The sequence below is a fragment of the Prionailurus viverrinus genome, chromosome F2 (genome assembly GCF_022837055.1).
Source record: "Prionailurus viverrinus isolate Anna chromosome F2, UM_Priviv_1.0, whole genome shotgun sequence".
In the NCBI taxonomy this organism is placed as follows: domain Eukaryota; kingdom Metazoa; phylum Chordata; class Mammalia; order Carnivora; family Felidae; genus Prionailurus; species Prionailurus viverrinus.
Window position 1 is genome coordinate 316,486 of NC_062578.1, and position 1,153,433 is coordinate 1,469,918.

Here is a 1,153,433-nt window from a genome sequence, read left to right on the forward strand (position 1 = left end):
AGAATATAAGTATGTATGATACTTTATTTTCTCCATTTCTCCTCCAGTGAAATCAGGGATATTTGAAGTGTTCATATATTCTAAGAATAATCTTGCTTAATAATGGCATATTAGGTGACACCTGTGTGGCTCAGCCCGTTGTGTATCTGACATTCGATTTTGGCTCAGGAAACGATCCCAGGGTCATAGGATAGAGCCCTGACTTGGACTCCCGCTGAGTCTGGAATATGCTTAAGATTTTCTCTCTCTCTCCCTACCCTTAACCCACTCATGTGTTCTCTCTCTCTGAAAGAAAAAGAAAGAGGAGAGAGAGAGACAGAGACAGAGAGAGGAGAGAAAGGAGAGAAAGAGATTAAGAAAAATAAAATGCCACTAAAACTTGCTTTCTTCAGGGACCACAGAAATGCCAAAATGTTATATGTGACCAAAGTGCCGGATCATGTGCCTTTCTGTTGACACAATGGGTAATTTGATTTTACTGGTTTTGGTAATAATCTTAAGAAATTGCTTTATTAATCTTTTTGGTTAATTTAGGTCAAATTTCTGAGAACATTAAGTACTACATGAAGGAAAATGCAAAACGTTCAGAAAAAAATATCCATTTGTGAACAGCACGTATAACCATCCCCCCCCCCCCCCGTTTTTTCATTTTCATGATTTCATCTTGAAGTGCGTTCACTTACGGTTCACTGATTTTGCCATCTCCTCTTTTATCCTGATGTCCGCTTTCAACCCATTCTCTACCAGGCTAAATTCAAAGCAATCATCACCTATGTAAAATACCACATCCTTTATTTCTGTAATGACTTACCCACAAGAGATAGGTTTTTATGTCAGCATAATTAATGTTTTTGAATTCTGAATCCTTTATTACATATTTGTGTAGATCAATGGAGCAAAGAAATGTGCTCAAGAAACCATATGGAAAAATAATCTTCCCTCTTATGAAGCACGTAGATATAAGATAAAAATCCCTTCTTTGTCCTGGGGTGCCTGGGTGGCTCAGTTGGTTAAACATCCAACTCTTGGTTTCAGCTCTGGTCATGATCTCATGGTTCATGAGTTTGAGCCCTGCATCAGGCTCCATGCTGATGGTGGGGATCCTTCTTGGGATTCTCTCCCTCTGTCTCTGTCTGCCCTTCCCCTGCTTGCTTGCTCTGTCTCTCTCCCAAAAAATAAATTTAAAAATGTATAAAAATCCCTTTTTTGTCCTTTATTTTTTTTTTAATTTTTTTTCAACGTTTATTTATTTTTGGGACAGAGAGAGACAGAGCATGAACGGGGGAGGGGCAGAGAGAGAGGGAGACACAGAATCGGAAACAGGCTCCAGGCTCTGAGCCATCAGCCCAGAGCCTGACGCGGGGCTCGAACTCACAGACCGCGAGATCATGACCTGGCTGAAGTCGGACGCTTAACCGACTGCGCCACCCAGGCGCCCCTTTTTTGTCCTTTAAAAATGGAAGTAAAAGTAATAAGTATTCCTGGTGACTATGTGTTTTGTTGAAGAATAACCGTGAGACACTTGAGCGCACTAATGAATTTTTTAGGACATCGTTCCAAGTGTGCACGCTTTGTTGCAGTCTGAAAGAAATCAGAATGTCAAGAATCAGGGCTTCCTGACCTACCATAATTTGATGTTTCAGCCCTTTTGGTCATTGGGTGAATTGAGCCCCTCAACCTTCCATGCTGTTCACTGCTGTTTCAAGCAGTAACACTACAGTACCTCTTTTAGGTAGGAGTGAGGCAGAATTTGTTTTCATAACCCTGGCTTAAGTTTTATATCATTCATTTCTTCCAGGAGAGAGCACTATAGGTTTCTCGCCATGTTGAACAGTTGTGTTCCTCTTAATTCCGAGAATTTTGAAAGTGAATCTGGTGACAAAATTTCTCTTCTGTAAAGAAAAGTCATTCATTGGAGTTGTTTGGCTTGAAAGATTTTACACTTTCTTTGCTTTTTCATTGCCATCCAGTCACAGTTCCATTGTCACAGTTCCACCATTCTCCTCATCCTTCATTTATTTATGTGTCTGGCTTTTCCCTTTGTCTCAGACTGGATCGACTGTTTTTAATGATACAGAGACTGACTGTGGGGCATGTTCTATTGACAATGCTTCCTCAGGACACATTGTCCAGTGTATGTTTGGAAAGCCTAGTACACGTTTTGTTTCTAACTTACTTGCAAATCAGGGAAAGGAAAAATCTACAAAGAACTTGAAAGGTGCTAATTTAGTAAATGCTTAAGAAGTAAATTCCCTCTATTTCCTGAAGAATTTCCATTGTACACTTTAGCTTTGAAGAAAAACAAATCTTCATGTCTTAGAATATTCGATTTATATGTGATCTACTGAGTGATCTTGGGAAGAATTCACTAGAGAGAATATTTTGTTCAGGTTCACCTCTCCCTTAATGAAGTTGATATCAGCGAAGTGAAATCGAAATCTGAAAACAGCCTCTGCAGAAAGAAAATGCTCAGCTTAAGATCCAAAGGAATCAGGTAACATAATTTACTATCAAATGTTATATAAATCAAAGAACTGAATATCATTACTTTCTTAACTTTCTCTTCTTTATGGTAAAATACATGCATTAGAAAGATTCCTATCATAAACACTTAAATGCACATTTTAGTATTGGTAAGTACATTCACTATACTGTATGTTCTTCTATAGTCATTCCACCTTTCTCAAATATGTCTTAAAGTCAGGAGATACTACTGCATGCATCTAGGATTTGATGCAGGGAGTCTTGGCATCTCATAATGTAACCTGAAATAGGTGTTGCTTTGGGGAGGAGAAAACCGCACTTGGTAGAATGAGTTTGCTCTGGGAAGGTAAAAAGTGGCTTCCTGTTTTGGGAATCTTGTCCTTTCTCCTCACCCCCTTCATGGCCACACTCGTGGAAACAGGTGTGCACACTCAAGTAAACTGTTTTGTGCTTGACAGTCAGCAAAAGGCAACTGGGGGACAACTGTGATGCACTTAGGTGTGTGAAAGGGGCAAAGGACATCAATTAGGACACGCTGAAGAGGAATATAGACGTTCGTGATGGAATGTGTGGACAAAGACAGAGGCTCTCAGAAGAGTAAGATTTTCAGGAGTTAATTGTTACAAACACTGTTGTAAGAACGAATGTGTCAGACAGTGGGGATAATTTTCTTTCGTTGAGCACATTTAACACCAACCATACTTCTACTGTAGTAATCAGTAAAGAATTATGTTTCTCCCTTCTGCCCTGATTTCTGTGATCTGCACCTTCCTTCACTTTGTGGAAACCTCAGGGTTCATTTTCATTGTCTCTTACATTTCAGCCCCATCGTAGCGACATGACTGCCATATGTATATATTTTTTTGTTTAAACTCTAGACATTAGGTAGGAAATACTGGGAGGAAAATTCAGGTGTACTGTGATGGTATCTTGCTGCAGATGATATTGGAGTTATGTCTGGTAGGAGATCAGGAGTGCCAGCATTACTGAAACCTGTGAACTCAGTTTTCCTTCCTTTCCCTCTTTCCCTTCCCTTCCCTTCCCCACATTCCTTTTCCAACAGACAATATTATGAAGGTGTGCAATTCACATCATTTTCTTTTCATCAGTGTATTTTACATTCTTCTCAACTGGTGTATTTGAGGCAGGAGGCAGGGGTTCCCTCGTGAACTGTAGAAATATCCAGGAGGTCATTGTACACTGTCAATGTCACCATGTCCTGGAAAGATGTCTCTATGGCAATGTCATGGCTCGAGCCTTGATTGAAAGTTCAAGGCTCTTTGGAGAAATCAGTCAAGTCAGAAACCCCTGCGTCATCCTTATGTGTTTAGTTGTGATGAGTTGGCCAGGCTCAGTTTTGTACATTGAACAGAAATACAATTTTGCCATCCCAATCACAAGAGCCTGAGACTGGAAGGGCTCTTAGTGCATCTCATGTGGGCTTTTTATATTTATGTGATGTATTGATGAGTATGAATAGAGAGCTGTGAAGAGAAGTTCAGAGATGCCAAAGTCTTGCCCCCATGCTGGAGTTGCGTTTGTTTAGATCCTTAATGGGGGGCGTCATTGCTTCCCCCTGGTTTGTGCATTTACAGGGAAGGAGAGAGGGGACATTTAAATCCTGCCTTTAGATTTCAGGGAGCGGGAATAAAGGCAGAATTTTACATGGGTTACCAGGTAATATATGTTTCTTTCCCCTCATAAGAAGCTGGGACTGAAAGATTGGGAGCAGTGGAAGGGGAGAAGCAGCTATCAGCTACAGAGGAGAAAGGGAAATTAGCTGCAGAAGAGCTTCGGAACTACAAGTGAGTTCAGCTCCTACCAGCAGCTCACACGACGGCCATTGTATTACATTGAATCTTTGTACAGTGTTTAGAGCCATGTAGCACGTAAATGTACACAAACATTCAGGAGACATTCATTTCTATAGAGACTTCAAGAGATATGTGACATTTTCCAGATGTTAAGTTAAAACTATTAATCTAAACAAGTTAAGTAACTAAAGATTTCCTGATCTTCCATCCTGGCCAGACTATGTGGAAATGGTTCCTGAACATGTTTCTGGAGGTGCTGGAAATGATTACAAACCTCAGGAAGCAGTTTGGTCGAGGACAAATCACAGTGACAAGTATGAAGATCCCATTTTAGAGACCCACTTGTAACCATAAGAAATATGATAAGGATACAAGGTAAAGAAGATTTGAACTTTACAACGAAAGATCCTCACTGCAGAATTAGCTGTTACCACAGTTGAGACCGTGTCAACATGGAGCCCCACAGGCATTAAATAATAAATCCAAGATGATGGAGCGATGGCTTTGAGCTTTCTGTACTCTCCTCCTCACGTGAAATGTATCTTCTATGATTGGGTCATGTGTATGAGAATTCAGTTCTTATAATGGGAACCTGGGCCAAACAACACCCTCAACATGGTGCTTCATCTGATGAAAGCCATTGCACGCCCAGGAGAAGAGTAGAAGAAACACAAGAACAGCTGCAGCAGTCAGAGCTCACCTTCGGATACCAGGTAGCCTGCACTCTGCCTAATAGTTCCTGAGTGCTTCAGCAGAAGATCTAACACAGATGATCATAACAGGACACTGAATCTCTCCACATGGGTTTTATTGATGTGGTGACGGTTTCACATTGCTCTTTGTGAGAAGGCATTTCAGGACAACAGGGTAAGAATATTTTCTCTCCTCCTCTTGTGCACACCCTGCCACAGCTAAATGTGGATGTTTCTCTCTCGAGCTCAGGGCTCATGATCTGGAGAGGGCAGTGGTGGAGCAGAGCAGGGAGGTCGCCTACTTGAAATGCAGGTACAGGATTTTGACATATTTCTTTTAAGGGCGCTGTGATGTTTTTATTTATTTATTTATTTATTTATTTATTTATTTATTTATTATTATTATTTTTTAATATATGAAATTTATTGTCAAATTGGTTTCCATACCACACCCAGTGCTCATCCCAAAAGGTGCCCTCCTCAATACCTATTACCCTCCCTCCCCTCCCTCCCACCCCCCATCAACCCTCAGTTTGTTCTCAGTTTTTAACAGTCTCTTATGCTTTGGCTCTCTCCCACTCTAACCTCTTTTTTTTTTTTTTCCTTCCCTTCCCCCATGGGTTTCTGTTAAGTTTCTCAGGATCCACATGAGAGTGAAACCATATGGTATCTGTCTTTCTCTGTATGGCTTATTTCACTTAGCATCACACTCTCCAGTTCCATCCACGTTGCTACAAAGGGCCATATTTCATTCTTTCTCATTGCCACATAGTATTCCATTGTGTATATAAACCACAATTTCTTTATCCATTCATCAGTTGATGGACATTTAGGCTCTTTCCATAATTTGGCTATTGTTGAGAGTGCTGCTATAAACATTGGGGTACAAGTGGCCCTATGCATCGGTACTCCTGTATCCCTTGGGTAAATTTCTAGCAGTGCTATTGCTGGGTCATAGGGTAGGTCTATTTTTAATTTTCTGAGGAACCTCCACACTGCTTTCCAGAGCGGCTGCACCAATTTGCATTCCCACCAACAGTGCAAGAGGGTTCCCGTTTCTCCACATCCTCTCCAGCATCTATAGTCTCCTGATTTGTTCATTTTGGCCACTCTGACTGGCGTGAGGTGATATCTGAGTGTAGTTTTGATTTGTATTTCCCTGATAAGGAGCGACGTTGAACATCTTTTCATGTGCCTGTTGGCCATTCGGATGTCTTCTTTAGAGAAGTGTCTATTCATGTTTTCTGCCCATTTCTTCACTGGGTTATTTGTTTTTCGGGTGTGGAGTTTGGTGAGCTCTTTATAGATTTTGGATACTAGCCCTTTGTCCGATATGTCATTTGCAAATATCTTTTCCCATTCCGTTGGTTGCCTTTTAGTTTTGTTGGTTGTTTCCTTTGCTGTGCAGAAGCTTTTGATCTTCCTAAGGTCCCAGTAATTCACTTTTGCTTTTAATTCCCTTGCCTTTGGGGATGTGTCGAGTAAGAGATTGCTACAGCTGAGGTCAGAGAGGTCTTTTCCTGCTTTCTCCTCTAAGGTTTTGATGCTTTCCTGTCTCACATTCAGGTCCTTTATCCATTTTGAGTTTATTTTTGTGAATGGTGTGAGAAAGTGGTCTAGTTTCAACCTTCTGCATGTTGCTGTCCAGTTCTCCCAGCACCATTTGTTAAAGAGACTGTCTTTTTTTCCATTGGATGTTCTTTCCTGCTTTGTCAAAGGTGAGTTGGCCATACGTTTGTGGGTCTAGTTCTGGGGTTTCTATTCTATTCCATTGGTCTCTGTGTCTGTTTTTGTGCCAATACCATGCTGTCTTGATGATGACAGCTTTGTAGTAGAGGTTAAAGTCTGGGATTGTGATGCCTCCTGCTTTGGTCTTCTTCTTCAAAATTCCTTTGGCTATTCGGGGCCTTTTGTGGTTCCATATGAATTTTAGGATTGCTTGTTCTAGTTTTGAGAAGAATGCTGTTGCAATTTTTATTGGGATTGCATTGAATGTGTAGATAGCTTTGGGTAGTATTGACATTTTGACAATATTTATTCTTCCAATCCATGAGCAGGGAATGTCTTTCCATTTCTTTAAATCTTCTTCAATTACCTTCATAAGCTTTCTATAGTTTTCAGCATACAGATCTTTGACATCTTTGGTTAGACTTATTCCTAGGTATTTTATGCTTCTTGGTGCAATTGTGAATGGGATCAGTTTCTTTATTTTTCTTTCTGTTGCTTCATTGTTAGTGTATAAGAATACAACTGATTTCTGTACATTGATTTTGTATCCTGCAACTTTGCTGAATTCATGTATCAGTTCTAGCAGACTTTTGGTGGAGTCTATCGGATTTTCCATGTATAATATCATGTCATCTGCAAAAAGCGAAAGCTTGACTTCATCTTTGCCAATTTTGATGCCTTTGATTTCCTTTTGTTGTCTGATTGCTGATGCTAGAACTTGCAGCTCTATGTTAAACAACAGGGGTGAGAGTGGGCATCCTTGTCGTGTTCCTGATCTCAGGGAAAAAGCTCTCAGTTTTTCCCCATTGAGGATGATGTTAGCTGTGGGCTTTTCATAAATGGCTTTTATGATCTTTAAGTATGTTCCTTCTATCCCGACTTTCTCAAGGGTTTTTATTAAGGGTTATTTATTAAGGGTTTTATTAAGGTGCTGGATTTTGTCAAAGGCCTTTTCTGCATCGATTGACAGGATCATATGGTTCTTCTCTTTTTTTTTTGTTAATGTGATGTATCACGTTGATTGATTTGCGAATGTTGAACCAGCCCTGCATCCCAGGAATGAATCCCACTTGGTCATGGTGAATAATTCTTTTTATATGCCGTTGAATTCGATTTGCTAGTATCTTATTGAGAATTTTTGCATCCATATTCGTCAGGGATATTGGCCTGTAGTTCTCTTTTTTCTACTGGGTCTCTGTCTGGTTTAGGAATCAAAGTAATACTGGCTTCATAGAATGAGTCTGGAAGTTTTCCTTCCCCTTCTATTTCTTGGAATAGCTTGAGAAGGATAGGTATTATCTCTGCTTTAAACGTCTGGTAGAACTCCCCTGGGAAGCCATCTGGTCTTGGACTCTTATTTGTTGGGAGATTTTTGATAACCGATTCAATTTCTTCACTGGTTATGGGTCTGTTCAAGCTTTCTATTTCCTCCTGATTGAGGTTTGGAAGAGTGTGGGTGTTTAGGAATTTGTCCATTTCTTCCAGGTTGTCCAATTTGTTGGCATATAATTTTTCATAGTATTCCCTGATAATTGTTTGTATCTCTGAGGGATTGGTTGTAATAATTCCATTTTCATTCATGATTTTATCTATTTGGGTCATCTCCCTTTTCTTTTTGAGAAGCCTGGCTAGAGGTTTGTCAATTTTGTTTATTTTTTCAAAAAACCAACTCTTGGTTTCATTGATCTGCTCTACCATTTTTTTAGATTCTATATTGTTTATTTATGCTCTGATCTTTATTATTTCTCTAGTTCCTTTAGGTGTGCTGTTAGATTTTGTATTTGGGATTTTTCTTGTTTCTTGAGATAGGCTTGGATTGCAATGTATTTTCCTCTCAGGACTGCCTTCGCTGCGTCCCAAAGCATTTGGATTGTTGTATTTTCATTTTCGTTTGTTTCCATATATTTTTTAATTTCTTCTCTAATTGCCTGGTTGACCCACTCATTCGTTAGTAGGGTGTTCTTTAACCTCCATGCTTTTGGAGGTTTTCCAGACTTTTTCCTGTGGTTGATTTCAAGCTTCATAACATTGTGGTCTGAAATTATGCATGGTATAATTTCAATTCTTGTAAACTTATGAAGGGCTGTTTTGTGACCCAGTATATGATCTATCTTGGAGAATGTTCCATGTGCACTCGAGAAGAAAGTATATTCTGTTGCTTTGGGATGCAGAGTTCTAAATATATCTGTCAAGTCCATCTGATCCAATGTATCATTCAGGGCCCTTGTTTCTTTATTGACCGTGTGTCTAGATGATCTATCCATTTCTGTAAGTGGGGTGTTAAAGTCCCCTGCAATTACCACATTCTTATCAATAAGGTTGCTTATGTTTATGAGTAATTGTTTTATATATTTGGGGGCTCCGGTATTCGGCGCATAGACATTTATAATTGTTAGCTCTTCCTGATGGATAGACCCTGTAATTATTATATAATGCTCTTCTTCATCTCTTGTTACAGCCTTTAATTTAAAGTCTAGTTTGCCTGATATAAGTATGGCTACTCCAGCTTTCTTTTGACATCCAGTAGCATGATAAATAGTTCTCCATCCCTTCACTCTCAATCTAAAGGTGTCCTCAGGTCTAAAATGAGTCTCTTGTAGACAGCAAATAGATGGGTCTTGTTTTTTTATCCATTCTGATACCCTATGTCTTTTGGTTGGCGCATTTAATCCATTTACATTCAGTGTTATTATAGAAAGATACGGGTTTAGAGTCATTGTGATGTCTGTATGTTTTATGCTTGTAGTGATGTCTCTGGTACTTTGTCTCACAGGGTCCCCCTTAGGATCTCTTGTAGGGCTGGTTTAGTGGTGACAAATTCCTTCAGTTTTTGTTTGTTTGGGAAGACCTTTATCTCTCATTCTATTCTAAATGACAGACTTGCTGGATAAAGGATTCTCAGCTGCATATTTTTTCTGTTTAGCACACTGAAGATCTCATGCCAATTCTTTCTGGCCTGCCAAGTTTCAAAAGAGAGATCAGTCACGAGTCTTATAGGTCTCCCTTTATATGTGAGGGCACGTTTATCCCTTGCTGCTTTCAGAATTTTCTCTTTATCCTTGTATTTTGCCAGTTTCACTATGATATGTCGTGCAGAAGATCGATTCAAGTTACGTCTGAAGGGAGTTCTCTGTGCCTCTTGGATTTCAACGCCTTTTTCCTTCCCCAGTTCAGGGAAGTTCTCAGCTATAATTTCTTCAAGTACCCCTTCAGCACCTTTCCCTCTCTCTTCCTCCTCTGGGATACCAATTATGCGTATATTATTTCTTTTTAGTGTATCACTTAGTTCTCTAATTTTCCCCTCATACTCCTGGATTTTTTAATCTCTCTTTTTCTCAGCTTCCTCTTTTTCCATAACTTCATCTTCTGGTTCACCTATTCCCTCTCTGCCTCTTCAATCCGAGATGTCGTTATTTCCATTTTGTTTTGCATTTCGTTTAAAGTGCTTTTCAGCTCCTCGTGACTGTTCCTTAGTCCCTTGATCTCTGTAGCAAGAGATTCTCTGCTGTCCTCTATACTGTTTTCAAGCCCAGCGATTAATTTTATGACTATTATTCTAAATTCACTTTCTGTTATATTATTTAAATCCTTTTTGATCAGTTCATTAACTGTTGTTATTTCCTGGAGATTCTTAGGGGAATTCTTCCTCTTGGTCATTTTGGATAGTCCCTGGAGTGGTGAGGACCTGCAGGGCACTTCCCCTGTGCTGTGGTGTATAACTGGAGTTGGTGGGCGGGGCCGCAGTCCCACCTGATGTCTGCCCCCAGCCCAGTGCTGGGGCCACAGTCAGACTGGTGTGTGCCTTCTCTTCCCCTCTCCTAGGGGCGGGATTCACTGTGGGGTGGCGTGGCCCATCTGGGCTACTTGCACCCTGCCAGGCTTGTGATGCTGGGGATCTGGCGTCTTAGCTGGGGTGGGTAGGCAAGGTGCACGGGGGCAGGAGGGGCAGGCTTAGATCGCTTCTCCTTAGGTGATCCACTTCAGGAGGGGCCCTGTGGCAGCGGGAGGGAGTCAGATCCGCTGCCGGAGGTTTGGCTCCGCAGAAGCGCAGAGTTGGGTGTTTGCGCGGAGCGAGCAAGTTCCCTGGCAGGAACTGGTTCCCTTTGGGATTTTGGCTGGGGGATGGGCGGGGGAGATGGCGCTGGCGAGCGCCTTTGTTCCCCACCAAACTGAGCTCTGTCATCTGGGGGCTCAGCAACTCTCCCTCCCTTTGTCCTCCAGCCTTCCCGCTTTCCGAGCAGAGCTGTTAACTTATGACCTCCCAGACGCTAAGTCGCGCTTGCTGTCGTAACACAGTCCCTCAGGCCCCTCCGCTTTTGCCAGCCAGACTCGGGGGCTCTGCGAGCCGCCCCTCCGCCCCGGCTCCCTCCGCCAGTCCGTGGAGCGCGCACCGCCTCGCCGTCCTTCCTACCCTCTTCCGTGGGCGTCTTGTCTGCGCTTGGCTCTGGCGACTCCATTCTGCTAATCCTCTCGCGGTTTTCTGGGTTATTTAGGCAGGTGTAGGTGGAATCTAAGTGATCAGCAGGACGCGCGGTGAGCCCAGCGTCCTCCTACGCCGCCATCTTCCCTGTCTCCTCGCCAAAATAATTTCTCCAGAGTAATTAACAGGCATTACCTACCCAAGGAATGGAACAAATAGGAAGTTCAGGTTCTAAGGAGCTGCCTTGTTTGTGCCAGTGGCCCCACGCTAGCTCTTTATTAATTGCACCACCTGGGATGCTGATAGCGAACTGAGCTTTGGAACATTTCAGGCCTGGCATGGAATGCAGTTTTTACACAAGCTGCACTGACGCAGCGGTGAGATACCGGGGAGAGAGCGTGATGTTTTTAAAAAAGGCTAAACCGTTTGGTGTCCAATAGAGGCCTGGTTGTGGTAACTCTTAGTGAAACTGATTCATCTTGATCTTCAAGACTGGAAGTCATCCAAAGACAGAGGTTTCCAGAGGAATTCGGGAGTCACAAACCAATGACATGAGGACCTGACAAGGAGATCCCTCCATGGAGAGGTACAGAGCACATTGTGAAATGCAGTAGCTTAACTTCCGCAGCAATACCCGCACATCGGCTTCTTTTTCGAGTGGGTGTCATTGGTCTCATGCAAAGAGTCCCAGGTGGTTATAGTGGGCACAGGTTATCTCACAGTGGTGACATGACACTAGTTCCCTCAGACGCACCAGCCAGCAGAGCTCTTTGGGTCTGTCTCTTGTGTGTGTTGAAGCTCACACCCCTCCACTGACTGTGGGTCCCCCTGCCACCTCCCAATTACACTTAACTGGAGTGAGGGTGCTAGAACGATTGTGGGTCAGCGCCCCTTCCACCTTGAGAAAATGTTGAAGGCTGTTTATTTTGTTTCTCATGAATAACGTGAACAACAGCATGAATTGGAAGCTGTATGTCCTGATGAGCTTTCTTGAATTGGCTTTTGGATAAATGTCCCATAGAAAATATGCTTTGTATAAAGAAAGCAGACATTTCTTTCTCTGTTTAGAGGTCCCTTTATTCTTTAATTATTTTTTGTATTGTGAACAATAGTACTCCATTAGTAAAGAAAAGTCTTGTGAAATTTCTCTCCTGTAATGTTATTAGTGTAACTCTGAAACTTTGCAGCTCATTCCACATAGCATTAATCTTTCCCTTCCTTATTACTACAGTATTAGTCTCTTCAAGGTCATTTCTTTTCATGAATACTTACATAATCCCTTGTCAGATACATAAGGCAGATGATATATACAGTACACCACTTGAAAAATCCCACCCATGCCTTGCAGAAAAGGGCAGTGTGCTGTTCATGGTGACATTTGCAGACATTATCCTAAGCCATTCATATTTTAATTTTTAATCTGACAAATTGACGTTTCCCATGATGTGTATTAGGAAACCCTTCTTTTGGGACACTTGGGTGGCTCAGTCAGCTGAGCGTCCGACTTCAGCTCAGGTCATGATCTCACAGTTTGTGAGTTCGAGCCCCGTGTCAGGCTCTGTGCTGACAGCTCAGAGCCTGGAGCCTGCTTTGGATTCTGTGTCTCTCTCTCTCTGGCCCTCCCCTGCTCATGCTCCGTGTCTCACTCTCTCAATAAATAAAAAGGAAACCCTTCTTTTAGTGTTGATTTCCAATGAATTGAGCCCTGACCTGTCCGCAGTAGGCTGATTAAAAAATATCCAAACAAAGCCTTCTGGTGCCTTCCTCAAGGCTCCCCTGAGTCCCAAGGAGACTCAGAAACCCTCTTAACAGAAACCCTCTGTTTCTGGTAAGGGACCTTATTGTAGGAAGCAGTGCAAGATGGTGGAGGAAGGCACAAAGGTTTCTTCTGTTTGTTTTTTCATGCAGTCTATGCAAACTGGAATAAACCTCCATCCCTTCTTTGGCCTCTGTCAAATGCAGAACCTGGTGCAGCTTCTGTGAGTAACAAGAATTCAGTCCCTATTATGGACACAGAGAAGATCAAGGGAAATGATGTGACAATTTTCAGTTGTAACTCTCTCTCTAGAATCTTTTGTCTCTTTATACAGCACTCTCTCCTGGTGTTGTCTCTAGGTTGTGTTATTTACTTTACCAAGTAAATAACTTGGTAAAGTACTTACTTGGTGTATTTACTCGATGGTGTTATTTACTTTACCAAGAATAAAACTCTTTCCCAAGAGCCTACAGACCTTTCTGTTTTTAGCTTGTCATCTTTGGTGGTGCCTCCAGAAGCCTTAAGTGTTTAGAGGCTGAGGACCACAGGGCAGTCACTGTGCGTTTGTAGAAATAACATGAGGAGGATGACATCTCACATGACACTTAGGTCTCCTGGCCTGCCTCACTTCTTCCAGACCTCCTTTCATGGGAATATTCCTGAAAACTGAAACAGTTTAATTGTTGTTATTTTACTCCTTTTCTGTACAGTTAGTCATTAACCTGGTTAGAACATTGGTTGTGATCCTCACTAACTGAAAAACATGAAAAGTCCTACTTTCTGAGATGTGCTTAGCAATTTTGAATGCTCTTAGTCAAAGGTTATTTTTTTCCCCAAATTTCATAATTCATCACTTTTCCCTTCTCTGGGAAATGTGCTTTTGCAGAGTCACTGCAGCTGTTCATGTAGTAAAAATATTATGAATTCTCAGGGAAGACATATTTGCAGAATACTGCAATGTTTGCAGTGAGGAAACCCTGCATTAATCCAGATGTTGTGGACTTTTCCCAACCACCAGCTACCTCGCAGTAGCACCAATCCAGGTGGGAGCTGAGGTAGACTTATGGTAGTAGTTTTTGGGGTAAGACTTATGGTGTCTCATATTCCTCCCAGTGTTTATTTTTTCTTTTATTTTCTTTGCAATGGTTGTTTATTTATTGAGCAGGAGAGAAAGAGAGACAGAACACAAGTGAGAGAGGGGCAGAGAGAGAGAGGGAGACACAGAATCCAAAGCAGTCTCCAGGCTCTGAGCTGTCAGCCCAGAACCTGATGAGAGGCTCAAACTTATAACCCATGAGATCACGACCTGAGCCGAAGTCAGACACTTACCCGACTGAGCTACCCAGGTACCCCCCCCCCCCCAACTGTTTTCTTAGTGACAGCTGGGCAGGGCAGAGGTCGAAGACATGATACCCTTTCTTCCCTCATCACCAAGGCAGGGTTTTTTGTAAGCATCAGGCTCTTTCCAGGTCTTCAAAGCCCATGCATTCTGCTTTTGAGCCCCTGATGCCTGCAGGGCCCTCCTTCCTCCCAGGTTGTGGAGGCAACCAGCCCTCCAGCAACTTTGGCATCATGGCTGGGCCACCAAGGGGTAAAGGTCTGGCTGTCCAGATGCTTCCCAGGAGTGGCTTGGAACAACACTGCTGCAGTACAGGTCAGCATGAGCAACTTCAGTAACAGGATTCGCATACACTGTGATGAGTGCCTGGGCTAAACATGACAGGAGAGAGGAGGACACAGGATATGTGGTGCCATGCTTCATGGACAAGGCTGCATAGAACAGAAGGATGAAGGTCTGGGGAGAAGCAGAGAAAGAGACAGGGAGAGAAACACTGAGTCAGTGATGGGGGAATTGGGCATGTCTGAAGGAGTGAGAGGAAGAAACAGAGGGAGACAGGAGTAGAGAGAAGCAGAGACAAAGAGGAGGCAAGGAGGAAAGGATGGAGCTGGTTACAGTGTGTGGAGGGGGAGATGGGCCATGCAGGAGGGGCTCTGTGACGATGCTCTTAGTGTTGGAGACAGAAAGTGTAGGAACCCTGGGTATGACAGTTCTTTGAGTGCAAGGCTCCAACCTCACTGGAGCAACCTCTGTACAGGCCATTGCCTTTGGGAAGATTCGTGCCCCGCATTTTGCCTGGCATGTTGGGGCCTGTTATGCCCAGAATTCGTGATCCCCAAAGACCACCAGGGAGCCGAGTCTGATGCAAAAGCAAAGAGCCTTTATTCGAGCTAGCTAGAGCTCAATCCCCTACCTGCACAGATGCAGCGGTGAGATACCGGGGAGAGAGAGCAGGTTTCAAGAGCACAAAGGTTTTATAGGGATCGTGGCCTTAGCCAATTGGCTGGAGAAGGTTCAGAGTGCCTTCATACAGGTTGCCAGGTGTGGTTTGATTGGGAAGTTTAAACAGGTGAGTGGGAAGTTACTCAAGGGGAGGAGGCATGGTCTGAGGTTTGAGCAGGAATTTCTTTACAGAACAAGATGGAGTCGGCCGGCCTAGGTCTGCTCTTTCATTCCCCCCTTGTCATGTAGCTTGCAGACCCAATCATGGGACTGGCTGCATTTATATTTTGTCCTCTCCTGTTATTAGGGGCTTGTACTGAGCACAGAGGACCAATAGTTGGACGGCCCTCACGCGGTCCCTGAGCTGGTGTCTATGATCTGCCAGGTAATGTTTTGGGGGGGGTGTGGGGACTCCCGGCAGCATGAACAATGACAAGCAGAGTTAACAGAGTTACCAATATCAGGTGGGTTGAATGTGCTGTAACTTGACCTTGAGCGGGTTGTGTTGGTCCCGATTGATGGCCCATTGTGTGATGAAGTCCTTCTGGATTGAGGAAGGGTCCACTGACTGAACGTGGGTGTGATGGACACAGGTCGTGATGCCGTCTACTTTGAGAGTGGTGGGGGTTGTCAGCACCATGAAATAGGGTCCCTTCCAGCGTGGCTCGAGGGTCTCTCGATGGTGCCTCTTTATGTAGACCCAGTCTCCCGGCCTGTACTGATGAGGTGTTGGAGTTGGGCCAGCCTTGTAGATGGCACGGAGGCGCGGCCAAATGTCCTCCTGTGCCCTCTGGAGCCCTCTCAATGAAAGAAAAAGTTCTTGATCTTTAAACTCAGCAAGAAGTTCAGCTCGAAGTTTGGGAATAATAGGGGGTGGCCTGCCAAACATGATCTCGTAGGGAGTAAAACCCAGAGTGTAAGGAGTGTTCTAACCTGGTAAAGGGTGTATGGTAGGAGAGTCACCCAGTCCCTGCCAGTTTCCACGGTTAATTTGGTAAGGGTCTCTTTTATGGTTCTATTCATTCTACCTGTCCTGAGCTCTGGGGCCTATAAGTACAATGTAATTTCTGGTTTGCCCCCATAGCCTTGGCTACTGCCTGCATTACCTGCGAGATAAAAGCTGGTCCATTGTCTGATCCTACCATGGCAGGAAAACCATACTTGGGTAAGATGTCTTCTAGTAGCTTCTTTGCCACCGTCTGAGCCATTTCATGCTTGGTTGGGTATGCCTCCACCCAGCCAGAGAAGGTGTCTGTAAATATTAAAAGATATTTATAACCATACTTTCCTGGTTTTCCAGTGAAGTCGACCTCCCATTGGGTTCCCAGTCTGGTGCCTCCGAGCCTGGTTCCTTTTTTATTTGATGTGGCTCTAACATTGGTGAGTTGGCGGGTCTCACAGGCAGATACAACTTGATCTATTTTGGTGTTCTGTTGGTGAACCTTGATTCCAGCATGTCGGATTAAGTCTTAATTTTTGTGCCCCCATGTGAGTAGACCGATGCATGTGCTCTAATACTGAGACTCCAAGCCGATCTGGCAGCACGAGCTCCTTGTTAGGTGTATACCACCATCCCTTTATCTCTTGGGCCATGGGGAGTTTCTTGATCCTCTGTAACTCCTCCTGGGAGTATTTGGGCTGGTCTGGTAAATCTGGGTCTCCTGGGTCTGGTAGTTGTATTGTCATGGTGGGGACTGAAATAAGGGCTACTGCCTTGGCTGTCTGCTCAGCCTTTCGATTGCCTCTAGCTACCGGGTTATCAGTTTTCTGGTGCCCTTGGCAGTGGATAATGGCCAGCTTGGCAGGAAGCCAAAAGCCATGTTTTATAGTCCATCCTTCCACCATCAGTAACCCCCTCTCCTGATAAATTGCCCCATGAATATGAGCTGTGGCAAACACATAACGGCTGTCTGTGTAGATGTTAAGCTGTTTTCCAGCTCCCAGCATTAGCGCCTTGGTAAGGGCGATGAGCTCTGCTCACTGGGCTGATGTTCTGGAGGGTAGTGCCTCCGCCCATACAGTGTCCGTTTCAGTGACCACCGCTGCATCCGCATACCTGTGTCTGTCCCGCACAAAGCTGCTGCCATCAGTGAACCAAGTAGCCTCGGCATCGGGGAGGGGCCGGTCGGTCAGATCCGTCTGGAATCCATGTACTTGCTCCAGGATCCCGGCACACAGTCATGTAGTGGAGCATCTAGTTCAGGGTCAGGCAGCAGGGTTGCAGGATTGAGGGCCGCACTGGGGTGGAACCGCACCTGTGGAGGGTTGAGTAGGAGGCTCTGGTAATGAGTCATATGTGTGTTGCTCATCCATCTGTCAGGAGGCTGTTTCAGGACCCCTTCAATGGCGTTTGGGGTCGTGATCCAGATCTGTCCTAGCGTCAGTTTGTCTGCGTCCTTGACTAGGAGTGTTGTTGCCGCAATAATTCTTAGGCATGGCGGCCAGCCGGCAGCTACTGGGTCTAGCTTCTTGGACAGGTAAGCCACCGGGCAGTTCCAGGAGCTTAAGGCTTGAGTTAGAATCCCTTTTTCTATTCCCTTGTGTTCGTCTACAAAGAGGTGGAAGGGCCTCGTAATGTCTGGTAGACCCAGGGCTGGGGCACTTAGGAGGGCCTTTTTTAACTGATTAAAGGCAGTTTCTTCTTTTTCAGTCCATTTATATGTTTCCCCCTCTTTGGTAGCTTCATATAGGGGCCTGGCGATCTCAGCAAAACCCGGAACCCAGAGGCGGCAGTAGCCAGCCGATCCTAGGAATTCCCTTACTTCCCTTCAGGTGGTGGGAGTAGGGATCTTTAGGACAGTTTCTTTTCTGGCATCTGATAACTGCCGCTGTCTGCCCTCCAGGATGTATCCCAGGTAACTTACCCTCTCCCTGCATATCTGAGCCTTCTTCACGGATGCCCGGTACCCCAAGGCCCCCAGGGTAGCCAGCAGGTCCTGGGTCCCTCGCTCGCAGTCCTTGGCCATGTCAGCAGCAACCAGGATGTCATGTACATACTGTAGAAGGGTGAGGCCAGGGTGCTCCTTTCTGTACTCACCCAGGTCCTCGTGTAGTGCCTTTTCGAAGATGGTGGGTGAATTTTTGAACCCCTGAGGCAGCCGTGTCCAGGTGAGTTGTCCGCTGTAGCCCTCCTCTGGATCATGCCACTCGAAGGCAAACAAGGGTTGGCTTTGGGGTGCCAGCAGCAGACTGAAGAAGGTGTCCTTTAAATTTAGTACAGTATACCAGACCCTGGAGGGTGCCAAGGAGCTCAAGAGAGTATATGGGTTGGGAACAGTTGGGTGTATGTCCGTAACCGTCTTATTTACTTCCAGGAGGTCTTGTACCAGTCGATAGTCATTTGTGTGAGGCTTTTTGACTGGCAGTAGGGGGGTGTTCCAGGAAGACTGTCAAGGAACTAGTACCCCTAGGCTTCGTAGTCTCCGGATGTGTGGCTGGATCCCCTTCCGGGCCTCCTGAGACATGGGGTATTGTTTGATCCTTACAGGACCGTCTCCTGGCTTGAGCTCTACCAGGACCGCGGTCCTATGAGTGGCTAGTCCTATTCCCCCCCACACCGTCTCTGCCCAAACCAAGGGGAATTCTTGTAGCCGTCTGTTTATATTATCCTCTCTCGGGAGCGCTTCCCGGTGGAGGCAGTATTCATCCTCTAGTTTCATGGTCAGGACCTGGATGGGATGGCCCTTGCCATCAGTGACCTGAGGCCCCCTTGTCTGAAAGTTATCTGAGCTCCAATCTTGGTCAGTAAGTCTCATCCTAACAGTTGGTAGGGGCATTCCGGTATTACCATAAAGGAGTGGGATACCGTCCCGTCCCCAAATCTACCGTTCTTTGGTAGTCCATGAACACTGGCTCATACCAGTTGCCCCTTGTACCCAGGACTTCTTGCTGGCTAGCTTTCCTTGTGGGGTGCAGAGGACCGAATGTTGCGCTCCAGTGTTGACAAGAAAGTCAACAGGCGTCCCCTCCACTTTAAGAGTTACCCTGGGCTCAGGGAGAGGGTCCAAACCCTGATTCCCCTAATTACTCAGCTCATCTAGCTCTAAGACTTTTACTCGATCAGTCTTGCTTCCCTTCCCGCCGGCGTTTTTTCAGACATTCTCGGGCCCAGTGCCCTATCTCCTTGCAGTATGCGCACTGATCTTTCTGCAGCCTCCGCTTCCCCCCCTCCCCCCCTTGGTGGTTCCTTTACCTCCTCTTGAGTCGCCCGCCAGCTGCCGGAGACGGCAGACTCATTCCTTGGGGGAGTCAGTGGTGGTAGCTAGTAGTATTCTGGCCAGGTCTCGAGTCTGCTTCCTGCTGGCAGCCGCCATGCCGCAAGCCTGCTTATCCTCAGGAGGCTCCTGGTTATATACCTTTTCGGCTACCACTAGTAAGTCCTGCAGACTTTTTTCTCCTAGCCTATCTATTTTCTGTAATTTTTTCCTAATGTTTATGGCCGATTGGTTTACAAAGGCCATGATAACAGCTGCTTTGCTTTCCAGAGCCTCTGGATCCATGGGGGGTATAGGTACAGAATGCCACCATGATCCGTCCTAAAAAGGCAGCCAGAGATTCATCTTTTCCCTGTTGTACATTTCCTACCTTGGCCAAATTTGTTGGATTTCTAGCAGCCTTTTGGAGACTCCCCATGAGAGTCTGGTGGTAGACCCAGAGCCTCTCCTTACCTTCTGCCGTGTCGAAATACCACTGGGGCCAAGTAAAGGGGAAGGAGGCATCTATTTGAGCCTGGTTGGTGGTGGGATTCCCGTCTGCACCTGGAACTAGTTTTCGGGCCTCATTGAGGATTCTTTCTCTTTGCTCAGTCGTGAACAGGACCTGCAAAAGCTGCTGGCAATCGTCCCACGTGCTGATGGGTGAAAGGAACAGAGTCTAATAAATCAATAAGCCCTGCCGGTTTCTCGGAAAACTTAGGATTCTGAGCTTTCCAATTGTAGAGGTCACTAGTGGCAAAAGGCCAACAGTGATGGGGCTGATTCCCCTCTGCATCTGGGGGTCCAGTGGCTCACAGGGGCAGAATAGTGGAGTCTGCGGCAGAGGCAGATTGCTCCCTCTGAGCCCTTTGTCTGGTAAAGGGCGGGCTTCCCACCGGAGTGTTACCGCCTCGCGCTCTTGGAACAGTGTCTGCCTCCCCCGGAGGGGGAGGATGGTGTTCTTCCGGCATCCTAGGGGGGTTATACAGGGGAGAAAAAATTAATTCTTCTTCAGTCCCCCCTTGTAGGACAGGGTAGAGGGATGCTGGAGGCTGGGTAAGACTTTTCTTGTTCTCCTTCTTCTCTGTCCCCTGCAAAGCAAGAATGGGTTTTGGCTCTGGAGGGCATGGGGCTAGAAAAGGCTTAAGCCAAGAGGGTGGGTCTTCTACAAGGTCCTGCCAAGTGATAATCTAAGGGAGCTGATCAGGATGGCCCGTCTTTGGCCGAGAGATGATACCCCTGCCTTGGTTGATGGTAGGGAGGTCGAAGTTTCCCTCTGGTGACCATCTGACATTGAAAGCTGGCCACTCGCTAAAACAAAAAACCTGTCACCTACCCTTTTGGACTTCCACACTGAGATTGTTAGCTCTTTAGCTGACATCCTTAAAGTGATCATTCATAATGGTTAGAGGAGTAGTCTGAGTCTGTCCCATAATGTCCGTCCAGTAAGTCCACAGAACAAAACAGAGAAACAGAGAAACAGACAAACAGAGGGCCCTTAGAAACAGTCTTCCAACTCCGTGGAAGCAAAACCAAAAGGTAGATGACGGCCTCACGCCGACCGGCGGGAGTGACCCACCTCATCTCAGACCTTTGAGGGGATTCCACGTCCCTCCAGAAGGGAGGATCGGAATGTCTTCCAAAACTCCCAGCCCGTGGTCCTCCAGTGCATCCACTTAGACCGCGCCAGGCACCACCAGAATTTCAGAAATGAGCTCACACAGAAGAGACAGGGAACAAACAGACACTAACCATGGCCAATCAGCCTCTCCGGGTCGGGGGTCCCTCAGGGGTCTTGGGGATCCCAGATGAGCCCCCAAATGCTATGCCCAGAATTCATGATCGCCAAAGACCACCAGGGAGCCAAGTCTGATGCAAAAGCAAAGAGCCTTTATTCGAGCTAGCTCGAGCTCAATCCCCTACCTGCGCTGATGCAGTGGTAAGATACTGGGGAGGGAGAGCGGGTTTCAAGAGCACAAAGGTTTTATAGGGATCATGGCCTAGCTGATTGGCTGGGGAAGAGTCGTGGCCTCAGCCGATTGGCTGGGGGAGAGTCGTGGCCTCAGCCGATTGGCTGGGGAAGGATCAGAGTCCCATCACACAGGTTGCCAGGCATGGTTTGATCGGGAAGTTTGAACAGGTGAGCAGGAAGTTACTCAAGGGCAGGAGGCATGGTCTGAGGCTTGAGCGGGAACTTCTTTACAGAACAAGATGGAGTCGGCTGCCCTAGGTCTGCTTTTTCAGGGCTCAGTTTCAGTGCGCAGCTCGTTAGCAGGTAACGTCCAGAGTATGCCCCATGGCACACTCCAATTGTAGCTGTTAACCTGGGAAATGAGGGAGAATCCCTCACATCTATTAAGCAGAGGAACAGGGAGAGAGAGGCAGTGTCCACTTTTAGTCAGCTTCTCTCTCGGCTAGACCAGTAAGGGCCTTTCTGGAGGTTCCTCCTGATATCTGCTGTGTTTTTGGGACTTTCCCTGGTTGGGACACTTATTCTAATGTCCTTCCCCCTGGCAGTAGGATCATTGACCCCTTGCTAAGGAGGTTCTCCGCCTTCCCCTTTGCTGCTGGGCATAATTATGGCCTTATAAGCCCCTTGTTGTGATCTCCCTGAGACCCTCTTGATATCAGCAGATGAGGACCTGCATCTGGAGAGCATCTGCGCCAGGCCGGGGCACAATCTGGCCACAGGGCATTGTGGGGGAGGGTTGTCTGGCATGGAAGCGGAAAAACTAGGCGGCTGCAGGGGCAGAACCCTGGCTGGGGAGGCTGCAGTAGTGGCAGCAGCCAGCCTGCTGGGGGAGGAGTTTCAAGCTCAGGGGAGGGGGAGAGCCTAAAGTGTCATGAAGAGGGGAACATTAGGGGAGCAGTCTGTCACTTCCTTGGCTCCCTGGGTGAGTCTCTGGATAAAGTGGCTAAAACCTTTGCCTGGTTCTCCTTGCTCCATCCCAACTCCACAATTCTCCTGTGAGGTGGAGTCACAAAGAGGGACAGGGGCACCCCCTCCAAGAGGAGACCAGCCAGATGCCTGCCTGGCCATGTCCTGAAGGAACCAAGGTGACACTCAGCCCCACAGGTCCCAGCCTTGTGACACACGATCAGAAACCATTCTGATACCACCACAGACCAAGCGCCATTCATTATGGAATCCCAGACAGGTCCACTCAGTCTCCATGGGCCCCTGGGGACCCCAAGGTACCTGTCTTTGGAGCCACAGAATCTTACTCAGCAGGCAAGCTAGACCAAATCACACATTCACATTCACATACATACCAGAGGTTATTATATTCCCTACCATAGAATCCCTACCTATGAGACTTCTGAAGTCTTGGGGAGTGATTAGGTCACCCTTCCACTCTTGTGAGTGGCCCTGACTAGATTGGGTCCCAGCCTTACCAGTTCCGACCTTTGGGTCCAGTACCTCATCTGCCAAGTGTCCTCGAGTCCAGTGGGAACAGCGGACAGGTGCTGGCCTGAAGGGGACAGAGAAGGAGACTGCTGACATTTAGGCAGGTTGCTCACTTTACCTTGTGATCCCTCATTCCGTCACCACCTCGCTGTTCTCCCAAACCCGTGGTAACAATGAGCCAGCGTGGTTGGGTTTCCTGAGCAGGTCCTTTGTTACGGGACCAGGCTGGAACGCTGGCGGTAAAACCAAGTGGCACTCAGAGACCTTGAGGTATTGGAGATTTATTTAACACCAGCAGGCTCAGAGGAGACCGTATGTCTCCAAAAATCTGAGCCCCGAATGCGAGCAGGAAGGGTAATTTATAGTTATCAGCCTCCATATTTGTGTGTGTGGAGGGGCGGTTTTCAAATGTGCAGAAAAGTAAGAAGAACCCAGAGGAGGGGGTCTCTAAGCTAGAGACTAGAGTTTGTTTTAGTCCAATCAGCCATCTTTAGTGTCCTTTCTCCACTTCTCCAACAGAACTAGTTATGTGCAACATGATAGTGTGTTGCTATTCTTACATGTACTGCTGATCTCTGGATTCTGGATTGTAAGTGAGCAGTTTAAAACACCACCGCCTTCTCTTACATGAAAAGAGAAACCTATGTCTTCACCCAGGCTTCCTCTGATTGTGAAGACATGGCAATTATTATCTGAAGGCACAATTATCTACCTATGAGTCTGATGGAAATTATTTCATCCATCTTCATCCCTAAAGCACTTTTCATAGAAAATATTACCTATATAGAGGCAGGAAATTCATAACAGATGTGTAGCTCCCTCTAGGTATGCATTCTGACCTTGTCACATTTGTGTCATCGAATACATTACTGACAACGTGAAAAATAAGCTCTCAACATCAAGATGGTAACATTAGAGAATATGGTGTGAAAGGAATTTCATGTGTTCTCAATTAGAAATAAATTTTAATGGTGGAGGAGGAAGTTAAAGTATTGTCAAATTTTATTGACATATAGTAGACACACCATATTGTATTAGTTTCAGGTGAATAACAGTGATTCCGTGTGTATACAATATGCTCTCTATATACCTAGACAAGCGTGGCTATCATGAGAAAGCATGCAACACTTTCTTACAGGATTGACTATATTCCATAATCTGTACATTGTATCCCAATGACATATTCATTCCATAGCTGGAAACCTGTATCTCTTTCTCAAGGGTGTCAATTTTTTATTCAACCCAAGTATTTTCATGGTAAACACCACTGCTTGTGGTTCATTCAGCATGTGTCAATTTGCAGTCTCTATTTCTGGGAATGCTGCTTAAAGCATTACAAATTACATCATTATATCAATAAATTCGGTTTCCTTCCTCATTCAGTACAAAGGAGAAGGAAAAGATTTCTTTGTGTCCCAGGCCCTGTCACTAAGACCCTTCCCAATCTGGAGGACAGGCTTACCTGGACCAGCTACACCCTCAGTACCTCCAGCTGAGCGGCCATGGCTTTGAACAATGCAGGAATTCCCAGGGCGGCCATCAGAGGGAGCGCACACAGCACGCCCATGGAGGGGCGGGTCCTCTGCAGGCTCAGCGATGGCCAGACAAAGCGTCCATTAGGCTTTTCTGATCCAGGGTGCCTCAGAGCTGGAAAGGCTTTCTTGATACTGAGGACCCAGTGCTTCTGAGTGTGGGCAAAGACCCAGAGCTGGGTTACCAGCAGGCTCCGCCCCTGGGCCTGGGGGGGAGACTCTGGAGGCTTCCCAGCCACTTGGTGTCTCCTCAGTGGTGGGGCTGAGTACCAGGGAGGGGAGCTGGGCAGCTTCCAGGAAGGGCTGGATGGTCAGTGAGCAGCACAGTCCCTTGCATTCTCAGGGCTGTTCCGTGGTTTTTTCCTCATTTCCCCTGCCAGTATGTGAACAAGATGTACTTCAGTCAAGGATCTGTGGATTCAGAGGGTCCCGCGATGCCACGTCACAGAGGCTGGGGTTTTTTTGTTCAGGATTCAGGTTTGTTTTGGGGGAGAAATCCTGTCACAAATTCAGAGGAACAGGAGTCGCATTCAGTTTGGAAGTAAAGACACCAAATGTTGACTCTTGGGACCTTCTAGAAGAATCAGCTGGGACCCACTCTCCGAGTCCTGCTGGAACCAGAGCCAGAGGTAAAAACACAAGGTGCCCTCCACATCATACATGCTTTTATTAATTTTCAGTGGGTATTTTCCCACCAACAATGTTGTAGTCGCTGAAAACAACTGAAAATCTGACAGGTACCTTGTGTCAGGTACCTCCCGTTATTTGTTCAATATTATTCCTGCGGCAGAATTTGTTACAGTTATCCTTTCTTGTCTTCGTTGGAAGGAATCTCATCAATAATATCTTAAGACAATACTAGTTACCTTATCTCTTTTTCAGTTGAGATTTGGCATGTTTTCTAATTTCTCATGAACTTGTGAAAAACTGAATACTTTTAAATTGCAGATTTTACTAAAAGCTGATTCACGGCATCCCTCTGAGACTGCTGCTGGTCCAAGAACTTACAAAGACCACTTCTCAGTGTGAGCAAGATTATACTAAGCAAGCATTGTGAATCAATTTTACAAGAAAAAGCCCAAAGATAGTTTGTCTTTATGAAAATGGATGCTTAGATCCCCTGTCTGATACATTTCCACTTTTTTTTTTTTTTATGTTTCTTTTTTTACCCATTTTCTCTTTCAGAGATTCGTAGACTTGCCTCAGTTTTACATTCACCACCCACTTTATGCTGGTGGACTATTTTTTGAATACGTTGTTAGACTCTGTTTGCCAAATCTTGGTTGAGGACATTTGCATCTGTATGATTGAACGATATGGACCCCTAGTTTTGTTTTTTCGTGGTGTCTTTATCTGATTTTGTTATCAGGGTATTGCTGAATTAATTTGGATATTTTCCTTCCTGTTCTATTTTCTGGAATAGTTTGACAAGTATAGGCATCAACTTTTCTTCAGATGTTTGATAGAATGTGCTTGTCAAGTTGTCCGGTCCTGGTCTGTTAGGTGATTTGTGATTGCTGAGTCTGTCTCCTTGCTAGTAAACCATCTGTTCAAATTTTTTATTTCATTCTGCTTCAGTTTTGGTAGGTTCCATGTTTCTAGGAATTGATCCATATAATCCAGTTTGTCCAGCTTGTTGGCATATAGTTTCTCATAATATTCTCTTACAATTGTTTGTATTTCTGTGGTGTTGGTTGTTCTTCTCTGTCATTGTTATTTATATGCATCATTTCTGTTTTCTGATTAGTCTGGCTAGGGCTTATCAATTTTATTGTTCTTTTCATGGAAGCAGCTCCTAATTTCATTTACCTTGTTTCACTGTAGTTTTAATTTCTATATCATTTATTTCTCTTCTGCTTTTAATTATTTTCTTCATTCTGTTGTTTGGGGGTTTTGTTGTCCTTTGTCTGGCTTTTACAGTTATAAGGTTATGGAGTTTACTTCAGTTTTTTTTTCTTTTTTTCCTGAGGCAGACCTGTATTGCTATAAACTTCCCTGTTAGAATCAGTTTTCTTGCTTTACAGAAGTTTGGATTGTTGTGTTTTCATTTTCATTTGTTTCCATGTCATTTTGGATTTTTTCTTTGATTTCTTGGTTGATCCATTAATTGTCTAGGAGCATGTTATTAAACTTCCATGTTTTTGTGCCTTTTCCAGATTTTTTTCTTGTTGTAGATTTCTACTTTGATAGCATTGTGGTCTGAAAAGACACATGGTATGATGTGATCGGTTTGATTTTGTTTTGACTTGTTTTATGACCTAATATTTTATCGAGAGTGGGGAATGTTCCATGTGCACGTGAAAAGAAGGTGTATTGTGCTGTTTTAGGATGGAATGTCCTAAATATATCTGTTAAGTCCATCTGGTATACTCTATCATTCAAAGTCACTACTTCCTTGTTGATTTTCTGATGGAATGATCTCTCCATTGATGTCATTGGGGTGTTAAAGTGCCCTACTATGATTGTATGACTATCAATTATTGACTTTAGGTTTTGACTGTTTTGTGTATTTGGATGCTCTCAGGTTGAGTGCATATATGTTTACAATTGTTCTATCTTTTTTTAGAGTGTACCTTTTATTATTATAGTGTCCTTCGTTGTCTCTTGTTACAGTTTTCTTTTTAAATCTATTTTTTCTGATATAGGTATGGCTACTGCAGTTTTCTTTTGATACTTTAGTTCTATAGTTAGTCCCTTGTAGGTAGAAGATGGATGGGTCCTATATTTTACTCATTCTATCACCCAGTGCCTTTTATTATGAAGAGAGAGAGTACAGGCATGGGATGGCGGGGTGGGGGAATGGGGGAAGATAGAAGGAGAGCGAGAGAGAATGAGAGTGAGAATGTATCTTAAGCAAATTCCAAGCTCAGTGCAGAGCCCAGTTGGGGCTCAATCCCAGGATCCTGGGATCATAGCCTGAGCCGAAATCAAGAGTTAAAATCTCAAGCAATTGAGCCATCCAGGTGCCCCTATCTGTCACCCAGTGCCTTTGATTTGAGCATTTATTCTGTTTCCATTCAAAGTAATTGATAGACATGTACTTGTCCTTTTATTACTTGATGTTGGTTGTTTCTGATCTTTCTGATCCTTTCTTCTCTTTCTCTTTTTTATGGTTTGCTGGGTTTCTTTAGTAGCACAGTTGAAATTGCTTGTCTTTATATTCTGCATATGTATTAGTGGTGTTTGATTTGTGGTTACTATTAGATTTGTAACTAACCACTTGTGCATACAGAAGTCTATATTAAGTTGATAGTTGTTTAAGTTTGAACCAGTTCTTTAATCCTCTCCTTCCCGTGTTGTAGCTATGTAGTGTTCCTATTTCAAAACCTTTCATATAGTGAATACCTTGGATGATGTTGTACACATATACTCATTTTTATTGCTTTTGGGTTTCACACTTTAATAATGTGACTTTAGGTGTTTCTTTTCCACTTAAAGAGTCCCCTTTAACATTTCTTGCAGGTGTGGTTTGTTGGTTGTGAACTTGCTTAGTATATATTTGGGAATCTCTTGATCTCTCCTTCCAATAATGTTGTGGATAGACTCTCTTAGGCTGCAGATGTTTTCCATTCAGCAACTTTACCATACCGTGCTGCTCACTTACGGTTTCAAAGTTTCTTCTGAAAAACATCCAGTGATAACCTTATGGGGTTTCTTTTGTAGGTAACTGTCATCTTTTGTTTTCTTGCTGTTAAAATTTTTCTTTATCACAACATTTTGCGTTTTAATTATTATACGACTTGTGGATCTGCTTCTGTTGAACATATTGGGGGTTCTTTGTTCCTCCTGCTTCTGGATCTGTTTCCTTCCCTGCATTAGGGAAGTTTTTATCTATTGTGTCTTCAAATAAATTTTTTGGTTCTATTTCTCAGAAATCTGAGAATGAGAAATAGGACAGGAAAGACCTATTGAAGGTTCTCTGATGAGTCACTGGATTTGCATGCATGGAGGATACATTTGGGACTCAAATGAACAACCTACCTTTAACTTTAAAGAACTAGAAAAAAGCAACAATCTGTGTCCAATGTTCTCAAGAGGGAGAAAGTAATACATATGAGAGTGGAAACCAATGAAACTGAGACCATGAAATCAATAGAAAATATGAAGAAGTCCTAAAGTGGGTTTTCTGAAGAGTGAAACAAACTTGTCAAGATTATACATAAACTATGCTAAGACAGAGAGAGGACCCAACTCAAAAGAACTATAAATAAAAGAGAAGACATTACACCTGATACTAAAGAAACATAAAGGAGACAAAGAGGAAACTATGGCCAAATTAGATGCCAGCAAACTACCTACCTAGAAGAAATGGATAGGTTCTTAGAAACACACAACCTACCACGACTCTATCAGGAAGAAAGAGAAGGTTTGCACAGACCCATTAAAGGAAGACTGTATGAAAACGAGAAGATAACCAATGCAAGTAAATTGAATCAGTAATCAAAATTCTCTCAGGGAAGAAATGCCCAGGACCAAGTGGATTCACTGGTGAATTTGAACAAACGTTGTAGAAGAAAATAACAGCAGTCCTCTCACTGATTAAAAAGGAATAAACACCTCCAAACTAATTTCATGAGACTAGAATTACCCTGGTAAGAAGCCAGAAAGGATACTACCTGAACAAAAAACTATAGGCCAGTATTCCTGTGATGAATATAGATGAATAGTTCCCAATAATATACAGGCAAACTAAATTCAGGATCATCTTACAAGGATCATTGACTGTAATGAAGTGTTTTTTCCCTGTGAAGGAAGGATGTTTCAGAAATGCAAATCAATAAATGTGACCCCTCACATAATTGAAGGAAAGAAAAAACAACCAGAAACCAGACTCTTAAGTATAAATAGCAAATGGAGGGTTACTAGAAGGGAGTTGGGCAGGGGGATGGGTTAAATTGGTGATGTGCTAAGGAGGGCTCTAGTAGTGAGGATCACTGGGTGTTGTATGTAAGTGATGGATGACTACATTCTATACCTGCAACTAATGTTACACTGCATGTTAACCAACTGGAATTTAGATAAAACCTTTAAAAAATAAATGCTAAAGAAATACATAAGTAAATTTAAGCTAAAAAAAATACATTTTAAAATTTAAAAAGAAAACTCATGTAACGATGTCAATAGACACAGAAAAAAAGTTCTGAGAAAATTTGGTATCCATTTGTGCTAAAAAAAAAAAAAAACAAAACTCTTTAAAATTCAGTGTAAAAGAACATAGCTCAACATAAGAAAGGCCATGTAGGTGAAGCCCACAGCTAATATCATACTCGATAGTGAAATTGTGAAAGAGTTCTCTCTAAGATCAGGCACAAGACAAGGATGCCCTAGATATTTGAAGGGGATTGGTTGATGCAGGCTTCTGGTTATGGAATGAATAAATCATATGTAAAAGATATAGCATAGGGAACATAGAGAATGGTACTGGCGTAGTGATGCATGGTGACAGATGATAGCTACACCGGTGTTAGTGTAGCAGAATGTATACAATTGTCCAAAAACTATGTTGTTCATCTGAAACTAATGTAAAATACTGTGTCAGCTATTCCAAATAACATGATTTTTTAAATAAGGTAAAGGAATGAAATAAAAAGTTTAATGTAAAAGAACCTGTTAAAATCTAATCAAGAAATGCAGTAAATTTCCAATATAAAGTCACCATATCAAATTCTGTAGCATTCCTATACACTAACCAAATTATCTAAGAAGAAAAAAAAAAACAATCCCAGTTCCAATAGTATCAAAAACAATAAACTTATAAGAATAAATTTAGCCAAGGAAGTAAAAGATCTCTCTACAGAAAACTATGAAACCTGCGTGCAGAAATGGAAGAAATTCAATGTGGGTGAAAGAAACAAGAGAACACACAAGTCACTGAAAAGCCATCCCATGTCCATCTTTCAGAGTAATTAATATAGATACAATGCCCATAGTACCCAAAGCCCTCTAGAGATTCAGTGCAATCTCTATCAAGACTCCAATGTAATTTTTAAGAAATTAGAAACACATATCCTAAAATGCATTTGGAAGCAAAAAATACCCCAAGTAGCCAAAGCAAGAAAGAACAAAACAGGAGGCATCACGCTTCTTGACTTCAAGCTGCATTCTAACACAAAGAAATCAGTTATGTCACTGGCATAAGCACAAACACAAGACAATGGAATGGAAATTGAGAGCCCAGACTAAACCCATGCATGCACAGTCAACTAGTATTTGACAAGGGAGTCAAGAATACACAGTGGAGAAGGGTAGTCTCTTGAATAACTGGTGCTGGGAAAAATGGATATTCACATGTATAAGATTAAAGCTTAGCACCTTATGTTACACCACTCCAAGAATTAACTTGAAATGGATTAAAGATGTAAATGAATGATACAAAAACAAAATTCTTCCTCATCATTTCAGCTCCTATTATGCCAAGATGAAGCTGTTGAGGTGGTGAAGGCCCAGATGGAGAGAAGACCCAGAAATAGAAGCTTGTGTGTGTGAAACAGACTTTCTTTAGTAGTCTGGAATTATCCCTCTGATCCTTTAAGACTAGCCATTTCCTTCCCTACATTTTCAGGCACAGCTAGTACCATGCTTGCTGCCAGAAATGAACTGCTTTGTCTCCTCCAACTCCTAGAAGCTCTAGGTGGGACCCAGTGGGAAGGGTGGAGTTTTGTGGCACTGATGCTGCCCTGTTGAAACCAGGTGGAGGGGAAGGAGACAGGTACCATTCTGGCTTCATTGGGGTTCAGGTATGTTAGTGTTGGTGTTGGATTTTTCACCTTTTACCCTAACACATCTCAAAAGTTTAATTTCTGTCCTGCAGGTCAATGTGGTTTCCAGGATATTTCCTCCTTTCCCAGAAGTGCCCTCCATGTCATAACCCATGGGCTGCCCTTTATCACTATCCGTGGGCTTAGGGCCACCTCCACCTTCTCCATTCTGGGGTCCTCTGGAACCTTACCTTCCTCCCCCACCATGTAGAAGATGATATAACCAGTATGAGTTGACTTTTAAAACACGTTTTGTCTTTTACTTGTTATGTGTTTGGAGAAGATGCAGTGATGGCACCACAGGGTTTCAGGTCAGCCTGAGTGAGGACGTTGTAATGTACTTCAAGTTTCTCAGGACATGCATGAAATGAGCAGTCATTTCCACATAGTGAGCTGGTCAACACGTGTGTCTGATAGAGAAGGAAAGAGGCCTTATACATGCTGACAGACATAGCACTCCCTAGGATGTAGCTTGTACAGAGACCATGTGCTGGGCTCTCTGAGGGATGAGACACACCCCTGACCTTATTTCTAGCAAGTTGAGATGTGAACTGCTCACAGCTGCTTGATTAGTTATAAAAACACCTGAACCAGAGCCATGTAGACATTCGTCAAAGGACAGGATCAGATCTCCCTCTTGTCCTCAAGGGTCGTCTGAGGCACCTGAAAAACCCTCTGCCTCTGGTACGGGATGTGAGAGTATGAAAGAGTTGAATATAATGAAACATGTTGTGGATGGTTTGTTTTTCTTCCACACAGTCTATGCAGTGATGCCTTATGGGAGTTTTACACCTGAAATTAAGAGATGTTTCTGTTCATTCTTTTGTGTAGAATTTCTATTTCCCTTTTACAATAGGACAAACTAGCTTTGCAACTCATATTGTATTTAAAAACTGCATTACCTGTGAATTAAGATAAACATACCTGAGACCAGTGAATGCGCACAGGTAATGTGTTTCTCTCAGAAAACACATTTCCAGTCCCCCTGCAGGACTTCAGGAGTCTCCATCTCCTCAGAGGTCTCTGTGGCCTTGTGCAGAAGATGTCTCTGTCAGGGAGGGAAGCAGAGTTAGGACAGGCATGGGATGGCAGGTTGAGCTATGGCACTGGGGTGGCCCTGAATCTCTATGTGGTGATTGGCTTTTCTTTCATTCCTTCATGTTCTGTCTTTTCTCAATGTGCAAATAAAAAGTCTGCAGATCTGGTGGAAGAGGACACCAGAGGGGTCATGGACACAGATGCCTGCCTCTCTGGAATACGCTCCTTATTAGACTGGCATTACTGGCATCAATCTTCTAGAATAGGATTCCTTGGCTTTCTGCATTTGTAAACATGGGCAGTGATGTGTGGAGACAGTAGTTTCTCCTTGTGATCTGGTACCTTCAGACTGTAGGTGGGACCTCTTATGAGGGTAGAGTTTTCTTGCACTGAGGCTGTGTTCTACTAGAACCCGTGAATGATTGAGGGGCCAGGTGCCAACACCATTGTGTTTCAGCTCTTGTGGGCGTTCTGCTTCTGTCTATCATACCAACATACCTGTCACCCCTGTTCTGTAGGTCCCTATGGATGCAAGAGGACTTCCTCTTTTACCAGGTCCACCCTGCAGGCCCTTCTAAAGAGATCCCCTTTATCACTGTCCATGGACTCTAGAAGCCACCACCAGCTCCTTGGTGTCCACAGTGACCTCCACCTCAACTATTTGTAAGATGATCTGAACAGTATGAGTTAACATGTTCAGCATGTTCATCTTCTGTCTTGTTGAGTCTTTGAGAAGATGTAGAGATGGCCTCACAGGCTTTACAATGCAAGGGTGCTGCTGGCTGAGGACACTGTTAAGATTCCTCAAGTTTCTGGGGCGCCTGGGTGGCTCAGTCGGTTAAGTGGCCGACTTCGGCTCTGGTCATGATCTTGTGGTTTGGATCGTGAGTTCAAGCACCGCATTGGGCTCTGTGCTGACAGCTCGGAGCCTGGAGCCTGTTTCAGATTCTGTGTCTCCCTCTCTCTGACCCTCCCCCATTCATGCTCTGTCTCTCTCTGTCTCAAAAATAAACATTAAAAAAAATTTAAAGATTCCTCAAGTTTCTCAGAACATACATAGGTTGGGCTGTGTCATTTTCCCTTACTGAGCTGGGCTGCAGGTGTCTCTTGTGGAGAAGGAAAGAGTCTTTTTATAGAAAAGCAGGTTCTGTGAGAGATGAGGCACACCCCCCTCAGGGGCTTCAATTGTCCTAACGCGGAGAGAGTTACATGCATTAAATGACATGGAGCTTCTGATCTACAATAGTGGAAGCTCCAGTAATGGGTCCTCAAGTACAAGAAACGGAGACAGGAATCTCATGGGAATGAATTGGAGGAAGAGCTGAGATGGTGCAGAGGGAAGTGTGTTGGACTCAGTGAGAGGGAGTTGGAGGCCATTCCTGGTAGGGCCCACAACCTAGGCAGGGAGAGTGAGTGCAACGTGAGGTCCACACAGAGCTGCTGTGTGGGTTCAAGGACAGTTCATACAGGTATCAACTCTGAAATGTCATTGTGGCCAAAGTGTACCTATTTCATTATCTAAATAAAGACTGTTGTTTCCCTTGGTTTTCTGAAGGTTTTGGATCTGTGTGAAAGAATGGCCTGGAGAATTGTAGTTTAACTTGGTTCTTATGGGAAGCTTGTCGGCCTAAGTTTGTGTATGTCTGTGAGACCAAATGTGATGAAAGGTGTAGATCAGCTGTGTGGCTTCCTTGGCCTTCAGCCTGAGTCAGACTCTTAGCAGGGAATTCAGGGTTGACCAGGAAACTCCCCTGCTGGACTCCTGTCACTGCAACCCTGAACCTGCTTTCACCACCCTCCCCGAAGGTTTGCATCTCTGAAACTTTCCTCACAATTTTCTGAGGCTATGTGTGTGTTCCTGTTGTCTCAGGCCTAATGCCAACTCTCAGTGGGGAGAGCCTCAACTCAGAGCATCAGCTTTGTGATCTGAGAAGCAGGGATAATGTTGACCTCTGAGGTCAGTGAGATGAAGAGGTGGTTAAGCACACAAGTAATTTGTAAAATATATGGGATGAGTGGGCACTCACCCTTCTCAGGGTGGAAATGAATGTATCCACACACAGATCATCAACACATGTTCATTCAATTTCATGAAACTAAGGGTATAATACCTGAGGCTGAGAGATTGGCAATTCCTGTTTCACAAGATACAACAAAGGCCCCTTTGTGTTTTCTATTAAAACTCAGGTCCTACTTTACAAAGAAGGAAAAGATAAGTATGAGAATAAGGACGTTTAGGGATCTGAAGATAATCCTCTTCCATTACAGTTAGACACACAAATGCAGCCACACAAATATGTGCTCATCCAAGGCCACAGATGTAGAGGAAAAACGCCTAGAGGTGAACAGAAGATCCCTTTGCAATAACTCCAAATCACGTTGACATAGAGGACAATCAGTTTGAAATTTGAAGAGGACACTGAACCATTACAAAGGAGTTGTGGTTGAGACAGATTTCAGAAGATTGTGGTGTAGGAGGATGCTGGGCTCACGGCATCCTGCTGACCACTTAGATCCCACCTACACCTGCCTAAATAGTGCAGAAAACCACCAGAAGACTAGCAGAATGGACTCCCCAGAGCCAAGTATAGATGAGAGGCCCATGGAAGAGGGTAGGAAGGGTGGAGAGGCGGTGCGCGCTACACGGACTGGCGGGAGTTGGCAGGGGTGGTAGAGAGGCAGCCCACCAGCAAGGCAGAGCCCCCAAGTCTGGCTAGCAAAAGTGGAGGGGCCAGAAGAAGCGTGTTCTGACAACCAGTGGGACTTAACATCTGGAATGTCACAAGTCAATGTCTCTGCTCCGAGAGTGGGAGGGCTAGAGGACAATAGGAGGGAGAGTTGTTGAGCCCCGGAGGACAGAGCTCAGCTTGGCAGGGAACAAAGGCACTCACCAGAGCCATCACCCTCACCCTTCCCCCAGCCAAAATCACAAAGGGAACTAGTCCTGGCATGGAACTTGCTTGCACCTTGCAAACACCCAACACTGTGCTTCTGTGGACCCATCCCTCCGATGGGTCTGCCTCCCTCCTGGTGCCTCAGGGCCCCTCCTGAGGCAGACCACTGAAGGCAAAGCTAGCTGTTCTGCTCCTTCCGCCCCTGTGCACCTTGCGGATCCACCCTGCCTAACAAGCCAGATCCCATCGAAGCAGCACCACAAGCCTGGCAGTGTGAAAGAAGCCCAGACAGGGGCCACACCACTCCACAGTGAGTCCTGCCCCTGGGAGAGGGGAAGATAAGGTACACACCAGTCTGAATGTGGCCCCAGCGGTGGGCTGGGGGTAGACATCAGGTCTGGCTGCAGCCCTGTCCACCAACGCAAGTTACTCCAGACAACACAGAGGAAGAGCCCTGCAGTTCTGTGCCACTCCAGGGACTATCCAAAATGATGAAACGGAAGAATTCTTCTCAAAAGAAACTCCAGGAAGTAGTAACAGCTAACAAACCTGTCAACAATGATTTAAGCAATGTAACAGAAATTGAATTTAAAATAATAGTCATAAAATCAATCGCTGGGCTTGACAAAAGTATAGAGGACAGCAGAGAATCTATTGTTACAGAGATCAAGGGACCAAGAAACAGTCAGGAAGAGCAAAAAAAGCTATAAATGAGCTGCAAAATAAAATAGAGGCAAGCACAGCTCGGATTGAAGAGGCACAGGAGAGAATAGGTGAATTAGAAGATAAAATTAGGGAAAAAGAGGAAGCTGAGAAAAAGAGAGATAAAAAATTCCAGGAGTATGAGGGCGAGAATTAGAGAACTAAGTGACACGATTAAAAGTAATAACACAGGCATAATTGGGATTCCAGAAGTGGAAGAGAGAGGGAAAGGTGCTGAAAGTGTACTTGAAGAAATCATAGCTGAGAACTTCCCTGATCCGGGGAAGGAAAAGGCATTGAAATCCAAGAGGCACAGATAACTCCTTTCAGACGTAACTTGAATAAATCTTCTGCACAACATATCATAGTGAAACTGGCAAAATACAAGGATAAAGAGAAAATTCTGAAAGCAGCTAGGGATAAACGTGCTCTAACATATAAAGGGAGACCGATAAGACTTATGACGGATCTCTCTACTGAAACTTGGAAGGCCAGAAAGGAATGGCAGGAAATCTTCAATGTGATGAACAGAAAAAATATGCAGCTGAGAATCCTTTACCCAGCAAGTCTGTCATTCAGAATAGGAGGAGAGATAAAGGTCTTCCCAAACAAACAAAAACTGAAGGGATTCGTCACCACTAAACCAGCCCTACAAGAGATTCTAAAGGGGGATCCTGTGAGCCAAGGTACCAGAGACATCACTACAAGCATGAAACCTACAGACATCACAATGACTCTAAACCCATATTTTTCTATAATAACACTGAATGTAAGTGGACTACATGCTCCAACCAAAAGACATAGGGTATCAGAATGTTTAAAAAACCAAGACCCATACATTTGCTGTCTACAAGAGACTCATTCTGGACCTGAGGACACCTTCCGATTGAAAGTGAGGGGATGGAGAACTATCTATTATGCTACTGGATGTCAAAAGAAAGCTGGAGGGGGCGCCTGGGTGGCGCAGTCGGTTAAGCGTCCGACTTCAGCCAGGTCACAATCTCGCGGTCCGTGAGTTCGAGCCCCGCGTCGGGCTCTGGGCTGATGGCTCAGAGCCTGGAGCCTGTTTCCGATTCTGTGTCTCCCTCTCTCTCTGCCCATCCCCCGTTCATGCTCTGTCTCTCTCTGTCCCAAAAATAAATAAACGTTGAAAAAAAAAATAAAATAAAATAAAAAAAAAAAAAAGAAAGCTGGAGTAGCCATACTTCTATCAGACAAACTAGACTTTAAATTAAAGGCTGTAACAAGAGATGAAGAAGGGCATTATATAATAATTACAGGGTCTATCCATTGGGAAGAGCTAACAATTATAAATGTCCATGCACCAAATATGGGAGCCCCCAAATAGATAAAACAATCAATCACAAACATAAGCAACTTTATTTATAAGAATGTGGTAATTGCAGGGGACTTTAATACCTCACAACAATGGATAGATCATCTAGACACAGGATCAATAAAGAAACAAGGGCCCTGAATGATACATCAGAACAGACGGACTTGACAGATATATTTAGAAATCTGCTTCCCAAACAAACAGAATATACTTTCTTCTCAAGTGCACATGGAACATTCTCCAAGATAGATCACATACTGGGTCACAAAATAGCCCTTCATAAGTATACAAGAATTGAGATCATGCCATGCATAATTTCAGACCACAATGTTATGAAGCTTGAAATCAACCACAGGAAAAAGTCTGGAAAACCTCCAAAAGCATGGAGGTTAAAGAACAGCCTACTAAAGAATGAGTGGGTCAAACAGGCAATCAGAGAAGAAATTAAGAAATATATGGGAACAAATGAACATGAAAATACAACAATCCAAACACTTTGGGATGCAGTGAAGGCAGTCCTGAGAGGAAAATACATTGCAATCCAGGCCTATCTCCAGAAACAATAAAAATCCCAAATACAAAATCTAACAGCACACCTAAAGGAACTAGAAGCAGAACAGCAAAGACACCCCAAACCCAGCAGAAGAAGAGAAATAATAAAGATCAGAGCAAAAATACACAATATAGAATCTAAAAAAAAAAAACCAAAAAACTGTAGAGCAGATCAATGAAACCAAGAGTTGGTTTTTTGAGAAAATAAACAGAATTGATAAACTTCTAGCCAAACTTCTCAAAAAGAAAAGGGAGATGACCCAAATAGATAAAATCATGAATGAAAATGGAATTATTACAACCAATCCCTCAGAAATACAAACAATTATCAGGAAATAGTATGAAAAATTATATGCCAATGAAGTGGACAACCTGGAAGAAATGGACAAATTCCTAAACACCCATACACTCCCAAAACTCAAACAGGAAGAAATAGAAAGCTTGAACAGACCCATAACCAGTGAAGGAATTGAATCAGCTATCAAAAGTCTCCTAACAAATAAGAGTCCAGGACCAGATGGCTTCCCAGCGGAATTCTACCAGACATTTAAAGCAGAAATAATACCTATCCTACTCAAGCTATTCCAAAAAATAGAAAGGGAAGGAAAACTTCCAGACTCATTCTATGAAGCCAGCATTACTTTGATTCCTAACCCAGACAGAGACCCAGTAAAAAAAAAGAGAACTATAGGCCAATATCCTGATGAATATGGATGCAAAAATTGTCAATAAGATACTACCAAATCGAATTCAACAGCATATAAAAAGAATTATTCACCATGATCAAGTGGGATTCATTCCTGGGCTTCAGGGCTGGTTCAATATTTGCAAATCAATCAATGTGATACATCACATTAATAAAAGAAAAGAACCCTATGATCCTGTCAATCGATGCAGAAAAAGCATTTGACAAAATTCAGCACCCTTTCTTAATAAAAACCCTCGAGAAAGTCTGAATAGAAGGAACATACTTAAACATCATAAAAGCCATTTATGAGAAGCCTACAGCTAATATCATCCTCAGTGGGGAAAAACTGAGAGCTTTCCCCCTGCATTCAGGAACACGACAGGGATGTCCACTTTCACCACTGTTGTTTAATACAGTGTTGGAAGTTCTAGCATCAGCAATCAGACAACAAAAGGAAATAAAATGCATCAAAATTAGCAATGATGAAGTCAAGCTTTCACTTTTCACAGAAGACAGGATACTCTACATGGAAAACCCAATAGACTCCACCAAAAGTCTGCTAGAACTGATACACGAATTCAGCAAAGTCGCAGGATACAAAATCAATGTACAGAAATCAGTTGCATTCTTATACACTAAGAATGAAGCAACAGAATGACAAATAAAGAAACTGATCCCATTCACAACTGCACCAAGAATCATAAAATACCTAGGAATAAGCCTAACCAAAGATGTAAAAGATCTGTATGCTGAAAACTATAGAAAGCTTATGAAGGAAATTGAGGAAGATACAACAAAATGGAAAAACATACCGTGCTCATGGATTGGAAGAATATAGTTAAAATGTCAATGCTATCCAAAGCAATCCCAATCAAAATTGCACCAGCATTCTTCTCAAAGCTAGAACAAGAAATCCTAAAATTTGTATGGAATCACAAAAGACCCTGAAGAGCCCAAGTAATATTGAAGAAGAAGACCAAAGCGGGAGGCATCACAATCCCAGAATTTATCCTCTACTACAAAGCTGTAATCATAAAGACAGCATGGTATTGGCACAAAAACAGACACATAGACCAATGGAATAGAATAGAAACCCCAGAATTGGACCCACAAACGTATGGCCAACTAATCTTTGACAAAGCAGGAAAGAATATCCAATGGAAAAAAACAGTCTCTTTAACAAATGGTGCTAGGAGAACTGGACAGCAACATGCAGAAGAATGAAACCAGACCACTTTCTTACATCATTCACAAAAATAAACTCAAAATGGATGAAGGACCTGAATGTGAGACAGGAAACCATCAAAACGCTAGAGGAGAAAGCCAGAAAAAAACCTCTTTGACCTCAGCTGCAGCAATTTATTATTTGACACATCTCCAAAGGCAAGGGAATTAAAAGCAAAAGTCAACCATTGGGACCTCATCAAGATAAAAAGCTTCTGCACTGCAAAGGAAACAATCAACAAAACTAAAAGGCAACCAATGGAATGGGAAAAGATATTAGCAAATGACATATCGGACAAAGGGCTAGTATCCAGAATCTGTAAAGAACTCACCAAACTCCATACCTGAAAAACAAGTAATCCAGTGAGGAAACAGGGAGAAGACATGACTAGACACTTCTCTAAAGAAGACATCCAAATGGCCAACAGGCACATGAAAAGATGCTCAATGTCACTCCTCATCAGGGAAATACAAATCAAAACTACACTGAGATATCACCTCACGCCAGTCAGAATGGCTAAAATGAACCAATCAGGAGACCATAGATGCTGGAGAGAATGTGGAGAAACGGGAACCCTCTTGCACTGTTGGTGGGAATGCAAATTGGTGCAGCCACTCTGGAAAACAATGTGGATGGTCCTCGAAAAATTAAAAATAGATTTACCCTATGACCCAGCAGTAGCACTGCTAGGAATTTACCCAAAGTATACAGGATAGCTGATGCATGGGGGCACTTGTACCCCAGTGTTTATAGCAGCACGTTCAACCATAGCCAAATTATGGAGAGAGCCTAAATGTCCATCAACTGATGAATGGATAAAGAAATTGTGGTTTACATACACAATGAAATGCTACTTGGCAATGAGAAAGAATGAAACATGGCCTTTTGTAGCATCATGGATGGAACTGGAGAGTGTTATGTTAAGTGAAATAAGTCAGGCAGAGAAAGACAGATACCATATGTTTTCACTCATATGTGGATCCTGAGAAACTTAACAGAAGACCATGGGGGAGGGGAAGGGAAAAAAAAAGTTAGAGAGGGAGGGAGGCAAACCATAAGAGACTCTTAAAAACTGAGAATAAACTGAGGGTTGATGGGGGGTGGGAGGGAGTGGAGGGTGGGTGATGGGTATTGAGGAGGGCACCTTTTGGGATGAGCACTGGGTGTTGTGTGGAAACCAATTTGACAATAAATTTCATATTAAAAAATAAATAAAATAAAGCTAAAGATTAGGATCAGGGTCAGTTTCAGGGTCAGAGTTCAGTAGATGAGTCAAGCTCAGGCATAAATCAGTGTCAGGATGAGGGTAAGTTTACTTGAGAGTTGAGTAATGATAAGGATTAGTGTTAAGAATAGCCAAATTATGGAAAGAGCCTAAATGTCCATCCACTGATGAATGGATAAAGAAGATGTGGTTTATAAATACAATGGAATACTACTTAGCAGTGAGAAAGAATTAAATCATGCCATTTGCAGCAATGTGGATGGAACTGAAAGGTATTATGCTAAGTGAAATAAGTCAGTCAAAGAAAGACAAATACCATATGATTTCACTCATATATAGAATTTAAGAAACAAAGCAGATGAACATATGGGAAGTAAAATTAGCAAAATTGCAGTATTAAGTCCTATTTATGAATAAGTATTTTAAAGATAAATGGATTAAATTCTCCAATCAAGACATACAGAACAACTGAGTTAAAAAAAAAAAAAAAGACCCAATGATACATTGCTTACTACTTTAGCCTTAAACAGTGATAGGGTGAGAATGAAACGATGGAAAAATATATTTCAGGCAAATGGCAGCAAAAAAAAAAAAAAAAAAAAAAAAAAGCAGAGGTTGCTACACTTATATCAGACAAAATAGATTTTAAACTGAAAATTATAAAAAGAGAAAAAGATCATTATATAATGAAAAAGAGGGTCAATCTATCAAGAAGATATAACAATTGTAAATATTTATGCACCCAATATTGAAGCACCCAAATATATAAAGGTAAAAACTAATAAAACAAAAAGGAGAAATAAATAGCAATACAATAAGAGTTGGCAACTTAATATCCCACTGTCAACAAGGGATAGAGCATCCAGACAGAGAATCAACAAAGGAACAGTTAATTTGAACAACATAGATCAATGGACCTAACAGACATATACAGATATTCTATAAAGTGCACATGGAGCATTTTCTAGGATAGATCACAGGTTATCCCACAAAAACATCCTAGCAAATTTAAGAATATTTTCCCTGGCCACAATGATATGAAGTAGAAATCATTAACAGGGGGAAAACTGGAATACTCACAAATACACTGATAAAAAACAACACTATTAAAACAAACAAACAAAAAAACACCCCCACCATTATGACAACCATTGAATCAACGAAAAAGAGGAGATTAAAAGTATCTTTACACAAATCAAAATGGAAATAGAACATTAAACTTTATAGCACAGCAAAAACAGTTCTAGGAGGCAATTTCACAACAATAAATGCCTACATTAAGAAATGAGAGAAATTGCCTACATTAAGAAATGCCTGGCTGGCTCAGTCAGAAAAGCATGTGACTCTTGATCTTGGGGTTGTGATTTCAAGCACCACATGGGGTGTAGAGATTACTTAAATAAAAAAAAACTTAAAAAAATAAAGCCTTTAAAAATGAGAAAATCTCAAATAAATAACCTAATTCTGTGACCCAAGGAAGTAGAAAAAGAAAAAACTGAGCACTAAGTTAGTAGAAAGAAATAATAAAGGCTAAAATGGAAATAAAGGAAATAAAGAACACATAGATATGTACAAACACACATATAAACAGAAAAGATAAACAAAACCAAGAGTTGATCCTTTGAAAAGATATATGGAATTCACAAAACTTTAGCTAAAATTGACAAAAGAGAGAGGAACCAAATCAACAAAATTATAATGAAAGAAGAGATATTACAACAGATCATACCAAAATGTAAGGATCATAAAATGCTACTCTGAACCATTATGTGCCAATGAACTGTACAGCCTAGAAGAAAGAGAAAAATTCTTAGAACATACAACCTGCAAGATTACCAACTTTGGTAAAACCTACCAAGAAATAGGAAATTGAAACAGACCAATTACTAGTAAGGAGATTGAATCAGCAATTAAAAATCTCTCAATGAAGAAAATCATGGCTTCCCTGGTGAATTTTACCAAACATTTAAAGAATTAGCAGCAATCATTCTCAAATTCTTCCAAAAACTAGAAGAGGAGGGAATGCTCCCAAACTCATTTAATGAGGTCAGCATTACCCTCATACCAAAGCCAGAAAAGAACACTCTAAGAAAACTATCAGAAAATATCTCTGATAAATATACATGCAAAATTTCTCAGTAAAATACTAGCAATCTGAATTCAGCAGCACATTAAATGGATTATTCACTTTCATCAAGTGGGATTTATCTCTGGGATGCAAGAATGACCCAACATATGCAAATTAATAAATATGATATATCACATTAATAGAATGAAAGAAAAAAATCATATAATCACTTTAATAGATGTAAGAAAAGTATTTGATAAAATTCAACATCTATTCATGATAAGGGCACCTGGATGACTTTGTTGGTTAAGCATCTAATTTTTTTTTAATGTATATTTATTTTTGAGAGAGAGAGACAGAGAGTGAGTTGGGGAGGAATAGAGAGAGAGGGAGACATGGAATCCAAAGCAGGCTCCAGGCTCCAAACTGTCAGCACAGAGCCTGACGCGGGACTCGAACTCACGAACCATGAGATCATGACCTGAGCTGAAGTTGGACACCCAACCAACTGAACCACCCAGGCACCCCAAGCATCCAATTCTTGATCTCAGCTCAGGTCTTGTACTCAGGCTCATGGGTTCAAGCCCTGTGCTGGGCGTTAACCCTACTGAAAAACAAAAAACACCCAACTCCTTTCATGATAAAAAAAACAAAAAACAAAAAACTTTTCACAAATTAGTTATAAAAGGAATGGACCTCAACATACCGAGGCTATAATATAACAAACCCACAGCTAACATCATACTCAATGGTGAAAGGCTAAAAGCTTTTCCTTATTCAACATACTACTGGATGTACTAGCCAGAGCAATCAGGCAAGAAAAATAAATAAAAGGCATCAAAATTGGAAAGGAAGAAATAAAATTGCCTCTATTTGCAGATGACATGATTTTATATGTAGAAAATCCTAAAGATGCTACCAAAAAACTGTCATATCTAATCAATATATTCAGTAAAGTCACAGGATACAAAATATAGCATACAAAAATCAGTAGCATTTCCATACACTAACAACAAATTATATGAAAAAGAAATAGATAAAAATTATCTCAATTATAATAGTAAGAACAATCCTATTTATAATACAGAAACAACAAAATACCTAGGAATGAATTTAATTAAGGATGTGAGAGAATACATGACACTAAGGAATACAAGATATCAATGAAAGACACTTTGAAGAAGACACAAATAAATGGAAAGGTATCCCCTGTTCATGGATTATAAGAATCCATGCACATAAAACAATGAACTAGATCCCTATTGTACAATACTTACAAAAATAACTCAGAATAAATGAACAATTTAGATGCAAGACTGTAAACCATTAAACTTCTAGAAGAATACTTAGAGAAAAAACTCTTTGACATGGGTCTTGACAGTGATTTTTTTTGTATCTGACATCTAAAGCACAAGCAACAAACTGAAAAGTAAACAAGTGGGACTACATCAAACTAAAAAGCTTCTGCAGAGCAAGAGAAAAAAGTCAACAAAATTAAAAGGCAACCTACAGAACAGGAGAAAATATATTCAGATCATATATCTGATAAGGGATATCCAATATCCAAAATATATGGAGAACTCATTCAATTCAACAGCAAAATAACACAAACAATCCAATTTAAAATAGGCAAAGGACACAAACAGACATTTTTCCAAAGAAAATATGTGAATGGCCAGCAAATACATGAAATGTTACTCAGCATCACTAATCACCAGGGAAGTGAAACTAAAACCACAATGAGATATTATCTCATGCCTGTTAGAATGACTATCACCAAAAAGTCAAGCGATAATAAGTGCTGGCAAGGATGTGAAGAAAAAAGAACCCTTGTGCACTATTGTGAGAGTGTAATTTGGTACAGCCACTGTGGAAAATAGTATGGAAGTGCCTCAAAAGATGGAAAATGGAAATACCACATGATCCAGCAATTTTACTACTGGGCATATAGAAAATGAAATCATTATGTCAAAGAGATATTTGCACTTCCATGTTCACTGCAGTGTTATTTACAAGAGCCAAAAGTGGAAGCAACCTCAGGGCAGTGTACAATGACAGGTGAATGGATAAAAAAGCTATGGTGGATATGGTATACACACACACACAGACACACATATTTGGTGTATATATAGACTATTGGAATATATATGGAATATATACTGTATATTACATGTGTGTGTATGTGTGTATATATGAAATAATGTTCAGTCACATAAAAGGAGAAAATCTTGCCATTTGCAACAACATGGATGGATCTTGAGGGAATTATGCTAAGTGGAATAAGTCAGAAGAGAACGACCATACTGTATGATCTCACTTTTATATGTAATCTTAAAAAAAGGAACCCCAAACTCATAGAAATATAGATCAGATTTGTGGTTACAGAGGTAGGGGGTGGGAAGAGAGAGAATTGGATGAAGGTGGTCAAAAGATACAAATTTTCAGTCATAAGACAAATAAATACTGGAGATGCATTCTGAAAGCTTTCAAGAATGTAGACCCTAAGAGTTCTCACCATAAAGAAAAAAACAATTTTTTCTCTTTCTTTTTTCTTTTATATCTATATGAGATGATTGATATTAACTAAATTTATTATGGTAACCATTTTAGAATATATGTAAGTCAAATTAGTATGATATACACCTTAAACTTATACAGTTCTACATGTCGATTATATCTTAATAAAACTGGAAAAAGAGATGTTAAAATAGATCTAAGGCGAATAATAAATTATAAAATAATAATAAATCTTAGGTAAACAAATAGCTAACAGCTTTTGAGCACTTATCTGGTGATGTCCTAATGTAGGAGGTTAGACACTTATTTTCATTTCGTGTAAAGAGATTAATAATACAGTGCCAGGGGCGCCTGGGTGGCGCAGTCGGTTGAGCGTCCGATTTCAGCCAGGTCACGATCTCGCGGTCCGTGAGTTCTAGCCCCGCGTCGGGCTCTGGGCTGATGGCTCAGAGCCTGGAGCCTGTTTCCGATTCTGTGTCTCCCTCTCTCTCTGCCCCTCCCCCGTTCATGCTCTGTCTCTCTCTGTCCCAAAAATAAATTAAAAACGTTGAAAAAAAATAATACAGTGCCTGCACAAATATGTTAGATATTATTATGATTATTGACATTATTGTTGTTCATGATTTTAAGAAGTTTGAGAAGGACTTCTCTTCCTATCCTGAGTGCATGGATGTAGTAGTAAGATGCTTTCAGATTACTATTGTGCAAGAACTTGTTACCTCTACCAACTGCCATCTAGTCAAGAGGTTTCAAAATTGAGCATGCTTCAGAATCACTTGGACGGCATGTCAGAATAGATTGCCAGGCTCCACCCATAAAATTTCTCATTTAGTCAGTCTAGGTCTAGGAGAGGGCCCCCAAATTTTCATTTCTAACAATTCCCCAGATGATGCTGATGCTGCCAGTCCCTGACCACATTTTAAAAAATAACTGTTTTATTGAGATATAAGACAAACAGCCTAAAATTCACCCTTTAAAGTGTACTATTCTGTGGTTTTCACTATATTTACAGTTGTGCAACCATCATCACTCCAGAACATAGTGCACATTTTTCTTAAATTTTCAATCTATATTTTTTGAATATGTGTTCAGCTCAAAAATCAAAATAATATAGGGGCACCTGGATGGCTCAGTCGGTTGAGCCTGCAACTTTCAGCTCAGGTCACGATCTCATGGTTCATGGGTTTGAGCTCTGCATCGGGCTCACTACTGTCAGTGCAGGGCCCCCTTCAGATCTTCTGGCGCCCCACCCCCCACCCCCCACCCCTTCTCTGCTTGTGCTCTCTCTCTCAAAAATAAATAAATCTAAAAAAATCAAAATGCATAAGTCTTATTCCTTTCATGCCAATTACCTGGTTCCTCTCCTCTCTACAGAATAAAACTCCGTATCAAGTTCATTTTTTTCTTCTATATTTCTAGTATTTCTTCATGCAGACACAAGCAACACAGATATATGTCTTTCTCTGCTTTCATACACTAAAAAGGCAACTCACTATGAACCCTAGTCTGTCCATTGCTTTTTTTCATTGAATATATCCTAGAGATCATTGTGAAGGTATACCATGGTTTATTTAACAGTCTACTTTATGTAAATGAGTATGTCAGTTATTTCTAGTCTTTTGCTATTGCAAATAATGCTGCAGTAGATATCCTTCTATACTTATCAGTTCATGTAGGTGCAGGTATATCTGTAGAAATAATTCCCAGCAGTGAGATTACTAGCTTAAAGGATAAATGCACTTGTAATTTTGAAAAAATATTACCAAATTCCCTTTGACAGGGATGCCATGATTTTGTACTTCCACTACCAATTTATGAGAATGCCTTTACCCTAATGTGTTTTGTCAAGTATTTAGATTTCAGCCAATATTTTAGGTGTGCAGTTTTAATTTGCATTTCTCACTACTGAGGTGCCACATTTTTCATAGGTACAAAGGCCATTTGTGTCCCTTTTTCAGTGAACACTTTAAGTCTTTTGCCCATGTTCTATTGGGTTGTTGGTAATTTTTTCCTGACTTCAAGGGCGATTTATACTTTAGGGGAGTAATCTTTTTATATGAGAGGAGTACCAAATAGTCTCCCTATTGTGTCATTTGTCTTTTACTAGCTTGTAGTTTTTGCCATGCATAAGTTAAGGCTTTTATGCAGTTGAATTTATCAATATTTTCTATTATGAGTAGTGAATTTTGAGTCATAGTTAGAATCCCCCCCCAAAAAATTATAAATGAATTTTGATCAGGTTTATTCTAATACATTTACAGTTTCATTTTTTCACATTCAAATCTTGTCTTCACTTGCAGCCCACTGCACTCTTAACTACTAGGCTAGAAAAAGATATAGACTAGACTAGTGGATTTCAAACATTCTTTCCCCAAATTTATTATTTTTTAAGTGAAATCTCACCCTATTTTTAAAACAGAGGAAAGAAGACCTCCCCTGGTGATATAGGAGAGATCCTGTTGTGACTCTTACCCTCAACAGACTCCATGTTCCTTTCATGGAATCCTTAGGATCCTTGTAAGCAGAGTGAAAACCACAGATATCTGCAAAACAAGAACTAGGGCAAAAATTTTGATGAGAAGAGTTAATAGAAAATTTTTCCCACTTGTTTTTATGTTTTGGCATTGAATATTTGTTGATAAGACAGGACTGGGTAGGAATCAAAAATCCATTCTAGCACAGGCTTATCTTTCTTATGGGTAATTCACTTTTGCTGAGTCTCTGTTCAACTGAAAATTCCTCATAATTATACTATGTTATGAATGATATAGTGGAGAAAACATGAACCTTGGTTTCACAACAGTTCTAATCCTAAACACTTTGTAGCTGTGAGACCTCAGACAAATTATTAGAAATAATTATTTCATAATTATTAGTTCATCACAGCAAATATTTATTTGAGTGCTTTGTACATGGAAGACATTGTGCTAAGTGCTGGGGATATGAATGTGAAGAAGAAAGAATGTTACTACTTTACGGTTCAGAGGTGGAGCCAGATGATAATTATAATAATTGTTTAAATTATGCTTATTAGAACATCTTCAAAGTATCATAGGATATGTAAAAATGAACAGGGGGTTTTAGACTTGGGAGTTCAAAGAAACTAAGATCAGATTCAGGGTTTTTTGTTTGTTTCTTTTTTTTGGTTTTTGGTTTTTGAAAATCTCAACTTAAAATTTTATTTTTAAACATATGAATAGTAAGGAATAATATTAGAAACCTCCTTGTATCCATCTGTCAGCATGAACAATTTTTAATAGCTGTGTATGAAGTGATGTGGCAGAAGGAGGCCAAAGCCTTTCAGGCAAGTGGAGTAGCAAATCCATATACCCTGAGGCCTCAGAGTACATTTGGCAACTGAAAGGAAGACTAATAGGGACAGCATAGACATCATTAGAATGTTTACATGGAGAATGGGTTCTATGTATGTGGTAGATGAGGGCAAGAGTAGATGAGGAAGTACTGATTAGAAGCTACTGGGTAGTTTGGGCAAAAGAAATTATGAACTGGAATATGGCAGTGGCAGCCGAGAATGAGTGGTTAGATGAGAAATTTACAAATGGAAAGTGGGACAGGCAGGACTGGGATAAGGGACACAAAAGTGTTCACGAAAATCCCAGGTTTCAGCATGAGCTATTGGGTGGATGTTAGTGCCACTACTGAGATGGAGAATTATCTTATTTGGGGAGGAGAAAAATTTAGGCTGAAGAGTTTCTCAGACATTCAAGTGGCGATTACAGACAGGTAGTATAATGAGGCTATAGCTGAGTGGCATAGAGAAGTCTGGTGGAGATATATAATAAAGATCCAAAGGATAGACACGATAAATGGTCAAACTGTGTCAGAAGGCCTAATTGAGGCAATAATGGCAAATGAATAGGGAAAATGGATAAATTGCAAAGCAATGTATTCTTACAAAGGCAAAAAAAAAAAAAAAAAAAAAAAAGTGCTTCTTTGAAGCAGAAGACCAAACTCCGCTTCCACTATACTTATGAGGGTACAATGAAGAATCCTTTTCTCTTTCCCTAGCTGATACTTTGTCAACTTACTGAAATCATTGTTTTAGTTTTTTCTACAACAGACGCTTTTATTTTGGAACATTCCTACCTGCTTAGACTTTGTGATCTAATTGGGTTTCTACTCAGTCCTGGCTCCCCTTCCCATTGTATTCCGTTTTAAATTTACTTCTCAAAGTGATGAGACACTTAAGTATACTCACTTGTGGGATCTAAGAAATGGCGGTTGCCTGTCGCTCTCAAGGTGAATTATAGGACCAACACCAACAATATTGATGTCTTCCATGCAAAAAGGTGGTTTTATTAAAGCACGGGGACAGAACCAGTGAGCAGAAAGAGCTGCACTGGGGTTGTGAGGAGGAGTGGCTGATTATATAATTTCAAGGTAGCAGGGGGCTAGGGATAGTTTAAGTCTCTAAGGAATTTGGAAACAAGGTTTCCAGGACCTTAAGGGGCTAGCTGTTGTTAGGAAAAGATCACTTACTAACTATCTAATAAAACCTTAGTCATGAGACCCTTCAGATACGCATCAGTGGGCCATATGCTTGGAGGATGATTGCTAGCATGTGTCTTGGGGAGATAGAAAAAAGGAAGTTTCCAAAGGGAGTTTCATATGTTAACCAAAACTTACAGGATCCTGGAGGTCTGGCTAATGACAAGCTAAGGTTGCCTTTTGCCTCTAACAAAGAATTGACATAGAGGCAGCCAAGCTCCTTGAGGAAGGTCACTCTGCTTGTCTCAAGTATTTGTCAATGGGCTGTAAATTTAAGGAATTTTTTTCCCCCTATATTTCTTTTACCTTCGTTCTCCACATCAAATATCATCTGAGAACTTGTCAGAAACACACGTTCTCTGGCACCACCCTAGACCTACAGAATCTGAAATCCAGTCATGCCTCGTTACAATAAATCTTGGCGACTTTAATGTCTCCTATATTTGAGAATTTCTGCTCAGCATACCTAACCTATCCCTGGCCCCGCCCCAATACATAGGGAAAGAACACTCTTTTCTTGGGAGTTAGGCAGCTAGAACCATTCCTTAAGTATTGATTATTGAATTTGTAGCGTACTGCGAGTTTTCATGTAAGGTCAGTTGTTGCTTGACAAAACAGACCACATATGAGCTTCTTTTGAAAAAACACTTGGCGGCTGACCCCGCGAGAGGCACCCGCGTAGCAGCTCCCAACCAGGAACTCAAGGACATCACTGTAGCCTGTCCAGAGTTCGCTCTGCACAACCTCTACCCCAACAAGGAAAGTGCGATAAACGGCGCTAACCCCTTCCCTTTCAGAGCTGGTGAGTAACCGACCACCCACGTTCACAGCCCAGTTTTATTAAACCCATTTGTGCCCTGAAAGCAAGGAGTGGCGGAGAAGCCCCGCCCCACCGCCGACAGCGCTCCAATCCCAACGCGCGCGTGGCGCGTAGCGCGCTGCGCGGGGAGGGCCTTGTGTCCGGAAAAGCCCCGCCCCTCGCCCGAGCACCCGCCAATTGTAGCGCACAGTGCGGCGCGCGGAGCGAGTTCGGTGGCGCGCTGCTTTCCGGCACCTCGAGGAGACAGCCAGCCTTTGCGAAGGCTCCGCGCGGGAGGTGGCTGAGCGTCTAGAGATGCCTGGCGGCGGTACCTCGTGTACCCGGAAGGTAAGTTGTAGACTGGGAACCAGTGCCACGCCAGGCCTGTTCTCTCTGCTTTGTCTTCAGCGGTCTCCCGGTAGCCCTCCAGCGCCAGTGTGTCCTACCCCCTCCAGTTCCCCATCGGCCAGGCCGGCGGGGCGCAGGGAGCGCTTGGGCTGGCGAGAGGCTATGAGGGGTGAGAGGCAGGCGCTGTGCTGGCTGGTGATCTCTGGCGAGGCTGCGGCTGGTTCTGTCGGTGAGCGTGGATGGAGCCTGCCTCGCAGTGTGCCTCTCCTGCGGTCGGTCTCGCCCAGGTGTGCGGAAGCAGCGCCCCGCCGGCCGTCTGGCGTCTCGCCTTCCCGGTGAGATGCGGAGGGCAGGGGGAACCGCTGGAGGTGCGGAGCGGAGAGGTCGCAGCTGGCGAGGTGACGGAAGTGAGCGACAGGAGTTGAATCTGGAACTAGCGTGTGAGCTGTGTTTACCCTCGCTAGCGTTTGGCATTGTTTGTCTCTTCTTGACTGTCGTAGAACACATGAAGACAGCGGTGGATGTTGGAATGGATGTGCCATCCGCCCCCCCCCCCCCCCCCCCCCCCGTTATCTGTGTTGCCACACTTTTCCTTTCTATCCCAAACTGTTTCTGAATCTTTCTGTTCCTGCCTCGGTGGGAGAGGAGTCCGAAGCCAACCGCTGCCAAACTGTGTATACCAAATTATACCACAGTGTCTGGGCACGGAGTGCGTGTGTAGGAATATTACATTAATGATATGTAAATGATTGTACTTGCATTTGTGAGTACATCTTTTCCTTCCGAAAATTGTGTTTGCCGTGGCCTTTTTAAAGCTGTTTCTGGGGCGCCTCGGGGACTCAGGCCGTTAATCATCCGACTTTGCCTCAGGTCATGATCTCACGGTTGGTGGGTTCGAGCCCCGCATCGGGCTCTGTGCCGACAGCTGGGAGCCTGGATCCTGCTTCACATTCTGCGTCTCCCTCTCTGCACCTCCCCCACTTGTGTTCTGTCTCTCTCTGTCTCAAAAATAAATTGAAATATTAAAAAAATTAAAAAAAAGCTGTTTCTAAGTTCCTTGCTTACAAACATGCTTGTCTCATCATGCTAAAATTTAAAAAAGCAAACACAGGGCCTCCTTTTTTGACTTTTTCCTTTTACCAAAAACTTCTTGGCAAAAAAGAGTCCACATATACTGGTTCAGCTTCCTTATCATTGTTATGTTTCTTTGCTTCTGGAAAGCAGAGAAAGATTGTCAGTCTCAATTTTGTAACTGTGTGGAGTAAAAGAAACCTATGTCAAACATACCTATTGATTATGAGACATCCTGATTCCAGATATAGTCAAATGTAAAAAAAAAAAAAATCAAGGAAATATATGAATTTGTTAAATCATGGTCACTCTAGCATTTGACACATTTATCACGTGCTTTTATTGATTTGGGGGGGGGGGGCGGGGGGAGGAGCATCCCTGTCTGTTGCTTATCCTGATTCCCTCCCTGTCTGGCATCTGCTCGTTTACTTCTCTTTACTCTGCTCCTGCCACGTTCTAACTTTTGATCTTGTGCTTTTTCTTACTTTACACATCGATTCTTGGCAACCTCATACTTTGACGTTAGCGGTCACAGCTATATAGCTGACTTTCAGATGTGTATTTGACCTTTTCCTTGAGCTCCGTTTAAACTCAGTGTATCATGAAATTATCAATTTCTTACCCGTAATCCACTAGGCCCTGACAGTTTCTCCTGCAAGTTGTTGGTCTCAGTCTGTTGACAGTGATGCTTGACTAGGAATGCCCGAGGCACTTGCCTGGGCCCCTGGGTTACTTGTACTGAGCTGTTTTCCCTGACCAGGGCCAATGTTGTGGCTGGACCAGACCTTGTGGTTATTGTTATGATTGCAGGATGCGCTTCAGCAGCAAACATCAGGGACGTTTGAGGAGCAAGATTTACAACTCCCAGGTCCTGGAGGGTACGTTGCACACCCACGTGCTACCCAGTGAGGTGGAGGGGGGCTGGGGGAAGAGGAGAGCAAGAAAACCTGAGGTCTGAGGGTGGGGTGTCTAGGGTTTTGGAGGTTCATTCTTTATTGGCTAATTTAAAGCCTAAGGGTGGGAATTAGAGCACCAGAAGGCAGAAGTGAAGTCACTCAGCTAGTCAGTTATGTAGGTTACCGAGGGTTTTCTGAAAGAGGGACCTTCATGGGTAGGGGCAGCTTAATTCCTGATCTTGTTGGTTTGTGTCATATAACTGGTGCTACGTTTGTTCAAGATGGATGTCTTCTGAAATGGATGCCTTGGCAACCAAAAATTAATGTCAGGCATTCACAGTACATCCTTAGAAATCCTAGTGTTTGACTTGAGACTCAGTTCTGCCCTCTGATTCTATTAGTTTTCAAGAACTTACCAGTTTTTCTTGTCAATAATTATATTAGTGATCTATTGCTGTTTAACAGATTGTCTCAAAACTGAAGCAGCTTAAAATAAGTGCTTGTTTTTTCATATAGTTTCTGAAGGTCAGAAATCTGGGAATGGCTCAACTGGCTGGGTCCAGCTTAGTGTCTTCTACAAGGTACAGTCAAATAAAGGGTCACAGAGCCTGGGGATCCACTTCCAGACTCACCCATGTGTTTGTTGGCGAGTGTCAGTTCCTTGCCACTTTCGTAGGGCAGTTCTCACAACATGGCAACTGGCTTTCCGAAGAGAAAGAGACAGGGAGGGGCTAAGCCCTGGTGTCTTTTATAACAGTCTCAAAAGTGACATCCCACCTCTTCTGTCCTATTCTTTTTGTCACATAGATCAACCATGTACAGTGTGAGAGGGGCTACAGAGGTTGTGAATGCCAAGAGGTAGGAATGATAGGAAGTGATCCTGGAGGCTAGCTCCCTCAATAGTTTTTTCCTTTTTCCTTTTCTTTTCTGTCACCCTAGGTCAGGCCCAAAGTACTTTGTGTTTGGAGTTTTTTTTTTGTGGTACCAGCCATGTGGCTTCTGTTCCATCTTCAGAGATGACTTTCCCTTAGACATCGCTTTATTTTTTTATTTTATTTTATTTTATTTAAAAAAAAATTTTTTTTTTCAACGTTTTATTTTATTTTTTGGGACAGAGAGAGACAGAGCATGAACGGGGGAGGGGCAGAGAGAGAGGGAGACACAGAATCGGAAACAAGCTCCAGGCTCCGAGCCATCAGCCCAGAGCCTGACGCGGGGCTCGAACTTACGGACCGTGAGATCGTGACCTGGCTGAAGTCGGGCGCTTAACCGACTGCGCCACCCAGGGGCCCCTTTTTTTTTTTTTTTTTTTTTGACACCACTTTAATTAATATTGTTGTTCCTCTGCTTAAGCATTTCACTTCTTATTGTCTACATAATCAATTATTTTGGACCTAACTTGTGCTAAAAGCCTTATAGATGTATTAATTCATTTATAGATGATTCTCTCTCTCTCTTTTTTTTAAGTAGGCTCCACACCCAGCACAGAGCTTGAACTCATGATTCTGAGATCAAGACCTGAACTGAGATCAAGAGTCAGACACTTAACCAACTAAGCCATCCAGGTGCCCCTACAGATGGCTCTTTTTTTTTTTTTTAACTCATTTAATTCAGCAATCCTATTAGGTACTATTATTAGTCTCATTTTATGGACAAGAAAATTGAGGCACAGTAGAGAGGTTAACTAATTTTTCCAAAGTCACACAGCAGTTAAGTGAAGAAACCAGGATTTGCACTCATGTAGTCACTTCCAGACCTTGCTTTTTTTGTTTAGGCTCTTACAGCCTTTTATTCACAGCTTCCATAATGTGGCCATACCTTATTCCTTAACTTTATAACTTCGTTCATTATTTATCCTTTAGGTAAGTAAATGGCTGTTTTCATTTGCCTCTTGGTATTTGCTCATGTTCTTAGTTTGGAGTAATGCCATTTCTTCCATTTTTGCTTACTGGAATCTTAATTATCTGTCAAGTACCACCTTAAATCATCTATCTATAATCATCTCTTATCTCTAATCATCCCAGTTGTAAATGAACTTTATTTTGTATTCCTGTGGAACTTTGTATTATTCTTAATAGCTTCATGTCTTATATTATTAGGTTTACTTGTACTTATCCTTATGATGTAGACATTTTAAGATTATGTTCACCCCATGTGCCCCAGAGCACCTGCCATAATACCTTGTACATATTAGGTACCTAATAAGTATCTGATGAAGGAATGAAAATGGTACTAGTTTAAAAGATTTGCAAGTATTCTAGATCTGAAGAAACATAAGGAAATACCTTATTCAGAAGACATGAGTACTAGCCTCAGCTCTGCAACTGAGTAATTTTGTAATTTTGGACAAGCCATATAGATCTTTCTGGACTCTTAAGATGAAAGCTGATATGGTCATGGACTAAAGTGGTAGAGTTGGGAATGGTATTAGGAGAGGACTGAGTTGGTTAATTATAAAAAGAAGATGAGATTTATGCACCTGACATTGAAGGATGAAAAGAGGAGAATCAGTGGTGACTCAGAAATTGAACTTCTGAAAAACGGAAAAGTTGAGGGGAATTAGTTGCTTCTTACCTGATGTTAGGATATACAGATAGGTGAAAATTCAGCCCAAGGGAGAGATTGGGCTGTTGGAGAGCAGGCAGTTGCTTCAAAGACTGGCACTATTTTAGTTCTTTTCTTCCTCTTGCCTTAGGCCCCTCACTTCAAGTTCTTTTTTCTTTTATCCTTTGTTTCCTTTCCTTGCTAAATAGCCACGAATGGCTGGCTAATACTCCCCTTTCCTAGTTGCTTACCTTTTGAGATTTCCCGATACACCCCCTCACTCCTTTTGCCTCCCCAGACTGAATTATAGCTCTCCTCCCTGAATCGTAGACCTCTTTTCCCACTGAAGGAAAAACCATGTCGGCAACATCCTAAAAAAGAGAAAAGGAAAATTACATCTTCCTGATGGCACCTTCCTTCCCTAATCCTTTGCGTTATCATCACAAAAACTTAATTTCTGGTGCTTCTTGCATAATGACGTGGGCATGATGATAGATATTAACTAAATATAATGTATATGTCAGTTTGAACTGAAGAGTACACAAGGCTCCATTTCAGGTGAAAGTGTTTCTCAAGAAAGGGAGACATTTGCTTCTTTGAAGCCAGAGGGATGGAGCCCGTGGAGAAAGTAAGGACCCTTTATGCAGAGATTGGATTCTGTTACAGAAGGTTAGTATGGAGAACAGGAACATGTTTCCTCTGAGACCATAGGGAAGGAGAGGTCAATAGATGGGAGGTTGGCTGATTTTTACAATGGCAGACTTTAATCTTGGGGAAGATATGATGGCTTGAGCTATGACAGTGACATGGAGAGGTAAAGGGAAGAGTGAGTATGGAATTCATGAATGTATGTGATTGTGTGTATGTGTGTACAGAAGAATGTGTGTAAGCAGAGGACTAGGGAATGATTAAGAGTATTTACCAGCAATGGCCAAGGACATGTAATAAGAAAATAGGAAGTTCTCATTTGTGGGTCTTTTTACGATAGCCCTGTGGATTGGTGATTGGTAAAGTGAGTTGGTGGAAGGAAAGGAATTTTAATGCTTGAAAGGCAACATTGGAGTCGTTGGGCATAGAGTGCAGACATTATGATAAAATGAATGGACTTGAGACTTAAAGTCTCCGTGAATTCCCAGATATTCAGAGTATTCCCAGATTCACAGATACTCAGTCAGAAACAAGGCCAGGGTACCTTCTTTGTGTGGAAGGTGCACATGATAGTTATTGTCAGGCACTTTTGTTAAAATAAGACCATGCATGGGGCGCCTGGGTGGCGCAGTCAGTTAAGCGTCCGACTTCAGCCAGGTCACGATCTCGCGGTCCGTGAGTTCGAGCCCCGCGTCGGGCTCTGGGCTGATGGCTCAGAGCCTGGAGCCTGTTTCCGATTCTGTGTCTCCCTCTCTCTCTGCCCCTCCCCCGTTCATGCTCTGTCTCTCTCTGTCCCAAAAATAAAATAAAAAACGTTGAAAAAAAAATTTTAAAATAAGACCATGCAGAGTTAGTGGCTAGAATATATTCCCTAGCATGAGGAAATACATGAGGAAAATCTTGACATGGTGCCCTTGACTATCTCTCTGACTAGGGCAATATACCTAACATTTCTAAGTTGTAGTTTGTCTATAAAATGGGGATAATACCTATATCTTCCAGCATTAGCATGGAAACTAAATGATGAGAATGCATGAAATGATGTACTGAACGTAAAAGCACTCAGTTAATGTTAGTGGTGATGAAAGCAGTTAATAATAAAACCATGATCATGAAAGGATTTTTATATGACGGCAAATCTATTGTATGTGCTCTACTACTTTGCCTCTAGATTTCCCTGGAATTACTCTTAGCTTGCTGAAGAAGGACTGGGAAGAGGGCTTTGTTTTAAAGTTGTTCAGTCATGGTGAGAGATTCTCTCATAGTTATCTTGGTAGGAATACCTTACGGTTCCAATTTTAGCCCTTGATAATCTCATCAGATGGCTTACTGGTGGCTCTACTCAGAATCAGGCTACTTAGTATTGACATCTTAGTCTGTCTACATTGTCTTGTTCTTCAAATGGAAGGGAAAGAGAGCTAACATTATCAAAGATGTTCTATATGTCAGGTACTTCACACATATACCTTATTTAAGGGAGAAGATATTCTTTCTTTTTAATCAATAATATATGCTTACAAATAAGATAAAATAGTACAAAATAGTTTCTCATGAAAACCAGCAATCACTGCCCTGTTCTTTCCTGTACTTAATTCTGTGCCTGAGAGGCATTTTTTTTTTTAAATTGAGATAACTGTAGATTTATATTAAGTTCTAAGGAATAATAGAGATATTATGTATCCTTTACGCAGTTTGCTCCAGTAGTAACATTTTGCAAAACTGTAGTACAATATCCCACCAATATTTTGACATTAATACAATCTAATTATCTTATTCAGATTTCCCTGGAGGTATGTGTATTTACGTTGGTACATTTTTACACATGTATAGATTTATGTGCCACCACCACTAGAGATACTGAACCTTCTGTTAGCTCAAGAATCCCTTTGATGATCCATCATACCTACTCGCTTCCCACTGCTAACCCCTGGCAGTTGCTAATCTGTTCACCATTTTAAACATTGCATCATTTCAAAAGTGTTACAGAGATGAAACCATGCAGTTTATAATATTTTGGGATCATTTTCTTTTTCTTTTTTTCTTTTTACTCAGCATAATACTCTGGAGATTAATACTAGTTGTTTTGTGTATTAGTAGTGTTCATTTTTATTGCTGAGTAGTATTCCATGGAATGCACGTACTACAGTTTGGCTCGACATTTTACTTGTTGAAGGACATCCGGGCTATTTCCAGTTTTGGTTATTATGAATAAAGCTGCTGTGCACACTTATGTGCAGATTTTTGTTTGAACATAGCTTTTCTTTTTCTAAGATAAATACCTAAGAATGTAACTGCTGGGTCATATGGTAATTGGATGTTTAGTTTTCTTTTTTTCTTTTTTTAAGATTTTATTCTTAAGTAATCTCCACACCCAACGTGGGGCCCAAACTTGCAACCCAGAGATCAAGAGTCACATGCCCTGTCAACTGAGCCAGCCAGGCTCCCCTGGATGTTTAGTTTTATAGTAAACTAACTGTTTCTCATAGTGACTGTACAGTATTACAGTCACACTGGCAATGTACGAATGATTCAGTTTCATAGATAATAAATTTATCCTTTTAAAGTATAAGGTTCACTGATTTTTAGTGTATTCACAGAGTTGGGCAAATATTTCTAACTATAGAACATTTTCATCACCCTGAAAAGAAACCCCATGACAACCAAAAGCTATTTTCTGTCTTCATGGATTTGCCTACTGTATATATTTCATATAAATGGAATAATATGTGGTCTTTATGACTGGCTTCTTTCACTTAGCGTAACGTTTTCAAGGTTCACCCATTGTTATTGCATGTATCAATACTTTATTTTTCTTTGAAGGTAAAATAATTTTCTAAAAATTTTTTTTTTTCAACGTTTATTTATTTTTGGGACAGAGAGAGACAGAGCATGAACGGGTGAGGGGCAGAGAGAGAGGGAGACACAGAATCGGAAACAGGCTCCAGGCTCTGAGCCATCAGCCCAGAGCCTGACGCGGGGCTGGAACTCCCGGACCGCGAGATCGTGACCTGGCTGAAGTCGGATGCTTAACCGACTGCGCCACCCAGGCACCCCATTTTTTTTTTTTTAATTTTCTATTGTATGGATATATCACCTTAAAAAAGTCCATTAGTAGATGGAAATTTGGGTTATTTCCACTGTTTGGCTATTAAGAATACTACTATGGTCCTTTGCGTACCAATTTTTGGATAGACATAAGTTTTCATTTCTCTTAGATATAAACCTACTATTATAATTGCTGGGTCATATGGTAATTCTATGATTAAATTTTAGGGAACTGCTAAGCTTTGTTGCAAAGAGGTTGCATCATTTTATAGTCTCACCAGCAAGGAATGAACATTCTAATTTCTCCATATCCTTGTTAACACTTGTCATTGCCTGTCTCTTGATTTTAGCCATCTTAATGGGTAAAATTGTTTTGGTTTTGGTTTACATTTCCATAATGACTAATGATTTTGAATGCCTTTTCAAGTGCTTCTTGGCCATTTTTATGTCTTCTTTGAAGAAATATCTATTCAAGCTATTTGCCCATGTTTTAGTTGGATTATTTATCTTTTTACTGTTGTTAGTGTTCTTTATAAGTTCTTATACCACTCCTATATGAGATATATGATTTGCAAATATTTTCTCCCATTCTGTGCACTTTCTGTTTTCTTGATGGTATCATTTGAAGCACAAGTGTTTAAAAATTTTGAAGTCCACAATCTATCTTTACTTTTGTTGCTTATGCTTTTGGTGTCATATCTAGGAAATCATTACCTAACCCAAGATCATGAAGATTTATTTCAGAGAGTTTTTTCCTAAGAGTTTTATTATTTAGCTTTTACATTTAAACCTGTGGTTCATTTTGAGTTAATTTTTGTGTGTGGTGTAAGGTGTCTAGCTTCATTCTTTTGCATGTGGATATCCAGTTGTCCCAGCACCATTTGTTGAAAAGATTATTCTTTCCCCACTAAATTGTATTGGTTTGTTTGTTTGTTTTTTTGAAATTCAATTGACCATAAATGTAAGAGTTTCTTTCTTTTAAAAAAAAAAATTTAACGTTTATTTATTTTTGAGAGAGAGACAGAGCGTGAGCAGAGGAGGGGCAGAGAGAGGGAGACACAATCTGAAGCAGGCTTCAGGCTTCGAGCTATAGCACAGAGCCCAATGCAGGGCTCAAACTCATGAACCATGAGATCATGACCTGAACTGAAGTCGGACACTTAACTGACTGAGCCACCCAGGCACCCCTAAGAGTTTATTTCTTAACTATAAATTCTCTTCCATTAATCTATGTGTTATCCTTTTGCCATTACCATAGTTTCCTAATTATGGTAGCTTGTGAAGTCTCTTTTTTTTTTTAATTTCAAGATTGTTTAAATTGTTCTGGGTTCCTTGAATTTCCATGTGAATAATAGCATCAGCTTGTCAGATTCTATAACCAGACACCTGGGATATTTATTGGATTAAGTCTGTAAATAAATTGTAGAGTATTGCCATCTTAATATTAAGTTTTCCAATTAATGAATGTGGGATGTCTTTCCATTTTATTTAGATCTTTAATTTCTTTCAATTGTATTTTATAGTTTTCACCGTGAAAATCTTGTACTTCTTTAGTTACATTTATTCCTTAAGTATTTTATTCTTTTTCATACTGTTAATGCAGTTTTTAAAAAAATTCATTTTTGTATTGTTCATTGTTAGTATATATAAGTACAATTTATTTTTTATATTGAGATTGCATTTTGCAGCTTTGCTAAACTCAATTATTTTATTTTATTTTTGAGATTTATACTTATTCATTAAGCTAATATTTAGTAAGCAAATTTATTTGTGTCAAACACAAACAAAAAAAACCCCATACAATAACATGAGACAGTTTTAATATACATGGGGAATATAGCATTTGAAATAAACTCTCCTTTTCAAAGATCAGTGCATCTAGATTGGTTAGCCTACAAAATTATAATCTTTGATTATCAAAACAAAACTAAACAAAAAATGACATTTTAAAAAGAAAGGAAAATAATAGTTTCAAAAGCATAGATTTTTTTTTCAAAAATGTCAAGTAGAAAAGTTAAATATTGCATACCCTAACTGAACAAACGTGAAGAAAATCTTTACCTATAGACCTAAAATGAATCCATGCAGATTTTAAAAACTTATTCTACCTTGTCTTTATTATTTTATATATTTCCTAATATATATTTAACAAAAATGATAATGCTTTCAAGATACAGAATATGTAAAACAAGATCATTTTTATCAGTAATTTAAAGGAGAAAAACCCCTAAAGTATAACTCTATAGAGACGCAAAGCAAGCTCTGAAGCAAAGGGTGACCATGATGGTCTCAAAGTAGAAATGTGTGACTTTTATTTAAACTTTAAAATGTCAGGCTGCTGGGCTGCCTGACCTGCTCAGTTGGAAGAGCATGTGACTCTGCATCTCAAGGTCATGAGTTCAAACCCCACATGGGGTGTAGAGATTACCAAAAAAAAAAAAAAAAAAAAAAAAAATTAAAACTTAAAAAAAAAAAATAGGCCACCTAATTAATCTAGACCCTAGGGAAAGCAGGATGGGACAGGAAGTAAGATCTGGGACAAAAGAGACTAAACTGCTAAGAAAATAATCTTTGTCTTTAGTATCTCTTTTGACTTCTCACTGAGTACAAAGATAAAGAAAAACTACTCATTCCTAGTACAGGGTCAATAAAAAGTAAAATGGAAAAACTTATCTTTTGCTATGTTCCACTAATGTTTTACCTATAAAAATGGGAAGCAATTTAAGGAAATCTATATTTTCACCTTAAGTGAATTAAAGACAATGAAATTTTAAGCCAATCCTTTAACTATAGCAGTAATATTCTATTCTAAAATAATTGTCTGAGAAGGGAGAAAGTAGGTAGCTATAGTAAGCTCCATGTGCATTGAATCTTTATACTCATTTGTCTTTTAAGGACAAAAACATTTTAAGTTATCATTTCCTCTTTAATCCTCTAAAATCCAATGCAAAAGAAGATGAATCTAGTCTCACCCATGCCACAGATGTAGAAACAAAAGCAGAAAAAGATTAAATGACTCATAAGCTAGGTTATGCCATTACAAAATGGGAACAAAGTCTGACCTGCTCCTTTACTTATTAATGTGTTATAGACACATTAGTAAATATCAATGAGGTGATTAAATACTAAACTGGTCTTATCTTCCATATAACTTAAGATGGAAGGGGAAGCACTTAATGAAAAATATTTAAAATAAAACTTTATAACTCTTTTGTAGGGATTCCTTAAATTCCACTTTTCAACTTTTAATAGGTGTGCTAATTTACACAGGACACATTACCATTTACTACGTAACATTAAAGTTCCCAGTGAAGAAACTGGTCACTAGTGCAATAAGAAGCACCAGGAAAAAACCAAATAAACAAATAAATAAAGGCCAGCCTGTTGAGAATAATGGAGGGGAGAGACAGGAGGAGACTGGGTCCTTTACGACAGACTTTAGCCTGTACTTACTTGGAACCATCTTCCTCCAGACTCTCTGTTGTGAAAGATAATTAAACGTCTTTATTTTTTTTAAGCAAAAAAGAAAAGAAACTGCTCGTAAACTCTTACGTAGAATTCATCAAAAAAATTTTCTTTTCTTGGAGCAAAAATGGTAGAAATCCTGGGTTTTCTAGAGACTTGAATGAATATGAAGCTATGAAGGATACACAAAGCTGAAGTACCTGGAGTCATTTGGTTGCCTGTAGTCTTCAGCAGGATCACAAAGTACTCAAAGATTCTTTGGCCTTTTCAACCATATTTGCCTTGAAAGTCTTCGTTAATATCCAGTGTTAAGATAGGGATTTCTTGTAGAAAATCAAAGTTGATTTTCAGTGTTCTATGCAGGACTCAGCTTTCATGCTTATAGTGAAGCTTCTGTATATATTCAAGAATGCCTTGGTCTTCATTTCTTTCCCATATTCTATTCAAGCATTTCTCTGCAGTGGCTCAAAGATAACTGATTCCATCCAGTTCAGAGCTTTGGCCAAACTTTAGATTCACCCAGTCATGCCAGTCTTGATAAATTGCCTACTCTGTTTCATTCATGTAGTCATACTGATACAAACTAGATGCAAAACTATGCCTATACCTATATAGAGGTTGTTCAAAAATTGATACAGGCTTTTTTGCATCTTTGAGCGTGCTATTGAGACAAGCAAGCTAGGCTCATATTCGACTGAGGCAGGCATATGATTGGAAGGTAAAAGACTGTCATTCAGGTTTCTCATATATCATCTGAAGAACATTTCCACCACTTTTTAAAAATGTTAGTTCCTCAAAGTCGTCTTGAGTACTTTGAGCATTGCACCATCTGGCAGCAGGTTCAGGACCCACTTCCCAATCTTTGCAGACCTGTTTAAGAATATTCACAAATGTCTTCCCTGAAGCAATGTTCCTTTCGATGACAGTTTTCTTGGTGCAGGTCCCCTCAGAGCTAGTCATGGGAGATGGGCGTCTCGTCTTGGATGGGGTGGCCATTCTGGTCTTGTGGTAGCCTGAGCACATTGGGCAGGGAGGGGTGGGAAGTGGCCATAGATGTATGTACTGGGGCTCATGCCACCAAAGAACATGATTTGACATGCAGGCTGAGCTCCCGCCTGCAGCAGCTGAACTCATTTATTTTAATAGTTGTGTGTGTGTATTCCTTAGAATTTTCTACATATAAGATCATGTCATCTCAGAATAGAGATAATTTTACATTTCCCTTTCCAATCTGCATGTCTTTTATTTTTTCTTGCCTAATTTCATTGGCTAGAACCTTTAGTACAATATTAAATATAAGTGGTAAGAGCTGACATACTTTTCTTGATCCTTAGGAAGAAAACTTTCAGTGTTTCACTATTATGTATGATGTTAGGTGAGTTTTTTGCAGATATTCTTTATCAGATTGAAGAAGTATTCTGTTGCTAGTATGTTGAGAATTATTATCATGGAAGGCTGTTGACTTTTGTTAGTTATTTTTTTTTACAATTTAATTAGATAATCCTATTTTCCCCTTAATATAGTTTATTACATTGACTTTTGGATGTTACATAAATCTTGCATTCCTAGGGGAAAAACCCTAATGATTATGGTGTATAACCCGTAGTTTATGTTGCTAGATTCATTTTGCTAGTATTTTGTTGAGGATTTTTTTTTAATCTATATTTGTAAGAGGTCTATAGTTTTCTTGTGATGTCTTTGATTTTGTTATGAGGGCATTTGATTTCATAGTATGAATTAGATATTCCCTCTTCTATTTTTTGGAAGGATTTGTGAAAGATTGGTATTAATGCTTTTTAAAATGTTTGGTATAAATAACCAGTGTAGCCTTGGATTTTCATTGTGGTAAATTTTTAAATTATGAATTCAAGCTATTATATTTATTCATACATGAGTATTTTTATTTCTACTTGAGTCTGTTTTGCTAGTTTGTGTCGTTCATTTTATTTCAGTTATCTAGTTTGTTGGCATGCAGTTGTTCTTATAGTGTCCCTTGTAATCCTTTCTGTAACTTTGATAGGACTCCTCTCTATTTTTCGTTCTTGATTTTTGCAATTTGAATTTTTTCTCTTTTTTTCTTGGTTAGTCTACCTAAAGATTTGTCAATGTTGTTGATCTTTTCAAGGAACGAACTCTGGATTTTGTTTATTTTGTTTTAATTCTGTTTTACCTATTTCTGCATAATTGTTCTCATTTCCTTCCTTCTGCTTGCTTTGGATTTAGCTTGCTCTTTTCAAATTTTCCAAGATGAAAGATTTATTAAATTGAGATCTTTCTTTTAAAAAAAATAGGCATTTACAACTATAGATTTCCCTGTATGTAACTACAGCTTTCTTTGCCATGAGTTTTTTTTGTTTTTTTTAATGTTTATTTTTGAGAGAGAGAGTGAGCGAGCAGGGGAGGGGCAGAGAGAAAGGGAGACAGGAGACAGAGAATCCCAAGCAGGCCCCACACTGTCAGCACAGAGCCTGATGCTGGCTCGAACTCACGAACCACTAGTTGATGACCTGAGCCAAAATCAAGAGTCAGTCATTTAACTGACTGAGCCACCCAGGTGCCCCTCCATGAGTTTTTTAAAGTAACTTGTTGAATTTACTTATGTGTTCTAAACATGTTCCCATTACATGTTGTGTATTTTAATACATTGCCTGTTAATAACTAGGTTCTGTAATTTGTGACTTGAAATTTACTTTTTTTTTTAAATTTTATTTTTAATTTTTAAAAATTTACATCCAAGTTGGTAAGCATATAGTGCAACAATGATTTCAGGAGTAGATTCCTTAATGCCTCTTACCCATTTAGCCCGTCCCCCCTCCCATAGCCCCTCCAGTAACCCTCAGTTTGTTCTCCATATTTATGAGTCTCTTCTGTTTTGTCCCCCTCCCTGTTTTTATAATATTTTTGTTTCCCTTCCCTTATGTTCATCTGTTTTGTCTCTTAAAGTCCTCCTATGAATGAAGTCATATGATTTTTGTCTTTCTCTGACTAATTTCACTTAGCATAATACCCTCCAGTTCCATCTGCGTAGTTGCAAATGGCAAGATTTCATTCTTTTTGATTGCCAAGTAATACTCCATTGTGTGTATGTGTGTGTGTATATATAAGTGGTAAGATATATATATATATATATATATATATATATATATATATATATCATCTTCTTTATCCATTCATCCATCAATGGACATTTGGGCTCTTTCCATACTTTGGCTATTGTTGATAGTGCTGCTCTAAACATGGGGTGCATGTGTTCCTTCGAAACAGCACACCTGTATCCCGTGGATAAATGCCTAGTAGTGCAATTACTGGGTCGTAGGGTAGTTCTGTTTTCAGTTTTTTGAGCAACCTCCATACTGTTTTCCAGAGTGGCTGCACCAGCTTGCATTCCCACCAGCAATGCAAAAGAGATCCTCTTTCTCCTCATCCTCACCAACATCTGTTGTTGCCTGAGTTGTTAGGTCATAAGAGGAAAGTGTATAGCAATCCAGACCTTTTTAAAGAAGGAAGAAAGATCTCAGATACACAACCTAACCTTACGCCTTAAGGAGCTGGAAAAAGAACAGCAAATAAAACCCAAAATCAGCAGAAGACAGGAAATAATAAAGATTAGAGCAGAAATTAATGCTATCGAAACCAAAAAAAAACCAGAACAGATCAATGAAACCAGAAGCTGGTTCTTGGAAAGAATTAACAAAATTGTTAAATCACTAGCCAGTTTGATTAAAAAGAAAAAAGAAAGGACCCAAATAAATAAAATCAAGAATGAAAGAGGAGAGGGGCGCCTGGGTGGCGCAGTCGGTTGAGCGTCCGACTTCAGCCAGGTCACGATCTCGTGGTCCGTGAGTTCGAGCCCCGCGTCGGGCTCTGGGCTGATGGCTCGGAGCCTGGAGCCTGTTTCCGATTCTGTGTCTCCCTCTCTCTCTGCCCCTCCCCCGTTCATGCTCTGTCTCTCTCTGTCCCAAAAAAAAATTTAAAAAAAAAATTAAAAAAAAAAAATAAAAGAATGAAAGAGGAGAGATCACAACCAACACAGCAGAAATAAAAACAATAATAAGAGAATATTATGAGCAATTGTATGCCAATAAAATGGGCAATCTGGAAGAAATGGACAAATTCCTAGAAACATATACACTACCAAAACTGAAACAGGAAAAAATAGAAAATTTGAACAGACCCATAACCAGTAAGGAAATGGAATTAGTAATCAAAAATCTGCCAAAAAGCAAGAGTCCAGGGCTAGATGGCTTTCCAGGGGAATTCTACCAAACATTTAAGGAAGAGTTAACACCTATTCTCTTGAAGCTGTTCCAAAAAATAGATATGGAAGGAAAACTTCCAAACTCTTTCTATGAAGCCAGCATTACCTTGATTCCAAAACCAGAGACCCCAGTAAAAAGGACTATAGACCAATTTCTCTGATTAACAAGGATGCAAAAATACTCAACAAGATATTAGCCAACCAGCTCCAACAATATATTAAAACAATTATTCACCACGACCAAGTGGGATTTATACCTGGGATGCAGGGCTGGTTCAATATTCACAAAACAACGTGATTCATCACATCAATAAAAGGAAGGATAAGAACCATATGATCCTCTCAATAGATGCAGCGAAAGAATTTACTTTTTTTTTTTTAAGACACATTTATTCAGCGTCATGATCAGACTATGATTAATATTTAACAATCAACAGCATGGGTGCAAAAAAAAAAAAAATCTACATTAAAACCCTTTGTTGGAATGCTTTAAACTTTCCAGAGAACAGAAACTAAAATAACCTGTTATACAATTAATCACAAATACAGTCCTCAGATTTTTTGTCAATGTACATTGTCTAAAACATGTCTTCTTTGTAGCAGCTAGACCCTGCCATCACTGTGCTTGGCTGAGTTCACAAATCTGTTGTAACCTGTAGCTTCCCTGTCACTTCTCTGCCTCTCCTCTCCTGCTAAGCCTTGTTTCCTGGCAGTAAACATAGTAAAACCTTCTGCCACTGCCATAGCTACTGCTGCTGCTGGAACCACCATGGTCACCTTGGTTTTGTGGTTTGGCAAAGTATTGGCCTCCACCACCACAGGGGCCAGAGCTTCTGTCTCCAAAATTTCCTCCTTTCATGGGTCCAAAATTTGAAGATTGATTGTTGTAATTTCCAAAATCATTATAGCTTCCACCATCTCCATAGTTGCTTCCATCATTACCAAATCCATTATAGCCATCCCCATATCCACCACCCTGTTGACCGCCACCAAAGCCACCTCACCCTCTGAAGTTTCCTCCACAACCAAAGTTGTCATTCCCACCAGAACCACCTCCATGACCACCACCAAAGTTTTCAGAACCACTTTGACCTCCTTGGTTGGATGAAGCACTAGCCATCTCTTGCTTAAATAGAGCTCTCCCTACTTCACAGTTGTGGCCATTCACAGTATGGTATTTCTGAATGACAGTCTTGTCTACAGAGTCATGATCATCAAATGTTACAAAAGCAAAAGGCTCTCTTTTTGTCACTGCCTTGATCAGTCATGATTTTAATCACTTCAGTTTTCCCATACTGTTCGAAATAATCTCTTAGATGATGTTTTTTAGTGTCTAATGCCCCTGACAAAAATCTTTTTCACCGTTAAGTGGGCACCAAGTCTTGAGAATCTTCTCTTGAGACAGCCCTCTTTGGTTCTATAACTCTTCCATCCATTTTGTGTGCCTTGCATTCATGGCTGCATCCACCTTTTCCACAGTGGCAAACGTGACAGACCCAAAGCCTCTGGAGCGGTTGGTATTTGTATCTATCATTACCACACAGTCCATAAGTGTTCCCCATTGCTCAAAATGGGGACTCTCATCGGACTCTCAGACCCTCATCGGTTGTTTGAAAGCTCAGACCTCCTATGAAAAGCTTCCGCAGCTGTTCAGGCTCTTTGGGAGATTCTGACTTAGATATGACAGCAGTGGGAGGGGAGACTTTAACGATGCTTACTTGGCATTGTCTACGGGCAGAAAAAGGTGAAATTTACTTCTTTATAGTTTACAGGAATTTTATTTTCTTGTGCCTATTTATTATTTTTTATTTCTTATTTTAGAGAGCGAGTGTATGCGAGCAGGGGAGAGGGGCAGCTCCTGACACGGGGCTGGATCCCATGACCCTGGGATCAAGACTTGAGCCGAAATCAAGGTCTGACACTCCACTGACAGAGCCACCCATGCGCCCTATGCCTATTTGTTATTACACCTATGTGAACCACTATGGAACAACTTAAATTTTGTGCCATAAAAATATTTTTGTGGTAAGGTACTATTTTTTTCGCACTAGGAATATATCAGCAAAAATCCGCCTTATTGAAAGACCTAATTTTATGTTGAATGAGCACAACTTATAAGCTGAAGCATTGCAAGGAGATAACCAGACAGCAGTTAGATGCTCTTGTCTTTTTCATTGTTAATTTATTGTCCTACATGGGTTTCAGATTTATAAAGGCATCACAGGCTCATTGCACTTAATACCTGCAGTGTTTGCTACCATACCACAACTCATTTTCAATACTTTATTACAGAGGATGAGAAATTGTAATGTTTTATTAACAATGCTTCTGGAAATGAATGCATTTTAAAGCAAATAAATCTTTTTGATAGACCTTTTTCAAAAAAAGTTTTGGTATATTTTTGTTCTTCCCAAAGCATCTTCTAATTTTTCTTGTGATTTTTTTTCTTTTATCTGTTATTATTTAGGAATGTGTTGTTTAATCTCTACATTGTGATTTTTCAGTTTTATTTCTTTTTAGTTTTTAATTTCATTGTGTTCTTGTTCAAGAATGTTATTAATCTCACTCTTTTTAAGTTTATTGAGGTTTGTTTTATGGCCTAAAATATGATCTGTCCAAAAGAATATTTCATGTTTATGTGGGAAGAATGTGTATTATGTTGTTTGAGGGCATCTTCATGATTTTTCATGGGAAGTCAGCTGTTAATTTTATTGAGGCTCGTTTTACATGATAATTCATTTATGTTTTTCTGCTTTTGTGATTTCTCTTTGTTTTTCACCAGTTGGCATGATGTGTCTGTGGTGAGTCTCTGAGTTTATCTTAGTTGAAGTTCTTTGAGCTTTTTGGACGTATGATATTTCATGAAATTTGAGGTTTTAGGGCTCTATTCAAGTAAAATTTCTGTTGCTTATTTCTCTCCTTTTCTTCTGAAATTCTTAATTTGCATATATTTGTATACCTGATAGTGTCCCACAGGTCTCAGAGGTTGTGTTCATTTGTCTTCAGCCTTTTTTCTTTCTGTTCTTCAGTTCAGATAATCTGTTTTGTCCTGTCTAAAGTTTGCTGATTTTTCTGCCAGTTCAAATCTGTTGAGCCTATCTAGTGACTTCATTTTAGTTTTTGTATTAGTCAACTCCTAAACTTCTATTTGATTGTAATATTTGTGGTGGTTTTTTTTTTTTTTTTTTTTGTTGTTGTTGTTAAATAATTGCTACGTATTTATATTTTCTATTTGGTGAGGCATTTTTATAATTAAAGTATTTTAGACATAACTTCCATATTTTTAATTTTGAGCTTATTTGTAATAGTTGACTTAAAGCTTTGTGTACTGATTCAAACTTCTGGGCTCCCTCAAGTACATTTTCTCTTGCTTGCTTTTTCCATGTCATACTTTTCCTATTTATTCATTTGTCTTTCAATTTTTTTGTTGAAAAGTAAAGATTGAAATAATATAATGTGGACATTAAGTTCCCCCACTTCCTCCTCAGAGTGGTGTTTTTGTTGTTGTTGCAATTTGTTTTGTTTGTTTAATGACCTTTCTAGGCTAATTTTGTAAAGTTCGTATATCCTGTTGTGTGTAGTTACTAAAGACACTACATGGTTAGTTTACTTGCCTGTGAATTATTGCACAGCGATTTCTTTAAGTACCTAGAGCCAATAAGTCTTTCATCCTTTACTAAGGGATTCTGTGTTTTTGAGGCATGCGTTCTATACTCTGGCAGTATATAATCAGCTATTACTTTCTCCTTGTGCAGGGAGGGCTTCATGGTTATCCAGAGTTGAGAGATTTAGGCTTTCTTAGTTTTTTTCCTCAGCATGGATACAGTTTTGTACATGCAAATAGCATTCTAGATCCCCAGGAATATGTCAGCTCTTTTCAAGCTGCCTATGGACAGCATTCTCCAGATCTTCCTTTTAGGTATATTTGGCCAGTCTTGGTTCCTTAAACCACTATTGCTGCTTCACACAGCTGCAATAATAATTTGTTTAGCAATAATTAATTAATAATTAATTGCTGCTGACTCTTTTAGAGACATGCCCTGGGGATAGGACTTTTCCCATTGAATGAGCTGCTGAATCAAATTATAAATTCTGTTTATAAGTTTTTTCCTAAAAGCTGCCAGGCAGGTCAGATTATGATAGTACTCTGGGGATAGGGCCTTTTGAGGAGCTCTAAATGCAATTTCCTCTCTCCTGTGACTGCTAGGCTGCTGGTTTACACAGCTACTCTGGTTATGAGGCTAGTGCTTTTCAAAGCTGCCATGAAACTAGAGAGGGGGGTATGAAACTAGGGCAAGTTAAAACACACGAAGTTTATTTTTTATGTTGAGATTCAGTTGTTTTCTTGGGTAAATTCTATTCAGATTGTTACAAGCCTATAGTTGTGAAAAATTAGATGGACTATTTTTGCTACTCTTCTTATTCCTTTTATGAAGGAGTGGGTTATTAGAGGTCCTTACCTCTAATAAGAGATTATTCTGCAAGTTTGACCATCACATTTTTTATTTTAGTCACTCTGATAGGTGTGTGTTATTAACTAATTATTATTTTAATTTATATTTCCATGATGGCTAAGGATATTGAATCTGTTTTATGTGTTTATTTGCCAAATCTATCCTTTTTGGTGAAATATCCATTCATGTCTTTTACTTATTTTTTTAAATTGATGTATAATTAACAATATATAGGTTTCAGGTATATAGCATAATGGCTTGATATTTGCATATACTGCAGAATGATCACTGCAATAAATCTAGTTACCATTCATCCCGATACAAAATTACAAAAACTTTTTTTCTTGTGATTAAGATTTATTCTCTTGGCAACTTTCCAATGTGTAGTACATTATTGACTATGGTCACCATGCTGTACATTACACTTCCATGACTTAGTTACTTTATAATTGGAAGTTTATAGCTTTTGACCCCCTTCACCAATTTTACCTACCCTCAACCCCTGTCCCCTCTGGTAACCACCGTTTTAGTCTCCATATGTACAAGTTTTGTTTTGTTAATTTTTTTGAAAGATTCTACATATAAGTGAAGTCATACAGTATTTGTTTTTGTCTTTGTCTGACTTATCTCATTTAGCATATTAGCATATTAGCATATTATATAATATTAGCATAAAGTCCATTCATGTTATCACAGATGGTGAGATTTTTATCTTTTTTATGGCAGACTAGTATTCCATGGTGTGTGTGTGTGTGAGATGTATATGGTGTATGTGATATTTATCCTTTCTCCATGTTTCTTCAAGTAGGGCATGTATCACTGTCAACTTTCCTTTTAGAGCTGCTTTTACTGCATCCTGTCTTTGGTATGTAGTATTTCCATTTTCATTTGTCTCAAGTTATTTCTGATTTCACATTTGATTTCTTCATTTACCCATCAATTGTTCAGTGGCATGTTTAAGCTCTACATATTTGTGAGTTTACCAGTTTTCTTCTTGTAATTGATACCTATTTTGTGTGAAAGAGCTCATACCATTTTGGTTGAAAAAGATGCTTGATGTGATTTTAATATTTCTAAATTTATTGAAACTTGTTTGCGTTCTGACATATGATTTACACTGGAGAGTGAGGTACACTGGAGAAGAATGTGTATTCTTTTGCTTTTGGCTGGAATGTTCTGTATTTATCCATTAGGTCTTTCTGGTCTAATGTCTTTTTTAGGGCTGATGTTTCCTATTGATTTTCTGTCTGGACGATCTATCCATTGATTTAAGAGGACTATGAAAGTTCCTTACTATTATTGTATTGCTGGCAATTTTTCTCTTTAGATTCATTTATGTTTAGGTGCTTCTTTGTTGGGTGCATAAGTATTTACAAATGTTATAGCCTCTTGTTGGATTAGACACTTTTATCATTATGTAATATCCTTTTTTTTTTTTTTTTTTTGTCTTTTGTTACACTCTTTTAGAGTCTATTTTGTTTGGTATAACTAGTCACCCCAGCTTTCTTTTGGTTTCCAATGCATGGAACATCTTTTTCTATCCATTCACTTTCAGTCTTTATGTCTCTTCACACTTAAGGTGAGTTTTTGTAGGTAGTACAGATTTTTTTTTTTTAAATCAATTCAGCCATTCTGTGTCTTATGATAGAATTTAGTCCACTTGCCTTTGAAATAATCATCGATAGTTATGTATTTACTGCTCTTTTGTTACTTGTTTTCTGTTTTGTAGTTCCTCTCTGTTCCCTTTTTCTTGTCTTGCTTTCTTCCCTATGGTTTGATGATTTTATTTACCATTATGTTAAGTTCCTTTCTCATTATCTTTTGTGTATATACTATAGGTTTTTGCTTTGTGGTTACATATATATATATATGCCTGTGCATATATATAATATATATATATGTGTGTGTGTGTGTCTATATATATATACATACATATATATATATTAGCCTGTGCATATAGCAGTCTATTTAAAGTTGATAGCAGCTTCAGTTTGAATGCATTTTAAAACTACATTTTTGGGTGCCTGCATGGCTCAGTTGGTTGAATGTCCAACTCTTGATCTTGGCTCAGGTCTTGATTTCATGGTTGTGAGTTCAGGCCCCGCATTGGGATCCCCGCTGGGTGTGAAGACTACTTAAAAAATAAACAAATAATCTACCACACACACTCCCCCACCCTGGGTTTTTTTTTTTTTTTTGATGTCATATTTTACATATTTTTGTGTTTGCCTTACCTGTTTTAGTGATCTTGTTACTACTTTTGTTTTTTAATGTTCACACTAGCTTTATAAGTGATCAATCCACTGTTGTTATTACATATATACCTTTCCTAGTAGGATTTTACTTTTATGTTTTCTTGTTACTAATTATGCCTTTTCTTTTCAGCTTGGAGAAGTCTCTTAATATTACTTCTATTACTGGTTGCATGGCGATGGACTCCTTTAATTTTTTTGTCTGGGAACTCCTCATCTCCCCTACAATCCTGAATGATAACCTTGCTGGCTAGAGTATTTTTGGTTGTAAGTGCTTCCCCCCCCCCCCGCCCAGTTCTTTTAACATATTGTCTCTTTTATCATTTATTATATATATTACAGTATAGTATAGTATCTTTTAATATATCATATCATTCCCTTTTCCTGGCTGAAAAATCTGCTGATTTCCCATGGGGGTTTCCTTGTACATAACAAGTTGTTTTTTACTTGCTGCTTTTGAGAGTCGTTGTCTTTAGCTTTTGACATTTTGTTTTTAATGTGTATTGGTGCAGCTCTTTTGGCTCATCTTTTTTTTTTTTTTTTTTTTTTAATTCTCTGGGTTTCCTGGATCTGGATGTCTTTCTTTACCCAAACTAGTGATATATTCAGCCATTATTTATTCAAACAGTTTTTTTTTTTTTTTTATCTCTTTCATTCTCTTCCCCTGAGACCCTTATGGTGCAAATGTTATACCACTTGATGTTGTCTTATAGGTAAGCTATCTTCATTTTTTCATTCATTTTTTTTTTTTTCCTGCTGTGATTAGGTGAGTTCATTTGCTCTGTTTTCCAATTCACTAATCTTTCTGCTTCATGTAGTCTGTCGAGCCCTTAGTGTATTTTTCAGTTCAGTTATTTCTTCAGCTCTGAGACTTCAATTTAGTACTTTTCTTACCCTTGTTTAAGCTCTTTTTTGAAGTTCTTACTCTGCTTAGTCCATTTTTCTTCCCAGATCAATGAGCTTCTTTATGACCATTACTTAGAATACTTTATCAGGTGAATTACTTTTTCCTGTTTCATTAAGTTTTTCCTAAAGTTTTATCTTCTTTCATTTGGTATATATTCCTCTGATTCCTCATTTTTCTTGACTCTGTTTTTGTGTTTATGTGATAGGCAAAAAGCTACTGCTACCATTATTGATAGAGTGTCCTGGTTTAGGAGATGAATCTTAGTACCATTCAAATTTGTTCCGTATTTTGAGTTAATTTTTGTATAAGACATTAGGTTGAAATCCTTCTCATTGTTGTTATTTTTTTGCTTATGGATATTCAGTTGTGTAGTACTGTATGTATACACACACACACACACACACACACACACACACATACACATAAAGTTTTGTTTTTTTGTCAAAAAACAATTGAATACTTCTGTCAGTGTCTGTTTCTGGTTTTTGAAGTGTTCCACTCATCTGTGTTTCAGTTTCTTTGTGAAAATCACTGTTTTGATTATTGTAGCCATAAGATAGTCCTTAACATTGGGTAGAGTAACACTTCTCACTTTATTTTTTATTAAGGTAGGTTGTTTTTTTTTTTTTAATTCCAACTACAGTTAACATACAGTGTGTGTTAGTTTCAGGTGTATAGTATTATGATTCAACAATTCTATATATTACTCATTGCTCATCATAGTAAATGTACTATTTAAGTTCTATCCACAATTTCCCCCATTCCCCAATTCACCTTCCCTCTGGTACCCATCAGTTTGTTCTCTTATAGTTAAGAGTCTGGTTCTTGTTTTGTCTCTCTTTTTTTCCCTTTGTTCATTAGTCTCTTTAATTCCACATGAGTGAAATTATATGGTATTTGTCTTTCTCTGACTTATTTCGCTTAGCATTATATCCTCTAGGTCCATCCATGTTGCTGCAAATGGCAAGATTTCATTCTTTTTGATGGGTAATAGTCCACATTACATATATGTGTACATATATATATGTACACACACCCCTCACATCTTTTTTTTTATATTTAAATACAAGTTAGTAAACATAGTGTCATCTTGGTTTCATAAGTAGAGCCCAGGGATTTATCTATTACATATAACACCCAGTGTTCATCCCAGTAAGTGCCCTCTTTAATGCCTATTACCCATTTAGTCCATCCCCCCACTGACCTCCACTCCAGCAACCCTCATTTTGTTCTCTATATTTAAGAGTCTCTTATGGTTTGCTTCCCTCTCTGTTTTCTTATTTTTCCTTCCCTTCCCCTATTTTCATCTGTTGTCTTTCTTAAATTTTACATATAAGTGAAATTATATTTGTCTTTCTCTGACATATTTTGCGTAGCATAATACACTCTAGTTTTATCCACGTTGTAGCACATGGCAAGATTTCATTCTTTTGGATCACTGAGTAGTGTTCCATTATATACATATATACGTATATGCATATGTATATACATGTGTGTATATGTATATATATGCATATGTGTATATGTATGTATATGTAGACACACACACACACACACACACACACACACACACACACACTACATCTTCTTTATCCATTTGTCGATAGATATTTGGGCTCTTTCCATACTTTGGCTGTTTTTGATAGAGCTGCTGTAAACATTGGGAGGGCATGTGCCCCTCCGAATCAGCATTTTTGTATCCTTTGGATAAATTCCTAGTAGTGCAATTGTTTGGTTATAAGGTAGTTCTACTTTTAATTTTTTGAGGGACCTCCACACTGTTTTCCAGAGTGGCTACACCAGTTTGCATTCCTGCCAACAGTGCAAAAGGTCACATCCTTGCGAACATCTGTTGTTTCCTGACTTGTTAATTTTAGCCATTCTGACAGGTGTGAGGTAGTATCTCATTGTGGTTTTGATTTGTATTTCCCTGATGATGAGTGATACTGAGCATCTTTTCATGTGTGTTAGACATCTGGATGTCTTCTCTGGAAAGGTGTCTATTGTCTTCTGCTGATTTCTTCACTGGATTATTTGTTTTTTGAGTGTTGAGTTTGATAAGTTCTTTATACATTTTAGATACTAATTCTTTATCCAATATGTCATTTGCACGTATTTTCTCCCGTTCCATCAGTTGTCTTTTAGTTTTGTTGATTGTTTCCTCACTATGCAGAATCTTTTTTTTTTTTTTTTTAATGTTTATTTTTATTTTTGCGAGAGAGAGGGAGACACAGAATCCGAAGCAGGCTTCAGGCTCTGAGCACAGAGCTGAACACAGGGCTTGAACCGGTGAACTGCGATATCATGACCTGAGCCGAAGTCGGATGCTTAACTGACTGAGCCACCCAGGGGTCCCTGCAGAAGCTTTTTATCTTAATGAGGTCCCAATCGTTAAGTTTTGCCTTTCTTTCCCTTGCCTCCAGAGACTTGTCAAATAAGAAGTTGCTACAGCCAAGGTAAAAAAAAAAAAAAAAAGGTTGCTGCTGGTTTTCTCCTGTAGGATTTTGATGGTTTCCTGTCTCACATTTAGGTGTTTCATCTGTTTTGAATTTATTTTTGTGTATGGTGTAAGGAAGGGGTCCAGGTTCATTCTTCTGCATGTCACTGGCCCGTTTTCCCAGCACCATTTGCTGAAGAGACTATTTTTTCCAATGGATAGTCTTTCCTGCTTAGTTGAAGATTAGTTGGCCATACATTTGTGGGTCCATTTCTGGGTTCTTTGTTCTGTTTCTATTCTGTTCCAATGATCTACGTGTCTGTTTTTGTGCTAGTGCCATACTGTCTTGATAATTACAGCTTTGTAAAACAGCTTGAAGTCTGGAATTGTGATGCATCCAGCTTTGATTTTCTTTTTCAATATTACTTTGACTATTCGGGGCCTTTTCGTGTTCCATACACATTTTAGGATTGTTTGTTCTAGCTTTGTGAAGAATTCTGGTTTTAGTTTGATAGGGATTGTGTTGAATGTGTAGATTGCTTTGAGTAGTATAGACATTTTTTTTTTTTTAACGTTTATTTATTTTGAGACAGAGAGAGACAGAGCATGAACGGGGGAGGGGCAGAGAGAGAGGGAGACACAGAATTGGAAACAGGCTCCAGGCTCCGAGCCATCAGCCCAGAGCCCGACGCGGGGCTCGAACTCACGGACTGCGAGATCGTGACCTGGCTGAAGTCGGACGCTCAACCGACTGCGCCACCCAGGCGCCCCAGTATAGACATTTTTTAAAAAATATATTTTATTGTCAAGTTAGCTAACATACAGTGTATACAGTGTGCTCTTGATTTTGGGAGTAGATTCCCATGATTCATCACTTACATACAACACCCAGTGTTCATCCCAACAAATGCCCTCCTCAATGCCCATCACCTCTTTTTCTTCTCTTCTGCTCCCACCCCCAACCCTTAGTTTGTTCTCTGTGGGTAATATAGACATTTTAACAATATTTGTTCTCCCAATCTGTGAGCTTGGAATCTTTTTCCATTTCTTTGTGTATTACTCAATTTCTTTGATAAGCTTTCTATAGTTTTCAGCATACAGATCTTTTACCTCTTTGGTTAAGTTTATTCCTAGCTATGTTCTGATTTTTGGTGTAATTATAAATGGGATTGATCCCTTGATTTCTCTTTCAGCTGCTTCATTATTGGTGTATAGAAATGCAACCAGTTTCTGTACTTTGATTTTGTATCCTGTGACTTTGCTGAATTCCTGTATCAGCTCTAGTAGTTTTTTGGTGGAATCTTTCAGGTTTTCCATGTAGAGTATCATGTCGTGTATAAAGAGTGAATGTTTGACTTCTTTGCCAATTTGTATGCCTCTTATTTCTTTTTGTTGTCTGATTGCTGAGGCTAGGACTTCCAATACTATGTTGAACAACAGTGGTGATAGTGGACATGCTTGTCGTGTTCCTGACCTTAGGGGGAAAGCTCTGTTTTTCCCCATTGATGATGATATTAGTTGTGGGCCTTTCATTTATGGCTTTTATGATGTTGAGGTATTTTTCTTCTATCCCTACTTTCTTGAGGGTTTTTATCAAGAAAGCATGCTGTGTTTTGTCAAATGTTGTATCTGAGAGGATCATATGGTTCTTATCCTTTCTTTGATTAATGTGGAGTATCACCTTGAGTGATTTGTGAATATTGAAGCAGCTCTGAAGCCCAGGAATAAATCCCACTTGATCATGGTGAATAATTCTTTTAATGTACTGTTGAATTCGATTTGCTAATATCTTGTTGAGGATTTCTGCATCCAGGTTCATGAGGGATATAGGCCTATAATTCTTCTTAGTGGGGTCTTTGTCTGGTTTTGGAATCAGGGTAATGCTGGCTTCATAGATGGAGTTTGGATGCTTTCCTCCCATTTCTATTTTTTGGAACAGTTTGAGAAAATAGGTATTAAGTCTTTAAAAAAAATTGTTCTATCCCATTATCTTGGTTTTCTTCTTCAAGGATTGTTCTTATCTGTATGTTGGATCCTAAGAGAGATTTAATCACTCTTTCTCTTGAATCCTTTTATTTTCTTCATCGGAGGTGGGTGAAATTTAAAATTTCTACCTTATTATTTTCTATATCTCTTAAGATATTATCTGTGATAGCTACTTGTTCTTGGATTCCTTCCAGTTTAGTCTTTTTTTTTCCTGAGCGGATTTTTTTTTCCATGTTAAGAGAATGTCACTTTATTTTTTGTTTTAAGCTTTTAGTTAATGTATAGTGTAATATTAATTTCAGGAGTAGAATTTAGTGAGTCATCACTTACATATAACACCCAGTGCTCATTACAAGTGCCCTCCTTAATCCCCATCATTTAACCCATCCCCCGCCCATCTCCTCCCTACCAACCCTCAACTTGTTCTCTATACTTAAGAGTCTGTTTGGTGTCCCTGGATGGCTCAGTCAGTTAAGTGTCTGACTTCAGCTCGGGTCATGATCTTGTAATTTGTGGTTTTGAGCCCTGCATTGGGCTCTGGAGCCTGCTTTGGATTCTATGTCTCCCTTTCTCTCTGCCCCTCCCCGACTCGCTCGTGTATGTGCTCTCTCTCTCAAAAATAAACATTAAAAAAAAAAAGTCTGCTTAATGGTTTGTGTTTCTCTCTCTCCCCTCTCTCTGCCATGTTCATCTGTTTTGTTTCTTAAATTCTACATATGAGTGAAATCATATGGTATTTGTCTTTCTCTGAGTGACTTATTTCACTTAGCATAATACACTGTAGTTCCATCCATGTTGTTGCAAATGGCAAGATTTCATTCTTTTTTTATGGCTGAATAATAGTCCATTGTGTGTATATACAACGTCTTCTTTATCCACTTATCAGTCAGTGGACATTTGGGCTCTTTCCCTGAGCTGATTTTTAAACTTTGTTCTACCTCTTAGGTTTTGTTACTTCATTTCTGAGTTTTTATAATCTGAATGTCTTATTTTCAAATAGTAGGTTACACTTTTTCTGTTTTATGAATATGTCTTTGTTGTGCTTTCTTTGTGTGTTGGGATGTTATTCTACTCCTTTCTGTTTTTTGTAATAATAATTTTGTATGGGATTTGAACTTGATCTCTTTCTATTGCTTATTTTTATGTTACAGTTTTTGTGAATTTTTAGAAGAAGGCAGGATTCAAAATAACTTTTCTAATTTCTGTTGTTTTCTTGTAGTTTGCAAGTTATGGCCACTTGTTAATTTGTTATTTAGATATTTCCTGGCTCATTTCTTTTCCTCAACTCCACTTGGAGCTTTTCTTTTTTGTCTGTACCATCCCTGTGCTGCTTAGCAGATTCCACTGCTAGCAGTTTCTCCACAGTATGGGGTCCTGTCCAAGAACGTAGTCCTGGCTCACAAGTACTGAGTATCCTAGACTGCCCCCACTCCTTTGGATCTTCTTGAGTGGAACTCTTGCCCTCACCCTGTTTTAGGTACCATTTCATTCTCAGATCGCCTGCCCCACTTCCTAGTGAACACCACACGTCTCTGTGCTCAAATTCTCCTTTGCTCCTTCACTTCTCACAGCTTTGCTCTCAGATAGGAGCATATGTAGGACTTTGCAGGGTTGAATGTTTGTCCTTACCCATTTGTATTTTGGAATTTATTCTCTAGTTGTACATGTTTCTGTGCTTTTTGTTTTGCTTTCTTGTTACTCTTTTTTACATGGGGATTCAGAGACATTTAAAAACTATGCCTTCACCATTGCCATTCCTATGTTTCCACATTGTTAATTGTCAAGTTAATATATATTTATGAAGGTGATTTCATTTTTGTTTTTTTTTGTTTTTTTTTTTTTGTTTTTCTTTAAAAACAATCTCCACAGAGAAAAAGAAATTGGGATATAGAATACCCATCCTTACCTGGAGGGAGTCCACTGAAGTTCAGAAGAGCAGGTCTCAGGACAGTGGGGGCAACTGCCTCTCTATCTGAAGCATGGCTCAGGTGTGGAGAAGGATTTCAGGACACTTCTGGGACCCTGGTAAAGTAGTTGTAAAATTGTTTCCTTGAGTGCCAAATTTGAGATAAGTCTTAGATTCCTGAGTGTTCAGGCCACTGTATTTATATTTCTTTGGAATTCCTTTCCTTATTTCAGGATACAGTAATTAGTACATTCTTCTTTGCTCAACCTTGAATTCATTTTTGCCACTTCTTTCTGCTAGGCACAACCTTTGTACTTTTTTGTAAATGAAGGTTACATACTGAGAAGTTTCTCAGAAGATAAAATCTTTGAGCATCCTGCTCTTCACAAGAAATATATTGATGAAATGCTTTTATATCCTTAGAATCTTTTAGCAACAAGATATTCTAGTTAATTTTTGTATATGTGCGGATTTTGAAATACTGATAATATAAATGTGTACAAAATGGAATACTATTATAAACTTTTAATGGTTCTCTGTTTAGATTCTGGAAAAATATAAAAATACATTTATATATATATATGAGGAGTATGTGCTTTGGGAATACTTACTGGTAAATATAAATAAAACAGGGATATTTTAAGGAGGGTATAGTTTAAAGTTTTGAGTATTACAAAATAGTTTTGGTTTTAGCCCTTGTTATAAATTATTTCTCCTTCTCCTTCTCCTCCTCCTCCTCCTCCTCCTCCTCCTCCTCCTCCTTCCTGCAGTTGTTAACGGCTGAAAAGAAGATTGTTACAGAGAAGCACCTTGAATTATCTCTGAGACCCAAGGAAGGTAATATTTTTGTTGATTTATTGACAGAAAAGGTATAAGACTAATATATCCTTCTTTGATTTATTTACTTTCTTTTAAAAAGTTATTTAACATAGTTTGGGTAGACTGTATATTTGTGTTTTCCAAAATGTAAAAAACATATTTTTGAGAAATCTCTCTCTAATCTTTGTCACCATCTATCACATTTTGTCTTTCTTCCTATAAGTAATTATTAAAATTTTTCATGTGTCCTTCCTGGATTTACTCTTTTTTTTTTTTTTTTTTAATTTTTTTTTTTTTCAACGTTTATTTATTTTTGGGACAGAGAGAGACAGAGCATGAACAGGGGAGGGGCAGAGAGAGAGGGAGACACAGAATCGGAAACAGGCTCCAGGCTCTGAGCCATCAGCCCAGAGCCCGACGCGGGGCTCGAACTCACGAACCGCAAGATCGTGACCTGGCTGAAGTCCGACGCTTAACCGACTGCGCCACCCAGGCGCCCCTGGATTTACTCTTAATGAGCAGAGCCCGGTAGGTTAGCTTAGGCTCACAGCCCCAGAATTTAAAGTTTCTGATTTGGGAAATAAAGTTATGACCTATTATACAAGGACTGTACTATTTCAGGCAGTGGAATTCTTAACTTGGTGAATTAGTTAGGGAAAGCTTTCAGTTGCAGATACATAGAAACTGTTAGAGTGTGTGAAGGAATGGAGTTGAATTTATCTCCTGCAACAAGAAGTTCAGGGAGTCAGACTTGTTCTGAGTCCGGCAGCCTTAGTGTGGAGTTTGTTCTTGCCGTCATGAGGTGGAAGCTGAATTCTCCGGGCCCAATTCTCAGGAGGAGTGTGGGCTTTGTGGATTCTCTCCAGGTATACTTTTCGTCTGGAAAGGAATTCCCCCCCCCCCCCCCCCCCCCCCCAGGACCTCAACCTTTGGCCAGAACTTGTTATATAGGGTCACTTCTACTAAAGGGACTTCAGTGAAATTAAAGATTTTTAAATATGTATGTTGCTTCTCAAATAAAATTGGGGTTTTGTTAGTAAGGAAAAAAAGGGGATGGATATCAGGGAGGCTGCTGACTGCTGCCGTACTCAGTTACCCTGTGGGTGGGCAGGGAGAGTCAGGGCTTGGGACCTCAGGGATCTCCTTTGGCCCCTTGGTGTCCTGACTGTATCCTGTGAGGGCACTTGTCATATTAGAATAATTTGACACCTCTGTAAAGACCCTGTCTTCAAATAATCACATTCTGGGATGCTGGGATGTTGGAACTTAAACATATGAATGACCTTTAGGGCAACACAATTCAGTCCATAACACCACGTGCTAGCACAATGCCTGCATGCAATGGTTACCCAAAATGCTTACCTGTTGTAACTATTCTCAGTCTAGCTAATGTTCTTCCTAGAAGTCATTTTATCTGTAGTGATTTTATCTATATAAATTATATAAAGTACCTATAATTCAGGGGTTTATGAATTCCATAAATTCATTATAGAATCTGAAAATAGCAGTAGCTTTACTTCCTGTCTCAGTCTGTTCAAGCTGCTATAACAATAATACTACAGACTAGGTGGCTTATAAACACCAGAAATTTATTTCACACAGTTCTGGAGGTTGGAGGTCCAGTATATTCAGTGTCTGGTGAAGACTCACTTCAGGTTCATGACAGTATCATCTTGCTGTGGACTCACATGGAAGAAGGGGTCAGCAATCTCTCTGGGGGCTTCTTTTGTAGTCTACTAATGCCATTCATGAGGGCTTCACCCTCATGACCTAATCACCCCCAAATCCCCACCTCTTAATCTCACACATTGGGGATGAAGTTTCAACAGGGTAAATTTTAAGAGATATAAGCATTCAGTCTATAGCATTCCACTCCTTCCTTTTCAGTTTACTCTTCCTGATGCATAATAATATAAGGGTTTGATAATGTCTTTTGCAATATAGACACAGTTTAGTTTTTATTAGCTATTTAAATCTATATGGATGAAGTTTAGTTTATTTTTAATTTTGTATTTTGAAGGTAGAAAACTTTAGTAATTCTGGGTGTTCATGGCACAAAGTAAGTGTCAATAAATGTATATAATTATTTTCTGGTTTTGTGCCTTTGTAAGTATTGTATTTTCAGACATCATCTTGTCAGCGAATCTCCTTTCCTGATCAACACAAAGTGGAGCAATTGCATTTTTTCATACCTTTCAGACCATGCATTACTTGAGGGAGGAGTTTTCTTATTTTTCTGTTTCCTCAAGGTTTACTATATCAGAGTTGTTATGTAAATATGTATTAAATGAAGCCATTTAACTTCTTTTTTTTAACGTTTATTTATTTTTGAGACAGAGAGAGACAGAGCATGAGCAGAGAAAGGATAGAGAGAGAGGGAGACACAGAATCCGAAGGAGGATCCAGGCTCTGAGCTGTCAGCCCAGAGCCCAACACGGGACTCGAACCCACAAGCTGTGAGATCATGACCTGAGCCGAAGTCGGAGGCTCAACTGACTGAGCCACCCAGGCGCCCGAAGCCATTTAATTTCTGAGCCTGTTTCCTCTTCTGTAAAACTTGAATTATAATATCTAATCTCTTAATCTCATTGTAATGTGTCTAAGGTACTTTTTTTAAGTTTAACATTATAACTCAATTAGATAAATATAAGTAGAAAAATTGATTTTTATGAAGTATATATTCCTTTTCTGATCACTATCAGAAAAATTTTCTGTGAACTTCCTATTACACCAAGATGGAGTAGCCCCATTCCTTCTAGGTTTTCCATCTATCAGAATGGCTAAAATAAAAAGTGGTGACAACATCAAATGTTGTAAGTGATATGGAGAAACTGATACATTGCTGATGGAACTGTAAAATGGTACAGCCACTCTGGAAAATAGTTTGGCAGTTTCTTAGAAGACTAAACATGCAATTACTGTACAATCCAGCAACTGCCTTTTGACATTTATCCTAGAGAGTGAAAATTGCATTCACATAAAACTCCATGTGCAATATTTATAGCAGCTTTATTCATAATAACCCCAAGTTAGAAACAACACAGATGCCCTTTAGTTATTGAATGGATAAACAAGCTCTGGTGCATCCAAATCATGGAATACTACTTAGTAATAGAAAGAAAGGGTTGCTACATAGAACAACAAATAGATGAATGTGCAGGGAATTATGCCACATAAAAGCCAATCCTGAAGGGTCACATAGTATGGTTCCATTTGTATATCATTCTTGAAATGACAAAATTACAAAAGTGTAAAAACTGATTCATTTGCAGAGGTTCAGAATTGGGGAAAGGAGGGTAGCTATGATGTGGCTTTAAAAAAGGTAATACAAGGGGCACCTGTGAAGCTCAGTTGCTTAAGTGTCTGACTCTTGATCTCAGCTCAGGTCTTGATCTCCGGGTCATGAGTTCAAACCCACATTGGGCTTTGCACTGGGCATGAAGCCTATTTGAAAAATAATAATAGATAAATAAAATGAAAAGGTAACACAAGATATCCTCATGGTGATGGGATTGTTCTATGTCTTGAGTGTATCAGAATTAACATTCTGGTTGTGATGTTACGTTTTGCAAAATGTTACCATTGGAGGAACTGGGTAAAGCATACAAGGGCTCTCTTTATTGCTTCTTATGCCTATAGGTGAATCTATTATTACCTCAAAATAACAAATTTAGTTAAATAAAAGTTTGCTGTTAAGTGTTTTTAAGCACAGTACTGCTACCAGGGCTCCCAGTATGGCAAAGGAGGCACATAGAAGCATTTCTGTTGTACAGAAGTATTGGATTTATGGTTTGTTTTGTGTTTTTCTTTTGGTTCATAAAATATTCTAGGAAGTTATACTTCTGTAATTATTTCGCGGTTAATTTTTTGAGTTTCTCTTTGTGCCCCAATTTCCTTGTCTTTTATAACTTATCTCAATTTGTTCTACTTCTTTTTCTTATAATTTGGTTTTAATTCAAAGAATCTTGTGCTGCACATAGAACTTCAGGCAGGAAGATTTGGCATAAGACATTGCTTTCATTATCATTAGAATTTTATTATTTGTGATTTCAGCAAAGTAATATGCATAAAATCTTATTCTGATAAAGAACTATCAGTTAATTGTGTTTATGTATTTTCTTTTTTCTTTAACAGAAACTGCTGCATCTAAGAGTACCAGTGGACTTACAGATATAACATGGAGTTCCAGTGGAAGTGATGTGTCAGATGAGGATAAAACACTTTTTAAATCACAAAGAGATAATGGACATAGTTCTAGGATAGACAGATTTTCTAATAGGAACAAGAATATTTTATGTACAGAAGATGGGGCCAGTGAAGGTAAAATGAAATTTGTTTCTTACCTCTTTCTGCTATATATTGGGTTCAGTATTGGAAAAAACATCAATCCTTTTATTAACATTTAGTATTAGTGATGACTATACTGAGTCTTGGCCTCTATGCTCAGCCCTTTAGAAACATTTTCTCATTTAATATTTCTCACAACAACTCTAAGAGATAAGTATTACAAGTATTATTTTTACAGCTAACAACTTAAGCTTGAACATGTAGAGTTGATTGGGATTCCACTTAGGGTCTCTGACAGCAAAGCCAGGTCTTTCAACTACTGCATAGTGCTGCACCTGTATTGCCTCCTTGCTGACCTGATTTGGGTAAATACTGTGATAGCCAATGTGTGGTAGAAGTGTAATACAAGTTTCTGTTCTGATGGCATTTTATATTGTGGGTTTAAAAAAATTTTTTTTATTTATTTGAGAGAGAGAGTGTGAATGGGGGAGAGAGGCAGAAGGAGGGAGAGAATCTTAAGCAGGCTCCATGCTGAGCATGGACACGGGCCCAATCCCACAACCCTGGGATCGTGACCTGATCCAAAATTAAGAGTCAGATGTTCAACCAACTGAGCCATTCAGGGTGCCCCATATTGTATTATTATGTTTTTGACAATTTGAAGGAGAGTTTCTCAACCTTGGCACTAATGCCATTTGGGGCCAAAAAATTCTTTGTTGGGGGGAGAGGGACTTTCCTGTGTAGTGTAGGGTGTTTAATAGCATCTCTAGCCTTTTTTTTGCTAGATGACAGTAGTTCCCCCAGTCCCATTTGTGACAGCTGTGAATGTCTCCAGATGTTGTAAGATATCCCCAGAAGGACATCCCCAGTTGAGAACCACAGACTTTTAGAATTAGGAAAATCAGTCGTTTTACAGTTTTTAAAATATAGCTTATTCAGAGTATTTAAAAGTCTTAATGCTTTCAAAATAAACTTTGACTTTTAACTCTTTGAAGTTCATATGAGTTAGGTACTTGGTCAAGGTTAAGTTTATGCAGACAAACTCTGTGGAAGGTCATTTTATTCCTTTGACCACTTTGTATGTCATCTTGGTAACTACCAATTGACATTCTGGTAATAAACAGGTGAAGTGGTATTTTAAGGTTATACATAAGCTGGCAGCTCTTATATTGTTAATTCAATCATATTAAATGATATTCATTGTTATGTAACTCTTGGTTTGTCTTTACACATCTCAGAACATAATTTCATTTATATTAAAAACTATGCTTTTTATGGGTGGATAGTATGGTATGTGAATTACATCTCATTAAAGCTGCTATTAAAAGAAATAAAAACTGTTTATGTCCTTTATTAAAAGAGATAGTAGTTTTCAAAACTATTTAAGACTAGAAAGGTATTTTGAGCTAATTATATTTGTCATTAGTTAATTTATATATTTGGGTGCTGTCCAGTTGGGGGCATAAATATTTACAATTGCTTGATCTTGGAGGATAGACCTCTTAATATGATATAGTGTCCATCTCTTGTTACAGTCTTTGTTTTAAAATGTAGTTTGTCTAGGGGCGCCTGGGTGGCGCAGTCGGTTAAGCGTCCGACTTCAGCCAGGTCACGATCTCGCGGTCCGGGAGTTCGAGCCCCGCGTCAGGCTCTGGGCTGATGGCTCAGAGCCTGGAGCCTGTTTCCGATTCTGTGTCTCCCTCTCTCTCTGCCCCTCCCCCGTTCATGCTCTGTCTCTCTCTGTCCCAAAAAATAAATAAATGTTGAAAAAAAAAATAAAAAAAAAATAAAAAAAAATGTAGTTTGTCTAATATAGGTATGGCTACTCCAGCTTTCTTTTGATGTCCATTAGCATAATAGATGCTTCTCGATCCCCTCACTTTCAATCTGCAGGTGTCTTTAGGTCTAAAATGAGTCTCTTGTAGGCAGCATATAGATGGGTCTTTTTTTAATTTTTTAATTTTTTTATCCATTCTGATACCTATGTCTTTTGATTGGAGCATTTAGTCCGTTTACATACAGAGTGATTATTGATATGAATTTAGTGCCATTGTGTTACCCATAAAATTGGTGTTTCTGGTGATATTCTCTGGTCCTTTCCAGTGTTTATTGGTTTTGGTCTGTCTTTCTTACTCATAAAGTCCCCCTTAAAATTTCTTGCAGGGCTGGTTTAGTGATCATGAACTCTTAGTTTTTGTTTGAGAAATTTTCTGTCTCTTCTCCTATTCTGAATGACAACCTTGCTGGATGAAGAATTCTTGGCTGTATATTTTTCCTATACATGATGTACTTTGATCTGCTGTGAACCTGATTTGTCTTCCCTTGTAGTTTAAGGAATTATTTTCCCTTGCTGCCTTCAGGATTCTTTCCTTGTCTATGTATTTTGTGAACTTGACTATGATATGTCTTGTTGTGGGCTGGCTTTTGTTGAATTTAGTGGGAATTCTCTGTGCCTCTTGGATTTGGATGTCTGTGTTCTTCCTCAGATTAAGGAACTTTTTAGCTGTAATTTGCTCAGATAAACCCTCTGCCTCTTTTTCTCTCTCTTCTTCTTCTGGAATTCCTATGATACAAATGTTATCACTCTTTATGGAGCCATTGATTTCCCTGAGTACATTCATGATCCAATACTTTCCCTCTTCTTTTCAGCTTTATTATTTTCCATGATTTTATCTTGTATATTACTGATTCATTTTTCTGCTTCGCCCATCCTCATTGTCATTGCATCCAGTCGGTTTTGTGTCTCAGTTCTAGCATTTTTTTCAATAAATTGTTTCTGAAGTTTATTTATTTATTTAGAGAGAGCGAGAAGAGGGGGGCAGAGAAAGAGGAAGAGAGAGAGAATCTCAAGCAGGCTTCACACTGTCAATGCAGAACCCAGCATGGGGCTTGAACCCACCAACCTTGAGATCATGACTCAATTGAGCTGAAGTCAAGAATCGGATGCTTAACCAAAGGAATCACATAGGTGCCCCTAGCCTTTTTTATTTCATCCTGACTAGTTTTTAGTTCTTTTATCTCTGTAGCAAGGGATTATCTAGTATCTTCTATGCTTTATTCAAGCCCAGCTAGTATCCTTATGATTGTTGTTTTAAATTCTAATTCAGGCATCTTACTTATGTGAATCTTGATTAAATTCCTTGCCAGTACTTCTTCCTGTTCTTTCCTTTGGGGTGAATTCCTCCATCTTGTCATTTTGTCTAGGTTAATTTTTTTTTTGTATGACTGTTAGGAAAGCCTTTTCTATTCCTGCTCCTGAGATTAATGGCTATGTTAAGAAGAGGTCCTGTATTATCTTGGGCCTGGTACTACAGGAAGTGTTTGCGTGTGCACTTTGCTGTTATATTTTGGCTGCACCTTCCCTGAGGTCAGTCTCCTGCATAGTTTCTCCTTGCCTGCAGTGTGGGGTTTTTGGACCTTGTCCACTGTATGGCATGTTTTAACTAGCTGTATTTTGGTCTGCTTGTTAAATGAAACTAGAGCCTATCTCCCTTAGAGCTGAAGCTTTGCAGCCTCTATGATCAGTAGACTAGGTGTGTACGAGGGGTTTGTGCTGGTCTTTGGAGGGGAGCATCCTGCTGGGCTGATTCTCAGGCAGATTTGCTTAGCGGAGATGCCCCTGCAGGGCACAGGGGCGGGGCTTGGTGTAAGTGGCTCTGGCCACCACTTAGTGGCACCGTTTTGCTCATTGAAGTTGGTCAGTGCTAATGGGCAGAGGAAATGATGTCACCCCACCTTCTTATCCCTAGAGCAGAGAGTTCGTGCATACTACTCTTCAGGAAGTTCTCACTTCTCTTATGTCCCTGGTGTCTGTCAGATCCCTGACCTCACCCTGTCTGTGTCCAAGTATCTGTCTGTGCCTGCCAGTACCTCCTGTGTTTTATCTCAGGCATGCAGCTGGCTTTTAAATCTCCAGATTTTACCGATCTACGTGGCATGGACCTGCACTGATCCTCTGGGGGAGGGTCTTAGCACGCTGTGGCTGGTGCAGGTTTGTCCCAGGAAAGCAGTCGCACAACCACACAGTGGTTTGGAGTTTATGGTAAAGCACAGCAAAGAAGCTGGCAACCAAGGTCTGCTGCCCTCAATAGATGTCTCTGTTCTATGCTAGTGTACAGGGCGGCATGTTGGCTCTTGTTAGCTCTCTTATCCCTTGAGAGGCTGTGCCACCTTTCCAACTGCACCCCAAGAAAGGGAACTGTTTCTCCCCTTGTGACCCAGGGAATCCTCAGACCACACTTCCTGCTCTCCAGCCTCTGCGTCCTTCCCCACAGGAGCACTGCTAGTCCTACCAGGCATGACCCCTGCAATGGTGGGGCTTCCTAAAACTTCTGCAGAATTCAGCCCCTCTCCTTTTCCCAGTTAGTGATTTTGGGGAAGAGTTTTTCTTGTGCAGTCCCCTGGGTGCTGCTTTCTCTCTCTTTCTTTTTTCTTTTGCTCCTTTCTCCATTATCATGGCTCCCTCCCTTTCATGGCATCTGCAGTTCTTTCCTCCTCCAAATCAACTCGCTGTAGCTCCTACCTTCCATGATGTGGCCATTTTTCCACCACTAGATGTATAGTTTGTTCTCTTAGTTCTCAGATCAATTTTTTGGGTGTTTGGAATGATTTGATATTTATCTCTATTCAAGGGAGGAGACAAGCATAGGGTCCCACTACTCCTCCACCATCTTAACTCTTCCTCCTTGAGTTAACTACTTTAAAATGAGTTCACATGGGGTGTCCGGGTGGCTCAGTCTGTTAAGCATCTGACTTTGGCTTAGGTCATAATCTCGCAGTGGGAGGGTTTGAGCCCCGAGTCTGGCTCTGTGCTGACAGATCAGAGCCTGAAGCCTGCTTCAGATTCTGTGTCTTCCTCTCTCTGTGCCCCTTCCCTGCTCATGCTCTGTCTCTTGCTCTTTCTCTCTCTTTCAAAAATAAATAAACATTAAAAAAAATTTTTTTTAAATAAGTTCACAAGTTGTTGACTTCTGTTAAGCAAGTTGACTGTTGGGTAAAAAATAAATGATCCCTTGGAGTGTATTTTATCATGTGTGTAAATGCTGGCTTATCTTTCTCTTCCTTTTCCTTCTCCTCCTCCCTCCCCCATTTTACCTTTAATTACCATTTATCAGTTTCTTATTTTACCCCAGACACTTGGGGCATATGTATATTATTTCCTTTTATATCAACTACATCCTGTAAGCGGAGTACGCTTATTTTATAGAAGGAAATTGGGACTCAGAGAAGTCAAATGGCTTGCCCAGAGTCACATATTTAACAAGTATGCCAATTGATATTATTGGTTGGGATGTGTAACTTCAATGCTGTATGCTTCAACACTGTTCTGGTGCTTACCAAACCTGGCTTCTTATCATAATTTCCAAGTAAACCTTTAAAACAGTATACCTAGGGCATCTGGGTGGCTCAGTTAAGTGTCAGCTCAGCGATCTCATGGTCGTGAGATTGAGCTATGCTGAGCGTGGATCCTGTCTGGGATTCTTTCTCTCCTTCTCCCTCTGCCTCTCTCTAAATAAATGAATGAATGAATGAATAAATAAATTAATTAATTAAAAACAATATATTCAGACCTCCTTCCAGCTGTATTGGATTAGACTGTCTGGGCCTTAAGGCCAGAATTGAGTTAAAATTGTCAAAATATTTTCGTCTTTAAAAAATCTTTCCCCCTCCATTTGTCTTTTATATAACTTGGAGAAAACTTCTTAACTTTTTGAAGACTCAATTTCTTCATCTATAAAATGCAAATTTGAGTCTAACATTAATTGTCTTGACTGCTTCATAAAAACATTGTGAACAATGAAGTCTTATTAGTTTTGGTTGTGGTCTGTCATTTTCAGGGTAGGAACAGTGTTCTGTATTATCTCCTATATTTGTTTGCTTGTTTTGGTATTGTGAGTGTCTAGAATGGTACAGTAGCCCGTCAGTAGGCACTGATTCTACTGAATAAATGAAGAATGATTGAACAAATGCTACAAAAGTACAGTAGCTTTGAGGGCACTTGTGTTCCTCCTCTGCCTTTCTGTGGCTTTCTGCTGTGATGCTTCAGCAACCTGGAGAATTTCTTATGCATTCCAGTGCCTGGCTTCCATAGTAAATGTGTTGTTACATGTGGGAAATAATTGCCATTATGCACCTGCTTCTCTTAGACTGGTCTGACCTCTAGTCTTTTATAATTACTCTAGTGCACTTCTATTTTCTGGAACAACAGTGTTAGATAAAAGAAGACTTCCATTTTTGTTTACTTTATTCCATACTTTTAACTTTGGCTGAAATTTTTCTTTGTTGTTCTTGTTGTTGTTTTTATTTTGAATTTTCTTCAATTATTAAAGCTAGTAAGTTATTTTATTTTAATATTACTTCTATGTGGAAATAAGATTGTTGCTGTCAAACCTCTGAAATAGGGCTGAGATATCTTACTCGTCCTCTGAGTTGCTGAAGTAGCCGTAAGGGGGAATACTTGCGTTTTGTACTGTAGGAAAGGTTTATGTTATATTCCTCAGAGATACCTCAGAGATTAATTTATCCTTAATAACTAATTTTATTTCTTTAAATACAGATTAAATTTGGTTATTTAATATATGAAAATAATTTAACTTCCAAATTAAATTTTGCAGAAGTACTACCTAGATAAAAATGCTTATAAAGTAAACCAAAAAGTAAATTTACTTGTTTCTTTATTGATGAGAAATATATAGAAAAAGTTTTAGGTGAAAATCCTTGAATAAGTCTATTAGTAGAAGACTGATTAAATAAACTGTAGGTTAACTGTGTAATGGAATACTATGTTATTAAAAAGAATGAAGATGTTGCCTGTTAATTGATGTGGGAAAACCTCTGTTAAGTAAAAAGAAATCAAAGTGTATCAGAAAAGAGGAAAAAATAATAATATATTTTATTTGCTTGGATATGCTAGAGAAACTCTAGAAAGATACAAAAACAACTAATGAAAGTAGTTACCTGAGAATTGGAGTAGGGGCAGTAGGAGAAACAGGATGGCTAGAGATAAGAGTAGGAATATAGTTTTCACAGTCTTTTAATATATTTTTAAAAAATGACTCAGCAATATGGATGTTTTTAACTACTGAGAATTAAAAAAATGGATTAATAAATATTAAGGATTTTAAATTGTTTAAAATTGTATTTTTTAGATGAACTACAGTTTATTGACTGGGAGATTGACAGTGACAGGGAAGATACTAGTGAGTATAATGAATTTGAAGACTGTGAGAGTGTTGTGGAAATATCAGACTGTGCTTCTTGTTCAAGCAATCATTCTTCGACTAGTGAAGAGGGGTTCTCTGAGCTCTTGAAGGTAAGAACCAGTTGTCTCAAAATTTTTCATTCTGTTTGTCACATTTGTCAATCATAGCCGTTTAGGGTTTGACTTTTAACTCTTTTTTCCAGGACACTTTTGATTCTTAGGGATTCTTTTATTCTTTACTTCCTTGTCTCTAAATAACATGCTTGTAATGTACTTATAAACACAGTAACTCTCCTCACCCACTCCTCCACCTGCACTTTTGCACTTTTCCCATTCCTCCATTCTCCCAGGACACATGTGTCATGGTTTGCTTAGGTTAGTATTCAGCATTACGTAATATTCATAGCCATGGCATATATTAATTATGATTATTTTTCCTTCAAAACTTTTCATTTTCCTTGGAGTTAATTATTTTGGGTTTTTGTTTGCCTAGCTTTATTTATTGATATTAAAACTCTAACTTTTTGTCCTCATTTGGCTCTCCTGTTAAGGTTTTCAGGCATAGCAGACATTCTGTCAGTTTTGTTTTCTTGGAGAACTCATTCTCACGGCCTCCTAGCTGCTCTAATTTGTTCCACTGCTTTGTGGATGTAGCCACCCTTTGGTCACTCCTCACCATTTTCCAGTAATTCCCTTTACTTCTCTTCTGTGCAGAGCAACTTTATCCTGGATTCCATGTCTTCCTCTTTCTTGGTTTTTATTCTCAGTTTGATTAAGCACATCTTCTAGGAAAGGATTTATGGAAGATAAATGGCATGCCAGAGATGTATTTATCATACTTTGATAAATGGCTAACCATTTATGTAGAATTGTAGTTTGGAAATCATTTTTCTTCAGTATTTTGAAGACATTGCTTCATTGTCTTCTAGTTCCAGATTTGCTGTCAAGAAGTGTGAAGCTATTCTCATTCTTGATTTTTAAGGATTTTCTCTTTGTCACTTCTTTTAGCAGCATGATTGTGATATGCCTATGTGTGGTTTTCTGCTTGGAGTTTATCAAGCTTTTTGGGTATGTGGGGAATCATAGGTCCCCAAGCCCACCCCTAGGTTTGGTAATTCACTAGGAGGACACTCAGAACTTAGTATATGGTCATACTCATGACTATGATGTATTACAGTGAAATGATACAAAGCAAAATCTGCAATTTTTCAAGAATCCTAGTCTAGTGGAGTCACATAGGATACGCTTAATTGCTTCAACAATGAGTTTTGACAACATCTGTAAAGCATTAACCGCCAGGGGAGCGAGCTCATTAGCAACTCAGTGCCCAGAGTTTTTATTGGGGGGCTGGTACCAAAATTTTAGTGCCAAAAGCATGTACCAAAATTTTAGATTTCAAGAAGGAAAACAGGTATTCAAACTAAGCCATATTGTTAGCACGGTTTAGGCAGAGGGAGACACTTTCACCATTTAGGGGAGGTTGGGAACTCTCTTGGTGTCTAAATAAGCAGAGGTAGACAAGGACCAACATTGCAAGCAGGCCTTTCTGAGTATACCCTCAGGTCAGCTATGTTAACTTTCTTCTTCGTATGGATTTAAAGTTTTCATCACATTTAGAAAGTTTTTTTGCCTTAATTTTTTTTCTGACTTCCCTTTTCCTTTCCTTTTGGACTACAATTATATGTATATTAATGAGGCTGCTCCATGTTATATCATGGGATCATTGATGCTATATTCATTTTCCCCCCTCTCTTTTTAATTTATGCTGGCTTTTATTGCTATATCTTCAAAGTTTAATATCTTTTTGCTCTCTGTGTCTAATTGTCTGTTAATACTATCCAGTGTATTTGTCATCTCTTAAAGTTTGATATGAATCTTTTTGTATTATCTTGTCTTAACCTCATCATATCTTTTCTATGTTTTGAAAATATAGAGTGTATTTATAATAGTTGTTTTAGTGACTTTTTCTCTAACTCTATCATTTGTGTTATTTTTGTGTCTATTTCTATTGATTAATATTTCTCTTTATTGTGGATTGTATTTTTCTCCTTCTTTGCATGCCTAGACATTTTTCAGTGGATACCAAATATTGTGAATTCTATGTTGTTCGTTGCTGGATTTTAAAAAATTTCTTTAAATATTTTGCAACTTTGTTCTCAGGTGCCGTTATTTGGAAACAGTTTCATCCTTTTGGGTGTTGCTTTATGATTTATTAGGTGGGTCTGGGGAGTGTTATGTCACTACCCTCCTGAGCATTCTATGTAATACTCCTAATTATGGGTTTTTCTGGTCTGGCTGGCAGGAGTAGCTGCCGTGGCCTGACACTGGTGTGGCATTGGGAACTGTTCTCTAGATGGTTCTTTCCCTGGTCTAGAGTAGTTTTATTTATATGCACATACTGATCAGTACTCAGCTGAACACCTGAGGTGGATTGCTGGAGTTTGTTGCGTAGCTCTGGTTTTTCTGTTACTCTGTCCTACGAACTCTAGCTACATTTGTCTGCCTGGACACTCAGCTCTGTCTCTTCAACTCAGGGAACCCACTGGACTCAACCTCAGTTCCTCTTTTCTGTTTGTGGTTTGGAAATTCTCTCAAGAAAGTAAGCTAGGGCAATTGTAGAGCTCAATTTTTTATTCCCTGACTTTCAGGCATTAGTGTTTTTGTCTGATGTTCAGTGCTTGAAAACCATTGTTTCATATATTTTGTCAGGATTATTTCCTTTCTTCCTACCTGCCTTCCTTTCCCTCCGTCTCTCTCTCTCTCTCTCTCTCTTGTTTTTTGCTTGTTTTTTTTTCATTTTGTTGTTACTGTTTTTGGTGTTTTAGGTGGGAGGATAAATCCATTTGCTATTATTCCATCTTGGCCACCTTTCTGATCTTTTATGCAGTCCAGTACATGATAAGATGCTCATCATCATTAGTCACTAAGGAGTTGCAAATCCAAACCATGATGAGATACCACTTTACACCTATTAGGATGGCTGTTATCCATAAATGGGAAAAAAACAACAACATTGAGATATTGGAACCCTTATACATTGCTGGTGGGAATGTAAAATGGTACAGCCACTGTGGAAGAGCTTGATGGTTTCTCAAAAAGTTAAACATGAAATTACCACCTAATCCAGCAATTCTGCTTCTGAATATATATACACAGAAGAACTGAAAGTGGGGACCCAAATATATTTGTACATCAATGTTCATAGTATCATTATTCACAATAGTTGGATGGTGGAAACAATCCAAATGTCCATCAACAAGAATGGATAAGCAAAATGTTGTATATATGTACAGTGGATTATTATTCAGCCTTAAAAAAGAATGAAATTCTGGGGTGCCTGGGTGGCTCAGTTGGTTAAGTGTCTGACTCTTTGATTTGAACTCATATCATGATCCTAGGGTTGTGGGATCAAGTCCCCTGTCAGGTTCCATGCTGAGTGTGGAGCCTGCTTAAGATTCTTTTCTCTCTCCCTCTGCCCCTCTCCCTTGCTTGTGCACTCTCTCTCTAAAATATAAAAGAGAATTTCATTCCTTTTTCTAAAATGTTAAATGTTTATTTATTTTGAGAGAGAGAGAGGCCATGAGAGCGGGGGAGGGGCAGAGAAAGAGGGAGAGAGAGAATCCTAAGCAGGCTTCCCATTGTCAGTGCAGAACCCAGCTTGGGGCTTGATCTCATGAACTGTGAGATAATGACCTGAGCCAAAATCAGGAGTCAGATGCTTAACCTACTGAGCCCACCCAGGCACCCTGGAATGAAATTCTGATACAAGTACAGTATGGATGAACTTTGAAAACATTATTGTAGATAAAATAAGCCAGACACAAAAGGACAAGTGCTGTGTAATTCAACATATAGGCAGTACCTTGAATAAGCAAATTCATAGAAACAGAAAGTAGAATAGAGGTTACCAGGGGCTGAGGAGTAAGGGGAGTTATTGTTTAAATGTGAATAGTTTCTGATTGGGATGATGATGAAAGGTTCTAGATGGTTAGTGGTGCATTTATAAACATCATGAATGCATTTAATGCCACCGAGGTGTACATCTAAAAATGGTTAATATGGTAAATTTTTTGCTGTGTACATTTCACCACAATAAAAAAATTAAATAAAAACTATAACATATCTTTACTTTAAAATATTTCTCTACTATTAAAATTTTTGTTTTTTAGAACTTTTTATTGTTGGTGTGGTAAAAATGTTTGTGGAGAAAATGCTAAATGATAAAGCAAAATACCAACCTGTATATACAGTAAAATCTTAACTAAGGGATCACAAAGGATCATTGAGAGTCCCGAGACTGCCACCAAACTCCCCTTGGGATAAATCATATCTAACCAGACCAGGAAGTGTTGTGCCATGACCTAAAATTTTTTGTTAACCTTTCAGTTTACAGACCGGACTAGTAACCCTTTACTTCTATTAACTTCTACAGTGTGAAAGAAGGCCTTCTGTGATAGCATGATCTTATGTCACATTATACTAAAAACATACTCCGTAAAGTTTTTTCCTAATATTTACTTATTGTGGTAGTGGTTTCAGTCACTGAAATATCTGTTACCTCATGTGTCTGGCTTTTTAAAGCACCTCATTTCTGTTCAGAAAGATGGGATTTTTGTTCATAGCTTCATATCATAGGCTACCTGTTTTTATAATTTTAGAGTTTTATCTGATATTTGATGAACAGGTTCTGTATTGATAGGATAATAAAGCATTTAATATGATGGATTCATAAATTTTATTATAGATTATTGCCATCACCAAAATAAAAATCTGGTATTTTACTCTTATCAGAAACTTGAATTTTTTTATTAGGAAATAACAGTTTATTAGTATTTTTAATTTTTTTGTTGGCTTTTTTTGGGAGAAATATTCTGTGAACTGAGGATATGTTTATCCTTTGAGAGCTGCTGTAAATAACCACGACTTTTAGAAAGACTACTGCCGCATTGATCGAGATGCTGGGTGATTGGTTGTGTTCACTACCTGAGAAACTCTTGCGCTCAGGTTTTGTGGTGCTTGCAGTTCATTTCATACCTTGTTAAAATTACAAATTACAGTATGACACAGGTTTTTCAGGGAAGCTCTTGAATAATAAAATATGTAGTTATAAGAAGTACATGTTAAGCATCCAATAGTTCTTCAAAAGGTAAACAGCATATCTCTGGGTAGTAGAATTATTGGAGAAATTTATTTTCTTCTTTATTGGATTTATTTATTTCAGAATTAAAATATAAAACAAGCAAAATGGCAGTCAGTAGTTTCTTCCTCAAAGACAGAACAGAGAGGACCAGATCACATATATTGAACATATACTGAACTTCATATTTTACTAGTTTCTTTATGTACATGTATCAGCCTGTTTGAGCTGCTGTAACAAAAATACCATAGGCTGGGTGGCTGAATCAACAGAAATTTATTTCTCCCAGTTTTGGAGGCTGGAAAGTTCCATGATTTAGGTGCTGGCAGATAGGATGTCTGTTGAGGGCCCACTTCCTAGTTTGTTGAAGGCTGACTTCTCACATGGTGAGAGAGAGAAAGACTCTCTGGGGCCTTTTTAAAGGCCCATTCATGAGGGCCGATCCAAAGGCACCAAATACCATTACATCAGGTATTAGGTTTCAATATATGATTAGGTTTCAATATTCAGTTTATAGCAGTACATTTTCTATTTGAGCCTTAAAACACTTGTGAAGTAGATGTGGCTATGCCCAATTTTCAGACAAGGAAATTGTTAGAAAAGGTAATGTAACTACGAACAAGTTACTCATGTAGTAAGGCAGCTGTGATTGAAAGCTTGCCATAGAAGTATTCAGGTGTTGGTTGAATGCCTCCAAATCTACATTGATTGCTTTCTTATATTGGAAGAAGCATGCAAATGGTCAGAACTTTGAAAGATATGGTCATAGAAAAGGGAAGACTTTGGCTTGCTTTGTATGTAAAAGATTCAAGACTTCTTCCATGTAAGTCATCATGAAGTATGCTGTTTTTCTTAATAAACTTGTACATTAAAGCATAACATACTGCATTGTGATTGGAAATGAATGAATTGAATCCATTGACTCAAAAATGGATTTCTCCAAGTAGATATTGAGAAGCATTCCTACAATATAACAAAAATCCTTCTGGATTTGTGGTCTAAATACAGTGGTATTCTCTATGACCTTAATTCCTGTTCCTTTTCTTATTTGTTTGTTTGTTTATTTATGTACTTATTTATGAGAGAGAGAAAGAGTAAACAAGTGGAGGAGAGGGGCAGAGGGAGAGAGAGAGAATCTTAAGCAGGCTCCACACAGCATGGAGCCCAACGTGGGGCTTGATCCCACACCCTGGGATCATGACCTGAGCCAAAATCAAGCTCCAGACGTTCAGCCAACTGAGCCACCCACATGCCCCCCTGTCTCCTTTTCTTCCATTCTTTTTCTCACATGGGATTCAATTTTATTTTCTTCTCAAGCATCATTCTCTTCCAAATGCTGATAACTGTTAAATCTTCCTATAAACTGGTTACTATCCTGAACTCCATGTGGATTTCCTGCTGCCTACTGACATCTTTGCATGAATGTCCTAAAGTTACTGTAAGTCAAAAGGATCCCAAACCATATCTTTCTTTTCTTTTTAACCTAAGCTCATCTTCTTTGTGTGTTTTGGTCGTAGTTAATAACTTTCCTTTTTCATTGCCTGAGTCTATGCCATTACCATGTCATGGAGATTTGGCCTCTAAACTATAACATCCCTACAATTTCTGCCCTAAGTTGGGCCCTTTCACTAATTCTCTGTATTGTTTCAGTTGCTTCATAATTGATTTCTTAGCGTATGTCTTTTTATTAGATATATCTTAATAAAAATTATGACCTTATCACTCACTTACTGAAACACTTTTGATGGTTCCTTATTGCTTGAAAATCAAGGTTCATATAACTTAACATTCAGAGTTTGGCCTCAGGTCCCTCAAATGAATGAGACTTAGAAGAATATATTAACATGAATATTCATTGGTAGCATTGTTTTTTTTTTTTTTTTTTTTTTTTTTTTGTGGTTGGAAGTGGTTTATTATAAGTAACAAAAGATATAACTGGGTTGACAAGAGTTACAGATTACAAGAGTTGTAGGAGCTCAGTCCCAGGAACCAGGAACAAAGATGAAATACATATTTATTATAATATTACAACTTCTTTTAAATTGGTTATACAGATTAATTGCCCCAAATATCTGTGGAATCCACCCCTCCATTTCTGTTCTTCCACCACCATGTTGTTTTGGGTTCTTACCTTTCTTTCTTTCTTTTTTTTTTTTTTTTTTTATGAAATTTATTGACAAATTGGTTTCCATACAACACCCAGTGCTCATCCCAAAAGGTGCCCTCCTCAATACCCATCACCCACCCTCTCCTCCCTCCCACCCCCCATCAACCCTCAGTTTGTTCTCAGTTTTTAACAGTCTCTTATGCTTTGGCTCTCTCCCATTCTAACCTCTTTTTTTTTTTTTTTCCTTCCCCTCCCCCATGGGTTCCTGTTAAGTTTCTCAGGATCCACATAAGAGTGAAACCATATGGTATCTGTCTTTCTCTGTATGGCTTATTTCACTTAGCATCACACTCTCCAGTTCCATCCACGTTGCTACAAAAGGCCATATTTCATTTTTTTCTCATTGCCATGTAATATTCCATTGTGTATATAAACCACAAATTCTTTTTTTTTTTTTTTTAATTTTTTTTTTCAACGTTTATTTATTTTGGGGACAGAGAGAGACAGAGCATGAACGGGGGAGGGGCAGAGAGAGAGGGAGACACAGAATCGGAAGCAGGCTCCAGGCTCCGAGCCATCAGCCCAGAGCCTGATGCGGGGCTCGAACTCACGGACCGCGAGATCGTGACCTGGCTGAAGTCAGACGCTTAACCGACTGCGCCACCCAGGCGCCCCTAAACCACAATTTCTTTATCCATTCATCAGTTGATGGACATTTAGGCTCTTTCCATAATTTGGCTATTGTTGAGAGTGCTGCTATGAACATTGGGGTACAAGTGGCCCTATGCATCAGTACTCCTGTGTCCCTTGGATAAATTCCTAGCAGTGCTATTGCTGGGTCATAGGGTAGGTCTATTTTTAATTTTCTGAGGAACCTCCACACTGCTTTCCAGAGCGGCTGCACCAATTTGCATTCCCACCAACAGTGCAAGAGGGTTCCCGTTTCTCCACATCCTCTCCAGCATCTATAGTCTCCTGATTTGTTCATTTTGGCCACTCTGACTGGCGTGAGGTGATACCTGAGTGTGGTTTTGATTTGTATTTCCCTGATAAGGAGCGACGCTGAACATCTGGTAGCATTGTTTATAAGAGAAAAGTCTTTGGGATGTAACCTAATTTTATATGAACATATGAAAATTGTTGTGTATATGATAATGAAGAAGTAAGCCAGTTTGCCAAAGGATATGTACAGTTTGGTACATTATAAGAAGTGTATAAACATGCAAAACCATAGTATGTATTGGTAACGAACAGTCTTGGAGGAGAGGAAGTTTTTCTCTAGACACATTTTTCAAGTTGCTGAGATAATGTCACTTTACATCATCATTCCCTGCAGTGCATCTGTGGAAATGTGCACTTATATCTTCAGTTGCAAGGAACACAGTTGATTGAAAGCCCCACCTACCATCCTTCAGGATCCATCATTTTTTTATATCGGGACCATACCACTAATGGGCTACTCTGTAGTCTGAAACTCTTCCTACCCTATCTTTCCTTCTTGTCCTCCTTTCATAGTTTTCAGACCTGCACTGCAAGCTCTCCTTGACCCCTTTATCCTTTGCAGGTGTTTCCTTCAGTAAGTCTCTTCTATAGCTGATGTTGTCTTGGCATCTGCCTCTTAGGAGACAAACTCATACTGTACACTCTGCCCAGCATCTTGCAGTCACACTAGCACTTCCTTCCTAATACTTAAACGAATACCTAAGCCTTTCTCTCCTGTTTATTCAACATTTCAGGTAGGTTGAAAAGAGTAAAATATGTGATGTGTGGTTTTTGTGGACTTGCCTCTCTCACAGTTTATTGTTTGTCTTTGAATTTGCCTAGAAGCATGTCCTCAGAACACCTGCTCACCTAGTGGTGAGCGAGTGAACCTGGGAAGGGATAGCAGCTGATTAAGGGATCATTCACTAGCAATTAACCATCATGGGCACCTGGAGTTTAGCACTACTGGAAAACACTGGGAGACTGTGAATTATCTCATCAGAGGGATGAGGAAGGGGCAAGGTAGCTGGGTTATTTATATGTAGATCCCTTCATTCGTTGGTTGTAGGCTGGTCCTTGGAGTTGGGGAATGGAGTATTTCCTAGTTCTTGCAGGCCACTGCACAAGTGGAAAAATGGCTTCCAGCACCAGAGAAATCCCTAAAGCAAAGAAATGGAAGTGCTGCAAATTGGAAATGGGGCCAGCAACACTGAAGATAGGGCAGAAGATATGAGTAGGGTGTCAGCAGCGTCTGCTATACTGTTAATTTTATTATTTTTTTAATTTTTTAAGTTTATTTTTTTAGCATATATTAACTTTTTATGTTTTTAAATTTTAGTTAACATATAGTGCAATATTGGTTTCTGGAGTAGAATTTGGTGATTCATCACTTACATATAACACTCACTGCTCATCACAAGTGCCCTCTTTTAATGCCCCTATCTAGCCTATCCCCCTCACCTCCCTCCACCAACCCTCAGTTTATTCTCTACTGTTGAGAGTCTCTTATGGCTTGTTTCCCACTGTTCTTATTTTCTTTGACCCCTACCCATATGTTCATATGTTCTGTTTTCTTTCTTAAATTCCACATGTGGTGAGATCATATGGTATTTGCCTTTCTCTGGCTGACTTATTTCACTTAGCATAATACACTCTAGTTCCATACACGTCTTGCACATGGCAATATTTCATTTTCTTTTTGATCGCTGAGTAATATACCATATATCTTTATCTAGTCACCAGTCGATGAACATTTGGGCTCTCTCAATAGTTTGGTTGTTGTTGATAATGTTGCTATAAACATCGTGGTGCATGTACCTTTTCACATCTGTATTTTTGTATCCTTTGGGTAAATACCTAATAGGGCAGTTGCTGAATAGAGGATAGTTCTATTTTTAACTCTTTGAGGAACCTCCATACTGTTCTCCAGAGTGACTGTATAGGTTTGCATTCCCACCCACAGTGCAAGAGCGTTCCCCTTTCTCCGCATCCTGGCCAACACCTGTTGTCTCTTGTGTTGTTAATCTTAGCCATTCTGAGATGTGTGAGGTATCTCATTGGGGTTTTGATTTGTATTTTCCTGATTATGAGTGATATCAAACATCTTTTCATGGGTCTGTTAGTCATCTCAATGTCTTCTTTCTTTTGCCCATTTTTTTCCTGGATTATTTGTATTTTGGGTGTTGAGTTTGATAAGTTCTTTACAGATTTTTGGATACTAACCCTTTGTCAGGTATGTCGTTTGCAAATATCTTCTCCCATTCCATAACTGCCTTTTTATTTTGTTGATTGTTTCCTTTGCCATGCAGAGAATTTTTATCTTAATGAGGTCCCAATAGTTCATGTTTGCTTGCCTTGCCTCCAGAGACACGTCTAAGAAGAATTTGCTCCGGGTGAGGTCAATGAGTTATTCTACCTGTGTTCTCCTCCAGGATTTTTTTCCAACGTGTTTTTTTTTTTTTTGTTTTTTGTTTTTTTTTTTATTCATTTTTGGGACAGAGAGAGACAGAGCATGAACGGGGGAGGGGCAGAGAGAGAGGGAGACACAGAATCGGAAACAGGCTCCAGGCTCTGAGCCATCAGCCCAGAGCCTGACACGGGGCTCGAACTCACGGACCGCGAGATCGTGACCTGGTTGAAGTCGGACGCCTAACCGACTGCGCCACCCAGGCGCCCCTCTCATCCAGGATTTTGATGGTTTCCTATCTCATATTTAGGTCTTTCATCCATTTTGAATTTATTTTTGTATATGGTATAAGAAAATGGTCCAGTTTCATTCTTCTGTTTGTGGCCGTCCAGTTTTCCCAACACCATTTGTTGAAGAGACTCTTTTTTCCCATTGGCTATTCTTTCCTGCTTTGTCAAAGATTCCTACTGTGTAGTGGTGGGTCCATTTCTCGGTTTTCTATTCCATTCCATTGATATGTGTGTCTGTTTTTGAGCCAATACCATACTGTCTTGATGACTACAGTTTTGTAGTTTAAATTGAAGTCTGGAATTGTGATGCCTCTAGTTTTGTTTTTCTTTTTCAGAATTGTTTTGGCTATTCAGGGTCCTATACAAATTTTAGGATTGTTTGTTCTAGCGTTGTGTAAAATGCTGGTGGTATTTTGATAGGGATTGTATTAGAAGTATAGATTGCTTTGGGTAATATAGGCATTTTAACAAAGTTTGTTCTTCCAATCCATGAGCATGGAATGCTTTTCCATTTCTTTTTTGTTTTAATTTTTTTTTTTAACATTTATTCATTTTTGAGAGACAGAGAGACAGAGCACAAGTAGGGGAGAGGCAGAGAGAGAGGGAGACACAGAATCCGTAGCAGGTTCTAGGCTCTGAGCTGTCAGCACAGAGCCTGATGCAGGGCTCAAACTCACGAACTGTGAGATCATGACATGAGCTGAAGTCGGACGCTCAGCCGACTGAACCACCCAGGCGCCCCTGCTTTTTCATTTCTTTGTGTCCTCTTCAATTTCTTTCACAAGTGTTCTGTAGTTTTTAGCATGCAGATCTTTTATCTCTTTAGTTAGGTTTATTCCTAGGTATCTTACTGTTTTTGGTGCAATTGCAAATGGGATCAATTTCTTGATTTTTCTGCAGCTTCATCATTGGTGTATAGAAATGTAACAGATTTCCCACACATTGATTTTATATCCTGCAACTTTGCTGAATTCATGTATTAATTTTAGCAGTTTTTTTGGTGGACTCTTTCGGATTTTCTACATAGAGTATTGTGTAATCTGCATATAATGAAAGTTTGACTTCTTCCTCAACCAAATTATATGCCTTTTTTTCTTTTTGTTGTCTGATTGCTGAGGCTAAGACTTCCGGTACTATGTTAAATAGTAATGGTGAGAGTCGACCTCCTTGTCTTGTTCCTGGCAGTAGGGGAAAGCTCTTAGGTTTTCCTCATTAAGGATGATATAACCTGTGGGTCTTTCATATATGGCCTTTATGATGTTGAGGTATGTTCCATCTATCCCTACTTTCTTGAAGGTTTGTATCAAGAATGGATGCTGTATTTTGTCCAGTGTTTTCTCTGCATCTATGGAGAGGATCATATGGTTCTTACCCTTTCTTTTATTAATGTGGTGTATCACATTGACCGATTTGAGAATATTGAACCAGCCCTGCAGCTCAGGAATAAATCCCATTTGATCATGTTAAATAATTCATTTAATGTAGCATTGAATTCAATTTGCTAGTATTTTACTGAGAATTTCTGCATCAGTGTTATTCGGGGATATTGGCCTGTAATTCTCCTTTTTTAGTGGGGTCTTTGTCTGGTTTTGGAATCAAGATAATGCTGTATCATAGAATGTGTTTGGAAGTTTTCCTTCCATTTCTCTCTTTTGGAACGTTTTGAGAAGAATAGATATTAACTCTTCTTTAAATGTCTGGCAAAATTCCCCCAGGAAGCCATCTGACCCAGGGCTTCTGTTTGTTAAAGAGACTTTACTGATTGAATTTCTTTGCTGGGTTATGGGTCTATTCAAATTTTCTATGTCTTCCTGTTTCTGTTTTGGTAGTTTGTAGGTTTCTAGGAATTTGTCCATTTCTTCTAGATTGCCCAATTTGTTGGCACATAATTTTTCATAATATTCTCTTACAATTGTTTGTATTTCTTCAGTGGTGGTTGTAATCTCTCCTTGTTCATTTGTGATTTTATCTATTTGGGTCCTTTCTCTTTTCTTTATGATTAATCTGGCTGTGGGTTTATTAATTTTGTTAATCCTTTCAAAGAACCAGCTCCTAGTTTCGTTGATCTGTTCAACTGTTTTTTTGATTTCTATATAATTTATGTTTGCTCTGATCATTATTATTTCCCTTCTTCTGCAGACTTTTGGCTTTTTTGCTGTTACTTTTCTAGCTCCTTCAGGTGTAAGGTTAGGTTGTGTATTTGAGACCTTAGGATAGGCCTGTATTGCAGTATACTTCCCTGTTAGTACTGCCTTTGATGCGTGACAAAGATTTTGGATAATCCTTTTTCCAGTTTCATTGGCTTCCATGTATTTTTTAATTTCTTTCATTTCTCGATTAGCCCATTAATTTCTTAGCAGGGTGTTCTTTAACCTCCATATATTTGAGGGCTTTCCAGATTTTTTCTTGTGGTTGACATCAAGTTTATTCATAGAGTTGTGGTCTGAAAATAGGCATGGTATGGTCTTGATCTTTTCGTACTGGTTGAGGCCTCATTTGTGACCCAATATGTGATCTATTCTGGAGAATGTTCCATGTGCACTTGAAAAGAATGTGTATTCTGCTGCTTTAGGATGAAATCTTCCGAATATATCTGTTAAGTCCATCTGTCCAGTGTGTCATTCAAAGCCATTGTTTCCTTGTTGATTTTCTGCTTAGATGATCTGTCCATATCTGTAAGTGGCGTATTAATGTCTCCTACCATTAAGATATTAACAATGAGAGTCTTTGTGTTTAGTATGTAATGATTTATATATTTGGGTGCTTTCAAGTTGAGGACATAAGTATTTATAATTGTTTGATCTTCTTGATGGATAGACCCTTAATTATGATATAATGCCCTTCTTCAGCTCTTGTTGCATTCTTTGTTTTAAAATCTAGTTTGTCTGATATAAGTAAAAAAAATTCTTGCAGGACTGGTTTAGTGGGTATGAACCTCTTTAGTTTATGTCTGTCTGGAAAACTCTTTATCTCTTTTCTGAATGACAGGTTAAGGAATTCTTCACTGGCTGTTTTTCCCATGCAGCATGCTGAATATTCCTGCCAGTCCTTTATGGCCTGCCAAGTTTCTGTGGACAGATCTGCTGCAAACCTGATTTGTCTTCCCTTGTAGATTAAGGACTTTTTTTTCCCTTGCTACTTTCAGGATTCTTTCCTCGTGTGTGTGTGTGTGTGTGTGTGTGTGTGTGTGTGTGTGAATTTGTGACATGCCTTTGCAGTGGTTGACTTTTGTTGAATTTAATGGGAGTTGTCGTGCTTTTTGGATTTTGATGTCTGTGCCATTCCCCTGATTAGGGAACTTTTCAACAATAATTTGTTTAAATAAACCTGCCTCTTTTTCTCTCTCTTCATCTTCTGGTACTTCTATGATACGAATGTTATTATGTTTCAGTGAGTCACTGCATTCCCTAAAATAAAGTGAAAATAATGGAATAGAAATATATAAAGTATATATATATATATATATATATATATATATATATATATATAAATATATATATAAATAATTACTACAAAATTAATAAAAATTTTAAAAAGGGAATTGAAAAAATAAATGAAAAAAATAATAAAGTAAAGAATAAAAGCAAAAAGGGAGCTAGTCCCTCTTTATTCAGAGCTGAAACTTTGCAGCACTCTGTGAGCAATAGACTTGGCCAGCAAGGTGTTTGTGCTGGTTCTCTGGGGGAGCTCCTGCTGGGCTGACTCCTTTCAGTGGAAATGCACCTCTAGGGCGTGGGTGTTGGGTCGGGAGAGCTTGATGTAATCAGCTCCAGCTTCCACTAGGTGGCGCTGTTTTGCTGCCTTCAGTGCTGACGGACGCCATGAATATGGCCTTGGACTCTCTCTAGGCGAGGTGAAAGTTTGCGCGTCTTCCTCTCTCCCCCCACTCTTCATTGAGCCCTCACAGAAGAATCATCCGTCTTCCTTTTTGTGTCCCTGGTTCCCATCTTAACGCTGTGTTCATCCTGCCCGTGTCTGAGGTTTTTTATCTCAGGTGTGCGACTGAGTTTCAAAACTCCAATTTTTAGAGACTCTCAGGAGTGGACCTGCATTGTTCCCCTGGGGGGGCGGGTTCCCCTGGGGGGCGCGAGGGGCAGAGTCCCCCTTTGCTGGCTGGTCGCAGGAGAACCGTTGCGCGAGTGCACAGCATTTCACAGTTTATGATAAAACAGAGCAGAAAGCCAGCACTGAGCTTCTCTCAGTCAGCTTCCCTGCACCTATGCTTGGTAACAGCGCAGCACGCTGGTGCCACCCATTTTTCTTGCCATCCAGGGGATCTTCAGACCATACTTTCACTCGTAGGGTTCCGCCCTGCTTCACCACCTGAGCACCTGTAAGCCAGGCATGCCCGCTAGGGTAGCAGACATAAAATTCAGATTTTGCACTCCACTGCTTATACTACTTTGTGGTATCCTCCGTAAGCATGCATCCTCCCACCGCGGTAGCCATAGCTTCATCTTACCCAAGGAAACTTTCTGCAGCTCGTACCTTCCCAAAGGTGGTCACTTTTCTACTGGAAGACTTGCAGTTTTTGTTCTCTCAGACCTCTGATTGATTTCTTGGGTGTTCAGAATGATTTGATAACTAGCTGTGTTCAAGGGAGGAGACAAGGGTAGCATCATCCTTCACCATCTTCTGCTATAATGTTTAAATGAGCCATGTACATTGAATAAAATGGAAGAGAGGAAGATTTATACTATAATTAGTAATTTTCTAACTATTACTTAGCTCTCCAGAAGCAAATTCTCCCTAATACTTTCACTATTGAGTAATTATTATTTTATGAATGAGAGGCCATTTGTCTCTCATTCACATTTGTAGAAATAGAAGATATATGGTGTGTGGATACTTACTCTGTGGGAATACCATACTTCTATTCAGTGGGAAGCATTGATTATAATTCAGGTCTTTCTTGAATCCCTTGCCCAGGATGGCATGAGGGATGCTGTTGATTTAGGAAATAGTCTTGCTTGTGAGCATAATTCTGCCAGTTCTCTAGAGCAGAGTTCTTCTAGTGCTTATGTAATGGCAACTGAACTCATCACGATAGTAGCAGCTAACATTATGAGTTCTTCCTTGTGGTGCATTCTTCTGAGTGCTGTGCTATGTACATTAGCTTACTTAAATCTCAAAATAATTTTGTGAGGTGGGAGTTCTGTATCCCTAATTTTCAGAGGATTTTGAGGCACAGAGAGATTAAGGAATTTTTATATGGTCAAAAAGTAGTATGTGACTCAGTTGGGGTTTTAACTCAGGCACTCTGGCTTCTGAGCTGTGGTTCTGGCCATTTTGTTACTATCAATACTAGTAATAGCAACAATAACATTAACGACAACATGATAACCCTGTGTTCTTACTGTATGTCAGGCTAAGTTTGCTAAGTGCTGATCATGTGAGGTAGATGTTATTTTTAACCCCATTTTACAGATGAGAGAATGGAAATATAGCTAATAAATGGTAGAATAAGATTTTATCTCATATAGTCTGATTCCAAATTATCTTAATTGCTTCTCTTGTATTCCTTGGAGTATGACACGACTACATGTTCAACCAATTGGAGGAAAAGCATGATGGAAATCAAAGACAATAAATAGCAATAACTTCTCTTTGTAATGTTGTCTTTTAGTATATTTAACAAATGTAGTTGATTATTGATGTGACTCTCCGTACTATTTAATATTGCTGTCTGGGTTTTCACAATTTATCAGTGTCTTCCAAGAACCCTTTATGTAGAGGGCAGCAGAGACACAGCAGTGATGTCTCCTCATAACCTACATTTTTCAGGAAGTATGAAGGCAGTTGGATTTAGATGACCTTTGTTAATTCTCGTGTATTTTCTGTAGTGACTCCTATGCAGATACAGGTTAACAGGCGTAGTAAATATCAGTTGACCTAATTAAGACTCAGGCTTTTGTTGAAGCTATGTAACAGAAGCTGGCTGGCACAAAAGAAAGATCTCAAAGTAGTTCATGAAGTTTTTAAAGAGAAAGCAAATGTGGTTTTCAAATTTGAAATGTGAAGTCATTGTTATGAAACATGTTTTCTTTGTATACTTAACAGTATTGGTAGAACAAATGATTCAATATCTCATAGAAGATGAAATGCGGAAAAATTTCAACAAAGTAAGGATAAACAAAATTTTGTATCCCTACATAGGGTGATCTGTCAAACTTTGAAAATGTTTCTAAATTTAATGATCATGTTTGTTTTGTTTCATTCACTTATATTTATATAGAAATTTGAAAATAATACATCTTATTTTACTTCAATCACTTTTAATGGTGAATTGGAATGAAATGTTATGACTAAATATGTCCTAATTGTTAATGTGTGAGAACTGTCCATTGCATACATTGCATATGGACTTGAAATAATTTATTATGATGATCAAAAACACACATTTTGGAAACCAGCTCTCAAATATAATAACGTATATATAAAAACTGACAAAATTTAATGTTTATAAAGGAAAGCCTGGAGTTTTTTGTTTTTTTTTTTTTTAATTTTTTTTTTCAGCGTTTATTTATTTTTGGGACAGAGAGAGACAGAGCATGAACGGGGGAGGGGCAGAGAGAGAGGGAGACACAGAATCGGAAACAGGCTCCAGGCTCTGAGCCATCAGCCCAGAGCCCAACGCGGGGCTCGAACTCCCGGACCGCGAGATCGTGACCTGAGCTAAGTCGGACGCTTAACCGACTGCGCCACCCAGGCGCCCCAAGCCTGGAGTTTTTTACTCATGCATTTTCTTTGATTATATTTTAAAGATTTCACTATAGAAACATTGCACTTCAGAAGAAGTCCATATTCTAGTGTGTTCTCAGTAAAAAAAGGGATGTTAGAGCTTGTATTGAAGAGTGTGGGGTTTTTTGTTTATTTTATATTATAATTTGTGTGTATACAAGACAAACCTTGGAGTTATTTCAGGTTCTATTATAGATCACCACAGTAAAGCATGTATTGTAAGAAAGTGAGTCAAGGGGCGCCTGGGTGGCGCAGTCGGTTAAGCGTCCGACTTCAGCCAGGTCACGATCTCGCGGTCCGTGAGTTCGAGCCCCGCGTCGGGCTCTGGGCTGATGGCTCACAGCCTGGAGCCTGTTTCTGATTCTGTGTCTCCCTCTCTCTGCCCCTCCCCCGTTCATGCTCTGCCTCTCTCTGTCCCAAAAATAAATAAACGTTGAAAAAAAATTAAAAAAAAGAAAAAAAAAAAAAAAGAAAGTGAGTCAAATGAATATTTTGGTTTCCCAAGCCATGTAGAAGTTGTATTTACACTATACTATAGTCTATTAGGTGTGCAATAGCATTATGTCTAACAAAACAATCTACTACCTGAGTTAAAAAATACTTTATTTCTGAAAAGTGCTAATCATCATCTGAGCTTTCACAACTTATAATTACTGATCACAGATCGCCATCACAAATACAATAATAATGAAAAAGTTTGAAATATTGTGAATTTTGAAAAATTACCAAAATGTGACCCAGAGACACAAAGTGAGCACATACTATTGGAAAAATGGTACTGATAGACTTGCTTGATGCAGGCTTGTCACAGACCTTCAGTTAGCAAAAAAAGCATAATATAGGTGAAGCTCAGTAAGGTGAACTGCAATAAATGAGGTAATGCCTGAATATATGATCTACATCTATCTCTATATCTATGATAGATATCTGGTGTCTATTCCTGATCTCATGACAAAGTATATTTTGGTGTTGTTTCTTTTTATGGAAGTATGTGCTAATATCATTTGTAGCATCTGTTTCAGAATTTCATCCTTGTTTTTCCAAAATCTCCCTTCTTGTCTAAACTTTACCTAATGAGATGCCAGGACAGTAACTATCAATTTCTCTTAGTATAAATGTTTTTCCTCTTTCACTGTCACCCTATTATCCCAATTCCTCTCCTCTTTCTTCTCCTTCCTTTTGTTTGTCAGTAACTTATGTTTTCTGATACAAGGAGTGGAATAGAAAAAGGAATCTCTAGGAAATATTATCACCACTATGTAATATTAAAAAGTAATGATATAGTGGTGGCTTAGGGCTCCGACTTTGGCTCAGGTCGTGATCTCAAGGTTTGTGAATTCAAGCCCCACTTTGGTATCTGCACTGACAGTGTAGAGCTTGCCTGAGATTCATTCTCTCTCCCTCTCTCTCTGCCCCGCCCCCATTCATGCTCATGTGTGCACTCTCTCTCAAAACAAATAAATAAACTTTAAAAAAGTAATGATATGTCATTACAAGCATGACTTTTAGAGTCCTCTAGTTTTCTAATATTAGAAACAATCTTTAGGAGTTCTGCTTTCATTAATCACAGAGTAGCGTGTGTCAGACTACGTTTCTCACAAATAACAATGACAAATTTGGGACACAATTAAAAAGTAAAAATGAGGGGCGCCTGGGTGGCTCAGTCGGTTGGGCATCCGACTTCAGCTCAGGTCACGATCTCGTGGTCCGTGAGTTTGAGCCCCGCGTCAGACTCTGAGCTGATGGCTCAGAGCCTGGAGCCTGCTTCCGATTCTGTGTCTCCCTCTCTCTCTGCCCCTCCCCGGTTCATGCTCTGTCTCTCTCTGTCTCAAAAATAAATAAATGTTAAAAAAAAAATTAAAAAAAAAAGTAAAAATGCAAATATAAAATATATAAATTATATTGTATAAGTATATACAGAAATATAGAAAGGATATAAAACTATTTGGAAAAAAAGGTTAGAGCGGGAGAGAGCCAAAGCATAAGAGACCCTTAAAAACTGAGAACAAACTGAGGGTTGATGGGGGGTGGGAGGGAGGGGAGGGTGGGTGATGGGTATTGAGGAGGGCACCTTTTGGGATGAGCACTGGGTGTTGCATGGAAACCAATTTGACAATAAATTTCATATATTAAAAAAAAAGAAAAGAAAAAAAAGAAAACTATTTGGAGGTGCAGTGAAAGGACATAGGCAGAAGCTGGAGGTTGTTGACATTTGGAACATTTCACAAGGTTGAGCTTTTCATTTTTCACAGCTTTTTGCCTGAGGGTAGGGCTCCATCAATGTTGTACAAGGTGACTAAAAGTTGTATAGAAATCAGCACAAAGTTTGGAGTGGCTTTAGGAGCTGGAAAGTTAATATAAAGTAGTACCAGAGGAACATGCCCCCAACTTCTGCATATAAATCATACAGGCTAAGAGAATTAAACAGGTTTCAGTTGCTATCTGCCACAGGGGAGAGTTTGGAGAGTGTAAATACTCTTCAGAAGAGCGTAATAGAATCCAGAGTCTAAAGATGTATCATTTGTAGGGTCCAGGATACAATCCACATTTATTAGACATACACACACACACACACATGCAGAGAAGTATGACTTAAATGAAAAAGCGATTAATTGAGATGGGCCCTGATATGACTCATATGTGCATTAGCATCTGTTGTAACTGTTTGGGGACATAAAGGAAAATGGGCATATAATGAATGAAAACACAACAACATTAACAGAAAAACAGAAACTACAAGAAAGGAGCCAAATGAAATTTTATATTTAAATGTACAATGCCTGAATTAAAAAAAATCATTATATAGGATCAAAGAAGATTGAGAAAGAAGTCAATGAACTTGATATATGAATAGAAATTATTTAATCCAAAAAGTGAAAAAGAAGATTTTAGAAAAAGAAATTAGTCTTAGTGACTGGTAGGATAGTATCAAAAGATCCAACAGCACATATTCAATGGGAGTCCTAGAAGTATAAGAAAGGAGAAATTGGAGGAAAAATTTTTGGAGAAATAATGGTCGAAAATTAACCCCAAACTGGTGAAAGGCATAAATTTACATGTTCAAGAAGCTCAGTGAACTCCAAACAAGCTAAGTTCAAGAAAATCACATACATCATAGTTAAGCAGTTGAAATGTCAGATGAAGAAAGAATCTTGAAAGTACCCTGAGAACTGATACAATAATAACAAATGATAGATGAATACTTAACAGAAACCGTGCTGGTCACCAGGCAAGGAACACCTTTATATTGCTGGAAAAACAAGTCAACCCAGAATTCTATTATCAGTGAAAATATCATTTAAAAATGAAGACAAAACAAAAACCTTTTCAGAGAAATAAAAATTAAAAGATTTCATTGCAGCAGGTATGCACTACAAGAATGATAAAGGAAGTTCTTCAGGCTGAAGGGAAGAAATACCAGATGAAAATTCAGATTTTCAGGATGCAGTAGAGGATACTGCAATTGATAAATATGTGGATAAATAAAAAGTCTCCTCCATACCAATTAAAAAAACCCTGTCAATTTAAAGCAAAATTTACTTTATGATATGGCATTTATGGCATACGTTGATGTAATATTACAACTGTAGAATAAGGGATTGAGCCCGGTAGGTGAAATTATGTGCCGTATTGGTTTCTTATTTTACGTGAAGTGGTAGAATAGTAGCTCTGAGTTCAGTGTGAAATGTTAAAGGTGCATGTTATGATTCCTACAGCTAACCCCCCCAAAAGAAAAGTGTATACAAAGAAATACAGCTTGAAAACAACAGAGTAATCAAAATAGAATTAAAAGTGTATCCAGAGAATATGAAAGGAGATGTAAAGGTAGTAACAGATTAATATAAACAGATGAGATGAAAAGAAAACAAATAGCAAAATTATAGACCTAGATTAACCCTCTCAAGAATTATATTAAATGAAAACAGATAAAGTATTTTATTGAAAAGTTGGAGATTGACACATTGGTAAAATGCAAGACCTTCACATATGCTGTCTACCAGAAATTCATTTTAAATGTAATGACATAGATAGATCAAAAGTAAATGCATGAGGAGGTGGAGTTAAAATGGCAGAGAAGTAGGGGGATCCTGGCTTTTCTCATTTCTCTAACATGGCTATAATGAAGTCCAGTCACTTGGGAGACCCAGGAAATTAATCTGCAGAGTGCCAGAAAGATTTCCACAGCTAGAGGGAGACAACTTGGCAGGTATGAGGTATGTGGAAGTGAAGTGGGAGAGAGAAAAACAGCAGTGCCCTGGAGAGGAGGGAACCCTTTCTGTGGAGAGACCAAGGGAGAGAAAGAGAGGGGTTGAAAAATGTGGCATTGAGTTCACACAAGAGGAAAACGTCTCTGGACCATGGACTGGGGAGCAAAAAGTACTGAGTGTCCCAGTTTTTTTGTTTGTTTTTTTTGTTTGTTTGTTTTGTTTGTTTGTTTGTTTGTTTTTGCAAATAGCATTTGGAGCTCCAACTCTGAGGTTTTGGAAGTATGTGACTTTCTCTGCAGTAGAGCCATGGTATGCACTCCTGGGGAGGAAGGAGCTGGCCCCAGAGTGCATAGGATGGTGTAGAGAGCTCCAGGGCACACTGGGAGAGAACATTCCCCTTCCTGGAGTACTTTTGAAGACGGTTTATTCCCTCCCCAAGGACAAAAAAAAGTCCTGCATGTGCTATGGATGGAGGGTGGAGAGGGTCTACTCCAGAGAAGGGGAGCAGATCCACGCCATGCCAGGGCCTTTAAGACTTTGCATTTTGAATCCCAGCCATGCACCAAAGAAAAAACACAAGACAGATTTGGTGCAAGACAGGCTGACTTCCCTTGCTATTCTGTGAGGGCTGCCTGAACACTGTAGGTGTGAGATCCCCTGTCTGGGGACAAGAGATTGGGGTGGCGCTATTTTCTCTCCAACACCAACATGATAGGACTTCATAGAGCAGCACAGCAGTTCCCAGTGGAGAACTTACACCAAGCTCTTAAACCAAGCTCTGCCCCCCGTGCCTGGCAACTGCTTATTTACTGAGGTGAGACTGAGTCTGAGCCAACACAGCAGGCCTCTCCTCCAGACCAGCATAGCCAGGACTTCCCTTGCACCAAGTGCACTGAAAATTGAGCGCCTCAAAACAACACCATCAGGTCTCTTTTCTTTTCTTTCTTTCTTCTTTTTTTCTTTTGGAATCAGGCTCACAGTGTCTGTTCTTTTGATTTCCTTTTCTCTTTTTTTGGATCAGGCTTTTTCATTCTTTTCTTCCTTTTGTTCTCCTCCCCCACTCCCTTTCTTTAGAATCAGCCCTAAATTCTGGTTTTTTTGTTGTTGTTGTTCCCTTTCCTTTTCTCTTTTTGGGGATCAGGCTTCCTCCCCTCCCCTGTATTCCAGGGTTACTTTGAGAAACAAATCAAAGCACACCTAGTTAACAGTCCAAACACTCTGCCACTGCAAGCAAGGATGAACACTGCAGAGGACTGACAAGTGGGAAAGAGTACCCAAAATATAACTGCACAGTACAGACAGCATATACCAGAAACACATCCTGAAGTGCCAGGCCCTGGACAGTGTATGACCCCTTTTTAATATAGCAGTACTCTCAGGTAAGGACACATATCAGGCTTTAAAAAAAAAAAAAAAAAAAAAAGGACAGAAACTTAACAAAAATGACAAGAAAGAGGAATTCTCCCCAAAAGAAAGGTCAAGAAGAAATCATAGCCAGGGACTTGCTCAAAACAGATCTAAACAATATATCTGAAGAAGAATTTATAGCAACAGTCATAAGACTACTAGCTGGGCTTTAAAAAAAGCATAGAAGACACCAGAGTAACCCTTGCTGCTGAGATCAAAGACCTAAGAACTAGTCAGGATAAAATAAAAAGTGCTATAACTGAGATGGAAAACAAACTGGATAGAGTGACAATGATGACTGAATAGGCAGAGGAGAGAATAGGTGAAATAGAAGATTAAATTATGGGAAATAATGGATATGAAAAAAGAAGAGGGAAAGGAAATTATTAGGTCACGAGGGGAGACTTAGCTTAAGTGATTCCGTGAAACAAAACGATATCCATATCATAGGAGTCCCAGAAGAAAGAGTGGGTAAAAGGGGCAGAGGGTTTGTTTGAACAAATTATACCTGAGAACTTACCTAATATGGGGAAAGAAACAAGCATTCAAGTCCTAGACACACAGATCTCCACTCAAAATCAACAAAAACAGGTCAGAATCATGACACATCATAGTGAAACCTGCAAATACAAAGATAAGGAGAGAATTCTGACAGCAGCTAGGGACAAAAGGTCCTTAATCTATAGGGGCAGACACATGAGGTTAGCAGCAGATTTGTCCACTGAAGCTTGGCAGGCTACAAGGGAGTGGCAGGATATATTCAGTGTGCTGAATGGGGAAAAGTATGCAGCCAAGATTCCTTTATCCAGCAAGCCTGGCATTCAGAATAGAAGGAGAGGTAAAAGAGTTTCCCAGACAGAAATTAAAGAGGTTCATGACCAACAAACAAGCCCTGCAAGAAATTTTAAAGGGGGATTTTTTAAGTAGAGATAAAAAGACCAAAGCAACAAAGACTACAAAGAACCACAGGACATCACGGAAATACCAACTCTGCAGGAAACACAATGGCATTAAATTTATATCTTTCAGTAATCACTCTGAATGTAAATGGGATAAATGCTCCAATCAAAAGACATGTGGTATCAGAATGGATAAAAAAAAAACAATATCCATCTATATGTTGTCTGTAAGAGACTGGTTTTAGATCTGAGGACACAGGCAGATTGAAAGTGAGGGGATGGAGAACCATCTATCATGCTAATAGAAGTCAAAAGAAAGCTAAATAGTCATGCTTATATCAGACAAACTAGATTTTAAAACAAAGACTGTAACAAGAGATTCAGAAGGACATTGTATCATAATTAAGGGGCCTACCCATCCAGGTGATAAAACAATTGTAAATATTTATGCCCCCAACTTGAAGCACCCATATGTAAACTAATTAATAAACATAAATTCATTGGTAAAATCATCTGAGCAGAAAAATCAAGGAAACAATGGCTTTGAATGACACACTGGACCAGATGGACTTAACAGATACATTCGGAACATTTCATCCTAAAGCAGCAGAAGACACATTCTCCTCAGGTGCACATGGAACATTATCCGGAATAGATCACATATTGGGTTACAAATCAGTCCTCAATAGGTACAAAAACTTTGAGATGATCCCATGCCTGTTTTCAGATCACAATGCTATGAAACTTGAGGTCAACCAGAAGGAAAAAATTGCAAAGCCCTCAAATACGCAGAGGTTAAAGAATATCCTACTGAAGAATGAATGGGTTAACCAAGAAATTAGGAAATTAAAAAAAAAAAAATACATGAAATCCAATGAAAATGAAAACACGACAGTCCAAAACCTTTGGGATGCAGCAAAGGCAGTCCTAAGAGGAAAGTACATTGTACTTCAGGCCTAACTCAAGAAGCAAGAACAGTCCCAAATACACAACCTAACCTTACTCCTATCAGACATAGAAAAGGAGCAGCATAAAAAGCCCAAAGATAGCTGAAGAAAGGAAAAAATAAAGGTTAGGGCAGAAATAAACTATACAGATACAAAAACAAAACAAAACAAAACAAAAAAACAACCCAAAAAACAATAGAACAGATCAATGAAACTAAGACTTGGTTCTTTGAAAGAATAATCAAAATCGATAAACCCCTAGGCAGACTTATCAAAAAGAAGAGAGGACCCAAATATATAAAAATCACAAATGAAAGAGGAGAGGTCACAACCAACACCACAGAAATACAAACAATTCTAAGAGAATACTATGAAAAATCATATGCCAAAAAACTGGGCAATTGGGAAGAAATGGACAAGTTCCTAGAAATTTGCATACTACCAAAACGGAAACAGGAAGAAATGGAAAATATGAACAGATGCATATCAGCAAAGACATAGACTCACTTATCAAAATTCTCACAAAAAACAAGAGTCCTGGGCTAGATGGCTTCCAGGGTGAATTCTGACATTTAAAGAAGAATTAATACGTATTCTTCTCAAGCTGTTCAAAAAATAGAACTGGAAGGAAAACTTCCAGACCCATTCTATGAAGCCAGCATTACCTTTATTCCAAACCCAACAAAGACCCCACTCAAAAGGAGAATTACAGGCAATATCCTTGATGGACCCAGGTGCAAAAATTCTCAACAAGATACTAGCAAATTGAATTCAACAGTACATTAAAAGAGTTATTCACCATGATCAAGTGGGATTTATTCCTGGGCTTCAGGGCTGGTTCAGTATTTGCAAGTCAATCAATATGATACATCACGTTAATATAGAAAGGATAAGAACCATATGATCCTTCCAATAATTGCAGACAAAGCATTTGACAAAATACAACATCCTTTCTTGATAACCCTCAAGAATGTAGGTATAGAAGGAACATACCTCAACATCATAAAGGCCATATGTAAAAGGCTCACAACTAATATCATCAAGGGGGAAAAACTGAGAACTTTCCCCTCAAGGTCAGGAATACGACAGGGATGCCCGCTCTCACCAGTGTTGTTCAACATAGTTTTGGAAGTCCTAGCTTCAGCATTCAGACAACAGAAAGAAAGAAAACTTTCACTCTTCGCAGATGACATGACACTCTACATGGAAATCCCAAAGATTCGGCCAAAAAACTTCTAGAACTGATATCTGAATTCAGCAAAGTTGCAGGATACAAAGTCAATGTATAGAAATCGGTTGAATTTTTATATACCAATAATGAAGCAGCAGAAAAAAAATCAAGGAATTGATCCCATTTACAATTACACCAAAAACCATAAGATATCTAATAATAAACCTAACCAAAGAGGTAAAATATCTGTATGCTGTAAAGTATAGAAAGCTTATGAACAAAATTGAAGACACAAAGAAGTGTAAAAATATTCCATGCTCATGGATTAGAAGAACAAATATTGTTAAAGTGTTGATACTACCCAAAGCAATCTACACATTCAGTGCATTCCCTATCAAAATAACATTAGCATTCTTCACAGAGCTAGAATAAACAATGCTAAAATTTGTATGGAACTAGCAATGGCCCCGAATAGCCAAGGTTATGTTGAAAAAGAAAAGCAAAGCTCAAGGCATCACAATTCCGGACTTCAGGCTGTATTACAAAGCTGTAATCATGAGGACAGTGTGATACTGGAACAAAAACAAGACACATAGATCATTGAAACAGAATAGAGAACCCAGAAATGGATCCACAAATGTATGGCCAACTAATCTTTGACAAAGCAGGAAAGAGTATCCATTGGAAAAAAGATAGTTTCTTTAGCAAATGGTGCTATGAAATCTGGATAGTGATATGCCAGAGAATGAAACTGGACCATTTTCTTATACAATACACAAAAATAAATTCAAAATGAATGAAAGACCTAAATGTGAGACAGGAAATCATCAGAATCCTAAAGGAGAAAACAGGCAGCAACCTCTTTTACCTCAGTTGCAGCAACTTCTTACTAGATCTGTCTCTGGAGGGAAGGGAAATAAAATCAAAGTTGAAATATTGGTGGGTGGGGGAATGGGCTAAGTGGGTGATGGGCATTAAGGGATGAGCACTTGGGATTAGCACTGGATGTTAAATGTAAATGATGAGTCACTGGGTTCTACTCCTGAACCAATATTACACTGTGTGTTAGCTAACTGGAATTGACAAAACACATTTCAAAAAAATAAAATAAATGTATGAAATAAGATGTAGCATGCAAATAGTAATTATGAGAATGCTAGAGTGGTTATGTTAATATTAGATGAAGTCGATTTCAACCAGTATTAATGGAGATAAAGAAGGGCATTTCATAATGATAACACTTACCAGGAAGACATCAGCTACAAATTTGTAAGTGCTTAAGATCTGTAATCATAGGCAGAAATTTTAACACCATGCTGCCTATAAATTACAGAAAACCTAGAAAAAAGCTATCACTTTGAACATAGAAGATCTAAAAAATAGTATCAACCACTTTGACCTAATACATTTTCAGAACATCACATGTAACTGGAATACAACAGATTGCACATTCCATTCAAGTGCACATGATATGCATACCAAGGTAAATCATATATTGATCTATAAATCTTTTCAATAAATTTCAAAAGATTGAAGTTCTAGAGAATGTAATTTCTAACCCTGATAGAATTTAAAGTAGAAATCATTAACAATATGATATGCATGGAAAATCCAAATATTTGGAATTAAAACGATATAATTTTCCCTAGTTAATCTACAGATTTAATGCAATCAAAATCATTTTTTTCCCTAGAGCATTTTTAAAAGTGTGTGTGACTCTCTTCATTATATTACTTTAAGGCACTCTAAGCTTACATTAATTGTAAAAGATCAGGTCCATGTTTGTAATAATGATTTTTCTCTTATTTCAAGTTCTAGGAACACCACTTGATATAGCTTTAAATTTTTATTTATTTTTTATCTTTTATAGCATAGTTTTATATGCTTATGTAACTTTTTAAAATATAATTTATTGTCAAATTGGTTTCCATACAACACCCAGTGCTCATCCCAACAGCTGCCCTGCTCAATGCCCACCATTCACTCTCCCCTCTCTTCCACCCCCATCAACCCTCAGTTTGTTCTCCATATTTAAGACTCTCTTACGGTTTGCCTCCTTCCCTCTCTGTAACTTTTTTTTTTTTTTATGAGTGAAAACATATGGTAGCTGTTTTTCTCTGCCTGACTTATTTCACTTAGCGTAACACTCTCCAGTTCCATCCACATTGCTACAAATGGCCAGATTTCATTCTTTCTCATTGCCAAGTAGCATTCCATTGTATATATAAGCCACATCTTCTTTATCCATTCGTCAGTTGATGGACATGTAGGCTCTTTCCATAATTTGACTATGGTTGAAAGTGCCGCTATAAACATTGGGATACAAGTGCCCCCATGCATCAGCACTCCTGTATTCCTTGGGTAAATTCCTAGCAGTGCTACTGCTGGGTCATAGGGTAGATCTATTTTTAATTTTTTGAGGACCCTCCACATTGTTTTCCAGAGTGGCTGCACCAGTTTGCATTCCCACCAACAGTGCAAGAGGGTTCCCGTTTCTCCACATCCTCGCCAGCATCTATAGTCTCCTGATTTGTTCATTTTAGCCATTCTCACTGGCGTGAGGTGATATCTCAGTGTGGTTTGATTTGTATTTCCCTGATGAGGAGTGACGTTGAGCAGAATGCTGGTGCAATTTTGATTGGGATTGCATTGAATGTGTAGATTGCTTTGGGTAGTATTGACATTTTTTTTTTTTAATTTTTTTTTCAACATTTATTTATTTTTGGGACAGAGAGAGACAGAGCATGAACGGGGGTGGGGCAGAGAGAGAGGGAGACACAGAATCGGAAACAGGCTCCAGGCTCTGAGCCACCAGCCCAGAGCCCGACGCAGGGCTCGAACTCACGGACCGCGAGATCGTGACCTGGCCGAAGTCGGACGCTCAACCGACTGCGCCACCCAGGCGCCCCAACATTTTAACTATATTTATTCTTCCAATCCATGAGCATGGTATGTTTTTCCATTTCGTTGTGTCTTCCTCAATTTCCTTCATAAGCTTTCTATAGTTTTCAGCATACAGATCTTTTACATCTTTGGTTAGGTTTATTCCTAGGTATTTTATGATTCTTGGTGCAGTTGTGAATGGGATCAATTTCTTAATTTGTCTTCTGTTGCTTCACTGTTAGTGTATAAGAATGCAACTGATTTCTGTACATTGATTTTGTATCCTGTGACTTTGCTGAATTCACGAATCAGTTCTAGCAGACTTTTGGTGGAGTCTGTCGGGTTTTCCGTGTGTAATATCATGTCATCTGCAAAAAGTGAAAGTTTGACTTCATCTTTGCCAATTTTGATGCCTTTGATTTCCTTTTGTTGTCTGATTGCTAATGCTAGAACTTTCCAACACTGTGTTAAACAACAGCGGTGAGAGTGGACATCCCTGTTGTGTTCCTGAATGCAGGGGGAAAGCTCTCAGTTTTTCCCCATTGAGGATGATATTAGCTGTAGGCTTTTCATAAATGGCTTTTATGATGTTTAAGTATGTTCCTTCTATCCAGACTTTCTCGAGAGTTTTTATTAAGAAAGGGTGCTGAATTTTGTCAAATGCTTTTTCTGCATTGATTGACAAGATCATAGGGTGCTTTTCTTTAATTAATGTGATGTATCACGTTGATTGATTTGCGAATGTTGAACCAGCCCTGCAGCCCAGGAATGAATCCCACTTGATCATGGTGAAGAATTCTTTTTATATGCTGTTGAATTCAATTTGCTAGTATCTTGTTGAGAATTTTTGCATCCATATTCATCAGGAATATTGGCCTGTAGTTCTCTTTTTTTGCTGGGTCTCTGTCTGGTTTGGGAATCAAAGTAATGCTGGCTTCATAGAATGAGTCTGGGAGTTTTCCTTCCCTTTCTATTTTTTGGAACAGCTTGAGAATGATAGGTATTATCTCTGCTTTAATGTCTGGTAGAATTCCCCAGGGAAGCTGTCTTGTCCTGGACTCTTATTTGTCGGGAGATTTTTGATGACTGATTCAATTTCTTCACTGGTTCTGGGTCTGTTCAAGTTTTCTGTTTCTTCCTGTTTGAGTTTTGGAAGTGTGTGGGTACTTAAGAATTTGTCCATTTCTTCCAGGTTGTCCAGTTTGTTGGCATATAATTTTTCATAGTATTCCCTGATAATTGTTTGTGTTTATGAGAGATTGGTTGTAATAATTCCATTTTCATTCATGATTTTATCTATTTGGGTCATCTCCCTTTTCTTTTTGAGAAGCCTGGCTAGAGGTTTGTCAATTTTGTTTATTTTTTCAAAAAAACAAGTCTTGGTTTCATTGATCTGCTCTACTGTTTTTTTAGATTCTACATTGTTTATTTTTCTCTGATCTTTGTTATTTCTCTTCTTCTGCTGGCTTTGGGGTGTCTTTGCTGTTCTGCTTGTAGTTCCTTTAGGTGTGCTGTTAGATTTTGTATTTGGGATTTTTCTTGTTTCTGGAGATAGGCCTGGATTGCAATGTATTTTCCTCTCAGGACTGCCTTCACTGCGTCCCAAAGCGTTTGGATTGTTGTATTTTCATTTTCATTTGTTTCCATATATTTTAAATTTCTTCTCTAATTGCCTGGTTGACCCATTCATTCTTTCATAGGGTGTTCTTTAACCTCCATGCTTTTGGAGGTTTTCCAGACTTCTTCCTGTGGTTGATTTCAAGCTTCATAGCATTGTGGTCTGAAATTATGCATGGTATGATTTCAATTCTTGTATACTTATGAAGGGCTGTTTTGTGACCCAGTATGTGATCTATCTTGGAGAATGTTCCATGTGCACTCGAGAAGAAAGTATATTCTGTTACTTTGGTTTGCAGAGTTTTAAATATATCTGTCAAGTTCATCTGATCCAATGTATCAATCAGGGCCCTTGTTTCTTTATTGATTCTGTGTCTAGATGATCTATCCATTGTTGTAAGTGGAGTATTAAAGTCCCCTGCAAGTAACACATTCTTATCAATAAGGTTGCTTGTTTGTGATCAATCGTTTTATGTATTTTGGGGCTGCCATATTCGGTGCATAGACATTTATAATTGTTAGCTCTTCCCGATGGATAGACCCTGTAATTATTATATAATGCCCTTCTTCATCTCTTGTTACAGCCTTTAATTTAAAGTCTAGTTTGTCTGATAGAAGTATGGCTACTCCAGCTTTCTTTTGACATCCAGTAGCATGATAGATAGTTCTCCATCCCCTCACTTTCATCGGAAGGTGTCCTCAGGTCTAAAATGAGTCTCTTGTAGACAGCAAATAGATGGGTCTTGTTTTTTTATCCATTCCGATACCCTATGTCTTTTGGTTGGAGCATTTAGTCCGTTTACATTCAGTGTTATTATTGAAAGATATGGATTGAGAGTCACTGTGATATCTATAGGTTGCATGCTTGTAGTGATGTCTCTGGTACTTTGTGGTCCTTGGTACATTTCACTCACAGAGTCCCCCTTAGGATCTCTTGCAGGGCTGGTTTCGTGGTAGTGAATTCCTTCAGTTTTTGTTTGTTTGGAAAAACCTTTATCTCTCCTTCTATTCTGAATGACAGACTTGATGGGTAAAGGATTCTTGACTGCATATTTTTTTCTGTTCATCACATTGAAAATTTCCTGCCATTCCTTTCTGGCCTGCCAAGTTTCAGTAGATAGGTCTGCTACTACCCTTATATGTCTACCTTTGTATGTTAGGGCCCATTTATGCCTAGCTGCTTTCAGAATTCTCTCTTTATCCTTGTATTTTGCCAGTTTCGCTATGATATGCCATGCAGAAGATTGATTCAAGTTATGTCTGAAGGGAGTTATCTGTGCCTCTTGGATTTCAATGCCTGTTTCCATCCCCAGATCAGGGAAGTTCTCAGCTATTATTTCTTCAAATACACCTTCAGCACCTTTCTCTTCTTCTGGAATTCCTATGATACGGATACTGTTCTGTTTGATTGCATCACTTAATTCTCTAGTTTTCTCCCCTCGTACTCCTGGATTTTTTTTTTATCTCTCTTTTTCTCAGCTTCCTCTTTTTCCATGATTTTATCTTCTAATTCACCTGTTCTCCCCTCTGCCTCTTCAATCTGTGCTGTAGCCACCTTTTGTTTTGCACCTCATTTTTAACATTTTTCAATTCATCATGACTATTTGTTAGTCCCTTGATCTCTGTAGCAGTAGATTCTGTGCTTTCCTCTATGCTTTTTTCAAGCCCAGCGATTAATTTTATGACTATTATTCTAAATTCTTGATTAGTTATATTTCTTGAATTGGTTTTGATCAATTCATTAGCTGTCACTACTTCCTGGAATTTCTTTTGAGAAGAATTCTTCCGTTTCGTCATTTTGGGTAGTTTTCTGTCCCTTATGTGTTTTAAAAGCTTGTTGTGTGCTCTGCACCTGTGAGCACTGCTATATTAAAGGAGGGTCATGCACTGTCCAGGGCCTGGCCCCTCAGGAGGTGTTTTTTCGGAGATTGTTACTTGCTCTCTGTTGTTGTCACTTTGGGTATTTTATTGCCCTACATGGTGATATTTTGGACCCTACACCAGGTGTGCTTTGATTTGTTCCTTGGAATAGTCCTGTAAAGGAAAACAGACAAACACGAGACCAAAACACACAAACACACAAACAAATAACACAAATAAACAAAAACAAAAAACTAAAGATTAAAAACAAAAACCCAAAACCACTGACTGCAAGTAAAGAAGAGGGTGGAGGCGGTGCTGATGGAAGAGCACATATAAAGAGAGAAACTACAGGAGCTGGGTGGGAGGATAAACATTGATTAGGCAGAGAGACTAAAATGCTTAATCCAGAGAGAGAGAAAGGAAAATAAGGAAGGAGGCGGGGAAAACAAAATGAAGAGAAAGCTACCCAGACAGAGAAACCATATGGCTTGATTATTCCAGAGAGAGAGAAAGGAGTGTAAAGAAGGAGGTGTAGAACATGTGCAAGACAGTGGATTAAATATGTCTGTTTAGACAGACAGTAACCAGAGTAACCAGCCTAGGGGAGGGAAGAGATAAGGAGGAGAATGGGGGGGTGGGGAGAATATATCTACATATCAAGAATTGATCTAGAGTCAATCCAGGCCATGCTGCAGAGTTTGTCGGGAGTAGCTGTCTGCAGGGTCTGTGCTGCTCAGGTGGATATGCAGTTACCCAGTGCAAAGGGGCGTGGTTTGGCGTAATCTGGACCCACCTCCACTATGGTCCCCGGGAGTGATCCCTGAGTCCCCTCCTTGGTGGTGGTGGTGGTGGTGGTGGTGGTGGTGGTGGTGGTGGGTTGGGGGGTGGAGAATGGTGATTCCCCAGTCTCTTCTCATTGGAGCCAGACCTGGTGAGTCCTCCTCACTGTGCCAGGGGTGCAGACAGGGTGGTCCTTCTCTCTCTGCCTACTCCCTGACCCCGTGCTTGGCTAGGATTCAAAGTCCCGCTCCGTGCGCTCAGACGCTGGGGAAGCACTTCTCAGTACTGCCATATGTGGTCCCCCCGGCTGGCTTTGTCTGTGCTGAGGCACTTCAGGGAGGACCGCCTTCTACTGCAGACTGGGAGCCACTGCCCTTGCCGCCGCAAGCCCCTGGAGTGGCGGAGGCAGGCAGGCTTTGTCTTTTCCCACAACACTTCAGGGAGACGGCAGCCTTTTCCTCTTGAAGACTGCACCCTTGGCCTAGCCACTGCACCCTGGGTGGCGGACGCAGGCGGGTTCTGTACTATTGTGCAGCCCTCCAGGGAGGGAACCACTTTTCCCAACTGCAGACTGAGCCCCTGACCTACCACCACACCCAGGCCCCTGGCTCCCCTCCTCCCCAGGTGCAGGAACAGGGAGCCGGCCCCAGTCCGAAGAAAGCCCCGCAGTTAGAGATCGGATCCCTCTCAGTCTCAGTCCCACTCTTTCTCCTGTCTAGATAAGGTCCTGCACTTCCCTAGCCGCTCTTTCTCTTCCCTTTGTCTCTCTGCAGAAGGGGGTCCCTCCCCTCCATGCCCATGCAGCCTTTTTTTTTATATCCCCCAGTTCGCAGTCACCCACCTATCTTTTGTTAGCTTTCCCGTTTTCTTCCTAGTAGATTCAGTCTCTTTTCCTCTTTTCCACCAGGCTCTGGTGTTCAAAGTCTTTGTTTGAGAGGTGTGGGAAGAATGGATCCCCCTACTTGTCTGCCATGTTGGCCCCTGCTTATGTCTAAATTTTTATTAAGTTATAATTGACATATTCCTTTATATAACTTTTAGGTGTGCAACATAATGATTCTAAATTTGTGTATATTGTGAAGTGATCACAACAATGTCTAGTTAACATCTGTCACCATGTATGTAGAAAAAAACCTTTTTTTCTTGTGATAAGGACTTTGAAGATTTACTTTTAGCAACTTTCAAATATACAGTACAACATTACTAACTGTAGTCAACACGTTATACATTACATCCCCATAATTCATTATTTTATACTTGAAAACTTAAACCTTTACTGCTTTTTCCCACCCAAAGTGCTGCCTGTGGCAACCACCAGCCTATTCTTTGTATCTGTGAGCTTGATGATGTTTTTTGTTTTTTAAAATTCCATATATAAGACTTAGTATTTGTCTTTCTCTCTTTGTTTCACTTAACATAATGGCCTCACAGTCCATCCATGTTGTCACAAATAACAGGATTTCCTTTTTTGGTGAACACTATTCCATTGTATATACATACCACATCTTTATCCATTCATCTGTTGATGGACAGATTGCATCCATATTTTGTCTACTGAAAATAACGATGCAGTGAAAGTTGGGGTGGCATATATTTTTTCCAATTAGTGGTTTTTGTTTTCTTCACATAAATACCTAAGAGTGGAATTTCTGGACCATACGGTGATCTGTTTTTAATTTTTTGAGAAAATTCCATACTGTTTTCCATAGTGCCTGTACCAGTTTGGATTCTCGCCAACAGTGCAAAGGGTTTCTTTCCTTTTTTTACACGTTCTTGACAATACTGGAAAACCTTGGGTTGCAAGTAACTTGTTCTGCGAGTGTTTTGCAAGATGATCAAACATTTCTAATAAATTTTAACTTGATAAACAAGCAAGTCTTGAAACATGAGTAGTAGATGACACCGAATTTTACATGATCACAACTGAGCCAGTGGTTCTTCTCTCTTTCTCACTGAGGGATTGTGGGTGATTGTCTCCCATGCTCAGATGCTCAGTCTCAGGCTGCAGTGTTTGGCAGAAATCAGTGGTTTTTCAGAACGTTGGAAGGTACCCACAACTGGTACTAGTGTGTTTTTTGTCACTTCAAAGCACTTATGGGTAGTCCCTTACTTTTGTGTACAAGAGTAAGCTCAGGAATGCTCTGCTTCATTCTAGGTCAGGCTGCCTGCAGATGTAGACCCTTTCCTCTGCTGCCTTATTGCCAGTTACATTAAGTACAGTATATGACAAGAGTTTATTAATACTGCACTGTAGTCAACATGCGTGTGAGCATATACAATGGCCCCCATGCAGAAAAAGGTTGAAAAGAAAGGCAGACGAAGGAGATGATTATGGTGGAAGTTAATAAGGAAATCATTGAGAAGTACAAATGATGTATGTGAGCAGCCAAAATTATAAGATTTTATAAGAAGTCTATGTCTGCATCTAGTCTACAGAAGAGGAAGAGAAGAAGGCAGACGAATCCCTCACTTCAAATGAGATTAGGGAGATGTATAAAATGTGGGAAACAGTGCATAATTCTGTAGAAAAGCACCACCCAAATAAGGCTGTAGAAGTGTGAATGATGAATCTGTTTAATGACAATGCTATGTTACATTTACACGAAATCTTCAAAAGGAGGCCAAAGGAAGTATCATTGAATAGGTTCCTTGTTAAAGTTACATGAAAAGAAAAAGGTTCCATCAAGCCAATAGATAGCAGTGATTCTGTTAGTGAAAGTTGTCCTACACAATAATTCACCTCTTTTGTCTCCCTCACACCACCCACGAAAGTTTTTAAAGGTAAGTGCAGGGTAATTTGTTTACTTTCCTTTATATTTTGTATTTTGTTTTTTATTTTGTATTACAGTATTGTAATCATTTTTATATGAATATTTTTGGGCTGTAGATTGAATCATCTGAGTTCTTATGGGGAAATTGCTTTGATATATAAGTGCTTTATTACAGGCATGTTTCTGGAACAAAGTATGCTTGCAAACCAAGATTTTACTGTACTTCTTATTGTTTGTATTGATTATAGACATTCTAACAGGTGTGAGGTGATACCTCATTGTGGTTTTGATGTGTATTTCCCTGATAATGAGTGATGATGAGCATCTTTTCATGTGTCTCTTGGCCATCAGTATGTTCTTTGGAAAAATGCTCAGTTTTTAGTCAGGTTGTTTTTCTACTATTGAGTTGTATGAATTCTTTATATGTTTGGATATTAACCTTTATGAAATACAGGATTTCCCACTTAGTGTATTGCCTTTTCATTTTATGGATGGTTTCCTTTGCTGTGCAGATGATTTTTAGCATGATACAGTTGTACCTGTTCATTTTTGCTTTTGTTGCCTTTACTCTTACAGTCAGATCCAAAAACTCAAAGGCCAAGACCAGTATTGAGTAGTGTACCATGTTTGTTTTCTTCTAGGAGTCTTACAGTTTCAGGTCTCACATTCAAGTTTTTAATCCATTTTGAGTTGATTTTTGTGTATGATGTAAGATTGTAGGTCTAATTTCATTCTTTTGCATGTGGTGGTCATTTCCCCACAATCATTTATTGAAGGGAATGTCTATCCTTTCCCTGTTCTATATTCTTGACATTTTTGTTGTAAGTTAATTGATTAGTTGACCACATATACCTGGGTCTAATTCTGGGCTCTCTCTGATGTGGTCTCTTCATCCATGTGTCTGTTTTAAAAAAATTTTTTTTTCTTTTTTCAACGTTTATTTATTTTTTTGGGACAGAGAGAGACAGAGCATGAACAGGGGAGGGGCAGAGAGAGAGGGAGACACAGAATCAGAAACAGGCTCCAGGCTCTGAGCCATCAGCCCAGAGCCTGACGCGGGGCTCGAACTCACGGACCGTGAGATCGTGACCTGGCTGAAGTCGGACGCAGCTTAACCGACTGCGCCACCCAGGCGCCCCATGTGTCTGTTTTTAAGTCAGCACTATACTGTTTTGATTATACCTTCAGCCCTGGTCTCTCTTCTTCTAGAATTCCTATGATACAGATATTGTTCTGTTTGATTGCATCACTTAGTTCTCTAATTCTCCCCTCATACTCCTGGATTTTTTTATCTCTCTTTTTCTCAGCTTCCTCTTTTTCCATGATTTTATCTTCTAATTCACCTATTCTCTCCTCTCCCTCTTCAATCCATGCTATGGCAGCCTCCATTTTATTTTGCATCTCATTTAGAGCATTTTTTAATTCTTCATCACTATTTTTTAGTCCCTTGATCTCTGTAGCAATAGATTCTCTGCTGTCTTCTATGCTTTTTTCAAGCCCAGCAATTAATTTTATGACTTTTAAAAAAAAAATTTTTTTTAATGTTTTATTTATTTTTGAGACAGGGAGAGACAGAGCATGAACAGGGGAGGGTCAGAGAGAGGGAGACACAGAGTCTGAAACAGGCTCCAGGCTCTGAGCTGTCAGCACAGAGCCCAACGCGGGGCTTGAACTCACGGACTGCGAGATCATGGCCTGAGCCGAAGTTGGCCACTTAACCAACTGAGCCACCCAGGCGCCCCTCAGCTTTTCACTATTGAGTATGATGTTAGTAGGGCTTGTCATACAGCCTTCATTATGTTCAGGTACATAACATATACCCACTTTATTATTTTTATCATAAATGGATGTTGAATTCTGTCATGTTATTTCTACATCCTTTGAGATGATCATAGGATTTTTGTTTTCTTTTGTTTATATGGTATATCACGTTGATTAATTAGTAAATGTTGAACCACCTTGCATCCCTGAAACAATACCCACTTGATTGTGGTGAATGAGAACTTTAATGTATTGTTGAATTTGGCTTGCTAATATTTTACTGAGAATTTTTGCATCTACATTCATTAGGGATGTTGTCCTATAACTGTCTTGTGGTATTCTTGTGTAGTGTTTGTATCAGGGTAATACTGACTGTGTAAAATGAGTTTGAAAGTGTACCTATCACTTCTATTTTTTTGAAAGAGTTTGAGAAATATTTGGTAGAATTTACCAGTGAAGGCATCTGGTCTTGGACTTTTGTTTGTTGGGAGATTTTTGATTACTGATTCAATCTCTTTACTAGTAATCAGTCTGTTAAAATTTTTTATTTCTTCATGATTCAGTCTTGGATGGTTGAATGTTTTTCTAGGAATTTATCCATTTCTTCTAGATTGTAAAATTTGTTGGCATATAATTGTTCCTTGTAGTAGTTTGTGCTTGTTTGTATTTAGTTGTAACTTCTGATTTTGAGTCCTCTTTTTTTTTGTTGTTGTTGTTGCTGAGTTTTGCTAAAGGTTTGCCAATTTTATTTATCTTTTCACAGAACCAGCTCTTAGTTTCATTGATCATATCTATTTAACTTCTACTCACTCTGTTGTTTCCTTTCTTCTACTAACTTTGTACCTAACTTGTTCTTATTTTTCTGGTTCCATAAAGTGTAATGTTAGGTTGTTTATTTTAGATTTTTCATCTTTCTTGAGATTAGTATTTATCTCTGTGAACTTTCTTTGAACTACTTTTGCTGTATCCCATAAGTTTTGGTACGTTGTATTTTCATTTTCAGTTGTCTCGAGGTATCTGATTATTTCTCCTTTAATTTCTTCATTGACCCATTGGTTGTTCAGTAGCATGTTGTAATATCCACATATTTGTCAATTTTCCAGTTTTCTTTTTGTAATTGATTTTTAGTTTCATACTATTGTGGTTGGAAAAAAATGATTGATATAATTTCAATCTTCTTAAATTTAGTAGAACTTGTTTTGTGGCCTAAAATATGATCTATTCTGGAGGTTGTTCCAAATGCACTTGAGAAGAATGTGTATTCTGCTGCCCTGGATAGAATATTCTGTATATATCTGTTCAATTGATCTGGTAAATGTGTTGTGTAAGTCCAGTGTTTCCTTATTGATCTGTCTGGATGATCTGTTATAAAAATCAGGTATGAAAGTTCCATACTATTAATGAATTGCTGTCTGTTTCTCCCTTTAGGTCTATTAATACTTGCTTTATATATTTAGATGCTTCTAGTTTGGGTGCACAAATATTTACAAATGTGACATCTTTTTTATGGATAGATCCCTCTCCCATTATCTAATGCCTTTTTGTTTATTTTTTTTATTATAATCTTTGCTTTAAAGTCTATTTTATCTAAGGATAGTTACTCCAGCTTTCATTTTGTTTCCATTTACATGGAATATCTTTTTAATCCCTTTACTTTCAGTCTGTGTATGTCCTTATCTGAAATGAGTCTCTTGTAGGCAGTATATAGAGGTGCCCCCCTCCCCACTTGTAACCCATTTAGCCACTCTGTGTCTTTTGATTGTAGAATTTAGCCCATTTGTATTTAAAGTAATTATGATGGGTATGTGCTTATTGCCATTTTGTTCATTGTTTTCTCGCTGTTTTGTAGTTTCTCTTTTTCTGTTCCTTTCTTCTCTTGGTTTTTTCCTTTGTGGTTTGTGATTTTGTTAGTGGTATGCTTAGATTCTTTTCTCACAATCTTTTTTTTTTTTTTTGTAAACAGCCTTTAATTCACTTTATTTTCTTGTATAAAACTGTTTGGTTGCCACAGCTGGAGCCTGGGTCCTCTGCATGGAGACTCTAGTATGGGTCTTTACAAGCTGGTCAGTGAATTCCTTATTGATAGGGAGACTTGGTGAACACAGCCTCTTTCCAGAGGTCAGGATTGAGCTAGCAGTAGGTCTTGGAAATGGCATCAAAAGTGCCCTTGGTGAAGTTGCCCAGAGTGGCAGTGTAGCCTCTGGCCAAGATGTAGCAGTTGTCAATACCAGCCATCATCAGTAGCTTCTTGGGCATGGGCTGAGACAATACCAGTGCCTCTGGGGTCAGGGCTGAAGCGCACCAGCACAAAGTCACAGCGGCCAGTCACCTTGCATGGGATAGTGTGGGATTGCGGGTCTTGTTTCCCCAGTAGCCTTGCTGCATGAGGATGTTGGATCACTTGACCGGGATGATGGCCCTACAGATGGCAGTAGCTACCTCCTTAGAGCACTTAACATCCAGCTCAATGTGTTCATTATAATCTCTGATGGCAGCAAATGCCTAGAACCTAGTCTGCTTACCGGCAGGGGTCTGCTTTTGCATGGGCAGAATCTTCAAAATTTCAACCTTAAGGGATGTCCCCAGGAAGATAATATTCTCAGATTCCTTGATGGGCAGGGAGAAGAGATAGATCTCCTCCAGGGACTCAGTCTTCATGTTTGTGACCAGGTGGCCCAGGTTGGTGATGAGCAACCACTCCTCATCCTCTGTGAATTCCATGGCCTCGTCCCTGGTCCAGTTGCTGCAGCTGAAACTTCCATAGAAGCCACTGCGACCTCCCATTCCAGGGCCCCTAGCCCCTTTTAGAGCACTGACATCATCTGCCATTTGTTTGCTTGGAGAAGAATCTCCTTTCTCACAGTTTTTTGGAAATCAACTATAGGTTTTTGTTTGGTGGTTCCCATGAGGCTTAGTATAGCAACCTCCATTTGTAACTGTATTTTAAGTTGATAACTTAAGTTTAAATGCATTCGAAAACTCCTCATTTTTACTTCCTCTACCCCATGTTTTATGGTTTTGATGTCACATTTTACATACTTTTATCTTGTGTATTCCTTAACTAATCATTATAGTTATACTTATTTTTAGTGCTTTTGTCTTTTAACCTTTATGTGAGCTTTATGAGTGATAAATCCACCATTTTTACCATATGTTTACCTTTACTAATGAGAGTTATACTTTCATATCTTTTCTTTCTTTCTTTTTTTTTAAATTTATCAAAATAGTTTTCTTTTAAAAAGCTCCCACTGCTGACAGCCCCACTGGCTGGCTCTCCATCATCTCCCTCCCCAGCCTGGACATAGCTGGAGGAGTCCTGAGCGGCCCAAGTGCCTTTGCATCTTTCCTACCCAGGACATCTTGGAGGGCAGGAAGGAGAGTGCCCTGAGGTCCATAGTGGATGGATGCTTGTCTTCATGACTATTCCATGCCCAGGATGTAGTTGATGGCTACGCCAGGCCAATGATGACAGGCTACCAGGTATTGAAGCCAATCCAGCAGTTGCCCATACATGATGTGAGGCCTCTCCCAGTGGGTGCTGAACATCCTTTTGAGGTTCACCTTCTCTTTGCAGTGGGACATGTCTGCTTATTTCCCATAATGCACCAGCCAAGGATGCAGAACTCCTGGAATACGTGATTGCAAGACAGCTTATATATGTTCTTGATGACACATTCTTCACTGACATCCACAAAGATCTGCTGCCCACACACGGCACATACACTGTCAGAGAGGTGTTTAATAGGCATGCCCAACTCACTGTAGAACCTTACGGTAGATGCCATGTGATCTGAACATGTTTCTGCAGAGTCTTCTTCAAGTACCCCATAGTAGTGGTCACTGAAGAGGAGAGAAATGCCAAAGTCCATGGCATCTTCTGTTTTGATTTTGAATAATAAGTTGAGATCAAAGAGGGTAAACCTGAAGCCACATAGCCAACAATGATGGCGGTATAGTTGCTTTTATAGATTAACAGGAACCACTTATAAACTAACCTTGGAGTTGTCTGTACTAGCAATGAAGATGGTGGCAGTGGTGGAGGTCGAGGTTGGAGGAGTGTTGCCAGGGAACGGGAGCTGGAAGAGGTTGATATGTCAGACCTCTCCCCAGAGGAGCATTGGAGGATTGAGCACACATGTGTGTATACCGAGTACTGTGGCCATGAAGCCATGCACACTGAAATGATCCTCATCCTCATGGCTACTTTGGTGGTGGCCCAGCTGCTCCTGGTGCAGTGGAAACAGAAACACTTTTGCTCCTACTAAATGGTGACCCTTTTTCAGATGTGGGTTGTTCCCCTTCTATTTCACAGTGAAACTGCATAGGTGGAGGTTCCTAATGATACGGATCTTGTTCTCTGTTGTCACAGCTTTTGTCACCTTCCAAGCCACCTGAGAACTGCTGGTACAGACAACCCCAAGGTTGATTTCATATATTTTCTTGTTTTGAATTTGCACTTTTTATTTTCAGCTTAAAGAAGTCCCGTTAACATTTATTGTAATGCTGGTTTAGATTAAGTCTTTTAGGTTTTCTTTGTCTGGGAAACTCTTTATCTCTCCTTCAATTCTGAATGATGATTTTGCTGGTAGAGTGTTTTGCTTGGAAGTTTATTTCCTTTCAGCACTTTGAATATATCTGCTTGAATAGTTTCTGCTGAAAAATCTGCTTATAGTCTGGGTTGTGTTTTGTTTTTGTTTTAGTTTTTTTGTACTTATAGTTTTCTCTTGCTGCTTTTAAGATTATCTCTCTCCCTGTCTTTAACTTTTGACATTTTAATTATAAAGTGTCTTGGTGTGGATGTCTTTGGGTTCATCTTATTTGGAACTTCCTGGGCTTTCTGGACCAAGATGTCTCTTTCCTTCTCTGGGCTAGGGAAATTTTCAGCCATTATTTCTTCAAATAAGTTTTCTACCCTTTTCTCTGTCATCTCCTTCTGCAACAGATATAATGTGAATGTTAGTCTGTTTTCCAATTACTTCCTGAGGCTGTCTTCACTTTTTTTCATTCTCTTTTTGCTGCTCTGATTGGGTGATCTCCAGTGCCCTGTCTTGAGTTCAATTGATTCCTCTGCTTTATTCATTCTGCTGCTGAACCCCTCTGGTGCATTTTTTTTGGTTCAGTTATTCCATTCTTCAGTTCTATGACTTTCGTTTGGTTCTTTCTTATATTTTCTAATGCTTTTTTTGACATTCTGACTTCAAAAAAGTGTTTATTCTTCTCCCAAGTTCAGTAAGTATCTTTATGATTATTACTTTGAATTCTTTATCGGGTACGTTACCTACCTCTGTTTCATAAGGATTCTTTTCTGAGGCTTTATCTTAATTTTTCACTTACAACACATTCCTGTTTCTTCATTTTGCTGTATATTAGCTGAAACAGTCACCTCTCCCAGTCTTGAAGGAATGGTCTCTTGTAGGAAATGAACTTTGACATTCAGCCTTATCCTAGTCCTTTGTTGTCTCTTGATTTTTTTTATGATTGTCCAAGCAGCCTAATTTATTTTATTTATTTTTTAATTTTTAATTTTATTTATTTATTTTGTAAGTACGCTTCATGCCCAGCACAGAATCCAACACTAGGCTTGAACTCATGACGCTGAAATCAAGACCAGAGCTGAGATGCTCAAGAGTCAGATGCTCAACTGCCTGAGCCAACCAGGTGCCCCCAGCCTAACTTATTTTTAATAAGTTACTCAGGATGTGCCAAGACTGGTCAGTTCCCATAGGGGAATATCTCAGCTAGCACGAAATCCAGGCTGATTGGAAGCCAGATCTTTAGGCAGGAGCTTTTCAAGTATGCAAATATAGACAGTTCTGAGGGACCACAAGTGTAAGCCTTCCTGGCCACCAGAGCAGGAGATCTATAGTAGTCCTCTAGATAGCAGTTGTAAAACTCAATACTCCAGGCTAGTGTATAAGCTTCCTTTGGGGAGATACTGGCAAGCTGTAGTGAGGGAGAGGGAGGGCCAAATGATGGTGTCCACCTACTTATGTTCTGTTTGAGTACCCGTATCCTCTAGATGTATGCCAAATTTGAATTTGTTCATCAGTCTAAAGCACCAGGACAAGCAAATAGGTCTCTTTTAACAGACTGGGGGTTTCATTCTGTTGTTTATACAGTGCCCTGTGGGTTCGCACCTTGCCAAGAACTGCCCCTCAAATTGTTAAAAGTCCCATGAGACTCAGGAATAAAGGCCCCCCTGGCCAGAGTCAGAGCCTGACCAGAGCCAAGCATTCAAGGGCCCTGCCCTGTGTGGCAGCCATAAACACCGGGACACCAGATATAAGAAGTGGGACACAAATATGTAAGAGCTCCCTTCTAAGAGACTGTTGCTCTGGATTGCAAACAGAAGGCGAGCATGAACATAGCACCTGCCTTCTGAGATATCTGGTAAGGTTTGCAGTCAGCCCTTAGATGTGTGTGTAATTAGCAGCCTGTCCCTCAGGCTGCAGCTATGATGATATGCTTATAGGCCTCTTTTATAGATGGACTTAGCTCCTGGGTCTGTTGCCTCTTGCTGTGCCCTGAGCTGTTTAAGAACTCTTTCACCATTGGTTATAGTCTTATGAAACCTGTGAACATAAGCCCCATTGGCCACTTGAAGCAGGTGATGTAGACATATTCCCAGGCAGCAGCTGTAAAGGTGCCAGACAAGAATATAAGCTTCTCTCTGAGAATTTAGTATCTGAGAGATACCAGTAAGCTAGAGCAAGGCAGAGGGAGAATACAAAGATTGTACCCAATGGCTTTTGTTTCCTGAAAGCATGTCTATAGGGACCTACATGTATATTAGACCAGAAACCTGTCCCTCAAGCCAAAGCTCCTGGACAAGCAAATAGACCACTTTCTCAGAAACACTAGTGTGTGTTTTACTCTGCTATGTGTGCAGAGCCCTCAGGGTAGTATTCTGCCAAGAACTGCCTCCAATTGTAGAGTGCCTTGGGATCTAGGAACACAAATCTCCTTGACCATAAGAGCCAGGCTATCAAGGAGCACCCCTGGGGTGCAACTACAAAAACTGAGGCACCAGATGTGTGTAAAAACTCCCCTTCAGGAGATAGTAGTGCTGCAGAGAGTGGAAGAGTGAGGGTGCTAAGATGGTACCCTCTAAGGAAAAAGAAAAATGGCTCCTAATGGCTTTAGCAAGGCAGAGGGAGAGCACACAGTTGGTACCTACTTGTTGGAGGTACCATGAACAAAAAAATTCTAGTGTTAAAAAAATAAGATAGGAACTTTGCTTTATAGCAAGGTTGAGGGAGTACTTAAAAATGGCACCCAGCAGCAGCACTTCCCTATTTTGAGAGTATCCCAGTAGGCCCCAGGCCCTCAGATGACACTCAAAGATTAGCAAATGTATTTCTTTGACATCGGGTCTGGGTGCTTTTCAAACAGCTGTGTCTGGGCTGGGTGGTGGGGTGAGTAAGTCCGAGCATGACCACTTTATAGGAGATGTTTCTCAGTTTGGTACAGCTCTGTCGGTCTTGTGGATCCAAGTCCAGTTGTTTGTCAAAGCCACGTTTTATCATCTCTCAGATGCAAGTCTGAAGAGTTGGGGTACCTGATGTGGGGTATGAACCACTGGCTCCTCAGGGAGAAGCTTTGGGTTTGTTAGTTCCCTCCCAATTATGGTTTGCTGCACTGGGGTCGGGTTTATGGCAAGACTGCATTACTGCCTCTCCCACCCACCTTGGTGTGGCTATGTCATTATTTCAGCAGGCCTTTTCTCTTCAGGGGGAAATTGACAAGTTGATTGTGAAACTTGTAGAGCAGTGTTGAAGAATTACAAAGTGGATGGCTTATACTACCTGAAGTAATCAAGATAGCGATAGTGTAAATGATATACAGATAGTGGATAAAGATATACAGATAGCTCAGTGGAACAGAATAGAGAGCTGAAAATTATTTTTGATGAAGAAAGCAATCCAATGGGGTAAAAAAAGGCTTTTAAATAAATAATGCCAGAGCAATTGAATATTCATATAAATAAAGTCACCTTGACCCCCTATCTCATATACATAAAAGTTAAGATGGATCATAGATCAAAATGTAAAAGTTCAGCCATTAAACTTCTAGGAGAAAAAGTAGAGAATAGCAAAGCTTTCTTTGGTAGGCTACAAAAAGCACAAGTATTTTTTTTTTTTTAAAAGCACTGTAAATTAAAATCCATCACAACAAAAAAAATTTTTAGCACCATTAACAGATAGAGAAAATAATAAACATTTATCTGTAAAGTACTTGTATCCAGACTGTACAGAGAACCCCTACAACAATAAAAGGACTACTTAATCCACTGGAGAAATATTACAACAGATGCTTCATAAATGATGCTATGTGCATAGTCAGTGAGTATAATGGACTTCAACATATGAATTTTGGGGGGGACACATTTCAGCCCATAGCAGTTTTATAAAGAGAAATAAAAAAATAATATTATTTTTTAAGTTTGTATTTAAATTCTAGTTGTTAATATACAGTGTAATATTAATATTAGTTTTAGGTGTCCAGTGTAGTGACTTACCGCATACAGTACCCGGTACTCATCACAAGTACACTCCTTAATACCCATCCCCCTGCCCACCTCCCCTCAGATAATCACCAGTTTGTTCTCTATAGTTAAGAGTCTGTTTCTTGGATTTTCTCTCTCTCTCTTTTTTTTTTTTCCTTTTGCTCATATTTTTTGTTTCTTAAATTCCACATTTGAGTGAAATCATATGGTATTTGTCTTTCTTTGACTGACTTATTTTGCTTAGCATAATACACTCTAGTTCCATCCATGTAGTTGCAAATGGCAAGATTTCATTTTTTTTAAGGTTGAATAATCCGTGTGTGTGTGTGTGTGTGTGTGTGTGTGTGTGTGTGTGTATGTATGCACGTACATACTGCATCTTCTTTACCCATTCACCAGTCGATGGACACTTGGGCTGTTTCTATGATTTGTCTAATATAGATAATGTTGCTGTAAACATTGGGGTGCATGTATCCCTTTGAATTAGTGTTTTTTCTATTCTTTGGGTAAATGCTAGCAGTGCAATTGCTGGATCATAGGGTAGTTCTATTTTTAACTTTTTGAGAAACCTCCATACTGTTTTCTAGAGTGGTGCACCAATTTGCATTCCCACCAACAGTGCAGGAATGTACTTCACATCCTCGCCAAAACCTGTTGTTCCTTGTGTTGTTGATTTTAGCCCTTCTGATAGGTGTGAGGTGATATCTCATTGTAGTTTTGATAAACAGAGAACTGGTTATTCTTAAGTATATGAGTTTTCAGTTAGAGTGTTGGGTTGGGAATGTGCAGTGGAAGGATGCCTGGGTGGCTCAGTCAGTTAGCATCCAACTCTTGATTTCGGCTCAGGTCATGATCTCACAGTTTGTGAGATAAAACCCCACTTCGGGCTCTGTGCTGACAGCCTGCTTTTGGGATTCTCTCTCTCTGCCCCTCCCCCACTCATACCCTGTTCTCGCTAAACATTAAAAAAAAAACACATTAAAAAATGTACAGTGGGTTGTTGATGTCGCTTGGAGTGTTTGGGAAAGAACACAGCATTGGATGCTGATTTGGAGAGCAGTTGCTTAGAGGTACTATATTAAAATGAAAAGAACATAACGGGGGACACCTGGGTGGCTCAGTCCATTAAGTGTGGGGCTCTTGACTTCGGCTGAGGTCATGATCTCATGGTTTGTGGGTTTGACACCCCCCCCCCCCCCCCCCCCCCCGTCGGGGTCCCTGCTGACAGCACAAAGCCTGCTTGGGATTCTCTTTCCCTCTCTCTCTGACCCTCCCCCACTAGTGTGCTCTGTCTCTCTCAAAATAAATAAACTTAAAGAATAAAGAACATAAGGAAATTTCTTTTTCTCTTCAGTCTGAATCTATATTTTTGGGAGCAAGAGGAAAAAATAGCATAAATAATGTAAAAATTCTTAGAATATATGAAGAATTGAGCCCACAAGAGAAATTAGAATAATAAGATTTGTTATTCATGGATTTATTTCAGTAGTTTTTTCACAGTTTATTTTTCCTTTTTCAAATGCCAGCAATTTTTAAAACATTAACTATAATGAAAATGTTTTTCAGATTATAAATGTTTTGGGAAGGATTTACCTACTTCTGATTAAACAAACTTTTTGAGTACCAGAGCCAAAAAGACATCTTCTGTGGTGCTCCAGAAAAATCCCACCCCTCCCTTTTTCCCTTGCTGCTCTAGTTACGACAGCTATGACTGAGGCATCTGGGATTTGTGCTCTTTCCGTAAGACTGGAAGACTCTGCCAGTCTTGGGTCCCCTGATGTGCTGATGTAGGAACACTGTCTTTTTCTGTTTTTCCTTAAACACCTCTGAGACCTCTAGGTTGTTGAACTTTCCATGGCTCTCAGCTCTATTTCAGAGGTTATCCAAGGAGAAGAAAGGCAGCTTCTTGTAGAACTAAAGTTGATAATAAGATGATGGTCAAATGACTTTACTATCTCTCTTCTTTTGACCATTTCTGTATCTTTGCACAAAAGAATTAAGCTACATCCACTCACTTTCTTTTATACAATAAAGTGCAAGTGTTTGCTTTCCATCGGAATGAACCCTTTTCCAGTAATACAGCATTTAAATATAAATTTAAGAACTGGTCCCAGGTTCACCAAATTAAAGACTAACTTAGCTGACTGTTTATCCTTAGAACAATCACACTATGGATTTTATTTTCCTAAACATTCCAGGTTTTTCAGGTATTGCCTTCTGATAGGGCTGGAAAGGGCTGCCTGTTATGGTTTAAAAGAGGAGATTCCAGGGCTCTGCTGCTATGACTACAATTTAAAACTAGCCCTTCAGCAGACAGCTGGAGAAACTAATCACTGAGCCGAGTAAGCTGGAGCTGACAATAAGTGTCAAAGAAGTCAGGGTAGAAAGAGTGGAGGCAAATACTAGTGATAGATGGGAGACTCATTAACACTAGTGCCACCTTCTGAATTTGAAATTATTATTCTACTTTTTGAAGTTCTTTTTATGAAATCCTATGTGTACCCCTCATTCAGAAAGTTCTCTGATGTCAGGTCATTTAGTCTGATACAAGGCAATCGGTTTATTTCTAAAGGTTTAGTACTTAATCTATATAAATGGTGAAAAACATTATTTTGTAATCATCAGTTTTAGTTGTTAGCACTCCAGTTGCTCCTGACTTTCTTTAAAAAATAAATAATATACTGGGGTCAATGAGATGATTATATTTTTTGTCTCAAGTAAAAGTATGTTAGTTGTTTAATATCAAAATGATAAATATATAACACATATTAAAATAGTACTTTATTAAAGTTGCTTATCTCACCAAGGACATGGTACAGGTCACTGGCCATAAGTAGCCTTTCAGTTAAGAACAATAGTGTAAGACTTTATCCATTTCTTTTTTCTTATTTTGTAATATCAACTGTAATGTCTCCTCTTTCATTTCTAATTTTATTTATTTGAGTCTAGTTAAAGGTTTGCCAGTTATTTATATTTTAAGCAAATCAGCTTTTAATTTTATTGATCCTTTCTGTTGTTTTTCTGGTCCCTGTCTTATTTATTTCTGCTCTGATTTTTTATGATTTCCTTCTCCCAACTTTGGGCTTAATTTGTTGCTCTTTATTTAATTCCCTAATGTTTAAAGTTAGATTGTTTATTTGAGATCTGATTTTTTAATGTATGAGTTTATTGCTATAAAATTTCCTCTCAGAACTGCTTTTGCTGATCCCACAAAATTTGATACATTGTATTTTAATTTTCATTTGTTTTGAGATAACTTTTTGTTTCCTTTTTGCTTTCTTCTTTGACTCATTGGTTGTTTAGAATTGTGCTGTTTAGTTTCCACATATTTGAAGATCTACTCACTTTCTTCTGGTTGATTTCTAATTTTATACCTTGTGGTCAGAGAAGACCACAACTATCTTCTCTGATAGTTGGTATGATTTCAGTGTTCTTAAATTTGCTAAGATTAGTTTTGTGGCTTATTATTTGATGTATCCTGGAGAATGTTCCATGTTCAGTTGAGAAGAATATGTATTCTGCTCTGTTGAGTGGAATGTTCTACATGAGTCTGTTAAGTCTATTTATTCTAAAATATGGTTCAATTCCAGTGTTTCCTTGATTTTCTTTCTGGATGATCTATCCATGGTCAATAGTGGGGTCTTGAAGTCCCCTACTATTATTGTATTGTCTATTTCTCTCTTAAGATCCTGTTAGTATTTGCTTAAGTATTTTTTGTGCTTACACATTGGGAACATATATATTAATGGTTGTTATATCTTCTTGATGTATTGATCCACTTATTATATACTGTCATTCTTTGTCTCTTGTTACCGTTTTGGCTTGAAGTCTATTTTATGTGATATAAATATGGTTACAAATATGGCTACACCCACTTTGTTTTGGTTATCATTTGCTTGGAGTACCATTTTTCAGCTCTTCACTTTGAGTGTTTGTCTTTTCAACTCAAATGAGTCTCCTGAAGGCATCATATATTTGGGCTGGTTTTTTTGTTTTTTGTTTTTTTCTTTTTTAAATCCATCCAACTATTCAGTGCCTTTTGATTGGTGACTTTAATCCATTTACACTTATGGTAATTATTGATGTATGAGAACTTACTGCTGTCATTTTATGTTTTGTGTTTGGTTGTTTCATATTCATTCTTTCTTTTTCTTTGTGTTTCTGTTTACTTTTAAGTTGGTGGTTTTCTAAGATGATTTCTCAGAGTTTCCCCTTTTTTTACATTTTGTGTCTTCGCTCTAGATATTTGTTTTGTGGTTACCATGAGGTTTGTATAAAATATCTCATAGGTAAAATAATCCTTTCTCTGATGATGACAATTTATCTTTCTTTTTATTTTTTTTTAATGTTTATTTTTGAGAGAGAGTAAGAGGGAGCAAGCCAGTGTGCATATGAGCAGGGAAGGGGCGGGGTGGCATGCGGTAGGAAGAGGAGAAAGAATCCTAAGCAGACTCTGTGCTATCAGTGCAGCGCCTGATGCAGGGTTTGATCCAGTGAACTGTGAGATCATGACCTAAGCGGAAATTAAGAGTCGGCTTCTTAACTGACTGAGCCACCCAGACACCCCTCTTCATTTTTCTATACAAATTACATCACTTTTCTTCTCCTCTTTTAATTTTGTTGCTACAAATTATCCCTTTTTGTGCTTTTGAATTTGTTACTAAATGTAGTAGCTATAATTATTGTTAATAATGTTTTCCCTTCAACATGTATGCTGTAATTGTTTAATGCCCTATTCTAAAACAGAGTTAAAATGTTCTGGTTCTGTCTGTTTATCACCTTTCTCAAATTTGGGGATCCTTTGTCTTTTATTTCAGGTGAAAAGCTCCTTTCAGCATTTCTTGTAAGGCAAATTTAATTGTGGTGAACTTCTGCAGTTTTTGTCTGGGAAGTCCTACATTTCTCCTTCGTATCTGAAGCATAACTTTGCTGGATAGAGTATTTTTGCCTGGCAGTTTTTATTTTTCAATACTTTGGAATATGTCACTCTACTTTCTCCTGGCCTCTAGGGTTTCTTTTTTTCTTTTTTCTTTTTTAATTTTTTTATTATTATTATTTAATATTTATTTTTGAGAGACAGAGTGTGAGCAGGGAGGGACAGAGAGAGAGGGAGACACAGAATCCGAAGCAGGCTTCAGGCTCTGAGCTGTCAGCACAGAGCCTGACATGGAGCTCGAACTCAAAAACCGTAAGATCATGACCTAAGCCGAAGTTGGACGCTCAACCAACGGAGCCACCCAGGCACCCCATGACCTGTAGAGTTTCTGATGAGAAATCTCATAATCTAGTGGGGGTTCGTTTGTAGGTTAATTTTTTTCCCCCTGGCTGCCTTTAAGATTCTTTGTTTATTATTGACTTTTTACAGTTTCATAATAATATGTCTTGGAGAAGGTCTCTTATATTGAGATAGTAAGCTGATCTTTTAGCTTTGTGGACTGTTTATTTCTACTTGTATTTTCTCAGGTTTAGTAAATTTTCAACTGTTTTAAAAATAACCTCTCTGGGGAGCCTGGGTATCTCAGTTGGTTAGGCGACCGACTTTAGCTCAGGTCATGATCTTGCAGTTCATGGGTTCAAACCCCGTGTCCGTCTCTGTGCTGACAGCTCAGAGCCTGGAGTCTGTCTCAAATTCTCTGTTTCTCTCTGTCTGTCTCTCCCCCACTAGTGCGCGCTCTCTCTCTCTCTCTCTCTCTCTCTCTCTCTATCTTGAAAATGAACACTGATTTTTTTTTTTTTAAATAGCCTCTCTTCCTCCTTCTAGTATACATTTTATTCTGTTTTTAATTTTAGAGAGAGAGAGCACAAACGGTGGAGAGGGCAAGAGGGAAAGAGAGATCTTAAGCAGGCTACGTGCTCAGCATAGAGCCTGACACAGGGATCAATGCCATGACTGTGGGATCATGACCTGAGCCAAAATCAAGAGTTGGATGCTCAACCAACTGAGCCACCTAGGCACCCCCATTTATTCTAATGTTAGCTCTCCTAATGGAGTCTGATAGTTCTTCTAGGATTTCCTCATTAAAAAAAAATTTTAGTTCTCTTTCTTCTACCTGAATCATTTCTAGATTCCTGTCTTCCAGAGAGCTTAGTCTCTCTTCCATCTCATCTGCTCTATTACCAATGCTTTCTAATGCATTCTTCTCATTGATTGAGTTCTTCATCTTAAGAATTTCTCTTGGTTCTTTTATAGGGTTTTAATCTCTTTGGTAAAGTACTTCTGTTTATTAATTTTATTGACATTTGAGTTCCGTTATTGCCTTTCTGACTTTTCTTGTAGTTTATTGATTTCTTCATTATAGCTATTCTGAAATTTCTATTAGATCCCATTCTTACATGACTTTGTGTTTGGTTGTTGTGGAATTGGTGTTTTATGTTTGTGATACCATATTGCTGTGATTTTTCATTATGTTTCATAAAATGTGCCTCTCCCAGTGCATTTGAAGTAGTGAACACCTTTTAAAAAAAATATTTATTTATTTTGAGAGGGAGAGAGCAAGTGAGCAGGGGAGATGCAGAGAGAGGGAGAGAGAATCCCAAGCAGGCTCCATGCTGTTCGTGCAGAGCCAGATGCAGGGCTTGAACCTCCAAACCCTGAGATCATGACCTGAGCTGAAATGAAACCAAGAGTTGGATGCTTAACCAACTGAGCCATCCAGGCACTCTAAAAGTAGTGAACACCTTTCTTATATAGGTAAAGTTTTGTTTTTGCTTTAATTTTTAACAATTTAACAGGTTGGCAGTCAGAAGCTTTTCTGCAGTCAGGTGGCACTATAGCACAAGTTTTTGTTTCTCTTACCTGGCGTGCCTTCTGGCTATATTTGGGAGCATGTTTTCCACCCCTATCCCCTCTGCCATAAGGTCACTAGCACCCTTCTCATTTCTTGTGCTGCTGGGGTCTCAAGGTTGCAGGCCCAGTCCCAATTCCAAGGTTGCTGGGGTCATGGGCATGGGGATAAGGGAGTCACTGGCCAGCTACCACTGCTAGGGATACCAGGGTCAAAGGCACTGCCATTCCTGGAATCACTGGGGTCACCAGGTGCTGCTTCTGCTCTTCTCCAAGTTCTGCTGCCTCCACAGGTCCAATCCACCCATATTCAGATGTACATGTGTATAGATCTCTCAATTCTGGCATGCTGTGCCAAGGATCCTTTGTTGGTCTATGGAGATACTACTAGTTGTATATTGAAGGAGGGAGACAAAGGGAAAGACTCATGGCACAATGATGCTGATGTTACTCAGAACCTTTTTATTTTCTTGATAACGTTCTTAGAAGCAAAAAAAAAAAAATATTTTAAGCCCAGTTTTTATCTATTTTTTCTCCTGTTGCTCACGCCTTTGGTGTCATATCTAAGAATTTGTTGCCAAATTCACAGTCTTGAAGATTTACAGCTGTGTTTTTTCCCTAAGAGTTTTATAGTTTTTTCTCATATAGTTAGGTAATTGGTCCATTTTGAGTTAATTTTTGTGTGTTGCGTGAGGCAGGGATCCACCTTCATTCTTCCCTGTGAAAATCCTACTGTCCAAGCACCATTTGTTGAAAAGACTATTCTTTTCATTGTTGAAAAGACTTTTCTTGCACTGAAAAGTCATGAACCCCTTGTTGATAAAATCATTTGGCATAGATGTGTTGGTTTGTTTTTGGACTCTCAGTTCTGTTTAATAAAACACTAAAACAGTCTATATATCCTTATGCCAGAACCAGAATGTTTTGATTACTTGTACCTGTATAGTAAGTTTTGAAATTGAGAAGTATGAGTCCTCTAAGTTTGTTCTTCTTTTCAATATTATTTTGGTTATTCAGGGCCTCTAGCAATTCCATATGAATTTGAGAACTTTCCCATTTAGGTGAAAAAGGCTATTGGAAGTTTTAGGGATTGCATTTAATCCCTATCATTTTGGGTATCAAATCATTTTGGATACCAAAATATCATTTTGGGTAATAGTGCCATTTTAACAGTATTAAATTATCCAATCCGTGAACATGGAGTGTCTTAACATTTATGTAGATCTCCTTGATTTTTTTCCAGCAATGTTTTTTTTTAATTTTTTTTAATGTTTATTTATTTTTGAGAGAGAGCGCGAGCGCCCATGCGCACAAGCTGGGGAGGGGCGGAGAGAGAGGGAGACACAGAATCCAATGCAGGCTGTAGACTCTGAGCTGTCAGCACACCAACTGTAAGATCATGACCTGAGCCAAAGTCGAATGCCTAACCAACTGAGTCACTCAGGCACCCCTCCAGCAATATTTTTTAATTTTCAAATGTATATATAGGCCTTTTACCTCGTTGTTTAAATTTATTTCTCATGTATTCTTTATGATGCCCTTTTTTATGGATTTTTAGGATTTTCTGTATACAAGATTATGCCACCAGCAAATAAGAGAGTTCTGTTCTGTTTGCCATTTATTTCTTTTTTCATGTTTGCTTTGGTTAGAATATCCAGTACAACATTGAGTAGAAGTAGCAAAGTGGTCATTTTTACCTCATTCCTCACCCAAGGGGAAAGCTTTCAGTTTTTCTCTATTGGATATGATATTGCTTTTGAGCTTTTTATAAATATTCTGTATCTGGACGAGGAAGTTTCTTTCTTTCTTTTTTTTTTTTTTAACATATATTCATTTTTTGAGAGATAGAGAGAGACAGAGTATGCCCAGGGGAGGGGCCAAGAGAGAGGGAGACACAGACCCAAAGCATGCTTCAGGCTCTGAGCTTTCAGCACAGAGCCCAACGTGGGGCTCAAACTCAAGAACCGTGACATCATGAGCTGAGCCGAAGTTGGATGCTCAACCAACTGAGCCACCCAGGTACCCTGAGGAAGTTCCTTTGTATTCCTAGATTCTTTTTAATCATGAAAGGGTGTTGGATTTTGTAAAGTGCTTTTTCTACATTAATTGAAATGATCATGTTACTTTACCCCCTTCATTCCATTGATGTAGTGTATTACATTAATTGTTTTTCATATATATACCACTGTTTGATTGCTGGGATGGATCTCACTTGATCATGGTGCATATTCTTTCAGTATGGTGCTGGATTTATTTTTAAGGGATATTAATCTCTAGGTTTCTTTTTCTGTGATAGGGTCTCTGTATGGCCTTTGTATCAGGGTAATTCTGGTCTTATAGAGTAAGTTAGGAAGTTTTCCTTCCTTTTCTGTTTTTTGAAGGGGTTTAGAAGGATTGGTGTTGTTAATTCTTCTTTAAGTGTTTGGTAGAAATAATAACCAATGAAGCCATCTAGGCCTTGCATTTCTTAACAGGAGCACTTTTTGATTATTGATTTAACTTCTACTTGTTATAATTCTGCTTAGGTTTTTCTGTTGAGTCAGTTTTCATTTGGCGGTGTGTATGTTTCTAGGAATTTGTCCATCTCTTATAGATTATCTAACTTGGTGTACAGCTTGTTCGTGGTATTCTTTTTTTTTTTTTTTTTTTTTTTTTTTGGAGAGACAGTGCAAGTAGGGGAGAAGGAAGGGCAGAGGGAGAGATAGAATCCCAAGCAGGTTTCATGCTCAGCACAGAGCCTGATGCAGGGCTCTATCCCATGGCCCTGGGATCATGACCTGAAGCGAAATCAAGAGTCAGATGCTCTACTGACTGAGCTAACCAGGTGTCCTGATTCATGGTATTCTCTTATAATTCATTTTATTTCTTTGAGATTGGTAGTACTTCTCCCATTTTCATTTCTGATTTATTTGCTTTTTTGTCTTTATTTGATTTATTTAGGGTGATCTAGCTAAATTTTGTCATTTTTAATGATCTTCTAAAGAATCAACTTTTGGTGTCATTAATTCTATTTTTTTTTCTATTTTAATTTCCTCTAATGTAATCTTTATTATTTTTCCTTCTGCTAACCTTGGGTTTCGTGTGCTCTTCTGTTTCTAGTTCCTTAAGATACAAAGTTAGATTATTTATTTCACATCTTTATTCTTCTTTTTCTTAAATGCAGACATTGCAGTGCTAAATCTCCCATGAAAACAGCTTTCACCGAATCTTACAAGTTTCAGTATGTTGTGTTATTATTTTCATTTGTCTTGATGTGTGTTCTAATTTTCTTGTGATTTCTTCTTTGACATGTAAGTTGGTTAAAAGTGTATAATTTCGGGGGTGGCTAGGTGGCTCAGTCGGTTGAGCGTCTGACTTCAGCTCAGGTCATGTTCTCATGGTTCGTGAGTTCGAGCCCTGCATTGGGCTTGCTGCTATCAGTGCAAAGCCTACTTTGGATCTTCTATCCCCGTCTCTCTCTCTGCCCCTGCCCCGCTTGTGCTCTCTCTCTCTCAAAAATAAATAAAACATTTTTAAAAAATGTAATTTCTACATATATGAATTTTCTATTTTTTCTTCTGTTACAGATTTCTAGTAATTGTGGTTTGAGAAAATGCTTGGTATAATTTCAGTCTTTTTTAAAAGTAAAGATTTGTTTTGTAATCCAAAATATGATATTAGTCCAAGATCAAGGTGTCAGCAGAGCCCTTTGAAGGTACTGTGGAAGATTTGTTTCCATCCTCTCTCCAAGCTTCTGGTAGTTCATTGGCTTGTGGCAGAAAATTCCAGTCTTCATATGACCTTCTCTCAGTGGGTGTATGTCCAAATTTCCTTGTTTTATAATGACATGAGTCATATTGGGTTATGAGCTTACCTTATTCCAGAATAACTTCATATTAACTTGATTAATTGCATCTGCAATGGCTCTGTTTCCAATTAAGGTCACATTTTGATGTACTGGGAGTTGGGATTTCAGTATATGTTTTTTTTTTTTTAATTTTTTTTTTCAACGTTTTTTATTTATTTTTTGGGACAGAGAGAGACAGAGCATGAACGGGGGAGGGGCAGAGAGAGAGGGAGACACAGAATCGGAAACAGGCTCCAGGCTCCGAGCCATCAGCCCAGAGCCTGACGCGGGGCTCGAACTCACGGACTGCGAGATCGTCACCTGGCTGAAGTCGGACGCTTAACCAACTGCGCCGCCCAGGCGCCCCTCAGTATATGTATTTTTGCAAGACAAAATCCAACCCACAACTGGAAGTGTTTCTCTTAAAATTTTGTAAGACTTTGTAACGAATTGGTATTTTCTGTAAATGGTAGTATTTACCCGGGAAGACAGGATATACTAGGGTTTTCTTTTTAGGAAGTTTTAAAATTATTTATTCAATCTATTTACTTCTTATAGTTCTATCCCAATTTTTTTTTATTTCCATTTGATTCAGTTTTGGTTGTTCATGTTTTCCTAGGAATTTGTCTTTTTCAAAGTTATCTAATTTGTTTGCATTCATGTCTTTATGCTATATCTTTTTAACTCTTTATTTCTGTAAGGTCAGCATTGATATCTGAGCTTTCATTCCTTATTTTTGCAATTTGACCTTTTTCTCTTTTTTTCTTCATCTGTCTAGCTAAAGGTTTGTCAATTGTATTCATCTTTCCCAAGAATCAACTTTTATCTTTGCTGACATGTAGTATCCTTGTCTTCACTATTTGATTAATTTTTGTATTAATCTTCTCTGTTTTTTTCTCTACTTAGTTTAGGTTTCATATGCTCTTAAAGTCAAAGGTTAGGTTATGGATTTGAGAACTTTCTTCTTTCTTCCTTCTTTCTTTCCTTCCTTCCTTCTAATTTTCTTCTTTTTCTTAATATATACATTTCTAGCTAGAAACTATAATTTCTGTTGGTTTATTGGGTTAGGTTAATTCTGATAAGGCTTGTTTTAGCTATATTCCTATAAGTTTTGGTATGTTGTGTCTTCATTTTGATTACTTTCTAATGATTTTCTACCTTCTCTTGTCATCTTTTCTTTGACCCATTTGTTATTTAGGACTGTGTTGTTTATTTTTTCTATACTGGCAATTTTTCCAGATTTCTAGTGGTTATTGTATTTTAACTTTATTCCATTCTTGTTTGAATAGCATACATAGATTTCAGTCCTTTTACCTTTATCAAGCCTTGTTTTGTGCTTAATATATAGTCTGTCCTAGAGAATGTTCTTCGTGCAAAAGAAAAGAATGTGTATACTGATGCTTTTGTCTAAAGAGTTGTATAGATGTATAGATATTATAATGCTGTTAAATTCTTCTGTTTTCTTGTTGATCTTGTGCCAAGTTTTCTAATCCATTACCCAAAGTAGAGTAGTTAAGTCTCCAACAATTATTGTACTATTTTCCCTTTTCAGTTGTCAGTTTTTGCTTCATATATTTTGATCCTTGTTGTTTGGTACAAAAATGTTTATAATTTTTATATCTTCTTGATGAACTACTTTGTATCATTATAAAATGTACCTCTGTTTCTAGTAATATTCATTTATTTTTTAATGTCTTATTTTTGAGAGAGAGACAGAGCATGAATGGGGAGGGGCACAAAGAGAGGGAGACACAGAATCTGAATGAAGCAGGCTTCAGGCTCCCAGCTGAACCTGATGCAAGATCATTACCTGAGCCAAAGTCAGATGCCTACCCCAACTGAGCGCCGAGGTGCCCCTCTAGTAATATTTTTTAAAAGTTATTCTTGTTTGATATTATTACAACCACTACAGCTTTCTTCTGGTTTATGTTTGCATGCTACACCCTCTCCTTATTACCTTATTAGTTTATTTCCATTTAGTTGGGTTTATTTCTATGTATATTACTGTTTTTGGTGCATTATAATTGGGATTGTTTTCTTAATTTCTCTTTGTGCTGCTTCCTTACTGGTGTGTACAATTGCTTCAGATTTTTGTACATTGATTTTGTATCCTACAACTTTACTAAATTCATTTATCAATGTAGCAGTTTTTTTGGTGGAGTTCTTCAAGTTTTCTAGGTCGAGCATCATGTCATCTGCAAATAGTGAAAGTTTTACTTCTTCCTACCAATTTGGATGCCTTTTGTTTCTTCTTGTCTGATTGCTGTGGCTAGGACTTCAGTAGTATGATAAAAATAACAGTGGTGAGAGGAGACATCCTTGCTTGTTCCTGATCTTAGGGGCAAAGCTCTTAGTTTTTCCCTGAGTATGATGTTTGCCGTGGGTTTTTTTTTTTTAATTTTTTTTTTTTCAACGTTTATTTTTTGGGACAGAGAGAGACAGAGCATGAACGGGGGAGAGGCAGAGAGAGAGGGAGACACAGAATCGGAAACAGGCTCCAGGCTCTGAGCCATCAGCCCAGAGCCTGACGCGGGGCTCGAACTCACGGACCACGAGATCATGACCTGGCTGAAGTCGGACGCCCAACCGACTGCGCCACCCAGGCGCCCCATGCTGTGGGTTTTTCATGTAAGGCCTTTATTATGTTGAGGTATGTTCCCTCTAACCCTACTTCTTTGAGGGTATTTGTCCTGAATGGATATTGTATTTTTTCAAATACTTTTTCTGCATCTCTTGGAATGATCATTTGGTTCTTACTCTTTCTCTTATTGATGTGATGTATCACAGTGATTTATTTGCAAGTATTGAATCACCTTTGTTTCCTGTAAATAAATCCCACTTGATTGTAGTGACTGATTTTTTGTAAAGTATTGTTGGATTTGGTTTGCTAATATTTTGTTGAGGATTTTTGCATCTATGTTCAACAAAGATAATGGCCTGTGGTGTCTTAACCTGGTTTTGATATCAGGGTAATGCAGCCACCTTATAATGCATTTGGAAGTTTTCCTCCCCCTTCTATATTTCGGAATAGCTTGAGAAGTATATATATAAAGTCTTCTTTAAATGTTTGGTAGAATTCACCTGTGAAACCATCTTTTCCTGGACTTTTGTTTGTTGGATGTTTTTGATTACTCTTCAGTTTTATTGCTGGTAATTGGTCTGTTCAAATTTCCTATTTCTTCCTGATTCAGTTTTGGGAGGTAATGTGTTTCTAGGAATTTTTCCATTTCATTCATATTGTACAATTTCTTGGTGCATACTTTGCATCATAGTGTCTTATATCCTTTGTATTGTGGTGCCAATTATTTCTCGGTTTCCTTTTGATTTTTATTTGAGTCCTCTATTTTTTCTTTCTTTCTTTCTTTCTTTCTTTCTTTCTTTCTTTTCTTTTCTTTTCTTTTCTTTTTTTTTTCTTTTTCTTTTCTTTTTTTTTTTTTTTTGAGTCTGGCAACAGTTTTATCAATTTTGTTGATTTTTCCAAAGAACCAGCTCCTGGTTTCATTGATTTGTTCTATTCTTTTTTTAGTTTTTATTTTGTTCATGTCAATTTTAATCTTTATTATTTCCTTCCTTTTATTGGTTTTCAGTTTTGTTTGTTCTCTGTGTAGCTCCTTTATGTGTAAGGTTAGTTTGTTTACTCAAGCTTTTTTTTTGCTTCTTGAGGTAGGCCTACATTGCTATAAACTTCCCTCTCAGAACAGCTTCTCTGCATCCCAAAGATTTTGGTCCATTGTGTTTTCATTTTGTCTCCATGTATTTTTTTATTTTCTCTTGATTTCTTGGTTCACCCATTCATTATTTTGTAGCATGTTATTTGACCTCCACGTATTTGTGGTCTTTCCAGATTTTTTTTCTTGTGATTGATTGATTGGTGTGCGGGACCTGTAGTCAGACCACTTGTATGCCTCCAGCCCACTGCTGGAGCCTTTTTCTGACTGGTGTGTGGTTATCTTTCCTTCTCTCCAGGGCAGGAGTCACTTTAGAGTTGTCTTGGCCACTGCAGGGGCTGTTTGCATACTGCCAGGCCTGTGGCACCACTCTACAGGCTCTCACCAAATGCATATTGGAGAGGGTTGATCCCAGGAAGCACAGACCTTGAGAGTGGGAGGGTGGGGGGTGAGGTGGAGGCAGTTGGCATTGGGTTGGCTGGCAGTGCTAGGAAACTTTGTATGTTGTTGTTCCTTTGCAAGAGGGGGCCTGCCATGCCCAGAATGAAGCTGTACAGAGGGGTAAATTGATGTAAGCACAGTAGGGGCTCTGGTAGGGGGGAAAAGGGGGAGTGGGGTGGTTGTGCTGACAAGTTATGTAGCAAGTCCCTTAGGTGACCATATGTTTAAGCCTACTGGAGGGTAGGGGAGGGAAGTGGCACCTACCTGTTCCTTTGTTCCTGGAGGAATTTCCCAGCAATTTTTGTCCCCTCCAGGTCAGGCTCTGAGATTAGTAAATAACTCTCACTTCCATTTGCCCCAGGCACATTTCCAACTGCTGCTTCTAGGCTACATCTCCAGGGGACTGTTTGTTATGCTAATTAAGGACAGGGACCCAGCTTCTTCTTGTCCTCCTAGTTCTCCCGGAGCCAAGCTGGCTGATTTTTAAAGACTAGGTTTTAAGTCCCGCTGGTTGTAAGAACTCATGAAATTCGATGTCTCTGGTCTTCAAATCCAAATGGTATGGGGTTTTGTCTTCCCCTGTGGGCACCCCAATATGAGAGTCTGTTTCTTTTCTTTTTCCATGCCCCAGGTGTTCCCCCAGCCCCAGTCCTGACTGCTCATTTAGCTTCCCACTTTGTCTCTGCCCTTCTTACCCTCTTTGATGTGGCCTCTTCTCTACATCTAGTTGTGGAGTTTATTCTGCCAGTCTTTGGGTTGTTTTCTGGGTTATGTACAGTGGTGTGAGTAGTCCCTAGTTGTATCTGTGGGCCAAGGTGAGCCTACTCCACCATCTTCCCTGGAAGCCCCTATACTCTTTTACTTTTTATTTTTTTTATGTTCTAGGGTTTTTTTTTTAATTCTTTCTCTGTTTTTTCTTGATTTCTTTTTTTGCATGAAAGTGATGTTTTCTATTGTAACATAATTCCTTTAATGATTTTTTTCTCTAAGTGTTCTTACATTCTCAGAGATTGCTCTAATGTTTACCATATATATATTAGTTTAGGTGAATGTCCTTCAGATATATAATAATTTTATTCCAGTGAGACAGAAATACATATAGCTCTATTTCCTGTCACCCTTTGTTGTGCTGTTATTGTTACATATATTTGTCTATGTTGCAAATCCATTAATACCTTTTTCCAATTATGAATTAATGTAGTTTTATGTATTTTATAGAAGTGGAGAGGAGAGCAAGAATATATTTATAGAGTGTAATATGATCTCTCTTATCATTTATTGTTCTCTTCATTTGTTTCCATGGAATCACCTTATCATGTGGTGAACATTTCCTTGGTTCAGTACAGCTTGTTTGTATCTACCATCTTCTTATTATTGAAACATCTGTTACATTTCTATATGTTACAGGTGCAGCAGTACAATTATATACAGACTATTTTATGCATTTGGTTTTCAAATCAGTGAAAAGAAAGAATAAACATTATATTTTTAAAAAATTACTTTCATTGACAATATTTTTTCATGTGGGTTTGTGTGTGTTCTGAGGTCGCTTGCTTTCAGCCTAAATATCTTCTATTAACATATCTTGTAATGTGAGTCTGCTACCATTGATCAGTTTATTTTTATCTGAGAATATTTTATTTTCCCTTTATTTGATAGCTACACTGTGTATGAAAATTTTGGCTGATAGTTTTTTTGTTTTTGTTTTTAATTTAGCACTTTTAGTGTGTCATCACTCTTCCTTCTGGTCTTCTTTGTTTCTGATGAAAAGTCAGCTATTAATCATATGAGGGTTCACTTGATATGATAGTGATTCTTTTATTGTTTTTAGGATTTTTTTCTTTCCCTTTCACCATTTTTAGTATGATGCATCTGGATGTGTATGTCTTTGTATTTATCCTGTTGGGATTTCTGGAGCTTCGTAGGTTTATATTTTGTATTAAATATTATTAAATATTTCCTATTCCTTCATTTCTTTTCTCTCTTTGTACTCCCATTACAGATATGCTGATGCATTTAAAAGAGTCCATAGTTTTCAGACTGTTTATTTTCATTTTTTAAATCTGTTCTTTATATTGCATAATCTATATTATTCAAGTTCATCAATTCTTTTTCCAGCGTATTTCTACTGTTAAGCCCTTCTGGTGAATTTTTCATTTTAGTTATTGTGTTTTTCAGCTATAGTATTTCTTTGAGCAGGGGAGGGGCAGAAAAAGAGAAAATCCAGAGTGGTTTCCACACTTGTGGGGCTCAATCTCACAACTGTGAGATCATGACCTGAGCCAAAATCAAGAGTCAGATGCTTAACCAACTGAGCCACCCAGGTGCCCTTCAGCTATAGGATTTCTATTTGGTTGTACTTTATAGTTTATCTTTAGTGATAGTTTTCATTTGATGAGACATTTTCATCATACCTACCTTTACATTTAAAATATTGAAATATAATTCCAACAACAAAAAAAAATTCCTTTTTAAAATGTACAATTCAGAAGTGTTTAGTTATATTTATCAGGTAAGGTTGTGGAACTATCACTACTTTCTAATTCTAGAACATTTTTGTCAGCTGAGAAATAAACCCTATACTCATTACTAGTCAATCCCCATTCTTCCCTTTCTTTATCTGCAGAACTCTAATCTACACTCAGTCTCCATGAATTTGTCTATTCTAAAATTTTCATGTAAATGGAATTATAAAGTATGTGGTCTTTCATTAGGCATACTTTCAAGGTTCATCTATGTTGTAGCAGGTATTAGTACTTCATTCTTTTTGTGGCTGAAGAATACTCCATTGTATAGATGTACCACTTTTTTTAAAAAAAAATTCTATTTTTCAGTTGATCTACATGTGGATTTTTTCTACTTTTTTGGTTGTTAGGAATACTGCTTCTCTGTAATTCAGGTACCAGTTTTTCTATGATCATCTGTTTTATGTTCTGTAGAAGTGGAATTGCTGATTCATGTGGTTACTCTATGTTTAACCTTTTTTAGAGCCATCAGATTGCTTTCTGGAGTGGCTGCACCATGTTGCCTTCTCAGTAGCAATTTATGAATGTTCTGGTTTCTCCACATCCTTGACAAAGCAGCTATTCCCCACTTTCCAAGTTGTTTGTTTGTTTGTTTTTGTAAACAGCCCTCCTGGTGGGTGTGAAGTGTTACCTCATTTTGGTTTTGATTTATGCTTCTCTAATGGCTAATGATGTTTAGCTTATTGTTTTACATATACTTTTTGACTACTTGTATGTCTGTTTTTGAGATATGTCTATTCACATCTTTCACTCACTTTTCACTTGGCTTATTTGTGGTTTTAGTGTTGAACTGTGTGAGTTCTGAATACATTGTGTATATAAATAAGCTTTACCAGATATGTGATTGGAAATATTTTCTCCCATATGCTAGAGTTGTCTTTTTACTTTTTGGTACTGTATTTTGTTGCACAGATGTTTTTATTTTAAACAGTTTATTTTATCTATTTTTCTTTGGTGGTTGTGTTTTTTGTGTTATATGTAAGAAACCGTTGTATAATATATGGTCATGAATATTTAATCTATATTTTCTTCTAAGGGTTTTGGAGTTTAGCTCTTTTTTTTTGAAGTTCACTTATTTGGGAGGGAAGGCAAAGAGAGGAGAGGGGGAGAATCCCAAGCAGACTCCATGCTCACTCAGCATTGTGGGTCTCGATCCAACAACCGTGAGATCACGACCTGAGCCGTTGCTCAACTGACTGAGCCACCCAGGTACCCCTGGGTTAGCTCTTAAATGTGTGGTCCATTTTGAGTTGATTTTTCAGGTGGTGTTAGGTAGGTCCAAATTTATTCTTTTGCATGTGGATATACAGTTGCCCCAGCATCGTGTGCTTAAAAGACTATTCTTTACCCATTTAAATATTATAGCACACTTGTTAGAAATCAGGTTACCATACATGTATAGCCTTATTTTGAGGTTTATTTCTAGGTTCTGTATTCCATTCTGTATGTGCATATGTATGTGCATCTTTATGCTCATTCCATAGTTTGTGGTAGGTTTTGAAATTGGGAAGTTAAGAGTTCTTCAGTTTGTGTTTTTGTTTGTTTGTTTGGTTGGTTTTTTTAAGATTGTTTTGGCTATCATAGGTTTCTTACATTTCTGTAAGTATTTTAGAATTAGCCTTTCAATTTCTGTCCTCTTGTCCCATACCCCTCCTGTGGGTGAGTAGACCCATGTCCTCCTCCTGGTGGTGATGTGTGAGAGGCAGACTTTCCACATTGAAAGAGGTCACATTCTAGTAATGGTGTCAAGAGTTTAAGAGTGGACATGGTTGGAAGATGTGTTCTACTTTTATGCTATGAAATCCTGTTTACTGTTAGTAAATTTAACATGACCAGAAAGCAAGTTCTCATTCATACATTCTTGTATATTTAGTTAAGACTTGAGATTTTCAAATAAACAAAAATCTCACAAACTTTGACAGAGACAATGGAAATTAGTGTTCATAGACATTATAGTGAAAGATAACAGTGTCCTTAGTAATGATGTAACCAACATTAAATAAATGGTATTAAGGAACTCAACAGATGTATGTTGTTTTAATGCTAACATGTCCTAAGAGTCATGGCATCCTGAGTAACAACAGTATTGTTACCTTTTTCTTGTGTGGGTGTTACAAAATTAATCAGGAATAGCATATAATAATGAAGGAACATGATAACGAAGAACACAGAGATGGTGTTTAGATGAATAAAGAATATTCATGGATATGATTAGACAATAAATAAGCAATAAGTATTTCCACCCAATATTTTAAAACTTCATTGATGAATCACTATAGCTCCCATGAGCCCATGGATTTTTAAAAATCAGATTATTTATTCAGACAGATAAAAATTATTTTCCCATGGCCTCCCCGTATCCTAAGGGTAACACTGCTTAAGGGTACATTTAATAGATATGATCCAAGTTGTTGGTGGGATATCAGCATTGGCATGCTTTTAACCTAAATTGTAGCCAACTGAGAATAGGGAATGTTTGTAAAGGGCAGAACTAATAAAATCAGTTGAGCTTGAATTGTTCTACTTTACATAAAAGTATTACTTACTTTGAATGAAGAGTGAACCTTCATGGGTGATTTGTTCACTGTGAGGAAGTAAAACTTTTCTTAAATATTTATTTATTTTTGAGAGAGAGACAGAGAGAGACAGAGCGTAAGAGGAGGAGGGGCAGAGAGAGAGGGAGACACAGAATCTGAAACAGGCTCCAGACTCCAGGCGCCGTACTGTCAGCACAGAGCCGGATGCGACACTCGAATCCTCAAGCCGTGAGATCATGACCTGAGCCAAAGTCAGACACTTAACCCACTGAGCCACCCAGGAGCCCCTCAGAAGTAAACATTTTCTTAACTAGATCTGTGAACATTATCTCAGTGTGAGTGCCTGTGGGGGGTCCTGGACTATGGAGAAAAGGAACTATTATAGGATATTAATAATTACAACCTTCAATAGACTTACAGATTTAACACAGATGCTAAAATAATTTCAAATGTAGTATTTTGCTTATTTCTATTTTAAACATTTTGTAGGAGATTTACCACTCATAATTAGTATTTGACATAATATCATGGGGTTATATTTTAGAACTTTAGAAATTTTGTTACTACTACCCCCCTTTAAAATTTTTTTTTTTTTATGTTTATTCATGTTTGAAAGACTGAGAGAGACAGAGCACAAGCAGGGGTGGGGCGGAGAGAGAGGGGGACACAGAATACGAAGCACGCTCCAGGCACTGAGCTGTCAGCACAGAGCCCCATGCGGGGCTCAAACTAAGGAACTGCAAGATAATGACCTGAGCCGAAGTCTAACGTTCAAATGACTGGCCACCCAGGCGCCCCATTACTACCCCCTTTAAAAAAAAATTTTTTTTAATGTTTATTTAGTTTTGAGAGAGAGCTAGAGAGAGACAGAGCGTGAGTGGGGGAGGGGCAGAGAGAGAGGGAGACAGAATCCAAATCAGACTCCAGACTCTGAGCTGTCAGCACAGAGGGGCTTGAACCCACGAACTATGAGGTCATGACCTGAGCTGAAGTCGGACGCTTAACCAGCAGAGCCACCCAGGTTCCCACCTCCCCTTTTTTTTTTAAATAAAAAAGAGGGGTGCCTGGGTGGCTCAGTCTGTTGAGCGTCCGACTTCAGCTCAGGTCATGATCTCGCACTCTGTGAGTTTGAGCCCCACGTCGGGCTCTGTGCTGACAGCTCAGAGCCTGGAGCCCGCTTCAGATTCTGTGTCTCCCCCTCTCTCTGCCCCTCCCCTGCTCATGCTCTGTTTCTCTCTGTCTCAAAAATAAATAAAAACATTAAAAAAATTTTTTTTTAATAAAATAAAAAAGAAACCAAAAATATTTCAGATTGTGCTTTGATAAGATTACTTCTTGTGTCTAATTTACCATATTCCTATCAAGAGCTTATTTACCATGATCCTATTTAGCATTAACTTATCTTTTTTTTTTTATCGAGAACTAACTGGTCATGGTCTTATTGGGAACTGATAAACCATGTCTGTTGATAATTAATTTACCCATGATGTTTCTATGATTTTAGCCAGAGAAAAACCAATATTTGAAGGTGACAATTATCCATAATACTTTTTATGAAGTTAGCTTTTATTTTTCTTAATGATTTCCACATTTTTCTCATTCATCTGAAGATCATTAGAGCTAATACTGAGGCCTATGAAAATGGATATTTATTTAAACAACCACAAAATAGGTATTCTTTACCATTTTTAGGATCTATTTAAAGGGGTGATACAAGCAACCCACTGGTTTTATTTAAAACAAAACAAAAAAAGTTTAATTTCAATACCTCTTGAGTGTAACCTAAGTATTCTTTACTCTTGTTTTAATTTTTATCCATGAATAAATGTAGTCTTTGCATAATTATAATCTAGTTGTGTTATAATTTTGTGGGTTTTTTTCCCATTTTCATGTGTGTCATTTTTAGTGATGGTTAAAATTTTGTTATGCCTTCATTCTTTACTTTCCAACTGGATGAACAGTTTGTATCACAAAAGGGGACATGGGGCTTGACTAGTGAATGCATATATTTGGGGCATTGTCTTACATGGCTGGAAGTTCTGGAGGGATGATATGACCAAGTGTCTCAAGTTCAGTTTTTGGCTTATTCTAAATACTTGTTGTACATTAATAAGCCATTTTTAACTTAAGCATTATTCTCTCACTATAATTAAGAAATTATTTGTATAATATATTTTTCCCCTAGAGTATCAATTTCATAAGAGTGGGGAATTTGTCCATTTTTATTCAGTACTTTATTCCCAGCCCCAAGGTACTTAATAAATAATTGTTAAATTAATATTTGTTGGACTGAATTTTCCATTTTTAACTGTTATTAAAGATGTCTGCATAGAGGTGTGTGTGTGTGTGTGTGTGTGTGTGTGTGTATGTGTATATATATGTGTGTGCTTATCTCTTTTCTTGTTAATTATTTCCTTAGAGTAGAACCAGTGAGAATAGAGACAGGACTGCGAATGAACTTATACCTTAGGGTATCAGACACATCATAAGTATTTTTCTGTAACCTCTCCTTGTTTGTGTATTTTTTTTTATCCTGTTATCCATCTATGTCTGTTACATATCTTATTTGGCATTTTTATTATACCAATAAGTATTATTTAGAAATGAATAATACACAGATGATTGTTAGGGGATTTATAGTCAAAGGAGAGATGTAGAAAAGTTGAGCAAAGAAAGCACTTCAATAGATTGAGAGTGACTAGAAAGGCATTCCAGAGAATGAGGCTTTGGATCCAAGTGAAAGGTAAATAGGTACTAACCGATTGAACATTTTGGGGAAAGAATGTTCTGTATGTTTGCCCAAAGGCAGTGGTCCTTTCATTTTGGGCTACTTTGATCAACTGGATATTAGAGAAGTCTATTATTCATACCAAAATTTTGCATGAGGAGGAGGATTTTATATAGTTAAGGAGTGATTTCTGTATACTTATTTTTATATAGAATATTATGATTTTTAAAATAGAGTAGATCCACTAATGTATGCAACTCCAAATTTCATTAAATCTTAACCCATTCAGTGCCCTCAACAAAGGAAATCCCTGAAAGTATGTGGGTAAGACCAGAAAGCACCATAGATCAGCCCTATTCTTCTAGGTTGGAAGTGGCAGTGAAAATAATTTTCTTTCTTTTTTTCATTTAACAGACATAGAATGTAGCAATAGTTGTTTTGATAAGTATTTTTAAAAGTTTAGTGAACTTGAAATTTTTGTTTGCTTTTTGATTTCTCATTATGTTTTATATACTCATTTGGAGATATATATGGAGAATTATGACACATTTAGATAAATACTTTAAAATATAAATATCTTATAAAAGTATGCACAGTGGCACAGTGGCACAAAAAGTTGTAATATTACTATGGAAGGTTCTTTCATAATTTTTTTCATAGTTAAGGTAATTGCTGAGATAAATATTCTATTTTGTTAATCTTTTTTGGAATACTTGGATTTGAAAACATTTAAAATTCTTTGATATACTTGGGTTCAGGTGCATGTGCCCCCTTGAGTCAGCATTTTTGTATCCTTTTATGTGCCTGTTGACCATCTGTATGTCTTCTTTGGAAATGTGTCTATTAAAGTCTTCTGACCATTTTTTTAAGTGGATTGTTTGTTTTATTTGGTATTGAGTTGTGTAAGTTCTTTATATATTTTGAATATTAACTCTTTAGTGAATATATCATTTGCACATATTTTCTCCCATTTCCTGGGGTGCCTTTTGGCTTTGTTGATGGTTGCCTTTACTGTGCAAAAGCTTTTTATTTTGGTGTAGTCTCAGTAGTTTATTTCTGCTTTTATTTCCTGGCCTCAAGAGACTTATCTAGAAAAATGTTGCTAAGGTCAATGTCAGAAAAACTACTGCCTACTTTTTCTTCTAGGATTTTTATGTTTTCATGTCTCACATTTAGGTCTTTAGTACATTTTGAGTTTCTTTTTTCTGTATGGTATAAGAAAGTGGTCCAGTTTAATTGATTTACCTGTAGCTGACCAGTTTTTCCAGCACCATTTGTTCAAGAGCTTGTCTTTTCCCCATTTTATATATTCTTGCCTCCTTTGTCATAGATTAATTGTACTTGTAGGTTTGGGTTTATCTCTGGGCTATCTATTCTGTTCCATTGACTTATATGTCTGTTTTTGTACTAGTCCCACACTGTTTGGATTACTGCATCTTTGTAGTGTATCTTGGAATCTAATACAAGCCTTCTTCTCCAGCCTTGTTTTTTTTTTTAAGATTGCTTTGGCTATTAGGGGTCTTTTGTGTTTCCATACAAATTTTAGGATTGTTTGTTGTAGTTTGTGAAAAAAAACTATTACTAATTTCATAGTGATTGCATTGAATCTGTTGTTGCTTTGCATAGTATGGACATTTTAACAATATTTCTTCCAGTCTTTGAATGTGGTACACCTTTCCATTTGTTTGTGTTGTCTTCAATTCCTGTCATCAGTGTCATATAGTTTTAAAAGGATAGGTCTTCCACCTCCTTGGTCAAATTTGTTCCTGTGCATTTTATTCTTTTGGTGCAATCGTAAATGGGATTGTTTTCTTAATGTCTCTTTTTGCTACTTTGTTACTAGCATATAGAAATACATCAGATTCATGTGTATTAATTTTGTATTCTACAACATTATTAAATTCACTTATCAGTTCTCACAGTTTTTTTGTACAGTCTAATGTTTTCTTGTATGTAGTATCATGTCTTTTGCAAATATTGGCAGTTTTACTTCTTTCTTATCAATTTGCATGCATTTTGGTTTTTTTTTTTTCTTCTGATTGTTGCAACTACTTATAGTACTATGTTGAATAAAAGTGATAAGAGTTAACATCCTTGTCTTGTTCCTGACTTAGGGGAAAAGCTTTAAATTTTTACCGTTGAGTATGATGTTAGCCATTATTGTATATGGCCTTTATTGTGTTGTGGTATGTTCCTTCTTTACCTACTTTTTTGAGAGTTCTTATCATGAATGGGCATTATATTTTGTCAAATGCTTTTTCTGCATCTATGTTGATGATCTTCTGTTTTTAATCCTTTCTCATTAATGTGACATTGATTGAATTGCAAATATTGACCCCCCCTTACATCCCTGGATAAATCTCATTTGATCATAGTGAATGATTTTTTTAATGTATTGTTGAATTTGGTTTGCTAATATATTGTTGAGGATTTTTGTATTTATGATTATCAGAGGTAACAACCTGTAGTTTTCTTGTTTCATAGTGTGTTTGTTTAATTTGGCATCAGGGTAATGCTGGCCTTTTAGAATGAATCTGAAAAGTTTTTTCTCCTCTTTTTGTTTGGTAGAATTCACCTGTGAAACCACCTGGTCCTGGACTTTGTTGACAATTTTTTTTTAATTATTACTAATTCAATTTTATTACTAATAATTAGTCTGTTTAAATTTTCTATTTCTTCCCAATTCAGTTTTTTTTTTTTTTAAGTTTATTTATTTGAGAGAAAGAGAGGGCACAAATAAGGGAGAAACAGAGACACACACACACACACACACACACACACACACACACACACGGAATTGAAAACAGGGTCCAGGCTATGAGCTGTCAGCACAAAGCCCAACATGGGGCTTGAACTTCAACCACGATCCATGAGATAAAACATGACCTGAGCTGAAGTTAGACATTTAACCAACTGAGCCACCCAGGTGCCCCTTCCTGATTCAGTTTTTGAGGATTGTTATGTTTTTATGAATTTATCCATTTTTTTCCAGTTTGTCCACTTTTTTGGTATATACATTTTCATAATATTCTTTTATAATCCTTTGTATCTCTGTGGTGTTGGTTGTTATTTCTCCTACTTGATTTCTGATTTTATTTATTTGAGTCTTGTCTCATTCTTTTCTTGATGAATCTGACTAAAGGTTTATTAATTTTGTTTATCTTTGCATAGAAGTAGCTCTTGATTTTATTGATATTTTCTATTATTGGGTTTTTTAGTGTTTATTTAATTTATTTCTGTTCTAATCTTAATTATTTCCTTCCTTCTACTAGCTTTGGGCCTTGTTTGTTCTTCTGGGTCCTTTAGGTGGAGGGCCAGTCTATTGTGATTTTTCTTTTTTCTTGAGGTAGGCCGCTATCACTATAAACTTCCCTCTTAGAACTGCTTTTGTGTTCCAAAGATTTGGTCCATTGCATTTTCATTTTCGTTTGTCACCATGTACTTTTTAAAAAATTTCTAATTATTTCTTGGCTGACCTGTTAGTTGTTAAGTTGCATGTTGTTTTGCCTCTCTATATTGTGTTGTTTCCAAGTTTTTCTTGGGATTTATTTCTAGTTTTATACCATTGTGGTCAGAAAAGATACTTGTTATAATTTCAGTCTTCTTGAATATTTTGACCTGTTTTGTGGAGTAATGTTATCTATTCTGGAGAATGAGTGTTCTTTGTACACTTGAAAACAACGTGTATTCTACTGTTTGGATGGAATGTTCTATATATATCTTTTAGGTTCATCTGGTCTAATGTGTTGTTCAAAGCCATTGTTTCCTTATTGATTTTCTGTCTGGATGATCTATTTATTGATGTAAGTAGCATGTTAAAATCCCCTACTATTATTGTATTACTGTAATTTTCTCCCTTTGTTAATATTTGCTTTACATATTTAGGTGTTTCTATGTTGGGTGCATAGATATTTATAATTGTTATATCCTCTTGTTGGATTGATCCCTATGTCATTATGTAGTGTCCTTATATGGCTCTTCCTATGAAGACTTTTTTTTTTTTTAATGTTTACTTAGTTTTGAGATAGTGAGTACGAACAGGGAGGGTCAGAGAGGAAGGGAGACAGAGAATCCAAAGCAGGCTCTGTGCTGACAGCAGAGAGCCTGATGCAGGGCTCATACTCACAAACCGTGAGATCATGACTTGAGCCAAAGTTGCTCACTTAACCAACTCAGCCACCCAGGCAGCCCTGGACTTTGTTTTCAAGTCTGTTTTGTCTGATACAAGTATTGCAACTCAGCTTTTTTTTTGTTTTTTTTTTTTCCTGTCTCCATTTGCCTGGTATGTTTTTCCATCCCTTCACTTTTAGTCGTATGTGTCTTTAGGTCTGAAGTGAGTCTCTTGTCGTCAGCATGTAGATGGATCTTGTTTTTTTATGTATTCAGTTGCCCTGTGTCTTTTGATTGGAGCATCTAGTTCATTTACATTCAGAGTAATTATTGATAGGTATGCACGTATGGCCATATTTTGTTAGCTGTTTTTGGGTTATTTTTGTATTTCTTTGTTCCTTCTTTTGCTTTCTTTTTTTGTGGTTTGATGGCTTCTTTTTTTAGTGTTATGCTTAGCTTCCTTTCTCTTTTGCTTATCTACTAAAGGTTTTTACTTGTTTTATTTTTTATTTATGGTCACCATTGTGTTCCTATACAATATGTATATAAGGTTAATGGTTGCTTAAGTTTGAACACATTCTAAAATCTGGGGAAATTTACTTTCCCCTTAATATTTTAAATCTTTTTGTGTATCTGATTTTTGTAGATATGATTGACTATTTTTCTGTTTTCTGCTGCATCCTGGCTTTATTTGTTTATTTTTAAAAAATTTTTTTTGATGTTTATTTCTGAGACAGAGACGGCATGAGTTGGGGAGGGGCAGAGAGAGAGGGAGACACAGAATCCGAAGCAGGTTTCAGGCTCTGTGCTATCAGCGGAGCTCGAACTCACAAACCCTGAAATCATGACCTGAGCTGAAGTCGGTCGCTCAACTGACTGAGCCACCCAGGCGCCCCTCCATCCTGGTTTTATAAGTGACTAATTTACTACCTTTACTATATGTTTGCTTTTACATGTGAAATTTCTGTCTTTTATAATTTTCTTATACTTAGGGCCTTTTATTTACACTCAGAATTTCCTTTAACACTTCTTTTTTTTTTTAAGTTTATTTATTTATTTTGAGAAAGAGACAGAGTGCATGAGCCAGGAGGGACTGAGAGGGAGGGAGGGAGGGAGGGAGAGAGAGAGAGAGAGAGGGAGGGAGGGAGGGGGAGAGAGAGAGAGAATCCCAAGCAGGCCCCACTGTCAGCATGGAGCCCCATGCAGGGCTTGAACCCATGAACTGTGAGAACATGACCTGAGCTGAAACCAAGAGTCGATGCTTAACTGACTGAGCCACCCAGGTGCCCTTCCTTTAACATTTCTTGTAAGGCTGGTTTAGTTGTGATGCACTTTTATAACCTGTGTTTGTTTAGGAGACTCTTTCTCTCCTATTCTAAATGATAAATTTGGTAGTAAGAGTATTCTTAGATGCTGCGTTTTTCTTTTCAGCCCTCTGAATATATCATGCCACTCCTTTCCAGCTTGTAAAGTTTCTGCTGAAAAATCAGTGTATAGCCTTATGTGGTTTCCCTCGTATGTAATTGTTTTCATTTTCTAGCTGCTTTTGAAATTCTCTTATTTATCATTATTTTTTGACATTTTAATTATTATGTGTCTTGGTGTAGACCTCCTTGGGTTAATCTTGTTAGTGGCTTTCTGTGCTTCCTGGCCCTGGATATCTGTCCCCTCCACCCCAACCCGCCCCGCCCCCCCCCCCCCCCCCCCACCAGATTAGGATAATTTTCAGCTATTATTTCTTCAAAGAAGTGTTCTGCCTCCTTTCGTCTCTTCTTCTTGGACGTCTATAGTGCAAATGTTGTTTGATGATGTCTCTGAGTTTCTTTAACCTTTTCTTGTTTCTGTTACTATTTTTTATCTTTTTCATTCTTAAGCTTGGTTGCTTTTCACTATCCTGTTTTCCAGATTGCTGTTTTGGACTCCTACCTCTTCTAATCTGCTACTGATTCCCTCTAGGGTACTTTTTCTTTTAGTTTTTAAATTCTTTATCTCTGACTGGTTCTTTTTTATATTTTTGAACTCTTTGTTGAAGTTCTCACTGAGTTCATCCACTCTTTTGTCAATTCCAGTGAGCATCTTTATGAACATTACGTTAAATTCTTTATCAGGCATGTTGTTTATTTCCATTTCATTTAGCTCTTTGTTGTGATTTTGTCTTATTCTTTCACTTGGGATATAGTCCTCTGTGTCCTCATTTTGTCTAACTCTCTGTCAGTTTCAATGTATTAGTGAGGTCAGCTACATATCCTGGTCTGGAAAGTAGTGCCTTTGTGTAAAATGAGTCTCATGTAGACAGCAAATAGATGGGTCTTGTTTTTTTATCCATTCTGATATCCTATGTCTTTTGGTTAGAAAATTTAGTCCATTTACATTCAGTGTTATTGTAGAAAGATATGGGTTTAGAGTCATTGTGATGTCTGTAGGTTTCATGTTTGTAGTGATGTAGTAGTGCCTTTGTGTAGAAGTCCAATTGTGCTCTGTAGTGCAATCCCCTCTGGTCACTAGAACCTGGTGGTTATGGGTGTTTCCTGTGTTGGCTGCTTGTGCCCTACTGTTGTGGCTAAGTTTCATTTGCCTTCAGCCCAGGCAGCTGCAGTGATCCACTCTGCCTGCTTTGGGTGTACTGGGTAGGGTTTGATCACTGTGCTGTTGGGAAGCCTGTCTAAAGCTACCACCGCCTTGATGTGTGGAGGGCCAGCAGTCAGATTAGGTGTCTGTATGCAGCCTCTCTGCCACAGTTTTGGGCTCACCAAATAGCAGGGCATAATCCCTGTGCACCCAGCTAAGAGGCTTGGCTGATGGAACCAGGTATGTTGGTATGTGGAATTATCTTCCCTTCTTCCCAGGGCAAGAGTCACTTTGGAGTTACACTGGTCTCTGCCATAGCTGCTTACAGGGTATGGTGGGTAGAAGCCACTTTGGAGGAAGCCTACAGAATTCATCATGTTGGATGCAGTGGATCTGCAAGGTAAATGGAGAGTGTTCACTTTGGCCCCTGCAAGTGTTTAGCTATATAGGCTGGGTGAGGGGAAGAGAAAGGGCACCTGCCAGCCCTTTTGTTCCTGGGGAGATCTGAAGATCCCTGCCTCTCCAGCTCATGTTCTGAGATTTCATAAACAGGTCTCCTTTGTATATACCCCAGGTCCTTTCCAAACTGTTGCTTCTGTGCTGTGTCTTGGGCCAAGTTATTTATTATGATAGCTGATTAAGATTGGGTACTCAGTTTCCTATCAACTTCTGGTTCTTCCATAGTTAAGCTCTATGATTTTAAAGTACTTGGAGTTAAGCCCTGCTGATTTTATAAGCTCCCAAAGTTAAGCCCCATTGTTTTTCAAAGCCAGATATTATGAGGACTTGTCTTTCCAGTGCCAGTCCCCAGTGCCTGGGGTCCCTGGTGTGGGGCCTAATCATTTTGATTCTCTGTGCTTGTTGTGGCTCTCTCACTTTTGGTTAGTCTCAGCAGAAGATTTGGTTCCCAACATTGTCTCTGCCCCTACTACCCTTTTCATTGTGGCCTCTTCTGTGTGATCAACTGTGGAAGGTCTGTTCTGCTAGTCTTTAGGTTGTTTTCAGAGTTTGTTGCATATATGTAGCTATTATCTTGTTTATTCTTGGGATGGGGTAAGCTCAGCCTCCTCATACTTTACCATCTTACCTGAACTTCTCTATATGCTTAGTTTCATTTAGAATCATCTGAATATTAGGAAAGTAAACTCTAAAAGACCCAGGAGTTATCTGGACAAAGAGGAAGTCCAGCATTAGAAGTGGATTGGCTACCTCATGGATTTTTCTTTGTCCTCACTGCTTTCCTTTCTAGAGTTTCTTCTATATGTTATCTAGTCATAATGCAAGCATAAATTAGAATTTCTTTCTCATGTTCCTAATTTATCCTCGATTCTCTTTGAAATAAGTCTTGATTTTATATTAAAAAAATTTTTTTTCAATGTTTATTTTTGAGAGAGAGAGAGAGAGAGAGAGAGAGAGAGAGAGAGAGAGAGCACACAAGCAGGGGAGGAGCAGAGAGAGGGGGAGACATGGAATCCAAAACAGGCTCCAGGCTTGAGCTGTCAGCACAGCAGGGCTTGAACTCATGAAGTGCAAGATCATGACCAGAGCTGAAGTTCAACACTTAACTGGCTGAGCCACCCAGGCGCCCCTTGATTTTGTATTTTTTAAAGATATTTTTGGGAATACATTGTAAATTCCCTTTCTTGTTATTGCCTTTTTAACGTTTATTTAATTATTTTGAGAGAGAGAGAGAAGAAGGGAGAGAGCACAAGTGGAGGAGGGGCAGAGAAGGAGAGCAAGAATCCCAAGCGAGAATCCCATACTGATAGCATGGAGCCTGATGTGGGGCTTGGTCTCATAAACCACGAGTTCATGACCTGAGCGGAAATCAAGAGTCGGATGCTTAACCGACTGAGCCTCCCAGGTGCCCCTGGGGCAATAACAGCCTTTCTTATGCCTCCTGGCTTCGCAATATTTACTTATCTTTAGTGCAGATGTCTCTCTTGCCTTCCTTTCCTTTCTACCATTAGGCAATAGTGTATTAACATAATATTGTGGGCCTAATCCTTTCATGTTCATATAACCAGACTGGTCATACTTATGAACAGACATTTCAGAATGTATAGGTAAGTTGTAAAGAATACATTTATTGGTTTCATCTAGGGTTCCATTGATTGGAAATTGTTAAGGCATATGCACTCCAGGATCATTATCTAGCTATCCTAACTTTGTTATGCTAGTAATTTGATATTATGTCTAATTACGTGGATGCTATGCTATCTATTGTTAATTCCTCAGTTAGGAAATTTTTTAAAGATTGTAGCCTTGATTTGTTTTTTGTTAGGTTAGATCTTTGTTTTCTTCACTTTTTAAAACTGCTTTATAGTATTTATGGATATAGTATCTTCACTGTACAGGTTTCCGTAAATAAATTATTTCCAATATAAAAATGTTATGATGGTATTAAAACTAAGAAATAAAGAGGAAAATAAAAGTGGTCTTATTATCTCCACTATTTTTGGCTTCCAGGTATTTGAGAGTTAGATTTTTTTGTATTCAGGAAGAGATTAAATCCCTTCATTAGTCTGACCCTTGTTTTATTTGTCATTCTTAATACCTAGCACAGAGATTGACATGTGGTAGACACTCAGCAAATGTTGACTGAATCAATGAATTGATGAAGTGGAGGGAAAATAAAATGCTTCTAGTACATTTATTACATATTTAATCTGTCTGTAGCAAACACTCTGCTAGGTCATTTCATGTATATTATTTGGTTTTTTTTAAAATAATAATCCAGGAACTTTGCTATTATTATCATCCCCATCTTAAAGAATGAAATTTGAATGAAGAGAGATTAAGTAAATTATAACAAAGAGAATTTACATATTCCCAAGAAGAAACTCTGAATGGAAATGGATTACTTGTGGAAATGTTTATAGTATAATGGCTAAGATTGGTGGTTCTAAACTACTTTTTAAATTTGATACATATGAAGGATAACACTTAATATAATTTATGTATCATACTTTCAAAGTTATGTGCATTCCTGGTACTAGCTAATAATTCATGCCTGACTTTGTTACTCAAGAAATCCTGTTGGAATGTAAGGGAGAATATGTGATGTGATTCTATTCTAATTTCTTAAATAAGGGGACAAATGTAAACCTTTGAACTATATTAATAATGGCTGTATCTTACATTACTTCACTGCTGTTGACCACATCCTACATCATATTATGGTTGAGGATTACTGGTTTAAGTGAAAGTTTAAATTTGAAAGCAATTGTATAACATTTGAGAAATAACTTTTTTAATAAATTGATTCTTATTAAGGTCCCAGCCATCAAAAGAAAGGTGCAGAAACTAGGTGAATTCAGAGAGGAAATAGAGTTAGATTTGAAGACTGAGCAAGATTTCATAAAGTAGGAAATATGGGATTCAGAGGCATACGAGTTAGGGATTGAGAAGTATATTTAAGTATCATTGCAAGCTAGAGTATAAGATTCTAGGATGGAGGTGTTACAAGATGAAATTATAAAAGTGGTTTGGGACAAGATTGTGAAGGGACCTGAGTATGTGGATTTAAGTTTTGGGGGTTTGGCTGGGTGTGGCACACTAGACTTCCACCAATACTTGTATGTGGGTCTCAAACTCAGGTGGCTATGCAGATCAGACAGATAACTTGAATATGTGAAGCAGACTGACATAGACAATTGGGAGTGGTAGGGTTGTGATATAATGGAAAGAATATGTTTATATAAAGGTAGCAGTAGTTCTAACTGGTTGTTGCCTTATAGGAATGCTGATACAGTGTTATCTGAACTTCTGATTCTCTAGGAGAAAATAAGATATAAGATTCATATATGTGATTTCGCATGTGTAAAATACACTTGCTACAACACATGTGTTAGAATGGCTGAAAAACCAATAAAAAACAGAAAAACTGGCAACACATAATGCTGATGAGACTGAGGAGTTACTGGAGTGCTCATACATTGCTTTTGGGAATACAAAGTCATACAGCTATATTGGAAAACACTATGGTAGTTTCTTACAAAGTTAAGGATATATTAATGAGTAATGTCAGCACCATGGGCATATGGGTCATTCTTCCTTACTTTTAACAAAATAATTTTAACAAATTATTTTAACAGGTAATTAGACATCCATTCACAAGCACAAGTGCCTCCAGCACCCATGCCCAGGGCCCTGGGAGATTTCTAGCCCACCTGTGCATCTGAAAATAAACAAGACCTCCATAAGGACTATGGATCTAAGATAGTGCATGTGCCCCATTCTGACTTGCTTGGCCAGGGAAAAAATCTGGAGACTGCTTACCTAGGCAGATACCCATGAGCAAAAAAAAATTTGTAGAAATTTTGTCTGCTTGAGAGGACATTCCAGCACAGTGTTAGAGCTGTATAGAGACAAGTTTGCATGCAAAGGACAGGTACTCTGCCAGAACATCCTCTCTCCTCAAGGTGACACTGGTAAGCTGTCTGGAAGTGGAGACTTATGTAGAGGTGGTGTGAAATGGTGAGTGAATACACAGCTATCCCAGTTGTGTGTGTTGCAGCCAATTAAACCCATTTCTCTATACAGGCACCCTTACTTTGAGGCAGGACCTCCATGGTGAGGGGGGAGGGAGGAGAAAGAGAAGGAAGCAGGTAAGAATATCACAGAGTATTCAATGAACGTAGTTCTTGTTATTTGCTTCAGTACTTCAGTGGGAATTCCCCACCAGCTTTTATGAAGTATTCCATTTGAGGGTCTCCCCACCAGGCACACAGTCACCCCCAGTGCCCTGAGTGCTAAACCCACACCTTCCCCAACTATGCAGCCAACTCTTTAGAATGTACTTGTAAGTGTGGCAATAACAGCAGGTATCAGGGGCGCCTGGGGGGTCAGTCGGTTGAGCGTCTGACTTCGGCTCAGGTCATGATCTCACGGTTCGTGGGTTCAAGCCCCACATTGGGCTCTGTGCTGACAGCTCAGAGCCTGGAGCCTGCTTCAGATTCTGTGTCTCCCTTTCTCTCTGCCTCTCCCCCACTCATGCTCTGTCTCTCTCTTTCTGTCTCAAAAATAAATAAACATTAAAAAAAAGAGAGCAGGTATCAGAAAAATCAACCAGGGTTAGTGGGCAGGGGGGGAAACTGCAAATTTGGGCTATAGCACTGCCTTCTGAAAAATAAAGAGGTTTCTTGCAGCCAGCCTGCTGAGTTATAAGAACTGGAGGAAACACAAAAGTTAGAAATTCTGCCACAAGAGGGAGCAAGAAGAGTGGAGTAGATCTATCCATGATAAATCCAGGAAACCCCAGTGAAGCAACACCAAGAAACAGAAACCTAATCTAAAGATAACCAACAAAGACACTTTATTTTATTTATTTATTGAAATTTTTTTTCAGATTTTATTTTTTAGTAGTCTCTACACCCAACATGAAGCTCAAACTATCATCCCCAAGGTCAAGACTGAGCCAGCCAGGTACCTCCCCCAATAAAGATACTTAGAGTGTGAAAACAGCAACACAAAAATATAAGGTACTGAAAAAAAAAGGGAGGGGGGATATATGTAATCACCAGATGTCATTAATTTTCTTTTTTCCAATGTATTTTATTTATTTATTTTTATATTTTTAAATTTTTAATTTTTAAAAATTTTATTTTTTTAATTTACATCCAAGTTAGTTAGCATATAGTGCCACAATGATTTCAGGGGTAGATTCCTTAATGCTCCTTACCCATTTAGCTCATCCCCCCTCCCACAACCTCTCCAGTAACCCTCTGTTTGTTCTCCATATTTAAGAGTCTCTTATGTTTTGTCCCCTCCCTGTTTTTATATTATTTTTGCTTCTGTTCCCTTGTGTTCATCTGTGTGTGTCTTAAAGTCCTCTTTGAGTGAAGTCATAAATTTGTCTTTCTCTGACTAATTTCACTCAGCATAATACCCTCTAGTTCTATCCACGTAGTTGCAAATGGCAAGATTTTATTCTTTTTGATTGCCAGATAATACTCTATTGTTTGTATGTGTGTGTGTGTGTGTGTGTGTGTGTGTGTATGTGTGTGTATATATATGTAAATATATATATGTGTATATATATATATATATATCATATTTTCTTTATCCATTCATCCATCGATAGACATTTGAGTTCTTTCCATATGTTGGCTATTGTTGTAGTGCTGTTATAAACATTGGGGTGCATGTGCCCCTTTGAAACAGCATACCTGTATCCCTTGGATAAATACCTGGTAGTGCAGTTGCTGTGTCGTAAGGTAGTTCTATTTTTAATTTTTTGAGGAACCTCCATACTGTTTTCCAGAGTGGCTGCACCAGTTTGCATTGCCACCAGCAGTGCAGAAGAGATCCTCTTTCTCCACATCCTCGCCAACATCTGTTGTTGCCTGAGTTGTTAATGTTAGTCATTCTGACAGGTGTGAGGTGGTATCTCATTGTGTTTTTGATTTGTTTTTCCCTGATAATGACTGAGGTTGAGCATTTTTTTTCTTTAGTGTGTCGGTTGGCCATCTGGATGTCTTCCTTGGAGAAGTGTCTATTCATGTCTTTTGTCCATTTCTTCACTGGATTATTTGGTTTTTGGGTGTTGAGTTTGATAAGTTCTTCATAGATTTTAGATAGTAACCCTTTATCTGATAGGTTGTTTGCAAATATCTTCTCTCATTCCATCAGTTGCCTTTTAGTTTTGCTGATTGTTTCCTTTGCTGTGCAGAAGCCTTTTATTTTGATGAGGTCCCAGTAGTTCATTTTTGCTTTTGTTTCCCTTACTTCTGGAGACGTGTTGAATAAGAAGTTGCTGTGGCCAAGATCAAAGAGGTTTTTGCCTGCTTTCTCCTCAAGGATTTTGATGGCTTTTGTCTTACATTGAGGTCTTTCATCCATTTTGAGTTTATTTTTGTGTATGGTGTAAGAAAATGGTCCAGGTTCATTTTTCTGCATGTTGCTGTCCAGTTTTCCCAGCACTACTTGCTGAAGAGACTGTCTTTATTCCATTGGATATTCTTTCCTGCTTTGTCAAAGATTAGTTGGCCATACGTTTGTGGGTCCATTTGTGGGTTCTGTATTCTGTTCCATTGATCTGAGTGTCTGTTTTTGTGCCAGATATCAATAATTTTCTAACTGAACCCAAACATTCAAAATACTATAACCTAGTTTATAAAGGATTAAAAATAATTGTATTGAAGAAATTCAGCAAGGTACAAGAAAACTCAGAAGGACTGTTCAATGGCATTAGGAAGAAGAAATGAACTCATTACAAAAGAGGTAGAAACCATAAAGAAGAACCAATAGCCAATTCTGGAGCTGAAGAACTCTGTGAATGAGGTGGACAATACAATAACAAATGTCTGTAATAAAGTAGAGCAAATGGAAAATTGAATAAAGGAATTATAGGATAGGAATTTGGTAAGAACTAGTTAGAAGAGAACAAAGAGAAAAGAATGAAAATGAATGAAGAAAGCCTGTGTGATTTTATGGGACTCAATCAAAAGGCAAACATCAAAATAATTAGGATTCCAGAAGGAGATGAGAAGAAGGGGGTAGACATTTAATTAAGGAAATAATAGCTGAGAACTTCGCAAGCTTGGGGGAAGACTTGAACATCTAAGTTCAAGAAGCTAATAGATTATTAATGCCAAAAGACCTTCTCCAAGACATATCGTAATGAAACTACTAAAAATCAAAGATAAAGCCTACTAAAGCCAGCTGGGGAGAAGTAGGGGGAAAGAGTATAATCTACAAAGGAATCCCTGTTAGGTTATCAGTAGATATGTCAGCAGAAACCATGAAGGCCAAGAGAGAGGACTGACATATTCAAAGTGATGAAAGACAAAAATTCACAGCCACCAGTACTCTATCTAGTAAAGTTATCCTTCAGATATGAAAGATAAAGACTTTCTCAGAGAAACAAAAGCTGAGGGAGTTCATCACCACTAGAACTGCCTTAAAATAAAAGCTGAAAGGAGCTCTTCCAATGGAATAAAAAAGATACTACTCAACAAGAAAATATATGAAAGTATACAACATACTAGTAAAGATGAAAATATAGTCAGATTAGAAAATTCCAATACTGTAATAGGTTAATGTATTAACAACTTAACTATAGTATAAGATTAAAGGCAAAGAGTCTTAAAAATAACTACAGTTAACTATAATTTGTTAACAAATGCACAGTATAAAAAGAGGTAAATTGTGACATCAAAAATATGAAAGGGGAGGAATAAAAGGGTGAAGATTTTATGAGCAAGTGAAGATATGTTGCTTTCAGCATAAACTGGACTGTTTTATTTTGAGAGGTTCTATGTAAACCTCATGGTAACCACAAAGCAACAATCTAAGGGTGGATTCACAAAACATAAACCAAAAAACAAACAAACAAAACCCACCAGAGGTGGGGGACAGAGCATGCCACCAATTTACAAAGTTACAGAGGGAGAAAGAACAAATGGAGCTATAAGGCAACCAGAAAGGAAACAATTAGATGGTAGTAGTAATTCTTGATGTATCAGTAATCATTCTACATATAAATGGATTGAATTCACCAATCAAATGGAACAGAGTGGCTGGAAGAGTAAAAAACAAAACAAAACAAAAAACAAGACCCAACCATTTGCTGCCTATAAGAGACTCTTTTCAGCTCTGAAGACACGCACAAGCTCAAAGTGAAGGAATGCAAGAAGATATTCCATGCAAGTGGAAATCAAAGAAAGTGGAGTAGCCAAACTTCTGTCAGACAAAATATATTTAAAGCCAAAAATGATAATGAGACAAAGAAGGACATTTTATCACAATAAAAGTTTCGTTATATAAGGTATAATTTTATATCCTCCCAGCATCAAAGCACCTAAATATATTAAGCAAATACTAACAGATTGGAAGGGAGAAATAAACAACAATACAATAATAGTCGGGGCTTCACTAACTTTTAACAATGAATACATCATCCAGACAGAAAATCAACAAGAAAACATTGGAATTGAAACATACTTTAGACCAAATGGACTTAACAGGCATGTGAAGAACATTTCATCCAACAGCAACAGAATGCACAGTCCCCACAAGTGCACATAACATTCTCTAAGATCATAATGACAGGACACAAAACAAGTCTTAGCAAATTTAAGAAGACCGAAATCATACAAATTCTTTTTTCAGACAACATTGGAAAGAAACTAGAAATTGACAAGAGAAAAGTTTGAAAGTCTATAAATATGTTGAAACTAAACACACTTTTGAACAACCAGTGAGTGAAAGAAGAAATCAAAAAAATTATCTCAAAATAAATGAAAATAGAAACACAACCACCAATACCTGTAGGATGCTACAAAAGCAGTTCTGAAATGAAAGTTTATGGCAACGTGCATATGTTAAACATTAGAAGGATCTCAAATAAACAACTTAATTTTGTACCTCAACTAGATAAAAACAAATTAAGCCAAAGTTAGCAGAAGGAAGGAAATAATAGATAGCATGGCAGAAATAAATGAAATAAAGGTCAGAAAAATAATTGAAAGGACCAGTGAAACTAAGGAGCTGGTTCTGTGAAAAGATAAAATTGACAAAACTTAAGCTAGAGTAAGAAAAGGAGAAGACTGAAATAAAGATATACCTCAGAGGTATTGCAACGTTGGTTCTAGACCACCGCAATAAAACCAATATTGCCATTAAGTGAGTCAAATGAGTTTTCTGATTTCTCAAGACATTTATATAAACGTTATGTTTGCAGTATACTGGCAGTCTAATGTGCAATAAATAGCATTATGTCTAAAATAACTGTACATACCTTAATTTAAAACTGCTTTATTGCTGAAAGTTGCTAATCATTATGTGAGCTTTCAGTGAGTCATAATCAGTATTATAGATCACTGTAAAAACTATAACTAATGAGAAAGGTTGAATTTGTGAGAATTACTAAAATGTGACACAAAGATATGAAGTGAGCAAATGCTTTTGGAAAAATGGTGCCAGTAGATGCTTGACAAAGGATTGCCACAGACCTTCAATCTTTAAAAAATGCAGTATCTGTGAAGTGCAATAAAATGCAGTGCAATATAATGAGGTATGCATGTAAATAAAATTAGAAGTGAAATTGGGAGCATTATATAACTGATACTACGGAAATACTAAGGTCCTGGGGCACCTGGGTGGCTCAGTCAGTTGAGCAGTTGACTTCAGCTCAGATCATGATCTCATGATTTGTGGGTTCAAGCCCCACGTCAGGCTCTGTGCTGATAGCTCAGAGACTGGAGCCTGCTTTAGATTCTGTATCTCCCTCTCTCTCTGCCCCTCCCCCACTTGTGCTCTGTCTCTCCCTCTCTCAAAAATAAACAAACAGTAAAAAAATGTTTTTAAATAAAAAAAGAAATAACTAAGGTCTTAAGAGACTACTATGAATGATTATATGACAGAAATCACATAACCTAGAAGAAACTGATATGTCTCAGCAAACCTACCAAGACTGAATCAGGAAGAAATGGAAAATCTGAACAGATCAATAACAAATAAAGAGATTACAGCCATAATCAAAAATTTCACAACACAGAAAACCTTAGGGCCAGATAGCTTCACTGGCAAATTCTACCAAACATTTAAAAGAATTAATGCCAAACCTACTAAAACTCTTCCAAAAAATTGAAGAGGAAAGGATGCTTCCAACGTTATTCTGTGAGGACAAGCATTACCCTGACACTAAGCCAGATATGGACAATATAAAAAAGTTATGAACCAATATCCCTGATAAATGTAGATGTAAAAATTCTCAACAAAATACAGCAAACTAAATTCAGAAACACATTAAAAAGATTGTACATCTTGACAAAGTGGGATTTATCCCTAGGATGGAAGGGTGGTTCAACATATGCAAATTAGTAAATCTATAACGAAATGAAAGACAAAAATCAGACAATCATCTCAGTACATGCAGAAAAAGCATTTCATAAAATACGACATCATTTATGATAAAAACTCCCAACAAAGTATGTATAAAGGGAACATACCTCAGTATAATAAAGGCCAGCAAGCCCACAACTAACATCATACTGAGTGGTGAAAAGCTCCAATGTTAGGATGAAGACAGCTCTTACCACTGTTATTCACTATAGTACTGGAAGCCCTAGCTAGAGCAGTTAGGCAACACAAAGAAATAAACAGTATCCAAATTGAAAAGGAAGAAGTAAATTTGTCATTATTTGCAGATGACATTATTTTTATGTGTAGAAAATCCCAAAGACACAACCAAAAAACTGTTGGAACAAAACAATGAATTTAGTAATCTTGCGGAATACAAAATCAACATACAGAAATCTGTTGCATTTCTATATACTAATAATGAAACATTTGCAAAAGAAATAAAACTATCCCATCACGATAGCACCAAAACACATAATATATCTATGAATAATTGCACCAAGGAAATGAAAGATGAGACAAGAAAGCTGTTTAAAGAAATCAAAAAAAAAAAAAAAAAAAGACAAAAACAGGTAGAAAGACATCTTGTGTTCCTAGATAGGAAGAATTAATATTGTGAAGATGTCCATACTCTCTAAGGTCATCTATAGATGCAACACAATTTCTATCAAAATTCAATGGAATTCTTAACAGAAAAATAATTTCCGAAAATTTGTATGGAGCAAGACCCTGAATAGTCAAAGCAATCCTGAGAAAGAAGAACAAAGCCAGAAGCATCACACTTCCTGATCTCAAACTATACTAGAAACATTTAGTAATTAAAACACTATGGTATTAGCATAAACATAGGCACATACCAATGGAACAGAATGGAGAGGCCATAATTAGATAAGTCAACTAATATTCCATAAGGGAGCCAAGAATACCTAATGGTGAAAGGATAGTTTCTTTTACAGACTTGGGAAAACTGGATAGCCACATGCTGAAAAATGAAATTGAATCCCTGTCTTCTCACAAAAATTAACTTGAAATAGATCAAAGACTTACATATAAGACCTGATACCAGGGGCACCTGGGTGGCTCAGTTGGTTGAGCGTTGGACTTTGGCTCAGGTCATGATCTCCGTGAGTTCAAGCCCCGCATCGGGCTCTGTGCTGACAGCTTGGAGCCTGGAGCCTGCTTATGATTCTGTGTCTCCCTCTCTCTGCCCCTCCCCCACTCAGTCTCTGTCTCTCAAAAATGAGTAAATATTAAAAAAAAAAAAAAAAAGACCTGATACCATAAAACTTTTTGAAGAAAATACAGGGAAGAAGCATTGGTTGGCGACAATTTTTTGGCTATATCACCAAAAGCTTAAATAACGAGGGCAAAAATCAATAATTGGAACTACTTCAAACTTAAAAGTTTTAGCACAGCAAAAGAAATACTAAACATAATGAAAAGCCTACTTACAGAATGGGAGAAAATATTTGCAAATCACATCAGATAAGGGCCAATATCCAAAATATAAAAATAACTCCTACAGCTCAAGAATAACAACAGAAACCAATTAGATTTAAAAGATGGGCAGAGGAACTAAAGAGACATTTTTCCAAGTAAAGAAGACATTCAAATGGCTAACAAGTAATGAAAAGATGCCCAAGAATACTAATCATCAGGAAAATGCAAATCAAATAGCGCAATGAGCTATTGCCTCACACCTGTTAGAATAGCTGTCATCAAAAAGATGAGAGATAACAAGTGTTGGTGAGGATGTGTAGAAAAGGGAGCCATTGTACACTGTTGATGGGAATGTAAATTATTTCATCCACTGTGGAAAGCAGTGTGGAGATTCCTCAAAGAGTTAAAATTAATCTATAAGCGCCAATAATTCTGCTTCTAGGTATACACCCAGAGGACATGAAAACAGAATATCAGAGAGATTTGCACTCCAGTGTTTACTTCAAGCATTCACAGTAGCCAAGGTGGAAAACAACTTAACCCATGAAACAGTTTAATGGATAAAGAGGATGTGGTATCATATATGCAATGGAATATTATTCAACCACAAGAAATAAGGACATGTTGCCATTTGTCAAAACATGGATTGATCTTGAGGACATTGTGCCTGTGAGATGAGTCAGATAGAAAAATACAAATACTGCGTGATAGTACCTATATGTGGAATCTAAAAAAACCTAAACTCATAAAAACAGAGTGAAATGGTAGTTACCAGGAGCTGGAGTATGGAGGAATAGGAGACATGTGTAAAGGTACAGACTTGTAACTAGATCAAAAATAAGGGCTGGAGATCTAATGCACAGTTTAGTGAATAGACAACCATATTGTATTATAATCATCAACTTACTAAGTGACTAAGATATTGATTATTCCTATGACAAAAAGAAGAAATTATAAGTGTGGGATTTAGTAGAGGTACTAACTATTGCTACAATGACAGTTACATTACAGTACATAAATGTATCAAATTAACATGTATATCTTAAATTTAATGATGTTATATGTCAAACATTTCAAATAAATAAACACATACACACATACATGTTAAGGACATACTCACCATATGACCCAGCAGTCTTTATTCTAACCATTTACCCAGATGAACTGAAAACTTAGGTTCTCACAAAATCTTGAACATGCAAGTTCAGAGCAATTTTGCTCATAGCCTCCCCAAACTGGAATTAGCCCAGAAGTCCTTCAGCCAATGAGATATTCTCAGTTAAAAGAAAACAAAACCAAAAAAAAAAACCACAAAAAACAAAAAAACCCAACAAAACCTATTGATCCATGCAACAATGTGGATGAATCTTAAATGTATTTTGCTAAGTGAAAGAAGTCAGAACCAAGTATATTATAATTTTGTCATGATAGAAAACAGATCAGTGGTTGACAAAGGTTGGACTAAGGGATTGATGGCAAAGGGGCAACATGAGCTTTTAGGGAACTGTCCTTTATGTGCTGTAGCAGTGGACACATACTTTTGTTAAAACCTACAGAACTATGCACCCCAAAGAGTGAATTTTACTCTATGCACATTTAAATAAATCAACGAAATAAGGGGTATGTCAGGGGGAACTCAAGACAGATATGGACTGTAGTAGATGATATAACTTCACTGAAGGGTTTGAGGAAAAGGAAGCTTACCTAAGTAACTTTGTAAAGCAGGCTTGGGTGAAATTCTGTAAGGCTAAAGACAAAAAACTATATACAAGCATGTTATTCTAGTTGGTAAATTTGTTTCTCATAGCTTCATGGCTTAGCAGTTTTGAAAGCACGTTGCATATGTACTGTTGTTTGAACAAATAAGTAAATATATATCACAATGTAGAAATTGAGAGCCAGGGAAGAATGAAGTTACAGATAAGCAATGGGAAATACTAAAATGAATTCTGTGGTGCTGTATTGGAGTTCAGTCTAACAGTGTGAACTTATGTGCTTTATATACACACACATATACATATATACGTACAGGTAGACATATTTAAGCAAGCAATGTACAAATAAATGTATGTTTACTTTCCTATGTCTGTCCACTGAGGGGGCATAGAAGCAGTGAGCAACAAGCACACTTAGTGCCTAGCTCTTGGTTTCCAAAAGCACACTCCAGTGAATCAAACGAGGGCTCCTTGGTAAAATGGAGCTGTGACCATGGCAGAGAAAATATAAAAAATGCCTGACACATCTTGTATTATCAGGAAATAAGGAAGTGTTCAGAAAAGGTTGGGAGGGGAAGATCCAAAGGACCCATTTAATCTGAAAGTGTTTTGTGGGGCCAAAGCTGGAATGATTGGAGCAATGAAATAAAGAATGATAATATTAGATTATAACCCACAAAATAAAATAAATATCCATGAATACATATTGATACAGATACATGATTGAATAAATTAACAGTAAAAAAACCCAGCTTTTCCTTAGAGAAGAATTCCAACAAATGTAGAAGGAATGAAGGAAATAGAAAATCATCCTTTAGTTTTAATGACAGTAATAATTGCTGAAGGCAAGATCCATCAGTGAGTTTTAAAATTAATGCGAAACAGGATATATTTGTATGACTTTGAAATACTTTCCCTCCAAATATGTGTTAATTACACAGGTCTGAGGCCTGTAGAAGTAGTAAAGAAGTAAGACTAAAAACTAAGTTGTTTAAGGGTGAAAAAAAACAAACGTTTGTCATTTTGTTAGTTACTTCGTGTAGACTGCTGACAGTTTTGTGGTTTCAGTCTTGTTCACTCTGAACACACTAGGACATGGGTAGCTTTCCCCCAAAGTATGAGGTGAGTGTGGACTGCTTTTAGCCAAGGGTGAGAGTCAACTATCCTAGTGGTATACTGGATGGCATTTTTGGAGAGCTGGATTTTGGAGCAGGAGAAACGGAGGATGGCAAAAATTAAAGAAAAAGACTAATTTTTTTTCACAGAGAAAGTGTATAGACTCCCTGCCAAATTGTGTTTTAGTTGCATCTTACCTTTGCAGATGATTTAACATAACCTGTTTGGGAATGATGTAACTTTACTACTCTTACCTGTTTTGACTACATCGCGTGAGAGGAAGAACTGTGGCCCACATCTTTCTTCAGGGCTTTTTGCGGAAGTGACTCAATACATTGTTTCTGGATTTACTTGCTGTCCCTCCCTAATATGCCAGCTCAGTGTGCTTTGGAATTTTCCAGGTACGTTATTAGAGGATGAAGTGCAGGAGGAAGGCCAGAGCATGGGTTCGTTGTGGTTGGGGGAGGGTTCCAGTGACTGTCCAGGGAAACACTGAAAGTGACCCAAATGGAGTAAGGATAAAACAGTTACCTGAAATAAATACGTACCAAACACTGAAAATTACTAATCATATTTAAGTATCTTTTAGGATTATATTTAAAAATTTATGAATTTAAAAATCATAATTTTATGATTATATTTAAAAATTAAATTATATTTAAAAAATTATATTTAAAATGTAAGCTGAGGTTCTTTTTAGCATGCATGGATCTCAGCACCTTTTTTTGTGTGTGTGCCTGTGTCAGGAACACAGTGTTCTGTTAAGTCACTCAGTGATGAAAATTGCTGTCTTGCTGCCAGCCAGGGCCAAGTTCATTCAGATAAGTTTCAATGTAGGTTCTGAACAGAGTGAGGAATGCTCCTCTTGTCTTTGCATGTTAGGTGAATCTGGAGAATTGTTTTATTTTTCAGGGATATGGTTTTTTTTGTTTTAAGACTTCATATTGCAAACAGTGCTTGATACTGATAGCACTGAAATACCACGACTCACCTAACCATGCCAGACTAGTATATACTACACACTATATGGACTCTGCTGTGGCATTTAAGGTATTCGGTTTTACCACCGAAGAAAACATATATTCAGAAAGTGCTTTTCTCAGTCACACATATGAATTAAAAATTAGGAAAGGTGGATTAAGAAGCAGGGAAAATGCAGTGCCTGATAACAGATATACATCTGTTTAATATATCTGTTAAGATATATATACATCTGTTTAATATATCTGTTAAGATATATTAAAATTATTTTATTCATTTCTTCATTTATTGGAAGGAATGGTTCTTTCTCATTATTTTTCTCATTTACTATCTTTGTTTTCCAATCACAGAAATGCATTCACTCTGTTGTCTTCAGTATGCAGTAAGTATATAGGAAGCTAAAGATTAGAACAGTTTTGCGTGAAAATTATACATATTTAATCTAATTTTTTCCCCAAATATTTAATTTGCATATGTGTAAATGAGTGAACAAACATATCTTGCCGTATAACTAGCTCATTAGATCATCAGAAGATAACTTTTTTCCTGTTCATTGCAACATGTAACCAAGGTGGTTAGTTTGTGTGGATACTGATGAAGGTTTTAAAGAAGGCCTTAGTGTCTGTTGGAATATGTGATTTCTTCGCTAATGTCTGATAATGTTTCTTTTTTTGTGATTAATCACTGTCTTTCTTATTCATTAATGCTTTTCTAAAATCTGGCAGGATGCCTGTCCTCAGCTGCTCACTGTGTACTCATCATAACCTGGCTAGTCAGTGGGTAATGGTCATAGGTCAGAGTTGTAATGATGGAACATTTAGGTCTGGGAACCTATTCTGTAGTATAAAAAATACATAAAGCAAATAAATCATAAACATATACTTTTACAGACACATATTAAGTATTTAAAACCAAACATGTTATCAAAAAGCTATAAAATGAATATTTCTTTGGGGCATTGTTTTGCAATGGGTTATGTTGGCTGGGCTTGCAGTGAAGCTTGAATAGAAGAAATTTTTTGGCCCGTTAAGTCTTCCTTTGGCAAAAATAATCATTTATTGTACTTTTAAGTACCTCCGAACAACATTAAATATTTTTTATGTAGATTATGTAGATTGAATATTCAATTGAGAAATTCTCAATCGATTCGATTGAGAAATTCTGAATTTCTCAGAAAATCTTAGAGTGGTAAATATTGGAAAGAGTATATTACTGCCTTCCCCTCCTTCCTGGTGAGACACATTGTAGTTGTTAGTTGAGAGTTAGGATTTGGGTATTTCATCACTGTAGTACTCTTCCTTCTTCCACAGTGCACTTTGTCATAGCTTCCAGTGATCATTGCTCTACCTGCCTTTCTTCCCAGCTAGGCTGCAGGTTTCTTATGGCCTAGCATCGTCATGGATAAGTGAATAAATAAGTGAAGTAGAGGCAAGGCTTGCAGATCGATAGTGGCAGTGATTTTTTAAGACTTATATACTCATGAGTTAAATACCTACATACACGGTGAAAGCATACATAACTAGATGTACCTAAATATTCAAGTCTTACGGAAATAGAATTGGTGATATTATATTTTTTATTCTATATTCCTTTAAATTTCTCTACTTTTATCATAATTTTATGCCTGTAATGAGGATGATCCCTTACTTTACAAAGTAAAGGGATTGGAGTTGCTATCATGGGCACATAATTTGTCATTCAGTGACAGCTTCTTCTGAGTGTCCATCAATACACAGTTGAGAATACTTAAAATATGCATCCTGATATAATAAGAATTTTCAGCCATGAGGAAAATTAACTGGAAAAAGATTCTGTACCCAATTAGGAAAAATAGTTAAAGAAATGAGTGTGTAATAAGCATGCATGATCACATGGCTCAGTGATTTGAAAACCTATTACAGGGTTTTATGTAATAATTAAATTTTAAGTAGACTGCTCATTAACAAAGCTAATGTATCCCATGGGTTGAATGTGTGATTATGATCTGTGTAACTTATATTTCCAGAAAAAAAATTTTTGATGAAAAACATTACTGAACAAACAACACATTTGTCGTGGGCAGCAGCATAAAGCCCTAGAAAATTTTGGATGCTAAACTTCAGTTTTAAAAACTTGTATTTTGTGTAAGGGTGCTGCAGAATCTATTTTACGTCTATTTTGTCATTCAGTTTTCACAGTGACCCTGTTGAGATGAGTATTACTGTCTTCATTTTGCCTCTTGGATAACATGGCTATATCCCAAGTTAAAGACTTGCCTGGCATATTACTCTGCTGGTAAGGGGCAGATGAGAACAACCCATGGAATCTTTGAATTAGATCATAAAAGAAGAAGCATCTCCTGTGTTCTACTAGTCAGTTTAAGTTGAGTGCTCATGTAAAAGGTTTTGAATTCTTAAATAAATAGGAAATTAAGGAATAGGGGGGAAAGTATGAATTTATCAACCAAGCTTCTAAGAGAACACATTAAATTTTCTATCTTCATCTTTTACTTAGACTCTTCCATCCAAATTTCTGGCCCTTGGCACATTTTACTATTTGGATCTAAGGGAGGGAAAATCATCCACCATGGTTCCATGTCCTAACACCCATTCCCTCGCTATGTGTCAAAACTGGCTGTGCTTATCTTGCCTGTGTGGGAGACAGTGCTGTGTTCTGCTCAGTGTATATCTGGTAGTTTTTCAAGACATCCCACTTGGTTCTAGGGTATCTACCTGAAAGAATGACCGAAGTTGAGGGGTTTAGGAAGGTCAAGAGAAGGAGGAAATTTGCTTAAGTCAAATTTGTTTTATTTTTTCTTCATCATTTCACAGTGGCTATGGATTACATTCTTTCTGTAGTATCAAGATAGCATTTTTTCTTACCATACAATTTCTGGTTCTTTTATTTTATTGAGCTGAGCGTCTAAGAAGGAATGCAAATTGAGCCTCAAACACATTTCCATACATATGTGCTTTTATTTTGTTTTTCATTTGTAAGAAGGAAATTTGCAGTCTGGAATTTGGAATTCTGAAAAAAATGGGGAAGGAAATGAGGAGGAAGTAAAGAGAAAGAAAAGAAAGATCTCTTATGTGTTGATACAGAGTTTTAAAGGTGCATGAAATGAGTAAATGACATTACAGAACATTCAATATAAATATGTTTATCTGTGGTTTAAGCAGATCTGTGTGTATTTAGTCACTAAAATACATGTGACTTACATGTGTTTTATTCTGATAATCTTTGTTCTCCAAAAGAAGTGACGAGTTGCCACCCTTATTTAACAAATCTGTTGACAAGTAAATTGGGCTTTTGCCAGACCTTTTTTATGTTTTTAATTTTAAAGACATAAATATTGAGAGATTATCTTACGTTTCCCCAAAATAATTGTATATCAAAAGTGATAGCTTTAAATTGAAAGCATTAAAATACAAAGTAGCTTTCCTGAAATGCTCCCCAGAAAAGTTGTAGCGGGTAGAAAGGTGGGTGAACTAGAGGTGAGGGAGTTGAATAAGCTGAAAATATGAAGTGGCAAAAATAGAAATAGAAGAGGCAGAGGTAAAAGACAGCTCCAGGCATGGGGGCTAAGGGATAGGGGATTCTTTTGAGGATCATATATTCACATCTTTGAATCTTTGCTTATGCTGAAATATCCATCCCAAACCCTCCAGTGTCATCTTTTTCTCACCCAAATTACTGTTCTCTCCCACTTGTTTCCACAGAATTGTTTTTATAGTTAATACATCTCTATAGTCCTTGATGGCGAAGTTGTGTGTTGTAAAGCTTTGTATTTTTGAGGACTTGGCAAGTTGCCTACAGTGAGTGCACAATAAATATTAAAAAACGAAACAAATAAAATGATAGCTTTACAATGTGCAATTACTCCTGAGTTTGGCCCATTTTCCTGTGGTGGCAGGAGACAGGACCTAACACAGATGTTCTTAATTTAATCAATCAACATTAAGATTTGAGGCTTAGAACTCCCTATACCCACCCCCAGCCCCAACAGTCTTATGAAATGAAAATGATTAAATAAAATAACTTTTTTTTTTTTTTCCTGTCTGTAGTTGTCTCTAAACATGGAGTGGCATTGGTTTAGACTGTCTGATAACAGTTTCTCAGGTCAAGAGCAGTCACATTTTGATCCTTATATTCAGTGGGAAAATTTTAAAGATTTTGTGTTCCTTTCTTTTTTGTGGGTTTTCGTCCTGCCCATAGATGTTTACATTTAGAAGTTATAATGTAGGATGCACACACCCATCTTATTGAATTTTTTCTGTATTGTTAATTCATAATCATAATAAGCTTTCTATAGTGTATAGCTGGAGATAATTAGCGGTAACATGTTTGTGTAATTTATTTTCATTTTAAGATACTAAGTCTAGTATGACTGGGATTTCGTAGATATCTGGTGATGAGAATTAGCCACAGAGGTTTCAGACCTTCTATAAATTTTAGTGTGGTTCTATTTTATATTATTAACCATAGCACTATCACTTCTGTCCCACTCTGTTGGGACATTCTATTAGTTCCAAACCTCAACAACTTCTCTTCTTTGAAAAGCACCACAGGTCAAGGCTGTTTAGGAGTCCCAAGTCCTAGTTTTGTGTACCAGAGTACTTTGTAAAGGAGCCTGAGAGAGCCTTTCTTTTTGGTTACACCTACAGGGGCAAAAATGAAAAGAGAGGTGATAAATACAGGATAGTGATTTTATGTCTTACATTTTCTGTGGTGATGAGGGTGGGGTGTGCATTTGTTTTAATTATTTTTCCTATTTTCCTAGACCGTAACCACTGTAGGTGAACTTGAGATTTTGATCACTTAACATTATGCCCTATAGAGTTTATAAATGTTCTGTAATTTAGGGTGGAGATCATCCCTTCTCTGAAGAAAATACAGTCATTGTGTTTTGCGTATATCTTTTGTGCCTCAAAAATATGTCATGAATGGTGGTTCTCATTTTGGAATATACCACTAGCCTTATCCTCCCAGGTACCCTTCCTGCTCCAAAAAAATGGATCCTCAGTAACAAGACATAACAGTGTGATCAGGATTGACTTTCATACCATATTGTATGTATATACGTATGCATATATGTAAAACTGTTTGAAAGAGGGTGGAGTGGTTCATCACTCTGTTTTACAGGAATGGAGAGACTGGCTCTCCCAGAAGACAGGCAGTAAGAATCAGGTGCTCCATTTCATTGCTATGTGGCTAGTTATTTCTCAGTAGTCCATAGGCAACCAAGCCAGATATCACCCTCAAACTGTAATTCTGTAAGCCTGGAGAAGTTTTTTCTGCTCACCTTGTTTGTTATTGATTCATTTTAACTATTTAAGAACAAGTTCCAGGGTAGGAAGCCTGTGAATGCCTGTGGACCCAGGTGGCTGGTACAAGCCAGGAGGGCCCAGAGGGCCTCCCTGGCTGAGCACAAGGACCATGAACAAGCTGCAGTCAGCTGTTGCTTTGTAAGAATGTGATTCCAGCTTTGCCACATCCTCTCAATTTCAAGAGAAGCCGTCAATCCAGATCTGTATGTGAAATCTCCCAATTTCTACATGTAACTAGTTCAAATGAAAAATAGAAACCACATGTGAAACACTCTTTAGGGAAAAAAACTAAAAACAAAGCCTTATCCACCGGTTGCTGGCTTGCATCTTGTGCTTTTTAAAAATTTATTTATTTTTTTATTTTTTGAGAGAGAGAGAGAGAGAGAGAGAGAGAGTACACAAACACAAATGGGGGAAGGACAGAGAGAGAGAGAGAGAGGGAGAGAGAGGATCCCAAGTAGCCTCTGTGCTCAGCGTGGTCTGACACACAGCTTGAACCCACCATTGTGAGATCATAACCTGAGCCGAAGTCAAGAGCCAGATGCCCAACTGACTGAGCCACCAAGGTGCCCTGTCTTGTGCTTTAAAATATCTTGTGGTGCCCATCAGCCTTGTTCTTGGTACTGTCAGATCATAAACATGGCTTTGGTGCTGTTTGCATTCATGGTAGGATAAGGCTGATTAGCCAGCATTTATTGTTTACGGTGAGGAGACATAAATTTTTTCACACCTTGCTTAAATGCCCTTGTGCTTTTTAATATTGAAAATAAGTGATGAATGGAGTGCCTGGGTGATTCAGTTGGTTAAGCTTCCAACTACAGCTCGCACGATCTCATGGTTTGTGAGTTCAAGCCTCACATTGGGCTCTCTGTTGTCAGCACAGAGCCTGCTTTGGATCCTCTGCCTCCCTCTATCTCTGCCCCTCCCCTGCTCTCTCTTTCTCTCTCAAAAAAATAAATAAAAACGTTTAAGAACAACAACAAAAAAGGTGATGAGTGATACTGATGACACTAAAAAAATACAACTGATAAATGAATGAAATGACCACAGTTACATAAAAGGAGGTATCTAAAGTACTAGTGCTGTGACCTTACACAGTTTCATAACCTCTCTGACTTCAGTTTTATCATCCCTAAAAGGGGCTAGTAATGTCTGCTATCAGAGCTCCTTGTCAGGTTCAGGTGGGGCAACATAAGGATGAAAGTGCTTGTAAATGATAAAGTATTACATGAGTTTGTCATAGCAGTAAGTCATTTTATTAATAATTCAGTTTTTGTGGTGTAGCCACTATAGAAAACAGTAATGGAGGCTCTGTAGCCTGTAGCCTGACAGATGTGGAAGTGGAGTGCTGGGGGTGCAGTGTGGAGTGTATGTGTGCATACATGCCTGGATGAGTGTGCATGTACGTGCACACTCCTCTGATGTTGGCATAGTAGAGGCCTGCCTTGCTGGCTCAGAAAACAGCTTGTGATGTTGTGCCTGAGAGGCTGTGAAGTGAGTTGGCCTCCCTCTTTTGCATGGTACTGACAGAACTGCTTGCAGCGTTTTTAAAGACCAGCAGTGATTGTAATGTGCAGCAGGATCCAAAGCTCCCATTTCAAATGCTATTACAGCGTTAGTGGGAGTCTGACCAGTAGGTCTTCCTCTGTGCTCTGTAGATACATGTTAGCCATATTAGATTCTTTTTTTAAGCTTTATTTTATTTATTTTGGGAAAGAGAGGGCAGGCATGCACACACAAGTTGGGGAGGAGGAGAGAGAGGGGGAGAGAATCCCAAGCAGTCTCCATGCTGTCAGTGTGGAGCCCGACTGGAGCTCAATTTCATGAACTGTTGGATCATGATCTGAGCTGAAATCGAGAGTTGGACACTTAACTGACTGAGCTACCAAGGTGCCCCCATGTCAGATTTATTCTATTTGTAGAATATACATTGGTTTTTCCTTTTTTTTTTTTTTTTTTTTAAGAAATGAAGTAGGTACACAAAAAATGTAAAAAGAAAAACACCCACAAATCTACTCAGCCTGAGCAATAAAACAATTGAGGGAAATTCAGGCTCTTTCCACCCATCTTTACCCATGTTCTTTTTTACTGGTGGGGATCGCCATTATAGACCAAATCCTGTCCCACCTTCAGGTGGTCGGCTCACATGTCTTCTTCTCTACCCAATGAGCTGACAAAGCAATGAGTTTATTGGGGGTCATGTCACAGTAAGCCCTAGGGGAATCCTATAGGCTAATTCATGTGGCAAAAAAGTAACTGTAAAGGAATTACAAGACATAGAAGCTTCAGGTAGGATTTTTTGTTTATTTAGGTAGAAAAATATTTCGGACTCTTCACTTCTTGATTTCTCTTTTTTCCTTGTCCCCTGCCCTAGCCTCTGGCAGTGTCTCAAGAAGAACACTTGTTGGATGGCTATGTTCCATGTGTATGTTTGGAAGCATAATAGTTATTCACGTTATCCTGTAATATTTAAAAAGACACTCACTTTCTGATTTTGTTATTCAGAAGAGCAGAAACATGCTCTGTGCAGCAATTCCATGTGGGGGTCACAGAGCTCACATTTAGTCATGAGAATGTGGTGACAAGCTACCAGAATCTGGGTGATTTACTGTACTGTCTCTCTCAGTCCTCCCCACCTCCCTTTCTCTCTCCCTCTCTCTCTCATTGGGTTAAAGGAAAATCACTCTTTTCCAGCAAAGTTCTGCAAGCTATTCAGGGAACATAAAGAAAGGTGGCTGATGTGTCTGTAGAGTCTATGACATTCATTCAAAGGTAGGAATTTGTGTTCCAGGTATACTTGGATTACTATTTCGTGGAGAAGGGGGAAATGGGGAATAAGCTCTCAGTGTCTGTTATTGCTCCTATAAAAGAATTGTTCTTCGGTTAATTATGAAATAAAACATTTGGTTTATGATAAGAGTATATTACATATTTTTCCTAGAACAGTAAGTGATCACCTTAACCCTTGTAAACTACAACTGACCCTAGCTCCTCCCAAACTATTGCATGGCTTCTGCTTTTTTGGCCATCAAACCAAGGGTCCTGTGAGCTGAGTGTTCTTGTAGGTGCCTCTTGCTTCCTTGATCCAGACTCAGGAGCTTGAGCCTCCTGGCGGCTCTCAGTTGAAATTCACTTGAAGAGCCATTGCCATCATTGGAATAATCTGGGCTGGAGGTTATCAGAACAACCCTAGCTGTTGTTCCAAGCAGTGTTCTGGTTTTACTCCTTGTTTTTCTTTTTTTTAATTGATGTATAATTGGCATATAATACTATATCACTTTCAGATACATAATGTAGTGATTTGATATTTGTATATATTACAAAATGATGACCACAATAAGTCCAGTTAATATCTATCTGTTTGATCTTACAGCTTCAAAGCAAGTTTTGTTTTTCTTACACTTAAGGTATAGAACCTACTCCTGGATGAGGGACTAATCCACTGGTTGGCTAGGTCCGCTCAGTTGTTTAATTACCAATTGGCAGGTGCCACTTTCTCTTCAGTTCACGAATAGAATTCTCATTTGAAAAATAGCCAGTCTTCCTTTGATTTCTTTCAGTTCTGACAAATCTTACACTCTATGATTTGAATTTCCAAAATTCTGTATGTTTTTCTGCAAGTCTTTTTAGTGGCATTTCCAGTAAAGCAAACCTTATTATCCAAGAATGTTTATTAAAGTGCATCTTCATCTTTAATAAGGAAGTGAGTTTATTTTATGGTCAGAGCTTGTCTTCGATCCGTAAATACTTCAGAGCCTCAAGTGAGTTTCCATGCTTTCCCTGCATGCACATAGGCAGGTAGCAAATGGATACTCTTATTAATTTGTTTTTAATTAAAAAAATATTTAGGGGCGCCTGGGTGGCGCAGTCGGTTAAGCGTCCGACTTCAGCCAGGTCACGATCTCGCGGCTGGTGAGTTCGAGCCCCGCGTCGGGCTCTGGGCTGATGGCTCAGAGCCTGGAGCATGTTTCCGATTCTGTGTCTCCCTCTCTCTCTGCCCCTCCCCCGTTCATGCTCTGTCTCTCTCTGTCCCAAAAATAAATAAATGTTGAAAAAAAATTAAAAAAAAATATTTAATGTTTATTTTTGAGAGAGAGAGTGTGTGAGCTGGGAAGGGGCAGAGAGAGAGGGAGACACAGAATCCAAAGCAGGCCCCAGACCCTGAGCTGTCAGCACAGAACTTGATGCGGGGCTCGAACCCACAAACTGTGAGATCATGCCCTGAGCTGAAGTCAGACACTTAACTGACTGAGCCACCCAGGTGCCCCTTGTTTTTAATTTTTTTAATTGAAATATATTCTGAGAGCTGTTGGAGGGGAGGTGGGTGGGAAGATGGGCTAAATGGGTGATGGGTATTGAGGGCACTTGTTGAGATGAGCATTGGGTGTTGTATGTAAGTGCTGAATCACTGGGTTCTACTCCTGAAACCAATACTATGTTGTATGTTAACTAATTTGAATCTAAATAAGTAAATTAAAAAAATAGAAGATAAAATGTCATATAAATGTGTACAGAAAGCAAAATTGAAAAAAATTTAAAATCAATTTCAACCAAAAAATTGAAATACATTCAACATACAGCAGTGTGTTAATTTAAGGTGTACATGGTACTTTGATACATTACATATGTAATATGATTGCCATTGTAGTGATAGTTAGCATCTCTATAACCTTATATAATTCTCATTTCTTCTTAGAGGTTAGGATAGCTTCTAGTTTTTTAACAAGTTTGGTGATTATAATACAATGTTGTTGTCTATTTTCACTCTACTGTACATTTCAGTCTCTAGGACTTATTTGCTACTTGTTGTAAGTTTGTACCCTTAGACAATATCTGCCTTGTCCCCCCTCATTCCCTGGGAACCCCCATTTAGTTCTCCATTTTTATGAGTTTACCATTTTTAGATTACACATATAAGTGACATAATTCAGTATTTGTTTTTCTCTGCCTGACTTATTTCATTTAGCGTAATGTGCTTTAGATCCGTCCATGTGGTTGCAAATGGCAGGATTGGACAGTCTTTACAGTGAGGTGGGTGCCCTTTGTGTGTGGGTGCCACCTAGGCAGAGCCCCCTGCAAGCTTCCCCCTCTGCCCTCATGCACCTGTGGCTTGTTCTCTCAGCTTGTGTCTGTGCTGTGTACATACAGCACAGCACTTGTAACTAAAGAAGGCGTCCACAAATGTTTGGGGCGTATTCTTTGTATAGCTTGCTTTCTTCTGCCAGAAGACCTATATCAGGAAAAGACATATATGCATATTTCTGGACGTATCAAGCTTCTTCTGGGCCATTGCTTTATGGACAAATTTGCCCCATTCCCACTTTGCAGAGGTAGGTTTGCCCCAGCCTCCTTAGGTATCAGGTTCATAAGGTCTGCATGCCATAGGGACAGATGGCACTGCTCACTCCTGCACCATTTACCCAGTTTCCTTCCCCCATAGGCAAACAGTATTATTAAATTCTTCCAGAAATTTAAGTAGATGCATGTGAAGATTTATTCTCCAGCCCTTTTAGACAAATGGCAGCATGTTTGTCACTTGAAGTACACGTGTAGTGTGCCCAAATCTTTTCATGGTGACACGGGAAGTCTCCCTTTTATCATCCTGGGACAGCATTCTAGCATGTGGTGATACCCTCATCTATTTAGCCATTCTTCTGTGGGTGGACTTTCAGATCATTTCCCATCTTTTCTTAACGAAGCTGAGTTATTTACTCTTATGCACATGCCATTCTGCATGTGAAGTGTTTTTCCAAGTACCATTCCTCTTCCTACTTGAAATTTCCTTTACCCTGTGCCCTTTATGTCTAGAAGAAGTGGTTTATTTTCCTAGTCTGTTTTCCATATACTCCCATTACCTCCATTTAAACATTAGATAAATTGACTTGTATGCAACTCTGGACTGTTATGTGTGACTCATTCCTGTAGAGACCAGAGTGGATGGCCTACTTTATTAATCTCTATTTTAAAGACTGCTCTTCTAGGCAAGGGGAGAGAGATTATAAAAAGAGATGCAATTAGGAATGGAGATACAGATTGGAATGTGGGAGAAAACCACTGTTTGCTTAACTTCTTATGTGTGCTGCATCAGAAACTGAGGGATATGAAAAAGAATATACAGTTATCCCTTGAAGAACACAGGGGTTAGGGGCACTGAGCACCCCCCCTCCTCCTGCTCAGCTGAAAATCTGAATATAACTTTTGACTTGCTAGAACTTAACTATTAATAACCTGCTGTTGACTAGAAACCCCACTCATAACATAAGCAGTCAGTTAATACATATTTTGCATGTTGTATCTATTATATTTTGTATCATTACAAATTAAGCTAGAGGAAAATATATTAAAATCATGGGAAAAAGAAAATATACTGTACTATATTAATAAAATACATGTGGACTCGCACAGTTCAGACATGAGTCGGCTATATATGTATGTGTACTTTACACACACACAGGTCTTGATAATAGCAGGGAAGGTAAATGGCCCTACTTAACAGTGGTAGGAGTGGAGTGAGACAAAGAGAACACCAGATGGCAACAGGTGTGGAGGGCTTAAGGCAGACTGTGGGTGAGAGTAAGAAAAGCCTTTGTGGAGCTAACCCCCCAAGGCTAAGATGTGTCTTGCTGCGAGAGCCCTGAGCAGAGGCCTGTGGCTGGGGTGAGAAAGGGAGGTGGCCAAGAGGTGGCTGTGTGCTGTGTAGTAGGATGATAGGGTTCCAAGGTGAGTATGGGGCCCAAGGAATGGCTGGGTGTTGGAATGAGGGGCCACTGTGGTTCTAGAGTGGATAACACTGAATGTAGGGTGGGGACTTTACTGGTAGGCCTGTTAAGATGGGGCGTGTGTGCACATGGACAAAAAGAATAGACAGTGTCAGGGAGGTCAGGTTAGGAGACCAGAGTTTTTAATGAACTTGTTCTAGACACTGTATACTTGAGAATGGAGGGAGGAGTGAATTGTTAAGTTTATTGATGAATTAGTTTCAGTTCAGTTTGATGTCAAAGAGATTATAGAGTAAAAGAATAATCACACTAAAGCTGAGATCCTGGAGCACTGGTTACTTGGTGGTAATGGAAATCTGAGAAAGGGGTAACTCTGAAGGGATTTATCAGTTCAGTTTTATCATATGACATTGACTGAGATACTCAAGCATAAATGTCTCTTTGGCATTTGCAAAGATGAGTGGATTAAGTGTAAAAGGGCTAGAGGCAGAAACTTTGAAAGTTGTCCTTAATTTTTGGATTTTGCACTATAAGGACTGAAAAATAAAATCCTTATATAAACAGAACTCACATACCCTATTTCCAATCAGTGCTATAAAATTCTTGCTTCATTCCAAGAGTACGAGTGGGAGAGAGGGGCAGAAGGGGGGGGGAGGGTTGGCAGAAAGAGAGAGAGACAGAGACAGAGAGACAGAGAGAGAGAGAGAGAGAGAATACCCCAAGCAGGCTCCATGCCCAGTATAGAGCCTGATGTAGGGTTCGATCCCACAATCCTGGAACCATGGCCTGAGCCCAAGTCAGGAGTCGGACACTCAACCGACTGAGCCACCCAGGGGCCCCTTGTGTTTTCTTTATAAACTGCAGTAGGTGGAATTCTAAAATGACTTCCAACATCCCCACTCCCTGTTGTGCCCTGCATAATCCCTGAGACTGTGTAGGATGGAGTTTACTCTCATGATTAGATTTTGTTGTGTGGCACAGTAGACATTAAGAAGAGAATCCTCAGTGGGTCTGACCTGATCCTATGAGCCATTTAAATCTGGGTCTAGAGGTCAGAGACAGAAAATCAGAGCAGGAGAGGGATTTATGTACTACTGTTGGTTTAAAGTTGGAAGGGGCCACAAGTCAAAGAATGTGGCGGCATCTGGGAGCTCAGTGTGTACCCTGGCTGACAGCCAGCACAGAAATAATCATAAAACCTCAAGGAGCTGAACTGTGCCAACAGAAGAGTGAGCTTGGGATTGGATTTTTCTCCAGAGCCTCCAAAGGAGACCTAATCCCACCCAACACCTTATTTTCAACTTGGTGATACCCTGAGCAGAGGATTCAGTTAGAATATGCAAGATTTCTGGCCTATAGAATGATGAGCTCATAAATGAGTGTGGCTATAAGCCACTGAGTTTGTGGTAACTTGTCTACACAGTAGTAGAAAACTAATACAGTGTTTGTGAACAGCAGTTGATGGAGACAACAGGTATACATCATTGTATAAACCCACATATTTAAGGGGCACCTGGGTGGCTCAGTCGGTTAAGCATCTGACTTCAGTTCAGGTCATGATTCACAGTTTGTGAATTTAAGCCTTGCATCGGGCTCTCTGCTCTGAGAGCAGAGCTCGCTTCAGATCCTCTGTCTCCTTCTCTCTCTGCCCCTCCCCTGCTCACATGTGTGCACGTGTGTGCACTCTCTGTCAAAAATAAACAAACATTTATTTAAAAACCTACCTATTTAAGATAGGGGGAGTATGTCAATAAAAGGAAGTTAAATAGCTGACAAAAAAATTCTACCACCCTGGTGTGTCCTAGCATATTCACAGGTTCATCTCTATCACCCAAACCTCTTATTTGACCCCCTGGCTGATAAGTGCTGATATAGCACTTATTTGAGCCCCCTGGATCTGGCTTTGTGCCCTATGGCACTTAGTGCTCCTTCCTTTAATAGCACTTAATATACTATGTTGTAACAGATTATTCCTTGTCCATAACCAGCATGAGTTTCACTCAGTATTGTAGTAGGATCATCTAGCAGAGTACTTGGTGTTCAGGAAGCATTTATTAAATGAATGACGGTAAGGAAGGAAATACTAGTTGGAGATAAAAGGGCAGCTGAAGAAAAATGGGAAGAAAGGAAGATAGAGATCATAAGAACACAGTGATCCAAAAGCCAAAGTAGAAACTGTAGGATGATGGACATCAGTGGTTATTACAGAGTCAGAAGGAATTGAGAAGTCAAAAAGATGATTTTGCTAGGGAGATTCCCAGTCCTGAATGCAGATTGTTCATAGTAGAATAGTGAATGCTAAAACGAGATTTGAGTGATAATTAACCACAGACCCTCAGTGCCTCACAGTGTCTTGCAGAGGTGATTGTGGTGTGGTCTTGATGTAAAGAGAGAAGGTGGCATGGTGGATACACTTCACACTCACTTCCCTTAACACAGGAAAGAAAGTCACATGGTCTTTTATGAAAAATTGTTAGCGGTTTCTTTCTTTTTAATATATGGAGGCTACTATTGACTAAAAGCAAACATGCCTGTAATACTGTTTCTGCTTAATGGTAGAAAAGATCTGCTCTATGCATAATTTACAAGCATCAGAAAAAGAATTCTGGGCATGATAAAAAAAAATTAAAAGAGAGATAAGCAGCCAGGATATGAAGTCCCTATTGAGTTCCTAATATGTACCGATTATAGGGATAGAAACAACTCTCACTAAAGTTTCCTTAAGCCTTATGTGAAAGTTGTATTACAGTAAAAACGATAGCTTGGGCTATTTCATATAACACCAAACAACTGACTGGTAACGTGTCCTCTGTGATAGGGTACATTTTATGGGCAAGTGGAAATAAACTTTAGGAGAAGTTAGCCATTTGGTATACAGAGACGAGAAGCTTATTATGAGATGGGCTTGTACATGAAGAGGACATTGCAGGACATCATAAAACAAAGAGAAATATGACTCAGATTCTTACAGTGTGTAGGAGCAGATGAATGCGTGTTCTTCCTCTGTTCCTTTCAGTCGGTATCATCATCAGACATCTTTCCAGAAGAACTTTCTGTAAGGAACAGAAGATACTGACAGATCCTAACAGAAAGACAGTTAATGTAGACATGATTTGGCTTTTGTGGGCGAACTTTGCCCCAGACTGCATTGGGAAAGCTTCATATTTACAATTAATGATAACTTGAATATACTTCTTAATGTTTTAGTATGTTTGAGATCATAAGTAGTTTTTTCAGATTTTCTCAAGTTCTTGAGACACTTAATTTTCCCTCTTGACTTCCTCTTCATCTTAGAAACTGCAATTTCCTTTGTAGGAACAGCTTCCTGCTGGGTGCTGTTCTCTTTGGCCACTTCTGTCTTGGATGCCCTGTGTTTTTACCTAAACCCATAAATGCATTGCAACACTATTCCATTTCATCATCCTATGAATTGAGAAAGTCTAGCAGGAAATCACAAGTTGACTGTCTCCAACAAAAGCCTCATGTTTCTTGGTTGCTGTGTCATGGTAGGCAGTTGGTATTCTGAATGGCAGTTATTAAGAGGACACTTTGTAGAAAAAAACTTATTTTCTAAGGATATATTTAAGAGGCTAATCATCTGGGAAACAGAGTACATGTGGAAAGAAAATATTTTCACCAGTGTCTAAAAAAGATCCTATTTCCAGTGCTGTTTTCCCTTATGGACATATTAAATTCCTTAATTTACAACAGTGACTTTTGATTTGTCTATTTGTTTTTATTTTTACAGATGGTTTGTGTGTTTCCTCACCCAATTTTGAGTCTTTTTCTTTAACAGAGTGGAAAGAGATCTCCATTAATTTTATATTTCATCCTCTCTTGTGTTCTGCACACTCTGTCGTATACTGTTAGTCTTTTCTGTGCAGGAGCTGATTTCATTATTATCTTTTGGAAAGGTAGTTTCCTAGATATAACAATGGGTCAGAACAGAAGTGGTCAACCTTTCAAATGAATAGTCTCTTAAAATTTTTGTTGTGGTCTCCTGGGGCCTCCTTTTGTGTGTATGACATCTAATGTAAAAAGAAATCTGTCTCCTCACCCTCCAAAGCAGAAGGAACCTCTTTAGTTTCCTTCTCTATCAACTGCAGAAGTGGTGTAAAGTTTATTTCCCCTTTGTTGATATTCAGATGGAACAGTTGTCCCTAGGGCTCCCAACACATTAGGGAAAGGTATTTGTGAAAAAAAAAACATATTTTTCTGCTGTTGTTATTCAGAGATCAGATAGAGAGAAGTTTTCAGTAAGTAATATGGCCAAAGTTAATTTATTTCACATTCTATCCTATAGTAAATTCCTCTAAGTTAATCTATATTCTTAGAGCCATGCAAACCAAGTTGGGGTTTCATGAAGCTAAAAGTCTCAAAGAAAGGACAGACATGTATACAGATACTTTTAGTACATAGGAAAGGGTGCAATGTATGGTGATTAAAAAAAAAAAAAAAGGCTCTCTGTGGGTTAGGAAAAAACTCCATGGTAGATACATGCTAAAAGAAGTATAGGAAAATATCAGTGGTAGAATCTAGATGATAGATAGGTGGGTGCTTGCTATAAAATTTACTCATAGAATGTTGGGGTTGGAGAGAAAGGCTTTGATGAAGGATACTTGAACAAAATCTTCAACATTGAGTAGAAGTTGCCAAGTAGGCAAGAAGGAGGAAGTACATTCCAGATAAAAGAAATAGCATGAAGAAAAGAGAAGGGAGAGGAAGGGAGCGGAGGGGAAAGGGAAAGAGAAGGGGAAGGAAAGGAAGAGCATTCTGGGGAAATTCAGTATTTTGGTGCAACTGAGTTAGGTTTTTTTATGGAAGAGCAGTACGAAATGAGATTAGAGAATTAATATCATGAAGGCCTTGAATGTCAAACTGTTTGCTTTTTATTTATGCCTGCGAAAGACAGAGTTCTTTCTCCATATTTAACAAAACAAAACTCACACCTTTCTTGACTGCTTTTCCTGCAGGTTCTGCTTCATTCCCCAGACCCTATGTAACATAAAATTTCTTGAGACATGTTTCTAAGTTTGCTGTCTCTAATGTCTCTCTAATGTCTCTCCTCCATCTCCTGTGTAGCTTTATTCCTTCCCCAATGGTGCTATTCCCCAAGGCCACCAAGGACCTACACAGGGTTCAATCCAAAGGCAAACTATCTATCATCATCCTACGTGGCTTATCAGCAGCATTGACACTACTGATCATTTGTTCTTCCTTAAAAAGTACAATTAGAGATTTTTTTTTTTTTAAGGGATGACAGTGAAAACCATGAAAGTATAATTGTTGCTTCATGAAACTGTTGTTTCAATTGTAGATGTATGTCTTGCCAGCTTAAATGTATACTGTGGTCAAAAGCAGTTTGAAAACATTAAAAAATATTTTTTTTTAGTGTTTATTTTTTAGAGAGAGAGAGACAGAGACAGAGCGTGAGCAGGGGAGGGGCAGAGAGAGAGGGAGACACAGAATCCGAAGCAGGCTCCAGGCTGAGCTGTCAGCAGGGCTCGAACCCGATGCAGGGCTCGAACCCACGAACTGTGAGATCGTGACCTGAGCTGAAGTCGGATGCTTAACTGACTGAGCCACCCAGGTGCCCTGAAGACATTTTAAAACTCTAACAGAACATAAGAGTTAAGAGCATGGATGACATGGTTTCACGTGAGCCAGGTTGGAGTCCCAGTTGTTGTTACTCTGTACCTGGAAGCAAATAACTTAACCTTTTTGGGCCTTCTCTGTAAAGTGTGTATAAAAAAAAAACACACACAAAAAAAACACCTATCTTATGGGACTATAGTATTGATCAAAAAAGATCATGAAAATTAAGCCTCTGGCATATAGTAGGTTGCTTCCAAAGGGAGGTGGGAGTAGGCATCACTCATAAATGGCTAAATTCTACCAGGTGGTTAGAAATCTCTGCCTGGAACTTTCTGGGTTATGGTAATCACCTTTTATCCTAATTCCATATATCATTTGCCCTCTGGCTCTGCCATACTGATTACATCACAGCTTCCCAAACCTGATAGCCTCCTTATTCCTCCATATTTCTGCTGTTGCTGTTGTCTTTGCTTAGAGTGCTCTCTTCCTGCCAACCTCTGCATCACCTGTGAAAGATGGACGCATTTTTAAGTCACTTCTTCTGGGAAGACTTTCCCATCAAACTTCCCTTGCCCATAAACTTGATCTCTTGCTCCCTGTGTATCCTCCCCTGCCCCATGTCTTCTGTAACACCTGTTACTCTTTATGCCACTGATATGTTTGCTTTTCCTTTCCTTCCTCAACATTGTAAGTTTCTTGAGGTCAAGCTTAACTGTCTCATTTATTTTTTGTCCCCAGCCTAGAACAATGCCTGGTATATAGTATACATGTAATTAAAGTTTGCTTGGCAGATAAGGATAGAAAGTCTTACAATTTGCATAACCAGTGCTCGGCATCAGGGATACTGTCCCTGTTCTTAAATACCTTACAGTGCTTTTGATGCTCTTTTAATCCTCATGATGACTTTGTGAAGTAGATATTATTGTTCTTCTTCTCTAATTTGAGACATTGAGGCTCAGAATGGTTAAAAATTTTGTCCAGGTTATACCACTAGTAGATACTGAAGCTAGAATTTACTACAAATTAAGTCAGAATTTACAGGTCTCTGACTCAAGTGGCAGTTCATTTTCCTCTGCATCAATATGAAGATGTCTTGTTCACTCGTATATTTCCCATATTGAATAGAGCATTTCTTTTTATGTACATGACAATGAATTAAAATTTCTTTTAAGTAAATCAGTGTCAAAAGTCGGTCATTTTCTGCCAGGAATAATACTTTTCCAAATGATATGTAATCTGAAAGAACTAACACAATGTCCAAAATTCTTAGCTGGAGTTAAGTACTGTGGTAGGTGTAAAGAAAATGAAGAGGAGGAGGTATTAGAATTAGAATAAGGTTCTTCAGGAATGCATTCACTAATTATCAAGCTAGTGATGTAATTGTGGGAAATGGGGGTAAACAGTAAAATATTCAGATCACTGCTTTGGAACATATTCCTGAAATGGAATTATAAAACTTGATTGAAAATCTGCAGTCATCGGAGAAGTAGTATTTCAAATAGTGCTGCTAGTTTTAATTAAAGATAAATCATGAAGATTACAACTTTCTCTTAATTGAAAGTCCTAATAAAAAAAAACCATGTTTTTAAAAAATTCCATGGGCTAATCCCCTAAATTAACAGTTTTTATTTCAAAAGTTATAGAGACTATCATGTGTAACACTTATTTAGAGCACTCCACCAAAAGTCTGCTAGAACTGATCGATGAATTCAGCAAAGTCACAGGATACAAAATCAATGTACAGAAATCAGTTGCATTCTTATACACTAATAATGAAGCAACAGAAAGACAAATAAAGAAACTGGTCTCATTTACAACTGCACCAAGGACCATAAAATACCTAGGAATAAACCTAACCAAAGATGTAAAAGTTCTGTATGCTGAAAACTATAGAAAGCTTATGAAGGAAATTGAAGAAGATACAAAGAAATGGAAAAACATTCCATGCTCATGGATTGGAAGAATAAATATTGTCAAAATGTCAATACTACCCAAAGCTATCTACACATTCAATGCAATTGCAATCAAAATTGCACCAGCATTCTTCTTGAAGCTAGAACAAGCAATCCTAAAATTTGTTTGGAACCACAGAGGACCCCAAATAGCCAAAGTAATATTGACAAAGAAAACCAAAGCAGGAGGCATCACAATCCCAGACTTTAGCCTCTACTACAAAGCTGTAATCATCAAGACAGCATGGTATTGGCACAAAAACAGACACATAGACCAATGGAATAGAATAGAAACCCCAGAATTAGACCCACAAAAGTATGGCCAACTCATCTTTGACAAAGCAGGAAAGACTATCCAATGGAAAAAAGACAGTCTCTTTAACAAATAGTGCTGGGAGAACTGGACAGCAACATGCAGAAGAATGAAACTAGACCACTTTCTTACACCATTCACAAAAATAAATTCAAAATGGATAAAGGACCTGAATGTGAGACAGGAAACCATCAAAACCCTAGAGGAGAAAGCAGGAAAAAAAACCTCTCTGGCTTCAGCCACAGCAATTTCTTACTTGACACATCTCCAAAGGCAAGGGAATTGAAAGCAAAAATGAACTATTGGGACCTCATCAAGCTAAAAAGCTTCTGCACTGCAAAGGAAACAATCAACAAAACTAGAAGGCAACCGATGGAATGGGAAAAGATATTTGCAAATGACATGTTGGATAAAGGGCTAGTATCCAAAATCTATAAAGAACTCACCAAACTCCACCCCCGGGAAAAAAAAAAATCCAGTGAAGAAATGGGCAGAAGACATGAATAGACACTTTTCTAAAGAAGACATCCAGATGGCCAATAGGCACATGAAAAGATGCTCAACGTCGCTCCTCATCAGGGAAATACAAATCAAAACCACACTTAGATACCACCTCACGCCAGTCAGAATGGCTAAAATGAACAAATCAGGAGACTATAGATGCTGGAGAGGATGTGGAGAAACGGGAACCCTCTTGCACTGTTGGGAATGCAAACTGGTGCAGCCGCTCTGGAAAACAGTGTGGAGGTTCCTCAAAAAATTAAAAATAGATCTACCCTATGACCCAGCAATAGCACTGCTGGGAATTTACCCAAGGGACACAGGAGTGCTGATGCATAGGGGCACTTGTACCCCAATGTTTATAGCGGCACTTTCAACCGTAGCCAAATTATGAAAAGAGCCTAAATGTCCATCAACTGACGAATGGATAAAGAAGATGTGGTTTATATATACAATGGAATGTTACTTGGCAATGAGAAAGAATGAAATCTGGCCATTTGTAGCAACGTGGATGGAACTGGAGAGTGTTGTGCTAAGTGAAATAAGTCAGGCAGAGAAAGACAGATACATATGTTTTCACTCATATGTGGATCATGAGAAACTTAACAGAAGACCAGGGAGGAGGGGAAGAGGGTAAAAAAAAACAAAGTTACAGAGAGGGAAGGACGCAAACCATAAGAGAGTTTTAAATACTGAGAACAAACTGAGGGTTGATGGGGGGTGGGGGAGAGGGGAAAGTGGGTGATGGGCATTGAGGAGGGCACCTGTTGGGATGAGCTCTGGGTGTTGTATGGAAACCAATTTGACAATAAATTATATATATATATATATATATATATATATATATATATATATATATATATATATAAAGTAAAAATGTAAAAAAAAGAATGAGAAGAAAGAAAAACATATCTAATCAAATATAAGTTTTACCCTATAGTGTGGAGAAAAGTGAATATATGAGTTGGTATACTTTAGTAATTAGCCTGATTTTGGTTGTTTGTAGGGGAAAAGCATTCAAAGCATTTGAGATTTCCAGGTTTAAAATTTGACCGTAGTCTAGTTGAAAGTAATTGTTTGTTTATTTTTAGAAAAAAGTCAATGCTTTTCATTATGTAGCCTTTCCAAGTATTCGCTCCAAACCAGATCAATTCAGTGATTTTCAATACATTCAAAATAAGTCAGTCATTTTATTGAATTTACAAATTAAGGAGGATTTTAATGGTAGGCCCAAGTTACCATTGTTTAAAATTTCTACTGAACTCATGTTAATATTTGATTGTGTTGAAACATTTTCTGGCATAAGTTCCGTTTCTTGAAATTCCAATTTAAGAGAAATTGTGAAAGATAATGACATTCTGATAACAATAGATGTTCAGGGGCATAGGCCTAGGAGAAATAAATTGTGGAAAGTGCTTACCCCTGAGGCTTACTTTTGAAGTGCTATTGTCAATCACGTTATTGTTTTTGATATTGTTTTTTTTTTCTTTAATAAAAGTTGACCTGTTCTTGTTGTCATGTGCTCTGGTAGGTTAATTTGTTTGACTCATTTTAGGTGTGTTGGTACCTTCAACTGAGCCATCTTTTTCTTTTTTTAAAAATAGTATTAAGGAGAGCCAAAGACGATTTCCGAAGAAGAAAATAAAATAGATAAATATTTCTCTAGAAGTTAAAAATGGCATAATAGAAACCACTTCTATTATAAACAGACACCTCATTTTTTGTGTGTGTGTATATCCTTTGTTGTCTATATAAACTTCTGAAGTAAACTATATTTACTCAAAAGCAATTAAACTTTATTACCTAGAAAACAATAAAAATATAAATTTCCCCATTTGGGTTATATTTCCAAATTGTTTGGGTTTAATTATTTTACAAGTCTTATTTATTTCAGTTTGAAGTCTAAATATCTATCTAGGTTGACTTTTGTTCTTTTTTTTTTTTTTTTTTTTTTTTATGTGTGTGTCTAGCAGAAAGAGAGTATCTTCCTATTTTTCTCTACCCTGGTCCTTGTTGTGACAGTTTAGTTTTAGATGCTTTCCTAAAGAGCTGAATTTTAATCTTCTGATTTGTTTTGGACAAGTATACTTTCAATTATACCTATTTTAATCAAGGAGGCAAAGCCATCCATTTCAAGAAAGCCATTTTAAAAACAGACAATGTTGGGGCACCTGGTTGGCTCAGTCAGTTGGGCATCTGACTTCGGCTCAGGTCACGATCTCACAGTTCATGGGGTTTGAGCCCCAAGTCAGGCTCTGTGCTAACTAACGCTCAGCCTGGAGCCTGCTTCGAATTCTGTGTCTCCCTCTCTCTCTGCTCCTCCCCCACTCACACTCTGTCTGTCTCTCTCTCAGAATAATAAATAAACAACAACAAAAAAAATAGACAATGTTTAATTTTTAATAGATGAGGCCAGGTGGATTTGTAGCCAAAACTGGTAGGCAGTTCTCTAGGCATGTGATTCTCTTTGTCTAATGTGGATGGTCTTATTCCTTTATTTATTAATAGCCATTAAGAAAACAAAAAAAGTTTTTTAAGCAGGGCCTCCAAGGAAATATCTCTAACAGTTTTACATTCTCAAGCTATTAAAAATTTCTTATTTTGTTCCATTTCTTTTATGACAGTTGTCATTAAATCAGTAAGATGTGGATGATGAAGGAAGGGATTGTATAAATTTTGGATTGTTACAAGTGTTATTAAGAGCCTACCATAATAAAAAGGCTTTTTCAGTTTGACTTTATTCAAAGTTACGTATTGTCTGCATGCTTAGATTCATATTAATGTTGGTCCAGTGTTCCAGAAAGTCTGTTTCAATCACAGGAAATCTATCATCTTAAATGTTCTTAAGATAGGATCCTTTTTAAGAAAAGCTCATTTCAAAAATCTCTCACTAATTTTTAGGGGCTTTAATTTTATTAGGCATACTTTGAGATATTCATTGAGTAATAATCCAGTTATTGGGCAGATTAAATGTTTTAAAGTTTGATTATAAGAACCAGTTATAGGAAGCTATATGAGGATTCCAGAGGAAAAAGATTATCTCTTGTGGAAAGTAATACGAGCTGAGAGCTGCCCCCCCGATGACTGCCATTAAGAAAGCAGGGACCTCAGTCTGACAACTACCAGGAATGCAAGGAACTGAGTCCTGCCTGCCACAACTACATGAGCTTGGAAGAGGATCCTGAGCTCCAGATGAGAAAGCAGCCAGCCAGCACCTTGTTTTTAGCCTTGGGAGACTGAGTAGAGAACTCACCATGCCATGCCTGAACTCCTGTTTGTCCAGATAAAGGTTGAATAATAGAACAAAGCTAATAAATGGGTGTTGTTTTAAGTGACTGAGTTCAGTGCTTTGGTAATTTGTTAATAAAATAATAGAAAACCAATATAGGAGAATGTCAATCAGTCTAGGGATATCCCAGTGCCAGTGGCCAGTCTTATATTTGGGTTTTCCCTTCATAACTTATGTTGTGCTGAGGCCATAGTGGGTACAAGTAAATACTAAGTTGAACTTTAAAATTTATTTAGACTTCTGGGGTACCTGGGTGGATCTGTCGGTTAAGCCTCTGACTTCAGCTCGGGTCGTGATCTTGCAGTTTGTGAGTTCGAGCCCAGTGCTGGGCTCTGTGCTGACAGCTTGGAGCCTGCTTCAGATTCTGTGTCTCCCTCTCTCTCCTGCTCCTCCTGTCACGCTCTGTCTCTCTCAAAAATAAATAAACATTAAAAAAATAATAATAAAATTTCTTTAGACTTCTAATTTAGGCAATTTAGTTTATTGCAGTATATTAAGGTGCACTGAATGATGAGAAAAGAAATCTTGGTATTTTCCTTAGTTTCATTTCTCTTGTTGCTGTTGTCGTCATTTTATTATTTAATCTGTGGTTTCCCTTACCTAGAATAGAAATTGAGAAAAGTCATTTTTCTTGAAACACAATCATTCTGCAATGGGGTTGGCAAACTATAGCTTGCACGCCAAATCAAACCCCTGCCTGTCTTTGCAAATTTTTATTGGAACTCAGCCACCCTCACTAGTGTAGGTGTTGTCTGTGGTTGCTCTCATGCTACAATGTCAGAGTTCAGTATTTATAAAAGACATTGTATGGCCCAAAAGTCTAAAACAGCCACTGTATGGTCCTTTACAGAAAATTTGTAGATGGTGATTTGCTTTAAAACCATATTCATTTAACCTGAAATGGCTTCCATGGATGGGGACTGATACCTTTCTAGGTCTTGAATATACTTTATTAAAAGAAATGTATCCAGCTATCCCTGATTACCTGGATTAGATTAGTTGGTACCCCTGACTCTACTCAAGTGATGGAAATGTGTTAAAATTAATAAAATCCTATAAACTATGTGTCTGGGATCCCTAAGACCATCCTCAGGCCTAGGGGTTTGCTGGAAGGAATCATAGGACTTGGAAGTCATTATTCTTAAGGCTGTGGTTTATTATAGCAAAGGACACAAAGAAGTTAGCAAAAGGATAAGGTACATCAGAAACAACACAAATGGAAAGCAGGCTCAAGTGTTCAAGAGTCCTCTCCTAGGGGAATTGCAGAGTACACACTTGACTCCTCTAGCAATGAATTTTGCAGCAACATGCGCAAAGTGTTGTCTACCAGGGAAGCTCACTTGGTTTCTGTTGGGGTTCCATCATGTAGGTAACTGCTTGTGTGACTGACTGCAATGACTGAAACTCCAGTCCCTCAGAAGGAAAGCAGATGTTCACCATAAATTACATTGTTTGCACAGACTGTCTAGACAAAATTGTACAATGTGGCCAAGGCACTGAGTGTGCAAAACATTTCTATCAGAATACTCCCAACAGATCAATTCACATGTGCCAGTCAAGGGTCAGGCAGGAAAATAGGCCCTTCTGAAAATGCACATGGTTGTACCAATTCAACCTACTGAGTTAACACTTCATGAACACCCCATAATAAGTGTTCAAAAACACAAAATTTGTGTTCAGAAGCAAACACAAAATGGTTGCTAGTTGTAAATGTTCTGCTAGTTATAATTTCAAATATATTCTTTTAGTGATTTGATTATTTTAGTCAGCATTATCTTTTATTTTCAAGTAAGAAATTACCTACATGACTTCATAAAAACCCCAGGATAACTTTATAACATCATGGGTCTTTAAAGTTTCACCAAAATAAACATTGTTTTGTATGAATTTACAGTTTAAACCAAATATGTTCTCAAGAGTGAGGTGTCCAGGACTACTTTTGCGCTTCCTCATTTTTACAGAGACTGAAACAATCTGGCACTCTTTTTCATAGTTCATGTTCTTGCATGAATGTCAAAGAGTAATCGTTTTCAGAGATGACTTATCTCCATAATATTGTTTTAGCTCATCGTGGCCAATAAAATTCCCAACACTATATTAAATATTATCTCTTAGTTTTTGAAATAATGATGAAATAAGCATTATGAAACATTATACCTTTTAAATTCCTTTATTAAAATCCTTGATGTATCACCTTGATGTATCACCTCATAGTTATGGGAAAGTACACAAGACAAATTTCTTCTTTAGAGATCATTAATTTTGCCTTTTTTGCTGAAGTTAAATGTATATACATGCATATGTATATATGAGTATGTGTGTGTGTGTGTATGAGTATAGCATTTTTCCCCTATTCTTTTGGCTGGCATTTTCTAGACAGAGCCTGGTATTATTTGTGTAGGATACTGTGTAGATAGTGGGGATTCCTGAGATTATTCCCTTAACTTGTGTAGCTCTGGGCATTAACAAATAAATCATTTAATCTTCCTCTGTTTCAGAGTGCCTATTTTGCCTTGCCTCACAAGAAGTCTTGTGAGGATTATTTGATCAGATTTGATTATTTTAAGGAAGCGTCTTCATGTAGGTATATGTTATGGTTAGAGTCATCTGACTGAAATCTGATTAGGGCCTTTTCATGTAACCTTGGACTAGAAGAAGGCCCTGGGCCTCTGAAATAACTGATAGTTGATTTGCTTTGCAGTTAGTATTTTGGGCTATTAGTGGCTCAACTCAGTTGTGAAAAAGTAGCCAGATATAAATCTCTAAATGGCAAAATCCGTATCTTATTAATTACAGTAGTCTTCTGATGTCCAACACTGAGCCTTGCTGTTTCCTGGTTTCTAAACCCCAGGCAGGCAAGAGTTCCATGAGTTTGATAGTCCATCAGAAAGGCTGCTAGGAGCAGACTTGGGCCAGGTAGGGTTGAGGCCAGCCAAAAGCCTGTAGACAGAGGGAAGGAAACCCATCTGGCATATGCAGAAGCACATTACTTCACAGTCTAAAATAATGGTTATCCACAAGAATAATTGTGAGTTGTCGAGAAAATATTAAACTGTATTGATAGAAGTAGAATAAGTTATGGAAAACTCATTTCTGAGGTATTTCCATTAAAATGATTAAAGTATAAAAAGTGTTTAAAATCTTCAGTTTCACAAAATGCTCGGTGAAAAACTGGGCAAACAGTAGTCAGATATGTTTAGGAAACACTGCATATTACAGCCCCCTCTTAGAGTTCACAATGCTTAAAAGCTCTTGAGAAATCTTACAGCAATTCAATTTTATCCAGCCTAGTTTATTCAAACTGATTTGATACCGATTAACATCTCATGGAACTTGTGTTTGGAGGTGCATATCCCGGTCCACTGTATAGGGCTGTGTCCTTGCAATTGTACTGTTTTTGCTTTTGTTTATGGCCTTTGTTCTCTCAGGACACTTACCTGGCTTGTTTCTGTTAAAGCTTTCTGCCTTCTCTAGGCCCCTCTGAATCTCTTCCCTTTTTTTCCCTCCCCAGTCCACCATTGTCTAAGATTTCAATTCTTTATCTTGAATAAAAACAGAGCCTCGCTTCTAACCAGAAACAACCCGTGTGTCCTGCCTCTGGTTCCATTCGCATAAATGAACAGATTACTTTTTAGAACGTGCTGTGATTTGGGCTTCTCTTAATTTTGAGCCCCCGGTTTTGAGGATCAGTTTTGAAGACCCTTCAGCCTCCAGCAGACCAGGAACAAGGTATGCTGCCACTGCCCGGGTGTGCTGGATGGCAGTGTTGCAGAAAGACTCACGCTGTGTCTGTCTCTGAACATATTTTAAAACAGAGAATGGCCGAATAGGTTGTGTCACAGACCATTTCCATTTTCCACAGTTATACGCTGTCTTCCTTGGAGAAGGAGGTGCTTCTCTTGTCCTCTGTAATCACAGTAGCCGGGTTACGGCGGCCTTGTTCTGAGCAGGTCTCCACTTGTCTGCGGATTTCTGCCCTTTGGCCTATGCTCAGAGCTGCTGCTTGGTGAACTGTGACTGACCCAGCAGGTTCCTTCTAGAGCATTGTAATTTCTCTCTGTCTCCCTTTCTCTTAAAGTGCACCTTTGCCCTGCTGTTTCTGTTTCTCTTTGGGTTCCTAAGAGCAGACTCTTTGGACCTTAAGATGAGCTGGAATGGTGCTTTTGTGAACCAAGGTGATAGGACTTGAGTTCTGTTGTTCTCATCGGGCTGGAATTTGAGGTTGGAAACATATTTGAGGAAGGCAAGCCAAGTGGTTTACAGAGGCGTGACCATGGGTGTAGCTTGTTAAACCTGTTTACCTCAGAAAGGATTTGTTTTTTTTCTTCAGTGTGTAAGAAAACCTATAGGTCTTGTTTTTCCTCACTAGCTGGCTCCAGTTTTCATGGATAAGGTTTCAATCACAAATATATCAAGCAAGTGGCGAAAGTATATCTCCTATCAGTAGTTTAAGACCTTCTTGTCTAGAATTGTGCTGTGTTCATTGATTTTTAATCCCAATAGAAAATAAAATTCTATTAGCTGGGAGTCTGATATATATATAATCAATCCATTTTTGGTGGTTTTGCTATCCTTTTCCACACAGCTGAGAAGTTCTTGATTAATAGCCAGAGAAGAGCCCAATTCAGGTGTGTGTGTGTGTGTGTGTGTGTGTGTGTGTGTGTGTGTGTGTGTGTGTGTGATTGCATTGAAATTTAAAGACCACTTGGATACAAATTTTGGTGTCCTCCCCCCCACCCATTATATCCATTGTACCCAGAATGATACACAGGAGGCACTCAATTAATTTGTTAAATGAATGAATCCCATTTTAGTCTTGGGAGGGGAAATGAAAGCATTTGCTAACTAATTTTGTTGGTTTATTAGCCACCAGTTGTCTTTCATTCCCTTTAATTTTTAAGAGCTGTCTTAGTTTTTGTGATTTTATTTGCCACAGCTGCCGTGGCTTATTTTCTGTGGCGTTTTTGCTGTTGCCCTCACTGTCCACCTTTCATAACAACGTTTAGTGGTTAGGGGCACCTAGGTGGCTCAGTGAGTTAAGTGTCCGACTCTTGATTTCACCTCAGATCATCATCCAGTTTGTGGGATTGAGCCCCGCATCTCGCTTTCTGCTGCAAGTGCAGATCCTGCTTGGGATTCTCTGTCTCCCTCTCTCTCTGCCCCTCCTCTGCTTGTGCTCTCCCTCTATCTATTTCTCAAAAATAAATAAATAAACATTTAAAAAAAACATTTCACGGTTATTATTAGATGTAAAAGCTTCTAGGCAGTCAGGGTCTTAGAATTCTTTTGTTCTTTCTTTAAAATGCCATTGACTGTTCTCATTTGTAGTGGGCTTTAAGAAAGGGAGTCTGAACCCAGGCTAAACATGGTGACTTTAGTATAGCCCGGCTCTTGGTGATCTCATGAGATCTTACAAGGGCAGGCCTGGACCTGGTCAGTAATTGAGTGAGAGTCCTCAGCAGAAACCATGACTACAGGATGTGGCATGGGGAACACGCCTGGCCCTGCGAGTCAGGGTGCAGCCAGCACCTGCCCCCTCACCTGCAGGTATACGAGGGGTCTTCCATGACCCCCACTCCCAGCCTGCCTCCCTTCCTCTCATGGACACCTTCTCACCTGGGCTGTGAAAACAAGGGCTTGGGACTTTTGTTTTGCATGAAATATGAGTCAGGTGAGCCGTTTAGACTTATAGTTGGTTATCTGAAAGAGTGATTTTAGTTCAGTTCCTATTGCCTTTTCTTTGTTTTACCAGCTGAGTGAGTAAGTAGCTATAAAGGTGTCATTTAAAAATAAAGAAGTAGTTATTTATTACCAGTGTTGTGCTGTTGCTTTTGGTGAGTTCAGAAGTAAAAGCTTTAATTTTTAAATTTTAGAGAGCAGTGTTTTTTTACCTGGCTGATTTGTTTCATTTGTCATTGTAAATTTACCACGGAGGCACTACTTAGTCTGCTTATCTTCTGCTTTTTGATTTTGTTAGTAGACACAATTTTTATCTAAGAGGACCCTACTCATGTAGACATGCATTTAGATTTAAATTTGATTTACATCAAATCAAGAAATTGGGACACTTCAGTTCAGGGGTAGTTCCTTAATTATTCAGGGATATCACTAACAAGAATCTTTCCTGAGCATTCCATGAAGAAATTTGTAGATAGGATTAAGTTGGCTTCAAGGTTATCAGATGAATTGCAGAGAGCATTGTTTTAAATTTAAAATTTATTATAGTTACTTAAAATTTATATTTTTAAAGGAAAAAGACAGTGATTGTGGAATATCCACCTATTTAGAAAATTGTAGGATTTTTTTATTACTATTCTTTAAATCAGTTTACCTAAGTATGTGTACATGCTTCTTCTTTTATCCCAACTCTTCCTGTTGCCCAAATGTTGCTTGCATAACCAAATAACTGGCAGATTTAAAAATTTTTTTTTCAACGTTTATTTTATTTATTTTTGGGACAGAGAGAGACAGAGCATGAACGGGGGAGGGGCAGAGAGAGAGGGAGACACAGAATCGGAAACACGCTCCAGGCTCTGAGCCATCAGCCCAGAGCCTGACACGGGGCTCGAACTCACGGACCTCGAGATCGCGAGATCGTGACCTGGCTGAAGTCAGACGCTTAACCGACTGCGCCACCCAGGCGCCCCAAACTGGCAGATTTTAAAGGAGAGAAACAATGGGGTCTTTTTTCTCTTCATTTGGCTGTACAGTATTAAAGAATATCAAAATAAAGAATCCCTGAAAGTAATGGAAGTCATGGAGTCATTGTGGTCCCTATCATGCAACCTGAGGGAGGTTGCCTCTATGATGAGGCTACAGTCACGTAAATATACCTTCATGTTCAAGGAGCTCAGGAGGATGAATGCTGTGGCTGGTTTGTTCTCACCCATGTCCACAACACAGGTATTTTAAAGATCAGAGTCTTGGATCATTGCTTCTCCAGTGACTTTTTTGCTAAGCAGCTGCATTTCAGCCTCCTGCCAGATGGCTCTCTCTGTGCTAGTTCTGTGATCATTTAAAACTCCCTGTCTTGGAAATAATATTTTCTTTTCCCTTTCTTTGTTCCTGAACGTGTTCTCTATTTCAGTTAGTAGCACCACTATCCTTACTGGCAAGAAATTTGGCCTCTTGGTTCACTTGTACCAACTGACTCTTCCTCTATTGTATTTAATTAGCACTGTTTGGTTACCAAACAATTTTAGAATAGTGATTATTAAAGTAGTAGGCCAAAAAAGAATTAACACTTAGTGTATTGAATTACTTTCAGTACATGAAGATGTTGTCAAAACTTAATTTGTTAGAGCATTTCATTAGTGGGGTTGGGAATAGAAACAAGTCTGAATGCATGGACTTTACCACTCAGATCAGTTACTGGTACCAAGAAGCCACATTCAAAGGATGTGAATGAATTTGCCCAAATTCATCATTATTCCAAGAAATAAATTTAGAGCGTGTTCCCATGGATGATGGATCTGTTGGTTTGTCTTTATGTAAGGGAACATGTGTGCTGTCTCTCTCTACACACACACACACACACACACACACACACACACACACATACACACACACACACACAGTCTGTAGGATTATATTGTTCTTATTATCTTTTGCTTCCCAGTGTGAACTGTAAACTTTCGTTTGTCTAGACTTGTTTTTATATATCTTGACTATCCATTGTAGTTTACTGCCTTATGTGCTTTCTTCTCTCTTCTCATCTTCGTCATTTAAGAATTTTCCAATGCTTTGAGACCTGGTGTAGGTTTTATCTCTTTCAGTATCTATGCTGGTTTCAGATCGGACAGAAATAGTTCTTCACCCATTTGGAACATTTAATGTGAGCCATGCTTATAATATCTCATTTATTTGATTTCAAGCTCTTTAAGAAACTGTGTTTCAAATTATATAGTTATGTATAGCAGCACTATCAACAATAGCCAAATTATGGAAAGAACCCAAATGTCCATCAACTGATGAATGGATAAAGAAGATGTGGTTTATATGTACAGTAGAATACTACTTGGCAATGAGAAAGAATGAAATCTTGGCATTTGCAACAACGTGGATGGAACTGGAGGGTATTATGCTAAGTGAAATAAGTCAGTCAGAGAAAGACAGACATCCTGTGTACATAAACTAAAGGAGTTCGTGACTACTAAACTAGTCCTGCAAAAATATTAATGGGGACTCTTTGAGTGGAAAGGAGAGATCAGAAGTGACAGTATGAAGGTAGGAAACACAAAAGCAGTAAAAATATGTCTTTAAAAAATAAGTTAAGGAGCTCACAAAATAAGAGGATCTAAAATGTGACAACATATACCAAAAACGTGGAGAGGAGAGACAGAAATAATTAGTTCAAAATTAAATGACCATCAACTTAATGCAGAGTGCTATATGCAGAAGAAGTTATATGCAAACCTAATCATAATCAAATACCAAAAACCACTAATAAATATCCAAAGAATAAGGGGAAAGGAATCCAAATATATCACTAAACAAAATCAGCAAACTATGAAAGACAAGAAAGGATCAGAGAAAATCTTCAGAAACAACCACAAAACAAAATCACAATGAATACATATTATCAATAATTACTTTGAATGTTGATGTACTAAACTCCCAATCAGAAGACTCATAGGGTGACAGAATAGATAAAAAAACCAAGACCCATCTGTATGCTGCCTACAGAAAACTCATTTTAGACCTAAAGACACCTGCAGATTGAAAGTGAGGGGACAAACATTTATCATGCAAATGGATGTCAAAAGAAAGCAGGAGTAGAAATACTTATATTGAACAAAATAGAATTTAAAACAAAGTCTATAACAAGAGACAAGGATTTTATATAGTAATAAAGGGAACAATCCGACAAGAATATCTAACAATTGTATATATGCACCCCAACATAGCACCCAAATACATGGAACAGTTAATAACAAAAGAATTAATTGAAAATAATAGAATAATAGAGGAGGCTTTAACAGCCCACTCACATCAACAGGCAGATCAGCTAAACAGGAAATCAACAAGAAAACAATGGCTTTAAATGACACACTGGGCCAGATGAATTAAACAGATATATTCAGAACATTCCATCCTAAAACAGCAGAATATACATCCTTTTCAAGTGCATATAGAACAGTCTCCAGAATAGGTAACATACTAGGCCACAAAACAAGCCTTAACAATGTCAAAAAGATCAAGGTCAACCATGCATCTTTTCTAAAAGACCACAATGCTATGAAACTGGAAATCAAACACAAGAGAAACTCCATAAAGACCATGAATGGGTCAACCGAGAAATCAAAGAAGTAAAAAAGTACATGGGAAACAAATGCAAATGAAAACACAACAGTCCAAAACCTTTGGGCTGCAGTAAAAATGGTACTCAGAGGCAAGTTTATAGCAACCCAGGCTTAATTCACGAAGCAAAACAGATCTCAAATAAACAACCTAACCTTACACCTAAAGGAGCTAGAAAAAGAACAACAAACAAAACTTGAAACCAGTGGAAAGAAGAAAATATTATTAAAGATTGGAGCAGATATAAATGATATAGAAAATTTAAAAAAAGATAGACCAATGAAACCAGGAACTTCTTCTTTGAAAAAAAAATCAGTAAATTTGATAAACCTCTAGCCAGACTTTTCAAAAAGAAAAGAGAAAGGAACCAAATAAATAAAATTACAAATGAGGAGAAATAACAACCAATGCCACAAAAATACAAATAATTTGAACATTATGAAAAATTATATGCCTATTAAACAAGCTTAAAGAAATGGATAAATTCCTAGAAACATGTAAATTCTGAAAACTTAATCAGGAAGAAATAGAAAACTTGAACAGACTGAGACCTAGCAAAGAAATGGAATCAGTAATTTAAAAAACTCTTTTTTTTTTTTAAATTTTTTTTTTTAACGTTTTTTATTTATTTTTGAGACAGAGAGAGAGAGACAGAGCATGAACGGGGGAGGGGCAGAGAGAGAGGGAGACACAGAACTGGAAGCAGGCTCCAGGCTCTGAGCCATCAGCCCAGAGCCCGACGCGGGGCTCGAACTCACGGACTGTGAGATCATGACCTGAGCTGAAGTCAGACGCTTAACTGACTGAGCCACCCAGGCGCCCCATAAAAAACTCTTAACATACAAAGGTACAGTTCCAGTAAGCTTCACAGGCACATTCTACCAAACATTTAAAGAAGTCTTCTTCTCAAACTATTCCAAAAAACAGAAATGGAAGGAAAATTTCCTACTTCATTCTGAGACCAGAGTTACCCTCATACCAAAACCAGATAGAGATACCATTAAAAAAGAGAACTATAAGCCAGTGTCTTTGATGAACACAGATGCAAAAATTCTCCACAAAATACAAGAAAACAGAATTCAACAATACATTAAAACAGTCATTCACCACTGTCATGTGCTATTTATTCAGTATTTGCAAATGAATCACTGTGATACATCACATCAATAATAGAAAGGATAGGAACCATATGATCATTTCAATAGCTGCAGAAAAAGCATTTGAAAAAGTATAACATCCATTCATGATAAAAACCCTCAAGAAGTAGGGTTAGAGGGAACATATTTCAACATAATGACTCTATATGAAAAACCCAGAGCTAACATCATTCTTAATGGGGAAAAACTGAGAGCTTTTTCCCTCAGGTCAGGAACAAGACAAAGATGTCCACTCTCTCCACCCTTACTCCACATAGTACTGGAAGTCCTAGCCACAGCAATCAGACAACAAAAAGAAATAAAGGGCATCCAAATTGGCAAGGAAGAAGTCTAACTTTCACCATTTGCAGATTATATGGTACTCTATGTAGAAAAGACTCCACCAAAAAACTGCTAGAACTGATAAATGAATTCAATAAAGTCACAGGATACAAAATCAGTGTACAGACACCTGTTGCATTTCTATACTTTCCAAAGAGAAAGAGAAATTAAGAAAACTTTCCCATTTACAATTGCACCCAAAATAATAAGATACCAAGAATAAACCTAACTAAAGAGATGAAAGACCTGTACTCTGAAAACTGTAAAACACTGATGAAAGAAATGGAAGATGACCCAAAGAAATGTGGACACGTTCCATGCTCATGGATTGGAAGATCAAATATTGTCAAAATGTCTATACTACCCAAAGCAATCTACACATGTAATGCAATCTCTATCAAAATGCCAACAGAATTTTTCATAGAACTACTACAAATAATTCTAAAAGTTTTATGGAAGCACAAAAGACCCCAAATAGCCAAAGAAATCTTGAAAAAGAAAAGCAAACTTGGAGCCATCACAATTTCGGACTTCCAGTTACATTACGAAAATAGCATGGTCCTGGCACAAAAATAGACACATAGATCAGTGTAACAGAATAAAGAACCCAGAAGTGAACCCTCAACTGTATGGTCAATTAATCAGTGGCCAATTGACAAAGCAGTATAGAATATCTAATGGGAAAAATTCTCTCAACAAATGGTGTTGGGAGCACTGGACAGCTACATGCAAAAGAATGAAACTAAACTGCTTCCTTAGTCTATACACAAAAATAAATTCACAATAGATTGGAGGCCTTAATATGAGACCTGAAACCATAAAAATCCTAGAAGAGAACACAGGCAGTAACCTCTTTGACATTGGCTGTAGCAACTTTTTCTAGCTATGTCTCCTGAGGCCAGGGAAGCAAAGGAAAAGTTATTGGGACTTTATCAAATTAAAAAACTTTTGCACAGCAAAGGAAGCCAATCACAAGACTAAAACACAGTCTACAGAACGGGAGAAGATATTTGCAAATGACATATCTGGTAAAGGGTTAGTACCCAAAATATATAAAGAACTCAACTCCCCAAAACAAATAGTTCACTTATAAAATAGGCAGAAGACATGAACAGACATTTCTCTAAAGCAGACATCAAGATGGCCAACAGATGCATGAAAAGATGCTCAGCATCACTTATCATCAGGGAAATACAAGCAAAACTACAATGAGATAACACTTCACACCTGTTAGAATGGCTGAAATCAACAACACAAGAAACAATGATTGTGAGGATGTGGAGCAAAAGGAATCGTCTTGCACTATTGGTGGGAGTGGAAACTGGTACAGCCACTGTAGAAAACAGTATGGACATTCCTCAAAAAGTTAAGAATAGCTCTACCCTATGATTCAACAATCTCACTACTGGATTTTTACACAAAGAATATAAAGGCACTAATTCAAAGGGATACATGCACCCCTGTGTTTATAGAAGCATTATCTACAATAGCCAAGACATGGAAACAGTGCAAGTGTCCACTGATTGATGAATGGATAAAAAAAGATGTGGTGTGTATATACAATGGAATGTTAATTCAGCTATAAAAAATAATGAAGTCTTGCCATTTGCAGTGCCATGAGTGGAGCTACATAGTGTAATGCTAAGTGAAAAAAGTCAGTGAGAGGAAGAGAAATACTATATGATGTCACTCATATATGGAATTCAAGAAACATAACAAAGGGAAAATAGGGAGAGAGAGAGAGAGAAAAAAAAAAAAAAGAAACCAAGAAGCAGACTCTTCATTAGAGGAGAAACTGGCAGTTAACAGAGGAAAGGGTGGTGGAGAGATGGGTTAAATAGGTGATGTGGATGGCAATTGTCGTGATAAGCACTAGGTAATATATGGAATTGTTGAATTACTATATTGTATACCTGAAAATAATATAGCACTGTTAACTATTTGGAATTAAAATAAAAACCTTAAAAAATGTGGAAGAAGATTGCCATGTCCTGAATTTTGTCCCCCTCCCCAAAATTCATATGTTGAAGCTCTCTCAGTGGGATAATATTTGGTGATGGGGTCCTTGTGAGACAGGAGGGAGATGCCTCTGTCTCTCTCTGCTCCTTGAGGACACCGCCAGAAAGTGGCCATCTGCAAGCTAGGAAGAGCTCCCTCATCAGCAACCAAATTGACTGTCACCTTGATCTAGACTCTCCAGCCTCACAGATATCAATGTTTTTTGTTTGTTTGTTTGTTTTTAAGCTACCTACTCTATGGTGTTGTGTATGGCAGCCTGAGCTAAGACAGAAATTGGTACCAAGAGGGGGGATTCTGCCATAACAAATAGCTTGGAATGTGTCAGTGGCTTTCAAACTGTGTAATGAATAGAGACTGGAAGAGTTTTGAGGTACAGTGAGTGAGCTTCTAAAAGTGATTCTGGTGAGAGCCCTGACAAGAAACAATAATCTTTTGATATATTTGGTTAAGTAAAAAGTATTATCACAATTAACTTCACCTGTTTCTTTGTATTTTCTTAATGTTGCTACTTCTAGTAACTTCTAATTAAAATTACTTATGCTTCTTTAATTGGGTAGCACTGAAATAGAACTACATGTGTAAACATGGATAAATATAAAAAAACAATATTGATTCAAAAAAATATAGGTTATTCAGAGCTGTGTTCAGAACACACCATTTTATATACAATTTAAAAACTTGAAAAAGAATACTAATCAGGGTGTGTGTGTGTGTGTGTGTGTGTGTGAGAGAGAGAGAGAGAGAGAGAGAGAGAGAGAGAAAGTAGAATGCTAATGAAATACCAAGTGCAGGAGAGAGATATCTATAGGAAGGAAGAAAAGAGGAGCAGAAAGAGATACATAAAATTTCAGTTGCATCATTTAAAAGAAACTGTGAAGGTAAATTTGTATCCTTTTAATATTGACATAGGGTGATAGGGTGATTAGTGTATGTATTTTTATATCTTTTTAATACTTTTGTACATTTAGAGATTTGCCAGTGTCTTTTTTTTTTTTTAAGTTTATTTATTTTTGACAGAGATAGAGTGTGACCGTGAGCTGGGGAGGGCCAGAGAGACAGGGAGACACAGAATGCAAGCAAGCTCCAGGCTGTGAGCTGTCAGCACAGAGCCTGATGTGGGGCTTGAACTCACGAACTGTGAGATCATGACCTGGGCCGAAGTCAGACACTCAACCTACTGAGCCACCCAGGTACCCCATCAATAGCCATTATCATTAATTCTTTTAATATTTCTAAAAGAATTTTTCATTTTTGGAAGCTTAAACTGAGAAATGGGAGAGTCTATGAAGATACTTATCCAAAGTCACAAAACAAATAGCTGAGGTGCAATTCATAATCATCTTTCTTGTTCTAAAACTCGTAGCTCTTCCTTCCCATTAATCCAATTCTGTAATATAAAGATGAAATATAAACAAGCTTATGAACTGCAGGCTCTTCCGACCTAACTTTGTCTTTTCCCCTTCTCCCAGTGCATGCACACATACACCTCTGCACACATGTGCATGCACACACCCACATGCACATGTGTGTACATGCACACACCATCCTTTCTGAAAGAATATGTGTTCCTTACTGATAGGCTTGGGCCAAAACAGGTGGTGTCTGGGGCGCTGTGTTTCCTCTCTGTGTCCTTGTGAAGAGACTTTGTACACATTCTTCAGGGATTATCAGCTCAAGAGAGCTCAAAATATGATATGCTAAAGTTATAGTTTCCATTTATCTTTTCCTAAAGGTGTTATTCCTTTTCTGTTTTCTCTCAGAAATGCCTACATGAAGAATATATGAATTGTTCTGCTGGTTAAGGCATTGCTTGTGTGTTTGATTGGCTGCTAAAGACATTTGTTGTGTTCCTCATTGTCCTTTATATACGGATCCTCTTACAAATCAAGGAAAAAAACTTTATGTGAAAATAAATGCAAGCTTAAAAACATAAAATTTAAAACAAATTCTTGAATTAATTACTGGAAAGGTTAAAAATAATAGCTAACATTAACTGAATGCTTAATGTGTTAGGCATTATTATATCTCCAGCTTATAGATTAAGTACCTTGCCTAGGGTAATCAGCTAGTGAGGGACAGGGCTGAGGCAGAGACAGTGTTGGGGTCAAATCCTGCTTTTATTGGTTAAAGATTTTCTAAGCTGTGCTACCCCAAGTGATCTTTCTTTTCCACTCATATATCTGCTATATGCCCAATGAGTCTGGAATTATCCAAATATTGCTTTATAATTTTTAGTTTGGCTTTTACTTATTTCTGTTTTGAAATTGATTTGCAAATATGCAAAAGCAAGGACAGACTTGAAAATTTGCTTGAATTAGCTTTAGCAGCTTAGGGAGCATGTGGGTAGTAGGCTTTCAATGTATTCTTACATATTCGCTAGTTCTCATTAAATTTGTGACTGCCTAAACCAAAACTACTTAAAATTGATTGCCATGGATTGATGCCAAGAAATTCTAAAGTACTACCTAAACTTCTACTAAATCTTACCAATCTTACTGCTATTAAATTCTTCCTTGAGGACATTCATTTAAATTTTGTGGCTGTGGTTGGAGGATAGACTAGAGTCTGGAGTACACTTTTATTTTAATTATTTAACTTCAATTTTGTCATACAAGTTGTGCATACTTGAGCAAATGTGTCTTTTTATGCTGTCCTTTCTATCTTTGAAAGCAATTAAAATATGCATTTCCAAGCCTCCTGGAAGAATTTTCAGGTCTCCTATTTTCACCTGACCTTCCATTTATTCCTTTTTTTTGTTGGTTTTTTGACTTACATTTTTAGAGCAGTTTTAGGTTTACATTAAAATTGAGAGGAAGGTTTAGAGATTTGCCATATACCTCTTGCCCTGACAGGTTTATAGCCTCCCCCATTATCAACATTGCTTACTGGAATGGTACATTTGTTACAATTGTTGAACCTGCATTGATGCATCATAATCACTTAAAGTCCATAGTTTACGTTAAAGTTTACTCTTGGTGTTGTCCATTCTGTGGGTTTGGACAAATGCATAATGACATATATCCATCATTATAATATCATACAGAGTATTTTCATTGTCTAAGATTACTCTTTGCTCTGCCTATTCATCTGCCCCTGGCTATAACCACTGGCAACCAATGATCTTTTTGTAGTCTCCATAGTTTTGTTTTTTCCAGAATGTAATATAGTTGGAATCATACACTATATAACATTTTTTGGTTGGCTTCTTTTACTTAGTCATATGCATTTAATGTTCTTCTGTGTTTTTTCATGGGTTGATAGCTTACTTACCTACAGTGCTGACTAATATTTCATTATGTGAATGTACCACAGTTTATTCATTCACTTACTGAAGTACATCTTAGTTGCTTCCATATTTTGGCAGTTATGAGTAATTGATTGCTCTAAATATCTGTGTGCAGGTGTTTACATGGACATAAGTTTACAGCTCCTGTGGATAAATACCAAGGAGTGTGATTGTGGGGTCGTATGGTAAGAATATATTTAGTAAGAAATCTCCAACGGTCTTCCAAAGTGACTGGACCATTTTTCCCCATTTATTCTTCAGAGCACACGATTTCCAAGGTCCCATAGGTTTCTTATATCTGTGCAGTCCCTTTTTTCTCAAATCCCAAACCCTTTTCTGTCTCTTATCGTCCGAATTCAGTTTAAATGTTGATGATATTCCCACAGTTCCAGCCTGGACCTTCTCGTCTCACTTTTACAGAACTTCCAGCGACAGTCTTTTCCAACTCACGTACTTTCATTCAGTTTCTATTTTGATGATTCTTGAATCCCACATGACTTTGTTAAAACTCCAGACCCGTAAAGACAACTGCCTATTGGTCAATTTTACCTCAGCTATTCCATAGACATCACAACCTGAACATATCAAAACCAAATTATATTAGCAGCTACCCCTCTCCAGATTATTTCCTCAAATCCCTTTCTGGGTGAGCACATTTTTTTTGTTGCCCAAACACATGCTTGGGGTCTCCTTTGAGTCTGCCTTCACTTTGATTTTTCACGTGTGAGAATCCTCGAGTATACTTACATCTCTGCCCTCATTTTCTTTCAAGTGCACCTCTCCTGTTCTTACTCCCACTCACATCCTCTGTTTTCTGCTTTGGTTATGAAGACCCTCTCGCTAGCTGCTTTCCCACTGGCAGGCTTTAGTACCTTCCCTCTCCCATATTAGCGTCCGTTATTCAGAATGTGGTTTGGATAATCATTCCATATTAACATCTGATTTTGTTAGTCCTTGCGGAAACTGCCAGTGGTTCCCTCACGACCTCAGATTAAAGCCAGATGCCCTGCTATGGTTTGCACGGTTCTCGTGCAACCTTTTCTCTTACTGCTGCTTGTAGGTTTTCCTGCATGTGCTGTGTTCTCTCTGGCCTCCTATTAGTGCTCCTCCTGTTCCTTTTCCCTGGAACATGCTTGCTCTTCTCTCTGCCTGATTAACTTACACTTAGCATTCAGCTTTAGGTGGTGGTTCTTCTTCCCTTCTCCCTGTGCCCTCCCTGGATTTTTTGTTACTCTTACATGTTCCCCATGGAGCCTGAGCAGTACTTTGGTTGCAATACTTCTAGCACGTTGTTTTATACCTATAGTAGTTCCTCTTGTCTGTGGTTTTATTTTCCGTGGTTGATTACCCATGGTCAACCACAGTCTGAAAGCAGATGATACTCTTTCTGCCTTATCATCAGAAGGTCATTAGTAGCCTAATGCTACATTCACAGGCCAACATCATTTACCTCACTTCACCTCGTTAAGTAGTCATTTTATCATCTCACATCATCATAAGAAGAAAGGTGAGTACAGTACAATAAGAGTTTGAGAGAAAGACCACATTCACATAAATCTTATTCTAATATATTATAATTGTATTTTATTACTGGTTACTGTTATTGATCTCTTACTGTGCCTAATTTATAAATTAAGCTTTATTACTGGTATGCGTGTATGTGAAAAAGTATAGTCTGGGTACAATTCGGTACTACCCATGGTTTCAGGCATCCACTGAGGGTCTTGGAATGTTTCCCCACAGAGAAGGGGGTACTATTTCATTTCATTTTGACCCTCCCTCCCCGTGAATCGCCGTGTTGCCTTCACTTCTGCATGTGAGTCTCCAGCACAGACCAAATGTGGTTGGTTATTTGCTGACATTTTTCTAGGATAGTGGTTCATAATTGGGGGTGATTTTGTCTCCCAGGGGACATTGGTGATGTCTCGAGACATTTTTGATAGTTATGACTGGTGGGACCGTGCTGCTCTCATCTAGTGGGTAGAGGCTAGGGATGCTGCTAACCAGCTCTACAGGGGACAAAAGAGCCCCCACACATTATCCAGCCCAAAATGGCAGTAGTGCTGAGATTGAGAAACCCTGCTCTAGGATGAAGTGTAAAACTTGAGAGTACTAAAAGACTTTTCATAGCAAAAAGATGAATTGAGTTTGGAGTTCTCAAGTAATGCATGCAAAGTTTTAGTGTAAAGTAACTTAATTTTCAGTCTAAACTGCTCTGGTTCTTTTTTGTAGCCTACTGTTAATATATATTCAGAATTTGTGTTGTTGGGAAAACATGTGACTAGTGCTTATTAATGGGTTATCAGCTACCGCAGTAATTTAAGCATGCAACTGAGATTGTGAAAAGGATAGTGGAACTAAGCTCTATGTTTGAGAAGTTTTTTTCATTTACTTCTCTTATTTTAAATGTATCTAGGAACAGGTGACTACCCAGGCAGGTTTTTGGAGGTGTATGGATGAACGATATCCTTTTTAAGCTGTTAAATAAAGATTTAGGTATAAAATCTTCATAAAAGGCCAAATGTAATAAACTTTTTGTTTTACATAGATTAGCAAATGATGAACATTCTAGTGCCACCCTGCACACTCACACATGCAGGCACTTGTAACCATCGATAGTAACCCTCATGTACTTGTATTCTCTTCACTCTCTTTAGCCAAGTGTCTCCTATAGTGCTAGGGACACAGTCCTTGTTGATCTGTCAAAATAGGGCTCCTCATGAGGGATCCTATGCCTACACTACAAACTGACCAGGTACAGAAGATCCATTTCAACTGAATGTACTGTTTACATTTAAGAAATTTAAAATTTTGTATGAGTATTCCATTAGAAAATGTTACTAATACACTGGAAAATTAGAATGTCAAAGGATAAGTTATTGCTATCATTAGAACAAAACAGGACTGACCTGTACAACCAAGTACTGGGAAAATAAAATACATACCACACTTAAATATTTTACTGTGTGTCTAGGCAAAGACAGAAGTCATCACAGAAAAAGTTTTGATTCTCTCCAGGATTGGCTATGTGATCCGATCTACTGTTTTTTTAATCCAGTTTTCCTTTCTTTTGCTGGGGGGTGGGGAGGGGTGGGGAGACACTGCAAAAGCATTTTAGTTTTTTTTATAATCCAGTTTTCAAAAAAAATTGTAATTAGAATTCTGAGTAGGAGAAAATAAAAAACATTTTAGGAAATGGTAGGAAAAAGTGGCAATAACTCATATTCTTAAAAAGTACAGTTGTTATTAGCCATTTCAAACTCGTCTCTTGAAAATATTATAATGGAATTGTGCTGGAAAAGTCAAGTTTCTGTCTTTATCTTTGGAGAATCCTTTGGTAAGCTTACACCTGAAGAGGCAATTTTCTTTGTATTTGGTTTGTTACAAATAGCATTATTTATCTCACATTAAATTTCAAAATCCAAAAAATACTTTATTCCAGTAGATGTTAGATTACAGTGACTATCATCAGCCATTTACTAGTTCAGTTTTTGAGACTCACTGTATATGGGGCACATTTCTTTTAGTTTACCAAAGGAAGATTGAAATACTTGCACTGAATTTGGTGGATTTTATGAGATAATATCTGGCTTACAACTGGCTTAACACTCTCTTGTCTTTGTGTATATGGCTTTTTTTACTTTGGAACTCATGTCAAAATAAAAGTTTAACCTACAAATAACTGTATTTACAAAGTTATATCAATGAATATAAACAGAAGAGAATGGAATAACAGGTGTATGTAAATATGGACTTGAATAAAGACTTCTCCAAATGTAATTGCATTTCTCTTAATTTTTTTTTCAGAGAAGTTCTACAGAAATTTTGGAATATTCATCAGATAGTGAAAAGGAAGATGACTCAGAGAATGCCTTGTTCATTGATTCAGAATCCTCTCCCAAAAACCACATGGATTTTGGAACTGATGTTAGAGAGGTGATGGAGAGACCAATAAGGCGGAAGGTGAAATCTGCAGAGACCATTTTGTACATGCCCCAGAAGCAGATGTTTCCCAGGACTCCAGGACCATCAGCAAAGATGAAGCTTCTAAGGTTAAATTACATCTCTTTAAATACTTGTTTATAAAGTTGTTATATTTCTTTAAAAATCTAATCCCTGGGGCACTTGGGTAGCTTGGTTGGTTAAGGTCCAGCTCTTGGTTTCAGCTGAGGTCTTGGTTCATGGGCTTGATCCCTGCATCGGGCTCCGTGCTGGTAGTGCAGAGCCTGCTTGGGATTCTCTCTCTCTTCCCTTCTCTCTCTGCCCCTCCCCTGCTCGCTCGCTCTCTCTCTCTCTCTCTCTCTCTCCCCCCCTCTCTTGCTCTCTCGCTGTCTCGCTCTTTCTCTCAAAATAAATAAATAAAATTTTAAAAAATCCAAATACCTAAAAGGTTAACTTAAAAATACTTAACTTGTTTACTTGGAGAGGAAAATTGGCAGAATAGAACTCTAAGTTCAATAAGCAATTATAGAAGTTCTAATTTCTGGAGATGAGTTAGGGAACTGTTTATCTAAGTCAAGCATTTACTGTTTCAGTCCTAACAGCTTACATGACTGCTTTCCTTAGTGGGAGGGTTGTTAGAGTTTATCAAATTTTATTGAGCATCAGTGTTCCAGATACTTAGACAATTAAGACAAGTAAATGACTATTTCTGTTTTTGAAAAAGTTATAAAGAGGAAAACAGAAATAAATATATTCAAATTACTTTTACAAGTACAGTTACAGAGATTATCCAAAGGAACACTTGCAAATGCAAAGATGTACAAGAGAGCAAAGATGCAGATAAGAAACCAGCTGGTATGTGTATGGAGAACCACAAAGGCCAGGCCATAGTGGGTGGAGCAGGGCATGGAAAGGGGCTCAGGATGTGCCTTATGAGAGCCGTGTACCAACCGTGTGTAATACATGGTCTCTTTGTGTTTTAAATTAGAACAAAACAATGAAAGTAACATTTCAGTGAAAGTGAGAACTTGTGGGAAGCAGTGCCACAAAAGTAAACTTAGTAGAGAGATTCAAGGAAAAGGGAGTTTCGGTAGAAAGAGTAAACGTGGCAATGAAAAGCACAGGTTTTGGATATGTTTAGGAAATGTTTAAATAATGAGGCAGAGGATGTGATGCATATTGAGAACCCAATGGCATAGGAGTGGGGACAGTGCTGTGACTTCTAGGATGGGGACTTGAGTTGAGAGGTCAAATGTGGAGATTAGCTGCTAGTGGCTTGAAAGGGATCTTGGGTCCAAAGAGACATCAGATGAAAGGTGAGGCCTATTTAGAAAATAATGGGGAGGACCCAGTAGAGACAGAGTGGTTGGAAATAATTGCTCTGTCAGTGTCTAGGAAAAGGAAGTAGGGGAGGGAAGGCTGGGGAGGAGAGTCCTGTCTTAAGCATAGGAGTAGAGGGAGGAGCATAAGGATGTGACAGAGTCTACTGGGGTGGATGTAACATGGTGAGTTTATTGATGCTTATTCACCATATATATTATGTTATGTTTATAACACAAAATAACTCAGAAGGTCTATGCCCAGAGTGGGTGTGTTAAAGCCTCAAAAGAAAATGGTGGTGGTTTAATAGTCTCTGGAAAGAACAGGAAAGGAAGACAGTTGGAGGGATTTGAATGTCCTTGTTTTTGAAGTTAATGCCATGTAATTACAGAAAGCCACGTCCCCAACCCTACTGAGGGCCTACTATGTGCTGAGCACTGTTGTGTGTCCTGTGTTAGGAGGATGTATGATGAGGGCCCAAGAAGTAAAGTGGAAGTAATGTCAAAAGGAGACAAATTGTATGTCAAAGAAAAGCAGAAAAGAAGGCAGAAAAGGATCAAGACTGGTCATGAGGTGTGGGGAAGGACATTTTGTGGAGCTGACATTGCCTGGGATGAGGCAAGAGGGTGATACAGGGGATCAGATGGTTTTGTTTTGTTTTGTTTTGTTTTGTTTTCTTGGTGAGAATATCCTGAGGCTCCCCCCCCCCCAATCCCTGTGGGAGGGAATTGTTAGCCTCTTACCTTCTCTGTTGTAAATTGACCATATACATTTTTTGTACAGTTGATATACTAGGGTCTGAGTTTTTATTATTGTTTTGCTTCTATACTTTCAAACAAAACTTGAAGTTGTTTTTTCCACTTTCTGTTTGGCATTGAATTCTTTTATATGTGTGTAGATGTATTTGGCAAGAATGCATGAAGGTGTCTGTTTTGTGTGGTTAGTTCTATCACTTGTTCATGTTGTGTCACCCATCCCCCATTACTTTTTTTTAAACAATTAAAAATTTTTTTTTTACGTTTTATTTATTTTTGATAGAGAGAGACAGGGCACAAGTGGGGGAGGGGCAGAGAGAGACAGAGACACAGAATCCGAAGCAGGCTCCGGGCTCCGAGCTGTCAGCACAGAGCCCGACGCAGGGCTTGTGCTCACAAACCACGAGATCATGACCTGAGCTGAAGTCGGACGCTTAACCGACTGAGCCACCCAGGCACCCCCCCCCCCCCCATTATTTTTTAAAAGTAGAATGTTGGTCTGCATTTTAGTAGTAATAATTTTTTTTTTACTTTTACATTTATTGTGTTTTTTTCTTTTAGTTTTATGAAAATATAAATGATATAAAGCACTGTTTAAGGTGTATAGCGTAATGTCTTAACTTACATATATTGTGAAATGACCATCATCACCTCATGCAGATACCAAGAAAAAAAGAAAAAAAAAAAGAGGTTTTTTTCCTTGTGATAAGATCTTTTAGGATCTACTCTCTTACCAGTTTTCAGATATACCATACAGCAGTGTTAATTAACCATCGTCCTCCTTATGTTGTACATTACATGTCCATTACTTACTTATCTTATAACTGCAATTTGTACTCTTTGACCACTTTCCTCCAGTTCCACCCCCCATTGCCACCTCTGGTTACCACAATTCTGATCTTTTTCTCTGTGAGCTTGTGTTGTTTTTGTTGTTGTTGTTGCTGTTTTTCAGAATTCCACATATAAGTGAGATCATACAGTGTCTTTCACTGTCTGACTTATTTAACTTAACATAATTCCCTCAAGGTCCACCTATGTTGTCACAAATGACAGGAGTCCCTTCTTTACAGTGGCTGAATAATATTCCTGTGTGTGTATGTGTGTATGTATACAACACCGACACATACACACATACACACACACCACATTTTCTTTACTCATCTGTCAGTGGACTCAGGTTGTTTTCATGTTTTGCCTATTGTAAATAATGATGCAATGAACATGGGGGTGCAGACCTCTTCAACATAGTGATTTCATTTCCTTCAGATATATATTCAGCAGTGGAATTGCTGGATCATACAGTAGTTCCATTTTTCATTTTTTGAGGAACCGCTGTACTGTTTTCTGTAGTGACTGAACCGACTCACATTCCCACCAGCAGTGCACAAGAGTTTCTTTTTCTCCATATCTTAACAAGAATTTGTTATCTCTTGGCTTTGTGATAATAGTCATTCTAACAAGTGTGAGGTGATACCTCATTGTGGTTTGATTTGCATTTTCATAAAGATTAGTGATGTTGAACACTTTTTCTTATACCTGTTGATCATTTAAATATCTTCCTTAAAAAAATGTCTATTCAGGTTCTTTGCCCATTTTAAAAATTGGATTATTTGTGCGTGTGTTTTGTTATTGAGTTGTACAAATTCCTTTGAATATTTTATATATTAACTGCTTATCAGGTATGTGATTTGCAAACATTTTATCTTATTCTGTAGGCTGCCTTTTTATTTTGATTATTTCTTTTGCTGTGCAGAAGCTTTTAGTTTTTTGTAGTCCCACTTGTTTTTTTATTCCTTGTGGGTTAAGTGTCATATCCAAAAAAAATTATTGCCAACACCCATGTCAAGCCACTTTTTTCCTCTGTTTTCTTCTTAAGTTTTGTGGTTTTATGGGTTAAGTTTTTAATCCACTTTGAGTTAATTTTTGTGAGTATTATAAGAATAGAGGTCTAGTTTCATTGTTTTACATGTAAATATCCAATTTTCCCAGCACCATTTATTGAAGATACTGTCTTTTCTTCTTTGGGTATCCTTGCTCCCTTATCAAATTTTAGTTGACTGTGTATACATGGGTTTATTTTTAGGCTTTGTATTCTGTTCCATTGGTCTATATGTTTGTTTTTACTTGACTGGTATGGCTTTATTGTATAGCTTGAAATCAGCATGTGTGATGTCTCCCACTTTGTTGTTCTTTCTCAGGATTGCTTTGGGTATTTGGGATTTTTGTGGTTCCATACAAATTATAGGATTGCTCTATTTCTGTGAAAATGCCATTGGAATCTTGATAGGGATTGCATTGAATCTATAGATGGCTTTAGGTAGTTGTGGACATTTAACAATATTAATTCTTCCAATCCATGAACATGGGATATCTTTTCATATATTTGTGTTGTCTGCAGCTTTTTTCATCATGATTCTATATATAGAAAACTCGAAAGACTCCCATCGAAAAACTCTTATATCTAATCAACGAATTTAGTAAATAGCAGGATATGAAATTAACATACAGAAATCAATAGCAGATCTGTATGTACAGTAGCAACTAATTAGCATAAAAATAAATTAAAAAGATGATCTCATTTACAATAGCATCAAAACAATTAGGGATGGGCTGTTCCTCTCCCTCTATGCATCACAGCTGTAGTAGAAGGGAAGGTGTAAAATTGGAAGCCTCTGTAAAGAGCAAGACCATCCCTTCCTGGGATGTCTGTTGTGTGGACATCCCAGGAGACACAGGAGGGCAGGATGCCCTCCATGTCTGTTGTGTGGAAAGGAGAGGAGAGATGGCAGTTGCATTCAAGATCACAGTCAGGGAGCCCTCAGGGGAAGAGTAAGAAGATGAAAGGAGCATTCGGAGAAGTTGAGGACACAGAGTTTTTGCTAATGACTGAAGCAACTCCACAAATATGCAGACGATTGTTTTCTTCTTGTGATTTCTAAGTGATAACTAAATAAGGGATATACAGGGGCACCTGAGTGGCTCAGTCAGTTAAGTGTCTGACTCTTGATTTCAGCTTAGGTCATGATCTCATGTTCGTGTGATTGAGCCCCACGTCAGGCTCCCAATATTCAGTGCAGAGCCTGCTCAAGATTCTCTCTCCCTCTCTCTCTGCCCCTCCCTGGCTCTGGGGGCATGTGCGCATGTTTTCTTTCTCTCAAGAATAAATAAATAAACATTAAGTGAGGGATGTCTGTTTTGTGGCCATTCCTTCCAAGTTGATAATGTGTTTAAATGTTAAAAATGATGGGGCGCCTGGGTGGCTCAGTCGGTTGAGCGTCCGACTTCAGCTCAGGTCACGATCTCGCGGTCCGCGAGTTCGAGCCCCGCGTCGGGCTCTGGGCTGATGGCTCAGAGCCTGGAGCCTGCTTCCGATTCTGTGTCTCCCTCTCTCTGCCCCTCCCCCGTTCATGCTGTGTCTCTCTCTGTCTCAAAAATAAATAAAAAAACGTTAAAAAAAATTTAAAAATGAGTTTGATGTGATTAGGGTTGTCAGTCTCAGGCATTCAAACTGGAAGACTGTTGACAATAGGAGCCAGCTTTCTAAACTGACTAGGATAGCTTATGATTGCCCATGATGACAGTTTGTTGACTTCCTTCTGAAGGAGGGGAAAAGGTAATATATTTTGATTCATATGCTGTTTTGTAATGAAAGCACTAGAGCATCATGCTTAGAAAAATCTCTTAGCTAGTTATCTAATAAGGATCAAAGAAACAGTTTTGCATTAAGAAATTCGGTTTGTTGAAGTGAACTCCTATGAAAATGCTGAAAATACTGATGTCCTGATAATCCTCACAAAGATCACCAAACAAAACAAAATGAAACAAAACAAAACCCAGTTACTGACTTTTGTCAGACAGAGTACAGAAAAATACAGGTCTGGGCATCTGGGTGACTCAGCTGGTTGAGCGTCCGACTTTGGCTCAGGTCATGAACTTATGGTTCTTCATGATCTTCAAGGCCTGTATCAGGCTGCTCACTGCTTTAAGTGCAGAGCCTGCTTCAGATGCTCTGTCCCCCTTGCTCTTTGCCCCTCCCCCACATGCACTGTCTCTCTCAAATATAAATAAACATAAAAAAAAAGAAAAATACAGGTGTAAATAATAGATTTTCCTTATCTAGAATGACCATAGCTGTGATTAAAAGAATTGTTGCTTTTTTGTTTGTTTTTAACCAGATTGTGGCTCATTAGCAAGGATCAAGTTAAGTAGTTGTTGGCATTTCAAGTTTGGAGAACATTGAACTTTTCCCTTGTGTTTGCCCCATAGAGAAATGTTACTCTTTGGGCTACCTGTTTTTTTGTTTTAAGTTTATGTATTTATTTTGAGAGAGAGAAAGAAAGAGTGTGCGTGCACATGCACACTTGTGAGCAGGGGAGGGTCAAAGAGAGAGAGAGAGGGAGAGAGAGAATCCCAAGCAAGCTCTGCACTGTCAGCACGGAGCCCAGCACGGGGCTCGATCCCACAAACCATGAGATCATGACCTGATCCAAAATCAAAGAGTCGGATGCTCAATGGAGTGAGCCACCAAGGCGCCCCTTCCCTTTTAAAAAAAATTTTATCTTTTTGGTTCATGACTTTATTCTGTTTAAGTCATAACTAATGCAAGTCAATGCAAAATTGTTTTTATATTTAAGTATGTTGTCAATAATAAAGCCATATCTCCCTATTCTTATGATAAAGTTATTTTTCACAATGCCTATTATATCTAACAGAAAACAAAACTTAAATACATTATACTACATTTAAATTATTTTTCCTCACTTTATATAGCTTATTAAAAATATTTCAATGAAGGGCACCTGGGTGGCTCAGTCAGTTAAGCATCCAACTCTTGGTTTCGGCTTGGGTCATGATCTCATGGTTTGTGAGTTCAATCCCCACATGAGGCTCCACGCTGACAGTGCAGAGCCTGCTTGACATTCTCTCTCTCCCTCTCTCCCAGCCCTTCCCCACTCACTCTCTCTGTTTCTCTCTCAAAAATAAATAAACTGGAAAAAATACTTTAATGAGCTTTTTGGGGAAATGTTGGAATATTTTTGAATTGTTATTCTTTTTCCCTTCATACGGTTTTTGTAGCAATGTTTAGCCCTGTTGAACTAATGCCAGGAATCTTTTCAGATAGGTTCCCCATCAATTTTTTTGTGTAAAAGATAATTAAAATATCTTAACTTTCTTAGTGAATTTTTTATTCTGCATTGGTGTTTTGGATTTTATCTGTGAATAACTTTGCTGACTATATTGACAAGAGTCATTTGGAGGCTCTCATCCAAGATGGCAATATGAGAACCTCTTAGACTCACTTTTCCCTTGGACATGCCAAATCTGTAGCTACACATGAAACAATTACCCATGAAAGAAATCCAGAAACAGTGACTCTTATGGATGAATTAGAAAATAGCCACAGTGAAACAGGTAGGAAAGGGTAAGACACAGTCTAGCCATAAATTTCACCCCAGGCATAGTGACATACAATAGGTAGGGATTCATAACTCCCAGGTTTTCCATAAGCAAAGAGTTTGAACCCAACATCTAACACCCCAGTTCTTAAGACTTTTACTCATCTTTAGATGAGCCTCCAAAAAACACCTAGCTCTGAAAGCTAACAGGGCTTGTGTCCATAAGACCCGCAAGACTATAGCAAACAAAGAAATAGTTGTCAACCTGGCTTGGACTTGCTGTAGTTTTCCCTTCAGGGTTCAGCACAGAGGGAGTAGACAACACTCATCTTCCAGTCTTTTCTTAAACGCTGCCTATTTGTGTACTTTAAAAGCTGCTGCTGCTGACTGAGGGTCAGGCTTCTAATTTAAAAGACATACCTAGGTGCTGACTGCCATCCTCCCCAGAGATCAGGGAGGTCAGCAGATGACATCTCCCTGTACACTCTAGATTTCCAGTGTCTCCCAGAGGGCACATCTCTTGATCTCCTGGCCCTGATGGCCAGGGGGACTTGTGATTTGTGGGTCCCACAGGATGGTGGCAAACAAGGAAGCAATTCTTACCTGATGGTCCCTTGAGGACTCAGAGCAGAGGGAGCAGAGAAAAATGCCCAGCTTCCAGTCTCTCCATGAAAGAGGCCTGTCTGCTTGGATACTTTAAAAGTTGCTGACTTTAAAAGCAGCTTTTAACCAGCCTATATCTAGGTGCTGACTGAGATCCTACTCTTTGGCACACTGACAGGTATTGGCACCCACAACTACTGGGAGCTACTAAGAACAAAGAATGCAGCTTTGCCTTCCACAAGGTTTGGGAGACAACTAAGAGCTCAGGGAAGTCTGAACAATAAGGTTCATCACCTACACAAGACCACTCTATAAAGACTCGGAGAGGTGGCTATTTTACCTAATGCACAGAAATCAACACAGAGACTCCAAGATAATGAAGAAACAGGAATATGTTCTCCAAAAAGAACAAGAAAAACTCCAGAAACAGACCTTAGTGGAATGGAGAGAAGTGATTTGTCTGACAAAGGGTTCAAAATAATAGTCATAAAGATGTTCACCAAGGTCAGGAGAATAATGCATTACCAAAGTGAGAATTTTAGGAGATAGAAAATATAAGCATGCACCAAACAGAAACAACAGACCTGAAAACAATATAGTGACTGTAGAAATTTCAAAAGCCTAGATCAGCGGGAAGAAAAGATCAGTGAATTCAGAAACAGGCAATGGAATTCATCTAAACATAGAAACAAAGAGAGAAAGGAATGAAAAAGCATGGAGATACTTTAAGGAACTTAAAGGATACCATGAAGTGGATGAATATTTGTGTTATAGTTGTCCCAGAAGGAGAAGAGAGAGAGAAAGGAACAGAAAGCTTGTTCAAAGAAATAATGGCTGGGGCGCCTGGGTGGATCAGTTGGTTAAGCATCCGACTTCGGCTCAGGTCATGATCTCGTGGTCCGTGAGTTCGAGCCCCGTGTCAGGCTCTGTGCTGACAGCTCAGAGCCTGGAGCCTGTTTCAGATTCTGTGTCTCCCTCTCTCTCTGACCCTCCCCCATTCATGCTGTCTCTCCCTGTCTCAAAAATAAAATAAACGTTAAAAACAACAACAACAACAACAACAAAGAAATAATGGCTGAAAACTTCCATAATCTGGGGAAAGAAACAGGCCTCTAGATCCAAGAAGTTTATAGAGTTCTAGATAAATGAATCCAAGAAACCCACATCAAGAAATGTAATTAAATTATCAAAAGCTAAAGAAGAGAATTTTAAAAGCAGCAAGAGAAAACCAACTTGATATGTGCAAGGTAACCTCCATGAGACTGGCAGTGGATTTTTAGCAGAAACTTGGCAGGCAAGAAGGAAGTGGCATGATATATCAGTGTTCTAAAAGTAAAAAATCTGCCAACCAAAAATATTCTACCCAGCAAGTTGTCTTTCTCAACTGAAAGAGAAATTAAGAGTTTTACATACTTGCAAAACCTAACGGAGTTCATCAACCTTAGCCTAGCCTTAGAAGAAATGTTAAAGGGGCTTGTTCATGCTGAAACAAAAGGACAAAAGTAACAGGAAAGCATGAAAGTATAAATCTCACTGGTAAATATAAACATGTAGTTAATTTCAGAATACTCTAATGATGTGTAATGGTGGTGGGTAAATCACTTATAGTATGAAGATTAAAAGACAAAAATATTAAAAAATCTGTAACTACAAAAATGTGTTAATGGCTAAACAAGGTGAAAAGTTGTAATTTGTGACATCAAAAACATAAAACATCATAACAAGAGGAAATAGATATATAGAGCTCTAGTATGCATTGGAACTTAAGTTGTTACAGCTTAAATATAAGATGTCTTATAAGCCTCATGGTAACCACAAAGTAAAAACCTGTAATAGATATAAAAAAGATAAAGGGAATCAATACAAACAACTGTAGCAAATCATCAAATTAAAATGGAAGAGACAAAGAGAAGAAGAAAGGAACAAATGTATTACAAAACGCCAGAAAACAATTAACAAAATGGCAACAGTAACTCCATACCTATCAATAATTACTTTTAAATGTAAATGGATTAAATTCTCCAATCAAAAGACGTAGAGTGGCTGAAGAGATAAAAGAACAAGACCCAATTATATACTGTCTGTAAGAAATTCACTCCTTACAGGATCATATAGACTGAAAGTAAAAAAATATAAAACCACATTCGATGAAAATGGAAATCCAAAGAAGGCAGGGCTTGCTATATTTATATCAGACAAAACAGACTTTGAGACACAAACTATAACGAAAACATGATCATTTTGTAGTCACAAAGGTATCAATTAATCAAGAAGATATAACAATTATAAATACGTACCCAACATAGGAGCACCTAGGTATATGAAGCAAATTTAACAGATATGAAAGAAGGCAGAAATACAATATTAGGAGACTACAGCACCGCACTTTCAACAATAGCTAGATCATCTAGACAAAATCATGAAGGATATATTGGACTTAGAGACATTATATCAGATGGACTTAACAGACATTTATAGGACATTACATCTAAAAACAGCAAAGTACACATTCTTCTCAAGAGCACATGGAATATTTTTCAGGATAGATCATATGTTAGGCCACAAAGCAAGTCTTAACTACTTATGAAGATTAAAATCATATGATTTGGGGAAAAGATTAAAAAAAGACAAAACCTTATCAAGACATACCAAGAAATGAAAAAAGATACAAATAAATAAAATTAGATATGCAAGAGGAATTCTATATGTGGTATAGAATTTCTATACCACAGAAATTCAAAGGGTCATGAGAGACTACTGTGAACAATTATACACTGACAAATTGGACAGCCTAAGAGAAATAGAGAAGTTCTAGAAATACACAATCTGTTAAGACTGAAGCAGGAAGAAAATGAAAATCTAAACAGATCAATTACTTGTAAGGAAATTGAATCAGTAATCAAAAACCTCTCAACACAGAAAAGTCTAGAAACAGGTACCTTCACTGGTGAATTCTACCTAACAACTAAAGAAGAACTAATACCAATCCTTCTCAAAATCTTTCAAAAAATAAAATAAGAAGGAACTTTTCCAAACTCATTTTACAAGGCCAGGATTACTCTGATACTAACATCAAAGACACCACAAGAAAATTACAGACTAATATCTCTGATCAACATAGACATAAACATCCCCAATAAAGTTTTAGCAAACCAAATTAAAAAAAGTTTCATACACCATGGTCAACTGGGGTTGATTCCAAGGATGTAAGAATGGTTCAACATACACAAATAAATCAACATGATATGCATACCACATTAACAAAATGAAGGAGAAAAATCATAGGGTATCTCAATCTATGCATAAAGTGCTTTTGACAAATATCAGTATCAATTCATGAGAAACAGTGCCAATAATTTGAGTACAGAGAGAATGTACCTCAACATAAAAAAGCCACATATAGTAAGCCTACAGCTGACATGATACTTCTAAAATAAGGAAAAAGACAAGGATGCCAACTTTTGTCACTTTTATTCAACAGATACCTAGAAGTCCTAGCCACAGCAATTTGGCAAGAAAAAGAAATAAAAGGCATTCAAATTGTAGAGGAAAAAGTAAAACAGTCTCTATTTACAGATGGCATGATATTATATGTAGAAACCCTAAAGACCACCAATAAACTGTTAGAATTAGTAAATGAATTGAGTGAAGTTGCATGATACAAAATCCATATACAAAAATCACGTGTATTTCTATATACTATCCAAAAGAGAAATGAAGAAAATAATCCCAATTACAGTTATATCAAAAGATTAAAATACCTAGGTAGAAACTGCACCAAGGAAATAAAAGTACTGTACACTGAAAAGAATAAGACACTGATGAAAGAAATAGAGGAAGACAAAAATAAATGTGTTCGTTGGTTGAAAGAATTAATATTATTCCAATGTTAATACTGCCCAAAGCAATCTACAGATTCAGCGCAACCCCTTTTGAAATTCCAATGGCTTTTTCCCCAGAAATAGAATAAACAATCCTAAAATTTTCATGAAACCACAAAAGGCTTGAAACAGCCAAAACAATCTGGAGAAAGAACAAAGCTGGAGGCATCACACTTCCTTATTTCAAACTATATTACAAGGGAGTAGCAATCAAAACAGCATGGTATTGGTATAAAAAATAGACACATATTTCAATGATCATAATAGTCCTTTTGTATATATGGTCAATTTTTTTTGTGACAAAGGAGCCAAGAACATACAATGGAGAAAGGACAATCTCTTCAATAAATGGTTTTGGGAAAACTGGGCAGCCACATACAAAAGAATGAAACTAGACTACAATCTTATGCCATACACAAAAACCAACTCAAAATGTGTTAAAGATTTGAATGTGAGACCAAAAACCATAAAGCCCTTAGATGAGGACATGGGGTAAGTTCCATGACATAGGTCTTGGCAATGATTTTTTTTTTTTATTTGATGCCAAAAGCAAAGGCAACCAAAGCAAAATTAAACAAGTGGAATGCACCAAATTGAAAAGCCTCAAAACCACAAAAGAAAACCATTAACACAATGATAAAGAGATTCTTACAGAATGTCTCCCTTACAAGGAGAAAATATTTGTAAGGCATGTATCTATTAAAAGATTGATATCCAAAATACACAATGAACACCTACAACTCAAAAACCAAACCAAAATCAATCCAACTAAAAATGAGCAGAGGAACTGAATGGATACTTATCCAAAGAAGACATACAAATGGCCAACAGGTACATGAAAAGGTGCTCAACATCACTGATCATCAGGGTAATGTAAGTCAAAACTCAGTGAGATATCACTCACACTTGTTAGAATGGTTATCCTCAAAAAAACCAGAGATACCAAGTGCTGGTGGGGATATGGAGAAAATAAAAACCATGTGCACTGTTAGTGGAAATGTAAATTGGCACAACCACTATGGAAAACAGTATGGAGGTCTCCAAAAAACAAAACAAAACAGAAAACAGAACTAACGTTGATCCACCAATTCTACTTTCAGTCATCCATAGGAAATGAAAACAGGATACCAAAGAGTTATTTGCACTCCTATGTTTATCATAGCATTAGTCAAAGTAGTTAATATGTGGAAACAACCTAAAGTCAGCCAGTGGATAAATTGATAAGAAGATGTGGTGCATGCACACACACACACACAATGGAGTATTACACAGCCATTAGAAAGCTGGAAGTCCTGCCATTTGTGACAACATAGATGAGCCTCGAAGGCATTATGCTAAGTTAAATAAGCCACACAGAGACAGACAAGTACGGCATGGTATCACTTATAAGTGGAATCTAAAAACAAAAAAAGAAGTCAAACTCATAGAAACAGAGGGTGATTAAAGTGGTTGCCAGTGCCAGTTGTGGAGAATTTGGTAAAATGGTACCAGGTATAAGATGAATAAGTTCTGAAGATTTAAAGTAAAATACAGTAATAGCTACTACCTTTGAACTTTGATAAGCTGTAGTAGTTTTCAGATTGTTTGAAGAACAATAAAAATCTGGTATTAGTGTAAAAAGAAAATAAAGGAAAACACAATGATGACTGTTGATAACATTGTATTTTGTAGTTGAAATTTGCTAAGAGGCTGGAGCTTCAATGTTCTCATACACACAAAAGTTAAATATATATGGCAATGGATTTGTCAATTAACCAGATGGGAGGAATCCTTTCACAATGTATACATATATCAAATCACCACAATGTACACTTTAAATATTTGTTTTATTTGTCAGTTAGACTTCAATGGAACTGTTAACAAAAAAAAAAAAAAAAGAAAAAAAGAAAAAGTAAACACAGAAAACAGAACATGTTTGTATACAAGCAGGGCCTTCTTGAACCTCCTGCATGACTTTTTTTTTTTTTTTTAAATAATGTGAGATAGGTTTTCACTGAATTATGATTGTTGGTCAGAGGTCATGGTGCTTCCATTTCTAGGCTTTGGTCCATCTGATGATAATTTCTTTAGGCAGATAGAGCAGAGATGCTCTGTGAAGCACTACTACATCTCCGAATGACTAAAAACAAGCTCAAATGCTGATTCTATCTTACGGCTCCAGATACTTCTACATGCAGAGAACTGTTCCACATTTATTTTTACTCTTCCTTTTCATCTTATAATTCCTACAGTTTACTTGGGAGATTATACAGTTTACTTGGGGATGTGGCCTTAACCGTATACTGCTTTCAGATTGCATTTTGTCTTTTTTTCTTTTTTTGATAGCCCTAGGATTGAAAACCAACACTTGACAAGTAACTGTCTAGATCATTGTACAAAGAATAGTGTCTTGCTTTTTTTCTTGTGTTTATTAGGAGTTTCTTTTTAAGAGGCAGTAAGTATATCATTGACGCTGAGTTTAGGAACTCTGGAGACAGACTGCTAAGGTATGCCTCCAGGGATGCCACTTATCACATGTGTCACCTTTCACAGGTGTTTGATTTCTCACTGCCTCCCTCACTTTATCATGTGTAAAGATGAGGATGACAATAGTACCTACTTTTATAGTGTTTAGAGGAGTATAATGAGCTACTTTCTGTGAAGAGAATGATATGAAGAAGAGCTTACACATATATTAAGCAGAGGTAGACATGTATGTAAAGTTGAGGTTCTTTGGCATATTTGTGATTATGAGAATTTTAAAAAATTGTTATATGTCCCACACATTCAGAAACAATAGTGCCTATAGGAAAACAAGTGTCTATACAAAAACAATGATAATATACATAATATGTATGAAAATGAGGTCTTTCAGTCATCTCAGTAGAAAGAGCTTGTAGGGCACAAGTAAAAATCATGACAAAATCATAATACCAATGACTCGTGTTTCTTGAAGGTTTAAATGCCAGGCACTATGCTAAGTCTTATCTGGTTTCAACAACTATATCCTCATCTGGCTAGTTACATAATATTGGAGAATTTCCTCTTTCTAAGCTCTGATTTTATCATCTGTGAGGTAGTTATTGATATCTGTTCTTAATAAAGGTATATTATTAGAATAAAATGAGATAATGTAATGAAATGATCAGTGAGCTGGTACGTAATTATATGAAATAATATATTGATAAATTATGTATAATATAATCATAATGGTGATTAACAGCTGATCCTGATTTTTCTTGACAGCACAGATGTTTTAGGAGCTGCTGACTTCTCTGACCCTAGGTAGTTTACTGAATCAAAAAAATATATATAATATATATGTTTATAATATACATACCAACGAATATACATATTATATATGATTTAATAATATATTAGCATAATATAAGCATTATATTATGTTAATATGCAACATACTTACATTATGTTTATTATATAAGGATATATAACAATGTAATTATATAATAATGTATAATTGCAACATGTATAATGTATATTATATATAATACATGAATATTAGTGTAATAATATAATTAATGTATTAGTGTAATAATATGTAATAATACTGTTGTATATATTATTCATTGATAGGTAAAGGTTTTTGTGAAGTATGTGCATTTTAATCATCTTCCTGCCATACATGGAAGGTTTTGGGTTTTTTAAAAATTTTTTTATAATGTTGGTACCCTTGTGGTGTGCTTGTGGTTAATAGTCATTTGTCTCTGTGGTCCCAATAATGATCCCATACCTAAATTCTCTTATTTGAGTATTCTGCCTATCAACAGTTTGCAGGTTTTATTCTTGACTACAATTCTGACCATGCTTTAATTTATATGTTTTGTCCCTGTCTGCTGAGTAGATTGCGAGGCTCCCCTGTGGCATGGTTCATTGCCTTCTTTTGATTCCTGGCATCTAGCACTTTGCTAGGTAGAACAGGAAACAAGTGATCAGTATATATTCATGGAATAAGTAAATTAGGAAAGAATAGGAAGAAAGTCAAATTGACATGAGAGTAACCTGTATTTCTAAGAATCAGGAAACTGAGCTTCAAGAAATCTTAAAGAATATTGATCTAGGAGGATTCGGCCTCTAGGAAGATAACATGATGCCAAATAAGTTAGAATTTGCATGTTCTATTTGTTTCTGGCTGGAGGGTATAAAATAGAGAGTTCCAACTATTCTGAAGCTTTTCTTTTAACTAACTTAATACATTGTAATTCATTAAACAGAGGCGGGCTAGCAGAAAGACTAAATGGACTGCAAAATCGAGAGAGATCTGCCATTTCTTTATGGAGACATCAATGTGTGTCTTACCAAAAGACACTTTCAGGTAAGGTCTGCACTGGCATCTGAGACTGTGGATAAAGAAGATGCTAGTCAAAATTATTTTTTGTTAAGATATATTAATTTAATCATTACTGTTTTCATGATGTTTTCTTTTTCTCCAGGTGTCCTATGGGTCTCAAAAATTGTTCTGAAAGATGAGTCCATTCTTATAAGGTCTACTTATCCCTCCCTATAGAGCTTCTCACAGTTCAATAGAAGACATACTCTTGATCTGATTTGGAGAGCTCTGTGTTAGGCTTTTCTTTTGCTCTTAGCTTTTTGCTCATAGCTTTCAGACTTCTGTGACTGTGATCCCTAGTAAAAAATTCACCTTATGTATTGAGGAGGGCACCTTTTGGGATGAGCACTGGGTGTTGTATGGAAACCAATTTGACAATAAACTTCATATATTGAAAAATAAAAAATAAAAAAAAAAAAGAAATACACCTTATATAATCTCCCAGTGCACATATGATTTACATGCATGCACATACCCCTGAAACGTTTTTTAAACAACACTAGCCTTAATATGTGTGATATACTCTGCATTGTCTTTTATTTTTCCCATAATCCTAATCTCACTAAATTGATATAGGTCCCTTCTAATAAATTACAGGATGTAGTTTGAAAGTTGCTACTACAAGCAAGTGACTGAAAACTTGTTTTTTAACAAATTGTTTGATGTTAAGAATATTTCATATACCTGGAAAAGCTCCCTCTTCTGTGAGACTGTGGTTTTTTTCCTGGTTTCTTCTTGAGTGGTCTTTCATTAGGAGTGGGGGAAGAAGTAGGTGGGAATGGTCATCTATTAGTTTTCTCTCCAGGGGGTTCCTTGGAATATGCATCTTAATAGGCTCACAGTTTATTTTGGCACATGTTAGCATGCAAAATAGAACAGCAGTGCTAGATAAAATACTCAACCAGTATGTTGTCAACTGTTGCACTTTTCTCTGGAAGACTTTTTAATTTTGATCTCATTCATTATCTTTAAAATCCTTCCCAGCTGGCACCTGGCTAGCTCAGTCAGTGGAGCATTTGACTCTTGATCTCGGAGACGTGAGTTCGAGCACTGTGTTGGGTATAGAGATTACTTAAAATTTAAAAATCTTAAAAAATAAAATGAAGTAAAATTCTTCCCAGCTATCTTCTAGCAACTGCCTTCTCTCACATTCTTGTATTAGAGAGTATTATAATATGACATATGTTATCAGGATGACCTGATACATATGACCCAAGAATACTTTTTTTTTATTACAGGATGCTATGAATCAGCCCATTGTTACATTTATTACTTTGTATCTTATCTTTTTTATATATAAAAGATCATATTAAGTAATCATCTTCACAACTCATTTGTTTAGTCAGAAAACCAGGTATACATAAAGATTGACAATGAGTTTTATTACTCAGGGAAGTCAGTAATAAATACTCTGGCATAAGCACAAAAAGAATTTAGTAGTACTTATACCTGAAAGCCACAGGGAGAAAATTTCACGTCAGGCATATTGGTTTGAAAAGATTGGTAGGTCTTTTCCACATGGTAATTCACAGCTTCACGTCTGATAAAAAGAATGCTTTCTTTTCTAATATTTTACCAATGATTTTCATTGATCTGCAGAGACATGTACCCCTCCTTGAACTAATCACTACTGAGGTGGAGTATAATAAATAGCCCTATAATTAACTTGTGATCTTTTTCAAGACTTATGTAATAAAAATAAGAACGCTTTGTGATTTTAGAATATATTTTTTCATTTTAACCTTTCAGTAATCTTTCATATTCTATTTATAAATATTTACCTGTACGTACGTAACCTCTCAAATGTGAATGTCCTTGATTTGGAGTGATCATTTTCTCCTATAATCTATCCACTTCCACCTCTAACTAGTTTCTGTTTAACTTTGTGTCACTCATCATTTTGAATTTAATTTGGGGTTTTATGCATTATAAATTTCTTTTGTTCTGCTTCAACCAGAAAAATATGGCCATGCCACCTAAATTCTCAAACTTACCCTTCTTTCCTATTCTGCTTTTGCCTCCATTCTTTTGAAGTAATTATATAAGAGAATTATATAAGAGAAATGGTAAGCTTGGATTTCTTTCTGACTTGATATAAATATTTGACTTGGTCGGGGCACCTGGGTGGCTCAGTCGGTTGAGCGTCCGACTTCGGCTCAGGCCATGATCTCACAGTTTGTGAGCTCGAGCCCCGTATCGGGCTCTGTGCTGACAGCTCAGAGCCTGGAGCCTGCTTCAGATTCTGTGTCTCTCTCTCTCTCTGCCCCTTCCCTGCTCATACTCTGTCTCTCTGTCTCTCAAAAATGAATAAACGTTAAAAAAAAATTTTTTTTTTAAATATTTGACTTGGTAAATTTCAATGAAGCAACTTTTATTTTAGTGATATAGGCCAACTTTGTATTGAGAGGTTGGGATGAGGTCATGAGCCACAGGATGGAAAAGACAGGACGGGAAGAATGGAGGATAGGAGGATAGCAAACAGAGTGACTGGAATACCTAGCTTTTCCTTGGAGTCTGGTCACTGCACACTTAAAAAGCCAGAACTTTGTGGGGCCCCTGGGTGGCTCAGTCGGTTGAGCGTCTGACTTCGGGCCAGGTCATGATCTCAGGCTTCGTGAGTTTGAGCCCCACTTCGGGCTCTGTGCTGACAGCTTGGAGCCTCGAGCCTGCTTCGGATTCTGTGTCTCTCTGCCTCTCTCCGCTCATACTTTCACTCTTTCGAGAATAAATAAACATTAAAAAAAAAAATCTTAAAAAAAAAAAAACATTGAAAGTACCACCTATATGCTACATTAGTGTTCATGCCACATCCTATTTTCTTTTCCCTCATGAAAAGGTAGAATGGTAATTCTTGAGGGTTCTTAGAGATCTTCCAGTCTCAGCTCCTCTTTGGGGGATGGAGACAGTATGTGGCCTAGAAGAGGGAAGTGACTTGCTCTGATTATTCAATTAAAGGAAGAAACAGGGCTAAAACCATAGCCACCTGACTGCCAGTGTCATGCTCTTTCCATGGTACCACATCCTGCCTCATGAAAATAATTTTTTTCACTTCTCTACCAATTTGCTCTCTTTTTTTAATGTTTATTTATTTTGAGAGAGAGATTGAGAGAGAGAGAGAGGGAAAGAGACTGAGTGCAAGCAGGGTAGGGGCAGAGAGAGAGGGAATCACAGAATCTGAAGCAGGCTCCAGGCTCTGAGCTGTCAGCACAGAGCCTGACGCAAGGCTTGAATTCAGCCTGAATGACCTGAGCTGAAGTCACATGCTTAACTGACTGATCCACCCAGGAGACCCTCTACCAATTTGCTCTTGATATTACAATTGAGGAATAAACAAACACCCCAGGTTGAACTTTATGTGTCAAATAAGGTATCTATTTTGAATTTTTGTTGACTTTATAGTCTTGAAATATTGTAAATATGCTCAAGGTGAGAGGAAGACTTGGACAAACTTTAATTTGAACCATAAATTCCTAAGAAATTATTGGGGGAAAATAGCTTCTGTCTGTCTTTTTTTCTCCTTTGACTTTGTCCTTATCACTGTTGTATCACATTTGGAGGTTTACTGTATGGCAGGTACAATGCTGAGGCTTACTACATATTAAACCATTTAGTATGCAAAATAATGCTCTAAGATTCAGTTTGCTTTTCTTATTTTCTAGATGAAAAATTTGTAGATTGAATATATGGTATAGATGCGTAAGCCCAGGTTTGATGTTATCCCTGTTGTCCATGTTCTTAATCACTAATCCATGTGGGCCTTCATTAGATTATCTGCTTGGGCTGGAGAAAGTTAGGATTAAGAAGGCAAGTGATTAAGGAACCAGCAAAATTAGAAATATTCATACAAATGTCATTTTTGTTTGGGAAAAGGTAGTCTTTCAACATGTAGTTAGTTCCGTGTTGCATTCTTTTTTTAAAAAAAATTTTTTTTTAACGTTTATTTATTTTTGAGACAGAGAGAGACACAGCATGAACGGGGGAGGGTCAGAGAGAGGGAGACACAGAATCTGAAACAGGCTCCAGGCTCTGAGGAGTCAGCACAGAGCCCGACGCGGGGCTCGAACTCACAGACCGCGAGATCATGACCTGGGCGGACGTCGGACGCTTAACCGACTGAGCCACCCAGGCGCCCCTCGTGTTGCATTCTTAAGACGACACTAAGCATAGGACGTAAGTTTGAAGGTTATCTAAATAATGAATCTTTGGTAGGATACCCTCAAATCTTATTATTTTGATAGGGAGATGGCAGATTGTCTTCTTAATTATTCATGTTAACATATAATAGAAATCACTCTACATTGTTGTCCTACCTTCTCATAGTGAATTGACCACAAATTGTTAAGCACAGAATAGAAAGTATCTTCTAGAGGTTGAAATAGAAAAATACCAGGTCAAATAAGTGTGACTGGGTGCCTGGAATGAAGAGAGGAAATATGACCTTTTATTTGGCTCATAAGCACCAAATACCTTATTTGGAATGTTCCTTATGATTTGCCTTCTTTTGTTTTTTTAATTTTTATTTTTTTTACTGTTTATTTTGAGAGAGAGGGAGTGGGGGAGGGGAAGAGAGAATCCAAAGCAGGCCCTGTGCTATCAGCACAGAGCCCGAAGCAGGTCTCTATCTCACAAACCATGAGATCATGACCTGAGCCGATATCAGGAGTCAGAGGTTTAACCGACTGAGCCACCCAGGTGCTCCATAATTTCCTTTTTGAATTTGGGGATAGAGGTTATATAAATTATACTACAAATAAAAGACAAAAGCAAAAGAAAACAAAAACAAAGAGCTAAAAACTAATCCATTAATTTCATATGTGAACGGCCCATCTCCAATAGATTTTTGTCTTAAAGTCTGAACATCTTTAGATTTGGATTTTATTTTTTGTTTCTTTCTCTTAGATGAATTTCTTACTTTTGAGATCTCTTAGATCCTCTGCTTGGTGTCTTGTAATACATTGTACCATTTTTTTCATTCTTTTTGATATAACTTCTATTGTATTAGGAAGAATATTTCACTGTTTACTTTGTGGCCTGGCAAAAGAAATTTTTTCTTTCAGTATACAAAATTATATTTTCTTATTTCTATATATTTATAGTAACTGGGTAAGTAAAAGAAAAACTTAAAAATATTAAATAGAAATAGCTCCCACTACCCCCAAATCCCAAGAAAAAAAAATTTAGTAAACAGCTGAGATTCAGTGATGGATTTATTAAAATATCTATATTATTAAACTCTCTGAGCCTTTTAATTTCCCGATCATAAGTGAATGTAATAGTACGTCACCTAATGAGCTTGTGCTGACAATAAATCTGATTCTGCGTGTAAGCACAAACAGCTGTGAGACAGAGTCAGCACTCAATAGGTGGTGAAAATAAACAGACACTGAATTATTCTGAGGTCATTTTCATGCCAGACTGGTAGTTCAGAAGCAACCAAAATCAGCTTCTCCTTCTCTTCCTTGGGATTTACATGTACCTTTGGGTTAACAAGGTACTGAAGTCACAGTTCCATTTTATTTCTTACACACAGAAGTGGCTTGTTCATCTTAGATTAATTTTGACTGAATACATTGGGCGTGGCTTTCCCTTCTTCTGATGGGTTTACTGAGAAACCTAGGAATTTTATGAATCAGGTCTTAATTTTTGGTTTAGAAATTAAATGTAGCATCTCTCTTAGTCTTTATTTCCTTCAGATATGAGAAATAATGGTTTATGAAATTAATATGTAGTTTGTAATTATTTAGCTTGTGGCCTTCTTACATTTGTTCCATTTGAGGAGTATCATCCAATTAATCCATAACAAGGAGGGGTGTGAACTTGCTTATTGATTTGAAATGTTTGAGTGAATGTCTCCAACATATCTGTCTGCCTTTAAAAAAAAAAAAACAAAACATTTTATTAGGAGATAGTTGTAGATTGACATGTAACTCATACATTTAAAAGAAATAATACAGAATGATTCTCTGTGTCCTTTGCCTGCTTTCCCCCAATGATGACATCTTTCCTAACTGTACTATGACAGCACAACCCAAATATTGTTCCAGGATACAATTCACTGACCTTATTCAAATTTTACCAGTTTTACGTGTACTTGTCAGTTTGTGTATATATTTTGTTTATGTAATTTTATCATGTATAGATTCACATGCCCACCACTGTAGTCAGTATCCAGAAGCATCCGTCACCACAAGAATCCCTTCATGCTACCCACAGCCATCTCCTTCCCACCCTTCTCTCTAATACCTTAAAGCCATGAATCTTACCATTTCCATAGTTTTGTCATTTCAAAACTGTTATATAAATGGAATAATATGGGGGGGGGGCGCCTGGGGGCCTCAGTTGGTTAAGCGTCTGACTTCAGGTCATGATCTCACAGTTTGTGGGTTCGAGCCCCATGTCGGGCTCTGTGCTGACAGCTCAGAGCCTGGAGCCTGCTTCAGATTCTGTGTCTCCCTCTCTCTCTGCCCCTCCCCTGATCATGCTCTGGTGTGTTCTCTCTCTCTCTCTCTCTCTCTCTCTCTCTCTCTCAAAAATAAACATTAAAAAAATTTTTTTAAATGGAATAATATGGTGTGTAACCTTTCAGGATTGGCTGTTTTCACTCAGCATAATTCCCTCAAGATTTGATTGTGTATATATCAATAGTTAACTTCCTTTTATTAGTGAGTAATTTTCCATGATGTGGATATACCAGTTGTTTAACTGTGCACCTACTGAGGGACATTTTGATCATTTCCAAATTTGGGCTATTAAAAATAAAGGTGCTATGAATGTCAGTGTACAAGTTTTTGAGTGAACATAGGCCTTTATTTTTCTGCTACAAATGATCAAGGGAGCAATTGCCAGGTGTTATAGTAAGGGCATATCTGGTTTTATAAGACAGTGCATATTTCAAATATTCCAGTGAATATTTCTAAAATAATAAAAAAAATTTTAACACCTTTGCTTTGTGGATTTTAATTTTTTCTTTTCTTCCCTCTTGTACAGCTTCCTTTTCTGGGCTATTTTATAACAACCACTTATACCATTTAATAATCAGTTTTGTTTTCCCTGTTTGTTCCTCCAAGTACATTTCAGTATAAAAGACATAGTTCAAGATTCTTCAAACTTGAATAAATTTTAAATGTGTGTCTATTTCCTTGGCTGTTTTTTTGTGATCACTAAGGCCAGATTGACCTAGCTGCTTAGAGAACAGAGAGAAACGTGTGCTGCACACAAAGGCTAGTGCAGATGGGCACGTAAGATGACAGGCAGAGAAGAGGGGGTGCAGGGGCCTGATCACTCAGCTCCTGGAGTCTGTGACTGGATTTTCTTAAAATTTATTGAAGTGCAATTAACATATGTTGTGTTAGTTTCAGGTGTACAACATACTGATTCAGCAATTCTGTACATTACTCAGTGCTCACCATAAGTGTAGTCACCATACAACGTTATTGCCTTATATTTATTGTTGACTGTACTATCTATATTCCCTATGCTGTACTTTTTATTTCCATGAATTATTTACATTATAACTGGAAGTTTGTACTCCTTAATCTCCTCTACTTTGCCCATCACCACCGCCCCCCATCTCGCCTTCCAGTGTGATGCCTTCGAAATATGTATTTTAAAAGGTGTCTGTGGAATAGGGAATGGAAGATCACAGAGTCAGAAGAAACATATTTCCTAGATTTCTTTTCAGGAACCATTCTATTTTTCTTCTTTTTGAAGGGAAACAGTTTTCCAACACTGCTTTGCCATGGCCAGTTTTTATTACGTGATATCCAAAGCATTTTGTGTGTTTATTGACCCATTAAATCCTCACAATAACCCTTCCAGTTGGATCTTCTATTTAGAGACAGGCGCAGCCCTGTGTGTTCGTGTCAGACTGCCTCAGTGTCCTGTGATAATGGCCCATCTTGTTCTAGGTAGTTTGTTGGGAGGCAGATCCAGGCAGGCACTGAGAGCGTATGCTCATGGCATGACTGAGTTCTGGAGACATGAGCGTAGCAAAGTCTGTTTCCCAGTTCTCCTGTTCATCCTCTGTTCAGTAAGGGCATGACAAGAAGTTTCTCAATGTGGTATCTAAGTTTTTAAACTAAAAATTGTTAAGGATATTCTTAGGTGGACAGAACCAGTGAGCTCCTTGTAATGTTTAAGAATACAGAGTAGGAGTACTGATGCGTACGAGCACTTGTACCCCAGTGTTTATAGCAGCACTCTCAACAACAGCCAAATTATGGAAAGAGCCTAAATGTCCATCAACTGATGAATGGATAAAGAAATTGTAGTTTATATACACAATGGAGTACTACGTGGCAGTGAGAAAGAATGAAATATGGCCCTTTGTAGCAACGTGGATGGAACTGGAGAGTGTGATGCTAAGTGAAATAAGCCATACAGAGAAAGACAGATACCATATGTGTTCACTCTTATGTGGATCCTGAGAAACTTAACAGGAACCCATGGGGGAGGGGAAGGAAAAAAAAAAAAAAAGAGGTTAGAGTGGGAGAGAGCCAAAGCATAAGAGACTCTTAAAAACTGAGAACAAACTGAGGGCTAATGGGTGGGGGGGGGTAGGAGGGAGGGGAGGGTGGGTGATGGGTATTGAGGAGGGCACCTGTTGGGATGAGCACTGGGTGTTGTATGGAAACCAATTTGACAATAAATTTCATATATTTAAAAAAATAAAATTAAAATAAAATTAAATAAAAAGAATACAGAGTAGGAGAAAAAAAAAGATAAGTGAAACCAAAAAAATCAAAAGATGGTCTTCAGATAAGTAATTTTTCACTGAGATTTTTGTTCTAAAAAATTCACTCTAAACTTGAGAAAGAAGAAGATGGGGGAGGGGCAGAGAAACAAGTAAAATTAATGAAGTACAGTAGCATTTACTGGCATCCAAAGCAGGATTCTCTCTCAATTTTCTTTTTCCTCAACTTGCTACTATATGTTGAGAGTTGTCACTAAGCACATGTGTGTGAGTTCTCATTTTAGAACACCCTTTGATATGCCTGTAAAGGTAAAAATGCTGTAAGTTTTCTGTGCACATGTATGTGTTTCAAAAGTAATAAATATGTTGTCTTGAACTTAGAATAGTATTATAAGAGCAAAGAGTGAACTTAGTTATTCATATTGGTATTAATATTTAATAGCTTTTGTACTAGAATTTTTTTATTTTTTTACTTTTTGCCAGTGGGTCATGAACAGCTGAAACTTTGTGACCTGTAAGCCACAAAAAACTATAACATCTGTCGATGCCTTTCTCCAACACTGCTTCGACAGCATCCTGATCTGCTGCCCGGGAAACCTTGTTTTCCACTTACACCACTAGCCAGCCTCTCCCCAACTAGTTGACAGAATGCCCAGGCTGGCTCACCTAGAAGGGGTACTGAGTCTCCTTAAAACAAACTCCCACAGTTACTCAACTGCCAGACTCTATTAGATAACCTCACCATGCACTGTTAGCGTACCTGCTTAGAGTAAATATGTTCAGATTTCAGGACTTCTCATTTTTTCTTCTTTCTGTCATATTATTTTAATTTCCTAATATCTTCGCATTGAGAATAATTATTTCTTCATTTTCCCACCATGATTTTTGCAAAATTACATTCACTGCCTTATTTTTCCAGTGCCACATTTTATTTTTATTAAAAATTTTTTTTTTTAATGTTTATTTATTTTTGAGAGAAGGAGACAGAGCATGAGGGGGAGAGGGACAGAGAGAAAGGGAGACACAGAATCCGAAGCAGGCTCCAGTCTCTGAGCTGTCAGCACAGAGCCCAACGCGGGGGCTTGAACTCATGAACTGTGAGATCATGACCTGAGCTGAAGTTGGACGCTCAAGCGACTGAGCCACCCAGGCGTCCCTCCAGTGCCACATTTTATGATACATGTCCCCATCAAAGGTTTTGTTGTTGTTGCTTTTAATGTTTATTTATTTTTGAGAGAGAGCACACAAGTGGGAGAGTGACAGAGAGAGGGGGGTACAGAGGATGTGAAGTGGGCTCTGAGCTGACAGAAGAGAGCCCAGCCTGATTCAGGGCTCGAACTCATGAACCGCAAGATCACAATCAGAGCCAAAGTCAGATGCTTAACAGACTGAGCCACCCAGGCGCACCCCAGTTCTGTTATTTTTTTACGGGTTTTTTCCTTTCTCCTCCAAAAAATAGTCTCTGTATTTAGGGGGGGAAATCTGCCATTTATTATTTCTTCTTGGATTTCTGAATGTTAGACTTGGAAATTTTTCAGAGATGATGCAAATAAGTAAGACAGTTCAGACTGATGCAGATAATACAGATGATGGCTCCCGCTGAATGCTCCTCCCTTCCAGACACTGAGTGAGGCAGTACACACACACTTCATTCCACCAGAGCCGCACTGTGCCTCCTAGACCACAAAAGGAACCAGAATGTTCTGCTGTTAGTCCATAGAATTAGAAATTGCTTGTTAAATGAAGAAGCTGATTTGGGGGTGGGAGACAGGGCTGCTACTCTTCTAAATTCTGTTTTTCACTGCCTATTGTTAAACAAAAGGCCTTCTTTTTTTTTTTTTTTTTTTTTAGATGTTTGAGGTCACTTCAGTTAGCTAATTAAAAAACATTGATTCTCCTTTAAGTTGTATTATAGAAAGTAAACAAGTAATATTTAGTGTCTTTTTCTTTTTAAAAAACATTTTTTAAATGTTTATTTATGTTTAAGAGAGAGAGAGACAGAGTGGGAGTGGGGAGGGGTAGAGAGGGAGAGGGAGACACAGAATCCAAAGCAGGCTCCAGGCTGTGAGCTGTCAGCCCAGAGCCTGATGTGGGGCTTGAACTCACAGATTGCAAGTTCATGACCTGAGCTGAAGTCAGACATTTAACCTACTGAAACCACCCAGGCACCCCCCTTTTTCTTTTATTTAAAATTTATTTATTTACTTTGAGAGACAGCAAGTGGAGGAGGGGCAGAGAGAGAGGAAGAGAGAGAATCCCAAGCAGTCTTGATGCTGGCAGCACAAGCCCGACTCGGGGCTTAATCCCACAAACCATGAGATCATGACCTGATGAGATCATGACCAGAGCTGAGATCAAGAGTCAGGTGCTGAACCGACTAAGCCACCCAGGTGTCCCTATTTAGTGTCTTCTTCTATAAAATTGTCATGTACATCGTTTATGCGGAGGAAAATTTTTTGTGTGTCTATATTTCTGTGTTGATTTTAGTTACATGAAATATATGTCCTTTTCCCAAACTGCTGCTTTACTGGTGTTTAGAATCTGGTGGTGGAAACAGGATGGTGGCAAGAGAGGTCACAGATGAGGAGCTACACACGTAACTGTTTACTAATTCAATACCTGCTTATTAAGGACCTGCTGTGCACCACACACTGTGCACCATGAATAAGCAAAATCTGGTCACTGCAATTATGGAACTTCTATTTTACTAACTAGATAGATGATATGCAAAGAAAGAATATAGGTGCAGGTTGGCATACTGAAGGACTTGTGGAGGATTTAGGGTGGGCACCACACTGGACAGGCCATGGAAGATAGCTTCAGATTTACAGGGGGTACCTATAGCCTCTGTCTAGGTTCTAGGACAGAATATCAAAGGAAGATAGCTAATAGTTATGAAACATTGGAGGTTTTGTTATTCATTAATGTTTTCCAGAAAACTTATATTTTATTTAACGGAGATTTTTTCTCCGCCCATTTTTTTTCCTGTTTCTATTTTTCCCCAGTTTTGAGAAAAGCACTGTATAAGGTATACTGCATAAATATTTGACATGCAAATATAAAGTGATTCCAAGATAAGTGTAGTTAACATCCATCATCTCATATAGATATAAAAAAAAAAGAAAAGAAAAAGAAAGACTATTTTCTTCTTGTGATGAGAACTCTTAGGACTCCAGCATTAGCTATAGTCACCATGTTGTAGCTTACATCCCTACTACTAATTTATCTTATAACTGAAAGTTTATGCCTTTTGATAATCTTCGTCCAATTCTCTCCCCTCATCCCCCCACACTTGCTTCCCTCCACCTCTGGGAATCACATCTGATCTCCTTTTCTATAAATTTTGCAGGGGTGGTTGTTTTGTTTTGTTTTTTAATTCTACGTGTTAATGAGATCATACAGTATTTTTTCTTTCTTTGACTTATTTCACTTAGCATAATACCCTCAAGGTCCATCCATGTTGTCACAAATGACAAGGTATTTCCTTATTATAACTGGATAGTATTCCATTGCATTTATATACATATATATGTATGTAATGCATAAATATACATATTAAATACTATATGTATACTATATATAAATATACATAAATGCATATATATGATATATATTAAATGCTATATATACCATATATAAAAAATATAGTTACTATAAATATATATTATATATAAATACATATAATTTATATAATATGATATGATATAATATAACATCAATAATATATATTTATATATGTATACCATATTTTCTTCATTCATCTGTTGATGGACCCTTTGGTAGTTTCCATATCTTGGCTATTGTAAACAATGCTGCTGTGAACATGGGGGTGCAGATACCTTTGAAATTAGTTTTTCACTTTCTTGAATAAACTCCCAGAAGTGGAATTGCTGGGTGGTATGGTAGTTCTGTTTTTAATTTTTTGAGGAACCTCCATACTGTTTTCCACAGTAGTTATACCAATTTGCATTCCCACCAACAGTACACAAAGTGTTCCTTTTCTCCACATCCTTGCCAGCGTTTGTTGGTTGTTATTCTTTTTGATGCTAGCCATTCAAAAAGGTGTAAAGTGATCTGTCACTGTGGTTTTGATTTTTATTTCCCGAGTGATTAGTGATGTTGTGCATGTTTTCATGTACCTGTTGGCCTGAATGGCCCGTATTTTAAGTGTTTTTCCTTTTGTGCAAAATCATTATAATTGAAAAAGTTTTTTAGATTATTACTGAAGTCCAATAAAAGGCAATTTATTTGCCATATATTATATTCAGGCAATGAAATATAAAAGTACAATTTAAACCTTTGTAAAATCCAGGATGCAACAGAATTTTTATTTAAATGCCTTTACTATGCGAATATTTGCTTTTCTGAAATTATATTTTGTGTTGAAATATAACACAAAGAAAAAAGAACAAAAAATGTAGATATGCAGCTTAACATGTACATATAAAGCAAGTACCACTGGGTTACTTAGGTGTCTCAGTCGGTTAAGCATCTGACATCAGCTCAGGTCATGATCTCACAGTTCATGGGTTTGAGCCCCTCACTGAGCTCTGTGATGACAGCTCAGAGCCTGAACCGTGCTTCCGATTCTGTGTCTCCTCTCTCTGCCCCTCTCCCACTCACACTCTGCATCTCTCTCAGACACAAATGAATAAACATTAAAAAAAATTTCTAAAAATGCAAGTACCACTATAACCACCATTACTCAGAGAATGGAAATTGATGGTTTTCTATTAATTCAAAAGTTTTTTTTTTTTACTCACTAGAGAAATACAGTATAAATTGGTGCCTTATATCTTTTCATTTTTTTATGGCAGGTAGTCATAATATTTGATGTTTTGTTTTACTTTGTCTCTTTTTTCTTTGATTCATTCAGACTTTTTAAGCAACAAATATGCTTCTGTCACTGACACAGCTATGTGACCCTGTCATAGCATTGTAATTAATTTTTTCTTGTTTCCTTACTTAACATAGTAAAGCTTTATTCTTTAGAAGGAAGAAAAACTAATTTTGCATTTGAAGATGTGTTAATAATGTCTGTAAAATTTTACTTACTGAAGTGCTTTTTGGAAAGTCAGACAAAAGAAACAAAACCAAAGGGAATAGTGTGTTACTCCTTAGGAATTGTAGTGGAGAATGATTACAATGAATTACTCCTTGAAGAATATTTATGTATACAATTTGAAGAGAAATTGAAAGAAACCATATATTATTCCTTATACTGATGATTAACTATAATAAAGTACTCCAGATAGTGCTCTGAGACAATTGTAACTAATGCTTTTAGGCTTTCTTCACATTGTATAACAGTTTGGAAGTATTAGTCAATATTATTAAATAAATTGTAGAAAACCATTAACAAAGGTTGACATTGGAAAATATATTGGGCAGGGTTTCTTTCTTTTGTTTTTCTTGAAAATTTTTATGTTTGTTTATTTATTTTGAGAGAGAGCAAGCATGAGTGGGGGAGGGAAAGAGAGAGAGTTAGAGAATCAGAAGCAGGCTCCGTGCACTGTCAGCAGGAAGTCCAACAGGGGGCTCCCTCTCATGAACCGTGAGATTATGACCTGAGCAGAAATCAAGAGTCTGCCACTTAACTGACTGAGCCACTCAGGCATCCCAGGACAAGGTTTCTTTTTAAATATTTCTTTTATAGAAGAAAAAAATTGTCAAAATCACATACATTGTTTTTATAATTAAAGAAGGGAGGGGACACCTGGGTGGCTCTGTCGAGGTGTCCGACTCCAGCTCAGGTCATGATCTTGCAGTTTGTGGGTTCAAGCCCCACACTGGGCTCTGTGCCGATGGCTCAGAGCCTGGAGCCTGTTTTGGGTTCTGTGTCCTTCTCTCTCTCTGCCCCTTCCCGGCTTGTGCGTGTGTGCATTCGCTCTCTCTCTCTCTCTCTCTCTCTCTCACTCTCTCTCAAAAATAAATAAACGATAAAAAAATTTTTTTTAAAGAAGAAGGGAGAAAAATGTGAAGTAGCAAATAGCACCTTAGATTTTACTTATGAACTCCTAAAATGTGTATCATTGTGTCAGGAGGTGAACAATTCAATAATTTATTGAGACTGGTTTTTCCAGTGAGACAGTTTTTCAAAATGCAGAGTACAAGCTGTTCTTTGTCCTTGAGCATGATCAGCAGTGAACATTCTTAAAGGTTTGGTTTTGTAATCTCTGATGCCACCACAAGTTCCCATTAGGCACTCCCCCTGGAGCTCTCCTTGTTACCTGCACAGACCTCACATAGGCATTTCTGTGCTCCTGATGCAAAGGATGGCTGAGACTGGGAGAACACTGACCCTGAGGCCACCCACTGCCCCCAGGGTCCCTATAGCCAATCCCAGGAGTGGTGGCTGCATGACTTGAGAAGTGGGGTCCCATCGGCCTTGTTGGGAACAGGCAGCCAGAAATCTGGCCCCTGCCTCTTTATCATTGCTTTCAAGGGACCCTTCTGAGGCTGGGGAATCCCTGAAAATGAGGCCATTTTTCAGACTCACCCTTGAGTGGTCAAGAGAGGAAGAAGGAATGTCAGGGCCAATATCTTGTATTTGGAAATAGTGGTGTGAGCAGGAAGAAGAGCCAAGGTTCCTTTGTTCATATGTGTGTCCAAAAGGCTTATCTAATTGCTTTGATACAATATTTTCTCACAATTAAAGAAACTTGGGGTAGAAAACATTAGGCTGATTATTTCTAGTATAGCAAATTGATTGGTAAACTAAGAGCCCTCTATTTAGATGAAAAATAATTGTTGGAAATACATGTGGTTTAATCTAAGTATCTTAGAGTTGTGTTTTTAAAGTTAGGAAAGAGAGCTATGGTGAGCTGTTACTTTAATTTGTCCGATTTGGAGCAGTATTTTATACCTTTTAAATGTTTTGTTTCTGTGGGGACATAAGAGATTTTTGGTATAATAGGACAGGTTTATAAAACACTGTATGTTTATTTAGATTTACAAGATGAAGGGTGCCTGGGTGGCTCAGTTGGTTGAGCATCCGACTTGCTGACAACTCAGAGCCTGGAGCCTGCTTGGGATTCTGTCTCCCTCTCTCTCTGCCCCTCCCCCACTCGAACTCTGTTTTTCTCTCTCTCTCAAAAGTAAACATTAAAAAAAATTTACAAGATGAGAACGACATGGATTGAAGAGTTGTTAGTTTTATAGTTCAGAGTCTTTAAAAAGTCCTTTGAGGTTTTTTTTTAAACTCCCGCTCTACCTTATTTACCACCCTAGTTCCAATTGAAGGAACACTACTATGACCTACTCAGTATGGGTCAAGTCCGTTTGGCTGGAGAGGGTTTGCTGCAGTTCCATTTCTTAACTTCCCCTTTCCTTTGGGGTCAAGGGAGCTGTCTCTGGATTATCTCCAGCTTCCCTCTAGCCAATAAAACCAGAAGGCCAATTACATGTTTAAGCTTTATTTGTTTCTTCTCTTTTCAATCCCTACCCACATTTTAGTGTAGTCGTGGTATTTAATATGGTTCTTTGCCATGATGTGCCAGAAGAATTCACAGGAATACTCTTTGCTGAGTTAGGTTAGGAAACAAACTATGATGTTAGTTTGTCCACTGTTAGAGCTGTGATTTCATGTCCTAAGTAACTATAATTTCCAATAATCATTTTAAGTGTAAGTTACCAGAGAAGTAAAGAGTTCGTATTTAACTTTCATGTTGTCAAGTTATTTCATAACTTTATTAAAAATAAATGATGGTATCTGAGAAATAGAGGAAGGAATGCTTAATACCAAATTCAGATTTCTGGCTAATGTATCTGTCACACCTTGGCTGCCTCTGCCACATCCATTTTTACCACATTTAATAGAAGTAAATAATTTTTTGTGACTTTTTATACATAAAAAATCTATAAAATGTGGTTTGGTGACACAGCAGAATTCAGTGATGCTTTTGGGTTCCCTGTAGATTTACTTAATCTCCACTTCTTTTTATATGAAAAGAAAAACAGTAGTTTACCGTTTTAAGATTGTTTACTCATTGGCCTGAGGTTTAAAAGAATCTTTATTTCTGTTTTCTGTTGTAAGTTATCCAAAAATAAGACTGCACAGTTAGGCCATTCTAAATGAATTACATAGTGTAAAACATGTTTCCTGTTGAATTCCATATGTGGTTCAATAAATAAAAATTAATTCATAGTGTTAAATTGGGACCTTGTCAATGAAGAACATTATGTACATCTTAAAAACCCTGATTTCAACCATTAGGAAAGTATTGTCATTGGCAAGGCAACATTTTCATTGGCTTGCTCGAACCAATTGTCATTTTTACCCTGTATCCTAGTTCAGTATCCCACTGGCATTTATCCATGCTGTGAAATCTTGTTTATGTCATCTTAACCTTTCTACCAATCTAGTTTTCCAAATTTCTTCAGCTCATTTTTATTTTCAAAGGGATTATAGGTTTTTCACTTAGGATCCTATTGCCTGGAGAAGCCTGTTTCAAAGTACAAGCCCAAACTTGACTTTTCCTCATCTTTCGGTAGAGACTGCCAAGGAGGAATAAGTTGGCAGGACAGGTGGCACTGCTCTTGGCAGCCCATGTGGTGTGAATCTTACTTAAAGAAGGTGCTCTAACAATGGGCTTATCACACAGTCCTATGTATCTTTCTGAACAGATGCAGTTGTAAATTTTTCTGTGACCAAATAAGAACCTTTTCAGCCTACAAACTGAATAAACAAGTTCTTGGATTAGTAAAATGCCTTGTAAAGTTGTAAAAATTGGAAGTTGTGCTTTTGTACTTTGATAGTGATTTAAAAGAGTAACCAGCAGGGGCACCTGGGTGGCTCAGTAGGTTAAGTGTCCGACTCTCAATTGTAGCTCATGATCTCACAGTTCCTGGGAATGGGCCCTGTGTCGGGCTGTGCTCAGCATGGAGCCTGCTTGGGATCCTCTCTCCCTCTCTCTGCCCCTCCCCTGCTTGTGCACGCGCACACACACACACACGCACACACACCCACATACTCTCTCTCTCTCAAAATAAATAAACATTAAAAGAAAAAAAAAGAGTAGTCAGGAGGCCTACTTTCACATCACTTTTCATCCCAGTGATGCTTCATTTCCATTAGTTGCTGTCTTCCTGCACTGCTCACACAGTTGGTCACCCTTCCCTTAAGAAGAACAGTGGTCCCTCATGGATTGCCCCTTCCCGTGTTCATGTGCCTTCTTGGTTCTTTGCTGAACTCTTTTTTTGTGTGCAACTTCAGCCTCCTTAGGCTTCTGTCCTGGCCCTCTTCCTGTCCTATGTGCCTTTTGTGGGCAATCAAAGTTCTTCATGCTGTCTCCCCCAGGACTGCCTGGAGGTTTGGTAACTCTGTGTCCTGTTGCCTTTCTTGGCCCAGCCCTGGCCCTATCGGCACCTAGGAATCCTGCAGGTCCCATAGACCCAGCATGCCCTAGCACTTGCATTCCTGGTCCATTAATTGAGCAGTCTTCACTTGGATTTTCTTATGCATGTTTTCAGTCCATCTCAACCCTAGATTCTGGTGATTCTGCCTCAGAACTATCTCTCAAGTCACATCTCTTCATTTATCCCATCTGCTACTATTCAGGCTCAAATTCCCTTGTGCCTGGATGATTTTGTCAGTCTCCTTCTGGTCTCCCTGCCACTGACCTTTCCTCATTTTCAGTCTATCAGGGTCATCATCCTAAAGAGGCAAATCTGATAATTTCACTCTTCTGCTTTAAAAGGTTTCTTTTGGAGGGCACCTTTTGGGATGAGCACTGGGTGTTGTATGGAAACCAATTTGACAATAAACTTCATATATTGAAAAAATAAATAAATAAATAAAAAATAAAAGGTTTCTTTTCACTGCCACTTGTCCTTGGAATAAATGTTCGCCACCTTTAAGCTGTCTTGTGTGGTATTCTTGGTCATGTGCCCAGCCTACCCAATGGTAGACTCATTTCCCACTGTCCTGTTTATGTGCTACCCCACGCATGTGCACAACACTGAGTCCCTCCTTCAAAGGTCAGTTATATCCTTCATGAAATGTTTGGTAACTGGGCCTAATATACTTTTCTGTCTTTGTGTGTAATTTTACCTCCAGTATCCTGTTATACTGTAATTATACAAAGTATAAGTAAGTAGTAGCTGAGCAAAGTGCTGCAAAGATGTACAGGCCTTACCTACCCTCTCTGAGGAGTGCCTGCTATCTCAGGAAGTGGTGTAGATGTCAGTGGTGAATTTAAACACATTACACGACATCTGAGTGCAAACATGGTCCTAGTCGGGAGATGTTGGTTTTGGTCCCAGCTCTGCCAGAGCCAAAAGCATACGTGAGTCATGTGATCTGTGCCTCACTTTCTTTACTGATAAGAGTGGACTTTGCTAGACCTTACGTTCTTTCTACTTTTAAAACTCTGTTCTGCTGTTTCACCTTGTCTTGTGTGGTGTTCCCATGCACAGACACTCCAGGCGTTTTTCGCTAAGTAGTCCCTTTAAGTGTTTTACTTCCCTCGCACTTTTTCTGTGATTAGAACTCCCTGGTCTCTTACTGCCTGCCTTTCAAGAGAGGCACTTTCCTGACATCATCTCATTTTATTCCTTAAGCTGATTTCCCTTCTTTCCTTCCCCCTTCCCTGTTAGTGTCTGTTACAATGTTGTTGAAAAGAGATAGCACACATGACTAAAATACCTACTTTTGTTTAGTAGTTGTGAATGTGCTGTACTCCTATTGGGACATGCACAGCTCTGGCTAATTATAGATTCTGCCCATTTTGCTGTAACTTAAAGTGACTTGACTAATGAATTAGAAGTTGTTCATTAGAATATCTTCTATGAAGAGTTGTAACAACAGAAGGGGCGAGGGTTGAAGGTTGATATTGGAATAAATATCAAAAATAACATGGCAGTAGAGGCACCCTTGATTGTATTTTCAGCTCTTTGTGCCACACAGATTTATAGTATTTCCACATGCAGAGGGTGTGCTGTTCTGTGCAGATGCATGTGCACTTCGGGCCTTCTTCAGGACTGTTTAGAGGCGGGTGGGTATGAATCCCTGAATCTCTGGAGCACTTTTCTAATCGTCCACAATTAGTAATTTACAATTGTATAATTTTTAAAATTTTTCTCAACACACTTATTTTTCAGTTGATGTTTCATTTATAAAAGAGATATTTAAATATTTCTGTACTTTCTCTTTAGCCTTATGATCTTTTAAATGTTGTTTTCAGTGTGATTTTTGGACACCAGTTTAAACCTATCTTCCAAGCTAAAAATACTACCTACAGTGCTACAAAATAAGGTGGTTTAAATGAGGAAGTTTTTTTTAATAAAGAAGACCTTGCTTTGTGAGTACTCAGAGTGGAAGGAAGCAGTTATGTACACTCAGTGGTCCTATACACTTCACACCTTGGAAAGGCTAACCTATAATAGCCCCTGTCTCAGTCATCTCAGGTTGCCATAACAAAGTGCCACAGACTGGGCGGCTTAAACGACAGACATTGACTTTTCACAGTTTTCGAGCTGGAATTCTGAGATTAGGTTGTCAACCAACATGATCCAGTTCCAGTGAGAGCTCTCTTCCTGGCTTGAAGGCAGCTGCATCTAGCTGTATGCTCACATGACTTCTTTGTGCACAAGAAGAAAGACAGATTGCTGGTGTCTCTTCTTATAAGGATACTAATCCTAATGAATCAGCCCCCCCTATCTTTATGACCCCAATTAACCTTAGTTCCTTCCTTAGAAGCACCATCTCTTTTTATAGATACACTGGAGATTAGGGTTAGGGCTTCACATATGAATTTGGGGGGACATTCAGTCCAAAGCATTCTGCCCCAAGCCTCCTAAAATTCATGCCCTTCTCACATGCAAATGAATTCATTTCATCCCAACAGCCCTGAAAGTCTTAACTCATTCCTGCATCAATTCTAAAGTCTAGTGTCCAAAATCTCATCTATATATCATCTAAATCAGAGGTGGGTGGGAGACTAGGTACCATTCGCCTTGTGGCATAATTCCTCAACAGCTATGAGCCTGTGAAACCAGACAAGTCAATGTGTTTCCAAATACAATGCTGGGACAGGTATAGGATAGACATTCCCATTCCAAAAGGAAGAAATAGGAAGGACGAAAGGGGTAATAAGTCTCAAATAAGTCCAAAAACAACCAAGGAAAATTCCATTAGATTATAAGGCTCAAGGAAAATTCCCTTTGGTTCAGTGATCTGTCTTCCAGGTCTGCTGAGATGTCAGTGTCACCCTCATGGCTCTGTGGGGCCTTTCACCCTTATGGCTTTCTGCAGAGACCTCCACCACTGAGGGAAGGAGGGGGCATTTTAGCCCACCTAAACCAAAAAGGTAGACCCATCCTTTGAAACCCAGGAGAAATAATCAACCCTGCCCCCCAGGGCCTGTGGTGAGTGGCAGCCCTGATGGTCCCCTAATCGCCTTTGGAGTCCTACCGTTTTTTTGATGGATGATGCACAGTCGCAAAAGAATACCTCTAGGGGCGCCTGTGTGCTTCAGTCCATTAAGCTTCCCACTTGGGGACTTGAGCTCCATTCATGGTCTAGCAGTTCGTGGGTCAGGGCCCTGCCTCAGGTTCCCTGCTGTCAGCACGGAGCCAGAGAGCCTGCTTCAGATCCTCTGTGCTCGCTCTCTCTCTCTCTCTCTCAAAAATAAATAAACACTAAAAGAAAAAGAATAGCTTTGTTGTCATGTCCTGCGGAATGAAAGAAGTCCAGCAGCCTTCCTTCATTCTCTCTGGTATCTTTCTCCTTTACTTCAAACTGGTATTGTGTTTGCTGGTCCATCCCACAATCTCTTTATCAAGTGGTAGTCTAGCCACACCGTTGGTGTTCTCTTAGAACATGCTTCCTCATATTTTGCAGTGTGGGCAAGCTGAGAATTTTCTAAGTATTGAAGTGCTGCTTCCTTTTTGCTTAACAATTCCTTCTTCAATTCATCTCTCTCCCATATTTTACTCTTAAGAAGTCCAGAGAACCCAGACTCTGCCTTTTACATTTTGGTTACAAATTTCTGCTGAATATCCATAATCTTGTTGCTCACAAGTTCCATCTTCTACAAAACACCTAGAACACAATTGAGCCAAGTTGTTTGCCACTTAATAACAAAAATTGCTGTCTTAGTCAGTTTGGATTATTATAACAAAATATACTGGGTGGCTTAAACAACAGGTATTTCAGTTTCATAGTTCTAGAGGCTGGGAAGTCCGAGTTCAAGGTGCCAGTTGATTTGGTTCCTGGTGAAAACCAACTTCTTGGTTTGTAGATGGCCACCTTCTTGATGTATCCTCACATGGTGAAGAGAGACAGAGATCATCTCTCTTGTGTCTCTCTTTGTAAGGGACTAATCCCATTCATAAAAACTCCATCCTCATGAGTTAATTATTTCCAAAAGCCCCACCTTCAAATGCCATCCCATTAGGGATTAGGACCTCAATATATGAATTTTGATGGGGTACAAACATTCAGTTCATAGCAATTACCTTTCCTCCAGTTTCCAGTCATCTCTTCATTTCTGTTTGACACCTCACTAGAATTACCCTTAACATCCATATTTCTAGCATGTACCTCAGAACTCCAACCTCTACCCATTACCCAGCTCTAAAGCTACTTCCACGTTTTTAGATATTTGTTGGAGCAGTACCCAGCTTGAACTATCATAACAAAATACCATAAACTGTCTGGTTTAAACAACAACAGAAGCTGGAAGTCCAAGATCAGGATACCGCCATAGTCCGTTTCTTGTGACAGCTCTGCTTTTCCTTGTTTGTAGGCAGCAGCTATCTGGCTGTGTGCTGTTGTGGCCTTTTCTCTCTGCTCCCAGTGAGGCGGGGATTTCTAGTGTCTCTTCTTACACGGACACTAATCCTATCAGATCTGAGCCCCACCCTGTGGACTCCTTCAACCTTAATTACTTTCTTGGAGGTCCTATCTCTAAATACTGCAAAACTGAGAGTTAGGACTTCAACATATGAATTTGTAGGGGACACACATTCAGTTCGGAGTACCCCCTCTTGTCCAGTTTTGTATAAACTTTGCTTAGGAATCTCTTGTCTTCCTGGAAACTTTGTATACTTTTTCTTACTTAGATTCTTTAAAAACTGGACCTTCTATTGGCTCTTCACCCTCTCCTAAACAGTGCAGACTACCTCTGCAGAATAAGTCACGGTGACATTCCTGGTGGTAGAACTGTGACGCTGTGATCCCAGGTGGCCGGTGTGCCCTGCTAAATTCTGATTGTTCTCATCTCTATAGACTGTGGTGAATATTCCAATGGCCTGGTCAGTATTGTCTAGTCTTTTTTTTGTATTTTTTTTTTTTTAGAGTTGGGTTTCAGATTTCTGTTTCATGCTTAGGATTATTGTGGTTTTTGGCAAAGAATATTTTCAACTGGGTGAAAAGGCAAAAAAAAACGTAGAATCAAGAAGTGAAAGCACAATTGTTTATGGTTCAGTAAGCACTTGTGGTTAAGAAATGTGTCTGTTCATCATTGCCAGATGACTTAAAATTTTATGGGAGAACATAAATTTTAAACAAAAAGTAATTGTACTGTTTACAGAATATAAAGATGTGAATTTCTTCAGAATTTAGTTTTTAGGTATTGTAACCTAGACTTCCTGCTTGGGGCTTTCTGAATTCTATTGTGAAATTATATATGAAATGAATCTGATGGCAGCTTATCAAAATATTTACTCAGAAACTAAAGTTTTGACTTAAACATTAATAATGATGCAATATTGCAATTAATAAGAGTCTCACTCATTGAATACTCACAGGAGCATAATATTGCTAGGTGTTTGGGAATCCTTGATAAAATTAGGCATAGTTATAATCTCTCAAAAGAAAAGATAGTATGATTATATACAAACAAATACAATTCATATTTCAGTGCATAAAAAAAGCATTTGTAAAATACAGTGAATAGATAAAGTAGATCATTTGGATTTGATTTTGGAATGTATTGTTTGTTTATTTTTCTTCTTAGAGCATTACTTGAATCACAGTTAATTTGCATTCTCTAGGTGCAGATCATATCCAGTTGAGGTAAGGTGGATTAGTTAAAATCATCTTGGTCAGCAGTGAAATTAAGGCTAGTGAAACAGTCCCCAGAGTTCTTGACATCAGTTTGAATTAGGGTTCACTTAGCTCATATATATCTATTGGTACTGATCCTGATACAGCACTGAGTTTATGGTTTAATGGACAAAAGTATCCATTTTATGTGTGAAAGTGTTGGTAAGAGGAGCAGAATGACATAAAGGAGAGTAATAAACTCAGCTGGATGGAAAAAGAAAACTGTTCAGAAAGTTCAACTCTTTCTTAAAAGTATGGTCTAGTTTTTACCTTATTATAGAAATAATTTAAAGATATTAGAGTAAAGCTGGAGAATTTGAGGCTAGAGCAGTAAAAAATAACAGGTAACAAAGGTGTTTCTATGTAATGGAAAGTAGTTTGGATTTTTTCTAGTGGATAGCCATTGAAAGCTTCAAGCATGGTGGCAATTGATAAATTTACACTTAAAAAGAGCACCCTAGTGGGCCTTATGTACAATAGTTAGAATGGCCAGGTACTGGACTGGAGAGGTCAGTTAAGGTCAGGCTATTGTATTAGCTAAGAGGCATCTCAGTCTTAATATATCCAAAACTGGTATCTTCATTACCAGTAGTATCCCCTGTTAAGGCCACCCCCCTACACACACACACACACACACACACACACACACACACACACACACACAAAGATACCTGGTCATCTAGAAACCTTGCCTGTCTCAGTAGACATTAACTGTGTACTTCCCCTTTCTTAAGCCAAAACAATGGAGTCCTTCTTGACTGCTTTCTCTCATTTCCCACTTGCAGTTCATCAATAAAATTTGGTGGCTCTACCTTCAAAATATGTCTAGTTTTCAACCATTTCTTATCACCTCTGTCCCCACTTCCCAGGTCCAAGCTACTATTATGTCTCCTGGATTGCCACAGTAGCCTTCTTTTTTTTAATTTTTTTTTGCTTTTTTTTTTTTTTCAACGTTTATTTATTTTGGGGACAGACAGAGACAGAGCATGAACGGGGGAGGGGCAGAGAGAGAGGGAGACACAGAATCGGAAACAGGCTCCAGGCTCTGAGCCATCAGCCCAGAGCCTGACGCGGGGCTCGAACTCACAGACCGCGAGATCGTGACCTGGCTGAAGTCGGACGCTTAACCGACTGCGCCACCCAGGCGCCCCTTTAATTTTTTTTTTACGTGTATTTATTTTTGAGAGACAGAGTGAGACAAAGTGAGAGTGGGGGAGGGGCAGAGAGAGAGGGAGACACAGAATCCAAAGCAGGCTCTAGGCTCTGAGCTGTCAGCACACAGCCTGACACGGGGTTCGAACTCACAAACTGTGAGATCATGACCTGAGCCAAAGTTGGACGCTTAACCAACTGAGCCACCCAGGCACGCCGCCACAGTAGCCTTCTAACTGGTTTCCCTACTTCTTCCCTTCTGCCCTCAGTCTGTTCTCAGCAAAGCAAATTATGTGCCTTCCTCATTGGCTTCTTCTGATCACACTCACCGGAAATACCCCAAGTTCACACAGTGGCCTTGACCTGTCTTCTTTCTGACCATTGTTCTTTAATCTCCTATCTGCTGCCATTCAGGGTCAAGCAGACTACTTTTAGTCCTAGCCAAAATAGGAGTGGACTCTTCTCTGAAATGGTGGAATGAACCTTTGGGGAAAGCTGAGACTTCTAATGGGGATATTAAAGCCACCAGAAAACCATCCTGTTTCTTTTGGCATTTGGAGGGCCTGAGCATAAGAAGTACTATAGCCGATCATTTGAACTTGAGGCTAGGGGTATTCTCATTCAAATGTATTCCTAGGACTCTAGCCCTTCATTTTATAAGGCTGGGATTTCCTGGATAAATATCAGAAGTTGATAGACTAGGACATAGAATTAGTTAAAGGTATTATTTAAAATTTCACAGGTAACTAACAGACGCACCCACATAAGACCATTTTGGTACTGGAGGTATGTATCATTTTGGGGGGGGGGGGGGCGGGAAGCTATAAAATACCTTTAATAAGAGTAAAATGTAAACTGATTATACCATGGTAATCCAGAGTGAGTAACAAGGAGAATTGTAATAATCATAGCCAGTGGTAACTGTATCAGAGTATCTGTTCAGGACAGAGGTCCTACCTGTATTGGAAGCAGGTGGACATTAAAATCTCCTGATGTCCATTCCTGAGCCTTGCTGTTCTATCCCCCCAACCTGTGTGTGTGTGTGTGTGTGTGTGTGTGTCTGTCTGTCTGTCTGTCTGTCTGCATGTGTCTGTGTGTGCATGTACATGATGGGTGAGGACAGGATGCTGTATAGATTGGGATATCTATGAAGATGAAGAGAGACACGGTAATAATATAGGGGGAAATTCCAGATTACTGTGTAGCCAATGTTTGGATAATTAAATGGAGTAACTTAAAGTTAGTGCAACATTATATTATGTAAAGTATTTCTCTTAGAAAAACTTACAGATGCTTCTGTCTTCTATAGGAGGATCATTTCAGTATCTCCCCACATACTAATTTGTTTCACCTGGTACTTACTTATATAGTGTTGATTAATTTCTTATATAGTACTTCTTGTATAAATGTTTGTGAAAGTTATCATAGTATTTATTAACTTATCAACATAACCTACTTAAGAGGATTTGAGTTGACTTGTATATAAATGGACCCTGGCAACCTGTACATTTCAAATAAGTCCAGTAGTCTCAGATACATTTTGTTCTTATATCATTTACTTGATTCTTTTGTGGCCTCTTGGTCATTTAAAACCAAATACTTTTAAGAGCAGTTAACTGATAAAATAACTCATTCTTTCACATATTCATTTGGCAAATGTTAGCCTTAAATATTTTCCATTTTTAACTAAGAACTGTTTTATCTGTTGTTCTTACACAGAACTTACAAGACCCTGTAGTATACCTTCCGTATGAACCTGCTATTCCTGTTTCCTAATCATTTAGTCTGCTGTTTTATGTTAATATTTGTGCTCTCCATTTGAGCTCTGTGGTACTCTTCAGTATTTAGAACTATGACAAGTTAGAGTGCAGCAATCAGTATTGACACTCTGACCATGTCCTGCCAAAGCGAGAGCAACCATTTCTCAGCTGGTTATGCTTTCTTTATATTTTAAATAAGTCTCATGTTTTAACATAATAAATTAGGAAAAAGTATCACTCACAATTTCCTATCTTTAACCAGTATTTACCTGAGAGAAATTTTGGTCCATGTCTTGCGATAACACTCGATTTCTAGGATTCGACCTACCAGTAATTCTCTCTGACCTTAAGAAAGTCATGTGAGCAAGTAACTTTTTCAGTTTTCTTATCTGCCAAAAATGGAGATTAATATCTTCCTTACCTATTTCATAGGGTTGTTGTAGGTCAAGTATGATAATAGATTTGAAAATGCCTTGGAAAAAGTTAGTAACAATGACAGTGACCATGGTGACAGTGGCTGCTCTTGTTTCATGTGTGATGGACTAGGCCCTGCACTGTGGTCTTTCTGTGTTCCCTCTCTCAATATTTGCAGTGTTCTTGAGGATGGATAATACTGTCTCTATTTAAAAATGAAGATAGTGTTGGGTGTCTGACTTCGGCTCAGGTTGTGATCTCTTGGTTCATGGGTTCAAGCCCTGCATCGGGCTCTGTGCTGGCAGCGCAGAGCCTGCTTAGGATTCTCTGCCTCCCTTTCTCTGCCCCTCCTCCACTTGTGTGCTCGCTCTCTCTCTCTCTCTCTCTCTCTCTCTCTCTCTTTCTCTTAAAAATAAATAAATAAACATGAAAAAAAATGAGGACACTGTTAAAAAGAAGGTAGGTATAAATAAGGTATTTGAGGATTTCGAAAGGGAAGAAGTAGTTGCTTCTGGCTGGGATTCAGTAAACCCTTCCTGGACAAGGTTATATTTTGGCTGAGACTCACAAATTTTTGGAAAATTTTGCTTTGCCAGCACAGAAATGCCTTTTATGTATCGTCCATTTAATTACAAAATAATCTTTGTTTGTAAAACCAGTATCTCTTATGCCCAGCTTTAAAGCTTGTTTCACATTCACCATTTGTCCTAGGTTGCTTTTTGCTTTTTTATCTCTCACACAAAGAGGAAATTACACTGCCTTATTTTCTTGAGGGAAGGTAGGCTGCTGGTGTGTCCCTAAAACTGTATTGGACAGTGTTCCGTATGAGAGACTTGAGAGTGCTTCTTGGAGAACATTGGAGCCCGTAGTACATCCAGGATGGCACTGATCACCATCTTCGCCAAGCCTGTATGTAAGTCACCAAGCCTGTTGGAGTGCACCAGGATTTGGGTGACAGTCAGTGCTGTTATGCTGCAGTGCACAAGAGTGATCGTCAATAGCATCTGGCATGTTTGTTCTACATTGCAGTGCACCAGGGTTCTGTTGGTGGTCCCATAAGGCATGTTTTTTCTATTTTGTCTATACTGCAGTGTACCGTGGCTGTGGTAATAGTGATACCGTGCAACACGTTTTTATTCCATCCACAGTACACCAGGGCTGTGGTGGTAGTACCATTGAGTGTGTTTACTCTTGGGGTGGCTCAGTTGGTTGAGCATCCTACTCTTGATTGTGGCTCAGGTCATGATACCAGGGTTGTAGGATTGAACCTTGCATCAAGCTGCACACTGAGCATGGAAGCTGCTGAAATCTCTCTCTCCCTCTGCCCCTCTCCTCCACTTATGCACTCTTTCTCTCTCTAAAATAAAAGTGTGTGTGTGTGTGTGTGTGTATATATATATATATATATATATATATATATATATATATATATGTTTATTCTGTGCTGCAGCGTACGGACTGTGGTAATAGCCAATACCATGAAACATGTTTATTTTACAAGTCATTTAGTGTTCCAAATCTTCAGCAGAAATCATAGTTTTAGGAATATTGGCAGGATTTATCATAAAAATCTTCAAAGAGAGTGTGGTTATTAGCAATATGATTCATCTCAGATATGTAAGTATCCCTGGGAGTAATAACTGTGTCTTTCTGTAATGTCTTGCCTTTATAAAATCTGTTGGAGGTTTATAGGGACTATAGAGTTTGGCAGACTACTGAAAACCTATCTCACTTTTAGAGCCACACAAGACAATAATTAGTGCCTGAGGAGAAAACTCAGGTTGCTCAGGCGAGCCACTGAGCGTGGCTGGACGGTGCCATGGCAGACACTCAGCCACACACAGCCAGGCCACCTGATCTCATGGGCCCTGGAGCTCCAAACAGCAACTGTTGTCAGTGGTTGATGGGGTAGGTGCCACACGTGCTGCACAGTTTTGGGGGATGAGCTCTGAGCACAGGTCCAAGTTTTAAAAATTCTTAAAATATGTCCACAAATGCTCCTGTGGTTAATGCAGCCCCTAAACTTAGGGCATTTCCCTTTGCTGCTGAAGACCCTAATTCTCCAACCACTGATCTGGCTGCCCTGCATGGGAAAGATGGTGTGTGCACCAGAGCGATGTCTTACGTTATCCTTAATTGTTTTCCTGCTCACCAACTGAGGATGAGCTACGTTTTACTAAAGAAACAACTATCACGGTAGAGGAGGCGCAATGCTTACTTCCTACTTAGTGCCTTTCTGTAATACTTGTTTTCATTACTCCACTTCCCTCCCCCATAGTGACTAGTACCAGCCTGACATTGTGCTTGTTCACATCCTTCCCCCATTCTGTTTCCTTCCTTACCTTAAGAAATAGTAGCAAGATAGGTACATACCTGAGGAAACAGTAGTTGAAGGCAGTGCTCTGGAGCAGTGATGTGGCCTTGCTTAATATGCAAACACATGTTACTGACACTTAGAGAAAGGAAGGAATGGAAAATTAGGGATGAGTGGAAAATGAAGAAAAATGAAGAGGAAAAAGAAATGGAAATGAAATTAAATTGTATAACTAAAACTTTGATGTTATTTAAATATTAATTTTCATTATTCACTGTTAACCAGTTGGCTAAAGTGGTAAAGAAATTAATATCAGTATCTATTATATAATTAGCAGGGTACTATGTTAGATACTTAGCTTTTGTTATTTCATTTAATTTTTTTTAATTAAAAAACAGAAAATAGAAAAACATAAGTGTACTCACCACCTAGAATTAATAACGTGTTTTAATCTTTGGTCTTTTTTTGATTCACGTTAAAAAAAATTTTATGTTTTTATTTCATTTTTGAGAGAGAGAGGCAAAGTGCAAGTGGGGCAGGGGCAGAGAGAGAGGGAGACACAGAATCCGAAGCCGGCTCCAGGCTCTGAGTTGTCAGCCCAGAGCCCGACACGGGGCTCGAACTCACGGACCGCGAGATCGTGACCTGAGCCGAAGTCGGACGCTTAACCAACTGAGCCACCCAGGCGCCCCCATATTTTTTAATAATAGAAACCATATGAAGTGTGAAATGCTCTTCTTTCTCCTTAGGTATGTGTTTCTATGTATCCTGCTGGCCATATTTATATACTCGTATTACATATATATCTACAACAATAATTTATTGTTTTCTAGGTTTCAAAAAATAATAACATTATGCGTATCATGCTCTGAATATCTTGTTTATCCCCTCTCGTTTATGAGATCTCTACATGCTGATAAATAGACATCTGGCCCACTAGTGTTAAGTTCTGTATGGTGTTCTGTTGTATGAACACAGCATGGTTTACCCTTCCTCCTGTTGATTTGTGTTCGGTACACTTTTCTGCTCTTATAAATAGTCCTGAGGTATGCATCCTTGTTTAGGTCTCCTGGTGCTTGTGGCAGTTTCTGGGACACATCTGGGTTTTAGGTTACATACACTGTCAACCTCAGTTCTCTCGCTGAATTCTTTTTTTTTTTATTTTATTTTTTTTTAACGTTTGTTTATTTTTGGGACAGAGAGAGACAGAGCATGAACGGGCGAGGGGCAGAGAGAGAGGGAGACACAGAATCGGAAACAGGCTCCAGGCCCTGAGCCGTCAGCCCAGAGCCCGACGCGGGGCTCGAACTCACGGACCGCGAGATCGTGACCTGGCTGAAGTCGGACACTTAACCGACTGCGCCACCCAGGTGCCCCCCCCCCTTTTTTTTTTTTTTTTTTTTCGCTGAATTCTTAAAAATGTTCTTTGAGGGGCGCCTGGGTGGCGCAGTCGGTTGAGCGTCCGACTTCAGCTCAGGTCACGATCTCGCGGTCCGTGAGTTCAAGCCCCGCGTCGGGCTCTGGGCTGATGGCTCGGAGCCTGGAGCCTGCTTCGGATTCTGTGTCTCCTTCTCTCTCTGCCCCTCCCCCATTCATGCTCTGTCTCTCTCTGTCTCAAAAATAAATAAACATTAAAAAAAAATTTTTTTTTAAATAAAAAAAATTTTTTTTAAATGTTCTTTGAGGTACACGTGGGAAAACAGAGGGGTTGAAATGTTATCTAACTTGGCCAACTTAATTAAAAAAAATTTTTTTTTAATGTTTTATTTATTTTTGAGACAGGGAGAGACAGAGCATGAACAGGGGAGGGTCAGAGAGAGGGAGACACAGAATCTGAAACAGGCTCCAGGCTCTGAGCTGTCAGCACAGAGCCCGACGTGGGGCTCGAACTCACAGACTGCGAGATCATGACCTGAGCTGAAGTTGGCTGCTTAACCGACTGAGCCACCCAGGCGCCCCTTGGCCACCTTAATTAATCAGTAGTTAAATTCAGATCAAATTCTACCCATTAAAATTTTTTTTAATGTTTATTTATTTTTGAGAGAGAGAAAGAGAGAGAGAGAGAGCATGAGTGGAGGAGGTATACCTAGAGAGGGAGACACAGAAGCCAAAGGAGGCTCCAGGCTCTGAGCTGTCAGCACAGAACCAGATGCGGGACACGAACCCACAAACCACGGATCATGACCTGAGCCAAAGTCAGACACTTAATGGACTGAGCCACCCAGGCGCCCCTCCACCCATTTAAATCTCAAGCCCTAGCGTTCAACATTCCTCAGAAATCCTCCCCTTTAGCCTTTATGATCATTAGAACAGTTGCAACCAGCCCGTCTCCTGCAGAGTCAAAGCAGGTAATGAGGTGGAGGGAGCATATAAGAAAGAAGAATCAGTAAGTGCCCATACTTCCCTTGTTGTGGTTATCAGAAGAGTTCAAGATTTGGCGTAAAATCATGCTGTGTGAAATGATGGCTCTAAGTTTTCTGTGTGTACAAAAATGTTTCTTTATGATGGAAGACTATCTTGTATGTTGCTTAAAATAAAATTTTAATTAAAAGATGTTACAGTGAGTATGTTACTATCTGTTGTCTACTTTGCATAGTATACAGACCATTTTCTATAGGTGGAGAAAGCTATCTTATTTTTTTTTTTAATTTTTTAAAGTTTATTTATTTTAGAGAGAGAGAGAGTGGGGGAAGGGCAGAGAGAGACAGAGACACAAAAATCTGAAACAGGCCTCGGGCTCCAACTTGTCAGCACAGAACCTGACAAACTCTGTCAGTACAGAACCCGACGCAGGGCTCAAACTCACAAACTGTGAGATCATGACCTGAGCCAAAGCCGAACGCTTCACTGACTGAGCCACCTGGGTGCCCCTAAAGCTATCTTAATGTGATTCTTTTTTTTCATGACATTTTATTCACAGTTGGACCTTATGTTTATTAGACTTCATTTTGCTTGTTTTTTTCTTCTTCACCTTCTAGGTAGAAAGTCTGGCATATTAGTTGTGAAAATTCTAGAGCTGCATGAGGAATGCACCATCCAAGTTGCTATGTGTGAGCAGTTAGCAGGGATGCAAGCCGACAGCTCTTCTCTAGGTCAGGCCCCCAGGACTGGACTGAAGGTGCTGTTCACCAAGGAGACTGCTTGCCATCTCAGGGGACATCCCCAAGACATCATCCATATTTACCCTCCCTGGTGAGTAGAAAGAACTGATTGTAGCAGTCACTAACTGAGTTTGTCTCAAAATGTATTTTTATCATGAACATTTTTGTCACCTTATTATGGAGAAATGCCAGGAGAAAGAAGCCAGGATTTGACATCGATTTTATGTAACAGAAGCACTGAACTGTCTTTGAATGCTTGTTTGTGCTTTTGGCAGGAAATTTTTTACAATTTAAGGGCAGAGAGGCAAGGGAGAAACAATCATATCAATATTCCTCTCTAAGTGGTATATTAAGAAATATGGCTTTTTTTTCTTAGAAATTCAATTTTAGTAAGAGGCATTAATGTGACCATATGATAATACACATTAATTTAATATTTCTTTGCTAATCACTTTGAAAGGGATAAAAAGCATAAATTAAGACATAATAGGGTTTGAATCTTTAGGAGCATAAATGGCCATTAATGGGTCAGAAATGTTTTTAAGGATACATGTTTGCTTTCTTTTCCATAGGGTGTTATTTTTTTACTACAAGAAGAAGAAAATCATATTATTTTTGAGAGAATGTTTGAGCAGCCTTGTTTTAAGAACTAACTATAAATTTTGTTGGCACATTTTTAAGAGTTTCATTCATCTGTCAGATTCTTAGCATTGAAGTTGACTTACAGGTCTTTAAAGTAAAACTTCCTTCCCAGAGGAGGGATCTATTTTCACTGTGTCCATAGTGAGTTCTCAGTGTTTACTTAAATCCTTCCACAGTCTGTGGATATCATAGGGTAACCTACATTTTATTTTATTTCATTTTGCTTTGTTGTGTTTTTTTTTAATGTATCTTTTATTGAACAGTATAAGACACCTACAGTGTCATATACAAATTATAAGTATACATTTCTTCAAATAATCACAAAGTGACGATGTAATTGCTGTCCAGTCCAAGAAATAGAATACAGTGCACACCTGGGACCACCCCAATCCCCTCTCATTTCCCCCCTTTTCCTCCCACACCAGTTGACCATCATCCTGATTTATGATGCAGTAGACTCCTTTGGATGTTTGAGAACTTCATATAAATAGAACCATACAGTAATCACAAAATATGCATTCTCTTTTGCCTGACTACTTTCACTTAATATTACGCTTGTGAGATTCATCAGTTTCCTTGGCATTTAACGGTTTGTCCATTTTTATTGCTAGACAGTATTCCATTGTATTAATTTATGCAATTATATCCATCTGTTCTTCTATTGACAGATAGTTAGGTGCCTTCAGTTTGAGGATATTGTGAATAACGTAATGGCCAACTGTCATTCTCTGCGGCTTACTCGAGAATATAATGCCCTTAATTCTCTTCTTTCTGAAATTTCTCATCATCCTAAAACCATGCCATTATTTTTCTACCATGTTAAAAAATTTTTTAATTAATCTTGACGGTACTTCCTCTTCCCACTGTGGCCAAATTGCCCCCCTTTCTCCACCCAGCACTCCCCACACCACACCTCCGGCATCTGCAGCCACCTCTGCGCTGCTCCTCTCGTGGTTACTTGTGTGGCCATCATGTCTCCCTGTAGTACAGTGCTCACTCTTGCTCCTCCTCGTGCATTCCTCTGGCTTCTCAATACTAAAGTGCTACCAGGCTCGTCCTGGACCTCTTCTCTACCCTGTCTACCTCACTCACCCCTTTGGTCCTTCCATTTCATCTTTTGCTGTAAATACTAGCCGATCACTGACGCCTCTTAAGACTGTCTGCAGCCCACTCTCCACCTCCTCATCACAGCAGCATCCCACAGCCCCCTTACTGCCACAGCCATGGCTCTACTTGAGTACTGATGGCGTGGCAGAATCAAGCTCCTAACCCTCCCTCTTCTTCGTCACCCTTCCCCATCTCAGGACATGGAAACCACCTTCTTGAGTACATGCACATGTCCTCAACTCTTCTTTTTCTCGTAACCTCCCTTCTGCAGCTCCACTTCCAAATGCACACGGGTCCAGGACTTCTTGCCACCTCTACTGTCAGGACGTTTCCAGGTACTCATTCTCCTCTGGGTTGTTGCAGTCTCTTAAGTCATCTCCCTGCTTCCTTCTTTGCCCTCCTCTGTCTCTTTCAAGATGATTGAAGGAGCAAAGCTATGAATATGCAAGTTGTCGTACCGCTTTTTGGCGCTCCATGCCCCAGTGTCTGCTCACCTCATGCACAAACCCATCCCGAGCTTTGAGGCCTCATCTCCCATCTCTGTCTCCTTCCGCAATTCCATCCTAGCCACAGTACACTCCACCCTGGTCCTCAGATACCATGCAGCTCTTCCCCTGGGGCCTGGATTCTTACCACTGCCTGTGCTGGGGTGCTCTGTCCCACCCCTCCCTGTGTCTGCATGGTCTGCAGTTTTCTTATCTTCTCTGGGCATGTACTCAGCTGTCACCTTCTCAAGAGTCTTCCCCTGGGTTCCATATCTGAAATTGGAAAGTATCCCCTTCCAGGCCCTTTATTGTCCTTTTCCTACTTTATTTGTCCTTTACTGTCCTAGACAGTGCTCCTCCTGTCTAGGGCCTTGTGCCTGTAATTTCTTGTGTTCTTTTGACTGTTTTATTGGAAGTTCTTTTTGGAAGCTTATAGTAAAACTTAGTGATATTGAGAGTATTTGATTTTTACGGTGAATTCTAGTTTTATCTTCTTTATCAATATACATCAGTTTTTGTTTTTATTTATTGTATTTCAACAAAAATATGTATATTGCAACTATGCTGAGTTTATTACAGTGAGACACAGAAGATTCCAACATAGTTATGTTTGGAACTAAATTTAGAAACATTAGTAGACTCTGGATCCTAGCTTTTGCCCTTATAGCTTTTCTTTATTTTATTTATATATCTATTATTATTTTTAAATTTAATTGTGTTTTTTTTTTTAATTCCAGTATAATTAACACACCATGTTATATTAGTTTCAGGTGTGCAATATTGTGAGTCAACAATTCTGTACATTACTCAGTGCTCATCACAATAAGAGTACTCTCAAACCTCTTCATCTATTTCACCCATCACCACACCATCCTCCCCTCAGGTAACCACCAGTTCTCTACATTTAAGCATCTGTTTTTGTTTGTCTTCTCTTTTTCTTTGTTCATTTGTTTCATTTCTTAAATTCGACATATGAGTGAAATGCTATGGTATTTATTTGTTTTTCTCCAACTGACTTATTTGGCTTAACATTATACCCTCTAGATCCATCCATGTTGTTGCACATGGCAAGATTTTATCGTTTGTATGGCTGAATGATACTCCATTATAGATATACACCACATCTTCTTTATCCATTCATCTATCAGTGGATACTCAGGCTGCTTCCATAATTTGGCTATTGTAAATACTGCTGCAGTAAACATGGGGGTGGCATGTATCTTTTTGAATTAGTGTTTTCATATTCTTTGGGTAAATGCCCAGTAGTGGAATTACCTGATCCCATGGTAATTCTGTTTTAATTTTTTGAGGAATCTCCATATTGTTTTCCACTGTGGCTGCACTAGTTTGCATTCCCACCATCAGTCAAAGAGGGGAACCCACATCTTTTCTCCACATCCTCACCGATATCTGTTTCTTGTGTTGTTGATGTTAGCCATTCTGACAGGTGAGACAGTTTGCATTTCTCTGATGGTTACATGAGCAATCTGTTCAAGTGTCTGTAAGCCATCTGTGTGTCTTCTTTGGAGAAATGTCTGTTCATGTCCTCTGCCTGGTTTTTAATTGGATTATTTGTTTTTATGGTGTTGAGTTGAATAAGCTCTTTATATATTTTGGATACTAACCCTTTATCCAATATGTCATTTGCAAATATCTTCTCCCATTCAGTAGATTGCCTTTTAGTTTTTTGACTGGTTACTTTGCTGTGCAGAGGATTTTTATTTTGATACACTCCTAATAGTTTTATTTTTGCTTTTGTTTCCCTTGCTTTGGGAGACATATCTTGAAAAATGTTGCTATAGCTGATGTCAAAGAAATTATTCCCTGTGCTCTTTTCTAGGGTTTTTGTGAGTTCTAGTCTCACATTTAGTTCATTAATCCATTTGGAGTTTATTTTTGTGTATGTTGTAAGAAAGTGGTCTAGTTTCATTCTTCTGCATGTTGCTGTCCAGTTTTCCCAACACCATATCAGGAAAAAACTCTCTTTTTCCCATCGCATATTCTTGCCTCCTTTTTTTTGTAGACTAATTGACCACATAATCGTGGGTTCATTTTGGGGCTCTCTATTCTGTTTTATTCATTGATGTGTCTGTGTTTGTGCCAGTACCATACTGTTTTGATTTACTATAGTTTTATAGTATATCTTGAAATCTGGGATAGTGATACCTCCAGGTTGTTTTTTGTTTTTTGGGTTTTTTTTTCAAGATTGCTTTGGTTATTAAAGGTCTTTTGTGGTTCCATATAAATTTTAGGATTATTTGTTCTAGTGCTGTGAAAAATGCTGTTGATATTTTGATAAGGATTGCCTTAAATCTGTAGATTGCTTTGGGTAGTATCGACAGTTTAACAATATTTGTTCTTCCAATCCATGAGCACAGAATATTTTCCACTTCTTTGTGTCATTTCAGTTTCTTTCATCAGTTTTCAGAGTATAGGTCATTCACCTCTTGGGTTAAAGTTTATTCCCAGGTATTTTATTCTTCTGGGTGCAATTGTAAATGGGATTGTTTTCTTAATTTCTCTTTCTGCTACTTTATTATTAATGCATAGAAATAAGATAGATTTCTGTATATTGCTTTTGTATCCTGCAAGCTTACTGAATTTACTTATCAATTCTGGTAGTTTTTTGATGGAGTCTTTAAGGTTTTCCAAACATAGAATCATGCCATCTGCAAATAATGAATGTTTTAGTTCTTCCTTACCGATTTGGATGACCTTTACTTCTTTTTATTGTCTGATTACTGTGGCTAGGACTTCCAATACTATGTTGAATAAAAGTGGTGTGAGGACATCTTTCTCTTGATCCTGATCTTAAGGGAAACCCTTTCAGTTTTTCACCATTGAGTAGGATGTTAGCTCTGTGTTTTCTGATGACCCTTATTATGTTGAAATATATTCCCTCTAACCCTACTTTGTTGAGGATTTTTATCATGAATGGATGTTGTACTTTTTCTTTTTTTTCCTTTTTAATTTAAAAAAATTTTTTTTTATTTTTGAGAGAGAGAGAGCAGAAGTGGGAGAGGGGAAGAGAGAGAGGGAGACAGAAAATCTGAAGCAGGCTCCAGGCTCTGAGCTGTCAGCACAGAACCTGATGGGGGGCTTGAACTCACGAACCATGAAATCATGACCTGAGTCAAAGTCGGACATTTAACTGAGTGAGCCACCCAGGAGCCCTGGATGTTGTACTTTTTCAAATGGTTTTTCTGCATGTATTGAAATGAACATATGGTTTTTATCCTTTCTCTTGCTGATGTGATACATCACGTTGATTTATCTTTTCCTTAAATAAGCAGATAAACTCTTAGAATCATTATGTAGGTCCATAAAGCATCATCGTGCCTCCAAATCTCTGTGTCTTTAGTATGGATTTTTCCCCTCTCATTTCATTTAAAAAGCATTTAATTGGTTTTTCTAGTAGGTATTTATACATATGATACAGATTTCAAAATGTATTGAAAGATAACGCAGTGAACAGTGAGTCCTTCCCATATTTGTTTCCCAGCCATTCAGTTCTCATCACCCAAAGGAACCACTGATACCAGTCCTTACACACCATCCAGAGATGGTGTTTGTGTATGTGTGTGCATATGCATATACAATATAAACTCATTTATGTATTTCCTGCCACTATTCTTTTTTTTTTTTTTTTCCAAAAATGGTATCCAACCGTAATACCCTTGTACCATGCTTTTCTATTTTTAAAATGCATGTTGGAGAGTATTCAGTAACAATATGCTAGTATAGAAATAATTGTTACATTCGTTTTGCATGGACTTCTGAATTAAAGATACCATTTTTATTCAATCAGCCCCTTTGGATGGACATATTTGTTGCTCCTCCTATTTGGTTATTGCAAACAGTACTGCATCATTACCAACATGTGTGAGGGAGAGCTATAAGATGAATTTCTGTAAGTATTATTGCTGGATCAGAGGTTATATACCTCTTTAACTTTAGGAAACATTGTCAGATGGTGCCATTTTACATTTCCACTAGCAGTGCATAAAGTGCCTATTTCCCTTTTATTAATCTACTGTATTGATCTTCGCCAATTTAAAAACTAGAAAATGGAATTTATCATTTTAATTTTTTTTACATTTCTTTTTTTCTTTTACTGTAATATAAGCTTGGGCTTCATTCCCTGTGCTTAAGAACCATTTATGTATTATTTTCTATGAAATGCTTGTTGATGACTTTAGACCTTTCTTCTCTTGGGTTGTTGGTCTTCATCTTATCGATTTGTATCAACTCTTCAGAAATGCTAAAAATAGCTCCTTGTCAATCGTATACATTACAATGAGTTTTCTCCCCATTTGTCATTAGTCTTTCAGCTTTTAGGCAGGAGGTGTCCCTTTTTGTTTGTTTTTGAAAAGCAGGGTAGTGTGCTTTTCCATGGCTGAATTTATCCATCTTTTGTAGTTTCTGCATTTTATATCGTAGATAGTAAAGAAGTCAAAACTTTCTTGCTGTGAGATTAAAATTTTTTCTGTGTTTATTCTAATACTTTATGGATTAATTGCTTTCAAATTTTTTATATTTAAATCTTTGACTCCTGGAATTTATATTTATGTAATAGGTTAAGTAGGAAATGAATTTTTTTCAAATGACCTCTCAGGAGTCCCATCAGCATTTATTGACATCATGTTAAATTTATGAATTTCTGGAATAGGACTTAAAAGCAGTCTCTGGGTAAGGCTCTGCTAGGATACTCCTCCCTTCCCCATGCTGATGCAATTAATGGCAGCATGTATCAGAGCACCAGGGTGCTAATTGGTTACCTTAAATCTGTCTTCCCTCAGAAATCTGTTCTCATTCAGCATCTTCTCCTTTCTCACTCTAGTTTTTGCTTCGTTGTATAATTTAGGTTTTGCTTTCAATAAAGTCTAAGTTCATCTCTGATGGGAAGGGCAAGTTGGTATTCTTTGTTTTTAATCTCCTCCCTCCTCAACTTCTAATATTTTTGTGCACCTCTATGTATCTCAAAACATACTTATTAAATGATACTTTTTTAATAAAAAAAATTAGTGTCTAAGTGTGAATGTTCTTTAGGAAAGATGTTTTAGAGGTATTGAAGTTGGGACACTTTCTTGGGCTCATGAGAAGTAAAATTAAATCAAGATTATCTGCAAAGATAATATATTTACAAAAAATTTTCAAATCCCACTGGCTCATTAGACCTCATAAGTGGATGAGTTATTATCATTTGACTTTGGGAGGTTTTTAGTTTTGGGTTGTATTGAGGAAGCTGCCTTGGTGGTTGCTTCTTTCATTCTTTCAGGGGAAATTTTCTGTGTGAAATTGTACGGAATTTCCTGTGTGGTACTATATGCAGAGATTATTAATTCTAACCTTGATTTGGATATTTTCTTTTTCTCTGTTATGTTTTTGGTTTTCATTCTTTGAGGAGTTTTGCTCTGTGAATGGAATGTAGATTATAGAATAAGAGTGAAATGAAATCCTGCATTTGCCCATTTTAATATATGAGACCTAACTGTTTTTATATGTTATACCATCCAATGGAAAATGAATTTTGATCTCTAGGAAGACAACTTAGAATGCTTGTGTTGTTATCCAAGCCAAATGGTACCAGATATTAATGCTATGTAAGAATTTTATTACCTCTATAAAAGTGAAAATATCTGAAATAGATATAATTTGATGTATTTCTCTGGGGTCATTGTGACCTTTCTCAAAATGACCATCTCAAAAGAAGGAGATATATATATACACACACACACATATATATATGTGTGTGTATATATATATATATGTATGTGTATATATATGTATGTATGTGTGTGTGTATATATATATACATATATATGTGTATATATATATGTGTGTGTATATATATATATATAAAGTAAGATACCTTGATGAAAATTATAAAACACTGATAATTCCCAAATGTTGGTGGGACTGTAATTTGGTACCTTCTTTGGCAATATGTCACAAACGTTAATGTGAATACACTTTGATACAGAACTTTTGCCACTGGCACTTTATCCTATAAAAATACTCAAATATGTACAGAAAATATAGTCATAAATGTTTTGCTTTAAACCTTAAAATCTAAATCCAGCCTAAATAGCTATTAGGCTGAGGTGGATTAAATAAGGTTCTGCACATCTCTGCTATGGATGGTAATTTAACATAGTGATAGAGATTTTTATTTCCTCTCATAGAAAAATATCTATATCACAGTGTTATTTTGCAGAGAGCAGGTCACAAGACAGCAATCAGGGTCACTGAGACAGGAGGAGCAGTCTGGGTCACTTGGGTAGGAGGACTATTACTACTTCTCCTTCCTTGGCCACCTCATTACCCAGCAGACAAACTGATACACTATTGTTATTAGCTTCTAGGGCTCTCCTAAAAGCAAATACCACAGATTGGGTGGCTTAAACAACAGAAGCTTATTTTCTCATGGTTTTGGAGTCTGGAAATTTGATATCAAGGTACCAATGGTTGGTTTCCACTGAGGCCTCTCTCGCTAGCTTGTAGATGGCTACACTCTTGCTCTGTCCTCAAGTGGTTTTTCCTTTGTGTGGGCACATGCCCCTGATGTTTCTTTGTGTACCCAAATCTCCTCTCATTATAAGGATATTAGTTAGCTTAGGGTCCTTCCTAATGGTCTCATTTTAACTTAATTACCTTTTTAAAGTCCCTATCTCCAAGTAGTCACATTCTAAACTACTAGAGGTTAGGACTTCAACATATGAATTTGGAAGGGACACAGTTCAGTCCACAACACTATCATAAATATTAACACTTTTCTGCTGGATATTTCAATTTTGTGAATTTGATCAACCGCCTGATTTCTCTGTTTCCATGTCTCCAAGAGGACTTGACAACCTTCCAAATAGCTTCCTGAATTGTATTATGTCTTGTTATATATAGATAGACATTTTTCTCAAAAAAAAAAAGATACTTTTTTAATTTAAAGAAAATGTAATAGTATTTTTTAGGTACTTTAGGAGGAGAGATGAATGGGAAGTGTTTTGAAAGATGAGTTTATTGATATGCATGTATAGGTGATTTAGGCCATCTATCTTAATAGTTTGGAAGTTTCTGCATTTTAATTAAGAATTTATTTCTTTTATCCAAATGTTAACTGAAGTTAGTCTAGATGTCACTTAAAAATAGCTCATAGTTAAAGAAAAAAAAAGCCAAAATAACAAAAATGACTAGTCTTTTTTTAATATAACTTTTTTAAGATAGAGAGCGAGAGAACGCATTAGTGGGAGAGGGGCAGAGAGCGTGAGGGACAGAGGACCTAAAGTGGGCTCTACGCTGACAGGCTGACAACAGCGAGCCCAGTGTGAAGCTTGAACTCACAAACCACGAGATAATGACCTGAGCTGAAGTCAAATGCTCAACTGACTAAGTCACTGACTAAGCCACTGCCCCTAGTCTTTTTCTTTTAGTGGAAACTTTCCATTATAAATATTTCGTCCTTGGGGGCGCCTGGGTGGCTCAGTCGGTTAAATGTCTGCCTTCGGCACAGGCCATGAACTCACAGTTTGTGATTTCGAGCCCCGCATCGGGCTCTTGCTGTTGGTTCAGAGCCTGGTGCCTGCTTCGGATTCTTTGTCTCCTTCTCTCTCCGCCCCTTCCCCACTCACACTCCATCTCTGTCTCAAAAAATGAATAAGCGTTAAAAATTTTTTTAATTAAAAATAAATAAATTAATTAATTAATTGGTTAATATTTTGTCCTTGTAGCCTGTTTGCTCTTTTTCCATTAAAAGTCTTTTGTGTTCATTCAAACTTGTTTTCAACATGGAAACAGTTTTTAAAAGAATCAGTAGAGGGGAGCCTGGGTGGCTCAGTTGGTTAAGTGTCTGACTCTTGATTTCAGCTCAGGTCATGATCTCATGGTTCATGGGCTTAAGCGTCACGTTGGACTCTGCTCTGACAGCGTGGGGCCTGCTTAGGATTCTCTCCCTCCCTCTCTCTTTCCCCCTCCCCTTGCTCGCAGGCATGCATGCTCATTCGCTCTCTATTTCAAAATAAATAAATAAACTTAAAAAGAAAAATAAAAGCATAGAGTTTTAAAAAAAGAATTTATAAAAAGCAGAATCAGTAGACTTCTGACACTTCCATTTGTCCTTTAGCAATAAATGGAGTTTAGTTGAATAATGGTTACTTATCCAAAGGAGTTTAGAGCCCTCTCTATGTATTGAATTCCCATAAGATGTAATTGTTATCTTACCTCAGCAAATCTGGGAATGAAGGTAGAACTAAAATGCCTTGCCTAGGATTAATTGTATTATGATACAGTGATAGAATTGTATTACCAGAAGCAACCTCTAAAAAAAAGGTCATGGGGGCGCCTGGGTGGTGCAGTCGGTTAAGCGCCCGACTTCAGCCAGGTCACGATCTCGCGGTCTGGGAATTCGAGCCCCACGTCAGGCTCTGGGCTGATGGCTCAGAGCCTGGAGCTTGCTTCCGATTCTGTGTCTCCCTCTCTCTCTGCCCCTCCCCCGTTCATGCTCTGTCTCTCTCTGTCCCAAAAATAAATAAATGTTGAAAAAAAAAATTAAAAAAAAAATAAAAAAAAGGTCATGAATGTATAAAATCTCAAACATATAAAAATATAGTAGTCTAATGAATCTCATGCCCCCACCACAGTTTTAAAGTTTATCAACTAATGAACAAACAGAATTTATTGCTAAAGGAAACTGAAAGGTTTCAATATGTTTCCAGAGAAACATTTTAGCAAATTGAACAGAATTTTTTTTTAATGTGAAGAAAGGAGTTTTCTGTGATACTAGTTATAGAAAGAGGGAGGTAGACCTCATCTGGCTGATAGAATATGACCTACTACCAAATCTAAAGCCAGGATGAGCACCAGAAAAAGTTGAATATGTGATAGTGTATCAAGGGACAACCAGGACACCTCATGGGACACCCACTCACTCACTCATTCAAAATATCTGTTAACGCACTGGTGGCAGACAATTTTGTCCTTCCTTACAATATGCATCATAATCTGGGGAAGGAGTGAAATCCTACTTTCTGCATTATAATGAATACCTCTCTGTATCAGTAAATTCACATCATTGTCTCTTTCTTTTTAATTTTTTAATGTTTTTTATTTATTTTGAGAGAGAGCGTGTGTGCATGCGAGTGGCGGAGAGACGGAGAGAGAGGGAGAGAGAGTCCCAAGCAGAGTCCATGCTGTCAGCGCTGAGCCTGATGCAGGGCTACATCTCATGAACTGTGAGATCATGACCTGAGCCAAAACCAAGAGTCAGAGGCTCAACCGACTGAGCCACCCAGGTGCCCCTCACATCATCATTTTTAATGACTACTTTGTACTTCGCTATATGTATATGTCATAATTTAAATAGTCTCTTCTATTGAGATTTTAAGGTTGCTTCCTATTTTGGGAAGTTGTTTCCCATCTTGAAACCGTACCTGAATGAAAGTGCTTATACTCCATTCTCATTATATTCTTAGAGTATTTCTAAAAGTGGAAATTCTTGTTTAGAGAATATGGGTGGGTTTTGAGCTCTTCAATATATTGTCACCATAGTAACCTATGAAGGTTATAAATGTTCCCAATGCTGTCGGTTTCTCAGCAGTCACGTCAATACACACTCAACATTTTTAATGACTACAGGTTATATAATTTCTTTATTCTTTTCCATATTCTCAACATATAGTGTATATTCACTTCTTTTCTAACACAAATTAATTTTTAATAGACATACACACACACACACATATATATATATAATTTAGTATATATTTTAGATTGCTTTTCAGAGTGGATTTTAGGAACTGTTTTAGTGGGTTAAAGGTATGCATTGTTGCTGTCACTGCTATAATGTCTTGATACAGTTACTTATAAACTTCATAGAGTATCTGCAGCTGGTCATTGAATACTTTTTCTTATATTTTCTTATATATAAGAAAATATAATCTTATATTTGCTTATATATATTATGACAGGTTATCTTTTGAGAGTTGGTTTTCTTAACTTTTACTCACATTTGTTGGGGTTCTGCAGACTTTCTTATCAATTTGATGCCTGTTTTGTATAATAAAATGTTTCTGTTTATAGTTATATCATTTATGATAATACTTTTGTTGTTTCCTTCCTAATAGTTATATCTCTTGTTTCTGTCTTATTACATTAGCTAAAACTTTTAAATCAGTCTTTTTTCCTACAGTATTTCCAATGACTAGAATAATGCTAGGCACATAGTTTTATGCTAGGTTTGTTATGCTAGCATAGTTTTATGCTAGAATGCTAGGACATTCAATATTTGATTAGTGTTGAGTATTAAATAATCATCAAGACATTGTCAGTTTTGTTATGCTCCCTATTTGTCTATTTTTTTTTTGAGAGAGAGGAAGAGCACAGGGGAGGAGCAGAGAGGGAGAGAGAGATTCCCAAGTAGGCTTCATGCTGTCAGTGCAGAGGCTGACACAGGGCTTGATCTCACAGACTGAGATCATGACCTGAGTTGAAATCAGGAGTCTGAGGCTTAACCGACTGAGCCACTTAGATGCCCCACTCCCTATTTGGATGACAGGATGTATCAGTATATTTTGCTGATTTGTACATTCATTAGGAAGCATTTATTGAATGTTTACATATGCTATAATAAGCCTTGTGCTGGATGACGGGGTTACAGTATTCAAAATGACAAATCATCTCTGCCCTTGAGGAACTCAGTGGTGGAAGAGAAAGGTAATATAAACAAGTTATAAAGGACTTTAGAAAGTATACCAATAGGTCTCTGTACAAGGGATAGGAGGACAGTGAGGAGGGCAATACAACTGATAGATCAGTAGAGGGGTGTGCGTGTGTGTATACCACGTGCTGGGGAGAATACAGATTGAGAGTGTCAAGGGTAGCTTCCTGGAGTTGGTGATCCCCTATCCAAGCTGTGGAGGCTAAGTTGGAAAGAATAAAGGAAAGGACTGTGAGGGCATTTGAAGTAGCAAATGACTGAGTGAGCAAAGTCCAAGAGGCCAGAATGGTATGGTGGTGTAGGGTGTGTGCGGGGATATATGCCTCAGGAAGTTCTCAGGCAGAGGTAGCAGCAGGTGAGGTTGGAGAACCTGGATACAGTGTTAAAGAGGTGATACTGAATCCTTCCTTCGTCCTGGAAAGGAGCAATGTGATCTGGTTCACACTTCGAAGTTGGTGGAGACTGACTGTAGAAGGCTGGAGTAAAGGCATCTTGGAGGCTTTGGAAGTAGCTAAAGTGTGAGAAAGACGATGACTTGGACTGGGATGGTAAACAGCAGATGTGGGATCTGTTTTGGAGTCAGAGGCAACAGGATTTCCGGATGGGTTTGATGTGCTATATGAAAGTCAAGAAAGAAGGGAGACTCCTAAGTTTTTGGTTTGAGGAGGAGGTGAGTTATGGCACCATGTAGTAAAATGGGGAGACAGGGTTGATTTGGGGGGCACAGTCCATAGTACCTTCTTGACACCAGCAATAGCTAGAGCCCTGAGAGATTATGATGCCAAAAGAGAAACTCTGTCAGCTGGTCTGGGTTTTCAGTGTAACCTATGTTTGGTAAGTGCCAGAGGGCCAAGGTAGAGCCCATAGGCTTGTTCACGGCTGCTTTTTTCCTCTTTTATATTTGCTACCTGGGATTCTTTGAAATGAAGACATGGCTGACTCTTATTGCTAGGAGTAAAGCAAGGCCAAAGATGAAAGGTTTGTTTACTGAGTGGTACTGTCTTTCAGTTGTGACAGCCAGAAAGCCAATTTTTTCCCAACACAATTACAGGATGTCCTGAAAACAAATAAATAGAAAACTAATGCAGTGATAAAAGGGAAAAAAATGAACACCATGATGGTAATCTAGAAAATCTAAAACAGGAGAAGGAAATCAATCATTTATGCTTATGTGAGGAAAGAAGTAAAGCAGATATCAGCAGTGCACCACAGAACACTTTTCCATGGGATTCCATTATATTCCATTATATTCCACTTCGTAGGAATATAACCAAAAGGTTTTCATTCGAATAACTTTGGGAGAGGCTACTTAAATGTGGACTGGTTACTATACTGTTGGGCTCCTCAGAGACTAATGTGCAATAAGCAAATGTGCATTATGTTCTGCAATAGAGGAAAACAAAACAGAGGGGATCATGTAAGCAACAAATGACCACATTCTTCCAAATCTAAGCAGGTGGGTCAAGAGAACAAGTAAGGGGAGTGATGTCTCAAAAAATGGTAGAGTAGGAAGCACACTTCTACCTAAACAACTAGTGTACTGGTAAGAACTGATTCTAGTTGAACGCTTGTAGCTCCAGGGAAGACTTTTATACAGAGTAAATTGGGGGGAATTTCAACCTTTCAAGTGGTAGCACTACCATTCCACATTCTCAGCTTCACAAGCCTGGTGCAGAATGCTGGAGCCAGGGTGGGCAATATATCAGGGCTGTGTATTGATTGCTGAGAACTGCTTTTGATTGCTGAGGAACTGGCAAAGAGGTTAGTAGATGTTTTTTTAACCTCCATAGGCTGACGTGGTTTCCAAGACACTTAAGGAGACAGTATTTGTCTACTTTCCCCCTTTTGGGAGCCAAACATTTAAGAAATCGTTATCAGTTCACTAGCTGACCACAGAGATAATGGAACAGAAATAACAGACACAACAAATGACAAGGAACACACATCTTGAAAAAATAATATTGAAAAGTCAAAACAGATTAATCCAGCCCTCGACAAATAAGGTTCAACAATCCCCGAAGAATAGGACAATTAAATTTCCACATTTACCACAAAATAATACTCACATGTCCACTTCTCAACAAAAATTACAAAACGCACAAAGAAACAGGAAACAATGGCCTGTTAATGAAAAAAAAACAATAATTTGGCAGAAACCATCAATGAGGAAACCCACTCATTGGAATTATTAGTCAAAGATGTGAAGTCAACTGTCTTAAATGTGTACAATGAATTAAAGGAAACCATTGATAGAAAACTAAAGGAAATAAGGAAAATATATGAACAAAATGAATATTTCAGTGAACATATAGAAAATTTTTTTTCAAAAAAATTCTGGAACCAAAAGTACAATAACTTAAGTTTTCAAACTCACTAGAGAACCTCCATAGCATATTTAAACAGGTGACTGACAGTTTAGATCAATGAACTTGCAGTTAAGACTGTTGAACTTATATAGTCCAAGGAACAGAAAGAAAAAAGAATGCAGAAAAATGAACAGAGCTTGAGGCACCTGAAGGACACCATCAAATGCAGAACATATGTATTATAAGAGTACCAGAAGGAAAACAGAAAGAGAAAACATGAAAAAAAAATACTATCTGAAGAAATGATGGCCAATAATGTTCCAAATATGAGGAAAAACATAAATATACATATCTAAGAAACTAAACAGTCTCCCAAGATAGATAAACTGAAAGAGATCCATATCAAACCATATTCTAGTAAAATTGTTAAAATCCAAAGACAAAGAGAAACAAGAGAGAAAATACTTGTCAGGTACCAGGGATCCTCAAAAATATTAGGAGATAATTTCTCATTAAAAAAAAAATTGGTATCAGAAAGGAGTTGGATGACATATTTAAAATCCTGAAAGGAAAAAAAACAAAACAAAACTGTCAACCAAAAATTATATGTCTTGCAAAAGTATCTTTCAAGAATGAAAGAGATATTAAGACATTTATAGATAAACAGAAGCCAAGGGTGTTGATTACCAATAGACCTGTCCTACAAGAAATAGTAAATGCAGTCCTCCATGTTGAAATGTTTAGCAACTTGAACCTAAGAAAAATGTGAACGCTGGTGATGGTAACTACAGAAGGAAATATAAAAGCGTACTTTTGGTATTGTTTGTAATGTTCTCTATGATTTAATAGGAAAATGCATGCACCAAGAATTTAAAATTTATGTTAATGGGAATACAGTGTATAAAAATGTAATCTGTGACAATACAATGTAAAGAGGGAGGGAAGGAGATGTACTACAGGTACAAAGTATTTGTATACTATTGAAACTTAATTGGTCTTTTCCAAAATAGGTTGTTATAAGTTTAAGATTTTAACTGTAATTTGCAAAGTAAACATTAAGAAAATAAAAAAATAGAGACAAAGGAAAAGAAGAAAGGAATTAAAATGTTACACTACAAAAAAACCAACTAAATATTATATACATATTATTGACATTAATATTTAATTATTAATATTCTGATACAAAAAATGTTGAAGGAACTGAAAAATAAAAAACAATAGGGTATACAAAAACAATCCATAGATGGCAAAAATAAATCCTTCTTTATCAATAATCACATTAAGTGTAAATGGATGGAAAAAACTATTAAAAAAACTTTTTTGGATTTCAAAAAAAAAATAACAGGATCCATCTATATGTTGTCTACAAGAGACTCAATTTAAATATAAGGTCACAAAGTGGTTGGAAGTAAAAGGATAAAAAGTATATAAAATTCCATACAGGTTGTAACTAAAGAGAACAAGAGTGGATATATTATTGTCAGACAAAATGGACTTTAAATTTTAAAAAGCTGAGACAAAGACAGATATTATATATTGATAAAAGGTTCAATACAATAAGATGTAACAATTCTAAACATATACATACCTAATAAAGTAGCCCCAAAAATATATGAAGCAAAATTGAAAAGTTTTGAAGGGAGAAAAAGGCCTAAAATACTTCAGTATCCCACTTCCAATAATGGACAGAACAGAAGATCAATAAGACACAAGAGGACTGGAACAACACAATAAACCAATTAGACCTAATATATAGAATACCACACCCAAACTGCAGAGTGCACACATTCTTCTTAAGTGCACATAGAACATTCTTCAACCTAGACAATATTGTTAGGCCACAAAGCAAGTTGTCATGGACTGAATTGTGTTCCTCCAAAATTCATAACCACTCCTGTGCAACTTAAAATTTGACAGTAGAGATAGGACCTTTAAGAGCTAATAATAAGGTTAAATTAAGTCATGTGGTGGACCCCAGATCAATGTGATAGGTATGGTGTATTAAGACAGCCAGGAGTGATGGACGTACACAGAGAGAAAGTGTTATGAAGATGCAGTGAAAAGGTGACCATCTGCAAACCCAAGGAGAGAGGCCTCCGGAGAAACCAGACTTACTGGTACTTTGATCTTGGACTTACAGCATCCAGAACTATGAGAAAATAAATTTCTATTTTTTAAGCCACCCAGTCTATGATATTTTGTTATGGTAGCCCTAGGAAACTAATACGCAAATCCAAATTTAAGGAGATTCAAGTTACAGAGTGTCTTTTATGTTCACAATGGAATAAAGCTAGGAATTACAAACGGAGAAATTAGAAGATACCTTGAGACAAATGAAAATAAAAACAAAACATGCCTAAACTTACAATGTGAAAACACTGCATTAGAAATTCATAAGTGTAAACATACACATTTAAAAAAGAAATTTAGGGGTGCCTGGGTGGCTCAGTCAGTTAAGCATCCAACTTCGGCTCAGGTCATGATCTCATGGTTCCTGAGTTGGAGCCCCACATCAGTCCACTTTGCTGAAAGAAATTAAGAAAGATGTAAATAAATGGAAAACATCTCATGTTCATGAGTTGGAAGCCTTAATATCGTTAAATTGACAATACTCCCCAAAGAAATCTACAGATTTAGTATAATTTCTATCAAAATTCCAAAAGCAGTTTTTTTCTGGGAGGAGAAAACCTATCCTAAAATTCATATGGAATATCAAGGAATCCAAAACAGCCAAAACAATCTTGAAAAAGGAAAACAAAATTGAAGAACTCCACTTCCTCATTTGAAAACAATACAAAGCTACGGTAACTAAAACTGTATGGTATTGCATTAAGACAGAGATATAGAACAGTGGAATAGAACACAGACACCCAAAATAAACCCGTATATATATGGTGAAATTATTTCTAACAAGGGCACTAAATCCTTTCAACAAATGGTGATGGGAAACTGGATAGCCATATGCAAAAGAAGGAAGTTGGGCTGTACACAAAAATTAACTAACAGTTAATCAAAGACCTAAACTTAAGAGCTAAAACTATACAGGGGAAAATCTTCATAACATTGGATTTGGCAGTGATTCCATAGATATGACATCAAAAGCACAGGAAATTTTTTAAAAAATACATCAATTGATGGGGCGCCTGGGTGGCACAGTCGGTTAAGCATCCGACTTCAGCCAGGTCACGATCTCGCGGTCCGTGAGTTCGAGCCCCGCGTCGGTCTCTGGGCTGATGGCTCAGAGCCTGGAGCCTGCTTCCGATTCTGTGTCTCCCTCTCTCTCTGCCCCTCCCCCGTTCATGCTCTGTCTCTCTCTGTCCCAAAAAAAAATAAACGTTGAAAAAAAAAAATTAAAAAAAAAATACATCAATTGAACTTCATCGAAAGCTAAAAACATTGTGCATCAAAGGACAGTATCAAGAAAGTGAAAAGACGACTGACAAAATGTGAGAAAAGATTTGCTAAGGGATTAGTATGTATAAGTAGAAAAGGGATTACCAAGAAGTAAGAGGAATGGAGAGTTACTGTTTAATAGGTACAGAGTTTATGTTTGGGATCTTGATAAAGTTCTTTTTTTTTTTTTTTAATTTTTTTTTTAACGTTTATTTATTTTTGAGACAGAGAGACAAAGCATGAACGGGGGAGGGGCAGAGAGAGAGGGAGACACAGAATCGGAAGCAGGCTCCAGGCTCCGAGCCATCAGCCCAGAGCCCGACACGGGGCTCGAACTCACGGACCGCGAGATCGCGACCTGAGCTGAAGTCGGACACTTAACCGACTGCGCCACCCAGGCGCCCCAGGATCTTGATAAAGTTCTTGAAGTAGATAGTTGTGATGGTATATATTATGCACATATTTAGTGCCACTGAATTGTCCACCTAAAAATGGTTAAAATGGTAACATTCATGCGTGTTGTACCACAATAAAAATGAACTTAAAAAGAACTGCTAAATGAGTTAACTTATTCTCTAGTGTTTGTTTTAGTTCATAAATTAATTATTTTACATGTGGATGTGGAGGCACATTGTATCTAAAAATACATAAATCCAGGCGTGTCGGCGGCTTGGTTAGGCATCTGATTTCGGCTCAGGTCATGATCTCGTGGTCTGTGAGTTTGCACCCCACATTTGGCTCTGTGCTGACAGCTCAGAGCCTGGAGCCTGCTTCAGATTCTGTATCTTCCTCTCTCTCTGCCCCTCCACCGCTCATACTCTATCTCTCTCTCTCTCAAAAACAAATAAACATTTACAAAATTTATATATATATATATATATATATATATATATATATATACACACACACACACACACACCCAACTTAAGTAGAATAGTTAGTAAAACTTAATTTGATGTTAATATTAAGAATGTGTACATTGAGTTAAGGTCAATTAATCCCTTCATTGTAAAGTCTAAATATATAAGTTCATAGGATTCCAAATTCCAGTGATGTCCCAACAAATTCATCATTAACTTATAAATAGTACAAACATGATCATTGCTAACACTTATGTAAGTGGTCATTATATACCAGGTACAGTACTCAGTTCCTGAATCTTATGTAATTTCACAGTAGCCCTTCAGGATTGTTGCTCTTTTTCTTCCCCCATTTTCTATCCCAAAAAACCTAAGCATAAAGACTCAATGAGAAAAGCCCATGGTAAGACCTTTTTCTGTCTCACAAAGCAGAACTCTGCAAAACTGCTTGTACAAGTACTGTTTTAGGTACAAGTATCGAACAGGGCTTACCCCTCCCACCCCACTATCCCTCTCTGAGGAGAGACTGGAATAATGGTTGTCACCCTGCAGAGTCCCATCGTGAGGCTCAAGAAGCTTTAATGAAGAGTTTGTAATTGATATGACCTGACAATAGACTGTGTTATTGATGAGGTGGCAGCAGAGAGAGGAGTGGTGACCAGGATCCAGGAGAATGTTGCTGAGTTGAGTGGCCTGTGGGAACAAAGAGATATGTCAGTTCCTTAGATTCAAGGAGTGCTGGTGGCAAGAGTACTGAGCTTGCACTTGCCAGAGTTTAAAGCCCAACACTACATTTCTGGTCATATCTTTGAGATGTCATCACGTTTGTTTGTAACATGAGACAGATGATATCATCTGTGCCTTTTCACAAGATGACGGAGGGTAAATGATAAATAGCCCATTATGAATCCCACTGTTTCCACTTAGGTTTCTTTGTGACACTACAGAAACCTTGAACAATGTTGACTCTTGAATTAGAGTTGGCCCTTGAACAATGAAGGGGTTAGGGGCGACTCCCCACACAGTCAAAAATTTGCATGCTTGACTCACTGAGAACTTGCGTAGTAATATCCTACTGTTAATCAAAAGCCTTACCAATAACTTAAACAACTAAACTGTTTTGTTTGTTGTATTATTTACTGTATATTTTTATAATAAAGTAAGCTAGAGAAAAGTAAGTATTATTTTTTATTTTCTTAATGTTTATTTTTGAGAGACAGAGACAGAGACAGAGCGTGAGAGGGGGAGGGGTAGAGAGAGAGGGAGACAGAGAATCTGAAGCAGGCTCCAGGCTCTGAACTGTCAGCACAGAGCCCGATGCAGGGCTTGAACCCACAGACCGCGAGATCATGAGCTAAGCCGAAGTTGGACACTTAACCGACTGAGCCACCCAGGCACCCCGAGAAAAGAATATATTATTAAAAAATGATAAAGAAGAAAAATACATTTATAGCATTGTACTTATCAATACCATAAATTTAAGTCATCTTTTTACAAATGGGTCATCTGTCAGAACCTACATCAATATTGTCTTATATGATATAAAACATTGTAGATGTTTTACATTTTACTAACACTAAACATCAAAAATGAAAAGACAATATGGAAAAAATTCACATTTATTATGGTTTTAACAATTCACATATTGATAACAAGCCACAATACAATTGCAGTTTGGTGACCTACTATAATGGATAGGATTGCTTCATGTAGGCTTAGCCTATATACACTAATGAGTGAATCCTTATAAAATCTTGATGGTGTACCATATTATAGTCATATTGTCATATAGTCATATAGTCTAATGCAGTATTAGAGACAGTGATCATTTATAAAAAAAAAACTCACCTCTGATGATAGGCTAAAATGCAATCTCCAATTATTAGAGAAAGAGGCATGCTGTACAGTAATAGAATTCTTTGAAAGAAAAGTTATAAAGCAGTATGAAAACTAGCACATTATTAATTTTATTTTAAATATCATTCACTTTATGCCTATGTAAGAATAGGCTTTCCTCTTCCATATGAGTCTTGCAGGTTGATGTTCTGCACAATGTGTATTTAGGCAGTAGTGATGATGATGACACAAAAATGTCTTGTATGCTTAATAGATTTTCATACAAAGATACACACATACACACCAGCTAAGGTTATTAACCATACAACATGATGAATATTTGTTATTCGGTAAGTGGAACTGGATCATCATAAAGTCTTCATTGTCATTCTCTTCACATTGAGTAGGCCAAGGAGGAAGAAGAGGGTTTGGTCTTACTGTCTCAGACGTTGCAGAGGCAAAGGAAGTGGAGGAGGTGGAAAGGAAAGAGGGAAGGGCAGGCATGCTTAGTGTAACTTTGTGGAAGTAAATATACTATCCGTGTGGCATTTTTGCCTTTTCCTTCTCTAAAAATGTTTTCTACGGTACCAGTCCTTCTTCCGCCATTTGCTTTAGTTTCAGTGGCTGTATCATAGAAGGGTCCATGTTGTAAAAGTAGTCTTGAGTAATCAGAATCCTCTGCCAGATTGCCTGATGTCAATTTGTTTTTAGGCACTGCTGCTTCTATGTCTTCTTCCTTATCATCTGATGCTGATTAGGAATCATTCATTTCCATCAGGTCTTCTGTTAACTCCTCTGGTGTCATGTCTGTTAGCTCTTTAATTTCTCCAAGATCCATAGTTTGAAACCCTTAACACTGCTCACCTTTTTTGCTATATTCACAATCTTTTTTTTATGATTTCCTTGATTGGCTCTGTCATAAATCCTGTAAAGTCATACACAACATCTGAGTGCAGTTTTCTCCAGCAAGAATTAATTGTTTCAGCTTGATGGCTTTCATAGCTTTTTCTCTAACATTGATGGCATCTTCAGTGGTGTCATCCTTCCAGGCTTTCGTGATGTTCTCTCTTTTGGGGTTCTCTTCCACTGTGTTGACGATCCTTTCCATAGAGTACCCTGTGTAATGAGACTTAATGGACATGAGGACTTCATGGTCTAGAGGCTGAATTAGAGATGTTATATGCGGACAAGTAGACTACTTCAGACCTTCATTGTTGAACTCATGAGGTTCTAGGTGGCCAGAGCCATTTTCCAATATGAAAAGAACTGTAAAAGGCAGTCCCTTATTGGCAAGGTACTTCCTGACATCAGCATCAATGGAACCAATCCAGGAAACGAGTTCATTGTCCAGGCCTTCTTGGACAACCAAAAGACTGGCAGCTGGTGTTTATCTTTTCCCTTCAAAGATCAGGGGTTAGTAGCTTTATACATAAGGGTAGTCCTGATTACAAACCTGACTGCATTTGCACAGAACAGTAGAATTAGCCTGCCCCTTCCTGTCTTAAATCCTGGTTTTCACTTCTCTTCCTTACTAATAAATGTCCTGGTGGCTCCCCCCCCCCCCCCCCCCCCAAGGATAGGGCACTTTTGTGTTAAAAACCTGTTCAGGCAGATATCCTTTCTCCTTGATAATTTTCTTAGTGGTATCTGAGAACTCATCTGCTGTCTTTTAGTCAGCAGAAGCTGCTTCTTTTGTGATCTTGACATTTTTTTAAGCCAAACCTCTTTCTAAAATTATCGAACCATTCTTTCCTGGCATTAAATTGTCCAGCTTTAGGTCATTCACCTTCCTTTTGCTTTCAGTTGTCATATAATGACTTTTTCTCAGGTCATATTAGAATTTATAGGCATGCCTGTCTTGAAGCAATCCTGCACCCACATAAAAACTGCATTTTCAATATAAGGTAGAAAGGTATCTTGCAAAAAGTACAAGATTTTCATGCCTACTAGCATGGCTGCAGTGACAGCTTCATGAATTTCTTTTTTTTTTTTTACGATAGTTCTTAAAATAGTGAGTAACCTCAGCTGTAGACCTCAGTCTGGGGTACATATCAAGCAATTCAGCTTCTTCTTATAATGTCATAACTTTTCTCTACTTTTTGGGAGCACTTCCAACATCACTAGTAGCACTTCCTATGGGTCTCCTAGTGTTATTTAAGGTTTACAATATTGCCCTAACCATGAAGAAAAATAAACGAGAACTGTGAGAGCTCACTTTTTACTGCCATCGGCAATTTACTGGAGATACCAGCTGCTCATGTGCAGGTAATTAGCATCACACAGCCTTTTAAGTGGACACTCTTGAGCTCACCACGATAGCAACAGGAGGTGGCTGGGAAATTATTACAGTAGAACAGCATGTATTAGTATTAACTTTACGCAGTTATGACTTAATACTACACCTTTATGTCTGTTTACATTTCTTTCAACTACGAATGGTACCATGTACAATCTGTAAAAGTGTGTGTGTTTTGATAAGTTTTAACTTTTTGTGATAGATTTGTGTATATTTTACAGTAGCAAATGATAAAATAGGCTAATATTTACATATATTTTATGCATTCATGACATACCTTTTTAAGTTTTTAGATATTTCCAGGCTAGATGGTTTGTCTGGAAGTTGTTTCAAATTGTCACAAATCTCCAAAAAAATTTCAACATATTTATTGAAAAGAGCCCATGGATAAGTGGACCATTGCAGTTCAAACCTGTGTTGTTCAGGGGTCAGCTGTTTAACTGTATGATTTGGAGGCTTCAACTTTCATGTGGTGATTGAATATGAAAATCATGTAAAACTCAGGTGAAAATTTCATAGAGAACTGTGAAATTATTTTGCAGAATATTATGTAAGCATCAAAGGATCAACTACGGCACTGCTACTGAGAATATACATGTGGGGCAAACTACATGAAGTCCTAGAGATGAGATATACTATTGACTTGTTTCTGAAAATGTGTGATGCATTAAAGTCAGAGGATTCTGTACTTTTTTTTCTATGTAGAGCAAGGTTTATTTACTTCAGAGAGGCTTGACATCACTGATCTTAACATAAGTAACTTTGATGCAACCTGAGTGGCTACTTGCCCGAGACACAAGCCAAATTTGATCTAGCTTTGAAGCCCTGTTAAAAACATTACAGTTAAAGCAATCAACTTGTGGTTAAATATTAAACATTATTGAATGAATGGAATGTTTCATATCTAATGCAGTCTCCCAATTGGCCCATGAGTACTTTTTATCGCAAAAGTAAAGACTGGAAGAGCAAACAAAAAGTTTCACTGTTTAAAAAATTTCTGCTCTCTGGCCATGGTCTTTCAAAGGTGGAGTGTTAGTGAGCATGGCCCCTGAGTTCCCTGCCACCAAGGTACACTCACCTGCGAGCTCCTGTGCAGAGAAGGGGTGATAGATGTCACTGCATTGCTCTCCTAGTGTGTGTCCCTCTTTAAGAACACTCCACTGAGCTCACTAATTCTTTCAGAATCACAAACACATTGGCAACCATCAGGTTAAATAATATATATGAACAAAAATGTATTTCACAGTTTACAGATTTCTTCTTGCTTAAAACATCTTGGATACACTCATGTTCTTCACCTTCTGGGTATTTACATTATAGAAGTATAACATGCTATACCCATACAGGCCTCAGCTAGAATAAAGAAGTTTTTCTTAATTTTTCTTTTTTATTATTTTCAACATAATAACCTAGAAGATAACACAAAGGTTAGAATAGAGGTGGCTTTTGGTCTTACTGTCTAAATGATAATGACTTATTGTGGTCACTCAGCATCTACACTGTTTCCTGCTCTTTGTGGGCACTGTCCTTTCTGCCTGGAGTGTTTTTTCACACTCCCCTGGTACACGACAAAACATACTTCTCCTGCTCTTTTTCTTTGCACCTTCCTTGCCATCTTTTTCCCAACTCAAGGCAAACTTGGTTGCTCTCTCTTGTGTGCCGTCATGGTTCCTTCCATATGCCTCCATTAAAGCACATTCAATAGAAAAACCACCTACAATGTACACCTGTCTTTCCTTCTTCACTGTGAGCGTCTTGAGTGCAAGGCTGGTGTTTATAGCCTAAGTGGAAATTGGCTTTACAAGACCTGTATGACCATACGTGATCCCCGTGAAATTGGAAAACCAACTCATTTTTTGAGGAAGCAGAAGTGGGGGTGGGGATATGTACACTAGTATTTGCAGCTATGAAAGCACATAGTGCTTTCATAGAAGATCTTCATCCTCAGCTAAGATAAAAATTCTCGGGAAGTTTTCATCCTCTGTCCACAGCCTTATAGGACGGAGGGATTACATAGTATACAGCAGTAGTATGTAGTATGGTGTATAGAATAGTGGCAGAGACAGGTAGTTGTCACTTAAAAATAGAGCTCTCCTGCTAAATTATTGCCAAACAGACAAGGAAAGTAAGTACAAGCAGGCATGATCACCGGGCTTCCAGTTGATTTTACAGGAGACATTCTCTTGCACGGCCTTAGATGGTGACACTGTGAAAAGTCCCTTCAGCATCAGCATTCCTTATTGAGTGAAGAAAATTGATTGGAAGACCCACAAGCTTGTGGACAGAATTAATGGAGATGACTTATGTGGAATTTATATGAGCTGGTGCCACAGGTGGCCCTTAGCACTCAGTAAAAGAGGTTTACCTTCCACTCACTTGTCCAAGAAACAATTGTGTGTTTAGCCTAATACAGGCTTCGTTACCTGAGCAGGTTCCCGGAGACCCCCACAAACTGGCCACTTGACCTTTTTTCATATGTGGCTACTGTAAAGTCTCTGCCGGTGCAGAGCAGTAGCTCTTATTTATTAAGCACCTGTGCAGACTAGGTTCTGTGCTGGTGCTTCAATCACACAAGTCCGTTTAGTGCCCACTAACCTTGTGTGAGGCAAGACGACCTTCCTCAGGGGAGGAAGCTGAGGCTGTGTCCTGCCTGTGGTCCCAGGTTGTGGTTCTGGGAGAAGAGCCAGGATTTGTGCCAGGTTGCACCCACTCCACCCTCCAGGTGCCTGTGACAAGGGCTGGAATCAGCAGCACAGGACCCTTCTCTTTAGTACAATGCTTGCAACTTGCAAAAGTGACTCATGCACATTTGCAAAGATGCCCACTCCTACAGAGCAGGGGAGAGGTCATTCCCCTCCTTTGAATTCACCTCTGGAGAGCAGCGTCCAGGCACAGAAGCTACCATCCTTAGGGATACAATCTTACAAGAATAATCCGAAGAGTGAAATAGTGGGAGCGTCAATGCCTAAAAGATTATGCCAACCCCAGTCACTTTATCACATTGCCAGTGCTGATTCTCAGCATTGAGCCTCTTTCCGATGGAACTGAAGGTCAGCTCTTTGCCTTTGGGAGATCTGTGAAATAGGTCAGGTTGCCATTTTGCATATTTTCTCTTTCAGACAAGTCAATAATTGTAAAAACAGAGTTCTAAATCTATATTCCCTTTGCAAAGTTTACCTTAGTCCCCTGGCAACAAAAAATATAAATGCCTATTTGATTTTGTTCTGGCATCTAGAATCCTAAGGATCTTAGAAATAATTGTTTTAATTTAAGAAATGAGAATTCGGTCCAACAGAGAATTAGTTTGTTACTAGCTCTCTTTTATGCGATGCGGGTAGAATTTTCACTTTCACTTTACAGATGAGAATGCAGAGTTTAAACAATTTAAGTATAGTTTGATGAAACCCACTGAGTCATCTGTGGCTGGCTTATAATTAAAATTCAAAATTCCTGGCTTTCAGATCTGCTTGAGTTGTATCTAGTATTGTTTTTACAGTAGTGACATGGACACTTTTTTTAAAAGTTTATTTATTTATTTTTAGAGAGACAGAGTGAGAACATGCGTGCAAATGGGAGAGGGGCAGAGAGAGAGAATCCCAAGCAGGCTTTGCACCGTCAGCACAGAGCCTGATATGGGCTCAAACCCATGAACCATGAGATCGTGACCTGAGCTGAGATTAAGAGTGGAAGCTTAACCAACTGAGCCACCCAGCTGCCCCTGTCACAGACACTTTTATAGAAAAGAAGTCTTTAATATTTGCTAAGTTACTTTAGATCTTTGAGGAAGCAACTTTATGTTCTGGAAGTGAAATCAAAACCACAGTGAGGTATCACCTCCCATCTATTAGAATGGTTATCATGAAAAAGACAAGAGATAACAAATTCTGGTGTGGATGTGAAGAAAGGGGACCCTTGAATAGTGATGCCCAGCACCTTTTTATACCTCTTGGCCATTTGGATGCCTTCACTGGAAAAATGTTTCTTTATTTCCTCTGCCCATTTTTTAATTGCTTTTTTGCTGTTGTTGTTGTTGTTATTGAGTTATAGGAGTTTGTGATATATTTTGCATATTAACACCTTATCAGATGTGGGATTTGCTAATATTTTCTTCCATTCTGTAGCCTCCCTTTTCATTTTGTTAATGGTTTCCATTGCTGTGCAGGAGCTTTTTGGTTTGGTGTGGTCCCACTTACTCATTTTTGTGGTAGTTTTACGGTATCAGATCTTATATTCAAATCTTATTCTTCTAAGGGTTTTATGGTATTAGATCTTACATTCAAATTTTAAGTCATTTTCAGTTGATTTTTGAACAGGGTGTAAGATAGGGGTCCAATTTTGGTTCATTTCTGGCCTTTCTATTCTGTTCCATTGATCTACTTGTCTGTTTTTATGCCAATACCATACTGTTTCCACTGTTGCTTTAATTTAGTTTGAAATCAGAGAGTGTGATGCCTCCAGCTTTGTTCTTTGTCCAGTTTTCTTTGGCTATTTGGAGTCTTTCATGGTTTCATACAAATTTTAGGATTTTTTTTTTCTATTTCTGTGAAAAATGTCATTGGAATTTTGACATGGATTGTATTGAATCTATAGACTGCTTTGGCTAATATGGACATTTTAAATATATTAATTATTCCAGTCCGTGAGCATGGAATATCTTTGTATTTATTTGTATATTCCTCAATTTCTTTTAATGTCTCACAGTTTTCAGTTTAGAGAGTTTTCACCTCTTTCATTAAATTTCTTCCCAGGTATTTTATTCTTTTTGATACAATTATAAATGGGATTGTTTTCTTAATTTCTCTTTTGGAATGACTGTTGTTAATGTAAAACATTTAACTGATTTTTGTATAATGGTTTGCATACTGCCACTTTACTGCATTTGTTTGTTAGTTCTAACAGTCTTTTTGGTGGAATCCTTTCTGTTTTCTATATATGAAACATGTCATCTGCAGATAGAGACAGTTTTACTTTTTCCTTTCTGATTTGGATATCTTTTATTTCTTTTTCTTCCCTAATTGCTCTGATTAGGAATTCTAGTACATGTTGAATAAAATTAGTGAGAGTAGTTTCTGATCTTAGGGGGAAAGTTTGTAGCTTTTCTCTGTTAAGTATGATGTTAGCTATGGGCTTATTTATTATATATGGCCTTTATTTTGTTGAGGTACATTCCCTCTATATCCAGTCTGTTGAGAGTTTTTGTCATGAATAGATTAGGAATTTTGTCAAATTCATTTTCTGCATCTACTAAGATGATCGTAAGAGTTTTTCACCTTCCTTTGTAAATGTGGTGCATCGTGTTGATTGATTTGTGGGTGTTCAGCCATCCTTGCGTTCCTGAAATCAGTCCCACTTGATCATGACATATGATCCTTTTAATGAATTATTGAACTGGGTTTGCCAATATTTATTGAGGATTTTGGCATCTATGATCATCAGTAATATTAGCCTATGATTCTCTTTTCTTGTAGTGTCCTTGTCTCATTTTGGTATCAGGATAATGCTGGCTACATATACTGAATTTGGAGGTGTTCCCTCCACTTATATATTTTGGAAGAGTTTGAAAAGGATTAGTAGTGATTCTTTAAATATTTGGTAGCATTCACCCATGAAGCCATCTGGTCTTGGACTTTTGTTTTAGATGTTTTTAATTACTGATTCAATCTCCTTACTAGTAATTGGCCTATTCAGATTTTGTTTCTTTATGATTCAGTCTTGATAGGTTGCACATTTCTAAAGTGTATCCATTTCTTTTATGTTGTTCTATTCATTGACATAAAATTGTTCACAGTAGTCTCTTACGATTCTTTGTGTTTGCATGGTATCAGTTGTATAACATCTCTGACTTTATTATTTTGATTTTATTTAATTCCTTTCTCTTTGTTTCTTTTGATAAATCTAGGTAAATCTTTTCAACAAAACAGCTCTTAGTTTCATTGATTTTTTTCCATTGTCTTTTCAGTCTCTATTTCATTTATTTTTGCTGTAATCTCTGTTGTTTCCTTCCTCCTACTAATTTTGGGCTTAATTTGTTCTTTTCCTAATTCCTTGAGTTATAAAGTTAGGTTGTTTATTTGATTTTTTTTTTTTCTCATGTAGGCATTTACACTCTGAACTTCCCTCTTAGCAGTGCTTTTTTGCTGCATTCTTAAGTTCTGGTGTTTTGTATTTTCATTTGTATCAAGATATTTTTCAAATTTCTCTTTTGATATCTTTTTTGACCCATTGGTTATTCAGTAGCATGTTGTCCATAATTTCCACTTTTGTGAATTTTTCCCGCTTTCTTCCTCTAATTGATTTCTAGGATCATAAGATGCTATATATCATTTCATACTTAGTGGCCGAACATATGATCTGTCCTGGTGAATGTTTCACATGTACCTGAGAAGAATATGTGTTCTGCTGCTGTTGGACGGAATATCCTATATATACTGAGGTCCATCTAGTCTAACACGTCATTTAAGTGCAAAGTTTCCTTACTGATTTTCTGTCTGGATAATCTGTTAATGTTTATTTTTTTTTTAATATATATATTTTTTAACGTTTATTTATTTTTGAGAGAGAGAGAGAGACAGAGCATGAACGGGGGAGGGTCAGAGAGACGGAGACACAGAATCTGAAACAGGCTCCAGGCTCTGAGCTGTCAGCACAGAGCCCGACGCGGGGCTCGAACTCACAGACTGCGAGATCATGACCTGAGCCGAAGTCGGACACTAACCGACTGAGCCACCCAGGCGCCCCAATCTGTTAATGTTTAATGTATGTTTACATTGTATTTTTAGGTGCTCATAAAAGTGCATAAATATTAACAATTATTTTATCCTCTTTTTGGATTGTCCTCTTTATCGTTATATAATGACCTTCTTTGTCTTTTGTTGCAGTTTCTGGTTTTAAGGTCTTTTTTGTCTGATGTAAGTGTAGCTAGCCCTGTTTCTTTTGCTTTCCATTTTTTATGGAGTATCATCTTATATCGCTTCATTAGTCTGTTTCCTACAGCTGAAGTGGGTCTCTTGTATACAACATGATGTTTGTTTTTCTTTGTTTGTTTTATCAGCTACTCTAGGTCTTTGGATTGGAGAATTTAGTCCACTTACATTCAAAGTTATTTTTGATTGGTTACTATTGCCTTTTTGGTTCACTGTTTTCAGGCTGCTTTTTTCTTTTCTACCTCTTTTGCTCCTGCTGTGTGATTTGATAATTTTCTGCAGTATTGTGTCCTGATCCCTTTCTGTTTACCTTTGGTTTAACAACTATAGGTTTTTGTTTTGTAGTTACCATGAAGCTTACGTAAACATGTCATGGTTACAACAGTCCATTTTAAGTTGATAACTGCTTAGCTTGAACATAAAGAAAAACAAAATGTTTACACTCCAGTTTTGCTTTTAATGTCACAGTTTGCATCTTCTTATATTGTGTATCCATTAACAAATTACTGTAGTTGTAGGTATTTTTAATACCTTTTTTTAATTTTTGTACTAGAATTCTAATTTATCTACAATAATTAGTTTTAGGTTATTTTGAACTAACTATATATTGACTTTTACCTCTGAATTCTATACTTTCATATGGTTTCATGTTACTAACTAGAGTGCTTTCATTTCAGTTTAAAGAATTCCTTTTATTATGTCTTACAAGGCCAGTCTAGTGGTGATGAACTGCTTCAGCTTTTGTTTGTCTGGGAAATTCTAAATACCCTTCGGTTCTGAAGGAGAACTTTGACAAGTAGAATATTATTGGTTGGCAATTGCTTTATTTCAACACTTTGAATATATCATTCACTCCCTTTTGACATACTAGGTTTCTGTTGAAAACTCCATTTATGGGTGATTTCCTTGCTATACTATGCTACTCTGGCTGTTCTTAAGATTCTCTTTGTCCTTAACATCTGACAGTTTAACTATAATGTGCCTCATTGTGTGTCTCTTTTGATCATCCTGTTTTAATTTTTTTGGGCTTTGTTTACCTGGGTATTTGTTCCTTTCCCCAGGTTAGATGAGTTGTCAGCCATTATTTCTGTGAATATACTTTCTGTTCTTTCTTTCTTTTCTCCCTCTGGGACTACTCTTATGCATATGTTATCCACTTGATGGTATCCTAGAAGTTTCTTAAACTATCTTTACTCTTTCATTCTTTTTTCCTTTTTGTTTCTCTGTTTGTTTATTTTAATGTTTATTTATTTTTGAGAGAGAGAAAGACATGACATAGCATGAGCGGAGAAGGGGCAGAGAGAAAGGAAGACAGAATCCAAAGTAGGCTCCAGGCTCTGAGCTGTCACCACAGAGCCTGACGCAGGGCTTCAACTCACAAACTGTGAGATCATGACCTGAGCTGAAGTCAGTTGCTCAACCGACTGAGCCACCCAGCTGCCCCTGTTCCTTTATTTGGATCAATGTTATTTTATTTGGATAAATTCCACTATTCTGGTTTTCCCCTCACCCCCACCCCAACTGCCCTGTTTTTTGTTTTGTTTTTTTTTAAGTTTATTTATCTTGAGAGAGAGAGGAATCCCAAGCAGGCTCTGCACTGCCAGCACAGAGCCTGATGCAGAGCTTGAACCCATGAACCGTGAGATCATGACATGAGCTGAAATCAGGTATTGGTTGCTCAACCAACTAAGCCACCCAGGTACCCCCCACTGCTCTGTTTTTTAATTCACTGATCCTTTTTGCCACTTTAACTAGACTCTTTGAACCCCTTTAGTGAATTTTTTCAGTTTAGTGATTATATCCTTCAGCTTTTTGTTGTCTGTTTGGTACTTTTAAGATATATTCTATCTCTTGTTGAAATTCTCACTTAGTTCGTGCGTTGTTCTCAGTTAGTATCTATATACCCATTGTGTTGAACTCTCGTCAATAAGTCACTCATATCAATTTCATTAAGGTTAGTTTCTGGAGCATTATCTTGTTCTTTTGTTTTAGAATGTATCCTTCATTTCTTCATTTTTCTTGACTCTCTGTGTTGGGTTCTATGCAGTAGATAAAATAGCCACCCCTCCCAATCTTAACAAATTGGCCTCATGGAAATGTACTTTGCCAGTCAGCCTGGCCTGAGCTCCAAGTCATCTCTCAAATTTTTGTGATTTCTAAGCCACCATTGTTGGCTTTCAGTGGCTTTCAGTATTTGAGGGTGTGCCAAAACCCATTAGTGTCCCAGAAGTGTGAGAAATGACCATATGCCTTTCAGACTCAGAAGACTATGAATTGCCTGCCCCATCAGCTCCCTAATGCAGGCTAATTGAAAGCCTAAATTTCAGGCAGCAGCTGGAAAAGTCAGGACATTTCATGTGCATGGACAGGCTCTTTGATTGCCATGATTTTTCTTTTGCATCGCTGTGACACAGAGCATTAATAGCTACGTCACTGGCTTGTTCAAGGAGTCTATGAAAATGGCACCCAGAAGGATGCCGGTGAGTAGCAGAAGCTCAGCAGATAGTAACTGAAGTTGAACTACAGTTGTTAAGTTGGAAGCTCCATTCAGTGACATTCTGAGTTATTAAGTTTCCTACTTGCTGCCTTCTGTTTCTTCTGCCTGTCAGGCACTTTGCACCTCACTTAACTTGCCTGCCTAGGGACTTGTTACCCCTAGACCACCACCTCTGCCCAGTACTTCTCATTCTTCATGGACGTAAGTGAGCAAATCACATTTATTTGTTTGTTTATATATCCTATCTTATTCCAAAATGGATTTTAGATGGCTTAAAAAATATAAAGTTTCAAGTATGGAAATCTACATGGAAGAGAAGCAAGCAAACAGTGGTAAAGGAGGAAACAGTGTTAAGGCTCAAGGCTGTATATGCAAACGGATCCAGCACACTTGAAAAGCACTACAATTATCTGCTAGTGATACCTTAGGACATTTTCCTTATAAGGACAAAGCTGTAATACAGAAATAAAATAATGTAGTATAACAAATATAACAACTGGGTTAGTAGGAATTATTCCTCTTAATATCTGTTGGTGCAAGCTGCTGGCATAAGGGCTCGAGGTTACTCCGAGAGATTGTGGATTTTATACTGTCCATTGGCTGTCTTAGCATGGGAATGTTTTCAGCATCTCTGAGCATAATTCCTGAGTGAAATGAAAATAAAAATATTTCAAGTATGTTAAATTTAATGAAAGAGTCAGTGTCTGTATAATAGATGTTTAATGAATTTTAACTATTTAATTATTCACATTAACTTATTTCACATTAAACTAATTCACATTAACCTGATTCTTTTTACATACAGATTAAAAAAAAAAAAAAAAAAGCCTGTGGTCTTCATATACTTAATCCAGGAGTACTCTTTAGGATATCTAGAGGAAAGTATAAAAGAATAAAATCTTAAAGCTAGTTCTCAACAGGTATTTCTTTTAGCCTATCTCTTGGTAACTGTTAGGTGGCAGTGAGTTTAAAGTTGTTCTGCTTTCTTTTGTTTCATTCAACAGATGTTTTTTAGAGTGCCAAGTACAGGGGATACTCTCATGTCAGTACCTTAATGGAGCTGACAGTCCCCTAAGCAGCCAGCTAAAGCAGGATGGGTGGAGAGAGTACCAAGAACCACACAGGGAACCTGGGAAGGCAGAGAGAGCCCCTGACACAAGCAGCCTCAGGAGGGTGGAGCTGTGCTGATATGCAAAGAATGAGTTGAAGGATCCAGCCAGGATTGGGGACAGCAAGTAAAACTATTTGTAGCAAGATAACTCATTTGAGGAAAGTGAAAGAGGCTCAGTACAGAGAAGAGAGGGTGTGGCCATGGGTGAAGCTAGAACTGTCAACACCCAGAGTCTGAGGGGCCTGTGCTGTGTGCTAAGTCAAGACTCAGTCTGGGGGGGCAGAGGGGACACAGATTACATTATTACATCTGTGGTTTTGAAAATTCACTCAAAATGTGAAGAGTGGGTTGGGAGCAGGATAGGGCATCAAGGCTAGAAACAAGCATAGCAGTGAAGAGGCTCTTACAGTGACCAGGTCAAGGGCAGTGAACATGCCAGCTAGTTGAGACAATAGTGGTGGCAGAAGCAGCTGGGTCCTGAGAGCATCCAGGAGGATGAAGGATTAGAAGGGAGATTGAATTTTTTTAGCTTGGAAGTTTGGGGTTTTTATAACTGCATAGTTGGTTGCACCTTCACAGAGATAGAGAAGACATGAGGAACAGGTTCAAGATATTGTTTGTTTCTTGGTTAGGCAGAAATTGGCCATCTATACTTTAAAAGCCAGCTGAACTGAGACTGGTGAAAGTGAGGAGTCTAAAAGTGATATGTGTCTAAATGGAGTGCCCAGTCGGCTCTGTACAGAAGAGTGCTTTCTTAGTCCATCCAGGCTTCTATAATAAGTTACCATAATCTGGGTGGTTTATAAAGAACAGAAATTTATGTCTCAGATTTCTGGAGCTTGGGAAGGCCAGGATCAAGGCCTGGCATCTGGTGGGAGCCTGCTTCCTAGTTCACAGACAGTGCCTTTTCAGTGTCCTCATATGGCAAAGGGGAGAGGGAGTCCTTTGGGGTCCTTTATATAAGACCACTAATCCCACTTATGAGGGGTCCACCACTGTGACATAATGACCCCCAAAGATCTGACCTCCAAATACCATCACATTGGGCGTTAGGATGTGAAATGTGAATTTGAGGGGGACACAGACATTCAGTCTGTAGCAGGCATAGGGTCATACCTGCAGCAGAATCACAGTTGTCCTCAAAGAGATATTTTGGGTTTACCCTGAACACATGGGCACTGTGAGTGAAGTCCTTAAGGTTCTATCCCATGAGGCTGTAATAAGAGATGAAGAAGGGCACTATTTCATAATCAAAAGGTCTATCCAACAAGAAGATCTAATAATTATAAATATTTATGCCCCCAACTTGGGAAAGCCAAATATAGAAGTCAATTAATAACAAAGAGGGGTGCCTGGGTGGCTCACTCAGTTCATTGTCCTTATTCAGCTCAGGTCATGATCTCATAGTTCATGAGTTCGAGCCCTGCATTGGGCTTTGTGCTGACGGCTGAGAGCCTGGAGCCTGCTTCAGATTCTGTGTTTCCCTCACTGTGTGCCCTCCCCCGCTTTTGCTCTCTCTCATTCTCTCTCTGTCTCTCTCTCTCTCAAAAATAAATACATATTACAAAATTATTTTGAAATAACAAACTTAAAGAAACATTGATAATAATATAATAATAGTAAGTGACTTTAACATCCCACTTACAGCAATGGATAGATCTTCTAAGCCAAAGATCAACAAGGAAACAATGACTTTGAATGACACACTGGACCAGATGTACTAAACAGATATATTCAGAGCATTTCACCCTAAAGCAGCAGAATACACATTCTTTTTGAGTGCACATGCAACATTCTCTAGAATAGATCACATTCTGGGCCACAAATCAGGCCTCAACCGGTACAAAAAGATTGAGATGATACCATGCATATTTGCAGACTACAACACTATGAAACTTGAAGTCACCCACAAGAAAAAATTTGGAAAGACTAGCAATACACAGAGGTTAAAGAACATCCTGCTAAAGAATGAATGGATTAAGCGGGAAATTAAAGAAGTCCTAAGGAGGAGAAGAAGAAGAAGGAGGAGGAGGGGGATGGGGAGGAGAAGGAAGAGAAGAAGGGGAAGAGGAGGAGAAAGCAGCAACAGCAGCAGCAGCAGCCACCGCCAATGAAAATGAAAACATTACAGTCCAAAACCTTTAGGATCCAGCAAAAGCAGTCGTAACGGGGAAGTATACAGCAAGTCAGGCCTGTGTCACGAAGGAAGAAAAGTCTCAAATGTACAGCCTAACCTTACACCTAAAGGATCTGGAAAAAGAGTAGCACATAAAGTCTAAGACCAAAGGAGAGGGATATCAAAATGATAGAACTAAATAATGTAGGGATTAAAAACAAAAACAGTAGGACAAATCAGTGAAACTAGGAGCTTGTTCCTTGAAAGAATTAAAATTGATAAAGCCCTAGCCAGACTTAACAAAAAGAAAAGAGAAAGGACGCAAATATGTAAAATCACAAATGAAGGAGGTGAGACCGCAACCAACACTGCAGAAATACAATTATAAGAGAATATTATGAGCAACTATATGCCAACAAAATGGATAATCTGGAAGAAATGTATAAATTCCTAAAAACATATGAACTACCAAAATTGAAACAGGAAGAAGTAGAAAATTTGAACAGACCCCAAACCAGTAAAGAAATTGAATGGTGATAAAGAATCTCCTAACAAATGAGTCCAGGGTTGGATGGCTTCCCAGGGGAATTCTACCAGACATTTAAGAAGAATTAATACCTATTCTTTTGAAACTGTTCCAAAAAAACAGAAACAGAAGGAATTGGAATGAAAAATTCCAAACTCATTCTGTGAAGCCAGCATTACCAAAACCAGACAGACTCCACTGAAAAGGAGAGTTACAGACCAATATCCCTGATGAGCATTGAGCAAAAATTCTCAATAAGATACTAGCAAATAGAATCCAACAGTGCATTAAAAGAATTATTCACCACAATCAAGTGGGGTTTATTCTTGGGCTCAGGACTGGTTCAATATCTGAAAATTAATCAACCTGATATACCACATTAATAAAAGACAGGGTAAGAACCATATAATTCTCTCAATAGATGCAGAAAAAGCATTTGTCAAAGGATAGCATCATTTCTTGAAAAAAGAAAACTCAAGAAAATAGGGATAGAGGGAACATATCTTAATATCATAAAAGCCATATATGAAAGGCCCAGAGCTAATATCCACAGTGAGGAAAAACAGAGAACTTGCCCCCTAAGGTCAGGAATACGACAGGAATGTCCACCCTCACCACTGTTGTTCAACATAGTACTAGATAGAAGTCCTAGTCTCATCAATCGGACAACAAAAAGAAGTAAAAAGCATATGAATTTGGCAAGGAAGAAAGTAAACTTTCACTCTTTAGAGACAACATGGTACTCTACATGGAAAACTCAAAAGACTCCAAAAAAAATTGCTAGAACCATTACATGAATTCAGCAAAGTTGTAGGATAAAAAAAAATCAACATACAGAAATCTATTGCATTTCTATAAACCAATAATGAAGCAGCAGAAAGTGAAATCAAGTAATCATTCCCCTGTATAATTGCACCAAAAACCATAAGATACCTAGGAATAAGCCTAACTAAAGAGGTAAAAAGATCTATACTCTTAATAGCTAACACACATGAAAAAATGCTCACCATCACTCAACATCAGGGAAATACAAATCAAGCAAAATGAGATACCACCTCACATATGTCATAATAGCTAAAATTAACTCAGGAAACAACAGATGTGGGTGAGGATGCGGAGAAAGGGGACCCCTCTTACACTGTTGGTGGAAATGCCACTCTGGAAAACTGTGGAGGTTCCTTTGAAAGTTAAAGATAGACGTACCCTATGACCCAGCAATTGCACTTCTAGGTATTTATCTAAAGGATACAAAAATACCAATTTGAAGAGGCATATGAACCCCGGTGTTTATTGCAGCACTATCAACAATAGCTAAATCTTGGAAAGAGCCCAAATGTGCATTGATTGATGAATGGATAAAGAAGATGTGGTATAGGGAGAAATGGAATATTACTCAGCGATGAAAAAGAATGAAATCTTTCCACTTGCAATAATGTGAATGGAACTAGAGTGTATTATGCTGAGCGAAATAAGTCAGTCAGGTATAAAAAAAATACCATAAGATTTCAGTCATCTGTGGAATTTAAGAAACAAAAGAGATGAACATATGGGAAGGGAAGGAAAAATAAAATAAGGTAAAAACAGAGAGGGAAGGAAACCATAAGAGACTTAACCAGAGAACAAACTGTGGGTTGCTGAGTTGGGGGGAAGGAGAGGGCACTTGTGATGTGCACTGGGTATTATATGTAAGTGATGAATCACTAAATTTTAGTCTTGAAATTAATACTACATTATATTTTAATTCACTTGAATTTAAAAAAAATCATAGAAGAAAAAACAATAGCTTGTGTTCAAGACTTGAACAGCATTTAATAAAACAGTTTAAGTCCATAGTGCTATGAGGACTGTGATAGTTTCTTTATTGTTTACTATTCTGTGTTTTTATTTTTATTTTTTTTTAATATGAAATTTATTGACAAATTGGTTTCCATACAACACCCAGTGCTCATCCCAAAAGGTGCCCTCCTCAATACCCATCACCCACCCTCTCTTCCCTCCCACCCCCCATCAACCCTCAGTTTGTTCTCAGTTTTTAACAGTCTCTTATGCTTTGGCTCTCTCCCATTCTAACCTCTTTTTTTTTTTTCCTTCCCCTCCCCCATGGGTTCCTATTAAGTTTCTCAGGATCCACATAAGAGTGAAACCATATGGTATCTGTCTTTCTCTGTATGGCTTATTTCACTTAGCATCACACACTCCAGTTCCATCCACGTTGCTACAAAAGGCCATATTTCATTTTTTCTCATTGCCATGTATTATTCCATTGTGTATATAAACCACAATTTCTTTATCCATTCATCAGTTGATGGACATTTAGGCTCTTTCCATAATTTGGCTATTGTTGAGAGTGCTGCTATGAACATTGGGGTACAAGTGGCCCTATGCATCAGTACTCCTGTATCCCTTGGATAAATTCCTAGCAGTGCTATTGCTGGGTCATAGGGTAGGTCTACTTTTAATTTTCTGAGGAACCTCCACACTGCTTTCCAGAGCGGCTGCACCAATTTGCATTCCCACCAACAGTGCAAGAGGGTTCCCGTTTCTCCACATCCTCTCCAGCATCTATAGTCTCCTGATTTGTTCATTTTGGTGACTCTGACTGGCGTGAGGTGATACCTGAGTGTGGTTTTGATTTGTATTTCCCTGATAAGGAGCGACGTTGAACATCTTTTCATGTGTCTGTTGGCCATCCGGATGTCTTCTTTAGAGAAGTGTCTATTCATGTTTTCTGCCCATTTCTTCACTGGGTTATTTGTTTTTCGGGTGTGGAGTTTGGTGAGCTCTTTATAGATTTTGGATACTAGCCCTTTGTCCGATATGTCATTTGCGAATATCTTTTCCCATTCCGTTGGTTGCCTTTTAGTTTTGTTGGTTGTTTCCTTTGCTGTGCAGAAGCTTTTGATCTTCCTAAGGTCCCAGTAATTCACTTTTGCTTTTAATTCCCTTGCCTTTGGGGATGTGTCGAGGAAGAGATTGCTACGGCTGAGGTCAGAGAGGTCTTTTCCTGCTTTCTCCTCTAAGGTTTTGATGGTTTCCTGTCTCACATTCAGGTCGTTTATCCATTTTGAGTTTATTTTTGTGAATGGTGTGAGAAAGTGGTCTAGTTTCAACCTTCTGCATGTTGCTGTCCAGTTCTCCCAGCACCATTTGTTAAAGAGGCTGTCTTTTTTCCATTGGATGTTCTTTCCTGCTTTGTCAAAGATGAGTTGGCCATACGTTTGTGGGTCTAGTTCTGGAGTTTCTATTCTATTCCATTGGTCTATGTGTCTGTTTTTGTGCCATATTCTGTGTTTTTAAAATGATGCATGTTTTGACTACCTGGTGTAAAGGCATTTCAAATTCCAGACCATTGTGTCTCACTATGCTTTGAACTGTAAAGTAAATCACAGTAAAAAAATGAATTTGACACCAGCTTAAAAGGGTGAATTCCTTTCATTTGAGCCAAAGGGCAGAAGAAAAAATATCTTGAAGAATGTATCCCTTTGTTTTGCCACTAGTTGCCTGTTTTGCATCTATCTAAGGAATCAAAATACATCCATTCACTATTAATGAGAGCTGCTTGGTATTAGACACTGTGCTAGGCACAGAGGTGAATATAAAGAAAAGACAAGATGATTTTAATATCCAACGTAGAAAATGAGGAAGAAGGTGATTTAAGTGGTTATTTTATTTGTGTTATCAAGCAGTGTTTATAGAGTTGCTTAAATATTGTATCTTACACACAAACATGTATCTCTTTCTGTGTGGGTTAAGTATTTGATTAAGTAAGTATGTCCCCATTTAATTACCTAAGGTAGGAAATGTTGTATGTAACAGCACACATCATTTTATTAAAGTGAATGGTTTGTCCATGAATTCTGTGGCTCTTAAAAGGAAGAAATTCCAGCATTCTGCATGACAGACAGTGAATGTCTAGCTGGTGGATGGCATCAAATGTTGAAATGGTGAACAGCTTCATTCACATAAACTGAAAACGTACAATCTTGCATCAATGTCCTAGCTGTTTCCACTGATTTGCAGGAAGCCTGTGTGTGCTTCCCCATGTGGTCTAGCTTGGATTTCAGTCTCTTGTTACTGATGCTTGCCGAATGAGCAGGAAAGGTCCAAATACCTGAGTCCTGAGTCATTTGACAGGAGTCCTCTTCATTTCTTCACAGTGATTAATCCTTTTGTTGGGAATGGTGCAGGTTTGTCAGAAGAAAACTACTCAAGTGTTCACCAGATCATTTGATGTCCGAACTTTAGAGGCTTTAATACTAATTTTATTGAACTTGTCAGTACCTTTCTAATGGAATGCTGATAAATACAACCTATCTTTGTTATAACAGCAAAAGTTGGGGCGCATGGGTGGCTCAGTTGGTTAAGCGTCTGACTTCAGCTCACATCACGATGTCACAGCTTGTGAGTTCGAGCTCCGCGTCCGGCTCCGTGCTGACAGCTGGGAGCCTGGAGCCTGCTTCGGATTCTGTGACTCCCCCTCTCTCTCTCTCTCCCCCTCCCCCGTTCATGCTATGTCTCTCTGTCTCTCAAAAATAAATAAACATTAAAAAAAATTAAAAGCAAAAGTTAATTCAATATGACTGGCAATGATGGATCTGCAGCCACCTGCATTCATGGGATTATTGAACAGGATGCATGGTAATTGCAGAAAAGACTTTACCACAAGAATCATCTGCACTGGAGCTATCTTGGAACATTGCTCTGTAATGTGTGCTGGGTGCTGTTATCTTCTGACTTCCCTTTTTTAAAAGAAAAGGTTACGTTTATCTTGAGAGGAAGAGAGAAGGAGAGAGAGAGAATCCCATGCAGGCTTCATGCTGTGAGTGCAGAACCCGAAATGGGGACATTGGGCTTGAACTCACGAACTGTAAATTCATGACATGAGCCAAAATCAGGAGTCCGACTGAGCCACCCAGGTGCCTATCACTTCCTTTTAACAACATCACGATGTTACGACTAATGTAAGATGTAGTGCTATTTTTGATCATTACATTTCATTTGGAGTTTTAGTTATGAGAGAGATCTGAGGAAATTGAGGAATCTGAAGAAACCGAATTTGATATTTGTTTCATATGCCAAGTGAAAAATAGAGAATTGTAATACAGCTCTTAGATTCCAAGATTACTGGTGAAAAGGAGGACTTAGAGCCTGATGGGCATTTTCTGGGGATGGTGGAAATGTTCTGTACCTTGATAGGTGCTTGAAGAATGCAAGCATGTCCATGTGTTAAAACTCAGTGAAGTTTCATTTAAAATTTATGCATTGCATTGTAGTAAATTTTACCTTTAAAGAAACTTTAAACTATTGAATGTCATTAGTGATATGCAAGCTAAAGTATTTGAAACAGATATTTACTGATATCTGTAATTTATTTTGAAATGCATCAGAGGTAAGTTAACTGATGATGTGTTAAATATGGTAAAATGTTAATGGTGGAGTCTAAGCAGTGGGTACATAGATATTGCCTGTAAGATTATTTCAACTTTGTTCCATATTTGAAATTTTCCTAATAAAAGCAATAGAAGTGATTATTTTTTAATTGAGGATGTCCAGAAAACAGGAAAAGTAGAGATGTTTTATGGTCAGGGTTTTAGCTAGTAAGTAATGCCGGGAGATGGTTTTATCTACAAATGAAATTTGAAGCCATAAATCCCTGGGAGGTAGTGGAGGTCATCCATGTGGCTAAGGACAGGGCCCCAAGGAACACCAAACGCTGGTGCTCAAGACAGTAAGCTCCTTTAGGGCATTATATTGTTTTTGTTTGCTTTTTATTTCAAGTTTTTATTTAAATTCCTGTTAGTTAACAGGCAGTGTATTTTGTTTTTTGTTTTTGTTTTTTTTTTTTTTTGGAGAGAGAAAGAGCACGTTGAGTGGAGGGGAGAGGCAATGGGAGGGAGGGAGACAGAATATATATATTTTTTTAATATATGAAATTTATTGTCAAATTGGTTTCCATACAACACCCAGTGCTCATCCCAAAAGGTGCCCTCCTCAATACCCATCCCCCACCCTCCCCTCCCTCCACCCCCCATCAACCCTCAGTTTGTTCTCAGTTTTTAACAGTCTCTTATGCTTTGGCTCTCTCCCATTCTAACCTCTTTTTTTTTCCTTCCCCTCCCCCATGGGTTTCTGTTAAGTTTCTCAGGATCCACATAAGAGTGAAACCATATGGTATCTGTCTTTCTCTGTATGGCTTATTTCACTTAGCATCACACTCTCCAGTTCCATCCACGTTGCTACAAAAGGCCATATTTCATTTTTTCTCATTGCCATGTATTATTCCATTGTGTATATAAACCACAATTTCTTTATCCATTCATCAGTTGATGGACATTTAGGCTCTTTCCATAATTTGGCTATTGTTGAACGTGCTGCTATAAACATTGGGGTACAAGTGGCCCTATGCATCAGTACTCCTGTATCCCTTGGATAAATTCCTAGCAGTGCTATTGCTGGGTCATAGGGTAGGTCTACTTTTAATTTTCTGAGGAACCTCCACACTGCTTTCCAGAGCGGCTGCACCAATTTGCATTCCCACCAACAGTGCAAGAGGGTTCCCGTTTCTCCACATCCTCTCCAGCATCTATAGTCTCCTGATTTGTTCATTTTGGCGACTCTGACTGGCGTGAGGTGATATCTGAGTGTGGTTTTGATTTGTATTTCCCTGATATTGAGTGACGTTGAACATCTTTTCATGTGCCTGTTGGCCATCCGGATGTCTTCCTTAGAGAAGTGTCTATTCATGTTTTCTGCCCATTTCTTCACTGGGTTATTTGTTTTTCGGGTGTGGAGTTTGGTGAGCTCTTTATAGATTTTGGATACTAGCCCTTTGTCCGATATGTCATTTGCGAATATCTTTTCCCATTCCGTTGGTTGCCTTTTAGTTTTGTTGGTTGTTTCCTTTGCTGTGCAGAAGCTTTTGATCTTCCTAAGGTCCCAGTAATTCACTTTTGCTTTTAATTCCCTTGCCTTTGGGGATGTGTCGAGGAAGAGATTGCTACGGCTGAGGTCAGAGAGGTCTTTTCCTGCTTTCTCCTCTAAGGTTTTGATGGTTTCCTGTCTCACATTCAGGTCCTTTATCCATTTTGAGTTTATTTTTGTGAATGGTGTGAGAAAGTGGTCTAGTTTCAACCTTCTGCATGTTGCTGTCCAGTTCTCCCAGCACCATTTGTTAAAGAGGCTGTCTTTTTTCCATTGGATGTTCTTTCCTGCTTTGTCAAAGATGAGTTGGCCATACGTTTGTGGGTCTAGTTCTGGGGTTTCTATTCTATTCCATTGGTCTATGTGTCTGCTTTTGTGCCAATACCATGCTGTCTTGATGATTACAGCTTTGTAGTAGAGGCTAAAGTCTGGGATTGTGATGCCTCCTGCCTTGGTCTTCTTCTTCAAAATTCCTTTGGCTATTCGGGGCCTTTTGTGGTTCCATATGAATTTTAGGATTGCTTGTTCTAGTTTCGAGAAGAATGCTGGTGCAATTTTGATTGGGATTGCATTGAATGTGTAGATAGCTTTGGGTAGTATTGACATTTTGACAATATTTATTCTTCCAATCCATGAGCAGGGAATGTCTTTCCATTTCTTTAAATCTTCTTCAATTACCTTCATAAGTTTTCTATAGTTTTCAGCATACAGATCTTTTACATCTTTGGTTAGATTTACTCCTAGGTATTTTATGCTTCTCGGTGCAATTGTGAATGGGATCAGTTTCTTTATTTGTCTTTCTGTTGCTTCATTGTTAGTGTATAAGAATGCAACTGATTTCTGTACATTAATTTTGTATCCTGCAACTTTGCTGAATTCCTGTATCAGTTCTAGCAGACTTTTGGTGGAGTCTATCGGATTTTCCATGTATAATATCATGTCATCTGCAAAAAGCGAAAGCTTGACTTCATCTTCGCCAATTTTGATGCCTTTGATTTCCTTTTGTTGTCTGATTGCTGATGCTAGAACTTGCAGCACTATGTTAAACAACAGCGGTGAGAGTGGGCATCCCTGTCGTGTTCCTGATCTCAGGGAAAAAGCTCTCAGTTTTTCCCCGTTGAGGATGATGTTAGCTGTGGGCTTTTCATAAATGGCTTTTATGATGTTTAAGTATGTTCCTTCTATCCCGACTTTCTCAAGGGTTTTTATTAAGAAAGTGTGCTGGATTTTGTCAAAGGCCTTTTCTGCAGCGATTGACAGGATCATATGGTTCTTCTCTTTCTTTTTGTTTTTTTTTTTTTTTAATTTTTTTTTTCAACGTTTATTTATTTTTTGGGGGGACAGAGAGAGACAGAGCATGAACGGGGGAGGGGCAGAGAGAGAGGGAGACACAGAATCGGAAACAGGCTCCAGGCTCTGAGCCATCAGCCCAGAGCCTGATGCGGGGCTCGAACTCACGGACCGCGAGATCGTGACCTGGCTGAAGTCGGAGGCTTAACCGACTGCGCCACCCAGGCGCCCCTCTTTTTTTTTGTTAATGTGATGTATCATGTTGATTGATTTGCGAATGTTGAACCAGCCCTGCATCCCAGGAATGAATCCCACTTGGTCATGGTGAATAATTCTTTTCATATGCCGTTGAATTCGATTTGCTAGTATCTTATTGAGAATTTTTGCATCCATATTCGTCAGGGATATTGGCCTGTAGTTCTCTTTTTTCTACTGGGTCTCTGTCTGGTTTAGGAATCAAAGTAATACTGGCTTCATAGAATGAGTCTGGAAGTTTTCCTTCCCCTTCTATTTCTTGGAATAGCTTGAGGAGGATAGGTATTATCTCTGCTTTAAACGTCTGGTAGAACTCCCCTGGGAAGCCATCTGGTCCTGGACTCTTATTTGTTGGGAGATTTTTGATGACTGATTCCATTTCTTCTCTGGTTATGGATCTGTTCAAGCTTTCTATTTCCTCCTGATTGAGGTTTGGAAGAGTGTGGGTGTTTAGGAATTTGTCCATTTCTTCCAGGTTGTCCAATTTGTTGGCATATAATTTTTCATAGTATTCCCTGATAATTGTTTGTATCTCTGAGGGATTGGTTGTAATAATTCCATTTTCATTCATGATTTTATCTATTTGGGTCATCTCCCTTTTCTTTTTGAGAAGCCTGGCTAGAGGTTTGTCAATTTTGTTTATTTTTTCAAAAAACCAACTCTTGGTTTCGTTGATCTCCTCTACAGTTTTTTTTAGATTGTATATTGTTTATTTCTGCTCTGATCTTTATTATTTCTCTTCTTCTGCTGGGTTTAGGCTGCCTTTGCTGTTCTGCTTCTATTTCCTTTAGGTGTGCTGTTAGATTTTGTATTTGGGATTTTTCTTGTTTCTTGAGATAGGCTTGGATTGCAATGTATTTTCCTCTCAGGACTGCCTTCACTGCGTCCCAAAGCGTTTGGATTGTTGTATTTTCATTTTCATTTGTTTCCATATATTTTTTAATTTCTTCTCTAATTGCCTGGTTGACCCACTCATTCGTTAGTAGGGTGTTCTTTAACCTCCCTGCTTTTGGAGGTTTTCCAGACTTTTTCCTGTGGTTGATTTCAAGCTTCATAGCATTGTGGTCTGAAAGTATGCATGGTATAATTTCAATTCTTGTAAACTTATGAAGGGCTGTTTTGTGACCCAGTATATGATCTATCTTGGAGAATGTTCCATGTGCACTCGAGAAGAAAGTATATTCTGTTGCTTTGGGATGCAGAGTTCTAAATATATCTGTCAAGTCCATCTGATCCAATGTCTCATTCAGGGCCCTTGTGTCTTTATTGACCATGTGTCTAGATGATCTATCCATTTCTGTAAGTGGGGTATTAAAGTCCCCTGCAATTACCACATTCTTGTCAATAAGGTTGCTTATGTTTGTGAGTAATTGTTTTATATATTTGGGGGCTCCGGTATTCGGCGCCTAGACATTTATAATTGTTAGCTCTTCCTGATGGATAGACCCTGTAACTATTATATAATGCCCTTCTTCATCTCTTGTTACAGCCTTTAATTTAAAGTCTAGTTTGTCTGATATAAGTATAGCTACTCCAGCTTTCTTTTGGCTTCCAGTAGCATGATAAATAGTTCTCCATCCCCTCACTCTCAATCTGAAGGTGTCCTCAGGTCTAAAATGAGTCTCTTGTAGACAGCAAATAGATGGGTCTTGTTTTTTTATCCATTCTGATACCCTGTGTCTTTTGGTTGGCACATTTAATCCATTTACATTCAGTGTTATTATAGAAAGATACGGGTTTAGAGTCATTGTGATGTCTGCATGTTTTATGCTTGTAGTGATGTCTCTGGTACTTTGTCTCACAGGGTCCCCCTTAGGATCTCTTGTAGGGCTGGTTTAGTGGTGACAACTTCCTTCAGTTTTTGTTTGTTTGGGAAGACCTTTATCTCTCCTTCTATTCTAAATGACAGACTTGCTGGATAAAGGATTCTCGGCTGCATATTTTTTCTGTCTAGCACCCTGAAGATCTCGTGCCAATTCTTTCTGGCCTGCCAAGTTTCAAAAGAGAGATCAGTCACGAGTCTTATAGGTCTCCCTTTATATGTGAGGGCACGTTTATCCCTTGCTGCTTTCAGAATTTTCTCTTTATCCTTGTATTTTGCCAGTTTCACTCTGATATGTCGTGCAGAAGATCGATTCAAGTTACGTCTGAAGGGAGTTCTCTGTGCCTCTTGGATTTCAACGCCTTTTTCCTTCCCCAGATCAGGGAAGTTCTCAGCTATAATTTCTTCAAGTACCCCTTCAGCACCTTTCCCTCTCTTTTCCTCCTCTGGGATACCAATTATGCGTATATTATTTCTTTTTAGTGTATCACTTAGTTCTCTCATTTTCCCCTCATACTCCTGGATTTTTTTTATCTCTCTTTCTCTCAGCTTCCTCTTTTTCCATAACTGTATATTCTAGTTCACCTATTCTCTCCTCTGCCTCTTCAATCCGAGCTGTCGTCGTTTCCATTTTGTTTTGCATTTCGTTTAAAGCGCTTTTCAGCTCCTCGTGACTGTTCCTTAGTCCCTTGATCTCTGTAGCAAGAGATTCTCTGCTGTCCTCTATACTGTTTTCAAGCCCAGCAATGAATTTTATGACTATTATTCTAAATTCACTTTCTGTTGTATTGTTTAAATAGTTTTTGATCAGTTCATTAGCTGTTGTGATTTCCTGGAGATTCTTCTGAGGGGAATTCTTCCTCTTGGTCATTTTGGATAGTCCCTGGCGTGGTGAGGACCTGCAGGGCACTTCCCCTGTGCTGTGGTGTATAACTGGAGTTGGTGGGCAGGGCCGCAGTCAGACCTGATGTCTGCCCCCAGCCCACCGCTGGGGCCACAGTCAGACTGGTGTGTGCCTTCTCTTCCCCTCTCCTAGGGGCGGGATTCACTGTGGGGTGGCGTGGCCCGTCTGGGCTACTTGCACACTGCCAGGCTTGTGGTGCTGGGGATCTGGCGTCTTAGCTGGGGTGGGTAGGCAAGGTGCACGGGGGCAGGAGGGGCAGGCTTAGCTCGCTTCTCCTTAGGTGATCCACTTCAGGAGGGGCCCTGTGGCAGCGGGAGGGAGTCAGATCCGCTGCCGGAGGTTTGGCTCCGCAGAAGCGCAGAGTTGGGTGTTTGCGCGGAGCGAGCAAGTTCCCTGGCAGGAACTGGTTCCCTTTGGGATTTTGGCTGGGGGATGGGCGGGGGAGATGGCGCTGGCGAGCGCCTTTGTTCCCCGCCAAACTGAGCTCTGTCGTCCGGGGGCTCAGCAGCTCTCCCTCCCTTTGTCCTCCAGCCTTCCCGCTTTCCGAGCAGAGCTGTTAACTTTTGACCTCCCAGACGCTAAGTTGTGCTTGCTGTCAGAACACAGTCCGTCAGGCCCCTCCGCTTTTGCCAGCCAGACTCGGGGGCTCTGCTTGGCCGGCGAGCCGCCCCTCCGCCCTGGCTCCCTCCCGCCAGTCCGTGGAGCGCGCACCGCCTTGCCGTCCTTCCTATCTTCTTCAGTGGGCCTCTCGTCTGCGCTTGGCTCTGGAGACTTCGTTCTGCTAATCCTCTGGCGGTTTTCTGGGTTATTTAGGCAGGTGCAGGTGGAATCTAAGTGATCAGTAGGGCGCGCGGTGAGCCCAGCGTCCTCCTATGCCGCCATCTCCCCTCTCTCCATTCTGGGGAGACAGAATCTTAAGCAGGCTCCACACTCAGTGCAGACATGGGTCTTGATCTCACAACCTTGAGATCATGATGACCCAAAATCAAGAGTTGGACACATAATCAACTAAGCCACCCAGATGTTAGTTTCAGGAGTAGAATTTAGAAATTCATCACTTACATATAATACCCAGTGCTCATCACAACAAGTGCCCTCTTTAATATCCATCATCCATTCAACTCACTCCCCCACCACCTTCCTTCCATCAACCCTGTTGTTGTCTATATTTTTATGCTTTATGGTTTATGTTCTCTGTAGTTTTCTATTTTATGGTTTACCTGCTTTTTCTTTGTCCCCCCCTAGGTTCATCTGTTTTGTTTTTTTAATTCCACATGTGAATGAAATCATATGGTATTTTTCTATCTCTGACTGACTTATTTTGCTTAGCATAATATACTCTGGTTCCATCCACATTGCTGCAAATGGCAAGATTTCTTTTGTTTTGATGGCTGAGTAATATTCCATTGTATGTATATGTATATATACACATACATTATATATTATATTCCATTGTGTGTGTGTATACACATACACACACAACCTCTTATTTATCCACTCATCCATGGATGGATATTTGGATTCTTTCCATAATTTGGCTATTGTTGATCTGCTGCTATAAACATTGGGATGCATGTGTTCATTCAAATCAACATTTTTGTATCTTTGATTAAGTACCTAGTAGTACAGATGCTGGATTGTAGGACAGTTCTATTTTTAACTTTTTGAAGAAGCTCCATACTGTTTTCCAGAGTGGCTGCACCAGTTTGCATTCCCACCAACAGTGTAAGAAGGTTTCCCTTTCTCCACATCCTCGCCAACATCTGTTGTTTCCGGTGTTGTTAATATTAGCCATTCTGACAGATATGAAGTGGTATCTCATTGTCATCTTGGTTTGTATTTCTGTGATGATGAGTGATGTTGAGCATCTTTTCATGTGTCTGTTAGCTATCTGGATGTCTTTTTTGGAAGTGTCTATTCTTGTCCTATGCCCATTTCTTAACTTGGTTATTTGGCTTCAGGGTATTGAGTTGATAAGTTCTTTATACATCTTAGATACTAGCTCTTATCATATGTCATTTGCAAATATCTTCTCCCATTCCATAGGCTGCCTTTTAGATTTGTTGATGGTTTCCTTCACTTGATGAAGTCCCAGTAGGTTCATTTTTTATTGTGTTTCCCTTGCGTCCGGAGAAATATCTAGTAAGAAGTTGCTGTGGCTGAGGTCAAAGAGGTTGTTGCTGTTTTTTCTTCTAGGATTCTGATTGTTTCCTATCTTACATTTAGGTCTTTCATTCATTTTGAGTTGATTTTGTGTATGGTGTAAGAAAGTCGTCCAGGTTCATTCTTCTGCCTGTCGCTGTCCAGTTTTCTCAGCACCATTTGCTGAAGAGACGGTCTTTATTCCATTGGATATTCTTTCCTGCTTTGTCAAAGATTAGTTGGCCATAGGTTTGTGGGTCCATTTCTGGGTTCTCTATTCTGTTCCATTGATCTGAGTGTGTTTTTGTGCCAGTACCATACCGTCTTGGTGACTACAGCTTTGTAATACAGCTTGAAGTCTGGAATTGTGAGGCCTCCCGTGTTGCTTTTGTTTTTCAACATTACTTTGGCTATTCGAGGTCTTTTCTGGTTCCATACAAATTTTAGGATTGTTTGTTCTAGCTCTGTGAAAAATGCTGGTGATATTTTAATAAGGATTGCATTAAAAGTGTAGATTGCTTTGGGTAGTATAGACATTTTAACAGCATTTGCTTTTCTAATCCATGAGCATAGAATGTTTTTCCATTTTTTTTTATGTCATCTTGAGTTTCTTTCATCAGTGTTCTATGGTTTTCAGAGTAAAAATCTTTTACCTCTTTGTTTAGGTTTACTCCTAGGTATCTTATGGGTTTTGGTGCATTTACAAATGGGATTGATATTTTTAATTTCTCTTTCTGCTGCTTCATTACTAGTGTATAGAAATGCAACAGATTTCTGGGGTGCCTGGGTGGCTCAGTGGTTGAGTGTCTGACTTCAGCTCAGGTTATGATCTCATGGTTTGTGGGTTCAAGCCCTGCATCGGGCTCTTTGCTATCAGCAGATAGTGTCAACATCAGAACCTCTGTCTCCCTGCCTCTCTCTCTCTCTCTCTCAAAAATAGTAAATACTAAAAAAAAATTTTTTAAAGAAATGTGACAGATTTCTATGCATTGATATTTTATCCTACGACTTTGCTGAATCCATGTTCTAGCAATTTTTTTGGTGTAGTCTTTCAAGTTTTCTATATAGAGTATGATGTCATCTGCAAATACTGAAAGTGTGACTTCTTCTTTGTCAGTTGAACACCTTTTTTTTCATGATTACTGAGGTTAGGACTTCCAGTACTATGTTAAGTAACAATGGTGAGAGTGGACATTTTTATCTTGTTCCTGACTGCAGAGGAAAAGCTCATTTTTCTTAATTGGGGATGATACTACCTGTGGAACTTTCATATATGGCCTTTATGATGTTGAGGTGTGTTCCCTCTATCCCTAATTTGTTCAGGGTTTTCATCAAGAATGAATGCTGTACTTTGTCAGATGCTTTTTCTGCATTTATTGAGAGCATTATGTGGTTCTTACCCTTTCATTTATTAATGTGGTATATCACATTGATTGATTTGCAAATATTGAACCACCCTTGCAGCCCAGGAATAAGTCCCACTTGATTGTGATGAATGATTCTTTAATGTACTGTTGGATTCTATTTGCTAATATCTTATCGAGAATATTTGCTTCATTTTCATCAGGCATATTGACCTGTAATTCTTTTTTTTTAGTGAAGTCTTTGGTTTTGGAATCAAGGTAATGCTGACCTCATAGAATGAGTTTGGAAGTTTTCCTTCCATTTCTATTTTTTGGAACAGTTTGAAAAGAATACGTATTAATACATCTTAAAATGTTTAGTAAAATCTCCCTGGGAATCCATCTGGCCTTGGACTTTTGTTTGATGGGAGATTATTACAGATTCAATTGCTTTGCTGTTATCAGTCTATTCAAGTTTTTTTATTTCTTCCTGTTTAAGTTTTGGTAGTTTATATGTTTCTAGGGATTTATCCATTTCTTCCAGATTGCTCAATTTGTTAGCATATAATTTTTCATAATATTCTCTTATAATAGTTTGTAATTCTGTGGTGTTGGTTGTGGTCTCCTCACTCATTTGTGATTTTGTTTAGGTTCTTTCTGTTTTCTTTTGGGTAAGTATTGCTAGAGTTTATCAATTTCACTAATTCTCTAAAAGAACCAACTTCTGGTTTCACTGATGTGTTTGGTTTTTTTCCCTATATTAATTTATTTCTGCTTTAATCTTTATTATTTCACTCCTTCTGGCTTTAGGCTTCATTTATTGTTCTTTTTCTAGCTCATTTAGGTGTAAGTTTAGATTGCATATTCAAGACTTTTCTTGCTTCTTGAGGTAGACCTGTATTGCTATATATTTCCCTCTTATAACTGCTTTTGCTGCCTCCCAAAGGTTTTGGATTGTCATGTGTTCATTTTCATTTGTTTCCATGTATTTTTTTTTTTTGTTTCTTTTTTGATTTCCTGGTTGACCCATTCAGTGTGTAGTAGGATATTCTTTAACCTTCATGTATTTTTGTCCGTCCCAAATTTTGTCTTGCAGTTGACTTCAAGTTTCATAGTAATGTGGTTTGAAAATATGCATGCTATGATCTCAGTCTTTTTGTACAGGTTGAGCCCTGATTTGTGACCCAGTATGTGATCTGTTCTGGAGAATGTCTCATATGCACTTGAATAGAATGTGTATTCTGCTGCGTTAGTATGAAATGTTTTGAATATATCTGTTAAGTCCATCTGGTCCAGATATCGTTCAACCCATTGTTTCCTTGTTGATTTTTCTGCTTTAGATTATCTGTCCATTACTATAAGTGGGCTGTTAAAGCCCCCTACTTTTAATGCATTATTACCAATTAATACCAATTATTTATTACCAGCTATATTATTACCAGTTACTACCAATGAGCTTTTTTTAATCAATTTATTTATTTTTGAGAGAGATTGGAGTGGGGGTGGGGAGGCAGAGAGAGAGGGGGGGGAGAGAATCCCAAGTAGGCTCCACGCTCAGTGTGGAGACCCACCTGCGACTTGATCTCATGAAATGTGAGATCATGACCTGAGTCAAAATCAAGAGTTGGATTCTTAACCAACTGAGCCACCCAGGTGCCCCACCAATGAGTTCCTTTATGATTGTTATTAATTGTTTTATACACATCAGTGCTTTCAGGTTGGAGATAAATATTTACATTCATTAAATCTTGTTGGACAGATCCTTAGTGTTCTTCATCTGTTGTTACAATCTTTGGTTTAAAATATTGTTTGTCTGGAAGGGAGGGACCAAAACGGCAGAGCAGCATGGAAGTTCTTGGCTTCTCTTGTCTCTGAAATGCAGCTAGATTGGCACCAAACCATTTTGCACACCTAGAAAATTGATCTGAGGATTAACACAACAATCTCTGTAACTTGAGCCACAGAACTCAGCAGGTACATGGCGCAGAGAAATGAACTGGGGGAGAGAGAAGCCACAGAGGATAGGGAGCTGAGTTTTCGGAGAGAGGACAGAGAAAGGGGGGAGAGTAGAGGAAAAGCACTCCTCCCCAAAAGTAGCTGAAAGAAAGAGAAAGAGTATAAACACCCACAAGGAACTGAAAAAGAATGGAGAAAGGAGAGGGTTTCAATATCATTAATAGTCTATAAACAGGGGAGAGCAGAGTCAGAAATTCTGCAGCTCAATACCTGGTAGTGCTCTGGTGGGAAGAGAAAATCCCCAGGAGCAGGCAATGAGGTCTGAGGGGTCCAAAGGCCACACGGGGAGAAGTGGTTCCCCTGATAAGAGGGCATTTGGTAGAGACTGTGCGGCCTCCCCACAGGCAAAGGTCCCAGGGGACCCCAGAGAACAGCACATTTGCTGGCATTAGAACAAAGATGCCACAGTGCAGTGAAACCTGTCGCTGCCTCTGTGTTGTGTTTTGCCATAATCTCTGAACCCCTGCTGCATGATCGCATGAACTTTTCCTGGGGCAGGCAAGCACCTGGCCACAATCTCTGAACCTCTGCAACAGCGTGGCCGCTCAAATGTTCCTGGGGGCAAGCTGGCACCCAGCCGTTCCCCAGGATGACACTCCCTCAGCAAGTCAGAGTGGGTCCAAGCCACAGGGCTCTCAGAGTGGGGGGTTTGGAAACACAGCCCCATATGAGATATAACATAAGGAGAGAGGTGCCCCCTGACATGCTGACAACTTGGATGTGGACAGTCTAGAAGCAGGGAGTGGACAGAAGCTAGAGACAAAGGAGAGATGCTTAATTGTTGATTGGTGAGAGCACAGAGTTCCAGTGCCAGAGACTGGAAAGCTGGGTGATGCTATTTTCATCTCTCCCGTTCATGTGCATACATGCACACATGAACACTGGTCCACCACAGTAAGCTAAGTAACGCCACCTAGCAGAGAATGGATCTGTTACACCAAGCCCGGTCCAACTGCGCCAACCAAGCTCAGGCCCTAGAGGACCAGCAAAAGTCTTTCTGCCTATTTAGTGTACAGATTATACAGTGTCTCATAGTTAGACTTCTAGGGAAACTGGATGTAATTTCGTTCAGATTTCATTCTGTTCGCTGATCCATCTATTCATTTTTTTTTGTTTTGTTTTTTGTTTTTCTTTTATTCTTCCATACAGAAAGAGAAAAATTTATTTTTATTTTCCATTTTTTTAAGTTTTTAAAACATTTTACTATATGTTTTGTAAATTGTTTTATTCTATTTTCCTTTCCTCATTTCATTTTATTCTATTTTATTGTATACTTTTTTTAATGTTAAACATTTTTTTCTTTCCTTTTTTTTTCCTCTGTTCTATGAAACTTCTTTCAACAACCAGTCCAAACACACTTAGATCTAGCTCCCTTTATTTGATTTTTTGTTGTTTTTAATTTTTTAATTTTTTTTTACTTTATTAATTTTTTCTTTCTCCAAAATGACAAAATGAAAGAATTCACCCAAAAAGAAAGAACAGGAGGAAATAATAGCCAGGCACTTAATAAACACAGATATAAGCAATATGTTTGAACTAGAATTTAGAATAATGATAATAATACTAGCTGGGGTTGAAAAAAAGCATAGAATCCCTTTCTGCGGAGATAAAAGAAGTAAAATCTAGTCAGAACGGAATTAAAAATGCTATAACTAAGATGCAATCTTGAATGGATGCTACAGCAGCAAGGCTGGATGAAGTAGAGCAGCGAATTAGTGATATAGAAGACAAAATTATGGAGAATAATGAAGCAGAAAAAAAGAGGGAATCTAAGGAAAAAGAACACTATACAAGAATTAGAGAACTCAGTGACTCATTAAAAAGGAGTAACATCCAAATCATAGGAGTCCCAGAAGATGAAGAGAGAGAAAAAAGGGAAGAAAGTTTATATGAGTAAATCATAGCAGAAAACTTTCCTAACCTAGGGAAAGATACAGAATCAAAACCAGGATGCACAGAGAACTCCCATTAGATTCAACAAAACCAACCATCAACAAGGCATATCATAGTCAAATTCACAAAATACATAGAGAAGGAAAGAATTATGAAAGCAGCAAGGGAAAAAAGTCCTTAATCTATCAGGGAAGACAGATCAGATTTGTGGCAGACCTATCCACAGAAATTGGCCAGTCCAGAAAGGAGTGGCAGGATATATTCAACATGCTGAATTGGAAAAATATGCAGCCAAAAATTCTTTATCCAGCAAGACTATTATTTAAAATAGAAGGAAAGATAAAGAGTTTCCCAAACAAAAACTAAAGGATTTGTGACCACTAAACCAGCCTTGCAAGAAATTTTAAGGGGTACTCTCTGAGGAGAAAAAAGACAAAACAAAACAAAAAAGACCAAAAGCAACAAAGACTAGAAAGGGCCAGAGAACACCACCAGAAACTCCAACTCTACAGACAACATAATGGCAATAAATTCATATTTTTCAGTACTCACTCTAAAATGTCAATGGACTAAATGCTCCAATCAAAAGACATAAGCTATCAGAATGGATAAGAAAATAAGATCTATCTATATGTGGTTGCAAGAGACCCATTTTAGACCTAAAGACATCGTCAGTTTGAAAGTAAGGGGGTGGAGAGCCTTCTATCATGCCAGTGGTCACCAAAAGAAAGCTGGAGTAGCCATAGTAGATTTTAAAATAAAGACTGTAATAAAAATCTTGTTTGATATAAATCTGGCTACTCCCAATTACTTTTGATGTCCATTAGTATGATAAATCGTTCTCCATCCCCTCACTTTCAATCTGCAGGTGTCTTTAGGTCCAAAATAAGTCTCTTGTAGGCAAAAGATAGATGGGTCTTGTTTTTAGTTTTTAGTTTTTTGTTTGCTTGTTTTATCTATTCTGATACCCTATGTCTTTTGATTGAAGCATTTATTCCATTTACATTCAGGGCGATTATTGATATATATGAATTCAGTGCTATTGTATTACTTGTTAAGTCGTTTCTGCAGATTTTCTCTGTTCCTTTCTAGTCTTCGCCTCTTTTAGCCTTTCTTTCCACTCAAAGAGTCCCCTTAATATTTCTTGCAGGGCTGGTTTAGTTAGGTCATGGAATCTTTTAGTTTTTGTTTGTCTGGGAAACTCTTTATCTGTCCTTCTATTTTGAATAACAACCATGCTGGAGAGTATTCTTGGTTGCATATTTTTCCCATTCAGCACATTGAATATATGCCACTCCCTTCTGGTCTGCCAAGTTTCTGTGGAGAAGATTGCTTCTAACCTTATTTGTCTTCCCTTATAAGTTAAGGACTTCTTTTCTCTTGTTGCTTTTAGGATTATTTTCCTTATTTCTATATGTTGTAAATTTAACTATGGTATATCTTGGTGGTGACCTGCTTTTGTTAATTTTGGTGGGAGTTCTCTGTGCCTCCTAAATTTGGATTATGTGTTTCCTTCCTAAGATTAGGGAAGTTTTTAGCTATAATTTCCTCAGTAAACCTTCTGCCCTTTTCCCCCATCTCTTCTGGAACTCCTATGATATAAATGTTACTATGCTTTATGGAGTCCCCGAGTTCCCTGAGTCTATATTTGTGATCCAGTATTTTTCTTCTCCTCTTCTTTTCAACTTAATTATTTTCTATAATTTTATTTTCTATATCAGTGATTCATTCTTCTGCTTCTTCCATCCTTGTGGTCATTATACCAGTCATTTTCACATCTTGATTATAGCATTTTTTTTCAGTCTGACAAGTTTTTAGGTCTTTTATCTCTGTGGTAAGACATTCCCTGGTGTCTTCTATGTTTTTCTCAAGGATAGCTAGTATTCTTATGATTGTTACTTTAAATTCTGTATCAGGCATATTACTTATATCTGTTTTGATTAGATCACTGGCCGTGACCTCTTTATTTTGCGATGAATCCCTCCATCTTGGCATTTTGTGTAGGTCTCTGTCTTCTTTGTGTAGGAAAGCCTATTATGTTTCCTGCTCCTGAGAGTTATGGCTCTATGAAAAAAAGGTCATATACTGTCCAGGCCTGCGGCTTCAGGCTTCAGGAAGTGTTTCTGGCGTATGCTGTGTACAGTCTGCTACTGTTGGTTTTGACTCCTCTTTCCCTCAAATCAGTCCTCTCAGAGTTTCTCCTTGCCTGTAGTGGGGAATGTTTGACCTTGGTCAGAGTGTGGCAAGTTTTAACTAGGTGTGCTCTAGTCTGCATGTTAAAAGAGACCTGATGCTATTCCTACTGATGCTAAAGCTTTGCAGTACTCTATGGTCAGTAGTTGTAGTGTGTGGGGAATTTGTGCTGGTCTTCTGGGGGAGAGGCCCACTACTCTTGTTCTCATGCACACTAGCTCTAGGAAAGCAGCACCTGCAGAGCACAAGGAGGTGAGGCTTGGTATAAGTGGTTTAGGCCACCACTTTGGGCACTGTGCTGTTTATGCTGGGTGATGGGGAAGGGAAATGGCCCTCCCTCATCCCCAGAAAGGAGAATTTGTGCCTGCCGCTGTTGGGGAGTCTCTAATAGAACAGCAAACAATCTCTGCTTATGTGTTCCAGGTGCCCCTCAGATCCCTGTCTTCACCTTGTCTGTGTCCAGGCTGTCTGCCTGCCTGCCTGCCTAGTCACACAGTGCAACCTGTGTTTTATCCCAGGCAGACCGACTTAGTTTTAAAACTCCAAACTTTAGGGAGCTGGCCTGGCATGGACCCACACTGGCCTTCTGGAGGAGGGTCTCATTGTGCTGGGGTGGGTGCAGGGTTTTCCCAGAAGCGCAGTTGCACCATGCACAGGAGCTTGCAGTTTGGAGTAAAGCACAGCAAATCACCGGTTACCAGGTTAGCCACCTTCAGCAGGTGTCTCTGCGCCTATGCTAAGGGGCGAGGGGGTGGGGGAATAATGACACCCGCCCACTCTTTTGCCCCTTGAAAGGCAGTGCCCCCTCTGCCAGTTGAGCTCCATAAAGGAAGAATCATCTCTCCCAGTGACTCCTTCACAGGAGCACTGCAGCACAGGCAGGCTCCACACTGGCCACAGCATGGACCTATGAAACTCTAGTCTTTAAGCCCTGCTCGTTGTAAAAATTCACGACAATCAGTCCCTCTCATTTTCCAACTCACTGGCTTTGGGGAAGTGTTTTTCTTGTGTGATCTGCTGTGTGTGCCTCTCTCTGTCTTGCGTCTCTCTGAGAGGGCTCCCTTCCTTCTGCAGCACCCGTGATTCTTTTCTCCCCGAAATCACGCATCCGCAAGTCCTGACTTCCACGATGTGGCCTCTTCTCTCCCTCTAGTTGTGCAGTTTGTTCTGTCAGTGGCATAATTTTGTTTACCACTGAATTTCTGACCTTTAGCATATTTCCTGTTTTATAGTTTGTGCCCTACCTATATTTCACCTAAGGTGAAAAGGAACTGTTAGAGGCAAGAAAGCAGTTTGGGGAGACAAGCATATGTGAATAACTGGGCTGAATATATGATCCACAAGGCTAACTATACATAATTGAGTTTTTAAAAAATGTATAAAAGGACCATTTGAAGTTGGTTAAGAGGAAGTCTCTGGAAATAGAGTTCTTAGTCCCTGTTTTTCATTCTTTTTTTATTGAAATATATTTATAAATTTAAGATGCACAGCATGTTGAGTTGATACATTTATATATTTGTATTATGATTATTGTTGGAATAGTTAGCACCTACATCACCTGACGTGATTATTCTTTCTTTTTTGTGGTTGCAATAATTAAGGTTAGTCTCTTAGGAAATTTGATGATCATAATACAGTATTGTTGTCTATATTCACTTTACTCTTCAGTAGATCTCTAGGACTTATTTACTACTCATTGCAAGTTTGTACCCTTAAACACTCTCTCCTATCCCTCTACCCTCAAGCCCCTGGTAACCACTATTTTACTCTCTGCTTTTACAGAGTTTGGGTTTTTTTAGATTCCACGTATTATCATACAGTATTTGTCTTTCTCTGACTTCTCTCTTTTAGCATAGTGTCCTCAGTGTCCATCCATGGTTGTCACAAATGGCAGGATTTCCTTTCTCGTGACTGAATAATAGTCCTCTGTGTGATTTAGAGAGAGAGGGTATGTACATATATATACACATACATACAGAAAGAGAGAGAGGGAGAGATTTGTGGGGGAGAGGTAGATATATATAGACATATCTAGATGCATATGTATTATTTTCATACATTGGCTTTTGTGAATGCTGTAATAAACATGGGCAGTAAACATGGGCTGTAAAAAACAGCAGTATGCTGTTTTTATTTCATTTGAGTATATACCTAGAAGTAGAATTGCTGGCTTACAAAGTGGAAGTATTTTTAATTTTTGAGGGACCTGCATATTGTATTCCATAGTGGCTGAGCCAATTTACATTTTCACCAGCAGTGTACAAGGGTTCCCTTTTCTCTAAATCCATTACTTGTTATCTTTTGTCTTAATGATAGTCATTCTAACAGGTATGAGGTGATATTTCATTTTAGTATTTTAGTTGCATTTCCCTGATGATTAGTGACATTGAGCATCTTTTTATGTAAATTTCTATGGGGCGCCTGGGTGGCACAGTCGGTTAAGCGTCCGATTTCAGCCAGGTCACGATCTCGCGGTCCGTGAGTTCGAGCCCCGCGTCGGCCTCTGAGCTGATGGCTCAGAGCCTGGAGCCTGTTTCCGATTCTGTGTCTCCCTGTCTCTCTGCCCCTCCCCCGTTCATGCTCTGTCTCTCTCTGTCCCAAAAATAAATAAACGTTGAAAAAAAAAATTTTAAAAAAAAAAATAAAAAAAAAAAAAAAAAATTTCTATTTAGTTCCTCTGTCATTTTATTTTATTTTATGTATGTATTTATTTATTTATTTACTTAATCTATTTATTTATTTACTTATCTATTTATTTTTGAGAGAGAGAGAGCTGGAGAGAGTATGTGCACGCAGGGGAGGGGCAGAGGGAGAGGGAGTGAGAGAGAATCTTAAGCAGGCTCCACACCCCAGCACAGAGCCCAACGCAGGGCTTTATCTCACAACTGTATTGTAACCTGAGCCGAAATTGAGAGTTGTATGCTTAACCGACTAAGCCACCCAGGCGCCCCTCTCCTTTGTCCATTTTTAATCAGGTGTTTCTTGTTGTTGAGTTGTATGAGTTCTTTATGTATTTTGAATGTTAACTTCTTACTCAGTATATGGTTTGCTAAAATTTTCTCCCATTATGTAGGTGTTGTCTTTTATTTTGTTGGTGTGCAGAAACTTTAAGTTTGGATAATCTCTTCAACAAATATTTTAGGAAAACTGCTAATGTGTTAATAACACATGCAGAAAAGTGAAATTGGACCCCTGTCATATGCTACTCACAAAAATTGACTCAAAATGTATCAAAGACCTGGTATCCTGAAACTCCTAGAAGAAAACATAGGGAAAAAGCATCTCAACATTGGTTTTACCAATGATTTTTTTATTATTTAAAAAAAAATTTTTTTTAAACGTTTATTCATTATTGAGAGACAGAGAGAGACAGAGCAGGAGCATGGGAGGGGCAGAGAGAGGAGGAGACACAGAATCTGAAGCAGACTCCAGGCTCTGAGCTGTCAGCACAGAGCCCAACGCAGGGCTCAAACTCACAAACCTTGAGACCATGACCTGAGCCGAAGTTGGACGCTTAACCAATTGAGCCACCCAGGCGCCCCAGCAATGATTTTTTTATGTAACACCAGAAGCACAAACAGCAAAAGCAAAAATCAACAAGTGGGACTACATCAAATTACTCTTCATTCTTAATATATCAAGTACATTTTAAGTATGGCAGTGATCTTCCTTCCTTTGAACAGTAATTGCAAATGGATGACAATGTCACTTTTAATATAAGAGAAACCAACAATGATCATATTACTCTCCTCAGTGTAGATAAATATTTTGGGGTGATTCTTTATGTCCAATGTCTGTCACCTTTAATGTGAGTACTCAGTTTATAGTTTATGTAATGTACAAGGTGAATGTGGCACACAGATATTTGAATCTAAAGTATGCATTTTTCTTCTGTTGCTCATGCCCGTCCAGATTACTGTGGCACCTGAAATTTGCAGCTCCATCCCATGTTTACCTTTACCCTTTGAAATTTTATTTTAGACATTTATTTGTTTATAAGACCCAGATACCCTTTAATTGACTCTGCTGACCTCTCTCATTTTACCCTGTGGCAGTCTTATTCTCTTCAAGCTCCTGTAAGTCCTTAAATTTCTCATTACTTCTCATCTCCTGCTAGTGCCTTTGCTTTTCATTCTCGTGTACAAGACCAGCAAACATTCATGGGTAACTGTTCTGTATAGGGTACATGGGTGTGCACCTTACTGACTAGTGAGGGAAAGAATAATGGAATAGGCAATTACAAGTGAAAGATGTTGTTAAGAGTGTTTTATGTTGGGCTCCACTGGAGCACTGATCCCAGATATAGACTTTAAAGATGCTTCCTAACAATGAAGAGATTAATAATCAAGAAAGGCTCAGCCCCTTGATTCCTCTGAACTTCCTATTCTGGATTTGTTTGCCTCTTTGATCAGCTGAGTCTTATGGGAAGCCATTTTTTAGGAAGTTTTTTTGCACCTTTTCTTCCTTAGTCCTATAAATCTTAGCATGTCATCTCTAACCCTATAAAACTTCCATTTGGTTGATGGTTTACTGGATAATAAATAATTCCTTTTTTTTAGAAAGCAGGTTGTAGATTGGGGTGAATGTTGAAAACATAAAAAGAGAAGACAACTAAATGTATTTAAAAGCAAATGTCATATGTGGCTTATGGTAACGTATGTGTGAATGTGAAAGCTGCTTCTTCTAGAGCTATTTTGCCAAGGATACAGACCTCAGGGCCCCTTTGCAGTGGGACATTGTCCAGGGTCAGGGTAGCAAGTCCAGCTTTGCTGTTCTTTGGCTGCTTCAGCCTTAAAGATCTTACCTGTTCAAGAGGCCATACTACTTGATTTTTTTTTTTAAATCACTGTTGCATTTGTGTGTGCTTTTTATTATATTCTTGGGTTTGTCTGTTTTTTTTTTTTTTTTTTTTGGAAAGAGAGTGGGTGAGTCAAGGAGAGGGGGCAGAGGGAGAGATAAAGAGAATCTTTCTCTGGGATCATGACCAGAGCTGAAATCAAGAAGAAGACGCTCAACTGACTGAGCCACCCTGGCGCCCCAGGCTTGTCTTATTTTTGAACAGATTGTATTATATCTTTAGATCTTTGTTCAGTTATTTCTTTTAATGTTAGCTCCTTTTTTTTTTTCTTAAATCTATTAAAAATCCTCACAGTTTGGGGCACCTGGCTGGCTCAGTCAGTAGAGCTTGCAACTCTTGATCTTGGGGTTGTAACTTTGATCCTCAAGTTGGGTGGAGAGATTACTTAAAAATAAAATCTTTTTTAAAAAGTCCTTATAGTTTATATCATCTAGCTTATATTAACCTTATCCTTTTTACTTCCTGCCATTCAACAGAGTTCATAGGAAATGTCAGCATAACAGATAAGCTATGAAGCCAGTCCATACCCCAAACAGTCAGGCTAATTGCTTTTATTGACACTAGTAAGTCCTGAATAATATTCTGTGTGGTACCAAGTGCTGATCCTTGGGAATAACTGCCATCCCAAAAGCAGTCGGCCTGGAGGAATGAATAGACCAGTTAGGATAGCTGGTCACGTAGATGATGCCCAAAGGACATGAGTGAGAAGCTGAACTCCAAAGACAAGACAAGGAAATTGATGAACAGTACCACTCTTTTGTCCCTAAAACAATTTGTGAAATTCATGTGTATGTTACTTTTTCTAGGGAGAGGGTCCCTTTATCCAATTTTCACAATGGTCTGTGATCCAAAATTAAATCAATAACTGCTGCTGTAAGGCCAAGGCATATTATAATTATAGAGTTATGATCTAAAACTATTTGTCTCTTTCTGATCAATCAAGTGGCTCATTTGCATTCTTAGAAGTATGGTTAGGAGAGTGTTGGGATGGAGATAGGATAGAGTTGGAGTTTTATCTTGGGTATTTTGATAACCAAATTTGAATCTGGTAAATCACCATGTAGAGCCTCCCACTAAAAATACTGGTACTTCTTTGTGAAATTAGCAAACTATTTCTGTGATTGTCATGTGTAGAATAATTTGATTCAACTGGTTTTCAAGAATGAATTTCTATAGCTGGGGATTGCCTTGGGGAATCTGCTATTCTCTTCACCAAAGTCAGGAACCGAATAGAATTACAAAAGTAGCAACGATAATAACAATAGTCTGGCTCTACCCTGGTTGTTTTACTTTCTGTGGTTTCAGTTATTCACAGTCCACCCCCATCCAAAAGTAGACGATCCACTTTCTGACTTACTGTCAGAAGGGAATAGTAGCCTAACACTACTTCACAAAGCACTCCTCGTCACCTCACTTTAGCTCATCACAGAGGCATTTTATCATCTCTCATCATCATGAGCAAAAGGATGAATACAGCATAGGATATTTTGAGGGAAAGAGACCACATTTATATAACTTTTATTACAGTATATTGTTGTAATTGTTCTGTTTTATTATTAGTTATTATTGTTAATCTCTTACTATGCCTAATTTATAAATTAAATTTTATGATAATTACATATGTATGGGGGAAAACAGCATATATAGAGTTTGGTACTATCCATGGTTTCAGGTGTCCTTTAGGGTCTTGGAAGATATACCCCGTGGATAAGGGGGACCTACTGTAGTAACTTTGAGGGCAAATGAAGCAGTCCCTCAACAGCACTCAATATGGGGAGGTCTTTTGCTTTTATTGCTCTTTGGAACTGCTGTGAATTTGTTAGTAAGACTAAGTGAGGTGGTCCTGCTTACCTAGGATGGGCTTAGCTGCTCCTGGCTGTGGAGGATGAACCTCATAATCCTGTGTGCAGTGCTCCCATCAAGGCAAATCCAGCACCAGCACTGCCCTTTCCCCAGGGCAGAACATGGTGGAAGAAGACCAATGACATTGGCTCTTTGTTCTCCTTATGCAGTGCCTCTTGATGTCGAGTCACCTAAGGCTCAATCGTCCCAGACAGATGTGCACTGGGAGAAAAAGCCTTACAGTTTTGACTGTATAAAAGATAAAGAGTCAACACTCAGTATCAAAATACTGCTACTAGCCACAGTTGTGATTGTAGATTAGAAAAGAATTGCTCTAAAGGACATTATTGGGATACTTGGTGAAATTTGAATATGGACTGCATATTAGATTATAATAACAATGTCAAATGTCCTGAATGTGTTCATTGTACCATCGTTTTCTAAGGAATGACCTTGTTCTTAGGGAATACATTCAGAAGTATTTAAAATAAAATGATCTTTCAACAAACTGATTCTAATGTTTATATGGAGAGACAAAAGACCCAAAATACCAAACATAATATTGAAGGAGAACAAAATTGGAGGACTAATGCTATCCAACTTGAAGACTTACTATAAAACTATACTAATCAAGCCAATATGGTAATAGTGAATTAACAGAAAAATAGATCCAATGGAATGGAATAGAGAGCCCAGAAATAGACACACATAAGTAAAATCAACTGATCTTTGTCAGAGGAGCAAAGGCAATATGATGCACCAAAGATAAACTCTTCAACAACCAGACATCCACAAGCAAAGTAGGTAAATACATATATTTAGACATATGCCTTATACTTTTCACAAAATTAACTTAATGGTCAGAGACTTACATGTTCAATGTAAAATTATAAAAGTCCAAGAAGATAATATAGGGGAAACCCTAAATGGCCTTGAGTGTGGCAGTGACTTTTTAGATAAAACATCAAAGGCATGATCCATGAAAGAAACAATTAATAAACTGGACTTCATTAAAAATAAAAACTTCTGTTCTGCCTAAAACTATATCAAGAGAAGGAGAAGACAAGCCACAGATTGGAAGAAAATATTTACAAAAGATACATCTGGGGCACCTGGGTGGCTCAGTCGGTTAAGTGTCTGACTTGATTTCCGCTGAGGTCATGATCTCACGGTTTGTGAGTTTGAGCCCCATGTCGGGCTCCATGCTGGAGTGCAGAGACTGCTTGCTGTTTGGGACTCTCTCTCTCCATCTCTCTCTGTCTCTCTAAATACGTAAGTTAAAAAAAATAAAAGACACATCTGATAAAGGACTGTTATCTAAAATATACAACAAACTCTTAAAACTCAACAAGAAAACCCAATTAAAAGATGGGCCAAAGACTTTAACAGACACCTCATCAGAAAAGATATACAGATGGCAGTCCACGTCATATGTCATCAGGAAAATGTAAGTTAAAATCACAGTGGGACATCACTGCACACCTATTAGAATGGCCAAAATCTAGAACACCGATAACATGAAAGGCTGTGGAGCAACTCTTATTTGTTGCTGGTGGAAATGCAGAATGGTACAACCGCTGTGAACACTTTAATAATTTCTTATAAAAATTAAATACTCTTACCATACAGTCCAGCAGTTGTGCTCCTTAGCATTTACCCAAAGTAATTGAAAACATACATCCACATATGAGGCCCTGGGTGGCTCAGACAGTTAAGTGTCTGACTCTTGACTTTGGCTCAGGTCATGATCTCACCGTTTGTGAGTTCAAGCCCTGCCTTGGGCTCTGGGCTGACAGGGCAGAGCATGCTTGGGATTCTGTCTCCTCCTCTCTGCCCCTCCCCCACTTGCTGTCTGTCTCTCAGAATAAAAATAAACTTAAAAAAAAAAAAAGAGGGGCACCTGGGTGGCTCAGTCGGTTAAGCGTCTGACTTTGGCTCAAGTCATGATCTCACAGTTCGTGGGTTCCAGCCCCACATCTTGCTTTATGCTGACAGCTCAGAGCCTGGAACCTGCTTCAGATTCTGTTTCCCTCTCTCTCTGCCCCTCCCCCACTCATGTTCTTTCTCTCTCTCTCTCTCTCTCTCTCTCTCTCTCTCTCCCCCTCAAGAATTAGTAAACATTAAAAAAAATTTAAGGGGCACCTGGGTGGCTCGGTCAGTTGGGTGTCCGACTTCAGGTCATGATCTTACACACACCTCATAAGTTTGAACCCAACCTCAGGCTCTGTGCTCAAAGCCTGGAGCCGGCTTCGGATTCTGTGTCTCCTTCTCTCTCTGCCCTTTCCCCACTCACACTCTGTCTCTCTCTCCTTCAAAAATAAATAAACATATAAATAAATATTAAAATATGAAAACGTATGTCCACATAAACACCTGCTCATGGATGTTTATATCAGCTTTATTCATAATTCCCAAAACTTGGAAACAACCAAGATGTCCTTCAGTAAGTGAACAGATAAACTATAGTGCATCTAAAAAATGGAATAATATTCAACACTAAAAGAAAATGAGTTTTCAGGCCATAAAGAGATATGGAGGAACCTTAAATGCATATGACTAAGTAAAAGAAATCAATCTGACAAGGCCACACATTGTATGATTTCAGCTGTATGGCATTCTTGAGAAGACAAAACTAGGGACATAGTAAAAAGATCAGTGGTTGCCAAGGGTTATAAAAGGGAGGAAAAGCACAGATAATTTGTAGGCAGTGAAGATACTCTGTATAATAATACTGTAATGATGGGGTATGTATCACTCATTGTATGTTTGTCTAAACTCAGAGAATATACAACAGCAGGAGTGAACCATATTATAAGCTATGGACTCTGGCAATTATGGTGTATCATTGTGGGTTCATCAAGTGTAATAAATGTACCTGTTGGGGGAATGATGATAACAGGGGAAGCTATGCATGTGTGGAGGCAGGGCATATATGGAAAATCTCTGTACTTTTCCCTCGACTTTGCTATGACCTAACACTTTAAAAACATTTTTTTTTAATTAAATGACCATGATGTCTGTAGTTTACTCTCTGTCATTCAGCAAAATGATGATAGTAACTAACAACCACAGTGGTAATATGTAGGTGCATATGTGTTTGGAAAAGGTGACAAAGCAAATGTTATGAAAGGTTCACCGTTCACAAATATAATCAATAGTACAAGAGTGTTCTTGCATATTTTCTGAAAGTCTGAGAATATTTCCAAATAAAACTTTGAAGCAGAGTGGCTATCTTGGGAAGTCACAGAACCTAGTTTCAGAGAGCAAAGAATGAGACTTAAATATAAACACGGAGGCCCTGGGGCAACTATTCAGAGTGGCTGTTCTTTGCTGTTTATATTAGTGTTCCCAGAAGGGTATGAGATGTGGGCATGCTGAGATTTCAGGTAGCCTATTATTGAGCCTTTTGTTTTTTTTTTTTCAACGTTTATTTATTTTTGGGACAGAGAGAGACAGAGCATGAACGGGGGAGGGGCAGAGAGAGAGGGAGACACAGAATCGGAAACAGGCTCCAGGCTCCGAGCCATCAGCCCAGAGCCCGACGCGGGGCTCGAACTCACGGACCGCGAGATCGTGACCTGGTTGAAGTCGGACGCTTAACCGACTGCGCCACCCAGGCGCCCCGAGCCTTTTGTTTTTTAAAGTAATTCCATATGAAGGTCTCTTAGCACACAACCACCTGCAAAATGATTGAAAGAAACCAGACCACAGAAGGCCAGGAAGTTTAGGAGGTAGCAAGGTCTCCACCTTTAACCAGTCTGACTCCTTCCCTGGATAGTTCCAAGGATAGATCTCCAGGAGCCCTTGCTTCCTAACTCGATACATGAAGTCTGGGTAACTAAACCTGGATAACTAAAGAAACAGGACACGGTGTGGTAAGAGTGGCCCATGCTGCCCACACACCTAATTTTATTCTTCCCAAATTATAAAAACAAGTATCTTGCAAAATAAACAAACCAAGGAAAACCTTTACATAGGGGTTAGTTTTAAAAATCTGTCCGCTCTCTCATCTCTGAGAAATAGGTCAGCCATGGTGTATTTTAGCCCCAATGAATTTATCCTTGTTCCTGGTGATTAGGAGAATCTGGTTAACATGGCTACCAAGTTATAAGGGACAAATAAGTGCCTAAGCTTTCATAGACTGTCCTTCCAGAATGGCTCTGTAGTTCTCTTTCTATTTCATTTTCACTGCTACCTTTTTACTCCTGTTTTCTTCAAACCATTTTGTATCTTACCAGTGACATTGCCATAGTCCTGCTATAAATTTTGGAAACATAGCTTTGGCCATGCTGCCCATATACTCACAATCCTTAGGTAGTTCGTTGTAGTGTACAATAGACTATGCTTCTCAGTGCACAAGTTATGATTCCCTCATAGAACTTTTCCAAAGTGTATTTCTGTTGCTCTGTTACTTATTCTGTGGCCCAGTTAATGAACCAACTCAATATTCCTGGCATTTCAACCCTCACTCTTCCTGGAATGTCTTAACTCTTCATTTAAGACATCTCAAATTCTACTTCCTCATGAAGTCTGTCTTGATTCTTTCCAGCTGGATGAGCTCTCCCCAGTGTTTGAACCCTTATAGTTTTGTGTTTTTTTTTTATTTGTTTCTTTTTTTTTTTTAATTAGTGTCTCTCATTTAGCATCTGCCATATTCTCCTAATGTAAGAGCTGTTACATAGGTTTCTCCTATCTTCCTATTTTGTAGATTGCTAACTCCTTAAGAGCAGGAACTATGGATATAGCATATTGCCATATACAGAACAAGTATTCAATTGTAGAAGTTGCTATAATTTGGAATGATATTGTAGAAAGACTCACTTATTCCATGTAGGTTGAAAGGTGTTTGTTACCTTTAAACCTATAACCAAAAAACAACAGCAACAACAACAAAAACAGAGTTAATGCACAAATGCCACAATTAGCTATTTTGAGATATAATTTAAATAGGTTTTAAAATTGTATTTCCTGGAAAACATTTAAGACATAAAAGTAATGCTATGAGACTCCAAAAATAGATTGTATAAAAAAAATTATACTTTATTTTTAACGCTTCAGAATCAAATAGGGACGTGTTAAGTGTTAATTTTGAGACTTGCCTTTCTTTCTCTTCCCAACATTTCTCAGGCCTATTTATTTTTCAGCAGTACTACAAAATAAAAGCTGAAAACTCATCTAGTCCTGAGGACAGACCTGGGGCCTGATAGAGGCCAGCAGCCTGCCCAGTCGTAAGCATGCAGGGGACCCACTCACTGTGCTCAGATGGTGAGGAAATTGTATTTTTTCCCATTGTATCATTGGATTTAAAATGGCCCATCTACTGACAACTACTTAAAAACACTTTTCATCTAGGAATTGGTAGTTTTAATATTCTGGTCTTTATTGTAAGATTTTGGTCCTTTAGTAGCTAGATATTTATTATCTGGAATTAAAAACAAAAGTCTGGGTTGTTTTTAAGTTAATATAAAGCTTCATTTGTTACTAAATAGACCATCCCTTTAAAAGAATGTAATATTCCCTTCAAAAAGCAGAGAGGGAGGAGTAAATAACAGAACTATTCTTTAAAACTTTATTTTGAGGGGGCACCTGGATGGCTCAGTTGGTTAAGTGTCCGACTTTGGCTCAGGTCATGATCTTGTGGTTTGTGAGTTCGAGCCCCGCATCAGGCTCACTGCTGTCAGCACGGAGCCTCTGTCCCCACTCTCTCTCTGTCCCTCCCCCACTGGTTCTCTCTGGTGTAGTCGGGGGGGGGGGGGGGGCTTTAAAAAAAAAAAAAACTTCGTTTGGGAGCCAAAAAGAAAAACAAAAATTTTTCATGTGTGTGAAATGCATACATGTCTTGCAGTTAGCTCTTAGGTAACTCATACATATCAGCATCTTCAACTCTGAGAAGACTTTTTTCCAAATTCTCTTAGGCCAGCTGTAGCTTTCTCTCACTCCCGGCTGTTTCCTTGCACTGGAAACATGGTCCTCATAAGGCCCTCCATGAATACCTCAGTGGTTGGGCTCTGTGACACCAGGTGAATCAGGAGAATGGGATTCTGGACACATATGTTAGGGCTGTCTCTTGTACCAACTGCTTGGGTGTTGTGGTTCATTTTTAGATAGTATTTGCTGTTTTCATTAGTTGTTTATATATGTATGTATTTTTTTATGATTTTTTTTTTTTAATGAACTCAAATGACTCTGACTTTGGATATAACATTTTTGCTACACCTCCACAGTTCTGTTTTTTGGTGAAAAACTCTCCAAAGGGCTCTTATGAGAAAAAGAAAGGAATGATAAATCATTAAATACTTCTTTCTGTTTTCCTTTTTAAGTTCACGTATCTATTTTGAGAGAGAGCATGCATGCAGGAGCAGGGGATGGGCAGAGAAAGGGAGAGACAGAATCCCAAGCAGGCTCTGAGCCACCAGCAGAGCCCATAGCCAGCTCGAACTCAATGAGCCTTGAGATCATGACTTGAGCCAAGATCATGACCTGAGCTGAGATCAAGGGTCATTTGCTTAACCAACTGAGCCACCCAGGCACCCCTAAGATTTTTTTATGAAGAACTTAAATTTGGACCTCCTGGGTAGCCCAGTTAGTTAAGCATCGAACCCTTGATTTCAGCTCAGGTCATGATCTCACAGTTCATGGGCTCAAGCCCCACATGAGGCTCTATACTGACAGCGCAGAGCCTGCTTGGAATTCTCTGTCTCCCCCTCCTCCACTTTGCGTGTTCACGCATGTGCTCTCTCGCTCTCTCTCTCTCTCTCTCTCTCTCTCTCTCCCTCTCAAAATAAACAAATAAACATTAAAAACAATTTAAATTTACTTTTTAAAGATTTTAAATTCTGCCATTTTAGTGAGAACTCCATTTTTTAAAAATAGACTCCGTTTTTTAGAGCAGTTTAGGTTGCACAGAAAATTGATCTGAAGATACAGAGATTTCCTATATATCCTCTACTCTCACACATATGGCTTCTGTCATTCTCAGCATCACCAATAAAGTTCTGGGTTGCAGTAAATACCTTCAGTTTTTATAAATCTTTCCATGCAGTCTCTAGAAAGATTTCCTATTTTATGTTCATAAAAATAATACCAAATTCTTTGAGTATCAGTCTTCATTTGGACAGGCATTCTAGGCCTGTCCTAGAAATTCTTTGCTGTTTTCTGGACTTTTCCTTTGCTGTCTAAGGGGGAGAGTATTGTATCTACCAGGTCAAGACTCATATGTTTGCCACACCAACTTAAACCTAACTGGTAGCATTTATTTTCAACCAACCCACATAGCATGTGACTCTGCTCCATTATCTTTTCCATAAAAGACATAATAAGAATATCTTTTATAACTATACTTGAATAATTATTGTGCCTTTACATAGATGGGTCATTCAGATCCCAAATTCAGTGTATCTTTATTTAGCATTTCGATGGATTAGATGAATTTAATATTTGTTTTTTGATAATACCTTCAATTGTGACATTTTTTCTAAAAATTCAAATCACAAAAATTACCCAAAATTCAGCTCATGGAGGACTCTTCAGTCTCATTATTAATCAGAAAAGTATAAAGTATCTTTGACAAATTATTATGTGCCAAGTATATCTGCAACTATTTGTGCATATACATATGAATGCTGACAAAGTTACAAGTACAATGGATAAAGGAAGCTTACAATTGTCTTATAATTGAGTATTGTTCTTTTGGAAATTAATGTGGCAGCATGTAGCTAATGCCATTGGAAATTTCATAATTTAGTTATCTATACCTGCAAATTTATTCTAAGGATATCATTTAGCAACAACTACAACAGTTATGTGCAATTTTTTTTTGTAATAGATGCCCTCTCACCTCCCCAAGAAGCACTTTGTAGTTTTAGAGTTTCATAAAGTATAGAAGATCATAATATTCCAGGGGAAAATGTATGATACAGTATATGCAGAAAGCAGAGTACAAAACATCATGTGTAATATATTTGTAAGTATGTTAAAATACACATGTTGACAGAATTTAGGAAATTACAAATGAAAATTGTATGGAAGAGGATTATATTTGTATTTTCTTTAGACTATTTAAATCTTTCAGTTTGTATCTTATTTATCTTTAAAGAAAATGTATCTACTACTTTCTTAATATGTCTAAAGCATCTTTCAACAGGACTTTGTTCTGTAAGGGGCTTTGGAAACCAGTTTGGGGGTTAACTGAGAAATGTCTACCAGTTGAAGCCCAGACTATTCTATTGTTCATCTTGCCCTGTCTACACACTAATGCCTAATGTGGTCCGTCTGCTGACATTGATGTGAAATCATTTTTTCCTTGTTTTCTCCCCCAAGGAACAAATAAACAGTTTTGAAGATTAACAGTAAACGTGCCTTATAAAGCCAGCTCTGTTCTCTCTCCCTCCCTTCCTACTTCTGTGTGTGTCTCTCTCTCATTCTCTCTTTAACTGTCTATCTTTAAAGCAGAACATTAAGGGGTTTTTAGTATGATTTAGTGCAGGCCTCAGCTGTTATCTCATTTGAGGGATTTTGCTAGAGGCTGGAGTTTCCCGACAGCCCTAACCGCGGAGAGGTGGAATGTGGTGCTGACGTCACAGCCGCTCCTGGGAATGTTTTGCATTCCTCTTCCTGGCAGTGGTCAGGTGGCTTCCAGCAAGAATGAAGGACAACAGCTTCCAAAGAGGAAAAAAAAGAGAGGAGGAAAAGAACAGTTTATAATCAAACTATTGTGGGGGAGGCGCTTTTATTCTGAGCCAAAATTGAAATTAGAACCAGATGTCTTGCATTCTGATGCTGCACGAATGTTAAATACATTTATTAATGACTGTAATAGCTGAGCTGTTTGGCTTTTTACTGAACTTACATTTTGAAAACAACTTCTTGTAGCTGACATTTTAACTACAAAAGCAGCTTTCTGCGTGCAAAGTGAGGAAAAGACACCCTGGTGCGCGAGCTTCATGTACAGGCTATCTTAGAGTCTGTCAATCTTCTAAACAGTCGCTTCTGAGGCATAAAATCTCTGGAATCTGCTAATGTATTTTGTGCTAATTGAGTGACTTCAAGCCATTATTTGAGGGGAGAGGTGTATCTGTTAAAGTATTTGCTGCAGAGGGTTTTTTTCTCAAAATAATTTGCATTTCTGTTGTTATTTCTGTATATCACATTACGGGCCAAGCCAGATTTTCAAAACAAAATTTAGCAGACTCTTAATATAATAAACAAAGGTTTTGCCAGAGTCGTGCAACAGAAAATTGGACAGTAATTGAGTTAAATTTTAAACTTAATTTGTATTTTCCTGTCTTCTATCCACTTAAGTACCTTTGTTCAAATTCATTTTTCTGGTTTAGCAAATCAAAATTTGTGCCTTTGTATTTCCAGATTTACAAAAACTATTTTTTAAACGGATGCCTTTTTGTAGATTTTTAATTATTTTGACGTAACAGCAGTTATATTAACAACATCTCTCCGGTTTAGGTGAAATGTGTTTGAATACTTCCTGTTATACATTGAAATGGAAAGTTGGCTTCCTGTTGTGGGTTCCTGTTGCTGGTGAGGAATTTCCAGAAATGTGGAGAAGTGCTGACTCATAGTATACAATGGACTGATCCAGCTACAGTAGGGCTTGAGGGGTTTTTCTGAGCTCTTGGCTGAAGCAAGCAAACTATGCCGCTGTTATGTACTATTTTATTTTTAGACGTAGGAGTGGGGATGGAGGAGAGACTGTTGCTTGGGATAAGATCCTCACTAATAGCTTTAAAATGACTAGAAGTTCTAGGGTTAGGTGTGCGTCTAAATCTGTGTTTCTACAGTCTGTTATTAGAATTTGGAAAACACGTTGTTTTTTGCTATAGTCACCTACTGTTGTTCTCTTCTGCCTCATGCCCCGTGGGTGAACCCTGTGGCACCACAGTCTGGGGTGGTGACTAACTGAGGGTCTATAATGTGTAAGTCACAGTGGTGCTTGCAGCTAGTGGATTGGTCCAGATAAAGGCCCACAGTATGCGTATACTTTGCATATGCCATATACTTTTATAAAAGTCTTTGGTTAGAAAACCCTAAATCTAATAGTAAAAATGTACCAAAAACTAAAAATATCATTTGGCAAGATTTAAGAGAAAAACTAGGGTTTCTTGCCTTTAATGTGCCTGGGTCTGTCCTGGATATTTGACATTTGTTAAATTCCCTAAGTCTAAAATTACTGATTAAAATTTCTATTTCACTCATTTGGTATGGAAACGACTGCTAGATTTGGGGCAGAGGGGCTTTCTGTAACAAAAATTCACCTTCTATAGGGATCTCTGGTCTCATAGAGTTATTAATGTATCCCAGATGTGTTCACCCATAAATTCTATAAATACTTACTGAGCAATTTGCTCCGTGTCAGGCCAGGGTGGGTGCTGAGGATGTAAAGATGATTTCCTTTTACTCTATTTGAGGGGATATGTGTCCATAAATATGTATAGTATTTCTTTACAGTTGCTGCAGTAGAAATCTAAGAGTACAATGAGGCACACAGGAGAAAGACATTCAAATCTATGCTAAATTCTGTGGGATCAGTTTCTTTTGATATGATTCCAAAGCTGTCAGAGTTGATGATTGAAAGTAATTTGAGTAGGCAATGCTAAGAAAACAATCTAATGAGGGAGATGAGGGAAATATAAATATGTGTATGACAGGGATATTCAGACTGCTTTAAAGGAAGAGTTAGTAAATACAAATATATATTGTAAACCATATCCTTTTGTGCATGCATACAGCTTACAAAACAGCATGCCAAGTTTCTGACATTTACGACTGCTGTTCAAAGAAGCCATGATGCCCTTCATTTCTGAAGTCTACCTTTCTCTTACACTTCTGAAGAATGTAAATGGCTCTGCCTGCAAGCAGTAAGAGAATCAGAGAACACTATTTTCAAACACCGTTTTCCTGTATGTTTGCTTTAGAAGGTTGACCAAAGGAAGAACACATGTCCTCCTTTTGAACTGATTGCTGTGCAGCGAGGAGTGACGCAAAGCCACCACCTTTGTGGTGTCTGTCATTCTAGTGGGTTTTTGTCTTTTGTTCCCGATTACTTGATTCTATTCTAGGTACTAAGTTACCTAAACTATTTTTCAATGTATATCTCATAAATGTAGATATTTAATATGTTTGTTGACTGGTTTACCTGAAGTTGCTCTACTTTGAGGCAGAAATACATCCTTTACTCTGTAAACTCTCACGTATGTACACTTAGCCCATGATATGCTTTTTAAAATTGTGGTAAAATGTCCATAACATAAAATTTACCATTTTAATTTTTTAGGTAAATTTAGTGTCATTAAGTACATTAATCACATGATGCAACCGTTACCACTGTTCATGTTCAGAACTTTTACATCATCCCGAGCAGACACTCTGCCCCCATTAAACAATAACTCCCCGTTCTCCCACATCTCCTGCAACCCCAGCTCCTGATAATCACTGTTATACCTTCTATCTCTGTAAATTTGCCTCTTCTGAGTAACTCCAATAAGTAGAATCATACAGTATTTGTCGTTTTGTGTCTGGCTTGTTTCACTTAGCTTAATGTCCTCAAGGTTCATCCATGTTATAGCATGTATCAAAATTTCATTCCTTTTTAAGGCTAACTAATATGTCATTGTATGTATATACTACCACCTTTTGTTTATCCATTCATTTGCTCATGGATATTTGGGTCGTTTCCACCATCTGACAATTGTGAATAATGCTGCTATGAACACTTGTGTACAGGTATCTGTTTGAATCCCTGCTTTCAATCCTTTTGAATCTATATCTCGGAGTGAAAATTCTAGATCATATGGTAATTCTATGTTTAATTTTTTGAGAAGCCACCATACTGTTTTTCCATAGCAGCTGTATCATTTTATATTCCCATTGGCAATGCACAAGCGTTCCAATTTCTCAATTTCCTCACCAACACTTGTTATTGTTATTTATTTTTAATAGCCATCCTAATGGGTATGAAGCAGTATTTCATCATGGTTTGTTTGTTTCTTTGTTTGTTTATTTAAAGTTTATTTTTTATTTTTTAATGTTTATTTTTGAGACAGAGCGACGAAGTGTGAGCAGGGGAGGGGCAAGAGAGAGGGAGACCCAGAATCTGAAGGAGGCTCCAGACTCTGAGTTGTCAGCACAGAGCCTGACGCAGGCTTGAACTCACGAACTTTGAGATCATGACCTGAGCCAAAGTCAGTGCTTAATTGACCAAGCCAGCCAGGTGCCCCCATCAGGGCTTTGATTTGCATTTCCCTAATGACTAATGATGTTGAACACATAATATACTTTTAAATTCTGAAATATCCCTGGTAAACAGTTACTGTTACCTGCAAAATAAAAGTGTGGACAAACATACAAGAAGTTCCTCATGAAGCCTTCTTTCCTCCAATTCTAGGCCTCCCTTTGACCACAAACACCAGTTACTCGATTGTGATGTGCACATCTGTGACCACAGGTCACCCTCGATGGCCACTGTTCTGTAAGGGTTCAGAGAGAGAGAGTGAGTTCTCCTCTAATTAGCTAATCTTGCTACAGCATAGTCTTTTACTATATTTATGTCAAATTCATAAGTGTCTAAAATGATTATGTTTACTTTCACTGATTTTAGTTTTCTTGGATAAACCAAGCTTTTAATCTAAAGCTACAATGTGTAGACATTAAATAACTAGAAAAGAAAATTGAGGATATCTTGATATAGTGAAATCAACAAAATGCTCATTTCTCTACTAGTAATTTTATGGTCTCATTATTTATAGGTAACTCTAATATATCTACATTGTATATTGATGTATAAAATGAGGTAGGGATCAATTTTCATATTTATTTCCAAATTGTTTTATCAGCATCACTTTCTGAATAATCCCTCCCCATTTTAAATGTCTCTCTTATCACATACTGTATTCCTATACATTGAAAGATTTATTTATTTGCTTTGTTTCATTGTGTTGGTAGTCTGTAAACCTTGCCCTAAATTAGTGCCTTGTTTCTTGTGTATATGAATAATTTAAAAGTAGATGCTTGATTGTGGGACATGATCTTAAAAAATTAAACCCAAAGTATATGATCAGTTTCAAAGACAAAGACAACTAACCTAGTCAATAAGCACACAGTCTGACAGATTTTTTAACTTTGCCCTTTGCCGTTGTATTAAACCCTTGCACCCTCAGTATAGCACAAATTCATTTCGAATTCTGGTGGAAGGAGGAGAGTTAGCTACCAAAGTATAACCTTTACTGCAGATAATACAGACTTATTGCATGGATTATGAATATGGAGTATCCTGTTACTTGATTTTTAGTTTGTTTTCTTTCTCAGTTTTCCTGAAATATTCTGAAAAGGAATTTTAAAGTGATATGCCTCACTATCATGGGGAGACAAATGTTTTATAAACATTCTAGTGATCACCTACCTCACTGATGAGTCCCTAGTTTGCTAATGGTTAGTTTAGCCTGTGTGAGTGAGGCCCAGGGGTAGCAGGGACCTGTTTGGTTGATCTTTTACTTCTATTGAAACTGCTACACATTTTGAGTATTTGATATAAACTGAACAAAACTTGAATTGTTTAATTTTATGCTTGTATCAGGCAAGTTTCAAGAAGTGTGCCTCAAGATTGTTTTGTTTGTTCATTTAAAATTTTAACCTTAAGAATCTTTGCACTCTGACTTTTTCCTTCTTGGTCTGAGAAGATTCCCGTCTCTCTCCATCTAATCTTTGGCAGCCCAACAGTGTGCTACAGATGGCATGAAAATTCTTAATGTGTTCCTTAAAAAATATGCTAGTCATATTTAATACTTTGTATGGGTTATTCGGTCTTTTAATCCCTAATACAGTGTAAGGGAGGCATTATTATCTTAAACCTGCAGATGAGGAAGCTGAAGTCAGATTAAATAATTTGCTAAATGTCCCACTACTAGTAGAGGTAACAAAGCTGTGTGGCACTGGCATATCAGACTTCAGAATGGTATTCTGGTTAACTGACTTCGGATGAACACCCCACTTTTATCTCAGACTTGCATTAGTGCTTAACACACAGGTAACCTACTCAAGTTTTCTTGAGTCTCCTGTAGTCTGTTAATGACAGGAGAGAGTATCAATGACCCTGAGAAAATGTAAACAAACGGGATGAGGCTCAAAAATTTTCCAGGGTCATGCCTACAGAACTTTCCTTTTGAAAGGACAGCATTACCTTGTCTTGCAGTACAATGCAGCTTCCATATAAATGTGGATATGGCCTTGCTCTGAAGAAGAGTAAAAAGGCTTTGCTTCGTCAGAGGACAATGCATGTGTGTAGCATTTCAAGAGTGAGTGTTGGAACCAAGTCATCTGCCACCAGAGAGGCTCCTGAGTGGGGTGTCAAATCAGAGGCAAATCACATAGAATCCACTTAGGCATCAAAACCTGACTTGTTTCTAGCGGGATGGTTCCAAAGTAAAAGTTGAAAATAACCTCATTCAGTTTTACTGTAGAAATTTGATTGAAGTTGCTTTGACTAATAAACTATCTTCCTTTCCTTACTACTTACTTCTTAAGAACAAATAATCAAAACCAGAAATTTCTTTCTTGGGTATTATGGAATGTGGTGCCTGTAGATAAAGAAAATACAGACAGAACCTGTGAGGAGGATACTAGAAAAAATGCTCAGACGTTTTTTGTTTTTCTAATAAAGGAGAGATGCATTTCCTATTTGGAAGCATTCCCGTTAGGTTTCATAGATGGAAATCTAATCTAATCAGCAAGATAGGGCAGTATTTTGTGTTAATGAAGGATGTTCCTAGTTCTTAGAAATGTATGAGCAGGAGAAAAAGAATTTTAATACTAAAAGGATCATCCTGTTCCCGCCTGCTTCTTTGTTTTAGATTCAGTGTGTGCTTTGGCTCTCTGGTTCCGGCAGCATCCGTAATAATACGTGACTGTATTTACCCACATGTGTTTCTCCTTACATGGTTTCTTTCCCCAAATTTGTGAAGACAATAATCATTTTAAAATTCATTTATTTTCCCCATTTGGTTGTCAGCAGCAGGAAAAGCTACCAAAGGTTTGGTCAGAGCCAACTTGGAAATGCAAGGGCCTGTGAGCTCAAAGGGAAAGAGGAAGTTCTGCTGTTCTTGGCTGCTAGAGTGACCTTAGGCTGAACAGTGCCCCTTTCCCCACCCCACTTCTCCCTGTCCCCATTTGCAGAGGTTAGGTAGGGTACAAATGTGTCCATATCAGAAATCACAAAATATCATTGTGTTGTCTGTGCATATTCTATTGCTTTGCTCTTTTCAAAAAGACAGTTAAAAGTGGAGAGTATTAAATTTTTAAAACATGATTTGTCTTTTTTTTTTAATTCTAAGAAGTGTTTTATTTACTGGATATCCTTTTTTTGGGATGGATTTTTTTTTTTTTTCTCCTGGTACTAAAACTACTTCTTTTCTTCCTTACTATTTTTTCTTTTTTTAAGTAAGGTCTACTCCCAACATGGGGCTTTAACTCATGACCGCAGTATCGAGAGTCATATGCTCTACCAACTGAGCTAGGCAGGTGCCCCTAGTATTACTATTTCTTTCTTTTTTTTTCTTTTTTTTTTTTTTTAATGTTTATGTTGTTTTTGAGAGAGACAGAGTGTGAGCGGGGGAGGGGCAGAGAGAGAGGGAGACACAGAATCTTAAGCAGGCTCCATGCTCTGAGCTGTCAGCACAGAGCCCAACTCCGGGCTCGAACTCACAAACCAGGAGATCATGACCTGAGCAGAAGTCGGATGTTTAAGCAACTGAGCCACCCAGGCTCCCCATATTACTATTTCTAACAAAACTCTTTAATATGTATTATGTGTGAAATCTACAATAACGTAATGATATTTTTGCCAATTGTTTTGAAAGCAACATTTAACATGAAGAATTAGGGGGTTTTTAAAGATTTTCTTTTTTTTTTAATTCTTTTTTTTGTGTGTGTTTATTTTTGAGAGAAAGAGAGAGCGGGGGAGGGGCAGAGAGAGAGGGAGGCAGGATCTGTGCTGTCAGCACAGAGCTGGATGCAGGGCTCAAAGTCACAAGCTGTGAGATCATGACCCGAGCTGAAGTTGGACACTTAACTGACTGAGCCACCCAGGTGCCTTGAGATTTTTGTTTTAGAGTTTGAACCTGGGGCACCTGGGTGGCTCAGTCAGTTGAGCATCGAACTTGAGCTCAGGTCATGATCTCGCGGTTGTGAGTTCGAATCCCACATCAGGCTCGCTGCTGTCAGCGCAAAGCCTGTTTCAGCTCCTTGGTGTCCGTCTCTCTGCCTCTCCCCTGCTTGTGCTCTCTTAAAAATAAATAAACATTAAAAAAAAAAAGTTTTAGAATTTGAACTTAGTACTACTTTGGTGTATGTTCACCTAATTTCCTTTTTGTGAAGTTTCTTGGCATTTTACTGAAAACTTATTTTGTTCTGTTTGACCCTAACCAACTCAGTAAGATCGAGGCATCACACAGAGGTGGTCTTTAATAGGACTGTAGCCTGGAATGTCAGTTCTGTGGCCAAATACAGAACCAGTGTTGACTGAGAACTGATACAACAGAGCAAGTCACATTCCCGCTGTTCATGGAGGTTTGAAAACTGTGTGTGCTTTGGGAGAAAAAACCAACTGAATACAGAGGTTTAAAAGGTGTAACTTTAACACTTGAGCTGTCTAGAAATTCCTCCGTATAGCCACCAACTTCAGTAAATTATGTGGAGTCCAGAGCAGTACACGCTGCAGTTCCAGGGGGCTGCTGCCCTCTTGACTTCAGTGCATATCTGTGTTCATGTTGGTTGGTAACACAGATGGCATTTGATCCCTGATTGAAAACACGTTGTGTCCGGGTTTGCCACTCTTTTCTCTTTATTACATACTGCTCTGTAGTCTGAGAATGCAAAAGAACGTGTTTTCTTTTAATAGTAATAACAGCACAACGAAGCCACAGCCTTCTCAATAAGAAGTGCTAACTTCCTCAAGAAAACAGAAGTGTGGTACACGCCATTACATAACCTAGTTTCTCTGGTGTTAAAATTTTAGTATTCAGGAGCTGTTGCAAAGTCTTTTTACAGAACTGTGGGCCCCTCTGTTTTCCTGTCTTTGGGTGAAGACATGCCATCTTTGTCCACATCCCCGGGAGAAAATCATTATAGCTGGACTGAATGCCATGAAAGCTCAGGTACAACTTGCTGGCATTGGTTTGATTCACAAACCAACGGGTCTAGAATCCCAGCACTCATTTTTTTATTTGTGTTTTGAGACTTTTTTAGGGATATTTTAGGGATCAGTTCAGTAGAATAGACACCTGAGTAGGATTGCCAAATAAAATAGAGGGTACCCAGGTAAATGTGAATTTCAGTTAAGATAGGGGACATACTTACACTAAAAAGTTACTCATCATTTACCTAGAATTCACATTTAAGTGGCCACCCTGTATTTTATTTGGTAAATCTGGCAACTCTACATCTGAGGCTACATCACATAAAATGTTCAAGAGTTCACATAGAATAATGCCGTTGTGGGGATGAGAAATATCCTCCACCACCACCACCACCCCCCCACACACACACACACACACAGCTTCTTGCTTCTTATTCCTCACTAAAACCTTTAAGTTTGCGAAGCTTTTATTTCGTACTTAATTTCTTCTGTTCTCTCCTCCTATACATCCAAATGAAAACGTTTGTAACTGGAATTTAGCTCACTGTTTCACGTGCGTGACAGCAATCCCTGTGGGCTCCTATAACCACAGTGTTGGTAAGGCCCCACCATGGATAACTGGGTGTGAAGTTGTGACCTCTCCTGATGCTCCCCCGCAGGAACTGCAGGCTCTTGGCATTTGCGTTTGTCCCTCCTGTCCCTCCCTCATCAGAGTGCTGTCCCCTCCAGCTAGAGGCATAAGAGACAGGCTTCTAAACCTCCTGGCACATTTAAGGAGATGTTTGGGCCAGAGTATGTGACTGTCCTCATTCTCTCAGGATCTCAAAGAGTTCTCATATTCAGGTGTTCAAGTGACCCAGAGAACAAGAGTGGAGTTGATAGTTACATGATGTAAGAGAGGGGTCAGAGGTCGGAAGGGAGTTGGGATAGTTAAGTAATCATTAATGTCTTCTAAGACTAACAATCAGTATCCAAAGGAGAGAGAGCACAGCTAACGTCTCTGCCAAGGGTGCGAGTTGTGGGAATGCAGACATTCCTGCACAGCATTTCTGATAACATTGAGTGAAATTTAGGCTTTTGTGTGGACCTTTCACAGAAGGAAGCATTTATTTCCAAAGGACTTCATTAAAGGTGTAAAGGCCATACTGTGAATTAAAAATGACACACCCTATTTTGAATTGGATTTCCTGCTAGTTCTGATCCGAGGCATTCTTCCCGGACTAGGGTGAATTCAGTTCCAGTGTTTGCTTGTAAAACTGAATCCAGTCATTGTATTTGCAGTTTGGCTTCCTGCCTGCTCTTAAAGTACAGAGCAAACTTCATCTAGTTCCTCCCTATGATTCTGTGTCCTCCATAAAGAGCAGGGAAAGAAGAGGGGAAAACCCAGAGGGTGACTGAGTTCATTTACATACTGTGCCAGAGGGCAGCTGTTTGCTGCCTTGTGTCACATGATTCTGTGGAGAATCCTGATATTCCATTTACCAGAATAGGAGAGAGCCTAAACCAAAACCAAACAACACAAAAGCTGGTCTTTTTCCTTATCATTGTAGCTTTCGCATTAGCTGAATCACCCACTTACCTCAGCTTTGCTAACAAGTGCAGTGAAAAAGCAGGAAGGAGATTTTATGTTTTCCCTCTCTTCAAAGTTTTGTGTATAAAGAAAGAACTTGTGTAAGGAGAGGTCACAAGGCAGCGCTGTGGCACTGCTGGCTCATCCACGCCGAGTGCGCCCACTGAATGGTGCTAGAGGGAACCCCAGTTCATGCAGGCTCCCCTCTGGATTGGTGGGTAGGATCTGTGGGGCTAATCATCCCTGGAGTAATAAAGAATATGACTCAGTGCACTCGCTGTCACTTCAGGTACCTCCATGACGACACCTGACGAAACTTGGCAGAATGTGTATTAGAAAGGATAATTTCTTCACTGAACGTGAGGATGGATTTCCAGAAGGATACAAGGGCACCAGCCTGGGTGCCCCTAGGAATCCCATATTTGGAGTTATTCTCCTGAGTTACACTTAGAGCCTCCTAATTTGGAGAATGAGCAGAAAGGAAGGCTGGCCTGTCTGGTAGTTGCGCCCAAGGTCTGCTTCCTCCCACTGAGGTAGTGCCACATGGCACTGAAGTAACGAGTGTGGAAATGATGCCTGAGGGTCAGTGGCATAGTCCTGCCCTGGTGACATTGCAGAACATCTGTTTCTTCTTGCCCTGATTCTGTTATTCAATTCTGGTCTGGCCCAGTGAACTAGAGCCGGATTACCTTTTCTTTAGACTTACTTTTATATAGCTGGAAGAAATTTGAATGTTTAATTGAATAAATACCAATACATTTTGAGTTTACTAACAGAAACAACAATCCTGCTGCCTTGCTACTGCTTTGCTAGGTACTAAGGAAAGAATCAGAACATTTAAGGCACAGATTTTGGTCACAGGGATCCTTCTGTCTTCTTTTGAATAAAAGCCAGCCAGCTGTCACATAGCAGCAGAATATGAACAAAAAGAAAAAAAACAGGTTCCTGCCTGGATGTTTTATGGAAGTGGTACATTCAGCTGCCTGTTGTTCAGAGGAACCAAAAGCAAATGAAAAGAAAATGCCAGAAGTGCAAAACAACATAACAGAAATAAGGAATGCCTTTGATGGGCTCATCAATACACAGGACATGGACAAGGAAAGAATCAGTGAGCCTGAATAAATGTCAGTAGAAACTTCTAAAAATGAAATGCAAAAATCAAAAAAGAATGAAGGGAACTTAATATCTAAGAACTGTGGACCAGTTATGGTCCACAGAGGTATGACACACACATAATGGGAATACCAGAGAACAAAGACAGAAAGGATTGAAAGAAATATTTGAAGGACTATGTGTGATGACTGAGAATTTTCCAAAATTAATGATAGCCAACAGACTACAGATTCAGGGAGTTCAGAGAACATCAAGCAGGATAAATAAAATGTGTTTCTAGGCATATCCTATTCAAATGCAGAAAATCAAATCAAAGACAGAAAAAAAAAAATACCTTGAAACAAGCCAGAGGGGTGGGGAAAACCATTTTACCTACAGAGAAGCAAGGGTAAGAATTTCATCAGACTCTATTAAGAAATGATGCAAGCAAAAAGAGGGTGTAATGAAACATTTAAAGTATTGACAGGAAGAAAGACATCAGTGTAGGATCTTAATACAGCTAAAATATTCTTTAGAAGTAAACGAGAAATAGGGACGTCTGGGTGGCTCAGTTGGTTGAATGTCCGACTTTGGCTCAGGTCATGGTCTCGTGGTTTGTAGGTTTGAGTCCCACATCAGGCTCTGCTGTGACAGTTCAGAGCCTGGAGCCTGCTTCAGAGTCTGTGTCTCCCCCTCTCTCTTCTCCCCTGCTTGTGCGCTTCTCTCTCTCTCTCTCTCTCTCTCTCTCTCTCTCTCTCTCTCTCTCTCAAAAATCAATAAATATTTTAAAAAAAATTTTTTAATTCAAAAAAAAGTAAAAGACGGGGCGCCTGGGTGGCGCAGTCGGTTAAGCTCCAACTTCAGCCAGGTCACGATCTCACGGTCCGTGAGTTCGAGCCCCGCGTCGGGCTCTGGGCTGATGGCTCAGAGCCTGGAGCCTGTTTCCGATTCTGTGTCTCCCTCTCTCTCTGCCCCACCCCCGTTCATGCTCTGTCTCTCTCTGTCCCAAAAATAAATAAACGTTGAAAAAAAAAATTAAAAAAAAATTAAAAAAAAAAAGTAAAAGAGAAACAATAGCTCAGACAAACAAAATAATAAGGAATTTGTCAACATAGACTGCCTTCTAAGAAATATTAAAAGAAATTCTTTAGAAATAAGGAAAGGTCAGAAATGAAGATCTATATAAAGAAAGGAAGAGCATTAGAGAAGGAATAAATAAAGGTAAAATTAAATACATTTCTTATTCTTAAATGATCTAAATAACCATTTGTTCAAAACAATAGCAACAATGTATCCAGTGATTTTAGCTTATGTGTGTGTGTGTATATATATATATATATATATATGTAAAAATGAATGACGGCGATATTATAAGGGATGGGAGGGAGGAATTGGGAATACTTTGATATAAAGTGCATGCACTACCCATAAAGTGATATAGTGTTTTTTGAAAGTGAATTGAATTAGTTGGGAATATATATTGCAAGCTCAAGGGCAACCACTGAAAAGGTTTTAGAAGGAAGTATAATTGATATGTTAACAGAAGAGAAAAGAAAAACACTCATTTAAAACCACAGAAAGCAGAAAGTAGGTAAGACAATAATAGGAACAAAGAACAAGAGCAATAAATAGATTACAGTAACAAATACAGCAGACATTAATCCTATTGTATCAGTATTCACTTTAAACATTGGTGGCTTAAATTCACCAATTACAAGGCAGTGACTGACAGTGGAAAAAGCAACCACGTTACCTGTTAGACACTCACTTTAAACATAAAAACACATTAAAGTAACAGGATGGCACTATTGGTGGGAGTGTAAATTGTTGTAGCTGCTGTGGAAAACTATGGAGGGTCCTCAAAAAGTTATAAATAGGAGTTCCATGGGGCACCTGGGTGGCTCAGTTGGTTGAGCAACCGACTCGTGATTTTAGCTCAGGTGATGATCTCAAGTTTCATGAGATCAAACCCCAAGGTGGGCTTTGCATTGACAGCATGGAGCCTGCTTGGGATTCTCTCTCTCTGCCCCTCCCCTGCTCATGCTCACACACAAACTCTCTCTCTCAAAATAAATAAACATTAAAAATAATGGGAATACCATATGACCCAGAAATTCCACTTCTGAGTATTTATCTGAAGGAAGCAAAAACACTAATTCAAAAAGATGTATGCACCCCTATGTTCATTGCCACATTATTTACGATAGCCAAGATACAGAAACAACCTAAGTGTCCATCGATGGATGGATGGATGGATGGATGGATGGATGGATGGATACAAAAAAGTATATGATGGAATATTATTCGGCCACAAAAAATGAAATCCTGCCATTTGTAACATGCATGAGACTTGTTATCCATGGAAGGCATTGTGCTAAGTGAAATTAGACAGAAAAAGACAAATGCCATATGATTTCATTTAAATGTGGAATATTAAAAAAAAAAAAAGCTAAGCTCATAGATACAGAGAACAGATTAGTGGTTGCTGGGGGACGGGGGGTGGCAGTTAGAAGGGTTGAGCAAAATGGGTGACCGGGGGTCCAAAGGTACAAACTTTGTATATAAGTAAGTCAGGAGTATATAATGTGTAGCATGATGAATATAGTTAATAATATTATATTGCATATTTGTAAGTTCCTAAGAGAGTAGATCTTAAAAGTCCTCATCACAAGAAAAAAAAATTTTTTTTGCAACTATATATGATGACAGATGTTAACTAGACTCACTGTGGTGATCATTTTGCAATGCATGCAAATATCAAATCATTATGTTATATACTTGAAACTAATACAATGTTATATGTCAATTACACCTTAATTTTAAAAAAGTAAAGAGATCCAAAAAGCTATACCATGCTAATAGTGATCAAAAGAAAGCTGGAGTAGCTGTTTTAATTTCAGACAAAGCAGACTTCACAGCAAGGAAAATTATCAGGGATAAAGAGGAACATTTTGTAATGATCAATGGGCCACTTCTCCAAAAAAAGATCGACAGACCTTTGAAACATGTGAGGCAAAAACTGATAGAATTTCAAGAAGTAGGTGAATCCATTGTTGCAGACTTGCTGCAGCTTAAATACCTGAGTGATATTTCAACAGCAGGCTCTCTGACCCTTTGATGGAGGGAGCTTGGAACAGCGAGGGAGTAAGAGGAGCACAGGTTTGTAAGTACAATAGGCATCTGGCAACAGCAAGAGGGAGTGAGAGGTAGGCAGAGTGGCCACTGAGAAGGCTGTTGTGAGAGAAGCCTTAGGAAGGTGATTAAAGTTGACAATACTCCCTTAGGGTTGTTTGGTTGGGGAAGAGGAAAGAGTCTAAAACAATTTCCAGATTCTGACTGAGACAGTTGCAAGTTGATGGGGGGTGTTAACCAAGACAGGTAATACTGAAGACAGTGAAAACGTCTAGTTCCATTTTGACAGGTTCACTTGTAATTTGTATGATACAATCAATTTTTGGACAGATGTCCAGGCCCAAGTTGCAGATCAGCAGGTAGGGATGGAGCGGAGAAGCAAATGGGGTTGACCATCGTGTGGAGTGAGGCTTGCAGGGCGCAAGCAAGAGAACTGTGCAGAAGGGGAAGAGGAAGGAAAGACCCTCAACATGAGCCACTGTTAGGGGGCAGCAGGAACCAGAGGGGATGATAGTCATCCAATGTCTCAGGAAAAGAAGGTGGTCGACAGAAAGACGAAACAAGAAAAGACGGTGCCCCTTTTAGGTAGCCACCATGGAGTCATCAGAGACTGGACTGCGAGGTGTCTTAATGGACTGGCTTGGGGGAAGCTATACTACTGAAGGTTGAGGCAAACAATTATTCTTTCAAGAAGCTTGACTAAGAAGAAACCTAACAAATGGGATGATGACTAGTGGAAATCACAGTAAAGAAGACCTTTTTCTTTTCGTCAACTTGGAGAACCATGGACATTTATTTCTCCCTGAAAGCAAGAAATTTTTGCATAAGAGTAGATTGAACATGGAGAAGAGGCAGAGTTACAAGAGAAGGTCAGAGACAGAGGTACACTGAGGAATTTCATCTTGGGTAAGAACACCATCTCTTTTCCAAGTCAGGAGGAGGGAGGACAGGAGGGCTGGACTTTTTGAGAACACATCCTGTATTTTATTCATCTTTATATCTCTGGCAGCTGTTATAGAGCCTAGAACATGATTGCTGTAAGTGATATTTTTTCAGTGAATGGGCAGATTGGTTAGGTCCAGGTAAGCTTACAGGCGCTAGAGTATGGAAATTGAGCCTCACTTTTTCCAATACAAAATTGTGCACAATGCTCTTGCTGAGAGAAAGAAAGGGTTAGAGGTATGGGGTAAGAAGCTTAAGGGAAGTGGCAAAGCCTGATAGAACCCACCTGTGGGATTTGCAGAGAGGACTAACTGGAGATGAAAGAAACAATTAAGATTAGAGATGGTAATTTTACTACATTACCAGCCTTGTCCATCATGTGACTTTTTTCCTAGCTGGACCCAGATATAAGGGCAAAAACAATAACAAGCTTGGGGGCTGTGGGCCTTTGTGGGAAGGATCAAGGGCTCAGGACATTGACCAGAAGATAATAAGGGTGATCATGAAGCTGGGAAGAAAGATCGTGAAGTCCTGTCTTTAACCTCAGCCCTCTCTTTCTTTACTCCCTTCCCAGACTCTGTGTGATCTCGCCCCTTCATACCACACACACTCATCTCTTCTCCCCCTCCCCAGGAGGAAGGGTGTGATCATTAGACTGTTAAACTTGTGAATCAACTGAAGAAGCTTATGTATACTAAAGCATTACCTCAGCTGTATATTCTAGTAATTATGAAATAAGAAACTAATCATGAAAGGCAAGAGCCATGTTCTAGCTGAATTCCCTGCTTTTTAAAAAACTGATTCCTGGAAGTCTGAAGAGTCAGGCACAATGACAGGTACATGGAACCTCCTTGGAGATTCCTATCCAGCAGTCCTGAGAAGTGGAGTTTGGTACTTAACAGACAGTCTACTTGAGAATCGCTTTTCCTGAGGCACCTGGTTGGCTCAGTCAGTTAAGTGTCCGGCTTCAGCTCAGGTCATGATCTCACGGTTCGTGGGTTCGAGCCCTGCGTTGGACTCTGTGCTGGCAGCTCGGAGCCTAGAGCTTGCCTCAGATTTTATGTCTCCCTCTCTCTCTGCCTCTCCCCTACTTGGACTCTGTCTCTCTCTCAAAAATAAATAAACTTTAAGAATCCCTTTTTCCTAAGGGAAGCTGTCTTTTAGTGGCTCAGACCTGAAGCCCAGTTAGGACTGCCTGTTAGCAGCTGCATTCTCTTTCCAGGGTGGGGACCCTGCCTGTGCCTAACTATGTACTGGACCAACTTTCTCCATATCCTAATCCAGGTTTTAAAGGAAGAAGTAAAAAATTCTATAGACGAGAAAGAGCGAGAATTAAGAAGGAGAGTGTCCAACAACTGATGAATGGATAAAGAAGATGTGTGTGCGTGTGTGCGCGTGCGTGTGTGTGTATGATAAAATATTACTCAGCATAAAAACATGAAATCTTGCCATTTATACCAACATGGATGGACCTGAGAGTATAATACTAAGCAGAATAAGTCAGAGAAATTTCACTTATATGTAGAATTTAATAAATAAAACAAACAAAGAAACAAAAAAGATACAAACAAAAACCAGACTCTGAAATGCAGAGAACAATTGGTAGCTAGAGGGGGTATTAAAGGACACTTATCGTGATGAACACTGAGGAATGATGTATAGAATTGCTGAGTCATTATATTATACACCTGAAACTCATATAACATTGTAGGTTATATTTGAATTAAAACAATTATTTAAAAAATAAAATGAAAAAGAGTAAGTTTTTTTTTTTAAAAAGGGAGAATTGTTTATGGAATAAAGAATCGGGTAAGAAGAATTTTGCTGAATGTATCACTGTAAATTGACTGTTTTATTTCCCCCCCAAGTTAATGTTTGATAGGAGGTCATAACAAAAACAAAAACAAAAAATACCTTTGGAACCTGTTTGAATGAGGGACTGTACTGAGATAATGTTTGCGTTTTAAACACTCTATGAAGAATATCATGAAAAAGTCATAAGACTCATTCATGACCATAATTTTCTTTTTTAAAAAAATTTTTAATGTTTATTTTTGAGAGAGAGAGAGAGAGAGAGAGAGAGAGAGAGAGAATGCGAGCGGGAGAGGGGCAGAGAGAGAGGAAGACACCAAATCCAAAGCAGGCTCCAGGCTCTGAGCTGTCAGCACAGAGCCCAGCGCGGGGCTCAAACCCACAAACTGCAAGATCATGAGCTGAGCTGAAGTCATATGCTTAACCAACTGAGCCACCCAGGTGCCCCAATGACCATAACTTTCTGATGGAACAGTCAATAAAACTGTTCTCTAGATTTTTCATTTGGTTGGGAATGGGTAAGCTGGCCTACAGCACAGAGGAAAGTAAGTGTTGACATTATCCAAAACATAATATGCTTTTTACAGTCAAATAAGTGGAAAAGGCAAAGAAAACAGAAGAGTTATTTAAATTTATTTGTTATTTATAAGATTTTTATTTTTAAGTAAACTCTGCACCCAATGTGGAGCTTGAACTCACAACTCCAAGATCAGGAGTCACATGCTCCACCAACTGAGCCAGCCAAGTACCCCCTTTGTAATCTTATTTTTTAAAAGTATCCCTAATTAGTATTTCTGTAACTATAGGATGACTTTTTTGAAAGCTCATATTATGAGGAAATGTACTTAAGAACTATAATTGTAAAAATATACTAAAGTATTTTGACTTCTTTTCAACAGTCCTCAGCACTCTTCTGCTCCAGTAGCCAGCCTACCATTCTACTTTTTATTTCAAGGCTGAGGTCTGGCTTCACTCCTTTTGCTAACTTTCTCTAACTCCACTCTGCATTAAGACCAACAGTTCGTAGAACTTCTAAGACATACCTCTTACCTGCATGATTTACAAATATTACCCTATACTATTGGCCATACTCTATGGAAATTTTCGCCTTCCCCCGCCCCCACCTCCTTTACTGTCCCTGCAGAGTAGGCAACTTCATGTCAGGGATTGCCTTATGAAACTTTGTGTCTGGGAAATAGTAGGTACTCATGAAATCATTACGAAGTGAATTAATGAATAATGGAAAATTTTCGGATTTTAGTTAACAGTGAAAAACAAGAGTCAAAATTAAGATTTTTTTTTTTTTCTCTGAGAGAGAGCGAGCTCACACCAGCCTGAGCAGGGGCAGAGCAGAGAGTGAGAGAGAGAGAGAGAGAGAGAGAGAGAGAGAGAGAATCCCAAGTTTGCTCCACACTCAGCATAGAGCCGGACACGGGCTTGATCTCACAACCATGAGATCACGACCTGAGCCGATATCAAGAATCTGACGCTTAACCAACTGAGCCACCCAGGCGCCCCTAAATTAACACTTCTACTTTTTTTGTTTTAATTATTTTTATTTAGATGTTTTTATTTATTTCTGAGAGACAGAATGAGAGTGCCTGTGAGCAGGAGAGGGGCAGAAAGAGAGGGTGGCCCAGGATCTAAAGTGGGCTCTGCACTAAGAGCAGAGAGCCCCATGCAGGGCTCAAACTCATGAACCACGAGATCATCACCTGAGCCAAAGTTGGGCACCCAATGCACTGAGCCACCCAGGCGCCCCTAAATTAACACTTAAAAGAACATACCATAATTATGCCTTTGTACTGAATTCTTTGCATGAATGATCTCGTTTAATCTTCCCAATAATCCTACATGTTAGAAACTGTGGCCACCCCTATTCCATAGGTTGGGAAACTTGCTCAAATGGACACTGCTGATAAGTGGCCCAGTTGGCTTCAGCTCATTCAGATGCTTCTGCTCATCACCACGGGACTGTACGTATCTTCTGATGGTGAAGGGAAATGTTTTTGAAACAATTTAAAATGTAGTAGTGAGTAGGAGAATTTTTTTAAATACTGTACTTAATCATTTTTCTTAATATTAGCAACATTCAGAATTAGGTATACGGCAGTATTGCACATTCAAATAAAGATTCTGAAACAGCAGTTTTATCTAATTTTCACAGTAATTAAAATTATTATAAAACATGCACACATATCACATACCTACATCTGATCTTTACTGAAAGAAACCAAGCACCCAATTCTGGGGAACTTTATCAAATGAAGGTCTAGAAAATCCTAACAGGAAATTGAAGCAAGTTTTCTTAATTTCTTAAGAAAGAAAACTTTTATAAACATTACTGTCTTACCTTTTTTTTTTGTTGTTTCTGTTTTCAATGTTTATTTATTTTTGAGAGAGAGAGAGAAACAAAGCATTAGCCAGGAAGGAGCAGAGAGAGAGGAAGACACAGAATCCAAAGCAGGCTCTAGGGTCTGAGCTGTCAGTAGAGAGCCTGACATGGGGCTCAAACCCACTGGGCTTGAACCCACAGACTGCGAGATCATGACCCGAGCCGAAATTGGTTGCTTAACCGACTGAGCCACCCAGGTGTCCCCTTACCTGCTGTTTTTAAATGATCAAGACTGTTAAAGAGGAAATATGGGGGTGAGTAGATGAGTGCTCAACCATTTGTGATCTTTTGGATACCTGGATTAAGAGTGCTAATGAATGTAAACAAGGAGATAAATCTGAAAAACATCGGGTATCATGTGAATGATAGTTGTTATTTCAAAATGTATGAGTTGTGGTCTTTTGTCTTTTTTCAAGGAATTGGTTCATTTCATGTCTTGTGTCATATTTATGTGTGTAGAGTTATGTGCTACCCTTATTACTCTTTTGATGTCTATAGAGTCTGTAGTTATATGCCCTGTTGTATTTCTGATAATTGGTAATTTGTGTGTTCTGTTTCTTGGTCTTGCCAGAGGTTTGTCAATCTTATTGATCTTCCCGTGAACCCGTTCTTTATTTCATTGATTTTCTCCATTTTTTTTTAAATTTTTAACTGTATTGATTTCTGTTCTTATCTAGATTATTTCCTTCTTTCTGCTTGCTTGGGTTCAGTTTGCTCTTATTTTTATGGGGTCATTGATGAGAGAGCTTAGGTTATTGATTTGAGACTTCCCTCAAATATGCATTTAATGCTATAAGATTTCTTCTCAGCACTGCATTAGCTGCATCCCACCAATTTTGATGTAGAGTTATTTTCATTTTCCTTTAGCAGAGCATATTTTTGAATTTCCTTTGAGACTTCCTCTTTGAGTCAGATTTTTCCTAAATCTATAACACTTATAAATAACAAGTGGTATAATCAGTTCCCTTTTTATTGTATCTTTTATCTACTCTTTGCTGTTGTTTTCTCCCAGTCTGCACTCAGGATCATTATTTCAGTGCCCTAAAAGCACAGATTTCAGAAGAGGTTGTATATATACTCTTAGGAAAAAGCAATCAGAAAACACGTTAGAAATGAATTCAGCCATAGCACTCCATTATGTAAAACCACAATTCCCGGATAATGACTTTCTGAAGGAACTGAGAAAAAATTATTCCGGCGTGCATCTGTGGGTGCCAACTGGGACTCCAGCGCTTACTACATACCTAAGACGTGAAAAAAACATAGGAGATGTGATTCCAGTCTCTCACATCACTAAAATCTCCTTGGGGAAGTGGGCACACTGCACAGCGGGACCTGGGGAGATCGACACCTCCATATAATGATGCGGTGTATTCACCTTTCATTTTGTCCACCGGCGATAATTCTCTGACAGTTGGAATATAATAGAGTCAGATTCCTTTCTGTGTGCACTGCATTTTAATGGAGGTGACAACGGTTGGGGATGGGAGTCGGCACATTTATTCTTTGGGCTATATGGTATGGTTTCCCTCATGAAGGGAAATCTGTGCTTTGCTATAAGTAGTCTGTCTCCTCTCTTGTGGGATTGGGTGTTCAAGGCACTCAGTGTATGTGAGCTTTTGCTACTTTTGCTGAGAATCACTGTAGCATGGGAAGCACATCGCACTGTCCCTGACAGCAAAACTGTTGTAGACAGTTCTCATCTATCAAGTGAGAATGTTAGCAGTGTCTTATCTGGCTGACAAGACTGTCACGAACACTGAATAAAACAGTAGAAGCCAGATTCTTAGACAAGCACACATGGCTCAGGCATGTTAACGAGTTTTTATGTGACCTTACATAGGTCACATAAGGTCTTTGAAGCTCCTTGAAGCCTAAAGCTCCTTGAAGGCCACACCCGCCTCTGTTGCATTATCTTTTGCCAGTCAGGGATAACTTCCATATCTGCTGGGCCAAAAAAGAGACAGCTAATGAAAACTAACCCATAAGCCTAGTGACCTCAAGTGTAGAGCCACAACTGTGATCTGAAGGCACGCTGACCTCAGATGGGCTCCTGGGGGCCAGGGAGGGGGGCTGTTTCTCTGAGTCACTGGTTTAACTCGCCCTTATGATTGTCCTGCACTGATTCCCAGCTTGCCTCCACCCACTCCGCCCATTCACTGGCCTCCTTCTCCAAGGGAGATGCTGGGTATGATCTCCTGCTCCAACTGCAGGGTGAGCCCTCCCTCCCCCCACCAGCTAGAACTGTCATCTGGGGCCTAGAATTTTAGGCTAGGCTGAAAAAATTCCTGCTTTTTGTTTTCTGGAACACATGTATATTATAGTAACGTATCTGGCCTTCACATTACTCAAAGAATGAGATCCTCTGCATACACATATACAAATAATGCCCAAACTACATGTTGTAATTTAAGCCTCCAGGTTGGGGGGTGGGGTTCGGGTGCCTGGGTGGCTCAGTCAGTTGAGCATCCGACTTCAGCTCAGGTCACGATCTCATGGGTTTGAGTCCCGTGTTGGGCTCTGTGCTGACAGCTAGGAGCCTGGAGCCTGCTTCAGGTTCTGTCTCCCTCTCACTCTGCCCCGCCCCCCCCCCCCCCCCCCCCCCCGCCATGCTCTGTCTATCTCTATCTCTCAAAAATAAATAAACATTAAAAAAATAAAAATAAACCTGTAGTGAATGTTTAGGACTAAAAGTTCTCACAGGTAATTATAGTGATAGGAAAGAAGATTAGTGAGTTTGTTTTTTAATTTTTTTAATGTTTATTTTTGAGAGAGAGAGAGAGACTGAGCACAAGTGGGGGAGGGGCAGAGACAGAGGGAGACACAGAAACCAAAGCAGGCTCCAGACTCTGAGCTGTCAGCACAGAGCCTGATGTGGGGCTCAAACTCACAAACTGCAAGACCATGACCTGAGCCGAAGTCAGACGCTTAACCGATGGAGCCACCTAGGTGCCCCAAGATTAGACAAGTTTAGAGTGTCCTCATGTCCCTGACCTTTCTACTTTTTACTTCCTGACCCCAAAGTATATACCCATAAAGTATGAATGAGTTGCTTCCCAAAACTTCTTTTTTTGGAACTTAGACTGCATTTGCCCAAAGAACAGTAATAGAAATCATGGCTTCATTCCCAGGCCAGCTCCCAAAAGTCTGTTTCACACTAATGTATTGTAACATTTTACTGATAACAAAACTTCTTCTCTTCTTAACCACATTATAACATTATTTCTGTGAGAACAAGAATTTTGAATCCCAAGTTCAGATACTGTGGGCCTATGTCCCCCCATAGAATGGGAAGAATGAGAGAGACAGGGAAGAGAAGAGAACTCTGGGTATTTGGGGGCAGGAACATCTTAATAAATTGGAAAAATATCCCTGAACACCAAAAACTAAGCCTTTATGCCTTCTTAGAGCAGGCCAGCCACTCATCCTCTGCTATGAACTCGTAATAAAAAGGGCAGTGGCAGAGAAATTATGAATGGTAGAGAGTGAAGGATAATGTCTTTTTTGCTGATTGTCCACTGTGTTTGGTTACTTCCTAAACTGGAGGCAAGTCAGAAACTGGTTATACAGTCTTCAATGTATATATTTCTCATTGGTTAAATATCTTAAGCTGCATTAGCACTACTATATTAAATTGCAAATAACCAGGAGAGCAGAAACCAGTATTGGCTTAACTCTTCCTAGATAAACTGAATGCTCCACTACACGATACCATTTAAATTCTTAATTTCTGTTGTCGGCCAACATTGTGCATAGGTTCATCTCAGTTTGAAGTTGATGAATCTTTGATGTATTACTAAAGACACCTATCATCTTTTTATATATGTACCAAACTTCTAAGTTCTGTAATTGATTTAAGGAACCAGTTTTATACACTGATGCTTCTATTGCAGAAAAGTGCCGCTTTTACCTAGCTCCAGCTGAACACAAATTATTTTCCCCCCAAAGAGGAAAAGTCCCATGCAATGTCTTAATTCCAGTAAGATACCAGTAGGTAATGGGCAAGTTAAGGTTACACTCAGAACTTACGGATGATTATTGTCATTACAAACTCAGTTCTAGATAATTAACAAACTTTGATGTTTTTAAAACACGAGGAAAAGTCTGAATTCCCCATTAACCTTGTAACAATCCAGTGAATATGCACTGGTATATCTTGGGCAGTATCTGACCCTTATCATAGACCCTTATCGTAGACTTTAATATCCTTTGTGGTTGCTGGTGACGTGGTTTGTTTTAGTCTTTGAAGAATGTTTGCTCTTACTCATTTTTCTGGTTTGTCACTACTTTATCGTGGAGTGTTCCTTTAAACAATTTGCTGTGTAACACAAAAGGAAAATAAAGTTTGGGTGTAAAGAGTTGAAAAAGTCACTTACATAAATAGTGGACATTTTTACGTTACATAGTTTTTGAAACAATAACAATTCAGTACGGAGCAAATTTGTTTCTTTTAATTAGCTCCACCTATATTCTAGTGTGCTAACTAAAACTACATGTATTTTTAAAAAGTAATTGGGGAGGCAAACCATAAGAGACTCTTAAATACTGCGAACAAACTGAGGGTTGATGGGGGGTGGGAGAGGGGGAAATGGGTGATGGGCATTGAGGAGGGTACTTGTTGGGATGAGCACCGGGTGTTGTATGGAAACCAATTTGACAATAAATCCTATTTAATATAAAAAAAATAAAAAGAGTGTGGAGCACCAAAAACAAATAAATAAATAAGTAAAAAGTAATTGCACCCTGCCTACATGTGGTTGTCTCACTTAACTTCACACATACATTCCACTGGAAACAGATGCTTTGCACAGCCCCGCCGACCTGAGCCCGTCCCTTTCCACAGCTCTGGGACTCCTTGTGGGCCAGTCACCTGATCATTCCGTGCCTCTGCTTTCCCGCCTGTAAAACGTCCGTGACAAGGTAGGGAAACAATTGCACGTTCTCCTAAGGAGGACCGGTACTGCCAGTTGGTGAGGTCTTCCAGCTTTTACACAGTGGTTGGTATTCGAGCAGACAGGGGACACAGTACAGGCTGACACACCAGCATCCTCTGTGTGTGTCTGGAGCGCTGTAAAGATGGGGACTCGGGGCAGCAGCACATGCTGCCGTGTTCACAGGATCTTGCACTCCTTGTGAAGAAATGAAATGAAATAAATCATGAAGGATGTCTTAGTGGGAAAGACTCGGTATGGAAGCATCTTGTATCTTCTATGACCCAAATTCAGGTTTTCTCTTTTCAATCAGGTTGACTTTCCCAAATACAAACAGAAACTTTGGTGGTTGATTTTACTTTTATGTAATCTACCCGACCACCTTCTGATAAGAATAACATTTAATGCAATGCTATCTCTTTAGAGTGAAATGCTTGTTGCCTTTGGGGAAAATAGACACAGATACTAAGTCTTAAAGGGGTAGAGTTTCCTTGCTTATGTTATATTGATAGGCCATACCTGATTAAAATTTCAGATGATCTTATCAAAAGTGGTCATTTTTGTTGACTGAACTAAAGAGATTTTGTAATTTTCCCTGGTATTAACTCTTTCTTAAACCATAAGATGCAAATGTCAATGTGAAACTCGACATTTACCCGACTCTCCTGGTGGGAATTGCTATCCTTTTACCTTGTGCGACATTTTTATGGTCTTGACTGTTCTTTCCAAATATACCTTTTCACACATGGTACGGATGTGTCCAGGGGAAGGCTTCTCCCCACAGGTTGTACAGATTCTTAGGGTGCAGCATCTTTTCTAGAGGTCCTCGAGTTAGCCACTTAAGTTCTATTCTTGGGTCTTTAGGTGCCAGACAACTCAGCATGTCCTGCCTCTCTCGTCCAACTTGCAGCTGTCCTCTTGCGTCTGGCAGTCCCTTCGGGATTCTCAGTTCCCTGAAAAGCCTTCCAGAAGTTCAGACTATAGGGGCAGTTTGCCAAAAATCTCTTGGGTTTACTTAGGGACAAAAGTCCAAGAAGTCCCATGTAATTACTTCTGCACATTACACGAGAATTACAGCTTTGCACCAACATGTTCATTGTGGTTGGCTGCCTCCTGATTTTTTTTTCTTCTTTCTACTTTTCCGATTTTCCCAAGTTATTTATAATGGCTATCGTGTGACTTTTTTGTGTGTGTGAGTTTGTTTTGCGAAAGAGAGATAGAGGATGTGTGAGCATGAGTGGGGGAGGGGCACAGAAAGGAGAGAGGATCCCAAGCAGGCTCCACACTGTCAGCCCGGAGCCTGACATGGGACTCGAACTTATGAAACATGAGATCATGACCTGAGCCAAACCAAGAGTCAGAGGCTTAACTGACTGAGCCACCCAGAGGCCCGCTACCGTATGACTTTTATAATCAGAAAAAACACTTATTTTTTTCTTCGTGCTTTCCTGTTCTCCCTTTATATTTATCTTGGGGTGATCTGTCCATTCTTAAGTCCACAGTGATTCTCATATTTTACCACTTTAAAAGCTAGTACCTGTGTTTGTTTTTCTCCAAAGAAATGAGCATTTCAATGTTAAACAGTCTGTTTGGACTCAGCTGTAAAATAAAATGGAGTCAATTCTTTTGTGCCTGGAACGTGTCCCTTCTAGGTATAGTGTTCAATTGCTTAAAGCAGAGTTAATTCAAACCCAACTTCTCTGTTCCTGTTTTTGCAGTCTTGGGAAATTAATCTGTCTCCACCTTAGTTTCCTCCACTTTAAGCTTGTAATACTAACAACAACCACTTTGTAGGATGGGCGTAATGGTTCATTGAGGTAAAGCATGCAGAATGCCTGGCATGTAACAAGTGCTTCATAAGATCTTTGCTATGAATTTAATAATGACTCGAAAAGCACAAAAATTCATACCAAGCTCCTGACATGCACCCTGGTTACACTACCAAGATCTATGAAGTGTTGAACATATCTGCATGGCAGCATATCAGTGTTTCTCAACTGAAGTATTGCATTTATTTTGGAGTTCCCATGTGCATCCAGGCAGAATTACTGAAACATCCTGACATTTAATCCCCAGACCTTCTCAGTGCCTGCTCCATCACTTACCTGGGGCCCTTCCCTCTCTCCATCTCCCGATGAGCCATATTCCCTCAAGCTGTGTCTCTTACCTCCCCTTCCCTTTGCAACTTGAAAAATCAGGCAGCAGCCTCTCTTACCATGTACGGAATTACATTCTGTTCTCAGCCCATTGCAACTGATCTTCAGTTGCACTTATCTTCTGAGATCGATTCCTCCATAGTAAATTCCTGACCAACTAATTTTTAGATTCATTGGCTTTTTCCGGATTGCTTTCTAGTTGCAGTGATCAACTTTGCCTCTCCCCTGCTTCATCCCTGCCTTTCCTGTAGGCCCCACACCCCATCTCTCTTTGTGAGTTCCTTACCCTGTCTGTCTGTCTGTCTGTCTGGCAGGCCCCTCAACTCATCTCTTCTGAAATCTGTTCACCTCCTGCTCATGCCATGTGGAAGGGATCCTGTAGGTCAGACTTAAAAATAAATACTTGTGTAATAATATCAAGAGGTAGAATACTGATTTTTCTTTGTGAAGCATGATTAAAACTGTGTAACAAATTCAAAGAAAGAGGAGAACCAATTATACTATGGTTTTCTTTGCTGTCTGCCTAATGATTTTTTTTCTCCTTTCTAATTTTTTGATTTTTCCAACCTTCATTTAATGGTCGTTTATCACTTTTATAACCAGAAAAAGATATTTATTTCCTCTCTTCTATTCTTTTTTTTATATATCTTGGAATACTCACATCCATGAAAGTACTATTTACCTAGATTTTTAACTGCATCCTTAGACATAACTTCCTTCTCTTTCTTTTTGGCATTATATAAAACACATTTCTCCATTCTTCTGAGTTGTATTTGTGACCATTCTTATTGATGCCATAATATTCCATTGATTTAAAAAGATACTCAGGAACGCCTGGGTGGCTCAGTCGGTTAAGCATCTGACTTCGGCTCAGGTCATGATCTCGTGGTCCATGAGTTCTAGCCCCGTGTCAGGCTCTGTGCTGACAGCTCAGAGCCTGGAGCCTGCTATTCTGTGTCTCCTTCTCACCCTGCCCCCTCCCTGCTCATGCTCTGTCTCTCTCTCTCTCTGTCTCTCAAAAATAAATAAACGTTAAAAAATTTTTTGAAAAAAAAAAAAAAAAAAGATACTCAGGGCACCTGGGTAGATCAGTCAGGTAAGCATCCAACTTGATTTTGGCTCAGGTCCTGATCTGACGGTCACTAGATCGAGCCTGCATCAGGCTCTGAGCCGTCAGCGTGGTGCTCGATTGGAATTCTCTCTTTCTGCCCCTCTCCTGCTTTCTCTCTCTTTCTCTCTCTCAAAATAAATAAACATTTAAAAGGATAGTCAATTTAAATAACTTTTGTTTATATTGATCCTACCTATGTAACAGATGATGGGCGAGGCTATGAATTCTCCGTTTCAGCAGAGGCCAATTTCACACTTAATTTTCTTAAGGTGTAAAATGAGAACAGTTGACATGATCTGGAAACGTAGCCATGCCTAGAGAACTGACACAGTTTTCTCTCCACTCTCCACCCTCACCCCCCAGTGGAGGCAGCTAGTTGGGACCGAATATAGAGGACCCTCCACATCAGTAGGAGGCCCTGGGGTCGGCAAAGAGAAAGCTAACCTGTGCCATTGTCATCTCAGGGGACTGCTAGGTGTCAGAAGGCTGCAGACAGCACGCAGTCCAGAATTGACTTGATGTTGTATTTGCCACTTTTTAATCTCAAAGGAGAAAGAACCCATTTTTCTATTTTTCCCCATACATGTATGTATAGAGATTTGTTCAAAGGGGGAAAAAAAAGTTTTAAGACAGGTTGACGTTGTTGTTGTTTTAGTGTTTATGTTTGTTACAGAATATTCCTGTTTTTAGGATCGAGCTGCAGGAAACATTTGCACTCTTGTCACAGTCCCATCCATCGTTTGCTGCTTATAAACCATCCCTCCAGCTGTGCTCTGACCATCCAGTCTGAATGCACTTCACATCGAGTCTCTGTCCATTTTATCAGGAAAGTCTCTGACTGCAGTTGAGAGAGAATTTCTCAACTCTCTTTGGAATTATGACTTTTTTTTGTTTTGTTTTTAGCAAATATGCTTCCTGGTATTTAGAATCATTGAGCTAATTAGAAACAGTACTGGTATGCCGCCTTCATCAGTGAAGGAAAAAAATAAGTCGTCCTCATCAAAGACTATTACATCTTTTGTTCTTTTAAACGCGTTATTACATTAAATTCTCACAAAAGTCCAGGGAAAAATGGGTCAGGGTCACACAGGCCTTCTTGAAGCTCAAGTCTCTCTTATTCCAACACCCGTATTCTCTCTACCGAAACACAGTACTTGTTATTCTGCCTTCGGGTTCCATGGGACCTTTGGGCTCCTGTCCACAGTAAATCAGGACAGTTACATGCTGGGGGTAATGGTACAAGAAAATAAGGTTTGGGATCTGGAAAGACCCAAATCTTCATCTGAAAACTTATCTGTCTTGTAATAACACTCCTAAAGCTGGGAAGCTCACTGTCTCTAAGTTGATCTAACTTTTTTCTCATTCTGTGAGAGACTGATCAAGTTTCCAAAAGTCAAGTCAGGTATTTCAATAGGGACATTTCTGGGTGGTTACTATTTGAAAATTTTTTTTAGTTGCTCTTGTTGGAAATAAGAGGGAGGAATACCTATTTAATGCGGTCTAATACTTAATCCTTTTAGGAAATCACATTCAAATATTTACTTGCTACAAATTTGGTAGGTAGCAAATTTTCATAATTCATTGCGTCCATGTGCTACAAATTTGGTAGGTAGCAAATTTTCATAATTCATTGCGTCCATGTGCTTTTCTTAAATACAAGGACTTAAAATCAAATAGTTTTGCACACATATAATGAATATATTATTTCATCGTTTCTCAGATAAATTTACTAAAAGTATTTCCTTGCTCAACTTAAGCTATTTATTTGTTTAGCAGTCCTTAATAGTCAGAATATTAAGTAAAATGGGGTACAAATTTCTTTTATTTTAGGTTTATTACCTTTGTGTAAAAGAAATCGAATGACCAAGGCTAATTTGCTCTTTGGGTGATTGCATACGTTGGGCAGTAAAAAGAAACATCGGGCTGCCTGGGTGGCTCAGTCACATTAATTGATTTGTAGATGTTGAACCATACTTGCATCCCTAGAATAAATCCCACTTGATGATGGTACATGATCCTTTTAATGTATTGTTGCATACAGTTTGCTAGTATTTTGTTGAGGATTTTTGTAAATATGTTCATTAGGGATATTGGCCTGTGATTTTCTTTTCTTGTGGCATCTTTGTCTGGTTTGGGGATCAAGATAATGTTGGCCTCATAAAGAAATATGGAAGTGTCTCCTCCTCTTCTAATTTTTGGAAGAGTTTAAGAACAACTGATATGAATTCTTTGAATGTTTGGTAAAATTCACCAGTCAAGCTCTCTGGTCCTGGACTTTTGTTTGTAGGGTTTTGGTTACTGATTCAATCTGTGTACTAGTAATTGGTTCGTTCAGATTACCTTATTTCATCATGGTTCAGTCTTGGTAGGTTGTATATGTCTAGGAATTGATCAATTTCTTATAGGTTGTCCAGTTTGTTGACTGGTATTTTTAATAGATTCTTAAGACCATTTGTATTTCTGTGGTAGCATGTTGTCTAATCTCCACATGTTTGATTTTTTCCAGTTTTCTTGTAATTGATTTCTAGTTTCATATCATTGTGCTCAGAAAAGATGCTTGGTATGATTTCAGTCTTCATAAGTTTATTAAGACTTGTTTATCACCTAACATATGATCTGTTATGATGAATGTTCCATGTATGCTAAAGAACAATGTGTATTCTCTTGCCTTGGATGGAATATTCTGTATACATATCTGTTAAGTCCATTTGGTCTAAGTGTGGTTTAAAGCCAATATTGCCTTATTGATTTTCTCTCTTCATGATCTATCTATCCATTGATGAAGCTGAGGTGCTCAAGTCCCTTATTATTAATGTATGTTTCTGTTTCTCCCTTTGGGTCTGTTTATATGTGCTTTATATATTTAGGTGCTGCTATGTGGGGTGCATAAATATTTACAAATGTTATATCATCTTGTTGGACTGACCCCTTTATTATTATGGATGTCCTTCAATCTCTCTTATTACAGTCTTTTCTTTTTTTGAGTCCCTTTTGTCTGCTAGAAGTATAGTTACTCTAGCTTTCTTTTAGTTTCTATCTGCATTAGTATCTTTTCTCCATTCCTTCACTTTTAGTCTGTATGTTTCCTTATATCTGAAAAGAGTTTCTTGTAGGCAGCATATAAATTGGACTTTTCTTTTTTTAACCCATTAAGCTACTCTATGTCTTTTGATTGGAGAATTTCATTCATTTACATTTAAATTAATTAATAATAGATATGTACTTATTGCAATTTTGTTAATTGTTTTGGTTATTTCATACTTCATTTGTTCCTTTTTTCTTCTCTTGCTCTCATTGTGATTTGATGATTTTATGTAATGGTATGCTTAGATTTATTTCTCTTTATTTTTTGTATTTTTGTATATATAATAACTTACATTTTTGTAATAGAGTGTTTTAAGTTGATAAAAATTTTGAAGATGGGGCACCTGTGTGGCTCAGTTAGTTAAGTGTTGGACTTCAGCTCAGGTCATGATCTCATAGTTCATGAGTTCAAGCCCCACATCAGGCTCTGCAGTGACAGTGCAGAGAATGCTTGAGACTTTCTCTCTCTCTCTCTCTCTCTCTCTCTCTCTCTCTCTGCCCCTCCCCTGCTCATGCTCTCTCTCTGTCTCAAATAAACTTAAAAAAAAAAAAAGACTTTGAAGACATTCTAAGGGTCCACACTTTTACTCTCCTTACCCCTGTTTTATGTTTTTGATATCACAATTTACATCTTTTATCTTGTGTATCCCTTAATAAATTATTTTATTTTATTTTTACTACTTTTGTCTTTTTAAAATATTTATTTACTTATTTTGAGAACGAGAGCATGCACACATGAGCAGGGGTGGGGCAGAAAGAGAGGAGAGTGACTCCCAGGCAGGCTCTGTGCTGTCAGAGCAGAGCCCAGTGTAGGGCTTGATCTCTACAAACCATTGAGTTCATGACCTGAGCTGAAATCAGGAGTCAGACACTTAACCCACTGAGCCACCCGGGTGTCCCTTACTACTTTTATCTTTTAACTTTCATACTAGCTTTATATATGATTAATCCTCCACTCTGTTGAATTTTTGGTACTATAGATATAACGCAGAAAAAAATGATTTTGTACTTAAAATTGAAAGAGATACCTAATTATCCCACTATTATAATAAAACTATTTAGATTTTGTCATGTTTTCATCTAATCTTTACTAGTTTGTATTTTTGACTATTGCAATTAACCATTCCATGAAGCATTATTTTTTCATGTAATATTTTATTAAACGTTTTATGTATGATTCTAATCTTTATATAAAGCTTTAATACTTGTATAATATTCTTTCACATTGCTTAATTATTGTTTAATATTTATTTTGTTAACAAGATATTGGTATAAAAGTTTAAAACATCATAAAATTTCATATGGGAAATGAGTGGCTAATATGCAATTTTAAGTGTATAGTCCTAGAATTTGTAAGAGTAGACGGGACTTGTAGAGTCCAGCTTCTTGTCTCCAGACAGGGGTGACAGTCACCTGAGGCAGATATATGTCTTTTTTATCTTTGAAGATGTCCTGGGAAAGAGATTTCAAATGTCTCTGAAAACAGTTACATATATTAAATCATTCTTTTGCTGTTTAGATATATTTTAAATCACATTTACTATAGTTTAAGTCTCTGTCACTTCATAACTAGTCATTAGGTACCTGCTACGTGCAAGGCACATTAGGTACTGAGAAATGTATGACTTAAAGGTTTCAGCCGTGAATACCATGGAAGCTACTATTGGAGACTGAATGGGCTCAAATACCACATTAAGGACTTGGACTTTTATTCTGTGTATTGGAGCCTTCAAGGATATCTTAGTGTAGATGTGACATAACAGAAGTGGTATTTTAGGTAGATTTAATCTGTGGTCTTAGATACAAAGTTTTAATTGTTACTTATTCAGCAAATATTTGTTCTATTTTATTTGTAAAGATGTGGAACATATAAATAGAAAACACAACTTCTTTTTTCTTTAAAAGGTTTTAAACACGTAAGTACATAAATAATTGTAGTATAAAGCAGTGATTTCCATGCAGGTAATATAGACAAAGTAGGGACTGCCTTTTTCTGGTTGCACTTAACTCATGAGAGCAGGTTTCCTGGAGCAAGTAAGGATCAAGCTGGTTTTGGAAGATAGGCAACATTTCTAAAGACAATTGATTCTGGACTCTACCATTGCTTATGGAGATCCTTCTACCTAGAAAAACATTTCCATTCACACTCCAAATGCCCAGGTGTTCAGAGAAATAAGGATGCATACTAGAAAAAGGCTGGAAATTAGTAAGCCAAGTTATAATCATGCATTACCATTAATAGACTCTGTTTGACTTTGGATAGTTCACTAACTTCCTTGAACTTTTCTTATTTACAAAATGAGTAACTCAGACTTATGATTTTTAAGGCTCTGTTGAAGTTCTAGATGAAAAGTATAGCAGTTAAAAGCATGAATCTGATGATAAATTGCCTTGTGTACTGGATCAACCATTTCCCACCTCTCTGAGCTCTTTATTTGGCCCGGTTTCCTCATCTGCAAGATAGAAATGCTAACAATACGCTGAAATGAGGACGAAAAGTGTTTAGAGCACAGACAGCAGTACAGCATACAGTTACTACGGCATAATACTCAAAATATCCAACTCTTGGGGCGCCTGGGTGGCGCAGTCGGTTAAGCGTCCGACTTCAGCCAGGTCACGATCTCGCGGTCCGTGAGTTCGAGTCCCGCATCGGGCTCTGGGCTGATGGCTCAGAGCCTGGAGCCTGTTTCCGATTCTGTGTCTCCCTCTCTCTCTGACCCTCCCCCGTTCATGCTCTGTCTCTGTCTGTCCCCCAAAAAATAAATAAACGTTGAAAAAAAAAATATCCGCCTCTCAATAAAAAGCTAAAAAACGTACAAAGAAATAGGAAAGTATGGCCTATTCAAAGGAAATAAGAATTTTATTTTTTATTTTTTTTTATGAAATTTATTGACAAATTGGTTTCCATACAACACCCAGTGCTCATCCCAAAAGGTGCCCTCCTCAATACCCATCACCCACCCTCCCCTCCCTCCCACCCCCCATCAACCCTCAGTTTGTTCTCAGTTTTTAACAGTCTCTTATGCTTTGGCTCTCTCCCATTCTAACCTCTTTTTTTTTTTTTCCTTCCCCTCCCCCATGGGTTCCTATTAAGTTTCTCAGGATCCACATAAGAGTGAAACCATATGGTATCTGTCTTTCTCTGTATGGCTTATTTCACTTAGCATCACACTCTCCAGTTCCATCCACGTTGCTACAAAAGGCCATATTTCATTTTTTCTCATTGCCACGTAATATTCCATTGTGTATATAAACCACAATTTCTTTATCCATTCATCAGTTGATGGACATTTAGGCTCTTTCCATAATTTGGCTATTGTTGAGAGTGCTGCTATGAACATTGGGGTACAAGTGGCCCTATGCATCAGTACTCCTGTATCCCTTGGATAAATTCCTAGCAGTGCTATTGCTGGGTCATAGGGCAGGTCTACTTTTAATTTTCTGAGGAACCTCCACACTGCTTTCCAGAGCGGCTGCACCAATTTGCATTCCCACCAACAGTGCAAGAGGGTTCCCGTTTCTCCACATCCTCTCCAGCATCTATAGTCTCCTGATTTGTTCATTTTGGCCACTCTGACTGGCGTGAGGTGATACCTGAGTGTGGTTTTGATTTGTATTTCCCTGATAAGGAGCGACGCTGAACATCTTTTCATGTGCCTGTTGGCCATCCGGATGTCTTCTTTAGAGAAGTGTCTATTCATGTTTTCTGCCCATTTCTTCACTGGGTTATTTGTTTTTCGGGTGTGGAGTTTGGTGAGCTCTTTATAGATTTTGGATACTAGCCCTTTGTCCGAAATGTCATTTGCGAATATCTTTTCCCATTCCGTTGGTTGCCTTTTAGTTTTGTTGGTTGTTTCCTTTGCTGTGCAGAAGCTTTTGATCTTCCTAAGGTCCCAGTAATTCACTTTTGCTTTTAATTCCCTTGCCTTTGGGGATGTGTCGAGGAAGAGATTGCTACGGCTGAGGTCAGAGAGGTCTTTTCCTGCTTTCTCCTCTAAGGTTTTGATGGTTTCCTGTCTCACATTTAGGTCCTTTATCCATTTTGAGTTTATTTTTGTGAATGGTGTGAGAAAGTGGTCTAGTTTCAGCCTTCTGCATGTTGCTGTCCAGTTCTCCCAGCACCATTTGTTAAAGAGGCTGTCTTTTTTCCATTGGATGTTCTTTCCTGCTTTGTCAAAGATGAGTTGGCCATACGTTTGTGGGTCTAGTTCTGGGGTTTCTATTCTATTCCATTGGTCTGTGTGTCTGTTTTTGTGCCAATACCATGCTGGGAAATAAGAATTTTAAAGAAACTATTCCTGATGAACTGCACAGATTGGAATTAGTGAAAATTATTAAATCAAATGTCTTAAATATGTTCAGTGAGCTAAAGAAGACCATGACAAAGAAAGGGATTTAGGAAAACAATGTCTGAATAAAATGAGAATGTCAATAAATAGAAATTATAAAAAGGAACCAAGCAGAAATTCTAGAGCGGAAAAGTACAAAACTGAACTGAAAAACTCACTAGAGAAATTAAACAGCAGATTAGAGCTTATAGGACAACAGATCAGCAAACTTGAAGATAAGGCAAGTGAATTTATCCAGTCTTGAAGAACAGAAAGAAAAAAGAACAAAGGAAAATGAATTATAGAAATCTATGGAAAAGAATGAAAGGGGAGGGGCACCTGGGTGGCTCAGTCAGTTAAGCATCTGACTCTTGGTTTCGGCTCAGGTCACGATCTCACAGTTGGTGAGTTCAAGCCCCACATTGGACCCTGTACTGAAAGCTCAGAGCCTGCTTGGGATCTCTCTCTTCTTCTCTCTCTGCCCCTCCCCTACTTGTGCTCTCTCTGTCTCTCTCTCTCTCTCTCTGTCTCTCTCTCTCTCTCTGTCTCTCTCTCTCTCATAAATAAATAAATGTATGTATGTATGTTAAAAAGAATGAAAGGGACAAAAAATATATATATTCGAAGAAATCATTACCAAACTTCTCAAGTCTGAGGAACACAAACACATATTAAAGAGCTCAATGAACTCCAAGCAGGATAAACTCAGATATCCACACTGGGACACACGATAGTCAAATTGTCAAAAACCCAGTGGCAAAGAGAGGATTCCTAAAACAGCAAGAGAGAAGTTGCTTATCATGTAGGGGATCCTCAGTAAGACTGAGAGCTGATTTCATATCAGAAATCATTTGGCCAGAAAGCAGTGGGATAACATATTTTAAGTACTGAGAGAAAAAAAATGTTGAATAATATTGTATATCCAGCCAAATTATACCTTAAGAATGAACAAATTGAGACATTTTCAGATAAACAAAAGGTAAGGGAGTTCATTACCAGTTGACTTGCCCTATAAGAAATACCAAAGGTACTCCTTCAGCCTGAAATAAAGGATATTACACAGCAACTTGAAAAACCATGAGAGAAAATGAAGAACACTGATAAAGGTTAACTACATAGGTAAATATAAAAGCCAGTGTTACTGTACTTTTGGTATTGTTTGTAATTTCTCTTTTTTTCCTATATTAGAAGTGAATGCATATACCAATAACTATAAATCTTTGTAAGTTGGCATATAATGTATGAAGATGTGATCTTTGACAATAGCTATATAAAGGGGAAAAGACGGAGATGTATAGGAGCAGAGTGTTTGTATAATATTGAAACTAAGTTGGTATTAGTTAAACTAGGTTGTTACAAGTTTAAACTCCAAATGAATCAAAGACCTAAATGTGTAAGAGCCAAAGTACAGAACTCTTTGGAGAAAAGATAGGACTATATCCTCATAAGTTTGGATTTCATAATGGAGTCTCAGATCTGTCACTGAAAGCGTAAGCAACAAAAGGAGAAAAAAGATAAATTGCACATCATCTAAATTAAGAAATTTGGTACTTCAAAAGACTCTATCAGTAAAGTGAAAATTACATTATGTTAAGTGACATAAGGCAGACACACAAAGACAAATGCTATCTGATCTCATATGTGGAATCTAAAAATGTCAAACTCCAAAAACAGAGTAGAGGAGTGGTTACCAGGAGGTGGGGGTGGGGGAAATGGGGAGATATTGGTCAAAGGATTCAAACTTCCACTGTAAGATAAATAAATTCTGGAGACCTTATGTACAGCATGGTGACTACAGTTAATAGTGTATCGTATACTAGAAATTTGCTAAGAGAGTATATCATAAGTGTTCTTACCACCAAAAAGAAAACAAAATGGTAATTATGTGAGGTGATAGATATGCTAATTAGCTTGACCGTGATAATCATTTCACAATGTGTATGAATATCAGAACATCAGGTTGTACACCTTAAATATATGCAGTTTTTATTTCTCATTTATACATCAGTAAAGCTGGGGGAGCAAAGAAGGTGAACCCACAGATGGGAGGTAATATTTGCAACTCATATATGATCAGTGACTTGTAGGTGGAGTATACAAAGAGCTCTTACAATTCAATAATGAAAAAGACAATCCATTTTTTAACGCAAAGACCGTAAATTAGACATTTCTATAAAAAAGATATGCAAGTGCCAATAAGCCTGATGATTAAGGTCATGGGTTGTCAAGTCACACTGCCTCTATTCAAATTTCTTTCTTTCTTTCTTTCTTTCTTTATTTGCAAATATTTATTTATTAACAAATAAGAGTCCAGGACCAGATGGCTTCCCTGGGGAATTCTACCAGACATTTAAAGCAGAGATAATACCTATCCTTCTCAAGCTATTCCAGAAAATAGAAAGGGAAGGAAAACTTCCAGAATCATTCTATGAAGCCAGTATTACTTTGATTCCTAAACCAGACAGCGACCCAGTAAAAAAAGAGAACTATATCTCTTTTTAGAACTGTATCATCAGGCCAATATCCCTGATGAATATGGATGCAAAAATTCTCAGTAAGATACTAGCAAATCGAATTCAACAGCATATAAAAAGAATTCTTCACCATGATCAAGTGGGATTCATTCCTGGGATGCAGGGCTGGTTCAACATTCGCAAATCAATCAATGTGATACATCACATTAATAAAAGAAAAGATAAGAACCATATGATCCTGTCAATCGATACAGAAAAAGCATTTGAGAAAATTCAGCATCCTTCTTAATAGAAACTCTCGAGAAAGTCTAGATAGAAGGAACATACTTAAACATCATAAAAGCCATTTATGAAAAGCCCACAGCTAATATCATCCTCGATGGGGAAAAACTGAGAGCTTTACCCCTGAGATCAGGAATACGACAGCGATGTCCACTTTCACCGCCATTGTTTAACATAGTGTTGGAAGTGCTAGCATCAGCAATCAGACAACAAAAGGAAATCAAAGGCATCAAAATTGGCAAAGATGAAGTCAATCTTTCACTTTTTGCAGATGACATGATATTCTACATGGAAAACCCAACAGACTCCACCAAAAGTCTGCTAGAACTGATACATGAATTCAGCAAAGTCGCAGGATACAAAATCAATGTACAGAAATCAGTTGCATTCTTATACACTAATAATAAAGCAACAGAAAGACAAATAAAGAAACTGATCCCATTCACAGTTGCACCAAGAAGCATAAAATACCTAGGAATAAACCTAACCAAAGATGTAAAAGATCTGTGTGCTGAAAACTATAGAAAGCTTATGAAGGAAATTGAAGAATATATAAAGAAATGGAAAAACATTCCATGCTCATGGGTTGGAAGAATAAATATTGTCAAAATGTCAATACTACCCATAGCTATCTACACATTCAATGCAATCCCAATCAACACTGCACCAGCATTCTTCTCGAAGCTAGAACAAGCAATCCTAAAATTTGCATGGAACCACAAAAGACCCCGAATAGCCAAAATAATTTTGAAGAAGACCAAAGCAGGAGGCATCACAATCCCAGACTTTAGCCTCTACTACAAAGTTGTAATCATCAAGACAGCATGGTATTGGCCCCAAAACAGACACATAGACGAATGGAATAGAATAGAAACCCCAGAATTAGATCCACAAAAGTATGACCAACTAATCTTTGACAAAGCAGGAAAGTATCCAATGGAAAAAAGACAGTCTCTTCAACAAATGGTGCTGGGAGAACTGGACAGCAACAGGCAGAAGAATTAAACTAGACCACTTTCTTACACCATTCACAAAAATAAATTCAAAATGGAAAAGGACCTGAATGTGAGACAGGAAACCATCAAAACCCTAGAGGAAAAAGCAGGAAAACACCTCTCTGACCTCAGCCGCAACAATTTCTTACTTGACACATCCCCAAAGGCAAAGAGGAATTAAAAGCAAAAGTGAACTATTGGGACCTCATCAAGCTAAAAAGCTTCTGCACTGCAAAGGAAACAATCAACAAAACTAAAAAGCACCGAACAGAATGGGAAAAGATATTTGCTAATGACATATCAGACAAAGGGCTAATATCCAAAATCTGTAAAGAACTCGCCAAACTCCACCCCTGAAAAACAAATAATCCAGTGAAGAAATGGGCAGAAGACATGAATAGACACTTTTCTAAAGAAGACATCCAGATGGCCAACAGACACCTGAAAAGATGTTCAACATCGCTCCTCATCAGGGAAATACAAATCAAAACCACACTCAGATACAACCTCATGCCAGTCAGAGTGGCTAAAATGAACAAATCAGGAGACTATAGATGCTGGCAAAGACGTGGAGAAACAGGAACCCTCTTACACTGTTGGTGGGAATGCAAACTGGTGCAGCCACTCTGGAAAACAGTGTGGAGGTTCCTCAAAAAATTAAAAATATATCTACCCTATGACCCAGCAATAGCACTGCTAGGAATTTACCCAAGGGATACAGGAGTACTGATGCATAGGGGCACTTGTACCCCAATGTTTATAGCAGCACTCTCAACAATAGCCAAATTATGGAAAGAGCCTAAATGTCCATCAACTGATGAATGGATAAAGAAATTGTGGTTTATATACACCATGGAGTACTATGTGGCAATGAGAAAGAATGAAATATGGCCCTTTGTAGCAACGTGGATGGAACTGGAGAGTGTTATGCTAAGTGAAATAAATCATACAGAGAAAGACAGATACCATGTTTTCATTCTTATGTGGATCCTGAGAAACTTAACAGAAGACCATGGGGGAGGGGAAGGGGAAAAAAAAGTTAGAGAGGGAGGGAGCTAAACCACAAGAGACTCTTAAAAACCAAGAACAAACTGAGGGTTGATGGGGGGTGGGAGGGAGGGGAATGTGGGTGATGGGAATTGAGGAGGGCACCTTTTGGGATGAGCACTGGGTGTTGTATGGAAACCAATTTGACAATAAATTTCATATTTAAATAAATAAATAAATAAATAAATAAATAAATAAATAAATAATAAAATTATAAATTAAAAAACAAATCTATCTATATTTATTTATTTTACTTATATTTAAGTTAGTTAACATACAGTGTAGTCTTGGCTTCAGGAGTAAAACCCTGTCATTCATCTCTTACATATGACACCCAGTGCTCATCCTCAAAGGTGCCCTCCTTAATGCCCATCACCCATTTTCCCCACCCCCCACCCACTCCCTTCTTCAGCAGCCCTCAGTTTGTTGTCTGTATTTAAGAGTCTCTTATGGTTTGCCTCATGAATATTTTCATTTTTGGTCCCTGATCAGCCCTTTTTTAGCTGTGTGACCTGCAGAAAATACTGCATAGCTCTGGGTGACCATCCCCTTATCTTTATAGTGAGGATGACAGTAATCAATCTTTGGCTTCACTTTTTTTTTTTTTTTTTATTTACATCCAGATTAGCATATAGTGCAACAGTGATTTCAGGAGTAGATTCCTTAGTGCCCCTTACCCGCCTCTATTCAAATCTTGGTCCACTGCTTATTAGCTGTGTACTTTTAGGCAATTAACTTTACTTGTCTTTGCTCCAGAGGATCTTCTATGAGGCATACAGGAGTTAATGAGTTGGAAGGTATCAGGGACATAGGAAGCATAGATTGTTAGCTGTGGTTAGCTCCCTTTAGTTGCCATCATAAGCTGTCATATCATAGTATCATTACTACCAGTTTAGGAATCTGAGACCTTAGTGTCAGTCCTGGGCCTTTACACTGATCTGCTATGCAAATCATGCCGGCTTCACTTCTAAAATGAAGATAGTTCTGTATAGTCAGCTTTCTCCCAGGGTAGTTATAAGAATCATATCAGGTCATTTAAGGAAAAGTAATTTATAAAGTGTTCATTTAAATTAATGTATAAAATATAAAGTGTAATAATAAACATAATTATTAAACAGGATTATGATAAACTTAATAACAATCTACATTATTATGCTTTCCCTCTCCTAACAGACTAAATTTTTTATCAAGCTAATCCTATTATTTATAACTGTTGGTATACTAAGTAATTTCTTATATATAATATGTGCTCAATAAATGTCCTTGAGAAGAATGTAATTGCAATAGTCTAAACTTTGAAATAATATAAAATACTTGGATATTACTTGGTTTTCATGAGAAATACTACAGACTATTTAGAATATAGTATCAATAACCTATTTGATTTATTTTGACAAAGGTAACCTAGATAATCTTTACTGTTAAAAATTTCACCAAGCTGTAAGTACTATAGCTATATAGTGTATAGACATATACACCATATCACTATAGTGATAATTTACAACCTTAACGTACATTTATCTTTATGTGTATATAAGTTTTATAAGGCCAAGAATCCAGTTAGTAGATATTATCAGTAATAAACTTGTAAAAGAAGGTATAAACACTTGTACAATTGATTCCTATATTGTTTTTCTTTGGAGATCTGCTTTACAAATGAGAACTATTTTAAAGACAAAAATTGAATATGAAAAAGGCTTCCATTCAGCTGGGTCTGTTTCTCTCTCATATTCTCAACACACATTGACTCACTGTCTCTGGTGGAGCTAGAGCTTTGCCATTACCTGCCCTCAAGGAAGCCCACTAAATAGCATCCGGAAAGAGAAAAGCATTAAATGATTGATACCCTATGAATAGAAGAAAATGACTCTATCATTGATGAAAACGAATTTTTATGGGCTTTGTCTTTGTATTAGCAAACAACATTTTGTATTTGCTAAGCAGAAAGCCATTCACAGTAATTATTTAGATAAGTTTAGCACAGATAAGCCTATAGTATAAAATGACTTGAAGTTCTTTTTTATTTTTTATTTTTATTTTTTGACATTTTTATTTATTGTTGAGAGACAGAGAGAGAGTGCAAGCAGGAGAGGAGCAGAGAGAGAGGGAGACACAGTGTCCGAAGCAGGTTCCAGGCTCTGAGCTGCCAGCACAGAGCCCGACACTGATCCCGAACCCACAAACCATAAGATCGTGAGTTGAGCTGAAATCAGACACTTAACTGAGCTTCCCGGATGCCGCTGAAATTCTATTTAAAATAAGGTACCTAAATTATGAAGTGAGGCTGCTTCTACATGATGAGCTTTTGAGAGCAGTCCATCCAGTTGCTCCTTGTCCTGATTGTCCCCTAGAGGGCTCAGCACAGTTCTGAACAGTCTCACACCTGGGGAGACATGGAAGTGTGGGTGGATGCAGAGGTGGGTGATGGTAACTAAAAGTCTGTGTTGTAAGCTGACGTGACTAACCTTCAAGGTTGGAGAGTTGACCGTGTAATGGTGTAGTCACAGAGAAATCTCCTTCAGATATGGCATGGTTAGGAATCCTCCAGGGTAACCTGGGAGTGTCACAGTGTGTTGAGTCTGTCATGAGGGTGGTGTCTGCCCAAACAAGCCCCTGTTCTACACCCACATCTGTGGGGACCACATGACATCTGAGGCCAGAGCCAGGCCGCTCTCAGAAGGACATGTCAGAGGGGCCAACTCTGCTAGAAGCAAGTCAGGAGAAGCTAAACTTGGGAGGTTTCTCCCTTCCCCCAGTCAGTCCTTACCAGGACTTGGAATAGTTGCAGAGTCTCAGAGAAAGTTTTCCTTTTCAAGGACACAGTCTCACTTTCTCAGGGTCAAAAATTGTTTTTCCGACTCTGGTTGGGGTAGTGTCTCTCTTACAGGTGGTTGAAGCTCACCTTGGGGTGTTATTTTGCTTTTAGTGTATGACACACCTTGCTATGGTTTTGCTCTGGTTGCTATGTGTGTGTCATGGTGAGGTGTCTGCTGCCCTTATTTGCCCTAATTTCTTTGTTTGTGTAAGCGAGCTGTGCCATTCAAGAGAACTTATGCTTCCTCTGTAACACACAGTTTTGATCTCGAATTCTTATTCCTTGTATAATTTAAAGCAGTGTCCTTTAACCAGAGTTGCACATTTATCTAGTTTAACTGAGGTCTGTTTTGTTTGAACCTAGACTAAGCTTAGTATTTGCCTGTTTGTGGTAATAATTAAACCTAGGCTTCATGATTTTTGAGGACAATATTTCTTGGTCTTATTTTACTGATTCTTTTATTTTAGCAGTGTCAACCTCAGCTCTTGTGATCACTGTCTTCCCAGATTCCTCTTAATTGCCATTTACTGTGAATCCTTTTGTCTGAATTTCACACGTTTTCAACTGGAATTTCAATTTGGGACATTTTGTAGATCTTAGGAAAACAATTTTCCATCCATTTCATTTACTTTTATCCCTTTCTATTCTCAGTACACTATTCAAATCCTGTAGTATTTCTCCTTGTGAAATCAAAGATTGAACCATTAAAACCTTGTTTACCTATGAACATTGTCTCTTCTGTTGAGCTGATCTACGTTATATACGGTAACCATTACTAGAATTCCTTTTTAACACCTTTTAAAGTATGTTGTTACCTTGTTGCCTTTGTTGATTTTTAGTGATCTGACTCTATTTGCAGATTATTAAATTATTCATGTGAATAGTTACTATGATGTTTATTGATAAAGTGGGGTTTTTTAAAATTTTTTAAATGTTTATTTTGAGAGAGAGAGAGAGAGAGAGAGAGAGAGAGAGAGAGAAAGAGAACACAAGCGGGGGTGGGGCAGAGAGAGAGGGAGAAACAGAATCCAAAGTGGGCTCCAGGCTCTGAGCTGTCAGCACAGAGCCCGACTTAGGGCTTGAACCCACAAACCATGAGATCATGACCTGAGCCAAAGTCGGACGCTTAACCACTGAGCCACCCAGGTGCCCTGATAAAGTGTTTTTTTAATCAACTTTTCATCTCAATTTGAGTTTAAAAACTAGAGAACTAGACAAACAACTAACTGCCTAGCTGTTTTTACTGATGTGAAATCAATAAATGCTCAGCCTACCCTGAGCCATGTTCTTCCTCCCAGAGCTCTTCTAAAAATTAGTGTAAGTGAAAACTCAGTCGCCAACTCTGACCCCTTGCTTATCTTGGATATTGGCACTTCTTTTTGTTTCTAAGTTTCCGTGTTCCTTGAAGATGGTTCCCACAGTTGAGGTTTGTGGTTATTGACATCCTAGAGTTGATGTACCTGTGTGTTTAGAAATGTACATATTTCTGATTAAAAATGTTACACCAAAGACTTCTCAATTTCAGTTAAAAAAAAAAAGGATCATTGTTTTGTTTAAATGACATTAAATTGTATTGAAATGATAGTTGTAAATGGTTTGTTATGGAGAAGATACTATTTTGAAAATTTTCTAGAATAACTTTTTTATAAATCCAAGGTCTTTGAAGAATAATAAATATCATTTTATATAAAGCATTTTAGTATATCAAATACTTTCGTATCCCTTATGCTCTAACATAAATGTTGCTATACTCGTATACAGGACAAAATGGATTCTATTATTTTAGGTGATATAATCAAGATCATTAGTCTCGTACGGGACAAAACTGAGACTTGAACCCAAATCTCTAGACTCATATTCTTTGTTCTCTCTGCTATCCCACCCTGCTGCTCTGAATAGACAGTTTATACCTAGAAAAAAAAATGTGAAATGGTGTATTGGATGTTTCTAAAAATGTGTATATTGTTGACTTGTATACTGCAGATGAGATGCATAGGAGGCTTCGTTAATCAAGTGAAGAAAAGTGTTTATCAGATTGCAGTTTTTTTCTGCAGTAATTGAGCTGCAGGCCCAGAACTTACCGTGTAATTTTTATCTCTTTATTTTGAGGCATAGAGTAAGATCTTTATTGTTAATTGGGGGATGAGAAAGCCAAGCTGTTCATGTCAACAAGTTAAAGCAGTAAAACACTATAGCTGTAATGATTGCAAAGCTCCACCAGATGTGATGGAACTCAAAGGAGGAAGTGCTACTTTCCTACAATACGGGCCAAACCAGAAAGCCTCCTTAGAAGGAGTGCCTTAGAAGTGCTTCCTGTCACTCATGCCAAGTCCTAATAGCTGAGCAGGTGTTTTGTCAGGGTAAGCTTGAGGTGTATCATAGATACTTGTGTAAATGGTCGAGTGTGTTTTTCTACAGTAGTAATCCTCACCGTGTGGTTGTGGGACCAACAGCATCAGCACTACTTTGGAACTTGTCAAAAATGCCAGCTAAGAGGACCCACCCTAGACCTATTGAATCAGAAACTTTGGAGGTGTGGTTAACAATTTGTGTTTTAACAAGCTTATGGTTCTGATTCATGTTAAGGTTTGAAAATTTCTGCGCTAGAGTCACACTGAGAGATAAAGACCAAAAGATAAAGATTTAAGATTGGCCTGGGAGGAGTAGTGCTGACAAGCATGCAAATACATTCAGGTTTGTATTCAGAAGATGACTTACAGCCAGTGTCAGAATGATCCTTAAAGATAGAGACCAGTCATAACTGAGACTAAGGTATCCAGTTTTCTTTCCAGACTGTGCTATGCACTCAATTCTTTTTTTTTTAATTTTTTTTAACGTTTATTTATTTTTGAGACAGAGAGAGACAGAGCATGAACGGAGGAAGGGCAGAGAGAGAGGGAGACACAGAATCTGAAGCAGGCTCCAGGCTCTGAGCTGTCAGCACAGAGCCCGATGCGGGGCTCGAACTCACAGACCGCGAGATCATGACCTGAGCCGAAGTCGGAGGCTTAACCGACTGCGCCACCCAGGCGCCCCTTCAGTCTGTTTCCCTAATTCAAATGTATAACAAGAGCTTTACCCACGATTTCATTAAGTGTATTTTTTGAATTAGATTTTTTTTAAGTTTATTTATTTATTTTGAGATAGAGAAAGAAAGAGCACGAGCAGGGGAGGGGCAGAGAGAGAGGATCCCAAGTAGGCTCCTTGCTGTCTTGCTGTCAGTGTGGAGCCCAGCGTGGGGCTCAAACCCGTGAACTAGGAGATAAATCATGACCTGAGCCTCAGTCAAGAGTCAGACGCTTACCTGAATGAGCCACCCAAAGACACCCCTTTGAATTAGGAATTTTAATGTTATCATTTGTATCACTGTTTTCATGATTTTTCTACTTTTTATTAGAAATTTAGATTTTTTGTTTGTCTCTCCTATTGTAAATGAGTGTAATTAATATTTTATACATAAATGTTTTATTGTAAATTCTTTATAGTGACTTTATTGAGTAAAACTGTGTGAACATTTCTAAGACCTTTAATTACCCAGTTGTGTATAGAAATGGGTATGTTACAATAACTCAGAGAAAACTTAATTTTTCTAAGATATCCTGTCTTGTATTGGAAAAATTAGATTAGCTTCTAGAGCCTCTAGAAAATAGTCAGTTTCTAGTAATATGCTAGCTACTGTTTTAAAGAATAGCTAGTGTGTGTGTGCCAAGCACTGTATGTAAGTATCTGCATGTGTGCCTTGTATATATGAATATATGTACCTCATCTCACAGTAACACCATTGGGTATGTATGATCCCCATTTTAGATATGAAAAAGTTAAAGTTCAAGACATTGGAGTAATTTGATTAAGACAAAATAGGAAATAAGTGGCAGAGCTAGAATTAAAACCAAGCCAGTGTGACTTCAAACCAGGCTTTTCCCCCTGCTTTGTTCTTTGTATTTTCTGTCAAGTTCTGGCAGGATTTTCATGACCAATAAAAGTGCGGGATCTGTGCCTTGAACATAAAATTTATAACCACTACTAGAAACATGGTGGTTCTTTCTTTAAGTTGCCATTCCCAGTGACCCTGTGCCTCAAAAAAGGAAATGATACAAGATTTATGGGTTTGCCAAGAGAAGTAGACTTCTGGTTTACAAAGGAAGTTTATTCTCATAATTCATACCACCCTTGTATGATTTCATCTTTAATGTTATTTACTATACTATTCACTTTCAAACAAATAAATTGCTCCTCAATGTTGTGTATATTGGGATAAAAGGAGAATTAGACAAACTGTATTCTGGGAATTTAAAAACAGCACACACAATTATAAATATCAGTGTTCCACTTCAGCGTTTTTTTATCAGTTTCTTGGTCTGATTTGGGTAGGAAGCTAGAAGAAAGGGATTTGAACACAGGAGATAAATCTTGTCAAATAAAAAACTGGAAAATAAAGTAGAAGCCTGAAATTTCTTATTCCTGAACTTGGCTTAATTCTTCAGCTTAGAGAAATTTCTTGCGACTTGTGTTTTTAAATTTTTCTTAAAGTAAATCTGATTTTTGGTGGAGAGAAAGAGTGCCCATTCACTCTTTAAATGAGTGAGAAGGTGGGCAGGATATTTTGCTATTTTAAAAAATTCATAATAAAGGTAATTAACATTGTCTTGTCACTAACTTGGATTTAGTGCCCATGTGCTGGTGTAGGTGTCTACAGCAGGGAGCATGGGTGGTGCTTAAGCTTGTGAAGTTAGCCCTAGAAGTCACTGGGGCATAGTAGCCCCTTTCAAGCCCAATTAATCGATCAATTGATCAAAAAGCATTTACTAATGACAGTATGTGGTTTATTGTTTATCCTGAAAATCAGAATTCTCACATAGCCTCGTGGAACTTTCTGCAGTAACAAAAGTGTTCTTTTTGACGCTGTCCAGTATGGTAGTCACTTGCCACACTGAAAATACTAGAAATGTGGCTCAGACAATTTAGGAATTGCATTTTAAAATTTATTTTATTTTATTTAAATTTGATTAGCTACAAGGGCTAGTGGCTTTATAGGCACAGGTGTAGAAAGTGGGTCTAAATGTTCTGTTATCACCAGACCTTTGTGCAGTTAAAGTCCTTCCATTGCAGCTTGTCACACTGCCCAACACTTGATAGCTGTGAACAGGAAGTATAATCTCCTACAGTCCCACCTAAATTTCATGCTTTTTTTTAAAGTTTATTTATTTATTTTTGAGAGAGAGAGCATGAGCTGGGGAAGGGCAGAGAGAGAGGGAGACAGAATCCCAGACAGGCTCCTTGTTGTCAGCACCGAGCCAGCCAGAAGCAGGGCTTGAACTCATGAACTGGGAGATCATGACCTGCGGCGAAACCAATATCGGAAGCTCAACCGCCTGAGGCACCCTGGGGCCCCATTTCATGCTTTCTTGTCAGCCTGATCTAATCCTGTGGGCTAGGCTAACCAGCTCCTGTTGATACGGGTCACATCCCTTTCTCGTGCTTTGATTCCTCCAGGAATAATGGCAACACCTTTCTTGCCATTGTCGAAGTGGTGAGTCCCACTCTTGTTCCAGAGAGGTAGCTTCGTATCTTGGAAAAACAATAGACTAGCTTTAAAGCCAGTTTGTTTGTTGTTCAGCCCTGGAATGGACCAGTGGTATAGAAATGATTGTTACTTAGCCTCCTCTGAAGATTGGGGTAGTCGTATTTACCCTGTACAGTGAAGGCTGAGAGACCTGAGGACTCAGTAAGAATTTAGGCTAGCGTTATAAGACCCAGCAGAATCTAAGCAGCAAGTATCAATAGCAAATAAGGCATTATGCAAATAAACATGTGAGCAGGTAACGGAGAAGTAATATTTGCTGCTAGTGGCCTGTAATTCTCATTAATCTTTAGGAAGAGAAAGAAAACAGGCCTTGGAAATGACACTAAATAACCCTAGTCTTGGCTGCACAGTAGACAGTGACTAATGTGAAGTGACTGAAGATGAGACTCAGAGCCACAGAAGCAGCAGCAGCACTGACAGCCTCACCCACTGAGCCCTTATGGGTGTGAAGTTCATTCATTTCATTCTCACAAGAAATCTGTGGAGTACCTTTAGCTCCTGTTAATACTCTCATTTCATAGAAGCGGAGTCACAGATTGAATTTGTCCACAGTCACACAGCTAGTAAGTGACAAAGCCAGGATTTAAATCTAAGGTGTCTTAGATCCAAAACCTGTATCTTCCTTTCACATCACTCTGTGCCATGCACTGGACTTGCATGGGCCTGGATCCTTCCCCTTAGAGCTTTCATTTTTCCAAGCCCTTATTTTAAATTTGTACAGTTCCCAGAATCCCACTTTAAAGCTCATGGAACTCAGTTGTATTAGGTCTGATTATCTATGTAAAAGGCACATTCACTTCTTTATATATACATCTGATAAATAGGAATAAAAAATATTTTTCCATTAGTTTAGAAAACATCTGTTGGGTTCCATGCAGATGTTAGGTACTGTTTGGCACTAAAAAACAAAGATAAAAATGAAACAGCTGAGATATTCTAGTAGTTGAGGGTTTCATTGTAGAGACAGACACAAGCAAACCAGTGCGAAAAGCACTCTCAGAGCACAGAGAAAAGAACAGCTTCTCCTGTGAGAAGGATTGACATTCATTCAAAAAACATTGTCTTGTTTTCGTCATTGTTGAACCAGCCCATCAAGACTTCTCACAGAGACAGCATTTTAGAAGGGTCTTAATTAATATGGGGAAGTCTGTCCTCTGCCTCCGTGCAGAAGCCAGTGTTCCCTCTATTGTAGCACGAAGAGTGTTTTACTGCACTTACCGTTTCCTGGTGTGTGGCCCTACATACACCCTTAAGCCCTCTGAACTCCTCATGTCATGACCCGGCCTCTCCTCCAGGTGGTGGAAGAAAGACTGTACAGTGGCCAGGTTTGGGCCTGGGGTGGGTGAGGCTTAGAGTTGAGACTAAACTGTAAACAAAATTGATTGGTTTATCCCAAGCATGTCTTCAGTGAAAAGAAAAATTAAACCTACATTATGTTTTTCTGGCAACTATAGTTCCTAGTCCAACCTTGTTCGCTAGCTAGCCATTAAAATAAGGAGGGAAAGAAGAGGAAATTCTGTTTGTCTTTGTTTTCTTCGGGTCACTGCATTAATCCCGTTAATCCACTTTGCTCCCACCACAGATTTGCATGAATTCTTCCTACATGGTAAACAAGCAAATTGATGTTATTTTATGGTTTGGAATAGAGAGTTTGCTTTTTAAGGGAATTGTGTGTCAGTCACAATCATCCTTATCAGCATGTTCAGTGCAAAGCACAGTTTTTATGTAATCGGGTGCTAGAGGCAAAAAATCTGAGAACACATAACTAGTGGGAAAATAAAAAGAAACATTGCTCACAAACCTCAGACTTCCTGAAAAGTTGTTTACAGGGTATTTCACACTTTGTCAGTGTTGATATTGATAGAACTGTGAACCTCTGAAATTATAGAAAATGAAAAGATTTTTCATTTTATTTTCCTTCTCTGGTCCCAATGACATTTAAAAACAAAAGTATTGTTTCCTGTTTACTTGAGTTCTATATAGAACAATCTCAGGTGAGGAGAAGTGGAAATGGTTCTTAATGTAAAACATATGTGTTTGAGCAGCCATTTCTATTTTCAGAAAACATTTTGACAAATTGTCATTTTTATTACACATACAGTATTCTCTATTAAAAAGAAAAAGACATTTACACCAGAAACCTTAGTACTTGGACTCCACTGAAGACTGTTACTTTCTAGTTTTTGTGTGTTTCATTTGTGTGTGTAACTCTCCCATATTTTAGTCCATTCTGCCACTATTTCAGGGATACTCTGAGAGTTTATTGGAAAGTAAATGCATATTCTTCAAATTCCTTAAACAGAAAAATCAGTGGGAGCCCAGTGTCATGATAATGTTCACTGGTGTCATTCATTGTATATGTGATTTATCAAGTGAGGTTTAACACTTAGGTTTGTTTTTATTTTCAGTTTGATATTTAGAAATACTAGTTAAATATAGTACAATATTAATCTCAATACATACATACTCTGTAAACCTTTTTTAGTTGTCACATAACATTTGTGGCAGACACATCAAGAGGTGATTGTAAGGTCTACAGCAGCTAATATTGGATTGCAGTATAAAACAAAATTGGGGGCACCTGGTGGCTCAGTCGATTCAGTGCAGGACTCTATTTTGGCTCAGGTCATGATCCCAGGGTCATGGAATCAAGCCCCAAGTCGGGCTTCATGCTAAGCATGGATCCTGCTTAGGATTCTCTCTCTCCCTCTGCTCCTCTCCCCCACTTGCTCACATGCTTTCTCTCCCTTTCTCTCTCTCTCTCTCTCTCTCTCTCTCTCTCTCTCTCTCTCTCTCAATTTAAAAAAAAAAATTAAAAAACAAGTCAAGAGGTCATACTACCTAGAGAAATAATGATGGAATCATAGATATAGATACTGAAAAGTTCTAACTTCTTCCTACTAGTAAAGGAAATTGAACGTGTAAATTTTTTTGCAGAGACTCAGTGATGTGGCAATGAGACATATTTGCTCACCACATTGAAATTAAATTGTGGTCATTGCCACTGGGCAGCCTCTGGGAGCCTCCGTGCCTCTCTTTGCACTTTTGCCCTCATTGACCCACGACGGCCCTTACCTGGCTCCCTCTCCTGGGAAGCCTTCCCTAACCCCAGTGGGCTTACTTAGTATCCTGTCTGAGTTGGCATGTCCTAACTCAGGAACACCCTTTTCCTTTGCAGTAAAACCATCCACTCAGCCTTCTTTCTTACCTCTGACTGGATTCCTAGCTCCCTAGCCTACTACCTGGCACATGAAATGTATTCAGTAAAAAGAGTGAAATGAACCAAATGGACCTAGATAAGAGTTTTAAGGTCTCTCCTATATCAACTAGCCTTCCAAATATATTTTACAAGGTGTGTTATTATTTGAATTAATTTCCCAGACCCTCAGAGTAACATCTGTAACTAAAATTTCAGACCTCCCATTTTATGGTAAATCATTTTAAACCTTATTCAGATTCCCTAATTCAGAAATTTTCATCCTATGGATCTAGTTAGATTATGCTTACCTGTATAGTTATTTTTGCAAGGTAAAGGGTACTTATGAGTATATGAGAAATTTGAACAAGATTTCAAGTATGTTTACCTTAGAGAATCAATTATTTTCAAATCTTAGTACTATTTGGTTTTTTTTTTTAATTTTTTTTTTCAACGTTTATTTATTTTTGCGACAGAGAGAGACAGAGCATGAACGGGGGAGGGGCAGAGAGAGAGGGAGACACAGAATCGGAAACAGGCTCCAGGCTCTGAGCCATCAGCCCAGAGCCCGACGCGGGGCTCGAACTCACGGACCGCGAGATCGTGACCTGGCTGAAGTCGGACGCTTAACCGACTGCGCCACCCAGGCGCCCCGCAAATCTTAGTACTATTTGTAAAGAAGCAAGTGATATGCTAGTAAAAAATTAGTCATGTCTGCTCATAGATGCAGAAAACAGATTGGTGGTTTCCGGAGGCAGGGTGGTAGGGGCAGGAAACATGAATGAAGGGGGTCAAAAGGCACAAATTTCCAGTAATAAAACAAGTCTTGGAGATGTAATGTACATCATGGTGACTATAGTTAATAATATTGTATATTTGAACGTTGCTAAGAGAGTTGACTTTAAAAGTTCTCATCACAAGAAAAACAATTTTGTAACTATATATGGTGAGGGATGTTAACTAGACTTACTGTGATGATCATTTCACAGTATATACAAATCCTGACTCATTTTGTGCACCTAAAACAATATAACACGATATATCAATTATACCCCAATAATGAAAAATAGTTCTATCTGTTTCAGAAGACTTTCCAAAACTTTCTCTTTTCTAAGGACTATGGTTTTAATTTGTAATTTGAAGTAATGAACTAAATTTCCTTACAAATCCTTTCTCTCCTAGACTTAATTCAGTTTGACTAACTTGAATCAAGAAGAATTTTACTAAATGTGTACAGTCAACATTTTTGTTTTATGTATTATTAAATAAACATTTGTGTCATCATTAGTATAAATGCTCCCCCTATTTTCTTGCAGAAGATACAGGACTGGATGAGCTGGCCACGTGCTGTAATAGCATGGCCTGAGTTCTTGTCTCTCTCAGAGCCCCACAGCTGGGCCAAAGAACCTTTATTTCTGCCTTGGGTTTTCCTTCTTTTAAGCAAAGCTAACAATGTTTGAAATACATATGTAAGTGCTTTTTGAAAACATAAAATTACTCAGCCACATTTCAAAATAGAGTTGTGGTTTTTTTTGCTAAATCTTTAGTGATTCGTTTAATTATAAAAGAAGTCCAGATTTAGAGTTACCAGGTAAATCTTTTTTAATGATTTTTAAAAGTTCTTGAAACTTTTAAAAATCTGCCTGTTTAGTAGGACACTGCTAAATTATTATCATCTCCATCCCTGGGAATCTTGAAGATCTGACTTTGGGCCAGCCACCAAGGTAGAGGGCTGAGTGAGTAAACAGAAATGCCGTGATATTGCAAAATGATACACAATTAAGAACAATACCACTTTTTCCAACTGCATCACTTTAATGTTTATTTTTGTTAGTTGCATATCAGCAAACTCCATTTGAAACTAAAAGAGTTCTATTTTTTATTGCTAAAAAGGATTCCTATCAAGTCAACCTTACTACAAATCACAAAATTTCAAAGTTAATTTTTTTATCAAGAATATGTTTTGAGGGGCACCTAGGTGCCTTAGTCAGTAAAGTATCCAACTCTTGATTTTGGCTCAGGTCATGATCTCACAGTTCATGGGATCAAGCTCCGTGGCAGATTCTGTGCTGACAGCATGGAGTCTGCTTGGGATTCTCTCTCTCTCTGTGTCTGTCTCTCTGCCTTTCTCTCTCTGTTCCTTCCCCCATGCACTTGCACATACATGCGCACTCTCTCTCTCAGAATAAACTTTTAGAAAAAGAATATGTTTTGAATATTTTTATGTAAAACTGAATGTTAAATATTAAAATTAGGATAAGGGAACTATTAGCATTAAAGAGGCCTATGTTCCTATTAGGTAAATATTAAAATATGGAGTGTTAAACTAATAGCTAATAAAAATACTAGCTTTATAATAGTGATTAGCAAGGAATTTGAAACCTTTAAGAGGCCCTTAAATAAGGGCCTCTTCTATTTATGTGCCCATAAATAAGAAGGAAATGGAGTAAAGTAAGCAAAAACACCAAGAATGTAATGCTTGAGATCATGGGTACATTTGTACAGTTTTCTAATGTTGTTGTATTGAGGGCAAGCCAAATACATTAATTGTTTTTATTCATTTTGATGCAATAATCCTGCATCTTGCATGAGTTTATTCACTTTGTCAACAAGAGATCAGAAAAATGGGTCTTTTAGGGTTTGCATTGTGTGTGTGAATTATGCCACCTTGTAGATAAATTACTCCTAATTAACCATGTGGTCCTACCCAGGAGACAAGGAATATCTAATGCTATCGAAATCAGTGAATTAACCTTCTTTTGAAATAGTGCTTATATTAAGTAAGGACGATATCCTTTTTTGGATTTGAGCTACATAGAAAAAATAGAAGGTTGAACTCATTAAAATAGCTTTGAAAATTGTAGTGATTATTGGTATCAGAGAAGAAAGGCTAAAGTAAGCTTTCACTTAGTTGGAGTGGTTTGCCGTTTTTAATTCAGTTTAACCTTAACGGCCTTAAACAAGACTGAATTGAGCAGAACATAGTTCTAATATTGGTAATGTTTTGTTTTTTAGAGAGAGAGTGCACATGAGCTGGGGAGAGGGGCAGAGGGAGAAAGAGAGAATCTTAAGCAGGCTCCACACTCAGCACAGAGCCCTACGCAGGGCTTGATTCCATGGCCCTGGGATCATGACCTGAACCGAAATCGAGAATTGAACACTGAACCAACTGAACTACTCAGGCGCCCCTAATATTGGTAATGTTTACCTGTAAACTGAAAGGTTCTAAATAGAAAAACTTTATCCAGCACGTTCTTCTTCTTAACTTAGTTATTAAAATAATATTACTTTATCATATTTTTTTAAATTAACTTGAAAGCAAAAGCTGGAAGTTTGTGACATCTTTCATCCATCTGGCTGTGTGAAGCATATTTGCATTTGTACCCAGACAGTGCAAGACACTGTACCCCACCCCCACCCTCTGATTTTCTTACAGCCTCTTCTTACTGTCTCTGTCTCTGTTCCTCCCTTCCTCCTGTCTCTTTTTGCATGTATGTGTCTAGCTCTGTCTCTGTCTCTCCTTCTCTGACAATTTCTTCTTAACTGCTGAGTTACCATACCTATAGCCTATAGGCTTAAAACCTCACTATTACAAATTTATTTTTGGATAGAGTTTGTGGGAATATACTGGACCCCTAAACCTTAGCCAGCACCAGTGTCTTCTGTATTGCTTTAGAGATTGTTTTTCACTCAGCAGAATTCCTTGGAGATTTATCCATGTTGTCATGTGTATCAGTGGTTCCTTACTTTTTATTGCTGAATAGTACTGTGGTATGGATGGATTTAACAGTTTGCTTAACCATTCATACCCATTGATGATATTTAGGTTTCCAGTCGGGGCTGTTATGAATACAGCTGCTACAGACATGCCTACATAGGTTTTTATATAAACATAAGTTTGCATCTCTCTGCAATAAATGCCCAAGAGTGCACTGGGTTGTATGGTAATTGCAAGTTTAGCGTTTTTAAAAATTGCCAACCTTTCTCTGATTGGCTATATAATATAGCTTTACGTTCCCAGCAGCAATGTTTGAGCAATTCAGTTTCTCTATATTCTCATCTGCTTTCAGTGGTGTCACTATGTTTTGTCTTAACCATTTTGATAGTATAGAGGTACTATATAAGTCTGGTTTTAATGTGTGTTTTCTTAATAGCTAATGACATTTAACATCTTTTGATGTGCTAATTTGCCATTCTTACATCTTCGGTGAATTGTCTGTTAGTGACAGACAGTGTCCATGTTTTATTTGATTGTTCATTTTTTCACTGTGGAGTTTTCAGATTTCTTTATATATTCTAGGTCATAGTCCTTCTTTGGATATGTGATTTGCAAATATTTTACCTCTGTAGGTTCTCTCTTTGTCCTCTTAAAAAGGTCTTGCTCAAAGCAAAAGATTTTAGCTTTGATGGAGTTCAGTTTTGTAATTTTTTTTTCCTTTTTATGGGTAAAAAAATTTTTTTTTATCTCAAGTCTAAGGACACTTTGCCTAGCCTGGGTACTGAAGATTTTCTCCTATGTTTTTCTAAAAGTGTTATGGCTTTATTGTTTACATTTATGTTCATGATCCATTTTGAGTTAAATTTTATATAAAGTTTGAGACTTAGTTTGAAGCTCATACTTTTTTTGACTATGAATATCCAGAGTCTACTTCTTTTATTGTATTGCTTTGGCACTTTTGTGAAAAATCAGTTGGGCAGATCTGTGTATGTATCTGTATACTTACATATAGTATAGCGTGGAGTATACTTAATAGGTTCTCTATAATGTTTTATTGATCTATGTCTATTCCTCCAACAATATCATAGAGTAGTGATTATTGTAACTATATAGTAAGTCTTGAAAGTAAAGAGAGTAATTCCTCCCACTCTATTCTTCTTTTTCAAAATTGTTTTAGATGTCCTAGTTCCTTTGCCTTTCCATATACATTTTTTTCCAACTTTGTTAAGGTGTATGGGTAATAAAAATTGTATATATTTAAGGTGTATACATGGTGATTTGATATACATTGTTAAATAACTACCACAATCAAACTAATTATATATCTTTTATCACACTCGGATGGCTACCAAATTATTGCTCTTAAGGGGAAATATGAGTAGTGATCTTCTATTCTGCCACCTTGCTAATGTCCTATATAAATTTGAGAGTAAGCTAATGTACATCTGCAAAAAATCTTGCTGGACTTTCAATGAGAGTTGTTTTAAACCTATGTATCCTTTTGGGGAGAATTGGCATCTTTATGATATTGAGTCTTTCGAGCCACTAAATATGGTATGTCTCTATAAGATCCTTGATTTATTTTATCAGTGTTTTATAGCTTCACACAAGTAATATATATGTTTATTAGATTTACATGAAATGTTTTTTGTCATTGTTTGCATTTTTAAATGAATTATATTTTCAATTTTGGTGTCCACGTGCTCATTGATAGTATATAGAAAAACATTTTTTATATGCTGTAATCTTGCTGAACACACTTATTCTAGAGTTTTTCTGTCGATTGCTCTCTTGTAATTTTCTACACAAGCAATCATGTCATTTGCAAATAGGGAATGATTTATTTCTTCCTTTTTGTTCTGTATGTCATTCCCCTACCCCTGTCTTGCCTCATTGCACTGGCAAGAACTTCCAGCCCTCTGAATAAAAGTGGTGAGAGCAGGCGAGCCAGTGGCCCACTGCTGCACAGGAAAGTCAGCTGGTCCCTCTGGAAACTGTGTTCCAGGTACACTGCATGGGAGGCACACAGTGGAGTGCCATGGAAGGGTGAGGACCCCACTGGCGTGGGCTGCATGCAAGCCTGCCCTCCAGAACTGCCTGGACTCTCAGGTTTCCTAACATGGCCCCCTTCTCCAACACACTCTACTACTCTGCAGGAGCAGCAGTCTGCAGGTTGGCTCAGAATTCATACGCTAGGGTGAGAGTTGCCAGGTTGTGGTAGTAGTCATAGCCATGTAGCCAAACTGCATCCATTATCACCTGCCATGCCATCTTCTCTTCTGGGCCCTTCCAGTGTCCCAAGGCATAGGTAGGGAGGTGGAGGTAGATGATGGGCTCAGTGAGCAGCAAGGGGACAAACGTCAAGTGGGTCCTGGAGTCCCCAGGCCTTGGCCATCTGGGGGCCTGGGGGCACTTGAATTCTATGGGCGTAAGAGGATCTGCAACATTAACCCGGCACAGCAGAAGTCAGTGGAGTATAAATTTTGCTCCTTCTTTACCTTTGGTAAAGGTGACCTCATATGCCCTTGGGAGTCTCCTTCCCTCAATTTGTAAAATGTAAATAATTGTCATGACCTCTTTTTTTTCCATTTCCCTTATTCTTTGTGGAAAATGCTGTGAAAAGTATTCAATGGCCTATGTGTGAAGAAAGAACACAGGCCCCTTTTTAACAACAAAAAAAAGAAAAGAAAAAATAGAATGAATATTCTTGCCTTGTTTCCCTTCTTAGACGGAAAGCATTCACTCCATCACTATTAATTATAATGCTAGCTGAGGGAGTACTCTATTTCTAGTTTTCTGACTTTTTGGTTATAAGTCAGTGTTCAATGTTGTAAAATAGTTTTTCTGCTTCTACTGAAGAAATTTTTTTCATTTTTAATGTGGTCGAGGTGATTTTCAAATATCAAATGAGACTTGAATCCCTGGAGTTAACCCCTTTGTCATGTTGTATGATCCTTACATTTACTTCTGAATTCTATTTACTAGTATTTCATTAAGGATTTTTCATCTGTATTCCTGAGGTATGTTGGTCTGTGGTTTTTCTTTTTCCTTTTCCTCCTTTTCCTCTCCCTCCTCCTCTTCCTCATCCTTCTCCTTCTTCTGTACTGTCTTTATCTGGTTTTCTTATTAGAGTAGTACTATTTTTATAAGGTGAATTGGGCAGTGTTTCCTCCTCTTCTGTGGTGTCTTCATAGTCTATAGTGATATCCTCAGTTTCATTCTTGATTTTGGTGATTATATCTTCTCTGTTCTTTCCTTTTGAAAAGATAGTTATAAAATTGGTGTTAATTCTTCTTTGCACATTTGGTAAAATTCTCCAGTGGAACTGTCTGGACCTGGAGTTATCTTTCTGGGACTTTTTAAATTACATATTTATATATGTAATAAAAGATATATACATATCTTTATTATTTATAGGTCTGTTCAAATCATCTGTTTCATTTTGGTTGAGTTATGGTAGTTTGTGCTTTCGAGGAATTGGTCCATTTCATTTAAGTTATTGATAATTTCATATATATAGCAGTTAATAGTAATCTCATACTAGTTTTGTGATGTCTTCATAGTCTGTAGTGATATCTTCTGTTTCATTCTTGATTTTGGTGATTATATCTTCTCTGTTCTTTCCTTTGTCAGTTAATTTTATTAATCATATCAAAAAGTCAACTCTTCATTGCATTTTTTTCTATTATTCTTAATTTCATCTATTTCTGTTCTTTATTATTTATTTCCTTCTATCCATTCTGGGTTTATTTTGTCTTTTTTTTTTCATATAAGCTCATTTTTTTCAGAGCTTAGCTTACTGATTTGAGATTTTTCCTCTTTCTAATGTAAGCTTTAAGTGCTATAAAAATTTCCTCTCAGTATTGCTTTAGTTGTTTCATACAAAATTTGGTATGTTAAAGTTACATTTTCACTCAGTTAAATGTTTTATTTTATTATTTTTTTAAATTTTCCTTGGCACTTCCTCTTTGACCCATGGATGACTTAGAAGTGTGTTGTTTTTATTACTGTTTGTTATTTTATTTCTTTATTTCTTAGTTCTCTTTTATTTATGTTGATTTTTAGTTTACTGTGTTTCAGTTCTTTTAAATTCATTCAGGTTTGTCTTATGGCCTATAATATGGTTTTTCTTGGTATAGTTTTATGGGCTCAGTAAAAGAAAGTGTATTTTTGCTGTTGTTGGGTGGAATGCTCTATAAATGTCTATCAGATCCTGTTGATTGATGGTATTTTTTCCTCTTTGGTATCTTTACAGACATTCTGTCCAGTTGTTTTATCAGATGTTGAGAGACAGCTGTGTGGTCTGTATTTCTAATTGTGGATTTGTCATTTTTCCTTTCAGTTTTATCAGTTTTTACTTTATGTATTTTGAGTCTACATTGTTTGGTGCATATTAAGATGGCTGTGTCTTCTTGGCAGACTTACCTTTTTATTATGTAATGTTCCTCAGGTCGCATAATTTTCTTTGCTCTAAAACTGACTTCATGTGATACCCTGCTATATTTTCATATTTTTCTTAATGTTTATGTGATGTATTTTCCCCATCCTTCAACCTGTATCTTTATATTTGAAGTGAATTTTTTGTAGACAGCATATAGATGGATCATAATTTTTAATCCAGTTTGCTAATCCTTGTCTTTTACCTAGTTTATTTAGATCATTTATACTTAGTGTAAATATTGATATGTTAAGACATAGGTCTACCTTTTTACTTTTTGTATTCTTCATGTTGTTCTCTTTATTTTCATTTCTGTTTTTTTTTTTTTCTGGCTTCATATGGGTTTATCTAAACAATTTTTAGAATTTTCTTTTGATCTGTATATAATTTTTTTTGTATGTATCTTTCTTACAGCTATTTTATTGATTGCTCTAGGCATTATATTTTATACATATAACTTACCACAGTCTACTGGGTCAACATTTTGCCAGTTTTTATGAAGTATATAATAAACCTTATCTCTTATACCCTTTTAACTCTTCTTAATTAGAGTATAATTTTTTAAAAATATTGGTTTTGCATGCATTTAGAACTATATCAGGCATTGTTATAATTTTTGCTTCAACTATAAATACAATTTTGAAAACCCTGCAGGAGTAGGAAAGCCTGTTGTACTTACCTGTACTTACCTGTATCTTTCCATTTTTATTTCTTCCTTCCCACAGATCTTGAGGTTCTGTTCATTGTTTTTTAATTCTGGTTTTGTTATTATTATTGTTATTGTTGTTGTTGTCCACATTGTTTAATTTCTATTTTTATCTTCAAGTTCACTGATTTCTTTCTGTTTCCTCCATTCTGCCATTGAACCCACTGAGTTTTTATTTTCACTATTTTATAAATTGGTTCTAAAATTTCCATTCTAAAAATACCTATTTTTTGCTGAGACTTTCTATCTTTTCATTTGTCTCATGTGTGTTCATAATTGCTTACTGAAGCATGTTTATAATGGCTGCTTTAGAATCTTTGTCAGATAATTCTAAAACTATTTCGGTGTCATTTCAGCATTGCCATGTATTATGTTTTTTTCTTTTGAGATTTTTTTCCTTGTTTTTAGTATAAGAAATAACTTTAGATGGTAACCTGTACATCGAGGTATTATGATATGAGAATCTGGATCTTATTTAAACCTGTTTTAGGGGAATTTTTCTGACACTGCTCTGAGAAGAAAAGTGGAGGGAGCTGGAGGTGGGGGGCTTATTACTGCCAAGTGGAGGTAAAAGTCTAAATTCTCTTCCTGATCCCCACTGATACTTGAAGGGTGAAGAATTCATTGTTACTGCTGAGCAGATGTGAGTTCCAGCTTCCTGCTAGACCTCAGCTGACATAACCCTTGCTGGGAGGGCCAGGGGTGCTGCTTCCCACATGGTTTCCACTGATAACACTGGAGGAAAGTGTGAGGATAGAGGGTAGCTACAGTACCACTGGGTGGAGTTGAAAGTCCTGACACTCTGCTGGGCCTACTCTGACTGTTCACCAGGGGGGCAGGGAAGGGTACTTGTTACTGATGTCAGGTGGGAGTGGAAGTCCAGACCCCCAGGTGGTCTCCACTGTCATAGTGTGTGTGTGTGTGTGTGTGTGTGTGTGTGTGTGTGTGTGTGTGTGTTGAAGGGCAGGGATTGATGAGGGAAGGCTATTATAAGCCTGCAGGGATGGAAGTCCCAACACTCTATCCTGCCTTCTCTCACACTACCCCAACTGGGCTTTAGAGACTTTTTATTACAGCCTGATGAGGGTGCAAGTCAGGGCTCCCCACTCATCCTTTTCTCATGTGTGTGGTAGTGAGTCACAGGTCTTCTGTGATGTTTGCCTAGAATAGAACAGTCATTTTCTAAAAGTTTTGTGTCTCACCAGGCTGCCCCTTCCCTGACCTTTGGTTGGAGAGAGTAAGCTTTTGCAGGGGTTTTTTATGTGTACGCATCATTGCATTAGGTTGCCACCTTCTTCAGTTTGAAGTCTGGGATATAAGAGACAAACAGAAAACCCAGAAGCTCACCAGTATGTTGTTCCTTAGGTCCCAAGGTCTCTAGGGCCTAGCTGGCATGCCTTCTTCCCACCTCTCAGTATCTTCTTATGTTTAGTTGATATCTAATGTCAGGCATTTTAGTTGTGCTTAATGGGATAAATTAGAGAAAAAGATGTCTGCTCCTAAATGGAGTGGAAGTGGAAGTCCTGAATTTTCCTTGATGTGTAGCAGCATTACCTCTTCTGAGGAATGAGCGTTGACGAGTCTTCTCAAATCTGGTATTTGAATGGAACCAGGAAAATTTTGTCTTTTATGTTCCCAGACTCCTTTTCTACTTAAACATGAGGCATTTCTGTGACTGTGCTCCATTTGATAGTGAAGGTGGGAGCTTCTTTGGGACTTGATGTCATGTTCTTTGAAAGATTAGAGCCACCAAAATGTCTAAAGGTTTTATTTATCAATAACATTTCTTTTAATGTCTGGGCAATTCTTTGAGCCTGTTGATAGTCTTTGCTTACTCCCTTAATTTCTTCATGAAGCATCCTAAGGCCATCACCTACTAGACTAGGAGATCTGAGGAAGCTTTAACCCAGGTACTGACATGGTCTTCTTTCATTCCCCTTATCCCAACACAGGACTTACACTGGAAAAGTAGAATTCATTCCATTGACATTCATTCTTCAGTGTGTGAGGGTGGGTTTCACGTTTGTTTGTTTGTTTGTTTGTTTGTTTGTTTGTTTTATTGAAGTATAGTCAACATACAATATCCTGTTAGTTTCAGGCATGCAACATTGTGATTTGACAGTTCTGTACATTATACAGTGCTTACCATGATAGGATACCATCTGCCATCATACAAAGTTTTACAGTGTTATTGACTATGTTCCCCATGCTGTACTTCTTATCCCCATGGCTTATTCATTTTATAACTGCAGGTTTGTACCTCTGAATGCCCTTCACCCATTTTGCCCATCCCTGCAAGCCCATCCCCTCGGATGACCACTAGTTTGCTCTCTTTATTTATGAGACTGTTTCTGTTTTTGTTTGTTTGTTTTTGCTTTTAGATTCCATATACAAGTGAGATCATATGGTATTTGCCTATCTTTGTCTGACTTATTTCACTTAACCCTTTAAGTCTATGTCACAAATGGCAAGATCTCATTCTTTTTATGGCTAAGTAGTATTCCATTGTATATATGAACCACATCTTCTTTATCCATTCATCTGTTGCTGTCACTTAATGGGCTGGCTTAGTTTTGTCTTTCCATAGCAGGCGAGTCTTTGCCCTTTGTATTCCTGATTTAGCAAGAACATGAGGGGAATCCAACACGGTAAATAAACTGTTATATTTCTTTCTCTTTTCCAGGCAAAAGCTTGTTATCCCAAATGGAAGTTGCCCTGTTATTCTGAATACTTACTTTTGTCAGAAAATTGTCACCAAAGAAGATTCAAAAATAATACGGGAAGTGCACTGTTGGGACACACCCCTTCCAAGAAGAAGTATCACTTTGGCCCAGATGTTTACATTTAAGAACCTAACAATTAAATCTCCTGAGGGCCAGGTAAACTTTCATTGGTTTAGAGGTTTTATGCTTTGTAATAATATTGGGATTGAAAGTGAAGATGTTTACCTTTGGTTTCCCTTCAGATATTCAGCAAATATATATGCCCAAACAGCTTGTTATTATTGTTATGCCTGCTGTAGTTCAGTGTTTAGCTGTGAGCTTTCACAGTATTTCATCTAATTGTTCATTTTTAATCTTTCTCCTAATCTGTCAAAATAAATGAGTTTTCATTTTTTTTAATTCTCATTTTGTAATTGTCTAAGAATTTTGTTTAAGCTTTTAAGTTCTTAAATACGAAAAAAGTCACATGTTTTTCTTTTTCTAAGTATCTATATCCCTTGGGACAAAAAGAACCACATAAACTTGAGATTATACACTGAGATTATACATTGCTTTTTGGAATTTTATTGGCTTTCCATCATGATCATTTATCAAGATGAATTTAGGGAGCCCCTAAATTTCCCTTACAGCAGGCATGAAGGGCACTCTGGGCACCATTCCAGGCTCTAAGTGTCTGTGACTCCAGGTGCACCATCTCAGGTTCGCCTAGTTAGCTGAGTTAGCACCGAACAGAAGGCTGAGACTGACAGGTAGTGTGAGGGGACATAAGAAAGAGAAACGTACACAGACTTTCATGTTGTTTGTAAATGTTGTCAAGCATCCTCCCCCTTTGATAACCAAAAGAAGTGTATGAAGGGGATTATGGGAAAAGGAGTGCTCTCGAATCAATTTAATTTATGGCTCAAAGTGTATTACTGCTTTAACATATAGTTGTAAACAGCTACAGGATATTAAATTCATGAAATACTTAATTTTTCTGTGTCTCAATATTTTTATCTTTAAAATGGTAATAATGATAATCTACCTGCTTGGGTGGCTATGAGGTTAAATATGTTTGTTATATAAGTAAGCACAGTACATAAAGAAGAGTACCTGGGATGTGTTCTAGAAGTGTTATCTTATTACAATATTTAATATTATTGTAAAGCGTTGTTGGGAGGCTACATGAGCCTATAAAGTACCCAGCATAGTACACTGCATATAAAAAGCACTTAATAATATGATTTACTTTTTAAACCCTAGTCATTTTTTGTTTTTCACTTTGTCCTGCTGTGATTGCTACCTCATACAAGAATTTTCTAGATTACCATGAAGTACTGTAATAGCAGGACTTTCTGCATGTTTTCAAAGACTCAGGACAACGTGTGCTTCCACTGACTGGAAACACTTTTTGCTGTTTCCATGTGATTTCTCACATTGCCCGCCTCAGCAGCACTAGTTACGGGGCAGACACAGAGACACACACCATGTCTTTTATCTTCATCATTCCTTTGGTGTTGTACAGTTACATCAGAGAATTGCCTGAGAATATCATTACTTGGTGTGTGCCATGCTGTTATTAGTTAAACTGAGATTGTTCCTTTGCATGTCTTGGCCAGGTTATGTGTAGTGATCTCACTACCATGAGGACAGAATGCACCCGTGGACATGAGGAAACCAAGCAATGCTTCCCAGCTCAAGCTCCCCTGAGGGACTCTCTTCTGGATGCAGTGGAAAGCCAGGGAGCTGCCCCATGGTCAGGAGTCAAGGTCCGAGTGGTGATACAAAGAGTTTACTCTCTTCCCTGCAGGTATCAGCAGGGAGGTGGCTCAGCTGTTCCACCGGGCCCAGACCCATCCAGAGCTCGGTGAGTGACAAGACACAGGCATGTGTGCTAGAGTCACTTAGAGAAAGTAGAGACCCTTCCTAGAGAAAGCAGAAATTCTTGGCTACATTCACCATATACATGAGTTTTGGGTTTTTTGGGTTTTTTCTTGCATCAAAATTTGGGACATGTGGTGTAACAAAGGAATCCCCCTGTTTACTTAATATAAAAAGTCCTACTAAAAATTTAATTTGTTGCATTTACTTTTACCTTTAATGGTTCATATTACTGAAAGTGATACAAACAAGAAATACTGGTATTGTTCTAGAAAAGCCAAGATATGTGATCATGATACCTAAAAAGACCACTGCAATGTCTATCAAGTTTTATATATCTTAAAAACCTAATAAATGGCAGTTAGTAAATCCGTGGCTTTCAGAGAGTGCTATTCTAACCTATAGAACTTTCTACAGTGATGTAAATGTTGTATATCTGTACTATTCATTGAGGTAGCCACTGACCACATATGGTTACTGAGTGTTTGAAATATGGCTAGTGGAACTGAAGAACTAAATTTTAACTTTTATTTAATTTTAATTAACTTTAATAGCCCCGTGTGTCAAGTGGCTACCTTCGTATATAGTGTAGCTAGCTAGCTACATGAGCCAAACCTATAATTCAAAGTACTTTGTTTATACCAACTATGGGAATGACATCTTTCTACTTGTTTTTAGGTCCTTCCTGTGTTTTTTCAAATAGCTGTAGTCATGTCATTGACTGAAGAGTTTATGTCAGAGCCTTGGCATAACCTTTTGAGATTATATTTCTTTCTATGTGACATTGCCCTCAAAGCAGTGAGGTGGATTTACAACATAATAGAAATTAAAAGAATGGATATCAATTTATCAATCATTCTTTTCTGTCTAATTTTAAAAGAAAACACATATTGAAGAAATAGTAACTACAACAATATCCTATTTTTATAATGCCTTCTGATGCCATTCAGACAGAGTAACAGGAAACAGTTCTTTGTTAATTATGAATCCTCCTCAGGTGGATGGGCACTTTATTTGAAAGTCCTACGGATTTCAAAGTCTCCTTCAGATGTAGTTAGAGAACATTTCTTTTGGATTTATAGGAAAAGATTTATTTTGTTTGCAATATGTGCGTGTGAAATGATTTTATCATTTTCAAGGTTTTTATCATGACTTATAGCTATAGACCAGTCTTATACTCTTTATCTGAGCCAGTTAGAGATCAGACATAGGTTTTGTTTTGTTTTGCTTTTTTCATGGAATGTATCCAGCGTTAGGCTTTGGAGAAGGAACTACTGAGTAAGCAAGGCAGTGATGATCTTGGTAAAGCTCCTCCAGCCCAGCACACAGACCACCCTCAGAGAAGACTGGGGACGGTTGAGACTGAGTCACAATGATGAGAAGGCAAGGTGAAAGTGACAGTGAGTTTGCTTTGCTTAATTATGAGTGGCACCTTGAAGTCTGTCCCTCCAGCTCCTTTGGTGGTACTTGTTTTACTTGCTGAGCATGAATATCAGAGAAGGATTGGAGACCAAAGTCTGGTGAATTGCTGCTGGTGGTTGGCATTATGAATGCTGTGGGTTGTGCCTGAGAACATACACTGGGACATGTCACATGACACTGGGCTCAGTTGTGGATTGAAAAAAGGCGAGGCATAAACCTCAAAAACAAGAAAATAGCCTTCAGTTATTCAGATGTCATTAATATGCATCGTACGTGCTGTGTTTCCTGCAGCACACTTGAGATCGTACAGTGCTGAGGGTACAGGGTATTAGTCGTATCACAAATGAGGAAACTGAGCTTCAGAAAGGTTCTTACTTGCTGACAGTTATACAGGTGGACAAAAATAATAACATCATGAGATCCAGAATCCCAAAATGCCAGGGTTGCAGAGAGTATGGAGCTGAAAGAAAGAGGGTAAAATTGAGTTAGACCAAGCTCTGCTTAGTTTAAAGCTGACGGGGGGCGGGGGGGGGGGGGGGGGGCGTGGTCAGGTCACCCTGGGCAGCAGGAGTGGTAAAAGTGCCCAGCCCTGAGGAGAATTGACTGGACTGTGTAGGAAAATGAACCTTTGGACAGAAAATCATGGCATCTGAGCTTGGGTTCTTGAGGACAAGACTTCTGAGATGTCTTTGGGGTACAAAAAGGTATTATTGAATAATGATTATTAATGTTTTATAGATTCATAATGCTATAACAATGATCAAGCTCCAGTTTACACGTAAAATTAATATAGAAGTAAAATTATACTTAACATTGTACTAATTCTTTGCTAACGTATCTACTTAAAAAGCACATCAAAATATCTGCTTTAGAGAATCAGTTAGCAATATGTTTTCTAATGTAGAATTTTTAATTTATACACATGTAACATGTATATAAGAGAAAACATTATTTAAAAACTTAGGTTTAGGGGCACCTGGGAAGCTCAGTCGGTTGAGCGTCCGACTTCGGCTCAGGTCATGATCTCGCGGTCTCTGGGTTTTAGCCCTGCTTTGGGCTCTGTGCTGACGGCTGGGAGCCTGGAGCCAGCGACGCCTGCTTTGGATTCTGGGTCTCCCTCTCTCTCTGCCCCTGCCCTGCTCATGCTCTGTCTCTCTCTCTCTCTCTCTCTCTCTCTCTCTCTGCCAAAAATAAATAAACATTAAAAAAAATTTTTTTTTAAAGACTTAGGTTTATAGCTTGGAAGATTTCTATCTTTTCTACTTGCAACTTCTGCCTCTAACTTTGGGTGGACTCCTGTGCAACCCAGGGAGTCAGTTTGTCCAGAGGCATGACTGCAGCAGACAGGAAATTGCACAGTGACACCTTACACTGAAGGCAGCCCCCGGTCTGCTCTCTCATCATAACCTGCTATACTCCAAAGATCCAAAGATCTTTCTATCAGTGAACTGAAAGACAATCTTGGTCACTATGTGTTTTCTGTAAAGTGCCAGAAATTAAGGCCTGCAGAAAAAGAAATGACTGACATATAGTAGATATTTTGCCACAACAAGTTTCCCTTTTCTGCCCAAATGAGGTCAGATGACTCTTCATGGAGCACTGTAATGAGTCTTATATCTGACTTTACTTAGCACCTCAATCATAGATGTCAGTCTCAGTCTGTTCCCTATACTTTAGCAGTATCACTTTTCTAAGATCAGTAACAACTTATCTTCTGATGGCAGACCCCCAGATTGTTGCCAACTTTGAAATTAAAGGAAATTTATTTGAAGGTAATCAGTCCTGAACAGAGTCACATAGATTCAGTCAAGAGGCTCATTTCCTCTGAGCTGTGAAACGTTATCAAATATATACTTTAGATTTCAGAAATATAACATCTAAGAGCCTCCTGTCCCTTGTTCCTCTGGATGACTTCCTTTAACTCAGGCTAATAAAGAAAACACTTCCACAAGATTTCTCAGAGTGTTACAGGTCAGAATAACCAATACAAACTTAAGTTTTATAAAGCACTAAAATCAATAGTAACGAAAACCCAACTTCAAAGGCACTCCCTAACCAATAATCTAGGCGGACTGTTCAGAGCCCAGATCCACCTTTATCTAGATCCACTGTATATTGAATGAATGTTACATAAATGCATGACTAATAAAGTAACAGGCTTTTTTTTTAGTGGAATGGGAGCACTGGTCTTGCAGATAACTTATAGTGGAGGAAACTGAGGAAAATAAAAAGTAAGTGAATTCCCTAGTAACTGCCTACCTCATGGCAGAACAGAATCTGGACCATGTTACCTCACTCCCAGTCCATGTTGGCTGCCATTAAACATTGCCTTTCTTTCTCCCTTTCTGAAACATTGGCTTCCTTTCTCCTTCAGATATTTAACTTAGGGACAAGTAATTTAATTTTATCCTTTAAAGATGCACATTTTTTCTTGCCTGTCATTACAGAAATATTGATAATGGGAGAGTTTTTTGTGAGGGTATTTAATTCAAACACCTTGCTCAATGGTCTTGTGTTTGGACAAAAAGCTGGAAGGACAGAACCTCCCATTTACAGTTTTTTAACATCTTTTTTTTTTTAATGGTATTTATTTATTTATTTATTTATTTATTTATTTATTTTGAGAGAGAGACAGAGACAGAGTGCAAGGGAGGAAGAGGCAGAGAGAGAGGGAGACACAGAATCCGAAGAGGCTTCAGGCTCTGAGCTGTCAGCACAGACCTGTCAGCTCACGACCTGAGCCAAAGTCGGGCGCTTAAACAACTGAGCCACCCAGGCGCCCCTCCCATTTATAGTTTTAATAGCTGTTGTGCATTACAGTTGTATGGAAATTCATTGAGCTGAAGTCAGGGAAAGAGCACATTTTTCTTTCTCCGTATCTTGGTATTTTATTTTCTCTTTTCATCTTTGACCTTTCCTTTCGTCTCTTGTCCTGCATTTCTTCCTCCTTTTCACTAAGGGCGAAAAAAATCAAACATTGTCCTTATGCTCATGGAGCATATTGCCGTCGGGAAGTCCTGCACAGAACAATTAAAAACAAGTACATTCTTGATTATAAGTTGTGATAAGTGCTCTGGTGAGAAAAGTAGGACGCCATGAGGGAGGCCAGGGGAGGAGTCAAGGGTGGGTGTTGTAAGGCAGTACCGTTTCAGGTGGCACCTGAAAGGTAAGTGGATGTTAGATAAAAACCAGGTGGAAGAGAAGAGAATACCTTTGGAATCTCCTGGGCAGAAGAAGGAAGCGGATGTGGCCAAGGTGTGTGGGCCAGTGGGGGAGCCAGAGAGCAAGCCAGCCGTAGGCTGCACTCACAGTCCGCAGTGGTGTTGCCGTGGCTGCCCACTGACCCCAAATACAGTTCACAGGGTTTGAAGACGACTTTAGCTGCCAGGTGGAAAATGGTCAGGGCAGGGGAGGCACACGGAACACGCCCCAGTGGAAGCTGAGAGACCAGGAGGAGGCACGCTACAGGAGTACAAGTGAGCCTAGGTTCCAGAGTCTCAGACTCCCACATGGCACACTGAGAAATGGAGACAAGGGTCACCTTCTGGAGGCATGTGATGACTTAGGGGTGGCTTGGGTGTGGGGCGAGTGAAGTAGAAGGCAATATTAAGAATGATCCCCAATTTGATTGCTTGATGGAATGATGAGCTATTTACCGAGGTGAGAAAAACTGGAATGAGAAGAGGTTTGGAGGGAAGCTTGAGAATTCAGTTCGGGGCCTGTTTAGTTGGAGATTCCTGAGACATCTAAGGAGAGGTGTCAGATGAGAAAATTGGATATAAAGATCTCACATTCAGAGAAGGATTTTAGGTTGGAGATAAACATGTCAGCCTACAGCTGGTCAGTATGTATGTTTTGTGTGTATGCTTATTTTATTTGCTAACTTGAATAGGTTGTATTTGTCCATGGTGCTGCGCTAAAGGCACTAGACGGCATACAGCGAAAGGCACATCCCCCCAGCCCTCATCCCAGGTGGTGCCCCCTGCTCCTCCTCCCCACACCTCTTCTAGGTATGGTGTGTCACAGCTAGTAAGTCTCTAAAGCCAGAGCAGTGGATAAGATCGCATTAGGGAAAAGGTAGACACAAAGAAAAGAAGAAGTGATAGCATGGACTTACGTGTCCTATAGCATTGGAGGACTGGTAAAAGAGGGGGCCAGCCAAGGGAGACTAAAGAGGAAGGGCTAATGATAGAAGAGTGAAACCCAGTGTACTGTGACAGGCACTTAGAATATAGGATTTCCCGTATGTGCAAGTGGACAGCCAAGAGTGGTGGTGCAGAGAAGCCAATAAAATAAGGAGTGAAAACGTGTAGTGCATTGCTGAGAGGCTCCTATGTAACTTTATGAACAGGAGATGCAGGGGAGTGAGGCTAGAAGCTAGCTGGGGGGAGATGAAGAGTGAATGGGGTGTGGGGAGGAGGGACGGATTTTGATAGCAAGTGCTTTCTGATGCATAAGGGAATGAGAAAGTCAAACATTCAGCAGAATAACAAAACCGGGGAGGGCATTCTGGCTATCACTTTCGACACAGGTACCATTTTTCTTTTGAAAATGCATTGAGGTCCACTTATTGTGGTAAGCACTGAGTAATATATAGAATTGTTAAATTGCTACATTGTTCACCTGTAACTAATATAACACTGTACATTAAATATATTGGAATTAAGATTTTTAAAACTGCATTGAGGTAGAGGCAGGCCATTAATGGGAAGAGCAGAAGACGGTCTGGAATCAGACTGGTGCCAGGTTCAAATGCTGATTCTGCCACTAAGTAGGGAGACTTGGGGCAAATTCTGTTTCCTTATTTGTGAAATTTGAATTATAATACTTTCCACAGTTCAGCTTCATGATAAAGATTAACTGAGGTCATGTATGTAATGTGTTTAGCATTGCATTGTAATCTGACGCTTCCAATATAATAAGCACTCAATGGAAAGTGGCTTGCTAGCTCTTTAAAAGCAAGTGCGGGGGCGCTTGGGTGGCTCAGTCAGTTGAACATCCAGCTCTTGAGCTCAGCTAGGGTCATAATCTCAAGGTTCGTGGGATCAAGCCCTGCGTCAGGCTCTACACTGGGTGTGGAGCCTCCTTGGGATTCATTCTCTCTCTCTCTCTCTCTCTCTCTCTCTCTCTCTCTCTGCCCCTCCCCTGCTCGCATGTGTGCATGCTCTCTATCTCTCAAAATAAATAAACTTAAAAAAAAGTTTTAGTAAAAAAATTTTAAAAAACAGGTGCAAATAAAGATCGTAAAATACTGACAAATAATGTTATAATTATAGAAACGTAAAATAAGCAAAGAAGATCCTATTACAAATCAGCATTCTTGTTAGCAGTGAGTCTGTTGCCTTGGCTATAGGGGAAGCTTGATTGAAGGTGCTTTTTACTTCTAACCTTTTGCACCCCACCTTGCCGCACCCCCTCATCAACAAGGAGCTGCTGCCTTGAGAAACAAACATTGATGTAAATTCATACATATGACATGTGACTACAGCCTTCTAAATGATGGAGGAATAAAAGTTCCTCTGTAATAAACACCTTGCAAAAAAACTGCTGTAATGCTGGTTCCAGTACTGGACAGTGCTGATAATTATGGTTGGTATATTTTTGTCTTTGTCTAGAGCATTTAAAAATATCCCATACTCCTGGAGCACCTGGGTAGCTCAGTCAATTAAGCATCCGACTCTTAATCTTGGCTCAGGTGATCTCATGCTTCCTGAGTTCAAGCCCTGCTCCCTCTCTCTCTGCCTCTCTCTCTGTCTCTCTGTCTCTCTCTCTCTCTCTCAAAAATAAATAAATAAACATTAAAAAGAAGTAAAAAATAAAAACATCCCAGATTCCTGATGGTGAAAATGATCCAGTATTAAAGCAGTGTGAGGGACACGAACTAATAGATAGTGGATGAGATGATTTTTTTTTTTTTGTATTGTAGTTACAGATGTGTCATCATTCTTTACTATAAGGTTGTAAATTCCTTGCCGGTAAGGATTATGTGTAGTAGTGTTAGTATTCGTCAGTGCATTTTCTGCATATGCTGTTCCTGCTCTATATGTTCCTAAGTATATTTCTGTTATACCCGTCTCTTTTTTTCACATGGATAACTTTTGGCACCGTATTATGTCTGTGTGAGTGTCACTTCTCGCATTCTAGATGGCAGAAATGGACCCATTTTTCTATCCTTTATCTCATCTTTAAACTTTTATATTTTATTGATGGAGTGTCAGGTTTGTTAGCTGACTGAAATTTTAAATGCTTCCGAGTAGAATTAGAATTGTAGATAATTTGAAAACAGCATGTTTAAGTTAACTATTTTCTAATACCAACCCACGTCATTTGATTCATCTTTATAACGGACATAGCTTGAATATGTATCCTTAGTGAGTTTATTCATAACGTGAAATTGAAATGAAAGTTTCCATGTTCTTTTCTTATACATTAAATCATTGGTAGACTTGAAGAAAAAGATCAAAAGAAATGACAACAGCCTAGTGATGTGAGTACAGACACTCATGAAAATAAAATTTTCATACAGGATGAAGATAGCTAAAGTAATTTTCCAGATTCATAGCCAGACATGGTATGTGCAACCATAGTTCTAAGTTTGCATCTCAACCTGGCCTTAGTGATTTTCCAGTGCCTGTTATTCATCAAGATGGAGAATGATTTCAAAGTGACCCTATACGGAAGGCATGGAATTTTCTGCCTGTTCTTGACCTCCTTTCCCTGGAAACTTTTGTTGCTGAAAAAGGCTGGAGACCTCTAATGGTCTGCACCCCTGCGCTTCCGTGCCTGCAGCTGCAATCTGGAGCAGTGCTGTGGCCGCACTAGAACTTTCCTATGAGCTAGATTGCAGTTCTGGAATGTACTTTTCTGAGGTGACAGCATAAAAAACTATGCGAGACGGAACACAGACTGGCAGAGTCTGTAGGGGCAGCCACGTGCAAGCACACAGCGGCACGTGGCTCTGTAGCCCAAAGCCAGACAAGGTGAGATCGGATGCAGTATCCAAGTTGGCTGTGGCTCTTGCTAGGCTGCTGCACTTCGCTGTCCCCTTTCCACCCTGTCTGGCTCTGTCGAGTGACCAGTTCCTGCCTTGTCTTCCAGCTGCTGCCAGGCCCAGGGCCCTTGGGGCAGCCAGCTGGCCGTCTTGGCAAGCTCATCCTTGTGCTCGTTTCCTGGCTCTACAGTTCTAATTAGCTAGCGCCAAATCAACCCCATGCTCCATAGAAGACTGAGCACACAGAACCTCCACAGCAGTTCTTGGCAAGAGTGTCCTGCTTTACAAGCAAGGCATTGTGATATAGGAGCAGGTGCCCTTGTTTGTTTTGTTTTGTTTTGTTTTCTGGACCTTTTTGCCTGGCAGTGATATCATAAATGTTCTGAACCTTCACATTTATTCGCATAGGTACAAAAAGAGAGCGACAGATAAAGATATCTAGACAAGTGCTTGATTACATAGTGACGGTAATGGCCAGGTATTGCACACTCCATGGGTACTTGTCAGTGCCTTCAGAACAAGCTCGTGCATATTTCCTTAAATTTTGCTTTTCCTGTTTAACCCTTTGGAATCAACCACTGTGACTCATCATCTTTTGGTACCAGACCGTGAATGTAGTGGAGACTTAACAAGTACATGCAGATGGGGCAAAGTAGTAGCTGAGTGAGGAGCTGAGGGGGCGATGTGAAGTTGTGTGTTCTCCCCCTTTCCTTGGGATGTGCTGGTCCAGGGAGATGTACTACAATGCTGTTGTTTCTCTGAGGACACTGGCAAAGAGGCTAGTGCAGTGAGAATTGCCAGCAATCCTCTGCTTTAGGAAAAAGGTGAAGTCTGGTCTGCACCCGTCTTATAGGAGATGAGACACTTGCACCAGAGGCCCCTGTACAGTGTTAAGTCAGTGTAAAAGAAGGAGGGAAGTGGAAGAGAAAAGAGGAGATGGCAAAGGAGGACTATTAGCAGCTCTTGACTGAGGGTGTTTACAAAGACAGGAGAAGAATCCAGTCGACAGTGATTTAAGAGTTTAAAGCATGTTACAATTAATGCAGAACTAAGAGAGGTCAAGAAAAAATTAAGCAGCCATGGGTAAAAGATGAAAGGATGAAAACATACCTTTTGACATTAAACAAAACCGAATTACCGGAAAAGGAAGGAACTGATGATTTGAATTAAACGAAAAAGAAGACTGAATCATCCAGCGGAAAACAGCAGGGATAGGGATAGGTACAGGTCTTCAGTAGCCTTAGATCTCACAGCTGCCGTGTGAGCTGTGTCCTGGGCTGCCATTTTGTTTCCTTTAAGTGCATGACTATCCTGGTATGGAATCTGATGCAGATGTACCAAGCTCTGGGGGGTGGGGGTGGGGGTGGGGGTGGGGGGGTGAGGGAGGGAAGCGGGGGCAGGGAGGCAAAAAAAAAAAAAGACCAGACTTTACTTGTATGTTTGGGAGTGGGAAGAAGAATGGAATGGATGTCTTAATCTCCTGGATGTTCTGCCATTTAAACACACTTTTGGAAAACTTAAAAGTTATTTTATTCAACTCTGTACCTCAAGTCTTTGCACCCAGATGACTTATAATGTAAGAACACTGGCTTATCCAAGAAAACCACAGACACTGAATGGGGAAAATCCAAAGGTCTTGTGGGCCTGTCTTTATGTGAGCTATAGATAAGTGGAAAATAACTTAACTAACCAGTTTAAATAAAAACTCGAAACCAAAAAAAAAAAAAAATAGTGGAAAACTGCAGTGACAGCAAAGACTAGTAAGACTAGTAAGTCTTATCTCTACAACTTTTGGATGTAAGTAATCCAGTTTTTATTCTGCTCATTAAGGAATCTTCTTCAGAAAAGATTAGAATGACATACCCTGAAATGATATACTTTGCACAAAGGTTACTATATACAGGTATTCCTCGCTTTTCTTTGCTTTTACAAAAGACCTACTTTAGTGCCTGTTTTTACTAACCAAAAGAAATCCAAAAGAGGAATTTCGCTTTTACGGAAAAAAGTGAAAATGAAAAGCAAAAATACCCTTCAGCGTTTGTACTACAGCTAGCTCTTCTACACGCAGTACATGCCCCCCAAGAGGGGCACTGCACAGCGCCTTCCTCAGAACTACACCCAGCATCTCAACATCAAGCCACCATAGCCTCCAACTGGGTCTGTGAGCATCTGTGCTTTGTCGTGATGTATTTTGTGTGTCCCTTAGCAAGGTGTCCAAAGTATCAAAAAACCTAATAGAGGTTATTTTGGGCGTCTGAGAACACTCAGAAATTTTTCATGTAAATTAATGGTGATTGCTTCTTCACTTGATGAAGGTTTTCATAGGAACATTCTACTTCCAGATAGCAGAGGAAACCTGTGTTTAGTAGCAAGTGTCATTCCTCACACTAGGCTCTCTGGCAGTTTCTTCCAGGTGGTTCTTTTTGTTGTTGTTGTTAATTTTTTTTAATGTTTATTTATTTTTGAAAGAGAGGGAGAGACAGAGCATGAGCAGGGGAGGGCCCGAGAGAGAGGGAGACAGAATCTGAAGCAGGCTTCATGGGGCTTGAACTCACGAACCAGGAGATCATGACCTGAGCTGAAGTTGGACGCTTAACCGACTGAGCCACTCAGGCGCCCCTCTTCCAGGTGCTTCTTAAAGAAGAGTATCTGGTGTCTGTCTTTTGGGTAGGTGGAAAGTGGGGGAGAGTACAGCCTGAGGAGTCAGGGTGGAGCAATGAAATCCCATCTGCGAGGGCTTTCTGACCCTGGGGTAGTGTGACTCCACCATCTCCTCTGTTTGGGGAGAGCCTGCTCAGTTAACGTTTAGTAAAAACACCAACTATGCTCATTTTCATATATATGTTCATACATGCCCCCTTATGAATGCTTAGAAGTTTACATAAGAAGAGACTGTTTGGGGAGCCTGGCTGGCTTAGTCAATAGAACATGTGACTCTTGATCTTGGGGTCATGAGTTCAAGCCCCATGTTGGGCATGGAGCCTACTTAAAAAATAAAAACAAAATAAAATAAAAAATAAAGTGAAAAAGAAGAGACTATTTCTAGTCCCTGCCTCTTGAGGAGAAACTGGATGCTGTGGGACAGGCTCCCTAAATACCTGTTTAGAACATATGAGTTTTGTGTGTGTGCACACATTGTCTTTTCTTTAAAATTTTTTAATTGAGATGAAATTCACATAACATAAAATTAACCTTTAAAATATACGGTTGAATAAAGTGCCTGGGTGGCTCAGTCAGTTGAGCATCTCCCTTGATTTTGGCTCAGGTCATGATCCCAGGGTCATGGGACCAAGCCCCTCATCAGGCTCCACACTGAGTATGGAACTTGCTTAAGATTCTCTCCCTCCCTTCCTCTACTCCTCTCCCCACCCCACCCCCAAATTAAAAATTAAAAAAAAAAAAATTTTAAGTATACATTTGAGTGGTATTTAGTACTTTCACAGTGCTGTGCAACTTCCATTTCTGTATAGTTCCAACACATTTTTATCATGCTAAAGAAAAGCCTGTACCCATTAAGCAGTCCCTCCCTATAAACCCCTCTCCCAGCCCCTGACAACCACTAATCTGCTTTCTGTGTCTATGTATTTACCTTTCTGGATATTTCATTTAAATGGAATCTTACAATAGGTGGTCTTTTTGTGTCTGGTGTCTTTCAATTAGCATAGTGATTTCAAAGTTCATTCATGGGGTAGCACGTATGAGTACTTCATGTCTTTTTATGGCTGAATAATATTTCATCATACAGATACATCAAATTTTGTTTGCCCATTTATCAGCTGGTGGATATTTGAGTTGTTTCTACTTTTTGGCTATTATGAATGATGCTGCTATGAACATCTGTCTTGAAGTTTTCCACTTCTCTTGGGTATATCCCTAAAAGTAGAATTGCTGGGTCATATGGTAATTCTGTGTTAACTTTTTGAAGAACCAACACCGCGTTCCCACTGTTCTATCCGAGGGTTCCAGCTTCTCTACATCCTTGCGAACACTTGTTATTTTCTTTCTTTTTTTTAGATAACAACTGTCCTGATGGCTATGAAGAGGTATTTTTACTTCTTCCTTTCCAAATTATTTGCCATTTATTTCTTTTTCTTAACTAATTGCTCTGAGTGGAATTTCTAGTATAACACTGAATGGTAGTAGTAAACACTGCACCTTTTTTTATTCCCAACCTTAAGGGTGAAAAACTTTCCGTCTTTCACCATTGTGTAAATGTATTTTTTGTTTCTTATAAATGCCCTGTGTCAGGTTGAGGACGTTCCCTGTCCTACTTTGTTGTGTGTTTTTATCATGAAAGCACATTACATTTTGTCAAATTCTTCTTCTGCATAGCCTAAAACACGCTTTTTGTATTATGCATTATATGGTTAAGAATCAGAGAAGTTAGTTACGTATGATGATTCTTAGTAGAGAGTGTGTTATAACCAAATTATTAAAAATAACTCTTTTGAGTCATCAGGTTATGGAACTCGTTCCATTCTGCTTGATCCTTCTTTGCACCAGTATTTTCTGTAATAGGAGTTTATAAATGTATCTTTGCTTTTGCGTTTAATTAGATTTGATAAACTTTTTATTTCAGAGTGGTTTTAGATTCACAAAAGTAATAGAGAGTTCTCACATACCCCACACCCAGTTTCCCTATTGTTAACATCTTACATTAGTGTGTAAGACTAATAAGTCTTACGCTTATTAAACCAATATTGATATTATCTTATTACCATACTATATTAAAGTACTTTATTATGCTATACTATACGCTATAATATCACTATACTATATTGATACCATATCAACCAAAATCCATACTATATTCCGATTTCTTTAGGTTTTCTCCACTGTTGTTTTAACGTTCCCGGATCCCATTCAGGACACCACATTACATGTTATTGTCATCTCTTCTTAGACTACTTTAGACTGTCAAGTTTATAGATAGTCTTTGTTTTTGATGACCTAGACAGCTTTGAGGATTTCTGCCCAGGTATTTTGTAGAATATCCCTTAATTTGTGTGTCTTTGATATTTACACCAGTGTAGGTTTGGGGGTAGAAGATCATGGAGGTAAAGTGCCATTTTCGTTGGATCATATGAAGAGTACATACAATATGATATCAACAGCGTATCTCTGTTGTTGTTGACTTTAATTGTTAATGAGTTAGTGTTTGTTAGGTTTCTACACTGTGAAGTTATTTTTTAAAAAATTAATGTACGTTTTGGGGCGCCTGGGTGGCGCAGTCGGTTAAGCGTCCAACTTCAGCCAGGTCACGATCTCGCGGTCCGGGAGTTCGAGCCCCGCGTCACGCTCTGGGCTGATGGCTCGGAGCCTGGAGCCTGTTTCCGATTCTGTGTCTCCCTCTCTCTCTGCCCCTCCCCCGTTCATGCTCTGTCTCTCTCTGTCCCAAAAATAAATAAACGTTGAAAAAAAAAATTAATGTACGTTTTAACACCCATTTCATAAAGTCCTGGGAGCAAAGCTGGAGCATACATGGCTGCCTTCGTTGGTACCTAAGGGAGTCTGAAGCAAGAGCGTCTGTGATTTTTACAGGATCAGAGAAGTAACATACAAGCCAAATTTCTGAGAAGTCTTTGAAGGTCATTTCTTATTCATGTTCATTTCTGTATTGAAAGTATAAGGTTGGGATTTCTTCCTTAAACATAAGTGTGTAGTGAGAAGAACGTTATTCTGGACATCAGAATACCCAACATCACCCTTTGGTAATGTCAAATGGGAATAATAAGGCCTATTTTTGCATGGGTTAAATAGCGTAGTAGATAAGAGGTATTGTTCAATTAGCAGACCTTTATCTAGTTCCTATTGTGGCAAATCACACTGCAGTGCAAAAATTAAAAAAAAAAAAATGGCATTTACAAGAAAGAGAATATGGAAACTGGAACTCCTGTCCTAATATAATTGTTTTAGGACATATGAGCAGAAGTCACCTCCATATCAAGACGTGCCCTGGATGACACACTAACCTTAGATTACTTAATGCCATTTGAGAGATAGGAAATACTATGTTGGAATGAATGTCATGTCTCTGTTGGAGCAGCTGTGCGCACACTCCTGGAGCTACGTTGCTGCTTTGTAGGCCTGCACGCCAGAGATGCACCTGAGTCTGCAGGGCAGCTGCCCTGAAAAATTGCCTTTAGGCCCCCGGTGTATTTTTAGTCACTGAGTAGCAGTAAAAATTTAGTGTTGGATGAAAATCTCCGAAGTCAACAGATCACTGCAGAGTTAACAGGCTTTTATATTTGTGGTTTGTGTTTCAATCAGAATCCCTCCCCTGTGTCATTTCTAGTTTATTTGTCCAGCTGTTTTTTTTAATGTTTATTTATTTTTGACAGAGAGACAGAGCATGAGTGGGGGCGGGGGGAGCAGACAGAGAGGGAGACACAAAATCCGAAGCAGGCTCCAGGCTCTGAGCTGTCAGCACAGAGCCCGACGCGGAGTTCCAACTCATGGACCACAAGATCATGACCTGAGCTGAAGTCAGACGCCCAACCGACTGAACCATCCAGGCATCCCTGTTTTTTTCTTTTCTTTAATTAATGAACTAGCTTCCATTTCTTTATCTTTTGTAAGAAGCTGTATCTATCACTGTAAGACTTTTCCTTCATCCTATTAGTTCAAAACATTTTAGCGGCTTTTATTCAGTCTTGAAAGAAAACCAAACTGAATTTATTCAAATTAGAATCATTTGAGTTATAAGTGTGTTGTTCCTTTTCAGGTGCATGCATTAACTCAAAATGAATAAAATACAATGTTTCCAAGGATGATAGGCTGCACACTGAACAGGAGTTAATTTTTTTTTTAACAGGAGTTAATTTTTCTTCATAGAGCTATATTTTTTCATGATTTAATTTTGTGACTAAACTTTCACAAACATGTTTTACAAAAACAAGATAAACAAATGTGTTATTTTCCCATAATGAATTGGGAAGCAATTTATTACTCTATACAAGGCCTTATTTTTTAAAAGGCTGTAGATATTATTTTGTATAATTATAATTTTTTTTTTTTAAAGATAGCTGTATGCTTTGAGGTAAGAACAAAATAACTGACTTTGATGGCAATAGTTATTGGAGCTGGAAGTCAGGTTGGACAGATTAGCCCCGGGGGTGGGGAAACGGAGGCCCAGGGTGAGGGGAAAGAAGATGGAGGATCCTGGCTGCTGCTCTGAGTCGCTACCGACTGTCTTAAACCCAGAGACACAGAGAAAGGGAAGGGTGTCTCACCCCCTTCCTCCCCTCCACCCTCTCCTCAGTCTTAGCCATGGGGCCCGGCTGAGCGAGACCTTCACTGAGAGAACTGAGCCAGAGAGACAGAGAGAGGACAGGAGACTAACCATCAAACTCCAGAAACAGAAGCCAGAGAAGATGGTAGAAGGGACAAGTGACACTGTGGACAACAAGCACATGGGGCACCACCCATCAAAGGCTGCTGTCATTCATGAGAAACCTCGGGCATTTGGTGTGAGCTCCATGGAGAGTGATGAAGAAGAGAAGGGCTGTGGTCTTGCTGTGTGCAAGACCACAACAAAGGACAGTGTCGTAGAACCCCAGGACCAAGTCCCAGCACCCTCCCCGGCCTCCTGACCACCCCCCCCCCCCAGCCCCCTCCAGGGTCAATGCAGCACTAAATTCCTCTCTCCCCCATCATTCCTGTGTCTGTCTGGCCCTGAATGTATTCATGTGGCTACTTGGGGACTAAACCCATGGTTTGACCCCTTCTCTAGCCCCCTCCTGCCCTCTCTTCTGCCTGATGGAAGGAAAAGGAGAGGGTACACAGAGATCCTGGAATTCTGACTTGCTCCTATGCCAGAACCCAGGCTCCTGGGTTCTCCCAGCCTTCGTTTCTCCTTCCAGTTCTCATCCTCTTCTCTCCAGGGATCCAGGCATCTTGAGTCTCTTCCCCTCGTTCTCACTGCCAAACTGCCTGTCCTGGTATCCAGCTTTCTTGGCCCCTTGCATTCTCTGTTTGAGTCCAGACGCTTAAGTTGGGTTTTCAACAGTCCCAGCTTTCACTGCCAGGGTCCCAGTCAGATTCTGGGCAATCTTGCCCCAGCTATGCTTGTTAATCCTGGCTTAGAGCTCTTCCAGTAATGTGTTTATATAATCCAAACTCTTAGTCCTTGCTGTGGGATGTGCAGCCTCATGGGAGACCTCAGGGCTTCCAGCCCTTCTCCTCTCCTGCCCTCTGCTCTCATGCCCTCCAGAGGAGTTGGGAGAGAGAGAGGTCTCTGCTTTCTCACCTTTCATAGAAAATGGAAAAGGAAATAGTCATGGCCTCTCCTCACCCTTCTCATATGATACAGGATCTCCAACAAAGCTGGCTTAGACACTGGCTCCTTAGAGCCAACTCTCTCCTCCATCTTTCGGCTTCAGAGACAGATCTAACATAATCCCAGGGGCCTGGGTCCGTGGGAGAGAAAGGAAAAGGGAGGAAGCAAAGAGACAGGGGTGCATCCCCTACCCTACACTCTCATTCCTTCCTTCCTAGGCTTTGATGTTTCTGCTAGCCCAGATGTCCAGCTCTCAGCCCTCCCCACTCCTGACTGGGATCTTGATATCATTTTCTAGGCCTCATGCCATGCTCAGTTGCAGAGCTGAGTCAAATCCATACCACCACTGAGATCTTAGTAACTGCCACAGATGCACAAAATAAATAACCTAACATCACAGAACAAATTTTAAAAAATAAAAGTAATGGTTATTATTTAATTCCACTGGTCTTCAGCTTTATTCATGAGGAATTATAGTCTATTTTAGGAACCGTATCCATGTCAAAAATGAAATAGTATACTGTCACTTAGAAATAAGGAATGTGAAAGCTCTTTATGTATTAATATGAAATGATTTTCAAGGATGTACTATTAAAACAAGTGAACAAAGTCCAAAACAATGTACAAAATATACTACCATTTAGTTAAAACAGCGGTTGGGCACAAAATGGATTTAAATGCTTTAGATGCATAAAATATCTCTGGAAGTATACACAAGAAGCTGGTAACTTTAGTTGTCCCATGGGAGGAGAACCAGGTGGTTGAGAAGAGGGAAAATAAGAACGTATTACCTATTTAAAAAAAAAAACCTCTCATAATAAATGATCTAAAACAGAAGTCGATTGCCAGCTTTAAGTTTTGTTGATAGCGGAACCTCACTTTCAATTATTCTTAGTCCTGGAGTCAACTTTATGTGCTGTAAGGTACAGCTCAATACAATGAACCTCTGAATATTTGTTTCCAGGTGGTAGGATTTTTCAGCCTTGGTTTGGTTTAATGTGGTGTTCTGGGTTTAAATGTCTTCTAATAAAAATGTTGCAGAATCATAGAATCTTGGAGTTAGATTGGCCCTGAGGTACCGGTTGCAAGTTACTGGTTTGATAGTTGAGTCTCGGCTGCAGCAGAGGATTGAACTCGTCGGGTGCCAGACACCAGACTCTGACACAGGCCACTCATCGCGTGTACAGTTCTCACTCCGAGAAATTTCTCTCCTGTCTTGAGGCTCCATCTCTTTTCCTGGCTCTTGTGACCCTCGAAACCGACACTTCCTCTTTGGGTCATGTAGAATCTGTTTGCTTTTGTTTATGCATGATGGCCCTAACTATGCTGCATATTACACACACAATACATGGTTCTCATTATAATCCTACTTCTTCCCCTGTATTAAAGCCTCTGAGGTTGCTGATGAGTGTCTCTATACTTGCCTTTGGAGTTACTGTTGGAGCACCTTGTCTCTCTTAAATTTTGTTTTTGGAGATTCCGCCCATGAATCAGTTCGTGTTTTCATCCTGATTCTAACATCGGACAATTACGTTATTCCTCCCCACTTTCTTTTTTAAGAATTACCGTTTTAGAGCAGCTTTAGGTTTACAGCAAAATTGAGGGGAAAGTACAGAGGGGTCTCATATACCTTCTTACTAACATTACTTGCCAGAATGGTACCTTTTTTTTTTTTTTAACCAAGGATTAACTCTCACTGATGCATCATAATCACTCAAAGTTCATACCTCACATTAGGGTTCGCCACTGGTATTTTATATTCTATGAGATTAGAGGGACATATAATGACCAATATGCATCATTATAATATCATGCAGAGTATTGTCACTGCTCTGAGAGTCCTCTATACTCTGCCTGTTCGTGTCCCCTGCCCTACCCACCAATCTTTTAACCATCTCCATGGTGTGACCTTTTCAGATTGGCTTCTTTCACTTAGTCACAGGCATTTAAGTTTCTTCCGTGACTTTTCATAGCTTGATAGCTCATTTCTTTTTAGTGCTTCATTATATTCCATTGTCTGGATATACTACAGTTTGTTTACTTTACTCATTTACCTACTGAAGGATATCATGATTGCTTCCAAGTCTCAGTAATTACGAATAAAACGGCTATAAATATTTGTAGGTTTTAGTGTAGACATAAGTTTTTACCTCATTTAGGTAAATATCAAGCAGTGTGACTGCCAGATCTTATGGTCAGGGTGGATTTACAAGAAACTGCCAAACTGGGAGTGCCTGGGTGGCTCAGGCGGTTAAGCCTCTGACTTCGGCTCAGGTCATGATCTCACAGCTCATGGGTGTGAGCCCCGTGTTGGGCTCTGTGCAGATGGCTCAGAGCCTGGAGCCTGCTTTGGATTCTGTGTTTCCCTCTCTCTCTCTACCCCTCCCCTATTCATGCTCTGTCTCTCAAAAATAAATAAACATTAAAAAAAATTGTTTTTGGGGCGCCTGGCTGGCGCAGTCGGTTAAGCGTCCGACTTCAGCCAGGTCACGACCTCACAGTCCGTGAGTTCGAGCCCCGCGTCAGGCTCTGGGCTGATGGCTCGGAGCCTGGAGCCTGTTTCCGATTCTGTGTCTCCCTCTCTCTCTGCCCCTCCCCCGTTCATGCTCTGTCTCTCTCTGTCCCCCCAAAAATAAATAAACGTTGAAAAAAAATTAAAAAAAAAAAAATTGTTTTTAAGAAACTGCCAAACTGTTTTCCAAAGTAGCTGTACTGGGGGATCCCAGGGTTGTGAGATCAAGCTCTGCGTCAGGCTCTGCATTGAGCATGGTGTCTGCTTAAGATTCACTCTCTCTCCCTGCCCCTCTCCCCCACTTGTACTCTCCCTCTCTCTAAAATAAAATAATAATAATAATATTCAAATAAACATAGGTTATACCACATACAAAGAAAAACATCATCCATACTGAATCAATCACCTGACACCACCTAGACGGGTGAAATATGTGTGCATAGACTACAGTAAGTTCTTACACAATGGAGTAAAACATCCTACTGTAACAGCAATGCTATGTTTAATAGAAAAATACTTTTTGAAAAGTAACCGTACTATTTTACATTCCCACAAGCGATGAATGAGACCTCCTGTTGCTGCACACCCTCACTAGCGTTAGGTTTGTCAGTGTTCCTGATTTTAGCCATTCTAATAGTGTGTAGTAGTGTCTGATTTCATTTTATTTTATTTTATTTTATTTTATTTTATTTTATTTTATTTTTGTTTGGGGGTTTTATCTAAATTTTAGTTATTTAACATACAGTGCATTATTGTTTCAGGAATAGAATTCAGTGATTCATCGCTGACATTCAACACTCAATGCTCATCACAAGTGCTCTCCTTAATCCTCATCACCCATCCAGCCCGTCTTCCTCCCATGTCCCTCCATCACCCCTCAGTTTGTTCTCAATCCTTAAAAGAGTCTTTTGTGGTTTTTTTCCCTCTCTCCTCTTCTCCCCCCTTCCCATATGTTCATGTTTTCTTTTTGTTTTTTATTTTGTTTCATGTTTATTTTTGAGAGAGAGAGAGAGAGAGGGAGGGACAGAGAAGAGAGGAAGACACAGAATCCAAAGCAAGCTCCAGGCTCTGAGCTGTCAGCACAGAGTCCCACATGTGGCTTGATCCCACAGAGCCACAAGATAATGACCTGAGCTGAAGTCAAGACACTTAACTAACTGACTGAGCCACCCAGGCACCCCTCGTGTTTTGTTTCTTAAATTCTGCATACGCATGAAATCATATGGTATTTGTCTTTCTCTGATTGACTTATTCGCTTAGCATAATACATTCTAGCTCCATCCACATCATTGCAAATGACAAGATTTCAGTCTTTTTGATGGCTGAGTGAAATATTCCATAATAAATAAATAAATGTGTGTGTGTGTGTGTGTGTGTGTGTGTGTGTGTACACACCACATCTTCTTTATCCATTCATCAGTCGATGGACATTTGGGCTATCTCTATAGTTTGGCTGTTGTTGATAATTCTTCTCTAAACTCTGGAGAGGTATATACCCCTTCGAGTCTGTATTTTTGTATCCTTTGGGTAAGTATCTAATAGTGCAATTGCTGGGTCATAGGGTAGTTCTATTTTTAGTTTTTTGAGCAACCTCCATACTGTTCCCCAAAGTGACTGCACCAGTTTGCATTCCCACCCACAGTGCAAGAGGGTTCCCCTTTCTCTGCATCCTCACAGCACCTGTTTCTTGTGTTGTTAAGTGTAGCCATTCTTACAGGTGTGAGGTGGTATCTCATCATGGTTTTGATTTGTATTTCCTTGATGATGAGTGATGTTAGCATCATTCGTGTGTTTGTTAGGCGTCTGGATGTCTTCTTTGGAAAAGTGTCTACCCATGTCTTCAGCCCATTTCTTAACTGAATTGTTTGTTTTTTGGATGTTGAGTTTGGAAGTTCTTTATAGATTTTGGATACTAACCCTTTCCTAGGTATGCCATTTGCAAATATCTTCTCCCATTCCGTAGGCTACCTTTTAGTTTTGTTGATTGTCTCCTTCACTGTACAGAAGCTTTTTATCTAAATGAAGTCCCAGTAGTTCATGTTTGCCTGTGTTTCCCTTGCCTTTGGCGACGTAAGAACTTGCTCCTGCTGAGGTCAAAGAGGTTGCTGCCTGTGTTCTCCTCTAGGCTTTTGATGGTTTTCTGCCTCACATCTAGGTCTTTCATCCATTTTGAATTTATTTTTCTGTATGGTATAAGAAACCAGTCCAGCTTCATTCTTCCACATATCACCATCCAGTTTTCCCAACACCATTTGTTGAAGAGATGGTCTTTTTTTTCCATTGGATATTCTTTCCTGCTTTGTTGAAAATGAGTTAACCATATAGTTGTGGGTCCATTTCTGGGTTTTCTATTCTGTTCCATTGATCTATGTGTCTGTGTTTGTGCCAGTACCATACTGTCTTGTTGACTACAGCTTTGTAATATAGCTTGAAATTCACAATCATGATACCTCCAGTTTTGTTTTTCTTTTTTGGGATTGCTTTGGGTATTCAGGGTCTTTTGTGGTTCCTCTTATCTCTGTTATAATTTGTATTTTCTTCATGACATATGATGTGAAGCATCTTTTCATATGCTTATTTGCCATCTGTGTGTGTGTGTGTGTGTGTTTATCCTGTGAGGTGTCTGTTAAGGTCTTTGGCCCATATTTTAATCAGGTTGTTTTTGTTCTTATTGTTGAGTTTGTAAAAGTTCTTTGTAAATTTTGTATAAGACTACTTTGTCAGATGTATATTTTACACATATTTTCTTATAGTCTGTGGCTTGTCTTCACATTTTCTTCATAAATTGTTTTTCACAGGTCAGAAGTTTTTTATTTTAATTAAGTCCAGCTTATAAATTATATCTTTCATGGATCATTTATTTGGTGTTGTATCTAAAAAGACATCACTGAACCCAAGATCATCTAGGTTTTCTTCTATGTTATCTTCTAAGAGTTTTATAGTTTTGCATTTTGCATTTAGATCTGGATCCATTTTAAGTTAACTTTTGTGAAGGATTTAAGGTCTGTTTTTAGATTCTGTTTTTGCATGTAGATGTTCAGTTGTTCAAGCATCATTTGTTGTAAAGACTGTCTGCTCCATTGTATTGCCTTTGTTCCTTTGTGAAAGAGAAGTTAACTATGTTTATAGGGGGTCTGTTTCTCAGCTGTCCATTCTGTTCTATTTATCTATTTGTCTGTTCTTTCACCAGTTCCACACTGTGTTGATTACTGTATCTTTATATCATAAAGTCTTGAAGTTGGCTACTGTCAGTCCTCCAACTTTGTTGTTCTTCAATATTGTGTTGGCTGTTCTAAGTCTTTTGCCTTTATATACAAACTTTAGAATCACGTTGTCAGTATCCATAAAATAACTTGTTGGGCTTTTGATTGGGATTGCTTTGAATCTATAGATCAGGTTGTGAAGAAATGATATCTTGACAATATTGAATTTCCCTACCCATGAATGTAGAATAAATTTCCATTTATTGTTCTTTGATTTCATTCATCACAGATTTGTAGTTTTTCTCATGTATATTTGTGCATAATTAGTTACAATTACAACTAGGTATTTTCATTTGAGGGGGGTGCTAATGTAAATGGTATAATGTTTTTAATTTTAAATTACACTTGTTTGCTGTAGGTGTATAGGAAAGCAATTAATGTTTGTATATTAACCTTGTATCCATCCTGCAAGCTTGCTATAATCACTTCTTTTTTTTTAAATTTTTTTTTTCAACGTTTATTTATTTTTGGGACAGAGAGAGACAGAGCATGAACGGGGGAGGGGCAGAGAGAGAGGGAGACACAGAATCGGAAACAGGCTCCAGGCTCTGAGCCATCAGCCCAGAGCCCGACGCGGGGCTCGAACTCGCGGACCGCGAGATTGTGACCTGGCTGAAGTCGGACGCTTAACTGACTGCGCCACCCAGGCGCCCCTATAATCACTTCTTAATTCCAGGTGTCTTTTTGTTGATTCACATTTTCTACATAGATGATCACGTCATCTATAAACAAAGGCAGTTTTATTTCCTTTTCTTTTTTTTTTCTTTCTTCCTTCCTTCCTTTCTTTTTTTTTTTTTTTTTTTTTCATTATTTCATTAGCAAGAACTTCCAGTAAAATGTTAAAAAGGAGTGGTGATAGGGGGCGTCCTTGCCTTGTACCTGATCTTAGTGGGAAAGCTTCTAGTTTCTCACCATTGAGTATGATGTTAGCTGTAGGTTTTTTGTAGATACCCTTTTATCAAGTTGAGAAAACTCAACTCTATTCCTACTTTACGGAGAATTTTTATCATGAATGGGTGCTAGATTTTGTCAAATACTAATTCTGCATCTATTGATATGATCACATTTTTCTTTTTTTAGTCCCTTGATGTAATGGATTGCGTTAATTGATTTTCAAATGTTGAACTAAGTGTCTTGCATAACTGGGGTAAAATCCCACTTGGTGGGATCATGGTATTTAACTCCTGCTCTACATTGTTGGATATGATTTGCTAATATTTTGATGGGGGTTTTTGCATCTATCTTAGAGAAATATATTGGTTTGTATTTTTTCTTTCTTGTAATATCTTTGTCCAGTTTTGGTATTAGGGTAATGCTGACCTCACAGAATGAGATAGGAAGTGTTCTCCCTGCTTCTGTCCTCTGAAAGAGATTATAGAGAATTGGTATAATATCTGCCTTAAATGTTTGATCAGATTCACCAGTGAACCCAGCTGAGCCTGAATGATTTCTGTTTTGAAAGATTATGAATTATTTATTCAGTTTCTTTTATACATACAGGCCCATTCAGATTATCTGTTTCTCCTTGTATGAGTTTTGGCAGATTGTATCTTTCAAGAAATTGGTCTTTTTTATCTAGGTTATTAAATTTGTGGCATAGAGTTGTTCACAGTATTCCTTTAGTACCCTTTTAATTTCCTTGGGATCTGTAATGATATCCCCTCTCTCATTTCTGATACTAGTAATTTGTGTCCTCTCTCTTTTTTTCCTTAGTTAACCTGGCTAGACGCTTATCAACTTTATTGATCTTTTCAAAGGATCAGTTTTTGTTCCCATTGATTTTGCTCTATTGATTGTTTGTTTTTTATTTCACTGATTTCTGCTCCCATCTGCATTATTTTCTTTCTTCTGCTTACTTTGTATTTAGTGTGCTCTTTTTCTAATTTGTTAAGGTAGAAACTTAGATTTTATATTATTCTTTTTTTCTAACGAATGCATTCAATGGCATAAATTTCCTCTAGGTACTGTTTTGGCAGCATCCCACATATTTTGGTAAGTTGTGTTTCCATTTTCATTTATTTAAAAATATTTTTTAATTTCTCTTGGGATTTCTTCTATGACCCATGTGTTATTTAGAAGTTTGTTCTTGAGGTGCCTGGGCGGCTCAGTCAGTTAAGCGTCTGATTTCGGCTCAGGTCATGATCTCATGGTTCGTAAGTCCCGCATGGGGCTCTGTGCTGACAGCTCAGAGCCTGGAGCCTGCTTCGGATTCTGTGTCTTCCCCTGTCTCTGCCCCTCCCCTGCTCGCACTCTGTCTCTCTCAAAAATAAATACACATTAAAAAAAAAATTCTTTTTAAAGAAGTTGTTCTTTAAGCTCTGTGTATTTTTGGATTTTCAAGTTATCTGTTACCAGATTGTAGTTTAAGTCCACTGAGAGCAAACACTGCATAGTTTCTATTCTTTTAAATTTGTTACAAAGTGTTTTATAGCCTGGACTGTGGTCTGTCTTGTCTTATATACGTGTCTTTAATTTAAAGTGGGTTCTTGGGGTGCCTGGGTGTCTCAGTCAGTTAAGCGTCCGACTTTGGATCAGGTCATGATCTTGCGGTTTGTGAGTTCCAGCCCGGCGTCAGGCTCTGCTGACAGCTCAGCCTGGAGCCTGCATTGGATTCTGTCCCCCTCTCTCTCTGCCCCTCCCCTACTCATGCTCTGTCTCTGTCTCTCAAAAAGGAATAAAGGTTAAAAAAAATTTGAGTGGGTACGTTTCTTTTTTGTTGTTGTTTATTTATTTGTTTGTTTATTTATTTATTTTGAGAGACAGAGACAGCATGAGTGGGGGAGGGGCAGAGAAAGAGGGAGACAGAATTCCAAGCAGGCTTCACGCCTCCAGCAGGAGCCTGACGTGGGGCTTGAACCCAAGAAACCGTGAGATCATGACCTGAGCCAAAACCAAGTATCAGATGCTTAGCCCACCGAGCCATCCAGGTGCCCCTAAAGTGGGTTCTTTTTATAGTCGGGTCATCTCTTTTGATCTACTCTCATAATCTTTTAATTAGTGCACTTAGACCATTGACATTCAGAGTGATTAGTGATAGTTGGATTAATATCTAGTATTAATTGTTTTTTTCTGTTTTGTAGTTTTATTTGAGCATTTTATATGATTCCCTTTTTTCTCTTAGCATGCCAGTTATACTTCTTTTTTTTAATTAAAAAAAATTTTTTAGTGATAGCCCAAGAATTTGCAGTATACATTTACAACAAATACAAGTCTACTATCAAATAACTCTGAGCACTTCACAGATAGTGTGAGTACCTCGTAAGAAAATAATCCTAATCCCTTCTTTGCTGTCATTCACTTCACTTATCTATAAGCATACATGAGCATATATATATACATATGCATGTGATATATATATAAACATATATAATTGAACACATTGTTGCTGTAATTATTTTGAATACACTGTTATCTGTTAGATTAATTAAGAATTAACATAATTTTTTTAACTTATTTCTTTCTTGGTGTTCCTTCCTTTCCTTAAGGAACCAAGTTTCCCACCTATATTCCTTCTTTCTGAAGAACCTGTTTTACCATTTCTTACAGGGTGGGTCTACTGGCTACAAATTACTCCAGTTTTTCTTTGTTTGAGAAAGTCTTATTTCTCCTTCACTCGTGAAGGATAATTTTACGGAGTACAGAATTCTAGGTTGGTGGGTTTTTTCCTCTCAACACTGTAAATATTTCACTTAACTCTCTTCTTGCTTGAGCAGTTTCTCAGGTAGACGTTAGGTATAATTCTTAGCTTTGTTCATCAATAGGTAAAGTTTTTTTTTTAATTATTATTTATTTATTTATTTATTTTACCCCCCTCTGGCTCTTTTAAGGATTTTTTCTTTATCTTCATTTGCTCTGATTTGGAAATAATATGGAGAGGTGCAGGGTTTTAGGGTTTTGTTTTTTGGGTTTTGGTGGGCTTTTTGGCATTTATCCTGCTTGGTGTTCTCTGAGCTTCCTGGATCTGTGGTTTGGTGTCTGACATTAATCTGCATGTGAGTGCCTCAGCAGAATGTAGAAATGGAGGTGATGACAGGACACCCTAGTGGGATGTCACACAGGCAGATGGAAGTACAGGACTGGAGTTCTGGGGAGGGGTGGTGATGACATATGAATTAGCATCTGCACTGCAGATTAATGCCTCTGGCACAAGCATCAGCCCTGCACATCCAAGGCAAAAACTCTTTTATCCAGCAGAATAGTTTATTGAATAACACTTCCAGCCTATTCAAGACCGTGAAGAAGTGCCAAGGAAACTCCCTAAATTTTCAGTTGACGTTGCAAATAACCTCATACATTAAAAGACTCAGGTCAAAACCCATGATGTTATGAAGTCAGCCAGGCTCTCTGTTCATTTTATTCTTGGCTATGTTCATTTAGCCACATGTAGCGCAAGATGGAATAGAGAAACAGTTTGGGGTGCCAGGATATCCAGGTTTTTTATGCCACCAAGCAGTGTGGTCTAAGGCAGGCGGGCTAAGGATCCTCGGAGCCCCAGATGATCCCTTTGTGAGATGACAAGATGGGAGAAAATCACCATGATCCCTTCTTGCACTAACTAAAAGTCTGGACCTTTTAGCTTGTATAAAGAATTAAAATAGTGATAATTTCTTCATCAAAAGATTGCTTCCTCTTGGAAAGTAACTCACTTAATAATAAATTATTTACAGTTACTTAAGAATTTAGAATATCTGATAAGGCATCAGTTTATCTCAGCTTTAATGATACATTTTCATAACAAAAACCTAAGTATTCAAAGTGTGTATTTGTGTGTGTGTGTGTGTGTGTGTGTGTGTGTGTGTGTGTTTAAGAAATTGCTCAAAGTACTTTAGCCCTGCTGTTGAAAATTTTCTCTGCCCCCTGTTTATTATAGAACTAAATCCAAGATCATCTGGAAAGTTGGCTTTTTGCACTAATAGATCATGGGATTCCTGCCCTCCCCCACCTCAGTGCTCAGTGAGTCCTTGCACACACTGTTCAGTAAACAACTTCAGAAAACCAGGCCCAGCCAGTTCATTCACAGAGAATATTTGGAAAGGGTTGTCTTTGTGCAGGCTTGACGTCCTGGCTGAAGTGGAGTAGAGATTTAGTGTTTGTGTTTTCATTAGTTCTTTTTATAGCATTGAACCAGCTGTAGCTGGTTAATGTTAGCCTGGGCCGCCTATTAGTGTACAGGTCTCTTACGCAGGATAAAGGGCTTCTGATGGAAACAGATTTTGTTACTCATGATACCACTGACTGTGTTTACATGAACTCACTCAGTCTGTCATGGGATGTGATTTAGAATGGCTCTGTTAAAATACAGGAACTCCCTGAGGTCCATCCTTGAAAACAAACAAGGAACTCAAAAATATAGATAGCTTTCCCTATTAAACTAGCCATCCTTCACAGATTTTGCTTCCTTGGATGACACTTTTGAAGAGAGCTAGAATGTTTTCCCATCAGCATCTTAAAAATTGGGTGGAGAAGTTGTTTTTCCTCTAGTCACAGCAAGTAATCATCATCCTATAGGGGGTGGAAAATAATTTACCCAACCATTTCTGAATAAGTTAAATAGAACTGTTCATATTGCTTTAGCTTTTCACAAGTTGAACTTTGACTAAAGGCAAAATTTAACTTTTTAGGAATCATTAATAGCTAGATAGAAGTGAAAAAATACATATGTCTATCTATACATATTTCTATTTAAATGATTTCTAAAAAGTTAAATATAGAAATGTAGAAATAAAATAGAAATGGATATATATTATTTACATTATATTTCTTAATTATATATTCATTTCTATCTAGAGTTATGGAAATGGGAAATGGAAAACATTTGAATAGACAGTGTTTATTTGAATTCATGTGTACCTTGTTTGGGGATTAAAGTAAAAACCAATTTAGCCAGTATTCTAATACTGGCCGAGAATCTGTGGAGCTCAGCTACTTCCTAGATCAGTCTCATTAGAAAGTAGAAAATAGGGGCGCCTGGGTGGCGCAGTCGGTTAAGCGTCCGACTTCAGCCAGGTCACGATCTCGCGGTCCGCGAGTTCGAGCCCCGCGTCGGGCTCTGGGCTGATGGCTCAGAGCCTGGAGCCTGTTTCCGATTCTGTGTCTCCCTCTCTCTCTGCCCCTCCCCCATTCATGCTCTGTCTCTCTCTGTCCCAAAAATAAATAAACATTGAAAAAAAAAATGAAAAAAAAAAAAAAGAAAGTAGAAAATATATCCTCCTTTTAAACTTAATTTATATGCAAAAATGAGCTTAGGCCTTTGAAAAGCACTGAATGATTAAGTCATGAAAATATGAAAGCTAAGATTTTTTTTTTTTTTAACGTTTATTTTTGAGAGAGAGAGAGAGAGAGAGAGACAGCGCAAGCTGGGGAGGGGCAGAGATAGAGGGAGATACAGAATCTGAAGCAGGCTCCAGGCTCCAAGCTGTCAGCACAGAGCCCAAAATGGGGCTTGAACCCATGAGCCATGAGATAATGACCTCAACTCAGCCACTCAACTGACTGAGCCACCCAGGCGCCCTGAGGGCTAAGATTCTTTAAGGGAGCAGCTGTTTGAAGAGATACAGCCACCTCTCATAGGATCCCAGCCTGGATAGGTCTCCTAAGAAGAAATTTTCCTTGATTCTTCCCCTCTCTCCTTCCACTTTCTTTCTCCCCAGAAGAGAGTATGACAGTGTTAGAGATTGAGTAATTACATGTGTTACTCTGATAATAGGTACTCAGCTATCACCTAACTCACAGGATTATTTAGGAAATTAAATGAGATAACAAAGATGAGATGCCTGCCACACAGTAGGTCTTAATTTTTTTTTTCATTTATGTAGACCAGGAGTTGGCAAACACGGTATTTTAGGCTTGGTAGGCCATACCACAGTTTCTGTTACTCAACTCAGCTATTGTAGTGTGAAAGCAGCCATAGACACACAATATGTAAACAGATGAACATTGCAGTGTTCCAATAAAATTTTATCTACAGAGATAGGTGACAGGCAGTATTTGTCCCATATGTCATAGTTTGCCAACCCATGACCTATACAAATAGATAATTTTTTATGTCTTGTATTTCCTTTGAAGGGTAAGAGAATTTTCAGCCACTGTTTACTACAGTTTCAACTTCCCACCCTACACATCAAAATAATACTTGAAGGTACAAGTGTATGCTTATGTGTTTTCGAACTACATACAGAAAAGAATGTGTAAAATTACAGGACTTAATGTATTAATTTTCAGATAAAATAGCTACTGTCCCATGTGGTAAAATTATGTGACATTTAGAAACATTGGGATTTCTCTGCATACTTTGTCTCTCAAATATGTTGAACTACAAAATGATATACCAAAGGGTATATACCAGAGGGTATACCAAATTTGTGAACCAAAGGAAGGTAAAAATCACAACTTTTATACTGGGACTTCTGGTTTGCAAGTGAGAGAATGAACACACCAGGGCAAATGGAAAGCACATGATGAAAAAGTGTAAATAGTATAAAAATATGGATGAAAGCATTTTAATGTACATCCTGAGAAAAGCAATAGAGAGGGGTGGGAAAGAATAGCATTTGTATTTAAAGTCCCTAAATTCCAGTGCCAGCTTTGGTACTCCACATGGTCTTATGACACGGGGCAGCTTAATTACTGCTTCTGAGCTTTAGTTTTCTCACTATTAAGCAGAGAGAACAATATTTTTATTACACATTTACACATTGTTTTATAGTGTTGAAGAGATGTGTAAAGTGCTTTGTGGGCTTTAGATTGCTGTGGAATATCATTATTGATTGTACATGTAACAATGTACTTACCAAGGGCAATTTGGAGCTGCCTTCTGATGAGTGTAGACCTGATCTTTCCAGAGGGGTAGAACTTGAGAGGAAATGTAGCTTCTCTTAGTTACCTACACGTGTCATCATGGCTCACATATCCAACCTTGAGAGGTACGTACGGGCTAAGTGTTCTACAGAAAAGATGACTAATTTCTTATTCAGCAAATGTCACTTGACCTGTAACCCCCTGCACTTGGGTGAACCTGTGTGGCCTATGTGGTTCTTATTCGTGTGGAGTATAGATCAAGTCCATTTATTAGCACTTCAGAGTGAAAAAATAGAAAACTGTAACCAGTGGAAGGAAGACACAGTGCCATAGTCTGAAATGAGACCTTAAAGGGAGACCTACAGACTAGTAAGAGCGAAAATGTGACCAACCCCAGGCATCCTCAGGGAAGGGGGAGGCAGGAGGAATGAGGGGCTCCATAGGAAGGGAGGGAGCCATAAAGAGACCAAGGCGCACCCCAGTGAGAGTGCCAAAACTTCCCAACACTCAAACTGCTGAAGCTCATGTAGGTCCTGGGTAGTAGAGGGTAAGTATGAGCCCAAGTCTCTGCTCCTCCCTGGGGCAGACTCCAGACCAGAACCGCTACTGCCCCAGGGCCTGGTAATACTGGGAGAATGAAGGACACAGTCTTTGATTTAAGGCTTTGAACTTATTTATAACAACAGATTTTAAGGAAAACCTGTATTAGGATTAATTTACAAGCAGCTCTTAAAATTAAAATGTAGGCGTTTCTTTATAATCACTTGGGTCTTACCTCCTAATATTGCATACTTCATGAATTAGTTAATGAATTTTAAAAGCACATAACTGTGACTGCATATTTTTAGAGTAAAAAGTAGCACAGAAGAATACTGGATTCACAAATCATCACAATAAATATATCAGGCAAATGGTGAAAAAGGAAATTTGTGTCTCGAAAACAGACTTAGATTTTATTTGCTTAGAATACATAAAAGGAATGAAGAATAGGGGCGTCTGGGTGGCTCAGTCGGTTAAGCCTCCGACTTCGGCTCAGGTCATGATATCACGGTTCATGGGTTCGAGCCCCGTATGGGCTCTGTGCTGACAGCTCAGAGCCTGGAGCCTGCTTCAGATTCTGTGTCTCCCTCTCTCTCTCCCCCTCTCCTGTTCACACTCTGTCTATCTCTCAAAAATAAATAAATGTAAAAAAAATTTTTTTAATAAAAAAAAGGAATGAAGAATTGACGAATAATTTTTGTTTGATTTTTCAGAGTTCACAATTCATCAAAAATTCAGAATATCAAAATGCAGTTTTCATTGATACTTGTAGCTTATTTTCTGGAAAGCCAGTGAAATACAGCTCCTTGGTTTATATGAAATTTACTCTGTGACAAACTAGATCTTAATAATGAGACCAGAGGCCAGAATTCAGCCGTTACCTTGGGATGATATGAGAAGACTAAAGGGCCAACAGTTTTATTGCTTTAGATTAGTTAAGTGATGATAACCATGAGCACTTATAATATTATTTTTAAATTGGCCCTGTGAGGTTTTAAGACACAGAACTGAATGTACTGCCAGATATTTTTGCAGGAGTCACAGATGTAAAAGAGAATTCTGCACACACATCCCCCTCCCCAACACCCAAATGGAACATATTTTGAGTTAAACCCTTTGGAATGGACTATTTTTAGAAAAATGGCAGGGGGTTAGGAAATGTTTTCTCACAACTTTTTTCATTGCATACCATAACAGCTATTTACATTTTAATTCCATTTTGACATGTTCTGCAATGTGATTGACTCCTACTGATAGTGAAATACCCAGTCGAACTACCACACCATCTTTTTCAAACGAACGACAAAGTTTTGCCTGCTCTGAAATTTGAGTTAACACATGGTACCCAAGCATAGGCTAGGCTTGGCAAAACTCAAAATACAAACGGCATTGCTCAACACTGCACTCTTTCACTGTTTGTGCATGAAGTAATAAGGCCATGCAAGTGACAGCCTGGTCCATTAATATTTTCAGTGTAACCTTAAATGATAAAAGCAATATAGTGACACTATAGAAACTTTCAAATTTTGCACAAATAGAAAAATTGTTCTAATTCCACCGTATGTATAATCATTTTGTATGTTATCTTCTGTTTATTTATTTATTTATTTTAATTTATTTACTTATTTTGAGAGAGACAAAGACAGCGTGAGTGGGAGACGGGCAGAGAGAGAGGGAGACTGTGAATCCCAAGCAGGCTCTGCACTGTCAGCTCAACGCCCATTGTGGGGCTCCAACTCACGAAACTGCAAGATCATAACCTGAGCCAAAACCAAGAGTCCGATGCTTAACCAGCTGAGTCACCCAGGCACCCTTCTTTTAGTCTCTTTTGAAAATTATTTATTTATTTAAGTAATCTCTGTACCCAGTGTGGGGCTCAAATTCATGACCAAGCTGAGCCAACCAGCCACCCCTCTTCTAGGCTTTTTTATACTACTTCTTTTAAGTTCAGGTCATGAAACATTTTGTTCCTAGCCCAAACAATGTCAGCAAACTATAATTGTCTTCATTCATTCTATGCAACATTTCAATTTGACTATGTACTGGGTGGGGAGAAGATAATTTGGTTGGAAATTTACGATATGCCAAGTGCTTGTGTTTTTCTTTGTTTGTTGAGGAACTAATGAAAGAAAGCACATAAACTATCCATGTAGTACCTGCTGGTGGCACTCAGCACTGCACTAATGGAAAAGGCTAGCAAGTTGGAGATGTGCGTGTGAGTGTACCCCTTGCTCAGTAGTCTGCTGAAAGGGCAAGAGGCTGAAGTCTCGTCTCAGGCTAAGGTAGAACTCAAAACCAGGTCCATTTGACTTTGAGCCTTTTTAAAAAAAATTTTTTTTTTAATGTTTATTTTTGAGACAGAGAGAGACAGAGCATGAATGGGGGAGGGTCAGAGAGAGGGAGACACAGAATCTGAAGCAGGCTTCAGGCTCCAAGCTGTCAGCACAGAGCCCGACACCGGGCTCGAACTCATGGACCGTGAGATCATGACTTGAGCTGAAGTTGGACACCCAACCAACTGAGACACCCAGGCGCCCCGACTTTGAGCCTTTAAAGCAAATAAGGGCATAGAGTAATTTGATTTTATAAATATAGCAGCTAAGTTGTTTCACATTCTGTAGCTCACTAGAACAGTGATCATATAGAACCACTGGCTAGAGCATAAGAATGGTTATTCTTGTTCACTAGAATGGAAACCTGCACTGGTACAGGTAATAGAAAAAACAAAAGTTACGACTTTTTATTTGAAATACAAGTAATTTACTGTCAGCTCCACTTGTAAAGAACCCAGATGTTGAAACAGGTGTCTGAAACAGTCAGTCAGTCTGTAGTCACAGTCAGTCTGTGTTTGGAAAAATTAATATGAATAACACTGTCTTATGATGTCTAAAACATTTTTATTTATTTTTATTTTTTTAAGTTCCATGCCCAACACCGGACTTGAACTCATGACTCTGAGATCAAGAGTCACATGCTGTACTGAGTCAGCCATGCCCCCCTAAAACATTTTTTTTTTGAGAGAGAGAGAGTGGGGGAGGGGCAGAGAGAAAGAGGGAGAGAGAATCCGAGGCAGGCTCTGCACTCCCAGCGCAGAGCCCAACACAGGGCTCTAACCACAAACCATGAGATCATGACCCGAGTTGAAATCAAGAGTCAGACACTTAAGCAACTGACCCACCCAGGTGCCCCTCCCCCAAAACGTATTTTTGAACCAAAGTCATCTTTTCAATCAGAATGTTGCTCAGACCGCTTGATGAAGAAAAAAAGTAAACGTTACTGAACATTTCAGTGTCACACCTCTTGCTTTTCGTAGCTGTGTGAGTAGCAGTGAAAGGACTCAGATGGTTTTTCGTTGGGAAAGGAATGATAACAGAACCAATAGGGCCAAGTGTTACTCCTTGCTGTTGTTAAGCCTTCATGCCATGCTACCTATTGTGCATGAGATGATGTAGAAAGTTTTTTTTTTTTCTTTGTAAGGTTAGACATGGAAGTGATAATTTAAAAAACAAAACAGGTATAAAGATGTGGAAAAGTAGATTTCAAATGTGAAGTAAAGAGGAAAAGTAAAAAAAGGAAAACGATGGAAGGAAATCACTTCTTGTCAGATATCACTGCATGGAACTATTACTCATATATTTTAAGAGTAAAGTGTTACCACTTGGGTCAAAACTGGAAGAGATGAGTCCACGTGTCCACATTCTACCTCAGACATGGGGACACATCGCCTAGACCTTCCTGAGCCGTACGTGAAAGCAGCTCACGTAATACCACGGAGGGACATGACTGGGAAGGTTCCATCATGTCCTTTGTGAATAAGCATCTTGGGTTCTAAGTCTCTATAAATATTATAGATGCTTAAACCTGCTTTATTACCAAACCAAAGTTGTGATAGAAAGATACTACTTGGACAGATGCTCACTTTGAATCTCACTATTTCTTGTGTCTTGTTGGTAGATGTGTGTATGATGGAAACAATAGTAATTTTAATTATTGCCTGACGCAGAGCCCGCAGGCATGTTTTGGTAGTGAAAGCTATAGAGGTGTTCAGTAAAGTTTTAACGCTGTGTTATTTTTGGTGTTTTTGTCTTTTTTATTATTTTTATTTTTATTTTTTGAAAGAATGTGATCAATTTTATTGTTGAGAGACTTAAATCAATAAATCTGAAAACCGTCACTAACATATTAAATATTTATTTTCTTTTTTATTTTTTTTTTACCGTTTTATTTAATTTATTTTTTAAATTTACATCCAAGTTAGTTAGCATGTAGTGCAACAATGATTCCAGGAGTATATTTCTTAATGCCCCTACCCATTGAGCGCATTCCCCCCCTCCCAGAACCCCTCCAGTAACCCTCTGTTTATTCTCCATATTTAAGACTCTCTTATGTTTTGTCCTCGTCCCTGTTTTTATATTATTTTTGCTTCCCTTCCCTTATGTTCATCTGTTTTGTCTCTTAAAGCCCTCATATGAGTGAAGTCATATGATTTTTGTCTTTCTCTGACTGATTTCACTTAGCATAATATCCTCTAGTTCCATCCACATAGTTGCAGATGGCAAGATTTCATTCTTTGTGATTGCTGAGTAATGCTCCATTGTATATATAGACCACATCTTCTTTATCCATTCATGGACATTTGGGCTCTTTCCATACTTTGGCTATTATTCATAATGCTGCTATAAACATTGGGATGCATGTGCCCCTTTGAAACAGCATACCTGTATCCCTTGGATCAATACCTAGTAGTGCAAATGCTGAGTCATAGGGTAGTTCTATTTTTAATTTTTTGAGGAACCTCCATACTGTTTTCCAGAGTGGCTGCACCAGTTTGCATTTCCTACCAGGAGTGCAAAAGAGATCCTCTTTCTCCACATGTTCCTCGCCAACATCTGTTGTTGCCTGAGTTATTAATGTTAGCTATTCTGACGGGTGTGAGGTGGTATCTCATTGTGGTTTTGATGTGTATTTCCCTGATGATGAGTGATGTTGAGCATTTTTTCATGTGTCGATTGACCATCTGGATGTCTTCTTTGGAGAAGTGTCTATTCATGTCTTTTGCCCATTTCTTCACTGGATTGTTTTTTGGGTGTTGAGTTTGGTAAGTTCTTTATAGATTTTGCATACTAACCCTTTATCTGATATGTCATTTGCAAATATCTTCTCCCATTCCGTTGGTTACCTTTTAGTTTTGCTGATTGTTTCCTTCGCTGTGCAGAAGCTTTTTATGTTGATGAGGTCCCAGTAGTTCATTTTTGCTTTTGTTTGCCTTGCTTCCAGAGACGTGTTGAGTAAAGAGTTGCTGCGGCCAAGGTCAAAGAGGTGTTTGCCTACTTTCTCCTTAGGGATTTTGATGGCTTCCTGTCTTACATTTAGGTCTTTCATCCGTTTTGAGTTTATTTTTGTGTATGGTGTAAGAAAATGGTCCAGGTTCATTTTTCTGCAGGTCGCTGTCCAGTTTTCCCAGCACCACGTGCTGAAGAGACTGTCTTTATTCCATTGGATATTCTTTCCTGCTTTGTCAAAGATTAGTTGGCCATAGGTTTGTGAGTCCATTTCTGGGTTCTCTATTCTGTTCCATTGATCTCAGTGTCTATTTTTGTGCCAGTGCCATACTGTCTTGATGATTACAGCTTTGTAATACAACTTGAAGTCCATTTTTGTCTATTTTAAATTAGAATTTTTATTGAGATAGTTGTAGAGTCACATATAGTCGTAAGAAATAATACAGAGAGACCCCATGCTTCCTTTACCTCATTTCCCCTGTAGTTAACATTTTGTGAAACTATAGTACGATGTCACAACCAGTATATTACATTGATATAATGTACTTGTCTTGTATGTGTGTTTGTATGTTTAGTTTTATGCAGTTTTATTACATGTATAAGTGCATGTATGGGCCACCACAATTGAGACACTAAACGTCTTCAATACTACAATGCTCTCTCCTGTTGCCTGTTTATAACCACATCCCCTTCCCTCTTGTCCCACCTTCCTCCCAGTGTACTTCCTCGTACCCGACCCTTCTGGCCACCACTAAGCTTGTTCTCCATTTCTCTAATTTTCTCCTTTCAAGAATATTGTATAAGTGCTATATAAATATACAGTACATAACCTTTTGGTACTGGCTTTTTTTCACCCAGCATAATTCCCTAGAGATTCATCCAAGTTGCTGCAAGTATCAATGATTTGTTTTTGTCTTTTGCTGAGTAGTGCTCCATGGTATAGACCTACTACAGTCTGATTTAACATTCCACTGTTGGAAGACAGCTGGACTGATTAAAGTGACTATGAACATTCCTGTACAGGTTTCTGTGTGAACCTGAGTTTTCGTTTCTCTGGGATAAAGGCCCAAAAGTGCAGTTGCTGACTCATGAGGTAGTTACACATTTAGTTTAGTAAGAAACTGCCAAAATGTTTCCAGAGTAGGAGGACCAGTTTACATTCCCAGCAGCAAAGTATGAGTGACCCAGTTGCTCTGCATCCTGACCAGTATTTGGTGTTTTGGTGTTTTGTTTTGTTTTTTTCAGTATTTTTTTATTTAACCATTCTGATTCATGTCTGTGTGTTGAATTTTAAACTAAAAGTTTTGGAATTTTTGGTATTTTTTTTACTTTTCCCCACTTGGGGCATATCATATGAGCTACTTTATTTATTTTTTTTTTTTCAACGTTTATTTATTTTTCGGACAGAGAGATACAGAGCATGAACGGGGGAGGGGCAGAGAGAGAGGGAGACACAGAATCGGAAACAGGCTCCAGGCTCCTAGCCATCAGCCCAGAGCCTGACGCGGGGCTTGAACTCACGGAGCGTGAGATCGTGACCTGGCTGAAGTCGGACACTTAACCGACTGCGCCACCCAGGCGCCCCATGCTACTTTAGAATAAAATCTGAGTTTATCTTTCTGTAGATCTCCCAAGACTACAAACTTCATCAGCATAAGAAATTTGTTTCATTGAGGTTTGCATCTCTAGCCTAGGAAGCAGGACATGACAGACACTCACTAAATGTGGTTGAAAAGAGAGGGGAAGGAGACAGAGAGTGTGCTTTTGACTAACTGCATTCATCATTACTATCGCTTAATATGTATGAGACACATTCAGGGTACATGGCACAATAGTACGATTTGAAAAAAGCATAGTGAACTTAAGTTAAAAATAATCTCAAGTCTGGTCTAGATTCTCATCTAGATCCCAGATGCAGCTCTTAAAAGCAAAGAGAAAAGAATTTTTTTTTTTCAAATAGAAAAGTGAGACAGAAGACTTCATATTCTGACTCACGGTGTCCCTAAGGGGAAAACCTGCACTCTTTATATACCCTGAAATCAGCAAAAATATTCATTAAAGACACTATTTCTCCTTGAGCATCATTCCCTAGCCTGAGTCAGAGGATAGCCTGACTGCTGGGCCCGGGCTTGACCAGCCCAAAGGAGCTGCGCTCACTTGGCCCAGGACCTGTGCGGGTACCACCTAGTCTATGCAACATTCACTGACTTACGTTTCACAAAACATTTGTCAACTAGATCACTGCTTCTGATTTCTGCTTGTAGTTCGTCAGTCCCACAGAAATAGAATAATGAAGTAGCAAACAGCTAGAGGAAAAGTTTTATCATCCATGAGGATAACTAAAGTTTCCTGTGAATCTCTTATATTTCTGGCTATAAAAGTTTGAACACCTTGACCCAGAAAGCATATACAGTATATCATCAGGTAACATGTTAGCTGAGAGTAGGACCCTGAGGTTTGCTCTATTCCCAGGTAAAAGAACTTTGGAAGAACTATAAGCAAGCATCAAATAAAAAAACAGATTACCTTTAAGAAGAAATGGTTTGGGCCAAGCTGCCTTGACCTCTGGGAGGGAATAGGAAGCTAACATGCTCACCTACTTCCCAGTGGGTAAAAATCAGACAGACATAGTTGGCGGCGGTCTGTGCTGCCTTGGGCAAGAAAACCCACCCACAAAGGGAATGATTTCCCTCTGTGTAGAGAAATTTAGCCAGAAATGCTTTCTAAGGAATTGATGAATGCTGTACTAAGAAATAAGATTGGGGTGGCTCAGTCGATTAAGCATCCAACTCTTTTTTTTTTTAATTAATTTATTTGAGAGAGAGCACAAGCAGGGGAGGGGCAGAGAGAGAGAGAGAGAGGATCACAAGAAGCCTCCATGCAGTCAGCGCAAAGCTTGCTTGGGAATTCTCTTTCTCTGTCTCTCTCACAAAATAAATAAATAAACATTTTTAAAAAAGAAATAAGGGGCGCCTGGGTGGCTCAGTCAGTTGAGCATCCAACTTGGGCCCAGGTCACGATCTTGCAGTCCATGAGTTCGAGCTCCGTGTCAGGCTCTGTGCTGACAGCTCAGAGCCTGGAGCCTGCTTCAGATTCTGTGTCTCCCTCTCTCTCTCTCTCTGCCCCTCCCCCGCTCATGCCCTGTCTTTCTCTCTCTCAAAAATACATAAAGATTAAAAAAAATAAAAAATAAAATAAAAATAAAGTAAAATAAAGAAATAAGATTGAATCTGAAATTGTAGCAGTTTGGAAACATATTAGTGACAAAATAGTAAAATAGTCATGCCAGTCAAGAAAAATATTATCCCATTATGCTGTACACTTTTAACTAATACAGTGTTGAATATCAATTATATCTCAATAAAACTGGAATATGATAGAATTATCCCTTCCCTGTGTACTGATCACCAAATGTCTACCAGAAGCCTCAGCTTTAGGGCTAATATCTGACACAGACCTGGACTAGTTTTTGAACATATGTCAATGTGCTTTTTTTAATCATCTGAAATCCTTGCTTTTTTCACATTTTTTAGGTTTTTACCTATTGTTTTATTTATTACTCATTGTCCCAGGGTCCTGCCCAGAATAGTACATTACATGTAGTCATCAGTCATCAGTCTCCTGAGGCTCCTCTTGGCTGTGACAATTTCTTAGACTTCTCTTGTTGTTTGATGACCTTGATAGTTGTGACAAGCACTGGTCAAGTATTCTGTAGAATCCCCTTAATTGATATTTATCTGGTTTATTACTCATGATTACACTGGGGTTCTTGGAGGAAGATCACAGAGGTAAAGTGACGTTTTTATCACACCATGTCAATGGCATATACTGTCAGCATTAATAATTGTTGATATTGGCCTTGATCAGTTAGCTGAGGTATTCTTGTCAGGTTTCTCCACTGTAAAGGTACACTTTTGTGCCCTTTCCATCATGAAGTCTTTGGAAGGAAGTCACTATGTGTAGCCCACACCTAAGAAGGGAAGGTTTCTGATCCCCCTCCATGTAGTAGAATGATTGTTTGGAATTCTTCTCCCCCACTTTTTTAACTACTTTTATCAGTATGGACTTGTGATGTTTATTTTGTACTTTGGGTGATGTTTCAATACTATTTGATTTATTTTGTTGCTCAAACTTCCATCTTTTGCCACTGAACCTCTTTCGGTCTACTCCCTTGTCTCTTTGCCTTAGCCCTGTCCTTGTGAGTTCTCAGCTTTGTTATGAGTACTTTCTTACTTCCTGGCACCACAGGATACTCAGGCTCATCTTGTACATTTCCTGTCTCAGTCCAAGAATCAACCATTTCTCCAAGGAGTTCAGGTTCCTTTTGTTGAAGAATGGCTTAAATACAAGTTCATTTTAAAGCATTATAGAATTGATACTAGCTTCAGTAATCATGGCCAGATAGAGACTTTGGAAGTAGGAATGCTCTGTTTTGGAACATTTGATATGTAGCTCTGACTACTGGGACGGATTGTCTATAGCCCAAGGAAAAGATCTTTCACTCAAAATTGTTCTATAGATAGAGCTTTTGAAAATTATTGTACTCATTTATTATTTCTTTCCTGTCGCTCAGAGAGTTTTCAGTATCACCACAACCATAAATGGCACTTTTACCATTTACTGTCATCATGAACCATTTCGGGAGGAGCTTGTATACGAACTTCTGTCTGTGAGCCTCGGTGACTGTGCAATTCCTGATCCCCAGGGGGCCTCTCTTCTCCTTCATCTCTGTTAGTCTTCTTTACATGCCAGCGTTATCACATGCTCTAAATCATTTCAGGAGGTCATCTGCACGAAAAGTCCCTATTTGAAAGAAGGCTCCTCTGAATGGTTTACCATTTGTTTATGAGTCTCTGGTGCCTAGATGCTATAGTTTCTATGATCTGTGACTGTGATATTGGAAGAATGTGCATTCTCAAATACTTCTTAAAATATTGTTTGGTCAGATAGGAACTAGGTATTCTTAGCTACTGGCTATCAAATACTGAGAGCATTTTTAACATCAGAAATTGTTTTTATGAAAATGTGGGATCCTTAGCTGAGGAGCATTTTAGTTGTGGTTGCCTAATCAAAACTGTACTAAACAATAAATAGAAACATAGAATTATCTGAGTGTACTCTTCCTTTTTTGTGTGTGTCACTCATTTTGGCATTTTTTTCAGGATGGATTCCCATGTAGAAATTCTTTAATTCTTGACACACATTTTAAATAATGTTTTCTTGCAGATTTTTTCTTACAAGTCATCAAAATTACATAGTAAGAGGCCCACGTCCAAAAAATTAATTAGGTGTCTGCTTTCTCGGCTAGATAAGTGAAATCGTTCATTTCTGATTTCACCTGCCTCTCAAAGAGATACATTATTTCTACCAAAGTGAACACCAAGTTTATTTTGTTCCTGATTTTGTTCTTGCCTTTTCAGTTGTTGATGATTTACCAGAGAAGAATATATAGAGTTCCCTCACCCCCCAATTCCACTTTTCAGTAGAATGTGCATATCAGAGAAAAACAGTCAGGCTCAGTGACAAAGAAGTCTACTATATCCAACTCAAGCAGAAAGATATTTATTAAAGGATTCAGAAGGTGTGTAGAATCATTGGGGAAACTAAAGAAACAGATGATACTGGATTTTTAAGAAATACTGTCAGAGCAACACTGACGAACCAGGCCACCGTGGGAGCTGCGGTCTCTTCTACAACCAGGTACCTGGTGCTTCGCTTCTGTACCAGTTCCAGAGCCACTGCTGACAGTAGGCGGCTGTATTATCAGAAAACTCTCACTACCGCTTCCCACTCTAGAGCCACTCTGTGTGAGCTACAAGCTGAATCAGCAAGCCAGATGCCACATTCTTGTCTTTTACCCTCCAAAGCAATCCGTCAATCCCTGAGAGCTTTGTCACTGTTAGGCTTGCTGGCACAAGTGGCAGAATCGGGCGCTCGGACTTGGTATCACTTCTGACTTTGATTGACAGGCCCTGAGTCACACTGGGGACTTCAGCCACAGGGGAACCCCAGACACAAAGAGTTTGCTTCCCAGTCTCTGGAGTTTAGGGAGGCCCATAGAAGGCAACTGGAATCGTTCATATCCACCAAAAGAGTTAGAAAGAGCTCACTAGGAAGAGGGCAATAAAAATACATGAAAGAAGTATAGGAAAACAGCAAATCTCCACAGTCTTAAAATTTCATTTTAGAATGCCAGTAGCTACGGAATGCAGAATATGCAAGACTAGATTTCTATCTTTTAACTTAGTGTTCTGTCTTTTTAAAAGAATTCAAAGTCCCAAAATTACTGGATACATTACTTGGTAACAAATGTTAAAACTATAAACTCATGCTGTAGACTACAGCTATTGAGCTGCGATTTAAAAGGGAAATTTAATTAATAGATGCTAAAAGTGGTTATGCACAGTTGACGTGCACTTTAAGAATTTTTTGGAGATAAGCAAATCTTAGTGTGCATAGATATTCCATATATTAAGAAATGTGTCGAGACAAGCTGGGGGCACCTGGGAGGCTCAGTCGGTTGAGCGCCCAACCCTTGATTCTGGTTCAGGTCTATGTATGATCTCACGGTCGGGCTCCATGACAGAAGATGAGTACAGAGGGGAGACAGGCAGCTTGATGCCAAGTGTGATGAGGAAACTTTAAGGTTTTAAGTATGGGATTGGATTGATGTGATCTGATCTGTACTTTGGAAAGATTGCTTTGGCTGCTCTAGATCAAATGGAATGTTGAGGCACGAGAGTAGGAACAGGAAACAAGCTAGGAGGCTGTGTCAGCAAATCAGACAGGTGGGACTGGTGGCTGGACCAGAGTGCTGGTGAGGGGGTGTTGACAGCTGAAAGGTTGGGATCTGTTTTAAAGATGGAGTGCATGTTATTTGCTGATGACTGGGTGTGGGGTGGTAGAGGGAAAGAGGATGACTGTGAGGTTACTGGTTTGGTGGTTGTCAGTTAACTGAGGTGGTGGGGACTTGGGAGGCTCAGCAATGGGAGTCTAGAGTTCAGTATGGCTTTCTTGAAATAGAGGTGCCATTAAACACTGAGCTGAAAAAAGTAAATTGGTTATGAACTTGTAGTGGAAGAGAGACCAGAACATGAGAGTCCGGTGGGAAAGAACTCCCAGGTAGGAGTTAATTCCTTTACTTTTCACAAAAACACATTAGATGGGTAACATCTGGCTATTAGAAGCAGAAATTCATGAAAGCCACTTCTTTTTAAATTTTTTTTTAATTTTTGAATTCTAATGTAGTTAACATTCATTTCACAGTATCGTGATTCAACAATCCCATATTTTACTCACTGATCAACAAGATACGTGTACGTGTATTCTTAATCCCCTTTACCTATTTCCCCCACCCCCACCTCCTCTCTATTAACTATCAGTTTGTTCTCTATAGTTAAGAGTCTGTTTTTGATTTGTCTACCTTTTTTTCCCTTTGCTTAATGAAAGCCACTTTTTAAAATTAAAGGGTTTTTCTCCCTTCATGTAATAGATAAACCAATGGAACAGAAAAAGAAAATCCCAGATATACGTAGGAATTCTGAAAATAATACAAGTATTTCAGAAAACTGGGAAAAGATTAATCAATAAGTGGCATAAAGACAATAGATGAGTCATCTGGAAAAATAAAATAAAATGGGATCTGTGTCCCTTATCCCACACCCGGGTAAATTCCAAGTGGATCAAAGATCTAAGGATAAAAACTAAAACATTCTAGAAGAAATCATAGGAGAGTTATCTTGAGGTGGAAGTTTTTCTAACTGTGGCTTAGCATCCAAAACCTCCAAAAGAAAATAATAATAAATTCTATTAAATTTGCATGGTAAAGTCAAAAGTATGGCAAATTGGGACCATATCTTTGCAATCCATTTTACAAAGCCAATTTCTCTAATATGCAGAGTGCCCATAGAAATAGAGAAAAAGCCAATACCCAACATAAAAATGAGCAAAGGATATGAACACACAGTTCATAGATAAAAAGAAGCATATAAAAGAGACAGGGAGAGACTGACAGGGAAGGAAGGAGAGGGGGAGAGAGAGAAACTGGGGAAGGATACATGAAAACAAACAACAGTGAGTATCTGTGAGGGTATAGGGGGACTAGGGGAATGGGGGACAAGAATGGGACAGAAACTTTGCATCACATGCCTCTGTAATAATTTAAACTTTTGAATTATATATATTATTTAGAAAAACTATAGGACTTTCTATACACAATTATTGCTCTTGTAATTTGTAAACATTACAAGTATTTTGGAGAGCAGGGCATAACGTAACAATAATGATAAACTCTTTTACCCCAAAACTCCTAGAAGTTTCATTCATGAAAAACAAAAAAATTCACACACAATGTTCTTCATGATAGCAGTGCCTTATAATGGGGGACAAAAAGAAGCAACGTAAACATCCATTAGAAGGAGAATTATTTAATTATGACATACTACATGATAGAATAGTAAGCTACTGTGCAGTGTAACTAAGAAGACCAGGAGGAAATGTTCATTCGCCAAATATTTACTGTGTACCTACTCTGTGTCACACATCGTTCTGGATGTTAGGGATACAACGATAAATGAGACCAAGAAAAAAAAGAAAACCTATGAAATCTATGTGCTAAAGGAACTTATGTTACATTGGGGAAGACTGGTAGCAGGCAAAGAGCTACAATATAAGAAAGTTGTAGTGGTTATGACTGTAAATAAAGTTGGATAAGGGGATAGTGAATGTCAAGGGGTTACTATTTTTACATAAGAATCAAGGAAAGCCTTGCTGAGAGGATACTATTTGAGAAAAATCCCAAAGGAGGTGAGAGAACAAATCATGCAGGTGTTCAGGGGAAGAGAGGGCGAGTGCAAAAGGCTGAGAGGCAGGGGCATGCTTAGTATGTTTGCACAGCAGCAAGGAGGCCAGTGTGGCTTTCCATACGTTGTAAATGAAGGCAGACAGAATAGGGGTTCTGGTCATGAGAAGGTCTGGACTGCTATAGCAAAGCCTTTGGTATTTTTTCTGAGTGTGATACAAAAGCTCCTGGAAGTTTTTGAACGGAAGTGGAAGTAGCCACAAATGCCTGTGTGAAAAGCGAGAAGTCTAACTCATCCGTTAAGACAAGCTGGTGGATAAAAAGACGGTGCACACCCGGAGATAGGCGAGAAATGGAAAAGGCAGGACTCCGTGAATGATTGGATGTGGAAGGTGGAGGCAAAGGAAGAACCTAGAAAGATTCTAAGGTTTGGGCATCAAGATAAATGGTATTAAATGAGATGGGAAATTAGGTGGGTGAACAGATTTGGAGAACTAGAAAAGTTATGTTTGGTTTTAGATGTGCTGAATTTGAGGTACCTCTGAGTTACAAATGTAGAAAAGGGGAAAACTAAAATGAACCTGGTTGTAGTATAAACTCATAGTTTTCAAGATGGATGAATGGATGAATAAACAGAAGTAAATGTGTTTTACTCGTGTGTGTGTGTGTTTGTGTGTGTGTGTACATTCCCTAGCTCTCTCTACTAAGAGGTCCTGAGGCAGCAATACTCCAGTATCAATGAGCACATTTAGCACCCAGATATTAGCTTTTAAATATCTGAAAGAAACCCGGGCTCCTTGGTGAAATCACTGATTTCAGGTTTGGATGAGAGAAAATATACGATGAGCTTTGAACGTTTCATTAGGTCAGAAAGTGACAACATTCTCAAAGAATGATGGAGACATGGCAAAAGGACACAGGAGCTAGCTTGCAAGAGGCTGCCACTAGCAAAATCTGGCACAATTAGAACATCAGAATAAATGATAGTTACGGATTGCAGCCCAGAGTATACGAATCCATGAGTCCACACTGACATATAAAAATGAATGAGTGAAAATTTTGATAAGGAATAGGATATTTACTTATTTTCAAAGTATCTCCCACATAATATTTTTTAATTCCAGAAGGAAAAGTAACCAATAGTTGAGAAGCCTGGCAGACATCATCTTAATCAAGTAGTAAGTGAACATTATCAGTACTGGAACAAATTGAAATAGTGTGCCAATGATTCAGAAGAACATAGCACCAATTTTGTGTTATCCTTACCAGTGATACATAGGCTAAATCTCCTCGTGACAAAACATCAGACAAACACAAATGGAAGGCTTCTGTACTACAAAATTACTGGCCTGTATCCTACAAAAATGTCAAGGTCATGAAAGTCAAAGAAAGACTGAGAAACCCTTCCAGGTTGCAGAGGATTAAAGAGACGTGACAACTGAATGCAATACATGATTCTGAATTATCTCCTTTTGCTACAAAGAATATGATTGGAACAATGGGCGAATCATGAGTGGGGTTTGAGAATTAGGTGTAGGGATATGTCAATATTCATTTCCTCCCCTTGATGGTTGTATAACAGTTATGCAAGATATAGTCCTTGTTTGTACAAACTTACTCCCAAATGATTCGGGAAAAAACATGCTTTGTACTGTATTTAAAACTTTTAGTAAATTTGGGATTGTTTCAAAAAGCCTCTAAATTATCACAAAAGTGAATTAGAAGTGAGTAAATGGGAGTAAGTGAGGCACATCCATACTTTCTAGAAGGTTGACAGGAAAGAGGGCAGTGCAGGCTACCAGATGAGAGGAGACTGCTCCAAGTTTTCAAAGTGTGCTAGTCTGCTCGTCTACATGCAAAAGCTGGTGTTTGGAGAGCAAACAGATGTAGGATAGATGGTAGTCATTGCAAAACGAACACCTACCTGTAGGTGGTGGGTGTCCTGGGTGCCCAGGGTAGGTGAGAAGTTGAAGCTGGTTTATAAGCTGGGAGGAATGTCAGCTGATGTGGCTTGCGGTCCTGTGGACTGAGGTAGGCAAGCTGGAAATGGAACAAATTCATGCGTGAGAACCTTCCTTCTCTCTGAGTAATAGAGTTGTATTCTAAAAACGACCCCTTGTCTGTTCTCAAAATGGTAAACTAAATATGGTTTGGTCTTTGAAACTGAAATTACCTTATTATAAAATATCTTAAAACAACTTAATATTTTTCTCAGTGATACTGTTCCCAGAACAGGTATTCTTAAGACTGCAGAAAAAATTAGAACGTTTCCTTTGATATTTAAAAAAATAATAAACAAGCTTTATGTGTATGCCTTTGCCTAGGTAATTTGTGTTTTATTTGGTAGGGTCAGAGCAGGTAAAATATGTCCATGTACTTGATAAACACAGATGATTTATAAGCCATTGCATGGGACAAGACTGGTTTGTAGGCCAATTAGCAACCTAGAATGTGAAACCCTGACTCAGAAGCAGGTCATCTAAGAATGATGATTAAACTCTGTTCCCCATTGTTTCAACAGGCCCTATACAGTAGTGCTGTTTACTACCAGGTCCATTTACTCTAGACTGGCTCCCTCATTGGGAGTACAGAACCCTGAAGCTTATTCAAATGACTGTCTTCTCATTTCGCCTAAGACTGCACATAACCAGTGCCATTGTAGATGCAATGAAGGGTCCTTATCTATTACTTGCAGTGCAGCCATAGAGTTTTAGGGTTTAATCCCCATTCAGAACGCTGGTTGAGAATATTATTTGGTGATCTGGAAGAAGCAATGGGATGCTATAACTTATCTATGGCACCACCAAAACTATGCCCTTTGCTTGGTGCCTTTTTCCTTACTCTATACTCAGTTACAGACCCTTGTCTCTTCAGGTTTCAGTGCTGAGTAGACATGAAAAGTGGGAATACCAAATGACCCCTCACTCGAGAGTGAATTGGGGAATTAATGAGAGAAAACAAAACCACAGTCTTCCCAGGGCTGCTGGGTTAATTCGGTACGTTTTGAGTAATAAACTTTCTTAGCTAAGATCCCTCCTTCCCTTCCTCCCTCTCTCCTTTCCTTCATTTATCTTGTTCTAATTCAGTATTTCACTAGGATACTAATACTTCCCTTCCCACACCTTTACGTTAGAACAATGTAGAGGTCTCACCTTGTGAATTACCTGTATAAATCATTTTAAATACCTGTTATTGTTCCTGAGGGTAGGAACTAAGTCTTATACCTTGTATCCCCAAAAGTCTGAATAAATACTCATCAATTAATTCAACTTGGTGTACCAAGCATATGTTGATCACCTATAAAATCTAAAGCTCTGGGCTAAGAGTTGTTTTAGGCACATAGGGGATAAGAAATATGATCCCTGCCCTCAAGAAACTTCCAGGCATGGATGTCTGTTGGCCATCTGTTTGTCTTCTTTGGAGAAATGTCTGTGCCTGTATTCTGCCCATTTTTAAATTGGATTATTTGTTTTTTGGGTGTTAAGTTGTATCGATTCTTTATATATTTGGGCACTAACCCTTTATCAGATATGTCATTTGCAAATATCTTCTCCCATTCAGTAGGTTGCCTTGTTGTTTTGTTGATTACTTCTTTTGTTGTGCAGAAGCTTTATATTGTGATGTAGTCTGCATAGTTTGTTTTTGCTTTTGTTTCCCTTGCCTCAGGAGACATACCTAGAAAAATGTTGCTACTGTTCATGTCAGAGAAATTACTGCCTGTGCTCTCTTCTGGGATTTTTATGGTTTCAGATCTCACATTTAGGTCTTTAACCATCTGGAGTTTATTTTTGTGTATGGCATAAGAAAGTGGACCAGTTTCATTCTTTTGCAGGTAACTGTCCAATTTTCCCAATACCATTTGTTAAAGAGACTCTCTCTTTCCCATTGTATATTCTTTCCTCCTTTCTCAAAGATTAATTGACCATATAGTTGTGGGTTTATTTCTGTATAACCAGGGAAATGCACATCAAAACTACAGTGAGCTATCACCTCACACCTGTTAGAATGGCTAAAATAAAAAACCTAAGAAACAACAAGTATTGGCAAGGGTATAGAGGAAAAGGAAACCTTATGTACTGTTGGGATTGCAAACTGGGGTAGCCCCTATAGGAAAGTTGAAAATAGAACGTAAAAAGTTAAAAATAGTTGAGAAAGAGAATCCCAAGTAGGCCTCTCGCTGCCAGCACAGAGCCCAGCGTAGGGCTCAATTCCATGAACCCTGAGATCATGACCTGTGTCAAATCAGTTGTTGGACGCTCAACCCTTAAGTCACCAGGCACCTCTATCCATGTAACTTATACACAGATGTTCATAGCACCATTATTTCAGTAATGTAAAAAAAAAAAAATAGAGACAACCCAAAAATGTGGTATATCCATATGATGGAATATTATTCCACAACAAAAATGAATGATGTACTGACACATGCTACCATGTGGATTATCCTCGAAAACATTATGCTAGGTGAAAGAAGCCAGTCACAAAAGGACACATATTGTGTGATTCCATTCATGTGAAGTATCCAAAATAGGCAAATCTATAGAGACAGAAAGGAGATTACGTGTCTCTGGGTACTTGGGGGAGGGGAGGATGAGGAGGCTGCTTAGTCGACTGAAATTTCCTTTTGGGGTGATGAAAATATTCTGGAATAAGGTAGTGTTTATGGTTGCAGAACATTGTGAATATACCTAATGCCACTGAACTGCACACCTTAAAATGGTTAAAATGGTAAATTTTATGCTATATGTATTCTGCCCTGTTAATAAAAACAGGGTGAATTTTGTGGTATGTGAATGATGTCTCAAAACTGCTATAGAAATGAAAGGCATAATAGCTTGGATTAATCACCAGGAAACTGTGCTGAGGGAAAAAAAAATCCAATGCCAATGACTATGTACTGGACAACTCTGTTTTTATAACTTTTTGAAGTGGCAGAATTTTAGAAATGGAAGACAGATTAATAGCGTCTAGATGTTGGGATAGGGGTGGGGAGATAGTGGGAAGTGGGTTATAAAAGGCAGCATAAAGAATTCTTGTAGTGATAGAATTGGTCAGTGTCTTTGTTTTTTTAGTGTTTTTTTTTTTTTATTTATTTAAGCAATCTCTATACCCAACATGGGGTTCAAACTCACAACCCCAAGATCAAGAGTCTCATGCTCTTCTGATTGAACTAGCCAGGTGCCCTGGAACTCTTCAGCGTCTTGACTGGTATTGGATATAGGACCCTACACATGTAGTAAAACTGTAGAGCACTGAACACACACATGAACACGTGCACACGAGCACAAGTGAAATGTGTTTTTCTGAAATCTGAATAAGACTGGTGGATTGTATCAATGTCAGTGTCCTAGCTGTGATGTTGTACTATTATTTGCTAGTATAGTACTACACTAGTGGGGGAGACTGGGCAAAGTGTACATCCGAGCTCGATAGCATACCTTATAGTTGCATGTGAATCCATGGTTACCTTGTTAGAAATTTGCAATACAGGTTAGAGTCTGGAACTGTGAGCCCTCCCGCTTTGCTTTTCTTTTTCAACATTACTTTGGCTATTCAAGGTCTTTTCTTCTTCCATACAAATTTTAGGATTGTTTGTTCTAGCTCTGTGAAAAATGCTGGTGTTATTTTAACAGGGATTACTTCTTACTCTTGTCTTGGCCCAGTTATAGTCTTATCTCCACAAGCAATGCCCCAGATCATACTCCGGGATGGACCAAGCTTACAGCAGGTTTTGTTTTAGTTTGGCTTGGTTAATTCCAGTAATGCAGTATTTTCCAAAAATAAATAGGATGTGCAAGTAAAGAAAAGGCCTTTCTCAGGCTTTTTTGGCATCCTTTACTTAAGTCACTTTTACCAAAGAGAGATTGTTATTCCTTCCCGTTCCTTGATATTAGAAAGTTTGTATGTCACACTTGTATTTTAGCAAAGAGAAAATATCATTTTTTAAATGAATAAAAACCACATTTCTGTGCAGTAGAAATCATCCTGTTAACATCTCGTCATGTTACAAAGATAAACAACAGGATTAACTGTTTACTTTAGGAGCGCAGTCTGGTTGTTTTTCAGGAGAAGAACACAATGTCCTGCTGTATCTGGTTTCCCGTCTGTCGAGCGGGTTGGTGGAGCTGGGGAAAGGCCCTCCACCCACTCAGCCCTCTGCTGTCCCTCTCTCCTCCTTTTCTTCCTCTTCCCTCCCTCCTTGCTGTGACTTTTCCTCCCCCTGTTCATGTTCAAACACTTCTTCTCTCTCCTCCCTTCTCTTCCCTTTTCCCTCCCCCCCTTCCTTTCTCCTGCTTTTTTCCCCTCACTTCATCCTCCGATTTCTTCCATTTCTTCCTTAAAATAGAGGCTTAGCAAGAAATCATAATGTGGCGAGAAAGATCCTGTTGATCTTTAGAGGCTGCTTAAGTTGACACTGACCTGGAAGAAAGCGGCTGGACTGACTCTGATTCCGGGAATTCTTGGTGGACTGCTAAGAACTGCTCCCATAACCCGGGCAAACATCCCACATGTTCACGTAATCTCCCCTCTCACTGTCCATGCGTACACACACACACACACGCACGCACGCGCAGACACACACGAATCTACTGTTTCTCTCTCTTCTTGTGTTTCTGTGATACTGAGTCAGTGAGTGAAAAGAAAGGGAAAAATGAATATTTTTCCAAAGTGGGGGAGGGACATTTAAAACTTCAAAGAATAATTAAATTACAGTTTCTCTGAAACTCCCTCTACAACAGTTTTGCTTTCCTTATTCCTAGTGCTTTGTTCTGTTGCTTTTGCAGATTGACAATATGTGAAGTTTTAGAATTCTTAAAGTATTCCTCAATTGGCGTGATGCGCCATTAAGCTGGTAAGAGAAGGAAAAGAAATTCTTAAAGATAAATATTAACTCCATAATGGACTTTTATACTTCCAACATGATGTGGATGGGATTGAACAGTGAACCTCTTATCTGTATTATTTTATGTTGCTGGGAATGCGCAGTGGAATGTAGTTTCATTTGGCACCCGTTTTAGTCAGTTCTTCCAACATGGTCCTGGCCTCACCCTCGTGGCTCAGAAATGCATAGAATCAAAGTCCTGCTGAATGACTCCTGATGGCTGAAACGGGAGATTCTTGAACTACTTTTTGACTGTCTTATATTCCCAGCTGGGAGGGGTGGAGCGTGGCTGACGGGGGGCAGGAGCACGCTGAAGACCATGGGCATTTTCACAATTGTTTCTTGCTGTCCCGTGGATGACCAGGGCAGCATCGCAGGGCCGGGCACAAGTTGGTTTCATGGGTAGCAACACCCTTTCTGTGTGGGATAATGCACCCCCGTGCTGCTCTTGTGCACTTTCCTCAAGCCCCTTCACCAAGGTGCACACGCCTACTACAGACTTAGGAGAGCAGGCACATGATAAGAGAAAAGAATCTTGTCCATGAAGTGCATTTGTAGTAGTGAATTTGCCTGGTGAGCAAAGGACACCAAGATTTTGAGCGCAGATTAGGTGCAAGCATTTACTAGGTGTGAAGCAGACTTCAGTTAATCTCCATTGTACCCGTGTGGAGCCGGGGGCCCACATCCAGCAACAGCAGAGCTCAAAAGAGAGCCCGTCTTCTCCAGACCTGCCGTTCCCCTGCCCCACGTGCTTCCAGTCACGAAAATGAGAGGAAGGATCTCATGTGGGGTCAGGGTCTACATTTTAGGCATGGGTGGAACATTGATTTTAAATAAGTGGCATCCACTTGCCAGACTTTTATTCCAAGAATTTTGAATGGCAAAGTCTGTCTCATGGAATGAATGCAGTTCTGAGGCACTTATTCAAACCACTAACATCCTATTTCCTCCCTGTGACACATTTTCTCTCTGCTGTTGGAAGTTTATCGCTGCTAAGAATAGCAATGCCCCCCTCAGGCTACGTGTATGGTACCCACCAGCAGTGCTCAGGGCTCAGTGATACGTGGGGTATGAAAAGTCACCTAGACCTGAGCCCTAGCTTGCACGGATTTGAGATTACTGATCGTGCACATCTTCCTTGCCCAGTGGGTATTCTGTGGCAGGAAAGCAAAAGGATGTACTCAACCTGCTTTTCCAAAGTGGAAGCCCAGTTTTATTAACACTGACCATCACATCACTTTAAAATGTCCGATCTCCTAATCTCCATGGGGCTTGGCTAGCAGCTGAGCTCACAGCATTTCAGACGTTACTAAGAACAGTGCGAGTGTCAGCTGGTTCTCCCTCTGAGCATAACCACATGCCGATACAGTGTCTGCTCAGATGCCTCCGATGCTGGTCTGATATACCTTAGACTGAAATAATTGAGAAGGCCACCAACGAGTAAGCAAGAGAGAGGTGCCTGGGTAGCTCAGTCAGTTAAGCATCCAAATCTTGATTTCGGCTCAGGTCACAGTCTCATGGTCGTGATCTCACAGTCATGGTGTCGCAGTCGTGAGAGTGAGCCCCCAGTCAGGCTCTGAGCTGAGCATGGAGCCTACTTAAGATTTTCTCCCTCCCCTTCCCTTTCCCTCTGCCCCTCCCCCACTTGGGTGTGCTCTTGCTTACATGTGCGCACTCTCTCTGTCAATAAATTAAAAAATGAAAGGAAAAAGAAAAAGAAATCGTAGGCTAGTGTAGACCCTTCCCTGACCCTCACCCATCATCGTGACCATGTTCTTCTGTCTCCTCCCTGAAATGCTTTTCTAATGCATTCTCACATGCTGACAGAGGCCAAGAGAGAACAGCAGTCGTACAAGGGTTGGGGATCAAGGGTGAGGGCCAGGGCCCATGGGATGAGCTCACAAGCTGGTGCCTCATCCACGAGCGTTCACTCAGTGTTGCCAGACTCTAGGTTTCTTAAGACCACAGGAAATTTGAGGTTTGCATAAAATCTCCCAATTTTTGTTATCTGTTAACTAATTTAGAAATGTTTTAACACTGTATAAACCAAAGAAAACCTATCAACCAGCTGGACTTGGCCCGTGAACACCACTTTGCAGCTTCACTATTTTCTGTGAGACAGTTGCCATTGATCAGAGCAGTGACCTCATGCTGGTCTAAGGAGACCCTCTGCAAAGTTCTCCGTTCAAGCCATCCTCCACCCTGTGCCAAGACTTCTGTTTCTGAAACAGTGATTTTATCAAACCCCGTCCGGTGTCACCCTGTTGTTGACTCATTGATGGCAGGAGGTAGGTGTGCTGCCTGGCACACATGCCCGTCATTTGTCACCCCTGGTTTCCTCTCAGGTCAGCCTCCACCAGGCCGTCATCACATGGCCATTGCCTCCAGCCACTACTGGGCGTCACGGTACCAGCCACGTCCAACCACGAGACGCCTCCACTAGGTCAATGCCTCTCTTTCCTACCCCTACCTGGTCCTTTCCTTCCCGTCCCATTTTCTCCTCTCTTTACAAATGCTTGTCAACATTTTAATTTTATTATTAATATAACTTTGATTATAAATATAACTTAAATTTACAATAATGCATTGGAAAAAAAAGAACAATGCAAATTGAAATCACAATTATTAGTCTTTACCCTTTTTGCCACTTTACTAATCTCTCTTTCTTTGTTTTTTTTTTTTTCTTCCTCTCTCTCTCTTTTTCTTTCTTGTTTTCTAGCTTTCTTTCAATTTCGTAGTCATGGAAAAGCTCTTTCCCATTACAGGATTTTGTATATGTTGTTTTCTATGTTTTAAGTCCTCTTCTCTCAAACTTTTGCATGATTGGCTTATCCTTCTTCAGGACTCAGCTCTTTTTAAGAAACCTTCCCTGGTTAGACCATCCCACCCTAAGTTGTATCTAAAGGCACTCTGCGTATTGCCTTGCTAGCACTCCCACAGTTTGTGATTGTATATTTATGTGCATATTAGGTGTTTCCCGAAGGAGGCACAGAGGGCAGGGTCTATGTAGCTCATTGCCAGATTCCTAGTGCCTTGCAGGCAGCCAGAGCCAGCAGCAGTCCTGCTGTATTTAGCACATAAATAAGTGGATCATAGATTTACTAGATGCCACCCAAAAGCCAGAGCACTGTTTTGGTATACAGTGAAAAACCCACAAGTGCCATTGTTATTAAGAATCTTGTGACATTTATATCATGGCTCTGTGGACCTCTGTGCCTCACTGCATTTCTTTTGTCTGACATAGCAATTGTGTTCAAACAAATCAAGATGTCTTTTAAGAAAAAAGAACAACTCACACTCAAGTCTGCAAATTTAGGATGGAAACTTTCCAAATACTCTCAAAACTTATAAATAATGGCTAAAGAGCCATTATGCTTTCCTATATAGCACAGGCAAAATATCCATGGGATCATAATTTCTCCTGGATGTAAATTGAAGAAAAAAATAGAAGATTGCCTTCAGAATAGCAGAGTGAGGACACAGTGAATTCTGTCCCTAACAAATATTTTAGTTGGAGAAAACTTTAAAAATCATTTAAAGCCTCAGGAAGTTTTCCTAAAGGCATACAGCAAATGGAGAAACATTCCATCAATAGAACCAAGAAAGTCTACTAAGTGTCAGAAAGAACAAGGAGTCCGTGGCCCTTGAGACATGATCCATGCCCCCACCAGCCCAAGTTGTCTTAAGAAGACTGTTCTGGGGGCACCTGGGTGGCTCAATCGGTTAGGCGGCCGACTTCACCTCAGGTCATGATCTCACGGTCCGTGATTTCAAGCCCCGCGTTGGGCTCTGTGCTGACAGCTCAGAGCCTGGAGCCTGTTTCAGATTCTGTGTCTCCCTCTCTCTGACCCTACCCCGTTCATGCTCTGTCTCTCTCTGTCCCAAAAATAAATAAACGTTAAAAAAAAAAAAAAAAAAGAAGAAGACTGTTCTGGGGTTCTGCTATAGTACTGCAGTCAAGAAGAAGCCCCCACTCCCCTCAGCTCACACAGTCTAGGGTAGAGTTTCACTGTGGGAGATCTCCTAGCCCACGTTGCAGCTCTACCCCAAGTGTGGTGGGCCAAGAATACTGGCCCAGTTGTCCTATCCCAGCTCACCCATAGGACAGAGGCACCAGAGCAGAGAAGCAGTCCCAGATCAGTGTTCCCACCCCCACCCCAACACACACTCTGGATCCGAAGTGTAACTCCAGGAGAAGGAGACTCCATCCTCACCCCCGGGTCTGTGAAGTGGCACAGAGGTTCTGCCCAGAGGACAAGAGGTTATAAGGAAGAAGAGCCCTATGGCACTGCCTGAGAGAATTGACCTGTTTTGAAACAGAGTACAATCCTCTGCTCAAGGGTGTTGTTGAAAGTAATGGGGATCTTGGTGGAGAGCAATTCCAAGACCGCCTATAGCCCTGTGATACTGTGTCAATAAAGAGATGACCAAGCAATCAGCAGTTTTAACAGAGAGCATCAGGGAAAAGACATAGCCAAGAAGAACCCTCCTAGTATCACAGTAAAACTTCCAGACTCAAGAAGGGTGTGCTCAGCTGCCCCCACTCAGGAGCAATCAGAGCGACCCACAGGGAAGATTTGGAGTGCAAGCCTCACTGGCGCTGCAGGCCTCAGCACCCCTGCAACCATACTAGGTGAACAGTAGGCTGCTCTGACCCAGGAGCAGCTCCTAGGAAGCTAGACTTTAAAATAAAGGAGACGCATCCCTGGCAGTTTGGCAGCCCAAGGCCATGCCCTCCCAGGAGTGACTCCGAAGGAGTAATACAAGCCCTGGCTGATGGAGAGGCAGGAGCACAAAATCCCACCTCCTTGAACCATGATAGCAACCTCCAAGGTGTATACACCCAACGGCAAAGAGTAAAAACCTAACTTCCAAGCGGGCTTAAGCACAACCTTTCAAAGTAGCTTATGCTGACCTATGGGCGACCCCTAGGTAACCATGTGAAAAGATTAAAACCAAACAAACAAACAAAAAAAATCGGAGCAGGAACATCACATACTGCAGCCTGCAGGAAAAAGTTCAGACAAGTCACTAAATAACTGATTAACAACAGTACCAACCCCCTGGGGTAGGCGAGTTATCCATATCTAGAGTTGCCACAATACACTGTCAAAAATGCTCAGTTGTCAACAAAAAATTACAAGATTTATGAAGAAACAAGGAAGTGTGGCCTATACACAGGAGGAAAAAAGTGCAGGCAGCTGAAGGGGCCCATATGTTGGACTTAGCAGACAAAAATTTCTTTTCTTTTATTTTATTTTATTTTATTTACATTTTATTTATTTTTGAGAGAGAGAGAGAGAGAGAGAGCACAAGTGGAGGAGGGGAAGAGAGAGGGAGACATAGAATCTGAAGCAGGCTCCAGGCTCTGAGCTGTCAGCACAGAGCCCAACTCGGGGCTCAAACCCACGAACCATGAGATCATGACCTGAGCCGAAGTCAGTTGCTTAACCGACTGAGCCACCCAGGCACCCCAGCAGACAAAAATTTCAAAGCAGCCATTATAAATATGTTTAGAGAATTGAAGGAAGCCATACCTCAGGAGTTAAAGGGTGGAATGTTGACAGTGTCTAATCAAATGGAAAAAATCAGTAAAAAGATACAACTCTAGGAACACTTGGATGGCTCAGTTGTTTAAGTGTCTGACTTCAGCTCAGGTCATGATCTTGCAATTCATGAGTTCGAGCCCCACATTGGACTCCACTCCTGTCAGCACAGAGCCTGCTTTGGATCCTCTCTCTCTCTCCGCCCCCCCCCCCCCCCATTTTCTCTGCCTCTCCACCATTGGACTCATGTGCTCTCTCTCTCTCGCTCGCTCTCTCTCAAAATAAACAGAAGAAAAAGATATAGCCTATAAAAAAGAACCACATGGGATGGGGCGCCTGGGTGGCGCAGTCGGTTAAGCGTCCGACTTCAGCCAGGTCACGATCTCACGGTCCGTGAGTTCGAGCCCCGCGTCGGGCTCTGGGCTGATGGCTCAGAGCCTGGAGCCTGTTTCCGATTCTGTGTCTCCCTCTCTCTCTGCCCCTCCCCCGTTCATGCTCTGTCTCTCTCTGTCCCAAAAATAAATAAACGTTGAAAAAAAAAAATTTAAAAAAAAAAGAACCACATGGGAAATCTAAAGTTAGAAAGTGTAATAACCAAAATGAAAACTTCACTAGATAGACTCAGCAGTAGATTTGAGCTGACAGAAGAAAGGTTGTGAATATGAATCCAGAGTAATTGAGCTTGCACAATGTGAAGGAGAGAGGGGGGAAAATGTCGAGTACTCACTTTGGCAGCACTTACACTAAAATTGGAATGGCACAGAAACTGCTATAGCCTCTGCACAAAGATGACATGCAACTTTGTGAAACATTACATATCTTTTTATTTAAAAAAATTTTTTTAACATTTATTTATTTTTCAGAGAGAGAGAGAGCGTGAGCAGGGGGAGGGCAGAGAGAGACAGAGAGAGGGAGACACAGAATCCAAAACAGGCTCCAGGCTTTGAGCTGTCAGCACAGAGCCCGACAAGGGGCTCGAACTCGGGAACAGAGAGATCATGACCTGAGCTGAAGTCAGACACTCAACCAAGTGACCCACCCAGGCGCCCTGAAACATTACATATTTTTAAGACTTTCATCAAATTTAAAATTCTTCCCAAAAAGAGTATGGTAATTTCAATAGGATGTTAAAACTCAATCTCAAATTTATGACTACAGAGTATTTTAGAGATTCAGAGTACTTGTGAAGACTTTTAAATAACTCAATCTTGGCTCAGTTGGTTAAGTGTCTGGCTCTTGATCTCTGCTCAGGCCATGATCTCACAGTTTATGAGTTTGAGCCCCACTCGATTCTGTCTCTCCCTCCCTCTACTCTTCCCCTCTGCTCTCACTTTCTCAAAATAAATACATTTTAAATTAATAAATACTCAATCTTTATGAAGAAAGAGGACACACCAAAATAAATCATTTCTGTATGATTATAGAAATCTCCCAAATAGCAAATATCCTTAGAGGGGAAATAAAAGAATGAAGAAAATGAGGGGTGCCTGGGTGGCTCAGTCGGTTAAGCATCCGACTTCAGCCCAGGTCATAATCTCGCAGTTCGTGAGTTTGAGCCCCACATCTGGCTCTGTGCTGACAGCTCAGAGCCTGGAACCTGCTTCCCATTCTGTGTCTCCCTCTCTCTCTGCCCCTCACCCACTCGCACTCTGTCTCTTTCTCTCAAAAAATAAACATTTAAAAATATTTTTTTTAAGAATGAAGAAAATGAAACAGAACCTCATAGAGATGTGGGACACCATTAAGTGCACCGACATACATGTAATGGGAGTGGTAGAATGGCAGGAAAGTTGGGAGGAGGGTGCAGAAAAACCATCTGAGTAAATAGTAGCTGAAATGTTTCAGATTTGACTGGTAAACTTTACTCATCTGGAAGCAGCTCAAGTGTCCATTAATAGATGAATGGATAAAGATCTGAGGGGTGTGTGTGTGTGTGTGTATTTACTAAATTTTTTCAAACTTTTGATAAATCATTCAAATCTCATACAGATTTTTCAAGGAAAAAAAAAAAGAATCCCTGTCAACTTATCATATGAAAATAATATAGTCAATTGCTTTGAGAAATGAAATTAAATCTACTATGAAAAGTAAAATTAAAGGTCAGTATCACTCATGGACATAGAAAAATCCCAAACAAAACATAGCAAATAGGATCTTGGCTTTATCTCAGGAGTAAAAAACAAAAAAAAATTGCTTTAACTTAAAAAGCTATAATTGTCATTTACAACATTATCAGAGGAAAGAAAATCATATAGTCATTCCAATTAATATGGAAAATGCATTTGATAAGATCCTATACCCAGGCATGATTTAAAAAATTTTTCAGCAAACTAGGAATGTTTAACCTGATGAACAATATCTACCAAACATCATTCTTAATTATAAATGTTTTTTTTTTCACCGTTTATTTATTTTTGGGACAGAGAGAGACAGAGCATGAACGGGGGAGGGGCAGAGAGAGAGGGAGACACAGAATCGGAAACAGGCTCCAGGCTCTGAGCCATCAGCCCAGAGCCCGACGCGGGGCTCGAACTCACGGACCGCGAGATCGTGACCTGGCTGAAGTCGGACGCTTAACTGACTGCGCCACCCAGGCGGCCCTCATTCTTAATTATAAAACACTGAAGACATTTTATTCAAAATCAGGATAAGTATGCCCAATGTCACTAGCTTCTCTTCAGCACTGTGCTGAAGGTCCTAAAGTGCAGTCAGAAAATATAAATTAAAAAAAGAAAAAAAAACAAAAACATAAGGGTTAGGAAGCCTGAAGCAAAGTTGTCATAATGCACAGAGGACATGATTACATAAAACTTCATAAAAAGTATCACAAATAATATTAGTAAGATTGAGGGATTAACAAAAATTTTCTGTATAAAACTCCAACTGTATTTGTTTACACCAGCAACATGGCAACAAACAAACAAAAAAAACCATTTAAAATAGCAAACAAAATTGCAAGTGATATAGACATAGATCTAACAAAAATGTTCAAGAACTGTATGGGGGAAAATCTTATTATAAAATTGGCCTAAGGACCCTGCCGAGGAAAAATTGGTCTACTTGTGCCAGTCACTGTGCTAAGCCCTGTGTTACTGTTTTAATGCTCACAACAGCCTCTCAATTAGGATCCCTTATTCCCATGTTAAGATGAAGAAATTCAAGTTCATGCAGTAAGTAACTTTTTCAAGGTCCCAGAGTTACTCACATGGTATTTCTTTCCTCCCTGGGAAGCCATTTGTGTTCCCTTAAAACATGATGCGCTTCATGGGGAACATCTCTGGTGAGTCAGGAAAAACAAGTTGATCAGGGAGGGGGCCCTTCTCTGCTGACACCTATCACACTAGCACTGATTTTAGGAGATGGTATCTACTGAGCAGGAAGCAGCAACGAGTGGGTGGAATTTTTTGTATGCTGCTGATAAGCTAACTCTGGTTTGGACTGTTGAATGCCACAGTTCCAATCCATTTGAACTAATGAGGACAGTGACTCCACCTCAGGCCTGAGCTGGTGAGCCCTGAGCTTCAGCTGAGTGAGCAGGGCACGGCGGGAAAGCGTGTGTGGCCAGGCATGAGGAAAAAAGGGAGAAGGGAAATATTACTAGCTCTTCTCTAGGGCAGAAGAGTAAGAGCACCATTCCTTGGTTATTTGAGATAAAGGCAAATACCAGAACAGATTTAAGGAAAGGGTATTAGTTAATTCCTCTTCTCGCCTCAACACAAGCAAATCTCTCTAGTTTTATAAAGCAGATCCATGGAAGTTTTTATATTCATCTTGACTTTTGCATATATTATTAAGCAGTAATGCTTACAAAACTGTGCAGGACACATCAGTATAGTCAAGCAGGCATTAACTGAACTCGTATAGGACCACTCTTACAGGAAGTCTAGGACTTCCTCCTTAGGAAATGGAGCCTGATTCCCCAAGACTCTGCCTTAGCCTCCCTAATTAGACATGGAACAGAGAGGCAAGTTGGTGATGGGGTAATTAAAGGTGAATAGACCTTTGAGGAAAAAAACAAAACAAAACAAAACATTAAAGCACTTACTCCCAAAGGTTATGATAGGAAATGGTCTGCGGACCAAAAAAGACATTATAAATTCAACACGAAAATGTATACTTTTATCCTTGCTTTCACATAGCATACTGTTTTAAATAGGATAATATTATGAAAGAGTAATCTTGTGTTCTTTCCCACTTGGGTCTTGGATTAAAGTCATACAGTATCAAACAGTTAATAAAATTACTTTCAAGTGATTTAAGAGTATTTCTTTTTCATTTTATTACACTAGCAGACTTAGAAAATAATTAGCATAAATTCCTTACATTCTGACCTTAATATTCTAATATAATTCTTGTCAAAACATTTAAAAGTATCTTTTGAAATTTGTAGAGTGGATAAAGTTCTTCTAGATATGATTTACGTATATTTTAAATAGTTTGACTTAGCAGTAGGAAAAATCGTTGCCTCTCTATAAAGATTAGATTAAGATATTCTGGAGTGTCATCATGCAGTTTGCCGTGAGCTAATTCCTTGTTGCATTCTTGGTGCTTGCCTTGCAAACTAGAATGCTAGTTGCTCTCAGATGTTCTCTTCTGTTCCACTCCACAAAATTAATCACTCTTCTACATTCGTACAACTTGTTACTGTAACGTGATATTATGGCACAAAAATACCAAATCAAGTGCCTTGCATTTAAGACCTGGTTCAGTTATCTCCATATGGTCTTGGCTAGGTTTTTTAAAAACATTCTAAGCCTCACTTTACTCATCTGTCAACAATGCCTAGTTTCCTCAGGTGAAGGATTAAATAGACACTATGACAATGCTGTAATTAGCCATAATACATTATATTAGTGTTAGGTGTTAACGTTGCTCAAATCTTTTGATTTTCAAGTATATTTCTATTTGACTCCTTCCCTCCTTACATATCCTACAAAGTTTAAGCTCAGTGAGCTTTAAATGAACTCACTAGTGAGTGAATAAGTGATTGAATATTTCTGTGAACACTGTATACAGTTAAGTATTATGTGAGTTTGCTGTGTGTGTGTTCACAACACAGCCTCATTCAATCTCTCAAGCATGGAAAGAGTTTTTATTGAGAGCCTGCTCAGATAGAGAACACGGGAGCATTTTCAACCCTAATGTTTTCAGGGTGGAATTAATAGTTAATTTGCTTGTGGTTCCTTGTAATGGAGATTTCATGAAAAAGGTAAGATTTTAAGTTTTGGTTCATGAAACACTAATAATGTATTTGTTTCCTTTTTAAAAATATCCAAATGTATTTATAATTTCATACTCTGAGAGTTGTCTCTAAAAGCAAGTGGTTTTCAGGGGCGCCTGAGTGGCTCAGTTGGTTAAGTGTTCGACTCTTGATCTTAGTTCAGGTCTTGATCTCAGGGTCGTGAGTTCAAGCCCCACGTTGGACTCCATGCTGGGCATGAAGCCTACTTTTAAAAAAAGTGCAGAGAGCAGTCAATTTAAATAAATGTATGTATGTATGTATGTATGTATGTATGTATGAGATCATTTTCAGTATTTGTTGAAGATGCACAAGAAAACATGTGCTTAAGTTATATCAGTTTTCCTTTGAAAGTTCATAATGACAAGGGGAAACGCCTCTTTGCAAAGGATAATATTTTTCTAGTGGATTTTTAAGCATTTGATTCTTTCTCATTGTTTGCCTGTTGTTAGCACAATGAGTTAGAACTGTAGCAACTTCCATAGGTAACAATAAGTTTTCCAATCTCTTCTCCATAATTATCGTATGTTTCTCCAGTGGAATTTTCTTCAAGTTGTCTCCTCTACCCTTTTTTTTTCCTTTAAACAACTTTTTGAAGGTACAATTTATATGCAATACAGTTTACATACATACAATAGAGTGCACCCATTTAAGCATATAGTTCATTGGGTTTTGACAAATACATTTACCATGTAGAGTCACTTCATAGTGAAGTCATAAACTATTTCCGTCACCCCAAAAAGTTTCCATATGCCTTCTGCTGTCAATCCTGCCTGGCCCCAGTTCCAGGCAACTACAGATCTGTTTGCTGTTACTGTAGAGTCATTTGCCTTTTCTATAATTTGATATAAACTGTTTTTTATGTTTTTTCCACTCAGCACACTGTTTTCAAGATTCATCCTTGTGTCAGGTGTTTGTTTCTTTTCTCTACTGAGTAGTATTTCATTATAAAGATACATCACAATTTATTTATCCATTCAACTGTTGTCTTGTTACCAGTTTGGGGCTGTTATTTAATGAAGCTACCATCAACACCTATCTGTAATTTTTTTGTGCAGATATATTATCTTATTTATTTTGGGAAAATCCTAGAGTAGAATGACTAGCCATGTGATTAGTATATGTCTAACTTTATTAGAAACTGCCAAAGTTTTTTCTAAAGTGGCTTTAACATACATATTTCCACCTAAAATATGATTGTTTCAGTTCTTCCATGTCCTCAACAAAACATGATACCGTCAACCTTTTTTTATTTCCCTCTTTCCAGTATATATATATATATATATATATATATATATATATATATATAGTGGTATCTCATTGTGGTTTTAAGTTGCATTTCCTTTTAAGTTGCATTTCCTTTTTGCATCTTTTTATGTGTTTATTGGCCACATGTGTTTATTGGCCATACTCTTTGATGAAGCATTTATTCACATGTTTTGTCCAGTTTGTTTTACACTGAAGTGCGATTCACCTGATATAAAACTTACAGTATTATACAGTCACCATTTCCTTCTGTTCGAAAACATTTTTATCAGTCCAAAAGGAAATCCCATATATATAAAACAGTTACTCCCTATTTCTGTCTCTTCCTACCCCCTGGCTACCACCATTCTCTGTTCTGTCTCTATGGATTTAACTGTTCTAGATATTTCATAGAAATGGAATTCATGATATTTTGTATTTTTGTAATGTTTATTTATTTGAGAGAGAGCATGAGCAACAGAGGAGCAGAGAAAGGGACAGAAGATCTGAAGCGGACTCTGTGCGCCCGATGTGGTACTCGAACTCACAAATGCAAGATCATGACCTGAGCCAAAGTCAGACATTTAACCAACTGAGCCAGCCAGGTGCCCCATGATTTTGTATCTTTAATCCATTTTTGATTGGATTGTCTTCTTTTATTCCTCGTAATATAGAGTATTATTATATTATTATTATCAATAATAAGTTCTGTAGTTCTTTATGGAATCTAGACACAAGCTCTTTGTCAGTTTAGCGCTTATGGTTTGCCTATTCATTTTCTTAATGGTGTCTTTTGAAGAGCAGAAGTTTTAATTTTGGTAATGTCAAAATAATTTTTTTTCTTTTATAATGTGTGTTTTTGTGTCTTAATTGAGAAGTATTTACCTACTCCAAGGTTAACAACAATTTTTTCTCCTGTGTTTTCTCAAGTTCTAGATTTTATATTTGGATATATGATCCATTTTGAGTCAATTTTTGTGTATAATGTGAGATAACGGTTAAGGATTATTTTTGTTTGCATATCCAATTTTCCTACTACCACTGTGGCAGATAAAAAGGACTAAAATAAGAAAAACAATTAGTTGCAAGTCTGTCCAGGAAGCGATCATATCCTGTCCCCCTAGTCTACACTGTTGAGTGGTCATTCCTGCCTTACCCTGGTATGTAGTGGGTATTTAAACACAAGTCTTTTCTGAGGAATTTTCTCATCAACAGGAGATATAAAGATATTAACATCTGAGATTCCCCAACTATAAAATCACCCAGCTCATTCAACGCATGGTTGATGAGTTCCTCTTCCTACCCTTTGGGAGAATCCAGGAAGCTTGTTAGAGCTTGGTCTAAGATAGGAACAGATAGGAGAGGCCTGAAGAAAGCTTCTTAAATGAAGTTACGATATTGCAACCATAAAACAAAAAAGAACACTGTCAAGGGGCGAGAAAACATCTTTCATAGCTTAAAAGAGAACTGTTAGAATTTAAACATATGAAAAGTAGAAATTATGAAAGTTCTAATTAGAAGCATTGAAAGCCAAAGTTGAAGAAACTGCCAGAAAGAAATGGAAAATAAGAGAGAAAAGTTAAGAAAATTAAAGAACTTGTCCAGGATGTCCAATAACCAGAATGAGAGAAAAGAAAAAATAAGAATTGTCAATGAAATGACTTAGAGTAGATGTGATTCCACTGTGAAGGGGCTCAGTAAGGATACCACTCACCCAGTGTACCGAGGAATTGTCACTATTCAGTGTCAGCACCCTGGGAACTAGAACAGAGCTCAGCTCCCCTACAGAAAGGAGGAAGACAAGCAGTATTGGATTTGGAATGGAAAAATTATTTCCAATCTAGAAATCTATACTCAGCCAAACTACCCGTAAAGTTTGAGGATAGTTTAACAAAAATTTCATGAACGTTTAAAAAATTTTAGCTCCCTGGGGCGCCTCAGTGGCTCAGTCAGTTTAGCCTCCGACTTCGGCTCAGGTCATGATTTCCCAGTTCATGTGTTCAAGTCCCACGTCAGGCTCTGTGCTGACAGCTCAGAGCCTGAAGCCTGCTTTGGATTCTATGTCTCCCTCTGTCTCTACCCCTCCCCTGCTCTCTCTGTCTCTCTCTCTCTCTCTCTCTCTCTCTCTCTAAAAAAAAAATAAATATTTTTTAAAAATTAAAAAAAAAAAATTTAGCTCCCAATCCCCCCTTTTCAGGAAGTTAGAAGATGTGACCTACTAACTTACAGTCAATTAAAAAAGGAAGATATGAGGGATGCCTGGATGGTTCAGTCAGTTAAGCGTCCAACTTTGGCTCAGGTCATGATCTCATGGCTCGTGAGTTCGAGCCACAGAGCCCAGAGCCTTCTTCAGATTTTGTGTATCCCTCTCTCTCTCTCTGTCTCTCTCTGCCCCTTCTCCATTCGTACTCTGTCTCTCTCTCTCTTAGAAATAAGTAAACATTTAAAAAAAAGTTTAAAAAGGAAGGTATGAGATATGGAAAGTAGGACACTGAACATGCTAGAGCAGCAAAGGAAATCCCTCAGATTTTCGGACAAGCGATCCCAGGTTAACTACCATGCCACAGGTGGATGTTAACCAGTCTAGACTGGAGTCTAGAGGCTCCAGGAGCAGAGGCTCCAGGAGAGCCCTTTCAAGGCAGAGTACCTGTAAGGTTCAGCACCCTGAAGGAACACTTTGGTAGTTGACAGAGGTATATAACTTATGATAAGTACATAGAAAACTAATTCAAAGAGGCACCTGGGTGGCTCATTCAGTTAAACCTCTGACTTCGATCCAGGTCATAATCTTGCTGTCTGTGAGTTCGAGCCCCACATCAGGCTCTGTGCTGGCAGCTCAGAGTTTGGAGCCTGCTTCAGATTCTGTCTCCTTCTCTCTCTTCCCCTCCCCTGTTCACGCTCTGTCTCTCTCTCTCTCTCTCTCTCTCTCTCTGTCTCTCTCTCAAAAATAAATAAACATTAAAAAAGATTTTTTTGGCTCTGTGCTGACAGCTCAGAGCCTGGAACCTGCTTCACATTCTGTGTCTCCGTCTCTCTCTGCCTCTCCCCTGCTTGCACTTGTGTGTGTGTGTGTGTGTGTGTGTGTTTTCCTTCTCTCTCTCTCAAAATAAATAAACATTAAAAAAAAGATCTACATAGAAAAGGAGAAGTGATCATGTTTTATTATATTTAAAGCTACAAATTCCCTAAAGCATCATTATAATCCATAAATTTTGGCATGTCTGGTATTTTTATCCCGTAGTTCAAAATACTGTCTCTTTTCTACTGAGATTTCATATTTGACCTATGAGTTGAAAAGGATTCAAATGGAGGATTTTTAAAGATACCTATTTTCACTTGGTTTCTCTTTTAATTATATTATAGGCAGACAATGTGTCCCATACAATACTGACTCTTCGAAATTCATTCAGACCTGTCTTCGGCCAATTGGTCACATTTTATAAATGTCCTATGTGTGCTTGAGAATGCATTTTCTGTAATTGTGGGAAGTTTTTCTGATTGCCTATCCAACAAATCAAACTTTTTAGGTATATGCAAGTTTTCCAAATCTTTACTAATTTTTTCCTCAGATTGACTTAATACTTGGCAGAGGTATGTTGAACTCTCCCACAATGGTGTTGGGTTTGTTCACTTCTCTCTGTAGTTGTGTGACTTTATATATTTTGATGCTGAGAACATAAAGATTTAGAATTATATGCCTTCCTGGGAAATTAAACTTTTTTTGAAATCAATATTAGTGACCTCTCTATCCTTAATAATGCTTTCTGTCCTAGAATCTATTTAGTTAAGTCTCAGAACTACCTCCTCGGCTTTCTTTTGGTTAATATTTACCTGAAACATTTTTTTTTCACCCTTTAAACCTTTCTGTGTTTTAGAAGATTTCCTGTTAACATTTTTTTTCTTCAAACTGACCATGACAAACTGTGCCTTTTAATTGACAAGTTTAAATCATTTTTATTCCATTTCTAATATACATAGACTTATGTCTACCATTATACTTATTACCTTACATTTTCCTGCCCTTTTTTTATGTGTGCATTTATGTGTGCATTTTCTTGAGGTTGTACTGTTTCTCGTTTGTTTGTTTTGGGGTGTTTTTTTTGGTCTATATTTCTCATTCCATTTTTTTCCATCTAGTAATTTGGAATTTATACACCTATTTCTTTTCTTTTGGTGATTATCCTTGAATTTTTACCAGATGTAAATATTTAATGAAATCTTGAGTTAATATCTTAATCCTGCTGTGAGTGATATGAGCACTTGGAAACATTTGAACTTCATCACCCCATTTGACCTACTTGCTCTCCATTTCCCATTTTTCAGCTCCCCCACATTAATTGATGTTGTTGATGGTGGTGTTATTTTATTCTACTGTGTTTGTTTTGTTTATATTGTTGGTCAGTAGTCCTTGTATCTTTGACCTTTTTTTCCAGAATAATGTCCTTCTTCCTAAATTACATAATTTAGAAATTATTTTAGTAATTATCTTAGTAACTAGTAAATATTTCAGGCTGTGTAGGTGGAAAATGTAGCTAGTGTTTATCTAAAAATGACTTTATTTTACCATCATTCTTGAAAGATAGTTTTGCAGGTACACAGTTTTGAGATGGCTTCCAGAATTCTTAAAATATTTCACTGTTATCTGGCTTCATTCATTGCTCTTGAGGAGGTTGGTGTAAATCAAATTTTTATTCCTTTGTAGATAGTCTGTCTTTTCATGCTTTTTGCTTTTAGAATCTTTTCATCGTGTTTGATATTCTCTAGTTTTATTACAGTGTGTGTCCTAGGATGGGTTTCCTTTTAGTTGTACTGCTTGGTATTTGTTTTTCTTCCTGGATCTTTGGATTCATTTCTTACATTAGATTTCCCAGTTACTAAATCTACAAACTATTGCTTCTTCTTCCTCTCTCTTGTTCTTCTGAAATTCCTATTAGACAAATGTTAGACTTTCTCATCCTATCCTCTGTACTTCTCTTTTCTCTCACATTTTTTATCTCAGCTCTCAACATACATTCTAGGTAATTTATTCAAATTTGTAACCCAATTCACATATCCATACTCTTCAGGGACATGTAACCATTTGTCTACACCTATTTAATAACATTTTTATTTCAGTAAGTGGAGTGTTTCCTTTTTGAAAGTTCTAATTTTATTCTTCAAACCTGCCAAGTCATTTTGTACAGCTTTTTGTCTTGTATTACATCTTCATGAATTTCCTTTTTTTAAGATAGTTATTCCATACTTCATATCTTTAAATTCTAATATGTCAAGTTCTCAAGAGGTCTATTGTTATTATTATTTTTTTTACTCTTCCCATGTAGTGGTTTGTTTCCTATGAGGTGATTTTTATTGGAGTGCATATTTATTTGATTTGGCTTTACTCCATGACAAGTAATGATCAAATTAAAGGTGGTTTCCTTCACACAAGATTTCCATTTGCTTTTTTTGTGAACCAAGGGGGCCCTGTGGGCCTGAGAGGGGAGACTTAATCATGAAGCCTAGTTTCTAAGCATGTTTATAGTTCACTACTTCATATTTAGTATTCCTTTGTTCATTTGTCATCTTCTCTTACCCAACATGCACTTTCCTGTACACCCTCATCTTTAAAATAGTTTTGTTCCTCACACTCTCTTTGGTGGTGTTATTTATTACCTAAATTTTCTTCAGGCTTCAGTAAATATTTTCTGAGAATGTTTCATATCATAATAAGTAAGACTTCATTTCCCTGAATTATGAAGTGAGAGGATTGGAAATTCAGTGATAAATAGGTTTTTATAGGGATGCCTGTGTGGCGCAGTCAGTTGAATATCTGACTCTTGATTTCAGCTCAGGTCATGATTCCAGGGTCATGGGATTGAGCTCCAGGTCAGGCTCTTTGCTGAGCATGGAACCTGCTTAAGATTCTCTCTTTCCCTCAGCCTCTGTCCCCTGCTTGTTCATCGAGAGAGAGAGAGAGAGAGAGAGAGAGAGAGAGAGAGATTTTTTTAAGAAAAAAGAAAAGAGGTGTTTATAAGTACTGCCCTTTGAACTTAAAAGTTGGGGGGAATCCCATCATATCACTGGATATCCATCATGTCTCTGTTGCTGCCAGCAAGGATACTGGTTTTTATCCTACTGGGATATGCATGTCTGTGAATATGTACTTTCTCAGAGAAAGCCCCTTACTGTTCTCATCATAATGTTAACACTGAAGGTTTTTCATTGTTGAGCATCCATGCAAAATATAAATGTTTCCTGTTATAAAAGGCAAGATAAAAATGGGGAAGAAGGATACCCTTTTTGGGACAGTGGCAATATATTTTATTTGAAAGGATGATCTTCCTCGTGTGCTTTTAAACCACATTTGGCTTAGGGTTTAGTTTTATGCCAAAAGAGAATTCTGTTTCCTTCCATATGAGGTGGATATGGATCCAAACACCTGTAAGTACAAATCTAAAAGCGCATGTTTGAATTCAACTTCATTTACCCTGATTTATCCATTCAGGAAGATGATTTCAATGGATTCCTAGTGAAGAAGAAGGGAATCCTATTCTCTGTAGTGAATCAAAAACTATCTTCTTAAAAAAAAATGTGAATATTCTTTTGTAGAGTCTGCCTTCTCGTGCAAGATGCCTATGGAATGTTCAGTGAAGTATACTCTGAGGGCGCCATCTTGAAAGACCAACAGTTGGAAGGGAAATCCTGCAGCCTGATGGGAATGAAGGTTCTACAGAAGGCCACCAGAGGAAGGTGAGGACCCTCTGTAATTGCTGCAGTGACTGGCTCTTTAATTAGTGATTTATCTCTTAGTTTTAAGGGCAATAAACCAGGATCCTGGAGTTTGTCTATAAAACTAGGTCAGAGTTGAATAAAGCCCATAAAGTACTTCTAGGGGAAAAAATTATAATTAGCAACAAAAACAGTTATACAGGTTTAGTGACTCCTAATTTTATTAAAAATTAAGAAAATACAAAATGTTATATATATGTGTTTTAATCATAAAGATTTATTTTCTGTATACTAATTAAGAAATAAAACAGCTTCGCATGAGCCAGTTTATATAAACGAAAATATAACTTAGTGTACAGGCAGTTTATAAGCTTTAAATAAAACTCTTTAAGTTGTCACATCTTTTTGCTTTCCATAGTAAGAAAGTTTTGTTCTCTGTTAAGTTTCATGGTACCTTACCTTAAAATATGATTTTGGATAAGCAAGGTAGAATGGTACATAGATCTGGTCCAAACTGTGGCTATTATATCTCCAGTAATCATCTGAAATCTATGAATTAGGAAAAAGAAGGAACATTTTTAATCATTCTATTCAGTCATATAGAGAATTAGTATAAACAGTAAATTTGGGATGTTCTCTATTTTATTATAATCTCTCCTTCCTTGAATAGTGTGTTATTTTAACTCTTTTGATGTTAATTTTTTGTCTAATTGTAGGAACATCTGAGCTTATACCAGTATCTGGGAAAGAGAGAAAAAAACCATTATGAGTATATGATATTCTGATTTTAAAGCAGTTATGGATAGCATCCTCCACTGGTTTGCATAATGAACATTCTAGTCACAGTCATTCTAAATTGTGAGCATTTGGGGCACCTGGGTGGCTCAGTTGGTTAAGTGCCCAATTCTTGATTTCAGCTCAGGTCATGATCTCCCAGTTATGAGATTAAGCCCCTTGTCAGGTTCTGCTCTGACAGTGTGGAGCCTTCTTGGGATTCTCTCTGTCCCTTTCTTTGCCCCTCCCTACTCATTTGCGTGCGTGCTCTCTCTCTCAAAATAAATAAATAAACATTTTTAAAAAATAACTAAATTGTGAGCAGTCAGCATTCCCATTGGCCACGACTCTGTGTACCATCTGGCTTTCATATGGTACTGTGCAGGTGAGAGATGGCTCTGCCCAAGAGTTTGTTTTTCTAAAAGACATGTATTTCATTGAAAGATCCCCTATAAGCCCTAGTTAGATAGATAGGAGAACATTTTATTGAAGCATGCAGATTTATCTTATAACAAATGCTTTTATTTATGAAAGGGTGGCTGTATTATCATGCAGTTTCCTTATGGGTGGGGGGCAGTGCTCATTTGGAAAGCATATCTGTGTGTGTGAAAAGTTTAATTGGATCACATGAACCTTGTCTTTATTAAGGCTGAACCTCATCTGAGTCCTAAGTCTGAGAACTGCAAACCCCTGACAGACTATGCAGTTACAGTAAGTGGTATCGCTGCCTTCACAGGTGGACCTGACAGCCTTAACAGTATCAGGACCATGTGGGAGGTAATCTTCCTTGACGTCAACTCTACACATGAGCCTCCCACCTGAGAACACCAGGATACAAGCGGGGTCCCCATCACAGGAAGTCCTCCCTCCGAGGCAGCAGCCTTGCTCAGGGGCCGGGTTTCCTGTGTGCTACAGGCCAGACAGAGGCTGCTCTGGGAGGCTGACTTCTTGCCAGAGACCACATAGCACACAACTTCTCGTGGCATTCTACCGGAGAATGACAGAGCCAGGACTGCCATCCAGGAGTCTTTGGCTCTGTAACGTTCATGCTCTTTTACGACATACACTCTATATATGTGTTCCTAATATTTAATCTACTTCTTTGAGGGTCACACTGGGAGCCTTACTGCTACCTACAACATTCCCATAGAAAATGTTTGTTTGTTTTTTTTTTTTTTTCCCACAGGAAATACACTGAGTGTGGCAAATAATTCATTTACAAACTTTTGGAACCCATACCATTTTTCAGTTGGTGGCTAAATATTTGATTTTTTAGGTTGGAATTAATTCCTTTACTTCTATATTTAATTTTATTTTGACGCACAGCTATCCAAATAAATGTTTAGATTGTCTTTTAGAAGCTATATTTCTTCAAAACAAATTATTAGATCATTTAGGAATGCTGGATGTTATAATTGCCTGTTGGTGATATCATCCATTGTCAGTCATCCATCCATGGCCCCGTCAACACAAATTGTCTCTTTTATTTTCCCCCAAATTATTGTGTTTCATAGCAACTCTCGTAAACTCTAACAAAATATACTTCTCATAAATCTGAACAAAGTACTTTTTCCCAAAATTGAAGCTAAAATGATTAATTGTAATTATATAATTCCAGTACCTAATACAGAAAATAACTTTTTTGCCAGTTGGAAAATAGGGTTTTTTTGGGGAAAAATCATGAAGTCTTTTTGATCTTGGCTACCAGAATTCATCTAATCCATACTTCCAGTGAGGGGGAAAATCACTACTCCCCTACAAGGCTGTGAAGGGGACTGATGGCCTCAGAGCTGTCCAGTCACACAGACGTGTTTTGGACCAGTGTGGGGGGGACACTGCTCTGTCCACCTGCCTCGTTTGAGAAGACTTGCAAAAACAGAGCAATCATATATTTTGCACTTCCCTGACATAGTTTTGGAGTTGTGTGCCCATACTGACTGCTTAAAGCAAAAGACATCAGAAAAGCAGCCTGAATTTAAAGGGAAAGAAACACTATTTTCAAAAAAAAGAAAAAACCCCCTGCTGAGGCATGCTCACTGAGCAGAATGTGGAGTTCTGCCTATGCTCTCTTCCCCTCCAGAGTTCTTCCTGCTCTTTCTCCAGTGACTTTCTTCTCCTAAGGCATGTCCCCTGACCTTTGTCTTCCCACGTGGCCTGTGCAGCAGTTTAGTAGGTCAAATAAGCTGAAAAGTCACATGACTTTGATGTCATGATTCTATGTATGACCTTTATCTTTTTATTGTTGATTATTATCTGTTTTTATTTTTATATGACAGAGCAATACTGAAAAGGAAATTTTGTGAAATATATGTTAACCCCATAGGTATGGAAAATATAGCTAGCCAAATTTTTTGTGGGGGAGGGAAAGTTCTTTCAGTTCAAAATCCTGCTATATTTATGTCCCAGCTTGTTAAAAACCCATTAAGCTCTCTGTATCTAAAATGATTAACCTATAGGTGCTATTTGATTTAGATCTGTGGATTGGCCCTTTAAGAGAAAATTTTATATAAGAGCACTTAGTACTCACTATTTACAGAAGACTCTGCCTCAGTGCCCAGAATGACGAGGAAGCAGCTGGCATGATCTTTGACCTTGACTGGCATCCTACTGAACAGAAAACTAGACGGGCACAAGTATTGAAGCTGTTAATGTTTTAAGTGACTAGATCCTGACTGGCTGATGTCAGATTTCATGAAAGAAGGTAGTCAGAACAAATGCTTTAAACATTCTGACCTGCCAGGAAAAAAAAAAAGCTGTCTTCAAATTGGTAACATGTTATCTGTGAGGACATATATATATATGTAGGATCAGGAAGGATGTTTGCAAAATAGGAAATGAGAGGGTTTATTGAAAAGATAATTCACTCATTTCTTCTGTAACTATTTAGTGCCTCTTGGTGCTATGCCCCTGGCTAGTGGCTGTAGGTAGCACTGAGCTCTGTGTTAAATTTTTGGGATTTATCCTAAACCAGAATATACTAAGGTATAAAGTCAGCTAGATAAAGCCTTAGGTTCTATTATTAGGGATTCTGCATCAATCCAAGAGAGAATTAGGGCCTGTGTGAAATTTTGAGAGAAGAGGTCATAAAAATGAAAGTGGAGTTAAGATGATCCTGCTGTTGTACCTCTAATGGATTTAAGATAGAAGGAGAGCTTGTGGCAGGGCTACAAATTTAGAAACGTCTGTAGCAGTTGAGGGGAAAGAGAACAAAAAACTAGTTAGGAACTAATCTTGAATTTCTGGTACCTGCAGGCATCTTTACCAGGAGTATAAAAATAGACCATTCCCTCCAAGAGCTCATGGGCCAGCAAGAGAGCCAGGGGTAACCCAAGCAGGCACTAAATTGGCAAGTGCCTGATACAGAAAGCTGTGGGCTAATAGCTGCCACCTTTGAAGGGGGCTCAGAGGGCAGGTCAAGATTTCAGAACCCTGAAGACAACAGGAAAGGCCTGGGGCTAAGGACTAGAATGAGGAAGAGAGAAGACAGGCTCCATTGTCTAAATATCCATTTACCTCCTTTGGAAGCCAGACTGGAGATCAGGAAAGCACAGCTGTCCCATCAGCTTTTGTGATAGAGTAAGGAGGTGGGCACTATGTGTGAGCAGGTGCGTTTCAGAAAATGATCCAATTAATAGTTACTGTTTTATAAGTTTTTGGTTTTTTGTTTTGTTTCGTTTTCTTTTGTTTTTGAGGGAGAGAGCATGCTCGTGTGGCAGAGCATGAGTAGGGCTGGGCTGGGGGGCAGGGGTGGGGACAGAGAGAATGAGAGAGAGAGAATCCCAAGCTCCAAGCTGTCCATGCAGAGTCCCATGCGGGGCCTGATGCCACGAACTGTGAGATCATGACCTAAGCTGAAATGAAGAGTCCGACGCTTAACGGACTGAGCCACTCAGGTGACCCAATTAATAGTTATTGTTTAGATGTCAACTTTTGTTTTCAAAGTAACAGATTAATCACTGATAAATTTTATACCAGAAGCCAAGCCTAGTCAACATGCTCAAATACTAACCCCAGAGCCAGGATACCAACGCCTTTTACAAGCCCCCATGCTGGTCCCCAACCAGCTGCATGTGTAGCCTTTTGTCCCACCACTCATGCATGCACCGTGTCCTATGCCTAGAATGCTTCGCTTTTCTCCTGGGCCTCATTGAAGACCTACCTTTCCCTCACAGGCCAGTCTTCAGGTGCTCCTTCATGAAGACTCCTGTCACCCGCACCCAGCACTGCCTCCTTTGTCTCCTGTAGCAGTTACAGCTGGGTCACCTCCTCCAGCAAGGCACCCAGTGGTCATCATGATACTCACTTCGGGGCCCATGCCCAGGGCACTGTGGGATTCCTGCTGACCTGTGTCCCCCCAGAGAGCATATGTATACTCTAACGTAAATAAGAGTGACATCATAGGCATAAGTTTGAAGGTGTCCATTTTTTAGAAATGATATGCAAACATCAGCATTTATATGAGGAGTCTTAGATGGCTCTCCCAAGCTGGCCTGCACTATGTGCCTGGCTCTGAGTCACAGCAAGACATCAGACCTTGTCTTGGTCATTGTCACACTCCTTTGCATGGTATAGACATTGGTAAAAGTCGACATTGATTAAAATGCCTGGTAGCCGGTATTTCAGATTGGCCTGCCAACTGTTAGGCTTTATTAGGGCAGGTGCTATTTCTTGCTCATTTCAAGGCACATTGTAGGTTCAAAATATTTGTGAAATGGACATTAGTTGTTTGCTTGGGTTTCTCCTAGAATTTTCCTAAACAAGATTTGGATTTTTGCACATAATACGTGGTAATTATTGAAGCTCCATTTTAGCAGGAAAAATGCAGACCATTTGGTCCCAAGACTTGGCATCCAGTACAGGTGAGGATCATGCTCTCTGTGAGTCTCCGGACACAGACCTCTGGTCTCCTCACAAAGTCAAAGGAGACATGTGTGGGGTTGTGCTGTGAGAATACTTTATCAAGGATGGGGAGACTAGGAATGTCCATTACTTAATATTTCACAGAAAAAAGTTTTCCATGTATTGGAAAAGTGGAAAACTTTCATTTTCCTATCCTTTCTAGTCCTCACAAGAGTCAGTGAGGGAAAAAACTCTGTTCTCACTCCTGTCTTAGAGGTGAGGATGATTGGCTAGGGTTACACAGTGGGCCAGGGGTCAAGCTCCAGGGTGACGTGAGTCTGGGCAGTTGGCACCAGGGTGTTCAGTCTACTGTGGAGACTTCCCTCCAGCTGGGTGTGACCGAGAGTGCACAGAAGTGCAGTAGAAGGGAATCCTTAGGGATTATTCAATGCAAGTCAACTGGGTTGGGTTAGGTTATTACTGAAGAACCATTTCAGATGCTCCTTTAACAGGAAATATGTGGTGGTGAGAGCTGTCTTTGGGTAAGAAACTTCAGTAGTAATTCCCTTCCTTTGATTTTCCCTCTTCAAAAAGGCCACCCTTTTAAAGAGCCACACACTTCCCTTGAGGTTTGTCCAGAATCTCTTTGTAATTGCTGTGGTTGGAAACCCTCCTCTAAAGGACATTCTTAATCATCCTTCCATGATTTTGAAAAATAAAATTGTTCCTGGAGGTCACTTAAGTTTCTGGAAGGAGAACAAAATGTCAGTGAAAGAGAATGTACTTGAAACCAGTGATGCTCAAAGAAGCAATAGAAAGCTCCCCGTAAACGAAAAGCGTGCTTAGTTCAAGCCCTCAATCAGTTTATGGTATGTTTTGTGTTTTCCCGATAGACCTTATTGTTTTCTCTCTACCAGTGTTTCCTGACATGAGTATTTTAATTCAAAATTAAATGTTTCTATTGTCCTTTAAAGTTGGATTATTTTTGGTCTCCATTTAACAATTGGTACAGGGAAGCATAAGCAACAATAGAATAGTAAATAGAAGTTCAAGTAAGCAGATCTCTTCAAGATTATATCCCCCCTTTGGGGCGCCTGGGTGGCTCAGTCAGTTAAGTGTCCGACTTCAGCTCAGGTCACGATCTCGCGGTCCGTGAGTTCGAGCCCCGTGTCGGACTCTGGGCTGATGGCTCAGAGCCTGGAGCCTGCTTCCAATTCTGTGTGTCTCTCTCTCTCTGTCCCTCCCCCATTCGTGCTCTGTCCCTCTCTGTCTCAAAAATAAATAAACGTTAAAAAAATTTAAAAAAAAAAATATTATATCCCCCTTCAACTTTTCTTGGTTGTTAATATTGTGTATGTGTTGTTTTTGCGTTCTGATGAATTTCTTTATGTTATTTCTTAAAGAATTTCTTGTATATCTGTGCTGCCAACACCCTCTTCTTTTGTCCCCATGGTGTTCTCTAATTTGAGTGTGCCCAAATGGACATTCTGCATAGACTGGAAAGAGTCTTAACTGGAAATTAGGACACCTGGATTGTGCTCCTGGCTATGCTACCAATACCAGTAGCCCTGGCCCCGATGCATCTGAAAATGAAATGACTACACCAAATAACCTTCAAGCCTCTTTAAGTTTGAGGTGATTGCTTTCCCTTTCAGGGTTAGGGTGGGAGGCTTTTCTTTTTAGCTTTGTACACAAAGATACTTTTTCTATTTGAACATCTTTTCCTTAAAGGAAATACTGAACCTGTTGTTTAAACAATCTTCTTACAGATTAATTTGCAAAGTTGCCATCTACTTGGTAGGTATGGAGCATACATCTTTGGCTGAGCATAATTAGCATAATGAACCTTGTAAGGTCTTCTACTGAAGTAAGGTTTCCAATCATCTAGATTGTGACTTTCAGTGTAGAGCATTTGGGAATGCAAAACAGGCTGTATAAAACCTTTCTCTGGAGTAGAAACATTGCAGGAAGATGAAGGCTCTTTTCCTAATTATTATTTGCTTTAATCACTTTATTTCTGAGTGTCTTTGTTACTGTGAACTGACAGTTATTTTTATTAGATTCTAATCAAAGATTAATAGAAATCATACCTTTTTATTTAGAGGAAAGGTATTTTTTGAAGTCTGAGTTTATAATCCCAAATGACACAAACCTAAATAATTAGATTTATGACTCCCGACTTCCACTGTTGAATTGCTTCCTTATGTATTTGGTTGTTTTGCTGTAATCACATTAATTAATTCTGATACAAGGAGATCTTTATATACTTAATAACTTAATCTGTTAAAATAGTTTTGGTACAGTACATTTTGCATAATAACAGAAAAAATAGGAAAAGCTGAAAAGTTTAATCTTTAACTTATGAAGACCTACTTTCTCATTTTAGTATAAGAAGGAAATGTGTAGAAAAAGGTAACCCACAGGGCACCTGGGTGGCTCAGTCGATTGAGCATCCAGTTCTTGATTTCGTTCGGCTCAGGTCATGATCCCAGGGTCATGGGATTGAGCCCTGTGTCAGGCTCTATGCTGAGCGTGGAGCCTTCTTAAGATTCTCTCTGTCTCCCACCCTCTGCCCCTCTCCCCTGCTCACATGCTCTCTTTCTCTAAAGAAAAAGTTTAGAGACGCTTGGGTGGCTCAGTCAGTTAAGTGTCCAACTTCAGCTCAGGTCACGATCTCATGGTTCATGGGTTCCAGCCCTACGTTGTCGAGCCCCACCAACCTGGAGCCTCCTTCAGATTCTGTGTCTCCCTCTCTCTCTGCCCCTCCCCAGCTCATACTGTGTCTCTGTCTCTCAAAAATGACTATACATTAAAAAAAAATTTTTTTAAGTTTAAAAAAGAAAGAAGGTAACTTGATCAGAGTGTCATGCATCCAATCTTAGTGTATTTTTATCACCAGCTAAATAATCATGAGTAGGCAGTGGCTTAATTAAGAAAAATAAAAATAAAAGCAGGAAGGGATTTATTGGCCCAGGCCAGGAGAATACGGGGCATTGCACCAATAATAAAATTCCAAAGGATACAATTAAATGAAACTGAATGCGTGAGGTATAGGAAGGGAGGATGAGCAAAGCAAGTGGTCAATATGTGGGCAAACCCAGTGTCCCCGAGGAACAGCGACTGTACAAAACATGTTTGCACTGTACACTGGAAGTTAGGAAAGGCTTCATGAGAACCTGTTTAAATAGTTTGGGGCAAGAATACTCCCTGAGGATGTTGTGTCCTTCGTGTTGCATCCCGTTAAGAGGCACACAGCATCTAGTCAGTGATGGCAAGGCTGGGTCTGGGTGGAACAGCCAAACTTCTCTATCCCAAAGTCCTAAATTTCTCACTCTGTGGGGTGAGACCCTAGCTGAAGAAACAAGTACAAAGTCTGTGAGACAAAAGTGTGTGTGGTGTGTTTGAGAAATAGTAAGGAGAAAGATGTCTTGTAGTGCAGCCCTTGGCTTAAACCAGTATCTGAACAGTATATCTGCTGACAGTTCTTTTAAAACAAAAATGGATCAGAATCACTAAATGAATTATTTGTTTAATGACTGAGAATCATTTAATTAGAGTTAATAAATAAGTAGCAGACAGCTGTTGATATTGAACCCAGATCCCCTTAAAGCCCTTCGGCCATTTCTTTTGTACCCACCCCACCCCCATCCCCAGCTTCTTTGTGGGCCCACATCTGTCCCTGTCTTCAAAAGACTGCCCTCAGCCACAGACACCACTTTGCCTGCCTGTGCAAACAGCTGGGAGCATCTGACAATTTGGGTCCCCCTTAGTTTAGTTTAGGTAACTCTTAGTGAGTGAGTACTTACGAAAGCCCAATTCCTGTCCAACTTGGGACAAAATATCAGCTATAATTCACTCTCCAAAGCTCTCCTGTATTACCCAGCTAAGGCTAGAACTTTACCAGAAAGAAACAAACTGGATGTCATCCCCAAAACATTACCCCTGTGCAAACACAGAAGTTGAATCGCAAGCCTGTGTAATATTCCACTGTATGTATGTGTGTATATGTCTTCCTTATATATTCTCCTATTGATGGACCCTTAGATTGCTTAGATATCTTGGCTATTGTAAATAATGCTGCAATAGACATAGGGATACATATATACTTTTTAGTGTTTTATGTTTTCTTTAGGTAAATCCCCGGTAGTGGAATTATTGATTCATATGGTATTTCTATTTTTAATTTTGTGAGGAATCTCCACATTGTTTTCCACAGTGACTACACCCATTTATAGTTCTATCGGTGGTGCACAAGGATTTCTTTTTATCCACATCCTCGCCAACATGTTATTTCTTATCTTTTTGATTTTAGCCATTCTGACAGGTGTGATATCTCATTGTAGTTTTGATTTGAATTTCTTTGATGATTTGTGATGTTGAGCATTTTTGCATGTGTTTGTTGGCCATCTGGATGCCTTCCTTAGAAAAATGTCTTTTCAGGTCTTCTGCCCATTTTTTAATTGGACTGTTTGTTTTTTTTGGTGTTGAGTTGTATAACTTCTTTATATATTTTTGGATCTTAGCCTCTTATTGGACATGTCATTTCCAAATATCTTCTCCCATTCAGTATGTTGCCTTTTTGTTTTGTGGATAGTTCCCTTTGCTATGCAGAAGCTTTCTATTTTGATGTAGTCCCAATGGTTTTTCATTTTTGTTTCCCTTGCCTCGGGAGACATACCTAGAAAAGTGTTGGCTACGGCCAGTGTCAGAGAAATTACTGCCTGTTTCTTATCTAGGATTTTGATAGTTTCAAATCTTACATGTAGATCTTTAATCCATTTTGAGTTTATTTTTGTGTATGATGGTAGAAAGTGGTACAGTTTTATTCTTTTGAATGTAGCTGTCCAGCACCATTTATTGAAGAGACTATCTTTTCCCCCATTGTATACTCTTGCCCCCTTTGTCATAGATTAATGGACCATATAAGCATGGGTTTATTTCTAGGCTCTCTGTTCTGTTCCATTGATCCATGTATCTGTTTTTGTGCTAGTACTGTGCTGTTTTGACTGCTAGCTTTGTAGTATATCTTAAAATCTGGGACTTTGATATTTCCAGCTTTGTTCTTCTTTCTCAATATTGCTTAAAAGGTGAAATCTTTTCATTCATGACAACACGGATGGACCTATTATGCTAAGTGAAATAAGTCGGACACAGAAAGACAAATACCATATGATTTCACTCATATGTGGAATCTAAACAACAAAACAAATGAATAAACAGACTAACAGCAGAATCAGCCCTATAATATACAAAAAACAAACTGACAGTTGCCAGTGGGAAAAGGGGTGGGGAGATGGGCAAAATTGGTAAAGGGGAGTGGAGGTACAGGCTTCTAGTTATATAGTGAATAAGTCACAGGAATAAAGGCACGGCATGGGGGATATAGTCAATGAGACAGTAATAGTGTTGTATGGTGACAGAAGATAGCCACAACTGTGTTGAGCATCACATATAGAGAGATTGAATCACTGTGTTGTACACCTGAAACTAATATAATGTTGTATGTCAACTACACACAAAATTAAAAAATAAATAAATAAATGATCCCAGCCTTAAAAAAGAAAAGGAAATATAATTAGAAATAAAGGAAGGCATGTATTCCAAAGAAGGAATGAAGTGGCAAACAAAAAGGGTTTTTAGTGAGTCAGAAGTAAACTGAGTAAAAAGAATGAAATGTTGACACACGGTACAATATGGATGAACCTTGAAAACATGCTAGATGAAAAAAAACCAGACACATATTATATGATTCCATTTATATGACATGCCCAGAAGAGACAAATCCCTGAAGACAAAAAGCAGACTGGTGACTGCCAGAGGTTGGGTAGAGGAGAGAATGAGAACGACTGTTCATGGGTATGGGGTGCTTTAGGGGTGGTGAAAATATTCTGGAACTAGATAGAGGTGATGGTGGCACCACATTGAGAATATAGTAAATGAATTGTGTAATTTAAAACGGTTAATTTTATGTTGTATGAATTTTACCTCAATTTTTTTTTGAGGGAGAGAAAAGGTGCAAGTGAGCAAGGAGCAGAGAGAGACACAGAGAGAGAGAGAAGAAGGGCTCATCCAATGCAAGGCTCAAGCTCACCCAGTGTGGTACTTGAACTCATGAGTTCCACATCATGAACTGAGTCGAAGTCAGATGCTTAATGACTGAACCACCCAGGCGCCCACCTCAATTTTTAAAAAGGAAAAAAGAAAAATTAACTGATTGCCTAAAAAATGCTTATACTGAGTTATGAAAATGGGCACAAGGAGCACCTGGGTGGCTCTGTCAGTTAAACGTCTGACTCTTGATCACTAGTTCAAGCCCCATGTTGGGCTCCATGCTGGTCAAGAAGCCTACTTTAAAAGAAAAAAGAAAAAAAAAGTTACAGATGTTTCCTAAGTCCAGTTGAAGAAGGTTTCTAAATGGAACCTCTGGGCATAATTTCACATATCTCAAAAAGACACAACTAGGGAGTAGGGGCTCAGAAAGGAATGCCAGTTATTTCTTAACTGTTATTTTGGGGAACTTAGGACAAAGATTTATTAAAATGGAAATTCCTGTAAATCATTAATTTCCTTTGTCTTTCAATGAAAGATCCTTAATGTAAGAAAGCTATTTTCTATCTCCTCTAATTTGTTTTTATTATCAGTGATAGTGAAAATCAAGACATTGATTAAAGCATACAAAGAGAAAAAAACAACAGATTGCATCGAGCCTTGGCAAGTTGATCACAGGAAGATGACAACCACAACCCACCTAAGAGATTCTCTTTGACTTATTTATTTATTTTTAGAGAGGAAGAGAGCGTGAGTGGGAGAGAGGGACAGATGGAGGGAATCTCAAGCAGTCTCCATGCTCAGTGTGGAACCCTACATGGGGGCTTGATCCCACAAGTCTAGGATCATGACCTGAGCCAAAATCAAGAGTTGGGCACTCAACTGAACCACCCAGGTGCCCAGAGATTCTCTTTGAACTGCACAGGCCAAGCATTAACCATTGTTAAGATTATTACCCTAATAGTCTTTAGAAAACCTGTTCTAAATAACATAAATAATAAACATAAATAACATGATTTATGAATAAACATAAATTCACAATGTTGTCCATTAGATATAGATTCTGTTTTGACTATATATTTTTACATGTTTCTTTCTCTTCCCTTATCCGTCCATTAACACACCAGCTTACTGTGTATACATGGATAGTGTCCTAGTTCCAGTCTTCAAAGATATTCTATCAGGTAGAATGAAGATAAGTGATAACAGTATCATAAGGTTTTTGCTGGATTGGGTGGATATTCCCCTCATCTGCTTGGGTCAGTAGGAAGGCTTCAACCAAGAAGGCCTTCAGGGTGTGACTTGCAGGTTCATCAGGTTTCCAGGCAAACACCCATAAGAGAGCATTTTCTCAGCCATAAATTTATTTTCCCATTATCTTTTGACCAAAAGCAGACTACCATTCAGAAGCCAAGTGTTATTTTTCCTTGTGTCCTCAGTAGCAGTTAACATAGTTTTCAATAAAAACCTGACAAATAAATGATAAAGTCAGAACCAAGACATTCACAAATATTTCTTGGCCATATAAAACAAAAATTTTAGTAGTACTCTCAAACCGGTCTTTGATGTTCGTCCTTCACTTCACTACCTGCTCCCCCATAACCAAGAGACAGAGTAGAACCAAGTTAACTTGGAATTGTTTAACAATGGCAGCCAGGCCTATGCCAGGGGACTTGCTTGTTAAAAACAAAACCCACACTTCCAAGAGCTTTGCTGGTCACTGAGTAGAGGCAATTGGCACTTTTTGGCAATTGTTAATTGGCAATTGGCAATTGTTAATAAAGGGCACTGGTCTCAGAATCAATATATCTGAGTTGTATATTAGCTCTTGGGTTTGCTGATTGATTGAAACTGATCCTAGCCTTAGTTATCAGTCAGGATAAATAACATTTACTTCCCAAGGTTGTTAGGTTAACTTTATGAAATAATACATAAAAGTACATGAAAATGTTTTGTACACTCTAAAACACTATATAAACAGGGTCCTTTCCTTCTTCCTCCTACTTTATTTTTTCTTTTCTAAATAACTGAAAAGTACAAATCTGGCCTAAATTGATCTAAGACTTTGTTGTCTTGTTTTTACAAACACAATGGAAAGAGAAAGACAATAGAGTAATTTAGAAGAATGATAATTAGAAGTTGGAAGTGGTCCACTTTTTTCTAAGAAAGAAGAGAAATCCAGTTGGAAATTGCCAGGCCTTGTCAGTTGCTCCATCATAATGGGAAAGGATGGATAGTGAAACCAGTGGAATTAAAAGTACAGAGAGATTTAGTTAAAACAAGGATCAAAGAAACCAGAAGGAAGATCAGCCGATACATGAACATAAAAATAACTTGTACCTGTCCCTCCAGCTTAGCAGTTTATCTAGTTAATTTGCATTGCAGCACAATAAGTCTAGAATTCAGTAAAGGGCAGGAGTTTTGTTTTGTTTTGTTTTGTTTTGTTTTGTTTTGTTTTGTTTATTCATTCCTTCTCATGGAAATCTCAACAGTTCCACTTTCTTCCCCCTGCTGTTCTTTTCCTCACGAAAATCATAATTCTCTATAGTGGGAGGCCAGTAGTTTTCAAACTTTTGAATTTTTTAAAAAAATAGAAATCTAAAGTAGTGTTAAAACAAATCTGTGTGGGAGCTGTTTTGTTAAAAACTGGGAAGTGGATGGATCAAGGCCACCAAGCCTCCACCCATCTCCTTAGGGCTCCAGCAGCATAGTTTCAAAGTAATTGTTGAGGATTCTTTGCTCCTATAAACATTTTACATATCAATATATATATTTACCCCCCTTTCTCAGGTTAATAGCTTGTGATAATAGTTATGAGGGTATGGGTAACAGTATGCTTGAGAAACTGAGTGGGAGTGTGTTCCTAAATTAATCTCAAATGTGAAATAAAAATACTTAGTTTAAATATGCTGCCATTAACTGGTTTTTCAGATTTGGAAAATCTTTAGGTTTTAATTTTATTTATTTTTAAAAATTTTTAAGTTTTTTTTTAAGTAATCTCTACATCCAACATGGGGCTCACACTCATGACCCCAAGATCAAGAGTCACATGCTCTTCTGATGGAGCCAGCCAGGCGCCCCTTATAGGTTTTAATTTTAGATAGAATACTCTTAAATCTTTATGAATGTGCCAAGAAAATATCTGTCTGTTAATATGGGGCAAAGAAAGTGAAAAGGAAAGTTTCAGTGTCACTAAGGTCGCTCTTTCACTTAGTCCTCCAACTAGCTGCCAAATTAGGTGATATTATTCTGTTTTCAATGAAGATCCTGAAACTCACTGAAATTAAATAATTTGGCTCCAAGTATGTGAGCTGGGCCTCAAGCCAGTCCATCAGATTCCAAAGCCTGCATTTTTGGTACTGCAGCTGACATTTAATTACTTCCAGTTTTAGGGGAATTCATTTCTGTAAATTTCCCATTTGCTGTATGGTTATAATCCCTGGCCCTTAAATAAGAAATCTGATTACTTCTTGTCAGTGACGTTAGTATTAATTTAGATTCTTGGTGTTTTCCAGTGTTTTCTCTAAATGATAGCAATAAGCTATCTATGCTAGAATTATCTTGAGTAACCAGGAATAGTATCAGATCCATAGTAAATACACTGAATGCTTCAGGTTTAGTTACAGATTTTCTGTTTCAGGTACTTGGATATTTATTAATGAAAACGTCAATTCTGAGAAAGGTAATTTTCATTACCATTTTAGAAACAGGCAAGAGAATTTGCTTCTTTCCTAGAATTGCCAACAGTGGAATGGATCATCATGAAGGCCATTGAGCCTGGACCACACATTTATAAAAAGTCTCACATTAGGACTTTCAATATTATCTGTAGATGAGATAATAATATTAGCCACTGTTAGCTGTTGCTGTTCAAATAATTAATGTATAAAAGGTGTAAAGGATATTAATAATCTCCCTTTTCTCTTGTTATTCATTCCAGTGAGTGTGATCTTCCACACCTTTCTTCATGAATGTACACATATCTTTATTTTTTATTTTGTTTTTTTAAATGTTTATTTTTGAGAGAGAGAGAGAGAGTACAGGGGAGGGGGAGAGAGAGAGAAAGACAGAGGATCTGAAGCAGGCTCCAGGCTCCATGCTGTCAACGCAGGCCTCGAACCCACCAACTGTAAGATCATGACCTGAGCCAAAGTCGGATGCATAACCGACTGAGCCACCCAGGCACCCCAACACATCTTTAAATAAGGAGATAGAACTTGCTTTTTTCACTTAATAATCTCATCAGGGTGTCCCTTTCCTTGTGGACATTCAGGCTGTTTCCAGTTTTTGCCACTTGAAAGCTATGCTGCAACAAACATCCTTGTATGTGTGCATGTCTCCTTTATTGATCTTTTTAAGTTTATTTATTTATTCTGAGAGAGAGAGAGAGAGAGCACATGCACATGTGTGAGCGAGGAAGGGGCAGAGAGAGAAGGAGACACAGAATCCGAAGCAGGTTCCACGCTCAGAGCTGTCAGCACAGAGCCTGATGCTGGGCTCGAACTCAGGAACCGTGAGGTCGTGACCTGTGAGATCACAACCTGAGCCGAAGTCGGACACTCAACCTACTGAGCCACCCAGGCACCCCGAGTGTAGAGTGATTATAAAGCACACCCATGGGACACCTGAGTGGCTCAGTGGGTTAAGCTTCCAACTTTTGATTTTCGCTCAGGTCATGATCTCACAAGTTGGTCACACTCTGCGCTGACAGTGTGGATTCGGCTTGGGATTCTCTCTCTCCCCCTCTCTCTCTCTGCCTCTTTATCTCTCTCTCTCTCTCTCTCTCTCTCTCTCTCTCTCTCTGTCTCAAAATAAATAAATAAAACTTTAAAAAAAAAAAAAAGCACAGCCATGAAGCCACTACCAAATTCAAGAACAAAACATGATCAGTGTCCAGAAGCCACCCCCAGGATGTGACATCCTGGTGACATCTCCTGTCTCTCCACTGGAGATCATTTCATTCTTCAGATTTCTTCTGGTTTTCTTTATAGTTTTGACGTTTTGAATACATTCTTAAAAATATGGTTAGCCTGGCCTATTTCTGACCTTTATAGAAATGGTACCATAGTTGTATATTCTTAAGTTGTGCTTCTTTCACTCACCAAAGAGATGCCACAGGCCACAGCCATGTGCAGCAGCCATCAGACTCAGGGTGGGGTCCCTCACACTGAGCACCTGTGTGTTGTTGATACTTGGTTACACCAATAAACTTTGTAAGATGCATCCATTGATTGTAGGCAACTCTGGCTTGTTCATTTTCATTCTAAACGTATGCATTTACCACAGTCTCTTTGGCCACATAATCATTCTCAGCATTTCTGGACATTACAGACAGTGGCATGTGGCCCTCGTGCACAGGTGAGTGCCTATCCTGGTGAGGTAGAGGGGAGGAGGGTGCTTCTTCACCCTGCGTTCCAGTCTCCTCACCTGTTAGCATTGTGAAGTATTCCTGCTGCCCTACTTTCTTTCCATCATTTGGTGTCTTTAGATTTCTTTTCCCGATTTTTTTCAGACTTTGTTATTTTTCAGCTTGATGACTCTGTAGTGGAATGTGATTGTGGTTTAAATTGCAATTCCTTGATTACTTGCTGAGGCTGAGAAACTTTTGCTATGTTTATTGGTCCTTTCTGTTTCCTCTTTGGTCTTTTCCCGTCTGTTGCTTGTTTTCCCTTTGGAGTGTGGAGCTTTGTATATTCTGAATAGGAGTCTGTCAGTGGTTCTATATGACTTATGTGTCATATAGGTGGTATGTCTGTTTGTTCTTTTTTATTAGCTGAATTACTTAATTTATCAAAGTCCTCAATCTTTTCTTTTATGGTTAGTGCTTTCTTTTACTTGTTTATGAAATCTTTTCACACCCCAGAGTCATGAATGACACTTCAATTTGGGATAGCTTTTCCAAAGCAGAACTGCTTAGGCCAAGAACACCTAACTAGACTTGTTTTCATGACCTTACAGGCAGGGCCACACGAAGCATCATAAGTGACTTTGGAATGACCCTTAGCTCTCCTGGGACCACCCCTAGCATAGTGGGAGGCTGGGTCTCCTTCCCCCAGGTCCAAGAAACCTGCTTATGGGTAATGAGATTGACCGAGGCACCAAGGGAGACCATGAAATGTAAAGACGTCAAATGTGTGTTTAGAATTACAAGGGTTACCATTTATCTTATGTCACATATCATGCTGCATATGCACAGTGTGTATAATCCTCAAAATAACCCCTCAAAACAAATATTATTTTATCCATTTCACAGATGAGGAACTTAAAGCTCATCAAGAGTAAATATTTTACCCTAAACCCATCTTTAAATGGCTCCAAGGCAAGTTCTGCTTCTGTTACAGCATCCTGAAGCATAGCTTGATTGTACTTGAGTTGCAGTTAGGGGTACAGGATGGTGTGGCCCATCACAATTACAGACAAACCACCATCCCTACCCTCAGTTACTGTCTGTGATTGGATGCGATGGGGTGGAGGTAAGGCATTAGATCCCCCAGTGCAGGCTGCCTCTCCAATGACATATGCTCAGAAATGCCAGTTTCAGAACTGGGGGCTTACATTGCTTCCTGCCCCAGTAGTGTGGGGGAAAGGTCCTGTACCTCTGTGTTTCCAGCACCATAATTTTCTGCCTGAAACTGTGCACGCAGTAGTGCAGATTGATTTACCAACTAGGTTGGACCCCACTCACTTGGTAAAGAGCATTTTGTTGTTTTCCTCTTCATTATTTGGCATGCCATTGTCAATTATTTCAATCTTATAAAGAGTATATGAAGGGAGACCACTTGATATGTAAAGTCATGGTAATAGATTGCTAAGGAAGCAAGTTTTTCATTTAAGTGTCAGCACACTTGTGATAATGTTTGGTAAAAAATGTGTATCTATCAAAAAATATGGGCTGACAGATTTTGTGTGGAAACGTGGGTGTTCCTGCCTCCACACTGGTGAATAAGTAGATGACATGACACTTTTGAAATACCACCTGGGACATGAGAAAGACCTACAACTTGGCAGAGTTCTAGATAGCAACATGTTGGAAGAATTTTTTATTTCCCTTATAATGGTGTGTGTGCATGATTTCCTGCTAAGGTAGACCAGAAACATGCAAGAACTTGTTCTATACAAAACCGTGCTAGTTAATATGTGTGTGTGTGTGTGTGTGTGTGTGTATTTTTAAGTAGGCTCCACACCCAGTGTGGAGCCCAACACAGGGCTTGAACTCATAACCCTGAGATCAACACCTGAACTGAGGTCAAGAGTCAGACGCTTAACAAACTGAGCCACCCGGGCACCCCTGCACTAGTTAATACTTTTATAGCCCAAATCTTGAAGAAAGAATAGAGATTGAGAAGGACATTTTTTAATAAAAGTAGATATCCTATAAACTAAGAGGCATTCCATATTTATAAATTTTTCTTACATAATCATAGCAGTTTAATCAGTGATTGAAAGGAGTAGAGCAAAAGGCTTAATTTCAGGTGTGTATTTAATTTACTTTTTTCACTTTCTCCAACAATCTACAGTTTGAAAAGTACCTTCCTGAAATTCTGTGGACTAACCTTGGAAAATGTTATTCCATACATCTACAAGGTATTTTGGGGATATTCTTAGTAGACAAATGTGTCGGGGTCAAAGTGCCCCATTTGATGCCCTTGCTGGCTACTTGACCTTGGGAAAGGTATGTCCCTGCAGGAGACTAGCTAGAGGGCTACATAAGTATGTGTGTACAGGTGCTGAGGTCCAGGCCCAGCTAGTGGTACATCCACAGTAAATACAACCATCCCAGCGACATTACTAAAAAGCTGTTATACAGTATGCATTGTTACTTTCAGTATCTCTCTCGTCACCAAAGAAGGTTTAAATCTGAAATTGCTTCTTGAAATTCAGCCATCAATCACAACAACCTTTTCTGAAAACTATCCGTGTCTTTTTACAGATGTGTATGTAAACTCAGATGAAAAATATGTCTTTTTCCTAATGTTAATGTTCTCCTTAGCCTCAGCACACTTACAGCTTCTGTCCCAGAGTTCAGGGTGGGCCTGTGCAGGGCCACGGACTCCCTCCCGTGGTTCAGCAGCATGCCTGGCTCACCTGGGACGTGGAGGCACCCATGTGGGGGAACATGGAGCTAGTGCCCCATGTCCTGCCTGTCTTGACTTAGAAAAGGAAGAGCAGGCATTGTAAAGGAAGGGCGTGAAGGATTGTCTAGCTTTCCCCAGTCTCTCTCCTCTTTCCTCCCAGCTCTCCTACTGCCCAGTGGGTCCCATGTAAACTTGCCAGTGAAGATGACAGCATCACTATTTGATTACAAAAGTACTCAACCTTTTGTTTTCCAGAAGCTTTGGGATCAGCTCGGGTGAGAGCTTCTAGTAAAGGAGAGAAAGATGATATTTGTGGCAAAATAATTAAGCAGAGCCGAAGGGGGTGTGACACTGGACACATTTCAGGTCAGGGTTGAAGGTCTCTTTGCTAGAGATCCTTGTCTCAAGGTAGTTAGACTTTTCAAATAACAACTTTATTGAGATCCAGTTTACCCTCCATAAAACTTACCCTTCTAAAAGTAAACCATTCAGTGGGTTTTATAGTCACAAAGCTGTGTGAGCATCATCACTGTCTAATTTCAGAACATTTTTACACCCCAGAAAGAAAGCCCGTACCCATTAGCAGTCACTTCCTGTTCCGCTCAGCCCCTGACAAACATCGTCTGCTTTCTGTCCATATGGATTTGCATATACTGAACACCTCGTACAAATGGAACCATGTGTATTGTCGCCTTTCGTGCCTGGCTTTTTGCACTTAGTATAATGTTTTCGAGGGTCACCCACGTTGTGGCAGGTAGCAGTGCTTCTTTCCTTTCATGGTTGCCGGATACGCCATTACATGGATATACCGGACTTGCTTATGTTTTCACCAACTGATGGACATTGGGGTTGTTTCCACTTGCTAGCTATCGTGAATGATAATGACTTACCCTGTGAGCACTCATATACAGTTTTTGCACAGACACAGTCTATTTAGGGTAGATACCTAGGATCAGAATTGCTGGGTCACTGCCAAACTGTTTTCCAAAGTGACTTCCCCAATGTTACTATCTTACCAGCATTACATTTTATTTATTTTTTTTTAAATTTTTTTTAACGTTTATTTATTTTTGAGACAGAGAGAGACAGAGCATGAACGGGGGAGGGGCAGAGAGAGAGGGAGACACAGAATCGGAAACAGGCTCCAGGCTCCGAGCCATCAGCCCAGAGCCTGACGCGGGGCTCAAACTCACGGACCGCGAGATCGTGACCTGGCTGAAGTCGGACGCTTAACCGACTGCGCCACCCAGGCGCCCCACCAGCATTACATTTTAAATCACCGGTTACCTAATCTTGTTAGGATCTCAAGGTTTCCATGGCTCCTATCGATTTGTTAAGGATCTCCTGGGCCATCTAATAAGGTCTTCTCTAGTGGATCAAACCTTTTTCAAGGAAATGCACTTGAGTGTCATGACAAATGCTTGTTTAATTCATTCAAAGTTCTCTTTTGACTGTACGAAGGTGACATAAAAGGACATAATGGGACATAAGCTGCCTTCTGGAAGACAGTCTTTTTTCTTCTTAAATTAGGTCAAAACTGTATTTATAATTAGCACAGAGTCTGACACTGAATTAATTAAATGAATAGGTGTGATTAGGCCAAAGAAAATCAGAAACCATAGGTTTCTTGAAAGGAAAGTCAAGGGCTTATGAAAAATTCTCAAATGGAAGCATTGTGGGACAAGAAAGCCAGCCTCCTGAGAGTGGACCCGATGTGTCTGTCCTCTGCGGAATCCTCAGCAGCCAGATGGGGATGTGCCCAAGACGCACTTAATGCCTGGATGGTGGCGTAAAGGCATGTGGTCTGGCCACCCTGTGCTCGCTGGAGCACCCATCTCCTCCCCAGTCACTTTCCAGTACTGCATAGGGAAGGCACACAGCACACTGGCACCTGTCACACACAGCGAGTTGCTTCAGTGCTTCCATTTGAGAATTGTTCATAAGCAAGCTGATTTCAGATGGCAGCAGGCCTTGGAAAAAAGGGGATGAGGTGGGGTTTAGGTGGGGTGGCGATGATGTGCTCTGGGCTCCTGGGCTCCGCCCTGCTGCCCAGGTCAGTGCTCTGAGTGCCCCCAGTGCCACCCCAGCAGCAAGCTGTCCTCAGGCATAAACAGCGTATTAGACAACGAAGGCACATCTTTAAAGAGCCTTCTTATTGAACCTTGAAGATACTTGACGATCCCTCTACAGTCTGAGAAAGACAGGGAGTGAATCACTTTTTATGCTGTATTCACTTTTGGTGTAGGATATACGTAGTGAAGGTTTAACATTTCCTTCTTCTCTTCGAGCATTTTCACTTGTACCAAATAAAAGCAGTCATGCCTAGAAAGATGGCCTGTGCAAGGTGACTTACACACTTGCCTTTATGGAGAGGGGCTGTGTTGTTCCCGTCCCCTACCACCTGTAACATGACACATGACTAATTCTGTTGCTGCAGCAGGCATGTCCGCACACACCCCTCCTCCCAGCCTGTCCAGCACAAGTCTCCCAGGGCTCTCCTGTTACATTCTCACTTCTAGGACCTCCTGGGGTGCAGTGATGCCCGTGTTTATGGAGCAAGAGGTAACTTTGACCCAGATCATACGTGTCACGGGAGAGTTTTAAATGTCACCAGATCCTGGTAGGTTGGTTTGATCTGGAGTTGGCTTCAGCCTCAGGCTGTTGGTGGTGGCGCCTGGAACTTCTGTGCTCTCCCCACGGAGTGGTTTGGCCATGGCGTGGGTGGTCTGCAGGGGGTGACATCCCATGGAGTGTGGTGGGGTTGCGTGGGTGCTCTGCAGGGGGTGACATCCCCTGGAGTGTGGTGGGCGTGGCGTGGGTGCTCTGGTGGAGTGTGGTGGGCTGACGTGGGTGCTCTGCAGGGGGTGACATCCCCTGAAGTGTGGTGGGTGTGGCGTGGGTGGTCTGCAAGGGGTGACATCCCCTGGAGTGTGGTGGGCGTGGCGTGGGTGCTCTGCAGGGGGTGACATCCCCTGGAGTGTGGTGGATGTGGCGTGGATGCTCTGCAGGGGGTGACATCCCCTGGAGTGTGGTGGGCGTGGCGTGGGTGCTCTGCAGGGGTGACATCCCCTGGAGTGTGGTGGGCGTGGCGTGGGTGCTCTGCAGGGGTGACATCCCCTGGAGTGTGGTGGGCGTGGCGTGGGTGCTCTGCAGGGGTGACATCCCCTGGAGTGTGGTGGGCGTGGCGTGGGTGCTCTGCAGGGGGTGACATCCCATGGAGTGGTGTGGGCATGTTGTGGATGCTCTGCAGGAGGTGGCATCCCATGGACTGGTGTGGGCTTGGCCTGGGTGCTGTGCAGGTGGTTTTAACACTGCAGGAAAAGGAGCCACCCCTGCAGACCACAGGCACCTGGACGCAGGCAGTGGAGGACACGTGGTGGCTATAAAACCTCTGTAAGAAATACTTTCTTTTTATCTAAGTTAAACTGCTGTATCTTACTAGAAAGGGTAACCTTAAGTAAGTCAATTAATTTGCTATGATTTTTTTTTAAGCCTTTTTTTTTCATGTTTATTTCTGTTGAGAGAGAGAGGGAGAGAGGGAGAGAGCACGAGCAGGGGAGGGGCAGATAGACGGGGAGAGAGAGAATCCCAACCAGGCTCACACTGTCAGCACAGAGTCCGACGTGGGACCTGAACCCACTTAATGTGAGATCATGACCTGAGCCGAAACCAAGAGTCAGACTCAACCAGCTGAGTCACCCTAATTTGTGCCCTAATTTGCTGTGATTTTTATCTGTACAAAGAAGGTTGTAAGTGAAACTTAATATATGTAAATATGTTTACATATTAAAACAGTCCTTGGCCCATAGTAAAATTACCAAGTAATTATTAGTAGCTGTTACTATTATGCTTATATCTGGATTTTCAAGAGGGAATATCTTTCTAAGAAAAGAGGATTTGGTGGCACCTGGGTGGCTCAGTTGTTGGAACGTCCGACCTCGGCTTAGGTCATGATCTCAAGGTTCATGGTTCGGGCTCCACATCAGGCTCTGTGCTGACAGCTCGAATCCAGGACCCTACTTCGAATTCTGTATCTCACTCTCTCACTCTGCCTCTCCCCCACTCATGCTCTGTCTGTCTCTGAAGAATGAATAACTGTTAAAAAAAAATTTTTTTTTTTTAAAAAGAGGATTTGTTGCCTTTCCAGGATTTCTAGAGTGGTTTTGAACACCTACAAGTGATATTCCCCTACCTATTCTCATACCTGTGTTCTTGCACAGACATTAACAATGGTCCCTGCAGGAGTAGTCATGTTAAGACTGCTTCACCTTTGCTGTTCTCTTTGGCACGGACAAGATGTTCACAGTGTGGAGTGCAGGGCCTCCTCCCTTGGGTGAGCAGGTGTGCACCCACCCCCCAGGAAGACATCTTCCTCAGGATCCCCATAGGTCTGGCTCAACATTGCCAATTGGCCTGCTTCTAGAACTACTGTATTCTTTATTTTTTTATTTTATTTTTGAGAGAGAGAGACCAAGCACGAGTGGGTAAGAGGCAGAGAGAGAGGGAGACACAGACACAGAATCCAAAGCAGGCTCCAGGCTCTGAGCTGTCAGCACAGAGTCTGATGCAGGACTCAAACTCACAGACAATGTGATCATGACCTGAGCTGAAGTCGGACGCTTAACCGAATGAGCCACCCTTGCGCCCCTAGAACTACTATATTCTTGTTGGGTGTTGGGCCACAAGAAAGTATAAAGTGATAAGAATTGTTATATTATTTGCAAGTAACCAGATGCATTGATCTAATTTTATAAAGAGTGGAAAGTTATCTTTATAACTGAAAATAATATTCCTGTCTAAGTTGAGCACTGTTAATAAGGATTCAGGAAAAAGGAAGAAATTATATCTTAGGCTGCATTGAAATTGTATCTAAACATACAACTGACCAGAAATGCCTGAAGCCTATTGTCAGGCACATAGAGCCAGTGCTATGAGCTGGAACATGTGTGACCTGTGTCTTCTCATGGTGGGCGGCCATCGTCCAGCGCACACAGGGAGACAGAGACATGCCAGGAAGGTAGTGGACTCAATCTTGAGCAACACTGAGGTTTAAAGAACAGTTGCAACTTCTTGGTCTCAGGAGCCCATTATTACTCTTCAAAATTAATGAGACCCCAAGGAGATTTTCTTTTAGTGTGGGTTATATTGATTAACATTTACCGTATTTGAATGGAGAAAATGGAAAATAAAAATCCCAATAATAAGCCCATTAAATAATAACATAAATAATATTTTTATAAAAAATGTTTTCTAAAACAAAACCACTTTAGTGAGAAGAGTAGTATTGTTTTATGTTTTTTGTTCTTTTTTTTTTTTTAATTTTTTTTTTTTTCAACGTTTATTTATTTTTGGGACAGAGAGAGACAGAGCATGAACGGGGGAGGGCCAGAGAGAGAGGGAGACACAGAATCAGAAACAGGCTCCAGGCTCTGAGCCATCAGCCCAGAGCCTGACGCGGGGCCCGAACTCACGGACCGCGAGATCGTGACCTGGCTGAAGCCGGACGCTCAACCGACTGCGCCACCCAGGCGCCCCTATGTTTTGCTGATCTCTTTAATGTCTGGACTAATGGAAACAATGGAGTATCATTTCTGCTCTGCATTCAAACTGTTGTAGCATCATGCATCCTGTGGCCTCTGGAAAACTCCATTTTGCACACATGAGAAAGGAAAATAAGGTCTTAGAAAATAGTTCTGGCCATGTGGGCCACCTGAAAGGGTATCCCCAAGCCCCTCTTTGAGAAACATGGGTCTGAAGTATTCCATTTTTCAGATAATCTGTGTTGCAGAGTTTAAGTGCTACTGTAATAGTAGGTATGGAGAAATTACCAACCAATAGTAGGAATGGAAAAAATTGCCATTTCCAATGGCAAATTTCAGGAACATTGTATACCCAAAATATATGCTTGATTTAAAGAAAACAAAAACAAAAAAAAACCCCTAAGTATGAACTAACTCAGTGGACCAGGTACTTCCTTACATGTTGCCTTCCTATTATAGTTGATATCACCATTGTAGTTTAAATCTCCTGGAGCAAATTCCACTCTATCCGCACCCAAAAGAAAGTGGTTCAGGCAGTCTTAGATTACTCAGGGAACACTTGGGAGTAGTATGTAGATGAGACTATATAAGATGGGGAAAATAACTAAGAAAACAGGCCAAGCAGGCAGGTAGTATCAGTTAACAATCTGGTATGCAGAGGGGAAAACCTGCCCCCTTTGCCTTCTTCCAGTGGACTGGAGGCCATGAACGTCTTCGTTTCCCTTGCTTCGAGTGGTTGGTTTTCCAGATAGCGTTAATTATCTACTAGTCAAAATAAAGAAGATTGGATATAATGAAACCAGAGGAAGTCAATCATTTGCTGCAGCAAAACATCTATAAAATTTGTGTGGAAGTATGTAAATTTAGCATTGTTTCAAATGGCATTGAGGCTGGAACGCCAGTTCCAGTTGTACATGTTTCTGACATTCCTTTCTGATATCGTCCCCAGCCACCCTCCTTACTCTCGCAGCCTCCTTTTCAGTGCCAGGCGGAGGGCCTGCTGTTGCTGCTACAGGACTAACCCCAGGACTCTTTAGCGCATCACATGACCCAGAGCACGGAGAGCTGCCTTTCTCAGCCACAAGTTCTCTAAGTGGATGTACCCACTGGTGTTCTCTGAGTGTGCATAGCTTACTCAATTCCATGCACCGTTCTTGCACAAGGATGGGGTACGTTGGCTCTTACTAACCCCAGGAGAGACATCCGAGTGTGGACACCATTTCAGATTCTTATGCCAAATTTATGAGACTTTTTTCTGGAGATGCTCTCAAGTTGGTCCCCTCCCCCTAGAAACTCCTTTGTGTACTTCTACTTAGATTTTAACAGTTTCTAGAATATTCCCCAAATAACAAACTATAGGCAAGAAAATGAATTTTTTTTTTCATTCTGAGTAATAAGTGACTTTGCTTCTTAACCAATACCCAAAGCCTTTTGCAGCATGAGAAGAAGTCTTCGGTCAGCCAGGCTTATAGATCATTCTGCGGAAGGCATTTAGCACAGATGGTCGGCTGTTTCTAGCTGCTCCATACTGTGGCACTTTCATAGAAAGGACATATATCTTGTTCCCACTCCTCTATCAGCCACTGCAAACTTCACCTGTACCTAACACTGGAGATTTGGGAATCACATTTCCTTCTCAAGCAGAGACACACGTCAGCAAGGAATGCTAGCATTATAAACTGGAGAACCACCAAATCCTAGAAGGGAGGAAAGTGAGTCCAAGAGAGATTTCAGGACTTGCCCACATTATGTATGGAAGGTGTCCTCTCTATACCCCATTCTGCCTCCAGCACTCCATCAAAGCAAATCCCATCTCCAGCAGCATTGGTGGGACTGGAGATGTGTACCCCAAGGCATGATGGGGCAGTATTCCTTTCTGAACAACCTTCACCTCTATTGCAATCCTAAGTTTCAATCAATCTCTGGGACCTTAATTAGATTTAAAAAAGTGTGATACTCTTCATTCTATTGTATCTCTCCTAAGGGGTCACTCCAAGAGCTTTTTCCTAAGTAATCTAAGAAGGCACCTTGTATACTGTAACCAGTCCCAGTTAGGGGTGGCGCTTGCTTTAGAGAGAGTGGAAGAGTTGAAAACCATTTTAAAGGAAATCTCTGGTCCCACATCCTGCTTATGCTGTTGGTCATAGGAGTAAGTATCTTCGAAAAGAGTATACTTTGGGGGTGCCTGGGTGGCTCAGTTAGGCATCCAACTTCAGCTCAGGTCACGATCTCACAGTTCGTGAGTTCGAGCCCTGTGTTGGGCTCTGTGCTAACAGCTCAGAGCCTGGATCCTGCTTCAGATTCTGTCTCCATCTCTCTGCCCTTTCCACCCCCCCCCCCCATGCTCTGTCTCTGTCTCTCTCGTGAATATGAAAAATAAAACTTGAAAAAAAAATTTTTTTAAAGGAAAAGAGTATACTTTGCAATTATGAATAATTGTATCATTAGTTTATTCTATGCTAGTACTCTACACACCTAGACTATTTATAAGAAAGTGGGTGAAGGCCACACAGGATCTCTGTACTATCTTTGCGACTTTCCATGAGTCTATAATTAGCTCAAAATAAGGTTTTTTGAAAAATCAAACGAATTACTGATTAAATAGTTTAAAATAGTAATAAGTAATGGTGAATTAAATTATATTACTTTTGGGGGACTTTATTTGAATGTACCTAAAAACACCAATAATAGCAATAGCAGTTACCACTTATGCCACAGTCAGGCACAAAGGATACATTCCATACAGAATGTATGGAAACATGGAAACATGTCCACAGTCCCGTGGCTGGGTGGATCACAGCTAGGCTCAGACCAGACCTGTGTGAGACTAAAGATGATGTGCTCTTCACTTTAAGATACTTCTCTCCATTGGTTACCACTGTTTTGTTTGTTGTTGTTTTGTTTTGTTTTTTAATTTTACTTTTTATTTTTTAAAATTTACATTCAAATTAGTTAGCATATAGTAAAACAATGATTTCAGGAGTAGATTCCTTAATGCCCCTTACCCATTTAGCCCATCCCCCCTCCCACAACCCCTCCAGCAACCCTGATTGTTCTCCATATTTATGAGTCTCTTATGTTTTGTCCCCCTCCCTGTTTTTACATTATTTTTGTTTCCCTTCCCTTATGTTCATCTGTTTTGTCTCTTGAAGTCCTCATATGAGTGAAGTCATATGATTTTTGTCTTTCTCTGACTAATTTCACTTAGCATAATACCCTCCAGTTCCATCCATTGCAACATAGTTGCAAATGGCAAGATTTCATTCTTTGATTGCTGAGGAATACTCCATTATACATACGTACCACATCTTCTTTATCCATTCATCCATCAATGGATATTTGGGCTCTTTCCATACTTTGGCTATTGTTGATAGTGCTGTTCTAAACATGGGGTGCATGTGTCCCTTCAAAACAGCACACCTGTATCCCGTGGATAAATGCCTAGTAGTGCAATTGCAATCCAGTAGTGCAATCCAGTAGTGCAATCCAGAGTGACTGCACCAGCTTGCATTCCCACCAACAATGCAAAAGAGATCCTCTTTCTCCGCATCCTCCTCGCCAACATCTGTTGTTGCCTGAGTTGTTAATGTTAGCCATACTGATAGGTGTAAGGTGGTATCTCATTGTGGTTTTGACTTGTATTTCCCTGATGATGAGTGATGTTGAGCATTTTCTCATGTGTCGGTTGGCCATCTGGATGTCTTCCTTGGGGAAGTGTCTATTCATGTCTTTCGCCCATTTCTTCACTGGATTATTTGTTTTTTGAGTGTTGAGTTTGATAAGTTCTTTATAGATTTTTGGATACTAACCCTTTATCTGATATGTCATTTGCAAATATCTTCTCCCATTCTGTCAGTTGCCTTTTAGTTTTGCTGATTGTTTCCTTTGCTGTGTAGAAGCTTTTTATTTTGATGAGGTCCCAGTAGTTCATTTTTGCTTTTATTTCCCTTTCCTCTGGAGACATGCTGAGTAAGAAGTTGCTGCGGGCAAGATCAAAGAGGTTTTTGCCTACTTTCTCCTCGAGGATTTTGATGGCTTCCTGTCTTACGTTTAGGTCTTTCATCCATTTTGAGTTTATTTTTGTGTCTGGTGTAAGAAAGTGGTCCAGGTTCATTCTTCTGCATGTCGCTGTCCAGTTTTCCCAGCACCGCTTGCTGAAGAGACTGTCTTTATTCCATTGGATATTCTTTCCAGCTTTGTCAAAGATTAGTTGGCCATACGTTTGTGGGTCCATTTCTGGGTTCTCTATTCTGTCCCATTGATCTGAGTGTCTGTTCTTGTGCCATGGTTACCACTGTTTTAACACAGCCCCAGCTTTTTGGTTTTCAAAATAGATTATAAAAGTGTTGTATATGTTCTGTTAAAATTTCAAAGCATCCGAAAAGCATAAAAGTGAATATAGGATAAAAAAACCAAGTGTTCTTTTATAAATCATTCCAGATATAAAATTTCATGTTTCCAAATTTTTTAAAATATGTGTAATAACTTACAAACAAAATTGGATTTATAACCCCACACATTGTTGGGATGTAAAATGGTGCAGTGCCAACACTATGCACCACAGTTAGGTAGTTCCTCAAAAAGTTAAACACAGAATTACTGTATGACCCAGCAAATTACTCCTAGGTTATCTGCGTAAGAGAATTGAAAACATGTGTCCACACAGAAACTTGTATATGGATGTTCATAGCAACAGTTTTCATAACAGCTGAGAAGTGGAAACAACCCAAATGTCCATGAACTGATGAATGGATAATAAAATGTCATTTATCCATACCATGGATTATTCAGCCAAAAAAGGAATATAGTACTGACACATGCTATAACATGGATGAACCTTAAACACATGATGCTGAGTAAAAGAAGCCAGACAAAAAAGACCACATTTAATATTATTCCATTTATATACAATGTCCATAAAAACAGCAAGTAGATCTGTAGCAAGAGTGACTGCTGATGGGCACAGCACATGGTGTACCTGGGATGGTATTGGCATGAGGAAACATTCTGGAAGAAGACAGTGGTGAAAGTTCCACAAGTCTATGAATACACTAAAAACCATGCACTGTACACTTTAAAAGGATGAATTTTTTGGTATGTGACATATCTCAGTTTTAAAAATTAGATTTAAGGGCACTTGGGAGGGTCAGTTGGTTAAGCGTCTGACTCTTGATTTCAGCTCAGGTCATGATCAGGCTCATGGGATCAAGCCCCAAGTTGGGCTCTGCACTGACAGCATGCAGCCTGCTTGGGATTCTCTCTCTCTTTCTCTCTCTGCCCCTCTCCCACCCACAAGCACGCAGTGTGCACACGCTAAATAAATAAATCAACAGTTTAAAAACTAAATTGAAAAATAAAATAAAAATTGTGTCCTGCTGTAAAGAATTTGGGATGCTCATATTATATCACATCTCACATAGAAGGGAGTATAACTCTTTCCATGAGCTGTCAACAATCCTCAACCAAAATACTAGGTACTCATTTTCATGGTAAATATAACTTTTTTATGAAAAATGAGTATACATATATATATACATATGGATGTATATATATAACAAAATACAATTTTAACCATTTTAAGTATGCATTTTGGTAAATATAATTTTAATATGTGCGTATATCTTGATGTCTTCCCATTTAAATACTACCCTGTTGCTATAAATAAAATATAGCTATGGAAGCTTTCTAGTTTTCTGAGATGTGGCCCAAATTTTTCTGCAGATTCACTTTATGCAATCTATAAATTAAGATATATCCTAAGAAATTTATTCTGGCAAAATGATGTTTTCAGATTTTTTTTCATATTTTTTTACCAACTACTGGATGACTTTTTCTGTATGTCCTTTTCCCCCTCTATTTTAATTAAACATATATTTTACAAACTTTAAAAAAAATGAAAATATAAACTTTTGGTGGCATCTACCCATCAGATAATTTTTTTGTTGTTTTAAACATATTTTAAAGGGATGGCTTTTTAGAAAGAATGAGTTTCCTATGCAACAAAGTGAAACCTGATACAAAAATGAATAGGAAAGACTGAAGTGAGAAGAACAATACACTGTAACTGTGCCAAAAGTTAGCTTCGGCACAAAGTCTGTCCCAGTCAGAGGCTGGAGTCATTTCGAGGGATGTGCGTGCTGCCTGAGACGAAAGCTCTAGTTCACAGAGCCATCTGAATCATATCTATTTTTCAAAACAGTAGAGAAGCTGATTTTTTATAAAACTGTTTTTTATTTAATGCATTAAAGTATAAATGTGTAACCGGTCCAAACTTTTAAAATTAGCCACTAGCATCCTCTAGATAAGTAAGCATCATTAAATTCAAATAGAACTTCTCTAAGGCTATATTCATAGTATAGCACTTGTCAAAGAAAATTCCAAGGGAACACTGCTTCCAAAAAGGACTTCATGGTTATAAATTGAAGAAACTTCCATTTGTCCAGATCTTACATGTATCTTTTACACCAGGTTTTCCAGAGTCTCCCACTCCAGTGTGTCTGGCTAAGCCACAGGTAGGCTGCATGGGACAACCCTAACCCACCATAGAACCTTGTCTTCTTGGAGTCTATGGACTCCACACAACAGAAACTCTAAAACTTTAGGAAAATCGATAAACACTTGGTCACTCTCTGGAAAGTGTTATTTTCCTGTTCTGTATAAAGATTCATCTTTTCATCATACCTTTAACTTGACTCTGTTCCTTCACAAAGAAGGTCACTCTGGGGTTAAAATCTTGTCTTCAACTGGGAAATTTTTGAACAGAAAACAGCATAGAAGTTAATAGCCTAAGGGCACTTGGATGGCCTAGTCGGTTAAGTGCCTGACTCTTGATCTCGGCTCAAGATCTTGGGGTCGTGAGATCCAGCCCTACGTAGGGTTCAGCGTGGAGCCTGCTTGGAATACTCTCTCTCTCTCTCTCTCTCTCGCCCCTACCCCCCTCAAAAAATAAATAAATAAACTTTTAAAAAAAGAAGCTAATAGCCTAAACAATTAGCAATATGAATAATTACAAGAGCATCAGATGCCCAACATGTTGAGTACTTATTCTGAGCATAGGAACCCTAGTAGATGCTGTACTCACAGTATGTTTTTCACCCCTTGCAGTAACACAACAGGTGTGTACTGATCTCTCCCAACTTTACAGAAGAGGAGACGGAAGGTGCAGGAATTAAGCAAACTTTCTTAAGGTTTCACAGGATATAAAATGCAGAACTAGAACAAGAGACAGGTCTTGTTGCAAGGCCCATGCTGTACGCACTCCGTCGTAAACGAGGGGCTTGAGCAAAGTCTTAGCTTTGCCTTTGAAATGTAGTCAGGTCTAAGGTGAGAAATGGACATATTTATTGGTGTAGAAAATTACTGTTTGCCCGCCAACCTTGCATTTCTCCAGACTGCAAATAGGAAATGAGCATATCAAGTGTGTTAGGTCAGATTTCTGCAGTGAAGTATGTAGGTGTTTGTGATAGCTGGGTGTCAGTTCCTCATCCGCCAAGTCTCTTGACCACTTTGTCTGGGCTGGCACTTCTCTGCAACCAGGACAAATTGATGCCCACCCACTGGGGAGCTCACATCAAACAGTGAGAGGACGGCAGAGGAACATGAGTCAGGTGGCATGCTCCCGGAAAAGAAAGGAGCCAGGCCAGGAGCAGGAAGTACTGGGCACGTGGCAGACAGAGAGCAAGAGGCAAGTCTGTGTCCCATGTCCTTCCTGCCACCCCACCCACCCCCGGGGAGAGACATCATGGGCCCACCCCATTCCTTAGTCTTGGGGAAGGGCAGTGAGAGGTCAAATGAGCTTACCTCTGCACCTTCCCTGACAGCTTTTCCTGACCTTAGGCAGCCCTGGGTCCCCCAGCCCTGTCCGTCACTCACACAGACAGCTGCAACAGGGTACTTCTCAGAATTAATCAAGAGTAAATTTTCACTAGGCAATCCCTTTTTACCATGTGTTACCCACATTTTGCTTATTTGTTTGCTTGATTTTGACCCAAAACCTAAAAATTCACAGGAATGCTATTGAGCTTGGTGTTTGTCACAGGCCATGCCCTACGATTCTATTGAAATTAATTTGAGGAACCCAAAGGGGGTGGGGAGGTGCTTGTGTTGTCTAGTGCAAGCTAAGACCCTCATCTTCAGGTTCTGAGTTCAGTTTTGTTAGCTGCTAGATCCTAAGCACCTAAAACTTGCTGTTAAACATTGAAAGAAATAAGAATATATAGATATTTACTCACACATGCATTCTATCTTGTTGAGAGAGCAAAATCTAAGAAGGCTTTGTGAGATTTGTGTGTATGTGCACACGTGCATGCATACCAACTAAAACGGGGGAGGGGGGGGTTTAGTGTGATAAAATGTAAATAGCATAAATTTTCCACCTTAACCATTAGTAGTGTCATAGAGTACATTCACACTGTTCAACATCCATCACACCCCTCCAGCTCTAGAATGTTTCCGTCTTCCCAAACTAAAACTCCATGACCATTCAACACTAACCACCTGTTTCCCACCCCCTCAGCCCTTAGCAACCATCATTCCACTTTCTGTTTGTACAAGTTTGATTGCTCTAGGAACCTCATGAGTGGAATCATATAATATTTGTCCTTGTACGTCTGGCTATCTTTTTTACTTTAGATAGCTTATTGATAATTTTTCTTCTTATGAGTAATACATACCTATTTGGAAAAAGATAGGAAACACATAAAAGCCAAAGGAAGAAAGTGTTACTTCTAAGCTGCACTCAGATAACCACTAAAATCATTTGTATATCTTTTAGTATCCTTTTCTTTTGGCTTATTACACGTAGGTATGTGCATAGATACATACATAGAGAAAGACATTATAGTTTGTTGCCTGCTTTTCCATTAGCAAGGTATCAGAAACATTTTCCCATTTTCTTAAACACTTCTATGTAACCACTTCAATGGCTGTACAATATTTGATTGGAGGGGCGCCTGGGTGGCGCAGTCGGTTAAGCGTCCGACTTCAGCCAGGTCACGATCTCGCGGTCCGGGAGTTCGAGCCCTGCGTCAGGCTCTGGGCTGATGGCTCAGAGCCTGGAGCCTGTTTCTGATTCTGTGTCTCCCTCTCTCTCTGCCCCTCCCCCGTTCATGCTCTGTCTCTCTCTGTCCCAAAAATGAATAAACGTTGAAAAAAAAAATTTTTTTAAAAAATGATTGGGGAGCTGTATCACAATGTAATGGACAAACTCTTTCCTGTTCTTGCGCGATTTCAAAGGCCCGCTTGTCTGTGTGACAGTGTCTTCCCCATCCGAATCAGCACACATCCTGAATGGTGTCTCCTTGGCATTAGGGATAGTACCTGTTAAGCAAAACTGCACATGCCCAGATCATGAACAGGCACTTAAGTGATGAATACCATCAACAGCATCTTTTTTTTTCCCAGGACAGCAGGGCTTTTCAGCTTGATTGACACCATGTGGCCTCCAGCCATGCCTCTGAAAGCACCTGGCCGTGGCCAAGCCCATGAAGAGGTAAGCCAGCATCTCAGGGGCTTCCCCTGACTGACACCTGCACCATGCCAGGTGCTGAGTCAGGCCCCACCCACAGTTCACATCCCCGAGAAGCCGAGGTCCAGTGACTATCAGCCAGGAGGACAGAGATTCAGACTAGTTCACCTCAGTCTAAAGTCCAGCCTCTGGCTGCTTTCTTTGCTATGCCACACTCCATTCTTCTTGAGGTTAATTTATGACGATGTCTTAAAACCACAACCACTGCATGCCATTGTAACAATTAGGGTCTTAGCCTCGTACTAAATAAGACACAGGGTGTTTTCCCCTCTGCCTCCCAGATACTGTTAGAACCAACATTCAGTTACCAATTAGAGCACAAACTCATATAATGTGGTGAATAAAACCCATGGTATTGGTACAACTGCCCGGTTAGCCAGGGATTTCCCTCCTACTGCATCAAATTGTTTGTGGTAGTTGCTCACAGGTAGTAAAACTGACTGATTAAAATGTGTCCCTTCTTCACCATCCTCAAATATATCCACCAGACTGGCCAGCGGCTGCTTTGGGCCATAGCTCTGAAAGCTAAAAACTGGGGACTGTCTTGTTTGTGTGGTAGCTGAGTTCCTAGCAGACTGCTAAGACTATAACTCTGTACTGTGCTAGACCAGTAAACAGTTGTCAACAGTACCCATGTTTTTTTAAAAGGGAAGAAGTGTACTTATTTATTTATTTATTTATTTATTTATTTATTTTTAATGTGTATTCATTTTTTGAGAGAGAGAGAGAGAGCATAAGTGGGGCAGGGGCAGGGGCAGAGAGGGGTGGGGGAACACAGAATGTGAAGCAGGCTCCAGGCTCTGAGCTGTCAGTATGGAGCCCGATGCAGGGCTCGAGATCATGACCTGAGCTGAAGTCAGACACTTAACGGACTGAGCCACCCAGGCGCTCAGAGAGGAAGAAGTTTCTAAATGGTGTTTTCAGATATACTCTGAAGAATGGTTTGTTTTTGTTTTTGTTATTTAATTTTTTTAAGTTTATTTATTTACTTAGAGAGAGAGAGAGCTCGGGAGGGGCAGAGAGGGGGAGAGACAGAATCCCAAGCAGGCTCCACATTACCAGCGTGGAACCTGATCCAGGGCTCGAACTCACAAACCATGAGATCGTGACCTGAGCCAAAATCTAGAGTCAGATGCTTAACCACCTGAGCCACCCAGGTACTCCTGAAGAATTTTTGTTTTTAATGAAATCTTGAATCCGTAGTAAATTCAAAAATTGTAAAAGTTCTTATGTTTGTTCCCAGAGATAAACAACATACCAATTTCTTATATAACCTTCCAGGGAGATAGAATGCATCTGTGAATAAATACCTATATATTAAGGAGGAGATTTTAATAATGTATTTGAATCTTTACCAGCACACTTATGTTTGCCTTTGCCTTCCTTTTAAACAGGTAGAAACTCGTGTGCCTCCTCCTAGCTTCTGTTACATCCTCTCTGCTCATCCAAGTGTGGGACAGATTGATGTCATAGAAGAAGACCGCATTTCTAAGCTTTACCAACCTCCAGTTACCCGCTTCTTAAGAGAAATTCTTCAGGTATCGTCTGTGTTTCTAATAGGGTCTTTAACTACTTTCACTGTATGTATGTGTTTTGTGTCATGTTCTAATCATTTTCAATGCCTTTACAGACCGATGACCGCAGTACACGTTGCAGTTTCTATGCCAGAGTGATTTATCAAAGATCACAGGTAATCGATCCCTCTCCCTCTCTTTCCGATAAGGTGTTAAAAAGTTTACTGAAGGATAACCCCTCGTAGAAATTAATGGAGTGCTAAAATGGAAAAGCATTTTTAAAATCCAGTTATGCGTGCTCCTAGCCTAGGCAGCAGTATGTCCATTTCTTGTGCAGGTGCAGCCTGCCAGCCAGTGTGGTATGTCCTGGGTGTGAAACAGCCTAGGCATAGCCTGCCTGAGAAGGTCTCAGCCCCGCACTGCGCGTTCCTTTCTGGCACACAGGCAGGTCGTAGGAAGGGGGTAAAGGGAGGACTCTCAGGACTGAGCTCAGCCCCTGCCAGAACTGTCCAAGAGCTCTGAGTTAGCGACAGGTGACGGAAGCCCTGTGGCCCCTGGGAGGCTTTGGCAGTCCTGGGGAGATGCTCATTTGCCGCCTTGCCACTCAACAAATCAGCTAGGAGCAGAAAAGGGAAAGAGATGTTTTTGGTAAGCGGAACACCTGCCGTAAGTTCTGCCAGGAAAAAAAAACCTCTGCTGGACCTTAACTCAGAGAGGAACATCCATGCAGATCTGTCACCGGAGGAATACAGACCATCCCGCTGTTCAAGCCTCGCTTTCCTTTTCTCCGTTCACCTCTCAATCATTTGACAGTGAATTGATACCCCTCCTGAGGAATAAGAGAGTGACTGACATCAGTCATTCACAGTGCTTCCTATGAGCCACCCAGTATTTGGCTCAACAGGCAGGGCGACAGGCCCTCACTATATCCAGGTACCTGAGGTGCCTCTTACCTTCCAACCCTGAAGCAAACCGAAGGCTGACTGCAAATTCCCCCCACCCACCGTCTGCAGGACACTTAGTATGTTAAGACATGCTTGGCACCCGGCACATTGCCTATTATTCTAACACACATTCCAGGTCGTATGACTGTGTCATAGGCAGTGGTTCACTGTGCAGCTGCCATTTACTCTGCAGATAGACTGCTGTCCTCGGGGGCAATATAGCGCACGTTGGTGCCCGTAGAGGCTCACCTGCCCACAGCCCCAGCTGACAGCAGAGGTGGGAAGTAAAGAGAGAAGGTGTCCGATATACCATAGCTAAGTCTCACTGCTAGCCCCAGTGGACAGAGAGAGACAAACTACAGGTCGTCTGCCTCACTGCATGAAGGAGCCTTGCCTTCTGGCCAATTGAGAACACTGATACCCTCCTATCCTGAGTTTTCTACCAAGAAATAGGCTTCCATTAGCACAGGTGCAGCCTGCCAGCAAGCGTGGGTTTCAGTGGGAGTATGTACCGAAGGATTGGTAGTACTTAGGTGACAGGGGCTTGGAACCCAAAGGAACAGATTCCTCAATGCGTTATAATTCTCTGTACCTCCTGTGTTCTGCTTTTGTGGGGCAGAGAATCACCAGAAACCAACTTCCTCGGGGAGGAATTGAAATAAGCTAGGTCCTGGGGCCACAGTGTGGTCCAGCCAGTCACCTGTACATTACAGTGCTGGTTGACTTTAAGAAGGGCATTAGTAGTCACTGCAAGAACCTGAGTTTTTAAAGAAGATTCTATTGTATCTCCATTATACAAATGGCCAAGTCATGCAGGTGAAAAAGATATTTACCTTTTTTTTAATGATTTTATCTTTAAGTAATCTCTACTCCTAACTTAGGCTCAAACTTACAACCCTGAGATCAAGAGTTGCACGCTCTACCCAACTTAGCCAGCCAGGTGCCCCCTTGACTTGTATTTTGAATAAAATTATTCTAACCTTTTAGATTAATAGTAATTATAGATTCATGTAGGCTGCAAAGAAATAGTGTCCTCCCATGTAGCCTGCCCTGTACTAACTTCTCATACCCAGAGTAGCCACCATTTAACACCCTAACCAAGAAAGTGACATCAGCCACTAATCTGGTGTCATCTTCATAATTAGGTCATTTCATGATAGTTACACAAATGAGACCACACAATATATATCAGTGATGTCTCCTAGGCCAGCTGCACAAAGTACCAAAAGCTGGATCGCTGAAAACAACAGAAATATATCATTTCACATTTCTGGAGGTTAAAAGTCTGAAATCAAGGAAGGTATCAGCAGGGCCATGCTCTCTGTGACGGCTTCAGGGAAAATCTCCTTGCCTCTTCCAGCTTCTGGTGTTTGCTGGCAATCCTTGGCGCATACACGCATCACCCCAGGCACATGGCCGTCTGTGTCTTCACATGGCCTTCCCTCTGTGCCTATCAGAATCCAAATTTCCTTTTCTTTTAAGGACACCAGTCATATTGGATGAGGGCCTGCTGAAATGATCTCCTCTTAACTTGGTTACATTTATAAAGACTTTAGTTTCAAATTAGATCACATTCTGACATACTAGAGTTAGGACTTCAACCGATCTTTTTGGAGGGACACAATTCAACCTGTAACAGCTCCTTTGGGAGCTATTTGGTTGGGATTATTTTTCCCCCAATTAATAAAATTCTCTAGAGATTCATCCAGAGAACTAATAACGTTGAACATCTTTTCATGTGTTTATTTGCCATCTGTATAACTTCTTTGATGAAATGTCTATACATGTCTTTTGCCTATTTTCTGTTTGGATTATTTGTTTACTGCTGAATTTTTATTTATTTTTTCAATATGGCATTTTCTTTTACATTTATATTTTTATTTTTTATATTTTGGTTAGATAACATACACTGCAGTATTGGTTTCAGAAGTAGAATTCAGTGATTCATCACTTACATATAATACCCAGTGCTCATCACGAGTGCAGTCCTTAATGCCCATTACCCATTTAGCCCATCTCCCACCCATGTCCCTCCATCAATCCTCAGTTTGTTCTCTCGTTAAGAGTCTCTTGTGGTATGTTTCCCTTTCTTCTCTTCCCGTCCCTCCTTTTCATATGTTCATCTGTTTTGTTTCTTAAATTCCAAATATAACTGCTGAATTTTTTAAGTTCTTTATATAATCTCTATACAAAGCCTTTGTCAGATATGTGATTTGCCAATATTTCTCAGGGTCTATAATCTGTGTTTTCATCCTTTCAACAGGGGTTTTGCAGAGCAGAGTTTTTCAGTTTTATGTGGTCAAATGTATTAACTTTCCCTCTTATAGATCATGCCTTTGTCATTAAGTCTAAGACAAGTCAAGTCTCTTTGCCTAGTCTTAGGTCCCAAAGTTTATCTTTTTTTTTTTTTAATGTTTACTTATTTTTAAGAGACAGAGAGCACGCGCTCAGCGCGCGCGCACACACACACACACACACACACACACACACACACACGTGAATGGGGGAGGGGCAGAGGCAGAGAGACAAAAAGAATCCCAAGCAGGCTTCTCACTGTCAGCACAGAGCCCAGGATGGGGCTGGATCTCACAAACTGTGAGATCATGACCTGAGCCCAAATCAAGAGTCAGATGCGCAACTGACTGAGCTACCCAGGTACCCCCCAAATTTATGCTTTATGTTCTTTTCCAGAAGATTTATAATTTTACATTTGAGTATGCTGCATTTTTGAGTTGGTTTTTTAATAAAGTGTGTAGTTTAGGTCAAAGTTCATTTTTTTTTTGCATAGAGATGTCCAGTGTTCCAGCATTATTTGTTGATAGGTTGTCCTTCCTCCATTGAATTGCTTTTGCAACTTTGTCAAAAATTAATGGGGCATTTTTGTGTGGAAGAGATCTTTTTTTGTTGTTGTTGTTCTTAAGTAGGCTTCACACCCAGCGTGGAACCCAACACGGGGCTTGAACTCACAACCATGAGATCAAGACTTGACTGAGATCAGGAGTCGAACACTTAACTGTCTGAGCCACCCAGGCGCCCCAGAAGAGATCCATTTTTAATAAAATTTTAGTAATAATAATGGTACTACAGCTTTCAATTAGTTAGTTATTTGTGTCTTTTTACAGAGGATATTATTTGTTACTGATTTTATTCATAACCCCAATGGTAACAATAAATTGATAGTTAATTTCAAAGGAAGTTAGACCATTTTGGCTCATCAAGAAATTAAAAAAGAGACAGTAAGCCAAATCCAGGGTATTTACAAAGAGTATCTAAAATCTTTGAATGCTGTCAGAAGAACTCCCAACTATAGATAATCTTATAGAAGTCTTTGCCCTTCCTGAGATATCTACCATTTTTTAAAATGTGATTTTGCTAGTTGTTCCCCTAAAATCATTTATAATTCCATGGTCCAATACAGGATCTTGCATTGCACTTAGCTGTCATGTTTCTTTCCTCTTCAAATAGAACGTTTCTGCATCTTTGCTTATTTTTTAGGACCTTAACATTTTTGAAGAATAGAGATCAGTTACTTAGCATATCTCTCCCTTTGGATTTGCCTCATGTTAGCTCATGACTAGATTCAAGCTATGCATTTTTTGTCAGGAATACCACATAAAAATACTGTCTTCGTATCAGAAAGCACACAGCTGATTTGTCCCAGTGCTGTAATATTTTATCAGCTGATTACAATGGTGTTATCTAAGATGCTCAAAATCACTCATCATCAGGGAAATACAAATCAGGACTACCATGAGATACCACCTCACACCTATCAAAATGGCTAAAAGTAACAACACAGGAAACAACAGGTGTTGGCAAGGATGTGGAGAAAGGGGAACCCTTTTGCACTGTTGGTGGGCGTGCAAACTGGTGAACTCTGGAGAACAGTGTGGAGGCTCCTCAAAAAGTTAAAAGTAGAACTACCCTACAATCCAGCAATTGCACTACTAGGTATTTATCCAAAGGATACAAAAATACAGATTTGAAGGGGCACATGCACCCCGATGTTTATAGCAGCATTATCAACAATAGCCAAATTATGAAAATAGCCCAATATCCACTGACTAATGAATGGATAAAGAAGAGGTGGTTGATATATATAATATTAGTTGTGAAAAAGAAATCTTCCTGTTTGCAATGACATGGATGGAGCTAGTGAGTATTGTGCTAAGTGAAATAAGTCAGAGAAAGACAAAGACCATATGATTTCACTCATATATGAAACTTAAGAAACAAAACAAATGAGCAAAGGGGGAAAAAAAGAGAGAGGCAAACCAGAAAACAGACTCTTAACTATAGAGAACAAATAGGGTTGCTAGAGGGGAGGTGGACAGGGAATGGGCTTAATGGGTGATGGGTGTTAAGGAGGGCACTTTGATGATCACTGGGTGTTATATAGAAGTGATGAACCACTAAATTCTACACCTGAAACTAATAACATACACTGTATGTTAACTAACTGGAATTTAAAGAAAAACTTTTGAAAAAAAAATATGGTGTTTTCTAGTTTTCTCCACTCTAAAGTTAGTAACTATCTTATCCATATAAAGGAAGATATTTGGGTGGGACATGGGTGGGAAGATATTTGTATGTAGGAAGATACATTGAGACTATGTAAATATCCTATTTTCATCAAACTTTTACTCACTCATTTTAATATCCATATGATTCTTGGCCTGAATTATTACTCTGATAGTGACCTAATGGTAGTTTTCTAACTCTAGCTTACCTTCTATATTTATTAGTTGCATTCAGCTATACTTAGGAGCTTTTTATTTCCTTGATTTAATTATGTATTCACTTACTTATATCAGTATGGACCAGTGAATTCAGTTTTTATTCAATGAGTTATAATCTTACTGTTGTTTATTTGGATGTTCAGATTTACCAGATTCAGGCTGGCTCATGTGCCCTTTGGGCATGTTCCTGTATCCTTTTAAGTACTTGCTTGCTGTCTGACACAATAAGATGTTTCAGACTCACCTTGTGCTTTCTCTGCTCTGGAAACAGCCATCTCTTCAAGGAGCCCTGGTTGATTTTAATGGAAAACAGCATTTAAACAAAGGTCTGGTAACTAGATGGGCTCATTGCCACTGGCATGTTATTGCCTTCAGACCCTCTCAGTGAACAGAACAAGGAAGTATTACGTGTGTAAACCCATGCACACATACACATAAATCTGTATCTCTTTCCATCTCTCCATCTATATCTGAAATCTTAATTTTACACCAATATCTCCAACTGTAGATCATTACCACAGAATGACTTTAGCTTTTCCCCATTTCCATGTTTATAACTCCCTTATCTAATAGTGAGAAACCTGGCTCTCATTTTCCTCCATATAATTTACTCTAATTTCCTATGTGTAATCAGCATTTCAACCAGGTGAGCTCCCCATTGACCCAAACCCACAGCTCCTACCATGCAAGTCACTTTCTCTGCCCATTCCTGTCAACCAGCCAAATGGAATCCTCAAACTGACCATGCCATCAATCCACGCAAGCAACACCAACTGAACCTCAAGCCAGCCAGGTTGTCATGGTCCAGCCCTACTGACTACAAGGGTCTTCCCAGGCAAATCCTTGGCCTCATTGGATCTACTAAATCCTAAACTCTGACCAAGGGTAAAGGGCAGAATACCACTATAATGAACTTTAAAAGACATTACAACTTTTGCAGATGAAAGAAAATTATAGGGGTGCCTGGGTGACTCAGTTAGGCGTCTGAGTCTTGATTCCAGCTCAGGTCACAATCTCACAGTTGGTGAGTTGGAGCCCCATATTGGGCTCTGTACTGACAGTGCAGAGCCTGCTTGGGATTCTCTCTCTCCCCTTCTGTCTCTGTCCTCTGGCTCTCTCTCTCTCTCTCTCTCTGAAAAATAAATGAACTTAAAAAAAAAAGAAAATTATTATCAGGTCCAATTGTTTGCTAGTGACCAAGACACGTAGATTCTATTATATACTTGAAAGAATAAAAAAGAAAAAGAAAAATTGTTGCAGATACAACAGTTATTTTATACCTGCTTTATACCACGGCCCTATGCAAAGTCTGAGGTCAGTAATAAATATTCCTGTCTTAGTCAGTTTGGGCTGCTATGGATTAAGCAGCAGCAGTTCATTTCTCACAGGTCTGAGTTCAAATTGCCAACATGGTCAGGTTCTCAGTGAGGCCCCTCCTGTTGATTTACAAAAGGATATGTCTTTGCATCCTCGCAATGTGGAAGGCAGGAGAGGAGACAAACTGCCTCATGTGTTACAAGGACCCTGATTCCACCATCAAGGTGACACCCTCATGACCTAATTACCTCCTGAATACCGCACCTACCATTACGATCACACTGGAGGTCAGGAATTCAACTTATGAATTGAGGATGTGGGAGTGGATGTGAACATTCAGTTTATAACAATCTCTGATCCCTAGGAAACCTACGTCTAACAGGAGAGAAGAATGTGTGTGGACTAAATATAAGACAGTGTGGTAATTCACATTCTGGGTATGGGAACATGAGATCTGGACAAAAAGAGCAGTGAAATCTCCCTGAGTAGGTCAAGGACAATACATTAGTGCCAAGGAAGGGCAGACTGTATCCCAGCAAAGGAGCCCTTTAAACAAGTACAGGGTTGGGGTTCCCAGGGCTCAGCCGTGTCAATCAGGTTGGATTGTTTGCTAGTGACCAAGACACGCAGACTCTATTGCATATTTGAAAACATTTGTGGGAATGATATCTAAAATAGTGTTGTAATAATCATCTAACATTATTGCTTTTAAAAGTTTGGATATTAGGGGCGCCTGGGTGGCTCTGTCGGTTTAGCGTTCAAATTCGGCTCAGGTCATAACCTCACAGTTCGTGAGTCCGAGCCCCACATCGGACTCACTGCTGTCAGCCTGTCGGCTCACTTCGGATCCTCTGTCCCCTCTCTCTCTCTGCCCCTCCCTTGCTTATGCTCTCTCTCTCAAAAAATAAGTTAAAAACATTAATTTTCTTTTAAGTCTTGGACGTTAGAATAGCTATTAAAGTTAATAGACTTGACTGTGTCTTTGAATTGTAACTAAATGATTTGCTTCTTCCGCAGCAAAGGGAGATTTGGCTGATGGTGACTGATGTCACCCTGCAGATGCAGGATGAGAATAACTCTGGCCTCCCCAAAACTGTACCAGTCTGTGTGGCCCCCTCATGTGTGCTGAGCCAGGAAGTCGTGGAAGCGCTCGCCGAGGCTACCCCTCACAGCTTCCTCTTCAGGGACACTCTCCGAGCCCAGGGTATGCTTTCTTCTTCCCAGTTTTGACCCAGCAGACACTGATAAACGCCACAGAATGGCATTGTGGCTTGTCAGTGCCTCTGACTTACTTGGAACTGCGTCCCTTCATGAAGCCAACTGCGGACGTAGTGTGTGGAGTAGAAGAGACCCGTGGTACCAGCCTGGGGCTTCAAATGACCCCTGTCATGGCCACCTGGACAGAACTAGAACACTTGCAGTGCTGACACCTCCTGTGAAAGATGCCGTTGGTCACTCAAAGATGGTCTCTTGGTGGCACACTTTATAGGTGCAAAAGCCACCTGAAGCCATTGCCTGAAACATCACTTTTTAGAACAAACAAATGCCTGGAACATTATAAATATATGCTTAGATCAATCAGCTCTTTTTTTCCAGGAATCAAATTAGAATCCTGCCTAAACTACATATTTTTTATTTGATTGAGGTGTAATTTGCATACCACAAAATTCACCTTTCCAAATTGAATTTGAATCTAGTATTTGTGTGCTTTTCCAGCTTAGCACACTGGTGGCTTTAGGACTTCCTTTCTGCACAGTGGGTGTGTCGTAGGACACAAGGGAGGGGCCGCAAAACTGTGCCCTCTGCCCACACAGCCTGTAGGAGGCTGGCAAAGGACACTGTCCTCACTGGGAGGAAAACTCACTTTCTCTTCAGTGCTTCCATAATCCGAAGTGTCTCTGTCGGCAGGTCAGATTGTTTGTGTTGAACGAAGTGTCCTTTTGCTTCAAAAGCCCCTTTTGGGTATGGCCTCCAGTGCTCCCTCCTGTGAACTGACCAGCCCTGTGAAGCTCAATGAACTGGATTCTGTCACTCAGGTCAACTCCATTTGCAGCGTTCAAGGTGGGTAGTCAAGTCAATCCTGGTGGAAATGGAAATGATATTTACATTTTGTTAAATATCATAATTCATATTCATTTCCTCATTCCTTAAGCAAGTATTTATTGTTGTCTCACATGTTCCAGACTTTGGATACATAAGGAACAAAATCAGAAGAAGTTCTTGCCTCTTCGACTCACAGTCTATATAGAAAGACACCAGTCAGCTATGCACACGATCAGACTTGGAACTGCAGCGTTCAGAGTGCTCCAAGTACTGATTGCTGGGACCTCACGTTGTTAGGGAGGTCACTGTAGCTGCCCCAAGGACAGGAGCTTTGTGCTGCAATCTGAAGCAGGAAGTAGCTAAGTAGGTGAAGGAGTAGAGGCAGGAAGAATGTCTGAAGGGAAAAAACCAGGACACGTAAAGGCTGCTGACAGGGCAGTGTCAGGGAGCACCAGAGTTTGGAAGGGGGCCGGAAAGGCATCTGGATGGAGGGAATGACTGGAGACTAGGCTGAGAGGCCAACCACTGCCCAAGTGGGTGGCCCTGGCAGGAGTGTGTTCTGTCATTGACAGGAGGGTGATCCAGTGTTTGTCTCTGCAGAGCAGAGTGGAAGGGCCAGGGCCTTGGGTAATAGCCAGTGGGAGGCCAAGCAGCAGTCCCAAGGCATGAGATAAGGGAAGAGGTGAAGTAAACATGGAAGAGGGTTTAGTTGGGGGAAACTGACAGGTTGGGTAGTGAATTCAGTACAGAGGAAGCAAGGCACAGATGAAGGCTGGGGACATACCTGGTGACGTCTGAGATCCCGGTTTAGGCCGCAAGGTGATAGTAGAGCTGTTGAAGGGAATCGGACATGGCAGAAGAGGCCAGCTTTGAGAGCACAATTTTAGCTATGTCTTGACGAGTTTAGATGTTTTGATCCATCCGAAAAGACATTTCAGTAGCTGATTGGATATGTGAGTCTGGGGCTCAACATAGCATTAATATTCTCCTTTTTAACTTTTTAAATTTTTTAGTGAAAAAAGTAGTGCCTGTCCAGTGGAACTAGTGAAAGATGAATAAAGAGAAAGAGAAATTATTTCCTACTGTGCACCTGCCATGCTGCACTCTGTACACACAGGAGCACATGCCTTTGCCCCCTTCAGAGGGAGTGTGTGCGACTGCACGACTTTGTAAAACACATTATCCTGGCGCTTGCTTTCCTCACTTAGGACTCTAGCAGGGATGTCCATCCAGATGGGTAGATAAAGATCTAACTCAAGATATTAATTGTTGCATAATATTCCCTCCTACGAATAAACTGTCTCTCCACTGATGGACATCAAACATGTTCCCCTGTTTTTGCAATTATAAACAAGGCTGAAATAAACACGCTTTACATCAATCCCTACTGATTTCTTTGCAGGAAGATTTCAGGGTCTTAGGGTTCGTGTATTTTTTAAACAACTTTACTGAGGTATAACTTACATCACTACAATTCATTCATTTAAAATGTTTTAGTATGTTCACAGATATGCAACTGTCACTACAATCTAATTTAAAACATTGTTGGGGCACCTGGCTGGCTCAGTCGGTAGAGCATGTAACTCCTGATCTCCAGGTTGTAAGTTTGAGACCCATATTTAAAAAAAAAAAAAAAAAAAAAAGGCACTGTCATCATTCCAAAATAAACCTCATGCCCATTGTCAGTGCCATATGCTCTCCCACCCCAGCCACTTCCCCTGGTCTTAGGAAAACACTGATCTACTTTCCGTCTTTATAGGTTTGCTTTTTCTGGATATTTCACATACACAAAGTCATACGTTGTATGGTCTTTCATGATTGGCTTCTTTCATTTGGCATAACGTTTTCAAAGTTATCCATGATGTACTATGGGGTCAGCGCTTTATTTCTTTTTATGACTGAATGTTTCATTGTATGGAGGCACCACATCTTGTTTTTTCCATTCATCAGTTGATGGACATTGGGTCATTTCCACTTTCTGGCTACTGTAAGTAGTGCCGCTATGAATATTTATGGACAAGTTTTTTGTTTGAACCCCTGTTTTCAAATTTTGGGTATGTATCTAGGAATGGAATTGCTGGGTCACATGGGAAACCCTGTGCTTAGCCTTTTTGAAGAAATGCAAAAGTGTTTTCCACAGTGGCCACACAATTGGCTTGTGTATTCTTAATATTAAAAGATATTAAGTTAATTTCCAAAAAATATACAGAAATTCATATTTCCAAAAGGCCTTCTAAGAGGACCTGTTCCTACCAGCCTTGCCCATCATAAGATTCCTGAGTCTTTTTATAATTTTTATAAACAGCAAAATCTCTGATCCCATTGTGGCTCTAATTCACATTCTCCTGCCTGCTTGTGAGGTTGAGCACTTATTCATTGTGTTCAGGCGATTTGGATCTTCTCTTCTGTGCATTTTCTTTCAGTGTTAAGGCCAAAACATAACTAAAGTTGTGATTCAAAGTGAGAAATGAGAGCAGGATAGCCTGGTGGTCCCGAAGAAAGCAGACTCTTCCATTTTGTCACCTAACACAGGGCTAATAGAATCCACCTTAAAGCATTTGGAGGGTTAAACGAGATAATGCACATGAGGCTTTGGGGGCTTGGAGTGCTCACCGACTAGTGGAGAAGGATGACCGCCCCTGACAAGGAGGGCTGGATGACAGCAAAAGCCCATGAGGCAGTGGGTGGGTGGCCTTGGGACCGTCAGGATTTGTCAGGCAGAGTTGGGGAAGGCCTTCCAGACAGATGAAGGCCATATAGAAAACCCACGGAGATGCCAAGGGCAGTTGTAAAAGCTTTCTGTGCTGGAGGAGTCAGGGACCTCTTGGGATGGAGCTGTTTCTGTCTCATTCTGCTATTCCCAGTCATGCCAGCCACGGAGGCTGTGTGATCAGTTGTCTTAAATGAAGCAATTCTGTGAGCGCTGTAGATAGACTGTGGTACAGAGCCAGGGTTGGTTGCTGGCGGGCTGTTTGGAAGCATGCCGGTAAGGAAGGGCTGGGAGTCTGCAGAGGCTGACTGGACTGTTGGGGCATCTGAGCGCTGGCTGCGCTGGGCCCCTGGGCACACAGGCTGTGAGGACCGTGCACGCTGCAGATGTATGCCCCGGAGCAGATAGATGCGTTGCGCATTTGTCCTCGTCACTGTGCCCACAGCGTGCTACCGCTGGCACATCTCCTCCACCTCCAGAGGCCCCCCTTGCACCTTCATTCTCTCCAGCGGTTGCGCCTGTTCTCCCAGCCCTCACCTCTCTCAGAGCCCAGGATTGGTCAGGGGCCCAGAGGAGAGAGAAGGGTGTGGGAGCGGTGTTCTCTGCCCCACATTTGAGGGGAACCACCATGCACCCACACTGCTTAAGCTGTTCAGGACCCTGTTATTGTAAGACCATAAGAATTGCTACCGCCTGTAGCACCGTTTCAGCTAGAACCGCAGTATAGAAGTGAGCAGACATGGGGCCAGGGGGGTTCCTTGCTCTGTTTCTGATCTTAAGGGGAAAGCATCTACTTAGTCAACCAGCTGTAGGGGTTGTGTTTATTTGTCATTCTTTCTGGTAAAGATAGTATCTCTTTATTCCATACTTTGCAAGAAAAAATATTAGCTCTTTTGTGCTTCTTTTACTCCACTCTTCCTTGCCACCTTCCTACAGTTGTTTCTGTACTTTATAGTATAAAGATTGGTGATATTCTCTTCTATAACCATAATTAAGCCTTGAACACTGTCTACAGATTGATTTTCTTTTTAGATTTTCAAAGGTGAAAATCAATAAATGGTATTTTTAGTGTTATGATTATATAAATATTTTTCACTGAATAGGAAAATAGTATACTGTACTTCTGTTTCCTTGTTTGTTTGGGGTTTTTTTTTGTTTGTTTAATTTACATACAAGTTAGTTAGCATATAGCACAACAATGATTTCGGGAGTAGATTCCTTAGTGCCCCTTCCCCATTTAGCCCATCCCCCCTCCCACAACCCCTCCAGTAACCCTCAGTTTGTTCTCCATATTTATGAGTCTCTTCTCTTTTGTCCCCCTCCCTGTTTTTATATTATTTTTGTTTCCCTTCCTTTATGTTCATCTTTTTGTCTCTTAAAGTCCTCGTATGAGTGAAGTCATATGATATTTGTCTTTTTCTCACTGAGTAACTCCATCCACAGAGTTGCAAATGGCAAGATTTCATTCTTTTTGATTGCCGAGTAATACTCCATTGTATATATATATACCACATCTTTATCCATTCATCTGTTGATGGACATTGGGTCTCTTTCCATACTTTGGGTATTGTTAATGGCGCTGCTATAAACATTGGGGTGCATGTGTCCCTTCAAAACAGCACACCTGTATCCCGTGGATAAATGCCTAGTAGTGCGATTGCTGGGTCATAGGGTAGTTCTATTTTTAATTTTTTGAGGAACCTCCATCCTTTTTTCCAGAGTGGCTGCACCAGTTTGCATTCCCACCAGCAGTGCAACAGAGATCCTCTTTCTCCACATCCTCGCCAACATCTGTTGTTGCCTGGCTTGTTAATGTTAGCCATTCTGACAGGTGTGAGGTGGTATCTCATTGTGGTTTTGATTTGTATTTCTCTGATGATGAATGATGATTTTTCATGTGTCGGCCATCTGGATGTCTTCTTTGGAGAAGTGTCTATTCATGTCTTTTGCCCATTTCTTCACTGGATTATTTGTTTTTTGAGTGTTGAGTTTGAAAAGTTCTTTATAGATTTTGTACTAACCCTTATCTGATATGTCATTTGCCAATATCTTCTCCCATTACATTTGTTGCCTTTTAGTTTTGCTGATTGTTTCCTTCTCTGTGCAGAAGTTTTTATGTTGATGAGGTCCCAATAGTTCAATTTTGTTTTTGTTTCCCTTGACTCTGGAGACATGTTGAGTAAGAAGTTGCTGTGGCCAAAGTCAAAGAGGTTTTTGCCTGCTTTCTCCTCTCGGATTTTGATGGCTTCCTGTCTTACGTTTAGGTCTTTCATCCATTTTGAGTTTATTTTTGTGTCTGGTGTAAGAAAGTGGTCCAGGTTCATTTTTCTGCATGTCACTGTCCAGTTTTCCCAGCACCGTTTGCTGAAGAGACTGTCTTTATTCCACTGGATATTCGTTCCTGCTTTGTCAAAGATTAGTTGGCCATACGTTTATGGGTCCATTTCTGGGTTCTCTATTCTGTTCCATTGATCTGAGTGCCCTTTCTTGTGCCAGTATCATACCGTCTTGATGATTACAACTTTGTAATACATCCTGAAGTCCGGGATTGTGATGCCTCCAGCTTTGGTTTTTTCTTTCTTTTCTTTTCTTTCTGGTTCCACACAAATTTTAAGATTGTTTGTTCTAGTTCTGTGAAGAATGCTGATAGGGATTTTTTGATGGGGTTTGCCTCGTGGAATTTTATATTGACTTTCATTTTCCTTGCATTGCCTGTACCACACTTTTTTTTTTCAAATCTCCAAAAATTATGACAAATCATTGGAGTTATCCTTTTCCTTTATAATTTCCCTCCTAGAGCTTTCTCCCCCACCAAGACAGTCTTAACTATTTGCTTAACTCCTGTCCTAGGACTCCCTCATATTAATCATTTAAGTTTGAGTCACTGTTTCCTACATATGACTTCTTTATTGGTTTCTTCCACCTGTAGGTTTTTGTGGGTGTTCTTTACCAAGTTAAGGAAGATCTTCTCTATTCCTGGATTGCTGAGAGTTTTTATCATGACTGGGTATTGGATATTGCCAAGTTATTTTTCTACATCTTTTGATATGACCATATGATTTTTCTTCTTTAGTCCATTAATATGACAGATTACATTAATTGATTTTTTTAAAATATTGAACCAGCCTTGTATACCTGGAATAAATCCCACGTTTGGTTATGGTATATATTTTTTTATATAGATTAGATTTGCTAACATTTTTTTTTCCAACGTTTATTTATTTTTGGGACAGAGAGAGACAGAGCATGAACGGGGGAGGGGCAGAGAGAGAGGGAGACACAGAATCGGAAACAGGCTCCAGGCTCTGAGCCATCAGCCCAGAGCCTGACGCGGGGCTCGAACTCACGGACCGCGAGATCGTGACCTGGCTGAAGTCGGACGCTTAACCGACTGCGCCACCCAGGCGCCCCGATTTGCTAACATTTTGTTAAGGACTTTGCATTTATGTTCATGAGAGGTGTTATTCTGTATTTTTCTTTCATGTAATGTCTTTATCTGGTTTTATTTTAGGGTAATGCTGTCTTCATAGAATGAGTTTAGGAAATATTCCTTCTGCTTCTATTTTCTGAAGAGATTGTAGAGGATTGGTATGATTTCTTACTTACAAGTTTGGTAGAATTTGCCTGTGAACCTTCTGGTCCTGGTATTTTCTGTTTTGGAAGATTATGAATTATTTATTCAACTTCTTTAATAGAGATTAGCTTATTCAGATCATCTGTTTCCTCTCGTGTGAGTTTTGATAGACTGTGTATTTCAAGGAATTGATCCATTTCACGTAATTTAGCAAATTTGGGGGGTGGGTAGAGTTGTTCATAACATTATTTTATTATCCTTTTACTGTCCATGGGATCAGTAATGATGGCCCCTCTTTCATTTCTGATAAAATTAATTTGTTTCTTCTGTCTCTGGTACTGTTGATTAGACTGTTAGAAGTTTATCAGATAATTTTTATTAATCTTTTGAAGGGATCAAATTTGGGTTTCTTGAATTTCTCTTCTTGATTTTGTGTTTTTAATTGTATTGATCTCTCTTCTAATTTTCGTTATTGCTTATATTCCCTTTGCTTTGGTTGTAATTTGCTTCTCTTTTTATTTTTCCTAAGATGAAAGCTATATATTAGATATTTTCTTATATATGCATAGAGTGCTATAAATTTCTCTCTAAGCACTGGTTTTGCTACATCCCACAAGTTTTGATATGTTTTAATTTTCATTTAGTTGAAAATATTTTAAAACTTGTCTTGAGATTTCTTCTTTGACCCATGTGTTAGTTAGAAGTGTATTGTTTAATCTCCAGTTATTTGGGGGTTTTCAGCTATCTTTCTGTTATTGACTTCTGTTTAATTCCGTTGTGGTCTAAGAACATACTTAGTATGATTTCTTTCCTTTTTTGAGAGAGAGAGAGCACATGAGCAGGAGAGGAGACAGAGGAATAGAGAGAGAATCCTAAGCAGGCTCCACGCTCATGACCCAAGCTGAAATCAATAGTTAGACACCCAACTGACTGAGCCACCCAGGTCCCCCTGATTTCTATATGATTTCTATACTTTTAAATGTGTTTCATGCCCCACTTTGTGGTCTGTCTTGATGGATATTCCATGTGAGCTTGAGAAGAATGTTTATTCTGCTGTCATTGGATTGAGTATTCTATAAATGTCAATTAGATCCAATTGATTGATGATGCTGTTCAGTTCAGCTGTCTTTATGATTGTCTGCCTTTGGACCTTTCAGTCATTGATAGAAGGGTATTGAAGTCTTGAAGAATAATAAATAAAATATAATAGTGGGTTTCTTTATCTCTCCTTGAAGTTTTATCAGTTTACTTCACATATTTTCACAGTCTGTTGTTAGGTGCATACACATTAAGAATTGTTATGTCTTCTTGGCGAATTGACCCCTTTATCATTATTTAATGCCTTTTCTGTCTTCTCTCTAATAATTTTCCTGGATCTGAAGTCTGCTCTGTCTAAAATTAATATACCTATTTTAACTTATTAGTGTTAGCAGGGTATATCTTTCTTCTATAATTTTACTTTAATCTCTATGTGTCTTTATAGTTGAAGTAGACAACAGAGTTAGCTCATGTTTTTTGTCCACTCTGACAGTCTCTTTTAATTTATGTTTTTAGACCATTCACATATGAAGTGAATATTTGTATAATTGGATTAATATCTATCGTATTTATAATTGTTTTCTATTCAGGGAACTTGTCTTCCACCCTCCTGCTTTATCTCATTTTATTGTTTTATTTTTTTATTTTTTTAACGTTAGAGTGCGAGCTGGGGAGAGGGGCAGAGGGAGAGTGACAGGGGATCTTAAGCAGGCTTCATGCTCAGTGGGAAGCCCGATGTGGGGCTCAACATAGTGGCTCAGTCCCATGACCCTGGGATCATGACCTGAGCCAAAATCAAGCTGCTCAATGAACTGAGCCATCAGGCACCCCTGCATTTTCTCATTTTATTTATTTATTTTTTTTTTTAATTTTTTTTTAACGTTTATTTACTTTTGAGACAGAGAGAGACAGAGCATGAACGGGGGAGGGTCAGAGAGAGGGAGACACAGAATCTGAAACAGGCTCCAGGCTCTGAGCTGTCAGCACAGAGCCCGACGCAGGGCTCGAACTCACGGACCATGAGATCATGACCTGAGCCGAAGTCGGCCGCTTAACCAACTGAGCCACCCAGGTGCCCCTGCATTTTCTCATTTTAATTGAGTATTTTATGACTCCATTTTTCCCTCTTTCTCAGCATATTGATTACACTTTTCTTAACATTCTTTTTTTTTTAATGTTTATTTATTTATTTTGAGAGAGACAGAGACAGTGGGGGGGAAGGGCAGAGAGATAGGAGAGAGAGAATACCAAGCAGGCTCTGAGCTGACAGCACAGTGCAGAGAGGTTGATCTCACAGATCTCAGATCATGACCTGAGCTGAAATCAAGAGTTGGATGCTTAACTGACTGAGCCATCCAGGCGCTTGCTTTTTTTTTTTTTTTTTTTTAACATTCCTTAGTGGTTGCCCTAGATACTGCAATATATATTTATAACTAACCAAGTCCACTTTGAAATAACACTATCCTGCTTCAAGGGTAGTACAGGTATCTTGTAAGGATATTCTCAATTCCTCTCTCCCATTCCTTAGAACATTGCTGACATTCACTTATCCATAAGGTATAATCTCTGAATACATTGTTGTTATTAATGACCTAAGCAAACTATTATGTTTTACATTAACTTTTATTATTCCTTCTCTGATGCTCTTCCTTTAGTTTATGTAGATCCAGTTTCTGACTTTTATCCTTTTCTTCACATGCCACCACTTTAATGTAGAGTTCCCTGTGGATCTCTATCTGAAGGTATCCTGCAGGCCTCTGGGTGGGTCAGGTGGATATGTAAACACTGTTATCACAGAGCTGCCAGATCCCCTGATAAGAACCAGTTAACTAGGGATTTAGAGAAAACAAAACCCCAGCTGCAAAATAGCAAAGATTGGCCCAGTCTCCCATGCAGGAACAGCCCAGGTAAGGTAGAGGCTGGGGCAGTGAACAGATCCCACTGATGGACAAAGGGCCATAGAGGCTTCCCTGCTTTCCAGCAAGCTGTGGACTTGTCCAGATCTGACTCCAATCAAAGCCACACAAGCCTAGAGTCCTTACTACTCAGTGAGGTAACAATAGCAGACACCCCTTTCTCCGTAACTCAGCCTTGCTCTACTCTGCCCTTCCCTGTCCTGGAAAGCCCAGTGATGGCTTGTCCAAAGAGAGCTCCAAGCAGGCTCTTTCACCATCTGCAGGAGGTCAGTGCTGGGAGGTGGACAGCTCTCTGCAGCAGCTAAATCAGGTGGGCATCAGGGTCTCCAACAGTGGTGTGGACCTTGCAGAACATCGAGCATTTTCCCCGAGTAGAGCTTGAACAAAGTCAGGGTATGGCCCTGTGAGCTAGTCCTTCACTGAGAACAAACATCTCCACCTGCACAAGTGCTCCATCTGTCTGCTTGAGTCCTCCATCTGCTCGAGTGCTCCAACTGTAGGAGTGTTCCACATGCACGAGTGCTGTATCTGCACGAATCCTCCACCGGCACGAGTGCTCCACCTGCACGGGTGCTCCATCTACTCGAGTGCACCATCTTCTCAAGTGTTCTACCTGCACGAGTGCTCCATCTGCTCAAGTGCTCCATCTATCTGCTAGAGTCCTCCATCTGCTCGAGTGCTCCACTAGCACGAGTGCTCCATCTGCGCAAGTGCTCCATCTATCTGCACGGGTGCTCCATCTGCATGAGTGCTCCATCTGCACAAGTGCTCCACCTGCACAAGTGCTCCATCTGCTGGAGTCCTCCATCTGCTCGAGTGCTCCATTTGCACGAGTGCTCCATCTGCTCAAGTGCTCCATCTACACATGTGCTCCACCTACACGAGTGCTCCATCTGCATGAGTCCTCCATCTGCGCAAGTGCTCCATCTGTGTGAGTGCTCCACCTGCACGAGTGCTCCATCTGCTTGAGTCCTCCATCTGCGGGAGTGCTCCATCTGCTCAAGTGTTCCTGGAAAATGGAGCCCCCGTGGGGGACAGTGCTCACTGTCGCGCTTGGGTTGCCAGGCCTTCTGGTCTCATTTCCCAATCATCAGCATCCACACTATGCAAGGGCTCTTCTCAGTTCACTTTTTTTTAGGATAAAAAAGTTTTGCAGCATTGATTTTTATCTCATTGCGTTGCTCAGCACTTGTTTATATTCCCCTTGCTAGTGGGTGGTGGTCTCGCTCACTGCCAGGGGCACCAACACAGCAAGGGTAGATTGTACTCTGCCTCCCTGGAAATGTGTGGCCAAGTCCTGTCTTCAGACCAGGCTTTGGCCTCACTTCTGAGCCCCAGCTTCTGTCCGTTAGAAAACAAGAGTGGAGAGGAGGGTGTGCCAGAGAGTTGAAAGTCACTGAAGAAAATACCGGAGCCTGTAGCTGCCCTGTCCCCTACTGGAAAGGAGCCACTGCACTTCCCAGGAGGGAGCCTGTGAAAGAACCTTTTTGAAAACATGTTTTAATGTATCTGTGATACACCTTTCCCAAACCTGATTACAAGAGATTTCTGTAAATAAGACAGGGAAAGTAAAAAGTTTATTTTATTTTATGTTTTAAGTAAACTCCATGCCCAGTGTCGAGCACAATGCAGGGTTTGAACTCAGGGCTGTGAGATCAAGACCTGAGCTGGAATCGAGAGTCCATGCTTAACTAGCTGAGCCACCCAGGCACCCCAAAAAGTAAAAGCTTCTAATAGTGCATTGCAGCCAAACAATGAGTATGGTTACAACCCTCAAACTCTAACAAAAATGGGGTTTTTTTTCCCTTTTGTTTTCATTTAAGCAAATGTTCTAGATGCTAACAGTTTAATAGTACGCTTCCCAGCCATCCCTTGGAATTTATTTCGAGTTACTGGAAGGCATCTCCAGTGGTGTGTACCCCAGATGAAATATATTTCTTCAACTGTGTCTTGTTCCCTGCTGGAAGGAAATTGCTTAATCCCATCTAAATGTAAGTGCAGTTAACACCCAAAGATATCTTAGGATACAAAGGAACTTTAGTTGGTAGCAGTCTTCTTTTAATTAGTTCATGTAGCATACACTTAGCAAGTACTGCTGTGAACCAGCTGGCACTGGGCACACACACCCGTGGCATGGGAACCCCTCATCCCGCTTGGCCCTACTTATGCCTCTGCCTCTTGTGAATTGGTCAACACTCCTTTCCGGCTGTATTATAAGCCGTTATTGACTTTACTTTTTATCCCTTTGACTCAATCTTGATTAGATTTGCAAGGACAATGAAATTAGCTGGGACAGCCTTTTCAAAATCAAGATCTATTATTTTCATTTTTAAAAAGTCATTCAAGTAGGCTTGCATGAATGCATTTTAATAAATCAAGCCTACTTAGTTGTAACAATTGTTTTATCCCCTACAGATACGTTTCTCCTAATGCTTGTTCTAGTAGAGAATGAAAATCTTTGTTCCAGGACTAGGAGGGATGATTCTTCTATTTTTCTGGAAACTTAAGTCACACCTTTTCTAATGTCTAATCTCACCACTTTTCAACAAGAATGGTCTATGGTTTGCTCATGTATCTAGGTGATATCTATAATGCTTCACATTTCAAGACAATTAGAGCATCTCAGTCTCTTGTTTAAAATTCCTCACTGACTTCTCATGCCTTCCAAGTCTAACATCCCTAGCAAGACCCTGAGTGACTTGGGTTCCCAACCTCTCAGCCATATCATTTGCCTTTCCTTCATGCCTGTTTGGCCTCCAGCCTCACCAGCACCTGTCACCCACCTACAACCACACCTCGTGCCTCTTCTTTTGGGAAACCTTCCCTGACCTCAAGCTAGCTAGAGAGCCTCTCTTCTCTGCCTCCAAGGGTCTTTTCCATTTCTCAATTTAGCATTTATTTTATGATAATATTTAATAGACTATTTTTATTTATTTATGAATGTACTATATATTTGTTTATTTATTTTAAGTAGGCTCTGTGCCCAATGTGCGGCTTGAACTCACCACCCTGAGAGCAAGAGTCATACTGAGCCAGCCAGGCACCCCCTTAATAGACTATTTTTAGAGCAGTTTTAGGTTTACAGCACAGTTGAGCAGAAGTTACAGAGATTCCCCATACCTCCTGCCCCTGCACATGCACTGCCTCCCCCATTATCAACATCCCCCACCAGGGTGATAAATTTGTCGCAGTTGATGAGCCTACATTGTCACATCATAATCACCCAAAGTCCAGAGTTGACATTAGAGTTCCTTCTTGGTATTGTACTTCCATGGGTTCAGACAAATGTACAACATGTATCCAATGTATCCATTATCACAGTATCAGACTGAGTAGTTTCACTGACATAAAAATCCTCTGCTCCACCTATTCACCCTCCCTCCCCTTTAACACGTGGCAGCCGTTGATCTTTTTACTGTCTGTGTAGTTTTGCTTTTTCCAGAATGTTGTATAGTTTAGAATCATGCAGTATGTGGCTTTTTCAAACTGGCTTCTTTCACTAAGCAATATGAATTCAGTTTCCATGTATGCTTTCATGGTATTATAGCTCATTTCTTTTTAGTGCTGAATAATATCCCATTGTATGGATGTACCACAGTTTATCCATTCACCTGCTGAAGGACATCTTGGTTGCTTCCAAGTTGTGGCAATTAAGAATAAAGCTGCTGGGGCGCCTGGGTGGCTCAGTTGGTTAAGTGTCCAACTCTTGGTTTCGGTTTGGGTCATGACCTCATGGTTCGTGAGTTCAAGCCCCGCATAGGGCTCTGTGCTGACATTGCGGAGCCTGCTTAGGATTCTCTCTCCCTCTCTCTCAAAATAAATAAATAAAAACTTAAAAAAAAAAAAAAGAAAGCTGCTGTAAACATCTGTATACAGGTATTTGTGTGGACATAAATTTTCAACTCCTTTGGATGAATACCACCAAGCACAATTGCTGGGTCATTTGGTAAGACTATGTTTGGTTTTACAAGAAATTGCCAAAACTGTCTTCCGAAGTAGCTGTACCATTTTGCATGCCCACCGACCATGACTGCAAGTTCCTATTGTTCCATATCCTTACCAGAATTTGGTGGGGTCAGTGTTCTGGATTTTGGCCCTTCCAATAGGTGCGTAGTGTTATCTCATTGTTGGGTATTTTGTTTTGTTTTACTTATTGAAGTGTAGTTGACTCACAGTGTTACAGGAGTTTCAAGTGTACAACATCGTGATTTGACAACTTTATCCATTGTGCTGTGCTCACTGCAAGGGTAGCTACCATCTGTCACCATACAGCTCTATTATCGTCTCCTCATAACATTTATTCCGTGACTGGAAGCCTGTAACACTTCACCCGTTTTGCCCATCCCCCACCCCTCTCTCCGCTAGCAACTACCACTTTGTTCTCTGTATTTATGGGTTTGTTTCTACTTTGTGTTTGTTTGGTTGGTTGTTTCGGTTTTTAGATTCCACATATAAGCAAAATCATATGGTATTTCTCTTTCTCTGACTGACTTATTTCACTTAGCATAATACCCTCTAGGTCCATCCTTTTATTGCACATGGCAAGATCTCATTCTTGTTTATGATTGAATAATATTCCCCTGTGTGTGTGTATGTGTATCACATCTGTTTTTATCCATTCATCCATAGAGGGACACTTGGACTGCTTCCATAAATTGGTTATTGTAAATAATGCTACTATAAGCATCAGAGTGTATATATCTTCCAATTAGTGTTTTTGTATTCTTTGGTTAAATACCCAATAGGGGAATTACTGGATTATATGGTGTTTTTATTTTCAATTTTTTGAGCCACCTCCATACAGTGGCTGCCCTCGTTGGCATCCCCACCAACTGTACATGAGGGCTCCCCTTTCTCCAAGTGCTTGCCAACACTTGTTATTTCTTGTCTTTCGGAGTTTAGTGATCCCAACAGGTATGAGGTGATATCTCGTTGTTCTGATTTGTATTTCCCTTTTAGTCAGTGATGTTGAGCATCTTTTCATGTGTCTGTTGGCCATCTTGATGTCTTCTTTGGAAAAATATCTAGTCAGGTCCTCAGCCCGTTTTTAATTGGATTATTTGGAATTTTGTGTGTGTGTGTTTGTGTTCTCCTTGTTTTAATTTGCATTTCCCTGGTCATATGATGTTTGACATCTTTCATATACTTATTTGCCATCTTATATTATCTTTGGTGAGGTATCTATGAAGGTGTTAGGCCCATTTTTTAATTGGGTTGTCTGTGTTATTGTTGAGTTGTAAGAGTTCTTTGTGTATTTTGGATAACAGTCCTTTATCTGGTATGTTTTTGTGAATGTTTTCTCCCATATTCATATTTTTCTCATTATTTGTTTGTCTCTCTTCTCAACCAGACTGGAGAGTCCACAAGAGTGAGGATTGTAGTATTCATCATTATATATTTCATGCTACATGTATATCCCACACTAAGTAGCATTGTATACACATTTGTTTGTTGAATAAATAAATCACAAATATTGGGTTACAAAAGAAATAAGGAAACCAAAGAAATCACATAAGAGGATAACAAACCAATAAGAATACTTCTCTTTCCTTACCAAAGAAGTGGAAATGAACATAAGGAATTCCATTATACTTACCAAGGAAGCAAATACTGAGGTGAGGCTAACACTCTGTGAATGGATGGTGACAGTGTGAATCACCGTGAACCTCCTTGTGGGAGACAGCTTCTAACAGGGTGTTTCTGTATCTCCAACACTCATACTCTTTTTTTTTTTTTTTTTTTTTTTCTGAAATTTATTGACAAATTGGTTTCCATACAACACCCAGTGCTCATCCCAAAAGGTGCCCTCCTCAATACCCATCACCCACCCTCTCCTCCCTCCCACCCCCCATCAACCCTCAGTTTGTTCTCAGTTTTTAACAGTCTCTTATGCTTTGGCTCTCTCCCATTCTAACCTCTTTTTTTTTTTTTTTCCTTCCCCTCCCCCATGGGTTCCTGTTAAGTTTCTCAGGATCCACATAAGAGTGAAACCATATGGTATCTGTCTTTCTCTGTATGGCTTATTTCACTTAGCATCACACTCTCCAGTTCCATCCACGTTGCTACAAAAGGCTATATTTCATTTTTTCTCATTGCCATGTAATATTCCATTGTGTATATAAACCACAATTTCTTTATCCATTCATCAGTTGATGGACATTTAGGCTCTTTCCATAATTTGGCTATTGTTGAGAGTGCTGCTATGAACATTGGGGTACAAGTGGCCCTATGCATCAGTGCTCCTGTATCCCTTGGATAAATTCCTAGCAGTGCTATTGCTGGGTCATAGGGTAGGTCTATTTTTAATTTTCTGAGGAACCTCCACACTGCTTTCCAGAGCGGCTGCACCAATTTGCATTCCCACCAACAGTGCAAGAGGGTTCCCGTTTCTCCACATCCTCTCCAGCATCTATAGTCTCCTGATTTGTTCATTTTGGCCACTCTGACTGGCGTGAGGTGATACCTGAGTGTGGTTTTGATTTGTATTTCCCTGATAAGGAGCGACGCTGAACATCTTTTCATGTGCCTGTTGGCCATCCGGATGTCTTCTTTAGAGAAGTGTCTATTCATGTTTTCTGCCCATTTCTTCACTGGGTTATTTGTTTTTCGGGTGTGGAGTTTGGTGAGCTCTTTATAGATTTTGGATACTAGCCCTTTGTCCGATATGTCATTTGCGAATATCTTTTCCCATTCCGTTGGTTGCCTTTTAGTTTTCTTGGTTTTTTCCTTTGCTGTGCAGAAGCTTTTTATCTTCCTAAGGTCCCAGTAATTCACTTTTGCTTTTAATTCCCTTGCCTTTGGGGATGTGTCGAGGAAGAGATTGCTACGGCTGAGGTCAGAGAGGTCTTTTCCTGCTTTCTCCTCTAAGGTTTTGATGGTTTCCTGTCTCACATTTAGGTCCTTTATCCATTTTGAGTTTATTTTTGTGAATGGTGTGAGAAAGTGGTCTAGTTTCAACCTTCTGCATGTTGCTGTCCAGTTCTCCCAGCACCATTTGTTAAAGAGGCTGTCTTTTTTCCATTGGATGTTCTTTCCTGCTTTGTCAAAGATGAGTTGGCCATACGTTTGTGGGTCTAGTTCTGGGGTTTCTATTCTATTCCATTGGTCTATGTGTCTGTTTTGGTGCCAATACCATGCTGTCTTGATGATGACAGCTTTGTAGTAGAGGCTAAAGTCTGGGATTGTGATGCCTCCTGCTTTGGTCTTCTTCTTCAAAATTCCTTTGGCTATTCGGGGCCTTTTGTGGTTCCATATGAATTTTAGGATTGCTTGTTCTAGTTTCGAGAAGAATACTGGTGCAATTTTGATTGGGATTGCATTGAATGTGTAGATAGCTTTGGGTAGTATTGACATTTTGACAATATTTATTTTTCCAATCCATGAGCAGGGAATGTCTTTCCATTTCTTTAAATCTTCTTCAATTTCCTTCAGAAGCTTTCTATAGTTTTCAGCATACAGATCCTTTACATCTTTGGTTAGATTTATTCCTAGGTATTTTATGCTTCTTGGTGCAATTGTGAATGGGATCAGTTTCTTTATTTTTCTTTCTGTTGCTTCATTGTTAGTGTATAAGAATGCAACTGATTTCTGTACATTGATTTTGTATCCTGCAACTTTGCTGAATTCCTGTATCAGTTCTAGCAGACTTTTGGTGGAGTCTATCGGATTTTCCATGTATAATATCATGTCATCTGCAAAAAGCGAAAGCTTGACTTCATCTTCGCCAATTTTGATGCCTTTGATTTCCTTTTGTTGTCTGATTGCTGATGCTAGAACTTCCAGCACTATGTTAAACAGCAGCGGTGAGAGTGGGCATCCTTGTCGTGTTCCTGATCTCAGGGAAAAAGCTTTCAGTTTTCCCCATTGAGGATGATGTTAGCTGTGGGCTTTTCATAAATGGCTTTTATGATGTTTAAGTATGTTCCTTCTATCCCGACTTTCTCAAGGGTTTTTATTAAGAAAGGGTGCTGGATTTTGTCGAAGGCCTTTTCTGCATCGATTGACAGGATCATATGGTTCTTCTCTCTTTTTTTGTTAATGTGATGTATCACGTTGATTGATTTGCGAATGTTGAACCAGCCCTGCATCCCAGGAATGAATCCCACTTGATCATGGTGAATAATTCTTTTTATATGCCGTTGAATTTGATTTGCTAGTATCTTATTGAGAATTTTTGCATCCATATTCATCAGGGATATTGGCCTGTAGTTCTCTTTTTTTACTGGGTCTCTGTCTGGTTTAGGAATCAAAGTAATACTGGCTTCATAGAATGAGTCTGGAAGTTTTCCTTCCCTTTCTATTTCTTGGAATAGCTTGAGAAGGATAGGTATTATCTCTGCTTTAAACGTCTGGTAGAACTCCCCTGGGAAGCCATCTGGTCCTGGACTCTTATTTGTTGGGAGATTTTTGATAACCGATTCAATTTCTTCGCTGGTTATGGGTCTGTTCAAGCTTTCTATTTCCTCCTGATTGAGTTTTGGAAGAGTGTGGGTGTTCAGGAATTTGTCCATTTCTTCCAGGTTGTCCAATTTGTTGGCATATAAGTTTTCATAGTATTCCCTGATAATTGTTTGTATCTCTGAGGGATTGGTTGTAGTAATTCCATTTTCATTCATGATTTTATCTATTTGGGTCATCTCCCTTTTCTTTTTGAGAAGCCTGGCTAGAGGTTTGTCAATTTTGTTTATTTTTTCAAAAAACCAACTCTTGGTTTCGTTGATCTGCTCTACAGTTTTTTTAGTTTCTATATTGTTTATTTCTGCTCTGATCTTTATTATTTCTCTTCTTCTGCTGGGCTTAGGCTGCCTTTGCTGTTCTGCTTCTAGTTCCTTTAGGTGTGCTGTTAGATTTTGTATTTGGGATTTTTCTTGTTTCTTGAGATAGGCCTGGATTGCAATGTATTTTCCTCTCAGGACTGCCTTTGCTGCGTCCCAAAGCGTTTGGATTGTTGTATTTTCATTTTCGTTTGTTTCCATATATTTTTTAATTTCTTCTCTAATTGCCTGGTTGACCCACTCATTCGTTAGTAGGGTGTTCTTTAACCTCCATGCTTTTGGAGGTTTTCCAGACTTTTTTCTGTGGTTGATTTCAAGCTTCATAGCATTGTGGTCTGAAAGTAAGCATGGTATAATTTCAATTCTTGTAAACTTATGAAGGGCTGTTTTGTGACCCAGTATATGATCTATCTTGGAGAATGTTCCATGTGCACTCAAGAAGAAAGTATATTCTGTTGCTTTGGGATGCAGAGTTCTAAATATATCTGTCAAGTCCATCTGATCCAATGTCTCATTCAGGGCCCTTGTTTCTTTATTGACCGTGTGTCTAGATGATCTATCCATTTCTGTAAGTGGTGTATTAAAGTCCCCTGCAATTACCACATTCTTATCAATAAGGTTGCTTATGTTTATGAGTAATTGTTTTATATATTTGGGGGCTCCGGTATTCGGTGCATAGACATTTATAATTGTTAGCTCTTCCTGATGGATAGACCCTGTAACTATTATATAATGTCCTTCTTCATCTCTTGTTACAGCCTTTAATTTAAAGTCTAGTTTGTCTGATATAAGTATGGCTACTCCAGCTTTCTTTTGGCTTCCAGTCGCATGATAAATAGTTCTCCATCCCCTCACTCTCAATCTAAAGGTGTCCTCAGGTCTAAAATGAGTCTCTTGTAGACAGCAAATAGATGGGTCTTGTTTTTTTATCCATTCTGATACCCTATGTCTTTTGGTTGGCGCATTTAATCCATTTACATTCAGTGTTATTATAGAAAGATACGGGTTTAGAGTCATTGTGATGTCTGTATGTTTTATGCTTATAGTGATGTCTCTGGGACTTTGTCTCACAGGGTCCCCCTTAGGATCTCTTGTAGGGCTGGTTTAGTGGTGACAAATTCCTTCAGTTTTTGTTTGTTTGGGAAGACCTTTATCTCTCCTTCTATTCTAAATGACAGACTTGCTGGATAAAGGATTCTTGGCTGCATATTTTTTCTGTCTAGCACCCTGAAAATCTCGTGCCAATTCTTTCTGGCCTGCCAAGTTTCAAAAGAGAGATCAGTCACGAGTCTTATAGGTCTCCCTTTATATGTGAGGGCACGTTTACCCCTTGCTGCTTTCAGAATTTTCTCTTTATCCTTGTATTTTGCCAGTTTCACTATGATATGTCGTGCAGAAGATCGATTCAAGTTACGTCTGAAGGGAGTTCTCTGTGCCTCTTGGATTTCAATGCCTTTTTCCTTCCCCAGTTCAGGGAAGTTCTCAGCTATGATTTCTTCAAGTACCCCTTCAGCACCTTTCCCTCTCTCTTCCTCCTCTGGGATACCAATTATGCGTATATTATTTCTTTTTAGTGTATCACTTAATTCTCTAATTTTCCCCTCATACTCCTGGATTTTTTTATCTCTCTTTTTCTCAGCTTCCTCTTTTTCCATAACTTTATCTTCTAGTTCACCTATTCTCTCCTCTGCCTCTTCAAGCCGAGCTGTGGTGGTTTCCATTTTGTTATGCATTTCGTTTAAAGCGTTTTTCAGCTCCTCGTGACTGTTCCTTAGTCCCTTGATCTCTGTAGCAAGAGATTCTCTGCTGTCCTGTATACTGTTTTCAAGCCCAGCGATTAATTTTATGACTATTATTCTAAATTCACTTTCTGTTATATTATTTAAATCCTTTTTGATCAGCTCATTAGCTGTTGTTATTTCCTGGAGAGTCTTCTGAGGGGAGTTCTTCCGCTTGGTCATTTTGGATAGTCCCTGGCGTGGTGAGGACCTGCAGGGCACTTCCCCTGTGCTGTGGTGTATACCTGGAGTTGGTGGGCGGGGCCGCAGTCAGACCTGATGTCTGCCCCCAGCCCACCGCTGGGGCCACAGTCAGACTGGTGTGTGCCTTCTCTTCCCCTCTCCTAGGGGCGGGATTCACTGTGGGGTGGTGTGGCTCGTCTGGGCTACTTGCACCCTGCCAGGCTTGTGATGCTGGGGATCTGGCGTATTAGCTGGGGTGGGTAGGCAAGGTGCTCGGGGGCAGGAGGGGCAGGCTTAGATCGCTTCTCCTTAGGTGATCCACTTCAGGAGGGGCCCTGTGGCAGCGGGAGGGAGTCAGATCCGCTGCCGGAGGTTTGGCTCCTCCGAAGCGCAGCGTTGGGTGTTTGCGCGGAGCGAGCAAGTTCCCTGGCAGGAACCGGTTCCCTTTGGGATTTTGGCTGGGGGATGGGCGGGGGAGATGGCGCTGGCGAGCGCCTTTGTTCCCCACCAAACTGAGCTCTGTTGTCAGGGGGCTCAGCAGCTCTCCCTCCCTTTGTCCTCCAGCCTTCCCGCTTTCCGAGCAGAGCTGTTAACTTATGACCTCCCAGACGCTAAGTCGCACTTGCTGTCGGAACACACTCCTTCCGGCCCCTCCGCTTTTGCAAGCCAGACTCGGGGGCTCTGCTTGGCCGGCGAGCCGCCCCTCCGCCCCGGCTCCCTCCCGCCAGTCCGGGGAGCGCGCACCGCCTCGCCGTCCTTCCTACCCTCTTCCGTGGGCCTCTCGTCTGCGCTTGGCTCTGGCGACTCCATTCTGCTAATCCTCTCGCGGTTTTCTGGGTTATTTAGGCAGGTGTAGGTGGAATCTAAGTGATCAGCAGGACGCGCGGTAAGCCCAGCGTCCTCCTAAGCCGCCATCTTGCCGCAACTCTCAACACTCATACTCTTGACAGAGTGATTCTGCTTCCATGAATCTAGCCTGAGGAAGAGATCTCAGTACAATAAGGACCTTACGTGGAAAGATTTCCACTGCCTCAGACCTGTATGTCCAATATGGAGGGAACCGTGACTTAAATGGAATATCAAGTAAGACAGTCCTTGCAACGGCTCTCCAGCAACCTACAAAGTAGTGTGAGACACTGCCCCGACAGCTTGCTTGTAATGATTTCAGTATGTACACATCTGGAAAAAACCTGAAAACAATGAGGCAGAATGGAAATACTTGGTTAGGTAGCAATACGGGCAAGTTTTAAACAACTTACTTTTTATTGTTGTAGTTTTGTTTGTGCAGTACATGGAAATTATAAAAAGCTGGGGAACATTTGTATAAACGCACAAGGGAGAGAACAACCTGAGGAACCTCACACTAGCATGTAGGGCCTGAGGGACAGAGAGAAGTTGGGAGGGCGGACACTGCCCCTGAGACTCCATCTTTGTTTCACGTGGGCCCAGGCACTGTGGTTGGTGTGGATGAGAGCACAGCTTTCTCATGGCCCACCTGTGACCTGTGTGGCAACGAGAGACTGGAGCAGAGCCCGGGAGACAGGTAAGCATGCAGCAGCTGTCCTGAAAGACCCCAGGGCAGCCGCAGCCAGTCCCAGGGCCCCAGTGCCACGCTGCCTCGGGCCAGCTTCCCCTGCCAGGGCCCAGGCATGACTCCCACCCGGAAGCCAAGTAGCGGCACTGCAGCTAGAAGGCCGTGGTGCAAGGTGAGCTTGCTTCCTCATGGCAGGGCGTGTTGCTGGTCCTTGCAGTTCACCAAAGAGAAAAGAGCCCGGTTTTGTACTCGGCTCCTTTATCTTCGGTCAGGAGTAAAAAGAAAAACTCGGGGCAAATGTGAATGAATGAGACAAACTTGGTGACTCTACAGCTTGTCCTCTGCGGGGGTACAGACTTTTCCAGAGACCAGTGAACATCTGTGTAAACAGACATTCCTTCCCTGGACCAGCGTTACTGCATACCCTCCCTTGGGCCCCAGGGGGTTGGGTATCAATGTAGTTCTCTGAGCCGGTTCCCCAGCCTCCCAAGGTGACTTTGTCACCTGACAGGAGGAGGCCCGATTGTTACTTTTCTGCTTCTTAATAAGTAAAGGACAGCTGTCTCCTTGACGCCTCCTGGGCCGGTGGCCTTAGGTGTAAACAAGTCATTACTGGATCATATTTAAGAGACAAGAAGAGTTTGAGTCACAGGTTTACTTGGTGGCAGTAAGGAGCATAGCTACTGGTGACAAGGAGGAGGTTGTCCTGTTGAGGCAGAAGGGAAGCCCTGACCTCTGCTTGCTGAGCCCAGGGCCTCCACTTGGCTTCGTGGGATGTTTGCTGTCCCCCCTCTCCCAGCTCGAATGAGACTGCCCTGCCCGTGTCCCTTCCGTCCCTTGGGGCATCAGTTACCTACGCAGCCCTTGGCGGGAGGCTGACACTGGTCCCTCAGAACATGCTGAGCCTGGAGCTTTTTCTGGCCTATTTCAGGAATTTCGTTTCTGAGGGTAAATCTGTCTCAGCAAACACTCGTGTTTAGAAAAAATTGTCTACCACTAGACTCTTCTGATTTGTGCTTTCCAAGTCCTGTCTTCCCTGTGTGTTTCCAAACAACAGAGGCGCCTTTTCCTGTGGGGACTGCTCCCGCGTGGTCATCTCTCCTCTTCTCAGAAGGCACTTGCAGGTGTTCCTGGACTGCCCTTCTCGCCCCCAGTGCACAGTGAGGGTCAAGGTAGGAGGCGGGCGGTGCTCGCATGCGTCCCACTCTGTGTCACAGAGCCCCTCTGCCGCACCGCCAGCTGGGAGGGCGGCCTCTGTTTTTCCTTCCCTGGGGGAGGGGAGGGAAGGGCTCCCCCTCAGGAACACTGTCTTCCCATGTCTGTGACTTACAGTCACGTTGGACTTAAGACTCGGAGAGGGAAGCTACCGGAGAGATGAAGACTCGACATGAACCCCGGGCGCGGGCCTGAGCACTGGCACCCGTCCTGGGGTTTAACCTGCCTGCCCCGCTGTCGTTGCAGCTGTCCCAGGCCAGTATTTCTTCGCTCCTGAGGTTCGCCGCCTGCGAAGATGGGGTAAGTCCAGGGACACGCAGCCCAGGTGTCCAGCCCTGTGCGCTTCAGCCCGAGTCAGTGGATCATCCCCAGGTGCAGACCCCTGCCTCCTGCACTCTCGGTTACAGCGGAGTGCCGCAGTATAATCGTGCGCGTCCTCGGTGTTTGGAGTAGGCCAAGACGTGGGCACGCCACACCGCTGTCTCTTCCTGACAAGTGCCGTGTCTGTTCACGAGACCTTTCCCTTGTGGGATCGAGGCTCTTTCCTAACCAGTCTTGCAGTAGATCCGTGAATCTATCTCCCTGGCTTTGATTTTAGTAAGACAGTTGACACTTCAAGGCCTGCCATGGTTTTACATTAATAGAACGGGAATGTATGAGGCACGCATCTTGTGTTTGTTAATTGCTGGGTATTCCAGAGTCTGAGTAACTGGAACGTTACCGTTATTTCTCAGAACCGTTTTGCCTGCCCTGAGAGTTGCTGTGGTGTGAGGCTTAGTAAAGCGGTGTGCTCCTTCAAGAAAACCACCACCTAAACATACATAACTTACGGCCCAGAGACAGTTTCTTCCTTGTAAAATTTGGCCCTCATAAACAGGAAAGGTCTGTCCTTGACATGTCTGGTCAAAACCATCTGCTAGCACCACAAGTGGCCCGTGGAATCACTGAACCCCAGAGAAGAGCACGGGGGACTGACCACTGCAATGGTGCCAGGGCACAGTTCCCAGGTCACAAAAGGTATCTGTGGCCAGTGGTGGGGTCCACATCCAAGTAGCAGACTTGGGCCAGCTGGGCAGATTGTGGCGAAAAGCGGGCTGGTCATCTGCAGAACTTTCTGATGGGATCCCATGGCCAAATTCCAGCTCTGATTGCAGCCAGAATGTGGGGCTCCTCTGGAGGTGCGAGGGGCTTCTGCCTCCGGCAGCTGCCAGCCCCTCCTGAGGGGCAGAGGTCGGCAGCACAGGAGGTGGAGCAGCCATTCACACTCCTCCCTCAAAACCATGGCTCTCAAAGTTTGGACTAAACTGGGACGCGGATAAATCCATGAATAGGATCCTAGGGGATCGCTGGTCCGACCAGCTTTCAGGGCGGAACTGCCCGTGGAGCCCTAAAAAGAGTTTCTGGCTCTCTCCCTGGGATACAGCGCACCGGCGGGGGCATAGCTCCCTAGCGCAGCATGGGGACACCTCCAGCCCCACGCCAAACCTGTATCCCAAGGGCTGCTTCGCGTGTAGGGACTGATGGATGGGCTCATGAGCAAGTACTCCCTGACTGTGTCCAAGTAAAATGTGAGTCGGTAACTACAGTGGGCCACCAACTGTGCTCACCGTTTTTCGTACACCTTTGCCTTATTGAACGTCCCCAACATCTCGGTAGTGCAGAATCCACACTTTACCACTAAAGAAACGAGAGTGCAGGGCCCGCAGCCACAGTCTTCATTGGGTACATTGTTATCCCCAGAAGTGACTACCTAGCAGAGTGTGGGAGGGTGACGGATCCTTGTGTGTATGTTTCTGTTCCCCCTGAAGTTTCTGGGTGACAAGACAGCAGTGCCTGCTGACTGATTCCTCGTCACCTTATCTCTCGGTCTCCGGGGTGGGTGAGGCGGAAGAAAGAAGGGCGTGATCCTGGGTAAGGCTGATGGGATTGGAGGGGGCTTTAAACAGGTGTGAACAGATCTAGGTGGCAGATCTAGGTTATCTGGGCAAAAAGTTGGGAAGTGTTGGGAAAACTTCTGCTTAAGGAGAACACATAGCGAATGAACCCAAACCCACAGCCTCAGCAAACAAGAAGCAGCACTTGGGATGGTGCACGGCTCCCCGCAGGCCCACATGGGCGCAGAGGCCCAGCACCTGCCCCGCAGTTCCTCAGGGGGCCCTGGCTGGGCCCTACCAGGCTCAGGCCTGTTCTCCCTCCGGTTCCCCACAGGCTCCTCCAGAGAGCAGCCTGGTGCTCCCCCTGGGAAGCCTCCAGCCACGGACTGCTCTTGAGTCCCCAACCTCTCTGTAGGGACCTGGGGATCAGGAGGAGGCCCCGGCAGAACTGTCTCTTCACTTGATTTCCTTCTGAGTGAGGCTGACTTGTACCTCTTACACATCACACCTCTCAACTACGGGGCACCTGTAGGCAAAACCCTACTTATAAAGAGCTCAAGGGTGTGTGTGCAAACGTGTGTGTATCTGAGCGTGGGTGCGTTTGCCGGTGGATTTGCCTGTGGGTGTGCTTGAGCGTGTGTACACACCTGTGTGTGCCTACGTGTGCACATTTGCACTGGGTGAGGGGCACAGGGTGGCAACAGTCCTGGGTGTCACCTTTCTGGGTGCTCTGTTATCAGAGCTGACGCCAGTAAAATTAGGGTAAATTGCAAGCCTGGGGGCACATTTTAGTCACCTCCTTCCCCCTCCCCCAGCTTTACCCACAGTGGATAATCAGGGCTTTACATCTGACCTGCAAGGAGCTGAGAGAAGATGGGTGTAAGAAGGTCCTCTGTGGAGACATGAGCGTGAGTTTTGCAGTCTGGATTGTGTCCATTTTCTGGGTGAGAATGCACATTTGCCAAAATCCAAAGAATCAAATTAGTCTTTCCATGAGAACCATAGCTCCACTCCCTGGAACAGATGTACTGTTTCTGGTTAGGACACCGGAGTGTGAAGTTTTATACCGAAACTTTGACGTGTTCAGGCTACAGAGGTGAGAAATGGAGCGGCTGCTGTTGTACATGTTAGTTGTCAAAGGTCACATTATAGTGATACGAAATTTGGAGTTTGTTTCCTAGCTTTCAGAAAAATAAAAGCTGAAGGGAAATGTAGTGCGCCTTTTCAAAACAGACGCATTTTACACATACGTACATTCAGTCCGTTCATACGAACAGTGCACTTGCGTTTGCTAGTGCGACTGCTCTGTACCTTCCCATCTTAATTCCCCCCAAACATAATTATCACTTGATTTCCACTTATCAGTGATATAGTTATTATTGACTATGATGTGGTTATTATAATCTATCGCTGCCAAATCGGATGTGGTAAGAAGGAATGATCTGTTCCTGACTTTGTTTACAAGCCAGAATTCTCCGCCTAAGTGAGTGTAGGAGTGCCTGGGCCTCCTTCTTCCCCACGCACGAATGTACAAGTAGTGAGAGACAGCAAAGAAGTACCCAGCCGGCCTACCTCAGTCCTCCCAGCCGGGGACGGCGACCCCTTACCCTGCACGGCCCTATGGGCGCCCTCCACACCCCTCAGTCCTGCGGCTGTCTGGTTCTCTGCCATCTCTCCAGGATCAGACCCCTCTTGGTTTATAGCAAGTCCTTGACGAATGATCAAGGCAGTGGGCCACGAACCTGACATCAATGGCACAGATGAGCTGGGGCTGAGGAAGGCCTCAGCCTCGGTTGTCCAGTGAGAGACTTTACTTCCGCCTCTTCATCTGTCTTTTTTTGTTTGTGTTTGTGTTTTAGAGAGGGAGAGAGTGCACAAGTGGGAGAGGGGCAGGAGGGAGGGAGGGAGGGAGGGAGAGAGAGAGAGAGAGAGAATGAGAATCTCAAGCAGGCTCCACACTCAGCACAGAGCCTGTTGCGGGGCTCAATCCCATGACCTTGGGGCCACGACCTGAGCTGAAATCAAGAGTTGGGACACTTGACTAACTGAGCTGCCCTTTGACCCCTCTTCACCTGTCTTGACTGCAACTCTTACTCCCCCATCCCTCCATTAAGCCACTGAAGAAACCAAAACTACTGATCACATTGAATAGGCTGGGTGTGTTGCAATATGCCTTCAAAGATGGGGAAGCAGAACGATCTTGTGGACTGGCGGTAGAGCAGTGTTCGCATCCCAGGTTGATCCCAGGTTGAACATCATGTTACTGCTTCAAAACCCACCACCCCAAAGCTTAGGTGGCCTCCATACTTACTCTGCATACAGACCTGCAGTTTGGATAGGGCTCTGCCAGGACAGCTCTGCGGGCCATCAGTTGGTGCCCCAAAGGCTAGGCTGGACTCACAAAACGCCCTTCAGTCCCCCACTGACTGCTGTGCTCCTTTGCCTGGGACCTTCTCGGGCTCTGGCCACACAGTCTAGCTTCTCTCACGATATGTGTCTGGATCCCAAGAGATGTAGGCAGAAGCTGGGCTCCTTCCTGACCAAGCTGGGGATGCCACTCAGTGTCCTTTCCACCATACTTTCCGTGAGAAGTAGTCACTAAGTCCAGCCCAGGAGCCAGGGTGAGGGCAGTGAGGTGCCCACCTTCGATGGGAGGGCACCAGGGAGCCACAGACATGTGCCTACTTTTGCCACGTTGTCAGAGCCCTCCAGCCTCCATCTCCTTCGCGAAGACACATTAACGATGGAAGGAGCGAGCTAAAACATACAGACCTGAGCTACTGTAGAGTTGTGTGAAGGGGTCTTGCGCAGAGGAGGGGTGATGCACCTCAGATAGCATTCTGCAGGTGGCAGCAAAGGAGCCTCTGAAAGAACCTGTTACCTTCCAGGGCTTCCGTCTCTGCTGAAGCCAGAGATGGGATTCATCCCAGCGAGTTTGAGCCGCTCTTTATTTTCAGTCCCACTTCCCCCCAACCCCTGGAAGAAAGTGTTCTGAGGTTTGAAACCTGCCACACCTTCCTAGCACAGTCATCTGGTTCCCATGCTGTCCAGTGCCCTGAGTTCTCATCTAGAGATGAAACCTGCCTGTAAGATACTCCTCAAACAAACAGTGTGAAGGAAAAGCTTTCTGCATGTTTGGCCTGAGAAGAGTTACTCTAGAAAAAACGGGATCCTGTTAAGGAGGGAAGTTTGGGGCAAAGTACCAGGCAATCCTTTGACCAGAAGTGTTGCTAGATTGGGGAAGTGTCCCAAAGGAAGTGGAAGACAGCTGCAAGCATGATGCGTGCCCTGCCCCCAGCCTTCCCACTAGAGACCGGGGCACATCCCTTTGTATGTCAGTCCCCAGTTCCTCTCCGAGGACAGCCAGCTGGGACGTCCTTGTCGTTGCATCCACTAACAAAGATCAGAAAACAGGAGCTCCTTCGTTTGCCATAATCAACAGGGCTTTTATCTAGCCTGTCACTTTTTTTCTTCCTCACCCTGTTGTTCTCACCATTTGAAAAGTGGAAGGTCACAGACTAAGGGAAGGACCTTCTGCTCTGCTCTTTGGTGTTCTGTGTTGTTGGGAACAGGACGTCCAGGGCTAGCTCTGTTTGCTTTAACCAGCATGCCTTCTGTCACTGCAGAGTTATGAAGTGAAGAGTGTCCTCGGAAAGGAGGTGGGGCTGTTGAATTGTTTTGTCCGGTCCGTAACCACCCACCCGGCTAGCTGCGTTGGATTGGAGGAAATTGAGCTCCTGACTGCAGGAAGAGCCTCTTCCCGACACTGCCCCTCGCCACAGGAGCTGTGAACTTTGTGATGCGGCGGAGGTGGTGGTGGTTGGGATAGTTATTTGTTAACTACGGGCAGAGTGAGTGTACTGTATGATCTTGAAATGGAACTTAGATTTTTCTAGGGCAAATGTTAGCAAGATAATTTTGTAAACTATACCTCAAAATGCTTTTCTCTACAGTTATATTTTACGACCTCTGTGCAAATTCAGGAACATGTTATATTAAAACTTAACTAAGCTTGAGGCCTTCATTTTGTACTTCATCTTAGGCAGTATTAAAACAGCAAGAAAAAAATTCTGCTCACTTGTAATTTTTAAGTGTTTAAAACTGTTACTCCTAAAGTATAGATAAGTTACCTGCTGTGATTCTCGCTATACCGATAGGCCTGTTTAATCATGCTGGGTACTGTGCACAGAGAGCCGAGATTACAGACTCAAGAGGAGTGATTGGTTATTGTTGGCTTTGTTGGCAGAGATTTAAATTAACGCGAAATGATGAATAAATTGTCTTTAGACAACAAAGATTTTGTTTCCTCCTTTATAACAAGACAATCATGATAGGCCACGGTTAAATTACATAAGATAGACCTAGCAGTCCAGAGCAAGAAAGGGCGCCGAGTACCCGCTTTAATTGGGGGAAAGGTGAACGGCTTGATTTGTCCTGATGAAGCTTTGAAACATTTCAACGACCGGCAGGACTGCTGCTTTTGAGGAGCTTTTTGACCGTCTTTTGCATCTACCACAGAACTATCTTATGTTTACACCCACTCGGAAAACCTACTGGAAGCTGTACCTAAGACTGAGGAAAGTGAAAGCAAAGTCCCATGGAAGCCAAAGACGACTCAGACATGCTGTGCGGAGAGCCGGATCCCTCCCCTCACCCCTCACCCCTGCAGCAGCCAACTGAAGTTAGGGAGCCCCTGGGGGCTCTTGCCTACAGAGGAGCCCCTAAGTCAACTGCAGGACCGGTCATCCCGCCAGCCTCCTCCCCAAGTCCCGGAACTTCTCTGGGAGCACCTTCCACCGGAAAGCTACTAGTCTAGCACGAGTTCCTTTATTCGTGCTTCCTCGATCTTAAGCAAACAAAACATCTGGAGGTAGACTCTGGCAGGTTTCAAAGAGCAAAGCAGATCCCCTCTTCTAGGGAGCTCAGGTCCCCCCTCAGGGACACACACCTGAGTCCCGCGGCCTCCCCGGTGCCTTGCTGCATGCCTGGCACTGGAACGTGCCCTTCCCCAGCGAGGTCCTGGGGCCACCAGCATTCAGGAGTCACTGTGAATACGGGAATCGGGGGTGGTTTTAAATGCTTCTTTATTCTTACAAATGCTGTAAAAATTAATATAAAAAAGTGAGCATGCTCAGTCTTTTCCTCTTATCTACAATACAAAGGGTTTGTCTGAAAAGTTTTTCCTTTTTTTTCTTTTTCTTTTTTTTTTTTACAAATGTACCTTAGCTGCATCAACAGGAGTAAGATGTAGAAAAGCTACCATTATAAAAATAATTTAAGGGGAAAGAAACACGTATAGCTTCTCTCGAAGTTCAGTGGTGGTTCAGTCCAGGCCGTAGGTTCCTCCGTGGGCGCGTCCCAAAGACACTGCGGCCGGCGCCCAGCGGCTCTCGCGGCGTCCGGGCGGGGCGCGCTCCGCTCCCGGGCCCGTCGGGTCTGAGGTATCGGTCGTTGGTGAGTCTCTCCCGCCCCCCCCTCCCCCCCGGGGCCGCGCGTTACCGGCAGTCGGCGGCCCCGGCGGCCGGCAGGAAGGGCGGGCTGGGCAGCTGCTTGAAGAACTGCCGGAGGCCGGCCAGGTCCCGCGTGAGCTGCTCCACGCGCTGGTGCAGTTTCTCGTTTTCGGCCGACAGCTCCACCAGCTTCTGCTGCATCTCCTGGTTGCGCCGCTTGGCCTTGTCGCGGCTCTTGCGCACGGCGATGTTGTTGCGCTCGCGCCGCTGCCGGTACTCCGGGCTGCCGCGGTCCGGACCCCTCTTGCCGGCGCTCTTCTCCCGCGCCGGGCCCGGGGCGGGGCTCGGCCCGGGGCTGCCGCGCGGCGGCTCGGGCGACGTGGGCGGCGTGGGCTGCGCCGCGGCCGCCAGGCTCACCACCGTCTGCGCGCACGCGGCCACCTGCGCCGGCAGCAGCGAGCCGGGCGCGTCGCCGTCGCCCCAGTCGGGCTCGCGCTTGAGCGGACGCGGGGCGGCCGTGCCCGGGCCGTGGGGGCGCGCGAGGCCGCCGGGCAGCAGCTCCAGGGCTCCCGCGGCGGCGCCCGCCGCGCCCGCCTTGTGGTTGCTGTTGAAGAGGTCGGCGAAGAGCTCGTCGTGGCACAGCTCTAGGGTGGGCACGGCGGCCATGGAGTCGATGTAGGCGCTGAAGTCGATGGCGCTCTCGTCGTCGTACATGGCGGGGGCTACGGCGCCCGGCTCGCCCAGGCTCCCCGGCTCGCTCCCGCGGCCTGGCTTGCCCGCCCGGCCCGGCTCGTAAAAGGGCGCGGGCTCCGCGGGCCAGGGCGCGCCGCGCGCCGGGCCGTCCAGGCTGAAGAGCGCGGCGCTCATGGCGGCGTCGGGCCGGCCTCCGTGTCCGAGCGCGGCTGTCACCTCGCTGGGCCGGGCCCCGCCGCCTTTTCTAGCTCGAGCTGACGCGCACGCCCCGCCCCGGCTCCAGAACCGCGGGGGCGCCCCGGGGCCGCGGGGAGGGGGAGGGGGAGGAGGAGGGGGGCGGCGGGCGGCGGCGCCCAGGGAGACCCCGCCCCGAGCACCCCGCCCGGCCCCGGAGCCGCCCCCGAGCCACCCCCCCCCCCGCCCCCGGCCGCTGTCCTCTCGCTGCCCCCACCCCCACCCCCACGCCCCGGCCCGCGCGGGAGGGGAAGGGGCGCCACTTCCTCCCCGTCCGCGGCCCGGCCCGAGCGCCTCTGCTGGGAATGGCCCTCCCTCTGCCCGCACTCCGGCTCCTTCTCTCCTTCCTGTTTGTTGGGTTTGGAGCCTCTTTGCTCTTCGGAGCGGCAGTGAAATCAAAACCAGGACTTGGCTGCGGCGCGCGCGTCCCGGGCCGGTTCCCGTCGTTACAGGGAGCGCCAGCTGGGGGGGGGCGACTGCGGGACCGAGGACAGAGCGCTGGGGCGTTCTCCAGCCACGGCTCCGGCCCTGGGGACCCCGGTCCGCGCCACGAGCGGCAAGGAGGGCTCAGTGGAGGAGAGGGGGGGGCTTGCACGTTTCCGGAAACCCGGGGCCCAATTTGGCCCTTCTCCCCCGGGTTCCCGGGGCCCAGTCGGCCCTAGGGGTCGAGGCTCGGCGTCGCGGCTGGAGCTTCAGGCCGCAGGGACCGCGGGGCACAGCAGACGGGAGACGAGGAGTCCCGACGCACGTTGGAGCCGCCGGCCGCGCTAAATGCCGGGGGCTGCCGCGCTCGCAGGCCCCGACGGCCGGCTCGACCCCCGCAAGGTCCCGCGGCCCCGCGCTCCCCGCGAGCTCCCCGCGCCCTGGCGTTCGCGCTCGGCCTGCTAAAGCAGTGCCATCTGGCGGTGGCGTCTTGCTCCAGTCCTGTGTTTAGTTCCGGGCTCTTTTCTCTGTGCCCGGTATTCCAAGAAGAAAGAAGTCCTTCTGAGTCTAAAGCGGGTGGGTCCTCTTTAGGAGAAAGAGATTTACACGAGCAGCTCTGACAGCGTATCACGTTGCTGGCTCTTCATACTGTAAAATGCATGAAGAGACGGTATGGATTGATTTTGTTCGTTGTTTCCTGCAATTTGGGGCAGGCGTTTCTGGGCAAGTGCACTTATTAAATCGCTGACCTTATTCCAGCGTGGCCTCGTTCTCACATTTGTGCTTGGCTTCGGCTTCTCACTCACCAGACTTTTAACGCTCCAAAAACTGCACCGGAGTTAATGCAGGCAATTCCAGAGGTAATTTCTAATGATATACTATGGATGTTTTATAGGTTTTCTACAAGGACAAACATGTTGCTTTGGAATTACTTGGAGAGGGCACATGATGTTACACTATTGATTAATTTCCTATGAAGGGTAAAACCCAGGGACACATATAGTGTGGGCTCATGCCTAAGCGAAGAAAAAGCTGACGACATATGTCTCGGTTCTTATTTAGGAACCTATAGAAACACTATCGAAGCTCTCTCCAATCAGAGAATGTAAAATGAATATATGGAGGAACCATATTCGTATGAAAATGATTCAGTGAGGTGATTAGTCGATTCACATATCAGATTAGGATTGAGCTTGAAAGGTATGGGAGGCCAACATTTTTTTAGTGTATTATGCACTAATGATAACTTTTGGATTTAAATTTTTTTCTTCCCTTTTCCAGAAGTAGGGAGAAGGGGAGAGATCATAGACCAGCAAACTATGGATTTGTTGTGACATTTGAGGGAAAATTGAAGGCTTTTTAAAAAATAATAGAGCAGTTGAAGGTTGAGGGGCTGTCAAAAAGACAGTTGTTCGTAGTCCTTTCTTAAATGCCTCCACTTTCTGCCCTTTCCCAGCTCTACTATAAATTTATTCAAGATAAATACCGATCTGTTCATTTCTCGTTGTTAGGGATCTGTTTCAAGTAATTACTTGAGCCTTCTCGAGTCTTCAGTATTCTGAGCAGAAGGGGCCAAATGAAGGCGTCAAGAAAGCACACCTTCAAAACGTGGAGGCTTTGGGTTCCCGGTGTTTATGAAGGTGCTCCTATGTTGCGCATAGTTGAGACTTTCCGATGAAGTCCCCTCCCTGTGGACTTTCTAAACACATCAGCCTTTTAGAAAAGCCAGGAGGCTGAAAATGCTTAAAATATGCTCGAGTATTGAGCACTGTCAGAATTAGAAAGTCCTGCGCATCCATAACAGAGTGACCATAACTCGGTTCTGATGAGAGATCATTTTGGGGTGCTTCGTATGGCACAAGATGTGAGCCAAGAACAGGTCTCCTCCAAATTAAAGTCTGGAACAGTGCAAATGTTCTGGGAGCGGTGCTATCAAAAATGTAAAAATGAAGTTTCGAGAGAGAGACTGTTGACTTCAGCGCCCTCTTTAGATTATTATTCTCAACCGTCACATTAGATATTTTGTTGACCTGCCTTAGGACTAATTTTAACTTCTTGGTCTATTTTCATGCGTTTCATCTCAGTCAACAGTGAGGTTACAAATACAGACTTTTTTGGGTAAAACTTATTCAAATATATATTAGTTTGAAAAGGCAAGACGGGTTAAAGTAATGAAAACACAAGGTCCGTGTGAATTGGAGTCACATCCTTGGTGCTGTTAAGTCCTGTATATTTATTAAAAACCGACCCCGGTTGGTAAAAATTTCTGCATTCAGCCTCTGGAGACTGAGCCCCCAGATCACACAGTAGCCAGAGCTGAAAACGGGTATTTGGTTATGTCAGATTGTGTTGCTCATTTGTCCAACCTGCCATATATTTGCTCACGTTCCCAGTAATAAAAACACAGAGGAGGGGCGGTTTGCCTTCCCAGCCTGTTTTCTTGTGGACTTATCCCGCCGTCAGCCCACACCTGTCTGTCCTCCCTGCCACGACCCAGCTCCTCAGCCACCCCCTTGGTGGCACTTGCCCACCCCAAATCAATCCGTTTTGCACATGGCCTCCAGGAGGGCTTCCAAGAGGAAGACATCATCACATTGCTGTGTTCCTCAGAATCTCCTGAAAAGTCCTTTGCTACAATAGTGTGTCACTTTCTGAGTGTGAACCCTCCACAGCCCACTCTTTTCAGTCCATTTCCTACCACGAGCAACTGACCCGTGACTCAACTCTGAATATCCTCCAGACCCGCCTGGTCCCCTGCGGGTGATGCCGACCGTTCTGCTGACGGGGCTTTTCCTCTACTGCTTGGCTGGCTGCGTCCTTCCATCAACTCTCTAGCCCTCCCGAACGGCACCTCTCTGTTGCCTTCTGTGACTTACTTTAGCCAAATTAATCATTTCCTCATCTGGTTTTTCCGGAAAAGTACATCCCACGTAGTGCCAATTGTTACAGGTATTTTTTTTTTTTAATTGAAATTGGGATTCACATGACAATCAGCATCGGCCAACGAGTCAGTTAGGGGGTTCGTCATTGCTTGTACCTGGGTGTCGGGCTGGGAGTGAAGTCCCGGGGATGACAGTGGAGCTTTCAAGGAATTCCACGTCCCAACTCTCACGGTGGGACAGACAGCAGTGTCGTGTAAAAAGCCCAAGCGTCAGTGACTGAATTGAAAAGTGATTCAGAGGAGGAAAACGGTGAACGTGAAGTGTAGAAATGTCCTAAGCAATGAACCCGGCTTGTATTTTCCTGTTCACCCATGCATTTGTGCCACAGATTAAAATCAGTGTCTGTAGGAGACTAAGTTCTTCGTAGGACAACCTGGTAATGTTAAGAAAAGGAGAGGAGCCAAGTGTCTAAAAGTCGTGGAGTAGGGAGCACCAGGGCTCCGTCCCTCCACAGTAACAGCTGGTACACTGTCCGAATCAACTAGCGTGGAAGTCTGAAATCTGGCCCAAAACCTGTACAGGAGGAAAGCGCAGTGAAGAAGCCGCTCCGCTGCCACTAAGCGAGCGTGGTAGCATTTTGCATTTCCCGCGTGCTGTCCCCCACCCTCCGGGCCGCTGGCGGTCGTGAAGACGGCGGTGGGAGCTCCTGGTGCAGGCTGCTGGTGCCGGAGGAGCGATGCAGACTCTGTTCTCAGTGGACTGACGAGCTGTGGATCTGTCCAGTGACCCCCTGAGGGACTGGGGCGAGGGGTGGCCTTTGGGCATTTGCCAAAAGCACGTAGGAGCAAAGCTGGCTGTAGCAGCCTAAGACGAGCGAAAGGGAGACCAAACCCCTGGGGAAAGAAGACTTTGGGAAAGGAGATAGGTGGGGGGAAAGGGCTTTTAAAAGCCCCTGCATATTCCAGGAAATCAGGAAGTGCACAGGCATGCCCCGGACGGGCTGCATACGCAGGACCGAAGAATGCCCCCGACTTTCACTTCTGGCTGAACTTCATGCTCCACTCATTCGGGAAGTGAAAGCTGAGGCAGAATTCATTTTAAAAAGCCTAGCTAAGCATTGAAGGAGTATCCCAACACACAAACCAATCTGCAAAAACTACAAGTGTATTTTTTGTGTGTGTGTGTGTGTGTGTACACATACAGAGATACTTTTGGCTTCAGGCATTTAAGGTAACCATTAAAACAGACTATATTCACGAATCAGCATGATACATCAGGAACAGGATAAAAACCTTGTGATCATGTCAATAGATGCAAAAAAAAAAAAGCATTTTCAAAGTACATCCATTCATGAGTTTTAAAAAAACCCTCAACAAAGTAGATTTAGGGGGAACATAACATAATAAATGTCTTACATGAAAAACACAATGAACATCATACAGTGGGAAGAAACTGAGAGTTTTTCCCTTAAGGCCAGCAATAAGACAGGGATGTCCACTCTCACCATTATTAACATAGTGCTGGAAGTCCTAAGCCACAGTAATCAATGAAAACAAAAACCATCTGGATCACTAAGAAGTCAAACTGTCACTACTTGCCGATGACAGGATACTATATATAAAAAACCCAAAAGACTCTACCCCAAAATTGCTAGAATTGACAAATGAATTCAGGAAGTCACAGGATATAAAATCAGCATACAGAAATCTGTTGCATTTCTATATTCCAATAATGAAGAAAGAGAAATTAATAAAATAATCCCAGCTACAAATTGCACTGAAAAGAATAAGATACCTGGGAATAAACCTACCTAAAGAGGTGAAAGACTTGTACTCCAAAAACCAGAAAACACTGATGAAAGAAATTGAAGATGGCACAAAGAAATGGAAAGACATTCCATGCTCATGAATTGGAAGAACAAATTGAAAGGGCGGGCCTACGCCGGCCGACTCCATCTTGTTCTGTGTCCTCCACCTTAAGTGACTATGTCCCCGGCATGACGCCTTTTCCGGGAAAATCGCAGAAACCTCAGACCGCGCCTCCTCTCCTTGAGTAACCTCCCACTCACCCAAACTTCCTGATCAAAACACGCCCAGCAACCTGCGTAACAGGACTCCGACCCTTCCCCAGCCAATCGGCTGAGGCCGCAGCCATTACCTCACCAACTGCCCCTAGACCCCTATAAAACCTTTGTCCTTTTGAAACTCGCTCTCTGTCCGGTATCTCACCGCTGCGTCGGTGCAGGTAGGGGATTGAGCTCGAGCTAGCTCGAATAAAGGTTCTTTTGCTTTTGCATCAGACTCGGCTCCCTAGTGGTCTTTGGGGATCACAAATTCTGGGCATAACACAAATATAGTTAAAATGCCAGTACTACCCCAAGCAATCTACACATTTAATGCAATCCCTATCAAAATACCAACAGCATTTTTCACAGAACTGTAACAGTTCTGTAATCCGTATGGAACCACAAAAGATCCTGAATAGCCAAAGCAATCTTGAAAGAGAAAAACAAAACCGGAGGTATCACAATTCCAGACTTCAAGTTATATGACAAAGCTGTAGTGACCAAAATAGGATGGTACTGGCACAAAAATCAACACACAGTTCAATGAAACAAAATAGTAAGCCCAGAAATAAACCGACAATTGTATGGTCAATTAATCTTCAAAAAAGGAAAGACTATCTAATGGGAAAGTCTCTTCAACAAATCGTGCTGAGAAAACCGGACAGTAACATGCAAAAGAACGAAACTGGGCCACCTTCTTATACCATACACAAAAGTACATTCACAATGGATGAAAGACCTTATGTGAGACCTGAAAACATAATCTAGAAGAGAACACAAGCAATAATGTCTCTGACATCAGCTGTAGCGACATTTTTCTAGATACGTCTCCTGAGGCAAGGGAAATAAAGGCAAAAACTATTGGAACTACACCAAAATACAAAGCTTTTGCACAGCAAAGGAAGAAGTCAACAAAACTAAAAGGTGGCTCAGTCGGTAAAGCATCACACTTCAGTTCAGGTAATCAGCTGGTGAGTTCAAGTCCCACCTTGGGCTCTTTGCTGTCAGCACAGAACCTGCTTCAGACTGTCTCCCTCTATCTCGGCCCCTCCCTCCCCCACTCATGCTTGCTTGCTCTTGCTCTCTTAAAAATAAATATTTAAAATAAAATTTATAAAGAAAATAACAAAAAGGTAACCTCTTGAATGGGAAAAGATATTTGCAAGTGAAATATCTAATAAAGGGTTAGTATCTAAAATATGTAAAGAATTTATACAGTTCAACACCCATAAAACAGCCCAATTTGAAAAAATGGGCAGAAGACATGAACAGACATTTCTCCAAAGAAGACATACAAATGGCCAACAGACACATGCAAAGATGCTCAACATCACAAATCAGGGAAATGCAAATCAAAACTACAATGTGATATCACCTCCTGTAAGAATGGGTAAAATAAAAAGCTTAAGAAACAAGTGTTGGCGAAGATGTGGAGTAAAAGGATCCTTTGTACACTGTTGGTAGAAATGCAAAGAGGTGTAGCCACTCTGGAAAACAGTATGGAGGTTCCTCAAAAAGTTGAAACCAGAAGCACCCTATGATCCAGCAATTGTGCTACTGTGCCATCCACCCAAAAGAACACAAAAACATTAATTCAGACAGATACCTACACCCTTATGTTTATAGCAGCATTATTTACAATAGCCAAATTATGAAAGTAGTCATGTCCATCAGATAAATGGATAAAGAAGATGTGGTATATATACACAATGGAATATTATTCAGCCATAAAAAAAAAAGAATGAAATCTTTCCATTTGCAAGGACATTGATGGAGCTAGAGAGTATAATGCTAAGTGAACTAAGGAAGGCAAATACCATATAATTTCACTCATGTGGAATTTAAGAAACAAAACAAACAAGCAAAGGAAAAAGAGAAAAGAGACAAACCAAGAAACAGACAACTATAGAGAACAAAATGATGGTTACCAGAGTGGAGGTGGGAGAGGGGATGGGTGAAACAGGTGATGGGAATTCAGGAGGACACTTGCTGTGATGAGCACTGGACGATGTTTGGAAGTGTTGAATCACTATATTGTATATCTGAAACTAACATAAGCACTATATGTTAACTATACTGGAATTAGAATAAAAAATTAAAAAAAAAAAGGTCTACCGAGGGGCATCTAGCTGGCTCAGTTGGTAGAGTATGCAATTCTTGATCTAGGGGTCATGAGTTCATGCCCTATGCTGGGTGTAGAGCCTACTTAAAATTTTTTTTATTTTTATTTATTTATTTTATTTTATTTTTTATTTTTTAAAATTTACATCCAAGTTAGTTAGCATATAGTGAAACAATGATTTCAGGAGTAGATTCCTTAGTGCCCCTAGCCCATTTAGCCCATCACCCCTCCCACAATCCCTCCAGTTTGTTCTCCATATTTATGAGTCTCTTCTGTTTTGTCCCCCTCCCTGTTTTTATATTATTTTTGTTTCCCTTCCCTTATGTTCATCTGTTTTGTCTCTTAAAAACCTCATCTGAGTGAAGTCATATGATTTTTGTCTTTGACTAATTTCACTTAGCATAATACCCTCCAGTTCCATCCACATAGTTGCAAATGGCAAGATTTCATTCTTTTTGATTGGCGAGTAATACTCTAGTGTGTGTGTGTGTGTGTGTGTGTGTATACACAACATCTTTATCCATTCATCCATCGATGGACATTTGGGCTTTTTCCATACTTTGGCTATTGTTGATACTGCTGCTCTAAACATGGGGGTGCATGTGTCCCTTCGAAACAACACACCTGTATCCTGTGGATAAATGCCTAGTAGTGCAATTCCTGGGTTAGGGTAGTTCTATTTTTGGTTTTTTGAGGAACCTCCATCCTTTTTTCCAAGGTGTCTGCACCAGCTTGCATTCCCATACTTAAATTTTTTTAAAAAGGGACTAAATGGGAGAGCATGCAAATAATATATCCAGTAGGGGGTTAATATCTAAAATATATAAAGAACTCATACCAATCAACACCAAAGAAACAATCTGATTAAAAGATGGGCATAAGACTCAGACATTTTTCCAAAAAAAGCCCATACAGATGGCCAACATACACATAAAAAGATGCTCAACATCATTCATCGTCAGAGAAATGCAAATCAAAACCACAAGATATCACCTCATATCTGGCAGAATGGCTAAAATCAAAAAAGACGAGAAATAAAAGGGTGGGCAAGGATATGGAGGAAAGGGAACCCTTGTACTGATGGTGGGAATGTAAAACTGGTACAAACTTTATGGAGGTTGTTCAAAAGTTAAAAATAGAACTGCAGTATGATCCAGCAATCCCACCTATGAGTACTTATCCAAAGAAAAACACTAATTTGGAAAAATTCATGCACGCCTATGTTCACTGCAGCATTAGTGAGCAGAGCCAAGATATGGAAGTGATTTAAAATTGCCCATCACTAGGGCACCTGGGTAGCTCAGTCGGTTAAGCTTACAACTCTTGGTTTCTGCTCAGGTCATGATCTCATGGTTTCGTGAGTTCAAGCCCCACATCGGGATCTGTGCTGGCAGCACAGAGCCTGCTTGGGATTCTCTTTCCTTTTCTCTCTGTCCCTCCCCCACTCATGCTGTCTCTGTCTCTCTCAAAATAAATAAAAAAATTTTAAAGTGCCCATCAACAGATGAATGGATAAAGAAAATGTAGTATGTGTGTGTGTGTGTGTGTGTGTGTGTGTGTATTCCACATGGAATGGAATATTACTCAGCCATAAAGGAGAATGGCATCTTGCCATCTGTGACAACATGGATGGAACTTGAGGGAATTATGCTAAGTGAAGTAAGTTAGACAAAGATAAATACCATAAGATTTCACACATATGTGGAATCTTAAAAACAAAACAAATGTACAAACAACACAGGAGCAGAGTCATAAATACAAACTGATGTTTGCCAAAAGGGGATGTGGGGGAATAGGTGAAATAAGTGAAGGGGATTAATGGGTATAAAATTCCAGTTATAAAATGAATAAGTCCTAGGGATATAAAGCATAGGGAATACAGTCAATAATACAGTAGTAACTTTGTTGGTGACAGATGTTAAATAGATTAATGGTGATCATTTCATAATGTATAAAAATATCAAACCACTGTTGGACCCCCGAAACTAATACAATATTGTACATCAACTATACTTCAATCATAATCATAAATCACCTGTATTAAAAGTGTTTAAAGAGCTAAGAGAAACCATGGACAAAGATCTAAAGTAAACCAGGAGAATAACGTATCACCAAATAGAGACTATCAAGAGATTCAAAAGTGATCAAAAAGGAACTAAATCCTGAAGCTGAAATTCAGTGAAAATTTTACTAGAGGGTTACAATAGAACTGAACAAGCAGAAGAAAAGACTCAGCAAATTTGAATATGGGACAATTGAAACTATCTGATCAGGGAATCATAAAAATAAAAGAATGAAGAGAAGTGAACAGAACCTGAGGGGCCTTGGCACACCATCAAGAACACCAGCAGGTGCACAGTGGAAGTCCCAGAAGAAGAGGGAGAGGCAGGGGTAGAAAGATTATCTGAAGAAACAAGGACCAGCAATTTCCCACATTTTGTGAAAGATCTGAGTCTACACAACAAGCCCAACAAATGCTAAGTGGAAACTCAAAGAGATCCACATCAAGAAAGACTGTCATCAAATTGTGGAAAGCCAAACACAAAGAGGATCTTGAAACCAGCAAGAGTAAAGTGACTCATCACAAGCAAGTGATTCTCAATAAGGTTCATAGTCAATTTCACCTCAGCAACCATGGAAGCCAGAGCATCATGATAAAAGAAGTATATGCCAATAAAGAATATGTCCAGCACAGATGAAGGAGAAATTAAGACATTCCCAAGTAAACAAAAAGCACTTTGGTGGTCTTTTGGGACTTAGTACCTTACTCCCAAGGAACCCAAGAAGCATCTCACCATCACAGCCTTACTAGAACCAGACAAACCTCCAAACAGGCTGAAGAACAAGCTAAGCAAGCAAAGCAGCCTGGACTCTTCCCATCACTGTCAGACAAAAATTGGGTGAGTGCTGACTTATGCAGGCACTCACTCATGAGACAGAAATTGCAGAACACCAGCCTTCCTAAAGGGAGACTCCAGCACATTATTGGAGGGAAAAATACAAATATGGTTGCAGTGGAAGCACTGGGAGAAACTGTCCCAACACTATCCCTCCCCTAAGGAAACACTGAATATGGCTGATTTGTCCGGTGGAGACACCCTCTCCCATGGGAGAAATGGAAGGTAGTGAATAAATGCCTCGTTACCTTAGACAGGAACCCTTTTGTCTCCAACAGTACCTGGAGTAGTAAGGTGGGAGCTCTACCACTGGGGAGAGGGAGGATATTGGGAAAGAGGCAGATTAATTTCAAAGGCCTTAGAGGGACTCTACGAAGTAAGTTCACTCAGTAACCTCTGGGATTACCACCCCCTGGAGATGTCCCTATAGGATACAAGGGCACCTCCAACATGCCAAGTGCTAACACCACACCTCCCCCCACTCTCCTGCTGGTTTCTTGTGCACACTCCACAGTATGACTTGAGAGCAAGCTCTGGTAGACAGGGGAGCACACTCAGAAAGCAAGCCACAGTCAATGGGCAAGGTAGAAACTATAAACTTGAGCTATAACTATAGCACCACCTTCTAGAAAAAAAGGAGAGGTTTCCAATAGCCAGCTTGGTGACTGGTAAGAACCAAAGAAGACATAAAAGTTTAAAAATTTGGCAAGATAGAAGAGTGGAACAGGTTTACTTTCACAAACACAGAGGAAAACTCAGATAACAGTAATACCACAGAACATAACACCTCATCTGCTAAAGGCAATCACCACAGAGTTAAGGAGGTGTCTGCTACTTTAAATGTGAAAGCATCAATGCATAGCCACAAGAAATATTAAAAAAATCAAAGAAATATGGTGTCTAAAAAAGAAAACAACCGTTGTCTAGCAACCAAGCTCAAAGGCATGGAATTTTGCAATCTAATGTATAAAGAATTCAAAATAGTGATTATAAAGAAACTTAACAAATTATAACAAAATTAAGAAAGGCAATTCAATAAAATCAGGAATGAAATATATAATCAAAATGAATTATTTTCCAAGGAGATTGAAATTATAAAAAAAGAACCAGCTGGGCTGAAGAATTCAATGAAGGAGATGAAGAATGCAATAGAAAGCCTCTGAAGCAGAGCAGACAAGATGGAAGAAAGAGTAAGTGACTTCAATGATAGGAATTTTGAAATAACACAGAAGAGATGAAAGAACAGATTTAAGGGAGTGAAGAAAGTCTACATGAACCATAGGATTCCATCAAAAAGATAAATGTCAGAATAATCAGGATGCCAGAAGGAGAAGTGAGGGAGAAGGGGCAGAGTTTACTTAGAGAAATAATAGCTGAGAACTTCCAAAATCTGAGTAGAACTGAACATACAACTCCACAAAGTGAATAGATCATCTTGTTATCTCAATGCACAAGGACATTCTCCAAAATACATTGTAAAGAAACTGTCAAAAATCAATGGTATAGAAAGAATCTTAAAGGCAGCGAGAGAAAAAAAAATGAATGTAACCTACAGGGATGCCTGGGAGGCTCAGTCTGTTAAGCGTCAACTCTTGGTTTTGGTTCAGGTCATTATCTCATGGTTAATGGGTTTGAGCCCTGTGTTGGACTCTGCTGACAGTGCTGAGCCTGCTTGGTATTCTTTCTCTCCTTCTCTCTCTGCCTCTCTAGGATACATGCTCTCTCTCCCTCTCAAAAATAAACATTTAGAAGAAAAAAAAAAAGAATGTAACCTACAAGAGAACTTCCAGTAGGCTTCCAGCAGAATCTTACAGGCCAGGGGAGAGTGAAATAACGTATGCAAAGTGCAGAAACATAAAAAGTGCCAACCAAGAATGCTTTCTCTGCAAAGTTATTCAGATATGGAGAAATAACAGCTTTCCCAGAAAAACAAAAGCTGAGGGGAGTTCATCACCACTATACCTTCTTTGCAAGAAAGATTGAAAGGAGTTCTTCAGGCCAAAATGAAAAGACATTAATCAGTGACATGAAAACATATGAAAGTACATAACACACTATGAAAGGTGGGATCATAAATATATATGCATCCAACATGGGAGCACTTGAATATATTAAGCAAATACAGAAATAAAGGGGAAAACAGACAAGAATACAATAATCATAAGGGACTTTAATACCACACTTTCAACAAATGGATAGATCACCCAGAAAGAAAATTGACAAGGAAGCATGGACTTGAACCAAACCTTAGACTAAATGGACCTAACAGACATCTATAGAACATTCCATTCAACAGCAGAATATTATTCTCAAGCACACAGAGAATACTCTTGAAGATAGATCATGTGACAAGTCTTTGGAAACTTAAGATTGAAATCATACCAAGTACCTTTTCTAACCACAATGATATGAGATGAGAAGTCAACAACATGAAGAAAGCTGGAAAACCCACAAACACATTAAAACTGAACAGTATGCTCCTGAAAAACCAATTGATCAAAGAAGAAATCAAAATGCAAATCAAAGAATATCTGAAAACAAATGAAAATGGAAACACAACAAATCATAACTTATGAGATGCTGCAAAAGCAGTTCTGAGAGACATGTGTATATATTAAGAAATTTTAAAGACTGAAAATAAACACTCTAACTTTACACCTCAAAGGATCAGAAAAAGAACAAATGAAGCCTAAAATTAGCAGAAGAAAGGAAATAATAAAGATCACAATGAAAATAAGTGAAATAGAAACCAGAAAAACAATAGAAGAAGATCAACAAAAATAAGAGTTGGTTTTTCAAAAAGATAAACAAAATTCGCAAATCTTTAATGGAACTAAGAAAAAAGAGAAGAAATAAAGTAGAAATAAATGAAATCAGAAATATAACCAGTAGACACTACAATAGACACTGAATTCCAATAGACACTACAGAAATACATAGGATCATAGGTGATCACTATGAGCAAGTATATGCCAACAAATTTGATAGCCTAGAAGAAATGGATTAAGTATCTAGAATCATACTATCTACCAATACTGAACCAGGAAAAAATAGAAATTCTGAACAGACCAATAATGAGTAAAAAGAGTGAATCAATAATAAAAATTGTTCCAACATAGAAAACTTCAGAACCAGATGACTCCACTGGTGAATTCAACCAAACATTTAAGTAACACAAATCTTTTTTTTTACATTTTATTTTTTCTAATATAATTTGTTGTCAAATTAGCTAACATACAGTGTGTACAGTGTTCTCTTGGTTTTGGGGTAGATTCCCATGATTCATCGCTTACATACAACACCCAGTGCTCATCCCAACAAGTGCCCTCCTCAATGCCTATCATTTTCAAACTCTTCCAAAAAATTGAAAAGGAGGGCATAGTTCCAAACTTGTTCTGTAATAACAGTAATACACAGTAATAACTTTTTTTTAATGTTTATTTATTTTTTGAGAGAGACAGAGACAGATGCAAGTGGGTTAGGCGCAGAGAGAGAGACACACACAGAATCTGAAGCAGGCTCCAGGCCCTGAGCTGTCAGCACAGAGCCCAATCCGGGGCTCGAACCCACGAGCTGTGAGATCATGACCTGAGCTGAAGTCAGACGCTCAACTGACTGAGCACCCAGGCGCCCCCACAGTAATAACTTGATACCAAGCCAGATAAGGACACTACAAGACAACTACAGGCCAATATCCCTGATAAACATAAGTGAAAAACCCTCAAGAACTCATTAAAATGATTTACTACATGACCAAGCAGTATTTACCTCTGGGATGCAGGAGTGGTTTAACATATGCAAATCAATAAATGTGATATACCACAATAATAGAATGAACAATAAAAGTCATACTATTATCTCAATTGATGGAGATAAAGCATATGACAAAATACATCATTTTATAATTAAAACACTCAACAGACTCAACAAACCAACAGCTAACGTACCCAATGGTAAAAAATGTAAAGCTTTTCCTCTAAGATCAGGAACAAGACAAGGGTATCCACTCTCACCATGTATTCAACATAGTACTGGAAGTCCTAGCTAGAGCAATCAGGCAAGGCAAAGAAAAGGCATCCAAATTGCAAAGGAATAAATAAAATGGCCATTTGCAGATGATATGATCTTATATCTTGAAAATCCCAGACTCAATTAAAAACTGCTGTATATAATCCATGAATTCCATAAAGTTAAAAATATAAAATCAACACACAGAAATCAATTGCATTTCTATACACTATGAAATAGCTAAAAAAATAAAAAATAAAACTATGCCACTTGAAATAGCATCAAAAACAACAAAACGCCTAGGAATAAATTTAACCAAGGAAGTGAAACATGTATACAATGAAAACGATAAGATTTGCTGAAAGAAACTAAAGAAGACACAAACGGAGGGACAGCCCATGTTCATGGACTGGAAGAGTTAATATTGTTAAAATTTCCGTGATACTCAAAGCCATCTATACGCTCAATGCAATGCTTATCAAAATCCCAGTAGCTTTTGGTACTGGCACAAAAATAAGACACATAGATCAATGGAACAGAAAAGAGAGCCCAGAAATAAACCTATGCTTATATGATCAACTAATCCATGACAAAGGAGGCAAGAATATACAATGGGGGAAAAGACAATCTCTTCAACAAATAGTGTTGGAAAAACTGGACAGCTACATACAAAAGAATGAAACTGGACCACTTTCTCACAACATACACAAAAATAAACCCAAAATGGATTAAAGATCTAAGTGTGAGACCTGAAGCCATAAAACTCCTAGAAGAAAATATGGGCAGTAATTTCTTTGACATTCACCATAGAAATGTTTTTCTACATGTCTCCTGAGGCAAGGGAAACAAAAGCAAAAATAAATTATTGGGACTCCATCAAAATAAAAGCTTTTGCATAGCAAAGGAAACCATCCACAAAGCAAAAAGTCAACCTACTGAATGGAATATATTAGAAATGATATATACAATAAGGGGTTAATATCCTAAATATATAAAGAAATTATACAACTCAACACCCCCCCCCAAAAAAAACCCAAAAATCTGATTAAAAATTGGCAGAAGACGTGAATAGACACTTTTCCACAGAAGATGGATGGATGGTCAACAGACACATGAAAAGATGCTCAACATCACTAATCAGGGAAATGCAAATATCACCTTACACCTGTCAGGGTGGCTAGAATCAAAAAGATAAGAAATAAGTGTTGGTGAGGATCTGGAGAAAAAAGAACCCCTGTGCACTATTCATGGGAATGTAAATTGGTGTAGCTATTGTGTAAAACAGTATGTAGGTTCCTCAAAAATTAAAAAGAGAGATACCATTTGATCCAGTCATTCCACCACTGGGTATTTACTGAAAGAAAACAAAAACACTAATTTGAAAAGATATGTGCATCTTTATGTTTATTGCAGCATTATTTTCAGTAGCCAAGATATGGAAGTAATCCAAGTGTCCACTGATCGATAAATGAATAAAGAAGATATGATGTGTACCCACACGCTCGTGTGCACACACCACACACAGTGCAATATTACTCAGTGATAAAAACCAATGAGACGTTGCCACACTTGTAACAACATGATTTACCCATTAGTGAAGCAAGTTGGAGAAAGACAAATACCATATAATTTCACTTATATGTGGATTCTAAACAATCGAACAAACAAATGAAAAGCAGAAACAGACACATAAATACAGAGAACAAACTAATAATTGTCGGGGGGGGGTAAGGGTGGAGAGATGGGCAGAATGGGTGAAGGGCAGTGAGTGATACAGTCTTCCAGTTATGGAATGAATAAGCCATGGGGATAAAAGGCACAGCATAGGGAATATAGTTAATGATGACATTGTAGCTACACTTGTGGTTTACAGAGTTGTTAAATCACTATGCTATACACCTGAAACTCATGTAATATTGTATGTTAACTATACTTCAGTTAAAAAAATACAATGTAGGGGCACCTGGGTGGCTCAGGTGGTTGAGTGTCTGACTCTTAATTTCAGCTTAGGCCATTATCTCATGGTCATGAGTTCAAGCCCCCTGTCAGGCTCTGCACTTGAGATTCTCTCCCTCTCTCTTTTCTCCCACTGTGCTTGTGCACACAATTGTTTTCTCTCCCTCTCTCTCTCTTTCTCTCTCTCTCAGAATACATAAAAATTTAAAAATATGATTTAAAATGTTTTAATTCTGGATAGATCTTAAAATAATGACAATGATAAAGTTAATATATCCAACTTTATACATACCATATGATCAGTATTAAAATTCCAATGGCATTCTGTATGGCAAAGACCCAAACAGCTAAAGCAATCATGAGGGGAAATAAAAACCCAGAAGGATCACACTTCCTGATTTAAACTATACTAGTAAGCTATACTAATTAAAACAGTATGGTACTGTAATAAAAATAGACACATGGGCCAATGGAACAGGATAGAGACCCCAGAATTAAGCCCCTGCATAAATGGCCAATATTTATAAGAAAGCCAAGAATGTCCAATGGAGAAAGGATTGTCTCTTCAACAAACAGTGTTGGGAAACTGAATCAACATATGCAGAAAGAAAGAAAGAAAGAGAAAGAAACGGGACCCCCATCTTACACCACTCATAATAGTTAACTTCAAATGGATCAAAGACTGAAACATAAGACCTGAAACCATAAAACTCCTACAAGAAAACATAAAGAAGCCCCTCAACATTAGTCTTGACAATGCTTTTGTGGACATGACACCAAAAGCACACCAAAAAATAAAGGAAAATTTCCATAAGTGAATTACATCAAACTTAAAAGCTTCTGTACTGAAAAAGGAACAGTGGACAAAACGAAAAGGCAACTCTGGAATTGGAGACACTTTTTTGCAAACCATATATCAGATAAGGGGGTTAATATCCAAAATTCAAAAAGATCTCATACAACTTAATAATGTTAAAATCTGATTAAAATGGAGAACAGAAACCATAGTCAAATTTTTTCAAAGAAGACATCCAAATGGTCAACAGGTATATTAAAATGTGTTCAACATCACTACTCATCAGATAAATGCAAATCACAACTAAAATGAGATATCACCTCACACCTGTCAAAATGGCTGTCATCAAGAAGACAAGAGATACAAGTGTTGGCAAGGATGTGGAAAAAAAAGGGAACACTGTGCATTGTTGGTGGTATCATATACTGGCTCAGCTATCATGGAGAACAGTATGTATCTTCCTGAAAAATTAAAAATAGAAGTACTACTTCTGTGTATATATCCAAAGGAAATGAAAGCAGGTTATCAAAGAGATATACACACCATCATGTTTATTGCAGCATTATTCACAATAGCCAAGATAGGACACAACCTAAGTGTCCTTTAACAGATGAGTGGATGAGGAAGACGTAGTTGATATAGACAATGGAGCACTATTCAGCCATGAGATAAAAGGAAAGCTGGCCCTCGCAACAACATGGATAGACCTCAAGGACATTATGCCAAGTGAGATAAGTCAGACACAGAAAGACAAATACCGTATGACATCTCCTACAGGTGCAGTCTGAAAAGCACTGAACACACACACACCAGAAAATGGAATTATGGTTATCAGGGAGAAGGGGATGAGGGAATAGAAGAGATGTTGTTTTAGGGTATAAATAAGTCTGGAGATCTAATACATAGAACAGGAATTACACACAACAAAACTGTATTATAAACATTAAACTTGGTAAGAGACTACATCTCAATTTTTCCTACCATAAGAAGAAATGATAGGGGTGCCTGGGTGGCTCAGTCGGTTGGGCATCCGACTTCGGCTCAGGTCATGATCTCGTGGTCCGTGAGTTCGAGCCCCGCGTTGGGCCCTATGCTGACGGCTCAGAGCCTGGAGCCTGTTTCAGATTCTGTGTCTCCCTCTCTCTGACCCTCCCCCGTTCACGCTCTGTCTCTCTCTGTCTCAAAAATCAATAAATGTTAAAAAAAATTAAAAAAAAAAGAAGAAATGATTGTAATTTGGCAGAGGTGCTAGCCAATGCTACAATGGAAATCATGTTGCAGGATGAATGTATCAAATTGGTATGTGGTACGTGTTAAAACCTACACAATGTTATAGATCAGTTAGATCTCAATTTTTAAAAAATTGTATATTGCAAACAAATAAGTAAAAGAATAATTAAAATTTGTGTTAACAGGCACAAATTATGTAAAGATGCAATTTGTGATATTATGACATATTATGAAATAAAGGGAGGGACAACAGAGTTTTAAAGTAACAGAGTTCTTATATACTACTGAAACTTCATTGGTATTAATTAAAACTTGGTCATTATAAATTTAAATATTAATAGTAATCCCCAGGGTAACCACTAAGAAAAAAACCTTAAAAATATACGGAAATAGAAACAAGAAAATCAAAATCCTATTTAGAAGATGTCTTTTACATGGACAAACTGGTACACCCATGCAATGGAATACTATTCAACACTAAAAAGAAATGAGCTATCAAGCCATGAAAAGATGTGGAGGAAACTTAAACACATATTACTAAGCGAAAGAAGACAATCTGAAAAGGGTACAGCTTGCTGTATGATTCCAACTATATGACATTCTGGAAAATATAAAACTATGGAGACAATAAAAAGGTCAGTGGTTGCCAGGCAACAGTGGGAAAGAGAGAGGGATTAATAGGCAGACCACAGAGGATTTGATAGGATTCTGTATGATGCTGCAATGGTGGATACATTTGTCTAAACCCAGAGAAGGCAGAACACAAGAACAAACCCTAACGTAAACCATAACATTTGGTCAATAATGTGTCAGTGTTGGTCCATAGATTGTAAAAAATGGGGGCACCTGGGTGGCTTAGACGGTTGAGCGTCCCAACTCTTGGTTTCAGCTCAGGTGCCAGGGTTGCTCAAACCCTGCATCAGGCTCCACGTGGAGCCTATTTAAGATTCTCTCTCTCTCTCTCTCTCTCTCTCTCTCTCTCTTTCTCTCCCTGCCCCTCCCACACTCACATGCACTTTTCCTCTCTCTTAAAAAAATAAAATAAAACAGGCAGCTGAGGGCCCAGTCAGTTAAGCATCTGACTCTTGGTTTTGGCTCAGGCCACGTTCTCATGGTGTGTGAGTTTGAGCCACTCATCCAGCTCTGTGCTGACAGCAGATTGGGACTCTCTCTCTCCCTCTCTGCCCCTCCCCTGCTCACTCTCTCTCTCTCTCTCAAAATAAATAAACATAAAAATAAAATAATAAAATAAAATAAAATAAAATAAGATTGTACAAAATGTACCATACTGGTACAGGTTATAGTGGGGGGAGATTGTGAGGGGGTGGAGAGAAGAGAGGGAATATATGAGAATTCTGTATTTTCCACTTACTATATCTGTGAACCTAAAACCATTATTAAAAATTGAAGTGTATTAATTTTAAAATATAAAATAAAAAGAGGAAGGCAGCAGGTAAACCTTGAGATTTAAATACAGAAGAAAACTTGGTCTCTTTAATACATGCAAACATTAGGAGTTAAGGACTATGAGACTTTTTCCTTTAGTATCTCTAACTCTTCTGGTTACATATCTTGTACTCAATAAGATTTTCTGAAATAAAGAGAATTTTGTATGACCTTAGGCAAATCATTTCACTTTTTGTACCTTATAACTTTTTAATGTAACAAATAAAGATGACACATGGGGTGGGGGGAATGGTACATTAGAAAAAGATCATTTGAGGAAAAGAAGGCAGTGTTGAAAGAATTCAGTAACAAAGATATGAAACTTATAGAAAAAAATAGCAAAATAACAGAAATGCTTCCTAATCAATAATTATGCAAATAATAACAAAAGCTGGGGTATTTATTCTAATATCAAACAAAACAGACTGTCAAAACTTGTTATAGGAGACAAAGAAATACATTAAATTTAAATGTGGATTAAAAAGATCAATCCATCAGAAAAAAATATACCAATTTTATTTTTTTAAGTTTATTTATTTATTTTGAAAGAGAGAGAGATTGAAGGAGGGACAGAGACAGAGAGGGAGAGAGATAATCCCAAGCAGACTCTGCACTGCCAGCCCAGAGCCCAACGCAGGGTTCGAACTCACAGTGAGATCATGGCTTGAGCCAAGATCAAGAGTTGGACTCTTAACCAAGTGAGCCACCCATGCACCCCCAAAATACAACAGTTTTAAAGATGCATGAACAAAGAAATACAGCCCCAAAATATAGCAAGCAAATATTGACAGAAGTGAAGGGAGAAATCAACAACTTTGCAATAATAATTGGATACCAAATGCCTTATCTTTAATAATGAGTAGAAATATAGAATGAAGATCAATGAGCAAATAGTTACTTGAGGGACATATATACCAACTAGACCTAAAGAGCATCTACAGAACACTCCACCCAACAACAGCATTCTTATCAAGTACTAATGAAACACTCTTGAGGACAAATATGTCAGGTCATAAAAATACTTCAATATTTCAAAGACTGAAATAATAATGTGTTCTCTGAGCATAGTGAATCGAAGCTAGAAATCATAACAACAACAACACCCTGGGATATTCACAAATACGTGGAAATTAAACAACATTCTGTTAAAGCATCAATGGGTAAAAGAAGAAATTATAGTAACAATTGGAAAATACTTAGACATAAATCAATACAACGCAGGATGCTCAGACTTACAGGATATAGTGAAAGCAGTGTTCAGAGGTAAATTTATAGCCATAAATGTGTACATTAAAAATGAATGAAGAAAGATCTGAAATCAATGACTTCACACCTTAGGAAACTTAAAAAAGAAGAGTAAGCTAAACCCAAAGCTGGAAGAAGCCAGGAAATAGTAAAATTAGAGCCAAATATAAACAAAATATAGAACAGAAAAGCACTTGAGAAAATTAAAAAATCCCAAACTTGGTTCTTTAAAAAGATTAACCAAAAATGATAAACATTTAGCTAATATTACCAGAAAAGGAAGAAAAAAATATGACTCAAATTACTAAAATCAGAAAGAAAGTGAAGGATTTTGGGCATAAGCAAGATGGCAGAGTAGGAAACCTTGGACCCTTCTTCCTTCCAGAAATACACTGATTCAGCAAAATTCATAGACAATTCATGGAGAAATTATGTGAAAATGTGAAAACTCATGTAAAAAATCAGAAAATAATGTTCCAGGTGCTCCTGCATCGTGAAACAACACAAAACCAAGCTTACAATAGCCTGTAGGGAGATTTTAAACAACCTTGCTGGAAATCCTGCCCCTAACACACCATATAATCAAGAAGAGATCTTCTCACTCCCAGCTTCATCCAGAGAGTTGGTTCACCCAAGGGAGTAGTTAGTTCATGTATCCAGTGCCCAAACTCTACTGATAGGCTCTCCATTCGACTGGCTTCTGTCCAGAAGTTAAGTTTCCTAAGATTTCCTCTCAGAAATCTTGGATTTCTGACAGGTCCAGCACAGTCTAGCCTGAGGAGAACAGATGGTGTGGGCTGGTAGATGCCATCGATCCTCCTCCCTGCTCAGCACAGAGTGTACAGATTAAAAAAAAAACAAACCCTAGCTCTGCGTTTCCTCCTAGAGAGAAAAAGAAATCCTTGCATCCGGCACCCAACTTTTCTTTGGCTGCCCAAAGAATTGACACCTTACTCGCCAGTCCTGGAGTTCTGAAGGGTCTGGCACAGTCTACCCAAATAGTAGAGAATGGCAGTGGCAGCTTGGGCTGGTAAACACCCTAGTTCCCTACTCCTGGCTCAGCAAAGAGAGAGCAGTCAACAAATACAGCTGCCTCAGAGAAAGCAGGCAAATTTCCCACCTCTCAGTTCTTCCTGGAAGATGCTGAACTACATATTTTCCTAGCTGTTGCCTGAGGATCCAGCTTCTAATCAGGCTGCATAATATAGGTGCTGACTGCAATCCTCCCCATTTTCTCACTGGCAGATCTTGGCACATCCTCAAATACTGGGACCACTAAGAAAAAGGAGGAGGCTTGGACAATCACAAAAGTTTGAAAGACAATTAGTAGCTCATGGTGGCCTGACCACTAAGGTTCATCTCCTTCATGAAATCATGCTATTTAAATGATGAGTGGGAATGCAAGCTGGTGCAGCCACTCTGGGAAACAGGATGGAGGTTCCTCAAAAAACTAAAAATAGAACTACCCTACGACCCAGCAATTGCACTACTAGGCTTTTATCCACGGGATACAGGTATGCTGTTTCGAAGGGACACATGCACCCCCATGTTTATAGCAGCACTATCAACAATAGCCAAAGTATGGAAGGAACCCAAATGTCCATCGACGGATGGATAAAGAAGGTGTGGTATATATCTACAACGGAGTATTACATGTCAATCAAAAAGAATTAAATCTTGCCATTTGCAACTATGTGGATGGAATTAGAGGGTATTATGCTAAGTGAAATTAGAGAAAGACAAAAATCCTAAGACTTCACTCATATGAGGACTTTAAGAGACAAAACAGATGAATATAAGGGAAGGGAAACAAAAATAATATAAAAACAGGGAGGGGGACAAAACAAAAGAGACTCATAAATATGGAAAACAAACGGAGGGTTACTGGAGGGGTTGTGGGAGGGGGGATAAGCTAAATGGGTAAGGGGCATTAAGGAATCTACTCCTGAAATCTTTCTTTCACTATATGCTAACTAATTTGGATTTAAATTTTAAAAAATAAAAAATAAAATTAAAAAAAAACACTGTAAGAAAAAAAAAAGATGATGAGAAGTGGTATTTTTTTCTAATGAACAGAAACCAACCAACAGAGAGTCAAGGAAAATGAAGGAACAGAGGAATATGTTCCAAACAAAAGAACAAGATAAATATCCAGAAATGTAGCTTAATTAAATGGAAATAAGTGACTTTCCTAATAGAGAATTCAAAATAATGACCATAAAGATGCTCATTGAGGTCAGGAGATCAATACATGAACAAAGCGAGAATTTCAACAAGAAGAAAAAAAAAACTTAAAGTACCAAATCACAGAGGTGAAGAATAACTGAACTGAAAAATTGAATAGAGGGGTTCAACAGAAGACTACATCAAGCAGCAAAAGGATCAGTGAACTTGAAGACAGGGTAGTAGAATTTATCCAACCAGAGGAGTAAAAAGAAAAAAAGAATGAAAGAGTAAAGACGGCTTTAGGGTCCATCAAACAAACCATATTATTCTCTATATGAATAATAGAGATAGAGGAAGAAGAAGAAGAAGAAGAAGAAAACTTATTCAAAGAAAGAATGGCTGAAAACTTCCCTAACCTGGGGAAAGAAACAGACATTCAGGTGCAGAAAGCTCAGAGAGTTTCAAATAAGGTAAATCCAAAGAAACCTGCACCAAAATATAATTGTCAAAAATTAAGGACAAAGGAACCCCTATAAGACCATCAGCAGATTTTTCAGGATAAACCTTGCAGGCCAGAAGGGAGAGGCATGATATATTTAAAGTGCTAAAAGAAAGAGACTGCCAGCCAAAAATACTCAACCCAGCAAAGCTGTCTTTCAGAACTGAAGGAGAGATAAAGAGTTTTTCAGTCAAACAAAAGCTGAGGAGTTCATCACTGATCCAGCCTTACCAGAAATGTGAAAGGGAGGGCACTTGGGCAGCTCAGTTGGTTAAGCATCTGACTTTGGCTCAGGTCATGATCTCATGATTCGTTAGAGTCCCACATCAAGTGAACTCAAGCCCCGCTTCCAGTGAGTTTGTGCCCTGCTTTTCTCTCTTTCTCTCTCACTCCCTCCCTCCCTCTCTCTCTCTCTCTTTCTCTCTCTCCCCCTCACTCACTTGAGGACTCTCTCAAAAAAAAAAAAAGAAAGAAATGTGAAAGAGAGTTCTTCAGACTGAAACAAAAGGACACTAAATTATTAACAGGAAAACATATAAAGCTCATCTGTAAAGGTAAATATATAGTTAAATTCAAAATACTCTAATGCTGTAATAGGAATAGGTAAATCATTTATGACTCTAGTATAAAGGTTAAGGGATAAAAGTAGTAAACAATAACTGCAAACACAGTAAATTTAATGGATATACAATGTAAAAAGATGCAAATTGCGACACCAAATCATAAAATTTGGGGGTGGGGAAGTTTTGTGTGTTTTCAAAGCTATTGCCAGCTTAAAATAAGCTATTATAAATGTTTTATGTAAGCCTCATAGTAACCAGAAAGCAAAAGCCTATAGTATATCTCAAACAATTTAACTTTACACCTCAAAGCACTAAAAGAAGCATAACGAACTGAGCCCAAATTTGGCAGAAGGAAGGAAATAAAGATCAGAGAAGAAATAAATGGAATAGAGACTAAAAACACAATAGAAAAGAGCAATGAAACTAAAGCTTGTTTTTTGAAAACACAAATGACATAGACATATTGTTAGCTAGACTTAATTGCCAAGAAGAAAAGAGAGAGGACTCAGGTAAAATAACCATAAATGGAAGAAACGGACATTATGACTATGAACAACTATATGCTAACAAACTGGACAACCTACAAGAAATGGATTAATTCCTAGAAGTGTAAAACCTACCAAGACTGAATCAATAAACAGAAAATCTGAAGAGACCAGGTTACTAGCAAGGAGACTGGATCGCTAATCAAAATCCTCCCAACAAACAAAAGTCCAGGACTAGACTGTTTCACTGGTGAGCTTTCCCAAAACATCTAAAGAAGGATTACTACCAATCCTTCTTTAGCTTCCAAAAAATGTAAGAGGGAATACTTCTGTACACATTTTACAAGGCCAGCTTTATTGCCCTATATGAAAACCAAAGATACCTTAAGAAAATTACAAGTCAATATCCCTGATGAACACAGACACAAAATGCTCACCAAGATATTAGCAATCGAAATTCAACAATACATCCCTAAAGGATCGTATACCATGACCACGTGGGACCTATTCCAGCGATGCAAGGATGGTTTAACATCCACAAATCAATTAATGCGATATGCTACATGAAAGATAAAAATCGTACAATCATCTCAATAGATGAAGATAAAGACAAAATTTAACATCTTTTCATTATAAAAACTCTCAACAAACTAGGTATACAGGGAATGTACTTCAACATAATAAAGAGATAATACGACGTGCCTACAGCTAACATCACACTGAACAGTGAAATCCTGTAAACCTTTCCTGTAAGATCAGGAATAAGACAAGGATGCCCACCCGTTCCTGCCTCTTTTATTCAATATAGTAGTAGAATTCCTAGTTAGAGCAATTGAACAAAGGCAAGATGGGGAGTGGCTGCTTACTGGAAAGAGGTTTCCTTTTGGTGTGTTGAGAACTTAGAACTAGGTATAATGATTTCATAACGTTGTGAATGTACTATATACCTCTGAATTATACACTTTAAAATGGTTAAAATGGTGAGTTTAATGTTACATGGATTCTTTCTCAATAAAAATGTAAATACACATAAGTACATACAAGGCTTATAATTCAGCCATTAATGTAACAACAGAGAGCACGAGTCTTTAGGAAATAAACATAGTCAATTTTTTTTTTTAGGATTTTATTACTAAGTAATCTCTACACCCAATGTGGAACTTGAATTCACAACTCTGAGATCAAGAGTTGCACGATCCATCACTGACTGAACCAGTAAAGCGTCCCGACATAATCAATTTTTTAAAAAGAAAATTGAAAGCTTCAGGTTACTGTTTAATTGGAAACCTGTTTTTCTTAGAGTATATAAAATTTTGATGCATCTCATAATCAGTTTCATCTTAGATCAAGTGTGATACCTCAATTATAGAACATATTTTTGTATTATTATTTATTGACATACATGGCTTTTACTAGGTGAATGCTCTAAGATTATATTGTATTGAGGTATTGCCCTCCTAAAGAGCCATGTCCCTCTGAGTTAAGTCTGAATGTCTTTTTCTCTCTCGTGTAAAGTAAGTCCAGAGATAGGTCATTCGGAGCTGTTTTGCGCTACACGTTAAGGGAGCCATCACTGTTGTTTCTCTTCCACCTTTGGCACCCTCTCACCCTGATGCATGCTGTGACTCTGTATGACAGCCTACAGGAAGGAGGCATGAGGATAAAGCCTCTCCCCGCCAGGATGCTTCCTCAAACTTGCAAATGATGCTGGGAAATAGACTTTATTCCATGTACAGCTTCCAATCAGTGTTTCTTAGGAACAATAGGAACAATGAGCGTACCCCCAACGCAGATCTTGGTTTCTAATAACAGAAACTAGGGCTCCTTGGAGAAACAGGAAACACAAGAGGCTGGAACATCTTGTAGTGACAGAAAGAAAGTGAATTTGAACAATCAAATGACACAGTATCAGATTATACACCAAAGTACATAATACATACAGTAAATCTACACCGATATAGATTATCCCATATAAAAATAAATAAAGGAAGAGGGATAAATTTTCCTCATTGTGATTGTCAGTTTTGTTTAAACTTGGCTAGGCTATATTTCATGATTGTTCAAACACTATCTGGGTGTTGCTGTGAAGGTATTTTATAGATGAGATTAATAACTACAATAAATTTTTTTAAATTCCAAGTCATCCAAATTAGCTTCAATTTACTTACTAGTTTTAAGTTAAATTTGTTTAAATGTTTATTTTTGAGAGAGAGGGAGACTGAGCACAAGAGAGACGGAGACACAGCATCCAAAGCAGGGTCCAGGCTCCGAGCAGTCAGCACAGAGTCCCAGGCAGGGCTTGAACCCACAAACTGTGAGATCATGACCTAAGCCAAAGTTGGATGCTTAACTGACCAAGCCACCTAGGTGCCCCTATTTTTTTTAATGTTTATTTATTTTTGAGAGAGAGAGAGAGAGAGAGAGAGAGAGAGGCTGAGCACGAGTGGGGGAGGGGCAGAGAGGGAGACACAGAATCTGAAGCAGGCTCCAGGCTCTGAGTTGTTAGCACAGAGCCTGATGCAGGGCTCGAACTCACAAATGGTGAGATCATGACCTGAGCTGAAGTCAAACAATTTAACCGACTGAGCCACCCAGGCACCACTACAATCGATTTTAAATAAAGGAGAGTATCCTTGGTAATCTGGGTGGGCTTGATGTAATCAGCTGAAAGGATTAAGAGGTATCCCTGAAGAAGAGATTGTCCATGGGGACTGCTTCACTGCAAGCCTGAGAGTTCCAGCTGTCCTTCCAGACTGCTGCCCTACAGATTTCAGACTTGCCCAGCTGAACCACAGCATCACATAAGGCAATTCCTTGCAGTAAATCTCTCTCTCTCCATATATGTGTATACGTATGTGTGTACGTGTGCCTGCATGTGTATCTTACCGGTTGTGTTTTTCGGCTTGAACCTTGAATGATGCACTGAAGAATTTGAAATATTATCTATAGATTGTCCCCTCACCAGGAGCTTCCCCTTGAGTATGAGCTGGACTTAATGCTTCCCTTCCAAAGAATGGAGTATGGAAAGGGAAACATATTAACTCTATGGTAGAGGAAGCTGGTAGCACCACTTACCAGGTGATCAGGACCAATATCACCAGTGATGTCAGGTGATGTCACGTAGCCCTGATATACTAGGATGAGAAGGGCACATCACCTCCTTTGTTGTCTTCTCCAAAACCCATATCCCAATGCAACTATGAGAAAAACATCAGACAGCACAAATTGAAGGACTTTAACAAAAACTGCCTGACAAGTACTAGTCAAAATGGGCAAGGTCATGAAAACAAGTCTGAGAAACTGTCACAGATCATAATAGACTAGGCATGACAACTATATGTAATGTATATTTCGTTCTCAAATGAAACCCAAATAAAGTCTTTAGGTTGTATTTTCTTTAATTGGAGTTTGTGTTTTCTGAAGCTAGGAGGATTGAAACTGTGTCTATCCAGAGCTACCAGGCTCTGCCCCTGAGATAAGGGCCAGCTGCTTAGCCAGGAGTCTGTAGAGCCCTGGGGGCACAGGGTGAGGCAAGCAGCTCGGTCTTCAAGCACAAGGAGCACTGTGGCGTCTGTAAGCCTCCCACAAGGAGACACAACGGAGCCATCTCTAGCCACTGGAGGCAGGGATAGGGAGGGGTCCACACTCCTGAGAGCCAGCTGACTGTGGAAGGACCAGACCTTCCTCTTCCTCTGAACTTGGTTCCCTGTGGTGTCCTTTCTGCAAAAGCTTCAGGCAGTCTGAGGTATGCTTGGAGATGGAGGAGGTTATGGTGGGGTCGGGGTGATGGCACCTGCAGCGCGGGGAGAACACCCTGTGAGGAGACACGACCCTAGGGCCTTCCCACTACCACTGCTACGACCGTCCTGCCCCGGTTTACTCCAAATGCTTCTGGTCTTTTTGCCCAGAAGACCCCGCCAAGGCAGGGGGGCCAAGAACAATTTCTGTCCTCAGGTGGAGGGAGGACCTTCAGAGACTCTGACTCTCAGGGGGCCGGGCCAGCACGCCCACGGGTGGTTCTGGATTTCTGAGGCAAGTGTGTTGGTGCTGGCTGCAAGTTCTGTCCCTCCTCTCATTTATATAACCTTTCCAATTTACTAAATCTGCCATAATTTATAACATTTCCTTCAGGCTTCATTTTAGTTACTTTATTTCCCACCATTGCATCTGATTTCCCTCATAACGAAATAGGAAACACCCAAATGGTTTTCTCCTTTGGCCTTCTGTTGTCTACATCTTTCTACACAAGATTTTCATTTTTGATCAGTTCAACCCATTGTTTTCTTCTTCACCTCAAAGAAAAAACACAATAATATTTTTCATTCACTACTTTGTGTGTCAATAGAGTTTAAGCAAATTCAGTTTATTGTTATGAAGTTAATGTATGAATTAATCCCACAATTAATTAGAAACAATATTTTATCCATAATATAAGCAATTAATACATCTTCCACATGAAGGAATAAAATCAGCTGAAGGCAAAACCTTGGCTTCTCTGACTGACTAGGGCCTGGCAAGTGCAGGACAACTGACTGACTAGGGCCTGGCAGGTGCAGGATGGAACTGAGGGTCTGACTATTCACATTTAAAATTATCCATCAAGGAGCGCCTGTGTGGCTCAGTTGGTTGAGTGTCCGACTTCGGCTCAGGTCATGATCTCACAGTTCATGAGTTCGAGCCCCGCGTCAGGCTCTGTGCAGACAGCTCAGACAGAGCCTGGAGCTGCTTCGGATGATGTGTCTCCCTCTCTCTCTCTGCCTCTCCCCAGCTTGCACTGTCTCTCCCTCTCTCAAAAATAAATAAACATTAAAAAAAATTTTTTTAAATAAAATTCTCCAACAAGAGACCAAGCTGTAACTGAGCAGAGGAAAACTGCCAGGTTATCTCAGGGAAGATTCAGTATCAAACTGCCTTTTTACCTTAAAAAAAATTATTTTGCACCTGATTACTGAAGGATACCATCACATTTTAGAGGTTTAAGAAAAATAACAAGAATTTAATAATGTAGAAGATGATTCTTAAAAGTACAAAAACTACTTTTTAATAAAGCAAAATAGAGGCTTCTAAGTGGCCTAAAAATCCCAGCAAAAAGTAACTTAAGCTTGACTGGGTGTCATCTGCCTTATCCTAAAAATTCACGATCCAAGCTTATCCTCTGTTCTTCCCTACCACTGGAACGACTGCGGCTTACTGCTCTTTCCCAGCTCCCAGAGACTAGCTTTCCACTTTCTGCACTCGTCAGCAGTACCTCTTTCCAAGAAAGATGCCTCTTGAAACTTTCCAGCTGATGTTAAGAAAAATAACTGTTTGGTGTTTAGAAAGAAAGAGAGAAAAAGAGAGTGAGAAAGACTTCCTTCTTATTTTGCAAATAGGGAGGTAGCTGGCTTTAGCCTGAGAAATGGTAGGTTCATCATAGTCTGAGAACGGTAGGTAGGTATGGATTGTTGACAATGCAACTTTGACACACATAAAAGTGATTCATTTACACAACTGTGGTCATGAAGTCAAAGGGAATTATTTGAATGATACAGAGGAATTAAAATCATGTCTTCCTCAAAGTGTCAGCATTGTGCTTGTAAAAGTTTCTAGCTCCAGCAGCTTCCATAGTATTTTGTGCGCCCTCTTGCCCACTCAAGAAAAATCTGTGGCAGCATTTGAAGTGACACTCTCACTTCTTTTAACTGACCAGCTGGGGAATGTGACAACGCAGACTAAAAGTTGAGGGTGTAGAGTAGAACTCCAATGAGTTCTTTCAAAGTCATAGCCAGAGATTAATTTTATACCTAGTGACTTTTGCTTATCATATCACAATAAGGAAGTAAGGGTCATGAAACTGGCATAAATCTTAGTTTTACAGTTAGAATTTCAAAGGGTTATTCTATCTAATTTTTAAAAAAATTTTTGAAGTTTATTTATTTATACTGAGAGAGACAGAGACTGCATGAGTGGGGGAGGGGCAGAGAGGAAGACAGAATTCCAAGCAGGCTCTGTACTGTCAGCACAGAACCCAACATGGGGCTCGAACTCTTGAAACCATGAGATCATGTCCTGAACCAAAACCAAGAGTTGGATGCTTAACTGACTGAGCCACCCAGGTGCCCCTCTATCTCATTTCTTAAGTAAAATACATCCATTCCTAACAATCGTAATTGAAACAATCATAATCAAATTCTATTTTTGCTAACAGAGTCACACAATATAAGAAACTAAATACAATTTAATCAAGAAATAACCCAAAAGAGTAAAGAAAAGGAACCTAAATGGGTGAAACAAGAAAACCAAGAGAACACCCTAGTTTATACCTAATGTTCCCTCTTCCCGTGATTCTCAAATGCCTGACAAACACCTCAAAGGCAAAGTTATACTAATACCTGGATTCAGTAAAATCAGTAAGTTCAGAGCCTTATTGACCTACTACTCATTTTCAACCTTTAAGAACCAGCCAGTCATAAAGAGTGTCTATCATATATCATATACAATATATGATATATATCATCTACCGGTGGCCAAACAGAATTTTTTCCCAGAACTGTTCATAAGCTTCAGTGAATACAAATACAAGGAGATGAGGCACCTGTCATGGGAAATATTGTAGAGAACATGCCAGAATAGTAGCCACTAGCCACATACGGCTATTTAAATTAACAATACTTGATCCTCATTATTTGCAGGTTCTGTGTTTGCAAAAATTCACCTACGTGCTAAAATTCATGTTTAATCCCCAAATTGATATTCACAATGCTTTGTAGTCATTCATGGACATGTATGGAGCAGCAAAAAAATGTGAGATGGGATGTTCCCGGTGGAGGTTGGGTAAGGCACAGTTCTGCCCTCTTGTTATTGTCTCATACTGTAAACAAGTTCCTTTTGACGTCTATTTAGTGTGATGTTTTTAGAATTTTTGTTGGTGCTTTTTCTGTTTAAAATGACCTGCAAGCATAGTACTGAAGTGCAGTAAAGCTGTGATGTGCTTTGAGAAAATAAGTGTGGTAAATCAGTTTTGTTCAAGCACAGTGAAAGTACTGTTGGCTAGGAGTTCAAGGTTAATGAATAAAAATATATATATTAAACAGGGTGTCTTTATCAGAGTTGAAACAGATGAAACAGAGGCTGAAAAGATAATAGAAAAGATAAAAGAAACTGAGAACTGAGTTTTAAAAAGATAAATAGACAAACCATTAGCAAGATTCACCAGTAAAACCTGAGAGAACTCAAACTCAGAAATGAAAGAAGTGTTACAATTGATACCACAGAAATACAAAGGACATGAGACCACTATGAAAAATTATATTCTGGTAAACTAGACAAGAAGAAATGAATTCCTAAAAAGGTACAACCTGCCAAAACTGAATCATAAGAAACAGAAAATCTGAACAGATCACTTACTAGTAAGGAGAAGGAATCACTAATCAAAAATCTCCTAACAAATAGAAGTCCAGGACCAGATGGCTTCACTAGTGAATCCGATCAAATATTTGAAAAGAACTAATACCATTACTTCTTGAACTCTTCCAAAAAATAGAGAAGAGGAGGGAACTCATTTTATGAAACCAGCGTTACCCTGATACCAAAGCCAGACAATGACACCAAAAGAAAAGAAAATTACGGACCAATATCCCATAATATCCACAAAATATTAGCAAACCAAATTAAACAACAGAGGAAAAGGATCATATACCATTATCAAGTGGGACATATTCCAGGGTTGCAAGGATAGTTCAACATCCACAAATCAATCAATGTGATATACCCCCTTAACAAAACAAGGGATAAAAGTCATACAGTCATCTCAGGAAATACAGAAAAGGTATTTGACCAAATTAAATATCCACTTATCAAAAAAAAAAAAAAGCACACTATCATAAACTGGCTATAAAAGGAACATATCTCAACATAATAAAGGCATTTACGACACGCCCACAGCTACCATCCTCCTCAATGGTGAAAAGTTGAAAGCTTTTCCTGGAAGATCAGGAAAAAACAAGGATGCCCACTCTTGCCACTTTTATTCAACACAGTATTGGAAATCCTAGCTGAGCAAATAGGCAAGAAAAAAAAAGGCATCCAAATCAGAAAGAGAAAAGTAAAACTGCTATTATTTGCAGATGCCTTATCATACACAGAAAACCTGAAAGACTCCAGGGAAAAACTCTTAGAACTAATCAATAAGTTCAGTAAAGTTGCAAAATACAAAATCAATATACAAAAATCAGTTGTGTTTCTATGGGCAAATAGTGAATATCAAAAAGAGAAATTTAGTAAATAATCCTATTAACCAATGCATGAAAAAGGGTAAAGTGGCTAGGAATAAATCTAACCAAGGAGGTGAAAGACCTGTGCACTGACAACTGTAAAACATTGATGAAAGATAGTGAAGAAGACACAACCAAATGGAAAGACATTCTGTGCTCATGGATTATAAGAATTGATTTTGTTAAAATGTCCATACTTCCCAAGGCAATCTACAGATTCAATGTAGATTCTACAAAAATTCTAATGGTATTTTCCACAGAAATAGAACAAACAATCCTCAAATCTGCATGGAACCACAAAAGATCCTGATTGCCCAAAGCCATCTTAAGAAAGAACAAAGCTGGAGGCATCACACTTTCTGATTTCAAACTATATTACAAAGCTATAGTAATCAAAAAAGTATGGTATTGGCATAAAAACAGATACATAAATCAATAAAATAATAGCTCAATAAATAAACCCATGCAAATATGGTCAATTAATTTATGACAAAGGAGCAAAGAATATGCAGTGGGGAAAGGATAGTCTTTTTAATAAATAGTGGGAATACTGAGCAGCTACATGCAAAAGAATGAAACCAGACCCAACATTACACCATATGTAAGATCCAACTCAAAATGTACTGAAGACTTGAACATAAGACGTAAGGCCATAAAACTCCTAGAAGAAGACAAAGCAGCCATCACTCTTGGCAATGATTTCTTGGATTTGACAACAAAACAAAGGTAATAAAAACAAAATTAAACAAGTGAGATTACATTAAACTAAAAAGCTTCTGCACAGCATAGGAAACCATGCAAATGAAATGAAATGAAACTATGGAAATGAAAAGGTAAGGCACAGAAGAGGAGAAAAAATTTGCAAATGATATATCTAATAAGGCGTTAGTATATAAAGAACAGGAAAAAAATTAGAAAACATGACTTATAAATGAGCAGAGGAACTGAATAGACATTTTTCCAAAGAAGAGGTACAGATGGCCAACAGACACATGAAAAAAAGGTGCTCAACATCCATTCATCATCAGGGAAATGCAAGTCAAAACCAAAATGAGTTATCATTTCACACCTCTCTGAAGGGCTAGCATCAAAAAGATGGGAAAAAACAAGTGTTGGTGAAGACATGAAGAAAAAAGAACCATTGTGTACTTTCGGTGGGAATGTAAATTGCTATAGCAACTATGAAAAACAACTAAATAGAACTACCATATAATCTGGCAATTCCACTTCCAGGTATTTATCCAAAGGAAATAAAACACCAACTTGAAAAGATATGAACACCCCCGTGTTCACTGCAGAATTCTTTACAATGGCCAAGACATGGAAGCAATCTAAGTGTCCACTGATGGACAAATGGATAAAGAAAAAGTGGTGTGTACGTACACACACACACACACACACACACACACACACACACACTGGAATATCATTCAGTCATAAAACAGAATGGAAGCTTGCCATATGTAACAACATGGATGGACCTTGAGGGCATTGTACTAAGTGAAATCTGTCAGAGACAAATATCCTATGATCTCACTTATATGTGGAATCTAAAGAGTAAAACAAAATAAAACAAATAAATTCACAGATACGTAGAACAGAAGATTGGTGGTAGCCAGAAGCGGGGTAAAGGGTGCACAAAAGAGATGAAGGTGGTCAAAAGGTACAAATTTCTAGTTAAGTCAGTCCTGGGGACATAATGTACAGCATGATGATGAATAAATAGTAAAGTGCTTTAAATACAAACACACATAAATCAAGTTGTATACTAATCATTTGATGAAAATTTTCTGGCCAGTGGCTTACAGAAACCTAATCCTATTTATGTCCCCTGGGAACAATGGTTCCATATTCACTAATCAGTGTTTGTGGTGACTTTAGAGAACATTAATCACTGTGAATAACAAGAGTTGACTATACTTTAAATTAAATGATTTAAAATTCAGGTATTAGTTACAATAGTCACATATAAAGGGCTCAAGAGCCACATGTGGCTAGTGGCTAACATACTAGATATAGAAGATTTCCATCAGTGCACAAAATAAGTATTGAACAGTGCTGTTTTATAGTTATTCTAGAGAATTACTAGAGGGCTAGCAAGTATTCAGAGAACAAATCCTGATCCTCTAGGCCTGGTCACAGGACACTTCTCCTAGTGGCAGTAACTTCTGGACTACCCTTGATGTAGTGTTTTCTCACTGTACATTATGGATCTTTGTATACAAATATTACCTTCATTTCCTGAGTTCTGAACACCTGTGGTTTGGCCTCTCCTATAATACATCTTCATTTCTCACCTAGTGGTCTTCAAAAACAGATGCATATAAGAACTCAACTGCAGAAATTCCCAATAACCAGGAGCAAAAAAAAGATAATCCAAGTTACGACATGGAAAATAAATAAGAATTCTCCAAGAATCAGTACCTCCACTGAAGCAACCAGTAAACTGAAAAAAAAAAAAAAAAAAAAAAAAAGGCAGAATCAACAGTTTTTGGAACTCTGGATTCTAATCAAGTACTTACTGAAATCAAGGTAGGACTCATTGAAGAGACTGAAAGCTGGATGGAAGTGTCGTACTGCTTTGTTTACCTGCCCACCACCCTCCACTTCCCAGGTTTCAGCAGTGACCATAGGGACAGGAGGCCATGTTCTTGATGTGGCTTGCTGGTGCTGGGGTCAGGAGTGGGGGGTGGCAACACGGACCTTGTTCTAAAACAATTGTAGTTGCACATTTGACCTGTCTGGTGATGACCTGAGGGACCATCACCGACACTTCCCTTTGTTTTGCATCCTCAGCAGCGTTGCAAGAGGTGTCAGACAAATTTAAAAGACATACTACCCATGGGTACCTGCAGCCAGGGAGGGTAATGGGGCAGTTAGCAGAAAGAAACAACAGCCTGGATAGGAGGAGGCTGAGAAGGATCATCCTTGGAGGAATAAGGGCTTTGAAGAGCTCCTGAGTGCACTGTGCTTGCCAAGCCCTGACATATGCTCAGAAAGGACCTGAGAGAACCTAAGACATATACCTCTAGCCAGAGGGTCACCTGGGTGGCTCAGTCAGTTGAGTGTGCCACTTGTGATTTCAGCTCAGGTCATGATCTCGGAATTCATAGGATTGAGCCCCATGTTGGGTTCTGCACTGACAGCTCAGAGACTGCTTGGGATTCTCTCTCTCTTCTCTCTCTCTGGGCACTTGGGTGGCTCAGTCAATTAAGCGTCCAACTTCTGCTCAGGTCATGATCTCGTGGTTCATGGGTTCAAGCCTGGAGTCTGCTTTGGATTCTGTGTCTCCCTCTTTCTGCCCCTCCCCATCTCGTGCTCCGCCTCTCTCTTGAAAATACATAAACATTAAAAAAAAAAAACTCAAAAAACTTATACCTCTAGCCAGTCCTTGGGTTCCACACAATCAGGAGGTGAAGGCTAAGGGAGAGTTGCGGGTAGTCTGGTTGAACATTCAAGAGTACCCCAGGTCAAAACCAACCTGCAAAGTATGGGAGAGGGTTTTTTCCTTTATTTTATTTATTTATTTATTTATTTATTTATTTGGTGACAGATATTTAAGGAAATCTCTGTCATTGGCTCACTGCTGAAATAGTATAACAGTTTGGTGATCACACATGACAAGGAATATAATCTCTGCAAAACAACAAAAAAAAGGTGTTTGGAAAAGTCACTTTAAAAATAGACTCCTGGTAGAGGTGTGTGGGTGGCTCAGTCAGTTAAGCGTCCAACTCTTGATTTCACAGTTCATGAATTTGAGCCCTGCATCAGGCTCTGTGCTGACAGCATGGAGCTGGAGACTGCTTGGGATTCTCTCTCCCTCCTTTCTCTACCCCTCCCTCACTCATGCTCTCTTTCTCTCTCACTCAAAAAAAATAAAATTTTTAAAAAATTAGACAACTTCAGCTTTCAGGAAACAAAAACAGTAAACCTTGGGGAGAGAGAAAAAAGAGTTTTCCAGCATTATGATATTCGAAATATCCAGTTTTGAAAAAAAAAATAGATCACAAAGCTTACCAAGAAACACTGGTAAAGTTAACTATATACATAAATATTGGTTTGTAAATCCAGTTTGTGTTTATATAATTTAAAAGACAAATTCCTAAAATAATACAAATAAAACTAAATTAATGGAGATATGAGATACAAAGATGTAAGGATGGAGATTTCCTGGAGCAAAGTTTTTGTACACTATTAAAACTAAGTATTAAGTCAAACCGTGTTGTTATAAAATTAGGATGCTAATTATAATCACCAGAATAACCTCAAAGAAAAAACTTGAAAACAGACAGAAAAGGAAACAAGGAGGGAATTCAGATAGTACATTACCAGAATTCGTCAAACACAAAAGAAAACAGTGCTGGAAGAATTCGGGGAAAAAGATGATACTTGTAGAAATCAAATAGAAAAACGACAGAAGTGCTTCTTAATCACTTGAAATGTGAATGAATTACACTCATTAATTAAAAGAAAGAAACTGGCACAATGGATTATAAAAACATGATCCAATTATATACTATATACAACTGAATCATTTTATTTTTATCTTTTAAATATGAAATTTATTGTCAAATTGGTTTCCATACAACACCCAGTGCTCATCCCAACAGTGCCCTCCTCAATGCCCATCACCCACTGTCCCCTCCCTCCCACCCCCCCATCAACCCTCAGTTTATTCTCAGTTTTTAAGAGTCTCTTATGGTTTGTCTCCCTCCCGCTCTAGTTTTTTTTTTCCCTTTAAGTTTCTCAGGATCCACATATGAGTGAAAACATATGTTATCTGTCTTTCTCTGTATGACTTCTTTTACTTAGCATAACACTCTCCTGTTCCATCCACGTTGCTACCAAAGGCCATATTTCATTCTTTCTCATTGACAAATAGTATTCCATCGTATATATAAACCACAACTTCTTGGGGCGCCTGGGTGGCTCAGCCAGTTAAGCATCCAACTTTGGTTCAGGTCATGATCTCACGGTCCGTGAGTTTGAGCCCTGCGTCAGGTTCTGTGCTGACAGCTAGGAGCCTGGAGCCTGCTTCAGGTTCTGTGTCTCCCTCTCTCTTCCCCTCTCCTGTTCATGCTCTCTGTCTGTCTCAAAAATAAACATTAAAAAAAATTTATAAACCACAACTTCTTTATCCATTCATCAGTTGATGGACATTTAGGCTCTTTCCATAATTTGGCTATTGTTGAAAGTGCTATAAACATTGGGGTACAAGTGCCCCTATGAATCAGTACTCCTGTATCCCTTGGGTAAATTCCTAGCAGTGCTACTGCTGGGTCATAGGGTACATCTATTTTTTCCTTTTTTGAGGAACCTCCACACTGTTTTCCAGAGTGGCCACACCAGTTTGCATCCCACCAACAGTGCAAGAGGGTTCCCGTTTCTCCACATCCTCTCCAGCATCTATAGTCTCCTGATTTGTTCATTTTAGCCACTCTGACTGACATGAGGTGATATCTTAGTGTGGTTTAGATTTGTATTTCTCTGATGAGGAGTGACATTGAGCATCTTTTCATGTGCCTGTTGACCATCTGGATGTCTTCTTTAGAGAAGTGTCTATTCATGTCTTCTGCCCATTTCCTCACTGGATTATTTGTTTTTCAGGTGTGGAGTTTGGTGAGTTCTTTATAGATTTTGGATACTAGCCCTTTGTCTGATATGTCATTTGCAAATTGTCTTTTCCCATTCTGTTGGTTGCCTTTTAGTTTTGTTGATTGTTTCCTTTGCAGTGCAGAAGCTTTTTATCTTGATGAGGTCCCAATAATCACTTTTGCTCTTAATTCCCTTGCCTTTGGAGATGTGTCAAGTAAGACTGCTGTGGCTGAGGTCAGAGAAGTGTTTTTCTGCTTTCTCCTCTATGGTTTTGATGGTTTCCTATCTCACATTCAGGACCTTCATCCATTTTGAGTTTATTTTTGTGAATGGTGTGAGAAAGTGGTCTAGTTTCAACCTTCTGCATGTTGCTGTCCAGTTCTCCCAGCACCATTTGTTGAAGACACTGTTTTTTTCCCATTGGATATTCTTTCCTGCTTTGTCAAAGATGAGTTGGTCATACATTTGTGGGTCCAATTCTGGAGTCTCTATTCTATTCCATTGGTCTATGTGTCTGTTTTTGTGCCAATACCATGCTGTCTTGATGATGACAGCTTTGTAGTAGAGGCTAAAGTCTGGGATTGTGATGCCTCCTGCTTTGGTCTTCTTCTTCAAAATTACTTTGGCTATTCAGGGCCTTTTGTGGTTCCATATGAATTTTAGGATTGCTTGTTCTAGTTTCGAGAAGAATGCTGGTGCAATTTTGATTGGGATTGCATTGAATGTGTAGATAGCTTTGGGTAGTATTGACATTTTAACTATATTTATTCTTCCAATCCATGAGCACAGAATGCTTTTCCATTTCTTTGTATCTTCTTCAATTTCCTTCATAAGATTTCTATAGTTTTCAGCATACAGATCTTGTACATCTTTGGTTAGATTTATCCCTAGGTATTTTATGCTTCTTGGTGCAATTGTGAATGGGATCAGTTTCTTTGTCATTCTGTTGCTTCATTATTAGTGTATAAGAATGCAACTGATTTCTGTACATTAATTTTGTATCCTGCGACTTTGCTGAATTCATGTATCAGTTCTAGCAGACTTTTGGTGGAGTCTATCGGATTTTCCATGTATAATATATCATCTGCAAAAAGTGAAAGCTTAACTTTATCTTTGCCAATTTTGATGCCTCTGATTTCCTTTTGTTGTCTGATTGCTGATGCTAGAAATTCCAACACTATGTTAAACAACAACGGTGAGAGTGGACATCTCTGTCGTGTTCCTGGTCTCAGGGAAAAAGCTCTCAGTTTTTCCCCATTGAGGATAATATTAACTGTGGGCTTTTCATAAATGGCTTTTATGATGTTTAAGTATGTTCCTTCTATCCCGCTTTCTCGAGGGTTTTTATTAAGAAAGGATGCTGAATTTTGTCAAATGTTTTCTGCATTGAGTAACAGGATCATAGGGTTCTTATCTTTTATTAATGTGATGTATCACATTGATTGATTTGTGAATGTTGAACCAGCCCTGCAGCCCAGGAATGAATCCCACTTGACCATGGTGAAGAATTCTTTTTATATGCTGTTGAATTCAACTTGCTAGTATCTTGTTGAGAATTTTTGCATCCATATTCATCAGGGATATTGGCCTGTAGTTCTTTTTTTTTTTTTTTTTTTTTTTTGCTGGGTCTCTGGTTTAGGAATCAAAGTAATGCTGGCTTCATAGAATGAATCTGGAAGTTTTCCTTCCCTTTCTATTTTTTGGAACAGCTTGAGAAGGATAGGTATTAGCTCAGCCTAAATGTCTGGTAGAATTCCCCAGGGAAGCCATCTGGTCCTGGACTCTTATTTGTTGGGAGATTTTTGATGACTGATTCAATTTCTTCGCTGGTTACGGGTCTGTTCAAGCTTTCTATTTCTTCCTGTTTGAGTTTTGGAAGTGTGTGGGTGCTTAGGAATTTGTCCATTTCTTCCAGGTTGTCCAGATTGTTGGCATATAATTTTTCATAGTATTCCCTGATAATTGCTTGTGTTTCTGAGGGATTGGTTATAACAATTCCATTTTCATTCATGATTTTATCTATTTGGGTCATCTCCCTTTTCTTTTTGAGAAGCCTGGCTAGAGGTTTATCAATTTTGTTTATTTTTTCAAAAAACCAACTCTTGGTTTCATTGATCTGCTCTATGGGTTTTTCTAGATTCTGTATTGTTTATTTCTGCTCTGATCTTTATTATTTTTCTTCTTATGCTGGGTTTGGGGTGTCTTTGCTGCTCTGCTTCTATTTCCTTTAGGTGTGCTGTTAGATTTTGTATTTGGGATTTTTCTTGTTTCTTGAGATAGGCCTGGATTGCAATGTAGTTTCCTCTCAGGACTGCCTATGCTGCATCCCAAAGCATTTGGATTGCTGTATTTTCATTTTCATTTGTTTCCATACATTTTAAAATTTCTTCTCTAATTGCCTGGTTGACCCATTCATTCTTTAGTAGGGTGTTCTTTAGCCTCCATGCTTTTGGAGGTTTTCCAGACTTTTTCCTGTGGTTGATTTCAAGTTTCATAGCATTGTGGTCAGAAAGTGTGCATGGTATGATCTCAATCCTTTTATACTTATGAAGGGCTGTTTTGTGACCCAGTATGTGATCTATCTTGGAGAATGTTCCATGTGCACTAGAAAAGAAAGTATATTCTGTTGCTTTGGGATGCAGACTTTTAAATATATCTGTCAAATTCATCTGTTCCAATATATCATTCAGGGCCCTTGTTTCTTTATTGATTCTGTGTCTAGATGATCTATCCATTGTTGTAAGTGGGGTATTAAAGTCCCCTGCAGTTATCACATTCTTATCAATAAGGTTGCTTATGTTTGTGATTGTTTTAAATATTTGGGGGCTCCTGTATTTGGCACATAGACATTTATAATTGTTAGCTCTTCCTGATGAATAGACCCAGTAATTATTATATAATGCCCTTCTTCATCTCTTGTTATAGCCTTTAATATAAAGTCTAGTTTGTCTGTAGAAGTATGGCTACTCCAGCTTTCTTTTGACTTCCAGTAGCATGATAGATAGTTCTCCATCCCCTCACTTTCAGATCTGAAGGTGTCCTCAGGTCTAAAATGAGTCTCTTGTAGACAGCAAATAATTGGGTCTTGTTTTTTTCATCCATTCGAATACCCTGTGTCTTTTGGTTGGAGCATTTAGTCCATTTACGTTCAGTGTTATTATTGAAAGATAAGGTTTTAGAGTCATTGTGATGTCTGTAGGTTTCATGCTTATAGTGATGTCTCTGGTACTTTGTGGTCCTTACAACATTTCACTCACAGAATCCCCCTTAGGATCTCTTGTAGGGCTGGTTTAGTGGTGATGAACTCCTTCAGTTTTTGTTTGTTTGGGAAGACCTTTATCTCTCCTTCTATTCTGAATGACAGACTTGCTGGATAAAAGATTCTCAGCTGATATTTTTTTCTGTTCATCACATTGAAGATTTCCTGCCATTCCTTTCTGGCCTCCCAAGTTTCAGTAGATAGGTCTGTCTTATGGGTCTCCCTTTATATGTTAGAGTAGTTTATCCCTAGCTGCTTTCAGAATTCTCTCTTTATCCTTGTATTTTGCCAGTTTCACTATGATATGTCACGCAGAAGATAGATTCAAGTTACGTCTGAAGGGAGTTATCTGTGCCTCTTGGATTTCAATGCCTGTTTCCTTCCCCAGATCAGGGAAGTTCTCAGCTATGATTTGTTGAAGTACACCTTCAGCCCCTTTCTCTCTTTTTCTTCTATGATTTCTATGATACGGATATTGTTCTGTTTGCATCACTTAGTTCTCTAATTCGCCCCTCATACTCCTGGATTTTTCTTATTTTTTTCACAGGTTCCTCTTTTTCCATGATTTTATCTTCTAATTCACCTATTCTCTCCTCTGCCTCTTCAATCCAAGCCGTGGTTGTCTCCATTTTGTTTTGCAGCTCATTTATAGCATTTTTTAGCTCCTCCTGTTTCTTAGTCCCTTGATCTCTGTAGCAATAGATTCTCTGCTGTCCTCTATACTTTTTTCAAGCCCGGTGATTAATTTTATGACCATTATTCTAAATTCTTGTTCCATTATATTGCTTAAATTTGTTTTGATCAATTCATTAGCTGTCGCTACTTCCTGGAGTTTCTTTTGAGGAGAATTCTTCCGTTTCATCATTTTGGGTAGTCCCTGAGGTGACTCCAAACTGCAGGCACTTCCCCTGTGCTGTTTGGAGTAACTTGTGTTGGTGGGTGGGGCCACAGACCCGATGTCTGTCCCCAGCTCACTGCTGGGGCTATAGTCAGACTGATGTGTACCTTACCTTCCCCTCTCCATCAGGCAGGACTCACTATGGAGTGGTGTGGCCCCTGTCTGGGCTACTTGCACACTGCCAGGCTTGTGGTGCTGCTTAAGTGGGATCAGGCCTATTAGCCAGGGTGGATCTGCAAGGTGCACCGGGGCAGGAGGGGCAGACCTAACTAGCTTTGCTATAGGTGGTCCTCTGCGGGAGGGGCCCTGCAGCATGGGGAGGGAGGCAGGCCTGTCGGAGGGATGGATCCATAGAAGCACAGCATTGGGTGTTTGCATGGTGCAAGCAAGTTCAGTGAGGGGAACTGGTTCCCTTTGGAATTTCGGCTGGGGGATGGGAGGAGATTGTGCTTGCCAGTGCCTTTGTTCCCCCGCCAAGCTGATCTCTGTATCCCAGGGCTCAATAACTCTCCCTCCTGGCATCCCCTCTCCCTCCCCACTCACGGAGGGCAGTGCTGTTGACTTTTAACATTCCAGATGTTAAGTCCCACTGGCTGTCATAACTCACGCAGTCTGGCCCCTCCACCTTTGCAAGTCAGACTTGGGGGCTCTGCCTTGCCAGGTGGGCTGCCCCTCTACCACCCCGGCTCCCTCCCGCCAGTCTGAGTAGCACACACCGCCTCTCCGCCCTTCCTATCCTCTTCCATGGGCCTCTTGTCTACACTTGGCTCTGGAGAGTCTGTTCTGCTAGTCTTCTGGCGGTTTTCTTGGTTATTTAGACAGATGTGGGTGGAATCTAAGCAATCAGCAGGATGAGGTGAGCCCAGTGTCTTCCTCCACCACCATCTTCCCAGAACCCCCAATCCAACTGAATCATTTGAGAGCCAAAGTCACAAACAGACTGAAAGTGAAAGAATGGATAAATATGTTCCATGCACTAGTAACCACCAGAAAGCTGACATGGCTACTAATATCGGAAAATAGACTTGAAGTCAAAACCTGTGAGAAGAGACCCAAAAAAGCATACTATATGTCAGTAAAAAGGTCAATCCATCAAAATCATTAAGACACACGCACCAAAAAGCAATCCCCCTCCCCCAATATGAAGCAAACACTGACAGAATTGAAGGGAGTAACAGACCTACAATAACAGTTGGTGACCTCAAGACCCCAATTTCAACAATGGAGAGACAGAACATCTAGGCAGAATAATAAGGAAATTGAAGACTTGAACAGCACTATAAACCAACTAGACCTAACAGACATATAGAACACTCCACCCATAAAAAGAAGAATGCATGTTCCTCTAAGCAGGCATGGAGTATTCTCTAGGACAGACCACATGTTAGGCACCAAAGAAATCTAAGTAAACTGAAAAAGATGGAAATCTTACAAAGTATCTTCTCTGACAAAAATGCAATGAAGCTAGAAATCAATAAATAAGAATAGAAAATTCCGAATATTTGGAAATTAACACACTCTTAAAACACTGAGTTAAAAAGGAAATCACAAGGGAAATTAGAAAATAGCTCGAGACAAATGAAAACAAAAACACAATACACCAAAACACAATAGTCACATTTCACACCTAGGTTAAAAAAGAAAGATTGCAAATGAATAACCAAAGCCCACACCTTAAGGAACTTAAAAAAAAAAAAAGCAAACAAAACCCAAAGCTACTAAATGAAGGAAATAATAAAGATTAAAGCACAGATAGAGTATAGAAAAATAACAAAGAACCAACAAAATCAAAAGTTGGGGCTTTGAAGACGTCAAAGAAATTCATACACCCTTTAGACTAAGGGAAAAAATACATAAATAACTAAAATCAGAAATGGAGAAAGGTGAGGATACTATGAATCTTACAAATATAAAAATACTAACATGTCAGATAATGTAATTCAAAATGGCAAATTCCTAGAAACATATAAATTATCAAAATTGACTCAAGAAGAAATAGAAAATCTGAACAGACCTATTATCTGACAGGATTGAACTAGCATAAAAAACCTCCCAACAGACATGAAACCATAAAACTCCCAGAAAAAAATAGGCAGTAATCTCTTTGACATGTCACAGAAACATTTTTCTAAATGTCTCCGGAGGCAAGGAAAACAAAAGCAAAAATAAACTGTTGGGAAAACATCAAAATAAAAAGCTTTGCACAGCAAAGGAAACAATCAACATAAGGAAAAGGCAACCTACTGAATGGGAGAAGATATTTGCAAATGATGTACCCAATAAGGGGTTAATATCCAAAATATATAAAGAACTCCTACAACTCAACACCAAAAAACCCCAAGTAATCCAATTAAAAATGGGCAGGGATGCCTACGTGGCTCAGTTGGTTAAGTGTCTGACTCTTGATTTCGGTTCAGGTCATATCTCACAGTTCCTGAGTTTGCCCAATGTCGGGCTCTGTGCTGACAGTGTGGAGCCTGCTTAGGATTCTCGCCTTCTCCTTCTCTCTCTGCCCTTCCCCAACTCACGCATACTCTCTTTCTCAAAATAATAAACATTTTTAAAAAATGGGCAGAAGACCTGAATAGACATTTTTCCAAAAAAGACTTAAGTATGGACAACAGACACATGAAAAGATGCTCAACATCACTAATCATCATGGAAATGCAAATCAAAACCACAATGAGATATCACCTCACACCTGTCAGGACAGCGAAAATAAAAACACAAGAAAAAAGGGTTGGCGAGGATGTAGAGGAAAAGGATCCTTTGTGTACTGTTGGTGGGAGTGCAAACTGGTCTAGCCACTGTGGAAAACAGTATGGAGTTTCCTCAAAAATTTAAAAATAGAACTACCCTATGATCCTGTAATTCCACTACTTGTATGTACCTAAAGAAGACAAAAACATTAATTTGGAAGTATATATGCACCCCTATGTTTATTGCAGCATTACTTAGAATAGCCAAGATATGGAAACAGCCCAAGTGTCCATAGATTGATGAATGGATAAAAGAAGACGTGGTGTATATACAGTGGAATATTACTCAGTTGTAAAAAAGAACAAAATCTTGCCATTTGCAACAACATGGATGGACCTAGAGGGTAAAATGCTAAGTGAAGTCAGTCAGAGAAAGAGAAATACCATATAATTTCACTCATACGTGGAATTTAAGAAAACAAAGAAAAAAGGCAAATAACCCAGACTCTTAAATACAGAGAACTGGTGGTTGCCAGAGGGGATGGGATTGGGGGGAGGGTAAAATAGACAAAGGGGATCAAGAATACACTTATCTTTTCAACGTTTTTTTATTTATTTTTGGGACAGAGCGAGACAGAGCATGAACGGGGGAGGGGCGGAGAGAGAGGGAGACACAGAATCGGAAACAGGCTCCAGGCTCTGAGCCATCAGCCCAGAGCCCGACGCGGGGCCGAACCCACAGACCGTGAGATCGTGACCTGGCTGAAGTTGGACGCTTAACCGACTGCGCCACCCAGGCGCCCCAAGAATACGCTTATCTTAATGAGCACTCAGAAAGTACAGAATTGTACACCTGAAACTAATATAACGTATTGTATTCAATTAAAAAAAAAAAAAGAAAGAAAACCAAGACAAAAATAAATACAAAAAAAATCTCCCAACAAAGAGAAGGCCAGCACCTAGATGACTTCACTGGTGAATTCTACAAAACACGTACAGAAGAATTAACACCAACCCTGCTCAAACTCTTCTAGGAGATATCACAGAAGGGAAAACTTCCTAACTCATTCATCAGAGACCAGTATCTCTTATGAACTCTGATGCAAAAATCCTCAACAAATTACCAGCAAACAGAACCCAACAGCATATCAAAAGGCTTACTCACCATGGCCAAGAAGGACTTATCCCAGCAATGCTGAGATGTTTCAACATCTAAATATCAATCATTCTAATACACATTCATAGACAAGAAAAAACAGGTCCAACTCCATTAATGCAAAAAACAAAAAAACACTGACAAAACAACACTATTTGATGATGAAAACCTCAGCAAACTAAGAACAGAAAGGAACTTTCTCAATATGATAAAGGGACATTTATGTAAATGTCCCACAGCTAACACAGTACTCAATGGTGAAAGATGAAAATGTTCCCCTTAAGATCAGGAACAAGAGAAGGATGCTCATTATTCAACATTATACTGGATGTTCTAGCCAGAGTAATTAGGCAAGAAAAAAGAAATAAAAACACTCAAATTGCAAAAGAAGTTAAACTATATCTATTATCAGAGGACATGATCCTATGTTGAGAAAATCCCCCAAATATTCATATTGATATTATTCATATTTCCTTATAATAGCACAGATGTCTTCTTTTATTTCCTGGTTTCCAAACCAAATATCTTTATTCAGCAAAAACCATAGGGTTGAAGTTTGGAGATGAGGTATGGGTTAGACATGTAGTCTCCTGTGTGTAATGAGGTCCTTTACCATCCTCAGTGGTTGTGCAAGTGTCTCTGAATACTACACACAGTAACTTTTTACCACATTCTCATGGGTTCAGATATAATTTGAAGCAGACAGCTATGAAACTGGACTCATCTTGCAACAATGAACTTTTACTGATATGAAAGTAGTCCTTAAAAAACAGAATTTCTCATTAACATGGGAATCTAGTTAATGAGTATATCTCACATCATCAGGACTCAAGCATATATTATGGTTAATTAGTTGTTACAGAAAACAATATATTAGAATCAACTCAACACCAAGGTAGGTTTGTTTTGGTTGTTTTTGTGCTTAGCAAAAAACATTTACTAGATCAGGTGTATACGATTTTTCACACACGTGATCACTTATTTTTCTTTAGAGATGAAATTTCTTTGGTTGAACCTGACACCATTTGTTGAAAACATAATGGTTTATTAAAAAAAAATTTTTTTTTAATGTTTATTTATTTTTGAGACAGGCAGAGACAGAGCGTGAGCAGGAGAGGGGAAGAGAGACAGGGAGACAGAATCCAAAGCAGGCTCCAGGCTCTGAGCTGTCAGCGCAGAGCCCTACATGGGGCTCAAACTCACAAACCGAGAGATCATGCCCTGAGCCGAAGTTGGACGCTTAACTGACTGAGCCACCCAGGTGCCCCCATAATGGTTTATTTTTAATGACATAATGCATTCAACCTGTATTTATCAGAATGACTTTGTCAAGTACATTTTATAAATGAACATGTTGTTTTTGAAACTGCCTGAGAGCTATATATATAGCTATATAACAAGAGTTTCCAAATATAAATGTTTAAAGAAATAGTAACAAAAAGCTCAGAGCCAACCTGAAAACAGTTCAGGGGTTTGCCGGATTAGAGGAGGGGCAGTGATTCTATGAAGGAAAGAAAGCCATTTTTGTTTCATAATTTGATCTTGCTGTTTTAAAATGCATGTTCCCTGGGGTGCCTGGGTGGCTCAGTCGGTTGAGCGTCCGACTTCAGCTTGAGTCATGATCTCACGGTCCGTGAGTTCAAGGCCCGAATCGGGCTCTGTGCTGACAGCTCAGAGCCTAGAGCTGCTTTGGATTCTGTGTCTCCCTCTCTCCCTGCCCCTCCCCTGCTCATACTCTCTCTCTCTCAAAAATAAATAAACATTAAAACATTTAAAAAAAAATAAATAAAATGCATGTTTTCTCTCCAAATAAGGAATTCATTTCCAATAGGGATTTCTTTTTTCCCCTAAAACTGAAATGCTCTGTGCTACCCCATCATCACACTTGCAATTTCTGAAGCTACTGGATGCAAAGCACATTTATCTATCTTCCTGTTGTGGATCAGTGTAGCAAAAGTGAGTGCTAAGACCAATGTTTTTCTCTCTCCTAAATACTTTCTCTTCTAGAGAACAATTCTATCATAAAATGTCTAAGAAGAGAATAAAATGAGAAAAAAAACTAGAAAAATATCGTAAAATATCAAATGAAACCATTTCTAAATATTATAAGCCATACCATTCCTTATTATTCCTGTATTGCTAATATAATGTAACATCGTATCATAAAATCTTAGTGATGAAGTCTTCTGGGTGTTACTTCCAATGCACCAAATTACTAACAACAACACTGCATGGGATGTTCATACCTAAACCATTTATTAAGATAGCTGGTTTATCTAAGTCATAGCACTTGTAATATGCTATATTCTTGATTTAATACTTATACAAGCTTAGATATATTTTTCTATTATAATTCTAATCGTTGTTTATAATCTAATCATTCATTTATTTCTTTAGTGCATCAGGAAAATCAGCACATTGATTGCTGTAGGTGAGAGTTGAGATTCTTTAAACACTTTCATGCTTTTTATCCACTGACTCCCACAGTCTTCACATCCAGGGCTCCCATCCTATCCAAGTTCTGCCAAGGATATTGGGGTCTGTTGCTTGGTCAATCAAGCACTTCACTTGAGCCTCTTCTGACAGTCCACTCTCTGGTTGCTGGGCACGGATGTTGTGATCTTTGTTCCCTCGTGCTACAGCCACATAATCTGCAAAGGCAAGTACGTTCTCATGGCCCAGGAGGAGCTCATCACTGGAAAAAAGATTAAACAAACTCAAAATCATGAACCATGCATTATTTTTCCTTTGTTGCCTGCATTCCTAGCTATCCTATCCAAATGTTTCCTCTCATCACTTATAGAACATTTTCTGTGGTTTATGATCTTGAAATCAAGAGACTGGATTTGTAGGAACACAGAACACAAATAATGTTGCTATTAACATTTGTCTACAGGTGCCTGGCTGGCTCAGTTGGTAGGGCACGTGACTCTTGATCTCAGGGTCATGAGTTTGAGTCCCATGTTGGGCACAGAGATTATTTAAAAAAAAAAATAAAGCTCATCTACTAAAAAATCCTAAAAGAAATAAATATGTATCTATATATGTAAACATTTGACTACAAGTTTCTGTGTAAATGTATACTTTCATTTCTCTTTGGTGTGTGCATAAGACTGGACTGGAATTACAAGCCCAAATGGTGATTCTATATTTAACTTTCTGAGGAAATGCCAGACTGTTCATAGCAGCTGCACCGTTTGCCATTCCCATCAGCAACATACAAGGGCTCCAAATTCTCCACGTTTCCCAACACAGGTTATATTCCACTTTTTTATTAGAGCCATTCTAGTTGGTCTGAAGTGGTACCTCACCTGTATTTCCCTCATAACTAATAATGTCAGGCATCGTTCCATATGCTTATTGGCCATTTGTACACCTTCTTTACAGAAATGCCTGCTCAAATCCTTTGGTCATTTTTTAAAGGGGGTTGTTTGTCTTTTTATTAAGTTGTAAGAGTTTTTTAATGTATTCTAGATACAAGTCCTGTATCAGCTGTGACTTTCAAATACTTCCTCCCATTCTGTGGGTTGTCTTTTTACCTTACTTTCTTGATGGTATCCTGTGAAGCACAAAGCTTAAATTCTGATATGAATTTACCTATTTTTTTTCTTTTTTTGCTGTGCTTTTTGGTGTTATACTTAAGAATGACAAAAGTCATTGCCAAATCAGGTCATGAAGATCTACCCCTGTGCTTCTGAGTCTTTTATAGTTTTAGCTCTTACATTTAGGTCTCTGATCTATTCTGCATTAATTTTTGTGTATCGTGTGGGATAGGGATCAACTTTTGTTCTTCTGCCAGAGCCATTTGTTGGAAAGACCACTGGTACCCCTGTCAAAAAAACAACTGACCACAGATTGACAGCTACTATTACTTAATTGTAAAGTCCAACTTTTATCCCTCTTGTGAAGCATCTCTATAAATTTCTATTTGCTTTAGACCTCAATGAGAAAAATTTTCTTTTACGTTTATTTGAGAGAGAGAGAGAGAGAGAGAGAGAGAGCACGCATGCACGTGTGACTGGGGAGGGGCAGAGAGGAGAGAATCCCAAACAGGCTTCGAGCTGTCAGTGCAGAGCCTGATGCACTCACGAACCGTGAGATCATGACTGGAGACAAAATCAAGAGTCGGATGCTTAAGTGAGCCACCCAGGCGTCCCAACAAGAACATTTTTGAAGCTAACCTAAAGGCTAACTCAATTTGGATTCTTGCCAACAATGTGGATTCTCCACATCTGTGTGCTGTGCCAACCCAGATCATATTTTCTCCTAAAAAGGACAAAAGCAATTTTAAAATCTAAACCTCCTCTTACATACCAATATTATTGTAATTGCCTAAAAATGCTCCTGCTGTTCTTCACATTGGTACTGGTTATTCCAGGCACCGACTTGAAGCCTGAAGACTGTGCCAAGAGGGCAGAGGCCAAGCACACAGGCTTCGGAGATACAGACCCTGCCCAGCCTTGCAGAAGTTCACCTCCTTAAGCCATGCTTTTTTCATAAAGCCATGCTTTATATGTTAGTCATTCTTTAGTAAATAGTAGCATGTTGGTGTTTTGTTCACAAATAACCATCTTACCAAGTAATAACTGCCGGATTAGCACCTGCTAACTTTCTCTTAGCATAATGTATTTTCTGGCGGGGATACCAATTCTTTTCAGTTACGTTTACTTCTTGAATCCATGATCCTCCTTTTTTTAGCATTTTCTGTTCAAAATTCTAAAGGAAAAGAACATGATGTTCTCTGCTTATTATAACAGTATATATGATCACATTAAAACACTGAACCAGTAATGATTTTAAAATAAATATCTATAACTAGGGGGAGCTTTATACCTTTTTATACACATTCTAATAGTAGTAATACACATAACAGGGACAAATGACATCCCTATCAAGGATGCCATCACTAAGCTTCATTCTTTTGGGGCTTACTATTTATGAAAGCATCATGTATCTTTATAATCAAGGAAGACTTCACATGAAACAGATTTTAAGCTAAAAGTTGTCTCAGAAATCAGACCTAAATCCCAATAGGTCTACATTAACTCCTCATTAGAAATATACTCATTTGAAACAACAGTTTTCTCCAAATGACGATTATGTCTCTTATCTGGTTTACAGGTCAACTGACCCCAAATGTTAACTTTAAGAAATACTGCACAAAACAATGTAAATATTTTAATAAACAAAATTTGATACATTTCCAACATATGACAGGAGATGCCAGATCAGTCACTGGTATGTTGTAATGAAAGTAAAAAGAACAAATAACCCTACTTTCCAGTCGAAGGAAGGTTCCTTTACAAACACGTCCATGGTGTTGATAAGCAGGTCTGAGTGTGAGCGGAAGGCTCTCAGTGCATGCACCATGACACTGCACATAACACCTGCTTCTTTCATTGGTAACATCAGATTGATAAATTGGCGAGTCAGACGAAAAGGCATCAACTCAGGGACAGGCAGAAACTAAGGAGGGAAAAACATGGACAAGAAGGAGGACATATGAACTAGAAACCTCAGGGAAAAGGCACAGAGCATCTTCTCATAGTTATTGTTCACAGTGAGTGAGAAATGATATCGGCTGCACAGATGTGAACCCACTGCGCCCAAGAGTACCCAACACAATCATCTTTGCACAAACCTGTGTGTGTGTGTAGGACCACACAGCCTGCAGAGATTTATAAGTGCAGCTGAAAATATTCAGGGTTTAATGTCAGAGAAAAGATTTGTATCACATCTTGTGCAAGGCATTTTGATTATGGGGCTTCATAAAACCTTATAGTCTTCCCTTTTAATAGGAACACACTTTATTCTTGGCTCTAGTTATATAACTCATCACACCTTTTTTTGTTGTTTATATTCTTTTTTCAAATTTTTATTTAAATTCTAGTTGGTTAATATAGAGTACAATATTGGTTTCAGGAGTAGAATTTAGTGATTCATCACTTACATACAACACCCAATGCTCATAACAAATGCCCTCCCATCTAGCCCATCTCTCACCCACCTCCTTCCATCAACCCTCAATTTGTTGTGTCTTTTAGAGTCTCTTATGGTTTGCTCCCCTCTTTATTTTCCCCCTCGCATATGTTCATCTGTTTTATTTCTTAAATTCCACAAATGAGCATCATCATAGCTTCTATAACCTGTCTGAACAAGGCCAAAACAAAGTTGAGATGATCCTTTATTCTGCAAGAATGTCAAATTTTATGACCATGACAAATCAATCTAATTGATTTAAAATCTATCCATTTCCAGAAGGTCCTAGGACTATGGTTCTAAATCAGGCAAGAACAATGAGAGCAAAGTGAGCATACCTGAGTAGCTGATCCAAATGCATGTCCAAAGTCGATTCCAATCATTTCGCCTGTCTCCATGCTTACCATGAAATTGTTCAGATGTCTGTCGCCAATGCCCAGAATCCAGTGGCTAATGCACAGAAGAGCATGAGAGCTGGCAAAGTGGGAGCGGAGTGCCAGGAAGGCCTCAGGGCCCGTGCTCATCTTCAGAAAGGCCCGCCTGGGGGAGGGAGACATGATCTCTGTAGTCTCTGCTACACCACCAGCTAGTTTGTAAAGTCAGAAGGATACTCACTTTAAGAGATCAGCTGGCACTCTACTTTCCCTTCTTCTAAAAGATGTGACTGTTTCAGTACGACTAGCTGCCCTATGATTTAATAATAGGAAATACCTAATTAGAACAAATTCCTATGACTTGAAATTTAAAATTTGAAATAATTTACACTGAAGCTCAAATATCAAACAGCTAGATTTTGATGATCTCTCGGAAGCAAAACGTTCTAAGAAACAAAAGTAAATGCACAACTTTGAGAAGAATGAACTAGTCACTAAAAAGGAAAATCAAAACAAAACTTACTTAAACATTGACACGTAAGCGCCCACATCATGTTTCCCAGACATCTTTGCCAGCCATTCTCTATATTCATGTGGTGGTGCTCTGGGATCACTAACAAGTAGGAAAAAGGGAACCAGCAGCAGGAAGATATTTAGCATTGTAAATTCAGAGGCAAAGATCACCAAGAATTAATTGAAAAATAGTGAAAAGGCAGGGAAATAAATATGACTTTCAATCACATTTAATATTAACACTGAACCCATGTTACTCTGGATCTAGAATCTCAATATATTGTCATTTATTCTTAGTTACTCTGAAAGAGACAAAAGCTATTTCCTATGCAAAAATTCAGGCACAAAGTGATCAGATACAATAAACTTCCCACCTCACATAGAGAGGAACAAGATGAATTAAATGGAAGTGCTAATGATCCAGGCATACAGTTCTAAAAATCTGGTAGTGGAAGAGAGCCTTAACAATAAGGCTCTTTTTGGCTTGCCATACTCTTTTGTCGCCATTTCCAGTATGCAGATACAAACAAAATCAATATTAAATACAATAAGGTATTTTCTTTTTTTATTATTATTTTTTTTTAAATGTTTATTTATTTTTAAGAGACAGAGAGACAGAGTGCGAGCGGGGAAGAGGCAGAGAGAGAGAGGGAGATACAGAATCTGAAGCAGGCTCCAAGCTCTGACCGGTCAGCACAGAGCCCGATGCGGGGCTCGAACCCACCAGCTGTGAGATCATGACCTGAGCCAAAGTCGGACGCTTAACCGACTGAGCCACCCAGGTGCCTCCCCCCTCTTTTTTAATGTTTATTTTTGAGAGAGAAAGAGAGAAAGACAGAGTGTGAGCTGGGGAGGGGCAAAGAGAGACAGAGACACAGAATCTGAAGCAGGCTCCAGGCTCTGCCCTGTCAGCACAGAGCTGGACATGGACCTCAAACCCATGAACTGTGAGATCATGACCTGAGTCAAAGTCGGATACTTTACCGACTGAGCCACCCAGGTGCCCCAATACGGTATTTTGTTAAATGACAATGGTTTTGAATTGAATTTACAAAGCTGTTTTCAGTAATGTTTCACAGGCAAAACGCCGTATTGGGCTGTTGGAAACACGTTTTTTGCACGTTCAGTCACTTTGGGGTTGTGTCAAAAGCTTTAAGTTTTCCTAAAAAGAAATCTGAAGACAGAACTATATCATATGTTACTTAGAAGTTCAATCACTTAAGATGAATCTTTTCTGAGTTACTACTAAGTTAATTTCACAACAGAGCTCTCCATTTCAATCTAAATTCTCTCCTAGTTTCAAATGGGATGTTTAGGCCAGGAAACAAAACAAAACAAAAAATCAAATAAATAAATAAGGGGGCCCAGAAATGACACTGGAAACACGAGGTAGAGGAAACGTGATCTAAAACAACGTTACTCCGAGGTATTATGACTGGGGAGTAACAGGCTTGCAGGACATAAGTACCCAGGGAAGGGCTGAAGGAGTATTGGGGCTCTAAGTCACCTTGTATAAGCTGCTTTCTCCTCTTGTGACATGTGACTCAAAAGAAGGTCCTTCAAGGTAAAAGTATTTTCAATCCACTCAATTAGTCCTAATCTGAAAAGGAGAATGAACAGTTTATGAACACAAACCCAAACTGTTCTTTCTAGTCCTGCAGAAGCAAAAGCAGATTTCTTCATGTCAGTTCTTCACTTACCATCTCCACATTAAGTCTGGAAAGCAGAGGTTTACAAGTGCTTATTATTCTGTTTAGCTCTTTGTGAACGCTAAATAAAACACTGAATTGTCAGGTGACTTTCAAGCCCAGCTCTGTAACCTTAAATGGGGACTGGGCTGAGTGCCAGAATTTCCATTCATGTAAGTCTGTTCTAGAATGACCATGTGCATTGGTCTCACCTGGAGGTCATGGGTATGACACGGTAGGTCTTCAGCTGCATGTTTCTCTGGCTACAGGCGGCATCCTGAGAAAGGAGGACATTCATGACCTCGAAGAGCTGCTCAATCCGCTGGTCCTGGCGCAGGTCTTCACCCCCCTTGACAAGGAAGGGGTACTCTTTCTCATCATGGCCTCGGATGATGATGCGCTTCGGTTTTCTGATAGAAGCCATTACTTTTACCTTCAAGATTTATTAAAATATTTTAGGTGCAGTCTAAAAAACTGACAAAAAACCCGATCATATTATCAAAAGAGGAAAAGTAAGGCTGGTTGGTACTCATTCCTCAAAGAGAGACTCTCTTTGAAGACAGAGTCAAGCGACAGAAAAATAACAGACTCTAGGACCAGCAAAAGATGTGTTACCTGTTCAAGCCCTACTGCTGTGCCTCCAGAAACTTCATATTCCTTGCTACATTTAATTGCTTATAAATGTGGATATCCTTAATAATGAGCAACATATATACATGTTAACTTCCTAAAATTACTTAACCTAACCCCACATATATTTTATAGAAGATACATACATACACATGCATACACACAGTTTACGTTTTGAGTTTGTTACATTCTTAAATATGACGGATGTTGACACATCAAAACATTATATTAAGAAATTCAGTAGACTGTTGGGAAGGCGAGGAGAGAATATGGCGGCGTAGGAGGACGCTGGGCTCACTGCGCGTCCTGCTGATCGCTTAGATTCCACCTACACCTGCCTAGATAACCCAGAAAACCGCCAGACGATTAGCAGAACGGAGTCTCCAGAGCCAGGCGCAGATGAGAGGCCCACGGAAGAGGGTAGGAAGGGCGGAGAGGCGGTGCGCGCTGCACGGACTGCCGGGAGGGAGCCAGGGCGGAGGGGCGGCCCGCCGGCCAAGCAGAGACCCGGAGTCTGGCTGGCAAAAGTGGAAGGGCCGGATGGAGTGTGTTCTGACAGCAAGCGGGACTTAACATCTGGAAGGTTATAAGCTAACAGCTCTGCTCGGAGAACGGGAGGGCTGGAGGACAACGGGAGGGAGAGTTGTGGAGCCCCGGACGACAGAGCTCAGCTTGGCGGGGAACAAAGGCGCTCGCCAGCACCATCTCCCTCACCCATCCCCCAGCCAAAATCCCAAAGGAAACCGGTTCCTGCCAGGGAACTTGCTGGCACCCCACAAACGCCCAACGCTGTGCTTCTGCGGATCCATCCCTCCGGAGGGTCTGACTCCCTCCCGGTGCCGCAGGGCCCCTCCCAAAACAGATCTCTGAAGGAAAAGCGAGCTGAGCCTCCCTCTCCCACCCCTGTGCACCTTGCCGATCCACCCCAGCTAATACGCCAGATCCCCAGCACCACAAGCCTGGCAGTGTGCAAGTAGCCCAGACGGGCCACGCCACCCCACAGTGAATCCTGCCCCTAGGAGAGGGGAAGAGAAGGCACACACCAGTCTGACTGTGGCCCCAGTGGTGGGCTGGGGGCAGACATCGGGTCTGACTATGGCCCCGCCCACCAATGCAAGGTAATCAAGACAGCACAGGGGAAGTGCCCTGCAGTCCCGCACCACTCCAGGGACTATCCAAAATGACGAAACGGAAGAATTCCCCTCAAAAGAATCTCCAGTAAATAACGGCAGCTAACGAACTGATCAAAAAGGATTTAAACAATATAACAGAAAGTGAATTTAGAATAATAGTCATAAAATTAATCGCTGGGCTTGAAAACAGTATACAGGACAGCACAGAATCTATTGCTACAGACATCAAGGACTAAGGAACAGCCAGGAGGAGCTAAAAAATGCTATAAATGAGCTGCAAAATAAAATGGAGACCACCACGGCTCAGACTGAAGAGGCAAAGGAGAGAATAGGGGAACTAGAAGATAAATTTATAAAAAAAGAAGAAGCTGAGAAAAAGATAAAAAAAATCCAGGAGTATGAGGGGAAAATTAGAGAACGAAGTGATGCACTAAAGAGAAATAATCTATGCATAATTGGTATCCCAGAGGAGGAAGAGAGAGGGAAAGGTGCTGAAGGTGTACTTGAAGAAATAATAGCTGAGAACTTCCCTGATCTGGGGAAGGAAAAAGGCATTGAAATCCAAGAGGCACAGAGAACTCCCTTCAGACATCACTTGAATCAATCTTCTGCACGACATATCATAGTGAAACTGGCAAAATACAAGGATAAAGAGAAAATTCTGAAAGCAGCTAGGGATAAACGTGCTCTAACATATAAAGGGAGACGGATAAGACTCATGACGGATCTCTCTACTGAAACTTGGCAGGCCAGAAAGGAATGGCAGGAAATCTTCAATGTGATGAACAGAAAAAATATGCAGCCAAGAATCCTCTATCCAGCAAGTCTGTCATTTAGAATAGAAGGAGAGATAAAGGTCTTCCCAAACAAACAAAAACTGAAGGAATTCGTCACCACTAAACCAGCCCTACAAGAGATCCTAAGGGGGACCCTGTGAGACAAAGTACCAGAGACATTGCTACAAGTATGAAACCTACAGACATCACAATGACTCTAAACCCATATCTTTCTATAGTAACACTGAACGTAAATGGACTAAATGCACCAACCAAAAGACACAGGGTATCAGAATGGATAAAAAAACAAGACGCATCTATTTGCTGTCTACAAGAGACTCATTTTAGACCTGAGGACACCTTCAGATTGAGAGTGAGGGGATGGAGAACTATTTATCATGCCACTGGAAGTCAAAAGGAAGCTGGAGTAGCCATACTTATATCAGACAAACAAGACTTTAAATTAAAGGCTGTAACAAGAGATGAAGAAGGGCATTATATAATAATTACAGGGTCTATCCATCAGGAAGAGCTAACAATTATAAATGTCTATGTGCCGAATACGGGAGCCCCAAATATATAAACCAATTACTCACAAACATAAGCAACCTTATTGATAAGAATGTGGTAATTGCAGGGGACTTTAACACTCCACTTACAGAAATGGATAAATCATCTGGACACACGGTCAATAAAGAAACAAGGGCCCTGAATGATACATTGGATCCGATGGACTTGACAGATATATTTAGAACTCTGCATCCCAAAGCAACAGAATATACTTTCTTCTCGAGTGCACATGGAACATTCTCCAAGATAGATCACATACTGGGTCACAAAACAGCCCTTCATAAGTATACAAGAACTGAGATAATACCATGCATACTTTCAGACCACAATGCTATGAAGCTTGAAATCAACCACAGGAAAAGGTCTGGAAAACCTCCAAAAGCATGGAGGTTAAAGAACACCCTACTAAAGAATGAGTGGGTCAACCAGGCGATTAGAGAAGGAATTAAAAAATATAGGGAAACAAATGAAAATGAAAATACAACAATCCAAACGCTTTGGGATGCAGCAAAGGCAGTCCTGAGAAGAAACTACATTGCAATCCAGGCCTATCTCAAGAAACAAGAAAAATCCCAAATACAAAATCTAACAGCACACCTAAACGAAATAGAAGCAGAACAGCAAAGGCAGCCTAAACCCAGCAGAAGAAGAGAAATAATAAAGATCAGAGCAGAAATAAGCAATATAGAATCTAAAAAAACTGTAGAGTAGATCAATGAAACCAAGAGTTGGTTTTTTGAAAAAATAAACAAAATTGATAAACCTCTACCCAGGCTTCTCAAAAAGAAAAGGGAGATGACCCAAATAGATAAAATCATGAATGAAAATGGAATTATTACAACCAATCCCTCAGACATAAAAGTAATTATCAGGGAATACTATGAAAAATTATATGCCAACAAACTGGACAACCTGGAAGAAATGGACAAATTCCTAAACACCCACACACTTCCAAAACTCAATCAGGAGGAAATAGAAAGCTTGAACAGATCCATAACCAGAGAAGAAATGGAATCAGTCATCAAAAATCTCCCAACAAATAAGAGTCCAGGACCAGATGGCTTCCCAGGGGAGTTCTACCAGACGTTTAAAGCAGAGATAATACCTATCCTTCTCAAGCTATTCCAAAAAATAGAAAGGGAAGGAAAACTTCCAGACTCATTCTATGAAGCCAGTATTACTTTGATTCCTAAACCAGACAGAGACCCAGCAAAAAAAAGAGAACTACAGGCCAATATCCCTGATGAATATGGATGCAAAAATTCTCAATAAGCTACTAGCAAATCGAATTCAACAACATACAAAAAGAATTATTCACCATGATCAAGTGGGATTCATTCCTGGGCTGCAGGGCTGGTTCAACATTCACAAATCAATCAATGTGATACATCACATTAATAAAAGAAAAGATAAGAACTATATGATCATGTCAATCGATGCAGAAAAAGCATTTGACAAAATTCAGCATCCTTTCTTAATAAAAACCCTCGAGGAAGTCGGGATAGAAGGAACATACTTAAACATCATAAAAGTCATTTATGAAAAGCCCACAGTTAATATCATCCTCAATGGGGAAAAACTGAGAGCTTTTTCCCTGAGACCAGGAACACGACAGGGATGTCCACTCTCACCACTGTTGTTTAACATAGTGCTGGAAGTTCTAGCATCAGCAATCAGACAACAAAAGTAAATCAGAGGCATCAAAATTGGCAAAGATAAAGTTAAGCTTTCACTTTTTGCAGATGATATGATACTATACATGGAAAATCCGATGGACTCCACCAAAAGTCTGCTAGAACTGATACATGAATTCAGCAAAGTTGCAGGATACAAAATCAATGTACAGAAATCAGTTGCATTCTTATACACTAATAATGAAACAACAGAAAAACAAATAAAGAAACTGATCCCATTCACAATTGCATTGCACCAAGAAGCATAAAATACCTAGGGATAAATCTAACCAAAGATGTAAAAGATCTGTATGCTGAAAACTATAGAAATCTTATGAAGGAAATTGAAGAAAATACAAAAAAATGGAAAAACATTCCGTGCTCATGGATTGGAAGAATAAATATAGTTAAAATGTCAATACTACCCAAAGCTACACATCCAATGCAATCACAATCAAAATTGCACCAGCATTCTTCTCGAGACTAGAACAAGCAATCCTAAAATTCATATGGAACCACAAAAGGCCCCGAATAGCCAAAGTAATTTTGAAGAAGACCAAAGCGGGAGGCATCACAATCCCAGACTTTAGCCTCTACTACAAAGCTGTCATCATCAAGACAGCATGGTATTGACACAAAAACAGACACACAGACCAATGGAATAGAATAGAAACCCCAGAACTAGACCTACAAACGTATGTCCAACTAATCTTTGATAAAGCAGGAAGAACATCCAATGGAAAAAAGACAGTCTCTTCAACAAATGGTGCTGGCGCCAGAGTGGCCAAAATGAACAAATCAGGAGACTATAGATGCTGGAGAGGATGTGGAGAAACGGGAACCCTCTTGCATTGTTGGTGGGAATGCAAATTGGTGCAGCCACTCTGGAAAACAGTGTGGAGGTTCCTCAAAAAATGAAAAATAGACGTACCCTATGACCCAGCAGTAGCACTGCTAGGAATTTACCCAAGGGATACAGGAGTACTGATGCATAGGGGCACTTGTACCCCAATGATTATAGCAGCACTCTCAACAATAGCCAAATTGTGGAAAGAGCCTAAATGTCCATCAACTGATGAATGGATAAAGAAATTGTGGTTTATATACACAATGGAGTACTACGTGGCAATAATAAAGAATGAAATATGGCCCTTTGTAGCAACATGGATGGAACTGGAGAGTGTTATGCTAAGTGAAATAAGCCATACAGAGAAAGACAGATACCGTATGTTTTCACTCTTATGTGGATCCTGAGAAACTTAACAGAAACCCATGGGGGAGGGGAAGGAAAAAAAAAAGAGGTTAGAGTGGGAGAGAGCCAAAGCATAAGAGACTGTTAAAAACAGAACAAACTGAGGGTTGATGGGGGGTGGGAGGGAGGGGAGGGTGGGGGATGGGTATTGAGGAGGGCACCTTTTGGGATGAGCACTGGGTGTTGTATGGAAACCAATTTGACAATAAATTTCATATATTGAAAAAAAAAAGAAATTCAGCAAATAATAGGATCAATAATAGGATCAGAAAACTGCATTTGAAACCAAGGTGGGAAGCTGTCTTTGTTTGGTAAAGACAAATACATCATTCTCATACCTGAAGAACTAAATACCACACTTGCAATCCACACACGGGTACCTACCCGCTCATCAAACCCGGTGATTCGTGCATGGTATTCTGGCACTGGCTTTCCTTTGCCATCATACTGACCTAAGACAAACCATAGAAGCTTTCTTTAGGTACAGTTTGTTACAGAACCCTGTATTTTAACACATACCTGTTGATCTAATTTTAAAAAGTTATACAATAAAATTTTTTACTGAAAGTTGTCTTTTAAAAAAATCTGACTTTTTAAAAATAATGCTATTATTTTTCAATTTGACTAATGGAGTCAATTATTTTTCAATTTGACTAATTAATGGAGTAGACTCCTAATTCAAAGTAATTATAGATTCTCCTAATGACAAAAAAGTATGGCAAAATTTTAAATTCTTAATAAATTTATTAAATTCTTAAAAAAAAAAAGGTAACTATCAAGATCCCAATATTACTATTTTAGAAATCAAAAGTCCTTGCTACCCCACTATTCTCCTTAGAGTCCAGTTTTGTCACCCTAAGGGTTAACTCACCAGGAATCTCCAGCTCATTTCTCAAGAATTCTACTTTGAAATCACTCATCCAGGGTGAACATTCTTTCAGATTCCCAGGTGGCTTTGAGTCTCTGCACATTTTAGATAGTAGTGAGTTGGTAATGTCGGTGAAGTCACGGAGTTTCATTCCAGGTATCTTAGAACCTCCTTTTCCAAAGTATTTATCAAATTCTTTTCCAAAAGCCTGAAATTAATAATAATTTACCTTAAATATTAATGTTTAGTTTAAACTTTGAGGAAGGTTCTAGGCTTACGTTTATAACAAGTATCCAATTATTTAGGCTTTTTTTCTGTTTTTAAGGTTTATAGTTTTGCTTTCCTTGAATGTTTCAATACTCTAAACATGAGAAGCCTGTCTTTTGTTTGTTTCTTTGTGTTCCTTTGAAAAGACAGAAAGGCGTCAGTGGGGACTTACAGTCATAAATTCTAATCATAAATTCTAATAAGGGCTTAAAAACCTTTCAACCTCTTTGTGTTCATTATCTAGTTACTGGTCTGCATCGTTATGACAAGAAGAATACTTACGAATGAGGTACTGAGGTGCCTGGGTGGCTCAGTTGGTTAAGCGCCAGACTTCAGCTCAGATCACGATCTCACAGCTCATGAGTTTGAGCCCCGCATCAGGCTATGTGCTGACAGCTCAGAGCCTGGAGCCTGCTTCCAATTCTGTCTCCCTCTCCCACTGTCCCTCCCCCACCCACACTCTGTCTCTCTCTCTCAAAAATAAATAAATATTTTTTAAAATGAAGGAATGAGGTACTAGAGTAATTCAATCAAAATGAAAAGCCCATGATTCTTCATCACAGCTGAAGAACAAAATATAAAAATACTCCTTTCCTTAATAAGGGTTTTTTAAGCCATTATTCTGGATCATAAACCAGTACAAACATTTAGATAATTTATATTTCTAAAAGCAATAATTGTAAGTCCTTTATCTTGGAACCTAACAAATATTTCTTTGTATTAGTCTCTAATTGTATAGTCTCTATATTTTTGATATAAAATAAAACAAAAACAAAACTCAAGAGTATCATTAATAGTGACTTAATAATAGTCATCAAAATTTACCTACTCGTCTTTAATTAGAAATTTTTTACAAAATTTCAAACTCACCCCAAAACACAAATCTGGTATAAATGAAATATTTGCTCTATTTTAAGACAATCCATTATAGTAAAATTGACATCTATAAAACAAACTTATTCTTTAATCTGTAAATAGATTAAAAGTATAGAAACAATCTGCAATTCTTAGAATACATGGAAAGATTATCTATTTCCCAAACATAGTCAGTACCAGCAACATATGTGAATGGCATAATGCCCTCTGAAGTGAAATTCTGTTTTGACAGATCATTATTTTAATCAATTAATGCAAATCGTATGCTGATTTGGTATGAAGCATAAAGTTCTAGACTGGTTTTCCAAGGTACTAGAAATCAACCTCAAAACAAGTATCATGCCTGGTAGGAATGATCGAGGTTCGTTTCTGCTGCTATGACACGCTCCCTCGGTTAGAGTTGGCAGAAGCTGTGCTCAGCAGCAGCTGGGAAGAAGTGGTCCACCCTAACAGATTTCCAGGGTAAAGCCTTCCCAGCACGCAGGGAAAAGTGGCCATGAATTCAAGGGATAACACACAGTCTTCACTGGGGACACAGGTGATAAACAGGGTCAGACATTCTCACACTGAGGAGACAGACAGGCAGCAAACTGGGGTGAGGGCAGGGGTCACAGCACCCTGAGAGCAGGGCAGATGGGGGAAGGCTGCAGAAGAACGGTACTGCTGAAACGAAGTCTCCTCCCAGGTGATGGATTGGCTCCACTGCGGTGGGGGACCTGGTGTCAGTTGCCATTCTGCCATTCTCTCCATTTGACACTGGGCGAGTCTCTGTTTTTCAGATCTAGCTTCTCTGTGTAGAACAAGGCATGAAAAACTACAGTCTGCAAGTCAAAGCCCACTGCCTGTTTTTGTAAACAAAATTTTATTGGGATCCTGTCAACAATATCCATTCACTTACACACCGTCTAGGGCTGCTTTTGTACTAGGGTGGCAGATCTGAGTACTTGGAACATGAGTCTGGAAGGGCCTGAAAGCGGAAAATCTGGACCTTTACAGAAAATGCATGCAGACTACTGGTTTAAGACAAAACCAACACAAATACTTTTCCAAATCTAGGATTCTACAATTCTATAAATTTCATTAATGCTAGTACACTGATTTTAAGTAAAGTATGTATACTTTCTGTTATGAGGCCCTTGCATATTCAGTACTGTGAGACAGACTTCTTACAATGTGGAGCCTAATATATGTCATAATATGGAATATAGAGAAGTTAGGGTTTTACCTTCACTTTCAGGATACATCCCTGGTCACATTCAGGCAACAGATAGTCCTGTACGTTCCCACATTCATACCATTAACTAAAACTACCCTAAGTAGGAAGTACCCACCAAAATCTATCTCTACTTACCAAAACTATATCAATTATTCATCTAATTCAAGATGCCAGTTTCATGTCAGGCAGTATTTAGTAGGTGGAAAGAAAAATCCCTGTCTACAAGTCTAAATCAGGAGGCATAAATTAAAGAAAGAATTAAATATGGTTTCCCACTCCTGAGGATCTAGACTGGTTTTCCAAGGTACTAGAAATCAACCTCAAAACAAGTATCATGCCTGGTAGGAATGATCGAGGTTTGTTTCTGCCGCTATGACACGCTGGTTTTCCAAGGTACTAGATACACAGATACTCACAGCAGCAGTATTCATAACAGCTAAGATGTGGAAATACTCCAAACGTGCATCAGCTGACAAAAGGATAAAGAAAATGTGGCAGGCCCTAACAGTGGAATAGCATACAGCAATAAAAAGGAATGAAGTCCTGACACATGCTGTAGCACGGATGAACTCTGAAAACATTATGCTGAGTGAAGGAAGCCAGTCACATACTGTAAGATTCCATTTATACAGAATGTCCAAAAGAGGCAATCCACAGAAACAGAAGGCACTTTGGTGGTTGCCTGGGAGTGGAAGCAGCGGGTGGGGGTGGGGGATTGGGAGCACCTGCTAACAGGTATGGGCTTTCTTTTTGGGGTGATGAAAATGTTAAAAAATGTGGTGATATTTACACAATTCTGAGTATAACAAAACTACAGTATTGTACCCTTTTGCTTTTTAAAGTTTATTTATTTATTTTGAGAGACAGCGCATGCATGAGAGTTGGGGAGGGGCAGAGAGAGAGAAGGAGAAAGAGAGAATCTCAGGCAATCTCCACAACGTCAGCGTGGAGCCTGATGGGGGGCTCGAACTCACAAACCATGAGATCATGACCAGAGTTGAAGTCAGATGCTTAACCGACCGAACCACCCAGGCGCCCCTTCAGTATTATACACTTTAAATAGATGGATTATAGGGTGTGTGAATTATATCTTAATAAAGCAGTTACTTAAAAAAACACTAGAGGCGCCTCAGTTGGTTAAACATCTGGCTCTTGGTTTCAGCTCAGGTCGTGATCTTGCAGTTTCATCGGTTCAAGTCCCTCATTGGGCTATATGCTGACAGTGCGGAGCCTGCTTATGATATTTTCTCTCTCTCTCTCTCTCTCTCTCTCTCTCTCTCTCTCTCTCTCTCTCTCTGTCCCTTACCCACTAATGCTGTCTCTCTCTCAAAATAAACTTTTAAAAAAATGTCCTAAATAAATAAATAAATAAATAAAAATAAATAAATAAATAAATAAATAAAAAGATTCTCCTTTGCACTAGAGACTGAAACGGAGAACTCTGGCAGTATGAGTCCCAGGACTTCTCCACATGCTTTTAAAGTTTACTAAACAAAGGTAATTTGACCAAAGTTACAACAAAAATCAGTGTGATTAATGCTAACAAAGGTGTACATAAGGTTGTTACACAACACAGAAGGAATATCTAATTCTTGTCCGGGAAGGAGGTTCAGGGAAGGCTCTACAGAAGAAATGATGCATACGTCAAGTCTCAAAAGTGAGTTCTCCAAATGGACAAGGGAGAGAAGGTAAACCCACTTAGAGGGAACAACAAGCACAAGGCATGGCAGTATGAAATCTGGACATTTCAAGTTTCATTTTGATCTCCACTGGCTCCCAGGAGCTTTTCCTGAACTGAAGGGCAACTTTAGAAACAGCTCTCATGTATCCACACTTGTCCTCAAGCCACAGTTCTTTATATACTGTATTTGTCAGCCAATCCCTTTGAATTCAGGAACTGGGTCTGTCTTCTCTTTGTATGTCCTGTAGCACTCAGGAGTATGCCTTGGACAGATATTAAGTGCTCAAAATGGTTATCAACTATAAAATGCAAATATTTTCTTGATCCAACATACACATCATTATGAAAATTATAATTACTAAACTACACACAACCTTCAAATCTAAAAATCTGAGCATGAAGAAAATAATGGAATAAAAACTCCATGGTTTTTCTATTGCCTCACCTGCCACCATCTGACATAAATACATGTATCACTATCTCACAGAAAGTATCAGATCTAAAGAAAAGGTTACAAACTCAACAGACATTTTAAAACCAGAATTATTAACAAGCCAGCAAATGTACAAACTAATCTTCACAATGGTTCCATTATCATAAAAGCAGACTACCCATACCTGAATGAACCTCTTTCTGAAAGCTCCAAGGCCTGGAACCTCTGGGTCTCCCAAGGCTGCATACATTCTTTCATACATCTTTTCAATGTGTTTTTTATTAACAGGGGTTTTTGCTAGTTCAACCTTGATATCATCAGTCCAGTCCTGTGCAGGAAAAAAAAAAAAAAAAAAAAGGGAAAAATTAAGTTGACTACAAGTAGATTTTATCCAAATTCTATGTTTTATGAACTGGAAGCTATTACATTACCTTAAAGAGCATTTCAGGATTAGAGAGCTGCTCTAGGGCACTAATAAAATCTTGAATCACTCCTCCTTGATCCAACTTAATTTTAATCCTATAAAACAATTACCAAGTTTAGGTAATCAAACATCTTCCAAAGATCAAAGCCTATGGTTTTTGTATATGACAATTACTTATATTTATATATAAAACTATACACACACACACACACACACACACACACACACACACACACACACAAATAGTCTAGGGAAGGAGCAATTTTAAAATTCTGTTCAATATTAGATGAAGAACAAAGTATGTATTCTATCAAGAAGTGAGGTTCTTTTTCTTTTTTTTTTTTAATTTTCTTTTTTTAAATTTACATCCAAATTAGTTAGCATATAGTGCCAACAATGATTTCAGGAGATTTCTTAATGCCCCTTACCCATTTAGCCTATCCACCCTCCCACAACCCCTCCAGTAACCCTGTTTGTTCTCCATATTTAAGGGTCTCTTATGTTTTGTCCCCCTCCCTGTTTTTATATTAGTTTTGCTTCCCTTGCCTTATGTTCATCTGTTTTGCATCTTAAAGTCCTCATGTGAGTGAAGTCATGTGATATGTCTTTTGCTGAGTAATTTCGCTTAGCATAATACCCACTAATTCCATCCATGTAGTTGCAAATGGCAAGATTTCATTCATTTTGATTGCCGAGTAATACTCCATTGTATATATACACCACATCTTCTTTATCCATTCATCCATCGATGGACATCTGGGCTCTTTCCATGCTTTGGCTATTGTTGACAGAGCTTCTATAAACATGGGGGTGCATCTGCCCCTTTGAAACAGCACACCTGTATCCCTTGGATAAATATCTAGTAGTGCAATTGCTGGGTCATAGGGTAGTTCTATTTTTAATTTTTTGAGGAACCAACATACTGTTTTCCAGAGTTGGCTGCACCAATTTGCATTCCCACCAACAAAGGAAAAGAGATCCTCTTTCTCCGCATCTTCCTCGCCAGCATCTGTTGTTGCCTGAGTTGTTCATGTTAGCCATTCTGACAGGTGTGAGGTGGTATCTCATTGTGGTTTTGGTGTGTATTTCCCTGATGATGAGTGATGTTGAGCATTTTTTCATGTGTCGGTTGGCCATCTGGATGTTTTCTTTGGAGAAGTGTCTATTCACGTCTTTTGCCCATTTCTGCACTGGATTATTTGTTTTTTGACTGTTGAGTCTGAAAAGTTCTTTATAGATTTTGGATACTAACCCTTTATCTGATACATCATTCGCAAATATCTTCTCCCATTCTGTCGGCTGCCTTTTAGTTTTGCTGATTGTTTCCTTCACTGAGCAGAAGCTTTTTTTGTTGACGAGGTCCCAGTAGTTCATTTTTGCTTTTGTTTCCCTTGCCTCTGGAGATGTACTAAGATGTTGCTGCGGCCAAGATCAAAGATGTTTTAGCCTGCGCTCTCCTTGAGGATTTTGATGGCTTCCTGTCTTACATTGATGTGTTTCATCCATTTTGAGTTTACCTTTGTGTATGGTGTAAGAAAGTGGTCCAGGTTCATTCTTCTGCATGTCGCTGTCCAGTTTTCCCAGCACCACTTGCTGAAGAGACTGTCTTTATTCCACTGGATATTCTTTTCTGCTTTGTCAAAGATTAGCTGGACATACGTTTTGTGGGTCCATTTCTGGGTTCTCTATTCTGTCCCATTGATCTGAGTGTCTGTTTTTGTGCCAAGAAATGAGGTTCTTAGATAAGGTAAAAGCAAATATCCTTGCCAATGATGCTGACATTTTGATGCACATAATCTGATACATATAGTTTCTGAAGTTATATTATAAAAGAAAAGGCCACATTCTCAACGCACTTTCAAACCTTTCTCTTTTCTTTCTTTCAAAAAAAATGAATTATGTTGCAGTAGACTGTGTTGAGAGACAGGTAGGTGGGTGGTAGGCAGGGCACCAGCAGTGGCAAATGGGATATGCACAGCCAACCCATCCACAAATCATGACAAAAGCTGTATCTTACTCTTGTCTTCTCAGAAACAAACACTCTAAATAATGAAACAAATGAGGTCATGACAAAAAAAAAAGCTCGTAACAGAGAATGTCAACTAGAACACCATTCCTTTTCCAAGTTTCCCTGTAAAAGTAATACACTATTGCTAGTTATATCAACAGTCTCCACTTATAAATCAAATGGAAAAATGAAAAGGATGACACTTCAGGCAGTCTGCTGAATCTTTGAATTAAAGAATAATTTCAATAACTGATTTCAAAAAGTATCTCATCTAGTCTCAACCAACAAATTACTGTCAACTATTACTATTATAAGGACAGAATGTCTCATGAATAAAATTCTAAGATGAAGCATATTTTATTTTTTTAAGTTTATTTATTTTGAGAGACAGTGTATGTACATGCACAGGAGGGGTAGAGAGAGAGAGACAGAGTCCCAAACAGGCTCTGAATTATTGGTGCAGAGCCCAATGCAGGGCTTGAACTCATGAAACGTGAGATCAGACCCGAGCTGAAATCAAGAGTCGGATGCTTAACTGACTGAGCCAGCTAAGGTACCCCAAAGATGAGATTTATTTTAAAAAAGGAAAGGGGCACCTGGGTGGCTCAGTTGGTTAGGTGTCCGACTTTGGCTCAGGTCATGATCTCACAGTTCGTGGGTTCAAGCCCTGTGTCAGGCTCAGTGCAGACAGCTCAGGGCCTGAAGCCTACTTCAGATTCTGTGTCTCCCACTCTCTCTGTCCTACCCCACTGACGCTCTGTCTCCCTCTCTCTCAAAAATAAATAAACATTAAAAGAAAGGAATTTGGGGGCACCTGGCTGACTCAGTCAGTAGAGCATGCGACTGTGCATTGTAAATTTGAGCCCCATACTGGGCATAGAGTGCACTTAAAAATTAAAAAAGGAAAGAGGGACGCCTGAGTGGCTCAGCTGGTTAAGCTTCTGACTCTTGATTTTGGCTCAGGTCATGATCCCATGGGTTCGAGTTTAACCCCACATTGGGCTCTACTTTGACAATGTGGAGCCTGCTTGGGATTCTCTCTCTCCCTCTCTCTGCCATCCCACCACCTCTACCCCTGACTCAAGCACGCTGTCTCTCAAAAGAAATAAATAAAATTTGGGGTGCCTGGGTGGCTCAGTCGGTTAAGTGTCTGACTTCGGCTCAGGTCATGATCCCACAGTTTGTGGGTTCGAGCCCCTCATTGGGCTCTGTGTTCACAGCTCAGAGCCTGGAGCCTGCTTTGGATTCTGTGTCTCCCTCTCTCTCTGCCCCTCCCCACTCATGCTCTGTCTCTCTCTCTCAAAAATAAATAAATATTGAAAAAAAAATTAAAAAAAAAAAAAGAAAATTAAAAAAAAACGAAAGAAATTCTGTAACAATATACCAGGAGTAGGTACATTCAACAAATAGATGTCTAAGATTTTCTATTCTCCAAGGATGGCTCTAATTAATTTGAAGACAAACATAAGCTTCCATGTGTTTGCTTTTTTTTTTTTTTTTTACATAAGCTGTACACCCAAGATCAGGAGTCACATGCTCCCCTGACTGAGCCAGCTAGGAGGCCCCCACGTGTTTGCTTTTACCATACACTTTTTAAAATAACCTATCATATTTAACCAACCCACCTTGCCACAAACTCCTTATTCTTATGACCAGCAGAAGTATCTTTGAAGGAATAGCTTTCACTACTTATTATAAATGGGTAGATAATCGCCTGTGGATAGTTATCAGCAATTTCTTCCACAGTGTGCTGGACAGCAACAGCTTCCTCTTTGTCCAGTAAGGCCACCATATGGCTGATCCAGCCAATGAACTGCCAGCAAGGAATGGAAGACATCTAAAACACAGAGAAGTATAACTTAATGATGAATAAAATATTTAACAGTTTTATTATAAAAGTATTATGTGTTCATCTAAAAAAATATGTATCTATATACAGAAGTATAAAAACAGGCATAAGTCTAAATAAAACAAAACATCTTCTCTCCCTCAGTCCTCTCAGTTCTTATTCCAGTGAGGCAACCATTCCACTGTTTTGGATGTTTTGCCTGCAAGTGCACCCATATTCTTTCTTTACTTGAATGGAATCAGACTCCATATACTGTCTGACAGAGATTCACCCCATTCCTTTTAGCAGCTATATAGTATTCCATTTTGCTTAACTACTGCTATATAATCAATTTTTACGTTATTTTCCAAGTTTTTCTATTATAGATAATGCTATAATGGAAATGCTACACGTTTATCACTTGTGCTATGTGTGCCCACTGGATAAATTCCTACAGGTAAAACTACTGTGTGAACATTAATAATTGTAAAAAACGTTGCTAGATTTCCCTCCAAAAAGATTTTTCAAATTTTCATTTTTCAACGTTTATTTATTTTTTGGGACAGAGAGAGACAGAGCATGAACGGGGGAGGGGCAGAGAGAGAGGGAGACACAGAATCGGAAACAGGCTCCAGGCTCTGAGCCATCAGCCCAGAGCCCGACGCGGGGCTCGAACTCACGGACCGCGAGATCGTGACCTGGCTGAAGTCGGACGCCCAACCGACTGCGCCACCCAGGCGCCCCACAAATTTTCATTTTTAAAAGTGTAATGAAAACTCCTATAACTCAATACCAAAAACCCAAATAATCTGATTAAAAAATGGGCAGCACAGCTCAGAAAACCGAGACTCTCCCCCTAAGGTCAGAAACATGACAGGGATGTCCACTCTCACCACCGATGTCCAACACAGTCCTGGATGTCCTAGCCTCAGCAATCGGACAACAAAAAGAAATAAAAAAGCATACAAATTGGCAAACTTTCATTCTTTGACAAAGAATGTCAAAGATAAAGACATACAAAGCATACAAAGCAGACCTACAAAGGAGACATACAAAGCAGACAAAGCACACAAAGACAAACTTTCATTCTTGACAAAGAAGTCAAACTTTCATTCCTTGCAGATGACATGATACTCTATGTGGAAAACCCGAAAGACTCCACCAAAAAACTACTAGAACTCATCCATGATTCAGCAAGTCACAGGATATAAAATCAATGTATAGAAATCCATGGTGGTGGTTGCATTTCTACACACCAATACACACCAATAATGAAGCAGCAGAAAGAATCGATCCCATTTACAATTGCACCAAAAAACTGTAAGATACCTAGGAATAAACCTAACCAAAGAGGTAAAAGAGCTGTATGCTGAAAACTATAGAAAGCTTATGAAAAAAACTTAAGAAGACACAAAGAAATGGAAAAGCATTCCATGCTCATAGATTGGAAGAAGAAATATTGTTAAAATGTCTATACTACCCAAAGCAATCTATATATTCAGTGCAATCCCTATCAAAGTAACACCAGCATTTTTCACAGAGCTAGAACAAACAACCCTAAAATTTGTATGGAGCCAGAAAAGACCCTTAATAGCCCAAGTAATGTTGAAGAAGAAAAGCAGAGTGGGAGGCATTACAATTCCAGACTTTAAGCTGTATTGCAAAGTTGTAATCATCAAGACAATATGGTAGTAGCACAAAAACAGACACATAGATCAATGGAACAGAACAGAGAATGCAGAAATGGCCCACAAACGAATGATCAACTAATCTTAGACAAAGCAGGAAAGAATCTCCAATGGAAAAAAGGCAGTCTCTTCAGCAAACAGTGCTGAAAACTGGGCAGTGACATGCAGAAGAATGAACCTGGACCACCTTCTTACACCATTCACAAAAATAAATTCAAAATGGATGAAAGACCTAAATGTGAGACAGGAAACCATCAAAATCCTAGAGGAGAACACAGGCAGCAACCTTTTTGACTTCAGCTACAGCAACTTCTTACTAGACACATCTCCAGCAGCAAGGGAAACAAAAGGAAAAATGAACTATTGGGACCTCATCAAGATAAAGCAAAGCAAAGCAAAGGAAACAATCAACAAAAATAAAAGGCAAGAAATGGGAGAAGATATTTGCAAATGACATATTAGATAAAGGGATTAGTATCCCAAAATCTACAAAGAACTTATCAAACTCAACCCCCACCCCCCAAAAAAAATCCAGTGCAGAAATGGGCAAAAGGCATGAATAGACACTTAGCCAAAGAAGAAACCCAAATGGCTAACAGACACATAAAAAGATGCTCAACAATACTCATCACCAGAGAAATACAAATTAAAACCACAATGAGATTCCACCCCACTTCTGTCAGAATGGCTAAAATTAACAACTCAGGAAACAACAGATTTTGGCAGGATATAGAGAAAGGGGAACTGTTTTGCACTACTGGTGCAGCCACTCTGGAAAACAATATAGAGATTCCTCAAAAAATTAAAAATAGAACTACACTGTGACTCAGCAATTGCACTACTAGGTATTTTTCCAAAGGATACAAAAATGCTGATTCAAAGGGGCACATGCACCCCAATGTTTATAGCAGCACTATCAACAATGGACAAATTATGGAAAAAGCCCAAATGTTCACTGACTGATGAATGGATAAAGATGTGGTATATGTATAAAATGCAATATTACTTGGGATCAAAATGGTGATGAAATCTTGCCATTTGCAACAATGTGGATGGAACAAGAGTGTATTATGCTGAGCGAAATATGTTGGAGAAACAAATATCATAGGATTTCACTCATTTGGAATTAAAAAAAAACAAAACATGAGAATATGGGAAGGGAAGTAAAAAACAGAGAAAAACAAAGTGGGAGGCAAACCATAAGAGACTAAATACAGACAACAAACTGAGGGTTGCTGGAGGGGTGGTGGGTGAGAGGATAGGGTAAATGGGCAATGGGCATTAAGGACGGCATTTGTTGGGATGAACACTGGGTATTAGATTTAAGTGATGAATCACTGGGTTCTTCCCCTGAAACCACTACAACTGTATGTGAACTAACTTGAATTTAAATAAATACATTTTTAAAAATAGGAAGGAGAGCTGAATAGATATTTTTCCAAAGAAAACATAGGGATGATCAACAGACACATGAAAAGATGTTCAACATCACTAACCACAGGGAAACGGAAATCAAAACCACAATGAAATCTCACCTCACTAGCTAGTCAGAATAGCTAGTATCAAAAAAACAAGAAACAAGTGTTGGCGAGGATGTAGAAAAAAGGGAACCCTCCTGCATGTTGGTGGGAATGTAAATTCCGCTATGTAAATTTGGTGGGAATGTAAATTTCCACTATGGAAAACAGTAGGGAGGTCCTCAAAAAGTTAAAATTAGAAACACCACACAATCCAGTAGTTCTACTTGTAGGATATTAACTCAAAGAAAACAAAAACACTAACTCAAAACGATATCTGCACCCTCATGTTTATTGCAGCATTATTTACAATAGCTAAAATACAGAAGCAACCCAAGTGTCCCCTGACAGATGAATGGATAATGGAGATGTGATATATGCATTTAATGGGTTATCACTCAGCCATGAAGAATGAATTCTCAGCATTTGCAACAACAAAGATGAACCCAGTAGGTATAAAGCTAAGTGAAGTAAGCCAGACAAAGATTTTACTTACATGATTTTTACTTATACGTGGAATCTAAAAAACAACATAAATGAACAAACAAAAAACAGAAACAGACTCATAAATACAGAGAACTAGTGGTTGCCAAAGGGGAGAGGTGTGGCAGGATGAGCAAAATAGTTGAAGGAGATTAAGAGGTACAAATTTCCAGTTATAAAATGAGATCCCCAGCCCCGTGCAGCCCACTCTGGATGCCTGCCCCTCACTGACCCGAGTCCGAGGACGTGGTGAACCAGGTTATCAAGTGCAAGACTGCAGTTGCCTGGGAGGCAGAAAAGCCTGTCTATAGCGGACGTAGAGGTGTCACCCCCAAAGGCTCATGAAGTTCAAATTAAGATTATCACCACTGCAGTTGCCACACCAATGCCTACGAGTGGGGCTGATCCTTAGGGGAGTTTTCCAGGGATCTTGGGACATGAACGTGCTGCAATCGTGGAAAGTGTTGGCGAAGGAGTGATGAAGCTGAAGGCCAATGATACTGTCATCCCACTTACATCGCAGTGTGGAGAATGCAAATTTTGTCTAAACCCTAAAACAAACCTTTGCCAGAAGACAAGAGTTACTCAAGGAAAAGGATTAATGCCAGGTGCTACTAGCCGATTTACTTGCAAAGGAAAGACAACTTTACATTACATGGGAACCAGCAAGTTTTCTGAAAATACAGCTGTGGCTGGTATCTCTGTTACTAAAATGGACCCTTCGACAACTTTGGATGACGTCTGCCTTCTGAGTTATTGCATTTCAACTGGTTATGGTGCTGCTATGAACAGTGCCATCTTGGCCTAGGAGGAGTTGGATCAGCGGTTATCGTGGGATTCACAAGGGCCAAGGAGTCCAGACCCCCAGGACTTCGGGAAACCCATCCAAGAAGTGTTCACTGAAATGACTGGCAGAGGAGTGAACTATGCCTTTGGGTGTACTGGTAACCCAGAAGTCACAAGAGCAGCACTGGAGGCGTGCCACACAGGTTGGGGCATCGGCGTAGCAGTTGGAGTAGCTGCTTTGGGTGAAGAAATCGCCACTCACCCATTTTAGCTGGTAAGAGGCCGCACGTGGAAAGGCACTGCCTTTGGAAGATGGAAGGGTGTGGAAAGTGTCCTAAAGTTGGTGTGAATATATGTCCAAAAAGGTAAAAGTTGATGAATTTGTGACTCACAATTTGTCGTTTGACCAAATTAACAAAGCCTTTGAACTGAATAGATGCAGAAAAGATCATTCAAACTACTGTAAAGCTTTAATATTTATTTTTTTCAATGTTTACTTACTTTTGAGAGAGAGACAGAGCATAGCAGGGGAGGGGCAGAGAGAGAGGGAGACACAGAATCTGGGGCAGGCTCCAGGCTCTGAGCTGTCAGCACAGAGACTGACCCAGGGCTCGAACTCTCGAACCGTGAGATCACGACCTGAGCCGAAGTCGGATGCTTAACTGACTGAGCCACCCAAGCACCCCAAACTGTTGTAAAGCTTTAAATTCAACAGAGAAAAATACGTCCATCCTTGCACCTAAGTCTGCTGGTCCAGCTGGAACAGCAAGACAAGCAGGGAGAAGCTCTTCCAAGTTTAGTCTCTTAGACCTTCTCTACTACTACTTCTAGAGTAACCTACTCTGGGGAACACTATGTTGTATATAATTCATAAATCTCTAATCAAGGACAAAGCTAATACAGTCATGAATTTATTTTCTGAACTCTCTTTTACATGAATAATTGCTAGCTCATTAAAGAATATTCTAACATAATAAAAGTAATTTCTTCATATGTGAAATAAATGAGTATGTCATGGGATAGTAAAGTATAGCATAGGGAATACAGTCAATAATACTGTAATAACACTGTATAGTGACATACGGGAATTACACTTATCGTGATAAGCACTGAATAATGCACAGAATTATTGAATCATTATGCTGTATGCCTAAAACTAATATCACATTGTTATGTCAACTTAAACTTCAATTAAAAAAAATGTATTAGATTGACTAGTCTCCAAAATCTTTTCCAATTCTGGAGACAATAGTTTTTAAAATTTATTGTCAATTTGAGAGGTGAAAAATACCTAATTTTAATTTTCACATTTCATTATTAGTGAGGGTACACAGTCTGTTTATTTTCCTTACATATTTAATCATACATGTGTTTCCTCTGACCATTTTCTAGTGTCTATTTATTTTATAGAGGCAGACATCAGCTCTTTTTTTGTTTGTTCCCCTGGATAGAAGTGTTGATTATTTTCCTTTATAGCTTCTGGTTTTTGTATAGCTTCACTCCAAGGCCATTTTTAAATTTGCTCATGTTCCCCACCGCCCCTGCCCCCGCCCCATGCTTTTTAATGTGCTAGTTTTAAGATAAAATCTGATGCACTTGGAATGTTGGTGTAAGAGTGAACTTGGCAAGTTCCTCCTTTCAACTATTAAATGAGGAAAGAGCAAAGTGTGTGGGGATAAAAGGCATCAGTCCATATAGCCACAGGGAGTGCTCAATAACGGTTAGCTCCTCATCCCTGGTGCCATAACAACATTGACTGAACATTCCATTTATTTCCTCACAAATTCGAAATGCTACTTTTATCATATGTAAATAAAATATTATTTTGGAAAAACTAAAATCATAACTTATTTAATGATTTCTTCATTTGTCTTTAAGGAAAACACATACACATATATATATACACTACATTTCTGAAGTTACTTTCATCTCCTTTTTAGGATCTTTTTTTTTTTTTTTTTTAAATTTTTTTTTTAACGTTTATTTATTTTTGAGACAGAGAGAGACAGAGCATGAACGAGGGAGGGTCAGAGAGAGGGAGACACAGAATCCGAAACAGGCTCCAGGCTCTGAGCTGTCAGCACAGAGCCTGACGCGGGGCTCGAACTCACGGACCTCGAGATCGTGACCTGAGCCGAAGTTGGCCGCTTAACCGACTGAGCCACCCAGGCGCCCCAAGGATCTTTTGGAAAAATCCCTACTCTTCCACAACCACAAGAGGGTCAGAGGGTGTAGTATAAAGCCCTGCCAGGCACGGAGTCTCCACAGCTCAGATACCAGCATTGTTTAAAAATATACGATGTAAAGCTAATAGAGTACTATGCTACCCTTTTTAAACTATCATATTATTAACTCAAAGCCTGGCCCTATTTTCTAGTTAAACATCTAGAAAAGTCATTAAGGAGTCTTTCAGATGGCCCCTATGACGGGAAGGCAGCAGGCTGATGCAGACCTGTGGGGGAGGCCTTCATGGGACACACGAATGGTGAGCAGACCGTGTGGGGGAGTGCCCGCGCACCCCGGTTGTTCGCCGCGCGCTCAGAGGACTCAGAATCCTGTGAACACGGTGCTGCCAGAAGGCACTACGGTCACGGGGGTGGGAAGCCAGCTGAAATGTACTCCCTCTCCCTGAGATAAATAATAAACTGAGCATAAGGCACCAACAGATGTTCCAGACTACAGCTTACTCGTTATGGGCAGCAAATTGTGTTCCAGAAAGTTTCCGCCTCTGTCCCAAACATAACTCCTCCTCTTCCTGGGGTCCTTGTTCAGACACAGTGTTCTTATCAACACCCACAAAGGAAAACTGGTAAATGTGAACACTCTTTTATATAGCTGTATACAACTTTAAGTTCTATATGTTTTTGGAATGTAGTAAAATTCAATCTGGTTAGGAAAAAGTGTAACTTGTGCACCACACATACTAACGTGTTTAAATATAAACAGAAACATGTCTTCACGTACTGTAAAGTTGTCTTTACCAGAATTCAAATACTAACCTCTTTTGTCATTAGGCTCAGGGTCTCCTCAGGATATAGCTCTATAATCTGCAGCAGTCTGGGAAACTTCAGCCTGGCTTCACTGGAATGCAATTTTAAAGCTTTCAACATTTTGTCCACCACAAGGGCTGGATACATCTGCAGTTGTACAGACTCAATAACTACCAAGGACAGGAGAGAAGAAAAAATGGTCAATATATCCACTTATATAAACTGTAAAATTTAACAAATGACTATATTTCCCTTTTTGGTTTATATTTTGTATTATGTCACTGTTCTCTTTTTCACACGTATTTAGATCAACCAACACCAGACGTAGTTTTGGGCCATATGTGAAAGCGTCCATCTTGAACCTGACTCTTGTGTTAGATCATGCATTCTGCATGAAGCGCAGTTTGCTCTCTGGGCTGGGTGGGAACACAGGACAGCTTCTGGTCACTGAATTTATTTCAGGAGCAAGAGGAAGGCCACGTAGCCAATATTACCAAAGCAACAAGCAAAATGTAGAAAGTATGAACTAAACAAACGGAAAGACAAATGATAGCTAGACTCTGTGTTGTCTGAAGATGTCACTGCCTCTTAAAAAGACAAGACCTTGGGGCACCTGGGTGGCTCAGTTTAATGTTCAACCTTGGTTCAGGTCATGATCTCAAGGCCTGTGGGTTTGAGCCCCACGTCAGGCTCTCTGCTGTCAGCGCAGAACCCACTTCAGATCCTCTGTCCCCCTCTTTCTCTGCCCCTCCCCCACTCGTGTGTGTGTGTGTGTGTGTGTGTGTGTGTGTGTGTGTGTGCACTCTCCCTCAAAAATAAATCAACGTGAAAAAAAAGGGCAAGACTTTTCTCAGAATAACTGCCACTTAAAAACAAACAAGCAAACTGGAAACCTAAAATATCCACAAAAGTCTTAAGACTGGTTAACACAGTGTGACAAACTAAATGGCTTTTCCTTCTGTGATTCACCTGAGGCACTCTCCTCTTCCTTGCGAAGCTGCTGGTCACAGAAATCCACCAGTGTCATGTAAGCCTCTGTCATGCTGGCTACAGGCCCCTGGCCCTCGAGGGAAGGCTGGGCCTCCTCTTCAGCTGTCCGTACGGCCTCAGAAAGGTGATAGAATGCTCTCTGGTATAGACCTGCAATCACCTAGAATTCACAGAGGTCTGTGAGTACGGCTGAAGTTTTCTCGAAGAACTCTACCTTCTACTTGTGATGATACAGAAAGATTACTTGTGATTTCTGAGTCGTGAGATATCACAGAAAGCTGGTTAAATGGAAAAGGGAGTTTGTCTGCCCTGATTGTGAAACAGTAAGTGATTCCAGTACGATCCTCAGTACTTTTAAAAATCAGATGGTCCACTAATCATGCAGAACTGGCACCAAAGGTCACTGGGGGTCATATAGCCTGTCTGAAGAAGAGACAGAAGATGGTGCTTTAACCTCACCACCCTGAACAGATATTGCTAACACTGTGGAGGAAAAAGGCAAGGCTAACAACTGAAGTGAGATGGGCACAGTGAGATGAGAAGCTGCTAACTATGGAAAATAAAAATTCATTTTAAAAAGGCTAAGCAAAGCAGACACTACATAAAAAAGGGAAGAAAAGCCTGGTTTGCCCCACAAGCTAGTGGGATGTCTGAATGGCGGCTGGTGGTGAAATTTCATTAAAAAAATCCATGGAAGAACTGTTCCCATCAATCTGACACAAATTTCTGATTTTTAATACTAAAACAGTCTGTATTGTTCAAATAAACAGGAAACACATGGAGTATGTCAGTTTCCACATAAGAAACTTGGCTGTGCATAACTGTCAAATATATTTCCAAACACAAAGCAATCATCATTCTTCATTATTTCTTTCATGTAGCCAGAAGGCTGCACATTATAGACACACAACACACAAACATAACAAGCTCACTCTTCCTGTGTTCATTACCTTGTCTGTATTCTCTGAACTGGATCCAGAAAGGTCCAAGATTCTTCTAGCCTTGCTTTCCTCGATTTCAGCAAGGCAGGTTGGTTCCTTGCTGAGAGCATCAGCTATGATTCTGTAAGTTGTACCCAAGAGAATGTTCTGGTCATGGAAAGCCAGAACATTTTTGCTTAAGTAACTTGATATGCTCTCACCTGTTGGATGAAAAACATACAACACACATGATTTTCTCAGAAATAAATGAATGCCATAAATAAAAAAAAAAGATATTCATAGCGTACAAAAGTTGTTTTCTATTAAAAAAGTAAAATAAATCTTGAAGGGATAAGAAACTGACTTCAAACATTGGTTAGGGAATTTCTTGAATTCACATTAATGAAAAATGTTCTTTGTTAGCAGTGGCTGTATCAACGCCTACAGAAGCTAAGCAATTAAAACGCTGAATAAACTTTTATTCAAGCACCATCGTTCTGCATTTTGTCAAAGCACCAAATTCTCTAATCATGCAGAACTGGCACCAAATTCTCTTATGAAGAAAATCGTTCTTTTTAATGTGATTTGTGCATGTATCTTAATAGCGCAGAGTACATTTTTAAGTTGATAATGTGGCCTATAGCTGATAACACCACAGATGCTACTACATTCAAAGGTCTAGTTCTACGTCTTACTGTGTGGTTCTAGGAAAGGAACTTATTAGCCCTGGTCAAGCCTGCAGCTTGCACAGGTGTGAGAAGGGACGCAAGCAAAAGAGAAAGGGCCGTCACCTAGCAAGTCCCGTCAACTACACTGCCATGTTCATCTGTCCATGAAAATTCTCTGCCAGATTTCCCTCAGACACATAATCAAAACTACTGGCCCTGTTATTTCACAAGACTGTTACAAACCACCGCCATACTAGGACACTAAAACTGGGTCATTATTATGAGCACTAATGTTTTCTCAGGATCAGCAAACTCCTCCTCCTCTCCCCTATTCCCCCCACCAAAAAACCCTAAAAATATTTAAGCAATCATAAGGGTGATGTTCTAACCCCGATCAAATGGAAGTCCTGTTTCCCCTATTTGCATTTTGACTGAGACTGATATCTGATATAACACCCTGTCCTACTGAAGAGTCAGATTTGGGAATAGGATTGTAGACACTGTCGATAACAGTGCCATGTACCCTTGGACCCAGGGCAGCAGAGCAGGTGGAGTGGATCCAAAGCTCTCAAAGAGAAAGGTTTTCTCCCCTCAGCCTTAAAGGCTATGTTATTATAAAAAGAGAAGAGCTGAGAGAAAAAAAGGCAGTTCAACTTCTTACAAGGCAATTCTTATAAGTAAATGAGGTTTTCAAAATAATTAAGCTATTAGATTCATAATTTGCATTAAGTATTAAAGGAAAAAATTTTAATTTCAATTTTATTTGATCGATAAAGAAATAAAACCTCCAAATCCACATTCAGTAGCATTACTAAGATAAAAACTACCTTGGCTCCAAAGAGTTAGTAAAATTATCACAAGATTTAATTCGCAAATATAAGATAAAGCAGCAAAAGAAGAGTTCTCATAGACACAGAGACGTAAGATAAAACAGTGCTGCTGCGCGTATTTAGGTAGGAAGAGCATCCTGGTACCCAGCAAGGAGACTGTTTTCAGCGCCGTGAGGACCTGCTCCGGGCAGCTCTGGGCCCGGCTCCGGCTGTGGCTGAGCCGGGAGTAGCTGTGCACCCACTTCACCTGCCAGCCATCTCTTGTTTTGGAGTCTCTATGCAGCTCCTTCAGTAGCTTCATGGCAAGTGAGAAATTGTGCTACAGAAGAGAGAAAGAGATACGATGACATACAGGTGGTAACTTAGAAATAAAACCATTTAATGTAAGTTTTTAACTGGCCTGCTTTCCTTTTTGCATGACACAACTCACCTTAGAGCAGCGAACCCCTCCTCCACTGAAATTATGTAGATGTGTTCTTATTCATCGTGGGGATAGATTCATCACATTTAAAGTGTACAATTCTGTGTCTCTTGGTATATTCACAAAGTTGGGTGACCATCACCACTAACCAGTTCCAGAACGTCTGATCACCTCAAAAAGAAACTCTTTGTCCATGAGCATTTGCTCCCCATTCCCCCTGGCCATGGCCAAACCACTAATCTACTTCTGTCTCTGTGGATTTACCTATTCTGGACATTTCATGTCAGGGAAATCAGAAAACATGTGGTGATTTTTACCTGTCTCCTTTCACTTAGCATAGTATTTTCTGGGTTCATCCATGTTACAGTTTGCATCAGTACTTTATTCCTTCACATGGCTGAATAACATTGTACTGCATGAATATAACACAGTTTATTTACCCATTCATCTACCGATAGATTCTTGGGCTGTTTACACCTTTTGGCTATCTTGAATACAGATACATACAGATTTCTGTGCATACAGATTTCTGTGTGGACACACACTCTCTTTTCTCCTGGGAGTGGAACTGCTGGGTCACATGCTAACTCTATGTTTAACTTTTCAAGGAACTGTCAGACTGTTCTCCACAGCGGCCGCACCATTTTACGCGGTCATCAGCGTATGAGGGTTCCAATTTCTCCACATCTTCACCAACACTTGTTACTGTCTCTTTGATTACAGTGGGTGTGAAGTGGTGTCTTGTGTGGTTTTGATTTGCATTTTCCTAATAACTAATAATGTTGAACATCTTCTCATGTGCTTGTTGACCATCTGTGGATCTACTTTGGAGAAATGTCGATTTAGATCCTTTGCCCTTTTTTTTGTTGGGTTGAGTTTTTGTTGTTCAGTTATAAAGAGTCCGTTAGGTGTTCTGCATAGTGGATCCACAGCAAACATATGATTTCCCAGTATTTTCTCACACTGTAAGAGCTGTCTCATCACTCTTTGTAGTGTGTTATTTACGGCACAGGAGTTTTTAAATTTTGGTGTATAAATGTTGGTTGTTGTGTGAACGTCTTTTAAATCTTCCCTATCAAGGTTCAAAGACATTTTCCTCAAACTGGTGCCTTCGTAATTACCCCCCCTTCCAACTGCAAAGGCTAAAATTCCGACGCATCCTCAGCTGCACCTTCTCCATCATTCCCAGCATCTCTGGGCTTCTTCTATCGCTAACAGAGCATCTCGCACGCTGTCTGCGTTCCCACCACCACCTCCCTACATTGAGACTTCACAGTCTCTCTGCCTTTTCCCTGAGCAGCCAATCTTCCAAACAGCTTCTGACGTAGTCAACATGTTCAGAGCAGACTTCAATTCCCAGTTTCTCACCTCCATGATTTTATTTGAATTTATCTTGTATCTATAACATCTTTCTCTTTTCTTCACGTGCAAACCCTGCTGTTTCCATTTTAAAGCCTTGCCCAAATGCCTCCTTCTCCAGGAAGCCCTCTTACCAGGCAGAATCTCTCTTGTTCCCTGGGCTCTCCTAGCATGGTGACCTCTCTTTTCTTTGCCCACCTTGAACTTTTGTTGGGTCAAAGTGCAGCTCTTGTTCTCTCGCTAGACAGTGACCACGAGAGAAAGAACAGTAGCCTTTACCCAGACATTGCTGGGTACAGTTTCTGAGCCGCACCGTGCTACTCATCACTACTCACAACTTCCTCCCCACCAAATTCCTAACCTCAAATCACCCCATTATGACCACAAACCCAGTCTATTCACCAAACTCCTGTTATGTCTGCTTTATAATCTTAAGACCTCTGGTAACTTTACCTGCCTTCTTTCTGCTTCCGCTTCCTTCCATGTGCAATTAAGCCAGCCACCACTTTCATAGCAAGATCATCAGCCGTTGTCCCTGTGTTACACCCACCTGGCAAAACCACACTCTGGGTATATCGAGGGCATGCCTTGTCCGCTCCTACACACTTACAGATGCACCAGAGACACAGTAGCCAGGCTCTCTGTGTGCCCCAACAGTCCTTCCGTGGCTTTCCAGGCCCTCCACCACAGTCCACAATAGCCCACCACTCTCTCACTGTCCTCAGCTCTCCTCGGCTCAACCTCTGCAGAGGGCCTCACGGCCAGTTCTCAGAGAGAACAGATGAGCTCTCCCACTCACCTTTGCCTGAATCCTGTCCCTGCAAACTCCACAAGAAATCCGATTTCCCCAGTGACGTCCTCTCTCTCCCTAGCGTTAGGCTTTAAACACCCTCAGGCACCTCCACCCTAAAGACCAAACTCCTCCCTGAACCCACTGGCTCCTCTGCATCTTGGCCTACTTAGGGACAGCCTGCGCTCACTGTCCCTGAATCTCTACCTTCTTCTCTTCTTCCACCCATTATGATCTGACTTCTGCTCTCGTGAAACGATTCTCACCAAAGTCAACACAAGCCTCCCCTCAATGCAAGGGCACTTTGGTCTTTGCACACCTTTGCTCTCCCAGGTAATGACTTCTGCCCCTTCCTGTGGGCTCAGCCCCTCGGGGTCATCATCTAATGTCACCGTTTGGTTTCAGCTCCTTTGTGGGCACCTCTCCCTTTGCTCCTCCCAGAGCCATAGGTCTGTTTTGGCAACTGGTCTTGGTCACCATATCCACTCCAGACAGTCCACATGCCAGTCACACATCATACCTCTATCGGAAGCATAATTCTTTTTCTCCAGAACTTTAGATTTCCTACGTATAAATTATCGCATAGAAATCACAACTTGTTTGTCTTAAACGCCTCACAAATTCAGGATGTCTTGAAATGAATGCACCATCGGCCACACAAAACACTCCTCCTCCTGCACCCCATCCACCAAATGACACAGGTGGAAGCAGAACCAGTCACACTGCCTCATCCACGCCTCCTCCTTTTTCTTGGAGGAGAACCTAGACTGGCTACCCGTATCAATCACGTGGATTGATACTGGGCAAGCCTTTGCCCTTCCTCCAATCTTTCTCCTCACTACAATCAGAATACTGTTTTAAAACTGCATATCTGGTCACCTCGATCCCAGGGCTTTAAGTAGGGGCTAAAGTTCAACCGTTGCTCCACTCAAAACACCAAATGTCCCGAGCCACTTCTGGGTCTTATATGTTATTCCCTCCACCCATCTCACCTCGCAATTCCCAACTTAGCTATGACCTCCTACTCCAGGAAGCTTTCTCTGTTTCCATAAGGCTGGGTCAGGTGTCCTTCCCATATGACTGTCCTTTAGTATTATTGTACTATAACTGCTCATCTGTATGTCTATATTTTATTCAATTTAGTATCTCCAGCACCTAATGGTGTGCTTGGTAATGAAAAAAAGGCAAAACTCAAATTTCAGTTCTGCTACTTTTGGAGAGTTTCAAAGAGCATGGGCAGGTAAACTGAAATGCACTGAAGGCTTTATGTGATCTTCAGACTAGAACTATTTTTCTCTCTTCACGTCTAATATTGCTGGTACTGGTACTACCTCTCTCTAGCCCTTATTTATATGGGAACATATTGTTGACAACTTCCTAAGAAAAGCCAGCGTGCCACATGGAAGGGTTTTAGCCATCTTAGTAATTCTTACACATTTCTAAGTAATGCACTTGCAGCTCACTTCCTTCCCCTCTCTCACCAGAACCTTCTCCCAGTTTGGAGAAGTCTGAGCAGTAGTAGGGAGCACACACGTCTCTGCATCTGGCCCAAGCACCCTAACTTCCTGCTGAGAAGCCACATGCACTCCTCTTTAGCCATGTGCCTTAGAAGATGGCCCCAGCTGTAAGTAGAGCTAATGAAAAGAATCTTCCTTTTTTCTGCAAGAAATAGAAACTGTTGGGGCGCCTGGGTGGCGCAGTCGGTTAAGCGTCCGACTTCAGCCAGGTCACGATCTCGCGGTCCGTGGGTTCGAGCCCCGCGTCGGGCTCTGGGCTGACGGCTCAGAGCCTGGAGCCTGTTTCCGATTCTGTGTCTCCCTCTCTCTCTGCCCCTCCCCCGTTCATGCTCTGTCTCTCTCTGTCCCAAAAATAAATAAACGTTAAAAAAAAAAAAAAAAAAGAAATAGAAACTGTTTCTAATTCCAAGAAGATGTAGTATGGAGGAAGGAAGATATGAAACATCCACAGCCATTTCCAACTACAAAGGGTGAGCCTGGGGCTGCTAGACAGACTTACTACCTAAGAATCTGAGAACAGGAGTGCCTGGGTGGCTCAGTTAGTTAAGCACCCAACTCTTGATTTCAGCTCTGATCATGATCTCACAGTTTGTGGGATTGAGCCCTGCATCGGACTCTGTGCTGACAGTGAGGAGCCTGCTTGGGATTAGCTCTCTCTCCTCTCTCTCTGATCCTTCCCCACTCATGCACACTCTCATCCTCCTTCCCTCCCTCTCTCTCTCTCTCAAAATAAACAAACTTGAAAAAAAAAGAATCTGACGACAAATCAGTAAGGTAGAAGAGAGAACTGAGGGAGAGAAAGCAGGCCCTTGCTGACAATATATTTCAGAGTATCTGAAAGCCAGATCTTCTAGACTTTACTCATAGGAACTAACAGATTTCTTTTATTCACCTAGACTGCTCTGGGTTGGGTTTTCTGTTATTTGAAATATACAAATCCCTATCTGATAAAATACCCATCTCAAAGAAAAACCGAGAAACTAGCACTTAAACTTACAGAAATATTAATTATTTCTACTAGAATAACATTCTTTGCTTTATAATAGCAATCTATCAATATAGGGTCATTAAAAGAGTAAGCTCCCCTAGTATATTCAAATATAATTTAAGTACATGAAAAATATGATTTAATATTTTATATACAAAAAATAAACCTAAATATATTTTATATTTTATTTTATAAATAAATATTTTATCTCCATGAAATAAACCTAAATATAATTTGTAACTAACTGGCAAACATTCATTTTGTTAAACAGGATCCAATCTGATATTGGGTTTATTTTCTTTTTTTAATAACAGAAAATAATTATTTTCTAATGATTAACAAGTATGCAATAAACTTTAGAACTTTCTGGATAATTTTAAGTGTTTCTTCAAGTTTACTTTCTTTTAAAGAGAACAAAAATACTAAGTACTCAATTATCTTTGAGCTTCAGATTTTAAGGAGAAGTTTAAAAACCAGCTAATTTAAAGAAATAGAGGACTACAAACATGAGTACTCACCTGCTTTCTTGCACTTTCTACCATCTTCATTTTCATAGAAAACACACAGTTCTTAATCAGAGAACAGACCTCTTCTCCCTGTTCCTGGACTTCCATCCCATCACTGGGATCTCCATCACCATCCATGGACATACTATGATCATCTGGAGGAAGAGTAAGTTTCTCCTCGATTTTGCTGAGAAAGAAACAGCTACAAAAAACGAAGAAAAGTGAGAGTTAATGCCATAGATTCCTGAAAGAAATCTTGGACATACAGTAAGCTACTGGATGGTATTAATAGAAATTCTACAGCTATTAAATTTTTGGTCATTTTTTAGACTGTAAATGTACACTCTAGGCACCAGATTTAATATCTATTTTTAATTAACCAACCCTTTAAAAGATATTTTTCTAGATATCATTTACTGCATATACCTCCACAAAACAAAGCATTTAAACGCACAATGTTCTCTCCATGAATGGGTGACATGACTATGTTGGCTCAGAAGCCATTTCCCTTTTCATATCTCCCAATCTAAGGTCCTACCCCAAAGATGAAAATTGTAAAGCAGCAAACAGGTTATAATCACTGGGAATATGAAAAGATAATGCTATATTGCTACAAAAATTATTTTTATTTGTATTGTAATTTACATATCTGACTCTGTTCCAGTGATTTCATTTTCATTATTTTCATGTTAGTAAACACTGACAAAGGCCCTTAACATATACAACCCATCCCTGATCAATATTGTGGTAGGGTCCCCTCCCTAAGGAAAAACAAACAAAAAACAAACCACAAGGCAACCTGGTTATATGTGTACATGACAACATCCCTCATGACCTTGTAACATGAGACCACTTAACCTAATCAGACTACATGTTTGTGTGTTACCATGTATGGGAGACAATAAAGTAGAAAATATATAAAAAACTACACCACGTGGCACTCTGGGCTCAGTTCTTTGGGTAGGAACCCAACTGAGCTGTGCCAGCACGAATAAAGTTGCTTCCTGGACAAGCCTCAGTGTCATGACTCCCTGTGTGAGAATCCCATGACATTACTTGGAGGCTCATCCGGGATTTGGAGATGGTGCGTTTCCACCTCCTTTGCCACTGGGGATACGAACCTCAGAGTGCCGGGGGAGGCAGCCTCACCAGGGGCTAGCAGACCACTAGATCCACAGGAGGCTAGCCCTCCTGGTGTGTCAGGACGAGGATGCCGTGTACACCAATGGAACCCGTGAGTCCTAAGAACCAGCTCAGGGAGTGCCGCCCATTAGACTGGTAAGAACCTGGGTTCGTTCTGGGAGACCTCCGCTAAGAGGCAGAAGGGGAGCCTGATCACCTCCCAGAGTTGCCCTAATCATTCCATAGGGACGAGGAACAAAGCCACAACTCTCAGGCGCTGAATGTAGGGTGGTGGGTTGGAGTTGCTGTGTGACTGTATGTGGGGACTTGTCTCTCATTCATTTCCTGGGTCAATGACTATGATAATTAGAGCCAACTGTCTCTGGTTATTCTACCTCAGAATAGGGACTTTAAGGAATATTCCCAAAGAGCTGCTGAAACTCCCTTTGTTTTGGAGAAATTCCTTGTCTCTTCCAAACTGACATGGACTGCCTAATTCCACTAGTGGAAAAGAGAACAAAAGAAACCTGGAGTCTGCTCCTTTGTCCGAGCTGACAAGATTTAAAACTGGGAATTCTCTTTCTCTTCCTTCTGCTGGCACCTCGTCTCTTCTCCCTTTCCTTACCACCACCCCCCCCCCCACCTCCTATTTCTGCGCCACCTAGGGTGAGGCCTACATAATTGGCTCCTCCTCCCACTCTAGAGATAGAAGTTGTGGAGCAAAGACCACCCATTTCAGATTTCCCCACCAGTTCTCTAGGTAAAAACTAACCATGGGGAACAAACTGTCTTACATGGACCCAAGTAAAACGTATTCAGTGTTTACGCTAATTTAAGTTTATTGGTTTCAGACAATTTTATCAACATTAATTAAAAAATTTTTTTTTCTACCTAGATTTGCTGAAGGTCAAATAAGCTCGTTATCTCTGTTCCAATTTATCAGCTAAAGAATGACTTAAAGTAATGGTTAACTTTATCTGTCTCATAGTTTTCATAGGTAATTGTTAAGATAGCTTTCAAAGTCTTTAGTAACCTAAAATGTTAAAGTTTTCGCTTGCATGATAAATTAGGATTACATTCACTGGATATCATGCGAGATAAGAGACTAAAGCACTAATTACCAGATGTAGGTTTGTGGTTCTGACTTGTTGCAGAGAAACTAAGGATATTGAGATCTCTTGGAAAATATGCCTCATGCTTAACTGATTCATAAGTTTGCCATCTAAGAAATTCTAATGTAACTGTTATAAAAATTATACCCAATAAAACTGCCAGAGCTCTTAACTTACTAGCCAAGCAGCAAACCAAAATGCGCAAAGCTATCTATCAAAATCTCTTGGCCTTAGATTATCTGCTTGCTTCTGAGAAAAGAGTATAGAAAGTTTAACCTGAGCAACTATTACCTACAGATAGATAATGAGTAAAAAGTCATAGAGAAGATCACAAATCAAATAAAAAGGATTGTTCACGTCCCCATCCAGACCTAGAACGGTTAAAACCCTGGGGAGTTATTTGGAGGATGATTTTCAACTTTTGGGGGACTCAAAACTCTCATAAAAATTATCCTCCTAATTCTGGGAGGTACTTAATCCTACCCTGCCTAGCTCCCCTGGTTACATGGTCTGTCTCCAGTCTCATTGAGGCCATGATTGAAACAAAAAAGATAGCCACTCATGTAATGATGTTATGAAAATATAAACCTCTAAACAAAGATGATACTCTTTGACCCAAAATAATAGAGGGGTCCAAGCATCAGAGGTGGGAATGTGATAGGGTCCCCTCCCTAAGGGAAAAAAAACAAAAATCAGGGGCGCCTGGGTGGCTCAGTCAGTTAAGCGTCCGACTTCAGCTCAGGTCATGATCTCATGGTTCATGAGTCCAAGCCCCGTGTCGGGCTCTTTGCTGACAGCTCAGAGCTTGGAACCTGCTTTGGATTCTGTGTCTCCCATTCTCTCTGCTCCTCCCCCACTCGCACTCTGTCTCTCTCTCAAAAATTAATAAACATTAAAAAAAAATAAAAACAAAAAACCACAAGGCAACCTGGTTATATGCGTGCATCCGTCATGACCTTGTAACATGAGACCACTTAATCAGATTGCATGTTTGTGTGTTACCATATATGGGAGACAAGGAAGTAGAAAATACATAAAAAACTACACTATGTGGCACTCGGGGCTCAGTTCTTTGGGTAGGAACCCAACTGAGCAGTGCTGGCAGATATAAAGTTGCTTTCTGGAAAGAAAAGCCTCAGTGTCACGACTCTGCGAGAATCCTGCTACAATATCAATTAAGTTTTTGTTCATCTAGCGATTAATGTCAATTTTCTTTTTTTTTTTTTTCTTAATGGTTATTTATTTTTGGGAGAGAGACAGAGCACAAGTGGGGGAGGGGCAGAGAGAGAGGGAGACACAGAATAATCTAAAGCAGGCTCCAGGCTCTGAGCTTTCAGCACAGAGCCCGACACAGGGCTTGAACTTAGGAACTGCAAGATTGTGACCTGGGCCAGAGCTGGATGTCTAAACGACTGAGCCACCTAGATACTCCTAATTTCAATTTTCTTAGAAACACTGTAGCCAGAGAGACTAGCGTGTCCCACACATCTTTCTTTTGTTTTGTTGTTATTGTTATTCCCAACGTACAGGTCTTTCTAGTCATCTGCTTCTGCGTTCCTGGCTCCCTACCTAATCTACAAGGGTCCCTGCCCTCCCAAGAGCTGCTACAGTTTAAAAAAAAATTTTTTTTAATTAAAAAAAATTGTTTTAATTTATTTTTGAGAGACAGAATGCAAGCGGGGGAGGGGCAGAGAGAGAGAGGGAGACACAGAATCTGAAGCAGGCTCCAGGCTCTGAGCTGTCAGCACAGAGCCTGATGTGGGGCTCTAACTCATGACCTGCAAGATCATGACCTGAGCTGGAGTCGGATGCTTAACTGACTGAGACACCCAGGCTCCCCTAGTTGCTACTGCTTTTTAAGCTTTCACTGGTTTTAGTTGAAAGAATAAACAAGCAAAAGTTGTATAAGTACTTGATAAACATTTGAGGAAATAATTTATGAATGAAACATGAATGTTACACTATCAGTATGAGTCAAGTGCTCTGGGCTCTCAGAAATGGAGGAGTGAGGTGGCAAAAAGGGGAGGTGGATACGTTTTCACAAAGTGAGATGGACGTTTTCCTGGGCTTTGAAAAATAGCCAGGTATTTTTCGATTTCGATTTCAGGTATTAGAGGAGGTAAGGAAGTTCCGATAGAGGAAACAAATTAAAAAAGGCAGACAAGTGCTGTGGTGTATGACATGTTGTTCTGTCAGACTGGGGAGGATAGAACCAGGGAGAGGACCATCTTTCCACAAGTAACAAGAGTCCCCCTCTTATATGGCAATGTAAACATCTTACAGACCACCTTTCTGCTGATAATTAAAGCTCTAGATAAAATACCAAATACAACCACCTGAAGCCACGGAAAGTAAACACAGCATGGGCAGGGAAGTCAAAGCTAGGAGAAGGTGCTGCCATTTGGATGAGCTTCTGGTTTTCTCTTTCTTTTTCCGGTTTTGCCTTGAGGATAACCTTAGCTGCGGAGGGCTATGGCAGCCTGAGTGACTAAGATTCTGACAGGAACCCTGCTGTATTATGCCCAGAGAAACCTAGAAGGGAGCCTAGGCAGACCAAAGGCTGCAGTGAGAATCCTCTAATTCTGTATATGAAGCCATACAAGTTTCAGCCTGCCTCCTGAAGTATGCATGTTCAACACTGACTGGAGACAGTGAAGAAAAGACTCAACTGAGGTGTGAATCAAGAAGGCAAGACAGAGTCCACTGTCCGAATCTAACTGCACTGATTGCTCGCTAAAGCAGTTATTCCTGGGAATTATAAAAGGGATTAGAGTATCCACAAGATAATATTAACAATTTCTAGATCCAAAATTAGTTGATATACAAAGAACCAGGAAAATGTACCCATTGTCAGTGAAAAAGACAGACAACAGATGTCAACTCTGAGATGACCCATACGCTGGAATGATCAAGCAGCTATTTTAATGATGCTCCAAGAGAGCAAAACAAAACCATGAATAATGAAAAGGCAGCTATCTCAGTAGAAAGTATGAAAAAAAGACAAATGTAAATTTTGCAACCGAAAAATCCACTAATCAATAAAAGATTCACTACACTGACTTAGAGAGGAATTAAGAAAATACAGGAAAATGACAGTGACTTTGAAAACAGTTCAATAGAAATGATTTAATCTGAAGAATAAAGAGAAAAAAGATTGAATAGAAAATGAATGGAGCTTCAGGGACATGTGGGACAATGTCAAAAAGTATAATATATGTGTAATGGGCACCCTACAAAGACAGAAAAATTATAGCAGAAGTATTTGAAGAAACAATAACCAAAAAGCCTCCACATTTAGTGACAAAAATGTAGATTTGAGCAGCTCAGTGAACCTTAAATAGGTAACTTCAAAGGAAACTACACCTAAACATATCATAATCAAACTGTTGATTACCAATGATAATGAACAAAAATCTTGAAACCAGTCAAAAGGTATGATAGATTAAACACAGGAGAACAACAATTTGATTAATCATGACTCTCTTTTCAGAAACATGAAGGCCAAATGATACTGCTGAGGAGGAAGGAGGGATCCACCCAGAATTTCATATCCACGGAAAATAAAAAAAGTGAAATAAAGGTATCCTCAGATAGAGGAAAACAATAAAAGGAAAATAATAAAGCTATAATGAATGACAATAAAGATATGGAGATCTATGAACCATCAGGAAAAGAATTCAAAATACTTTTATAGAAATTTAGTGAACCAGAAGAACACAGACACAGACAACTAAACGAAATTAGGAAAACAAATGTATGAATAAGAAGTTCAACAACGACAAAAAAATAGAAACCATAAAACAAAACAAAAAACCAGTAATCCTAGAACCAAAGAATTCTATGACTGAATTGAAGAATTCAATAGAAATCTTCAAAAGCAGACTCAACTGGGCAGAAGAAATAATCAGTGAAATGATCCAGTGAGAGGACCAAAAATAAATGAATAAATAATAAGTAAATAAAAATAAGTAAAAATAAAATAAAATAAATAAAAAACAGAATGAGTGAAGAGAGTCTATGGGACAACATAAATGAAACAATAATACCCACTACGGGAATCCTAGGAGAAAAGGGACATAAAGTATATTTAAAATAATAATCGTGGATGGAACTGGAGAGTGTGATGCTAAGTGAAATAAGCCATACAGAGAAAGACAGATACCATATGGTTTCACTCTCATGTGGATCCTAAGAAACTTAACAGAAACCCATGGGGGAAGAGAAGGAAAAAAAAAAAAAAAGAGGTTAGAGTGGGAGAGAGCCAAAACATAAGAGACTGTTAAAAACTGAGAACAAACTGAGGGTTGATGGGGGGTGGGAGGGAGGGGAGGGTGGGTGATGGGTATTGAGGAGAGCACCTTTTGGGATGAGCAATGGGTGTTGTATGGAAACCAATTTGACAATAAATTTCATATATTAAAAAAATAAAAATAAAAAATAAAATAAAATAAAATAATAATGGCTGAAAACTTCTCAAAACTGGGCAGAGAAATGGATTTCCAGATTAATGAGGCTCAAAGCACCCTAAACAGGTTGAATCCAAACCAAGCCACACAAGACACATTATAATTCAATTGTCAAAAGTCAAAGACAAAGACTTTTGAAAGCAACAAGAGAAAAGTGGCACATCACATACAAAGTAACCTCCATAAGACTAGAGGTGGAGTTCTCAAAATAAACTTTTCAGGCCAGAAGAGAATGAGATGATATATTCAAAATAGTGAAAGAAAAACATGTCTGGGCACCTGGGTGGCTCAGTTGGTTAAGTGTCTGACTTTGGCTCATGCCATGATCTTGCGGTTTATGAGCTCAAGCCCCAGTTGGGCTCTGTGCTGTCAGCTCAGAGCCTGGAGTCTGCTTCGAATTCTATGTCTCCCCCTCTCTCTGCCCCTCCCTGCTCACACTCTGTCTCTCTCTTTCTCTCTCTCAAAAATGAATAAACATTTTTAAAAAATTTAAAAAGCAAAGAAACAAAAACTGTCACCAAAGATTACTATACCTGGCAAAACTGTCCTTCAGAAATAAAGGAGAAATAAAGACTTCCTGAACCATCAAAAGTTAAGGGAGTTCATCACCACTAGATCTTGCTTATAAGAAATGATAAAGGGAGTTTTCAAGCAGCAATAAACCACTGCTAATTAATATGAGAACATATGAAGTTAGTACAAAGCTCACTGTTAATGGTAAACATGTAGCCCAAGTCAGTTTCTCTAATATGGTAATGACAGTGCATAATTCACTTATAATGCTAGTTTGAACGTTAAAAAACAAATGTATTAAGAATAACCTTGACTACAAGAATCTGCTATTAGAACACAACATAAAAAAACATAAATTGTAACATCAGCAATCTAATATGTGAGGGGCATGGGGAAGTAAAAGCATAAAGTTTAAAAATGCTATTGCAGTGAAGTTGTTATCAGCTTATACTAAGGTGTTATAAGATATTTTATGTAAGCCTCATAGTAACCACAAAGGAAAGGCCTTAGTAAGTACATAAAAGATCATGATAAAGAAGTCAAAGTGTATCAGTACAAACAGTCATCAAATCAGAAAAGACAGCAAGAAGCAAGGAACAATAGATCTACAAAACTGCCAGACAACAAAATGGCAAAAATAAGTCCTTACCTATCAATAATTGCTTTAAATGTAAATGGATAAAATTCTCCAATCAAAAGACAGAACAGCTGAATGGATAAAATAAACAAAAATCCAATATGTGACTAAGAGATTTACATTAGCTTTAAAGACAACACTGAGAATGGCTAACATTAACAACTCAAGCAACAACAGATGTTGGCGAGGATGTGGAGAAAAAGGATCTCTTCTGCACTGCTGGTGGCAATGCAGACTGGTGCAGCCACTCTGGAAAACAGTATGAAGGTTCCTCAAAAAATTAAAAATAGAACTACCCTATGACCCAGCAATTGCACTACTAGGTATTGATCCAAGGGATACAAGTATGCTGTTTCGAAGGGGCACATGCACCCCAATGTTTATAGCAGCTCTGTCAACATTAGCCAAAGTATGGAAAGAGCCCAAATGTCCATCGATGGATGAATGGATAAAGAAGATGTGGTCTCTATATACAATGGAGTGTTACTCGGCAATCAAAAAGAATAAAATCTTGCCATTTGCAACTATGTGGATGGAATTAGAGGGTATTATGCTAAGCGAAATTACTCAGTGAGAGAAAGACAAATATCATATGACTTCACTCATATGAGGAATTTAAGATACAAAACAGATGAACATAAGGGAAGGAAAGCAAAAACAATATAAAAACAGGGAGGGGGACAAAACATAAGAGACTCTTAAATATAGAGAACAAACAGAGGGTTACTAGAGGGGTTATGGAAGGGAGGGATGGGGTAAATGGGAAAGGGGCATTAAGGAATCTACTGAAATCATTGTTCCACTGTATGATAACTAACTTGGATATAAGTTTAAAAAAAGGTTAATTAATTAATTAAAAAAAAATAAAGACAACACTGACTGAGAGTGAGGGCATGGAAAAAGATTTCAAGCAAATGGTAGCAATAAACAAACAAATAATAATAAATAAATAAATAAATAATAAAAATACACCTTAAGCTAAAAATGGTAAAAAGGTCATTATATAATGATAAAGTGGTCAATCCTATAAGAAGATGTAATAATTATAAATATTTGTGCACCTAACATTGAAGCATCTAAATATATAAAGCAAATACTAAATGGAAAAATTAGACAGCAAGACAATAATAGTTGGAGACTTTAGTGTCTCACATTCAAAAATGGACAGATCATCCAGACAGAGAATCAATAAGTAACCAGTGGATGTGAACAAAACTGTAGACTACATACCTAAGGCACATGATCAAACAGATGCAGGAAAAAGCATTTGACAAAATTCAACACCCATGCATGCTAAAACAAAATAAAACTTTCAGAAAATATGAACAGCAAATAATTGGAAGGGTACTGAAAAACATAAAATACCTAGGAATGAATGTAACAAGACACCCAACACATCCATAAAAAAAAAAGTCATTGCAATTAAAGTAGTAAAACTTTCACTATTTGCAGAAGACATGACACATATATAGAAAACCATAAAGATGCCATCAAAAAAACCCTCTTAGCAGTATTAAAAAAATTCAGTAAAGCTGTAGGAAACAAAATTAATATACAGAAACCTGTTGTGTTTCTATACACTAATAATGAAGTAGTAGAAAGAGAAGTTACAGAAACAGTCCTGTTTACAATTGCATCAAAAGGAGTAAAATACCTAGGAATAAACTTAACCAAAACAGTGAAAGATCTTTACTCGGAAAACTGTAAAACACTGATTTAAAAACATGAATATGACAAAAACTAATGGAAGATATTCCATGTTCATGGATTAGAAGAAACAAAATTGTTATAATCCCCATACTACCCAAAGCAATCTACAGATTTAATGCAATTCCTATCTAAATACCAACATGTTTCACAGAACTAGGAAAATAACACTAAAATGTGTTGTAGAACCACAAAAGACCCCAAATATTCAAAACCTTGAGAAAGAACAAAGGTGGAGTTATCACAATCCCAGATTTCAAGCCATACTACAAAGCTGTAGTAATCAAAGCAATATCATACTGACACAAAAACAGACACACAGATAAATGGAACAGAACAGTAAGTCCAGAAATAAACTCACACTTATCATATGGTCAATTAGCCTATGACAAAGGAGGCAAGAATATACAATGGGTTAAAGACAGTCTCTTCAACAAATGGTGCTGAGAAAACTGGTCAGCTACATGCAAAAGAATGAAACTGGACCACTTTCTAATACCATACACAAAAATCAACTCAAAATGGATTAAAGACCTAAATGTGAGACCTGAAACCATAAAACTCCCAGAAGAAAACATAGGCAGTAATATCTCCTACAACAGCCACAGAAACATTTTTCTAGATATGTCTCCTCTGGCAAGGGAAACAAAAGAAAAAATAAACTGCTGGAACTACACCAAAATAAAAAGGTTTCGCACGGCAAAGGAAACAATCAATAAAACTAAGAGGCAGCCTACTGAATGGGAGAATATGTTTGCAAATGATATATCCAATAAGGAGTTAATACTCAAAATATATAAGAGCTTATACAATTCAACACCAAAACAGCAAATGATCTGATTTTTAAAATGGGAGTAGGACCTGAATAGACATTTTTCCAAAGAAGACACACAGACGGCCAACATATGAAAAGATGCTCAACATCACTCATCATCAGGGAAATGCAAATGAAAACCACGAGTGGCTCACTCAGTTAAGCATCTGACTTCGGGTCAGGTCATGATCTCACAGCTCATGAGTTTGAGCTCCGCGTCAGGCTCTGGGCTGACAGCTTGGAGCCTGGAGCCTGCTTTGGATTCCATGTCTCCCTCTCTCTGTGCCTCCCCTGCTCACGCTCTCTCTCTCTCTCTCTCTCTCTCTCAAAAGTAAACATTAAAAAAAAAACCCACAATGAGATATTACCTTATACCTGTTAGAATGGCTAAAATAAAAAAGACAAGAAATAACAAGCATTGGTGATAATGTGGAGAAAATGAAACCCTCATGTATTGTTGGTGGGAATGTAAATTGGTGCACTGTGGAAAACAGTATGGAGGTTCCTCAAAAAATTAAAAATACAGCTTCCATGTGATCCAGCAACTTCACTACTGGGTATGTATCTGAAGAAAATGAAAACACTAATTTGAAAAGATATATGCACCTCTATGTTTATTGTAGCATTATTTATAATAGCCAAGCTATGGAAGCAACCCAAGTGTCCACTGATAGATGAATGGATAAAGATGTGGTGTTTGTGTGTGTGTGTGTGTGTGTGCGCACGCACACACATATACACACAATGGAATGAATATTATTCAGCCATAAAAAAGAATGAGATCTTGCCATTTGCTACAAAAGGGATGGACCTAGAGAGTATAATGCTAAGTGAAATAAACAGAGAAAGACAAATACCATGTGATTTTACTCATATGTGGAATTTAAGGAACAAAACAAATGAACAAAGGAAAAACCAGACCAAAAACAGACTCTTAAATGCAGAGAACAAACTGGTGGTTGCCAAAGGGGAGGCAGGTGGGGGCATGAGTGAAACAGATAAAGGGAATTTAAAAGTACACTTATCATGATGGGCACTAAAAAAAAAAAAGAAAAAGAAAAGAAAAAGAGAAAGAAAAGAAACCTAAATAAATAAACCTAGATAAATGGAAGAACTATATACATATTAGAGAACTCTATACTGTCCAGATGGCAACTCCCAAACTTGCTCTATAGTGAAAACAAAATCCCAAACTCTGAGTTTTTGTTTTTGGCAGCAATGGACAAGCAGAGGGGCACCTGAGTGGCTCAGTAGGTTAAGTGTCTGACTCTTGATTTTGGCTCAGGTCATGATCTCATGGTTCATGAGTTTGAGCCCTGCACTGAGCTCTGCGCTGACAGCATGGAGCTTGCTTTGGATCCTGTCTCTCCCCGTCTCTGTTCCTCTACTGCGCATGCTCGCTTTTCTTCTCTCTCAAAATAAATAAATAAAATTGACAAACAGATTCTAAAAATGTACCTATAAATACAAAGAACCTAAAATAGACAAAGCAATTTTCATAAAGAAAAAATTGGAGTACACACCCTATCTGATTCAAGACTATTTTAAAGCAACAGTAATGAGGACAGTTTGATATATGAAAAAAATATATATGTATATATAAATAAGGAATAGCACAGAGCATTCAAAACCAGACCCACACATATATGGTCATTGATTTTCAAAAAAGGTGCCAAGGCAATTCAATTATGAAAAGACTTTTGAACAAATGGGACTAAACAACCAGACAGCCATACAAAAAAGCCATCAGAATATGTACCCCCACATCATACCATCTACAAATATTATCTTCCTTTAGATCATAGACCTAATGTAAGAACTAAGACTATAACATTGCTAGAAAAAATGCAGAATAATTTTGCAAGATGTGCCTGTACTGTCAGTTTGAAGGGGCTCCTGCTGGGCAAATCTGAGACAATTTGAACATGAAATAAATAAGAATAGCAACAGATTACATTCCATTAAATAAAACTGGAATCCATGATTCTGTATTGATAGCTAAAATTCAAGTAAATGAATAAACAAATAGATGGAGAAGGGAAGGCTCTTCCTTACACTAAGATGTATTCTGATAAATATGGAACAAGGGCTGGAGTTAGAAAATAATCACCTTGCAACTATCATTGTTAAGACTGGTTTGGGCTACAAGTCATCCACAGATACAAAACACAGAGGGCTAAGTCTTAGGAGAAGCAGGATATATGCATGTTTCAAAGCTTCTCCCACCCTTTTTATTAGTTGCAAAGAAAAAAAAAACAGGCTTAAAACAAAAACAGGCATTATACACCGAACACCAGCTAATATTTTTTCTGAGTTCTCATTTTTTATTATGTATGTATGTATGTATGTATGTATTTTAAGTTTGTACTTTAATTCCAGTTAGTTAACATACGGTGTTATGTTAGTGTCAGGTGCACAATATAGTGATTCAACACCTCCATACAACACCCCATGCTCATCAAGCCAGGTGCCCTCCTCAATCCCCATCACCTATTTCACCCATGCCCTGCTCCCCCCACCACCCCCTCTGGTAATTGTTTGTTCTCAATAGTTAAGAGTCTGTTTCTTGGTTTGCCTCTCTTTTTTTTCCCCTTTGATCATTTGTTTTGTTTCTTAAATTTCATGTATGAGTGAAATCATTTGTATTTGTATTTCTCTGACTGACTTCTTTAGCTTAGCATAATAATACCCTCTAGCTCCATCCATATTGTTGCAAATTTCATTCTTATTATGGCTGAGTCTATTGTGTATATATATACACCACATCTTCTTTATCCATTCATCAGTTGATGGATACTTGAGCTGTTTCCATAATTTGGCTATTATTGATAGTGCTGCTATAAACACTGAGGTGCATGTGCCCCATCGAATCACCATTTTTGTATCCTTTTGGTAAATACTAGTAGTGCAACTGCTGGGTTGTAGGACAGTTCTATTTTTATCATTTAATTAATTTATTAAATAATTTTTTTAATGTTTTATTTTTGAGAGAGAGAGACAGAGAGACACAGCACGAGTGGGATGGGACAGAGAGTGAGGGAGACACAGAATATGAAACAGGATCCAGGCTCTTGAGTTGTTAGCACAGAGCTCGCTGGGGGACATGAACCGTGAGATTATGACCTGAGCTGAAGTTGGACACTCAACCAACTGAGCCACCCAGGTGCCCCTATTTTTAACTTTTTTAGGAACCTTCATACTGCCTTCCAGAGTGGCTGCACCAGTTTACAGTGTATTACCTACAGTGTAATAGAGTTCCCCTTTCTCCACATCCTCACTAGCCCCTGTTGTTTCTTGCGTTGTTGACTTTAGTCATTCTGACAAGTGTGAGGTAGGATCTCATTGTAGTTTTGATTTGTATTTTCCTGACGATCACTAACATTGAGCATCTTTTCGTGTGAAAGACCAGACAATATTTTAACCAGGCAATCAAAATTACTATTACCAGTAAAAAGCACATGTACATCCTGCTTCTAGATGTAATACCCTGAAAATATTCACTTAAGTAGTATTTTAACTATGGATGTACCACCTGAACCTAACCGTGAGAATATACAAACGCAAACTGAGGAACATTTCTCTAAAATGTCAATGTCATAAAAGATGGCTAGGAAAGTGTTCCAGATTAAGAGGCCAGAAAGACATATCGATTAAATGCAATATGAGATTATGGGCTGGATATCGTCTTAGAAGGGGAGAAAATGCTTTAAAGGACACAAATGGGACAACTGACAAAACTGAAATTGGGGCTGTATTAAAAAAGAAAACAGTGAAGTTATTATTGTCCTGGTGTTATATAAAACAATACTCTCTTAGGAAATGCACACTGATAAAGAGACACATATATGTACTTTAACTTCAAATGGTTCAGAACATAATTATGTATGTGTCGGGAGAGAAAATAAAAAAGCTAATGTGGCAACATGTTAAAAATGTTTGAAAACATTGGACTGCGTAAAAGGTACGCAGTTCATGGGAGTTCTACTTTTCTTTCAACTTTTCTATAGATAAGAACTTACCTCAAAATAAAGAGTAAAAAAAAAAAAAGTACAAAAAATAAAAAGCAAAAACAAAACAAAACCAAACAAAACACCTGTAGTAGCAGAGGAAATAGGATATAATGGCAAGAACACCACACGGGGCCACAGTCCTTGAGTCCCACTTCCTGTGCATACTTGCACAAAATAATTCACGACCTCTCTGATTCTGGTGCCTTATCTCTGAAATACATGGCTAGTATCTGCCTCAGGGATTACCTGGGTTTCCACAGGGCAAGGAAAAGCTGAGTGTATGAAAATGATCTCAAATCTGGTAAAGTGATACATACAGTTATGAAATAAGAGTCAGGAGGTAGGAGGCACGAGTGTCAAAAATCCAAATTATGATAGAATAGTAACAAATCACGAAGCAGTGTTTTCTTTGCTGCCATTTCAGTTGCTAACATTTGGCCCTGAGACAGAAGCAGGTGGACCACTGCCCCCGCTGCTCCCCTGCTTTCTCTCACTGCCAACAGTGTGTTCGCAATCAACCTCCCAGCACACGATGAATTCAATGTCAGTGGGCAGCAATTCCCTGGCAGGGGATAAGCTGGGACAAAGGACACACTGCTGACATGGAGAGCTGTATGAGAACAACTTACACGAGAAATCAGCAAGATGAGCCTGATCTATACACACTAGGCTCAAACCCCACATTTTCCTAAACACCCATTTTGGAGACAAACCATTCTGGCAATTTCGTAAAAATCCACATTCAGTTCAAAAAGATCACATCTTGGGGCGCCTGGGTGGCTCAGTGGGTTAAGCATTCGACTTCGGCTCAGGTCATGATCTCATGGTTTGTGGGTTCGAGCCCCGCATCAGGCTCTGTGCTGACAGCTCAGAGCCTGGAGCCTGCGTCAGACACTCTGTCTCCCTTTCTCTCTGACCTCCCCCACTCGCACTCTGTCTCTCTCTCAAAAATAAATATTAAAAAAAAAAAAAAGAGATCACATCTTACCGATTTGTGATGATGTCATCCCAGATGTTCATTGGATCCATTGTAGCATCAGGGTATCTGTTCGTCCAGGTTTTTAGAAGTCTCCTAAGGGGAGCTTGAGATGATAAATTACCTAAAAATATTAGAAGATGGCTATATCCACAGCTCAATGATAAGAGCAACTTACAAAGTAGGGCTGATATTAGTAAAAAAAAAAAAAAAAACTTAATTCAAATTTCTTGACCAAATTAAAAATTTTTGTTTTGTCTTTCACAACAGGAATACAAAGTTACCATAGTAAACCTAATACAGTTTGTCATTACAACTCAATTTCTTAAGACACAGAGTAAAAATGGGGAAATAAACACACACAATTTTTGCATTTAGCACAGATCCACAGTCTTTCATCTGCAATTCCAAAATCTATAAAGGATCGAAACCTGAAAAGCTTTCATAGGGCTGCAGCCAATTTTCTTGTTGGCAAAATCTGATCTGAATCAGCATAGGGATACTTATATTATAGTCTTAGTTTATGCAATTTTTGTGAATTTTCATCACTTAAGCCGGAGATGCATCATTGTGTTGAATGACGAAATACTGCCTCCGACCTTGGTACCTGTACAAGGTTACATGGTAATAATAATAACCAAAGCAATCGGGACTCAAGAGATTCATGACAACCCTCAGGAAATTTAAATTTCACATTGATAATGCTTAAAGCTTTAGTTTCTTTCTGTTGGTGGGAAAGTAGTGGTTAAGAGCATAAGCTTAAATCAGACAGTCTTGGGTTCAAAATCTGAATCTTTCACATATTAGCTTAGGTAAGTTATTTATAAAATGAAAAAGCAAGGAATCTACCTCTCTTAAGGCTGTCATAAAAACTATGCATTATAGAAAAAAAAGATTAACATACGTCCTAGAAGGTAGAAAACACTTAATGAATGATCTGTCATTAATAATATGCGCTTGAAAAAGAATTCTCCAAATTTAAAGCAGAGAATGATTAATTGTAGATATATACGAATATCAATTTTTATCAGTACTCTGAGAGGGTCTTTCACAATTATTTTAAATTATTTAGGACACAAGTTGAAATTCCAGTTTATGACTAAGACATATTACCATTGCAAAGATGTACTCTTTCCCTTTGACTTTGGGTGGCCTCTCACAGGTGCCAGGATAAAATCCACTTGTTTGTAGCAGAAAGACCTTCAGGGTCTGCACACTGCCACCAGGAGCTTCACCTCCCCTCAGGCCAGGGTATGTGGTACCCAGTCACTGAACTTCTAGCCCCTCTGAGACACTGCAGGCTTTCGATAAGAAAGGTCCTCTGTGAGCCCCTCTGTTTCTCCACCATCAACTCAGGCCGTTTCTCCAGGAGCCTCCTGCACCGTTCAGTCCAGGGCAGATTCTGTTTTACATATTTGACATGGGAAATCCCTCTGCCTCAGTATGGGTCATATCGTGTGGGGATTACCCCACTCTTCTGAAAGCTTCTTCAAGCTAGGCAATATGTTTTATTTGGCTTTGCATCCCCAGTGCCTAGAATAGTGCTTGTCCATCTTAAACATTTATTTCAATGACCTCAAAATATGTATTTGCAGCATGAACTCAAAGTATTTTCTAACCCACCCATTCAGTACATGTTTCACTTTCACTAAGCAAAATAATCATACCAAAACCTTTCCATAAGTATAAAAGAAAAAAAGGTAGTCTAAAAAAATTACCTTGTTTGCTTATAAAACTGATGAACTCCTGAATTTCTATAATAGTTTGTACAGACTGCACTTTGGTGAGTCTACTTCTGTGTAAGAGAACGTCAATACTTGAGTAATTCTAGAAAAAAGATATTTAACATTGTTTAAAAATCAATTTCCTACTTTAAATTTTAATACAGTTCCCTAAAACATGAAATACAGCAACTACCTTACATCAATTACAAAAATGTGTCTCAGAATAGTTAATAATTAGCTCATAGAAGCAATTAACAAATGGTTTAAAGTTTTTTAAATAATGCAGGTTTTTAATCACATTTTGGCTCAATGAAGTCAATAAAATCAATACAACTGGGCTACTGTTGCCTCTATTGACCACCAGTTTTTAAAAATCACAACATCCTATAAAGTAAAACTGCCAACTACAGAAGCCAACTCCTTCTTCTCCAATAAACTTCCTCTACTAAACAAATTCAAAAATTTTTTAAAATAACGATAACGAATGAATATGCTTCTATGATCAATATCAGCCAATGATAAATGTTAATTAATAGGCTCTATAAAGACACTGACTTTAAAACCAAATATCAGAAGATTCTCATAAAAGCAAAAAGGAAAGAAGGTATAATGGTGGAAAATGATCAGGGAAGATTAGTTCATACCCTCCACAAAGCAACCAAACTTCCATTCAGCCACTCTAGATGAAAAGTCTACTCTCAAGTGTTCTTTAACAGCACAACCCTATGTGTTAAGTAACTTGAATTTAAACAAAATCTTGGAAGAAAAAAATAAAACCCAAGGAAAAGCAAAAAACAAAAAAACAAAAAAAGAACTTCTTAAACAGAAAAACAAAAGGGACTAAAAATGCATTAAGCCATTTGCAACTACATGGATGGAACTAGAGGGTATTATGCTAAGTGAAATTAGCCAGAGAAAGACAAAAATCATGTGACTTCACTCATATGAGGACTTTAAGAGACAAAACAGATGCACATAAGGGAAGGGAAACAAAAATACTATAATAACACGGAGGGGGACAAAACAGAAGAGACTCATAAATAATGGAGAACAAACTGAGGGTTACTAGAGGGGTTGTGGGAGGGGGATGGGCTAAATGGGTAAGGGGCTTAAGGAATCTACTCCTGAAATCATTGTTGCACTAGATGCTAACTAATTTAGATGTAAATTTAAAAAAAATAAAAAATAAAATTTAAAAAAATGCATTAAGACAAAGGACAAAGTGAAAAGATTTTAGAAGAAACTTTTTGTGTGTTGATTTTTTTTGTTCATGAGTTTATGGACTTAAAAGTATCATAGAAATGGTACATTTCAGATGGGTGTATCTGTATTACCTGCATAAAAATCTGAATGCAATTTTCAATATAATATTTGGCTCTATCAACATCGTCTTGTAAGATGTAAAGAAGACTCAATTCCTGACTATAATGCAGCTCAATAAGAGCCTTCTGAACCTCCTTGTTCACAGCCTCATCAATAAATGTCAGCAGGGACTGGTCAGCCTCCCCTTGAAGCAGTAACTTCAGCTTGCTGCGGATCATGTAAGGTAGATAGGTCTCCTAAGGAAGAGAAGACTACTTTAACTTCAGAAAACCAATATGAGTATTTTAGTACTACAATATCCATTGGTATAATTTTGTAGGTCCAGATTTAGATGCAAAGTGACAACGTTTGATGTTTCAAACCTAAAACTACAATTCTTAGGACACATTCACTTAAAATTATTGATTTTTGTAACCACAAAATACACAGAAACATGTTCTATGGAAAATGGGAGCTACTTTTAGCTGAAAGATCTTTGGATGTTACACACAAGTGAGGAATCTACAAGCACAGCCAAGACAGTTGCTTTGTGGGGACCAGGTGAGTCATTTCCCTCCAAGAGTTGGGGTGATCCCATGAGAGGGGAACCATGTCACCTCAGGGGTAAGGGCTACCCCATGTGTATCCTGTGTCTCAGGGCAGAGACACCAAGAAATATTCTTCCATGTAGTTATACTATGGATATTAATGTTTATTTTTAAATGCATCCCATATACTTGGAAAGGAGTGGCCAAAAGTGGCTAAAAAAGAGATAAAAAGAATGGCTAAAGAGATTTGACAATATTATGGAGTTGTTGGGGGGAGTCAGGTTATACAAATGTTCTATGCTTTATAACTACTACCTTGTTTTTGAAGTTTTAAACAATTTCATTAATTAGAAAACAGCTATCTATAATATTTATCTCAGTGACTTCAAATGTAATTCTACCCACCTGATAAAATGGTTCACTCCACATTTTATTTAGATCTGGAGGGTTTTCATTGTCAACGCTGACTATAGAACAGTATGCCAATGATTTCCACTCAGCAAGCTGGTTGTAACAGTCAAGGGATGCAAGTTCCCAAAAATCCTTCTCAGCTTCAGTAGGCTCACCATCTACCCAATCTTGTTTATTGAGAGCCTCATGAAGAAAAGTTCATACATTTATTTTAAAAGTTGGAAGGAATATAAATGAAAACATTTGTATTATAGGTAGTAAACTATTCATGCTAAGGACAATAATTTTCAGATTTATGACAAGGGGAGAGAAAAGAGAAAACAGAGTAACACTAAATGGAAGAAAAAAAACCAAAAGAAATCTCATAGGAACAAATCAACATAAAAACCAAGAGGAAACGATTTCTCTGAGAAACTTACCAATGAAGCCAATTAATAAACTGAAGATTCTGAATGACCCAAAATTTGATCTGAATCAATACTGTGGATTATTTACTACTTAAAGAGCTCTTAGATTGAAAATTAGAAAATAGGACATTTACAGAAAATTGCAAAGGACTTTACAATCTGGACTGCTCATTCAAGAATCTCATAGGTCATGGACTCTGAATTTAAACTACTTACTTGATATCTATACCTAGATAGCCACTGGCAACTCAAAATACAAACTGTACAAAGCTGAACTTAGTCATCTCCAAACCAATTTTTACCTATCTCTTTATAAAGTTTTTACTTACTGAAGGAAAACAATCTACCCTAAGAGAAATTATATAATAACAGCAGATACTGAAATAACATCTTAACAGTTTTACAGCATTTGGTATGAAATGTTTTCTCCTTTATTCAATGATGTTTTCTTAAAAAGAGTAAAAGATAAAGCAATAGTTATTTCACATTTTGTTATTATGAAACTATTCTCTGCTACTAATTTTTGTGTAAAAACCAGGAATAAAGTTGAAACATTACAAAACTCTAAATTCTAAAGGTAACAGTTTTTCCAATCAGAAAACAAAAGTGCTTAAGCAACTGGCATATTTGCTAGTGATCAGTTTTACCTCATTATACTGTTTAGCAGCTTCAGAGTAATCGCTTCTTGCCTCTGCTAATACCGCATTCTGAGTGATTTGCTTTGTTCCTATCTCACTACTAAAAATACCACGGAGGACGTCATATTCTCCAATTGATCTATACAGTCTAAAAACAAGCCAAAAAGAAAGTCCAAATCAATGACTACGTCAATATTTTTAAAGTTTTTATTCTAATGAAATGATATTAAATCCAGATGTCACATTATCTTAGCCAAAAAGGATATATGTTATTTTTGTTCTATAAATATAAAATCTTACACACTATGAAGTTACCATTAGGTTTTACTACTTTAGTCACACAGGAAGCAGAGATTATTCTAAAGTGCATTTAAAGTGAAATCTGAAAATATTGTAAGTTTACAATGGATAAATTGTGTCATTAAATAAGACCATTCTGTGTTAATCCATTACAGTAATAATGCACATACCAGTGGGTGACCTATTTGAAATCCTGTCTAGACCTAAAATTTGGAACGTAGCCAAGAGTCCAGAGTGAGTAAAAATTAATCCTGGTTCTAATAAAGCCATGTTTTAATCCACATTCTATGGGCCATCTTGATTCTACTGACAAGTAATTTTATTACAGCCTTACTATATGCTTGAGCACCCATTCTTCTCTTCACATTAACAAAAATCTACTTTACCCCTTCAACCAAACTTCCTCTGTTAAGACATTCTCAAGAAAATTTTTAATAAGTTTGTTCCCTTCCCCTACAATTTTTTCCCCCTCTTTTAAGTTTCAACACAAATGTTATCTCTTCCTGATGCTGCAGTCACCTGGCCAGCCAGTGAGGACTGCTTCCTCCTTGGCTTTCCTGCAGTTTGGTCCTTTCGCAGGTATAAAATCTCATGTACTTATTACATCAAAAAAGCCCCACGGGCTCTCTCAGAGCCTAAGGATTCCAAATTTAGATAAAAATCTAGTAGACATGGCCCTCTCTTTGCCCTGCTCATAGAGGCTTATGGGTAACAAGTCAGAGGCAGAGGTGGGGAGATGGGAGGTAGGACAACAGCTCACAGTCCAAGAGCTCAAGAGGAGATGAGAATTACAAACATTTTTCAGTAGCTGGAAAAGAGATCAGTCTCACATCCACCTTGCACTGGCCCCATGGTCCCAGGATGATACGCACTATAACATGGTCAAAATGATGACCCAAATCATCAACAGGCAAAATTATGTTCTCACTACTCTGTTTGAAAGGAATGTAAAATATTATATGTAAACTATGAAGAAGTATTAAATAAAGTTAGAAAACAGTGTTTAAAGTTTAGGCTCTAAAAGTTGTGTGCTTCATTTACCCAGAAAATACACACGAGTTTCTCATTCTCTGAAAATATTAAATATACAAACTGTTACTGACTGTTCATCTACACATCTGGAACAACAGGATAACAACAGCTCCTTAGACAGAAGCAGTGTTAGCCAAGACGCACCCTCTGAACTGCCCTCTGTCTTGCCTCTCAGAGATCTCACCACCTCCCATTTCATGTTATGGTTAGTTATACAGGAAAGTACATATATTTCCTACTGGTTGGCTACTTTTGTGAGTCTGGGAGATATGTTTAATTCTTCTTAGCACCTGACATAATGTCTTGTTCACACATAATGCTCAGGTAAGATATGAATAGTACAAGGATTCCTCACGTTTACTTTTATTCTCTTTTTTCCTAGAACCTGAAGATCTAAAAATCAGCACTAAAAAATATAAGTTCAAATTTAATTTTAACCTAATCTAACATCCTTCTCAGAATTAGACACTGGCTTTTTTTTTTTTTTTTTTTTTTTTTTTTAATTTTTGGGACAGAGAGAGACAGAGCATGAACGGGGGAGGGGCAGAGAGAGAGGGAGACACAGAATCGGAAACAGGCTCCAGGCTCTGAGCCATCAGCCCAGAGCCCGACGCGGGGCTCGAACTCACGGACCGCGAGATCGTGACCTGGCTGAAGTCGGACGCTTAACCGACTGCGCCACCCAGGCGTCCCGACACTGGCTTTTTTATAATGAAACCACAAGTAAGGAAAAAAACACACATAATGCAAAATGGCATAGAATGGCAAAATGGAACTTGTTTTTCCTAAATAAAGTAATTGGATTAAATTGTCTATAAGAGTTTGAGTCCTGCTGAAAATAAATTATCCTCAATTCCGTTTAAGTAAAGCAGTAAAAACATACAAAACTAAGTAACGGCCACACTTTACAGGAAACTAAACTTGGTAGTTAACACCCTGAGTCCTTTTAAAAGGACTGTGTATGTTTAATTAATTAATCTTTCCTGGAGCAAGACATTCCTTGTTGTGACAACTATTCTTAACTCATGGAATGGTACTTAGCCAGAGAGATTTTTCAAAAAATTTCACAGAAGTGTTACGATCAACTTTATTTGCTCATTTTCTGCCAAAATGAAACGATTTTTGTGTATTACTTTAATCAAATTCACTGTTCTCCCAACAGTGGATCACAAAGCTTACTTAGCAAGTTCCATCCATCTGACGACATCAGGTGAGAGGCGAGTCCTCCCCTGAAACCGCTTGGCAGGTGGCTCTGGTGGTAGCAGCTGGAGCAGGGCCTCTTCAAGGAGGCGGATGCCCACGGGCTGCTGCAGGCTGGCCAGGCAGCCAGCACTGACAGAAGCTGGGTTGAGGCTCAGCAAGTCTGTGTGTTGGCAACTGATTTCCTAGGAAACCACAAACACATGCAGCTATTTAGGCTGTGATGCTTTGACCGTATCTTCACAAGTGAGTAACTCATTTTACTAAACATGAAAGAACATTTTGATGTAAGTAGTGATAGAACCAGAAAATTTCTCTGTGTAATTCTATTAACAAAATTTCCTCAACATTCAGCTTGCTCAAAGGAGGAAATGACCTTTGATTTTTACACTATCAATTTAGAGATTACTTTAAGGAAAAGTACTAGCAAATTATGAAAAATTATATACTCTGTATATCTAGGCATCAATTGCAGTTTCCAGGAATATTTAGCCTGAACGGGTGAGAAAAGCGGCTGAAACACAGATTTCATATCCAAACACCAGAAAGTAGGTACTGATTTCCATTACTCTAATTAACATCTTTTTTTCCATCTCCTTCCACCCAGGGGCTAACCGATTCACAATAATATTGAATAAGAGGATTTCAGGAATTATATTGGCCTTTACTTTGTAACTCTCAATTTGAGAGTCCTATATACACCAATAAAAAATAAACTACAAATCAATATGCAGAACAATATAAATAGTATGGCAGGGTCACCTGGGTGGCTCAGTCATTTGAGCAGCCAACTTTCAATTTCAGCTCAGGTCATGATCGCCCAGTTCGTGGGATTGAGCTTCCCATTCTACTCTGTGCTGACACCATGGAGCCTGCTTGGGATGCTCTCTTTCCCTCTCTCTCTATCCCTCCCCCACTCACATGCACATGCACACACACTCTCTCAAAATTAAATAAACTTAAAAAAAATACATTTGATTAAAAAAAACAGTATGGCAGCATCTTCATTAAAACACAGCTGAATGTATGCATATAGTTCTTGTGTGGGTGTGTACGTCTGTGTATGCACATATACGCAGGTATCTGGAAAAGTCAGTGAAGACAGTCCCCACTAAGCCACATCCACACCACCTTCCTCCCAGCTGTGCCATGCATGGACTACTTACTAAGTCTAACTAAGCCAACTTAAATTCTACATTAGAGGTCTTGAAAGAATACAGATCTCCAAAGCAAGCTAGCAAACAAAAATGTCTATTAGAAGGAACTAGTGGTACAGGAAAAAAATCCAAATAAAATTAATTAATAACACAGCGAAGCCTCAGTCGTAGTTGAGGTGTCAGATTTTGAGACAACATCTGCTAATTTAGAGAGAGAAACCCTGAGTTACACAAGACTTTTTTAAAATAAATATACTTTTAAGTTTCAAGGAATCATTTCATTCTATAAATATTTATCGAATGCCTTCTATATTCTAGACACTGTAGTAAACAATGTTGCCCCTGACATTAAGATTTATTCCCATTGCCAATAGAAGTCTTTTGTGAAATAGTTGTAAATAAGTAAACAACTATTACTGGGATATTACTCCTCTATATGTAAATGCATTCTCACAATTTGAGTTCTGCGAGTATATTTTCAAGAAGACTGACTCTTCTGTATAATCTTGTTGCCAGTATCATTTTACTTTATAAAGAGTGATTTGCTAAGCCAAAAAAACTTCAGCTGACTGATTACACTTCTTATAAATTCCAAAAGAGAATAGAGTAATGAAGTCTAATTTGTAAAATGGTGACTGCCTAATAGAATTAATAACAATATTTTTTGTTTGGACTCTTATCTCACTGCAGTAGGTGAAGGCAAGGGCCATTTCTTCATTTCAAATATTCCATAGTTGTTAAATAAAGATTTACACATAAAATATCCTCATTAGGTGTTTTGTAAAGAAAGCCAAGGGGCGCCTGGGTGGCTCAGTCGGTTGAGCTTCCGACTTCGGCTCAGGTGGTGATCTCACACTCCATGAGTTCGAGCCCCGTGTCAGGCTCTGTGCTGACGGCTCAAAGCCTGGAGCCCGCTTCCGCTTCTGCTTCTGTGTCTCCCTCTCTCTCTGACCCTCCCCCATTCATGCTCTGTCTCTGTCTCAAAAATAAATAAACATTAAAAAAAAAATTTAAGAAAGCCAAAAAAAGTTTTTTAAAGTTTATTTATTTTGAGAGACAGAGAAAACAAGCAGGAGAGAGGCAGAAAAAGGGAAAGAAAGAAAATCCCAAGCAGGGTCCACACACTGCCCGTGCAGAGCCCAATGTGGGGCTCAAACTGACAAACCAGGAGATCATGACCTGAGCCAAAGTTAGATGCCCAACCAACTGAGCCACACAGGCGCCCCAAGAAAGTTAAAATTTTATATGAAGTTCAAACAAGCGATGAATAGCATAAATGTATTTAACATCTGTTAAATTAAACCAAATTAACATCTGTTTGCCAGTCACTGACTGGGATACAATCAGGATAGTCTGACAAATACAGGATATGCAGCAGACAAGAAACTCATTCTGAGATGTCATGGTGGGGCAGTGGCATCTCAAAGAGACCCTACCCCTTGCTAGAACAAGAAGTCACATAAATGCCATGCCAAATGTGCTAAGACATCATGGAGAGAGGGAAAATAATCATAGTTTCAGAAATGAACCACAAACAAAGTCGTAACAGCAAATGCTGCAAACTGCAGCACTAACTTGCAATCATGTTGCTTTTCCCAAAGGCAATGCCAAATTGCAAGCTCTAGAGCGAGTAGAAGTAATTTATTTACTTAATGACGGTTAATGACTCTCTTAAAAAACAATGGAAAAAAACAGCTTTTAAAAAGAAATATAGGGACAAAACTAGGAATTCAGATTTTTAAAAAATCACTTCAGAATACAGTGTAAAGAGAAACTTCTTTTGAAATACTGACTGATTCAATGCAATTTCTCAAATCTTATCTTTAGTGTAGCCAGGAGGGAAATAATGAAGGAATTCTACTTGTAAATTATAAACCAATAAAAATAGAACTAATATATAAAAAGAAACTGTATTAACAGTTTCATGCTACATCAGAAAGAACAAAACAGGAAAACCAAGTGTTTCATCTCAGGGAATTATTACCCAATTAGTTTGCAAACCAAAGCTACTGATAAATAATATTAAATAACATTATTTTATTTTAAAGTTTATGTGTTTACTTTGAGAGAGAGAGCATACAAGCTGGGAAGGGGCAGAGAGAGAAGGAGGGAGAATCCCCAGCAGGTTCCATGCCTTCAGTGCAGAGCCTGACACAGGGCTCAATCTCATGAACCATCAGACTATATCCTGAGCTGAAATCAAGAGTCAGATGCTTAACCGACTGAACCACCCAGGTGCCCCAAGAATATATATGTATTTTAAATTACCCCAGGGAGGTTACTAGTTATAAAAATACTAAAATGAATTGGTTTTCCGTTAGGGGTACCTACGTGGCTCAGTCGGTTGAGCGTCCAACGCTTGATTTCGCTCAGGTCATGATCTCAAGGGTTATGAGTCTGAGCCCCACATTGGGCTCTGTGCTCTCAGTGCAGAGCCTGCTTGAGAGTCTGTCTCCCTCCCTCTCTGCCCCTCCCTGCTCTCTCCCTCTCTCTCTCAAAATAAATAAATAAACTTAAAAAAATAAAAAATAAAAAAAGGCTTTCCATTAGGGAATTTGTAATGATCGTGTTTTGAACAGCAAAGGAAACATTTCTTATATGAAAAAGTAACCTTCCAAAGGCATGTTTAAGTAGTAACTCAAAGTATGCCTCTATTAACATCTGCTCAAACTGTATTACCTTAGCATGACTTCTCTGACCACTCGGTCTAAGTACACAGCCCCCACCCTGATCAAGAGGCTGTCTCCCTCCCTGCTTCATTACTACCCTACATTACTTTAGTACTCCCGTAGTACTCAAGTTCGATGACACTACTATGTTATGTTATCTTCTGTATTTGTTTATTGTTTGTCACCCACTGTAATTCTAGGAGGGCAGAAATTTGTGCTTCTTCCATCACTCACTGTCCCCACAACTTACAACAAAGTCAGGAATATGCGCAGTCCACATTTCTTAAAGGCACTCAGGAGGCAGGAAATAATTTGGAGAAATAGTACCTAAGGAAAAACTACTAACGACATACAGGGTTTAACCAAAACACTAAAGGGACTGGCATATTAAAAATCAGAACATTTTACACCAAGGCTGATTTCTAATTATCCTGCCATATATAAGTTTTTTTTTTTTATTTTTTTAATGTTTATTTTTTTGAGGGGGGGAGGAGAGAGAGAGAGAGAGAGAGAGAGAAAGAAAGAGAGACAGAGACAGAGCGTGAGCAGGGGAGGAGCAGACAGAAAGGGAGACACGGAATCTGAAGCAGGCTCCAGGCTCTGAGCTGTCAGCACAGAGCCCGACGCGGGGCTCGAACCCACAGACTGTGAGACCATGACCCAAGCAGAAGTCGGACACTTAACCGACTGAGCCACCCAGGTGCCCATATAAGTTTGTTTAAAAAACAAAAAAAACGAATAAATTACACCTCATCAGGGAAGAGGTAACCATACAGAATACACCTAAATTGTTAAACACCTTGTGCTTTGGCCTGTGGAACAAATGAAGTTATTGTGACACAGTCAGGTCATGGCAAAGTAGATAATGCAGTTTATGAAGCACATGTGTAGACGCTCACCTGGATACAAGAAACAAAAGGTGGAAAGAAAGAGAACGTGGTGTTAAGAAAATGATTGAAGTCCTGGAGCAACTTTTGAGTAATGATGTTTTTCTCAGACACGGTCTTGTGTTTATCCATCTCTTTTATAATTCCAGAAAACAAGCTGCCAAAGAGCTGTTTTGCAATTATTGGGTCTCTCTGTAAAATATTCAAAACAGACAAATTAGGATCTGAAGTAAAAATGCTATAGAAATTACTGCTACCATCAGAGCTTATTTGAAAATACAAACTCCTGCAAACATATCTAATTTACATCTCAGTTTTGTTTAGAAAGTTTTATCAGGCACTGACGTGGGGAGTATTTGAAATTTAACCAAATACATCTGTGGTACCATGGATTTGGGGCCCACAAGTATATAAGCTGACTTAATCACATACGGAGACATAGCTTAACTCACGAGTGAGTCTGGACCTTTGGATTCCTTATCTTTAACGTGGGCATAACACAACACATCTCAGGGTTGTAGTGAGGATTAGCCAAGATGATACACATCAAGCGATCAGTGCCGTAATTGGGAAGGTCTTTCAGAGAGGTTAAGTGAGGTTTTTAGGTACTATCCTCACATCAGCATTACTGCAAAGCTTAAGAGAATAAGCGATAAGCTTAAATAAAATGCCAACTTAAAATTTCAAAGTCCCATCATTATGACAATTTAAACTGTTAAAAACCATCAGTAGCCATTTTTGTGCTTTTCATGTTTGGTGGCTTCAGCCCTAAAAGCATGCTACCTTTAAAGGCATCTTTTATGGCATTAACCCTCACACTCCATGACCACAGGAACATTATCCTGTATCTGTGCCTATGACACCAGTATTAAGAACAGTCCTGGCATGCAGGGTCTATATTTTTTAAATGAAGGCACGAATGCATGAATAAAATTTAAAAATTATTTTGCTTGATAAAACTGTCTGAATAAAAAGTACAATTTGATCTGTTCTTTGTTATTTATTTTAAGTAATGTATTTGTCTTACAGAAAGTTGTAAGGTTGCAATGTAAAATTTCAGAAAATATAGATTAGGAAAAAAGAAAGCAAGTATCACTCATAATTCTACTACATGAAGACAGCCACCGCACAGGTTGGTCTCTTATGGACATGCACACGTCTGCTGTTCGCTAACTTGCTTTTTTCACCTAACCTGTGGCAGACAGGCTCCCAGGTCTACAACCCCAATTCTTGAGTCTTATGCACAAATTCTCTCATTTCCCAGGGAGTCCCAGATGCTCCTGCTGTTACAGTAATGCAGTGATGATTAAGATAAATAACATCTTCAGAGAACAGAATGCTGCTGCTGGACATGTCCCATCCCGGCTGGTTTACAGGTTCCCCTTTAGTTCTCTCACATGCAAGGCTCATGATGAAGAAGGGGAGCCCCCGGACAGCAGAGGAAGCCTCATCTGTTTTGTCCACAGCTGCACCTCAGTGCTTAGATGAGTCCCTGTCATCCAGAAGGATGCTCCATACAGAACATGTGTTGAATAAACAAAGTATTGGAATTTGAGAAATATAGGAAACACGTTCCTCCTCAAAGAACAGAAAAAATGTAGTCCTTTTTTTGAAACACTATTCAGCATCTTAATTTTTTCCAAGCACCAATGAGGTGAACTGACTTGGACGTGGGTCTCTACGCAGCATCAGGCTTTTAACCTGCTCCCATCCGTACACACCACATACCTCTCCAACATGGGCAGGTGCAAACCATGCCCAGGAGAGCAGGTGGCAGCACCGCTTCTGAGGCAGTGATGTGAATGCATGTGTGCAAGGCACGAGAAAAACTGGGAAATGGTGGCGGGGAGAAAAACACGGGGCCGGGAATCAGAACACAGGGCTGGGGTTTGTCTTAGTTTCACACCCAGCAAGACATGTTGCTTTAAATCATAACATCCATTCTTTGCTAACTGCAATTCTTCATCTGTAAATGTGTCTAACAACTGCCTTTATGTCACAAAATTACTGAGAGGATCTAATGAGAGAAATGTGAAAGCACTCTGTAACAAACAAGGGTTCTTTCTTCTGTGACAGTAGTTACATGAATCAGCGTGTATAATACAATCGCATAGACTCTGTCTCTCTACACACATGCGCGCACGCGCACACACAAATGCAGGGAAAAATGCAGTCCAGTCAATACTCTTGTTCCTACGTCAATTTCTAGATCGAAATAACGTATTACAGTTATATAAGATACCACCCATGAGGGTGAAGGGTACATGGGAATATGTACTATTTTTGCAAATTCCTGTCAATCTATAATTATTTAGGTTAAATAAAAAGCTTAAAAAAGAATAAAAGGCGATGCAGACATACCTACTATATACAACATTAGTTCTGAAAATTTAATTACAATAAAATTTATGGCATTATATTTCAGCACCTAGCATAATGCCACATATATATTATAGTACTCTTCAACTTTAAAAATTATTTTGATAAAAGTCAAAAGAATCTTAATTGGCCTTTTGGGGAATATATACCTGTTTTTTTCAGAGAACTCAGCTAGAAACTTCATTCACTCTCAATACTTTTATACCCTAATGACTTAGAAAAATATTTCCAATCCTCTACTATTAAGAAAATTAACAGAGAAGGAAGAATACTAATCCCGCCCATAAACTGATACTCCCTGGATTCCCGCCCCCCCCCCCATACCAAAAGGATCCCATATAAGCAATGATTTAAGTGGCTTAGCACTTTAAAGTTTATAGTAATTTTTTTATACATTATTTCATTGACCAACATTATTGGTAAGAAGAACAGATTTTGCTCCCTGGTTTTACAGATGAAGACACTGTGGCTCAGAGCATTAAGTGTCTTGACAAGAACCCCAAGTGCAGGGCTATCTTCTGGATGAGTTGAAGTAAGTTGCACCAGCGAGAAGCAGGTTTAGAGCCAAGACTTGGACCAATGTCTTTTAACCAAATCCACTGTTTAAGACAAATCAACACCTCAGTTATGTTACAGAGTAGCATCAGCCATTTTTTCTTACACCTAGTAGATCCGTGGAACTGTTAAATAGTTTTTATCTGTCAAAAGAAGAATGCAGCATTCAAGGACCAACCTGGGCCACAGCTTGCAAGGGGGTGATCAGGCTACTGTATTTAATCTGAATGTCAGGAAGGTCTCCTTGACGGTAACTTCTATACAAAATGACTTGAGCATCGTGCTTCATTTTTAACTCACTCTTGATCTCCTATAATCATTAGAACCAAAAAAGGAAGATTAGAATTCTTATTTTAAAAAATCAGTAGTGCATGAAATATGATCCTTAACATAAAGGTGAACTTGATGACAATTTTTATCCAAAACAGTTTGGTCACTATGCTTTACCAATCTATGGTAGACAATAAAGCCAAAATAAAAATCACTGGTAAATGAACAGCAAAAAGATGAATTAAATATGCATCACAGAGTAATGGGAATATCTAAAATCAGAGAACTTGAATTAAAACTTTTTAAAGCTATCTCAGGGGGCTGTATTTCCTATTTTTTTTTTTTTAATGTTTATTTCTGAGAAAGAGAGAGAGAGAGGCAGGGAGAGGGTCCGAAGCAGGCCCTGTGCTGAGAGCAGAGAGCTCGAGGTAGGGCTCAAACTCATGAGCGGTGAGATCATGACCTGAGCCAAAGATGGACACTTAACTGACAGAGCCACCCAGGAGCTCGTTTTTCCTTTTAATTCTTCTTAGAAAAATCTTGGGCTCCAAGGCCCAGTGAGATCACCACAGCCTCCAACGCCTGTTCACCTGCTCAGGCCAGGCTGACCTTGCACCTGCTCTTGAGTCACCCCCACTCCCCACCACACAGGGCTGTGGGACCTGCTCATCTCTGCCTAAAATGTCTTTCCACAGCTTTTCACTCCTGGTTCCCACTGCAGACATCATCTGCAAAGAGGCTTCCTTTCCTACTTCCTCTTAATAGTCTCCCCTACGTGCTCATTACATTGGTTAATTTCCAACACCGCACCTGTTATAATCTTAACTCATTCTGGGCTTGTTCTGTTTTACACGCTGGGCTGTAGCCCCCGAGCGCTTACATCATATTTACCTCTGTACCCCTAGCATTCAGAGTCGGGCCGGACACTGAGCACAATGCTCCCAACAAAGGAAGTGCATGGCCTTCCGATGCCTGATCACCACCACGCATCCTTACTGAGAGGTCAGCCGCTTCAGATGAGAACACGTGCATCACAGGGCATGAACAGCCCCACACAGCAGGCCGTTCCACATTTATTGATTATTAAAAGGACTTTCTTTGTGTCAGACCAAAATATCTCCCTGTGATTTCTGCCCAATGATCCTGGTTTTCTCTCTTCCCTCTGCTCAGAGTCTGCCTCTTACTTCCTTCAGGCAAGCCCAGCTGGGTTTCAGGTTTAATTAGGGGCAGTGGCTACCTCTCTGAGTGGACGGAGCAGAATGCCCTGCAGGTGGGGAGGGGCCGCTGACAGGTAGCGTAGGAGGATCCCGGGGCACTGATATTTTGAACCCTCTTCTTCAAGAGAATCGCTGTACTTACAGAGACAAGAGAAAGATGCAAAGTGCATTTTCTTACCACAGACAATATAGTGGAACCATTCGGCCACTTCATACTCAGATGTGGAAGTTAATTAAGTGATTGAGGATTTAAACTGAATTAATACAAAGCCAGTTTTTTTTGTTAACTCACAATCTCATCTTTCTTGAAAATTCTGTCTTAACTACTGATTTATAAGTAATACTGAAGCTATGGCTAAACAACCTCTTTCATTATTTCCACATTTTGAGAAATGTTTAATTCATGCCACACAAGGTCCTCAAGTTCCTGCTTTCAGCAGATAGCCCTGAACCATCCACCAACCTGCCCACCCCTTTCTCTGGGCTCACCGTTCCCTCTTCATCCAGGCACCCCCATGACAGGGGCTGGTTGTAATGTGGCCTCACCCCTCTCACTACAGCTTATTGATTCCACAGTAGCCCCAGACCAAAGGTGGGTCAAGGCTCTGGCCAATCCCTCCCAGAGGCTAAAGCTGTAAGATGATTCAGGAATGAGTGGGGGCTGCGTCCGTCTCCACCACATGGAGAAAGCCAGTCTGTACACAGAGAAGAACAAAACCATACTGCAGTGAGCTCCCGAGATAAAGGGCAGAGCTGAGGTCCCGGCAGTGCCCGTGAGCCACACCATACCGCAGACTCATGGGACTACTCACACAGGTCCCATTCCAAGATTCCCATGACTTCATCAGTGAGTCATGACTGTCCTTTGCATCTACATTAGAGGACTAATCTTTGGTTCAGAGGAACTTTAATTCATATGGTGGCTGCTTCTGTAATTTTGTTTTGGAACAAATATCTGATGGGAAGCTTATTTCCTTAGTATATATCCTTTGATATAAAAGAAGTATTTCTGACCAAATTCTCAAAACAGATACAAACCTTCTCTCGTTTTTGTTCAGCAACACCTTTTCTGGCATAAATCAAACTGAGCTTTTCTTGGTCCTTTATAAATCGCCTGCGTAATCTTAATATTTCTGCCCGACTGTCTGTACCTGAAGAATATAAAGCAGGTTTGTTACAGATGGCCAATTCGCAGTTGGCTTTACCTCCTTTCTAGAATCTTCTAAAAGTGGAATTGTTTGCTTATCTCCATTTTTTACTTTCATCCAGTTGTTCTGTTTTGTTTGTTTTAATGACAGAGAACAGCACAGGAGACCACTAATCAGTTTTGGAAGCTAGAGAATAGAAAGTTATAACTACGCAGCCGAACCCACTGCCACCATGCAGAGAACGAGGGACAAAGCAATGACAGTGGAGAAGACCTGGAAGGCTCAGGGTCTGGCAGCACCCGGCACCTCCAGGGGAAGGGAGGAAAGTGAAGCTACAGCAGGAGGTGTGGTTAGAAAGCAATGCCCTCACCCCCTGCCCACCGTGCTGCAGGTAGATAGCCTGGGAGAGGACACAGGGCCCACGGGTGCACAGGGGGGCATGGCTGCAGGCAGAGCAACTACTCCACCAGCGACCACGAGGGCTTCCGGAACCTGCAGTGCCTCCCCCTTCTTGGCCTCCAAGAGTGCTGGCACCCTGGCCTAAAGCCTGCAGGCAAGAGACTGGAGATTTTGCCTCTGGGTAATCCACCAGCACAAAAGCACAGACCAAAGTATCAACACATCAGGGGGTTCCACGTCCTGGTCTAGGCTGACCTCCACACGCCCAACATGCAGCTATTCCAAATGCCTTTTGAGTGCCCCTTCTGGGAATATAAGCGAAAAGCCAAGTCACCAGACATTGTGAGGAAACCTTCAAACATGAAAGACAGAAATGAAAATAAATAATAGGCAAAGAGCAACCATTTGAAAGCAGCCCATCCGGGAAAAAAAATTTTTCAAAAACTTAATCATTTATCAAAAAGAGTAGAAATTGCAACAGTGGATCAAGGACTGGGAGGGCATTCAGGGAACATAAAAAACTCATGGAAACTAAAAATATGGTATCATAACTTAAAAGCAAGAATTACAAGGTAAGGTTGAAGTGATTTCCCAGAATACAAAGCAAAATGAAAAAAACGAGAAATTTACCAAGGTGATCCAGAAGGTCTGCTATCCAAGCAAAAGGATTACAAATATAAAACTGGGATGAGGAAATCATCAACAAAATTATCAAGAAAAAATATTCCAAAACTGGAAAATGAGTTAGCAATGTGACAAGACCCTCCTTGTGCCCAGAAAACTGGACTGAAACAGACCTGCACGCACCAAAGGACACTTTTGTGAAATTTCCTAAAACTCTTAAGATCTGCAGAGAAAGGATACAATTCTTACAAAGGATCAACACAAAGAATGCCACCAGGTTTCCCTACCCAACCCTGGGGACTAGGAAACCCTGACTACATGTTCACACTCAGAATTCTATGGCTAAATTACCCAGCAGGGGTGAGTGTGATCAAAAACAACATAAGGCATCAAGGCTTCAAAAACAGCTTGGGGCGGGGTGGGGGGGGGGCGGTGGTGCCTGGGTGGCTCAATCAGTTGAGCATCCCACTCTTGACTTCAGCTCAGGTCAGATCTCACAGTTTAGTGAGTTTGAGCCCCCCAGGCTCTGCACTGACAATACAGATTTTCCCTCCCTCTTGCCCCTGCCCTGCTCACACTCTGTCTCTCTCAAAATAAATAAACTTAAAAAAAAAAAAACCCAAAAGACCCAACAGCTTACTGTTTCTGACCCTTTTTCTCAGGAAGCTACTCAGGGAGGTGATCCACCAGAAAGAAGGAACACACCAAGGAAGGAGAATCAGATCCAGGAGAGGTGAAGAGACCCTCAGGATGAGCAGGGTGTTCAGACCATGGCTGAACAGACTCCGAGAGCAAGCAGCCTGGAACAGGGCAACCCAAAAGCTCCAGGAAGATTCTTTTTTTTTTTTTTTTAAGATAAACCATTTATACGTTGGGACACATTAAAAGATAATTCAGAGGAAAACAAGTGATAAATATGTAGGGATCTAAACCAAAATAATTATTAATGCCCAGAAAAAATTATTGTACAAGAAAAATAGTCATAGTACCACTACGGCTTGAACACAAATAATATTTATGTAGCCAAAATAAGAGGAAAATACGATGAAACCAAGACCAAGACATAACCCTTTCCAGGAGGAAAGCACAGGACGAATTCACTGTCGTGTGTGTGGTGGACGGGGGTAACAGACAAGCTGGAGCCAAGACCTCGATGTCCATAATGCAAAAGCCAAAAGAGAACGACTCATACTGGACGGGAGGAAAAAGGCAGGGTGGTAATATACAAATAGTGTTCGGAGCTATGGAAGGGTGTAAGTGGTTGTGTCTGGAATTGGGGAAACGGGTATGGTTACTGTTTCTTCTTCTCCTTCTTCCTTTTTTTAATTAATTAATTAATTTTTAAATTTACATCCAAGTTAGTTAGCATATAGCACAACGATGATTTCAGGAGTGAATGGGTTACTGTTTCTTCTAACAAGCTTTGGCAAAGTATTTGGCTCTTTAAACTACATGCATGTATTACTCTAATACAACTAACTAAAGGAAACTGAAATAAAGAATTACAATAATGGTTGAAAATGATGGTATTTTAATTAGGTTACAATTTCAAACTTTTAAGTTTTAAGGATAATAAATAGTATCACAATAAGGATTAATTTACCATTTTTTTAAAAAGTTTCTTTATTTACTTTGAGAGAGTGTGTGAGCAGGGGAGGGGCAGAGAAAGAGAGGGAGACAGAATCCCAAGCAGTCTCCTCGCTGTCAGTGCAAAGCCCAATGCAGGGTTTGATCTCACAACAGTGAGATCATGACCTGAGCTAATATCAAGAGTCCCGTGCTTTACCGACTGAACCATCCAGGTGCCCCCACCATACTTTAATGAATTTCAAATATTCCTCTCTAGGCAAGAAAATACATAAACCCCAAGGAAGACAGTGTGCAAAACATTTTACATCAACAAAGGTACAGGGGAGATTCAAATATATTAATCGAGTTAAAATGGATAGCTAATAGTACTCATTTTACCTACTCAGTTCCAGCTTTTTCAAATTCACATATAAAACTTTTAAGGAAAATGGTTTAAAAGTTAGGTTTCACCTCTTACCGCCTTAATTTCTACACAAAGTCAGTGAAGACAGGGAAACACTGCTCAACAGCTTGAGTTGTGGACTATGCATCCTCAGCATTTCCCTGTTCCTGAGCCTCCTGCCCGTTCAGCAGAGTTGGCCACAGGCAGTCACCATGCATTAGCAGGACTGGAGGCTGCCCCAGATGCACACCTGCCTCTTCGACAATCCTATGGGAAGGTGCATGGCCATGGGTTTGAGGTGAGCAAGTACAAAGGGTGTGAAAGACAATTCATGAACCGTGGGAAGGTGACAGTCACTCTGGGACTTCATTTTAACTTCGGGGCTTTCATTGTCAAAGTTACGGAAGGACAGAGAGCCATGCACTCTGGCTGGAAGACAGTTTGGCAAAGAAACAGCAGAGGAAGAAGATATAAAAGAAAGAAGACTGGTGGAGGGCAGACGAGCAGGGTCAGGGCATACCAGGAATGCGCTCATGAGCTCCCTTCAAACCCAGAGTGCTAAGCAAAAGAAGGCTGGATTTAGCTCTCCTACAATCCAGAGAGTTGTGTATGGCTACAGACTTGCGACTAAATGCAAAACAGAGTGGTTGGAAGCGAGGAAAGCATTTCATGCATGTGTTCAGTTCCTATGATTCCGTTAAAAGGAATTTACCCTTATTTAAAATAAAGCATACCAGTGGCACTTGGCTGGCTCAGTCACTAGGGCATGCAACTCTTAATCTTGGGGTTGTGAGTTTGGGTGAGGTGGGTGTAGAGATTACTTAAAAATAAATCTTAAATAAAAGAAAGCATATCAGAGGGGAGGTGGGGAGAATGGGTGAAACAGGAGAAGGGGATTAAGAGTACTTAAAACATCACGAGCACTGGGTAATGATGTACAGAATTGCTGAATCACTATAGTAGACACCTGAAATTAATACAGCACTGTATGTCAACTACACTGGAATAAAATAAAAAACTTAATAAAAACATTTTTAAAAATAAAAGGAATTTACCCTTGCTCCTGATTTTACTTCTTTATACCTGAATTCATAAGGTTGGCATTTGCCCAAGGTTCTATGTTGGGACCTTTTGTCTCTCCACCTTCTTCCTCTGGGCTTTCACTCACTCCCAGAGCTGCCCTTCTCCCAAAGAGCTGACTTGAACCCTGGCCCTCAGCATGGGGTCTGCGTGTTCTGCCAGCACTTCCCTGCAGCCCCCATGGCGCGTCTCCCCTCATCTTCCCCACTGGGACCCTGGGTGTATGCGGGAGGGTGCCTGTGACCTCAACCTCCCGGGCCCCCTCGGGCAACCCACATGCTGCTCCATGCGGGCCCCTTAAGGAGTCATCCAGAGACCCCTGCTGTCTGTCTGGGTCACTACAGACAGCTGTGGTTGCCTCCATATCCCCAGCTGTCTGCTCTATGCTCCCGGTGGGCGTGTCCCACACCACCACTTTGGTCAGACTGCCACAGGGCCTGCCAGTCAGTACATGTTCTCGAGTTGACCTGGGTCCCTTCCACTTCCCAAACATGCTCCATACTTCCTGCCTTGGTCCTTGTTCACCCTCCCTCTTCCCACACCCAAGTCCACAAGGCTAGTCCCAAAGGTGGCCTCTTCCTCAGGTCCTTTCTGGTGCTCTCTCACTCTCTCTCTGAGACTTGCTAATTCTGCCTCATCTCAGCATCACCTACCTGTTGCCTTACCAAGCCCTGATGTTCAGAGAGTCACCACATGAACGGACTGAGTCCAGTTTATTCTATAGCTTTTTCTGGTCCACCTAAAATTAGGCTTTCAACATGGCAAATGCCCATTTATTAAATTTTACTATTACTATTATTACTTTTTTTTAAAGTAAACTCTACCCCCAACATGGGGCTCAAACTCACAACACCCAAGATTAAGAGTCACATGCTGTACTCGCTGACCCAGCCAGACGCCCCTGAATTAAATTTTAATGGTTTTATTTACAGGTTACAAGGAAATGTGAATGCAGTCAGAAACGCACTTTATCTAAGCCTCCGCATTAACTTATTTTAAATACATTTCAGCAAGCTTACTTTACCTTTTGCTTTGTTATCCACCTCGTCCCCTGGAAGTCCCAGTCTTTTTTTCCCAAAATCAGGGCCCACTAACTTCAAGGGTGATCTCTGTGCCTTTTCACTCTTCTTGTGGGCAAACAGCAAGGAGGAAGATGAGGAATCCGAGGATGAGACTGTATAATTCATCAGCGGGTCAATACTGCTCCCAGTCAGCCAATTAAAGGAGCTTCTGCCATCTGCAAATGTCACAGCATGCTCAGCTCTGCACAACCTGCCATACCCACACCGCACCACTGCACCTGCCACACTGGGAGCCACACCGTGGGACACGAGGTGTGCGCATCCTGGGGATGACACCTGGGGCCTCTGTGTGCTCACCTGCCATAGGAATGGGGACAGCTCCTCCAGGGAGACAGCCATGTCAGGGTAGAGACGCTGGGCAGAAGTTCTATCAGTTACTAGTGAGCGACCCGAGGCAGCTCAGGTGTCTGGGCCTCAGGGTCCTCATTTGTGAAGCAGGAAAATACTCCACCTGCTCCTTCAAGCAGTAACACCTTTTCTGTGTTATAAGGTACTAAGATCCATGTCTTCTAACATCAATATCATAAAATATCCATGGTAATTATTCAAATCAATCCTACTTCCAGAACCAACAGACATGAAAAAAATGATACAAAGGAAAAATGTTTGAAATATTTATATGAAATGATTTACGGGGCGCCTGGGTGGCTCGGTCGTTTGAGCGTCCGACTTCAGCTCAGGTCATGATCTCATGGTCCGTGGGTTCGAGCCCCGCGTCGGGCTCTGTGCTGACAGCTCGGAGCCTGGAGCCTGTTTCAGATTCTGTGTCTCCCTCTCTCTCTGCCCCTCCCCTGTTCATGCTCTGTCTCTCTCTGTCTCAAAAATACATAAATGTTAAAAAAAAAAATAAAAAATAAATTGAAATGATTTACGTGTTTTACTCTACAACTTGTACTTTGCTGATCAAAGGAAACAGGTGAACAATTTAAGAAAGAAAAATTTAATAACTATAAACACAGTAAATGATTTTGGTTTAGCTCTTCAGTACTTGCTTTTGAGATAAAGGATTTTAACTTTGTTGCATTAAACAGACTTTTCTGGACAAAACCAAAGCAAAACATAAATGTACTGTAACTTCCGCTTTTTCCAGTCAAAAATAATCCTTTTCAATTTTTTTATTGTGGTAAAATTTAGAGAACACCAAATTAACTATTTTAACCATTTTGAAGTGTACATTTCTATGGCATCAGGTATATTCACACAGTTGGGCAACCATCTCCACAATTTACCTCCAGAGCATTTCTACCTTCTCAAACAAAATTCCGTATCTTTTTTTTTTTTTTTTTTTTTTTTTTTGAGAGAGAGAGTGAGAGAGAGAGAGAGAGAATGCATGTGCATGTACTCACAAGCCTGCACGGGGGAAATACAGAGGCAGACGGAGAGAGAATCTTAAGCTGGAGCCCGATGGGGGGCTCGATCTCACAACCATGAACCTGAGCCAAAATCAAGGGTTGGACGCTTAACTGACTGAGCCACCCAGATGCCCTAAAATCCATATCCTTTAAATACTAGCTCCCTATTGCCTCTCACCCAACCCCTAGAGGCCCCCTTCCACTTTCTAACTCTAAGAATTTGACACCTCTAGGAACTTCAATCCTTTTCTCCTTTGACTGACATGACTTTTCTGTGGTTCTTAACACTTTTTTCTATTACTGTTTCACTACTCTTACAGCCAATGTTCTTGCAGTGGAGGCTGCTTCCATAGATCATACTGCCTGGTGCAAAGCAGGCACGTGTCCAGGCTGACAGGTACCTGCAGTTTGTGTAGGTGTGAAGTCATACTGCTGTTGGGTGGCCCGTATCTGCTTAGCCATAGCTCCTTGAACTGGGAGGGATCCCTCCTGGGTCCGGGTCTGGAGAACACTTTGGGTGGCCTGAGTCTCAATAAACATTGGAGTGAGGACAGTACTTCGGAAACGCCAGTCAGAATCAATGGTATATTCCTGTACGTAAGAGAGTTCCAAATGAAATCATGGTCCTTCTTTAGCAACACTGAAATAATTTTATTTAAAATCCAATGGTGCCATTAGCAGACAGGTATATAATTTCATATATCTGTGTGGGAAACAGCTGAAGAAGAACCCCTTCAAATTTAAAACTTTTAAATAAATTACTTGCCAATTAGAATATACTAATTAGTATTGGGGGAGGAAAACCATTTTTCTCCTCCATCACATTCTGCATGAAATGGCTTAATGCCACACCCAATAATGGCACCACAGCTGCAACAAGCTGAGAAGTCAGGCTATGCTGCCCGGCTCGGCATAGACGAACTGAGCACAACTGTTATTATTTCAATCATCACAGACCATTAAGGCTGCCGAGAGATAGCACAACCTTAGCATCTACCAAATGGATTGGGGGGTGCTGATGGGGAAGGGGGATGGTATTATGGTGAAAGGAAAACCCAAGTGGAGGCTGAAAGGGGGACAAGTGTGAGCATGTGAAGAGCGTGTGAGCAGATGAGGTTAAAGCAAATAGAAGTGTTTCAGAAAGGATGTGTGAGTATTCCAAATAAACTAAGAAGCCCAGTATCACTAATCACCAGGGAAACACAAATCAAAACCACAATGAGTCATCACTTCACATCTGTCAGGATGGCTATGCTCAAAAACGCAGGGGATAGCAAGTGTTGGCAAGGATGTAGAGAAGAGGGAATCCTCATGCACTGCTGGTGGGACTGTAAATTGGTGCAACCACTATGGAAAACAGTATAGAAGTCCTCAAAAAATTAAAAATAGAAATACCATAAGGTCCAACTATTCTACTTCTGGGTTAAAAAACCACTAACTTGAAAAGATATACGCATCTCTATGCTAGCTTATTAGTAATAACCAAGACATGGAAGCAACTTTTGTGGTCTATCAATGGATGAATGGATAAAGACGTGATGTGTGTGTGTGTGTGTGTGTGTGTGTGTGTGTGTACGTATGTGTATATATATATATACACACACATACACACACACATACACACAATGGAATATTATTGAGCCATAAAAAAGAAGGAAATCTTGCCATCTGTGACAACACGGATGGACCTTGAGGGCATTATGCAAAGAAAATACATCAAAAAGAGCAAGACAGATACCACATGAATCTCACTTACATGTGGAATCCAAAAAACAACAATAACAAAACAAAAAGCCTGAACTGATACATATAGAGAACAGACTGGGGACTGCCAGAGGCAGAGGATGGGGGAAAGGGACATGGGTGAAGGGAGCCAAAAGGTACACACTTCCAGTTAAAAAAACAAATGAGTCATGGCGATATAACGTGTAGTTGTAATAATGTAATTAATAATAATAATAATAATAATGTATTGTATATTTGAAAGTTGCTAAAAGAGAAGATGTTAAAAGTTCTGGTCACAAGGAAAGAAAGTCTGTAACTCCATGGTGATGGATGTTAGCTAAGCTTATCGTGGTGATCACATCACAGTACACACCAATATTAAATCAGTATGTTGTATACCTGAAACTAACATGTCACTTATATCGCAATAAAACAAAGACAGCCAGTTTAACTCTATTAGAAAATGTTTGCTGACTAACAGATAGGAAAAGCTTATAATATTTATTATTATTATTATTTTTTTAACGTTTATTTATTTTTGAGACAGAGAGAGAGCATGAACAGGGGAGGGGCAGAGAGAGGGAGACACAGAATCTGAAACAGGCTCTAGGCTCTGAGCTGTCAGCACAGAGCCCGACGCGGGGCTCGAACTCACGGACAGTGAGATCATGACCTGAGCCGAAGTCGGACGCTTAACCGACCAAGCCACCCAGGCGCCCCTATAATATTTATTATTGTAGAGACAAATACTTCACCTGAAATTCACATTCTGACAGAGGATGTTCAAACACAGGGTTTGGATAATCTGGGCTCATGCTGGTCATTTCAAGCAGAAAATCTGTTGCTAAACTTAAAAAATGCACTTCTATCTTTGGAGAATATAAGGAATTTAGTGCTAACAATCGGTCCAACGTATTTGAAGGTAATCTAGTTTCATGGCTCCAGAAATTTCGAATAATTAACCTGAAAAGCAGAGAGGAAAGATTTTTCAGATATCGTCAAATGAGAAAGAATGCCCTACACATGGTGTCATGTCGAGAAGATAGTCTTTCACCCTTATAAACCTTAACATGAGGAAAACCACATTCAAAATTGTATCAAGAGTGTAACATGGGTTATGAACACTAATATGCACTGAAGGAAGGGAATATTCCAAACTTCAGCATCAGTGAAAAACTAGATGTTTTTATTCTTATCTCTATTATCTGGGAAGTTTTCAATGATGAGTATACAATATTAGCTATTTTGAAACTGAGAAAACACCTTAAGAAATTTTATAAAATCCTTCACTGCCTTGCTAAAACAATTCACTCCAAAAATTAGTGCCATAAAATATTCAAAACTTAAACTAGTTAAAAGCCAGGTTAGGGTTTACAATTTATGAATGCTTATGAAATCCAAATGTAATTTGAAAAGCAAAAATGAGTTTAAAATTGTGACAGAATGGAAAATGAATTGATATACAGAATCATACAAAAAGCTTATGACCCTTCTTTTATAATTAGTACTTAACAAAACACTCATAAAATTTAGAATAGACATTTTAGAGCGTCATTTGTATTTTCCTATATAATCATTATAGTTTCCTCCTACTTCTGAAGTTTCAAATATTTCATTCAATATTAATATGTATAGTGTGATCTCAACCATGAGTTAAATGAGAAACATAATAATCAGCATTACAGATTTTTTTATTTTGAAACACTTTAATTCACTGTGTGAGCAGAGAGAGCTTTACCCACAGTTTTTCAGGAATTTTTTATTAAAATCACTTGTCAGAATTTTTAAGTCTTAATGTGATTCAAAATACATTTTTATTAAACATCATGAATGCAGAAAGCATAGAAAATGCTAATACTATAAATATAATTCTAAAACTGTGGACAAATACTCAATGCTAGTCTAGAAAGAAACATCCCTAATTTATTTGTCGTGGCCTTATTATTCGAGGAACACATACTGAAGCCCAACGTTCTCATCGATCAACCCTTGAATCAACACATCTTTCGCCAACTTAAATATTTCCCTGGAGTCCTCATCTGCTTGACTTTCTGGATCTCTGAGAAAAATAACAAAATGACAAAACATTAATATTGTCTTCTTATCACTTTTGTTCAACCGTCATAACACCAACCAGATTAAAGTAAAATAATCTGGCTTTTCCCGTGGAACTTTAACTTCCCAAACCATAGCAGAACCTACCCTCATACGGACATACCCTGACACCTTCCTTTGGTGCCTCTGCAAGCCCATCCAGGTGACTGTCATCACCCTTCCTACAGTGTGACAGGGCTCACGTGCACAGGACAGCGTGGGGGGGGGGGGGTAATGGGAATAGGGCTGCAGGGGTTCCCTGGGAACGCTAAGAGGTCCTAGGATGGGCTCAGACCCCATGGGAAGTGCTGTGGTGGCAGTCCTACAGGATGAAGACATCCCACAGAGTTCATTTTCTTAATTTTGTCAGATCTTAAAAGGAAAACTGTAAAAACAAATTACAGTATTAACTCAACCAAAAACTGCACATTCTGAATATTTCTCACGAATACATGAAATGAATTAAAATAAGGATACATGTCAATATACTAAAATAAACTTGTAATTAATAATCCTACGTTTAAAAATGTTTAAACATTTTATTATTTATTATAATCTACTCCAGATGGCTATTGGCACCCAAATGCTCCCTTGAAAAAAGTAATATAAAAATTAATGTAGAGCTTACCGGTAATTGTCATGAACCCACATAAGAATATTATACATTTGTTCCCTACACACTGGAGAAGGATGAGAAATGAATTCTACAACAGGATTCAGAAGTTCTCGGAGTTCTACTGGTTTCAATTTTGCCATCATCTTATAAATTATGTCCAAACACACTTTCTGTCTTTCATCATCTCTACAGTAAGAGAGGGTTTTAAAAACATACCAATTTAATAATTTTTATTATACTTTCAGATGTGACAGGTAACTTTTTCTTCTTTGTGCTGTTCTGTATTTCAAAATTTGTTACAATGGAAATATAAAAATTATATCTTAAAAATTTATCATGAGCTACAGTATTAAAAATAAACAAATTAATTCAATATGGTACCCTGTATTGGATCCTAGAATAGAAAAAGGACATTAGTGGGAAAATTGATAAAATCCAAATAAAATCTAGTTTAGTAAATGTACTAATGTTAATTTCTTAGTTTTGACAAATATGCCACAATCATGTGACATGGAAAAAGTGGGTTAAGGGTATGTGGGAATTTTCTGTATTGTCTTTCAACTTTTCTGTAAATATTAAGTCATTCCAAAATAAAAGTTCATTTTTTAAAAATCCGAAATGTCAAGCAACATAAACTAAATATAAAGGATTGCATGATTTTAAAACAATGATTTCAAGTGCTATTCAGGCTACCTGGCAGGTCATACAACGAGTCAAGGGTAGTCTGAGCCCCCAATAAGGTGCACGTCTATTTCCTTATTTTATGTATCTTTTCCTCCTACAGCTCCCAGCTTAATGCTTCACATGCAGTTGATATTCAGTAAATGTCTAATGAAGGATATCACGGCACCATAACATATATTCTTTGTTACTGGCACACTCTATATTTATCAATAATTTATCCCCATGTAAAAAAATACGTCCACAGACAAGGCTGGAAAACAGTACAGAGAAATAAAAATATTGTGAGCAACAGCATCTCTTTTCATACCTATTTTAATAGTATAATATGGGGGGCACCTGGGTGGCTCAGTCGGTTGGGTGTCCAACTCTTGATTTTGGCTCAGGTCCTGATCTCACAGTTCATGGGTTCGAGCCCTGCATGGAGCCCCACATCAGGCTCTGTGCTGACAGTATGGAGCCTGCTTGGGATTTTCTCTCTCCCTCTCTCTGCCTCTCCCCTACTCCCTCTCTCAAAACGGATGAATAGGCTTTAAAAAAAATATTAAAAACTAGTATAATGTGATTTTGAAAATAAATGAACAATTTTAACAAATAATGGATGCCTCCTAGCTGGAAAAAATGGTACAGAACTCAAAATCATGCATTTTAAATCTGAGAAGAGCCTTAGGTAACACTTGAGATGTGGCTTCCCCAAGGTGCCAGGTTAAAGAAGGCAGGAGGGGCAGGCCCCACCACTTTTAATTCTGATTAAAATTTAACAAGTACATATTTTTAAGTTTATCTATCTTGAGATGTACACATACACATAGTCGTATATAACGAATACATATTTTATGAAAACCTACAAGTTCTGAGTTGAAGGAGACAGTTGAACAAATCAAAATTTTATGTGCCAGCTGCACCTGAGAACACAGGGCTGGCTTTGCACTCACCTATATCTCATAACTTGAATGAAATCCTTGCTCTTTAACTGTAAGTAGAGATCTGTTATTTCCTCTGCACGACACAGCACCACCTCCAGACAGAGAGTCTTCATCACCCCGTGAAATTTGGGCAGCAGGAAGAACACAGTGTTCATGAACCTAACCAGTGGACATGGCCAATGAGGGAGAGGGCCGTCACAGACCCTCTCCCACAACAGGACGTCCACCATGACTGATATCCTACCTATCGGCAAGAGGAGGAAAGTTCTTCACAGCTTTGTTCAAGCACACAATAAATTTGTCCTCCATCGTATTTTGATGCTGCTTCAACTGTTTTACAATCAGTTCATACACCAAATCTTCCAGTATCTGAAAAATTAAGTTTCTTGTCAAATACACAAATGCGAAACTTACGTTAGTTACTGAAAACAGGTTTGTCTTAAATAGTTAATTGAACCCATGGAAGATGTCCAATGCTATCACCTACAAGGTAAAGGTGTTCACAAGGTACAGTGCCAGGAGTGTGCACATTAACCACTGGACACAAGAGGCTCTGGGGCTGTGAGTTCAGGCAGGCCAGGCCACAGCCATGACTGCTCTGTGCTGTCACCACTGGTGGCATCTAGCTCTTGTCAGATGGCAGGCTGATAAAGATTGGTGCTTCCTTTTCACACCCAAAATACTGCTAAAAAGTCATTTGAGAAGATGAACTAAAATCAGTGATCATTTTTCATTTGAGAAGATGAACTAAAATCAGTGCTGGGCTGCGTTCACCCCCACCCACAAATACATTTTATGATGCCAGTGTTCACATACCTGGTCAAATATTCACACAAACCAGAATTTTCAGGCAACTTTATCTAAAAAGCCACCTTCACCATTGTCTACCTCCCTATATCCTGTTTTCTCTTCATCATGTACTACTATCAATGATGACAGATTTGTCTATGTACTGTCTGCTTCTCTTCATCAAATGTTAGCTTCCTGAGAAGGGGGGGTGGCAAAGACTGCTCTGGCTACACCCCCAGAGCCCAGAACCAGCCAATAAGATAACCAACATATGTAACTGACCAACATACATAACCAACATTATAATACAGGTAACCAACAGAAGACAAACGCATGCACATATATACTGACAACTGGAGACTACCTCTCAGGTGCCAACAGCAATTCAGTGGTTGGAATAGGACTGATTCTCACCAACTTCTTTATATTTTACTCTGTTCTTCTAATTTCTACACTAAATCAATACCATTTTATATTCAGAAAAGTACAATGTAAAACCAAAGTGTTTATCATTACCACTAACTTGAAATTTAAGTGAAGAGACATTAAACTTGGGATCTACTGTAATTTGTTCCATCTGTGCTGAAAACTTAGCATACTATGTAAATTGAAACCTAACATCTAAGGATATTAGAATCATGTAAAAATAAGGTAATTCGGAATTTAAAATTTTTAAGCGTGCCTGGGTGGCTCAGTCAGTTAAGTGTACAACTCTTGATTTTGGCTCAGGTCATGATCTCAGGATCACTGATTGAACCCTGCATGTCAGGCTCTGCACTGACAGTGTAGAGCCTGCTTAAGATTCTCTCTCTCTGCCCCTCCCCACTTGCGCACACTCTCTCTCAAAAAAAAAAATTATTTTACAAAAATAGCTGGTAATTCCTAAAATAAATTATAAGCGAAGACTGACCTCCCCAAGTGGGTCTATTTCCCTTCATTTAATTTTCTTTTAAACCCAAATAGATACCTGAGGTGCCTGGGTGGCTCAGCTGGTTGAGCGTCCAACTTCAGCTCAGATGGTGATCTCACAGTTTGTGAGATCGAGCCACGCGTCAGACTCTGTGCTGAGAGCTCGGAGCCTGGAGCGGGCTTCGGATTCTGTTTCTCCCTCTCTCTCTGCCCCTAACCCATGAACATTCTGCCTCCATCTTTCTCAAAAATAAATAAATAAGCATTAGAAAAAAAAATTTAAACCCAAACAGATACCTAATTGTCAAAATGGGCAGGGGCCCAATACACTGTGTTGGGGTACTCTGGGTGCCCTTGGGACCTCCCAACTTCCCTAATCCTTTACTCCTCATCCACTCAGACAGTGAAAGTAGCCCACTCTCCACCTTTTCTTTCAGGAGAGGATGTGGACTGGAGATAGGAAGTTGGGAATCATGAACACATAGGCAGTTTTCAAAGCCAGGAGGCTAGATGGTTGGCAGGGGAGCAAGGAAGAAGAGGACCAACATTAGAGCTGGAGAGGTAGCTGGGAAACATGAAGCTAAGGAAGGGAAACAGCCAGGAAAATAGGAGGAGAGCCAAGACAGTGTCCTAGATGCAGTGACAAAGGGAATCAGGAGGAATGATCAACTGTGTCACTGCGACGAGACCTGGCAAGAAGGGATCATCACAGTGAGTGACAGCGGTTTTGGAGGCTCCAAAACACACAGCCCCTCACTGACCAACCACAGGAGAACAGCAGTGTAGCAGGAAGCATCACTCCACTACCCTACTTTCAAGTAAGTTAGAACATGTAATTTACATACATCTGTAATAATTATATTCTATGGAGACCTGTAGTACTCTGAACGTACACTGCACTGAAAGATTCAGTTGGGTTCTTCTAACAATCCTGGAAAGTGGGCAGGGCTCCCAAGACTGAGAAAGGCTCCCACAAGTGCCCTGTCCTGTCTGATAACTATATTACGTCCCAGATTGGAAATGGAGTATTTTATTAGTTAACATAGCCCTAACCATAGCAAGTATCCACCAGAATAATTTGCTCCAAAAGAAACCCTGACACTACTTTCAGAGGAATGAAAGCTGCTTAAATAATCCTTTCCTGGCTTTCACAATATAAGTAAGTTACCCATCTTTAAATGTTTACCAAGTTTCCAAGTGTTTTAAAAATCCTATGTCCTCTTTAAAAAAATTGAGCACTATATACGCTAGGAAAAAGCCAAGTATTAATAAATGCAGAATGCCCACTCTGGTTTGTTACAGTATAGAGGATATAAATAACAAGTGTTAGAAAAAATCAAAACTGAAAAAGCACTATTTATTTAAAATTGTATAACACACTTACATTTTCTTTCTTGGTAACATATTGAAGAATAAGTCCTAGAACTTCTGCAGCTGCTGCATACACTTCTTTATATTTTACAAAAGACATGTTAGTGACCAAAGCTTGAAAGTATCTGTAACAAATACAGAAAATATGCATCAAATAATACATTCTGTTGACATAAAAATATAACAACTTTGCTCCTCATGCCGTATTAAGAGCATAAATTGAGAAAATACTAAACATAGAACATGATCCAAATTATTTGTGTGAAAACATATATCAAGATGTACTTAAGGCTCTGACATCATGACCAGGAAGGCACATGAAAGTCCACAGTTCAATCACACAGGACCTGCTGTAGTCAAAGCAAAACACGATGCTGGATACTATAAAAAACACTGCAGTGAAAAAAAAGCTACTAACCAAGATCATGACTTACAGACACCCCTTGAAAGCCTCATGACTTCCTGACACCTCTTGACTGCTGTGACAAGAGGAGGACAATAAATGAGAAGGAGAGTGAGCACCAGTCCACGCTTCCAGGTTCTGTAGGCCACAGAACGTTAGCCTCCAGTTCCAGAGAAGCTCTATACACTTGTCACTGGGGGAATCAAAGCTCAAAAAAAGTAACTCATCTAAAAGCAAACTATTTCCCATGGACTCTTCATGGAGCCACCTGTTTGTCTATGATAGCAGGCAAATGGAGGAACTGGTGCCAGGAGGCTAACACAGGAGGACCGACCAGACGGAGTGAGACACTTCCAAAGAAATGGGAAAAGCTCGGAAGGGACATGCTGAAATCTACAGTCACCATAATGTGAATGCTGACTTTTCAGAACTCCTAACACAGTAGGACAATGAAGTACTGGTCAGTGATGGTAGAGGATTAGCTCACTAGCGCCCTCCCTCCAGACGCTGGGCTGCGTTCACCCCCACCCACAAAAGGCCCCAACGGAGGGAGCAGGGGCTGCAGCTGAGGCAAAAAGCACAGCGACAGGGCAGCACCAGGGCCCAGGCATCCATCCATGATCCTGTCATGAATGGTCCCACAGAGCTCATGCTGGTTTGGGGGCAAATGCTGAAAATGCAGTTGTAGAAAATAAGAAAGAAAATACCTAACACCTATTTGGTGAAACACAATTGAAAAAAAAATACTAATTTTGAAAAACTTAACTTCCCTCATTCATTCCATTAACATATTTCTTCTCCCAAAAGACCTCTAAGCCCAACTTACTAAATTCTGGTAGAAATATTTTTAACATGGGTCTAGGTCTTTAAATTTATAAAAACTAGGGGCACCTGGGTGGCTCAGTTGGTTAAACGTCGGACTCTTGGTTCCAGCTCAGGTCACAATCTCACGGTTTGTGGGTTTGAGCCCCACATCGGGCTCATGGTTCACGGGTTTTAGTCCCACATCAGGCTCTGCACGGACAGTGTGGAGCCTGGAGCCTGTTTGGGATGCTCTCTCTCTTTCCTCATCTCTTTGCCCCTCTCATACTCGCACATGCACTCTCTCAAAATGAATAAACTTATGAAAAAATTAGACCATACTCCAGTCCATCAACCCAATTCACATACACTTTAATCTAAAAAAGAAGCAAAGCAAAACTCCCTTGATACTCACTTTACGCTCTCTATGCCACATTTTGGGTCATAGGGGGGCAAGTTATTGGCCATTATAATGCCTAATAATTGAATTCCTACTGAATTGTCTTTGGAATTAGGATCTTTACTGGAAAACTTTTCAAATATTAACCTGAAACATAAGCATAAAGGACAAGTACAGATTATCATATGATAAAATAAGCACAGCAAAAAGATAATTTGCAGGGTGAGAAATACCTTATCTTTCCCCACGACTAACACCCTTCTTGCTAATACCCTGTTTGTATACATTCAAGTTATTCTAGCAAGTCTGTATTTCTTACGATCTAACTATTTGCCCCAATTCTCTGTTAGTTGATTCTGAAACCTTTGGAAAGTTATAGCTTGCCTCAGGCTGCGCAGTCCGACAGTTTACCCCTGCGCTGGGACGATGAAGGGCAGAGTGTACCCCATGTGCCCAGTGTCTGCTGGGCCAGAGGTGAGCTGGGAGACGGAGCAGGCCACCTGGAGGCAATGACCCGCACAGAGGTGCTTCGTCAAACTTTGGAGGCTAGGATTGTACTAGCAGCAATATTGTACCCTTACAAATGATTCAATTTCAAATTATATTCCTTCTATCATTTCAAGTAAACTTCACTGTAATCACCATTTACAACATGCTACATTTTAAAAATGTCTAAGCAATACTGCAAAATGTAGTAAATTTGTACCTGTAAGGGATAGATAAACAATCCTTCCAGCATTCAACAAGGGTTTTTATAATTTCAAGGTTATGTCTAAACACAGCTCTTTTTTGATGAAAAACATGTTTCATTAGGAAATGAAGCAATCGATTTGCTAACACTTCATCTTTAGGGACCCCCTAAAAAGGTATAGAAATTCTGTATTAATATGTAGCATTCTACTCTGGAAAAGCATTTTTTTAATCCAACAGTCCATTTATAAAAGAAACCTGCCAGTATACTGAAGCTTCTGGTGTAAAACCTATGTGTGATTTTTCAAGGACAACCACAGGCAATGACAAAGGCTTTGCTGGCAGGCCTTATGGGCAAGCTGCCCTCTGGCACCAGGCTGGAACACAGCCAGGGCTCTGCAGTCTCCAAGGGCAGATACAGTCACCCTTAGCCATCCACCCTCCACCCCCCAGACTGGTCATGCTTGTCACATATTTGCACTCGTAACCCCAGCACCTTCATTTCTCTTCATCTTCTCCAGGCGTCTCTGCTGAGAGAGCTCCTTATAAGAGGAAGGGCGACTGTGAAAACACTTTTCTTCTGACTCCTTTTATGGTCCCATAAAACTGCTGGAGCCTTTAATTCAGGGGTCCCTCAACAGTGAGATGACCCCCCAGATCTGTGCTAAACCACCTGACCCTCGACCAGACTAAGCTGCAATGTTCCATGGGGGAAATGGACAAGGGGAGTCCACTTCCTCTGGCTTTAGCCTCTACCGCAAGTGACAAAAGGCTTCACTTGATTCTTACTTTGACTCATTGCTTTATGCAGCTATTCTGACACCTAGCAGTTCGGCTCTCTCAAACTCAGCCATGCACCAGACATTTAACTCAATTGTTCCCAATGGTTCCTAAGTTAAACTAAATACTAAAATAATTCTACTCTGCTTAATAACATGAAAACATTTATCACCTTAAAACTAAGAAATCTAAATTTGGTTTACTGTGAAATAAGACAGGCACATCCAGATATAAACGCATGTAAAAGCTCTATGTCCATATATTATGTTTAGTAAGGAATGTTCTCAGAATATTACTACATGAAAACTCTTATACCTGATTAGTGCTAATGTTTTTATGTGAATGGCAAAGCTCCAGAGCACACAAATCTGTACTGGTGGAAGCCACGAGACTGCCTCAGGGTGACACAGTATCATTCACCTGGTGGTTACTTTTTTGGCAATTTCAACCATTAATGGGCCCATGTCAATACTAGGGAAGTAAGTAAGCTGGCAAAACAAATGCCAAAACATCCACAGACTTTAGTTACAACAGAAGTTTTCAAGACCTAATATTCAGGGTCTACTGACATTTATTTCACACTTATTTTTAAGAAATCATTAGTCTAGTTTCCAAGGTCCTAGCAAATAAAAGCAACAAACAAAATAAATACCTGATAGCTTAAAAATAAAAGCAAAGTCAGAGGCATTATCGAAAGAAATTTAAGAAATCAGAAATCTAAGAAAACAGACCTGAAGCAGTATGAAGCCATTTAGTATAACAGCACCACAGCAATATGACGATTAATGTTAAAAATGGTGACTCTTAAGTCATTAAGAGGAGCTTGGATTATCTGTCATCAATTTGTTTATGATATCAGGAAGAGACTGACATAGCACTCCATAAAAGACGTGCCCATTCTTACCACAGGAGTAGCTATTCCTGTCCACGAAAGAAGAGTCACCACTATCTCGACCACCATGTAGTGAATTCCTTCTCCTCCATTGTTTTCAGAAACCACCAGCTGCAGCAAGGGGCTGAGCCAATACTTCGCATAAGGGCGAAAGACCTGGAAGAGAATTTAAAAGTCAAACAGCAAAACAATTATTTTGAATAACCAAATTATTAATTTAGGAACATATCCTCCATCAGCTAAAATTTAATATTATGATTTGACCTAAATCCAAAACAGATGTAAATTCCAACAATTACCCTGCTCCATCAGATCAGATTCTCTGTTGAATTCTCTCCTCATGGGTCCTTGAAACCACAATTCAAGGGAAATGGACTTCTGATCTTTTTTTGTTGAAAACCTGATATAACTATGCTCTTAAAAATCAAAATGGGGGCGCCTGGGTGGCGCAGTCGGTTAAGCGTCCGACTTCAGCCAGGTCACGATCTCGCGGTCCGTGATTTCGAGCCCCGCGTCAGGCTCTGGGCTGATGGCTCAGAGCCTGGAGCCTGTTTCCGATTCTGTGTCTCCCTCTCTCTCTGCTCCTCCCCCGTTCATGCTCTGTCTCTCTCTGTCCCAAAAATAAATAAACGTTGAAAAAAAAATCAAAATGAAAGTACTCTTTATCGATCTTATCCTATCTGAATAATATGCAGCTCTAGAGAACTGTTATTTTATGCAAATGCATAGAGTATATGAAAAATGAGAATATAAAAATTAGGTAGATGCATATGGCTGATGTTCTTTCATTTCTTATAGAAGTCATTGTGTTATTGACTTCATTCTCTCAAGACCTCTGAAATCTAAAGAAAATGTACCCATATTCTAAATTCAATTTAGTTTATTTTAGAAACTACACGATAATGCTATTTTGATGCAAACGAACAGATTAAGATATAATTCAAGCTACCAATCTTCTTAACTTTCGCCACTTTGTTTTTACTAAACATATTTCCTCAGGGACTACTCTCACAGCTTAAATCTGTGTGGTCTCAAATCTTTGTTTATACACCCCATAAGTAAAAAAAAGTTCGAACACTCTCCATGTATGTATTGATTTATTTATAAATTACAAACAAAAACTTCGTTATTTTTTTGTTGTTGTTGTATAGTTTTATTTTTTCTTCTTTAATTTTTTTATTTTTTTTCAATATATGAAATTTATTGTCAAATTGGTTTCCATACAACACCCAGTACTCATCCCAAAAGGTGCCCTCCTCAATACCCATCACCCACCCACCCATCCCTCCCACCCCCCATCAGCCCTCAGTTTGTTCTCAGTTTTTAAGAGTCTCTTATGGTTTGGCTCTCTCCCACTCTAACCTCTTTTTTTTTTTTTCCTTCCCCTCCCCCATGGTCTTCTGTTAAGTTTCTCAGAATCCACATAAGAGTGAAAACATATGGTATCTGTCTTTCTCTGTATGGCTTATTTCACTTAGCATAACACTCTCCAGTCCCATCCATGTTGCTACAAAGGGCCATATTTCATTCTTTCTCATTGCCACGTAGTACTCCATTCTGTATATAAACCACAATTTCTTTATCCATTCATCAGTTGATGGACATTTAGGCTCTTTCCACAATTTGGCTATTGTTGGCAGTGCTGCTATAAACATTGGGGTACAAGTGCCCCTATGCATCAGTACTCCAGTATCCCTTGGGTAAATTTCTAGCAGTGCTATTGCTGGGTCATAGGGTAGGTCTATTTTTAATTTTTTGAGGAACCTCCACACTGTTTTCCAGAGTGGCTGCACCAGTTTGCATTCCCACATGCTTGTAGTGATGTCTCTGGTACTTTGTCTCACAGGATCCCCCTTAGGATCTCTTGTAGGGCTGATTTAGTGGTGACGAATTCCTTCAGTTTTTGTTTGTTTGGGAAGACCTTTATCTCTCCTTCTATTCTAAATGACAGACTTGCTGGATAGAGGATTCTCGGCTGCATATTTTTTCTGTTCATCACATTGAAGATCTCCTGCCATTCCTTTCTGGCCTGCCAAGTTTCAGTAGAGAGATCAGTCACGAGTCTTATTGGTCTCCCTTTATATGTTAGAGCACGTTTATCCCTAGCTGCTTTCAGAATTTTCTCTTTATCCTTGTATGTTGCCAGTTTCCCTATGATATGTCATGCAGAAGATCGATTCAAATTACGTCTGAAGGGAGTTCTCTGTGCCTCTTGGATTTCAATGCCTTTTTCCTTCCCCAGATCAGGGAAGTTCTCAGCTATGATTTCTTCAAGTACACCTTCAGCACCTTTCCCTCTCTCTTCCTCCTCTGGAATACCAATTATGCGTAAATTATTTCTCTTTAGTGCATCACTTAGTTCTCTAATTTTCCCCTCATACTCCTGGATTTTTTTAATCTTTTTCTCAGCTTCTTCTTTTTTTATAAATTTATCTTCTAGTTCCCCTATTCTCTCCTCTGCCTCTTCAATCTGAGCCGTGGTGGTCTCCATTTTATTTTGCAGCTCATTTATAGCATTTTTTAGCTCCTCCTGGCTGTTCCTTAGTCCCTTGATCTCTGAAGCAATAGAATCTCTGCTGTCCTTTATACTGTTTTCAAGCCCAGCGATTAATTTTATGACTATTATTCTAAATTCACTTTCTGTTATATTGTTTAAATCCTTTTTGATCAGTTCATTAGCTGTCGTTATTTACTGGAGATTCTTTTGAGGGGAATTCTTCTGTTTCCTCATTTTGGATAGTCCCTGGAGTGGTGCAGAACTGTGGGGCACTTCCCCTGTGCTGTGGTGTATAACTGGAGTTGGTGGGCGGGGCCGCAGTCAGTCCTGATGTCTGCCCCCAGCCCACCGCTGGGGTCACAGTCAGACTGGTGTGTGCCTTCTCTTCCCCTCTCCTAGGGGCGGGATTCACTGTGGGGTGGCGTGGCCCGTCTGGGCTACTTGCACACTGCCAGGCTTGTGGTGCTGGGGATCTGGCGTATTAGCTGGGGTGGATCGGCAAGATGCACAGGGGCGGGAGGGGCAGGCTCAGCTCGCTTTTCCTTCGGAGATCCGTTTCGGGAGGGGCCCTGCGGCACCGGGAGGGAGTCAGACCCTCCGGAGGGATGGATCCGCAGAAGCACAGCGTTGGGTGTTTGCACGGTGCCAGCAAGTTCCCTGGCAGGAACTGGTTCCCTTTGGGATTTTGGCTGGGGGATGGGCGAGGGGGATGGGCGAGGGAGATGGCGCTGGCGAGCGCCTTTGTTCCCCGCCAAACTGAGCTCTGTCGTCCTGGGGCTCAGCCACTCTCCCTTCCGTTGTCCTCCAACCTTCCTGCTCTCCTAGCAGAGCTGTTAGCTTATAACCTTCCAGATGTCAAGTCCCTCTTGCTGTCGGAACACACTCCATCCGGCCCTTCCACTTTTGCCAGCCAGACTCGGGGTCTCTGCTTGGCTAGCGGGCCGCCCCTCTGCCCTGGCTCCCTCCCGCCAGTCCATGGAGCGTGCACCGCCTCTCCGCCCTTCCTACCCTCTTCCGTGGGCCTCTCGTCTGTGCCTGGCTCTGGAGACTCCGTTCTGCTAGTCTTCTGGTGGTTTTCTGGGTTATTTAGGCAAGTGTGGGTGGAATCTAAGTGATCAGCAGGATGCGGTGAGCCCAGAGTCCTCCTATGCCGCCATCTTCCCCTGATCTCCACAAACTTCTTTATTATTAAACTACAGATAGTACCTGACTTCCAATGGTTCAACTTAAGATTTTTGGACTTAATCATGCTGTGAAAGCCACACACTTTCAGTAGAAACTGTACTTTGAACTTTTACCTTCTGGGCCAGCAGTGTGTGGGATGATAGCCCCAAGACGCTGAGCAGGGGCAGCGGCACCTGCACCATAGCTCCCCGTCAGCTATGCTATCACGAGGGTGAGCAACTGATACACTTAAAACCATCCTGTACCCACACATCCACTCTGGCTTTCACTTTCAGCACAGCACTGAATAAATTACATGAGATATTCAGCACCTCATTATAAAATGGGCTTTTGTTAGATGATATTACCCAACTACAGATGGACATAAACACTCTGAGCATGTTTAAGGTAGGTGAGTCTAAGCTATGATGTTCATTCAGCAAGGTAGGTGTACTACATGCATTTTCGACTTATGATAGCTTCAACTTATGCTGGGTTTATTGGGATATAACTTCATCGTAAGTCAAGGAAGATCTGTATGATAAATGAATAAGTTTAAAAGTTGAAATTTTTAACTGAAACCAGAAAAAGATTCCATTAAAAAAGAGAACTAAAAGGCAATACCCTGATAATTGTGGATGTAAAAATACTCAATAAAATATCAGGAAACTGAATCCAACAATACAATAAAATTGTGATTCATCACAATCAAATGAAATTTATAACTGGGCTGCAAGGGTGGTTCAATTTTCACAATTCAATCAATGTAATACATCACATTAATGAAGGGAAGGATAAGAACCATATGACCCTTTGAATAGATGCAGAAAAGCACTGGACAAAGTACAACATCCATTCATGACAAAAACTCAACAAAGTAGAGTTAGAGGAAACATACATCAACCTAATAAAGGCCATACATGAAAAACCCACAGCTAATATTATCCTCAATGGGTAAAAACTGAGAGCTTTTCCTCTATGTTCAGGAAAAAGATAGTGATGTCTACTCTGACCACTGTTATTTAACATAGTACTGAATGTCCTAACCATAGCACTCAAACAACACAAACAAATAAAAGGCATCCAAATCAGCCAAGGAAGAAGTCAAACTTTCACTATTTGCAGATGACATGATACTCTACATAGAAAACACAAAAGACTCCACCAAAAAAACTGCTAGAACTGATAAATGAATTCAGTAAAGTCACAGGATACAAAATCAATGTGCAGAAACCAGTTACATTTCTATACACCAATAATGAACTTGCAGAAAGAGAAATCAAGCAATTGACCCCACGCACAATTGTACCAAAACCCACAAGATACCCAGGAATAAACCTAACCGAAGAGGGAAAAGATCTGTACTCTGAAAACTATAAAACTTAATGAAAGAAATTGAGGAAGACACAAAGAAATGGAAAAACATTCCATCCATGCTCATGGATAGGAAGAACAAACAGTGTTAAAATATCGTTACTACCCAAAGCGATCTATACATTCAATGCAATCCCTAACAAAATAACACCAGTGTTCTTCACAGAGCTAGAACAAATAATCCTAAAATCTGTATGGAACTACAAAAGTCCCTGAATAGCCAAAACAATCTGGAAAAAAGAAAAGCAAAGCTAGAGTCATCATAATTTTGGACTTCAAGTTGTATTGCAAAGAAAGAGTGATTAACACAGTATGGTACTGGCACAAAAACAGACACAAAGATCAATGGAACAGAATAGAAAACCCAGAAATGAACCCACAAGTATATGGCGAACTAATCTTTGACAAAGGAGGCAAGAATATTCAATAGGAAAAAGACTGTCTCTTAAAAAAAAATGGTGCTGGGCAAACTGGACAGCAACATGCAGAAGAATGAAACTGGACCACTTTCTTACACCATACACAAAAATGGAACTCAAAATGGATATAAGACATAAATGTGAGACAGGAAACCATTAAAATCCTGGAGGAGAACACAGGCAGTAACCTCTGACATCGGCCATAGGAACTTCTTACTAGATATTATCTCCAGAGGCAAGGGAAACAAAAGCAAAAATGTACAGGGACTTCATTGAAATAAAAAAAGCTGCTGCACGGTGAAGGTAACAATCGACAGAACTGAAAAGCCTTTTGGATGTCTTCTTTGGAAAAGTGTCTATTCATGTCTTCTGCCCACTTCTTAAATGGGTTGTTTTTTGAGAAGTTCTTTATAGACTTTAGATACCAGCTATGTCATTTACAATTATCTCCCATTCCAAAGGTTGCCTTTTAGCTTTGTTGAGGCAACCTATGCCTAAAAGGAAACCTCCAGAATGGAGGTTTGCAAATGACTTATCTGATAAAGGGCTAGAATCCAAAGTCTATAAGAACTTCTCAAATTCACCCAACAAAACAATAAGCCAGTTAAAAAATAGACAGAAGACATGAATAGGCTTTTTTTCCAAAGGAAATCTACAGAAGACCAGCAGACACATGAAAAGATGCTCAACATCACTCATCAATCAGGGAAGTACAAGTCAAAACTACAATGACATATCACCTCACACCAGTCATAATGGCTAAAGTTAACAACACAGAGGGGTGCCTGGGTGGCTCTGTTGGTTAAGAGTCTGACTCTTGGTTTCAGCTCAGATCATGATCTCACGGTTCGTGGGATCGAGTCCCATGTCTGTCTCTGAGCTGACAGCACAAAGCCTGCTTAGGATTCCCTCTCCCCAGCTCACACATGCTCTCTCTCTCTCTCTCTCTCTCAAATAAATAAATAAATAAACATTAAAAAACAACAACAAGGAAACAAATGTTGGAGAGGATGGGGAGCAAGGGGAACTCTCTTACACTTTTGGTGGGAATGCAAACTGGTGCAGCCACTCTGGAAAACAGTATGGAGGTTCCTCAAAATATTAAAAATAGAACTAACTACCCTATGATCCAGCAATTGCACTACTGGGTATTTAACTAAAGAATATGAAAACACTACATCAAAGGGATATATGCAGGCGCTCCTGGGTGGCTCAGTTGGTTAAGCATCTGACTTTTGATCTTGGTTCAAGTCTTGACCCTCAGGGTCACGAGTTCAAGCCCCGCACTGGGCTCCACAATGGGTTTGAAGCCTACTTAAGACAACAAAACCAAAAACAAAAAAAAAAAAAACCCAAACAAAGGGATACGTACACGCTGATGTTTCTAGCAGCATTATCTGCAACAGCCAAGAAATACATGCAGCTCAAGTGTCCATCAATTGATGAATGGGTAAAGAAGATGGGGTGTGTGTGTGTGTGTGTGTGTGTGTGTGTGTGTATAAAACTCACCTATAAAAAAGAATGAAATCTTGCCATTTACAACAATGGGGACGGAGCTAGAGAGTAATATGCTAAGTGAAATAATTTAGTCAGAGAAAGATATATGCCATATGATTTCACTCATGTGTGGAATTTAAGAAAAAAAAACACACAAAACTTGGGGGGTGGTAAAGGGAAGAAACCAAGAAATAGACTCTTAACTACAGAGAACAAACTGAGGGTTACCAGAGGGGAGGTGGGGGGGGGGGGGGGAGGATGGGTTAAATAGGTGAAGGGTATTAAGAAGGGCCCTTGTGATGAGCACTGGGTGCTGTATTTAAGTGCCGAATCACTAAATTCTACACTTGAAACTAATATTACACTGTATGCTAATTGGAATCTAAATAAAAACTTAAAAATATATCAATAAAGAAAATAAATAAATGTTGAAATTTTAATAATAAATGTAAACGCAAGTTCTAATCTTTTCTTCTGTAAGACAACGGAGCCTCTGGAACATCTTTTGCAAACCATTCCCCTAGTCACTCCTGAGCCCCCGACACGCACAACACCCCAGGAAATCTCTCAGTGATGTCTCACAGGCAACTCACATCCACATGTGTGAACAAGTTCAGCATGTTTCCTTGTCAACCTGCTTACACGCTCCCAGGCTACCAAGAAATGACCCAGAAATAAAGACACCAGCTCCCTTTCTGGTAGCCATCAAGTCAGCACTCAGGAACATGAGCTAGAAATCACGTGTGACCCCAAGCGTTATGGGTTGTTCTGTGTCTTCCAAAAGAATACTGAAGTACTAATTCTCAACATCTATAAATGTGACCTGATTTAGAAATAGGGTCTCTGAAGATTATCAAGTTATGAGAGGTCATTAGGATGGGCTCTAATCCAATGACAATGTCCTTATTAAAAGGGAAAATTTGTACATACTGAGACAGATGCAAAGAGGAAAGCCAATGTGAAGACTCAAGAAAAACAGCATCTATGTGCTGAAAAAAAAAAAAAAATGCCTGAGGCCACCATAAACTGGAAGAGAGGCCTGGAACAGACTCTCAATCCCAGCCCTCAAAAGGAACCATCCCCACCAACACCTTGATCTCAGGCTTCTGGCTTTCAGAACCACGAGGCAATCAGTTTCTGTGGTTTAAGCCACCCGGTCTGTGGTTCCACTGTTAGAGCAGCCCTGGGAGCTAGAAATCAGGTGTGACCCTGGGGAACACGGGCCCTGCTGCAGCCCCTCAATTTGCAGTGCTGCCTAAAAGGACTTTGTATGGAGCAACGTGGATCACATCATTCCACCTGGCACCCATCAGTGGCTCCTTACTGCTCAACAAATGAGCTGCACCCTCTACATGAATCCTGATGACCTGGCCTAGCTCACCCGCCCAAGCCATGTGGCCACACTTCTCTGGACCATGTGCCCATGGTCTGTGCTGTCAATGGAGACATGCCTGGCTCTGTCAGATGCCGTCTCTGTCCACAGTGTTCTTTATACACAGAATATAAATTCCCACTGCACTTTTCACGTCACTCAAGGGCTCTCTTCCCTAACTGCCACCGGTGGAAGAGGTCTCCCCGGATGTGGTGCTATACATAAACCAACTGATAAATTCAGCAATTATCTAAAAGTCAGGTCTTTTTCAAATATCATTAATAGGAATATTTTCACCATTTTTGCTCCTATAAACTAATTAGGCTGGAACCCATTAGAAAGTGCCAACACATGTGCTTTATAAAAAGATCATTTCTAACACAATAAAATTTAATTTTCAAGTTGAAAAAATGATTAAAAGATTGATGTTGAACAAATTTGTTCAGAGAACAAAAATGTCATGCTCTGTTCCTTTACATCATTTCTTTATTAGGAGTTTTAAGTACATACATAAAACTGCAAAGAATTTTTAAAGAAATAATAAATTACTTACCTCTTCTGTATTAATAACAAGCTTGGCTAAGAAGAGACGGATATTTAATGATACTGATGGATTTCCTAGTTTGTCATGAAGAAATTTCATCCAAGGGGGAAGACTGCTTGGCACTGAACCCTGAAATAATCCATTCAAAGTTACCTTAAAAAGTGGAATAAAATAACTTCACACTTTGATATCATGAGATGACAAAATAAGAGACGAGTAACAAAAGGCTCCTGGGCGGCTCAGTCAGTCAAGCATCTGACTCTTGACTTCAGCTCAGGTCATGATCTCAGGGTTCGTTAGATCAAGCCCCATGTCTGGCTCTGTGCTGACAGCATGGAGCCTGCTTAGGATTCTCTCTCTCCCTCTCTCTCTCTGCCCCTCCCCTGGTCTCTCTCAAAATAATTAAATAAACATTAAAATTGTTTAAAAAATTTAAGACACAAGCAACAAAAATTACGTTTATTAGATACAGAATTTGGTATTTGACATTAAGTGTTCATTCTTACTGTGATAGCAATAAACAGTATTAAATGAGACACCATCAGATTAGCAGAAACAAACCTCTTCTCTTTTAGGTAGGATCTGATTTCTTTGCATGTGCTTAATCAGGGCTGTCATGGTGGCCATACATTCGTGCTGATTAAGCTCATCCATTTCTAACTCCAGGACAGCATCTTGGATCACGGGATCTTTATAATCCTAGGAAAAGGGAAGAATCTGATGATGCAGAGTACACTGTTAGATTAGTATACAGGGGCCTCTGGGTCGGTGGGCCAGTTGGTTGAGCATCCAACTCTTGATTTCAGCTCAGGTCATGATCCCAGGGTCATGGGATCAAGCCCTCTGTCAGGCTCCACACTGAGTGTAGAACCTGCTTGGGATTCTATCGCTCTCTCCCTCTGCCCCTCTCCCCCACTTGTGCTCTCTCTCTCTCTCTAAAGTAAATAAAAAATTAAAAATAATAAAATTTCAGTGCATGTGATATTCTGACTTTGGGGGCAATATCACAAAACACACACTTAGGTAACAACGATACTTGAGTAATAATATCAAATATACTTATTAGGTTTTCTTATTAAACAACTTAGAAAAAATTACAGGACCTCATATCTTCCTTAAGTTATAGATACATAATTCTCCTCTGATCTCCTCATGGGGAGAGATCTCCTTGGGGGTCATACTCAGGTTATAGCATCCATGCAGACATGTGTTGCTTTGTACAAACACAAAGATCTTTCCAAATGTTTCTGTCTAGGAGGCCCAAGAAAGCTCAATATCTTGAGAACAATAGTCTCCATGATTCTTAGTTGCCATGTTATGGAGAAAGTGGAGCTACTGACACATAATTTTAAGATAAACTTTTACCAACATTTCTTTTCTCAGTAAACTGAAAATGAGTTTTTCTCTGAAAAACTTCATAAAGTCCTTAATTTGCTTTGATACTTTAATAAAAGAACAAAATTTTTAAACCATTGTTGACCCTAAAATTCTCTTAGAAATTATAGCAGAGGTAATTATTTTATAAATGTAATGAATTGAGGTTTTATATACATAGTAAATTTTACACACACACACACACACACACACACACACACACACACACACAGAGCTGAACAATTTATCTGGATATTTCCCAGGAAGATAATTTTCAGAAAAGAAAGATTTGAGAAATCCCAAGAAGAAATTTTTAGACAGTTAAAGTACTTACAGAAACTGAGTAGAAAGAGGAATAAAATGGCCCTACATAATTCTGTAATTCTGTCTGCCCTGGTAGCAGGAACTATTTCAGAACATCACTTCCCAAAGATGTACAGTATTTGGAAAAGGAGTCTTCTTATAACCATTGTGGGTATGGTCTCTTTCCTCCCAAAGACAATGGATAATTTCTATAAACTGGGGGTTTTAGAAATGACAGGAAGTGATGTTATGTTCTACTAGGAACAGTGCTAAATGAGCACTGAAACAGTAAATTTTACACACTATCAGGTTTATAAGAGACAAGAAAAAACCACATTCAATCAGCCACAAAAATCAATTAGAATAATCTTAATGTCCCTTTTTCCATATACTTGGTAAGGTGTCAAAGGAGTTACAATATTTGACTGCATTCAGATCTACTCAACAGGTTTTTCAGTAAAAATTATTGTATATCAAGATGCTGCTCACAAGGACTAGATACATCTGAACTAGGACTCAGTCATGCGATCAAACTGAAGGCACGAGGATTGAACCCAAGATGCCTCTTTTGTTCACAAAAGAGGAGTCTCACTAGCCAGTGTAGCCATAACAGAACAAAGTCACACTCTTTTATTGCCCAGCAGAGATGTATGACATAATCTAGGTGAAAGAACTAATGAATGGCTCCTCTTTTAAACAGTCATTAAAAAAGAGAGAAGCCAACCCAAGAGGCAACGTAAGGTACAGACAAACTCAACTTCAAAAACGCTGCACTGCTCCCACCCTCCTCGGGCAAAAAGCCGCTGGGCAGACCAGAGGGGGCAAGAGCTGCCTGGCAATGTCTGGGGATGGAGAAGGAGAGAGTGAGGTGCCCGCCTGCGGGTCAGGACCCACTCCGGGAGGACATCAGTATGGAGGAAAGGAAAGGGGTTGAGAGAAAGAAGTTAGTGCATATCAAAGAAACTGGAAAGGGAAAAAACTTGAATGAACCCTGGACAGGAATCAGATATATCTGTGGAACTCATGCTTTTACACATACGTACACATGTGTGTGTCTGTGCAGGTGCACAGGTGTCTGTCTACCTACAAGTTTCCTGTCTGTTTATGAGGTCAAGCTATTATTTGTGAATACAGATGCATTCAGTTATCTCAGTTAGATAACATCAAATATTCAAACAGCTTCTTCGTTTTCTGTAGAGAGAGAATGCAACAGTCATACCAGCAAGACCTCTTGAGTATGGTAGTCGTCTTTCTCACTGGAAACCCTTAAAGGCAGTTCTGATTTAAAACAGTAATCTCATGAAGACTGGTTACTGTGAATCAGCCCTTGCAGACAGCTTTCTTTCCTGTACTGACAAAATCCAATTGCTGAGTCTAGAGGATGGAAAGCTGGGACTCAGATGTTGGAAAATTCTCCGCACGCTATTCTCTGAGGACTACTGACACAGAACTAGTTTCCCCTAAGTATGAAGCCCCATTCCTTTATAAATGCCAACAATATTTTTTAATATGTGACATGTGATCACCCGTCTCCGAAAATGACCAGTGGTAGATTTAGGGTCTTGGGAACCGTATGAATAGCTCTGAACTCCAGTTGAGAAATCAAATTGACTCATTTCCTCACTCAGGCTGCTGTCTGCCAAATACGACAAGGAAGATATATAATGAGGGCCACCTAAGATATAAAGAACAAAATACATTTATTCAAATTAGTAAAAAATGTATTTCTCTAACCTCAAATGATATTAATAAAATTAAAAGACTGTGTTAACTAAGGCTTTTATCAATCCTGTGATCCTTCACTGATAATCCAGATTAACAAAGCAAAAAGGAAATGGGGAAAAGACACCTCCTCCTGCTTTTGTCATTAGTGAGCGGTTATTCTATACTGTCATGGACAAAGAAATTAAGTTAAACCACATACAATTTTTGAATATGATGTTAACAGAATTTCTTTGCAGTTAAAATTTTGACGGGGTACATTCTGCATAAAAGTATAACATAAATGTGGGAAAAGATACTACTGAAAAACAACCAATTCACAAATGTAAAGAATTTACAAAACTGGTCCAAAATTTATCCTCAAGTCAGGAAAAAAAAAAGGTATGAAGAAAAATTAAGCAAAAAAATGAAACAAGGAGCATGTGGAGCAAGAGACAGATAATTTTATAACAGGAAGCCAGGACAACTTCCTTCAAAGGCTGGCATTAAACAAAACGCTGATATCTGGGACCAAGATTATTCTAGGCTGAGGAAACATCATGTGCAAATGCCCTGGGGCCAAAAGGAGCCTGGTGCCTATAGGTACAGGCAGGGGGGCAGTGCTACTGGAGCAGAGTGAGCAGGACAGTAGCAGGGGGGCAGCAGGTGGGTCAGGGGTCTTAGGCAGCTCTGTCTTCAGGGAAGTGGGAGTTGACAGAGGTTTGGAGCAGAGGAATGGCAGGATGAGATCTGTATTTTAACACAGATTCTTGAATGTATTTAAACAACATACAGACATAATCCATATACAAACATAGATAACTATCAACCAATCTTGCACTTTTAAGAAAAAGCATACCATTTCTCAGCCCTCTTTGGCCATTCTGAGATCTTTCTGCATAGGTAAAAGTTTAGCTGATTAAATTTCTTTCAAAGTAAAATTCTACTTGCCACATAAAACCTTTTCAAACTCTATTTCAATGTTTTGGTGTACTTAAAATATTTTTTATTTACGTAACAAATACCAACTATTAGAATCTTTCTCATCTTTTAAAAACAACCTACCTGAATCCCCATTTCCTGCTTCCCTGGCTTCTTTCCTAATTTCAATGTACTTTTTCCTTCTTTCCATAGGAACCTATCAGGCAAAACAAATACACCACTTAAAACTTTGTAAAATCCTGATCACGATTTTCTAGTTTAGTAGCAATTGCCTCAGTGGGGTTCTGTGAGAATCTGTGGGAAAAGCATTCCTGAAGGGCACTCACCTGTATTTCTTTGTGGATTTTTTTTTTAATTTTTTTTTTCAACGTTTTATTTTATTTTTGGGGGGACAGAGAGAGACAGAGCATGAACGGGGGAGGGGCAGAGAGAGAGGGAGACACAGAATCGGAAACAGGCTCCAGGCTCTGAGCCATCAGCCCAGAGCCTGACGCGGGGCTCGAACTCACGGACCGCGAGATCGTGACCTGGCTGAAGTCGGACGCTTAACCGACTGCACCACCCAGGCGCCCCTCTTTGTGGATATTTTTTAATGCTTTTAAATTTGATAAAAGTCTTGTTTAAAAATTAATTTTTTGAGGCACCTGGATGCTCAGCTGGTTAAGCATCCAACTCGATTTTAGCTGAGGTCATTATCTTGCGGTTCCTGAGATCAAGCCCCGAGTCGGGCTCTGTGCTGATAGTGCAGAGCCTGCTTGGGACTCTCTCTCTGTGCCCCTGCTCATGCTCCCTCTCTCTCTCAAAATGAATAAATAAGCATTTAAAAATAAATAAAACTTTGCCAACCTGCAAAAATAATTTTTTTGCCAAATTGCTTGGGGACCCAGGGTGGGCTAAGATGTGGCAGCCACAGGCCCAAATTACTAACAGTCTGTACTTTACTTACGAGCTCAGTTTCCTCAACTGCATGGTTATGGTATATCATAGCACCTCACAGTGCTGTTGCAAAGTTTAGAAGTGACATATACCTAGTGTCTGAATGCTTAATACACTAGTGCTATTATTTTTTGGATTTTTAGTTCTTTGAACAGTGTTACACCTTGAGAAAAGTTCCCAGTCTTGTTCCAAAAGGGCACAAGGCAGGAAGCAACCATTTACACGAACTCATGAACGACTTAGATGTGGTCGAGGTCAGCAGCTAGGCAGGTGAACATGAATGATAGTTCCTGACCCAGACAACCCAGAGCTCTGGCACTCTGCCCGCCCAATTCCCATTTCCAATGGGCTGTGAAAAGCTGCAGTAACAATCTCCTACCAATCGCTGAGGTTGGCGTGTCAAACTCAGCTTGGCTAAAATCAAGCTTGTCACGTTTGCCACAGCAAGTTTTCCACTTATCCACATGACGTCAGCTCACAGCACCCCCATTATCCTGCCAAATCACCCAAGCAGGGCCAGAGCGTTATAATTCTGTATCTGGATGGACCTCAATTTCACAGAACGGATAAATTAACTCAGCAAAACACTGCTGGCATGTGTCCTCCCAGCTCCTTTTATTGCCATTTTCTATCCTTTACTAGCTAAAAGAGCAAAAAGTCGAGTTATGATCATGCTTTTATAGGTGCCTGAGAGGCTGAACTACATTAAACTACCAGATTTTATAGTTCAAAGCAGACTTGATACTGGGAGTTTTTGTTCATCATAACATATTGCTTTCTCTTCTATAAGCTCTTGGTAAATTTTTTAAACCTAGGAACACCATTAAAAATTTGACTCACCTCAACTTCTACAGGAAATGTGTAGCAGCGTTTCAGGTCAATCAGATTTTCAAAAATAAGCAAGTTCTGTAAGTCCAAAAAGTCGTAATAAAAATATCTGAATAGTGGAAATTGTTATTGCTGATGCTACTAAAGAGTTAACGCTACTTATAATTCATGGGGAAGCATTTTGGCTTTAAAATATATACATACAGAACTCAAAGAACTACATCTTTAATATTATAAGAAGGTGCAAATTATGATACAATTTTAATTCATATAATCTAACTTGCAATCCTACAATGGCAGCAACAGTGAAAATTTCAGAAGCCTACCTTTTCAGGTTTTTCACTCAACAGAAAACCTTGGTAAAATTTTAATTCGGTGAAGACACAGCAGATAACAGAAATGGCACAGTTGTACGCAGCACAATGGTACACTCTTCTCCTCTCTAGCAACTGATTCTCACCCGCCATGTTCTCTGTAAATGCATCATAGCACAATCTGCAGAGTAGATCCAGGTGAAAAATCAATTCACCTAACAGGGAAATCATCGCTAGAGCCCAACAATGCCCGACAACAGGATCTCAATTCAGTTTAGCCTTTTCCGAGTGTCAGGTTTGTGCCCAGTACAGTACCAGGTACCAAAAATAAAAGTCAAGCAAGTCACTATATTCACGCACACCTCGAGGGAAGACAGTGCCTAGGGATTTCACCACACTGTGGTATGCACAGCAACAGCAACAAGCACGGTAAGTTAAGACACGGAAACAAGGAAGATGGACAGTAACCCAGGCGAAGGAGACAACAAAGTTTTAAGAGAAATTATCAGAACCGAATTTTGATTTCTTAGTTATGTGAAGATTATGAGCAGAGAGAAGAGTGTCACTTCCAGCAAGGCATAAGCCACACTGCGTGTTCAGAAGATGAGGTGGGAACTGGCAGTGCCTGGCAGTGAGCCGAAGGTGGAGAGGCGGGCGTTCCCGGAAGAGCTCGCCTGCCATGCTAAGGAGCCTGGAGTGCATTCTGCACAATGCGATCTCCAAACAATGCCCAGGTGGCCAACTACTTTTGAAAACAGTGTTGTCAGAACACAGCCATGCCCCTTCGTTTCCACATTGTTTATGACTGCTTTCCCAGTACACTGCAGTAGTTGCAAGAGACCATATAGCCTGCAAACCTGAAAATAGTTACTATGGAGTGGGACGTTTACAGGAAAAGTTTGCTGGCCCCTGTTACTGAAGATGAGGTTCTTTTGAAGTGTTTCAGGTAGGAGGATGAAACAATCAGGTTCACACTGCAGAGGTATTATCAGACTAGCAGCAGCACAGGCAAAACTGATAGAGACAAGCCCAGGAGCGGGGAGAATAACGGAGAAGGAGACTACACTGCAGTGGTTCCCCAAAGAACACCAGACGCTACAACGCTAGATGAAGGAAGGAGGATGAGAAAAGGGCACCAGTCTTGGGAGTGCTGAGGAGATAACCCCCGCCAGATGCGATGACTGACAGGGTGGACATGCAGGCCGGAGAGATGAAGATGAAGGGAAATAAAACAGGACGCCCAAGTCTCTTGTTAGTGCAGATGAATGGATGCCGGGCACATCATTCCCCGAGGAGGTAAAAGAAGGGTGAGGGTAAGAGGACAGTACGGAACAGCTTGCTTGGGAAAGGCAAGTGAGGCCTGGCAATGTCTGTGTCAATATTAACTAAGAGGGAACTTCACGAGAAGGCCACTTTCAGAGAAAATGTATTGGACTGCTTTGTATTTTACAGAAAACCTGCTTAGACATGCAATATTCCTTTAATTTCAAATGGAGGTCAGGAAAAATAAAATACATAAATCCCTTCGTGCTGTAAATCATGCCACTAAAAATATATCAACCTATTAAGGGAGGAAAATGGTAGAAAAAAACAATAAAAGAAAAGAAGTTTTATTCCTTATAAAAGATGACTATAGGATAAAACACGTTACCCATAACCTGCTAAATTAAAGTACACTGAAGTAGTTTGTGCACAAGAAAAAAACCCAAGAAAACCATAAAAACTCATATTTAAATAAACATATATACATGCATAAAATACATGCATCAAAAATATTAACGAATCAAATACAACCCCAAATTAACTAAAAATCTTACTTAATAAGTGTCTTTGTAAGTTCACTTCCTTCTGTAACACATGAGCCATGGAAAACCTGATTAATTTTAGACTCCTTCGAGTGAACATCATCTTTTGGAAGACGAGAATACATCACATCTAGGATCTTGTAACAGCCCATCTTCTTGGTGATTTGAGTATCAAAGGTAGATTCATTTAGCTAAGGAAAAGTAACAAGTAATTGTCTTTGGTCTCATCAAACAAGAAAAATAGTTTTTTAATATATCAAATGTTCAATTTAATACTCAATGCTCTTTACATAGAAAATAATTTTAACAAACATGTTGAATCACTTCAATAGGAGACTGCCAAGGGTCAGAAACATGGGTATATTGATGTGTTACGTTGAATGTGGCAGGAAATAACACATAATATCCAAATAGAGAACTTAGGGCATCAATATAGGACTTTTACACAAAATCTTATCAAAGTCATGATGACAACAGGTGAAACTTCAATGTATTAAAAAACAAGATTTTCAACTATTTATAGTATTTCCTAAAGGTATCCAAGTCCTAACTCCCAGAACCTATGAGTTCTCATAAGGCAAAAAAAGGACTTTGCAAATGTGATTAAGTTAAGGATCTTGAGATTGGGCGACAATTTTGGTTTGGTCATGTGGGCCCTAGATGAAATCATATGTAACCGTATAAGAGGATACATAAAGGGATGAGACAGAAAGGAAAAGGCAATGTGATGACAGAATTAGAGGTCGGAGTGACACAGCCACATACAAGGAATGCCAGCAGCCACCAGAAGCTGGAGGAGACAGGAAGTAGACACTCAGAGCCACAGGGGCAAGCGTGGCCATGACAACACCATAAATTTAGGTCAGTAAAACTAATTTTGGACTTCTGGCCTCCAAAACTGGGAGAGAATAAATCTCTGTTGTTCTAAGCCACCAAGCTTATGGTAATTTATTACTTGAAGATTCAGGAAATAACACACATTTTGGCATTAAGAGTTTAATCTCCTGTAACAAATGCCAAAAATATGAAAGTGACTTTGGAATTGGATGATGGGTAGAGGCTGAAATTTGCCATGCATGACAGAAAAAGCCTAAACTGCCTGCAGAGACTGGTGGTAGAAATACCAGCACTGAAGGCATTGCTGGTGAGGGCTCAGAAGGAAGTAAAAAAGCATGCTAGCAAAACCAAATTGTCTTAGGGAACATCTCAATCATCATAAACACATCTTTGGTATAAATATGGATGTTAAAGTAGCTGCCGGTGAGGTCTCAGAAGGAAATAAAGAACATATTTTTTGACACTGAAGGAAAGGAGATCCTTGTAATACAGTGGCAGAAAACTTAGCTAAATAGTGTTCTATGGCTGCACACACAGCAGAACTTACAAGCCATGCACTTGAATATTTAACTAAAAATTTCCAAGCAAATTTTTAGAAGGTGCTACCCCCTTTCTTCTTTGCTGCTTAAAATAAAATGTGAGGGGCAAGAGATAAATTGAGTTAGGAACTGCTGGGCAAAAAGAACCAAAACTTGATTTGAGAAATTCTCAGCTTATCCAGACTGTAAAAGATGCTAACATTAGGAGATTCACTGTTAAAAAAGTGGCTCCAAAGACAACAAGGGTGTAGCTGGACAATCTTGGACTACTGCTAAAGAAATTAAGCATGGGACTCATGGATGCCCTCAATTATTTCATCAGAACCAGGAACAGAGATGGAATTATCCAGCAAAGATCTGTGGAGGACTCTCCTGTTAGTAAACCTCTAAGGCATACATAGGAGAGCTACAGAGTTTTTGAGAATGTCATACCAGAAGAAACACCACCAGCTTGGACTGAAAGGGACAGAGACAAAATGAAATGAAAAAAGGCTGTTATAATCCCTGAATTCTACAGGCAAGAAAAACAAATAATTTGTTTTCTAGTTTCACAGGTCCACAAATGGAAAGAATTTTGCCCCATGATGGATCATACCCAGAATCCCACCCATACCTGATTCATATGATTTGAATGATGAAAAAGGACTCTGAGCTGATGATATTCAGATGCAACCTTGGACTTAAAAGTTGATGCTATAATGCATTTAGACTTTGAGGGATGTTGGGATGGGATAAATGTATTTTGCAAGAGGGAACATTTGGTGCAGGTGGACTGTATTCGGCTGAATAATATCCACATACAAGTACCCACATTTTAATCACTGAAACCATGAATGTTACCTTATATGACAAAAAAGAACTATACAGATGAAATCAAGTAAAGGATCTTGAGATGGGGAGATCATCCAAGTGGGCCCTCAATACAACACATGCAGAGAGAAATTAGACAGAAAAGGAGGAGGTAATGTGACCAGAGAAGGAGGGAGAGGAGTGATGGGGCCACAAGCCACGGAATGCTGGCAGCTGCCAGAAGCTGGAAGAGGCAAAGAACGGATTTTCCCTTAGGGCCTCCAGAGCCTTGCAACACCTTGATTTCAGCCCGAGGAAACTGATTTCTGGCCTGCAGAACTATGAGAGAATAAGTTTTTGTTGTTCTACACCATGGTGGCGGTAATTTGTTATAGCACCCTCAGGAAACTAACACAGATCCCATGTAACTACAAGTTGTTACCAAACTGTTGAAGTAATGCTCCTTGAGCAACAGAGATCTTCTGACTGAACATACGGAAGTTTTTAAGAACACCAGCCAAGGAGATTTATCAATTCTTATTAATAGTCAATTTAAGGGGCGCCTGGGTGGCTCGGTTGGTTAAGTGTCCAACTTCAGCTTAGGACACGATCTCACGGTTCATAAGTTTGAGCCCCACATCAGGCTCTGTACTGACAGCTCAGAGAACGGAGCCTGCTTCAGATTCTGTGTCTCCCTCTCTTTCTCTCTCCTTCCCCTGCTCACACTCTGTCTTACTCTCAAGAATAATAAATGAAACACTAAAAAAAATGTAATAGTACATTTAATAACAGATGTACAATACCTTTGTAAATCTAGACTTCAACACATCAATGGCATCCACCACAATTTTGCTAAAGAATTCTATCAAGGCATTCGGGCTACAGTGCCACAGCAGAGTGAGAAGGCAGCGATCTACAAATGCTTGGCGAGTGACATTTGAAAGTAGGTCATCCCTCTTGAACATTCTGTACACACTTTCCAAAAGGGCTAATTGTGTGACACATGAACTCCTAAGAAAAAAAGAAAATTATATGAACATCCCTGCTTTGAACAAATATTTTGAGTGCCCACACATAAAACAAGCAAAATAAATACCAATGACTACAAATTAAAAAAACTTTAAAGATTATATATATGTATATATATATGTATATATATATACATATATATATACATATACACACCATGAAAAACAAGAAACATCTGTACATAAATCATATTATTATACTCATCCCCAGAAATCTTCATGCCAAATTTAGGCATTAAGAACAGTTTTCATTTACTTTCAAATCTGATGTTGTTTAGAAAACAGCTGAGGCTATGGGAGAGTCTCAGGCCTGAAGATGATCACAATTCCAGAATTTGAATCTCATGGATCATAATTTACAAATTCTAGTCTCTTCCTAGTAACAAACTGCCATTCATATTTCCTATACAGAGATACATTCATCTGGCCCTTTATGTTCTTATCTGGAATGAAAGATACTTGAATGATCATCTCTAAGATTCTGTCTATAAATCTATAAACTAAGAATACAGTTAGTTTCTTCACCTATAAAAATGTGAGGTTAGGACTAAATGATTATTAAAATCTTTTTCCGGTTCTAAAATCCTGATACTCCGAAGTTAAATAGGAACCAGAGTAAAAATATTAGATGAAGGTAATTCAGTCACAAAACTGTAAGGCTGCAGGACAGATGCTACATGGGCTTCTGTAACATTTATTTGGGCACGGTCTTAGATTTAAATTCTTCTGAAGAGCTTCCTGATACTGAGCACAACAGAGATGCACAGCCCTAAAACTATTACACAGAAAGTTAAAAAGAGGAGCAGGGAAAGAAAAGGAAAAAGAGCAAAAATCTGGTAACAAAAAATGGGCCAGCAGATAGTTTACTTAAAATAAATGCAAATGAGCTCTAAATATATGAGTATATGCTCTATTTCACTCATAATAAGAGAAATATAAACTAAAACAACACTGAGAGATCCCCTCTCACCTATATAATTGGAAAAAAATCCAAGTGTTTGACAATATACTCTGTTGGCAAGGCTGTGATGAGACAGACACTCTCATACATTGTTGAGGGAATGTAAATAATCACAGCCTCAAAATAAGGGATGTGGTAAAAGCTAGCAAGATTACAAATGCATTTAATTTTTGAATTATGTATAGGAATCCACTCCAAAGACATACTGGCAAAATACAAAATGACATATACACATGGCTATTCACTGTGACATTATTTTTAACAGCAAAAGACTGAGCCCAAGGGGGCTGCTTCAAAATAGTATGCTATAGTGAATAATTATACAGTTATTTAAATAAAAAAGGATTGAAGAAGATCTCTTGGTACCAACATGTAGTGATCTGTAGAAGACATGAGATGGAAAAAAAGGGAGGTGAAAAGGAATAAGAGAGGGGGCAGAGACAGAAATAAGACTCCTGAATATAGTTCATTATACAGATATGACCTTCAAATCATGTAAATGTTTTACATGTTCAAAAAGAAAATTAAATCAAAAGAAAAAACATAAACATTTCTAAAATCTGATAATTAAAATAAGCATACCTAACTAATTGGTATAACAGCTACGTATTGAAGAAAACTTTACCAAATGATTTTGGAACACAAAACTCACAGAGAGTATATTCTAAGTAAATTATAATTAAAATGAAAATTTTAAATTGCACACACACACACAAAAGTCTTGCTGGAATTTTGACAGCGTTCACATTAAATTTATATATCAACTTAACAGAATTGCCATGTTAACAAATGTTGAATCTTCAAATTCATGAACATGGGATGTCTCTCCATTTATTTAAATCTTTATTTTTTTATTTCCTTCAGCAGTGGACTATAATTTTTAGTGCACAGGTCTTGCGCTTTTGTTAAATTTATTACTAAATTTATTACTTTGTTTTTATGATGCTATTAAGAAAACAATTATATTCCTAGTTATAGTTTTGAAATGTTCTCAGCTCATATACAGAAAAGTTGATTTTTGAACATTGATCCGGTATCCTACAAACTTCCTATAATTGCTTATTAGTTCTGAAAGCTTTTTGTAGATCTTAGGATTCTCTCCCTCATGCCATCTGTGAATAAGGACAGTTTTGCTTCTTTCTTTCCAATCTAGTTGCCTTTTATTTCTTTCTCTTTCCTGACTGCAATGGCCAGAACCTCCAGTACTGTGTTGAACTGAAAAGAGTACACATCCTTGCCTTGTTCTCAGACTTAGGGGGAAAGCATTCAGTCTTTTACTATTAAATATTCTGTTGGCTGTTGGTTTTTCATAGATGACCTTTTGTCCTTTTCATCATGAATGGATGTTGGGCTTTGTCACAAATTTATCTGCATCCACTAAAATGGGAATGTGATTTCTGTCCTTTATTCTTTTAATATACTATATACTATTCATTGATTCTCAGATGTTAAATTAGTTTTGCATTCCTAGGACAAATCCCAATTAGCAACAGTGTGTAATATTTACATGTTGTTGAATGTGTTTTGTTTTGTTTTTTTAAATTTTTGAAAGACAGAATCTGATGGGGACAGGGTAGAGAGAGAGAGGGAGACAGAATCCGAAGCAGGCTCCAGGCTCTGAGCTGTCAGCACAGAGCCCAACATGGGGCTCGAACTCACAAACAGTGAGATCATGACCTGAGCCTAAGTCAGACGCTTCACCGACTGTGCCACCCAGGTGGTTCCCTTGGCTGGATGTGTTTTTCTAATACATTTTTGAAAATTTGTGTGTCTATATTCACAAAGGATTCTGGTCTATAGGTTTCTTGCAATGTTTCTTTCTGGCTTTATCTGTGTGATACTAGCCTCATAGGATAAGGTGAGAAGGATTCCTTTCTTCTGTATTTTCTGAGGAGTTTATCAAGTGTTGATATTTTTTCTTTAAATATTTGATGAAAATTCACCAGTGAAGCTATCTGGGTCTGGGCTTTCCCTTGTGAGATTTTATTCTTTTCTTTTTGTGAGAAGATTTTAATTCTATTTATTTACTTACTAAAGGTTATACTCAGATTTTCTATTTCTTCTTCAGTCACTTTGGTATTTTGTGACTTTTTAGGAATTTGTCCATTTTAGTTAAGTTGAATTTGTTAGCATAATGTTATTCATATTTCCCTATAATCTTTTTAACTTCTGAGAGGTCAGTGGTAACACTCCCTCTTTCCTTCCTAATTTTCATGAACTGTACCTTCTTTGTTACTCCTAGTTTGTCTAGCTAACAGTTCTTCATTTACCTTTTCAAAGAACAAATTTCAGTTTCACTGATTTTTCTCCACCATTTTTCTAATTTCAATTTCATTAATTTTCACTCTAATCTTTATTATTTCTTCCTTCTGCTTCTCTTCAGTTTAGTTTTCTTTTTCTTGATTTTAAGGTACAGGTTTATATTACTGATTTAGGATATTTCTTATTTTCTCTTTTTTAATTATTAAATATAATTTATTATCAAATTGGTTTCCATACAACACCCAGTGCTCATCCCAACAAGTGCCCTCCTCCCTACCCATCACCCACTTTCTCCTCTCCCCCACCCCCCATCAATCCTCAGTTTGTTCTCAGTATTTAAGAGTCTCTTATGGTTTGCCTCCTTCCCTCTCTGTAACTTTTTCTTATTTTCTAATACAGGTATTAAAAAATACAAATTCCTCTCTAGGCACTGTTTTAGTTCTATCTCATACATTTGGATATGCTTTATTCGTATTCATGCAGATCAAATTCTCATCTGATCAAATATCAGATCAGATCTGATCTGATCAAATATCAGATCAAATATCTGATTTCACTCGTAATTTCTTCTCTGACCCAAGGGCTACTTACAAATGTATTAATTAGTTGGTTATTTAGAAGTGTTTTCTTCCATTATTAACATATAAATAACTTCATTATGGATGGAGAACATACTTTGTAAGATTTCATTCCTTTTAAATTTATTACGACTTGTTTTATGGCTTCCATGTGTGCTCAAAAGAATGTGTAGTCTCCCATTGTATAGAATGTTCTATAGTTGGTTAATTATGGTTTTTTAAAATATCAATAAAAAGGAATGAATTATTGATTCACGCTACATCATGAACCTCAAAAACTTGCTAGAAAAAAAAAAAAAGCCAGACATAAGAGATCACATAGTCTATGATTCTATTTATATGAAATGTCCAGAAAAGGCAAAGTTATAAAGACTGAAAGTAGATTAGTGATTGCCTGGGGCTGGGAATGGGAATGTGAGTTAATATAGGATGTTATCAAGAGGATGAAATTATTCTATAGTGATGGCTGTACCACTCAGTAAAGTTACTAAAAATCACTGAATTCTATACTTAAAATAGGTGAATTTTATGATATGTAAAATACAACTCAGTAAGATAAAATACCATGGATGTTTACAAATCAATATAAATAATGTTGATAAAAAAACAAAACAAAACAAAACAAGGCACCTGGATGGTTCAGTCAGTTAAGGGTCCGACTTCATTTCAGGTCATGATCTTGCGGTTCATGAGTTCAAGCCCTGCATCGGGCTCTGTGCTGACAGCTCAGAGCCTGGAGCCTGCTTCAGATTCTGTGTCTCCCTCTCTCTCTCTCTCTCTGCCCACCCCCCCCCCCCCCCCGTTCACGCTATCTCTGTCTCTCAGAAATAAACAAATGGTAAAAAAAATTTTTAAAAAAAAGACTCACTGGCCACAATTAGAAGTAGCCACAGCGTCAAGCCCTAACTTTAAAAATTAATTAAAAAATTAATGATCAAATTTGTTCCCTTTTGTCCACTGTGATTTCCTACAACACTAAAACTATATTTGGGTAACCACATAGTCCCAGTAATAAAGGCAAGTTCATTACAACATAATTCTAGCTCTTAAATTTAGAAGGAACAAAAGGATTTTTTAAATGACCATTTGCAACTCCTGATAAAATAAATGATTTGGGGCAACTATCATAAATGGATGCTAGAACCTCAGGAAAAGCCCACGCCAAACATAACTGATTAATCTTAGCATCGTTAAAATTAAGACCACTTCACACCATGTGCCAAATGCCATGAACACGAAATACAGAGCATCCACTATTAAGTAATCTTGCCAAAACTTGAACCTGAATCTAACTAAGCTTTTAGACCTAACTTTCCACTTACAGGAAACCGGGGTTAGAGGAACGAGTTAAATGAAAAGAACAGACAAAAATCAGGTAAATCGAGGATGTAACTAACCGTGTAGGCCAAGTGTCCAGGTTTCTTTAACAACAACAAAAAAATAAGAGGGTAGGGGACTGTTCTAGATGAAGACAGACTGAGATACAACAGTGAAATGCCATGTAAAAAGATAATCCAACAGTCTAGAGCATTTAAGACAACTGGAGAAATCTGAAAACAGAATTACTGATAATTTTTCTCTGTTGATAACAGTACTATATAGCAACCCAAGAATAACAGTATAATTTTAAATATACATGCAGAAGTTATTAGAGGTGAAATGACATCAGGGATCTGCTTTGTTACAATAACTACAGCACAAGAGAAAAGAGACTAAAACAGGGGTGATGAGGCCGGAAAATGCTGGAGTGTGTTTGATTTGGATGCTCAGTTACAGTCTTACCCTTTAGCTTTGACTGTGCTTAAAATTTTCACAATAAGTTCTTTTTTCCTCCAAGAAAAACAAAATAAAATTTAGTTGTAAGAGTTGACTGCAATTGCCACTCAACCTTTTTTTGGAACAGAGAAGATAATTTCCCAAAGAAATAAAATGTATATGGTTCCTGGGGTCCCAGACTAGAATACTATGACTTACTTTCCAGCAATCTTTTTGAAAGTAGATTGAAATAATTCTTCCATAACATGTTGCTGTTCCCGACAAAGAATTTCTGTCATTAACTGCAACAATATAGGACTTTGAGATAATTCCAATGCATCTAGGAACTAGAAGAAACAACAATAATAACAATTTCCTTGGGTTTTTATTTTTGTTTTGAACAGTTCTAACAAAATTAAAACAGGCTTTCACAGAGAATTAACAAATGCTAATACTTCCACCATTTCTGCAGCTATAACGAATACCTGGCACATAATAAATGTTTGCTAAATATTTGAGTTTTGATCCTTTTAAGGTTTTGTAGATATGTTTCCCTCTTCGAGCGGTCAGGATCTTCTAAAGATCTGAACCCAGATTCTGAAACTCCACGATGATGTGCCTTCACTGAGGACTTTGTCTTCACCATTCCAGGTACTCTGGGGCTTTTTCAGTTTGGAGACCTGTGTCTTTTCCACATGACCTTCATCGCACAGCAGCTGTTCTAGCTACTCACCCAATGTTCTCATCTCTACTCTCCCATCTTCCATCTTGACATCCGTTTGTTCTACTTTCTGGGAAATGTCCTCAATTTTATCTTCTGTTTTGCAAAGTTGTTTTTTTTTTTTTTTTAATTTTGCTTTTATATATTTAATTTCCAAGAGCACTTACTTGTTCTACTTCATGGACACAATACCTTCTCTCCTCTCTGAAGTTACTCTTACAGTTTCTTTTATATGTTCTCATCTCCCATCTCCCTTTGTTGACTCAGTTCCCTCTCAGTTCCTTCTTCCTGTTGGTTTACATCTTTTTAGGCTGGAAGTTTTCTTCAAATGTTTAGTGACTGCACTTATATTTATATTAGAGCATTTACATTAAGAGAAAGTAATATGGATGCAATAATCATTAGGTAGCAGACTGCTTGGGAACAGGATACTTAGATGGTATCACTACATCAATGATCTGCTAATTGCAGAAATGCACCATTCAAGAGAGATGAGGCAGTCACCACTTTAACCAGGCCTCCAGATTTGAGGCCACTACCAGTGGGACAATGACAGTATTTGCCTCCTGATACACTACTGTTGCCAAAAAGATTAGCCTGAATCTCATGACCACGGATTAAGCCTAACTTCTAGTTCAGAGGAAATACAGGGGATGGTGGACAAGTTAAAGAACATCTCATGGAAACAATCAAACAGGGGACAACATCCAAGAGAAGTATTCAAGAGAAGATCTGGAAGTTTCCTCCAAAAACACAATGTCATGGAAAAATAAAAGGGATGGGGTGAACTAGTGCTAGATTAAAAGATATTAGAGACATGACAATTTGATGCAATCATTAATTAGGTACTGGTTTGAAAAAAAACAGCTAAACATGGGAACATTTAAAGAAATGTGAATACGCACTACATAACACATAGTGTCAGAGGAGGGCTAATTTTCTTAGGTATAAAAACATTATTGTGCCTTATTATTATTATTCTTAGAACATGTATGCTGAGGTATTTAGGGGTAAAGTATCTTGATATCTGAAACTAACCTGCAAATATTTCAATAACTAACATACCACATGCATACATATACAGATAAAGCAAGTATGACAAAATGACAAAAGGTGGTTATACAGATGCTTGACTGTTCTTTCCATTTTTCTGTATGTTTGGGGAAAATTATATAAAACAGACCCATCTGGGTGGATGGATGGTGTTTGTAAAATAGCCTTTCCATGTAGCTACTTTGCTTCCTTACAGGATGGTGATGGGTCCTACAGATAAGAAATCCAAGAAAGACAGAGTCAAGAGAAAAGTATTAAGCCTTTTGTGACTAGCCTTGGAAGTCACATAGCAACACTTCCACTGCATTTTTGTTTGTTTTGTTCTAAGTGAGTCTTCAAGACCAACCCATATCCACAGGGGGAAAATTAGACTTTGTCTCTCAATTGAAGAGTCACACCGTAAAAAGAACATGTGGGACAAAATATATTGGTACAGTCATCTTTGGAAAATATAATCTGCCACACCTATACCCTACGTTTATCTCTACCTTAGCATTAGTGTATTTGAATCATCTGTTTCTTTCAGTTTCTTCCTTGTTTTACTCTAAGATAATATCTTCATCATTTTTGAGTATTGAGACATTAGCCCAGGGCTCAATCCATCACAAGTATGGCAGACCACTATCCACCCTCCAATGGTCATTCTCTTAATTTTTTATGGGTTGAATCCAAGTTCCAGTCAAGTACCCATATCATCTGCTTTTCAAAAGTATGTGATATACCACCTTGCTCTTATGAAAGACCTATATTAGAACCTATTTTCACTAACTGAAGAAATCCAGAGGATTTTTGCTTTTATGAAAAAAAAAAAAGCAAAAATAGCATTCTGCATTTGTTTTGCAGTAAGCTGTTATACAGGCAGCATATACCCTGAGTAACGAGAGCAGCACCACCAAGCTCTTTCCCCAAGAACTATGCTAGCATCTCAGTCAGCATCAAACTGCCATAGCTGTGAAGTAACTGTGTCTGTGAGCATCTGTGCTTTATCTCAATTTATTCTACACAAGATGTGTCCTTTGGTATGAGAAGCACCTAAGAGACGATATTTTTTGGGTCTAGGAATGCTCAAAAAATTTCCATATAAGTTAATGGCAAATGCTTCTTTGTTTATGCCATCCAGGCTTATAAAAGGTTTCACAGAAATGCTCTACTTTTGGATAGCAAGGGAAACCTGTATCTAGTTGCTGAAAAAAACAACAATCTAGTACTATACAGGAGAAACAAATAATCCACCACCTTGTTTAAGCCACTGATATTTTAGAGACCTTCAGCTGTACATTAAATAATATAGGTGATAATCACTAATTAAATTTTCAAATAATCACTACTTAATTAAATTTTAGAAATTGAACCATATTGGTAATATTCCATTTCTTAGCTCTTTGGCATTATTTTTCTAAAAGTATATATTATGCATACAATACTTCACAATATTTTTCTGCATAAAATATTTCAAATTAAAATGGGAGGAGGATGAATTCTGAAAGATTTGGATATGCACCTGCTTCCACAGCTACCCAGCTTTCAAAATGAACTGAACTGAATTCTTACAGTTAGAATACTTCTCTGACTCAGAATATTTCACTTCTTTTCATCAAGAAATGTAACAGAAAAGCATTGTTTTAATTTTACTTAGTACTACTAAAAACTAACCTTTTTCATGCAATCTACATAATTATTGTAACGCAGAGTTCCCGGGGGAAATTCTTCAGACTTCATGGGGAAATTAGAAACAATAAGCTTTTCCAGAACATGCTTAAGGTCCTCAAGACTGCTTCCAGTAAGATTGGTAAAGAATGGAAGAAGAATTACAGCTTGACCCTGTGGGAGCAACGCAGACATATGAAACTGCACCAGTTGGTGCTTACGAATCCTACAGAATAAATAAAATTACTGCTTTCTAAAGGTTTTGCAAATAAAGCACTGTGTGGATTCAATGAATGACTTCAGAATACCTTCTAGATTACATTGAAGACCAACCTGAAGGCGATGCTGTATCTCAGCTTCTACTCTAGAGGCCAGTGGGCCAACTCAGGCCAATGTTAATTTAATTAATGTGTAATTAAACAGGATACTGTATATGACTCTGTGTGTGATTTTTCCTTCTACAAATATAGACTCTAGTAGAGATAAACTGGAAAAGTTTGGTGTGGAAAGTACATCCTGAACACCTATGAGGTAATTTATAAGTATTCCTTCACAGGACTAATTCAGAACTTCATAAAGAAGTAAAAGAAACTAGAAGAAACTAGATGCTGTTTTCTATCTCCCTTGTGTGGAAAGTAAGTTCTCAGACTCACATATTGAGAAATGAGAAATCTGATTAATCATGAAACAGAAAATTCCAAAGAAACATCTTCATGACCTAGTAAAAAGATGGCTTTCATTAAGGCCACATTTTATTAGAGCATAAAATCTAATTATTATAGGACTTCAAAATTATAATATTAAGTTTTTGACCCTAAAAATTACCAAGATATATTTATTAATAGAAAAATAATTGAGTAATAGTTTAAATTCTGTCATTTGCTAATACAGCAATTCTCAAAAAAGCCAATTTAAATCATACATATGCAAAGATAAATTTTAATTTTTCTAAGTATGGTAAGCTCATTGTGATTATATTTATCTTTTAGAGACATATAAAAGTATGCACAGATCAGATAAAATGGTACCAGGGGTTTCCTTCAAGGATGGGAGTGACTGCATAGTTGAAGAGAGATGGCCATAGACAGACGGCTATTGAGGCTGAATGACCGGTATGTAGGGGTTATTCTCTGCTTTTGAGTATGTTTGAAATTTGCCATAATAAAAAACAGAAAATATCACAGATATGCAAAAATATAAAATGGGAAAATAATGGAGAATGTAATCTAAAAGAAAAATCTTTTTCACCACTTACCTTTAAATGTAAACCCAACTTTGAATCACCAAGTAGACTAGCATATGTTGTAAAAACTTCAGGGAATGCACTGTGATTTGTATTAAAAGATGAATCAATCTAAAGGAGGGTAAATAAAAACATGATACATTTCTATATTATGCCTCTAATTTCTTTTAACACGTTTTCCAAGTTTTTTAACTTCAGAAATAACCTATAAATTTGTTCTTGGGCTTCAATAATATTTTAACAATTCTTATCCTGAAATATTTTGAATCTATCTGGCAAGATGACATATGCAAAAACACTGAAAAGATTAACGTATAAGATAAAGTATCAGAAAGGGAAAATGTAATCAGCAACTATCCAATAAAAATACTTTTTATTTATCAAACCAATGAGCTCTTAAGAAACCTCCATCAAATTTTTAAAGATACAACTTAGAGATTCCAAAACAACTGCATTTTTAATAGGTTTCTCAAGATACCTGCAAAATTTTTGCCAGTAAGGTCAGCACTGCCGTTTTACTTTCAGGAGCAGAATCTTTGGCCCACCACGAGTCCCACTTCTTCCAGTTATGCAGAATTGTACTCGCAAGTTTCAGTCCTTGGTGTCTCTGGCTGGCTCGATCCCTGAAGCTCTGATCTAACATACCATTCAAAATGGCGCTCACCTGAAACAAGCGTATGGTGCTTGAAGAAAAATCCTCAACATCAAGACTGGCAGGTATAGAACAAAATTTACTTTCGGTTCAAAGCTATTCTTGGGAAATAAAGATACTATTTCTGTAACAGCTGTTTATTTCACAACCCCTCAGATTTGAGAAGAGCAACTTAACATGTAAATTTTCCCACAAAAGCATCAGGTGGTCTCCTTTATGAAATCATGCTCATCCTGTCTCTTGTTTTCTTAGCTGGGGGCATTCTCGATGAGAGGAAGAATTAGCGCTCTTCTGTTGCATACGCACATGCACAGAAGCATACACAACAGGCTTGCACGCACACATTTCCTGTCCCACCACCTTTCCAATAGTGACATCCTAATTTTGGTTAGATTACTATTCAATATTCTTATCATTACGACAATGTAAACATTTTGCACAACATTTTGATCTCCCTGAAGTTAATATTTCCCTGCTTTCTTTCCTGTTTTCAATGTGCCTATCATTATTTGTCATCAAATTCTCCCAAATTAATGAAACCTCCTCAAGACATCTACACACAACAAGAAGTCTATCAGCTCCATCTCAGTGGCAGCACAGCTCCCACTCTGGAATGTCTAAGGTCACTGTTCTTTGGGTGTCACCTCAGCATCCTCCAGGAGACTGGTCTCCTTCTCTGTGTTTGAGCCAACTTCCCAGATCCAACATCTTCCTCTTTCTTGACTGACTGATGAGAGTGCAGGGGAGAGAAGATTCCTTTGAGATCTGGCACATCTGAAACATGTGCATTCAACTCTCACATATGACTGATGGTTTGGCCAGATTCCAGGCCAGAACTCCAGGTTGGAATCTTCTTCGCTGAGTTGTGAAAGAAATTTGGCTTACAGTCTTCCAGTGTCCTCTTTGCAGTTGGAAAGACAAACGGCATCTGATCTCTTGATGCCTTTAAATGTAATCAGGTTGTCTCCTGCAGAAACTTTTTAGAATCTTTTCTCGTGGTGAACCCCTGGGTTCTGAATTTTCAAGAAATTTACTCCATGTGGAGCTGCTTTCATACGCTGTGCTGGATATTCAATGGCCCTTTCCCATCTGGAGACTCAAGGCCTTCAATTTGGGCACATTCTCCTGAGCTGTGTTATGCATAAAGGCCTTTCCTTGGGCCTGTCTTCCCTCTGGGGTGGAGGTCCTGGTGTTACACCTTATCAATGGATCCCAACATTCTCTCTACTATTTTCTGTTTTGCCTTTTTACTTTATTCTCTCTGAGAGTTCCTAAATTTTATCTTCCAAACCCATTTCATTTTTAATTTCTGATGCCTATGCTTAATTCCCAAAAGTTTTTTTTGTATGGTATTCTTTTCAGTACCAATTCTTATTTTGTCAATGCACTGTCTCCTTTCATCTTTCTGAGGTTCTTTTCTCTTTACATTTCTATCTCACTGAATAGTCTCTGTGTCAAGTGGCTTTTTAGTTGCCTCTCCCTTTTAAAATCCATTTCCTCAAAGGCTGGTGCTCCTTGGCTGTCGACACATATTGAGGAACTGACTACAGGTACTGTGCAGTGGGCAGGGTTCACTGGCAGTAAAGATCTCTGTAGGTTGATCTGGCTGGGCAATGATGATACTTAATCTTTATTTTCTCTTAGGCTTGTCAAAATATTCTGATACCCTGCCTGAAGGTATATACCTAATTGACCATATTCTGGGAGCCAAACTGGGGGGAAAGAGCTAATAGCCTCAAAATTCAGACTTCAAGGAGGTTTTCACTCAACTTCCTTGTTTCAAGAAGGTATTCCTACACCAAAGATATACAAAGCATCATAAGAGACCACTATGAACAATCACCAACAAATGGGACAACCTAGAAGAAATGGATACCCTAGAAACATACAACTTTCCAGGATTGAATCATGGGAAGATAATCTGAACAAACCAATTAATAGTAAGGAGGTAGGATTAATAATCAAAAACCTCCCAACAAACAAATGTCTAGAGCAGAATGGCTTTACTGGTATATTCTACCAAACATTTAAGGAGGAACTAACACCAATCCTTCTCGAACTCTTCTAAAAAAGCTAGAAGATAAGACAACACTTCCATACTTATTCTTTGAGGCCAGCATGACCCTGGTACCAAAACCAGATAAGGAAACTACAAGAAAAGAAAATTACAGGAGAGTATCCCTGATGAACATAGATGTAAAATTCCTTAACAAACTATCGGCAAATCAAATTCAACGATACTTTAAAAGGATCATATACCATGATCAAGCGGGGTTTATTTCAGGGATGCCAGGATGTTCAACATCCACAAATCAATTGGTGTGATAAGCTACATTAACAAAGAATGAAAAGCATATACTCATCTTAATAGATGCAGAAAAAACATTTGATAAAATTCAACAACTACTCATGATTAAAACTCAACAAACTGGGGGCACCTGGGTGGCTCAGTCAGTTAAGAGTCTGATTTCAGCTCAGGTCATGATCTCATGGCTTGTGAGTTCAAGCCCTGTGTCGGGGTCTATGCTGACGGCTCAGAGCCTGGAGCCTGCTTCGGATTCTGTGTCTCCCCCTCTCTCTGTCCCTCCCCAGCTCATGTGCGCTCTCTCTCTCTCTCTCTCTCTCTCAAAAATAAATAAAAACACTAAAAAAAATTTTTTAAAAACTCAACAATTGGGTACAGAGAGAACATGCTTCAACATAATAAAGACCATATATGACAAATGTACAGCTGACATCATACTCAATAGTGAAAAACTGAAGAGCTTTTTCCCTACAATCAGGAACAAGAAAAGATGTCTACTCTCACTTTTATTCACCACAGTACTGGAAGTCCTACCCACAGCTATCAGACAAGAAAATGGAATAAAAGGCATCAAAAACAGAAAGGAAGTAGTAATACTATGTCTATTTGCAGATGGCATGATACTATATATAGGAAACCCTAAAGACTCCACCAAAAAACCTGTTAAAACTACTCAACAAATTCAGTAGAGTTATAGGATACAAAACCAATATACAAAAATCTGCTGCGTTTCTATACACTAATAACCAACTATCAGAAAGTGAAATTTAGAAAACAATCCCATTTACAATTGCATCACAAAGAATAAAATACCTTGGGGTGCCTGGGTGGCTCAGTCCGTTAAGAGTCTGACTCTTGATTTCAGCTCACGTCACGATCTCATGGTTTGCAAGATCGAGCCCCATGTTGGGCTCTGCACTGACAATGCAAAGCCTGCTTGGGATTCTCTCTCCCCCTCTCTGTCTTCCCCTCTCCCACCTGCAGATGCACACATGTGCTCTGTCTCTCAAAAATGAATATATAAGCATTTACTAAAACAATAAAATACCTAGGAATAAATTTAACCAAGGAGGTTGAAAACCTATACGATGAAAACTAGAACACATTGATTTAAAAAAACTGAAGATACAAATAAATGGAAGGATATTCATGCTCATGGAATAAAATAATATTGATAAAATGTTGATGCCATTCAAAGCAATCTACAGACTCAATACAATCCCTATCAAAATTCCAATGGCATTTTTCACAAAAATAAAACAATCCTAACATTTGTATGGAAGCACAAAAGACCCTGAATAACCAAAGCAATCTTGAGAAAGAACAACAATGCTGGAGGCATTATGCTGTAATCAAAACAGTATAGTATTGGCATAAAAACATAGGTCAATGGAACAGAATAGAGAGGCCAGAAACGAACATGTGCAAGGAGCCATATGATGATGACGGACAAAGGAGCTAAGAAGATACAATGGAAAAAGGATACTCTCTTCAATAAATGGTGATGGGAAAACTAAACAGCAACATGTAAAAGGATGAAACTTGCCACATATTTTACACCATACATAAAAATCAAGACAAAATGTGTTAAAGACGTGAACTTAAGATATGAAGCCATAAAATTCCTGGAAGAAAATTTAGGGCATAAGCTATTTGACTTTAGTCTTGGCAATGATTTTTTTTGGATCTGACATGAAAAGCAAAGGCAACAATAGCAAAAATAAACAAGTGGAACTACATTCAAACTATAAAGCTTCTGCACACAAAAGAAATCATCAACAAAATGAAAAGGCAAGCTATAAAATGGGAGGAAATATCTGTAAATCATGCATCTGATAAGGGTTAATATCCAAAATACATGAAGGATTCCTACAACTAAACAGCAAAAAATTAAACAATCTGATTTAAAAATGGGCAGAGGAACTGAATTAGACATTTCTCCAAACAAGACAGATAGTCAAAAGGTATATGAAAAGGTGCTCAGCATCAAAATCACCAGGAAAATGTAAATGAAATATCATCTCATCCCTGTAAGAACACCTAGCATCAAAAAGACAAAAGTGTTGTCGAGGATATGAAGAAAAACTCTTGTGCACTGTTGTTGGGAATGCAAACTGGTGCAGCTGCTATGGAATACAGTGTGACAGTCCCTCCAAAAATTAAAAATAGAAGTATGATTTGATCCAGCAATTCTACTTCTGGGTATACATCTGAAGAAAAGGAAACCACAACCTAGAAAACATATCTGCACCCCCATGTTCAGTGCAGCATTATGTACAATAGCCAAAGACATGGACACAATCTAAGTGTCCATCAACAGATGAATAAAGAAGATGTGGCATATACATATACAATGGAATATTATTCAGCCACTAAAAAAAAGAAAATTCTGCCAATTGTCACAACATGGGGTGGACCCTGATGACATTACGCTAAGTGAAATAGGTCCTACAGAGAAAGATTAAAAAAAAAAATGATTAAAAAAAAAAAGATAGAAAAAAAAAAAGTATCACTTATACGTGGAATCTACAAAATAGAACTCAAAGATACACAGAACAGACTGGTGCTTTTCAGAAAAGAAAATTAATAAATTTAATTATAATAAATTAAATACTTCTGTAGAGAACAAACACTCCAAGTAAGATTGAAAGATTAATGGCCAGTAGGAAAAAGGACTTTTGCGAAAAGGTATACTATCCTTCATATACAAAAACCCCTTAAAAACTAATAAGAAGGTTCACCCCAACAGAAAAATGAGCAAAATACAAAACATCAGCACACACCAGAAACATTTTGGTTGTTCAAAAATACTAGTGGGAGGGGCACCTGGGTGGCTCAGTCAGTTAAGCATCCAACTTTGGCTCAAGTCATGATATTGTGGTTCATGAGTTCAAGCCCCACATTGGGCTCTCCACTGCCAGCAAGGAGCCTGCTTCGGATCCTCTGTCTCCCTCTCCCCCTGCCCCTCCCTGTTTGTCCTTTCTCTCTCTTTCAAAAATAAGTGAATGTTAAAAAAAAAAAAAATACTAGTGGGAGACAAAGGTCAGAAGAGTTCGAGAACTGAAATTAAACTTGAGAGATTAAAATACAAAACAGAGTTTTCACTTGTGGAATAATAAAATGTTTTGCGTATGGTGCCAAGTATTTCAAACTTTACCTCATCACTCTAATACTGGTGTTACATACAGAACATGACTCTACTCTTAATTACAGGTCTTTCCCTAATAAACAACAAAAAAGACATCCTCCACTCAGCTCTGCCTAGGGTGCCCCAGCACAGAGATACCTATCCCTTGTAGAAATCTGGCTGCCCCGAGTGTCCTCAAGTGGGGAAGGATCAATCCCCTGAGGACAAGGCAAGGCCAGGTAACCTAGCAGGGGGGCAGGGGACAGCTACATTTCACACAGTCCTCCCCTCTTTGGCCTCTCCTTCACATCCTGCTCTTGGTACTCTGGAGGCCTGGGACTCTATTGCCAGACCCAAGAAAGCCTAGGCTCTACAGCACAGATCAGCTGTCTGTCTCCCCACTGCTATGTCATACTGCAGCTTTCTTGGATCCCAAAGTCTGTTACGACTTGCCCTTTTGCTAGAAATAGCTTCCAAAGTGTTGTCTCTCTTCTCTTTTCTCCTTTAATCTGTGTCTTTTAAGACTGTGTTTTAAAAAAAAAAACCACCACAAACCCATTTCTGTCACTTTAGAGGGAGCTGAGGAGGAAGTGGAGATAAATGTGTATGGCTTTTATCCATCACCTTCACCAGAAGCCTCAATAGGTTCAGAGATCAAAATGTTCTACTTATTAAAAGTTCATTTCTAACTTTAAAAAACATAAATACCTAGTACAATCTGACACAAAGTACTCTCCTACAACAGACAAACACTGTTTGGAATAAAAGCTTAATTCAATAGGAAATTATGTACTCTCCCTTAAAATGGCCATTCCCAATAGTTTCCAGTTCCTGACTGTCTACAGAGTGGGTTAAATTTAAAAATTTTACAAGTTTAACAAACCAAAGTCAACATATACTAAACACTGAGCTCCAAGGTTCAATGTGAGGGGGCCTAGTGGGCTACAGTAGGATTGCACAGGAAATGACGGCTCTCTGTGCCAACCTGTGAAAGGACCGTAACTATAGAAAGGAGACTGAATGTACGGGACCAACTGGCGGCTGGTGCAAACACAAAGGTGGGCTCAGGCCTCACGACGGGCTTAGGAGCTCCAACGCCATTTCTTCACAAAAGTCAACATCCTACATAACTGTGCCTTGTAATATTAGGCCTAGAAATTCTGGGGGAATCAGAGATTAGAAACAATAATCCACGTTTCAACATCCATTTAACACTATTAACTGTTCATAAAAGCTGTGTTTTCTTCCCTTTGATTTTGTTTTCAAACACTGGCAAAAGTTTTAAACCTTCCAGGAAGAGATCCTGTTTTGTTCTAATGACAATTTTCAAGAACATGGCAATCTTTTTATAAGCATTATACAAGAAAATATAGTTCATTTAAATAAAAATTCCACAAAGAACTCACAAGTGCAGGTAGTGTGCTACAGGAGCAAGTCTTTAGCTAACACCACAAGGGTCTCTGGACCAATGTGTGGAGTTTGATGGTAATTCTTGCTACAAGAAAAAATAGTAAAAATAATAAAGATAAAAAATAAAAATTTCATTACCATTTTGGGATTATCCACAGACGATTTCAGGAGTTCCAATACTGCAAGATCTAGATTTTTCAACAATTCAGTGTTGACTGTCTCTGAGAACAAGCTATAAAAATACTCCCCGTGACAGAAGCTGGCCATGTTTCTCTGGGACGCTCCTGAGGGTGGCAGAGACAACACTGCTGTATCCAGGAGAAGATTCACAAGGTGCTCGCACTGTGAAGAAGCAAGGAAAGGTACGATGATAAGGTACCTGCTATAGAAAGACTCCTGGGAAGCTGCTAACTTTGACAGTGGAAAATCACACGGTAAGGTCTAAAGAGAACCTCATATTTGAAGGTCTAGGTTCAAGTCTGAATTATATGCATTTCAATGACCCTGTACTTTCTAGGTTTCATTTTGGGAAAGAAATCTTCCCTGACTCATGTTTCCCCCAAATTCCCAGAGAATCTTGTTGTTTCTTTGAGGAGACAGGATAGTAAGAGTACTTTTAGACAATTTAAATACGTAACTTGTTGACATTGAGTGAACAAAGGGGCAAAGAAGAGCTTTCTGCTACAGGAGAAGGGAGGACAGATTGGAAGGAATGAACACATAGGACTGGTCAACAGATCTCAGCTACAGCAGAGACTGTTTGAGGCCAGCCCTATAGGGTTCAAAAAGCCATGAAGATATCTTTCTGTGGTGCCTCTGGAATTATCCTCCAGGGGTGCTCCCAAATCAGCCATCTGAAGATCACTAAGGACAGGGGGAGAGGAAGCCACTGTGTTATCAGTCCAGCTTTATAGACACAAAATGTTCTCTGCCCTCTAAAGTCTTTTTGGAAACAAAGTGGGATAGACAAAACCCCAGTTTAAGAAAAATCTTATCCTATTTCTTTTATCTAAAAAACCTTTTAGAAAGTAAGTCAGATCATGTAAATCTATTAAAGTACTTATGGAGCTAAGAACTTAACTAAATTCCAACTAAATTCCTGTTTTTAGAAACATGTTACGAATGAGCTATATATTTCCATCAGCAGGATAGCACAGCGTGCAGCTGCTGTTCCTACCTGTACTCCAAAAGCAAAGGCCAACTCCAGAAGTCCGCTGGCTAGTCGCTTACAACTGGGGTCTAGTGAAGGAAGGCACTGTCGTTCGTCCCCAGGTGCAATGCTTTTATAAACCAGGGAAAGAAGTTTTGTGCCAACAGAATACTGATCTGCAGACTAAAATAAAGTCAATACTAAAACATCCAGCACTAAGATATTTTATAAAAACACACAATTTCATACCTTTCATTAATTAAAAATATCCATGGTCATTAACAGTGACAACTACCTTCTAATTGTCAGGAAAATTTTCACTCAACTTTGCTCTGCATGTTATATTTTTTCATTTATATTGCCTAGCCACAGGGCACAATAGCAGTCTCCAAAGTTCTTCAGAAGGCTGTGGGAAATATACATGTCCTTATTTTCATTTTACACTTATAAATTTGTATATCTGTAGTCTAGGTCAGCACGTCTGGAACAAGTCATTATGTAATTCCCATTTCAGCATATCCCATACATACAGGATGTGTGAAACACACATATATACAAGGAAATGGACTGCTTATGTTAATCAACTAAGAGAAACGTAAAAACGCATTGGCTCTGTTTACCTGAAATGGTAAGACAACATGCAAAAAACCAGCTCTGTGAAGTTGTTTACAAGCCGACACGACAGAAGCCAGCTTGGCCCTATCCACAGAAGCATCAGGGCCATATAGGTCAACAGCACAAAGCTCCTCAATGCTGCCATGTTGAGAAAAACAAAAAGAAACTAGATGAGTGCTAGCTCACCAAATTAGCAGGATACACCAAAAAAACCGTGTGTGTTCTGTTATAAATGTGTTAACTGCCTGACACTCAAATTCATTACGTGACCTGGGAAAGCAAACACAGGTTAACACTGAACAAGGGGCCCAGGCACTAATCCAGCCATGGAAATCAACATGGGGCTGAGCCACACCTGAGACTTGCTTACCATAAGGCGCAGGGGAGGCATTTGTTAAATAGATGATTTTCAAACAACTAATGAGATTCTCTGCGTCAAACACCCCACTGATGAGATCCTTTACTCTAGGAAATGGGACTACAGCAGCCACACGTGTGGCTGCCAGAATACGCTGCAACCTTAAAGTGCACAACACTGATCCCAAGCACGATCTGAATGCCCACCTCTGTGCTGTTAGTTCTTCCTTGAGGTGCATCTCCAGGATGTCTTTGTACGGGGACTTCTTTAGTGCTTTCATCAGGTCCACACAAACATCAGGAAGACGATTCATAACTAGGACATCACCGATATTAAAACCTATGCTTGAGGGCGCACATAGGGTTTTCACCAAGAGTTTCATAAGGTTTGTGTTATTATGTAAATCCTTCTCAAGGAGCTGCAAAAGATGATTTGAATAAAAACACATCCATGAGTCAGCATTTAGATTTTCACTAGTGTAAGGTCCATGAGCTGGGAATTTTTGCCTGGCTGAAGCAGGGGTTGTCAAACTTTCTCTGTAAAGGTCAGACAATAAATGTTTTAGGATTTGTGGACCCAATGGTCTCCACCGCAACTACTTAACGAACTGCCATTATAATATGAAAGCAGCCATGGACAATACATGGACAAATGGACTCGGATGTGTTCCAATAAAACCTTCCTTACAAAAGCAGGCAGCAAGTGGGAAGTGGGCTGTGGACCATAGTTCTATGGCTCCTGGTTTAGGGCAATGCTGTACCTTGCATACAGTAGGCACTCAGCCTTGCATACAGTAGGCACTCAGTATGTATTAACTGGATGGACTGACTGGACTCTGTTTATATAATAAGCTTCACAGATACATTTACAAATATTTGCTAATGTACATTTCCTAAGGCAAATGTTTGATCGATGATAGCATAAAATGCAATATCCAATAGAACATTTAGAGAAACTATTTTGTACTTTATTCACACAGTAAGATAAAAACGCTGCATTTTATTACTTTTGAGAACACATAACTCCTACAGCAATGGGAACTTCTAAGGAAGCCAAAATCACTCTTAATAGGTACCGGAAAGTATTCTTCCAGTGCCAGGTGCTGACCTCAAACTAAAAGACCAGCAGCCAGTGACCCTACCTTCCAGCCTTCTGGGGAGATGCTGAGCAGTGTTGTGGTGAATTCCATAATCCGGACCACAATTGTGCATTTGCTGTAATTGTATCTTTCTCCCTCTTGGGGGCTGGGTCTGTGACCTACTGCCCCAGTGCCAAAGCACTTTTCTGCTGCCGTAATATCATTCATAGCAATGCTTTCTAAAAAGAAAGTCACTGCTTTCCAAAGCGAAGACTGTGTTTCAGTACCTAGAAATAAAAATTACACTCAAATATTAACATATGCTTCCTTCCAAATCCACTAAAATTAACGCAAAATTCCTTCTTTAAGTATAGGCATGATATACATTTAGTCAAAATTCAAACTTACAAAGCTTTTAGAAGATTATGACAATTTCTATCAAATGTTTAAAAAGCTCATATGCTTTGATCCAGCATCAAAATTTTATCCTAATGAAATAATGGCAGAATTATAAAGATGTGCTTGTAAGGATTTTCATTTTAGCAGCTTTTAATAATGAGACAACAGAAACAACCTAAATATCCTTCAAAGGGGCAAGAGAGACAAATCATGGCAGTGGTCTTTTTATGGAAACAACTGCATGAACTCCCAAATGGACTTTTTCATAAAAGTCGCCGTTCTGAAAACACAAAGGTGCTGGCTCTCCTCTCCCATCTCCACTCCTTTTATGATCACCCCAGTCTTGCTTACAGGAAGGAAGATAAAACACCTTTCTCCTCTCCTCAGTCCCACTATAGTTTTTATACCAGGTGTAAAGACCTCCCAAACAAAGGGACAATTTTAAAAAGTGGTGTACATGTTGAAAGAGAGAGCAAAGACAAGGACGAGTAAGAAATCCTTTTATAAGTCTAAGGGTTTCCAATTCTTTGTTTTCATACAATTTTAGTTCATCAAATTGCCAACTTGACAGATCATTAAAAATAATTCTGATGACAGGTCACTATCTATTCAAAAGAACTGAGAGAAAATATATTAAGAATTTCATTCTCAAACACCAAATATCCTTAAATTCAATGAACAATGTGCTGTATGACACATTCTAATTAACAGGTATGTTAAATGTGAAAAAAAAATGAACATTTTAGCATTATTCAAATATGGCACTCATTTAGGTAAGTTTTTCTTAGTAAAACCTAAACAAAACAAAAACAAAATTCTAACCATATAATTTTACTTCTTATATATAATAATTATTTATCAAAATATTATATTTATATTGTTATGGTGGTAATACACAAAATGTGCCCTAATAACAAAGGCCACGATAACCCAACACAGAAGAAACTTGTAACAGGTAGACGGTTTTGTTGCAAAGACGTAGAGTTATAAGTAAATAAAAACATAAGCATAATAACATGATACTTAGGATAAAAAATGTGAAGGGTATGGAACAGTAATAATAATTCAGGAGCTTTGCAAAATTGCCATAAAAAACTATTTTAAAGCAATTAAATAAAAATAAAGATGTTAAACAAAAAATCTCTACAGTAGTTAGCCTCCACTGAATACATTTTTTAAGTAATGTTAACAATTTTATGTTAAATGCCCACATTTACGACATACACCAGAAATTAATTTTTTCAATTACTTAAAGCAAAGAGGATTTTTTTTGGTCAAGTTTGAAAGAAGGTACGTTGTTTTTAATGTCTCCCACTCCTCACAAGGTAAATAAATAAAACAGTTTGAAGACTGCTTAATTGTGACACATTTGCATTATTTAGTATTACACGGTCATTTAAATTAGTTCAGGGTATATACACTGCCATAAAAAGACATCCAGTATGTTAACTTTCTGTTTAAAAGTTAAGTTTCAGGGCACCTGGGTGGCTCAGTCGGTTGAGCGTCCAACTTCAGCTCAGGTCATAATCTCACAGCAAGTGAGTTCGAGCCCTGCATCGGGCTCAAACCTGGAGCCTGCTTCAGATTCTGTGTCTCCCTGTCTCTCTCCCCCTAACCCACTCACATTCTGTCTCTGTCTCTCTCAAAAATAAACATTTAAAAAAACTTTTTTTAAAGTTAAGTTTCATTTTAAAAATCAAATTATAGGGGCGCCTGGGTGGCGCAGTCGGTTAAGCGTCCGACTTCAGCCAGGTCACGATCTCGCGGTCCGGGAGTTCGAGCCCCGCGTCGGGCTCTGGGCTGATGGCTCGGAGCCTGGAGCCTGTTTCTGATTCTGTGTCTCCCTCTCTCTCTGCCCCTCCCCCGTTCATGCTCTGTCTCTCTCTGTCCCAAAAATAAATAAACGTTGAAAAAAAAAAAATTAAAAAAAAAATAAAATAAAATAAAAATAAAAATCAAATTATAGCAAGGCATGCATATGACCCATTATGTTAAAAAATAAAAAAATTTTTTAATATATATATTATACGCATAGAAAAAGTTTTAAAAAGTAGACACTAAACTGTCTTAGTGTCTGTCACTAGGGAATGCAATTAGGTTTTACATATTTCCTATACTTTTTTTGTTTTCTTAAATTTTCAAAATGATATACGAGATCTCTTAAAACAACAAATTTAGGGGGCGCCTGGGTGGCTCAGTCGGTTGAGCATCCGACTTTGGCTCAGGTCATGATCTCACGGTCTGTGAGTTCGAGCCCCGCGTCGGGCTCTGGGCTGACGGCTCAGAGCCTGGAGCCTGCTTCCGATTCTGTGTCTCCCTCTCTCTCTGCCCCTCCCCCGTTCATGCTCTGTCTGTGTCTCAAAAGTAAAATAAACGTTAAAAAAAAAAAATTAAAAAAAAAACAACAACAACAAATTTAAGGTACTATTTGCAACTGAATAGCTACTATTGCTATTTTTAAAGTTTCAGAACTTTTCTGACCTATCCCTCTGAGAATCCCATACTAGAATCATGCAGAATCCCATATTAGAGAGTCAGATCTTCTCAAAATGGTATAAAATCTGTTTTCCGGAACTCCAGTGTGTGTGCGTGCACACACATTACACACACCCCACCATGTTTGGTTCCAACTTTCTCAAGCTAAAAGAAAGACAAGACAACCTGGTTCTTTTTCCCAAATCCCCAAGACACAGACCTCACCTCTGACAGAATTAAAGAGAGACTGGTAGTTCCTTTAGCCAACCAGCACCACTACCAGAATGGATGCTCTGTCTACACTGAAAATCATTGAAATAACATATCATGTTCTGAGTGGCAAGCTGGATATTTAGCCCACGAGAGAGGATTTCGGTGGACACCCCAAACAGCCTGCTCAGAGAACCTTGAAGCCTAGAGTGCACTTGTCAGCTACAGTTGGCTGCAGATGCTGTATTCTCAGAGATGCACCTCCCAGGAACCACCCCCCGCTTTCCCAGGTCCCGTTTAGATCACGTGAAGGACGGAGGCTGCCATCTCCTTCTTCCCGGCACGGGCCAAGGAGCACACCAAACACTCCACACTGCATTCGATCCTTTGCAAACAACACTGTTATCATCATACTACAGTAAAAACACTAAGGAATAGGAAAATGCAAGAAAAATGAAGACATGCTACTCAGAAACATAAGATCACAGAGCCTCATGTTAGGAGGAACTCTTATTTTATCAACACTTTTTTTTAATTTTTTTAAATGTTTTTATTTATTTTTGAGACAGACTGAGACAGAGCATGAGCAGGGGAGGGGCAGAGGGAGGGAGAGACACAGAATCTGAAGCAGGCTCCAGGCTCTGAGCTGTCAGCACAGAGCCTGATGTGGGGCTCGAACTCACAAACTGTGAGATCATGACCAGAGCTGAAGTCAGACACTTAACCGACTGAGCCACCCAGGCGCCCCGATAAACGCTTTTTTTTAAAATATTTTATTTTTAAGTAATCTCTACACCCAAAAGGGGCTCGAACCTACAACCCCGGGACGAAGAGTCACATGCTCTGTTGACTGAGCCAGCCAGGTGCCCAGGAAGAACTCCTGTAATGTGCTAAAGCAAACGACAGCCTCAGAAGGCCACTTGGTAAGAGGGCCATCAAGAACCTGTTCAGGACACAAAAGAAGTACAGACGCCAGACAGGTGTCCACGGCCTCAGTCGTGTGCACCAGACTCTCGCCCTTACGTGAGCTTAAAGGATAACGCAGCGACGGAATAAACGCTCCTCTTATCGCCCTTGTTAACTATGATGCTGACAGGGGCATCTGCCTAGTCAAAGACCCCGCTGCACTTTTGCCTGGAATGGCTCCAGGCAGAACTGGACCGCAGCAACGTGCGTAGGTGTTACCCACCCAGGACCTCAGGTGCCGCGAGGGTTTTCTTCTCAGTGAAGGTGTTGTAGCACTCCAGCGCCGCCAGAAGCATGTCCATCCACTGCAGGGCAGCTCGCAGGCTGAACGGCCCTTGCAGATGGAAGAGGGTGGGCTGAGCAAGGATGCCTGACGGCCGGCCACAGCCTCCTCCACCCCCCTCAAACATGTTTATGAGAAAGGAAGGATCTTTGCTCTTGAGAATCTCTTTCAGCCACAAAGAAGGTGGTTTGTTGCCTTAAAAAAGAAACAAGATTAAAACACACATACAAATGACTTTCGCATGATTAAAATTAATCACTGTAATAAATAATAATAATAAACAATAATAAAGCTAGAATTAAGTAGGATATGTTAACAAAAAGAACCAGAGCAGAACCAGGCTGGCAATATCAGAGTATTTCAAATATAGTTTCCAGGGGCGCCTGGGTGGCTCAGTCGGTTGAGCGTCCGACTTCGCTCAGGTCACGATCTCACGGTCCATGAGTTCGAGCCCTGCATCGGGCTCTGTGCTGACAGCTCAGAGCATGGAGCCTGCTTCAGATTCTGTGTCTCCCTCTCTCTCTGGCCCTCCCCCCATTCATGCTCTGTCTCTGTCTCAAAAATAAATAAATGTTAAAAAAAAAAATTAAAACAAAACAAAACAAAACAAATATAGTTTCCATAAAAGTCCCATATGAAGCATCTACCAGAGCAGTAACATTTCAGAATGATAAGGGATAATCTTTTTTTTTTTAACCATAGGAATCATAACTTGGTTCACTGTAATTACTGCCAAGATCTTTCCACAAAAGCCATTCTCTTCAGTTACTTTAAACATTATAAAAATGGCCGGATAACATTTGCACAGCTATAAATGTCCTATCCTTTCCCTTGCCTTTTTTCTTGAAAACTATTGTCCCTTTTCTCAGGAGTAATTTAAAGAATAAACACAAAAAGAGCACTGCCACTCTCAAGTTCCTATCCTACTTCCTGGCTGTGTGGACCTTGCCTCTCTTGTGTCTCGGTTTTCTCATCTTAACAATATTTACCTTTGAGGTTCCTTCAAAGATTAATGAAGTAGTTAATATTTGAAAAAGTGCTTATAATGTCACACAGTAAGGGCAGTTTTTGCTAAATAAAAGACTCAAATTATTTGTTTTAAAAGACATCTTTTCTTTCAGGTATCAATCATTTTCTAAACTGAAAATGAAAAAACATTAAATTTTATTTTGCATGCTCTGAAATCAGGGACTCTCAAAAGGTCAAATCATCCTGATTCTAATGAAGTTAAAGAAGAATCCAAAACAATAAAGTATTTCTGATGTCGTAAGAAACAGTTTCCCTATTGTGTTAAAAAAAATACCTATTAGCTATACAAGCAAAGATTCAATATCATGTTTTCAGGGTTTGTTTTAGACAGAAACATCAAACTTTCCATTATTTTCACTAAAAACTGACAAAGAAAATAAAACTAATAATGGGTAAAAATAATATTTAAGTTCTCTCTCACACGCTAGCTAAGAGTCATAGAAGAGAAAGTACAGGAAGGACAGAGAAAGACAGGCATAGAGAAAGGAGAGGACAAGGGAACACAGAGAACGGATGGGCCTGGGAAAGCATATTCCGACTGCTGGGAATTGTCCCAGATCCCTGCCTGCTCAGTCTCCTCCTCAAAACTATAGCTGCTGTGACCCTGGCTTTCCATCCAACATGAACATCAGAAGTCAGAAGCCCCCGACACATGTCATAGGGACATGCCTGCACATGTCATTACCTAGCACACCTGGTGACAGTGTACTCCTGTAGGGCACTAAAGAGTGGCTCAGCTGACTCTTGATTTTGTCTCAGATCATGCATGATCTGATGGTCATGGGATCGAGCCCCGCATCGGGTTCCACACTGAGTGTGAAGCCTGCTTGAGATTCTCTCTCTCCCTCTGCTCCGCCCCCACTGCATCGCTCTCTCAGTCAATCAACCAACCAATCAATCAATAAAGAGACACTTAACACTGTCCCTTAAAAATCACTGGAGGCGGCTTTACTGACAACAGCCAAGATATGGAAGCAGCCCAAGTGTCCACTGGTTGATGAATGGATAAGGAAGCGATGTGGTATCAATATTATTCAGTCACAAAAAAGAATGAAATCTTGCCATTTACAATGACATGGACGCAGCTAGAGACTATTATGCCAAGTGAAGTAAGTCAGAGAAAGATAAATACCATATGATCTCCCTCAAGTGTCGAATTTAAGAAACAAAACAAATAAACACAGGGGAGAAAAAAAGAGAAGCAAACCAAGAAACAGACTCTTAACTACAGAGAACAAACTGATGGTTACCAGACAGAAGTGGGGAGGGAGGATCAGTTAAACAGGTGGCGGGTAAGGAGTATACTTGGCTTGCTGAGCACCAGGTAATATATGGAAGTGTTGAATCCCTATATTATTCACCTGAAACTAATACAACACTGTATGTTAACTAACTGGAATTTTAAAAAACCTTCACAAAAACCCAAAACACCACTAGGAGTTAAATATAGCAGAGAGAGAGGTGGAAGCACAACTGGAGGGCACAGAGGAGATAAGCCAAGGAATGCTCATCCCTTTCATGCAAAGTATATGTCAGCAATAGGCCAAGGTTCACCTACTACTTGGCATGCTTTGTGTAACGGAAACAATTCTGAGAGGCAGAGCTCCACTTACTTCAGTGAAAATATGTGAGGTCCCTATTGTAGGCAGTTAAGAACAACAGAAATGTATGGGATCAGTCAAGCTGATGTCACTGGAAATTGTGTGGGCTACAGGAGAGCCAGAGACCCAACCTGGAGGGAGGACGGGTCTGCCAACTAGTTCCACTGACATAATATCTGGGCTGAAGTTTCCTTTAAAAATAAGGAAAACATGCCCCACCTCTCCACCTCATCCAATCTTCATGGACTTTACAGGACTGTTGTGACAATGACAACGTAAGAAAACTAACTTTGCAGGGGCACCTGGGTGGCCAACTCTTGGTTTCGGTTCAGGTCAAGATCTTGCAGTTTGTGAGTTCAAGCCCCACATCAGGATGTGCACTGATAGCATGGAGCCTGCTTGGGATTCTCTCTCTCCCTCTCTCTCTGCCCCTCCTCTAGTCATGCTCTCTCTCTCTCTCTCTCTCTCAAAATAAACTTAAAAAAAAAAAGAAACTAACTTTGTTAACTAGAGGCAATAAGCAAATATATACTACATGTTTGTATACCAAATAGTATATGTAGTACAAATAGAATTGTAATATATGCTATATAAATCTATAGTATGTGACAACATAATATATTCCATAGTATAAAAAATGTATAATCTTCTAAGTTTTAGAACTATACCAAGTAATTTTCACCTCTTCTTCCATGAGGAAAAAGCCCCAAAGTAGTACTCTACGCCATTTTCTAAAAAGACTGTCTCTTTCTCATGATTTGTAGTGCACTGTCACTTTTCTTATCCAGACACATGCACCACAGCACATCTTGGTTCTGGACTCGTGCACAGTGCACTCTACAGGGGGAAGCCAGGGCCTGGGTCTGTCCTGAGGCACAGCTTCCCTAGACCCACGCTCCCAAACCTCAGTTTGGACTTACTGGAGAAAACAGAACAATACATTTATTCCTAAGAAATTTAGTAATTATTTCCAGACTATAAGTACAATTTAATGACTTAGTGTAATAGTTATTTAATAAGCACAAGCTCATTGCTTTCCTTTAATCTCACAGTAATCTGAGATCATTCAGATTTAGGAGTCTAACAATTTCTCATTAATCACATGGTGAAATAAAAACATTGCAGTATTTCATTAACTATAAATAAAATTTCTAAATCTTAACTGAGTATCATGTTGACAACCACAATGGTTATCCAACTCTTCTTCATTTCTTTTAAATGAGATAGAAAAGCAAAAATGTAGTAGAATAAAAAAGATACTGGGATATTCTAAATTTATTTCCTTTGTATCATTTGACATCAAATTAGCATTTTTTTCTTTCTTTCTGTAAATCTTTGTGAAACGTACAGCCCCTAGTTTACCCTTTGCCATGCAAACGATCCATAATGGTTATTGAACATACTTATCTTTTTATTAGGAACATTTGTTACATTCATCTGAATAATGGAAAGCTTACATTTTAAATAAGTACACATCTCTAAACTACTGGTAAAAGCAAAACCCATAATTTATAAGACTTAAAGATCACAATACCTGGCAGTAAAGGAACGAATTTATAAAACAGTTCTATGGATTTGTGTCGACATTCCGTCTGGGGCCTCCCACAGTGGGCTAACAGCCAGTGGACCACATCTAGTAAACACAATGATGCCACGGGTGGAAATCCTCTATGTGGAGACGACACACTATATTTAATGCACGCCCCAACATTTAGCATTTAGCTAACCCAAGAATCTAGAAATCATATACTCAATTTTGCCATACTAATACATGTAGAAACCTCATCAAAAGGCATTCAATTTATTTTTAATGTATTATCATTAGCATACAATCAAAATGGCACAGGTTAAATAGGTCCTAAATGCTGCTTATCTTCAATTTTTTTTGAGGAAAAAATTTAAAAACATTTCTTAAAACAACAGCACCAATATTTTCATGTTTCCTTTTCAATGTACCTTAAAACAAAAGGGGATCTGAGACCTAAAGTAGTGCGTCTCAAATTGTGGCCCCTGACCTGGCTGCATCAATATATCTGTAAACTTGGCAGAAATGCAAATTACTGGCCCTGTTCTGGACCTGCTGGAAGATTCTGGGGCCAGGTCCCAGCAACTTGTGTTTTAACAAAACATTCAAGTAATTCTGATCACTGCTTCAGATTGAGAACCAATGATCTAGAGAGGTCAAAAGGTAACAACAGGATCTGAAAGAATCAATTTTAAAACAACAGAGGAAATACTAATATCCAATTTACATGTGCCAATATTCTACACAGTGGTAGCAGCCAGTGGACATCCCGGACACCCCGCACAGATCCACAGATCTAGAGGGGCTGACGCATGGCACATCCCATCCTGATGGGAGACCTTGCTAGAATGGAAAGAGAGAAGACTGGCTACCACTGGTTAATAAGCCAGTCTTAGCTTTAGGTAGCTTCATTTCATAATTCTAAATTTCCATGACTGTTAAAATGCTACCATTTCAATATTTCAGTTCTTATATTTCAAATTTACTCTACAATAGTTCATGCATTTTCTAGTCAAGTTAATTCCACACCAAATCTGTACTCAAAATAAATGTTTCAGTTACAAGTTTATACCTTAAACCAAGCATTTTCAAACACAAAGTTTTTAGTGTCCTAGAAATTGACTGCGCCTATTTCCACACATTCCACATTTCCACATTCCTTAAATTCTCTATGCTTCCACACATTCCTTCCAGATTTTCTTTCGTTAACTGAGAATTAGTTTTATGCTGGAAAAAAATTTAAAAAGGAAGCAATATCACCTACCGTGGCCTACGTCTTTTTTTAACTTTGTTTAAAGATACATGCTTCTTTTCAATGATACGCCTCAGGTGATCAATGGCATCACAACACTGCTGAATTGTACCTGTTCTCGAGTATAAGAATACATTTCCAAAGGAGTTATATAGCTGGTTATTGTTAATAAATTGGTATTATACATTTATCGACCTAATTTTTTAACTAAAAAGGTAATTTTACAATAGAGTTAATATCGTTTCATCCCTCAGAAAACAAAATTTAAATAAACGATTTACACTGTCCCAAAACAAAACCGAAACCCACATTTAAGACTGCAGGAGAGTATAGTGCACATGCACAAACACACAAACACACTCACACACAGCAACACTGTACCTACTAAGAAACTGTTCCAGCAGCCCTCAGCCAGTCAAAGCACAGACTCACATAATGGATCTGAGGTGGAGGACTGTACAGGCATTACAAAACCCGCATGCCAGGCCAGATCCTGTGTACCTCAACTTAAGGCTATTATTTAGGGGTTATAAATTCCTTGACCTCGCCTTCTTTGTATGTAGGTTAAACCATATTATAGCTTAGGGGCACCTGGGTGGCTCAGTTGGTTAGGCATCCGGCTTCGGCTCAGGTCATGATTTCACATGGGTTCGAGCCCTGTGTCGGGCTCTGTGCTGACAGCTCAGAGCCTGGAGACTGCTTTGGATTCTGTGTCTCCCTCTCTCTCTGACCCTCCCCCACTCACACTCTCTCCCTCAAAAGTAAACATTAAAAAAAAATTTTTTTTAAATAAAAAAAAAAACCCACTTGTATTATAGCTTAATACAGGCGCTGAAGGAGAATCAAAGCAAATGAGTAAAACCATTCACAAACATCTTGGGTTATTTAGGAAAGGAGCCTTACCCAACCTGAGTTCTATTACTAAGAAAAAGTTTTCTTTCTATGCTTTGAAAACATGGCAGTGATTTTTAAGAGTCAAGTTTCACTTGTTGACAAATACACCTATATAAGATGTCAAGATAAACAGAGCAATTTTAAGCTCTTTGATCGCAAGGGTCAAATTTTAAGCATTTTTACCCATAGCAGGCTATCAACATGAAGGATAATAGAGCTCAACCTGTCTTTCAAAAAAACAGAAAACAACAGAAAATAAAATCTGAGTAAGTCAAAGAGAAGTTCTGTCACACACAGCTATGTAAGCTACAGCAGTCACTTACGTTCTCTGGTAAGATGTCTAAGAAGCCTTCCAGCCCAGAAATTCCACAATACTCATACTGACTACAGGACAGAATATAATTGTAAAAACGACCATCTATTACTCTCATAGTAAGTCTATTTCTGACTATTTTACATTATTTCTTAATTATGGTAGAAATAGCTTTATCACATTCTTGTAATGAGATCTATATTCCCCTTTTCAGTGGCTATTACAACCAGCTTTCTTTACATGGTGCAATCGTATATTCTCACATTTTGTGTCATAGTAATTGGTTGGCTTCGTTGGAGCTGCACAATAAAACTGTCCCACCTGCCCTGGGTGGGATCTCTGACCAGCCAGGGGTCAAGCTCAGTGGCCACCAAGGGCACAAGGTGAGTCTTAGAGGCGGTGAGCATTGAAGACTTACACAAACTGCATTAGAGGTACTGGAGGGGCATATCCCCCCTTCACACTTATCATCCTAAATGAGGAGACGGGAGGAAAAAAAGCATCATCTTATGAAGAACTACCTGAGGCTTAACTCCTGAATGGAAAAGCTCTTGAAAACGTGTCAGGCTAACAAGTGGCATGCAAACAAAAAGCTCAGGTAAGACCTACCTAAGGATTTCTCATCTGTGTGTGCTAAGGCCAGACTTTCCAAATATATAACCAATGCTTCGAACACAAACTGTTCTACTAGAGATTCTTCTTCCCTGTAAAATAAAGAGTACTGAACTTCAATATTCTAGGAAAAACAATAAAGCAGAAGTGACAAAGGAAAAAAGTGTTATCAAAAAAATACACAAATTAAATTTGTCTTTAAAAAATGGCTCAAATGTTTTAAAACCTGTGACAACAAATGCTTTTCAAAGAAGAAAACTTCCTCAAGAGCAGATCAAAAACTACATAAACCAAAAGACGCGGTACTGGCTTTTTCTCTGCATACAAGTACCCTTCCATCTGTGGAACTGCTCATAGCACGTAACCTTGGAACCACGTTCTGACCACACTTCCACACACCTCATTAAAATTAATAGAAAAGAAGATCTCATACCATATCCACATTCTTTCAAAAATCAAAGAATTTCAAAAGCTCTCATCCAATCCAAAAGTAAGTTAACATCAACAGTAAACACTAAGCCTTTTAGAACCACGTCAGGCAAATGGAAATAATTAATTCAGTCAACAGTGTCTGTGGACCATCTTCTTATAAAGGGTAAACTCATGGGCGGGTGAAAGGCAGAGGCCAGGTCTCTCCCTGGAAATTTTGTCCCTTAATAACACAGGACAGTAAATGATTCAGTATAAAGTGACAGGGCTAGGCATTAAATCTTAGAGGAGTTCAGAGAAAAGTATGAATTGCAAGTTCTACTTGTGTGATGAAGTGCTGGGTCACAGTACCGCCCACTGGAAAGAAGCGCGTTCCTGGAGCAAACGAACTGGAGCGAGGTGCTGGAAGATGGAACCCTTACAGTAAGAATTACTAACTGGTGTTTGGTTTGGCAGGAGTACTGAACTCGTTTCTTTCTTTCTTTCTTTTTTTTTTTAAGTTTGAATCCTAGGAGGGGCAGGGCCTGTCAGAACTCTACAAGCTCCACATCTCCCAGTGTCGCACACCCAGACCTGACACTGAAAATAAAGGACAGTACCAATAAATGTATGCTATGGGGCAAAGACGTGGAAGCAAGATGGAAAACACAGGAAACAGCAAGCAAATGAGCAGAACTGTAAGTAAAGAGGTTCATTTGGAACAGCAGTTTGGGGATGACACTGAAAAAGTTGGGGAGGTCTTGGAAGGCCGGGCTGAGTTCAATAGCTTTGATCTTAGGTATCAACATGAGGTAAAAGTAGGTAAGTAGAGAAATGGCATGACAAAATGATAACTCAGAACTGTGCTTCCAAAGAAAGGTGTGCAAAACAGTTTACCAGCATGCAGAAAGGAGACAGAACTTGTTTTCATATTACTCAACATGCAAGGTCTCAAAAAATTTGTCTCTCATGTACCTCTCTCAAAAAGCCTCTTGGAATGTGATCCAACAAATGAGAATATCCAAAAAAGAAGACAACAGAGGAAAAGAAAACAAAAGATCAAACACAGGAAAGAAGTAAAGGGGATATTCAAGAGGAGACACAAGTTGATTCAGACATGAGACCCAAGAAAGAGACTGGTTAACGGCCATCTCCACCAAAACACCATTATTCTGGGTTTTTCTTTTTTTTTTTTAATTTTTTTTTTAACGTTTATTTATTATTGAGAGACAGAGAGACACAGAGCATGAGCAGGAAAGGGGCAGAGAGAGGGGGAGACGCAGAATCTGAAGCAGGCTCCAGGCTCTGAGCTGTCAGCACAGAACCCGGTGCGGGGCTCAAACTCACAAACCGCGCGATCACGACCTGAGCTAAAGTCGGACACTTAACTGACTGAGCCACCCAGGTGCCCCTATGGGTTTTCAACCTGGAAGGAATATGGCCCAAATTCCACTCTTAACCTGGCCTGCCATGATCAGGTGAAGTTCTTCTGTCCAATTTCAGCCTGGATCAGCTGACAGTGCTCATTTATCCCACAAGAGAATTTTGCTTTGACATGCTCCTGACATATGGGGGATGGAGCTCCTGACATCTCCTGGGAAGTGAGATGCTGCAATTCAAGGGCAGTCCACACCCTCAGACGATATTTCTCCCTGATGTCAGCTAGCGGTCTACTTCACACCATTCTGGAGAGCTGTGCTTTCTAAAACCGACATGAACCTTGTCACTCTGTTTCCTTGGAATGGGCTCCTGTAATCTCTCATGGAGCTACAGCCAACTAGTCTCCACGGAGCGGATTATCCCAGGATACTTCACCTAACAATGAAAACACTGACCTTCACAGCTTTTCAAAATGCAAGAGTATATCCGTTAGGGCACATACACACAAAATGAAACAAAAAAGAAAGGGGAATAAGTAATATAAAGGAAGAATGATTAGTTCAGTGCAGAGGAGGGTATAAAATTCTGAAAATACTCTATTTCTTAACCTAGGTAGGAGTATACAAGAACTTGCTTTATTATTATTCAACAAACTTTACACAGTTTTTTTAAGTAAGGCATAACTGACATACAACATTATATTACTTCTAGGAGCACAACATAATGACTCCATTTTTGTGTATATTACAATATGATCACCACAGTAAGTCTAGTCAACATCCATAACATACAAAGTCTTTTTCCTTGTGACGTGCACATTTAAAATCTACTCTCCTAGCAACTTTGAAATATGCAATACAGTATTATTAACTATGGTCACCATACTCTACAGTATGGCACCTCACAGGTATTATGAGTTTGATTCCAGGCAACCAAAAGAAAGCAATGATCTCAATAAAGGGAGTAAAGTGAATTTTTTGGTTCACCAGGGCATATGAAGTTATGTTCATACTGTACTATATATTAAGAGCACAATAGTGTTGTGTCTAAAAAATTGTACATAACTTAATTAAAAATACTTTATTGCTAAAAAATGCCAACCATCTTCTGAGTTTTCAGCAAGTCATAATTACTTTGCTGGTAGAGGGTCTTGTCTCAGTGTTGACTGCTACAGTCAGGGTCATGGTCACGGCTGCTCATGGCTGGGTGACTATGACAATTTCTTCACATAAGACAACAATGAAGTTTGCTGCATCGATTAACTCTTCATTTCAGACACAATTTCTCTGTAGCATGTGATGCTGTTTGGTAGCATTTTACCCATAGTTGGACCTCTTTCAAAACTGGAACCAATCCTCTCTAAGCCTGTTATTTTATCAACTAAGTGTATGTAATATTCTAAATCCTTTGTTGTCATTTCAACAATCTTCACAGCATCTTCACCAGGAAGAGACTCCATCTCAAGAAACCACTTTCTGTGCTCATCCCTAAGATGCAACTCCTCATCCATTCAAGTTTGATCATGAGATTGCAACAATTCAGTCACATCTTCTGGCTCCACTTCTAATTCTAGTTCTCTTGCTATTTCTATCACATCCAGTTACTTCTTCCAGTGAAGTCCTGAACCCCTCAAACTCATCCATGAGGGCTGAAACCAGCTTTTTCCAAACTCCTATGAGTGTTGATATTTTCACCTCTTCCCAAGAATTGCGAATGTTCTCAATAAAGAAATGCGAATTCACTAATACAGTGAATTCTTTCCAGGCTTTCAATTTACTTTGCCCAGATTCATCAGACAAATCACTCTCTATGGCATCTATAGCCTTATGAAATATATTTCTTAAATAAAAAGTCAGGACACCTGGCTGGCTCAATGGAGCATGTGACTCTTGATCTCAGGGTTGTGAGTTCAAGCCCCACACTGGGCATAAAGCTTATTAAAAAAAAAAAAAAAAAAAGACTTGAAAGTCAAAATTACTCTTTGATCCACTAACTGCAGAATGGATATTGTGTGGCTGTCATGAAAACATATAATCTCACGGTGCCTCTCCATCAGAGCTCTTGGGTGACCAGGTGCATGGTCACTGAGCAGTAATATTTTGAAAGGAATTTGTTTCTGAGCAGTAGGTCTCAACAGTGGACTTGAAACATTCAGTAGCCAGATTGTGAACAGATGTGTTGGCATCCAGGTTTTGCTGTTCCATTTAGAGAGCACAGGTAAGAGTAGATTTAGCCTAACTCTGCAAGGCCCTATGATTTTTGGAATGGTAAATCAGCACTGGCTCTAACTTAGTCACCAGCTAGGTTAGCCCCTAACAGGAGAGTCAGCCTGTTGTTTGAAGCCAGGCATTGACTCCTCTCTAGCTACAGAAGTCCTAGATGGCACCTTCTTCCAATAGAAGGCTGTTTCATCTTCATTGAAAATCTGTTGTTTAGCATGGGCATCTTCATTATCTTAGCCAGATCTTCTGGATAACTTATCAGCACTTGCTGCTTCATCTGGCACTTTAATGTTATGAAGATGGCTTCTTTCCTTAAACCTCACACACGCTCTGCTAGCTTAGACTTTTCTTCTGTAGCTTCCTTACCTCTCTTAGCCTTCACAGAACTGAAGAGAGTGTGCCTTGCTCTGGATTAGGCTTTGGCTTAAGGGAGTTTTGTGGCTGGTTTGATCTTCTATCCAGACCACTAAACCTTCTCCATATCAGCAATAACCCGGGTTCACTTTCTTATCATCCAAGTGTTCACAGAAGTGGCAGCTTTAATTTCCTTCAAGAACATTTCCTTGGCATTCACTACTTGTCTAACAGGTGTAAGAGGCCTAGCTGCCAGCCTATCTTGACTTTTGATAGGCCTTCCTCACTAGGCTTAATGATTTCTAACTTTTGAGTTAAATCAAGGGACATGCAACTCTTCCTTTCACTTGAACACTTAGAGGCCATTATAGAGTTATTAAGTGGCCTAATTTCAATATTGTTGTGTCACAGGGAAGACAGAGGCCCAAGGAGGGGGAGAGAAATGGGGGAACAGCCAGTCGGTGAAGCTGTCAGAACACAGACAACTTTACCAATTAGGTTGTCTTATATGGCAGTTCTTGCCACCCCAAAACAATTACAATAGTTACATCAAAGATCATCAATCAGAGATCACCATGCCAAATACAGGAAAAATGAAAAAGTTTGAATAACATGAGAATTTCTAAAACATGACTTAGAGACACAAAATAAATAAATGTTGTTGGAAAAATAGAGCCAATAGTTAAACTCAATTTCTAAAAAATGCAGTTATCTGTAAAGAACAATAAAACAAAGCACAATAAAATGAGGTATGCCTCTATAACTGAAGTTTGTACCTTTTGACCTCTATTATCCATTTTGCCTACCCCTCTTCCTGGCCTGTGGCAACCACCAACTGCATGAGCTTGTCCTTTTTTTTTTTTTTTTTTTAAGATTTTACAAATAAGTAAGATCATATGGTATTTGTCTTTCTCTGTCTGACTTATTTCACTTAACATAATGCCCTCAAGGTCCATCCATGTTTTCGCAGATGGCAAGAATTCATTCTTCTTTATGGTTGAATAATACTCCATCATATCCATTTACCACATTTTCTTTATCCATTCATCCATGTTGGTCACTTAGGCTGTTTTCATATCTTGGCTAATTTAAATAATGCTGCAGTAATCATAGGAGTGCATATATCTTTTTGAATTTGTGTTTCATTTCCTTTGGATAAATACCCAAAAGTGGAATTGTTGGATCATATGGTACTTCTATTCTTATTGAGGAACCTCCATACTGTTTTCCATAGTCGTTATGCTAATTTACATTCCTACCAGCAGTGCACAAGAGTTCCCCCTTCTCTACATCCTTCCTAACACTTGTTACTTGTCTTTTTCATAGTAGCCATTTTAACAGGTGTAAAGTGATATCTCATTGTGGTTTTAATTTGCATTCCCTGATGATTAGTGATACGGAGCACATTTTGTTGCCTTTTAATTTTATTGATGGTTTCCTGTCAAGAGCTTACTTGATGTAGTCCCACATGTTTATTTTTGCACTTGTTGCATTTCTTTTGGAGTCAGAGCCAAAACTGGCGTCAAACAGCTTACCCACCTATGTTTTCTTCCAGGAATTTTACGGTTTCAGGTCTTACATTCAAGTCTTTAATCCATTTTGAGTTAATTTTTGTGTATGGTGTAAGATAACAGTCTAGTTTCATTCTTTTGCATGCAGTTGTCCTGTTTCCCAACACCAACATATACTGAAGAGACTCTCCTTTTCCCACTGTTTATTCGTGGCTCCTGTGTCAAAATTAATTGACCATGATTACCTGTGTTTATTTCTAGGCTCTCTATTCTGTTGCATGGATCTTCCTGTTTTATGCCAATACCACACTGCTTTGATTACTACAGCTTTTGTAGTATAGTCTGAAACCAGGCAGCATGACGCCTCCAGCTTTGTTTTTTCTCAAGAGTGCTTTGGCTCCTCAATGTATTTTGTGGTTCCACACAAATTTTAGGATCATTTGTTTGGTTTCTGTGAAAAATGCCATTAGAATTTTGATAGGGATTGCACTAAATATTGATTGCTTTGGGGAGTATGAACATTTTAACAATATAAATCCTTCCAATCCATGAACATGCTGTATCTTTCCATTTATTTGTGTGTTCTTCAGTTGCTGCCACCAACGTCTTACGGTTTTCTGTGGTCTTACATTTCCTTGGTTAAATTTATGCCTAGGTATTTTATTCTTTTTGATGCAATTATAAACGGGATTGTTTTCTTAATTTCACTTCCTGGTAAGTGGTTACTGAAGTATAGAAATGCAACAGATTTTTGTATATCAATATTGTATCCTGCAACTTTACTGAATTCATTTATTAGCTCTAATAGTTTTTTGGTGGTCTTTAGGGTTTTCTATATAGAGTATCATGTCGTCTGAAAATAGTGATAGATTCACACTTATTTTTAAACGCTCTTCTGTACCTATAGACTTCACAGTTTAAAATGATAAAAATAACCTAGTGGCTTCAAATTCTAGTCAATTTTCATATAAGTGTGCATGTGCACATAAACACAAACAGAGATTCCTATTCATCCATCTATATCCATCATGTCTCTACCTCTATCATCTATCTTATTTTTACAATTGCTTCCCTCATATCTTAACTGCCATTTCCTGAGAGAAGCAATCTGGACCAAACAAAGCTAGGTTCTTCATTATAAGATTATGTAGTAATCATCTACCACTACTTAAAAGAACTGACTTCAGCAACAAGTTTATAATTATGTGATTAATTATTATCTACCTCTTTTTTCAAATGCAACCCTCATGAATGGCTATATCTTTATATCACTAGCATAGCATATCACTAGCTATGTCTTTACATCACTAGCATACGATATTCTTAGTAAGTAATAATAGATGAATGAATAAACGCTACTACAACCTTAGGTCAGGGACGAATGATCTTTTTCTTGGACTTCTTGAAACATCCCCTTCTCTGGTGTCCTGGCCCCATTTTATGTCACTTAGATCCACTCTCCATATAGCTATGGGCAGGTGAATTTTAGAAGGAAATTTAACCATGCAGCTCTCTGCTCCAAGGACTTGTTGTCACTAGAAGTGACAACTCTACAAACCAAGGCTCCTGGCCAGTCTCACTATATTCCCTTCCAAACTTCAAACTCCACAGTTGAGAAATATAAAATGTCTTCATCTCCTTATATACCACCCTATTTCTTCTCTCTACCCCATCCCTTTGATATGAAATGCTCTGGCTGATTCCCATTTATCCTTTAAGTTTCATCTAAGTATAAATGCTATAGGAAGACTTCTTTAAGCTACTCAAGTTGGATTAGATACTCCTCTTCTGTGCTCCAAAAGACCCTGGATTGTCTTCTGTTGCATTTACAAGGCTGCTGTTTGCATGTATTTCTGTATGTACGTATTGCTGTATGTATGTATTTGTATGTATTTCTCAGTAGTTTCTGAGCTTCCTGAATGCAAACTGCATTTCAATTCATTTTTTAATCCCCAGAAAACAGCACAGCATCTGACACATAATTAACTAAATGTCTGATATATGAATACATTGATACATAAACACCAGTCACTTTTCAAAATCACTACTAAAAATTTAAAGAACTTTTTTATACTCTTCCCTGTCACATGGCTTACTTACCTGAATTCTCTGTAGATATTATTAAAGGCAAGTGATGCTCCTAGCCTCTTGAAAGCATTGGGGTGAAGTGCAAAGCTGTACAGTCGCTTGAAAAGTGACTTGGTGTTTACTGGACTTTTTTCCTGCTGCTGTGGTGTTGTCTGCTTAATGGACCATTTGAGGAATTCACGAATACACCGGCCACAAAAATCTCTTAAAGTACTGTCAACAGGGTCTACAATTCCATCCTACAACAAAACGTATACAACAACTGAACACCCTGGTCTGCTCTGGGTGAAAATTCATTTAGAGCACTACTCAAGAAAAAGTAAGCACTAGAAAACCAATCTGTCTAGAATCTAGACTCTAATAACAATGTCTTTTGGACGAAATGAAAACACTTTCCTTTAAACAAACTGATAAATCCATGAAAAAAGGAGACAATATTTTAATTATGCAGCAACAAAACAGTCTCTACTTTCCCTGAAGAAACCCAAAGGCTACATCCTAAGAGTTTTTGTTGCTGACTTTGCCTCATAACAGTATCTGAGATGCTTTACAGAGGTTAAAGAAAATAAGATCCCTCTAGGTTTCAAGGGAATTGTAATGCTACATAAAAATCAGATGGAGATGTGGTCTGAAAATATAACTTTCTGTAAAAGCAGTCTCCATAAAAGGCATAGTCTCTAAATACCTGAAAAAAACAGCTAAGGAAATTTGAATATTTTTATTTCCCTCTAGACATAATTCCCTCTTAGGTATGTATAGGAAAGATCTAACTTGAAAAACTACATTGAACACTGAAATAAGGGAGTTCTTCTACCTAACACCCCCAGTTATTTGCTACATGCAAAATCTCTTATTACAGTGCTTATTAGAATTCAAGAAGCAATTAACTGTGGAAATGTGAAGAGGTGATATTTATTGCTTCTCAGAGCAGTGGTGAGTAATGCATGTGCTGATATCAGGGAATTAGCAATTCTTACCGGGAAACCTACAGACATGCTTTCACTCGAGTGTTATACCAACTTCACATTTCCTCCTTTACCTTTCCTTTTCTCACCTATCTTACTTTATATTATCATGACCTTATCTGATTTCTTTCTGAAACCCTTACTTAAGCCCCCTTTGATGATCAAGAGGGGAAGAGAAACAACTAAGAAAGAAACTTCAGAATGGAAACATTAGAATAAATCCATCTGAATTGCAAATAAGCCACAAGTTAAATTTACCTAAACGTATTTATTCTAGGCAGGATTCTCTGGTAGACACTGTAGGGAATTAAACCACAGACATCAGGTCACTATCCTAATTCAAAATGTTCAGTAACTCTGCTACCACAACACAGCATCCACATAGGGTAACTCTAAGAGTGGGAAGAGCCCTATTGTAATTACACACACAACAGGACTGTCATCAGGACGGTACCATCAGGACTGTCCTGGGGGATCTGGAGCATGTGTTCTGCTGCTCTGCGCAGCGTGTCTTCCCAGGCCGCCTCACAATATGCTCCCGTGCAAGGAACACACAACGTCTGTTTGGACAAACTTGCTATGCATTTAACTGGGGTTTCTGATTCCAGAGTCAGTATACAACGAGACCAAATCAGGGATGAAGTAACAGGTAAAAATCAAGTAAAATGACATTTAAAGGAATCAAAGTAAACTTATTTGCAAAAACTCAGAAAACTGTAATAAAATCAGTGTCGAATGACACTAAGGATTTAAGCTGACCTCCCTGCTTCTGTCCTCAGTGAACCAGTGATCAATCCTAATGATTCTACCTCTACAATCTCAGGACAGTTGTTGAAAATGGCCACTGTTTCTAAGGTTCCTCACTTGTTGAATCTGAATGCAGGAGAAAACTGGATAAGCTCAAACAAATTGCTTTTACTCTTAATTACTGTACTATAGATGTTTTTTTAAAAAGAGCGTTCTGCAACTCTAATAAAAGTACAAGCACATTCTTATTCACTCCTATTCTACACACACATACACACACACACACACACACAGCCTTAATCTAGATGAACTTTGTCAATTTATAACTATTCTCCAAAAAAAGAGGACAGAACAAAAAAATGTGCACACTGCTTGCAAATATTTAAAAGTAACACTTCAGTAGGGGCGCCTGGGTGGCTCAGTTGGTTAAGTGTACAACTTTGGCTCGGGTCATGATCTCACGGTCCATGAGTTTGAGCCCCATGTGGGGTTATATGCTGACAGCTCCGAGCCTGGATCCCACTTCGGATTCTGTTTCCCTCTCTCTCTGCCCCTCCTCCTCTACTCACTCTCTCTCAAAAATAAATAAACATTAAAAAAAAAACTTTTAAAATAAATAAATAAATAAAATAAAAGCAACACTTCAGTAAATAATTACAGCATCCTGTCTGTTAAAATGTCATTTCACCTATTCACTAAAACAAAAGAAAAAAGACAATATGACCTAACTATTTGCTACATTTTGATATTTGGACAGGTAACTTTTCTTAAAGTTCTAAATACAGATCAAGTAAGGGTGCCTGGGTAGCTCAGTTGGTTAAGCGCCCAACTTCAGCTCAGGTCATGATCTCAACAGTTCATGAGATCAAGTCCCATGTCAGGCTCCACACTGATAGTGCAGAGCCTGCTTGGGATTCTCTCTCCCCTCCCCCCTACACTCACTCATTCTCTATCTCTCTATCAAAATAAATAAATAAATAAATAAATAAATAAATAAATAAATAAATAAACAAACAAATAAAACTATAAACATAGATCACATATAACTAGACAATGCAAACATCAGGAAAAGAATCAACCATTACTCACCAATATTGTTTCTAATAAGGCGACAGTATCCTGACTTTCAAATTTCTTATTGTTAGTGAACCAGTGAATCAGTTGCATAACTAGTGGCTCATATAGTTGCCTCGTCACCTAAAGAAACAATACCATTAGAGTTTACTTTCTTCATGTTAAAGTAATTTTACATTGGATAGAGTTCTGTTTAAATGACAGGAAAAATTAAGTGATAATACTCCTATGGTTTTTTATTAGTTTTCTTGTTAAAATTCAATGAGGAACATGCTCTTTCTAGCTCCTTTTTCTCTTTTTCCTAGAATCCAGCAGAGAAAAGTATGCATATTAAAACTTACTATTCTTCTAATATGGAGGCAGATATTGTTGTTTTTTTTTTCATATTTATCTTTATTTGATCCTAAACATGCATACAAGGTATTCTGGATCAGAGACATTATCATTATTCAGCTACAAAGCAAATAATGATCATGTTATTCCCTACATCCTGATTCACACCCTTGTGGTGACAAAAGTAAATCAGATCAATGCCCTACACAGACAAACTTCAAAACCTATTTCACAGAAGAGATACGGGAGAAAAAAGCACCTCTCCCATCCTGCCAAAAAAGAAGGAGTAAAATCTTTACTACTTGGAGCTGGGATGGAAAGGATCCTGGGTTCTTACTCCAACGTTCTAGAATATAAACAGAGTTTCTCCAGGGGCAGAGAGCCTTGTGGGTCCCTGGCTTTTACAATCCAAGGAGTCTGACAGGCCTGGACTCCTTCCTTCTGAAGGGAAATAACCAGGGAGACAGTACTTCTCTTCCCTGGAACCTGGGGAACTTAACCCAGTGGCCTCATCTGGTGTGACCATGTGAACATATTGGGGAGATAAAAGAAGTATTCTTATCTTTTTGGAACACAGCAATTACCTAGACAAACGGTTACACATCAGATCCTCATTATACATGAAAAGTAAAAAGTTTATAGCAGAAGTGAAGGCAAACATTCCCTATCTTTATATCCTCAACATTTCTGTGTCTCAAAATACTAAGGCTCCTACAGAATACCAAGAAATCTAGGGGAGTTTTATCTCCCCCACTGACACTGAGCTCAAGAATGAAGCACACTGGTGTGTATACCAGGCCAAAAATCAGGTGAAATGTCTTGGGATTCAGACTAAACACAGAGTCCTCTTGCACTTGGATACTTTTCCCCAAAAGAATAGCTTTCTAACCTTTGAAGCCATTTTAAGGATTAATCAAAGTAAAAGCTCTTACCTTTCTTTCAGTTTGAAAGTTTAACTGGTCTTAAAGCATTATTTTTTTTCCCCAAAAGAATTATACACTCTTATTCATACTACATATGAATTCACACAATTATTCACAAAATCATATATATGTGTCTGTGTGTACATATATATGTGTAGACACATGCATACAACACATATGTACACACACCTTACACAAATTATAGAAAATGTAGAAAACTATCCATCTGCAACCCTATATCCCAAAGGTAACCACTGTGAACATTCAGTATCACTGTTAACTTTCAAAATAATTTTTTAAACACATTTAAATATATGTATATGCACACTTAAAAATAATACACATTTTTATAACCACTTTTCCTCTTAATGTTGAATATTTTTGTATAAATATATAAGCTATAACAGCATTTTTACTAGCTATCTGGTATCTTTTATATAGACATACCATGACCAGTTGCCCAAATCCTATTATTAGAAATGCAGGTATTTTTCTTTTTCTTTTTTTTTTTAACGTTTATTTATTTTGAGAGAAAGTGCGAGCAGGGAAGGGGCAGAAAGAGAGGGAGACACAGAATCCAGAGCAGATTCAGGCTCTGAGCTGTCAGCACAGAGCCCGATACAGGGCTCGAACTCAAACCACAAGACCATGACCTGAGCCAAAGTCGGACACGCAACTGACTGAGCCATCAAGGTGCCCCTAGAGATGCAGGCATTTCTAATTTGTGACTGTTCTAAAGAAATCATGGCAAAGTCCAATATACACTGGTCTGAGCACATCTCTAGTCAGGAAAGTGCTGGACCAGGGCTGCAGGTCACCCAGCGCTTTGTTCTGCTCACAGAGAACCTGTGCCCACCCACATTCTCTCCAGCCACAACTCTCAAGGTCCTTTCCATCATGCTTGGCAACACTTACCATTGTCAATTTTTAAAATATTTTACAACAGCTGAAAATAATAGCATTTTAATTTTAATTTCCTTATTTACTAAAAAGATTGAATATTTTAAAATATATTTCATTGGCCATATGTATCTCTTCATTTATAAGCTGCCTATTTTTGTTCTTTATCTATTTGCTCATTTTTAAATCTTTTGTATCTTCAGTAGAATGTTACAAAAAAATTCCCCACATTATGTATACATTACAATTGTGAGTTTTGTGCCATTCAGTATTTTTAAACATTTATAAAGTCAAAACTATCAAGACATTAACATTTTTTTCTATATAACTGCTTTCTGTATTTTGTCGGAAAATCTCCACTTCTACGCAAAACTTTAGGGAAAGGCATGGAAGGCTGTCTACACTGTAACGATAATAAAATCCATCCGAGTAGCAGAAATCACATCCTGTACATAAAGAGTTTCTGAATGCTATGATCCTTTTTATAAGTAAAGCATATATGCACATTTGTAAAAACGTATTTTCACAAAGATCTGGGCATATATTCATGAAATTTTCAATAGAGGATAAAGTAGATTTTCCAGGGAAATAAGACTGGGAAAGGGGTGATGAGATGGAGGTTCACTTTTAGTTTCATGTGTTTCTATATCAAAAAACATATTTTACCATGAAAAAGACCATTCCAATCCAAAGATACACACGGACAGACAGCATGCTGTAACTAATTACATTTTTCTGTAATATATTCATAGTTTGTTTATCCTTCTCTTAATTTAAATTAATTTTTCAGGTTAGTTGACTGGCCTAAGATTATTTATTAAATGATCCACTTCTAACTTAAAAGCCTCTTCTACCATATATACAATTTTGATGTACACACATGAACCCACTTGGCAGCCACAAGACCCTCCCACTGGTCTATCTCTGCCTAGCTCAACCCTATTATAAATAACATGGCTTTAGCATCTGCTAAAGCAAGACTTCCTTCACTACTCTACCCTTTCAAAATTGTTCTTGGTGAGGCTCAAGCAATTATTCTTTCAGATTACTTTTTAGGTTCAAAATGAAATTAATTATGAGCTTTCTGCTGGAATGGTACCGAACTTACTGATCAGGGAACAGCTGGTGTTTTTTCAATATTGATTCTTCTATCTCAGATACAGAGCATGCTCATTTTGTATTCATAAAACATATATTTACCTGACATATTAGAGTTCATTTATAGACATTTTATATATATTTTTGATGCTGCTATGAGTAAGATACTGTAGACCTATTTTCAAAGTGATCAATCCTAATATTTAAGATAAATGAGAACACTGATATATGAGAATTTTGTTTTGTAATTCGTCAGTTTCTTCCTTTGTTAATTCCTACAGTTTATCGGTTGACACTCTTGGGCTTTCCAGGTTTAAAAAAAATTACATTCAAAATAATAATCTCTTCTTCTTTTCTAATGCCCTTGCCCTCAGGGAACTCATGGCCTGGTGAGAGGCCCAAATACTAACCACTACAAATAACTAACTGAATGCACATGAAGCAATACTGAGCAACCACTCCACACTGCAGGCACTGCCCCTCAACAGGCCAACTCACTTCTCACCTTGGGCTTCTATCCTGGCCCGGGCACAAGGCGGCATTAGTGCTTCATGCCTGGGGATGATTCAACTCTAGAATTCAGGGAGACATTCTTTTCATATTAAAGAGAACACTAAACTACTAATAGTTTCAGCAGGACAAACACCTTTGAGGGTTCTATGGAGGGAATCACTGCTTCTGAAATCCGTTTCTATGGTAAATTTCCAATTTTAACCAAACATCCTATTTAATCACAGCACATTTGAATACATTGCTGGATTGTATTCATTTATATATGTTGAAGAATTTTCCACTATATTTAGAAATGAGTTTTCTTGTTTTTAATAAATGATCTTTCATTTAGCTTCCTCTTTTGTGTGTGCATCCTGGTACCGAAGATATCGTAGCTTCATGAAATGAACTGAGAATTCTACTTTTTCCTGCTTCATGCAGCAATGGAGAATTTGCCACAAAGTCATCAGAAAGAGGCCACTTGTCATTATTTCCACTCTTGTGCATGGTTACTTGTCTCTTCTTCATTCCTAGAGACTGTTAAGTCCCTCCATGAGGGCAGACTGCAAATTCAGCTTTAGATGCCTATACTATCAGCAACTATAAACTAGATCAGTGATTCATTCCCAAACTGTGGCACAGTAAAAATCACCAGGAGAGCTTTTAAAAGTCCTGATCCCCAGGTCATACCCCTGAAGAATTAAATCACAGTTACAAGGGGCAGCGGCCAGGCAGCAGCATTTATGTTAAGATCCCCAGGGTATTCCAGCCCGCAGCAAGCTTTGATGATCACTGAACAAGATCCAACTTTTTTAAGCTTTGCAACTGTGCCAGATTCAATGTCACTCACTTACCTGGTCTACATCACATGCAAGTTGAAGTAGCACAGGGAAAGTTCGCTTGTAGAGCTGGTACATGGGTGGGAAACCCTGACCACTTTCAGGCATCTGAGTGGCTTTTCCCAACATAAACATAACTATGCTGTGTAAAAGTTCACAAGCTGCAACCTAAAACAAGCCAGGAGTTCAACAAGTTTAAGTTTCCAGGTTTACAAGAGAAGAATATTTTGAAATGTTACTCAACTTAGCCCTTTAAAAAGAAAAACTTCTGTAGCAGGTAACTATCATTCCCAAATATAAATTAACTGGAAGCAGCACTTCTTGCATAAAACTAATGCTTCTGTGCACTTTGATCTGCATCCAAGAGGTAAGAATGAAAACTTAAACGATTTAGACAAACTGGGAATGGTACCTTCAAAGAAATATGTTTCATTGCTACCATTATCACAGAACTTTACTTCATTTGTCAGCACATTTTTAACCTTCACTTTTAGTAAATATATTCTTAAAACATTTTTTGGAAATTTACAAATGAATTTCATAAAAACTTGAGATTATCTGTTTCTAACCTCCCACGTTAAGGTGATAATAATGGTGCACAAATTGGAAATAAGTTTTAAGTACCCTTTGTACTGCATTTTCTATTCTGGACAGTTTTTTGGTATATTAGTGTTTTGCCAGGTTATTATCTACTAAGATTTACGTTTACTTTTTATTAGCAACATCTACTTCTGATAATTAAGTCACTAATTGCTGTATTACAGAATATACAGAATTAATAATATTGGAATGTCTGAAATATATTATCTATTTCCAAACAAATACAGGTCTTAAAAAGCATAGATTATAAATAAAATAATAAAAAATGAAAGTACTTTAGTTTGTCTGTCACTAGCTGAAAGAGCTAACTCTGTGACCCGAGGCAAGAACACATCCAGATAAATGACAGGCTTCATTTCTATAAATGGTACTGCAAAACTGAGTCTTTTTTCTCTGTCCCATGCCACATATTTCTTCATCATTTCATCTGAGGATGTGGCTGTTAAAAAAAATCAGGAAGAGCATGTTTTCATTCAAAATCTTTCTAACATCAATTGCTCTACAATTCATTAGTGAAAGTAGAATGCTTTTATACTTTTAACACATCATTCATCTTTCCTTTTTCGTTTTTACTTCAGACATGTACATGCCATTACATTATCACCGACATACTATTTTTAACTTTGATTTAAAGTAAAATTATTTTTAAGCAAGTTTAATAGTCTGGAATGTTTAGTTTCCATTTTCAGTAAGAATTATTTTAGGTGTTATGTGGAAAAATGATAAATGAACAATAAAAATCTCCCCTTTGTAAACATTTATTTTCCAATGTAGGTTCTAACTTCCTAAATAACCAAAAGTCATTAGTATACTTAATATGAAAGATCAAAACTAAAAATACAGATGAATTTTTAGTAATCTAAAATGCTGATTCTGATAGAAAAAAAACACTCTAAATAAATATCCAAATATTAAGAACATCAGAATTTTCAAAGATTAACTTTGAATTCCTGACACAAAGTGTAATATTAAAAGTGTCACATTAGATTCTGTTTCGAAATGGAAAATGTGTTTAACAAACCAGACTAGAACATCTTGTCAACGAGTATTGAGTTATCCAGATTGCATGGGTATTGTCAAAACATTTCATTTGGCAAAATATTATTCTTTGTAATCTCACTTGAAAATATATAAATCACATATAGGAACAAATACTACAATATACCATGATCTGTATATACTCAAAGTACAAATACATTTACAGAGATAAATTTATTTTAAAGGAAAGTTTACCTGTTAGGAGATTTTTGTTTATTTGTCCTCCCAGAAAGCCAAGCATTTGTACTACTCTAATCCTTATTTCTTCTAAGGACAGTACTTCATTCTGCAAATTTGAACAATAATACACATGGGATGATAATGGAATTAAAGATTAAGAGAATTATGAGAAGAAAAAAAATGATTTTATGACCCTCTCTGTTATTAATTTCTTTCAATGGTTCATTATATTCTATACAGTACTGCTGTAAATATTACTGCAAATTCATGGAAAGAAGTCACATCTTTTCCAGTTTTGCAGTCAGATGTCCATTTCCAAGGCCAGTGGTCACAAAGTTTTGGCAGGATCCTTTACACCCTTAAAAAATACTGAGGATCCCCAAAGAACTTTTGTTTAAGTGGGTCACGTTTATTGATTAATTTCTCCTACTAGAAGTTAAAACCTTGAAATTATTTATTGTTTTATTTAAAAATACGAAACCCAGGGGTGCCTGGGTGGCTCAGCTGGTTGAAAGTCTGACTCCTGATTTCGGCTCAGGTCATGATCTCAGTTCGTGAGATCCAGCCCCACGTTGGGCTCTGTGCTGACAGCGTGAAGCCTGCTGGTGATGCTCTCTCTCCCTCTCTGTGCCCCTCCCCTGCTCGCATCCTCTCTCTCTGTCTCAAAGTAAATAAACAAAACAAACAAACAAAAAAAACCCCACTGAAACCCATTACATGTTAACAAATGACATATTTTTAGGAAAAGTAATTACATTTTCCAAATAAAACAAAAAACCTCAGGAAGGTGACACTGTTTCACACTTGTGCAAATCTCTTTACTGTGTGTCTCACTAGGAAACAACTATAGTGATATGTTGTTAGGCCACACTTGTAAGATGGAGGAGTGTTTTCATAGTCTTTTTAGATAACAGCTTGATACAAATTGAACAAGTCAAAATTTCTCCTTTTTTTAAAATTCTTTTAAGCTTATTTACTTTGAAAGAGGGAGAGAATGAGCAGAGGAGGGGCAGAGAGAGAGGGAAAGAGAGAGAGAGAATCCCAAACAGTCTCTGCATGGTCAGCACAGAGCCTGATGCGGGGCTGGAAGTCATGAACCGTGAGATCATGACCTAGGCTGAAACCAAGAATCAGACGCTCAATTGTCTGAGCCACCCAGACGCCCCCCCCCCACCCAGTTATTTCTTAGTTACAATGTGGAATCTGAAACCTTACCAATGAATTTGATGTAGTCTGTTATATTAAAATCCACTGGTCTATCCTGCACTTCAAGTGGATTTTTTTACCTATGCATGACTTGGTAACATAATGTACTGGGTGATGTGAAAATACTGGTTTACTGGGTTATGCAGATCTTACAAATGTTGACACATTTCATTATATATGCAAAAAAATCACATTGGTTAATATCAACAATATTATCAGAAAACTCTGTAAGTATTAAAAAGCTGTCAAGGGGCGCCTGGGTGGCGCAGTCGGTTAAGCGTCCGACTTCAGCCAGGTCACGATCTCGCGGTCCGTGAGTTCGAGCCCCGCGTCAGGCTCTGGGCTGATGGCTCAGAGCCTGGAGCCTGTTTCCGATTCTGTGTCTCCCTCTCTCTCTGCCCCTCCCCCGTTCATGCTCTGTCTCTCTCTGTCCCAAAAATAAATAAACGTTGAAAAAAAAAAAATTTAAAAAAAAAAGCTGTCAAGTTCACGGTGACGGTTGCAAGTTTTCCAAAATTTAATTTTTGTTTAAAACCTTACAATTTTATCATTGGCAACAAATACTCTCAGATGTTTTCTTTGAAGTGACAGTCTCACTCTATTTTAGATAAAATCTCTCCCAAATACCGAACAGCCACAGTTTGTCAGTTGTTCTTTCAAGTAAAAATGGTGTTCCTGAAAAAGTGCCTACTTTAGCTCACAGCTCAAAACATCACAAAGTGCTTTTCCTAAAGACAACTGCCACACTGCACTATGCAACAGACTGCTTTATGCACACTTCCTGTTTCATCACACAGAACATTAAGAAGACATGTGTTCAAGGGTCAAGATTTAATAAAGTGCTTAGGAATGAACAGTGTTACCCGTCATTACACCATAGTGCAAATGTCAATGAGTAAAAATAGCTTTGGCCTTGCACCCTGGAACCCACAGAGTCCTCACATCAAGAACCACTCTCCTAATGAGAAATTGTATATCTGTAAAGAAGTTTTATTTGTAAAACCAGAAATATGCTCAAGTAATTTTATTTTGTTTTATTTATATGTGATAAAAGAATTTAAATATTTTAGACAGCCATCTCCAGTTCTACGCAGTGTCTCAATCAAAAGCTGTCAAAAATAACGAGGTGGAGGAATTTACCCTAGAGCTTACATTATCAGTTCTAGACATTAAAAGTTTTTCAAATTTTAATTTTCACTCCATACCTAAAATAGGTATTTTCTCTATAGTCCCTTTTCTCTCTTTATTCTTTGTTTCCTATTACATCATAAGCCACATCTCAAAAACCTAATCTCAAGAAATCATCACCAAAAAAACATAAACCCTGGCATCAATTAAACTTGACAAAATATTTAAGGCCTAAATGAATCAATCTTACATATCCATAATATCAATATTATGATTGCTTACTGAAGATGATCCATATTACTTTCTTTCAGCCACTAAATATATTTGAAGGTAAAGAAAACAAGAAAACACGATCAAGACAATAAACCAGATAGTTAATATTTCTTACATTTTTATGGCTAAAAATACACTGAAACTATTTCTATACTGTTCTCTACTTTATAGATAAGAATAACTAACATTTTAAACAAAGATTTTTACTCTTCATAAGTTTAGAATCTGATCTCTCCATTGTTTAAGGTAAAGAATATACAAAGGATTTCTTACCAATGAAATGGTCTTTGTCTTTTTCAGATGCTTTAACACAACTTTATTAAATCCTTTCTGGGCAGCCCGAGAAAGTGCTGACACTTCCCAGTTCTTGGTCTCATCTATCAACAGTAAACAAAAATAAATTTCAAATAGCATCCACTCATTTATTTGATGCACACTAGGGAGTACACAGAATACTGCCAAATTTAAATTAAAATTAAAATCCTAATTTTAATTATGATTAAAATATTAAGTTTCTACAACAAAAATAATTAATAATGGTTGTCCTGGTTTTAAATATCATTGTCTACTAAAAGAAACATGGTTCCTTGAAGAAGTGGCTAACTCCAGACATTGGGTAGACCTATATTTATAAGAGAAGCCTGAATCACCTTTTTGGTTCTAGGAAGGAGCTGCTTGAAGCAGCCAATTCCCACTCCTTATATGGAAGCCAAATCTGGAACAATCTGAGCATAAAAATGAAAAACAAAGATAAAAGACTAGAGCCACTGGAAAAATAAGAATCCACAAGTTCCTACTAATATAAAGGAGAAAATGAAGTAACTTCTTACAATAGAATGCCAACTAGTATGATGGAATGATGGAGTCAGAAAATCACTATTTTACAACCATCACAGTAGTAAGAGATTCAGGAAAAATAATCAAGGGGTACTCGTGAGGAGGAGAATATTTACAGTTGTGAAGTATCTCTCCATAAATTTTTTTTAAAATGATTACAAACTTAGAGAAAATTTTGAAGTATGGAAAAAACATACTTTTCTTTCCTGAACCATTTAAGAGTAAGTTACCAGCCTGATGCCCCACCACTCCTCAATACTTTAGCTATGTTTGCTACAAGGACATTCTCCTACATGACAGTCATTGCAACTATCCAAATTAGGACATTCATCTTGAGACATGACCCACAATTAACCTTCAGCCCCACTCAGGTTCCAGCATTGAGCTTAATAATGTCTTTATTCAAAACCACGTCATATTTAGCTGTCCTGTCTTTTTAGTAACCTTTAAACTGAAACAATTTAGTCTTCCTTTGAATTTAATGAACACTCAAAAAATTATATGCCAGGAATTTTGTATACTGTTCCTTTATTTGGATTTGTCTAATGTTTTCTCGTGATTCGATTCAGGGTATAGAAGGCAGTTATAACATTTTACCAATGCCTTTATTAACTACTGAGTTAAATAAATTCTTTGACACATGTACACTTTATTACCAGTGTAGAGCCCTAATTGTAAAGCTATAAAGTTATTTTTCATGAGTTCTGCAGATGCCCAGAAGATTGGCTGAAAGAGCCAAGTAAGCTATCTTCGTTGGAAGACACCTCACAGGTGATTTAATCCCAGCACGTCTTTTCTTGGCTCCAGAAATGAAACCTAAACGACAACAGAACCTTACCTCTGCTTTGTCTAGTTTCCCTCTCTATAATTTTGTGCTTTTGGTTTGCTTATGCCCAAGAAGCAAGTCTCCATGGGTGGGAGCAATAACTAAGAATTTGTTTGCTGACCATTTGGTGACCTTTTGTGTACAGATGTTAGAGATCTACTCTCTGATGGGCCAGAGATGAAAAGAGGATTTGTTTGTTTTTTGAGCTCAGACTAATTCAGAATTTTGTACAATGGGAACAAGAGCTCTTTGATATCTGAATTGGTCAATGTTTTACCTTACTATTGTGTCTCCGGAGCTAGGACTCAAATTGCAGATCTAAAGCACTATGCTCTCCATCTGTTGTTGTAGGGATGTGCCTGAACTGACAAAGGCCTTTACTTCTCCTAAAGTGCATAATATTCTCCTGTATCTGAAAGGTATTAATAGATTAGATTATAAATTATCTTCAAGGAGCTCTGTTGGGCCTCGTACATATAAAATATAAAATGAATGTTCCTATAATTCTCTGAAAATGCTTTCAACGTTTACTATAATGCTTTAGATGCACCATACTAAAAAAAAAAAATCTTAGAGAAACTAACGCAGAAACATTTCAGGAATCCATATTACATAACTAAGGCATATCTTTGTTAAATGAGACAAGTTTAATAATTTTAAGTTTAATTTTATTTTTAACTTTTTTTTTTTTATTTGAGAGAGAGAGCGCATGCGAGAGTGGGGAAGGGGCAGAGGGAGAATCTCAAGCAGGATCCATGCGGGGCTCAATCCCACAATCCTAGGGTTATGGCATGAGCCAAAATCAAGACTTGGATGCTTGGTTTAAATTTTAAACATGTCTTTTTATCTATTAGTGTTAATTACAATACAAGTGTACATTACTGTACTTGGGCTTGTTATTCCCTATACTTATTCAGGCTTACTAAGCCAATGTGCTAACATACTTCTCATAACATTTTTTATTGCCATATAAGACACATAACATAAAATGTATTCTTTCAACCATTTTTATGTGTACATTTAAGTGGCACTAACTACATTTACAATGTTGCCTAATCATCACCCATCTACCTCGAGAACTTTCTCATTATCGCAAACAGTCCTATGTAAATTTTAAGTTATGAAAAACATTATAAATTTATGTACAACTAAACCTGAACCATGATTTGGACAAACTTTTTATTTCCCCAATACTTATGTTTTGTAGCATGACAGCAGCTGGAAGATAACTTCTAAGCTCTTTAGGCAACTTGAAACCTTGGACTGAGTGAATTAATAGAAAATCACTACACATGCAGATAATTACTCAGTAAAATAAAATCTGAAACGATGATCAGTCAGCATCACTTTTAAGTTTGTGTGCTTTTGTTTGTTTTTATAGGATATAACAAGAAAGGACCTTGGGGTCATGTTAATGAATGTGTATATGCTGCCAATTGGAGTTGTATAGGGATGGAATGGCTGAAGACAATGGTGTCATGTGTGCTCACAAACTGAGTTTGAGAAGTCCGTGGGTATGGAAGACAATTCTCAATTATCCACTCTGAGTTTTCTTGGTAAAAAAGAAATGTGTTTGGTAGTAAGTTATATTCGATAAGCTGTTGAAGCTACTGTAGAAGCAATACTGCAGAAATACAATTTGCGGTATGCTTCTCTCTTAAGGAGTTTTCTCATAAAGCACAGTCTTGGGCTTTTTGGTGTCTAGAACACTTTTCACAACTGGGTCTTAGTAAGACCCCACATATCTTTGCTTATGTGGGTTTGAACTAGTAATAGTTACCATAGTAAAAGCAAATACTATTTTTTTTAAGACTTACTGAATTGAAGATCATGTTAACATGCATACCACCTAAGATGTTAGTGTTACTTTGAAAAGTGATTTTATGAACTCCCTGAGACAGAACTGCTTCTTTAAGGCTGTGCTTATTTTTTTGTTGTCCTTGCCTGAGGGCACAGAAAAAAAGTGTTTAATGTCCAAGAATTTACTACATATGTTTACTTCTTAGGCATTTTATGAATTCAGGTCTACATTCAGGTCTTTAATCGATTTTATTTTTGTGCATGGTGTAAGAAAATGATCCAGTTTCATTCTTTTACATGCAGTTCTCCAATTTTCCCAATAACATTTATCAAACAGACTGTCCTTTCCCCATTATATATTCTACCTCGAGCTTTGTCCTTCTTTCTCAAGATGGCTTTGGTCTTTTGTGGTTCATACAAATTTTAGGATTATTTGTTCTAGCTCTGTGAAAGTGCCATTGGTATTTTGATAGGGATTGCACTGAATCTATAGATTGCTTTTAATAGTATGGACATTTTAACAATACTAATTTTTCCAAACCATAAGCAGGGTACATCTTTCCATTTGCTTGTGTCATCTTTAATTTCTTTCATCAACGTCATATAGTTTTCAGAGTACAGGTCTTTCACCTCTGTGGTTAAGTTTACTCCAAAATATTTTACTCTTTTTGATTCAATTGTAAATGGAATTTTCTTAATTCCTCTGACAGTTCATTATGAGTATACAGAAATGCAACAGATTTCCATATATTAGTTTTAATCCTGCAACTTTAATGAATTTATTGATTTAAAAAAAATTTTTTTAATGTTTATTTATTTTTGAGAGAGACAGAGACAGAATGTGAATGGGTTAGGGGCAGAGAGAGAGGGAGACACAGAATCCGAAGCAGGCTTCAGGCTCTGAGCTGTCAGCACAGAGCCCGACGTGGTGCTTGAACTCACAAACTGTGACATCGTGACCTGAGCCAAAGTCGGATGCCCAACTGACTGAGCCACCAGGGGCCCCAGAATTTATTTTTGTTTCTAGTGGCATCTTTAGGATTTCCTATCACATCATCTACAAATAGTGACAGTTTTGTTTTACTTCTTACCAATTTGGATGCCTTTTATTTTTAGATCTAATTGTTCTGGCTAGGACTTCAGTACTATGTTGAATAAAAGTGGTAAGAGTTGACATCCTCCTTGTCTTGTTGCTGATCTTAGAGGAAGAGCTTTCAGCTTTTCACCATTGAGTAGATTAGCTGTGACTGTCATACACAGACTTTATTATGTTGATAGGTCTCTATACCCACTTTCTTGAGATTTTTTATCAAAAACAGATGAATTGTGTCCAATGTTTTTTCTATTATCTATTAAGATGATCTTATGATTTTTATCCTTCGTTTGGTTAATGGAGTGTATCACATTGATTGATCTGTGGATGGTGAACCATCCTTGCATCCCTGGAATAAATCCCATTTGATCCCTGTGTATGATCTTTTTAATGTATTTTGAATTCAGTTTGTTAATATTTTGATGAGGGTTTTGGTGTCTATGTTCATCACAGACACTGACCTGTGATTTCCTTCTTTTGTAGTGTCTTTGGTTGTGGTATCAGAGCAATGCTGGCCTTACAGAATTAATCTCAAAGCATTCCTTCTTCTTCAATTTTTGAAACAGTCTGAGGATAGGTATTAACTTTTCTTTAAAAGTGAGGTAGAATTCACCTGTGAAGCCATCTGGTCCCAGGCATTTGTTTGTGAGGGGGGTTTTTGATTACCGATTCAATTTCATTACTAGTAATAGGTCTGTTCAGGTTTTCTAGTTTTCCCTAATTCAGTCTTGGATGATTGCAGGTTTCTAGAATTTAAAAAAAAATTTTTTTTAATGTTTATTTATTTTTGAGAGAGAGAGAGACAGAGAGAGACAGAATGCAAGCAGGGGAGGGGCAGAGAGAGGACACGCAGAATCTGAAGCAGGCTCCAGGCTCCGAGCTTTGAGCACAGAGCCCAATGCAGGGCTCAAACCCACAGACCGTGACATCATGGCCTGAGCTGAAGTCGGACACTCAACCGACTGAGCCACCCAGGCACCTCAACATGTTTCTAGAATTTATCTATTTCTACTAGGTTGTCCAGTTATTGGCATAGAATTATTTGTAGTAGTCTCTCATAATCCCTTGTAAAATTTTTGTGGTATTAGTTATAGCTTCTCTTTTATTATGGATTTGATTTGGGTTCTTAATGAGTCTAGCTAAAGATTTATCTTTTTTCTTTTTTTTTTAAAGTGTCCAAAGAACCAGCTGTTTCACTGATTTTTTTTTTTTTTTTTTTTTTTTTTTTTTGGTCTGTTTCAATTATTTCTGGTCTGATCCTTATCCCTTTCACTAACTTTGTGCTTTGCTTTTCTCTTTCTAGTTCCTTTAGGTGTAGGTTAGATTGTTTGAGATTATCCTTGTATTCTGAGGCTGGCCTATGTTGCTATAAATTTCCCTCTTAGAACTGTTTTTATTGTGTCCCATAGACTTTGGAATGTTGTATTTCCATTTTCATTTGTCTCAAAGTATATTTTTTAATTTTCTCTTTGCTTTCTTTATGGACTCATTAGTTGTTTAGGAGCATGTTGTTTAGCCTCCACGTGTTTGTCTATTCCAATTCTTTTTCCTTGTAATTGAGTTCTAGTTTTGTACTATTGTGGTAAGAAAAGATGCTTGATACAACTTCAGTCTTCTTACCTTTACTGAGATTTGTTTTGTGGCCTAACACATGATCTGTCCTAAAGAATGTCTTAGAGAATACTCCACATGCACTTGAAAAGAACACATATTCTGCTGGTTTTGGATGGAATGTTCTGTACATATCTGTTAAGTCCATCTGGCCCAATGTGTCACTGAAGGCCACTGTTTCCTTTCTGATTTTCTATCTAAACGATTTATCCATTGATGTAAGTAGGGTGTTAAAGTAAATCCCCTAGTATGATTATTTCTCCTTTTGTCTGTAAATATTTGCTTTACATATTTAGGTGCTCATATACTGAGTGCACAGATACTTTCAACTATTATGTGCCCTTATTGAATTGATCCCTTTATCATTATCCAGTTAGCCTGTCTCTTGTTATAGTCTTTATTTTTAAGACTATTGTGCCTCACACAAAAGAGACAAAAAGTAAAAAATTTTAAAAATATAATTAAAACAAAGTTTATTTTGTCTGAAATAAGTACTGCTACCCTGGCTTTTTTTCTTCTTCATTTCCATTTGCATAGAATATCTTCCATTCCTTCACTTTCAGTCTGTATGTGTCTTTTTGTCTTCTGGTCTGACATGAGTCATTACCGGCAGCATATTAATGGGTCTTAATTTAGTTTTTTAATCCATTCACCCTTTGTCTTTTGATTGGAGCATTTAGTCCATTTACATTTAATTATTGATAGGTATGCACTTATTGCCATTTTGTTCATTGTTTTCTAGTTGTGTTTTAGTTCTTCTTGTTCCATTCCTCTTCTCTTGTTCTCCTCCCTTGTGATTTGATGACTTTCTTTAGTGTTATATTTGGATTCTTTTCTCTTTATTTTTTACATATCTATTACAGGGTTTTGAATTCTGGTTACCATGAGTTTCACATATAATACCCTACATATACAGCATTCTATTTTAAGTTAATCATTACTGAAATCTGAACATATTCTAAAAGTGCCATATTTTTACTCCCCCGACATGTTTTATCTATGTTTTATCTTTCTTTTGCGTACCCCTTAACTAATTATTGTAGATATCACTGATTTTACTTTTGTTTTTTAACCTACATATAAACTTTAAAAGCAATTAATCCACTATCTTCACTATGTATTTACCTTGATCAGGAAGATTTATACTTTTTATATTTTTTTGCTACTAATTAATACCCTTTCTTTCCAGCTTAAAGAAGTCTCTTTTATAAGGCCTGTTTAATGGTGATGAACTCCTTTAGTTTGGGGCACTCTCTCTCCTTTAATTCTGAATGATAACTTTGCTGGGAAGAGTGTTCTTGATTTTAGGTTTTTTTCCCCCTTTCATCACTTTGAATATATCATGCCACTCTTCTGGCCTGCAAAGTTTCTGCTGAAAAATCAGCTCAGAGCCTTATGGGGCTTTCCTTGTATATAATTAGTTGCTTTTCTTTTGCTGCTTTTAGATTTTATCTTTATTTTTTGCCATTCTAATTATGTGGCTTGATATGGACCTCTTTGGGTTCATGTTGTTTGGAACTCTCTGTGCTTCCTGTACCTGGATATCCGTTTCCTTCCCCCGGTTAGGACAGTACTCAGCCATTATTTATTCAAGTAAAATTTCTGCCCTTTTGTCTACTTCTTCTGGACTCCCATAATGCCAATGATAGTATGCATGATGTTGTCCCAAAGGGCCCTTAATCTATTCTAATTGTAAAAATTCATTTTTCTTTTTCCTGTTTCATTTGGGTAACTTCCACCACTCTGTCTTCCAGTCACTGATCCATTCTTCTGTATCATCTAATCTGCTGGCTCTGAAGCCCAGCTGTGATTGTTCTAGGTACACTGGTGGTGGGGCTGCCCCCACAGGGCAGAAGCTGATGGGTGGGGGGCAGTCCTGGCTGAGGCTGCCCACAGGATGTGGTGGAGTTGCATCTGTGTAGGGTGGGATCAAGGCCACCAGCCAGTACAGCAGGGTGGGAGCCATTTTGGAATGGTGCCTGCTGAGGTGGGTAGGTCGCACAAAGGTGGTTTGCAGGGAACACCAGGGTGGCATGAGTGTTGCAAGACAGACAAGGTGTCAGCCCCGCATTCATCAACACTTCTATTCCCATAGAAAGTTACTAACAGCACTGCCCCTCTGGCACACTCTAAAATCAGTCAATAAATCTCCCTCATATGTGGCCCAGGTGCTTTTCAAACTGTTGCCTCCTTGTTTAGTCTCAGAGTGAGTAAGTTTCTGCATAGGCCCTTTAAGAGTACAGTCTTGGGGTACCTGGGTGGCTCAGTCAGCTAAGCGCCCAACTTTGGCTCAGGTCATGATCTTATGGTTTGTGGTTGGACGCCCACGTTGGACTCTGCTGACAGCTCAGGGCCTGGAGCCTGCTTCAGATTCTGTGTTTCCCTCTCTCTCTGCCCCTCCCCTGTTCACGCACTTTCTCTCCCTCTCAAAAATAAAAATAAACATTAAGAAAAAAAAAAAAAAAAAGGAGAAAGCAGGCAAAAACCTCTTTGATCTTGCCCGCAGCAATTTCTTACTCAACATGTCTCCGGAGGCAAGGGAAACAAAAGCAAAAATGAACTACTGGGACCTCATCAAAATAAAAAGCTTCTGCACAGCAAAGGAAACAATCAGCAAAACTAAAAGGCAACTGATGGAATGGGAGAAGATAACTGCAGATGACATATCAGATAAAGGGTTAGTATCCAAAATCTACAAAGAACTTATCAAACTCAACACCCATAAAACAAGTAATCCAGTGAAGAAATGGGCAAAAGACATAAATAGACACTTCTCCAAAGAAGACATCCAGATGGCCAACCGACACATGAAAAAAGGCTCCACATCACTCATCATCAGGGAAATACAAATCAAAACCACAATGAGATACCACCTTACGCCTGTCAGAATGGCTAACATTAACTCAGGGAACAACAGAGGTTGGCAAGGATGCAGAGAAAGAGGATCTCTTTTGCATTGTTGGTGGGATGCAAGCTGGTGCAGCCACTCTGGAAAACAGTATGGAGGGCCTTCAAAAAAACTAAAAATAGAACTACCCTACGACCCAGCAATTGCACTACTAGGCATTTATCCAAGGGATACAGGTGTGCTGTTTCAAAGGGACACATGCACCCCCAAGTTTATAGCAGCCCTATTGACAATAGCCAAAGTATGGAAAGAGCCCAAATGTCCATTGATGGATGAATGGATAAAGAAGCTGTGGTCTATATATACAATGGAGTATTACTCAGCAATCAAAAAGAATGAAATCTTGCCACTTGCAACTACGTGGATGGAACTGGAGGGTATTATGCTAAGTGAAATTAGTCAGAGAAAAACATAATCATATGACTTCACTCATATGAGGACTTTAAGATACAAAACCAATGAACATAAGGGAAGGGAAACAAAAATAATATAAAAACAGGGAGGGGGACAGAACAAGAGACTCATAAATATGGAGAACAAACTGAGGATTGCTGGAGGGGTTGTGGGAGGGGGGGATGGGCTAAATGGGTAAGGGGTATTAAGGAATCTACTGAAATCATTGCTTCACTGTATACTAACTAATCTGGATGTAAATTTTAAAAAATAAAAAATAAAGTTAAATAAAAAAAAAAAGAATGCAGTCTTGGTTTCCCATAGCCCTCCAGCTCTTCCAGAATTAAGTCTCACTGGTTTTCAAAGCCATATGTTATGGGGCTCATCTTCCTGATACAGGTCCCCAATGTGGCCTGAATCCTTCACTCCTCCATGCCTGTGATAACCCTCCTGCTGTGGGTCACTGCACTAGGGGTAAGGGTCTCAACAGTCTGCATCTCTGCCCTTTCTATGTGTCTCAATGTGGCTTTTTCTTGATCTTTAGCCATAAAAGAGCTCTTTTGTTAGTCTCAGGTCATTGTGAGCGAGAGTTGCTCTATATGTAGTTGTAGCCTTCGTGTGTTCACAGAAGGAGGTGTGCTCAGGATTCTCCTACTCTACTGTCTTGATCCTCCCATGATTATCTTTTTTTGCTGATCCAAATTATCCCCAATTTTGCCTGTAACATTTCTCTATCATTCTTTGAACATCTTCTTAATTTCCTGATGTCTCAGAAAATATAACATTCTAGGTTCATCTTGTATTTTCCCTGTCCCAGGCTGGAGCCAGTCATCTCTCCAAGGAGTTCTGGTTCCTTTCAATGTAAAATGACATTTAGAAACCATGATCTGGGCACTAGGTTTGTTCATTACTATTAGGTTTGTTCATCACTATTCCAAAGCAGGCCCTTTCAATGGACTGATTTGGAATACATGCATGCATGCACGCACACACACACACACACACACACTCTGTCATCTCTATTTTTACCCAATTCTTGACTCACTCTGTCGTCTCTATTTTTACCTTAATTTACCCATATGTATGTATATATATAAGTGTCTGTGTGTGTGAGCGAGAGAGACAGAGAGGAAGAAAGGCAGAGAAAAAGACGGGGAGAGGGAAAGAGGAAGTACCATGATCTCACACCAATACATCCATTTGCTATCCAATACCATAGGATTCACTTTAGTTTTCTCTTTCTCTATTTGTAACTCCCTTCTCTAACAAAGAGAAATCTAGCTTCCATTAACCTTCATTTATTTATTTGATCAATCACCCATATGTCACCTTCTCCATCCCGCCTTGACCTCCACACCCTATGAAGCCCAACATGCAGGAACCTCCCACCCTGCTCCAGCTCCATGCCAGGCTGCCCCTCCAAGTTGCCCCCCTTATGTTCCTGGGGACGACCACTGCTACCCTAACACCTAACTTGCTCTGTGCTGCCTAAAGGCCTTAGGACTGAATACTTTAGGAGAAGAAAGGAAGAGGATTTCAAATGACTAACTCCCACAAAGGTAAAACTATAACTTTAGGGTTACATAAAGGTGGAGCAGAAACTCACTAACCAAACTGTCAAAATGAACATAACTGGTAATGGCACCAATTACTATCATGATGCTATGAGGAGGCCATGGCATCAGTTCTGAGTGTTTCTGCCAAAATAGCATCCCTGAACCTCATCATGAGAAAACAGACAAGCCCACACATGAGAACTAAGACAGGCTAAAGAGCTACCCACATTAAAGAAAGCTAAGGCATTATGATAATTAAATCCAACACATAGTCCTAGATTGAATGCTGTATCAGGAAAAGTATAGCTATAAAAGAAATTAATGGGACAACTGAGAAATCTACATATGGATTATAGATTAGAAAAAAATACTGTATCTGTGTTATTCTTCCTGATTTTGATAATGATACAATGGTTGTATGAAATAATGTCCTCACTCTTAAGAAATACACATTGCAACATTTAGGCATAAACATCCATGATGTCTGCAACTTATAAAGGGTTCAGAAAAAAATGTCATGTATAAATACACACACATATTATCACCTAATATAAGGAGAATACATGCAACAATAAAACAGGGAACAAAACCTTACTTGTGGAATCTGCGTAGAGTATACAGGAGTTCCTTTCACTATTAGTGCAACTGTCCTGAAAGTCTGATATAATTTCAAATAAAACATTACTAAAAATAGGAGTTGTCTTTAAGTTTATGGATTTTCTTTTATTATTTGCTTTACCTACTCTCTGTTTTTCCCTATCTTCTAATTGTCTAAAGTACACATATTTATGAATAGCAATAGCAATATCCTTTTGCTTAAAAGAATCACAGTATCAAGGTGCATTGGTGGCTCAGTTAAGTGTCCAACTCCTGATTTCAGCTCAGGTCATGATCTCGTGGTCGTGAGCTTCAGGCTCCGTGGTAGGCGTGGAACCTGTTTAATATTCTCTCTCTCCCCCCTCTCCCCTGCTTGCATGCCTGTGTGCACACATGCTCTCTCTCAAAACAATTTAAAAAAATAATCACAGCATTTTCCCTTATAATTTTTTAAAAAACATAAATCTTTTCTTTTTTTATTCTTTAAAAAAATTTTATTTACTTTTGAGAGAGAGACACACACAGAGGCATGAGTGGAAGAGGGGCAGAGAGAGAGAGGGAGACACACAATCCAAAGCAGGCTCCAGGCTCTGAGCTGTCAGCACAGAGCTCGACGCAGGGCTCGAACTCACAGACCACAAGATCATGACCTGAGCTTAAGCTGGATGCTTAACCAACTGAGCCACCCAGGAGCCCCGACATAAATCTTTTCAATGAGCTAATTGACAGAACTAAATTCTAGAAAACAAAAAGTACCAACAAGGTATTTGCTATTAGATATCTTCATTTTTTTTAACTAAGTCCATGTTTTTGAGTAGTGATCTACTCAAATACAGCAATCCTTATATGATGTGAATTTTTAAAAGCCTAAGTAACCTATAAACATTAATTTACTTTTTTTGGTCTCTAAATAAGCTTGTTATTGCTAACATTTACAGAAAAATCTCCCAAAATTGTGACTCTTCTTGAACTCTGAATATACATCAAGGGTGTCAGAAAAACCGACTCAGTGAACAAAATGTGTCACACAACTTTCACTTACTATTTCCAAATCAACAATACTTAAGTTGAATAATAAAACAGTTCATGTAGATAAAATTTTACAAATTTAATACTTAATTCACTTAATTTTTCATGACACTAACTTGTAAAGTCTTAGCAATGTTTCACTTTCTCCAGTCTGAATCTTTCTTTTTGCTCCATCTAAGAACAGTGTCCATGTTCATTCTGGTTCAAGTAAATCTTGAACTCTAATTACTACTTTTCTTGACTGGTCACACTTTTGCCTGGCCCAATCACTTTTTTCCTTTGAATCTTTTCCCAAACCGACTATGGCAATTCTTCTTAACTGGCTAACATTAGTGTTTCATCAATTATATTTGGAAAACCAATAAAAATTAACAAAATATAAAATTAATTTTCATAGTTTTAATCCCTACTTATTTAACTATTTATTTATTTGCAAGGCAGTGTATTAGGATTTATAAGGAATTCAATATATTAGAGTTTTGCCCTTGAAGATTTTATAAATCTTGGTAGGATATAAGTGAATAAAATAAAAACAAGGTTTAATATCTCAAGTATTTTCTTATGTCCCAATTATATTGACTAAATTGGGAATATTACAAAAATCTCAATCAAACATATTTTGAATACGTTAGGCTCAAATTACAGAAGTTGCAGAAATACAAATAGTCCTACTAAAGTTATTACATTGCCATTTTATTTAAGATACAAATCACAATTCTTCCAAACCTTACCTGATAAGGCTGAAATTTTCAGATATCCATCAAGGCTGGGTAAAATGTCTTTATAATAGGGCTGAATTACATGTTTGCAGATGTAAACCGACCATTCTTCTAGGGCATTCAGGCCTACTTCTGCCAGTGGGGGATAGCTCAGGCCCAGTTTAAAAGCCATCTACATATCAATACAAACAAGGTAAACTGAAATACAGGGAATTTAACATTTAAAGAAAAAAACACCAATTAGTTGTGGTTTCTAGTGAATAAGCCTTTCTACTGACAGATACTGCTGGAGGTAAGTAGGGGCATCCAAGGTCATTCCTGGGAAAAGGAGCACCACCAGTCTATGTAGCTGGTGTTCTACTGCAAACTTTCAACACAAGGAAAGTTTAATCTTCACATCCACCTGTCAGGAAAGTTCTGAGAGGCCAAGCCAAGTGTCCCAAGTCCTAAGGCTACTAAGTGGCAGAAGTAGAACTTGAACCAGGGGTGTCTGATGGGTAAGCACCTGCTATAACTATAGTGGCAAGACAGTTTCATGTTTTCTAGAAAACATAACATTATGTGGGAAAAAAAAATGGATTTGCTTAAGACAATGTATTTACCTGCAATGCAGGAACATAGGCTCTAATATCAAGTTCAATGATGTCATGTGGCAGGGACAGAATAAAGGTCAAACAGGAGGCCAAAAGTTCATCTTTATATTGCTTCATTTTAACTGAAACCTTAACAAAAAAGAAAAAGAAAAAGAAAAAGACGGAGCTGTGTACCTGAATAGAGCCTATAATCTGAGAATCAACTAAAAATATTTACCCTTATTCTCAAACACAAAAATTGATCACGCAACTTTTATATGACATGGCTACTGTCATTTACAAAGTAAGCACTGATCTCCAGGAAAAATTCATCTGTTGAAGTACTTAATTCTCATTATATGGAGAGCTAAAGAATCCATTAGTTTTGAGTTGACATCATACAAACTATTTAATGAAAACTCAAGGGACTTTTGAAATACAACGATTTCCTCTGTTAGTGCTTCCTAATCCCTTAATCCCAATCTGGATTAAGCAAACCAATTTTTAAGTCATTAGATAATTTATGATCACTAAGACTTTTTTATCAACATACTTTCATTTTTAAATAGCCCATGAAAACACTGGATAAATCATTTAAAAATTACCTCTTTACCAAATTTTGCAAACAAAGCAAAGCAAGAATACTTTTCTGGGTCCTCAGGAGACTGTGTCTGACTCTTTAGCCCAACTCCCTGTTGAATAAAGCAGTAAATTAGTAAAGTGAACAACATCATGTAATTCTGTATCCTAATCTAGCAGTTCCCAGTCTTACTTCCTTTTTTTTTTTTTAATGTTTATTTATTTTTGAGAGAGAGGGAGAAAGAGAGAGACCACAAGCCAGGGAGGGGCAGAGAGGGAGACACAGAATCAGAACCAGGCTCCAGGCTCTGAGCTGTCAGCACATGGCTTGACGCAGGGCTCGAACTCATGAACCGTGAGATCATGACCTGAGCCCAAGTGGAACACTCAGCCGACTGAGCCACCCAGGGGCCCCTCAGTCTTACTTCTAAGGAGTGAATCCATTTTCACTTTGCCAATGTCTTGCGCGGAGGGGGAAAAAAACCCAGCTCTGATAACACTTTAGGCAGAGGCCAGGGAGAAACAAAACGTTAAGGTAATAGGTGAATGACTAGTCAAAAGCCAGAGGCCTGGGTAAGTCCACTTCCCCTTTCCCTTTCCTGTCTTCCAGTACATACACCTACGAACCGAGAGACCCTGCCCACCCTGTGATCAACCGATTGGACTGCTCGGGATAAACTGGAGCATTAGGTGCACTAACCTAGTTATTCTCAAATGTCACTAGCCACCAGATCACCTGGGTGGTCTACTAGCACAGACTGTGCGGCCTTGCCCCCAGAGTTTCTGATTAGCTAAGTCTGGAGAGGGCACAGATTTCTCAGGTAATGCTGATGCTGCTGGTCCTAGGGCCACACTTTGAGAACCTCTGGTAATCTAACCTTCAGGCAGATGCTTGTAAAGCAGAGCAGAAAATACCATTAACTTTTTTTACAGTGCCATCCAATTGCCACTCACACTATTTTTAAAAGCACAGAAAATGAGACTTTAAAACTGCAATATACTATACGATTTTATAATGTACTTATACACACTCGTGCAACCTAAAAAACACAGGAATATTCATTTCCGCACAAAAAAACCACTCACCTTAAAATATTTTATTTTCTTGGCATTTCTCACAGCAATAGAAAGCAATTTGTAAAAACCACTGATGAGAGGCAACCGTGTAGACTGCAAAATTAATTCATATGCAAATGAATATACCCATGGCTCAAAAAATTCTACATGTTTCTCAGGAAGAATCTCTCTGTAAAAACAAATTAAAAGCTTAATGTAGAAGTTTTTATCATATAATATTTTTATTCTGCTTCAAAATTATAAGGGATGTAATCAAAAAGGTATATGATTCCATTATGTAAACATTTTCATGTTCCTCTTTTCCCGAGGATATCTTTTTTTTTTAAGTTTATTTATTTATTTTGAGAGAGACACAGAGACAGCATGTGCACAAGCAAGCACAGAGTAGGGGCAGCAAGAGAGGGAGAGAGAATCCCAAGCAGGCTCCACGCTTTTAGTGCACAGCCCAGCATGGGGCTTGATCCCAGGAACCATGAGATCATGACTGGAGCCGAAATCAAATGTCAGATGCTTAACTGACTGAGCCACCCAGACACCCCTCCCTACCTGAGGATCTTTTAAACAGAAAACGACGATAATTCTAAGCTGGTACATTTAGATATAAAGATTCATATAAGCAATTTTAGATTTTAAGTCTTTTACTTTTTCATCTCATACATCCATAGAAGTGTTTTTCCTATATTATAGCCAATAGCTGGTGATTTCCACCGTTAAATAATTAGAATTTTTTTAAATACCTGCAAATTTCCACCAGGTTAATGAAAGCTGAAAAATCTTTGGGTTTAGCAGGATGCAAGTTAGCAGCTGGATCGGAGGTCGGGATCACCCAAACACCAGTAGCTTCGTTTTCATCCTTGAAAGTAGATGTATCCAAAGACTTTATCAAAGTGAGAAAGGCATATATGGGTCCTCAATTACAAGTAATACAATTTAATAAAGTTTACAATTTAATAAAGATGACAAAGATGACAAAGCTCAAAAACATTAAAGAGAAAGACAAAGGAAGTGACAAAGTGAAGTGATAAAAGAATAGTACAAATACAAAAATATGAAGAGGGAGGGCTATACCTTCTTGAAGGAACTAGCAATGATGCCTTGACAGAGGTACAAGTTCAGAACATTAGAACGTGTCCATAAGGACTTTGAGGTTTCAAACTGAGAAACAGGAATCATTAAAAGTATTAAGTAACAGCAACTCACTATGAACAGACTATGTGTCATCAAACTCAGGTGGAAATGTAAAACAAGCAGTCAGAAATACACACTGGAAGCTATAAAGGAGGATTAGGGTGGATTCTAGGTTTACATGGGAAATGGTCGCAGAGGTGACCACTGCCCTGCTGCAGGTGAAGTAAAAAGGGCAGGAAACAGAAGAGAGAAAACAAGAAGAGAAAGGAAGTACAAGGGAAGCCACTGAAGACAACAAAAGTGACAAAGATGCAAGTCCTAAAAAGCAGGTTTGTTGGGAGGACATAGTTCTAGAAGTCCCTGTTGGCAAGTTTTTCAATGAAATTATTTTAGACACACGCAAAGCATGAAAAATACTGCTGTTCCCATCAACCAGCATAAAAAACAGAACAATGCAAATGCAATACAGTTACTGCTTCCTTTATCTATCCTCTGCATAATCACTCCACTATCTTTTGTCTAACTTCATGGTATTACAGTGCAAGTACGTATGCACTAACGAGCAGAATCTAGTCTCAGAAAAAAATCCCTGGGCTGAAAAGCAAATTAGTATTTTCCACTGGAACTCAAGTCCTTTGACACTAGTGTCATTCCCATCGTGCTTTCCTAAAACACACCCTCAGATAAGAGCACAGTGGCTTCTAGCTGGCAACCTTAAACCATAACTTATTTTTCACACAGGCCAGGAAATCTGAGTACAGGAAAAAGGGAGGGTGTATTTCCCTTTTCTCTCTATTGCCTATATTCTACTATCTCAAGAACACATTTAACCTTGAACCCAGAGTTCAGCATTTCCTTAGCTATAAACAAGAGGAATCCCAGGTTTCCCTATCCTACTATAGTAAGTCACCCCTACACAAAGTAAGATCTGACTCTTTACTATTGCTAAGAAATGAGTAACAAGCCTAGGAAACAAATTTTTTAAAATAAATGGTTTTGAAATATTAAACATATAAATTACTTTTTGAAAAATCTAGAGATAACATTTTCTACACACTGAGCTATTCAGTTAGCAAAGCATCAATGACACACATGAATGCTGCAGAAATCAATTTCCTACAATATTCTACAAATGTGCTATTTTCCCCTGGATGTTTACATACAAAAAGCTGCTATAAAAATGATGCAAAATTATTACTGACAAAAACTTCTAACCTCATGTCCCCCAACATTCTGTTTTTCTAGTGTAAGATCCAGTTTCTCAATAATCTTCAAAACTGATTTGACAAATTCATCATATAGCAAACGATTCAGACTTTGAAGGGAGGAATTCACAAAGAGAAATACTTCATCTGCTAAAAGAAAATCCTTTAAAATAAAGAAAATAAGCTTCAAAATTTTATGCAAAAAGGTAGCAGTATCCATATTAAATTACAATGCACATGTGTACTTGCATATTCAGATATTATAGCAACTTCTGTGTAAACTGGAGGAGATTTACCTGGAAGTTTTCAGGTGCAAAATGTAGACACTTTCCTAAATTATTAGGACAGTATCATTTCAGTCAGATAGGACTTAACCCATACATGTAACAGATACTTACTAAGTACAAAGTGGCAAATGAGAAGATTTAGACCAATCCTCATCAAAGCATTTATCCCACCTAATGCGTGTGTGTAAAAACACTTAGGTATATATACACACACACATATATTACATACACGTTTGTACAAATACACATGCATGTACATTTATATATGTGTGTAAATAAGCATGCTTACACACATATCTGTATATACACACATACAAGCATACATACACGTGGATAAATGCACACCTATCCTCAGAATGGACTTTATAATTTATCATTTCTTTAAAAGTGAAACTATTCTGGTGCACCTGGGTGGCTCAGTTGGTTGAGCATCCGACTCTTGGTCTCGGCTCAGGTCACGATCTCACAATTCATTGGTTCAAGCCCCATGTCAGCTCTGCACTGGCAGACAAAGGCTGCTTGGGAATTCTCTCGCTCTCCATCTCTTTGCCTCTTCCCTGCTCGCTCTCTCTCTCTCTCTCTCTCTCTCTCTCTCAAAATAAATAAGTAAACTTTTTTTTAAGTGAAACTATTCTACTATTCCAAAAAATAGGCCAATGACTCTGCCTTTACTCAGGCAAATATTCTATGGAACTTAACCACAAAACATCATATATAAAAAAGAACATTGTATGTAAAAGAACATCATATATAAAAAAGAAATATTGTAGGTAAAAGTACTAACACTGCTATACTATTTTATTTCAGTAAGAAAACAACTAAAAACTCCTAAGATCCGAGAACAGAAATTACCTATGGACACAAATTGTTTTTCCTAGGGTATAATGCTTTGTCAAAGTCTATGCTGAAATGGTGGCCAGAACCTGGCTTAAAGGAGACATTAGAGAAACATCTATCAGAAACATTAAGCAGGAGGCATTATTCTAATCATAAATGACGTAAAAAACCATATACCAATCGCCTTCACACTACTGAGTCAGTGACATTTCTCTTCATCTTTTTTTTTAAACTTCATCTTTAACAAATAAAAAGAGAATAGCTCTTCCATGGTGATAATACTGTTACACTTTTGCTACCTGAGAGGCTGATCTGTCAGGAAAAATAATTTAGCATCAAACATACTACACTGGCTACTCACAGATGAAATAAGGACTCAGCTATGGCAATTATTAAGTTTATATGAGTTCTATGATTTTGTTCCTAACTGATACCACTTTAATTTTTTATTACATGAAGTACTTCAGCAATAAAACAACTGAATAGTTAGTAAAATATAATTCTGAAATTAGCAAGTCCTAAGGGTAAAAGTATGGAGACTAATAAAGAGGAATTAGAGTACTTTCATGGCTTTAAACGAGTCATTTTTACCATCATCTGGTCACAACTCAGGAGACTTCTAAAAAGATCCAAATAATCTTTATACGTGGGCACTTTCCATTTGCCAGTTCTAACTTCCCCTGATGCACGATAGTCTTCAGATTCAGACTCAGCACCCTGGGCAGGAAGACAACAAACCAATATTTACTGGTGGATTCACAAAATAAGCATGGCTGCCAGAATGTTCTGATTTTCAGAACTGCCTAAGCTAAAACATTCACTAGTCAGATACTAATTTGATTGAGAAAGATAAGAAAGGAAGCTAAAAAAAAAAAAATCATGATTTTTCTAACTGGGACTAAAATAGCGATGAATTAAAAAATATCTCAAAACAATGCCCAAGGAATCTGCGAGGGGTCATTTGTCTCATTTTCCTACTCAGGTCCATCTCCCACCTCCTCCTATTTCCTACAACTTCAAGCAACTAAGATATGTCTCCCATGATACGCCTAAGCATTCTGTCTCAAAGTTTCAAGAGAAGCCACCCCCTTCTTGTAAAAATGTGTATATAACAGTAAAGTTACATTTAAGGATGTCCCATAACTTAGGAATTTATTCACCTGAAAAACTATAGAGGCATTATGTCCTACACTTTTCACAATGCAAGGCATGGCTTATAACTAAAAAGGCCATTTTTGTATATTTACAGACTAAAAATCCCAGCATCACTTCTAACTTTCAGGGACAAAAGACTAATTTTCAAAACATTAGATTCAGACTTTACCTTTTGAAGGATCACAGGCTTAGAACATATTCTGATTAAACCCTGATGCACTGAAAAAAACAAAATGAAAACAAAAATGAAGGAAACATCAAAAAGTACACCCACTTAGTGAAAATGACAGCCACTATTTTACTAAACATAACCACACCTCTCAATTTTCCCTCTCAAGTCTATTAATATCCGCAGTGTAAAATTTTAGACCATTAAGATTCAGGAGCAAAAGGGAGAAAAAAAAGATTCAAAAAAAAAGGATGAAAAAGGAGATTTTGATCCACCAAAGCATTAGTTCCCCAACAGGCATCAAAAGATACAAAAGATATCTACATCAAACAACATGCTAGGTATTCATCATTCATCATCATAAAAACAAGGGTGAGTTCCAAACTCACCCACAGTACTGATGCAATTCCAGAGAACTGGTCCTTTCCCCACCAAGGCTAGGAAAACTTTTACTATGGCTTTACAACACACTGACTGCATTTTCGGACTATATTGTGGGAAACTGTCTATTTGTGCCACAATGAGATGTTCCAGAACTGGAGTATACACCTCAGGAACCTAGCAGAAATGGAAAGCAAACTAAAAGTTAGAGAAGGAAATAAATAAATATAGGAATGATATAAATATCTAAAATAATTACAACTCAAGTAGACACATATTAGATAAATGAAAAACCTGGTTTATACCTAATCTACTAATAAGCTTAACACTGTGACTGCCTAAAAAAATCAAGAGTAAAACTGTCTGATACTTACGGTGCAAACTACCCCAAGCAGCAATCTTAATCTTTTTATAAAAATGGAACAAATAACAAATAAGTTTTCCTGCTTTGGATAACAAAAAGTCAAGCTTCATGACAGTAATTAACACAAAATACTAATTAAAAATGTCTCGATCACAACAGTGCCTATACTGAATGCATACAATTCGTATGACACCATCGAATTATCTGAAGAACTGAGATTAATTAAAATAGTGCTCAGTTTAATTAATTTCACTTACTGTATCAAGGTAAAGCAAAACACTTCCAACAGACTGGAGGAAACTTGGCATGTGGTAAATGTGGTCATCAACAGTGTCTGTCTGGGTGAGGAACAGCTGTTTGCACCGCTGAATGAGCTCTACATACATGAAGTCAACATCTTTTGCATTTATAACCTTGCAAGGCTTTCAGAAAGGTAAACAAAAGTCTATCAATCTCGTCAATGTCAAAATAATAAGATTTAAAGTATCAAGTTAAACCATGTGATTATAAACTGAATATCAACAAACTTTTTAATGGAGATGAAACACAGTTATAAAATATATCTCATAAAGATGCTTTTAAAAATAATCTGTCACTCTAAATATTTATTTATACACAAAACATCTACTGATTGTCGACTCTCCTAGATATTGCTTAGATGGCAGCTACCAAAGACCAGTAAGATGTGGTCTCTGCACCGTGAGGCCGGTCACCTAGAAGGGGAGACTGAGAAGTAAACACAAAGCTGGAATTCACTACTACACCGTGCTGCACACTACATCCGGAGCCACCTGTGTCACTCACAAATCTGATAATGCTACTATCGAGCTTCAGATTTTTCAAAGGCTTCCTTGGACTTCAGACCTAATCTAGCTTCCCTGAGGATCTGACTAGTTCATCTTTGTGGGGTCCCTCTCCCTTCATTCTTGACTATCACGCTCCAGCTACACTGTGAACATATCTAACCACAGTGAACAAGTTGAAGTTGGCCAGACCACAGTGTATAAAGTTGAAAATTCCATGTTCTTGGCGTGCCTGGGTGGCTCAGTCGGGATTGAGCACCTAACTCTCGATTTTGGCTCAGGTCATGATCCCACAGTGCTGGGATCGAGCCCTGAGTCAGGCTCTGCACTGGGCACAGAGTCTGCTTAACATTCTCTCTCTTTCTCCCTCTTCCCCTGCCCTGCTCACGCATGTGCACGCATGCAAAACTCTCTCAAAAAAAAAAAAAAAATTCCTTGTTTTCATTTAATCTGAGCCTCTTCACATACAGGTTCTTCTGCCCTAAATACACTTAAAGGACCCAACAGAGACAAATGGAAATGAAGATTTAAACAAAGCAAGAGGAGGAAAGACGATTTGGAAGCAAGTGAGGAAATTATCAGAAATGGAATGAGTAGAAGAGTAGAAGGCTGGAAGAGGGACTCTCCTTCCCTGAAAAAGAGAGTAGACACGGATTGGGCAGATCTGCAGAAAGAGAGGTAGCAAGCCATTTTCTCCATAAAGCAGAAGTCCTAGAGATCCACTAAGAGGGAAATAACTGTAGTTACCATCAATATTCTTAAATACACTCCTGTCATAAGAACCTTTCTAAAACACTGTGTAACAGCAATTAAAATTTTACTTCATAAATAACAGGCAGCATGGCGTAACTGAAACAATGACTTCAATTTATATCATAGCTCTGTCAATTACTATGTCCTTTGACAAGTTACCTAATTCCTGTGGGTCTGTTTCCTCATCTGTAAAGTGGAATGATACTCCTAAAAGCTTACAGGAGAGTTATGGGAATTTGAGGTAATATGTGCACAAAATCCTAGTACATAGTTGGCACTGAAAAATCAAGTTAACAACAAAGCAAGTAACAATACTGTCACAAGTGTGAGATGCTGTTCAAAAACACAATAAATTATATTCCTTTAAACACTCAAATGAAAATAAAAAGATCAGAGTAAATTAATGGGCCATACTCCTGCAAAAAGTCCATATCCACGAATTGCAATGGATAAATCCTTGCTGTTTGAATCCGTGTTCCTGATGATTCCATAGAATTGCTCCATAAAGTACTGCAGTTTATCCTTATGCATTTCTGCATCTTTTGCCACCATAAAAGAAATCTGCAACGGCATAATATTTACTTTTTAGGAATATTTAACAGCAAAACAAAAGAATAAGAATCTATAAAAACGTAAAAAGGGTAGATTGTTGAACTAGATATTATCAATATGTTGTTGTAATTCTACACAATTGATTTTACTGACAAAGAACTACTGCTCTAATCTGCTTAGTCTGCATCAAGTTCAGAAAAGACACTCTCTTTAAACAAGGCTTTATTATACAGGATACATTGTTCCTACAGAAAGGGACTGAAGATGATCAGGCAAATGTAGAAAGCCATATGCACAAAAACAAGGTTTTGCATTTAGGTCTCCCAATGTAGCAGGAGGCCTAGTTAGACCTCATGTGTAACTCACAGTGTGTTACACTGTGTTACACATGTGTAACTCACAGTGTGTTACACTGTGTTACACATGTGTAACTCACAGTGTGTTACACTGTGAGTTATACATGTGTAACTCACCTTTCAAAAAACTAAGCTATACACTGAAGCTTGAATTGGGTGAGGCAAGGGGAAAAAGTATTCTGAGAAGCAAGTAGATCTCTATCTACCAAGGGACAGTAACCTAAATGCAAGAACTAACACAGGTATTCAAGAAACCATTCCTAATTTCAACACAAAGACTGTCCAAGACAAGAACAGAGAGAATCTAGATAATTATCAGAAGCAGAAAACAGGTATCCACACTTCCGTTGCCAAACTACCAACACACACCCCAATCCCACACAAAACCGTTTATTTTAGAAGAATGGGATATCACATATACTGCCTCAGAATTTCCTTCTTCACGCACATCAAGAACATGTTCCTCTGATCTCATGGTGTGGGAGTTCAAGCCCTGGATCAGGCTCTATGTGCACAGCTCAGAGCCTGGAGCCTACTTCCGATTCTGTGTCTCCCTTTCTCTCTGCCCCATCCCCCCACTCACGTTCTATCAAAAATAAACATTAAAAAAAAATTTTTTTTTAAAGAACATGTTCCTTCAAGAAGTAAACAAATACTTTTTCACTTTATGAATATATTTTAATGTTTTCACATTTATACACTGTTTCTACAAAAGCAAAAATGAACTATTGAGACTTCATCAAGATAAAAAGCTTCTGCACCGTAAAGAATCAAAACTAAAAGGCAGCCGATGGAATGGGAGAAGATATTTGCCACTGGCATATCTGATACAGGCCGAGTATCCAAAATCTATGAAGAACTTATCAAATTCAACATCCAAATAACAAACAATCCAGTAAAAAATGGGTGGAAGACATAGACTTTTTTCCAATGACATCTAGATGGCTAACAGATACATGAAAAGATGCTCCACATCACTCATCATCAGGGAAATACAAATCAAATCAAAACCACAATGAGATACGACCTCACACCTGTCAGAATGGCTAACAACACAGCAAACAACAGATGTTAGCAAGGATGTCGAGAAAGGGGAAACCTCTTACACCATGGATGGGAATGAAAACTGGTACAGCCATTCTGGAAAACAGTATGGAGGCTCTTCAAAACGTTAAAAATAGAACCCTACAATCCAGCAATTGCACTACCAGGTATTGGCCAAAAGATACAAAAATACAGATTCAGAGGGGTACATGCACCCCGACGGTTACAGCAGCACTATCAACAATAGCAGAACTATGGAAAAAGCCCAAATGTCCACCAACTGACGAATAAAGAAGATGTGGTGTATATATACTGTGGAATATTACTCAGTCATCAAAAAGAATGAAATCTTGCCATTTGCAACACCGTGGATGAAGTTAGAGTATCTTATGCTATGCATAATAAGTGAGAAAAACAAATAGCATATGATTTCACTCATGTGGACAATTTGAGAAACAAAACCTATGAACATATGGGAAAGGAAAAAAAAAGATTAAAAAAAATAGGGAAGCAAACCATAAGAGACTCAACCATAGAGAACAAACTGAGGGTTGATGGAGGGAGGTGGATGGGGGAGGGGCTAAGGAGATCACTTGTGATGAGTACTGGGTGTTACACATAAGTGATTAATCACTGAATTCTACTCCTGAAACCATCATTACAGTATATATTAACTAATTTGAATTTAAATAAAAATTTTTTTAAAACTTTCTAATTTATTACTATGCTTTCAGCAAACATCCTTTTTATACATTATTATCCAATTATTTTCTGATACAGTAGCAAAAAGTTGCAAACAATTGTCCAACAGTAGAGGATAAATGGAACTCTAACTTAAACATAAATACAATTATATATATCAACTATGTTGCCATTATAAGTTAATCATGTAGATTTCATTGTGCTATCAGGGAAACACACACAACATAGCAGAAAACCTTAAGGTCACAGAAATTATGAATATTCCTTTTGGTCAAGATATCTCTCTTCTTTTATCCCCCTACCTTCCCCCTGGGAAGAAGGGGAATGAAAGAAAGTTAAGGGGGAAGAAAGAGAAGGAGAGAGTGAGGGACAGAGAAAGGGAGGGGAAGGTTTAGAAGCAGTGCCACTGAAATCGTGATTTTTTTCTTAACGGTAGGATTTCAGGAAATTTTAAATGTTGTTTGTACTCTTCTACATTTTTTTTATACTTATATGCTACTATTTTATAATGTTTTTCATAAAAACTTTACATAAAGCTATTGAAAAATTTCTTTCCCTCAGAAGTAATGTTTAAATTAAAAAATGTAGGGGCACCTGGGTGGCTCAGTTGGTCAAGCACCCAACTTTGGCTCAGGTCATGATCTAACAGTTCATGAGTTCAAACCCCGCATCAGGCTCTGTGCTGACAGCTCAGAGCCTGGAGCCTGCTTCAACAACTTCTCCTTCTCTCTCTACCCCTCCCCTGCTCACACTCTATCTCTGTCTCTCTGCCTCTCTCATTCCCCCCCTAAAAAAAAAATGAATAAACATTAAAAATAATTTTTTTAATAAAAAAATTGGAAAACTGGTAAACTGGATGTAAACTTTAAAACATTTGCTCTTTCAAAGATGCTAAGAAAATGAAAAGCCAAGCCACAGAAATTATTTGCAATACTTTTAGAAAAGGACTTGTACCAAATGATGTAGAGAACTCTTTACAACTCATTTATAAAAAGACATACAATCTAATTTTAAAATGAGCGAAATAATCTGAGTATCTCATAAGATATAAGAATGGCTGCAATCCCTATCAAAATAACACCAGCATTCTTCCGGCAATCAAAAAGAATGAAATCTTGCCATTTGCAACTATGTGGATGGAACTAGAGGGTATTATACTAAGTGAAATTAGTGAAAGGTAAATATCATAATGACTTCACTCATATGAGGAATTTAAGATACAAAACAGACAAACAGAAGAGAAAGGAAGCAAAAATAATATAAAAACAGGGAGGGGGACAAAACATAAAAGACCCTTAAATATAGAGAACAAACAGAGGGTAGCTGGAGGGGTTGTAGGAGGGGAGATGGGCTAAATGGGTAAGGGGCTTAAAGAATCTACTCCTGAAATCATTGTTGCACTATATGATAACTAACTTGGATGTGTATTAAAAAAATTTAAAAATTAAAAAAAAAAGAATGGCTAGTAACTACAGGAAAAAAGATCATTATCAACAGTTACCATAGAAACTCAAATTTGTAACCACAGTAAGGCAATATCATACACCCATGAGAAGTGCTAAAATTGAAAAGACCACCAAAACCCTGTGTTGATTAGGATATGGGCTGACAGGAACTCCCACGCATTGCTGCTGGGAATATAAAATGGTACAACCAGTTTGAAAAGAGTTTAGCAGTTTCTTACTGTTTCATATCTACCTCCCACACGACCCAGCAATCTTGCTTCTAGGTTTTCACTCAAGAGAAGTGAAAGCGTATGTCCACAAAAACACTTGGTCACAAATGTTCTTAACTGTTTTATTTAAAAGGACCCCTAAATGGAAACAACCAGAGTGTCTGTAAACAGACTGTTATATCCCTACAACAGGATACTGTCTGTGCCACATTTCAGGTAGGTCTTCATGGACCAGCTTGCAAATTTAACTGCCATTTACAACATTGCTCCAAAGAAAACTTTTGGTGAATCTTCAGAGTTTTCCATCACAGCCCACCCAAGCAGTCTAAATCTGTAACACCTGGCCTGAACAGCAGGTATTTCTAGACACCTCTGGATGCTGAGAGCCATAGCACATTCTCCCTAGCCAACGTGTTTCCAAATTTGCAGGCTCAATTCTACAATCACATCCTATCTAGACAGAAAATACATAAGGGCAAATGGACTCTCCTTGTTCTTAAAGTAATGTGAAACAAACACAAACATCTTAACATTGACAGCTGGCCCTCACCTCTAAGGAAATATGTTTTCTCACCCCAACCTGACTCAGAGGACCCGTGACCTTCCAGTCCTTCTTCCTTCTACCTCCTCTTTGCCACTTTTATGTCCATTAGGCCTCCCAGTCTTCGCGCTGAGGCTGTGATCAGATCTGGTATCTTCCTATCTCTCAGTCCTGCTGCCACCCATGCAGCTGATTAATAACCAGGCTTTTTTATTTAAATACTACAGGAGCTAAAAAATAACCTGTATTCATTTTTCAAATGTGCATGCACAAGATTGGAATTTAATTTTTTGCAAGGAAGAAAATATTTTTAAACAAAAGTTGAATTAATACCTGTTTCAGAAACGATTCCAGAGCTGAATGTGCAGCTTTTTTTATTTCTCCATTCGTATGGCTACACCATTTTGACAATACTTCAAATACAGAAATGTAGTTGTCCAGGAGGCAGGTGCTAAACTGAGATGCATGCAGGGTAAACAAGCATAAGCCAGCTGCAATTGCAAAAACCATTATATTTAAAAAAAGAACAACAAAGGCAGAACAAAAAAACTAAGAAAGCTTCAGGTATATGTCAAAACTAAAACTGTTCATGAAGATCCACTATCTTTATAATAACCTACAGATCCTAATCAGAGTTCTAATGCTGCCAACGTCCATTTGAATCAACAGGCCAATGACCCCCCGCCTGCCCCCAAATAAAGTTCAGAAGTAGGATCAGGGTTTATTTAGATAAAGTCAGAACCAAACAATCTGGATCCTCTGAAAGGTGTTCTAAAGCAATTTTTTTTAAAATCATGTAATCTAAGGGTGACCATCTAACTGGAGTTTGTGTGCTAAAAACAAAGTCACCAAAAGCCTCCCTGTAACTGCATGTGAAACATCACATACTTACTTTCACGCACAGTTTAAGCAAAAGCTTACTCAAGACATTAACTTAATAATCTCTAATATTCCACGTTATTAATTAGACAATCTTACCTAAGGGTACAGCATATCTCTTCAGATCAATCTATTAAAAAAAAAATTACCATCAATGTTTAACAATCACAAGTCTCAGTTATGGAAAAATTGGAGTAATATTAATCCTACCTGAGGACGGATTGCCTTTAATGTAAAATCAAAAATCTCCCTTGAAGTCTGGGGGTCTGGGTAAAAACAGAAAGAAGCCTGTTACAAATCCCAACAGCATCATCTGACAAACCTGGAAACACTTTACAACCAACAGCTTTGTTTCAGACAGCCTGAATTAAGGAACCGTGTCTGCTATCATTCATTGCAGCTGGTGAGCTGTAAGCTACGGCTGCAACAGTTATTAATGCAGTGAAATATGAAGAAAATGTGGACTCACGACACGGGTTTCAATTCCAACTCATCACTTGCAAGCTCTGTTAGGTAATCTCTCAGAGCCTCAGTTTTCTTATCTATAAAAAGGGACACTGTACAGCTTCTTTGAGAGTTGTATGGAGGATTACGTAAGGCCACACACATGATCATCCTCCCAGTACTCCCAGGCATTCATTCAGCACGTTGTATACATTACAAATATGAATAAAATATGATCTTTGACCTTAGCAACCTTATCACCTAAAAGAGACGACAAAACAGGTGCCCAAGTATAACCCAAAGCTCTTATCCTGACCTGATGGACGTCACAATTATTTAACTGTCTCCCACCAGTATTCACCGCAGCTGTCCAGATACCATGCTTTTCTCATCACTAAGTTCTCTGCCTTTGTAACAGTGACTTGCAAACCAGAGACGCTCAAAAAGTGTTTGCTTTGATGGACAGGACTGATACATTTGAAAACAGAGCCCAACTGTGACAGAAAATAGACGGAGAAGGGGTCAGAGAGGGTTTAAGAGGACAGAAACATCGTATCTGTAGGATAATGCCAGAAAAGAGATATTTAAAAAGTTCCTTTGGAATTCAGTACAAGGAGAGATTTCTCCTGGGTGTGAGGATTCAAGACAGGGTTTACAGACAGGGCAGCACTTGAGCTGGGCCTAAAAGAATGGAAACTCATGGTAAAAAAGGTCATTCTAATAGAAAGTAACCGTGTAAACAGAGATGTGCAGATTCAAGATAGCAGGCACTTGTCGGCGCACAGTTGGTGTAGAACGTGTAGACTCAGGTGAACACAGTGAGGCCCAGGGATGGAAGGGCCCAAGCTCTAAGGAGCGGGAACGGACACCACCCCCAGGCTCTGCCTCCCACAGTCCACTCTCCTGTGTCCACCTCTGCTTTTTTTTTTTTTTTTTAAGTTTATTTATTTATTTTGAGAAGGAGCAACCGAGTACAGAAGAAAGGCGGAGAGAGAGGGAGACACAGAATCCCAAGCAAGCTCCACGCCGTTAGCGCAGTTTCCCACTCGGGGCTCGAACTCACAAACCGTTGAGATCATGACCTGAGCAGGTATCAAGAGTCGGACACGCAACTGACTGAGCCACTCAAGTGCCCCTCCATCTCTGCTTTCCGGCAGACCACTCCCTCCACAAGCATGCTCTTGTATTTATGTTTTTGTTGTAGTCAAATATATGTAACAGCACTTACCATGTTAACTATGTGAAGTGTACCATTCAGGGGCATCAAATACATTCACATTGTTGTGTACTCACCACCATTATCTACACCCAAAATGTTTCTATCATCCCCTACAGAAAGGATGTACCTGTTAGAGACTGACTCCCCTGCCCCCCAGCCCCTGGTAAGCTCAATTCTACTTTATGAACGTCCCTGTCCCTGCTACCTCGTACAGTATTTACACCTTTGTGACTGGCTTACCTCACCTAATGTAATGTCAAGTTCACATGCTGTAGTATGGGATAGTATTTCTTTTTTTTAATTTTTTTATACATTTAATTATTTTTGAAAGACACAGTGCGAGTGGAGGAGGGGCAGAGAGAGAGGGAGACACAGAATCCGAAGCAGGCTCCAGGCTCCGAGCTGTCGGCACAGAGCCCGACGCGGGGCTCGAACCCACAAACCGTGAGATCATGACCTGAGCCGAAGTCAGACAGTCAGCCAACTGAGCCATCCAGGAGCCCCAATTTCCTTTTTTTAAAGGCTGACTGATATTCTGTTGTGTGCATATGCCACATTTGTTTATCCATTCATGTGTTGATGAACACATGTTGTTTCTCCCTTTCCTGCTAGAATGTAAGTGTATAAACTCTGGCATCTATTTCTAAAAACCCTCTCTTACCACCATGTCTCCCATCAGCTGTACCACATTTCTTTGGTCTCTGTTGTTAAGATTTTGCTAAAGGGTTTTCTGCAGATAGCCTCCACTTCCTCCCTTCCATTCCAACCTTGTCTTTACCCTATTAACCCTCACACTGCTCTGTCTGGCCTGTCCAGACACTCAACTGAAGCTGCCCTTGTTGAGCTGGGTCCACTCTGCAGCTCTTAGCATTCAGACTCCTCCCAGGGCAAAGCACCTTACATCTGTGACCTGCACCCACTCCCTAGGTGATCTGGCCCACACTCACAGCCTCACATATTACCTCTAAGCTGAAGACTTCCAAATTTATATATCAATGTCTAACTTCTCCTACAAGATTCAGTCTTACAACTGCACACTTAACATCTGAGATGTGCCATAACATGTTACACATGTCCCAAACAAGCCAGATTTTTGCCTGAAACCCATCCTCTCCCATCCTGCCCAGCTTAGTCACCACTGCAGCAACTTCAGTTGCTCACAGCTACACTCAAGAGCAAAGTCTGTTAATCCTACACTAAAACAAATCTCACACACAATGGCAGCAGTCAAGTAGACCTTTCTAAAACACCAACTAGCTCATACCTATTCACTAGAGAAAAAAACATGGCTTCCCGTTCCATCTGGAATGAAATGCCAGCTCAGGAGGCCTCGTCCACTGGCCTTACATCCTGTGCCATCTCTCCCCCAGAGAGGGCACTCTGGGGGGCACTTTGTGTGCCACTGAGCTACAGACACGCCAACTCTCTTGAACCCCTCTGACCACTGTGCGCTGGCCAGACTGGAGGCCTGGTTACCTGCTGGCCCCTCTGCCTGGAATGCTCTTTCGAGCTCTTTCCCAGCTGGCTCCTTGCCACAGTTTAGCTTGGCCTTAGGCCCTAGCTTCTGGTGGTCTCCTCAGAAAGAACCAGCAAGCTGGGTACATCTTCCACCCTCTCCACACTCTGATATTCCTATTCACTGTACCCAACCTGTTTGCTTGATTAAACCCTGAAATCTGTAATAGCTTTTTCAGCTGTTTAAGGTCTGTTTCCTCTACTTGACTAAGCTAATGATGGAAGGAACCTGGTAATTCTGATCACTACATCCAACACATCTAATTCATTACTCTTTAGATAGAAGGCACCCAGGAAACACATACTATATGAATGAAAACATCAGTATTAGCATTTAGTGCTTGAAGTCACATGACCATGGCATGACAGAAAAACTATAAATTACAGCCTCAGACCAAGGCTTAAATCACAGTGTTGCCACTTATTGGTTATATACTCTATTGCTGCTGCAACAAACTATCACAGAGTGGCTTTAAAAATACAAATTGGTTACTGTACAGTTCTGGAGATGAGAAATCTGAAACGGGTCTCACTGAGGTAAAATCAGGGTGTCAGCCTCCTTTCTAGAGGCTTCAGGGGTTCAGAATGAGGACATCTTTGGGAGCCATTACTCTGTTATTGCATCAGTTGTGTTACTCTGGGCGAGTAACCTGTCTTAGCTCTAGCTTCCTAATTTAGAAAACAGAATATGACTGTCTATCTTAGAGAGTTATTACCGGAATTTTCCTTGCAACTATTCTAGCATATGGTAAATGAGCAATAAGCACTGTTATTTTTCTTAACCTGCATGTGTTCACTGAATATCAATCAATATACCAATCAAGTACAAAGACAATTCAGCAACATTACCTGCCAGTATCAAGTGGCAAAAACAAACATATAACCTGATAAGTTAAAAATACCTCATAAGGGGCACCTGGGTGGCTTAGGGCATGATCTTGCAGTCCATGGGTTCGAGCCCCGCATCAGGCTCTGTGCTGACAGCTCAGAGCCTGGCACCTGCTTCAGATTCTGTGTCCCCCTCTCTCTCTCTGCCCCGGCCCCACTCATGCCTGTCTCTCTCCATCTCTCAAAGATGAATAAACGTTAAAAAAAAATTAAAAAATACCTCACAGGAAGTGCTATAATAGGAGAATATAGAAAAACATAGAGAAATATTCTATAGAGAATATAGAAGCCAGAGGAAGTGACTCATCTCAGGGGCATCATAAGGGCTTCAAATGGGTGACTTGTGAGCAAGAATCTGATGAATGGGAAGCTGGCAACAGAATATGGGACAGAAAAGTGAGAAAATAAAGGAAGAGAAATATCATAGAGCTACTACAACATCCCTGGTAAGAAGCAAGAAAGGGGTGAGTAAAAATATTACATTAAAACATGAAATTGCTGTTTTTGTAGATCAAAACTCATTAGATACTGAAATATAAAAATATTGGAGACAACCAGAATTTCATGTTCCAACCTAATAAAAGCAACGCACAGGAGATAGAAGAATTTGGTAATTGTTCTTAGCGTTAAAAGTTTCATTTGCTTTTTAAAAAGAAATGAATTTCGGGGCGCCTGGGTGGCGCAGCCGGTTAAGCGTCCGACTTCAGCCAGGTCACGATCTCGCGGTCCGGGAGTTCGAGCCCCGCGTCAGGCTCTGGGCTGATGGCTCAGAGCCTGGAGCCTGTTTCCGATTCTGTGTCTCCCTCTCTCTCTGCCCCTCCCCCGTTCATGCTCTGTCTCTCTCTGTCCCAGAAATAAATAAACGTTGAAGAAAAAAAAAAAAAAACAGAAAATATCAAGTACTGGCAAAGATAAGGAGTAACTGGAACCCTTATGCATTGCTGGTGGGAATACAAAACAGTTGCAGCTGCTGTGGAAAACCGTATGACAAAAAATTAAACATAGAATTACAATATGATCCAGAAATTCCAAAAAAAATGAAAGCAGGGACTCCAACAGATATTGGCATACCCATTTTCCGGCAGCATTAATCACAATAGTCAAAAAGTAGTGGTTTTGGGGTGGAGGTGGGGAAGAGAGGTAGCTATGGCTATGAAAAGGTAGCAGAAAGGCTCCTTATGGTGAGCCTGTTCAGTACCTTGCCCGTGGTGGTGCATACACAAATGTATACATGATAAAACTGCCTAGAATGAAATACACACATGCAAAGGTGTGCACCTAAAACTAGTGAAATGTGAATAAGGTTGGTAGATTTATCAATGTCAATATCCTGGTTGTGTTTATTTGTACTAGTTATAAAAGAGGTCATCACTAGTTATAAAAGTAGAAAGTGGGTAAGGAACAAATGGAACTTCTCTGTATTATTTCTCCAAACTGCATGTTAATCCACAATTGGTTTAAAGATTCCAAAAACGAAACACACAATCCATTTTAGAATTATAGTTTTTGAACTAAGGAAGAAAATCAAGTGAAGTCAATCAATACCTTCCTCCATGGATTTGGTAAAGTTACACATGAGTGAAGACAATCCCTTCAGACACCCTGCCAGAACAGGCAGTTTGGGCTCTCTTAGTGCTGATGTCATCTAGAAGGAGAGTTTTAAAAAAAGATACCATTAAAAGAGAAAAACACAATCAAATCTATGGAATCAGAATAGCATAAAGTTTGTCATACCTGGGTCTTAAGTTCACCCAGAAAAGCCCGGAACAGGTTTTCCGAATTATTTATCATCTCACTAGGATGAACTTCCCCTAATACTCCTAGGAGCTCATATATTTTTTCTAAAACTAAAAAATAAATTTTAGATAAATGAAGACCTAAAATTACATTTACATAAATTAAACAAAAATGTATGAATAACAAAAGGAGAAGACGTTTAGTTCAAAAGTAATTTTATAATAAGACATAAAAAATAGTTTTATGTACTAGAACCTTCCCTGATAATTTTATGCCAAGCTACTATTATAAGTCACATTTGACACGTGTTGTGAGTTTTCTATTTTAAAGACATTATTTCATGGAGTGCCTTGCTGGCTCAGTCAATACATGACTCTTAACCTCAGGGTCTGACTGAGGTGTGACTCTTAACCTCAGGGTCACGAGTTCAAGCCCCATATCGGGTGTGGAATCTGCTTAAGAAATCATTTTGTAAAGATTAAACTTTTATAAGCAGAAGACTTCACATGTTTGTTTGCCTTCATTTGGGTTTGTTTTCAACAAAAAGGATTCACCTGTGAAACATATAAGTGCTTTCGTCGAGAAATCCTAGTTTTTACACTGATTTTTTTAACATCAATTTGTCAAAATACTTAAAAATAACATTTAAATGCACCTCACCTGTATCCTGTATTTTTGTTTTTGATGCAAGTTCTCCATAGAATTTGCTAAATAACTCTCCAATTCCAAATTCATCCATGAGTCTCGAACTTCTTAAAGTCCGAAGTAACTAAAATGATACAAACCAGCATTGTCTAAACAGGAAAATAATGACAAAGCTTCCTGTACTGCACTGTTTCTACACAACAAAGCTCCAAAGTCACGTGCCTCTAGGGGACTTCCTTGGCCTCTCAGGACACCTATGTAGCCTGATTATTTAAGAAGAGGTGGCTGGTAGAAGAACACAAGGATTACCAAGGGGAAGAGGGTGTAGACTTTATTTTACCTTCCCAAGAAACCAATACTATGGTTAGAACCATTCTCTCTGAGGCACTTAAGGGAAGGACTAACAAGACCCAAATTCTCAAACAGAGATGCAAAACAAGAGATGCATCTGAGAGAGAAACAGGTGAGAGTAAGCCCCAAGAAGCACTTAAATACAACGTATACACCCATTTTCAAGGTAAGGTTTAGGAAAGAAGTCAGAACGACAAATGATGCAAATTCCAGCAACTTTTTGTAACATTAAGAGGCAGGGTGATGAGAGTTAACAGAGGAGCAGTAAATTCCTTGCTTACTTGTCCTCTTAATTCCCCTCACAACCCAGTCCTTCCTCTACTTTCCAGAAGAGTCTGAGAGCAAAAGGCCAAGGAATTACCAGGTGACAGTTGGAAAATCTTGTCCATACATCAATGTGACCAAAGCCTAGCCTCCAACATCTCTCACCCAAACACAATTTAAAACTCTAATTTTTTGCTTTTTAAGTTATATGTATAATACAAAACATACATACCTAGAAATAATAAAATTACCTTAATGAGAAGATCCAGGGCTGGGATTCTACATTTAGCAGCTTTATCTTTTGTGTAAACACTGGTACAAGTATTCTAGGTGTTAAAAAGAGACATACCAAAGTCATCAATAAGATTCTATTTCTTAGAAAACCTCCCAAGAGCTAAAACTACACTTCTGAGAGGAGCAATACCAACATGACATACTATAATTTAGCATTCAGTTATTTAAAATATATTAGAGTATATAAACATATAGACTAAAAATTACTGAAGAGGGCACCTGGGTGGCTCAGTCGGTTAAGCGTCCGACTTGAGCTCAGGTCATGATCTCACAGTCTGTGAATTCAAGCCCCGTGTCGGGTTCTGTGCTGATGGCTCAGAGCCTGGAGCCTGCTTCAGATTCTGTGTCTCCCTCTCTCTCTGCCCCTCCCCTGCTCATGCTCTGTCTCTCTCTGTCTCAAAAATAAATAAAAATATTTAAAAAATTTTTTTTAATTACTGAAGGTATTTATGCAGTATGCAATGGTAATGATGTCAACAATCACAAAAACACAAAGTAAATGAACACCTCAGCAAGATCAAAAACAAAAAAAAAGTTACACTTTCTTGCACACCTCCCATTGCACTTGTCATATGTCAAAAAAGCAAGCATGAAAAATTTAAAAAGGTAACTAAAGCAATCCAGAGAAGAATGGTTGGGACTCCATAGGAGGACAGCTCAGTCTCACAAAACCAGCAGGCACTCTGGACAGAGGCCATCTGGCTCCAAGTTTTGGGTGAGTTTCTCAACTTCTAAGTCTCATTTGTAAGCTAGAGTGATTAAAAATACCTACCTCATAGAGTTTTGGTAAAATTAAGTAAGACAAACTGTACATTAAAGAACTTTGTAAACTATGAAGCACACTACAAACGTTGGTTATTCCTATACTGAGGTAATTTTTTTAAAACACAGTGACTCTTAAACAACACAGGCTTGAACTGTGTAGTGTGTAGGTCCATTTATACCCAGATTTTCTTTGATAGAGTATAGTACTGTAAATGTATTTTCCCTTATAATTTTTTCAGTAATATTTTTTCTCTTTATTACTCAATTATAAGAATATAACATACAAAATTTGTGTTAATCAACTATTTATGTTTATCAGTAAAGCTTCCAGTCAACAGTACGCAAGCTAGCGGTAGTTAAGTTTTGGGGGAGTCAAAAGTCAAACACATGGATTTTCAACTGCATGCAGGAGGATGGGGAAGGGGTCAATGCCCGGAAGCCCCCAGGTTCATGGGTCAACTGTGTTAGGATTCTAAACCAGCAAGACTAGAAATCAAAAGAGAATAAAATTAAAACCTATTAAAAAAAAAAAAAAGACTGATGATTATTACTTTATATATTAGACTCAACTATAATTAATAAAATAACTTCTTATAAATTACCCCCAGATTGAATACTTCAAATCTTAGAATATCCAAGAACTAAAGGCAATTCAGGACCAACTAAAAACAACTTACCTTGGCACTTGTTGAAAGTGCAAACAAGTCTGAGAAAGAAAATTAACAACTTAATTTATGATTACTAGCTCCATAGTAAATCACTAGGAAACCTGAGGAAGGCAGGTTGGAAGAAAATCGGAGGCAAAAGGCAAACTTTTCAGACTATGGCCAAAGGGAACACACGAACTACATGAAATATGAATCTTACCCAGAGCGAGAATTCTTTAAAATTGTTTTTTAAAGTGTTTTGAAATCTACCCACAATTCAAAAAACCAAATTTATTATGTATGACTTTTTATAAAAGACATTATTTACCTTATATGCCACAAATCAAAGTAGTTTTTGATTAGGGTCTTAGCTTATCAAATCTAAAAAGAATAACCCGCTTCATTTCTAACACAATCATGCACAATAAGTAAACTCCTCGATGAGAAAGACAAGAATAAAATACAAACTTAAGTTTAACTTACACCATAAATTACAATCAATATTGACATATGTTTTTTCTCCTTACCTTAATATCAAGAGAATAAGGTGTGATCTTCTGGCCAATTTTTTCTAAGAAAACACATAAAAATTTTAGCACTTCTTCTCTACAATCACGAAACTGTAAAAAATATAGTAAATATGGGTAAGAAGAAGAGTCACTCCAACATTTAGGAATACACACGAAAAGGAAAATAAAGATCTTCAACTTACTTCATCAATGTTAAGTGATTTCCGAACAAATACAAGCAAACCGAAATCTTTGGAAAAAACTAAGGAAGTCTGTAATGCTGGACAAAAAAAAACAAGTAAGGTAAGAGAGTTGCCAAAAAGCACTCCATAAACCCACCCTAAATGGGTTGCATATTTCTCAATTCAGCCTTATAAACAATTAAACACTAACTTAAGGATGCTGTATTTAAATAAAGAAAACAGGAAATTCTAGATGATATTCCATTGAGATGACACAGGCAGAATAATGGCTCCAAAGCTACGTGAGCCCTAATCCCAACGTCACACCTGTGAATACGCTAACTTTACATGGCCAAAGGAAATTAAGGTTGCAAATGGAATTAAAGTTGCTCATTGCTGACTTTAAAGAGGGGAAATTATCCTGGATTATCCGTGGGCCCAATATTATCACATGGGCCCTTAACAGTGGAGGAGAGAGAAAGAAGAGTGTTGGAAAGAGGGGGGCAGGAGAGAAGAGAGATTTCAAGCACAGGGGTTCCTGGAGCCATGGTTGCTGGCTTTGAAGATAGAAGCCATGATCCAAGAAATGTGGGTGGTTTCTACAAGCAGGGAACATCAGGAAGGAAAAAGGGACCTTAGCCCTGCAATTGCAAGAACAGAATTGTGCCAACCTGAATGAAAAAGGAAATGAATTCCACATGACCCTGCCTGATGCCTGGGTTTTAATTTGGTGAACCCATGTTAGGCTTCCAACTACAGAATTGTAAGATTAACAAACCTAAACCACTAAGCTTGTAGTATTTGTTACCGCAACAAGAGAAAACTAATACACTCCCCTATAGTCTCTCACGTGAAAGAACACATACTAAATATTCAGAATAAACTTGGAACGGCTTTATCAACAAGTTAACTAAAGGAAGGAAAAAGGAATTCTAACTTAGAAACGCTGAGACTAGAAAACATTTACAGGTTAGTTTTTAAAATTTACTTTCCCGCTGATAATACACCCTTGGCAATAGATAGGTATTAGATAGCATCGCAAGTTTTCAAGCAATGATATATTTTTAAAGTGCTGAAAAGAAGCACTTTTACTACAAAGGAACAAAAAGTTCTCAGAGATTGCTCACAAAGATGCGACTTTTCGGTTACATTTCTGCAATGCTTCTCAAAAGTAGGAACCTTCCTTCTGAGGTTTCAAACCTGAGGGTATGAGAAAGGTACTGGAGGGTTTAGGCGCGTTTAAGGTGAAGGAAAATACTTTCCTTTGGTTCTCTCTGCCCACTTTGCACAGTAAGGATTGCTAAACTTAAGGCATTTTCACCAACTTTACTTTTAAAACATCCTTCCTAACAACAACAAAAAAAAGCCGCATGACAAGTCACTTTTTTTCCACAAAAATTTCCACAGAAATTCCGACAATCCAGAATCAAAAGGCTGGACTTCAAAATACCGCTAGATGCACCCACGGCGGGAGAAACGCTAGGCTGTCGGGCTCCAGCAACCCCAAACGCGCACGCGCGTCTGCCCCCCCTCGGCACGGCCGGGACAGTACCCACCCAGCACTGAGGGGCCGGAGCTCAGCACGCACTCCTGCCCCAGGCCCCGGATCAGCTGGTAACTGGCCATCGCGGCGCTGCTGCGGTCCCCGGCAGACAAGGACTTCTGCAGCTGCAGTAGGGAGCCCTGCACACCTAACCCGGAGTCAGCCATGATGCCCAAACCCGGCACTGCGCGTGCGCAACCTCTGCCGGGATTCCCGAGATGCCACGGGGCTCGGAGGCGGGGCTCACGGGTTCGGGGCTGGGGTTTCCGGGGCAGGGGCGGGGCTCGCGGTGACTGGGCTCTTGCGAGAGACCTTGAATGGAGACTTCTCTGGAAGAAGAGCCAATTAGATGTGAATTAAGATATTAGAAGGCCAACGAATGTGTTACACACAATACACTTAGGACGCTTACATCGAAGCCTAGGGAGAAACAGGAATTCAACAATTTGGCCTCGAAATAAATGGGGCGGAATGTTGGTGACTTGGGGTCAATCAAAGGCAGGAAAAAGAAAAAACAAGCTAGAGGCTTGGGTCAAGATCGACAAAGTTGTCCCTTGATAAAGAGTGAAAAATGCATGTGTAATGTCTTTAAAAATGAAGTGCCTAACGGATAAAGAAAAACATTCTTAGCCAACACTACAGTGTAGAAAAACCCCTCCGTAAACCTGGTCTGGTCGGACACCCCAGTTTTCCCGCGAAAACGTCGTCTCGTAGGGGGTCAGACCACCTAAACGGAGGGGGCGGCACCGAGCGAGGCTTGAGTCTGTTGCCATGAGGCGCCGAGGGAGGCTGCTCAATCCCCCCTGTAGGTGCGCAGTGGCGTCTCCCGGAGGCGGGGCCATACATGGGCGCCTCTGTGATTGGTGGCGCACCGCCGAGGGCGTGGACGACAGTGCCGCTGGCGCGAAATCTAGGCCCAGCCCCCGCGGTTTCGGGACACTAGCCTCCGGGTGCGTCTGGGACCCCTGCGCGCCTCGAAGGTGGCCGCGCTTCCCCAGCAGCAGCTAGAGGGCGGGGGCGGTGCGGCGCGGTGTCCAGCGCGGTTGTCTGTGCGGTGGGGAAGGGGAAAACCGGAGGCGGACGCGGCGTGAACCTCCCTTTTCGTTGCGCAGGTACCCCGAGCACCATGTCGTCGCCGGCGTCCACCCCGAGCCGCCGCGGCAGCCGGCGCGGGCGAATCACTCCCGCGCAGACGCGTAAGTCCCTTCCCGTGGGTCGGGCTCGCCGCATTACCCTGGCTTCTCTTTTGGCCTTTTCCCGCCACCCTGGTCTGTGCGCAGGGCCCCGCGGGTTTCAGTTTCGGAGCGGTGTCTTTAAGTCTTGGCATGGAGTAAGATGGGCGGACTGCGAGCCCTTTGCCCGGTGTTCTGCCAGTTCTAGTGTGCAGGCACTTTTTTTGTGAGGCAGGCAGCGCTGGGCCTTCATTTCCACCCTTGCCAAGCTGTTTTTTATTTGTAAATATGTCCATGCCCATTTGTCTCCTTTTTGTTTGGTTTGTTGCTTGTTCCCAAAAGATTTGATGGAACTCGAGGAAGACCAAACGTGAGAATTAATGGCCATCTTTTCTGTTTTGTATGTCACAAGCTCGAAGTGAGGATGCCAGGTCATCACCGTATCAGAGACGTAGAGGCGAAGATTCTACCTCTACAGGAGAGCTGCAGCCTATGCCGACCTCACCTGGAGCTGACCTGCAGAGCCCTGCCGCTCAGGACACGTTATTTTCCAGCCCTGCTCAGATACATTCTTCAAGTGTGTTTCTGGCGTTCTAAGTTATACTGTGGTTAATATATGATGATGCTTCTGCTGGTCAGATGTGCTGGTTTGTTAACGGGTGGTTAATGTAACTGTATGTTCAGCAAGAGTACAAGATGGTAGGTGTTAGGGCTTCGTGAGCAGAGAAAGAAAGTTTTGGTGCTTTTTTACTAGAAGGTTTAATAGTCCTGGGATCTTCATCACTTCAGGTTGCAAGGAACGTTATTTGCTGTTGTGTTTAGATGACTTAGATCGACCGATAACATGCTCTAGTTTTTGATTTGATAGGCTACCAGAATTTTATTGTAGATTGTCACACTTTGTTTTTGTAGCAATCCCCCTTGACTTTGACGTTAGTTCACCACTGACATATGGCACTCCCAGCTCTCGGGTAGAGGGAACCCCAAGGAGTGCTATTAGAGGCACGCCTGTGAGGCAGAGGCCTGACCTGGGGTCTGCTCGGAAAGGCCTGCAGGTGGATTTGCAGTCCGATGTGGTGAGTACACAGTACGGTTTTCTGATAGAGGTTTTGGGGGACATGGGATGGGTAATTCCCCATTAACATCGTTCTATCGTGTTTTTGTGTATAGCCAGCAACAGAAGATATAGTGGCGAGTGAGCAGTCTCTAGGCCAAAAGCTTGTGATTTGGGGAACAGATGTAAATGTAGCAACATGCAAAGAAAATTTTCAGGTAAGTTGTACTTTAATATGGCTCTGAAAGTGCTGGGAGAAAGAGTTTATGAACTATAAGTAGCCATAACACTTGGCTGTATGAGAATACATATGCCTCCAAATAGTGATGGGCTCATAATTTTTTGCATTTTGAGTAGTTGCTTATTCCTAAATGCATCAGATTTCATGTTTTTCTCTCTACATCAAGAGGTTCCTTCAGCGTTTTATTGACCCTCTGGCTAAAGAAGAAGAAAATATTGGCATAGATATTACAGAACCTCTGTACATGCAGCGACTTGGAGAGGTAATCAAATAGTCTTACAAATTCAAATTATGTATTTTAAAACAGTTAGCAGAACATAACTTGTCTTCTTTTCTAGATTAATGTCATTGGGGAGCCATTTTTAAATGTAAACTGTGAACACATAAAATCATTTGACAAAAATCTATACAGACAGCTCATCTGCTACCCACAGGTAAGAATTTGATTTTGACCTTGATGAACTACAGTAAACATCCAGAATATCTAGAGGATTTTTTAATAGCTGAATTTCATGGTTCTCCAAAATGGGCTTCCAGAGCACAAAAACTTAAGAAAATCATGTTTCTTCTCCTTTAAGATGAGCATTTTTCTCATACTTTTACCTTTCCAAAATAGGGATATGTATTATTGTTAGTGGCATGTCATAGTTTAATTGGCAATATTTAACAGTATATAAAATAATGGTGAATCTTAAAATTGATAGCTCCTTGGGTTGGATGAAATAAATGATCTTAAGTGAAAATATTTTATAAATAAATGCATTACATATTTGTGCCATCTGTAACAGATTATGTTAACTTTTTTTTAAGCTTTAGGTCAGATTTTATTGAAGTATCAGCTATGTTGATTTTTTCTTTTTAACGTTTATTTATTATTGAGAGAGCACAAGCATGAGGGGCGGAAAGGGGGGGGGGGGGGGGGAGACACAGAATCCAAAGCAGGCTCCGAGCCATCAGCACAGAGCCTGATGCAGGGCTCAACTCATAAACCATGAGATCATGACCTGAGCCAAAGTTGAACGCTTAACCAGCTGAGCTGCCCAGGCGCCCCTGAGCTATATTGATTATGATTGTAGGTTTGGGGCAAGCTGACTTGGTTTTATATCTTGATCTTGCTACATAATAGTTGTGTGACTTTGGACAAGTTCTGTAGCCTCTCAGAGGCTGATTTTTCACCTGTAAAATGGAAAACAAATGTTAACAAATTTGCGGTAATTATGATATTTATTCTGGTATCGTTATGGGGAAAAAAATAAGACACAAAAGTTTAAAATCCTTTTGTTACTAATTAAAAGCCTAAGACGAGGCAATACATTGTGAAGATTTCATATGCGTGGTCACACTTAACCCAAATGAGAATATGCAAAGGTGAGATAGCTCAGTCTCAATGTACCCAAGGTTTTGTAAAATGCGTGTTATGATTATATACAGGTGATATTTTTGGATTATGCTGTGTGTTTGTTTTTATATTGCCAATATGAAATGGTCTATTTTTTGTATTTAATTCTAAGATGGAAATATAAACATACCTTTGTTTCTATGTATTTTTTTCTATGTATTATAGGAAGTTATCCCAACCTTTGACATGGCTGTCAATGAGATCTTCTTTGACCGTTACCCTGACTCAATCTTAGAACATCAGATTCAAGTAAGACCATTCAACGCACTGAAGACAAAAAATATGAGAAACCTGAATCCAGAAGGTAATGTTTTTAATAAGAAAATACATAAACAAAATCTTATTTCACTATCAAGGAACTTTAAAAGAGTTGGTGTATGTGATAGTGATGATAATGGATTATAAATTGACTATCTGGCAAATTCATTTACCTTACACACCTTTGAACCCACTGTACCTTTTTTTAACTTAACTGAAATTACATAAAGAATGTTATAACTCTTGACAACTGTCTATCTTAAGAAGAACTTGCCCAAATATAATAATTTCACAGTTACTAAGTAAGCACTTTTTTCAAAATCACTGTAGAAAACAAATGCAAAATATGATCCCTGCCTTGGAGCTTAAGAAAGAACTCTAGTTCGGAAAGTAATAAAAGAAAAATGTAGAACAGGAGATCAGTGCAGGAGATGTCTCAGCTGAGGGAGGGCAGGAGTTCTAGGCCCAGGTGGAAAGAGTTCATGTTGAGAGAGAAATTTGGGTTACAGTAAGGATTTGGAAAGCAAGCATGAAGGAATTCACGATACAGCACAAAGGGGGATGTAGGCAGAAGTGAACCAGAGCTGAGCATGAATAGCAAATGCTGGCTGAAGCAGGGAGTTAATGTTTGTGTGAGGGCTGGAAAGCCTGGGTCCTGAAGAACTTGGAATTCCAATTTAATACAGATTTTTACTCCAAAGTCAATAGGGAGCCATTGATACTTTTTCAGGAGAAAGCAAGAAGGCTTTTGCACTCTTGAGAAGTTTATGGTGGGTCGGTCTGGTGTGCAAGGTATGTTGAAATTCAGTTAGGAGATGTTAACAGTAGCTCCAGTGTGGAACAGCAGGGTCCTAAGCTGGACAGTGGCCATAGGAGTGAAAATACAGGACAAATATAGTATTTGCCATGTGTGAAAATTGAGGTGTATAAAGTATGGAGAATGAGTAAATACTCCTGTAGGTGAACATGCAAAAGACACAAATATCGGTAAAAGAAAATACAACGGCCAATAAGCAAGCAAGTGTTGGAGTTCACTGTTGATTAAAGGAATATATATACATATATGTGTGTATCATGAAATTTGTTCCTGACCTCACTGCTATGATCGGCCATTCAGTGGTGACGCAGAAGGAAGTAGGAGACTGTTTGAGTAAGAGTGCTACAGTTAAGTTTCCAGAGGCAGAGCGCTGGTACATGAAGAATTCGGGGTAAGATAGAAGATTATCACAGTTTTGGAGGAAGAGGAATTGCCAGATACTCAACTAATTTCAAAAGTGTTCTAACTTCTACGTTTATTTATGTAACTAGTTACAGAGGTTACTTGTTAAGGTAAAAGGATTGGTGGGGAGACAAGAAAGGAAGATTTGTAAGTAGGTGGAAGGGAGGACTGGGCCAAGTGCGAAAGACCTCATGAATCATCAGTAAGTGCTGGAAGGCTAAAACAATCTTCACGGCCAGCAGTGGCTGACTCTAGGCCGAGTTCTGTTGACTACAGATAACAGTATAACTCATTTGGAACCACCAGTGGGAATTAGTTGGGTAGAAGTTTTGCCAGGGAAGGCCCAAATTGTAGAGGAACCAGGAACAAGAGTGAAAAATATTCTGTATAAGAGCTTTCTTGTATAAATGGCAGTAAAGATTGCCTAAGTTTTATAGTGCTTATTACTGCAACGTACTGTTCTTATTAAGCTTGATGTATGCAGGCTGTTAATCTTCAACAACTTCATAAGGTAGGTGCCATCCTCACTGCCATGTGTAGATAGGCACAGAGTGGCTAAGGATATCCTCAAGGTCACACAGGTTCTCAGTCCTGATCATCTGGCTCCAGGGCCCATGCTTTTCACATAAAATGACACAGCAGGACTTCTACAGATACAGTGAGTGAGGTGGGGGGCCGTGGCACAAAGGAGGCAAAAGTGTAAACCTTCTAATCCAAGACCGGAAGGTGGAGCAGAACAAGAGGCAGACGAGCTGGGACGTGGTAGAGGCCTGTTGGAGACGGGGCCCTGGGACATAGGGCCAGAGGTCCATCAGAGCAGAGAAGAAGGAAGACAACACAGGAAGGGCATCCCAAGCCAGACCTGAGGGTACCCAGTGAAACATTTGTGCCCTGGCCACAGCACCTGTCTGCGACCCCAGCCATCCCCAGCTACCTCTGCATCTCCCAGTAGCATTCTCCTGGGCTTCACAGCATGCCCAGACCTGCCCCGGCAGGCGTATAGCTCAGGGAAGACCACGTCTGGCTGGGCTGTGGACAGTGGCTGATGGACAAGCTGATCTCTCTCCCCAACCCCTTGCAGACATCGACCAGCTCATCGCCATCAGTGGCATGGTAATCAGGACATCCCAGCTGATTCCAGAGATGCAAGAAGCTTTCTTCCAGTGCCAAGTGTGCGCCCACACAACCCGGGTGGAGATTGACCGTGGTCGCATCGCTGAGCCCTCCGTCTGTGAGCGTTGCCACACCACCCACAGCATGGCACTGATCCATAATCGCTCTGTGTTCTCCGACAAGCAGATGGTGTGTGCTTTCTTGGGGCCCTGGGACACCCCTTTGTCATGTTTGTTCTACATCTCTGGATCCTCAAAAAGCCAAATTTAACACGTCCGTTAGTAAGGCTCTAAAACCTGGCTTCCTAAATGGAATCCAGCTATTTCATTCCTTCTTTGACACTAGATTTTGTTACAGGGTTTTGGGCTGGGTACTTGAAACTTAAGCCTTCAGCTTTGGGATGGCAGTGTTCCAAGATCAGTAAAAACCGAGCTTGTGGCTGCCTCGGTCAGTAGAGCATGTGACTCTTGATCTCAGTGTTGTAAGTTTGAGCCCCACGTTGGGTGTACAGGTTACTTAAAAAATCTTTTTTAAAAGATTGGTAAACATTATTTGGTTTGATTTTGTCATTTTTCGGCTGTGCCAGTAGTACAGAATGAATTGACAGGTTTTCTAAAGTTTTTCTCACAGATTTTATTATAAAGGAAGTTTGGCCTTTTGCCTCTTTAATCCTAGACATTTTAAGGTGAAGTTATTAAGATGACTTACAAATAAGTAGGAAAAGGCAAAATAATTTATTTGCTACGATTATGATGGTGTAAAGGCACACACAGGGTCAAGGACTGTTTTTTTGTTGTTACAATATTTAAACAACTTTTAAAAATTTAAGTAGAGAATGTGTTCAAAATACTACAAAAGGTAATTTCCTGTATGGGGAGTCAGTGAGAAAAATATTAGCAAATGTGAAAAAGTGTTCAACTTTTTACTAACCAAAGAATTGAAAATTAAGATAGAAATGTTTAATGTTGGTGAATATTGGTAAATTTTTATCTAATATAAGCAAATATACCTCAACTCAATGCCAGCGTGGTGCTGAGTTGGAGATAAAAATTTGGCAACCCTGCTCCCTAGGTGCTTTAGTATAGTATTTTTAGAATTCCCAAACTGACTTGAAATAAAACCTTTAATGTCTTAGAGTAGCCTCTAAACTATGTGGCCCCACATCACCACAACACACTTTGTGTACCCACAGATCTCAATGACAGCGTCTCAACCATTTCTTATACAACCATTTCCTTCCTCAGCCAAGCATAAGTTTGCCTCAGGACCTTTGCAGTGAATGTTCTTACCATTCAGAACACGTGGCTTCCTCTCTAACATCCTTACACCTCTGCCTAGAGGTTGCTTGATCTGAGAAAGGCCTTCCCTAGCCTTGCTTCACAAAAAGCATCTCTTCACCCCCACCACCTGTGCTCCTTACTCTGTATTTTCTTCTGTCTGTTGGATTTGTCACTGTCAGATGTTACGTACTCACTTGTGTGTTTGTGTGTTGTCTGTCCTCCACTCTGAGGGAGGGAACTTCATTCACCGCAGTCTCCAGTACCTAGAACCAGGGTCCAGCACATGGCAGATACTCAGCCAATACCTCTTAGATGAGTAAATAGGCAAGTATTTGTGACTAGGAGAGATGCACAGAAGTGTTTAACCATGAATCTGAAAAGTGTACTTCTCCACCTAGGAAATCTATTAGAAGTAATTTCTCAAAACATAACTAGAAATATAGGCAGACATTTAAACCAAGAAATATCGACTACAACCTTGAAATGGCAAAAAAAAAAAAAAATGGTGACAGGTCACCAGACACTTCCTCCAATTAGGGTAATGTGTAAATAAACAACATCCTTCCAAAAATGTGATCGTGTCACATGAAAAGCTTTTAAGAAAATGTTAGCTATCTGGAGATAAAAGCAAAGAATGGTGTTTTAAAAACAAACACGGTAAACATCAAAAGTAGTTATCTGTAAGTAAGACTGGCAGTTTTGTGCAAATTATGCTTGTCATTTGTTGAGATTTTGGTTTCCACTGCTCTTTCAGATCAAACTTCAAGAGTCTCCTGAAGATATGCCTGCAGGGCAGACGCCTCACACTGTCATCCTTTTTGCTCACAATGATCTTGTTGACAAGGTTCAGCCTGGAGACAGAGTGAATGTTACAGGTAAGAACGAAAATTGTATTAAGGAGAGAAGTCTGTCTTGTTTTTTTTTGTTTTTGTTTTTTTGACACTTTTTAGTCCTCTGGCTTGGTCCTGCCTGCAGGAGTCATTCGAGTCTTGAGGAAATGAGTCCTGCTTTAATCACCTTTCTACCTAGCAGGATAGAACCTTTCCAATCATTGTCCTTGCAGTTGCTTGCTTTTGACATCTCTGTGTTCCAGAGCTGTGAGCGTATTTTGACTCGATAGTGTTGGTATCTTGAGAAAACGACTCAGACAAGGCTGGTGTTGCTAAGATTGAAATCATACGAGCAGCTCCAGGAAGCAGCACTCACCAACTCTGGAATTTTAAGTAATTTGCTACTTATTTCCCAAATGCACAGCCAAGGGTTAACACTCACCTGTCATAGAGAAGAATGGGTCAGAGCACTTTGCTTCCACGCACGAGTCACGTGATATTTTTGGAGGGAGTGGACACTGAGACTTGCAGATCACTGTAGCTGAGGTTCTAATTTGTGGCACAGGGCTCCTCCCCTCTTCTGGCCACGAGAGTGCTATGTCACTGCGCCACGCACACATGCCAGTTTTTCTCTGCTTCCGAGCAGCATGAGCACCTGGTTTCTCAAAGGGGGTGTGTTTGGACAGCAAGCACAGTTCTTCATTGAGGGCAGTGAGGGGACTAAGTCCAGGGAGTGGCCGTGGCTCCCGGGGCAGCCTCTTGGTTGTGTTCAGTGAGTTAGGACTTCTCATCCCGTGTCTCCCGGTATGAAGCCCAGCATTGTCCCTGGCAACCTGTTAACAATGTGGACGACTAGTTCTGCCCCTACTGCTTTGAAATCTTTGGTAATGTATTTAGTCTGCTATTTTAATTTCCTCAACCTCCAAGTGGAATTAATGTGATGATACAGGTGAATGTATTGGGGGGGGGGGGGGGGTGCTGTGGAAAGCATCGTATGAATGTAAAGTAAGTATTGTTTGTGCTGTTCTAAGGCAGTGAATCCCTGCAAGCACCAGTAGAGATAACTAGACCACTTTAAATCATCATCCATCCCTAATCTGGCTTGCCTGAAGAAGGGTGTGTAGTCTCAGAATACTGCATTTAAATTGGTTTTTACGTCTTGAAAAAGAATTACGTGACCTGCTAATAAACAGAAGGACCAGCAATCTATGGAGGCTTGTCGTGAAGGCTGTTGGTAGAGGGCACAGATGCTTGCTCCTCAAGCAGCAGGAAAGTGGATTGTCCCGGAGTCCAAGCCTTCTAGCTTGAAAGTCAGGAAACATAAACAGACCTATCAGGTTGGGAAACACTTCTTTTTTTTTTTTTTTTTATACATTTATTTATTTTTGATAGAGACAGAGCACAAGTGAGGGAGGGGCAGAGAGAGGGAGTCACAGAATCCGAAGCAGGTTCCAGGCTCTGAGCTGTCAGCACAGAGCCTGACACGGAGCTCAAACTCACAAACCATGAGATCATGACCTGAGCTGTAGTTGGATGCTTAACCAACTGAGCCACCCAGGCACCCCGGGAAACACTTCTTAAAGAACAAATGAGTTGGTATGTTTGAAGCGCTGATTGTTCATTTATCTCTAATGTTCTTAAATTATATTTAAGAAGCACACTGGGGCATGGCCATTCACCTAGAAACACTTTTATTTTTCCTTTATCATATCTTCACCTTTGACTCCGTAGGCTGTCATGTCTAAGAATTTTTGAGTAATTTGTAAAAGAGCTTTTAGGATTTCCTTTCTTTCCAAATTTTTGGTACAGGATTTTAGGACTTTGTTCTAAATAATAGTACTTTGTCAAATAATTATTAAGCAGATTCAGTACACTAAGCTTAAGAGAAGTGAAAATAACTATTTCAGAATACTATTTACAGAACACAGCCATCAGCCAGCATTGTGTTAAAAGCAAAATAATTTCATTTAATCTCAGGATGATTGTATGCAGTGGTTATACTCAGATAGGTGCTCAAGGTCATAGAGCTAACAGTCACAGATGAACACATTTTTGGGTCTGCTTTTTTCAAAAACCTGTGTTCTTCCCAACTTGCCTTGCCCCCTTCAGTGGGGAGCTTTGTAGCAAAGGCCTGAGCCCTTGATTCTAGGAGGGCCGCGAAGGCAGTGTGCGTGGAGGCTCACTTCCCCTGCCAGCCGTCAGATCTCTGCGGTGCTCCCTGTTGTCCATGCTGGTTTATGAGCCATTGAGGAGAAGATAAAAGCAGGTGTCTTGGTTGTGTCCTCAGGCATCTATCGAGCTGTTCCTATTCGAGTCAACTCACGTGTGAGTAATGTGAAGTCTGTCTACAAAACCCACATTGATGTCATTCACTATCGGAAAACTGATGCAAAACGTCTACACGGCCTTGATGAAGAAGCAGAGCAGAAACTGTTTTCAGAGAAGCGTGTGGAGTTGCTTAAGGAACTTTCCAGAAAACCAGACATTTATGAGAGACTTGCTTCAGCCTTGGCTCCAAGCATTTATGAACACGAAGATATAAAGAAGGTAACAATGGATTTTTAACTTTGATCAGGATTTGTAGTTCTTTGAGATCAAAAGGTATAAACATCCCCCCCTGCCCCCCAGCCCATAAAGGATAAGAGTTGTTGCCTGTTCCACAGAGCAGGTGCTCGCAGTCTGATTTAGTTATTGGTCGACAAGAATCACAGCATCATTGTCCATTTCCTCATGTCTATGTTGAACTTGGATGTTTCTCAGCATAACCAGATGGGGTCAGAATAGGGATTTGCATGGCCACTATTCTGGCACAGTGGTGTGTGCTTCTATACAAATTGGTTAGTGATCATTTAAAGCACTGTTGTGTCGTTTCCACCTTCCTTTAATTTCTTAATTGTAATTTTTGTATTCACAGAGTAAGAAAATCCCACTAACGCTTATACTAGATCTCAGTTACACTGTAGTAAGTGAATGTTTAACATGTTTGTTTAGGGAATCTTGCTTCAGCTCTTTGGTGGAACAAGAAAGGATTTTAGTCACACAGGCAGAGGCAAATTTCGTGCTGAGATCAACATCCTGCTGTGTGGTGACCCTGGTACCAGCAAGTCTCAGCTGCTGCAGTATGTGTACAATCTGGTCCCCAGGGGCCAGTACACGTCTGGGAAAGGCTCCAGTGCAGTTGGCCTTACCGCATACGTGATGAAAGACCCTGAGACGAGGCAGCTTGTCTTGCAGACTGGTGCCCTTGTTCTGAGTGACAATGGTATCTGCTGTATTGATGAGTTTGACAAGATGAATGAAAGTACGAGATCAGTACTACACGAAGTCATGGAACAGCAGACTCTTTCCATTGCAAAGGTGAGGCCCGTTCTGCATGCTTAACGTGGGTACACTTAGAAATCTAGAACTTTGGGAAACTCGTGAATACTTTCCAGTACTTTTCCTGCTAGGTGTCAGCTAAATGCTTTTGAAAAAGTATTTTCCACACGATCATCTTTTGTTTGCTGTACTGGCTCACTAATGTGTGGAATTCGTAGAACTTGAGTTTGTCCAAAATGTCCTGCAAGGGGTTTAGTTTGTGACAAAAATGCAGTTACGGCTTGCATTTATCTAAAACTCTGTTCTTGGCGTGAATCTGAGGATGGGATTGTCCCAGGTGGATCTGCTGACATCACCCTTACAAGGTGCTGTTGCATGGCTGTTGGTGACAGTGGGTACATGGCACAGGGCGTGCCAGCGGAAGATCGCTCACACTGTTCCTGCCAGCGTTAGGGTGAAGCTTCTAACTGCACTGTTTTCTCTGACAGGCTGGGATTATTTGCCAGCTCAATGCACGCACGTCTATCCTGGCAGCAGCAAATCCTATTGAGTCTCAATGGAATCCTAAAAAAACTACCATTGAAAATATCCAGCTGCCTCACACATTATTATCAAGGTATGAGAACATAAAAGAGATGTTCTTACTTTGCTCATTTGTAGAATTTTCAGGGTGAGAGAAAATAATAGGGGTGCCTGGGTGGCTCAGTCGGTGAAGCGTCCAACTGTTGATTTCAGTTCAGGTCATGATCCCAGGGTCATGGGATCGAGCCCTGCATTGGGCTCTACACTGAGCATGGAGCCTGCTTAGGATTCTCTTTCCTGTCCCTCTGCCCCTCTCCCCACCTTTGTGTATACTCTCTCTCTAAATAAATAACAATAATAATAGTAATAGTAATAATAATAATAATAATAGCATTCAGCAGCTACTAGTATCAAATTCTTCATTCTAATGCGGTGTTTTCTAATATGGTTGGTCAGGGTTTTCGTGGCAAGGACTGTGCTTCTCTACTCAGCTGTGAGTGGCATCTTAACATTGAAATTGTTGGGACATTTCACCTTGACGTCACTCAAGATACCTGTCCATCAGTCTCTGCTCATCTCAGTCTTAAAGCCACTATAGAATATTAAGTACAGGGAATGGCTTCACATGACAGATAAGGTTCTGAAAAATTAAATTTGTGAAAGTGGAGTTCTGTGGTCCATGCTTTTTCTCAACCCCATTACTACAAGTATTGATGTATTTCATAAATGGATTTTGAGATTTTAATTCCTCAACTTTTTTTTTTAAGTTTATTTATTTATTTGGGGGAAGGGTACAAGAGGAGAGAAAATCCCAAGCAAGCCCTGTACTGTCAGTGCAGAGCCCGATGTGGGGCTTGAACCCACAAATTGTGAGATTATGACCTCAGCCAAAATCAGGAGTCGGACACTTAACCGACTGAGCCACCCAGGTGCCCCTAGACTTTTTTTTCTAACTTTTTTTTTGTTTTGTTCTGTTGGTTTGTTTTGCATTTTCCTTTAAATCTTCCAGTCTTCCAAATTACCATAACATTTCCCTTGGAGGAATCGTACTTCTTTGACTCGGCTATTTGGTGACAAGCCTTTTCCTGGGCAGAGCTAAGGGCCAGAAGAACAGGCACCTGCTGGGGCCCAAACAGGGAGAAGGGGTTGAACTGAAGGCTCACCGGACCACGGGACAGCAGACCCTTAATTGTCCTTTGGCAACCCTGACTACATGCGCACACGCTCTGCGTGTCTACGTGGCTCAGGAGCAAATTTAAATTTGTGGGTACGTTGGTGTCCCGAGCAGGAAAACAGGTTTTTTTCACAATATTTTCTCAGGTTTGATTTGATCTTCCTCATGCTGGACCCTCAGGACGAAGCATACGACAGGCGTCTGGCTCACCATCTTGTGTCTCTGTACTACCAGAGTGAGGAACAAGTGGAAGAGGAGTTCATGGACATGGCAGTGCTGAAGGACTACATCGCTTACGCCCACGGCGCGGTCGTGCCTCGGCTGAGCCAGGAAGCCAGCCAGGCTCTCATCGAGGTAACACGGGTCCCTGTTCAAACCCTGAAAATGTGTCTGTTGAGCTGGTAGCCGGTTGCATCAATGGAATTGACTGGTCACCCCCTTTAAAACAGTGATTTAGTTAATGACATACTATTTTCTATAACTCATTTTTTCTCCTGTGTTGCAAAATTAACTTTCCTAAACGTAAAAGGGGGGAAAGGATTCATTTGTATATGTTGTAAAACCTTTCTGTAATTAAATATTTGCAAGCACAGTGAATTTAAGATCAGAATACCTGTTTGAAGTACAAAAGATACTGCTTACTAACTTTGTAACTCTGGAGAAGTCATCTAATTTCTCTGAGCTTCCACTTGCTTGTTTCTAAAACATAAAATGAATTGCAAGTATCCGATGTTCACTTTTCAGTGTCCTTTCACATGTATACAATGCATAATGATAGATGAGTTATTTATGATATTAGGAAGGTTCCTCGTGCTTTGATGGGCTGTATATCCTAAACCCCCGAAAAATGCTTCAATGAAAGTTATAAGTGGTGCATAATTTTCCATTTGTATCATATACTTGAGGGTTGCTCAAAAAGAAATAAAATTATGTCATAAAAATGTGAGTTTAATACAACTCACCTTTGTAACATTATCCCAGTAGTCTGCCCGCCTTGCTCATTAAATGAACCCTCAGCAGGGGCGTAAATCAGAGACGGTGCCTTGAGCATCTTTTTCAGACAGGCACCCTGATTAGTCCTCTGCTGTAATTGGGGCCTGCGCTTTACCCCCAGTACACTGTGTCCCCTGAGCGCCAACCCTTAGGCACCCCACTGCCCGCTCCCATTCTTCACAGCTACATCAGATACCACCTTCTTGCTGAGCTAGCTTCAAGGGCCATGGCTAGATCTGACTTTAATTCCCCTCGGTGCTGCACCTGGCAGCTGGTAGTTTATTTAACAGAATATTAACTGTTCAAAGTTCAACCACGAAAGTAAGGTTATTGTTAAAAGGAGTTTTGGGGGTTTTTTTCCTGTCTACACTAGGCTTATGTAGACATGAGAAAGATTGGCAGCAGCCGAGGAATGGTTTCTGCATACCCTCGACAGCTGGAATCATTAATTCGGTTAGCAGAAGCCCATGCTAAAGTACGATTTTCAAACAAAGTTGAAGCAATTGATGTTGAAGAAGCAAAGCGCCTCCATCGGGAAGCTCTAAAGCAGTCTGCCACCGACCCCCGGACGGGCATTGTGGACATCTCCATTCTAACTACAGGTCTGTGTGCACTGAGCGTACACGTAATTAGTATTTCACATTTGAGCTAACAAATCGCTTGAAGCAGCAGGGGTTCTTAACCTTTTTCAGATCAGGTCCTCTTTGAGAATATATTAGAAATTGTGAGAAAAATATACGCTAACTTCCGAGAAAAAAATGCACTAGCACATGTGCATGCACACAGTGTTGTATCTAATTTCACAGGGATTCTGTTCTGTAGGCACCTGTGTTAGCCCATTTTAAAGAAGTAATTTATTTCTTAATGAGCACTGCTTGCCTTTCAGATTATACGGACTGTGTTTTAGTGGAAACTAGCGGCTACTCACTTAGAGAAAATTGGAAACAACAGAGAATTCAGAACTCACAATGTTGAATATATTTTGGCATTCACCCAACTGTCCCCTAACCTTTTTGTGGCAATACTACTAAAATACTTATGGAAATTTGAAATATTTCACTTCCCTGTAGCAGAAATATTGTCATTAATTTCTTTTAAATCAGGAATGAGTGCCACCTCTCGTAAACGGAAAGAAGAATTAGCTGAAGCATTGAAAAGACTTATTTTATCTAAGGGCAAAACACCAGCTCTAAAATATCAGCAACTTTTTGAAGATATCCGTGGACAATCTGACATAGTAAGTGTTTAATTTTTTTCTTAATAGAGTTTTTCTTTTTTTTTCTTTAATACTGCTTTTAGGGTTTTTTTTTTTAACTTTTTTTCTTGAACGTAGATATGATATTTTAAAAAGTAAAATCATCCATAAACCCATCAAGAAATAATCATAAAATTTATGCCTATTCCATCGTTTACTTAACCAGTTGTCAGACATTTAGGATGTTTGCAGTGTTTTGCTATTGTACATAGTGTTAACAGTCTTGCATCTTAATTTAATGATGAAATGCTCAGGTTCCCTGATGTAAGTAGAGTTGAGTTGTCCAGTGAAAAGAACTCCAGGGTCCAAGTCCAGCCCTTTGCCTGCTTTCATCATGCTTCTTCACTTGTGTATCTTCAGTTACATTGGCACCACAGGGGCAGAGTTGAGTAATTTCTACATCATATGGGCAGATGTCAAGCCTGTGTATTGCCATCTGTTCCTCTACGGGAAATAGTTGCCCGTCCTGAGTTAGAACCTAAGGAATGTAGGGGCACCTGGGTGGCTCAGTTGGTTAAGCATCGGACTCTTGGTTTTAGCTCAGGTCATGATCTCATGGTTCGTGGAGCCTGCTTGGGATTCTCTCCCTCTCTCTCTGCCCCTTCCCTGCTCGCTCTCTCAAAAAGTAAAATTTTTTTAAAAATTAAAAAAAAAGAAAGAACCTAAGGAATGTATACAGCCATCAGAAAGGAAAGAGACTAGTATTTCTTCAACATTGAAATCATTGTAGGGGTTCCTGGTGGCTCAATCAGATAAGCGTCCGACATTGATTCAGGTCATGATCTCAGGGCTCAAGAGTTCAAGCCCTGCCTAAAGCTCTATGCTGACAGTTTAGAGCCTGGAGCCCGCTTTGGATTCTGTGTCTCCCTCTCTGCCCCTCCCCACTCAATCTCTCCCTCTCTCGCAAAAATAAACATTTAAGGGGCACCTGGGTGGCTCAGTCGGTTGAGCGTCCGACTTCGGCTCAGGTCATGATCTCATGGCTTGTGAGTTCGAGCCCCACGTCGGGCTCTGTGCTGACAGCTCAGAGCCTGGAGCCTGCTTCGGATTCTATGTCTCCCTCTCTCTCTGCTCCTAAGCCACTCGCATTCTGTCTTTGTCTCCCTCAAAAATAAATAAACATTAAAAATAAATAAATAAATGAATGAATAAATAAAAGACATTAAAAAAAATTGAAATCATTGTATCTCTACAGGTAAGGAGTACTTGACACGTAAAATAATTGTTTTCATCTCTTCCCCAAAGGCGATTACCAAAGATATGTTTGAAGAAGCCCTGCGTGCCTTGGCTGATGACGACTTCTTGACAGTAACTGGCAAAACCGTCCGCTTGCTCTGAAGCTCTCCGGGACAGCGCTGTTTGTGGCTTGTCTGCACTTGGTCGTTGCACTTGCTTGCATATGTGTACAGCATAGGGGCCAGTCAGCTGCCACTGCTGCCGTCAGTGGAAATAGATTCCTTAAAGTCATCTTTTTGGCTCCATAAAAATTTTCTAACCTGGATTCAGTTTTCACAGTGAAGTGTGTGTGTTCGCTTGTTTAACATTATAAGTAAAATTTCTGTGCCAATTGACAAACGTACAGTAAAAGTTATTGTAAGTGCCATTATTATAGCACCAGGATTTTTAATCTGTATTTATATATATCACAGGATGTCAGTGCTGGATTTCCTAAGGGAATCAGGGAATATGCTTGAGGTTTTTGCAATAGGAGATAAAACTTAGCCAGGGCATATCATTCAGTGTAAGGTAATGAAGGACTAGAGCCTTTCTCCCTGTTAAAACTCTCAAGTGTCATTCCTTCCAGAGGCTTGTTCTCATGGCTCCCATAAGACAAAAAAAAAATAAGATGGTTGGAAATGGTTAGGTTCTAGGTTAATTTCTACTTTATCCTAATCTGTAAACTTTTTCCTAAATAAATGATTGAGTAAGTAAGACTGGGTTACCTGGTATAATTTTTCATCAAGAAAAAAAGCTTTAATAAACACTCTATTCATGGAAATTCATGATAGTGCTTTAGAAGTCATAAAAGAAATCCCTATGATATAAGTTCTGTTGTATTTAAAATTTATTTCAATCCTCACAGGCATTCTTAAAAAACCACCATAAGCTGAAGTCTTACATGGAAATAGGATTATAATAAATAATCCATGAAAAACCTAAATTGTTGTATGAGTAGGCCTTCTTTTTATAATGTAGGATCAACACTCATTAATACAGAATGCAAAGAAAATGATAGGTCCAAATGAATGGCTAAATAGCATTAAAATGTTAACCTTGGAATGATATTTAGAGGCTTTTTTTTTTTTTGCAGGGTCTACAAATAATCTTATTGAAACTAAACAACACAACAGGCTTCTTAGAGTGGGAGCCACCCTTCTCAAGCCATTTCCCACACTCTTAAAAGCACAGAGCTTGCACAGTTAGGGATTAAAAAAAATCGTTTAGAAGTAGAAATCAGACTCTGCCCCAAAGTCATGAACTAGACTATTTACAAACTTTCACCTTTTAAGTATTCTTTTATGGTTGATCTCTCCCTTCTGTCCCTACCCAGGGGCTCCAGTACCTTCCCTTGACCGATCTTGAAGGGATGGGTATACTTAGGGGAAGGGGTGGTGGGCTCCTTACAGCTTCTGGCACCAGCCCTTGGGGGGAGGGGGGACGGGGCTCCGGGGGGAAAGACTTAGTTGCCCTGGGGAGGAATCAGCCCAACCCTGGGTGGAGGGAGACTTCTACACCAGTCCCATCTTCTACAAACAGCGGGCCAACTGCCCATCCATCTGGGAGTGGGAACAGATGAGCAGGTAGGCAGGAAGAATCAGGCTTGCCCTGCCCCCAACCTCTGTCCAACACAGGAGTCGTCAAGGTAGCAAACGCGGTGGTAAGGGAAATGAGGGCAAGAAGTTCCCACTTGAATTCAATTCCCACAGCCCAGGGGCTGGAGGAAGGCAGATCTTGCTTGTGAAGTGCAGTAGCCCCAGCAGGGCTGGGCCCTGGGCCAGCTTGGAAGAAAGCAGACCAGGCAAGGGTGCAGGAATGAGGCGTCACCGGCCCGGCGTATGTCACCGACCGGCATATGTCCTGCCGTGCTCCTTGTGGGGGTTGCTGGGGAAGGGGGGCTGGTAACTCTGCCATTAGCCCTCGCCCGACGCCAGCCACCTCTTGTCCACTGACAAACCAACACCCAACCAACATTGCAGGACCGCCCGGCTCACAACTGAAGGTTCCCGGCCAATGCGGTTTATTCGGGGTCGCGGCCCCAGCTTACGTTCCTTAATGGAAGCCACTCCTCGAGCCTGGGGGTTTCTTCCTGGGGCAGGGAGTGCTTACGCCTGCCCCTCCCCAGGCTCACACCTCCTAGAGGATCCCAGGAAAATCCACGTGGACGCGGGGAGGCTCCAGCTTCACGAGGCCCTGAGGAAGCAGGTTCTTAGGTACCCGCCTCGGCTTGGCCCGCTTCTGCCCGTTCCTGGTGACGACTGCCTCCTCGTGAGCCGTTCCCCTTCCTCATCCCAGAACTTGGAGCCGTGGCGCCTAAATGCGAAGGGGCACCGGACGCGGCCTCGCGGCCGCACCAAAGCTTGCTCAGCGACTGCCGACCCCGCGCCTCCGCCTCCACCCCCCGCCGCCGAGGCGAAGGGCCTCAGGCCCCCGGGGCTTTGGAACCGCCGGTGCCCGGCCAGGTCGGGGCCGTCGCAGGGCGAGCCCCGCGGCCGCTTCCCTCCCGCGGCCGGCCGCGGCCTCGGCTCCAGGTGCTTTCGCGCGCCGCCTTCCGCCTGGAGGCCATTTCCATCAAACTTTTTTGTGTGAGTCGGCATTCTCATTTGTGCTGTTCTTGCCAGGTTTGCAAAACACCTCATATGTTGAAGGAGGCAGTGGTTAGGTTGGGGCGTCACCACAGGATCCAGGTCAACCGCCCGCCAGGTGACCTTACTAGTGAGGTTTCCTCAAGGAATTCACCTGTGTAGGACACCCTTTTGTATGTAATCCTCGTCCACTCCGTAGGCTCAATCTTTTATAGATGAAGGAAGCAAGAAGCCTTACCTCTTGCCTGAAGACACAAAGCAAGAGATGAAGCTGGAATTACAGTCAAGGCTTCAGGCTTTCCAAATTTCACTTTATGTAACTATGCCACACTCTGGCTATTACTGCTCAGGTTTGGAACGGTTCAGGGCTTTTGGACATGCGGCTTACTCTTCTCAAACCAGGCGGAGAAGTTTCCCCCGTGCCCGTCACGTGATACGTACGTCTTAAATGTTTTACTGAGAAGCTTGAATCTGTTAAACTGTGTTCTTGTCACCACGTGTTATTCAGACTAGAAGTGTTTTATTCACATCCCTTGAGTTACTCAGAGATAACTGGTTCTTAGGCTGTATTTGAGCTCTCCACTGACATGCTGTAAATAGCATACATCATCATTATGGAAACTACATTATGTAGAGTTTTGTGAGGCAGTTACCTGAAAGCAGTAGCAAACTGTCCCATGGCCGCTGAGAAAGAGCTCTTGACTTTTTCCCTAAATTGCATACAGAATAAAGTCACAAAGAAATGAGTCCCTTGCACAACTATAAACTAATTAAAAACATTACATTGCTGCCACTACGTAGCTAGAAATCAAGGTTCATAAAGTTCCAGAGCTGATTCCTTTATTCATTTCTGTAGAGTTAGAATTGGTATAGGAAATGAAGGCAGGTTCTTTCTCCAAATTCTTAGTCTACAGCAATGACTAGAATACTGGGAGCCATATTTGAAATTGAACAATGTGTATTTGTAGTACCTGAAATTGCTTGGGAAATAATGTATACTCAAATAGTTGTTGACTTAACGTTTTTCGCCCTGGAGTTTATACATTAGTGATTTTTTTTTCTAAACCTTGTCATTCAATACCAAGATGGAAATTATATGCAATGTAAATGAAATATATACATAGTTCGATTTTAAGGGAATTTTAGCTGAACGAAAATGTGGATATCCTGTTGCTGGCTGGTCCCATCATAGTTAATTTAAGTTTATTTCAGTGAATTTCTTATTCGCATCTATGACTTTCCAATGGTCTGTAGGTCTCTGAAAGCAGGAATGGCGACAACCTCTGTGCAATGCTTACCAGAGGACATTCTCGAAATCCGTGAACTCTTAGGATGTAGAGTGGAAGAATAAGAGGATGTGCTAAATTAGAGCTCTGCCCCTTTGAATTCTGACAGGTGCTCCTGGGAGGTGTGCCTCATGACTCAGCTGCAGCACATCATACCCCTCAGGAGTATGGGGAAGGAAAGGTCGAGAAACGCTGCCTTGGACTGAAGAGCGTCTTCTTTTTACATCAGATGGTTTAAGAGAGCACAGGCTGTCAGGCTCAAATCCTGGCCCATGGCTTACTGCCAACGTGCAGTGCATAGGACACTAGCGCCATAGATGCTCAGTACTGTTACTGTGAACAAAATAAGGACAATGTGGGTTTTTCTAACTAGGACAATACAGTTTCAGCTTAATTCCTATGAATGTGTATGTTTTGTTTTTTTTTTTTAAAAAAACATGACAATACAATATATTCCACTTGAATTCTCTCTGATTTTGACCCTGGAAGATGTCCAAACTTGCTGGGTAGAGTGGCTTTATTTGATTTATGCAAATATACACATGCCATTCTCCTTCCATTGTACATCATAAATATAACCAATTCCATCCAAAGGAGTCAAAATTTAATAAGAATGAAGAAATCAGAACTTAATGACTCTTAGCACACAGGTCAGGACATATGTCCTTTAAGAGAGTGCTGTTACTTACTAAATCTAAGATAATTTCTTAAAATGCCTCTGCAATCCAATTTTTAAAACTTCTTGAAATATATTTCAGATTTACACAAAAGTTGTAAGAATAGTAAAAATAATTCCTATATATTCTTCACTCAAATTCCTTTAATGTTAACATATTCTCAAGTCTGCTTTTATCATTCTCTATGAATGTTTTTTTAATCATTTGAGAGTAAGTTACAGAGAGGATGCCTCTTTACCTCTAAAAACCTCCTAAAAACCACATATAGCCTAAAAACAATGACATTGCCTCATGTAACCTCAGAACAATTTCATAACATAATTTTAAAAATGAATACTGTAGGGGCACCTGGGTGGCTCAGTTAAGCCTCTGACTCTCCATCTCAGCTCAGGTCCTGACCTCACAGGAGTTCGAACCCTTCATTAGGCTCTGCGCTGGCAGCACGGAGCCTGCTTGGGATCTCTCTCTCTCTCTCTCTCTCTCTCTCTCTCTCTCTCTCCTGCTTGCTCGCTTTCTGTCTCTCAAAGTAAATAAACTTTAAAAATAAATAAATAATAAACATGAACACTATTACCTAATCTACAAATGTTTAAATTTCATCAGTGGTCACAATCATGTTTTTCGAAGTAAAAGTAAAAAATACCTATTTCTGTTACAGGTTCATAAGTTGTATTTCCTTTTAATGTCTCATCTCCTTCAGTCTGGAGTATTTCTCGGTTATTTCTCTTTTCAAAACCTTGACATTTTTAAAGAATACAAACCAGTTCTTTTTAAAATGCCCCTCAATTTGTGTTTGTCTGACGTCTTTGTGATTAGATTCTGGGTATCCATTTCTGGCAGGAACCACAGAAGGGACGTAGTGACCTCAGTGCATCATATCAGGAGGGTCGTAAGCCTGATCCTTTACTGATGGTTAGCCTTGATCACTTGAATAAAGTGGTCTCCGCCAGGTTTCTTCATTGTAAATTACTATTTTTTTTTCCCCTAGTAATTCTAAGTGTCCTGTGGGGAGATAATCTGGGGTATCTAAGTGCTGTTTCCTATCAAATGTTGTGAGTAAGCTGCACACATGATCCCATTTACCCTTTAATACTGGAATTGATCTTTTTAAAACAAATCACTTTACTGTGCCATACAAATTGGCATCTCATTTCTTAAAACCTTTCAAAGGTTTCTGATTCTAATTAAAACAGAAACTCCTAATCATTCATAGTTAATACACTACTGGATCTGACCCCTCTCTGCTTCTGGGAGCCTATGGCTCATTCAGCGATTTATGAAATCTCCTGGGTCCCCTGCTCATAGCATTACCTACAATAGCCAAGACATCGAAACAACCTAGCATCTATCGACATGTGCATGGATAAAGAAGATGTCTGGTACGCATACAATGGAATGTTACTCAGCTGTAAAAATAAGGAAATTCTGCCATTTGCAGCCCCATGGATGGACTTGAGGGCATAAAGTTAAGTGAAGCAGAGAAAGACAAATATTGTATGATCTCACTTACGTGCGGAATTTTTAAAAAGGAAAGGGGGGCGCCTGGGTGGCTCAGTTGGTTGGGCATCTCACTCTTGGTTTCGGCTCAGGTCCTGATCTCACGGCTCTGGAGTTCGACCACCCTCTGCACTTACCGTGCAGCACCTGCTTAGGATTCTCTCTCCCTCTCTCTGCCCCTCCCCTGCTCACGCTCTCTCTCCCTTTCTCAAAATAAATAAACTTTTTTAAAAAAATTAAAAAGGAAAGAAAAGAAAAATCATGGGTGTTTATCCTTTGAACTCTGTATGTTGACCTAATTCTTCGGATAGTGATGCCTGCATTTTCAGAACAAAATGTTTTAAACATGTACTTCTGTGCAACAGAATATACCTTTATTTTAATATTATTTGAGAGACTGAATATACAGAGGGACAACAGCTAGACTATATATAAAAGTACAACTTTGACCCATAATCTGCAAGAACCTGTGCAGGAAACCAGTCCTTCATCTACAATAAACAGCCCAGGAAGCCCGAGTGCTGTAAGACCTGCAGAATGTCAGATTTCTATCTCTAGTGACAATCTAGGTGGCTAAGCTTCCCTAACAGTCCAAAATGGCCAGCTTCCCTAGTATCTGTCCCTACAGAGTATCTACAGGAGAAAGTCAAATACATTCCTTCAACCCATCACAGCCCTGTTACAGTGTCCTATCACCAGTAATCAGGGCATAGGAACCTTCACTTTTTTCCACTATAAAACTTGCCCACTCCTTTACCTGGCTTTGAGTCTCTGACAAAAAAAAGTATTGAAAGTGACAGCAGCTGACTCCCTTGCAACATACCAAGCTATGAATAAATAGCCCTAGCTTTTCTCATTCGGGTGGCCTTCATTTATTTCCACATATTAATCAGAGGCTCACATAATTTGCTCTTTGAAAAAAAGTTAAGGGGCACCTGGGTGGCTCAGTCAGTCGAGCATCCGACTCTTGGTTTTGGCTCGGGTCACGATCTCGAGGTTTGTGAGTTCTAGCCGCACATCAGTCTCTGCGCTGACAGTGCACAGTGATGGGCTTTTGGGGTGATGGTGGGGTGGTCTGGAGCCGATGGACAAGAGACAATTCTTGAAAACATCTTTGGTGCAAAAAGGTAATTTTATTAAAGTACAGGGACAGGACCTGTGGGCGAAAAGAGCTGCACTGTGCTTGTGATGCATAACTGATTATATATACTCAGGTTTAGAGAGGATTAGGGATAGAATAAGTCTCTGAGGAATTTTGGAAGCAAGGTTTCCAGGACCTTGAGAGGCTAGGTGCTGTTAGAAACATGCCATTTATTATTGTTTAGTAAAACCTCAGTCATGAGACCCTTTAGATGTCTATCGGGGACCATAAGCTTGGGGTATGATTGCCTGCATATATCTTGGGGGAGTTGAGATAAAGGAAGTTTCCAAAGGAATTTTTATACGTTAAAGTAGACTTACAGGATCCCGGGTGGGGGAAGGGTCAGGATAATGTTAAGCCAAGATTCCCTTTTGCCCCCAGTGAAGTGTCACCATTGAGGCAGGTGAGCTCCTAGGAGGTTACTCTGCTGGGTTTCAAGGACTTGTCAATGGGTTGTTAGGCAGTAAGGGAATTTCATTTTTCATTTGCCTTCGTTTCCCACATCACCATGGCAAGCACTTGAACCCCTTTCCTTTGCTCTTGGGCAGCTAGGAGTGGCCAGGGAATATCACACGGATCCCACCTGGGGGTGGGGGGGGTGGGGGCTGTTAGCCTGCACTGTGCCCTCCCCACGTTCTCTCATCACTTGGGATTCTCTCTCTCTCTCTCCTCTCTCTGCCCCTCCCCTGCTAGTGTGCTCTGTCCCTCTCTCCAAATGAATAAACTTGAAAAAAAAAGTTAAACTATGCTATTCGTCTCTTACTACCCGTATAATTTTAATGGGTTCATTTTTATTTTTTTATTACAAAACCACAAAGGCAAAAGAGAGTGGTACGCATATTCTGGGGGTTGAGAGTTACATGAAAATATTGTGGTTTTGGATTACAATTTAAAAACAAATATACATATATTTGCACTCACCTGTACATATATTTAACCAGTATACATGTTCATATACATTGATGCAATTATTTTATGTAGTAATAATGTGTAATTCAAAAATATTTCATAAAACAGGGCTATTTGTAGTGAACCCAGACTCTTCAAAGGGTCAGGCTGTTCCCTCCTGGCCATTTTCTGTGCGTGACCTTGAAGTGTGAGCTTGCACACAGTGGCGGGTTATTCTTGGCAAGCCCCTGGGTGCAGGCTCAGTGCTGCCCCCCCCGGGGGCGCTCTTTTGGCTCCTCGGCGCCCTTTCTGCCCGTTCCTTGCTGCCTTTTACCCCCCTTTGCTTTTCCTCCTGTCTCTACAAGCCTCAAGTGCTATCCCCCCTTTCACAGCAGTGCATGGCTGGTTGCCCCCCACCTTTTCTTCTTTGTAGTCTCCTCACATTAACTTTACAATAGCGGGCTATTTTCTAAAAAGGGTAAGAAGTCGTTTATAGGGAAGGCCCCAGACTTCAGTAGCGTTTGCTATGTTACCACCTGAGAGCAATTAGGCTAGATGGGCCCCCCCCTCCTTTGCCTCAACAAAATAGCATCAGCCTTTAGATTGAAATTTCTAATTAGAAGACATTTGCTGCTGATAAAATTCAAGTCTCAGATGCCCTCAGATGCCCTGTTACTTCTCCTAGCACGGACTCCGTGCTCTTTTAATGGGATTTCAAAAGGAAAGTGTGCCTTCTGATGTCTTTCAGCGCTAAGAAACTTGAATGCACCATCTTAAAAAACGAAAACAGTCCTTGGTTGGAAGAGTATACTGTAATATCATAGTTAATTAAAAATTTTTAAATCAGTTTGACAATTGCATATAGCATCTGTCATGACAATGTCTATAAGCTATCTGATGTGATTATTAAAAACAGGGTTACAGCAAAAGATTTCCTGAACATTATAGTTAGTTTACTTCTTTGTTATCAGAGACATTCCGAACATTTGAGAGACCACATGGTCAACTTAAGCTCAGCAAAGCTGTGTTTTAAAGTCTCTTCCCCGCTGAATCATAGAACTTTGGAAAGGGCTAAAAGCTCTAGAGAATTAAATAACTAATTAGCAAACACTCCTCCTCACAGCTTTTGGTACTATTACAGCAAAGCAATATTTGACTGAAGATTAAAATTTAATGTATGTTTCTCATGAGACTCTTGGAAATTAAAAAAAAAAAAGAATAAAATAAAGGTAGGTAAAGAAATAAAAATTACAGACAAACATAGAAAAAAAAAGCTTTAGAACCAGATGTAGTATATACTTGTTTGCTTATTCAATAAACATCTACAAACATTTATAACAATTTTGCCTTATGACCCAAATAATTCTCTCCGTGGCTTTGTCACAGATCCTAACATTATGAAATCATTCATGCCTAGAGTTTAACATTGAAGTTTGCTGTCAAAATGCAAAATATTTCTAAAGGGTTATACATCAAACCACTATCAAATGTGAAATTTTACTTTGTATGAGTTTAGAAGTTAGTAAGGCTTCAGAAGAAAAAATGCCGGGTGAGCCAATTTTCAAGTATGTTAAACAACTTGCTTACTAATTGTCAATATCTGATTTCCAGATTGTAGATAATCATATACAAACTCTAGTTCTTATGGACAAAGAACAGACAGTTTAATGAAATAGGCTATGAACGTGGAGTTCTAGGTACTTTTCAAACTGATTTTACATATTAATGATTCTCTTAGGATGAAAAATTTACTGTCATGTTAAATTATTCTATTGCTTAATTAGTAGCTGTGATGAAAAAAACAATAGAACTTTATCCACCAGGAAAAGACTAATTCATGGTGTTGATAAGCATGTTTGATTAAAATAATATTTCATTTTTACATCTTGTGTCTCCTGCATACAAAGACATGAAAGCTCTCAGATAAACTTAAAATGAAACATATGTCAAGAAACGGCAAAACAGAATTTTTTCCCCCACTGTGTCCAACTCTAACGCCACTTTGAGGCAGTGCCCTGTGCCTCTGAATTGTCAGACTACTCTGGAAGGCAGAAATCGCAGCTCGAGCAGTCTGAGAGAGGTGAGGCATCTAGGCAGACGTACAGGGCTTCCTGGTCAGCCGCACACTCCTCCTACCTCTGAGGAAAAGGCGTCATCCCTGGCCTGCAGAGACATCTTTTTGTGTATGTGACTAGCTCACTTACAGTCCTTCAACAGTTCTCACAACCTTGTTAATAAAATCCGAATTCCCTGGGATGGCTGAGGTCCTCATCCAATTCTCCAACGGCTGTGTTTAGAATATTTATTTCCTCCTCAAATTCCTATGTTGAAAATGTAATGCCCAAAGTGATGATTCTAGTGCTTGTGGTATTTGTTGAGACCTACTGCTCAGAAACTAAGATTCCTTTCAAAATATGATGGCTCAGTGACAATGCACCTGGTCACCCAAGAGCTCTGATGGAGACGTACCATGACATTGTGTGTTTTCATGCCTGTTAACGCAACATCCGTTCTTCAGTTAATGGATCAAAGAGTAAATTTGACTTTCAAGTCTTTTTTTAAAAAAAAATAAGCTTTATTCCCAATGTGGGGCTTGAACTCACGACCTCGAGATCAAGAGTCACATGCTCCATGGAACCAGCCGGGTGCCTTGACTTTCAAGTCTTTTTATTTAAGAAATACATTTCATAAAGCTATAGATGCCACAGAGAATGATTCCTCCGATGAATCTGGGCAAAGTAAATTGAAAACCCGGAAAAAATTCACCATTCTAGATGCCACTAAGAACATTCAGGATTCACGGAAGAGTCCAAAATATCAACATGAGCAGGATTTTGGAAGAAGTTGATTCCAACCCTCATGGATGACTTTGAGGGGTTCAAGTGGAGGAAGAAATTGCAGGTGAGGTATAAACAGCAAGAGGACTAGAATTGGAAGTGGAGCCTGAAGATGTGACTGAATGGCTGCAATCTCCTGGCAAAACTTTCACGGATGAGGGGTTGCTTCCTAGGGATGAGCAAAGCAACTGGTTTCTTGCAGTGGAACCTACTCCTGGTGAAGATGCTGTTTGCTGTTAAGATTGCTGAAACAACAAGAAATGTTTTAGAATATTACATAAACTTACTTGGTAAAGAAGCAGTAGGGTTTGAGAGGATTCACTCCAATTTTGAAAGGAGTTCTACTGTGGGTAAAATGCTATCAAATAGCATCACATGCTACAGAGAAATTTTTCTGAGACATAATGCTGTTGTACACTTAATAGACTATAGTAGAGTGTAAACGTAACTTTTATATGCACCAAGAAACAAACAGAAAAACTATTTGACTGGCTTTATTGTGGTGATCTGGAATCAAACCTGCGATGTCTCTGAGGTATGCTTGTATTTCTGCTTTCAAGATTCTCTCTTGTCTTTGTCTATGTCCTTCGACAGTCTTTTTCTCCCTTCAGTTCTGTCAGTATTTGGTTCATGTATTTGTGAACGTTAGTGTTTGGTGAATGCTATACACTGAATGTTTGTGTTCCTCCCAAATCTGCATGTTGAAACCTAACCCCCAATATGATGGTGGAAGGAGACGGGGCAATGTGGTTAGTGCCCTTATGAAAAATGACCCGGAGAGTTCCCTTGACCTTTCCGTCACATGAAGACACAGGAACAAGATGGTCATATATGAACCAGGAAGCAAGATTTTGCTATGCATCAAATTTGCCAACATCTTGATCTTGGACTCTCCAGCCTCCAGAACTTTGAGAAATAAATTTCTGTTGTATATCAGCCATCCATTCTCTGATATACTGTTATAGTAACCTGAAGAAACTAAGACAGTGCATATATGTCTGTAATTGTTATATCTTTTGGTGAATTTATCTTTTTATCAATATATTATATCCATTGTCTCTTGTAACAGCTTTTGACTTAAAATCAATTTTGTCTGGGGCGCCTGGGTGGCTCATTTGGTCAAAGCGTCTAACTTTGGCTCAGGTCACGATCTCACTGCCTGTGAGTTGGAGCTCCACATCAGACTCTGTGCTGACAGCTCAGAGCCTGGATTCTGCTTTGGATTCTGTGTGTGTGTGTCCCTCTGCCCTTCCCCTGCTTGCGCTCTCTCTCTCTTTCAAAAATAAATAAATATTTTTAAAAATTTTAATCAATTTTGTCTGATATTACTATAGCTATCCCAGTTCTTTTGGTTACTATTTGCATGGAATATCTTTTTCCATCCTTCTGCTTCCAATTTATTAATGTATTCTGTATGTACGTATACATGTATGTATGCATGTATTTTAAAGATTTATTTTCAAGTAATCTCTACAGCTCACATGGAGCTCAAACTTAAAATCCTGAGATCAAGAGGCACATGCACTACTGACTGAGCCAGACAAGTGCCCCTTATTTGTATCTTTAGACCTCAAATAAGGCTGTTGTGTTTTTAAAAATCCATTCTTCTGATCTCTGCCTTTTGATTGGAGAATTTAATCTAAATTTAAAGTAATTCCTTTTTTAAATTTATTTTTTAAAAAGATTTTATTTTTAAATAATCTCTACACCCAAAGTGGCACTCAAACTCATGACCCTGAGATGAAGGGTTGCACATTCCACTGGCTGAGCCAGCCGGGCGCCCCTAAAGTAATTTGTGATGAGGAAGAACTTACTTCTGCCGTTTGCTATTTGTTTTTTTTTTTTATGTCTTACAGCTTTTGCCTCTCATTTCCTCTATTACTTCCTTCTTTTGAGTTTAGTTGATTTTTTTTTTGTTGTTGTTGTTCTCATTTTCTTTTGTGTATATTATATAGATATATTTTGTTTGGGTTATAATGGGCTTACATATATCATCCTAAAGTTGTAACAGTCTACTTTAAATCAATTCCAACTTTGTTCACATACGGAAACTCTACGTGTCTCCATTCCCTCCTCTATGTTATTGATGTCACAAATTCTATTTTCATACACTGCGTGCTCAATGATGTAGATATGTAATTTGTAAGCGTTTCTCTTTAAAATCCTGTAGAAAATAAAAAGTGAAGTTACAGACTAAAATTTCAATATTACTGGCTTTTATATTTGCCTATGAAGTCACTTTTACTAGACATTCTCTTTTTTTTTTAACGCTTATTTATTTTTGAGAGACAGAGAGACACAGGGTATGAGCAGGAAGGGGCAGAGAGAGAGGGAGATGCAGAATCTGAAGCAGGCTCCAGGCTCTGAGCTGTCAGCACAGAGCCCGATGCAGGGCTTGAACTCACGAACAGTGAGATCATGACCTGAGCCGAAGTCGGACGCTTAACCGACTGAGCCACCCAGGCACCCCCACTTCAATTTCATTATTAAGAGAGTTCCAGTCTTCTGTCCTTTGGTGCTGGTAAAACCTAGAAAACACACTCTATATCTTAAAACTTGCATTTGGTTTTATAAAGAATGTGGTGTTCTATGTGATTATTTAGAAAGTGTTCTTGTATTACTGCATTATTTTGTGGAGGAAGTAGTCTTATTGATTTGCTCTGGGAAAATGTGTCTAAATGAGGTCACCTGCACAGAACAGGTGAGAAAATCTGCTCATTTATACAGAGCCACTTAAATTGCCTTTCCACAAAGCAATGAAACCTGTTTGTATCTTATGAACGGAGGCACTGGTAGGTACACTTGTTCATGATATAGTATATTGCTTTAAACACTCAGGTAGTCAGGCCCAGGTTTAAGTCTGGCTTTATTACCTGAAAGCTGTATGGTCTTGGGCAAATTCCTTGACCCCTCCATGCCCCAGTTTTCTCATATGTAGAAAAGAGGTAATGCTACCAAATTAGTTGGCAAAGGAAAAAACCTGGCATAAATTGGCTTAAAAAAAGGAAATATATGGCTTGCATAACTAGAATGTTTATGGGCGTATGGGTTTCAGTCTTGGCCAGGTGTAGAGGCCTACTGATGTGGTTGGCTTCTGTCTCCACTGCACAGCTTTGCTTTCTGTGGTCTCCTCTGTTCAGGCAGGTTCTCTGGGGGTGGAGGCTAGGTGGCTACCACAGAAGTCATCAACCCCAAAGACAGACTTCCTTTCACAGTTAGAACTCTCTGTACCCATTCACAGTGGGTGGCTGGAATATGCAGGTGCCCCAGCTTCAGTCCCTTGTCTACCTAAGTCTTGGTGAAGTAGGCACAGCCTTGCCTGCAAATCAGACTGAGAGCGGGGCAGAGGTCTTTCTCCAGAGGAAAAGCAGGGTGCTGTGACCGGAACGGAGGTGGATGCTTGAAGGAAAACAAGAGGTATCCACTGCCAGTACCCACCTAGCCCACCAGCAGATCGGAAAATTTACCTGCACAGGTAGAAATGATGATGTATATAAAGTGCTGATTGGTACCGAGTAAGAGTTCGGTTAGTGATTGCTCGTCACCATCATGTCAGGAAGACGATCTCCCAGGACACTTATTTGCACGTGATGAAACTTATGCATCTTAGGGGTACCTGGGTGGATCATTTGGTTAAGTGTCTAACTCTTTTGTTTTTTTCTTTTTGAGAGCAGCGGGGAGGGGCTCAGGGAGAGATGGCAGTGTGGAGAATCCCAAGCAGGTTCCAATATGGGGCTCATGACCGTGAGATCATGACCTGAGCCGAAATCAAGAGTCTGATGCTTAACCAACTGAGCCACCCAGGCACCCCAAGCGCCGAACTCTTGATCTCAGTTCTGGCCTTGATCTCAGGGTCATGAGTTCGGGCCCCACATTGGGCTCCATGCTGCACATGCACATACACACAGAGAAAAATACTGAAAAGGACGCATCTAGAAATGATACAGGGTGGTCTCTGGAATTATAGGTAATTTTACTTTTCCTCTTTATTCGCATTACCTTTTAAAGATACTTAAACTATATTTTTGATTAGGGAATGCATGCACATAGTGAAACACACTAAGGATATAAAATGACACACAGTGGGAAGTCTTTCTCTTATTCTTGTCCCTCCGGCTCCCTTCCTAGGAGCTGAGCAAGGTTGCCATATTTTTATGTATTCTTCCAGACATATTTTATACAATTTTACTTATTTTTAACCTTTCTACAATTAACTCTTTACTTTTCTATTAAGAAAAAGTCATAGGGGCGTCTGGGTGGCTCAATCAGTTGAGCGTCTGACTCTTGATTTCAGCTTAGGCCATGATCTCATGGTTTGTGGGTTTGAGCCCTGCATTGGGCTCTGAACTGACAGTGTGGAGCCTGCTTGGGATTCTCTCTCCCTCTGTCTCTCTGCCACTCCTCCGCTTGCTTGCACTCTCTCTCTCTTTTTTATTTATTTATTTATTTATTTATTTATTTATTTTTAATTTTTTTTTTTCAACGTTTATTTGTTTTTGGGACCGAGAGAGACAGAGCATGAACGGGGGAGGGGCAGAGAGAGAGGGAGACACAGAATCGGAAACAGGCTCCAGGCTCCGAGCCATCAGCCCAGAGCCTGACGCGGGGCTCGAACTCCCGGACTGCGAGATCGTGACCTGGCTGAAGTCGGACGCTTAACCGACTGCGCCACCCAGGCGCCCCTCTCTCTCTAAATAAATAGATAAAACTTAAAAAAAAAAGAAATTTTAAAAAAAGAAAGAAAAAGATTATAAAATAATGAATACATGCCATTGTGGGTTGGTTTGTGTCCAAATTCTAACTCCCAGTATTGGTGCACGTGACCTTATTTAGAATAGATTTTTTTTGGAAAGGAAATCAAAAGACTTTGGGGATTAAACAGGAAGATTCAAAAATGATTTTCCATATCCTGCTGAATAACAAACATCATGTATACAGATGGTAAGTAGTGGGGGAGGAGTTTGAAAGTGGCCATGTGTGATTAGTTGGAAATACTTCCTGGGATAGCTGTAGTTTAAAGAAAAGATTTTGGGAGCAATTTTATTTGCCTATTAAAATTATTTTTTGTAAGTACAAGATAGGGGCACCTGGGGGCTCAGTTGGTTAAGTGTCCGACTTTGGCTCAGGTCATGCTCTCACAGTTCATGGGTTCGAAGCCCACGTTGGGCTCTGTGCTGACAGCTCAGAGCCTGGAGCCTGCTTCAGATTCTATGTCTCCCTCTCTCTCTGCCCCTTCCTCACTCCTGCTCTGTCTCTTTCTCTTTCAAAAATAAGTAAAATTGACAGCATTTGAAAAGAAAAGAAAAGAAAAGAAAAGAGAACAGAACAAAGTAATATCTGGTTTAAAATTTCAAACATTACCAAAGGATATATTGCAAAAACATGTTTTGGGTTTTTTTCCCCCACACTCTTCCCCAGAGTGTTCTTCCTACAGGGTAACCAGTTTAATGGAAGGTTTGAAAATAAAGAGGAATTAAAATTTTGTGTAAGAGAGCAGTTGAAAAGCATAGGATGTGCAAAATTTGAAACATGAAGATATTGCCAAGATTTCTTGTCTGATTAGATTCTGAAAACATAATCCTTCCATCACTAGACTTGATGAGGCTTCCAGGCTTTACTGGAAAGGATTTCTGAGTGATGGGACTCAGGAGGTGGTGACTGGGCTGTAGAACTGCTCAGCATCCTAGGGAGACACCTTGACTTCCCAGAATCTTATTTTCCTCCTTCTTAAAATATTTTACTAACTGCTTGTCCTGAGACCTGAAGCAACTATTAGTGGTCAATAATTGTTATGGTGTGACTTGCCATAATGTATCACTGTGACTGTTTGCACAAAACTATTTTGTCTAAATACTTGCAGACATAAGAAAGGACTTATATACAAGATTATTGTATATCGCTTACAACTGCAAAAAAGTTAACAACAACCCAAATACACATTAGTAGAAACCGATTAAATAAATTATACATATCCATACAATGGAACATTATGTAAATAATACTATAAAAAAGAATGCGGGGCGCCTGGGTGGCGCAGTCGGTTAAGCGTCCGACTTCAGCCAGGTCACGATCTCGCGGTCTGAGAGTTCAAGCCCCGCGTCGGGCTCTGGGCTGATGGCTCAGAGCCTGGAGCCTGTTTCCGATTCTGTGTCTCCCTCTCTCTCTGCCCCTCCCCCGTTCATGCTCTGTCTCTCTCTGTCCCAAAAAAAATAAATAAACGTTGGAAAAAAAATTAAAAAAAAAAAAAAAAAAAAAAAAAAAAAAAGAATGAGGCAGCTCTCAATGTACTTACATGGAAAGACCTCTAGGAAATATTGCTAAGAAGAAAAAGCGAGGTCTAACATAATGTATTTAATTATCCTTCCTGTGTATAAAAAACGCTGGGGAGGAGTAAGAATCTACATTCTAATTTGCTAGAATGCATAAGAAATCTCTGGAAGGATATATAAAAACCTAATAAAAGTGGTTACTCGGAGAGTTGATGGGGCAGATGGTACACAGATGGAAGTAAGACTTTTTGCTATAGTTTCTTATAGTTCAATTATGAACACTGGGAAAGTATTAGCCATTCAAAAATAAAAGAGATAATTTAACTGGACATACACTATGATTTTCGTTGGTGATGTAGCTATTCTTGCCATTATAGAGTCACTTGAATACTTAAATTTACTTATAAATGCAACCAAACTTACAAAGAGGATGCAAGGGTCTAGATATATTGACAGTGACAAATGCCTATGTGAGATTTTGGAATATTGTTTCTTGTACTTCTGGCCCACCAAAAGATCTTTTTTACAATACTACCCTTGCAACACCACATTTCAGGGTGATGTCATGTTGCAGTGTTCTTAGTGTATGGTCATTATTGCTGCTGGAGGTGACTCCATGGAAGATGACTTAACGATCCACCATAAAGCTGAAAACACCAAGGTGTGATCAGCACTAAGCATGCCTTGTCTTTTGACGAGAGACTAGGACTATACAAAAAGGGTTGTTGCAGACTACCAGTGTTCAAACACCACCTCTGACACCAACTGGGTGTCCCACAATTCAGTTCAACTCTGACACTAACTACCCAGAGTTAACACAGACCTCACAACAAGACCGCTTCCATTTCAGACGTCGTTTGCAACCTGTGGGTGTCCCCAAGCCTCTCGCACTTCTGCCCACCTTGCTACAAATTCCGAAATGCTATGTTTCCACTCCATCTGGGGGGACTGCAGTGCAGTTCTGGTACTAACTACCAGACTTAGCACAGATCCCACAGGTGAAAGACAAAGCCTGTGACAAGACTGTCTCCACTTGAGACGCCACCTTCGAGCCTTGGAGGCCCCCTGCACTTCCTACAAGCAGTTATAAATGTGGGTTTTCCTTCAGTCCTTTCAGGCTTTATGATTCACCAGAGCTGCTCACAGAACTCACGAAAAGTGCTATTCTTATGATTGCAGGTTCATTACCAAGAATACCGTGAGAGTTAATATTATGTTATCAACTTGACTAAGCCATGGGTGTTCAGATATTTAGTTACACGTTATTGAGGATGTGTCTGTGAGGGTGTTTCTGGATAAGATTAATGATTAATGTATTCATTGTTAGACTGAGTAAAGCAGGTTGCTCCCCTACTGTGAGTAGGCTCTGTAGGGAAGGAATATTTTTCCTCCTATCCTTCTTATTAATTTTTTTAATGTGTTTTTTTGGGAGAGAAAAAGAGAGGGAGAGACAGTGGGGGAGCAGCAGAGAGAGAAAGGGAGACACGGAATCTGAAGCAGGCTTCAGGCTCTGAGCTGTCAGCACAGAGCCTGACATGCGGCTTGAACCCACAAACCGTGAGATCGTGACCTGAGCTGAGAGGTCAGATGCTTAACCGACTGAGCCACCCAGGCACCCCTCCTTCTACCCTTCTATGTTCTTTGGCTGCTCTAATAATTGAATCGACATAGGACAGTTTAATAGGAGAAAACCAGATTTAATTTCATACATTTGGGAAACCCATAGTAATATGAAACTCAAGGGCAGGTTGAGGAGTTGAGGCTTCTATACCATCCTGAGCGAAGGGATGAGATAGGGGCCCGGAGCTTCAAAGAAGAGGAGGTGATTCACAGGCTGATAAGAAGAACAGGTGTATAATAATTACATGCGTGATTTGCCATAGGCACAAGTCATTCAGATTAAAGTTATCTGATAATAGCTCTCTTCCTGAGCCAGCCCCCCTATCTGAAATCTTTTAGGTAGTTAATAGAGAGGTAAATGTGTTTCTTGAGTCGACTGGGTCCTCATTGCCTTCAGCTCAAAATTATTCACATGCCAAATTGGCATATTTTGGGGTCATGTCTTCTGTTCTCCCTCAGCCACATCCAATCAGTTGAAGGCCTGAATAGAACTCATGGGTGGACCTCCCATGAGTAAGAGGGAGCTCCTTCTTCCAGATTGCTTTGAACTGGGACATTGGTCTTTTCCAGCCTGCAGACTTGAACTGAAACATCAGTTCTTTTTGGGTCTGCTAGCCTTCGCACTGGAACTTACATCACTGGCTCTCCTGTGCCTCCAGCTTGCTGACTCAGACCTTGGGACTTCTTAGCCTCCATAACCGTGTAAGCCGATTCTTTATAACGAATATCTTTCTCCCTGTATATACATCCTATTGGTTCTGTTTCCCTGGAGAACTCTGGCAAATGATACAGATAGTAACAGTCGAATGAAGAGACACATACGGCAAGGTCTGGGGAGGTGGCAGAGCAGAGCTTCCATGTCCTCCCCTCATGGAGTCTAGGCATCGTATCCTCCATTACACCAATGTGTTCACCAACTAGGAGTCTCCATGGAGTCTCATGTCCAGAGATTTTTATCAAGGTTCCATTATATTGGCATAATTGACTAAGCAATTGGACATAAGATTGAACTCAGTCTCCAGCCTCCCTTCCCTCCCCAGAGGCTGGGCTGTCCCAAAGTTCCAGTCTTTGAGTCATGTAGTTGGTCTTTCTGGCTACTCTTCCCCATCCCTAAGGTATCTTAATGAGTAACGTCATTAACATAGCAAAGGCACTCCTAACGTGCTGGAAATTCCAAGAATGTTTGAAGCTCTGGGCCAGGAACTGGAAACAAAGACGAGCTGTAGCCTTAACAGGCTCACTGTTTCCACTGAGGAGCCCTACCATGCCAAGAGCTTTTGATGATGTTATATAATAGTACATTCTGGGGGCGCCTGGGTGGCTCATTCGGTTAAGCATCTGACTTTGGCTCGGGTCATGAACTCAAGGACCGTGCGTTCGAGCCCCGTGTCAGGCTCTGTGCTGACAGCTCAGAGCCTGGAGCTCGTTTCAGATTCTGTCTCCCTCTCTCTGACCCACCCCCATTCATGCTCTGTCTTTCTCGGTCTCAAAAATAAATAAACATTAAAAAAAATTTTATAATAGTACATTCTGAAGGAATTTGCCAGGAAGGGGGAAAGTATCATTATATACTTCAGGTCTATGCACCTAAAATTTTATGTACCTTAGGTTTGAGTGCTAATATTTTTGAATGGTATTATTAGTATGTGAAAATTGTTTTCTAATATCTTTATTTTCACATGTCGTCTGTTCTTATCTCAGAGCTGGGAACTCCTCAGGCAAAAAAATTTTTTTAATTTTCTTATTCTTTAATTTTCTTTCCTACAATATTATTTATTAATAAAAATAGTAAGAACTCAATAAATACTTGTAGAGAAAATATTAAATTAGTAATCTTCACACTTTATTAATAGTACAATAGTCTTTCTAGTATAGACTGTGAGAAGTGAGATGATTCATTTTCAGAAATACCAAATAAAAGCTGTGTGGTCTAGTTAACAATAGGTTTACAACCTATTGGAAATGTGTATAACACCCCACCCCCACCCCAACAATGGAGAATGAGTGTCCCAAACCCTTAGACAGTTCACTTGCTGGTTCTTCTTCCCCTCTCCATTTTGTGGGCTTATTTTTGCGGGCTTTGAAATGAGCATGCACCAAAGAGCTGAAGTCCCTGTGTCACCTCAAGGAATGTATATTCGTTCCAATCAGATTACTTTTTACCTTACATGGGCTTAGGGGACTTCTGGGTAAGGCTGTAACCTCTGTAGTGCTCAGCCAATGAGGAATCAGGGGGAGGGACTTGCCTCTGTAGTGCTCAGCCAATGAGGAATGGGGGGGGGGGACTTGCATTCTAAGAGATAAATTGCCTGCTGTAACTGTCCCCAGTGTGCCCGTCCATCACATGCTTTTGAAAGAATGTTGATTAAAGCCTCACTTCACCGTGTTCCTAGTCTCCACATCCCTTATTTTATTGGGTCAGTGGGCTTATTTCTCACATAGACCTAGACTAATTTACTCATAAGTGGCTTGGATTAACACTTGTATAATTATTTTTCTAAATTTTTAAAACACTGTTTTAGAGATAGGGCACGATTTTGAGCAGGGGAGAGGGGCAGAGAGAGAGGGACAGAATCATAAGGAGGCTCCATGCTCAGTGCAGAGCCCAACACAGGGCTCGATCTCACAACCCTGGGATCATGATCTGAGCTGAAATCAGGAGTCAGACACTCAACCCACTGAACCACCCAGGCGTCCCTTTAATTTTTTATGCCCAATATGGAGCTCAAACTCACGACCCTGAGATCAAGAGTTGAATGCTCTACTGACTGAACCAGCTGGGTGCCCCAACCAACAATTGTCTAATTAAAGGCAAGATAATCTTATGGCCAGAAGGCACCAAAGGTCCATTTAAAAAATCATGTTAGGGGCGCCTGGGTGGCTCAGTCGGTTAAGCGGCCGACTTCGGCTCAGGTCATGATCTCGTGGTCCGTGAGTTCGAGCCCCGCGTCAGGCTCTGTGCGGACAGCTCAGAGCCTGGAGCCTGTTTCGGATTCTGTGTCTCCCTCTCTCTGACCCTCCCCTGTTCATGCTCTGTCTCTCCCTGTCTCAAAAATAAATAAAAAAAAACGTTAAAAAGATAAAAAATAATAAAATAAAAAATCATGTTATTGGAAAATTATTTACAAATAGTAGACTTATTTATGTTTCTGGACATACTGCTAAGCATTCTCTGAGTGTTCACAGTGCACCCGAAATGATACCACTTAGATACTGTATGAGAAGTGTCACTATAATCATCTGCTATGTAGCACACTTTGTTTTCTACTAAAATTCTAGGGAGGTTTTCCCTTGTGAAACACAGCCAACCAGTCCTCTGATTTCCCTGATCATGACCTAGTACACAATCCTTTGATTTGCTCAACCAGGTAGAAGTGTGGAAAGAGTGCCCATGTTTGTGGTAATTAGAAGTTAATAAAGGTACTGGGTCCTCAGGATGCATTTTGGTGATAAGACTTTTCTGAAAAGGGTCCTATATGTAAAATCTTGTTGTCAGGTCTGGATTTCAAGTATGTTCTGCTGGTTAAAATAAATAATTTTAAAGGAGGAAATAAAAACCTAACATAATGCAGAGAGATGGAAAACTTGATAGGAATGACTGAGTCATCTTCAATCAGTCAGGTTACTTTCCAAACCAAGATCTCCAACTATAGATTTTATCAGCTTAATTTAAATGAGAGAAGCATAGAAGCCTTGTTTATTGAAAATATTGAGGCATTCTAGCCACTTAAAATTTTGACTTATAGTCAAATTAATAATTTAAAGTATTTCTTCTTTATAACACACTCAGAAATTTGAGAATTTGTGGAGAATAAAAATCTTAGAATGTACTATGTGTTGTTAAGCTCACTGAATTATTTTATGATGACTATATTGGCACAGATTGCCATACCGCAGCTCTTTGTAGCAACATACAATTAAAATTTTAATATCTAATGTCAATTATATAGGCAGAGCTATGTAGGTTGTATTATCTGATCCAACTATTACATTCCTAAAAATGTATCCTGTTGTAATGGTTCAAAATAAGCAAAATGTGCTGACTAAACACTTGTCAACAATAGTGAATATTGGAAGCAGCTGACAAATCTGAAACATTAAGAGAATGGCTTGATAATGTGATATGTATTTTAAAGCTTTTAGACTTGTATCTATGAAGACTGAATGGAAAAATATTTTTATTGGAAGTAGCAAATAATCTATGGCAATAAGAAAACATGTTCATGTGAAAGACATACAAGAACCAAAAGTGTATGTGTTAAAGTGATAAAGTTATAAATAAGTTATTACACTAGAATTATTAATAAATATTTAATGTCATTGTCTCTTTTCTTAAAAAAAATGGAATTTGGATATCTAGGAAATGGTTTTTTTGTCAGACCCTCCCTCTCAGTGAATTCTGTGTAGCCTTAACTGAGTCAGCCCCCTACTTTTAGCATACAGAGTTCATGTTATTTCAGTAGCCATCCATTCTTCCCAGCTAAGGAACTGGAAACTTCAAAAATTACCTCTATTCCTAAGAATTCCCTTACATAGTGAGAAAACAACAACAACAACAACAACAACAAGAGAGTAACAACAAAATCTGTATTATCTTGGGTTTCATCATCTCCTGTTTATTTAGGTTTAAGAATACTTCAGATGCTGAATATGAGGAGGAAGAAGAATGGACCACTGAATTTGGACTTAACACTGTGACGATCAATCAGTATTCTATCAGATGAGAGAAGGAGAATTGAGAGTGCTATGCAGTTTAACCTTGGCATTGTGGTGAAAATGCTTATTTTCAGGGTTCTGGGTTTGAATAATCACCTCTCAGTAGATGGTCAAGAATGACTCTACTTTCCCCTAACAGCTTTGTCATGTGTGGACTCTTCAGAAAAAAAACCCACAACATCCAAGCGTGTTTAGAATGAGCAGCAAAAATGCGTAGACTTTCCTGTGGGAGTTTCCCTTAATGGAACATAGTCAGCAATAATCCCTGTCCAGATCCCAGGTGATGGATCTGATCATTGTGACTGATAATGGTGAACATTTATGGACTTTGGCCAGAGGTACTGCCAAGAGACAATGGGCAGGGCTGATACCCAGCTGATAAGGACAGGGAGAAAAGAGGTCCAAGTGGACTCAATGGCCAGTGAAAAGACCCTAGAATCTATGTTGTTTTAGGGACAGTGAGGAAGCCCATGGGTTGGATATAAAAGAGCAAACAGGAGAGGAGTAGATGAGGGTGGGAGATAATGGGTTAGGCATGGGAACAGACCATATAGAGCTTTCTAGGCCCATTTCAAGAATGCTGGCAGTGCAAGAACATGAGTAAAATGGAAGCCACCAGAGGACTTTTTAAAAAATAGACCCTTTTTTTTTCCCCCCAGCATAGGTTCACAGCAAAATTGAGTTTCCCATATACTTCCCTGCCCCTAAACACACCTAGCCTCTCCCATTATCAACATCCCCCACCAGACTGGTACTTTTTTTTACAATTGATAAACCCACATTGTTACATCATAATCACCCAAAATCCATAGTTTACATTAGGGTTTACTATTGATGTACCTTCTATAGATTTGGGCAAATATGTAAATGACATGTATCCACCATTATAGTATCACACAAAGTATTTTCACTGTCTTAAAAATCCTCTGTACTCTGTCTATTCATCCCTCCTCTTCCGTAATCTCTGGCAACCACTGATCTTTTTACTGTCTCCATGATTTTGACTTTTCCAGAATGTCATACAACATGTAGCCTCTTCAGATTGGTTTCTTTTATTTAGTATTTAAATTTTCTCCATGTCTTTTCATGATTTGATAGCTCATTTCTTTTTTAGTGCTGGACAATATTCCATTGTCTGGATGTATCATAGTTCATCCAATTCTCTACTAAAGCACTTCTTGGTTGCATCCAAGTTTTGGGAACTATGAACAAAATTGCTGTAAATATTCACATGCAGGTCTTTGTGTGGATGTAAGTTTTCAACTCCTTTGGGTAAGTAGCAAGAAGCACAGCTGCCTATTATATGGTAAGAATATGCTTAGTTTTGTAAGAAACCACCAAATTGACTTCCACAGGGGTCTTGCTGTTTGGCATTCCCACCAGCCATGAATGAGAGCCATGTTGTTCTACATCCTCATCAGTATTTGGTATTGTCAGTGTTCCAGATTTTTTTTACCACTCTAATAGGTATATAGTGATATCTTATCATTGTTTTAATTTGCATTTCCATGAGGGCATGTGATGTGGAGTATCTTTTCATATGCTTATTTGCTATCTGTATATCTTTTATGGTAAGATATCTGTTAAGGTCTTTCACCCATTTTTAAATTGGGTCAGCTGTTTTCTTTTTGTAGAGTTCTAGAAGTTCTTTTTATATTTTGAATAACAGTCCTTAACAGATATGTCTTTTGCAAGTATATCTCACAGTAGGTGGCTTGTCTTTTCATTCTCTTGATGGTGTCTTTCAAACAGCAGAAAATTTTAATGTTAATGAACTCCAGCTTGTTATTTGTTTCTTTAATGGATCATTCCTTCTGTGTCATATCTAAAAAGTCATTGCCAAACCCAAGGTCATCTAAATTTTCTCCTGTTATCTTCTAGGAGTTTTATAGTGTTGCATTTTATATTTTAGTCTATGATCCATACTGAGTTAATTTCCGTGAAGGATGTACTTATGTGTCTAGATTCTTTTTCTTTTTTTTGCATGTGGATATGAATTGTGCAAGTATCATTTGTTGAAAAAACTATCTTTGTTCCAGTGTATTGCCTCTGCTATTTATCAAAGACAGTTGCCTATATTTATATAGATCTATTTCTGGGTTCTCTAGTATGTTCTATTGATGTATTTATTTATTCTTTCATCAATACAACACTATCCTGATTACTGTAGCTTAGTAGTAAGTCTTGAAGTTGAGTAGTGTCAGTTTTCCAACTGTTTTTCTCCTTTAATTTTTTGCTTTTAAATAATTAAATTTTTAATTAATTTATTTTTTTAAGTATTTATTTATTTTGAGGAAGAGCATAAAAGTAGGGGAGGAGCAGAGAGAGAGAGAGGAGACACAGAATTCGAAGCAGGCTCTACTCTGTCAGAGTGGAGCCTGACTTGGGGCTTGAACTCACAAACTGCGAGATTATTACCTAAGCCAAGATCAAGAGTTGGATGCTTAACTGACTGAGCCACACAGACGCCCCTGCTTTTATTTTTTCTTAAAGTTTATTTATTTTGAGAGAAAGAGAGTGGAAGAGAGAGAGAGAGAGAGCGAGAGAGCAGGGAGGGGCAGATAGAAAGGGAGAGGGAGAAACCCAAGCAGGTTCCACACCATCAGCACAGAGCCTGATGTGGGGCTCTATTCCATGAATTGTGAGATCATGACCTGAGCCAAAATCAAGAGCTGAACCCTTAACTGACAGCCACCCAGGTGCCCTGTTTTTCCCCTTTAATATTGTGTTGGCTATTCTGTTTTTTTTTTTTTTTGTCTTTCCACATAAACTTTATTTTTAAAAAATGTTTATTTATTTATTTTCAGAGACAGAGAGGCAAAGAGAGAGGGGGAGAGAGAATCCCAAGCAGGCTCTGTGCTGTCAGTGCAGAGTCTGACATGGGGCTGGATCTCACAAACCATGAGATCATGACCTGAGCCAAAACCAAGAGTTGAATGCTCAACCGACTGAGTGACCCAGGTGCCCCTTTCCACATAAACTTTAGAATCAGTTTATCCATATCCATAAAGTAACTTACTGGGATTTTGACTGAGATTGCATTGAATCTATACATGAAGTTGGGAAGAACTGATGTCTTCACAATGTTGAGTTTTCCTACCCTTGAACATGGAATATCTCTCCATTTATTCAGTTCTTCTTTGATTTTGTTCATCAGAGTTTTTTAAATTTACTCATATAGATCTTATACACAGTTTGTTAGATTTATACTTGATTTAATTTTTAGGGTGCTTATGTAAATGGTATTGTGTTTTTAATTTCAAGTTCCACTTGATCATTGCTGATATTTAGGAAAATGATTGACCTCTGTACATTAACCTTTTATCCTGCAACCTTGTTAGCTTCATATTTTTTTGTTGTTTTTTTCAGATTTTCTACATAAACAATTATGTCTTTGGCAAACAGTTTGTTTCTTTCTTCTCCAGTACAATGTTGAGGAGGAGTGGTGAGGAAGGGATCCTTGTCTTATTCTTGATCTTAGTAGAAAATCTTACAGCTGGTCACCATTAAGTATCAGGTCAGCTGTTGGTTTTTTGTAGATATTCTTTATCAAGTCAAGGAAATTCCCCTCTATTCCTATTTTACTTAGAGTTTTTATCATGAATGATTGTTGAATTTTATCAAATGCTTTTCTGCATCTATTGATATGATCATATGCTTTTCCTTTTAGCCTGTTCATGTGATTGATTACTTTCATTGAATTTTGAATATTGAAATAGCTTTGCATTCCCGGGATAAATCCCACTTAGTTATTGTGTAATTCTTTTTATACATGGTTGGATTCTATTTGCTAAAATTTTGCATTTATGTTAAAGAGACATATTGGTTTGTAGTTTTCTTCTCTTGTAATGTCTTTATCTGGTTTTGGTATTAGGATAATGCTGGCCTCATAGAATGAAATAAGAAGTATTCCCTCCATTCTATCTTCTGAAAGAGATTGTAGAGAATTGGCATAAATTGTTTCTTAAATGTTTTTTTTTTTAATTTTTTAATGTTTATTTATTTTTTTGAGACAGAGAGAGACAGAGCATGAGCAGGGCAGGGGCAGAGAGAGAGGGAAACACAGAATCCGAAGCAGGCTCCAGACTTCAAGCTGTCAGCATAGGGCCTGATGTGGGACTCGAACCCACAAACCATGAGATCACAACCTGAGCCGAAGTTGGATGCTTAACTGACTGAGCCACCCGGGTACCCCCTGTTTCTTAAAAGTTTGATCGAATTTACCATTGAACCCATCTGGACTTGGTGCTTTCTGTTTTGGAAGATAGATCTAGACCTCTTTATATTGTCTATTTCTTCTTCTGTGAGTTTGGCAGATTGTGTCTTTCAGGGAATTAGTTGTTGAATTTGGGGCATAGAGTTAATCTTAGTATTTTTTTTATTATACTTTTAATGTCCATTTCTGATAATAGTGATTTGTGTTCTCTTTCTCTTTTTGTATTAGCTAGTCTGGCTAGAGGCTTATTGATTTTATTGATCTTTTCAAAGAACCAGCTTTTGGGTTTGTTGATTTTGTCTATTGATTTCTTATTTTCAATTTCATTGGTTTATGCTCTAATTTTTATTTTTATTTCTTCTGCTTACTTTGGATTTAATTTGCTCTTCTTTTTCTGGTTTCATAAGATGAGAGCTTAGGTTACTGAGTTTAGGTCTCTTCTTCTCTAATACATTTTTCAATGCTATAAATTTATCTCCAAGCACTGCTTTTACTGTATCCCACAAATTTTAATAAGTTGTGTTTTCATTTATTTCAAATTATTTATAGGTTTATGTTGAGATTCCTTCTTTGACTTGTGTTATTTAGAAGTATGTTGTTCAGTCTCCACAGATTTTGGGAATCAGTGGACACTTTTGAGCAGAGGAATAATTTAATCTGATTTATACTTTAAAATGATAACTAGCTACTATGGTAAGAATGAGCTATTTGGAGTAAGGGTAGGTAGCAGCACAGAGGCTCTTGGAATAAACCGGGTGAGAGATAATGGAGGCTTATAGCAGGGCAGGAAAAGGGGATACCATTAAGAGTGTAGCATTTCAGATATATTTGGAAGGCAAGGCCAGCGGATCTTCCAGATGGACTGAATACATGATGTAAGAGAAGGAGAAATGAAAGACTTTTTGGAGTCAAAGCATATAGACACCACTTAAAATCATGAGCTTAGATGTGATCACTAAGTGAATGTGGAGAGAAAAAACCTTCCAAGGACTGAGAACGAGCCCTCAATGCTCTGATTCATACAGAAAAGGGAAAATCAGAAAAGGAGACTCAGAAGGAATGGCCAGTGATGAAGGAGGAAGATGAGGAGTATTAACCATGTCTTATTTTCTGTATTTTTAATGTTTTTTTAAATGTTTATTCATTTTTTTATTAAAAAAATTTTTAATGTTTTTATTTATTTTTGAGACAGAGAGAGACACAGTATGAACAGGGGATGGGCAGAGAGAGAGGGAGACACAGAATCTGAAGCGGGCTCTAGGCTCTGAGCTGTCAGCACAGAGCTCAATGCGGGGCTCAAACTCACGGACTGTGAGATCATGACCTGAGCTGAAGTCAGATGCTTAACCAACAGAGCCACCCAGGCACACCGTAATGTTTATTCATTTTTGAGAGACACAGAGAGACAGAGAGAGACAGAGACAGAGCATGAATGGGAAGGGGCAGAGAGACAGGGAGACCCAGAATCCAAAGCAGGCTCCAGGCTCTGAGCTGTCAGCACAGAGCCCGATGTGGGGCTTGAACTCACGAACCATGATATCATGACCTGAGCCGAAGTTGGATGCTTAACCAACTGAGCCACCCAGGTGCTCTTATTTTCTGTATTTTGATGCTTTGATATCCTTTGTCTTTGCTAGGACCTGAGGTATAGTTCCTACAGGGTTAGCCAATTCCTAAAAATGGTAAATGCCTCTCTGGAGATTGTGCCTTTCAAAAGCAAACCAAGCCATCCAGAGTTTACACCTCCATCACCTCCTTTATCATGCTCTCACACTCTGGATCACTATTCCTTGACTTAATCACTCCTGAGCGAGGGATTAATGTCCTGGAACCCACTGTTATTTAGATTAGCCAATCCTCAGCCTGCTTATCCTGCCTTTTCCATTCTTTCTTGTGGAATCCACAGTAAAGATTCTTTCCTACACTACCCCCTCAGCTACTCTGCCTCCTAACTGACCCTGGTGCTTCCCCATGTGGCCCAAAATGGTATACCATGCCTACTTTTCCTAGGGAACTTTGAGTATAACAGATTTCTTCCTTCATGAGAGTCATTTCTGTATCTATGTGTCCTACCATATCTGATTAAAACAAATCACAGTTACCCTTAAAATACCAGGAAAGTGTGGTGAGTTTGAAGCCAAATGAAAAAATTAATCCCCAGATAACATAATAGTCAGTTATGCTATCATCTACATACAGGTCAAGTAGGATGAGTGCTGGGAATTGACCATCAAATTCCATAATTGGACAGCATTTCAATATTGGAAGGCCTTTAAGGGAAAAGATAACAACAGTGGAGAAAGGTAAGCTTTGGAGCAAAGACTTTAAGTGGTTGAAATTTGTGGGGTGCCTGGGTGGCTCAGTCAGTTCAGTGTCTGACTTCGGCTCAGGTCATGATCTCATAGTCCATGGGTTTGAGAGCCACGTCGGGCTCTGTGCTGACAGCTCAGAGCCTGGAGCCTGTTTCTGGTTCTGTGTCTCTGTCTGTCTCTGTCCCTCCCTCCCCCCATTCATGCGGTTTCTCTCTCTCAAACATAAACATCAAAAAAGATTTTTTTAAATAAATGGTTGAAATTTGTCCCAAACAAGGGGGAAAAAAGCCCAGCTACAAAGGGGCAACACAGGGGAGATAGCATTACAATGTTGAGAAGAAAGAAATACTCCCAGAATGAATAATGAGGTTTTACATGTATATATGTGCATAAGTGTGTTTCAGTCACAGGTACTGAGCTTCCTACTTGTGATAAAGTCTATGAATGTATTGGTTTTTGAGGCCTTACAACTTCCTGAATCAACAAGTTAGTTGGCTTCAATTGGATCTTTTATGTTGCAGACAGAACATGTCTGCATTTTCCTTTACTGCCTCCCTAGTACAGACGAAAAGAGGCAGAGCAGTTTAATGAAGGGACAAGAAAAATTAATCAGGAAAGGATTCAGGAAAGTAGAATTTGAATTTGGCCTAAGGAAGACAAGAAATTGAAAGGTAGAGGAGAGAGGGGAAACCTAAGGTAGAGATACAACCATGAAAGTGGCCATTAGCACATAGCAGTAGCATACCTGAGAGATGGTTTGATTAAAGTGCAAGGTGTCCATTGGAGAGCGATGAGAAATAATTTAGGAGACGTCAGTGGAGGCTGGATTTTGGAAGTTTGTGAAGGCCAGGCAATGGTATTTGGGCTTGATATCCTTGGCCTGGTTGTTAAGTGGACAGTTGTTTGCTGTAACTTCCTAAGGCAGACTTCCAGTTTTGATGACAGCACTTCTTTTTCTGCTAGGCTTAGAATTCTCCAAATAGCTCTTCAGGTAGCCATTATGAATTTACTAGAATTGACAATAAATATGAAACTCATTGCCAGCCCAGTGGGAAGCAAAAGGGGGCAAATGTAGATTTTCTCCACTAGAAAGGATAGAATAAAAGCAATGCTTAAGAAATATTGACATTTAGGATAGTTCAGCTGAGAGGCTGTTGCAATCTAGGTATGTAATATAATGCGAAGGTTGGTAGAACTTAAGAAAACAAGCTTGGGGAAAGTGTATTTAATAATTTGATGATATTAGGTTTTTTTTTTTTCCCTCCACAGTGGTAAGAAATTCCAGTTGGGTTATTATGTCAGGCTCCTTTCAAAAAAAAAAAAAAAAAAGACTCCCTCAGGCTTTGTCAAATCATGGGGACTTTATATAAAGATATGGTATTAGTTTTTATTGCTGTATAACTATCACAAATTTGGTGGCTTAAACACACATATTTATTTTTTCACAGCTGGGGCATGGCCCAACTGGGTGCTCTGCATAGCTTCAATCTATGTGTCAGTTCGGGGTCTGTGGTCTCATTTCATGGCTTGACTGGGGAGGGAGCTGCCTCCAGGTGTATGTGGTTGTTAGCAGCATTCAGTTTCTTGCACGTCATCAGACTGAGGGCCTCAGCTTATTGGTGGCTATAAGCCAGAGGTGGCCCTCAGTTTCTTGACACATGGCCCTCTCAAAAGTGAAGCTTGCTTTTTCGAATCTAGCAAAGGAAAAAGCTTCCTTGTAAGACGATCATCACAATTGTAGGTATCATAATTGCATAGGTAACATCCCATCATTTCACCATATTCTCTAACGATTAAAGACAAGTTCCAGTGCAGCCACTATAGAAAACAATATACAGGTTGTTCAAAAAATTAAAAATAGAACTACCATATGATTCAGCAGTCCCACTTCTGGGTACATACCCAAAGGAAATAAAATGACCGTCTTAAATAATATCTGCACTTCCACGTTCGCTGCAGCATTATTACCAGTAGCCAGTACATGTAAACAATCTAAGCGTTCATTAACAAACAAAGAAAATGCGGTGTGTATACCTACAGTGGAATACTTTTCCTCTTCAAAAAAAAAAGAGGAAAATCCTGTGTTTTCTGATAACACTGATGAACCTAAGGGACGTTACGCTAAATGGAATAAACAAGACACAGAAAAACATTTTGTATGATCTCAATTCTGTGTGGAGTATTGACAAAAATCATAGTAACAGAGAGTAAATGGTGATTGGCAGGGGCTGGGATGGAGGGGTAGTGGGGAAATGCTCATCGAAGGTTACAGACTTTCAGTAATAGAATGAGTAAGTTCTGTAGACTCGGTGTGCAGCACGATGACTATAGTTAACAGTAATGTATCATACACCTGAAATTTGCTAAAAAGAGTTCATCTTAAGTGTTCTCACCACACACACACACACACACACACACACACACACATAAAGGGGAACTATGTAGGTGATGGATTGTGGCAATCATTTCACATACATAAATATATCAAAACATCGTGTACACTTTAAATGTACACATTTTTAATTTATCAATAACACCTCAATGAAGCTTGAAAAAAGGAAGCCATAGGTCCTGTTTAAGCTCAAGGGGATGGGATAACACTAAGGAATGAACACCAGAAGGTGGGATCATGGGTTGTCTCAGACTACCCACCACAGACACTAAGGGAGGCAGAAACCTCATGGGAGTTGTACCTCTACTGTTGGAAGAAGAGGAACAGTTATTTTGGCAACTAGAGGGACCCAGCATGGATCTAAGGACCTGTCACCCTAATGTTTTCAAATTGCCATTAAAGGGATTCTGTGACTTTGTGTCTATGTGTCTTCTCGTATGTCATTCGTTTCTTTCTGCTTCCATCCATGGCTGTGTTTTCTGCATGTTCTTGGACAGATGGGGAGAGAGATAGCGATAGGAAGAGAGAGAGAGAGAGAGGGGAGGTGCCTGGGTGGCTCAGTTGGTTCAGAGTTTGACTCTTGATTTCCGCTCAGGTTGTGATCTTGTGGTTCATGAGGTTGAGCCCTGCATTGGGATCTGAACTAACTGTGCAGAACTTGCTTGGGATTCTGTCTCTCCCTCTCTCTGCTCCTCCCCTGCTCATGTGTGGGTGCATTCATGTGCATGCACTCTCTCTCTTAAAATAAATACATAAACTTAAAAAAAATAGAGACAGAGAGAGATGTTCATGTTTGACAAAGATGTTTGTTGTGACAGATCATCACATAGGCCAGTCTACAGAATGGACACCCTTGATTCATATATTACCCCTAGCTGGAAGGAGGTGGTTTAACTGTTGTAGCTGAACCACTTTTGTTCAAGGAACAGTTTAGGGTGTCTTTCACTAGAGCACATGATTGGGCATTTTAAGGAGGGATTAGGAAACGACACATACCAGTTATCCAGTGGTTATATAGAAATCAAAAGCCTATAAATAGCTAACTTATCATTTATTAATACTGTCCTTCTTTCTAAAGAATGAGAATTTGTGGTAGCTTACAGAGATATATTAAATACCACGATAAGGAATCAAATAAGTGTGAAGTGTGATAAGGGAGAAATAACGCAAAGTGAATTGATTGGTGAGGTCAGTGCATACATTATATACCATAAACATTTATTAAAGATGTGCTACAGATTTGGTTTTGAGTTTCTTCACAGCCAGAGCCAGAGGAAAACACAAAATGCCTATAAAAATGATTTGCCTGGGGTGCCTGGGTGGCTCAGTCGGTTAAGCATCTGACTTCGGCTCAGGTCATGATCTCACGGTTCATGGGTTTGAGCCCCGCGTCGGGCTCTGTGCTGACAGCTCAGAGCCTGGAGCCTGCTTCGGATTCTGTGTCTCCCTCTCTCTGCCCCTCCCCTACTCATGCTCTGTCTCTTTCTGTCTCAAAAATAAATAAACATTAAAAAATTTTTTTTTCAAAAAAATGATTTGCCTACTAGTAAAAAGAATAATTTTCTCTGATGGTGTCATCATCATAATGGCAGCCATTTGTTGTGCACATTTAATGGGGCCAGACACTATGTTTAATATGTTAAGTAGAAATTCTAACATTACCTCCATTTCACTGGTGGGAAATTGGAGATTACAAGATTAAATGTATCTTCTAAGGTCACAAGGTGAACAAGAGGTTGGACTGAGATCTCTCTGGTTCCAAATCCATCATTTCTCCATTGCACGCTGCGGGGCTGAGTGAGCTGTGGTGGGTAGGTGATGGGGAAAACTGCACCCGTTGCTTTCCGTGGCCTTTCCTGCCTCTCCTCTGTCCTTGAGCCCTTCATGCTGCTTCCTGCCTCATGCTGGTACCCCACAAGTGCCAGACTTTGCTTGCACAGCTGTTCTTTGACTGTTTCTACCACTCCAGACTACATTTTGATTTGCTTCTTCCTTCAATTTCATTTCCATATTGATCAATGTTCTATTCGATGAGTCCATTTTTAAAAATTTGATTTTATTCTTCTTTCATTTATTTTCCTTTTCTATTTTCTTCCATTTTGGTTCCTAAGAAATTTGAGGTAATTTTTTCCCCTTCTTTTTCCTGGTTGTCATTGAGGCTTGTTGCTTTTTTTTTTTTTTTTTTTTTAAATTTTTTTTTTCAACGTTTATTTATTTTTGGGACAGAGAGAGACAGAGCATGAACGGGGGAGGGGCAGAGAGAGAGGGAGACACAGAATCGGAAACAGGCTCCAGGCTCTGAGCCATCAGCCCAGAGCCCGACGCGGGGCTCGAACTCCCGGACCGCGAGATCGTGACCCGGGCCGAAGTCGGACGCTTAACCGACTGCGCCACCCAGGCGCCCCGAGGCTTGTTGCTTTATACACTATTGCGAATAGGCAAAAATTGAGCATTTTTGTTTTCAAGTTACACAATATCTGACTTCCTCCCATGTATTGTAATTTACTCTTCAATTAACAATAGAGACGGTAGGACTGCTATTGGGTTTGCAAGTCTTGTTTACAAAATGTGAAGCAATATTTACATATTTTAAGAGTTAAACATTTCCTGAGTAAATATTTATAATTGGTCAAGTAGAATTGAATTTGGTCAATGTTTTGCTAGTTGTTAATTTTGATTCTGTTGTGAGGAGGACTATTTAATCTTGCCATTATCCATCTCTCTGGCCTAATAAGATGGTAAATATATGCCAGCAGAAGTTCATCAACATCCAAATGCAAGTGGACATTTGCGAAAAATGTATGGTAACGGTTATTCAAACAACGTTTGTAAGAATAGTTAACAGAATAAGCAGGGTGAATGTTATTAGTTTCCTATTTGCCGCACAACAAATTGTCCCAAAACTTAGTGGCTTAAAACAGAAAACATTTGTTATCTTATTTTCTGTGGGTCAGGAATCTGGGCATGCCTTAGCAGAGAGGCAATGAAGGTGCTGGCCAGGACTACTGTATCATCTAAAGACTTGACCAGGGCGAAGTCTGCTTTCAAGTTCACCCCCATGTTTGTCGACAGAATTCAGTTCTTCACGGCTGTTGAACTGTGGGCCTAACTTCCTCCAAGGCTGTTTTGCCAGAAGCTGATATCAGTTCCTTGCTACCTGGGCTTCTCTGTAGGGTGGTCCTCTGTGTGGGAGCTGGCTACCTTTGGGGGAAGCAAGAATGAGTGCTGCCGTTGGAATCTAGTCTTTCTAAAACATAATCTCCAAAGTGATATCCCAGCCCTTCTGTCTTAGTTTATTCTTTGAAAGCCAGTTAGTAAACCCACAAAAGGCAAGGGAATTATAAAAAACAAGGGCATGAACACCAGGAGGGGATCATTGGGAGCCATCCTGGAGGTTTGCCTAGCACAGAGAGTGAAACTAACACTAACTTAATGCTGCCTAGCATCACTTCATATTAGAGGACAGAACTGGGACTGACGGGGAAGAAAGAGCAGTTGGCACTCCAAGTTCAAAAACTAAGAGTAGGGTCTTTCTCTTCCCAAAGTTTCAGAACATGTAATAGATGGGGTAAACAAGTATGTGGGATGGAAAGAACTAAGGGCCACTAAAAGTAAAAACTTCAGACACCCACTACTATAGCAGAATCAGCATTTACTCTTAGGCCCAGCATTTTAAGGGCAACCAGGAATGAAAAGAACATTGACTTGGCAATCAGACTTCATCAGAATTCCAGCTTTCTTGTAACTACTGGTAGATTCACATTCTTAGGAAAGTCATTTAAGTTCTTTGGGGTTTATTTTCATTTCCTATAAAATGGGGATGATAGTATGAAATATTACTACCTATATTTGTGAGGCAGGTATTTAGAGCCATGATAGTTACACAATACTAGATGGCAACATAGTTCTACTGTGCCGCTATACTGAAAACTAAGGATGCAAAATCTTTGTTTTTTGAAACACATGGTGCTTTCTAACTACTTACAAATTTTATTTTATACGCTTTTGAAATAACTCTTCAGACTTAAATATTTTAATGTTTCACTACCATGCATTATCTCAAAAGTATGAATGATATCAATTCATTTAATTCCAAGGGGTTCTTTCGATTTTTTTTGCCCAACCCCTCTGAATCATTTTTAAACAGAGAATTGCCAATGCCCTATTTAGTTATGACTTAATTTTTTTTTTTACACTTATTTTTGAGCGACAGGGGTAGGGGGAGTGGGGCTTGAACTCACAAAACGTGAGACCATGTCCTGAGCTGAAGTTGGAGGCTTAACCAACTGAGCCACCCAGGTGCCCCTAGTTATGACTTTTAATAGTATACTTCACTTAATTCAATATCAAAATAAATAGTTTCAATATTTAGTCAATATAAAACATTGTTTATGTTCTCTCTCTCTATATATATATATATTGGCTAACATATTAAGGTTTTGCACACCTGCGCGGTCTTCCTTACAGCACATCACCTACGAACTATTAGGACACATGCCTGCCGTATTTGGGACTGAAGCCTCGCTGCACACGTCTTTTAATAAATTATTTAAAAAAAAATTTTTTTTCCCCCCTCCCTTCAGAGAACATGCCTTAAAAAAAAATATTTCCCGTTGTCTTTTTGCTCTACATCATGGTGACCGCCACAACTCGGTCTCCTACTGAACTTTAAGTTTTGCTTTGAATCCACGTATAATCCTACGAAGACATCCAGACCACAGCAAGGCCTTGAACGTCCTTGGGCTAGGTGGCTAGAGCGTTTGTCGACGGGGGCGGAGCCTATGGTGACGTAGGCCGGGAAGCCGCGGGGCGGGGGGCGGGGCGGCGCGCTCCCGGAAGTGGCGCGTTACGTCGCTGTGCGTGCAGGCGGCTGCGTCGGGCTGCAGGAGAAGATGGCGGTCTCCACAGGTCGGTTCCCGGGCTGGGCTGCCTGCTTTCCCACTCCAACCCGGCTCTGCCCCTCCGCCTGCTGCTGGCGGCCGGGCACTGATCGTGTGGGAGAATCCAGAGTGCGCCTTCTCGGACACCGTGCTACCCGTGGAGCGAAGCCCGGGAGCTGGGAGGGTCCGGGCGGGTCGGGCGCCGGCGCCGAGGGCCCGGGGCGGCCGTCGGGGGTGGCGGGTCGTGCTTGCGCGTCGGCCGCGCGCCCGCGAGCTGGGGGCGGGGTGGCTCCGGCGCGGGCGCACACGCAGGGGCTAGCCGGTGCGGGTCAGATCGCTGAGCGGAGGGCAGTGTGGGAGGGAGCAGAGGAGGCCCAAGGTGGGCAGTGTCAACCTCGGGCACGGAAGGGTTTCGGGTAAGGGGCGTCCTGGACCGAGGGGGGTCCCGTTCTGTTGGACTTGCCTTTATATGGGTGGAGGAGGAGAGGACTAAGAAGAGGACTGTTGCTGTTTGTAATAAGGGAGAAATGATGATCATTCTTACCTGGCTGAATACGTGTTGTTATTTTTATTCATTTAAGGGCAAAAGTGTAGTGCAAGAAAAATAAAACCATAGAGCAAGAAAACGCCAATTTAAGAAGTGGTTTGTTTCTTAGACTGTTCAACTCCTCTCTTCGTACTGTGTTTGGTTTCCAACGAGCACAGACTTTGAAGTTAAATATTAATACTGAGATTTTCGAAACTTGACCATTTTACAATATGTTAAAATGAAAATGTTAAGTTTTACTACTTAACGTCTGATCTTTCATTTCTCCTAATTACAATTGAAACCAGGCTATAGAACAGTGTGATTTAATATTTCATGCCATCATTGCATAATAAAACAAAATTTTAAATGTATATGTGCTAAAAAGTGGAAGGTTGCAGTGTATGTTCTTGGAATTTGTAAGGTTGTACCTTGGGATACATTCAGTATACATTTTAATGGAAAGTTATGTCTTTTAAGTCTAATCTTTAATGTGTACAGGTGTCATAGGTGATAGGATCTTTACCAGTTTTAGCGTTGGGGAGTATTTCGGCATACTTGAGGTATTAGCGAACTAGTAAAAACAAGGATTATTTTAAAAATGAGATTTTAGTGTTACAACTTTATTGTACTTGCTGTCGGAAATCCAGCGTGCTTGCGAATGGGGCCATATCCCTCTTGTTGTGCTTGGTACTATGGGTTCTTGAAAATTTAGTAATAAAATGGTACATTTTAATTTGATAGTTTTCATTTTGTGGATTGCATTGTTTATTTAAACATGTCCCCCCCCCCCCCCCCCAACATTATACATATGAGAGTGTGGAAATATTTTGAAAAGAACAAATATTAGTTGTTACTGGTGGCAGATACTTTTCGTTATCCACTTTCAGTTATCTTTTACAGAAGTCGAATATAAGTTATAAAGATGTTGGTGATTGTTGGCACATTTCCTTATACATTGGAAGCCTGTATTTTCTAGTTTATATTTCATCATCACAATTGTTATATTTTCATCCTGTTTTCAGATTTATGAAATATGATACCTTAGCATAACTAATAAGGATGTATTTTAGGCATTTGAGGTTTTTTCCATGAAATTTATTTTGAAACTATTGCTAAAAACTTGTCTTGGTCAATTTCAGTATTGTTTATTCATTTTGTATGCCTTACATAATTCACAGTATTGTTGAACTGAGAGGAAGACGAGTGCAGAAGCAGCTTTGGACTTTTTAAATTATACTTTCTGTTAGCTATACTTTTGTATTCTTTGTGGGGAAATAGTACCTGTATATTTGTGAAATAAATATAGCTTAAAATTTAAAATGAGATGAGCTAGGTCATGTAATAATGTACATGTTTTGGGGTGCTTGGCTGGCTCATTCTGAGGACCATGGGATTCTTGATCTAGGGGTTGTGGGTTCGAGCCCAATTTTGGGCATAGAGATTATAAGAAAAAAATAAACTTTGAAAAAAAATCATTAAAGAATAATATACATGTTTTTTATTTAAGACAAAATAATCTTGATAAAAATAGTTATTTGCTAGGCTAAAAAGAAGAGATAGCTGACAAATATTTTTGATCCTTATTAAGGCATTATATTTTAATATACATTATCTAAGTCATATACTTTTATCCTTCCTCTTACTAGAAGAAAAATTGGGGAGAAAATTCCAGCTAGCCTGAGATTTTTAAGCTGAAACATACTTTGCCATACCATTTGATCCTCTTTTATTTAAGAGGGGAGGGCACAGAGGGGAAGAGAGAGATTCTTTCTTTTTAAGTTTTATTAAAAAATATTTTTTTAAAAGTTTATTTATTTATTTATTTATGAGAGATAGAGACAGCATGAGTGGGAGAGGGACAGAGAGAGAGGGAGATACAGAATCCTAAGGAGGCTCCAGGCTCTGAGCTGTCAGCACAGCTGACATGAGATCATGGCCTGAGCTGAAGTTGGACGCTTAACCATCTGAACCACCCAGGTGCCCTGGAAGAGAGAGAGAATCTTAAGCAGGCTCCAGAGCAGAGCCCGATGGGGGCTCAATCCTGGGACCCTGGGATCATAACCTGAGCCAAAATCAAGAGTTGGATGCTCAACTGACTGATCCATCCAGGTGCCCTTGGTCTTCTTATTTTGCAGACGAGAAAAATGAGGGCTAAAATATTACAAGATTTTATACAGTTGGTTAGTGACGGATTCAAGGTTAAAATTTGCGTTTTTGTTTTTATTTTGTTCTCAGTCTTGTGTTCTTTCTGTTATGAGGAACTGTGCAGTTTGAAATATTCCTCAATCATGAATCTTACTCCCTTTTAGGCTTGAGAGTGGCTTTCACACTTCTCTTTCTAGCAGAATCTTTGTTTCACACTTAGATGTTTCTTGTGGATGGAAGTTGGGCTGTGGTGGAGACCCACTGGCTAGCTCCCCCGTTTCCAAGAGGCAGAGTCACCTTTGGAGGTCAAGAGGATTTCATTGGACATGGCTAAAGAACCACTACTTTAAGGGATAGAAATTTATTAGTACATTTAGTACCTTTGATTCAGAAATTTAATTAGATCCCACTACTAATAAAAGAGTTACTGTTAGATGAAAAAGCGCGTGCCACACTTTCTTAAAAAATAAATTTAAAATTTTAGGATAATTTTAATTTTGCAGTAAAGTTGTGAAGATAGTGCAGAGAAGATTGTACATGGGAGTACCTGATGTTCATTTTCTGTCTCAGGATCCCATCCAGGATACATTGTTAAATGAAAATTTAAAATTTCTTATCACTTAAAGAAGTTGTGGTTTATATATACAATGGAATACCACTTGGTAAGGAGAAAGAATGAAATCCTGCCATTTGCAACAACGTGGATGGAACTGGAGGGTATTATGTTAAGTGAAATAAGTCACAGAAAGATATTATATGTTTCGCTCATATGTGGAACTTGAGAAACTTAAGACCAATGGGAGAAGGGAAGGGGAAAAATAGTTTCAAACAGAGAGGGAGACAAACCCATAAGAGACTCTTTTTTTTTTTTTTTTAATTTTTTTTTTCAACATTTATTTATTTTTGGGACAGAGAGAGACAGAGCATGAACGGGGGAGGGGCAGAGAGAGAGGGAGACACAGAATCGGAAACAGGCTCCAGGCTCTGAGCCATCAGCCCAGAGCCCGACGCGGGGCTCAAACTCACGGACCGCCGAGATCGTGACCTGGTTGAAGTCGGACGCTTAACCGACTGCGCCACCCAGGCGCCCCCATAAGAGAACAAACTGAGGGTTGATGGGGACATGGGAGAGGGGGAAATGGGTGATGGGCATTGAGGAGGGTACTTGTTGGGATGAGCACTGGGTGTTGTGTAAGTGATGAATCTTGGGAATCTGTCGCCGAAACCAAGAGCACACTGTATGTTAGCTAACTTGACAATAAATTATATTAAAAAGATAAATAAAAAATAAAAAAGGAAAAAAAATAAAATTTTTCATCACTTGAGTTACACTAGTGGGGTTCTAATCTCTGAATGCAGATGATTGTAAAATATCTTTAAATAACGAGAGACTCAGAAAAGAACGGAATATTTTTGTCTTTGATAGTAGGTCTGTGTAAGCCATAAGGTTGAAAAACGAAACGATAAGTAAAACTTAACTACCTTCTTCAGAAGTGGGCAGCATTGTGTATACTGGAACAAGAACTGGATTAGCAGTGCTTTAATTCCACTGCTGCCTCTGACAGATTAGTGTGGCATGCTAGGCATGCCACTGAATCTCTTAAACCTTGCTTTCCCCATCCCTTCTGTGAAAAGTTGGACCACATGATTTTGTTTTCCCTATCTTCAAGATGATGATATGCAGGCAGAACTTGGGAGTAGCATCAGAAGAGGTGTGCATGGTGTGTAAATCATAACAGAACCTGGGACCTGGACAATATAAGAGCCAAATTGTAGTAGTCTAGTACATTTCCCTCTTGAGACTTTAACAACTGGCTTGATAGATTTTTCTGTGTCTGTTAGCAACCTGGATCCTCTTGATACATGTTTGTTTTTGACAATATGATTAAATCGTACAGCCTTTGCTGTACGTGCATTCATCCCTTTGCACAATACTGCAGGATGGTAAAAATGACCATGCAGACTGAGACTGTTCAAAGCAATCTTACTAAGAAAAACTGTTAGTCCGTGACCTTTGAAAATGTTTGCTTAGATATGAAAAACTCTTTGTGGTTATAAGTATTTAGGAAAATGAAAAAAAATAGTAAAACTAATATTTGTTCAGTACTGTAATTTAAAAATGAGACGTTAAGAATTGGAATGTTTTATTTGTAAAAAATTTGTCAAGAGTAGTTTGAACAGCGCTTGACTTTTTCTTCTCATTGTACACTTACGATGTGGAGCAAGCATCTTTTCTGTGCTTTGATAATTGTCATACTCCTCAGTTTGAATCACTTCCAGTATTTTATCCTTTGTGCTTTCGATGTTGGAAATAATCTCAGATTTCCTTTATTGTGAAGTTTTTCACTTCCTGTGGAACATTGCCATCCTTTTCTTGTAACTGCCTTCCTCATTTACATCCAGAAGCCCCCATTCACCCAGTTTGGGTGTTTGCTCATCTAGAGTCTTCCCAACACTTCTAGTTGCGTGTTTTTTTCTATAACTGCATTTACATTTGATTCACATTTCACATCAGTGTTACCAGTTTTTTCTTTGCTGCACTTTGATCTTTGTTGGCTAATTTATTTTTCTGGCTATTTTTATAGAATGTCACATGGGTTTACTACTGGCACACTACTATGAGCTTTGCTGTCTGTATGTGACTCACAAATGTGCAGGGACCCATCACCAACTGACTTTGAAAGATGTGAAGCGATTGGCCACTGGTTAGGATGCTCACCTATTATTTACATAGTGATTTGTGGACTGGGGAGCTTGCAACAGAATTTGTACTTAATGTGATTACTCATGGTTAGGGGACTGTGCTAACTGAAGCTTCATCCGTGATGTTGGGGGACTGGTAGTATTTAAACCATGCTGACTGAAAGCCATACAAATGGAAACTATGAAAAGGAAAGATTATCCTTAGTGGAAACATCCACTTGACCGATTACTTGGGGAGCTGTTTGACACAAAACTTCAAAGTGGATATGTGAGGCTTGTAGACTAGAATAAATGGAATAAAGTTCAGTGTTCAAAAGTTTATTTCAAGTGTATTTGACTTTTTTAAAAGGAATGAATGTTTTATATAAATAATTTTTTTCTATGTTTTATATTAGAGAGAGAGAGAGAGAGAGACAGAGCATGAGTGGGGGAGGGGCAGAGAGAGAGGGAGACACAGAATCCGAAGGAGGATCCAGGCTCTGAGCTGTCAGCACAGAGCCCATTGCGGAGCTCTAACTCATGAACAGCGAGATCATAACCTGAGCCAAAGTCGGACGTTTAACCGACTGAGCCACCCAGGCGCCCCAAGATGTTTTTATAAATAAATCTTTGAGATAATATGGTAAGACAGTCCTACAGTTGTAGGCTGGGTTTGGGAGTGATTTATTCTTCTTTACAAAGTCGTAGCTGATTTGTATAAAAGCAAATGTTATATTCAGTTTAAGTTAGAACTCAGCAAAGTTTCGGATCACAGGAGAGAAAGCCTGTGTAGGTCTTTACATATGTTGAAATAATAATTGTAATGGAAAGCACATTATGGATCATCTAGGCTTCACTTTATAGATGAGCTATGGAAATTTAGATAGGAAATGACTTTCTCAAGATTACTTAGCTATATGTTGAGTCCAGAGGTAGTTTCTTGATTTCAGGTTCTTTGATAACTGGTTCTGTATTGCACTGTATAAACGTTGTTTGCTTTCATTTTGTGGGAACCTAACAATGTGATTTCATAAATAAATACCATTAGGATGAAGAGAAGACAGTTGATAGGGTCTAATGACATTGTAAGTATTTAACACTACATGTTTTAAGATGTAAATGATTGTGTTGAAAGAATAACAAAAAATTTAAGAACACTGATATGTGTGTTCTTTAAATGTTTATTTTTGAGAGAGTGTGAGCATGAGAGGAGTGGGGGAGGGGCAGAGAGAGAGGACAGAGATTCTGAAGTAGACTGTGTGCTGACAGCAGAGAGGCAATGCAGGGCTTCAACTCTTGAACCTTTAAGATCATGACCTGGGCCAAAGTCATATGCTTAACCAATTGAGCCACCAAGGCGCCTCAAGAAAATTGATATTAATAGCTAAATCTCATTATACGTTTACACAGATTTTTTTGTGAGCACAAATTTGGTGTTGCAGGCAAATGATTCTTAATGATTCTTTTATTGATTAATGATTCCCTTAATGATTCTTTTATTTTTTTCCCCCCTTCTCCCATGGCCTTCTCTTAAGTTTCTCAAGATCCACATAGGAGTGAAAACATGGTCTCTGTCTTTCTCTGACTGGACTTATTTCAGTTAGGATAATACCTTCTAGTTCCATCCACGTTGCTGCAAATGGCATGATTTTATTTTTCTCGTTGCCAAGTAGTGTTCAATTGTATATATAAACCACGTCTTCTTTATCTGTTGTTCAGTTGATGAGCTTTAAGGCTCCTTCCTAATTTGGCTATTGTTGAAAGTGCTGCTATAAACATTGGGGTACAAGTGCCCCTATGCATCCTGTATCTCTTGGGTAAATTCCTAGCAGTGCTATTGCTAGGTCATAGGGTAGATCTAGTTTTAATTTTTTGAGGAACCACCACACTGTTTTCCAGAGTGGCTGCACCAGTTTGCATTCCCACCAACAGTGCAAGAGGGTTCCTGTTTCTCCACATCCTTGCCAGCATCTGTTGTTTCCTGATTAGTTCATTTTAGCCAGCCTGACTGGTGTGAGGTTGTATCTCAGTGTGGTTTTGATTTGTATTTCCCTCATGATGAGTGATGTTGAGCATCTTTTCATGTGTCTGTTGGCCGTCTGCATGTCTTCTTTAGAAAAGTGTCTATTCATGTCTTCTGCCCATTTCTTCACTGGATTATTTGTTTTTTGGGTGTAGAGTTTGGTAAGTTCTTTATAGATTTTGGATACTAACCCTTTATCTGATATGTCATTTGCAAATATCTTCTCCCATTCCGTTGGTTGCCTTTTAGTTTTGGTGATTGTTTCCTTTGCAGTGTAGAGAGAAGCTTTTTATCTTGATGAAGTCCCAATAGTTGATTTTTGCTTTTAATTCCCTTACCTTTGGAGATGTGTTGAGCAAGAAATTGCTGCAACTGAGGTCAAAGAGGTTGTTGCCTGTTTTCTCCTCTAGGGTTTTGATGGTTTCCTGTCTCACATTTAGGTCTTTCATCCATTTTGAGTTTATTTTTGTGAATGGTGTAAGAAAGTGGTCTAAATTCATTCTTCTGCAGGTTGATGGCCAGTTCTCCCAGTACCATTTGTTAAAGAGACTGTCTTTTTTCCATTGGCTACCCTTTCCTGCTTTGTCAAAGATTAGTTGGCCATACATTTGTGTATCCAATTCTGGGTTCTCTATTCTATTCCATTGGCCTATGTGTCTGTTTTTGTGGCAGTACCATACTGTCTTGATGATTGTAGCTTCGTAGTAGAGGCTAAACTCTGGGATTGTGATGCCTCCCTCTTTGGTTTTCTTTTCCAATAGTACTTTTTCTTTTTCAATAGTACCCCAATAATTAATTTGGGGTCTTTTGTGGTTCCATGCAAATTTTAGGATTGTTTGTTCTAGCTCTGAGTAGAATGCTGGTGCAATTTTGATTGGGATTGCATTGAATGTGTAGATTGCTTTGGGTAGTATTGACATTTTAATGATACTTATTCTTCCAATCCACGAATATAAAATGTTTTTCCATTTCTTTGTGTCTTCTTCAATTTCCTTCATACATTTTCTGTAGTTTTCAGCATATAGATCTTTTACATCTTTGGTTAGGTTTATTCCTTGGTATTTTATGGTTCTTGGTGCAATTGTAAATGGGATCACTTTGTTGATTTTTCTTTCTGTTGCTTCATTATTAGTGTATAAGAATGCAACTGATTTCTGTACATTGACTTTGTATGCTGCAACTTTGCTGAATTCATGTATCAGTTTTAGCAGCCTTCTGATGGAGTTTGGGTTTTCCACATAGAGTATCATGTCTTCTGTGAAAAATGAAAGCTTGACTTCATCTTTGCCAATTTTGATGCCTTTGATTTCCTTTTGTTGTCTGTTGATGCTAGGACTTCTGACACTATGTTAAACAGTAGTGGTGAGAGTGGACATCCCTGTTGTATTCCTGATCTCAGGGGGAAAGCTCTCAGTTTTTTCCCATTGAAGATGATGTCAGCTCTGGGCTTTCTGTATATGGCTTTTATGATTTTTAGGTGTGTTCCTTCTATTCCAGCTTTCTTGAGGGTTTTTATTAAGAAAGGATGCTGTATTTTTCAAATGCTTTTTCTGCATCTATTGACAGGGTCATGTGGTTCTTATCCTTTCTTTTATTAATGTGATGTATCACATTGATTGATTTGCGAATATTGAACCAGCCCTGCAGCCCAGGAATGAATCCCACTTGATCATGGTGAATAATTCATTTTATATGCTGTTGAACTATATATATTGGGATGTTGGCCTGTAATTCCCCTTTTTTGTGGGGTCTCTGTCTGGTTTGGGAATCAAGGTAATGCTGGCTTCATAGAATGATTCTGGAAGTTTTCCTTCTGTTTCTGTTTTTTGGAACGGCTTGAGAAGGATAGGTATTAATTCTGCTTTAAACATCTGGTAGAATTCCCCTGGAAAGCCATCTGGCCCAGGAGTCTTATTTGTTGGGAGATTTTTGATTACTGATTAAATTTCTTTACTAGTTATGGGTCTGTTCAAATTTTCTATTTCTTTCTGTTTGAGTTTCGGTAGTGTGTGGGTGTCTTAAGAATTTGTCCATTTCTTCCAAGTTGCCCTGTTTGGCATGCAGTTTTTCATAGTAGTCTCTGATAATTGTTTGTATCTCTGAGGGATTGGTTGTAATAAGTCCATTTTCATTGGTGATTTTATCTATTTGGGTTCTCTCTCTCTTTTTTAATGTTTATTTTTGAGAGAGAGATGGAGTGCAGGCAGGGGAGGGGCAGGGAGAGAAGGAGACACAGAATGCCAAACAGGCTCCAGACTCCGAGCTGTCAGCACAGAGCCCAATGTGGGGCTTAAACCCATGAACCGCGAGATCATGACCTGAGCCAGAGTCATGGCTCATACGCTTAACCGACTGAACCACCCAGGTACCCTGGTCCTCTCTCTTTTCTTTTTGAGAAGTCTGGCTAGGGGCTTATCATTTTTTTTTTTTTTTTTTCCCCAAAAAACCAGCTCTAAGTTTCATCAATCTGTTCTGGTTTTTTTGATTCTATATTGTTTATTTCTGCTCTGATCTTTAATATTTCTCGTCTTCCTCCGGTCTTGGGGTTCCTTTGTTGTTCTGCTTCTTGTTAGGTGTACTGTTAGATTTTGTATTTGGGATATTTCTTGTTTCTTAAGATAGGCCTGGATTGCAATGTATTTTCCCCTTAGGACTGCCTTTGCTGCATCCCAAAGGGTTTGGACTGTCATGTTTTCATATTCATTTGTTTCCATATATTTTTTAATTTTTTCAATTGCCTGATTGACCCATTCATTCTTTAGTAGGATGTTCTTTAACCTCCATGCATTTGGAGGTTTTCCAAACTTTTTCCTGTGGTTGATTTCAAGTTTCATAGCATTGTGGTCTGAGAGTGTACATGGTATGATCTCAATTCTTGTATATTTATTGAGGGCTGTTTTGTGACCCAGTATGTGATCTATCTTGGAGAATGGTCCACATGCACTTGAGAAGAATGTGTACTTTGCTTTAAGATGAAAAGTTCTGAATATATCTGTCAAGTCTATTTGGTCCAGTGTATCCTTCAGGGCCATTGTTTCTTTTTTGAATTTTCTGTCTAGATGGTCTGTCCATTGTTGTAAGTGGAGTATCAAAGTCCCCTGCAATTACCACATTCTTACCAATAAGATTGCTTATGTTTGTGAGTAGTTGTTTTATATATTTGGGTGCTTCCGAATTCATTGCATAGACATTTAAAATTGTTAGCTCTTCTTGATAGATAGACCCCATAATTATTATCTAATGCCCTTCTTCATCTCTTGTTATGGCATTTAGTTTAAAATCTAGTTTGTCTGATATAAGTATGGCTACTCCAGTTTTCTTTTGACTTCCAGTAGCATGATAGATCTCCATCCCCTCACTTGCAATCTGAAGGTGTCTTCAGGTCTAAAATGGGTCTCTTGTAGACAGCAAATAGATGGGTCTTGTTTTTTTTATCCATTCTGATACGCTATGTCTTTTGATTGGAGCATTTAGTCCATTTACATTCAGTGTTATTATTGAAGGATAGGGATTTGGAGTTGTTGTGTTATCTGTAGCTTTCATCCCTGTAGTGAGGTCCCTGGTCCTTTGTGGTCTTTGCAACATTCCACTCACAGAGTCCCCCTTAGGATCTCTTGTAGGGCTGGTTTAGTGGTGGTGAACTCCTTCAGTTTTGTTTGGGAAAACCTTTATCTCTCTGTCTATTCTGAATGACAGGCTTGCTGGATAAAGGATTCTTGGCTGCATATTTTTCCTACTTAGTACATTGAAAATTTCCTGCCGCTCCTTTCTGGCCTGCCAAGTTTCAGTAGATAGGTCTGCTACTACCTTTATGTGTCTGTCCTTGTAGGTTAAGGCCCATTTGTCCCTAGCTGCTTTCAGAATTCTGTTTGTGTTTTGCCAGTTTCACTGTGATGTGTCATGCAGAAGATCAATTCCTGTTATGCCTGAAGGAGTTCTCTGTGCCTCCTGGATTTCAATGTCTGTTTCCTTCTCCAGATTGGGGAAGTTCTCAGCTGTCATTTCTTTAAGTACACCTTTTGCCCCTTTTTCTCTCGTCTTCTGGAACTCGTATGATACAGACATTATTATGTTTCATTGAATCCCTTAGTTCTCTTAATTCTCCCTTCGTGGTCCAGAAGTTTTTTATCTTTTTCTCAGCTTCATATTTTTCCATAATTTTATCTTCCATATCACTTATTTTCCCCTCTGCCTTTTCAGTCCTCACTGTCACTGCCTCTAGTTCACTTTGCACCTCATTTACAGCATTTTTTAATTCATCATGACTATTTTTTAGTTTCTTGATCTCTGCAGCAGTGGATTCTCTGCTGTCTTGTATGCTTTTTTCAAGCCCAGTGATTAATCTTATGACTAGTTTTCTAAATTCTTGTTCAGTTATATTGTTTATATCTGTTTTGGTCATTCTTTAGCTGTCATTTCTTCCTGGAATATCTTTTGAGAATTTTTCCGTTTTGTCATTTTGGCTAGTTTTCTGTCCCTTATGTGTTTTAAAAGCTTGTTACATGTCCTGCTCCTGCAAACACTACTATATTAAAGAGGGGTCGTAACACTGTCCAGGGCCTGGCCCTTCAGGAGCTGTTTTTTAGAGTGTGTTACTTGCTCTCTGTTGTTTTGACTCTGGCTGCTTTATCTCCCTACTCGTAGTGATGGTTTGGACCCTCCACCAGGTGTGCTTTGAGTTGTTCGTGGAAGTAGTCCTGGAAAAGAAAACAAACAAACAAAACAGAAAAAAACCCAAAACACCAGCTATAGCAGAACAACAGGGTGAGGCTGTTCTTGATAGAAGAGGACTTATCCCTTACAAAGAGAGACATGACAGGGGCAGGGAAATAGAAAGGAAAACAAAATTGACCAGGCAGAGAAACTAAACGGCTTAATGCAGAGAGAGAGAGAAAGGGGGGGAGGGAGAGGGGAAATAAAGAAGGAGGTGTAGAACAGGCGTAAAGGGATAGATTGAAGGTGTCTGCTCAAACCAACAACCAGAATAACCAGACTAGAGAAGGGAAGAAATAAGAAGGAGAAAAGGAAGGAAATATATATATATATATATATATATATATATATATATATATAATATTAATTGTCCAATAATTAAATGAATAAATGTAAAACCACTGGGTGCCTTGGAAGCGGTGGCAGTGCTGGTTTGGAGGAGGGGCTGTCTGGTTCATCAGCGTCAATATAGCTCCAGGAGAACCACAGTTAGCTTAGCACACGCGGAGGGGTGTGCGGAGGGGCGTGGTTTGGTGTGGCGGGTCCCGCTGTCCCTTCCCTGAGGCCCCAGCTTGGTGATGGGGGGAAAAATGGCGACTCCACGGACTGGGTGTCCCACAGCACTCTGTTCAGGCCATGGTCGCAGTGCCGCGGGCGCCGTCCAGGCCGTTTAACCCCCTCGGACGACTCCCGTGCCTCCCTGGTGCTCGGCTGGGATTCACATGCCGATGTCTTCAAGGAGCCCGCTCCCTGCGCCCGGCTTTTGGCCTGATACATGGCCTGATACATGGCTTCTGGCTGGCGGTCGCAGGCAGGGCTGCTTGCCTTTGAACGGCTCAGCCCCTTCTTCCCACGGCACTCCAGGGCAGGGGACCGCTCTCTCCCACCGCGGGCTGGGCCTCCGAACTAGTTCCCGAGCCCCGGGCTGGCCCCCCTTCTCCCCAGGTGCACGAACAGGGCAGGGCGGCCGGCCCCAGTCCGGAGGAGGCCCCGCAGTCAGGGGTCGGGTCTTTGTCGCCGGGTCGGTGGTGTTTCTCTCCCCCAGATACAGTCCTGTGCTTCCCCAGCCTCCGTTCCTCTTCCTTTGTCTCTCTGCAGAAGGGGATCCCGCCCCTCCGTGCCTGTGCGATTTGGTTAATCTTGCAGTTCGCACTCGCCTACCTATGGCCTGCCAGTCTGTCCCCGTGGGCCCCCAGAGAGGTCTTTGTCACTCTGGAGCCCGGACTCTTGGAATTCAAAGTCCTTTGGCCTCAACACTGCTGTGTTTGAGGGACGAGGGGACTTCGGGTCCCCCTGCTGCTCCGCCTTGTTGGATCTCCACTTCTTCGTTTATTCTAAAGAAAATGTCCTTTCCTACTTCTGGAATAAACATTGTTAGCTGCTTTCCTGGAGAATATTAAGTAACTAATATATTCTCCCTTGGTTTACCTATCTTACTGAGCTATTTATAGTGTATCTGAGCAAAGACTTCTCTAATAACTCACTGCATTGTATTTGAATCTTGAATGTATCTGCTTTCATGGTTGTCTTCACTGACAGAGTCTGTATTCCAGAAGGTTTTCCACCTGTATTTGAAGGTATAGTAGAGATGCTTCAGATGTATTATATCTGATTTGAAATTTTTTCAGATGTTTTTATTTACCGTGTTTCATCACTTCTAAGACACATTTTAATGTCTGAAATAGATATATGTCATATAGTTTAATGGTAGTATTTTTTAATTAAAGAAAAATTATTTATCAGGACACCTGGGTAGTTCAGTCAGTGAAGCGTCAGAGTCTTGATTCGGCTCAGGTCACGATCTCACGGTTTGTGAGATCACACTCCTTGTCGGGCTCTGCGCTGACAGCATGGAGCCTACTTGGGAATCTTCCTCTCCCTCTCTCTCTGTCCCTTCCCTGTTTGCCTGCCCCCTTTCTCTGAAAGTGAAGAAATAAGCTTTTAAGAAAAATTTATTTTTTGAGAGAGAGGGTGAGTACAAGTGGGAGAGGAGCAGAGGGAAAGGGAGAGAGGTTTTTTTTTTTTTTTTTAAGTTTTATTTATTTGTTTTGAGAGAGAGAGGCTTAATCTCACAACTGTGAAATCACGATTGTGAAATCAAGAGTCACTCATTTAACCACCTGAGCCATCCAGTCTCACCTTTAGTTTCTTAATAATGGTTCATCATATAGTTTATGCTATCTTAGATTTGATGAAAGAAAATATTTAAAGTCTATTATAAAACATTTAGTGAGGTGAATATATACCAGATTTTAAAGTACAAGGTTCTACAAATATGTTAACATGTGTTCTCATTTCTTTAAAAAAAAATTAAAAAAAATTTTTTTAAATGTGTATTTATATTAGAGAGAGCAAGAGCACACGGGCAGGGGAAGAGCAGAGAGGAAGATACAGAATCTGAAGCTCGATCCAGGCTCTGAGCTGTCAGCACACAGGCTGATGCGGGCCTCCAACTCACAAACCATGAGATCATGACCTGAGCTGAAGTCTGATGTTTACCAACTGAGCCACCAAGGTGCCCTGAAAGGAATTTTTTTTAATGTGTATTTATTAAAAAAGTTTTTTTTAAATGTTTATTTTCTTTTTGAGACAGAGACACAGAGCATGAGAAGGGGAGGGGCAGAGAGAGAGGGAGACACAGAATCTGAAGCAGGCTCCAGGCTCTGAGCAGTCAACATAGAGCCTGACGCAAGAGCTCGAACTCATGGACTGCAAGATCATGACCTGAGCCGAAGTCAGACACTGAATCAACTGAGCCATCGAGGCGCCCCAATATGTTATTTCTTAATTGAATATTGAGAAATTGTTATAAATTTAAACTTAAGTATATTCTAGTGAAGTAATTTTTTAAAATTAAATTTATTATTTTTTTAAATTTATATCCACATTAGCATATAGTGCAACAATGATTTCACGAGTAGATTCCTTAATGCCCCTTACCCATTTAGCCCATCTCGCTTCCCACAGTCCCTCCAGTAACCCTCTGTTTGTTCTCCACATGTAAGAGTCTCTTATGTTTTGTCCCCCTCCCTGTTTTTATAATATTTTTGTTTCCCTTCCCTTATGTTCGTCTGTTTTGTATCTTAAAGTCCTTATATGAGTGAAGTCCTATGATATTTGTCTTTCTCTGACAAATTTCGCTTAGCATAATACCCTCCGTCCAGGTAGTCGCAAATGGCAAGATTTCATTCTTTTTGACTGCTGAGTAATACGCCATTGTATATATATACACCACTTCTTCTTTAGCCATTTATCCATTGATGGGAATTTGGGCTCTTTCCATACGTTGGCTATTGTTGATAGTGCTACAGTAAACATTGGGATGCATGTGTTCCTTTGAAACAGCATACCTGTATCCCTTGGATAAATACCTAATAATGCAATTGCTGTGTCGTAGGGTAGGTAGTTCTGTTTTTAATTTTTTGAGGAACCTCCGTACTGTTTTCCAGAGTGGCCGCACCAGTTTGCATTTCCCACCAGGAGTGCAAGAGATCCTCTTTCTCCGCATCCTCCTCGCCAGCATCTGTTGCCTGACTTGTTAATGTTAGCCATTCTGACAGGTGTGAGGTGGTATCTCAGTGTGGTTTTGATTTGTATTTCTCTGATGATGAATGATGTGGAGCATTTTTTCATGTGTCGGTTGGCCATCTGGATGTCTTCTTTGGAGAAGTGTCTCTTCATGTCTTTCACCCATTTCTTCACTGGATTATTTGTTTTTTGGGTGTTGAGTTTGATAAGTTCTTTATAGATTTTGGAAAGTTACTCTTTATCTGATATGTCATTTGCATATATCTTCTCCTATTCCATTGGTTGCCTTTTAGTTTTGTTTTTTTTTTTTTTCTTTTCAACGTTTATTTTATTTTTGGGACAGAGAGAGACAGAGCATGAACGGGGGAGGGGCAGAGAGAGAGGGAGACACAGAATCGGAAACAGGCTCCAGGCTCTGAGCCATCAGCCCAGAGCCCAACGCAGGGCTCGAACTCACGGACCGCGAGATCGTGACCTGGCTGAAGTCGGACGCTTAACCGACTGCGCCACCCAGGCGCCCCTGGTTGCCTTTTAGTTTTGCTGATTGTTTTCTTTGCTGTGCAGAAGTTTTTATTTTGATGAGGTCCTCATAGTTCATTTTTACTTTTGTTTCCCTTGCCTCCGGAGATGTGTTGAGGAAGAAGTTGCTGTAGCCAAGGTCAGAGAGGTTTTTGCCTGCTTTCTCCTCGAGGATTTTGATGGCTTCCTGTCTTATGTTACGTTTAGGTCTTTCATCCATTTTGAGTTTATTTTTGTGTATGGTGTAAGAAAGTGGTCCAGGTTCATTTTTCTGCATGTCACTGACCAGTTTTCCCAGCACCACTTGCTGAAGAGACTGTCTTTATTCCACTGGATATTCTTTCCTGCTTTGTCAAAGATTAGTTGGCCATACGTTTGTGGGTCCATTTCTGGGTTCTGTATTCTTTTCCATTGATCTGTTCTTGTGCCAGTACCATACTGTCTTGATAATTACAGCTTTGTAATACAGCTTGAAGTCCAGAATTGTGATGCCTCCTGCTTTGGTTTTCTTTTTCAAGATTGCTTTGGCTATTCAGGGTCTTTTCTGGTTCCATACAAATTTTAGGATTGTTTGTTCTAGCTCTGTGAAGAATGCTGGTGTTATTTTGATAGATATTGCATTGAATATGTAGATTGTTTTGGGTAGTATTGACATTTTAATTGTTCTTCCTATCCAGGAGCATGGAATATTTTTCCTTTTTTTTGTCTTCAATTTCTTTCATAAGCTTTCTATAGTTTTCAGTGTATAGATTTTTCACCTCTTTGGTTAGATTTATTCCTATGTATTTTATAGTTTTGGTACAATTGTAAATGGGATCGAATCCTTGATTTCCCTTTCTGTTGCTTCTTTTTTTTTTTTAATTAAAAAAATTTTTTTTAATGTTTTATTTATTTTTGAGAGAGAGACAGAGTACGAGCAGGGGAGAGGCAGAGAGAGCAGGAGACAGAATCCACAAAGCAGGCTCCAGGCTCTGAGCTGTCAGCACAGAGCCTGATGCAGGGCTTGAACTCACAAACTGTGAGATCATGACCTGAGCCAAAGTCGGATGCTTAACCGACTGAGCCACCCAGGCGCCCCTCTGTTGTTTCATTTTTGATTTATAGGAATGCCATCGATTTCTGTGCATTGATTTTATATCCTGCGACATTGCTGAATTCATGAATTGGTTCTAGTAGTTTTTTTGGTGGAATCTTTTGGGTTTTCCATATAGAGTATCATGTCATCTGTGAAGAGTGAAAGTTTGACCTCTTCCTGGCTGATTTGGATGTCTTTTATTCCTTTGTGTTGTCTGAGGCTAATACTTTGGATACTGTGTTGAATAACAGTGGCGAGAGTGGACATCCCCGTCTTGTTCCTGACCTTAGGGGGAAAGCTTTCAGTTTTTCCCCATTGAGGATGATATTAGCACTGGGTCCTTCATATGGCTTTTATGATCTCGAAGTATGATCCTTCTGTCCGTACTTTCTTAAGGGTTTTTTTTTTTTTTTCAAGAAAGGATGCTGTATTTTGTCAAATGCTTTCTCTGCATCTATTGAGAAGATCTTGTGGTTCTTGTCCTTTCTTTTATTGATGTGATGTATCACATTGATTGTTTTGCGGATATTGAACCAGCCCTGGATATCAGGTATAAATCCCAGTTGCTTGTGGTGAGTAATTTTTTTTAATGTATTGGTGGATACCATTGGCTAATATCTTGTTGAGGATTTTTACGTCCATGTTCATCAGGGAAATTGCTCTTTAGTTCTCCTTTTTAGTGGGGTCTTTGTCTGGTTTTGGAATCAAGCTCATGCTGCCTTCATAGAAAGAATTTGGAAGTTTTCTTTCCATTTCTATTTTTTGGAACAGCTTCAAGTGAATAGGTGTTAACTCTTCCTTAAATGTTTGGTAGAATTCGCCTGGAACACCATCTGGCTTTGACTCTTGTTTTTTGGGTCATTTTTGATTACTGATTTGAATTTTTTACTGGTTGTGGGTCTCTTCAAATTTTCTATTTCTTTTTTAGTTTTGGTAGTTTATATGTTTCTAGGAATTTATCCGTATCTTCCAGACTGCCCATTTTATTGGCGTATAATTGCTCACAATATTCTCTTACTGATTTTATTTCTGCTCTGTTGGTTGTGATCTCTCCTTTTTCATTCTTGATTTTATTTATTTGGGTCCTTTCATTTTTCTTTTTGATCAGACTCACTTGAAGTTTATCAGTTTTGTTAATTCTTGAAAGAACCAGCTTCTGGTTTCATTGATCTATTCTACAGTTTTTTTGATTTCAATAGCATTGCTTTCTGCTCTAATCTTTATTATTTCCTGTCTTCTGCTGGTTTTGGGTTTCATTTGCTGTTCTTCCAGCTCTTTAAGGTGTAAGGTTAGGTTGTGTATCTGAGACTTTTGTTCCTTCTTTAGGAAGGCCTGGATTGCTATATACTTATCTCTTATGACCGCCTTTGCTGTGTCCCAGAGGTTTTGGGCTGTGGTGTTATTATTTTCATTGGCTTCCATGTGCTTTTTTTTTTTTTTTTAATGTTTGTTTATTTTTGACAGAGGCAGAGCATGAGTGGGGGAGGGGCAAACAGAGAGGGAGACACAAAATCCGATGCAGGCTCCACGCCCTGAGCTGTCCCAGCACAGAGCCCGACACGGGGCTCGAACTCACAGACTGCGAGATCATGACCTGAGCCGAAGTCAGAAGCTCAACAGACTGAGCCACCCAGGCGACCCCCATGTGCTTTTTAATTTCCTCTTTAACTTCTTGGTTAGCCCATTCATTCTTTAGTAAGATGGTCTTTAGTCTCCAAATATTTGTTATCTTTCCAAATTTTTTCTTGTAGTTGATTTTGAGTTTCTTAGTGTTGTGGTCTGAAAATATGCATGGTGTGATCTTGATCTTTTGTACTTATTGAGGGCTGATTTGTGTACCAGTATATGATCTTTTCTGGAGAATGTTCCATGTGCACTTGAGAAGAATGTGCATTCCATTGCTTTAGGGTGAAATGTTCTGTTATATATCTGTTAAGTCCATCTGGTCTGTGTGTCATTCAAAGCCATTGTTTCCTTGTTGATTTTCTGTTCAGATGATCTGTCCATTGTTGTAAATGGGGTATTGAGGTCCCCTACTATTATGGTATTATTATCAATGGGTTTCTTTGTGTTTGTGATTAATTGATTTATGTATTTGTGTGCTTTCACATTTGGAGCATAAATGTTTACAATTGTTGGGTCTTCTTGGTGGATAGACCTCTTAATTATGATGTAATGCCCTTCTTCATCTCTTTATTTTTAAGAGTGATAGAAGTACGGCTACTCTAGCTTTGTTTTGTCGACCATTAGCATGATAGATGGTTCTTGATCCCCTTACTTTCAATCTGAAGGTGTCTTTTGGTCTAAAATGGGTCTCTCGTAAGCAGCATATAGATGGATCTTACTTTATTATCCATTGTGTTATTATCCCTTGTTTTGATTGGAGCATTTTGTCCATTGACATTTAGAGTGAGTACCTAAAGATACGAGTTTATTGCCATTATGTTTCTTGTAGAGTTGGAGTTTCTGGTGGTGTTCTGTTCCTTTCTGGTCTTTGTTTCTTTTGGTCTCTTTCTGTCTCTCTCTTTTTTTCCCTATCTTTTCTCCCCTCAGAGAATCTCCTTTAAAATTTCTTGCAGGGCTGGTTTAGTGGTCACCAATTGCTTTAACTTTTGTTTGTCTGGGAGGCTTTTAATTTCTCCTTCTATTTTGAATGACAGCCTTGCTAGATAAAAAATTCTTGGCTGCATATTTTTCCTATTCAGCACATTTAATATCACCTGCTACTCCTTTCTGGCCTGCCAAGTTTCTTTGGATAGGTCTGCTGCAAACCTGATCTGTCTTCCCTTGTAGGTTAAGGACTGTTTTTCCCTTGTTGCTTTCATGATTCTTTCCTTACCTGAGTATTTTGTGAATTTGACTGTGATATGCCTTGCTGATGGTTGGTTTTTGTTGAATCTAATGGGAGTCCTCTGTGCTTCCTGGATTTTCATGTCTGTGTCTTTCCCTGGGTTAGGAAAGTTTTCCGCTATGATTTGTTCACATAACCCTTCTAACCCTTTTTCTCTCTCTTCATCTTCTGGGACCCCTATGATTCTGATGTTCCTTTTTAATGAGTCACTGATTTCTCTAATTCTTTTTTTCTTTAAATTTTTTTTTAATCTTTATTTTTGAGAGAGAGAGAGAGCGAGAGCGAGTGGGAGAGGAACAGAGAGAGAGGAGCACACAGAATCCGAAGCAGGCTCCAGGCTCCTAGCCGTCAGCACAGAGCCCGACACGGGGCTCAAACTTACGAACCATGAGATCATGACCTGAGCCAAATTCGGACACCCAACTGACTGAGCCACCCTGGCACCCCTGATTTCTCTAATTCTTAAATTATGCTCTTTTGCCTTAGTCTCCCTCTTTTTTTCTGCTTCAGTATTCTCCATAAGTTTGTCCTCCATATCGCTGATTCAGTGCTCTGCCATATCCATCCTTGCTGCTGTGGCATCCATTTGAGATTGCAGCTAAGTTATATCAGTTTTTATTTCATCTTGACTAGCTTTTATTTCTTTTATCTCCTCAGAGAGGGATTCTAATCTATTTTTGACCCCCGCTAGTATTCTTATTATTGTGATTCTAAATTCTGGTTCAGATATCTTGCTTGTAGCTGTGTTGGTTAAGTTCCTGGCTGTTGTTTCTTCCTGCTCTTTCTTTTGGGGTGAATTCCTTCATTTCGTCATTTTGAAGGAAGAAAAGGAAGTAATGACAAAAATATTAAAATTAAAAAATTAAAAACAACATGAATACACACAAAAATCAAGTAAATTATGCTAGATCCTAGGTGTGTTTTGGTCTGGTGGTTGAAAGGAACTTGATAGATTAGAGAAAAAAGGGAAAAAAAGGGAAAAAAAGGAAAACGTTGAAAATTTGAAAAATTAATACAGTGAAATAGAATAAAGTGAAATGATGGAAGCAAAATAGAATTTGGGAAAATTGCCAAAAAGCAAACAGTATAGTAGAAAAAAAATATTTTTAATAAAAATTGAAAATAAAAATAAATTTTGTCTCTTTCTATATTTAAGAAAAAGAAGAAATGAAAGAGAGAGAAAAAAAGAGAAAATTTAATAGATGGACAAATGAAATAAGATTGAAATTACACCGTTTTCCCCTAGAAGTCAAACCGTGAAGCAATTTATAGTCTGTAAACTAAGCAGGCAGAGAGAAGTTGGGCACAGCTTAGTGAAACGGCTCTGTTCTCCACTAGATGGCGCTGCTTAGCTTACTGAGGTGTGTAGTGCCGCTTTGTAGGTGTTTTTGTGCATGCGCGGGAGGGGTGAAAATGGCGTCACCCAGCTACCTAGTCTCTAGTATCTGAATGCTGTTCTCCGTGATCAGCAGTCAGGCACGCGTCCTTTGTTTCCAGCGTTTGTCTACTCCCTGCTTTTAAATTGTCCGTGACCAAGCTCTCAGGTTGCTAGGTGGCACCTCCCTCCTGAATTTTACGTCTGAGTAGGCTGTGTTTCCTGACCCCTCACTTCTGAGGGACTGTGGCTTTGTGCTGCTCAAACTTCTGGGGGCGGGTCTCACTGAGCAATGGCTGGGTGCTGGCTGCACCCAGGAACGTTCTCGGGACTGTGCTGCTGCTGATGCCCAGAGACTGCGGCTGGGTGCCTGCCTGCCCCAGGAAATGTTCACGCGATCGTGTAGTGGTAGCGTTTCAGGGATTGTGACAAATCTCAACACACATCTGGCACCTGGCTTCACTCTTACTGACCTTGTTTCAGCACCAGCGAATGTGGTTGTTTTCCAGGGTCTGCTGGCACCTTTGCCTGTTCAGGGGTTGTAAAGCCTCTACCAAATGTCTTCCCAGCAGGGGAACTGCCTCTTCCTGTGTGGCCCGAAGACTCTTGGACCTCACTCTGCTTCTGGGGATTTCCCCTTCCCACCAGAGCATTGGCACGTATGGAGCTGCGGAGTTTCAGACTCTGCGCTCTCTCTGTTTATATAGTCTTAGTGGAATTTAAACCCTCTCCTTTCTCTGTTCTCCCATTTTAGTTCATTCCCTGTGGCTGTTTTTCCAATTTTCCACTTTTTCTCCAGCTGCTTTTGGGGGGAGGGGTGCTTTTCCCGTACTCTCTGCCCGTCTCTGTCCTTTCTTCACAAGCAAAAACAACTCCCTGCCCTCCGTGGCTTCTCTCTCCCCCAGTTCACTTCTGCACCGCATACTTGCTGAGTTCTGTGGTTCAGGTTGTGCAGATTGTTGTGTTAATCCTGAAATCAGTTTTCTAAGTGTACAGGATGGTTTCATGTTGATATGGCTGTATTTCATGGATATGAGACGCAAAAAAAACTTCCATGGTGCTCCGCCATCTTGGTTCCTCCCCTTTAGTGAAATCATTTTTAATCTCCTGCAGTTTCTTGAAATAGAGACAAAAGTTAAAATTACTGTACATGATAAGTCTTTATTTCAACAAAAGAATATTCTTATTTTTGGGTCGCCTGGGTGGCTCAGTAGGTTAAGCATCTAACTTTTGATTTCGGCTCAGGTCATGATCTCATGGTTCGTGAGTTCTAGCCCTGCTCGGACTCTGTGCTGGCAGTGTGGAGACTGCTTGGGATGATTTCTCTCCCTCCCTCTCTCTCTCTCAAAAACTAAACAGAATATTTTGATTATTTCTGAGACTTATCTGTAAATATTTTTAATATTAAATCAGTATTTGTGTCAGCTCATACTGTCTGATGAATATTCAGTTCTGAAGTGTTCTAAATGTAATTTATATGCCTTGATGTCAGTAATTCTGTATTCTTGATCTTTTTGACATCATTCTTGTTGATAGTATTTATAGTGGGTTGTGATTGTTGGTTTTGAAAAGCTAGTGGGGTTTATAGGCCCATTTACAATTGTGGGATGGGTTTTCCTGAGCAAAGAAGTGTGAATAAGGATTAATGATTCAGTCAGATTTGTTCCTTTGCTGAATGGATGGTCAGAGATAATGAATGGTGAGGCCTTCGCAGCTAGGAATTCAAAATACAGGTTAATAAAGTGATCACACTGGATGATTTCATTTACTTTTCTAAAGTATTCTGCTGTTAATAACATTGTAAGGTAAAAAGGCCTAGTGAATTTAAAGCCCCAGTTGTAGCCTATCTTTGGGTCCATATTGATGAACATATGAAAGTTTCTGTTAAATATTAGCAATGTGTATGTGTTACTAGATTTGTTTTTTCGTTTATACAGTTAATATAATTCATGTACTTTATTTTTTTTAAGTTTTTGTTTTAATTCCAGTTAGTAAATGTACGGTGTTGTATTAGCTTCAGGTGTACAATGTAGTGATTCAGCAATTCCAAATGTCACTTGGTGCTCATCACAACAAGTGCACTCCTTAATCCCCATCACTTATTTCACCCATCCCACACCCACCTCCCATCTGGTAACCATCAGTTTGTTCTCTATAGTTAAGAGAACTTGATTCTCTTGTTTCTTGGTTTCTCTCTCCTTTTTACTTCCCATTTGCTTGTTTGTTTCTTGTTTTTTAAAAAAAATATTTATTTATTTTTGAGAGAGAGGGAGAGAAAGGGGGGAGGGGCAGAGAGAGAGAGAGGGAGACACAGACTCTGAAGCAGGCTCTAGGCTCTGAGCTGCCAGCACAGAGCCCGACTCGGGGCTCAGACCCACGAACCATGAGATCATGACCTGAGCCAAAGCCGGAGGCTTAACCGACTGAGCTACCCAGGCTCCCCTGCTTGTTTGCCTCTTAATTCCACATAATAAGTGAAATCATATGTTATTTGTCTTTCTTTGACTTGTTTTGCTTAGCATAATACTCTCTGGCTCCACGTTTTTGCAAATGGCAAGACTTCTTTTTTATGGCTGGATAATACCACATTACCTCTCTCTGTCTCTCTTTTACATTTTCTTTATCCATTTATCAATCGATGGATACTTGGGCTACTTCCGTATCGCAGCTGTTGTAAATAATGATGCCATAAACATAGGGGTGCGTGTATCCCTTTGAATTAGTGTTTTTGTATTCTTTGGGTAAATACCCAGTAGTGCAATTGCTGATCATAGCGTAGTTCTATTTTTAACTTTTAGAGGAACATCTGTACTGTTTTCCAGAGTGGCTGCAGCAGTCTGTATTCCCACTAACAGTGCAAGAGAGTTTTTCACCATATCCTTATCAACACGTGTTTCTTTTGCCAATTTTGGCCATTCTGACAGGTGTGAGGTGATATCTAATTGTACTTCTGATTTGTATTTTCCTGATGGTAAGTGATTTTTGAGCATCTTTTCATGTATCTGTTGCCCATCTGTATGTTTTCTTTGGAGAAATATCTCTTCATGTCTTCTATCCATTTTTGTCTAAGTTTATTTATTTTGAGAGAGAGAGTGTGGGGGAAGGGCAGAGAGAGAATCTCAAGCAGGCTCTGTACTGTCAGTGCGGAGCCCGACTTGGTCTCCGTCCCACCAACCGCAGGATCATGATCTGAGCCGAAATCAAGAGTCGTAAGCTTAACTGACTGAGCCATTCAGGCACCCTCTTCTGTCCATTTTTAAATTGGATTACAGAAAAGTCTTGGTTTACAAGCATAATTCCTTCTGGAAAGATGCTTGTAATCCAAAGTCTTCATATATCAAAGCAAATTTCAAGAACCATTGGCTCAGTTGTGATTGATTATGTGACGTTCAGTGTCATGTACTACTTGTATTGCAAGACATTGCTCGTTTATCAAATTAAAATTTATTAGAAATGTTTTCTTGTCTTGCAAAACACTTTGCAGAACAAGTTACTTGCATTCCAAGGTTTTACTGTATTTGTTTTTTGGGTGTTGAGTTTTGTTAAGTTATTTTGTATATTTTGGGTCCTAACATTGGTTACGCCATTTGCACATATTTTCTCCCATTCCATAGGTTGCCTTTAATTTTGTTGATTGTCTCCTTTGTGCATGGAAGGTTTTTATTTTGATGTTGTCCCAATAGTTTTTGCTTTTATTTCCCTTGCCTGAGGAGACATATCTAGAAAAAAGTTGCTACAGCCGATGTCAAAGAAGTTACTACCTGTGTTCTCTTTTAGGATTTTTATGGGTTCAGGTGTCACATTTAGGTCTTGAATCTATTCTGAAATTATTTTTGTGTATGGTGTAAGAAAGTGGTCTAATATCTTTCTTATGCATGTTGCTGTCTAGTTTTCCCAGCACCATTTCTGGAAGGGACTTTTTTTCATTGGATATTCTTTCCTGCTTTGTCAAAGATGAAATGACCATATAGTTGTGGGTTTATTTCTGTTTTTCTAATTTTGTTGGATTAATCTATGTCTATTTTTGTGCCAGTACCATACTGTTTTTGATTAGTATAGTTTTGTAATATAACTTGAAAACCTAAATTGTGATTCCTCCAGTTTTGTTTCTCTTTTTCAAGATTGCTTTGGCTATTCGGGGTCTTTTGTGGTTCCATACACATTTCAGAATTGTTTGTTCTAATTCCATGAAAAATGCTGTTGGTATTTTGATAGCGATTGCACGTAGACTGCTTTGGGTAGTATGGACATTTTAACAGTGTTTGTTCTTCCAATCCATGAGCATGGGATGTCTTTCTGTTTCTTTGTGCCATTTTCAATTTCTTTCATCAGTGTTTTATAGTTTTCAGAGTACAGGTCTTTCACCTCTGTGGTTAGGGTTATTCTTAGGTATCTTATTTTTGGTGCAGTTGTAAATGGGATTGTTTTCTTAATTTCTGTTTCTGCCGCTTCATTATTGGTGTATAGAAATGCAACAGATTTCTGTACATTGATTTTGTTTCTTGTGACATTACTAAATTCATGTATTGGTTCTAGCAGTTTTTTGGTGGAGTCTTTCAGGTTGTCTTGATAGAGTATCATGTCATCTGCAGATAATGAAAGTTTTATTTCTTCCTTTCCAATTTGGTTGCCTTTCATTTCTTTTTGTTGTCTGAATGTTGTGGTTAGGACTTCCAGTACTATGTTAAATAACAGTGGTGAGAGTAGGCATCCTTGTCTTGTTCCTGACCTCAGGGGGAAAGCTCTCAGTTTTTCTCCATTAAAGATGATGTTCGCTGTGGGATATAATTCATGAATTTGAAAATGATTTTATATAATATTTTAAATGTATGATGTAGTTACCTGAATATATGCCAATTTGAGTTTTTGCACTTCTAAACTACTTTTCCACCTGCCCTTCTCATCTTTGTCCTTAAACAGCAAATCACTTCAAAACTTAGTGGCTTCAAACAGTGATTCGTTCTTTCTCATGATTTCTCATCGACGAGGTGGTTCTGCTGGTCTCACATGATGATGGGCTGGGCCTGTTGCCCAGGTGCCTTGATTCAATTAGGAGTGGCCATTCTCTGGCCTGGTTGGCTTCTTCATATCCTAGTAGTGTCGTAATTGGTGGTTGGCTCCCAAGAGAGCTAAACAGAAGCTACCAGGCCTCCCACAACTGCACCAGCATCGCTTCTACCATATTCTGTCAAAATAAGTGGCAAGGCCATACCAGATTCAAGGGGATGGGAGATAGTCTCTATCCCTTGATGGGGTAGGGGGCTGTGCCTGGAGGGAGAAAAATTGTTCATAGCTGTTTGGAGGCAGTCCACACTCCTTGAGGGTGAATTTCACAAAGTGAAATTTGAAGTCAGAACATATGAATAAAAAATTCTTGTTATATTTTATCAGATTACCTCTTGAGCAATATGGAATTGATTTCCAGGAATGTATAATTATGTATAAATGAAAATTTCCCATAATTCTACCAGCATTGTGTTTAGCATTTTTTAAGTTAAATTTTGAGGAGTGTATAATTTCATCATTTTTCAGTGTGAATTTTTTTTTTTACAAATTTTCTTATTTTTTTGCTTGTTTTATCATTTGTATTTCATGTCTAAATATGTATAATTCATTTATTGTCATAAATATGTGTGTGGCCATTTACTGCTTGTTCAAGGAACTGGTTATTGATATTAGCAGGTTTAATAATAATTTTTTATTTTTTTCAAATTTTTATTTAAATTCTTATTTAGTTTATATACAGTGCAGTATATTGGTTTCAGGAGTAGAATTCAGTGATTCATCACTACATACAACACCCCGTGCTCATCACAAGTACACCCTCCTTAACACCCATCACCCATCTACCCAATCAATCCACAATTTGTTCTCTATCATTAAGAATCTTTTATGACCTGAGCCAAAGTTGGATCCTTAACTGACTGAGCCATTAAGAGATTCTTAATGATAGAGAACAAACTGTGGGCATCGGGCTCTGCTAACAGCTCAGAGCCTTGTTTCCTGCCCCCCCACCCCCCCGCCACCACCCTTGTTTCCTGCCCCCTCTTTCCTTCTAACCTTTCTGTTCATCTGTTTTGTTTCTTAAATTCCACATGAGTGAAATCATATATTTCCCTTTCTCTGACTGACTTATTTCCCTTAGCATGATACATTCTAGCTCCATCCACATCATTGCAAATGGCAAGATTTCACTTTTTTTTGATAGCAGAGTAATATTCCCTTGTATATATTTATACCACATTTTCTTTATCCATTCATCAGTTGTTGGAGTTTTGGGCTCTTTCCATAGTTTGGCTATTGTCGATACTGCTGCTATAAACACAGGGGTGCAGTACCTCTCTGAATCTGTATTTTTGTATCTTTTGGGTAAATACCTAGTAGTGCCATTGCTGGATTGTAGGGTAGTTCTATTTTTGACTTTTTGAGGAACATCCATACTGTTTTCCAGAGTGGCTGCACCACTTTGCATTCCCACCAACAGTGGAAGAGGGTTCCCCTTTCTCCGCATCATCACTAACATCTGTTGTTTCCTTTGTTGTTGATTTTAGCCATTCTGACAGGCAGGGGGTGGTATCTCATCTTGGTATTGATTTATATTTCCCTGATGATGAATGATGTTGAGCATGTTTTCATGTGTCTGTTGCCATCTAGTTGTCTTCTTTGGAAAAATGTCTATTCATCTCTTCTGCCCATTTCTTAACTGGGTTTTTTGGGTGTTGAGTTTCATAAGTTTTTTATAGATTTTGGATACTAACCCTTTATGAGATATGCCATTCGCAAGTATCTCCCATTCCATAGGCTGCCTTTTAGTTTTGTTGATTGTTACCTTTGCTGTGCAGAAGCTTTTTATCCTGAAGTCCCAATAGTTCAGTTTTGCTTTTGTTTTCCTTGCCTTTGATGATGTGTCTAGTAAGAAGTTGCTGCAATTGAGGTCAAAGAGGTTGCCGCCTGTGTTCTTCTGTAGAATTTTGATGGTTTCCTGTTTCACGTTTAGTTCCTTCATCCATTTTGAATTTATTTTTGTGTATGGTGTAAGAAAGTGGTCCAGGTTCATTTTTCTGCATGTTGCTGTACAGTTTTCCCAACACCATTTGTTGAAGAGATGGTCTTTTTTCCATTGGATGTCCTTTCCTGCTTTGTCAAAGATGAGTCGACCATATAGTTGTGGGTCCATTTCTGGGTTTTCTGTTCTGTTCCATTGATCTATGTGTCTGTTTTTGTGACGGTACCATACTATCTTGATGACTACAGCTTTGTAATACAGCTTGGAAGTTGGAATTGTGATGCTTCCAGCTTTGTTTTGCTTTTTCAGGATTGCTTTGGCTATTTGGGGTCTTTCGTGGTTTCATACAAATTTTAGGATTGTTCTAGTTCTGTGAAAAATGCTGGTGTTATTTTGATAGAGATTGCATTAAATGTGTAGATTGCTTTGGGTAGTATAGGCATTTTAACAGTGTTCATTTTTTCAGCCCATGAGCCTGGAATGCTTTTCCACTGTTTTGTGCCCTCTTCAATTTCTCTCATAAGTCTTCTGTAGTTTTCAGAGTATATATATCCTGTTCATATGTGCATGTATCTGTTTTGGGGCTCCTCCCCATTAGTCTGTTAGTCTAATTTCACATTATGTTAGTTTCTTTGGCTGATGAGAAAATCTTAATATCTAGGGAAATTATTTCTTCTGTTTTCTTTTTCTTTAAAAATTTTCTCCAAACTCTTGCCAGAAGAATATTAGGACTGTTTGTCAAGTTCCAGGAACAATGCTATTTGAATTTCAGTTTACATGGAAAGAATCTCTAATTTGAGTACTTAACCTTTGCAATAAGTTTGTCATGTAGGCTGATTGCTTTATTTATTCAGGTTTTTGATGTTCTTTACTTATATTTTGTAATTTTTCTCCACTGACGTCTTACATATTTTCACCCATTCTTCACCCTGGATGGTTTCTGTTCTTTATGGTGCATCTGGTGAGTTTCTTCTTTTAGGAGACTTTCCTTGTCCCTTCTTTTGGGGTAAGTTGTCCTTTCTAGATAATTCCAGAGGATTTTTCACATTGTATTGTGCTGTCTCTTTAATCATCTTCCTGTCCTAGTTCGTAAACTTCTTGAGAGCAAACTAAGCTTTTAGTCTCCTGGTTTCAAGCGTCTATTATAGTAACTGCATCTGGTAGCAGTCAGATGATTATTGAGTGAAGGCATGAATTAATACAATAGTGAATGGATGACAGAATATAGGTCTCCTGATACTTTGGTGTTTTATGTGTGTTTCTCTACATGGTGTTTTCATAATTTTTTGTCCCATTAAGATAGATAATAATGTTAAAACTCAACAAATATCTGACTCTTAAATTTCTGGAAAATTGTGAAGTATTATTCAGAGAGCTTTTATAAATGTTTTTATTAATTATGATTTTAAGCACTGCAAAACCATAAATTTCTTGGACTTAAATTTTAACACTTCCTTTACAATATTTTTGCTTATGGCAAATTTCAACAACGAGTCGTGTTTGGAAAATATGTATTTTATTTTAAGTTGTACATATTCTGTAATCTCCCTACATTTTTTTTTAATTCATGGGGCTTTAATTTTAATTTTTTTTTTTTTTTTTTTAATTTTAGAAAGGGAGAGAGAGCACAAGTAGGGAGAGGGGAAGAAGGAGAGAGGGGATCTCCACACTCAGTGCTGAGCTGGATGCAGGGCTTGATCCCACGACCCCTTGGGATCATGACCCGAGCCAAAACCAAGAGTCAGACATTCAACTGACTGATGCCCTCAACCCAGGCACCCCTTGCTTTGTTTTTTGTTTTCTGGATTCTGGGGTGCCTGGTGGCTCAGTTGGTAGAGCATGTGACTCTTGATCTCGGGGTCGTGAGTTCAAGCCCCACATTGGGCTCACTTTAAAAGAATAAAAATGAAGAAAGTTTTATGGCTTTTGAGATGCAGTGTACGGTGACAATTTGTACCTGTGTTGGGAAAGCTGAGTTTTAGTTTTGAGTAAGCTACTAGCTTGCAGTGGTCTTGAATAAGTTACTTTATGTCTTTGGTCTTTGTAAAATGTGGGTATAGCTGCCCATCGTACCTCAAAAAGACTTTTTTTATATTCAGATAGGTGGCAGTATGAGAAAGTAATTTGAAAAATATAAAGTGCTGTGTTATTTCCCTGGATAGGAGTATTTTGCTTTTAGCGTGCCTAGTATGTGACATACAGAGAGATTTTTTTTTCCGTAATGTGTATTTATTTTGAGAGAGAGAGAGAGAAGGAGCGAGCAGGAGCCCCAGCCCTGCGTGAGCGGAGGAGGGGCAGAGAGAGAGGGAGAGAATCCTAGGCAGGCCCCGTGCTGTCAGCGCAGAACTGGAAGTGGGGCTCAATCTCACGAACCATGAGATCAATACCTGAGCCCAAATCAAGGATTGGGTGCTTACCCGGTTGAGATACCCGGCACCCCTGGGAAGAGTCCTTTTAATGGAGTTTGGAACAGTATGTATTTGACCAGAGTTGCTTACATACTTGGTCAAGATGTGTCCCTCATCCCTATTAGATTTGCATGGATTGGGGACAGATTAGCAGGAGGTAGGGAAAGGAGCTCCATTCGGGACTAGTAGGTTCCATGAGTAGGCAGTGGAGAATACTGGCTAAGAGCTTCAACCCTGACTTACTCGCCATGTAATTAGATTGAATTTTACGAGATTTCTCTTTCTTTTGGTTAAAAAGATGCCTGAATAACTGTACTTTGATTTTATAAGGTTCAGCCTAATAATTTAAGCCTTAATTTTCTTATCTAGTGAAATGGTGATGTTATATCAGCTTACGAGGTGATTTAATGAAGGACTTCTGCCTGTAAAGCTTTTAGCAAATGTTTGTCTCATGGGAGGTGCTCAGTAAATATGTTATTTTTAATCAAGTCAGCTTGTTGGGGGTTGAGAACTCAGAACTCCCAGGGTGGGGCAGAATCAGAGAACTAAAATCAAAGGTGGGGCTTTTCATGAATTCCATCTTAACAGTGTGTCCACTCATGTTTGTTGAAATCCATGCCCAAGGACTCTGCAGGGGACACGTAAGCAGCCTTGGCCACATCCCGCAGCACACGTGCCCCATACACTCTCTTCCTTAACCTTGTAGACCCTCTGGGTAGTGGGGTGAGGGGAAGGGACCCATAGCCAACCTGGGACCTGGGTGTTTGTGAGGATCAGCTAGAGGAGGGTTGGAAAGCACATAAAACAGAAAACGTTTATTCCATTTCTACAGATATTTTCCTTTAATTCAAAAAATTCTTTTTGTAATGTTTGTTTTTGAGAGAGACAGAGACAGAGCTTGAGTGGGGGAGGGGCAGAGAGAGAGGGAGACGGAATCTAAAGCATGCAACGGGCTCCGAGCTTTCAGCACAGAGCCCGATGTAGGGCTTAAACCCATGGACAGTGAGATCATGACCTGAGCCGAAGTCGGATGCCCAACCGACCGAGCCACCCAGGCACCCCTCCTTTAAGTTTTGAGTAGGTGATGATTCCCCTAGTCAAGTCTTCCTATTCCTGCCCCCCAAGCAAGACTAATATTATTCATTGGGGCATTTTAAGATGGCACCTGATTATGTTTGCCACAGAAATAAGTTCGTAGGTAGGGGGAAAAGGAAGTTACAAAACTTTGAGGCATGAACTCATTTTGGGGAAAAAAGCATGGAAGCCATATATTTTGTATGGAAAATAATCTGAAGAGAAATACACTAAAATGGTAACAATAATTATTTTTTTAATTTTAGGGGCTTTTGTACATCTTAGAATGTTCACCATCAGGTAGAACTGGAATTTATACTGCCCTCTCTAAAACTATACCACCTCTTGTCTTTTTTTTGTGGTAGAACTTACTTAATTTAGATGATTAATTGCAAACTGATAGTAAATTTGCTTTGCTGTTGTTTCTCATGTTTGTATGGCTGGTTGGATAGATTTATTACTATTCAAGTTCTTAGCCTTTTTTTCCTTGTAACTTGAAAAAGGTCAAAATGTATGCGTTAAAGTTGGGAAATCTTTTTTCTTAATAAACATTGCATGACAAGATTCATTCTGGGCTTTATTTGGCAGTCTTTATGCCTTTATTTTTGGTATCATGGGAATTAAAGGCAAGTGATGTGCAATTTGATATCTTTCACATTTAAAACTGGAAGCATTTTTCTAGAATGCGTTTGTTTGCATTCAGAGTTTTGGTTATGAATGTCATTATTTTTGGTCTTATTTCCCAGGAGTATAGGTTCATTGTAATGTACTATAAAGAAGAAACTAGATTAGTGGAGAAGCCTAGAGGTTTTTGACTTGGTTTGTCAATTAATAGTTAAGTGACTTTAGGATTATCACTCCACTTTTACTGGTGATAATTTTATTTCCTCTAAAGTATTAGGTTTTGGACTGGATGATCTTTGGTATTCTTCTGAACCAAAAATTGACATCATTTTAAAAGCTTCAGCTAGGAAGGGTGGATTTATGGGTGACTTTTTTTTTTTTCTTTTAATGAAGATTCAAGACTAACAGAACAAAATAGTTTAAACTTAATAACACACACAGACATACAGGAAAAAGACAAGTAGAACTATAGAAAAAGGCTCATATATGGCAAGAGATCCAGAGGGCAGTCTACGTAAATACTTCAATTTTCATGGAGTAACATCCCCACCTTGTGGCTTTTATTTCCTCACAGATATTAGTGGTTGGTTGAAATAAAACCGGAGTACTCTAACCCTGAATTTGAAAATATGACTCAGTGTTAATCTTGTATTTTTTTGTCTTTAAAAGCAAAATCGTCTTAGCTGCTATAATTTTTTAAATGTTAGTACTATCAGTAATTATCTATTAATCTTACAATTATTTTCCCAAAATGCAATATAAAGAAATGGTGAAAAGTTTAGTAGTAACTATCTTTATCACTTTTACGGCACTTATGTAAGAAGAAACCTTAATTTTCTAGTCCCTTTTGTAGTTTTGGATGCTCATAAAGGTCACTTGATTGAATTGTTTATAAATCAACAGAATTCAATGCAAATTTAGAATAATTCTTGGGGAGGGGCGTGTGGGTGGCTCAGTTCGGTTAAATGTCCGACTTCAGCTCAGGGCATGATCTTGCGGTTCCTGAGTTCAAGCACCGCATCGGGCTCTGTGCTGACAGCTAGGAGCCTGGAGCCTGCTTCAGATTCTGTGTCTCCCTCTCTCTCTGCCCCTCCCCTGCTCATGCTCTGTCTCTCTCTGTGTCAAAAATAAATAAAAACATCAAAAAAAATTTTTTTAGAATAATTCTTGGGGAATGGCTTTAAATGGTAAGGATAATCAAGCTGATTTAAGGTTATTTTAAAAAGGAATTCAGTAGCAATGCATTGTGGAGGTCATGACTGTATAAGCTACAGGAAAATAGCAGCTGTCCCGATGTTAGGTGAATAGAAACTAACAGCTTAGGGTAAAATTTCTAGGGGCCACCCTACAGTTTTTAGAGCTTTTATAGAGTATATATATCATTTCATAAAGTATATTCTAATACATAGACTATATTCTCATATATAGAATATTCTTTTAAAGAATAAAGAGCTTTTATTCTCACGTAGCATAGATGGAGGCTAATGGAAGTTTTATGTAATTCCATCTAATACAAACACTAAAATGGTCATCATAGTCAACATTTATTGTGTTTAAGGTGGATTACCTTGTTTAATTTTCACAGTGATTCTGTGAGGTAGGAACTATTGTTACCTCAGTTTTACGGGTGAGAAAGCAGGGCTGGGAGTCACATGTTAAGTGGTTAGCAGATCTGGACCTGGGCAGTCTGATTTCTAGATCTGTGACAGGATATGCCACTTGTGTAGTTTGTACTGCTGTGTGACTTGATGTAAAAGTGACTTTGGTCTAGAAAACTGGACTTCAGTACTGGATCTGCCTCTTACAGCTGTGTGACATAACTTCTTCATAGCCCAGTTTCCACAACTGTAAAATGGGTGCTTTTAGGATTAAAGGGGATGATTTATTTAAAATAGAACACAATATATGCTCAACAAATGGTTTTAATAATCATAGTAGTTGTAATAATGGCTATTTTTGTGGGGTTTTTTTTTTTTTGTGATTTGTAAAAGCTCTGTATTTCTGTGGCCCAAGATTTTCAAGCATTTTTTCTTGAAGCACAAAATGGCTAGTGTTCTTTTAATTTACAGTATTTTTATTGCTTTTTCGTTACATGTCCAGAAGGATTACTGTCAATTAGTAAGTGAAAGATGTTTTGGTTTCACCAAGAGAGAAGTTATACAAAATGATGGCCACTTTAGAAGAGATGTCATCCCACCACCCCCCCCCCCAAAAAAAATCATAATCGTGTGTGTGCATGCATGAGAGAGAGAGTGCACGGCCACATGTGCACAAGCTCTAGAGCCAAAGAGAAGCTTCTGAGGGCATTTACCTAATTTTTTCAAGACTTGTGTGGTGGGGCTGGGGGATGTTTCAATCTAGATGCTTTTGAGAACATGAAAGAACACAAGGTCTGTTCTTTGGAGACGTGAGACCAGTAATTGTAAGAAAGGTTGTGGTCAGTTGGAAGAATCATGGTTGGATTCCAGGGGTTGGAAGTCACAATGGTGGCAAAGACCAGGTCTGTTGAGGACGAAGGAGTGAGAACTGTGAAATGCTAGGTTCTGGGCAGAGAGGCAAACTTCTGTGTTAAGATTTTAGAAATAAAGTAGGGGTGATGAAGTCTAAAGAGGGGGAGCTATGAGAAGGGCTAGTGGATCGTGCAAAATTTGCTGGGTTGGGCCCAGAGGTGAAGGGTGGGTCCTAGGAAACTGCTCTATCCATAAGGAGAGTTATTCTCAAATCAAGGAGCTCCCCAAGGGATGATGACACCCCATGCTGACATGGGGAGAGGTAAGACCCTCTAGTTAGGGATGAGGACAAGAAAGGAGACTGACTGGGGGCCATGGATGGGGCTGCTTCAGCATTCTTGAAAAAAATTGTGCCCTCTAGTGCTTTTTTAAAGATGGAACATAATTCTGTTCTTTAAAAAGCATTAGAGAGGACATGTTAATGAATTTGAACTTTCTGGTCCTGCCTATTTACTTGATGAAGTGTTCTAGGCTTGGAACAGAAATCTCAGTTATGGAAAATATTCATTTTATAATGATTTCCTTATGACTGATTTATGCCAGGATAACATTGATTTGTTAGGAATTTATCTACATGTTCTATGCTGCAGCTAATATTGGTTACGGTGTTTTCTTCAGGGTTTTCATTTTGAGTGGTTTTAGATTGAGTGTTTTCTGGGGGAGAATGCTTAAAGGGAATTTGACATTTTGGGAAATAATTTGTAAAGTTTAAACTGGAAAAAGCTCAATTTGAATATATGCAACTCTTGTAATTATGGGCTTTTTACATTTACGTTCTTTTGTATAGGAGTTAAAGTTCCTCGTAATTTTCGCTTGTTGGAAGAACTTGAAGAAGGACAAAAAGGAGTAGGCGATGGTACGGTTAGCTGGGGCCTTGAAGATGATGAAGATATGACACTTACAAGGTGGACAGGCATGATTATTGGGCCACCAAGGGTCAGTGCTATAAATTATATTTTTTTCTATTAATATTATTGTCATTTTAGAGTAAGCATTTTATTTAATATTGATATTAAAGTAATTATCACTTTTAACTGAAACAATTCCTCCCTTTTAATTCATTTTGTATACATTTATCGAGATGCTTCCTGTGTGTAGGGTATAATGCTTGATTTTGTGGAGGACTGGGGGGAAAATACTGATACGGTCATTGCCGTCAAGGTGTTTGCAGTTGAGTAGAGAAGAAAAAATAATTACAAATGACAGATTCTAAATATGGCAGAGAAAGTTCACTACGGGACTTTAGAATATGTTTCTTCTAGCTGGAATAATTGAGGAAGGCTGAACAGTGGAGGAAGTTGCCTTTGGAATGAGCCTTAAAGGACTGACTGGTAGGATTTCAGAAGGTGGTGATGGGGATGGAGAACATTCCAGATAGAGAGGAGAAAAGGTGAGGAATTGGAGGGGTTACTTGGGAAGAGCAAACAGTATATTTTGACATAACCTGTTACTAACCCACTCGCTATGTGTGTAACCAAGGTGTAACCAAGGGTTTCTAAATTGGTTTGTATTGAATGCACACTGCTGTTTGCCCTCTTGACATGTGACTTGTCTTGTATATACTATAGGCCTCAATTTTTTCATTTATAAAATACAGAGAAAAGTCTATGATTTTTGTATATTTTCTAGCATTGTTGGCAACAGACCCATTGTGTTTCATTTTATTTAGGTCTTTCTCAAGCTTAAGAAGTTTTATTTTTACTCAAAATCTTTTCCAGACTGGGAAATATTTTTCCACATTGCATTCCTTACTCAAAGATCCCATTTACTGTACTCCTGGCAGTGAGTCTTTGAAATATGTATTCCATAATGTTTTTGACTTCTGCAAAGAGCACCAGTTTGAAGGTTTTCTTTTTTAGTCTTTGGTTTTATATACTATTGGCTACCTGATGAGAGCATTTCAATTGTTTTGCTTTTGGGTGGAGTTTAGATTGCCTCTTGATTTTTACAAAAGAAAAATGAATCAAGTAATCAGCAGTGTTAACTTTAGAGAGTGAATCACCATATGTTTTATATTTTCTGGTATTTCTTTGCAGAATTTGAGCACACTACTAACCTGACAAACTCCTATTTCCTTCTTCTGCTTTGGTTTTCCCGTAAGATATTTGAGGAAGGAAATATAATTTGATGGTTAAGATTCTTGATGTGTTTTTTTATAACTTGGTATTTGTAATGAGAACCTTGATTTTCACTGCTTGTGAACATTATTAACATGGTCTGTTTGGTTAAAAAAGAAAGGACTTTAGTTTATGAACTTTTTTTTTTTTTAATTAAGTTTTTATGTATTTACTTTGGGAAAGACAGAGAGTGTGAGTGGGGGAGGGAGTGAGGGAGGAGGGAGAGAGAGAATCCTAAGCAGGCTCTGTGCTGCCAGCACGGAGCCCGACATTGGGCTTGAAACTGTGAGATCATGACCTGAGACAAAACCAAGAGTTAGATGCTTAACCAGCTGAGCCACCCAGGCGCCCCCTAGTTTATGAACAACATTCTTAATGAATAGTTTGAAGATTTGACAGTCTGAATTTGAGTATACTAGAGTATAAATTTATATTTATATATACTAGATATTTACTGTATTTAGTATATTTACTAGATATCTAGTATATTTATTTATACTAGAGTATAAGTTTGAAATTATTTAGATTTAGTTTTTCTCCAGCCACTACCTCCAATGGACTTTAAACTTTAGGAATGTTTTAGAGCTTGTGTGTGAGTTTCCTCAGTGATTTTGTGGACCGGCCTGGAGCATAGTTCCCGAATATGGAAGAGCAGCTCCCAGTTGATCTCACATGCAGACTAGCTGCCTTTCCTGGTGTCACCGAATTGCAGGAAGCCTCTCTGTGTCCAGGCTGTGTCCAGTGCATAGTGAAGCCTGCTCTAGCTTGCGGGGGTGGGTTTGGTTTGCTCAAAAGAGCTGTGTAGACACAATGCTGCCATTGGGCCACTGGACATGCTGGACGGCTGGTCACTGGGCCTTCCCCTCCCTCCCTCCCGCCTTCCCTCTCTTCCTTCCTTCCTTCCTTCCTTCCTTTTCTTTCTTTCTTTTTTTTTTTTTTTTAATTTTTTGGACTTTTATTTGTTTTTGAGAGAGAGAGAGAGAGAGAGAGAGAGAGAGAGAGAGAGAGAGACGTTACAAGCAGGGGAGGTACAGAGAGAGAGGGAAACACAGAATCCAAAGCAGGCTCCCTGCTCTGGGCTCTCAGCACAGAGCCCCATGCAAGGCTCAGACTTACAAACCTCAAGATCATGACCTGAGCTAAAGTCAGGCACTTAACCAACTGAGCCATCCAGGCACCCTGGGCCTCCCCCTTTCTCAGGGTAGTGGTGTTGGAGCCTCTTCTTACTTCCTTTGGAAGCCAGGAAGGGGCAAGAAGGGAGCACCTTACAAAGGCACAGCATCTTTCCGGCCAGCCAATGATTTTTCTGCCTCTGTCACCATCTCCTGACTTCCTCCTTCACTGAGACCCAGTGAGGGTGAGTACTTGTGCACTCATTCAGTTGCCTTGTAATAAAACCTGCAGGAGTTACTGTCTCCCCTTAGTTGTTTTCTCTTTAGGAGGTGCCATATTTAGAGCAGTTTGTCCCCAGCTTCAGGTATCCACATCTAACCAGCATAATGGGAAAATTTTGCCTTACCATACTGTTACTTGGTTAGGGGTTTTTAATTTTTTTAATGCATTATTAACATCCCTGATTTTTTTAATGTTATTCTAGTACTTTGGATTTGTATAATCAGCAGTTTTGTTTTTCCATATATGTTTGTGTTTTAAATTTTCTGAAGCAATGTTTTTTTAGCATTAGAGATTTAGTAACTTTTCCAAGTTTTCCTTATGTGTAAATGGATCTGCTTTGGCCCATTTAGTTTGGAGAATTAAATGACTTAATAATTAGACAATAGGAAGGTACCTGACTATAGTACATATTTTGTAAATATTCCTTTTTTTCCCCTTTTTGTATTTTGCTATTGATTGGATGACAGAAAGATGTGGCTGGTTTTTTTTTGTTTTTGTTTTTTTTAACTGGAGTGATAAAATTAGACCTTGGTCCAAAGTTAAGATGATGTTTACTCTAAAAGGCTGGTTTAGAGTTTTTAAGTTTAATTTTAAAAAGTTGGGTATAATTTACATACAGTGAAATGCGCAAATCTCACCACGAGTTTCCACAAATACACCTTGTTGCCTATTCTCCTGTCTAGATATAGAACAGTTCAGTCATGTGTGCCCTTTCTCACCCCCACCCAGCCTGGAGCAGTTTCGCATGTGGTAGAATTTCGTGTAAGTGGAATCATGGAGTGTGTGTATTTACTGGTCTGCTTATTTCGACTCAGCACGATGTCTCAGAGATTTAGTTGTGTTGTTCCACACAGTAGTGGTAGCGGTTCTTTTTATTTATGGTTCTTAATATTTATGTTACTGAGTAGTATTTTACTGTATGGATTTGTACCATAATGTATTTATCACTGTGTTCATGGTATTTGGATTTTATCTACTTTGTGGCTATTTGAAATAAAGCTGCTATGAACAGTCTTTTAAAAGTCTTTTGTGAACATGCTTGTTTCCATTTTTTTGGATAAAATGTCTAGGAATGGAATTGTTACATCATAGGGTAGGTAGGTACACACTTATTTATCTTTATAAGAAAATGCCAGTTTGTTTCCTAAATGGTTATACCACCCTCTACTCCCAGTAAAGTGTGAGAGTTCTGGTTGTTCCCATATACGTTGAGTATATTTAACATTATAGAGTTTGTTGGGGGCTATTACTATTATTTTTGTTATTTATTTATTAATGTTTATTTTTTTTATTTTGAGAGAGACAGAGTGAGCAGGGAGGGGCAGAGAGAGAAGGAGAGAGAGAATTCCAAGCAGGTTCTGCTCTGGCAGCATGGGGCCTGACCTGGGCCTCAAACCCACAAACTGTGAGATCATGACCTGAGCCAAAACCAGAGTTGGACGCTTAAGCAACTGAGCTACCCAGGCGGCCCTATTATTCTTACTTGTTAATGTAAGTCTTGTAGATAGGTTACTGTTCATCCAGATTGAGTACCACAGACTGGATGATTTCCTTGCGATCTCCGTGATGTTAGTCCTTACTGTACACATCCAAACTGCTGGGTGTGTTAATGGATGTGTGCGGTTAACCTTGGTTGACTTTTATACAGGTGTTTCTTTTCAAAGTGTTGAAATAATTAGTAATATATATACAAGATTGTTGCATACATTTTAAATTACAGTAGTTTAATATCCCAGCTCTGACCTCCACTTGGGAATAGCTCTTACTTAAGGGAAAGGAAGTTGTGGATCGGTTTGGGTAAGTGAAATCTATAGCTGGTTAGCTTATCACATAAATGTGAATGTACAAAAATATAAATTATTGATCATAAAGTAATATCAAATACATTAATATTGTACTTTTCCTCTTCATTAGCAGTTGAATATTATTATTTTTGCCTTCCAGACAAATTATGAAAACAGAATATATAGCCTGAAAGTAGAATGTGGACCTAAATACCCAGAAGCTCCTCCATCAGTTAGATTTGTAACCAAAATTAATATGAATGGAATTAATAATTCCAGTGGAATGGTAAGTTAAAATAGTCATTTTATTTTTATAAAATAATATATAGTCAGAAGAAAGTTAAAATATAAAACAGACCTTTGTTTAGTTGGAAGTCTAAAAGAAATATGTCTTGTTTTTCTCTTATAAATCAATCTGTCCTTAAAAAACCTGTATGTACCAGCTTAGATAGATGTGATGACAACAGTTCTCTCAGGGTTTATTAATTGCTTCAGTAGTCATATTTAAGTTGAATCCTTATTTGGTAAAAAGATAACATTCTCTTTGTTATTTTTCTTTAAGGTTAAGGTACATTTGGTGAGATTAAAAAAATGAATATTCATGAAGGGGAGGCTTTGAGGAACAAGTGTGTCTGTATTAGAACAAATAGTCATGGTTGAGCATTGTTGTGTGTTTAAAGCAAATAAACCAAAATGACATGCTCTACCTGGAAGTTAGTGGGAAGGCTGAATTCCCGTTATGATTAGGTTGTTAGGGCTCATGTTAAGACTTCTAAATCCAGGCTCTTGATATGCCATGTTGAGAGTACACTCACATGCAAAATACATGTTAGGAAGTGTAATAACACAATAATAATAAAACGAACATCATCCATCTTAGGAAATAGAATGTTATCAATGTCCTTAACTTCTTGTGTGCTCCTTCTCATCCTATTCCTGTATTCCTTTTCCTTACTAGTAGTAATTAACATCTTAAAAATATTCTTTTATATACTGTCTTTTTTTTTTATCTTACCCAATGTATCATGTGTGTATACCTAGCCTCCCTCCCTCTTTCCTTCCTATTTATCTATTTATATACCTGCCTTACCTATCATCTATTAAAAACTGTGAGTTTATACCAACACACTATTCCATCACAGTAGGATTTATTCCATATTTCATCTGTTTCACATTTGTAATTCCCTCTGGTAACAAATTGAACCCTGGACACACAGAACTAGCCCTCTAGCCCCCAACTCAGTCTAGTATGCAGACCCACAGCTAGGCCTCACAATGGCAAGTGCTTCCCTGCTGGATGTGCTAGAAGAAAGCATGACCCTGACAGGAAGAAGGTGGACAGGTCATTGGAAGTCTCAGCTCTGAACCTGCTGGTCACTTAACAAATCTCCCTACCTGATGCATGCCACCTAAAAGCTGGGTTCTGAGAGTCCTTCCTGTCAGTCTGTCAGTCTTTGTAATTTATTGGGACTATTTAGTCCCTTTACATTTAATATAATATTGATATGTTTAGGTTTAATAAATCATTTTATTTTGTGGTTTCTCATTTTCCATGTGGTTTTTGCTTCTTTTCTGCTTTTGAAATGGTCTCAAAATTTTTCATTCTATTTTTGTTTTTTCAGTGGTTATTCTAGAAATTACAGTGTGCATACTTAAGTATTTCTATGATAAATAATATTAAGAGATGTGATAGAAGCAGGATTATAAAACATTTTGAACATACAGAAGGATATTGTTTAGGGAATTACTTTTTTTTTAATTTCTTTTTTATTTTTAAAAATTTACATCCAAATTAGTTAGCATATAGTGCAACAATGATTCCTTAATGCCCCTTACCCATTTAGCCCATCCCCCCCCCACAACCCCTCCAGTAATCCTCAGTTTGTTTCCATATTTATGAATCTCATCTGTTTTGTCCCCCTCCCTGTTTTTATATTATTTTTGTTTCCCTTCCCTTATGTTCATCTGTTTTGTCTCTTAAAGTCCTCACATGGGTGAAGTCACATGATTTTGTCTTTCTCTGACTAATTTCACTTAGCATAATACCCTCCAGTTCTATCCTCATAGTTGCAAATGGCAAGATTTCCTTCTTTTTGATTGCCGAGTAATACTCCATTGTATATATAGACCACATCTTCTTTATTCATTCATCCATCAATGGACATTTGGGCTCTTTCCATACTTTGGGTATTGTTGATAGTGCTGCTATAAACATTGGGGTGCATGTATCCCAGAAGGATCTTTCTAAAATACAAATTGTGTTATGTCACTTCTGTGCTTTAAGATCCTTTAATGACTTCAACCACAATGTGCATGCTTTTTGCCATGGTTCATTGGGACTCACAGGGTCCACACTGCCCTGCATGCCTTTCATTTTGCCTCAGGATCAGTGCACTGTTCTTCCTGTCTGGACATCTCCCCCACTCTGGCTAATTCTTACAGATCCTTCCCTTTTCTGTGTAAAAGTCACTTTCTTCAAAAAGTCTTTTCTTGAATTCTGTCCCTTTTTTTACTCTGATAATCTTTTCCTTTGTAGCAGTTTCTATAAATTTATTACTACTTTTCTCTTTGTTTTCATTTTTGGTGTTTTTAAAAGAAATATTTTTGATACATAGACACATTTTAGAAAAGTGATATAACCAACATCGTCCATTTTCCCTTGTCACATCTTAGCATTTTGGTCTTGTTTGTAATAGCCTTTTTTAAAAGAAAGACTACATTATAAGTAGTTAACTCTGTGTACCTTTCCCCAGTTTCCCCTTCTACTTTCCTCCGAAGTAATCTCATCTTGAATTTGATGTTTATTATTTCCATGCATGATCGTTATGCTTTAACTATGCACGTGTGTGTATACCTCTATATCGTATTACTTTTGTGTGGAATCACGTCAGTGAGTTTTGAGTTTCATCCGTGTTGAGTCATTTAAATTAGATTGTTCCTTTTAATACTCTGTTTTTCACTTGCTGGGCATTTAGGCCGTTTTCAGTTTTCACTGAAAAGCTTGCTACAATGGACATTCTTATATAAGTATTCTTTACCCTAGGGCAGTGTTTCTTAAGACTTGGGTGTTTAATGGTTGGTTTGTTGGTATCCAATATGTTGTAGATCAGTACTTGTGTAAAATACAATAAAAATTACTAAGAAAATGAAATAAAAAAGAAAATACAGTAAAACCTTGGATTGTGAGTAACTTGTTCTGCAAGTGTTCTGCAAGACGAGCAAACGTTTCTAATAAATCATAACGTGATAAATGATTGATGTCTTGCAATACGAGTATTATGTGACATTGAACGTCATATGATCACCACTGAGCCATGGTTCTTTTCTCTGTTTCTCTTCTCTCTCTCTCTCTCTCTCTCTCACTCTCACTCTCACTCTCTCTCTGCGGGATTGTGGGTGATCATCTCCCATGCTCAGATGCTTGGTCTCAGGCCGCGGTGTTTGGCAGAAATCAGTGATTTTTCAGAATGTTGGAAGGTGCCCACAATTGGCACTAGTGTCTTTTTGTCACTTTAGCACCTGTGGACAGTCCTTCGCTTTTCCAGACAAGAGTAAGCTTAGGAATGCGTTGCTTCATTCTAGGTCAGGCTGCCTGCAGGTACAGACCCTTTCCTCTGCTGCCTTTTTGCCAGTTACATGAAATACAGTAAATGATAAGAGTTTATTAATACTGTACTATAGTCAACATCAGTTAGTGATAGTGAAAGTTGTCCTACACAGTAACCCTCCTCTCGTCTCCTTCACATCAGCCACGAAGGTTTTCAAAGGTAAGTGCAGGTTAATTTGTTTATTTTCATTTATATTTTGTATTTTCTTTATTATTTCATATTATATTGTTGGAATCATTTTTATGTGAATATTTTTAGATTATGGAATGAATCATCTGAGTTTCCATTATTTCTTATGGGAACTTTGCTTTGATATACAATTGCTTTGGATTACAAGCATGTTTCTGGAACGATTTAGGCTCAAAAGCCAAGGTTTTACTGTATAAGCTCAGGTTTTTTAAACAAGAATTTCTCTGTCAAATTACCACAGAAATCTTGAAACACATTTCTATGTCTGTCTTGTGGTGGACCAGTAAAAAATTAGCTCAAGGCATGGCGTCATTCCATGGAACGTACTCTGTTCCATGGAACATAGCACTGCTCCAGGACATCCACCTAGAAGTGGAATGTGTGCTGAAGTGTAGGGCTTGCCTTCAACTTGATTGAAAATTGCCAGCTACTCTCCACAGGGTTGTATCTGCATCTGTCCTGCTAGCTGTGTGTAACAGTATCCTGTGATCGTATGTTCTCACCAATGCTCATATGGCCAACCTGGGATGGGGATTTGAAAAGAAAAAGAAATAATGATTTTAATTATTAGAGCATAGGTTGTGTATAGAAGGTTAGAAATAGGGTGAGTACACTGGACATCAGTTTTTCTCTTGATGGATATTTAAGAATTTAAAATACTACGTTCATAACTAGTAAATAGATGCCCAGAACCTCACACTGACCATTGGTCATGTGCCAGAATAATTTTATATCATTTTGAGGTTAAGTACCTGATGAATTTTGAGTGTTGCTTTAGTAATTTTGGTTTATATTTATGTAATACAACAAGGCAAAATTATTCCTTACAGGTGGTTAGCACAGGAAAGCACAAGTTGTAGTGCTTTATGCTGTGAAGTCTCAAGTTTTGGAAGTTATTGTATATTATAGAATGATAAGATGCAGATTTGTTCTGACATGATATTTATTTTCCCATGTTCTTTTCTTCCTCCTCTCTCTTCTTCATCTTCTTTTCCCCATTGTGTGTGTGTGTGTGTGTGTGTGTGTGTGTGTGTGTGTACACGTACGTACGTACCCTGTTGGTATTTCACAGGAGTTGCAATCGCTTATGTTTATTTAACTATCATGTAACTTTACAGCTAGAAGTGTTTGTTTCTGCTTTGGAAAAAGCTTGGTATTCTCTCCACTTGAAAACTCTTATTTGCTAGTGGAGTCTATTTAAAACAGGCTAAGGGGCTTGCTACTGCTGAAGTTAAATCATTAGAGGAAGCCCTTTAAGTACATCTTAACGTTATAACATTCTTCTTATTGCTTCAGTTACTTGTAAGAGAATTATTTGAAAATTATTTTCCTCTTCTATTTTAAGCAGTTTATTGTGATATAATTTGCATACCATACAGTTCATTCAAAGTGTATATAATTAAGTGGTGTTTTAGTTTTCATTGGGTTGTGGACCCATTACCACAGTCGAGTTTTAGAATATTTTTGTCCCTCTCAAAGGAAACCCCCTACCCATTGGTTGTCACTTCCTATTCCACCGTCCCATACCCTAAACAACCATTAATCTTTCTGTCTTTATAGATTTGCCTATTCTGGACTTTTCATATAAATGAAATCATAATATGTGTTTTTTGGCAACTAGCTTCTTTCACTTAACATGTTTTCAAGGTTCATCCATATTATAGCATGTATCAGTACTTTATAACTTTTTATAACTTTTATAATATTTTATTGCTGAATAATAATTCCATTATATAAATCTGTATACATTTTGTTAATCCATTCATCGCCTGATAGACATTTGGGTTTTTCTATTTTTTGCTGTCATGAATAATGCTGCAGCAAAAATTTGTGTACAAGGTTGTATGGTTAAAACTTTCATTTCTATTGGATGTATACCTAGGATTGTAATTGCTGGGTCATATGTGGCTCTATGTTTAACTTTTTGAGGTATGGCCAGACTGTGTTTCTTTCTTTCTTTTTTTAAAAGTTAATTAATTTTTAAATTTACATCCAAATTAGCATATAGTGCAACAATGAATTCACGGAGTAGATTCCTTAATGCCCCTTATGCATGTAGCCCATTCCCTTCCCACAACCCCTCCAGCAACCCTGTGTTTGTTTTCTATGTTTAAGAGTCTCCTATGTTTTATCCCCCTCCCTGTTCTTATATTTTTGCTTCCCTTCCCTTATGTTCATCTGTTTTCTATCTTAAATTTCTTCATATGAGTGAAGTCATATGATACTTGTCTTTCTCTGACTAATTACGCTTAGCATAATACCCTCTAGTTCCATCCATGTAGTTGCAGATAGCAAGATTTCATTCTTTTTGATTGCTGAATAATACTCCATTGTATGTATGTGTGTATGTATACATACCTATATATATATATATATATATATATATATATATATATATATATACACACACACACATACATATATAGGTATGTGTATACACACACACACACACACACACACACACGCACACCACATCTTCTTTATCCATTCATCTGTTGATGGACATTTGGGCTCTTTCCATACTTTGGGTATTGTTGATAGTGCTATGTATACATTTGGGTGCATGTGCCCCTTTGAAACAGTATACCTGTAACCCTTGGATAAATAACTAGTTCTGCAATTGCTGGGTTGTAGGGTAGTTCTATTTTTTTTTTTATTAAAAAATTTTTTTTTCAACATTTATTTATTTTTGGGACAGAGAGAGACAGAGCATGAATGGGGGAGGGGCAGAGAGAGAGGGACACACAGAATCGGAAACAGGCTCCAGGCTCTGAGCCATCAGCCCAGAGCCTGACGCAGGGCTCGAACTCACGGGCCGCGAGATCGTGACCTGGCTGAAGTCGGACGCTTAACTGACTGCGCCACCCAAGTGCCCCATGGGTAGTTCTATTTTTAATTTTTGGAAGAACCTCCATACTGTTTTCCAGAGTGGCTGCACCAGTTTGCATTGCTACCAGCAGTGCAAAAGAGATCCTCTTTCTCCATCCTCGCCAGCATCTGTTGTTGCCTGATGTGTTAATGTTAGCCATTCTGATTGGTGTGAGGTGATATCTCATTATGGTTTTGATTTGTATTTCCCTGATGATGAGTGATGTTGAACATTTTTTCATGTGTTGGTTGGCCATCTGGATATCTTTGGAGAATGCCTATTCGTGTCTTTTGCCCATTTCTTCACTGGGTTGTTTTCTGGTTATTGAGTTTGATAAAGTTCTTTACAGATTTTGGATACTAACCTTTTATCTGATATGTCATTTGCAAATATCTTCTCCCATTCCATTGGATGCCTTTTAGACGTGTTGCCTCTGGAACTATGTTGAGTAAGAAGTTGCTGTGGCCAAGGTCAGAGAGGTTTTTGCCTGCTTTCTCCTTGAGGATTTTGATGGCTTCCTGTCTTATGTTTAGGTCCTTCATCCATTTTGACTTTTTGTGTATGGTGTACGAAAGTGGTCCAGGTTCATTTTTCTTCATGTTGCTGGCCAGTTTTCTAAGTACCATTTGCTGAAGAGACTTTATTCCATTGGATATTTGTTCCTGCTTTGTCAGAGATTAGTTGGCCATACGTTTGTTGGCCCATTTCTGAGTTTTCTCTTATGTTCCATTGATATGAGTATCTGTTTTTGTGCCAGAACCATACTGTCTTGATGATTACAGCTTTGTAATACATTGTGAAGCCCAGGATTGTGATGCCTCCAGCTTCGGTTTTCTTTTTCAAGATTGCTTTGGCTATTTGGGTTTTTTTTCTGGTTCCATACAAGTTTTAGGATTGTTTGTTCTAGCTCTGTGAAGAATGCTGGTATTATTTGATAGGGATTGCATTGAATATGTAGATTGCTTTGGGTAGTATTAACATTTTACATATATTTGTTCTTCCAATCCAGGAGTGTGGAATATTTTTCCTTTTTTCGTGTCTTCTTCAGTTTGTTTCATAAGCTTTCTATAATTTTCAGTGTATAGAGTTTTCACCTCTTTGGTTAGATTTATTCCTATGTATTTTATGGTTTTGGTGCAATTGTAAATGGGATCGAATCCTTGATTTCCCTTTCTGTTGCTTCATTTTTGATGTATAGGAATGCCATCGATTTCTGTGCATTGATTTTGTATCCTGTGATGTTGCTGAATTCATGGATCAGTTGTAGCAGTTTTTTGGTGGAATCTTTTGGGTTTTCCATATAGAGTATTATGTCATCTGTGAAGAGTGGAAGTTTGACCTCCTCCTGGCTGATTTGGATGTCTTTTATTCCTTTGTGTTGTCTGATTGCTGAGGCTAAGACTTTGGATACTATGTTGAATAACATTGGTGAGAGTGGACATCCCTGTTTTGTTCCTGACCTTAGGGGGAAAGCTTTCAGTTTTTCCCCATTGAGGATGATATTAGCACTGGGTCTTTCATATATGGCTTTTATGATCTCGAGGTATGATCCTTCTCTCCGTACTTTCTTAAGGGTTTTTATCAAGAAAGGATGCTGTATTTTGTCAAATGCTTTCTCTGCGTTTATTGAGAGGTTTATGTGTTCTTGTCCTTTCTTTTATTGATGTGATGTATCACATTGATTGATTTGCAGATACTCAGCCAGCTCTGAATCCCAGGTATAAATCCCACTTGGTCGTGGTGAATAATTTTTTTTTAATGTATTGGTGGATATCGTTGGCTAATATCTTGTTGAGGTCTTCGGTTTTGGAATCAAGGTAATGCTGGCTTCATAGAATGAGTTTGGAAGTTTTCCTTTCTTTTTTTTATTATTATTATTTTTTTCAACGTTTATTTTTATTTTTGGGACAGAGAGAGACAGAGCATGAACGGGGGAGGGGCAGAGAGAGAGGGAGACACAGAATCGGAAACAGGCTCCAGGCTCTGAGCCATCAGCCCAGAGCCCGACGCGGGGCTCGAACTCACGGACCGCGAGATCGTGACCTGGCTGAAGTCGGACGCTTAACCGACTGTGCCACCCAGGCGCCCCTCCTTTCTTTTTTCTGGAACAGCTTTGAATGAATAGGTGTTAACTCTTCTTTAAATGTTTGATAGAATTCCCCTGGTAGCCAGTCGCCCCTGAATCTTGCTTTTCGGGGAGATTTTTGATTACTAATTCAATTTCTTTACTGGTTATGGGTCTGTTCAGATTTTCTATTTCTTCCTGTTTTAGTTTTGGTAGTTTATATGTTTTTATGAATTTGTCTATTTCTTCCTGATTGCCTATTTATTTGCATATAATTGCTCATAATCTCTTATTGTTTGTGTTTCTGCCATGTTCGTTGTGATCTCTCCTCCTTCAATCTTGTTTTTATTTATTTGGGTCCTTTCCTTTTTCTTTTTGATCAGACTCACCTGGGGTTTATCAATTTTGTTAATTCTTTCAAAGAACCAGCTTCTGGTTTCATTGATCTGTTATACTGTTTTTTTGTGTCAATAGCATTGCTTTCTTTAATCTTTATTATTTCCTGTCTTCTGCTGGTTTTGGGTTTTATTTGCTGTTCTTTTTCCAGCTCTTTACGGTATAGGGTTAGGTTGTATATCTGAGACCTTTGTTCCTTCTTTAGGAAAGCCTGGATTGCTATATACTTATCTCTTATGACCGCCTTTGCTGTGTCCCAGAGGTTTTGGGCTGTGTTGTTATCATTTTCATTGGCTTCCATGTGCTTTTTAATTTCCTCTTTAACTTTTTGGTTAACTTCATTCTTTAGTAGGATGGTCTTTAGTCTTCAAGTATTTGTTATCTTTCCAAATTTTTTTTTGTGGTTGATACCAAGTTTCATAGTGTTGTGGTCTGAAAATACGCACAGTATGATCTTGATCTTTTTGTAATTGTTGAAGGCCGATTTATGTCCCAGTATGATCTGTTTTGTAGAATGTTCCATGTGCAATGGAGAAGAATGTATTTTCTGCTGCTTTAGGATGAAATGTTCTGTATAAATCTGTTAACTCCATCTGGTCCAGTGTGTCATTCAAAGCCATTGTTTCAATGTTGATTTTCTGTTTAGATGATCTGCCCATTGCTGTATGTGGGGTGTTGATGTCTCCTACTATTATGGTATTATTATCAATGAGTTTATGTTTGTGACTAATTAATTTACATATTTGAGTGCCTCCATGTTTGGAGCATAAATGTTTATAATTGTTAGATCTTGGTGGATAGACGCCTTAATTATCATATAATGCTCTTCATCCCTTGTTACAGTCTTTATTTTAAAATCTAGATTGTCTGAAATAAGTATAGAGACTCTGATTTTCTTCTGGCGACCATTAGCATGATAGATGCTTCTCCATCCCCTTATTTTCAATCTAAAGGTGTCATAGGTCTAAAATGCGTCGCTTGTCTCTCTCTCTCAATAATAAATAATAAATAATAAATAAATTAAAAAATAAATAAAATGGGTCTCTTGTAAACCACATATAGATGGATCTTATTTTTTTATCCATTCTGTTACCCTATGTGTTTTGATTGGAGTGTTTAGTCAATTGGCGTTTAGAGTGAGTACTGAAAGATATGAATTTATTGCCATTATGTTGCCTGTAGAATTGTAATTTCTGGTGGTGTGTTCTGGTCCTTTCTAGTCTTTGTTGCTTTTGGTCTTTTGGTTTTTTTTCTTTTTCTTTTTCTCTTTTTCATCTTTTCTCCCCTCAGAGAGTCCTCCTTAAAATTTCTCGCAGGGCTGGTTTAGTTGTCATGAACTCCTTTAATTTTTGTTTGGGAAACTTTTAATCTCTACTTCTATTTTGAATGACAGTCTTCCTGTATAAAGAATTCTTGGCTGCATTTTTTTCCGATTCAGCACATTGAATATATCCTGCCACTCCTTTCTGCCCTGCCATGTTTCTGTGGATAGGTCTGCTGCAAACCTGATCTGTCTTCCCTTGTAGGTTATGAACTCTTTTTCCCTTGCTGTTTTCATGATTCTTTCCTTGCCTATTTTGTGAATTTGACTATGATTGTTGATGGTCCGTTTTTATTGGATCTAATGGGAGTTCTCTGTGCTTCCTGGATTTTCATGTCTGTATCTTTCCCCGGGTTAGGAAAGTTTTCTGCTATGATTTGGTTACAAAACCCGTCTACCCTTTTCTCTCTCTCTTCATCTTCTGGGGTCCCTATGATACTGATGTTAGTCCTTTGTAATGAGTGAGTTCTCTTAATTCTTATATCATGCTCTTTTGCCTTCGTCTCCCTCTTTTTTTCTGCTTCACTATTCTAAGTTTGTCCTTTATCGCTTATTCGCTGCTCTGCCTCATCCATCCTTGCTGCCGTGGTATCCATTCAAGATTGCAGCTCAGTTGCAACATTTTTTATTTCACCCTGACTAGCTTTTATTTCTTTTATCTCCACAGAAACGGATTCTAATCTGTTTTCAACCCCAGGTAGTATTCTTATTATCATGATTCTAAATTCTGATTCAGACGTCTTGCTTGTATCTGTGTTGATTACATCCCTGGCGATCATTTTCCTGTTCTTTCTTTTGGGGTGAATTCCTTCATTTTGTCCTTTTGAAGAAAGAAAAGGAATAAAGTAAAAAAAAAAAAAATTAACACAAAAAAATCAAATAAAGGATGCTAGATCCTAGACGTGTTTTGTTCTGGTTGTTGAAAGAAATTTGATAGATTAGAGGAAAAAGGGAAGGATAAGAAAAGGGAAAAGAAAAAAGGAAAACGTTTGAAAATTTGAAAAAATGAATACAATAAAATAGAATAAAATGAAATGATGGAAGGAAATAGATTGTAAAGATTTTACAGGACAGTAAAAAATACAGTGGATAAAAATTAAAGAAAAATCTTTTAATAAAAATGGAAAATACAAGTAAATTTTTTCTCTCTCTATGCCCAAGAATAAGAAAAGGAAAAAAAAAAATTGAATGATGGCCCAGTGAACAGAATCAAATATGATTGAAATTACATCTAGTTTCCCCTAGAAGTCAAACTGTGAAGCACTTTATAGTGTGTAAGCCAAGCAGATGGAGGGACTTGTGGTCCTCAAGAGCGAGGTTGTCCCATTTGGGTGGAGCTTAGTGTAACAGCTCCATTTTCCACTACGTGGCCCTGCTTAGCTTACTGCATTGATTTTTGTGGCATGTATAGGCATGTATGTGCCTGCATGGGACGGACAAAAATGGTGTCACCTAGCTATCCATGCTCTAGTATCAGAGCTCTGTGGTCTCCCTGACTGGCAATCAAGCACCCCTCCTTTGTTTCTTGCTTCCATCCACTCTTTGCTTTTACACTGTCTGTGACCAAGCTTTCAGGCTGCCAGGTGGCACCTTCCTCCTGAGTTGTATCTCAGGTGCGTCTTTGTTTCCCAACCCTTCACTTCTGAGAGACCATAGCTTTTACCTGTTCTGACTCTCTAGGGGAGGGTGTCATGGAGATGTGGCTGGGTGCCAGCCCGCCCCCAGGAATGTTCGCAAGACTGTGTTGCTGCCGATGCCCAGAGACTGTGGCGGCACGCCAGTCCACCCCAGAAGTAGTGTGATTGTGTAGCAGCAGCATTTCAGGGATTATGGCAAATCACAACAGACATCTGGTGCCAGGCTTCACCCTTAACATCCTCGCTCCAACACCAGTGAATGTGGCTGTTCTTCAGGGTCTGCTGGGACCTTTGCCTGTGGCGGGTTGGAGGTGGGGGGCACACTGCCTCCACCAAATGCCCTCCCAGCAGGGGAAATGTCTCCCTCCATGTGGCCTGAAGACCCCGAGGACCTTGCTCTCTGCTCCCAGGGATTTGCCTTTCCCACCAGAGCACTGCCAGGTATCAATCTGTGGAATTTCAGACTCTACACCACCCCCCCTGTTTATAGTGTCTTAATGGAATTTAAACTCTTCTTTCTCCTTTCTTCCTTTTTTGTTCAGTCCCTGTGGCTGTTTCCACTCTTCCTTTTTCTCTCCAGCTGCTTTGCCAGGGGAGGAGTGCTTTTCCTGTACTCTCTCCCCTGTCTCCTTCCTCTCTCTGCAAGCAAAAACAGCTCTCTGCCCTCCACGGCTTCTCTCTCTCCCAGTTCACCTCTCTGTGCCATGTTTCTGCCGAGTTCTGTCATTCAGGTTGTGCAGATTGTTGTGTTAATCCTCAAATCAGTTTTCTAGGTGTTTAGTGTTGATCTGCCTGGATTTCAGGATGAGAGATTTAAAAAAACCTTCCATGCTGTTCCTGTTCCGCCATGTTGGCCCTTCTCCCAGACTGGTTTTCAAAATGGACATAACATTTTGCATTCTTTCCAACAGTGTGTGTGGGTTTCAACTTTTCCACATCCTTGTCAACACCTGTTACTGTGTCTTTTTGATTATAGCCATCCAAAGTGGGCGTGGAGTGGTATTTCATTGTGGTTTTGATTTGCAATTCCTGGATTAAGCTAATGATGTTGAGCATCTTTTCACATATTTATTGGTAATTTGCATATCTTCTTTGGAGAAATGTCTATTCAGGGCCTTTTTTTTTTTTTTAAATTAAAGTGGTTTAAAACAACAAAGATTAATTATCTCATAGTTTCTGTGGGCTAAGAATGTAGGTATAGCTTTGCTGGGTCCTATGGCTCAGGGACTCTCTCAGGGTTGCAATCAAGATGTCAGCCTGTGCCATGGTCTCATGTGAAGATCAACTAAGGAAGCATCCAGTCTTACCTCACTTATGTGGTTGTTGGCAGGATTCATTTCTTTTTGGGTTTTTGTACTGAGGGCCTCAGTTTCTTGCATACTATTTCCCAGACACCACCCTCAGTTCCTTGCCAGGGTGGAACAGAGCAGTTTGGAACATGGCAGCTGACTTCTGTCTGTGAAGCAAGTGAGTGAAAGCAAGAAAGAGCAAGGTGAAATCACTGTATTTTTGTAACTTTTATATCGGAAATAAACATCCCAACATTCTCTTCATAAAGCAAGTCATAAAGTCTGGTCCACCATACTCAAAGGAAAGGATTATATAGGACATGAATATTGGGAATTGGAAGATTTTTGGCAGTTTGGGTTGACATAACAAAAATACCATAGACTGGGTGGTTTCAATAACAGAAATTTATTTCTTACAGTTCTGGAGGCCGAGAAACCTGAGATCAGTATGTCAGCAAGGTTGGGTTCTGGTGAGGACCTTCATGCTGAATTGTAGATGACTAACATCTTACTGTCCCTTTCTTTTTTTTTTTTTTTTTTCAACGTTTATTTTTATTTTTGGGACAGAGAGAGACAGAGCATGAATGGGGGAGGGGCAGAGAGAGAGGGAGACACAGAATCGGAAACAGGCTCCAGGCTCTGAGCCATCAAGCCCAGAGCCCGACGCGGGGCTCGAACTCACGGACCGCGAGATCGTGACCTGGCTGAAGTCGGACGCTTAACCGACTGCGCCACCCAGGCGCCCCTTACTGTCCCTTTCTTGAAGGAGAGAGCAAGCTCTAGTTTTTCTCTTCTTAAAAAGGACACTAATCCCATCATGGAGCTCTACCCTTATGATGTCATCTAAACCTAATTACTTCCCAAAGATCTCAGCTCCTAATATCATCCCTATGGTCTTAGAGTTTCAACGTATGGATTTGGGGAGAACACAGTTTGTAACAGCTGTCTGCCACAAATATGCTTTGTTCACATTTTAATTGAGAGATATTTGGCGTTTTATTACTGAGTTGTATGAGTTCTTTATATATAGAATGAGAGCCCCTTATGAAATATATGATTTGCAAGTATTTTCTCTCATTCTGTGGATTGTCTATGCTTTCTTGATGGTTATGTTTTGCAATTCAGAATTTTAAGTTTTGATGTAGCCAATTTATCTTTTTGTTGAATGTGTTTATGGCAGTAGATATTAAAGAAACCATTACCAAATCCAATGTAATGAAGATTTACTCCTGTTTTCTTCTAAGAGGTGTTTTTTTTTTTTTTTTAAATAGGTTTAGCTCTTAATTTATGTGTATGACTTCATTTTTGTGTGTGGTGTGAGTTAAGGGCTCAACTTCATTCATTTGCTTGTCGATATCTATTTGTCCCAACACCATTTATTGAGGAGGCTATCCTTTTCCCATTGTATATGTATTCCTGGCACTCTTGTCAAAAGATTACTTGACTTTTCTGCTCTCCATTGTATTCCATTGATGTGATGTTCATCATTATGTAAGTAAGCACCACCCTTTTTGATAACTGCCTTGATAGTAAGTTTTAACATTGGAAAAACTTTGTTATTTTTTTTTGTTTTAGCTATTCTGTGTTCCTTACATTTCCACATGAATTTTAGAATAATCTTGTTCATTTCTACAAAAACACAAAACAAACAAAAAAAAACTCATGTAGTTGAAATTTTGATAGGGCCTTTATTAAATCTGTAGACTACATTAAAGAGTATTGTCATCTTAGCAATATTAGGTCTTCTGATCCATGTATGGGGGATGTCTTTCCATTTATTTAGGTCTTTGATTTTTTTTTAACAGTAATTTATAGTTTTCGTTATATGAGTCTTACACTTCTTTTGTTAAATTTATACCTATGTATTTTATTCTTACCCAATTATAAATGGCATCATTGTCTTAATTTTATTTCCAGATTGTTTATTGCAAGTATACATACATGGGTTCTTTAAAATTAATTGATTTATTTTTTATTTTAAAAAGAGAGACTGGGGGAGAGGGGCCGAGGGAGAATCTCAAGCAGGTTCCAGACTCAGCATGGAGCTGGTGTGGGCTTGATCCCTTGACCCTGAGATCATGATCTGAGCCTAAATCAAGAGTCGGACACTCAACCGATTGAGTCACCCAGGTGCCCCTACAAACATGGTTTTATAAATTGATCATGTATCCTGTAGCTTTGCTGTATTTGTTTATTAGCTCTACTAGTTTCTTTAATGGATACCTTAGGATTTTCTGTATACAAGATCATGTCATCTGCAAATGGAGATTGATTTAGTCATTCTTTTCAATCTGATGTCTCATTTCATTTTCTTGCTTGATTGCCTGGCTGAAACCTCCAGTACAATCTTGAGTAGCGGTGATGATTAAATATGTTAACTAGAGGTTTTTAGAGATGCCCTTTATGAAGTTGAGGAAGTTCCCTTCTGTTCCTGGTTTGTTGAGTGTTTTTTATCAGAAAAGTTGTTGGATTTTTATCAGATGCTTTCTTATGCTTATTGAAATAATTATGATTTTTGTTCTCTATTCTGTTAATATCGTGTATTATGTTGCCTGGCTTTTTAAAATCCTGAGCCAACTTACAGTTCTGGGATAAATCCTACTTTGTAATCTTTATTATGTGTTGCTCAAGGTCAGCCACAGGTGAGAGCATATCAATTCTTCTGTTGAGCCTTTGTACAATTCTGTACATGTGTGGTCTTCTAGATTCACAGGCATATGTTGGAACTTTTCAAAGCCCCTGTGGGCATCTCATTTCCCAATTATTCCTCTGAAATGTTTTGAACACCTTCCTGTTTGACCTGTTATTGTGTCCCCAGGCAGCAGAGATGTTAAAACAATTGACACTGATTATTTTTGAAAAATGCATGGGGTAGGTGTGGATGTGGGTGGGAGGAGGAATATGCAGTACTCAGTGGGTGACTTTTGAGGTCAGATAAAGAAAAAACCCTGAGGGGCCCCTGGGCGGCTCAGTCAGTTAAGCATCCGACTCTTGGTTTCAGCTCAGGTCGTGATCTCATGGTCTCCTGAGTTCAAGCCCCATGTCGGGCTCTGTGCTGACAGCATGGAGCCCATTTGGGATTCATATTCCCCCCCACCCCCTCTGTCTCTCTGCCCCTCTCCCACTCCTGCTGTCTCTGTTTCTCTCAAAATACATAAATAAACTTAAAAAAAACCAAACAAACATGCCTGTGAGTGGGGTTTTCCGGGGAATGGCCAGCCAGGTCATGTGATGTCAGTTACCTGGTAATTAGGCTTTGAAGTTGCTCCAGCCCCATTCTGTCAGTCTTCTACAGTGGAAGGTTAATTTAGTATAGTGCAGAGAAGACATTGATAAGAAAAATCCAAAAGCAGAGATCAGTTTAACAGCTCTTTTCTAAATTCCAGTGGAGATAATTACCCAGATTCTGGGTAGTGGCATTGGAAATGGAGAGGAACCTCCAGACGTTGTCTCATCAAGAAGGATTTGGCAACTATGTTTACAGTGTAGTTATTTAATGTAACATTTGTTTATGTCTGTTGTCCAAAGTTCACTGCATATTTAGTGTTAAGATATAAAAAAGCATACACACAAAAAAGACAAATTTTTAGGAAATACCTGTTACAAAAGGATTATTTTTCCTGTATTATGAACTTGTAGCGTCATAGTGTTTCTTTTGTGAAAGTAGAGCCAGGCTATGAATTTTAAAAGCACTTCTTATTGAAGTATGTATAGTAAGTCGGTGCCATAGTACTTTAAATTTTGTAGTTAATTTTGCTCTTTTCCCCCCATTTCAGGTGGATGCACGGAGCATACCAGTGTTAGCAAAATGGCAAAACTCATATAGCATTAAAGTTGTACTTCAAGAGCTAAGACGTCTAATGATGTCCAAAGAAAATATGAAGCTTCCACAGCCACCAGAAGGACAAACATACAACAATTAATTTTAGTGGATCTCAAACTTGTCTTAAATCAACAGCCTTCTACTCATGTTAATGTCTTGATTAAATATCACAATGCAAAATACCCACACATTAAGTAAAAGAATTCCAGCTGGTAAACATGACCTGGACATTTGTAAGAATATATTTAATATATGTACACCATTATGTTTTCAGCTTACAGGAGGAAAAATGCAGCACCATTTTTTTTCTCTTGTTAAGGCACTGTCATTTAAGCATAAACCTGGAGTACTCAAAGTAGAATTCAGGTTTACAAGATGAAAGCATGGAGAGAAGAGTCAGATGCTGTGGAAGCATGTGTGTTTCTGAAAAGTAAAAAAATCTCAAGAAGGAAAAACCGAAATGGCATGCTTTATCCATCTTGCTTAGCGAAAGAGCTTCGAGTTGAAATTGTCTAAAGTAGCAGGTACAATGAATCTTGTCACAGATTGTGTTAATTTTTGAAGCGGTGTGGGTGCTGACTACTAGTAGTATCAAAAATATGTTCAGGATTGTTTTGATACCTGTATTTATGATAAAAAAATGTTGTGGGGGAGGCCGATGAGTATCTGTTAAAAGCCGTTCCTGTGTGTTACATGTAACAGACATGGTAAATATTTGTTTACAGTCTTTGTTTGACACACCATGCATTTAAGTGAAATCAACAAAAAAAGGAAATAGGTGTATGGATATGTGATTTTGAGATTAAAGTTAGTCTTAAAATGTAAATAAAATGTGGAACGTGTCCTCAGAAACCGTGCCATTTCTATTATATTGATGTGGTATATGTACAGTACCTTGCTGAGGTAGCAAAAATTGGAATTATTGTAGCTATTCATCTATAAACACCTTTTATTATTACTCTATTTTGTATACTTCTTGTGAATTGGAATTTGCAGAGTATCTCAGAGAACAAATTACCGAATTAGTTTAATTTCTTCTTTGGAGAAGGAGGAATCCTGGGTATTAATTATATTTTGAATTTGAGTTTGCCAGAAATATTATTTAAAAATGTTTGAATTCTAGCAATTCTTATAGAATTATAGACTACAGATGATCCAAGTACACATTCCATTTTTAATTCTTTAGTTTTCTGTGACATGTCTTCCCCTAGTGCTTTTAATACTTACTAATTGGGATTAATTGTATCCAGTTTCACTTAATCTCCACTTTGGCAGATGCTAATTTTGACCTGAAAGTTCATTTGTGTTCTGCCTTTACCGAAACAGGCTTTAGGTCACTTTTTCATTTCAAAGCACTGGGTATACTACTTTGTTAAAAATACTCCCTTCTTATGAATTCACTGCAGAAAATAGAAAGGTGGTCAGGTAGCAAGGACAAATTTCTCAAAGGTGTTCTGACATGTTTTTATCAGTTCATTCAAAGTTAAAGATCTATGCTACTTTTTCTTGATCAATAATACATAAAAGTCAGTGACAGTTTGTCTAAAGTTACTAATTTCAACATGGCTATTCTTTTTCATTATCAAAAGAGGTTTAAAATGCTTTCAAATGACAGATAGAAAATATATACACACAAATTAGTGCATGTGTAATTTATTAAAGTAGGTTTGAAATGAATTCTTACCTTGGAATACATTCTTAAAAATTTTAAATGGCTGAAGATGAACTTGAATTACAATGGCATCATATGCAAGACCATTGCCAATGGTCTGAATCAGTGTAACTCCTTTTCCACTTTGAGAATGTGTCTTGTCACACATGGGGGCTAATAACCATTTGAATGCTGTTAAATTTATATAGTGGTGGGCTGAGAGTCTGAGTACTTGGTCACTTGTCCTTTTCCCTTTTCCCATATCCACTATTGTGAAGGGTTTCTTCTCTCAAGTATATGTTGTGTGAGTCAGCCCTAGAATGTTTATTTCCTCTGTTTTGTCTTTGGGACTGTGGATCTCTGCAGAAATCTGCATGCCAATTAGCCAGTTCCCAAAGCAGAACCCATTTTGCATGTCACAATCAAGATATACATGGCAATCTAAGACACACTGGTTGATTATGGAAGGAGCTAATGTAGAGCTGCTCTTAATTACAGTAACATTTCTAAGGCTGCATTTTTGAAGCAATGTTTCCTTTGTTTTCTAAAGTGGCTAAGGTTGTAGGAATGTGTGGTATTAAATGAACTGTAAAATTGCCTTTGAAACTTGTTTAAAAGGCTAGCAGTTGTGACCCTAGGGGGATGATCATATATTAATAAAGATTACAAAAATAAAATTCTTGTCCTGTTAGGTCAGTGTTATGCTTTAATGGTTTTAATTACTAGTTTTCAGAATTGCTGATTGTAACATTTTACTAATATTTTAAAGTAATGGCATTTATTAGGGGTTTTCAGAATTTTGACACAAACATTTGTAAGGATAGTCAGTAGTATTTGAGTCTTCTGGGTGTAATACATAAGAAATTTATAATTTCAGATTATCCTTTTAAAAGAATTTATCACTTCAGTTTGAGTGCTTGGAGAGTATATTAGTTTCACTACATATGGTTAATTAGTCTGGATAACTTAATGCCAACTCATTGATTTAAATATTTCCCACTGAAAAATATTATTGATAAATATATGTAAAATTAATATTGTATTGAAAATTTCGAGGAGGCAGATGGAAACTATTAGCACATTATCCTTAATAGATTTGGTGTGTATGGCTTTGGGTGGTTCTGGTAGGTGCATCATGGAATTACTTTGGTCAGAACGATGTTAACGTTTTTAGTGACCACATGACTGTTCTTACGTGCATTTTAAAGACTATAGGTACTAATGATAAAGTCATGAATAATGGGATTTGGGAGGTATTTAAGGTTATTTTTCCCCTGATTTCTTTTTAGAAGTATATTTTTTAGACGTGTAGAATCATAGTATCATTTATTGCTGGGGAGGATCTGAAAGGCACTGATTTTACTTTTCTGATAACTATCAATATAATTTTCCAGTACCAACTTGATTGATTTTTGGTTATTTTCACAAAAAGTTTCCAATTTTCACAACTCTGGACAGTATATGTATTTTGAATATAAAATAGAAACATAAAAAGGAATGGATGCAGTGCATTACAGAATTGGTAAGAGCATTAGCTGTTAATTCCCACCCAGTACCTTGTTTACTAAAAAGCAGGAAAGGTATGGAAATAAAGTATCTTTTATGCTAAAGTTAGTATGTCTTATAGAAGTTACAAAGAGTGGATGGAAATCTTACCATAGTTCACACTGAAAATGCTATTTTAAAATTATAGTGGAGCATTGCAAATAAAAGATACACCCTGAGCATTTTCTGAAGAGAAAATTTTGAAGGTATTTGATGATACAGAAAGTGACGTCAGAACCATCGTTTTGTGAAATAAGGGAGTTTTGGAAACTCCTGGGGTGAGTACATGATTAAAAAAATAATAATTGGATAGGAAGAGGTTGCCATGGTGTTTACATCCTTAGTAGGATATTCTCACCAAAAAACAAACAAACAAAAAAAAGATTCCTAAGGGTCTGTTTCATCTCATTTTACATATAGTCTGTAAGAACAACCCACAAGTTTTTTTGGCCAGTTCATTTAGGAAATCAGCGATGAAAGCCAGATAGATCTCACTTTCTTAACTTAGATTCCAGTAATCATTTTTCTCTGAAGTAACTGACCAAATACCATGTAAGGTTTGTGCAGCGATCCATCTGCCAAAAGTAGACTTCTGTGAATTATTTTGTCTCGTCCTTGTTCAACAATTAGCTGTGTAAGTGTATCCAGAAGTTTTGGCAGCCAAGAAATTCTGCAAAAGTGAAGTTAATATTCTGCCCCCAAAGGAAGGCTAACAGTCGGCACTAAGAATCCCAATAGTAATGAGAAACCTGTGGCCGGTGAAGAGGCAAATTATTGAGTTGAGAGTAAACACTTTTAGTTGTTCAGTGCAGTAGTTGAGTAATTTTTAAAAATAGTTTTTTCAAAAATTATAAGGAATCACTTAACACTTGAGTGTATATTTTTCATGCCATATAATTGCCTTGTTTTAAAACATTAGATAACAGGGTAATCTGGAAAATTTACAATGTAATGTGAAGTGAGGTTTTAACAGGACATCCTCATATTGTAGTAAAATTAGTTACAATCAACACGTATGGTAATTGTAAATGCTTTATTACAGGGTGGTATTTTGCAGCCTTTGTGGTTTAGCAGCCTTTACTTTAATAGAGGACCGAAAGTAGATTTTCTTCACAGTTGATAACTGACAAAGAGAAATGTATTGTTTTACTCCTTTTCAAGCCAAGTAAGTAATAATGATTGTCAGATGTCCAGATTATATCTGTTATCATAAATTATCTTTCTACTGCTATAATTTAAAAAATCTAGATAAAGTGGGCAATAGACTTCTTCAGTAATTGCAATACTCAAGTGAAAATAATTGAGTACACAAGAAAAGTAAAATACTTAGTTGCCTGGGTTTCTTAGTCTTTAGTAATGTATGGACTTCTTTAAGGAGAAAAATAATACTTGTGGACTCAGCATTGTTTTGAATTATTTTTGTTAAAACATTGTTTAATGCATAAAACTGTACTAATGCAAATGTTGTATATGCTCTTGGGCCTTTATAAAATTATAAAGTAAATTGCATACAACTACAGAGTAATTAAAATGTAAAATAATTTAGAATTGAGGATGTTTTATTTAATCTGCTTGAAATGTATATATTGGTGTTATCTCTTGCCTTTTTCTGTCTTTTTTTTCTTTTCTGTTTTCTTCTTCCATGTCTATACTGTGGTGTGCTGCTAGACCTCAAATTTTCTTACCTTTTTTTCTCTTGCCAGATTGCCACAGAAACATCCTTGCTATGTGATCTGACCTTCATTTGATGTAAATACAGTTCTGTATTAAGTCTATTATTCTTTTCTATTAGCCAGACAGTTTGAAAAGAACTAAAACTCCTGACTGTACTTTGAGACCCACAGTTGTCTTAAACCTTTGATTATGAAGTATTAGAGTGATATTCACTTTGCTGTCAGTGTGGTCCTGCATAGGAAGGAAAATTATTTATGATCGGTGATGATAGATAACTTGATATATTGATAACATTTTAATTTAGGGTAACACATTTTAATCAAGGTGTCTTCAAGCTAAATGGTGCGATCCCCAAGCTCAGTTGTAAGGGGTGCTGAATATGTTTATTGGTTTAGAATATAAACTGCAGTTAAAAGAGGCCCCTCCCTTTCTGTTTTGACTACTCTATCATCATTCTCTGGGGAATCTTCCTTTTCACAGTCCATGGTCACGTTTGTTCTTCTTGTGACCAATTTTGTTCTGTCCTGTTGACTGGGTGTTTCCTTTCAGCTGCTTTAGGCACTTTCAGTTTTCCCCATCATCCTGGTTGTGATCCCTTCCATCTTCTTCCTTTGACGTCAAAACTAACCATGAATTTGAAGAATACTCTTGGGAGATTGCTTCACCAGCTTGAACCACTTGTTATGGCCTCCTTCCTACCACGTGCCCTTTGTTTATCACCTCTGTTAATGTTTGTAATCCTGTTTCCTTCACCCGAATCCTCTCCTAACTTCTTTACCACTCTGATTTGTAGGTCTTTTTCTCAACCTATCACTGTTGTCCTCCTTTGTCCTCATGTGTTGAGCTTTTTGGCTTTACTTCTGAGGCTTGATGTCCAAGCATCCAAATATGGTAGTCATGATCATCACAATAATAAATGTGTAAACTTATTTATAAATCTATTCTAATAATTAAATTATTTGAGTTTTAAATGACATACCTCCAAAGTATATTTTTTGAAACTAAAAATAAAGAATTGGATGTTTTCTTATTTGAGATACTTAAGATCATTAAAAATACCACCTTTTGAAAACAAATGAATTGGGCTGCAAAGAAATGTTAGAATTATTTATTTGGATTACAAATTGTTGGAATCATGACTGCCAGAAATGAGGTAACGTTTTATGTGATGAAAACTTTATTGAGTTCTGTTTACCAAACACATTAGGGAAGTTACTTTCAAGACTTCCCTGTGTTAAATCCTTGTGAAATGCTACTTACTAAGTACATGGATCCAGATGATAATATTGAGGTGACACATACATTTAAATTATGGTCAACTATTGGTTTTTGAGTGAATGATCACATCTGCATGGAGAGAGCCTAAGTGCCCATTAGCAATAAGGTTCTAAGGGGAACAGAATAGTAATATTGATAACAAAGAACAGTAGAGAGGAAGCTAGTACAAGTCCTGGGGCAAATACCATTTTGCCATATGCCCTATGACTTTGGGCCAGTCAGCCTCTTTAACTACCTTCAGTTTCTTCTGTAAAGTCCATGTTTACCCAGAGTTGTGGTTTCATCAAATAATATGAATGTTTTAATTACAGTCTGATATAGAGTGATCAATAAATGCTAGCTAGCATTTAATAATGTTATTAATCTAAGAGCGTTAAATCTTAAATGATGTTAAAATATGCATTTGCATCAAGTCTCTACTATGTAAAGTGTGGGCTGATTTTTCAAGATGTTATATGAGGTTATGTAGACTTCATTTAACCTGCTTGTGCATTCTGGATGAGTTTATTTTTAATTTTATTTTAGTTTAATTATTTTGAGAGAGACAGAGACAGGGCGAGTGGGGGAAGGGGCAGAGAGAGAGAGGGAGAGAGAGAGAATGCCAAGCAGGCTCCATGCTGCCAGTGGAGAGATCGACTCGGGGCTCAAACACATGAAACTGCTAGATCATAACCTCAGCTGGAACCAAGAGTCAGGCATGCCTGGCACCCCTAACACTTCCCTCTTCTGCATTTGGGTGTAGTAGGCCTGGTGGATCCACCTCTGGATGGGCACAGTTGCTTCGGCCCCAGCAACAGGTCTCCATGATGACATCCATTGGAAAGAGGTAACTTACCTGTAGCTCAAAAGAAAGCTTGCATAACTTGGGCTGAAAGCCCCACTATTTCGACTGCATTCCAGTAGAAAATTTCATATATGCAACCTACCATAAAACCTATGTATGTGCTAAAGGAAAATGAAACTATATTTTGAATTTACCTCTTCCACTAATCATCTTCACTTGTGAATATAATCACAGTGAAGTCCCTTGAGTTGTGGACTCCACCTACCCCCTGCAGAAAAGTCTACTTGTAGTAAATGTCATTATGTGGTGTGTTGAAGCAAATCTCAAGAGTGGGGCTTTCCTCTTACTAAACCTTGCCTTCTGCGGTTGTATATAATATAATCCTGGAAAGGTTAGAACCTTAGTAAATGATTATTCAATTGGTTTTTATGAAGCAAAGTTAAAATGTGGATTAAGTTAATATTTGCTCCTAATTCCCCTGCTAGGTGTTAAAAGACTGGCTTTTAATACTGGCTTTACCAGTAACAGTTGTCTGATTTTGATCAGTTGATTTTATTTGGTTAGTTATATTCATTAATTCAACAGAAGTGTATTAGGTTCCTACAGTCCACCCGGCATGTATACGGTGGTGAGCGTCACACAGTGTCTTATGGTTACAATCTACTAGGGCTTAGCGGTTGGCAAATAGGCAACTTGTCTAGTGGCAAATACCAAGAGAAGTGGTGAAGTGTTGTCATTTGGGAGACGTTCATAAAAAGCACCTATCCTTGGGACTCCTAAGGTTCTTGAACATCTATGTATATTATGATTGATAGCATATCCTTTAAAGAGAATAGAAACCATACCTAAGTATTGGTTTGCTCATCCTGGTGTTTGACAACCTGTGAATTGTTAAAGGGTTGTATTGTCATTTAAAAATAACATAGACTTTAGACAGCCTACATGTTCTGGAGTAGTTTCCTCACCCATGAAAAGGAAGTTGGAGTAGGGAAGTTCTGAGATGTTTTCAGAGCCAAGTTCATTGATTTTTCAGTCATTTACAGTGTGTGCTCTAAGTATCATAGAATGCTTTACAATGTGTTAAGTCTTGCTGGTCCTGTGGGGGCACACAGAATAATAGTTTTGTTTGCATATAGTGTGCAGTCTGGAAAGGATTTAATTTAGTAGTGTTAGACCAAAACTCAGATTTTAATGGCATTTGGGGGGGGGGGGGGCTGTTAACAAAATACAGAATTTAATTCAGTACCTTTGAGATAGGGCCTAAGGTTCAGTATTTCTTAACTCCCACTCATGTCCTTTCATTGGTGGACCAAACTTTCAGTACCAAAGGGTCTAATATACAGTAATCTGGGGAAAAGTAACGGAAGTGTCTTTAGCATATAGCAGACGCTATTGAATAGGAAATGTAAACTATGTTTGGGTGCTTAAGCTCATTCTCTTGCTCTCTACAGAGGAGCACACTACAGAGTGTGCTGATTCTCTTTCTGAATTCTCCCTTCTTGCTTACTTTTCTGGCCCTCTGCTGTTAAATTCCTCTGGTGTTCTTCTCCAGCCCCATACTTGAGCTCTGCAGACTGTCAAAGCATGTGTGTTTGTATGTGTTTGGGGGTGGTGGTGTAGGGGTGATTCCACACCAGATTTTTGTTTTTGCAAAACAAAGGAGATTTCTTTCTAGTAGGTTTAAGAACTTTAAGTTACTATTATTATTTTTTAATGTTTATCTTTGAGAGGGGCAGAGAGACAGAGCATGAGCTGGGGAGGGGCAGAGAAAGAGGGAGACAGGATCTGAAGCAGGCTCCAGGCTCTGAGCTATCCAGTGCAGAGCCCTACACGAGGCTTGAACTCAGGAGCCTTCTTGAGATCAAGAAGCTGAAGTCAAGCTGAAGCTTGAGCTGAGCTGAAGTCAGATGCTCAACCGACTGAGCCATTCAAGCACCCCTTGGATGATCTTTATTTTAATTTCTTTCTCTCTAGTTCTGAACTTCAACACATAATGTGGGGTTAGGTGGAATGCCTCTTAAAACATTCCAAGCACTACAGACATTTCTCTTTCTGAGGTTGTATTGTTATTTAATTTGTGGCTTTCCTGTCCACACTCATGGATGAATATGACTGTTCTCTAATTTTGAGACCATTTCTTTTGAGAATCATTTCTCATGTAATAATGATGGTTCTAAGGATTCGATTACCAATGCGTTTAGATGTGTTCCCTGGGCAAGGAAGAACTCAGCTACTTGTCAAGAGTCAGCTATGTTGAAGGTGTATCTTGCTAGAATCACAGATGGGGAGTAGTGATATCATGAGTCACCTTCATGTCAGAAAATATTTTAGCCACTGAAAATTACCTGTTGTTACCAAATATACTAGTTTTCTGAATTGTCTCTGAACAAAGAGTAAAAGGCAAATAAAAACCCCACAGTGACTTCCAGAACTTTGCTATCAGCTCACTTTCTAAATAATTGTGTTCTAGCCTGGATTGAAGATTTTGTTTTATTTTTTTTTTAATTATTTTTTGTGTATAAGCTTTTGCATGGACATATGTTTTCATTTCTCTTGGGTTGACACCTAGGAGTAGAATTGCTGAGTCATATGGTAGCCATGTTTAATCATTTGAAGAACTGCCTGGGTGTTTTCTGAAGTGGTGTCATTTTACATCTCTACCAGCAGAGTGTGAGGGTTCTGATTTCTCCACATCCTTGCCAACACTTACTGTTTTTGATTCTAGCAATGCTAATGGGTATAAAGTGGTATTTCATTGTGGTTTTTACTAATCACTAATGATGCTAAGCCTCTTTTTACAAGATTGTTGGCTATTTATTTTCTTTAGAGAAATGTCTGTTCAAGTCCTTTGCCTCTTGTTAAAATTGTGTCCTTTGTTGTTTTATTGTTGAGATGTAAGAAATGTTATATATTCTGGGTAGTAGACCCTTATCAGATACCTGGTTTGAAACCCATTCTTTGTGTTGTCTTTTTACTCTCTTGACAGTATTCTTTGATGCACAAAAGTTTTTAATTTTTATGCAGTCCAATTTTTCTATTTTTTTCTTTGGTTGCTTGTACTTTGGTGCATCTAAGTAATCATTGCTTAGTCCAAAGTCATTATGATGGCTAGTTTTATGTTGTCAACTTGGCTAGGCTATAGTAACCAGTTATTTAATCAGACATTAATCTAGGATACCTGTTAAAATACTTTCTTTATAGATGTAGACGCAGATACAGACAATATCTACAATCAGCTGGCTTTAAGTAAAGGAGACTGCTGTCAATAATGTGAGTAGGCTCCTCCAATCAGTTGAAGGCCTTAAGAGAAACACCTGAGGTTTCCTAGTGGAGAATAAATTCTGCATCAAGTCCTGCCTCAATTTCCAGCTTGCCAGTCTGTCCTACACATTTCAGACTTTCCAGATCCCCACAGTCAGTTGAGCAAGTTTCTTAAAATAAGTCAGTCTCTATGCTGTGTCTGTCTGTCTATGTATGTGTGTATGTATGTATGTATCCATACATCATCTGTTTATCTCTATTGATTGATCGGTCTGTTAGTCTATCTGGTTGTTTATCTATCATCTCCTGTTGGTCCTGACTGATTAACAAAGATTTACATCTATGTTTTCTTCTCCAAATTTTATACTTTTAGCTTTCACATTTAGGTCTTTGATTCATTTGAATTAATTTTTATATATAGTGTGAGGAAGGGGTTCAAATTTATTATTTTGCATGGTGATATCCAGTTATCTTGGCACCATTTGTTGAATGGTCTTGGCACCCTTGTCAAAAATCAATTTGTCTGGGGCACCTGGGTGGTGCAGTCGGTTAAGCGTCCGACTTCAGCCAGGTCATGATCTCGCAGTCCGTGAGTTCGAGCCCCGCGTCAGGCTCTGGGCTGATGGGTCAGAGCCTGGAGCCTGTTTCCGATTCTGTGTCTCCCTCTCTCTCTGCCCCTCCCCCGTTCATGCTCTGTCTCTCTCTGTCCCCCCCCCCAAAAAAAAAAAGTTGAAAAAAAACAACTTGTCATATATATTATGACATATATATATTACCATATATATATATATATATATATATATTTCCAGACTTGCAATTCTATTGCATTGATCTGTAAGTCTAGCCTTAATGCCAACACTTCACTGTCTTGATTGCTGTAACGTTGCAGTAAGTATTGAAATCAAGAAGTATGAATCCTCCAATGTTCTAGATTGGGCTATTCTGGGTCCTTTGCATTTCCATATGATTTTTAACATCAACTTGTTCTGACGAACAAAAAGAAACTGTGATAGAGATTGCATGGAATTTGTGGATTGCTTTGGGAAGTGTCCCCATTTTAATAATATTGAATCTTCCAACCCATGAACATGGGATGACTTTATTTTTCTGCATCTTCTTTAATTTCTTTCAACAATGTTTCATAGTTTTTCTTTTCTTTGTAGTGTACAAGTCTTGCACTTCTCTTTAACTTTATTACCTAGGTATGTTACTGTTTTTGAGGCTGTTGTAAACGGAATTGTTCTCTCTTAAAAAAAAAATTACTGTTTATTTATTTTTGAGAGAGAGCAGGGGAAGGGCAGACAGAGAGGAAGACAGAGGATCTGAAGTGGGCCTTGGGCTGACAGCAGAGAGCCCTGTGTGGGGCTCAAACCCATGAATCGTGAGCTCATGACCTGACTGGAAGTCGGATGCTCAACCGACTGAGCCACCCAGGTGCCCCAGGAATTGGTCTCTTAATTTCATAGATGATTCATTGCTACACCTGATTTTTGTGTATTGATCATATGTCCACAATATTTTTTTTCTTTGCTGTAAGCTCCCTGAAGAGAACAAATGTGTACTCTGTAGGTCTAATGTATTTGTGTCTTAATGAGGTTGATTTTATATCCCCGAGAATTTAAGCCTTTACTGCTTTTCATTAGTAGCCTTTACATTATTCCCAGTGACCAGCACTGTCAGCCACAGCAATTTATAAAATCATATGATGAGACTAGTTGTTAGGCATTAACTGAAGTTTAATTCCTCTCTCCCAAACATTGATCTTTGCTTCCTTATTTGTTAGATATGTGCTTAGAATGAAGGATGTTTATTACTGTACAAAGGGCATAATTTCCATGGAGGGTATGAAAATGAAGCACATGCAATAAAGACAACAGTATGAAAACCAACATTCCATGTTGTCTGAGTTGTGATTATTCTGGAATAGTTTGTTATAATTTCAGATCTTCGAATCCCTGTCTCTAGTGATTCTGAGCATTGGTATAACAAACCTAAAAGTGCCTCTAAAATTATATGAGGGGGTCATTTAAAGTTGACACTTTAGAGAAATTTTTATTTAGCATTTTGTGTGTGTGGGAGTGGGGCAGTGAAAGGGAGGCCTCTTGAGATTAAAGCTTTTCATCCATGCAACTTTTTGTCCAGTTAAACATAATTCTTGACATTAAAGCATGATTTTTGAAAATGGAACCATTTATTAAACTCACATTTTTACAACTATTTTTGTAACTGATCTTCCTGTTTTTCAAACTCTATGTTTATATTGAAGTATTTTAAAGCAAGATGTAGACATTTTAACATTTACCTCTAAATACTTCTTAAAAATAACATGGGTCCTGCATAGCCAAAGTATTATCAAAACTAACATAATAACTTTTTATAATGAGAGATAATTGACATGTAACATTAATTTCAGGTGTACAACATAATGATTCAATATATGTGTATATTGTGAAATGATCACCACAGTAAATCTAGTTAATATCTGTCACCACACATAATTACAAAACATTTATTTCTTGTAGTGAGAACTTTTAAGATGTGCTCTTTCAGCAGCATTCAAATATACAATGCAGTGTTATTAACTGTAGTCACCACTGATTATTACATCCCCAGGATTTATTTATTTTGTAACTGGAAGATTGTACCTTTTTATCTTCACCCTTCTTCTGCCACCCATCAATCTGTTCTCTGTATATAAAGTTTGTTGTTTTTTCGATGCCACATATAAGTGAGATCATGGTGTATCTGTCTTTCTCTGGCTTGTTTCACTTAGCATAATACCTTCTAGGTCCATCCATTTTGTTAGAAATGGCAGGATTTCCTTTTTTATAGCTGAATAATATTCCAATGTTTGTATGTAAATATATTTTCCACACTTTTTTAGCAATTCATTTATTGATAGCACTTAGGTTCTTTCTGTGTCTTAGTTATTATAAATAATGCTGAGCGTGGGGGTGAATATGTCTCTTCGAGTTATTGTTTTTGTTTCCTTTGGATGCATACCCAGAAGTGGAATTGCTGGATCATATGGTAGCTCTATTTTTAATTTTTCGTGGTGCCTCCATTCTGTTTTCCAGACTGGCTGCACCAGTTTGCATTTCCACCAACAATGCATGAGGGTTCCTTTTTGTCCACATTCTTCCAACACTTGTTATCTCTTGTCTTCTTAATTATAGCCATTGTAACAGGTGGGAGGTGGTATCTCATTGTGGTTTTGATTTGCATTTCCCTCATGATCAGTAATGTTGAACATCTTTTCATGTTCATTCTGTTGGTCATCTGGATGTCTTCTTTGGAAAAATTTCTATTCAGATCCTCTGCCCCTCTGTTGAGTTATATGAGTTCATGTTTTTAGGATATTAACCCTTACCAGATATGTGATTTGCAAGTATTTTCTCTCATTCCATGGGTTGCCTTTTCATTTTGATGATGGGTTCCTGTGCTCTGGGAAAACTTTTTGTAGTTCCAATTGTTTATTTTTCTTTGGTTGCCCTTGTCTGAAATGATCCAAAAAATATTGCTAGGACAAATGCCTAAAAGTTTACTGCCTATATTTTCTTTTAGGAGTTTTATGATTTCAGGTGTTACATTTAGGGTCTTTAATCCATTTTTTATTTATTTTTGTGTACAGTGTAAGAAAGCATTTCAGTTTCATTCTTTTGCATGTAGCTGTCCAGTTTTCCCAGCACCATTTATTGAAGAGATTGCCCGTTCCCTACTGTATATTTGTGCCTCCTTTGTCATAGATTAATTGACCATATAAGCATGAGTTTATTTCTGGGCCCTCTGTTCTGTTTCATTGATCTCTGCATCTGTTTCTGTGCCAGTACCATAATGATTTGATTTCTATAGTTTTGTAGTATAGTTTGAAATTTGGGACTATGATATGATACCTCTAGCTTTGTTCTTTTTTCTAAAGTTTGCTTTGGTTTTCATTTTGTTTTGTGTGGGGTGTGTGTGTGTGGGGGTGGGTGGGTGGGTGTTTCCATACAAATTTTAGGATTATTTGTTCCAATTCTGTGAAAAATACCTTAGGTGTTTTGATAGGGATCGTATTCAAGCTCTAGATTGCTTTGGCCAATATGGACATTTTAGCAATAATAATTCTTCCAATCCATGAGCATGGTATAGCTTTCCATTGATTTATGTTGTCTTCAGTTTCTTTCATGAATGTCTTATAGTTTTCAGTGTACAGGTCTTTCACATCCTTGGCTAAGTTAATTCCTAGTTTTTGTATTTTTTTATGCAATTGTAAATGGGATTGTTACTTAATTTCCCTTGCTGTTGCTAGTTTGTTATTAGTATATAGAAATGCAACATATTTCTGTATATTAATTTTGTTTCCTACAACTTTACTAAGTCATTGATTAGTTCTAATAGCATTTTGGTGGAGTTTTTAGAATTTTCTATACATACTATCATGTCATCTGCAAGTAGTGACGGTTTTGTTTCTTCCTTACCAATTTGAATACATTTTATTTCTTTTTGTTGTCTGATTGTTCTGGCTGGGACTTCCAGTAATATGTTGGATAAAACTGGTGAGAGTGGACATCTTTGTCTTCTTCCTGATCTTAGAGGAAAAGCTTTCAGCTTTTCACCACTTAATATCTTGTTAGCTGTGGGTTTATCGCATATGACTTTTATTGCGTTGAGGTATATTTCCTTGTAACCGCTTTGCTGAGAATCTTGTGTCTTCAATTTTGAACTTCTTTATTAGCTCTATTAGGTTTTAGGTGTAAATTATTTAGGGTTTTCTATACATAAAATCATGCCATCTGCAAATAGAAATATTTATACTCTTTTCCAACCTGGATGTCTTCCCTTTCTTTTTCTTACCTAATTGCTCTATCATTATCTTTTGCAGTCATAATTTCTGTCAAGTCCAAATTCCTAAATCCTTTTTTCTTTTTTTTAATAAGAAAATTTTATTTTGCAGATCTAAATTCCCTCATGAGAAGTTTACAGTTTATAGTCATGGTCAGGTTTTGTATCAGTTATTTCTAGAAATAACATTCATTGTGTATTGGGTAAAAGAGTGATAGTTGTATTTATATCTTAACTAATCCAAATGGGGTGTATTCTTGAATTACGTTATCATCCGGGATTGGTCTCTGTGATTTTGTTCCTTTAGTTCCTCATCATTCTAATGAGCAGTGTGTATTACCAGCCATGTACTTGGTAGAGCAAACTGTGGAGATCAAATTGTTCTAGAGAGCCCAAACAGTGAGATCAGCCAACTCTTCATTAGTAATAATTTGTCTGAGGAACCAGACTGCATTTCGTCATTGTGTTTCTGTCAATTCTTGCAAATTCTACTATTTTTACTTTTTAAATTTAAGTTAGTTAACATACTGTATAATAATAATTTCAGGAGTAGAATTTAGTGATTCATCACTTACATATCACACCCAGGACTCATTGCAACAAGTTTCTTTCTTAATGTCCCTCACCTTCCCCTGATCCAACACCCTGCCAACTACCCTCAATTTGTTCTCTGTATTTAAGAGTCTCTTATAGTTTTTTCCTCTCTCTGTTTTATATTACTTTTGCTTCCCTTCCCTTATGTTCATTTAATATTATTTGTCTTTCTCTATTTTGCTTAGGATAATACACTCTAGTTCCATCCATGTTGTTGCAAATGGCAAGATTTCATTCTTTTTGATCAGTGAGTAATATTCCATTGTGCATATATATCACATCTTTATCCATTCATCAGTTGATGGACATTTGGACTCTCCATACTTTGGCTATTGTCAGTAGTGCTGCTATAATTGGGGTGCATGTGCCCCTTTGAAACAGCACTCCTGTATCCTTTGGATAAAGATGTAGTAGTGTAATTGCTGGGTTGTAGGGTAGTTCTATTTTTAATTTTGGGGGAACTTACATACTGTTTTCCAGAGTGGTTGCACCAGTTTACATTCCCACCAACAATGCAAGAGAGATCCTCTTTCTCCACATCCTCGCCAACATCTGTTGTTGCCTGAGTTGTTAATTTTAGCCATTCTGACAGGTGTGAAGTGGCATCTCATTGTGGTTTTGATTTGCATTTCCCTGATGATGAGTGATGCTGAGTATTTTTCATGTGTCTGTTAGCCATTGGATGTCTTTGGGAAATTGTCTGTTCATGTCTTTTGCTACTTCTTCACTGGATTATTTGTTTTTTTGGGTGTTGAGTTTGATAAATTCTTTATAGATTTTGGATACCAACCCTTTATCTGATATGCCGTTTGCAAATATTTTCTCCCATTCCATCAGTTGCCTTTTAGTTTTGCTGATTGTTTCCTTTGCTCTGCAGAAGATTTTTATGTTGATGGGGTCCCAATAGTTCATTTTTGCTTTTGTTTCCCTTGCCTCTGGAAACATGGCAAGTAAGAAGTTGCTGCGGCTGAGGCTCAAAGAGGTTGTTGCCTGTTTTCTCTGGGATTTGGATGGATTCCTGTCTTATGGTTAGGTGTTTCATCCATTTTGAGTTTATTTTTTTTGTATATGGTGTAAGAAAACAGTCCAAGTAAATTCTTCGCCATGTGGTTGTCCCGTTTTCCCAGCACCATGTGCTGCAGAGACTGTCTTTATTCCATTGGATATTCTTTCCTGCTTCATCAAAGATTAGTTGACCATACATTTGTGGGTGTATTTCTAGGTTCTCTGTTCTGTTCCATTGATCTGAGTGTCTGTTTTTTATGCCAGTACCATACTGTCTTGATGATTATAGCTTTGTAATAACAGCTTGGAATAACAGCCAGAATTGTGATGCTTCCAGCGTTGGTTTTATTTTTCAAGATTGCTTTGGCTATTCGGGGTCTTTTCTGGTTCCATACAAGTTTTAGGATTGTTTGCTCTAGCTCTGTGAAGAATGCTGGTGTTATTTGATAGGGATTGCATTGAATATGTAGATTGCTTTGGGTAGTATCGCCATTTTAACAATATTTTTTCTTCCTATCCAGGAGCATGGAGTGTGTTTCCATTTTTTTGTGTCTTCTTCAATTTCTTTCATAAACTCTCTATAGTTTTCAGTGTATAGATTTTTTACCTCTTAGGTTAGATTTATTCCTAGGTATTTTATGGTTTTTGGTGCAATTGTAAATGGGATCCATTCCTTGATTTCTCTTTCTGTTGCTTCATTATTGGTGTATAAAATGCAACCGATTTCTGTACATTGATTTTATATCCCATGACTGCTGAATTCATGGATCAGTTCTAGCAGTTTTTGGGTGGAATCTTTTGGGTTCTCCACATAAAGTATCATGTTGTCTGTGAAGAGTGAAAGTTTGTACTTCCTCCTTGTGGATGTGGATGCCTTCTATTTTTTTGTGTTGTCTGATTGCTGAGGCTGGGACTTCCAATACAATGTTGAATAACAGTGGTGAAAAGTGGATATCCTTGTTGTGTTCAGACCTTATGGGGAAAGCTCTCAGTTTTTCCCTATTGAGGATGACATTAGTGGTGGGTCTTTCATATATGGCTTCTAAGATCTTGAGGTATGATCCTTCTATCCCTGCTTTCTTGAGGGTTTTTATCAAGAAAAGATGCTGTATTTTGTCAAATGCTTTGTCTACATTTATTAAGAGGTTTATGTGGTTCTTACCCTTTCTTTTATTAATACGATGTATCACATTGATTAATTTGCAGATACTGAGCCAGCCCTGCATCCCAGGTATAAATAGCACTTGGTTGTGGTGAATAATTCCTTTAATGTATTGTTGGATTTGGTTGGTGAGTATCTTGTTGAGGATTTTTACATCCATGTTCATCAGGGAAATTGGTCTGTACTTCTCCTTTTTAGTGAGGTCTTTGTTTTTGGAATCGAGGTAATGCCTTGTAGAATGAGTTTGGAAGTTTTCCTTCCATTTTCATTTTTTTGGAACAGCTTCAAAAGAATAGGTGTTAATTCTTTTTTATATGTTGGGTAGAATTCCTCTGGAAAGCCCTGGACTCTTGGTTGTTGAGAGATTTTTGATTACTGATTCAACTTTACTGGTTAAGGGGTGTTCAAATTTTTCTATTTCTTCCTGTTTCAGTTTTGGTAGTTTATATGTTTCTAGGAATTTGTCAATTTCTTCCAGATTGCCCAATTTGTTATATACTTGCTCATAATATTCTCTTATTGTTTGTGTTTCTGGGGTGTTGGTTGTGATCTCTCCTCCTTCATTTATGATTTTATTTATTTGGTCCTTTCCTTTTTCTTTTTGATCAATCTGTTTAGAGGTTTATCTGTTTTGTTAATTCTTTCAAAGAACCAGCTCCTGGTTTCATTGTTTTGGTTTACTCCTGTTTTGTTTGTTTTTTTTAAAATTTCAGTATCTTTGATTTCTGCTCTAATCTTTATTGTTTTCCCATCTTCTGCTGGTTTTGGGTTTTATTTGCTGTTCTTTTTCCATTTCTTTTAGGCTTAAGTTTAGGTTGTGTGTCTGGGACCTTTCTTCCTTCTTTAGGATGGCCTGGATTGCTATATACTTCCCTCTTATGACTGCCTTTGTTGCATCCCAGAGGTTTGGGGCTGTTGTGTTTTCATTTTCATTGGCTTCCATGTACTTTTTAATTTTCTTTTTACTTTCTTGGTTAACCCATTTTTTCTTTAGTAGAATGTTCTTTAATCTCCAAGTATTCATGGTCTTTCCAAATTTTTTCTTGTGGTTGATTTCAAGTTTCATAGCATTGTGATCTGAATATATGCAAGATATGCTCTTGATCTTTTTGTGCTTGTTGAGTACTGATTTGTGACCTAAGATGTGATCTGTTCTGGAGAATGTTCCATGTGTGGTTGAAAAGAATGTGTATTCTGCTGCTTTAGGATGACATGTTCTGAATATATCTGTTAAGTGCATCTGGTCCAGTGTATCATTCAAAGTCATTGTTTCCTTGTTGATTTTCTGTTTAGATGATCTGTCCATTGTTGTGAGTGGGGTGTTGAAGTCCCCCACTATTATGGTATTAATATCAATGAGTTTCTTTCTGTTGTTATTAATTGACTTATACATTTGGGTGTTCCACGTTGGGGGCATAAAGGTTTACAATTGTTAGATCTTGGTGGATAGACCCCTTAATTGTAATATAATGCCCTTCTTCATTTCTTGTTACAGTTTTAATTTTAAAATCTATTTTGTCTGTTGTAAGTATGGCTACTCCAGCTTTCTTCTGATGACTGTTAGCATGACAGATGATTTTCTATCCCCTTACTTTCTGTCTGTCTGTGTCTTTAGGTCAAAATGAGTCTCTTACAAATGGCATATAGATGGGTCTTGTTTTCTTATCCATTCTGGTACCCTATGTCTTTTGATTAGAGTGTTTGTCCATTGACATTTCGAGTGAGTACTGAAATTGATGAATTTATTGCCATTGTATTGCCTGTTGAATTGTTTCTGGTGATGTTCTCTGGTCCTTTCTAGTCTTTGTTGCTTTTGGTCTTTTTTTTTTTTTTTTGGCTTTTCTCCACTCAAAATTTCTTGCAGGGCTGGTTTAGTGGTCACAAACTCCTTTAGTTTTTGTTTGGGAAACTCTTTATCTCTCCTATTTTGAATGACAGCCTTGCTGGATAAAGAATTCTTGGGTGCATATTTTTCCGAATCAACACGTTGAATATATCCTGCTACTCCTTTTGGCCTGCCAAATTTCTGTGAATAGGTCTGCTGTGAATGTGGTCTGTCTTCCCTTACAGGTTAAGGACTTTTTTTTCCTTTGCTGTTTTCATAACCTTTCCTTGTCTGTGTATTTTGTGAATTGACTATGCTATGCCATGGTGGTGTTTTGTTTTTTTTTTTTTTTTTAAATCTAATGGAGTTTTCTGTGCCTCTTGAATTTTGATGTCTGTGTCCTTCCCCAGATTAAGAAAGTGTTCTGCTATAATTTGCTCACATAAACCTTCTGCCCCTTTTTATCTCTCTTCATCTTCTGGGACTCCTATGATTTGGATGTTATTCTTTTTAATAAGTCACTGAGTTTTCTGAGTCTTGTATTGTGATCTTTTGCCTTTGTTTACCTCTTTATTTTTATGTTTCATTCTCTATAATTTTATCTTGTATATCGCTGATTTGCTGCTCTGCTTCATCCATCCTTGCTGTCGTGGCATCCATTTGTGATTGCATCTTGGTTATAGCATTTTTAATTTTGTCCTGACTAGATTTTATTTCTTTTATCTGCGCAGAAAGGAATTCTGCGCTGTTTTCAACCCTAGCTAGTATTCCTATTTTTGTGGTTCTAAATTCCAGTTCAGACAGCTTGCTTATATCTGTGTTGATTAAGCCCTTGGCTGTCATTTGTTCCTGTTCTTTCTTTTGGGACAAATTCCTTTGTTTTGTCATTTTGGAGGAAGAATAAAATTAATAAAGTAAAAGATGAAAATTAAAAATTCAAAACAAAAAGTCAAATAAAGGAAGGTAGATCCTAGAGGTGCTTTGGTTTTTGAAAGAAGCTTGAAAGAACAGAGGAAAAAGGGGAAAGAAAAAAAAGATAAGGAAGCATTTAAAAAATTTTTAAACTTACATAATGAAATATAAAATAAAAGAAAATGAAATAGAATAATTTAAAAAATGAAGTAAAAAAATAAAAATAAAAACAAATTTTCTGTATCCAAGAATGAGGAAGAAAAGAAAAGAAAGAAAAAAAAAACAAGCAAAAACAGAAGCAAAGAAAATGAGTAAATAAATGAACCAGCAAACAGAATGAAACCCGAATGAAGTTACATCCAGTTTCCCCTCGACCTGAAACTATGAAGCCTTCTATAGTCTGTACACTAAGGAGGTGGAGTGACTTTGGTCGTCTTCTAGGGGATATGGCTGGAGGGTGCAGTTGGGTGGAGCTTGGTGTAAGGGCTCCATTCTCCGCTAGGTGGCGCTGCTTAGCTTTTTGGGGTGGATCAGTGTGGTGCACATGCACATGCGTGGGAGAGGTGGAAATGGCTTCATCCAGCTCTAGGGAGCAGGAAATTTGCGCTCTCACTGACCTGTGATCAAGCACCTCTCCTTTGTCTCAGGCCTCCCTCTACTCCTGCCTCTACTTTGTCTGTATCCAAGCTGTCTTCCTGCCAATGGTTTTGGGGAACAGAATTCTTGTTCAGTCCCCTGTGAATGTTTTCACTCTTCCTCTCTCTCTCTACTTCTTGGGGGAGTGCTTTTCTTGCATAATCCCGATGCACCATACTCTCCCTCTTTCTCTTTCTCTGTTCTCTCTCTGCACTAACAGTTCCCTACCCTCCACAACTTTTCTCTCCCTCAGTTCACCTCTCCACACCATGTACCTGCCAAGTTCTGTGGCTCAAGTTTTGCAGTTTGTTGTGTTAATCCTCAGATCAATTTCCTAGGTGTTCAAAATGGTTTGGTGTTGATTTAGCTGTGTTTCAGGAATGTGACAGGCTCGGGGTCTCCTGCTGCTCTGCCATCTTAACTCCCTCCCTCAGTTCTCACAAATTCTTAACTCTTTTCTTAGGTCTCACTCCTCAGGATCCTTAATCCAGTGAGAAATCAAGTTGCTGAAAAATGAACTTCTACTTCTCTGGGGTGATGGAGTGAAGAAGTAGTCATTCCTGGACAGAATTTTCCCCTGCTTTTACTCTGGTCCCTATTAAGTATGCATTGATTTCATAATATGGAAGTTAAACATTAAGCTGTAAATGATCTGGACTAGTCTTATTTTCCATTATCTAAGTAGTTATTGCAACCCCATGATAAATTTCCATATTTAAGTAATCTCTACACCCAATGTGGGCTTAAAGTCACGCCTCCAAGATCAAGAGTTGCATGCTTTTCAGACTGAGCCAGGTACCCTAAATGTACATATTTAGATTGGAGAATGATGCCTTAGGCAAAGGATACCTGCCACTGGCTAAGAGGGTGAGAAGGTTGAGGTGTATCAGATTCTTCTCCCAGAGGTGCCCGCAGAAGAAAAGTATTAGCCATGTCATCTTTGATCAGAAGGATGATCAGTGCAGCAAAATCCCAGCACCATTGGTCCCTACAGTGAAGCTCTTTTAGTCTACAGGACCATTTATATTTAGGACAGCTAGGCATGGGACCTTCAATTGGAGCTTTCCAGGAGGGGTGGTGGAAGAAGCTAAACAAGTTCTTGCAAACACGGGTGAAATTCTGAAATTTGCAGGCTATAACTCTACTAATGAGTTAAAAATCAACTGTTTTGCTGGCTGATAAATGACTTCGATATCAGTATTTCAGGAGTAGGTTTCCTGCTAGGTTTGCCTACCAGGTTGTTGCGTTGCCCAAAGGAGGTGGTGTTGAGATTGATGTAGTAGCTCTCCAAGGACTTCTCACAACAGCATGACTATAAGTAGGGCCAGTGTTAGTCAGTCTGGAAGTTTTATAAGCTTGTAAAATTAATATCTTTTTATAATTGATGTTGGAAAGTATTGTTTTGGTTAAGATATCTGAAATTTTTATGGAAATACTATATAATAGGGCAGTTGAATGTGAATTGAAGATTAGATGATGAACCTAGTTACTATCACCAATTTTACACATTGATATTGCTGAATGTAGGTAAGAAGATACTCATTACACAGTTACTCAAGTAAGTAAAAGTAAGAGGGTTTAACATGTAGGAAAGAGGAGCTACTCTTCCTGAGAAATAATAAAGAGCACACCTAATTCAATTATATATAATTGTATATTCAGTATAGCTCTGTGAATTAATAAAACAAGATTCATCTCTGAAAAAAATATAGTAGACACTTTTACATGAAGCAGTATATTACAGTGGTTAAGGGCAGGGACCCTAGAGCAAGACTACCTGAGCTTAAATCCTGTTGTAGACTCGGGCAAATTACTTAAGCTATCTGCCCTGTTTCCTCTGTGAAATATTTCCTCTGTTTTATCTGTAAAATGGGGATGTTTCTAGTACCCATCTTGTAAAGTTGTTGAAAGGATTAATGCGTATAAAGCACTTAGGATAATGCCGGGCGTATAGCAGTGATGATGAAAGAGGAGGAGGAGGGAGAAGAAATAGATGCCTTCTCAGGAATGGAACATTATTCCTCAATAAAAAGAAATGAGCTATCAAGCCATAAAAAGACATGGAGGAACCTTAAATGTATGTTGTTAAGTCAAAGAAGTCAGTTTGAAAAGACTACATAATGTATGATTGCAACTATACGATATCTGGAAGAGGCAAAGAGTAAAAAGATCAGTGGTTGCCAGGAGCCTGGGGAGTGGTGGGGAGGTAGGAGAAGGATGAATAGGTGGAGCACAGGACATTGTTAGGGCAGCACGCTACGGTAATGATGGATACATGCGTTATGCATTTGTCATAACCCATGGAATGTTCACACACAGTGAACCCTAACGTAAACTAAAGAGTGTAGTTAATGATATTGGTTCGTCAGGTGTACCACACTAGTGCAAGGTGCTAATTAGGGAAAGTATACCATAGGGCAGAGGGAACATATGGGTATTCTCTGTACATAAAAAAAAAAAAAAATTCTCTAAATTTATTTTTAAATTTATTTTTATTGTTAAAAAAGATTGGAGAAAAAAATGCTTATTAGAAACATGAAAAGCAATAATTTTAAGAAAGCATCTTTTGGGGTTTTTGCTTAATGTGCATAACATAGTGAGTTTGATGACTGGTATGGCTGGAACTTTGCAGGTAAATTAAACAGTGATAGAGACGTGATCTTTTTTTCTGTGTGTTTTAATTTTTATATGAATGGAGTGAATTTTCTGAGTCACAGAGTGGAACATATCTGCATTTTGGCCATCCTGGTGACTCCTAGGCAGAGAGCCAGTCAAGTTGGCGTAATCTGAGGCAACAGGGATGAGAGGTCCGCCTCCCACTTCCCAAGTTCGTGTCACCAACTGGTCCAAGTCAGAAGCCCAAGTAAGAACTGGCCTTTGTTGGCAGGATGCAAAGAAAGAGTATGAGGTTACTGCTAAAACTGGATTCTGGAATTGGGAAATGGCAAGCTAAAATTTCAGCTAAATAAAATATGAATAAGGTAGTGTTTTATAATATTCCGTTATTGTAACAGGCTGGGCAATTATGAGAAAACAGTATTATCCTGAGTAAAGAATGACTTGGCAGTGCTCAGGATAAAAGATTACTTACAAAAGTCCTCTCTGTTTCTTCTGTTCTGTTGGCAAAAGTAATGGCTGAAAATGACCAGACTGACTTGAAAATAAGCAGGCTCAGCAGCACAGCCATTTGGGGAAATGCATCAGGGCTGACGCAAGGCTCAGAAAGAAAGGATCTTGACATAACCCATTTTCATGTATTACTTTCCAGAAAAGCTTTCTCTGCTATTTATAGGCACATGTGTTATCTTGGCCCTCTGGGAGCAAAAATTTATATATTTGACCAGAAGAGTCTTGCTAGTAGGCAGTTTCCTGAGAGAAATAGGGCATTTGTTTATTTGTTTTACTTTTGGCTTAGCTAAATAAAAGCTGAAATTTTGCAAAAGCAGACCAGAGTTGTTTAGTATCAGGCAATTTGTAGATGTAAAAATGTGTGGATGTGTTTTGATGCAATTGTCTGTCATTATGTAACACGATAGAAATGAGGGCAGCCCACAGGGTTGAGTGCTGCATCCAGCACTCAAGGGAAGGGAATCTGGATTGGGTGAAGTGAATGTGTGGAAAAGAAAACAAAATGTCCTGCAAAGAGACTAATTAGGAGCCAAATACATGTTCTCAGATCATCCAGGTGTTTTTCCTTTTTGCCTCTTCTGAAGGATTTACTTTTTATATCATGTTGGAAAGACATAAGTGAAACCTAGATACTTCTGCAGCTCTTTTCCTCCCTGGCTCTTAACAATGTAGGTTACTTGACTCACTTCCTGTCTCCTGAGTTTGCAGGCAGAAGATCTGTGGTGATAGAGCCAGTCTGGCTATGCGTGTTGGGAAAGGGATGCTCAGAAATCGAAAAGGGAGCTTTGTCTACTCCTTTTACTGAAATACTACTAATGCATGTGGCTCCCATGTTCCAAAGAAACTATAGATGGTGTTTTCTCAATTGATCCTGGCAGTTTTAAAAATAAGACCCAGTATAAACAGACACTGATCTTTTGATGAGCAAACAAGAATGTAAAGAATTCTGGAGGGAAATAAAAGTTGTTTACTGTTAGGATATTGATTGAGAAAACTAAATGCCACTAGGACTCTTATCTACTCTCTGATTGAATTGCCAGTATTTCTACTATTGAATTTGAACAATTATTTTCTCTAGGGCCCCAAGTTATTATTTTATCACTTTTGGCACATTATTTTGTTATGTTTCAATATGGACTTGTCCATGGTCTTTATATGTACAGGCTGTTTTTTTTAAATATATAAAAATCATTTAATCAAGTGTGATAAAATAATAATTACAGTAAATTTAACTGCTGGATACCTCAATTTGGTAAGCTGAATAGAGATCTAGATTAATATGAAGTTTTAAATATGGCATCTGTAAAAATTCAAATTCAAGGAAGACATGTTAGAGTCACTGTCTTGTTTCAGGTGCTTTAAATAGCCTTATATGACTTGAAGGGCTTGTTTTTACTTTTGGTAATTTCTGGCTTTTGTGGCAGAAAAAAATACCTCTGAGAGAAGAAACAGAGAAGGGAGAAAAAAGAGGGTGTAGGAGCTAAATTTCGATATCTCTTTGGCCAGAGTTGGCAATTTTCTATTATAGAACAATATTTAAATTTTTTGCAGGATTCACTGAAGGCATTGCTAGACAACAAACAACTACTGCAGATATATTATAGCTTTAATCTGGTTTATTAAGCTTCTCTCTAGACAATTCATTTTTCTGAATCAGAAGACCAGTATTCTCATATTTGCTATCATGTTGAAGCTGTTCTGTTTGTTTAGAAATTTCACACAGGGCATATTTGTTCGTATGATATTATTTAACACAAGTTATATTGTTGTACCTGTGACTGCAAACATGACCCTTTTTATATTTAGTGTATTTGTCAGTTTAACAATACTCTGCTTGTTCTCCTTTGAAATCCCAATTTTCTAACTCAGAAGCCCAGACCCTGGGTGCACCTTCAAGGCTATCAACACTGGATCCCTTTTTGGAAACTCAGAAATCAGAATTAGCAGTTTTATCATTGAGAACCTCCTGTTAGAATGTGCCTATTAGTCCTAGATTGGATCAGCAATGGATAGTATATAGGAGAGGGCCCTTTATACACTTTGGCCTAGGCTGGTATTTTTGTCTCTAGCCTTGTCCTCTACTGTAAGCAGGTTCGCCAGGATGTACACTCTGAGATGGAGCATTTTGTGCATTAGGTTTATTGAGAAGTGGTTTTAGAATCAATACCTGTGGGAGTAGACTGGTCTTGGCAGAGGAAGAACCTGAGTTGTGCTACAGTTACAACAGAGGCCTCATCTCCTTGAGGGGGTGCTCTGGGGCTGGGGTGACCATTCAGAGTTGTCCTAATTTGGGGCAAGAGGAGTGGGCCTTACATCCTTGTGCTGATAGTCATGGTCCAGGCTGCCCCAGGAACAGAGCATGAGGCTCTGTGGGTAGGAAAGGCAAACCCATCGACAGAATACGTCTATTACAGACAAGGTTAAACCACCCTTCTCCAGGATGGAGAGGGTCCAATAGACTCAACTTGCCCTAATGTGTCTGGTTGATTGTCTCAGGGATGGGGTTGTATCGGGCTCAGTGTGGGTTGCTGTCACTGGCAGGTTGGACACTCACTCAGAAGCAGCAGTTGACAGACTGGTCTTGGTGACCTCCACTCCTTACCGCCACTGATTCTCTTCATGTACCCCTTGTGCCAGCCCTGAGGTGGCAATGAGAGACCAGCTGATGCCAGCTGGTTGAGTCATTCTGTCCACTTTGTGTTTGCTCTTTTATGGTGGATGTTCTCTGGTGGCATCAACCTCTGATTCAGTGGTCTTCACACACTTTGTACTCATCCCAGAAGTGCATCCACATGTCTCTTCCTCTGACCTCCCAGTTGTTCTCCTGCCAGGCTCTTCCTCAACCAGCTGAAGGTTTTGTCTCCTACCGTGAGTCCATGTGTATTCTGACTTTAGGCTCCCTCCTTCCTCACAAAGTGGGTGGTGAGGAGTGGTGCCCAAGGCTGTGTCCACGAGAAGGATGTCATTCCCTGCTGCCTCTCAGGGCTGCCGCACATAGGGCTGTGATGTGGCAGCAGTCTCTTCTGGGCTTTGTATTGATAACTAAACTGATCAACATGAAAACGAGGCTTTGTTTCTCCTTAGTAGGATGGTCTCAAATACCCCTTGGCCCCAATGTGGCTACAGGTGTGAGCTGAAGAAGAGGCACTGATGCCACAATGGGGATGACATGATGTTCAGGTCACTCGCTTGTGAAGTTCACATATTCTCTCTGGCCCTGCTCATGCCTGATCCCTTAGTACCATTTCCTTTTATAGTGGATTGCTGATGGCTCCACTTGGCCTCATGACTTGGTTGGTCTGACAAAGCCATCATAGGCAAAGTTCATCATAGGCAGTTTTGGCTGTCTGGTCAGCTGATTGGCTATGATCAGACACTCCATCTCTGACAGGGCCAGTAGTATGCCAAGAGCTGTCTTTCAAAAGACATAACTGTCTGCCATAAAAGGCAAGGCTTTGCTTTAGAACCTTAGCAGTATAATCTCTTGTATGGTTTTGCCACAAATACCACAGGTGTCTTTTTTTTTTTTTTTTTTAATACCACAAATACCTCCAATAGCATAGAGTTTCTTGAGTTGTATAGCATACCTGGCAGGGCCACTGCACCACAATATTGAGCTGAGAGGCAGTCACAGCAAAGGCCCCAGCCAATCCCATGGGAGCTCTGGAGTGGGGAGGCTCCTCAGAGTTGTTACAAATCAAGTCGAGGGGACTAGGTCCTTAGATTTCTGCACTGACCAGCCATTGCATGTGGGCTGCCTTCAGAAAGGGGGCATAATATCAGGTAAGGTGATTCACATTAGCTGTGGCTAATCCCCAGAGTGAGTCTCTTCTGAAAGTCGTCAGCTGCGTCTTGTACTCTCCTTTCTCCTCTCCATTTATTATTATTATTTCTTCATTGCCATTATTTATAACATTTATATTATTCTTTAATCACACTTGCCATGATTGTTTCAATCTCTGTCCTATACATGCCACTCTTTTTTTTTAATATATAATAATTTATGCTCTTATGTTTGATTGGCTGACATTTATCCTTTGGTAATTTTTAAAGATAAACTTATGGGAGGTAGGAGGCTGAGGCTTTTCAATCTTTTGCCTTAGTCCTTGAAAGACAGTTTGGTTGTATTTAAAGTTCTTGAGTTATTCTTTCTTTGAGCTAATTTAGACATTACTGTCTTCTAGCATTGACCCAGGCTGTGGAGAAACTTAGAGTCAGCCTAATCTGCCCACTGATGCCTCCACTTATAAGTGACAATTTTTTTTTTTTTTGAGAGAGAGAGGGCACAAATGAGTGAGGGGCAGAGAGAAAGAGAGTGAGAAAGAGAGAGTGAGAGAGACTGAGAGAGAGAAAGAAGAGGGGCTCAACTGAAGTGGGGCACAAGCTCATCCGATGTGGGACTTGAACTCACGAACCGTGAGATCATGACCTGAGCTGAAGTTAGATGCTTAACCGACTGAGCCACCCAAGCACCCATAAGTGACAAACTTTTTATCTGGATGTACAAATATTTTTTGGAATATGCCTTGGTGTTAAATGTTTTGTGTGAATTTTTCCTGGGACAGATGGATCCTTTTCAACCTATAGAGTCATATCTTCTTTTATTTCTGTAAAACTTTCTTGAATTATATCTTTAAATATTTAGTCTGTCCTATTGTTTTTGTTTTCATCTGCATAAATTGGGCCTCCGTTGCCATCCTTCCACAGCAGTTACTCTCTCTCTGATCCTCTTAACATTCTTTATTTCTATTTCCATTTCCCTGCTTTTGTAATTCTTTCCTTCTATGTCTCTTACTATTTTTTTGACAATATCCTTGTGTTGCTTCCAATTTTGCCTTTATCTTTTATGATTTTTTTCTTTTAATTTTCTGAGATCTGCCAGCCTATTTAAAAAACAGAAAAACATCTTCTCTTGTCACATATTTCCTGTGCACTTGTATTTCTGCTCTTTAGTGGCTTGAATCTCCTGAATCATATTGACAATTGCTGGGGCGCCTGGGTGGCGCAGTCGGTTAAGCATCCGACTTCAGCCAGGTCACGATCTTGCGGTCCGTGAGTTCGAGCCCCGCGTCAGGCTCTGGGCTGATGGCTCGGAGCCTGGAGCCTGTTTCCGATTCTGTGTCTCCCTCTCTCTCTGCCCCTCCCCCGTTCATGCTCTGTCTCTCTCTGTCCCAAAAATAAATAAATAAACGTTGAAAAAAAAATTAAAAAAAAAAAGACAATTGCTTTAAAAAGATGACAAAGTTAATGATGAAATACTTGTTCAAAATTTTCATTTGTTATGAAAAAGGATGCACACTATAAGTGAGCATAAACATTAAAAGAATGGTAAAAAGGCATATAATTTGGGGGGGCACCTCGCTGGCGCCGTTAGAGGAGTGTGCGACTTGATCGTGGAGTTGTGAGTTTGAACCCCGTATTGAGTGTAGAGATAACTAAAAAAAAAATAAACTCAAAAGAGCATATGATTCCTTATCTAATGGGGGGAGAAATGGAATAATAAAAAATCCAAAAGAAGGCAAGAAGTAAGGGAACAGAAATATAGAAGAGGTAACAGTAGCTTGTTAAGATGGTATATCTGAACTTAAATATATCAATAATTATGGTAAATGTAAATGGCAAGATGTTTTAATAAAAGACAAATATTGTCAGATTGGAAACAAAATACCTAATCATAGGACATCTAACATGATGTACAGCTAAAACATAAAGATACAAATTTCTGTTTATAAAAAGATGGGAAAACAGGGACCATATTTACCCTCCCTCCTGAAACAACTGAAAATTCAGTCAAAATATATGAAGTCATGGTCCTGAAGCATTTAACATCAGCCAATGGAGACAGGAAACAAATGAATGAAACTCTCTGATTACCCCAGTTTACTGCCTGGAGAAAGTTTCCTAAGATACAGGGATTGGGGGAAGCCAGGAAGAGCCCAGCAGTCTCCCTGATATGAACTAGGAACCTGAGGAAGCCGAGTTGGCTACATTTTGCAGGGCAGAGTACTGGGAAAGAGGGAGCCACACAGAAAGAGACTATATTTACAGAGCCTCTCCTTTTAGTATTTAGCTCAGTACAGATCAGCCTGTGTGTAAGAGAAAAGTACCTGAGGCTGAGGAAAGAGAACTACCTGAAAAGGATTAGAGGGAACACTCATAGGACTTGTAACAGTGCCTCATAAGCAAAGTGGAATACCTCATACCTCACAAAGTAGTAGATACTCAGAATGGCCTTGGTCTCAGTAATGAGGCTAACTTAACCCTAGACCTACATGCTGTTATGGTCCTAACTCAAGCAAGACCTAAAGGGATCAAATTGTTTCTAAGAAATTAAACTGTGTCTTATAACAAAGCACAAAATGTTTATAGGAATACAAAAATGCCTAGCACTCAACAATCACATTGTCTGGCATCTGGTCAAAAATTGTCCAGCATTCAAAGAAGAAGAACACAATCCATAATTAGGAAAAAAAAAAGTCAATCCAATCAATCATTCAGTTAAAACTGATTCAGAAATAGTATAGATGATAGAATGAGCAAAGAACATTAAAATAGTTATTATAACTGATATTTTTAAGAATCTAGAGGAAAGACTGAACATGTTAAGTAGAGACATGAAAGATATAAAAGACTCAAACTGAACTTTTAGAAATAAAAACCATAATGTCTGAGATGAAAAATAAGATTGACAGGATTAGTAATTAATAGGAATCAATCCGGGGTGACTGGGTGGCTCAGTCAATTAAGTGCCTGTCTTAAGCCAAGGTCATGATCACATGGTTTGTGAGTTCAAGCACCACATCCGGCTCTCTGTTGTCAGCCAGAGCCTGCTTTGGATCTTCTGTACGGTCCTCTCTCTGCCCCTCCCCTGCTCACATTCTCTCTGTCTCTCTCAAAAATAAACAGAAAAAAAAAAAAAATAGGAATCAATCCTAATCAAGTAGGATTAATAACAGATTACATTGCAGAATAAGAGGGTAATGAATTTAGAGACCTAGCAATAGAAAGTGTTCAAAAAGAAACACAGGGAGGAAAAGACCATGGGGGTGAGGGGTGGGGGATGGGGAAGGGGACTCTGAGGAGCCAGGGTGTGGGAAGAAATAATGATTGAATATCTTCCAATATTTGGTGTGATGACAACTATAAACCCACACATTCAAAAATATCAATAAACTCCAAGCATAAGAAACATGAAGAAACTACATTAAGTCTAATCATTTGCTTAAAACCAGTGACACAGATACCTTAAGAGCAGCAGAAAAAAGGTTCATCATGTGCAGAGAAACAATAATATGGATGACAGTGTATTTCTTATAGTTCTTATACTCTAGTTATGCAAGCTACAATGCAGTGGAACAACAGCTTTGAAGTACTGGAAAGGGGAAATAAACCTAAAATTCTTTGCCCATTGAAAATATCTTTGGAAAACAAAGGTGATATAAGAACATTTTTAAGTATATTGAATTTAAAAGAATTAGTCACCAGAAGACATGCACTATAAGAAATATAAAAGGAAATCTTTAAAGCAGAGGAAAAGTAATACCAGAAAAAATATGGATCTGTAAAAGGAATGAAGAACACTAAAAAATTATATATATAGATACAAATACACAATTTTTCTTAATTAAATCTTAAAAAGATATACTATATAAAGCAATAACAATATTGATATATTGTAGGATTTATAGTATATGTAGAAGTAAAATGTATGGTAATAGCACAAAGTCTTGGAGGAGAGAAATAGTATTATACTGTTATAATGTTGATATCATTTGAAGGTACGTTGTGATAAGTTAAATATGTATACTATATATCTTAATGCAACTACTAAAATAACATGACAGAATTACAGCTAATAAGCCAATAAAATGTATAAAATGGAATAATAAAAAATCACCAAATCCAAAAAATGGCAGAAAAGAGGAGAAGGGGAAAAGAGAAAATATTGGACAAATAGAAAGCAAATAGTAAGATCTTAGATTTATACCCAATGATATTAATTATATAAATCATATCAGTTAAATGTAAATGCTATACATACCTCAATTAAAAGGCAGAGATTATCAGATTGGATTAAAAAAACTAGACCCAAAAATATGTTGTGTATAGGAATTCAAATTTTATTTTATTTTTATATGTTTATTTATTTTTGAGAGAGAGAGAGAGAGCACACGAGCAGGGGAGGAGCAGAAAGAGAGGGAGACATGGGGCATCTGGGTGGCTCAGTTAGTTGAGTGTCTGACTTTGGCTCAGGTCATGATCTCACTGTTCATGAGTTTGAGCCCTATGTCTGGCTCTGTGCTGATAACTAAGAGCCTGGGGCCTGCTTTGGATTCTGTGTATTCCTCTCTCTCGGCCCCTCCCCTGCTTGTGCTCTCTCTCTCTCTCAAAAGAAACATAAAAAAAAATTAAAAAAAAATAATAGAGAGGGGGACATAGGATGTGAAGTGGGCTCTGTGTTTACGGCAGACAGCCCGATGCAGGGGTCGAACTCATGAATCACAAGATCATAACCTGAACTATAGTCGGATGTTTAACCAACCGAGCCACCCAACCAGTTCTTGTGCCCCAAGAATTCTAATTTTAATAAAAAGACCTGGGGAACCTGGGTGGCTTGGTTGGTTAAGCCTCTGGCTCTTTATTTTGGCTCAGGTCATGATCTTGAGGATCGTGAGACTGAGCCCTGCTTTGGGCTCTGTTCTAACAGCGTGGAGGCTGCTTGGGATTCTCTCTCTCCCTCTGTACCCGCCACCCCGCCACCCGACCTCTTGCACTCTCTCTCTCTCTCTCTCTCAAAAATAAATAAACTTAAAAAAAGAGACTCAAATAGGTTAAAAGTAAAAGAAAGGAAAAAAATATACCATGAAAACTCTAATGAAAAGAAGTCTGGAGGCTATATTGTCAGGCAAAATTGATTTCACAGGGAAGAATATTATGAAGGATAAAGAAGGTCATTTAATAATTATAAAATTAACAATTTCTCATAGAGACATAATGATCTTATACATTTCTTTGCCAAATAATATAGCTTCAAAAATGAAGGAAAAACTGATAGAACTTCAAGGAAAATTAGACAAATCCACAAATATAGTCAGCAATTTCAACAATTGGATAGGATAAGAAGACAGAAAATAAGAACATAGAAGTCTCAAACACTATCAAACAACTTGACCTAATTGACATTTATAGAATACTTAACACAGAATATACATTTTCACATGGAATACTTATCAAACTATATTTTAAGTCACAAAACAATAAAATGGTTCAAATCCTACATCCATTCTTGATACAAACCTCAGCAAAGTATGGCTAGAGTATGGCTCAACATCATCCTCAATATAATCCTCAATGTGGAAAAACTGAGAGCTTTTCTTTTAAGATTATAAACCAGACAGGGATGTCCACTCTCACCATTGTTATTTAACATAGTACTTTAAGTTCTAACCTTACAAATCAGACAATAAAAAGAAATAAAAGGCATCCAAATCAGCAATAAAAGTCAAACTTTTATTATTCGCAGATAACATGATACTCTATGTAGAAACCCTGAAAAATTCCACCAAAAAATTTTCTAGAATTAATACATGAATTCAGCAAAGTCACAGGATATAAAATCAACATGCAGAAATCTGTTGCATTTCTATACACCAAAAACAAAGCAGTAGAAAAAGAAATCAAGGAATTGATCCCATTTGTAATTGCACCAAGAAAACAATGATACCTGGGAATAAAGATAACAAAAGAAGTAAAAGATCTATACTCTAGAAACTATAGAACACTTATGAAAGAAATTGAAGAGGACACAAAGAAGTGCAAAAGCATCCCATGCTCATGGATTGCAAGAACAAATATTGTTAAAATGTCTATACTTAACCAAAGCAATCTACACATTTAATGCAATCCCTATCAAAATAACATCAGCATTTTTCACAGAGCCAGAACAAATAATCCTAAAATATCTGTGGAGCCACAAAAGACCCTGAATAGCCAAAGGAATCCTGAAAAAGAAAAGCAATGCTGGAGGCATCACAATTCTGGATTTCAAGCTTTATTACAAAGCTGTAGTCATCACGATAGTATGGTACTGGCACAAAAACAGACACAGAAATCAATGGACAGAATAGAAAATCCAGAAATGAACCCACAACTATATGGTCGACTCATCTTCAGCAAAGCAGGAAAGAATATCCAATGGAAAAAAAGGCTGTCTCTTCAACAAATGGTGTTGGGAAAACTGAACAACAACCTGCAGAACAAAACTGGACCACTTTCTTATGCTAGACACAAAAATAAATTCAAAATGGATGAAGGACCTAAATATGAGACCTGTCACCATCAAAATAATAGAGGAGAACACAGGTAGAAACCTCTCTGATTTCAGCTGGAGCAACTTCTTACTAGACACATCTCCTGAGGCAAGGGAAACAAGCAAACATGAAATATTGGGACTTCCTCAAGACAAAAAGCTTCTGCGTAGTGAAGGAAACAATCATAAAACTAAAAGGCAACCTATTGAATGGGCAAGATATTTGGCAATGCATATCTGATAAAGGGTTAGTATCCAAAATCTATAAAGAACTTATCAAACTCAACATTCAAAAAACAAACAATCTAGTTGAGAAATGGGCAGAAGACATGAATAGACATTTTTACAATGAAGACATAAAGATGGCCAACAGACATGTGAAACTATGCACAACATCACTCATCATCAGGGAAATACAAATCAAAACTACAATGAGATACCACTTCACACCTGTCAGAATGGCTAAAGTTAACACAGGAAACGACAGATGTTGGTGAGGATGAGAAAGGGGAACTCTTTTACGCTGTTGGTGGGAATGCAAATTGGTCCAGCCACTCTGGAAAACAGTATGGAGGTTCCTCAAAAAGTTAAAAATGGAACTACACTATGACTCAGCAATTGCCCTACAAGGTATTTAACTCAAAGATACAAAAATACTGATTTGAAGGGGGACATGCACCTCAATGGGTATAACAGTATTATCAACAATATGCAAATTATGGAAAGAGCCTAAATATCCATCGACTGATGAATGAATAAAGAATATATATATATATATATATATATATATATATATATATATATATATGGAATGCTACTCAGCCATCAAAAAGAATGAAATCTTGCAATTTGCAGTGATGTGAATGGAGGTAGAGTGTATTATGTTAAGCAAAATAAGTCAGTCAGAGAAAGACAAATACCATACGATTTCACTCATGTGGAATTTAAGAAATAAAACGGTTGAATGTAGAGAAAAAAGAAGAGGGAGGCAAACCATTAGACACTCTTAATGAAAGAGAACAAACTGAGGGTTGATGGAAGGAGGTGTGTAGGGGATGGGCTAGATGAGTGATGGGCATTAAGGAGGGCACTTGTGATGGGCACTGAGTGTTGTATGTAAGTGGTGAGTCACTAAATTCTACTCCTGAAACCAATATTACACTATATATTAAATAACTAGAATTAAAAAAAAAATTAATGTTTATTTTTGAAGGAGAGAGACAGGACACGAGCAGGGGAGAGGCAGAGAGAGAGGGAGACAGAATCTGAAGCAGGCTCCTGGCTCTGAGCTGTCAGCACAGAGCCCAACGTGGAGATCAAACTCCCAAGCCATGGGATCATGACCTGAGTGGGAGTCGGAGGCTTAACTGACTGAGCCACCCAGGCACCCCCAGGCTCTCAGTTTTTCCACGTTGAGGATTATATTGAGGATGATGTTGAGATTCAAATCCTATCAAGCTGTGATTTATAATGATAGTTGTATTAAAGTAGGAGTCGACACAAGGATATCTGGAATTACCTAAAATATATTGAAACTGAATACTATACTTCTAAATAACCCATGGGTCAAAAAAAGATAAGGGAAATTAGACGTCTTTTGGAAGTAATAAAATGTAAATCTGATGATGTCCCATCCATGCTTAGCACTCTACAGTGTTTTCCCACTTCCTTTAGTGCCAACTCCCAGCTGGTCTAAAAGCTCTGCATGATTTCTCCCTACTTTCTTCTGTAGCCTCACTCTCTGTCACTTTCCAATTTGCTTTCTTCTTTTCATTTATTAACATATCATGTTTCTTCCTGCTGCAGGGGTGTCATACATCCTCTACTTGGAGAGTAAAATTCTCTCTCCCTCTCTTGCCTGCCTCCTATCTAACATTCACGTTCCCTGGATTAAAAGTCACTTCTTTGAGACATCCAGATGGCTAACAGACACATGAAAAATGTTCAACATCACTCATCATCAGGGAAATACAGAAAAAATTCATGATGAGATTCCACCTCACACCTGTCAGCATGACTAAATTTAACAAACACAGGAAACAACAGGTGTTGGCGAGGATGTGGAGAAAGAGGAACACTTTTGTGCTCTTGGTCAGAACGCAAACTGGTGTAGCCACCCAAGAACAGTATGGAGGTTCCTCAAAAGGTCAAAAATAGAATTATCATATGATCCAGCAATTGCACTATTAGGTATTTACCCAAAGGATACAAAAATGTAGACTCAAAGGGGTACATACACCCCAATGTTTATAGCAGCAATTATCCACAATGGCCAAACTATGGAGAGAGCCCAAGTGTCCATCAACTGATGAATGGATAAAGAAGAGGTGGTTTATATGTATATGATGGAATATTACTCAACCATCAAAAAGAATTAAATCTTGGGGCACCTGTGTGGTTCAGTCAGTTAAGCATCTGACTTTGGTTCAGGTCATGATCTCATGGTCCTTGAGTTTGAGCCCCACATCGGGCTCTGTGCTGACAGTTCAGAGTTTGGCGCCTGCTTCAGATTCTGTGTCTCCCTCTCTCTCAGCCCCTCCCCTGCTCATGCTCTGTCTCTCTCTGTCTCAGAAATAAACATAAAAAAATAAAATCTTGCCATTTGCAATGACATTGATAGAGCTAGAATGTACTATGCTAAGCAAAAGAAATTAATTAGAGAAAGACAAATACCATATGATTCCACTCATGTGTGGAATTTAAGAAACAAAACAGATGAACATATGGGAAAGGGAAACAGAAAAGAGGGAAACAAACCACAAGAGACTCTAATGATAGAAAACAAACAGAGTTGATAGAAGGAGGTGGGTGGGGGATGGGCTAGATGGGTGATGGTACTAAGGAGGACACTTGTGATAAGCACTGTGTAAGTATTGTATGTAAGTGATGAATCACTGAATCTAACTATGAAACAAATATTACACTATATGCTAACCAACTAAAATTTATATTTAAAAAAAGGTCACTTCTTTGGATATTGCTGGAGTTTTGATTAGGGTTGCATTGAATCTATAGATCAAGTTGGGAAGAACTGAACATTTTGAGAATATTTGAGTCTTCCTACCCACGAACACGGGTTTTATAAGTTTCTTTATATAGATTTGCCTATATTTTGTTAGATTTATACAGAAGTGTTTCATTTTTGGAGCGTTGATTGTAAATGATATACTGTTTTAAATTTTAAATTCCACTTGTTCGTTGTTGATATATAGGAAAACAAGTGACTTTTGTATATTAACCTTGGATCCTGCAACCTTACTATAATTGCTTATTAGTTCCAGGAATTTTTTCTTCTGAATTCTTTGGTATTTTCTGCAGAGACAAATATGTCACTGGTAAACAGACAGTTTTATTTCTTCTGTCTCAAGCTATATACCTTTCACTTCCTTTTCTTGTCATATTGCATTAGCTAAGACTTTCAGTACAATGTTGGATAGGCCTGGTGAGAAGGAGAATTCTTGCCTCGTTCTTGGTGTTACAGGGAAAGCCTCTAGTTTCTCATCATTTAAGTATAATGTTAGCTGTAGGATTTTTGTAAATGCTCTTTATCAGGTTGAGAAAGTTCCCTGTAATTCCTAGCTTGCTGAAAGTTTTTATCATAAATGGACACTGGACTTTTTCAATGACTCTTTCTGCATCTACTGATATAGTTAAGTGACTTTTCTTCATTAGCCTGTTTGCATGATGATTTTATTAGTTGATTTTTGAATGTTTAACTGACCTTGTATACTTGGGATAAATCCCATTTGGTTGCAGTATATAATTCTTTTATAATTGTTGAATTAAATTCGCTAATATTTTGTTAAAGATTTTTGCTTCTATGTTCATGATAGTTATTGGTCTGTAGTTTTCTTATAAGATCTATTTATTTATTTAGAGTTTGTGGGGGGAGGGGTGGAGGGAAAGGGAGAGAGAATCTTAATCAGGCTCCATGCCCAGCATGGAGCCTGATGTAGGGGTCCATCTCATGACCATGAGATTATGACCTGAGCCCAAATCAGGGCTTGACTGATTGGGCTTGCCCAAATCAGTCACTTGACTGACTGTGCCACTCAGGTGCCCTCTTATAAGGTCTCTATCTGGTGTTGGTATTAGGGTGATGTTGGCCTTACCATTATAGAACGAGTTAAGTGTTCCCTCTGCTTCCATTTTCTGAAAAGATTATAGAGAACTGGCATAATTTTCCCTTAAATATCTGATAGAATTTACCAGTAAAACTCTCTGGGTAGATCTAGTGTTTTGTTTTTTGGAAGGTCATTAAGTATTGATTCAATTTCTTTAATAAATATAGGTCTAATTAGATTACATATTTCTCCTTGTGTGAGTTTTGATCAGTTGTGTCTTTCAAGGAATTGGGTTAATTTCATCTAAGTTATCAAATGGAGTTGTTTACAGTATTAGTGTATTAACCTTTTAATGTACATGGGATCATTAGTAATGACCCTTCCTTAATTTCTGATACTTGTAATTTGTGTCTTCTTTCTCTCTTCCCTTGGTTAGCCTGGCTTGTGGCTTATCAATCTTATTGATCTTTTGAAAGAGACAGTTTTGGGTTTTATTGATTGTTTCTGTTAATTTCCTGTTTTAAATTTCATTGATAGCTGCTCGAATTTTTACTGTTTTTTTCTTCTGCTTTATGTTCATATTGTTCTTCTGTTACTAGTCTTTGTCTTATATTTAGTGTTTTGAAGTTTGTCCTCAAGCAGAAAGTAAGGCAGAAAGTACATTTAGTCTCCCATTAGGTGGGTTAAGTAAACACATATGCTTCTAATTATTGTTTTAATTCCCTCCTCTAAGTGTCCTAGGCTTCTGTGGAATCTCATAGGACAGTCATGAAACTTTAACAAGAGCTTGGGAAGAGATCTGGGAGCTTAATTTTTATGTATCAGTATGAAACAATGCTTGTATACCATTTATTTAAAAAAGAAGGCAGTTTCAGCTTTGATATTTAGTATGCCTGATTTTATCACAAGGCAAAATTAGGTGGAAGAAGAAAATACTGTAGTGATTCTGCTTAAGGGCCAACATAGACGGGAGAAGTCACTTCTTTCTTTTGCTTGCTGTTATTATTTGTTAACGTAAAATCCCCGATTAAAAAAAGCAAGTGTTTACCTGGAGTTGCAGGTTTAGGAATTGTTAACAGATTTTTCTCATTGTTCACTTACCCCCCCCCCCAGCTTGGGTACCCCCAGTCTCTGAGTCCCTGGTTTTTCGTTGTTCCCCAACCCCCAGCTCGGGGCACCCCCAGTCTCTGAGGCCCTGGAAACAGCAGAGCTCCTGGTGCTGCATCTTAAATGTTAGGGCAAACTGAGGAAGAGTGGTTGCAGATATCTTACCAATAATGTTATGAGATGCACCTATTTTTAATGTAATCTGGGGAAGAAATGTCAACCAACTTAAAGGGAAAAATTTGGAAGTACTGCTATGTTAAGGGACATAAACAATGGGGACAAACTCCTGTGGGAATATGAACATCATTAAGAGAGAAAAACAGAGCAGAAATAAACTGATTCAAGAAATTTTTCAAAGCTTCTACGATTGATCTGAAGCTACCATTTGATTCTCTAGAATGGCAAACACTTCAGGTGTAGACTCCACTGCAAAGATGGAGATTGAGGAAGGTAGAGGAGCCTTTGATCCAGGGTCTCAGATACTGTTTCTAAGTTTCTGACCATGGGTCAGGTTGGCCTGAGGTCCTAGAGGCTTAGACAGGCACACTTGAGTTAAGCCTTTGATCTGGCTTTGCTCAGTTTGCTACCTGTGCCTCTCCTTGCTCAGCTATCCTATGCTGTAGAGTCTGTTGGGCTAATACTTGTGTGTTTAAGCCAAGAGTAACCTCATAGGTTCTTAGGAGGATTACGTTAGATCACATGTGTACAAAAATGATAGACTGTCAAATTTGACTTGGATAATCAAAGTTGCTGCATCAGTCAGATTCCAAGGCACACTTGGATGAGGATAGTTCAAAGAGAGTTGAATGCTGGTCCTGATTACCGAGGCTAGGAACCCTCAGCACTGGTGCAGTAGCCCAGGCAGGTGAAGATAGGGCTGGGGCATGCAAGAAGAAATGGCTATCAGCCAGAAGAGGGCAGAGAGGCCTCTAGGGGACTGCCCTGCTCTCAGGACCCACGATCTCAAGGTGGGGCCACACTCAGCACCCTCAGGTCCCTGGCACCCTTAGCACCCCAGGCTACCTCCTGGCTGAACTCACGGGATGGCTAGGGGGAGGCTGCTGATGAAGAGTATGATGCCATACCCCTTGCTGAAATGGTCCATGCCCATATGGTCCAGGCATTCAGCCTCCCAGGGTGGGAAGCAAGATGGAGACATTGAGGGTGAATCTGGAGGTACAGTTGGAGAACACCGAGCACAGTCACTAAGGATCTACTGGTGATTTTGTGGTACCATACATGAGCTAAAACACCATGTAGAGAGCCATCAGTGAAATAAGACAACTTCTACATTTTGTTATTTTGTTATTTCGGAGTAATGATAAACCACGATCTAGCCAATGGTCTTTGAATATATTGTTAGCTGAGGAACCCAGTGTAAAAACAAGACAAAAGTGGCTTGGATCCCACTGCAGTTGGGGAAAGTAGTGGAACAGCTTGGAGTCCTTCCCTGACTCCTTCTGAATGCTTCGTTTTCCTGAAGCAGTGAGGAATTAGGATCAGTTGATTTGAAAACTACTCTTCTAAGACTCTTGAAATCAGACATTTGTTATTTTTTTTCAATATGTTGAATATTCTTCTAATAAGAAGCCATTTATAGACTTCCATGGTAAATTTTCTTGTCTCTCCTAATAAAGATGAATGGGGTGCCTGGGTGGCTCAGTAGATTAAGCGTCTGATTCTTTATTTCAGCTTAGGTCATGGTGATGAGTTCAAGCCCTGAGTTGGGCTCTGTGCTGGCAGCACAGAACCTGCTTGAGATTTTCTCTCTCCCTGTCTCCCTGCCCCTCCACAGTTTGTGCTCTCTTTCTCTCTCTTTCAAACTAAATAAAAACTTTAAAAATGGCTTTAAAAAAGAAAATTAAAAAGATCAATAAAAGTGATCCTACAGATGGTAGCCATTGGAAAATTGTGCTATAAAAATATACGTGCTATGAAAAATGCATCTGGGCAATTTTTGTCATGTTAGCATGTCTCATAACTGGGAGACATAATTTTAACTCTGTAAGTATTGCCTGCTAGATTATGTAATTATTGTGGGTGTCCATCAGCATTTAGAATGAGAAAAAGTGGAATATAGGACAATAGCCTCAGTTTATATTCTCCTTCTTTGCTATGTCCTGGCCTTTTTAATATCAGAGCCATCACACACCACACACACACACACACAAACACACACACCACACATGGTGTGTATTCCTGTGAAGCTGATATCGTTCCACAAATTGTTCCACAAATCTGTAGAAACTCAGGCATATGGGGCTCTGTCAAGACCCATCTTTTCAATTGATTGTCCTTTGCCCACTCATTTATTTCTGCTAGGTCAGGGGGAGCTCTCTACTATCCTGGTGGTAACATCTAGCAAGGTCGTGTTTCCCTGATCCAGCTACAATTACTCTTTTCTTTTAGTTTCTTGCTTATTTTGTTACTGTTTAAATTTGACAGTCAATTTGATAGATTCTTCATCTACAATTAATTGAAAACCTTTCAATCCTCCATTGGCCTACAGAATGTTAATTGCTTTCCTATATCTTTCCTTCTTTCATTATAGGATCATGGCTAGCTTAAGTGTAGGTGCATAGTGCTTTCCTGCTTTTCTGCTTTCTTGTTGTCAATGTTGATGGATGAGATTAGCTTTGGGATCTGAGGGAAAGACTGCAGAGAATGTGAGTGGCTGGAGTAGAAGCTCATTCTTTTCTGGACCAAACTGGTGTTACTGGATGAGCCTCATTTCCCGCTAACCTCATCTACAGCTCCACATTAATCTTTGAGTTCTCACATCTCTTCTTTCACTTTCTCTTTATTTCGGGGTTGTTTCAGATGGGATGTGTGTATGTGTGTGAGTGTGTATACGTGTGCATGAGCACGAATGTGAATTTTAAGGACAGTAGTTGTGAAAACAACTCCACTGGCATCATTATTTACTTCTTGTCTGAGTTGCCATGGATGGTAGGACTTATGTCCAACTCTTGTCACATGTTTATTACACCCTGCAAGTGTGGGCTGCCCCTTCTCTGCACAGGTGCAACTTCAGGAGGCCACAGTGGTGAGGCAGATACATAAGGCCTTCAGTGGATGACCCTCTCTTCCTACTAGAAATTATGGGACCATTCAGGTTTCAGGTTCTAAAAGTTTCATACTTGGGTCACTTGATTTGCAGACTGGATAAATAATGTTAGTTAACTGAGGGAAAATGACTTCAAAGTAAGCTGATCTGGGTTGCTGACTTACATTTACTAATGATACTATGTATCTTCTCTCATTGTTTTGTCTGTTTTAATGTTTCTAAAAGGGGTCAAATGACAATTATTTATCTTCAACACTTGCCAAGTTTATGTAAACTTGTAGAAATGAAGTTATGCAGAACAGTCCTATAGGGTCAGTTTTAGTGCTGAATGCCACTGAGGGGAAGGGGGATAGAGTGTAGCTCTGGAGAGTGTTCAGGGTAAGCAGGGTGTTCAGGGTGAGCTTCCATTATACATGCACAGCAGAACCCAAATGTTACCTGGGAGCTCCTGACATCTTGTGTTCTGTATAAAATTAAGTCTGCACATGAACAAAATTGAAAAACCTTTAGCCAGACTGACAAAGAAAAATGGAATGAATACTCAAATTGATAAAATCAGGAATGAAGTCAGGGACATTATTACTTGCCTTAGAGAAATATAAGGGATTATACTTGACTCCTATGCCAACATGTTAGATAACTTAGAGAAATTCCTAGAGAGACTTGAACTACCAAAACTGACTCAAGAAGAAATGGAATATCTAAATAGGCTCATAAACAAATAAAGAGATCAAATTAGTAAAACAAAAACAAAAACAAACAAAAAACTTCCTACAAAGAAAAACCTAGGCCCAGGTGGCTTCACTAATGAATTCTACCAAACATTTCAGAACGATTCATACCAGTTCTTCACAAAGTCTTCCAAAAAATAAAAGAGAACACTTCTCACTCATTTTATGAAGACGTTATTACCCTGATACCAAAACCAAAAAAAACATAAGAAAGCTACAGAGTGATATCTCTTATGAATATGGATGAAGAATCTTTAGCTCAGAGCTGAGCATGGAAAGTGCTTAAGATTCTCTGTCTTCCCTCTACCCCTCTCCCCTGCTTGCACTCTCTCTCTCTCTCTCTCTCTAAAAAAAAAAAAAAAAAAGCAATCCACAATACTCAAAACTATTAGAGCTATTAAATGAGTTCAGCAAAAGTTAATTATGCATAACTAATTGACCTATGTTCCCCCATGTTCTCCCTGGAACACAAACTTGTGAAAATTCCCAGGTCCTTATGTATTTCTGGTCACTTCTGCTCTGGGGCCTGCTTTCAGAAGAGCTGTCTCTGTTCCAAATACCACTGAGCTAGATACTTCACTAATAACTCTCTTGATCAGTTTCTATTCTACACGTCACTTACACAAAGACATCCTTAAGCAAGTAGATTTTTGTTTTTGGAGGGGGAGGAAATTTGAAGGGGTTAATAAAAGAACCTATGGTGCAGCAAAGCAAACGAACTGAATGTTAGATGTGCTCTTTCTAAAAATGTCTCTTGGCTGCTCTTTATCAGGCTGCTCACTTATCCCTATATTCTCCTCAGCTTCCTCCTCTCCCCACCCTCTCCCAGGGGAAAACAGAAACCAAACCAAGAATCCAAAAAATCAAAAAATCCAAACCAAGAATCCCCCCCCCCCAAAAAAAAAAAGGTTAAAGAAACTTAACCACCTTTGGTGATTGATTGAGCTACTGATGATACACCAGCTTAAAGCTCTCGTCTTTGTCTCCAAAGGGCTTATAACAGAACAGAATTCCAAGAAAAATTCTGGTGCCAAAGATTGTTGTTACGATTCCCACTTCATGACATCTGATTTCAAAGTAGACTGCTTTACATTGTAGTTTGCTAGAGTTAGCACATTCATCTGTTTGAAGGCTCAAGTATTTGGTAGAGGATCATTGATTTGACCAGTGAAAACATAAGTTTTTATGCCATTTGGTGCACACATGCCTACACATCACTACCCTTAAACATTGTACACATAACGGTAAGTATGCATTTTTTGGTGGGTGAATGATAATATATAGGTTACTGAAAGACTTTTTGGAGGATGTGAGGTGAACGGAGTTTGAGTGTGGGGAGGAAGATTAGTAGGTGGGGAACTTGGAGGGACATGTGGTGATGAGGATGGCAATGTGGGGGCGGTGGGAATTGCAGGGCCAAGATAGAAATGTGTCCATTCATTGTCTCATTTATTTATTCAACAGATATTTATTAAGTGGTTACTAAATACAAAGCAATACTGTAAGTCCTGAGTGAGGGGAGAGAGAGTTGAAGGTAAGAAAGAAAATCTGATCCTTGTAAGGTCTTGGGCATTTCTGGTCACAGATTCTTTTGGCAAATTTATTGTACAACCAAGGCAAGCACAAGCAAGAAGATATAGGCACAAGTCAGGGCTATGCTAAAGCTGTTGTTCTAGAAAGACCTATCAGATGATGGAAGGTCAGCTGCCTGGATGCCCGTTGATGTGGAGAACAAAGGCAAAAGAAATGTAGAGAACAAAAATAGACTTCCTTACAACTTACAGCCCATTGACAAGTACTTGAGACAGGCAGGCTGAGTGACCTTCCTCCAGGAACTCAACTGCCTTGACGTTAATACTTTGCTAGGGTCAAAAGGCAACCTTAACCCGACATTAGCCTGGCCTCCTGGATCCTATAAGTCTTCTTTAACATATAAAAATCCTTTGGAAGCTTCCTTTATCTCTATCCCCTTGTCCCCCCCTCCCCCCCACCCACCAAGGTACATGTTAGCTAGCAATCATCATCCAAGCATATGGGCTACTGGTATACATCTGAAGGGTCTCACGACTAAGGTTTTACTAGACAGTAGTAAATGACCCCTCAAGGTCCTGGAAGCCTTGTTTCCAAATTCCTCAGAGACTTAGGTTGTCCCTAACTCCCTCCCAATTTAAAAGCATATAATCAATCACTCCTCATAATCCCGGTGCAGCTCTTTCTGTCCTATCCCCGTGCTTTAATAAAGCACCTTTTTGCACCGAAGACGTCTCAAGATTCTTTCTTGACAGTTTGCTTCCAAATCCCAACATTATGCCACATCACCCGTGACCTGAAGTTTAACCGACGTGAAGCCGATCAAGGTGAATCTGCACGATTTAGACCAATAGCCAAGAGAAACCGCTTTGTGACCAACTCAGGTCGGCGACAGGAGTGGAATAAAGCTGGTTCACAAGGCGCCAGTGGGGCCCTGGGTGTTGTTTCAATACTCAGGAGACCTGGAGGAGAGGAACTGCTTCCCCAAAGGCTTTTGTTTTTTGGCTGCCTGCTGAGAAGTTTTATTTCTTTTAAATAGGGACCAACACCAAGTGGAATAAATAATTCTGGATGTGGGAGTGAGGAGGATACAGATAATTAAATGCAGAACAAGGATTGCTACATCTATTAAATTCTATGGCTTAAAGGGATTTCAAAAAATAAAAGGTTTTTTTTTTTTTTCAGTACTATTTTTCCAAGGAAAGAACTGGTAGTAATTTAATCATGTTCTGAAATCTCAATTTTAACCCAATCAGACATCAGACTCATTTTAACAAATCCATTTCTTAAATATTAGCAAATGGTTTCTGAACACCATTCTATACTTAAAAAACCAGAACTCAAACATGGGCTCCTTAGGGACTTGGGGACGTGTTTATACGCTTTTAAAACAACATAAATGGATTTATTCTAAATGTAATTTCTGTCCTGTTTTTTCTTTAACCTAATAAAGCGTGTTATTGACCTTTCCATTGTCAGTACATATAGGCGCACCCCATCTATAGGTGGCTGCATTGTAATTGCTTTGAGCCCTCAAGGTATTGATTCACCTTTAAGCCAATTTTTTGTGTGCACAATTGCTAACAAGGCTGCAAAGAATGCATTTGGACATATATCTTCACGCATATGTGTGGAGGACACTGTTCTTTTTGTCTGAGTGACCCGGGCAAGCCATTACAGGGTGCTGAGCTGAAGAGGACGCGCATATTTTAATCAAATTTGAATGTGATCCCTCTGGCTGCAGTGTGGAGAAAAGACAGCGCTAAAGGGTGAGGACTGAGGTTCTCCGTGCAGGGAGTCGACCTTGTGCTCACACGTGTGAGGATGGGTGCCTCTTCCTAAATTCCAAATCGTGCAGGACTCGGGCTGTGTAATTTTCTGTCTAGTTCAGCATTTCATTTCCTTGAAGATTAGGGGCCTAGGGTGCTATAAACAGAACAGAACGCTGGAAGGCCGCAGACAGTTCTGGAAACTCGCAAGTGGCTTTTCCTCTCGACCGTGGAAAAATGATTCCATTCTGGATTTGGGGCTGAAGATTAGTTTGAACAGCAGCTGGCTTTTCCTTGTTAATGTCGTCGAGCTGTAGGGCGGCTCCCTGCCCGAGCAATTCCCGCGGAGGCCTAAGCTTCCGGCACCCACACCGACACCTTTCCCACGGCCCTGCCAGCGGCACGTGCCTCCTGTGCATCGCTGATGTGGCTTTGTGGAGCCCTGCGCCCCCAGGTGCTGTATATTTTATAAACAGGGTGGTAGTTTTTTTAGAATTCATAAATACCGTGTTGTCTTTTTGCTTCTTCATGGGCGTCACAAGAAATCTGTGGCCTCAAAATGTCAGGACACAAGGTTAACTGTGACAAGGAAACAGCACTGGCCCCTGGAAGCTAAGACCTCCTGTGAGAAGTGACGCCGAAGGCGGGAGCGGGCCGAGGGCTGCTGGAGCTGTTATTTACAGCGTCGAGCATGTGCACCAACCTGAAATGCCATCTGCCAAATGAACTCTCGCTCAGAAGGGGTTTTATAAGCGGAAGGCCCAAGCCAGGACGGCGCGTACCACTTAATACAGAGAATTTACAGGCGGGATGCGAAGTGGTGGGTGGTCTCCGTGGAGGAGAGTCTTTGCCACATTTATTTGAAGGCCGGTGGGGCCCCATCCTTCCCACTGCGGACACTTAAACGTTCAATGAGCGTGACCTCGGAAAACCTCATTTTTTATTTCCCCCAGTTTAGTCACTAGGAGGAGCATGAACATAGCAAATCCATGTTTTCTGAAACCCTCATCAATTTCAGGAATTATACTTGTAAGTTTTAAGTCGAGTAAATTCTCCGCTCCAGTTTTTCCCCCCATCCTTGGGTGACCGTTTCATTTGCTTTGAGCACTTACCGAGGCTAGAATAAAGAGTGTGTTGAAATCATAGAGGACAGTTTTAGAGGTTTTGCTTTCTGCTCCCGTGGGCAGTGAGGACACTAGTCATCTTTTAAAATTTGGATCCGTTTCAGATGCCTTCAGGGCACCTGTCTCCCACATCCGGAATATTTCTGCAGTTTTCCTTGAGCATGTTAGGAAACACACAAGTCTCCGGAACAGGTTTCAACATATGTGAATGGAATATGCCTTGTTCTGATTAATAGCTTTCTTCATTCTTGTAACTGTAAATATTTTAGGGTACGGTTTTTTTAAACTGAGTTTTATCAAATCTGGAAGTGCATTTTTCCCATGTGCTTGCCATCAGCTCGTGGGGGTTTTTAGCATGGAACTATTTTGGAGAATGTGGAGAATAAAAGTGGCTTGTTAGGGTGGTGGGATGGTTAAGTGAATAAAAACTTACTGTCATTAATGTTGGTATGGTTTTAATAGGGCAATATTAATAATACCAATGGCTTGAGAAATTTGGTTTTTCTTCAATTTTAAAATCAAGTGCTTTTTCATGGCTCTATCAGGTAAGAATGCAAATCATTTCTCCATATTCTCCCTAACTCTCATTCTCCACAGCATCTGTAACATTTTTTATTTCTTAGCCAAAAATATCTAAATAGAAAAATGTTACTTTCATTACATAACAAAGTAATGTGAGATTTTTTTCTATTGAGCTACATTTGGTATTAATGAATATTAAGTTCTGTTTGTCCTTAATATGAAGTTGTGTTGTATTGCAGTTATGTTTGATAGAGAGAGGAGATATAATTTTGAACAATAAATTTAATCATTTTTTCTTTTCTTAGAAGTTTTTATTTATTTATTTTGAGAGAGAGAGAGAGCGAGAGAGAGGTGTGAACAGGGGAGGGGCAGAGAGAGAGGGAGAACGAATCACAAGCAGGCTCTGCACTGTCAGCATAGAGCCCGATGCCGGGCTCACACCCACAAACCGGGAGATCACGACCTGAAACGAAACCAATAGTTGGGCGCTTAACCAACTGAGCCACCCAGGCACCCCTCATTTTTTCAAGTCTTATATGATATTGCATTCACTCACAGATGCATTTTTGTGTTAGAAAAGTGACAATATTCTTATACATTTAAAGTATTTTATGTGTGATTAAAAAATAAAAGTTGTTGGGGGCGCCTGGGTGGCTCAGTTGGTTAAGCGTCTGACTCTTGATTTCAGCTCAGGTCATGATCTCATGGTTCGTGGGTTCGAGCCCTGCATCGGGCTCTGTGCTGACAGTGCTGGAGCCTGCTTGGGATTCTCTCTCTCCCTCTCTCTCTGCCCCTCCCCTGCTTGCATGTGCTCTCTCTCTCTCTCTCTCTCTTTCAAAATAAATAAACATTAAAAAATAAACTTACTATTTTCCAAATTACCCTAAAAAATAACGCTGATTTCATAGGATTCAATACATAGGACTTTCTGTGTTCAGGGACTTCTTTTATGAGTTGGATTAGGGGTATTTGTGTTCCGTTGCACTTGACATTCTTCTGAAATATTTTACAGTACCTGACAAGCTCTTACATTTGAAGGGTATCTATCCTCTGCAAATATCAAAATTTCCCCCAAGACTTTTACTAAGGTGTCTCCATTCTTAACGTGCTGGTGTGTGGAAAGGAGAAGAGCAGAGGTGTCTTAAAATGTTTGACTTCGGAAAGTCACAGCTCTCCTCTGTGACAACGAGTCCCCCACAGCACCATTTGCTGCTTTGATGCCACAGGGCAGGATAGAGCCCTGGCGAATGGGACACGCGTCCAGCTCTGTTTGCTGGTTTGCCTTCCCTGGACTAGAAAGGAAAATGGAATATACAGACCGTCATTTTGCGGCAAACTGACGGGGGAGACTTTACCAACGGGGAAGGAATTGTAGGGCCTTGCAGACTCTCTGTAGAACAGCCACCCTGCTAACCTGGGTGTAGAGGAGAAGGTGACTTAGCCATTTGCACAGTGAGTCGGGACTGTGACGTGGCCATTTCCTCAGGACCTGGCAGCTTGGCAAGGAGCCCCTCGGAGTCCCTTCTTCCTACCAGTGCCCTTGGCCAGGAGTCCCCCCTGGCTTCCACGTAACTGGAATGGAGTCAGAGAACAAACTGAGGGTGGATGGGGGGGTGGAGGGAGAGGGGCAAATGGGTGATGGGCATTGAGGAGGGCACTTGCTGGGGTGAGCCCTGGGTGTTGTATCGAGGCGATGGACCACGGGAATCTACCCCCAAAAGCCAAGAGCACACTTTACACACTGTATGTTAGCCAATTGGACACTAAATTATATTAAAAAAAACCCCAAACTAACCTGAATCTGTTTGAAGCTTCTGAAACTGAGCATTAAGTTCTTAGGTGAAAATGATCGCGACTTTCCAACATGAAAATGTGTTTATACACCACAGGCAGGCAGCAGTGACAGAGTCGTGAGTCTGTATCCTGTTGATTCACCTCTGGGTCATTTGACTTGACCACTTTGGACCATAAACAACACTCACATGTTTAAGAAAATGTTTATTTTTGAGCGAGAGCACGAGCGGGGAAGGGGGCAGGGAAAGGGGAAAGGGGCCGAGAGAGGGGGAGAGAGGCTGGGAAGTGGGCTCTGTGCTAACAGCAGTGGGACCCATGTGGGGCTCGAATTCACGATCTCATGAACTTCCAGATCGAGACCTGGGGTGATGTCAGATGCTCAACTCACTGAGCCACCCAGGCACCCCAACACTCACGTTTTTCAGATGACGATAAGACAGTTCTGTGATTGGCAGATAAAATGTTTTAAGTTAATGATTTCCTTGTAGTGAAATGTCACGTGGGATACAGAGTTTATGTTTTTCTTAAGGCGGTCTCTTTTGCCCTCACATGAATCCATGTGTGTTCCTGTCCTGACCTTTCTGCTTTCTGCCATTTCCTCTGCTACCCTCTCCTTAGCAGAGTCTTTGTTCTCACAAGTGTTTCTTCCTTCTGTTCTCATTTCTAAGACCTTGCATTCTATATTCCGATCTTTCATCCACTAATACATTATGATCACACTGACAAGTCATTAGGAACCCCAGGAGTCTAGAAGAAAGATAGCTTTTTTTGAACAGTAGGGTGTTAAAAAATTGAATCCTCGGGGCGCCTGGGTGGCGCAGTCGGTTGAGCGTCCGACTTCAGCCAGGTCACGATCTCGCGGTCCGTGGGTTCGAGCCCCGCATCGGGCTCTGGGCTGATGGCTCAGAGCCTGGAGCCTGTTTCCGATTCTGTGTCTCCCTCTCTCTCTCTGCCCCTCCCCTGTTCATGCTCTGTCTCTCTCTGTCCCAAAAATAAATAAACGTTGAAAAAAAAAATTAAAAAAAAAAAATTGAATCCTCAAAGATCAAGCATTTCTAGACACTAAGTATCCTGTGAGAGTTTCTGGTCTGTGGGTTTGGAACCCAAGGCTGTAGGCACTGTGGTAAGTGCTTATAGACTCCTGGAGATCCCACTTCAGCCCAAATGGTCTGGCCTAGATTTAGACCATGAAACAACCAGTAATGTTCTCTAAATCCCAGATTTCAGATTCTTCTATAAATCCCAAGTTTCAGATCCCAGGAAACAGGTTCTTATGACCTGGGTTCATTCTAGATCAAGTCAAATCCCAACCAGAGGCTTTTGGAAGATGCCTTGGGTGTTTACTTACATCTGGAGGTATTTGTTTTTTTGTTCAAGTGACTATTCCTCTGAAATATTTACTACAGCAGGCAAACCCACACCTTGGGCCCATTACTCCATGGCGTACTGGTGGCATGGGCTAGGGCTTCCGCTGACTACCGTGGTAGCTCAGGGAGACTTGGTTGTTAAACTGTGAGACTTAAGCGCCACTTTTGCTGGAATGGGACTGTGGAAGGCTGAAGCCCCTTCTCAATGCCTCTCTGACTTATGAACCGTGATCTCCAGGCCAGGGAGAGTGGGAGCTTTAGGCCATTATTTGAGCTTTGGACCGCCAAAGCCCCAGAAGCACTTTTGGCTGAATTGCTTGGATGATTTACTTTAGCTTTGTTGGTGACTCCAGGAGGTACACTCAGACCTGCCTTTTAAAATTAATTAATTAGTTAATTGAGATTTATGTTTAAATATAATTTACTGTCAAATTGGTTTCCATACAACACCCAGTGCTCATCCCAACAAGTGCCCTCCTCCCTGCCCATCACCCACTTTCCCCTCTCCCCCATGCCCCATATACCCTTAGTTTGTTCTCAGTCCTTACAAGTCTCTTATGGTGTGCCTCCCTCCCTCTCTGTAACATTTTTCCCCCTTCCCCTCCCACATGGTCTTCTGTTATGTTTCTCAAGATCCACATATGAGTGAAAACATGGTATCGTCTTTCTCTGCCTGACTTATTTCACTTAGCATAATACCCTCCAGTTCTATCCATGTTGCTGCAAATGACATGATTTCATTCTTTCTCATTGCCAAGTAGTATTCCATTGTATATACAGACCACATCTTCTTTATCTATTCATCAGTTGATGGACATTTAGGCTTTTCCATAATTTGGCTGTGGTTGAAAGTGCTGCTATAAACATTGGGGTACAAGTGCCCCTATGCATCAACACTCCTGTATCCCTCGGGTAAATTCCTAGCAGTGCTATTGCTGGGTCATAAGGTAGATCTAGTTTTAATTTTTTGAGAAAGCTCCACACTGTTTCCCAGAGAAGCTGCACCAGTTTGCATTCCCACCAACAGTGCAAGAGGGTTCCCGTTTCTCCACATCCTCGCCAGCATCTACAGTCTCCTGATGTGTTCATTTTGGCCACTCTGACCGGTGTGAGGTGATATCTCATTGTAGTTTTGATTCGTATTTCCCTGATGATGAGTGACGTTGAACATCTTTTCATGTGTCTGTTGGCCATCTGGATGTCAGACCTGCCTTTTTAAACGAGTTTGGTGAGTGCCCTCCTTCAGCTGATTACACAGCACAGGGAGGATGAACAAGTTAATGTTTGCAAAGTGTTCTGACATTCCCAGGTGAAAGATGCTGTATAAGTACAAAGTGTTTGAATTATTGTTTAATGCCTCCGGAGACAACAGCAGGTAGAGTTACCATGAACAAGCTTTTGGCCTGAGATCCTCAGAGTTCGACCATCCAGCTGTTCCGGGAACCAGAGATGTCTTCCCTGCAGTGCTGATCTGACTCCAGGGAGCAGCATGCCTTTCATGTTTTGTGAATTCACCTAGTGAGTTTACATTAAATAAATGCATATGGAAAGTTCGTGGGTGGTGTTTCTTTTTTTTTTTTCTTTTTTTTGATGTTTATTTATTTTTGACAGAGAGAGAGAGACAGAGAGACAGAGAGACAGAGAGACGGGGCAGGAGTGGGGGAGGGGCAGAGAGAGAGGGAGACACAGAATCCGAAGCAGGATCCAGGCGCTGAGCTGTCAGCACAGAGCCCGATGCGGGGCTCGAACTCAGGGACCGAGACATCGTGACCTGAGCCAAAGTTGGGCTCTTAACCCACTGAGCCACCCAGGTGCCCCTCGTGGGTGGTGTTTCTTAAGAAAAATATACATGTTTTCTTTCAGTTTTGCTCTATTGAGTCTAATGTTTTGGAGGATTTGACGCTGTCCAGTTAGTTCTAAGGAGCTGGTTGAAAGAGAACTAGGCGTTTAAAGGTGGGTTGAGTTTTTTGTTTGTTTATGCAACTGGCTAATTTTAGCATCCAGATTCAGTCATTTTTGATTCTGGTTTCAGACTGCTTCCAGGTGGTTACTAAAGGAGATTTCAGCAAATGGTGTGACTATAAGGAAATGAAGGACCCTTTCTCTGCTTCGTCTTCCTTTTGCAGAAGTCAAGCTACACTGTTTATTATGCCGTTTTTACTCAAGAAGAGCTGCTCGGTTTAAACTCCGTCCACGTTCCTTGCAGCTTTTAGCTGGGGTGTCCTTCACTACACAGCCATGTTGGCCCGAGGGCTGGGGTGTTACTCGCGGCCAGTGGCCCTGGTACCTGGGAGGGAGAGAGACTCTTGCTCTCACAAAAACAAGTATCTTTCTCCCCCATTTTTGAGTAATCAGCAGAGGGCAGTACCCACCCTTGTAAAAGAATGAAGGAACCTCTTCTCTGAGAAAAGATGCCCATCCCATGTGGCCACAGATGTATCTAGATAGAGCTGGTGGCGTGGCTCTTCCTGCATCTCAGAAAAAGAATCTGCAGTTAAATTTACGTCTGCCTGCCTATACCGATGTAGTATGGACTTTTCCTCTCTAAACCCACTTGAAATCTCTGGCAAGACATTGCTGTTTCTCTAAGTATAAACATGGATAAAGTACAGAGGGATCATATGAATGTATTTCCGAAGACAGTCTTCAAGAAAAATAGGCAAGATCTGGGAAGTTGTATGCTTCCGATAAGTGAAGAGTCTTATTTTCTTGGTTTGGGAACAGCTCGTAATCAACGTGGGAGACTCAGACGTGCACAGACCTGGGCTGGCATCCGACTGCCTCCTGCACAGGCCTGCTGATGTCAGGGGTCTAAATCAACGTGGGCAAGGGGGGGAGGGGTCAGCCCATGACACAAGAGACCACGCAGACTTCAGCCTGTTCTGTACGTGCTTGTATTTTGCCTTCTTGCACGGCTTAGGTCCAGTTCACACCCTCCTTTCCTCATGGTGTCCTGGGGTGAGAGGCAACATCCACTGGGAGAGAGGCAGAGGGTGGCTCCGTGTGTCCCCACCTTCCTCACAACTGCCCGATGACAGCTGTCACTTCCGGTGGGCCCTAAGGCTCACTTCTGTTCTTAACAACATTCTTCACCTGGTTTCTCACTTCTTCACGTTTGAAAGAGGCACAAAACGCGAAAACGAGGAAACGTTTCTGATACGTCCAGAACCGTTACTTGCACCGTCCAGTAGCTTCATCAGGGTGGCAGTCGGGAACGTTTCCTTTTTGCCCCCTTAACTGTCACAGAAAACAGCAGAAGCTGCCGCTCCTCCTGTCCCTGCAGTCAGTCTCCGTAGCATCTGACACGGGGGTCAAGAGCACGCGGTTCTGCACCTTGCGGGGCTTTGAGCCAGGTAAGGTCGGGGAGGCGGGCTGCTGGAGAAGCCGCTGAAGGAGAGGCCACCCCCGGGACAGGACAGATGCCATCCTTGCTGCGCCCAATGCCCAACCAGAAGTCGCTCCAGAGGGTGGCGGCGCCCGCCCGTCCTGGCTCAGGGTCCCAGCCCCTGCGGCTCCAGGGCTGAGAGCGGGAGGATGCTGGGAGGATGTTCACCACTCTGTGGTTCTTTCCTATGAACTGGGAGAGGAGGGGGCTGGACTTTTCCGTGTGATGAGCTATGAAGGGAGAGAATTAGAGGTGAGAATGTTCTAAGATATTAACATAGGTATAAATTAGGAAGAACTGACTTAAATTATATTATTTAGTCATCATATAATCTTATATATTATATAATAATAAATACATAACTTAAATACATTATCGATGTAATTATTGACACATTTTTTTCTTGGCAATATGTTTATGTCTTATCTGAAGTTCAGATAGGCTAAAGCCTTTCATTACCGTACCATGAACTTGACTATTTCCCACTGTCTCCCGCAAATGCCTTTTCAGCTCCATCTTGTGTTAATTTAATCTCCACCTGCTTAAGCTCTTTATCGTACAGACATAATAGTAATTTGTGTTGACGATTTTGTGTGTCGGCATTTCTCCCAGAGTGCCCGCACGGCTCTGCTGGCCCAGGCGACTTGGTCTCTTGGGTCCGCGGCCCTCCCTCCCCCTTTTCTCCTCGTGCCTCTGCATGGTATCCACACTATTTCCTTAGCACTTAGCTTTTATTCTTTTTCACACGGAAAAAATAATGAATCTGTCCTCAATCTTTGTCTTCAGTCAATCAAAAATGCACAAGTTTCTTGGCGATTGACACCTCCTCTCGGCCTCAGAGTTTTTATGTGTAAAATAAGAACGTGGGCTTCATGTCCTCCTCGGAGCCTTAAGGATTCATTGGCTTCCCTTTCGGGGCTGCTGGGGCACAGAGGTGGGCGTTGAGGGCGCAGAGCCTCACCGACCTCTGTTGCAGCCGGAGAAGTTCCATGTTTGTCTCTTTACACTTTAGCATGCCAGTATGTTTCATTTGAAGAAAAGATTCTATGGCTAAAAAAAAATTGCTAGACAACTTCCGACACTCCATCAAAATGCAGTTAAAAACACTTTTTTACAATGGAGGTGAAATTGTATAACATAAACTTAGCCATTTCAGAGTGTACGATTCAGCGGCATTTAGCACATTCCGCTGGGCACCTCTATCTAGTCCTAAAATACGTGTACCACCTGTCTATCACCCTGAAAGAAAACTCTGCAGCCACCAGCGGTCACTCTGTATTCTCCTTTTTCTCCTGCCCCTGGCAACCACCAGTCTACTTTCTGCCTCGATGAATTTACCTATTCTGGATATTTTATAGAGATGGAATCATGCAATATGAGGCCTTTGGTGTCTGATGTTTCACTTAGCATAATGTTTTCGGGGTTCATCCATGGTATAATATGTATCAGCGCTTCATTCCTTTTTATGGCCAAGCAATATTCCACTGTGTGGATAAACCACATTTTGCTACCCATTTGTCTGCCGACGAACATTTATTTGGCTTGCTTCCCCCTTTTGGTTATTGCGATTAATGCTGCTCTGAGCGTGTGTGTACAAATATTTCTCTGAGGGCCTGTTTTCAATTCTTTTGGATATCAGAATTGTAATTTTAACATAAGTTCCTTAAATAAGGGGATAGTGAATTGTGCCCATTGGGTTACCCGTGGAATTAAACTCCACGGTGTGGTATAAGCTTTTAATCACTTAGTCGGTGCATACTTTGTTCTTGCCCTTTTATCCACATCTGCTTCAGTTTCCTTACTTTATTAGCTCCTTCCTGAAAGGGTTCTTTTTTATTTGAGGTTGACAAAATGTGCTGTCTTGTAGGAGTGACACAGTTATTCGTATATTTTCCCCAAGTGCCATACAGTCCTAATCTCATTTGGGGCCATTTTATCACAATGATGTCATTGGAGTATAGTTGGTTGGCCCTGCTCTGACCAGAGTGTTATAAATACACACAGAACACAATTCCATTCTGGCTTTTCACACCTCTGTCCTGCTTTCTTCTGATTGCTTGACTTCACTGGCCTTCTAAAATAATGGAAAAAAAAGTGCCTCAACACATTTGGTGAGTATTTGGACACTGAATTTCAAGGATTCAGCAGCTTCCTTGGTTTCCTGTCTGGTCAACTTCGAAGGCACTTGGGGAGAATAGAAGTGATTGTTACAAACTCTCTTTTTACATATTTATGGACAATTTTTCTTAGAAAAACACTAAACCTCTCGGATGCACTCATGTAAACCGGATTTACCGTGTCCCACCCCCACCCCCCTTTTTTTTCATCTTAAGGGAGAAGCAGGATAAAAGAGAGAAAGACCGTGTGTGTATCTGGAGCTGAATGCTGTCCTCCTAAGAACTGTCCTTCCTTGAAATTCTAGCTCAGATTTGCACATCAGCAGAATGTTCCCCAGGCCCCAAAGGCACGGAGCACTCATTGGCAGAGTTAGCTGGACTTTATCAAGCCCAGAGCTTCAACTGGAGAGCTTTGAAGATTTGAACAAGACATAAAGAGTATTTTACAGTCTGTCTGTTAAAAGTGCTATGCTGTAATTCTGTAATTTTCCATCAGACAAGAAAGGAGCCCAGCAGTTACTTTCCCAAAGGTCAGAGGGCAAATGGACAGTTTCCCTTCACTCGGCCAGGAAGTGTTGCCTGAGAAGACACGTCATTCTTGTGCCTACACAGAAGAGATAAAGAGAGGTCTGGAGAGGCCTGCCTCTTCAGCTGGGATCCCCTAAAATGAGAGAGGAATTTTCCTGCTAGAGATTCCTGGCACCAGGGACGGTAATAGATGAGAGGAGTTTAGGCCCCAAAGACACAAGTGATTCTAACTGACCTTAGCTCCTAATGATCTTAGTGTGGGAGGGGTGATGGACAGGATACCCAAGACGAAGCATTCATTGCGAACATTTGAAGATGAGATGCTGGGAGGAACCCAGAGACACATCGCCTGGGCCCAAGGTGTGGGTGGTGGCCGTAAACTAATTTCAGAGTCTCTTCACTGCCACCGAACCTTGTCGTTCCAGACTCGTCCCTATACCGTGCCCTCCTCCCTCCTTACTCACATTCCTGAACATTTTCACCTGGACCACATGAAAAGGAATTACGGTGGAATGGTGAATACAGGGGGGTCAGTTTCTGCATCAGGATGTAGCACGAAAGAGAGAACAATGTGGAAGGAGAAGGAGAGAGGCATGGGGTTGAAGAGGTTGGGAGCTGGAGCTTGAATTCAGGACAGCCTCCCTCCCCTCCCTTTCTCCCCCTCCCCGTAATGCAGACTCGAGCAGGAAGTAGATGGCTAGCAGACAGATGTGCTCTGGTCCCGGGCCCGGTCTTCTAAGCAGCACACGCCAGGGGAAAGTGAGGAAGTCCTGCGGCTGCAGACAAAGGTGAGGCCCACTCTCCTCTCCTCCGGCCACTCCTTCCCAGCGCCTCTCCTCGTGATGGAAAGCCATGCTCCTTCATCCAGCTCTTTCCAAGTTTAGGTAATAGGGTCACTCACTGGGGAAAACAGAAGCTACCTGAGTAGATGGTGTCAGTTGTGGCACATGGTGCAAGCTCTGCTTCCTTCTCCCTTCATCAACTCTAATGAGCCTTCCTAGAGGCTTTCAGTTTCTCTTTTCTTTATTTTTGTAATCTTGAAAACATGTGTAATTATACACAACTGAGCAAACTTGGACCACCTTTGATATCCGTGTCCCCTCCTGAGTCATCTCCTCTTCTGTCCCTTCCAAGTACTAATATTTAAAATTTGTGTTTATCCCCCGTTGGTACTCGTTATAGTTTTACCACATGTTGGTTGTCCTAAGCAGTATTTTTTTTTTTCTTATTTACAAACTTGAAATAAATGCAATCCTGCTTTATATATTCTTCTGTGATTTTCCATTTTTATTGATTTTTGTGTGCCCCTAAGTTTATCCATATTGTTTTGTTTAAATGTAAATCACTGATTTTCACTGCCATATACATGTCAGTTGAAGGAATATACCATTTTCTGTCGATGGACATGTGATTCGTATCTAGTTTTCTGCTATTACAAAAAAAACCTGCTGTAAACATTCTCTTATATCTCCTTGTGCACAAATGCAACAGCTCTTCAAGGTGCTTATTTACCTAGGAGCTGAGTTGTGGAGTCATAGAGTATATGCATTCTTCACACTTTCTAGATTCTGCTAAGTGGGTTTCCAAATTGGTTGTGGCAATTAACACTCCACCAAGGAACACGCAACTACACAGATGTTTTACATCCTTCCCAAGAGTTAATAATATCATACTTGATAATCTTCGCTAATCTAGTAAGTATGAAATGGTTTCTCATTGAGGTTGCTAATGAGGTCGAGTATGTTTTCTTATGTTTATGAGCCACATTGTATTTTTCTGTGTGGAGCATTGTTCAAGCTTTTTGTGCATTTTCATGTTGGAATTGTTTGTCTCTTACTTACTTATACAGTTCTTTATACATACGTTCCAGGCATTATTCCACTGTCATTTACAAGTCGAACAGATATTGTCTCCCAGAGATTTGCTTTGTTTTCCATTCCCTTTATAAGGTTTTTGTATAGAACAGAGTAAGAAATTTTTAAAATTTAGTCAAAAATCCATATTTTCCTTTATCCTTTTGTGTTTTAAGAAATCCTTTACTGGCTCGACACGCTCAGATTTTGTTTTCTAAAATTTTATAGTTTTTTTATTTCTTGTTTGTCTTTGATACTCTAGGATTGATTTTTGTGTAATATGTGTGCTAAAGGTCCAGTTTCATTTTTTTTCTGTTTTCATAATCAATGTCCCAGCATCATTCATTGAATAACCCATCTTTTTCCATTTGTCTGCAATGCCAGAAAGTTTCTGTTCATGTGCTGGTCTAGGTCTAGCCTCTATTCTGTTCTTTTTTTTTCTTCTTCTAACATTTATTCATCTTAGAGAGACAGAGTACAAGTAGGGGAGGGGCAGAGAGAGAGGGAGACAGAATCCCAAGCAGGCTCCAGGCTAGCCTCTGAGCTGCCAACACAGATCTCAACGTGGGGCTTGAACTCACAAACCGTGAGATCATGACTTGAGCCGAAGTCGGATGTTTAACCGACTGAGCCACCCAGGCGCCCCGCCTCTATTCTGTTCTAATAATCAATTTGTTTATCTTTACAGCAATACCTTGTTCTAATTGCTGTAGTGTTACAATAATTCTTGGTATCCGTGAGGCAATTGCTGCTACCTTAGAAGTATCTTGGCTGTTCTTTGTCTTTTGCTTTTCATATAAAATTTATAGTCAGCTTCTCCAGTTTTAAGAAAAAAGAACGTCTTGGGATGCAAATGAAATTGCGTTGGATCTATAGATCCGTGAAGGGGGAACTAATATCTTTGTTACATCCATTTTTTTAATTCACAAAATGGTGGCCTATTTCTCCATTTACTTATATTCTTTTAAAAGTCTTATAATGAAATTTTATATTTTTTCTTGTAAGAATCTTGTTTATGCTAGGATTTTTTAAAAATATTTTTTTCTGTGTTTCTTTTAAAGAACACATTTTCAAACTATTTGATGCAGGTAAATAAAAATGCAATTGATTTTTAAAAACTTTATTTTGAAACAGTTACAGATCCGCGGAAGTTATGAAGATAGTACAGAGAGGTTCCATATCGTACATCTTAGGTAAATAGAACACTCCATCAAAACTAGGAAATTGACACTGGTACAATATGTGTGTACAATTCTGTTATTTTATCACAGGGGTGGATTTGGATAAACTGCACTGCAAACAAGATACAGAGCTATTCCATCCCAAGAAGCTCTCCCTGGTGCTACCTCTTAATGGCTCTCCACCAGCCTCCTCCAACCCCATCAGTGCTCATTCTTGGCCACTGATCTGCTCCCCATTTCTACACTTCTGTCATTGCAAGGACTTTATATAGAGGAACCATACAGCAGATCTTTTCACTTAGAATAATGACCCTAATATTCATCCAAGTTTTGACATGTATCAATAGTTCATTCTTTTTATTGCTGAGTAGTGTTCCAGGATACAAAAGTACCACATTTGCTTAAACCTTTACCTATTGCAGGACATTTGGTTGTTTACAGCTATTGGCTATTACAGGTAAGGTTGTTATGAACAACCGATACAAGTTTTCATTTCTCTGGGATAAATGCCCAAGTGCACAATTGCTGAGTAGTATGGCAAGAGTATCTTTCATTGTTTAATGAATGCCAACTATTCACCAGAGTGGCTTTACCATTTTTCATTTCTCTAATGGCTAGTGATGTGGAACATATTTCATGTGCTTATTTGCCACTCATATGTCCTTACTGGTAAAATATCCTTATGATGAAATGTCTCTTTATATCTTTTGCCCATTTTCTAATTGAATTATTTGACTTTTTACTGTTGGTATTATTTTTTATTGAGCTTTATGGACATATAATGGAATATAACATTGTTTAAGGTACACAATGTGATGATTTGAAACACATATATATTGTGAAATGAAGTGTGATAAGGTTAACACCCCCCCCACACCTCACATAATTACCACTTCATTGTTGTTGTGGGGCGAACATTTAACATTTAACATCTACTCTCTTAGCAACTTTCAAGCATACATTATGATATATGTATGATATGATATATGTATGATATATGATATAAGCATACATATGATATATGACATATGATATAACTATGGTCACCATACTCTACATTAGATTCCCCAGGACTTGTTCATCTTGTAACTGGAAGTTTGTAACCTTTGACAAACATCTCATTTTACCCACACCTCAACCCCTGGAATCCACCAATCTGCTCTCTGTTTCTATGAATTTGGCTATTTTAGACCTCACATATAAGTGAGATCATACAATATGTAACTTTCTCTATTTGACTTATTTCATTTCGCCTAATGCCCTCAGAGTGCATCCATGTTATTGCAAATAGCAGGATTTCCTTCCATTTTATGACCGAACAATATGCTGTGTATGTGCGTGTGTGTGCGTGTGTGTGTGTGTGTGTGTGTATAATGGATAAAGGATAACATATATATGAACATTTGTATATATCACGTTTCCTTTATCTGTCATCTGTTGATTGACACTTAGGGCTTTTCCATAATGACTTATGAATGTACATTCCCACCAACAGTGCACGAGGGTTTCCTTTTTTCACCTCTTCTCCAACACTTGTTATCTTTTGTCTTTTTGGTATTGGCCATTCTAACAGTGTGAGATGATAACTCATTGTGGTTTTGATTTGTATTTTCTTGATGATGAGTCATATTGAGCACCTTGCATGAACTTGTTGGCCATTTCTATGTCTTCTTTGGAAAAATTTCTATTCAAATCCTTTGTGCATTTTTAACTGGATTATTTGTTTTTCTGCTATTGTTATTCTGCTAGTTGTATATGAGTTCCTTATATATTTTGAATCTCACAAATCGTGAGATCATGACCTAAGCCAAAGTCAGATACTCAATTGACAGCCACCCAGGCACCCCTTATTTCAGAAATTTCGATAGAGATTGCATGGAATCTGTAGATTGTTTTGGGCAATATGGAGATTAAAACAATATTGACACTTCTGACCCACGAACATGGGATATCTATCTATTTGTGGCTTCTTCAATTTCTTTCATCAATGTCTAATAATTTTCAGCATATAGATCTTTCACCTCTTTGGTTACATTTATTTCTGAGTATTTTATTTCTTTTGATGTTATTAAAAATAAAATTGTTTTCCTTATGTCTTTTTCAGATAGTTCACTATTAGTGTATAGAAATGCAGCTGATTTTTGTATGTTAATTTTGTATCCTGTTTACTTTGTTGTTTAGTTCAGCTTAGTTTATTCTTCTTCTAGTTCCTTGAAGTGTAAAATCAGGTTGTTTCATCTTTCTTTTTTCTTAATTTTCTTTTTTTTAATAATTTTTTTAACGTTTATTTATTTTTGAGAGAGACAGACTGTGAGTGGGGTAGGGGCAAAGAGAGAGGGAGACACAGAATCTGAAGCAGGTTTGAGGCTCCGAGCTGTCAGCACAGAGCCTATGCAGGGCTCGAACTCACAAACTCGGGAGATCGTGACCTGAACCGAAGTCAGATGCTTAACTGACTGAGCCACCCAGGCGCTCCTTAATTTTCTTAATTTGTTATATTTATGTCTATAAGCTTCCCTCTTTGAAGTGCTTTAACTGCCTCCCATAAGTTTTGGTATATTGTATTTCCATTTTCATTTGTCTTAAGATATGTTTGATTTCACTTTTGACTTCTTCCTTGACTCATTGATTGTTCAGAACTGTGTTGTTTAATGTCCACATGTTTATGAATTTTCCAGTTTCCCTCTTTTTATTGATATCATTTTATGCTATTGTGTTTAGGAAATATACTTGATATGTTTTTAGTCTTTTTAAGTTTAAGACTTATTTTGTGGCTTAACATACAATCTATCCTGCAAAATGTTCCAAGTGCAATTGAAAAGAATATGTGCTCTGTTAATGTTGGATGGAATGATCTGTATGTACCTGTTAGGTCTATTTGGTCTACAGTGTTGTTCAAGTCCACTGTTACATTACTGACTTTCTGTCAGGATAATCTATCCATTGTTTAAAATGGGGTATTGAACTGCTATTTCTCTATTCAGTTTTGTTAATATTTACTTATTTAGATGCCTGTAATGTTGGTTGCATATATATTTACAACTCTTATATTCTCTTGATGAATTGACCCCTTTATCATTTATATAGTGACCTTGTCTCTTGACATTCTTTGACCTCAAGTCTCTTTTGTCTGGTATAAGTATAGACACCTGCTCTCTTTTGGTTAACATTCACATGGATCATCTTTTTGCATCCACTCCCTTTTAGATTGTGTGTGCCCTTACAGTTAAAGTGATTCTCTTGTAGGCAACATATAGTTGGCTCTTTTTTTTTTTAAATCCATTCAGCCAGTCTTTGGTTTTGGAGAACTTAATCCATTCATATTTAAGGTAATTATTGGTAGGTAAGGATTTACTATTGCTATTTTGTTAATTGTTGTATGATTTTTTGGTATTTCTTTTCTCCCTGCCATTTTGTGATTTGATATTTTATTAAATAGTATGCTTTGATTATTTTAATTTTTTTGTATCTACCAGTTTTTCTACTTGTTATCATGAAGTTTACATAAAACATGTTGTAAATACAATAGTCTATTTTAAATTCATAATAACTTAACTTCGACCACATACAAAAACTATACTTTAAGTTCTCTATGCTCACATTTTATGTTATTGGTGTCACAATTTACATCTTTTGTATATGGAATATCCATGAACACATTATTGTAACTATTTTTAATACTTTTGTCTGTTATGTATTAATAGATACATATAATAACTATTTTAATAACTATTTTAACTATTTTTAATACTTTTGTCTTTTAACTTTTGTATCATAGTTAAAAGTGATTTATATACCAGCAGTGGAATTTTATAGTATTCTGAATTTGACTATATTCTTACCTTCACAGTGAGTTTTATACTTTGATATGTTTTTATGTTGTTAGCCTGCTTTTGTTTCAACTTGAACAACTCTATTTAGCATTGCTTGCAAGGCAGGTCTAGTGGTGATAAACTCCCACAGCTTTTGATTTTCTGGGAAAGTGTTTACCTTTCTTTCATTTTTGAAGTACACCTTTGCCTGATAAAGTATATTTGGGTGGTAGTTTTTTCCCCCAGCACTTTGACTATATCTCATCATCTCACTATCTCCTGACATGCAAGGACTTCAGCTGAGAAATCTATTGATACCTTAAAGGGTTCCCTTGTATATGAATTTTTTTCTCTTGCTGCTTTTATTATTTACATTTATTTTTATATATAGAGAGAGAGCGAGCATGCATGACAGGGGATGCGGAGGGGCAGAGGGAGAGACAGAATCTTAAGCAGGCTCCAAACTGAGTGTGGGGCTCAATCCCACCACCCTGGGATCATGGTCTGAGCCAAAATCGAGTCAGACACTTAACTGACTGAGCCACCCAGGCACTCCACTTTTGCTGCTTTTAAAATTTCCACTTTGTCTTTGATTTTGTACAGTTTTATTGTAATGTATCTTGGAGAAGATCTTTTTGGATTGAAATTTTTGGGGACCTATGAGCTTCATATACTTGGATGTCCAAATCTTTCCTATGATTGAGAAGTTCTCAGCCATTAATTCTTTAAGTAAGCTGTCTGCCCCTATCTCCCCGTCTTCTTCTGAAACTCCAATAATTTGTAAATTGCTTCTCAATGTTCTTTAATAATTCATGCTTGTTTTCTTCATTCTTTTTCCTCTTTTGGCTGGATAATTTCAAATGTCCTGTCTTTGAGCTCACCAATTCTTTCTTCTGCTGCTGAAACTCTCTATTGAATTTTTTAGTACATTCAGTGTATTCTTCAACTCTAGGATTTCTGTTTGTTGAAATTATCATTTTATTATTTTTTAAAAAATGTTTATTTATTTTTGAGAGAGAGAGAGAGACAGAGAGTGAGTGCAGGAAGGGCAGAGAGAGATGGAGACAGAATCTGAAGCAGGCTTCAGGCTCTGAGCTGTCAGCACAGAGCCCGATGGGGGGGCTTGAACTCATGAACTGTGAGATCATGACCTGAGCCGAAGTCAGACACTTAACTGACTGAGCCACCCAGGAGCCCCTGAAATTCTCATTTTAGTTTGGCTGGGAAGATGGTGGAGTAGGAGAACCCTAGCTTGTTTTGTCCTAGAGATAAAAAAGATGACACTCACATTAATGTAAATAACTCAGAAAAAGATCCAAAGACTGGCAGAACAAACTCCACATCCCAGAAGGTAGGAGGGATGAAGATACAGTCTTGGAGTGAAATGGATGGTGGCTATCCATGGTGGGGAGGGAGCTGGTGGTGCAGAGAAGGGTGAAAAACAGATTTTCACAGCAGGGAGCCTACAAATCGGGAGGATGCATCCCCATAACATTTGCCTTTGAAAGTGAGAGGGGCCAAATTTAATGAGTTCTTAGACCAGTGAGAATTTTAAAAACCAGCAGGCTTAACTTTGGGAAAGCCTTGACGGCATTCGGAAGTGAAGTCCCTGTCTTTAAAGAGATAGAATAATAAATAGCCGATGCAGATACACTGTAGAACTCGCAGTTTGAAAAATGCCAGGGGTAGACAAGAGACAGTGTGCTCATCGTGGAGCATGGACTGGAGAGACAGTGGTTGCAGGGAGATCCCTCCAGGAACAAAGATGTTGGTAGGTGCCACTTCCCCTCCTGGTCCGCTAGCATAAAATATGGCCACCTGTGGGAAACAGTCCAGTGCTGACTCTTCTTACTTAACTTGCTTACACCAAGCCCTGCCCCCTATTGTACTTTGGCAGAGTGGTTCTTCCCAGTCAGGCTCACCTTAGTCCCAATACTACAGACTCCCTACCACAGAAGACCAGTGTATACCTTGCCAGCACTGTATCTCCTGACACATTTTGCTGGATCTCAGTTCTGGTGGAAGCAGAGGAAGATGTTATTTTTCAAACAGATCACTCCACACCCTGTTAAAACATGCCTCTTCCCTGCTGGGGACCAAACACTGCTCATGACAGGCAGAGAGAGGCCCTGCAGACAACTGGACTGAAGGAAAAAGAGGCCAAGCTCAAGAGGACAGCACACATAACAAGCATAGGAGATAGTTCATGAAGCGCCAGGCCTTGGGGAACAGGGAACACTGCACTTCAAGGCACTACAGGACATCTTCATAAAGGTATTATCATTAAGAGCAAGAGAAGTAGCTGACTTTCCTAACATAAAGAAACAGACACAGAAAGTGAGGCAAAATGAGGATACAGAGAAATATCTCCCAAATGAAAGAACAGGACCAAACCACATCAAGAGACCTAAGCAAAACAGACATAAGTTATACACCTGATAGAGAATTTAAAGTAATGATCATAAAGATCATTGAACTTTATGTTCATGATCATGAACTCAATGATCATAAAGATCATTGAACAAGTTCACTCACTGAACTTCAGAAAAGAGTGGAGGACATCACTGAGACACTTAACAAAGACATACAAGAAAAAACAATAAGATATCAAGAACACAATAAATAAAATTAAAAATACACTTCATGGAATAAATAGCAGGCTAGATGAAGCAGAGAAATGAATTAACAACCCAGAAGACAGAGTAATGGAAAGTAAAAAGGCTGAGCAAAGGAATGAAAAGAAAATTATGCTAAGTGAGAATACTTTTAGGGAACTCAGTGACTCCATCAAATGTAATAACATTCACATTATAAAGATCCCAGAAGGAGAAGAAAGAGAAAAGGGGGCAGAAAATTTATTTTAAGAAAATAATAGCTGAAAACTTCCCTAATCTGGTGAAGAAAAGAAATATCCAGGTCCAGAAAGCAGAGATCCCCCTAAAAATTCAACCCAAGAAGGTACACACCAAGATATACAGTTATTAAAATGGCAAAAAGTAGCAATAAAGAAAAAAAGTTTTAAGCAGCAAGAGAGAAGAAAACGGTTACATACAAGGGGAAACCCCCTAAGACTATCAGCAGATTTTTCAGCAGAAACTTGCAGGCCAGGAGGGAGTGGCATGATATTTTTAGAGTACTGAAAGGGAAAAATCTAATCTCCAAGTATTCATTGTCCAATTTTTTTCATGTGATTTCAAGGTTCACTGTGTTGTGGTCTGAAAATATGCATGGTATGATCTCAATCATTTTGTACTTGTATGTGATCTATTCTGGAGAATGTTTCATGTGCACTCAAGAAGAATGTGTATTCTGGTGCTTTAGGATGAAATGTTCTGAATGTATCTGTTAAGTCCATCAAGTCCAGTGTGTTATTCAAAGCCATTGTATCCTTATATCCTTGTTGATTTTCTGTATAGATGATCTGTCCATTGTTGTAAGTGGGGTGTTGAAGTCCCCTACTATTATGGTATTATTATCAATGAGTTTCTTTCTATTATTATTAATTGACTTATATATTTGGGTGTTCCATGTTGGGGGCATAAATGTTTACAATTGTTAGATCTTTGTGGATAGACCCCATAATTATGATATAATGTTCTTCTTCATCTCTTGTTACAGTCTTTATTTTAAAATCTAGATTGTCTGATATAAATATGGCTACTCCAGCTTAGTCTTGGTGACTATTAGCATGATAGATAGTTAGATAGTTCTCACTCCCCTTACTTTCAATCTGAAGGTACCTTCATGTCTAAAATGGGTCTCTTTTAAACAGCATATAGATGGATCTTGTTTTCTTATCTATTCTGTTACCCTATGTCTTTTGATTGGAGTGTTTAGTCCATTGACATTTAGAGTGAGTACTGAAAGATATGAATTTATTGCCATTGTGTGCTTGTAGAGTTGGAGTTTCTGGTGATTTTCTCTGGTCCTTTCTATGTTGCTTTCAGTCTTTTTTGTTTTCTTTTGTCTTTTATCCTCTCAGAGAGTCCCCCTTAGAATTTCTTGCAGGGCTGGTTTAGTGGTCATGAACTCTTAGTTTTTGTTTGGGAAACTTTTTCTCCTTCTATTTTGAATGATAGCTTTGCTGGATAAAAAATTCTTGGCTGCATATTTTTCTGATTCAGCACATTGAATAGATCCTGCCACTCCTTTCTGGCCTGCCAAGTGTCTGTGGATAGGTCTGCTGCAAACCTGATCTGTCTTCCCTTATAGGTTAAGGACTCCCCCTCCCCTTTCTGCTTTCATAGTTCTTTCCGTCTGTGTATTTTGTGAATTTGACTATTATATGTCTTGTAGATAGCCAGTTTTTGTTGAATCTAATGGTAGTTCTATGTGCTTCTTGAATTTTGATGTCTATGTCCTTCTCCAGCTTAGGAAAGTTTTCTGCTATGATTTGCTCACATAACCTTCTACACCTTTTCTCTCTCCATCTCCTGGGACTCCTATGATCCCTTTTTAGTGAGTCACTGAGTTCTCTAATTCTTATTTTGTGATCTTTTGCCTTAGTTTCTCTCTTTTTTTCTGCTTCATTATTCTCTATAACTTTGCTGATTTGCTGTTCCGTTTCATCCATTCTTGCTGCTGTGGCTTTGATTTTAGATTACATCTCAGTTATAGCATTTTTAATTGTGTTCTGACTGTATTTTACTTATTTTATTTCTGAAGAAAGGGATTCTATGCTTTTTTCAAACACAGCTAGTATTCTTATTATCATGATTCTAAATTCTAGCTCAGGCATCTTGCTTATATCTGTGTTTATTAAGTCCCTGACTGTCATTTCTTCCTGTTATTTCTTTTGGGGTGAATTCCTTTGTTTTGTCATTTTGGAGGAAGAAACAGAATTAATAAAATAGAAAATGAAAACTAAAAAGATTAAAAAACAATACAACAAAATCACATAAAGGAAGCTAGATCATAGTATGTTTTGATCTGGTTGTTGAAAGAAGCTTGATTGAATAGAGAAAAAAGGGAAAGAAAAGAAAAAAAGAAAAAAGTAAGAAGACATTTTAAAGTTAAGAAAATGTATACAATAAAGTAGAATAAAATGAATTGGAGAAGGTAAAATAGATTGAAAAATATAAATTTCAAAAAAAATATAGAAAAAAGATTAAAGAACATTTTCTGTAAAAATGGAAAATAAAAATAATTTTTTCTCTTCCTGTATACAAGAATAAGAAAATAACATTAAAAAATAGAAAACACACAAAAAACAAACCCTGAATAGATGGACCAATAAGCAGAATGAAATCCGAATGAAATCACCTCCGGTTTCCCCTAGAAGTCAAACTATGAAACACTTTATAGTCCATACACTAAGCAGGTGAGAGACTTGTAGTCCTCTGGGCCTTGGTTGGTGTGGTTGGACAAGGCTTGGTGTAGTGGCTCTGTTCTCCACTAGGTGGCGCTGCTCAGCTTAGTGGAGTGGATCAGTGTGGTGCACGTGTGCGTGGGTGCATGCATGCGTGAGAGTGGTGAAAATGGCATCACCCAGTTTCCCAGTCTCTGGCATCAGAACTCTGTGCTCTACCCCACCAGCAATCAAGCACCCCTCCTTTGTCTCCAGCTTCCTTCCATTCCCTGCATCTACCTTGTCCGTGTCTAAGCTGTCAGCCTGCTAGGTGGCACTTCCCTCCTGAATTTTATTTCAGATGGGGCTGTTTCCAAACCCCTCACTTCTGAGGGCTCTGTGGCTTGGACACACTCCGACCCTCTGGGGAAGCATCTTGCTGAGTAATGGCCAGATGCCAGCTTGCCCCTGGGTACATTCCTGCAATCATGCTGCTGTAGAGGCTCAGAGGTTGTGACTGGATGCCGGCTTGCCCCAGAATAAGTTCGTGTGATCTGATAGCGGTAACATTTCAGGGGTTATGGTAAGTCACAACACAACCTGCATCAGGTTTCACTGCACCCTGGTGTTTTGTTCCAGTACCAGCAATTGTGTTCTCCCGGGTCTTCTGGGATCTTTGGCTGTGGGGAGGCTATGCAACCTCTACCAAATGCCCTCCTAACAGGGTAGCAAGGGAACCGCTTCTTGCCTCACTTGCAGCTCCAAGGTATTCACCCTCCCCACCAGAGTTCCTCCAGGTATTGGGCTGTGGAATTTCCGATGCTTCTCTGCCCTGTCTATAGAGTCCTAATGATATTGCGACCCTCTCCTTTCTTCTTTCCCCTTTCTTGTTCAGGTGATTGTATGTGCCTCCACCCTTTCTCTTTCTTTCCAGCTACCTGCATGGGAAGTGCTTTTCCTGTACTCTCCCCTCTTTCTCTGTCCTTTCTCTGCAAATACCACTCCTTACGCTCCATGGCTTCTTTCTTCCCCAGTTCACCTCTCCGTGCTGTGTACCTGACGAGTTCTGTGGCTCAAGTTATGTATATTGTTGTGTTAGTCCTCAGATCAATTTTCTAGGTGTGTGAAATGTTTTGATGATGATCTAGCTGCATTTCAGGGATGAGAGAAGCAGAGAACATCCATGCTTCTCTGCCATCTTGGCCCCTTCTCAAAATATCTAAACTTACTTTTTAAATAGACTATTTTAGAATATATCTAGACTTAAGAAAAGTCATGACGATAGTGTAGAAGGTTCCCATGTATCCCTAGTATTAATATTTTAAATCAATATGGTCTATTTGTTGTCATGAATGAGCCAATATTGATACACTAACTGAAGTCCATACTTTATATAATTTCTTAGTTTTAACCTAAATGTTCGTTTTATGTTCCTGAACCCCATTCCATGATACCACACTATCTTTAGTCACCATGTCTCCTCAAGCTCCTTTGTGACATTTTCTTGGACTTCCCTCATTTTTGATGACCTTGACAGTTTTGAGGAGTACTTGTCAGATGTTTTGTATATTGTTCCTTAATTGAGACTTGTCTGGTGTTTTTCTTATGAGTAGACTGGGATTGTAAGTTTCGGGGAGGAAGGTCACAGACGTAAAATGCCATTTTCATCACATCTTATTAAAGTACATACTATCAATATGCTATCAACGTGAGTGCTGATGTTAGTCTTGATTACCCGGCTGAGGTGGTGTTTGTCACCTATCTCTACTGTAAAGTTCCTCTGTCCCCTCTAGTTCATCCTGTACCCTTTGGAATAAAGTTACTATGTGCAGCCAGTACTTAAGGAAGTGAGAAGATGGGAGTTATGGCATATCCCCTTGAACACAGAGTGTTTACATAAATCATTAGAAATGCTTCTCCACAAGAGAGTTGTCCTTTCTTTCTTTCTTTCTTTCTTTTCTCTCTTTTATCATCTGTCATCAATCTGTCTATCTAACAATAATCTATTCATTTACCTATATTAGTATGTATCATTAAGGTTTATTTTATACATTGTATTCTAATCCAATACTATGTTACTTATTTTGTTGCTCAAATTGTTCCAGCTTTGGCCATTGGGAGTCCTTTCAAGTGGTTCCATGTACCTTTGACAAACCCCCATCAGTGTGTGTGTGTATTATTATTATTATTATTATCATCTAGCACTTCTTTACTTTCTGGCACTACATGATTTTGGCTTATCCTGTATATATCCTATCTCAGTCCTAGAATCAGCCATGTTACTGTGGAGTCCTGATTTCTTTCATCAAAGTAGGGTATTAGGCATATCTGAGTGCTAGGTATGCTTGATGCTACTAGGGATTTATTGCTTCTGTCCCTCTAAACTGACAGAACAAGGAAATGCAAGTGTGTATATTAACCTGTGTATATATGCAAATCTATCAACTTTTCTCCATATAATCATATATGCCTATATTAAACTAAGATGGGTTCATACTGATACCTCAAATTCTAATCCATTACCACATGACTATTCTAGTCTCTTCCCATTACTTCTCTGTAATCTCCTTAGTCAGTGATGCAAAACCCACCTCTCTTCATATGCCATAGATTTACATAATTGTTCAATTATTGTATACATTTATTGTGACTTCAAAATTTGTAATCCATACCCCTAATGGGAAACAACTTTATCAACTAGAGTGTGGTGCTTATGTTCAGTTCCTTTTATTTTTAGCTTTACAGACTGTGCTGATCTGCAAAAATAAGCTAGGTCATCATTTTACCCACTCCTACCCCTACTCACTAAGGTTATTTCATACATTGATAATACAGTTGAATTCTTTTGTCATAGTTTGCTTTCCATCTTGAGATTCCTCTCAATATGCTAAATGATTTTTTAGAAATTTATATACATTAAGATTTATTCTTTGTGTTGTGAAGTTGTATGGATTAAATATTACAGTATCATACAGAATAGTTTCATTGCTTCAAAAAATCACCTGCGCTTCACTTATCCAGTGCCCGTCCCGCTGAATCCTGGGCAATGGTAATGTCTATAACATCTGTATAGTTTTGTCTTTTCCAGAATATTATATAAGTGGAGTCATAAAGTATGTAGTCTTTTTAGACTGGGTTTTTCTTTTCATGTGGCAATATGCATTTAAGATTCATTCATATCTTTGCATGGCTTTATAATTCATTCCTTTTTATAGAAGATAATAGTATTTCATTGTATGAGTGTATCTCAGTTTGTTTTTCATTTACCTATTGGAGGACATCTTGGTTGCTTCCACAGTTTTGTGAATAAATTGTGCTATAAATATTTACATGAAGGATTTTATATGGACATGTTTTAAAATCTACTGGATAAACACCTAGAAGGGTCATGTTGATTTATATGATAAGACTATGTCTAGCTTTATAAGAAGTTGCCAAAATTTCTTCCAAAATTTGCATTCCCTCCAGCAGTGACTGATAGTTCCTGTTGCTCTACACTCTCACCAGTAGTTGGTGTACATTCATTGGGTGTTAAAATTTTGTTTATTGTAATTGCTAGCTCTAAAATCTCCATTTGGTTCTTCTTTATATCTTCTCCTTATTTGCTGAGACTCACTATGTTTTCATTTGTTTTTCACCCCCTCTTGGTCTCTCTGACTGCACCCCATCAAAGGGGTTGGGATGCCTCATCACTGCTTAGTGAGGGTTCGGGCTCACCAAGTGCAGGCTCAGCCTTTGCTGCCAGAGGTAGAGATGGGGGCTGGAATGGAGCGGTTACCATCCAAAAGTTTTTGTCTTGCTAGGCTGCCTCATTCCTGGTTCTCTGACTAGAGACAGCAGGATTTTCTTGGTGCCTTTTGTGCGTCTGTGCCCATTGGCATTTCCAGGTTGCTAGTGTCTCCAGCATATATCCAGTCTGTGATACATGAGGCAAAAAGAAAACCCAAGGAGCTCAGTATCACATTGTTTATTGGGTCCGGGCTTTCTTACTTGGTTTGCATTTGTCTTTACACCTTGCAGAGTCTTATTTTGCTTGATTTATATATAACATCCGGGATTTTTAGCTGCACTAATGAGAGGAGTAAGAATAAGTATGTCTACTCTATCTTTCTGAAAGAGAAAGTCTTCAGGATAGATTTTTTAAAAATTGAATTTGTACCCAAAGTCTTACTGATTTCTACCATTTATATTTATTTATTTGTAGATTTTTTTATGTATACAGTTTCATTTGAACATGTAGAAAATAATTGTTCGATCTTTTCTACTTCTTTTATCTTTTTCTTTTTCTAGCTTTGCTGTAGTTTCTAAGAGCTCTAGTATAGTGTGGCAGAAAGTGGGTGGATCTTATTTCTGATTTTCAATTAAGCATCAATTAAATATCTTGTGTGCTATACATTTTTTGAAGAGACTGTTTTTTGGATTAAGGAAGTTTCCAGCATGTCAAAAATTTTATTTTGTTTTAAAACCACGAATGGATATAGTTTCATAAAAAATTTTTGCTACATTTATGCAGATGACCATATGTTATTTGTTTTTATTGGTCAATGTGGCAAATTACATCAATTGACTTTCTAATGATATATCAACCCTATGTAATAGTTATAAACCAATAGCATCTTTTATCTAAAATAGTTTGTGTAACATTTGAATTATTTATTCCTTCAATATGTGCTAGAGCTTGCTGGTAAAATCTTGTAGGTCTGGTGTTTTTATTACAAGAAGATTGTAAACTACCATTTCAATTTATTTAATGCTAACAGGACTATCAGGTTTTAATTTTCTGTTGAATCAATTTTGATGGTAAGAATTTCTAAGATTTCACTATACAAGTCCCATAAAAAATCAAAATTGCAAATGTTTATATCATTTTAACTTGTGCTCACAGACAAATGGACACTTAGCTTAGATGACAGATGTTTATATTATCTGTTATATTATATTAATATATTATATTATATTAATATAATATATTAATATATTATATTAATATATTATATTAACATATTATATTATATTATATTATATTATATATTATCTGTTATATTATATACTTCTTTTATAAAGGTGTGGTCATGTATGTTGTAACCACTATGGCCATACCTGAATTACCTCAGAAAATCACTAAATATTTGCTCATGTGGCTATTATTCTGAGAATAAAGATCTGAATATTTTGCTCAGAATTATTTTTATTTTTTAGTGAAGAAAAATAACACTGTAGATTTTTCGGTTGAAATCTAACATAGAATTAAATAGATATGGCATCTTCCTTGGATTCTAAAGTGGCTATAGAAATTTGAAGATTTACTTATTAATTTTTATAACATTTACAAGATTTCTCCAAGGCAAGTACTTTCTAATATGGAGGCTTCATCTTTGCTTAAAACCTTGCTTATAGGAAGAAACCAAGCAACCAACCAGCCAAGTAACTCACTTTTTTCTTCTTTCTGCTATGAATTTTCTGGTGTATGATAATTGTCATTTCATCATCTCACCTGCAGACTCTGTATCTCCAACTTGTGTAAGTATGTTGATTGACATTTTTACCAGAAGAACTTCTATTATAATTCCATAAAGTGGCCCACTGTATTTTGGTAAAATAGAACTTTGAACCTCTGGGATTTTTTTTTATTATCATCATTATCATTATTATTATTATTACTACTTTTAAAAGAAAATAACAAAGTTTTGAATTTTCTTGGGAAGAGATATCCAGTGATTTTAAGTGTACCTGATTGGTAGTCATTGTATTGGTGGCATATGTATTTTATTTTTCATCTCTGCTCCAGAGTTTAGAATTCAGTCACATATAATTATTGGTGTCTTTAAAAGATAGTTTTGTCACAATTTTTCCAGAAACCAAAATATGGTTTATTTTAGGTGGGGATTTAGAAGATCTCTCTATAATTCTCACTGTAGTTTTTCAGTGACAGCTCTTCCTGCCACTTTCCCTAATGGCATCTTTGTCTTTTTTTTCCTTCTTTTTTAAAGAATCTGGGGACTTACTCTTTGAGAAAAATAGAAGATCCTGTCAGCTTTCCTTGCCAATTCCACTGGAAGAAGGAATCCAAGGGAAAAAGATAAAGTGAAAGGAGTTCCAACAGAAACTTACTTGATAAGTATTCTCTGACATCAGCATCCACTGAGATTCATGTAAGATGAGAGCTGGTTTCAGGAACCTTATGAAAATGAATTTATCATAATGAATTATTTTTTGGTTCTGCGAAATAATTACTTTCTTATTGGAAGTAATTGATTGGGAGCACGTTGCTCTACAGGTTAACTGTGATAAGTCTAAGTTGAGATGAAGTGATTATGTTCTGCTTATCTATCCCACTTCACTTCAAATGTCCAACTCCTGAGAGAAAATCTACCTATACTCCCAAACCACTTACGAAAACATAAAATTATACATGCAAAATAATCCAAGTGTTGAGAAATTAAGGAGTTATTCCTGCATGAAAACTCTTCCCTACTGAGTGTAGAATGGTTTCCACCTTCAGAGAAGTTAGGGGTTATCTCCTTTTGACATTCAACTTCTATAATCTAGAAATGAGTTCTAACTGTGCTTTTGTTCTAAGATAATTCTACTACAGCAGAAAAGTTTTAATTCTCAATAATATAATTTCCTTTTTATTTCAGTGGTTCCTAACTTTTTTCAAACACAGAATTTTTTTTGAGGTTTTTATCAGTTATCATTGCTTCCTTAGAAAAATGCACACATATATACAACATTTTGCCTAATAGGGTTTGATAATTGCTAGAGATTCATGGCTGTCAGTTGCTGTGCAATTCCTATTTTCCTCCTTTCCCAATGGGAGTGAGCTTTTATTATAGTTATGCCCATTAGATGTGTTAATGGGGAATATAGTTTTTTAGGTCATACATTCATAGCTCATGGGGTCTTGAGAAGTCACATCCAGACATGATGATGAGGATGTCACCCAGAGGTCCTAGACTTCAAGCTGGATGAAGTAATAGGGTGAGTCCTCAGGGTTGATCTCCTATGGGGAAAGGCTGAGGTAGTCTCTGTATTGGAACAAGGGTAGGTGTGGATACTGGATAGCCAAAGGTAGACGATGGTAGGCTGCTGTTTGCTTATCCATATCCACTGATCCCTTTTATGTCACATTGTATTCCTGTCTGTTAGATATTCCAGTTTCCCTCCTTATGATGCCTTTCACAGTGGGTAATTTTACATCACCACATATTTAATAAGCCAAGACTGGCCATTTGGTGTGCTTTAGCCATTGAAATGTAGAGAGTTAATGTGTGCCATTTCCAGACAGATTCTTCTGCCGCTGGCACTAGATTACTTCCTTTATTCTTTCTACAAGATTGGACACACATCAGATGGTTCTATTGGCCTCAGTTCTGGAGGGAAGATGACATGGAGCAGAGTAGCAGCTGGTCCTGGATGAACATGTGACCATTATTGAAAGACATGGGGATTTGTGGTCATTTGTTGCTGTAGCAAAACTTAGTTTGTTATGACTAATAATACATCCTTCTTCCTTGGTATCAAAGGCACCATATTTCCAACTTTGTCACCATGCTCTGTACTCTGGGAAGCTGATCTCTGTTGACTGTATCCTCTAAGCTTCCTTTTATTCTGGCTCTGGTTGGGTTCAACTGACAGAGGCACCAGTAGGATATTGGAGAGGGGAGGAGAGAAAGCTCAGAGTATTTACCCCCTGGTTTCTTCCTTTCTAGGTTGTAGGTTGGAGATGTCTGTGTTCCTCTACCTAAGAACTCAGTGATCTGTTAACCACTCCCTCCTCTTGCCCTTCAGACCCAGAGGTAATGGCCTTCTGAGGTTAAGTGTCTGCTCAAGTCTTATCATTTCCCTTTAAGCTCTTCTTAGTAATCCCCAAACCTTGACTGGTATAATGGGCATTGTTGCAGGGTGGAGGAAGTAAGTGAGAAAGAGCAAATGTCCTCCTAGGAAGGACATTCAGAACATAGCTCCTTTCATTGGGAAGGGCAGGGGGATCAATAGCATTGTCTTTGTGTATTATGGACGCACAGTATATTATACCTGCTGACGATATTTGCTACAGCAGTGAAATATTTGCAAACAAATGTTTGGCCTGAATTTATAATCATTCTCATGGTGTACTGAGTCCTGAAAAATGGTCATTATCCCAAATTCTCAGGAAAGGAAACTACCAATTTGGGAACTTAATGATACACAACGAGGCCACCTAGAATACCAGCAAGCAAGCAGTGTTTATAGCTGTGGTAGGCAGAATTTCTGAAGTGCCACCTCCCCCCACAAGCTGTCCTAGACTGCTCCCCAGAACTTGTGAATGTGATGAGATACCACTCCCTTGATTGTCTTATGTTAAATGGCACAGTTGAGCTTAAGGAGATTAACTGGATTATCTGGGTGGGTCCAGTGTAGTTGCAGTAGACTTTAAAAGCAGAGAGCTTGCTTTGGCTGGTGGCAGAAGTCAGAGACTTGAAGCATAAGGGAGATTTGATGAGCTCTTGCTGTCACCGCCTAGAGAAAGTTCGTCACCTCATCCTGTATAGTAAACTGGCCTGGTGACTAGGAAATCTACACAAATTTAGGGCAGATGCAGGAAGTTGGAGGCTATCCTTTTGGCTCAAAACAGCCTGAAGGAAATGACAGCTGCTGTCCTTTTGGACTATGGAATCTCTACCATGGAACGTGTTCCTGGAAGGTACTTGTACTGCTCGTGACTCTTAGACTCCGGCTTGGAGATGTGCTGGTGTGCCACATTGTGTGGCAGCAATGCTGTGCTGTCACCCTTTGTCCAGTCTGTCTTTCTCTCAGGACTTGTACTTTTCACCTAACACAACGGCACTAATCTGTGTCTGAGCCCAGCCCACAGATCACTGACTTCAGGGTTCTGGCCTAGACTCTGCAGCCTGCTCTGAGCTCATGAGTTAGCAGACCTGGGACAAGTCTGGATTGGCATTTTCACAGGCTACCCCAGTGAGGCCTTGTGCTGTGAATTTTGAAAACAACTGGCTTAGAAAGAGGATCTTGAAAAAATATTCTTCTTTCAACGTTTCATTTATTTATTTATTTATTTATTTATTTATTTTTGGGACAGAGAGAGACAGAGCATGAACGGGGGAGGGGCAGAGAGAGAGGGAGACACAGAATCGGAAACAGGCTCCAGGCTCTGAGCCATCAGCCCAGAGCCTGACGCGGGGCTCGAACCCATGGACCGCGAGATCGTGACCTGGCTGAAGTCGGACGCTTAACCAACTGTGCCACCCAGGCGTCCCGAAAAAATATTCTTAAGGACACATATGTGTCACTACAGTCTATTGCACCCTACTTTTGTTAAAAAGTAGAATTGAGTGAATCATATTCTTAGAGATTGTAGCTTATCCCAAATCTTTGAATTGAACAGGGACTCGTCTCCCCCTGGGCTCTGATGTCAACTGAACTCTGAGTTACTTTATTCAGCTGGTTAGAGAAAGTTCCTGTGTTAACGAAAAGATGCACAAGCCACCTTGGCATAGAGACAAACTCTGCTCCACATGGGAAGAGCCTAACTCCTTATTTCAACTGCAACAGAGATAAAGGGATCACCATTAATACTAGAAAAATCATCCAGAAGTGTGTATTCTACACATGGTGGGTTGGTAGGTTAGAATCTGGAACTTAACGTTTGTAACCATTTTGGCTTAATAGAAATTTAAACCGTTTACGCATGTGGCCTATTTTGGCGATTTGTGCTATCTCCAAGGTCTGAAATGCAACTGCTCATTTTGAATCACTTATTCGAATTCTTGTGTGTTATCTGGTTGATGGCAGGTCTCCTAAAGATGGTATAATTAAAAAACTGCTCATACACACTAGGAGATCTTGGATAGCATGGATCATGGATTTGAGGAATTAAAAAATTTACAATAAAAATAAACAGAAGTATATCCATATCAACTATATCAATGAGATTTGAAACAAAGTTATTTGCATACTCAGTGAAGGAACATTTGATCTGTTCCTGTGAGAAGGAAACTTGGCCAGGTGGCAGTCATGCATTAAGGACAATTACAAAACAGAAATGAACCACAGCACTTTGGTTTGATCTACCCAAATCAGTTCACGGTAATAAAACATTTTCTTTACTTTTGAAATAATGATGAAAGCCATGTCACCTCTAGAATACTATGATTTAGCTAATCTCTCCCAACTCCCTTGACTATTATTGAGAAGAAAGGCTTTTTGTCTTGAAACACTCTTTTTCTTACATTAAGCCCCGATAACTTGCAAACATCAGTGAAAGAACAAAAGGACTTTACAGAGAAGCTGCCTCAGAGAAGAATTGGTGGGGACGTGGTACTTTCACGGGGCCTTTCCTTGGGGCTGTCACCATGCCAGAGGTCCCTGAGCCCCTCCACTGTGGAAGGCAGCAGCTTCTAAGGCAGCCAGGTCTGGTTAATGTGGCAATTAACCCATCTTCCCCCGGCTGGGCTTTTCTAGTGGAGGAGAAGGAGGTTTGAGACTTCATGGAAGTTGATAGAGACTGGAAACCATTGGTGAATTTCTAGGAAGACTTAGATGTATTTGTATCTTGAAAAAGTTTGTGTTTACCAATTTTTTTTTTCAAAATGGTGTGGCTATGCACCTGTAATTGGACATAAGGAAATCGGTTCCTGGGAATATATGGGATGGGGAGGAGGGTATGCAATGAGTAATAGAGGTAAGATAGACCATCCAATAAAGGCCTTGGGACAATTGCCTATCCGATGGGGAAAAGATTAGAGTCCTGCCTTTCACCAAACACAAAAGTAAATTCTAGGTAAAATACATTTCTAAAATGGAAACCCTAAAACTTTAAAAGGTGCTAAAAGAAAACCTACAAGGGATCTTGTCATAACCTGGGGATCGTGAAAAGTTTACTAAGCAAGACACAACTTCTGAACACCATCAAAGAAGTGACTGACAGATTTGACCGACAAAAACAAAAACAAAAGAAGAAACTCAAACCACTTCTGATTAGTTAAAGACACCATAAACAAGGTTAAAATGCAGGCCAAAGATCAGAAGAAAATATTTGCTGCACCTAGAACAGAATAACAGTTATAGTCATAATAGATAAAGTGTTCACACAAATCAATAAGAAAAAGGCAAGTAGCAGAAGTAGGGGCAAAGGTCCCAGAAAAACAGCAACAACAATGATCCATAAGTACTAAAAAGATACTCAACATCCCTAATAATGAGGAGAACATAAACGAAAACATCAGCAAGATGCCATATTTCACTGGTTAGATTGGCAACAGTTAAGAAGATAGAGATCATATCTGAGGTTGGTGGGGACACAGGGAAACATGCATTTATATCCTGTGGTGCATATTATTGGAGCCATTTTGATGGTGTTTTTGAAATAGCTCTCAAAAGCTGGCAAGATGTAGAAAAATTGAAAATGCACATTTTGCCCCAGCAATTCGAATTTTGGAATACAGCTTACATAAATAGTTGTGTATGGACACAAGATAAATAAACATTGCATTGCAAGACATAAGTTAGGTATATACATACACATGTAGAAAATTCTCTAATATATATTCAGTGAGACAGTAAAAACTCTGTAAACAGAAAGGATCCGGCAGATAGGAGGCACTAAATAACTATTTGCTTAATGAAACATATGTAAACGTATAGGAAAAGTTCTGGAAGGACACTGTGGCAAAGTGCAAAGCAGTCACCCGTAGGGAAAGCAGAGGGATCTGGGATTTGGGACTGAAGCAAAGGGGCGCTTACACATTATACTGCGTACATCTTTCCGTTGTTTGCGTGTTTATTTTGTGATAACTTTAAAGAAGTTATGCCCTCTCAAAAGGAAGTGATCCCACTGACATCTATACAGTGAAAATGATTGCTCAGATGTGGCAATATTAAATTGTCTTTTTGATGGCTTCTTAATGTGATGATTTCTGAGCAAATATATTCCCCATACGATTGGTGGGAAGCGGGCCTCAGAGATGTAAGGACTGGGGTTAAGAAGGCTGATTCCTATTGAATTTCGGAAAGGGGGTTGTCTCTACGTCCACATCTCCTCAAACCCCTGCAATCTGAGTTTTGCTCTCACCATCTCCTGAAACTGTTTTGCTAAGATCGCCGACAGCTTGGCTACCAAATCAAACGGGCACTTGTCAGTTCTCGTGTCACTTGACTCTAAAGCAGTATCATTGTCTGCCATTCTCTCCTTTTTGAAACATTCTCTAAACTTCCATGAAACTACATCTCTGCTACCTTTTGTCTCTTTGCTGTTGCTCTCCCTGTTCCTCAGATGTTAGTTTTCTTTAGGCTTTGTCTTCAGACTTCTTTTCCTGCTTTCCATGTTCTTCAGTCTTCTTGCATGACCCCGTCCACTCTTGTGGTTTGAATCCAATCTATATGCCCTCCAGCCCAAACTGTGCTTTTAAAGAGCTCCAAACTAATACCTCCAGCTGTAACTGGCCATCATCATATGGTATCATAAGTACCTAAAATTCAGCATGTTCAGAATCAGACTCCTCTTCCCCAAATGCGGATCAGTCCTCCCTGTCTTCATGATTGGCAACATCCTCTATCCATTCAGAAAACAGGGAGTTGTCCTCAATTTGTATTTCACACCCAGTGGGAGATGAAGCCCTGAAAATTCTTTGTTACTAATGTCTTATGAACCCAATCTATTCTGTGTTGTCTAATTGAAAAGTCACTGCCTTGATTTGGGCCACATTTCTTGGGCTTGGCTGGTGAAATAGTTTTCTACACAGTCTCTCTGCCTCCAGTCTTGTTTCTCTTGAATACATTATATGGTGGTGTATTATGCTTCTTATTAAAATAAGTAGCTTTTCATTACTTTTAAGATAAAACACAAGTCTCTTAACCACCTAGCATTTATCATTAATTCCATCCTGTTCTCTCTGTTATAACCTTGTCACCCCTGTCACCATTGCACACAGCAATACATGTGGTTCTTTAATCTGCCATGTTCTGATGCCACATTTTATTCATTCCAAAGATACTTATTGAATAATTATGACACCAGGCTCTAATATGCATGCTGTCTAATGCATGAGACCATATTCCTATCCTCATGGAGCTTACATTCTGGCAGAGGAGCAGAAAATAAACATGTAGACAAATATATAATATAATTTAATGGGAAATGCCATGGAGAAAGAAAAGAGGGAAATAAAACAGAAAAAGTCTGGGGTAAGAAGGAGGGTGCTACTTCAACAATGGGGTCAGGGAGGTCTCATTGACTAGGTGGTACTTGAGCTAAGGCTAGTGTAGTGAATATTCTGGGACAGAGCACTCCAAGCAGAAACAAGCAGCACAGAAGTCCAGTGGTGGGAATAAGTTTGCTATGTTTGAGAGATGGAAAGAAGGCCAGTGGTTCTGAGTGTGATGAAGGAAGGGGTAGGTAACTTCATGTTGCCCTTGAGTGCTTGTAAAAGAAACTCCAACTCAGATGGACTTAAACCATAAGGAAATTTATGATTTACTATTTTAGGAAGTCTAGAAATAGGGGGGCTCTGAAACCATGTGACTGAGACTCAACAACATCAACAAGGATCCAGAACCTTTCCATCTTTCTGCAATTTGCTTCTGTCCTTGGTGATTGCTTCATTCCGTGACAAGAAGCAAGATGAGTGTCCCAGGAACCCAGAGTCAAATCCAGGCATGACAATATGCAGAGTAAAAGAGAGGACTTATCTTCTTGGGACACCTCTCCTGAGGAAAACATTCCTCAAAGCCCCAGCAGACTTTCTCACAAACCTCATTTGCTGTATGTCTTGGTCTAAATGTGTTTGTATTTCACCACATGTGCATATTGAAATGCTAATGTCCAGGGTGATGGTTTTAGAAGGAGGGGCCTTTGACAGGTGATTAGGTCATGAGGGTGAAGCCTTCATGAATGTGATTAGTTCCCCTATAGAAGACCCCAGAGAGTTCCCTCACTCTGTGTACCATATGAGCATACAACAAGAAATCTGTGACCTGGGAAAAGGCATCTAGATCTTGGACTTCCAGCCTCCAGAACTGTGAGAAATAAATTTCTGATGCTTATAAGGCACCTAGTCTGCGGTATTTTGTTATAGCAGCCTCAACAGACTAAGACACTGTACCAGGCTCTGTGCTCCTTCCTGAGCTGGCGGGAAGGGAATTGGCACCAACCAGTACCTGTGTGGGCTAGACGTTCTGTCGGCCACCCATGCTTACGGTAGGAAATGAGTGGTAGACAAGGGGTGGCTTGCATGGGCATGTAAACATTTTTAGTGACTGCAATGCAAGCATTTGTAGTTTTGAACAGACGAAAGATAGATAGAGGTGAGACTGGCCTTGAGGACCTCTTAGGTTAGGTGTTAAGAGGATGGTGCAATAGATGTGAGGAAGAGTTCTACCTAAGATATTTTTTGGGTGGAGTATACAGGACTTGCTGGTGTAGGAATAGTGAGGTGGGGAAAAGGAAGAACCAAGAAAAACTCCCAGAGTTGTGGCCTGAGCAACTGGGTGATGGTGTTCACTGAGATATGGAGGACCTGCAGAGCCATGCGTTTTGGGGAGCAGAGGTCTAGTTTCGGTTTTAGCTCGTTGGTTTAATCCCTATTAGACATCACACTGGATGTGAAGAAAGCCCCAGATATGAGTAGGAGATCAGGTGAAGGATGGGGATGGGAGATGTTGTCTGGCCCTGGAAGCCATGACATTTATACAGGGAAAGGATCAGAACCAGTATCTAAGTCCTAGGGCACTCAAAAAATTAGAGGTTAGGAAGAGGGAGATGGGACCAAAAATCATATACGAGGGAAGAAGCCAGGAGAGAAAGAGAGAAAAACCACCTTTCACAAAGGGGGGCAGTCATCGGTGGTTTCCGATGCTACTGGGGCAGCAAGTTCTATGCAAACAAACAATAGGCCACAGGGTTGGGAATTTGAGGCTGCAGGTGACCTTCAAAAGCTTTTCCAGGCAGATATGGAGACAAAATTCTTACTGGGGTGCGTTGGGTAGGAAGTGGGAGGTGAGAGAGTATATACAATTGCTATCAGTCAGAGCTTGATCAAAGAAGCAACCTCACTAAGTATGATGTGGAATAAAAGATTCATTGTAAGGAGTGCCTTGTGCAGCTGGGGAAGAAGCTGGAGGCAAAGGCCCAGCGGGTCTTGGAAGATGGGAGAAGAGTCAGTACCCAGGGGTTGCTGCTGGAAGTAGCTGAGAGGTCCGAGTGGCCGTCTCTGGGTCTAGTGGTGGGCCAGCAGTCGGCAGAAGTGCTCCATCCACTGAAGTTTCCACCTCCCTTTCCCCTCACTGGACTGTTTTTTGATTATCCTTTGAAATTCCACTCAGACAGGGCCTCCCCCCAGAAGCCCTTCTGGACCCTCCCAGTGCACCTTGTCTGGTTCTGTTGACTGTTTCTATGTGCTTTCATCGTCTCAGCGCTAACCTCTGTCACAGCACCTCTTCTGTGGGCATGCTCTGGTACAGCTCCTGGAAGTTACTAGGTGCCCCGAAGTGTTTGTACAACTGACTGGAGCCCTGCTTCTCCTGAGATCCCGACTCCCTGAGGGGAGGGACTGTGCTCCCTCCATAAGTATTCGCTGACTCAACAGAAGGAGGGACAGATGAATGGGAGGACGGGCAGGACCAGCAGTCTGACCACGGCCCGAGGGCTCGGACCTCCGTGTGTCCTGTGTTGGTAGCCACTCCTTTCACTTATGTTCAATGACCCCCTTGGTGGGCACAGTGTGTGTCTCAGCCCGGGCATTCTGGAACCTGGTGAACACGTTCGCATTTGGCTCCTATTACCCTTTGTGATATTACGAGCTTCAGTTGTGCTCTGTCATCATTTTCCCAAATTACTGGCATATGAAAGTCCCCCCTGACACTTTAATTGACCTCCTTGGGATATTTCAAGTTTTGATATGCCTTGCTCAATGTGTAGTGATAAGAGATGACGTGGTATTAGAGATGCAAATGTATGATAATATCATGCGAGCTTGAGGTTTTGCTTTGCATAAACTATGGAGAGACTTGTCAAAGAAGTAACTTGTATACTAATCACGCTGCACGTATATACTTAAATAAGGCAACCTTATTGGTTGGTGCAGCCTGCCTCATGCCCCTGTCACCCCACAGAGAGCAGAGGGGCATCCTCAGGCCCCTAAAATAGGAATAGCCTCTCTGCTCGTCTCAGATTCCCTGGCGGTTGCTCTTTGCACCCAGAGCGTCCCGATGCCATGGAGGAAACAAAGGCCTCCTCTGTGATCCCGAGGTGCCAGTTTGGCTGGGCAAAGACAAAGGGACATTTTAAATAAAGTCTCCAGACATTTACTTAGCCTCAAAATTACTTCTCCAAATTTGCACATTGTGCAACACTGCAGATCTTCAAATGTATTTCTGTAACTGGCTCCAATATGCCTTATGTTGTAACTTTTCTTTTTGTCATGGGGAGGGAGCAGGGAAGGGATTAGTTGTCTTTTTTTCCCCTTCCAGAGAACTGCCAAAATAATTCTGACTCTCCCAGATGAAGTAAGTTTTAAAATTGTGGTTCTCCTGAGGTTCGTTTGGAAGAAGACACGGCAATTCTGAGAAACCAGCGGTGGGGCCTGCCAAGACGCTACGCTTCCCTGGCTGCGGCTTCTGCTTCCTTGCGTGGAGGTCAGCGTGAGAACAAAACCACGGTCTTCAAGGGCTGGAGAGGCTTGTTCGAACACTTGTCCTTGCCCACCTGAAAGCCTCCTGTCTTCCCCAGCACGGTGGCTTCAATCCCAGACTTGAGAGTTCGCCGCGAGGCTGCGTTCTCTTTCCCAGGCCTGGCCGTTGCTCTTGGCTGGCTGGCGCCTGAGAAAACTGGGACGCACGCTTGGCTCAGACTGTCTCCGAGGTGTGCGGTTTCCAGAAAACGGGGGATTGCCATCCGGTACCGCCGGGTCTCTGCGTCCCGGGGGTTCGAGGCAGAACGGGAAGGGGGGCAAAGGGCAGAATCAGAACGATTCAGGGGTTATATAAGAGCCGTAGACTTTCAGAGCTGCAAGGCCCTTTCTGACAGAGTTGCAGAGGGGAAGGGCAGAAGTAACCGAATCGGACTGACGTGGGGGGCGGTGGGGGGCCTTGAGGGAGGAGATGGGTAAAGCAGCAGTTCTGAAATGGAACTTTGTCGATGTTCGGAGAGGAGGGCTGAGGCGGGGCACCATGGGCTTTACCAGCACCACGTGGCACGACCGTGTAGCCTCCAGGTCTCGCTTCAGTTGTTTGAAAAACGGGGTTGTGTGTGGGTCAGAGGTCGGGTGTTGAACAAAGCCTGAGATGTGACAGGTGGCCATAGTGAGCACAAGCATCGCTACCACCAGCTGGTGCCGTCCTTCTGTTGGAAACACAAATGCACCGACACCCAAAGCAGTGAGGTGGTTTGCCCAACAACACGCGGCATTTAATGGCAGAACTCAAGAACAGACCCATTTCTCCTGCCCTTCAGAGGGGTACTTTTTCCCCATTTCACTGCTCTTCAGTCTAAGTCTGTTAGGTAAGTCCTCATGAAAAAGTAAAATGAAATGTTTTGATTAAAAGTGTTTCATGATTGTCTTTTTTTTTTTTTTAATTTTTTCAACGTTTATTTATTTTTGGGGGGACAGAGAGAGACAGAGCATGAACGGGGGAGGGGCAGAAAGAGAGGGAGACACAGAATCGGAAACAGGCTCCAGGCTCCGAGCCATCAGCCCAGAGCCTGACTCGGGGCTCGAACTCACGGACCGCGAGATCGTGACCTGGCTGAAGTCGGACGCTTAACCGACTGCGCCACCCAGGCGCCCCATCATGATTGTCTTTTGACACCAACATTATTTTAATGTGAAAACGAAAGATTTCACGGGTGAGCTTTCTCTAGGCTGGAGGCAGAGGGAGGGGCCTTCCCGCCTGGCTGGGCTCCCGCCTCGTCTGGCCACTGTCCCTGTGAAACCATTTATGAGCCTTGCTCTGTGCAAGCTTGGTGCTGGGAACCAAGCCTGAAAATCACCGTCCCTGCCCCCAAGTTGTTCGTTGCTTCCTGGGGAAGGCCGACCAGGAAGTAGATCATTGATACACAGCTTAGTGAATGCTGTGATTGATGTTAGCACAGAGGAGGGCCATTTGGTCAAGGTGAGGAGCCATCAGCCCTGCACTGAGCCTGGAAGGCTGGGGAAAAGTTAGGCAGGTAAAGAAGGGGTAGGGGCCAGGGGGTGACTTTGGGCAGAGGAGAGGGAGGGGGGAGGAGGCAGAGGGGAAAGACCAAGGGATGTGCCAGGAAGGGCTAGAGACCAGGAGGGAGTGAAGTGTGCTGAGGAATATGGATTGAACCCTAGAGGAGACGGTGGATTTCCATGGGTGTGTATGTGTTTGTGACAACAATTTCCGTTTTAGGAAGATCGCTGGCTGGGCAGACAGCAGGAGTGGAACTTGAGGCCCTGAAAGTTATAGGGCCTCCAAAAAACTAGAGGCAATAAAGGAGGGAAGAAGAGAGGAGTCACTTCTGGCAAGCTTTGCTTGGGTTCCTGTGTGGTCAGAAGTCAGACAGAGGAGGGGTCAGGTGACCCTCAGGTTGGTGGCTCCTGGGGTCGGTGCTGCCCCTCGCCGAAACATAGAAGTCAGGGTAGCTACATGGCCCGTCTTTCAGAAGGAGCTCGGGCTCCAAGCTACCACTGTCCTGAAATTCATAACTTTCCATCGATGGGATGATGGCGTGTGCTTGTGAGCAGAGGAGTCTGGGGTTGTTCCTTGCTGCCCCATTGGCATACAGTGTTTGAGATGCCCCATGAGTACAGAATCTCAGTGGGCCCACCCAATGTGAGGACATGATAAGCACGTTATGTCTATGGCCAATGGCCCCAGAAGCCATACTTGCCGATCAAATCAGAACTTGCTGACAATGCAGGAAGAAGGCAATGACATGCCAGGAAACACAAATGACCAAGAAACTCTATCCTACCCTTGCTGTGCTCTTTCCTGTATTTGCTGAAAATGAGGACATCAAAGGAAAGGGAAAGCCCTTCCTTACTCATGGCTAAACAGAAGGCAGAGGGTTGATAGAATATGCACATATCAAGGAGCACAATTGAAAACAGTTCAGTTTGTTTTGTGTAGTGTTGCCACAATTTTGGCAAGAATAAAATGTGTGTGTATGTACAAGTTACACAATGAAAATTGTGTATTTTCTGTGATTCCACACGAGTTAAATGCTCCTGTATTTGCATTTAAAACTGGCATTCCATAACATAAAGATGATGGGTAAAATTCATTCTAATAATTAAAAATTGTGATTTTTGTTAACCCAGAACAACTTTAGATAGGAAATAATGAACACCATGACAAGTTGAGAGAGAAACAGGAGAAAAGAAAGCAACTGTGTATTTTCTTTCCTTTAATGGCACTTCCCTCTACACTTTCATCTTTCGCTGGGTGCCGCAGATTACGTAAGCTGGCTTGAAGTAAACAGGTTTGGGGAAGAAAGGATGAGGCATTTATATTTTACTTGTGGACATGTGGATTTTGATTTGAAATGATTTAGACTTGGGGGCCAGCTGCAATGTAGTTGGCAGTTGGGATCATGGGCTGGAATTCTCCAGACACAATGTACAGGGTGTGAAGCCCAAGCCAGGATCCCAGAGACATTGGTGCTGAGGGTGCGGGAAAAGCACTGCAATGGGTGTGTTTGCTGACTGAACAGACAGCAGACGAACTGGAGAGTAAGCCCACGGAGCCTACGGGAAGCTAGCTTGGTTCTCGGTAATCAACATGCCATCTACCGAAGGTCCAAGATTGGAGTTCCTTTCTTTTCTTTTCTGAATTTCAGAAGGGTAAGGAGTCCCAAGTTTCCATGTCCTGAGAAAAGATTGCCCTGCGTACTCCAGGTGAGGAAGAAATTTCCTTCAGTCACTTGGAAGTGACCAGAGAGTAAAACGTAATCAGTTGTTCACATGTTACTGGACACTTAGGCTGTCTTCATATCTTGGCTATTATGAATAATGCTGCAGTGAACAGGGGTGTGCAGATGTCTCTTTGAGATACAGATGCCCAGAAGTGTGATTGTTGGATCATAGTTTTATTTTTGATTTTTTGAGAAACCTTCTTATTGTTTCCCATAGTGGCTGCACCAGCGTGCATTTCCACCAACAGGGCCCAACGGAGTCTTTTTTCCCACATCTTTGCTGGTACTTACATCTTGTCTTTTTGATGATAGCCATTTCCCTGATGATTAATGATGCTGAGCACCTTTTCTTGTACATATTGGCTATCAGTATATCTTCTTTGGAAAAATGTCTGTTCAGACCTTTGCCCATTTTAAAATTAGGTTATTTAAACTTTTATGTATTTATTTTTTCGGCAGTTGAGTTGTATGAATAAAACTCATTTGGGGTGTTAAGTCGTTATCAGAAATTTGGTTTGGTAATATTTTCTACCATTCTGTAGGCTGTCTTTTCATTTTGTAGATTTCCTTCAAAGCTTTTTAGTTTGATGTAGTCCCAACTTGTTTATTTTTGCTTTTGTTGTTGTGCTTTGGTGTGATATCCAAAAAAATCATTATCAAAACCAGTGTCAAGATTTTTACCTATGTTTTCTTCTAAGAGTTTTGTGGTGGTATCAGGTCTTATATTTAAGTCTTTAACCCATTTTGAGTTATTTTTTTCATTCTTTTTCATTTGACATGGATATTTATTTTCCCCAACACCATTTGTTAGAGAGGCTATTCTTTCTCAATTGTGTCTTCTTGGAAACTTTGTCAAAGATTAATACCATACTATTTTGATCACTGTAGCTTTAAAAAATAAATGGATAAAGAAAACATGGTATATACACACTATTGTTCAGCCATAAGAGAGAAGGAAATCCTGCTCTTTGCAAGAACACAGATGAACTTGGAGGACATTATGCTGAGTGATATAGGCCAGACACAGAAAGACAAATACTATTTAATTTCACTTATATGTAGACTAAGGTCTAGCTCATACAAGCAGAGAGTAGAATGCTGGTTGCCGGGGCTGGGAGATGAGGGAAATTTGTGCCAACTTTCAGTTATAAGATAAATAAGTTTTGAGAATCTAATGTACAGCATGGTGACTCTACTTAATAATACTGTTGTATCCTTGAAATTTGCTAAGAGTTGATCTTAAGTGTTCTCACTACACACAAAAAAGATAATTGTGAGGTGTTAGATGTGTTCATTAGCTTGACTATGGTAATCATTTCACAATACAGATGTATATCAAGTCACCGCACGAACACCTTAAATATATACAATTCTGTTTGTCAGTTACACCTCAATAAAGCTGGAAAATATATGAGAATACTTAAAATACACAAATAAGCCACAAAATTTTATAAATCTACAATCATGTCAGACTATAGCACAATTAAAAAGTGATGTTATGCTTCTGAAAAATATTACTATAAAGAACAAATAGTATATTTGACAGAAACTTCCTTCCCCTTCCCTTGATTGATGAGGAGTTTGAGCCCCGTCATCAATTGGTCTGTTCCTAAAAGATTCAGTTGTGAAACTAGTGCTGTAAGTTATTCTGTGAAAAATTGGTATTGGCAAATAATTTGGGAAATAGAGCTAGAAGATTCTGATTTGGAAATTCTATCAACGCATATTAGTATACCCTAGGTTGAAAGTCAGGCAGAATTTCACTAAACCTGGGATTTCTCTGAGTTATTTGTCCATAGGACTCTATTTCACTTTACATTTGTGTTATCCTGCTAAACTAGTGCTGAGTGGTGTGCACCTTGGGACAAACTGTAAGCCTGATTTACCTCACGTGCTGGAGCCCAGCTGTTCATGTTAACCCATTAATTAATTAATTAATTAATTCATTCATTCATTCAATGAGTAGTAATGGAATATCTACCCTGTGTCAGGCCCTGTACTTGGCACTGGGAATGCTACAGTCAGTGATGCAGGCATATTCTGCTGGTATGACACTTACAGCCTAGTGGGCTCTCTAGGCGTTAATAAATAATCAAACAAAGTAAATGTACAATAAAAAACTTAGATAACTATGAAGAAAACTGTTCTATAGTAATGTTCAACAAAGGAAATCAATGTGTATGGAAGAGCGAGGAGGAGGTGTTGCAGGGAGAGAGAGCCTCCTGGGGCAAGAGAAGAGTGTGTGCAGAGGCTGTGGATGGGAGGGAGCCCAGTGCAGGCCAGTGTGACAGGAGGAGAGAGGACAAGGGCAGTGGCACCTGGGATGTGGGTGGAAGGGCAGACAGGGGACCAGGCCCATGGATCCTTATATGCCTGTTAGAAATTTTGCCCTCTAAGAATCATGGGAAGCTAGTGAACTGGTCAGGGCTGGCATCATGGGGAAGTGAGTGAGGCACTTGCTTCGACACAAAATTTAAGGGGTATCAAAAGTAAGTAATCAATATCAATAATGCAATATTTAAAAAGTCAATATTGATGCAACAAGAATTCCTGGATGAACAAACTATGAAAAGTCTAAATAAAGACAGGATCTCACAGTGCCATGCTAAGCTGCCATATTGGAGCCTATGGCAAAGAGAAAGGTGTGTGCCCTTATGTGCATGTTTGTATGTATTTTAAATAGTTTCATCTAGAACATTAAAGTAGAAGTAGATTTTGGAACCATTATTGGCGAGTTAACTTTATTTAAAAAATTTTTTTAATTCAATTTTTTAAAACTATGAGAAGTATACTCCTTAATTCCCATCACCTATTTAATGCATACCCCCACCCCCATCCCCTCTGGCAACCATCATATTGTTCTCTACAGTTAAGAGTCTGTTTCTTGGCTTGTATCTCTCTCTTTCTTTTCCCTTTGCTTGTTGGTTTTGTTTCTTAAATTCCACATACAAGTGAGATCATATGGTATTTGTCTTTCTCTGACTTATTTCGCTTAGCATTATACTCTCTAGCTCTGTCCATGTTGCTGCAAATGGCAAGATTTCATTCTTTTTATGGCTGAATCATATTCCATTATATATATGTATATATATATGCACCACTTCTTTATATCCATTCATCTATCAATAGACACTTGAGTTGCTTCCAGAGTTGGGCTATTGTAAATAATGCTGCTATAGACATTGGGGTGCATGTATCCTTTTGAATTAGTGCTTTTGTACTTTTTGGGTAAATACTAGTAGCGTGATTACTGGATCATAGGGTAGTTCTATTTTTAATTTTTTGAGGAATATCCGTACTGTTTTCCACAGTGACTGCACCAGTTTGCATTCCTACCAACAGCGCATAAGGGTTCCTTTTTCCCCTCATCCCTACCAACACTTGTTGTTTCTTGTGTTGTTGATTTTAGCCATTCTGACACGTGTGAGGTGATACCTCATTGCAGTTTTGATTTGTATTTCCCTGATGATGAGTGATGATGGATTAGCTTTCATTAAAGTTAGGAAAGTAAAACTATATTCAATAATTCTGTTGTGGTATAAATAAAAAAATTAAACTTAAAATACTGTTATGAGTTTTAATAACCTGCCTTTTTAAATTTTATTTTATTTTATTTATTTATTTTTTTTTTTTTAATTTTTTTTTTCAACATTTATTTTTGGGACAGAGAGAGACAGAGCATGAACGGGGGAGGGGAAGAGAGAGAGGGAGACACAGAATCGGAAACAGGCTCCAGGCTCTGAGCCATCAGCCCAGAGCCCGACGCGGGGCTCGAACTCACAGACCGCAAGATCGTGACCTGGCTGAAGTCGGACGCTTAACCGACTGCGCCACCCAGGCGCCCCAAATTTTATTTTTTTTAAGTTTATTTATTTTGAGAGAGAGAGAGAGCACACGTGTGCATGAGTGGGGGAGGGGCAGAGAAGGGGTGGGGGAGAGAGAGAATCCCAAGAAGGCTCCACACTGTCAGCACAGAGCCCGATGTGGGACTTGATCTCATGAACCATGAGATCATGACCTGAACCAAGGTCAAGAGTTGGATGCTTAACTGACTGAGCCACTCACGCATCCCTTAATAACTTGCCTTTTAAGTTTTCAATATTTTTTCACTACTTTAATGTTCTGGGATAAAGTTAACCGTGAAAAAATACAAAAATCATATGTATTGAAACACACATTTTTCCTTTTGCACCACACTCCAGCGTTGCTTGGTACATCACTGAATAGGGGCCTGATGGATCTGATACGAGGTTCTCTTATTGCGCCATAAGGAAAAGGCATGACTAGATGGACAGCGCTGAGGTGGGGAAGGCTGGTGGAGGAGTGGATGTTTTGGGGTTGGGGGTGCAGATAGTTATTTTGTTCTTTAGTGTATTGAGTTCTGAGGTACCTTCGAGCCTCAACTGTCTGGTATTCTAAATTTCTCAGGGAAGACTTGTCAAGTAGGCAGCTGGACGTATAGGTATATAGCTCAGAGGGAAAGCGTGGGTAAAAGGTTTAACTTGGGAGTTATACACTGGCCTGTAGATGACAATTGTGAGAGGTGAAGCCATCCATCTATGGTGAGTCTTGGCTGCGGGTGCACATTGGAGTTATCCGGAAAGCTTTTAAAGTTCTTAATGTGCAGGCACCATTCCAGACTAATTAAATCAGTCTTCAGAGAAGGGTTTGGGCATAGGTATTTTTTCTTTTTTTTGCTGTTGTTTATTTATTTATTTAAATGTAATTTATTGTCAAGGTAGCCAACATAAAGTGTACACATGTGCTCTTGGTTTCAGGAGTAGATTCCCATTATTATCATTATTTTTAATATAATTTATTGTCAAATTGGCTCACATACAGTGTGTACAGTGTGCTCTTGGTTTTGGGGGTAGATTCTCCTGATTCCTTGCTTACATACATCCAGTGCTCATCCCAGCAAGTGCCCATGATTAGTTTTGAAAAGCCTCCCAGGAATTTCTGCTTCCAGAGAAATGGAGAAGATGTACTTTCTCCTATTCTTCCTGCTAGCTGCAACTAAAAGTCTTGAATATTATATGTAAAACAAACATAAGAAGACTCTGAAAGGTAGAGCGAAGACTGCCTGGATAGAGGCCTCAAAAGCCAAGGAACAGCATGATAGTGAGTTCCCTGGATTTTCTTTCTGCCGCCCTTGTCCCAGACTTGGGGTTGAAGAGGACAGCAACCTGGAAATAGCAATGGGTGGAGACAAACTAAAAGCCCCAATGAAACCCTACCATCTCTAGCCAAAGGTGGACCTTAGCAAGACAAAATCACTCTTAGGAAACATTCACTCTACTATGGCCAAACAGGACAGAAAAAATTGTGGCTCCATGCACACCCATGCCAGAAGAGGCTGAGTGGGGAGCCAAGACATCCACCTTCATGAACTCTAGTGAGACATTCTATCCGGCTGATAGGGAGCTCTTCTAGCCCTGCACTGTCAGTGGAGGCCAGGTGGAGAAACTGAGTTCCACCTCTGCTTGGCAGTAACTAGTGTCCCTTCTTCTTCCTGATGGGCATTGTCAAAGGAGCCCTAGTAAAGGGTCGGGACTTTACCCATCGCCCACTGATAATGAGGCCACTCTCCAGTAGTGTAAGTGGAGTTGGTGATCTGGAGCCTCCACCCAGCAGTAATAAGGAACCACCCCTCCTCACCGTGGGTGTCAATGGTGACCAAGTGGGGACCCTGGACTTCCTTTTAAAACATTTTTTATTAAAATTTTTAAATGTTTGTTTATTATTTTTGAGAGACAGAGACAGAGTGTGAGTGGGGAGGGGAAGAAAGAGAGAGAGGGAGACACAGAATCCGAAGCAGGCTCCAGGCTCTGAGCTCAGCCCAGAGCCCATCGTGGGGCTTGAATGCACAAACCATGAGATCATAACCTCGGCCGAAGTCAATGACTAACCGACTGAGCCGCCCAGGTGCCCTGGGACCTGGACTTCTAACTCTATCTTCCAGTAATGACACAGTATCATCTCTACTTTCCTTTGCTGGATTGGTGTCAGAGACACCCAGCTAAAATAGAACTTCAGTAGTTCTAACTACTACTACTGATATAAAAGTGGTCTGGTGTTCAATTAAAAAATCATTTATCAGGGGCGTGATCTCAAATTGGATGAAAAAAGACAATCAATATATGACAAAACAAAGATGATAAAGATGTTGGAATTATCTAAAAAAGGGGTGATGTCATCAAGATGGTGAAATAAGGATCCCTGGGCCCTTCCCCCCTCACCCCTCAACTCACTAGTTCAACAAGAATCCATGGAGAAATTACTTCTGTGACAAATCCAGAAACTAGTTGAATAGCTTGTGCACTCTGGGCAAGTATGAAATCAAAGCTGGTAAGAATATTTGAGACATCCTCTTGCCATACTCCCTACCCCTGTCACAGAGCCATGGATAGGAAGGAACTCTTCAGTTCTGCTTCTTCCTTCAGGGGGAAAGAGTTGGATGACACATTCAGTGTTCCAACTTTTCCAGGGATGCCTGAGGGACTGGTTTCTGTCTTACCCATCTTGGAGTGCTGATCGGCAGGCATGCTCTAGATGCCCAGGACCCACGAGAACAAAGACAGCAGTCTGAACTAGCACAAAAACAGTTGCCAAAGCCCCTCTCCAATTCCCCTGTATACGGGGTTGCTGGGAAGATCAGGAGAAGTAGCTGTGTTTTTTTAATGTGCAGATACCAGTAAAAAGGGTCAAGGAAAATGAAGAGACACAGAAATGTGTCCCAGACAAAGGAACAAAATAAATCTTTAGAAACGGTCCCTAATGAAATGGAGATGTATAATTTTTCTGGCAAATTATTCTAAATAACCATCATAAAGATAATGAGGGCAGGAGAACACTGTGTGAACGAAATGAGGATTTCAACAAAGAAAATATTAAAAAAATGTACTGAATAGAAATCTTGGACTGGAAGAACACATAACTGAACTGAATAATTCACTAGAAGCGTTCAGTAATAGACTAGATCAAGCAGAAGAAAGGATCAGCAAAGTGGAAGCAAGACCACAGGACATTTTCCAGTCAGAGAAGCAAAAAGAAAAGAAGAGTGAAAAAGAGTGCATAAAGTTTAAGAGGTCACTGAGAGCAGATCAATATATGCACTACAAGGGTCTTTCTGAAGGAAATGTTGGGCAAGGAGGTTGGGGAGCATATCCTGGCCTTGAGGTTCCCGAGGATGCAGGGAGAAGAGCTGAGCAAGCCAGCTTGGAGACCCAGGCAACTTGTCTGTGCTCCTGGACGGACATCCAGGGGTGCGACGCTGGCTTCAGGGAAGCAGCCCAGGGGCACATGGAGGCTGTGTGGGAATGGGGGTAGGGCACGGCCCGGGACCAACTGAATGGGCTGAATGGGCTGCAGGCCTCCAGGGACAGGACTGGGAGCTCCATGGTCCCAGACAAGTAGCCAGTGAGCCAGGCTGACCCAGTTTTCCAAGGGCACCAGGAGATTGCAGTCACTCTGTGCTTGCGTCTCGGTCTGCACCACTGCTCACGCCCGCACATGTGTGTGTATGGGGGCGAAGGTGGGTGTGCATACATTCTCATCGCCATGGCCCTGGCTTTCCCATGCCCCAGCAGGCAGGATCATGGGTTCCTCAGGAGGGCTGCAAGAGCAGCCCTTTGGTGAGGATAACTGTTAAAACACGTGTGGAGAAATATATGGTAATCCAGTTAAAACAACCTCCCTGAATGTAGAAATGGCCCCAGTGGGTCAAGGAACATGCCTGTTCCACAGTTATATATCCCACCTGCGCACACAGCAAGAGGTCATTTATTTCTGATTTCAAAAACAAAAAATACACAGTGAAAGGAAAAACAGAAAAGGAAAAAGTTGCAGGAAATAAACCCATTATCCCATTCCCACAAAACAGCCAGGGTGGACATCTCCACATAGTTTCTTTAAAAAAAAAAAACAGCTTTATTGAGGTATAATTGATAGACAAAAACCCTGCACATATTTAATGTATACAATTTGATGAGTTTGGACATATGCATCCACCATAAAAGCTTGACCACAATTAAAGTAATGAACATATCCATCACCTCAAAAAGTTTCTTTGTTGGCATCCTATTTTTGGTTCTCTTTTCTGGATGCATGTAACAAAATGAAGATGATATTTACAAATGGCTTTTGTACCTTACATTTTTACTAATCTTATTGAAAATCTCTCAGGGTCTTAAAAGTGTGTGTGGACAATTATTTTAACAATGCATTAATAGTCTGTGAAGATTCTGTACTGATGTTACCAGTTTCCAATGGTTCAGTTCTCTTGGATTCTTCACTATTATAATTGCACTAGGACAGAGCACAGATGGCCAGAGGCTTAGTTCCTAGGAGAACATACTCTAGACCCAGGGGGCCTGGGTTCAAATCTTGTTCTCGTCTATAGGTCCTTGGGCAAATTAACTAACTCCCTTGTGCCTGAGATTCCTCATTTACAAAATGGGGGTAGGGGCAGCTCAGTGGCTCAGTCGGTTGAGCATCTGACTTTGGCTCAGGTCATGATCTCACGGTTCATGAGTTTAAGTCCCGTGTTGGGCTCTGTGCTGACAGCTCAGAGCCTGGAGTCTCCTTCAGATTCTGTGTCTCTCTGTCTCTCTGCCCCTCCCCCACTCACGCTCTTTCTCTCTCTCTCTCTCTCAAGAATAAATACACATTAAAAAAATTTAAAAAGCAAACAACCCGCCCCCCCCTCCCCCCGCAAATGGGGGTAATAATAGTTATGTTCCAATGGTGAAATGAATGTGATGGATTAATATTTTAAAGCCTGATACATAATGAGAACTATATGTGTTTATTAAATTAAAAAAATCCAATAATCTCTTCTACAGTTTAGATTAGTTCTTTAGATTTGATTCCTGGAAGTGGAATTCCTACGGCAAGGGCTGTAAATGTTTTAAAGGTCCATCTGGGCCGGTTGCTTTCTCTGAAGTTTGTCCTCATGCCCCCTCCCCCTGGCAACCTCTTAGTGAATCGTGTTCGCTTTCGTTTCTTGCTCCTTGGACAGCATTAGCATTGGGTCTGGGGCTCATAATACTTTTTGCAAGTTTGATCTGTCAAATATACTTTCCTCATTAATTAGGGACGTTGAACATTTCCTAAGCATTATTAATTATTTGTGTTTGACCTTTCGTGAATTGTCTGCTGCTGTCCTTTGCCCACTTAAAAAAAAATTGAGTTCCCAAGGGCTTTTCTGATCAATTTACGTGAGGCTTTATATGTGAAGGCTCTTACCCTATACATTTAGGGTTTCTTTTTTCATTTTGAATGCTCTTGTCTCTGTATTCTAGTTGATGTGTATTTCTGTCCTTTCTTACCCATCGCGTCAAACACAGGGCTGCTTCAGTTCTCTTTAATCTAACACGTGCATTTTACCTTCGTCATTATCCCGGCTCCCCGGGGGCATAGGTCTTCCACTCTTGGGTCCCTACATGGTTGCTATTCAAAAGAGAAATGAAGGAAGGGTCTGCAAAATGGCAGCAGGGGACAACATACTCCTGCACAGAAAAGTTGACGTACATTCTGTTTATTGCATTCATTCCAAAGATGCCACAGTTTCCAAGTACCATCTCTAGGGCAAAGCAAATTAGCCCTGAGCAGCTGAGACTGAAAACAAAATTCAAAAAAGGAAATGAGAAAGCATCAGAGAAATGCCCAAGCTGGGGCTGCAGTAAGCCCCCAGTTCCCCTAGATGTCACGATGTAACTCCGATGCATTTGCTTTCACATGGGAGACAGGTTTCAATTTCCACCCATCCAAAGTAAACAGCTACATTGCTTAAGGGAATATTAATTTTTAAGAAGAAAAAAATGTCTTGGATATGATAACATAAAAACACAGTTAAAAGTTTGGTCCCTGGCTTATAAACTGCAGAGACTTTTCCTATATTGTTTGATAGGTTCAGAAAGAATTCAAAATGTTTGTCTTGGCATTTCATAGCACCTTCCAGTTGGAAACACTTATGAATGTGAACAGGTTGGTAAAACGCTTTTTTCTTTTTGTGGCCAACCACTGGGGTGTCCGCCTGTCTCTTTGCCTTAGGTTGTCCTTCCCACTCTTCTCTCTGCTCTGTCCACCTCACATAGTAGAAGCAGCTGGCCTAATAGGTCTTTTGTCTTGGATGCTGGCCAAGCTTTGGGGAGGGGTCCTGTTCCTGGCATTCTATTCTGGTCCAAACTCACTCATTAAATGCCTCATTGGAGTTTATTTAAGTTAGAACAATTGTTTGAGGCTCTGGCCTCAACTAGCAGCTGATTGCTCCTGGAGCTCCCTCCGCAAAGGGATCTCTGGGATGGTCCCCTATTGTCTGGCTCTCATCTTCCAGTCTCTGCTGCTTCTCCACCCCTTGAAGCATTTTGACGTCTCCCTCTGGGAGATGCTTGTTGATGCTTGTTGAGTGAAGGACCTGCACATAAGATCTGTGGGGCTGGGCTCACCGCTTTTCTTTCCTTGTCTTTGTCAGGGAAGTCTGGGCCTGCTAAATAGCTCTGGCGCATGAGGAACCTTTCTAGCTTTACAGAAGCTCACCAACAACACATCTAGCTTTACAGAAAAGCTGGTGGAAGGAAGGATTGGAATCATAGCAGCAGGTGTGTGTGTGTGTGTGTGTGTGTGTGTGTGTGTGTAATCCAGGGATATCCAGGGGTGACATAGCCTGTCTTCCTTCAGGCTATTAGAATACTGTAGACTGGTGGCTTAACAACAGAAATGTATTTCTCACAGATCTGGAGGCTGGGAAGTCCCAGATCAAGAAGGTGCCAACACTGTAGGGTTCCCATGAGAGCCCTCTTTCTGGTTTGCGGATGGCCACCTTCGTGCTGCGTCCTCACATGGCAGAGAGCAGAGGGGCGTAGGGAGAGAGGGAGGAAGGAAGAGATGGGGGGGGTACAGAGGAAGTGGACTCTCTTGTGTCTCTTTATAAAAATATTTTTAAATTTGAGTGTAGTTGACACAATGTTACGTTAGTTTCAGGTGTTCGGCATAGTGATTCAATATCTCTATATGTTTTGTAGGCTTACACATGCAGCTACCCTCTGTCACCAGAGGGTGAGTGGTATTACAATACCACTGATTATATTCCTTATGCTGTCCCTTTAATCCCCATGGCTTATTCATTCCACTTCTCTGACTGATTTATTTCATTTAGCATAATACCCTCAAGGTCTATCCATGTTGTCACAAATGACATGATCTCATCCTTTTTTATGGCTGGGTAATATTACATTGTGTGTGTGTGTGTGTGTGTGTGTGTGTGTGTATGTGCCATATCTTCTTTAACCATTCATTTATTAATGGACACTTAGGTTGTCTCCATATGTTGACTATGTAAATAAGGCTGCGATAAACACGGGGATGCATATATCTTTTTGAATTAGTGTTTTGTTTTCCTTGGGTAAGTACAAGTAGTGGACTTCTTGGATCGTATGGTATATCTATTTTTATTTTTTAAATTTTATTAAAAAATTTTTTTTAAGTTTATTTATTCTTGAGAGATAGAAACAGAGCACAAGCAGGGGTGGCGGGGGGAGAGAGGGGGAGACACAGAATCCGAAGCAGGCTCCAGGCTCTGAGCTGTCAGCACAGAGCCGGATGTGGGGCTCGAACCCGTGAACCGCGAGATCATGACCTGAGCCAAAGCCGGGCGCTTAACCGACTGAGCCACGCAGGCACCCCTGGTATTTCTATTTTTAATTTTTTGAGGAACTTCCATACTGTTTTCCATAGTGACTATACCAGTTCACATTCTCACCGCTAATCATTAGGGAAATGCAAATCAAAACTACAATGAGATATCATCTTGTGTCTTTTCCTGTAAGGGCAATAATCCCATTCATGAAGTGTCCAACCTCATGACCTAATTACCTCCCAAAGTCCCCACCTCTTAATATTAAATTATGAACTTGGATTTCAACATACGAATTTTGGGAGACACAAACATGCAGTCCATAACATAACCATAGCCAGAATTTATTTCCATAAAGCAATCCTACAGTGTCTCCTCCCCAATCCCTGCCAAGTTTTAAAAGTGATTTTGAGTAGCTGATGGAAAATGAGTATGTAGTCAAAGTATTTATGGTAAATGGATCAGTTAACCTGTCTTTACTCATCCTGACAGTTTTTAATAGCAAGCTTTTGCTTAGTTTAATGAATAAGATTATTAACTTAATTAATTATGTAGATTCTCATTCAAAGAATCACTTTTGGAAATGGGAGAAATTTATTTTTACCATGAAGTGGATAAATATGGATGTCAACTTCTGGAATTATTTTGGATTTTTTTTTTTAACGGCAACGTTCACATGAATTACATTTTTGTTTTAAGGTACAAAAGGAAAGATTTATGGATATATACAGGAAATAGCCTTGATCTAAGCTGGCTATGGCTCGATTCCTACCTCAACTCCACTCTGAGCTTCTGCTTATGAATCTGAAAAATGGAAATTATAATACTTATTCTATGTAGAGCACAGAACTGTTGTGAAGGTCAAATGAGATGAAGTGTTTTATAAACTGCATATAAGCTATAAAAGTCATCTGAATAGTCTTTGGCAATATCATACCCCAAAACAGCCAATTTGGCAAAATCATATACAAATTTACATTATAAATTTTTTTATGTTTATTCATTTTTGAGAGAGAGAGACAGACAGAGTGCGAGCCAGGGAGGGGCAGAGAGAGAGGGAGCCACTGGATCCGAAGCAGGCTCCAGGCTCCGAGCTTTCAGCACAGAGCCCGACATGGGGCACGAACCCATGAACCGTGAGATCATGACCTGAACCGAAGTCGGATGCTTAACCAACTGAGCCACCCAGGCGCCCCAACACCAATTTACATTATAAGTTTCCTTTTGTGTTACTTATTTTCAAAGAATGTGTCAGGAAATGTATCTGTGAAAGAATGTGAGTGATTTCTGAAAGCCCTGATGCATTTATTTCTTCATCAGTGAGACAAATTGACTTTGATTCTTCACTTTTACTGAGATATCACTAAAAAGATGCTGCTCATTTTGTGGCTGTTTTCTCCTCAAAACTAGGAAGCAACTTCAATGAGTTGTGCAATGAATCACCAGCATGTAGCAGCAGCTGAGGAGTGATGGGCATAGACCCAGCCCTCAAGGACTTTGCGGGCTGTTTGGGAATTTAGTGAAGTGTGTTGGGTTACATGGAATAAGGGAGGAGGCAAGGTGAGCTTTTTGGGGGTGTGTGTATTATGTGTGTACATATGTGAGTGTGCATGAATGGTGTGTGTGTGCATATGAGTATCTACGTGTGGAGGGTGTTACTGGAAGAAACGATCTTACAAGTTTACTGAGCATTGGTGCTGAGCACTAGGCACCTGGATTCATGACTAGAAGAGTTTCCATGGAGGCCCAAGCCTCTGCCACCTGTAGCACAAGGCTATGGCAAAACTTTGTTCTATCGCTAACTACAGTGGAGTGTCAGGTGCCTTACAAGAACCAGGTGGCCAGGAAAAGATGCTGGGTCTCTGGGGGAATCAGGAAGGCTGCTCCAAGCGGCACCCTCTCTGCCCCTGGTGTGGGAGCTGGCCCCCTGGGGGTAGGGCGGGTGACCAGACAGCTGTGGCATGTGAGGGGCACGAGGGAGTGCAGAACATTCAAGGCTGGTCAGGTGATGGCGGGGAGCACGCGGCACACCTGGTGGTGGGCCTTGCGCTAGGCCGAGGCTGTGCAATGCTGCCGAGGTGCTCCTGGAGAGCTGAGGCCAGGTCTGAAGGGGGAGAGGGTGGCTATAGTGAGGAGTCACCGCCCTGGCGGCTCTGGGTTCTGTGGAGGGAGGGAAGGAGGGGAGAGTGGAGCGGTGGTGGGAGCTGTCAGCCCACTGGGTTGTTTAGTGCACTTGGGACAGTGGAGGCCAGTGAAGGCTGGTTCCGTGACTTCAAGGTTAAGCCAAGGTTATATACTAGCTTAGATGGCGCATTATCAAAACACGCTTACGTTGCCTAACTATTTAATTTATATTTGTTAATCCATGTTCTAAATCTCTCTCTTCTTCATTGGTAAGCTTCTAGCAGACAGAAACCATTTGTTCGATTCATTTTGTGTAGCACTGAATAGACAGCCCTGTGTCGGATCTCAACCCAATTTTTCTTCTGACTTGAACACTCATTTGAGTAAATGCCACATGTTGATTTCTGAAATGTTTGGGAAAACACTGTGGTTGGTTGGGTAATTTTCTGTAGCTGAAAAGATCATCTCTTTAGGCTCCATCTGGGTTACTAATTTCCTTATGAAAATGCATGAGAATTTACTGTACAGCTGTTAATTTATTAATCCAAATACTTTGTCGGTTTTTTATTTTGTTATTTAAAATTGAAAAAGCAATCAGACCCTTTTGTGGCCTAATTGCTTTGCCAAATGTAACTTGTTCCCAAACTAAAATGGCCTTGGAGTTGTACTGCCACAAACAGTGCTTGGAACCAGTAAGCTGTACTTATTTTTAGCTTTTAAAACAGCCAAATAGTTTGCCCTCAATTTTCAGAGGAAAAAAAAAATCCCTCTGGGCTAAAGCCTTGTATACTGAGCATCTTTATGCTTGACTATTCCCATCCAAACTCCACATTGTGGAAAACAAAGGTTTCTAGTGATTCAGTCTTAATAACAGTTTGGCTAGTGTTGGTGCTTATTAAATACCAGTTTCTTAAATTATAACGGAGGAGGTAGTTATAGACTGAGGTAGGTTTAGTCAAGCACGTGGAGCCACAAGAACTTGCCATATGTGAGCACGGAGGGGCAGGATTCAGCGGCCCCAGGTTAGAGCAGTCTCAGGGTTCCATGCTGGCAGGCTGCTTTCTCGTTGATGTTAGGTGAGTGGACTTGAGCCAGACGCACGGTCTGTCCAATTTCAGGTTGGGTGAGCAGAAGCAAAGGAGCACGTATGTCCCGAGCACTGTGGGCTAGACACACCCATCTGTATCGTCTCCTTCAGTCTCGTTTTCACTGGCAGGTGTTATCCATTTTCTTGCTGGAACAGGGGGACTGGCAGGCTGGGTGGGGTAAGTACCCTGAGCGTCACAGGATGGGTGGGCAGCAGCTCTGGGACTCAAAGTAGACCTGACCGACAGCAAAGCTCACGCTCACTCGCTGCTTCTCGCTGTCTACATGAAGAGATAGCTTCACAAGTTTTATCATGTTTTGAATGTATTTGGATTTAATACCGGTGGACTAAAGAATTAGCAAACCAAGCATATATTTTTAAGAAATGCAAAACTTAGCTTTGTACAGCTAAGTGAAAACTGACATTGACCTTTGCGCTGTGGGTCAGAGTGCCCTGCTCTAATTTCACATTCACATTACATTAGGTCATGGGCCACATCTCCCTGGTTCCATCCAGCGCAGGCTTTTATTGCCCTCAAGGCTGCATTTTGCTTCTGGGACTCAGAACTTGACCCTCTGATGCTCAGGCAGATCACAGGGACAGGCTCCTCTCCCTTCTCGTTCTGGGGCGGCATTTCTTTCAATCTGTACCAGGAAATCTCCAGTGCACAACTGTGGTCAGCACCAAAGAGTAAATAGCCATATTTGGGTTGAGTTGGGTGGTGGATGAGTCTGCATTCATGAATGGGCTATGAGAACCAGGGGTGGGTTTGAGCAGACAGCCTCGATATCTTTCCTTCCTCGTGCTTCTTGGCGTAATTTTTCATTAGTAAAGTGTTTAATCTTATTCACCTACATGGAAATTCCAGGGAAGAGGCCATCATCCTACATTCTGGCAGAGTAAAGCCATGGGCTCAGCTATTCCCTACTCCTGGATCTGAGCTTTAACTCTGTGTGGCTTCCTGCTGTATGATCTTGGGCAAGTTACCCCATTCTCTCAGCCTTGGCTTCCTCAACTGTAGAAGTAATAATACCTGCCTCATAATGTCATTGTGTGAAATAAAATGTGTGTAAGTCTCTCAGGATAACATCCAGCACATATAATTATATGCAATTATAAAGTATTTGCTATTTTTATTTTTGTTATATTTTATATCCTTTAGGTCAGGCTAGTATGTTTATTTCTTGAAGCCATCATATACAGACGACAAGGAATGTCATTCTTTTGAGTTTTAATGTGACTGCTGGCTTCTTCCATGACTTAAAAGAATCTCTTTTTCAATACCCCTGGTTTAGCTGTAGCACTTGCCACATTCATCTTGTTTGGAATCTGGATCTGTGAGAGTGAGTCAGTATCCTGAGAGCTGCCTTGCAGGGATGCTTCATCTTTTCTTAAATCTAGCACTAGGGTTTTGGTGCCAAGCATGTGGCATGTCTTCAGAGACACCAGAAGGAGAAGTAGCTGAGAGGTTCTCATCAAATGCAGAAGAGCTGGGACTCTGCAGAGCTATGAGGATATTTGTGGTCACTTCCTGCTGTGACAAGAGACCTCGGAAACCCAGCAGTGCTCACCGAGAGTGTCAGAGTACTCGCGTGTCCTGCGGGAAACGCAAGGGCTGAGCAGTATGGGAGGGCAAGACCAGGACCCAAGTTCACTGTTCTCCTGGGGCTCGTGTGACTACGGAGGGCTCTGCCCATGTGGCTTGATAGCTGAGGACTCAGTATTTGTACCTGGCCCACAGTTCTAGGGGTATGAATGCTTGTGGTCCTTGATGCTGCTGAAGTTGGGCTCCCTCGAGTGGCAGAAACTTGCAGGAAGGGCAGAGGCAGTTACTGAAGGACATCTATCTCTTCCTCACATGCAGAGCATTTAACTAAGAATGCTTTGGGGCGCTATTACTACTGTGTTGCTATGGCTGGCTAACCTTCTTTAAGCACTGACAATGCTCAGTGTGTTAACTGCCTTACATGCACGTAGACAGCGGTGGTGTGGCCAAACCAAGTTGCACAGCCAATGGTTGATGAAGCCATACCTCCAGGTATGCCTTACCCAAAGCTTGAGCTCACAATGTGGTGCCAGATTGTCCAGATCTTCTAGCAAAGGGATTAGACACAGAGATCAGAACAATCTGCCTGGTAGGAAGCATTGTCTCTTGTTTTTGTGTTCTTGGTTTTAGAGCTTTCCAACCTTGGTGTTCTGAGAGGGTGTCTGTCAAGAGGATTTCCTTCATATTTCAATTGTATAGATTAGCCTTGCTGTACCTTTATTACTTACAAAACTCTGGCTTTCCTTCCTTGTTGTCTTTTTCCACTTTTGAAAATAAGGGTAAAAAATGTCTGAAGAGAAGGGTTTCATGCTGGCAGGGTCCACTGAGATTACTTGAGATCTGTATTATAGATGAGGAATCGAAGCTAGTTTTCAAAGTCAACAGAGATGTGGTGTGTGTGTGTGTGTGTGTGTGTGTGTGTGTGTGTAATGTAATATTTGAATTGTTGCCTTGTTCCTTTTATGAGTCACGTTTACTGAGGTTGTTAAAAAATGTGTAAATATTTGTCATGTAATGAAGCTGAACTCAAATGCATGAAACAAAAATGCTGTAATATAGTGAAGTCTGGGATAGAAAAACAGTCAATAAGAAAGAAAATAACTACAGTTCAATGTTATAAAACAAATACACAACAGAAGAATAACTTTTGAAGCAGTGTGGGAGAAGCCATTTTGAAAAACATTGTGGTACTCCTGGATCACATTCCAAAACTTTGTTTCCTTGCGAAATCTCTATTCAGCACATGTACATCTGTGTGCAAAAAAGTATATATGCATAATGTTCTCCAACACTTTTTGTCATAAATTGTAGTAAATCTCATCATATTCTAGATCTTTCACAGGAATACTTACATCTTTCTCTTAAAATTCTTGAAAACTTATTGTGTATGTTCAAGGATATCTTTGATGAGGCTGTGAATCTGTTAAGATCTCACACATGAAAGCAAAAACTTCATCTGAAGAAGACAGATTTGGATAAAAGGTGAGGTGGGGGCCATTTCCACCTTACCATTCATGTTTTACGACATCTGTGGTCTTATTTTGCAAATGCAAAACTTGTGTTGTCTCAGAAACCTCAAGGGAGGGAATGTAATTAGGTTTCAACTTCTGGTTAGGACCCTCCAAAGCCTGAAAACCAAGACAAGCTCCTGAGAACACTACAGAAAAATGTGCTGTTCTCTCAGAAATGTGCCCCTCCCTTGGCCTGCATCTTGCTTTTCCCTCTCTGGACTTCTTCCTGCTTTCACTCCTCTTACTGCTTTATTGTAGGGTTGGTTTGCGTTGCTAGCCAGGGGGCTTCGTCTCCTCCTGCCCACCCCATGTTCCTTACTATGGCTTTAATTCTCGCTTACAAGATTTCCATATCGATATCACATAGAGTTGGAACCTCTTGTCTTCTTTCACAAATGCCGATTGAACGTTTCTGTTCCAATTCTTTTCTGGGCTTCAAATTGAACACCTTTAAATTCCAACATCATTGTTCCTGCCAAGAGTTTTAGACTTGCAGATTTGTCCGGCCGTTTCAAACACTCCTTGTTCCTCAACCATGTCCACCCTGCTTTTCAATCCCCTGGGCTGTCTCCTGCCCTCCCAGCCAGCCTTCACTGTCTGCCTTCACTTGCTCAGGCCTGCCGATCACTTGCTCCTCCCCCAGTAAGTGCTCCCATTCACCTGTGCACCAACCCTAAGGGAGCCAGGGCTACAGCAGTGGGTTGTTCCTGCCCAGTCATGGAACTTGCTCCTGCAGGACCATTCCCCTGTAGTCTCTCCTCTCAGACTGACCCCCAGTGACACTGCTGTACCAACCAAGGTGACACATCCCACACGCTAGTCGAACCCTGCAGTGTGTGAAATGACAATGTAGCCATTGTTTTTTTTCTTGGTCATGGAAAAATGATGATGTTTTTTTCAGGAAGGCCTTGACATTTTTTTTTTTTTTGGCTGGATGAGCAAGTTAATTTTTATTTTTTATGCCCAAGACTATATTTTTGTTTTAAGTAAAGGCTTGAACCAGAGATGATAGTTTGGATTTTTGCTCTGACATTTGAGACTTGAGAAGTATATGCACATTTTTCAAGGACATAACCAGGATTAGAAGACTTTAGCTAAATGCACAATTAATTCTGGGAAGAAAAAAAAATGGAGACAAAAACTTTTTATACATTTGCTAATTGTTTTGGTGACATGTGTCTAATGAGCTTTTTTTTTTTTTTAGCCTTGACTTATTTTATTACATTTGACTTGCTTAAGGTTGAGTTCTTAGCCTAACCAAAACTAAAAAAACAAAGACAATATAAAAACCCCAAAGGTCTCACTGCAAAGCACAGGATAAAGAAAATCATTTTTTAAAAAATGGGCTTGAAAAATTTTTTTCGTTTAGAGAAATTTTAATGCATAAGAATTTGTGTTTTGCTTTGATCCAAAATCTATTAACACTAAAAAAAAAGAAAGTGGTTATTACATTGTATGTTCACAATATAGAATTCAGAGGCTACCAATGAATAGAGAATTAACTAGGTCAAACCAAAAAAGCGGTCACATGGTTCTGCTTCCCAAGGTCCAGGAAATTTGAGAGAACCGCTTATAACAGCTTTCCATTTTGTGGTCTTTCAACTTAACCTTAAATTACAACTCACAATAGCATGGAAACTAAAGCAGGAGAGGGCTAGGAGAAGGGTATGGGGAAACAAAGAAAAAAAACCCAACAACTATATTCTTACATTCATATCACTGAAAGTGGTTTCATTAATGATTTGGAAAACCAAGAGAAAATTTGAAAAAATATTATTTTTTACTATTTCTGAAAATAAGTTTCACCTTATAGATTTAACTACCATGGTATATAAGTTTCCTGTTGCTGCTGTGACAAATTGTCACAAACTTAGTGGTCTAAAACAACACAAATTTATGTTGCATTTCCATATGTCAGAAGTCTAATGATGGTCTTACTAGGCTAAAATCAAGGTGTCAACAGCACTGTACTCCTTTCTGAAGAGCCCTGTCTTCTCCAGCCCTGAAAGGCTGCCTGTCTCCTTGGCTCATGGAGCTCGTCCTCTATCTTCTAAGCCGGTGGCAGGACAAGTCTTCCTCATGCTGCCTCGCTCTTGCATTGGCACGCTTGCTTCCATCTTTCATATTTAAAGACCTTTGTGATTGTGTTGGGACCACTCAGATAATCCAGGATAATCTCCCTACTTTACGGTCAGCTGACCAGCAACCTTAATTCCATCTGTTACCTCAATTCCCCACTGCCATGTAACATAGCATATTCATAGGTTCTGAAAATTGGGATGTGGACATCTTTGGGAGCTATTGTTCAGACTCTCAATGTGATCTGTAATTAAGACTAGAACTACAAAGGGTAAAAAATGTGTTTCTAAAAACTTAAGTATTTTTCTTTTTTCAAGATTCTAGATGCCATATGTGTTAATGATGTTTCGGTAGAAAGAAAGAAAATATTTATTTTTAAGAAGTTTCAGAATTAAATGAACACTTTTTTCATTTGATTGGGATGATTAGAAGAACAGACATTATTAGGTTCTGGAGACACTCATCCAATAAAAAGATGCGTTGAGGACTCCTATCCACGGAGATAAAGCAGAAAAGAGTTGTAGTCCAAGATTAGGAGACCCCTCCCCCCCTCAACTTACCGAATCACTGAAAAATATATACCTGGGACTCTGGAAGAAGCTAGCAGAATGTGCAGTGCTGCATTAGACTTATTTTCTTTCTCTCCTGAATTCATCATGGATTAAATATCTAATAGAAAAACTATTAGAGAAATGTCATTACATTAAAATCATGGGAAGATATTTGTATGTGTTGAAGAAAAGAGAATTTCATATCCTAATTCTACCCGAGTAGCCTCCATTCATCAGTAAGACAATTAAGTTCCCATAAAAAAGTCTGAGTTCTGCTATGAAATCTATTTGAGCTAAGATGGGAATGGTGATTCATTTTTGGCCTGCCATCATTTAAGTTTTGTTTATTTTTAAAATTCAAATTTTACTTTTTTTAGAACATAGTCCAAGATGTAGAAGTTACAAAAGGCATAGACTGAAAATATGCCCTTCTGTCTCTATCAAACACCTAGTTTCCCTTCCTACATGTGGTCTGTTTCTTGTATAACTTTCTAGAAGTATTTTATGCATTTACATGCACGTATGTATAAATAATTCCAACACCTACCACTTTATTTTTACATGGTAGCATATTTTATATACTCTTCTGCATCTTTCTCCTGTCACTTAAGAATATATTTTTGATGTACCTGTTGGCCATCTGAATGTCTTCTTTAGAGAAGTGTCTATTCGTGTTTTCTGCCCATTTCTTCACTGGGTTATTTGTTTTTCAGGTGTGGAGTTTGGTGAGTTCTTTATAGATTTTGGATACTAGCCCTTTGATATGTCATTTGCAAATATCTTTTCCCATTCCGTCGGTTGCCTTTTAGTTTTGTTGATTTTTTCCTTTGCTGTGCAGAAGCTTTTTATTTTCATGAGGTCCCAGTAGTTCATTTTTGCTTTTAATTCCCTTGCCTTTATGTGTCAAGGCAGAGATGTGTCAAGAGATGTGTCAAGTAAGACATTGTTGTGGCTGAGGTCAGAGAGGTCTTTTCCTGCTTTCTCCTCTAGGGTTTTGATAGTTTCCTGTCTCACATTCAGGTCCTTTATTCATTTTGAGTTTATTTTTGTGAATGGTGTAAGAAAGTGGTCTAGTTTCATCCTTCTGCATGTTGCTGTCCAGTTCTCCCAGCACCATTTGTTAAAGAGACTGTCTTTTTTCCGTTGGATATTCTTTCCTGCTTTGTCAAAGATTAGTTGGCCATACGTTTGTGGGTCCAATTCTGGAGTCTCTATTTTATTCCATTGGTCTCTGTGTCTGTTTTTTGTGCCAATACCATGCTGTCTTGATGATTACAGCTTTGTAGTAGAGGCTAAAGTCTGGGATTGTGATGCCTCCTGCTTTGGTCTTCTTCTTCAAAATTACTTTGGCTATTCAGGGCCTTTTGTGGTTCCATATGAATTTTAGGATTGCTTGTTCTAGTTTAGAGAAGAATGCTGGTGCAATTTTGATTGGGATTGCATTGAATGTGTAGATAGCTTTGGGTAGTATTGACATTTTAACTATATTTATTCTTCCAATCCATGAGCACAGAATGCTTTTCCATTTCTTTGTATCTTCTTCAATTTCCTTCATAAGATTTCTATAGTTTTCAGCATACAGATCTTGTACATCTTTGGTTAGGTTTATTCCTAGGTATTTTATGCTTCTTGGTGCAATTGTGAATGGGATCAGTTTCTTTATTTGTCATCCTGTTGCTTCATTATTAGTGTATAAGAATGCAACTGATTTCTGTACATTAATTTTGTAATCTGTGACTTTGCTGAATTCATGTATCAGTTCTAGCAGACTTTTGGTGGAGTCTATCGGATTTTCCATGTATAATATCCTGTCATCTGCCAAAAGTGAAAGCTTGACTTCATCTTTGCCAATTTTGATGCCTTTGATTTCCTTTTGTTGTCTGATTGCTGATTCTAGCACTTCCAACACTATGTTAAAGAACAGCAGTGAGAGCGGACATCCCTGTCATGTTCCTGGTCTTAGGCGGAAAGCTCTCAGTTTTTCCTCATTGAGGATGATATTAGCTGTGGGTTTTCATAAATGACTTTTATGATGTTTAAGTATGTTCCTTCTATCCCTACTTTCTCGAGGGTTTTTATTAAGAAAGAATGCTGAATTTTGTCAAATGCTTTTTCTGCATCAATTGATAGGATCATGATTCTTTTCTTTTCTTTTATTAATGTGATGTATCACATTGATTGATTTGTGAATGTTGAACCAGCCCTGCAGTCAAGGAATGAATCCCACTTGATCATGGTGAATAATTCTTTTTATATGCTGTTGAATTCGATTTGCTAATATCTTATTGAGAATTTTTGCACCATATTAATCAGGAAAGATGCTCAATGTTACTCCTCATCAGGGAAATACAAATCAAAACCACACTGAGATACCACCTCATGCTGGTCAGAGTGGCTAAAATGAACAAATCAGGATACTGTAGACGCTGGAGAAGATGTGGAGAAACGGGAACCCTCTTGCACTGTTGGTGGGAATGCAAACTGTTGCAGCCACTCTGGAAAACAGTGTGGAGGTTCCTCAAAAAATTAAAAATAGACCTACCCTATAACCCAGCAATAGCACTGCTAGGAATTTACCCAAGGGATACAAGAGTGCTGATGCATAGGGGCACTTGTACCCCAACGTTTATAGCAGCACTTTCAACAATAGCCAAATTATGCAAAGAGCCTAAATGTCCATCAAGTGATGAATGGATAAATAAATTGTGGTTTATATACATAATGGAATACTACGTGGCAATGAGAAAGAATGAAATCAGGCCTTTTGTAGCAATGTGGATGGAACTGGAGAGTGTTATGCTAAGTGAAATAAGTCATACAGAGAAAGACAGATATCATCTGTTTTCACTCTTATGTGTATCCTGAGAAGCTTAACAGAAGACCATGGGGGAGGGGAAGGAAAAAAAAAGTTAGGGAGGGAGAGAAACTGAGAAGAAACTGAGGGTTGATGGGGGGTAGGAAGGAGGGGAGAGTTGGTGATGAGCATTGAGGAGGGCATCTGTTGGGATGAGCACTGGGTGTTGTATGGAAACCAATTTGACAATAAAGTTCATTAAAAAAAATAAAGAAATAAAATAAAAAATGAAATAAAAATATATCTGTATATATGGAGAGAGAAAAAAGAATATATTTTAGAAATGGTTACTTATCAGTAAAATGCTTCCTCATTCTTGTACTCTAAAGAAATTTGAGATAGTTTTAGATTTGCATAAGAGTTGAGAAAAAGAATAAAAAAGTCTCATGTGCCCTTCACAAACCTCTCATATGTCTTAAAATTTTCTTGGTTTATTTATTTTTGAGAGAGAGAGAGAGAATCTGAAGCATGCTCTGTGCTGAGAGCAGAGAGCCAGATGTGGGGTTCAGACTCACGAACCATGAGATCATGACCTGAGCCAATGTCCCTCTCATATGCCTTATATATTTGACTTCACAAATTTTTCTACTGATGACCTTTTCTTCCTCAGAATTCAGTCCAAAATCCCACATTGTATTAACCTTCACGTCTCATTTTTTTCTTCCTTTCTATCATAGTTTCTTAGTCTTTCCTTGGTTTTCATGATCTTGAGGAAGCCTGGTTAGTTATTTTGAGGAATATTTCTAAATCTTGTGGTTTTTTTTTGGAATAGTTTAAAGTTATGCATTATTGAAAAGCCTACAACAGAGGTGATGCGACCTTTCCAGTGCATCATATTGGGGAACATGATGTTGATTTGTACTAATGATAATGCTAAAGAAGTATCTACTGGAAATCCCCATTGTACAGTTACTATATCCCACTTTTAACTACAAATATTTTGGTATAAATAGTTCGAGATTATACAAATATCCATTTCTTATAAATTTTAGCATTCATAGGTGTATCTTGCCTGTGTAATCATTATTGTGATCTTCCAGTGATGATCTTTTATTTTTCTCACTTCTGTGTTCATTCACTGAAGTTATTTTTGTAAAGAAGAGTTTTCCCTTTCCCTCTATTTGTTTATTTAGTTATTTGTTTATATATGTGTTAGCTTATGGATACTTATTTAATTCTTTGGATTATAATCCAATAGTATTGTTTACTTTGTTGTTCAAGTTGACTTTTGTCTTTGGGATTCCTTTCAGGTTGACTCCTGTGAGGTGTTTTTTTTGTTTGTTTCTTTTTTGTTTTTGTTTTTGTTGTTTCTTTGAGAAACAAGGTGCAAGTGAGTGAGGGGCAGAGACAGAGAGGGAGAGAGAAAGAATTCCATGAGGGACAGAGAGAGGTGGGAGGAGGGAGGGGGGGAGAGAGAGAGAGAGAGAGAGAGAGAGAAGCGGGGCTCACGTCAAGCAGGGCTTGAGCTCACCCAAAGAGTGGCTAGTGCTCACCTGTTGAGGGACTCAAACTCATGAACTGTGAGATCATGACCTGAGCTAAGTCAGATGCTTAATGAATGAGTCATCTAGGCACCCAACTCCTGTGACTCTCTGACTTTCTTTTTTTCCCTGTTCATTCTTCATTCTTGTTCTCTTCTTGTTCATCATATCTTTGTTTTTGCACATCTTTACTTGCTCTCATCATAAGATGGCAGAGACTCGTTCATCTTTTATTTTTCCTGTCCCAGCCCTAGAATTGACCAGTTTTATCTGATTTCTTTATTGGAGAAAGTATTTAGAAACCAAGATATGGGTGCTAGGTGTGCTCATTGCTACTGAGGTGTTACTCTTCTAAGCCTTCTCAATAACAGAGCTATAGATATATACTTAGGCATACATATATTAATATTTCTCTCTATTTTTACATATTAAAAATACACACTTATTTTGATACTTCTAACTCCAATCCAATACCATAGGGGTATTCTAGTCTTTATTCTTTCCTCATTTGTTCAAATGAGCCTGATACAGGTCAGGCAACATTCTTCCATCTGGCTCTGGTGGCCTGAAAGGTTGCCATGGTTGGGGAAAAGAGAGGTGGAAGAGGCATGCTGGGTCTTCACTGACTTGGCTTGGAGTTGACACATGTCACTTCTACTCCCAGTAGTTTGACTAGAACTGGTCACACAGTTCCAACCAAACTTTGAGTGGAAGTATTAGATAAGGAATAAGTGAAAGTAAATAAATATTTTATTTACCTTATTCTTAGTTGACTTAATAGATAACAGTTTGTATAAAATAATAGTAAGAATGTATTGGGTGATTATATATTATGAATAAGTGAAATGAGTGACAGCAATGTAATATGTAATTGGAGGGAGGAATTGGAATACTTGTTATAAGGTACCTGAATTAACCCATGAAATGTTGTAGTGTTATTTGATAGTGAACCTAGTTTAATTGTAAATGTCTATTGTAAATTCTAAGCAACTGCTATTTTTTAAAAAATATATTTATTTTTGAGAGAAAGTGCCAGAGCGGGGAGGGCAGGGAGAGGAGGATAGAGGGTCAGAAGCAGACTGTGGACTTACAACAGCAAGCCCAATCAATGCAAGGCTTAAACCCACAAACTGTGAGATCATGACCTGAGCCAAATCTGGATGCTCAGTTGACTGAACCACCCAGGTGCACCAATGCTAATTTTTAAAAAAGTGTACTTGATATACTAAGAGCGTAGAGAAGATAGAATCATATAAAATACTGAATTAAAACTTGAGAGGCAGAAAATTGAGTGAAAGGCAAAGATCCAACAAGGACAAGTCGAAAATAGTAAAATATGGTAGCTGTTAAACCAAATATACCAATAATCATTTTAAATGCAAATGGTCTAAATACACCAATTAAAAAATAAAAACTGTCAGAGTGGATAAAACTAAGACCCAAGTATGTGTCGTCTACAAGAAGCCCTCTTTGAATATAATGACACTAGTAGATAAAAAGTAAAAGGATGAAGAAAGACATACCAACACTAATCAAAAGAAAGCTGCGGCGTTATATTAATTTCAGAGAAAGCAGTTTTCCGAGCAAGGAAGAATAACAGGTAAAGAGGGCACTACATAATGATAAAAGGGCCAACCCTCCCAAAATTCACAATAATCCCTAATGTATATGTGCATTTAACAACAACACATCAAAATAAATGAGGCAGAAATTGGTGAAAATGCAAACTTTCTCTCTGAAAAATGGACAGATCCACAGGCAGAAAACTGGTAAGTGCATAATTAAACTGAACTGAACTATCAATCAACTGAGTCTGTTTGGCATTTAGAGTATACTTCACCTGACAGCAGGATACACATTCTTTCCAAGTTCACAAGGAACACTTACCATTACAGACCACATTCTGGACCATAAAACACACAAATTTGAAAGAAGAGAAATTATACAAAGTATATTCTGACACCACTATGAAAATTATGTAGAAATAAGTAATGGAGAGAGACCTGGAAAGTGACAAATATTTGGAGATTAAACAACATACTTCTAAATAACACAAAGTCAAAGAGGAAATCTCAAGAGAAATTGAAAAATATTTTTAACTAAAGTAAAATGAAAATACAAATATCAAAATTTGTGGGATGCAGCAAAATCAGAGGGAAATTTATAGCGTTGAATGCATATATTATAAAAAAGAAATATCTAAAATTAGTAGTCTCATATTCCAGCTTAGAAAACTAGGAAAAGGGGAGCAAAGTAATACCAAAGTAAGTGGAAGAAAGCAAACAATAAAAATTAAAGCAGAAATCAATGATATTGAAAATAGGAAAATATTAGGAAAAAAGCCCAAATCTGGTTCTTTGAAAAGATCAATACATTTGATAAACTCCTAGCTAGTCTAACCAAGAAAAAAAGAGGATATAAATTACTATATATTGGAAATGAAGGAAGTCATCTCTACTGTTTCTATGGGCAGTAAAAGGATAATAAGAGAATATCATGAACAACTCTAGGCCCACACATTTTATAAGCTAGATGAAACAGACCAATTCCTTGACTTCCTTGAATGAATAATTAATAATCATCTATATAGAAAGCAGTAGGCCTACATGGTTTCACTAGTGATTTCTACCGAACATGTAAGAAAGAAATTACATAAATGATCTGCACTGTCTTCCAGAAAACAGAAACAGAGGGAATACTTCCTAACTCATTCTGTTAGGCCAAAATTACCCCTATTAAAACCAGATGAAGATATTACAAGAAAGAAAAACTACAGACCAATATCTCTCATGAACATAGAGACAACATTTCTCAACAAAATATTGGCAAATTGAAACAAATAATGTATTTTTTAAAAAGTTTTTATTTAAATTCCAGTTAGTTTAACATACAGCATAATATTAGTTTTAGGTGTACAATACAGTGATTCAACACTTCCATACAACACCTGGTGTTCATCACAAGTGCACTCCTTAATCCTCATTACCCATTTAACCCACTCCCCACCCAATGGTTTAGTTAAGAGTCTGTGAAACAAGTAATGTATTAAAAAGAATTATACAGCATGACCACATGGGATTTATTCCAGGTATGCAAAGATGGTTCAACATTAAAAAAATCAACTGATGCAATCCATAACTTCAATAGACTAAAGAAGAAAAATCATGTTATTGTATTCATAGATGTAGAAAAAGCATTGGACAAAATCCAATACCCATTCATGATGAAACTATGAATAGAGATGAATTTCCTCAACTTGATTAAAAAAAAACAACCTATAAAAATCCTTCAGGTAACATCTTGCTTAAAGGTGGGAAACTAGAAGCTTTCCTTCTAAGATCAGGAACAAGGCAAAGGTGTATTTTGGCACATTCCTATTCAACACAGTATTAGAAGTCCTAGATAATGCAACGAGAGAAGAAAAGGAAATAAAAGGAATGTTGATTGAAAAAGAAGAAATAAATTGTCTTTGCTTTCAGGTAACATGATTATCTTTGTAGAAAATTCCAAAGAATTGACCAAAGAATTCCTGGAATTAATAAGTGATTACACTTATTAGTTGACCAAAGAATTCCTGGAAGTAAGGTTACAAGATAAAATATTAACAAACAAAAGTCAATTGCTTTCCTACAGGAAAATTCGCAAGCAGTGAATAATTAAAATTTGAAACTGAAAACGCAATTTGATTTACATTAGTACCAAGAAAAAAAGTAAATCTAACAAAATATGTACAAAGTCTATGTGAGGGAAACTATAAAACTTTGATGAAAGAAATAAAAGATCCAAATAAACAGAGAAATATTATTGCATGTTCATGGACAGGGAGACATTATTGTCAGGATGCCAGTTCTTCTCAACTGATCTGTAGATTCAACACAATCCTAAATAAAATCTCAAAAAGTTATTTTGTGCATATTGAGAAACTCATTCGAGTCTGTAGGGAAGGGTAAAAGATCTAGAATAGTCAATACAATACTGAAAAAAAGGAAAAGATTGAAAGTATTGAAGAAAAAGAACAGAACTGGAGGACTGACACTTCACAATGTCGGGACATAATATAAAGATACAGAAATCAAATCTGTGTGGTATGGCAAAAGAATAAGTAAATAGATAAATGGAACAGGATAGAAAGCCCCATAGTAGACTCACACAAATTTAATGAACTGATCTTTGACAAAGGAGCAAAGGCAATTTGTTGGAGAAAGCATAATCTTTTTGACAAGTGGTGCTGGAATAACTGTACATCAGTATGCAATAAAATTAACCTAGGCACCTTTTACCATTCACCTTACACCTCTACATAGCTTATACCTTTCATAAAAATTAACTAAAAATAATCATAGTCTTCAATCTAAGATACAAAACCTAAAACTTATAGTAGAAAGCATAGGAGAAAATTTAGGTGACCTTGTGTTTGGCAATGATCTTTCAGATTCAACACCAAAAGTACAATCTTTGAATTTCATTGATAGTTATGACTATTCAGAATTACTATTTCTTCTCAAGTAAGTTTTAGTATCTGTTTTAGTTCCTGCATAACAAATTACCCCCCCCCCCAAAATGACAATAGTCATTTTTTAAAAAGTTTATTTATTTATTTTGAGAGAGACAGAGAGAGAGCACAAATTGGGGAGGGGAAGAGAGAGAGTTGGAGAGAGAGAGAATCCCAACCAGCTCTGCACTCCTAGTGTGGGACTTAAACTCATGAACCATGAGATCAAGACCAGAGCTGATATCAAGTTGGTTTCTTAACCGACTGAGCCACCCAGGTGCCCCCTCTCCCTTTTAACAATAGTCTTTTTGATCAAACTTATTGATTCTGGCAGATTAGGCTTCTGGCAAGTCACAGTGAGAATGGCTCATCTCTGTTTCCTGATCTATGGGGCTGTATCTGGGCAGATTCAGACTCATGGCCAGAGACTGAAGTCATCTAGAGGTATTGTTACTCACTTAGCTGGTGATTGATGCTGGCTGTCAGCTGAGATTTCCAGCCTGGACTTCCATACAGTGTACTGACCACAGGATGGGCAGACGTTTTAAAAGGTAACTCAGGGCTCCAGAAACAAGAGTCCCAGTGAACAAAAATGAAAGCTTCGCTATCTTTTATGACATAGCTTTGGAAGTTGCACAATATCAATTCTCATGAATTATATAACTACATACATCATTAAAATCAGCTGAGATTCAGGGGGAGGGGTTATGATCCTTAACTCTGAATGGGAAGAGGTTTAAAGGACTTGTGGACATGTTTTAAAACTGCCATAGCTGCTTATATTTTTCCACACATTTGTCCATTTTATCTACACTTTCTCTTTTTTTTCTTTTTTCTTTTTTAACGTTTATTTTGAGACAGAGAGAGACAGATCATGAATGGAGGAAGGTCAGAGAGAGAGGGAGACACAGAATCCTAAACAGGCTCCAGGCTCTGAGCTGTCAGCACAGAGCCCGAAGCGGGGCTCGAACTCATGCACTGCGAGATCATGACCTGAGCCGAAGTCAGAGGCCCAACCGACTGAGCCACCCAGGCGCCCCTTATCTACACTTTCAATCCATAAAGCTGTTGATAGAATTATCTTTATTACCCTTTAAAGCTTTGCTCAAACTATATGCAATTTGTGTGCATTTGTAATATTGCATATTTGTGCCTTTCTCTTTTTTCTTAAAGTCAAGGATTTTTGTACTACATAGATTTTTTTTAAAAGAACCGTCTTGTAGATTTGTTGATATTATCCATTGTAACTTTGTTCCTATTTTGTTGCTTTCTGAGCCTTTTTTTTTTTTTTTTAAATGTTTGTTTATTTTTGAGATAGAGAGAGACAGAGCATGAACAGGAGAGGAGCAGAGAGAGAGAGGGAGACACAGACCCGAAGCAAGCTCCAGACTCCGAGCTGTCAGCACAGAGCCCCACGCGGGGCTCAAACCCACGGACTGCCAGATCATGACCTGAGCCGAAGTCGGACGCCCAACCGACTGAGCCACCCAGGCGCTCCCCTCCCCCCTCCCCCCCCCCCCCCCCCGATCCTTTCTTTTAATTCCTTTGGGTTCATTTTGGCTTCATTATGTTTTTCCCTTTTTTTTTTGCAATGTATTTAATTCTGGGTTGACTAATTCTTCATCCTAACACTTTATAGTTATCATTCCACTTATCTGGTCTCCATTATTGTTGAAAAGTCTGCCTTTACTTAGCTATTCCTTTTAAGTGATATATTCCCTCTCTATACATCCATTATGTTCTCTTTGGTGTTCTCTTTGATTTGGTGTTCTCTAGTTTGACTATGTATGATCTCTTTTTATTAATATTTCTTAGGATATATAGTGGTTCCTGGGTCTACGGATTCATGATTGACATAATTTCTGGAAAATTTGCAGCTATTATCTCTTTACGTTTTGCCTCTTTAACATTCCATCAAAATCTCTTTCTGGGACTCCATTTAGGTAGATATCCTCTCATTACATCTTCCATATTTCTTCAACTCTATTTCATGCTTTTCATCTCCTTGTCTCTTTCTGTATACATTCTAAATTATTTGAATATCTTTCAGTTCAGTAACTGTTTGTCAACTGTGTCTAATTTCTCTAATGTTTAATGCAATCATTTGAGATTTCAATCCAACCATTATACATTTTATTCCTGAAGTTAATGTGTTAAAATTATATTTTTGTTATTAATATTTTTTTTGTATACTCATCTTTGTAATTTCATCCTTTTATTCATTTGAACATTCATATAAGTTTCTTTAATATGCTGTATCTCTCACCAGGTGGTTAAACTTCTGGTGTGTGTGGTAATCTTTGTGAGGCCATGTTTGAATTGAGTCTATGAGAGACATGCAGTTCCAAACTGGGGAAGTGTTCTAAAGAGGGTACATAGAAGCTTTCTACTTTTATCAATAGTGTGAAGGCACCTCCATTCAAAGTTTACTCAGCCCTTCCTGAAGGTTTTGTCTTAGTGTGGGTATCTCAAACTCAGCTTCCCTCTCAATGGCTGTTCTATTGGTCAATTCCTGTAACCATTTGGCGATGTGACGCAGAACTCAGAAAGCCTGTCCCTTCTGTTGGTCCACACTGCTTAGTTTGGACAATTTATTGCCACCTCTTAGTTTCTGTGGCACCCCTAATTGTCCCTGGTATTCCTGCCTTGACATTGCTCAACTACCAAATCCTTTACTCTTGCTTTCTCTAATCCTATCCTCTCTGCTCCCCCTCACAACAAGATCTGGCCTTTTTCTCACTGGTTGCTTTTTTGTTTGGGGTTGTCCCTGGAGACCTCTCCTACCTGTTGTGAGGCCAAAAACTCTCAAAGAGTGTGTCATATTTGTCTCTGTGAGCCAGTTGTGGACAGGGAGTTTCCTCAGTGTTCCTAGCTAACTCATGAGAACAGAAATGCAAGCCTATTTTTATTGTTAGGTTTCTGTTTTTCTGAGCAAGAATTTCCACTTACCAATAAATTTCAAAGCTACGTAGTTAAACATTTGTTTTTTCCAAAGTAAAAAGAAAGGAACTTAGTGATCCATTATGGAACATAGATTTCATCTTTTATGGACGCTTCAGTAGATTGGTCTTGGCCCCATGTAATGCTAGTTGAGAAAAATTCTAAGGCCATGTTCAGGCATAGTGGAAACTATGATTGATTAGCAATGTCCTCTAAAGATATAGAACAGTGGAATGGCGGCACATGAGCTTCATCTTTGGTTTTTTTGTTTTTTTTTTTAAATTTTTTTTTTTCAACGTTTATTTATTTTTGGGACAGAGAGAGACAGAGCATGAACGGGGGAGGGGCAGAGAGAGAGGGAGACACAGTATCGGAAACAGGCTCCAGGCTCTGAGCCATCAGCCCAGAGCCCGACGCGGGGCTCGAACTCACGGACCGCGAGATCATGACCTGGCTGAAGTCGGACGCTTAACCGACTGCGCCACCCAGGCGCCCCAAGCTTCATCTTTGAATATCATTTAGTCTGAACTACGCCTTTCACAAGCAAGAGCAATGAAATCCAGTTTAATTAATTGACTTGCCCCAAGCTATACAGTGAAATAATGGCCACTAAGCTAAGATGGGGATTTTTAAGCCCCTTGTCCTGTGCATGTTCTGCTATACTATACACACCACATAAAAGCTCTCTTTCCTGTTTCCCTATTTTTGTCAGTGATACTGTTGATTACCCAGGAATCTCTGGTGAAAACCTGGAAATTGCCTTATTCATTTCAGTCTTTCATCTTCCTATAGATACGTCAGTCTTTTAAGTAAATGTCAACTTCCCTTTCGTCTTCTATCTCTTTGCATCTCTGTAGTCCAGGACATCATCAGCTTGTACTTAGATTTCCAGAAACATCTTATTGTTGGTCTCACTGTCTCCAAGTTTCTCTTTCTACCCCTCACAAAACATGCAGAGTTTTATGTTATTTTTAAGTTTTAAAAGCTGTGTGCCATGTTTTTTGGACATTGGGTGTGTTAAGTGAAACATACCTCAAGAGCAGCTCACTTAAGCCTTAAGTCTTGCCATTATTGGATTCTACCACCCAGAAACTTGGACCTTGCTCTTATAGGTTTTCTTTCCTTGCTCATGATCACTGTCATGTTTTTCTGCCAACAGGTCTGGGGTTAGAAATTGGTTATACCAGTGCTCTGGAGGCATAAGAAAGATGGGCAGGATCTATGGAGAGGGAAGCAGGGCAACTTGTGGGTATCAGACTGATTATAGGCTGAAGTAATATAATCTACTACTTATTTGTAGAAAGGGGTTAGGGCCTAGAATTAAACTTACAGTCCATTTTTTTTATATGAGCAGATTTTCGTAAATTTATCAGTTCAAATGAACTATCCACATATTTTGAATAGGAACAGGAAGTGTGTGATTTCAGTTATTTTACTCTCATTCTTTTCCTTGTCTTTCTGGGAGAAAAATGCCTCAGACTGCATAGCAGTATTCTTCTAAACAAGACAGAAGATAAGGTTAATAATGTAGGAATGAATGATATATTTACTCTTAAAAATAACCAAAAAGTTATATAGTTGAGTTGTTTGCAAAGGGAAAAAAAGTAAGGTAAGCATGTAGTTAATTTCTGAGCATTCTTTTATATAGAAATATAAATATATGTGTAATTATATATATAATATATATTTAATATTTATTTATTTTTGAGAGAGAGACAGACAGAGTGTGAGCAGGGGAGGAGCAGAGAGAGAGGGAGACACAAAATCTGAAGCAGGTTCCAGGTTTTGAGTAATCAGCACAGAGACCAATGCAGGGCTTTAACCCAGGAACCATGAGATCATAACCTGAGCTGAAGTTGGATGCTTAACCTACTGAGCCACCCAGGTGCCCTGAGGGAGCGTTCTTTTAACTGAAACTCAAGTGGATTTACGAATCAGATGTGAAGATTGATTGGCTTGGAATTGCTGGCTTGGAAGAATGATGGTTTTGCTTACAACTAAAAGTGCTTTACTGGATGTCTCCTGTCATGTGTGACTTGAAAATATATTTCCAGTCTCAGTCTCTCATGACTAGGTCTGTTCAGGTCTAAGATATGGTGACATCCTTTCAACTGCAACTCAAGGAGGGATGTCCCAGGGGATTATTCCTTTTTCTACCTTTTGGAGTCCCAGCATCACTTCTTGGTCCAGAAAACACCAGGACCACTCATCCACCTCCTGGCTATGCATCACTGTGCCCTCCATCTCCCCCTCCATTTCCTCTTAAACCACAAAGCCTCATATCTGCTCCTGTGGTAAAGTGTAGCTCAACTCTTTCCCAAGGTATGAGCTATTCTTGATTTAATGGTGGGTTTGTGGAGCAGCTCAGTGTTGCTTTTTCAGTTACTGTCTTGCCTGAGATGGCTGTCAACACACAGTGGACTATAGTGCTGGGTGCTGTGGTACCATGTGGTTCCAAACTCTACTTCACCCCACTATAAACACCCACCTCCCATGTGAAGTCAGTTAAAGTCTTCAGTTGCTAGGGAGTGCTTTTTAATGAGGGTAAAGTGTACTTGAACACATCTACAACTTGGCAGCCTGTCTGCTGCTTAGAAGCTACTATGTGCGTTGCAGAAATAAGTCTCTCAAAGCCTTTTTTGAAATAAATGGGACGCATTTACTTAAGAACTGGGAGATGGTGCCAGCAGTCTTGTTTTGTTCCCAGTCCTTATTAGCCTTGTCAAAGGTCTTATAAAGTCTCCTGGATATTTCTGATTACATACCACATAAAGCTCTTTTAGGGGGCCAAGAATTTTGGCTAGAGTGTACAGAGGGATCATTCTATGGGCATGTGTGTAAGCGTGTGTTTGTTTTTAAGCTTTAGAGGTAGCCCTACAAAAAGGCCATGCAATAATGATGAAGTTCTTGCTTAAAAAAATTTTTTTTTGTTGTTGATGAAATTCGTTAATTACCTTGCTGGTGGAAGGGCAGACTCTTACTTGTTTGAATGTCTTGTGAAGCTTGTGTGGGAGAAAAATTGGACTCACATTACACTCAATACCATTTTGATTAATATGTGTCTGTTGGCTAAAATAGGCAATATGGATCTAAAGTGGATTAAAAAATTATTTTTCTTGTGTTACATTTCAGAAGAGACTGTGCCTTTTATTTTATTTTATTTTATTTTATTTTATTTATTTTTTAATTTTTTTATGTTTTTATTTCTGAGACAGAGAGAGACAGAGCATGAGCGGGGGAGGGGCATGAGAGGGGGAGACACAGAATCTGAAACGGATCCAGGCTCTGAGCTGTTAGCACAGAGCCCGACGCGGGGCTCGAACTCACGGACCGGGAGATCGTGTCCTGAGACAAAGTCGGTCGCTCCACCCACTGAACCACCCAGGCGCCCCGAGACTGTGCCTTTTAAATGAATGCCTGTTAACTGGCCAACTCTCCCACGAATCCCTGAAGGTGCTAGGAAGTTATATGCAGAGGCCTAACTTTTTGAATACTCTTCATAAAATAAAGAAGTCACAGGTCTGCTGCTCTCTTTTTGAGAATGGGTGTGGCTTGTGAGCATTAGTGACTGCAAGGATTGTACCCAGAGTGGGCCCTGAGACCCACTGCCTCACTCTAGTGAGGCCCATGTTTAAGCCCATGTTGTGATGCATTTTCACTATTTTTACATGGAGGTGTGTATTTTATGGTGCTTTGTCTTTCGTACATGACAGCACGGCCAGTCTTTCATGTCCTGGACTTTGCAGGCCTCTCAAGTCTTGGTGTGACAAATGGTTCCTGAAAAAATCAGAGTGGTGGGTGATGAAGGGAGCTGGTGTAGGACATCCATTTAGAATTATGAGCACTTATAAAATAGTTCATGCTTTAGGTGAAACAACTCTTCTCGAAGACTGTGAGTCTTAGTGCGTGTTCTCTAGCTGCGTTTTACCATGCCACTAGGATCTGTTCTCATAAAGCTCTTGAATTCCTTTTGTACAGGTTTATTTCTCGAATCTATCGAAAGCATGGGATGGCATTCTGACTATGCACATTTATTAGAAAAAAAATGAATCTTTAAAAAAATTTACAAAAGAGAATCAACAAGTAACTAACAAATAATTTTACTCAAAAGTTTTTCTTGAAATGTTTAGAATGTCCCTGAAGATAGGAGATACTTCAAAGAGGAAGAGTGGCCAAATCAGGACCGGAAATTACTCATTGAATCATTAAATTGAGGGGTGAGGATTACCTACTTCTCAGAGATATTTGAAGGTGAAAATGAATAGCAGATAGAGGGGCTGTGAACTCTTTAGAAGAAAGATACCAAGTAATCATCAGCATCACTACTGTTAACTGTCCAACCTTCTGCCTTCAGCCCTGACCTCTTCAAAGCTCCATACATAGGCCAACCTCCTTATTCACCTTTCTTATTGCAGGTCCAGTAAACATCTCAAATTCAGCTTGGCCAAAACAGAAGTCTTGATTTGTGCACCCACACCTGGGTGTATTCTAGTATCACTCATATCAATAAATGGTACCACCGTTCATCCAAACATATCTTTATTTTATATCCCTTTCCTTACCCCTCCCCATCACCAAAACCAATGGTAAAGCTTGCTGACCTTTCCTTCAAAATATATCTTTGATCTGTCCACTTTTGTCTGTCCTCACCACCATCACACCGGCCAGCCCGCTTTCATTCTTTCACGTCTCAGCTTGTCTTCCAGCTTCCCTTTTGCTGTACCTTCATCCAGTTTTCACACAGAACCCAGAGAGACCTTAGATGGAGATCAGGTCATGTCACTCCAGGGTGTGAAACTCTTTCTTGGTTTTCCATCATGGTCAGGATTTGTGAATGATAAGCTCTTTGTGGTCAATGATTGTCTACTTGGTTGATCTTATTTTTTACTATTATTACTTTCCTGCTCCCTGAACTTGTCAGGCTGGCTCCAGTTCTGGAGGCTTTGTGCTAGTTTTTCTTTCCACTGAGAATAGTCTCCCTTATCCTCACCTGGCAAACTCCTTGTGACTCACAGGGCAGCCTGAATGCGACCTAGATGGAGAGGCTTCCCTGACCATATAGCCACTTGCTATCTCAACACCTGACTTTGATGCTTCACACAGTATTTACCATTATCTGATATTTATCTCTGCTTTTCTCTATTATGTATCAGTCTATCATGTTGAACCTATGAAAACAAGCATTTCTCCCCCCCCCATCTTCTTTATTGCTTAAAACATATGGTAACACTTAATGTTTTCAGATAGATGAATTTGTTGAATAGAAAATATTTTTAGACAGAGTGGTCATAAATCTAACTGGGTGTTTTGTCATTTCAAGTATTTATAATTCAAGATTGAATTTATATGCATGAGCTCCAAAGTTCTTTTAATTGCAGTTTAAATAATAGCTATGATAGTGACACTAATTTTACTTATGACAGCAATGTAAAAAATGAATGATGTAATATCTCATTAATTTTCAGGGACTGGCTGGGTACCTTGCAATGTCCTAAAACAGGTAAATAACATTACTGGAAAGGAGAAAGTTGGTAAGATTAATTTTCTCCCCCTGAATCTCTCAAATCACTTTTTATATGTTGTCAAACATGGTTGATTTACATAATCAAGGATTTTCTAGAAATATTGAACAAACTGGTTTCTCACATGAAGCAAACATGGCAATTAGGGTTACTGGAGTTGTAGTGAGTGGTTTACACTGTAAAAGAAAAAAATATTTTGACACTTGTTAAAATGGTAAGGGACATTTTACCATTTTAAAAGAAGTAGTTTTATTTAAAACTACTGCAATATGGGAGAGAGACTGAATTCAACTCGAAACAGAGCAAAGACAGCTGGGAGAATTATAGCCAGGAAGCAGAGTGAGGGGGTTACTGGAGTTGTAGTGAGTGAGTGGTTTACACTGTAAAAGAAAAAAATATTTTGACACTTGTTAAAATGGTAAGGGACATTTTACCATTTTAAAAGAAGTAGTTTTATTTAAAACTACTGCAATATGGGAGAGAGACTGAATTCAACTCGAAACAGAGCAAAGACAGCTGGGAGAATTATAGCCAGGAAGCAGAGTGAGGGGGTCAGTGGATGGAAAATTACTAAGAGGAACTTGATTAGATATCAAGATTAGATAGATTCTTGCTAAATTGTATCCTTGCTAAAGGTAGGAAAATGTGATCAGGTGTCAAGGGTGTGTGTAGTTTCTTAATAAAATTAAGCTAGCTTAGCTGGATTCTAAGCTGGCTTAGCTGGATTCTTTCCTAATAGTGTGCTCAGCAGGAAAAAGTTGAGGCCTCATTGAGAAGTGAGCCCAGAGGAATCTGACTAAAGCTTGAATAAGGAGGGAGTCTTTGCACATTTAGAGTGAATTAAAATCCTTCAGTTACCAAAATTTTTTTACTAAAATTATTCTGACTTACTTTCCTGTCTCGTTTTATCTGTCTTGGGTTTCCATGTTGCTGAAAATGGTTCCATGCCTCCCTGTACCTAAAAACAAAATATCCAAACTCCTTTACTTGACATTCTTTTTTCCTCCCTCATCTTTATCGAGGTATAATTGACAAACTGTAAGGTATTTAAAGTGTACAACATGATGATATATATACATATACTTTGTGAAAGGATTCTCCTCCATCAAGTTAACACATCTATCACCTTAAATATTCACATATTTAATTTTCTTGTGTGAGAACATGTAAGTTCTAATTTCTTAGCAAATTTCAGTTACACAATACAGTGTTACCCACCATAGTCATGTTATACATTAGATCTTCAGAACCTTATCATATTACTGAGAGTTTGTACCTTTTGCCAACCTATCCTTTCCCCCTTCCCTGGCAATCACCAATCTACTCTGTTTCTATGAATTTAACTTTTCAAAAAAAATATTAGTTATTATTATTATTATCATCAATTTTTAGATTCCACATGTAAGTTGTGCCATGCAGTATTTGTCTTTCTTTGTCTGGCATATATCACTTACTATAATGCCCTCCTTGTTGTTCAGGATTTATTTCTCATAAATAAATTTTATATGTAAATAATGTATGTATGTACATACATACCACGTTTTCTTTATTCCTTCATCCATTGATGGGCATTTAGGGTGTTTCCATACCTTGGGTATTGTGAATAATGTTGCAATGAACATTGGAACAATATGATGGTTTCATTTCCTTTGGATATATACCTAGAAGTAGTACAGCTGGGTCATATGGTAATTCTATTTTTAATTTCTTGAGGAAAATCCACACTTTTCCATAGTGACTGTACAAATTTACATTTTCATTAACAATGTACAGATTCCCTTTTCTTTTTTTTTTTTTTAACGTTTATTTTTGAGACAGAGAGAGACAGCATGAACGGGGGAGGGGCAGAGAGAGAGGGAGACACAGAATCTGAAGCAGGCTCCAGGCTCCGAGCCATCAGCCCAGAGCCCGACGCGGGGCTCGAACTCACGGACCACGAGATTGTGACCCGAGCTGAAGTCGGAGATTCCCTTTTCTTTATATCCACATTTGCATTTGTTATTTTGAATCTTTTTGATAATAGACATTCTAACAGGTGGTGTCTCATTTTTCTTTTCATTTGCATTTCCCTGATTATTGGTGATGTTTGAGCACTTTTTCATATACCTGTTGGCCATTTGTATGTCTTCTTTGGAAAAATGTCTATTCAAGGCCTTTGTGCATTTGTAATCAGGTTGTGTTTTGCTATTGAGTGGTATGCATTCCTTATATATTTTGAGTATTAGTCCTTATAAAATATGTGGTTGGCACATACTTTGTCTTACTCCATGTGTTGTCTTTCTATTTTGTTGATGATTTATTTTGCTATGCAGATGCTTTTTATTATTTTTATTTAAAACTTTTTTTATGGATGCTTTTTACTTTGATGTAGTCCTACTCATTTATTTTTGCTTTTGTTGCCTTTGTTTTTGGTGTCAAATCCAATAAATCATTACCAATACTGATGTCATGGAGCTTACTCACTATGTTTTCTTTTAGGAGTTTTATTTATTTATTTAATTTATTTATTTTTTAAATATGAAATTTATTGTCAAATTTGTTTCCATACAACACCCAGTGCTCATCCCAAAAGGTGCCTTCCTCAATACCCATCACCCACCCTCCCTTTCCTCCCAACCCCCATCAACCCTCAGTTTGTTCTCAGTTTTTAAGAGTCTCTTATGGTTTGGCTCCCTCCCTCTCTCTTTTTTTTTCCTTCCCTTCCCCCATGGACTTCTGTTAAGTTTCTCAGGATCCACATAAGGGTGAAAACATATGGTATCTGTCTTTCTCTGTATGACTTATTTCACTTAGCATAACACTCTCCAGTTCCATCCACGTTGCTACAAAAGGCCCGATTTCATTCTTTCTCATTGCCACGTAGTATTCCATTGTGTATACAAACCAAACTTCTTTATCCATTCATCACTTGATGGGCATTTAGACTCTTTCCATAATTTGGCTATGGTTGAAAGTGCTGCTATAAACATTGGGGTACAAATGCCCCTATACGTCAGCACTCCTGTATCCCTTGGGTAAATTCCTAGCAGTGCTACTGCTGGCTCCTAGGGTAGATCTATTTTTAATTTTTTGAGGAACCTCCACACTGTTTTCCAGAGTGGCTGCAACAGTTTGCATTCCCACCAACAGTGCAAGAGGATTCCCATTTCTCCACATCCTCGCCAGCATCTATAGTCTCCTGATTTGTTCATTTTAGCCACTCTGACTGGCTTGAGGTGGTATCTCAGTGTGGTTTTGATTTGTATTTCCCTGATGAGGAGCGACGTTGAGCCTCTTTTCATGTGCCTGTTGGTCATCTGGATGTCTTCTTTAGAGAAGTGTCTATTCATGTTTTCTGCCCATTTCTTCACTGGATTATTTGTTTTTCAGGTGTGGAGTTTGGTGAATTCTTTATAGATTTTGGATACTAGCCCTTTGTCCGATATGTCATTTGCAAATATCTTTTCCCATTCTGTCGGTTGCCTTTTAGTTTTGTTGATTGTTTCCTTTGCTGTGCAGAAGCTTTTTATCTTCATGAGTTCCCAGTAGTTCATTTTTGCTTTTAATTCCCTTGCCTTTAGGGATGTGTCAAGTAAGACATTGTTGCGGCTGAGGTTGGGGAGGTTTTCTCCTGCTTTCTCCTCTAGGGTTTTGATGGTTTCCTGTCTCACATTCAGGTCCTTTATTTATTTTGAGTTTATTTTTGTGAATGGTGTAAGAAAGTGGTCTAGTTTCATCCTTCTGCATGTTGCTGTCCAGTTCTCCCAGCACCATTTGTTAAAGAGACTGTCTTTCTTCCATTGGCTATTCTTTCCTGCTTTGTCAAAGATTAGTTGGCCATACTGTTGTGGGTCTAGTTCTGGGGTTTCTATTCTATTCCATTGGTCTCTGTGTCTGTTTTTGTGCCAATACCATGCTGTCTTGATGGTTACAGCTTTGTAGTAGAGGCTAAAGTCTGGGATTGCGATGCCTCCTGCTTTGGTCTTCTTCTTCTTCAAAATTACTTTGGCTATTCAGGGCCTTTTGTGGTTCCATACAAATTTTAGGATTGCTTGTTCTAGTTTAGAGAAGAATGCTGGTGCAATTTTGATTGGAATGCATTGAATGTGTAGATAGCTTTGGGTAGTATTGACATTTTAACTATATTTATTCTTCCAATCCATGAGCACGGAGTGTTTTTCCATTTTTTTGTATCTTCTTCAATTTCCTTCATAAGATTTCTATAGTTTTCAGCATACAGATCTTGTCCATCTTTGGTTAGATTTATTCCTAGGTATTTTATGCTTCTTGGTGCAATGCAATTGTGAATGGGATCAGTTTATTTGTCTTTCTGTTGCTTCATTATTAGTGTATAAGAATGCAACTGATTTCTGTACATTGATTTTGTAATCTGTGACTTTGCTGAATTCATGTATCAGTTCTAGCACTCTTTTGGTGGAGTCTATCGGATTTTCCATGTATAATATCCTGTCATCTGCAAAAAGCGAAAGCTTGACTTCATTGACAATTTTGATGCCTTTGATTTCCTTTTGTTGTCTGATTGCTGATGCTAGAACTTCCAGCACTATGTTAAACAACAGTGGTGAGAGTGGGCATCCCTGTCGTGTTCCTGATCTCAGGGGGAAAACTCTCAGTTTTTCTCCATTGAGGATGATACTAGCTGTGGGCTTTTCATAAATGGCTTTTAGGATGTTTAAGTATGTTCCTTCTATCCCTACTTTCTCGAGAGTTTTTATTAAGAAAGGATGCTGAATTTTGTCAAATGCTTTTTCTGCATTTATTGACAGGATCATATGGTTCTTATCTTTTCTTTTATTAATGTGATGTATCACATTGATTTATTTGCGAATGTTGAACCAGCCCTGCAGACCAAAAATGAAACCCACTTGATCATGGTGAATAATTCTTTTTATATGCTGTTGAATTCGATTTGCTAGTATCTTGTTGAGAATTTTTGCATCCATATTCATCAGGGATATGGATTCTCTTTTGTTACAGGGTCTCTGTCTGGTTTAGGAATCAAAGTAATGCTGGCTTCATAGAATGAGTCTGGAAGTATTCCTTCCCTTTCTATTTTTTGCAATATCTTGAAATGGATAGGTATTATCTCTGCTTTAAATGTCTGGTAGGATCCCCCTGGGAAGCCATCTGGTCCTGGACTTATTTGTTGGGAGATTTTTGATAACTGATTCAATTTCTTCGCTGGTTATGGGTCTATTCAATTTTTCTATTTCTTCCTTTTGATTTTTGGAAGTGTGTGGGCGCTTAGGAATTTGTCCATTTCTTCCAGGTTGTCCAGTTTGTTGGCATATAATTTTTCATAGTATTCCCTGATAATTGCTTTTATTTCTGAGGGATTGGTTGTAACAATTCCATTTTCATTCATGATTTTATCTATTTGGGTCATCTCCCTTTTCTTTTTGAGAAACCTGGCTAGAGGTTTATCAATTTTGTTTATTTTTTCAAAAAACAAACTCTTGGGGCGCCTGGGTGGCACAGTCGGTTAAGCGTCCGACTTCAGCCAGGTCACGATCTCGCGGTCCGGGAGTTCGAGCCCCACATCGGGCTCTGGGCTGATGGCTCAGAGCCTGGAGCCTGTTTCCGATTCTGTGTCTCCCTCTCTCTCTGCCCCTCCCCCGTTCATGCTCTGTCTCTCTCTGTCCCAAAAATAAATAAAAACGTTGAAAAAAAAATTAAAAAAAAAACAAAAAACAAACTCTTGGTTTCATTGATCTGCTCTATAGTTTTTTAGATTCTATATTGTTTATTTCTGCTCTGATCTTTATTATTTCTATTCTTCTGCTGGGTTTGGGATGTCTTTGCTGTTCTGCTTCTAGTTCCTTTAGGTGTGCTGTTAGATTTTGTATTTGGGATTTTTCTTGTTTCTTGAGATAGGCCTGGAATGCAATGTAGTTTCCTCTCAGGACTGCCTTCGCTGCATCCCAAAGCATTTGGATTGGTGTATTTTCATTTTCATTTGTTTCCGTATATTTTTAAATTTCTACTCTAATTGCCTGGTTGACCCATTCATTGTTTAGTAGGGTGTTCTTTAACCTCCATGCTTTTGGAGGTTTTCCGGACTGTTTCCTGTGGTTGATTTCAAGCTTCATAGCATTGTGGTCTGAAAGTATGCATGGTATGATCTCAATTCTTTTATATTTATGAAGGGATGTTTTGTGACCCAATATGTGATTGGAGAATGTTCCATGTGCACTAGAAAAGAAAGTATATTCTGTTGCTTTGGGATGCAGAGTTTTAAATATCTGTCAAGTCCATCTGATCCAATGTATCATTCAGGGCCTTTGTTTCTTTATTTATCCTGTGTCTAGATGATCTATCCATTGTTGTAAGTGGAGTATTAAAGTCCCCTGCAATTACCACATTCTTATCAATAAGGTTGCTTATGTAGGTGAGTAATTGTTTTATATATTTGGGGGCTCCCGTATTCAGCGTATAGACATTTACAATTTTTAGCTCTTCCCGTTGGATAGACCCTGTAATTATTATATAATGTCCTTCTTCATCTCTTGTTACAGCCTTTAATTTAAAGTCTAGTTTGTTTGATAGAAGTTTGGCTACTCCAGCTTTCTTTTGACTTCCAGCAGCATGATAAATAGTTCTTCATCCCCTCACTTTCAATCTGAAGGTGTCCTCAGGTCTAAAATGAGTCTCTTGTAGACAGCAAATAGATGAGTCTTGTCTTTTTTATCCATTCTGATACCCTATTTCTTTTGGTTGGAGTATTTAGTCCATTTACATTCAGTGTTATTATAGAAAGTATGGGTTTAGAGTCATTGTGATGTCTGTAGGTTTCATGCTTATAGTGATGTCTCTGGTATTTTGTCTCACAGGATCCCCCTTAGGATCTCTTGTAGGGCTGGTTTAGTGGTGGTGAATTCCTTCAGAGTTTGTTTGGGAAGACTTTTATCTCTCGTTTTCTAAATGACAGACTTGCTGGATAAAGGATTCTCGGCTGCACATTTTTTCTGTTCATCACATTGAAGATTTCCTGCCATTCCTTTCTGGCCTGCCAAGTTTCAGTAGATAGATCTGTCACTAGTCTTATTGGTCTCCCTTTATATGTTAGAGTGTGTTTATCCCTAGCTGCTTTCAGAATTTTCTCTTTATCCTTGTATTTTGCCAGTTTCACTATGATACATCGTGCAGAAGATCAATTCAAATTACGTCTGAAGGGAGTTCTCTGTGCCTCTTGGATTTCAATGCCTTTTTTCTTCCTCAGATCAGGGAAGTTCTCAGCTATGAGTTGTTCAAGTACACCTTCAGCCTGTTTCTCTCTCTCTTCCTCCTCTGGAATCCCTATTATACGGATATTATTACATTTCATCACATCATTTAGTTCTCTAATTCTCCCCTCATACTCCTGGATTATTTTTATCTCTCTTTTTCTCAGCTTCCTCTTTTTCATAATTTTATCTTCTAATTCATCTATTCTCTTCTCTGAGTCTTCAATTCGAGCTGTGGTCACTCCCATTTTATTTTGCACCTCATTTATAGCATTTTTTAGCTCCTCCTGACTGTTTCTTAGACCCTTGATCTCTGTAGCAATAGATTCTCTGCTGTCCTCTATACTTTTTTCAAGCCCAGTCATTAATTTTATGACTATTATTTTAAATTCATTTTCTGTTACATTGCTTAAATCGTTTTTGATCAATGCGTTAGTTGTCGCTACTTCCTGGAGTTTCTTTTGAGGAGAATTCCTCTGCTTCATCATTTTGGATAGTCCCTGGAGTGGCAAGGAACTGCCGGGCTCTTCCTCTGTGCTGTCTGGAGTAACTTGCGTTGGTGGGTGGGGCTGCAGTCAGACCTGATGTCTGCCCCTAGCACACTGCTAGGGCCACAGTCAGACTGGTGTGTACCTTATCTTCCCCTCTCCCAGAGGCAGGACTCACTGTGGAGTGGTGTTAACCCTGTCTGGGCTACTTGCACACTGCCAGTGTGCTTGCACACTTGTGGTGCTGCTTCAGCCGGGGTGTATCCGCAAGGTGCACAGGGGCAGGAGGGGCAGGCTCAGCTTGCTTTGACATTGGTGGTCCCCTGTGGGAGGGGCCCTGCAGCACAGGAGGGAGGGATGGATCCACAGAAGCACAGTGTTGGGTGTTTGCTCAGTGCAAGCAAGTTCCCTGATGGGAACTGATTCCCTTTGGGATTTTGGCTGGGAGATGGTCAAGGGAGATGGCGCTGGCGAGCGCCTTTGTTCCCCGCCAAGCTGAGCTCTGTCCTTTGGGCTCAACACCTCTCCCTCCCGTTGTCCTCTAGCCCTCCCTCTCTCTGAGCAGAGCTGTTGACTTATAACATTCCAGATGTTAAGTCCTGCTGGCTGTCAGAGCTCACACAGTCCAGCCCCTCTGCTTTTGCAAGCCAGACTCAGGGGCTCTGCCTTGCCAGGAGCGCTGCCCCTCCACCGCCCCGGCTCCCTCCCGCCTGTCTGTGTAGCGTGCACCGTCTCTCTGCCCTTCCTACCCTCTTCTGTGGGCCTCTCGTCTGCGCTTGACTCCAGAGAATCCGTTCTGCTAGTCTTCTGGCGGTTTTCTGGGTTATTTAGGCAGATGTGGGTGGAATCTAAGTGATCAGCAGGATGCGGTGAGCCCATCGTCCTCCTACACCACTGTCTTTTAGGAGTGTTAAGGTTTTAGGTCTTATGTTCAAGTCTAATCTATTTTGAGTCAATTTTTGTGTGTGGTGGAAGACAGGGGTCAAGTCTCATTCATTTGCATGTGGCTGTCCAGTTTTCCTGGTGCTATTCATTTATTTATTTTTGATTTTTTTAAATTAAAATTTTAGTTAACATAAAGTGCAATATGGGTTTCAGGAATAGAATTCATTGATTCTTCACTTACATACAACACTCAGTGCTCATCACAAGTGCCCTCCTTAGTACCCATCACCCATCCAGCCCATCTCCCACCACCTCCCTCCAACAACCCTCTCTTGTTGTTTCCCTCTCTTCTCTTTTTTCCTCCCTTCCCATTTGTTCATCTGTTTTTGTTTCTTAAATTCCATATATGTGTGAAATCAAGGTATTTGTCTTTTTCTGACTTATTTTGCTTAGTATAATTCTAGCTTCATCCATGTCATTGCAAATCCCAAGATTTTATTCTTTTTGATGGCTGAGTAATATTACATTATATCTATCTATCTATCTATCTATATATCTATACACACACACACACACACACCCCACATCTTTATCCATTCATCGGTGATATATATAATATAATGATGTATATATAATATATATGATATATACATTATATATATGTATATGTGTGTATATGTGTCTGTGTATATGTGAATATATCACATCTTCTTTATTCCTTCATCAGCGATGTATATAATATAATGATATATATATAATGTATATAATACATGTATATAATGTATATATTACATGTATATAATATATACATTATAAGAGAGTGTGTGTGTGTGTGTATGTGTGTGTGTGTGTGTGTGTGTTTACATATACCACATCTTCTTTATCCATTCATCAGTCAGTGGACATTTGGGCTCTTTCCATAGTTTGGTTATTGTTGATAATGCTGCTCTAAACATTGGGGTGCATGTACTCCTTTGAGTTTATATTTTTGTATCGTTTGGGTAAATACCTAATAATGCAATTGCTAGTTGGTAGCTTATTTTTAGTTTCTTGAGGAACCTTCATACTGTTCTTCATAGTGACTGCACCAGTTTGCATTCCCACCAACAATGCAAGAAGGTTCCCCTTTCTCCACATTTTCACCAACACCTGTTGTTTCTTGTGTTGTTAAGTGTAGCCATTCTGACAGGTGTGAGGTGGTATCTCATTGTGGTTTTGTTTTGTATTTTCCAGATGATAAGTGATGTTGAGCATGTTTTCATGTGTCTGTTAGCCATCTGGATGTCTTCTTTGGAAAAGTATCTATTTATGTCTCCTGCCCATTTCTTAACTGGGTTATTTGTTTTTTGGGTGTTGAGTTTGATAAGTTCTTTATAGATTTTGGATACTAACTCTTTCCTAGATATGTCATTTGCAGATATCTTCTCCTATTTTTTAGGCTGACTTTTAGTTTTGTTGATTGTTTCCTTCACTATGCAGAAGCTTTTTATCTTGATGAAGTCTAAATAGTTCATGTTTGTTTTTGTTCCCCTTGCCTTCAGTGACATGTCTAGTAAGAAGTTGCTCCAGCACAGGTCAAAGAGATTACTGCCTGTGTTTTTCTCTAAGATTTTGATGGTTTTTGGTCTCACATTTAGGTCTTTCATCTATTTTAAGTTTATTTTTGTGTATGGTGTAAAGAAGTAGTCTAGTTTCATTCTTCTGCATGTCAGTCTCCAGTTTTCCCAACACCGTTTGTTGAAGAGATGTTCTTTTTCTCCATTGGGTATTCTTTCCTGCTTTATCGAAGATGAGTTGACCATACAGCTGTGGGTTCATTTCTGGGTTTTCTATTCTGTTACATTGACCTGTGCCTGCTTTTGTGCCAGTACCTTACTGTCTTGATGATTACATCTTTGTAATATAGCTTGAATCTGTAATTGTGATGCCTCCAGTTTGGTTCTCTTTTTCAGGATTGCTTTGGCTATTTGGGGTCTTTTGTGGTTACAAACAAATTTTAGGACTGTTTTTTCTAGCTCTGTGAAGAATGTTGGTGTTATTTTGATAGGGATTGTGTTAAATATGTAGGTTGCTTTGGGCAGTACAGACATTTTAACAACGTTTGTTCTCCCAATCCATGAGAATGGAATGCTTTTCCATTTCTTTGTGTCCTCTTCAATTTTTTCCATAAGTGTTCTATAGTTTTCAGAGTATAAATCTCTTACCTCTTTTGTTATGTTTATTCCAAGGTATCTTTTTTTTTGTGCAATGCAAATGGGATCAATTCCTTGATTTCTTTTTCTACTGCTTTGTTATTGGTGTATAGAAATGTAACAGATTTCTGCATGTTGATTTTATATCCTGTGACTTTGCTGAATTCATGTATTAATTCTAGCAATTTTTTGGTGGAGTCTTTCAGGTTTTTTACATACAGTATCATGCCATCTGCAAATTGTGAAAGTTTGACTTCTTCCTTGCTGATTTGGATGCCTTTTATTTCTTTTTGATTGCTGAGGCTAAGACTTTCAGTGATATGTTAAATAGTAATGGTGAGAGTGGGCATTCTTGTCTTGTTCCTGACTGTAGGGGAAATGTTCTCAGTTTTTCACTATTGATGATCATGTTAGCTGTGGGTTTTCCATATATGGCCTTTATGATACTGAGGTATGTTCCATCTAATCTTTTGTTGAGGGTTTTTATCAAGAATGGATTCTGAATTTTGTCAAATGCTTTTTCTGCTTTTATTGACAGGATCGTATGGTTCTTATCTTTTCTTTTATTAATGTGGTGTGTCATATTGATTGATTTGTAAATATTGAACAAGCCCTGCAGCGGGGAATAAATCCCACTTGATCATGGTGAACAATTCTTTTAATGTACTGTTGAATTTGATTTGCTATACCTTGTTGAGAATTTTTACATCCATGTTTATCAGGAATATTGGTCTGTAGTTCTTTTTAGTGGGATCTTTGGTTCTGGAATCAAGGTAATGCTGGTTTTGTAGAATGAGTTTGGAAGTTTTTCTTCTATTTTTTGGAACACTTTGAGAAGAGTAGGTATTAACTCTTCTTTAAATGTCTGGTAGAATTCCCCTGGCAAGCCATCTAGCCCAGGACTCTTGTTCGTTGGGAGATTTTTGGTTACTGATTCAATTCCTTTGCTGGTTATAGGTCTGTTCAAATTTTTTTATTTCTTCCTTTTTCAATTTTGGTAGTTTGTGATTTTCTAGGAATTTTTCCATTGCTTCTAGATTGCCCAATTTGTTGGCATATTTTTTTTTATAGTATTCTGTTATGATTGTTTGTATTTCTGTGGTATTGGTTGTGATCTCCCCTCTTTCATTTGTGATTTTATCTATTTGGGGCCTTTGTCTTTTTGAGAAGTCTGGCTAGGGGCTTATAAATTTTATTAATTCTTTCAAAGAGCCAGCTCTTAATTTTATTTATCTGTTCTACTGTTTTTTTGTTTGTTTCTAAATAATTTATTTCTGCTCTAATCTTTATTATTTCCCCTCTTCTGCCTTTAGGCCTTATTTACTGTTTCTTTTCTAGCTCATTTAAGTGTAAGGTTAGGTGTGTATTTGGGACCTTTCTTGCTTCTTGAGATAGGTCTGAATTGCAATATACTTCCCTCTTAGGACTGCTTTTGCTGCATCCCAGAGGTTTTGGACTGTTGTGCTTTCATTTTCATTACTTACATGTATTTAAAAAAGTTTCTTCTTTAAATTCCTGCTTATCTCATTCATTCTTTAGTAGGATTTTTTTAAAAATTAAAAAAAATGTTTATTTATTATTTGAGAGAGTGAGAGAGAAAGACAGAGACAGAGCATGAATAAGGAAAGGGTAGAGAGAGAGGAAAACACAGAATCTGAAGCAGGCTCCAGGCTCTGAGCTGTCAGCACAGAGCCTGACATGGGGCTTGAACCCACAAGCTGTGAGATCATGATCTGAGCTGAAGTTGGGCACTCAACCGACTGAGCCACCCAGGCATCCCTTTAGTAGGATGTTCTTTAACTTCCATGTGTTTTAGGGCTTTACAAATTTTTTCTTGAGGTTGACTTCAAGTTTCATAGCATTGTGATCTGAAAATATGTAAGGTATGATCTCAATCTTTTTGTATTTGTTCAGGGCTGATTTGTAACCCAGTATGTGATCTATTCTGGAGAATGTTCCATGTGCACTTGAAAAGAAAGTGTAGTCTGCTGCTTTAGGATGAAATGTTCTGAATGTATCTATTAAATCCATCCAGTCCTGTGTGTCATTCAAAGCCATTTGTTGTTGTTGTTGTTGTTGATGTTGATTTCTGCTTAGATGATCTGTCCATTGCTGTAAGTGGGTGTTAAAGTCCCATACGATTGTTGTATTATTATCAATGAATATTCTTATGTTTGTTATTAATTGATTTATATATTTGGGGTATTTCACATTGGGGGCATAAATATTTACAATTGTTAGATCTTCTTGGTAGATAGACCCCTTAATTATGATATAATGCCCTTCTTTATCTCTAGTCACCATCTTAATTTTAAAATCTGGTTTGTCTGCTCTAAGTATGGCTGCTCCAGCTCTCTTTTAACATCCATTAACATGTTAGACAGTTCTTACCCCCTTGCTTTCAATGTGCAGGTATCTTTAGGTCTAAAATGAGTCTCTTATAAGCAGCATGTAGATGGGTCTTATTTTCTTATCCATTCTGATACTCTATATGTTTTGATTAGACTGTTTAGTCCATTGACATTTAGAGAGAGTACTGAAAGATATGAGTTTAGTGCCATTGTGTTGCCTGTTGAGTTATGTTTCTGGTGATGTTCTCTGGTCCTTTCTAGTCTTTGTTGCTTTCGGTCTTTTTTTTTTTTTCCTCCACTCAAAGAGTCCCCCTTAAAATTCCTTTTAGGTCTTGAGGCATCTGAGTGGCTCAGTTGGTTGTCTGGCTTGAGCTCAGGTCATGATCTCATGGTTTGTGAGTTCAAGCCCTGTGTTGGGCTCTGTGTTGACAGCTCAGAGCCTGGAGCCTGCTTTAGATTCTGTGTCTTCATCTCTCTCTGTCCTTCCCCTGCTCATGTTCTGTCTTTCTCTCTCTCTCAAAAATAAATAAACATTAAAAAAAAATTTCTTTTAGGCCTGATTTAGTGGTCACAAACTCCTTTAGTTTTGTTTGTCTGGGAAACTCTTTATCTCTCCTATTTTGAATGACAGCCTTGTTGGATAAAGGATTCTTGACTGCATATTTTTCCCAGTCAGTACGTTGAATATATCTTGCCACTCCCTTCTGGCCTACCAAGTTTCTATGCACAGATCTACTGTAAACCTGATCTGTCTTCCCTTGTGGCTTAAAGACTGTTTTCCCCCTTGCTGCTTTCAGGATTCTTTCCTCGTCTGCGTATTTTGTGATTTTGACTATGACATGTCTTGGAGATGGCCGGCTTTTGTTGAATTTAATGGGAGTTCATTGTACTTCTTGGATTTTGATGTCTGTGTCCTTCCCCAGATTAGGGAAGTTTTCAGCTATAATTTTCTCACATAAAAGTTCTGTCTCTTTTTCTCTCTTTTCATCTTCTGGGACTCATATGATATGAATGTTGTTATGTTTCAATAAGTCACTGAGTCTGCCTTTGTGATCTCTGACCTTTGTTTCCCTCTCCTTTTAAGCTTCATTATTCTCCATAATTTTATCTTCTATATCACTAATTTATTCTTGTGCCTCATCCACCATTGTTTTTATGGCCTCTATTTAGGTTTGCATCTCGGTATAGAATTTTAAATTTTAGCCTGACTAGATTTTAGTTCTTTTATCTTTGCAGAAAGGGGTTCTCTTGTGTCTTCTACACTTTTTTTCAGGCCCAATTAGTAACTTTTTAATTGTTTTAAATTCTAGTTCAGAATCTTACTCATGCCTGCATTGAAGAAATTCTTGGCCATCATTTCTTCCTGTTCTTTCTTTTGAGCTGAATTCCTCCATTTTGTGATTTTGGTGGAAGAAGAAACAACAACAACAACAACAGAATGAAATAAAAATTAAAAATTAAAAAAAATCATATAAAGGAAGCTAGATCCTAGGTGTGTTTTGGTCTGCTTGTTAGAAAGAAGCTTTATAGAAGAAAGAGAAGAGAAAAAAAGAGAGAAAAAATAAAAAAAAATTGCTCTTTCTGTATCCAAGAAACAAAAGAAAAGAAAAAAAAAAACCAACAAATAAAAAAGCAACAACAAAAACGAACAAGAAAACCCAAATGAAGCTAGGTCCAGGTTCCCCTAGAACTGAAACTTTACAGCAGTCTACAGGCAGTAGACTAAGTTTGTGGAAGGGATTTGTGCTGATCTTCTGCAGGAGGGGCCTGCTGCTCTTATTCTCAGACCTGACTTGCCCCAGTGGAGTTGTGCCTGGAGGACACAGGGAAGGTGCAACTTGGTGTAATGTCTCTGTTCTCCACTTGGTGGCACTGTTTAGCTCACTGGGGTCAATCAGTGTTGGTGGACTAATGGTGAAAATGACATCACCCTGCTCTCCAGTTGCCAAAGTGGGAAGTTCCTGCCCTCACAGACACTGTATTAACCACCGGTCCTGTGTCCCTAGTTTCCATATGTTCCCTGTCTTCCTCCTGCCAGGGAGTGCCTCCCTCCAGAGTCTTATCTCAGGCATGGCTGTGTCTCAAAACCCCACACCTCAGAGACCTCCGCAGTTTGGACCCACAGTGAACTTCTGGGGGGTGGTTCTCACTGAGCTGTGGCCATGACTAGCTTGTCCCAGGAAATGGTAATGCCTCTGTGCAGGAGCAGCAGCTGATTTTATGGTTATTCACAACATGCAGCCAGTGCCAGGATTTGCTGCCCTCAGCCAGCATCTTTGTTTCTATATGGGTGAACATGGTGGCTTGGTGGCACCTGCCATGTCTTTTGCCCATGGAAAGGCTGCATCACCTCTACCAAATGCACTCTGTGAAGGGGACCTGCTTCTCCCCATGCAACCCAGGGGATCCTCAGACCACACTGTCCACTCCTGGGGCTCTGCCTTTCTTCCTCACTAGAGCACCACCAGGGGCTGATGTCTGAAACTTGAGACTCTGTGCTCCACTATTTATAAAAAAAAAAAAACAAAACTGCTGATATTGAAACCCTCTCCTTTTCCCCTGTCAGTGGTTTTGGGGAACAGTTTTCTTGTACGGTTCCTTATGTGTGTTTCCACTCTTTCTCTCTAGCTGCTTTCAGGGGGAGTGCTTTCTTGCACAAATCTGATGTGCTGCTCTCTCTCTTTTCCTCTGTCTTTATCTTCTCCATGAAAAGGGCTCCCTCCAGCTTTTCCTTCTCTCAGTTCCCCTCTCTGCACCTTGTACATGTTGTGTTCTCTCCCTCAAATTATGCAGATTGTTCTGGTAACCCTCCAACCAATTTTCTAGGTGTTCAAAATGGTTTGATGTTTATCTAGCTGTGTTCAAGGGGCAAGACAAGTTGAGGGTCCCCTTACTACTCCACCATCTTAACTCTTCCCTCTGGCACAATTTATTAAAGAGATTCCCCATTGTATATTCTTGGCTTTTTTGTCATAAATTAATTGGCCGTAGGGCACTTTATTCTGTTCCATTGATCTCTGTCTGTTTTCGTGCCAATACTATACTATTTAGATTACTGTAGCTTTGTAATATCAGAGAGTGTGATGCCTCTAGTTTCGTTCTTCGTTTTCAAAGTTGTTTTGACTATTTTGGGTCTTTTGTGGTTCCATAAGCATTTTAGGATTTTTTTCTATATCTGTGAAAAATGCCCTTGGACTTTTGATCAGGATTGCTTGAATCCTGCTTTGGGTAGTATGGATATTTTAACATTGGTTTTGTAACCTGAAATTTTACTGAATTTATGTCATAATTTTTTATGATGATATCTTTAGAGTTTTCTATATATAATATTATCTCATCTGCAAACAGATAATTTTACTTCTTTTTTTTTTTTATCATTTGGATGCCTTTTATTTCTTTTTGCTTGCCTAGCTGTTTTGGCTGGGACTCCCAGTAGTATGTTGAATAACAGTGGCAAGGGTGGGCATCATTGTCATTTTACTGATCTTAAAGGAAAAGCTTTTAACTTTTCACCATTGAGTATGGTGTTAGTTGTGGGCTTATCATATAGCGCCTTTATTATGTTGAGGTACATTTCCTCTGTACCCAATTTGTTGAGAATTTTTATCATAAAATGATGCCAAATTTTGTTAAATGCTTTCAGTGCATCTATTGAGATGATCATATGATTTTTATCTTTTAATTTGTAAATATGGTATATTACCTTCGTTGATTTGAGTATGTTGAACCATCCTTGCATCTCAGAAATAAATCCCTGTCGATCATGGTGTATGATTCTTTTATATATCTTTTAACAATATGAGCTGTTGAATTGGGTTTATTAATATTTTGTTGAGGATTTTGCATCTGTGTTTATCAAAGATATTGGCCTTCAAATTTATTTTCTTATAGTGGGACAAAATCAGTTTTAGTTTTTGTACTTCTTATTGATTAATGAATTCACCCAAAATTTATTGGACATGTACTGTGTGCCAGGCATTATATTACCATTGGTACTAGGGGCACAAAAATAAATGGAAAGAGGCCTTTTCTTCACATTAGGAACATTGTTTATTGATGGGGAAGGAAGGGGTAGGCATGTAAACACATTTATCCCTTCAATCATGCAATAAATATTTATCAAACCCTATTATATGCTAAGCACTTTTAGGTGTTTGGGATGCAGCAGACAACAAAACACTGTATTTTTGCTTTCATAGAACTTACATTCTAGGCAGTCATTGCAATATGATGCCATAAGGCATCTCTAGGTTTCCTGCTTCTGTCATGAAAGGTTTCACAGAGGAGGAGACATCTCAATTGCTTTTCAAATGACTAATAGACCTACTTTCCATTTCTCTATATTGGGCCATTCTGAACATTTTATGTAAATAGAATTCTATCATATGTGGTGTTCTCTGACTGGCTTCTTACATGGAACATAATGCTTTTGATGTTGTGGTATGTATCAATACTTCATTCTTTTTTATGGCTGAATAATATTATACAGATACACTACAATTTTGTTTTCTATTCATCAGTTAATGAGCATTTGCGTTGGTTCCACATTTTGGCTATTATGACCACTGTCGCTATAAATATTCCTGTACAAGTTTTTGTGTGTATATGTATTTTCAATTCTTTTTTTTTTTAAATTTTTTTTTTTCAACGTTTATTTATTTTTGGGACAGAGAGAGACAGAGCATGAACGGGGGAGGGGCAGAGAGAGAGGGAGACACAGAATCGGAAACATGCTCCAGGCTCCGAGCCATCAGCCCAGAGCCTGATGCGGGGCTCGAACTCACAGACCGCGAGATCGTGACCTGGCTGAAGTCGGACGCCCAACCGACTGCGCCACCCAGGTGCCCCTTATAGCCCTTCTAGTATGTGTGAAGTGATATCTCACTGTGGTTTTGTTTTGCATTTTCTTAATGACATATGATGTTGGACATATTTTTGTGTGCTGATTGCCCATTTGCATAACTACTTTAGAGAGTATGCTATCTGAATCTTTTGCCATTTTTAAATTGAGTTATCTATCATTTTTTACCGATATATATAAAATTTTATATAATTTATATAATATGTTATATATAATATAATTATATATAATATATAATATATAATATATAAATATATTATTTATATGAGTGGGGGAGGGGCAGAGAGGGAGACACAGAATCTGAAGCAGGCTTCAGGCTCTGAGCTATCAGCACAGAGCTCGACGTGGGACTCAAACCCGCCAATCGCGGGATCGTGACCTGGGCCGAAGTCAGACGCCTAACTGACTGAGCCACCCAGGCGCCCCTGTCTTTTCACTTTCTTGATGGTGCACACAATTTGTTGATTTTGATGAAGTCAAGCTTATCTATTATCTCTTTTATCGTTGTGCTTTTGATGTTATACCTAAGAAATTACTGCCTGATCCAAGATTATGAAGATCTTCTCTGTTTTCTTTTAACAGTTTTATGGTATAAGCTCTTATATTTAAGTCTATGGTTCCCCTGAGTTAATCTTTGGCATATAGAATGAGATATGTCTTATTATTTTATACTTAGAACATTTTCACCTTCTAAAATACTACTTAATTTACTTGACTGTCACATTTATTGTGTATTTACCTGCTTGAATATAGGCCTTACAAGAGTAAGCGCTTTTTTACATTTTGTTAATATTAAATGGCTAGAACATTGCTCAAAGTGTGTACTCAGTAAGCACACATTTAATGACTAGTGGAGATCCTACTGTAGTTTCCAAAATGGTATTTTAGAAGAAGGGCTGGTAATTGTGCCAGAAGGATAGCCTGGCCGGAGTAAAAGGTTCATATTAACACCATTTGTTGCATATTGAAAGGATTTGCCTCATCCTAGAAATCACTACAGACAAAGCCCCAGGGGAAGCCCAGATTTCTGGTGGGTAATATTGCGTGGGGCACAGGGTTTAGGGTTGTGGATTCTTTGTACCGTATTTGTTTAAATTTTTTGTTACCTGTTTGAAGTTTTATGGATTCATTGATAAACAGATATGGGTGGAAAGAGTAAGAATATATATGTTACAATTTTCCGGAAATTCTAGTGACTGGCAACAACTTTAACTATAATTGACAACCCTAGAAGCTTGAAAAATGTAACTAGGTGCTTTCCAAAAGCCTAGGGGATGATTTGCAAATTTTCAGTTGTCCAAAGATGAAGGGTAATTAACAATGAATGGTTAATCAATCAGTGACATTCAATGATTGTTTCTCCTGTAGGAAGATGTTGAGCTAGAGGTTTCTTGGGAGACGGAGGTGAGTGATCTATGTTCTCAGCCCTCAAAGAGCTCACAATCTCTGGAGACAAATATATAACTACTGCGGTACGGTGCAGAGTTTGGCTTTGCCACAGAGGAGACATAAAGCCTTTGTGGGATTCATAAGAGAAAGAAATACAGTCTGGGAAGGAAGCTGAGAAAGCTTTATGGAAAGTTTTCACTTGAGATGAACTTTGAAGAGTGGGTAGAGTCACCTGGAAGAAGTGGTGAGAGAGGACATCTCCTGAGCCAGGGTGCAAAGCAGGAGAAGAACACGGCCAGTGCCGAGAGCCGCGAGCTGTGCTGAGGGGTGGTGACAGAGGACTGGAGGAGAAGAGGCTATGGGGGTGAGCAAATGTGTCGAGTGAACAAATATTGAAACTCTGGCCTAAGCGCAGCATCAAATATCAGCAGCAACAGGTAACTTCAACAGCGAGAAAAGCTGAAAACAGAGGTAATTAAGTCACTGCTCATTAGTTGGATTGGCTGGCTTGTTGGAATCTGCATATGGTACCCCTGGAGATGCTTGAATTATTGGAGATACGGTCGTAGGCTGGGATTCCTATACAGCGGCTGAAGCTGCAGCCAGAGAAATTCAGTTTTGTAGCTTTAACCTGGGTTCTCATAGTGCACAGAATTGTTGAAGTAGTTGTGTACCTGTGTATGTTTGAGATGTGCGACTGTGTGTGATTGCTAGACAGATAGACACTGCAACCTGCTAGTAATAACTTTAAATCCTTAGCAGAAGGTTAAGGTTTTCTAAGAAGCTGGTATTTCTTAGAGAAGTGACTTTGGATCTTGTTAGAAAACTGTTTGAAGGAATATGTTGTGAGGGACCTTTAAGACGTCCCTTGACAAGGAACCTTGGCCTGCCCTTTGGGGATAAGGAAATCAAGGTCTGGCTTAAGACACCACATTTCGAGAGAGGAAGTCTGTGACCCTTGATCTTCTTGTCTACAGGGCCTTCTGGATCCCTCTGGACAGGACCTCATCACCCGTGTGTGTTGTGCAGAAAGCAGTGACCCTTGAAAAGTGTGTGGGGTGGGCGTCAATACAATTTAAATCACTGTTTCATGTCCATTTTAACTCTTAAAAATCCTCCCTCCTCCATCTGTGGGAGATTTCTTTTTCTTGTCATAAGAAATAGGACAAATCTAGGAGCAGAAGGAATAAAAGGAAGATTTCTGATAGTAATGGAGGTAGAAAGCTCAACTCAGAGAAATGACAGGATGGAAAGGGAGAACCCGCAGCAGGAGGGCAGAGGGCTCCAAGTTCAGGTGAGGGCCTGGGAGCAGAATGCCTCCCGGGAGGAGACAGGACTGTCGCCCAGGATAGGGCTATGGGAGGCATCTAGGGAGACCCTGGGGAGACCACAGGAGACCCGAGAGAGGGCCCCTCCTCCAACCACGCTGTCCCCTTTCCTTGCCTCCAAGATGAATGAATTGGGTTGTGTAATTTTTCATCCCCCAATAGTCTCGAATTCTGTAATTACACCCTGTGTTGAGATTCAAGGCAAGTAGAACACATCTCTGTCCTCGCTAGCAGGGCAGACACAGCGCGCGAGCCCTAAAAATGCACACAGTGGTTAGGCTGCATTGTGGTGGCATCTCCAACTCTGAGCAGAGAATGAGCCTTTCTCTGCATGGGGGTGGCTCTTAGTTTAAAAAGCTTTCCCCAGATTCCCTAACTTCTCTCCCAGGGACTCCCTGCATTTTCCAGTAACTTCATTTCTAAAGGACATCTAACAGGAAAGATTCTCTTAGCTAAATAATCTTGAGTTGCTTTAAAAATACCTTGTATATTGTGATTACATCAGAACTAGGTTAGAAGAATTACTGTAAATGGCATATAAATATGTGATTAATAAGAATTCAAACTGAGGACTGAGGGCACCAGGGAGTTCCAGGTAAAGTAATAATTTCTTTTTTGGTGGAATATCATATGAATTTCTATAGCCAGCTTCAAGAAGCTATCTCAACCCTGCATTCTCCCTCCAAAGACAGTAATTTCCACTTAGCACTGCAGTAATTAAAAATATATGGGGCGCCTGGGTGGCTCAGTCTGTTAAGCGTCCGACTTCAGCTCAGGTCATGATCTCACCATTCATGAGTCCGAGCCCCGCATCAGGCTCTGTGCTGACGGCTCAGAGCCTGGAACCTGCTTCAGATTCTGTGTCTCCCTCTCTCTCTGCCCCTCCCCTGCTTGCACTCTGCCCATCTCTGTCTTTCAAAAATAAATAAACATTAAAAATTATAAAATATGATATATAAATAAGTCACAAAGGTAGACCAAAATGACTGGTTAAAATGCATCTTTCTTTAAGAAAATGTACCAGAAAAATTTTAACAAAATATCTGACAATCTTTGTAACATTGAAATTATTGGTTTGGTGGCAACTTCATTTTTATCAGACCGAAATTAGTCGTTACAAAAATGGCGCCAGGGCTCTAACTGAATGCTGGCCAGTGCATGTTTCCAGAGGCACCGCCTGAAGGGGCAAAGCTTCGGTGTGGTTGCCATGATGCCCTTGCTTCAGCTTTGTCTGCGGTTTGAGGGATGTTACAGGATTGTTTCTATTTTAGGTTTTCTCTTCTCTCCCTTGCTCCCTCCCTTCCTCCACCTCTGCTCCCTCCCTTTTTCCCTCCTCTTCTTCCGTCTTTTGGATTCCCTCTCTACATTCACTCTTCCTCTCTTTTCCCCCTCTCTCACATGTTCATCGAGTACCTAATATGTACCAGAGTGAGACGGGAAAGCCCCTGCTTCCTGGAGCTTATCTTCTAGCAGGTATGAGAGAAAATAAGCCTGTAAAAAAATAAATCACATGATTAGAGGCAGTGATTGGTGCTTGGATGAAAACGGGATGTAGAGAGAGTAATGGGGGCCTCCTTTAGGTAAGGTGGTTAGGGAGGGCATTCCACTGGAAAGTCCTGGAAGGGTTCAAAGGTTATCCAGAGCCCGCCCCGCCCCCCCAACAAATGGATACCATGAGTAACTGCCCACATGATCTACATGAGGGCACCCAAAGGCTCCCCAGCCTCCCAGACCTCTCTGTCCTTCCTACCAGACAGCCTTATTGTAGCTTCAGGTACATATGATGTATATGCCTTCTTTCCCCTTTGATGGAGGCCTCTATACATTTCTCATTTTAAGCATTAACTGTATATTAACACATTTAATCCTTAGCACAACTTTGTGGGGTGGGCACAGTTATTATCCCCATTTACCTTTGGGGAAATTGAGGCACAGGAAGCCTGACTCAGCCCTAGACTGCCTGGCCCCGGAGGCAGGCTCTCCAGTGCCTCCTGCTACCTGCCCGCCTCATTCCCCCTTCCACCTCCTGCAGGGCTCACACTGCATCCACGCCTGTAGTCGTGCCAGCCATGGCCACTTAACTCTTTAAGGGACAGTCACAAGCAATCTCTCTGAACTGCAAAATCCTCTCAGCTTCCATTTATGCGGTGCTAATATGGGTGTGACCATACAGGATGGAGTGGGAATAATCAGAAAGTCCCCAAATATAAAACCACGTCTAAGAGTCTACAGATGTTCTAATACCCATTACTCATCCCAGAAATGCATTTTGGTGCAGCTGGAACCTGATGGGTTGGAGGGGGTGGATGATGGAAAGCTTTCATTTCAAAGGGAGATGCAGAGGGAAATCATATGGTGTCGTTTTCCATTTTGGAAGTCTGTTCATCTCTGAGTCAGCCGCAGCTGTATAGCTCTGCCCCATGTGTTCAGAATATGTGCTGGTGGACAGGCTGTGCAAGCCTCCCGTGGCGTGACTGCATCAGATGCTGTATGCTCTGGACATTGGAGGGCGGGCGCAGGAAGGTTCTGTGAGGTCTCAGTGTATCTCTGTTAGGTTTAGGTTTGGCTCCTCTTGCATCATGAAAACAGTTTGGGGAATCAGGATGATTAAGCTCTCGGAGGGACCAGCCTTTTAACACACCAGGGTGCCCTTGGTCTCTGTTTGCACCTGGAAGTCAGCTGTCAAGTCCTTTGCCACCCATTAAGAAATGTATGGTTCATGTTATCTCTGGAATAACACACACTGAGGGCCACGCCACAATCTGCATAATAGTAAAAAAAAAATCTGGCCTTTAGTGAGTGCTTATTCTATGCCAGATATTCACTAAGTGCTTTATATACATTATTTCATTTATTCCCATAATGGACTTTTGAGGTAGGTGCTATTATTAAACGTAGTTTTTATAAGGGAGGAACCCAAGGCGATTTATCCAAAGGTTATTGTAAACATTCCCCAAAGAAGATTGAGGTGAGACCGGAAGTCAGCTGATCTGGGCGTCCTGGTCTTATAGCTGCTGCTCTGAGTTGAGCACAATAAAATTACTTTTAAAGGCATTTTTACCTAAAAATAAGAAACATATGGGAGAGTCATCCACAACCTGGACCTGCCGCCATAGCTCTCCCCTCCCCCACCTGGGTTCCGAGTGAATTCCTGTTCATGTTCAGGATGTGCATGCCCAGTGGACAGGATCTGATCTGCAGTTCTCTTTGTGGGTGGAGGTCTAAATCCCTCGGGGTGCCTTTTGTCCCACAGATATAAATGATTTTACTAAGGGGAGCCTTGGAAATTACCCAGTGGGAGCACTGAATCTCAGCATGTTTTGACCAAAATTAGTGGGTCTTAGAGAAATCACTCTGATGTCAGCTCTTTTTTTTTTTTTTTAATTTTTTTTTTTAACGTTTATTTATTTTTGAGACAGAGAGAGACAGAGCATGAATGGGGGAGGGTCAGAGAGAGGGAGACACAGAATCCAAAACAGGCTCCAGGCTCCGAGCCGTCAGCACAGAGCCCGACGCGGGGCTTGAACTCATGAACCGCGAGATCGTGACCTGAGCCGAAGTCGGCCGCTCAACCGACTGAGCCACCCAGGCGCCCCTGATGTCAGCTCTTACTTATTTATTAAAACCCCTGAGAAGGTAGGATGCTTCATTCACTTTTTTATCAATTCAATAATTATTTACCCTGTTCTTCATGTGTCAAATCCTGGGTATAGAAAAGTGAGCAAATTTTGGGGCACCTGGCTGGCTCAGTTGGCTATAGCATGCAACTCTTGATCTTGGGTTCGTGAGTTAGAGCCCCATGTTGGGTGTAGACTTTACCTAATAAAAAAAAATATTTTAAAATATTTTTTAAAAAGTGAGAAAATTTTATTATTACCTGTTGTATGGGAGAATTTTTTAATTGATGTGAGAGATTTCCAGGTTTGTTTGCATTTCAGAGCTTTTGCTTTGTTTACTTGATTTTTTATTAGGAAAGCACAGAAAATCTTTGGCCAGTCTTAACATTTTAAGTAAAGAAACTTTCCCATCTTGTCGTGGAGAATGTAGGAGAGCCTAAATGCCTTTTAAAACAGCTTCCCAATATTATATGAAAACATGTGATCTCTTTCAGTAAAGGTCCTAATTTGGCTTCTCCAAATTAATAATTTCAAACAAAGATAAGTAAATTTATTTTTTGAACTTTGGGATATGCAGCCTACTGTTAAGTATTCCAGTGATCTAAATCAGGGTCCTTAGGCTGTTAAGAAAGAACAACGTGCTGGCATATGCCTATTTATGACACAGCTTCAAGGAGGACACAGGCTGGTGCAGACAGGAAGGCAGGAAGGTTTCAGGTCCCAGTCACCATACACAGGACAGGCAGAGGGCTGGGGCCTGCCTTTGCTGCTGGCTGGCTGGAGACAGGATGGTAACAACTGCTCTATCTACCTTCTTTGGCTCAGAACAACACTGAGGTGTCCAAATATGGCAGTTACTCACTGGGACCTGGGGGAAGACCCAGTACTTTTGGGGTTTCCCTTGGGTTATTCAGTTCCAGACTTTTTTTTTGTTTTGTTTTGGTTTGGCTTGAACTTTTTAAATTCTATTTTTATTACAACTAATAATGCTTTTTATTAATTTTAGGTTTTGTATTCACATTTAAGAAATAATTTTATGTCTTATAGATTTTTTTACTGTGGTGAAGAACTCATAACATTAAATTTACCATCTGAATCATTTTGAAGTGTATTGTTCAGTAGTGCTAAGTATATTCACATAACTGTGCAACAGATCTCTAGAACGTTTTCATCTTGCAACACTGAAGCTCTAAATCCATTAAACACTCACCCCACTCGCCACAACCTTGGCTATCACTTTTCTACTTCTTGTTCCTATGAATTAGCAACTTTAATTTTGTTTAACGTTTTTCATTTTTGAGAGAGAGAGACAGAGCGTGAGTGGGGGAGGGGCAGAGAGGAAGGGAGACACAGAATCTGAAACAGGCTCCAGGCTCTGAGCTGTCAGCGCAGAGCCCGATGGGAGGCTCAAACCCACGAACTGCCAGATCTTGACCTGAGCCGAAGTTGGATGCTTAACGGATAGAGCCATGTAGGCGCCCCTGAATTAGCAACTTTAGATACCTCATATAAATGGAATCATACAGTAATTGTCCTTTTGTGCCTGGTTTATTTCACTTAGCATAATGTCTTCAAGGTTTCCTCAGTTGTACCAAAAGTGAGAATTTTGGGAAGTGTCACTGTTTGTAGTGGACATCATGGCTTCAAGTTCACTTTGTGGAGTTGGAGCACTGGCTGTGCCAGCCCTTAGGGCCTGTGGTCCCAATGAAGTTGCCGCAGTGCACTCCATGGCATCTGGAGGTGGTGTTTCTACTGAAGACCAGCAGGTGACTGGGCTGGAGAGGGAGGTCATGATGGCTGCATGGAAGGGACTGGACCCATATAATATACTAGGCCCAATGGCAGCTTCAGGCACCAAGGAAGACCCTAATTTAGTCCCATCTATTACCAACAAGTGAGCGATGGACCGCATCTGTGAAGAGGACAGTAGTGCAGTCATCTGGTTTTGGCTGCACAAAGGCAAGTCTCAGTCATGCCCTCACTGTGGAACCCATTACAAGCTGGTGCCCCACCAGTTGGCCCACTGACCTTCTGCTCTAACTTACTCAAAATGTTCTGTAAAGTTTCTTCTTTCCAGTAAAGACTAGCTATTGCATTAGTTCCTTCTCCTGTTAAAAAAAAAAGTGAGAATTTCCTTCCTTTTAAAGGCTGAATAATATTGCATGCACACACCACATTTTCCTTATCAATCTGTAAAAGGACATTTGGGTTGCTTCCACCATCTCTTGGAAGCAGTGAGCAATGCTGTGATGAACATAGGTGTGCAAATATCTCCTTGAGATACTGTTTTGAGTTCTTTTGGATTTATACCCAAGTGGGAATCACTGGATCATAAGGTAATTTTAGTTTTAATTTTGGGGAATAAAGTTTTTTGTTATTCAACAAAACAGTTTTCTTTTTCCAGAGTTGGTTTAGATTTCTAGGTTTGCACTACTATTTTAAAAATCTTCCATTTTGGATGTTCTTTCTTTTGGCCTTTATCTTATTTTGAACTTTATCTATTATTTAAAGAGACACCTGCTTCTGGATACAATTCCTCCGCTAGATCTCCAGTTTTCTTTGTTTCTACTTCTGACATTATACTTGTTCACTTTTCTGTAATTTGCTACTGTACCAATTCTCCATCTTCATTTGTTTTGACTGCTTTCTTCTTAATAAATGTCTGTAACTCTTTATTCTGTAAAAACTGTATCTTAGGGTTGACCAGCAACTTGTGTCTGCTAAAATGGTGTTTGCATGGCTCAATATTTTCCCCTCCAAAGTGAGGGAAACTCAAGCTGATGAATCAATTGGCAGTATGCTCAGTAAATTGTGTATTAGAAAATTCTGTTAGTTATTTGAGGCTAATAGTTTCTATCTTTGAGGTCTAGATAAGACTCCAAGTCACCCTGGGCTCTGACATTTACAGGGCTTGTTTTAATGTTACCTCCATCACATTTAGGGACCTGAAGATCCATGCAAAAGTTTAAAGTTTCTAGGTCCCTCCCATCTTACTCTTCTAGTGGCTTTTGGGAATGTCCAGGTAAAATGGAGTCTGAAGATACCTCCTTTGAGAGTGGAGTATTTCCTGGATATTGTTAGGATGCAGTGACTTGTCAGATTTGAGATCTTATAACCAACAGCTTGCATGGTTTATCTCAATACTGAAGAGGCTTAAAGCTTCAGGTTGCCCAAGGATCCAGAAAGCTATTATGAGGCCAGTATCCTTGAAGGTAACTAACTATCTTTCTTATAAGTGATTCTACTAATTGTTGTTATATATTGGAATCCACTCTCAAATTACACTTGTCAGTCTATGCCTTTCATTATCCTTCTCAATTTTATGCTCGGTCTCATCTAGTATTTGATTTGATCTGGAAATGCCTGGCAGAATATAAGGAGCATTATACCTGCCACAGTGTGGGAACAGGGTTTGTCTTGTGGCCTTAAGCCCTGTTCAGAGATCACTAGGATGGGGTACTAGGTGAGGCATGCCTCTGAGCCTGCCTGGTGACAGAGTTGCTTCCCTGAATACTGAGTGACACTTTTTTTTTTCCCCACGGGGACTGGAATCTTCTGTGATGCCCAGCCCACTGGACTGCACCCTGATCACCTTGTCAGCTCCTCCACCTGCCTGCACTGTGTACCCCTGGGTCTATAGCCCTTATGTCTCAGAGCTCCCATGTCAAACCAATGGCTTTTCTTGTTAACACCTGCCCTACTAGAAATATTGCCACTGCATGGAGACCTGCTACCATCTGTTCAGCAAAGATGGTTCTTAGCTGCTGACATTGGCCTGGCTAGATCCCAGCTCCCCAGTCAGCTCTCCAACATGCCAAAACTCTTGCTATGGGGGACATATCTAGTTACTGCTCTAGCCAAATTCCCACCTCTTCCTCTTTCCCACACAATGGGTGGTTAGGTTCTGTCCTGTCTCATCAATGACCTTACTTCCACAGCCTCTGGGCCAAATCTGGCCACTACTTCCTGTTTTTGTGTGGCCTTCAGGCTATGTCAATTCCGAATTGATTCTACAATTTGATGATTCTAACATCTTTTGATGTTTAAAAAAATGAAAGAAGAAAACCATTTTGTGATACATGAAAGTTATATTAAATTATAATTTCAGTGTCTATAAATCAAAGTTTTATTGGTACACAGCCATACTCATTTGTTTATGTTCCATCTATGGTGCTTTCTCTGTGAGCAGTTGTAGCAGAGACTGAATGGCCTTTAAGCCTCACATATTTACAGTACAGCTCTTTACAAAAAAACTGATCAAATCCTGGTCTAAACAATAATAATGTTTGTAAGAATTATGGTGGCTTCATTTTCCTCCACTTTTTGTTGCCACTGTGTCTCTAGCCTCCTCAAGTCTTTTGTTATTCCAAATGGTTAGGAAGAAAACCTCCAAACCTGCCAGATTCTGTCATCTGTAACTTTATACTCCAATTTGACAGAATTTTTATTCCTGTGAAATATTTGCTTTCTCCCAGATTATTCTCTCTCCAGTCCCTCCCTTCATCCTTTCATCCTTCTCTCCTTTCTTGTTACATATTTCTGCATATTAATTTAGCACCCTTTTAAGCTTAAGATTTTAGCTAATATCCTATGAAAGTACTCTGTGAATGGTCTCTATGGTTGCTAGGCTTCAAGGATTTGTTTAAAAATCATACGGGGCACCTGGGGGGCTCAGTTGGTTAAGCATCCAACTCCTGATCTCAGCTCAGGTCTTGATCTCAGGGTTGTGAGTTCAAGCTCCACACTGAGCTCTTCACTGGGTGTGGAGTTTACTTAAAACATTAAAAAAAACAAAAAACAAAAAACAAAAAAACCCTCTTAGCTCCAAAGTCAGAAAAGTCATAAAGAGGCAACTTTCTGAATTCATTAGGAAAACTAAACACCCAGATGTGAAGATAAAACACTTGTCCATAAAATTACAATCACCAAATTATTTGCAGTTGCCCATGTTTTCCATGCCCTGGAAAAAATGAAGCAGTCAGAATTTTGAGGGCATCTTCTGTCTGTAGGAAGGAGAGAACTGTGGATGCCACAACATGCACTCTTCTCACTTTTGTCTACTGACAATTTTAGCGGCACTTAACATCTTGTTCACAAAAAAATGGATTCCTGGAGAACATTTTGTACTTCACACAATATTTCCTGGTCACCGTAGGTCATCTAGAACACTTTCCCCCAAACAAATCAAATCAATGTGTGCAAAGCAAAAAGAGATGAAGGACAACTAGGGACTGAATTTTCAATGATTAGTAATGTGGAGTGATGGTATGGCTTTCAAAAGCTGTAGGCTCCTAAAAAGCAAGCTGCAGAAGAACACAGGGAGACAGCCCTGTGCTCTCTTCCCTTCCTGGCTTTGCCTTTGTCCTGTGAGCTGCCATCAAAGCAACAGATCCCTTGCTGTGGTGAGAATGTTTGCCAGTCCACTACCCACAGGATGTCTTGCTTTGGATACCATTGGATTTTACTTGGGCATCCTGTAACAGATTGTTTTGTTATCCCTCACAGCTATTGGGTCTTACATAAACAATTTTCAGGGGTTTACTCTGAGTTTGCTTCGTATTTGGAATGATCAATCACCTTCCAGATGATGAAGATGATGTGTTGACACAGGTAATTTGGTTGCATATACTGCCAGGACCCCAAGAGCTTTAGTAATTTTTTTTTGCCTTTTCTGGCTTATGTTTATAGCTTCCTTTCTTGTAGTTTGTGTGGCTCAGCTGAGTTGGTGTTTTAGTGGGTTTCTTTCTGTGGTTATCTGAATACTAGGTTGCTTATTACAGCAGAAGTAAGATATGTCTAAATGTTTGCAAAGCAGATTATTCTGGAAGTTTGGGGTAGGAGATGGACTTTTCTGTTTCTTTAGATCAAGATTTTTCAGACTAAATGGTCTTTGGGTAGAAATAAGTCACAGAGAAGCTCAAGAATATTTTCTTGTGTATATTTCCACACACAATTGACACACTCTAGCTAGCTTATCATTATTTCTCCCAGCTGTTTTTGGGAATCCTTAGAGGTTGTCTCCCGTGCACTAGGGTACAACTCTCTGAGCTAGCTGATGGCTGCGATTTTCCAATTTTCTGCCCTGGCTTTCAGAGAAATTTCTCCTGTACTGTCAGAGCTGTGTGAGCCCTGATGTCTTGGGGTTTAGGAGTCTCTGGGTTCCTGCATGCAGGCTGCTGTAACAATCGTAGCTCACATATGACATGTGTAATCTTTAAAGTTATAAATCTAATAAACAGTTAACAAATATACATATCCTATCATTCTATCTTCATAAATGTCTTCATAATGACAAAATAAAAATATATGTAAAGCCACAATTTTTATATAACTGGAAGCAAAATATCAAAGATGTATTTAATTATTATTCCACACATCTGGGTGTTGTGTAGATGTCTTAATAGATAATAAAATAAAATATACACAATTAATATGTACTCAGCACATAAAATTTATTTTTTCTTTTTAACTTAGCAAAATCACTAATTGTATAGTTGTAATAAAGATTTTTACGTAGTTTGTGTTCAACTGACAGTAATGATCTAAATTATAAAATGGAAATCTTTTTATAAAAATATAAATAAAAATCAAATGTGAATTCTTAAAAACTAACAGTACTTTCATGTTTTTGAAAAATTAGTTTTCTTTCAAAATATGAAAAATTTAAGTTAGGATATAAAGTGCAAATTTCAGAAAAAATGAATACCCAATTTCAAATCAAAATTATTGAAATAAAGCTAAAATTTAAATTTAACTTAAAAATCTTATCTAACTTTCATTATATTCACATATTTTATAAACATGAAACAACTCAGTGTCCACGTAGTTGCCAATGTAAAGAATTAGCATTGTGCTTTATGTCTAGACCAACATGTATAGGTTTAAGAGTAATATAAATTTAATATTGCAAAATATTTCTCAGTCACCATGTGGTTTCTCAGTAACCATGGTGAATACTGTGCTGATATGTGGATCCTGTAGGAACCGTGAATGGGCACAAGAAGAAAAGCAAGAGCAATGGACTGTCAGCAATATGGAGTGCCCCTGGGAATTGAGATTGCTATTCAAGAATAAGTTGTATTGATGCTAATGAAGGATTGAAAAGTGAACTTTTCAATAGATGTTCTTTATCATACCTAAGCATTCTCCTTATTAATTTCCCCCCTGCATGCAAAGGCAGTGCTGGACCCAGCTGTGGGTAGTAGTACAATCCAAAAGTCTTCACAGCATTTGGACACAGCCACCTTTTGTGTGGAGGGTGATGGGCAGGAGATGGAGAAAAGTGTGCCTACGCCTTGGTGGAGCCACATCATGAAGGGGTCATGCTCTCCAGAAAGGCACCAGATACCAGGGGAAAGGTGTGCCTTTGGGCATTGCGTTCTTTTATAGCTTATTGTTTGGTGTTTGTGATAGGCAGGATCCAGTGCAGGTGCCCCTCTTGTTCAGGTCTAGTTCCTAAGCTGCCAGGCTTATATTGTGACAAAGTGGGGCAGAATTTCTCTCCTTAACTTGCATTTCATTTGTTAAAACTCAAGTATAAAATAGAGTTGATCTGGACCCTTGGTGTCATCAAGTGAAATAGCTCTTATTTCTATTTGTCTTTTATTTCATTCCTCTCTCCCTAAGAGTCAGGGAGCTGGGTGGAGGACAACCTGAGTAGGGTATATCATTTTGCTACACTCAAAGAAACCCTTACCCTCTGACTTGTACTCATTAAAATTGGGCCACATCTTTAGTTATTGATTCCCTCTTCCCTTATGAAGAAATCTTAGGAAACTTCTTTACCCCTCATGCAAATGTCCTCCTAGTGGGTTTCCCCATCCATCTTCCAAAAATACCCTAGACATTCACCCTACAACTGCCTGATATATCACAGCATCACATTTATGTGATGTTACAGCATATGGAAATGAGAAAGCAGTATAAACCAACCTCTTTAGTTAGAATTAGTAGCTTTGGGGAAAAGGTTGATAGTCTAGGTTATATTCTTTTTTTTTTTTCTAACGAAGGGAACTTTTTACTCAGTATTAGGATTTGATATGTGCTCTTTTATTTAATGTTCATGGTATCCCTGCAAGGCAGTTGTTATTTTCTCCATTTTTCTCAGATGAGGAAACAGAGTTTAATAGAAGTTGAGTAATTTGCTTAATTTGTAAGTGGTAACATCAATATTTGAATATTGGTCTGTTTTATTTGAAAGCCTTTGCTTTTTCTGATAAACCATCTCCTGGTTTTCACTGCCACAAATAAAATTCCACTTAAAACATTAAATGGGAACCAAAATTCTTCCTCGTAAAGAATTTGGGGAATGAATGAGTGTATGTCACTTAAAAAGCCATCAGTAATTATTTTCTTTGACTTTTAAAGCTTCTAGCATCTGCAAGACATCTGTCAAATGCACTCCCTGGGGAGATTTCATGGCTTGGGAACTTTAATTTATGATTTATTAAAAGCCAAGTAGCTATAATACAGGGTTTTGATCCTTGGATAAATGCTGGTGAGAACATTAAGAGGATGGAGAGAGACGGGAGAACACTGTGATTGATTGATTGATTAATTAAGAGAGCAAGAGCATGTGAGCAAGGAAGGCACAGAAAGAGGGAGAGAATGAATCTTAAGCAGGTTCTGTGCTCAGCACAGAGCCCAACACGGTGCTCATTCCTATGATTGCGAGACCATGACCTGAACCAAAATCAAGAGTCAGTTGCTCAACTGACCGAGCCACTGAGGTACCCTGATTATGCTATTCTTTTCATTTTGTTTTATTTTATTTATTTTATTTTTAACCTTTATTTTTAGAGAGACAGAGCATGAGTGGGGGAGGGGCAGAGAGAGGGAGACACAGACTTTGAAGCAGGGTCCAGGCTCTGAGCTGTCAGTGCAGAGCCCAACATGAGGCTCAAACTCATGAACCCCGAGATCATGACCTGAGTCGAAGTAGGATGCTTAACTGAGCCACCCAGGTGCCCCATCTTTTAAAACTTTAAATAGAGTAGTGAAGAACAATGAAAGGTTTTATTGGATTGTGGATGGCAGGACGCTGGTGTGGATATAAAGCATGTTGGATGATATCACCTGAAAGCTAGAGTGATGAAAATCCAATAAACTAAAATAATACAAATAAATCGGCAAATTTCTATACTTAGTTTCAAAAGATCACTGCACTAGAAGTTTAAGAAATGTGAATGAAAGCAGTACAATTTAAAAAGAATTGGGAGAGGGACTGATATTAACAAAATGGTGAGCAAGGAAGCTCCAAACTTTTATTCCCCCATAGAAATATTGAAACAAATGAAAACTCTCTCAACCAACTTTGTCAGAGCCCTGGAATTTAGCCACTTTTACAGCCACCAGGCAAACCCCAATCAAGAAAAAGCCATATTCCAAATTTTTGACATTCTTACCTACTCCTACACACAGCCTTCCCCAGCATGGTGGCAGTCTTGGTTTTGAAGCAGCAGCAGCAGCCCAGTTCCCGGTTCCTTCCCTTAAACTGGAGGGAACAGAGCAGACTTTATTAGCAAATTATTGTGTATGTCTTTTCTAAACTATTTGGGGGATACTCAAAAGACTAATGCAAGGTGCTCATCTCTGTTTTGCCTAACTCAGAACTCAGGAGAACAACTGTGGGCGGTGCTCCTAATAATGAAAAGGTGACTACAGATGCACAGGTTTACTCTAAGGGCAAGAGATTATGAGGGCAAGGAGGAGACATACAATACATAATTTAAGGCATGGAGGAGAGGCTAGGGTGAGACTCTAGAAATTAAGGCATTTAAAAAGAGCTGTGTATACAAGGAAAACTAGAAATTCAAATGCATGCCTAGGCAAGACATAGACTCAGAAAAGACACAAAAAGACTTTAAACTTTCATCTTGGGTTAATCTTTAAAAAATGTTTATTTATTTATTTTGAGAAAGAGAGAGAGAGCGAGCGAGCAGGGGAGGGACAGAGAGAAAGGGAGAGAGAGAGACTCTCAAGCAGGGCTGTCAGCAAAGAACCTGATGGGGGGCTTGATCCCACAAACCATGAGATCATGGCTTTAGCTGAAATCAAGAGTCAGACGCTTAACTGACTGAGCCACCCAGGCACCCCACCTTGGGCCAATTCTTATGCTCAAAGCAGCCTAAGTGTTGAAGAGGTTCCCCATGACAGAACCAACTGTCAAAGACTGAGAGAGCTCTTGACATTCAGGGAAGTCTTTGTCACAACACTAGCTAAGCACAGCTAAGAGGACAGAGACTTCAATGATCACATGGGACAAGGACTGTTCTTTGCTACAATAGTTTGGAAAAGTCTCAATACTAATGGGCTAATATATTTTTTAACAATCACAAACAATTCTTGGAGGAGGACAATCTAATATCCAGAGATACTACATTGTTATATTCAAAGACTCAATTTTCAAGAAACAAATCACAAGGCATACAAAGAAACAGGAAAACATGTCACATTCAAAGAAATGGACAGAAACTGTGAAGAAGCCAAAATTAGACTTACTAGACAAAGACTTTAAGACAACTGTCTTAAGTGTCTCAAAGACCTAAAGGAAAACATGAGCAAATGATTGAAAGAAATCAGGAAAATTATGTATGAACAAAATGAGAATATTAACAAAGGGAATTTATAAAAAGAGAATTATAAAAATAACCAAACAGAAATACTGGAGGTAAAAAAAATACTATAAATGGGATGCTTGGGTGGCTCAGTTGGTTGAACATCCAACTTTGGCTCAGGTCTTGATCTCACAGTTCGTGGGTTTAAGCCCCGCAGTGAGGTTGCTGCTGTAAGCCTGTCAGCACGAGGCCTGCTTCAGACCCTCTGTCCTCCTCTCTCTGCCCCTCCCTTGCTCAAGCTCTCTCTCTCAAAAAATAAATAAAACATCAAAAAAAATAAAAAAAATTCTCTAGAGGAGTTCAACAGGAGATTTAGCAGGCAGAAGAATCAGTGAACTTGAAGATAAGACACTGAAATTATTGAGTATGAGGAAGAGAAAAAAAATAAAGTGAATAGAATCTAAGGTACCATCAAGCTGACTGATGTTGGCATTATGGGAGTCTCAAAAAAGAGAGTGAGAACAAGACAGAGATTATTTGAAGAGATCATGGTCAAACTCCCCAAATGTAATGAAATACATGAATCTACAAATAAAAGAAGCTCAATAATTCTAAGTAATAGAAATTCAAAGAGACCCACACGGAGGTACATTATAACCAGACTGTCTGAAATGCAAGGACAAAAAGAGAGTATTGAAAGCAGTGCGAAAAAAACTGAGTCATCATGTATAATGTGTTCTGCATAAAATTAGCAGTCTATTTCTCAGCAGAAACTTTGGAGGTCAGGGGCAATGGGGTGATATATTTAGAGTGTTAAAAACTGTCGACCAAGAATTCTCATATGCGATAAAACTATACTTCAGAAATGAGAGAGAAATTAAGATATTCCAGATAAACAAAAGCTGGGGCGCATTACTGCAACTAGGCCAGGCCTACAAGAAATGCTAAAAGGAGCCACTCAGTTTGAAATGCAAGTATGCTTGCCGGTCAATGGTCACATGAAGATATAAAGGTCTCTGCTGTAGGTAGATACATGACAGATCTGAATAATAAATATTATTGTAACTGTAAATTAAAACTCTACCTTTTATTTTCTATGAGATTTAAAAGACAAATACAGGGGCGCCTGGGTGGCGCAGTCGGTTAAGCGTCCGACTTCAGCCAGGTCACGATCTTGTGGTCCGGGAGTTCGAGCCCCGCGTCAGGCTCTGGGCTGATGGCTCAGAGCCTGGAGCCTGTTTCTGATTCTGTGTCTCCCTCTCTCTCTGTCCCTCCCCCATTCATGCTCTGTCTCTCTCTGCCCCAAAAATAAAATAAACGTTGAAAAAAAAATTAAAAAAAAAGACAAATACATAAGATAATTAATAATCTGTGTTAATTGTGCACACAATGTGTAAAGATGCATTTTGTGACACCAATAATGTGAAACTGTATAGGAGTAGAGTTTTTGTATGTGATTGACATTAAATTGATATGAATTCTGGGGCATCTGGGTGGCTCAGTCAGTTGAGCCTCTGACTCTTGATTGGGGTTCAGTTTATGATCTCACTGTTTGTGAGACTGAGCTCCACATGGGGCTCTGTGCTGACAGTGCAGAGCCTGCTTGGGATTCTCTCTCTCCCTCTCTTTGCCCCTCCCCTACTCACACTCTCTCTCAAAAAATAAATAAATAAATATTAAAAAAATTGATGTGAATTCAAATTTGATTGTCATAACTTTAGGATATTATATGTAATCCCCATGGTAACTGCAAACAAAATATGTATAAAATATACACAAAAGGAAGTGAGAAAAGATTGAAACATATCACTACAAAAAAATCAACTAAACAGAAGGTAAAAATGGAGGAAGTGGGGGACAAAAAATGATATGAGACATATAGAAAAAATAGTAAAATGACAGAAGTAAGTCTTTTTTTTTTTTTTAAATAAATAACTACTTTAAATTTAAGTGGACTAAACTCTTCAACCAAAAGGGAAAGATTGGCAGAATGGATTAAAAAACCATGGTCCAACTATACTATACAAGAGATTCGTTTTAGATTTAAGGACACACATAAGTTGAAAGTGAGAGACTAGAGGAATGACATCAGCATCATGGCAGTGTGGGGCATTTCTTTGGTCTCTCTCCTTTGAAATACAATGAATTGGACATCCCCAAGGAAACAGTGCCTCTGCAGAGAATACCAGGGCATCTGGGAGTCTTTCTCACCTACGCATCTGAAAGCAGGCAGATAGGGCTCTGTGGGGGCCTTGGATCCCAGGGAGTTGGTGAGCCTGCCCTACCCCCACTTGCTGCTATGGGGGAAAAGGGAACCTAGAGAGTATAAAAGTGGGCAGATACCCATGGCCTCTAGACAGCTGTGAGGTCCAGACTGCCTAACAAGGGAATCTGGCGTCAGAGCAGGATAGAGGTGAGTTTTGAGGCAGAAGAGACGGAGGAGCTCACTGGGCTGGCTCCCCTCCTCAGAGCAGCACTGCCAGGTGCTGGACTTACTTGTCCAGGGGCGCCTGGGTGACGCAGTTATTAACTATCTGACTCTTAATTTCAGCTCAGGTCATGATCTTATGGTTCTTGAGATTGAGCTCCAAGTTGGGCTCTGTGCTGACAGTGTGGAGCCTGCTTGGGATTCTCTTTCTCCCTCTCTCTCTGCCCCTCCCCCCCTCTAAAAATAAATAAATAAACTTAAGAAAAAAAAAAGAAGTGATCTCTCCAGGAAGGGAGGTGGAAAGTGAGAGTGGTGAATGACTCCGTGGCTAGCCAGTTGTACAGGTTGCAGCTGGAGGGACCTGTGTGTCTCCAAAGCACCTGAATTCCTGAGGAGGGACATCTGACTGCAGAAAGGGAGAGGAAAGAGGAGAAGGCAGACAGAATATCAAAGGGCCTCAGAGGAAATCATTTCCTACTGTTTGTATGAGATTTCAGCAGGAGGTCCACCCATGGACCTCTGGGAGTGCTCTACTGGAGGATCCCCTGTTGGGCCCATGGGCATCTCCCAAAGCCAGAGTTGCTGCTAGGTCCACACCTTCAACCCCACCCCCCTCCCCCCAGCCCTGCCCCACTCTATTGCCAGCTCCTTGTGTAGGCCTCTAAATTCATCTGGGAGAGCCAGCTCCCTTAGGAGAAACCACAAACTTGAGCGATAGTGCCACCTTCTGGAATACAAAAGAAAGTTTTCTAATTGCCAGCCTGTTGAACTCTAAGAAACAAAGTACACATAAATTCTTTTTTTTTATATGAAATTTATTGTCAAATTGGTTTCCATACAACACCCAGTGCTCATCCCAACAGGTGCCCTCCTCAATGCCCATCACCCACTTTCCCCTCCCTCCTACTCCCCATGAACCCTCAGTTTATTCTCAGTTTTTAAGAGTTTGGCTCCCTCCTTCTCTTTTTTTTTTCTTCCCCTCCCCCATGGTCTTCCGTTAAGTTTCTCAGGATCCACATAAGAGTGAAAACATATGGTATCTGTCTTTCTCTGTATGACTTATTTCACTTAGCATAACACTCTCCAGTTCCACCCGCATTGCTACAAAAGGCCAGATTTCATTCTTTCTCATGGCCAAGTAGTATTCTATTGTATACATAAACCACAATTTTTTTTTATCCATTCATCAGTTGATGGACATTTAAGCTCTTTCCATAATTTGGCTATTGTTGAACGTGCTGCTATAAACATTGGGGTACAAGTGCCCCTATGCATCAGCACTCCCTTGGGTAAATTCTTAGCAGTGCTACTGCTGGCTCTTAGGGTAGATCTATTTTTAATTTTTTGAGGCACCTCCACACTGTTTTCCAGAGGGACTGCACCAGTTTGCATTCCCACCAACAGTGCAAGAGGGTTCCTGTTTCTCCGCATCCTCGCCAGCATCTAGAGTCTCCTGATTTGTTCATTTTAGCCACTCTGACTGGTGTGAGGTGATATCTGAGTGTGGTTTTGATTTGTATTTCCCTGATGAGGACCGATGTTGAGCCTCTTTTCATGTGCCTGTTGGCCATCTGGATGTCTTCTTTAGAGAAGTGTCTATTCATGTTTTCTGCCCATTTCTTCACTGGATTATTTGTTTTTCGGGTGTGGAGTTTGGTGAGCTCTTTATAGATTTTGGATACTAGCCCTTTGTCTGATATGTATGTCATTTGCAAATATCTTTTCCCATTCCGTTGGTTGCCTTTTAATTTTGTTGATTGTTTCCTTTGCAGTGCAGAAGCTTTTTATCTTCATGAGTTCCCAACAGTTCATTTTTGCTTTTAATTCCCTTGCCTTTAGGGATGTGTCAAGTAAGACATTGTTGCGGCTGAGGTCAGGGAGGTTTTTTCCTGTTTTCTCCTCTAGGGTTTTGATGGTTTCCTCTTTCACATTCAGGTCCTTTGTCCATTTTGAGTTTATTTTTGTGAATGGTGTGAGAAAGTGGTCTAGTTTCATTCTTCTGCCTGTTGCTGTCCAGTTCTCCCAGAATCACTTATTAAAGAGACTGTCTTTTTTCCATTGGCCTGCTTTTTCTTTCCTGCTTTGTCAAAGATTAGTTGGCCATACTTTTGTGGGTCTAATTCTGGGGTTTCTATTCTATTCCATTGGTCTATGTGTCTGTTTTTGTGCCAATACCATGCTGTCTTGATGATTACAGCTTTGTAGTAGAGGCTAAAGGAAAAGTATCTGCTACTTCAAATGCAAAAGTAGAAGCACATGTTGTCAAACACTATGGAAAACCAAGGGAATACAGTATCACAAAAAGAAAATAATTCTTTAGCAACCAAACTCTAGGGCATGGAATATTGTGAGCCAAGTGATAAAAAATTCAAAATAGCTATTAGGAAAAAATTCAACAAGCTACAAGAAGACTCAGAAAGGCAATTCAATGAACTCAGGATATAATTAATGAACAGAAAAGTTCTTTACTGAAGATAATGAGATGACAAAATGGAACCAAAAAAATTCTGGAGCTGAAGAATTCAGTGAAGGAGACAAGGAATGTATTACAGAGCATCAGTAGAAGGGCAGAACAAATTAAGGAAAGAGAAAATGACTTGGAGGATAGGAATAGAGAAATAATTCGGAAGATGATAGAAATTTTAGACTTAAAGAAGTGAAGAAGCCCTTATGAAAACTATAAGATTTGATCAGAAAGGCAAATACAATAATTGATATACCAGAAGGAGAAGAGAGAGAGAGAGGAGAGAGAGAGACAGAGAGAGAGAGAGAGAGAGAGAGAGAGAGAGAGAAGAGGGAAGAAAGTTTATTTAAAGAAATAGTATTTGAAAATTTTCCAAACCTGGAGAGGGACTTGGACAGACAAGTCCATGAAGCAAATAGATCACCCTAGTATCTCAAGGTAAAAAGACACATTATAATGAAACTTAAAAATCAGTGACAAGAAAAAAATCTTAAAGGCAGCTGGGGGCAAAAGGCAGAAACTTATGAAGGAACTCCCATTAGGCTATTGCTAGATTTCTTGGCAGAAACTCTACGGCCCAGGAGAGAGTGGAATAATTTATTTGAAGTGTTGAAACATGAAAATTACCAGCCGAGAATACTTTTCTGGTAAGGTTCTCCTTCATATATGAAGGAGAACTGAAGGCTTATCTAAACAAACAAAGGCCGAGGGAGTTCACCACCACCAGACCTGCCTTGCAAGAAATGCTGGAAGCAGCTCTTTAAGATGAAATGGAAATGTGTTAATCAGTGACATAAAAACATATGAAAGTACACAACATTCTGGTAAAAGTAATAAGCGGATGGAACTGAAAAACTATATCAGAATGGCATGTTAACCACTTAACTGTTGTATGAAGGTTAAAGAAAGCATAGAAATAACTATGGCTATTATAATTTGTCGATGAATTCACAGCATAAAAAGAGGCGAAGTGTGACATCAAAAATATAAACAAGATGGGGTGCCTGGGTGGCTCAGTGGGTTGAGCATCCTACTCTTGACTTCCCAGGGTCACAGGATTGAGCCCCACACTGGGCTTTGCATGGAGCGTGGAGCCTGTTTAATATCCTCTCTCTCCTTCTGCCCCTGTCCTTTGTCACCTCTCTCTCTCCTCTCTCTCTCTCTTTCAAAGAAAAAAAATGTAAAAGAGGAGGAGTAAAAGGGTGGAGCATTTATAGGCAATTGAGATAAGTTGTTACCAGCATAAAATGGAGGGTTTTATCTTTGAGATGTTTTATATAACACAAAGCAAAAATCTAGAGTAGATTCACAAACACACACACACCCAAGAAAATCTATGGTTGACTTATTAGAATTAATAATAGTTAAGCAGGGTTGATGGATGTAAGATCAATACACAGTAATTCATTATATTCTTATACTTCACTTAGAAACACTTAAAAATGAAATGTAAATGGATACTTTATGAAAAACTGCAATAATAGATTAAGCACACAGCGATAGATCCCAACAGGGTTTATCGTTGTGATCTTAAAAATCAGCTTCTAAAATTTACATGAAAGAGTAGAGATTCAATGAAGCTGCAGTTGGTTGATTTCCCACATGACCTCAATCCTCATCCCTCTTCCTCCATGCCCTTTACAATGTCAGCTGGGAACTCCTCACACCAGGAGGCATCCCTTTCCCCAGCCTTTGAATCTGCGCTGGCCTCCTGACTTGCTTTGCCCAGTAGAGTATGACCTTAGGTGTGTGTGTTGTATTTACTCTCTTGCTTACCTGCCCCTGTGTGAACATACACTGGGGCTGACCAACTGGGTGATGAGAGACATATGACTTAGTTGATCACCATTTTTGCCCCAGCCAGCTGCCAGATGTGTGAGCGAGCCCAGTCTAGAGCAGAAAAACCATCCAGTTGAGGGCTGCCTAAATAGCTAACTCACGGATTTGGAAAATGAAATAAATGCTTATTGCCTTAGCTGTCTGAGTTTGAGGATGGTTTGCTATGAAGCAATAGCTTGCTGAAAAAATAGACAAGATAATTTTAAAGCAAGAGAGCAAAATGGAAGGACTCACTACCAGATATTAAGATTTGTCATTGAGCTTTATAATGAAGACACTATGGAGAGATGCAGACAAATTGGTGGGTAAGACTACAGCGTTCAGAAAAAGATGTATATGGAAAAGAGAACTTGATACATAAAACAGGGGCATTAGAAATAAAACGTGGTACTAGAAGAATTGCTTATAAAAATGAGAAATTTAAATTCCTGCTCCATACTATTCTCAAAATTCAGTTTACAATTTCTAAAAGAAAATAATGGATGAACATCGTTATGACTTCAGAGCAGGGTCATATTTTTAAGGCACATAAATAAAGGACTGTAAAAGAAAAGACTGGTAAATTTTATGACAGGAAAAATGAAAGAAACCTTTTGTACATCAAAAGATGAAATGAAAAGCCAAAGTCTGGGAGAAAATATTTGCAATGCATAAACCAAACAGATTTTTGATCCAAAAGGTACAGAGAATTAGACCAACATCCCAACAAAAAATTGAATCAAGTGTATAAATAGAACCCAAATGTCCACTAAGCACATGAACGTTTGCTTAAAGTCAAGATTAAGCAGGAGACAATGGCAAGTTGAGAGAAATCGGCTGATTCTGGGTTCACATCCCACCCAGGAACGCTGTCTCACAGGGTGTGCGAAGCTGCTTCCCAAAGCCAAGTAAAATGGAAGAGAGTATGACTGTGAACATGGTAAACCATTTATGGTCAAACCCACTTGTATTTAGCGAGTGCCCACTGTGTGCAATGTACCTTGAGCTATGTCGGTTACGTCAGCCCATCATCCTCAGGAGAGCTGCAAAGGGCTGTGATGGGAAGTGGAGAAAAGCGCAGAGAAGGATGGAGGGAGCTCTTTGTTTCCCATTCCTGCTGCGACTCGACGATTTCAACTTTTACGTCAGCTCTTGTTAAAAGTCAGTGTTCTGGTATGGAAAAGGGCTGCCGTGGGGGTGCGTGGGCACCTGCATGCTGGGAGCTTGGACCAAGGCAGGGGCTGCGAGGCGCCACATTCTGGATGATGATGGACAACCCCTCCTCCCAAGTGTCTGAGGGCATCTCCCTGCAGAGGTGGGATGGGCACCTGGAACTGGGGCTGGGGCACTTCACCAGCTCGACGTGCAGTCCATCAGGCCCGGGATATGAGCATCTGAGCAGCATCCTGAGCAGTAGAGCCAACACTCGCCACATAGGCCCACACCTGTGGGCACACCTCCCCAGTCTGGAGGCCTACAGAAAATGCCCATCAGAGAGGTCCCCAAGCCCAGTGGCAATGTCCTCTGAGAACCCACTGCACAAGGCAATTTCATACCCAATATTTCCTATAATCAAGAATTTGGAGAGATTGCTTAGGTTTGCATCCTGGCTCCTGATTCATTAGCTAGATGACCCTGGGTGATGTGCTACAGTTTCTTCATCTGTGGGGCAGAATTAATGGTGGTGCCCGTCTTAAAGTAATGCTATGGCAATTCAATGAAATCATACATTTACAACACTTAGAACTGCCTGGCACAGAGTGGGCACACAGTGCATTTTAGTGATCATAACGATAAATTAAGTCCAACTTGCTCATGTATGTCTAAACCTGCCTGGAGATCCTTTGTGGCAAAAGTGCCAAGAGTCTACTTTTTTCATGAAGGATCTAAAAACCATTCATTTACTCATCCACTTAAGGAATATCTATCAAGTGCTTCCTGCACGCCAGAGACTGTTCTAGGCTCTGGGAAATGGTAGGGAGGAAAGGACGCGAAGCTTCTGTCCCCGTGGAGCTTCGATTCTAGCCAGGGAATGTGGGGGACTGATTAAAAGCAAACAAACAGATACGTGTTGTAGTATGTAGGTGTATGTTAGTGCGTTAGGTGGCGATGTGGAGAGAAAGCAGGGTACATGAAGCTTCTCTGGGGTGGTCTCACTTTAGGGTAAGAGGGACCAGCATTCACCACAGAAGCCCCCAACCCAGACTAGAGTCTGGGGAGAACCGGGCTTCCAATCCTGGCTCCACTGTGCAATATGTGCCTGAAGCTGTTAGAATTTGGAAAATGTGACCTGTAGCCAGTCCAGTGTTGTCATTCCATTGTCTGATTAAACTCTTAGCACTTACAGATGGGATTTGAGCTGCCAGCGTGGAGCAAACCAGCAGTTTCTCCTCTCGGCAAGACCAGCCCTTGGAGAGGAACGGCTGTTCCAGGGCCTACGCCGACGTCTGGGCTGGGCTTGCATGCGAAACAGCAGTTCTGGACATAAACACTTTCTGGTTGTGAGGAAACAACTGTTATTCCTTTTAAAAACACACTCAAAGTTGCTGTGGTAAGAATTCACTGTTAACACCAAGTTGTATATTTTTCTTGAAAATGTTGTAGACGTTTGGTTTTTATCATGTGAGACCAGACCTCCGATCAGCAGGTGTGCAGTGGCCAGCAGGTGATGCCCACTGGAGTTCTGCCTCATGTTTGGTCCTATTCATGACTTCCTTCTCCGGTTCCGTGATGAGAATTTGTAGCAAAATGGAACGTAAATAAGAACTGGGCAGTCAACCTCTAGTTGACATGTCCGAAGCAGAAAGAATCCATTTTGCCACCAAAGGATGTTCATTTTCCTTTAAATATGTGTCAGGGAAGTGACAGCGTTATCAGGCAGCACCAGGAAAAGATTGGTCCTAGAGTTTTCCCTTGCTCTTGGCAGAGGGGAAAGCACACAGGATTGACAATGAGCATTAGCTGTGTGATTTGGGGGCCATGACAACCTTTTGGGGCTTCAGTGGCCCCTTCTGTGAAATGTAGCTTTCACATTCTGCCTCGAAGCCTTCAGCCTTGGTGACTGATTCCTCCTTGCTTCAGAAGAGTGGTTTGTGTGCTTCACTGGCACAGTTAGGTAGCCCAGTTGAAAGCTGTGCACATGGGGAAGGGCTGGAGAAGGTTGTCGAGCCTAATCCCGCCGAGGGTCAGAGGTTGGTAGTGAAAGCCGTGTACTCCACATCTGACGAAGTGGAATTCTCAAATTTTGTTGAAACTGAGATGATGCTTTTGGAGAAAACATACAACAACGTGGTGTCTGTGTAAACAGGGACTGTGAGTTAACCTAGCTCTGGCCAGGGGTCCCAGTGGGGGCTCCTGGTAGAAGCTGTTTCTCTCTGGAAGAGGTGCCTTCCTTCCTGCGAGTGGCCGAGTTGCGTTGATGTGTCTTCAAAGACCATTGTCGAGGGGAGTTTCCTTCATTCGATCCTGACTTCCACAACTTAGAAAGTGCTGTGTTCCAGTAGTTTTACCTAATTTATTTCAAATGATCACACGTGATTTGTCTGGATCCAGTAAGAAATGTAAACAAATTCCCCAACATAATACGCCAAAACCAAAGCAATCATTTCCACATTCCTTAAAGTGTACGGGATGGAGAGCAGTAGAAAGAGGGAGATCTTCACATGCAAGAGTCAGTTGGCTTTTCTTCCAGGAGAAGCACTTCTGGGGGTGTATCCCAGGCCAGTCCACAGGAAGGTGGCCTCCAAGATGGGAAGCCTTGTGGGCTCGTTAGTGGCTTTTACGATCCCCACTGCGGGAGATGGAACCACACATCTGGTTGAGTTTGTAGTGTGTGTTGTTAGCATTAGTTTGTGAGGGGACCCATACAACGCATGCTCACACACACAGGGTAAGAAGCAATTTGGTAGCCATTGAAAAACACTTGGTGAAGAAAACAGATTGATTTTCAGCTTGAAGTAATTCACTGGCACTTAACACATGTATTAAATGCCGGCTCGGGAGAGTTTGTTTCGTTTTCTGTTTGCTGAATGGCCTTTGGCTCTCTGTTGCGTATCTCAGAGTTAAACCAGGATGGTCTTTGCCAGAGATGTCGTGGGGCCTTGTGTGTGGGAGCCCGAGACAGAGCCCTTTGCTGCTCAGACCCTGCTGAGCAGGTACTGCTGGAGCTGAGTCCAGGAGTCCTTGGTGGGCAGCCTCTAGGCTGTGGGTAACCAGGCAAGCACCCACGCCGAAAGGATGCCTTTCCACGCTAATGGGAGGGGATGCAGAGACACAGGGCACAAAGGTGATGCAAACACATCTGAGTGCTGTGAGTCTGGGGCCATGTATTACATGGCTGAGATGTGTAATCACTGAAATTGACAAAAATGTCTTCAGTCTTTGGAGATCAACCTCCAAAGAGAGGTTGGAGCTTTGGAGATGAGAAGCTACTTCTCATCTTTGGTATTGGTCTGGGCTTGTAGATCAACTAGTCTAGAGGCGCCAGAGTTTTGACCAGCTTGTCTACAACTGAAGCTGCCGTTTTGAAAGTTACCTTTTGTAAAATTTTTATTTCCTAAATGATGGACACCAGGTGCCAGTCCTCGGATCACTCTTTTTTCACTGGCAAAGAACATGGCTTCTGTTTCATTCACCCAAGCAATTGTTCACATTGGCCACATCCAAATGGGAAGACCTGAGGAAACAGGGCAAGGTGGGCCATTTCCTCTCATTTTGTTACTTTGAGTCAACAAAGCCAGCTGCCTCGTTGGTTCACCTGGATTTCCAAATGATCCTTCCTCCTTTGGCTTTGGCTCCTACACCAGGCTCATTCCTGGTGTGGGGTGGGGGTGGGCAGGGGGGGCAGTGCCCTCCTTTCCTCTCAGTGGACAAACCGGCTTAGAACATTTGCAGAAATTTTTTTCCCAGATGGTTACATTTCTGGTCTTTGTGATTTGTGGATGACACTTTCTTAACATTTTGGCAGCCCCGCCCCCTCTTTTTTAAACCAGGAGTACCTTCCAATCCAACGAGCTAGTTGGCTCATTGTTGAAGAGCAGCGCTGAATAGTTTCCTCAGCACCGTGCCCAAGCACAGGTGGCGGCAAAGGTCAGGCTTTCATGGCTCTTGGTGAACCGTTTTCATTCCTTCGCTGCTCCTGGGGAAATGTACTTGTTTAACTTTTGCAAAGCCACCGTTGGGAAATAGGTTTATTCTGTGAATGGGAGACTTGTACTAGGCTAGGTGCCATCCCAGCACTATAGCAGTTGGCCTCAGGCCCAGTCTCCCCGGTTGCCTCTGCAGATAGTGAGTCCTTCGAGCACTCTGAGTCTGTCGATGGGGTCACCAGCCACTGAATCCAGGGACCGAGCCCATCTTGTGGTTCAGCTGGCAGCAACCGACCCAGCACAAGGCAGCTGCTGCAGTGAGGGGCTGTGCTCTCACCCTCCCCCCACCACTACCAGCTGGGGCCAGAGGAAGTGGGTCAGGGACATTCTGGAAGCTTGGAGGAAGCCAGGCACCACTGCACTGGGGCAGTGAGTAAGGCAGACCCAGGGGCAGAGAAGACAGTGGTGGCCATAAGCTGGCAGTGGAGACACACTGACATTGCTGAGGTAGAGGCTGTTTGTCTACACTGGGCTTCTTAGTCACCCCCTAGACACAGACAACACTATCCTTTCACATGCCCTGGGGGACTCCACATGTAGAGGTCAGGAGTATGGATGTAAGCCTTGGCTCTAATACAGAGGAACACATAACTTTGGACAAGTGACTTTAGTGCTACGAGTTTCTGTTTCATCGCCTGTAAAGGAGGGACAATAGGAATGTGGTGAGAAGCAAAGGAGAAAACCAGCAAAGCCCTGAGTCATTGGCTGCAATGCCTAACAAACGGTGTAAGCGATCACTATTACCTTTCCCGATGTGGGAGTCAGCACTGCGCAGCTGACTTAGGGGTCAGCCAATAGTGAGGAAAGGAATCATGGAGTCATGTTTTTACAGAGCATTAAAAACTGCTGAGTGAGCAGTCTATAGTTTCTATTACGTGGATAATTGCTCATATCTGCAAAAGCACCATAGTTAATAGGGTTCATAATTAATAGAGTTCACTTTGACCATCCATGGGCTGGAAAGCAGCGGCTGCTTGGAATAAGAGAAAAACAGTGGTCCACTGATGTGCCTCTTCAAGAGTTGAGGCAAGATGAGCTCCAAGCATGTGACACGCAGAGACGAGTCATTGAGAGGACACTTGGGCGGACTCGGGCTTCTAGATGTTGGGCCTCCACGCGTGGTCACTTGTCTCACCATGGCTGCCTCCCTTCCCTCCCTCCTTGGATGCTTTTCTCTCCCCAGAAAGAGTGGGTGGCCATTCTCTTTCTTTTTTGAACTACGGCTGACCTGCAACCTTTTTGACTACTTTTGCAGGAACGTTATGCCTTGGACCTGGCCTGTAAGCCTGGCCGTTTTTCCTTTCTTTCTCTCAAAACATCCTGTGGGGGGAGGGTGGCAGCCATAGAAACTAAGATCACACACTGAGGAAGCCTAAGCTAGCCACGTGGAGAGGCCACGTGGCGGGTGTCATGCTCCCAGCCCTCAGCTATTCCAGGGGTCCCAAATCAGGCACTGGACACCCTGCGAGAGAACCATCTGGAACATGCCTGCTCCCTCAGACACAGGCGGAGAGGAACGAAAGCCTGTCCATAGGGCTCAGGTCAGGCTGTCCACCGGCCCGAGCTGACTGGGCTGCCTCTCAGGCTCCCCACAGAGGCCAGCCCCTCCAGGTAGCCCTCCCAGCCTCCCCCCCTACAGAGCCTCAGGCATGGTGAAATGGCTGCTGTACCTGCCACCAAGGTGTGGAGTGACAGCCGGACCACCACGCGAACGCTTCCCACCCTGCTAGTCTTGCCCTGGCCGGAGTGAGAAGCGTCTCCAGTGCCGTGGCCTCACAAGACAGGATGCTGGCGGGTAAGCCAGCAGTGCCAGCCTCTAGGTCTGGGCTCCACCCTGCTCCATGAACAAGTGGTTCTGCTAGGACAGGACAGTCCCCGTTAGCTGTGCGAGTCGCCCCACCCACTTCTGAATATTTCCAACACACACAGAGCAGTCCTGAAAGCATCCAACTTCCATCTTCATTCTTTCTCATATGCTTCTTTCTGCTCACCCCTCTTGGTTCCAGGTGGTAGGCTCCTTGCCAGGCCGGCACCAGTGTGTTCTTGGCCACGGGAAACGACCAATCCCAAGACCAAGACCTGAAGCCGTCAAGGCAACCAGGAGCCATACATTTGGACTTACCACCTCTGAGCGACTCTTAACTCACGATTTTTCTTTTATTCACTGTTCGCATATTTAGCATGATTTTGTGAGGAAAATATGGATCACAGATGCTTAGGATAAGTAATTTCAGTATCCCTTGCTAACAAATGCATGTACATACACACGATGTACACTTACACATCCACGTGTGTGCGCACACACACATGGCCATGAGGGCATCATGTGAATAGACTTCGGTGTGGATGAAAGCAGTGTGGACCCCCTTGCTGCAGGGGCTGTTGGCAGATGTGGTCCCAGAGCCCCCCGAGCCCTCCTCAGTGTGGCCTGCTCCAAATACCCACCATTACTATGTAGTGTATCTGCACCACAAAGTCTGTTTGCTTATATGTGTCAAAGCACGCAATCTTTCTGGCAAGCGGGACGCGTGTGCATTAAAGACTCGGGGGGCTGGGGCACCTGAGTGGCTCAGTCGGTTGAGCATCCGGCTTCGGCTCAGGTCATGGTCTCGCCATCCGTGGGTTCGATCCCCGCGTCTGGCTCTGTGCTGACAGCTGGGAGCCTGGAGCCTGCTTGGGATTCTGGGTCTCCCTCTCCCTCTGCCCCTCTCCTGCTCGCACTCCATCATTGTCTCTCTCAAAAAGAAATAAACATTGAAAAAAAAAAAGACTTGGGGGGTTAAGTCAGTTGGTTTTCCACCTAGGTATTTGACTCCACCTGAGGATTTAGGAGCAGGCTTTCAGAGCAAGCTTCACTGGCAACTGGGCTTATTGGAGGCCCCTGGGAATGAATGAAGAAAGATATTCACAAGCAGAAAGGCCACGTAAGAGAGGTTACCGCTCTTCTTCCATAGTAAGAGAATCCTAGACATCAACGCTGAATGTAGATTGTGAAATTTGACAAATATAAATGATTTCTAGAGCTTGTATAGATTCCAGGGTTTGGCTACTGAAGTATCAAAACAGGACAGGTTTTCTCAATCAGTTTGAATTGCATTAGGTTGAATAAACAATCATGCTGGAATAGCAACTTTTTTTTTTTTTTTTTTTTTTTTTTTCTTTTCTCAAGATGTCCAGAGAGAGGCAGGCTGTGGCTGGTGTTGATGCTATGAGTCCTTTGCTCCTTTGGTCCTCCTGTTCCACCCTCATGAGCTTGCGGTTTTTGTCTTTCCAAAGATGCTAGGACCATATTCAGACATCACTTTTGCATTTTAGTCAGGAAGAAAAAGAGCAAAGGGCAAAAGGTATCTATCAGTTGAGTCTTCTCTTGTCACAAAATAATGTCAGAAACAATCTCAGAAACGTTGTCAGAAACCAATGGTTTCCTTAGAAGTGCCACTCAGTAGAATTCCATTTCATCCCACTGGCCAGGTCACGGTGGTCCCAGCTACCAAATTTGTTTCTGTTAGTAAGGATGGAAAGAAAGGAAATTGTGACAGATTCCAGGGGGATGTGATGCCACATTCTGGTTTAAATAAGGAAGCTAACATAGGAAGTGGTGATCTATATCATTTTATAGATCAATTATATAAACAAATTATATTTGTATAATTATACAAGCATATCTATATCTATCTATCTATCTATCTATCTATCTATCTATCTATATCTATAGAGAGAATCTTCTATTAAGTGCTAGTGACTGGAAATCTTTGCCAGACCTCAGTAGGCCAGACTGGAGCCTTCCACACAGGGGAGGAATGGCAGGAAATGCACACTGAGAGGCCCGGCTCTCACAAGGAACAAGCAGTGTTTGCAGAGACATACGTGAGGTATGTCCCTGGTCTACGGAGAAAGGGAAATGGGTCATGACTAACTGAACTGGTGAATTATTCACAAGGCTCTAAAAAATGCAAAATACAGCTATAAAGTAATTAATTTTCTTTTTTCAGCACAACACATAGGTGGAGATGATATCATTTAAAATGGTCATCTGGCAGGGCCTTAACATTTGCCAGATGGTACTGGGTTGATATCTCCGTTTTATGGCTCCAAAGACTGAGGTTTGGGAAGTTTGTCATTTTTAGTCACACAGCAACCAGGTCAGATTTTGAACTCAAGTCTCTGGACTCTAAGTTCATGCCCCGCGTCCACCACGGCTACCTCTTATTTTAACTTAATCCCTTCTTGTCCTTGATCTTTATTCAATCCTTCAGGATGGAGAACCTGAAGCAGTTTCTGTTTTCAGTTGAGAGAAAAGTGCAGAAAGAATGGCATCTCTTAACTTCTCACAGTTTATTCACAGGGGAAGTCATGAGAACAAGGCAGACCCTCCTGGGAGCCCCGCCTCCTCTGGGCCCCAGGGTCTTCTCCCCTGCTGGGCTGTGTGGTGTCCCTGTGAGCCCTGTCCTGTCTGCCTGAGCTGCTGTCACTCACTGCCTTTGTCTTTCCATGCTTCTTCCCTTTGGAAAAAGTATTCATTGTTTTTAAAATGATACCTGTTTATTACAAAATTGATATATTTTCTGTGTATTACATATTTTTAGATCTATCTAAAGAGAACTTCAAATAAGAAATCAAAGGTAGATAAGATCTCATTGTTTAGAAATAATCACTGTTAATTTGTTGGCTTAACACTATTCTAGAATCTTCCTATGTATATATACAAATTAGCAAATGTATGTAGGTAGATATTTATCATTTTATATAAATAGGACTATACTTTATATGTGGTCTTGTTACCTGATTTTCCAAACAACAATATGGCATAGACTTCTATCCATGCCAATAAAACTAACTTGCATCATTATTTCTTAATGGTTGTGTACGCATTCCATAATTTACTTAATCGGTTTCTTGTTAATGGACTTGTATTGTTTCCTATGAAAAGGAAAGGAAAGGGAAGGGAAGGGAAAGGAAGGAAAGAAAAAAGAAAAAAGAAAAGAAAAGAAAAGGAAAGGAAAGGAAAGGAAAGGAAAGGAAAGAAAAGAAAAGGAAAACTAAGGTCTGTGACCAGGCCATGCCCAGCCCAGTGGGCGGTGGGCCACATGCCAGGGGTCTCCTTATGGAAGGTGCTGACACAGAGCCTGGAATGCTGAGCCTTTTCTTATCTTGTAAGTGTCTTGTGCAATGCTTCAGGCTGTAGCTGAGTCTGATAAGAGCCAGGATGGAGAGCAGCGAAGGACCCGGACATCTGGAGCCCATTTCCGTGGGGAATAAATGGTCCTCCAGGCAGGCTTATCTCTTGCCCATGCTCAGAAACCCACAAAGAGATAATTAACATGCCTCTGGGTAATTCTTCTCTGCCCAGGACACTCTCCTCGTGGGAATACCAAGCATCTGCACAGTAGGGCTAGTGCAGGAAAAAGTTCAAAGCCCTAATGACCCTCCTTTGACATTTATTGATTGCCCGCAGTGTTCAGGTGTGGCATTGCTCCTTCGGGGTCCCATCTGAGTGCAGAGGGCACAAGAGGTCTGGCAAGACCACTGCTACCCAGTGCAGCCTGGTCTCCTTGCCTGATGAGCCACGATGCCTAATGCTCAGCACTGGCTGTCCTTGTACTTGATTCTGGCTCACTTGGGAGTGGATCCCACCAGATGCTGGTCTGTCTTATAGCCGGTCTTTTATTCCAGAGGCATAGATCCACCTTGCTTGCTCATAAACTGGGGCAGCGGATCGTGGTTCATGAGGGGAGGAGGGCAGAGCAGCTGTTACCAGTAACAGTAACGACAGGAGTGCCGAGACAAACATTTTCATGGTGATGCATGGGAACACTAAATCCAAACCACATTGTTTAGCTTTCAGTCCAGTAAAGGGGAATGCCACATCCCCTAAAGTAAATGGAAGAGATCATAGTTTAGAAAATATGACAGAGTTGAAAACTTAAAGCTGTATCACACAGTGACATCCTTCAGAAGAAAACAATTGATACAAGGGAGTGTATATATATTTCCATGTCAGTTTATGACTTTGGAGTCTTCCCTAGTCCAAAAATGGAACTTAGTGGCCGTGAGTCAGGAGTGCCTCAGGCAGGCAGTTAAAAGGAGGCGGGAACACTTTAACAGTCACTGTTGGGAAAGGGACGCACGTCCACAGACTTGAGGAATGCATCAGACCATGAGAACCCGTTTTCATGTGTCTGCTTCCGCTCAATGTTTGTCTCAGACCGACATCGAGTGCCGTACATGGAGCTGTGCGACCCTGATATTTACATGCTCCGGTTCCCTGTTTTTCTTGTGGATTGAAAAGTCCCCAGGAGTCTGTAAACACTGTGCTCTAGAGTTTGATTTTGCAGAGGCCAGAGCAGGCACTGGGGGAAGGGCAGGGGTCAGCTGATGCTCAGGAAGGGGCGGAGGTGCAGCTTCCACTCTCCCCTAGCAGCGAGCACAGAGCTGACGAATCTCAGGCTCGGGGCCTCCTTGTGTGGGCTTGCCGAGAGATGCTGGGAGCCGTGATCCAGGCAGGAGAGGAAGCCAGGTCAGCAAGCATTTCTATGTGAGCATTTCTGATAAAGGGCTTTCAGAAGGAACGATCTGAATCCCCAAAGCTCACTTGATCTGTTGTGATTTCTTCTTTCATTCTGGTAAAATTTCATATTTGCAATTGTGTATTCTTTTTCATTTTCTTCCTTCCTTCCTTCCTTCCTTCCTTTCCTGCTTTCTTTCTTTTAAGTTGATTATTTGTTTTGAGAGAGAGTAGGACAGGGGCAGAGAGAGAGGGAGACGGAGAATCCCAAGCAGTCTCCGTACTGTTGGTGCAGAGCCTGATGTGGGGCTGAACCGCGTGAACTGCAAGATCCTGACCCGAGCCCAAGTCAGACACTTAACCGACTGAGCCACCCAGGTGCCCCTGTGTATTCTTTTTCTTAAAGAAGTGCCCAACTTGCATAGGATTCTGATCCCACACAATCCAGAGCCTCGCACTATGATTTTTGGCTATCACCCTTGAAATGCGTATATTCAGGTGAGATGGTCCCAGACAGCCCTTATCCCCCGACATGGCACTGTCACCTGCCCCCCAGCAGAGCACTTTCTCCGGGGTGCCTGCACACGGTAGGTGTCAGTGAAGGTGAACTCCCAGAACCCTCCTCCTAAGCCGTGCAAGGTGGTGAAGCATTTGCTTAGGAAAGGAAAGCAGGAAGTAAAGATGTGGAATGCCCATGACTTCACACTCGAGCTGCAGGGAGCACAACAGTGTGGGGATCAGAGGACATTTGGACTCCCCATTCGGGACCAGCCATGGCACCTGCTGATGAGGGAAGCCTGAGGATGGGCAAAGGGAAGTGACTGCCCACCAGTGAGAATTTGAGGAACCCAAGACAGCGTCCAGATCGGTGTCTCATTTCACAGATCAGAAAACAGATCTGGAGAGATCCACAACTGGCCCCAGGCAGAAGTGTCTGTGAGCATGAACGTGACTTTGGGGACCGGTGGGGGCCACACGCTGGCCAATGCCGGTCAACACCACCTGCTCCTTCAAGGACAGGGTGCACGTGAGAGCAAGCCACATGCCACTCGTTATGGATTTAAGAATTTTATCCGACCTCCAGAGGATGGGACACCTTTTTGCACTCCGACCGTGGAAACCCCAGGCGGGGCAAGCACGTGCTGAGGCAGAGCTGGCTGCTGGGTGTGCTGTCGGATGGCCGGCGGAGGCTGGGAGGCATGGCTGCCTGGGGTCTGTCCCTGCTTCTGCCACGTCAGCACCCAGAAGGCTCGAGTGGTAACCCCCGTCCTGCCTCCCTCTGCATCCGGCGCCGGGCACCGGCGGGTGCAGGCGGGAAACCCAGGAGCAAGGACTCTGTGCTGCCAGCGTTGGGCCTGGAAGGCCGCTTGGCAGGACCCTCCTGACACCCCGGGATCTGGCTGCTCAGGTGGCTTTTGCTTCTTCCATTTTAGCCATCGCTAAGTGAAAAAACCCCTGCACCTGGCTCCCTGGTGGGGCCAGACAGCAGGCAGCACAGCTCTCCCAGAAAGAGGATATGCGGGCTTTTGTTTTATGTCATAATCCTCGGTCCCTGTTCCAGGTTTTAGCGCACTAGGAAAAGCTGGCAGGGAGGAAGTGTCTCTGCCGGAAGTGGCCCTGTGAGATCCTCCCTCTGGGCCTGCGCTGGCCGCCCCCCACCCGCCCCGGGTGCGGGTCCCTGCTCAAGTCGCAGCTGAAGAGGTGCTGTCCCTTGCTCTGACTTGCGTGAGGAGCAAGAAGACGTCCTCTGCCGGTCGTGCCCTGTCGCGTCTCAGAACGGTGCTCACGGCAGAGCGCTTGTCTGAGGATGTGTCCTCTACAGACAGGTCATTGTCACACACCTGTGACCTACCACGGAGCTCATGCATTCACTTGGGCCCTTCTGGGTCATCGTCACACACCTGGGACCCACCACGGAGCTCATGCATTCACCTGGGCCCTTCCGGGTCATCGTCACACACCTGGGACCCAGCACGGAGCTCATGCATTCACCTGGGCCCTTCCGGGTCATCGTCACACACCTGGGACCCAGCACGGAGCTCGTGCATTCACCTGGGCCCTTCCGGGTCATCGTCACACACCTGGGACCCAGCACGGAGCTCATGCATTCACCTGGGCCCTTCCGGGTCATCGTCACACACCTGGGACCCAGCACGGAGCTCATGCATTCACCTGGGCCCTTCCGGGTCATCGTCACACACCTGGGACCCAGCACGGAGCTCATGCATTCACCTGGGCCCTTCCGGGTCTGGCACTGTGACACCTTGGGGGTTTCGGCTCATGGATGTCAAGAACGCTGGCAGAGCCCCCCTCTGGCCACCCGGGACCCACGGGGACGTGTTAAAATAAGGGTGCTGGGCTCCTCCCACACAGGTTCCGACTTCATAGGTTTGAGTGAGTCCTGGAGAGCGGGAGTTTTAAAACTGCCTCCAGCTGCACCTCCGCCTCTGACCAGATCTTTGCCTGGGACTGGATCACCGCCTCAGGCTGGATCCTTCCTTCACACGGGATCACTACGTCGGACCTGACCGCTGCTTCACACTGGATCGCTGTTGCAGCATAGATCTCTGCCTCAGGGCGGATCATAGCCTCCGACTGGATCTCTGCCTCCGACTGGGCCGCCGCCACAGCCTAGGTCAGTGATTCGCAACCCTGGCACCACGATGCAGTCACCCAGGGAACGTCCTCAACTCCGGGCTATTAGACTGGGAAGAAGAAAGTGAAGAGGTCAGAACACAGGGTCTTCCTCACTGGAAATGGAGTCCACTGCGTTCTACGGGAAGCACCAATTTCCTGCGTAGACAGTAATCCGTTGTTACACGTGTCCTCCCATCACGCCGCAGAAGGACCTTCCAAAATCATCAGCAGAGTGAAGCCGAAGTTTGTACCAGTGCCTTATCAAATCACCGTGTTTTTCAAAGAGTCATCACACAGATATTTAAAATCAAAGTTAAGATCTGAAACAAATCAAGCAGTTGTCTCTTGGACCGTGGCTAGAAATGGAAAGCACTGGAAGCTTCCCGGCCCCTTCTGCGTGGAGCACCCTGGAGGATGAACTGCCCATTGTTGACCCTGCTTGGGCACCTGTTGTTTGAGACAGGTCTGCACAACGTAGTACCCAAGCACACACACACTTCGGTCGCTCTGGGAATGGTCGAGTGACTAATTTGGGGGCAAGAAACAGTCTGAGTGGCATTTTGTGCCGCAAACATTTCAAGCATGTGCTTAACATGCAAAACATAGGTTTTTTAAAAGAGAGAAAATTCATTTTCGAGATGAGGTTCGCTGCAGACCCCTGTCATGCTCCAAGAGTGACCCATGTCCTGAGTGAATTGCTCCAGTTTGAAGAAAGCCACGCCAGTGTTTCAGACTCTCCTCCTCCGGACCTCGGTCGGACTCCCAACACGTGGGCTTTTTAGTTTCCGGAGCTAGTGTACTTTTCGGACTAAAAAAAAAAAAAAAAAAAAAAAAAGATGCTGTTGAATCCTCGCCATTCCTGATTACCACACGCCGTGGGGCAGATGCCTGTGGGCTGGGGCTGTGTCATCCTCGGATACGAGGGTCTCCGAACGGCTTGTCTGTATGGACCGCATACCAGGGCTGCCCTGCCCAGGCAACCCTGAAACGAAATCGGGACTCAAGGGTTTTGTCAACCTCCGGAAGTAAATACAGAGCCAGGGAGCGGGCCCGGCCTCTGAAATCGCAGTGCAACCTTCCTGCTTCGCCTGGAGGAGAGGCCTGGTGCCTCCACCTGCCTCCCAGGGTCTGGTGACTGTGAGGGGCAGGAAGGAAGCAGGCAACATCAAAGGAGGCTGGCTTGGAACCTCTCCGTGACACAAGGTTTCACAAGTCTGCCTTTTTATCAGCTGCAGGCTAACAGCTTCCTTCCCTCTGTGTGTTGACCGCCTTTCTGAATTGCCAGATTTTTCTCACACATCTCCAGTCCGCCCTAAGAGATTCTGCTGGCTGGAGCTCGGAGCTAGACAGATCCGCTCCCAGAGGCTAAATCCAGGCCCGCCCAGACCCAGACCGGGAGGCGCTCAGGAATGGGAAGTAGGGACGGGCTTCCTTGGCTCCCCTCTGGGCGACCCGGCCTGCCCTCCCTCCCCCACTCTCCCTCGGCTCCTCTGAAGTCTCAGGGGCCCTGCCAGCGACTGCTGGAGCCCCGGTTGCCTTCCTGCCCCGCGGGCTCAGAGGGGCAGGCTGGAGAAAGGATTCCTCCCGCATCCGGAACCGTCTCCCTGGCAGGGCACTGGAGGGGTGGCGTAATCCACAGGTGGCACTTTAGGCGCACTGAAGACAATGCTCCAGGGCTTCTCAGACTGAGACGACGGGCCACCTTTTCCCCTCCGATTTTCAGCGTATCGCGGTTATGTTTTTATACATTACGGTAACGCGAATTGCTAAGAAACAAAGTAAAACCCAGAGGCCTGCAAAGAACGACTGCAGTTGTTTATGGCGTCCTTCACCAGAACGCCAAGCTACTCTGCCAACTGCTGCCAGTTTCTATGGGTTTAATGACTTCTGATTTCTGTGCCTCCCTCGCTGCAGCCACCAACAGTCAAGAGCACGGCCCTGCGAGGTACCACACCTTGACTAGCTCAGTGAGTCCTGGAGAGGGAGAGGGGGAGAAGAGGGAGAGGGAGAGGGGCAGAGAGAAGGGGAGGGAGAGGGGGAGAGGGGGAGAGAGGGAGAAGGAGAAGGAGACAGAGAGTTTGTGTGTGTGTCGAGGGTGAGAGTGTTGGTATGTGTTCATGAGTGTGTGTGCATGTTTGAAGGTGTGTGTGGGGGGTGGGGCACAGGACAAGGAGGGAAGGGATTTAGGCAGCCATGATGAGAAGCCTCTAGGCGGCTCAGAGGTGACTACCGTGCACAGGCTCTATTTAATTGGCGCCTGAGGGGCGAGAGCTCGGGCACCTAAGACCAGCACCCAAACAGAGGGGTGGGGGGACCGGGAAAGGCCTTTCCACAGAACAGACGAGATGGCCAGTTCGAAGTGGGCATGCCTGTTGGGGCTGCTATAACCCCGCTTTGAGCACAGCACCTGGGCCACAGTTGCATGCAGTGTGGACCCGCTGTGTGTGGCACAGGCCAGGTATCTGTGCTCCTTAGCCTTTCCAGCCTCCCTGGCCCCATGAAGAGTTCCTGTCAGCCCTGTTTTACTGATGAGACCCTGAGGCTCAAAGTCCTAGCAACTGGCTCAAGCGGCAGGTCTAGAAGCCTGAAAATTCACAACATGTACCACCAGCTCTGGGTTTCGTTCACAGCAGCCGCTAGGCGTGTCCCTTCCTTGGAGATGGTAATGTTGTTGCCGACTCTTGTCAGAAGAGGGGTCAGCTGAAGGAGAACTCTCATGTGCCCACTTTCCAGAAGCACTGGCTTCCAAGAAGGGGCCTGGCCAGTTTGGACTGAGGAACCTGTGATCAGAAATACGTAACATAGTATTTATAGTATTTAATAACATGCATCATAAAATAAATCGTTTTGGGTAAGTGTTTAATAACTAGTCAGGGTTATGCAGGCATCTCCTTCTTTGCAAGAATCGGCAGGGGGAAGGGGCACAGAGGTGTTTTCCTTTCTATTCAAAAGAAGTTAAAAAGTGTTTTCTGAAATTGTTCCCTTGGGGCCAAGAAATAAGTGTCACTGTGGTGGAAGTCTTCCCTCTGGTCAAGTCGACAGGCGGTGCCTTGAGAAGAGGGTTCCCGGGACTCCAGGAGCACCCAGCCTACCGCACACCCACCCCTGGTAGGGGCCAGGAAGGAGCAGCCAGCGTGCAGCCCCCTCCCCTCGCTGGGCTCCGCACTGGTGGGGAGATGTACACGGGGGTCTCGGCGGAGCCCGGGCACCGTGTCTGATTTATGTAAGGTTGCAGATTCTTCGGTGAAGATGATGATATATTTTGAGCCACAGTCCTTAGCTTTTGCTTGAATAGCCCGTGGCTTTCTCGGGACAGTGACCTGGAGCGGGCGAAGGCTGTGCTCGGCTGCCTGGACCCCTCTGCACTGTGCTGTGCTCCCTTAGACCTCTGGGGGGGTGGGGGGGGGGTGCTGGTGCAAGATCCAGATAAAGGATGTTTGAAACCTTCTTAGGAACTTCACTTTCACTGCAGGTCGACATCAGGTGAGCCAATAAATCCTGGTCCCTGGGGGGAAGATACAGACTCTCTGCTGGGCGGGTGGGCGGGTGGGGGGGGGAGAGGGAGATATGTCGGATGATGCTAGCTGCTACAGAGCACAATACCAGGAGTGGCCTCTCTAGATGGGTGGCTGCCCCCCCCCCCCCCAGCCTCCTGCTTCCCTGGCATGGTGTTGGGACATCTGGTACCCTCCCTGAAGAAGAGATAGACAGAGCTGGTCGACATTTCTGAGATTTTAATCTGTTGAGCAATGCATCCTCTGGAACCACGGTTCATCTTGATCGAGAAGCAATCCAGTTCGATCTTCTTACTCAGGAAACAGGAGTTTGTAACATCTGAACGAGGAAAAGTTTTGTGCTGATGGGTTCTTTTGGCCACTGTAGCCCCTCTATGCCACTTATCTGTATTTGACTTTCCAAAGCAGTAATTTCGGGCTCGTTTTCTGTGGTTCTATAGCACCAGGCATGAGTGTCTGTGATGGTAAGTAAGTGGTCACAGACAAGGAGTCATTCGTGGGGATACGGTGGAAAGCGCCCAGAGGGCTTGGGCTCATGGCCTGAGATTCAGCAGCTCTGAATAAACTGCTTTGTGTCGGTTCCCTCACAAGAAGGGCTTGAACCATCTTCTGGCTTCACTTCGGATTTAGTCTCTGAGTTGGACTGAGTGCCCTGTTCCAGGAGCTTTTTCCTCAGCGTGATCTGCAGAAAAGCAATAGCTTGTTAAATATTCTCTATGTGTCATAGGGCCAGGATATTTTTCTGGAATCAAGTTGATATAATCAGATCGAGAATCAAGAAGTCAGAATCAATGTGCCAGCATTGCCTGGAATTGGCTGGGGGCTCGGAATCTCTTACCGAAGGGGGAGGGTGCAGGGATGAGATAGGCCTCTGAGACCTACGCCAAGTCCCAAACAGTTCAGTTTCACGCACAACGCTTCGGTGAAATACAATCCCGCTGATTCTCTTCCTTAGTCTTATATGATCATGCCGCATTGCATCATTTCTAACACGTGGTAGTTCATTCTCAGACTCCGGCAGCGGGATTTTAAAGTTCTTCCCACTGCTTGATGGGTTAGAACAGTTACAGTAAATGCGGAGCCCAGAGGACAGGCACAGGTTGTGAGGCAAAGCCAGGCTGTGTCCGTAACCCCAGAGTAGATGGAGCCTTCAAGAAAAGTTCAGGACTGGCCCTGTGAAGGAGCCACAATGATCTTGTGGCTCTGTCTTCCTTTTCTGTGCCTTGCCTGCTTTAGACATTCTCCATCAATCTGCATTCGCCTATTTAATATAGGCTTCCTAGGACAAATCTGATTTCTAGGAAGCGATTTGATAAATTAATTCACGTGAAGTTATACATACATTTTGTCACTCTTACTTTATGCATATAAAGGCACAAAAGCTGTCTAACTTCGCTTCCAAGTTAATGATGTCACGAGTTTTTGAGAATTTTCTTTTCTTCAGGGCTCAGTACTGGGCTACAGAAATGAGTAAAACTTCTGCAGCATGTTGTTTTGCTGTGCTCTGTTGGTATTATTAACCCTGTAGGATGTTATCTCTGACATGTTCATAGCATCACCACGACCCACAGGAGGTATGTCTCCTGTTTTTAAGCTCCAGAGAAGTCTTGGAGAGAATGCTCAGTAGAGCTGATTTTCAGAGATCTTATCAAGTTGTGTGCTAAATGAGCCAAGCCCCTTATCTTCCTTCAGAAGGAGCTTAAAACTAAGGCTGCATTAGGAAGGAATGAGAGAATATATTTCCTCATGGCTTCAAGTTCAAACACTTGAACTTCTGAGAAGAGACTTGACATGTTCATCCTTTTCCCTCTGCCTGGAGGAGTCAAGACTGAAGGTGAATGTATGAAATCAGTTCTTTCTAGGTAGGTCTCTTTGAAAATAAAAATTGTTTGCACATGTGTTTTCTATTGTAGCAACACAAGCTCTCTTCTCTGTTCTTTCAGCATGGTACAGTTTAGAATTTTCCTGTGAAAGACATAGAGAAACAGTTTCCTACTTTTCCTGTGCCAGCTTCAAGATTCTAGGCTTTTACTAGTGCTGTCATTAATAGTTACCAATCTTCCTTTCCCCACCTTTTTATTTTTTAATTACAGATTTAGAGGCTTCATCCATCCATCCACCCATCTATCCATCCATCCATCCATCCATCCATCCACTAATCTACCCATCCACTCATTGGTGCTGGATCTTTTGTCAGTTCTAGAAATCCCAATATAAACAAGTCTGTTACCCTCCTGTGCTCTTTAGTCATGTTCTAGATGAGGAGGGCTAAATGGCATGATCTGGCTAAAGGGTGCTCAAGGACCAGGAGACATTGTGAGCATTAAAAATGGAGCTGGTCAACAAAACTAAAAGGCAACCAACGGAATGGGAAAAGATATTCGCAAATGACATATCGGACAGAGGGCTAGTATCCAAAATCTATAAAGAGCTCACCAAACTCCACACCCAAAAAACAAATAACCCAGTGAAGAAATGGGCAGAAAACATGAATAGACACTTCTCTAAAGAAGACATCCGGATGGCCAACAGGCACATGAAAAGATGTTCAGCGTCGCTCCTTATCAGGGAAATACAAATCAAAACCACACTCAGGTATCACCTCACACCAGTCAGAGTGGCCAAAATGAACAAATCAGGAGACTATAGATGCTGGAGAGGATGTGGAGAAACGGGAACCCTCTTGCACTGTTGGTGGGAATGCAAATTGGTGCAGCCGCTCTGGAAAGCAGTGTGGAGGTTCCTCAGAAAATTAAAAATAGACCTACCCTATGACCCAGCAATAGCACTGCTAGGAATTTATCCAAGGGATACAGGAGCACTGATGCATAGGGCCACTTGTACCCCAATGTTCATAGCAGCACTCTCAACAATAGCCAAATTATGGAAAGAGCCTAAATGTCCATCAACTGATGAATGGAGAAAGAAATTGTGGTTTATATACACAATGGAATACTACGTGGCAATGAGAAAAAATGAAATATGGCCTTTTGTAGCAACGTGGATGGAACTGGAGAGTGTGATGCTAAGTGAAATAAGCCATACAGAGAAAGACAGATACCATATGGTTTCACTCTTATGTGGATCCTGAGAAACTTAACAGGAACCCATGGGGGAGGGGAAGGAAAAAAAAAAAGAGGTTAGAATGGGAGAGAGCCAAAGCATAAGAGACTTAAAAACTGAGAACAAACTGAGGGTTGATGGGGGGTGGGAGGGAGGAGAGGGTGGGTGATGGGCATTGAGGAGGGCACCTTTTGGGATGAGCACTGGGTGTTGTACGGAAACCAATTTGTCAATAAATTTCAGAAAAAAAATTAAAAAAAAATGGAGCTGGTGACTATCTCTAGGGAGGTTTTGCTGACACCTTGTCATGTGGATGCTGATAAAGTGATTCTGATAACTTATTAGCTGTGATAAATGCCTAACTGTATACCTGGGATATTGCCTTTTTCACACACACTTGAACAGTTGATGCACGGACACTCTTATGAAGCTTCCTGGTGAAACGTGTGCAAATGAAATGATAAATGTTAGCAGAACTTTTGATTCAAGGCAAAATGGTTCGGTGGACGCTTTTGTGGTTTCAATGTTAGTGATATGATACTATTTCATCATTTTTAAGGGTGCGGTACAGAAAGAATTCATCTTCTAAATGGCAGAGTGCTGTTACTACAAATAGGTGTTGGGTGAAATGGGTCTTTCGCCTCCTTTGTGCCCCAAATAGGCTGTATTTTTTGAGGGAGAAAGATTCTCTATTCCAGAAATGTGGTATCATCACAGCCTTACTCTAGATGCCGAAAAATACCCTGTGGCTACTATTTCAACCCCTGGGAAGGAGGTGTGATTTCTTTTATAAAACAGAGTGATTTCCATAGCTAATTATTTCCTTCTGTCAAACAAAGCAATAGCAAATGGTCATCCAACTCTTTCTTTGCGACCCAATATAACCAGCGCACCCTCTTCCTGACTCCCATTTCCTGCATCGTTACAGAGAAGGTCTGTGGATTTCGGTACAACTTCCTTTAGAAAGCATGGCCAAAGGTTCTTGCTGTCTCCCCAGGAGGAGAGGAAGAGGGTGGAGCTGACCCAACAGTTTTAGGTGTAAATAGAAATCTCATTGATGAAAATGCACTGCTTTCTGCACAGGATATCTGCAGGAATATTAACAATTTGGTGTTACTTGCTGTTGACCTTGATAGATATTTTACAACCTGGGGTTGTAACAGTCTCAGGAATTTCCCTGAATCGTTTTCCTCCTTATCATTAGAAACAGCACCAGTGGCACTGAACTGCCTTTGGTCATGATCCTGCCCCATGGAGACTGACCCCTACATCTGATTGTAACTGCTCGGCACTTTGGCTGCTGTGGGAAGGGCTTCTTGCCTGGTGAACACCCAGAGGACGGTCACCATCTGCCTACCCCCTCCTCCATTCTGCACATCTATGAAAAGTGACCATCCTTTCTTAGTTTTTGTTCCCCAGATCCTGGATTGAAGGCAGGGACTTCATACATAGGGAGAATAAGGGGACAGTAAATGGGTAAAAACCTGGGAAAGCAGACGAAGAGTGAGAGGCAGTGTGTTGGCTGCTTACTCTGGATGCCATGAAGGGTTATGGCATCTGGACAATGTCTGAAAGGCCCAGAACAATGGTTACTGGTCAATGAAATGCTCTTAGAGTGATCTAACCTTAAAAATCACTTGGCATACTCCGTCTGAAGAACCGGTGTTGTGACCAGCATTGACCTTCGGCTCTAACTTTTACATGTACTTTCCCACTCTCGGATTTCTTTCCAACATCCGTTTATTCATCTACTTGTCTGTGGATCAAATGCTCATGGGACGTCTGCTCTGTGCCCTGCAGTGCACTGCGTCCATAGAGGCAAAGGTGCAGGCAGCACAGTTCACCACAGTATTTCTTTGTAGTGGCATAATCTTTTGTTTTGCGGGGTGGACAGGTGGTTTTTATGTAGTAGGATGGAACAGTCACAGGAACACTCGTGTGAAGAAGTTTTGGACTCTTGCAGGACTGCTGGATGCATGACATTGGAACGGCATCTGCATAGTTGAGAGTCAGGACTCCCAGAGGCGTGATGGCAATGTCATGTTCAATCTCACAGCAGCTTGAGTTCTGTACTTCAGAAGATCAGGTCACTGCCCACTCAGTGGGATTTTAGGCATTTCAGTACAACCCTCTGGAGCTGTGTCCTCCTCCAACCAGAGTAGATAACTGAAATTTTGCCATTAGGCATTCATTCATTAGGTATCATAGTTTTGGTTCACTCCTTGGTTAAAATACAATTTAATTTATGGAGGAGCCATTTTTAAAAAAAATTTTTTTTTCAACGTTTATTTTATTTTTGGGACAGAGAGAGACAGAGCATGAACGGGGGAGGCGCAGAGAGAGAGGGAGACACAGAATCGGAAACAGGCTCCAGGCTCCGAGCCATCAGCCCAGAGCCCGACGCGGGGCTCGAACTCCCGGACCGCGAGATCGTGACCTGGCTGAAGTCGGACGCTTAACCGACTGTGCCACCCAGGCGCCCCTATTTTTGAGAGAGACAGAGTATGAGCGGGAGAGAGGCAGAGAGAGAGAGAGGGAGACACAGAATCGGAAGCAGGCTCCAGGCTCTGAGCTGTCAGCACAGAGCCCAACGCGGGGCTCGAACTCACGAACCGTGAGATCATGACCTGGGCTGAAGTCGGACGCTTAACCGACTGCGCCACCCAGGCGCCCCTGGAGGAGCCATTTTAACTTGACAGTTCATGTGGATATCACATCGCTGTTCAAGAAAGGAGTTCGGATGAGAAGTGGGTGGAGAGCGGAGGGAACAGATTTACGCTGACTTGACTTTATGCCTTCAAACAGAAACTTGAAGTCCTTCACAGTGACCTCTAGGACAGCACTGCTCGGTAGGTCTGATGACCACAGGGGACAGGCCTGGGTCATTTCCATGTACAATCTATTCTCACATTGCCTACTGCCCTTCAGAAGGGCTAAACCTATGGAGCCTGGAGGACGAATCCTTGCCTCTTACATGTATCGGAGCAGTCAGGGGCGCGTGGTGATGGTGGCGAGGAAGGCAAAGGTCAGCACTAAAGGGATGGTGTAAGGGCGATGTGAGACATGCTGCCTCAGGGGTAAGAATGCGCCCCCAGAACTCTTCTCACCTGTCACCTTTGTCGGCGGAGAAATTGGAGATCCTGAGAAGGTTAATGGGTCACTTGCCAAATTCAGGGAGAGACCATACTCGAGACTCCTGACTTCTAGTCCATTAGCCCACAGTGACTGAGCGTGCTATCCTGTCCTGGTGGGAGCTCCTTTCACCTGGTACCCAAGGTACTGGAGTACCTTGCCAAAAGGTACCAACATTCCCCCCTACCTTGTCAAGAGCAGGGAAAGGCCGTCTGTGGCGGGCTGGAAGGTACTCACACACCATTTGTGGTGGCTGGACCTCTCTGTCCTGGCCAACCGCCGAAACAGCCAGGGAATGAACTTGAGGGGGGAAGGATGAAGACTTTTCGAAGGTGGAGAATTTGCTGCGATGTGAACTTAGATCAAGGCCTGAGCTCTATCTACATGGTGGTGTTGGGAGCGTCTGATTTGTGGAGGTGGCCAGTCCAGGCCAGCTGTCAGGCAGGACTGTGAGCGCTTCGAGGGAGTAGATTTCGGCTGATTCCGCTGGACACCCGGGGCCTGTGTTCAGAGTGGGGCTGTCCAGCCAGGGGGCGGATGCTTACGGAATAAATGCGCTGTGTTACGTGTTCAGCTTAGTCTCTGTTGTGCTGTGGGGTGGGGTGGGGTGGCGTGGAGCAAGACAAGGCAGCCTCGCCTCGCGTCCTTTCACGGCTCTGTGCCGTGGCGCGATTTGTGCGAACTGTCGTCTGTTTCCCGTCTCCCTGTGGAGGACTCACAGGCTTCTTTCTGGCCTCGTGCTCGTGGAAACTATGCTGCCATGAACAACTCTGCCCTGGGTATGTGTGTTGGCACACGTGTGTGATTCTGTCCGCACGGTCCTTATTTTCTGAATGAGAGTTAGGACCTGGGGTCGGAAGGGCCTGGCTGAAACCTTCTGCATTCTACGAGCCGTGTGGCGACGTGTGGCTGGTGGAGCCCCGGGGCTGGAGCACACCCCGTGGCACCACTCCGTGTCCAGAGCCACGTAGCTAGTCAGGCTTCAGCTGGTGAACCTCAGCCACTTCCCCGGCGGGCCCGGAGCGAGGCGGGGGGGCCCCGTGCCGCCAGCGGCCGCAGGACGGCGAGGCCTCGCCTGGCCCGCTGGGAGAGGCGGCCTGGGGGACGAGCAGCGCAGATCTGCAATATCAGCAAGTCTTTGTCGATCTGCTGAGACCGAAGCCAAGTCTCAAAACAAACATTTCCTGCGTGAACAATGTGTTTGTTATATTTTCCTCATTTGTTTATGATGGCTGTGTCAGCCACACTGATTTACATAAACACTGCCAATCTGGGGATGTTACGCTCTCAACAAAAGTAGCTGAGTGCAAACAGCATGCCTCAGTTTTAACTCATATTGTCTAAACATAGCAGATGTTGATAAAATGAGCCAACGAGAAGACACAACCGAGGAGACCGTTTCAAGGGGGGGCTTTTGATTAAAATGCATTCCAGATTGACAAAATGTTACAATATTAATGGAATGGATCATTTAAACGTCCTATTTGGCTCCTACAGAGCCACAGGCCAGCTTTGCTCGAACTTCTGCAGCTTCCAGACGTAAACGCACGGGATGACTGCATATGCATCTGTGATTGAGCCAGGTCTACGGCTCTGGCTGCCCGGTTAGTTATTTAGCTGTTTGTTTCTCTACGCGCTGTACTGCCGCTGTGTTGCAGCCTCAGTCTGCACATGCTGGAGGTCCCTAATGTGCCAGAGATGCTCTTAGCCTTTCCGGTGAGCCGTGGCAGACCATGCTGGACCCAGAGTTTCCAGGGCCCAGTGCCGGGACACCGTCTTGCCCCCGGGGGCCAAATGACTGACTCGGAACCTCTCAGTAATGTGATTCTGGGAAGCAGGTGTTACAACCCGAGGGGGTATGGTTATAAGTAAGGAGACGATTCTAGTGAGGATCTGATAAATTCCTCACACTTTATATTGGCTACCAGGGAATGGCATTCGAAGGCTATCGGCAAAATCCTGCTGTTGAATAATTTAAAATCAGACTGGAGTGAGCGGCGGGGTTCAAGCCTCTCATAGTCAGGGCTGACATCATCGACCTTGAATGTCCACAGCGAGCCTTTGCTTGTTTTGGTTCTCAGAGAGAAATAAAATGGAACACTGCATCTTTGCCTTTTAACGAGCACTTGGACTCAAAGAAAGAGTCCTTGGAATTGGCTGGGGATGTCACGGGGCCCACGGTGACGGGGCTGGTGCCCCTTGGTGGGCGGGAGGCCCACCCAGCACAGTTCCTTCCTCGGCCCCCGTGTCCCTGGGATGCTTTGGTGGGGGAGCTCGCTGTAATCGGAGCAGGGGCTGGAGTGTGGTGCGGGCGCGGTACGTGGGGCTCAGCAGCCTTCAGCGAGCGTGGGCAGGTGTGGAGGACGACCTCTGGCCCTGGCATTGCTACATCCGTGGGCAGACATGGCTTCCCACTGGAAGGGGGCTCGCACTTCGGGAATGTACGGTCTGAAGTGGGGCTTTTAGCATTCATTGCATGGGGTTGCTTTCAACAATTAAACTCTGTAAAGCTTCTAAGACGGAGCTTGTTACATAGTAAATACCCTGTAATGGGCAGCTATTATTGTTGCTGCGATTGTTTCTGCTTTGAGCTCATCAGCCCGATTCATCAGGTTTTGTCACGGTGTGGATCAGCACATCAGGGTGCTGGAATCAGTCCGCACGTGCGGCTGAAGCCCTTCCAGCTGACAGTTGGGGCAGGGCTCAGTCTAGGGGCAGAGACTGTCCCTTAGACATGGAAACTTTGACATAGGAGAAGGGAAAGGAAATAGAATTAATGACTTCTTTGACTAATGACTCATTAAGAAGGAGGCACAGTTCACCACAGTATTTCTCTGTAGTGGCATAATCTTGTTGCTTCCATAGAATTTGGCGTTTTAGACAATGGCAATATTCAGGTTTCTTTTGTAGATGGAGAAATAAAAGACCAAAGAAACCAAGTGGCTTTTCCAAGGTCACCCAGACTTTGGAGTCATCTCCAAACTCGGGCTAATGTTTCACTCTTGTCTATAGTGTCTTTTTCTGTAAGACTTTGTATGGTTTCTAAATCAAGGAGTCCGTTCTACTGCGAGAGGAAAGAATATGTCATTTATTGCCCAAGTAAATAATTTGCTCAATAGCCTTGCAGAATGTTCATGAAGGATGAACACTTTCCAGCTGCAGGAAACGGTAGATAAGAAACAGTAAAAATGACAAAAATTCTGTTTCTGTATTCCCATCAGGCTTTGAGTACCAATGCATTGTCCTTATGTTTTTTAAGTTAAGACTTTTCATTTTGAATTAATTCATGGTAGGTTCACATGCTGTTGTAAAAAAATAATACAAAAAATCCTATGTAACTATTACCCCGTTTCCCTGTATGGTAACATCTTACAAAATTGTTGCAACTAAGATATTGACATAGTTGCAAAGTATAGTGTTTCCATCACCACAAATATCCTTCCGTTTTCCCTTTTGAGGCACCTGGGTGGCTCAGTTGATTGGGCGTCTGACTTCGGCTCAGGTCATGATCTTGCGGTTTCTGGGTTTGAGCCCTACATTGGGCTCTCTGCTCTCAGCTCAGAGCCCGCTTCAGATCCTCTGTCCCCCTCTCTCTCTGTTCCTCCCCTGCTCTCTCTCTCTCTCTCTTTCAAAGGTAAACTTTTTTTTGTTTTAAAAAAGAAAGAATTATAGCCGTACCTACCAACTTTTCCTCTGTACCCACCTGAAAGGGGGCAAACACTAATCAGCTCTTCATTTCTATAATTTTGCTACTTCAAGAATGTTATATAAATGGGATTATATGGTGTATAATTTTTTTTTTCACTCAAGAGTAACTCTCTGGAGATGTATACAGCTTGTGTGTATCAATAGCTCATTGCTTTTTATCACTGAGTAGCATTATGCAATGTGAACATACCGTTGTTTGTGAATCATTCACCCAATGAAGGATATCTGGGGTATTTCCCATTTTGGGCTATTATAAATAAGGTTGCACATTTATGGACAGGTTTCTTTTTGTGTGAATGTAAATCCTCATTGTTCTAGAATAACTGCCCAGGAGAGCAATCGCTGAGTTGCATAGCAGGTTCATATTTATTTATTTTATTGTCAAGCTGTTTTGCAGAGTGACTATCATCTTATATTCTCACCAGCAATGTGTGAGTGATCCAGTTTCTTGGCATCCTTGCCAGCATTTAGTGTTATTATGGTTTTTGATTTTCTTTTAATTTAGCCATCTTGATTAAGTGTGTAATAATATCTCATTTTAATTTGCATTCCCGTACTGGCTAATGATGCTGGACGTTTTTCTCGTGTGCTTATTTGTCATCTGTAGATCTTCTTCAGTGAATAGCCTCTTCATGACTTTTGCCCATGTTCTTATGGATTTTTTTCTTTTTTACTGCTAAGTTTTGAGAGTTCTTTAGTACTCTCTTTCTATTTCTTAAATATCCTTTGTCAGATAGGTGGCCTGCAAATATTTCCTCCCAGTCTGTAGCTTGTCTTTTCATTCTTTATCAGTGCCTTTCACAGAAGAAAAGATTTTAATTTTGTTGAAGTTCAATTTATCATTTTTTCTTTTTCTGATTGTGCTTTTCCTGTCAAGTTTAACAACTCTTGGCTGAATATTAGATCATGAAAACTTTCTCTTATGTTTTTCCTAAATGTTTTGTCTTTAAGTCCATGACATATTTTTTTTATTAATTTTTTAATGTTTATTTATTTATTTATTTATTTATTTATTTATTTATTATTTATTTGAAAGAGAGAGGTAGAATGTGAGTGAGCAAGGGGCAGAGACAGACGGAGACACAGAATCCAAAGCAGGCTCCAGGCTCTGAGCTGTAGCACAGAGCCCCACGCAGGGCCTGAACTCACGAACCGTGAGATCGTGATCTGAGCTGAAGCTGGAAGCTCACCGACTGAGCCACCCAGGTGCCCCAAGTCCATGATGTATTTTGAGCTAAGTTTTATAGAAGATGTGACACTTAGGTTTAGGATAATTTTTTTGGCCTATGGACATCCAATTGTTCTGGCTCCATTTGTTGATCAGCTATTTTTAGGTCATTCATTTGCTTTTGCAACTTTGTCAGATATCAGTTGGACATATTGGTTGGGTCTACTTCTGGGTTGTCTATTCTGTCTCATAGATCTGTGTGTTTATCCCTCCACCAGCACCAGACTGCCTTGATTGCTGTAGTTACAGAAGTCTTGAAATTGGACTACCTCCACGTCCTTCTTCTTTTTCAAAATTGTAGCTGTCTTTTGCCTTTTCGTATACATTTAAGTGATCTTGTTTGTATCTGCAGTCTTGCAGGGATTATGATAGGAAGTATGTTAATCCTGTATATCAATTTTGGTATTGTTCAAATTATCTTTGCTTTCTTTTATCAGCATTTAATAATTTTTGCCATGCAAGTCCTACACATATTTTTCTTGAATTTACACTTAGGCATTTCTCTTTTTTAGACTGAGAAATTTGAAGGTCTGTGTACTTAATGCTAGTATACAGAAAGACTATCCATTTTTCTATTTTGTATCCAGTGACATTGCTGCACTCACTTACTAGTTCTAGAAGTTCACCTTTTTCTTTTCTTCAGATTCTTTGGGGTTTTCTGTGTAGACCACTGTGTCATCTGCAAAAAGTGACACTTTTGCTTTTTCTTCTGTGATTGGTGTGCCTTTTATTTCCTTTTCTTGCCTGGTTGCACTGGCTAGAACTTTCCTACTATGTTGAATAGGACTGTTAGGGTGCATGTCTTTGCATTGTCCTTAGTCTTAGGAAGAAAGCACTCGGTCATTCACTACTTGGTATAATATTAACTGCAAGGTTTTTCTGATGTTTCTGAATTAACTAGAGGAAGTTTCTCTCTATTCCTATTTTTCTGAGCTTTTAAAAAATCATGAACAGGTACTTGAATTGGATTTTATCAGCTGCTTTTTGTTTTTGTTTTTTGTTTTTTAATTTTTTTTTTAATATTTATTTTTGAGAGGCAGAGCGTGAGCGGGAGAGGGGCAGAGAGAGAGAGAGGGAGACACAGAATTCGAAGCAGGCTCCAGGCTCTGAGCTGACAGTAGAGAGCCCGACGCAGGGCTCGAACTCACGGACTGTGAGATCATGAGCTGAGCTGAAGTCAGACGCCCAACTGACTGAGCCACCCAGGCGCCCCTTGTTTTTGTTTTTGCATTAATTGATACAATCAGGGGATTTTTCTTGTTTAGTCTGTTACTATGGTGGATTGCAATGATTGATTTCATATACCGAAGCAGTTTTGGATCCTTGAGGTAAGGCCCATGTGGCCATTGATTGTATATAATTCTTTTTCCATATTACAGAATTCTATTTGATAATATTTTGTTAAGGATTTTCACACCTATATTCATGAAAGATACTAGTTTGTAGTCTCCCAGGCCCTCCCCCGTTTTGAACTGTGTTTGTCTAATTTTGAATTCAGAAGTATTCCCTTCTCTTCGATTTTTTGGAATGATTCTTTAGAATTGGTAGTCATTCTTATGTCTACGTTTGGTAGAATTCTTGTGTGACATCATCTGGACCTGCAGATTTTTTTTTTTCCTGAGAGCTGTTACTTATGAATTCAATTTTTAAAATACTTATAGGACTATTCAAATTATCTATTTCACATCGAGTGCATTGTCGTAGTTTTGTATTTTCTGAGGAATCCTTCCATTTCACCTAATTTGCCAAATTTATGTGTGCACAACGACTGACGGTATTCCCTTCTTATCCCTTGATGTCTGCAGGGAAAATGTCCTTCCTGAAACCGATGTTTTGTGTTTTCTCTTTTCAAAATGAGTTTGCTAGAGGTTTGCCAGCTTTATTGATCTTTTCAAAATACCAACTCTTTTTCACTGATATTCCCCACTATTTGTGTTTTCAGTCTTAGTGATTTCTGCTCTATTACTGCCTTCTTTCTATTGCTTTTAGTTTCCGTTGTTCTTTTTCTAGGTTCTTGAGGTGAGAGATTAAATTACTGATTTCAAACTTTTCTTTTTTCTAAGGTATGCATTTTGTGGCATAAGTTTCCATTCTGCACCGCTTCAGCTCAGTCCCACAAATTTTGATATGTTATAGTTTCAATTTCACTGGATTCAATGTATATTTTAATGCCCTCCCTCCCTCCCGCTCTGTCTCTCCCCTTCCTTCCTTCCCGCTTCCTCCCCCCTCCCTCCCTCCCTCCCTCCCTCCCTCCCTTCCTTTCTTTCTCTTGAGTTTTTGTAGGTGTTTCAGAGGGTTTTTAGTTTCCAAATGGTTGGATATTTTGTTGTTGTTGATTTCTGGTTTGTTAACATTGTGGTCAAAGAATGTTTGATTTTGATTCTTTAAATTTTATAAAGTTTTAATTTAATTTAATTTTTTAATGCCACAGGATGTGGTCTATTTTGGTGTGTTTTCTTTGGGTTCTTGAAAAAAAAATTGTATTCTGCTGTTGTTGGGAGGAGTATTCTACAAATGTTGATCAGAATCTGTTTACTAAGAGTGTTGTTGATTTAGTACATATTCTGGCTGATTTTCTGTCTAATTTTAACAATTGCTGAGAGAAAGGTGTTGAAGTCTCCTACTATAACTATGGATTAGTTTATTTCCCCTTCCAATGCTGTCAGTTTTTGCTTCACATATTTTGTGGTGTTGTTTGGTGCACACACATTTAGAGTTTCTATGTTTACTTGGTGGATGACCCTTTACCATTATATAATATCCCTTTTTGTCTCTGGTGATTTTCTTTATTCTGAAGCCCACTTTATTAGATATTAATATATTCTTTCCTACAATCTTTTGACCATTGTTTGAATGGTGTGTCTTTTCTATACTTTTACTTTCAACTTGCCTAACTCACTATGTTTGAAGTGAATTTCTTGGAGATAGCACAGAGTTGATTTGTATTGTATTATATTATATTTATATATTATTAAAATATTATATTATACATTTATATTTAATGTACCTTAGTATGTTAGGGGTTAAGCTTGTCATTATATTTTTTTGGTTTCTGTTTGTTCTTTCTGGTTTTTATTTCTGTATTTTCTTTTTCCTTCCTTCCTGTGGTTGAGCAATTTTTTTAGAATTCAATTTTAACGTCTAGAGAATTTGGAGGGTATCTCCTTATATAGCACCTTCGGTGTTTTGCTCTAGGTGTTACACTATATATCTTATCACAATGTACTGGTGCTGTCATTTCACCAGTTGGAAAGACTTGTAGAAACTTTACTTCCAACCCCTTTACCTTCCCATTTTTATAATACAATTATCTTAAACATTTCATCAGATTGTTGTAATTTTTGCCTCAACTCTGCACTGTGTTATAATATAGTATAATGTAATGTAATGTAATATAATACTCAAGAGGAAACGTTTATTTTTTTACTTACATTTGTTCTGACTGTGTTCTTTCTTCCTTTCTGATGTCTCAAGATTCCTTGTCTTTTGGGGGTGCCTCTGTGGCTTGGTCAGTTAAGTGTCCAAATCTTGGTTTCAGCTCAGGTCATGGTCTCACTGTTTGTGGGATCAAGCCCGCCATCAGGTTTTGTGCTGACAGCATAGAGCCTGTTTGGGATTCTCTATCTCCCTCTCTTTCTGTCCCTCTCCTTGTTTGTGTGCTCACTTTCTCTCTCTCTCTCTCTCTCTCAAAAAAAAAATTCACTTCTTTTTTTAAGTCATTTCCTGTCTGTTTAGAGAAATTTCTTTTGCCATTCCTTTAGGGTAGGTCTACTGGTGATGAATTCTCTCAGTTTTCCTTCTTCTGAGGATCTTTTGATCTCTCTTTCATTCCTCAAGGACATTTTCACTGGATATAGAATTCTAGTCTGGCAGTTACCTTTTTTTTTTTTTTTTTAAACTCTTTTAAGCAATTTCCTCTGGTTTCCATGGTTTGTGATGAGAAATCTATGGTCATTCGAATTGCATTCCCCATATAAGTGAGGTGTTAGTTTTCCTCTGGATTCTTTCAAAAATTGCTTGGCTTTGCTTTAGTTTTCATAAGTTTAGTTATGATGTGCCTTGGTGTTGATTTCTTTGCATTTATCTTATTTGGAGTTCACTTAGCCCTTTGAATCTATAGGCTATATCTTTTGCTAAACTTAGGAAGTTTCCAACCATTTGTTCCTTGGGTACCTTTCAGGCTCACACATATTCTCCTCTCCTTCTGAGAGTCCAGGGACACAAATGTTAGATTTTTTGTTATAGCCCACAAGTCTCTTGAGGTTCTATTTGTTATTATCTTTTTAGTCTATTTTTTTCTGCTACTCAGATTGGGTAAATTCTGTTGGTCTGTCCTCCAATTCACTGTTTCTTCCCTCTTTCCTTTTCATTCTGCTCTTGAACCCATTCACTGAGTTTGTTTTTTTTTTTATTTCAGTTATATATATTTTCAGTTTTCAATTTTCCATTTGGTTCTTCTTTCTTCTATTTCTTGCTGAGATGTTTATGTTTTTGCTGAGATCATTTTTTCCCATTGTTTCAAGTATGTTTTTCTGGCTGCTTTAAAATCTTTATCAGATAAACTGTGTCATCTCACTGTTGACAACTTTTGCCTGTTTATATTCAGTTTGAGATCCTTCTCGTTCTTGGAATGATGAGTGACTTTACATTGATACCTGAACTTAAAGTACTATGTAATGAGACCTTTGGTTTTAGTCGGCTTCTTCTGACTCTGCTTCAGTGGGAAGCAGGAAGGTGCTGCCAGTTGGGGATGAAGTCTGGGTTCCTCAGTCAGCCTCCCTCTACATGCAGGGGAATCTTTTCATTGTTCAGGGTGGAGGTGTTGGGAGTTCTGATTCCCAGTAGGCCTCTGTGGATCTGCCCTGGCTGTGAGGAGTAGAACTACTCCCCTCGCGGCTGCACTGACATCATGGCAGGGGGTGGCGAAAGTGTTGAGTCTCCCCTAGGCCATTTCACGACGGTGAAAGTGTCGAGTCTCCCCTAGGCCTCCTCTGATGCCAGAGAGAGGGGTGCTGCATTTCTGCTAGGTGATCTCCACTAACACCAACTTATGGGAGTGGGCTGGGGTCACAGGGTACTTCCTTACTGCCCGGAAAGGATAGGATTCTAGGCTCCTGACTTGGCCTTTGCTAGTGTGGGAGAGGGACCATAGATTTTCCTGTAGTGTTTGGCTGGAGGACAGTGGTTATTTTTTAAAAGTTTTTTTTGTCTTGCTCAGATACCCCTTTCCTGGATCTTTGCCTAGAGAGAGTAAGCTTCGGTTACGACTTTTCTTGTCTGTGCCCATTGGTATTTCCAGGTTGCTGGCTTCTTTAGCTCCAAGTCTGTGACATATGAGGCACAAAACAAAACAAAACAAAAACCAAAAACACCCCCAAAAGACAAAAACCAGGGAACTCAATTACATGTCATTCTTCAGGTTCTGAGGTCTCTAGCTGGTCTGGCTTCCTCTCTCCAACCTTTCAGGGATTTATTTTATTATTATTTTTTAATGTTTATTTATTTATTTTGAGAGAGAGAGAGAGAGAGAGGGCAGGGGAGGGGCAGAGAGAGAGAGAGAAAGAGAGAGGCAGAATCCCAAGCAGGCTCTGCATTGTCAGCATAGAGCCTGATGTGGGGCTCGAACCCATGAACTGTGAGATCATGACCTGAGCCGACACCAAGAGTTGGACACTTAACCGACTGAGCCACCCGAGCACCCTTTTTCAGTGCTTTATGTATAAAATGTCCGGTGTTTTTAGTGATACTTAGTAGGAGGAGTAGAGCACACCCACTCTCAGAAGTCCTGTCATTAACTTGTAAATGTCTTTGCCAAATAACATAAACAGCGAGTGGAGAGCTGAAAGTCTGGGACTTTGTATGCAGATGCATCATCATGATCCAATAATATTCAACTTCAGAGAGGACTTTGAATTTCTAGTTGCTGTCGGTGCTGACATTCTCTTGGTGTAGGTGTCAGTTAATTTCCACAAACTTAATTTATGTTTGGTTATTCTGGGACTGTTGCATTGAATTTCCTAAGGAAAGCCAAAGTGGATAAGTGTAAATTTGCTTAGCAGCAATCACTTCAGAGTGAATATAAATGCGGCCGCAGATGATGGCTAAGTTTCTGGGGTGGGGAGCTCAGATCGTCAAGGCTCTGGGAGGGGCAGTGTCTGCATTTTGAACACAGAGACTTCATAGTTCACATCACTAAGCAGTGATGGATTTAAGTGACTGTTGCTGGACAAGACACATTAGTAGATTTCCTGTGGCACTTCATAATGAGCAGTTAATTTTAGCTTGCTCAAAGGAGAAAGGAGTCCTCGCTGGCGGACCAGCTCAGTTTTCAGGGAATCACTATAGTGACAAATACTGTTATAAAGTATACAGAGGAAAGCGATTAATAAATGCCCGCTGATGATGAAGTGTTGCCAGATTTCCTGTGAAATGGAGGCCATCTATTGACGTCTCTTGTAATTAGTGCTTAACGTGCTTTTGAACCCAACTTTTCCATTTGTATGTTGTTTCTAACCGGGGGTAGAAATGGAAACTATTTATTTTTGGATCCAAACCCCAGACACATTTAGGAGTTCAGAATTCATAAAAGGAAGACTAAGAAGTGATTAAAGTAACTTTAGAAATGCAGATGTTTTAGAAGTCACCCATTTATCTGACCAAGGATAGAACACCCTGCTTCACATCATAAGCTGCTGTAACAGCAGTTGATTCTCACGACCTCCTCCACCATTATACTTTACCAATTAAAAAAAAAAAAAAAAAAAGAAAACTTACTCGGCACATAAATTTCCCGAATGCCACGGTCCAAGCTAGCTGTACTAATTTGTGACATGGAATAAGGTTTTCTGGAACTAAAGGTTATTCTGATATTCCAGGGCTTGGTCCAGTGTCTGGCCTAGAGTAGATGCTCAGCAAATATTTACTAAGCGAGTTGACTATGGCAAATGTGTATGCCCCATATCCCTAAACCAGAAGGAAGGTTGCAGTCTATTTCAACTTGGCTCTTGAAACTGGGTTGGTCTTCAGAGGAACATTTATTAATAATTAATAAATAAAAGACATTTATTTAAGGTCAAGGTTTCAGGTCCACTTTGTGAATAAAGATCTGAGCTTTGGAAATGACCTTGAATTAGTAGGAGATGTTATGGCTTGCTCCTAGAAGAAAATCATACTATTAAAAACCTAATATATATATATAATTAGAGTTTCTTTCTCAACTTCTGGATGTGTGTCATTGTTTATGGTGGCACAATAATAAATGCTTCAGTAATATTTTAGCATCTCGTATAATAGTGCCAAATGTTTTAGGCTGGGCTGTACATATAGAGATAAATGGCCCATTGTCTGTGTCATTTGGAACGGGGTTCTGTTGTACACAAGAGAGCCAGTGAATCCCAGTGATTTTACCACACAGAGCTTTGTGTTTGTAAACAGTGTCACACAGCTATTCCTGGCTATACGAGAGCCTGGGAACAGTGAGTGTTTTCAACAGGGCATGTTCCTGCTCCCAATAAAATTGGGATTATGTTGATAAAATAGAAAAGGGAATGATATACTCCACACTCCATCTCAGATATCCCTGTAAAAGTTCTGCCAGTACAAACCACATCCAGTCCCGTGTTCTTCCATAATGAAACTTTTCTATGTCACCAACCGTCCTCCGTCTCCAACTAGGCCTCCTTCATTTTACTGTGCTTCACTTTATCGTGCTTCTTGGATATTGTGTTTCATTTTATTTTATTTTTTAGATTGAAGGTTTGTGGCAATCCCACATTAAGCAAGTCTCCTGACATCATTTTTCCAACAGCATTTCGTGCTTCTGTGTCACACTTTGGTAATTTTTGTAATATTTCAAACCTTTTCGTTATGATCATATTTGTTACGGTCATCTGTGGCCAGTGACTACGACCTGCTGAAATCTCAGATGGTTAGCATTTTTTAGCAACAGAGTATTTAAAAAAATTTTTTTAATGTTTATTTTTGACAGAAAGAGAGAGCATGAGCGGGGAAGGGGCAGAGAGAAAGGGAGACACAATCCAAAGCAGCCTCCAGGGTCTGAGCTGTCAGTACAGAGTCGGACGTGGGGCTCGAACCCACGGACCACGAGATCATGACCCGAGCCGAAGTCGGACCCTTAACTGACCAAGTCAGCTTAACTGACCAAGGTGTCCCTGCAACGGAGTATTTTTAAATTAAAGTATGTACTCTGTTTTTTTTAGACATAATGCTGTTGCACACTTAACAGACTACAGTGCAGTATAAAGTCAACTTTTATGCGCACTGGGAAACAACAAAGAAATTCATTTACTTGCTTTATTGCAATGCTCACTTTATTGTGGTGGTCTGGAGCCGAACCATCGATATGTTTGAGGTGTGCCTGTGTTGCATCTTCCAAATGAAGTAACGTGGCTTAAGAGACCTGCCAGAGTTGAGACCATTAACAATTCATGGATTGAAAACATTTGTTAAAGTTGGCTATTTTAAAAAGACAATTTGATCTCCTTTTTACAGGGCATGTGAAAACAAGGCCACTGTGCTTTTGTCGACTTCATATTCGTATATTAGAGAAGAATCTTTTTTAATTGCTATGATGGGCAATAGTAATTGCTAATGTTTATTGAGCACTTCAAATATGCCAGTTTAAAGCTTTGCATGTGATATCAGTTAGGCTTGGCTGGTCAGTTAACAAACCACTTTAAAACTTACTGGCTTAAGCCAGGGGCCATTTATTCTCATGAATGATGAGATTCATTTATGCTCATCAATCTCCGGGTGAATAGGGCTGGTTTTGCTGATGTTGGCTTGGCTGCTCCTACATCTAGGTTCAGTTGGTGGGTTGACTGGGGCTGGCTGGCCTATGAGGGCTTCACTCAGATATCTAGCAGTTGGCCGTCTGCTGTGTAGGGCCAGGAGGTAACTGGGCCATCTGTCTCTTCCTTCAGCAGCCTAGCCTAGCCACAGTATGTCCGCAGGGTAGCGGCATGGTTTCTAGAAGGAAGATGACAGAATGTATCACCTCTTGAGGTCCAGCTCAGAAGTGGCACGATTCTACTCCCATCGCGTTCATTCTGTTGGCTAAACCGGCACAGGGACAGCCCAGAGTCAAAGAATAGCCTCCACTCGCCTCTTGTCGGGAAGAGCTGCGAAACCACATTGCAAAGGGGAGACCCGGAGAAAGGCGGAGAAGCGTGACCATTTTGGCAAGCTACTTCACGTGTGCTAGCTGCTTTAATGCAACAGTCCTGTGAAGCAACGCTACTCTCATTCGCATTTTTATACATGAGGAGACTGAAGCTCAGAGGGGCTGAGTAACTTTGTTCCAAATCGTACCAGTCGAAAATGGCAGCAGTAGGACCGAAAGCATTCTTGTGCCAGTTCCTGTTCTCTTAGCCATTCTCCCGCAACTTTAAACTAGGTATAAGGGCAACTCAGGGTGGTTTGACCATCACAGAGAGAAATTCCAGGTGGTAGAACAGAAATCTAGCAAGTGTTAATGCCTAACCATGTAAAAGGGTTTTGAAGAAGCTCAATAAAGTAAATTGTGCATGGCTCACTTAGACAGAAGCAGATTACACAGGTTCCTGACTATGCTATTTTCCCGCCCACACCTTCTTCAGAAGTAGCACTAAACATTTCTGAACACGTTTGTGTTCTGAGATGCAAAGCAGCTATTTAAAGCCCCAAGGATCCTGAATGTGTGTTTCCGTGGTCGTACCTCACATACATGTTCCCAGATTGTTCTGTGTGTTGGTGATCTAATTATGGTGACCCCCGTGGACACAGATGGGATTCAAGACGTTAGTTCTCAAGAGTAGCCAGGGCAAAGCAGACCGTCTGAGAAAATGTGAGGTGAGAGGATGTGTGTGTCATAGGAAGTGAATCACTTACCATCAGATGCATCCAGTCATGGTCGGTGAGGCTTCTGGGCTGCCACCTTGTTTCACAAAGGTCACCAACCCCAGGATCCTGACTCTTCAAGAAATACAAGAATACAGAATCCACTGCTGACCCCAGGGAAAACAAGCAAAAAAAAAAATGGATCTGTGTTTAGGATAACCGTAAGGCCGACATAACCCAGTCAGTGACGTGCGGCAGACTGGAAGGCAGTGTCTGTCTGGAACCCCAACTCTGCGTTGGTCCTGAAGAGTTAAAGAAGCCCCTAAACTGTCCCTCTCTGCCTCTGGCCCTGGTACCCCGTGAGGAAGTAGCTGCGGGGAGAGCGATGAGGCGGGCCTGGAGAGCCTTATCTGTGCGCTGAGGCTGAAGAAGTCAGAGAAAAAGAGCCGCAATCGTGCAGAAGGGCTCCCAGCATGTGGCGTCCTGTCTGTGAGCAGTGTAATCCCACACATCCTGAAAAGAACAGATGTTCTCTAGAATAAGCAATCACCTTTCCAGGACAATGACTAATGGAGAGCCAGAGTCCTCCAGAGCGAGTCTCTGCGTCACCGTGAGACGGTCGAGAACATCCTGACCACAAGTTACTGATGGGCAGAAGACTTTCCTTCTGCACTCAGTAGGTGGAAAATCACTACGATTTCAAATGCATCTCCTGGAGAGTATAGTTGAAATGCCAAGGGAAAATCCAGCAATGCTGAGAAGAATGTAGACAGTGCCTGTGAATATAGAGGGACCACATGAGATGGCTGGGGAGCTGCCTTCAGGAAGGGACAGAGCAGCCTCTGTGCTTCGGTCCTCGCCAAACGCACGTTACCTGCCCTCATCCTGGAATAGCTTTGGAGTGAGTGACTCTTTCATAGTCCTTTAGACTCAAATGAAAACAACCTCTCCCAGTTATGTGCTTTGCAAAACAAGCAGCCCAAGAGTTGCACCAGGGCAGCAAATGACCCAGAAAGGCAGTGATGGTTATGCTTGTGGACAAGAAACATTCACAGAACATGGGGAAATGGAGACAGACTGCCAAGTTGGATTCTCAGACGTCAGGTCAGGAGCACGGAGGAAGAAGGCTCTGGTGTGTGAGTCACGAGCAGGCCGCGACGGTAGGGGACGCTGCGCCCTCTTTCTTTGCCAAAGGGCCCAGACCTGCCTAAATATTGTAGTGCCTTTCCCCCACCCTTCCCAAGGAATATCTGGGAGCACACACTGTTCTCTACTTTCCTAACAACCAGGTAAGTATTCTCGTATAATTCTTTAAAAAATCGGACTCAGCAGTGTTAGTGTCACTTTAATGTTGTCTCACCCACACTCATTTCTTCAATGTCCAAACATTCTCGCTTACAGAAGTCTTAGAAACGGACAAGATGCCAGCCCGCCAGGCCAGCCCCTCCTGCCCTCCACACAGAGCTCCCGTTGAACTGCAATCCTATTGTAAGTCGGGGCCAACGCACACGGGGCCGAGAGGGCAGCACTGTGAGATCCTAAACCTTGCCAAAGTGAACCTATGAGACGAGAGCAACGGTTCTCCAAGGAAAAGGAACGTACTTACCATGAATGTCGCTGTAGAGTCGCAGGACAAAGTATGTCACTGAGGGCAAATAAACGGGTGGAGTACCGTGTACGTGGACCTCAAAGGTGCTCCCTGCAGGTGTTAGAGAGAAAAGTTCTGGAGTGATGCGAGTTTGGGAGATGTTGGGTCAAACAGGTTAAATGTGTCGCTTTCCTGAAAGATTCCTCAGAATATTCTCACGCTAATGTGCATCGTGAGTCTCCAGGAAGGATGTATGGTACATAGTGCTTCCCAAACAGGCAACGGGGCCCCGTGTCTCCCTCTCCCACGGCAAGTGGCTCAGCAGAGTGGAGAAGCATGTGGGCTCTGAGATCAGCCTGTCTGCTTTCGTCCGGGCTCTCTCACCTATGAGTTCTGTGGCCTCAGACAAGTCATCTAATCGCTCCCAGCCCCAGCCTCCTCATCTCTAAGGTTGTGGGAAATAAACGAAATAACTCATAGAAGACATTGCATCTATTCCATGGCCTCGGAGATAGTGACAGCTTCCTAAGTTACCAACGTAGAGCATCCTGCAGGGTGAGTTTTGCATGGTGTAAGCTTCTCAGAACGTTAGCGTAGTGAACCCGGGAGCTGCGGCTCAGCATAGGGGATCCCTGGCCAAAATAATGTGTTTAACTGTTCTAGTGAGAAGGATGCTCAAAAAACATCCCTTGATGGTCGTGGGGCAAGATCGCCCCTTGAATCTGAGTGATAAGTGTGTGGTTGTGGGACGTGGACTGCGGAGGGGTGTTTTATTATCACGAGGGGAGTGAGCCTGAGGAGGAAGCAGACGTCCACAGGACGGCAAGACCCAGGTGGCACCTTCATCAAATGTCACTTGAACTGACCCTTCCCTGGGCTTTTCGGTCAGAAGAGCCTGTAAATTCTTTGAAGCTTAAGTAAGTCTGAGTAAACCTTTCTGGTGCTGGCTGGCTAAGCCTCTCAGCCGATAGAGGGGTGAGTTCCAGTGCACAAGAGAGCACTGGAAACAGTTCCAGAACACAAATGCAGCCCCAGCCTTCTAGCGATGGGCTTCGCGGTCTCCATCTATCACCCGACCGTTCTACTTCTTCGTTTCCTCCAGGACAAAAGGGGAAAATCAATATCTTTTCCACTCGAGCTTCATGGTTAAAGCAAGGTACAAAGGAGAGAAGGTGTGTGAAAACACTGGAGACAGTCAAGTGTTCTATAAATGCAACAGAAATATTTATAGCAATAGTGGGAACTTGACCACGTCTTGATTTAAAGCTGTTACACTGTGGTGGTACGAGACTTTTGGCTAATGCTAAAATAAGAACATAAAAGCCAGCTGTCAAAATATTATAATTGGTCTCTGCATAACCCTCAGGCTTTAACTTCTGTGATGCTATAAGTTTAAGGGCTTATCTGCGATTTCTGCCATTCTGTAATACTCTATCCCATTTAAAATTCTATAGCCCTGAATATTTCAAAAGAGACTCTGAAAGCATTCATGTATAAACAAGGAAAATCACCTCTGGTAATTTTATTCTATTTAAAAAATGTTCCAAGTTTTATAAAATATTAGTTCTTATTTATAGTTTGGGCCAAACAGACCAAGCACTCTTTGATAAAAGGTAGTGAAGTTTTTAATTTTAGTTTTAGAAAGAAATAGAAGTTTTAGGTAACAGCATGGTAGAAAGTTGAAAAGGAAAGCATCTACAAAAAACAAGAAGAAAGAAATTCTGCAAGGACTTGAATGAAATTGAAACGTTAAATTATTAGCAATAGTAATTATCTGGTCTTTATTGGGAAAGAAAGTTCTCTGTGGGTTTTTGAACTTCTGCAAGTCTTGCTGGGAATTCTAAGAACACAAGGCCCCGACTGCCCTTTGGCTGGGTCATTTCTTAAGGTTGTGTTTGTAGTGGGTAGCTCTGAGCGATGGGATAAAGTCTCCCTCCAAGACCAAGAGTGGGCTTGCTTACTGCTCATTGTATCAAAAGTGCATCTCCCAAACTCAGATATGACGCAACTCCACTGTGTGTCAAACATCAATCCGGTCCCTCCATGTCAGCCCCGTGGGACTTGGGGACAAGTGGAAGTGACATTTACACTCTGAAGTCCTTGGTGCTCGCTGTGTCCTCAATAATGAAGCCCTGTGCCTCCGACCCGGGGGTCTCATGTCTTCTGCCAGCATTCATGAAACAGAAACAGGCAATTTTATTAGCTTGTAAGGAAAGCAAAGCGTATCCAAGACTCTTCACAGCCTTGACACTTTTGGTGATGTGTTTGGTTGATTTTCATGAAAAATTCCTATAGTTAAGTGATGTTCTTTGTGGGCTCCTGCCATCTTCATTAACCAGCAGAGGGAGCCCATGCTAATTAATTAGCTGAGGCTGGCTTTCCTCATCCACATGTGATGGCATCTCACAGATAAAATCCACTTAGAATTATCCCGCTGCTGGCGATATGTAGGGGAAAATGTAGGACATGAAACAGTACCATCATTGACTTGGCCTTCAGGGTATCAAAAATAAAAATATTACACTTCCCCCAGGAAGGAGGAATTTAGGGAATGTGCATTACTAACCCAGAAGAAGTTGAAAGTAGCATTTTCTCAATAAAGAATTATGCTTGGGGCACCTGGGTGGCTCAGTTGGTTAAGTGTCCGACTTCAGCTCAGGTCATGATCTAGCGGTTCGTGAGTTTGAGCCCCGTGTCGGGCTCTGTGCTGACAGCTCAGAGCCTGGAGCCTGCCTCAGATTCTGTGTCTCCCCCTCTCTCTGCCTCTCCCCCACTCATCTGTGTGCGCTCTCTCTCTCTCTCTCTCGCTCAAAAATAAATACACATTTAAAAAATTATTCTCACGTTGATGGCCCTGGATTTTATGAAAGGAGAGGTTCTGAATATAATTAAACAGTTACCTTTGGAGAACTGTCTCTTTCCTTTATACCATGTATGTAACTAAAAAATGGGGAGCTAACTTGAGCTTTCTCTTTCTTTGACACCAGGTACACTAATAAGAAATGAGGTCCGGGGGCGCCTGGGTGGCGCAGTCGGTTAAGCGTCCGACTTCAGCCAGGTCACGATCTCGCGGTCCGTGAGTTCGAGCCCCGCGTCAGGCTCTGGGCTGATGGCTCAGAGCCTGGAGCCTGTTTCCGATTCTGTGTCTCCCTCTCTCTCTGCCCCTCCCCCGTTCATGCTCTGTCTCTCTCTGTCCCAAAAATAAATAAACGTTGAAAAAAAAATTAAAAAAAAAAAAAAAAAAGAAATGAGGTCCGAACTTGGAAATTGCTTAAAAACTATTCATAAGCAAAGCACGCAAATACGTGTACACGCAGGTCTCATGCACTTTGCTTTGGTATCTTCACGTCTGTACCTTTACCCAGGAAAATTTCAGGTGTGCAGGGCAAGTCCGGAGCTGACCATCTGCCCGGGGCGAGGCTGAGTTCCCTGAGCAAGTTCCAGCATCGTACTTGACAATCTCAGAACCTTCTGTTTGTTTACAAAATAAAGCTCTCTGGGTGGAAGTGTGCGCGCATGCACACACAGACACACACACACACAGACACACACACACGCACATTCATTAAAATAAGGGAGAAAACTTAACAGGAATTTGAAATTGCACCTAAAACTTGCCGTACGGAAGGAGACAAAACAGAATAGTATCAATGATAAGGGCAGTGACAATGAAAACTGTGGCAATATTATCTGTCGTTACTTGAATTTTATTCTGAACTTGGGACATTGTTCAACCTCCAAATCCAGCTTCTTCCTTCTATTTCACAGTAATCTAACTCAGTGGGTTTGACCAAGCGCTCTCTTTACCTGTGTGTGTTTTCATTTTGTCATTAGCTTTAATTTTTAGTTGTTTTCTTTTACTTATCATTATCACCATCTTGCTTGGAAATACCTTAGAGAACCAAAGTGGCAGGAGATTAAGAATAAGGAGGCAGAGAAAGTGGCTGTTTTTCAATTATAGTCAGTCTTTAGGGCAGGCTACGCTCTTGAAGATTTGCAAGAGGAAGTGATGTAAGTAAATGTAATTTTCTCATACAAAAAATAATATGAGGAAAAGGTTATTTTCATAAATAAGGACTTATGCCTAAAATTGAAAGGAATATTTTAAATACCCTGTTGAGTTAGCTGCAGGTATTAGCTGTAGAGTTTTTTTTTTTTAATTTTTGATGTTTATTTTTGAGAGAGAGAGAGAGAGAGCACAAGCCAGGCGAGGGGCAGAGAAAGAGGGAGACACAGAATCCGAAGCAGGCTCCAGGCTCTGAGCTGTCAGCACAGAGCCTGATGCAGGACTCAGACTCACGGACAATGTGATCGTGACCTGAGCCGAAGTCGGACGTCTAACCTACTGAGCCGCCCAGGCACCCAGCTGTAGAGTTTTCTGAGGCACACTGCAAATCAGTTAAGGAGGGCGATTCCGAAGCTGGCTGCACATTGTTTATGATTTAATTTGTGCAGGTAAGGCACAAATTGAGGATCCCTGGGAGAGCAGCTGGTTTCCGTCTAGGAGCCTTAGGAATGCTGGGGAGGCTGAGGGCCCAGTCAAGGGCTGGGCAGTGGGGCCACAGAGGAGAAGAGTGAGGTGCATGGTCCCAGGACTGCTTGACGGTGGGCAGGATTAAGAAGGAGTCACGGTGAGGCTCGAGGAGGTGGATATTGGCTGGCTGGGGAGCACCGAGAGAGAGTGGGGTGGCTCAGATGTGGAAGGCCAGCGCTTGGGAATCCTCTCAAGAACCCTTGACTGGGACAGGGAGGCGGGGAACGAAGCGTTCGACAAACACATGAAGTAACCACCACGTTGACGGGGACGTACTAGGCGCTCTTCCACTTGAGGTTGAGGAGGAAAGGTGTGGCCGCTCTCCCCGACTTGCAGGCCGGGAGACACAGCTCAGCCCAACCACCTCGAGCTGCCCGCTCCCTCGTGGGCACGCCTGCAAGTGAGTTAAGGTCGAGATGAGAGTTTGTCCCTCTCCACCTCTCTGCCCCAGCAAGTTCTGACATTTTTCATTCAGCCCTCTCATTTTGTGACCCAAACGATGTTTCCTTGAAAGCGGAAACTGCATCAGAAATCCGGCGTCTGTGTTTTCATCCCCAGCTCCTTTCCATGGAACACACACACGGAAGGCCGAGAGCAAAATGAAATCACTTTAAGTCACAGACACAATCAGGGACAGAGGGGACTTTTTTCTCCCGGAGCAGAGACCAGTTCTGGGGGCGGCTAGACGGCTCGCTGTGGCAAGTCTGAATTTCAACTCTGGCACTTTGAGTCTGGATTGGGGTAGTTCAGAGGCAAGAGGGTTCCCCGGCTATCGCGACGGCTGCTCGGAGGGTCTCGCAAAGCCCCTCGCTACGGGCTCGGCGACCAGCGCTGTGCTGACCCATAAACGATATGTCAGGCACCACAGAGTCCTATTCATGAGCTTGTGTTTTTGGAAGAAAGGTCCAGAGACTCTAAAAATGAGCAGTGAGACAGTGACATCATAATGGTATTTATTATTTCAGGTTAGACTGGCACCTACTAAATCACTAAGGCCACAGGTAGGTTTTTCCACTTGAGGGAAGTCTTCTTTTTCCCTCTAAAGCTGGATTACCGGGAGGCGTGAAGCACGCACGTTCCCCAGGAGTGCCAGTGTGGGTGAAATAAAGACTTAAATAATTCCCACTTCATTTCATTTTCACACGTTCCCCTCCCTAGAAGCTGAGTGGATTAATTTTTATAGGGCACAGACCGGGGCGGCTCACACACAGGCTCTCCCGGCTGCCGCCTCTAAGGCGTGGCGGTCAACATCTCGGGACGCGCTGCTCGTTGGGGCCAGAAATTCCCATTCTACCTAACTGAGCCTCTGGGCATGGTTTCAAACTTGAATTTTTATCAATTTATTCGAGAGACATGATGCAGTTATTAACATTTTAGCAGAGATTCATTTATCACATGAGCCTGTTAATATTTTAACAGGCCGGGCAAATTTCAGGCCGACAGGACGGGCAAATTTCAGAGGGGAAGTTGGGGAGAGAAAAGAGTGAGTGAATGGGGGGGGGGTTCCCCTTAAAGAAGCATCCTGGGAACATGCGGGCACGTGTGTGTGTGTGTATGCGTGTGTGTGTGTGTGTGTGTGTGTGTACAGAGTCGTCGAGGTGGTCTGGGAATGCTGGGGGAGTGCAAAATGGTCGAGATGCGGATGCGGACAGATGGCGACTACACTCACGTGATGAGCACTGAGCAACGGGGGGACCGTCAGATCGCTATGGTGTGCACCCGAAACCGACGCGACAACGTCAGGTTGATACTCCGATGGGAAATTAGGAAGCAATGGCTGAGATGTATGATGCATGTTAGGACTCGGGGAATGAAAACAACACGGGACGATACACATGGTTTGTGATACATACCTAGGGTTTTAAACAACATTCAGCAAGTAATATGGAGGTTAAGAGAATAATCGTAGTGGTCACCTGATCACCCAGGTTCACTTCAGCCGCATGACAACCCCAAGGGCTTGGGCACTTGAGGAAACTTAATGTTTCTCCCCACAGAGTGAAGGCTGGTCTCGGCGTGGGGGAGGCCAGAGGAGCACAGCTTCCCGAGGCTCCGTGAACCCCCCCAGCGCCTGCCTGGGGGAGTCTCTGTCTGTTTCCCTGCGCTCATCCCTTCTTTCCGGACCTCACAGCAGCTGCATCCTTAAACTAGCCCGGCGCCCGAAAAGAAGGATACATCCACGGCGAGACTGATGATCATGCACCTGAAGGTCCATTGCATGTCAAGCCCAGAAGGATCCTGAAGTACCACGCGAGCCTCCCGGAGGTGCCGGGATGCAGAGGCTTTTCCTCCAAGGCTCACGGAGTGGGCAGGTGGAACGGGGAGGGTGGGACCCGTGTGGTGGCCTCGGCGGCCACGGCGGGACCACTCCAGCTGGACTGTCAAGAGACACAAGACGCCTGACGGGCTCGCCCGTGGTGGCGAGGCCTTGGCAGGGCCGCAGCCCTGTGACTTAGATGGGATTGTGTTCCCTCCACTTTGCAGATAAGGATAGGAAGCCTGACGGGATGAGACGCCTGCCGTCCGCAGCAGGAGACCACAGATGTTTAGAGGCAGGAGGGTGGCAGCCTGGCCATTCGCTGGCCGCTCTGAGCTGCTGCACAGCTGCGGGGCGGGGAGGAGGGACTGGCCGGGACCCAGCTTGCTGCCCCCCCTTCCTTGCTCCCCTGCTTTGGGCACATGGCCTTTTTTTTTTTTTTTTTTTTTTTTGCTGTTTTTCCAACTCTGTCTGCAATGGCTCTGGCCCCAGGGCTTGCTCCCGCACATCACTCAGGTCACCGGCCAAGTGTTAGCACGACAGGGAGTCCTCGGGCCCAGTGTCTGCCCCCCGCACCGATCACCAACCCCTTACCTGTGTCCATCCCACAAAGCAGGGACTCACAGGGAGGTGCATGCTGCTTTCACTGCTAGTGTTTATTGTCTGTCTCCCCAACTAGAACGTGGGCTCCGTGACTCGGGGCTTTTGTAGCATCCCTGCATTCCTAGTGCCTGGAGCAGGGCCGGAGGCGGGGTAAGTGGTGGGCAGACCCCCTGGGACTCGGAATGCGTGGGGTGATTGCAGCCCTTCCATCGTCCCTCCTCAGACTGGGTGGGGAGCGCCAGGAATGTGTCCAGATGTGGCCTCAGGGCACCTGGGCCAGCGCCTTGTGCACGGGGGACATTTGGTTGAATTAAATAGAATTTGTCTTGGAGAGAGGCTTCTGCTTAATGTAGGGCATTTTTGATGTTGGACGGTAGGAGGATTGAAGCTTTCCTTTTCTTTTTCCCATTGAGAGGTGTTTTTTAAATTTTCATTTTTTTTTAATGTGTCTAGCCTAGGGAGACTAAAACACCTGGGTCTCTCTGACTTTTTCCATTGGAAGAAGGTGGGGAGTTCATTGTATTGGGTCTACCCTGTTTGAAACTCGCTCTTCCAAATGGAATCAGAACTATACAGAACAATGGCTACCTCTGTCTCTAAGAATCCCAGGACCTTTGGACAAAAGATCCAACAATCAGAGGACACAGCATAACCGCGTGTGAGACATCCAATGTGGCTGTGCAAAAGGAGGGTCTTGGGAGGGCAGGATTTTCGGTGAAGGGGGAGAAGCCCCAGGGCTTCTGGGGAAGGGGAAGGGGCATTCCAGGCAGGAGAACAGGGAGAGCAGGCCGAACGATCCAATCGCATGTGGGCGAGGATGGGGAGGAGCTAAGGGCCCCCGCAGCTAGGTGGTGATATGGATCCACACCCTGGGATATGATCTCATTAGCTAAGCAGGACCAGGCCTGGCCAGGATTTATAAGGAAGACCTCCCAGGAAAGCCCTGGGTACTGCATAGATTGATGCTGGTGATTCATTCGGTGGCAAATCTTTCTTCTGAGTCAGTCTTGAATCAATGTTCCAGGACGCAGTGTGTGAGGTTGTGTGTAAGTATGTGATTGTGTGTGTGTTTATATGTGAAAGGGGACAGATCCCTCTTAGACAAGTAGAGAACCTCTTACACCCCCTGAGGGGGTCTAAGGATGACGCACGCTCCCCTGAACTCTGGGGGAGCTGGGCTTCCCTTCTGCTGATCGCCTCCCACTGGCAAGATTATTTCAGTTGCCTGTTTCCCCAGAAGTGGTCTCTTGGACCCCTATGTTCTGAGATGGTTCGGGCTGCTTTTGTACCAAGGGAAAATGCACACGCAGATATTTCCCTGCCCTGGGATACCTTTCAGGGTGTTAGGTCAAGGGGGATGCTCGTCTACAAACCCGAACAAACTGGGGATGTCCAGCTGTCCATGGGATGGTGTGATGGACCAGGGATCCTGGCGAGGCTCACCCTGAGAGGGTGGGCTGTCCCCAAGGAAGAAGTCACCTGGACAAGAGGCAGGGCGCAGTGTGCCCTGATAAAGGTCACTGTGGAAGGTGTGCCCGTCCACTCCAAAGCATCCTTTTGTCTCCTCTACTAATTCTGCCCGGGTTAACCCCAGATCTGTGCTCAAGCACGCTGTCGCAGTGTATCCCTCTTCTGAAATAAAGGTATTTCTTTTTTTAAACCTTGATAGGATTTTTTTTTCAACGTTTTTTATTTACTTTTGAGACAGAGAGAGACAGAGCATGAACGGGGGAGGGGCAGAGAGAGAGGGAGACACAGAATCGGAAACAGGCTCCAGGCTCTGAGCCATCAGCCCAGAGCCTGACGCGGGGCTCGAACTCACGGACCGCGAGATCGTGACCTGGCTGAAGTCGGATGCTTAACCGACTGCGCCACCCAGGCGCCCCTGAAATAAAGGTATTTCTTAATCACTTTGCCGAACGTGATAATTTGGCACGTATGCACGGCACACCTCGTTTGCTTGCTGTATGGCAGGGCAGGGGCACTCACTGCCCACTTGGGGACAGGCATGCTTGCGGTTTGTTCTCTGCACTGGAGTGACTGGTGGGGGTGGGAGAGCTGGTCTGAAAGCTGTAAAAAGTTGGTCAAGAAGGCGTGGGTAGAGAAGCCTGGGTGGCTCCGTTGGCTAAGCGTCCGACTTTGGCTTCAGGTCATAATCTCATGGTTAGTGAGTTTGAGCCCCGCGTCCGGCTCTGTGCTGACAGTGCAGAGCCTGCTTCAGATTCTCTGTCTCCCTCTCTGTCTCTGCGCCTCCCCAGCTCACACACACACTCTCTCTCAAAAATAAATAAACTTAAAAAAAAAAAAAGAAGGCAATGGGTAGACTTTGTTCTCTTTCCCCACTGATAATCTCAGGGAAGGGATTTAAATGAAAAATTTTTTTTATTGGTCCGGTCTTCAGCCAGCCATGTCTTCCTGAGTAATTTTTGTTTCTTTTTCTCCCTTAGCTAAGGACATATTCTTAATATTTTATTATGAAATAGTTTGATGTGCTCATTACTGCTGGGTTTGTAACGAAGTTTCACAGGCTAGTGGCACTTTTTAGGATAGTTTTAAAAATGATTCTTGGTAGCTGGATGTAGGATGCTGCAGGCCATGGAATAAATATGGGAATGTGGCATGCTTTCCACGGTGACTCTTTCCTTCCTTCAGATCAACAGCCCTCAAAACCAAGATCAAGAAAACCCCAGGCTTCAGAGCACCATTTAGACTCCAGCATAAATAGGTCAGTTCATAGATGCAAGCTTTCCCCGTGACATTACTTAGCTATGTATGGATACAAGAATTTTATGGTCACTGCATGATTTTCCCTCTCATTGCCAAGTATACATAACCCGCATTAGTGAGTTGGTAGTAAAAAAAATGAGTTTTCTACACTTCTTGACTGTTGTATGTTTGAATTGTAAACTATGTGATGAATATTCTTATCCATATGGAGAAATATCAAGAATTCTCTTTGTGGTAGCTGGGCATATGTATCTAAACTTTCTGGCACACCCGAGTAATAAATCTTTCTGGAAATCTAGACTGCATGAAGCTTGCTTGTACTTAAGGTTCCAACTCTATTTCTTCATTTTTATTCATTATTGTGTCGCTGTCCTGGGCTGAAGGTACACCCTCCTTATCTTTGCCAGATTCCTGGCAATTGCAATTACACTTGGAAATGCTGGTCAGTAAGGGGAGGGGTCCCCTTAATTACAGAACGCAGAGCTTGTCATCTGAGAAAAATGAAGCACCCGTGAACCTGATGAGTGATCTGTAATCATCCCCTATCTGTGCTTTATTCCTTCCTGTGTGGTTGTCTCTGACATGCCCATTCCTGTGCACTGACTCTCACCCCTGGGACCTGCTCCGGAGCTGACACCCACCTGCTGTAGTGCAAGGAAGGTTCCCTGCCTCCAGCGAAGTATTTTAACAAGCAAGGAGTTGAAGGAAAATGCCAAGCCAAACCAGGTTCTTCGGCCCGAAAGGAAAAGGGCAAACACAGTTACGGCCTATCGGCGCCTTCTTCTTGATACGCTCAGCTTGCTGGGGTTACGTGCAACGTGCTTTATTAAGTTCCTCCCCTCACCCCTGCCCACCGCGCCCTCCCGCCCGCCGTCTGTACCGTCACACACACATTTATGAAGTCAGATACCACGTAGAGCCACTAGATGTCGCTGCCTCCAATCTGTTCCGCTTCCGGCCCACGTCGCTAAGGAGTTTAGGAGCCCGGCGGGCATTGCAGTGAGAGAAGAGCCCTAATCTCAAGGGTTGTAGAGGACTGCGAAGGAGTGCGTGGGGCTGGAGGCACTTTCGGGCATCCTTTGCCAGAATCCTTGGTGAAGCGAACGTGAAGGGCGCAGGGAAAGGGCGGTCGCGCTTGGGGCCAGAGGGCGACGCGCAGGTGCATGCCTTGAGTCCCTGCACGGGCTGGTGCTGGGGTGCTGGTGCCGGTCCCCAGGGATGCGTGCTGGTGGAGCAGGGGGGCCACGGAATCTAATGTGGCCCAGCGGCAGAGGCGCATGACGCACAGGGGTAGCCTTAGAAGTGACATCTGGAAAGGTGGCATCGGCTGGGGCTTGGATTTGATTTTTCTTTATTTTTTTAAATAATTTTTTTTTTATATTTACTTAGTTTTGGAGGAGAGAGAGAGACAGAGCATGAGCGGGGGAGGAGCAGAGAGACGAGGAGACGCAGAATCCGAAGCAGGCTCCGGGCTCCGAGCTGTCAGCACAGAGCCCGATGCGGGGCTCGAACCCACCAACCGTGAGATCATGACCTGAGCCGAAGTCGGACGCTTCACCGACTGAGCCACCCAGGCGCCCCTTGAATTTTTTTTCTGATAATGTTTTTATATTATAGGGTTAGGGTTAAGGTTATTCATCCTCTATTGGCAGTGTTACAGTTTTAATGTGTATTCTTATTGTGTATAAACATCTCATCTGCAGCTAATTTGCATCAAGGGGGCAGCAAACCAAGTTAGTCCGTCTATTACAATCCAACTGCAGTTAGAAGGCTTAGAGCATTCTGGAATGTCTAGAAGAAAGAGGAGAGCAATGAAATGCCGGCTTCTGCATATCTATTCCCACACATAAATTCAGGAACACTTGTTCCTGAGAGAGACCTCTCCCTGTGCTAGGGAGCTGAGGGTGTCAACTTCCTGTTTCTGAACTCAGAATGGTGAGGAAAAGCCTGTCAGCATGGTACCGGGTGCAATGAGCTATTTCCCTTGTAAACAAACTTTTTTGCTGAGGAGGGAGGTGATCATTTTCTTCTGCCAGCCCAGCTAGAAATAGAAGGCCTCTGGGCTAGGGAGAGTTCTATCTCTGATGGACGCAGTTGGACTGATGGCGTTTTTTTCCCACTTGGAGGAATTAGTTGGATGACAGAATTCGCAGGTTTTCTCTGTAGCTGGTGTTCGGGCTGTGGTTCGGACGATTCTAAGTGAGGATCGCAGAGGTGCAAACGCAGGAAAAGCAAGAGCATTGCTTACCAGACGCTCAAATCAAACCCGGGGCTCGTTGATTAGTAAGTGTGGAGCCCTGACCATGTGCCAGGTGCTGCTTTAGGCTGGGGATACATCAGCGAGCGGACAAAAATCACATGGCTCTCTGGAGTGTGTCTTTTAGTGGGAAGAGACAAAATCAATGAAACAAAACAAGTATGTATATATGAATACGATGAGAAATGCCAAGGAGAAAATACAGCAGAGAAGGAGGAGGATGGGGAGTACAGGGTGAGATGGCTGGGGAAGGTCTCCCTGGGAAGGTGACAGTTGAGCAAAAGCGCGGAGGACGAGAGGCAGTTAGCCGTAGAGATGCCAGGGGGGTGGCATCTAGGCCTTGTCAGATATTCAAGAATTCTGCCACCCCGTGGTTCAGCTGTTGGCGACTTGGACTTGGATGTGGTGGGAGTATCTACACCAGGGGAATTAGCGAGCGAGCGCTACAAGGCTCTTGCATCTGGACAGCTGACTTCTCCGCGTGTCACGGTGGGGGCAGTGACTAGAGGAATAAGGTTGTGCCGGCTGACGGGCTTGGGGACTGCAGCTACTTGGCTATTTGTAGGTAGTCCTTTGCTGGATAGTCGATCTTTCTCTTCGAGTTGATGACATCTCTTCAGAAGAAGATAGGTATGGAAAGTGCCCTATACTTAACAGATTTCAGGACGATTCTTCTTTTTTTTAAAATTTTTAAATGAAAAAATGTTTAATGTTTATTCGTGTTTGAGAGAGAAAGAGCATGAGCGGGGCAGGGGCAGAGAGAGAGAGGGAGACACAGAACCCGAAGCAGGCTCCAGGCTCTGAGCTGTCGGCACAGAGCCCGACGTGGGGCTTGAACTCGTGAACCACGAGATCATGACCTGAGCCGAAGTAGGGCGCTCAACCGACTGAGCCCCCCAGGCGCCCCCATTCTTCCTTCTTGATTCAGCATTTTTTTATAGTCAGGCCAGAGGAGCCTAAGCCCACTTTGCTGACTGGGGGTATGCCTCTCAGCTGTTTTGGATAAAAACGTGTCCTTGTGAGGCTTCCTCCCCTCGCACATCCTCAGGCTGCCTCCTCCTCCACCCTAAATCTGCGCCTCCTCAGGATGTCAGTGAACTAAACGCTGTGCTCCCCAACGTTTTGAAAAATATATGGCACACCTCAGAGTTCAATAAGAATTATTTCGGCATCATCTATGATTTTGACATTGATACGTTTGGTTTTATCAGTTTGCCCCCCTTGTTATCATAAACACCCGGGGCTAAATTTTAGGAAGAGTTTAGCCCTGACCCGGGTTACGTGGTTATATATGGTGGGCACTCTCTGGAACCAGGGGATGGGCTGCTGCTCTTTAGAATGGGCAGAGCCAGAGCAATTCAGAGCACACAGTTCTCTTTTGGGGCTAACAAAAACACACTGGAAATTTTATAAGAGCTGACTTTTCTGTGAAGTTTCCAGAACTTTCACCTACTACGTGGTCTGGCACCGACAACCCACATCCATCAGCATGGCCCGTTCCAGCTTGGAGCAGGGAGCTCAGAGGTGCAAATCTGCAGCGAGGGGTTGAGGCGGCCAGGCGGCCAAGCCCTGGAGCCGTGAAGTCCAGGCACCGTCCCCGTCTGGCCTTGACTCACTCTCTTGGACAGGAAAAGTCGCGGTGGACTCAGTCTCTGAGGATTTGGTGGGGGTCTCCTACTGAGGACCCGTACACTGCCTTTTCGGGGAGCCGTGGCCAGGAGGAGTGTGTGGGGATGTGCGGGGGGGGAGGGGCGTTCTCGGTTGTCCTCAAGTCTGCAGAGTGCTACTGTCATGGTGGGTGGGGGCGGGGGGGAAACGTGCCCTGCCCCAAACCCCAGTATGCCCCGGTGCGGGGTGGTGGGGTGCCGGTAGTGCCTGCTGCTGGAGTCAGCAGGAGTCAGGGCTGGAGGAGGGTGCAGAAGAGGCAGAATCCCTGATTGGCACTCCGAACATGGCTGTGAGCCCACTGCAGAGGAATGAAGGCTGAAGGGGCTCGGAAGCTTCACAAGGGTCTGCAGAGGTGCTGCTATGGACAGAGCCTTGGAGGGGGTGCGAAGGAGTGTGTTCAGCTCGGGGCTCGTGAGCTCTCTGAGCATCCTGGTCAAGGTGCACACTCTCTGGGCCTCAGTGACTTCCGTAAAACCAGAAGGCAGAACCAGATGATCCTGAGGCCCTGCCCTTCGTGGTTTCTGTGCGGAGACCGAACAGAATGCCCAGAGTTCCTGTCAGTGGGACCGGTGAACAGGTGTGGTTTCCTGAGGAGCCGACTCCGAACGAGTCTCGAGGGGACGGCACGTCCCAGGCAGGGATGAGCCAGGAGAGTGGCGATGGCTCTGCCCTGTGGTCAGCAGGGGACTGGCCCTCAGAAGGTGTTGACCCTGCGTTTGGAGGCAGTGATTCCCAGCTCGTGTGAGTGGAGATTGGGGCCCTGTAAGGAAATCTACTGGTAGGCCTCACTGGCCTGGTCTCTGTCATGGCTGTTGATTCCTCTGATGGTTTGTGGAAGGGCTGAGAACACTGGATCCCGTCAAAGGAGAGACAGATGCTCACGAACTGTGCCGTGTCCTTCCCCGTGATCCTTCCGAGCGCTCCTTTGCTTTATGGGCATGCGTAGTGTGATGGTTAATTTTATGTATTGATGTGACTAGATAATTGGCCAAACATTACTGTGGGTATTTCTGTGAGAGTGTTTTTGGATGAAACTAACATTTGAATCCTTTGAGTAAAGCAGATTGCCCCCCCCAGTCCATATTAAGGGTGGGCCTCATCCAAAGAGTAGAAGGCCTGAATAGAACAAAAAGCTGTTGTCCGTTGAGTAAGAGAGAATTCTCCTGCCTGGTGGTCTTTGGACTAGGATACCACCTCTGCCTGCTTCCACATCAGTTTCTGGCCTTTGGACTTGAACTGGAACATCACCTCTTCCTACTTTTACATCAGTCTCTGGCCTTTGGACGTGAACTCGGACATCAACTGTTGACTCTGCAGGTTTTGGACTTGCTAGCTTCTATAATTACATGAGCCAGTTGCCTATAATAAACCTCTCTCTCTCTCTCTCTATTGATATATGTCTATGTTGATATTGATATACACAGATACGTAGATGTAGGTGTACATTCATTGGCCCTATTTCTCTGGGCAATCTTGATTAATATGCAAAACATTTGATTATCCCACATGCTCGAGTTAGCACTGTTTGGAGGACGGAAAGCAGACTCGTTGTGTCCCCGAAGCAGTGTGTTCAGAAGACACGGGACATGTTTGCAGGCTTCCATGGAGAAATACGTGCCCAGGAGAGCCCCAGAGTTGGAATTACAAGGTAGAGGTGTTGCTGGATGCAAAGTCGTCCCTCCTTCAGAGAGATGAGGGGAGAGTAAACAGAAGGCCAGCCCTCACACTTCTCCGTCCTCTTGTCCACACTGATGAACAAGTCCAGGGATGCTGGAGGATAAGCAAGCGAATCTATGGATACATTCACGGGGTTTTCGAAAGAAAGGTGCTGGATGCTGGGGAAATATTGAGTATTATTGCCAGTATTATTTCTGGGTTTCGTTCTACCTATATTTAAAGAAAATGAGGAATAAGTTTCAACGATCTATGTGTTTTGGCAAAAAGGTTAAAATTTCTCCCTGGTTCAAACCGAAAAAAACCTCTCATAATTCTCAGGTCAGACATATAAATATTCTAAACAAAACCTCATTAGTGCTGCCCACTCCACCATCTATTGAGTTAAGACCGGCTAATCCGAAGGTTGACACAGTTAAATGAAAAGGTTCATTTGGAACTGTTAACACCTTGCAATAACACCTTGCACTTCTACAGAACCCTTCATGCTGAAGGATCGCAAAGTGCTCTGCAGACGGTGTATAAATAGAAACCCTCCCTCCAAGCAGAGGCAGCCTCCTTACAGGCACGATGCCACCAAACACACCCCACGGTCTTTTTGTTGAAAGAGAAAAGTGAAAACTGTTTTCTCTATTGCAAACCGAGAGAGTTTTCCCCTCAGGCCAATCAATTTTTGGATTCTCTGACCAAACCGGTGTCCAACTGATCAACTGGGTATCTAACAATTCAATTCTGGGACGAATTCCTGGGGTTCACACGGACCCCACAGGGCAAGGACTCAATTCCATGACACTGCCCCCACGTCAGACACCAGCTTTATTTTATTATTATTATTTTTTAATTTTTTAAATATGTATTTATTTTTGAGAGAGAGAGAGAGACAGAGTGCGAGCCAGGGAGGGGCAGAGAGAGAGGGAGACAGAATCTGAAACAGGCTCCAGGCTCCGAGCTGTCAGCACAGAGCCCGACACGGCGCACGGCGCTTGAACCCATGAACTGTGAGATCATGACCTGAGCCGAAGTCGGACACTTCACCGACTGAGCCACCCAGGCGCCCCTCAGACACCAGCTTTAAATGTCGTGCCCAGCTACCCATACTTCTGTCTAGCTGAGTACAAATTTGGGGTATCCACAACCCCCTCTCAGGTTCAATAATTCATGAGAGTGAATCTCAGAACCCAGGAAAGCACTTTACTTACTATTACCGGTTTATTACAAAGGATACAGTTTAGGAACAGCCAAATGGAAGAGACGCATGGGGCGGTGTACTGGGGGTGAGGGGTGCCCAGGGAGCTTCCATGCTTTCCTCGGGTTGCACTCTCCCAGCAGCTCCATGCGTTCACCAGCCTGGAGGCTTCTGAAACCTGTCCTTTAGAGATTTTTATGGTTTCATTACAGAGGACGATTGATTAAATCACTGGCCATTGGTGATTGGACTCGATCCAGCCCTTCTCCCCTTCCCAGAGGTTGAGGGGAGAGTGGGACTGAAAATTCCAACCTTCCAATTGTGTTTGGACCAGTCCCCGTCTGGAGCTCTTTAGGAATTCACATTAGCATAAACTCAGGTATAGTCTAAAGGGGCTGGTTACGAACAACAAGACAGTCCTATCACTCAGGGAATGCCAAGGGTTTTGGGAGTTGGATGCCAGGAACCAGGGACAAAGTCCAAATGTATATTCCCCACGATATTGCACCAACAACAGGGTATTTCAATTGAGGGTAGTGGTCACACTGGAGCGAGACCAGTACTGATGTATCTCGTGGAAGGAGCTCTGGAGCATCTTAAATGACTTGCTCGTGTTTTCTCGTCTCATAGCACCCTACCTTTGTTATCAGCACTGACTAATAACATTTCTGTGGTGATGAAATGCTCCAGTATGGTGGCCACTAACCACACGTGGCTATTGAGCACTTGACATGTGGCTGGTGTACTGCAGTGTTCTTATTTTATTAGGATGGTTATTTAATTGTGTTGTGCGAAGCTCTATAGTACAGATCATCTGGAAACGACGGGTGACCTCGTGTGGAGGGAACGGCTCCTGCTGGGTTAGGAGCCGCCCTGTGCCCCTCTTTTTTTTTTTTAAATTTTTTTTTAACATTTATTTATTTTTGAGACACAGAGAGACAGAGCATGAATGGGAGAGGGTCAGAGAGAGTGGGAGACACAGAATCTGAAACAGGCTCCAGGCTCTGAGCTGTCAGCACAGAGCCCGACGCGGAGCTCGAACTCACGAGCTGCGAGATCATGACCTGAGCCGAAGTCGGACGCTCAA

At 39.7% G+C, this 1,153,433-nt stretch overlaps 5 protein-coding genes, 2 non-coding genes and 7 pseudogenes across 16 annotated transcripts; 8 read left to right on the forward strand and 6 right to left on the reverse strand.

The window, feature by feature from the left end:
- The first annotated feature begins 50,835 nt into the window (after nt 1-50,835).
- On the forward strand, nt 50,836-559,961 carry SPIDR (scaffold protein involved in DNA repair). Of its 7 annotated transcripts, XM_047841986.1 has the most exons (22): nt 50,843-50,968; nt 73,735-73,868; nt 80,801-80,956; nt 81,608-81,674; nt 85,791-85,976; nt 93,092-93,255; nt 228,491-228,735; nt 244,792-244,892; nt 277,267-277,480; nt 413,306-413,501; nt 414,944-415,191; nt 485,592-485,732; nt 520,390-520,477; nt 521,908-522,051; nt 522,144-522,203; nt 530,045-530,231; nt 530,936-531,088; nt 552,493-552,586; nt 553,635-553,749; nt 554,039-554,092; nt 556,482-556,574; nt 559,293-559,961. In XM_047841986.1, exons 2-22 carry the CDS (start codon nt 73,836-73,838, stop codon nt 559,455-559,457), a joined length of 2,904 nt encoding a protein of 967 aa, XP_047697942.1. In that variant the 5' UTR covers nt 50,843-50,968; nt 73,735-73,835; the 3' UTR covers nt 559,458-559,961. The 7 variants fall into 7 exon arrangements, 5 of the variants coding, with proteins under 5 accessions (XP_047697941.1, XP_047697943.1, XP_047697942.1 ...); XM_047841985.1 differs by lacking the exon at nt 73,735-73,868 and having other exon boundaries at nt 50,836-50,968; XM_047841987.1 differs by lacking the exons at nt 73,735-73,868; nt 556,482-556,574 and having other exon boundaries at nt 50,836-50,968.
- LOC125156236 (deoxycytidine kinase-like) lies at nt 62,874-63,633 on the reverse strand (annotated as a pseudogene).
- On the reverse strand, nt 67,563-70,662 carry LOC125156324 (heterogeneous nuclear ribonucleoprotein A1-like; annotated as a pseudogene).
- Nucleotides 133,091-133,943, reverse strand: LOC125156652 (40S ribosomal protein S2-like; annotated as a pseudogene).
- Nucleotides 134,535-135,312, reverse strand: LOC125156653 (RING finger protein 121-like; annotated as a pseudogene).
- On the forward strand, nt 473,239-473,342 carry LOC125156835 (U6 spliceosomal RNA). Its single transcript, XR_007148810.1, has one exon. It is a non-coding gene; the product is annotated as a U6 spliceosomal RNA (small nuclear RNA).
- Nucleotides 559,962-561,016: 1,055 nt separating the features above from the next.
- Nucleotides 561,017-562,085, reverse strand: CEBPD (CCAAT enhancer binding protein delta). Its single transcript, XM_047841991.1, has one exon. It carries the CDS (start codon nt 561,981-561,983, stop codon nt 561,162-561,164), a length of 822 nt encoding a protein of 273 aa, XP_047697947.1. The 5' UTR covers nt 561,984-562,085; the 3' UTR covers nt 561,017-561,161.
- A 48,834-nt stretch (nt 562,086-610,919) lies between these two features.
- Nucleotides 610,920-814,214, reverse strand: PRKDC (protein kinase, DNA-activated, catalytic subunit). 3 transcript variants are annotated; one of them, XM_047842188.1, is made up of 86 exons: nt 814,055-814,214; nt 812,520-812,596; nt 812,335-812,427; nt 810,353-810,427; nt 809,502-809,610; nt 808,839-808,951; nt 808,650-808,749; nt 803,249-803,304; nt 803,138-803,168; nt 802,493-802,650; nt 797,704-797,850; nt 795,991-796,155; nt 795,378-795,546; nt 794,989-795,038; nt 794,256-794,381; nt 792,551-792,703; nt 790,945-791,060; nt 790,217-790,376; nt 789,157-789,243; nt 788,582-788,701; nt 787,992-788,151; nt 774,884-774,987; nt 772,019-772,109; nt 771,061-771,224; nt 770,201-770,353; nt 765,616-765,723; nt 762,827-763,053; nt 754,849-754,943; nt 753,045-753,144; nt 751,790-751,923; nt 747,566-747,820; nt 743,356-743,579; nt 742,421-742,632; nt 741,862-741,994; nt 741,269-741,424; nt 740,230-740,433; nt 733,076-733,261; nt 732,610-732,708; nt 731,361-731,528; nt 728,153-728,280; nt 722,153-722,360; nt 719,197-719,375; nt 717,392-717,560; nt 717,078-717,143; nt 715,425-715,497; nt 714,185-714,333; nt 711,543-711,680; nt 710,991-711,110; nt 702,127-702,270; nt 700,459-700,610; nt 699,768-699,899; nt 698,162-698,273; nt 695,324-695,448; nt 695,089-695,238; nt 693,485-693,658; nt 692,723-692,821; nt 691,518-691,725; nt 689,439-689,628; nt 687,628-687,840; nt 682,419-682,531; nt 680,072-680,203; nt 676,972-677,151; nt 672,226-672,431; nt 669,724-669,862; nt 668,664-668,852; nt 667,743-667,967; nt 666,403-666,511; nt 664,697-664,808; nt 649,340-649,529; nt 643,891-644,065; nt 642,279-642,469; nt 641,308-641,488; nt 640,348-640,508; nt 632,672-632,883; nt 629,046-629,133; nt 628,799-628,942; nt 624,145-624,349; nt 623,658-623,725; nt 617,452-617,672; nt 617,059-617,151; nt 615,562-615,651; nt 615,280-615,351; nt 615,003-615,204; nt 613,963-614,151; nt 613,262-613,401; nt 610,920-611,380 (listed from the first exon to the last, which is right to left on the reverse strand). In XM_047842188.1, the coding sequence occupies exons 1-86, from the start codon at nt 814,206-814,208 to the stop codon at nt 611,176-611,178; spliced, it is 12,393 nt and encodes a 4,130-aa protein (XP_047698144.1). In that variant the 5' UTR covers nt 814,209-814,214; the 3' UTR covers nt 610,920-611,175. The 3 variants fall into 3 exon arrangements, with proteins under 3 accessions (XP_047698144.1, XP_047698146.1, XP_047698145.1); XM_047842189.1 differs by lacking the exon at nt 610,920-611,380 and having other exon boundaries at nt 613,276-613,401; nt 613,967-614,151; XM_047842190.1 differs by lacking the exons at nt 808,839-808,951; nt 812,520-812,596; nt 814,055-814,214 and having other exon boundaries at nt 812,335-812,402.
- On the forward strand, nt 636,484-637,822 carry LOC125156655 (alcohol dehydrogenase class-3-like; annotated as a pseudogene).
- Nucleotides 740,031-740,184, forward strand: LOC125156786 (small nucleolar RNA SNORA62/SNORA6 family). The gene has a single exon (XR_007148772.1). It is a non-coding gene; the product is annotated as a small nucleolar RNA SNORA62/SNORA6 family (small nucleolar RNA).
- Nucleotides 814,215-814,924: 710 nt separating the features above from the next.
- On the forward strand, nt 814,925-831,801 carry MCM4 (minichromosome maintenance complex component 4). Of its 2 annotated transcripts, none has more exons than XM_047842809.1 (17): nt 814,925-814,991; nt 815,154-815,237; nt 815,626-815,790; nt 816,126-816,289; nt 816,384-816,485; nt 816,675-816,770; nt 816,847-816,942; nt 818,073-818,211; nt 820,466-820,686; nt 822,532-822,652; nt 824,895-825,154; nt 825,599-825,964; nt 826,414-826,541; nt 827,768-827,975; nt 828,988-829,216; nt 829,718-829,851; nt 831,115-831,801. In XM_047842809.1, exons 2-17 carry the CDS (start codon nt 815,168-815,170, stop codon nt 831,205-831,207), a joined length of 2,592 nt encoding a protein of 863 aa, XP_047698765.1. In that variant the 5' UTR covers nt 814,925-814,991; nt 815,154-815,167; the 3' UTR covers nt 831,208-831,801. The 2 variants fall into 2 exon arrangements, with proteins under 2 accessions (XP_047698765.1, XP_047698766.1); XM_047842810.1 differs by having other exon boundaries at nt 814,983-815,021.
- Nucleotides 831,802-868,378: 36,577 nt separating this feature from the next.
- Nucleotides 868,379-926,806, forward strand: UBE2V2 (ubiquitin conjugating enzyme E2 V2). The gene is made up of 4 exons (XM_047842632.1): nt 868,379-868,431; nt 904,253-904,401; nt 908,922-909,047; nt 925,912-926,806. Exons 1-4 carry the CDS (start codon nt 868,416-868,418, stop codon nt 926,056-926,058), a joined length of 438 nt encoding a protein of 145 aa, XP_047698588.1. The 5' UTR covers nt 868,379-868,415; the 3' UTR covers nt 926,059-926,806.
- Nucleotides 926,807-948,040: 21,234 nt separating this feature from the next.
- Nucleotides 948,041-948,846, forward strand: LOC125156670 (2-iminobutanoate/2-iminopropanoate deaminase-like; annotated as a pseudogene).
- Nucleotides 948,847-1,079,451: 130,605 nt separating this feature from the next.
- LOC125156730 (cytochrome c oxidase subunit 5B, mitochondrial-like) lies at nt 1,079,452-1,079,841 on the forward strand (annotated as a pseudogene).
- The last annotated feature ends 73,592 nt before the right edge of the window (nt 1,079,842-1,153,433 follow it).

Excerpts from the sequence above, each read along its gene's own strand:
- SPIDR (XM_047841985.1), top strand. The coding sequence starts at position 50,936 with ATGCCTGGCGGCGGTACCTCGTGTACCCGGAAG. Across the intron at positions 80,957-81,607 it reads AGGACACTTCTGGGACCCTG|TTGTTAACGGCTGAAAAGAA; the intron begins GTAAAGTAGTTG and ends TCCTTCCTGCAG. Across the intron at positions 522,052-522,143 it reads TCTTAAGAGAAATTCTTCAG|ACCGATGACCGCAGTACACG; the intron begins GTATCGTCTGTG and ends ATGCCTTTACAG.
- CEBPD (XM_047841991.1), bottom strand. The coding sequence starts at position 561,983 with ATGAGCGCCGCGCTCTTCAGCCTGGACGGCCCGGCGCGCGGCGCGCCC.
- PRKDC (XM_047842188.1), bottom strand. The coding sequence starts at position 814,208 with ATGGCTGACTCCGGGTTAGGTGTGCAGGGCTCCCTACTGCAGCTGCAG. Across the intron at positions 803,169-803,248 it reads TAAAGGCAATCCGTCCTCAG|ATTGATCTGAAGAGATATGC; the intron begins GTAGGATTAATA and ends TTTTTTTAATAG. Across the intron at positions 763,054-765,615 it reads CCTTATTAGAAACAATATTG|GATGGAATTGTAGACCCTGT; the intron begins GTGAGTAATGGT and ends GTTTTGTTGTAG.
- MCM4 (XM_047842809.1), top strand. The coding sequence starts at position 815,168 with ATGTCGTCGCCGGCGTCCACCCCGAGCCGCCGCGGCAGCCGGCGCGGG. Across the intron at positions 815,238-815,625 it reads AATCACTCCCGCGCAGACGC|CTCGAAGTGAGGATGCCAGG; the intron begins GTAAGTCCCTTC and ends GTATGTCACAAG. Across the intron at positions 826,542-827,767 it reads CCTCACACATTATTATCAAG|GTTTGATTTGATCTTCCTCA; the intron begins GTATGAGAACAT and ends ATATTTTCTCAG.
- UBE2V2 (XM_047842632.1), top strand. Across the intron at positions 904,402-908,921 it reads TGATTATTGGGCCACCAAGG|ACAAATTATGAAAACAGAAT; the intron begins GTCAGTGCTATA and ends TTTGCCTTCCAG. Across the intron at positions 909,048-925,911 it reads TTAATAATTCCAGTGGAATG|GTGGATGCACGGAGCATACC; the intron begins GTAAGTTAAAAT and ends CCCCCATTTCAG.